The sequence below is a fragment of the Balaenoptera physalus genome, assembly GCF_965194825.1.
Source record: "Balaenoptera physalus genome assembly, chromosome: 13".
Classification (NCBI taxonomy): domain Eukaryota; kingdom Metazoa; phylum Chordata; class Mammalia; order Artiodactyla; family Balaenopteridae; genus Balaenoptera; species Balaenoptera physalus.
The window spans coordinates 20,515,247-21,668,679 of record NC_138892.1 but is presented as its reverse complement, the minus strand read 5'-3'; the positions used below and the strand labels follow the sequence as shown (position 1 = coordinate 21,668,679).

At 39.4% G+C, this 1,153,433-nt stretch overlaps 9 protein-coding genes and 2 long non-coding RNA genes across 31 annotated transcripts in view; 8 read left to right on the top strand and 3 right to left on the bottom strand.

Annotated features, from left to right (window-relative positions):
- The window catches only part of SCYL2 (SCY1 like pseudokinase 2), a 57,703-nt gene extending 40,708 nt beyond the window's left edge, over positions 1-16,995 (top strand). For both annotated transcript variants that reach the window (XM_082419386.1, XM_082419387.1), the window contains exons 10-18: positions 141-263; positions 3,478-3,591; positions 4,647-4,779; positions 6,646-6,764; positions 11,025-11,125; positions 12,510-12,576; positions 12,714-12,809; positions 13,805-13,924; positions 15,351-16,995. In XM_082419386.1, the coding sequence (XP_082275512.1) occupies positions 141-263; positions 3,478-3,591; positions 4,647-4,779; positions 6,646-6,764; positions 11,025-11,125; positions 12,510-12,576; positions 12,714-12,809; positions 13,805-13,924; positions 15,351-15,995 (1,518 nt within the window). In that variant the 3' untranslated portion in view covers positions 15,996-16,995. The remainder of the gene's footprint in view (positions 1-140; positions 264-3,477; positions 3,592-4,646; positions 4,780-6,645; positions 6,765-11,024; positions 11,126-12,509; positions 12,577-12,713; positions 12,810-13,804; positions 13,925-15,350) is intronic.
- Positions 16,996-24,816: 7,821 nt separating this feature from the next.
- SLC17A8 (solute carrier family 17 member 8) lies at positions 24,817-88,939 on the top strand. The gene is made up of 12 exons (XM_082419567.1): positions 24,817-32,436; positions 50,102-50,354; positions 57,690-57,808; positions 59,603-59,717; positions 61,131-61,218; positions 65,902-65,988; positions 66,347-66,486; positions 66,619-66,768; positions 67,747-67,879; positions 74,598-74,708; positions 79,606-79,733; positions 81,139-88,939. The coding sequence occupies exons 1-12, from the start codon at positions 32,336-32,338 to the stop codon at positions 81,481-81,483; spliced, it is 1,770 nt and encodes a 589-aa protein (XP_082275693.1). The 5' UTR covers positions 24,817-32,335; the 3' UTR covers positions 81,484-88,939.
- Positions 88,940-136,837: 47,898 nt separating this feature from the next.
- On the top strand, positions 136,838-211,954 carry NR1H4 (nuclear receptor subfamily 1 group H member 4). Of its 7 annotated transcripts, XM_082419459.1 has the most exons (11): positions 136,838-141,534; positions 157,760-157,908; positions 158,571-158,705; positions 173,413-173,778; positions 192,537-192,689; positions 194,627-194,760; positions 196,259-196,357; positions 196,682-196,781; positions 201,955-202,101; positions 209,489-209,602; positions 211,343-211,954. In XM_082419459.1, the coding sequence occupies exons 3-11, from the start codon at positions 158,627-158,629 to the stop codon at positions 211,579-211,581; spliced, it is 1,431 nt and encodes a 476-aa protein (XP_082275585.1). In that variant the 5' UTR covers positions 136,838-141,534; positions 157,760-157,908; positions 158,571-158,626; the 3' UTR covers positions 211,582-211,954. The 7 variants fall into 7 exon arrangements, with proteins under 7 accessions (XP_082275585.1, XP_082275586.1, XP_082275584.1 ...); XM_082419460.1 differs by having other exon boundaries at positions 157,760-158,705; positions 192,537-192,677; XM_082419458.1 differs by having other exon boundaries at positions 157,760-158,705.
- Positions 211,955-215,554: 3,600 nt separating this feature from the next.
- GAS2L3 (growth arrest specific 2 like 3) lies at positions 215,555-251,308 on the top strand. Of its 6 annotated transcripts, XM_082419404.1 has the most exons (10): positions 215,555-217,918; positions 228,082-228,257; positions 229,149-229,196; positions 234,153-234,321; positions 235,468-235,583; positions 238,181-238,322; positions 242,493-242,556; positions 243,248-243,386; positions 245,600-245,707; positions 247,202-251,308. In XM_082419404.1, the coding sequence occupies exons 3-10, from the start codon at positions 229,173-229,175 to the stop codon at positions 248,564-248,566; spliced, it is 2,127 nt and encodes a 708-aa protein (XP_082275530.1). In that variant the 5' UTR covers positions 215,555-217,918; positions 228,082-228,257; positions 229,149-229,172; the 3' UTR covers positions 248,567-251,308. The 6 variants fall into 6 exon arrangements, with proteins under 6 accessions (XP_082275530.1, XP_082275533.1, XP_082275534.1 ...); XM_082419407.1 differs by lacking the exon at positions 228,082-228,257 and having other exon boundaries at positions 229,154-229,196; XM_082419408.1 differs by lacking the exon at positions 228,082-228,257 and having other exon boundaries at positions 247,232-251,308.
- A 67,680-nt stretch (positions 251,309-318,988) lies between these two features.
- ANO4 (anoctamin 4) lies at positions 318,989-777,278 on the top strand. Of its 7 annotated transcripts, XM_082419364.1 has the most exons (30): positions 318,990-319,419; positions 331,788-331,871; positions 344,085-344,336; positions 550,311-550,502; positions 569,840-569,944; positions 588,771-588,907; positions 591,645-591,803; positions 623,341-623,441; positions 626,769-626,813; positions 636,778-636,909; positions 663,215-663,321; positions 669,377-669,432; positions 671,739-671,860; positions 675,055-675,189; positions 676,244-676,340; positions 681,405-681,465; positions 700,176-700,258; positions 706,372-706,512; positions 709,003-709,167; positions 714,662-714,698; positions 716,780-716,891; positions 717,848-717,905; positions 718,045-718,142; positions 719,890-720,032; positions 746,407-746,559; positions 747,566-747,713; positions 753,853-753,972; positions 766,256-766,361; positions 767,960-768,155; positions 770,327-777,278. In XM_082419364.1, the coding sequence occupies exons 1-29, from the start codon at positions 319,299-319,301 to the stop codon at positions 768,149-768,151; spliced, it is 3,462 nt and encodes a 1,153-aa protein (XP_082275490.1). In that variant the 5' UTR covers positions 318,990-319,298; the 3' UTR covers positions 768,152-768,155; positions 770,327-777,278. The 7 variants fall into 7 exon arrangements, with proteins under 7 accessions (XP_082275493.1, XP_082275490.1, XP_082275492.1 ...); XM_082419367.1 differs by lacking the exon at positions 675,055-675,189 and having other exon boundaries at positions 318,989-319,419; XM_082419366.1 differs by lacking the exon at positions 569,840-569,944.
- On the top strand, positions 720,875-730,425 carry LOC309640626. The gene is made up of 2 exons (XR_014252317.1): positions 720,875-726,930; positions 726,977-730,425. It is a non-coding gene; the product is annotated as an uncharacterized lncRNA (long non-coding RNA).
- Positions 777,279-789,593: 12,315 nt separating the features above from the next.
- On the bottom strand, positions 789,594-855,420 carry SLC5A8 (solute carrier family 5 member 8). The gene is made up of 15 exons (XM_082419423.1): positions 847,568-855,420; positions 840,909-840,974; positions 838,841-838,892; positions 831,360-831,427; positions 830,229-830,383; positions 827,461-827,601; positions 824,377-824,506; positions 817,636-817,724; positions 817,053-817,165; positions 808,547-808,614; positions 800,656-800,742; positions 798,387-798,592; positions 793,598-793,701; positions 791,321-791,400; positions 789,594-791,063 (listed from the first exon to the last, which is right to left on the bottom strand). Exons 1-15 carry the CDS (start codon positions 847,916-847,918, stop codon positions 790,938-790,940), a joined length of 1,836 nt encoding a protein of 611 aa, XP_082275549.1. The 5' UTR covers positions 847,919-855,420; the 3' UTR covers positions 789,594-790,937.
- Positions 855,421-927,259: 71,839 nt separating this feature from the next.
- Positions 927,260-1,022,258, top strand: UTP20 (UTP20 small subunit processome component). The gene is made up of 62 exons (XM_082419281.1): positions 927,260-927,494; positions 928,401-928,481; positions 930,787-930,853; positions 930,975-931,107; positions 931,560-931,748; positions 934,943-935,024; positions 935,693-935,830; positions 936,455-936,610; positions 937,172-937,318; positions 937,403-937,537; positions 939,124-939,201; positions 940,888-941,066; positions 946,654-946,809; positions 946,953-947,041; positions 948,985-949,090; positions 952,427-952,577; positions 953,242-953,304; positions 954,112-954,270; positions 955,382-955,458; positions 956,221-956,300; positions 956,545-956,788; positions 966,102-966,287; positions 969,672-969,762; positions 970,842-970,927; positions 971,510-971,635; positions 975,728-975,894; positions 977,566-977,774; positions 982,204-982,347; positions 982,945-983,024; positions 985,891-986,108; positions 986,624-986,768; positions 988,000-988,087; positions 988,961-989,104; positions 989,301-989,351; positions 989,456-989,608; positions 990,933-991,088; positions 991,414-991,554; positions 992,145-992,282; positions 996,004-996,143; positions 996,384-996,466; positions 999,321-999,610; positions 1,000,834-1,000,973; positions 1,001,187-1,001,343; positions 1,004,563-1,004,661; positions 1,005,386-1,005,553; positions 1,006,858-1,007,024; positions 1,007,719-1,007,860; positions 1,008,666-1,008,782; positions 1,010,050-1,010,220; positions 1,010,455-1,010,586; positions 1,011,000-1,011,110; positions 1,012,945-1,013,024; positions 1,013,458-1,013,527; positions 1,013,662-1,013,844; positions 1,014,567-1,014,698; positions 1,015,177-1,015,309; positions 1,017,190-1,017,377; positions 1,018,121-1,018,192; positions 1,019,661-1,019,924; positions 1,020,126-1,020,252; positions 1,021,504-1,021,649; positions 1,021,930-1,022,258. The coding sequence occupies exons 1-62, from the start codon at positions 927,450-927,452 to the stop codon at positions 1,022,083-1,022,085; spliced, it is 8,346 nt and encodes a 2,781-aa protein (XP_082275407.1). The 5' UTR covers positions 927,260-927,449; the 3' UTR covers positions 1,022,086-1,022,258.
- On the bottom strand, positions 981,326-995,997 carry LOC309640623. Its single transcript, XR_014252314.1, has 2 exons — positions 995,667-995,997; positions 981,326-982,147 (listed from the first exon to the last, which is right to left on the bottom strand). It is a non-coding gene; the product is annotated as an uncharacterized lncRNA (long non-coding RNA).
- A 1,618-nt stretch (positions 1,022,259-1,023,876) lies between the features above and the next one.
- On the bottom strand, positions 1,023,877-1,036,137 carry ARL1 (ARF like GTPase 1). Its single transcript, XM_082419548.1, has 6 exons — positions 1,035,914-1,036,137; positions 1,034,387-1,034,524; positions 1,032,346-1,032,427; positions 1,031,193-1,031,304; positions 1,027,545-1,027,723; positions 1,023,877-1,026,402 (listed from the first exon to the last, which is right to left on the bottom strand). The coding sequence occupies exons 1-6, from the start codon at positions 1,035,915-1,035,917 to the stop codon at positions 1,026,372-1,026,374; spliced, it is 546 nt and encodes a 181-aa protein (XP_082275674.1). The 5' UTR covers positions 1,035,918-1,036,137; the 3' UTR covers positions 1,023,877-1,026,371.
- SPIC (Spi-C transcription factor) lies at positions 1,034,531-1,094,145 on the top strand. 3 transcript variants are annotated; one of them, XM_082419529.1, is made up of 8 exons: positions 1,034,531-1,035,771; positions 1,038,078-1,038,188; positions 1,053,103-1,053,238; positions 1,065,916-1,077,794; positions 1,078,381-1,078,474; positions 1,079,964-1,080,076; positions 1,081,578-1,081,686; positions 1,086,613-1,094,145. In XM_082419529.1, exons 4-8 carry the CDS (start codon positions 1,077,792-1,077,794, stop codon positions 1,087,038-1,087,040), a joined length of 747 nt encoding a protein of 248 aa, XP_082275655.1. In that variant the 5' UTR covers positions 1,034,531-1,035,771; positions 1,038,078-1,038,188; positions 1,053,103-1,053,238; positions 1,065,916-1,077,791; the 3' UTR covers positions 1,087,041-1,094,145. The 3 variants fall into 3 exon arrangements, with proteins under 3 accessions (XP_082275655.1, XP_082275656.1, XP_082275657.1); XM_082419530.1 differs by lacking the exon at positions 1,038,078-1,038,188; XM_082419531.1 differs by lacking the exons at positions 1,038,078-1,038,188; positions 1,053,103-1,053,238.
- Positions 1,094,146-1,153,433: the final 59,288 nt, after the last annotated feature.

Sequence of the window (1,153,433 nt, the reverse complement as noted above, 5' to 3'; positions counted from 1 at the left end):
GTCTTCCATGCCTTCAGGCTAGCAACATGGTGAGTGTCAAAATACATAACTTATTCTTTTGAAGCTACTTTAAATTTTGGCATGTATAAAGTGTCATAAAGATTCTAGACTTTAATACATTGTTCCCCTTTTCTATACAGATTTTGTTAATTTTCCTCCAAAAAATGGATTTGCTACTAACCAAAACTCCTCCTGATGAGATAAAGAACAGTGTCCTGCCAATGGTTTACAGAGCCCTAGAGGCTCCTTCCATTCAGATCCAGGTATAATATTCAATTTTTTTCCTTTAATGATGATTTTGATTCTTAAAGCAAAAGAAAGAAGTAAAGTACATTTTAAGTTTGTCATAATTTTTTTAATGTAAAGCTCAATAGTATTTATTAATCCATTGAATTGCATGATGTATACTACTACTAGTGTGTTCACTCCTAACTAATTTGAAGAATCAATTGATGAATACCTGTATTAATAAAGTAAAATGATTTGTTGCTTTTACTTATCAGTAATGTACTATTATAGAAGGTTTGATTTGTTGTAGTTTGGATTGCTGTATACCTTCTTCCTAAATGAGTAATTAATATATGAATGAAGATGACAAAGATGTATGTGCCTTTTTCTTATGAAAGCGTTAAGTAGGTACTGCTCATACTCATAATTTTCTTTCATGTTTGGTAACTCAGTCTTCTATTCAGAAATGTTGTTCCTTTTGCATTAAAGTTAATTTGTATAGCAGGTAGGTAGAAAAGCAGATAGTAATTTAGTGTGACCATCCCTAATGCATTTATAGTCATGCTTTTGTGTTACAAAAGTGCTGTTAAAACATCACATACTTTGCCAAACTTTTAGTTCTGTAAGTTTGCTACTAAAATTTTGGTTCTATGGGTTATCTGAAAAAAAATTTTTGGATTGCTATTAAAAGTATAATTTAGTTTGAGCTTTTTTTTCTCACTTTGGAAAATAAATACTTATGTTAAGAACATCTCACTGCATAAAAAGGTGTCATATTTAAAAGTTTATGGTCTCTTCACCAGTGCAAAAGTTCTAGTAAAGAAAAACAAAGAATTTTACTTTTTATAAGTTATTGACCAAAGCTTTTTTTTTAAAAAAAATGTGAACCTAATACCACACATATAAGGTCACTTGTTTGACTCATTTCAGTCCTTATCTAAGTTTTCTTTTATTCCAAGTTGTGAAGTTGATGTTAAAAATTTTCCTTACAACGTCATCTCTTGCTGCCTTTGTCCAAATGACGTGGAATGATTGGGGAAGGTACTTACTATTACTTTTAAGTGCTTTCCAAAGGAATTGTGAATTATAGCTTCTTGAAACATTCCCACAGGCCCTGTGTAGTCAACCTGGTTTTATATTCAGTGAAATTAGGGAGGAGAGGGAGGATCGAGTGATGTGAAAGGTCATTTTTCTTCCTAAGGGGGTTAGTTTGGCCAGCAAGTATTTTATTAAAATAGTTAATATATAATTCAAATTGAGTTGTACACTTTGCCAAGTTTTAGAGACTAGCATTTCTGATATCATTCAATATAAGTGTTTAGTCACCAGTCCAATTAACTAGTATCAACATTGCTTGGTAAGAGTCTGATAAAGTTAAAGCCTATCTAAGCTTTGGGAGAGAGAGCAAGAGCAGGAAACAAAAATCTTTTCCTCAAGCTTCATGCGAGTTAGAAGGCTAGGAAGTAACTTCTGAGATTCATTTTTGGAATGGTATTTTTAAACTGAAGTTTGATTAGAACTATTTAAGAGGCTAGAGAGAGTTTAGAAAAGCATTTGGAAAAGTAGAAGATGGTTTACAAAAGTTTTAGGGTCATTAGAGGCATTAATAGAAATGTATATGAGAACCAGTTTTTAAAATTATTTACCTTTAAATAAACGTAGAATTTGTTTTCATTCTCCCCTCCCCACCACCAGTTACAGAGAAAGTAGAAAATAATAGGCAGAAGTTCCTGAGAATATGCTAATTGGACTTCCTTTTGTTTGTTTTGTTTTTTTCCATCTCCTGTTCTTAGGTTCTTTACTGTGTCTCCTCCTATGGTTCTCCCCTCCTCTAGCTAAGTGATTTAGACATAATTTAAGATTTCCCTCTTTGTAACCTACTGCTAGATTATATGGCATAGTGCGTTGTGTGTGCAGTCAGTCTCTCTCTTCTCTGTCACTCTGATATCAATTAAAGGCTGAACTTCCCTGTTCCTCTCTGGTAGCAGGAGCACAGTATCTCACTGACTGCTCATCCTTGCTCATTCTCTACCATCTGTGGAAAATAGTCCCTTAAATGTAGTTTGTATTTATTATCCTCAAGTTATATCACCTACTTAATTACTATACTTCTGAATAGATATTAATATTAACTCTTTTCTTTCTTTCTGCCTTTTGGAAGTCTGGGGATAAGTTAAAGTAAATAAAATACTTGCCAGTATACTGATAACAGATTTTTAGTGGTTGATTCATTTCTATCTGCTAACCCAACATGAATGTCTTTAAGTTTACCAAATATCGTCAATAACTCCCTCCCTGATATACATTTATACCCCCATTTTCTTCAGTAATCTCTTTTTTGCTTTCCTACAAGGATCATTCTGCCTTATAAGGTATCTGAGATTAGGTTCTTCAGCCAGTTAGTTCTCGAGCCATTTCCTGTTCTTTTTTTATCTCATTTAATCCTCCATTATCCCCCCTTTCTTCTGTTATCCTTGGAGTTCCCAGTTCCAGTCATTTACACTATGGCGTGGCATTAAGTTAATAAGAATGTTTTAAATAACTTTTGCTGTTTCTGTCATTTATATTTGCTTTAGTTTCAGAATTTAGAAATAGTTAAAAATATAAAGGAAATTAAAATCCTCTGTCAGAGATGCCCACAGTTAACATTCCCAGATATATCCTTCCAGTTTTTTTCCCTAAGCCTGTAGACAGATTTAAAAAATGGGATTATATAATAGTATCTTATTGCATTTTATCCTTGATATTGTTAAACAGTCTTTGAAAATATATTTTAAAATGTTTGTATTATATCCATCATATGGATCTATGTAACAGCTAAGAAATTCCTTATTTAAGAGGAATAGTTTTACGTGACGTTGTACTTGATTTTCCCTTGTTGTGAAAGATAGCAAAACTTAGATGTTACTTTTTTTTTTAGATGTTCCTATTTTTAAAAATAAATGAAGAATTAATTGTGTTATCAGGGAAAGAAACTAGGAATGCGATCAGGGAATTTTGGTATATATGCTAGTTGTATGACATAGCGTGAATTTGAGCAAGGTCTTCTGAGCCTGTTTCCTCATCTGTAAAATTCAAAATTGATAATAAGTATTTTTCTTTCAAACAGTTGTTGAAAAGATCAAATGATATACCATACATAAAAGTTTATTTCAAGCTATGTGACAAATTAGCCATGCAAATGCAAAATGTTTTTTAGTATGTGAGAGAGTCTTTCTCTAAGATTGATCCGATTTATTTTCTTAATAGGAACTCTGTCTAAACATCATTCCAACCTTTGCAAATCTTATAGACTACCCATCCATGAAAAATGCCTTGATACCAAGAATTAAAAATGCATGTCTACAAACGTCTTCCCTCGCTGTAAGTAATCGCATATTAATTTTTGTTTTTCTTTCACTTCTCATTGGCTTAAATGATTTTCTTATTGTTTAATAACCCTTTTGTAGTTTGTTCATATATTTTGTCATGGCTATAAGTAGACTATATATAGTACTATGAAAGTGAGCAATAGCTGTAGTTTTCCCTGATATATAATTTTACAGTATTCCATCCCTGACATTACTCCCTGTCCCCTAACTTTGAGTGCGTCAGTAGAAAATTTGAGTAATTTTTTTCTTAATCCTTTTCTGCTTTAAGCCACAGTTTATTTTTTTCCATCTTTCTTGCAGAAATGTGGTGCTTTTTGTTTTTTTTACCAACTAATTGTTTTCTGCTTTTCTTAGTTTACTTTTTTTCTTTTTAAAAAATAGTTTTATTGATATTATGATCCTGACTAAAAGTATTCTATCTTAACAAATTCTAGCTAAAAAAGTAGGATGTGAAATATTTATCAAAATAGTCAAGATAATATAGATATCACAATTGATAGAATTGTGATAAAAGAGCTCCTAAATATCAGGTTTTAGTAACTGTATTAAAGATATATTTAGAAATACAAAACTTTATGTAGGACAAATATACTTTTCACATGTTGTTAAAATATTTAGTTTAAGAATGACTTGAACCTGAATTAGAGAAAAATACTGGAAGCCCAGTAAAATTAATCACTTGGTGGGAAAATGTAATCCTTTTTTGTAATTCAAATGACCCCAAGGAAATATTCTTAGCAAACAAATGTGTAATAAAGCTTTTCAAAGCCTAATTACTTTATTTGAAAAGATATAAAATTAAAATCATTCCTTACCTTTAGCTACCTAGTATCTTGGCAAAGCAATCAAAGATTCTTTCTGAAACAAGTCAGGGGAATTTATAAATATGTGAATTTTCTATATTAATAAAGGACGAGAGCTTTTAAACCTACTTTTATTCTTGAGGTTTTAACATATACCTATATGAAGATTATACTCATACTTAAAATATTTTGGTCTAGATTGCAAAGACTTTAAATGACTAATTCAGTTTACCTCTTTTAATAGGTACGTGTAAATTCATTAGTGTGCTTAGGAAAGATTTTGGAATACTTGGATAAGTGGTTTGTACTTGATGATATTCTGCCGTTCTTACAACAAATTCCATCCAAGGAACCTGCGGTCCTCATGGGAATTTTAGGTAGCTGAAAACTTAATGTCATTTGATGCTACTTTGTTTTACAATTATGCAAGTAAACTTTTCAATCTATAAAACCATTTTGTACTCTTTTCATGTATATAGCATTCAGTAACTGAAGAATGATGGGGTAAATGCCATGATATAACTTTTCTTTGTGTTAATTTTAGCAAAAGCGGTAGTACTTGACATTTATAAAGGCATAAGATATTTGGGAATCCTGGCTTCACAGATATCATGATAGCATGTAGTTTTCTCTATAAAATGGTACTAAATAAGAGAGGCAAGCAAAACTACTTGAAATGCTGATACCAGTCTTAATAGTAATACCTGATGTTTATTTGGTACATGATTTGTAACAGGCACTGTGCTGAGTCTTTTCTCTGCATTACCTTATTTTGTCCTCTCCAAAATCCAATGAGATAGATACTGTTATTTCTGTTTTACGGTAAGGAAACTGAGGCTCAGAGGAGTGAAGTAAGTTATTCAAGGTTATACAGCTGATAACTGGTAGAGCTGGTTTTTAATTTAGATATGTTTAAGTCTGAACAAATATTTTTCACTGCTAAGTGATGTGCCGATGAAGCATTATTGGCCTTACAACACATTCTATTCTATCAGCATAATTACAAATCACTCTGCAAAAAAAACTCTGAAATTGCCTATAAACATTTCCAATCTGGAAATGTTCAGGGTCTGCTGTACTAATAGAGATAGACCTAGCTGTGGAATCACAGAAACATTAACAAGTTACTAAACTTGAAGTTCTTTGTTAGTTTTGAAGAAAAACTATGTTATTCAGCCATGTATCTTTAATACCTACTCTAGTGCCTGATTTATAGAAAGCCCTCAGTAAATATTTGTAGGAATGGTCAGTAAGTAATCTGTTGTGGACCTCTGTAGAAATAGAACTTTTGAGATATGGTATGAAACTTTTGAGCTCAAAGAAGTTAGTCTTCTTGAGAAGGAGTTTGACGTAGTGGAAAGAGCCCTAACCCCAGTCCTGGCTATGCCAGTTCCTCGAGTGACTTTGAAAAGTTTCTTCATCTATCAAATGAGGATAAAAATAATATCATTATAGGAGTTTTGTGAGAATCAGTGAGACCAACTGAAGGGAAAGTAATGAGCATAGTGCCCTGCAAATAAGCATTTAATGGGCACTCAAAGTTATTCTTTGAGTATGTAAGTGAAGTGTGCATTAACAGCAGAATAACAGCAGATGGTGTGTTCTAAAGCTCTGGATTCTATCTATACAAAACACTTATAACACAAAAGCATTCAGAGAATGAGGAGCAAACGTGCTCAGTTTACCAAATGAAGGCTTTGTGCAATAGGTGTATCAAGCAGGGTCCTGAAAGTTGAGTAAATAGGTAAGACAACAGGGAAGGACTGTGTGGAGTTGACTTAAATTATTAAAGTTCAGAGATGTTGAGTCTGATTGGTTAAAGAAGTGAATAAAGTTATAGGACCTATACTTAGACACTTTAAATAGATGTCTCAAGTTTGAATGAGATGTCTGAAATATATGTTTAGATGTGTTCAGAATAGAGAGACATTCTGTAGCCTTTCTGCTGCACTGTAAGAACTGTATCTCGTTCTGATAGACTTTCAATTTTATACTATCATTAAATGTGTTCTTAAAACCAAAAGAATACAGGATAAATGTGTCATGGTATGTTAAATCTAAACTGACAGTAAAGCTGAAATCATTCTGATCCATATATAAGAGCATCCTTCTTCTAAGCATTGATAAGGAAAAATTTGTAACTACACTGATTATCAAGAGATTTCATATTGATACACTGTTTTTCTGATTTCTGTTGATTTGTGGTACTGAATTATAACATTTGTCTTACTCTTTTCTGTCAGGTATTTACAAATGTACTTTTGCTCATAAGAAGTTGGGAATCACCAAAGAGCAGTTGGCTGGAAAAGTATTGCCTCATCTGATTCCCCTGAGTATTGAAAACAATCTTAATCTCAATCAGGTAGGAGTAGTTTTGTGCTTTATTCAATTTATTCAGCTTACTGTTTTCTTGGCATTGAATGTATAAATATATTACATATAAATAGGTAAAACAAGGAAAAATATGCCAAAGAGGTAAATGAAGAAAGTTTGTGGGTTCAAAGTAAGGAGTATGTGAGTTGGAAGGATGGATTATTGGAGGCCTAATTGGGAGACAGTAAATGAGCAGAATTTTGAAAGATGTGTAGGATTGGGGACTACTTCAAATTTGGGACTGTGAAATTGACATGAACAAAGGGAAAAAAAATATGTCTGGGCTGTGTATTCATTATTTATTGCTACCTCACAAATCACCACAACTTGCAGGTTTAAAACAACATAGATTTATTATCTCACAGTTTCTGTGGGTCAGTCAAGCCAGGGCATGTATGCTCTGCTCAGAGTTTCTCACAGTGCCGCAGTCAAAGACTGAGGTCTCATCTGAATGCTCACCTGGGGGAGGATCTGTTTCTAAGCTCACTCAATGGTCGTTGGCAGGATTAAATTCCTTTCAGACTGTTGAACCGAAGGCCTCAGTTTGTTGCTCTCTGTTAGCTGGTTGCCACGGTGAATTCCTTGTTTCATGGGCCTCCAACGCGGCATCATCTGGTTTCATCAAAGCCAGAAAGAGTCTGCTAGAAAGATGGAAGTTATAGTCTCTTATAATGTAATCAAGGAAATGCCATCCCATTACCTTTGCCATATTCTGTTGGTTACAAGCAAGTCACATGTCCTGCCCATGTTTGAAGGTAGGGGATTACACAAAGACAGAGTAGCAGAATGAGGAGATAATTGGGACCATTTTAGAGTCTATCTGCCACAGGGAATGAATAATACAGTTTGAGAGATACCTATAATATAAGCAGGGAGTGATGATATTAAGATAAATTGAGACTAGAATAGGTAGACTTTCATTTTATTTTATTTTATTTTATTTTGGCCACGCCATGCAGCTTGCAGGATCTCAGTTCCCCCACCAGAGATTGAACCTGGGCCACGACAGTGAAAGCCCTAGAATAGGCAGACTTTAAATGCTCATCTGGTTTAGGTATTTGAACTTTCAAGATGTGGTAAATGTTTGAGCAAAGGAACTATGTACTCAAAGGTTATTATAGCATTACCTCTGCATACCTCTATCACTGTAGTTGTCACAGCTATATACTTGTGTGTCTGACTTTCCCAGAAGGCTGGTTGTTATAGCTTATTCTTCATTATATCCCCAGTACTTAGTACAGTGCCAGAAACAAAAATTTTTATTGAATTGAGAGAAAATTTGAGGTACAGAGTAATGACAAGGCATTTTGTTCACCATAAAACTAATGTTTAATGATGTATAATGGAAAAGATGGGGAAGGGTTACTGTTTAACTGAGAGTGTCAGAAATGGATAGGCTGGCAAGGTTTGGAATTAAAGACTAAAAGTGAATTAGAGCAATGAAGGAAGCAGAAAGCTGAGAGTTAAGCAAGAGAGCTTTTGGCATAGGGGAGAGTGCTGAGTGAATGGAGTTTTCAAATTAGAGAAATTTGTAAAATTAATCAGATCGAAAATTTCATTTGAAGTGGTAGGGTAAGCCCCTGAAGGTTTGTGTCCTTAGATTTCAGTTTTTGTCTTGATAATTTCTTCATATCTTGGATGGCAGGGTTGAAATTAGGATTGGCAAAAAGGGAGGATGAATATTGGGGAAAAATAGAATGATAACATGCCTAAGATAGTCTTCAACTTTTGGTCATTTCTGTTCTTAGTTCTCATATTTATGATTTAGGGTGTTTTAAAATATTCTCAAATGCTTATTTTAGAATATATAATTACATTTGAAGTGTGTTAGTTTTCTTCAGCTTTATGGTTGATTTTTTTGAGGGGCCTATTTTCATCAGCAGAAATATTTAGATTCATATCATCTGGTATTTTACAATGGTTAGCATGGATGTGGTCTGCTTTCCTATTCATTTCATGGACAGGGTTCCTAATTCAAGACTGCCCTCTTCTGTCAGTTCTGATTTAAAATAATCTAAGTATATTACACATTATGTGAAAAAGATAAAGTAACTTAGGAAAATACATTTTTAGCATTTGATTAAAAAAGAGCAAATACCATGCAGCAATCCAAACACGATCACAACTTGTGTTGGGGGACGGTTCCTATGACCACCCCCAGATTCAGTGATTCACCAGGAGGACTCAGGCCTCAGCCAATGGTTGTACTCACAGCTATGATTTATTATGGTGGAAGAATATAAAGCAAAATCAGTGAAGGGAGAAGGTTCATGGGGCAAAGTCTGGGGGAAACCAGGCTCAAGCTTCCAGAGTCATCTTTTGGTGGAGTCACACAGAATGTGCTTCATTTCCTGGGTAATGAGTTGTGACAGTGTGTCTGAAATATTGCCAGCCAGAGAAGCTCATTGGAGACTTGGTGCCTGGAATTTTTACTGGGGGCTGATCAAGTAGCACCTGCTGCCTGGTACTCAAATTCCAGTTAGGCACAGTGAGCCACTATTATCAGTTAATGGTGGGAACCTCCCAAAATCTGAGTTCCTGGACACCAGCCAAGGGCCAACCTTGCAAGCAGACTTTTCCAAGGATAGCAGTGCAGGCCTACTATGTTAATGCTTCAACAATATAGATGAATCTCACAAACATTATGTTGAGCAAGTGAAGCCAGACACAGAGGAGCATCTACTGAATGATTCCATTTATATGAAACACAAAGACGGTTAAAACTACACTGCTAGAAGTCAGAATAGTCTTTTCTCATATGGCGAGGGAGGGTAGGAAATGACTAGAAGGGGGCACGAGGAAGCTTCTGGGGTGCTGCCAATGTTCTGTTCTTTTTCTGGCTACTGGTTAAATTCAGTTTGTGAATTTTTTGAGATGTGCACTTATATGTATACTTTTCTGTGTATGTTATATTTTGTTAAAAAGTTAAAAAACTAATCAGCAAAGAGTCAGTCATGGTAAACAGCTAAGGAAATATGCCTTTTGTTACTCTTATGGTCAGACAGAGGATAAATGGATGATAGAGCATGGTTGAGAGGCAGCATAACGTAGTAGAAAACAGTACAAGCTTTGGAGACAGACTTAGTATGAATTCTAATTCTGCCATACAAGTTATTTAGTATTTCTGAGTAAGTTGCTTTCTCTCTTGCTGAGCCTGAGTTCCCTCATTTATAAAATATCAATATTAATAAATTTACTTTGAAGAGTTGTGAGGATTAATAAAATAGTGTATTTATAAGCACCCAGCCCAAAGACGTAGTTGTAAGATTTGGGGAGGGGGAGAAAGCAGTTTCTAGAGTCTTCCTGTAATATGTGGTATTATTAAAATAAATTGTTTATGATGATCCTGAAGTACCATAAGAATTATTTAACTAGGGGCTTCCCTGGTGGTGCAGTGGTTAAGAATCCACCTGCCAATGCAGGGGACACGGGTTTGAGCCCTGACCCGGGAAGATCCCACATGCCGGGGAGCATCTAAGCCCGTGAGCCACAACTACTGAGCCTGCGCTCTAGAGCCCGTGCTCCACAACAAGAGAAGCCACCACAATGAGAAGACTGCGCACCGCAATGAAGAGTAGCCCCTGCTCACCGCAACTAGAGAAAGCCCGCGTGCAGCAACGAAGACCCAATGCAGCCATAAATAAATAAATAAATAAATAAATAAATAATTATTTAAAGTTTAACAAAAGCTTAAACTATGTTTAACTTTGAATTAGATATACTTTATGAATTTTAATTATTTGGAAGTTAGATTATGTATATTTAATATTTCTACTGACTTTTTAGAAAACAAGGCTTATTTTAGCCAAACATGTCATTTTTATAATGATCTGAATAAAGAGTAATTTTTTATGCATTATTAAGCAGATTGTTTTCAGATATGCACAAATTTAGATGGTCATTTTTGGATTAGTCTAGAAAAATCAATATGTAATAACTGCTGGAGTTGAATTTATATAAGACTGCTGAATAATAGCTGTTAGGCAACTCAGGATATAAAACTTATTGAGAACATGTTTTCTGGAACTTAAAAGTCTCATCAACTATATCACCACCATACAGAGATACTGTAAAAGCTTGCTCTGATACATTGAGCTAAAATATACTATTCTTATGTCATCAGTGCTATGAGTGGGTCTATTCTGATAAAAATAGAGAATATTATGAATAACTTGTTGAATTATTTTATTAGATTACCTTTGTGGCTAACTTGAAACATTATAACCATATCAATTTCTTATTACACCAGTTCAATTCCTTCATTTCCGTCATAAAAGAGATGCTTAATAGATTGGAGTCTGAACATAAGACTAAACTGGAGCAACTTCATATAATGCAAGAACAGCAGAAGTAAGTAGGTTGCATATGAATTGCACATGGTCCAGGAGTGACATTAAAGTTATGTCATGGTTGATTTTCTAGAATATGGACTAGAAAAATTGAAGGATTTCAATTTGACTATATGTAAAGCATATAAAAATTTTCCAACATATCAAGTTGAACTGAGTTTAAATAGAATGTTGTTGAAAATCTGATGTCATTTCTGAATACGGAAGCATAATAGGATGTAACCTTAGCGTTTTCTCTGCATAAAGAAAATTCTGTTTCTAAGAAAATCTCTTGTCACATTAGCTACTGGCATTGTAAACTCAGGGTGCTGATTGCCAAGAGCACCACTTAAAAATATTTTTCAAATCTGTGAAATCCTGGTGTTTTGATTTCTCCTTCTTTTTTCTCTAACCCCAGAAACATTTATAGAGAATTCATTCCATACGTAGTACCACAGCGTGTACCTCTTTTTTTGTTTGTTTGTTTTTAGGGAGGATTTTCTAAATTATTTGCAAAATACTAGTATTCAAAGGAAGAGGGGAAGGGTAAAAATTATTCAGTGGAAAATGCCAGTTTTTATGATCAAATCTCCACTATATTTTTTGCTCCAGAGGCAAAACATGATTTTAGGATGCCTGTTAAAGTTTAATCCTGAGTCAAAGACATCTGAAAATCAGTAAAATTGATATCAATCATGAGCCAAGTCCCCCAAAAGAAACTTTTTAGGTTCTGCTCCAGTGTAAGATGAAGGCTTTATGGAAATAAATACACAAGGTGTAGAATGATGTGAAATAGCCCTTTGTATGCACTAAGTATTCTGTGATGTATATATTTATCATGTTTAATGGATTGACTATATTAACTTAGGAACCCTGAAAAATAGTCTTTAAAAATTACAACAGAGAGAAATTTTCTATCTATTATTTATACTTGAGGTGTAAATGAACCTTCTCTTTTTCTCCTTCCTATCTAAATCTTACCTGTTTTTTAAGGCATAGATCTTGCCCACATCACTTATTCAGTGATTATAGCATTTATTGTTAGAATCACAGATTCTGAACTTAATCACATTAAGTTCCCATATCATATCTTGTCTCTCAGTGAGCTGTAAACTCTTCTATGGTAAGAACCATGCTTGCCTGGTTTTATGACACTAAGTTCTCCAGTAAATCTCAAATGCTGAGCTTTAAAAAAAAGACGTGTGTACAAATGTTGGTTTTTGGGGCAAGCAGACATTAATAGTAGTAAATAATGAAAAAGATTATGACTATCCTTAAAGAATGAAGTTGCAGTTTGCTTAGACTGTAGTAAATTCCATGTGGATGAACTATTTTTAGTACAAGTTTTATTTTTAAAACATACATTTCCTTTTATTGCTTTGTCATAACTCAACTCTCTCTTACAGATCTTTGGATATAGGAAATCAAATGAATGCTTCTGAGGAGACAAAAGTTACAAATGCTGGGTCTCAGGTAAGAAGATATTTAGATTATTCTAATTTTTGAAAAAAAGTGCTTGATAGTGTGCTCCATTTCGGGGACCTCTGATCTTTAAGCAGTAAAATCACAATCTTGCACGTCATTCAGCTGGTTGACCTTTTGTATTTCAGCATATTGACAAAGTCTTTAACAACATTGGAGCAGACCTTCTGACTGGTGGAGAATCAGAAAATAAAGACGATGGGTTACAGAATAAACATAAAAGAGTAAGTGTCTTTACTGTGCTTTCGGTACTCGTATTTATATTATATAACTTCTAAAACCACAGATTTTTGTTGGGAAATACTATTTAGCTTAATAAGAAACATTCTTTAATTATCTTTATGAAATTTAAAAGTTATCAGTGGGTCATGCATGACCTGACGCATGTTGAGAATAAACATGCTTAAGATTTTTAACTTCCTTTATTATTCAGTCTCCCATGTTGGTAACATTTCTAGGTTGCCTGACTTCTTTGTCCTTTCTACTGTACTTTGCCAGTCACATCCCTTGATAAATTCTACAGTGTCTCTTCTCTGATTCTGATTTTGAATAACAAACTTTAAAATGATACTTTCCAATTGAAATGTTGGTTAGCATCCAATATAAAAAAAAATGTCAGTTTTGAATTTCTGCGGAGGGCAGTTTTCTTCTGTTCATTCAACAGTTATGAGTACCTGTATGTGTAGAGCCAAGGAACTACTAGACATTGTGGTTTACAAAATTGTAAGAGGACATAGTGCGAGCTTATAGGTTGGCAAAGTTGATATGAGAAAAAGACAGATGTTGAATTTGATGCAGACATTAGCAGTGAAAGAAATTGTTCACGTTAAAAAAAACAAGTTGTTTCCTTTTTACTTAGCTTTTTGATGAGTTTCTAAAATATTTTTGGAGTGAGCTAGAATCTCCCAATTTTATAAAATGATATCACCTAATCATATTCTCATTGTCTGGAAAAAGATGATTCTAATGAATGGTTTTAAAATAATAATTTTATTATTATTTTCATACTGGAAATAGTTTAGCATGGATCCTGTGAGTTTCTACCTAAAGTTAAATCTTATCGTAATTCAAAGTATAACTTACGCTGTGGCAATCACCAATACAGGAGTAGTTTGTAATCTACTTGGTATTGTCAGACATAACAAAAAGAAATCTTCTGTTTTATAAATGGAATTATGAAAGTTGTCAGTTGATGTTTTTGGTTTTGTTTTGTTTTAAGGCATCACTTACACTTGAAGAAAAACAAAAATTGGCAAAAGAACAGGAGCAGGCACAGAAGTTGAAAAGCCAGCAACCTCTTAAACCCCAGGTGCACACACCTGTTGCTCCAGTCAAGCAGGTCAGAGTTCATTTCTTTTGCATAATTCAAGCATACTACACTTTTTTTTTTATATCTTTATTGGAGTATAAATGCTTTACATTGTTGTGTTAGTTTCTGCTGTATAACAAAGTGAATCAGCTATATGTATACATGTATCCCCATATCCCCTCCCTCTTGAGCCTCCCTCCCACCCTCCCTATCCCACCCCTCTAGGTCATCACAAAGCACTGAGCTGATCTCCCTGTGCTATGCAGCAGCTTCCCAGTAGCCATCCATTTTACATTTGGTAGTGTGTATACATCAGTGCTACTCTCTCACTTCATCCCAGCTTCCCCCCACCGCAAGTCTGTTCTCTACATCTGCGTCTTTATTTCTGCCCTGCCACTAGGTTCATCAGTACCACTTTTTAAAATTCCATACATAAGGCATACTACTCTTAAGGAGTAAGGTAGTATAGAACTTAGTCTACCTACTAGTGTTTTATAAAAATGTATTTCAGAAAATACTTTAATGTGTAATTTCTAAGAAGTATGGGCATCAAGAATTTTCCAACAACTCCTCAATAGCCTGCCTAATATATAATGTTTTGTAATAGTGCTTGTTACCAACAAAGAGGAAGCTAGATTAATGGGAGGGTTCTTAAAAAATATTAGGTCTATGATACTAATTCAACGCTGTTCACTTTGAAATGACCAGGAATATTATATTCATGCATTTATGTATTTTTGAGCAAAAAGCAATTTTCAATTTTTAGCTTTTTTGTTATAGTTATGTTTGTGAATTGGTTTAGGAATACTGACCTGTATGTCCTGACCAGTATTTATTTCCCGCTATGGTCCAGGCAGTGTTCTAGGTGCTGGTGTTAGAGCAGGGATTAAGGTCTCTGCTGATAGAAAGTTTACACTATTACTGATCTCAGAAATTACTTTATCTTACAAGCTTTCTTTAAATTATTCTTTGTTGTTGTTGTTGCCTCTTAATCATTAAATTTCTTCCTCTGGGAAAAATCTTTGTGGGCCAAGAGGTAAAAATAAAGTACTTTGTAGGTACTTATAAAAGAATAGAGCAAATAAATTTCCACAAAATTTTGATGAAATTCAAAATACAAAAATAATAGAGTATCCTTGTCTGTAATACAGATGTAATGAGAAAAATGCAATTCTGTTTTTTGGTGGAGGTGCAGCGGGGGAGACAACATTTCATTTAATTGGAGTTCAGAGTTGTGTTCCCTGTCATCAAATTGATTGCAAATGTTCATCCTTAAAAAGCCTTACAAAAATATGTGGCAGGCTGGATTTGGCCTGTGAGCTGTGGTTTGCTGTCTTGGTGTAGACTATTGAGCTTAATTTTAACTTGTACTTTATGATAAAATTTATCAAATGTTTACTAATTTTAAAGTAATTTGGAATTCTTGGAGATAAAGTAATTTCCTCATATTTTTCAGACTAAGGACCTGACAGACACATTGATGGATAATATGTCATCTTTGACCAGTCTTTCTGTTAGTACCCCTAAAATTTCTGCTTCAAGTACCTTCACTTCTGTTCCTTCCACGGGCCTTGGTATGATGTTTTCTACACCAGTTGATAATACAAAGAGAAATTTAACAAACGGCCTGAATGCCAACATGGGCTTTCAGACTTCAGGATTCAACATGCCAGTTAATACAAACCAGAACTTCTTCAGCAGTCCAAGCGCACCTGCAGTGGCCAAGATGACACTGGGAACACCTTCCACTTTGCCAAACTTCAGTGCTGTGAGTGTTCCTCCTGCTGGTGCGAAGCCGACTCAGCAAAGACCCACAGACATGTCTGCTCTTAATAATCTCTTTGGCCCTCAGAAACCCAAAGTTAGCATGAACCAGTTATCACAACAGAAACCGAATCAGTGGCTTAATCAGTTTGTGCCTGCTCAAGGGTCTCCAGGTGTGGGCAGTTCGGTAATGGGAGCACAGATGCGCATGATAGGACAGTCTGCCTTCGGTGTGCAGACTAATCCTTTCTTTAACCCGCAGAACTTTGCACAGCCGCCACCTACTATGACCAGTAGCAGTTCAGCTAGCAGTGACTTAAAAGATCTTTTTGGGTGAGGTGTCATGCTCCTGTTTTTGAAGGATTACTTCAGTTTTAATCATGGGTAAGCTGATTTACATCTATATAGTTGGATTGGAGGAAGTACTTCTGTGGGAAAGTGAATGGTCCTGTGACAGAAAAAAACCTGTTGTCATGCCAGCATAGTAGTTGTATGGACTCTTTAACAGTTGAGGTTTTTAAAGCCTTGAGGATTTTTTTCCTCTTACCAACTCTCCTTCAGGTTTTTAAAAGACCCAACCCATATCAATCTCAACGAGAAAAAAAGACACCTGAGTATCTTGAATAGCAGAATTTTTAAATCAAATGTTTATTTTGGCTTGTAAATCTTGGTGTTATTTAAAAAATTGAGTTGATGGTAATTGCAAGTTTCATCTGTTAAATACTACATGGTACACAGTCTGCCTTCACAAGTGATTAGTCTTCATTTTTACTATGTGAAAAATCTTGATACTGTATTGATTTGTTTGCATTTAGTGTGACTGAGTGAGAAAATGATAAGCCTAACGAAAAGGATCGGGTCGTTTGCTTTTCCAATCTTATTACTTCTCAGATAAACTATGTTTAGTGCAAAAGACTGAGCAAACACTGCAGGATTTAACTTAACCTTGATTTCATTGGTTCAAACTAAAGGCATTATTAACTATCATAAATGCAAACTAATCGTTGTAAATTATATTTTAGCATGGTCTGCCTCAAATAGTAATGTATTTTTCTGCATTTACTTGGATATGTTTAGAATCACTTTTTTTCCTACTGTATCACAGACAGAAGAGGTATGTACTGATTTGTACAGGTATTTGACAAAGCCCTCTGATGTGCTTTCCCTGACTACTGCCTTCATATTTCATTTTGAATTCAAACTTCTGAGGTTGCAGCACATATGAATTGCATTTTCAAAAGGAGATTTGTAAGAATTAAACTATATTTAATGAGTATACTTTTGAGATTTCTGCTGTATTGTTTCAAATGTAATAAACTTTACTTCTCTAAAAATGAGCACTTGTATCTTCTGGCTACTAACAGATTAATTTTCAGCTTGATACGTTATGATAACGTCTGACTTTGTCAGTTACTGCATCTGAAGTTTAAATCTTCTCTAGTAATTTCAGGACCCTTTGTTCGAACATTTTTATGTCCATAATTAGCCATTTTTAGGAAAGAAAGAATAAATTCTTCTAACGGGAAACATGCTTTCTTTTTCAAGGCCTTTCTCTGATATTTTTCTTTGAAAAGTAGAAAGTTCGTAGGTTAAAAGATTTGCTGATTAGTCAACCATGGAATCATGCTATAGATGTCATTTGTATTTCGTTAAATTATATTCCATCATTATGTGATAACTTTAAACTGATCTTTCAGGGAACTATAAATGTATTATAATTGCAGCCATAGAGTTTGTGGTTTTTAATTATCTGAAACCAGCAATCATTTAAAATAAATCATATGAAGTTTAGTGTGCTGACACTACATTTATTCATTGAAAAAATATGTATACACACACTGAACATACAGTACTTGATTATAAAATGTAATTTGATAATATCGCTGGCAGCATTCAGTAAGAGGGTATGTTAAAAAATAAAAAGTCAGCTTAACATCCGGTTTCTGTATGAGCTGTATTTTGTTACATGGTTTTAGGAAAAGGACTGATAGGAATGCTAAAGAAGCTTTTCCAAGAAATGAAAAGCACTAGGAAGAGCAGATGCTTTTGGCAGATACATTCATACCTCGACCTGATTATTTGTCTTGTTTGTAACACAATATCTATCTTGAGAAAAGTTTACATAAGGAATAAAACTGCTTAATGTTGAAGAATTTTTCTTCGTAACAATTCAGTAGTCACTGTTCATTAAGAAATTGCTTTTTGTTTTGTAAAATAACTTTGTCAGTGTTGAACTCCTAATTAGAAGGAAATCTTAATAGAACAATTTACATAATTTGAACTTCTAAATATAAAAATAGATTATTTGAAAAAATATATGTGATTCTTAGGTAATTTTCACATCTTGAAACTTGTTCATTCACTGAGGTAACGATGCTACATTTTTAGAAGATTTTCTACACTTTTTTCTTACTTTCTTGAAGGTATTTTGTTTAAATCATTTCTATCACTCGAACTGTTACCACTGCCTTTCTCTGTTGTGAAACTGCCTCTAAAAAATAGTTCTATTTTTAGGCTTGTATTTCTATGTGAACAAAATTCTCAAAGTACTAAATAGATCACCTTAAAATTATTGTAGATACTGATGGCATTTTAAGTCCCTTGTGCTTAGAGTAGAAATTTCGTAGGTTAAAAAGCACCTGTAGACAAAAATTACAAGAAAGATTCCCTTTTATTTGAATTGGTTCTTTATTCTCCTAATGCTAAAGTGTGTGATATATTTAGAGGATTCATAAAAAGAAATGGAAATAGACTATGTACTTGGCTGGGTTTTGTTTGTTTTGTTTTGTTTTTATTTTGGAACGCTTATAACCCTCTTTTCACCTGAGTAAGTTAAGGAAATAGGTTTTTGTTATTGTTTTTTAACCTGTAAAATACCTCACATGGTTGCTTTTACATATTAAAGGAAAAGGTATATGTGAAAGTACATGATAGCAAGCACAGAGTATGCACCAAATAAATTTCGGCTTTGATGAAACTTTCCATATTAAGTTGTGATTTCATGCTTTGTTATTTACTGGTCTTGAAATAATTTTAGAACAAAACAAATCTGTAAGAATTTAAACTGTATAGGATTTTAAGAGATTATTTATGTTGCTGGCTTTCAAACTATAACTGTGGCACTCAGTAAGAAATATATCTTACATTACAAACCCAGTATATGAAATTTATACCTGAAACAAAAGTTTCAGAAAATCTTTGATACATAATAGTATACTTTTTTAAAATTATATCCTATTAATTAAAAAAAAAATGGTTACAATCCCTAAAGAGATTTCATGATATAGTTTGAGTAAAACTGAAATAATTCAACACCACGCAGATGTAGAAACAGAGGGTCAGATATTCACATGCCCTAACCCAAGAAAGTTAGAGCCAGGAATAGAAGCTAGATTTTTTTTTTTTTTTTTTTTTCTGATCTGCAATCCCATGCTTTCTACCATTATATCCTTTATTGTATGAATTCTGGAGTTGGTTTTGTCAAAATGGTTTAATATAGTAAGTATTATGTGTTCAGTACTTATTTGGTACCATAAATATATTTACATTGGAAAAAATGGCCTTGAAGAGGAAGAGGGAGATGATAGAATGGAAATGTTCATGGTCAAAATCAGCCTCTGGGCTGCTTCTCTGAATTGTGGATGAGATGGTTGGGGGAGCCAGGTTAGCAGTGCTTGCAGTACCCAGACATGTAGTAGAATTAAAGCATATAACCTTGAGGAGAGGGTGGCATAGTGGAAAAAGCCATTTCACCAAAATGGAGCTTGTTAGATATTAGAAACTTCTATCCAAAGCAGCCAAGTTGCTCTAGCCACTCAGAGAGGATTTAACTACCTGGAGTGCAGAACACATACGTAATTTAAAATTTCCTAGTAACCACATTAAAAAGTAAAAATGGATGAAATTAATTGTAATAATATATTTTGTTTAACTTAATAGAGCCAAAATATCTTTTCAACATGAACTGATAAAAATTTAATGATATATTTTAAGTTCTTTTTTGTGCTTAGTCTTGAGATCCAGTGTATATTTTACACTTAGGACATATCAATTCAGGCTTGTCACATTTTGAGTACTTGATAGCCACGTGTGTCCAGTAGCTCCTGTGTTAGATATGTAGGTATATATGGAAGGTAAGAAGCCAAAAGAGTGAACTCTGGCAGTTATCAGTTTACTGTCTCCCAGCTCCAAATCCATCCTTCTGTGCCCTGCTTTGTGATACTCGAGCTGGACCCTGTAAACGCGTCTCCCTTGCCAGCTTGGCAGAATGTTAGGCTTCGTCGGTAGAGGGTCCTGAAGTGGCACTGCAAAGCAATAGCAGCAAGAAGTCACTTCTGGATTCTGGTTCTCCATTTTTATTCGCTGCAGGAGCCCGGCAGCCCCAGCAGAGGACCCCAGCTGTGCCTCAGTCACACTCTCCCACTTGGGAGCAGCTCCGGCGGGCTGCTTTCGGCCACTCCCTCAAGCAGCTGTCTCCCACTCTGGCCCTCTGACAAATGTCTTCACCACTGGTGGCTGAATGTACCTGTGGAAACCACGCCTTCGCCGAAGAAGGCGCTCAGCTTGAGGGGTTGGAGTGGGGAAGAGAGCCTCTCCTAGTCTTTAGTTCCTTAATTTTCTTTTTACTTTCTCCTAGCCTAGAGGTAGTAGCTGCCTTTTTTTCTTTTTTTTTTTGCAATGGCTACTTCTGAACTCCTTAGAGTCCTTTTTTATGCCTTTTAAAGGCATAAAAGGACAAGTAACTTCTACTAGTTGACAATTACTTCATTAAAATTTCCCTGTTCAAATGTCTGGTTTTGTCTCCTAACCCTACCTTCACTGGTAAGACTCCTCACTCTATTAAGCCATTTAAAAATGGGGCCAATATGAAATAAGTCAGACAAAGACAAATGCAAGTATGATTTCACTTTTATGTGGAACCTAAAAAACAAAGGAAAAAAGAAAACAAAACTCACAGAGAACAGATTGGTGGTTATCAGAGGGGAAGTGGATTGGGGTAGTTGGGCAAAATGGGTGAAGGTGGTCTATTGTAATGTGACACATATTAACTAGGCTTATTATTGTAATTATTTTTTAGTGCATACATACAGTAATCGAATTATTAAGTTTAACACCTGAAACTGATATGTTATAAACCAATTTTACTTCAGTAAAAAAAAGTTGTCCAAAAAAAAAATAATGGGGCCATAGGATGGATATATGTGCTGCTAACAAAAGCTATAGGGAATTGTATATATGTAGCCTATATTAAAACTGTCCTTTCTAAAAGTTCTTTTGAAATGTGCCTTGAGTGGAAATATGATTTAGCTACTCTGTACCTATTTGAGCAGTTCCAATTTTCATCTTTTTTTTTTTTCCTGTATTTTGGATATGTGTTCTTTTTGTGGTGGCCTAGGTTGCTAGGAAACCCAGTGTTAGGCTTTCATATGAGAATGAGACTCTGATGTCCAGAGTTTGCACGTAGGGATCAGCATTCATGTAGGTCCCTTCCGAGTCCCTGCCAGTCTTTCTAAATGCAATGATCAAACAAAAGTCAAATATGGGGCTTGTCCACGGGCGCATTAGGAGCATAGAATGCATGGACTTTGGAGCCAGATAAAGTTGGGGTTTGGGAGGGGGGCATATTTTTTTTGAAATTTCAGGCTAAAATTATAGCATTTATGCTCTATGGAGGTGGGATGGGTTGCTTTACATATTTGTTCAGTTGGAACAGATCCAAAATAGTTTTTAGGAAAATCTTGTCTCTAACAGTGTGTGCTCTTAAAATCACTTTTGTGGAGAGATGGAAAGGCCTCTCACTGAGGTGGTATCCTCCTTAGACTGCTCCAATGTCAGAAGGGGATGGCCTCTTTATCCCCAGCTCCAGTGATCATACAGACCTGCCCCTAATCAGCAATGATATCTGTACCCAGATACTTGTCAAAGAACAACATTTAACTCTCTATTGCCCAACGTTCAAAATCTCATTTTTGAGAAAGTTTAATGGAGGAGGCCAAAAATTGAGTAATCCATCCATTTCTTTAGAAATTCTGAATGAAATTAAACCCACTGTGGAGACCTTTGTGCCTGGGTTGCGTTGTTTTGGCCACACATCAATTTCTGTTACTGCACTTAGCTTTGGACTGTATTATGAAACATATTCATGCCAAGGATGACGCTGTTTCACTCTAACATAAAATAGTTTCTTTGAGGACCCACAAGAGAAACTTCAGGTTTCAGATCAGGAGTAAATGTGCTTCTAAGCAACTAGTTTGCCCTTATCTTTTAAAGTCTGAATAATGGAGCAAATCACATATTAACAGCTTGGAGGTTCAGGCAAATTTGCAGTCCACCTGTAACAAATATATAGGACGTTAATAGTATGCATTGTTCAGTACTTCTGGCTTTATCTGATTTTTAAAATTCTTATTTCTCCTTTGCTCTGATTTCCATTTTAAAAAACAAGTTTTGTATTATGTTCTTAGAAATTCTTATTTTGGAACAAGGTAAAGTGTAAATAAGTATATGGAATGAATGAGTTTAAATCTTGTCTCTTTGACCAACTGACCAGAATAAGTTTTCTCAGCTATAAAATGAGGATCACGTCTTACAGACTCATTAGGATTAAATGAAGTAAACGTGTGTGAAGCACCTGACAAGGCTCCTGACATACTGTAAGTACTCAATAGATATCCTCACCTTGCTTATGCTGGACATAAGCCTCTAAAATAATATCCACTTGAATCAAGAGCAGATACCTCACCTAGCATTATTTGAATACGTTTATTCTTCAAAAAACAAGCCAAAAATAGGTTATAGGCTATGAGATTCTTGGGACACAAATAGTAATGAGATGTAGGCTATGTCATTAAGGAATCTGCACTGTGGTTATAAAAGGTAGCTGAGTAAGCTGACAATTACAGGACAGCGTGGTATATGCTGTGATAAATCTTAACATAGGAGGGACAGCCAACCTAGGCCAGGGGAGTGGGGAAGACTTCTTTAGAGGACATGGGCCCTGAGCTCAACCTTGCAGGGAGCCTTTTAAAAATTGTGTTTGATGCTATCAAATGATTACTTAGGAATTACATTTTCCCAAATTAAGCTGGACACACTGGGGAGAGGATTAAGGTAGGTAACTCCCAAGGTCCTTTTGAATTCTGAGATTACATGAAAATTGCTTGAATTAAGGAAAGTCCGGTCAAATGACTTGATGACCAGGAAAAGTGGAATTAATGTTGGCTGAGTAAGCCAGGGATGACACCAACACAAGGAATAAAATAAGTGAGGAATATTGTTATTTTTTAAGTAATAATTCATGCTTCGTTGAACATTTCAGAAATTTAAGAATCCACACGTGTGAGTTTAATAAACCTACTTTAAAACAGTGGCTGGGGGATTCCCTGGCAGTCCAGTGGTTAGGACTCCGCGCTTTCACTGCCAGGGTTCAGGTTCAATCCGTGGTCAGGGAACAAAGATCCCGAAAAATAAAATAAAATAAAAACATAAAACAGTGGCTGGCTTCTGGGGGAAAAAATGTCTGGCATAAATAAATTTAGTCTATAAACCACCAGAAGATGTCACTATCTCCCAAGTAATAGTCCATTACATTAGCTCCTTTTCATGTACATTTTTGAACACTGACAGGCTGTGACAGACTGATGTCTGGCTTGTAATATTGAGTCTATGAGAAGGATAGGACCTCACAGGAAATACTTGTCGGAGGTGTGTAAGTTTGTTCCATCTTGATTCTTGATGCCCTAGATATGTGAACCCTGTTCTCTACTTCATGTATTGAAATTATCTGGACACTCTGGATTTCATTTGTGCTTTCAAGAAAAATTAAGATGGTGAAAAATCCTCCAAAATATACTCTCTGATCTTGACTTTCTCTCACATTTTCAGGTTTCGTTATTATTATACAACTGCATTTATTAAATTATCAGATTTTCTGTGTTCTATCTTGGACACAATCTAAGATATCCTTGAATCTTTTTATTTTTTATTTTTAAGTCAACTTTCATGGTGTGTAAAGCAAAACTGGAACATATTTCCACACTGTAATAATACTGGATGAAATGAACCAGTAGTTCCCCAGTTACTCAGAAGTAAGGATTTCAGACTGTCTGAGCCAATATATACCAATATATAACAGGAAGTAACACGTTAAAGAAAAATAAATTATAGCAAGAAAACAGGTTCAAAAATTGATCATTAAGTGTCTTGTGCTGGGGGCTGTGGGAGTGGGATTCTCCAAGATAAAAGGTTAATAATTTGTTAAAGGCAGCCAGTGACAGCCAGCAGATGAGCAGATGGGTATGATTTCTGCTTCAGTTCTGCCCAAACCTCAAAAGAACTAAATACATCACTTGTCTTCTCCATGCCCATTGGTTTCAACAGTAAAGTGGAATAGTCTGGCCAACCTAGTTCTCTAGGTAGTTATAACCTCAAAGGAGCAGTGAAGAATGAAGTTAAAGTGTTTCATAAATATAAGAAATTCATGTAAATTCTTCTATGAAAAATACAAAATACTCAAATTATTCCATGCTGTGTAAAGACATCCTATATTTCTATATTTTGATTGTTTGACTTTATTTAAAGTTTTCATTAATAGGGAAAATTTGGGAAATGTTTTTCATTGGGAAAAATTTTAATTTTTATTAATTGGGAAAAATATTTAAGCAGTTACACTGATGAACTGAAAATAGAACTTGATATGTTTCTAGGGTGTCCATGTAGGCAGCCTTATGTCTGCAAAGAATTATAGAGACATTTATTTAATAATGGTATAAAATTATGTTCCTATAACTTAGGAACATAGAGCCAAATTAATTGAATTCCGGTACCCAGCTCACAGTGAGCTGAAATGTAATGGGACTAACAATGCTTTATTGTGGGCTGGAAACAGTGCTGTATAATGAAGTGAGCATTTGTAATTAATTGGTTTAAATCCTGGCTCCACCAAAAAACTATGTAACTTTGTAACTATGTAACTATGTAACTTCTTGAGTTTGAGCCTCAGTTTCCTATATGTAAAATGGAGATAATATCTGTTTGGTCATTCTACTTTGTCATTCCTAGTTTTTCATTCCCCTTTGTGAGTATGAAATGAGATCAGGAAACTCAAGTCAGCAAGACAGATAAGGAAGCAATGACTGCAGAATGGGATAAAGGTTCCCGTTAGCCTCCCCTGAGAAGGGTGGTATTATCAGCCTTGGGTGGATGGTGGCAATTTTAATTCAGGGGCTGGTACATCAGTGTTATATGTTAAATTCTCTTTATTTTGCTATTGGTTTGCCCTATTTTTTGGTGGAACTTTTTAGTGAAGGCAAGCAGATTAGTATGTAATCTCAAAAACCAGCATCCTGTTTTATTTCTAAAAATTTCACTCTTGCTATCACAAGCTTACCTATACAGTCACACCTCTGTATCTGTGGGGGGGGTGTTCTAGCCTCTCCCCACCGGCAGCCCCCGCAGGATGCCAAACTCTGGGACGCTCAAGTCCCTTATCGGCCTTCTGTGTCCACAGATGCAGAACCCATAGATATGGAGGGCCGACAGTAATTAGGTGCTCAGTGACGTTTTTAAAGACACAAGGATTCTGAGTACATCTTTCCTGAGTTGTTATGTTAAAGGCAGTCTTTAGTACCCACAGTGGGACTTATAGGATCACAATGTACTGTGTACTGTGGTGACACAAGCTCAGGAAATGGGCTTACGGACCTAGTCCCCAGTCTCCACATTCTACTGGCCAGGCTACCTTGGGCAAAATTGAGTCTTGGTTTCTCTACCTGCTTATTTGTTACACAGGTGGTTGGGAGAATCAAGAGAGATACTTGAACGTGCTTTGTACGTACGTTTGACTATTAATAAAAGAATGTCAAAAATAGAAGTGCAGTGAAAAAAATCAAGTTTTATTTACATTCAGATTAGTACTAATGATAGTTATCAACAATATACAAATTTTAAAGGATTGGGAGAAATACTGAATAAAATAGAAACTTTTATGTTGGTATTAGTATGTTATGGGGACAAGGGGAGAGGAGTATGGAATTGGGGTGTAGAATGGGGCCTAGAAAAGCTGCCACAGAATTCAGGAGAGAAGGAGCCGCAGGACGATTAATTTTCTTCATTACCTCTGTTTCCTTATGAAGTTTCTTATCCTAAAAGGTGAAGAATTAGGTCATTAGCTTTGAGCCTGTTTAAAATTCTCCACCTAACACTTTGATCAGGTTTGATGAAACTATTTTCTTGCATAAATTATATATGTGTGTATATATACACACACACACACACACACACCCATATATATATATATTTTTTTTTTTTTTGTCTAGGTAGATTAGAATGACTTGGCTAACAACCAACTTACGAGATCCACTTTTTTCACTGTTGGGAGACTAGAGTCCTACCTAAAATTGAACTGGACGGTCAGGCTTGCCCTCGTGGTGCTAGGTACAGGCAGTATTGGCATTTCAGGATTTCAGGACTAAATAGCAAATAAATGTTTTTATTTTACTTTAAATTTTGATTAGTATTTTCACGGGGTATATAATTTTAGGTTGACAATTTTTTCCCTAGTTTTTAAAGAGATTATTCCATTGTCTTCTGACTTTCAATATTTCTGATAAGAGGTAAACAGTCATTCTTTTTTTTTTTTTTTTTTTTTAGTTTTTATTTATTTTTGGCTGTGTTGGGTCCACGTTTCTGTGTGAGGGCTTTCTCTAGTTGCAGCGAGCGGGGGCCACTCTTCATTGCGGTGCGCGGGCCTCTCACTATCGCAGCCTCTCTTGTTGCGGAGCACAGGCTCCAGACGCGCAAGCTCAGTAGTTGTGGCTCACGGGCCCAGTTGCTCCGTGGCATGTGGGATCTTCCCAGACCAGGGCTCGAACCCATGTCCCCTGCATTAGCAGGCAGATTCTCAACCACTGCGTCACCAGGAAAGCCCATAAACTGTCATTCTTATCTTTATTTCTCATCTAATAGATCCAGAGCAAAAACCTTTGGGTTTTTTATCTCTTGGGTTTTAAATCATTGATAAAGTCAAGATTCTTTATCAGTGAGGAGCAGAAACTATCTTAGCTAGAGTGAACTAAAAGGAGGGCAATTTGTTATAAGGATTGGATATTTCATGAAACCCAAGGGTAGGACAGCTGGGTCTAGACAAACAGGAATTGGAAGGCCATTAGAAACAGACACCCTCAGCCTGCTAAAGTTTCATTGTGTTTCATTCCTCTTACTCTTTGCCAGACCAGTGTTCTCTCCATCTCCAATCCATAACGTGAATGTAACCACCACCCCCCACCCCCAGTTACAGTTCCAGGGTTCTGCAAGATTAACTAACAGTTTTTCAGTTCTATAAATTACAGGAAAATTTGGCATCTGACTGGCTCAGCACCGTGCAGGTGCCCATCCCTGGTCCATCCAACAGGAGATGGGAAACATTATAGTATATACAGGACTTTGGGGGGGCCTGTCTCCATAAAAGAGGAGAGGGGTGGTAGTGGGAGGGAAGTTCCCTGAGAATGAGGAATTGCTATGTTCTGGGCAATCACCTCTAAAGATGTCCTAGTCAATCTTATTTTCTCTAAGGAAGAGGCTCTTTCTGTACAGGATGATGGGAAGTCATCGAATACATGCAATGGCTGGATTTTTTTCCTAATGCATATTCAGTCTACATATCCTAAGCATAGACCAAAGCTTTAGTTTCATGGCCCTCAGGGGTTTCTGCTCTACACATCATTTCATTTATCTTTGCTGTATTTGTTATTTTGAGATGGGGAGCACATATTTTAATGCTCTTCTGTAACCACTAAATTATATAAAGCTCATGATCATTGTTCCAGTCTTGTTTTCTACCACATGGTAAACTCGCCCAACTCTTTGAAACTATGCAAATTTCCCCCAGGCACCATGCTCTCTCATGCAAGTCTTTGCTCCCAAATTTTTTTTCTTTCGTTTGCCTCACTCTTTCAGCCCTGAAAGCTTATACTATCATCCCCTCTTCTAGGAAACCCTCTCCCACTCCCTTAGTAAGCTAATTTAGGTGTCCTTACCTGTGCTCCCATTACCACATGTGTCACTCACCACACCATATAGACTCATTCATTTTCTGGTTTGTTTCTTTAAGGGAAATATCACAGTTCAGCCTATATCACCACTGTCTCAAAAAGGCCTGCCACATAGTAGGCCCTCATGAGAAGGAACAAATGAATAAAACGAGCCTCAGTTCTGGAAAGTCTGGCTTTATATTTTCTTGTCTCTATTATCAACAGCTCTAGTGTAGAAGTTAGGAGTTCAGACTCTGATGCCAGACTTCCTGGGTCTGTATCCCGTTTCTGCCTAGTTTCCTAGTTGTGCGAACTTGAGTAAGTTGACTTAAAGTCTCTGTGCCTCAGTTTCCTCATCTGTAGATGGTATAATAACGGCACCTACCTGAGAGAGTCATTGTGAGGATTAAATGAGTTAAGTGCATAAAGTCTGGCACCTAGAGGGTACTCCATAAGTGTTAGTTATTATTATCATCAACCATCTAAATCACTACCAAAAAAACCTTTGCAGATTCAGGTGTGTGTCATGAGCAATACATTCTGCAGAAATGGTTTGTGCTCTTAGCAGTCATTGACCCTTAAAAGAGATTCACGTGGTCTTTGCCTAGTGGTGCTTCCATTATGTGCTCTAAGAGATTAGTAACCTAAAGTTATCTGGGGATTGAGGAATGGGTTAGAAGCTTCACCAGGGGATGTTTTCTGTAGCAAGAGAGTGTGTTTATCATATTTTACTTTGATTGTATTTGTTGTTGACGAATGAGTGAGCTTTTTGGAGACAGGTGAAGACATTTTGGTGGAGTGATTAGATATGTGATTTCCTGGAGTCTTAGCATTCTCAGCCTTGAGGAGTTGTGGGTGGCAAGGTTGGTGGCCTGAAAATATCCTTTTAAGAGCACAGGGCTGGATAGGATTTTTTTGCAGAAACTGATAAACTGCCTCTGAAATTTGTATGGAAATACAAAAGACTTAGAATAGCCAAAACAATTTTAATAAAAGAACAAAGTTGGAGGACTTTCATTTCCCAATTTCAAAACTTACTCTATAAAGCTACAGTCAACAGAGTGTGATATTGGTAGAAGGATAGACATAAAGATCAATGGAACAGAATTGAGAGTCCAGAAATAATTTTTTATATTTATGTTCCATTGATTTTCGACAAGGGTGATAAGGCAATTCATTGGAGAAAGGATAGCCTTTCTAACAAATGGTGCTGGGACAACTGGATATCCACATGGAAAAAAGATGAACTTAGGGCTTCCCTAGTGGCACAGTCTTTAAGAATCCACCTGCCAATGCAGGGGACACAGGTTCAATCCCTGGTCCAGGAAGATCCTACATGCTGCGGAGCAGCTAAGCCCGTGTGCCACAACTACTAAAGCCCGCGTGCTCTAGGACCCGAGTGCTGCAACTACTGAGCCCGTGTGCTGCAACTACTGAAGCTCGTGTGTCTAGAGCCCATGCTCCGCAACAAGAGAAGCCACCACAATGAAAAGCCCGCACACTGCAATGAAGAGTAGCCCCCACTCACCACAACTAGAAAAAGCCTGCGTGCAGCAACGAAGACCCAATGCAGCCAGAAAAAAAAAAAAAAAATGAACTTAGATGTTTACCTTATATCATACATAAAAGTGAACTCAAAATGGATCATAGATTTAAATGTCAGAGCTAAAACAATTAAACTTTTAGAAAAAAAATAGGAGAAAATCTTCAAGACCTCAGGTTAGGCAAAGATTTCTTACAAGACACAGTCTATGTAAGAATAAAAACTGATACGTTGGACCTCACCCCATCAAAATTTAAAATGTTTGCACTTAAAAATATAGCATAAAGAAAATGAAAAGACAAGCAGTAGACTGGGAGTCAATATTTGCAAATCGTATTATCTGGTAAAGAATTTGTATTGAGAATATACACTCATACACCTCAATAATGCAAAAAACTCATTTTAAAAATGGGCAAAATATTTGAATAGAAATTTTACCAAAAAAGATACATCAGTGACAGATAAGCACATGACAACGTGGCCAATGCCATTAGTCATCAGAGAAATGCAAATTAAAACCACAATGAGATACCATTTTATACCCACTTGAATGGTTATGCAAAAAAAACCAGACAACAAATATTGGTGAGGATGTCAGAAATGGGAGTCCTCATAATATGCTACTGGGAATGTAAAATAGTGCTGCCACTTTGGAAAATAATTTGGCCGTTTCTTAAAAGTTTAAACATATACTTGCCATACAATCCACCAATTCCACTCCTAGGTATTTCCCCAAGAGAAATGAAAAGATTTGTCCACAGAAAGATTTGCACACAAATGTTCTTAACAATTTTATTCATAATAGCCAGAGATTGGAAGCAACCTAAATGTCCATCAATGGATAGACACAATGTGGTATGTCCATACAATAAAATATACCACAGAAAGCAGAAAAGGAGCCACAAACTACTGACACAAGTTGTGACATGGACAAACCTGAAAATCATCATATTAAATGGAAGAAGCTAGACACAAGAGACAATATATTGTATGGTACATAGTGTGTTGATTCCATTTATATGAAATGTCTAGTAAAGGCAAATCTATAGAGAGAGAAAGATTGATGGTTGCCTGGGGCAGTGTGGGGTATGGGAGATGGGGACTAACAGTGAATATGAGGGATATTTTTGGGGTGATAGAAATGTTCTACCTGCTTTGTGCTTTATGGTGATGCTTCCACAACATGGTAAATTTACTAAAAATCATTGACTGTCCACTTGAAATGGGTGAAGTGTATGATATGCAAAATATACCTCAGTAAAGTCAGAGGAGGTAGTATGGGTGGGGGCGGGGGGTGGAAGAAAGGAGGAGGAGAGAGAGAGAGACAGAGACAAAGAGAGAGACAGAGAATGAGAATAGGACTGCATGGCGCCAGGCTGTTTGGATCTGAAACCTAGCAAGTCTAACCTCTCTTTGCCTCAGTTTCCTGTCAGTGAAGTTGGGGAAAATAACAATTAACTATCCACAAAGTAGTGTTGGAAAGATTGTGATAATATGTAAACAACGCTTAACACAAAGTTTGGACCATAAAGAGAGCTCAACAAATATTAGCCGTAATAGTAATAATTATTATTATTGGTGGTAGTATTTAACCTACTGAGGATCCAGCTCTGATTTATATCAACTAAATTCAAATCCTGGAGAAGGGTTTGGACTGCGACTGCAGAGGGCAGTGACTTGTCTTGTGGAAATGACTCTGGGGGAGTCCGAGAGGCTAAAGCACAGGATTTGTCAGTCACCTGCAGGCTGGGGGTTGGGGCACTGGAGCCTCCAGATGAAGGCTGTTTCTTCATGGCAGCTTCATTTATGGAGGGGCCATCCTGCCGCCCATCCACGTGGGAGCGACATGTGCTATTTCTACTCCAGTCCAGCGATGACTTATGTTATACCACTACATGCCAGATCCTATTGGCTTGGAGGACAGCTGATTTGGGGGCACAGAGGAGGGATACCTAACCTTGTGTAGGAGGGTTTCTAGAGGAAGTGATATCTCTGTGAGACTTAAGAATCCCTTGACATTTCCCAGATGAAGGGTGAGGAGAGTTATCCAGACAGAGGCTACAGTCTGAGTAAACCTCAGAGGTGATAGGGAGCTTGCTGAATTCAGTGAAAATCTGACATACAGAGCAGAGTGACAAGAAACAAGGCTGGAGTCCCACAGAGGGCCTTGTGTGCCATGATAAAGAATTTAGACTTATCCTGAGGATGAAGAGCACTAAGCAGGTTCCAGGACCCGCTCGGTCATGTTCAGTTCCGTGGTCCCAGTGGCACTTACACACCACACCTTGAGTGATCCTGCTCTGTTGATCAGGGGCAGATAAATGCCCTCCTAGAGGTCTGTGGCCTGGGTTTTGCATTTAGCCTCCTCGAGTGCAAGTGTTCCTCCAAGGACCACATCCATACTGGTGTCTCACAGAAAAAGTGTTTCACGGCTCCCTCGAGAGGCATAAGAGGCCATAATGTGGCCGCTGAGAGCCTGTCTTAGGGGCCAGACCTCAGAAAAGCAAAGGACCTGTGAATGTTTCACACACTTCGCCCTGGGTGCCTGCTCTGGCTGAGAGCGCATTAAAAGTCCCAGCGACCAAGGGGCAGGTATTGTCCTGGTTACTATGGCATCACCTTGGAAAGGATCACTCAGGGAAAGCCACAGCTGAGCCGAGTGAGCCAGGAGGCGAATGTGGTCCGAAGCAGCAGGAGGGGCTGGAGATAGGCTGCAGACGCTGTCGCTGGTCTCGGGACACCTCGTGGGCTGGAGCCCACTTTAGCTTCTCCAGCTGCAGCCCAGGGCACGAGCCAGGCTGCGCTCAGCCTGAGAGTGGCTGCCTGAGACAGCACCACAGGCTGCTGCTGAGCTGGGAGCTGAGAGGGGCCGAATTCCCAGTGACACACCACTTGGCCTCTCTTTTTTTTGGCAGGGGGTGTTGTCTCATCTTGAAAGATCTGGGCTGGGTTTCACCTTCTTTTTGATTTTAAGTAGTCACCTGTATGAGAACTGACTTCCAGGTGTTCATCGAGGAAAGCAGAGTGGTCCCCACGCTGCAAATGAGAAAGGATGACAATTTCCGAGACTGACTGTTGACGGCTTGGAGATACCCCCTTTTCAAAATGCCTTTTAAAGCATTTGAAACCTTCAAAGAAAAAATTTTGAAACCTGGAAAGGAAGGAGTGAAGAATGCTGTGGGAGATTCGTTGGGGATTTTACAAAGGTAAAGTTTGAATGCAAACTTTAGGTTTCTTTCTGAGTAGCTTCACATTGCTGGTGTTTGAAAGAGTTTGCCTCATGTTTTTAAAGCCACATTTAAAAAAGGAGTGAGTGGGTCAGATTAAAGGGTTTCTGGAGCCCCTTCTCGCTCCAACAGACTATGTGCCTAGAGGAAAAGATGCATCAAAACTATAAGGTTGAATTAGGAAAACATCAAGACAAACATTCTGCTTATACAGTAGGATTAGCACTTATTGGAGATGGTAATATTGCATTATTGTGTGTTTGGCATTGAATTAGAAAAGATTTAGGGAGATAATATTTCATGTTAATTCAGTACTAATAACAAAATCAGGAACCACTTTATATGGTTATGCTCTGAGCTGAAATAATTTTTAAGAATTTTTCACTTCATTTTTCACTATAAATGAAAATTAGGTATTTGCAAATTGTGTAACTTGTAATATAAACTATATAAAGTGGTTCTTGATTGGGTAGTTTTCAAAGAGAAAGATAATTACACAATGGTGTGAAGAAAGTAACTTAAAAAATTAGTATTTAAAGCAGAAAATCTTACATGATTAAGTGGAAAGTGTTAAGTACTACCATTGAATTGAATGTTTTTGTCCAAACCAAAAAATAAATCCTTTTTTAAAAAGTAAAATATATTACCATTGGAAGAGAGTTTGCCATAAATGAATGAAATGATGTGATATTTTAATTTGTGATTTTTAAAAGTAGACATAGTAAATGCCTTCCTAGGTCTTATAGATGAATTAATAAGCAATCCTTATGTGCAAGGTAAAATGACTCCTTTAATCTCTCTGACATAAATAAATGTGATAATATCCTTGATAAGTTTTTTATGATTATTTCTAATCCTGGTGAGTGAAAAATGACACCTAGCATCTCCTTTTAACTTTTCTATCTATGTTTTCTCTTAAATTTAAAAACTAGCATTTGAAGGACTATTTCTAGGCACACTGAGATTCATTCCACTTCTTGTCTTTTATAACACAGGGGCTCCTGTCAGTGTTAAATTTTCCATTGTATCACTCTTGATGAGCTTAACAGGAGAACTGGGTTGGGCACCTTATTATTTTGGTAATTAAAAACAAAAATCTTTCCATCAGAACTACACTGAATTATCATGTATAGATGAAAACCTACCTCAGTGACAGCAGGATAAACCAGCCAAACATAGGAAATGATTACAATAACCTGTTCTTTTAAGAGTGTTTTATCCTTCCATTGAGCACTCCCAGGTAACATCTTATGGTGGTGTTCATTTGATTAAAAATGTGAAAGGAAGGCACAGTGGCTTAATTGGCATATTCAAGTGATGACAAATGCATCCAACAAAGTCAGGAATAAAAACCACGACTTTGGGCTAGTCACCATTACAATCACCAAACTCTGTGCCTTAGTTATAAAATACTCAACCAAAAGTACTTAGGAGTGTTCTTTTCCGACTTTGTTTTTTAAAATTTAATCACTTTTTTCAGTAAGGGACTTATCCTAAATGCTGGTTTTACTGTGTTTGATTGGATAATCCAAACCTGAAGATCCTTTTGTTTACCAGATTGGTTTACTTAGGGATATAACAAAATTAGTAATTTCCAAGTTGTGTGACCTCAACCCCAAATTAAGTTATGTGTCTAGGACTCTGAAGAGTTTCCTCAGAACTGCATCATGGAACAATAGAAAAGCAGCTAACACAGTTCTGGAGATAGAGAATACACTAAATGAATGCTAGATACTATCATTGTTGTCATAATTGTAGAATGAATGTTTTTAGAATAAATAAAGCCAAACTCGCACCTCTTCTTTCACGGATCCCTAGAGAGACACGATTGGCAAGGAAGGGGAAAAAAAGGCATTAATTGACCGTCGATCTAAGTTGACAGATCCTCAGCTCTAGTGGTCTTTGAGCAGCGCTCCAGAATTAGGGCTCCTCCAGCAAAAACAGCTCTGCCGCGCACTTGGTGTTAACCTCAAGTCTATAAGATAATTATATATAAAGTGCCTTGCCCAGAGCCTGGCATGTAATGGACATTCCCTCTCCTCATTGATTTTTACATAAAACCAGTTGACGGAATCCAATGTAAAAAAAAAAAAAAACAAACAAACACCTTAAAGAACTGTTTTCTGTTTTGTAAGGGGCAGGAACATTGGGAAGTTAGAAATCCCGACTTTCTAACTTAGCAATCAGTATAAATCATAAATGTCTGATAATGTTTAAGGCTGAGATCATCATCTAGATGGAATTTTTAGATGTTTTTTAATCACGGAGTGTTCCTCTTGGTCAGGGGAGTGGCAAATGCACAGGAAAGCATCTGAAGTTTGCACATGGGGCTGATTAGAGCCAGGCATTATTAATCTTTCTGGAGAACAGTCATTGATAAGAAGCAGCTGAACAATTCATCAGCTAAAGGTACAATAATATTTTTCAAATGTAGGAAGAAAGATGATGCATTCACTTATCGTCCAGTATTGGAACAGATAGACAGCATTACATTTGGAAATTAATGTCCAAAAACTGATATACAGATTTTTTTCAACTTAGATGATAATATGAGTACCCTCTAATTGCTTATGTGTAATAAATGATAATAATGAACACTTAGTATGCTCCAGGTACCGTAAAATTATTTAATTCTATTAACAATCCTGTGAGGTAGGGCCGATTATAATCACGGTTTTACAGATGAGAAAACTGAGACACAGAGAGGTTAAGTAAATTGCCCACAGCGTGTAAGTGGCAGAGCTGGGTTTCAGACCAGACATTTCTGCCCACCATTCTTAATCATTACACTATGCTGCAGTCTAATCAACTGTCCGCTCTTCCCACTTGCCGTCTTGAAATTTAACCACTCACTTAGGCTTAGGGACTTACTTGGGCTGCAAAGTAGCCAGCAACCTCTGGATCTTCAGGCACGCATGGGCTTTTATCATAATTAGTTATAGTATGGAAGGTTTTCCCCAAGGGAGACTGAGCGAGAGTCTGGTCTCCTTTTAGGTGTTCATATCTCCCCTTTAAAGTGATGGTACCAATCCCTGTACTGTGTACATCTTCAGCATTCAGCGGTTGTGTATTGAATGTATGTACCAGCCGTGCACTATCTGCTCCATAGACAAAGGCTAGTGTGTGAGACCAGGCTCTGAGATCAGGTGATCCTGGATTCCAATTGCCGTGACATCATTTACTTTCTGCCTGCACAACCTCAGGCAACTTGCTCCCATGGTTGCAGTCAGAGTGATTCTATTAAAACGGATAACATCTCTCCCCTGCTCACCACTAACGCCTCCCCCCCACCCAGTTTCCCACCTCACTCAGAGTGAAAGCCATTGTCCTTTCAATAGCCTTCAAGGTCCTACATGATCTGTAGGACTTTGAGAAATCTGACTTCATCTCTGACCTTCACTGCCTGCCTCACCCCACTCCAGCCACACTCTGCACTCTTACTGGAGCTCCCTGGACCCGTTCCTGTGCCAGCTTTTGTTTTTTCCTTTGAATTAATTTTTACGGGAGTATAGTTGCTTTACAATGTTGTGTTAGTTTATACTATACAGTGAAGTGAATCAGCTATACGTATATATATATCCCCTCTTTTTTGGATTTCCTTCCCATTTAGGTCACCACAGAGCATTGAGTAGAGTTCCCTGTGCTTTACAGTAGGTTCTCATTAGTTATCTATTTTATACATAGCATCAATAATGTGTATATGTCAATCCCAAATCATTCCACCCCCTCTTCCCCCTTGGTATCCATACGTTTGTTCTCTATGTCTGTGTCTCTATTTCTGCTTTGCAAATAAGATCATCTATACCATTTTTCTAGATTCTACATATGTGTGTTAATATACAATATTTTTTTTTCTCTTTATGACTTACTTCACTCGGTATGACAGTCTCTAGGTCCATCCACGGCTCTACAAATGACCCACTTTCATTCCTTTTCATGGCTGAGTAATATTCCATTGTATATATGTATCACATCTTCTTAATCCATTCCTCTGTTGATGGACATTTAGGTTGCTTCCATGACCTGGCTATTGTAAATTGTGCTGCAGTGAACATTGGGGTGCATGTGTCTGGATGTGATTTATTGAGAGAGAGCTCTTCCTGGAAAAATTGGGAGAGAGAGAGTAAAGCAGGATAGGAAAGGAGAAAACGAAACAAAGATGTGATCTCAGGTAATGCACAGGGGCCAGGTCACAGTGGAAAGCTCTGGGGCATAACTGGCACTGGGTTGTCCCTTTGAGCAAAGGGACCAATCTTTTATGTCTCTGCATCAGTCAGTTATTGACTGTGGGCTACCCCGGCAGGGATGGAGGTTTATAATGGAGGCCATGTAGTGGTGGGCAGTTCTCCTAAGAAGCGAGCAGTTGCAAGAGACTAGCAGCTCTAGAAGTGTGCTGGCTTGAGAAAAGGGACCTGGGCTGTGCACTACAGCCCACTCATTGCACCATACAGATCCACTTGCTTCTCACATTCAGTTCACTCCATCCAGGTACAGCTTCTCCACGACCCTGTGGTCATAATTCCTGAGGAACCTTCAGGAGAAGAGTTGGTGGGATGCACTAGCTCTCTTTGCTCTGGCTGGTCCCTCCTTCCCACCCGTTCTCAAGTCCCCTCACTTCTGTTAACTTGCCTTGTGGGTTGATCCAGTCCTCAATCCCTGAGGGGTCTAAACCCCTGGTTAACATACCCTTACCAGTTATGGTTGCTGTATTTGAGTTACACTGGACAAGGCAGTATCAGATGTCTTAGTGGATGCCCTGAATGCCAAACATATGTCTTCTTGTTCCTGTGATGAAGCAAGGGTCCTAACTCATCCTGAGGATCAGGATCAATTTCCCTTGCTACAGTGGTGACCCCTGGCCTTCCCTTGTGCTCTTGGTGTGAAGACCCCAACATGACTGGGCAGCAGTCATAGCCATATACTTAATAGGATTTTCATTGTATTCCCAAGTGGAAGAATTCTTCTTCGGGATTAGGACTTCTGGATCCACAGAGCCTAAAGTTGAAGAGATGAGGTAGCCCTCAAGTGGGTTACCAGGAATGATGGTGAGTGGGGCCACCCCTGCTTCTAACCCCTTGTTTCTCAGACTCATATATTCTACCTATTGGGGGCAGAGTACCATACAGTAATTGTTGGTTTATGGAATATACTGCATCCAGAAGGGTAGCACCCTATCCTCACAGAGATTTATCTCTAAGCTGATGCCTCAGCTGCTTCTTTAAGAGGCTTCCTCAGCTCTGGCAGGTGGCCAGCTCCTGGAAGGTGCGGGGTATGTGGTAGAGCCAGTGGATCCCATTGTCATGTACCTCTGCTATACCTCCTTTGCCATAAATTGGCTTCCTCGGGTTCTTATTCACAGGGGGAATTCACTCATGGTCAAACTGAAAGGAGGAAGTCACTGATAGTCAAATCTACTTCAAAGATGTGCTCTGCTCAATTACTGAACCACAAGAAGCTCTCAAGTTATTTAAAAAATCATAGCGGCCCTAATCTCCGACCACAATGCACTGATTACTAGAAATTAGTGCACAATTATATTTTTAAAGTCATCAGCCTCCTCTTGGCATCTCTACTTTGTCTAAGGTTCCGAGAGCCACACTAAGAGCTCATTAGAATCATTTTCTTGGCCTTTGCCAGGATGTTAAATCCTGTGTCATGGGGGAATGCCCCCTGCATTAGTTTCCTAGGGCTGCTGTAACAAAACACCACAAACTTGGTGGCTTCAAGTTATTCTCTCACAGTTCTGGAAGCCCAGACTCAAGCTGTCAGCAGGGCCATGCTCTCTCTGAAGGCTCTGAAGGAGGATTCATCTTTGCCTCTGCCTCACTTCTGGTGGTTGCTGGTGAATCCTTGGCCTTCCTCGGCTTGTAGACACATCACTCCAGTCTCTGCGTCTGTGGTCAAATGGCCTTCTCCTCCTGGGTTTCTCTGTCTATGTGTTCAAAGCTCCTTCTTTTTATAGGGACACCAGTCATTGGATTAGGGTCTACAGTAATCCAGTGTGACCTTGTCTTAACTTGATTACATCTTCAAACAACCCATTTCCAAGTAAGGTCGGGTTCACAGGTATCAGAAGTTAGGACTTGAACTTATGCTTTGAGGGCAACATAATTCAACCTAACCTTCATATTGACAAACTCTCCCTTATCCAATTTTATTACCCCTACATCTCCCTCAGAATCCATTCCCAGGCATACTTTCCTGCTTCCTGCTGGTAAATGTTAGTCAGATCCTGCTTGTTTGTTGGTGTATAACCCCTCCCTCCATTGACAGGCACACCCAATATTTGCCTAATCTTTCCCAGCCTGGGACTCGGTGCTAATTATCGGTCTGGTGGTCAGAAAGGGAGGTGGGAGCAGATCTTGAAGAGCATCAGCGTCATCTCATAAATCACCTGCTCCGTCTGAGGCTAGTTTTCAAGTAAAAGGAGGAGGGACATCTGTCTCCCAAAAAGAAGCGTGGCTGCGTCTGCAGGTCCAGAGGGTTCAGAGGAATCTAGGGCTTTAGATGTTCAAGTGCATCTACCCTTTAACCCAGCACTCGGGTATCCTAGCATCCCAAGTTCTTAGGGTCCCATTTCTTATCAGGATCTCAGCTTGGGTGTAAGAGACCTCCCCAGCCTCAGAATTCCACCTTCTCTGGAGTTCTGCTATTTTTTTTAAAACTAAGCTTTTGTTTTGGAATAATTTTAGATTCACAGAAAAGTTGCAAATATAGTACAGAGATTTTCTATTTACTCCTTACTTGGTTTCCTCTAATATTAACATCTTACATTATTATGGAATGGTTGTCAAAACTAAGACACCAACATTGGTACATTACTAATTCAACTCCAACACTTCATTAAAATTTCATTAGTTTTTCCATTAATGTCTTTTTTCCTGTTCCAGGATCCAATCCAGGATACCACATTGTTCTTAGTCATCACATCTCCTCTGATCTGTGACTCTTTCTCAGCCTTTTCTTGTTTTTTGTGACTTGGATGGTTTTGAGGAATACTGGTTGGGTATTTTGTTGAATGTTCCTCAGTTTGAGTTGTCTGATATTTCTCTCATGATTAGACTAGGATTGTGAGTTTTTAGGAAGAACACTGCAAAGGTGAAATGCCTTTCTCATCACATCATATGGGGGAGGGGTACATTGTATCAACATAACTTATCACTAGTGATCCTAACCTTGATTGCTTGGTTAAGGAAGTGTTTGCCAGGTTTCTTCTCTTTCCCTACTCTATTCTTTGGAAGCAAGTCACTAAGTCCAGCCCACACCCAGAGGGGATTCTGCCATTTTTACAATGAAGTCTTGTGCCTGATCTTCAGTTATGTCTGCTCTCCAACTGCAGGAGATGAGGGTCTCTTTAAAGGCTGACAAGGAAGTGACAGATGCTCCCTTTTTCTTTTAAATTGGTAATTGATTGCCCCAATCCTGTTATTTTCTTTCTTCAGAGCATCAGTGGCATTTAACAATAGCCACTCACTGTAAATAAATTAAAAAGTGGAATAAAAAAATAGCCACTCAACTCTGTGGAGAAATTGCTATTTCTCCTATACCTCCCAAGTACCAGAGATATTGCATGAACCACTGCATCCTCTTCCAACTGTATCCCAGCCCAGTTAACCACAGCTGAAAGTCTTAGCATTTGCACTTGTACCACATACTGGGAACTATCAACACTCACCTACCACCAGTGTTGGGGTCCTCACTCCCAACCAGTTAGTGAGCTATCAAACTCTAAAATCTCATTCTTAGAGTTTGCTTCCTAGAACGACATTCTCTTAAGGACTCCCCACGTCAGGGGTCTTTCCAAGCAGCAGGGCACAGGACCCTTCAGCTTTTAGACCCTTAGCCTCTATCTTCTAACCATCTCTTATCTTCTCCTAGTCTGGCAGTAGATTTCCTTATCTAGGGCTTATTTTCTCTTTCCCCAGTTTCCACAAATATCTTTAGAATAACCAAGTCCTCTAAGTGCTTCTTCAAGGTTAGTGCTCGACCATAGACTCAATACCTATAGAGTGAAGCAGGCCACATTGTATTTTATGACAAAGACACATTTTAGATGTCAACACACAGAAATCGTCTCTACTTCCACAAAGAACTATGCGGTATCATTCAAAGTTCTTAGTTGCAGTCAAGAGAATCCACTCTAGCTAAGGTGGAATGAAATTTAGTAAAGCATATTAGTATGCTTTCAGATTCCTTGGGAGGACCAGATCTGGACACTCTACCTGCAGTAAAAAGGCAACAGAGAACATATTATATCATATCACTAGAATGTTCTAGATAAAACAAAGCCACTGCCAATGCTTGTCTCTAGGTACTAATTATGTTCCAGAATTCTGCCACAGAGTCACAGAGGAAGCAGCTGTCTCCACCATTGCATGTGTCACCATCTGCCTTGCCATTTCCCCTGCATACTGCATCCTCCTCTTGTTACTTCCTTTGGCACCTAAATCTCACACACACACTTCTGATTTGGCAGAGTCCACATCATAGCTAACATCACAGCTACAGGAGAGCATAGGAAAAGTAGTTTTCTCTGCTGGTAAGGCAGAGCTCAAAATATCAAGTGGCAGTTAGACATCGGGCAACCATAAATGATGGTTGTCTACTTCTTATGATTGTTCATAGTCTAGTTTTTATTTTTCTTCTTCTGATAGAGATATGAGTACAAAAGATGTTTTCCTTTCCTCTTAACTTTAAGGAAAGCAACAGTGCTAGTGTAATGTTAAATGGCAACTGAGCTCAGTGTTGGGGTGACAATAAACAGTGGTGGGGACTGTAGTTAAAAGGAGAGTCAATTATAGCCATGAGAGAATGTGGACCTAATAATTCCAGATTTTCAGTTTTCAAAATAAGCCAGAAATCCAAGCGTTTTTGTCTGTTTGTTTGTTTTTGGAGCAATCTCATGACTTTTAAACTCTGGCAATTAATCCAAGTTCTGGAAAAAAAAAAAAAAAAAACAACTCTATACATGCATCATACCATACAAAAAACATGTCTATGGGCCAGATGTGGCCATTGGGCTGTTGCTTTATCACTGTAGCTTAGGCTTTTGGAATAAGCAAGCATAGAGTCTAAGTCTATTTTCCCTGCTGTCCATTTTCCCACCGGACCTCCAACCAGCCAAGAAGACTTGTCTTCCCTGTGTTGGACTCCAGGACTGGGGCGCCCAATATGTCTGCCTGTGTGATCTCACTTTTCCTCTGAGTCCCCTCCCTGGGTCACAGGTCTTGACTTGATCACTTCTCTTCCCTTCCTACTTGATCCTATGTGGATCTTTCTTTCAGCCTTGGTTGTATAGGAGTCTTTCTGCCAGTTTCCAGTGAGAATTGTTCCACATGTAGATGTATTTTTGACGTGTTCATGGGATAGGGTAGGGGCGGGGGGCGAGTTCCACATCCTCCTGCTCCGCCATCTTTATCTCCTTCTTATCGTTCCCTGATTGGGTAAGGAGCACTGACTCTCTGCTTTTATGAGGGGACAGGAAAGGGTGAAATTCCAGGAGGAAAACAAAAACAGCAGAGGTTAACACCTCAAAATCTGTGAAACTATGCTGGGTACTAGGGATACTTGGTTCCTGACTTTATGATTTTATAGTCTACTGGAAGAGGCAAATAATATCTTTTAAAAATACACCAGAAAGGTACTGTGAGAGTATTGGCTGGGTGGGAGTTGACCAGGTGCATTTTCTTGAGATCCTTGGAATCTGGAGCACTGAAAGCCACACTGATGAGATCCTATTTCAAATCCTAACCTAGCTCTGGGAGTCAGACTTTAAGTCCCTCCTCCTTTCTTTGGAAGTTTCCATTTATTGATTATTTATCAAGTGCTTTATAAACTTTATCTTATTTAGTGCTCACAATAGTTCTATCCTCCATTCATGGAACTGAGGCTCAGATAGGTTAAGTAACTTGCTCAAGGTTACACAGCTAATAAATACCAGACTCAGCATTGGACCAGGACTGCCTGACTACAGAGCATGTTCTGTCTCTTTTTTTTAATTGATGTTTTTAATTAAATGGAAGATTCTTTAAATTCTACTGTGCTTTATAATTTTCAAAACTTTCACACACATGATTTCATATAATCCCATAATATCCCTTCTTTCCCTCTACCCCTATATTTCCCCTCCCCCTTTCCCTCTCCCCACTGGAACTACTAGTTTGTTCTCTATATCCGTGAGTCTGCTTCTCTTTTGTTTTATTCACTAGTTTGTTGTATTTTTTAGATTCCACATGTAAGTGATATCATACAGTATTTCTCTTAATCCCTCTTCAGTATTGCTTCTCTAGAACCTTTAAAAAATATCTATTTAGGTGATGCACTTAATATTTTTAAGGTGCTTTCTGATTAGTTCCTATGTAGGAGCAGGCTTGAGATCAAATCTGGATTATGTTTTCACCTCACCCACTGCAACTGGGTGATTCCTGGGCAAGGTTTTTTGTTTGTTTGTTTTTTGAGTTTTGGTCTTCTGAGCTGTAAGATGGGGATAAATCCTACTTCTCAAGATTGTTTTGAAGATCTCTCCCTCTCTCTCTCTTATGGGGTGCCTGCAGTGTAGAAGGTAGTCAATATCCTTCAACTTCCTTCCTTCTTCCAGTAGAGTAGCGACTCGATGATTATGTGAAAAACAATCTGATGTAAATGTGAGCCTTTGGGAGGCAAATTAGAATACTGTATTAGTCTGCTCTGGTTGCCAAAACAAAGTACCACAGACTGGGTAGAAACTTATTTTCTCACAGTTTTGGAAGCTGGAACTCCAAAATCAAGGTGTTGGCAGGCTTGGTTTCCCCTGCGGCCTCTCCTCTTGGCTTGTAGATGGCTGCCTTCTTTCTGTTTCCTCACAGGACCTTTACTCTGGTGATGTGCTCTCCTGGTGTCTCTTTGTGTGTCCAGGTTTCCTCCTCTTGTAATGACACAAGTCATATTGGATTAGGGCCCACCCATATGGGCCCTTATTTAATGTTAATTACCTCTTTAAAGGCCCTTTCTCCAAATACAGTCACATTCTGAGGTGCTGGGGGTTAGGATTTAAGTAAATAAAGGGACTTCCCTCGTGGTCCAGTGGTTGAGACTTCACCCTCCAAGGCAGGGGGTCCGGGTTTGATCCCTTGTCAGGGAGCTAAGATCCCACATGCCTTGTGGCCAAAAAACCAAAACATAAAACAGAAGCAATATTGTAACAAATTCAATAAAGACTTTTAAAATGGTCCACATCAAAAAAAAAAAAAAACCTTAAAAAGAAAAAGAGTAAGTAAATAAATTTTTTAAAGTCATAAAATGATCTTAAGGTCTACTCAATTTGTGCTCCATGTATGGAACTCATTACCTGCAAAACAAAACCAAATCTCCATGATTACTGGAACATTTGAATTGGAAGTATAGGTGTGCAGGTACTTAAAGGCCAGTTAGCATATCTTAAGCAGTTATACTCCTGGGGCTTGATTGTTTACTGGACAGTTGTTTTTGTGAACCGTGGGCCTGTACTTGTCTAGTATATAAAGAGCCAGCAGCCCAGCCCACAGACTGCAGCTATCTGTATTTGGAGAAACAGCAACGATGAATGTCACCCTAGAAAGAATGAAGATTCTCTGATCTAAAAGACCAGCTGCAGGCAAACATCAATAGGAAACCAAATACGATAAGCAGCACTTATATATAATTGAAGTCCTCTACTTCTTAAGAAGGGAGTTCCCTTTTCTCATTTATTCTTTTAACCCCAAACCCCTTTAAAAAAGAATAACTTGTCACTGGGCAGGGATGAATAGATGCTTACCTCTGTCTGTAAAAACTGTAAGTCAGGAGTGATGCCCAAAACTGATCCCTCAGTTCCATTCAGTTGACTAAGGATTCATGTGTCCAGGCACCATGATGAGCCCTAGGAATAAAGATGAGGAAGAAATGGCTCCTGCCCTCAACATGCTCACAATCTATTGGAGAGAACTTCATTCATTCATGTTCTCAAATCAACACATATTTACTCCACACCTACTGTGCTGATGACAACAAATAACTAACTCCATGTGATAAGTGCACTAATAGAGGAAAGTATAAAACATTTTGGCAGCATCAGGGATGGTACAGTCCCTAACACTGAAGCAATACCTACTCATTTACTGGTGGTAATATTTTCCTCTTGGTAGTGTAGGCTCATTTAATCTTAACAACAGCTCTGTGAGATAAATATTATATTCATTTTACAGATGAGGAAATGTGAGATTCAGAAAGGCCAAGCTACTTGCCAAAAGTCACACAGCTAGTATATATGTGGCAGAGCTGGCGATCAAACCTAGGTTAGCTGACTGCCACAAAGCCTGGTTTGTTCTATTAAGCAGGGTGAGGTAGTTCGTAATCTTCCTCTCTGAGCAACTTGGCTGTACAAGTTATGTCTCACCATTTTTCTGTTTTTAAAACAAACCAGATCTAACTGTGGTGGAAGTGAAGTTTCAGTTGATATAGGGGTGCCCCTCCTGCCACACCCAGGATGTGCAAAGGAGTCACAAACAACTCTGGAACTTCCTCTAGTGGTTGACCCATGCTCATTCCTGGTCCCATGGTTACGTGAAGCCTGGTGACTCAGCTGCCACTTCAGGCAAGAGAAACTGAAACTGAAGGAAATCTACTCCCATGCTGTTGTGTCCTCCCTCTGGAAGCTCTTAGGACATCCCAGGTGGCACCATGCACTCAGAGGGTGCTTGTGTTGGTTCAGGTCCTCTAAGAAGCAGATGCTAAAACTGGAATAGATGCACAAGAGATTTATTGAGGGAAAAGGGGAAGGAGCTATGGGAGCCTGGGAGAGCATTCAGACCACCACGCTATCTGCATGAGAGAGGGAAAGAAGAAAGTTTAGGTAGGAAGAGTCTCAGACTCCACCACGGTACTAGGAAGTTTTGGCAAGGCCACTGGGGAGTCCTGCCTCTTGCAGGAAAGGGTCTGCCTTAAATCACTGCTATGCTCAGTGCTTGCTGGAGAGCAGCCTGTGACAGTGTGGTCCTCGAGTCAAAGCCCTGGTGCACTCAGAGCACAGCAGCTGGGTCTGTCTTCAGTTAAACTCCTCAAGACCCCACAGTGCCTGAGAATGTTAGTCTGTATTACTTTTCATCCAAAGCATCTGCATGCATATAGAGAGATGCTAAGCTTGTGAATGGCAACACTTTTATTAATAGCAATAATAATACTACTCACCATGTATTAATAGAAAGATCTTTTATGTACCAGGCACTGCACTAAATAATTTACATGCATCATATCATTTAATCATTAAAACAACCTTATGAGATATCTATGATCACTAGCCCATTTTAGAGATGGCGATTGTTATGAACTGAATTGTGTCCCCCCCAAATTTGTATGTTGAAGTCCTAATTCCTGGTACGTTTTTTTGTGTGTGTGTTGGAAAACAGTTTATTTATTTTTAATAATAAAGATAGGAAGGAATTACACTGAAGTATTGATACTTATCTCCATGTTATGCAATTATAGGCAGTTTTTCTGTTTCTTACTTTCAGATAAAACACAAAAGTATAAACTTATTTTTATAACCTGATAATTATTATAAAAAAGGAAAAAGTGAACAAGTTAAATAGTCGGCTTCTAAAGGAGGAACTAGCTCATAAAACTTAAATGTTTAAACACACTACACAGTAAATAAGTTCTTACCATATATACAAAAACATCAGCAGATGAACTTTGAAGTTAGTATCCCAAGAATTGCAGCCCCCAGCCTTCATCTAATCCCTGGTGAGGAATATGTATTTGGAGACAGGGTCTTTAGAGAGGCAACTACATTAAAATGAGATAATTAGTTTGGACCCTAATCCATGTGACTGGTATCCTTATAAGAAGAGGAAATTTGGACACAGAGGGACACAGATATACACAGAGGGAAGGTGATGTGAAGATACAAGGAGAAGACAGACATCTACAAGCCAAGGAATGAAGCTTCAGAAGGAAGCTTGGCAATACCTTAATCTTGGACTTCTGGCCTCCAGAACAGTGAGAAAATAAAGTTTTGTTGTTTAAACCACTCAGTCTGTGGTACTTTGATATGGCAGCTCTGGCAAACTAATACCAGAATACTGTGGCTTAAAGTGGTCAAGTAACTTAGAGCCAAAGTCACAAAACTGGCACAGGGGTGAAACAGCATTCAACTTCTCTCATTCCAGAGCCCTTTCTCTTAAATATTCTCCTCTACTGGGTCATCCATGGTGACTGGGCTACAAAGTAAGAGATGACAAGGTGACTCAGGAAGATCACTGAGACAGAACACAGCCTGGTGAGCTGGGAAACTCACATGAAAGGGAACTTGGCCGGACAGGCAGGAGAAAGGCTTCACATCCTGCCCTTACCCTCTACTGGCTCTGTGGTCTTGGCCAACCCACTCTTGCTTTCTGAACTACAGTTATAATTTGTGTCAAATGGAAGCATTAGATTTCCTGTCTCACTGAGCTGTTCTAACCATAGAATAAGATCATTACATGAAAGTGTAGGGAGAGGAAAGGGCAGAGGGAAAGAACTGAATTTGCTTCATACAAATATTAGTGTAGTTGTTATATATTATCTATGTTTTAGTGAATATTAATATTATTATAATAATGTATCAATATTAGAGCATCAGTTTTCCATGCTATTCAAATTGTATATGTTCTGATGCCAGAAATTCATGATGACCACTGGGGCTGCACATTATAAACAGTTTTATGATCCAAATAACTCTTAGACATCAATATAAATGGCAATAAATGGCATTAATGCTCAGCCCAGCAGAGTGGGCTCATTGAATGGTTATGAGGATTAATGTAATAAAAATAGCTGGCATATATTGAGTTTTCACATGTGTCATGTTCTGTTCTAAATGATCTAATATAATAATTCACTTATGACAATCCTAAGAACAATCCCATGAAGAAGAAACTATTATTATAATTCTTAGGTTACAGATGAGAAAACTGAAGCCCAGAGAGGTTAACTAGGCCAAAGTCACATAGCTAAGTAGAAAGAAGAGTAAAAATTAAAACTAAGGGACACTGGTTCCTAGACTGGACGTAGATTGGAGAAGAAATGCATCCAGGATGTCACCAAGTTTTTTGCCTGAGCAACCAAAGGAACAAACTTGTCATTACTTGGGATGGGAAAGACTTCAGGAATTAATTTCTTTTAGGGGAACTCAGTTTGGATATGTTAAGTTTGAGATGCTGCTCGTGTGTCCAAGAAGATGTCAAGTAAGTCTAGATATGAAAATTGGGATCTGTCAGCATATGCATGGTATCTGTAGCCCAGAGGCAGAGTGAGGTCACCCAGAAAGTATAGATAGAAAACAAAAGAGATCTATGAACTGAGTCCTGGATATCCAAGTGTTTACAGGTTGAGGAAGTAGGGAATCAGCTTAAGGGATAAAACAGAAGGAGTGGTCAGGGAATTAGGAGGAACACCAAGTGAGTGTGGTTTCTGTGAAGGAAACAAAGTAGTCAAGGAAGAAAGAGTAATCAGTAGTGTCAAGTGATGCTGATAGGTTGAATAGATGAGGACTGAAAATAGCCTTTGGGTTGAGCCACGTAGAGGGCATTGATGACCTTAAGAAGAACAGTTTTGGTGGACAGGTTGGGGGATACCTGGTTGGAGTGGGTCCAAGAGAGAATGAGACAAAGGGAAGTGAAGACAGTGACTTCCAATTTCTTTTTATAAAAGGAAGGTGAGAAATAGGGGAGTAGCTGAAAGAGAAAGTGTTTTTACTTCAAATATTAATGTGGGACAAATAAGAGCATATTTGTAGACAATAAGAATGATCTAGTAGAGAGGAAAAATAATTGATTAAGTATGAGGGTAGGGATTTCCTTGAGTAGATGAGAGACATGCGATCTAGTGCCCAGGGAGAGAGGTTGGCCTTAGCTAGAAGCATGGACAACCATAGAAAAAAGGTAGAACAAATTAGCATAAATGCAGGTAGGTAGATAGGTACACAGGGAGGTTGCTGAAGTTCTCTTCTGATTACTTCCATATTCTTGCACATTTATTAAGCTACCCCTCTGAGTTCACACATTGAAAATGAAAGCTCTTTTCCTGTTTTACTATTGCTCTTCACCTTGATTTCAACAAAACCTACATCATCCAGCAATTATAGCTGCTTGTGTATGTGTCTTTCTTCCCAAACAGCCTAAGAACTGAAGAAGGGCAGAGACCATGTCCCCTTCTTTATTGTTCCCTAACACTCAGCACAGTGCCTGACACACAGTAGGCACTCAATAAATATTTGATGAACTGAATTAAATCCAGTACATTTGCTTCTCTCTACATGTGCTTTAACCTCATTTGCTTGAGTCATAAAAAGCTACCAAGATTATCTCTTCTGTGAATTGGTGGGCAAATTATTTGTGTTTCAGTCTGGTCTATATTAGCTATTAGTGAATATGATACTTAGGAAAACGTATAAGCTTTGCTTATTTTTACCAAGACTTGGAACTTAATTGGGCATCCTCAGAAGGGTTACAATACGTGAGAGGATGCATACAGCTCCTTTTATAATTGACAAATTGTGTTCAGTTTGCACAATTACTCTTTTCTTTAAAGAAGAGAGTAAATTTACTGTAATAGACATACCATAATCTGAATTTATAGAACTCAGTGAGAAATCCTACCATCTGGTTAAAAATTGTCAGAGAATCACCTCCTTAGAAGAACCACCTAAGGAAGAAAGGATACACAACCAGTTGGTTGTGTGCTGTGATAGAAAATGTGTCTCCCTACCTCCATCTAGTATTTTATTAAGACTTAGAAAAAGAGGAAGAAAGAAAAACATCTGCATTAATTTTCTACTGTATATCTTTTTAGCAAGCTTCAAGTGACATTAAAATTAAGGTCAAACATAATAGTTAGCTGGGTCATGCAATGTGGATGAAGTCTATGGATACTCTTTCAGCAGGAAGTTCAGTAAAGCATTTTTTTTTAAATAAATTTATTTATTTTATTTATTTATTTTTGGCTGGGTTGGATCTTCGTTGCTGTGCATGGGCTTTCTCTAGTTGCGGTGAGTGAGGGCTAACTCTTTGTTGTGGTGCACGGGCTTCTCAATGTGGTGGCTTCTCTTTGTTGCCGAGCATGGGCTCTAGGTATGCGGGCTTCAGTAGTTGTGGCATCCAGGCTCAGTAGTTGTGGCTCACAGGCTCTAGAGCACAGGCTCAGTGGTTGTGGCACACGGGCTTAGTTGCTCCGCGGCATGTGGGATCTTCCCGGACCAGGGCTCGAACCCATGTATTGGCAGGCGGATTCTTAACCAATGTGTCTCCAGGGAAGTCCCAAGCATATTGTTGAGGACACAAACTCTGGACTTGGCCTTGCATCCCACCATAGATGACTTAGCTTCCTCATGTATAAAAGGACAAGATAACACGATCTACCTCATGGGGTTGTTATGAGATTAAAACAACTTAATGCCTATAAGGGTGCAATATGATATCCAGAATATCAGTAATTTTAGCCATTATAATTTACTTTAGTAATAATGATGATGACGACGTTAAAAAATGCAGGCTGCATCCTACTCTGGGTTTCCTTTTTTCTTTCTTGGTACACTTTTTCTTTTTTTGTAGTACACTTTGTTTTTTTCTGTAATCCTGGTCTTTCTTCTCTGCGCATTCTTTTTCCACTGTAGGAAAATCGATGGGACCAGTGAGGAAGAAGGTAACATTGAGCTGAATGAAGAAGGAAGGCCAGTGCAGACGTCCAGGCACAGCCCGGCACTCTGTGACTGCCACTGCTGTGGCCTCCCCAAGCGCTACATCATTGCCATCATGAGCGGGCTGGGATTCTGCATTTCCTTTGGGATTCGGTGCAACCTTGGAGTTGCCATTGTGGAAATGGTCAACAACAACACTATATATGTTGATGGAAAACCGGAAATTCAGGTCAGTGTCTGTCTATGGTGGGAGTTCTTTTGGCCATGGCTGTATTAATGTTTTAAATTCTTAAAATAAAACACATAGGATTATAAAGGAAACCCATCATTTTAAAATACAGATATCGGTCTTCCCTGGTGGCGCAGTGGTTAAGAATCCACCTGCCAATGCAGGGGACATGGGTTCGAGCCCTTGTCCGGGAAGATCCCACATGCCATGGAGCAACTAAGCCAGTGAGCCACAACTACTGAGCCTGTGCTCTAGAGCCCGCAAGCCACAACTACTGAGCCCGAATGCCACAACTACTGAAGCCCGTTCACCTAGAGCCCGTGCTATGCAACAAGAGAAGCCACCGCAATGAGAAGCCCGCACACCACAATGAAGAGTAGCCCCCGCTCGCCACAACTAGAGAAAAGCCTGCGTGCAGCAATGAAGACCCAATGCAGCCAAAGACAAAATAAATAAATTTTTAAAAAATAAAGCAAAAAAATAAAATACAGATACCAAAATATTTAAAAATCGAATTTGTGATATAGAAACATATGGGCTTCTTTATGAACATGTCAGATGACAAACTCTAGCAATGGGTCTAATAATTACTGTAATTTTGAAGTCTGAAGGAGAAGCAATAGTTTGAGATAGCAGCAACAACCATCATGTGATATGAACATATTTATAATTTCCACTAGTAACAGAGTCACAAGTACTGATAAATGACTGGGGTTTGTTTCCTACATTCATAATTACAGGAAATGCTAAAGTTTAGTTAGTGGAAATAAAGATGCTGATTTTTCCCCATCCAAGTTCATAGATCCACATGGTTCCATCCACAGACTCTAGGTTAAGAAACCCCAGTAAAAAGGTAAAGCATGGAGTGAGCATCAAGAGAAGGAGGCAGCAAGTAAAGTGGGGTTAGGCTTGCAGAGCCTGCTAAGCCATGCGGGGAGATAGGGGTGGGCTTTAAGCAAAGAAGTGGTGCGGTCAAATCCATGCTCCAGAATGATCACTGCCCAGCCAGTCATCTCCCAGTGGATTGGGATTGGAGTGAGTGGAGGCAGAAGGCCCAGTTCAAAGGCTGTTGTAGTCATAAGCACTTAAATGCTTTAAGCACTCTGATGTCACTTAAATAGTACTGTTTTTATGAATCACTGGAAAGATAAAATCTGGTTTGTTTTTTAAATGGTAGGCCTAGAGACGTATTGAAATTATGGGAGAATAAAACGAAAATGTATGCCCAGTGCATACCCAACATATACGTGTTTCATTGTATTGAACACACACACAGGAGTGACGCATGTGGAAATCCATCTGTTTGCAGAGAGACAGCTAATAGTTCTCTGGTCCCTGCCCATATTTGGGGAAACATTTATTTATTTATTTATTTATAAAATTTATTTATTTTTTGCTGTGTTGGGTCTTCGTTGCTGCGTGCGGACCTTCTCTAGTTGCAGCGAGCGGGGCTACTCTTCGTTGCGGTGTGCAGGCTTCTCATTGCAGTGGCTTCTCTTGTTGCAGAGCACAGGCTCTAGGCGCATGGGTTTCAGTAGTTGTGGCACATAGGCTCAGTAGTTGTGGCTCCCAGGCTCAGTAGTTGTGGATCATGGGCCCAGTTGCTCTGTGGCATGTGGGATCTTCCCGGACCAGGGCTCAAACCCGTGTCCCCTGCATTGGTAGGTGGATTCTTAACCACTGCCCCACCAGGGAAGCCCTGGGGAAACATTTAGATCAGAATTTTCCAAACTGCTGTCTGGAAATCATTGTTCTGTAGGCTGTGCTGTGAAGAAGGTGTCTTATGAACTGGGAGCATTTACTGTGCTGTGTCCTATGAGAATCTCCAAGAGGGAGCTGTGGTGTGCATTGTTTCCTGGACTTGACTGCAGAATGCTTTCTTTCATGCCACATCTGTTTCTTGACAGAAACTGTTCCAGCATTACGTGGAACAGTTTCTGTCAAGCACTGGTTTGAGAAAATTTGATTTCAATTCATTAAAAAGAAGTCTTTAGTTGGCCGGCAGGTTTTTTGTTTTTTGTTTTTTTTCCTTTTTCTTTTTAGCTAAGAGATTATTCTGCCAGAAGAAAAGGGTACCATGGAGATTCGTCTAACGATTCTCTTTTTGATGCCACAGCTGAATCTGTTTTAAAAGGATATCCTGGTTGTTTATTTTGAGGCGGGGAGGGAGGGCAGTAGAGGTGTGAGGGGGCATGTCATGCATTTTAAAAATAAAGAATGATGTATATTAGTGAGGTTTCAGATGTGTATCACATGCATTCTGGCAGCCTTTTGTGAGCAAGGGCAGCTAATTAAACTCGTCTGCTGAGGCCCGGATCAAAATGAGATGCTGATTTGCACTTGTTTGTTGCCTGAAAAGATAGCCCTAGGTCAGCAGAATTTACTTGGAGGTATATGGAAAAGACATTTTGATAAACTTAAGGAATAATGCTGTGTGTGCTCTCTAGTTTCTATGGTTTTGCCCTCTGGAGTCTTACAGAAACTGATTAAGATCTAAAATATGCTTTACATCATTTTCCCTGGCCTTATAAGTAGGAGTTTAGTAGCATTTCAGAAGTTCCAATTTATAGCAGGCCATTTCTCTCTTATCCAAATAGAACAAAGATTAGATATCATCTGAGCATGTTCAACCCGATGACAAAGATTTCACTAATTGTATTACAAAAGGCTCTCAATGGCTGGTATATTTGTTTGGTTGGTTTTATGGGAGAAAAACTAGATGTTTTTCACTGAGATATTTTAAAATCTTCATTTTCAGCAGAGGGAGAGAAGTAAGCAGTGTGAATTGGTAGGTCTTGCAAATAAATGGCATATATTCTATTAGTGGTATAAAGGGTAGTTTTAGTTGATGTGTGAGTAATCATTTTTAGTTTAATAATTATGAGTTTTAAAACACGTGAATCACTTAGAACAGTGTCTGGCATGTGGTGAGCAATAAATGACTAAAGTTTGAGCAACTTTGAGACTGGTTCCCATTACCCTCAGGAAAAACCCGAACTCCTTCTCATGAATCGTGAGCCCTGTAGGGTTAAGAAGAATTGGGCTTTGGAATTGGCCAGACATGGTTTCAGACTTGACCCTTGTTTATTAGCTCTGGGACCTTGAGCAAGTTGCCCTTCTGTCTTGGTCAGGGATTGCTGGTTGCAAAGAATAGAACTGCAGGGAGACCAGCTCAAGTTAAGAAGGAAATTACAGTGGGGCTATAGGGAATCTCACGAAAGTGAAGGGCAGAAAGCAGAGCTGCTGTGTATGTTTGTGCAGTCTGCGCCCTGGACAGGGGAGCCCAGCCTGATGTGGGACTAAAATCCAGGCTGTACCCCACTGTGGGGAGGAAAAGGAGCCAGGAAGGGCAGAGTGGAGCTGGACCTCATGGGAACTAGGATATCCTTAGCTTAGTCTCCAACTTGCTTGCTGTGCAGTGTCTTGCATCTGCTTCTCTCTGAGTCTGCTCCATTCTCCCAGGTCTCTCCATGGACTGTTGTTTTTGTTTTTTCCTTTTCTTTTTTTAAAAAATATTTATTTATTTATTTTTGGCTGTGTCGGGTCTTAGTTGCTGCACACAGGCTCTTTGTTGCGGCGCATGGGCTTCTCTCTAGTTGTGCCGCGTGGGTGACCGAGCACGTGGGCTCAGTAGTTGTGTTGCATGGACTTAGTTACCCTACGGCATGTGGGATCTCAGTTCCCTGACCAGGGATCGAACCCATGTCCCCTGCATTGGAAGGCGGATTCTTAACCACTGGACCACCAGGGAAGTCCTTTTTTTTTTCTTTTTCCATGGCTTCTCACTGCCCTCCAAAGCTGAAGTTCTTTGAGCCGTTGCCTTGCTGGGGAGCTGACTTACTTGGCGCTGACTCCAATGGGACTTGTTTCAATTCAAGTGTTCAGTATTGTCTAACTAGAATTTCTGGGTTCAGGTTAGAGAGAGAGAGAGACAGGTGGGCTGAGTCCATCCGATGCCTTGGCTCCCTCTACTCAGGTGTCCAGTCACAGGGGAGAGGCCCATGGCTCTGGGGGAGGAGGAGAATCCTCTTAGAAGGAAACGTGTGTTGGGAGCCAGGAACTGGCATTTCTAGCAATTCTTTGCTAATCCTCATTGCCTTATTGTGAAATGGGAATAAAAGGCCTGCTTTACAGATCAAATGAGATAATCTGGCACCAATATATTAAATACCTATATTACTTTCCTAAGGCTGCTGTAACAAATTACCACAAACATGGTGGCTTAAAACAATAGGAACTTAGTCTCTCATATCTTGGGAGACCAGAAGTCCGAATCAAAGTGTCAGCAGGTCCACACTTCCTCCAAAGGCTTTAGGGGAGGATCCTTCCTTGCTTCTTCCAGCTTCTGGTGGCTCCAGGCGTTCCTTGGCTTGTGGCAGCATCACTCCAATCTCTACTTCCGTCTTCACATGGCCTTCTTTCTGTGTACTTTCTCTTATGTCTCTAATCTCCCCCTGCCTTTCTCTTACAAGGACACGTCATTGGATTTAGGGCCCAGCAAGATGATCCAGGAAAGCTCATCTCAAGATCCTTGACTTTATCACATCAGCAAAACCCTTTTCTTGAATAAGGCAGCATTCATAGATTCTGGGGATTTTGTGCATATATCTTTTGGGGCCCTTTTTTCAGGCTAACACAGTACCTGACACAGTGCTTGGCTTATAATAATAGTTCAGACATGAGGCCATTATGATTCTAATGGGCTCAAATGATAATGAAAGTCAGTTCTCAGCAGGCACAAGTGCTCTTCTTCAGGTATCATTTCCCAAATGGACAGAAGCACCATCTCGTCAGAGAGAAAGACATGAGCAAGGGACAAGGTGATTGACAATTAGCTGCTGGTTGAAGTGAATCCCTCTGTCTTGGATCCTTGGATTCTTGGGGCATTCTGTGACTCAAGGCAAAGAAGTCCAGTCTCTACTTCTCAGTGAGAAAGTCAAGTCTCCGCAGCAATGGAAAGAATATAGTTTTTTGGGTCAAGTAGGTAAGAGGGCTTGGTCTTGGCTCTCTTTATAACTGGTTGTATGACCTTGGGCAAGTAAATTAATCTCTCTAAGCCTCAATTTCCTCTTCTATAAAAAAATGAGATAATAATAGTTACCTCTACGTGTTGTAAGGATTAGAAGAGGAAACACATGGAAAGTGACTTAAAATCACGTCCCTCTTCACTCAGTGCTTCCCTCTGTCTCTGAGTAAAAGCCAAGGTCCTTATGATGAGTTAAAGGGCCCTTCATCATTTGAACCTCTCTTATTTTAATGCCTATTATCCTCTTCCTCACGTTTACGCTCTAGCTCTACTGACATCTTGCCATTCCTCTAACACACAAGATGCATCCTTACCTCAGGGCCTTTGCACTTGCTATTTCTCTGCCTGGAAAGCTTTCTTTTCAGGTAATGAACAGTATGACTTGCTCCCTTTCTTCCTTTAGGACTTTAGTCAACAATCATCTCCTCACTGAAGCCTTTCCTGGCCACTCTCTAAAATTTCACCCTACTTCATTCCTACCCAACATTTCTGTCCCCTTCTCTGCTTTATTTTTTTCTTCTTATCACTGATCACCATCTAACTCAGTATGCACTTGTATACTTTCTGCCATTCCCACTGGCGTCTTTGTGAAAGTAGCAATTACTGTCATTGTTCACTGCCGTATCCCCAGTGCCTAGAACAATGTGTGGCATGAAGTAGCGTGAAATAAAAATTTGGTAAGCTGGTTTGAATGAATGACTGTTAGTTCCATTTTACTCTTGAGCTTCAACTTCCTAATCTGCAAAGTGGGAACTACAGTACAGAGCACAGGCCAATATTACCTGGACTGTGGTCTCCTCAAGGCAAAGGCAATACTTGTTTGAGTTTGTATTTATACTGTCTATCACCTGACCTGGCACACAGGAGGCATGAGGTGCATGTTGAATAAATGAGCAAATTATTATATAAGAATTTGTGGGAAAATAAACTGTGATGAAAATTTATGAGATGTTGGGGACATCCCTGGTGGTCCAGTGGCTAAGACTCCGCACTCCCAATGCAGGGGGCCTGGGTTCGATCCCCGGTCAGGGAACTAGATCCCGCATGCATGCCGCAACTAAGTGTTTGCATGCTGCAACTAAGAAGTCCGCATACTGCAACTAAGAGGCCTGCATGCTGCAGCTAAGACCCGGTGCAGCCTAAATAAATAAATATTTTTTTAAAAAAAGAAAATTTATGAGATGTAGTATGTTGATAATTAAGAACCCTTACTCCATAATAGGAACATCTTGCACTTTGATATCAATGCTTTACAAAGCCATTCGTTTATTCATTCATTTGGCAAATCTTTACTTGCCCCTTCTCCGTTACAGGCATTTGATTCAGGTACTAAGGCTATAAAGTCAAAAGGACATGGCTGCCACCTTAGAGTTACTCGCTACCCCATGTGGGAGGTGGACACGTGAACGGCAAGTTCGAGAACAGTGTGGGTGCCATGGCTGCAAGAACAGAGGTCTGTGGACCAAGCCTAGGAAAATGACCACTTCAATTCAGGGCAGTTGAGGAGCTTCCTCAGAGGAGGGATATTTGTAGGGAGTCTGAAAAGGATGAGTTACTATGCCTGGGGAAGAAAGTGAGGAAAGGCTCTCTGACCCTCAAGAATCACATTTTCAATGACCTAAGAGTTGTGGAAGGGTATTTTGTTGTAATCATCATCATCATCATAACAACAACAATGGCTGCTAACATTTATTGAGACTACACTATGTTCCAGGCATTATCCTAATGTGTTAAATGCAAAATCTCTAAGCAGAGGGATAACCTACTAGAAATATTTATGGTGTTTATCCCCACACATACTGTAGGGAGGTAGAATAGGTTTTATTATCCTCATTATGAAACGAGAGACTTGAGACTCTCATTCCCTTTGTGCTGTCACTAAACTGGTATCTGAATAACCTAGTAAATAACCTAATAAACCTAGAATTTATTTTTTGTTTTCTTTGCAAGTTGTTTTATTTTCTTCCTAGCACTCATCATTATTCTGTGTATATATATGTACACACATACATGTATATATATACACACATATGCGTATATATATATGCACATATACATGTATATCTATTTTTTTCTTTTTTAAAATTTGTACATAATCTCTCCTTTCTATCACTAGAATTTGAGGTTGGTGACAGCCAGGACTTTGTTTTGTCCTATATCCCAAGCACACAAGAGGCCCTCCATAAAATATTCTTTGAATAAAGGAGGGAAGGAAAGACCTCATGGGGTTATTGTGTAGGATGATCAGTGAATAATTATGATCAAGTGTTTTCTTCCAAACACAACTGTATCTGATTTCTCATTTCCAGACAGCACAATTTAACTGGGATCCAGAGACGGTGGGCCTTATCCATGGATCTTTTTTCTGGGGTTATATTGTGACACAAATTCCAGGTGGTTTCATTTCAAATAAGTTTGCTGCTAACAGGTAAGATAAATTGATATGAGTGCTGCACAGATCATAATATGGCTTTGTACTCTTATAAAATCTGCATAATTGGCTCTCAATTTAGGGGTACAGAATGAAAGATAGAAGCCGTTCCTAAAGATGTGATTCACAGACATTGATCTTATATGATCCTGTTCTTAAGAGTCTCTTTTTGTTTACTTTTTTGTCTAATCTAGTCTATCTTGCAATTCTTTAAATGATTATGTAATAAAAAGATCAATTGCATCCGAGTCAGGAGAAACGGTTCCTGGACCCTAAGTAACTCACTTGGTGACCTCTACTGAGTTCCTTTTTTCTCTGGGCCTCAGTTTCTTCATCTGTGAAATGAAACGGATTAGATTGTGTTTGAGCTGCCTTTGACCAATGACATTCTGTGATGCTCTGTACTACGTTAATATCATCCTCTTCCATACAGGTTTTGTCATGTGAGTAGGAGGGGCTAGTCTCTAGATTGCAAGATGTCTTTAATGCCCTTGAGATTCTATGGTAGGTGTTTGAGCAATTAAAAGTGGGTCCAAGACAAAATGAGCTGCTTCACGGAGTAGTAAGTTCTCTGTCACTAAAGGTATTCAAGCAGAAATGATGGCCACTTGGGGGAGATGTAGTATGTATATGTACCAGAAAAGGAGTGTACTAATTATTTCCAAGTCTCTTCTAATTGTAATTGACTTTACATATGTGGATTTTGTGAAGTGTATACTTTATAAAGCAGTGTTTTTCAAACTCTAAAACAGAACTCATTAGATGGTAATAAAATCAATAGTGATTTACCAATGACCATTTTCTAAAAAAAAGAGGGAGAAATAGAAGAAAAGGTAATCAAATAGAATCAAATAGAATAGAAAATATCTTAGCTCATTGCACATTTAAGTACTGGTTTTTGAAACTTGTTTCAGTTACATTTGTGTGTATCAGTGTGTTGAGTTGCAATATAAAATATATTTTGTTTTATGGGTCAAGGACAAAAAAGTTTGAAATTCATCTTGTATAAGCATGACTCATATTTACTTATGTTCTTGTCTAGTTTGTGTCCTTTATTGTCACTTACCTGTTGTAGTCTTCTTAAAAAGTGATAAAATATTAGTTCTTATGGTCTCTGGGGTTACTACTTACACTTCTGCCCTAAGAAGAAATAACATATAATATGATTTCGCAGCATGTAAAAGGGGCTGAAGCATCACTAACACGTGTGAGAAAGGAAGAAAATGCTGCCGGCTGTCTTTTCCCAGGACACTCCTGTCCAGGCAGGGAGGAGAAGGCACACGGTACTTGGCAGAGAGTTGGGGGCTAAGACAGGTACACAGCCTGTCTTGTGCTTGGCTGGTCCCAGGACACAGCATGCTTCTCAGATAGTCAGTATCCCCATCTGGTAAAGTGAGAGCAGAATTGGGAAGCAGGAGACACAACGCAAATGTGCAGAAGTCATGAGGTAATGGTCAGAATGGATCAGTTGGGTAGAACCAAGAAGAATGGTGGGTCTCCAGCAAGCTTACCTCATGCTGGTCAATCTCCAGCTTCAGGATCTCATCTAGGCAGGACATCCCTGTACTGCCCAAAACCTTCCCATGATTGGTCCAGGGACTGGAGCTTGGAAATCAAAGCGGCCCAACAGTCTAGCTTGGAACACACCAGATCCTAACACAACATCTATTTCTCTTTCCATTAATTTCTATAGTGATTTTCCATAAACTGTTAGGTTTGTTCCTGATGTTTAACTAACATGCCACGTCCATCAGTGGGCCTGCCCAATAACACAGTGTTTTGGTCCCTCAGGGTCTTTGGAGCCGCCATCTTCTTAACATCGACCTTGAACATGTTCATTCCTTCCGCAGCCAGAGTACATTACGGATGTGTCATGTGTGTCAGAATTTTGCAAGGTCTAGTGGAGGTAGGAGATTCTTAACAAATTTTGATATTGCTGGAGACAACATGGTCCTTTAGAAATTTCAGCTTTTGAAGAAAACCTCCTTTACTCAGTTTTCCTATCTTCCACCTTGTCCTGCTATCTGAACTCTCTGGTTATGATTACAATTATGAATACTTTAATTAAAATGCCTTGTATGATTCCAAATTTATACCCAATAAAGAACCATTTCATAGAGGGCAGAATTTCAGATGAGCCAGGAGCGATCTTAGAGATAATCCAACACCTTTCATTTAATAAAATTTGAAACTGAAAGCCCCAAACCTCCAGTTCACATAGCAAGGGCTCTTTCCACTAAAACAGTTTAAATGGACTTATTAATAAATCTGTAAATTTCCAAGGGTGTAGTCTTACACAGAGATTTAACTTGATGAAGGAGGTAGAATAATATAGAGCCAGAAAGTAAATATTTTGCACTTTGCTGGCCATACTATGGTCTGTTGCAATGACTCAACTCTGCCATTGTAATGCAAAAGCAGCCAGAGACAATATGTAAACATGTGGGCATGGCTACTTTCCAGTAAAACTTTTTGGACACTGATATTTGCATTTCATATGATTATCACATGCCAGGAAATATTATTCTTCTTTCAATTTTTTTTCTGTCCACTTAAAAATATAAAAGCCATATTTACTTGAGGGCAACAAAAATAGATGGTGGGGCCATATCAGGCTATAGTTTGCCAATACCTGATGTAGTGAAATGTTTCCCGAACTCAGTCATTCACCTCTAACTTTTGTCACTTTTGTCATATCCACACTACGATTTATACTATTATTTGCCTATAGTTTTTCCCTAGATCAATTCACTTCAAAACAAAATAAAAGAACCTATCATAAGCAACAATATCTTTGATATCATGGGCTTGATGTGCTAGTTCTATTTTATTTCTAAAGCATGTTATAATATATATGTAACAATTATAATAAAAAATGTAGGTTGTTGTAGCACCTTAAATCCAACTTTAATCCCACTAGAGGGACACAGACCACACTTCGGAAAATACTGACATGGTAGAAAGAACATGATATTAGCAGCCGTGAAGACTAGAATCTAGTCACTTAATGGCTCTGAGCCTCACGTTCTGTATCTTGAAATGACAGGATGGACCAGCTGGTTGTGGAAATCCCTTTCTACACTGATATTCTATAATAATATGATATATAAAGACCCCTTCCCTATTCCCCACCATGTTTACATTTGAACTAGTATTTGAATTTCAGCATCTGTTCCATGAGTCAAAATAGCTGACACATGTTATTTAGTATCTGTAAATTAGGCTTTGAATTGTAGTGTTAAAGAAGCAAAACCTGTGTTTTAAACACAAAAAGAAACTGGAGTCGAATCAAATAATCTATTTTCAACTGTTTTGCCAGGGTGTGACCTACCCAGCCTGCCATGGGATGTGGAGTAAGTGGGCACCGCCTTTGGAGCGAAGCCGACTGGCCACAACTTCTTTTTGTGGTAAGTGTATTAGAATCATAACAAATTTAATTTAGGAATTCTTTTGGCTTCAAGTGAAGACCCTACTAAATAGAATTTATTTTTTTCACATAACAGAAGTCCAAAGGTAAATCGTTGCTAATATTGATTCTGCTGCTCCGTGATCCAGGGACTATGCACGTTTGGACTTTTTACTCCACTATCCTCAAAGTGATAACTTTTTACATTCATGCGTGTTCCTCATGTTCACAAAATGGCTGTCACAGCTCCAGGTATCAAGTCCACATTAAAGGCAGAAAGAAGTGGGGATAGGTGTCCTAACCATGTCTGTTCCTTTCACTAGGAAAGCAAAAGCTTTCCCAAACTCCCTAGCAGGCTTCCATTTATATTTCCTTGGTTCTAATTGTGTCATATACTTTACTAACTGCAGAGGAGGCTAGGAAAGCAAGTGCCTAGTTTTTCTAGCATCTTTAATAGACAAAGGTAAGAAAGAAGGGGTTGGAGGTGGTTGTAGGATTAGCCAACCAATGATATTTTCCGAAGTTGAAAACAGAAGGTATATCAATAGAATCATCAAGGCCCCCAACTCCTTTTCACAAATGAAAAAATTAAAACTGAAGTTTAAAGTTTAGTTTCCTTGAACTGAAACGAAAGTCTAATGACTTGCCCAAGGTCACACAGCTACTAAGTTAAGGAGCTGGATCTAGACCACCTGGTTCTTGATTCAGAACTTTCCTCACTACACACTACTATGTACACATTGTCATAGAAGCTGTTTAATCAATTTTCGCCATTATCTTCCAGATAAAAACGAAGTGGACACCATCCATCTTACCCGAAAGTAAATTAATGGCTCTTAAGTAGTGATGTGACTTAAATTCCTGGGTCTCCAAACTTCACCTTGCTAAGGTTGCCTCATTTGAAGCCATGTCTTTGGGACTGGCCCCTCTATGAATCTCAGAGTAATCAGTGTTCAGAAGAGTCTACTAGGTATTGATTAACATTTGAACAAGAACAGCACATGCTGCCACCAATATTTTCAAATATATTTATGGGAGAAGGGGCCAAGAAAGACAAAAGTGCCTTAGGCCACAAAAGTCACAACGGGTCCACGTAGAATTAGGATCAGAATTTAGTTCTGCTTAGTTTTTCAGGCTAGCGTGTCTTTCCTAACCATAGCTAGCCTGTATTTCTTAGCTAAAGAGGAAGCTTTATTTCTCTGAATATCTTTATTTATTTCTCCCTCTGTCTTTCTCTCTTTACCTCCTTAAGTAGTAGTAGTAGTAGTAATAAAGGATCCTAGGGAATCTGGTGTGAAATGTCCACCCAAGCGTCTGTTTTGTGCCTAGTTTGGAAATGCATGCACAGCAGAGATGTCTTTACTTCTTTAGCCTCTCTTGTCCTTAGAAACTATTTCTGTCCTCTTGTTTGAAGTTCAATATTATCTCTACCGCCACTACTGATCTTATACCACCTCTAGAAGAATATAAGATTCTGCCCTAGCTGACCTTGACCTATTGATATTGTCTTTTTAAAATAATTAATTAATTAATTTATTTATTTTTGGCTGCTTTGGGTCTTCGTTGCTGCGCACGGGCTTTCTCTAGTTGTGGTGAGCTGGGGCTACTCTTCTTTGTGGTACGTGGGCTTCTCATTGCAGTGGCTTCTCTTGTTGTGGAGCACGGGCTCCAGGTGCACAGGCTTCAGTAGTTGTGGCACGCAGGCTTCAGTGGTTGTGGCTCGTGGGCTCTAGAGCTTAGGCTCAGTAGTTGTGGCGCACGGGCTTCGTTGCTCTATGGCATGTGGGATCTTCCCGGACCAGGGCTCAAACCCGTGTCCCCTGCGTTGGCAGGCGGATTCTTAGCCACTGTGCCACCAGGGAAGTCCCCCGATATTGTCTTTGGATGATTTATTTGTAAGTCTTTTCATTTGGATTTGCCGGCAAAACAAGAATAACTAGCAGCTACTGCCCATTCTTAGTGTCTTTATAGCTCTAAAAGGGCTAATTAAAGAAATGATTTGACTCTCAAGGAAAGTTACCTGATCAAGGTCACAGGCTTTATTACATTTCCCAGCTAAGGTGTAGCCTTGGTTTCAAAGAACAGCCAAGGGAAAATGTCATTAGAAGTAAACCCAGGCTTAGGGATAATTGATTCTTACGCTTCAAAAATGTTGGAGTTGCAAGGGTCTTTAGAAAACATCTAGTCACATCCATTGTTTTATATTTTTAATTAATTTTAATTTTTTTTAGAAGTGAAACTGGCTTTATTCAAAGACATAGATTTTTGTTTTTGTTTTTTTCCCCCTACTTTTATTGAGATGTAAGAGACATACAGACTATATAATTTGAAGGTGTTCAACCTAATGATTCGACTTACATACATCATGAAATGTTTGCCCCCATAGGTTTAGTGAACATCTAATCTCTCATATAGATACAACATCAAACAAATAGGAAAAAAATTTTTTTTCCTTGTGATGAGAACTCAGGATTTACTCACTTAACTTTCTTTGACAACATACAGCAGTGTCAATTATCTTTATTATGTTGTATGTTACATCCCTAGTACTTATTTATCTTATACCTGGAAATTTGTACCTTTTGACTGCCTTCATCTAATTTCCCCTCTCCCCACCCCTGCCTCTGATAGCCACACATCTGATTTCTTTTTCTACCTCCATTATTTTATAGTGGAGGCTCAGGGAGGGAAAAAAAGATATAAATTCCCATGGAGAGTGAGGACAGAACTGGGGACTCTCCCATCCCCCGTTCAGCCACTCCCCTCTCTCCACGCCAAGCAACAAGCATCGGAGGGCCTCCTCTGTCTTCCCTGGTGACCACACAGAGGCATCAAGGTGCAGTGAGGGCAATATGGGTGGAGAGCCCTGTTGGGGTATGCTCAGGGTGTGATAGGAGATTACATTCAGCCATGTCTGGAAGGATGAGGAAGAGTTCATCTAAAAGACAGGGAAGGACAATTTCAAGTTGTAAAATTTCCTCAGTGAATGAATGCTTCTTACTGTGAGGAATTATTGGGTATTGTTGAGCGGAAGAAGCAGGACTGAATTATTAAGTAGTTAAGGTTAAAGGCTTTGGATTCCTGCAGACCTGGGTTCCTATCACTCACACCTATGTGACCTCAGGAAATTTACCTCCCCTCCCCTCCCCTTCTTGTAAAATTGGGATGACACCAGTACCAATGTTACCAGGTTGAAAAAAGGGTTAAATAAAATCAGGGGTGCAGAATGCTCAGCACAGTACTAGAGAGCACACAGAAAGCACCCAATGCATCTTATAGATTGTTATCCCCTGACCCTCCCTGTTTGCATCATCTAAACTGGAGGCCCCACACCCCCCAACTCCCAGGGTATTTGGTCCAGGAAAGAAGACCACCTTCTCCACACCCACAGAGGAATTAGGCCTGCAGCTCTTCTTTCTAATGATACGTCCTGGAATGCTTGCCTTATTGGTTTGAGGAAGTCTGAGGTTAAAAAAAAAAAGTGCTCCGTCATTCTGTACATGACAGTAGCAGTAATAGTTGGTGTTTATGCAGCACTAATTAGAGCATCTTCATCTAATAATTTATTTGCTCCTCGAAACAACCCTGTGAGATAGAGATTTCACTTCCATCTTCTACCTAATGAAAATGATTTGGAGAGATTGAGAGACTTCTTCAGGTGTTATGATGTTCAGATTTGGGATTCCAGGTCAGGCCTTTCATAACCAGTTGGGCCCAGCTTAGAAAGATGGGATTTAATCTCTTTCTCTGGAAGATCCCCAAGCTCCCATTTCCTGAAGGTCTTTCTTAGCATTGGATTCTGGGATACAGAATTTCCTTTTGCGGCTCACTTTCTCTGAAGCAAGAATTTTTTTTCATTCATACCCAGAGGGAATTTCAGATAGTAATTTTTTTGATTTAGTTAATATTTATTGGGAGTTTGCAGGGCTCATGTTTCTCCAGCAGGTATCATGGAGCTGCAGGAGATAGTGGAGGTGAGGTCACTGCCTCTAGCCCTCACTATCTTGTCTAGACAAGATAAACATCCACATATAGGTAAGTATTTACAAGGTTAGGTATTTACAAAGTAAGAAATAAACTAAAAAATATACATATTTAGGAGGTGGATGGAGACAGAAGCCATCCTGGTCATCCTGCCATCCTGAAATTTAACTGTTTCCTGGTATTAAAAAAAAAAAAATCGAGACTCTAAAAGCATGATCCTTTCATAGTTTGAAGTCCCTCATTTAAAGACCTAGGTGAATTATATCTCAATAAAGCTGGAAGAAAAAAAAATTTTAATAAATAAAGACCACAGTGATAATCCTGTTCTGTGAGCCCTGAGAGGTAGATACATATGTTCCTTCACTTTCTGTCTTCTGCACCCAATATTGTGCCTGGTTGAATTTTTCAGAATTCTCTTAGATTTTTCTCATCTTTTCATTCCATTCTCTTGTCATTCCAAATCACGGTGCCCGAGCCATCTTTGTCTGATCCCTCCATGGTGTCTGGAGGAAGTTAAAGGGCATCCTGGTGAACTTTGTCTCCTGGAAGCCCTGTTTTGGGGCACAATGGGAGTTTGCCTGCTCCTCTTCATGACTCCTGCTCAGTTTGATTCTCCTCAGTTCGACCACATGAACTCTAAGTGGTTTGAAAGGGCTTGCATGACGACTGGTAAGTTTCCCTCAACCTTTTCTCGTTCTAGGTTCCTACGCGGGGGCAGTGATTGCCATGCCGCTGGCCGGCGTGTTGGTACAATACATGGGATGGGCCTCTGTCTTTTATATTTATGGTGAGTGATTTGATTTCATGAGTTCCCTTGGGTGACTCATAGAGGTGGTATTTTACTGTCTAATGGGGTTGGCTAAGAGTTTACTGTATGAAAATAGAGATTACTAAGACAAGTTTATCATATAAATGGAATACTTGTCTAGCGATGATTCATTTAATGTTTATATGAAAGTTGAATTTAATGAGCAGAACATTATCTTTCTTTAAATACCAGTTAATAATAACAACAACAGAAAAATAAACCAAACACTTTCTCCTAGCTGAATATAGTGCCATTTGAGAATACTTTGAAATTTGACAAACTTAGCGATGGAAGAAAATGAGACTGTATGATCAAGACTTTTGTTTTTCAACTGCAGGTATGTTTGGGATTATTTGGTACATGTTTTGGCTGTTGCAGGCCTATGAGTGTCCAGCAGTTCACCCAACAATATCCCATGAGGAAAGGACCTATATAGAGACAAGTATAGGAGAAGGAGCCAACTTGGTTAGTCTCAGTGTAAGTAGAGACGGATAGATGAAGACTTGCCTCTTTTTTATGAGTATTTCTCTCAGTGATTGTGTTATCCTCTTAAGAAAAATAATCTGTCAGTATATTCAGTAAAAATCCCACGGTATTTTTACTCCCTAGAAATTTAATACACCATGGAAAAGATTTTTTACATCGTTGCCGGTTTACGCAATCATTGTGGCAAATTTTTGCAGAAGCTGGACCTTTTACTTGCTGTTAATAAGTCAGCCTGCTTATTTTGAAGAGGTCTTTGGATTTGCAATAAGTAAGGTAAACACACAGATGCTTCAAATGTTCTTGAACTTTAAATCTCTTGCTTCTACTGAGAAAATCTTTGCATGATAAAATAAGTAAATTGCTGATCAAAATTCATAACGGTTCTGTGACACCTAATACCCTGGAGGTCAGACAAGTTATACATTCTATGCACAGTATACATAGCTATTTAATTTCTTCTTAGTAAGGATCAGAGCTGTATTAAGCTGCTTTTAAAGATTTGTATTATACCTGATCTCAAAGTGTTTTTGAAGCTGACTCAAGGACCGCATATTAGGCAAGGATCAAAAGATTTAAGGGTGAGAGGTTTTTTTGTTTTTGTTTTGTTTTTTGTTTTTCCTATAAATTATTCAGTGAGGAGCGGTAAGAACCTTAAAGCTCATTTTGCAGATCACGGTCATAGCGATAACGGCCAGAGCTTTGTATGGTTTAGAAAGAACTTTTTCAAAGTTCCCAGCCATTGCCATTACGTTGTCTGTGTTTCAGGGAGGAAGAGTGTGAATGGTAAAACATAAACTGTCATCATAAAAGAATTAAGCCTCCTTCCCACAAGGGAAAGAACAGCAGCCTAGTAGAGGTAGATGTCTGCATGGCTACAGGTACTGTCAGAAGTGACCATGGAAGAGCTAGCACAGCCCATAGTGGCTGCCATCGGAGAACACTCAGTCTGCGCCAAGTGTTTAACTACCATGTGCCGGGCACTCTGCTGCGTGCTGGGGCCTGTGATGAATGAAAGTCACCTCTGCCCTCAAGGAGCTTCCGATCTGATGGAGGAGACATTTGGTCTATCCTTAAAGCCATTCATTCATTCATTGTTTATTTATTACAGAATTCAGGCCTACCTTGGTCCCATATAATTAGATGATTAAATCTGATGGTGAGGGGTGCGGTGGAGATGGCGGAGGCAGGGAGTTAAGGAAGTGCCTCTCTCAGAAGTAGCTAAAAATAGCTCATTGTTTCTTTTCATTCCAGGTGGGTCTCTTGTCAGCAGTCCCACACATGGTTATGACAATCATTGTGCCTATTGGAGGACAATTGGCTGATTATTTAAGAAGCAGAAAAATTTTGACCACAACTGCTGTCAGAAAAATCATGAACTGTGGAGGTACTGTGGATTTCATAGGTGGCTTAAGCAGCTTTTATAGAATGAGATGAAACTGAATTGCAGACCATATTTTGGAGGTTATGTCTAATCACTGAGCAGGATCTTAAAGGCTCCTAAGTCCATCCCCCAGTTGACTGTCCATCACACCCCTGCCTAGTGGTCATTCAGCCTGTATTTGTCCGACCTGAGATATGACAACTTGGGAATTCCCTGGCAGTCCAGCGGTTAGGACTCTGTGCTCTCACCTCCAAGGGCCCAGGTTCAATTCCTGGTTGGGGAACTAAGATCCCACAAGCCACGTGGCCAAAAAAGAAAAAGAAAAGAAATACTAAAAAAAAGAGAGAGATATGACAACTTATTTGATACATCAATATACACTGGCAACTGCAGAAATGCTTCTTTCATCTACTCTTAAGCCAAAGCAACATGATTTCCTGGTATCTATCTGTTTATTTTTTATCTTTCCCATATATCCTTCCACATATATAATCCTTTGCTTTTATAGTTTATTCCCTTATCTCCCCCTTCCCTTTCTACAGATATACATGTTTTGGTAAGAAACATAAGAAAAGTATTTTCTCTGAGTAGTTTTCTTTCTTCCCAACATACGCTTGTGCATGGGGTGTACACAGACACACACACACACATACACACACACACACCATCCTCTTCCTTGTGTTATTTAGTTCCTATTTCATGTTTTCATTTTGCAAAGATAAAATAGAAGTTGGGCGATTTTCCAAAAGAGGTAGGTAAAAGTAACACGAACCCTCACAATGCTTATGACAACTCACCTTTTTAAAACCCTCCACCTTCTCCTTATCTTTTTTGTTTTGCTTTTAAAATTAGCATTTAATGAACACTTTCTGTGCCAGCCACTAAGCTAAATTCTTTACACATATTATTTTATTTAATCCTCATAACCACCCTGTGGAGCAAGTGCTGTTATGTATTAAACCCAATTTACAGTGGGGAAACTGGGGTATAATAAAGTGACTTGCTCAAGTGGCAGATCCTGTACGAGATCCCAGGTCTGTCTGAGCTCATTGCCAATGCTTACAGTCACTACTGCTATCTCTCCAGGGGACTGGGGGTCGGGGTGGGTAGGCGGGAGGTAGAGGACAGTGCCATCTATGGGTGAAAGTTCATAACTGGGATATTAAGTTGGAAAGGAGGGAATGGGGGCACTGTGACCAGATGAGATGGGTCAGGGCCCTTTAGAAGTGAAAATCCTATGGAGGGATGCAAGAGCGGACTGGCATGATCTCATCGCACAGCATCTCAGGAATAAAGTCTGATCAGGGAGATTGGGAATAACCTGTCAGCATCTGGGCTCCCAGCAGTTTGACTGCTGGCCCCAAGCAGGGATTTGGGGGCCTACCCTTGACTTGAACTTAAAGGTTGGCAGGTATGGGCTTGCTCTCTGATGGGCAGGAGGGGAAGCTCTGGGGCACTGCCTTCACGATCCTCCCCAAGGCGGCTGAGGTAGGCAGAGTAATTTCCTCATCAAAGATGTCTATGTCCTAATTCCCAGAACTAGTTAATGTGTTTCCCTATACAGCAAAAGGAATTTTGCAGGTGTGATTAAATTAACGATCTTAAGATGGAGAGGTTATTTTGGATTATCTGTGTGTGCTCAACATAATTACAAGGGTCCTTATAAGAGGAGGCATGAGGGTCAGAGTCAGAGATGGAGATGTGACAGTAGAGGCAAAGGTTGGAATGATGCAGCCACCAGCCAAGGAATGCAAGCAGACTCTAGAAGCTCAGAAAGTAAGAAGAGAGTTTCCCCAGAGCCTCCAAAAGGAATGCAACTCGCTGACACCCCGATTTTAGCTCTGTAGGACCCATTTCAGACTTCTGACCTCTAGCACTATACGATAAAAAAGTTGTGCTGTTTTAAGTCACTAAGGTTGTGGTAATTTGTTATAGTAGCAATCAGAAACTTACATAGTAGTCAAAGTACCACTCCTCTAATTATCAGATTCTGTTCCAGCTGAATAGCCCTCCATACCAGGCCCTGAATATATCTTGCTGTCTCTGACTTTGCTCACTCCCTTTCCCTTTACTGTGAGTTCTGCTCACCTTCACCAATCAACCCAGTCCCCCCCACACAGCCTACTACATCAGCTCAAGTCTTTTCACTTGTGTTTTGTTAAGGCTACGTCAGCCTCCAGTGAATGCTCCTTCTATCTATACACTTGGTTGACAACTCATCATGTGCTTCCTTCTTACAGCTCTTGCAGGAAAGTATTTTAGGCAGAGGGAATAGCATGTGCAATGGCCCTGAGGCAGACATGACTGTGACATGTTAGAGAACAGAAGGAAGGAAAGTCAGAATGGTCGGGGCTTGGTGGGTGAGGTGGAGAGTGACATTGATGGGATCAGAGTGCACAGCTGGGGCCAGATCACGGGAGGCCTTGTAGACAGAGCTACGTGGAGCTTGGGTTTTACTTGAGGTGCATTGGGAAGCAAATGGAGGGTTTAAAGGAGGGAAAGGGACATGATCTGATTTATGCTTTCAAATCGAAATAATAGAACTTAGAGTAAAAGAAGGGAAACTAGCTAAGAGGCTATTTCAGTCATTCTGTGAAAAGAAGATGGTGGCTTGATCTAAAGTAGTGTCAGTGGAGGTCGACACTGAAGTGGATGGATTTCTAAATTCCATGAGCCTTACTTTCTTCTTCTTTAATATCTGAATAATAGTATTTACCTCAGATGATTGTTATGATTGTTATGATTGTAAATGAGACAATGTATACATGCACCTAGCATGAGTTCAGCAAACAGAATGTTCTTGACATATTTTAGTGCCTTTGTCTTCTCCTGTGTTCAACACACTGACAAAACAGAAGTTTTCCAAAGGAAGCATTCAATAAGTATATGCTATTCAATCATATTTCCCATGGCCAAAAATATGCAACTTCTAAACCTGGAACTTGAAAGAAAATTCTGTGTTTAAACTCTACCTGTACAACCTCTTCTAAAGACAGATGCCTTGAAGACCCTAACGACATTTTCATAGGAATGTCTTGCTCATATTTAATTTTTCCTCAATCACCTTTGCCATTGTTTCTTCATAATTAGTAGTTTAGATGGTGGTGACAACTCTCAAATATTTTAAATCCTTGAGAGTAAATCCTTTTTTTCCTTTTTTTTTTTTTGGCGGAAACTAGAATGCATTCATAGAATCTCCCCAGCCTCTATCCCATCTTAAAAAGAAAAAAAAAATCTCTTCACATGTCTATTCATGTCATTTTATATTTTGACATAGCAGAACCAGTGGGATATACATAGAAAAAATTTTTTAAAAGACCATGCTTTTCCCAGCTTGCTTAAACACAGAGATGCTGCATTAGAGATAAAGACAGAGTTTTGTGCCATCACTGAATGAGCCAGACTGATTTGGATATAATGAAGCACTTCCATGATCTTCTAGAGAATTTTAGTTGGTTTCATATTTTCTAAGCCAAAATACAGAGGACGTTTCTCATCTGAGAACGATCACACATTTCGTGGAGTCTGCCACCTCCTTCTTTTCTTTCCATAGGCAAGAGATATTTGCTGCTAGAATCATTTAAAGCAAACAGATCACCTTAAGACATGATGCTCTATTCTAGTTCATTCTGAATCAGGGCACATTTCCAAGATCCTCAAAGACAGATGTCAAATCCTTATACCTCCCTCTGTATTACATGGAAAGTGTGAGTGACGTCAAAAATTCTAGTCTGGCCGAATCAGTTGCCTGTGTGAACTTCAGGGGAGATGAAAAAATTTCTCAGGCCTTTTAATCCTTGTTCTGTTTTTCTTGTCAGCTCTGAATAAGTTCACTTTCCAGGATCTCTTGATTACCCATGAAGTCCAAATTTTATCCTTCAGCTCCTGAAACGTACAGTTCTATCTTTAGCATTTTCACTGTAGATAGGAACCATTAGGCTCTTAAATGGTTTTTCTTTCTTTGGAAGTCTACTATTTGGCAAAGATCTTTTTTTTTCCTTAGAGATGAATCAGTGTATCATTTGTAGGTTTTCTTCTTCATGTGTCTTTATTCTAATTCTTTGGGGGAATTAACTTTCTGGTACCACTTTGTTGAAAGTGTTAAAGGAAGTTTCAGCCATGTGCCTTGTTGCTTAAGACAGGCCACTTCTAAAACACAAACAGTATACAAAACGCTAGCAGTTTTTCCTTATGTATAATTTAAACTGTTGAAACAAAATTAATAACAAGTAGTAATGGTATAAAGTCCACAGTTTTTTAAAATTTTTATTTATTTATTAAAAATTAAAAAATGTTTTCATACAATTTTTAAAGGTTACTTTCCGTTTAGAGTTGTTACAAAATATTGACTACTTTCCCCTTGTTGTATAATACATCCTTGAACCTATCTTACACCCAGTAGTTTGTATCTTCCACTCCCCCATCCCTACATTGCCCCTCCCTCCCCACCCACTGGTAACCACTAGTTTGTTCCCTATATGAGTGAGTCTGTAAAGCCCACAGTTTAAAAAGCACCTCTGCACCCATAATTGCATTGATCCTCTTTAGATGACCAAGTAAAACAATTATTGAGGCTTTGCCCTATTTCTATGATAGTTTTGAAGAAAGGGACTCAGACAGGTAAGCAACTTACCAAGGTTTACAAACAGTGCTTTAGCTTGTGTTTTAACTTGTCTTGGTTTTCCTTTCTTTCCTTCACATTAATTCATCAAACATTATTTATTGAGTTCCCACTACATACTCACCAGGCTCTGTGCTATATGTATGGTACCTTCCCTGGATAATATCACAGTTTTGTCAGGGAGGCAGAAATACAAATGAAAAACTACAAGGCAATGTTGAAAAGCTCTATAAAATGAGTAAGAGTGAGACGTCAGCTTTACTGGTGGGTGAGGGGCAGGGTTGTCAGGAAAGCTTCCTAAAGGAGGCAATATTTGAGCTGGACTTTAAAGAATAGTAAGATTTCTCCAGAAAAGAGAAGTGGTGGGAAGAGAGTACTGCAGGTGAAGGAACAGTCTGTGGAAATACATTATGGGCACAAAACAGTGCTGTGATCAGGAAACAGCGGATAGATCTGTGTGACAACAGGGGGCTTTCTACGGGCTACAGGTGGTGAGCAAGGAGGTGAGGATGGCTGAAGATGAAGCTGGAACCGCAGGAGGGATTTATTATACAGCATTATACTCATACTACGTAACCATTGACAAGGGTTTTAAGCAAAGGGGCAACTGATCAGATTTGTGGTTTAGAAAGATAATGATCTAGAGAATGGATCAGAGGAAGAAGAGATGGGAAGACCAATACAGTAAAGAGGTTATTGAAGTTGTCCAGGTGAGAGATAGTGGCGCCCAGAACTAAGACAATGGCAGAGGAGGGGAAAGCAGAGGTCGGATTTGACAGATATTTCTGAGGCCAAACCCATGGATTCTTATCTTATGTGAAAGCTGAGGAAGAGAAAGAAGTCCAAGATGATTCTGAGATTTCTGCATTGGACTTTTGGTTACCATTTGTTGAGCTGTGCCCATGGCCGACAACCATGCTCAACACCTTATATACCCAATTTCATTTAACCTTCCAGTGTTCCAAGGTTGTATTATGAGCTCCATTTGGTGGGGTTTGGGGGGGGGGATGAGGAATCTAAGAGGTGAGGTGACTTGTCCAAGATCACACAATGTGTGATTTTGAGATGGAATCTGAACCCAGGCCCGTCTGACAAAGTCTGGGTTCTAAACACAGGTGGATAGAAGTTTAATTTAGAGAAGAAGAAAGAGTGTGGTGGTGGTTTGCTTTGTTTGTTTCAGACTGAAAATAGGGGAACAGAGACTTGATTTGGGCCTGTTGTCTTTGAGGTAACTCAGAGGACAAATGTGTGGTGATGTCTGGAATCAGCAGACGGTCCCCAGTATGAAGCATCATTTCATTGTCTTCTACCTCCCAGGGTACTTCATGTCCCTGGAAATGGTATTTATATCATCTTTCTGTCTGCTATCGGCTGAATGTGTGTGTGTGTGTGTGTGTGTGTGTGTGTGTGTGTGTGTCTGTGTCTGTGTGTTGATGAGAAGGACCATCTTCATAATTTCCTTACTCTTTTTTATTGTGCTGGATTCACTTATTCTGAATGAAAGGAACAGAAAGTACTTTTGTCCTGCTGTATTTTCTGTGCAAATATCTCGTGGCTTTAAATAGAGGCCTGAGAGCTTGGCAAACTTCTGAAAGGGAAGATTCTGCCTTATGCTTTACAAGTGGTGAGACTCTGCTTTTTGTTTCAGATATTCACTACAGCTTTCTAGTCACCTTTGGCAATAATAATATTTTATTTTTTAATTTTATTTTTATTTCATTTTTCTGTGAGAGACCATCACTTGTGTAATCAAAGGAGAGTCATTGATGGTTTTAGTATTTAGAAATGGCAGGGGGAACTACCCATGAACAACTGATAATAAACATTTCTCATCCCATGGGCATCATCGTACCTCCCGGGACCATTCAGTGTTCAAAGTACACCAGGAAAATGTTGGAAGGCTCACAGAACACCTGGGTAATATTAGCATTGTCATGTAGTCAAGAAACACCCCAATAAGATTGTAAATATTGTGCCAGAATGTGTGTACTAAAAACTTGGGTCCATGGAAATAAAAACAGATTCTTATCTGATAAATTCATGAACTTGGGCTGATTGACATGAAAATGACTTTTTCCCCCCTGCTGTTTCCATTTGCAGGTTTTGGCATGGAGGCAACCTTACTCCTTGTGGTTGGCTTTTCCCATACCAAAGGGGTGGCTATCTCCTTTCTGGTGCTTGCCGTAGGATTTAGTGGTTTTGCTATTTCAGGTAAAGTGTCCTTTGGGTTTCCAAATCTTTTCCATAGATCCAGCAAGACTTGGGAGGAAGGAAGGAAAAGATATTGTAGCATCTTCCTTTGGTAGCCAAGCCATTCCCAAGGATCAGGGCCACTGGCTAGAGACTTTCATCTAGTGGGGATGATTTTGTCGGATCACTGAGAACCAGGCTTAGGAGCCCAGTCAAGCTGGAATCGTTGATATTTTCTCCATCTGGAAACAAACAACGTGCAGGCGCTGCCTCTGGGACGTGGGCAGCGCGTGTGTTGCTGGATGAAGTGACACCTTCATACTTCAGAACCAGGTCACCCTAACTAACGGAGGCTCTCATGACCTTTTCAATCCTCACCTCCTATTGGAGAGCTGCTAATATTAACTCAAAAGTCAAATGATGTAGTCATTTGACATATAGTCATAGAATCAGAAGTTTTTAAGGGTGGAACTCTCCTTTAGATTTTTGTCTACTCCGTGGCTTTCATTTTCCAAACAAGGAAATGCAGGTCCAGAGAGGTGATGTGACTTTCTAAACAGGCTAGAGCAGGAGGTAAAAATAATAATGGTGATGATGAGAGCTAACATTGATCAGGCACAAACTCTGGGCCGGGGACTGTTCAAAGCCCACTCTGTGTATTAACCCCTGTAATTCTCACAGCTACCCTAAGGGCTAGCAGTCTCCCATTTTACCAGAGCAGAAACCAGCCTACTGTGTGAGAGGTCACAGTGCTAGCATATCATGTCTTACAGACTTCAGAAGTTCCCTGTGCAAAACTGGGTGAAAAAGTATAACTCAGGTTTTTTTTCTAACTTTAAAAACATATTGTAGGACTAAAAAGTGTCATTTACAGAACACTTCACATATATTGCATCTATCTGACAAAATTATGAAGCAAGTGATATTACCATTATTTTACTGAGGAGTAAATTAAAACTCAGGAAAACTGGGGACTTTCCTATTGTCACACAATTGGTAGCAAAGGAAGAACTAAGGTGCAGTCCTGCCAGGCTTCGTATCTGTGCTCTTTCCACAATTCTGGGCTGTCTTAAAGATCAAACAGGGTGGTAACATCCCAGAACAGAAAAACATGGAACCTCTGGTCTAAACTAACATAAAACAGGGGCTTGATCTTATCAAAATACAGTTGACCCTTGAACAATGCAGGGGTTAGGGGTGCTGACCCCCAGCACAGTCGAAAATCTGCCTATACCCTGTAGTCGGCCCTCTGTATAAGATGTTCCTACGCATCCTGGGTTTTGCTGTATCCTCAATTTCTCATCTGAGGATTCAGTCAACCACAGATCCCGTAGTCCTGTAGTATATACTACTGAAAAACAAATCCGCCTGTAAGTGGACCTGTGCAGCTCAAACCTGCTTTGTTCAAGGGTCAACTGTAAATAGAGCTGATAAATAGTTAAATTAGGAAAAAATGTCTGCATTAAAAGTAGCTTGCAGCTAACAGCGGGTTTGGGGATGCAGAGACCTGGGTTTAAGGGCCCTCTTTACTACTTACTATTTATAAAAGGAAAAAAACTGCTAAGTTATTTACATCCTCAAGCCTCAGTTTCCTCATCTAGAGATTGGAGCAATGTAACGGCAGCTTCATAGGGTTGTTGGAAGATTGCAATGAGCTGAGATCATTCATTTATTCACTCACACTTCCCAAGAGTCAGACACTGTTCTTGGCACTGGGGATATTGCAGAGAAAAAAAAAAATTAAAGATTCTGTCCTCATAAAGTTTACATTCTAGTGGAAATAAAGCATTAGAAGATCTTAGCCCAGTACCAGATGCATAAAACAATTAATAAATATTCACTATTGTGGTTCAATTATTATTTAATCTAGTCCAGTGCTTCTCAAAATTTAGTGTGCATACAAATCACCTTAGGATCTTGCAAAATGCAGATTCTGATTTAGTAGGTCCAGAGTGGTGCCTGAGATCCTGCATTTCTAACAAGTTCCCCAGTGATGTTGATGCCGCTGATCAATAGTCCATACTTTGAGTAGCAAGGATAGAGCAGTAATGACTTGTTTCTAGTAGGATGTTAAGGAACACCTTTCTTTGATAGCCCTGTGATGCAAAGAAATTCGTATCCTGTCCCAAGAGATACTGAAATATTCAGGCTCATATTGTCCCCAGATTGCCAATTAAGCCACAATCAGAAGGAGAGAAATCCAATAGCCCAAATCACAGCAGCTGCCACTTTTTTTTTTTTTTTTTTCCAGCACTTACTCAATGCTGGCCACTTTTTAGATATAACCTCATTTAATCTCTGTAGCAGCCCGATGAGAAGGGTATTGCTATGTTCATTTTGTCAGTGACGACACTGATGCTTGGAAACGTGACTTAACTTACGCAGGTAAATTAAGTAATTAGGATTGGAATAAAGGTTTATCTGATCCAACAGTGAGACTATGGGAGGCATTATGGTCATGGGGATGATGATTCCTTAGGATCTGCTATCTGCCAACTTTATAAGGAGTTAATAGAGATGCCAGGGAAGACTTGCTCAGCTTAGGAACTGATTATGGACAAGAGAGCTGAGACAGGTGAGATTAGAAAGCTACAAGGGATGGAAAGTGCTCAATATAAAATGTATAAATTTGTTGAAATCTTTTGGATGTGAATCTGTTATTTCAAGTGGCTTATATTAATATTTTCTCAGATGTACTTGGGTGTTAAGAGCAAACCCAAAAATAGATAGCTAGTGGGAAGCAGCCGCATAGCACAGGGAGATCAGCTCGGTGCTTCGTGACCACCTAGAGGGGTGGGATAGGGAGGGTGGGAGGGAGGGAGATGCAAGAGGAAAGAGATATGGGAACATATGTATATGTATAACTGATTCACTTTGTTATAAAGCAGAAACTAACACACCATTGTAAAGCAATTATACTCCAATAAAGATGTTAAAAAAGAAAAAAGAGCAAACCCAAATGTGTATTTTTTGTTAAAGAGCTCTGCTTTATAACTTTGTAATGAAGTTTCAATATAGAAAAAAAAAAAACAAAGGATGGGTGAGGCCTGCTTTAGAAAATGTCCTATGTAGAGAAGACTGACTCTCCCAAATTGTGTGCACTTACTTTGTGTGCCTGCTTCAAAAAAATCTATCAGTGTCTCAGTTTCTCAACAATTTTCCCCCCAAACATCAGTATTGTGCAGCTAGAAACCTAAATGGCTTTTCTGACATTGTTTTTAGCTGAACACAAATGCCTAGGCTTTGTATCAGAATATAATACTCGCCAATCATACTAATTGCTTCTTATCTCTGGGTTCTTTTCTAATAAACTGTTTACCGCATTCAAATCAACAGTAAGATTAATTAATCTTGCAGCTGTTTTATATTCTGATTTTCTGCCACTTTGACCTGAAGGAGAAGATATGTTTATTCCAGAAAGGTTTTCTCAAAATTGTCTCTGAATGGAGGTAGGAAAAAAAAACAACCAGCCAATGTGCCAGATTAGGAAAAATATTTTTGTTTAATTCTGTTTTCAAGTTCTTTGCACAAAATAGAGAATTAAAAAGCAAGACCAAGGAAAATAAAAATATGAATAAACAAAACCTACAACCCCCTGCTGTAATTTCAGAGCTCAAATTGGTAATTAATTAAACAACTATTTATTGAATGCCTACTATGTGCCAGACACTTTGCCAGCTCAGGGAAGATTGTGGTAAACAAGGCAGATGGATACCCAACCGTAAAGAACCTATATGTTGGCTTTCACCTCTATGTACCTGTGTAATTAACATATATGATTTCACTTAATTCTTACAACAATTCTATAAGACTGATTATCCCAGTTTATAGGTGAAGAAGCTGAGGTTCAGAAAGTTTAAATCCTTTGTCCAGGTTTGCATCTCAGTTAAGCTGCCAGGTCCGAGGTCCGTCTGACTCTAAAATGCACCCCTGGGCTATACCGGGGGAACTGGTTCCCAGCGCCTGATGCCTCCTCTTTCAAAGCCTTGTTCCTCCTCTGCCTTCACTCCTCCTTCATCCCACTCATTCTTGTCTCCTGATAAGCAGATTAATAGTGAGATGTTGGTGATTTCTTATTTTACCACTCCTAGCAGAGTTATCTATAGATAGAAGACCTCAAAGAGAGGGGCGTGCTTAGAAGCGGCGGCAACAGCAGAAGTAGTACTGGTATTGGTAATCATGATAGTAACCAGAGCCTAGCTGTTTGCCAAGAGCTCTTGCATACATATTTCCCCTGAGTCTCATCTCACAGCATCCTTATGAGTTAAGTAGTAACATTACCCCCAAATTAGAGATGAGGAAACAAAGTCCTAAAAAGTGACTTGTTTAAGAGGTAGGAATAAGATTTGAATCCAGATTTACAGACTCCAAATCAAGTATGTATGTAAAAGTGTTTTGAAAATTGCAGAGGATTCTGCCAATGTTTGTGTAAATCTTTCTTATCAAAAAAGAGCCCTTTCCATTATGCCATGTGGCTACTAAGGCAGACCTACATATGGTGGACTTTTGGGAGTGAGTTGAGAGCTAGGAGGGAGGATATTATGAGGCAGGGTTTGCTTCTAAGCACACTCTATGTGATCATGTGATTGTTTACTCTGAATAAATGTGATCCAGGCTTCGGGCTTTTCAGTATTGCCCCAAACACCACTGTTTTGGGCTTCTAAGCCTAGAAGGTACAGGTGTCATAATTCCCCCCATGGAGAACCCATGGTAGTCATTGCTAATCAATCATAGCCTGTTTTTCTGCTATGTGCAGACACAGCCTGACAATTCTCAACCCAGCCCTTCCACTAAAGGTATCCATTAGTTACATGTAGAGGAAATAGATTGATGAGAGTTGGGGAAAGTTAGTATTTTCCAAAATGTATTTGGAATTCTGTTCTTGAGTCTGATTTTGAGGTGTTTGGCTTCACTGTAGGTTTTAATGTCAACCACTTGGACATTGCCCCCCGCTATGCCAGCATTCTCATGGGGATCTCAAACGGAGTGGGAACCCTCTCTGGAATGGTCTGTCCCCTCATTGTGGGCGCGATGACCAAGCACAAGGTAATGTTTTCCTTTGGGGCTGTGGGTTACGGTATCAGGGGACTGAAGCACTGCACTGACTCTCAAGGCCCTACCCCAGTCTGTGTAAATGTGTATGTCCTTCACTTGGCTGAGTCACTTGAATGTCTTTTCTTTTTTTAAAATTTCTTCTTCTTCTTTTAAAAAATTATTGTTTATTGATGGCAACAGGGCTGACTGATGTTTGCGTCTATGTTTCTTAAATTGAGAAATAAAAGGTGTGTGTGTGTGTGTGTGTGTGTGTGTGTGTGTGTGGAGGGGAGGTGTTAATACCATTAGACTGTTTAGAGATACAAAGAAGAAACTGAGGTAATCAACTCAGGATAAATAAATTACCTGATTGCTTTATAATCATAAGTAATTAAACTTTACAGCCCATTTCCATTTAGCATGTTCCAGCATGAAAATATTAGTGCAGTTATACTTCCTTATTATGAAGAAAATAAACAAGACATTAATGACCCTTCCTAAGGACCTAAGCGGGTGTGGCACTAGGTCGTTACTGAATATTTGTGTATTTAGCCTAGGGTGGGTGGTACAGGAAGATCCCAGATCCATCCAGAGTTCAGCCACAGGCCACATGTTTTCTTAATCTCTGTCTTTGAAAGGGTTTTAGTTGCTGCTTTCTGCAAATAAACATTTTTTGATACCATGGAGTTTTTACCCAACTATTTTTTGTTGTTGGATTGCCTATTGAAAATATGACTTCAGAAATTCTCCCAGCTTCTTGGAGAGGAAAGTGTGGGATAACTTTTCTTATCTTTTGATAGAAAAGGAAGGTGGTCTTTGGGGATTTTATAGGCAGAGGATCCACGCTTTGTCTGTTCATGAGATGAAAGGATTGGTAATATGATCATTAAATCTCAGATACTGTCTGCCCCTAACTTTAAACACAAATTCCCATTATTTTTGATACAGTATATTTTCATAGAAAATATGATTATAAATAAGCTATTGACAGTCAATACTGACCATTTTCATGGCTCAAATTGTCATGTATCCAAAGCAAGCAAGAGGGAGACCTCTGATATTTACAATGGTGGGTTCCTAAAGCAAGTTTAATTTAACCTATTATGTGAGCGGAAACCTCATTTGTATATATAGAAGAGCTGTGAAGTGGTGCAGCAAGGAATTTACAGGATGTTTATTTTGTAAATATTTTTCTAAATTAAAAAAATGCATATTCATTGTAGTCTTAACTTTCATTTTTTAAACACTCAAATTCCATTTGGGTCCTGGGCCTTCTTCTGCCACATGTCTTCCTGAGAAGCACAGCATTTGCCTTTGGGGTGACCAAGTGCTTTTGTCCCAGTGGAGGCCTCCAGAAGATACTGTTAATCTCTGTTTTTGGTTAAAATATTAATTGGTACCGCGTTTCCTTGTTTAGACCCGTGAGGAATGGCAGAATGTGTTCCTCATAGCTGCCCTGGTGCACTACAGTGGCGTGATCTTCTATGGGGTCTTTGCTTCTGGGGAGAAACAGGAGTGGGCTGACCCTGAGAACCTTTCTGAGGAGAAGTGCGGAATCATTGACAGAGATGAATTAGCCGAGGAGATAGAACTCAACCATGAGAGTTTCACAAGTCCCAGAAAGAAGACGTCATATGGAGCCACCACCCAGAATTGTGAAGTCCAGAGGAAGGAATGGAGAGGACAGAGAGGGGTGACTCTTGATGAGGAAGAGCTGACATCCTACCAGAATGAAGAGGGAAACTTCTCAGATACATCCTAATGTCTGAGGGGGCACTTCTGGCTCCTCCTCACTTTAGAACCAGAAAGTATCCATACCTATTGCTTTCTATTGCCAGAGGGTCAACTCTAGGGACACTGGATGTGGGGGAACGGGGAGAGGAGGTTTACTTAGCAATAGGGAAAAGATAGATATTATCTTGCAATGACAACCTGCTCTAAGTTGATAAAATGGGTGGCTATAATTTTTTTGATTGGCAGTTGACTCTTCTCTCTAAGAACTAAATTTATTCAGGAAAGAGTGACTAGAAAAATAAGAAAGACAATACCATGTTTTTCAAAGAAAAATGGAAGGAAATGGGGATATTTGACCTGGAGGGGAGAAAACAATAGTTGCTACTACATTTCTGAGAGCCGCCATGCAGAGGAGGGTTTCCTATTCCTAATAAAGGCCACAGCTTACAAAGGCCCTGTATTGTGCCAGGTACTTTATAACATTCTCATTTAATCTCCACACCCCTATGACATACATTTTTTATCCCCATTTTACAACTAAGGAAACGAAAGCAACAGGAGATTGACTTGCCCAAGGTCATCCTGCCAGGGACAGTGCTGAGATTGGTGGGGTCCAAAATAGGTGGCAGCTTTGGAGAAGAAGGTTTCACTTCAGATTAGAGAAGACATTTTTAATAACGAAAACTGAAAATGGAGTGGGTTGTCATGTGGATAATCCCCTATTTTGGCAGGCATGGGGGATGGAAAACATTTGGGTTGACGTGGCAGAGAACATTCAAACATTGTGTGAGAGACTGGATTCAAAGACCTTTAGGGTCCTAGGTGGTCTGAAGAGCCAAATGATTCTGTGAATCCATAGTTTTTCTAAATAATAAGGGTCACAGACTATATGAGAGATTCAAATAGGTTAAACAAAGAAAAATAAAAAGCTAAGCAACACAGCAAATTTCCAGGAATCTGATGGTCAGAATGGCTGAGAAGAACTAAATTTCAACCCTTCATAATATCAAGAATGTGGTTAAATGATGTTCCAAATTACTTGTAAATCTTTAAGACGTTTAGTAATTTAAGAAGTTGGTTCATGCATTTTATTAGGTAAAATTCTCTTAGAAGAGTCCTCTGTTTTAAAAAATGTATGTCTTTAGCCATTTCTGCTGGTGATATTAGGAAATTTGATCAAATTATACAAAATTCTGATTGAAGTATTCCTAATGACTCTACTTGGAATGATATTTAGTGAAACCACAATAATACAGCATTAGTTAAACAGTGAAATACTAGAATGTAAACATCTGGGACAACTAGACCCATAGTGTTGAAAAATTAATCTTTGCATAAGGCAATAACATGGATACTCTCTAAATATATTTTAAAATTTAATGATATTTTAAAACTTAATGTTGGCATGTAAAAGATTGTTTGAAAATAAAATTATTTCCATGTTCATTGTTTTTGAAAATTTTATTTCTACTTTCAGACGAAAAATATAATATTGCAGGAAAAATTATAGATTTACTTGTAGTTTGTTATTGTAAAGTGGTTTTGTTTTCTCCTAATTTCTCTCATATATATATATTTCTGGTCCCTAATTGTATCAGCAGAATTGTAGTGTATTTTATAAAAAGAATAATTTTGAAAAAAAGCCTGATTTTCCATTAAATAGTATTATTTATGTCACCAGTATATCATTTATGTTATATATCTTTAAATCTCTTTAATGAGTGAATCCATGTAAGTTCCTCTGAACAGTTCCTGTCATGTAGAAAATGCTCAATAAACATTAGTTATCATCATCATTATTATCTTTTAACCTTTTTGGGAACTTTGCAGTTGAAAACAAAGCATGCTATGTCATTTTCACCCATTAGTCACAGGATTTATTGTGAAAGTCGTGCTGTTTTCTAAGTTAAAAAAAAAAAAATTGAGAAATTTATGGTAGTCAGTGTTTTATTTTTTCTTCTGTTAATGAAGTCAAATAACTATTTTACAAACTCATGGTAATCCTTAAGGTAATGTTGTAGATTGTGACACAAAGTTGTATTTACTCCATATTTGATGTCAGGGTCATATGTAGAAATTCCACATTTTGATAAATCAAAGCACTTTTGACAGGGTGCCTGTCACTTGCCCTTATAGTATTAAAAAAATGGGGTCCATGGTGTTAAAAACTAGAAAACACATTATTTTGTTGTGATGGGTTTCGTGAAGGTTGCAATGAACAGATAATTACATTTGAACATCAGGCAGATGTACTTTGCAAGTTATTGTACATTTGGCTGCAAATATCCATTCGTAGATCAGCTCTTAGAGGCAAACCATGGATTCTAGCAAGAAGGGAAGGAAGCCTGAGGATGCTGGATTCTTGAGACAAGAAAGTTTCATCCTTTTTAAAGAATAAAAACAAGGAACAGGAACATGTTTTGGAACATGAACATAACAAGAATAATATAATTATTCAAGAAATAATGACACATTTGTTATCCCTGCCTGGGTGTTGAATTCAACAGGTAAAAATTGGAATCTACTATTTCTATTTCACACTGACTCCTTCTGAGCCCAACAAACCTAGCTTTCCTTCCCTGTTTCTTATCTCAGTTAATCACATCACCCTTTTGCTGGAGCTAGAAATCTTGGAGTCACCTCTGACTTTTAAAAAAGTAGCCCTTTCTCTCTTCCCTGCCAAGTCCATTTAATTTTATTTTCAGTCTGGGGCTCAATGTCTTACACCAGTTTTGGAAAATTTTCAGCCATTCTCTCTTATTATACTGCTTTTCTCCCTTCTCTCTCTATGCTTTTCCCGAGAGTCCAGTTAAATGGATGCTGGACTGTGGGTAGGACTCTGACCATCTCCTCTGTATTTTCCAGCCTTTTGCCTCTGTCTTTGTTATTCTGGAGATCTTCTGACTCACTTTTTAAGTAAGTTCTTTATTTCTCTCTTTAGCAAGGTTTAGTCTCGTAAAAATCCACCCATTGTGTTCTTAATTTCAGTTATTGTATTTTTAGTTCTAGGACTTTTAGTGGTTCTTTTTCAATTCTGCTATGTCTTTAAAAAAAATATTTCCAGTCCTCTGCTGAGATTTTCAATCCTGTATTTTATTTCCTGGAACACAAGAAGATAATTATTTTAAAGTCTGATCAGTGCCAATATCTGGAGACCATGTAATTCTTTATCTATTTCCTACTGGTTTTGCTGATTCTTATTCACATTATCTCAGTCTGTGCCTGGCTTTCTTTGATTGTATCCAAAATCGTATTTGAAGATTTGTTTGTAGAAATGATTTTAGGCTTAAAAAATGTGGGGGTTTTTCTCTCCAGAAATGATTTTTGTTTGATTTTTCCAGGAACCTGAAGGCATTAGCATTCTGGGATCTCTTTAATCCAACTGAAAGGGCTGAGATATTCTGGGCCACCCAGATGATCTGGGAGATCTGAACTAAGTTGTAGGGAGCAAATCGTGTATGGAAGGGATATTTGGGCCCCTTCCAGGAGAAACCACGAAGATTTATATCTTTATTAGAATTGATAGTCATTAGAATACAACAGATTCTGGCCTGATTCAAACTTGGCATTAATAGCCACATGGACCAATTTGAAGGGCTAGGGAAGCTGAACTTTTCTTTGCATTTCATTTATTACTGGGTCCTGGGCCTTATGCTAAGCCCTTTCCATGCATATCTCATTTAATTCTCATGGGAACTCAATGAGGAAAGTTCAACTATTTATTCCCAAGTATTTATTAATAAATAAATGGTGTTTAAGAGGAGAAGTTAAACTCAAGACTCTAATGGCTGTATTTTAATCTTAATTCTTTTTTAAAAATTGAAGTATATTAATTTACAATATTATATTAATCAACTCAATTAAATATTAATCTTAATTTTTAATCTGTTCTCCACCTCTTTTCCTGGCTGCAGTAAATTCCAGACAATGGTAATTCTCAAAGTCAGGAGAATGTCCCAGGAATTTCAGTAAGGTGTCAGCGAACTGATGGGATGAGCTCTGGCAGTTTAGTCCAGACCCCAGTACGGGGACAGGTGAAAAACCAGATGAACAGCTGAGATACCTCTTCTCACCAATGGCTGGCCTGGAGTAAGATGTAAGAACCAGGGGCCTCTATATTTTCCCTGGTTACCCAGATAGTAAGATAGGAAGGCTGAACCCAATGCTTATTGTGTGTGTGTGTGTTGGGGAGTTACAGGGCTGTTGCCAGAGGACTGAATCTCTCCGAGGCATCCCAGGAATGGAAACACAAGCACTGTCCAGAATCTCAGTATGTGTCCTGCACAGAATAGATGCTCAATGGATATATTCTTCAAAATCTGATGTGTTCAAGGAAGATTACGCTGGAGGTGATGCTCAGGTTGACTGATTAAACATGGCAGATTAATGTAGGTAGTTACCTACTTTCTAAGATTATAATAAAGGAATGAAAGAGCACATAAACTTTCCAGTACAAAGAGAAAGGAGGAGAAAATCACATTTAGGAAGCTGAATGAGGATACCTGAGCCTTAACTGACTTCAGCAGAACCAAGTGAAGAAAAGAAGGAAGCTGTTTTGTGTTACTACCCCTGGGGAAGCTGAAAAATTGAAGGCACCAGGGCCAGGTACCTCTGGAGGACAGAGTGAATGGATAGAATGACATTTGAGGAGGGGGGGGCTGAAAACACAAGGACTGGCTGAAAGTTAGAATTGCCTGATTTAGCAACCCTACTGAAAGTGCATGGAAGGAGTAGTTATAACTCCAGAGCTCAACCAAGAAACTGTCCCTCCCCACACCTAGTGGAAAACAGGAGCTTTATTTTCTGTACAGGGCATCTCTGGATTCAAGAACACCGGTCATAGCTGAATATAAGCTCCAAAAAGTAGAGATTTTAGTCTGTTTTTTTCACTGATGAATCTCAAGTATCTAGAACAGTGTCTGGTATGTAATAGTCACTTGGTAAATATTTGTCGAATGAATGAATGAACCTCATTAAACAAAGGGAAATTAATTAAAAGTTTGCATACTGAACACTGAAAACATTCAGCCACCTTCATGGGCCGAGCTTCCAAAATGCTGGTAGTCAAGCTCTTATCGTCTAGGCAGGAGACTGAAGGATTCATAGGGTGAGGGATGGGAACTCACTTTCTAAGAGAAAGACTTACAGTCATTGACATTTAGGGGTTTCTCCATCAAAATAAGTAGATCCCTGCCCAATCACTTCCTGTGGAGGCCACCCACCAAGCCCTACCAATGGGAATAAAAATTCCATCATTCATTCATTCATTCATTCATTCAGCCATTCTACAATTATTTAGAATCTATGATGAGCACTTCAATTATTGAGCACCTATAATGGTCCAGGCACTAGGGATAGAAAATAAATGAACAAAATAAGTCTCTGCTCTCATAGAGCTTACATTCCAGAGGACAGACACAGAAAATAAGCAGGTTGATGAGTAAGTTCAGTATATAGTACGTCGGAGGGTGTTAAGTGCTAAAGACAAGCATAGAACAGGGTAAGGGGATAGGAAGTGTGGGGCTTGAGGTGTTATATTGAGTGTTCAGGGATGTAGTGGACTTTGAGCAGAGATGTAAAGGCAGTGAGGGAGCAAGTCAGGAGCCTCTTTGGGCAAAGTGTTCCAGGAATTAAAAAAAAGCAAGTACAAAGTCCCTGAAGTGGGAACACACTCGGCATATTGAAAGAACACCAAGTCTTTTAAAAGTGGTCAGGTTCTGGACATATTTTAAAGAAAGATGGAACATTTGCTGAGAGGCAGAAGACTGGGGAGGATCAGGATTGGTGCGGGAAGGAATCAAGAACCAGCAATTTTGGACATGTTCGATTTTGGAATTTTATTTGCCGATTGATAGCTAAGTGACAATATCAGGCGGACACTGGAATGCAGTCTGGGATTCAGGGCAGAAGTCAGAGCTGGAGCTGTTCATTTGTGAGTCATCATCTCATCACACAGATGGTAGTTAAAGCCACGAGACTGCACGAGATCATCACGATTTGAACATGATTGAGCCCTCCAGCACAGAGATATCAGGAAGATGAGAAGGAGTCAGCAGAAGAGATGGAAAAGTGAGGTGGCAGGGTAGGGAAAGGGGACCCATAGAGGATGGCATCCTGTGGCCAAGTGAAGAAAGAATGGCTCTGAGGAGGGGTGATCATTAGGTTAAGGTTACGATATGATCAGCTGTGTCAAAGCGGCAGCTAGATCAAGTAAGATGAAGACTGAGAAAGGACCATTGGATTTGGCAGCACGAATAGACAGCCAAAGACTGCTGAGAGTTCAGGAAAGTTTCCAACACCAAAGACAGAGCTCAACACAGGCAGGGAGGAAGGTACTTGGAAGAAACCCAACATCACAGGGAGGTGAACAAAACTTAATCTGAAAGAGAAGAAAAGATATTGCATGCGTGACACAAAAATAGAATTCTGTTTTTTAAAAAAGGAAGAAATAGGGCATTCCCTGGTGGTCCAGTGGTTAGGACTCTGCACTTTCACTGTCATTGCCTGGGTTCAATCCCTGGTCGGGGAACTAAGATCCCGCAAGCCTTGCAGTGTGGCCAAAAAAAGAAAAATTAAAAATTAAAAAAAATTAAAAAGGAAGAAACATCCAGGGAAGCAGACTGGTCTAGATAGAGAGAATCTTGAGTCTGGGAGGTCAGTTAGGGGACTATTTATAATAAGTTAGAAATGAGGGCCAAGGACAGGATTGGAGTTCAAAATGGGGAAGAGAGGGTAATTAGAGAAAACTTTAAAAAATATTTTTTCTAAAAAATGTAGTATATGCTCCCTTGTAGAAAATTTCAAAATAGAGAAAAATGTATTTATGGGAATAAAAATTAATATTGCAGCACATTTAACTACTCAACATTTCAGCACATGTGCCTCCAGTCTTTTCACATATATATTTTTGAACAATATGGGATCATACTGTAATATATAGTTTTATGTCCTTCTTTTTGCAGTTAACCTCATATAATAAATTCCCATGTTTTAAATATTCCTTGGGAGCTTGATTTTAAAATAATCACTGAGATATAATTTACATAAAGTAAATTAAAAATTAATTTAATTTAAAAGTAAAAGTAAAAAGCACAAATCTTAGGTTTATAGATCAATTGATTCTTACTTGTGTGTGCATATAGTTGCATACCTCTCCCTAATGGTAACCACTATTCTGATTTCTATTATGTGGATTAACTTCGCCCATTTTTGAGCTTCATATAAATGGAATCATACAGAACAAACTCTTTTGAATCCTACTTCTTTCCCTGAGTATAACATTTTAAAAATTGGTCTTTGCTATTGTGTTTATCCCTAGTTCCTTTTTTTATTGGTGTGTAATATTACGTTGTATGGCTGTATCAAAATGTGTTCTCCTATTTATGGCCATTGGATTGTTTCCAATTCTGGGGGGAGAGGACTATTGTGAATAAAGCTGCTGTAAACACTCTTGTCTTTTTGTGGACATATGTTTTTATTTCTCTAGAAGTAAATTGCTGGGTCATAGGGAAGGTGTACATGTACCTTTGTGAGACGCTACCAAACACTTTTCCATAGTGGTTCTGCCATTTTACTTTCCCACTATCTATGAATATGGGTTCCCATTGCTCCACATTCAAACCAATGAGAACATGATTTTTTTTAATCGCTGAATGGTATTATTTCATATTATGTGCCTAGACCAGTTGTTAGACGTTTTAGGCAGTTTTTAATTTTTCACTATTATAAACAGGAGTTCTTGATTATAAATCCTTGACTTCATCTGTAAGAAATATTTTCAAGGGAAAATTCACCTGACTTACCATTTCTATATCATTTATCATTCAGTTAGTACCTGGTTAGTTAAATTCATTATCAACAATAACAGAGCAGATAATGCAGAACTGTGGCCACATTTCAAGGTGGCTTTGAAATGCATTTCTTTAAAAGTTACACTTGAAGTGGATAGGTGACCACAATTCCACAACTTGAAAGCACTTCAAACACAGAACTAGCACAAAGTAATATTATCTTTTTCTTCTCTCTCTCCTTTTGTCCCTTCCCCTCTCCCCCTTCTCCCCCTCCCCACCCCCCATCAAATGACAAAACTAAAACAATTTAGTAACAACTTTGGTGTCCTTTATTCAAGGGACAACAGCCCATGGATTGCGGGGGAGTTCAATGCTCACTAGCAGCGAAGCAATCTTCCAAGGGATTTTGGGCAAGAGAGAATTTTCCAGAATGTTAGAAGAGGCAACTGGGAAGCAGGGTGAGCTTGGCTAGGAGATCGGGGATTTCCTAATAAGACCTGCAGGTCCTATTTTCTAGAGTGAGGTGAGCTCGCTAAAGCTGAGTTGGAGGATTGATTGGTGTTAGGTTTCTTTGACAGGTGTGTCCTGTTAAGTGCAGACTGACAGGTTTGGGTTTGTGGTATGGCTGGGGTCCCTGGGGTGGCCTCCATTTTGGGGTCCTGATAAATGAATTAACTTTATCACTCCACATATACATATCTACTCATAATGTCTGGATTCTGAAATAAAGTTCAAGTGAAGTCAAATAACTTAGATATACCATGGATGTGAGAGACCTTTGACCCTTTCAGCCATCTGTATAGTAACATTTGTAGAATCCGGGCAAACAAGCTGGAGGGCTGCTGCCAGGTGGACCCACTTCCCTTTCCTCCACAACTTTCTCGGGTGGGGGTGGATGGAGCCGCCTTTCAGTCAGGCTTATGGCTGAGCAGAACTAAACTCCCTTATCAAAACTGGGATGGGAGGCCGAGCTTTTGCTGGTGAAGCTCTAACTTTGCCACAGATGCCATACGGAGAGAATATTACAGGAAAGGAGGAGCGATTAAAGTTAGATCCTGAAGCCGGTAAAGCCACTACTGTTTTGGATTGTGTTGGTGTGGTGTAGCTACCCGAGACCTGCAGACTTCTCAACTTGGGGTCCACAAACACCCCCAGAAAATGTGATCTAAATGGTAAGTTGTATATGTTCACTTTCATCTGGAGAAAAGACTTATCTATAATCTTCTATAACTGTTGTCATATTCTCAAAGGTGACCATGATCCAAAGGAGGTGAAGATTTGCCAGAATGACCTACCGGTGCTAAATTGAAGGAAACCTAATAATTTGTAGTCACTGCCTGAGATGCCCTTTGTAGAAGCCTAATTCTCTAGCTCAAGCACCTGGCCTTCTCATATTCCCTTTTTTCCCTCATCTAACTTCTTTTGTTTATTTTCTATCATATTTCCCATCTCTCCCACCTCCTTCCTTCCTTTGGATTCTTCTCTCTTCTTTCTGGTCCTTTTCCATACCCCCTTTCTTCTTCTTTCTCTACTGTAATAGACCCACTGGGGAAGCTTGTCTTGGAGTGCTGGGGCAGTCATGTAGGCAGGAACTTCTCCAATTTATTTCTCTACCATCTTTTCCCACTGTTCACAGTAGTGATTATAAGATATTGGCATTAAGTAGATGAACTCATTTTGAAAGTACTTGCTTAGTGTTCTTTCAAGCCATGTAACATTTGACCATAATATGTACTAAAGCATGATGATGAGTACCCCAGGAAGATAATGTTGACATCCTTGAGAAATTAATGGAAAATACTATGAGGTACTGTGAATAAATAGCCGTAAAGGCTGGTTGAATATTATCACTTAAAGAACCATTAAAAATAATGCTATTTATATAGCCAAAGTGAATCCCATTTCTCTGCGGATCAAATAATTATGCACAGCAAGAGCAAGCATCTTGGCTTTCACTAATTACAGAATTTTTTTTTCACAAATAGCTTTTTATGTTTTGACAGTGCTGGTTGTTTTAAAGTTGTTCCCAAGAATGCATGTTCAAAAATCATCTTTCAATCTTTCACATTTTTAAGAATGATGTAATGTTTCCTTGATTATTTCAACATAACATGGAATTGAAACTCCATGGTTTGGGGTTTGCAGATATTTCCCTTTTAATCTTCTTTATGAACACATTTCATAATGAGTTCTGGTCTAAAATGTGATCCTGGTTTTCATCAGAATTTCTCTCATTCTATTTTTGGCTGAAATGGGGTAAAGAATCAAATGACTTTTGGCTCTTTTTTGTCCAGTGTTTGTGGTTTCACACGGTTTTAATATGCTTGAGGATAAGATTTCATTTTGTAAAGAAGGGTTTAAGGCCCCAGTGGTCCAACATAGCCCTGTGAGCTGCACTTTCTCTCTCTAATGAAGGCCATAATATTTTTATCTTCTTCGAGAGATTGAAGACCATAGCTTTTGTGGATGGATTCATCAATGTATTTGGGATGAAATTGGTCTTTAAAACATACAAATGTTATTTCACTCCTTATTTAAAACTCCAGAGATTTCTGCATTACTTGTCTATCACTGCAGAACAAACCACCACTAAATTTTCATGATTTTGAAACACAAAACTATGTACTGGCTCACAGCTCTATGTGTCAGTGATTTTGGTTGGGCTCAGCCAGGCTGTTCTGTTGGTCTCCCCTGGGGTCACCCTTGTGACTACAGTCATCTTGTGCTTGACTTGGTTTGGATGACCTACATGGCCTTACTGGCCGTTGGTGCTAGCTGTTGCCTGTGGTGCCCAGGTTCTCCACCACATGGCCTCGCATCCTCCAGTTGGCTAGAGCAAGCTTCTTTATACGGTGGAGGCAGGGCAGCATTATAAAAAGGAGAGAATGGAAGCTGTAGGGGTCTCTTGAGGCCGAGTCTCAGATACCCCACAATGTCACTTCTTCCAGATTCTCTTGGTTCCAGAGCCAGTCCCAGTTCAAGGAGAGGGAAGATAGCCTTCACCTCTTGATGGGCGGAGCCTCAAAATCACCTTGCAAAGGGACATCCATGTAGGGTTGCAAGGATTATAGTGATCATCTTTGCAGGCAACCTTATTATCAAAATTAAATAAAAACAAAATTTTCACTATGACCCCCAAGTCCCTACATCATCTGACTTCCTTTTCAATCTTGTATTGTTCCACGCTTCCCTTTGTTCATTGCCCTCCTTTCTGTCGCTCAAACACCCTCACCTTTTTCTCTGTGTCTCAAATGCTCCTTCCTCATATCTTGGCTCCTTCTTGTCACTCAGGTCTTAGTTAAATGTCACTAAGAATGTATATTTTTTAAAAAACCACTTTATTGAGGTATGATTGGCATATTAAAAAGCTATACATATTTAATGTATACAGCTCTATGAGTCGGGAGAAGTACGCACCCTTGAAACCATCACCAACATCAGTGTCACAGATACATCCATCACCTCCCAAAGTTTTCTCCCACCCCTATTATTATTATTAGTGTGTGGTGAAAACACTTAACATAAGATCTATACTTAGTAAATGTTGAGTATACAATACAATATAGTTGGCCAAGCACTATGCTGTAGAGTAGATCTCCAGAATTTATCTTGCATAGCTGAAATTTTGTATCCTTTAACCATCATCTGCTTTTCCCCCTCCACCCCCCGCAATCAGCCCCTGGTAACCACCATTCCACTCTGCTTCAACGAGTTTGACTATTTTATATTCTACATATGAGAACCCTCAGAATGTCTTAAGTTGCCTCTTCTACTTTCTTAGCAACTCTTTATTACTTATATGCTTTTATCTATTTTATTTATCACTCTCTGAAATTACCTTATTTTTTAAAAATATGCTTATTGCTTATTTTCCCAGTGGAGTATTAAGTTCTATGGGAGCTAAGGCTTTGTCTGTCTTGTTTATTCCTATATGTTCAGGGATGAGAATATGTCTACCATAAGGGTCCCCAACCTTGGCAACACTTTAGAACCACCTGGAGGTTGTGGGGTGATGCCCAGGCTGCACTCCAGACAACTGGAAAAGCCAAGGGGTCCGAAAGAGCAGCCAAAGGGAAGGACCACTGGCCTAGCCTGAAAACCTCAGAGAAGAGCCGGAACCAGGGCTGGGTATTAGAGAGAAGGCAAGATTTAGAGATGTGGAGGAAAGAAGACGACCTCCCTGTCAGAGTGGACCTAGGAGGAGCAAGAGGGAAAGGAAATGGGTGTTGCCAAATGAGTAATGCCAGGAATAAGCTTGTAAACTTGATTTGATAAGTGGTTGGTACATTGACCATTCTTCCTGAATTTTCCAAACTAGCTGATTTGAAATACTGTATTCCATTTTCCATGTAAATCAGCAAAACATCTTCTAACATTTCAGCATCTAAAGTCCACCTCTAAGGCAGAAGCGACACAATATCATAGTAAAATGATGAATCTTTTTTCTTTTCATCAGCAAATATATATTCTGATATGGGAAATCTTATCATTTAAGAAAGCAACTTTATATTCTTAAGTGGGGCACAGGAGTGATAAAAGTGATGTCTTAGGATTGTTCTGTAAGAAAGGATTGGAGATTAGAGGCAGGAAAAGGAAAGAGATAGGTACCGTAGCCATGCTGGTGCATTTATCCAGGTGAAGTGGATAAGGGTCATGGTGATGGGGACATAAAGTCAAGGGTAGATGTGAGAGACATTTGGAAAAAAGAAGCAAGACACAACTCATGATGATGCGTCAATAGTGTCCCAGCTGGAAGAGGAGGGTGGCCTTACTCTGCTGGGTTAAATTATTCTGGTGAGCATTTATATTGACCAATTTCACAGAATTAAATTCACGTAGTGCTGTGTGTTACCTGAGTGACAGGGCAAAGAGCAGAGAGAAAAAGCCATTTACCTGGTACCAGTTTCCAAAAGCCTAAATCCTTTATTTTTTAAATTGAGATATAATTCATGTACTATAAAATTCACTCTTTTAATGTATACAATTCAGTGGCTTTTCATATATTCAAAAGGTTGTGCGACCAACATCACTGTCTAATCCAGAACACTTTTATCACTCCAAAACAAGCCCTGTACCCATTCAGTTACTCCTCATTCCCCCCTCCCCATCTCTTGGCAACCACTAATCTCGTTTCTGTCTCTATGGATTTGCCTATTGTGAACATTTCATATACATGGAGTCATATAATATATGGCTTTTTGTGATGGACCTCTTTCATTTCACATAATTTTTTCAGGGTTATCCATGTTGTAGTATATATCAGTACGTTATTCCTTTTCATGGTTGAATAATATTATATGGATATACCACATTTTGTTTATCTATTCATCAGTTATCTGGATTATTTCTACTTTTTGCCTTTTATGAATAATGCCTAAGCCCTGCACTATTGAGATTGCCTTTACTACGTTCATGAGCCATCTTCAATATTTCAAGGATACTACTGGAAACATCCCTTTGGCTCGCACAAATGTTGGAATGATGCCATTAAAATGGAAGAACAGGCCATTTCTTTTCTCAAAATGCTCCAGTGGTTCCCTTCTCACTCATAGTAAAAGACAATCCTGAGCACAAACTCTGAGACTTTCTTCAGTCTGTTCTGTGTCTCCTGGTTCCATCCTTTGTCTCAGCTGCCCTGCCTTCCAGTTGATATTCAACCACGCTGGGCATGCTGTCTCCTCGGGGCCTGTTCTCCTTGCTTGCCCCTCTTCACCCAGGGATCTCAATGGATCACTCTGTCACCTCCTCCAGATCTTTGCTCCAATATCAACTTCTTGGGCAAAGAACACCCCTGTACCCACACTGTGCTTTTCACATCCCATCTCCCTCCTTGCGTCGTTTCCCTTAGAACTTATTCTATCTATATATTTTATTTATTTATCTTGCTTATTGTCTATCTTCATTAAAATGCAAACTCCAAAAGGGTAAGAACTTTGATGTGTTGTGTTCACTGTTATATCTCCAGCACCTAGAATTGCATCGGCCAGATAATAGATGTTCATTAAATATATGCAGAATGAATATATTTCCAATTAGGCTGCTCAGGCTATCTAAAATATCAAATTTCTTTGTTTTTGACTGGAAGGATACCCATGCAGTATGAAAGTATGTCTAACTCATGCTGATTGAAAGTTCTAATGAGCATAAGTCTTTGACTATACTTATTAGTTTGACTAATGCAAAAAAATACAGGCATTATCACTTAGATGCATCAGTTTATTTGGTAGAAAAAAAATTCAGAAACTTTGGTTTATGTGGGGGGAGGTTATGGGGAAAGGGGGGTGCCTCGTGGTAAGAAGTTTGGGAACAACTACCCCAAACAGCTGTCTAAAAGGATCTTGGTTAATGCAGTTGGTTAATTACCGAGAAATTCCGGGAAAAATAAAAAAGCTTCATTCTAAACAAATGTTTATCAGCACATACCATTTGACTGGACTACTGTTCAAAGGTTCCTGTTGCAACTCTTTTTGGCAGCACTTGTGTAAAACTGAGGCAGCAGTAAGTGACAAAGGTTTTATTTACCTCCTGTTATTATCTGTTGACTTTTAAAAGGCTCAGTAACGAACAGCGGCAGATTAGCTAACCCATCAGGAAGAGTGAAGCAATGTCTTGTGAGGCCCAATGTTCCCACCAGCCGCCTTGGAGCTCTCCAAGCCAGTGAGAGAGAACATCTCAACGAACTTTTTATTATATAGTTGTGTGAAATGAGGCTCCAAAAGGGGAAGTAAGCCACACTGTTAAACAAGAATCTGCCAAAGTAAAACAAAACTAGCACTAATTTGAGAGAGTTCACATTAATTGTACTCTGATTACGCTGGACATTTTCTATAGATATATTACATCGCTTCATCAGTACTGTGATCTTTGAGATAGATATTATTTTTTCCTTCTACATTCAAGAGACCTGAGACTCACAGAGGCTAACTTGCCCCAAACTTTAAGTAAAAGGCAGAGCTAGGATTCAAATCTCATTATTTGGACCATGAAAATCTTTGATCTCTTTCTCTGAAGTCTAGCATCTCCAGGTGGGAAAATCTCTTTCTCTAAAAGTGTCTTAGTTCCTGCCCCTTGACATTCACAAATAATAATGATGATGATAATAATAATGATAAGGGTAATGCATATTTACTGGGTGCCTACATTAGTCTAACCTCTGGGATATGTTACAAAAAGGAAGAAAAATTCCTGCCTTTGTGAGAGAAGAAAGACAATGAACATAATATAGAAACAATTCATGTAGTTTTTTAAGAAAGTGATATGTGTGGTGAGGAAAATAAATAGAACAAGCTAAGGGGCAAGATCAAATAGAGTGGTCAGGGCAAGCTTCATTAAGGTAATACTTGAGCAAAGACTTGAAGGAGCTGAAGATGCAGATATCTGCGGTGAAATGTTTGAGGCAGAGAGAAGAGCTAGCGCAAAGGCTCTGAGGTGGAAACATGCCCTATGGGTCTGAGAGACGGTGAGAAAGTCAGTATGATGACAATGGCTAGAGTGACAGCAGAGAATGGTGGGAGGTGAGGTCAGGTGAAACAGGGGCCAGTCTGTGCAGGGCCTTGTAGGTTACTGTAAAGACGTTGGTTGGCTTTTACTCTCAGTGAAATGGGGGAGTCTTTGTAGGATTTGGGGTGGATGAGTGACAGGATCAGATTTACACGTTAAATGTATCCCTCTGGCTGTTGTGGTGAGGAAAGTGAAGGGGGAGAAAGATGGCCACCCCAGGTAGGAGCCTCCTTCAATGATCTAGACAAGAGATGATGATGGCTTAGACCAGAGTGGTAGCAGTGGAGGGAGAGGGAAGTGACTGGGTTCTGGATAAGATTTGCTGAGGGATTTGATAGAGAGAGAGGAATCAAGGATGCCAGTGGCTTTTGTAGTAGGCATCTCCCCATTAAATCTCCTAAGCAACACTGCCACAAGGGAATGCAGGGTTCAAGAACCTTCACAATGTGCGTGCGACACATGGCAAAATATTTTACAGCCTGAGGAGGAACCAAAATACTTTAAACTATTTCATCAAAACAATCACTCTATACAAGATAAAATATTTAAAATTCTAAGTATCAAGAATCAGAATCTAGTGCTGTTATCTCTCCATTTGATCATGGTCAGAGTTACTTAATCTCTCTGAGCCCCAAGTTCTTTTTCTGTAAGATGGGGATTACCGTTCTGCTGTCTCAATTGTGAGACAATGTGATCTCTATGGGAGCAGTGACTTTGTTTGGATAACTGCTCTACTCAGGCACTTAGAATGGTGCCTGGCACATAGTAGATGCTCAATTAACTCAAATGACTAAATGGAAGAGAATGTACTCAAGACTTTTTGGGGAAAAAATATAAGTATGTTAGGTTTATTATTAGTGAACTAAGACAACTGCCAAGACAAGCAACTTTGGGAGAGGCCTAAATTAACAGGGTAATTACTTTGCTTTGACTTAGCCTGTCACTTCTAGTTGTTCATATAATGGAATAATGAGGACATTCCCTCAGAGTTTCTAGCCTCTTGTGTTCGTATGCATTTTCATAAGCCAGCAGCACCTGGACAACTTATGTAAGAACAGCTTTGATGAGCAGCCTCCTTTTAATTAAGGACATCTGCTTTTCTTTATTGGTCTCATTAGAGAGTTTCTTTGCACCATGAATCTGATCACTGGTGAAGCTGATAATGAAAATAGACAAGGTACATAAAGCCCAGGGGAATTGAATTCTAATCTCAAGTCAATGAATTAATACATGAAAGCACTTAGAATAGTACGTGGTAAGAAAATGCTCCTGAAGTACTAGTTATTCTTATTGTTATCTATTTGTTCATTCATTCATTCATTCATTTTCCTCCTCTCTCCCTCCCTCCCTCCCTCTCTTCCTTCCTTCCTTCCTTCCCAATTCACTAGTCCATTCATCTTATGGCTGTTTTCTGACACCTGCTTTGTGGCGGGTCCTGTGGTAGGTGTAGGGCATATGAAGATGAATGAGATACTACCTCTACTCATGAGATATTCACACGAAGCCAATTAGAAAACAAAGCAGAAATGGCATCTGTCCAGCCCATCTTTTTCCTGACATTATATTAATGTAACATAAATGCCTGAGTGGGTGTCCTTAAGTTCCCCAGACTTTTGAGGTCCCCTTTTCTGTTCATTTAGTAATAAAATATCTCCATTGCATGGGCTGTCGGAAATTCAGCACCCTACCCAAGCTTCCTGAGGATTCCTGTTGGTCACTTCTTACTCCAGTTTCTTCCCTGCTCTTCATTTGTCATCTTGTCTCCTACTTTTTCTGTGCTAGGTCTGAATGGATTGACCACAAGCAACCCAAAGCACCACTACTCAAGGTTACTATGGATAAGAGATTTTTGCTATGTGCTTTGTGTGGAAAATGGGAGATGGGGTGTGTAATTTAAGCACAGAGTAGTACTATAACTTCATATGTGATGTCAGAGTGCCTTGAAATTATCAGTCTTTCCTGCAATTCCCCCATTAGAAATGCTCCTCTTTTATACTTTAGCTTGTTGCTCTAAATGGACTCTGTTTTACTCCCTGTAATTTTCTCTTATAACCCCTCCTTCTGGTCCTTCTGGAGACTGGGGTGGGGGTGGGGGGCAAGTATGGAATCAGGAAGACCAGAAAGAAGGTTGTGGTAGAAATCCAGGCGGCCAATGATGATGATGTGGACCATGATAAGGGGAGGTGGTTAGTGAGCAAATAGATTCAGAACTTTTTTGAAGGTAGAGTTGACAGGTTTGCTGATGGATTGGATGTGGGATTTTAGAGAAAAAAGGTCAAGATGGCTCTAGGATCATTGGCTTGAGCAATAGGAAACTTAGAATCAGTAAAAGTAACTCATGTTTAATGCAGGATATCTGGGAAATATCTAAAATATAAATAAGAAAATAATTATCCACAGTTTCTATTACCTAAAGATAATTATTTTTATCTTTAATATTTCCCTGTATTTCCATCTAGTCATTTTTTTCTTCCTTGTTCTAAGCTTTTTTTCTATGAGTGTATATATGTACATACATACAAAAAATATAAATACACATATAGAGCAATGTATATGTATATACACACACACATATATTGCTTTAACTGTACAGAATACATATCCTGCTTTTTAAAAAAGCCTAACGTAATGATAATACCTCTGAGCTATTGATACCCAGCATTTCTCTGTTAGCAAGCAGCATAATACCACCAAACTTCCTTGTAGCATTATTTTTCTAATATTCTGAGTATTTCCCCATGTCATTAAATGGTTTTGGAAGGCATTTTTAATAGATGCATAATGTACCACAGTATAGCTGCAACATAATGTCCTTAGTTACTGCTCTATTGTGGATATCATTTCCATTCTCGTGCTATGAAAAATAATGCTTCAATCTTTGTACGTAAATATTTGTGTGTGACTGATGATTTCCTCATGAGAAATCGCTAAACATGAAATCAGCAGGTCAGTATTTTTTAAAGGTTAAAAAAAATGACTTCTTGATTATTGATCATTTCTCAGCATTATACCTAACACATTATGCTGATAAGCTGAGAGTTGAAGGTCCCCAACGGTGAGTCACTTAAACACTCACTTATTCAGTTTCTCAGGCTTTTAAAACCTGTGCCTGCTTCTCTTCTAACTTTGGTTAAACTGAAAAGGCTAACTATCATTAATCTGTGTTAATGAGCACGAAGAGCATTTGAAAGTCGTGTAGAAACTGATGATTATGAAATCTTTTCATTCACCTCAGTGCCCTTTATTTCATAGAAGAAGAATTTCCTTTTCCACCAACCCTATGTCTGTCTCTTTCCTTCTCTGCCCCCAGTTTGGCAGGGCATGGTCCTGGGCCCAATAGTAGATATTTCTAAAACTAAGAGCCAAATCTAAAAATAATGAACATTTTCTTAAACTTACAGCTTCTCCAGATTGTAACTAAGGATGTCACTCAGGATGATTACAAATAACTGAAATCCTGTAAAACTATTGGAGGGCTCCAGGCGTTCAGGCGTAGAAAAGCATGAGGACAAAGTTAGGTCTCTGGCTAAAAGGCAGTCTTAGGCTTGAACAGTAAATCCTTGCTGTACAGTTTGGATTCTGATTTGGCTTCGCAGGGGTGCAGCAAGCGTGGCTATATTATTCCCCTGTAATACAGATTCACTTGTTACTGTTGTATTCTATTTTGGATCCCCCCCCCGACCACTGCCCCCCTGCTCTCATTCATACACTCATCTTGTGATGAGTTGATGTTAATTGATTATTTTTGTCATAAGAAACATTACTATGATTCTAAAAGTCAAGGCTGTCCAAAAGGTATGTCCTAAGAGTCAAGGCTGTCCAAAGGAAGTATTACTACCTACCTCATCCCTACTACCCCAAACCCCTTCCCCCATTCTTTCCACCTCATCCCACCCACTCCTCACAGGTAACAATCTTATTAGTTCCTGGTTTATCTTTCCTGTATTTCTTTTGCACAGAGGCATGTATGTTTTCTCATACACTTCTTTCTTACAGGAAAGGTAGCATACTATATACACTCTTTTGTACTTGGCTTCTTTTTCATTTAGCAATATATCCCGGAGACTACTCATAGTAGTATCAGCTCATAGAAAACTACCCCTTCTTTTTTATAGCAGCATAACATTTCGTTGTGTGAATGTGTCATAGTTCATCCAACTAGTCTCCTATATTTGAGCATTTAGGTTGTCCAGTATTTTGCAGTTGTAAACAACGATGCAATGGATAACCAAATGAGTATATGTATATATATATTTTTTATTGTTGAAGGTGTATCTTCAAGGTAGATTTCTAGAACTGGGATTGTTGGTTCAAAAGATAAGCACATATGTAGTTATTGTAATGTGTTGCCAAATTTTCTTCGTGAAGAATTTTACCATTTGTATCCCCACTAGCGGGTATGAGACTGCCTGTTTTTCAACAGTCTTCTTAACATAAAATGTGGTCATAATTTTTAATTTTTATCAATCTGATAGCTGAGGAATAGTACCTCCCCAAACTCTGACTTCTGTCTCCTCAACTCAGCCAGATTGCCAAGTGAGCTCTGTTTGGCTATATCCTCCCTGCACTGTGGCCTGGAAATTGCCTCCCTGGAGAAGTTTGGCCAGTCATAAGGCTCACCTCATTTCTTTCACTTTTCTCAGGGATGATAGTCCTGAATTCTATTATCCATGTCTAAAAAAAAAAAACCAAAACCTTTGTATCATATATTTTGTCTAGTTTTCTAGTTGTTTAGGGCAAGAGCATATATTCAGTCTCTGTTACTCCATCAGTGGTGGTAGCGGAAGTTGATCCAATATTCATATGATAAGATTTCCAGACACAGAGGGGAAATTACCAAAGATTATCAAAGCAATTGGAAAAAAACTCTAGAACTGAATAAACACTTTGTCTTACACTGAAAGGGCCCAAAGAATTACAAGCAGAATGAATGCAACCAAATCCACTCTGTGAAAATTCTTAACTCTAAAAGAATAAAGAAAAAATGGAAAACTTCTACAAAGGGAGAAAAGAGAAAGGGAAGCTCTCTCTACAAAAGAAAGAGAAGCTGAGTAGTAACAGACTTCTCACTGGCAGAATGCTAAAAGACAGCTGACCAAATTTTCAGAGACCTGAAAGAATTTGATTTTGAATCTAAAATTCTATAACCAGGCAAATTAGAATATGAGTGATAGTAAAATTTTAAGAGAATACTGTGAACAGCTTACTAGGAACAAATTTGAAAATAAAGTTGAAATGGATGATTTTCTTGGAAAATATAGATTAACAGAATTGATTCAAGAAGATACAGAAAAATCAAATAGACCGATATTCATAGAAGAAATTGAAAATTAACTTCAATATATACCTATTAAAAGGCACCAGGCCCAGAAGTACCTATAGGAAAGTTTTGTTGAACTTCAAACTACAGATGGAAAAAATATGAAAATCTTTCTAATTCATGCAAAGAGGCTACCAGACCCAAAGCCAGAAAAGCATAGCGGACCAATGAAGGTCCAGCCAGAGACAGAAACCTTGCCAATTGTTGAAAATGATGGAAGGAATTGATAAGTAGATGTAGTTGTTACCCAGGTAACCAAAAGGATAGAAAGAGAAGTCTAAGGTATCAGAATTGTAGCAGCTGCAGAAAGCAGTTTACACACTAGGGTGTGAAGGAATAAAGAAAGGAAGTTGAATGTATTAAAATATAGAAGTATAGAGAAGGGTCCCCATGAACGGAAACTCGGACCTCTGAAGAGAGGCTGCTGCCACACCTGTGCTGGTGTATCTGAGTGGTGGGGATGGAGGGGCGTGGTGGATACTGAGGCTGGTTCTGCAAGTGTTAGAAAAACAACAAACTGGATTCAGCTGTTGGTATGGGAAGAAACTGCCCTGGCTGGGTGAAGAAGTGTTGCCAGGATACTGCACACAGGAAAAGGAAGCAGACAGGAAGATCACAGCAAGCTGTCGGGAAGGAGCAAGTCCCTTCTTCCTCTCCTAGCCTTTGTTAGTCACAGACTAAGAAGAAACCAGTTGGCAAAGCAGAAATGTGGTTTGTGGGGTTCCACCCCCAGCATCACAAATCAAAGTCTAGAAGAGTGGGCTTGGAGCTGAGAGAGCTCAGAGAGCATACACACAAAAGAAAATTTACACCCGCCCCATTTATAAATGGACAAAAAAAAAAATCTTAACTAAAACATCAGCATATTAAATCTAGCAATGTAGAAAAAAGTATATATCACAACAAAGTAGGGTTTATCCCAGGAATACAAGGATGCTTCGACATTCAGAAAGCTACTTATTAGCAGATGGAAGTCGATAGATCCTGAAAAAGCATTTGATGAAAGTCAATGCCTGTTCCTGATAAAATCTCTTAGCAAAACTAGAGTTAGAAAAAAATCATTATATGTAATGGTGATACATCAGAAGAATTCCTACCAAAGTCAGAAAAAAGACAAGGAGGCATATTATCACTGCTTCATTTCAACATTAAACTGGAGGGCTTAAAAAATACAATTAAATTAAAAAGAAGAAGGTATAAATATCTGAGTGGAAGAGATGAAATTGTCATTTTTAGTAAAAAGCTGATGTACTATTTTTAAAAATCCAAGAAAAACAATGGCAAAGCTAGTAAGACTGATATAAAAATTCAGAAGGTCACATACATGAGCATACAAAAAGCTAGAAACCATGTCTTTCCTGTGTATCAGTGATGACCAATTAGAAAATATAAAACTCCTGTTGATCTTACAATAAAACTATAAAATGTGTATCAAAAAAACTAACAAGATTTGTACAGAGCAATAAAAACTGTAAAATATATATGAATGAACTTAACAAGAAATGTACAGAAAGCTCTATTAAAGGACACAAAAGAAGGTTTGAATAAATAGATCTGGATGAGAAGACTGAATTTCATAAAAATATCAATTTAATTCAATCCCAATAACAATTACAGCTGGATGTTTTTAAAAGGAAAACTAATAAACTGATTTTAAAGTTCATCTGATTGAAAAAATTGGGCCAGAATAAAAAAGCTTTTAAGAAAGAAGAATAACGAGGTTCTCACTTCACCACAAATCTAAACATACTATAAGGCAATTTAATTAAAATAATGTGACACTTATGTGGAAATAGATTATTTGGTCAATGAAACAGAAGACAACATTTAGAAAGAGAGGCATACATTTATGGAATTTAGTCTATGGTAAAATTATCATTTCAATAGTGTTGGAAAAGAGAGATTATTGAATATTGATTTGGAAAAAAATAAGAAGTTTAGATCATAATTTAACACCAAGTCTCAGATTAATGGGATATGTTTAACTAAGAAATTATTAGGAAAAAATACATGACAACATATTTAAATCTTGAAAATTAGAACAGCTTTCCTAAGCAAAACATAAACACAGGAGCCATAAGGAGAAAGAATGGGTAGACTTGACTGCAGAAAAATGGAAATTATTTTACCCAAAGAAAGACACTATATTTAAGTTAAGAAATGTATGACTGCTTAGGAGAATGTTTTTGCAACGTAGTTAACAGATATTTAGCCTCAATAACCTTTTCCAATATTAAAAGCAATCTATAAATGTATTTAGAACTTTTAGTTATTTATCAAAAATGTACTTATAAGCCAGGCACTGTGCTAGCTCTTTGCAGACATGATTTAGTCCTCAGAACAAGAGGACTAATTGGAGTTGATATTATTGTCCCCATCTGGCAGAGAGAAAACTAGATTTGGAAAGTATAAGCAACTTGCTTAATTTCTCACAGTTTCTAAACGGTGGAGCCAAAATTTCCTACCAATTCTGTTTGATTTCAAAGCTCTTTCCCATGACCTTTTCTTTTCCTAGTGCTAACTTAGTTTACCTTTAACATTTCTAAAATTGCACTATTATCTCATATGAAGTATTCTCTGACCTCATCTTTTATGCTAAGGTCCTGCAGAGTATTAGCCCCTTAAATCACCCATAGCACAATGAAAGAATAAATGGATTATATGGATAGTGGAAAGTCAGAGAGTCTACAAATATTTATTCTAAGAGAAGGGAGAGGGATAACCTTATCATCTCCATTCACAATTAAAAACTTGGCAAAAACAGGAGCTAGTAGGGAAATTTGAATTTGGCCCGTTCTCTGATTTGTTGTGTGGTGTTGTCAAAATTATTCATTAGCCTAGCTTCATGCTGACAAGCGATAATTTCTGCAGGGCCAAGTGAATTTCATGACCCAAACGCATAGGAAACTCTTAAGCATGGAATCTGAAGATGCTCACTTTATCTATCAATGAATGACTCCAAACAAATTCTTGATTGGGATAATGTGGTGAAAAAAAGAATGAAGTTCCCAGAATTTGAAAAAAAAATACTTTATTTAGATAAAAACCTACAGCTCCCATTTTCTACCATATCTTTGGCCAAATATTTGAACAGAGTTGCAATAAAGGAGCTAAACTGACAGTTTTCAGTTAAATTTCTTTTCATCTATTTCCTTGTGGTGCTGCTAGATTATGACTACTGTTACCTTTGTTATATGGGACTATTAACATTTCCTGGGCTAATCTTTCTCACACCCCTTGGCAGTTTCCCTTCTTCTCTGTCTGTCCTTTTAACATTGGTATTTTTTAGACCTCTACCCAAGGCCTTTTCTGCTGGTCTCATCCACCCTATAGCTCCAGTTACCAGGATGTGCAGGTGATATCTGTATTATTTAGGGAGATTTTGGTGGCAAATATCAGAGGACCCAATAATGACCTAATGATGATATTAAGTACCTCACAGAAGTGAAATCTGGAGATAGTGTGTTCCAGGGTTGGTTCAGGGGTTCAGAGATATCATCAGGTACCAAGGTTCTTTACACCTTTCAGCTCTGGCATTCACAGAGCCATGTCACCAGTTTCTAGATGGCAGCTGAAGCTCCAAACCTCAGGTTCTCATATAACACATTTAAAGTGGGAAGGAAGGGGGTTTTGAAGGCAGAAGAGAGCTTTCCTCTCGTGTTGCTCTCTGCTTTATCAGGGAGGAAAATTTTTCCTAGAAGTTCCTCAGTGGATTTTACTTGCCTTAGAAATGAGTCACATATCATACCAGTGACAAAGAGAAATGGAGTTACCAGGGTTGACTTAACAAATTTTTATTCATTCTTTTGTGAACTGGGTACATCACTGCCTGAACAAAATTGGAGTTCTGTTAGCAAGGAAGATGGGAGGGTATGGTTGGTGGATGGTTAATAAATCATGTCAAGCATAGCACCCCAAAATCAGTGTCTTCAACCCAGATCTTCTACATGAAGTTTAGCCCCATTTATGCAAATGCCTACAAAACATCTCAGACTTCTCAGATTCCATAAACTTATCATTTTTCCTGACAGTCCTCTGCCTAAACCCTGATATCCTGTCCTATTGCATGCAGACCTCCTCCTGCTTTAATGAAATGAATGGCATTGCCTCTCATTCAGTTGTCCAGAACAGGAACTTAGGTGTAATCCTTAACATCTCGTATCCCTTAACCTTCACATTTTAGTCAATCACAGATTCCTATCCAATGTATCTTCTAAACATGGCTCAGATCTTGTATTTCTCTTTATCCTCCTTTCCATGGAAGCAAGCAAAAATCACCAAATGATTGATCTGCCAACAAACCAACCCATTATACAATAGTTACAAAATTTACAAATTGTGTTTTTAGCATTTTAATAGACTTGTTTACCAGTTTTAATAAAAATTTTGAATTTTAGTTACTGATGGATAACACATTTTTTTTTTTTTTAATTTTTAAGTAAACTCTGTTAGTGTAGGATCCCTAGAAAAGAGAGTATGAAGCAAAATTTACATACCAATGCTTATTGGAGAAGAGGATGCAATCCTGAGGACACAGGAGAGAGGGAAAAGAAGGAATAAGGAATAAGGTAGAGAAGGAGGGAAAACAATATAAGTTGGTATATTGGCAAGCTTAGGCACACCTTCTAAAGAAAACACTGCTAGCTAATGTGGGACAGCTCCTGAGTGGTCACGTGGCTTCACAACTTTTCAGAACTGTCCACTCTGGAAGAAGAATAAGGACATGATATTTATCTGCAGTCTTGTTTCCATCTTCTGGCTCATTGGTGAAAACCCACCTACAAGGCATTGAGTCTCCCTCACCTGCCTCTTTATTACCCAGTCCTTTTAGGCAACCACTGCCTGGGAAAACCAGAGTCTCCATGGAGGTCAGCCAGGTTTGGCCTTACACCACCAGACTTGCTGCCGCTCCTGTGCAGCTGGCGCAGAGGAATCCATGCCTCAGCCCGGTCCTCGTCCCTGGGGAGGCTGAGAAAATTGGAGATGTTAGGATATGAGGTGATGGTGGCAACAGCCGGGATGTGAGCCATCTCTGAGATGGCTCCAGCCTGGGAAGAAGGGCAAGTGGCCAGGGCTGAAGAGTACGTGAGGATGAGCAGATCTGGCATGGTGCGTGAACTAGACATCACATGCTGCATGAGAAATGGATGAAAGGATCCTAAAACTATTTAAAAAGTGACAAAAAAGGAAATAAGTACATATGACAGAATTCTTTCAGCTACTCTTGATATTTTTCTGGATACTTTTGGATGTCATTTCCACCTTTTCAAAATATGATCATGTTTTTTTCACTTACCCCTTAAATGTCAGAAATCCATAATTTGGTATTCTCAGAATACCAAATTTAAGTTTATATTTATTTTTGCATGGATTAAAGACCCGTATTTGAAAAGCAAAACTTCAAAATTATTGGAATAAGATATTAAAGAATATTTTTATGATTTCAGACAGGAAAGGATTTCTTAATTAGAAGACAAAAGCATAGTTCATAGAGAAAAACAATTGACATTAAGATGTTTAAATTCTGTGTATCAAAATTAAAAGGTAGCCCATAAACTGGGAGAAGATATTTCCAATGCATATAACGAGAAAGGTTTAAGATCCCAAATATATAAAGAATAGCTACAAATCAGCAAAAAATCGAGACAACCAGTGCTAAAATGGGCAAAGAATATAAAGAGACAAGTTACAGAACTGGAAAACTGAATGGCAAATAAACCTAACCAGTAATCAGAGAAATGCAAAAAAATGAGTTACCATTGCACACTCATCATATTGGCAAAAAGTAAAAAAAATCTGACTATATCATATACTAGTGAAGGTACGGGGGAATAAGTATAAATTGATAGAGTGAGTTTGTACAGCAATTCAGCAGTCTATTAAAGTTGAAACACTGCAACACTACAATTTTATTTCTAGGTACCTATCCTAGAAAACATTTGAACCTGTGTGCCTGGAGTTAGATATAAGAATGTTCATTGCAGCACTGATTGAAATAGTGAAAAATTTAAAACAACCTTCATGTCCAACTATGGGAGAATGAAGACACTGCAGAATAATTGTAAGATAGAAGTAAAACAAATGAATTAGAGCCTACTGTTGAATGAAAAAGCAAGTTGCAGAATGATGTGCATAAAATTTATTTCAAGTCTGAAAGCACACAGAAGAGTACTGTGTACCATTTGTGATTTGGTATATTATAAAAATGTAAAAATATGCATAGGAATGATAACACACAAAGCTCATTATAGTGGCAAACTTTAGAGAAGAAGGAAGGAGAATGGGATTGGGGGTTGACAGGGTCTTCAACTACATGTAAGGTTTTATTTCTTTCAAATAAAAAAATGAACCAAATGTGACAAAATCTAAAGATCTCTTGACTTTGATTAGTGATTTCTAGGGATTTTAAAAAAGATACTCTGTTTTTCTGTATGGTTGAAGACTTCATACTAAAAACATTTATAAAAGATAAAAATCTAAAAGAAATTAAAGTTGTAAGCTTATGAAATTTAAACAGAAAATTTTAATTTAAATGTAAACTAAATTTATATTCAGAAGCATTCATTGGAAATGGTTGGAAAAAATCTTGCCCCATATAAAATGCTAAAATTTTTATTTATAACCCAAAACAATAGAGATCCATCAACTTGATAAGAGTCTGTAGAAAGATTCTACATGAAAAAGGAAAACAAAAAAGCAATAGAAAGGAAATGAGCAGGGCTTACTCTAATGGATAATCTGATTAGAATGCCTGTCACAGTGTTTATTGATGCTGCTGATGTTTGCCAATATCTGTGTAAAGAAGAGTATTAGGATACTGATACTAGTGGCTGACACAAAGAACCAAAATAAAAGTAGCTTAAACAAGGGAAAAGTCTGTTTCTCTCTCATATATAGTCTGGGTGTAAGTAGTTCAGGACCGAAACAGTAGCACGACAGTGTCAGGGACTTGGACCCCTTCTATCTTGTGGCTCTGTCATTCTCAACACACAGCCTCCTCTTATGGTCCAAGATGGATGCTCCAACTTTCACCATCATGCCCACAGTTCTCCAATAGGAAGAAGGTACAAAGAAAGTGGAGGGCATGCTCCTTCCTTGTAAGGACATGACTAATAAGTTACTCCATCAGTTCTGCTCTTATACCATGGCTACACCTGGCAGCAAGGGAGGCTGAGAAAGATAGTCTTTTTCTGGGTGTCGTGTACACAGCTACAAGTCAGGAGTTCTCATTCGTAGCACATAAAGGGAGAATGGATAGTAGGAAATAATTAGGAATCTCAGATCAAGTGGCAAAAATCATTCCTTAACAGCTGGTACAAAATTCTTCTTAGGGTGGGAAATGCCTTGTTTAGGGAAATATCTTTGAGTTGTTTGGGTGTGAAAATATACGCAGGGCAGAGACTAGAAAGAGAAGATAGAATGAAAGGAGCTTGGCTGTTTCTCTGCATAGGTAAATTTGGATTTTTTTCCTACAGAGAGAAGAGAGGGAGGGGTACCAAGTTACTTGACAGAAGTCTGGACTTCCCAGACTTTTATCAAGTCTGCCACTTAAAGAAAGGCTCTGTGAAGTTGGGTTTTATATATGGGTATGTGTGGACATCAGGAAGGAGCTGAGTTTCTGTATGAGCAAATATCGTGCATGACAGGGAGACCACTTGAGAAAGTAAACAGTTCACGAACAGAAGTATTCGGAATCACCCCTCAGCTTTCCATTGGCTTGTTGTCCTTGAACCCAATTTTGGAAGAGTTATTTCCCAAGAGCCTTCTAGGTTTTCATAGTGAATGAAGCCCTGGCAGTTCTCTTTCATGTCTCCAGAGATGCCCGAGTTCTAGGAAGAGCACAGCACAGGCTCCAGCTGCAGGCTTTGCTAATCTCAGTCTGATCCTGGGGGAGTCCATTCACCCCCTGCCCAAACTTCTCCTGTCACTGGGAGACAACATGCAACATCAAGACTCCACATCAGAACTCTGTATGAACTCATTAAGAATTTTTTTTTTTACTTTCAACATATCCCCATTATTATTTTTTAACATCTTATTGGAGTATAATTGCTTTACAATGGTGTGTTAGTTTCTGCTTTATAACAAAGTGAATCAGCTATACATATACATATATCCCCATATCTCCTTCCTCTTGTGTCTCCCTCCCACCCTGCCTATCCCACCCCTCTAGGTGGTCACAAAGCACCAAGCTGATCTCCCTGTGCTATGCGGCTGCTTCCCACTAGCTATCTATTTTACATTTTGAGCTCATTAAGATTTGTTTGCGCATTTTGGTGAACATAGTCACAAAGAAGTCCAAACTCTTAAGTGCTGGCCATGACTTTGAAAGTTCTCTAAAAATTGACTCTGGTATTTTAAAAAGTCAATATTTTATGGTATAAAGTTAAAACTTGTATTTAAATTGTTATTATTTAAAAAGTTATTTGTATCCTAAGACTCAGCTAAACGATATTCATTCATTCATTCACGGTGACAGGTGTTGTGGAAGATAACACAATGTATTAAATATGGTCCTTGCCCTCATGTAGCCTTTCGTGAATTGATTGATTCATCAAATATTTATGGAGCATCTGCTATATGCCTGCCACTGGGTAAAAAGCCCAACGGGGAATGAGATATACGGCCACTCCTCAAAGAGTTTCCTATGAGTGAGGCAGACAAGGAAGTAAATAATTATATGATAGTAGGATGTATGCTATCAAAGAGGAAAGCTTAAGGTGCTGTGCTTGTCAATAACAAATATACAACTTTTAAAGCCAGTAATTTGTGGGATCTTTAAGATGAAAAAAGCCTACAGACTGGGAGAGCCTTCCCAGTTTTCAAAGCATCTGTGATTTCTCTGATATTGTTTACAGAACATAGCCTGAGAAAATCTTTCCTGCTAACAAGCCAGAATTTAGTTTATAATTAGACAAGAGGGCTCAACAATCAGGGGTGATGGAACATTGCCGAGAATCTTGGAGAGGACCAAGGGAAACAGCTTAAAATTATTTTAAATTTTGATGTTTCAAAAATGTCCATTTATTTTCCATGGAAACCAAGGTCAACCCACCTCAGAGTGGAATTACTAAGGGTGGAATTATTTGTTGTATCATTTACCTGCTTTAATCACAAGTAGTGATTATTAAACACTTACTATGTGCCAGGCAGTGCTGGATGCTTTATATACATTATCTTATTTTTTTTCTAAGGAGGATAGAGGGAAAGAGGATGCAAGTGTGGGATTCAAGATTTTGCCTGAATCAGTCTCTGAGTAACCATCTCATCAAAAGGATTTGTGGTAACTTAAATGTATTGATTCGTAGCCCCACTGAGAAATAGCACTAACTGGCATCATTTCCGTTATGTAATTAAGAATGCATTTGAACCAAACCTTCTTGCTGACCATCTATCTATGTAGAATGGAAACAACAGATAACTGTGGGAGAGAAATTGGCTATATAGGTATTTTTAAATCTAATCTGGGCTTTGTGAACTGTAGTCAAACAATTCATTAAAGAAACTGTTTTACCTTGCTGTTCTTTCTTGTCAATCAAAAAATGGGAAAAAAGGTAGAAAAAATAGAAAGTAGCTTCTGGACTTAGAAGGGGATGAGAAAAAATATTTGTAGCTTTATTAAGGCTGTTGGAGCTATTTCCTCTGCCACATTGTGTATTTTTTTGTAAATTCCCTCATCTTGCTCTCTTAGCTCATGAAACACAGTTATACTGCTGTCCTTGAGTCAACCTTTCTTGAGGAAATCCTTCTTTTATTTATTTTTAATTTCAGTTTATTTCAACTAAAACCAAAAAAAAAAAAAAAAAAAACCAAACCACAATTCACCCTTTTCTCCTACTCCCCACCCTCTGCCTCTGGCAAATACCAATATGTTCTATGTGTCTATGAACTTGTGACCCCCCCCCAAGGTATATATATATATATTTAATTTTTTATTGACTTATGTTTGATTTATAATATTTACAATATTATATTTGTTTCACAACATAGTGATTCAAAAATTTTATAGATTATACTCCTCTGACTGTTACTATAAAATATTTGCTATATCCCCTGTGCTATACAATATATCCTTGTATCTTATTTATTTTACAGACAGTGGTTTGTACCTCCTAATGCCCTACTCCTATCTTGTCCTTCCCCACTTCCCTCTCCCCATTGGTAACCACTAGTATGTTCTCTATCTCTGTCTGTTTCATTTTTGTTACAGTCACTAGTTTGTTTTATTTTTAGATTCCACATGTAAGTGATAACATATATTGTCTTTCTCTTTCTGACTTACTACCCTTAGCCTAACACCCTCCATCCATGTTATCACAAATGGCAAAATTTCATTCTTTTTTATGGCAGAGTAATATTCCATTGTATATGTATACCACATATTCTTAATCCATTCATCCATTGGTAAACACTTAGGTTGCCTCCATATCTTGGCTGTTGTAAAAAGAATGCTGCTATGAACATTGGGCTGCATATATCTTTTTGAATTAGTATTTTCATTTTCTTCAGACATATACCTATGAGTGGAAGTGCTGGATCATATAATAGTTCTATTTTTAGTTTTTTTGAGGAACCTCCATACTATTTTCCACAGTGGTTGGACCCATTTACATTCCCACCAACAGTGTGTGAGTGTTCCCTTTTCTGCACATCCTTGCCAACACTTGCTATTTCTAGTCTTTTTGATAATAGCTATTCTAACATATGTAAGGTAATATCTCATTGTGGTTTTCATTTGCCTTTCCCTGATGATTAATGATGTAGAGCATTTTTTTATGTACCTGTTGGTCATCTGTATGTCTTCTTTGGAAAAATGTCTATTCAGATCTCCTATTTATTTTTTAATCAAATTATAGTTGATATAGTTGCACTTATTTATTTTTGCTTTTATTGCTTTTGTGTTTCATGTCAGATTCAAAAAAATCATTGCCAAGACCTATGTCAAGGAGCTTACCACCTATGTTTTCTTCTAGGACTTTTATAGTTTCAGGTTTTACACTCAAGTCTTTAATCCATTTTGAGTTAATTTTTGTGTGTGCTTTAAGAAAGTAGTCCAGTTTTGTTCTTTTGAATGTGGCTGTCCAATTTTCCCAACACCATTTATTGAAGAGACTGTCCTTTCCCCATTGTGTGTTCTTGGCTCCTTTGTCAATATATTATTTGACCATATATGCATGGGTTTATTTCTGGGCTCTTTTTTCTGTTTCATTGATGTATGTGTCTGTTTTAATGCTGACATCACACTATTTTAATTACTATAGCTTTGTAATATGGTTTGAAGTCAGGGAGTGTAATGCCTCGAGTTTTGTTCTTCTTTCTCAAGATTGTTTTGGCTATTCAGGATGTTTTATGGTTTCATACAAATTTTAGGACTGTTTGTTCTATTTCTATGAAAAATTCCATTGGAATTTTGATACGGATTTCATTGAATTTGTATATTGCTTTGGGTAAATGTACATTTTAACAATATTAATCTTCTAATCCATTAGCATAGAATATCCTTCCATTTATTTGTGTCTTCTTCAATTTCTTTCATTAACATCTTGTAGTTTTCAATATACAGGTCTTTTACCTCCTTGGTTAAATCTATTCCTAGGTATTTTATTCTTTTTGATGCAATTATAAATGAGATTGTTTTCTTAGCTTCTCTTTCTGATAGTTCATTATTAGTGTATAGAAACATAACAGATTTTTGTACATTGATTTTGTATCCTGCAACTTTACTGAATTCATTTATTAGTTCTAAGAATTTCCTGATGGATTTTTGGGGTTTTCTATGTATAATATCATGTCATCTGCAAATAATGACAGTTTTACCTCTTCCTTTCCTATTTTGATGCCTTTTATTTATTTTTTTTCTTGCCTAACTGCTCCGGTTAGGACTTCCAATACTATGTTAAATAAAAGTGGCAAGAGTGGACATCCTTGTCTTGTTTCTGATCAAGCTTTCAGCTTTCCATTGATGAGTATTATGTTAGCTTTATGTTTGTCATATATGGCCTTTGCTATGTTGGATATGTTCTCACTATACTCACTCTGTTGAGAGTTTTCTTAGGTTATAAATGAATATCGAGTTTTGTCAAATGCTTTTTCTGCATGTATTGAGATGATCATATGATTTTTATCCTTCATTTTGTTAAAGTGGTGTATCTTATTTAATATTTATGAACATATTGTGTGGGAATTCTTAGGTCCTATTTTACAAATGGATAAACTGAGGCTCAAAGTATAAATTGTCTCCATTTACACTGTGAGTGGGTAAAGCTGAGATTTAAACCCAGAATCTGTGATATTCCAAGCCCTGTTCTCTTAGTCCCTAAGCTGCAGTGTGTCCCAGATGCTATCAGTTTTTACAATAAAACATTTTCGTTGTCTCTCATTTATATTTTATACTCTCCTACTTTTGAAAAACATATAATAAAAAATATAACAATAAACATATAATAGAAAAGCAGTTACAATAAACATAAAAAAGAAATCAAAAGCCCTTTGAGGCAGGGACAATATTACACTAAAATAATCACACTAAAGTAATCATTTTCCATAAATGTTTGTTGAATAAGCAAATAAATGAATTGAACTAAAATCAGAGATTTTAAGCTTAGAAATTCCTAGAAGCTAGAGCACGAGGAGAAACATGATGAGTTATATGTCTAATATAAGAAAGCATATAACTTTAGTGAAACAAGTTATTGTGTGGACATTAATAACAGGGTGACATAAATGATGATATTGTTTACTGCAGTATTTCAGAAGAAACAGAAATGATCTATATATTAAAGTTATTTTTCTAATGGTCGTTAAAAAAACAGATGATTAATCCTTACGAAGCATTTCTATGAGGAGCTAAGCTAATATACTCTAGATAGGTCTCCTTCTGTTAGCTAATGTGATGATTCTGATTCTTAGTTGGAAGGAAAAGCCCTCTTCCCAGAGATGTTCAGTACATAGAAAGAGTGTGGTGCTGGAAGGCTGATTAGTCTTGGTTCAAACCCCACTGCTTGAACTTTCTAGCCTTTGGCCTTAGGCAAGCCTCTTAACCAGCTTCAGCTTCCTCAGCTGTAAAAAGGAGAACAGGATCTACTTTGGAAAGTTTTTGTAAACATATTAGAGTAATTATATGCAAAATGGCAGGTCACAATATAACAAGAATGATGATGATTATCTAATTTTCTTTGATTCCTCTCTTTGCAGTCATGGAGGTCTAAATTAAGATTTACTTCAATTCTCTTCAGTTGCTTTTTACTTTTGTACATTTTTTTCCCATTTTGTCTCATTTATGTGAGGTAGATTTGGAGTTTACTACATAATATGCTTCATAAAGATAGGAAATGCATCACTCTTGCGCACTGTTGTTCACCCAGTAACTGGCCCAGAGCAGGGGCTCAATAAATATGCATTAAGTGAAAGATTGAATGAATGAATGAATTAGGGTAAAGTGGGAGGGCTGTTGCTTATAACTACACTCTTCCTCATCATACCATGTACCAAGTATTAGAAATATTTGGAAATATTAGGAGTACATTGTACCCAAGGATACAATGTCATATTACATTGTAATATATTCTTCTAATATTATATTGCATCTGATTATGAGGTCTTCTATTTTTGAAGAGGCCAAGGGGTCTGGACCCTCCCCACACCCTCACTGGTCTGATTGATATTCACAGGCTCTGTTTTCTGCAACTGCTGAAAATCTGTTTGATTTTCAGAATCTCCTTCTCCAGCTTACTTTCTTTTATATTTCAGGGGAAGAAGATAAACTTCAGATATGATTATAACTTTACACTTTATATGTTGTTGCTATAGACACATTTTGCTCATTTTACCACATAGATAGTAGCTTTGCTTTTTCAGTATAGTTCACTCAGCAGTTAAGCCCAGAGAAGCCCACATTTGCAGATAGATGGTTTAATATTATGCTAAAGAGCAATATTTTAACAAACTATCCATTAATGGATAAGCCCACAGTTAGTTGTATTTAATCATTGGTGATGGATTCACAGAGACAATACTACCAAAGTGATTCATAGAGACTGGTGTTTAGAACTTCATTTTTTTAATCAATTGAGAAAAAATGTTAACGAAACAGGTATTCAGTACTCATAGACAGGGAATAATAAAATCACAAAGAATGGGAGAAATTTCCAAAATTTTTCTTCAGAGGAAGAGAATGGAAGGAGGTGGCATTGATGAAATTAAGCCCAGTAGTTAAAACCTAATGAGTAGGGAGTCAAGATGGCGTACTAGGAGGACGGAGAATTCACGTCTCCTCACAACTAGGGTACCCACCAGGTACCGGTGGGGGACCACAGACACCTAAGGGGATGGGAGGAACCCCAAGCGACTGGGTAGGACATGGGACATGGGGGGAGTGAAGGGGGAGGAGAAGTGGAGGTGGGATGGGACTGGCGCCCCTGAGGGGTGGTTGGGGGAGGGGAAGGGATCCCATGCCTGAAGGGGGAAATTGGGGAACCGTTGGGAGGACAGAGGATCAAAAGGGAGCGTGGCCAGGTTTCCCCTGCCCACTTGGACCCCCAGGAACCTGCTGAGATCCTGGGCCTGATCCTCTGCCCACCTAGGCCTCCTCCAGCCACGCGGGTCCTGAGGGAGAGGGAGGGAGGGAAGGGGGAGCAAAAGTAAAGGCCCGACCTATGGGACCGGCACCCTTGAGGGGTGGCTTTGGGAGGGGAGGAGTTCCTACACCCAGGGGGACCCACCCATGGTTAGGGGTCCAGCGTCATCGGGGGAGACCCTGGGGGAGATGGTGGGGGAAGAGCATGAAGGAATGGAAGGGAACGGAGCCAGTGCTTTCCCTGTCCACTTAGGCACCGGGAAGCCTGTTGGGTGCCCAGGCCTAATCCTCTGCTCTCGGAGCCTCCCTCCTGCCATGCAGAACCAAAGCCCCGCCCCTACACCCCCACCCAGGGCCCCACCTCTACACTCGGAGACCCCCTCCAGTGCGCTGGGCCTAAACCCCACCCACACACCCTCACTCAGGGCCCTACCTCCGAACTCCAGAACTCCACACTCCAGAGGCCCTCCTTTCATGTGCTGCCTCTCCCCTACCCTGCAGGTCCTAAGCAGAGGCCTCGCCCCATGCTTGAACGTTGCCCCGCCTAGGTCCTGCCCTACCCTAAACCCCACCCCTGCCTAAGTTCCACCCCGCCTAAACTCCGCACCCATAGCCAAGACTTTTTTTCCTTTTATTTTTTTCTTTTCTTTTTTCCTCTTTTAGATTGGGGTTCTGTTCTAACTTGTTGATTCTTTAAATTTTTATTTTTCTTATTCTTTTATTTTTCTAATTTTTTTTTTTTTTTTTTTTTTTATTTATGACTGTGTTGAGTCTTCGTTTCTGTGTGAGGGCTTTCTCTAGTTGCGGCAAGTGGGGACCACTCTTCATCGCGGTGCGCGGGCCTCTCACCATCGTGGCCTCTCTTGTTGCGGAGCACAGGCTCCAGACGCGCAGGCTCAGTAATTGTGGCTCACGGGCCCAGTTGCTCCGTGGCATGTGGGATCTTCCCAGACCAGGGCTCGAACCCCTGTCCCCTGCATTGGCAGGCAGACTCTCAACCACTGCGCCACCAGGGAAGCCCTTTCTAATTTTTTTTATTCTTTACACTTTGCTAGTGATTTCTCCTTTTGGCTTGTTGCCTCCCCACCCCCCACCCTTTTTTTTTCTTTTTTTCTGCTGTGGTTTTTTTTTTTTTTATCATCTTTATTGGAGTATAATTGCTTTACAATGTTAGTTTCTGCATTATAACAAAGTGAATCAGTTATACATATATGTATATCCCCATATCTCTTCCCTCTTGCATCTCCCTCCCTCCCACCCTCCCTATCCCACCCCTCTAGGTGGTCCCAAAGCACCAAGCTGATCTCCCTGTGCTATGCGGCTGCTTCCCACTAGCTTTTTTTTTTTTTTTTATGGCCTTTATTATGTTGAGGTAGGTTCCCTCTATGCCCACTTTCTGGAGAGTTTTTATCATAAATGGGTGTTGAATTTTGTCAAAAGCTTTTTCTGCATCTATTGAGATGATCATATGGTTTTTATTCTTCAATTTGTTAATATGGTGTATCACATTGATTGATTTGCATATACTGAAGAATCCTTGCATCCCTGGGATAAATCCCACTTGATCGTGGTGTATGATCCTTTTAATGTGTTGTTGGATTCTGTTTGCTAGTATTTTGTTGAGGATTTTTGCATCTATATTCATCAGTGATATTGGTCTGTAATTTTCTTTTTTTGTAGTGTCTTTGTCTGCTTTTGGTATCAGGGTGATGGTGGCCTCATAGAATGAGTTTGGGAGTGTTCCTTCCTCTGCAATTTTTTTGAAGAGTTTGAGAAGGATGGGTGTTAGCTCTTCTCTAAATGTTTGATAGAATTCACCTGTGAAGCCATCTGATCCTGGACTTTTGTTTGTTGGAAGATTTTTAATCACAGTTTCAATTTCATTACTTGTGATTGGTCTGTTCATATTTTCTATTTCTTCCTGGTTCAGTCTTGGAAGGTTATACCTTTCTAAAAATTTGTCCATTTCTTCCAGGTTGTCCATTTTATTGGCATAAAGTTGCTTGTAGTAGTCTCTTAGGATGCTTTGTATTTCTGTGGTGTCTGTTGTAACTTCTCCTTTTTCATTTCTAATTTTATTGATTTGAGTCCTCTCCCTCTTTTTCTTGATGAGTCTGGCTAATGGCTTATCAATTTTGTTTATCTTCTCAAAGAACCAACTTTTAGTTTTATTGATCTTTGCTATTGTTTTCTTTGTTTCTATTTTATTTATTTCTGCTCTGATCTTTATGATTTCTTTCCTTCTGCTAACTTTGGGTTTTGTTTGTTCTTCTTTCTCTAGTTTCTTTAGGTGTAAGGTTAGATTGTTTACTTGAGATTTTTCTTGTTTCTTGAGATAGGCTTGCATAGCTATAAACTTCCCTCTTAGAACTGCTTTTGCTGCATCCCATAGGTTTTGGGTCATCGTGTTTTCATTGTCATTTGTCTCTAGGTATTTTTTGATTTCCTCTCTGACTTCTTCAGTGATCTCTTGGTTATTTAGTAACGTATTGTTTAGCCTCCATGTGTTTGTCTGTTTTACATTTTTTTTCCCTTTAATTCATTTCTAATCTCATAGCGTTGTGGTCCGAAAAGATGCTTGATATGATTTCAATTTTCTTAAATTTACTGAGGCTTGATTTGTGACCCAAGATGTGATCTATCCTGGAGAATGTTCCGTGCGCACTTGAGAAGAACGTGTAATCTGCTGTTTTTGGATGGAATGTCCTATATATATCAATTAAATCTAACTGGTCTATTGTGTCATTTAAAGCTTCTGTTTCCTTATTCATTTTCATTTTGGATGATCTGTCCATTGGTGTAAGTGAAGTGTTAAAGTCCCCCACTATTATTGTGTTACTGTCGATTTCCTCTTTTATAGCGGTTAGCAGTTGCCTTATGTATTGAGGTGCTCCTATGTTGGGGGCATATATATTTATAATTGTTATATCTTCTTCTTGGATTGATCCCTTGATCATTATGTAGTGTCCTTCCTTGTCTCTTGTAACATTCTTTATTTTAAAGTCTATTTTATCTGATATGAGTATAGCTACTCCAGCTTTCTTTTGATTTCCATTTGCATGGAATATCTTTTCCCATCCCCTCACTTTCAGTCTGTATGTGTACCTAGGTCTAAAGTGGGTCTCTTGTAGACAGCATATATATGGGTCTTGTTTTTGTATCCATTCAGCCAGTCTATGTCTTTTGGTTGGGGCATTTAATCCATTCACGTTTAAGGTAATTATCGATATGTATGTTCCTATGACCATTTTCTTAATTGTTTTGGGGTTTTTTTTGTAGGTCCTTTTCTTCTCTTGTGTTTCCCACTTAGAGAAGTTCCTTTAGCATTTGTTGTAGAGCTGGTTTGGTGGTGCTGAATTCTCGTAGCTTTTGCTTGTCTGTAAAGCTTTTGATTTCTCCATCAAATCTAAATGAGATCCTTGCCGGGTAGAGTAATCTTGGTTGTAGGTTCTTCCCTTTCATCACTTTAAGTATATCATGCCACTCCCTTCTGGCTTGTAAAGTTTCTGCTGAGAAATCTGCTGTTAACCTTATGGGAGTTCCCTTGTATGTTATTTGTCATTTTTCCCTTGCTGCTTTCAATAATTTTTCTTTGTCTTTAATTTTTGCCACTTTGATTACTATGTGTCTCGGCGTGTTTCTCCTTGGGTTTATCCTGTATGGGACTCTCTGCGCTTCCTGGACTTGGGTGGCTATTTCCTTTCCCATGTTAGGGAAGTTTTCGACTATAATCTCTTCAAAAATTTTCTCTGGTCCTTTCTCTCTCTCTTCTCCTTCTGGGACCCCTATAATGCGAATGTTGTTGCGTTTAATGTTGTCCCAGAGGTCTCTTAGGCTGTCTTCATTTCTTTTCATTCTTTTTTCTTTAGTCTGTTCCGCAGCAGTGAATTCCACCATTCTGTCTTCCAGGTCACTTATCCGTTCTTCTGCCTCAGTTATTCTGCTATTGATTCCTTCTAGTGTAGTTTTCATTTCACTTATTGTATTGGTCATCTCTGTTTGTTTGTTCTTTAATTCTTCTAGTTCTTTGTTAATCATTTCTTACATCTTCTCAATCTTTGCCTCCATTCTTATTCCGAGGTCCTGGATCATCTTCACTATCATTATTCTGAATTCTTTTTCTGGAAGGTTGCCTATCTCCACTTCATTTAGTTGTTTTTCTGGGGTTTTTTCTTGTTCCTTCATCTGGTACATAGCCCTCTGCCTTTTCATCTTGTCTATCTTTCTGTAACTGTCCCCACTAGCTATTGATTTTACATTTGGTAGTGTATATATGTCCATGCCACTCTCTCATTTTGTCCCAGCTTACCCTTCCCCCTCCTCGTATCCTCAAGTCCATTCTCATGTAGGTCTGTGTCTTTATTCCTGTCCTGCCCCTAGGTTCTTCAAGACCGTTTTTTTGTTTGTTTTTTAGATTCCATATGTATGTGTTAGCATATGGTATTTGTTTTTCTCTTTCTGACTTACTTCACTCTGTATGACAGACTCTAGGTCCATCCACCTCACTACAAATAACTCAATTTCATTTCTTTTTATGGCTGAGTAATATTCCATTGTATATATGTGTCACATCTTCTTTATCCATTCATCTGTTGATGGACACTTAGGTTGCTTCCATGTCCTGGCTATTGTAAATAGAGCTGCAATGAACATTTTGGTACATGACTCTTTTTGAATTATGGTTTTCTCAGGGTATATGCCCAGTAGTGGGATTGCTGGGTCGTATGGTAGTTCTAGTTTTAGTTTTTTAAGGAACCTCCATACTGTTCTCCATAGTGGCTGTATCAATTTACATTCCCACCAACAGTGCAAGGGAGTTCCCTTTTCTCCACACCCTCTCCAGGATTTATTGTTTGTAGATTTTTTGATGATGGCCATTCTGACCGGTGTGAGATGATATCTCATTGTAGTTTTGATTTGCATTTCTCTAATGATTAATGACGTTGAGCATTCTTTCATGTGTTTGTTGGCAATCTGTATATCTTCTTTGGAGAAATGTCTATTTAGGTTTTCTGCCCATTTATGGATTGGGTTGTTTGTTTTTTTGATATTGAGCTGCATGAGCTGCTTGTAAATTTTGGAGATTAATCCTTTGTCAGTTGTTTCATTTTACCTTCTTGCAATTGTTTCAATTATAGTTTTATTTTTCATAATATATTTTTTATCTTTCTAATTTTATTTTGTTTTTTATTCTTTGATACTGTACTGCTCCTTTTTTTCTTTCTTTCTTCCTTTTTTTATCTTCTTACCATGACACAAAGCTTGCGGGATCTTGGTTCCCAGGTCAGAGGTTGGGCCTGAGGTCCTGTAGTGGGAGTTCTGAATCAAAACTGCTGGACTAACAGAGAACCTCAGACCCCAGGGAATATCAATTGGAGTGAGGCCTCCCAGAGGTCCTCGTCTCAGCACCAAGACGCAGCTCTATCTAACTGCCTGCAAACTCCAGTGCTGGATGTCTCAGGCCAAACAACCAGTAAGACAGGAATACAGCACCACCCATTAAAAAAAAAGAAATGACAAAAAAAATGTTACAGATGAAGGAACAAGGTAAAAACCTACAAGACCAAACAAATGAAGATGAAATAGGCAACCTACCTGAAAAAGAATTCAGAGTAATGATAGTAAAGATGATCCAAAATCTTGGAAACAGAATGGAGAAAATACAAGAAACATTTAACAAGGATATAGAAGAACTAAAGTGCAAACAAACAGTGATGAACAACACAATTACTGAAATTAAAAATACTCTAGAAGGAATCAATAACAGAATAACTGAGGCAGAAGAATGGATAAATGAGCTGGAAGATAAAATGGTGGAAATAACTTTCAGGGAGCAGAATAAAGAAAAAAGAATGAAAAGAATTGAGGACAGTCTCAGAGACCTCTGGGACAACATTAAATGCACCAACATTCAAATTATAGGGGTCCCATAAGAAGAAGAGAAAAAGAAAGGGTCTGAGAAAATATTTGAAGAGATTGTAGCAAAAAACTTCCCTAACATGGGAAAGGAAATAGTCAGTCAAGTCCAGGAGGCACAGAGAGTACAATACAGGATAAACCCAAAGACAAACATGCTGACACACATATTAATCAAACTATCAAAAATCAAATACAAAGAAAAAATATCAAAAGCAACAAGGGAAAAGCAACAAATAACATAAAAGGGAATCCACATAAGGTTAACAGCTGATCTTTCAGCAGAAACTCTGCAAGCCAGAAGGGAGTGGCAGGACATATTTAAAGTGATGAAAGGGAAAAACCTACAACCAAGATTACTCTACCCGACAAGGATCTCATTCAGATTTGATGGAGAAATTAAAACCTTTACAGACAAGCAAAAGTTAAGAGAATTCAGCACCACCAAACCAGCTTTACAACTAAAGCTAAAGGAACTTCTCTAGGCAGGAAACACAAGAGCAGGAAAACACCTACAATAACCAACCCAAAACAGTTAAGAAAATGGTAATAGGAACATATATATCGATAATTACCTTAAATGTAAATGGATTAAATGCTCCAACCAAAAGACATAGACTGGTTGAATGGATCCAAAAACAAGACTCATATATATGCTGTCTACAAGAGACCCACTTCAGACCTAGGGACACATACAGACGGAAAGTGAGGGGATGGAAAAAGATATTCCATGCAAATGCAAATCAAAAGAAAGTTGGAGTAGCAATTCTCATATCAGACAAAATAGACTTTAAAATAAAGATTATTACAAGAGACAAAGAAGGACACTACATAATGATCAAGGGATATAACAGTTGTAAATATTTATGCACCCAACATAGGAGCACCTCAATACATAAGGCAAATGCTAACAGCCATAAAAGGGGAAATTGACAGTAACACAATCTTAGTAGGGGACTTTAACACCCCACTTTCACCAATGGACACATCTTCCAAAATGAAAATATATAAGGAAACACAAGCTTTAAATGATACATTAAACAAGATGGACTTAATTGATATTTATAGGGCATTCCATCCAAAAACAAAAGAATACACTTTCTTCTCAAGTGTTCGTAGAACATTCTCCAGAATGGATCATATCTTGGGTCACAAATCAAGCCTTGGTAAAGTTAAGAAAACTGATAGGGGCTTCCCTGGTGGCACAGTGGTTGAGAGTCTGCCTGCCAATGCAGGGGATATGGGTTCGAGCCCTGGTCTGGGAAGATCCCACATGCCGCGGAGCAACTGGGTCCGTGAGCCACAATTACTGAGCCTGCGCGTCTGGAGCCTGTGCTCCGCAACAAGAGAGGCCGCGATAGTGAGAGGCCCATGCACCGCGATGAAGAGTGGCCCCCACTTGCCACAGCTAGAGAAAGCCCTCGCACAGAAACGAAGACCCAATACAGCCATAAATAAATAAATAAATTTGATACTTGCTACTCTAACTAGCTCCTCTGACATCTCTCTGTATTCACTATTAAAAAAAAAAAAAAGTTAAGAAAACTGAAATTTTATCAAGTATCTTTTCCGACCACAACGCTATGAGACTAGATATCAATTACAGGAAAAATTCTGTAAAAAATACAAACACATGGAGGCTAAATAATACACTACTAAATAACCAAGAGATCACTGAAGAATTCAAAGAGGAAATCAAAAAATACCTAGAAACAAACGACAATGAAAACACGACGACCCAAAACCTATGGGATGCAGCAAAAGCAATTCTAAGAGGGAAGTTTATAGCAATAGAATCCTACCTCAAGAAACAAGAAACATCTCAAATAAACAACCTAACCTTACACCTAAAGCAATTAGAGAAAGAAGAAGAAGAAAACCCCAAAGTTAGCAGGAGGAAAGAAATCATAAAGTTCAGATCAGAAATAAATGAAAAAGAAATGAAGGAAACGATAGCAAAGATCAATAAGCCTAAAGCTGGTTCTTTGAGAAGATAAACAAAATTGATAAACCATTACTCAGACTCATCAAGAAAAAAGGAAGAAGACTCAAATCAACAGAATTAGAATGAAAAAGGAGAAGTAACAACTGACACTGCAGAAATACAAAGGATCATGTGAGATTACTACAAGCAACTATATGCCAATAAAATGGACAACCTGGAAGAAATGGACAAATTCTTACAAAAGCACAACCTTTTGTTGTGAAGAAATAGAAAATATAAACAGACCAATCACAAGCACTGAAATTGAAACTGTGATTAAAAATCTTCCAACAAACAAAAGCCCAGGAACAGATGGCTTCACAGGCGAATTCTATCAAACATTTAGAGAAGAGCTAACACCTATTCTTCTCAAACTCTTCCAACATATAACAGAGGGAGAAACACTCCCAAACTCATCCTATGAGGCCACCATCACCCTGATACCAAAACCAGACAAAGATGTCACAAAAAAAGAAAACTACAGGCCAATATCTCTGATGAACATAGATGCAAAAACCCTCAACAAAATACTAGCAAACAGAATCCAACAGCACGTTAAAAGGATCATACACCATGATCAAGTAGGGTTTATCCCAGGAATGCAAGGCTTCTTCAATATATGCAAATCAATCAACATGATACACCATATTAACAAATTGAAGGAGAAAAACCATATGATCATCTCAATAGATGCAGAAAAAGCTTTTGACAAAATTCAACACCCATTTATGATAAAAACCCTCAGAAAGTAGGCATAGAGGAACCTACCTCAACATAATATAGCCCATATATGACAAACCCACAGCCAACATCGTTCTCAATGGTGAAAAACTGACACCATTTCCTCTAAGGTCAGGAACAAGACAAGGTTGCCCACTCTCACCACTATTATTCAACATAGTTTTGGAAGTTTTAGCCACAGCAATCAGAGAAGAAAAAGAAATAAAAGGAATCCAAATCAGAAAAGAAGAAGTAAAACTGTCACTGTTTGCAGATGACATGATACCTTACACAGAGAATCCTAAAGATGCTACCAGAAAACTACTAGAGCTAATCAATGAATTTGGTAAAGTAGCATGATACAAAGTTAATGCACAGAAATCCCTGCCATTCCTATACACTAATGTTGAAAAATCTGAAAGAAAAATTAAGGAAACACTCCCATTTACCACTGCAACAAAAAGAATAAAATATCTAGGAATAAACCTACCTAAGGAGACAAAAGACCTGTATGCAGAAAACTATAAGACACTGATGAAAGAAATTAAAGGTGATACAAACAGATGGAGAGATATACCATGTTCTTGGATTGGAAGAATCAACATTGTGAAAATGACTATACTACCCAAAGCAATCTACAGATTCAATGCAATCCCTCTCAAACTACCAATGGCATTTTTCACTGAACTAGAACAAAAAATTCCACAATTTGTATGGAAACACAAAAGACCCCGAAGAGCCACAGCAATCTTGAGAAAGAAAAACAGAGCTGGAGGAATCAGGCTCCTGGACTTCAGACTATACTACAAAGCTACAGTAATCAAGACAGTATGGTACTGGTCCAAAAATAGAAATATAGATCAATGGAACAGGATAGAAAGCTCAGAGACAAAGCCACGCAATGTGGTCAACTAATCTATGACAACGGAGGCAAGAATATACAATGGAGAAAAGACAGCCTCTTCAATAAGTGGTGATGGGAAAACTGGACAGCTACATGTAAAAGAATGAAATTAGAACACTTCCTAACACCATACACAAAAATAAACTCAAAATGGATTAAAGACCTAAATGTAAGGCCAAAGAGTATAAAACTCTTAGAGGAAAACATAGGCAGAACACTCCATGACATAAATCACAGCAAGATGCTTTTTGACCCACCTCCTAGAGAATTGGAAATAAAAAGAAAAACAAACAAATGGGACCTAATGAAACTTAAAAGATTTTGCACAGCAAAGGAAACCATAAACAAGATGAAAAGGCAATCCTCAGAATAGGAGAAAATATTTGCAAACGAAGCAACTGACAAAGGATTAATCTCCAAAATATACAAGCAGCTCATGCAGCTCAATATCAAAAAAACAAACAACCCAATCCATAAACAGGCAGAAGACCTAAATGGACATTTCTCCAAAGAAGATCTACAGATTGCCAACCAACATATGAAAAGATGCTCAATGTCACTAATCATTAGAGAAGTGCAAGTCAAAACTACAATGAGGTATCACCTCACACCAGTCAGAATGGCCATCATCAAAAATATCTACAGACTATAAATGCTGGAGAGGGTGTGGAGAAAAGGGAACCCTCTTGCACTGTTGGTGAGAATGTAAATTAATACAGACACTATGGAGAACAGTATGGAGGTTCCTTAAAAAACTAAAACTAGAAGTACCATATGACCCAGCAATCCCACTACTGGGCATATACCCTGAGAAAACCATAATTCAAAAAGAGTCATGTACCACAATGTTCATTGCAGCTCTATTTACAATAGCTAGGACATACAAGCAACCTAAGTGTCCACTGACAGATGAATGGATAAAGAAGATGTGGCACATATATACAATGGAATATTACTCAGCCATAAAAAGAAACGAAATTGGACTATTTGTAGTGACGTGGATAGACATAGAGTCTGTCATACAGAGTGAAACTAGTTAGAAAGAGAAAAAGAAAGGTTCTTACGAACCTATGGGCAGGACTGAATAAAGACACAGAGGTAGAGAATGGACTTGAGGACATGGAGAGGGGGAAGGGTAAGCTGGGACAAAGTGACAGAGTAGCACTGACATACATACACTATCAAATGTAAAATATATAGCTAGTGGGAAGCAGCTGCATGGCACAGGGAGAGCAGCTCAGTGCTTTGTGACCACCTAGCGGGGTGGGTTAAGGAGGGTGGGAGAGAGACGCAAGGAGGAGATATGCGGATATATGTATGCATATAGCTGATTCACTTTGTCATACAGCAGAAACTAACACAACACTGTAAAGCAATTGTACTCCGATAAAGATGTTAAAAAAAAAAAAAAAAACCTAGTGAATAATCATCTAGCTTTCTCTTTAAAATAATACTGGACCTTGTTCTGATGATAATCTGGTCTCTTTGATTAGCATAGGAGCAGAAAGGGATAACGCTTTGAAAAAGGGCTTTGTTGAATAACAAAGCATTCACTGTTTTCAGCTTCATCTGTGATACCTGATCCCCAAATCTGATACAGACACACTCCCTTTGCCTGGAGACAGGAAAGAGGGGGCTGGGCTGACAACATCTTAAGTCTAAAGTAATTCATCATTCTGCAGTGAGATGTGTCTCCTCACAGTGTCACCTTGTCTTACATCCTCCCAATATAATAGATGATGATGAATCATTGTAGTAGGAATATGAGTTTATTTGTGAAACGTAAACTCCAGAGATCAGTATAGCGAGTTAGCTCATCTTTTGCATATTGCCCCAGTCCTGCTTTTAAAACACCAACCTGAGGGCTTATATCCAAGGGGTAGAGTCTGATTAGTTGGGCTGGACCAGGGGAGAAATTTGCCAGATATAATAAAAGCAACGCTCTCAAAAGCTATAGGCTGCATGGTCCAGGAAGAAAGATTTCAGCCACACCTGCAGGCATACCGTGGAGGTTTCATATCCAGAAATGCGCAGGGTTAAATCTCAGGCCAGAAACTCAAGTGTGTGGAAAATAGTTGTGTTTTCCATTCTGCCCAATTGCCAAGAAGTTAAGTTTTGGTCATTATTGGGACTCTACCCCGGTGTTGTGTCAAGATCTCACACATAGTCCAAGCTTCACCAACCACGGAACATCACCCGCAGTGTTCACCGTTGCGCTGCCCTTTGTTCCAGCCTGCAGGAAGCCTACAGCTCAGTCGCTTCTGTGCCATATTCAGGGTACCTGAATCTTTGGCAAGGTTTGCACTGCTGGGCCCAGAGCCCAAACTTTCTAGAAACCCCTTGAAGCTATTACCTCAGAAGTCCTCCCCGCTACCCAAGACCAAGTGGGGCGTGAGTTCTCACTAATCTTCTCCCACTTTCCAGTCTTGGGAATAACTTCCCTCGCAAGCACTAAGCACTAGAAGAACCCACAGGCGGGATAGCAGTCAACCAGGGCACTAGCAGTGCAGGGGTGCACATGTGCACACCCCTCCACACACACACACACACACACACACACACACACACACAGAAACCTTGAAAACAATTGATATTATTAAAAATCATTAATCAAAAGGAAAAATCCAAATTTAATTGGATTTCTTTGTTTTTGATGTTATGGATCAGTATTATTTCTATTTTGAATTATTTTCAGAGGATGGTGGTATTGGCACCATATTCCTCTCAGTGCGGGTCTCTAAAAGTCTTAGTCTTATCTAGAAGGCACTTCTCTTCTTTCTCCATTCTCAGATTACCTTTTTTTTTTTTAATTTTTATTTATTTATTTTTATGGCTGTGTTGGGTCTTCGTTTCTGTGCGAGGGCTTTCTCTAGTTGCGGCGAGCGGGGGCCACTCTTCATCGCGGTGTGCGGGCCTCTCACTGTTACGGCCTCTCTTGTTGCGGAGCACAGGCTCCAGACGCGCAGGCTCAGTAGTTGTGGCTCACGGGCCTAGTTGCTCCACGGCATGCGGGATCCTCCCAGACCAGGGCTCGAACCCGTGTCCCCTGCATTGGCAGGCAGATTCTCAACCACTGCGCCACCAGGGAAGCCCCAGATTACCTTTAAAATCCCCTCGAAGAGGGCTATCCTCCAGCAGCTTCTGCTTTCTTCTCAGTTGGATGACGTGTGTGCGGCAAAGAAAGGAAACACACAAGATCTACCTGATGCTTAGAGTGGTGGCCTTTTTGGAGGGAAACTGGAGAGCAGGGGGACGACACATGCAAATCATCATTCCATTAATATCCTGTTGCCCTGGTCGTGGTTAGAAGTGATAAACGTGATAGAAGTCAAACTTGAAAACCATTTGTACTTAGTTCGTTCGGGACCAAGGGAAGGAATTATAACTGCCAGGTTAAAGGGGGCCTGTGGGATACATGTTTATGGGTGAAATGCCCAACTATTTTTTCTGCCAGTTTATTTCAAACAACAGTGATATTTCTTTCGTTTGCCTTAATTATATAAAGAGCTCTGTCACATTAACTTTTCAACAGCTAAGATGTATTCCTTTAAGAAACAAAATATTTAGTTAATTTTTGTATTTTTGCCACTTGGACCAGGTTTTTTTTTTTTCCTATAGATATATTCTGTTCTACCCTGCCTTTTAAATGGAGAATGCAAGACATAATTTACCTCTCTTTGCAGCTCTTGAACACAATTTCTTACCTGGGCTGTAATACTAATGCACTTTTCTCGTATTTTAAGGAGTGCTTTGGTCTCTTGCATCGATGCTGCCTTTTACTTTGCTCTTACGTTCTTTTCTGGTTTGCTGGTGAGCAGATGCTCTTAGTGGGAAAACCAAGTGACCACAACTGGTGAGGAGACCTACCTAATAATAGCGAATAAAGCTCTGGCCTGGGACCTGTGCCCAGCTTTAGTGCAGGGGCTTTGTGGCAGCCATTTTAATGACATAATCAACTTTTACTGAGGACGAGCTATTAAATAAATTCTAGGCACAATGTACTTGTCCTAACTAAAACTTCTTGAGACACTAAGAGATAGATACTCTAATCCCGTTTTTCTTGATGAGCAAGTAGACCCCAGAGTAGTTAAGAAAGTTGCCGATTGATGCCCAATGTGGTCAGGAGTCACAGATCTAAGACTTGACACAAGCTTTGCAAACTATGGGTCACAATCCACTGGTGGGTCATGAAATCAAGCTAGTGGATCAAAACCAGTATTTTTAAAAATTAGAGCAAAATAAGATAGAAGATATCAAAATAGATGACACGTAGAAAGCCTAAGAATTTTCCCACAAACTTCATTTCAGCTACACATCGGTGAGTGTGTGTGTGAGTACTGTGCTGTGATATGAAATTTATTTACTACTGCGGGTCACAGTCCAAAAGATCTGAAAAACTCTGTTCTGTACAGCCCCCCTCCAGAGGAGAGGCTGTTAGAAATGTGATTTTTGGGAACATGGCTGACAGTAGAACTCTTTACAGTCGAAGCAGATAGGATGAATAGTCTAATATTTATTCCAGAAAAGTTAGAATTTCATTATAAAACTGTGTACATAAAACTACTAATGAAGCATCTGGGATGTTTGCTTGAATCAAAGAGACCTTCAGGGACCATCCCAAGTAACCATCTAAATCACTTAAGACCCTCATGTTTAATAAACACCGTTTTACCGTAAAGGACAAGAGCTGCAATTTATTCAGAATTTACTATATGTTAGGCCCTGTTCTAACTTTTTTTATACACAGGATCTCTTTTAATCTTTATAACAACTTTGTGAGGTTGGTATTATTACCCACAGCTTAAGAAGAAGACACTGGGATGCAGAAAACATGACTGATTTGAACCCAAGTTGATTTCTGCAGCGTCAAGTCTAATTTAGAGGGAGGGCTAGCGATACCCTATCTTCCCTCAGAATCTTTTAACAACTTAATTTTTTCCTGATGGAAAGTTTTTCTCTGAATCTAATTTAAATTGCTATACTGCAGTTGAAGCCCTTTTTCTCTTTGTCTCCTTTGTGGCTGCAGAGAACAGCTGGTCACCATCCCACTGACAACGATGCGTCGTCAAGGAGGGGACAGTAATTGTCCTCCTTCAGAACTGACAATCTCAGTTCCTTGAACTGTTTTCCCTTGGCCCTATTTTCCCCCAACCCTTCAATTACATCTTTGTTTCTTGCCCGTCCTTTGTGGACGGCTCCACAGCTTAACTCCTTACCCGCACTAGATGTGTGACAGGGCGAGGTTCAGGCACTTTGAGTTTATGTTCCTCAAATTTCCTTAAAATGAGCACCACTGGGCTGACTTCTAATCTGCAGTCAGCCTCAGGGGCCCCTTACAGCCCCTCCCAGGTCCCTCCACACCCAAATCTTAGCTTCCTCCCAACTGCAGCCATGCGTCTGCTCCCAACTGCAGAGGGCCCACAGACCTCCAGTGAAACTTCCCCTCATTTTGTGTCGTCAAAGTCTCAGTCACAGTCTCCATATCTCTGCCTCTCCCCTTGGAATGCCCTTCCCCCACTCTCCAAATATCCTCACAACTTCCCCGTCTTCAAAGGCTCTGCTCAGAGGCTCAGCACTCGCTGATGACCAGGAGGATGGGTTCTCTCCCACCTCCAGCCAGCTGCACACCTTTTCTATTTCTCTCTAAGCTCTTTGGACTTTCTGCCTCAGAATCTTTGTGTACATATCGTTCATTTAAAAAATTAATTTGCAGTTTAATTTTTAAAATAGGCAGTATGTACACATAGTATTCAATCCAGAAGGTACAAAAAGCACACATAGCAAACATTTTTCCTAGTACCTTGTCCGCCTAGAGACTGGCAACCAATGTTATCAGTCTCGTATGTATAATTCCAGACATAGCCTGTGTATCCAATTTGTGATTTTATATATATATATATGTATACATTTAACAACTACACACATCTTTCTGTACTTTCTTTTCAATTAGTAATATAGCTTGGGTACTATTCCATTGTGAGCTCATAAAGAGCTCCCTCAACTTCATGGCTGTATAATATTCCATTCCATGGCTATACCCTAATTGATTTCACCAATCCCTGCTAAAGGACATTTTGTTTTAAGAGGAGAGGCCTTAGAATCAGATTACCTTGATAGAATTCCTCTCATCACTTATTAGCTATATGACCTTGGGCAAATTACTTAACTTCTCGGTGCCTCTGTTTTTGCATCTGTAAAATGGGAATTACAAGAGTACCTCCTTCCTAGGATTGTTGTGAGGATTAAATATGTTAATCAATGTAAAGTACTTAGAGTAATGTATGGCACATAGTAAGCTTTTAATAAATGTTAGTTTTTGCTTGGGTTGTTTCCCAAGTTTTGCTATTGCATTCTATGCTACAGTGCATAACCTTGAACACAGGAGTGATATCCAAATATTTAAGAACACTAACAGCACAAGAACCCACCAATCAGAACGAGGCTGGCCATAGTGCTGAGCATGGTCTTGGGGCCCCTGCAATATCATGCATTACCTCTTGAGTTGCCAGGTTGCAACAAGGTCTGGGGATTTTGGGGTAGGGGCTGGATGACAAGGCACAAGTAGGATGCCAGGTGGACTCAGGTCAGCAGTATTTACCAATGAGCAAGTAACAATTTCAATATTTTAACAATCGGTGCAGCAGTTCTGGAGCATACAGGTGAATTTAGCTGTGTTCACACATCATTTCACACATCTGTGCACATATCTTTTCGGTGTGCTTTTAATTTGCATTTCTTTTATTATGATTGAATTTGAACATCTTTTTAGATGTTTATTGGTCATTTGTATTTCCTTTTTTGTGTGTCATCTTTTTGTGTGCTTTACCCATTTTTCTTTTGTGTTGTTGATCCTTTTCTTATTGATTTGTAGGAGCTCTTCATATATCATATGACATTCATTCTTTTACTTGACTGTGCTAGAGATTCATTGGTCACCTACAGCAGGCTTGGTGCTGTGCTAGGACTAGGGATACAGAGATTAAAAACAATCACAGAACTTGCCTTCAAAGAGCTTCCAGACTAGTGAAGGAAACAGATAAGGAAAGAAACCATTGCAGTAAAGAATAAAAAGTGCTTTGAGAGGGGTGAGCCTTGGTTGCTTTGATAGCACAGAGGAGAGAGAACATTTATGTTGACCATATCTGATTAGGAATTGCAAAGGATGTACAAAGCCTCTGAGTAACAAATGCTTAAACGCTTGTCCTGTGTGTAAAGACTGATGTTATAAATACCCAGTTGACTCCTCTGTTTCAGACCCATTTCTAAGAAAACCAGCATTATGATTTCATCATATCTGATTCTACTTCATGGTCATGACCTATATCCAGCCCCTGAAACACAAAAGGAACAGTGTAGATACATCCCCACTGTAGAGCTCTAAAAACATACTTTCCTGATGGTAGGTAGCTTTGTCTCCATTGAAGACAGACAGCTTACTGTAGAACTATCATCTAAATATCCTAAACAGGTAGAGGCATTTCCAAATATAAAATGGTCCATGTCCCCAAATGTGGTTCTTTGTTCTATCTATTAATAATCTTTTTAGCAACCTTTGGGTTTTAAATGCAGGTTGGACATAATATAGCACTCAGGCCCAGCACTGACCTTCATCTTTCTATGACATCTTTTATTTCCTTTATTGTGAACCTGCTGCGAATGTTTCACATCTAATTAACCCGTATAGCAGCACATGGCATTAAATGGGTCATCCTATTTTAAGACCTTTTTTTTTTTTAATGAGTTGAATGCCGTTTGGGCAATCTACTCCAGCTGGGGCTGGAACAATGGAACGCAAGCCTTGGGCATAACAAAAGTTCTAAACAGCTTCTCTTATGTGTTGTTCTAGTGCAGAGCAGAATTTTGAGATGCCGTGTGTCATAAACCCTCTAAGCAGCTTGTCCTTCATCCACTGAGGTGGAGAGTCACTGCTTCAGCTCTCAGCAGTGCCAAAGAAAAGAATTCCATTGTCTTATCAGGAGGACTTCATGTTGTCTGAATTAATACACTGGACCAACTATACACGGTGTGGGACTCAGTGGAAGATGAAACTATGGGGACCTTTGCTGAAAAATTAAGAATTTCAAAAGAATGGCAGCAGGGTGTAAAATCAAACATAGGGTCTTCTAAGTGAGGGACCCTGTGTGACTGAACAGGTCACTTGCTCATGAAGCAGCCCTGTGAATGGGATGCAGGAAACTACAATGGACCAGCATAGCACAGCTGATCCCTGCATCAGACCCTTGGCACCACAGATGGAAGGAACCTTGGCTATCATCTGGTTGAATATCCTCATCTTCCAGGTAGGGAAACTGAGGCATAGAGAGATTGGGTTGATAAGTTCCAAACACAGCTGGGCAGAGGCAGAGTCAGAGCTATAACCATAGACATAATGTGACTAAAATATATGGAGAAGAGAGCTCCAGACTACCTGTCACACCCTGAAATTGATCATTTCTCCTATTATATAACCATGACTTAGGTTATGTGTACCTTTGAGAGTTTTATCACATTTCTATCAACATTTTTCTACCGGAGAAAGTAAATGGGATGTGTGCCCTTTCTCTTTGCCCTTGGCTTCCTTCTCCACCTAATTATGTCCAGAATCCAAGTCCATGGGCACTGATTCAATGATCTTTTGACTGATCCCATGCTTTTCAAACTTTCTAAACTTTGACCTTACAACTGTGTTATACTGAAATCTAGGTCGCATCAACACACACATATATAAGCGAAACAGCTCCATTAAGCAGTACTTACCTTTCTACTTGCAAAGGAAATATTTGCTATGCTATTTAAAAATACTATTTCATTGAAAACAAACAAATGCTGGTCATGACCCCCTAAATTGATTTCGGGAACAACAATGGGTTATATCACACAGTTCAAAAACCCTGCTTGAATGTGCATGTTGATTCTCTACTGGGAGGGGTAGGTGAGGACTGGAGGCATCTCACAAGAAACTCTTCTGGAAAAAAGAATCACTAAGGCCCCCACGTGCTGGCAAAGGGGCAAGAAATAGACACATTTCGATCCTATGGGGGGGATATAAATTGGCACCACCTTTCTAAAGGCAGTTTACTATAGCATCTTAGAAACGTGTTCGCTCTGACCAAGTAATTCTACCTCTAGAAAACAAGACCAAGGTCATAATCACCGAAGTAGCCAAAGATTTAGCTACAAAGGATGACCAATGCAATATCATTTATAATAGAGGGAAATTAGAAACAATTTGAAGGTTCAACAGTAGGGAATTGGTCAAATGAGGACATATCCCTATGAATTCAATAGTATACCTCCATTAAATTATTTTGTATATGTAGTGAAATATTTAGTAATATCAAAATATTTATGATACATTAAATGAGAAAAGCAGATTCAGAGCCGTATATACCATATGATCCCATTTTCTTATGAAAAGAGAAGACTTGGGTGTATCTATTTTTCATTAAAAAGTCTGGAAGAAAATATATCACAGTTTTGACAGTGTATTCTATGAATATGTGGGTTGCAGGAATATAGGTGAATTTTATTTTCTTTAAGATTATCTATATTTTCTAATTTTTCTACATGACCATAACCACTTGTGTAATTAACAACACAACAACAACAAAGGACTCCTCCAAAAAATAGAGGGGCAGGGAAAATACAGAAAGCAAAGTGCATTTGATCTAGGATGAGCGGAGAAACTCATTTGAATCTTCCTAAGTAAAATATAGTAATGTTTTCTCTTATGGGTTACATATTCCACAAAACAGGTTGTAAGTATTTTCTGTTTAAAAAGTTTGAGCATTAGGACGGGCCATCCAGGTTCAGATGAAGGTTCAGCTGCAGTCTTCAACATTTACAGGAGGGTTCTCTCTCCAGTGTAGACCCAGTGATTTCAATGAGGCACTTAGAAGCTTTTTTTTTTTTTTTTCTGACGTGCCATGTGGCATGTGGGATCTTAGTTCCCCAACCAGGGATCAAACCCATTCCCCCTGCAGTGGAAGCACGGAGTCCTAACCACTGGACCACCAGGGAATCCCCCAGTGAGTCTCTTAGAATAGCTGAATACAGATGTGGGTGGAGTCCCTATAGGGCTTCTAGTTTCTGGAAAATTTCACATCTAATGGGGCCTGCCAGATGCTTCCCTTTGATTTTTGTGCCACATATTTTCATGTGACATTTCATGTTGATCTTCACAATAACCCTATGAGATAGGCTTTCTTTTCTTGTTATTATTAGGGGTGGGGGAGAAAATTAATACCCAGAGACTGACTTGCTCAAGGTCATATGGCAAGACCAGTCAAGGTCATATGGCAGGACCAGTCAGGACTCAAACCCAGGCCCCTGACACTAACACCCATGCTTTCGGCACTGCCCCTACCTCGTTGCCCTACGTTTTGAAAACGTTTTCTGTTTCTGAAAGCACAGCTTCTTTTTTTTTTTTTGTATTTATTGATCATTTATTGAGTACTTACTATATGCCAGATTCTGTACTAGACATTTGGTTTTTAAACACTTTTAAAAAAAAGTATAGTTCCTGGCTTGAAGTTGTTCAGGGTCTAGTTGGGGAGAAAGGTAAGTGAATAGACAAACCATGAAAATGGTAGAAGTATGTGGAGGGGGCTCAGAGCAGACAGGGGCTCTGTGGGGGAGTGTGCAGGCTCCTGCTGCGGCACCCAGACAAGCACAGCTTCTTGAAGGTTGTGGTGCCTTTCCAGGGAAAAGCCGTTACTCAAAGCTATAGTGTAAGGACCACTGCAGACACACGGATAGGTTCAGTGTTGCGCAGAGATTTATGCTCACAGCCACATCTGAGCCAGTAGGAAAAGAGGCCAGCTTGATAATCCAAGCTCTCCCTCCTTTCCTTCCTCTGTGCATTTCAGTGTCCCCCTGCGGTCACCACCCTGAGAAGCTGAGTGCCCTGGCTCTGTTCTCTGTCTCTGGTGATTACTCAGACTTCCTAGGCGGGGTTGCACCCTCGCTACACCAATATCCAAAGTTCACCCATTCTACTTCCCTTTCGCTTCAGGATCTTTTACAGTACCTGATCTGGGGTGAACTCATTCATTAAGGTTGGGGGGAGAAATTTTCAAAAAAAGCGGGGATCCTGGAGAAGATAAGGAAGCCAACATATTAACCAAGAAATAACATCTATGAATGGAGATCTTTTTTTTGGCAGAATGACTTTTCTACTATATACTCAATACCATTCCAGAGTTGGTCACTAACAATATGTTAATGACTTCCTTCACCTGTATTCTATTAAGCAATTAATTAAAATAAGCCAGTATTGAGAAGCATTTCATAGAATAAATATTTTGATCTCACTTTGCCTAGGTTGATAGTGGAACAAAATATAGACGAAAATATAGCAGCTTTGGAGAAAACAAACTTAAATTTAAAGCCCAGCTTTCTTGCTTTGATGAGTCGTTGAATGTCTGAGTCTTACTTTCCTCATTTGAAAAATGGACATAATACTTCGTAGCTCCTAACTTGTAAGGACAACACATAAGAAACCCTCATTCCCCCAATGGTGTGCTGAGTCAGCTTGCCCTGGCTCAGAGAGCCAATGGTTAATATAAATTTTCAGGTTTTTCTGAACTGGTTGTTAAACATAGTCACTATTAAAGGTTAAATTACATAAACTTATAATTAAATACATTTTAAATCAAAGGTAATAAATACTTAAAACTCATCACATTCTAATTATTTTACTATATTTCACAACTGTCTATGCTCTCATAGCTATTCACATCTATTGTATCTGAACAGTGGAAATCCTAAGTAACAGTGTGCCTCTGTACATCTCTTCCCAAGTCTGTTCAGTGACATCACACTAATAGTTTGAAATTGGCCACAATGAGAATATTTACACCATGGATATGAGCAAAATCCACAAGTCAGTACTCCATTTACTGCTTTGGTGAACGTCTAACACAGTGTTTCTCAACCTCAGCACTATCGACATTTGGGGCACAATAATTCCTTGTTCTAGAGGGATGTGCTGTACGTTGTAGGATGTTTAGCAGCATCTGTGGTCTCTACCTACGAGTTGCCACTAGCATTCCCTCCAAGTTGTGACAATCACAACTGTCTCCAGGTATTGCCAAATATCCCCTGGTGGGCAAGATTGCCCCCTCTTTTCCCCATTGAGAGCCACTGGTCTAAAGGGTTGGCAACCTAAGGCCGGTGGACAAAATTTGGCCTGTGGATGTTTTTGTACAGTCTGTAGGCTGTACAAAAGAGGTTTTACATTTTTAAAAGGTTGAAAACTATGACAGAGACCGGATGAGGCCACAAAGCCTATAATATTTACTTTTGGCCCTTTAGAGAAAAAGTTTGCTGACCTCTGGTCTAAGTTGTGGAGATGTTAATAATACAGATTATTTACATTGTGAAGAGCACACACAAAAAACTGAAGAAATGTTCTTCCAGTATTTGAAAACTGTTATTTAATTCAGCAAAGAAGCTGTTTATGTTTCTGATAAATGAGTGAATTTCCAACCTATGTAGTATTGGAGCTGAAAGAGGGTCCGGTTTAATGAATGTAATTTGTGTAAGACTAAGAGTTTAACAGTACATCACATGTGTGATTTCAGAAAAATAAGTGTTTTGGGAAGGAATTAGTGGAATGGAATGCAGTTCCATTTGTCAAATCATGCTTGAACTGCAGCCAAAAATTGGCTACTGAAACAAGAGTTCAGCAAAACTCAATGAAAGCATTCTGTGAGAATCAGTTAGCCACCTGGAATTTATAATTCACAAAATTGTATATTTTACTATTATTTGTAAAACGTGTTATACATCTGTTATATCAGAAAATTTTAAAATAAGTGAGTGTATATATATATATGTGAGTGTGTGTGTGTGTGTGTGTGTGTGTATATCCCCAACTCTGAGAGCTCATTGTTAAACACTTCCCAACACATCACTGCCCCTACCTATCCTACCCCTATTTCTTCAAGGCTCCTCCACACTCTTAGTTGAGAAACATTGGCCTTCTCTTTGCTTCGTGGGATCCTCTAAGCTACCTCCTGCCTCAGACCCTTTCCTTAGCCTGAAATGCTCCCTTTTCTCCTCCTCAATACCTTTCACTCTAGATCTTTCAGATTTAGTCCAATCATGCAAATATAATTGTGTGAAATGCTCAGAGAAAACAATAACAATTAATGCTTGTATAGCATTTCTGTGTATCAGATACTCTATATGTACCAGCACTTTGCATATATTCATTCATTTAATACTTACAGTAACACCACGAAATGGGTAGTATTTATATTACCATTTCACAGATGAGAAAATTGAGAGATGGAAATGTTAAGTAAAAGGTCTAAGGTCACAGAGCTCATAAGTGACAGAGCTGGGATTTGAACCCAGGTGGTAGGCTCCAGAGTCCATGGCCTCAACCCTCACCTTCCACTGCAGATGAAGAGAATGAGATCATAACACAGGCTCTCGCCATCCAAGAAGAATTTGTCTGGGAGTCTTGCAGGAGCCTCTCGGGCAGCCCAGAGCTGCAGAGCCCAGTGAATGTCATGGCAAAGACTCTTCAAATGGGCAAGGGAGAGTTTACAAGGCCTGGGTTCCCCCTCTTCCTTGTGAGAAAGGGTGTGGGTGGTGTGTTCAGTATAGAGGGAGCCCACGAGGGTAGGGAGTCTGAGCCTGCAGGACCTATACATGCTATTTAATAAGAGAAGGAAAAAACAGCTTTCCTAACAAATTTGACTGTAGGCCTTCCACTAACCTTACAATGGGGAACATTGGCGCACACACACACACACCCCATGTGTGTGCACAGGCTCACTACTTTGGAAAGTTATCATTTTCTCAGCTCACTCATTGATTCAATTAAAAAATAGTTATACAATACTTTGTCCACGAGAAGCACTGTGCGAAGACCAGGGATTGATACAGAGGCAAGTCTGCTACTGTGCTTGTCCTCCAGAAATTTTGTTCTTGTCAAAGAGCTAAGTAGGTAACTATAATGTACAAAGCCAGAGGAATTCAGGAACAATGAGAGAATTATAAATAAAGGATGAGGGGCATTTGGTGGGCACCATAGGGACAGATGAGAAACAGGGTTGGCTTCAGGGGGGACTCAGCATTTGAGATGGGTCTGTGGATATGAAAGGAAGGCTATTCAAGTAAAGGGAAGAGCATATGCAAAGGCTTGGAGGGAGGAGAGCTTGGCACAGGTGGGCAAGAGGTTGGGGGGTCTCTGAAGAGACAGGATGTGAGAAAATGCTAGATAGATAGACTAGGGCTATCGGGGTGGAGGGGGTTCTATACGTCAGGCCATAGCATTTAGAGTATATTTTTTAGACCACGGGAATCCATTGGAGATTTTTGATTAGGAGACCGTCTACCAAGGTGCTGGGTACCTAGTGTGCAGATAACCAGTATTTGTTCAATTGATAAACAATAGTGCCTAAAATTTATTGGGCGCTCGCTGTATGCCAGGCACTTTTCTAAACGTGTTATGTGTTTTAAACTATGCATGTAATTTTCACCACAGCATGTAAGATAGTTACACTATTCCCATCTTATAGACAAAGAAACCAAGACTCAGAGAGGCTGAGTGTCTTTCCCGAGGTTGCAACAAATGGGTAGGTATCTGACCAGAGCCCTATGCTTTACACTGCTGTGTAGTTTGGAAAACAGAAAAAGAAAAGGAGAGATGAGTTATGGGGCCAACCAACAGTGTTCTTTAGTAGGGAAGCTGCAGTAGGCCCAAATTAGCAGAGGAACACAGTGGGTTGGAAATAAGAGACAGTCCAGAGATAGAATCCACACGAATCTGTTACTACTTTTTATAGAAAGCCCGGGAGAGGGAAGGGTCAAGAAGGCTCAGAGTTGCTAACTTCAGTCCCTGGGAGGTGGTAGAGCTATTAAAAGCAATTGGAGAGAGGGAGGGAAGATGATGACAATTCAGTTTTAGATGATGTGTGCAGAAATCTGGGTACTCAGGACCCTGAAAAGCAGCCTACGGAGAAGTGTTTTAAAAGGCGAGCTTCAGGGCTCCCCTGCTCTGTCACAATCCCTACCCAGGGGCTCTGGGAGTTCGTCCTGGGAATCTCGAGGCTGTCCCAAGGTTCCTTTCTATGTTTATATCATTTAGCAGGGGAAGGATTGTTAATGACTAATCTCTGTCCATGAGGAACAGAGCCAAGGCAGAGATGCGGCTGCTGGGTGGGAAGGCCGCCTGTGATCGGCCACAGCTCCTGCTGGAACTCCCTCCTCCTCACCCCACTGTCTCCTGGACGCGCCCCAATGCAAAATCAGATTCTGAGCATTTGTAGCAAAATCACTGGGTTTTGGAGAGGAAGACTGGACTCAGAATCCTCCCAGGGCTTTGAAAGTTCATCGCCAACCTAAGACAATCCGAGTGAGTATCTAATTCCTCTGGGAGCGCGGTATCCATCTCAAGGCAGCAGAGGAGAAGTTGTCATTGGAAGTTTCTCTTTAGCATCAGGAAGTTTGGTCGATGAATGAATTCTAAGTTGGTAGAGTTTGATGTAAATCCTGATAATTTTTTTAAAAGCAAAAGAAACTCTTAAAAACAAAGAAGCAGAAGTTAATGGGTCAAAATTAATTGAAAAATAAGTTGGTTTCCTTATTGAAAAATTACTTAGGAATATCTTTTTAACACTGTGGTTGCCCAGGAGAATCACTGGAGACCGTAAATTTCGGAAATGTCTCTGTTCTGATTCCATAGGCAATTTCACCTGTATAGCGTGCTGTGATTTATCAAATCCTGATGTGAGTTGGGAAATATTACTAATGTCAGATGACTTCAGATCTAGGACTAGGATGACATTTAAGCTGTGCTTGATTGAAATGAAATTTTTTCCTAGGAGAAGAGTAGGTTTAAAAAGCTTTCTCTTTTGACTTCTACTGTAAATGTTTCTATTGTTTTCCATTTCTCATATTAATATCAGATGGAAATATTAAAATAAGATGGAAAATGTTAGGAAGAACTTTATTATTAAAACTGTCCACGGTCGGAATGTCAGATTCAGATAAGGCATCCCTTTGTCTGCTTACTGCCAAGGAAGTAGACAACTATTAGGGAAGCCTGGGTCATTTCTCTTAACTGAGTTTTATTTAGAAGGGAGGGGCTGGGAATGGGGATGCAAATGACTCATGCTGGATTTTTTGTCTGAGAAACTCACCTGAGCTTTAAAGAAATCTGATGATACCACTGATGCTGCCTTAGAACCACCTCAGCGGTATCGACAAGAGAGATAGAGAAAGCCAACGCTGGGTTTTTAGCTCTGATTTTATAAAATGATAGACGTCTCTATCTCTGAGTCACCCCCCCCACCCCGCTCCAAATGGTGGACCTGTGCCATTTGCACCGTGAACTTATCTGTTTTGCTGAGAATGTTGCAATATGGCTGATGCAACTCCGAGTTAGCTGATAAAGTACTGGCCAGACTCTCTTGTCCTGAGACCCTTCGTCAGGATTTGCAGCATTGTTTTCCACCACACACCTCTGCCCTCTCTCCCAAGCTGGGGAAGGAAAGTAATGTAATCCCTGTCCTTCCTCTTATTTCCACACCTCCAAAATCTGGCCACATGTTCATGGAATACTCAATAGCTGTGCTTGGAAGGAAAAGAAAAGAACTGTGTATGTGCAAGAGTGTGTACCAACATGTCACAGGCTTTGCCCAAATTGCCTGTTTCCTTCTCACAATAACCCTGAATGGAAGTTCTTATACTCATTTTACAGATGAGGAAACTGAGGCTCAAAGAGAACAAGTAACATGTCTGCAGTCACACAGTTAGGAAGTAGCAGGACCTGAATATGAGGGCAGGTCTTTCTGACTCCAAAGTCTTCTCCTTGCTACCCCAATATTGTTGGAGGCTAGGAGAACTTGAAATCTAGAATGATGGGAGAGCAGGTGAACCAGTCCACAAATGTCTCAGCTTGACAGGGGCGATTTGTTAAGACCCAGCATAATTGTGAAGATTCCTAAAAGCTCTTAGGGTATTGTCTAATAACTATACCGGGAGAGAGGGAGTGGAAAGTTTTCAGCACTAACCCAAAGGTCAGTCTAGGAGACCTGATTGGAGACTTCAGTTATCAGCATCTTAAAGACTTGGTGAACCCTCCCTGGTTGTTGTGATCGGCTGCTTGTATTTCCCTTTTGGTGAATTTCCTCTTTATATCCTTTGCCAGTTTCTCCCTTGGATCGTTTATCTTTTCTGCTTTTATTTATAGGAGTTATTTATATATTGTTTGTACTAATTTTTGGCTGTTATTTATGTTGTAAACATTTTCTCCCAGTTTGTTTCATATATTTAGTTTTGTTTATGGTGTCTTGATTTCTGTCTTCTTGATTTTAGTGTAGTCAAATTGATTCTTTTCCTATTTGTTTCTTGTCTAGTGAGTCTTTCTCAATCTCTAAATTCATAGAGATCATAAAGGTGTTTTCCTATATTTTCTCCCAATAATTTTTATCATTTTAAAAATCTTTAATCCACTTGAGACTTATTTTTCAAGAATGATACAAGATAGGACCCTTTAATGTTTTTCCCCCAAAGGAATAGTCATTTTTCTTGACATTGTTTCTTGAATAGGCCATCCTTCCTCCACTGATTTGAGCTGAATCCACTCACTACAGCACAGAGGACAATGTATGGCCGCTCAGAACACAGCGTATTATTTTCTTCCTATAACCATCCCCACTGCATGCATTTTGCTTAGTCTAATGCCTACTCCTTTGAGATTAAATTCAAGAACCAGCCCTCCACCCTCAGGAAGACTTCCCTTATTCTCCTAGTCACATCCATGCTTAACACCCACCAGTGATTCCCACTGAGAAAACACCAGAACTCCTTGCCATAGTTGACAGGCCCTAGAGAGCCGCTTACTCTCATACCTCATCTCCTACACTGCCTCTTTGCTCGCTCAGCTCCAGCCTCATTGGACTTTGGCTGTTCCTCCCGTGCCCCAAGCCCAGGCCCTTAGAACTTGCTGACCACTCTGCCTGGACTTATTTCCCCCTTGTATGGCTCACTCCTCCTTCTCCTCCACATCTCCGGTCAAATGTCCACTCTTTGGAGAGCTCTTCTAGGATCACGCTCTCTGAAATGTCCAGCCACATCACTTTATCCCTTATCTCCTTCGTTTTCTTATTAGCACCACTGGAAGTCGTATTACTTGTTTACTTGCAAATTATCCATCTCATTAGAATGTAATCCTCATGAAGACAGGATCTTTTTTTTTTTCTGTCTCATCCATCACTCTATTTCCAAGACCTAGATCAAAGCCTGATACATAGTGAAGAATTAATGCATGTTCAATGAATGAATGCCCTTGCTCGTGCTCCTGAAGGGACTTGTGCTTACCTCTATCATAGCAATCCCCATACCATTTTTTTTGGAGTATAATTGCTTTACATTATTGTGTTAGTTTCTGCCAAAGTGAATCAGCTATATATATACTTATATCCCCATATCCCCTCTCTCTTGCATCTCCCTCCCACCCTCCCTATCCCACCCCTCTAAGTGGTCACAAAACACCGAGCTGATCTCCCTGTGCTATGCTGCTGATTCCCACTAACTCTCTATTTTACATTTGGTAGTGTATATATGTCACTGCCACTCTCTCACTTCCCATACCATTTTAATTGGGTTGCCCTTACCTGACTTTTCTACTAAGCTTCTTGAAGGATCATGACTTTTTTTTTTTTTTGCCTTTATCTTTCCAGTACCTGACAGAGTCAATAAATGTATATTGACTGAATAAATAGATGAGTGAATGAATTTACTTGGCATTGATATTGGAAATTGACATTGAAATGCCATTTTTCAAAGAGTAAATGTAGTATTTTTAAGCAAGTGCTCTCTTTTTGAGACCCAATAGGACAAAAGACCACATGCCATACTGTTCATTTTGGGAGATGGTATCAGTTATCTAGTACTATGTAACGAGCCACCCCAAAACTTAATGGCTTAAAATATAATGATTTATTATTTCTTATAATTCTGTGGGTTGGCTAGGTGGCGCTTTACTGGTTTTTCCTGGGCTCATTCACATAACCGATACCAAACAGAGGGTCAAGTAGGTCTCACTCTCATGAGTGGGGCCTTGATGCTGGCTGTCAATGGGGCTAAGGGGAACGGCCCAGTCTCTTTCTCCTAGAGTACTTCATTCCTGGCTTCTTCCTGGCATGGTGGTCTCAGGACATCATTCCAAGAGGGTGAAAGCAGAAGTCACAAGGTTCTCTTGAGGTTTACCCTCAGAAGTAGAACAATTCTATTAGTCAAACCTAGTCATCATAACAGCTCGTTCAAGGGTGGGAAAATAGACTTTACTTACTTATGAAAGGGATTGCAAAGTCAGCTTTTATTTTGAGATGGCATTCCTTTCACTAAAGCAATTTGCTCGAACACTTTGTGGATTTCTTATGAGTCCTTCTGGGATTCACTCCATGCCTGGAAACTTATATCCATAATTTTTGTTTGTTTGTTTGAGACAGACTTTCTACTTTGGACATGTTAAACTACTGCAAAATAATGCTGTGAGATAGTGCCCCGACATTCTTAGAAGTTCTTTTACCTGGATGAGAGGGTCTCCTAGGTACCTCCTTACTTTTTTTGAGCTCTTAGCAAAGGATCTTACAGCCGCACCCATGATTTGATATCTACCATGGAGTCATTTCTTACTTTGAGACTCTTATGCCAGATGGCGAGACCAAAAATGCAAAACAGTCTTATTTTTTGACCCAGCACATCCTGGACCTTTCATATTTACTCCAAATTCTGCTTTCAAAATGAACAGCTCCTTCCATAATCCATCTCTCTCTTCATTACCTTATCATGAACAGCTAAAAATACCACCTGACACATTCACCATACTACTTGGAAACCTTCTTAATCTCAAACTGAGCCACAGAGTTACCTGGAGTTCAGTCGGAAAGAGGCTCTGCCACTCCTGAAACCAAACCAAACCAGAGAGAAACAAACAAACAAACAAACAAAAACCCACAGGTTCATTAGGAAATTTTGTATCTTCCAAGTTGCCACATGTTGGACAGTTTTGCTGATTGTTTTGTGACTGCAAAATATGACCCATTCCTTTTCCAGCTTCCTACAGTGATTTCCTCACTACTCTTCCAATTTTCACTATCAGTGTCCTCACTGCCCTTCCAGGCTCTGCCCACCTCCCAATCCCCAAGCCAAAGCCATATGTTTTAGCCTCCTTTTTTTTTTTTTTTAAACAGCATCCCCCTTCTAAGTGCCAATTTCTACAGCAATTATTTATTTCTTTGTAACAGCTACCGCAAAGCTTAGTGACTTGAAAGAGTAATGATTCATTAATTCTCATATTTCTGTGAGTCGGCAGGTCAGTTCCTCTGCTGGTTTTGCCTGGGCTCACTCATGGGACTCCTTCTGATGGGCGATCAAATGGAACAGAAGGTCCAAGGTGGACTCACTCTTGTCTGGAGTCTTGGTGTGGCTGTCAGCTGAGACAGTTTGGGTAGCTGACTTCTCTCTCCATTAGGTTTTGTATCTGGGGCGTCTAGTTGTATTGATTTTTTTCCCCTAAATGTGTTATTTTAATAAATATCTCATGAATGATTTTGAAGTTTCCAAAAAAAAAAAAAAAAAATGCTGCCCTGAGACTGTCATTGTAGCGTGACAGTCTCAGGGCAGCATTCCTAGACTGAGAGAACAGAAGCTTCAAGGCCTATTAAGGCCTAGCTCAGAAGTCTCACAACATCACTTCCACCATTCTATTGGTCAAGGAAGTCACCAGACCAGTTCAAGGGCTGGGGAAATAGCCTTCACCTATCGATGGGTAGTGGCAAACTCTCATTGCAAAAGGGCACGTGGAATGGAAGAAGTTGTGGTGGCCGCTTTTGCAGATAACAAATAATTTATGTAAATAATAGTCATAAAATTTCAGAAGATCTAATGAATTATTTGACAAAAGATGACAGGTCAGTCATGGAGAAAGTATAACTTTTTCCAAATTCTTGACCATTTTGACTACAGCAGATAATGGGGAAAAACTTCCCTGACTATGAAGAGTGAATCTTAAGATGATAAAAAAACTATTCCTGGTAGTTCTCAAGGAAGAGAAATTAACAAAAGGAGATTTGGGAGGATTATTAAAACTATTTCCTAGGTGGTCAATTCACTTATAAAATGTGCGGGGCTCACTGCTTAAGAGATCTCCAGCAAGAATAAATTCAGTTCACTAATTAGGGCTACATTGTGGGGAAGCAGCCTTAGTTGTCAGGTTTCTTGTGTGATTAAAAAAAATAATAAGTCCTACTTCTGCTCTTATGTGTGCTGTCCTTCTACGTCTCTATTTACTATTGATCCTATGGCTAAACAAGACTGATTCTAAAAATGGGTATCTAGTAAGGTATATTATCCATTCCTTCATTCATTTATGTATTTAGTTATTCATTCATCCATTTGTTCATTCAATCAGTAAGTATTAACTCTGTATCTAATATGTACTTGGCAGTGGGCTAGGAACTGGAGATCCAGAGTGAGCTCTCCTGGAGCTGATGGTCCAATGGGGAGATAGACAGCCAAATCACCAAAAAAACAAAGGGAGAATTACAACTGGACACACACTCAAAGAGGTGCCCGCTGCTATGAAAGTCTTGCTGGAGTCTTGACGGCTAGTGCTTGTCAAGAAGGCTGAGAAGCAAGGGGACTTGAGTGAGACAAATGAGTTGCCTAGGGTACAAAATGTAAGGAGCCCTTACTCTCAGGTTCACGGCCCTGGGGGCCTCTACTGCAAGTGCTTCTTTTACATCTAGTTAAAAATAAAGGTCAGCCACTCTTTGTGCCCCATTGTGTAACCTCCAGAACACAGAAGCTCAAAAAGCTGTAGAGGTCTGTTGGGTTAAAAGCATTTTTATTGTACATCACCTGAAGGAAGTATACCTTTAAATGGAGACTTCAGAAACAGCAAAAGAAGTTTGAAAAGAAACAAAATAATATAACAGGAAAAGCCTGGAGAGTCTTACTTAATTTTGCATGCGATCAACTGATGTTGAAATGCTTTAGACAGACGTGACCTTGCAGAAATGCCAATTCACCCTCACTAGGCATTGGTGAGCAGTTAGTGACAGTCTCAGTGGGAGCACTGTGTGAGAAAGCATGAATTTAGAGTTAGATGGTGGGTTTACATCCCTACTCTGCTTCTTACTAGTGGCGTGACCTTGGAAAAGTTGCTTAATCTCTTTGAGCCTCAGTTTTCTCATTTATAATGTGTGTATATTAATACCTGCTTAGTTTATTATAGATTAAATGAGATAACATAGCATGAAAGCTGCCACATAGTAAGCACTCATAAAATGGTAGATATTATTTTACTCTATCTCCACAAAAAATGTAAAGTTTACTATGTTTTTTTTTTAATAAATTTATTTTATTTATTGTTTATTTTTGGCTGCGTTGGGTCTTCGTTGCTGTGCGCAGGCTTTCTCTAGTTGCGGTGAGCAGGGGCTACTCTTCGTTGCGGTGCGCAGGCTTCTCGTTGCGGTGGCTTCTCTTGTTGCAGAGCTCGGGCTCTAGGCTCACAGGCTTCGTTAGTTGTGGCGTATGGGCTTCAGTAGTTGTGGTGTGCGGGCTTCAGTAGTTGTGGCACAAAGGGTTGGTAGTTGTGGCTCACAGGCTCTAGAGCACAGGCTCAGGCACACAGCACAGTTGTGGCACACAGGCTTAGTTGTTCCACGGCATGTGGGATCTTCCCGGACCAGGGCTCGAACCCGTGTCCCCTGCATTGGCAGGCGGATTCTTAACCACTGCGCCACCAGGGAAGCCCTAAAGTTTACTATGATAGCAGTAAAGGCCATCTAGTTCCTATAGGGCACCCCCCTCAGAATAATGTGATCATAATGACCATATTGTTTGGAGGACATCATGTCTGACATGTGGTCACTACTGGCCACACGTTGTCCCTTAAATCTCTCTGCACTTCGGAAAGGATCTATTTTCTTAAATCTGTATTTTTGCCCTGTAAAGAATTATTGGGTTGGCCAAAAATTTCATAACATCGTACAGAAAACCCGAGTGAACTTTTTGGCCAGCCTGATACTCCACTTTGATTGCTTCTGGGAAGACCAAATCCCTGGAAAGAGAAAACCTTTTTTTCTAGAGCTCCTTTCTCTTTTCCCTTAGGAACATTCTTCCAGCCTTGGGCTGGATCCAGGGCTTCCCCTGGGCATGAAATTATGATGGCTAGAAAAAGTTTACTTCTTTCCTGCTCTTTATGAATGGACTACATAGATATCCAACAAAATGTATGCTTTGTCACCAACAACTGGGTTCATCTGAGAAAAATGTCACCAAGAATGGTGACTTTGGGCGTGGAGAGTTCATAGGGTACCAGCGCAAGTAACTGGTTTTTATCTTCATCTTCTGAGAGCTGAGATTCTTCAAAATCAGAGTCAAGGCTATTTAATTGGAGCAGGGTCTTTCCAAGGTCTCTTGCAAATGGTTTGTGCTAAATCAGAGGAACTCCATACACCATGAACTCCTTGTGACACACAGTATCTAAACAAGTACAAATTGATAACCAGAGAGTAGGACTCCAAGCTACCAGTCACTCTGTGTCTTATCACATTAAAAACAAACAGTGCTTACCACTTCTGAAATTAATCCTGGGTCTTAAGTTAAGGCTTACATTACACCATAGTACAAATAAACATAAAGTAAAATAAACATTTTGTCCCTGCTTCCACCCATACTCAAGGCTTAAACTTCGTATCATCAGCCTGCTTTCTCTCCTTCCTCCTCCTCTCTGTATACTGTACTCAGGTCTCTTCCTTTCCATCTCTGCAGAAACCACCCTGCTATGCACCTAATCATCTCACTTCCTGAATGAGAATTTCCTGAATCTTCCTCCTCTTTCACTGCTTGCCCTCCTCATCCTGCCTTCTCGTAAGAGTAATCTTCTTGAACATCGATTTCACTGTGCCACTCAAAATCTCCAACAGCACCTCACTGACCACAATCTGAGTCCCCAGACATTTTATGGGAAGGAATTACTTCCTCTTCAAAGCCTCAAGAGTGTGTGTGTGTGTGTGTGTGTGTGTGTGTGTGTGTGTGTGTGTGTAAGGGTATGGAAGAAACAGAGGATCCCTGTAGGAGTTTGCATATCTTTATAGATGGGGAACATTTTCACATATAGAATTTCATTCAGTCTTTTTTATTATGAAATATTTCCAACATGCAAAACTGAGTCATATCATCAGCTTCGTTGTAATTACCCCCTAGTTTAAGGAGAGCATTACAGAGGCTATGGAAATTCCCTGTGTACCCGCCCAGTCATTCTGGACCACTGTTCTGAATGTGGGTTCAACACTTCCATGCATGTCTCTATAGGTTACACAGGGATCACAAGCTTTTTTTTTTTTTTTTTAAATTATTATTTATTTATTTATTTAATTTATCTTGGGCTGTGTCGGGATTTAGTTGCTGCACGCGGGATCTAGGTTGAGGCATGCGGGATCTCTCGTTGCGGTGCGCGAGCTTCTCTCTAGTTGTGGCGCGTAGGTTTTCTCTAGTTGTGGTGCACAGGCTCCAGGGCATGTGGGTTCTGTAGCTGTGGTGCGCGGGCTTAGGTGCCCCGCGGCATGTGGGCTCTTAGTTCCCTGGCCAGGGACCGAACCCCCGTCCTCTGCATTGGAAGGTGGATCCTTTACCACTGGACCACCCGGGAAGTCCCACAAGCTTTTGCTATAACGGCCAGAGAGTGAACATCTTAGGCTTTGCAGACCACGTGGACTGTGTTGCAGCTACCTAACTCTGCCATTGTTGTGTGAAAACAGCCATAGTCAATATGTAAACAAAAGGGCAAATTTGGTCCTGGGTGGGCTGGATTTGGCCTGTGGATCATAGTTTGCTGACCCTTGCATTAGGGTATCACTAGTAATATGTAGCATTGTTTTGCTTATCTTTAAATTTATATACATTTTATCAAACTGTCTGTATTATTCTGCAACCTGATTCTTTTGCTCAATATGAAGTTTCTCAGTTTATCCATATGAATACTTAGTTCATTCATTTTAAGTGCTGTATAGCACTTACGAATATAGTATACTTACAGCATAATGCATATATTATTTCTTTATTGTACCCAACCTCTTGTTGATTGACATTTATGATGTTTCCAGCTTTTTACTATTGGAAACAATGCAGTAAAAATTTTGTACATGTCACCCTATATATATGAACACTTATGAAGTGTTACCTTTTGATCTTTACAGCAGTCCTATTATTTAGATTTTTAAACATGCAGCTGAGGCTCAGGGTGTAGTAGGGGGGCAGGGTGTTAAGTGAATAGTTGCAGGTCATACGTGAAGTTATGAAAGGTCAGCACTGGTTCTCCATTCTAATGTTCCATTTTTTAAAAAAATTTTATTGAAGTATAGTTGACTTACAATGTTGTGTTAATTTCTTCTGTACAGCAAAGTGACTCAGTTACACACACACACACACACACACATATTCTTTTTCATATTCTTTTCCGTTATGGTTTGTCACAGGATATTGAATATAGTTCCCTGTGCTGTACAGTAGGACCTTGTTGTTAATCCATTCTATATAAATAGTTTGCCTCTGCTAATCTCAAATTCCCATTCCTTCCCTCTCCTTTCTAATCTTCATTGCCCCCCCCCGCCCGCCCCGAATTTTTTTTTGGCCGCGCCATGTGACATGTGGGATCTTACTTCCCCGATCAGGGATTGAACCTGCACCTCCTGCATTGGAAATGCAGAGTCTTAACCACTGGACCACCAGGGAAGTCCCATGCTTCATCCCCCTTGACATCTGTACTAGATCACAGCTATTATTTCTGTGTATGCATAACACTGTTAGCTGCGATGGGGGGTACAAAAGTAATGTAAGCTATGATTCCTGCCTTCTAGGAGTTTACAATATAGTGGAGAAGACAACAGATGAAGTTAAATCATTAATGACCACATGAGGAGGGGGAAGATAAATGACAGGGGATGCATCCATGGAGAAGTTGGGACATAAATGGAAAAAAATCTACAAAATTGAGAGTTATAAAAATACATTTGAATAAATGGAGACATACCTTGCCCCTGAAAGGCAAAACTGAATGTTATAAAGATATAAATCTTCCTACCTAAATATATAGGGGTTTGGTACCATATCAAACTCCCAAAGAAACTTTTTTTTTTAAAAATGTGATACAAGATGTGATAGTTTATCACAGAGAATGAGAAGGTGAGAATACCTTAGAAAATGTTGAAAAAGAATGAACAATAACAGGAAAACATGATGTTGGAACAGATGTAACTGTATGATCAATGGAAAACTAAATTCAGTCTCAATAAAAGAAAAATTATAAATCAATGGGAAAGGGGAAAAGTATTCAACAAGCAATTCTGACAAAATTCACCCTGTACTAAAAACTAAAAATAAAAAGCAATAAAAGTAAGCTTTAAAAAAATCTAATATATTTAACTACATACAATGCAAATCTTTTCAAGTAAAGATAATTAAAAGTTTGTAGTTAATATACCAGAATGCTAATACATTCAATATACAAAGAACTCCTCTAAGTCAATTAAAAAAAAGAGAACACTTCCAAAGAAAAATGGCAAAGGACATAAAAAATAGAAAGAAACTATCACATATAGACAATATAAAAAATATAAAATTTTTATATAAATATAAAAATATAAAATATAAATATAAATATAAAATATAAAAAATATAAAAAATTTTTTTCAATTTCACACATATTCGAGGAAATGCAATTTAATACAGTGAGATAAGATTTGTCACTGGCAAATTAGAAAAGACTGTTGAAAGTGGGAGTAGATAACGCCAATGAAGTTGTGGTGAGACAGGCACTCTTATCCACTGCTGGTGGGAGTGTAAATTGGAACAAAATTACAGAATGCCACCTGGCATTTTGTAAATGCTTTTCTGTATTGTCTGAATTTTCTGCAATGACCCTTTTATTTTAAAAATACTTTCATTTGGAAAATAAATTTTAACAAATTTTCAGGAAAACGGTGCATGAAGTTAGAGAAGGTATTTTTCTTTATCTGCTCTGATTCCAAACTTAATACTGTGTGTCTTAACACATACATGAATTCACCTGAATAGAAATGATGGCTCCCTGCTAGCTGGGCTTTTATTACTAACTCCAGAGAATTCTTAGGCTCTCTGTCTGCAGTTGCTCAAAGTTCATTATTTAATCAGAACCTTTACCTGTATTTCTAAGAAGATGTTCTTCCCCTAGTGCGTGTGCTCTGCCAGCGCTGGCTAGGGCTGTTGCCCAACAATCCTGTCTCCTGTCTGCACGCTCTTTCCTCCATACCAAACTGCTTTCTCCACTCGTGCTGTGGCATGGGAGAGAGTGAACCACCCTATTTGTAGAGAAATTCTAATAAGCATTATTAATAATAGCTAGTAATAAACTTAATCCAGAAAAATTTTTATCTAAATACTTAAAATCTTAAAGTCATTGGAAATTTTTAAAATCCAAATTTATATACAAAATATAGACATTTGTATATAAATGACATTCAACCAAAAAATAGACATTCAACCATTAAAATGTGCTACGTTAGGGTAAAATTCTGCAGTGAAGTAGAATGAAATGGGAACTCAAAAAAGGACAGGAATGGTTAAAAATTTTTCCAAATTTTAAAGAACATTTTCTTGTATTTTTTAGAAGGATGAAGAAGGATATTAAGTTGCTGTGGTATTTAGATTTAATTGAATAGATCTGAGTAATGTAATGACATGTAAAAATGCCAATTTTTGCAATATGTCAGAAATTACATTTTTTGCAACTATTTTATTTTTCAGTGAAAAACTCTAGCTGTCAACCCAAAAATGTGTTGAGGGAACATAGTGTTTTTTAAAACTTCGTTTAGGGGGGAAATGAAAAAAATTCAAAGGCCACTAGAGTAGAGAATACCCATTGCTTATTCTGAACCTTATATGAAAGGGAGGATTCAAAAGGGAAAAAAAGACTCCAGAGCTAAGATCTTCCTTAGAACTTGCAGCGAGTTATTCTCCTATTGCATTTCTTCCCCTAACAAGAGGGTGAAGAGTATTAGAGAAAGGACACAGAAGTAACCCTCATGAAAGAAATAACATAAGTGGAAACACTTGCCAAATGCTTGGGACATAGTAGGTGTTCATTTAAATCACTTAAGGCAATTAAGGCTAAAGCTGCCAAACCCAGGAAGGAGCTGTTAAGAGGTAAAGAAGACCCTACTATCATGGGATGTATATAATTAAGTTGATTTACATCTCCAAGGTACTCATTACAGTTATTTATAGTTTACCTATGATGTTACTTTGATTTTTTTTTTTTTGAATTTCTTCTGTTATTTGTTTAAGGCAGGAATTAAACTTTTTCTGCAAAGGGCTAGATGGTAAATCTTGGCTTTGTGGATCATACAGTGTGCGTTGCAACTACTCAACTCTGCCATTGAGAAAGAAGCCATAGATAGTCCAGAAACAAATGGATGTGGCTGTGGGCCAATAAAACTTTATTTACAAACACTTAAATGTGAATTTCATGTAATTTTCACATCATGAAATATTTTTCTTCTGATTTTTTCCCAACTATTTGAAAATGTAAAACCATTCTTAGCTCACAGGTGTTACAAAACCAGGTGGCAGGCCAGCTTTGGCCTGCGGGCAATAGTGTGCCAGACTCCAGTTTAAGGTATGGGGCCCTTTATGCTAAGAGAGGGCATAGTATCAGAAGGATACACAAGAAACCAGCTATAGCGGTTGGTAAGGGAAATGCATGACAGAACTAAAAGGAAGACTTATTTTTCAGTTTACTGTTTGAATTGCTTACCATGTGCTTGTGTTACCATTTCAAAAATGAAAGAGTTTCCTTTTTATTAAACCCCTTCAGGAATCATAAACCAACAGACCTGATTTGAGCAAACTCGGTCAACTGTCTGGATTCTGGAGGGCTTTTTGTTATTGGCTAAGCAGGGGCACCCACGTAGTGGATCTCCAGCCAGGGGTAATAACCCAAATGATGCAGCATTAGGAGAATTGGACTTTCATTCAGACGAGAAACTAGTAAATTTTGTCCCTTTTGCCAATAAGAGAATGAAATCCTAGTCTTGTGCCATTTCTCCAGGAAGAGCATGCCGAGTGTCAGAAAGTTTGGCAGAACTAAGCAGTAGAAACAATTAATACAGATCATTTGATTGAGCCAATATTTCTTAGGGGCCTATTGTGTGCCAGGTACTTGAATTAAAGATGCCAAGTTTATATGAATATATAAAGGAAAATATAAGAATCCAGAATGAAAATGAGCATACATGGAAAATATTAGAGAGTTGTAATGTGCTGTGGAAGTATGGGGGAGCTTGGTGACCAGGATGGAAAGTTAAAAAAGACAAATGTGAGAAAAATCACAGAGGGAAACCCAAAGTTAAGAGTCACAGAGCTGAAATCTCCTATTGTTTTTTAAAGACCAGAGCAATGGGTCTTAAGTGACAGAGGGTAACTTTGGATTGAATATTAGGAAAAATTCCGGACTTTGCTCATTTGTGGACTCCTGGAAATTATTATTATGGGAAACTGTTGAATTTTCTACTCCAAAGATAAGGGTAACTATTTAAAACAATAATTGCCTGAATTTGGGGGAGATTTTCAACATACTTATTATATGATATGCAGACACATATACACAATTGTTATACATAATTCATATATGTATTAAAATATACACATTGAATAGATACCTATACAATTCATATGCACATCGTGAAAGTTGAATTTCCCTAGTTCTCAGCTAGCTTATGAGTATGAATGAGGTCCCATCAATAGTGACAACTGACCTTTTACTGGCTTATTCCTCAGGACCTCCAGTTCCCTATCAGAGGCCTCCTCCCCCTGCAGGTATTTCAGGAATGCCCTGGCGTCTCTTTATGTTTTTTCATAATCACGTCTACTCTGGCTACTTCTTCCACTACTTTTTGTGTCCATGGGAGAGAGCAGTGCCCAACCAGTGGCCACGGTTCCTCTGCTGGGCACATCTCCACAGGTTATGGTGATACCTGGCGTGGTACTGCTGTTTCACAATTGCCCCAGAAAGGCCTGGAGTCCTCTTGGAGTCAAAGCTCCACTGTGATACATGGCAGAGTTGTTTGAGGGTGACGGTGGAGTTGAAATGAGCTCTCTGCTACTTGTTGCATTCTTTTGGAAGATCTATCTTACACTTCAATACTTTCAGACTCATATTTATTTATAGTCCTTTCCCTTCTCACCTCAGGGTGGCAAGAAGGCCTCTTGAATCTAGTTTGGATTGGTCAAACACTGTGCCACAATAAGAATTACACATTCCTCTAAGGACTGAGGCTTTACTTTGAGGTGAAGATCATGGTTCCTGGTTCCTTCTGACTTTAGGATGGGTTTTCTCCAAACAAGCCCCTTGGCTTACTGGACAGCAGACTTTGGTAGGGCCAGGCCATTGGTTCCCAGATGGACCCAGATATGTCTGCATTCCTACAGTGGACACAGCTTGTATCGTTTCACAGGAGCTGCTCTCTCTCTCATTTCTTCAACTTCTCTGGTGTATTCTAGATGTGACCTAGTATTGCCTACCTCTAAAAATAGCCCTCAAAACCACATTTTCCTCCAGCTACCTCTCTACCTCAACTCCTTTTCACACCCAGCCTCTCCCCATTAGAGTATCCTCATCTTTGCCTTCATCAACAACTTTCAAGTTAATACGTAATCATCTATGTATTCCTGTGATTGTTTTTTAATGTCTTTTTTCCTCATTAAGCTTGATGTCATAGATTTTGGATGATTTTTTTTTTTCCTTTAACCATTTTATTTCCAAAGACCCAACACAGAGGTTAGTTCAGAGTAAGTCCTCAATAATATTTGTTGAAAACATGAATAAATGAATGAACGCAGCAAATGTAGTCTGGTGGACTACCTTACCATCAGCCAGATGTCTGCTTGAGCTCTCACTTCTGCTTGAGCTGGAACATTTTGCTGAGTGAGGGAGAAAGAAATAGAGACATGAATAGTAGGGAAGTTCTAATGAAATAAATATTTGTCCAACAAAAACCCTGTATTCGGGACTTCCCTGGTGGCTCAGTCGTTAAGAATCCACCTGCCAATGCAGGGGACACAGGTTCGAGCCCTGGTCTGGGAAGATCCCACATGCCACGGAGCAACTAAGTCTGTGGGCCACAACTACTGAGCCGGTGCTCTAGAGCCCGTGAGCCACAACTACTGAGCCCGCGTGCCAGAATTACTGAGGCCTGTGCGCCTAGAGCCCGTGCTCCGCAACAGAAGAAGCCCACACACTGCAACAAATAGTATTCCCCTGCAACTAGAGAAAGACTGCGCACAGCAATGAAGACCAAATGCAGCCAAAAATAAATAAATAAATAAATAAATATTAAAAAAAACAAAAAACAAAAAAAACCCTGTATTCTCTTTCTGAGTAGCAAGTATAAGTAGGTATTTGTAAACGAAATGATTTCTTGGTGGAGATAGGATGAAAGGTTTAAAAAATCATCCTCAGAAAACAGCCTTGGAAAAAAGTTCTGATAGCATACATTTTCATTATTCAACTTTTCTCATTACTTTTTCAGGGAGGTAGGAGACATTGGAAGGAAGGAAGAAAGGAAGGAAGGAAGGAAGAAAACAAGACCTAGAGATATAGCTAGAAGTGAACACTGCATCTCTTGGATTTTTGGATGCATTCTGGACATCTCCTCAGGATGAAACTTCAGACATTTTGGTGAGATTTACCACTGTTTTGTTTTGTTTTGTTTTTACCATAACTTCTTTTACCCTAGATATGATCAAGGTAGACCATGAGAGTGAAAATACAAGCCCCTGAAATTTTCTCTAAAAGGTGAAAATAAAGATGATCTTGGGTGAACACTTTCTGAATTTTTTATCTGCTAATATGATACCTACTCGACTTAAGAAAGAAGGAAGGAGGAAGTTGTCTTGAACCACTTTTGTATCTTTGCAAAGACCTGTTCAACTTTAGAATAAAATTTAAGATAATAAATCATCAATTCATCCCATTTTAATCAAGGCTTTTATATCTGTTTCTGTTTTTTCTACATGTAAAAGAAATAAGGATATAACAAAACATCATCATATCTTGCCCAAATCCCCCAAGTGCTGAAACAAATGAAAACATATGGTGTTTTCCGAGATAAATTAGAGAGTATCTATTCTGAAAGCATATATCTTAGATATTTATAAGTCCATATGAGGTGTAAAAATGGTAAATGTTGAGGAAAGGTATGTACAGAAAAGCTATGATAAAATGTCTACAAAGGGAGCCATATGTGCTTTTTAAGATTAGCTTGCTCTCTCTCTCTCCCTCTCTTTCATAATCACCTCCCTACCCTCCCCAAACACTCTATGTATTTATTTACCTTTCAGGGGATTTTTTTGAAGACCACCATAAAGAAGATACATTCTCAAACAGGAAAGTTTGGATGGGATCAAAAATGAATCTCATTGAACACTCCCACTTACCTGCCACAGATGAATTTTCTCTTTCTGACAATTTATTTGGTAAGTTGTCAAGTTCATTTGAATATTAGTAAAAACAAACTACAATTTGGACATACATATGAAAAAAAACCTAAGTCCAACAGAGAGTCCAGAAAATTTTTTTGTTCCTTCTAAGTACTCAATGGATGTTAGCTACTATGCAAGGTTAGAGGTAAATCGGACCTTGGATTCATTGAACCTAATGGTCTTCTTTTTTATAGATGAGGACTGCAAGACTCAGGGAGCTTTGTGACTTGTCCAAGGCCATGAGGCTAGATAATTAACAGAGCTGGGAGTAGAAATGCATTCCCATTCTAGGGCTAATTCTAATATTATTATAGCCTGTACTAAGTTATGAAATCATGATTCTTATGGTTTAATATTATACCTATTAAAGTCTGAGGTTACTTAGGTTATAGCTCTGCGATAGGTTTCCTTTCCACCATTCTTCTGGTGCTGCAGGAAATATGGCACAGTGTCAGGATTAGTCATTTAAGCTGGATTGAGGACAAATTGTACTAAGTTGTTTTCAGTAGATCTGTAACTAGATGGTACCATAAAATGATCTATTGCTCCACTTTATGCATTTATAAAATAACATCTCATTATAAAGAGTCTGAATTGAGAACATCAGCAAAATGCCGGCAGGGGCAATATTTTGGGTGGGGCAGGGCAGCTTCCTGCCACTCTTAAAATAATTCCCTTCTGCATTACAACTCTGCTGGGAGGCTTGGATGCTCCCAGTTTTTCACTCTATATTAATATATCAACCATGATTGATGATGATAGTGAAAATGCAAACACTTGAAATTCACAAAATTCAATGTGTTAAGGCACGATCCCCTATGTGGTTGCAGAAATCCCTGGGAGACATTAATCAATAGCTTATACGATTACCTACCAGTCATTAGCCTTAGTGTGCAATGGTTTATCAGGTCATTTCCAAGGAGGGGTCATTATTTTATTATCTATTTACATGTCTACCAGCCACCATTCGGTATAAGAGTATCTAAGGACAGTGACTGTATTTTATTAATCCTAGTATGTACTTGATAAATAAGAATCAAATAATAAATAATAGAGGGAAGGAGAAAAGAGGTTTAGGGGGAAAAGAGACGTTTATCAGTAACTCTCAGAGAGATCAAAGGCAGCAGTTATTATTTATGCAATGCTAGTTCTCAGACATACTTGCTACATCTATTCCATCCAGTTGGCTTCTCTTCATCCTGTGGATATAGTCAAGGGCAGTGGGACACCTACCTCCATGTCTGGACACTTGACCATTTGCTTCTGGCCTACCCTTCTATGGGTCTTTAAAAAAATCAATGTATGGACATCTTTATAATTTGTGATCTACCCATCAGAACTCATAGGATGATTAGGACTGTAGGTTCATATCACACAGTAAAGAAAATTACACTTGAGATGATTTTTTTCACATATAAACTCCATTTCCTGCTCTGAAATTTTACGACTGCATGTTAAGATCTCCAAATCTAAACTCTGGTGTCATCATTATTAAACAAATCCATTCAGCTCTAATTTGTATATACATCAAGAGGAAAGGGTAAGATCTTTCTAGCCCACTTTAAGCAAGCCCATCAGGTTGAAAGTTGACCTCAGTTGTCATGAGGTGAAAAAGATGCAAGTAGATAGAGAAAAAATTGTGAAGGAGCTGTCAAGTTAGAAGCATCTGAAAATGATTGCTAAGGAAGCACCGTGGGTCATGCTTTCTTTCAGTGGTGCTCTTCTCTCATACCTCCTTTGCTGGACTACATTCTTTTACAGTTTCCTAACACTTCTTTTAAGGTTTCTTAGAATATATAGCACAAGATGCATAAGCTGCAATGCATAGCTGTTATTCCCAGCTGGAGCCATTTCCTCAAGTCTTCATCTGGTTCACCTCTCTTGGGAAACTAATTAGAGCCATGTGACCATTGGGACTCCTTTTCCTCTTCCCCATTAAGTTCTAGAGCCAGGTCTAAGCATTTTTTTCCCCACACCTCTTTCCCCCAGGGGAAAACATACCTGCGCTAAAGGTCCACCAAAGGGGAGGACAAAGAGCATTTTGACCCCTTTATTCCTCCTGCCCATCTTCTTTTATGTCCTGATGACACTGATGGATTCTATGGACCTCCCACCCTGAGCTTAGGGTACAGAGCGCCAGGGAAAGGACTGTGGCTCATGGATGAGTAGCCCACAGTGCCTAACTCACCACTCCTAGATCTTGAGATGTGCCCGAGATTCAGAAGTGTTAACTCATGGGCTCCATTAGCCAGAGAGCTGTACTCTTTTCCAGTGGTCTAACTGTAATCAAAAACAGCCATCATGTTGTTAGAACAAGGGCAAGTGAGGTTTACTGGATTGCATATGGATGGCTATAATTTCTTCCAACGAAACATTGAACACTGACCATATGCTGGAGGTTGGAATAAAGCAGGGAAGAAGACAGGAAAAGAAACAGGCAAAGGAATGAGTAAATGAAATAATATCAGGTAGTGGTAAGCGCTATGGAAACAACAAAACAGGGTGATGTCATGGTGACTGGAAGAATGAGCCTGCTCTAACTGGTGTGGTCAGGGGAGGCCTCTGGGGAGTTGACAACTGAGCTGAGAAGGACAGAGCCAAAGGGAACATTCTAGGTGGAAGAAATAGCAAATACAAAGGCCCAGAGTCTAGAATGACTTGGAAGGGCCTTGTCTTCTCATTTTTATTTAGGCAAGTCGAAAGAGTCTAGAGAACTGGCTCTGGACCCCACATTTCCATTAATCAGCGCTGGTAACAGGAGATTATTAGGCTGGGAATTCTAGGACAACCTAGAATTAGCATTTGAGTCCACAAATTGCTACAGTTGTCGTGTCAGGAAGTTGTGACTTGGACTCAGTGGTACTCACCTGACATGACATGACTTTCAAGGTGGTCCTGGGCATGATCCCCCTTCCTGCGGGTTACTCTAAAGGCCATAATTAAATCCCAAGACATTGGGATTTAATTTAAGACATAGAGAAGGTGACATAAAGATTACTCAACAAATACTGATGGGCACTCACTAATGGGCAGTGGAGACACCAATGACCTCTTGAGTGAGACCTTTCAGCTGCTTCTTGAGAGGGCTGTGGACCCCTCACTCTAAAGGCTTTGCTCAAGAAGGGGACGCATCTCCACCCATATAAATGGTTACCCTGAAAAGCAGAGTCTGAGGCAACGACTTGTATGCAGGCAGTTTATGTGAGAGGTCATCCCAGGGAGCAGGAGCAAAGGACTGGGGTGATGAGACAGGGAAGGAGGGAAAACCAAGACGAGATGAATTATGAAGATCGCTGCTGTGGGCAAGGGGAGCTTGATTCCACTGGGAGAAGCAGAGAGAATTGTCCACTGAGGCACCGGGCATAGGGGCAGTTATTAACCGACCTCTGGCTCCCATTGGTTGAGGGTCGCCCTTGGGGGCATTAAGTTCCCTGCACTTCTGGGCTGTGCTTCTGCTGCTCCCAATGGAATCAAGCCAAGTGGTCTCCTGTGGCATTGGAGAAGCTCTGGGAAGAAAGCAAAGAGATGTGCAGCAGAGTGCCAATGTGAAGTGAGTCTGAGCTCGCGCGTGATTATCTGCTACAGCTGCAGCTGAAATGAGAGGTGGGTCCAAGGATGTGCATCCTCACCACAGGGACTGCCACACAGTATTAATGTGATTTCCCCCCAAAGTCAATTGGAGTGTTTAAAGGAAAGCTAAGATGGTGTGGGGCGTGGTAGGTGAGGGGAAAAGGTGGAGATTTGCTCTATAGCTCTGTTTCCTTAGGCTGGCCCTTGTAGAAAAGAAGGAAAGAAACTTAGAATAGAATTACAGAGATGGGGCTGGAGTCACCTTGTGAGGTCCTCTGACTTATTCTGCTGCCACACATCCCTAACAAATCCAGATGGGAATCTAGCTCATTGGTAACTCAGTCCACATGCAGAACGCAGGATGGAAGGAGGTGGTAACCTAAGAGAGACAAGTCTGCTTTCCTTTGGGAGATCCTGAAAGCCAGGAAACTTGGTCAAAGATTAATTTAGTGGGTTAATAAAGGCTTCTCTGATGAATGAAGAAGGCAGGGTCTTATGCAATTAGTGCATAATAAAAGGTAATAATGACAAAGTCCACAGCTTCCCATGGTTTAGCATAGTGAATAGGTAGAATATGACATGTTAATTAAAATCTATGTATCCTTTTAGCAAATTGTGGTTTAAGAACTAAAGAAAAAAAAAATCACAGAATTTTAAAGACTCAGTAAATAGAAAAGCATTCTAATAATAGCACAGAATAAGCAAGAAAAGGTACAATCTTATGTTCCCGTACCAAATGTTTCCAGTACAATGGGTCCAGTTCCTTTAGCTTGGTGACACTGAGAAACGTTCAATGAATGTGAGTGGAAATAAGCAATGAAATTGAAAGAAATAAAGTCTCAGAGGCAACTGAGACTCTCTGAGCTTCAGTTTACTCCCCTGTAAAATGGGAATAATAATGACATTCACTTCACAGTTTGTTGGAGGATTGAATGGCTGTGTGGAAAGTGTTCTGTAAATCTCAAGGCATCATAAAGCAGTATCGCTACTCCAGGGTTTGAAATGTAGTTGTTATTATTTAAATTGTTAGAATGATAAACACCACTCTACTTATTAAAGGGAGGGAGTTCTGTTAATCTTATCATTGTGGAGTGCTAAGAATTTTCAAGGAGCCAACAAAAACCAACAATATGGAACTAAATTTCTGGGTGCTCTAAGAAAAAAACGCATGTTCTATCTCACCTTGGCATTACAACAGCTATGGAATCCAAGAGAGGAACGGTAGGGCACAGAGCACCATGAAGAAAAGGAGCCTATGTACCCTCTGTCACAAGCATCCTCTTCCAGAGAACTCTGGAAACAGTGCACAGATGTTAAAGAATTCATCACTAAGAACATACTTGTGAAATGCTAAAAAAAATAAATAAATAAAGGAAAAGAAAATTTAAAAACCATGCTTCTCAGATCACAGCCATTCTCCTTGTAAGAAACAGATTACTACAGCCCCTACTAATAAAAGCTGTAACATTACAAGGGAAAAAATAAAAAAAATTTTATTATTGTTTCTAGTAGTCTTTCCAAAGCCCCATTCTGAATGAGGCTTAGCAAGGGGCAGGAGGGCAGATTCTGTATAATCCTATTCACTCACACTTCATTTCCTTTAGCTACTTCTCATAACGTTATGCTTTTCTCAGCTGTTGATGCTCATTTTCTCTGGGTAGTTTTATTTTTATTGGAATCTGGTTCTTGCCTATGTCTTTTGCTTAAATTAAAAGAATCTTTCAGATGTTACAGAATCAGCTGGATGTTTTAAAATACAATTAAAGGTCTTGAGATGCAGTGTTGTGTAATATTTCTGACATTTGATTTCAAGTCTTCTTCCATCTCACTGAGTTTAACACAAGTGAATGTAGTTCTGACTTGATGGGTCAATCAAAGCCAAAAGTTTCCAGAAGATGGAAAGATACCACTGTCTCAGATGAAATGGAACGTTGCTTTAGCATAATTTAAATATTTTGTCACTACCATTTCTTATCCATATCTCTTCCACAGATTGAAGCAGTCTCTAAGATATTTTACTAATTCCCTGTGGCTTTGGTTTTTGCTCTCCCAGGATTCTCAGATCTGGTGCTCTTGTTAGTGAGGTTAAGAAATGGGAGAAGGAAAAGAAATATCAGAAGAGCCTTTCCTTATTACAACATAAATTACTGCTTCTTTTAGATAGGGCATGCATAGTTTGGAAAATGCATGCAGTGAGGTGCATGTTGGCCAGCTAGTGGGCAAATTCATTGCCATCCAGAGCCTTGCTCTCAACCTTGCAGGCTAAGAAACAGGTCTCAGGGGGTCTCAGAATAACCAAACTGAGAAAGGTTGACTATGAAAACAGACTGCAAATTTATACATTTACAGTGATAAAAAAAATTGTGATCATAACAGCTACCATTTCTTGAGTGCTTTCTATATGTCAGGCGTCATGCTAAGCACATTTTACATTTGTTAGTGGACTCTCATTCAGTCCCATCTCTGCCATTTACTGGTATGTGGTCTTAGGCAAATTCTTTAACTTTGTGCAAGTTACTTGTCTTATTTAATAGAATTCTCAGAAGAATGCCTGGCACATTGTAAGTACTCTGTAAGTATTTGCCATTAATATTAATTCTCATAACACTCCTATAAGGTAGATACCATTACTATTCCCCTTTTACTGCTGAGAAAATGGAGATTTAAAGATGTCAAAGAATCTGCTGAATTTCCATAGATAGTAAGTAGACAACCAAAGTATAGTCAGGACAAGGAATCGGAATTGGATGATTACGGATTCAGGTTAAGAGAACACTCCTGTTCACCTTCTCAGTGGAGAAGGTCTTTCCAGCGAGATTATTTCACTCAAAGTCTGTTAGCCAAGTCTATTCTCAGGGATAGTTCTCAGAAAAGCATTGCCAGCATTTGCTCTGGGACTTCCCTATTTTTTATAGCATCATATCTAATGCTCCTCCTTGCCATGACTGGCATTTTATTCACATTGCCCCAAGTACCGTCTACAACAGTGCTGTCCACTAGAACTTTCTGTGATGATAAAAATGTTGTAGATTTACTTTGTCTAATGCAGTAACCACTAACCACACGTGGCTACTGATCACTTAAAATGGGACTAGTGTAACTGAGGAACTGATTCTAATTTTACATAATTTAAATTAACTTAAATTTAAGTAGCCATATATGGTTAGTGGCTACTGTTTCAAACAGCACAGACCTGTAGGGGAAAAAACGTACCTTGGGGGAAAAAAATAGCACGAAGCAGTTGGTCCTCACTGCAAAAGAAGCAAAGGGATTCAATCAGTCTTATTATGAGAACATCCTGTGTGAATTTCACTCAGCAACAAGGGTTTCCTGGGTCAGCTAAATTATCCTGCTCATTTCTTTTTTAGTATTGAAGTTTCTGAGGGCAACAGATAGGCTCATCTGTTTGACCAGTGAAAAACTCAGTAGAGAATTCTTGAAATATAAAATTCAAAGATAGTTTGTCCTGGTTCTTAGCCTTTGGGTAGCTCTTCCAGCTTAGAGTCCCTCAAGGCAAGTATAGCTCTTGGGTTGTGAGGGGGGGAGAATGAGGTTAGAAGTAAACTGAGGCTTGAGAACAGCTTTGCAAATGGTGATTCTTGGTTGAGCAATCCAAGCTGAAATAGACCTAGGAACCATCATTCTTTCCTTTTTCTTGGCAATTAGGGCAACTGTGCTTTAGTTTTTTCACCACAAGGTTTTGAGCGAGAAGACCTTGGTTACAGCCTTTGCTTCATCCCTTAATAGCTGGGTGACTTTAGACAAATCATTTAACTTCACTGAGTTGACTTTCCATGTCTGTAAAATAGGGTAAAAGATAATGGGCATCATAAATTATACCTTCCTCAAAGGGTGCAAGTAAGGATCAGATGAGATAATGCATGTAGAACCACCTTGTAAACCTGTAAAGGCTGAGGAAATGGCTTAGCAGTGATTATCACGTTTATATAGATCACATTTGCCTTTTAAAACTGCTTTCACACTTATTATGTTATTTTATCTTCACAACGGGTCCATGAGGGAAATAGAGCAGGAATTATTAGCTCTGTTTTACCATCTGTTGATGTAGACAAATGAGGTCCACAGAAGCTGAGAGACTGTCCTAAGGTGACACAGTGTGTCTGGTTGCATTATCCCTAAGCTCAACCCTGGACCTACTGAGTCCTATTCTGAAGCCCTCCCTTCCAAAAAATACCCAACAGTCACAAGCTTGGTATCCACAAGTTATGCTGCAGAAATTATTCCTGCTCAGGAAGCAAGCCACCCTACAACAAGAGTCCAAGGCTAAATAATTATAATATTGGTATAATGATGCCACACACTTAGCCACACACTCTGCTAAGCATTTAATAAATATTATTTTATTTAATCCTCATAATAACTCTATGAGGTTGCATGATTATCAGTCCCATTTTACAGATGAGGAAATTGAGGCAGAAAATGGTTCAGCTAGGGGCAAGACAGGAATAAAGACGCAGACATAGAGAATGGACTTGAGGACACGGGGAGGGGGAAGGGTAAGCTGAGACGAAGTGAGAGAGTGGCACGGACATATATACACTACCAAATGTAAAATAGACAGCTTGCGGGAAGCAGCCGCATAGCACAGGGAGATCAGCTTGTGCTTTGTGACCACCTAGAGGGGTGGGATAGGGAGGGTGGGAGGGAGACGCAAGAGGGAGGGGTTATGCGGATATATGTATAGATATAGCTGATTCACTTTGTTATATAGCAGCAACTAACACAACAATGTAAAGCAATTATACTCCAATAAAGATGTTAAAAAAAGAAAAGAAAATGGTTCAGGAGTTTGTCCATGGTCCACAGAGCTAGTGAGTGCCAAGGGAGCCTACATGTATTAGTTTGCTAAGGCTGCTGTAATAAAATACCACAGACTGGGTGGCTTAAATGACAGAAATGTATTGTTTTACCATTCTGGAGGCTAGAAGTCCAAAATCAAGGTGTTAGCTGGGTGGGTTCTTTCTGAAGGCTGAGAGGGAAGGATCTGTTCCTGGCCTCTCTTCCTGGCTTGTAGATGACATTTTCCTTGTGTATCTTCACATTGTCTTTTCTCTATGAGTTTCTGTCTCTGAAATACAAATTTCCCATTTGTATAAGGACACGAGTCCTATGGGATTAGGAGGGGACACACTTCCACCCATAACACTGGATATAATAAACCCAGATTAGTTTACCTCACGCTGATAAGTATTATGCTTTAATGCTTCCTGACATTACAAAATTATACCAATCTGTATCCTTTTGAGAGGAACGAATGTCAAGACGTAGAACATGGCATTTGACCCCCAAATCTACTTTTAGAGCCACTGAACAAAAATCTGTCCTCTAAAAATTCCTAAATTGGAACGTGCTCCCCAAAAATGTTTATCTAAGAGACTGGTTTCCAGCTTACTAGGCAATTTGGCATCGAGGACTTTTCTCATAAACATTTACAAATATTCTGCTCAGTAATGAAGTTAATCAGTAAACCCCACAACCTCTGGCCTCTGTCACTCCTTACCTAGTCTCATTTTCAGTTGCTGTGAGTAAGCTAAGAATGGTAATGCAGTTTCCGGAGTTAGAAAATCCAGGTCAAATTAGTCCTTGTCACAGCTGCACGTCGTTGGGATTTGCCATGGAAATCATGAGCATGAAGCCTGCTAAAGGTAGGCGGAGGTTTGCAGATGCTGGCGGTGGGGCTTCTGCCACTGGACTGAGGAAACATGGGGCACTTTTGCTTGAGATTCCAGTAACAGATCTCTGTCAAAGATGGCTCAGGCAGAACCAGAAGACTGGGGTGAGAAGCTGGGGTGGTGAGATTACTATAGGGTTCCAGGCAGGTGAGTATCTCATTGAGACTAAATCTAAGTGTGTTTTCCCTATAGTTCTTCACTGGATAGTGTGTAAAATTAGCACCATTCTTCCAAGTTAAACACTAGGCAGTTCTAGCATTAATGCCTTGGACACTTGAAAAAACATTTTAAAGTACATGATTTCATGCAGTGTTTTTAAAATGGCAAGTCTCAGATCCCAGTGGGTCATGATATCTACATTGTGACTTGTGACCAGCATTAAAAATTTAGAATAGAATAGAATAGGAATACAATAGAAATGTCAGAGTGCCCGTCAAGAGGTAAGGATAAGTGTTATTTCACGGAAATTTTGTTTCAGTTATTTATACATATGTATAAGTGTGTATGGGGTAATGATATAAGATTTATTTCAAACTATGCGTTGTGATGAGAAAAATAAAAAGAGATCAAAAAACATTAATTTACTGAACTAGTTTCACAGTAGATTTCTCCCAATAGTCAATGGAAAATCAGATAAGTAAAGAGTATACCTTTAAGCCCGCTTTGTTTTCTCTGAAGTAAAATATAGATTATAATTAAAACATAAACAGTATAATATAATGTGGTCTGTTTTAATATTTTTTTCAGAATAGAATCTTACCTTTTGAATTTCCAGCTAAAAGAGAAGCTCGAATCATTTTTATAATAATTACAATTTTGAACATATTTCTGGTTGTAGACTTGGCAGCACGTTATTTTGTTTAAATGTATTGTTTAAAAATGACTGACACTGTATTTTTTTAAAAATAAATTTATTTATTTATTTATTGGCTGCATTGGGTCTTCGTTGCTGCATGCGGGCTTTCTCTAGTTGTGGTGAGCGGGGGCTACTCTTCCTTACGGTGCGCGGGCTTCTCATCGCGATGGTTTCTCTTGTTGCACAGCACGGGCTCTAGGCGAGCGGGCTTCAGTAGTTGTGGCATGCAGCCTCAGTAGTTGTGGCTCTCGGGCTCTAGAGTGCCGGCTCTGTAGTTGTGGTGTGCAGGCTTATTTGCTCCGCGGCATGTGGGATCTTCCCGGACCGGGGTTCGAACCCGTGTCCCTTGCATTGGCAGGTGGATTCTTAACCACTGAGCCACCAGGGAAGCCCCTGACACTGTATTTAGAGGTGGAAATTAGTTGGAAGGCTGGGGAAGTAAATTTTCCATCGTTTCAACTTAATAAACATTTATTAAAGATTTACACTGTGTCAGGCTTTGTGTAAGGTGCCAGGAATGAAGGAGAAAAGGGAATGTAACATATAGTAATCTAATGTATTTCCCAGGAGTTCACAGACTAACCACAACAACAAAAATGTATTGAATGTTTATGCTTAGGCACTATGCAGTTTACATTCTTTGTCTTAGTTTATCTTTATTGCAACCTTTAACGTAGATACTATATTTTGTTTCAATTACTATATTATCCCAGCTTTTAAAAAAAAATTTTATTGAAGTATAGCTGATTTACAATGTTGTGTTAGTTTCTGCTGTACAGCAGTGAATCAGCTATATGTATGCATATAGCCCCTCTTTTTTGGATTTCCTTCCCATTTAGGTCACCACAGAGCATTGAGTAGAGTTCCCTGCGCTGTACAGTAGGTTCTCATTAGTTATCTATTTTATACATAGTAGTGTATTATATTATCCCGGCTTTATAGAGGAAGGAACAGAAGCCTAAAGAAGTTCAATGTCTTTCCCAAGTTCATACATCTAGCAAGTTGCAGGTGAACTGAATCCAGATTTGTCTACACGGAAGCGCTTGTACCGAGTATGTCCTACCACCTCAAATGATATAGCATGAAAGATAAGCCTGTAAACCAACAAAAATGATGGTACATGCTTCTGAGTGCTGCAGTAGAAGTGTGTACAGAGGGTAGGAGAGATTAATTCTACCTAGGAAAACTGGGACAGGCCTAACAGAGGAGGTGATGGGTTGACAAACCGGGTGGGGAGAGGCACCAACATCACAAAGGCCTGGCACCAGGAACGGCACACAACTTCATAAACCAAGTCATACCATCTATTAAGAAACCATGGATTTGGAAATAAAGGAAGGCCGAGAAGGCAATTTTTCCATTCATGAAACATTTCAACAAACATTCATGAAACATTTACTAGAATCAGCGTTGTGCCAGGGATGAAAAACTGGATATAATCTGAACCCTTTATCGGGCTCATCAGAAACTAACTGTGGGTTTATGAAGAAGTGCCATCCTTTGTACATGAACCTGATTCTCCCATTTAGGTACACAGTGGTTCTGGTCACAAACTCCTTAGAGCTGCGCTGTCGGATATGGCAGTCATTAGCCACATGCAGCTATTTAATTTTAAATTTGATTATTTAAAGTTACATAAAATGAAAAATTCATTTCCTCATTACTACTATCCGTGTTTCAAATGTTCAATATTCCATATGGTTAGCGGCTACCATGTTGAAAGGTATAGAATGCTTGCATCTCAGAAATTTCCCTTTGATGGTACTCCTTTAGAGAAACTATTAAATGCTGCCAAATGACTCTCTACCCAGAAAAATGTTGCTTCCCTTTACAGGGGGTCTCAGCCTCTCCTGGAGTCCATTCAAGTGTTCGCATTTAAGAACTCTTCCCTAAACTCCCATGGAGAGTTTCTGTTATAAACAAATACAAATTCTCCTATTTCTTGATAAACTGATTCTTTAAAAAATCACTCATAAATTGTATTAAAATAGAAATGAATTTACCTTTTCTGAAAGTACACGCTAAAGTTGACCTACCTTTGCCCTCTCCACATCTTATGCTCTGTCAGAAAATTCTATATTTGTTTACTTGGTTTTATCCCAGCCCTTGACATACCCCCACCCCTCCCCACCCCAAACACACAAACAAGAGAAAGTCTGGGACCTCTTCTATCTGTTTTCTATCTGTCTTGTTCACTGTTGTATCCTCGGAACCTAGGACAGTGTCAGGCAAATTGTAAGTGTTCAATATATTTATAAGTGAAAGAAGTATCCTATAACTTATAGCATCAAAACAGACTGATGTGTATTAATATTTACTAACTAACTATCATTACAATCAAGATTTTGCTAGGTTCTTTAGGAAACAAACATGTCTTTTTATGGCACTCAACTTATCAAAGCTTTTTCTCAGAACCTGTATCTTATACTCAGAATTACCTTATGAGATAGCGAGGCTGGGTGTTAGTAGCCCCATTTTACAGAAGAAACAGAAAAATGTTAGGCAGTTGTTCAAGGTCTCACAGTCAGTTCATGGAAGTTATTCTTGTCCCACAATTTTGGAGGATGTTGTCCATGCTGGGTTTTTTTAATTGTAAGTTGCCTGTATATTTATTGTCTCTACTCTGTGGAAATTTGGTGGGAACACTGTGAAATACTAGAAGTGGATGTGCTTTGGGAATAGAGGCATTATTTAATAATATTGTGTACTGATCTCATATTCTTACCCTGTTTTGTGTTGTTTTCATATAGTAGAATTGATGTCTTTGTGAAAGTGTTCCATTTTAATTGAGATGATTCCAGACATTGATAACATGATTTGACTTGAGTTGGGACTCCATTGTGTCTCTTGATTATTAAAAGATTTGTTGAAATAATGCTCAGAGATCTTGGAATTGTCTTGTGAGGAGAAAACAACTACACATTTCCTTAGATACTACAGAATCCAGATTCTGTCATTAATTGATTATGTGACTTCAGGCAAGTTGCTTAACTTTACTAGACCTGTAGATGGAGAGAAACTGGGGCTGGGAGTGGGGATGGGAAGTTGAGTGAGGGTAAGATGGGTTGGAGGATAAAATCTAGATGAAACTAATGATTTTAACGCTTTTAGCTCTTTTCAATTGTATTCACTCTAGAAATTTTAACCATATTTAGTTATTAAATAGATCAAGATTTTGCTCATATTTTAGCTTCTCTTTTTTCTGTAATAATTCCATATTTTTATATTTTTCCATTTTGCAGTCATAAGACAAAGCACCATTGCCAAAATTTTTTGACTGTCAGATATACTGACTCAGTGCTGGTTTTATATGGATAAGTTGGGCATGAAAGAAACAAAATTGATTTTGCACAGACATTGTATCCTTTGTGTTCCATCAGTGATTTCCTGTATCAATGCAGAAAGCATTTTTTTTCAACAAACATTTAACATACATATTTTCCACTTTGCGTTGTAGAAAGGCCCTGAATTCTAATGCCCATAAACTGTTGGTCATACACTTATAGAGGTTTTAGACATAAAGAAGAACTATATCATCATGCAGCATGGAGTCTTCTCTTTACAGATAAGTAAAGGGAGGCCCATGAAGGGTAGGTAAGTACTATACAACTGGGTTCAGACACCCAGGGACCTAGGTTTAGGGAAGACTTCCCAAGAGAAGCTATACTTAAAGGGAAATTTAGAGATAAGTGGAGAATAGTGAGATGACGTTCTTGGAGGGAATGGCTGTTGAGGAAAGTTCCAGGCTCAGGAAGCAGCATGTGGGAAAGGTCCTGAGTCTGGAAGCAGCAAGACATATTTAAGGAATATGGAAGTCGGAACATGGGAAATGGCTGGAAAAGAAAGAAAGGGTAAGATCATGCAGAGTCTTGCAGGCCTAGCTATAGGTTACCTGCAAGTGGAGGCATTGAAGGGACTAACAAACTCAAGTACAGAGGGGGGAAGAGAAAAGCTTTAAAGCATCACACATTTGAAATTATCCCAGAGAGGAGCAATTCAGCATATGGGCTTTGAAGTCAGACTCAAAGCCCAAATCTCAGCTACTTAGGTGTGTAGGAATAAAGTTGCCTAATTACTCTGTGCCTCTGACTACTCAATTTTAAGTGGGGACAATACCGTTACCCACTTTATAGGATTTTGTAAGACAGAAATGACAAAAGATAGCATTTGTATATGCCTGTCCTTTACCTTTGTTTTCTGTGGATTGTTGAATGTTTTACATGTTGAATAGTTTTTTTAACTTTCCTTTTTTTCTTTTTCTTTTAAACATTCTTGTTTGTTTTCCTTTTCTCCATGTTGAATGTTTTCTTATTGGTTTGTAAAAGCTCTTTACATATGAATGATATGAGTGTTTTGTCTGTCTGCTATGTTGCAGCTATCTTTCTGAGCTTTTAATTTTGTCATTTAATCTGTTAATAGTTCTTTTACTGTAAAAAAGTTAATTTTATATTAAAATTTTAATGTAAATATTTAAATATTTCAATCTTTCCTTAGAGCCTGTACTCCTAACCATATGCTAAACTGCCTCTCTTATTTATAGAATGATGACATTAATTCCAGTTTTGTTATCACTTTTGTTCAGGTGTACTAACAGAACAAGCAGCAGGTCCTCTGGGACAGAATCTAGAGGTGGAACCATACTCACAATACAACAACATTCAGTTTCCCCAAGTTCAACCACAGATTTCCTCATCTTCCTATTATACCAACCTGGGTTTCTATCCCCAGCAGCCTGAAGAGTGGTACTCTCCTGGAATATATGAACTCAGGCGAATGCCTGCTGAGACTCTCTACCAGGGAGAGACTGAGGTAGTGGAGATTCCTGTGACAAAGAAGCCCCGACTGGGTGCATCAGCAGGGAGAATAAAAGGGGATGAGCTATGTGTTGTTTGTGGAGACAGAGCATCCGGTTACCACTATAATGCACTGACCTGTGAGGGGTGCAAAGGTAAGCCTCTTTTGGTTGGCAATTTTCTCCTTATTAAAGTTTTTCTCTATTGGTTGTTGAAATCCCTCAAACTGGATTCTTCCCTTTTCCCAAATAACTTCCCATTTTCTCATCCTCTGCTCCTACTTCTTCCTACATCTTCTCCTTCATTGGGATGTCATAGATTTCTAGGGAAAGCTTACTAGAGTATTTAGCTTGGATATAAGTAAACTTTTTCCTATTCACAACCTCACACATAGTTAGAAGGAATTTATGATTGTGGGTTTTGTTTGTTTGTGTTGTTTTTTAAAAGAAAGAGAAATTGCTGAACTCATCTCTTTTAAAATTAAGGTCAAGGAGAATAAGATTTTATTCAATAAATATTTTAACATACATTTTCATGTACTCTAGTTAATTGAGAAAGAGACAGAGGAAGAAAAACAAACAAAAGAAAACAAAAAGGAAGTAATGATAGCCTATATTCAACAAATATTTCACTTAGCAGGAAAATAGATCTGTGAGCAATGCTGTAGGGGAAATCAATGAAATTGCAATCCATTTAGGATGGATAAAGTATAACACATGAAACATGAAAATGACTCAATATAAAGCCCTATGTGATCATTCTCCCGATAAGGACACAGATGATAAGTTTGTAAAATTTCAGAGGAAAGAACTTAACGGACTAGTAGATTCATGTATTTATTTTTGCATTTGTTCTTTCAACAAATATTTATGGGATGCCTACCATGTATTAGGCACTCTGTTAGCTCCCAGGACTTTGAAAGCTGATAAAGAACTGTCTCCGGAGTAGAATCTGTTGAATGGTGAGCCAGTTTGCCAGATGCCAATGGTGTTCCCAGATGCCAATGATTGCCATAAAAATAAACAGAGGACCCAGCCACATAAGAATGGCTCTAGGACATTTCAAACCTTTGAAAGTTCAAGTGATCAGATTGTCTAAAATTATATTAGTCAGCTCTTTAAAACTTGGTGTGATTTCATTAGATTTTTAAAAAACAAAGTAGTATTTATGCCCCAAATTTAAAAATTAAAACAGATCTATAAAGAAAATTTCAAAGATCTCGTTTATGGCCTTTAAAATACTCTTATCCTTTTAGTGGAGAGCCAAGTCTATATGGGTAAAAGTTACATATAAATTCTTTGAAGACATAGATTGTGTCTTCTTCAGCTCTGTTACTCCTCATAGCATCTAACACAGTGTCTGGTACATAGTAAATGTGTAAATAAATAAAAGCATAGTAAATTTGGAATGCCATAATGAAAATCCATGCTCATCACTTCCTAGCTAAGAAGGGGTGTAGCTTCAAATCTCCTGCTTCTAAATCTAACCCCAGAGCCTCTATTATTAACCACCAAGTGATCATTCTGCTCTCTGAGCTATTTGTTCAAGGCTAATATTGACTAACTTGGTGGCCAAAGGAAGAGAATCAAGTGCTCCATTTAGGTGTCAAGGTATCAGTATTATCCAAACCAAGGGGATAAAACCCTAAAGTTAGTAACCTGGACCAGCTCACCTCCTTACAGGTGAATGCTGGAGTGAAACCTGGTTGTCCTGAGAATTCCGGGGCGTGGCAGGGTGAGTAGAGGGAGACCAGAGTGCCATGGACAACCCTACAAAACAGCGACTCAAAGACAGGCAGAGGATGAGAAGCCCATAAAGGATAGAAAATAGAAGTCAAAGCTAGGAAGCTACTAGGCAAGTGCAGGGTCAGGAGACCAGGGGACAGAAAACTGGTCTAAGGAGAACCAGTCCTCTGGGGAGCTCAGGGAGGAAAAGCTGGATCTGAACATAGGTATATTTTTAAGAGCAGAGTAAGGCAGGGCTTTTTCTTTGATTTTGATTTGAGACTTTGCCCCCATGATGACAGCAGAAGGACAAGAGTGCAAGAGCAGATGAGATAGAGCCAGGCAGGGCCCATGTTCTACATCAGGGTTTGGCAATTTTTTTCTGTAAAGAGACAGATAGTAAATATTGTAGGCTTTGCACCATAGCGGCCTTGTTGCGATTACGCAACTCTGCAAACTCAGCCACGTAAGAGTGGCTTTACTTAGCCTACAAAAATAGGCAGGACAATAAAAAACAGTCAGTGGGCCGAATTTGGCCCAGGGCCTAGCTGTAATTTGCTGACCCCTGTTCTAGACCCATAACTCTCAACGGTCAGTATCAGAATTAACTGGAAACTATGCAGTGAGAGAGCACAGCACTCAGGGTATATATGCAAGAAAAATAACCTTTTTTGTATAATTGGATTTAATCCAATTTCAAGCCCTGGTGGAAACTTTATTTCATCAATTCAGGATGAATCTCCTGAGTTTTTTGGGCCCTGGAGGTGGGGCTCTGTTCTTGGTGCTGTTAACATAGTCCAGCATCTGTTGAGGGCTGTTCTCGCTGGTCTTCGCTCACCAGTGGGAAAGGTCTCTGAAGTGCCATCCTGGCATCCTAAGCACACTCCGGCTTCCCATCTGGCCCCACCTGCTTCCCTGCTGCTCAGATGGGTGGGCTCCTGATGCTTCTGCACTATCCCCTGGAATGCCTGGCTGCCCAGGGAAACCACATGGCCACGTCATCCGTTCCTGTGCCTTGTGGGGTGCAGGGAACCCCAAGGGCCTCCCCTGACTCTCCCCAGGAAAGAGCACAAGAATCCCTCTGTTCTAGGATTTCCCAATGATGTGGAGTTCCCATAAGCTTTCTGCAAACCCAATCCCAGGACTCAGTCTGAGGATTAGGGGGTGGGAGGGACAGAGTTCAGGACCTTCTCATGTACTTAACATGTCTTAACTCTTTGGTTGTCTGCCTCTCCCAATTTGGGGAAATTTTGTTAGTGTCTGGGATCTTGGGGCTTAGGCTTTGGTGACTGAAAAGCCAATAATTGGCTCCTTTGTGCTTTTTAGATGTTCTCTCGAGAAAACAAATGAAAATCATTCTAGCTTAGTAAATGGGGAGGAAGTGCACAGAATAGGGTAGAGTTCAAGCCAAAGAACCAGTGCTTCTGGGCCAGGCAGGCCTAACAGCTTGGCCAACTTCTTCCCCCCGCCCCACACGCGTTGGATATCTGCGCTTACCAGATACAAAATGAATTTCACGCCATAACTTTCCATCAGAGGGAGTACGAGCTCTGGGATTTGACAGGCATGAATTGAATCTAGGCTCTATACCTCTTGGCTGACTAAGCAAGTTCCTTAATATATTGATTAGTCAAAGTTCAACAAAGTAAGCAGAAACCAAATTTCAAGCAAAGAAGAATCAGTACAGGAGAACTTGGAAGGGCAGAGGAACAGGTTCTATGCTGAGTCTCCAAGAGGATGCTCCAAGCCACACTGCAGAACTGGTTTGCCAAGGCAGTTGTTCAAGAAGATGGGGGGGTCAGGAAGCTAACAGAAGAATTATTGACTCCAGGAAGACGACACCTTAGTTGACCTTTAGGGATCAGGAAGTTGTCTTCACTGCAATTACTGGCTCCAGAGCCATAGCAAAGATGCCATAGCCATAGCAAAGATTATTGGCAGCCATAGCAAAGATCACGGTTAAATTTCCTGATTTCACTGGTCTCTGTTTCTGTTAGAAATATTTCAATTTTTCTTAAGGTTTTATTTGTTATAGGTATTTATGGCATCAATGAGATAAATTTTGATTTTTTAAAAAAATAACAACTGCAGAACACAAGCATAATGCCAAGTGACAATGATAGCCATTTGCTCGGCGCTAGATTAAATCGAGAGCTGTCCCTCCCCCTCGGTTATCAGTGTGGAGCATATGGAAATATGCTAAGGTTTGGATGAATTTTGATTCAAACCTCAGACCTCAACTGACAAAACTGATCTGCATCTGACTGGATATTTCAAATGGCTGCATTCCCAAATAGGTCAATGTCAATGTCACTCACAACTGTCTCCATGCCAGGAAAGAATGGTAGAACGCTTAAAAGGCATTTTATGAGTAAATGGGGGACTTTTCATCCTTTGGAACTTATTTTTATATAAGATAGTGAACCAGCATTAGCCTTAGTTCTGAAGTTTTAGAAAAGATTCTAGAATTATTGAAACAATTGTGACATGTAGGATAGATGTAGAGAGTTTCCAATAGGCCTTTGGTTTATGGGTTAGAGCTGAGATGCCCTGACTTACTTATAAACTTACTGAAATCCTATTTGATTTTGAGGTCTGATTTTATAAAATTTAATAATGATCCCAATGAACTCTATAGGTCAAATTTTCTTAGAGTGTGATTCAAGGGGTGGGGATTCAAACGATTTCACTGGATTGGAAGACTTTTGTTATAAAAGTCTTGGGAAGAGTAGGACTCTGAAGGCAGATAACCTAGATTCCAACCCCAGCTGATTCTCTTCCAAGTTACTTAATGTCTCTGGGCTTCAGACTTCTTACCTGTAAAATGAGGATAATAATAGAGATGAGGAGGAGGAGGGTGAGATGATGGCAATGTGATGATGATAGACAGATAAATAGCATACATCAAGTGATTATTTTGTGCAGGCTTTATCAGGAGACTTTACATGTACTAACTCATTTCATCTTCAAGAAAACCCTTTGAGGTAGATTTAAATAAGGTAATGTATGTAAAGTGATTAACATAGTCTTTGCCAATAGGAAACCCTCAATAAATGTCCACTATTATTACTATTATCACTGGGTTGTCATGAAGAAAAATGAGACATTGGTGTTTTTTGTTTTGTTTTTTTTTGTTCTTTTATTTTTTTTAAGTTTCTTTTTTTTTTCACAACTCACACACACACACACACACACACACACACTGTATTTTATTTTTACAAGAGATAAATAAACTGACACCAAGCATTGTAAATGGATGACCACAACAAAAGCAACAATGATTGCAACTACCCAACACAAAACACACTCATACTATGTCATAATATTGACATTCAGTCCAATAGTCCTCCACTGTAACAGCTCCTTTACTTTGCAGTGAAAATTGATTTGTATATTTTTTGCCACTGGGTCCTTGTGGGATTTTTTTTTTTTTATTCAAACAGAAAGTCACAAAAATTATAATCATCCTCATCAGTTCACTCAGTCCCATGTAATTAATTTTTTTTCATCTTGATCTTTTGTTAGCACTTTTATGAATTCATCAGTTTTCCATTAGAGTTCTGAAAATGCTTATTCATTCAGTTCAGCAGTGTAGTCAGTTACCAGAAACCTGTACCTGTCAGAGTCTTTTCCATGAATTCCTTGAAGATGAAACCCTTTTATACGAACATTTTTGCAAAAGCATCAGAGTACACCCAGAACTGTCTGTAAATGACAAAAGACTTAAAAATGACCACGGTTAAAGATTTGACGAAAGTTCATAATAATGCAATTGACAAGGAAATTTAGTTATTTCTGAGATATACATTTTAAAGTAATAACTAGAATTATGACTTATAACATTATACCAGAACATATAAGATTTTTAAAAATTTCATGTAATGTCTGAAACATTTATTTTAACATATTTCCATACAAATAACCCAAACAAAGTTTAGTATTAGTTGTTTTTTTGTTTGTTTGTTTTTTATACTGCAGGTTCTTATTAGTCATCAATTTTATACACATCAGTGTATACATGTCAATCCCAATCGGCCAATTCAGCACACCACCATCCCCACCCCACTGCGGTTTTCCCCCCTTGGTGTCCATATGTTTGTTCTCTACATCTGTGTCTCAACTTCTGCCCTGCAAACCAGTTCATCTGTACCATTTTTCTAGGTTCCACATATATGCGTTAATATACGATATTTGTTTTTCTCTTTCTGACTTACTTCACTCTGTATGACAGTCTCTAGATCCATCCACGTCTCAACAAATGACTCAGTTTCGTTCCTTTTTATGGCTGAGTAATATTCCATTGTATATATGTACCACCTCTTCTTTATCCATTCATCTGTCAATGGGCATTTAGGTTGCTTCCATGACCTGGCTATTGTAACTAGTGCTGCAATGAACATTGGGGTGCATGTGTCTTTTTGAATTATGGTTTTCTCTGGGTATATGCCCAGTAGTGGGATTGCTGGATCATATGGTAATTCTAATTTTAGTTTTTTAAGGAACCTCCATACTGTTCTCCATAGTGGCTGTATCAATTTACATTCCCACCAACAGTGCAAGAGGGTTCCCTTTTCTCCACACCCTCTCCAGCATTTGTTGTTTGTAGATTTTCTGATGATGCCCATTCTAACTGGTGTGAGGTGATACCTCATTGTAGTTTTGATTTGCATTTCTCTAATAATTAGTGATGTTGACCAGCTTTTCATGTGCTTCTTGGCCATCTGTATGTCTTCTTTGGAGAAATGTCTATTTAGGTCTTCTGCCCATTTTTGGATTGGGTTGTTTGTTTCTTTAATATTGAGCTGCATGAGCTGTTTATATATTTTGGAGATTAATCCTTTGTCCATTGATTCGTTTGCGAATAGAGACATTGCTTTTAAAACTTCCAGCTCTGTACCTGGCATACCTTGAGTGCTCATAAAGCATTCGCAATTGTTGTTTTGTTGATGAATTCCTATTATTTTATCATTGTTATTCTTCTCTTCATCCAGCCCCCCTAATTTGGATCATACACTATTTTCAAAACTATCTCTCTTCCTATTAGTTAACTAATTAAGCCTCTAGCTGCTGGGAGTTTGAATTAATTAATTCAATTTTTTCAGTAAATATTATTAAGTACCAACTATATGCCAGGCACTATTCTAAGCCTACGCGATACAGTGGTGAACAAAACAAAATTCCTGCTCTCACTTTCACCATTTTAAAGCAAAGTAGGAAAACATTTTACATAATTGAGCTAAAATAGACAAAAAGAGAAACCAGTAAAACAAACAAACAAAAAAGATTAAAAATACAAAAGCAATAAAATGGTATCTAAAAGAACGTACAGAAAAAGGAAATGATAGAAGAGTGATTTCCAATGAATAAAAGTTGATATTTCAAATAAATATAGAGCAATGATGTAAGACAAACTGAAGACAATAGAAATTAGATTTAAATAAGAAAAAATGTTTAAACTAAATATATAAGCAATATATAAATAGGAAAGTAGTGACTAGAGGCCACTAGTCAGTATAAGCCTCCAGCTCCTGGGAGTTTGCCTACCCGGGAGTTTAAACAGCTGTTAAAGGCCTGAAAAGCCCAACCCCTGCAGATGTTACCCTTCCCCTCAATCTCCCAAGGATACCCAGTGGGGGTGAGGGTGTCCACGGATTTTTGCTTTCAACTCCTTTAGGCAACTTTGTCACTTAAACATTTTGTCAAAGCAATGAGTACACGTCACTCAAAAGTCAAACGGTAGAAAAGCCCCTGCCCAACCATTTCTGCCCCAAGTCCTGTTCCCCAGAGGCAACCACTGATAACCACTAGTGGTTTTGTGTTTTTGTGTTTTGCATTTTGTTTTTTGATCATTTGGATAGGCTTTATTTCCACAGAACCATTTCCCCTCCTTACAAACACAGAATTAAAGATATAGAGAAGGCATACAATTTTTAAAATAATATTCCTTTATTATGCTTTTCATATCCATGGAATTAGTAGTAATGGCTCTCTTTTATTTCTGATACTAGTAATTTGTGTCTTCTCTCTTTTTCTTGGTTAGCCTTGCTAGATATTTTTCAATTTTATTGATCTTTTTGGAGAGCCAGCTTTGGTTTCATTGATTTTCTCTGTTGTATTCCTATTTTCAATTTCACTGATCCTGCTCTAACTTTTATTATTTCTCCTCTTCAGCTTACTTTGGATTTAATTTGCTCTCTTTTCTAGTTTCCTAAGGTGGAAGTTTAGATCATTGGATTTTATGTATTTCTTTTCTAATGTATTCAGTTAATGCTATGAATTTTTCCTCTGAGCACTGCTTTTGCTATACCCCACAAATTTTGATGAGTTGTATTTTCATTTTCATTTAGTTCATTTCTACTTTTTTCCTTTGATAGCCACCTCCGTATTTTAGATGTACTTTATGTGTAACATTTCAGAAACGCTTTGTTACTGAAGCAGGTAGGACTAAGTGTAAGACATATCATATTTCTATATTTCCGTAATCAAATTTAATCTTTCCCAGGCTCATAATCCCCCTGGCTGATGAGAAATTCCACTAAGGATATGTTTGAGGATGCTCTTTTTCCCAGGAACATGCACAAATCTCAGGGGTCTTACACAGGGTGGAATATTTTGGTATTAGTTGATATGCTCCTTGTTCACCTTTGAATTGATCCCTTGAGAGTGGACAGCTCAGCCACCTTTTGACATGGGTATTTTATCTCAGGGTTTCCAAGGTCATGGTTATTAGCATCTTCCTGTCCTCATCTCAGAGCTATCCCATTAGAGATTTGTCACCTCTCTAGAGGCTCTTTATGGGTGCTGGTCCAATACTCAGGGAACCTGTGAGACTCATCCCATTCTCAGGCTCTGGTGAAGGTCCCCAAACCTCTTTCCAGCTAAGCTGCCTCTGCTCCCCCAACTCTAAAAGCATTGACCTCCACCTCCATCATCTTTGAGATGATGCAGTATAACCCTTTCAATGAGGGGTTGAAACCAAAAGCCCTATCCAAGAGTTATCTTTATCTAGAGGTAAATAACTTCAGCTTTTGTCTTAGCAAGGGAGCATAAAGAGATGGCTACCCTCTTGGAATGGGATAGAAAAGCAAAAGACAACAAAACAACACCCCCAGACCCCAAAACAATAGGACCAAGTATAAATCACACATGAATCACTTGATAAATCATCCTTCACATTAAAATTCCTAAAATTGTTGGAAAAATACACATTTATGGACTCAGACAAACTGGGGAAGATAATGATTCTCGGTTATGGGCTGGACAGTTTCCACTGGAGACTCTTTATTTCATTTATCCTTATAGTGGCTCCTTGAGATAGTATTATCATCTCCCTTATCCAAATAAAAATACCAACACTCAGAAATTTGCCCAGATCTCACAGCTATGAAAGAATGGAGTAGAACTGGTACTCAAATCTGCAGGACTCTTGAACTACACTTTTTCCTCTGTACCATCCTGCCCCTCATCCTGCTGTCAGTGGCTTTCCAAAGACAGCCAGCACTAAAGTACGTACAAGGAAAGTCAGTGTTTTAAAAGTCAGTTCTGTTGGGGAAAACACTAACACAGAAAAAACAAACAAAGCCTAGATGATGGCAAATCCAAACCCATTGGTTGTCTGACAGAATGGTCTCCTGGTGTTTTCCACCAACATACTTTCCCAAAGCAGTCATAACTATAAGTTAGTGAACAACATTCACCGTGTACAAAATAAAACATCATCTAATAACTAAGGTTATCAGTCCCTTCCACACATAGAAATGAGAAGCATCTGTCATATTTTAAAAAATAAAGAACAGCATCAAATATAGAAATTTATACATTTACAGACAAGATCTTGTTTGTTCATTATCATACATATTAACAAAATATGAGTAGATATGGAAAAAATTTTAAACCTCAAATATGAAATAAAGTCAGTCTATTATACTGACTTTTTTTTTTTCCTTTTTATTTAATTAATTAATTTTTTTATTTTTGGCTGTCTTGGTTTCTGTGCGAGGGCTTTCTCTAGTTGCAGCAAGCAGGGGCCACTGTTCATCGCGGTGCGTGGGCCTCTCAGTGTCGTGGCCTCTCTTTGTTGCGGAGCACAAGCTCCAGACGCGCAGGCTCAGTAGTTGTGGCTCACAGGCCTAGTTGCTCCGCGGCATGTGGGATCTTCCCAGACCAGGGCTCGAACCAGTGTCCCCTGCATTGGCAGGCAGACTCTCAACCACTGTGCCACCAGGGAAGCCCCCATATTATACTGACTTTTAATTTTGCTCAAGCTTAGATGAACTGTGTCTATAACCATTCTGGGAAATATAGGATACACATTGTCAACTAATATAATATTTTTTTTATTACAAAATGTCAGGTAAGTGTAAAGGAGAATGTAGGTTCTGGATTTTTATTTGCAAAATGCAAACCATTAAAAATTGGATACCTCAAATCATACAGTTAATCAGAGAGAAAAACAAGGCATCTAGATATCTTCATTTCTAATTGTGGTACATATGAGATTTAAAAGATATACTTTGAGAACCTCATTTGAAAGATGCAGGGAGAGGCTAAGAAGCAGAGGTATGTTTTTGTTTGTTTGTTTGTTTTTAACATCTTTATTGGAGTATAATTGCTTTATAATGGTGCGTTCATTCCTGCTTTATAACAAAGTGAATCAGCTATACTTATACATATATCCCCATATCTCCTCCTTATCCCACCCCTCTAGGTGGCCACAAAGCACCGAGCTGATCTCCCTGTGCTATGCGGCTGCTTCCCACTAGCTATCGATTTTACATTTGGTAGTGTATATATGTCCATGCCACTCTCTCACTTCATCCCTGCCAAAGGTATGTTGTGATTGGTGATCTATTTGAAGTTTATAAAACTGTTCACCTCAGAGGAACACCATACAATCATGTGTTATTATTGAACATTTAATTTTTAACCTACTTAAGCTAATGAGATAACTATTAATAGTGTGTAGACTCTCTCCCTTCATTCATTCAACAACTATTCATTGGGTGCCTCGTAGGTACAGGCACCACTCTTGGCCTAAGGGTATAACAGTGAATAAAACAAAGTTTGACAGAAGAAAATAAAATGTGACTTGCTGATGGTTTGGATGTAGAGTGGGAGAGAAAGAGAAGAGACAAAAATGACTCCAAGAATTTTGGTCCTAGCAACAGGGAGATGGGTGTGAGATCTACTGAAAGGGGAAAACTGGGGAGGAGCAGGATTGGGGATGTAAAAGCAGAAGATCCATTCTGGACAGGTTAAGGTTAAGGTGCCTGTGAGATATCCAAGTGTAGAAGATGAGTAGGTGGTTAGGTTTGTGCATCTAGGGTTCATTAAACAGACCTGGGCTAGAGATATAAATTTGAGAGGTCTCAGTATATCAATGTGTTTAAGCTGCATTTAAAGCCAAAGGGGTGGATGAGATCACATAAGGATTCAATTCAGTTAGAGGACTGAGGACTTAGCCCTGGAGTGCTGGAATATTTAGAGGTTGGGAAGATCAAGATGACCTAAAAAGGAGAATGAGAAAGAGGGACCAGTGAGGAAGAAGGAGAACCAAGGGAGTGGACTCGTGGAGGCCAGTGAAAGAAATTGACTCAAGAGGGAAGAAGCACATAACTGTGTCAAACACTGATGGTGGTTCAATGAAGGGGAGCACTGAGAATTGAAGCAAAGTGGAGGATCCTTTTCAGTGGCATGGTGGGCGTAAAGCCTGATCAGCATGTGTTTCAGAGAAAAGGGAGGAGATCAAGTAGAGACAGCCAATATGGACTACTCTTTCAAGAAGTCTTATCATAAAGAGGAGCAGAGAAACAGGGCAATGGATGGAAGGGTGGAGGTCAAGGGAGAGTTTTATTTTAAGGTGGGGTTTGTTTAGAAGGGGACCAGTCCATCTTTAGTAAAAGGAAGGAAGGCAGATTATGTGGTGCAGATACAGATAGACTGATGGATTTCATGGTGGTGCACATGGGAATTCTCTTTTGATATGTTTGATTTCCTCAGTCAAATAAAAAGCTCAGTTGTTAGCTGAGAGTCAGAGGTGGAGAAGTGGTGTTGAGAGGTTGAAATGGAAAAGTTGTAACAAAGTCTAGGACAGGAGCGGGTGCTGACTAGGGACATGACAGGATTGCCTGCAGTATGGAAACCCCACCCCAGATTTGCTCTCAGGAACACATAAAACTATTAGTATGGTTGTGTGTTTCTTCCTAGCACATTGAGGCTACTCAAGTGTAGGCATGGAGTAGGTGAAGAGTTGGGTTTAATCAAATTCAACAGAATCAAAAGAATTAAAGGAGATAGATGTGGTACATATATACAATGGAATATTACTCAGTCATTAAGAGGAACAAAATTGTGCCATTTGCAGAGACGTCGATGGACCTAGAGACTGTCATACAGAGTGAAGTAAGTCAGAAAGAGAAAAACAAATATCATATAATATCGCTTATATGTGCAATCTAGAAAAATGATTCAGATGAACTTATTTTCAAAGCAGAAATAGAGACACAGATGTAGAGAACAAACGTATGGATACCAAGGGGGGAAGTGGGGGTGGGATGAACTGGGAGATTGGGATTGACATATACACACTACTATGTATAAAATAGATAACTAATGAGAACCTACTGTATAGCACAGGGAACTCTACTCAATGCCCTGTGGTGACCTAAATGGGAAGGAAATCCAAAAAACAGGGGATATATGTATATGTATAGCTGATTCACTTTGCTGTACAGAAGAAACTAACACAACATTGTAAAGCAGCTATACTCCAATAAAAAGTAACAACAAAAAAAGAATTAAAGGAGATAATTTTAACATTAAAAAGCAAATAAGATTGGTTGTCAGTGGGAAGGACGACCGGGTGTCCTGGGGACAAATGTGGGAAGGAGATATTTTACTCTATATTCTTTTATATCTATTGAATTTTGATCCATAGAAAAGAATGAGCTCTTCAATAAGTTATAAGATAATTTTAGATACAGATAAGTGATGTGAAGAATGTAAAACAGAATGGAAAAAACATGGCTAGAGCACATGAAGGGTATGCTATAGATAAAGTGGTGATACTTGAGCTGACACAGAGGATGAGAGGGGTTCTGTCTTCTTTATTATTATCATCATCATTATGATTAATTACAGCTAACTACAATGCCTTTAATTCTGAGCTTGAGTGGGAGGTGATTTATTTTTGGGTGATTCAAAATCATTAGGCCAAATAATCTGACCTTTTAAAAATTGTTAAAAGTGATTATGTTTATTTATGTTGCTAAAATGAGGTAGATTTGTTTTCTTTCCCAGTTCAGTTATGTGGTTGAGCTGATAAATAATCTTTTATCTTTGTAAGAAAGATTTTGAAAACCATTAACCTGTAGCTTGTGCCAATCAACTTATCCACATGGTACCTAGCAATGTCTTACACCTTGATCCTGTACTTTCTGTTAATAGGTTAAGGCAAAAGGAGAAACAGACTCAGAGCTGCCTCCAGGGCACATGCCCGCAAAGGCAATTCCCAAATGAGTATAGAAAGAGTAATCTCATTGAGTAGACAAGGAGATTCCTTGCCCACCTCTCTAAGGATGCTCTTTGTGTTTCTGCAGCCTGCTTTTACCCATCAGGAGGGAGGACAAAATGTGCTGTTAGACAGAACGTTCTGGTCCATGTCTTCTGGGCTTGGGGACTCCCTGTTCCTCCTGGGCATTTCCCTCCCTCACTGGCTCATATTCATTGCTTGAGACTGCATGCAAATACTACTGCTATCCCTGGCTTAGCACAGGGGTTGGCAAACTTTTTCTGTAAAGGACCAGAGAGTCAATATTTCAGGCTTTGCAAGTATTAATGTCTCTGTCTCAGCTCTTTGACTCTGCCATTGTAGTGCAAAAGCAGATATGTAAATGAAGATCTTGGTTTTGTTCCAATAAAACTTTATTTATGGATGCTGACATTTAAATGTCATGTAATTTTTACATATCACAAATATTCTTCTTTTGATTTTTTGAAAACATTAAAATATGTAAAACTCATTCTCAGGTTGTGGGCCATACAGAAATATGCAGGGAGCCAAATTTGTCCTTAGGCTGTGGTTAGCCAACTCCTGGCTTAACAGGATGCTCCCTATCAGCGCTTCAGGGCCACCTGCATCTCCTTGTATCTGAACTTGGAACTTCCCCATTGCTCCTACTCCTGCATTCTTCTGCACCTGTCTTGGGCCATGTTTCTTCATAAATTTACTCTGTTTTCTGTCTCTCTGAGATTCATCAACATTTTTGATACACTGACAGAGTAGTAGTCAAACATTTTTATAGACTATGTTATTTTAATGAACTTTTATTTCACAGTAATTTTTTTTCTTTTCCAGAGGGAGTATAGAAGTTTGATGAATGCCCTTTGACTACTAAGTTATTTGTTGATTTGCCTACTTTGGAGTGACATTAGGCAACTTCCAAAAATGATTCAAAGTCAGTTCTTTTTAAACTTATTTAAGAAAAAAAAAATTAGAAATTATAGTGATAAAACTAAGTGTTGGAAAATCAGGCAGACATTTTTTTGTGGCTCCCTAACAGATAAAGGGGGAGAAAACCTTAAAAGCAACATTAACAAGAACTAAATAGTCAAGAATAATTTTTATCAACTGCATCTCAAAAGTTTGAGAGTTTGCTTTTTCAAAAACAATGATCTAAAACAGCTCCTGCCAGGTGATCAGGAGTCTATTATTGAGTTCTAAAAATTTCAGCAAGCAACTCAAAGAGAAGAATTGAGATCCTAAAGTCTAAGAAATTGTATGATGGAGACCAAAGCTTACCTGGTTTAGTATTGGCAGCTGTTCTCTCTAGTTTGTGCTACTTTGCAGTTTTCTACCAGTGAGACAGAGGTGGAACAGACATCTGGAGTGGGGAGGGAGAATAGGATGTTTCCGAAGAAGTTTTGGAGATAGGGATGAAACTGCGGAGCACTTCACATGCAAAATGGGGTTTGGGGAGATTAATGTCAAAAGACAATTTTTAGAAATGTAATCTCCTTACTAGAAGGACAGCATAATATAGTGGTTAAGAGCATAGAGTATGGAACTGAGCCTATCAGCGTTCAACTCTGAGCTCTACCATTTACTACCTGTAGGACCTTGAGCAAATTACTTAATTTCTGTGTAACTCAGTCTCCTTATCTATAAGAGAGATAAAAATAGGTCTACCTCATAGGATTGTTATTAGTGTTAAGTGAAACGCCATATGCAAAGTGTTTTAAAGTGCCTGCTACAAAATAAGTCCTGTAAAAGTGGGTGGTGGAGTCCTTTTTATTCTGTGGTCTGCTGAGGCAGAACTAAAGGCTGACTTTCTTTAGGCCATATTGGATGTTAAGATAACTAATTCCTCAGTCCTATGTGTTTGTTGCTGTTTAAAAAGTCAGGAGACCCTTAGAGGTTTAAACATCAACCAACATTTTATTGATTTCAAAGTAATGTGTGGCCTACTGTCAGTCCCTGGAGTCCAGTATGTGCATGTGTGTCTGTGTGGGCACATATGTATGTATGAGTTGGGAGTAGGGTATGGTATGGGTTCTGTCTGTATAAAGAAGCAGAAAAGCAGGATGTCCAATATTCTGCATAACTGAGGGATCCATTTTACCATCCTATAGCTTATTCTCGTGCCACCCCAGGAAGCCCCCTAGCGCTATACACTCCCCCGAGGGCAATGCCAGCCCTGTCTATTCATCTTCGATTACCAGGGAGCCTCTGTTTCTCAGTGAATTTCCTTTCCATTCATTTTCAAATGACTTTTCTGATATGGGCTTTGTTGAATATGCACAAGATAGAGGCAGAGTTATGTGTATGGATTGATTTGCATAAGTATAAATACAGTATATGTAGCCTTATTTAAATGATAGAATGATAATATTGTGTTGCCACCTCAGAGTGAAAGCTAATTAATTCAGCTATTGAGATGATAACGATTCCTTTCTCAGTTAATACCAGAGCAAAAAAACCTGCAGAATTGTCCTAGCACTGTTCCTTTGACTCATCGTGGAATAAGGAATTTTATTTCAGTTCATTATTGAGCTATCAAGATCTATCATGGTTTTAAAGGGAATTGTTCCTGGGAGGGGCTGAAAATTAGTGGGGAGATTGACTCAAGTAAGCTAAAGTGGTCATTGAGATCAATCATTTGGTATCAGGAAAAAAGTTCTTTTTTCTTTTTTTCTTTTCTTTTCTTTCTTTTTTTGTCTGTAGTTTCTGTTGAATTGCATGATGTGGTGTTTGCACTCCCAATATCAACACTGATCTGAAGCACAGTCTTTTTTTAGACTTTATGTGGTTGGATTTGACATTTAGGAAAATGGTAATACCTTTCCTACTGAAAGTTATACCAGCTGACAAATTCACAAGAAAGTCTATGACTTTTTTAACCTTGACATCTCTAACTTTTTCTTCAGCCTGTTTTCATATTGAGTTAGTTATCAAGTCCTGAATGTTCCTCTGTTTCCTGGCCCCCCCCCCCCATATAGGTCAGGCATCAGTCACCCTCTGGCCATAACAGCCTCTTGCCTCCAGTCTCCGGTCTCCCTGTCCCACCTTTCTTGACCTTGCCCCAAGGAGTCTTCCCAACATGCAGGTTAGGTTAGCCCCTCCCCTGCCAAAACCCTCTAAAGGCTTCTCTCTCTCTCTACTTGATATAAAGATTCAACTTCTTTGCTTGGAGTTCAAGGGCATTTAACCATATTCTGTCCCACTACATGCCCTCATCCAACTCCCACTAATTCTCCCCACACTCTACCCTCCCATCAAGATGGATTATCTACCCTTCTTTGGAATCTCCATAACTCCGTGCATTTGCTCATTTCCCAGACTGTCCTTCCTCCCTCAAAGTCCATGTTTCAAAATCCCACTTATTCTCTGAGGTCCATCTCAAATTCTACTTCCTTCATGAGTTCTTCTGTGATTCCCCCTACTTGGAATTAATCAGGGCCATTCCCAGCCCATATAATGCCTTTTCCTCGAGACACTAGACTTTTAGCTGATGGGAAATTGCCATATTATACTTATTTTACTAGGACAATTTTTATTGCCTTCTGCTTGGAAAATTGTCATAACAAATGTGCAAATCTCCAAGTCTATGATAGAATTGCTGTCTCCCTTTAATGTGGCACATCCTTCACAAGCATTTAGTGTGGCCATGAAATGATCACTTTTTCATCTACATTCCAATAATTTATTACTTAATTAGCTATCCTATCACTCTACATTTTTATTGTGCTTTGATTTTACTTCTTTGTCTTCCCACTAAGTTGGAAGCTCTGAGGGACAAGGAATGTTTTCTTCATCTTGGTATCTCCCTTGCATTCTCTGATGCAGCTTTCAGGTAGTAGATATTTAATATTAAGTTATTCTACTCTCTTGTGATGCAAGGCGGGCAATTATAGCATAGTGGTTAAGAGTGTGGGCTTTGGTGCATGACTGCCTGGATTGGAATCTTTTTAGTCCAATTATTAACCATGTGATCATGGCCAAAATACTTAACCTCTCTGTACTTTTTTCTTCATCTGTAACATGGGGACACATAATATTATCTTCATCATAAAACTGATATGGAGATTAAATAACTAAATGCAGGTGAAGTGGTTAGAACAACAGAGAGTGGGTGCTTAGTAAATGTCAGCTGTTATTCCAACAGGCTGTTAAAATAGGAGGGACACTGCTGTCTCAATTTTGGCAAAGGCACGAAGACAATAGATGTTACATTCCAAAGTGAGTCCATCTTGCAGTGGGTAGTTAAGAACTAGTTAAATACCTCGCTTACTTTGAGGGTATGAAGTGAGCAGGAGTTGGTAATTAGAGAGTGATCTTTAAAGATTTTGGAACATGTGATTAGTGTGCTAGGAATCCCACATTCCCATTGCAAAGGGGTGGGTGGGGTGTGGCTCTCTGCCCCTGGGGGCCACCGCTGGAAAGTATGGGACTTTTGTGAGAATTAGAAAAAGGTGTCCCCCTTCCCCAGATAAAATCTGTACACTAAGGAGGCCCTGCTGCCCCAGGCCCAATGGAAGGTCTTCAACAGGATCACTCAAGGAGATTGACATGTATTCCCTGCAGCTGAGGGACACTGAAGATTGGCGTCTGACTTTCACCTGAGAAGTCGAAAGGGCAAGAGGGTGGGTGGCTGACTGCTCATAGGTAGGTGGGAGCAATTTTCTCTGAGTTTGTTGGAGCAGAGAAAACTGGCATGGGGTTGAGTCCATGGAGTGGAGGGACCTCAGAAGAAAGAGGACGCAGGTGAATTGCCAAATTCCTAGATGCTGAAGAAGGAGATGCAAGCCATGGGCTAGAAGAGAGACATATTTGCCCTCAACAAGGAACTGCAGAGGAAAGTATCCCAGTGATGGGAGGAGTTCTTGAAAGAACCCAAACCAAGGGAGAAAGAGTCAGTTTCCGAAACTTGCTAGATACAAACCAGCTTCTAACAACACCAGGCAAGTAAGATCTTTCCTGTCACTTCTTCCCCTGCCTCCCCCAGCCCTCTCCTTATTCACCACTCCACCTCGACTCCAGAAGTGTCAGGAACCATGGTCATCCAGGTCTATGGGTGGAGGAGGAAGAGGAGAAGCAGAAAGGAGGCCAGTCAGTCCCCTCCCCACCTCCAGGAAGCTGAACTGTAGCAGCTGTAGCTGTGGCTGCATCCTCTCCGGGGAGATGTTTATTTTAAAGCACGGTTGGCATGTTTATTATTATACCAAGCTGCATATATTAAGTACTGAATTGAAACCTCAATACTCACTTCCGAGTCTGACCTCTGCATCCAGAACTGATCGTTCAGTCAGCCTCTCTGCCTCAGCACAGCCCAGGAACACGGAATTTCACTAGTTGGGTTGTTTGCCTCTCTTTGTTCTCAGCACCTAGAGCTCATTAGTACATAATGGTCTCCCAGTAAAGATACATTAATGAAAGTAATCTATCTTTTAAAACAAACCAAAATTTTTCCAAAGAGAGGCTATAATTCAAATGTGTCTTTATTTTTGAGAAATAAATCATTAGTAACAGCAGCCATCTGGACCGTGCAGCACAGCCAAAAGTACATTTGTCACCGATATGGTCAAGGATGGCCTGGGTGCCCTGCAGGGGTTCATGAGAAAAATGCTCTGGCATCTCTCAATCCAAGTGTGTTGTTAGGAGCCTCTTACTTCTTTCTGTGTTTCTTCCCCAGGTTTCTTCAGGAGAAGCATTACCAAAAATGCCGTGTACAAGTGTAAAAACGGGGGCAACTGTGTGATGGACATGTACATGCGAAGGAAGTGCCAAGAGTGTCGACTAAGGAAATGCAAAGAGATGGGAATGTTGGCTGAATGTATGTATACAGGTATTCGCAACAAGCAATTAAATTCCACTAAAAATCTCTTAAGGAGGCAGATGTCAGGTAACTCACATGATTAGAATTGTACGTCACATATTAAAGAAGAGACTTATTAAGCCATCTAAGTTCTTGGAAAGGGTAATGAACCACTGAAATTGTCGAAACTGTCAGCTAAAGAGCTTCTTATGCACCTGAAAGAAACAGCTGTGTTTTGGTGTCCATTGTTGCAATGAATTATACGTGAAGTGAAATGGCGTTAACATACAGTCAAAATAACATGTTTTAATAAGCTACAAAGAATGACAGTCTAAATGTTTCCTCCAAATAGGATTTAATATCCTTCTTATTTATTGTTTAATCAGCATAAAAATTCACAGTTGTGGGAAAAATTAAGAATGCTCTGTACGGTGTAACTGCCTGTGAATTGTCTAAATAGAGTTTTAAAACTAGTCATTTTTTTAAGACTCCTTTTTCTCTTAGTGCGGCTTTGAACCAATTTGTATAGGTTTACACAGGAAATTAACTACTCCGAGTTTTAATATAATTCGGTCCTTCAATCAGATAAAGAGGCACTGTATTAACTGCTGGCTTTGTGAGAAACCATAATCTTCATCAAAATTTGGAATGCATGCTAGTACATAACATATTAATTTTTCATTCTGCAAATTCTACAGACCACTCAGATTCTGAGATATGTCCTATTCCTGCTCAAAACACAAATAATAGACAAACAAACGTCACCAAGGGGATGACAACATTCAGAGAGGGAATGCCACATGAAATAAAAGCCTTTGGAAGGTGACTCCAGTTCTATTGTTCCCCAGCTGCAGGCAACTGGGATGGACCCAAAGAAATAACGCGTGCAGGAGGGGGGGAAAAATAGGTCAGTGTAAATAATCCAGCTCTGGATGGATGAAAATTTTATAGTGCCCGATCACAATCTCTTCTTAGCGTATATGAAACAAGAGACTGCGGTAGGGGCTGTGGCTGGAATCCAATCTTGCAGTGGAAACACTTACTTCGATCCTGGGTGGTTCATGTTCCTCATCACTTAAATATGAACCTGTTCCAGCAAAGTCCTGAGGACATTTTTCATGACTCCACCTACAAAAGTCTATAATGTTATTTATGAAAACACAAACTTCTCTAGTAACAGATATAAGAGCTTTTGTATGATCCTATAAAATAAATGCCCTGGACAAAGAAACTCTTGGAACTTCGTTTCATTAACATTGAGAGGATAAGGAAGTTAAATAGGAACATGGGAGATTGTTCTTCATTATTTTAATAGTTCTGTTTAAGTGTAAATTTATGATGATATTGTATGATTATTCAAAAGAAAGTTTCAAAGTCCCCTGGAGTTATTTTCATCTGTAACTATATTCTTAATCATTTATACAGTTCTGAAAATTAACAGGACTTTAAAATTTTTCCCTAAAGGATGTTGACATCATTTTACTCAACACGTTTACTTTTGTGTTTAATGTGAAATTGGATCTACTTCTTATAGTACAGTTATGTAAACATCGATGGAAAACAATATTAATCCTATGTTTTGAAACACTAGCTTTCAAGGCCCCCTAGGCCAGGAAGAGGGTGAGTGTCATTCACCTTTTTTATTGAATACCTTACACTTGTACAATGCTCTGGTGTTACAAATTCTTTGCAGAAAGCTCATTTTAAAAAATGACCTAATGATATTTAATCTACAGAAAACTCTGTGGGGTAAATCTTATTCTCATTTTACCAAGGAAGAAACTGAGGCTCACAGGAGATGCATTTCTTGTTCAAGGCCAAGTCTTAAAGTGTCAGTAGGGCTAGAATTAGCTCTGTGCTAAATGGCAAAGGAGACCTTTTGAGCCGACCACACCTCAGCCGCCTCGTGACCACACACCCAACAGGACTTTCCTTGGATGGTGAAGATTCTCTGTTTATGTTTTCAGGCTTGTTAACTGACATTCAGTGTAAATCTAAAAGACTGAGGAAAAACGTGAAGCAGCACGCGGATCAGACCATTAATGAAGACAGTGAAGGACGTGACTTGCGACAAGTGACCTCGACAACTAAGTCATGCAGGGTAATGACGGGCCAGCGCGTCCACCATAGCCGGCGGCCACTGAGCTTCTAGGATGTTGTGACTTGGGCGGGGGGCTTTCACACCAGGGCCACAGCCACAAGCAGAATTTCATTTCAAGTGTGCATCAAGTGCTTTTTAGTCAAGAGAGTAATACATGCTTCCATGTAAAGATTCAAAGGATAGCAGTTATGTAAACATGGATGAAGTAAGATAAGTGAAAGTTCTCCATCTCCCTGATCCCATTCTCCTCCTGCTTCCCAGAGGTAACCAGTGGGAATGGTTTGGGGTTTAAAACGAGTGTCAATGTCATTTTTTTCCCTGTCATTGAGAAGGGAGGCTCAGACTGGAAAGGATGTGGACTCAATAGGTGTTTGTGGATTAGTCCTTATCAAGGGGTATAACAGGGTGAATACACATCTGTGGGTCAATAGAGAAAGGCCCTTCTCCCTGAGGTCGCAAATTACTCAAGAAATCCTTTGAGTGACTCAGGACAAAATAGAGGAACAGCATCTTGGATGCTTAGCCAAACGTGTTGTGATAATTCACAGAACATTTGGAGGAATTTTAATTTGCCATTAGTTGAAAAACCAATAATCCATGATTGATTAAGTCACACCCTTCTCAATATTTATTATACTACTGACAAAGAAAATTTCATCCATGTTTAGTTTTGCAAATATGTTATTTTGTGTTCATTTCAGAAAAAATAATTTTACGTAAAAAGTACAGTTGACCTTTGAACAACTTGGGGGGTAGTTAGGGATGTCCAACCTCGGACAGTCGAAAATCCACATATAATTTCACAGTCTGGCCCTCCCGTAACCTCAGCTCTGCCCCTGTGAATTCAACCAACCACAGATTCTGTAGTGCCGTAGAACATGTTTAGTAAAAGAAATCCGTGTATAAGTGGACCCACGCAGTTCAAACCTTGTGTTGTTCAAGGGTCAGCTGTATTACTTTGTCATAGTGCTTCATCAATAACACTTTGGTAAAGGAAGCAATGAGTCGACACTATTATTCACACTCATCAAAAGATGCTAATCAGGCGGAAAGAGGTGTTTGTGGTCTGAATTGTCCAGATTGATGACTCACTACTTCAGGGGTTGGCAACATTTCTGTAAAGGGCCAGATATTTTAGGCCTTGGCCACATGGTCTCTATGAGAACTACTCAACTCTGCTATGGTAGTAGGCCTGATAGGCTTTATATCCTGATTATTATTTATTCACAAGAAATACATGAAAGGAATATTTTGTTATCCCTGTTTTATAGATAGGAAAATTACCCACTTGGGACAAATTTAGTGAAATGTGATGTGGCTTGCCCAAGGAACTAGAGAAAGCAATTACACATTATAACAGAGTGCATGCACAGTTTCTGCCATATTTAGGGCTTTTTTCAACAATTTCTGCTAGTGGTTTACTCCAGATGAGAGTACACATGGGAAACATGCCTTATAACCAGCTTCCCTGACACCTTTCATTTTTTTGCCAGTGTAGGAGAAAACTGAACTCACCCCAGATCAACAGAATCTTCTTCATTATATTATGGATTCATACAGCAAGCAGAGGATGCCTCAGGAAATAACAAATAAAATTGTATGTACAATATCTGAAAATACATGGGTTTAAAGTTAATATTTTCTGGAGTTTTACTACCTTGGGGGTCAAATTTATATATGAATATGTTATTTTAAATGATTAGGGCTTAGAATTTAAGTTGTACATTTAAACTTTTTGCAGCATTAAACAAAGAGTAAGAAGTCTCATACTTAGCTTGGCAATAGTAATTGTTCTCCAAGGGTCTGAAAATTTTGAGCTGGGTCTTAAAATTTATTATCTAAATATGGTTCTATAGTCTAACAATTTTATATTGATATCTCCTTCTATCTACTTATCGTTTACTTTTTTCTTGAAATTTAGTTAAAAGAAGAATTCAGTGCAGAAGAAAATTTTCTCATTTTAACTGAAATGGCTACCAGTCATGTACAGATTCTCGTAGAATTCACAAAAAAACTTCCAGGTATTTTTACATGTTGTTACTTTTCTACTACACTGTACAATATTCTTGTGACATTGAGAGGCAGTTCTGTTCATTGTAAAAAGGGAATAATGCCACATCTGCTTTATAGCTTTTTATTTATTTACTTATTTTTTAAATTTTATTTATTTATTTATTTATTTATTTTATTTTTGGCTGCGTTGGGTCTTCGTTACCGTGCGCGGGCTTCCTCTAGCTGTGGCGGTCCTGGGCTACTCTTCCGTGCGGTGCACGGGCTTCTCATTGCGGTGGCTTCTCTTGTTGCGGAGCACGGGCTCTAGGCGCGTGGGCTTCAGTAGTTGTGGTACGCGGGCTCAGTAGTTGTGGCACACAGGTTTAGTTGCTCCGTGGCATGTGAGATCTTCCCAGACCAGGGCTTGAACCCGTGTCCCCTGCATTGGCAGACGGATTCTTTTTTTTAATTTAATTTATTAATTAATTAATTTATTTATTTATGGCTATGTTGGGTCTTCGTTTCTGTGCAAGGGCTTTCTCTAGTTGCGGCAAGTGGGGGCCACTCTTCATCGCGGTGCGCGGGCCTCTCACTATCGCGGCCTCTCTTGTTGCGGATGGCAGGCGGATTCTTAACCACTGTGCCACCAGGGAAGTCCCCCACATCTGCTTTAAATTAATGTGTCTAATTACTGTAGACATGAAATATTAGAGCCAGATAGGATATTTTAAATTATTTATAATAATTCTCCAAATTGATAGATTAAGAAATTGAGACTTTCCAAAGTTGTCATTCATCCATTTATTCATTTAATTACCATTTTTTGAAATGTACTCTATGCTAAGTACCTAGCGATTACCATCAAGGAGAGTGATTAAAGGCTAAAATTAAAAAAAAAACAAAAAACCATGTATACAAAGTGCTGTTGAACAGAGAGAAAATGATTCCTAATTGTATCTGAGAAAGACCGGGAAGCTTCAGAAAGAATCATATATGAGTGTAAAAGAAAAAATGAGTTTTCCCGGTGGTATGAAAGAGAAAGGGCATTCTAAGTCGAGAGATCTGCTTGTGAAAAGGTAATGAGGCATGAACAAGAATAGGATTATGAGAAATAGAAGAGAAGATTCCGTGTGGCTATAGAATAACGTCTGTTGTGGGCTCCTTGGTTAGACATAAGGCAAGTTGGTACCAGACCGATAAGGATGCCCTGGATGGTAAGAAGTTTTTGGTGGCTTTTTTTTTTTTTTCTTTTTGAGAGGAACATAATGAGATTTATGTTATAGATATATGGCTTTATTGGGTTTGTATAAGATGGATTTGAATGGGGAGGGACTGCAGGCAGGGAGGGTCAGTTAGTATGCTACTGCACCAGTCCAGGTAGAGGGCTTGAAATAAAGCAATAGCAGTGGGAGAGAGAAGAGGAAACAAAATGAAGAGAGACTCAAAGATTGGTAGGGCTTGATGAACAAGTGTATGTATGGGATGAGGGAGAGGGACTTATCCATGGTCATTTAGATGGTACCAGTACAGAAAGTGGAAGTCAAGGTTCTTGTCTCCCACTGCCACTCCTCCCTCATTCTTTCAGCCACATTATCAATGCTCTCTAAGCCGATAGGTTTAAGTTGTTTCAGTGTTTTTAAAATATTTTAGTACATTAGAATCCATGGTCTAGTAGAGTATAATAAGTATCTTGTATAGCAGCATAACACTGTAATATTAAATTACAGAAGGTGACTTCTGATGTAGGATTTTAATTAGACAGTTTAATTTGCTTTCTTTTGTCAGCATTATGCTATTATTTTATTAAACGTGTCATGGATAGACATAAGCTTATATAAAAGTCATAAGATGTGGGGAGAAAGTTCTTATTATCATTGAAACATTAATATTCTCTCATTTATTTATTAACAATGAAAGAGAAACTTAATTCGTTATATGCTAATTTGGCTGAAGGCAATCATGAATTAAAAAAAGATTGCGCAAGAGTGATAACTGTGGGGGGAGAACTGGGAAAGGGAGAATATGATGTTCTTGGTTGTTTATGGGAAAAGGTTTTTCAGTTCAAATGGTCAGTTGGTATTGAATCAGGAAATAATTGAAGGCGAAAAAGTATCTTATTCATAAGAAGGTAACTTATCTGAAAGCAATGGCAATATCTTACACACTTCTTTATTTCCAGTGCCTAACCTATTTCCTGAGGGAGAGAAAGAGTACAATTAATGCATGTTTAACGAGTAAAGTAGAAAGAAAAAAATTTAAATGCAGCAGGAAATAAAAGGCAAGAAAACCTTGAGAAAGAACAAAATATCTTTTAACAATAATTATAGAAATGACAACATTATTATATATAGTAATAATAGTGATATATAATACCAGTATGAAAGGGTGTTTTGTGAAAGACCCAGCTGAGTCACTCCTTTCAGCAGTTCATCGAGCATAACCTGTGCCAGGCACTGTCCAGGGTGCTGGAGACTCAGCATGGCTCCTGCCCTCAAAGGAGCTCTTAGGTTCTCTAAGGTAGTGACCTGTTGAAGAGTCATAATAAAAGACTCAAGTTCTCAGAACAGGGGAAGGTTATTCATTATCAACAGGAAAAGAGAGGGTCAATGCAGAGCTGCTACTTAGAGAAAATGTTCTGCTGCTCTCATTGATCAGGCATTTGTGACACTGAGGTGAAAATGAGACTTTAGGACTGATTTAAGTTTCTAGGTTATATTTTAGGAAGAGAAACAAAGGGGTGATTCAGAATCTTGGGTAGAGGGAGACAGGGAGTATAGTTTGAAAAAGCCTGTTCTTTACTCTCACAATCTGATTTTATACTTGGGGAAAAATGCAAATTATCGAAAGGGACTTAAATATTTGCTTATCAACATAGGGGTTGAATTTAGAAGATCAATGGACTTTGATAAAAAGTCCTACCAGATACTGCTGAACTGAATGAATAAGCATTTTCAGAACTCTAATGGACAACTGATGAATTCATAAAAGTGCTAACAAAAGATCAAGATAAAAAAAATTAATTACATGGGACTGAGTGAACTGATGAGGATGATTATAATTTTTGTAACTTTCTGTTTGAATAATAAAAAAAAAAAAAGTCCTACCAGAGACCTTTCCAAACATCCTTAAAATCATGCTCAGAGAGCTGGACCATCTCGGAAGGCAGGCTCAGCAGGCAGGAAAAGAAGGAAATTTTCACCCCATTTTTAAAGTTTTGTATACAAAAACTCCAAATAAATTGGTACCCATTGTAAGTAATTCAATCATGCAATTCAAACAATGCAGAAATTTATGGACCAGAAAGTTAAAGTCCCCTTCACAGCCATCTGTATCATCTTTATTATAGGCAACTATTGACAGAAGTCTGGTTTGATTTCTTTCATATATTTTAATCTATACACACATACACATACATAGATTTTTTTTAAACATGTAAGTGAGATTATATAGTACATATTTGTTTTGGGGTATCTTTTTTTCTTTAACATCTTGCCATATATGTAAATCAGCCTCATGCTTTTAACAGTTGCATAGTATTCCATCGTAATAATAATAGTTAACATTATTTAAGTATTTGCTGTATGTCAAGAACTGTACTAAGCATTTAATATGATTGCCTCATTAATACTTCTGCCAATCCTAAGGGGTGGGTGCTTTTATAATCCCTATTTTGGAGATGAGGAAACTGAGACACTAAGAGATTGAGTACGTTTCCCAAGACCACAAAGATAGTAAGTGTCAGAGACAGAATTTTATTCTAGGCGATCTGATTTTAGAGACCTTATTTTATACTGCCCTCCTATGGATCTACCATAATTTATTTAAGTAATCACCATTAATGGACTCTTGCTATGTTTTCAGTTCTTCAATTCATTCATTTATTCATTGAGCAAGTATTTTTGAATGCCTACCATCAAGGTAGTGACTTTTAATCCTTAGCATTACTCTCTTCTCTGAACTCCATTGTTATTTAATGTTTTTCTAGGGCATTTAGACCCTGATGGCATTAGTTTATCTCTATTTGTGTTTTGTGTGTCTATGTGTCTGTGTGTACATATATGCATGTAAATTTGCGTTTGTTTCCCATTCATTCATTTAGTCATTATTAACTTGCTGAATAGTCATTATTCAACAAATAATTCTTGGATACCTATTATATGCCAGGCACTTGAGGTACAAAAGTGAATAAAACAGGCAAAGTCTCTGTCCCCAAGAAGTTTATACTCCAGGAGAGGTGGCAGATAATTAACAAATAAGCAAATAAACTTATAATATCATGTCAGGCAGTAGTAAGTTTTATGAATGAAAATAAAGCAGGTAGGGACTAGTGAGTGCTATTTTAGGTAGGGTCACCTTGAAGCAGAGGCCTGCATACACTGAGGGAGTGGGGCATGGGGATAGCTGGGGAAGAGCATACACCCTGAGGCAAAATCAGACTTGTGTGTTCACCACAGAGCCAGAGGTCTGTGTGACTGGAGCACAGTAACGGAGGAGGAGGTGATGAAGGAGAAAGTGAGGTCAGAGAGGCCGCTGGGGACTATAGCATATAAGCCTGCATAAGGACTTTGGATTTTCTGGGCAGTGTTATATTTCTTCAGGTCATCAGTTTTTTCCCATATGTCTCTGATTTTCCCTACCCCACATGCGCAGCGCTGAGCTCAGAGCAGATACCTCAGCATGGCCCTGATTGGTTTTTTGGCAGCAGGGTGGAATGCTACCCATTCTTCACATTGATTAAAGACTCACGAGTTGGCCAAATATTCATTGAAACCTCTGAATACATGTAAAATGTTTTCTGGCTTGTGGATGCATCCATTCTGCAGAGTTGACCCTCTCTGACCCTCTCTGATGTGACAAGATATGACTAAAATAATGGCTCAAAGAGAATCTACTTTGTCTCCAATATTTCATCTGAATCAGCCTGTCTTTTCCATAGTATATAAGTATACATATTCCGTATGGACTTGATATCCTCTTTAGTCTGGACTTGTTAAATAAATCCTGCTCAATGAAGATAAAAGTCAGCTTCTATTTGGGAGAGTACAATAGATACTTATTGACTCAGTTTAACTGCTCAATCTTAAAACAATTACAAAATCACTTTATGGAAAGGTTTTATCAATGGGGATGATGGTGCTGATGAAATATTGTTATACAACATTCACAATTTTTGATACTGATTTGATTATCATCTTCACTCAGGGTTTCAGACATTGGACCATGAAGATCAGATTGCTTTGCTGAAAGGGTCCGCAGTTGAAGCTATGTTTCTCCGTTCAGCTGAGATTTTCAGTAAGAAACTTCCAGCTGGACATGCTGACCTATTGGAAGAGAGAATTCGAAAGAGCGGTAAGTAATTTGGCTAATGGTAAAAAGTTTGTTCCTGCAAGTAAGAATTTGTACATCCCATGAAGGCAGGCCTCTTGCCTATCTTATGCAGTTATATGCCCATTGTGACTAGCATAGAGAATGACACTAAAAAGAATAGATGGGAATTTAGTGACTTGGTTCAAAAATTCTTGTTGTAATAGCAAAATACCAAAAATACTCTTTGCACTGCATTAAGATGAAGGACCAAAGGAGAAATTTTTTAAAGATTGGAATATTAGTCTGATTTTTAAAATAGCATAAAGGAGCTGGGATTATTCAGTCTAGAAAAAGATTCATTTATTCAAAATCTTCAGATATGAATGACTATGTATCAAACTATTATCCATCTCGATGCAAAGCAAAATAAGAAATAATACTAATAGCAACATTTATACATCATTTATTAGGTTTCAGACACTGTTCTGAATACTTTATATGTATTAGTTCATCAAATCCTCACAAAAATCCTGTAAGTTCTGGTATTATTCCCATTTTATAGATGAGAAAACTGAGACAGAGAGTGGTTAAATAACTTTTCCAGAGACAGACATGAAGCCTGACTTCAGAAGCCATATATATTAACCACTATACTCTACTGCCTCTCAAGAGATAAAAATGAAATAATGAGTGAATAACACAATTTAACTTACTATGGAGGAATACTGTGACAGGGAGGGTATGGAGATGACAATGTATGGTCTTTGTCCTCCAGGAACTCACAGACTAGTGAGGAAGGTGTACAAGCAAGTGATTCTAAATCAATGTGCAGTGTAATAGGGACTATAAGGAATGTGTATGTAAAATGAAATTGAAGCGTAAAGATGTGCCTGCCTTCCTGTGAATCTACTTGGTGAGTCACAAAAGGCATACAAAGTTGACAATTGAACCATGGAGGATGATTAAGAACTTGTCAAGCCACAAAAGTCTGAGAAAGGCATTCCAAGAAATATAGCCATTATAACATAATAATATAGAAATTGCAGGTGCAAAGATGTGGAGAAATGAGAGAGCATCTATGTATAGGACTCACAAATACCTTGATATTGCTGGAAAATAATATTTGTGGAGCTGAAAATGTAGTGAGTACTAGATTATTAAGGAAGGCAAATGCCACAAAAGTACCTTTAGTTCTTATATAATGGGGATTCTTGGTAATATTCTGAGCAAATATGATATGACCATAGCAGTACTGTGGAAGATCTTTCTAGCAGTAATGTGAAGGAAGGTTTGGAGGAATTGAGACCAGAGGTACGTCTCTATAAAGAGACCAATGCAATAACTAGGTGAGAAAACATGAGGGTCTTGCAGGTTAAAAATATGTAGTGATCAAAAAGAAAGAACCTTGCTTGAGAACATAAGTTTCAGAACTTGTGATACTGCAAGTTTCAGAAGAGTTCAAGAATGAAGTTTTCCAGAACACAATCTGCATGAATAAAATGCATGCCTCCAGCTCATAATAAGATACTTTACCCAAACATCAACCACATATTGTGACAATAAAAACCATCCAAACTCACATGCTGCTTCGTACTTTATTATCTATAATGATGCTTCCATTTATTAATATTTATGAATTTGCTTCTTCCAGTGGATTTTCAGAACATTGCCTCTTCGCCACACCACAGAAAAAGCTGATCTTGCAAGATGACCTTTCAGAATAACTTTTTATTTTTATATAAATATAACACATTCTTATTTCTACTGTACATTTAATTCCAGAATAACATAACATTTCAAAGTTACCCGGTTTAAGCCTACAGAACTCTTTAAAGAACATCATGTGAAATTTCTTTTCTTGTTCTTCAAATTCATACTCTTTTGTTTGCTTTTATCAAATCCCATCATATATACAAAGATACTGTCTCTTGATACACATTTACTTAGTGAGGGTTACAGGGTTTATTTATATTAATTGAGGCTTCAGAACACATATCTGGTACAACCTGTGGCTGAGTTGTCTCTACATAATTCTAGTGCATCAATTTTTTTATTCCTAATGTGGTATTATGCAAAATTCATTTATAAGCTGGAATTTTTAATAAATATAGGAATAATCATGTGATACCATAAAATATGATAGAACTGAAAAGGGCTTGCTAACACTGAATGAGTTTACATTTTAACATTAAGGAAATTCGCAATAACTTCTCACAGACTTAACAGAACAACTTGTTCTATGTTCACTTCAAATACAAACAACCTCTGAAATTTATAGTATTTTTCGGCCTTTTCTGATTCCCTGCAACAGACATGAGTGAAATATTCAATTCAGTAAGTGTTTATCAGGATGAAAGTATACCTTGTGATTTTACAATGGTTTGCTTTTACATGTATCATCTCCTTAGTATTTCCAGTGGCCCCTAAATGTGAGCGCTATGCTCCCATTTTATAGATGGGGAAACAGGCTTAGATAGGCTAGGTGACCTGCCCAAGGTCATACAGCTAATCAGTAGACTGCCAGGAAGTGAACACAGGTGTTCTACTCAAAGCCCAGTACTATTTCTACACATTGCACCTGTCACTCACTAAGATATAATATTTGCCCAACTGTCAGCTGGTAGGGAATATTAAGACCCAGTAAGACATGGTTCCTGCCTTTTGGTTGAGTGAGAAAGCATAAGCAGCAGCTAGCAATTTGAAATTGCTTTTAAGCAAATGATAAAATGAATAAAGACGATGAGGTCAGAGGAAGGAGAGATGCTTATTAGAGTGATGAAGTTGTAGTAGATAGTAAAATATACTGTACATAGTATATTGTGCTTAATTTTTCTGCTCTTTAAATATATATGATTTTGCTGCTTTAACCTTGGCAACTTGTGCAAAATGAAAACAATAAGAACTAAATTCTCTAATGAAGCCCATATAAGCTGATTATCAGTTCATAGACAGTCTTTGAAAGAAAGGTTGGAAATGTACAGAAACAAATGACAATATTTATGAGAAAGTTTAATTTAAGAATTAGAATTCTTACCAACTCTCATGTTGCTTTTTAAAGTTGTCACACAGTAATTTTGGCATGGACAAATTTGGGAGTCAAATTATAGGAAGAAACCTCTTCAAAGTAAAAGAGATTATTAAAGTAATAAAAGCGTCAGTATTTCCATTGCCCCTCAGCAGTATTCCCCAAGCCTTCTGTACTTGACCAGTTTAGGACATTATGTATTTATTTATGTATCTGCCTTCTCCATTAATCTGTAAACTGTTTGAGGACTTTTCCCAGAACCATCACAGTGCCTGGCACAGATGAGGCACACAAAAATTGGTGAATTTCATTGAGATGAATCTGGAACTTGACAGTCCAAATTCTGGCAACTCTTAAGCATCCTTATCCTAAGATAAATTTTAGCCAGTAGGACTACTGGAAAGTATGTTATTTATTAAATATCTTATATATTTTACATTGAAAGCAGTTATTTTTTGAATTGCTACTGTGATGGCAGCTTTTTACTCAAGGCCAACAGTATGGTACAAATGACTCACTGAGTGGAGGTTAGCAATTGAAACAGAGGCCAAGGTCCAATCTCTTAGCACCAAGAGAATGTTTCCATTGTCTGAATGGCATCCTTTCCCCTAGCACATCTCACAGCTATGTAACCTTCATCGCTAGGAACAAACAAAACATAACATTGCCTAATTTAACAAGCATTTATTAATCTCCTACTCTGTCTCCAGCAGGACGCTAGTTACTAAGGATACAGAGAGGAATAAGAAACTTCTTTACTGGTCAGGCAGTCTGCCAGGCATTGGGAATACCGCAGTTGACTCCTGCTCTCATAAACTGTATGTGGTATTTCACACTCTAATGGGAGGGAGAGATATGAATTGTGAGAGGTGCAATAGAATTGAACATAGAGAAGGGAGCAACTAATTCTGCTTCACCATGACAGGTAAAGCTCCACAGAGAAAGCAAAATTTGAACTTGGCCTTGAAACATCGGTAGGATGTCCTAGCCGAACAAGGATGTCTTGTATATGTGCACTTGTGTATAATACACACACATACACACCTTGGCTTTATTTTTGTCCCCAATTAAAATAACTTAAAAGAGCATAGTGTTAATTCTATCACATGGTTATTCTCTCAGAGAATATTTCTTATCACTGGACAATTAATTTATCAATCACAGACCTCTTTTTTTTTTTTTTTTTAAGGCAAACAAGAAACAGAGAAGCAGAAACAATGATTTTTTACAACTGAACATTTCCATGGTAGTCTTTGTGATTAAGTTAGAAAATAGCCCCCTCTTGTGACCAAAAATCAACTAATTGGATTTAAGAGTAAGTTTCAGAAAGGAGAAAACAGGAAAACAGGAAAAGACTGCCCCTTCAGGACGATGCTATTGTTACATTTCTTAGGTTAGAAATTGCTGGCTCATAAACACTTAAAACACCCCTTTGTTTATGTTGGTGTGATTAATTCTGATTATTGACTCTAATTCCAAAAGCAGGTTTATATTTTATCTATCCTGTAGGAAAATAATTTTTTTAAACTCTTCTATTATTTATTTTCTACATTTTCTCTATATTCACCGTTGTTCTTTACAATGTGCACAAGACAAACAGTTGTAATAAACATTTTAACCTGTTTTTTCTTTTTTTTTCCAAAAATTATCAATTGCAATTAGATAGCTAATGGAGGTATCATCTTTGGAGGGTGAGAGAGGATTTAGAAAAACAAAACAGAAAATTAGGTAGTCAAAGATGATTTCATAAATATTTTCAAATCTGTTGCCTTTAATCTTATCTCCAAACCCTTATATACTATTTAAAATAATGACACAGTCGTGAATTATTATTTTAGGTAACCACAATTAACGGGTGTAATACCCAACTTTTGAAGACTGACATTTTTTGAAGATGAAAAAGAATAGCTTTATTAACAAATACAGATCTTAGCTTAGCTTTAATACTTAGAAAAATACTGAAGCAAATCACTGATCAGCCAATTTGTATTCATCCCTAGCAAACTGCAGAATGCAAAAACCAAACAAAAACAAAAATGTACCTCTGTAAACACAAAAGTACATGAGCTTAATCGAAGGTTAAGATGGAACTAATGTGTTGACCCAATTCTCCTGAATAACAACATTAATAGTTCTTTTTATGATTATTTGCTCTAACATTTATTGAGGGTTTACTATGAGCCAGGCATGGTGCTAAGAACTCTACATATATTATCTCATATAATACTATTGATATAACTCACATTTCACAGATGAGGGAACTGAGGCTTAAAGAGTTTAAGTAATGTGCCCAAGATCAAGTCATAGGTCAGCTTCTAAACTCAGGCTTACTACCTCCTAACCACTATGTTTGTTGGAAACCAAAACTAGTAGTCCCAGCCTCACACACTCCAGCCCTCTGCATTTTAAGTTGTATCTAGTTTGGTCGTGGGTATTCAGTTCAGTCTGTAACAGCTGGATAGAGGGCAATCTTCCACATGGTGTCATCCCCAAGTTGCTCAACAAAGACACTGTCGTTAAGAGAGCCAACTGGGGTCGATTAAAGGTCAAAGGAGAAGAAAGTGTGCTACTTTGACTAAAGAGAGAAAGGCCAAGGATTCTGTTTGAGAAGATTCTTTAGATTCATCTAAAGGTGAGGATTCAGGCTTTCTGATCCTGTGAAGTATAATATTAGATGATAATTATACTCTTTAGCATCTGGAATCCAACTTTATTCTGGTGTGTTTCAACTGAAGCTCTAAGGCTTTTAGGTCGGGCTTGGGATGGAATAGAGTAGTCTATTCTAGTGTGGACCAATTCTGGGAAACTCATTCTCATCTTAGTTCATCCATAAGTCACAACACACCTTTTTTTTTTTCTGTCTGCACAATTCCCCAGTCAAAGCTTTTCTGGAGTGGAGCCATGCACAGAACAGGCACCAAACTAATAAGTGTTGAATGATTGGGGGAAGTGGCACAAAGGAATCTTAAATTATGAAGAGGAGTAAGTTGTAAAGGAGAAGGAAGATATTCCAAGTAGAGAGAACATGTACAAAACTGGGCAATAAGAATTGTTTAGGGAACTCCAAGTGCCTGAACATGGCTGGAGTATAGGCTGTGTGATAGAAAGGTAGTACCCCTTAGTCACAACTAAGAGCCAGGACTCTGGAGCCTACTAGCTTTGGTTTGAATCCTGGTTCCACTTCTCACCAGCTGTGTGTCTTTGGTCAAGTTACATAACCTCTCTGTACCTATCTCATGGGGTGTTAGAAAGATTAAATGAGTTCTAGCATAAGAAGTGCTTAGAACAGTGCCTAGTACATAATGAGTACTCAGTAAACGTGAACTCCTATCACTATCATGTGGGTGAGTATTGGGTGGTGGGAGAGGCAGGGGACGGGTCCACGAGTTTCCTATGTAAAAAGGAAGAACATTTATGCCAAAAGCCATGGAGAGTTTCTGAAGGTTTGTAAGAATGGGGGAGACAGGGTGTGGTTTGAATTTTAGAAAGGTGATTCTAGAATGGTTTAAAGAGGACCACACTGAAGACAGGAAGACCAGTAAGGAGGCAATTGGAATAATCCAGATGAAAAGAAAGAAAGACTTAAACTAGGTCAACCAGATGCAGTGAAGAGGGGAGGGAGCACCAAGTGAGAGTTAGCTGGTCAAATACGCAGGACTTGACTCAATCCAGGCACTGGACTGAGTTAGAGGAAGGCTGAATCTTGGTTGTCAGGTGGCGACAATTGGATGGGTGAGGATACCAATCACTGAAAATGGGAACATCAGGAAAGGAGTGGATTTGGAGGAAGATGGGGAATTTAGTTCTATACATGGTGTCTTTGATTTTGGACACACTGAGTTTGAAGAGAAGGGCCAAGTACCATTGCCTAATCGGCAATGGATAAACAGGTTTGGTACTTCAGAGAGAGATCAGAACTCTGACACGAATTCTAGCCAATGTATTAAGTAGAGTTTATATTTCTGGACTGAAGAACAATAATTTTTTGTTGGTTAAGATGCTGTCTATGTCTTGATTATAGATAGTAATGTTAAAAAGATTAACTAAAGCCCATCTAGAACGTGGTGAAGTTCAGAGATTCTTTTGGCAATTCGAGAACATTATCATTTATTGTTACACAGTAGTGACTAAAACAAAGGCACTGCCAAAATCAAAGACATACAAATCGCTGATTAGGTTATATTTTGAGGATTTTAACTGATCTTCTTTGCAATGCCTCACCTTTGGCTGGGACATTTAATATATAGTCATTATTTAAATGTGGCTGGGACATTTATCAAATGTCTGCATATGGGTATAAATATTAACATGTATGTATATATATAATATGTTTGTAATTTTACACTTTTCAGTCATTCAAAAATTTTACTATGCCTCTGCAATTTTTCAACTTTCCCCCATTAGGTATCTCTGATGAATATATAACGCCTATGTTTAGTTTTTATAAAAGTGTTGCAGAATTGAAAATGACTCAAGAAGAGTATGCTCTGCTTACAGCAATTGTTATTCTCTCTCCAGGTAATTTCAATGTTACATTTTTATTTTTATGCCATTTGTTGGTTTTCCCCTCAAGTATAGTAGTAATATTAAAGAAAATCTTGGATAAAAAACATAAAGAGAAAGTAAAATGGCATATAATTCCACCAGTCAAATTGAACCATTGTTAACATTTCAATGTACTTGTTCTCAGCCTTTTTCTAAACATCATACTCATTCATTCAGTAATTTCATTTTGAACACCTTATATGCACTAAACATGTTTCTAGACATTGTGGGATATAGCAGCAAAGAAACAGGCAGGATACAGCTACACGGAGCTTACACACTAGTAGGGTGAGAAAGACAGTAAATAAAGAAATGAATACAAATAATTTTCAGGAGGTGGTAATACTACAAAAAATATAAAGATGTGGGTATAAGGAAAGAAAGTGGCAGCAAAATGCTGTTATAATCAGTGGTCAGGGAAGGCTTTTTTAAGGGGTTGAAGTTTGAGCAAGGACATAAATTATATACTTTTAACATAATAAAGAACATACTGTCTTTAAATGTACTTTTCCCATGTCATTAAATAATTATATTGGTAAAAGTTTGTTGTAATATGTACATCATATTCTATCGTATGATGTACAGTCATTTACTCAGTTGTTACCATGTTTTGATATTCAGGATGTTTCCAGATTTGTTGTTGCTGTTGTTTTAAACAATGTTGAAATGAATACCTTTGTACATAAAATTTGTCTATATTTTTGATTAATTATTTGGGAGTAAGTGATGCCATGTTCATGATTTGTAAAGCTTAATTACAACGATAGCCTTAAACCACTTTTATACATGATACTGAGGCAGAAGCTAGTTGTTAGTTTGTTTTACCATAAGAAATTATAATTTAAAAAAGAAAAACTTTTCAGCGGTACATACTAAAGTTACACACATTAATACCCTATAACCCAGCAATTCCAGAATATACCCACCAGAAATGATACTTATGCCCATCATAGAGTTTACCTTGAGTGCGTTTATTACCTACTCCAACCTCGTACTGCTCCCTGCATGATGGGCCAATAAATCAAGAGACGAGGTGTTGGGACAAGGAATAGCAACTTTATTTGGAAAGCCAGCAGACTAAGAAGATGGTGGACTAGCCTCCCAAAGAACCATCTCACCCGAGTTAGAATTCAGGCTTCTTTTATACTAAAAGGGGAGAGGGTATGGCTGGTTGCCGCAAACTTCTTGATGCTGGAATCCTTTGTTCTTGCAGCGTGGGTCTGGTCACAATGTTCCCATAAACCTCCAACAAGATAAATGTTATTCTCTGTTCTGCAACTTTTTATCTCTATATGAATGGAAAAGTGTTATGCCTTTAAATGTCAGAACCTTGAGAATGGGATATCTTATATATTTCAGGCTCTAGGCAACATTCTTTCACAAAAGGCACAGAGCCAGCATGACTAAGCACAAGCAACAGAGCACAAGGGTTAGAGCTGAAGGAATAGATTCAGTATGGAGTCTTTCTGGTACACATTGATTGGAAGGAGAATATAAGGAGGCCTCTGGGGGGCAGTAAAGGTCTTATAGCTTGATCTAGTGATTACACGAGTCTAAATACGTGTGTGTAAAAATTCATCAATTTGAACACTTAATTTGTACATTTTAAGTGTACATTTATAACTTACACTTCAAAAACGTTAACACTACTGTAATTATGCCAAAGTATTACTTTTCCACTTTTTTGTCATTTTATTTTAAACTTCTAAACAGACAGACAATACATAAAGGACAGAGAGGCAGTAGAGAAGCTTCAGGAACCACTGCTTGATGTGCTACAAAAGTTGTGTAAGATTCATCAGCCTGAAAATCCTCAACATTTTGCCTGTCTTCTGGGTCGCCTGACTGAGTTGCGGACATTCAACCATCACCACGCAGAGATGCTTATGTCATGGAGAGTGAATGACCACAAGTTTACCCCGCTTCTCTGTGAAATCTGGGATGTGCAGTGATGGGCATTTTAGGGGCAGGGTCTAGCTCTTCATTTTCCTCATAATATAAATCCTATATATAACTTTCCTTTATTTCATTTGTACCTGGTTTTATGCAAGAATTCTCATCAATATTTATGTGGTAGTTATATAACCTCCACAATTGTAAATGTGGGGCTAGGTTGAAATATTTTCTCTACATTGTATTCTACAAGGCTTCAGGGAATCTTTCATTCAAATTGGTATGCCCTGTTTGCCTAATTAAATTAATCACTACTTCAAGTCTATCTGCTGAAATAGGGAAAATCTCATCTTGCTCTTCATCTTACCTTACTGCATATATTTTATTAAAAGGTTGTGTTCAATTTGGGCAATAAACTAAACATAATGGCAACAGGCTTTTCTTTGGGAACAAAATTTGAAAAATATACAACTTATTTCTTTAAATGATGAATGGCATCCTATTGAATCTGAGGGGGTAATTTCCACAAACGTAAATTCTTAATACATAAATTGTGCTTTTCTCATCCCTGGAAGCCCTGGTGAATATTCATTCATTTTCCATAGCCCCCTGATCATTTCATATTCTTTGAAGTTCAAAGAGAATAGCATACAGAAAAGTTAATTATTCTCACATAAAACATTCCCTCAAGCAATCTCTTTCCTTAGTTAGGGTCTTGAGGCAGCATTTACAAATTCAGAGTACGCAGATAACTCCAGTGATGGGACATTCCATTTAGTCTCTTAAAAGTGCTCACTATTGGCTTTAGTGCATATAATTAATCATTTTTTGTTTGTTTGTTTTGTTTTTGGAAAACACTCCTTCCGCTGGGTGCACAGCTGTTGTATACTTCCCCCAAGGCAGGATTAGTTCATTTCCTTCCTTCATTGTTATACTGTTGCATTCTTCTCCCCATTATCCTTTGGTGAATACAATAAAACACCTATAAGTAATGGGCGGCTTATATGTCCCTTTCTCCTGAAATCAGCCAAAATGGAGCTTGCTTAGCAAGCAAAGAGGTTTTCATATTAAAATATTAGGGCAACCCTGAAGTCCTAAAAATGGCTAGTCAGTAGAAAAGGGAGTGAATTGGGGCTAACATTAGTTGGATTCCATTTGCTACAACAAAAAAGACTTGAGTCCCCACTAAGTAAGATATTGTTGCTAATTTCCATAGGAGATACAAAGATGATTAAGACACAGTAACTGCCTGGAGGGGCTTACAAAGAAGAGCAAAGTGCTGTGGGCTCACCTGAGAAAATCTCAAGGAGGAGGTGGCATTTCCCCTGGGCTTGGAAGGATAGTCAGGACTCCATGGGTCAGGGTAAGAGGGGAGGGGATTCAAGGTGAAAGGGGTGGCAGGAGCAAAAGAAGGGAGAAAAGGGAGTTGTGCAGATGTTAAAAGACCACAAGTAATCTGGGCAAGAGAGGGAGGGTGCACAGTACCTTTGTAAGCCACAGTTTCACCACTGCAAAATGAAGATCTCAGTACCCACCCGCTAAAGGGATTTAGCTGATGAATGAAGAGCAAATGGGAAATTGCAGACCCACCAGGGAAGAGGGTGGTAAGGAAAGGACATTTAAGACAGAGAAGTAAATTTCTGAATGCCTGCGGGAGTAGGTCCAGTTTGGGGAACTGAGTGTAGTTTGGGGTTTCCAGATCATAAGGCATCTGTGGGGAAGGTGGTGGGAAATGAGCTGGGACTAAGGGGGCACTGTAGACAGAGCTAGGAGTTAATCCTGTAGGTCTGGATTTATGCAAGTGGTTAAGACCTTATAATAGCAAGTAATAATGCTTCTTATGTGGAAAATGAATTGTGATATAATGAGAAATATATATTTGGTCTTTGGCCCGTTTCTGACAGAGAGCTTCTAAAACGCTTGGCATTTCCTGAGCAATAGGAGCATCTTTCATTATTCCTAACAAGACCCTTTCAACCACACCTGAGTTTACGCTAATAAAGTGACTCTTGGGAATTCCCTGGTGGTCCAGTGGTTAGGGCTCTGCGTTTCCACTGCAGGGGGCATGGGTTTGATCCCTGGTTGGGGAACTAAGATAACACATGCCACTTAGCGTGGCCAAAAAAAAAAAAAAAGTGACTCTTGGTGGGCCCCTAGATGCTTCAGGATGGGGGATGGCTGCCAGAGGAACCAACCATGTGATTAGAGGGTTAGAACTCTCAGTCCCATTCCTAACCTCCAGAGAGGGGAGAGGAACCCAGAGATCGAGGTCAATTAGCAATGGCCGATGATTTAATCATTCATGTCTGTGTAATGGAACTTCCAATTAAAAAAAAAAAAACCCTAAATGATGAGATTTGGAGAGCTTCTGGGTTGGTGAACACACCGAGGTACTAGGAGGGTGATGTGCCAGAGCATGGAAGCTCCACGTCCTCCTCCCTATGCCCTATGTCTCTTCCATTGGACTGTTCCTGAGATGTAACCTTTATAATAAACTGGTAAGTGAACTGCTTTCCTGAGTTCTGTGAGCCATACTAGCAAATTAACAAACCTGAAGAGGGAATCATCTGCAAATATCTTATTTCCAAATAAGGGCACATTCTGAGGTTCCAGGTGGACATGAATCTTGGAGGGAACACTATTCAACTCACTATATAGATATAATATTTTAGTATTAATCACAACTGTTGTTATCATACAATTTTATATCATTGAATTACTTACGGATATTTGTTAATGTAAATCAATAACATTCCTTTATAATAGAACTTAGTCTTGTTTTTAATGTAGTTGGCTCTCAGATCATCTGCTGAATGAGTTGTTTAATTGTGAATGAATCAAGATCTCTATTGTCCCAAAATTTCATCCAGCAGTTCATACAAGGCACAATCCATATATTGATAGTCAATAATGTCAAAACATTAAAAACAACAGCAGAAACTATAAAATGCAGAAAAAACAACTAATAAACCAATCAAAGGAAAAAAAATTCTCCAACAACTACAGTAAACTTCAAGAAATAGAGCATTCTTGAAGAGCTGTGGGGAAAAAAAAATCATATTTCAATATTCAAAGGTTATATAAGAGACTCTTCTGTATTCTGCAGAGATGTTTAGTCAGATGAACGAATATCCCTAATGTAAGAACTTGAAAAATTTGATCTCCACACATGGTGCTTTCTTAAAGCGGGCACATAATCACAATCTCAGGAAAGTCAGAACTAAAATAGTTTATTATCTGATGGAAACAAACTGGTGAGTCTTGCTTTGCATGTTACAACCATGCCAATTTCAAGTGAGAACATCTAAAACATTGCTATTAACCTAACCACCAATTAGAAAATGTACACATGAAAGTAGATTGCAGCTCATTAGGTGAAACCCTCAATTACTAATTGCAGTGTTAAAATCAAGGTAGGTAAGATGGTGAGTGTGCTTAGGGGGCAGGGTACTAACTGGGAATTCATGTAAAAGTGAGGCTGAGGGAGCAACAAGGGGAACTTTTCTCTTTTTCACACATAAGGGAAAAGCAACAAGAATCAAAGAATCTAGAAGGGAGCTCCTTACCCAATCCCCACATTTAACCAGTGAGGAAGATGGGCTTAGAGAAGAGAAGTGATTTGCACAGATTTCCTGACTTGGATTCACTTTCCATCACAATGTCCTGTATCTTTATAAGGTAGAGGAGTTACCAAGACAAACCAAACAGACAATGAAAATAAAAAGAAAGCAACCATAAAAATACCCTGCTGCCAAAGTTTCAGCAAATGGCTTAGAGAAATATCAAGTGGTGTGTGTGTGTGTGTATTTGAATGAGAATGTGTACATACTTCAAATAGCATAGTTTCCATTTTTAATAAGTGGTATTCAAATGTTTAGTTACATAGTATGCATGTAAGAAAAAATAAAAGAAATGTTAACTACTGGCTCATCAAACAAGATCTGGGTGACACAATTTACTTATTTTTAGGGTTCTGTAGAGAAGTGTACATATTTTGGTATTAGGGCTCAACAAATCCAATTTAAAACCAAAACTCCACTTGAAATTTGGCTAAATGAAATGGTATGGAAAATTGCCCTTTAGTTTTTTTTGTTTTTATAATTTTTGGCTGCGTTGGGTCTTTGTTGCTGTGCGGGCTTTCTCTAGTTGCGGTGAGCGGGGGTTACTCTTCATTGCGGTGCATGGGCTTCTCATTGTGGTGGCTTCTCTTGTTGCGGAGCACGGGCTCTAGGCGTGCGGGCTCAGTAGTTGTGGCACGTGGGCTTACTGGCTCCGCAGCATGTGGGATCTTCCCGGACCAGGGCTCGAACCCATGTCCCCTGCATTGGCAGGCAGATTCTTAACCACTGCGCCACCAGGGAAGTCCTGCCCTTTAATTTTAAATAGAAACACTATAAAACATAGGTTGATTTGAACAACAGGTCCTGTGAAAATGAATCTATAGCAGTCATGGGCAGCAAAGGGTTCTGGGATAGACATCAGTAAAAAAATGGAGCAACCACTCTTGGGCATCAGGTTCGATGACCACTTAAATGTCAACTTTTGGATGACCATCTTCACCTGCTTAACCCAGAAGGTAAGCTCTGTGAGAGCAGGACCCCAGTGCTTAGGATGGAGTCTGGTGCAGAGAAAGTGCTTAACAGTATTTATTGAATTGACTTCTCAAATCTGTATCTCTTTCACAAACTAATTTAACCAGCTTCAGACCTAACTTTCCAACCATCTTCTGAACACCTCAACCTGCACGTTCCTTTCACATTTCAAAGTGAACACAACCCCACACCAAAATGCATTATTCTTCCCCCACAGTTGTTTTCCCTGTGTTCCTTAGAGCGGCATCACCGTCACATGATACCAAGTCCAGATAAATCAGCCTCTTGAATATCTCCAGACCCTCTTTCTCACCCTCTCTTCTCAGCTAGTTTATGTAATTATCATCTTTTCATTTTTAGAATTGCTGCCAGTCTTACTCCTTTCTTCAAAAATCCTCAAAAATGAATTTTTTTCTTTTCCTGAAACACAAATCAATCACAATTGCCTGCAAGACAGAATCTAAATTCCTCAGTACCTATGAGGGTTTTCATCTGTGCTTACTCCTCCAGCCTGATCTACCTCCGAATCCCCAAACTTTAATCATTCAGAACTACTATTCCCAGAACAACTGCTCTCACATCCCTGGAAGCTTGTTGTTCTCTCTGCCTAGAAAGCACTCCTTACTCCAAATTATACTCTCTCTTGACAGATTCTTATTCGTCCTTCAAAATTCAAGTCCTTTCAAACCTCTGACCATCACCCTCCAAGACTGTTAGGTGTTCCCTCTTTTCGCAGACTTCCACTGGTTTCCACTGAGTCTTTACCACGCTGCTGGGCACGTGAAGGCAGGGGCTGTCGTCTTCACTTTAGTCTCTTCAGCGAGCAACAGTACCTCCTCATTGTTTTTGATGGGTGAATGAAGGAATAAATGCTGGGGAACATCATTCCAGGCAATTCCACTCTTTACAGATGGGAAACTGAGGCCCAGAGAGGCAACATGATGTGACAAAATAAAACTAAGAAGAGGGGAAAGGCCTGGCCTTCCAGGCTTTCGGCACCGGTTTTGCCCCCGTAATAAGCCACAATTAGTGATCACAGACCTACCTCTTGTTACATTCAAGACCAGTCTCCATACTTCAACTCTGGGAGCTAGTAAGCAGCTCTCTTTGCGTTGAGGTTACTCCTTCTCCTCCCCTCCCCCAGACCCTGCTCCGGTGTTTCCTCAAGGAAAAGCCAACATCCTCTTTCCGCTTTCAGTTGTGGCCTGGAGCTACAGGATTTCTCTCCATCCCCCTCCCCACACCCCTCACAGGACTCCCATTCCTGCAAGGTGACAGTTTGTATCCGGAAACCGTAGCGTCCTCAGTACAGCCAGATCGCGGGTGGATTTAGAATTGGGACGGGCTCTTAACAGAACAGGATAAAACTCAGAGCAACTCTACCGCGCACTATTCCGGGATGCTTGGAGAAGTTGATTCACCTCTCCTGCTAATCGGGACGAAAAGGGTTTGTTGCTGTCGCTCAGGGGCCAGATGAGAGGACGTACTCTGTGACCAAGCCATTTTCTGTGAGAAGAGGAGCTTGGCCCCCCCGAGTTGTGAGACGCCAGGCGGAGGAAGGCGAAGCGACCCTCGACCGAGAGGCGCGCGGGTCTCCTGCCCCACGGCGGCCTGGGGGCGGGGCCTCCAGCCACGCCCCCTCTCCGCCTTCTGATTGGTTCCTTCGAAACAGGCGGCGGCGAACTGCTGCGAAGCTCGAGGCAGAGGCGGCGGCGGCGGCGGTTGGGCAGGGGCGTGCCGGCCAGGCAAAGATTGAGCGCGATGTCGCCCCACAGGGAGCAGTGACCCTCCTATGCCTGGGCGGGTGAGTACTTCTCTGTTTGCCTTCTCTTTCCTCGCGAACTCTTACTTGCCTTCTCGGGGCTGCCGCGCCTCAGCTTGCGCTCGAAGAGCCCCCAGCGCTCCGCGGAGGGGAAGCGGTGGTTCGGTTGGGCCCCGAGCTGCGGGATCCAAGACGCTGTGCGATTGGCCCGCTGCGGGAGTCTCGTGCTCTGATTGGTCCCCGGGGCCGTCAAGGTGAAGTTATGCCTGCCTTCCCATGCCCGCCCGGGTGCGGTGCGAGGGGCCACAGGTGTGCTGGGGCGGGGGACGGCAGGTGTGGGTGTGCTAGGTTAGGGGAGAGGTAGCGACCCGCTGCCGCTCTGCTTTAGAATCCAAGGAGGGATCAGAGCCTGAAGCTAGTTTAGGCTCTCCAGGGGCACCTTCATTTCCAAGCACCTAGCACATATAGGGTCACTTGATTCCTTAGTGTCTCCCTCAGGAAGAAGTGATGAAGTAACTGACCTTGGAAGGAGAATGACGCATAGTCGTTTTGCACTCTGGCAGAGTTTACAGTTTCTTCCCTATTTGTTCCCTCCAGTCGTTGCAAGGCCCATGTCGCCGAATAACTGGAGGCTGTGCTCTATGCTTTCCCCACCCACACGTCTCGGTTTGAAAGGCTGCGTTGCGGGGAGGTTTGTAGGTTGCCTTGGAAGTCGGAGGAAAGTTTTGGAGGGAGTGCTTGACCATGCAGTCACTCCTGGTTCCTAACTAATCTTTTCGAACCACGGGATTGAGTCTTACGGATTTAGAGCGCTTTGTGGTACGTCTGGTGAAGTTGAGTCGTTATTAAGTGAAGAGATTTTTTTTTTTCCAGGCCCAGTCTAGGTCAGAGTTTGGGTTTTGCTTCGTTTGTGTGGAGAGTGCTAATACCTACTCTCTCAGAAGATAAGCAGTTTGTGAACTGCTGTCTGATTACCTCACTTGGGACTTAAATAATTAGGAATTGGAATTCTCACCACCTCAGATTCCCTTTGGGAGGAGATTGGAATGGATTTGAATGAAAAAGTGGAAACTGGTGATAGCCGTCTGGTGTAGAATCCTGATACATGTTGCCTGTCTGGCTCATCTGTTTCAAAAGCTCATTAAAAACCAACAGATTTTGAATAGTGGGTGTCTCTATTTTGATATTAATGAATTATAGGTAATATTTCTTTTTAATGTAGCAGAGTTTCTAAACACGGGGGCTCTGAAGTCACACTTTACTATGTGTGTGACCTTAGGCAAGTTACTTAATCTTTCTAAGTCTAAATTTCATACTGTGCAAAGGAAGGTTAATAATAAATAGTTCCTGCCTTATTGATGTGAAGGTCGTTGTGAAGATCAAGTGAAATAAATAATCCATAGTACAGTGCCTGACACATAGCTTGTATTATTTCTATGCTGTTTAATTTGGATTAAAAGTTTCAAGCTATCCCCAAAGGGCAGAGAGGAGCAGAAGGTGAAGGCAGTGCCAGAGGTCATGGTAGTTATCATTCATTGATTAAGTTAGTCCATGTAAAGCACTTAAAGTTATTTCTGGCACATACTAAGCACTCACTACTGTTTATCAAACGCATTATTACCTAGAATGTGTCAGGTACTGTTCTAGGTGCTTTACTTATATTATTGTTAAACCTCTTAATAATCCTGCAGTGTCCTTGGTGTTTTCTCCATGTTATAGATTAAACTGAAGCTCAGAGAAAGGAATTAAGCTATTAAGGTCCACCCAGAATTCAGTCTAGACTGTCTCCAGTGTCCAGCCTCTTTTTTTTTTTTTTTTTTTAATCACACTACTCTTGCATTTATATTCCCAGCTATAAGCAACTTCTCTGCAGAGTTGTTTGTATGGCCCAGGTTCATTTCTGCTGTGGGTATCAGTTTATTTTGAATACTTCATTAAAAAATAGTGAGAAGTAACTTGTGATGGTAAATCAAAGTGTGTGATAAGGGAATAATGTCAACAGTATACCTGCTATTATATTAAAAAACTAAATGAGTCCAGTGATGTTTGGATGATTGGTCAGTTCAGAAGTAATGTTTCCTAATTTATATTTTCCCATTTAGCTTTTGCTCATTTACTGTACTTTTTACTAAGCAGCACTTTTTTTTTCTTTCCTGTCAATCTCAATTTAAGTTTGGAGATAAGAATGAAAGTTCAGTTATTTCAAAAAGTTTTTTCAATCTGGCTGTTGATGAGGAAAGTAGGAGATTAAGGTTAATGTGTATTGTTATGTTTTGCTTTCTGACAGTAACATGGCTGTGTATGTATGTCTATGTATGTCTATGTATGTGTGTTTTACTTTCTTCCTATTATTTGTTGCTTCCTATACTTTGATATCAGATATACCTTTACATCCTTAATGAACCATGCAGTGTACATAGAATTTGAGAGACTAGGAAACTTGAGGCTGTCAGTCTGTTGTCTCACTTTGAATTTCCCTATTTTAGTTGAAATGTAACTGCCATAGAGAAGTGCCTAAGAAGTAATGTTTATTTGATGCAGGCAATAATTATAATTGTATCTCTTTAGTGTTTCTCCTTCTAAAAACTCATAAAGTTTTCTCATGTTATTACGTTGTTACAGAGTAGGTGGTTTTAACAGAATGTTGCCATGTATTTCATAAGTGAATTACTAATGTACAAAGACCTAGAATGTATGAAATGTAGCAGAGACATTAAATGCAGTTTTGTTTTTGCTGCTGAAAGTGTCATGGGGATTTACAGTATTAAAACCATTGCTGAAGTGCTGATAGAGACTTCTGCCTGCTCTCACAAAACAAACTTTTTTGTAAGAAAGTATAAGCTATGGTGAAGGACTCACTTTATATGGAATTTTAAACATTATGACTTTTGTTTTCCCTTGATGGATGACTTTTTAATATTTTTGATCCCAAAAATAAAATTGGCTCTTGAAAAAAATTATTTAACTTTGTTCAGGAGTTTTTCTTTTTCACACACACACACACACACACACACACACACACACAGAGTTTAGAAAACACTGTGATCCCAGTAACATACTTAAATACTGCACTGCAGATTGCTTTTGGTTGCATGACATATAATAGACATCTTTTCATATCAGTACATATAGCTCTTATTCTTTTAAGAAGCTGAATGAATCCACTGAATGAATATCCTGTAAGTTATTTTAGAGGTTTCCTGTTAATAGACACTTAATGTTGTTTTTACATTTCTTTATGTTACTGTATATGTATGTTTTCCAGAGTCTTTTAGTCTATCATATATAAAGGCAAACAGATTTTAAGTTTTTAAAAAAATTTTTGTATCCCACAAAATTTTATGACAAACTAATAATTCTGTCTAATACAAAATTAAATTATTCAGGTTGGATCTCTGCCAAACAGTGCAAAAGGAAATTTTCAAATAAAAAAGTAAAGACTCCCAACAAATGAAGAGCCTTTATATTTTGCAGATAACGTGTGATGTTTTATTACGTAGTAAGAATCTTATTTCTTTCTCTTAAAAATCTTCATCTGCTTTGGAAGCTACCTTTACCTTTAAGGAATATACCACAGATTTATTTCATTATTGTTTCATATTTCCTTTAGTAATAAATACAACACTTATTGTTTAGGAGTAATTCCAGAGCTAAATTTAACACTGAGTTCTACATACAAGTGGAAGAGATGGAGAAGGTTACCCCCTTACGAATCTTATTTTTTTTTAAGTGTAGAGTACAGCAAAATAGAAGCCTATATTGCTACACAACCTAAACAGAGGAGGAGGTTCAGGGAGGCTTTTTAGAGCAGTTGAATCTGAAGGGCAGGCAGGAGTGAGTCTGAAAGAGAGGAGGAAGGGGAGCGTTCCATGGAGACGGATCACAGAGGTGAGGAAGCAGCGTGCTCCACGGGCCAAAAGAAGTTCAACATGGCTGGAGTGTAAGGGTCAGAGGTGAGGCCGAGGGGATCCTATAAGGCTTTGATGGCTTTCTTAAGGAGTTTAGGCTTTATCCTGAAGGCAGTGGAGAGCCATTAAGGGTTTTTAAGCAGGGAAGTAGTAACATCCTTAGATGGGAGTTTGTGAAGGCTCACTCTGGCTGCAGTACATGAAGAACAGGTTGGAGGCATGAGAGGGTAGAGAGAGGGTGACTGGTTGGAGGCTGTTTCAGTAAACCTGGAAAAGGATGGTGGTGGCTTTAACTAAAGGAGTGGCCATAGGTATTGAAGAGAAAATGTAAAGGTAGAAACAACGAGATATGGCCATTGATGGTTTTGGCTGAGGTAGGGTAGGAGCCTGGGGCGGAGCTGTGAGAGAGGAAGGAGTCCGCATGACCTGGAACTTGGTGAGTGTGCGTGCTGTTCCCTGAGACAGTAAACGCTAGGAGCCTTTGTAAATATTTAAATGAATGAGTGAATGAATGATGTCAGATGTACAAAGGCAGGGTCATTGGTGATGATGATAGCACACACACAGCACTCACAATGGCTTTTACCTGTAAACTTTGCATCTTTTTTTTTTTTTTAAGTGTACTATATACAACTGGTGCCCTTTACTCGTTGCTTCAATGCATTGGCCTTGCTACATCTTCTAACCATGTTTGGATACATATCGCTTTCTCGAGGTCAAATGTCTTGACCCTTTGGGAATATCTTCCTTTCTTTGCTTAAGATGTGTATTAGTTTCCTATTACTGCTAGAACAAATAACCACAAACTTAGTCGTTTAAAACAACATAAATGTATTTTACAGTTGGGAGGTCAAAATTCTGAAATGAGCTAAAAAAAAGAAAAAGACTTAGTAGGGCTGCGTTCATTTTAAGGGTTTGGGGTGGGGGTGGGGGGAGTTCTTTTCTTTCCCTTTTCCAGCCTCTAGCGGGCACCTGCGTTTCCTGGCTCCTTCCTCTCAACTCCAGCAGTGTAACAGCTCCAGACTCTCTTTCTCTGCCTCTTGTGTCATGACATCTCTTTCTCTCTCTCTGCGGCTCTTCTCACATCCCCTTCTCTGGCTGTGACCTTTCTGCCTCCCTCTTTATTTATTTATTTATTTATTTATTTATTTATTTATTTATTTATTTATTTATTTATTTATTTATTTATTTATTTATTTATGGCTGTGTTGGGTCTTCCTTTCTGTGCGAGGGCTTTCTCTAGTTGTGGCGAGCGGGGACCACTCTTCATTGCGGTGCGCGGGCTTCTTATTATCGCGGCCTCTCTTGTTGCGGAGCACAGGCTCCAGACGCGCAGGCTCAGTAATTGTGGCTCATGGGGGGGACCCAGTTGCTCCGCGGCACGTGGGATCTTCCCAGACCAGGGCTCGAACCCGTGTCCCCTGCATTGGCAGGCAGATTCTCAACCACTGGGCCACCAGGGAAGCCCTGCCTCCCTCTTATAAGGACTCTGGTAATTACATTGGGCTCACCAGGATAATCTCCCATCTCCTTAGGCCCTTAATTTACTCAATCAGCAAGATCCATTTTGCCCACGAAGGCAGTATATTCACAGGTTTTGGGGTTTAGTACATAGACATCTTTGGGGACCATTATGTGATCTACCACAATGGAATTTATTTAAAGGCTGTAATAAAAATGTACCTGTCCAGTAGGGCAGCCGTATGAATTCCTGAATAGCGCATTGCTCCCAGAGTCCTCACGCACTGGCACAGCTGTTCTGTCCCGTTCATTTGGACCCTCTGCCAAATACACCAGTTTTAGTCATTTTTTTCTTAGTGATTCCTCTGGTATATCAGGCAGCTCACTTAACCTGCTGGTACCTTGACTAGTAACCACTCCACATATTTCACCTTGGACATGTTCGGTGAGAGGCAAAATTATTTATCGGGTCACATAATAAATAAAAGTGAAAAGTAATAAATAATACCCAAAAAAAGTCTCCTGTCAGACACGTGTCTGCTGTATGGCTATTTCCAAGCTTTGCTGTCACATTTCACCTACCTGGTTTTTCCTAGAGATGTTCACATATGTCCCACCAGAAGTGTTTCCTAAACTTTCAGCTTGAATACTTCTCTCAACACTACTTCCAACAGCAATCCAGGAACTTATAATATACTTGGTCAAGCAATGTACAGAAACAACGAAAAAATAGTATAAAGCACTGTTAGGACAGGTAGTTGGGAGAAATACTCTGTGAATTCAAGAGCTACGGATATAGGCAGAATTAATTCAGGCCAATCAGGAAGGGCTCCTGGGAGGAGGTAAATCAGAAGAGTTGTAAACCTGGATTAGTCGAGGTGAGGACTCTGTCTCCTTTGCTGACTCTTTCTCTCGTGACTACATGTTGTTTTTTTCCAGGACTTGTTCCTAGATCCTTGTCACTGCTTTCTCCATTTCTTTCTCGGATGATCTCATTCTTTCTAGTGGTTTTATCTCCCAAGGATTGCTGGCAATTTCTATCTCCTCCTGAACTTTCTTCTTAGCTCTAGATTAGCATTTCCAACTGCCAACCTGACATTTCCGCTTGAATGTCTTTAAAGGCTTCTCAAATTAGACATGACCAAAACATAGCACTTTTGCCCTGTCTCTGCTGGGTTCCCCGCTTCAGTCTGTTCAGACTCCCATCATCTTCATCGCAGTAAACGCTGCCACTATCCATTCGCTCAACTGCTTAAACCAGAAACCCAAGAGTTGTTCCTGACACTTCACTCTGCCCTTACCTCCCTTGCCTTCACCCTCCATCCCTAACCATTATCAAGTCTTGATTCTGACTCCAGAATAGATGTCAAAGCCATCCACTTTTCTCCGGTGGATACTTTGTCAGCATCCCTGCCCAGTCACCGTCATTGGTCACTGAACTGCTGCAGTGGATCCCCTCCCCTTCCCCTTCCAGGCTGCTCTCCATCTCATTTCCTGTGTGCTCAGTTTCCTTTGCTCTCGCTGTTTCTACCCCTCTATGCTTCTGCTTCTCTCAGTGTTTCCGCTAATCCTTTTTCCCACATCTCTACCCACCTCTCCTTCTGTTTTTTTCCCCCTTTCTCTGTTAAACCCATCACTATTTCACTCCCATGTTTCTCTCTCCCCCTCAGGGAGCTCTGTTAAACTATGAAATACATTATGTCTCTCCCTTGGTTAAAACTCTTCCATGGCTTCCCACTGCAATTAGAATAAAATCTACTTTCCGCAGTATGGCGTCATGTGGTGGGGCTACTGCCTGACTTTCCAACCCTATCCACGCTTCAGCCATACTGGCTTCTTTCAGTTCTCGGAATGCGCCAAACTCTCTCGCTCTCTGTACAGAGTCTTTGCAAAAATTATTCTCTATGCATAGAACTCTTCCCCGTCTCTCTCCCTGGCTAATTCCCACCATTCTTCAAGTTCATGTTTTTCCTCCAGCAAAACCATTTCTAAATCACTCAATCAAAGTCTTAAAGTAGGCCCCTACTGTCTCTCTCTCTGTTTTTTCTTTCAAAACAATTACCATGGTTTAACCTTGTGTATTCACTACGTACACAAATGAACGTAGTAGCTCCATGAGAGCGTCACGTCTGTTATGTTCATCACTGTGTCTGTTGCCTGCGGTGCCCAGTTTAATAAAGGGTGTGAATAAATGATTGTTTAATAAATGAAGGAGTGGACAGCGCTTGGACAAACATATAGCTTGAACAGTGATAGAGCCACAGAAATGAGTGAAACCAATAAGAGTGGATGGTGAGGGGACAGCCTGAATGGAGCAAAGGACCTGTGTGTGACGCAATCCTTAAGACTTATTCTAGCAAGAGACTTCTATGTCACAAATTCATATTTGAGTATGGATATTGGTATTTTAAAGTTTTTATGTTCACTTATAACCGTATTTATTTTTATGTTAGTAAAAGAAGCTTTCCAAATTACATTTAATGATTTCTCAGTATTAGCTTTGTTTTCTTACCTCTTTTTAATTTGATGAATTATGTTAAATGAACTGTAATTATGTCCTATCATAGTATTATCATAACAACTCATTTGTTAAGTGCTAGCTATGTGTCAGGTACTTTATTTGTATCACCTCATTTAATCTTTACAACAAGCAGACAAGGGAGGTGGTGGTATCCCATTTTACAAATGAGAACACAGGAGGCTCAGAGAAGTGAACTATCCCAAGATCATCTGGAACTCAAAGCAGATGGGTCTGCTACTTTCTACTACCCCAGTGGTGCCTTTATGGTGATTTATTTTACTATACATTTAAAAATATGAACTATGTTTGGTATGGATACAGCATTTCTATTTTTTCTTCTAGGCAATTAGGAAATATTTAACTCAAAATTTTAAAGCTGAGAAAGTTGTTTTTTATTCCCCTGAACAAATCAGGATATCTTCTTTAACTATTTTTCTAAATGAAACATTAAAAATGATGAAATGTTTTTTTGACACACCGAAGGGCGTACAGACCAGTATAATAATACCTGTGTTCTCACCGCTTATCTTGAACTAAAATCTTACTGGTACAGTTGAAAGGCCTCTGTGCATTCCATCCTAATCTTATCTCCCTCCCCTCCTCAGCAGTAACCACTGCGCCAGCTTGGGCATTTATCATATCCCTGCAGCTTATGTGTCTTGGCAGTAATCTGTCGGCTGGGTGCTGAACGTATATGTGTTGCAGTGGCAGTTAATGTTATTATTTTTCTGAGGAAACTTACTTTATTTCTTTGCTTTTTTGCCATTCTTTTCCAAATCGGCCCCCAATTTGTACCAGGACTGAGACATACCACCTTGTGCTCTCCCCACCATATTTTATAATGTGAGTGAGGAATTAAAATATACTCAGTTTCAGAGCCTACAGCTGTGGAACAAAGGAGCAGCTCCACGGGCTGGCATTTTTTTCCCATCATGATCTGAAGTCAGACTGGTATGAAGAGCCTTACCATAAATAATCTTGAGGGCCTCAGGGCTGAAACTGTTTCTAAGTGGGCTAGGCCCAAATTCTGTTTAAGATTCAGGTGGATAAGTGCACTTTGTGCTTCTAACATTTTCTCCAGATTTAAAAAATTCAGTATAGTATTCACTTGTGATCTCTGCATAAGCTGTTTGTCTTGTTAAATAAAGCAGGGTTAGCGAATAGTTTGGATTTGGTCATTTGAGAGCTCTTTTTTTTTTTTTTTCCCCAAATCCAAGGGAAGACTTCCTCAAGATGGCACAGAATTAAAGTAGTCTTCTCCAAAAAGATAGACAAAAACAGGAACCAAAAAAAAGCCAATAAATTGCTAATCAAGATGCAGATCCAGAAATGAAGAGTTGCTGATTCAGTATAATTGGTTTATGTGGAAAAAAAAAATGTAGAGACTGAGACTTTTAGGGAAAGATAGATAAGAGGAAAGCAGGTAATAAACTGAGTAAGAAGCAAGAATTGGGATTGTGATGCAGATTGGGGACTGGGGTAACTGTAGACAAGAAGCTGCTTTTGGGATTCAACGCTTGAGACAAAAATGATTTGGAAAGAGGATAGTGAATGACTAGAAAGTAGGAATAACTGGCTCTTAGGATCTGGAACACAGTAAATACTCAGGAGTTAATGAGGATTCACTGATACAATCTCATCAGTTTATGAAAGTTTTCCAATAAAAGCATATATTTGTGTACCTGATAGTTTTTCACATATGAAGATATATTATAACTTATCTGAGTACCATTTATTAAATAACTTCTTTTTAAAGGTAATCCAGATGGTTATCATTTTGTCATCTTTAAAGTAGTTCTTTCTATTACATAAGAATGATGTGGGGGAAGATATGTGTGTATATATATATATATGTATATATATATATATATATATATATATATATAAATAAAATAGACTCTGCTAAAGTTCAGTGATTGAAGGTTGTGCACAAATTCTTCATTTCTTTCATAAAACTAATTTTGTTGAATTTTCCATAAAAAGTGCAACTACTAAACATTCTTGTGATAGCTTCTTTGTGACTGTGTCACTGTTCTTGATTTGCACACGCCTTATAATTCAGGCCTTCTTTTGTTTGGGGTTGGCAGTTCCAGCTGTTCAAGCTCTTGTCTGATTATGTGGGACTCCTTATTTTAATGGGAGCAGCTTCTTTGCTGTATTTTTTAAAAATGGTCTCAGAAGCTTCTTACTGTGGATCTTTGTTGGGGACAAAGGATTATTTATGCTAAAGGAAAACGTATTCCCCACTGAGTTAGCTCGTGGGAAGCATAACAAACTCATTAGTAATGCTCAATTGTACTTTGGCCTTTTGCTAGGGTAGAGAGAAGGAAAAATGACATCAAGGACATTCTGCTGTACTTTGCCTTCTTGCGAAGACAACGTGATGTGTAACATCAGACTTTTCAGTTAGGTTTAGCTCCAGTTCAGCTTTGGTACTAGAAGAAATGTTCCTGAGAGGAAAGTGGGATGTGTAGTTGGCACTGTACCTGAGGTATGTTTGGTATAACTTAGGGGAGAAAGTAACTTTTCCTTGGAAATTGATAGCCTTATAAGCCATTTTCTATTTTTTCTTAGACTGTTTTAATGGTGGTTTACAATAAAAAATAGACTAGTATATTGTGCTGCTATAAGCAATCTAAAATCCTAGGTTTTATATATTCTATTATTCTGAGTGTTTTCAAACTCTTCACTTTCTTTCCTCTGAATATACATTAAAGAATTGTATTAATCTAACTTAAAGTTGTGGGTTTTTTTTCTTGTATGTTTCAAGAATAGTCCTTTAGAGTTCAAATTGCTTTTTTTTTTTTTGGTCTTTAGCACCTCATGGAGAAAATAACTTATGGAAAATTATTAAGGAAAGGCATTGAGTATTGTTTCATAGTTAAAATTGACATTTTTCTTTATTACCTTGTCATCTGGTGGAAGAAGCTTATGGTTAAACCTGAGAATTTATACAAAGTTCAGATGAACTTATCTCTTTGTAAAGATCAGATGAGAGATACTTGACTTTCAGTATCAGTTGTGATATTTGTATTTACATTATATTTACAGTGTGTTTACAGGGGAAAATTCTGGAGCACTTTTAATGTAAGCTAAGTTTTATTGTTAGTTTTATTTTACTAGTCAGATGCTTCAAGAATTACTTTGATATTAGTGCCAGAAACTACATATTAAAGTGTTTCAGATTTTCCTCTTTCAAATGAGGAGTACTTTTATGAAGTAAGAAACTAGGAGTATGATTGCCTTCTCCTATGGTCAAATTATTCCAAATAGAAAAGTATTAGGTTTTCAGTCAGATAAGAGAATAAAGCAGATTCCTTGTAATTTGGGGGAGTAGGAAAGCTACCATTGTCTGCATATTAATGTTTTGTTTTATTTTCAGAGCAGCAATATCATTTCAGCCTAGATGACCATGCTGCCTGCAATTCAAGTAAGTGGTTTTCTTGGGAAAATATATATTTAAGTTAATGAGATTAATATAATATTACAATAGTTAGAAAAAAACTAAAATTATCACAAAAATTTTCTATTTTACTGGTTTTTTAAGCATCAAATTTAATAACAGGAATACTATATTTTCACTTTCTAGTTCTGAAAAGACTTTAATATTAAGCTTTCATTTATACTGCATATTTGTAAGAATCAAAAATATCTTAGGATTTGTCGGTTCATCGTATTTGTACTACCCTGGGAAAAGAATTGGAATAGTTTGTGATTTTCTTCTCATTACAATTTAGTATATGTTTGTAGTTAAAAGAGCTTTCAATGAAAACAAATATAAATTCTTAATTTTAGATAATTGTACACGTGCCCTGTAATGCCTGTAAATAATGTGGCATTAAAACTTAAAATTTAAAGAGTGTTTTTTTTTTGTTAGTTTTTTGGTGAGGGGAAGCAAAATGGAGGTAATAAGACAAACCAGAATAATCTTACATTTGAATGATTTCCAGAGTTGGTATTTATTCTTAGATCCTTTAAAAGTTTTCTTTCTTTTGACATAAATAGAACATGACTGAATTTTAACTTAAAGATAAAAATCACCTTGAAGGTCTACCTAGGAAGATGTAAGCAGCTGATAATAAAATTTGCCTTTGAAAGTGAGAATTTTAGAGTCAGTCAGATTTTGTGTCTGATTTTTGTTCTGCCACTCTGCTTGTGAGATCCTGGCAAGTTATTTTACCTCTCTGAGTCCCCGCTCCCTTGCCTCTGAGGTGAGGATAATAGCGCATATTTTTCAGGGTAGTTGTGAGGAATCAATGAGATAACATGAGCCAAGTGCCTCCTGGAATGTGTTGTTACATAGTAGGCACTTCAGAACTTTGGTTGTATCATTGGTACAACAAAATTATCCAGATGTAAAGCTGGAGATTATAACTATGTCGTGAAAGTTTTTTTTTTTAATTTAGAAAGAAGGCTTATCAAGATAGCAGTGTGTGATAGCCTAGAGAAGGTAACTTGTTTATAAAATGGTTAAGAACAATTCTGAATGGGATGCTGCTTTCTCCCTCCTATGCTGTGCAGCTATACCCTCCTACTCTACTAATAAAGAGTTCTTTTGTACTGTTTTCCTTTGGGGACTTGGGAGTTCATGGCAGTCTCCCAGAAGGTCTTATTCTTCCCCTTTGGGTCCTCTCTAATCCACATTGAGTATGCTCAGAACTCCTTATTTCTCAAAACCATTTTTTATCTGATTACTTCTGTTCATCTCTTTTTATCCAAGTCTCAGAAATGTCATCAGTTTCATGGTGATTATATTTTCTCTATTCCTTATAAAGTGCTTTTCATCATTGCCACATTGACCATGTTTTTCTCATTTCTCTCCTAATGGCCATTAATACTTTCTTAAATTGGTGATTTTTTTTCATAGTGTTGTCTTATAGTTCCACGAATCCGTCTCTGACCTAGATTCCACAGATCTGTCCCTACTGAGTCTTCTCCAAGAGTACCCTTGACATCCCTCATGGAAGTTTTTGCTTCTCTCCCTGGTGAATGTGAGAACTTCCTCGGATTTTCACCTCTTTGCTAATTAGGCTTCGTTTTTCATAAGTGCCTTGCAGAGAGGAGACACCCAGTAGATAGCTGGTTTCTTATTCATTTAATCCATGAAGGTCTTCCTTGCCCCTTTTTTATGTCCGTGATTCTGATTGGTAAATAAACTTACAGTCTAAAAATCAATGAACTAGATAGTTCCTAATCTCTTTTGGGTCACAGGCCCTTTCCAGAATCTAACAGAAACTATGAACTCTCTCTCTCTGAGAAAAGGCCCATTAGTACGTAGGCCTAAATTTTTGCCTAAATGTAAGTTAAGTTTATATACTGATTCAAGTTCTTCTGTAGACTGCCTATGGTTAGGAATCTCTGCAATATGACAGCTTTCAGCATGATTGAGAACAATCTTTATACATGCAGGTTTTGTTATTAACATCTAGCTTTTAACAACATTAATATGCCACTGACTAACCCAGGTTTTTATAGTTTTCTGCTTGCAATAATAGGAAAATCCAAGTACTCTTCTCCCTAATGTGGCAAGAACTTAGAATGACTTTTGTTAATTTTAGCTTCTCCATTTTCATACATGATATTTTCAAAACCACCTTCCTAGCTAATGTACATCTTTCCTTGACAAACATTTGCATCTTCTCTGCCTTTTGTCAGCTCAGCCAAATGGTTAAAGGACAAATAACATTCTGTTGACTGTAAAATACCATTTATTGTAAGATGCATCTTGATTTTGATGGTACAAAGAGTCATTTGCTAGTATCTGTTCCTCAAGTATTCAACTAATATTTTTGACTGCCTATCATGAGGTAGGTCTTATACTGAGTCCTGGGATTACAGAAGCAAGACATGCTTATGAAGGGAAGATTTAGATATTATATCTTTGCTATACTCCCTTTGAAGTAATTCTAAGAGAATTTGGGGAAATAACATCTTGTTTTTTTCCAAAAACTTTATGGGATCCTCATGTATTTAGGAGTTCATTCCCCAATCTCTACCCTCAATTTCTGAAATAATGCCCCTCGAATAACAATGTTTCTCCTAGTCTTTCGGTATTTTTTTTAAGTTTTGCTACTCCTGCTTGCCTCTTGTGGTATATATTCACTGTCTTTCTTTGCCTGTGAGATTTTAAAAAAACGTGTTTATTTCTCATCATAGGAGATTGGAAGCAGCTTTTTTTCCCCCTCTATGTTTGTCTGGATTAACAATGGTGTTGTTACGGCTTTTGATTTGGTATAGTAACACTTGCCTCAAATAAACCTCAATAAGTTTAATATATTTCAGGGGGGGAAATGATCTACATTGAAAAATCAAGAAAGAACTAGATTCACTTGGTATTACCTATATTTATGCCTCTTTTTTAAAAAACTTTTTAAAATTTTATTTTAAAGCAATCATAAACTTGCCAGGTGGTTGTTAAGTGTAGAGCAGAGATATTTGTTTGCTGAACCATTTGAGAGTAGGTTGCAAATCTAATGTCCCGTTACCTCTGGTACTTTAGTGCATTTATCGCGTGCAAGGACTCCCTCCTATACAGCCACAATGAAATCATCAGAATCAGGATATTAGCGTTGGTACGGAACTACTATCTAATACTCAGACCACATTCAAATATTTGTCAGTTGTCCCAGTAATGTCCAGTTCAGAATCAATCACCTGTTGCGTTTAGTTGTCGTGCCCCTTAGTCTTTATCAGTATTTGCTTTCTTTAATGACCTTGACACTTTTGAGTATTACAGACCAGTTATTTTGTAGAATGTCCCTCAATTTAGATTTGCCTGATGTTTTCTCATGATTAGATTCAGGTTATGCGTCTTGGCAGGACTATCACAGAGGGCTGTTGTGTTGTCTCGTTGTATCCTGTCAGGTGCATATGATTTTGATTCATCCCGTTGTTGATCATGTTCACCTGTGTCACTCGGTTAAGTTGCTGACTGATGAGTTTCTCTACTGTGAAATTACTCTTTTTTTCTCTTTGTAGTAGGTATTTCTGGGGAAGTACTTTGAAAGTATATGGAAATCTCATTCCTCATCAAAATTCCAGTTTATTCATTTGTTTATATCTATGTGGACTCAGAGTTGTCCATTTTATTCACTGTGTTATAATCCACTTATATCATTATTTTCATGCTCAAATTCTTCTTGATTTAGCCAGCAGAAGTCCCTTCAAGCTGACTTCTGTGTCCTTTTGCATGTCCCCATCATTCTTTGAGCACTTCTTTGCTTTCTGGTAAAACTTACTCGATTCCAACACCATAGGGTTCATTCTAGTTTTCTCTCCGTCCATAGTTGTACCTCTTTTCTTTGGCAGTGAGAAACCTGGCTCCCATTTGATAAATCCCCGTGTACGTAACCCCTCTCCCTTTGTTGCTGCCACCCGTCCCTGAGTTGATGCCCGTCTCAGCTCAGTTGGGCTCTGACACCCTGCACTGGGACGTTCCCCCGTTGTCCCCAGCGGACACCCTCTTTATCCTGCTCAGGGTCTGATGCTGCACAGGGCCGTTGCCGTGCGTGGATGCCCTGTCACCTCACTCAAGCTCTGACCCTCCATTTCAAGCTGCCCTCCTGTCACCCCTTTGTCACTTCACTTGGGCTCTGATACCCCTTCCTGAGTTGAGATTTGACACAGTCTTTTCTCTAACTAATCTTATATTAAAAGTATATCTAATTGTATTTCAAAATTTTGCAAGTGTTGGTTTGATAGCATGTTTATGTCAATTTTTATTCTAAACCAGGGATTGACCAGGTAGTAAACATTTTTAGCTTAGTGAGTCAGTAGGCAGAATCAAAGCTATTATGTAGGTACTTACATAACTACCATTTTAAAATGTAAAAACCGTTCTTAGCTTGTGGGCCATGCAAAATCAAGTGACAGACCAGATTATTTAGAATTTTTTTTTTTAGATAACACTGTTATTATGATTTAAAGTTTATAAAATGCCAACTATGCGTTCATTCATTTATCCATTATTCAACAAATATTATTAGGCCCAATGCTAGATTCTACAAAGATATATCTTACAAGGCAGGTATTATTAATTCATTTTACAGCCAAGATGCTGATACTCTGGTCAAGTAACTTGTTAAACTTACGCAGCTAACAAGTGAAAGAAAAAAATTATTTGTTGACTTTCATCCCCTCGGTTTGATGGTAGAATCCATTCATTAATTAGGGATTCACTTACATTTATCACAGAATTGAATACGGAAAGCGTCTCAAGTATCTAGGCTAGTAGTTTGCTTCTAGTTTATTAACTTTCTGTGAGCTGCTGCAGCTCTGTATGTGTGTATATTAAACATGGTCTGTAATTCATTATTTAAATATAAATGTTAGGCATGCTGACTTTTAACAGGGTTGCATCCATTCAGTTGGTTGGTGTTTTCTCTAGGTGTGGTTTGGAGAAGACCTGCCTCTAAGTCCACGGAGTCCTCTGACCCCCAGACATGGGCCAGGTTTGGCTGATGTTTGTCAGTATGATGAGTGGATAGCTGTGAGGCACGAAGCTACCCTGTTGCCCATGCAAGAAGATCTGTCAATCTGGTTATCTGGTTTATTAGGTAAGGCTTGCAAAGATGCTCAAAATTGTAATCTCTTATTCAGTAAATGTTTATTGAGAATCTTACTCTTTGTCAAGGAATGATAGTTCCAGAGGCTGGGGATCCTCTAGTAAAGGAAATATTTGATGTCCTTTTTCTCAGCAAGCTTACATTCTAGTTGGGAAGATATTCTGATTGACCCTGACCCTCGGGGCTTGAACAGTAAGCAAGTTTGAGGCTTAATGGAAGAGGTCAGTAGTAAGAGCTGTGAATAATCAACGTTTTAATTGTTAATGTTAAAAAAATTTTTTAAGTGTATAGGTCTAACTTGAGGGTCTGTATTTTATTGATTTTTTTTTTTCTCCTTAAACTTGTGTAAGGCATGAGATTCTGGGTGGAATATATTGCTGTAGTTAAAATGATTCCTGTTTCTGAGGCTTAGAGGGGCAGAGGTATATGAAACCTAGGAGGAAATGTCGGCTTGGAGAATGCATGGCATCATATTTCTTTACTCAGAGGACATGAGTGCTCTGAACTTTCTCCCTAGAAAAAAATTATTTTAAATAACAGAATTTCATGTAGCATTGTAAGGTTTTCGTGAAAAGGAATATATATATATAAAGCTCATCTATGGTCTTTGAAGAGAATTAAAAACGCAGTAAACACTCTTATATCAGTTTGAAGATTTGGTTAATTTCTTAAAAGTTTATTATGTAATAATGCTTCCACATAAGGGGTTTTTAGAGGTGAAAAGTTGGTATTTCCTGAGTGCTTGTTACATTGTTATCTTTAATTTTTAAATTGCAACAAAGACCATCTTACTTATAGAGAATCTTTCTTGTGCAAGCAGTTGTAATGTGCAGTGAATCAGAACTTAATAGTGGATGTTGAATTGTAAAACACTTTGGTGTTTTTAAATGAAATAAAGTAGATGTCATTTATTTTTTCTGTGCTTCTACACCACAGATATTTTTGTTTCAGTTGACTTTCTCATAATTTGATATTACCTGCTGTTTTAACTGTACCTTCTAAGAGTGAATGCTCAGAGTCTGATCTAATATTTGTCTAGTGTTTCACCTATAATCCGATTACATTTAATTAAACTTTAACCATATTGTTTGAATTTACTGTTTCTAGAAGACTCTTAGCTTTGAAATATGTTTTTAGGTATTGAAGTTAAGGCAGAAAGGTTATTGGAAGAACTTGATAATGGAGTACTGTTATGCCAACTGATTGATGTTCTTCAAAACATGGTGAAAACATGCAACTCTGAAGAACCAGTGGTAAGAAAATGTTTGACAGTAATGATTTAATACCTTGGTACATACTGATTTGCTTATGTACATTTCTTATCATCTCTACAAGGTTGTAAACTTCCAACGCAACTATATGTAAAATCTTGGATAATTTACTTAATCTTTTTGAGCATCTGAAAAAATATTCTCACTTGTAAAATGGAGAAATTAACATTTACCTTGTAGGATATATTTCCGAGGATTCAGCAACATTAAATGAGATAATAGATAGATAGTGGTTAGCTTATATAGATAACGCCTGGTGCATAGTAAATATCTAAATAGCTAGTTCTTCTTGAGAACAATAATAGTACCTTCCTTATAGGATTCCTGTGAGAGTTAAATGAAAAAAGAGGTTGTGATGGTTGCTGGCACACAGTTAAGAGCTATTATCATCATCTTTTTATTCTTTATATATTGTCTTCATGGTAAATTCATACATATTGGTTGAATGAATAATACTTTTTTTAGACACTTTTCTACCATTGACCCTGAAGTTGGGATTTGAAGTAGGTAAGGTTTCCTCTCTTTTCATCAAATATGGGTATTTTCACTCATGGGATCTGGTGTCTGTGAGTGTGTATTCTAGACATTAACATAGTGCTGGTGGAAATATAAAGTAGTACCATCTTTTTTGGGGGACGATGGGTAACATATGTCACATTGAAAATAAAGCACATCCTTTGATACGTAACATAATTCTAATTCCAGGAATTTATTCTAAGAAAATAACCACAAATTCACAAAAACGACTGTGCAAAAAAAATTAAGAACAACCTAAATGCTCATCAGTAGAGAAGTTGTTTAAAATTAATTATGGTACCTAAACAGAGTAGAATATTATCTATTCATTAGAAATGACTATTTTAATGTTTTGTTTTGGGTTTTTTTACCCCAAACGATGCCTGCAACCTATCGTTAAGTGTGCATGCACACATACACAAATCAGATTGCAGAATAGCCTGTTTATGTAGCATTCTGTAGGTACAGATATACTTGTGTATGGAGATGTCTTACTGAAACGTGGATGAGAAGATTTCAGTTGGTACTAACCACCTTTGTATTTGGCTGTGTTGATTTTTTTTCCCTATATACAGCTAGAGAAACTCACAAGGCTATTGTAATCCTAGAAAATAATAGCAACAGGAAGGAAACATAAGGAACTGGTAATAGTGTGGTTCCCTCCAGGGAGAGAAAGGAACTGAGGGGTGGTGGTAGGAGAAAGACTTATACTCTACTGTGCCCATTGCATTTTTAAAAATCATATGCTTGGGGCTTCCCTGGTGGCGCAGTGGTTGAGAGTCTGCCTGCCAATGCAGGGGACAGGGGTTCGGGCCCTGGTCTGGGAGGATCCCTCGTGCCGCGGAGCGGCTGGGCCCGTGAGCCACAGCTACTGAGCCTGCGCGACTGGAGCCTGCGCGACTGGAGCCTGTGCTCCGCAGCAGGAGAGGCCGCGATGGTGAGAGGCCCACGCGCCGTGATGAAGAGTGGCCCCCGCTTGCCGCAGCTGGAGAAAGCCCTCACACAGAAACTAGGACCCAACACAGCCAAAAATAAATAAATAAATAAATAAATAATTTAAAAAAAATCATATGCTTGAATTTCTTATTCAAGTAAAAATTTAAAACAAAACTAAAAACCGCTCAGCCGGGCTTCCCTGGTGGTGCAGTGGTTAAGAATGTGCCTGCCAGTGCAGGGGACGCAGGTTCGAGCCCTGGTACGGGAAGATCCCACATGCCACAGAGCAACTAAGCCCATGCGCCACAACTACTGAGCCTGCGCTCTAGAGCCCGCAAGCCACAACTACTGAGCCCACGTGCCACAAGTACTGAAGCCTGCACGCCTAGGGCCCGTGCTCCGCAACAAGAGAAGCCACCGCAATGAGAAGCCTGTGCACCACAACGAAGAGGAGCCCCCACTCGCCACAGCTAGAGAAAGCCCGTGAGCAGCAATGAAGACCCGATGCAGCCAAAAAAAAAAAGATGAATCATTTCTTAAAAAAAAAACCCGAAAACCCTCAGCCTCAGCAGGATTATCTGAATACTCTTGGTCCAGGAAATAAAAAAGAATTAGGATTCTGTAAAACTTGTCAATTTTCAAAGAACTTTAATTACGAATGGGCTACTACTTCCTTGTTTGAAAGTCTCCTCAGGAAACTCAGAACCATATTTATGAATCTGCAAATAAGGAAGTAAGCAAAACTGAGACTGTGTAAACCTTTAACATAGCAATAATTTTGTGTTTGTATTGAACTGTGTTTGGAGAGATATAAAGATGTGCTTTGGAATTATTAGACTGTCATTTTTTTATCTTAACTAAGACTCTCATGTCATTTTAAAAAGAAAGGTTAGAGATGCGAGATCCTACTGCTAATTTTGACCTGACTGTTTTCCTAGGAATCATTTTCTAGAATATGCTTAATGAAAAGCAAAATAAAATGATTTTTGAAGATGCCTTTTTCTTCTAGTGCTATGCACTTTTTAGTTACATTCAATGCACTGAACATTTATTTAGTAATATTAAAATGGATATTTAATGAAAATACCCTTGATGCATGTTTGAAATTATTCTTCTGTCTTTTCCAGAATTTTCCAATGAGAAAAGTGCCCTGTAAGAAAGATGCTGCATCAGGTTCGTTCTTTGCTAGAGACAATACTGCGAACTTCCTTCACTGGTGCAGGCACATCGGGGTTGATGAGACTTACCTCTTTGAATCGGAAGGTTTAGGTAAGTGTTGTTGTTGTGTTTAATGTTTATTAGGATATTTTTGTATGCCTCACTTCTAATTTTTCTTTCCAAATAAGGACTCAAATGCCACATCTCATTTTACTAGAAACATTTATACTCTAAATATATGTAAACAATTGGAGAATCAGATTCCAGATCAAATGTATGATAAAAGGTTTTCATTTATGTTTTAGATCCTATATGTCTAGAATGACCTGGATATATTTTACTTGCTAAATGAGTTGGCTATGGGAAGGTTCTGGACTAATGCTTAACTAATTAATGTTTTCATCAAGAATTACTCTATCTAAATTACTAGTAATTTCTCTTTAACTAGATAATTACAGAAATAACAGAAGGCCAAATGATGTATGTTCATGGTGTTTAGATTTACCTCGTAAACAGCAGCTGCCAATTTGGTTATCTAAATGGACTAATGCTTTTAAAAAGTCATGCTCTATTGAAGAATTATTGATGTATTTTCTCATTTCATTTAAGTCAACAGAAACATCTGTGCAGTGACCAAAGTGAAAGCTATCTAAGTTTTAGACTATCTGTATATTTCCTCAAAGTATTTATGTGTGCCTGCGTGCGCACGTGCGTGCGCACACACACACACACACACACACACACACAGAATTTATAATGTTTTGATAAGAGCAGTAGCATACCAACGGCGGGGGTCATGGGAATAGTATTCGGCCCTGGTAGAGAGAAGTATTTTGTCACTGACATTGCTTAGAATTGCCGGTTCATGGTGATAATAAAAAGCAAACCAACTTTTTAGTTGGTTTCATTATTGTTTTAGGTTATTAATATTATAAATATTTCTATTGACCATGCACACCCTGTTGCCTGCAGACAGGTGGCTGTTCCCCACTGTTACCTGTTTAGTATGCCTCTGGATATTCTTATCCAGTGTAGAATTAAAACTAATGGATTGCTGTTTTACCCCCCAGTTTGCACCCTGCTTTAATCCAGGTGTTCTGATCATTAAGCATATTAGGTTTCCTTTTATTTATAGCATTTTAAAAAATTGAGGTATGTTCACGTAACATAAAATTTATCATTTCAAAATGTAGACTTCAGTGGTTTTTAGTATACTCACGATTTGTGCAGATATCACCACTTATTAATTCCAGAACATTTCCATCACTCCAAAAAGAAAACCCATACCTATTAGCAGTTGGACCCAGTTACTCCCTATCTCCATCCTCTGGCAACCACCAGTCTACTTTCTTTCTCTGTAGATTTGCATACTCTGGACTTTTCATATAAATAAAATCATGCAATATGTAGCTTTTGTGTCTGGCTATTTTCAGTTAGCATTATGGGTCATTTATGTTGTAGCCTCTAACAGTACTTCATTCCTTTTTATGGCTGAACGATATTTCGTTGTATGGATATACCACATTTTTTTAATCTACTATCAGCTGATGGACATTTTGATTGTTTCTATTTTGGGGTTATTATTAATAATGCTACTATGAACATTTGTGTGCAAGTTTTTGAGTGAACATATGTTTTAAATTCAGGGATATACCTGGGAGTGGAATTATTGGGTCATATGGTAATTCTGTGTTTATCTGTTTGAGGAACTACCAAACTGTTTTCACAGTGGCCACACCATTTTACATTCCCACTAGCAATGCACAAAGGTTCCAATTTCTTCACATAGTTGTCAACACTTGTTATTATTTTTTAAAATTACAGCTGACCCTTGAACAATCCAGGAGCTAGGGGCAGCGGTCCCCTAACCCTGCAGTCAAAAATCTGGATATAACTTTACAGTCAGCCCTTTGTGTCCACGGTTCTGAATCCACAGTTTCAACCAACCACAGATCTTATAGTACTGTAGTATGTATTTATTGAAAAAAATCCATGTGTAAGTGGACCCACACAGTTCAAACCATGTTGTTCAAGGGCCAACTGTATAACCATCCTAGTGGGTGTGAAGTGGTATCTCATTGTGGTTTTGATTTGCATTTCCATAACGACTAATGATGTTGAGCATCTTTACATGGGCTTATTGGCCATTTGTATATCTTCTTTACAGAAATGTCCGTTCAAATCTTCTGCTCATTTTTGGGGGAGTCAATTGTCTTTTTTTTGTAGACTTGTAAGAGTTCTTTCTTTATTCTGGATATTAGGCCCTTATTAGATATATGATTTGCAAATATGTTCTTCTGGTCTTTGGGTTGCCTTTTCACTTTCTTGATAGTGTCCTTTGATGCATAAAAGTTTTTAATTTTGATGAAGTTCAGTTTATCTTTTCTTTGATTGCTTGTGCTTTTGGTGTCATATCTAAAAAACCATTGCCTAATCCAAGGTCACACAGATTTTCACCTATATTTCCTTCTAGGATTTTTATAGGTTTAGCTTTTATGTTTAGGTCTTTAATGCATTTTGAGTTATTTTTTGTATACGGTGTGAAGAAGGAGTCTAAATTCATTCTTTTGCATGTAGATATCCAGTTGTCTTAGCACCATTTGTTGAAAAGACTGTTTTTTCCCCTTTGAGTTGTCTTGGCACCCTTGTTGAAAATCAATTGAACATAAACATATGAGTTTATTTCTGGACACTGTTTCTTTCCACTGGTCTGTATGTCTATCCTTAAGCCAGTAAACACTGTCCTGATTACTGTAGTTTTGTAGTAAGTTTTGAAATGGGGTAGTATGAGTCTTCCAACTTGGTGCTTTTTAAAAGTTGTTTTGGCTATTTTATATTTCTTACAGTTCTTTATGAATTTTATCATCAGCTTGTCCATTTCTGGAAAAAAAAAGGCTCTTGGAATTTTGATAGGGATTGCACTGAATCTAGGTCAGTTTGGAGAGTATTACAATAATGATATATGTCTTCCAATCCATGAACATAGGATGTCTTTCAATTTATTTATATCTTATTTAATTTCTTTCAACAATATTTTATAGTTTTCAGTGTACAAGTCTTACAATTCTTTGGTTAAATTTAGTCCTAAGTACTTTATTCTTCTTGAAGCTATTGTGAATGTAATCATTTCCTTAATTACATTTCAGATTGTTTATTGCTAATGTATAAAGTGCAATGACTTTTGTATATTGATCTCATATCCTGCAACTTTGCTGAACTTGCTTATTAGCTCTATTAGTTTTTTTGTAGATTCTTTAGGGTTTTCTAAACAAAGGACCATATCACCTGTAAATATAGTTTTCCTTCTTCCTTTCCAATCTAGATGGCTTTTATTTATTTTTCTTGCCCAAATGCCCTGGCTAGAACCTCAAGTACAATGTTGAATAGAAGTGGGAAGAGTGGACATCCTTCTTTTCCCTGGTCTTAGCCTCGAGGAAGACATTCAGTCTTTCACCATTAATAACGATGTTAGCTATGGGTTTTCCAGAGATGTCTATTTTCATATTTGTAAAGTTCTCTTCTGTTTCTAATTTGTTGAGTCTTTTTTTGTCATGAAAGGGTGTTTGATTTTGTCAAAAGCGTTTTCTGTGTCTACTGAGATAATTGTATGTTTCTTTTCCTTTATTTTATCAATATGGTGAATTATATTGATTGATTTTCATACGTTGAACCAACCTTGCCTTTCTGGGATAAATCTCACTTGCTGCTGGATTCAATTTGCCAGTATTTCATTGAGAATTTTTTATATCTGTGTTCATAAAGGATATTTGTTTTTAGTTTTCTTGTGATGTCTTTTTCTGACTTTGATATCAGGGTAATATAGGCCTCATAGAATGAGTAGAGAAGTGCTCTCTCCTCTTCTATTTTTGGAAGATTTGAAGAAGGCTGTTAACACATAGTCCTGTGCTAAAGATAGTTTAGAATAAAATTGAAGTGATACATTTCTTCAGTAATATCTCCTGTTAAGAGATCTGAAATATTAATAATTTAATGTTACTAAGCTCTTAGTTTTTTAGACTTAAAATACTACACAGGTAAGCATCCATGGTAAATTTTAATCTTCTTGTTAGCCATTTTCTTTTTAATTTAAGGAAGATGATACTATGTAGAAAAAAAAAAAGTCTTTTCTAAGTCTCCAAATAAGTAACGCTACTGGTTTTTTTTACTTTACTTTACTTTTCTTTTACTTTACTTCTTTTCTTTTACTTTACTTCTTTCTTGCCATAAATATATTTGCCTATTTAATTTGCCCTCTAAAATATGTGGTCTTATTTTTCACAGTTTTGCACAAAGATCCGAGACAGGTTTATCTTTGTCTTCTTGAAATTGGTCGAATTGTGTCAAGGTATGTATTCCACAGTATTTCAGAATTTCAATGTCATAAACATTTTTTAAGCTGCTTTATTTTATCTAGAACACTTTTCTATAAATGAAAATAATTTTTGATTGGAATAAAGGTAACTTAATTTACTATTTTTTCTTTCTTTTTGTTTCTTTATTAACTTTGTTCTGTTCACGTGAGCCATGTCATGTGTCAACATCTGCTTGCTCATGTAGCTTGCCTTCATTTAGTATTAAACTGTAAAAGTGGGTACTTACATTTTTCAGATCAAAAGTAGAGTAAAAGCATGCAATCTTTAAGCAGTTCAAGGCGAGGCAAGTCCTTTGGACACAAAGAGGGTCTGATAAGAAGGCTGAGGCCTGGTATCCTCCATACCTAGCTCGACCCCATCTTCACTCACGAGATGACTTGTTTTTTGTTTTCTGGTTTTTTTAACAAGCTGATTTTTAAAGGTACGTTTAGGATCCCTGATTGAATATTGGGAGCATCCAGTAACCCAAATATATATATACTATGATGTAAAGGTGATAATCTGAATTTTTGGCAATCTGTGGGACATTATAAAGCATTTCCAGATGTCCCAGTGAAACAACTGGTAGAAGAGAGTCATACAGAAGATAACCTATTGTGATATACATGGAAGTAGTTGGCTCAGACTTCACTTGTTTGATGAGATCTCATGATTGGTTTTCAGATATGGGGTTGAGCCTCCAGTATTAGTAAAATTTGAGAAAGAAATTGAGCTAGAAGAGACCTTACTTAATACCTCTGGGCCTGAAGATTCCATCAGCATTCCAAAATCATGCTGTCAGCATGAAGAGCTTCACGAAGCTGTAAGTAATTGCACACTTTCTTTCAACTGTGATGCGTCAGAATCTCATAGTTCGCCAAAAGTGTTCCTCTTTCATTTTTATTATACTTGAAGAGGGAAAAAAAAGCATGAATGAAAGTATTTATTGCAGTATTATTTATAAGGCTGAAAAATTGGAAGCAATGTAAATACTCTCAAATTGGGCAATGGCTAGGTAAATTAGGATTTACTATTTTAGCAGAATAATCATTTTTTGTAATCATTATAAAGACTATATAGCAACAAGAAAAATGTTTATTTTGTGGAAAGTATGTATCAGAACAAGGAGAATGAAAATAATTGATATTAGGGTAGTACCTTTACAGATGATTTTAATTTCTTTAGCTATTTCCTTTAATGTTAAAATGTTAATTACACAATAGCTAAAACCAGAAGAGAACATTTTTTATTCACAACACTTACTCCTTTTAGGCTCACCAACTTATTTAGATTGTGGGTTAGTGCTGATTTGTACTGCTGAATATAAGTGGTATTTGGGTATTTTAAACAAAGAAAATAAGTGACCCTTCATGCCTGCAAGCTTGTTATGAAAACTAAAAGGAACACATTTCTTTAAATATATATGTGCTATATGAATATATTCAGAGTCCACCTATACATACGTGACCTGCTGAGATCTTATGGTCGTGTTTAAAATTAAGGAACAATTATTATCTGATTCATTATTTTGAGTGGTGTTAAGAAATATACAACTGCAATTCTGTGTACCTAAGAAACCTTAATGGATAGAAAATAATGACTGAAATAATTACCTCCTTTCAAATTACTTTGTTATCTAACTTGTAAATGGTTCAAGTAATTGTAAATTCTTTACCCAAGTTCAGAATATTTTTTAGCCATCTTATGCATGTGGTATGTATGTGTGTGTATGCATGTGTGTACATATGTGCTCATATAACCAGACTGTGAACAAGATAAACTTCATTGAATGGCTTATGAAAATCAGTTCTATTTATGATCATGTTATTTTATTAAATGAATGATGTAGGGAGATAAATCCGGACCCTTCTGATCAAGCCCGGGTGAATCCACATGTGTCCATTTTGTGTAGATAATTAAGACACTCATAAATTTCTGTTAGTGCTCAGGTAAGTTGGGTATATCTGAAGAGACTTTCTTTAACATCATGCCTAAATTCAATTAAGTGAATTTGTTTAGTTATACTCTGTGTGACAAGTAGTTGAGAAAAATATACATGGCCTTGCTTTTTCAAAAATATAATTTTAGGAAAACAAAATGGTTTCCATAGTGGCTGATATGTGACTTTTTTTTCAAATCAAACATATCTCAGCAAATATTTTCATTTAATCAATTTATATTAATTTACATGTTTTAAATAAGGAATTCTGAATTTTAATTTTTATTCCAGTTTTTACCATTTTTAAGGTATGTACTGCAGTTAAAAATTCTGTAAGCCCCTTGAGGAGTAGAGGTAGGATTTTCTCCTCAGTTCTCATCTCCTTAGCAGACTATTGAAACAAAGTGAGTGCTTTTAGAAAAATGCCTCTTGAGTTGAAATTTTTAGAATTTACCTAGTCTTGGGTGAATATTGGATAGGCCAAAAAGTTCGCTTGGGTTTTTCGTAAGATGTTACGGAAAGACCCGAATGAACTTTTTGCCCAGCCCAATAGCTATAAATGCATCTCTGCCTATTTTAACAGTAACTTTGGAACAAATCTGGATATTCCCCCATACATACAGTATTACTTTCACATGGTGTTAAGGGACAAGTGAAAATTCCTGGTTAAACTTTATCTGACTGGTCCATCTTTGATTTGACAGATATATTAATCCAAGTCTTAAAACAATTCAAGCTTAGTAATGAACTGTTTCCTATGACTGAATGAATGTGTTTTGAATTGACTTCACTGTGTACACATTCACAGACCTTCTCCGGTGATCAGTGAGTACACGACGAGCCTTATTGCACTTGGGCAGAGAGAGAGAGAGAGAGACTCCAGACTTCCTCACTGTTAGGTTGTATTAGATTAGCTAATGTCTAATCTCAATATTTGTCAACAAGTAAAAGAGAAGAGATAATAAATAGTTGAACTCTCTTTAAATTTTTATCTTTGAGTTTGATCTTCCCAACTATCAAATAACCTTGCATTTTAACATTAAACAAAATAGTTTTTGTCACAAGCACTAAATCTTGTCGTTTATTTTTAATCTTAGGTTAAACACATTGCTGAAGACCCTCCTTGTAGTTGTTCTCATCGATTTTCTATTGAGTACTTATCTGAAGGACGGTATCGACTAGGAGATAAAATACTTTTTATAAGAGTAAGTCCACCGTTTACATCCTGTTTAGATCTTGTTTTGAAATTGAATTTATTGCTTTACCAACCTTCTTTTGTTCCCCTTTTACTTTTTAAAAAATTGGAATAGAGGATGTTATTAATGGAAGAATTTCACTGTATAGAAGGAAATATATGGAATATTTTCAAGAGTATATAATGTGTTTAGGTAAACACGCTTAACATAGCAAACAACTAATTAAGCTAAGACTATTTGGACATTGAATATAATTGGGGGGAAAAAATCTTTGAATACCTCAGGTAACTTGTTCCATTTTTTAGATTTCCTAAAGAGGAATAATTTTCTATCATAAGAAGAAGAAAAAAGCAAAACCAGAACATCTAATAAGATTAAATGTCAGTAAGAAGAAAAAAATAGAAACATTGCAGTTGATAATAATATAGACTTTGGGTCTTAAGTATGAAGCCTTTTTTTCACTGACACAGCATCAGCATCTATACTAATATGCTAATATACATGCTTATTTTCTTCCTTTGTCCCATCTGTAATCTGCAATCGATTAATTGTCCCCTTTGCTGATAAGGAGATTGAAGTTTACCTGTTCATCATTCTGTCCACTTATTGATACAAGAGCTGTTCTATTCCCAATTTAGGAATGTAATATAAAAGTATGTAAAAAATATAATTTTACCACCTATATTTTCTTTTATTTCATATATTATCATTAGCTCCCCATACCCTGTTCAACTCATACAGAAACAGGTATATGCATTTTGTCTTTTAATTAGCTTTCTTTTTTTAAGCAGTATGATATAGTGATAGTGCACAGAGCATGGGATTTAGAGTTAAAATTTGCAGAGCAGTCTCATACAACCATGCAGATTTGCCTGCTGAATGAATAGGGGTCTGAGTCCGTCCAGCTTGGGCTGCACTGGCAGACCCAGGATATATCTTATCAACACAAAAGCACCTTTTGGGTTGGGTAGCCTGGTACGTTTGAGGCCAGGCCAAGCTGTGTGGTTTGGGACAGTTTCCTTAATCTCTTAGAGCCATAATTTTCTCATCTGCAAAGAAAAACTAGTAATAAATTGTATCAAAGTTTTTGAAAGATTAAATTGATATGATACATATGAAAGTAATTTATTAAATTCTAACATACAAGTTTCGGTAGTTTTTATCTTTCTTCTGTAATTATGTTTTTCTTTAGTATGAGACTTTTTTTCTCTCCTCCCCTCCTTTACTCTCCCTTTTCCTTTCTTCCTTCAATATTCAGTCCTTGCAGTTTTGCGTATTAGTAATTTGGATTTTTAGGATGTGTAAATATCTTCCTTACAAACTGGAGGATTCTCTGTTGTTAGTTGCATGATTCAATATGAATTAAATTTATTACTTTAGTAATACAAGAAAGAGACTGGCAATTTATAGTGAAGCTGTTGGCAAATACACTGAATTTCATAGTCACAGACATCACAGACTATGACTGCTAATGAACCGTAACTGCACCTTACAGTTTTACAGCTTTATTTTTTACTTTCTTTTGGGGGAAAGATGCTTCACGGAAAACATGTCATGGTCCGTGTCGGTGGAGGCTGGGATACTCTTCAAGGATTTTTGCTTAAATATGACCCCTGTCGAATATTACAGTTTGCTACACTAGAACAGAAAATTCTAGCATTTCAAAAAGGAGTTTCTAATGAAAGTGTGCCTGATTCGTCCGCCAGAGCAGCTCAGCCTCCTGAAATGAATCCTTTGTCAGCAGTTAGCATGTTTCAGAAACAAAATTCAAAACCTGGCACACCAGTTGGTATTCCAAGGAGCAAAGAGAAGCAGGTACGTCTGCCAGGTGTGTTGCCACCAGCATCTTCCCTGAAAGGAGGCAGTCTGGCCTGTGGGTCAGTCCGTTCTAAATTTCCAAATTCTCCAGCAGCGTCCTCTCATCTCAACCTCACATCTTCAAAGGGCGTAGCAAAGAAACCGCAGTCTCCTTCAAACGATGCATCATCTTCATCTGCTTCTTTAAATCCAGCAGGTAAAAGCACTTTTTCACCAGCTTTATTAAGAACTGCACCTTGTGTATCTGAGTCGTTGAGAAAATGTATCTCATCACCCAGTACTCCAAAGGCCAAGCTTATTCCAGCCCAGAAGTCAAGAGATGTGCCTGAGTCTACACTTTTGCCAAATAAGTGTTCTGGAAAAATTGAACCAAAGCATTTGAAACACCATCATGCGTCTTCCAGGGATTATGCAGTCTCTCACTCAGCTACACATTTAAATTCATCATCAAAGTGTCCAAAGCCACCTAAGGCAAATCTGCACCTAAGGCCTAACCCTTCTCCTTCTTTCCAGTCTCCTGCAAAAGTGACAACATCCAGTTCCAAAACCATAACCACGGGTCTGAGAACACAGTCTCAGCCACGTGTTGGAGCTCTGCAAGCGGGGGCAATGCCAGCACAGAAACTTAAGTCAGCCTTGAATTTAAACCAGCCACTTTCTGTAACCTCAGTTGCTCCTGCAAAAGCTGCAGAGAAGTCGAAAGATAAGAATATGGTTTCAGTTGCCAAAAAGCAGCCTCAGAATAAAAGCACGTCCCAGAAGACAGGACCCAGCTCCTCTAGGTCCCCGGGCCGTACCCCGCTGTCCATTGTGAGTCTTCCCCAGTCTTCTGCCAAAGCACAACCTGAACCAAAGTCAGCACAGACTGCCACCAAGAGCCAGTGCTTAGCCAAAGGGCCTTCCAAAAGTGGCAAAGCCCCGGCTGCAACCAGGAAACCACCCTCATCTGGCAAGGAGGCAGTTAGTGGAGATAAAAAACCTTCTGCAAAGAAGACGGAAGACGATGATCATTATTTTGTTATGACTGGAAGTAAGAAACCTAGAAAATAAACATAATGTGTCATTCTAAGAGAACACAGGAAAGAAAGAGAGTGAATGTGTTAGCTGCACACCTTAAAAGTTTCTTCTATTTGTGTTTATCCAAATAGGTTCAGACATTAAGTACAATAAGATGGGGGTAGAGGTTGGGGCGAGGAGGGGACTCATCAGAATTCACATACCTGAATTCACCAGAAGGTACCCTTTTAACATGAACAGTGGTAAAATCACCAGGAGATTCTTATTAGTTATAGACATTTATATGATTTTCAGTCCATGACATCTTTGTTAATGTCTGCCCATTAATGGAAATGTAAAGTTAAATAACACTACTAGGTTTATAACTATAGTTGCTGTATTTTGAATATGTGTTAAATATGGAGGTTATTACCTGCTAATAGAAACAGAGGTGCTCTTAATATAAGTTATTGCATTTTAGTTTAAAAGCAACGGTTTGGCACTTGTCTTACAAAAGACATCTTATTTCGTTTCCTGATCAGGATTGCCTGATGGAACAATATTAAGTACCAATGGCTGCTGCTGATTAGCTTACTGTTACTCTGGGTTTGGTAGAATTGTTATTATTTAAAAATTTTTTAAGCTTTCCAAATCAGAAGGAACTGATTTTTTTAACTGACTTCTATTAACCTTGGTAATATTTTGTTACCAATATTTTTGGTAAAAAAATAAAATTAAGGTATTGAAATATAAATTGAAACTTGGAAAAATTTTTTTCACATATTATTTATAAGAACTTATACCTTATATTTTAGATGGACATTGTGCAATGTGAAAGGGGAAATGATTTAGTAGCTTTTAGCATATTAGAAATATTTTTTAATAATTAATTTTCTGTGAGTGCAGATATCAATTTTTACATTAAAATAATGTTGTTTAACATCAGAATTATGTTTTAACAATCTTAAAATTAAGGTGATAGTAAAGAATATTAAAGTGGTGCTACATAAAAATTCTGTCATGTGATTACTATTTTTCTTTAGCACAATAATACAAGTTTTAATTAGAGTTTTCCAGTTATGTTAATTTTCTTCAATAAAGTCATGCTGCCTTCAGTTTTCCAGTGGCAAATGGACAGTATGTATGCAGCATTTTCTGTTCTGTAGGCAGATTCTCCAAGGAACTTACCCAGATCATGTAGTGACTATATAGACTCTATCGATCTAGGATGATATTTGTAAATAATATGTTTTTTAATAGATTGTGGCTATTTAAAAAATTGTTAATGTACTTTCAGAAGTTTTAGGGGTGTGTTTAATAACTTTACAGTATTATCAGCTATCACAGGTTATTATATTCAGTATTGAGGTTTGTGTTTCCCTATTTTAAACTAAAATGTGTTTTCTAAAGAAAAATAATGGTTCACACAAATGTGCAATCATAGAATAAGCATCTTAAGCTGACTACTGACTACTGATGTTTGTAGATTATAAAGCAAGAAACTTTTGTATAAAACTAAGCTATCTTTTGTCTGAGAAATACAGTTAAAATCAAAGCTGTATGCAGGCTAGTTTTTGAAATAATTGATGCTTCTCTCCTTAAAAGAGACAGTCACCAAATATTTAGTTGAGTTCCACTGTTGATCTGGGCATTGAGGGAGATAATATTTACATCTTTGGAAAGTGAAGTCAGTGTTCAAGAAGTACTAGAAGCTTTACATTTTTAGTGATGAGAAATATTTAATGCATCTTTCAAAGAGGAAGAATTTTACCTTTAAGAAGGAGTCTATTCCTTTGTAAGACCAAACAATTCTGTATCAGTAACTTCAGGAATAAAAGTGTCATCTGGCAGTTCCAAGAACTGGTTTTATTTTTTTGAAAAATTGTAAGTTAATTCATAAATAGCCCTATCTTCATCGGGCTACTGATGGTAGGAATTTCCAACTCCTATAATTCTGTTATAATTTCACACTTTGATACAGTGAGAATATTCTTGAAATACACATTTTATCCAGTATTCATGATCAGGGAATTTCTCCAATTATATTCACATTGGATGAATTTTTATTTATATATAGCTTACTCTTCCAAAATAAATATTTTTTTTAAACTAAGCAGTGGCTGAAAGATCCTTTCTTCAAATATATTTTGAAATGCCCTTAAAGACCTAGTGTTTCTAATTGTTTTCACAATTTTAAAAGTACATTGTTGAAGTTAGAAAGAAATTATCATTTCTTCTTAATAGTAGTGCAAGATTTTAAAAGTTTCTTTTTGTTTAATATTTAGTAAAATGAATATTAAGCTTAAATTACTGAAGTACCTGGAAGAAGAAATAATATGTACTTTCAAAAAAGAATGAAATATTTTTATTTTTCGTTTCTATAATTTGTTAACGTGACTAACATATCAAATTAATCTTCAGAGGAAAATGAAATGCTGATTATTTTTGCATTGTTTGAGCTTACAGTAGGTGTTTAAGGCTTATATCTTTAAAATGCTTTGATAAATTAGATGATCTCTAACTTTCCTCTCCACACTGAGTTAACAGTTCTTAATTGGTAAGGGAAATTTTTTGAGAAAAAAAATTACTGTTCCTTCTGCAATATATATCTGATACAAAAATCTGTTACTTCTTTAAAAGGCTTTACTAACAAGTTGTCATGATACAGTCATATCCAGGTTTACGTACTGACTCCATCTGAATCCAAATTTGTGTATATTTTCTTGTGCTAGCAGTGTTTGTATCAGATTTTAACTTATATTTTCTCAGGTATTAAAGTTTAAACATATATACCAAGTCCTCAATTTACATTTTTGTGTGTTCTGAATACATTCTGATCACTTGGTTCATGTCAGAAATTGCATATATGAAGCATTAATAATTTGAGGATAGTTTTAATTTTATTGCTATTTAAAATGCCCTTCTGATACCTGTGGAATTTATTTCACTGCTCCTAGGAGATTATCAAGGTTTTGCCATTAAGTAACGGTATTTGTTCCGCAAGTTGTTGTATCTGCTAGAAGTTTGTCTCAGTAAGGCTAGACTCATATTTAATAATCTCTGATGACAAAAATAATTTATTAGTTATGAAAGCAGAATTCTATAGATCACACAGTATTGTGTTTACAGAAGGCTACTGACAGTAGGAATTTCCAATTCCTGCAATTCTGTTTTAATTTCACACTTTGATACAGTGAGAATATTCTTGAAATATTCATTTTATCCTATATTCATGATCAGAGCAATTATAAAAAGCAGTTAATTAAATATGTATTTTCTGTGATGTTTCCAAATGAAAACAAAAACACCACTTAGACAAAATCAAAATTCTTATTATATTTTCCTAATCATTTGTGAATGTAAAAATTTTAAACAAGTTCATGTTATGAAATTTTGGGGAATATTAGGAAAATATTAATGAAACACTTGCCAGTAAATCTGAAAATATAAAGACACATATTTTATTAAATTAGCTATTTTCCTATAAATATACTGTTTTGTTCTTGTAGAAAAACACAGTATGACTCGATCTTGAAAAAATAATACATGCAAAGATTTAGCTATAAGGATGTTAATCATAACACATCATTAATATTGTTATGACCATAAAATAGAACACCATACAGACATTAAAAAATGATTTAGGTGTTGATTCTTTTTTTTTTCCTTTCCTTTTTTTTTTTTTTAAACTTTTGGTTTATTTATCTTCATGTAGCTTATGTAACAAAGTTTATTTCAGTAGTCACTTAAAACTAAATTCCTGAATTCTCACATTGTGTAGAAACATCACAGGAATCCTTTCTGGGTTGAGCAAGACTTTTGTATCAGTTCATGAGGTATAGTGATATATTCTTGAAGTTGGCTCTGGCTATAGCCAGTTTGCATATCTGAATATGATGACACTACTTTTGATTAGTCACAGCCACTGGTGAGGATAATTGACAATTTAAAAAATGCTCGGCAAACACTTGGGATTTATCTTAAAAGATGTATGTATGGTGATGAAGTGATTTGTTTTGAGAGATGGCAATGATAAAACAATATATAATATTTCTGAATTGTCTGTGTTCTGCCAGGCGCAATACTTATTGCATGGTGTGTGAAAGGATTTTTTCCTGAGGAAATGTTGTGGTAGTGTTTGAAGAAGCCTGCAGATATGACCTGCTAATTTCTGGAGGGGAATGGACAGGAGAGGGGAAGAGGGCAGTAATAAGAGAGGCCTTGAAGTTATGGATTTCTTCCATTACATTAAATAACAGAGAATGCTGCACTTTTACAGAAGAAAAATGTTAGGAACTTCCCAACTTACTATCCAGGTTTTTGTTTTAAAATATTTATTTTCGGGGTTTGAGAAGATACTCAGAGCATCATGTATAGACTTAGATTAGCAAGGGTCCTGCTACTGCCTTATTCAATCCTCACATTGAACAGATGAGGAAACTCAGCCCAGGGAGTTTGTTGATAGAGCATGTTAGCTACTGAAGTCACACCAACCTGTGAACAGCAGAGTGAAGTCAAGGCAGTGGTCCCCAGGAGCTATGTGAGTTACCCCAATTGCTGGCCCCTTCAGTGGGTCCTAAATGCATTGGGTCTAGCCCAGCAGATTCCTTGTATTACCTGTATTGATGATTATTCCAAAACAATCTACTCAACCACAAGGCACTGAAACACCACCTCACTCATTTGCTCATTTAGCAAACAATTTTTCTGAGTGTCTGTGGCAGACACTAAGCTAGATGCTAGGGATACAGTAGTAAGACCGGTCACTGCTCTCCAGGAGAGGACAGTCTTCATTCAAGTGGTTAAAAAAAAGAAAAAGTATGATGTGCTTTTTGACTGTAGCCCACTCAGTTCTTTCTGGGATAAGATACCTTGGTGAAAACCGCCTGTCTTTTCTCATATTGCTTCGGATCAGGAGCCCATAGGAAAAAGTGAAAAACTTGTATTTATTTGTATATGAGCCTTAAGAACAAGAGTCATTCACCACCAACTGTTTCTCAGAAAATAGAGCAGAAAGAATCAAGTCCTAAACAAGGTATGGGAAACAGAAAGAAATCTGAGCTTTCTCTGGATAAGCCATCAAGAAGCACCCATCTCTAATACAAGGATGCTCTTCTAACTCTAGAATGTTTCCTGTGACAGTGGGGATTGATTCCCACCCTGACCCCTCCACAAACTCCACCTTGGTCTTAACAAGTGTGCCACAGACTGAGGTGGGATCTCAAACCAGCTGCCTGTGGGAAGGCTGGTCTCCCTCCAGCCACCTTAGTTATGTTGGAGGAACACAGCTTCGAGCAGATGCTCCCTGTGATTTGACATCTCAGTGCCTCCTCCTACTGCCTCAGCAGGTGACAGGAAAATTGTCCTGTAAAATGCATTGCTATGACTCACAGAACAGCACCTTCTGGGCCTTTGAAGCATCTTCCTGGCTGGCCTGTAGCCCCAAGGGACCCATAGGCGTCCTGGGAAGACCTGGTGTGTTAGGGCAGCTCTTTTGGTTGCAAGAAACAGATTCACTTCAGTTTTCTTTAGTACTGTGTTGTTTTATAGATACATAGAACCTAAAGGACAATAGGAATCCGGCAGCAACCCAGAAATATCTGTTCAGTGAGCCTCACAGAAATTGGAACTGGAGTTGTTGAGAAACATAGGGAACTCTAGAGACAGGTAATCTCATCTCTCTTCTGCAGCCCGAGTTCCCCCCTTCACTCTGGTGCTCTGCCAGGAACATACTCTAGCCAGCCTCCAAGCTTCTGATCCTCTTTGTGGGTTTTCTTGCATCTTTGAAAAAACCCAGCCAACCAACCAAACAAACAAAAACTACCTGATACCATTTACCCCTTCAAAGTCTCAAGAGAAAATCTGATTGGTTTAGTTAATTACCATTGTTCTATTTTGGGCAGTTTTTTGCTCCAGGCCACTGCACAGGTCACTAGTCAACCAATGAGTTGGCTGCCCTCCATATACCCATCCCCCTTGATGAACCAGCATGGTGAACAGATAGGTCACGTGGTCTAGAGCATGGCTACCTTGATGTAAGGAATAGCTTGGTTCACTTGTCTTAGCAGAAGCTGCAGCCAGTTTTCCTTAAAAGGCTAGGCATGACTGATTTGTCCAGTTCTCTTGGTAAAGAAGCCCAGAGTTGGGTTGAATTTGGCCTGAGCTACATAGGGAGGTCTCTTTGCATCAAGGAGCCTTCAATTTCCAGCACTGACGTTTTCTTTCAAGGTCATTGAGGCCAATATGACCTCCGAAATCCAAATCTGCACTTTTGATGGCTGGAAATGCTCAAGTATGTGGATGTTACTGAGGACAGGTATAAATAATGTTCAAATCAGCAGTGTTTGTTGTATCCCTGGATCTTGGAGACTCACCAGCTTTCCCTGAATTGGCCCACTCTGGGATATTTCAAAGCCTTTTTCTGAGTGGGAGAGAGAATGTTCTAGACCCTCGCTTCCCAACTTCTAAAGAAGCCTCTCCAACCCTTACACTACAGTGTCAAAACAATTTATCAATTTGTTAAAACTATCAGTGAAACCAGTGCTTGGGAATCATGTTAAAAAACAACGGATCTTTTGAGTTTTTCTCTTGGTGGTTTTGGTATTTTATAGACACCGTCTGAGATGCCCAGAATGTATTTTATCAGCCAGAATCATTTCTAACCCTGAAATTCTGTCCCAGTATGATTTTCAATGACTCCTTGAAAGTATTCAAGGGCTTTTACCTGTGCTGAGTCTTTGATTGGTTTTTCCCTAAGGAATTCCTATTAGCTGAAATGGCACAGCTGCATAAGATAAATTAAGATTGATTTTTATTTAATAACACTAGTTTTGAAGCTGGTAGAGATGTTAAATATATTCATCAATGCCTGTTTACCTCCTTGGAAACCAGAACTTTGCTGTTCCTTACAATTCTTCCTTGCTGTTTAAGTGACTGCAGGAAAAAGAAAAAAGAAACTATTAGTAGATTTCACCACCATATTTACAGCTTATCCTAAAACCTGAAGGGGTTCTGAAATCATACTTAAATAGAACTCACTTTGTGCCAGATGCTGTTCTAAATGCTTTATGTGTAGTAACTTATTTAATTTTTACAACTCTGTGAGGTAGACTCTATTACTATCCCCATTTTATAGATGAGGAAACTGAGGCACTGAGGAGATGTTTCTTCCATTCCTCTGGAAGTCACACCAACCTGTGAGCAGCAGGCCTGACACTTAATCATCTCAGCAAATACTTGATCGTCAGCTCTTTAGCTTTCTCCAGAAGTGATTCACTGGGCAGAGAAGTGTGCTGGTCACAAATTGCCTGTCACAAGTGTCTCCTAGTTAGGTGTGTTGGCAATGTATCCAGTGTGTCTGATCTGTGGTATGCTGGTGTGCACAGCAGTAACACAGCCCTTGGCCTCCTCCAGAGCCAAGGCTAACCAGCTATACCTTCTCTTACATCCAATTTCTCTTTTCCCCAGCCTTTCCCCCTTAATCCTACAAACATGCTCAAGTCTCTAATCACACTTTCTCTCTTCTTTTTCTCCCACATCCCCAAGTGGCCACCACGTGTTGGTCAGGATGGGCTAGGCTTTGCTACAAAAAAGAAAACACTTTTCATGGCTTATAGCAACAAAGGTTACTTCTCAAGTCATGCTAGATGTCCATCAGGGACATCTAGGGCTCTGCTCATCTTAGTTGCTTGGGGACCCAGGTTGATGGAAGCTCCATCTTGACGAACACTTCAGGGATTACTGTGGCAGGGAGGAGGGTCATGGGAATGGCCAGCCCCTCCTTTTTGAAATTCCTCCCTTGGTCCTCGTGACGCGATTCTGATTTTTCTCATGATTCTCTGATCCCTCACTCCTGTGTTCTGACTTGTGTTCCCTCTCTGCCCTTTTCATGTAGCTACTCCCTGAGGACCATTTATTCCTTGGCCCTCTTCTAACAAAAAAATATTTCCCTTCTCTTCCTTCCTTCCTTCCTTCTTTCCTTCCTTCCTTTCTTTCTTCCTTCCTTCCTCCCTCCCTCCCTCCCTTCCCTTCCCTTCTCTCTTTCTCTTTCTTTCTTTCTCTTTCTCTCTCTCTTTCTTCCTTTCTTTCTCTTTCTCTCTCTTTCTCCTCCCTTCCTTCCTTCCTTTCTTTCTCCTTTCTTTCTTTCTTTCTTTCTTTCTTTCTTTCTTTCTTTCTTTCTTTCTTTCTCTTTCTCTCTCGCTTTCTCCTCCCTTCCTTCCTTCCTTCCTTTTCTTCTTCTTTCTTTCTTTCTTTCTTTCTCTTTCTTTTTCCTCCTTTCTTCCTTTCTTCTTCCCTTCCTCCCTCCTCCCTCCCACCCTTCCTTCCAGTTCTATGTGAATGATTTCCAGATCTTTATTTTCAGCCCAGTTTCCCTGAGTCCCACTTCCACTGTCAGTAGCCATCTGCCTTCTCCCATTACTACCTCAAAATCTCTTACCTAAAAAGAAAATTTCCATCTCCACCAAATCTGCTCTTCCTCCCAACTCCCCTATTTCTGTTGACATCCCTTCCTCTCCTCACATTGAAACTTTCAAATAATTTTAGAATGTGTCTCAAATTCATCCCCCTCCCTGTGGTACTTCCCAAGTTCACGGCCTTCTCACCTCTCTCCTGGAAGACAATAGCCTCCCAGTAGCTCTTTGACCACACTTTCAGCCTCTCTGCATGGCTCAAGGCTGCACATTGTACAGCTCTAGGCGCATCATTCATGGTGTATTCTAGGTCAATGGCTCCCCCTGGAGTTGTGCAGTTGCCCTGCAGGCCCACACTAAGCCCAAAGTAATCTGCCTACAGCTCAACTTGAATCCTGACACACCACTGCTCAAAAACCTTCCTGGGCTTCCATTCCAACCTGAATAAAGGCCAAATGCCTTGGCTCCATTCCCACCACAGGTCCCAATGGGAGTCACCCTCTCTTCTGTCTCCTACAGCAAATGGCATTTTCTACCCTGCTTTATAGTGATTTAAGAATAGTTTTCTTCACTTACTCTATGAGTGAGAAGGTAAATTAATTGAGGGATTAAATTAATAAAGATTATTTGTTGCTAATGGTAGAAAAACTCAAGCCAAAATGGCTTAAGTTTTAAAAGAGAATATCTTGGCTCGCATAAATGAGAATTGCAGCGGGTGTGTCTTACTGCTTCAGGAATAGCCGGGTGTGGGGCTCAGCAGAGATCCTCGGGACTCCGTCCCTCTGTTTCCACCTCAGGAAGCTGAAACCACAGCAGGCCAGTCTGGCGGGAGTTACAGCCAAGGAGGAGAGGGAGCTGCTGCCAGAGATGCTGTCCGCTGCATTGAGAAGAGGAGGAACACTCTGGCTTCCCCCTTCTCCCGCCCTCTAGTGGCCCACTGCTGCCTTCCATTGGCTGACGCTGGAGTCTAGGAAACACAGCCTGAAGGGGAAAGGGAAGAGGTGGGTCTGAGAGCAAACAGGTGAGTCACCAGCACAAGTACCTCACTCAGAGTCACACAGCAGTAAGTGGTGGAGCCTGTCTTGAGCCATAGCTGAAGCTCTGAATCCTGCCACTCCTGCTGCAGCCAGCACAAAAGAGTATTCCAGCTGGAGGCATCTGTGTGAGCAAAGGTAGCAAATTCTGGACCATGTATGGAAATAGCAGAGGGTTCCTTTGGGCTACAGTGTAAGGTGCTTGCAGAGGAACAGCAGGGAATAGGATCCATACTATGTAAAATCTAAAGGCCTGGCTCAAGAATTTGGCCTTGGGCTTCCCTGGTGGCGCAGTGGTTGAGAATCTGCCTGCCAATGCAGGGGACACGGGTTCGGGCCCTGGTCTGGGAAGATCCCACATGCCGCGGAGCGACTGGGCCCATGAGCCACAATTGCTGAGCCTGCGCGTCTGGAGCCTGTGCTCCGCAACAGGAGAGGCCGCGATAGTGAGATGCCCGCGCATCGCGATGAAGAGTGGCCCCCACTTGCCGCAACTAGAGAGAGCCCTCACACAGAAGCGAAGACTCAACACAGCCATAAATAAATAAATTAAAAAAAAAAAAAAAGAATTTGGCCTTGGTTCAGGAAGCAAAAGGAAAGTTATGAAAGGAAAAGAAAGAGTTAAGGTAATTTATTTATAGCTATAACGATGTCAGAGAGAGGAAGGAAATGCTTGGACTCTCTTCAAACAAAATCAAGATACAAAGTGAAATAATTCTCAAGAATAAAAATTACAAACATAATAAAGAGTTGCTTTTTTCCTAATTTTTGTATAGTTGCCATCTTTGATACTGGTAATAGAAATTAGGAAATCAAAAGCAACAAAAACAAAAATGAACAAGTGGGACTACATCAAAGTAAAAACTGCACAGCAAAGGAAACCATTAACGAAATGAAAAGGCAACCTATTGAATGGGAGAAAATATTTGCAAATCATGTATTTGATAAGGGGTTAACAGCCAAAATACATGAAGCGCTCATACAACTCAATAGCAAAAAAACAATCCAATTAAAAAATGGGCAGAAGACCTGAATAGATGTTTCTCGAAAGAAGACATGTAGATGGCCAACAGACACATGAAAAGATGCTCAACATCACTAATCATCAGGGAAATGCAAATCAAGATCAAGATGAGATATCACCTCACACCTGTTAGAATGGCTATTATCAAAAAGACAAGAAATAAGTGTTGGCCATGATGTGGAGAAAAGGGAACCCTTGTACATGGTTGGTAGGAATGTAAATTTGTGTAGCCACTATGGAAAACAGTATGGAGGTTCCTCAAAAAATTAAAAATAGAGTTACCATATGATCCAGCGATTCTATTTCTGGGTATATAACTGAAAAAAACGAAAGTGCTAACTTGAAAAGATATATGCACCCCAACTTTCATAGCAGCATTATTTATAATAACCCATATATGGAAGCAACCTAAGTGCCCATCAATGGACGAATGGATAAAGAAGTGCCATATAAATATATGATTTATATTATGGAATATTATTCAGCCATAAAATAGATGGAAATTTTGCCATTTGCAACAACATGGATGGATCTTGAGGGCATTATGATAAGTGAAATAAGTCAGACAGAAAGACAAGTACCATCTGATCTCTCTTATATATGGAAGCTAAAAAAACAAAGCAAAAAACAAACAAGAACAACAAGAAAACGAGTCTCCACTCTCTTTGCAGTGCCTAACAAAGTACTTAGCACCTAACAGATGCTCAATAAATATTTGTGGAAAATATGAATTTAAAAAAGTGTGGTAATGGTAGATCAAGTGCAGAGAATTTAGAAATAGATCCACACAAATACACCCAATTAATTTTTGACAAAAGTGCAAAAGAAATCCAATGGAGGAGAGATAGCTTTTTAACAAGTGGATTAATTGTGGTATATTCTTAAAATTGAGTAGTACAACAGCAATAACTACTGCTACACACAACAACATAATGAATCTTACAGATACAATGATTGTCAAAAGTAGCCATATACGAGAGCTTAATAACAATAAATAGGAATGAACATTCATTCAGTCAAGGGAGGACCTACTATGAGCTGGGCACTGAGTGGAGGCTTTAGAGCATGTCAACACGAATAATTTGTTGGGCTCTTCTAATGTTTCCCTTTCCTTTTGAAGTTGCAGGAGAACACCCCATGTAATGACCTTTCATCTGAAAAGAGATCTGTGGTACCCAGAAAGTACACAAAATGATTGTTCACTTTGTTCTCATTTTGTGGTTTTAAATCTCAAGGTCATATGCTCTGGCTGGCTTTATTTGAAGTTAAATGGCTTGACCTCGCTTGCAAATGAATGGAATGTGCACAAAAAAAGAAATGTCAGCTAAGAAGGAAAATGTCTCTGGGTGAGGGCAGTAAACTGGGAGATTTTACATCTTTTTTTTTTTTTTAATATTTATTTATTTATTTGGCTGCGCCGGGTCTTAGTTGCGGCACGCGGCATCTTTGTTGCCGCGTGCGAGATCTTCATTGTGGCATGAGGAATCTTTAGTTATGGGGTGAGACTGAGTTAGTGATTAAGCCCCTTGATACTGCCATTTGTTTAATCACAAACTGAGGATACTTGTTATTTAATAATAAGTATATCATCATCATCTTCAACAGCACAGATACGCCAACTAAAGGTCTGGCTGTGAGCCATACAACATTAGGCATGTCACAAAGGGGACACTAAATATTATATAAACTGGGTTCCTGCAGGTGGCTAGCTTTACAAATTTTAATCAATAGGCAGTGAGTCAAAAGATATGAATCCCTAGGTGGTTGTAAAATTTAGTCCAGCTCCCCTGCCATGACCTTACACTTGCAACCCATTCACTCATGCATTCATTCAACATTTATTAAGTACCTTCTGTCTTCCATGATGTCAACGAAGATTTATTACTGGCACATATGTGCTTGGCTTTGGGTAATGGTGAATAAAATAGATATGAGTCGACCCTAATAGAAGTACTGTTTATGCCCACGGTTTGACAGAGATCATGCTGTCAAAAAACTCACTCTTTAGCAGGAAGACAAACTGGTAAGCAAACCTGCAGACACAATGTGATGAGTGTATGGAGGTGTTCATTGGGAATGAGTGGTAAGCGCTCCATGTGTCACGGGAAGGCTTCTCTAAGAAACTAATGCAGTAGCTGGACCTTGAAAGAAAAACAAGAGATTTGAGACATTTGGGGAAACATGTTTTGAGTAGAGGGAGTGGCAGGGTCCTGAGGCACGGAAATGTGAAACATCATGCACGGTTTGGAATGCAGAGCTCTGAGGGCGTGGGAACAGGTGGGCAAAGCTAGGCCATGTGAGGCCTTGTGAACCATGTCTTGGAACTCGGATTGTATTGTGAGGCGTATGGAGGCAGTTGATAGATGTGAAACAGAGAAGTGGCATGATCAGGTTTGCCTTTTAGGAAAACCATCTACCAACATTGTGACTCCAGGAGCTACTAGAGAGACTGGATCAGTGCAACTTGGCCACTCCCTGGATGCAGGTGTGTGTGTGGAGGTGACAGGGTATGGGGGGGAGTCTAGGAGACTCCCAGGCTTCTGGCTTTTTGCAGCAGCCTCTGTTTGACCCCCAGACTCCAGACTTTTCACACTAAACACATTCTGCAGGTGACAACCAGACCTATCTTCCTGGAACAGATCTTTTGTCATGTTGCTTCCTTGTTACAAAACATTTAGTCAGGGTTTCTCACTCCACAAATTCGAATTTCTGAGCTTCCTTCCAAGGCCCTTTGTTGGGTCTACTCTCTGGTTCCAACTTTAAATCCTTCTACTCACCTGAACACTCCTCTTTTCATTGCTACAGAGACATTCCTTTCTCTTCCATCTCAGTGCCCCTGTATCTTCCCTCTGGATACCTTAAGCGCACCATCCTCCAAGGCTCGCCTAGCTTCATCTCCCTCATATGGCCTTCTCTGACCACTTCATGCCTCACTGATGCGCTGTATCTTCATCTACTGCAGTTTGGAGCTAAGTACGTAAGACTAGAATATGAGCCTCACAAGGGCAGGGATTTTGTTTATTTCACTGCTACATTCCCACACTTGGAACAGTGCCTGGAACATGGTAGGTATTTGATAAACATTTGCTGAATGAATGAATGATTATTCGGTCCTCCATAAATATTTAAGAAAGAAAACATTCTCAAGAAATAGAACATTTGATGGATCCGATCATTAAGTCAACAAGCATATACTGAGTGATTGCTCTGTGACAAGCATTGTGATGGTTTCTGTGTATTCAAAAAGTAATTACACCTGGAGTCCACAGTGAGAACAAAGTCGTTATCCTACAGAATCAGAATCTGATGAATATTTACATTTTAGCACACATAAACATCAGTAGGGAACAGTATAAACAGATTTTTGTTAAAAAAAAAAAACACAGAATTTCATATCCCTTAGATTTCAAAGTCTTATTTTCAAAGACTTATTTTCAAAGTCTGATAATACCAAACTTTGGTAAAGATGTGGAGAAATAGCCACCCTCAAACACAGCTAATGGGGAGGAAAATTAGTCCAATTATGTTGGAGGGCAGTTTTCCAGTTATCTAGTAAAAGTGAAGATGGGTGTACAAGACAGTCCAGTAATTCTACTCCTACACAGGAAAATTCTCAGACGTGTGCTTGGAGACAGAAACAATAGTGCTAAATGGTAGCACAGTTTGAAACAAACAGCTAGAAACAACCAAAATGTCTCACCAGCAGCAGAATGGATAAATAAATTGTGGTTGTTTCCCAGTGGTGGAATCTTCTGGAGCTGTGACATGAATGAACTTGAGCTATAATTATCCACATGACTCAATCTCACAAACGTTATATTGAGTTTTTAAAATAAGCAAGGTGTAGAATAATAATGCATAAGGATCCTCTTTACATAAAGTTTAAACATAGAATATAATACAATATATTATTTATGAATTGATATAAATGTAGTAAAAGTATAAAATATGCCTGTTAAGGTGACCAACCATCTCAGTTTGCCTAGAAATTTGTTTTACCACTGTAAGTTCCATATCCTGGAAACCCTCCATTTTCAGGCACACCAAGACAATTGGTTGCCTCACCTGAAGAAGAGAAACATCAGGCTTAGAATGGGGGTTACTTCTTCAGGGAGGGAAGGAAATGGGATTGCGTAAAGCTACATTAAGTATAATTCAGCTGAATTTGTAATGTTCTGTTTCATAAACTGGATTATGGGTATGTGGGTATTTGTTATATTATTCTCCATTTGTACATCTTAAATATTTCATAATTAAGAAACAAACCCCCCTCCCGAGCCTCCTCTAATGGATGCAGCCCCAGCTTTCAGGACTGAAGCACTCACTCCTCCAGCTGCCTGGAGTGCTGGCAGGTTCATCATCTTACTCTCACCTGAGTTTTGAACTTCCCCAATTCCTAACTGGCTTTGTTTGGATGGGTACACTTCATTTCTGGGGGCAGCCTGCAGTCAATGACTGCTTGATACATGGGTGTAAAGGCTCATTCCTCGTTCCTCAATTCGGGACCCTTCTGAAGGGCCACCCAGGCTTCAGAGCTCCCTGCAGGGTCAGCTGAAGTGTCTCTTGTGATAGCATCACAGCCCACCTTCTTCTGCCCAGTCCTGCCTCCTTCCCTTCCCTTCCAGGTGTTGACCTGAGAGCACTCCCCGGTAGACAGGATGCATGCAAGATCTCCATCTCAGAGTCTTTTTTCCAGGAGCACTTGACCTGTGACACTGTCCTTCCAAGAAAAAGCAAAAGAGAGAGGGAGAGACACTGAGATCACAATTAAATTGTAAAATGACTCCCCTGCCTCTTTTTTTTCTTTAGCACCTGCCTACCCCGCCTTGCATCCCAGTTAATTTTTAAATCTCAAGCCTATATACTACACAGAATTCTAGGTCTGGATGTAAAAAAGAAACAGAGAAACACTGATTACTTTTTAATGAACAATAACAAAATGATATAATTTTTCTTACCCACAGAGGGGTTTTGTGGGTTAGAGAACATTCCAGCAGCCTGGTTTTGTTGTTCCCACCAAATGAGTCATTCAGAGGGATCGGGTGATTCCATCTGAGCAGAGGCATATGACTCTGAAAAAAAATAAACAGAGTCTAAAACAATACATAACGAACCACTGACTTGTGTCATATGGATAATAAATCCTCTCAGAACAGAGAGGAGGGGAAAGTCAGTGAGATAAAGCAATGGGATCAGGTTCAGAACACAGATACAGAATAAAAATAAATGAGAAAAAGAAGGAGCATCTCAAAGCAGTCATCTTTCCACAAGCCTAACAGATCTAGGAGAAAGGTCAGTCATTTGATCTTGGACCACAACCTAAAATCTGCCAAGACCACTCTCACCCAGTCCTGATCCCCATAGCCTTCCAAACTCCAAGACTGCAGGGCTCCCTCACACACACACACACACACACACACACACACACACACACACACACACACACACACACACACACACACACACACACACACACACACACACACACACACACACACACACACACACACACACACACACAGCCAAAATTCCTACCTTGGTTCCTAAGGCCCCTGATAATGTCTCGAGTCTCCCTCGCCAGGTTCCCTAATGGGAACAGGCACGGTTTGGTACTGCTTTCTAAATTCTGCTGGCAGGAAAGGGCTCTGGAAGTCGGTTAGATTTAAATCACAGCTCCACCACTCACTAGCTATGTGACCTTCGTCAAGTAACCACACCTCAATTTCCTCAACTATGAATTGAGAATAACCCTCCTAACGTAGGTAGGAGGACTAAGCAAGAAAATGTTTCCTAAGCGTTAAGGGCAATGCTTGGAAAATCTGTGTAGGTTTTAATAAATGATTGATTAGTTGAATATTTTTAAATGTAAAAATAATGATTCTAAGAAGGTGTAGGAACAAAACACATACATATTCCAATACTATGCAAATTATTTTAAACTGACTGTGATGTAGGATTAAAATAAATCTAGTGAGGAAAGAAGGGAGGACTCAACTTCACGTTCCTACCAAACCATCTGTAGAAATGTTAAAATTAGAACATTCTTGTGACAGAATTGTCATGTTCATTGAACTGAATTGTCAGGGGAAAAAAATGGTCAGGTTCTGTTCAATGTTACAATTCCTATGAAAGTAATTAAAATCTTTAGTTCTGTTTCTTTATTTAGAAATAATGTCTGCTTGAAAAAAGAGCTCTAATTGTCCCTATTTACACACTGGCTGCAAGAGCCCATCCTAGGCAGACAGACAACTCTGTAATTAGCCCCCTTCAAGAACAAAGCAGTGACCATCTTTCAGCTGCTTTCTGGCTTTTGAGCTTAGGAAGCAAAGGAGATTTTTTGGCTGGCTTGCAAAATGGAATTTAAATCTGCCCCAAGCAGTCAGTTGCAAGAATGATAATTGCACAGTTTGTTACAATTGATTTATACAGGCCCCAGGAAAGAATGAAGAGCTTCTAGCTAAAATTGTCAAATGAATAATCAGTGATATGTGAAATTTTCTCTCTCTAAGATTTTAATGACTGCATTTAGAATAAAATGGTAATGTTGACCTATTTCTCATACAGTGAATAAACCAGCTGATATTTTGCAGTGTCTCTTAATCATTCTTATAGACACCACCCTTTTGAATATCCACTATGATCTGCTTTATATTAGTATTTTGCACATTTCAGATGAACTTTCAATGAAACAAATTTCAATTAATTGAATTACACCTTGTAAAAGAATGTATGCAAAAGTTAAAACTGTGCTACTGGGACCAACAAAAACTTTTATGTGCTACCAGAATCTTCTGCAAAGAGCATGTAGACTGAATTAACCTACCCCCTCTCCCTTGCGAAACACACATATAATATACACACACATATATACACACTCAGCTCAAAAGAAATGGAATGATTCCACTTTGGTGTGTCACATACAAATATTTTGCTTGTTTCATTCAATCTAGAAGTCTATTATGTGAATTTAATCTAGCTACATTTATTGTGATTACTGATGTAATTTGGACTATCTGCTATTTTACTCTCTGTTATTTTATTTTATTAGTAGTTTTTCATAATTCTTTGCTCTTGATTACAGCCTCCATCCTTTATCTCTTTTAAGATTTCAACGTAAGTAAAAATCCTTTGGGGATTGCTACATTTCTATTTCTTTGGCTAATAAACTTTCCTATTTGGTCTGTTAGTATCTTTCTTGGGTTTGGATTACTGCATGACTTTGTAAGCTTGTGGCCTCATCCCTCACTCATTACTCTGGATGACTCTTCCTGTTCCACAGTAACTTTTTTTTTAAATTGTGACTATAGATTTTTACATTTGAGGCTATATAAACTATCATTTTAATGTATCTGGGCTGGAATGAAAAGATTCCATGTACGCTTACTTCTCTATTGTGACTGGAAACCAATTTATTTGACTTTTAAAAATCAAATATTGAGGGCTTCCCTGGTGGCGCAGTGGTTGAGAATCTGCCTGCCAGTGCAGGGGACACGGGTTCGAGCCCTGGTCTGGGAAGATCCCACATGCCGCGGAGCAGCTGGGCCCGTGAGCCACAATTACTGAGCCTGCGCGTCTGGAGCCTGTGCTCCGCAACAAGAGAGGCTGCGATAGTGAGAGGCCCGCGCACCGCGATGAAGAGTGGCCCCCACTTGCCACAACTAGAGAAAGCCCTCACACAGAAACGAAGACCCAACACAGCCATAAATAAATAAATAAATAAATAAAACCCAAAGTTAAAAAAAAAAAAAAATACAGGAGCTAAATATTCTTTAAAAAAAAAAAAAAAAGCAAATATTGAAAGAAAAGATAAAGCAGAAAAATATATCAAACATGTTTATAGGGTTAAATAGGACACTGGAGAAACCAGCAATGAAGCCCAGATCAGATTTTCAGTTTAGCAACCAAGAAGTTGCTGCTGCTACTCATGAAGATAAGGGCCTTGGAGGAGGAACAAGTTCGCCTCAGATTTCCTGCCCATATATCAGGGAGAATCAAGCTATTGTGAGGGACCAGGTATAACAATCCTCTCAGGAACTACTCGTGTGCTTCATTAGACGAACCAGTTCCGAGCTCTCATCTGCAGGGGCTCCGGGGGAAAGCAGAGGGCCCACAGAGTATGGGGAGTGGGATGGGGACCTGAGGCAGAAATGTCCAGGAGGTCCCTGGGGGATTTCTTGTCACCTTAGAGTGACAGTAAGAACTGCACAGAAGGATGGTGAAGGAACTTAGAAGCCTTTTAAGAAACAAGTATAACAGTAGCCACACGCTGCTTGAGAGCTGAGAGAAAGAAACCATCCACAAAGAGGTCAAACTCTTGACCTATGATTTTCGGTTAGGATTTTGTGTAAGTTTTTATCTGCTAATACCATATCACCATGCTTAACAGTTTTTAATGTTGCATTATTTTATGTCATCTTGTAAAAACTTTGGAGGGTAAGAAGAACAGATATTATCTCCATTTTACAGATGAGAAAGCTGAGGCTCGGGGAGATGCTCTTATTTGTTTACGTTTTCATGGCTAGAAAATATGAAAATCAGGATTAATGCCAAATATTTTGATTTTTATTTCCTTGCTCTTCCCATTTCTTGTTATTGCCTCTCAATATGCATCTTGTTAGTGGGGAACCCTTTTTCTCATCTCCTGATGTTTCCTTCCAATGAAGGACACTCAATCAGTTTAACTCCTGACCTCTCTCCCTTTCCTCACTCCACCCCGGGGAGGCAGTAATTTACCTGACATGTAAATATAGGAAGAATTCTCCCCTTATTCCTTTTGTGAAGGAGTTTGCCTGCCCAGAGAGACTATCTACTCTACTCTGCAATTCTAAGAAGTATGGGGGAGATGGGTGGGTGGGTGGGTGGGAGTCGGGAAGATTTTCTAGTTCATTTCTGCCCAGAATTTGGTACTTAAATTTGCCTAATCCAGTCAACAGGCCCATTTGGTTAATACCCTAAACTCTACCCTCCCATCTAGCTTCTATTTTGAATCACATTGGTATTTTGGCTTCTATCCTTACTCATTATTTTAGTTCTCATCTTGCCCAGAGCCTGGACAAAGAATAGGGTTACTATTTATTGGAGACCTCCCATATAATCTGCAACACTCTGGGGAGTTTGGAAATAAGAATGAGGTATGGGAGCAAACAGTCATGACCAAATACTACAATAACCACAGGAATATTGCGCAACTCAGAAAATATATTAGGGACTTCCTTGGCAGTCCACTGGTTAAGACTCCGTGCTTCTACTGCAGGGACCATGGGTTTGATCCCTGGTGGGGGAACTAAGATCACCCCGCATGCCATGCGGCATGGCCAAAAAAAAAATTTATAGGGCTTCCCTGGTGGCGCAGTGGTTGAGAATCTGCCTGCCAATGCAGGGGACACGGGTTCGAGCCCTGGTCTGGGAAGATCCCACATGCCGCAGAGCAACTACGCCCATGAGCCACAACTACTGAGCCTGCGCGTCTGGAGCCTGTGCTCCACAACAAGAGAGGCCGCGATAGTGAGAGGCCCGCGCACCGCGGTGAAGAGTGGCCCCCACTTGCCGCAACTAGAGAAAGCCCTCGCACAGAAATGAAGACCCAGCACAGCCAAAAATAAATAATAAATAAATAAATATTTTTTAAAAAAAAATCTATAAAAAAACGAAAATATATTAGACATCAACAGAAGTTAGCTAGGAGAATCCATTTAAGTATGAGTAGCAATTGATAGATGGAAATGCTGAAAATGAAATCCATTCTCTTAGGAGAAAAATCAGTGGACCAGATAACAAATTAACCTCTATTCACTGCTTAAAGTCTCTAGGAGCAGATAAAATCAATGCATACCAAGTATGCAGTGGTTCAAAGAAATAGCGTCAGAAATGAACGCTAAGGTGAAGCATTAAGCTTATGGCAAAAATCAACTTTATAAAATAGCCTTATACATGAGCTTCTTTCCATAAGAAGCACCTTGGTAGTCACTTCTTCAGTGCAGCCTGCCCGGATTAACCTTACCCAAACAACCTTTTGTTTAAGTGCTTACTATATACTAGACACCTTTTTATACATAAAACGTACACAAATACATGGGTAAAAGCAGAATGTGGCTCCTTACTGCAGAAAGAAGTTTAGCAAACTTCTGAGCGGGGAATGAAGAGGAATTTACCACGAGAAGCCCTTCCACTTTGGACCAGGGCTGGCAAGCCTGTGAGTGTGTATTTGCAGATCCTGGTTCTTGTGGATAGTGGATTCATGTGTTAAAACACCAAACACATCCCTTCTCAGGTCAGAATAAATATCACACAGCGAATCCCAGAGGGAAAGGAGAGGTTCAGTATCTCCCTGCATCTTCCCACCTCTCCTGCTTCTCTCCTGGAACTGTCAGTGTGTGCGGTCCATGTGTGTGTGGTCACCTTTTGCTCACCACCTCTGAGCCTCTGACGAGGACTGGTCACCTCAGGATGCTTATCTCTACTGAGTTTTTGTTGCTTTTTCACTTACTAATGAAGTAATATGAGATCAGCACTGTATATCATTCTTGAAACCTGCATTGAAGATGGTGTGATGTGCATACAGTAGATATCTCAAAACAGAAGTGTTGTAAAGCATTTGGTACTTTTCATAGTGATTTTTTTCTTTTCTACTTTGGATTTTTGCCTGGATGCTCCTGAAATGACATATACACTCCTCTGCCAGGCTCCAAACTTCCTGCGGGCACGAATTGAGTCTTACTAATCAGTGTACCCCTCCCCAGTGTGTGCATACAGATCGTGCGCAGTAAATACTTGTTAGATGAAAGACTGGTCACATTACTGAGGGAAGAAAGAATTCTAAGCCAGCTTGAGATTTACTAGTTACTCTAACTTAACATCAGGCTCAGGATACTCCGCAAATGCATTCATAATGGAGAACAAAGATGTCGGGCTGTAGGGAACAGTGGTTCTGGCAGCGGGAATTTTTTCTTGATATCTAAAAAGTTTGTGCATCCACTTTAATTATGTTCTAGTAGCTTCAAACAAAAGAAAAACCCTTTAGTGCAACTAATCTAAAAATATTTTGATTTGTCAGAAATAAAATTAATTTCATTAGGATTACTAATCAGTGTTAACATGTTTTTATATTTATTGATAAATATCGCCAACTGCTTTTCAAACAACTTTTCTCGGTTTCCTACGCCGCCAGAGGGATCAGAGCACACCTTCCACATCACTTCTCTCCCTTCCCCAACTCTGGGTAGTAACCTTTTTTCCCTAAAGTTTTACTCACTTAATGAAAAATGCTAATTTGCGGTTCTTTTTTCCTTCTTATTTCTTTGACTACACTACTGAGGCTGAACAATTTCTCCTATTAATGTCCTTTAATCATTTTTATCCCCAGCAATCATAGTGGTCTTCTTGCTAATGTGCATGAATGTTATTACATAAAGGTAAAAAATATTAACTGCTGCCTATGTCCTTGTTGTATAGATAGTTTTTCCAGTCGACCTGTCTTTTCCTTGGTTATATTTTTTATGTGAAGAAGTTTCAAAATTGTGTGCAGTAAAACCTCTCGCACTCATGATTTCTTCAATCACTCCCAAGTTTGGAAAGTTGCACTGCCCCCAGAAGTTTGATAAATTTTAATTTAATTTAATTTTACTTTAAAAAAATGGTCTGAGTTTTGTATATAAAGACTTAATCCTTTTGAAACTTACTGGGGTACATGTGTAAAATAAAAATCTAAATAATTATTTTTCTGCCAAATTGATAGTCACGTATCTTAATACCATTTGTTGAATTATTCTCTCCTCTACGTTATTTGGTGATGGCTTTGTGAAAAATCATTTAAATTCTTATATGTAATAGGATCTCCATCTTCTATGTTTATTCTAGTCCAATGATCTGTTCTTGAAAGATTACCACACTATTTCAAATTTTGCTTTAGAATCTTCTACCATGTAAGACTTTTTACCACCAATGACATTACTACTGCTTTTTGAAAGTTATTCTACATTTACCTTTGTTTACTGCTTCACATGAGCTTTAAAATATTTTCCTTTTTTTCCCACGAAAATGATTCTGTTGGAATTCATCTATGAATGAATCTGCAAAGAATTGACATGCTATTTAGTTTTCCAATATGGTATACCTTTCCATTAATCAAGTATTTTAACTCTTTAAGCAAAATTTTGTATTTTCTTTAAAGAGGTCATACACATTTCTCATAGAAATTACTCCCAAGTATGTTTTTTTCTTGCGACTGCAACTGGAATCTCTTTCTCATTATATTTCTTAATAACTTCTCAGTGGTTTGCAGAAATGCTATTAATTTTCACAAAATGCATTTAGCTCTTATCCAGCCTTTTCAAAACCATGGGTCCTATCTTTTGTAGAGGAGTATTAGGAGAAGCATTCATGGAAGAACATTTCTGTGCCATTTATAGAAAATCCAGAGTCGCCATGTGACTCAAACGCCCTTTATATGAAAGATGAACATAGGTTTCTTTTATGGGGTGAAGAGATATATCTATGCCCTCTGCATCCCTGGTCTTAAAAATACTGCTTTCCCTCCCAAACCATGGGAATACACCCAGCTGTTCTTCAGGAATGCTCTTTCCTAGTCTCGTTGGTGTTCCAATCCCTGCTCTGGGCCTCTTGGCTTGGGCAGCCCATTCAGAGCGCTCTGATGGCTTTTAGAGTGTGGCCTCTCACCATGCCCTCACAATGCTACTCCTCTAGTTTTGGTGTCACCAGCTGCTACCACTGAGCGACTCCTTGTCTCCATTTGTCCTGCTCACTTGGGAGTCCTTCCAGCCAGACTAGACTCTGGTGCAGAGCCAGAAGCAACAGCCCATCTTGTTTCCTTTTTGTTCCCCAAGAAATCCAAAGCTAAACTTGGATGATTTAGCTTACCCCATGCTCCTCTCTTCTTTTGATGGTTTTTCAATCTTCTAAATATTTTTCATTGTCTTGTTTTATATGTGATTTAGCATAATAAACCACATCAAGTCTTTTCTAAAAATAGGCAAGATATAAATCTTAGCAAATTTTACTAAGACTTATGGTTTTATGGTTAAGATTTTATGATTTATTAAATAACCTACACCATGTATGCTATTCAGATTAACAGCATTAAAAAAAAAAAAAAGAATGAAGCAGTGGGGAAAGGGCACATGTATTACTATGTAACCAATTTTCCATTCAGAAAACAAGCTAGAATACTTCCTGGGTGTCTATGTGTGTATATATGTGTGTGTATATTTTTTATATATACCCATGTGTATGTACATATATAGGTTATTCAAAACATACATGTGCACACAGGTGATATTAAAAATAGTTTAAAACAACAGTCACCTAAATTCGCATATAAATAAAAATTTTTAAATACATTCCCTTTTGTTCTCTAATAAAACTGCTTTAAACAAAGTAAGTTGTAGTGAAAACGATGCATCAAATAATTTCTAAATTGTTGATTTTTAGAAATTGCTGGTGTGACATTCTATATGACCTAGCTGTCACTGGCTAAATGATGCCCCCTTCTGAGCCCGGAGCTGTGTCAAACTCTTCCAGCTACTTCCCTACTGCACGGATGGACATTAGGTTCCCATAACCAGGGACTTTGCTGCAGGCAGAGAGCAGCTAAGCCTGCCGTTCACTGTCACTGCCAGGCAGCCTCTGGACGCCAGCACTTCCCACATAGACTGGCCCCAGGCTGCCTTCACCTCTACCCCTGCCCACGAAATGGTCTCCTTGTTTCCAGAATACTCCTGGCCACTCTCCCGAATCGGGTCAAGGAAATGGGTGCTACTTCCTAGCGATTCCTGGAATCACCACTGATACAGGACCCAGAACAGTCCCCATCCTTATTTAAGCTGAAGCAGACAACTGCCACCAGGTGGCGCCAACCTCAGCGGCCCGGACGTGAACAGATGGATCTTGCAGCTCTGGCTGTTAAGACTGGCCTGTCATTTAACTAACCTGGCAATAGTGACCCCGCATTTACACGGTGAGTTTTTCGGGCTTCACTAACTGTATTATGGGTGAGGGAGTTAGATTTTAGATTGTTATGAGGCTGTACCTAAATTTTTTTTCACCTTCTCAACAATATTTGATTTGGAAAAATTTGAAACCTAGAGAAAAAGTATAAGAATAGAATATATTTAATGACACCCATATACCTTTCACCTAGATTCACCAATTCTTGACATATGGCCACATGCTCACCCTCTCCCACTCTATCATCTCTCTCACCTCTATCTCTCCCTGTCTATGTGTACATTTTTTCCCCCTGAACCATTTGAAAATTAGCTGCATCATCCTGACTCTTTATCCCTAAATACTTCAGCATGTTCTCCCAAGACCAAGGACATTCTTCTACATAACCACAGTCACACTCAGAAAATGCAACATTGAAAATGATATCATTACCTAATATATAGATCTTAGTACTGAACTTTCTAAATTGTCTTAATAATGCCACTTATAATTTTTTTGTAAATCCAGGATCTAATCAAAGATCTCACACTGTATTTAATTATTTAATTGTCTTGACTCTTGAGTCACCTTAACCTGGTGTGGTTCCTCAGCCTTTTAGAGTGTGTGTGTGTGTGTGTGGTCTTTTATGAAATTGACTTTTTTGGAGAGTCCAAGCCAGTTTTTTGCACTTGTCTGAGTCTTCCTTCATGATTAAATTTAGGTTAAACATTTTTGGCAAGAACACCCCAAGGTGATGCTGCATTCTCTTAAAACAGTTTTTAAAAGATTCCAGCAACTCTATTTTAACAACATACTTTTTGTTCTAGAAAGAAAACCGGTAATCACTGGCTCTTTAATTTTAAAACACATACGCAAACCTTGGGGCTTCCTCCTTTGTCATTCTGATTCCATTTCCATGAGTATACCACAGATAATGGAGAGCATGTAAAACGAAAGGAAATTACACCATGAAAACCAGCAGATCCAAGTTCATAAGGGATTACATCTAACTAAAGTCCCTAGTAGTTCTATTAACACATGGGTTGTTTGTACAGCAACCTTCCTTTCAATGGGCCACCAAACTTCCCTCTCCATGTGGCCTTGGTTGGCTGTCAATCATGGGACTTAACCTCTCCACCATGGTGACTGGTTTAAGGATAAGCAGGATGTGACCTGAACAGAGCCAGCCTCTTCTTTGAGAGATTACACATGCATTCTGAAAGAGAAGGCTCTCTCTTCCTCTGGAATTGTGAGATAAATGGTAATGTTGGCTGGAACCATTTATGGTCATCTTCCTGGTTTTATGGAGGAAACTCTGCAGGAGAAGAAGGTTCACATACACAAAATGAAGCAGTGGCAAGTGGAGATAGAAAAGATCAATAAAAAGAGACAGAGTTAGTCCATGTGACATATGTTAGTCCCTGGATCTAGCCATGCCTGAAGTCGGATCATCTATAAATTCCTCCCCCCACCACCCCCGTAAGCTCGTTTGAGTTGAGTTTCTGTCTCTTGCAACTGAGTTTTGAGTAATGCAGTCATGATTTAAGGACTTGGTCAGAATCTCAAGGATCTTTTTCTTTGCCATTGGCAAAGCCATGGCAAGTCACCAAAGAACCCCAGTTTCCTGGGCTATAAATAGGGATGTTAATTCACACTTCAGGGTACCTGCTGTGCACATTAAGAGGGGACCTGGGTAAGCACTTCACAGCACCTGGCTCATGTTAAGGAATCGATGGTTGCTAGAACTGTGTACAAAAGTCTAGGGCATCTCTCAAGGCTTCTGCCGTTTGCTCTGTGCCCTTGAATTTTCCCTCACTCTACCCAGACTAAACCAGACTGCGCTGAGAACAGTGCTTGCTCACGTAGTGATCATTGCTCACTGTCAACATCTTGCTTATATTCTCCCCATTTGTCCTATAAGCGCAACAACATGAACAGAGCATTGAATATGTGTTGAGGGTATTCCGTGTCTGTCAGGTTATTATTTTTCCAGGTGAGAGAGAAGCCAAGGGTGAGGCTAACAGATAGCAATTGCACTGACATTTTTGTCAGCAGGCACTCCCCGCATGAGCTGGAGTTGAAACTCGAGGGTCAGGGAAATACGAACATTGGAGTTGGTATGTTTTGGGGGGCTACCATGTGTATTTGTTTTGGCCTCATTTATCCTCTTTCTGCAACTGTTTCCAGGAAGAAGTTTGTCCTATCAGAGCCCACAGTATTTGTTGCTGTCAAAGGGGCCAGTTGCAAACAGTCTTTCAGAAAAGCAAAATTCCCAGAGAAGAAATCATGAGGTTTATGTAGGTACCATCACAACGCAGGCATATTGCAGGGATTCCAGAATTGCAAAGATTCTCACAATTGCTGCATTTTTCTGGACTCCTGCTCTAAAGTACCTTAGCAACTGCTAAGAAGGGGGCACCTCAAGCAGGAGCTAACAGATGTCCTGGATGATTTCAGGGCTGGAAGATCAGTGGAGGTGACACAGAACGGCTGTCCCTGGCATGAGTTTGTGGCTGGCGTGGACTTTCCACCCCGTCCATGGTGGTGTGTTTAGAGTGGGGATACGGGTGCAGCAGTGACCTCTCATGCCTGAAAATTTCAGTGTCAAGTGGGAAGAATCTGCTGGACTTGCTTTGTGGAATTCAACCAACCCAGTACCCCAACAAGTTCTTGCATGTTTTGTAGTTGAGTGCTGGTAACCCCAGGGCTGGAAGCAGGTGTTTTGAGCACACTTCTTTTTGCTACTTGGATTCACCTGTACAGGGAAAAGACTGGTGGGTGGGCCCAGCAGGATCCTCTTTGCTTGAAGGGCCATTGGATCCTCCTGGGGAAGAACTGGTGCTAAGGACAGAGGTGCAGGCACACAAATTCAGCCCAAGAACAATGTCCCAGCGGCCTGAGTACAGGGCAGCCCACCTCCCAGTGCTCCCCCCAGAGTCCTAGAGGAGAAGCCACCGTAGAAACCCAAGAGCTGCTCTCACACGTCTCTGAGTGTCTGGAACACAAGTTGGCCCTGCTTTGGGCCATGCCCTGGGGAGGGTCCAAAAGACACGCAAAGAGCGCTTCCTCCTTCTGGCAAAGCAGCTGTGGCATCATGGTGAGACTTGAAGGGCCAGTGCAGAGAGTGTGAAGGATGGCGGCAGCTGTGGTCGCCACAGGGAGGGGCCTGCGGACAGCTCTCCTGGACCCCAGTGCCTCAGGAGCAAAGGCAGGCAGTGGTGTGATGGGAAACAGTGCCCTCTACTGGGCACCAGAGGGAGTACCACACTGGGCCTGCTCCCTGTGGTTTGGCCTGGGCAGAGACTTCAGCAATGGGGCTGAAATAGTGGCTCGTAGGAAGATGCCCAGGATCCTGTACTGGTGAGTCCATGAGGCCCCGCCCCAGGCTTTCCAGAACTAATTGGGGGGAACAAGGTGGGACAGGGGAGTGGGAGAGATGTAGAGAAATATGATTTGTTACTGTAAATGTAATCCCATTATTACCCTTTTACTCCCAAGAAGTGTGGCCTGGGGTGGAAGGGAGAGAGGGGACCATGGGCTCCACCTATAATTTCAAGTCTGCTTATTCTGATGATAAACAGCTTGTGCCACAGAAGAGTAGAAACGAATATGACATGGGGTTGTTTCACTTGATTGGCAGAGAAGCAGAATTAGGAGGAAGCCTGATCCAGTGCCCTGGTGCCCCAGACAGCATCAGGAACTCACAAAGGGACTTCTGATGACCAACTTATAGCTTTCCTTTAAATTCCTCTGAGGACCAAGAGTCTCACGTTAGCTCTAGAAACGTCTAGGGATTTATAAGCAAACATTCTCCGGAGAAGGTTTGAGCTGAAGTATTAACAAAAGAGATGATCCCATCTAAATCAACATAAGATTTCAGGGCATCGTCTACTCACCAGTCGCAGCAGAGGGGGAATTCCATAATTACAAGAAAGCAAAGTAAATGAAAGGGAGTAATACTTAGAGAGCTCCAATACAGGCTCTTTGGAATTACCACTTGCAGAAATATTGACTACTTTGGATCGCCCATGTCAATCTATCATTCTCTAGTGAGACTAATTTGCATGCAGAAGTGTAAATCTATAATAGGATCGCTGAAGCCATGAAGTCTGGTTTTATGATTTGGTTCTTGGGAGATTCAGTATGGACAAAGGACATTTACATTGTAATCACAACTCGGTTTGCTCTACTTTTTACTAGCTTGTGTGACCTTAAGGAGATCACATCTCTCAGATTCAGTTTCCATACAGGTAAAATACGGATAATAACATTCGCTGAGTTCCTGTTGATTGTATGTAAGAAGCAAACATCTCTAAGTTTCAGCATGGGTTATTAACACAATATAATATTTATTGTGATCTGATTTTAACAAAGTCTGTATAAGCAGAAATAGATCTGATAAACACACGTTGCAAATTAAGCTGACCACTGAAATGATCATGACAGGTGTTGGCGTTTAGGGCCTCAGGGTAGGTCAACACTGTTTGCTCTCACTTTTCTATTGGCTACAACTGTGGGGATGCCGAATCTAAGGCTCAGCAACTTAAACCTGAATCACAGCGATTATAGTGTTAAATCCTTTGAAGCTTGGTGTATCTAGAGCGGAAATGGTTCGATACTTTAGAAAAATAAAACACCAACACTTGGATTAAACATTAAGTTATAAAGGGCTATGACGATGCTACACTGAGTATCCAGGAAACCCCAAAACTCAAAGAGGAAATGAAGTTAAGGTCTAGTTGCCCTGTTTCATTTGAGTTTCTACCCTGGAAGTCATTCTCCTTGACTGTACCTTGTAGTTCAGGCCCCGCAAAATCTGGATCCACCCCTGAGTAGGATAAATAGAGCACCATGAGGGCACAGAGATGGGACACAAAGTCAGGCTAGGAAAACTTCCAGGAGGAGGTGAAACTTAAAAATGAGACTTAAGGGTGGAGAAGGGGGTTAGCTCCACAGTTATGGGGAGATCAGAGCAACATTCCAGTCAAAGGGAATCGTCTGTGTGAGGAAATGTATGGAGGGATGGATGGATGGATGAGTGGATGGGTGGATAGGTGAATGGATACCCTTTGCCTGGAAATAAAGATATCTCCTACATATGACTAGAGCTTACGTTCGTTAATGGCGAATACCGACTCTTCTCCCACTGGAGGTGTCACAGTGGCGCAGGGCATCCATTGTATGATTGGTGAGACCCCAGTTGGAATCCTGGTTGTGCTGGTTACTTATTACCTGTGTGGTTTAGAACTAGTTATTTCCTGCAACTTCTTAGGCCTCAAGCATCTCAGTTAAAAAATGAAGACATTAACATCCACCTCAAAGGGTTTTTCTAAGAATTAAATGACATTTTGCAAACTTGTCAGCACAGTCCTTGGCATGTAGTAAGTACTGGGTTAATCATAGCTTTAACCATCCCCACCATCATCATCATCAACAACAGGTGATCTCCATCCAAGAAAAAGCAGTGACTGACTGTAACAGCCACCTGAATAACATTTAGCAAACACCCAGGTGAGCTAGGTCATCTCAAAAGCAGAGATTTTGAAAACAAATGCACAGGGCTGTCATCTGAAGATCTTCATTAGTCCAAACACACGACCCAGCCTTAGAGACCACAGACGGGTTTGGGATGCCGGCTGTTGACCCGGGGACAGGGAATGAGATGTGATGCACGGTATAATAAATTCTTGGTTCTATGCCGGCAGTACAGAGAAGCAGAATGGCTCATCTGGAAAGAAATCCCAGGGATTGTTGTCCTTTATAAGAGCTGACACTTATAAAGTGGACTGTAATTCTTCCTCAGCACAGAAAGTAGAGGTGTGCCCGAAAGAGACCAGTTACAATACTGTCTCCTGGACTTACTGGCTCTGTACACTTATTTAATAACTCTTGTGTTTATTCATCTTTAAAATGGAGACACTTCCTAACTCCCAAGGTTGCTTTGAGCAGTAGACAAATGATGGAAAGCAACAGAGTCTATGATTACTGGAGCCGCTGGTACCCAACGGCATCCAATTCTTAGACAAGTTGCTTTTCTCAGAGAGCGAATGCTACCTGCCTATAATAAATATTTCAGGGATGCTGAATTATTTATTTATTATATACTTGGGTTTACAAGGAAGGAAATTGGTTCCTTTAAAACAATAACATTGATTGGCTTAAATAGCAGGAACAGCACTCTCCCATCCTTATTTACAGACCCTGGACTGAGTTCAAGTGCACAGTGGCACATTATGGATGTTCCTGCTGACCTGCAGACAAATAGGAGGGTTAAAAGATCAATTAAATAATCTTAACTCATGAGCGGCAGGGAAAATATTTCAGCTGCAACACTGATTGTCGTTCTGAAATGTAAGACAGCGGAGCTAAACAAGTTCATGTATTCACAGAGAGTGGGTCCCATTTCCTGGCTTGTATCCCAGCCCTGGGGGCCTGTGACTGATGGAAGGAAAACAGAACCCAAGGGTAAGAAAAGAGGAGAAACAAGTATTTATTAAGTGCCTCTTCTGGCCAGGCAGTCTACCTAGCCATTTCACACAGGTAGGTCACCTAATGGCTTTTAATATCTGGGAGGTTAAGTTCCTTGTTCCTTATCTTCAGGTGATACAACTGGTCCTTGGCAGGCGTCACTAAAACCAGGATCTGACTCACAGACCAGTGTTCTTTGTCACCGCCAGCCTGACCATTCATTTCGGCAGTCAACAAACATCCATTGAGCTGCTTCCACGTACCAGGCACTTGGGATGCAAAGACATAGCAGGTAAGTTATCTGCCCCCAGGTGTCTCACAGTCTAGGGAGGGAGATAGACAAGGGAACCTCCAATTTCCACACAGGGTGGAAAGAGTGGGATCAGAGGGCAATTTACTGCAACGCCTCAGGACTCCTCATTTGTATGTGTCCCTTCTAAGTAAATATTCACTCTTATACCTAAATCTGTATTTGAAATTTTGTATTATTTTTCTTAAAGAGTATCCTCAAATTATATAAGATTTGGGACCCACCACACCTGGATTCAGCCCTTAGCAGGATACAGCGAGCCCCATGGACGTGCAGATACAATATCTATATCAACCCGGAAGGCTTTCAGGAGGTAGCCCTTGAAATGAGACTTAAGCAAGAGAAGTATTTTAGCGACACAGAGAAGTAGAGGGGGGGGATGGGATGGGCAAAGAGAACAGATGTATGAAAGCCAGTGGTGGGCAATTTAAAATATCTCAACTTATTCAGGAAGCAATGATTCCATAGTGCTGGATGGTTGTTGAGAAAGATGTGTTGGCTGTGAGGGCAGCTGGTAGATAATGGGTTGCTGGTGCAGGAGGGGCAGGAGAGACGCTGGGGCCAGTGTGGGAGGGACTTTTGTGCTGAGTTCTACAGAACTTTAACTTTGATCCTTCATGCTAGAAGGAAAAACTGAAGGATTTTTAGGATCTATTTTTTAGGATTATGTTTTAGAAGAATCCCTCTGACAGAAAGATGCAGGATGACCTGGAATTAGGGTGAACAACTGTTTGTACCCAGGACTGTCCTGCTTTTAGCACTGAAAGTTCTGTGTCCTGGAAAACCCTTCAGTCCCAGGGAAACCAGGACAGTTGTTCACCTTACCTGGAAGAGGGTGAGCCCAAAGCCAAGAGAACCACTGAGAAAGTCTTCTCCATAATATGCATCCAGCTACCTACTTGACAGCTCCACTTTGATGTCTAATTGGCATCACAAAATCAGTGTGCTTAAACCCTCAGGGCCTTTGCACTTGTTGTTCCCTCTGCTGTTCCCCAGGATAACCACACGGTTCACTCCTTCAGGTCTTTATTCCGATCTTATCTTCTCAGCAAGGACTTCCTGAAACCCTCTTTTATAATTGCAATCCCTACCCCTGACATTCCCTACCCTTGTTTTGGTTTTGTTAGCACTTCACCACCATCCAGCATACCTAACATACTGAAGATTTGTATTTTTTATGGTCAGTTTCCTCCACTAGAGAAAACCCTTCATGAAGGCAGAAATTTTTTTTGTTGCATTTCCAGTGTCCAGGACAGTGTCTGGCACATAGTACAGGTTGTTTTACTGAATAAGTTGAGACTTCCTTGATTCCTCTCTACTCTCTCATACCCCACATCCAATTCACCTGCAAATTCTGTTGACCCTCTGTTCACAGTAGATCCAGAATACGAATAGCTCTTACCACCACCATGACCACCCTGGTCCAAGCCACATCATCACTCACCTGGATTATTACAGGAGCCTCCTGTGGTGCTCCAAGGACAAAGGATGACCCTGCCTGAAAAAGTGTCAGTGTTACACCCCCTACCCGACTCTTACTCATCCTCCCCACCATGTTGCGATGGTTATGAAATTCCTGAGCCCACCTGGGCGATGACGCCCACCTGGGCAACGGGACCTGTCCCAAATAAGGAAAGGCATCTGGCCTGTCCCACTCCCACCCTACAGAAGGAAGGTATATGTGCCTCGACCAATCAGTAAACGAAATTTTCACCTCGGACCATTCCTTTCTGGCTATAAAAACTGATCAATAGCACATGTTCAGGCTGGACTCTCCCAGACTACTAGGAAGTCGGCCTGCTGTTCTGGCAGCGACCCTTCCCTCTAATAAATTCTATCTTCTTTACATTCTGCCTTGTGTCTGGAAATTCTTTTCCAACCCGCTTTCAGACCACGACACCTCCCTCCCTGGGCTTCCTGTGTCCACCCTTGCTTCTGGACGGCCTGTTCTCAAATCAGCAGCCAGGGGGATCCTGCTAAAATGTGAGTGTGATCACGTCACTTGTCTGCTTACTGTCCTCCCCTCCCCTCCCCCACTCCCCTCCCCTCCCCCACTCCCCTCCCCCACTTCCCTCCACTCCCCTCCCCTCCCCTCCACTTCCCTCCCTGCCCTTTCCTTCCCTCAGGCCCACCTCAGCCTCTGGGAAGGCTGTCCAGGTTCTATCCGTTCCAGCCACAGAGGCTTCCTTTGTGTGCTTCAAACACACTAAGCACTTTCCTGCCTCAGGGCCTTTGTACTTGCCATTTAATACTCTTCTCCATGGCTGATTGATTTCCTTCAGGTCTCAGCTCAAAAGTCTCCTTAGCCTTCTCTCCCACACCCAAAGAAAATAACAAACCCACCTCCACACAGCTGAAGGCCCTTTGTTTTCTCTCCAGCACTTCGTACCTCCCGAGGCACAAATGGTGAATCATCTACTGTTTCTCTTCTCCTCCCCCTACCCAACCCTCCCCCCACCTATGGATGTGGAGCTACAGGACTTGTTGGAAAGAAAGAAATGCCTTTAGGAACTAATTTTCTTTCCATCTTAGAAAAGGCAGAAACTTGTGTGCTTGTCATACTGAAAGAACTAATTACCCTCCTCACGGATAGAGAGAGTAAGGTAGAAGCATAGTTTCAGAAAAACAGATCCTTTCCCTTTTTTCCTCTTTCCAGCCGCTGTATTTACCAACCTTCAGGGAACGGCGGGTTTTGCTGTTCAAACTTTCTTCCTGACTCTCAAGAAGCAAACCTCTTGAAAATTCTTTGCAGAAAGCCTGTTTGCTGCTGGAATGTGCTGAGAATATTGCTTCTTTCGCGAAGTCTGTTTTGTATGTTTTAATTCATAAAAGTTTTTTTTGTTGTTTTCCCGTTCACCACCTCCCATTTCTCCCTACTGATTCCTCTTGGGCTTTCCATGTGCTTCCCTCTTTGTCTCCTTCACGATGTTCAACATGTACAAACTCTCGGTGTACTCATGTGCCACGCAGCTACTCACACATCATCTCATTTCATCTTCATACCCACCCTGTGGGGTGCTATTATTATTATTCTATTTTACACATGGGGAACCTGATGCTTACAGAGCTAAGTAGTGTAGTGGGAGCGGTCAGTACTCCCTCCCGTGTCACCGTTTCAGTGGGCACTGGCTGGCTTTCCACTGCCAGGATCTGCATCTGTTTCCCTGGCCGCTGGAGGAGGCCAGAAGTGCTGGGGAATACGTCCATTCCGATCCCAACAAACCCCCACCCCCCCAGCACCCTTTAACCAATGACTGATGGAGTTGGTGTCTAAATACCCCAGCTCCCCTGCTCCTTGGGTGGGAGAGAACTGAGGGGCATTTTCTATGCTGGCTCGCAGAGACTCCTTGTAGGATTGTACCCGCTGGCCCATAGTTACCTGTATTGATAAAGAACCTTCTATTGGCTGCCTCCCCTTCCCTCTCTCTTCCCCTACTGGTGTTTCCTGGGATCACTTCCGAGACATATATTTGCACTAGAGTCCTTGTCTCAGGGTTTGCTTCCAGGGGAACCAAAGATAAATCTTTGCCTAAGATTGAATAGCTGCCAGATGGCAGAGCTGAGCTGCAGACTCAAGCTGTGTGATTCCAGAGTTTGTGTGTTTCATTGTGATGTTCTAATCCCTTCTCTTTAAGAATTTATTTATTTTATTCTATCCCTTGTAGTGGTGGTAACTTTTTCTTCCTAACGTGTCAAATCATAGCAAACAATGGTTTTGCTTAAAAAAAACAACTATCCTGATAAATCAGTTGGAAAATGCTAACATTTTCTTCAGATTGAAAATTTAGTGTTATAGTGACAAATTATTTTAGCTATGAAAGGACAGGTTCCCACAAGTCCACAACTTAGCATTAATGGGGACCGTATGATATGAGTCATGACAGGAAGAAGAGCCAGGGTGGTTGATGATAAGTTAGGGGTGCTTTGTTAACTTAAAAATAAATTTACTGGAAAGTCTTGGTTAGATTATGGAATTGAAAGAAGAGCTAGATAGTCAAGTTCCAGAAAGGATAGACACCAGGGCAGCTTTGGGGAACCAGGGACCAGAAACTACTGGACAGTCTTTTGGGGGAACCCTAGTCAAGTTGATTAAGCCTCAGTTCATCTTGGTGAAGACTCTAATTCCAGGGACAGACAGTGTGATTGGTTGGGCTGAGACAGCCGTGGGGAGCACTTTGATTGACAGAAGCAATGGGAGAGATGCTCTTTCCAAAAAAAAATATCACCTTGCTGCTTTAGAAAAGGAGGTGTGGGATTCTGGGCAGTAAAAATGACAAATATTCCTGAGAAAGAGAAAGGACAATGTCTGCTGAGTAAAGGTAAGAGAAGCAGGAAATGACAGCACACAGAGGAGACACATAAGGTGACTACAAAGAAAAAAAATTGTGGATATTCCCAGCTGCCGACAGGGACCTTGCAGTGTCTGTTCCCTTTTGATGTAATCTCCTATTATTGTCCCTTTTTTTCTTTTTGTCCTGGACACACTGGGTTTCTGGCCTTCCTCTATCACACCAGATACATTCCTCCTCAAGACATCTGTACTTGCTGTTCCAGTTTCTGGAACAGTCTTCCCTCAACGATCAGCATGGCTGTTCCCTTATATCCTTCAGGTCTTTGTTCAAATTTCATCTTCAAAGGGATGCCTTCCCTGATCACCCATTTCCTGCTCTCCTGTCCCTCCTTCTCTGCCTATATATTGGATATTATTACCATCTCACATTATGTATTTATTTGCTTAGTATGTGTCTCCCTTCATGAGAATAAAAACTCCGTAAGGGCAGAGATTCTGTAACCCCAGTTTCTAGAATGTTCCTGACATGTTGTAGGTTCTTGATAGATCTTTATTGAATTAACAATGAATGGTTTCTCCTCTCTCCCTCCATTAAGGCTATCAAGTGTGAACATAAGGTTTCAAAATGACTGAGAGAGACAAACCCAAAACTGAGGTTCTGGGGCAGGCAAGAGGGGGACCAAGAACATTCCATAGAGGCCTCTGTGGGAAATATGCCCAGAGAATTCTCTGCCCCCTGCAACCACTGCACACGACAAGGAAGCCACAGGCAGATGGGGATTCTGGCTAGGGATGGAATTCCAGTTTCTTTACACCATTACTCTTTCAATGTTTTAATTGATTCTTGTTGACATCTAGTTTCATAACCTTGTGGTTATTATACATATATAATAATAATAACCCCAAGAGGAGCGGTTGGCATGATCATCTGTTATTTTATAGATTCCTAGGGGCTCTGGGAAAGTGGGAAGACTAGCCAGCAAAGAAATGAGATTAATTGAGAAACTCATCAAAGGGTGAACTGACCTTGTCTTAACTCAAATGAAAAATAATCCTTACCGATCTTGCAGACCCACTCTCTATGTGGTGTTTGTGGGTCCCTTTTATCTTACAGTTTCCAAATACAAAAGTTGACTTATATTTCTTATTTTCTAAGTCACCAGACAGCAGTATTAAGTTTTTGTTGTTGTTGCTGCTGACTTAGGTACAAGTCTGCAAAATAATGTTTCTGAGTTAAATGCATCTCCAACTCTAATTTCAAGTTTTCTGAGAATTAAGTAACATTAAATTAGCTAAAGTCTGAGGAATGATGAAAGATAAGTATATATCATCAAAAATTGACTTAATGACCATGAAGACATAATAGCTAATGCTTATTGAGCACTTAAAATGTACCAGCACTATTCTATGTGAGTATGGTGGAGAGAAATGATCTTATTTAGCTCAGAAGACATTTCATTTCAGATCTATAAACATTTATTGGGCCCATATGTGCCAGGCAATGGATATACAAAGAGAAATTATCATTTCGGTCTTCAGTTTTCTTTTGTGTTAGATTCATTTCTTTAATGTCAATGAAATAGCATGGAAAAATCTCCTTAAGTGTGAAGACACGCGTGCCCGAATTATCTTCGTTTGGGCACACAAAGACCTTCACGCTGGCTTCACGCTGGCTTCACGCTTGCCCATCTTCCCTGCCACATTGTTTTCTCCTCAGATCATATCCTAACCCTACTCATTTCCTCTAAATAAGCCACACGGTCTCACATGCTTAGGTCTGTATACATAGTCTTCCCTTTGCTTTGAAATCTCTGATCTGTCAGCTGAATTCCAAAGGCCCTTCGAAACCTATTTCACACATCAACTCTTCCATGAGGTTCTCTCTGAAACCACCTCCCCTACCTCATCTCTAGGTTCAAGAGCTGACCTATAGTTGTGTGTGTCTTTTGCTTTTGCCTTCCCAGTGTCCAGCCTCCCTTCTTTTGGTATTAGCACCCCACTTTTCATTAAGGAAGTCACTCCTCCCACTCTTCATCCATAAGGCTTGGGTGTCACTGATCCCACCTCCAACTCCACCAGGGAGTGGGTGCTTGAAGTCCCAGTTCGGAGGCACACAAGTGGCTCAGGGATGGACACATGACTCACCCGGACCGCTGAGGACCAGCCTCAGCACTTTTGCCAGAGCTGTTGAGAAAGAGGCTCCCTATTTCAGCTGAGGTTGCTAAGCTAGCAGACAAAGCTGGGGGCTGTCTTTGGCCCATGTGAAAAGAGCCTGTCAGAGGAAAGTGGAGCTAAGGATGGGAGAGAGAGAGAGAGAGAGAGAGTTCTAAACATGCAGACCCAGCTTTGAAATGTCTGAAAAATTTACCTCTAGATAGTTCAGCAATTTATTGTTGAATAAATGAATGAATGAGCCAATCAATTCTCCCTGTCCTTTAAACTAGTCTGAGTTGGGTTGCAGTCATTTGCAACAGGAAGGATTCTATAAAATGGACCCTTTCTCACTGTTACATGATTGCTAGTTAGAGAGATGATAGAGAGAGAGAGAGAGACAGCGATAGATAGATGGATAGATAGATAATGTAAACCGTGAGGTTCTTAAGGAAGGAGAATGTCTTGTTCCTCAGCATATCTTTAATACTAGCATAGTGTTTGTTGAATGAACAAAGGAATGAATTTTCTTTATATAATGACATACTAGAATGCTACAGAATTTTAAATGGACATAGGCAATCCCAAGAACTTTCTGAGTCATGCTTAGCGCATTTATGTCATATTGGTGATGACTTATACAAGAATAACCCTCAAAATCTCCTGGGAGAAAGTATTAAGATGGCCACACCTATCATTTTGTTACCATTCTTTCGCTAAAAGACAAAAATCCCGCTTTAGAAAATTACAGTACTGTGTGATATGGGCCAGAGTTAAGTATAATAATGAAAAAATGTATATGGTACTTGCTATGTACCAGGCTCTGTTTCAAGTGTTTTGCATGTTTTAACTCATTTAATCCTTACAACAACTTTATAAGTTAGATAAAATTATTACCTCCATTTACATCTTGGAAACAGAGGTATAAAGAGGTTTACAACCCCAGTTCTCACAAATAGCACATGGCCGACCCTCCCTGCAGTAAAGGATCCAGTAGAGGCTGGTAGGGGGTGAGTCAAGAAAGGCACCTAGAAAATGTCTTAGTGGAAAAGAAGGAGAGGAATACGAGGGAAGGCTTATTTTATAGGAAGAACGATGCAAAGGTCCAGATTCTTAAAAATTCAGTGCCAGCTTTTTGCAAAATAAGGAATTAGGAGAAGTTTGTAATGAGCACCTCCCCTTTCAACGTCGAGCCCTTATGGTGACTGCTTGCTGTGAGCAGAGCTCCGTGTCTAATGTTTATATCGTGTGGCAGAGGTGATTAATTTCCTCCCAATACCTGTTATTCATTTCTTCCATATTATAAGAAATCCTGGTTTTTAGCTGTGCCTGTGGCTGGCTGGAATAAAAAAAATTCCCAGCTTCCTTTGCAGTTGGGATGGCCATATGGTTAAGTTCTGGCCAATGGGATGTAAACATGTGTCATGTGTAATGTTTAGGAAGCATCCTGAAAGGAAGGAGGCATGCCCATCTCGCTGCCTGCCTCCCTCTCATTGGCTGTACTGTGTACATGATAGGGATGCTGTGATATTGTGATTTATAATAAGAAATATATACTTGGTCTTTGTTCTTGCTTCTGGTAAAGAGCTCCTAAAGCCCTTGGAATTTCCTAAGTGAGGAGAGCAATAAAAAACGTCCTTTGTTACATTAATGAGGTGACTTTTAGAGGCACCTATGGATGGGGGGCAAGGGTTGGAACTTCCAGTCCCACTTCCCTGACCTCAGGAGAGGGGAGAGGGGCTGGAGGTTGGAATCAATCACCAATGTCCAATGATTCAATCAGTCGTGCCTATGTAATGAAGGCTCCATAAAAACCCAAAAGGGCAGGGCTCGGAGAGCTTCCAGGTTGGTGAATATGTGGAGGTGCTGGGAGAGTAGCGTGCTTGGAGAGAGCATGGAAACTCCGATCCCCCTTCCCCATACCTTGCCCTGATATATTAGGCTGTTCCTAAGTTACATCCTTTCATTTTATATTATTTTATTGTTTAAGATTTTTTCATGTGGACCATGTTTAAAGTCTTTATTGAATTTGTTACAATATTGCGTCTGGGTTATTTTTTTTATGTTTTGGTTTTTTGGCCGTGAGGCATGTGGAATCTTAACTCCCCGACCAGGTATCGAACCCATACCCCCTGCATCGGAAGGTGAAGTCTTAACCACTGGACCACCAGGGAAGTCCCCTATATCCTTTTATAATGAACTGGTTATCTAGTAAGTAACATGTTTCTCTGAGTTCTGTGAACAAATTAATTGAGCCCAAGGAAGAGGTTGTGGGAACCTCTGGTTTACAGCCAGTCAGTCAGAGGCACTGGTGTGGATCTGGACTTGGCTATTGGCATCGGATGTGGAGGGCGGTCCTGTGGGATGGAGCCGTTAACCTGTGGAATCTGATGCTCTCCCTGGTAGATAGTGTCAGAAGTGAGCTGAATCGTAGGCCACCCAGCTGGTGCCCAAGAACTGCTCTGTGGTGTGGGGACACCTCCCCACCCCCCGCCATTGGAATTTGGTGCAGAACCTTTAGATGCTCAAGCAACTATCTTGGCCCATGACGTTTGGTGCCATTTGCTAGAATGGCAGTCACACATGCTGAGCTTCTTCTACTAAATTCACCCATTGTGTAAGTCACTCCTCCTCCCTTGGGGATCAGAGAAGAACCAGGAGTGTGACTCTAATGGAAGTTTTCCAAGTGGAAACATGAAGAATGGGAAATCAGTGTTACTGACGTAGTATTTTTTTTTTAATCTCAATTTTACTTTGGGAAACTAGAGTTAAGTAATATAAGTGTGAGGCTAGGACTCTAGTTCAGATCAGCCTGATTCTAAAACCCGTGTGCTTATCTACTGCATAGGTTAGTATTACTAATAGTAGTGTGCTGGTAAAGATTTAACCAGCTGGGGCTGAGAGGAAGGACACTGATTTTTAGTGTTTTCCAATTTCCTTGGTGTAAATATTCCCACCAGGCCAATCTCAAGCTACCAACTGTTCAACAATTGACCTGCGAAATTCCTGAAAATTCCTTCAGGCTGCCCTTATGAGCCCATATGAGCCAGCTCCAGCATGCTTCTGAAAAATACTTAGCTGAGCCTGAGAGAAGACACTCCAGGCAAACTGCAGGATGTCTCCAACTGTCTTTCCTAACCTCCAGGTTGTAGGGCTTTGGGTCTAATTAGGATAACAGCATTCCAGAGCAAGCAGAACACCTGCGGAGCCCAGAAGATGACCTTGGGCAAGAAGTGATTGAAGGGTAACCGCTTGACCTATGGCCTCTGAGGGATGTTAGTGGAGCTTCATCAGAAGTGTCGTGGCTGCCCTGTTTCTTTTTGGTGGGCGATCCATTTTCAGAGGGATCTTCTGGCCCAAAAGATTTTCAAATTCTCCTCCAGCTGGCAGAACGCTTACAATACCATCACTGGAGTAGAGGGAGTGTAGTTCTGCAGAGAGAAGCAGGACCAGAGCACATGGGTTTGAGAGAGAGAAATCTCCATTGTCACAAATCTACAAGCAGCATCTTGCAAGGCAAGTTGGAGGGACACTAATGTTTCCTTCTGCAATCAGTGGATACAGCGAGGGCTATAATTTGAGCAAGTGCTGGAGGGAAGACTAAGAGGCTTTAATAGGGTGTCTGTGGTGACAAGGGCAATGCGGGACACACAGATGAGGATTTGGACAAAACCTGCCCCGAGAAAGTTCTCTTACCACATCCTTAGGAGGAAGGCTGGAAACTTACTGGAACCCACTGTACATCCTTTGTAGTGTCTGGACGGTGAGTTTATGCCACAACTATTAATAGTTCTCCTGACAGAGTGGGTTCAGTTACACTCAATAAATCATTTTGTTAACTACACAAATTCCTGAGCTAAAGAAGCTCTTTGGCTTTATGGAATAAGGACGCCCGTCCTGGAGGGCCCTGTGTGAGAATGAGAGTCAAAGTTCTCCACGTGAGCAAAATTAGGCCATCAGCCCCCTCCCAGAGCTCTTGCTCAACCGAGCCCTAACCCTATCATTACGTAAGGGGGACATTTTGACCTAGCTCTGTTCTCCTTTGCATCTCTCTGCTCTCTGAGAGAATCTGTTCCAAGGCCCTAATGTTTGTGATCCAGCTCACTTGTTTTGAATCTGTTTTATTACTCCCAAGGTCTCTGTGTGGATTCTCTTTTTCTGGTGGTAGCATAGTGCTTCTCCAGGGACAGAACTGTAGACATTTCACATGGAGGTACTGGAGAGTGAGGGTCCTTCCCCCTCCTTGAGTATCACTATTGTATGGTCAGACCACCCAAGGTGGCTATTCTCTTGTTCTCTGTACATCTCCTGCCCCACCAGTGCCTGCCTCACCTATACCCTACTTACCTGACTGACCTTCCTACATACTTGCTCCTGGCCCCAGCTAGTGGTTGTTCTAACTTTAGGTTAGAGCATCTCCACTATGACAGCTTATCAAAGGGGCAGTGAGGGGCGTGGCCCTCTGCTGGTTTCCCTGGTAACCGATGAGCTGACCTGAGGTCAGTTCCCCCTATAACTGGTAATCTCCCCCTGCCCCTGGGAGCAAAGCCTGCCGCCATGTCCTGCCCCCCCTCTGCTGCACACAGTGGGATGTCACTCCAGGACCTTGCTTCAGACGTGTAAGGTCCCCCATCCTTTAAACCACTGATGTCTCTGTTGCTGACTCCGGCTCTTTCTTTGGTCTTGAGGCTAAGCAAGTACAGGCTTTGCAGACCTGTAGGATACAGCCCAACAAATATGGACTCATTATTTCTTTTAATTCAATGCTTCTTTGTCCTTTTGACATAGCCGCATCCATCTTTGAGCACTTCCTTGCTGTCTGGCACAAGATGTTTCCGTATCACCTTTACTTTCCCTGCCCCAGACCAGGAGCCAGCCGTGTTCATAAGAAGCCCTGGTTTCTTTGAGTGGGAAATGTTATTTGGAAACAAAGAACTGAGTGTGAGGCATGCTCATTACTACTGCAGTATCATTGCTTCTGGCCCTTTTTATAGACAGAGCTAGAAAAAAAAATTAAATGATGAATTCATAATGCTTCCTTAATTCGAACAAAAAACGGCCCCAAACCTTAATTCTCCCATTCCGTATATGTCTTTTCCTTATCCCGCAGTGAAAACCTTGGTTTCTGACATCAATATTTTTACTTGTTTATACTATTATACATTAAGCACAATTTAGTTTCAGAAACACAATCAATAACACTATCAATTATGAACCTTAAGTAAAATTCATACATTATAATTCTTTAAAATTATAAAGATGTCTTTATAATTCTTTTGACCTTAAGATATATTCTATTAATGGTATACAATCTTAGTATTATATTTAAAAGTTATTTGAATTAATTCATTTTTCTGTGTGGCTATGTTATCTATGTAGTATACAGTAACATTCACTTCTTCCTGTATTTAATGTTAGGGTTTTATCTTATCTTTCTTTTTATTTAATTTTATGTTTGAATATGTAAAAAATGTATAGCTTAAAAGTAAAAACTAGTAAAAAAGTTCTAATCAGGGAAATTGTGCTTGCACCCTTACTCCCTATACCCCACTCTTATACCCCTACAGGCAGCTATATTCATTAGTTTTAGATTTATTGTTCTTGACTTTCTTTTTGCAAAAATAAGGGAATATATACATATATGTTTTTATTTCCTCTTCTTTCTTATACAAAAGAGCATACCATGAACATTCTTTTGCACTTTGCTTTTTATCACTTGACAATATAGTTTGCAAATTATTCCATATTAGTTCATAGAGATCTTCCTCATTCTTTTTTTTATGTGTTTTTTCTATTTTTATAATAATGAAATAAACCTGCTTCCTCATTCTTTTTGACGGCTGCATAGTATTCTGTTGTACGGATGTACCGTAATTTATTTGTAATGCCCTATGGATGGGCATATGGGTTGTTCCTAATATTTATTACAAATAATATAATGAATAACTTGTAATGAATAACTTTTTTTTGTACTTGTGAAGGTATATTTTCAGGGTAAATTTCTAGCAGTGGGATTGATGGGTCAAAGGGTTAATGCATACGTAATTTTGCTAGAAAATGCCAAATATCCCTCCATGTGGGTTGTACCATTTTGCCTTCCCACCAGCAATATATGAAAGTCCTTTTTTTCCCCACAGTCTGGCCATAAAGTATATCATCAAAGTCTTGACTTTTTTGTCAGATAGTTGAGAAATTGTATCTCAGTATAATTTAAATTTGCATTTCTCTTATTATGAGTGAAATTGAGCATTATTAATATATTTAAAAGGCCACTCATATATCTTTTTCTATGAACTACCTGCTCATGTCTTTTACTTTCTAGTAGGTTTTTAATGCATATTCTAAAAATCATCAAATTCTATTTATAACATTGGAGTTTACAAAAGACTTTCACAAGTCATCTTTTTGATCCTAAAAGATTTTGAAAACTTCAGAAAGAATAAGGACAGCACTGTTGAACTAGAACAGTTTCAAAGGTAGTCTTATTAATCTGGAAAATACAGAGTACCTGCAATTATATGCATGGACTATCTTGTTTGATGGTGTTAGAAACCTTGAACAGAATATTTCACGTAGAAGATTATTAACACTGGCTGAGGGAAGGTTGTCACATCTTCATAATCACTTAATAAATATTCTCAGAGGTCTAAAATTGTCACAGAAAGGCTGACTTGTTTCCTGCTTATAGTTGCACCTAAAAGGAGCCCTGAGATGGAAATAGGGGGTGGCAGAATAGCAGCTACACCTATGAAATATCACGGTCTGATGAGTTTGTTCCCTTGTCTACTTCTGTGGTTTGTTTTTGAATTTTTGCTTTTATTCCTGTTTTTATTCAGAAAGTAACTTGAACTCTCCCCAATATTTGTAATGATTGCTAAGTCCAGCCATTTTCCTTAAGGTTCCCTGCTAGGAATCTTTCATTTAGCAAAACCAAACCTCTAAAGGCAAGAGGGGTTGAATTATTGGAATTACTGCTTGGCAAATGCAGAAGAGTCAACCCTGCCACACTGTGACCCAGAGAAAAATTTTTGGAAAATAAGGACCATTCTCTTCAGTTGGAATAAAACTGCTCTGCAAGGAATCAAATTGGCCTTCTGTCAGCATGATCTTCATAAGTCAAGAGAAAGATGAATGTGCTCTGTCCACAAATGTAGTTGGCCAAGCAAACTGGGGAAGGATGGGGGTTGGAAAGAACCTCACCAGCTTTCCCATTGATCTGAAAATCACCTCGAAGAAGTATGGTGAGAGAGAGCACACATCTCGAGTCTACAAACTGCTTTTGCTCACGGGCAGGAAGAAAGAAAGAATATCGTGTCTCGTTAGTACAGTCCTTAGAAATCATGCCAAAAATGTACACACAGTTGAAATGGAGGGGAATGAATGACTCAATTTCTCATGAAGGATGCAAAACAGTTACCCTCTGGGGCATTTTCTTGACTAAAGCTGAGGTCAGAAAAGACAAACCATAGTTACCATGTGAAGGTAAAGCACTGACCACAGGGAGTGAAGTGCTTGAGACCTCAGAATTTCTGTAGAACAAGTTTGAAGGTTACAGGGTAACCGACAGTGCCTATAATAAATACGAGAGAGAAGATATAGATTACAGGGAGATTATAGGAGATTAAGAGTTGGATGCAGGAGAATTCATATATTTTTAAGTCAACTTGATTAAGGTATAATTTATAAACAATAAAATGCACACATTTTAAAGGTACAGTTTGAAGAATTTTGACAAAAGTGTATGTGCATGCCACCACCACTATCCAGATATAGGCATTTCCATCATCCTCAAAGTTTCTCTTTTTGCCCCATCCCATTCCTGGGCTCAGGTAACCACTGATGCGCATTCTGTCACCAGAGATTAAATTGAACTTTACTGTGAGTTTCATGTACATGGAATCATGCAGTATTTGTGTCACGCATTTGTGTCATGCTTCCTTCACTCAGCATAACAATTTGGGATTCATTCATGCTGCTACTTATATCACCAGTTAGTTCTTTTTATTTATCCTTTGGGTGTACAACAATTTGTTTATCCAGTCACATATTGATAGACATTTGAGCTGTTCATAGTTTGGGGCTACTATAAATAAAGTTGCTTTGAATATTTATGTACAAGTCTTTGTGCAGGCATGTTTTCATTTCTCTTCGATGAACACCTAGGAGTGGAGTTTCAGTGTCATACGGTAGACATATGTTTATCTATCTTTATAAGAAACTGCCAAAACATTCTCTGCAGTGTTTGTACTGTTCTACATTCCCACCAGCAATGAATGAGAGTTCTGGTTATTCCACATCCTCCCCATCGCTTGGTATCTGTAGTCTTTTAATTTTAGATATTCTGATGGTATCTTGATTTGAATTTCCTTGATAACTAATGTTTCTCTAGCACCTTTTAATGTAATTACTGGCTATTTATGTATGTCCTTTTCATATTTTTTACCCATAAAAAAATGGGTTGTTTGCCTTGTTATTGTTGTAAAATCGCTTTATACATATTCTTGTTACAAATGCTTTGTCAGATACGTGTAGTGCTAATATTTTCTCCTAGTCTGTGTCTTGCACAGGGTGCTATTGGTGGACCAAAAAAAATGAACCCAAACTAGAGACATGAAGCAACACATTTTCCAAGAGAACGTGGCTCTTGAATTTAGACTTTAAAGAAGAAGTTAGTACGTAGGTAAGTAGAATGGTGTTAAGGCCCCCATGGTGGAACTTTCTACTTTTTTAATTTTTAAAAAGTTTTACACAATTTTGAAAGGTTACTTTCCATTTACAGTTATTACAAAATATTGGCTGTCTTCCCTGTGTTGTACAATATATCCTTGAGCCTCTCTTACACCCAATAGTTTGTACCTCCTACTCCCTCACCCCTGTGCTGCCCCTCCCCCTCCACCGGTAACCACTAGTTTGTTCCCTATATCTGTGAGTCTGCTTCTTTTTTTGAGGTATTCACTAGTTTGTTGTATTTTTTAGATTCCATGTATAAGTGGTATCATACAGTATTTGTCTTTCTCTGTCTGATGTATTTCACTTAGCATAATGCCCTCAAAGTGCTGCAAATGGCAAAATTTCATTCTTTTTTATGGCTGAGTAGTATTCCGTTTTATATATATATGCCACATCTTCTTTGTCATTTCATCTGTTGATGGACACTTAGGTTGCTTCCATACCTTGGCAATTTAAATAATGCTCCTGTGAATGTTGTGGTGCATGTATCTTTTCAAAATTTTTTTTTTGTTTGTTTCTTTTGGATATATAAATAAATGTAGGGAGTTCCCTGGTGGTCCAGTGGTTAAGACTCTGTGCTTCCATTGCAGGGGGCGCGGGTTCGATCCCTGGTTGGGGGTCTAAGATCTCTGCATGCCACATGGCATGGCCAAAAAATAAATTAAAAAAAAATTTTTAATGTATATGTAAATTGGTTCAGCCACTGTGGAAGACTGTATGGAGGTTTCTTAGAAAACTAAAAATAGAACTACCATATGACCCAGCAATTCCACTCCTGGGTGTATATCCAAAAGGAACATGGTAGACTTTCTTTCTTCTCTCATAGATAAAGCTTCAATCCAGGCTGATTATATCCCGGTGTGGATATCATTAAATTAATTGATACTAATATTTGAATCACTAATAAATATATCCCTCCAAAGGGCTATTTGAAACTAGAAATAACAATTTGCTTACCAAATTACTTTCTATTTACTTTTTTCCCATAAATCTGCAACTGGTGAAGTTATAGAGGAGGAATTTGGAGGTAGGAAACTTCTGGTTTTGCCTATAAATATTTGTCAGTAAGTGTCTGTCAATAAACTTAAATTCATAGGTTAAGCCAACCCTAAGCAACACTTAAGCAATTTGTTTCAACTTCCTTCATCACCATATAAACAATGAACTAACCATGCTCTGTAAACAGTTATTGTCAAAGTGCTAAAATAATATATCTGTGAGTCAGCTGGACAGACCATGGCCTTGATGAACTGTCACTTCGTTCCCTTTACTGTAGTAGCAGCTAGAAATATGAAGTGAAGAAACTCACTAGTTCCTGGTCACAGAAGCTGGGGCATAATAGTGGCTCTTTCTTTGGAGGAGTTGTTTTTCTGTTGGTGTTGCCAGGAAGTGAGCCCTTTCCTTCCAAAACGATGGGGATTCCTGAGGTAGGTAATGGATAGATGTATAGATGGGTAAATGAGTGGATGGAAGGCTAACGAGCCAGCCAGAGGGGCTTTTATCTGTCTATCTTGTAAGATCATTAGATGAAGGAGACATGGAAAGAGTATGCATTGAATGGGAAGGAGTGAAAAGAGAAATCAAGAGATAATAGATAATTGTTGTTAGCAGATAAGAAAAGGAGAAATAAAAGCACACAGAAGAAGCTATTTACAGCAGAGGACCACATGCCTCTTTCAACATATACAACCACAGAGACTATGAAAGGGTAAAGTTGTTGAGAGCTGGTTTAGCAGCCAGCCTTGCTGTACAGTCTCTGATGAGAGGGTGATGGGCAAGATCCTAAGGCAGGAGAGACAAATACCTTTGCTGGTTCTCTTCCTTCTGTACTCCACTCTCCTGTATTGTATCCAGTGGTCTCCTGGTCAAAAGAAAAAAAGGTGAGATCTTCATTATACTCAGTACACGTTTCTTTTTAATTGGAATATAATTCATATCATATAAAATAGGCCCTTTAAAAGTATACAATTCAGTAGTTTTTAGTATAGTCAGAGACTTGTGCAAATATCACCACTATCTAATTCCAGCACATTTTCATCACCCCAAAAAGAAACCCCATACCCATTAGCAGTCACTTCCCATTCCTTCCTCCCCCAAGCCCTCAGCAACCACTATCTACTTTTTTGTTTAAAATATTTTTTTTAGAGACATTTTAGGTTTACAACAAAATTGAGAAAAAGGTACAGAGATTTCCCATATGCTTCCTGCCCCCATACACGCATAGCCTCCTCCATTATCAACATCACTTACCAGAATGGTCCTTTATTTTTCTTTTCATTATTATTAGTTTTTTTAACAAAGGATGAACCTATATTGATATATCATAATCATCCAAAGTCCATAGTCTACCTTAGGGTTTACTCTTGGTGTTGTATATTCTGTGGGTTTGGACAAGTGTATAATAACATATATCCGACACTATAACATCATACAGAGTATTTTCACTGCCCTAAAAATCGTCTGTGTTCTGCCTATTTATCTTCTCCTCCTATGACCCCCTCCCCACCCCCCCAAACACCACCACTTTCTGTCTCTATAGATTTGTCTATTCTGGGCATTTCGTATAAATGGAATCAAACATGTGGCCTTTAGTATCTGGCTTATTTCACCTAGCATAATATGTGTTTTTTCTTTCATTTTTAATTAATGAATTTTATTTTTTAGAGCAGTGATAGAAAAATTGAGCCCAAAGTAGAGAGTTCACATACCTTCTTTCCCCACCTCTTGCACAGAGTTCCCTATTGCTTTTTTTTTTTTTTTTTTAACCATCTTAACCATTTTTAAATGTACAGTTTGAGTCAACTATATTCCCATTGTTGTGCCAGTACACTGTTTTTGTTTTGTTTGTTTTAAGATCGGGTGGAGAGTAGTCTTCAAATCAGGGAGAAAAAAAATGTGCCCTCCCTGGGACCAACAGCTCACAGTCTTGAATAAGACTCTCACTTCGCACGATCATGCAGCCCCACTGGGCTTTGGCTCACTTCCCTTTGCCAAGCTCCACGAAAGGCCTGAGATGCGCTCTTAGGAGCAGCGGTGACTCTCCAAGAATGTGCCCGTTCCTCCCTGACTTTGTAGCATTGATTTGTTGTCTTCCAATTTAGTAAACATTTGAAGGAATTGAATTGGATTTTAAATATCAGAGGCTTATCTTTATCTTGAATAAAACTTAACTGAATTAATAGTGAAAGCACTAAATGATTCAACTCTAAAAACTTGTTGAGGAAGTCTTTCTAAAACTCTTTTGTTTCCTCTGGGCACAGAGGCCACTTGACTTACGAGATTTGGGATGCTAATGATAGTCTTAAACATTGGAGATCTTTGCAAATGTCGGGGGTAATTTAGGGATAATTCCCAAGTGACTGTATTACTTTGAGTATCTATGAGAGGATAAATTGGAGAGAAAGTATAAGGACATAATAAGATGCTCTTTGCATTTTTAGTTTATCTACATCTAGTACAAAAAACACTGGACTGGAAATAATTGCTACCATTTGTTGACTGGTTAGTATGTCTCAGGTACTGTGCCAAGCATTTTTATATGTGTTTTTTCTTAAATCTCACAATAGTCTTATGAGATAGCTGCTTTTATCATTTTTTTAAACATCATTATTGTAGTATAATTGCTTTACAATGGTGTGTTAGTTTCTGCTTTATAACAAAGTGAATCAGCTGTATGTGCATATATATCTCCATATCCCCTCCCTCTTGTGCCTCCCTCCCACCCTCCCTATCCCACCCCTCTAGGTGGTCACAAAGCATGGAGCTGGTCTCCCTGTGCTATGAGGCTGCTTCCCACTAACTATCTAGTTTACATTTGGTAGTGTATATATGTCCACACCACTCTCTCACTTCATCCCAGCTTACCCTTGTCCCTCCCCGTGTCCTCAAGTCCATTCTCTATGTCTGCATCTTTTTTCCTGTTCTGCCCCTAGGTTTGTCAGAACCTTTTTTTTTTTTTTTTTTTTTTTAAGATTCCATATATATGTGTTAGCATATGGTATTTGTTTTTCTCTTTCTGACTTACTTCACTCTGTATGACAGACTCTAGGTCCATCCACCTCACTACAAATAACTCAATTTCGTTTCTTCTTATGGCTGAGTAATATTCCACTGTATATATGTGCCACATCTTCTTTATCCATTCATCTGTCAATGGGCACTTAGGTTGCTTCCATGTCCTGGCTATTGTAAATAGTGCTGCAATGAGCATTGTGGTACATGACTCTTTTTTTAAAAAATTTTTTAAGAAGTTATTTATTTTATTAATTTATTTTTGGCTGTATTGGGTCTTTGTTGCTGTGTGCGGACTTTTTCTAGTTGCGGTGAGTGGGGGCTACTCTTCATTGAGGTGTGCAGGCTTCTCATTGCGATGGCTTCTCTTGTTGAGGAGCACGGGCTCTAGGTGTGCAGGCTTCAGTAGTTGTGGCATGCGGGTTCAGTAATTGTGGCTCACAGGCTCTAGAGTGCAGGCTCAGTAGTTGTGGCGCACGGGCTTAGTTGCTCCACGGCAAGTGGTATCTTCCCAGACCAGGAATCGAACCCGTGTCTCCTGCATTGGCAGGTGGATTCTTAACCACTGCACTACCAGGGAAGCCCTGACTCTTTCTGAATTATGGTTTTCTCAGGGGATATGCCCAGTAGTGGAATTCCTGGGTCATATGGTAGTTCTAGTTTTAGATTTTTAAGGAACCTCCATACTGTTCTCCACAGTGGCTGTATCAATTCACATTCCCACCAACAGTGCAAGAGGGTTCCCTTTTCTCCACACCCTCTCCAGCACTTATTGTTTGTAGATTTTTTGATGATGGCCATTCTGACCGGTGTGAGGTGATACCTCATTGTAGTTTTGATTTGCGTTTCTCTAATGATTAGTGATGTTGAGCATCCTTTCATGTGTTTGTTGGCAATCTGTATATCTTCTTTGGAGAAATGTCTATTTAGGTCTTCTGCCCATTTTTGGACTGGGTTGTTTGTTTTTTTGATATTGAGCTGCATGAGCTGCTTGTGTATTTTGGAGATTAATCCTTTGTCAGTTGCTTCATTTGTAAATATTTTCTCCCATTCTGAGAGTCGTCTTTTCATCTTGTTTATGGTTTCCTTTGCTGTGCAAAAGCTTTTAAGTTTCATTAGGTCCCATTTGTTTATTTTTGTTTTTATTTCCATTCCTCTAGGAGGTGGGTCAAAAAGGATCTTGCTGTGATTTATGTCAAAGAGTGTTCTTCTTATGTTTTCCTCTAGGAGCTTTATAGCGTCTGGCCTTACATTTAGGTCTTTAATCCATTTTGAGTTTATTTTTGTGTATGGTGTTAGGAAGTGTTCTAATTTAGTTCTTTTACATGTAGCTGTCCAGATATAACCTTGTATAAGTTTAAAATATACAGAGTATTGATTTGATACATTTATATTGCAATATGATTGCCATTGTAGCATTAGCTAAGACCTCTATCACATCACATAATTATCATTTCTTCTTGTGGTGGGAACAATTGAAGATCTAGTCTCTTAGCAAGTTTAATGTTTATAATATAGTTTTGGTGTCTATACTCACTGTATTGTGTTTTAGTTCTGCAGGACGTATTTATCTACTAGTTACAAGTATGTACCCTTAAACAACATCTCTTTAGGAAGGCAATGAAGCTAAGAGAGATTAAAGCACTTGCCCAGGTCCCCCATTTTGCAGGTGAATTTAACCCCAGAGTGAAAGTATTCAAGCACTCTGCTGACCTGGGAGTTGGATCCGGTAAGTTCTCATCCTGATTAAGTGACTTATGTAATTGGGCCTCATTTGCATCATCTGTATAATGAGGATATTGGACCATATCCATGATTTCTAACCTTTGGCTGCCTTGGAGACGTGCTGCCCCATCTCCTTTAAAACAAGCTACTGTGGGGGACATGATTAACTGACAGCCCCCAGCTACTGCCCCTGTGAATCTGAGGCAATGTTTATACCAGGCTGCACCCAGCCAGTGACTGAGCATGGCAAGGGTCCTGGTGCTGGCCCAGTGGGAGCTTCCTCTAATGGGCAGATTTGGCTCAGGGACTCCCCATCAGCCGGCAAGGACTGCACTGAATGCAGTCTGAGACTCTTCCTATCCAATCCTTCCTTCCCGATCTCCTTCCCAGGACCTGCATTGTGATGTGAAAGCTCTCCCTGCCTACTCTTGCCCACATCCCATTTAACCTTCACAGAAATTTCCCTCAATAAATCTTTTGCACATCTAATCCTGTCTTGGCATCTGCTACTCAGAGGACCAGAACTGACAACTTCCAACTTGAGTGGGAGGGTCAGGAAAATATTTCAAAGGGTCCAGAAATTCCAAGTTCAGCAAGAAATGTCTTTAGACTCTATAAATCCTAGGTCTCACATTTATATGAACTACTAGTTTCTAAATGAATGTGGATGATAAATATAATGTAGAGTCATTTAAGAGTGTTATTGAATTTACAGATACTTTTGTTACTAAGTATGTTTTCAACCAGTAAATTTTGAAAACGTGATTGATAAAAGGGGTCTCCATGCTTGAAAATATTGGGAGCCACTGGGCTGGATGCCCACTCAGGGTCTGTCAGGTCTGACATCCTTTGATCCATGGCAACGGCAGTACAGCACAACGGTTAAGGAGCAGTGCTGAGAGCATGGCCTTTGGTATCAGACGGCCCTGGGTTTGAGTCCTTAATTTGCTTCTCACTAGTTACGTAATCTCAGGCAAGATGCGAAACCTCTCCAAGTCTTTGTTTCCTCATCTAAAATGGAGATACTAATAGTGACTTCTGGATGGTATGGTTGTGAGAGTTACATAAGAAAAATGACTGTAAAGTACTCTGCATCATAAAAGTTCATTGGAATTATTATCATTACTCGTCCTTAGTTTCATTCTGTGATTTCATCTTCAGTTCTAACCAAAAGATTGTTTATAGTGGTTTTTTTTTTTTTATAGTTTTTTAACTCTTACTTTATGAGAACGGAAGGTAGTATTTCTTATCTTCCTAAATTACTTGGGTCATCCTTCCAAAGAAATTGCATCTCATGTTTAATACACCTCTATTCCTGTGAGCTTAGACCTTAGTAACCAACTGAGCTTTCATTTAATCATCTGGAATAATCTTGCCCTTAGAGTTTTCCCTCCTGTGTAATTTCCTTTCACAGCCAATTTGTCCTTAATGCTTAGACTAGAGCCATAACAGCAACATGAAGAATTGAGGACAATCTTCTATCAATCAAACAACCCCATCTCAAATAGAGGATGATTTCAGGCAGATGTAGGGGTGTGAGGTTTGGGAGCAGGGCAGTTTTTTGAATAATATAAATAATTGCTTATTTGAGTGCTGATTTTGTAGTTGACAGCAAAAAGTCTTCTGGGCTGGCTCATTAGTGGCACAGGTGCAAGAGCAGCTGCTCTAATTCATGTATTAGGAATCCCCATTCTTGATTTCTGTTAAGGATTAGAGAAAAGCTTTGTTATCCACCTGATTGCACAAAAAGACTGGACTGAGGAGGGGTAACCAACAGGAATGTTTTTAGCTGAAGGTAATAAAACACATGACTTCAGTGTTAAACAAACTGGAGTTTATTTTTCTCATATAAAATGAAGGCAGGAAACAGATGGTTGCTGGTGTTGGTTTATCGGTTCAACAATGTCTAGGATTATCTCCCTGACATCATTCTGGCCTTTCTTTCATTGTCCCAGAATGGTTACAGGAATTCCAATCATCATGCTCACAGTCAAGGCAAGAAGAAGGAGGAAGGAGCGGGGAGTAAGAAGTTCCGCGGGATCCCCAGCAGACCATCAGTATGAGCAAACCCTGTATGTATGTTTCATTGGCTAGCACCGTGCATGCAGCCCTCAGCTAGCCGCAGAGGAGCTGGGAAATCAGAATTTAGCTGGGCCCCTTGCTATCCTGGACACGATCAGGATTGTATTAGTCAGAGAAGGTAGAGAAAGTACATTGGGAAGGCAACCAACACAATCTGCTCTCAGAGGCAAGCCTAGGGATGTTATTGATGTTTATGTCTTGGTTCCAATTTTTTCTTCATGGGAAGAATGAGAGGAGTAATAAATGTTGTAGTGAATATATTGGAGATCAAAATACATCACAACCAACTTCAAAGAGGTGTCCACAATGTTCTTTCTCTGTAAGCTTACACTATACTGAGAAATACTTGTGGTAAAACTTAGAAGTCATCTTCTTAGTCATGAAGACATTTTTTTCTTTAACAACATCATGGTAATATGATTTACTTGAAATTACAGAATGTAGCAAAGATTCTTATGAAATTGCCTTGATTTCTCTGAAACAACATGTTATATGTAGGGAAAAGTACATCCTGGAATCTGTTTGAGAGTTCAGTTGTAATTTGCTGAAATTAGTTGTCCCCAAATTCACAATTTAATTTTAAGTTTTAAAAAAGATTCGAACTACATCAGGAGCTTAAGCAGAATATAAATAGATCTTAGAGTCCTGAAGCATGCAATATAAAATAGGCCACGCCTCAAGAGTTTCTCATGAAGATGCCCGCAACATGAACTTTTGGACCCTGATTCTGCAAAAATTATCTTCAGAACTAGGTAAAATTGTGAAAGCTGGGCAAGTATCTGTCTGAGCTTTTTTGCATTTGTATGGTATGTAACTACCTTTGTCAGAAATTACAATCTAAGTATGTAGTTTTCATTTCATTTTTATTTTAAATACTACCTGAAAGTTAATCAATTATATGTTTGTCATGGGTAAATAAATATAGCTATTTGACTTGTAGCATATTTCTGTTACTTATATAATTCTCCTCTTCCCTGATATCTTTGCTCTAATATCTTAAAATCATTTAGCCATCATATTTTCCCTTTAAAAATTTAGTGATATTTTCAAATTATGTTTTTCATGGAAAACTTGAAAACCATAGAAAAGTAAAAAAGAAAACCTCCATTATTTATGACACATTTATATGTGTTTATTTGTTTCACCCCTGATGACCACATTTATGGTATCCAAGATGGGATATATATATACAAAGAGATATGCAGGGCCGGTGTGTGCCTGGAACAAACTAGCATCTCCCTAAATATGGACAAATAAAATCATATTCCGACTTCAGTTGATGCATTTGGTGAGAGCAGTCAGTTTTCAGGCCAGTTTGATAATGGGCAGCAAGAAGAAGCATTTGATCGTTTATCACATTATGGGTAGGCCTGGTACCTTATTAGTTTGAAAATCTGTGTAAATATATATTATAACCAGAGAAACTGTGATGTAACAGGACACAGAGACAGAGAATCAGAACTAGAATTTGGGCTTTCTTATCCTTGCACTAATGAGTTCTCCCAGAATGGATGTCCAGGTCACACAAGTAAACTGCAAACTCATGCAGCTACAAAGCCCCCTTTTTATATTTTCATAGTTTGTGTACATGTACTCGAGAATAGATTGAGGAGACAGAGCTGCTTTAAAATAATGCCCTTATTTCTTGCTTTGCTATTCTATCCTCCTCCCTCCATCCCTTCCTTCCTTGGAGGTTAGGGGCAAAGAGATTCAGTGCATGGACTTTGGAATCAGACAGACCTGGATTTGAATCTTGGGCCTGCCCCTCACTGGATATGGGACTCTAGGCAGCTGGTGTAAACTTTCTGTGCCTCATTTTCTTCACCTATAAAATTGTCTCATAGTATTATTTACTGTGTTTAGGCCCAATTAGGTTTGATTCTACTACTGTAACAAATAACTCCAAAAATTTCAGTGGCCCCCATAACACAAGTTTATTTCTCACTCACTCAAGCAAAGTTTGCTCTGTGTCTGTGTCAGCATTTCATGTTGCCTCAATTTTATGGCACCTGCATATTAACATGTTCTTGTAAGATCACCATGGCAACTAAATACTTCAGCCTAGAAGTGACACATATAATTTCTGCTCACAGTTTTTTGTTCGTTTGTTTGTTTTTTACTAATAAACAGTTTCATGGAAATGCCTAACTTCAACAAGCTGGGAAAATGCAATGCTTCTACGTACCCAGAATGGAAGGAGAACTGGAAATGTTGGTAAACAGCATTAATATCTACCTCATTCTACATTCCTTATCACCAAATTTTCAATGTGCTCTTTCCCACACACAGAATCCACTCATGCTTTTCCAGGGAAACAACCCAGTAGTTCCACCTCTCTCAGAGACCAGGATGAAGTGTACTTTGGATCCACATTTTGCCTCTCTTGGTCTGGAGCACTATAATGTAAAGTACGTGAGGTGCCAGTGCTTGGCACAGAGCAAATTCATTATGATTAGTAATCAGAGAGAGTAGGTTAACGACAGCAGCACCAATAGTATCTTGCCAGTCATGTTATAACATAACATCTTCTTCATTAGGACATTTTTACAGCTAAGACACCCATTGTTTTGGCAGTTGAGCATCCAGTCCCCCTTCTTAGGGAATTCACCCCTTCTCATCTCAGTTTATGTGACCGAGGTGGAACTATTCCTGTCCTACTGCTAAGGGTGGGTACGTGAACAAGTCCTAAAGAATCAATTTATTCCATCTTACTGGCCGCTAAGATAGGTTCAGAGAGGCATGTTCTACTTTCGTTGGTCAAGGAAGGTCGTTGGTCAAGGAAGACTCAATCCTTTCCACTGGAAAGGGAGAGAGAACCCACTTTTTCTCTACTAGGGTTGTTGAAAGGATAAGATGAAAGTCTGTACCTACCAAAGGTCATCTTGTGACCAAAGTGAGAACCTTCCAGGAATGAAGTCAAAAAAGAAGAAATGCCAAGAAGTGATGAAAATAAGATTGAGTTCTGCTAATAGCATTTGAATCCCTGGATTCAGCCATGGTTGGTTGTCTGGAATTTTCAGTAACTTGAACCAATAATTGCCCCTTTTGCTTAGCTTGGGTTGATTTGAATTGTGTTACTTGTAGTGGTAGATTGCAAAAATGGCCACAGATTCTTCTCCTCCATGTATTCCTACCTGCTTGCCGTACACCTTTAAGGACCCTCCCACATTGACTCTGGGCCTAGTCATGTGATTTGCTTTGGAAAAAAGATGCCCACAATCATGACATAGAAGAGGTTTGAAAACCATGTGTGCACTACCATGTGTAAAATAGATAGCTAGTGGGAACTGTGGTATGGCACAGGGAGCTCAGCTCCGTGCTCTGTGATGACCTAGGTGGGTGGGATGGGGTGGTGGTGGGAGGGAGGCCCAAGAGGGAGGAGATATACGTATACATATAACTGATTCACTTTGTTGTACAGCAGAAATTAACATGACATTGTAAAGCAATTATACTCCAAAAACAACAGAAATACAAAAACCCATGTGTGTAGCAGAGCTTGTCCTCTTTTGGCGCTCTTCAGGCCCCTCACCACTGCTTCCATGTGAATAAGTGCAGGTCACCTCCTTGCTGAATAACAGAGCAAAGAAGAGTTGTCTCAGCCGAGCCATCTTAGATTAGCCAGCCCCAGCCAATCCACTAACTCATCTTAGACACATGAAAAAGCCCAACAGAAATCAGCCAAACTTTTTCCAGACCTGAAAAACTTCCCAGAAGAATCATGAGCCAAATAAATGATTTCTATTTTAAATTACTAACATTTGGGGTGGTTTGTTATGCAGCAAAAGCCAACTGATGCATTTTCCAATGAAAGACTTCTACCTGCTACAACCATGTTATGGTAGTTCTTTTATATCTCTCTACCCATCTTTAAAACATACTAGTTTTGTGATAGCTTAATGAGCATGTAAGTAGGTACTCAAAAACTATTCCCTAAATAAGTGCTTGAAATGAATAGGGGAACTAGAGAGACAATGTTGTAGTCCACTGAACTGATTCCAGTGCTGAATATTTTAGGCATCAAGGAAGAAGTACCACGAAAATGAGTATCTACTCGTACACTTATTGACTATTTGCTGTCTTCTTTTGGGAAATGTATGTTCAAATATTTTGCCCTCTCCCCCGTACTTTTTTTTTGGCAGGAGGAATTGTTTGTCTCATTGAGTTGTGAGAATTCTTTGTATATTCTAGATACAAGTCTTCCCTCAGATATAAGTATTGTGAATATTTTCTTTCATTCTGGGGCTTGCCTTTCTCCTTTTCTTAATGGTGTCTTTTGAATAGCAAATTTTATAATTTTGATGAAGTCTAATTTATCAATATTTTAAATGGTTCATGATTTTTGTTTCAATTTAGAAATTTTTACTTAACTCGAGATCACAAAGATTATCTATTATACTTTTTACTGGAAATGTTAATGTCAAATTAAAATTTGTATTTGGTGTGAAATAAAGGTCAGGATTCTTTCTTTCTATCTTCTCTCTTCTTCCTTTCCTTCCTTCCTTCCTTTCTTCTTCTTCTTCTTCTTTTTTTTTTTTTTAATATGGGTGCCCAACCATTCCAGCATAATTTGTTGACAAGACCATCCTTTCCTCATTGAGTTACCTTGGCATCTTTGTTGAAGGTCAATTGACCATATAAGTGTGGGCCTATTTCTGGATGTTCTATTCTGTCCCATTGATCTATATGTCTATGCTTATGCCAATACCACACTGTCTTGATTCTGTAGCTTTAGAATAAGTCTTGAATCAGGTAGTGTAAATCTTCCAAGATGGTTTTTCTCTTTCAAAATTGTTTTGGTTCTTCTAGTAGTAGTTCTATAAAAATTTTAGAAATAGCTTTTAAATTTCTTTAAAAAAAAAAAAATCCCTGCTGAGATTTTCACACAGACTACAATGAACCTACAGTTCAATTTGGGGAAAGTTGATATCTCAACAACTGAGCCTTCCAATCCACAGAATAATATATCCTACCACTTATTTAGATCCCCTTTACTTTCTTTCAGCAATGTTTTCTAGTTTTAAGAATACAGATTTTGTATAACTTCCGTTAAATGTATTCTTAAGTGTTTTTATGCTATTGTAAATGGAAATAGTTGCTGGTATACAGACATAGAATTAATTTTTGTTCAGTTTTGATAATTTGTATCTCTAAAGGAACTTGTATAATTTATTTCAGTTGTCAAATTTATTGGCATGAAGTCATCATAACATTCCCTTATAATCCTTTTAATATCTGTAAGATCTATAGTAATGTTCCTCCTTTCATTCCTAATATTGGTAATTTGTTTCTTCTCCCATTTTTTCTTGATCACTTTAGCTAGATGATTTCAACTGCATTAATCTTTTCAAAGAAACAGCTTTTGGCTTTATTGACTTTCTATACTGCTTTTATGGTTTCTATTTCTTTGGTTTCAATTGTTATCTTTATTATTTCCTCCCTTCTACTTGCTTTGAGTGTAATTTATTCTTCTTTTGTAGTATCTTAAAGTGGAAACTTAGGTTATTGATTTGAGACCTTTCTTATTTTCTAATATAAGCAGATAAAGCTATAAGTTTCCCTTTACATGCTGATTTAGCTGTACTCTACAAATTTTGATATGATTTTTTTCATTTTTATTTAGTTCAAAATATTTTCTAATGCCTCTTGTTATTTGTCTTTGATCCAAGAGTTATTTAGAAGTGTATGTTTCATTTCCAAGTATTTTGGGATTTTCCAGTTATCTATCTGCTATTGATTTCTAATTTAATTCTATTGTGATTGAGGCACATACTCTGTAAGATCCAATCCTCTTAAATTTATTGAGACCTGTTTATGGTACAAGTATGATCTATCTCAGTGAGTGTTCCATATGCAACTGAAAAGGATATGCATTCTGTTATTGTTTGGTGAGTGTTTTATAAATGTCACTTAGGTCAAATTGATTCACAGTATTTTTCAAATATATAGTCTTGCCAAATTTTTTTCGTAATTGTGCTATCAATTACTGAGAGAGTGTGTTTAAAGAGCCAACTATAATAGTGGATTTGTTCATTTATTACTTAAGTTCTGGCAGTTTTTCCTTCATGTATTTTGAAGCTTTGTTATCAGGTGCATAAATGTTTAGAATTGGTATGTTCTTTTGATGAATTGATCCTTTTAACAGGAAATGTCCATACTTATTATTGGCAACACTCCTTGTGTTATAGTCTACTTTATCTAATATTAATATACCTCCTCTACCTTTCCTAGTAGTAATGTGTTCATGTTATATTTTTCTCACCCTTTTACTTTTAACCTATCTATGTCTTTATATTTAAAGCACATTTCTTGTAAACAGTATATAGTTGGGTCTTGCCTTTTTGTTTACTATAAAAAAATCTCCCTTTAGCTGTCATGTGTAACTTATTTATATTTAATGTAATTATTTATATTGCTGGGTTTAATTCTACTCTTGCTGTTTGTTCAATCTGCTTTTTTCCCCCTTTTCCTTTTTTCCTTCATTCTTTTGGATTGAGGTTTTTTTTTTTTTTCCCTCACTATTGGTTTATTAGCTATAACTCTTGGTTATACTTTATGTGGTTGCTTAAGATTACAGCATGTTTCCTAAACTCATAACAGTATGAATTAATAATATACCTCTTCACATATAATGTAAGAACTTTTCAGCACTATATGTTCTACTAATCTCCTCCTGTCCTCTCTTCTATTTTTGTTATATATTTTACATCCATACATTATATAAATTCTATAATACTTTGTTATTTTTACTTTAGTTATCTTTTAAATAAATGAAAAATCTATATCTTCATTCTTAAACAAATTAGCTCATGACAAGTGGAATGCCATGAGTTGATTGGCTTAAATTGGAATATCTGAATCAATCACTATCCAGGGAGGATATATTTATCCTTAGACCACTCAGACCTATAGAAACACTAAACTGGCTGTGCTTTCCCTGAAGCACATGATGTTTGTAGGGAAGAAATAGAAACAGGAAGAAAAAAATGTGTTATGTTTTGAAGGAGAAAGGAAGTAATTGATGTGATCTAGGCAACTAGCAATGGCCACTGGCTCAAGTTATTTCCTTACTGATTTTTTTTAAAAAAATTTATTTATTTATTTATTTATTTTTGGCTGTGTTGGGTCTTTGTTTCTGTGCAAGGGCTTTCTCTAGTTGTGGCGAGCGGGGGCCACTCTTCATCGCGGTGTGCGGGCCTCTCACTATCACAGTCTCTCTTGTTGTGGAGCACAGGCTCCAGATGCACAGGCTCAGTAGTTGTGGCTCACGGGCCTAGTTCCGCTGCGACATGTGGGATCTTCCCAGACCATGGCTCGAACCCATGTCCCCTGCATTAGCAGGCAGATTCTCAACCACTGCGCCACCAGATAAGCCCAAGGGTCTTTGTTTCTGTACGAGGGCTTTCTCTAGTTGCGGCGAGCGGGGGCCACTCTTCATCGCGGTGCTCGGGCCTCTCACTATCATGGCCTCTCTTGTTGCGGAGCACAGGCTCCAGATGCGCAGGCTCAGTAGTTGTAGCTCACGGGCTTAGTTGCTCCACGGCATGTGGGATCCTCCCAGACCAGGTGTCGAACCCGTGTCCCCTGCATTGGCAGGCAGATTCTCAACCACTGCGCCACCAGGGAAGCCCTCCTTACTGATTTTTAATGAGCCTGGTTCCACTACTTTATTTTTTAATTTAAAAAATTTAAATTGAAGTATAGTTGATGTACAATATTATATGAGTTATAGGTGTACAGTGTAGTGATTCACAATTTTTAAAGTTTATACTCCATTTGTAATTATTGTAAATGGCTGCCATTCACTAGAAACTCACATAGACGCACTCTAAGCAGGGCCATTTTTGTATGATTTGATTGCTTAGAAGATTTCATTGGTATGGTTTAATATTATTATTGTGCAATACCCATGTCAGTACATTTTTATGTGGATTGCTAGGTAATTAATTTTATGGAATGGCAGGTAGAATCTCTCTGCTTTGCATAGTACTCCTGGGAATCTAAGAAATATAGGATAAGTATCTTACCATAAAGTTATATCAAGAAACTTAAGGGCTTCCCTGGTGGTGCAGTGGTTGAGAATCTGCCTGCCAATGCAGGGGACACGGGTTCGAGCCCTGGTCTGGGAAGATCCCACATGCCGCAGAGCAACTAGGCCCGTGAGCCACAACTACTGAGCCTGCGCGTCTGGAGCCTGTGCTCCGCAACAAGAGAGGCTGCGATAGTGAGAGGCCTGCGCACCACGATGAATAGTGGCCCCCGCTCGCCACAACTAGAGAAAGCACTCACACAGAAACGAAGACCCAACACAGCCAAAAATAAATAAATAAATAAATAAATTAATTAAAAAGAAAAAAAAACTTAATTAACAGAAAATATTAAAATGGAATTATTATTGTTAATTTTTTGGCTGCACTGTGTAGCTTGTGGGATCTTAGTTCCCCAACCAGGGAGCGAACCTGGGCCCACAGCAGTGAAAGCGCCGAGTCTTAACCACTGGACTGCCAGGGAATTCCCTAAAATAGAATTATTGCAAATCAATTAATGTAATCCATCACATCAACAGGATCAAAAAAAAAATCACATGATCTTATCAAGAGATGCAGAAAAAGCATTTGATAAAATCCATCACCTATTCAATCAAAACTCTCAGTAAACTGTGAATACAGGGGAACTTCTTAATAAACTTAATAAAGAATATATACAAAAAGCTTAGAGCTAATATCACACTAAATGGTGAGAAACTCAAAGCTTTTCCATTAAAATCAGATACAAGGAAAGCATGTTACCTCTCACCATTCCTTTTCAGCAACATACTGAAAGTGTTAGCTAATGCAATAAGAGAAGAAAAGGAAACAAAATGTATACAGATTGTGAAGAAAGAAATAAAACTCTCTTTGTTCACAGATGACATGATCATCTATGTAGAAAATTCAAAAGAATCAACAAGAACAACAACAACAAAGCACTCCTGGAATTAATAAGTGATTATAGCAAGGTTGCAAGATATAAGGTTAGTATACAAAAATCAGTTGCTTTCCTATATATCATCAATGAACAAGTAGAATTTGAAATTAGAAACATAATAGCATTTACATTAGCACGCCCAAAAGTAAATTACTTAGGTATAAATTTAACAAAATATGTACAAGAACGGTATGAGGAAAAGTATAAGACTCTGATGAACAAAACCAGAGAAGAAATAAATAAATAAATGGAGAGATATTCCATGCTCATAGATAGCAAGACTCAATATTGTCAATATGTCAGTTTTCCTCAATTTGATCTATAGCGTCAATGTAATCCCAATCCCAGAAAGTTATTTTGTGGATATTGACAAACTAATTCTAAAGTTTATTTGGAGAGACAAAAGACCCAGAAGAGCTAATACAATATTAAAGGAGAAGAACAAAGTTGGAGAACTGACACAACCTTATTTCAAGACTTACTGTAAAGCTATAACAGTCAAGACAGTGTGATACTGGTGAAAGAATAGACAAAGATATCAATGTAACAGAACAGAGAGCCCAGAAATAGGCTCACATAAATATAGCAAACTGATTTTTTACAAAGGAGCAAAGGCAGTATAATGGAGCAAAGAAAGTCCCTTAAACAAATGGTGCTGGAACAACTGGACATCCATATGCAAAAAAAAAAAAAAAATCTGGATACAGACTTTACACCCTTCACAAAAATTAACTCAAACTGGATCACATAGCTAAATGTAAAATGCAAAACTATAAACCTTCTAGAATGTAACATAAGAGAAAACCTAGATAACATTGGGTATGCTGGTGGCTTTTTAGATATAACACTGAAGGTATGATTGGTGAAGGAAATAATTGATAAGCTGGACTTCATTAAAATTAAAAAACTTCTGCTCTGTGAAAGACAATGTCAAGAGAATGGGAAGACAAACCACAAATGGGGAGAGAATACCTGCAAAAGATACATTGATAAAGGGCTGTTATCCAAAATATACAAAGAACACTTAAGATTCAACAATAAGAAAACAAACAACCCAATTAAAAAATGGGCCAAAGACCTTAACAAACCCTCACCAAAGAAGATAAACAGATGCAAATATGCATATGAAAAGATGCTACACATCATATGTCATCAGGGAAATGTTAATTAAAACAAAATGAGATACTACTACATAACTATTAGAATGGCCAAAATCCAGAACACTGACAACACAAAATGCTGGCAAGTGTGTGGAGCATCAGGAACTCTCATTCATTGCTCCTGGGAGTGAAAAATTGTACAGCCACTTTGAAAGACAATTTGGCAGTTTCCTACAAAACTGAACATACTCTTCCCATACAGTCCAGCAATTTTGCTCTTTGGTGTTTCAATTCCAAAGTAATTGAAAACTTATGTCCACACAAAAACCTGCACATGGATGTTTATAGCAGCTTTATTCATAATTGCCACAACTTGAAAGCAATCAAGATGTCCTTCAGTAGGTGAATGGATAAATAAACTTTAGTATATCTAGACAATGGAATATTATTCAGCACTGAAAATAAATGAGCCATCAAAAGACATGGAGGAGATTTAAATGCATATTACTAAGTGAAAGAAGCCAACCTGAAAAGGTTACATACTGTATGAGTCCAACTATATAATATTCTAGAAAAGGCAAAACGATGGAGACAATAAAAAGATCAGTGGTTGCCAGGGGTTGGATTGGGGAGGCATGAATAGACAGAGCACAGAGGATTTTTAGGGCAGCGAAAATACTCTGTATGATACTATAATGATGGACACTTGTCGTTATATATTTGTCCAAACTCAATGTACAATACCAAGAGTGGGCCCTAACATAAACTATGGATTTTGAGTGATTATGATGTGTCAACGTAGGTTCATCAGTTGTAACAACTATACCACTCTGTGAGGGATGTTGATCACGTGGTGGGCGCATGAGTCAGGGCCGGGGGTATATGGGAAATCTCTATACATTCCCCTCAATTTTACTGTGACCCTAAAACTGCTCTAGGAAAAGTCTTATTTAAATAAAAAAAAAGAAAGAAATTCTTTCTGATTCTTTCTTCAATTTTTTTTTTTTTTTTGGCAGATGCCCCAAAAGGCCAAAAGCAAAATGGGTAGAAAATGTCTCATTCCAAAATAAGATGTTACATTCCTCACCCAGAACTTACAAATGAGGTGGTCAGACACGGGTTTCGCAACCCCCAGCCCACACCTACCTTAGGGATATATTGTTGAAAATGAGAAGGGTGAACTACCAGACTCCTGGGGGCTGAGAGAATCACAAGCAGCCAGCAGAGGAGATGCACTGCCTGTGTCACGGACGTTCAGATGGATGTTCTCTGAGGAACCTACAAAAGTGCCCCATGAGAGAGGAAGATCTATCCTGACATGAAAGACTAAATTCGCTGTGATCCAGTGTTCACTCTTTGGGCTTTAGATTGTTTGACCAAATGGAGAAAACTCAGTTCAAGTCAGTGAATGGAGGATTGGTGATTTCTTTTATTAACACGATCTTTTCCCTTTAGGACTTTGCTGCCACTGGTTTTTAAATCTTCTCTGGGTTTTGTTTGCCTTTTATTTCTTAGTCTGCTTTTCTGCAGTGGAGGCAAATATTTTCCTCCCTAATGATCGTATTCTTCTCGCATGAAATTTACTCTCGGTAGGCAGCTAACAAAAATCCATTCAGCATTTCTCTTTGTTATTATTAATTTATTTATTTTGGATTATTTGGTTGATGTTATTTTAAAATCCCTTGGCACTTACCACCCCATATATGTTCTATTAAACAGATATTTAAAATATCTCTTATTAAGAAGTGCTCATAAATAGAGGATTTACATGTCTCTCCTAAATATCAGTTGTTACGTATATTCTGATTATTCCATTATGTTTGCTTTCACCTCTCTCCGTAGGGAATTAGAAGCTAAAATGTGTTTGGGATGAAAAGGACTGGTTTGCTCTGTGGAGTGATTAGAAAATTCAGTGGTTTGGATGTCTAGGGTGGGAAGGTGGGAAGCAGAACTGATGTTCAGCCAGGACACACTGGTGCCAGTCTTAAAGTCCTGAAATCCTCCATTCTTGTTATAATAAACAGGCACTGCCCCAAGACCCCTATTGCCTGGCACCTTGTTTCCCCGGGACTTCCCCACAACCCAGCGGCTAAAGGGTTAAGCCTGGCACACCTGGGGTCCCTGTTTAGGGGTGCATGTGCAGTATTGGCTGTTCAGTATTATGAACATCATTAACCCTTATGAAAAGGATTACTACTTGGTTGGCATTCCTAAGAGAACCCCGGAAAACTGTGTATAATAAATAACAGGGGTTAACATCTATTGAGAAGTGTTCTAAAGGCTTTATACCTATTAACTTGTTCGACACCCTCAACAACCCTATGCTGTACCTATTATTATTACCCCATTTTGCAGATGAGGAACTGAGGCCCAGGTCATACAATGAATACGTGGTGCAGTTTGGAATTTTAATTTAGGCTGACCCCAGAACTGGTGCTCTTTTCTAAGTCTCCTCTTGGATCTGACCTTCCATGATTCTCTGAGCAATACACATTTATTTGCCCATTTACTGTGGGCAAAATAAAGAAAAATAAGACATAATCTAGTCTTTTGCATAGTTTATCATCTAGTGAATTTGGTCAAGCTCCTCTTCTCCTGTTCTGGACAACACAAGTCCCACACAAATTCCTTTCTATGACAGAGAAACTATTTAACGAACAAACTCCAGAGGAAATATTTTTTACATAAGACTCTTGTTTAATGGTGTTCATTGCAGATTAGAAAGGTGATATTTTCATATGTTGCTTTCTAGGAGATGGGAAATGGTTTTTTTTTTTTTTTTGGCTGCGTTGGGTCTTTGTTGCTGCATGTGGGCTTTCTCTAGTTGGAGTGAGCGGGGGCTACTCTTCGTTGCGGTGCACAGGCTTCTCATTGCAGTGGCTTCTCTTGTTGTGAAGCATGGGTTCTTGGCGCATGGGCTTCAGTAGTTGTGGCTTGCGGGCTCTAGAGCACAGGTTCAGTAGTTGTGGTGCATGGGCTTAGTTGCTCTGCGGCATGTGGGATCTTCCCGGACCAGGACTTGAACCCATGTCCCCTGCATTGGCAGGTGGATTCTTAACCACTGTGTCACCAGGGAAGTCCCAAATAGGAAATAGTTTTTTAAGATAGAAATATTTGCTTTTCACATTGAGATGGAAGTTATGGTAATTTTTTCATCAATATGAATTCAGAATAATTCAAATCCAAATGAATCTGAATATAAAACATTTTCACCCGTACAGTCATTGCAACACTCAGAGTTTCAGGATGAGATACACGTCTGTTTTCAGAAAGGAGTCATATGGCATTTATGTAACAAAATAAAGCATATTTAAGGTAAATATTATTGGATCCTCTAATAAATTTTCCTTGGTATTAATGCATAGGATTTAATAACAAGATAACGTCCCCCCCAAAGCAAATTCTATTTTATGCTAAATTCAGTTAAGTTGGCTGGAGAATGATTAGTGAAATATGTTATAAAAGGCATTCATACAAGGAAAGAATGCATGAAGCGGTCTCCAAACACATTTAACTGTGAGGGGCTAACGCTTTATATAATTTGAATGTACTTAATTTTGGAATTTTGAAAAACAAAAGTTGTCATTTCATTTTATCTACATTTTTTTTTTCAGGTGTAGCAAATTATAGCAGAGCTCCAAGGGAGCCCTTATTGTTATAGAAACGGATCTGTTATGTAGCTATAATGCTCCATTGTTGAAATTATTTTAAAACATTCAGTTTGTTAAATCTTTAATAATGGATCACATTCTAAGTCAAGTTGATGGTGGTCATATGAAAACTAAATTAGTTTTCAGCTGCAATAGTTTTAAAGAATGAGTATTTGCAGAGTAGCTACTAAACTAAAAACTTAAAATAAGTTATTAAAAATGTTAATCACCGAAAAAATGTTAATCACAGAGAGGTGGCCACTTCCGGTGTCAAATGCAATATAATCACGTTCAGAGCAGTTAATAATACATCAAATAGTTCAAGTTCAGAGCGTGCTGAAAAGTGAAGGACAACTAGTTTTCCTCAGTCTATCATCTGAAAAAGGCATTTTCCTGGAAAGATTTAGAATACAGCTTTCATCAAGGTTGTGACAGTTCGTGTTTTACTCCTGAAGACATGGTGAATGAATAAAACATAAGAAAATCTGAATGGCAAGCTTGTCTTTAAGAAATTTTACCGACAACACAAATCCTGGACCTCATCTTTCAAACGTCGTTTCCTTGGTGAAGTCATCTGTGAACACTGCGAGGAAAGACCCCTCTTGCTCCTTGCAAGGTGTCTTTACCACCCCGTGCTTCATCACAGTATCATAACTTTTTTTGGCCTGTTCTTCTCAAGAATGAGCCAGGGAGGCTACCCGCTCCTGCTGCAGACCAGGAGACAGGGAGGCTGCTTCAAGACCTCAGCCTCTCCTGACAGTGCAGAGCCTGAACACAAGGGAAGGCTCTCGGCAAACCTGACAGTGAAAGAATGAGGTGTATTTGTCCATTGATTCCTCAACCAAGAGGCCCAGGACTCTCAACCTTAATTCTGTCGAGATGACCGAATATCTCAAGGACTCGGAGTGGTATTATGTGGACAGAAGTTCAGGTGGCCTTAAGAGAGGTTAATTAATTAGATACTATTTTTAAGTTCCTGCTGATTAGAAAGAGCTGCCAAGAAGAATTAAAGTGCAATTTGTAACACATTTTGATTGTCCTTCCTCATGACCCTACCTGAGCTATAATGTGGAGGCAGAGGGAGAGGAAAGACCGGGACCTGGATGGCAGAAGACAACTTGCAGATGGACTTGGGCCCCAGCGGAGGCACGGAGGGGAAGCAAGGGAGCAGCTCCAGGCTCAGGCCCCAGGGCTGGCACAGGAGTGGGCACCAGAGGTGGCTGAGCGCCCAGCCCAGAGTGTTGAGGAGTTGGATTCCTGCCACCCGGGCCCTGCCACCGTCCTGTGAGGTGGGCACAGCGCTAACTAACAACGGTGACCGCCACTTTACAGATGGGGAAAATGAAGGGTCACAGAGGGGGTCTTGACTAAGGGTCACCTGCTGGTAGTTGGCTGACCCAGCAGGAATAAACTGTCAGATCACGCCATCTCACTACCCAGGGCGGCCTCGCCCTTCTCCCGGCCTGGCTCCACCGACCGCAAAGTGACATTTCATCCTAGAGCCTTGCCCACCGGTCCCCCTCTGCCGCCTCGCCGCCCTCCCAGAAGAGCCGGAGTGTGGGAAGGGAAGGGGAGGGGAGGGGACGGGAGGGGAGGAAGGTCGCAAGTGCGAAAACCTGACACCTGGGATAGGCCGGCGAGCACCAAGGACAGTGGCGGTGGCGAGAGGGGCGCTCGGAAACCTTGCTAAAGAAATGCCCTGTTTTGCCTGAGCCAGATTTCTCTGCCCTCCATGTGCCTCCACCAGGGTGGGCACAGCCCAAACGCGGTTAAATAGCCTTGACAGCATCGCCCCGCAATTCGTTGGGCGCTGGAGTTTTTCAAGGCCGAGATACCCTGGTGACCAGGAAGTCAGCCCCGCGTCAGGAAGCCCCGAGGGCCCTCACCGTGCCTTCGCGACTCTGCACTTGGGACTTGCAAAGCCTCGGGTACGCCTGAACCCGAGGGGGGCGTTAGGCGGCCTCCCCTTTTCTCTTGTCCCCATCCCCATGGATACTACTGGCTTCTTGGATCTCTTTCTCGTTCCCCATTTTCCAGACCCTGATTCAAAACAAAGAACTCTCACAATAGGATGGGTAGGCTTCCAGCGAGGGCGAGCAAGGGGCTCGGACACTCAGTCATTTCGACAAATAATGTTTGAGTCCGTGCCCTGATCGAGGCGCAGGGCACTCAGAGTGGAATAGGACACTGGTCACAGCCTCGTGGGGAGAGAGACGCACGAATAAAGGTGACAGGATGCTGCTGCTGCTGGGACAGGTATGAACCGTCGGGGTCAGAACTCGGTACTTAGCGGTCAAGGACTTATTAATAAAAGTCCTCAAGGCAGAGCTGCCACTCGCCCCCGGGCTTTGGCCTCGGAGGCAAAGCCTTCTCGAGACTGCCGCCTGGGCTGGGAATCGCACCCTGGAGTCCCAGGCGGCCGGACCCCGCCCCCCATCCCCAGGCACGCTCCCCAGCGGAACTTCCCTAGCAAGGGAGCTGAAGGCTCGAGGTCCCGGAAGCCCTGGCGCGCTCGGGACTTCCCGATCCCGCGTCTGCCCGCGTCACCCCTGTCGCCCCCGCCCCGAGGGCCACCTGGCTCGGCGTCGACTCAGCCGGGGTCCCGCCCGCCGCCAGCCGGCTGGGGCCGCAGCAGCCTCGCGCTTCCGCCTGGCCCCTCCCACCGCCTGTTTCGCCCCTCCTCCCCCGGGCCGCGCGTCCTCCGGCGCAGGTTCAATCCCCGCCGGGACCCGGAGCCGCGCGGCCCGTTGGCGCCCTCGCTCCCCACGCCCTGGCAGCCGAGCCCCGGCCCCGGGTGTGTGCGCGCCGCCGGCACCTCTCCGGGGCGGCCGCGGCGGGCTGACTGGGCGTGCTCGGGAGCTGGGCGGCCGGGCGCCGCAGGAGCCGAGCGCATGCCTTCGCGGGGTGGGACGCCCGCCGTCCAGGGGCGCCACGCGCAGGCGGCCGCTGTCGCCGACGCCCTGGCCAGCCTGGGCAGGACGCGGGCCAGGATGGCCTCCCTCACGGCATACGGTAACGGCGGGCGGTCGCGGGCTCTCGGGGCTCCTGGGGCGGGCAGGACCCGGGAGCCGTCTGATCACCCCGGGAAACTTCGGGGTTCGGCTCCCGGGAGGGTCTGGAAGGGAGGGCGCCGGCTGCGGCGCGCGCTGGCCTGCGGCTGGGGGACCGAGGCTGCCTGGAACCTGGGAAGGGGGGGTTTGTAGAAAGAGTCGGTGGAGTAAAAACGCCTAAAATTTAGGTGTTTTCGAGCTTTGGCACTCCAGTAAAATTCCGTTCGCTTCAGACCACCGAGGGGAAGGTATACACGGGTGTTGAGTCCTTTTCTAGCGGTGTGAGGCTTGGAGTTAGATCTGCGTTCAGTCCTTGCATATCTTGTCCCTGACTGACCTTGGGCAAGTTATTTAAACTTTTCTGTTCTTGCATATCTCCATCTGTAAATTAGAGATGAGAACATCTCTCTGACAGATGCTATGGGGTTAAATTACACGCACCAAAATATGTTTTTAATACAAAAATAATCAGCTTGGAAATAAAAGTTGCATGGAAATAGAAGACATTCCTTTCCCCCCTTTTTTGTTAAAGAAATATATTTTTTAATCATTATTTTAAAGGCATTGTACAGTTCTGAAGGAAAATGAAATCACAGTGTGAAGGTTTCAGACTCAGTTAGAAATCCCAGACACTTGGGAAGCCAACAAGCCTTTTTTAATCAACATTTCTGCTTGCGTGGAAAAAGCAATTCTCTTTAGTCCTTTATCAGAGATGCTGCCGAGACCGGGTTATGGGAGACGGAAACTCAAGTAGACCTCCCTCCCTTACCCTGGCTTGCAAGCAGTTGCTGTGATAACATCTAGTCTTGGCGTTTTAAACGCGGAGGTACTGAGCAATTGTTGGGGAATGTTCTGCGTGGACACCTCTGAGCCAGGGCTTGGTGGGAGGGAAATCGCTGCCCTTTGGCATGGAGGCTTCATTTTCCAGACCAGTGATGTCCCCTGCTCATTTTCCCAAGGTTAAAGGGGTCAGTCTCTTTTTCTTGGGATTTAAACTGTGTAAAATGATCATTCAGGTGGCTCTGAGGGTTTGCAGTTGATACTTGGGAACCTAACAAATTGTGAGCAGATTACAAATTGCATACTAGTGGCCTATTTTTTTTTTTAACTCGGGGCATTTTCTGCTGGGATTTGGGTTGTTCTGCCCCTGCTGCACGTTTAATACATAATGTTGTCATTCGTGGGTTACCATTTGGGGCTAATTCAACATTCTGACGGTTTTTTAGTCATATTCATTGGCAGAAACCTATTTTTACACCTTTTTCTATCAGAAGGATCTAACTTCTGGTTTTTACATGATGTTAGATTTCACATACCATCCTGTGGATACTGTCAGTAAGAGGTTTACATAATAATCAGTTCCATAAATTTCTAGACGCTTTAAAAGCTTAATTGGGCACCCAGGTGGAGAAAATGGAGTCAGAAGGAGTGAATTGTTTTTGAAAAGCAAGTATATTTCAGTAATTAAAGGAAAAAAGGTGGCAGATCATTTTTTTGGCAACTAAGAATTACACGGGTTTCTCTTTAGAACCTTAAAGGGAACTGAGACAGATTTAAGTAAATATCTCAATTAGAATTTGTGCTATTTTAAATATATTTTTGACACACTCTTCTCCCTCCCCCATCCCTAAAGTGGTGAATACACTTGGCCGCTAAGTGCACATTAGTTTCTTGGTCTGTAGCCATGTGACCCAAGACACGACAAGGTAAATTAGTCCATCAGGGTTTTCAACCTGGTGAAAGCAAAACCAAGCACATTCAATCTAGTCCTCATCCACTGGATGCTGAGATTATTTTCTGATGAGAGTTTGGTCCAGCTCTGGAACCTTCATCTCTCTGAAAATTGAACTGCTTTAAAAAAAGTCCCCTTTCAATTCTGTTGAATTTGGGTTTAGATATCATGATGGGGGATGATCTAAGTTTCTTGTCTGGAATTTAGAGGGTTCAATTTTTATATTAATTTGACTGATTTAATAAATGCCTTAATCCTGTCTTTAGCACAGGGGCTGCCAAGAGAATGAACAGTTACAGTGTAGACCGTGTGTTTTAGGTTCCTAAGAAGAGAGAGAAATTTGGCTTATGTATGCATTTCATTAGCAGAAGCCTCCAGTTAAACCTCATTAGCTTCCCATCCAAATATGCATTTTTTGATCCTATGTTGGAACTTGTTTTTTCTGTATTTTGGCATGAACTTTTATTTCGGGCAACCATCTAGACATGTATCCTCTAGAAACGTGGAATGAGGTTAGGATAATCGATAACTGTGATATGTCCTCTAATAAATATATGTTCAATGGATGATGCACTTTTAAAAATTCTGGATTTTAAATGTCTCAGCCTTTCGTACTCACCACTCATCTTTCTTTCCTTGTCCTTTACATGGTTTAGGTTCTTAAATGCTTTTAGCTCATTATGTAACCACGTGCATGAGACCAAGGAGGGTGACAAGAGAGAAGGGACCGGGACTTGATTCATTCTTGGCCACGCAAAGGAAGGCACAGGGGGCCGTGTCCCAGGCTGCACCAGGAAGGGACTTGTGGTTGGACCTGCCCGCCTGGCATTGAGCTGTCAGCGTGGGATCTGAGGAGGCTCGATTAGGGGCCTGAGGAGCTTATGGAGCACTGTGGGGGCTCTTTCAGATAAGGAAATCCTCTCTGAGGAGATATTTGAGGGAAGGGCTAAATGAAGGAAAGGAACAAGCCATGTCATTATGCGGGGAAAGCGCATTCCTGGCAAAGGGAACAGTGAGTACAAAGGCCCTGGGACAGGAATGAGTTTGTCATGTTCAAGGCTAGCTGGAAGGTCAGTGTGGCGAGAGCAGAGAGAGCAAGTAGAAGACGAAGGAAATGCAGTCAGAGCCAGTTTTGTTGTTATAACTATTCTCCCCTCATTACCCTCCTGCCTCTTAAAAGGCTTCTTCTTTGTGGACTCCTGCGTCTGTTTATGTTGGTGTTTGCCTGGGTTCTGTCCTTGGCTTTATAATCTCACTCTCAAACATTTGGATGACATTGATTAGACATCTACTAAATGAGAGACAATGGCCCTGCGGGCAGAGTCGGTCTCTTAGCAGGAGGCCTGTAAACTGGGGTGCCAAAGTTGTAAGCAGAAGTGTGGGCTATGCTGGAACGCAAACAGTAACAACAGCACTTTATGCGAATTAGCTCATTTAAATCTCACAACCATCTTTTTTTTTTTAAATTTATTTTATTTATTTTTGACTGCATTGGGTCTTCGTTGCTGTGCGTGGGCTTTCTCTAGTTGCGGCGAGTGGGGGCTACTCTTCGTTGCGGTGCGCGGGCTTCTCATTGTGGTGGCTTCTCTTGTTGCAGAGCACGGGCTCTAGGCGCGTGGGCTTTAGTAGCTGTGGCACGCGGGCTCAGTAGTTGTGGCTCACGGGCTTAGTTGCTCCGCAGGATCTTCCTGGGCCAGGGCCCGAACCCGCGTCCCCTGCATTGGCAGGCAGATTCTCAACCACTGCGCCACCAGGGAAGCCCCTCGCAGCCATCTTTAAGAAACTAGTCCAATGTTAGCCCTGTATTCACTTGAAGAGCTTGAGCCCCAGAAAGGTAGAAGAATTTACTTAGTCTCACTTAATGAGTGGGGGGTCTGAAGGCAGGCTGGAGAGTTTGGCTGAAGAGCCTGGGGCTAGAGGCAGTTAGGAAGAGGAGAAAATGTGCTCGTTCATGCAGACATTCACCACGTATGGGCAGCTGTGTGGGTAATCCCAGGGAGAAGGCATGGCTTGAGCAAAGGCTAAAAGGCAGTGGATGACCAGAAGTTCAGGACTTCTGACTGGAAGGGGGTATAATAGAGGGGTGTAATGAGAGCCAGGCCTAACCATGCAACACAGAATGGAGCGAAGCAAAGAGATGACAGCCTAGGACATAACTTCCTCACCTGTCATTTTGTCTTTATTCGGGTGACTCCCAAATAGAAATCACCAACTCAGAACTTCTTTCTTGTATGTGCTATGCTTGTCTACCCAGCTGTCTGCTAGACTTCTTTACCTGTATACTCCTCTGGCATTGCAAACTCATTGTGTCCAAAACAGAATTCCTCTCCCATACCTGTGTCCTATAGAATCACTCCAGCTACTGAGCTCCAGCTACTGGACCATGGAGTACCAGAATAAATGAGACCTCACTCTTTCTCTCAGGATAGCACAGTCAGCTGGAGGAAACAGGCTCCTAAAGAGATTTATAATGCAGTGCTGCGGGGGAGGGGATGGGGGGAGTGAGGGATAGGTCAGGAAGAGTTACCTGGAGGAGACGATGTTAAAAGGCCAATTGGGAGAAGAAGGACATTCCAGGGAGGGGCAACAGCATGAACAAAGATGAAGGGGATAGATGGCAGGGGGCATAAAGGCAGCTGCCAGCAGCATGGTGTTGGTGGAACATGACATCCAAGACAGGAGACATCGGCAGGGGCCAGCGTGCTCTATCCAGTCACCTAGACTAGAATCCTGGGAGTCGTCTTTGAGTCCTCCCTTACCAGAATATACTAACAGTGACCTTGGGCAAACCAATTCACCTCCTGCGCCTCAATTTTCTTATCTGTAAAATGGGGTCACTCTGAGGTTTAAATGCAACAGTACTTGTAAGAGCATATGAGTGACACATAACGAGTACTCAGTAAGCATAGCTATTACTGTCAACTGCCTCTCCCAGCCCATATACTCTCAACTACCAAGTCCCATTGATTCTTCTTCCTTAAAGTCTTTCTACTCTGTTTTCTCCTCTCCCTGCCCCCTCCTCTTATGCTGGTCGAGGCCACCGTCACTGCCAATTTTGACTGCGGTAGCAGCCTCCGAGCTGTCTCTCTGCCTCTTTCCCTGCCTCTTTGATCCCAGTTGCAAATCTGATCCTGCTATTCCTCTGCTTAAAGCTCTCCAAGGGCTCCCCTCTGCTTACAGGTCAAAGTCTAACCTCCCTAGGTTGGCAAACAAGGCCCTTCAGAAGCTGACCATCCTTCTTTCCTGCTGCCCTTGGCCCCAGCATCCCACCTTTTAGGGAGGGAGGTGGCTGGGCGTGGCTGATCGCACCTGGTTTTCTCAGGTGTCTGAACCTTGGCCCATGCTCTGAAACACAGCCCCTTCCTCCTTTATGAGGCTCACTCCCCCTCTCCTTTGACCTCCCCATCCTACTGGGTTCCTCTCTTGGAACCTTTCAGGGTACTCTCTCCCCAACAGCTTTTCATTTTGTAGTGTAATGAGGACTCCCCTCTGTGGGTTGTAGAATCCCAAAGGCCAAGGACTACATCTTTATCTTTATATTCCTGGTGCTTAGCCCCGCACCTGGCATATGCTGGCTGAGCAATCCTTGGCTGTCTGATCGACTGAAGGACTGAATGGACTCTAGCAAGGGGTAGTACACCACACACACACATTCTTAAAACTTCATTGTCTTATTGCAAATAAGCAATAGAACCTTTACGCTTCAGAAAATAAGAATGAACAAAAGAGCAAAAGTGTCCACACTACGTGGTGAAATGAGATGTATGCTAACGGGCTGGAAGTCATGCTTTAGCTGCAAAATAAATCCAAGGAACTGTTTGAGGACTTCTCTTGTTTTTGCCCTCTACCACCTGGCATGCTTGTCATTTTGCAATCCAGACACTCATGGTCAACATTGATTTAGGATCCTTTTTGATTAAGAAGCTGCAGCAAAGCTTACACAGATTAGTTTTTGACCTTCAGCCCTTCATACTTTAAAAGTTTCTTTCTGGGGCAAAATTAAAATTTTATTTTGATCCTGTGAAGGAGCACTTTAATCTTTTCCTTTAAAACATGATGTTCTTTGTAATAAGCATGTGGATTTTTCTATTAGAACTTAGTCCTAGACAAACAATCCGTAGCTACCAAGGAAGTTTCTAGAACAAACAATTCAACATATGTTTTGTGAGTGCTTACTATGTGTCAGGTACTGTTGTGGGTTCTGGAAGTAAAAACAAAATTAAAAACTGTTCTCATGAATCTTACATTGTAATGATGAGGCATGGATCTTTACCTTCCGGAAAAAATGAAAAAGAATGTGGGATTTTCAACCCTGAATCAAATAGGTACAAGGAGGAAAGAAAGGAAAGGAAAGGCTTTTCTCTAATTAGGGTTCCTGCAAGGCCTTTTTGCCACTGTGCCTGCAAGAGTGGAATCAAAGGGAAGCTGAGATAATGAGTATCAGGCCCAGTGTTTAAAATGCAGGAATGGTGAGTATAGTATTTGAAAGCTTACTAGAGTCTTTGGCAAACATTTATTGTGCTTTTTATGCATTAGGCAGAGCTAGGCACTGTGGACAGAAGGTGAATAAGGGATGGCCTTGCCCTCCAGGGGTTTGGGTCTAGCTCAGGTCCAGTGGGAGACGCAGAGGAGGGAACAACTCCTAGTACTATCACAGCTGGTCCCTGCCCTGCTTGTCTCCTAATGCTGCTGCAGAGTTACATGAAAGAGCAAAGGTGAAAATGTTATGAAAACCTAGATAGTCGTAGAGCAATGTAGTACACAACACTCTGGTGTGTTTATCGTCATTACTGTAGGGAAAGCTCTGTGGAGTGAAGCACACTCTCTACACGTTGATTAATTCATCAACACCTTACGGGAGACCTTCCAAGGCACCAGTTCCTACCTGGTGCCAGCCTGCATCTACTGTATGTGCTAGGCACTCAATGTTTTTTAAATGAATGAATTTCAGTCACAATGTAAAGGAGGAATTTGAGGCCCAGGGAGCTTAGGTGATGAGATACAGGCTACACAGCTAGGAGGAAAGGGTTGGACTTGAATATTAACTTTTCTGTAAGCCTATAAAATACACAGCAGACATAGAATAAATCACACCAATATTTCTGAGGAACATACATATGCACACACATACACACACACACACACACACACACACACCACACTTTTGTTTTCTTACTAGTGGATTCTCTAGAGCCTTTTATAAACAATTTTAAGTGATTTACAAAAAAAAAAAAAAAAAAAACCAGATGTGGTAAACAGTTGTAGCTCACTCTGCACAATAAATATGTATTTTGTAAATTAAATGGTATTTCCAGTACACTTGTGTAAGGTAGTAATTAAAGGAATTGTATGGTGAATTTTTTGGTAAAGTCAGTAGTTATGCATCATTTGTCTGTTTGGTAATTCTTGAGTTTCATTTGTCCATATGTATAAGCAGACTTCTAATATGTTTTTAAGGGTTTAATGAAAACATTTTCTCTTCCTTTTTTAATTTGTCCTTCCTTTTTTGCGGTGAGATGTTTTCCCAGGCTTTGTGGATTGTGGATTCCGGGGGAGAATTTTACCAGGACCTGGAGATCCTAGACCAGTAGCATTGCCACCACCTGGGAGTCTATTAGAAATGCAATTGTCAGTTATATCTCAATAAAATGGAAAAGAATGCAGAATTCCAGGCCCACGCCAGAGATAGTAAATCAGCTCTTCACTTTAACAAGATACCCAAGTGATTTGCAGTCTCAAAGTTTCTGTATTTTTCCAAACATTTCTTGCTCAACCAATCAGTTATTGTGTTAAAATCTCCCCCTCTGATGATGGATTTGTCAGTTTCTCCTTGTAGCTCTATTAATTTTTGCTTCGTATATTTTGAGGTTATTTTATCTCAAGTAACTCAGATGTAACATTTTTTAATATCTTCCTGAAGAATCAGACCTGAACCTTTTATCATTATCATTTTAAGTGTCTCTCTTATAAATAGCATTTAGTTGATTTTCTTTTTGCTTTCCAAATCCATCTCACAATCTCTTAAATAACAAATTTAGACCATTTACATGTATTGTTATTACTAGTGTAATTGACCTTAATTCTACCATTTTACTTTAGATTTTCTCTTTGTCTTGTTTTGTTCCTATGCTTTAATTCTCATTTATTTCCCTTATCTAAGTAGAATTTTTTTTTTTAATTTTTTCTCCCGTTCTTCCCCACCATATGTCTCCCACCCCCTCCAGCACAGCAGACTGGTTTGGAAATGTAGTTTATTTCTGTTATTTTAATAATTACCCTTCTACTTGTGGTTAAATCTTACCTAACAAATTCTACACATATTCATTACATTTTGTTTCTCTAACTCTAAATTTAATATGTTAACCTCTCCCCTGAATAATACTTTGATTTTGAGCACCCAGCTCCTGGCTTTGTATACTATGATTATTTTGCATTTTAGTTATATTTCTTTTAAAAAATTTCCCAAATTAGATATTATAATTATCATTTTATATTGACAATTTTTGTTTAGTTTTGCCTACATATCTACCAGAATTCTGCATTCAGTGGAAAGATGAAAACAGGCATGGTACCTGCTTTTTTTGCTGTGGTTAAGATGAAAGATAGGTTGAATGTTGAGATGGGCCTGATTTTATTTGGTTATAAGATCATACAGTTTAGAAGTATACCCAAAATAATTTGAGACAAAGAAAATTGGGTTAATTTTGTCACATGTTTCTGTTAAGTGGGCCTCTGAAAACAGAATCCCCGAGATGATGTCTATCTCATTCCCTGCCGAACCTCATCAGATAAATGACTGTCAAAGATGTAGCACCAGATACAACAGGAATTGACCTAACACAGCTTATGATGTTAATCTGTCCTCCTCTGTCTTTGCCTCTGTTCTCAAATATTGGTCTAGTGTAAGACAAGCCTAGGTTTTAATTCCAGCTTTGTGACTTCCCTGAAGTGTGACTCTGGGCAAGTTCCCTGACTTTGTGAGCCTCTAGTTCCTCATCTGGATAGTGGGATAATCACACCTACCTTAAAAGAGTTGTTTTGGAGCACAAATGAAATAATGAATGTTTAGCATAGTGCCTGGCAAGGAGTAAGTACTTGATGACTATTGTTTTATGAATCCACCACCATCTCATTTTCTTAGACATTTTTTGCAGAATTTGCATTCCTAATTTGCCCTACTGTGATTTCTGCCCCCTTTGCTTCTTTAAAAAAGCTGTTGTACATACAGACAGGTGGGCAAGACAAATTTATAATTTAACAAATAGTTATAAAATGAATACTGTGTTACCACCACCTAGGTCAAGAATAGAGCATTCCCAGCACCATAGAACCTACCCCCACTCCCTGTACTTTTTCACAATTTCAAACTGCTTTCTTCCTCACCAAATGGAATCACCATGCTGACTTGTGCTAATTATTTTGTTACTTTTCTTTACTGTTTTACCATTTATATATGCATCTATAAACAATACAATTTAGTTTTGTTGTTGAAATTTTCATAAATAGAATCATATATCATTTGGGTGTTGCTGCTTTCATTAAACATTATGTTTGTGAGATCCACTGATAGTATTTTGTGTAGCTTTGCTTCATTCTTTTCCTTTGCTATATGGTATTCCATTTTATGCATATCTTTGTTCTTTTTAAGTATAAAATAAAAATAATAGCTAACACTAATTGGACACTTTCTATGTACTACTTTATAAAGTAAGTGCCTTTATTATTCGCATTGTACATACAAGGAAACAGAGCCCCGCAGAGATAAAGTATTGTGCCCAAGGGTTGGAACCAGGTATCTAATCTGGATACTGACTCCAGAACCCACAAAGTTTATTAACCTCATTCATAGTCTCAAGTTTTTCCACTAGGTACCTGATTTTGTTTTTTTAACTACAGTTTGTTCCTAAAGGATTAAATGGATAGTCAAGCCCTCCCACAAAAATCTAACATTTTTGTTTTAATTCTTATATAGGAAAACACCTTCCTTTACAGAGTCACTTTGTACCAAAGCTGCCACAGGTCTTTGTACTTCTGCTCTTTGAGTCTTTTCAAAATATTGCCACCCAAACTATGCCCTAGTTTTACCATTCAGATTCAAGTCAAATTTCAGTAGTTTTTCCTGTTCAAGTGTATGCACAGCCTCTTCCCAAGCATTCATTCCTAATTCAAGCATTCTGCTTCTTTATTGATTACTGATTTCTCAGTGTGCTTTTCTTCTTCATTCCTTTTCTCTCCATTCAGAGCCATTCCTGTGGCTCTTGAATCTCTCCCTTCACCCCCCTCCCCCCTTTGATGCCATTGACATTGTCCCTGGGAGGTCTCCTCCCTTCCAAAATCTTTTAAGGACAGATCATTAGTGAAGGGTTTAAAAAAAAATTAGGAATGTCCAGTTTAGAGAAGTTAGTTTGATATGTTTTAGGTCTGGGTTTTGTTGATTCAGCTGATTCCACAAATACATACGGAATGACTTGCTAACTGTGCATTTTGTGTAGCTGACTTATTTTTATTAGCCATGCCTCATCCTCTTCCACCTCCCCACCCCTAGCCCAGAAAAAGTGAGATAAGCATTATTGTCACCATTTTCAGATGGAAAGACCAATACTAAAGGAAGTCAACAGCTTGACCAAGTTCAAGGAGTTCATGTGCAGCAAAGCTGGGGCTTCAAACCCTAGTTGTGCTGACTCCAAGCCCAATGCTCCTTCGTGTTGATCACGGCAACCTCTACTGAAGTTATAACTAATAGGAAGGGGAAATGGTCATTTGCTATCCTTTCTTTAATTTCATGCATTCCTTTGTTCCTTCAACCAACGAACATATATTGAGGATTCACCTTATGCCAGGCAAAGCACTAAGCTCTGGAGATAACAAACTGAAAAACGTGTGGACCTGCCCTTGACAGGTTTGCACATGGTTTGGGATACCCATAAAACGAGTGCAATCTCGCATGCGCAGTGCTGTTGGAGGTGTGTCTACTGTTCCCGGAAGCCCGCTAGAGATGGGGGATGGTCTGGGAATATTTCTTAGAGGAGAAGTTGGCCACATGCACTTGCTTGAATTAATTTTCCCCACAATAAAAATAGTCTTAAAATATTTTTTTACCTCCCTGTTTGTGGACCTACAGTGGCCTTGATGTGGCCTCTAAGGGCCCCCACTACTTCCGCGCCCTCTGGCTCATTACCTGCTTTTGTCAATACTTTCTAGCTGCTTTCAAACCACAAGCATATCCGGACACCCCGGCGGATGACTCCCATTTCCTGCCCTCTGTCCAGGTACCTGCTGTTCTTTCCTCCTAGAATGTTCATCCGTAAAGCCATCTTCTCTAAAAATCCGCATTGCTCTCTCATTAAAATATGACTCAGTACGTTTCTAGAAACCCTTTCTCTTTGACTACATTTGACATTCTTAATTATTTCTTTTCCTCGGACCTCTAATTTTCATCATTATAGATCAGAGTTTCAAAGTTTTCCTGGTATCACATAACATGTAATATTCAAATATTTCCTTCAGGTCAGTTTCACAACCATTCTTATAGTAACTCTGTGTAAACTGTAGCGTTTTATAGTAGACAATATGTATTTATTTTGATATTTTAGATCACGTATGCCCTGCCTTCTTCATAAACAATTTGAAGCAGTTCTGATCTCGATTTGAGCTCTGTTCTGCCACATGCTGTCGTGTGACCTCGGGCAAGGTGCTCGGCTGCCTGGAGCCTCAGCTTTTCCATCAGAGACGTGGGGTGACGCTCGCCCTATTTCACGCCGTGCATGAGACGATGTGGCTGAAAATGCTAAGGTGCCGTGTGGATGGGAGGTTGTGGCGTCTTTGCCCCTCTGTCGGGAGCATGGTTTGCCCACGGTAGTGACGACTGCAGTGAAGCTGGCTGCACTCGAGCCTCGCAGGGAATTGCACCCACTTCTCTGTCTCCATGGCGGCTCCTCCCATGCTTTGGCCACCACCATCTCTCATCAGGATGACTGCATTGGCCTCATAAAGGAGTCTTTCTGCCTCTCCTTTCATCCTCCTCCTGACTGTTCTCCTTGCTGCCTCAAAGTGATCTTTCTGAAATGAAAATGGGATCCTGCTCTCTTGGCAACATCCAAACTTGTTAACGTGGTTTATAAGACCCCTTGTAGTCCAGCGGCTGTGCACCTCTCTTGTGCTGTGTTCAGCTGCTAACTCGTGAAGCAGAGGCTTCCGACTCTTCAGACAAGAAGATAGCACTCTGCCTGGATCCTTCCCCTCAATTCATCCCCCTCTTGCCTAGTTCACTTCCCCCAGGAAGCCTTACCTGATACCCTCTAGTCTGGGTCAGGTGTTTCCTCAACTTCCCATGCAACCCTCCCCCAGCACCCTCCCCCCATTATAATAAAGTGACACCAAACTGAAATTGCCTGTGTGACAGTCTGGGTTGTTTGTTGAAATGTTCCAAGTGCCTGGCACCTAACATTCCCTAAATGTCAATGAATGAACCAATGAATAACTATGAGATACTCAGACACAGACAGCTGGTTTATTTACCAGCAGTCATATATTTACTTTGTGGTCATGGTGTTTACCAGGATGTAATTAACCTTCTCCTCTTTTGTTTTCTTAAACAGACAAAGATATAAGCAGTGGGAGTTACAACCTTTCCTCCGCAACGACGGGCAGCTACTACAGTTGTGTCAGCCAGATCACCATAGGTGAGCAACTGTGCCAGTTTTTAATGAAAACTATTATTGCCTATAAAGGTTGGGGGTGCAGGGCTATGGAAGGAGTGAGTAGAAAGGGTAAGCGCATCAAACTTATTTTCAGAATCAGGGCAAATACTTGTGGGCTCACCTTGTTGGGGTGCCCTCTTGTGGATCCTTATTGCTTTTGCATAGAGATGGATGGAGGAAATGTGATCCAGAGAGATTAACAAAACAAAACAAAACACAGGTTTCCCAACTTTTCTTCATTTGCTTTCTCTTTCGTTTGTGTATCACCTATGTTATTATGTACTTAATGTTAAAACTGACTTTTTAAGATTTATTTTCATTTATTTTAAAAAGAAAATTTATATCACAACTGCAAATAGAAAATGTACGTTTCCCATAAGTATAAGTTAATGCATACATGCATAAAATAACAAATCAGTGTTACTGAATGCTGGCTATGCTTTGGGGGATTCTGTGTGTGCCAACTGTCCTGTCCCCTGACTTCACAGAAATAAAATTCCATGTCATAGCCCATGGCCTTCTCAGAAACTTGAAGTCTGCAGTTTGGGGCGTGTGGTTCTCTATCCCTTCCCCCTGGATGAGGGACCGCCCCCTATGGAGATGGTAGGATCCTGGCAGAATATACTGTGTTCACCTAGCACTCTCCCAGCCGCCTTCCTGCTCACCCTTAAACATGTTTTATTTTGGTCAAAAAGGGAAGAGTGACCATGATTATTTTTCTGTCTGCTGAATCTTTCCTCTCCTTTCCACTTCCTTTCAAACTTTTCTTGATTTCAGAATCTTGGCTATGACTTAGAAAAAAAAGAATAATTGTGATACTTGCAGCTAACATTTATTTTGCACTTAGCATTTGTCAGCTGCTCTTGGCCCTTGACATACATTATTTTACTTAATTGGGACTGTATGAGGAAGGTACTGTCACTTCCCCATCTTACAGATGAGGAAACTTGCTGTTTGCCTCACAGCCAGAAATGGATGTGCCTAGGATTCCAATCCAGGTCTGTTTGACACAAGCTCATGCTTTGAAACACAGTGTCATGGTTTCTTAGACTCCAGCAATGTGTACCCTTGTAAAAAGAAGTAATAGTTATGAGCCTCTAAAATGGATTTAAATTATTTTTATTACAAGGATACCTAAGTATGTTCCAACATAAAATGTAACTATAGACACCTTATTTTCCAAATAGCCATAAAAATCAAATCAAATTTGTAAATGAAATTTAAAGCACTGAGAAGAAAAACAACCACAAATTCACCGCATTAATTTAAGATGATGGGCTTTGTTATTTTGCTGAAATGCAGTCACTGCTTGTAATGCAATGTGGTCCTGGCTGCAGCAGTGAAGGTTCTTTGCACTGAGCTCAGTATTTACAGTATTTATGGTAACTGTGCTGTGCCACCACCTCTCTCTGTTCAACCCACTCTGAAATCTCTGTTAATGCTCACTCAGGTGAGATTATTGGATCTTTGTTTGCTATGGATGCACCTTGACATTCCCATCTCTCTCCTCTTCTCATTAAGTGTATCAACTGGTGCCAACTTGATGGAAACACAAAAGCAAACTCAGGCACTAAAATTAAGTGGCAAAATTTGGTCCATGGTATGCACATATTCATTTTTAAATGATTAAATTGACTTTTAAATGAAAAATGAAAACAACTTAAAAATCTCTGTGGAGAGTTCATGGACCCTGGTTTGAAAACACTAAATAACCTAAAATGACATTCCTAAGGACATTTGTTAAGTAGTGGGAGGTCGTTTAGAGTTCAGAGTAAGAGGGTGACAGGATGAATGCATGTATGAAAGGTTATTCGGGTGGTGAACAGGATGGATTTCATGTGCGAGAATCCGGCGTTATGACGGAGTAAGTGGCTCTGACTGTGGTCTTGACATGAGACAGTAATGAACTTGGGAAGTGGGATAGAGAGGCAGGTCTGGAGGGAGAGGCATGAAAGAGCCAGGAGGACTAGTCATTGCCTGGATGTGCCTCAGACAGTGTGCCCTGAGACTTTGAGTCAGGTTGACAGGGAGTCTGAGCTGTTCATTGAAATACAGAGGTCAGGAAGAGGACTGCATGGCTCTAGGGTTCCAGTGTGTTGGGTTTGAGGTCCCAGTGAGACCCCCCACCTCAGAATGACCCACAGGAAGTTGGAAATGTGGAGAGAATGGGCAGGAGATGAAGATATTGGCATTCTCTTCACAGAGAGTTCAGTCGAATCTTTGGAAGAGGATGAGATTATAAGAGGAGCATCAGTATATTGAGTGTGTAGAGGGTCAAAGACCAATCTTTGGGGGAAGCACAATTAGGACAGAAATAACGGCAGTGGTAGGAAAACGTAGCAAGTACATTTCTTGAAATGCCCAGAGAATTTCTAGAAGGGGAGACTGAGGAGGGTTAAAGTTAAAAGTCTGCCCTGGTGACATCCCATGTCAGTGGATGGTGGGAGGGGAGCCAGCTTACAAGGCTCTGAATAAGGAGTGATGAGCTGTGAGTAGAGACCTCTATTAAGACACTTGTCAGTGAAAGTGGAGGGGTAAACAGTGAGGACCATATGGGAGCTTTCTGTGCCAAGTGCTGTTCTAGTTGCTTTTCCTGTATTTACTCATTTAATACTCACAATCCCACGTGATAGATACTGTTATTTCCCCCATTTTACAGACGAGGAAACTAAGCTCTTGAAAGGTTAAAAGGTAATAAAGAATACATGGGTAGTAAGAGCTGGGATTTGAGCCCAGGTAATCCAACTCCCATTGGATGTCACTCCTGTTATATTGCTGTGGGCCTAGTACCATTCCCTGGTCTAGTCAGCTGTGGCCACCATGTCAGGGTGTTTCTAATTGAATTTGTTCCACCAAAAGATATATTGAAGTTCTAACCCGTGGTACCTTTGACTGTGACCTTATTTGGAAATAGGGTCTTTACAGATGTAATCAAGTTAGGATGAGGTCATATTCACTTAGGGTGGGGCTTCTAATTCAATGTGACTCATGTCCTGCTTGTAAGTAGAGGAGAAGAGACACAGATATATACATACAGGGAGAGCATCATGTGATGACAGAGGCAAAGGTTAGAGTGATATGTCTACAAGCCAAGGAACACCAAGGATCGCCAGCCATATCAGAAACCAGGAAAAAACAAGAGACAAAGAAGGACACTACATAATGATTAAGGGATCAATCCAAGAAGAAGATATAACAATTGTAAATGTTTATGCACCCAACTTAGGAGCACCTCAATACATAAGGTAAATGCTAACATCCATAAAAGGGGAAATTGACAGTAACACAATCATAGTAGGGGACTTTAACACCCCACTTTCACCAATGGACAGATCATCCAAAATGAAAATAAATGAGGAAACACAAGCTTTAAATGATACATTAAACAAGATGGACTTAATTGATATTTATAGGACATTCCATCCAAAAACAACAGAATACACTTTCTTCTCAAGTGCTCATGGAACATTCTCCAGCATAGATCATATCTTGGGTCACAAATCAAGCCTTGGTAAATTTAAGAAAATTGAAATCATATCAATTATCTTTTCTGACCACAACACTATGAGACTAGATATCAATTACAGGAAAAAATCTGTTAAAAACAAAAACACATGGAGGCTAAACAATACACTACTAAATAACCAAGGGATCACTGAAGAAATCAAAGAGGAAATCAAAACATACCTGGAAACAAATGACAATGAAAACACAACGACCCAAAACCTATGGGATGCAGCAAAAGCAGTTCTAAGAGGGAAGTTTATAGCAATAGATTCCTACCTTAAGAAACAAGAAACATCTCAAATAAACAACCTAACCTTACACCTAAAGCAATTAGAGAAAGAAGAACAAAAAAACCCCCAAAGTTAGCAGAAGCAAAGAATCATAAAGATCAGATCAGAAATAAAAAGAAATGAAGGAAACAGTAACAAAGATCAATAAAACTAAAAGCTGGTTCTTTGAGAAGATAAACAAAATTGATAAACCATTAGCCAGACTCAAGAAAAAAAAGGGAGAAGACTCAAGTCAACAGAATTAGAAATGAAAAAGGAGAAGTAACAACTGACACTGCAGAAATACAAAGGATCATGAGAGATTACTACAAGCAACTATATGCCAATAAAATGGCCAACCTTGAAGAAATGGACAAATTCTTAGAAAAGCACAACCTTCCGAGACTGAACCTGAAAGAAGTAGAAAATATAAACAGACCAATCGCGAGCACTGAAATTGAGACTGTGATGAAAAATCTGCCAACAAACAAAAGCCCAGGACCAGATGGCTTCACAGGTGAATTCTATCAAACATTTAGAGAAGAGCTAACGCCTATCTTTCTCAAACTCTTCCAAAATATAGCAGAGGGAGGAACACTCCCAAACTCATTCTACGAGGCCACCATCACCCTGATACCAAAACCAGACAAAGATGCCACAAAGAAAGAAAACTACAGGCCAATATCACTGATGAACATAGATGCAAAAATCCTCAAAATACTAGCAAACAGAATCCAACAGCACATTAAAAGGATCATACACCATGATCAAGTGGGGTTTATCCCAGGGATGCAAGGATTCTTCAATATATGCAAATCAATAAATGTGATACACCATATTAACAAATTGAAGGAGAAAAACCATTTGATCCTCTCAATAGATGCAGAAAAAGCTTTTGACAAAATTCAACATCCATTTATTATAAAAACCCTCCAGAAAGTAGGCATAGAGGGAACTTACCTTAACATAAGAAAGACCATATATGACAAACCCACAGCCAACATCGTATTCAATGGTGAAAAACTGAAACCATTTCCTCTAAGATCAGGAACAAAGCAAGGTTGTCCACTCTCACCACTATTATTCAACATAGTTTTGGAAGTTTTAGCCACAGCAATCAGAGAAGAAAAAGAAATAAAAGGAACACAAATTGGAAAAGAAGAATTAAAGCTGTCACTGTTTGCAAATGACATGATACTACACATAGAGAATCCTAAAGATGCCAACAGAATACTACTACAGCTAATCAATGAATTTGGTAAAGTAGCAGGATACAAAATTAATGCACAGAAATCTCTTGCATTCCTATACACTAATGATGAAAAATCTGAAAGAGAAATTAAGGAAACAGTCCCATTTACCATTGTAACAAAAAGAATAAAAAATACCTAGGAATAAACCTACCTAAGGAGACAAAGTATGCAGAAAACTCTAAGACACTGATGAAAGAAATTAAAGATGATACAAACAGATGGCGAGATATACCATGTTCTTGGAGTGGAAGAATCAACATTGTGAAAATGACTATACTACCCAAAGCAATCTACAGATTCAGTGCAATCCCTATCAAATTACCAATGGCATTTTTCACAGAACTAGAACAAAAAATTTCAAAATTTGTATGGAAACACAAAAGACCCCAAATAGCCAAAGCAATCTTGAGAAAGAAAAATGGAGCTGGAGGAATCAGGCTCCCAGACTTCAGACTATACTACAAAGCTGCAGTAATCAAGACAGTATGGTACTGGCACAAAAACAGAAATATAGATCAATGGGACAGGATAGAAAGTCCAGAGATAAACCCACGCACCTATGGTCAACTAATCTATGACAAAGGAGGCAAGAATATACAATGGAGAAAAGACAGCCTCTTCAGTAAGTGGTGCTGGGAAAACTGGACAGCTACATGTTAAAGAATGAAATTAGAACACTCCCTAACAGCATACACAAAAATAAACTCAAAATGTATTAAAGACCTAAATGAAGGGCCAGACACTATAAAACTCTTAGAGGAAAACATAGGCAGAACACTCTATGACATAAATCACAGCCAGATCCTTTTTGACCCACCTCCTAGAGAAATGGAAATAAAAACAAAAATAAACAAATGGGACCTAATGAAACTTAAAAGGTTTTGCACAGCAAAGGAAACCATAAACAAGACAAAAAGACAACCCTCAGAATGGGAGAAAATATTTGCAAATGAAGCAACTGACAAAGGATTAACCTCCAAAATTTACAAGCAGCTCATGCAGCTCAATATCAAAAAGCAAACAACCCAATCCAAAAATGGGCAGAAGACCTAAATAGACATTTCTCCAAAGAAGATATATAGATTGCCAACAAACACATGAAAGGATGCTCAACATCACTAATCATTAGAAAAATGCAAATCAAATCTACAATGAGGTATCACCTCACACCAGTCAAAATGGCCATCATCAAAAAATCTAGAAACAATAAATGCTGGAGAGGGTGTGGAGAAAAGGGAACACTCTTGCACTGTTGATGGGAATGTAAATTGATACAGCCACTATGGAGAACAGTATGGAGGTTCCTTAAAAAAGTAAAACTAGAACTACCATACGACCCAGCAATCCCACTACTGGGCATATACCCTGAGAAAACCATAATTCAAAAAGAGTCATGTACCACAATGTTAATTGCAGCTCATTTACAATAGCCAGGATATGGAAGCAAGCTAAGTGTCCATCGACAGATGAATGGATAAAGAAGAGGTGGTACATATATACAATGGAATATTACTCAGTCATAAAAATAAACAAAATTGAGTTATTTATAGTGAGGTGGATGGACCTAGAGTCTGTCATACAGAGTGAAGTAAGTTAGAAAGAGAAAAACAAATTCCATATGCTAACACGTATATATGGAATCTAAAAATAAAAAAAAAAAAATGGTTCTGAAGAACCTAGGGGCAGGACAGGAATAAAGACGCAGACGTAGAGAATGGACTTGAGGACACGGGGAGGGGGAAGGGTAAGCTGAGACGAAGTGAGAGAGTAGCATGGACATATGTACGATGTAAAATAGGTAGCTAGTGGGAAGCAGCCTCATGGCACAGGGAGATCAGCTCAGTGCTTTGTATCCACCTAGAGGGGTGGGATAGGGAGCGTGGGAGGGAGACGCAAGACTGAAGAGATATGGGGATATATGTGTATGTGTAGATGATTCACTTTTTTCTAACGCAGAAACTAACACACCATTGTAAAGCAATTATACTCCACTAAAGATGTTAAAAAACAAACAAACAAACAAGAAACCAGGAAAAGGCAGACAACAAATTTCCCCCTAGAGACTTCAGAGAGAGCACGGCCCTGCTGAAATCTTGATTTCAGACTTCTAGCCTCCAAAACTGTGAGAGGATAAATTTCTATTTTTTTTAAGCCACCCAGTTTGTGACCCTTTGTTACAGAGCCCTAGGAAACTCATATAACAGGTTCTTACTGGCCTATGAAGTCACCTCTGAAGGGGCAGTGGGTATGTCACACAGTTTTCTCAGAAGGTGATGGGACAACTGAAAGGCCCTTGAATGTTGCTTCTGTTTCAACAAACTCAAACTGGCTGAAACCATAAGGAAAGTTATTACTTCATATAATAGGAAGGCCTGTTGGGAGGACAGGTTGAGTAGGCTGCTCGATGATGTTGTGAAAGACCTTCTCCCCTTTGCCTTCCTGGGAAAATCTATCTTCCTGATGGCGGCCCCAAGGCCGCCGTGGTTCCAGGAATTGCACTCAGGCACAACAGTGATCAGAGGGAAAGGAGCTTTGGTGCCTTCCTCAGGTGTTCACTTGAGGAGCTGAAACTTTCCCCTGAAGCACCTCAGAGACTTCTATCTCATTGCGTGGGATTTGGTCACATGACCACCCTTCAGCAAATCACTGACAAGGGAGATAAGATCGTGGTCTTTACACCCATCATGGCCCACGTGGAGGTCAGGGAGCGTGAGGTCTGTCTGCCCTGAGTCACAAGCTGTGTGGTAGCGGGATGAATTCCCAAACAAAATGTGACTCTGTTGGGAGGAAGGGGTGTGGGTGGAGGGTGGATTCAGCACAGTCATCAGGCAGTGTCCACTGCCCACAGTCTGTCCAGTACAAAGCACTTTAAAAATATTTATAGTAAAAGCAGCAAATAATTAACAACTTTATACTCAAAGTACTGGAGGGAGGACATCTCTGAGTCGTCTAGCAATTCTTTTTTAAAAGCTCTTTTTGTTTTCTTTCATCTCCTGTACTTCCGTCCTTCTCTTACAGGATAGGCATCTCACTCAGAAGTGTCTCATTTGTGAGGGAATTCCATTTAAGAGAACAGCACACTTCTGGACTTCCTATTAATGTAGTTCCTTATAGGAACCTATGTCCTGACCGAAGAAATGCCAAAAGAATTGCCAAAAAATCCAATCAACAGAAAAAGTGACACCTTCTGAAATTTTTCTACCTATCCATGAGACCCTTGGAAAACTCCTTATTTTCTTCTTTTTTTTTTTTTTTTCTGGCCGCACGGCATGGCATGTGGGATCTTAGTTCCCCGACCAGGGATGGAACCCGCGCCTTCCCCGACCAGGGACCGAACCCGCACCCCCTGCGTTGGAAGCGTGGAGTCTCAACCACTGGACCACCAGGGAAGTCCTGAAAGCTCCTTATTTTCTGATAGTAAACTCCCATTTTTTCATGTATGAAAAATTTAAGAACTTTAAAGTTGATTAACATCATTTTTTTTCTCAAGACAGCCTATAATTTTGAGTGTTCCTTACATGTCTCTGTTTAGGATTTGGGGGCTAGTGGGTGATAGTGTTGGCATGCAACTCGGAGAAAGCTGAGACCCCTGCTTCTACCCCACCCCCGACCTGGGAACAGGATGGTGGGTGAGGGAGGGTGAGTAGGCTACCAGTGTGACATTCCTGTTACTTGCCTCTTGGGCACTTGGGACACCAGCTGTTCCCTTGGATGGTTGGATAACCAACCACCCAAAATACTCTGACCTCATTGTTGCTTTTAAATTTAGGCTGGTCCATTTCTATTCCATCATAATTATGCAGATCTTATCATAGCTCATTTGTATCAATGACATGAATTAATATATTTGCTAATGAACTCCATTTCTGGATTAAATGATGTGGTAATTTCCTAAAGTAAAAAAAAAGGGGGTGGCTTCTTAGCACTGTGAACAATATTTTTTCAAAATTAAGTATATGTTATAAATTAGCTATCATTTTATGAAAGAAATGGTAAAACCTGAAATTATGGGGAGTCCAGAGTTCCTTGGGACTTTTAAGCCTAACGCTTTCAGAGTGTGTGATATATATTATACACCCTTCTCTGTATAATGACTCCCAAGGAGCTTGGGAATATGGAAAGAGAAGAGGCATTTAAGCAAGCTTCCGAATGAAACAACAAGGCGAGGGAAAACATGGTCCTGTAATTATTCTTCTTGTAAAAGGATTCTCTGGTGTGAGTAGGAGGTAATACGTTTTCACATTTTTAATAAAAACATAATGGAACATCAATTCAAATGGTGCCTCCTAGAATTTCATTTCTATGCCCCAGTACACTCTTAGGAGCTATGGGAGATCCAAGAGTATTGATCACAAAATAAACACACTAGCATCAGAAGTTTAGTCCAACAAACAGGATCGGGGGGCAGCCTTGGGGTCAGTAGCGTTCAGTTCAGCCTCCACTGCAGCTGTGGCTCCATTGCAGTTCTGAACATTGAGAATTTGTGTTCTCTGTGATTATCTTCAGAGGCTCCATAGCCCTCACCAGAGAAAGAATCACTCACCTCACTGTATTCCACTTACCTTTTAGGAAGGTGACTGACCAAGAAGAGTTCAAGCAGTCCAGTCAGCATGTTCTCAAGGGTGTCAGCATGTCCCTTTCCTTGTGCATTCTGGTCCATTGAGATCCCTCTATAAAAAATTGTTCAGAAAGGAATAAATAACCTAAGAGCGATTTGTGGGGGAAACAGACCCCGATTCCATCTCCTAGAATCCTTCTTGTTGCCTGTGTTCTCAGTGCGAGGCAGGGGACCAGAGCACCCATGTTGTCTTTGATGAGCCTGGGCTTGAACCTGTTAGTTCTGTGTAGTTATTGACCTTGCGGAAGTAATAATGTCCCTTAGCCTTGGTTTCCTCATCTGTCAAATGGGAATATTAGTACCTTCCTGACAGGGTTATTGTGAGGTTAAATGAGGTGGTCCTGATAGATCCCTTAGCACATGGCCAATAAGCATGAGACAGTATTGTAACTTTTAGTGGATTTATCATTTTATGACAGTGAAGTAGATTGTTCATTCCTGGGCATCAGGCGTGGCTTCAGTGTGGATGAGTTCCAGATTTACAACTCTGGTCCCATGTCTCCTAATCCTCATTTCCGTTGTTTTTTTCAGTCTACTGCCAGACATTTCCACATAGATATTTCCACTAAAGCTCAACCTCCTCGTGTCTAAAAAAACACACTCAACCTTCTTCAGCCCTTGCCAGGCCAGTCCTTCTGATGGCCACAGTGAGGATGAGGAAATCCACCATTCTGTTTGCCATAAGTCTTCTCTGACATCTTGCCAGCAAAAAACAAAGCTACCTGGTGGCCCCAAACTCCTTTCTTTCCACGTCATTGTTGCGCATCTCTCTGGACCTCTTTTCCTTTCTTGCTGCCAACATTTAAATTTGGTCCCTTAATAATGTTTGCCTGGCCTCTGCTTCACAGCCTCTTATGTCACCTCCTTGCCGCTGGTCTAGGAAGCATTCGGTGAACAGTCGGTATCTATTGAATGCCATGGGAAAGAGCCAAATAGAGAAATGCTGGGAGGGAGTTTTAAAGATGACTAAGACACCTCTGACCTTGAGGGATGCTCAGCTCAGGAGAGAGACACATAGAGAGAAGGAACACTTGGCTGTGAAGTGTGGGCAGGGACTGTCTGACACATATCCATGTTCAGGTGGTTTCCCGCGTGGTGTGGGAGGGCTGCCCCAGACAACACCGTCCAGTCTGCAGCATCCATGCAGGCCTCCTCCCTTGTTGCCCCTTTTGGGCTTTCTTGGTGCCTCAACACCCCCTCCCCAATTTGGACTTTCTCCCCACACACCCCCAGCCCCTGCACACCAACACCTTTTACTGGGCCTCCCTTTACCGTGGTTAAGAGAGCTTGGGGGAGTCAGAGGAATCTCCCCAGAAGGGGTCACCACCAGAGGAAGGAGGCACAGATTCTGCCTTTTGCTGCCGTCCATTTGATTTTGCCAATCCCCACTTCACAAACTTTTAGGGATATTGCTTTGCCTAGCAAGTAAAATCTAATTTTCTTACCTTGGCATTTAAGACCCTCAGCTGTCTTGTATCAACCTACCTTTCCATTCTTGTTTTTTTCTGACTACACTTACATTATATTTCTAAATTCTGTACCTCGGTTGCAAATGCAAAGGCCTGCAGAGATCAGGCATGTAAGACAAATAACTGAAGCAGGCTGGGAGTAAGGTATTAGGGAATGGTGGGGACTGTGGCAGACAGGAGTTCCTTTACTCCGCTTTAAAAGAGTGGCTCTGTGGTTGCTTCAGCGGACAGTTGCCACATGGGAATGTGGTCCAGTGTTGCTTGATCTTTAGGAGAAGATCAAGAGATTTTTAAAGAGAGGACAGAAAGCTGGATTTTTGTTGAGAATGCTTAGACTTTTATTGTTGTCAATTTTAATTTGAACTTTACTTCAAATTAAGAAAAATGTGGGCTAACAAAATACATCTACAGAGCAGATCTGTCCCTCTGATTGTTTTAGGTGGCAACGCTTGCCTAGAAGGCCAAGTTCATGCCATCTTTTCCACGACCTAGTTCCTCCACCTAGAAAGGGCTTTGTCCCCTGAAATCCTGGGGAATGGTTTTGTCCAACTTTAAACTATTTCTTTCATCTTGCTTTGTACTGTTGTTAGTTGGAAAAAGGGAAAGAACATAGATTTGGAGCCAGACAGATCTGGGCTTAAATTCTGCCTCTGGCACTTACTGGCTGCTTGACCTAGGGCAAGTTGAGGTCCAATTTCCTATAAAACGGAAATAGTAATTGTATCCTTGTACAGTTGCTGTAAGGATTACAATCACTTATGCAAAGTACCTAGAACATAATAGACCTTCAGTTATCTTTTTTCCTTATGATCACAAGTCTTATCTCCTTTATTGGACTCTGAGCTCCTTAAGGGCAAAGACTGGACACCTAGAACATAGTATGTGCTTAATAAACATAGGCTGACTAGTTAACAAGATTCATCCAGTGTGACAATTCCTGCCTGTTTATCGGTAACATGCATCCTTATCTCAAGTGGTGTTTGATTTGACACACAGCTAAGACGTTGGGGGAAGTACAGAAAGAAATACGGTATAAGGCTTTGATTGCTGATCCTGACCTTATGTGTTTGTCTTGCCAGGTTACGACGTTGCTGGGCCTGTTGCAGTTGGGCTCACCCACTGGAAAAATCCATATGCACAAGGCAGACCCACCCTCCCATCAGATCTGCCTCTCTTCGTCTCCAAAGATGCAGGCATCCCGGTATATCAGCGATCCCTCACTCGCAAGACTGAGCTGGCCACGCCTCTGTCTTGCCCAGCCTCACTGTCCATCACTCCAGTGCCTTCTTACAGCAGCAGCAGCCAGGAAACCCTGAGCCAAGACACAGCAGGTAACAGTGCTGGCTTCCTGTTGGAGATTCAGGACTCAGTGTGTTTAAAAGTTCCTTCATGCATTTGCCTGCCGAATAGATTGCATCTGCATTTCTGCTTGTGTGATGCTATGGACCCCAACAATTCCCCCATATTCACTGGCCTTTAATAGCTTGGCTGTATCAGAAGGAAGGTTAGATGTGTTTAGAAATATTTGACCTAAGCGTTAGTTCTATTTGGTAAAATGTCGTCTGGAAATCCACTCTGAGTCAGAATTCCAAGTTTTGTCATAGGACTTTTTGTTTGTTTAATTTTCATCCTCTATTTAGTGACAAGGCATTGATCTTGGATTACAGTCTTGTATTCAAAAAAGTCATTTCTGAATACTTACCTCATTTTCTAGCAATACATGATGCTCCACAAATTTGATCTGTGTCATGGGTCTTCGAACCACTGCCAATGGGCCAAATCTTGGCTGCCACATGTTTTTGTTCAGCCCAAGAACTAAAAATAGTTTTTACTTTATTTTTGTATTTTTATTATTTTTTTAAAATACATTTATTTTTTATTTATTTATTTTTGGCTGCACTGGGTCTTTGTTGCTGTGCGCGGGCTTTCTCTAGTTGCGGCGAGCGGGGGCTACTCTTCCTTATGGTGCGCGGGCTTCTCATTGCGGTGGCTTCTCTTGTTGCGGAGCACAGGCTCTAGGCGTGCGGGCTTCAGTAATTGTGGCTCGTGGGCTCTAGAGAGCAGGCTCAGTAGTTGTAGCACATGGGCTTAGTTGTTCTGTGGCATGTGGGATCTTCCTGGACCAGGGCTCGAACCCGTGTCCCCTGCATTGGCAGGCGGATTCTTAACCACTGTGCCACTAGGGAAGTCCAGTTTTTACTTTAAATGGTTGGTGTCTTAGTCAGTTCAGGCTGCTATAACAAAAGACCACAGACCAGGTAGTTCATAAAAAACAGAAATTTATTTCTTACAGTTCTGGAGGCTGGAGGCTTGAGATCAGGGTGCCAACATAGTTGGGTGAGGGTCCTTTTTTGGGTCGCAGACTTCTCTCAGTATCCTCACGTGACAGAAAGGGAAAGGGGCCTCTGTGGGGTCCTTTTTTATAAGAACGCTAATCCCAGTCATGAGGGCTCCACTTTCATGACCTAAGCACCTCCCAGGGGCCCCGCCTCCTAATACCATCACATTAGCCATTCGGATTTCAAACGTATGAATTTTGGAGGGACACAAACATTCAGACCATACAGTTGGAAAAAATTAAAAGGATAAGAATATTTTGAGACCCATGAAATTCACATTTCAGTGTTCATATATAAAGTTTTATTGGACACAACCTCTTATGTATTGTCTATGGTTGCTTTCAGGTGACAAAGGCAGAGCTGAGTAATTGTGACAGAGACAGTATGGCTTGCAAAGCCTAAAATATTTATTATCTGGCCCTTTGCAGAAAATGTTTGCTGACCACTGATCTATGTGATCTTTGGGGCTCATGACTTAAACAATCAGGGCAAGAAAAATGTTTACAACAACATCTTGTCTTAAAATTTATCACTTCCATTACACATTGAATTGCGGAAAGCTTTACTCATGCAAGGCTGGCCACTTAATTGTTTTTATTTCTAAAGTCTGAGTTGGAGGTTTAAGTTATGCAAAATCTATCCTGCCACTATTTTTTTGTTTTTCTACAGATAGAGTGCTTAGAGATGAAGGTTTAGTTGGAGTAATCCAATGTGTAATTCCTTTTCTGGAGATAAATTATTGAATGTTGACCTTCAACATTCACGATGACACTCAACAAGTCACAGTTGCTGCCACCTAGAGAAGAGACACTGATGTTGCAGAAGTTCCAGATTATCAAGAGCAATCTCTAAAGCAGCAGATTGCAGACTCGCTAAATGTTCAGAATCCCCACAGAACTGGTTAGAAATGAAGATTCCTGGGCTCTACCCCAGGGACTGCTGTGTCCACGGCACGGAGTGAGCTTCCGCATCTGCACTCTGCAGGCTGCTCCCTCCTGGAATTTGGACTCCCGAGGTTCCTCCACACACACCTTGGGGGACACCCTCGAAAGTGTCTTTGGTTAAGTGGTTGGATGATATTGCAGAGCGCTGGGGGATATTTGCATACCATTAGCTCTGCCATGGCAAAACTGAGTATCTTTCTTTTTTTTTTTTTTTTTTTTTTGTTAAAATTATTTATTTATTTATTTATGGCTGTGTTGGGTCTTCGTTTCTGTGCGAGGGCTTTCTCTAGTTGTGGCAAGCGAGGGCCACTCTTCATCGCGGTGCGCGGGCCTCTCACTATCGCGGCCTCTCTTGTTGTGGAGCACAGGCTCCAGACGCGCAGGCTCAGTAATTATGGCTCACGGACCTAGTTGCTCTGCGGCATGTGGGATCTTCCCAGACCAGGGCTCGAACCCGTGTCCCCTGCATTAGCAGGCAGATTCTCAGCCACTGCGCCACCAGGGAAGCCCTTGAGTATCTTTCTGATTGTCCTGATTGAATGTCAGTTGGAGAGTAGAAGAATCATGATCTGAAGTTCAAACATTTTCCATATTTAAGTTTGAAATCTCCTGGGTTTTGATGTTATCATGATTGAAAACTGAATCTTCTTGCTTTAAAAAGTTCAGTAAAATCCGAAGTTAAGAAATAAAGTCCTGCCTTTGGCCGGGGGTAGCTGCGAGGTTATGGCATTTCATCGTAAAGAGGAGTGTGAAATGGCAGCTGCCGGAATAACATTTTATCACATTTCCCTTTGAGTTGGCTTTTTTCTTTCTTTTTCCATAGAGCGTCACACTCAGAAGCAATCTGATTTTTGGAGGAGGTTTCTATTTTTAACTTGTAGTTTTTCAAAAACAAATTAAAAGCCCATATTTCTCTTCAATCCTAGGAACTTTCCATTAGCAATAAAATACTGAATTTTTCCAAAGAACTGGTTTTTTTTTTTTTTTTTTTAAAGGAATTCCTTTATTTTTATTATTTATTTATTTTTAGCTGTGTTGGGTCTTCGTTTCTGTGCAAGGGCTTTCTCTAAGTGCGGCAAGCGGGGGCCACTCTTCATCGCGGTGCGCGGGCCTCTCACTATCGGGGCCTCTGTTGTTGTGGAGCACAGGCTCCAGACGCACAGAGCTCAGTAGTTGTGGCTCACGGGCCTAGTTGCTCCACGGCCTGTGGGATCTTCCCAGAGCAGGGCTCGAACCCGAGTCCCCTGCATTGGCAAGCTGACGCTCAACCACTGCGCCACCAGGGAAGCCCAAGAACTGGTTTTTAATAATAATAATTAGTATACTTACAAAGTAAGCCTGACACTTAAGGATATATTAAACAAGCATGGGATATTTTATAATAGAAAATTATAGATGCTGGTGTAGGTTCTGTAAGTCTCAATTATGATTATAGGTTAATTATTGCATTTATTTGATTTCTTATAGCAATTTATTGATTTTAATAGTGTTTTTTGTGTGAAAGCTTCCAGTTTCCTTTTTCTTCTTATTTGTTAATAGAGTTAATTTCTTTTATATATATATGTATATATATGTTGCTAGTTTGAAGAAAACTCTGAGGTAAGTCAGTTTAACTATAGCACAATGTCCTACAAATTCCAGACTTTGCTAGACATCCCTTCATATTTCTAATCTGTCTTTCTTCTGCATAAACTTCAGGTCTGATGTAGAGGAGCTTACAATCTGTAGGCACAAAATCACCATACAATTATTTATTGATTGTTGGAGTTTTCTCATGTTTAAGAATTCTCCAAACATATTTAAAAATCATTTTTCCATTTATAATCCCTACAACTCTACAATTCTAGAAGCAACTGCAAAAACACTAAGTGACTAGAGCTTTTGAAATTCTCATTTTATTGAGCTGTTTTCCCTCTTGCCACTACCCTATTCCATCATTCCTTCCCTTCATCGTGTGACTAATTTCATCGTGTGTAGAAGTTTCTTCTTGGGTTGGACTTTACTTAATCCTGTTTGCTACCTTGTGCAGTTAACAACCTGTGAAACTGCATGGTGGCCCTGGATGCAATGCTCCTTCTTGGTGGCAGAGAATGTTTTAATCAGTAAATTAATTGTAGCAGGTTAAGTTGGAAAAACAGTGTCTGGCTTGTTCTATCCCTGCATTCATCCATCTCTCCATCCATTCATCTATCCATCCATCCAATACATACTAAATTTCCACCGTGTGTCATGTACTGCAGTTAACCCTTGGGATAGAAAATTGAGTAAAGCATCACCCCATATAAGAAGCTCAAAGTCTGCAGGAGGAGACAGATATGTAAATCAAGTATTTTAATTCAGTGTTATAAGTGCTAAGATAGAAGTTTTCACATTAGGTGATCACACACACATTTTTGTTATTAAATTATTTAATTAATATGCTATTAAAATACTACTAATAAAGTATTAAAATGTGATATAAAATATAACATTAAAATATGTAAGTAAAAACACATTGAGTGCAAAAGATATTATTAAATTATTTCTTCAATTAAAAGAAGATGAATTTGAGAGAACTATAGGAGGAATGTTTGGAAACTGTCTCCATCTCAGATATTCTGAGTAGGTTTGATACCCAGTTTTTGCTAACCAAGCTTTACAGCTTGCATCATCACTACCACACAACTTACATTTTTGGTCACTTTCTGCCACCAACTGATTCTCAGCCACTCTCTTCCATTGTATTTGGTTCCCAGCTGTGTGCTGATGACTCCAAAGTGATATTTCCATGTCTTATTTCTCTGACAAACTTTAAAGATATATTTACAACTGCCTACCAGAACTTTCAGCCTGGATATATCCCAGACATGTCAAAACTTATGTGTCCAAATGGAACTTTCTTTTTGGTAGCCCTCAAAGCTGAATTTCTTTTTTTTCCCCCTCCTATCTTTTTTTTGTTTCTATAAATTTATTTGTTTATTTATGGCTGCATTGGGTCTTCGCTGCTGTGCGCGGGCTTTCTCTAGTTGCAGCGAGCGGGGGCTACTCTTCGTTGTGGTGCACAGGCTTCTCATTGTGGTGGCTTCTCTTGTTGCGGAGCACGGGCTCTAGGCACGTGGGCTTCAGTAGTTGTGGCTCACAGGCTCTAGAGCGCAGGCTCAGTAGCTGTGGCGCACGGGCTTAGTTGCTCCACAGCATGTGGGATCTTCCTGGACCAGGGCTTGAACCCATGTCCCCTGCATTGGCAGGTGGATTCTTAACCACTGCGCCACCAGGGAAGTCCCAAAGCTGAATTTCTTATTCTGTTTAATGGTGCCACAGCCCATCCAGACTCCCAAGCCAAAAACTGGGTGTCCTCATGCTTTAACCCTCTGCTGGCCACCAGCCTCCACAGCCAGCTGGCTAACATGTTCATCGTCTACTTTAGAGATAGTTCTAATTCAGAGCATCCTCTCCATCCCCATGGCACCATCTCAGCTCAAGCTCTCATCATCTCTACTGGACTAGAGCAGCCTCCCCACATCTTAATTCTTCCATGTCCTCAGGGTTAGTTTGCCAAATTCATCTCTTTCTCTCTTTTCCACTCTTCCTCCCTCCCTGCCTTCCTCCCTGACTTGAAAAATCTCTGTTGTTTCCCCATTGTCAGTAGAAGAAAGCCTAAACACTTTATACGTGGTACATGAGGGCCTTCCTAACTAGCTTTAACTGACTCTAGCATCTCTCACCACTCTCCGCAGATGCAGCCACACAGTAGCTACCCCTAATGCTTTACAGTTCCCTAAAGATCCATGATTTTTCACATGTGCCAACTGCTTGGATGCTCTTCCTTACATTCTTATTCTAGAAAATTTATTGAAGACACCTAGCTAAGAGTTGACCTCCTCTGTGAATTCTTTCCCTTTCCCCCTCAGCATATTTAATCATTCTTTCTGTTTCTATTGGGAATTCCTATTGACGTCTTGAATTCTGCTCTTATTTGACTGTAATATAATTTTATTTTTATATTTCTTTTTATGGCTAGCCTACTAGATGGAAAGTTCTTGAGCTGAGAATTAATGTCATAATCATGTATTTGTTTGGTCAGTGTAGAGCCCAGCATATAGGAAGTATGTTGTCTAGGACCATTTAAACTGCAGATTAGACACTGTTAAAGAGAGAATTAGGCCTGGAAGACAGATCTGAAGAAATTACTTCAAATGCTGTATAGAGAGATAGAAGATAGCAAAACAAGAAGGGGGAGGTTGAAATATAGAAGACAGAATGAGAATGTCCGACATACTTTTAATAGAAATCCTGTCTGGATTAAGAGAATAGAAAGAATGGAGAGAGACAGAATATTTTTAAAAACACAGCTGCTGAGAATTTCCCAGAATTGATGAGAGACACAAATCTTTTGAGTCAAGAAACAGTGAATGCCAAGCAGAATAAGTAAAAATAAATCCACATATAAACATATTTTGGTGAGTCAGCAAAAAACAAAGAGAAAAATCTTAGGAATCTGAGGGAAAAAACAGATTTCCCACAAATAATAAACAATTGAACTGAGGATAGATGTTCCGATAGTAATTATAGAGGCCAAGAGACAGTGCATCGATATCTTCAAAGTGCTGAAGGAAATAATGGTCAATTCAGAATTCTGAATCCAGCCAAATGATCATTGAAGAGGGAGATCATCATAAGAACATTTTTTGGAAAAGACTGGGAAAGTGTACCCAATGTACACCTACTGCAAGAATGACTGAAAAGCCTATTTTAGAAAAGAAGGAACTTGAACCTAGAAGAAAGGCTAAGATGATAGAAATAATAAGAGAAAGAAATACATTTTTAATTTAAAAAGGTCCTTCTAGAAGAATGGTTTTCAACCAGGGACGATTTTACTTCATGGGTACATTTGGCAAAGTCTGGAGGTATTTTTGGTTGACACAGCTGGGCAGGAGGTATTACAAGCATCTAGTGTGTAGAGACCAGGAGTGCTGCTAACCATCTTGCAATGCATGTGACATGATCCCATGTTCATCATTAATTCTTAACACTGCTTCCTCCCTTTGAGTTTCTCTTCCAGTGTGTTGTACCTTGCCCTTGCAATGGGCCCCCACCTTTATGGCATTTCCAGGGCTCTGCTCTCTCTGCTCTATCTGGGGCTATCCTTGATAAAGTATGTCCTTCACACTTTTGATTTTCCCTTTTCTATGTTTCTTTGTGTTTCTTTGTGTCCTTTAACTCTTCCTAAATTGTATCTCATGCTGCACCTAAGCCTTTTCTCTTCTTGTTCACTTATACCAATTTCTCAACCTTGACACTATTGACATTTTGGGCTGAGTAATTCTTTGCTATGGGGGGCTGTGCTGTGCATTGTAGATGTTTAGCAGCATCTCTGGTTGCTACCCACTGGTTGCCAGTTGTGACAGCCAGAAATATCTCCAGACATTGCCGAACGTCCTCTGGGTAGGGGCAAAATTGCCCCCAGTTGAGAACCACTGATTTATACTAATTAAGTCCAGTTCTGTTCTCTGGACTTCTGCTTAGTGGGAATAATCTGATAATCTAATCATTGAGATAGGATACATGTATTATAATGACTTTTACCCTATATTTAACAAGAGCCTTTTGCAAACTGTGCCCTAATCAAAAACATGGAGGGAATCCCTTTCCAAAGAGGGAGGTTTTCCCCCTGAGAATTCAGTTAACACCTTTGATACTTGTCCATCAGCCCCCCGTATACAGTCCTCTGAAATTATGTCGTAAATCAGAGCTCCTCCATTTGTGTCCAAGAAGACCAGTGATAATTTCCCTGCATCTGCATACACAGAAATAAGCAAAAACTCATTCCTTTTTTCTTGTGCCTTCCTTCCCCTGTCTCCTGTGTCTCACAACCTTCACATAGTGGTCTCTTGGTAGAGCTGGGTTTTGAAAAAGATCCTAAATGAATTCCATACATTTCTTATGGATTTTAAAGATGATCCTCATTTGTGAAAGGGAAGGGAGATGTGAAATGACTATTCTTTGTTCCTGATCAGTGATCATTTCCCAAGAGCCTGTCTTGTCATTGGGATGGAAGATGTTCACTTACCTTTCCTAGTGACCTCGTAGGGCATATCAGTGCTACTACATGTGCAAACTTTGAAAACTGTGCTATGAATTTGCCTGAGGTGTAGAGTACCTGGGAAGTGGTACCCACTTAATAGCACGAATTCAGTTTCTTTCAACAAATCATGACCAGATATATTCAGAGTGGATGCCAAAGGAAATAGGGGGGAATTAAATTTCAGAGCTAGGGTGCCACAAAAAGTGACCCTGCAAGTTGAGCTACTGATATGACCAGGAGATGAGAGTAGTTTGACCCAGCCGGGAGACCGGCATGCTCCCTTTTAGAGATGCCCAGAGATACTCATGGACCTGCCCCACTCGCAGGGGCAGGCCCAGCCAGTCTAAAGCCAAAATTTCCGCTTCAGTGTTAGCTCAGCTGAATTCACGGTACAGAGTAATGGAAAGGACAGCTACCCTCTACAAAAAAACAGGGCAGTATAAATTAGACACAGTTTCTAAACCATTATATATACAGTGGGTTTCTTGTAGACAACATAGAGTTAGATCTTGTGTTTTTATCCACTCTTATGATCTGTCTTTTGATTGATATAGTTAAACCATTCACATTTAAAGTGCTTATTGATATAGTTGGGTGAATATCTACCATGTTCCTAACTGCTTTCTATTCATTGCGTTTGTTTGCTGTTTCTTTTTTCTTCCCTCTTTCTCTGCCTTCTCTAGTTTTAATTGAACATTTTACATGCTTTTTAAAATGGAATGGGTACCTACCCACTTATCTCTCTGCCTTTAAAATTTTTCCTTTTGTCAAAATGTCCCTGAAGGGGTATTTCAACTTTAATTGTATGTGGTGGAATAAGTTTCCTGGTAAAGTTTATATGGAATGTGGGTATCATGGTTAACCTACTAATGTTAGGAAGTAATAATAAGTGAAACCACTTGTCCTGGTTTTCTGGGAGGTGATTTGTGGTTTTCTAGAATACTGGCTGGGTAGAAGATGTCACAGTAGAAGGGCAGGCATTTGAGTAGAGGTTGTTCAGGTGAGGAATCGGTGTTCCAAACATCGGGACAGTGTATGGAGACTGATGCCAGAGCAGCTGGGGGTTAAGTGTGTCCTTCACATTCAAGGTCGAGCACTGAATGCCTTATACATAGAGATATTGTTACATGGGGTGGTTGGGTTCTCTGGGACTGTTACTCTGGTATTCACCTTTTTTGGCATTCCATGAATTAAATGGCATTTGTGAGGGGGCCCAGAATCTTAACCACCATATATATACCACTTCTCTGAGAAAAGCTGAGGTTAGTTGGGGACCACCTGCACTTTAAGACCTAAGAGGGTCATTGGAGATGTTTATTTGATAAGAGAATTGGCTAAGAGAAATAAATCACTGAGCTTTCTTCAAGTTTCCTAATTTCCCCTTGTTCTCAAATTTGGCTATATCGTTCTTTTCAGAATTCAAGATCATGTCCTGTCATTTAATTTCTGATTCTAGCACAATCCTGTTCATCTCTTTTCCAAGTGTGGTGGTTATTTAGTTTTAGAAGACTGAAAGCATCGGTGAATCAGGGAATGATTAATGGCACATGAGGACAAAGTCAATTAAATGATGCAGCTATGAAGTTGCTTGAGGATTTCTGATATAAGAAACTGAAAAACTTGATTTAAAGCTGTATTAAATCTGATTTGCAAAGGATAATATATTTTAGAATCAAAAGGCATTAAAGTGCTCCAATAAAGTCATCCATTCATCCAGTCATCTAGATTCCTGTTACTTGAAGTGTGGTCCTCTAGAGATAAGAGGGCTTGAACTGGGATTAAGCAATATAATCCAAAAGGGGCGCATCTGAGGGGTATTTTGGAGGTAGTTTCAGTACATCTTGGTGATTAATAGATGTGGTATGGTGAGTGAGTGGATATTCCACGTGTTTCCAATTAAGTTAAAATATAGTACTGAAGCTTTGTTGTGTAGGCCAGTTTTCTCTAACTTTAATGTGAATACAAATCACTTGGAGATCTTGTTAAACTGCAGATTCTCATTTAGTGGGTGGGGGTTGGGGAGTGACATTCTGCTTTTCTAACAGGCTCCCATGTGATCATTGTGGAGCTTGGAATTTAGTACGAGATGCAGATAACAATATTACACCAAAAAATGTATGGTTACCAACAGGCAGGTGCTGTGAAGGAAAGGGTTCTTCTCAAAGATCCTTGGAAATATTGTTTTTTATCAAAACATGTCTCTGAGTTCCCAAAACAGCGTTCCATAAAGACATTTGCTTTACCACCAGTTGTAAGTGGGAAGTTTGCTTACACTGTGTTAGGGGAAAATGATTGACCTGTGTGGTATAAGTGTTCTAACTTTCTCATAGACATGGTTTAGATACAAAAAACCCAGCAACCATAGTACTGCTTGAGGGAGGAATTAGTTAGCTTGGTTTGGGTTCCCTGGGAGATAGATTCTGAGCCAGAGATGGGCAGGTAAGAGGTTTATCAGGGAGAGCCCTTGGGATCAATGTGTATGAGTGTATTTGTGTGTGTGGGTGGGGAGGGGAGGTAAGGGGGAAGGAAGCCGGACTGGGCAGAGAGAGGATTTGGACTGTGATGATATACACAGGCTTCAACCCAACGCATAGGGAGATCTGGAGCTGGGACGGCCCTCAAAATTGTCCCACAGTGGGGCTTTTGTACCCTCCCATCACTGCCTGGATGCCATCTGCTACAGGGAAGGGGTGTGACCTTGAGAAATTCTCTTGGAGGGCAAGGGCCAAAAGACAGAGACTCAGCTGAGAGCCATCAGCACCAATACTTATAGCAGCTGGGGGAGTGAGACGGTGCATACAGCCTCTGCTACGTCAGCTGATTGAAATGAAGCGATTAAGAAGTTATAAATGAGAAAGGTAAGTTGGCTGCAGTGTGGATTCCTCAAGCCACGGGTAGGGTAAGTCTGTAGATCTCTGCCGGAATGGGGAGGCGATGACTGGTAACTTGTTTGTTAAACTGAGTCCTGAGTTGAAGTAGGTTAGGATTTTTGAGATGTGGTTCATCAGAGTTCATCCAGTGGGTTTGTGGACACCAGCTGCCTTCTAAACTATTTTGAAAGCCAGGAGCACATAGAGCAGGGGTCCCCAGTCCCCGGGCCGCACAGCAGGAGGTGAGTGGCTGGTGAGTGAGCGAAGCTTCATCTGCTGCTTCCCATCGGTCCCCATCGCTCCCCCCTACCCCGTGGAAAAATTGTCTTCCACGAAACTGGTCCCTGGTGCCAAAAAGGTTGGGGGCCGCTGACATAGAGGATCAGGGCTTTGAATTCTGTGGGGGAAGAGGTCGTGCATCTGGGCAGATTTTCTCAGCACCCAGTCTCAGGTTCAGCTTGTATTTCTCGCCAGCAGAGGGGCACCTAAAGGATTGGGTAACACCCTTCTGATGACTGTATGCCTGGTTAGGAGGGTGGGAATTTGGAAGCTTTGTACAGCCATTGTCTTTTCAGCAAAATAAGGATACAACTGGTTTATGGCTGTAACCAGAGAATGGGCAAGTTCCCTCCAGTTTTCTCATCCGGGGTCGTGTGATTCATGTTCATTTATTCAACGGCTGTTCCCAGAGTGGCTAGTATGGGCCAAGCACTGCATTAGGACCTAGACTGGGCTCCTTTCTTGTTGGAATGACAGTGGAGCGGGCTAGTGGATTAAACAGGTATTAATCAATCACACGTATAAAATTTGATTAGCTCAATGAAGGGGGAAAAAACCACTATTATGGATTCCGCGCGGGCGTTGCTGGCCGGGGAGCGGCGCAGTCACTGGCCGGGGACGGGATCCGCGGCTCACAGGCCGCCTGGGCGCCTCGTGGGGATGCGCTCTGTGCTCCGCGGAGGCGGCGTCGGCGGCTGCAGGGGACGAGCTAGCGCCGGAAGCCCGTGGAGCCCGAACGGCGCGCACAGGTAGAGCGGAGGCGCGAGCTGGAGCCCCAGGGCCGCGCGCTCACCTGGGCGGCGCTGTGGGAGCCGGGCTCCAACGGAGAGCGCAGCACCTACCCGCCCCAGCAAACAAACAAAAGCAAAACACCGTCGGGGTAAATCAAGAGGGACTTTATTAAGATTTGGAAACGGGTAGAGACTGAGAGTGTGATAGTAAGTTGAGGGGTCTCAAGGATGTATTGGAGCTGGTGAAGATTATAATGAGAATGTGGGCCAGGAGACCAAGGACCTGGCTTCTCTTCCCAGTTCGACCACGTATCAAGGTACCTTCACACGAAGGACTTAACCTCTTTGAGCCTTGATTGCTTCATCTGTAAAATGGTGCTGTTATGAGACTCAAAGGAGATGAAATAGACAAAAAGTTTTTTTAATCCTAAAATTTAAGTGAAAGCTGTTTCTATTCATTACTCTGGCCCGTTGATTGCTTCTCTTTTCTTACGTGTCTCCTGTGTCCTGGATTGAGCTTGGATGCCGAGTTTAGTCAGTTGTAAAATGCTATTCAGCTACCTTGTCTTAGCTTGTGGCTTTCAACTTTTTCTTTTTCCGCTACCTAGAGTAAGAAATACTTCCATATTGTGATCTACCACTACTACTTTTTCTTCTTCCTTCTCTCTCTCTCAACTGAGAAAATGTTTCAGGAAATAATACTTATCCTCGTGTGCTATGTACTCTGATATTTCATTCTTTTCCCCCCAAAAGTGCTAGTCGTAATCCATTAAATTGATGCCATTGCCTACTAATGATTGCAATTTATAATTTGAACGTATTGATCTAGATAAGATTGTAGTACCTCAGATCCTCTGAAACCATACTAAGGTGACAGAGGTAATTTTTTTTTTTTTTTTCTGGTGTGTGTGAGGTCTGTTGTACAAGGAAATTATTTCTCTTTGGAGACTGATCATTAATGTTCTTTAAAAGTCATCTGACACTTATGGCACTGAGGCTGTCTCCCAGCGTTGGTAAAGCGGTGATCCATTAGAGGGGCTCTGTGTACCCTGAGGTTCTCAGTGTTAAGTCAACAAAGAACTATGGCAAAGGACCCTTTGCCATAGTATCAGTATCAGTTAACCATTACCAGTATAGTATCAGTTAACCATTACCACGATAATACTGCACACCAGACAACCCCCAAAGCTCAGTGGCATACCGTGCTGAGCATTCACTCCTGCACCTGGGATGGGGTAGCTCTGCAGGTCTTGCCTGGGCTCACTCAGTCTCTTGGAGCTGACTGGCTGTTGGCAGATCCAGGCTGACAGCAGCTGGAGCAGCTGGGGTGACTCAGCTCTGCTCCACGAGTCTTTCGTCCTCTAGGAGGCTAGTCCTGGCATGTCATCGTGCAAGGGGAGGCTCTGCGAGCTTCTGCTGGGGACACATTAGGCAGTATCACATTGACCAAACCATGCTACATGGCTGAGCCAGAGTTAAGGATGGGGCAGAATGTCTCTCAGTGGGAGAGCACTGCAAAGTTACATTGAAACAAGATGTGGAATTAGGCTGTGAGAAACTGTCATTGGCTCCAATTCTTTATTCTTCGCTGTCTCGCACATGATCTCCTTGACTAAAAAGTGGCCCTTTGCACAAGTAGGTCTCAAATCTGAGTCCTTGAGGCTATTTTCCTGAAAGACACCATGCTGTCCTCATACGCTGGTTCAATTGTCTTCCTTTTACCTAAACTTCCTTGTAAAGCCCCCTTCTCTTCAGTGTAGGTCATCTTAGGAAAGTAGATGTTTGAGGACTGCCTGCCCTGCCAACATAGGAGATATGCCTCCACCTGCCTGAATCCTAGTGTGGGCAGTATTTAGATTAAGGCACAACCCACACCATAGTTTTTACTCCTGTTTTCTCCAGTTTTCCCGAAGAATATATACTACTGTAGTATGATATTTTTGAGTTGATTCATGAAGCTGGATATCTAAGTGAGAGATACTTTAATGAGTAAAGTTAGTAACAGTCTATGTCAAAATATTGTATTTTGTCTCAAAATTTCCCCTAAGACTTAGCTCTGAACTTCTAGCTGTCTATTGGCGATCCCTACTCTCAAGCTCCCACAAGCATCTGTCTAAACCATTTCTGTGTTTCCTATTTCAACAAACTGCGTCACTATCCACCCTCTTCCTCAGAGTGAAGAGTCATCTTTAACCCTTCATTCACAGCCACTATCAGCTCTTTTTCTCTTGTGAATAATGGCTGGCATCATTATTCAGCCAGACACTGGAATTGTTCTTCGTTCATTTACTTGGCCAGGTTCTGTGCTAAGAACTGGGGATGTGAGAGTGACTAAGACATGATGCCTTCTTTTTGAAGCTTAGTATCTAGTCAAGAAGGAGAATTGTCAACATATAACTCACAGTGTAGAGCTATGAATAAAGTATCCTTTTCAACCCTTTCCTACATCTAACTGCTCATCAGTTCTTGCTCATTCTGCCTCAGAAATGTACCTCAAACCTACCTCTTCATTCCTGTGGTCATTTTCCCTTGAATGGGTCGGAGCTTTCTAGTCTTCTCAGGGCTGGGGCAGTAGCCTCCTGTATGGTTTCCCTGCCTTCACTCTTTTCCCAGTCTGTTCTCTCTTCCCTCAGCCACTTGATATCATTGGCTAAAACATTGACTCAAGGTGCCATTCCTTGGCTTGAAAACCATGAGAGGGTTTGGTTGTTCTACAGTAAGTGGAACATAGAATTATCATATAACCCAGCAATTCTGCTCCTTGGTATATGCCCCAAATGATTGATAACAGTTGTTCAAACAAAAACTGGTACACTAATGTTCATGCAGCACGATTCATAATAGTCCAAAGTGGAAACAACCAAAATGTCCATGAACTGATGAATGGATAAACAATGCATAACCACGCAGTGGAATATTATTTAGCCAGAAAAGGGGATTGAGTACTGATATAGGCTGTAACATGGACGAACCTTAAGCATTGTGCTAAGTGAAAGAAGCTAGACACAAAAGGCTACATACTGTATGATTCCACTTATATGAAATATCCAGAATAGACAAATCTATAGAGACGGAAAGCAGATTAGTGGTTGCCAGGGATTAGGGGAAGGGGAGAATGAGGAGAGATTGCTTAATGTGTATGGAGTTTCCTTTTGGAGTGATGAAAACGTTCAGAAACTGGTATGGTTGTACAACATTATGAATAGACTAAATGTCTATAATGGTAAATCTTACGTGTGTTTTTACCACAATAACATAAATGTAAAACAAATTATCAGGGCTCCCTGACCAGCTATGGTTCAAGTTCAAATTTCATAGCATGTAGTTCATAGACCCTCATGGTCTAGGCCAGCCTGGCTTACTAGCTTTGGTCCTCCCAAGCATCCTATGAACCAGCCCTACCTGGTGTATTGTAACATCTTCCTGCCTTTGCTTATGCTGGACCCTCACCTGGAGTGCCCTGTGCTTACTTTTCTGCTTGATGAAAGTTAAGATCTGGCTTAAATGCCATTCTTCTGTGAGGGCTTACCCATGCTCCTTCCTCCGTGTTCCCACAGCACCTTATTCAGATCATTAACCACAGTGAGTCATAGTTGAGTGTGTATCTTCACGCTGCCAGATGGTGAGTGCCATGCAGGCAGGGAAAATGTCTGATTTGAATTTGAATCCCTACGGCCTTGCACAGGATGCGATACTTCCTAGTTCATGAGTATTTATTGAATTGAATTTGGTTAAGGCTTGATTACTGTCTTGGTTCTGCCCTTAAACTAAAGCTGTAGCTCTAATCCTTAAGTTAAAACTCTCTGTAACAATCACTATACTTTGATTGCAATCATCCTTGATTATCTACATCTAATTACCATTAATTGACTTAACCTTATTGAATTTCTTCCTAGTTTACTAGCACCTGCTCAACTAAACTGTTTGTGTTTTTTTGGTAATCAGAGCACTCGCTTTGCTTTCACTTGCCCTCAGATTTCCTGATACTGCAGCTAATGTTCTTACCTCCCTTTCCTATGCAGATAAGTTCTTTGAAAACTTAACATTTAACCATTTTCTGTTTTCTAGGGAAAATGTGACAGAGGACAAGTGTTTTGCTATTTCATTAGAGGATCATTCTGTCTTAGAATAGCATAGTTAGCAAAGAGGGTCAGAGCGATACAGCATCAGGAGAAATCCGGTAGTTTTCCCCCACTTAATCGCAAGTCAGGGCTTCTTCACGTGTCATTATTTTCTCAAGCGATGGATATCCTTTCTGTATTAAATAAACTGCAGCAACAAAGTTAAAGTTACATCTAAGTGAACAGGGACATTTTACGTTATTCTTCTGTACTGCTAGTACTTTACCCCAGTTTTATTGAGATGATTGACATATAATGTATTGGTTTAAGGTTTACAGCGTAATGATTTGATACATATATAGCAAAATGATTACCACAATATGTTAACATCCATCAGCTTACAAAGTTACAGTTTTTTTCTTGTGATGAATTTTTAAGATTTACTGTCTTAGCAACTTTCAAATATACAGTACAGTTCAGAACAGTAGTCCCTCGCCTAATCCACGGAGGATATGTTTCAGGACCCTCAGTGGATGCCTGAAACCACAGATAGTACTGAACCTGACATATACTATGTTTTTTCCTGTGTATATATATACCTATGATGAAGTTTAATAATTAGGCACAGTTAGAAAGAACAATAAATAATAGAGTAATTATATCAGTATACTATACTAATCATTATATGGTCACTCTCTCAAAATATACTCACCCTTCTTGTGATGATGTGAGATGATAAAATGCCTATGTGATGAGATGAAGTGAGGTGAATGAGGTAGGCATTGTGACCTGGCATCAGGCTACTACTGACCTTCTGATGACAGAAAGAGGATCATCTGCTTCAGGTGATCCTGGATCATTGAGCTCTGATGATATCGATGGTTGGATGGCAGGAGCAGATGATGTTGATGGTTGGGGATTCTGGGGAGGACAGAGTGGGACAGCATGAGATTTCGTCACGCTACTCAGAACGGCTTGCAACTTAATACTTATGAATTGTTTATTTCTGGAAGTTTTCACTTTATATTTTTGGACCGAGGTTGACCATGAGTAACTGAAACGATGGAAAGAGAAACCATGGAAAAGAGGGGACTGCTGTATTAACTATAGTCACCATGCTGTCTATTATATCCGAGAATTTATTTCTTGTAATAGGAAGTATGTACCTTTTTTTTTTAAAACTATTTGTTGTCTGTAATTCAAATGTAATTAGGCATTCTGTTTTTTTTTTTTTTTTAATTTTATTTATTTATTTTTGGCTGTGTTGGGGCTTCGTTTCTGTGCAAGGGCTTTCTCTAGTTGTGGCAAGCGGGGGCCACTCTTCATCGCGGTGTGCGGGCCTCTCACTGTTATGGCCTCTCTTGTTGCGGAGCACAGGCTCCAGACGCGCAGGCTCAGTAGTCGTGGCTCACGGGCCCAGTTGCTCCGCGGCATGTGGGATCTTCCCAGACCAGGGCTCAAACCCGTGTCCCCTGCATTGGCAGGCAGATTCTCAACCACTGCGCCACCAGGGAAGCTCGGAAGTATGTACCTTTTGACCATCTTTATCCATTTCTCCCACCCTGTGCCTCTGACAACCACCAATCTTTTCTGTTTCTATAAATTCACTTTAAAAGACTTCTACATGTAAGTGAGATCGTACAGTACTTGTCTTTCTGATTGATTTACCTCAATTATGCCGTCAAGGTCAATCCATGTTGCTGCAAGTGGCAGGATTTCCTTCTTTCTCGTGACTAAATATCTCATTTTATATGCATATCTTTATCCATTCATCTATTGATGGACCCTTACTTTGTTTCATATCTTGACTATTGTGAATAATGCTGCAAGGATCATGGGAGTGCAGATATCTTTTGGAATTAGTCTTTTTGTTTTCTTTGGATAAATACCCAGAAGTAGAATAGCTGCATCATATGGTAGTTCTGTTTTTAATTTTTTGAGGAATCTCCATACTGTTTTTCCATAGTGGCTGCACCAACTTACATTCTGATCATCAGGGCACAAAGTTTCCCTTTTGTCCACATACTTGCCAATACTTGTTATTTCTTGCCTTTTTGGTGATACCTCACACCTGTTAGAATGGCTATCTCACTGTGGTTTTGATTTGCATTTCCCTGATTAGTAATGTTGAACACCTTCGCATGTACCTGTTGGCCATTTGTATGTTGTCTTTGGGAAACTGTCTATTCAGTTCCTCTGCCCATTTTTCTAATCAGATTTTTTTTTCTATTGAGTTGTATGAGTTCTTTATATATTTTAGATATTAATCCCTTACCAGATATATCATTTGCAAATATTTTCTCCCATTCAGTTGGTTGCCTTTTTGTTTTGTTGATGCTTTCCTTTGCTGTGCAGTAACCTTATAGTTCAATGTAGTCTCACTTGTTTTTTTGCTTTTGGTGTCAGATCCAAAAAAATCATTGCCAAGACCAATGACAAAGAGCCCCTCTATGCTCAAGAAGTTTTATGGTTTGTACTGCTAGCCTTGAATTTTATCATAGTATAGGTTGCTACAGAAAATGTTTTTGAGTTATTTTCCTCATTTACTTTTAGAAGGGCCAAGATTTCAATATTTTGTGTCCTAAAATACCACTTTACTTTGGAGCCTTCCTACATAAAAAGTAGACTAGTAAAGATTCAGGATGAAACTTAAAGGTGTCACTTTAATTTGTGTACATATCATTATTTTATAATGTGATTTAATGATGGAACAAGCATTGACCAGGAAGCCCAAGTTAACAAGAGACAGGAGAACAAGAAATTAGATGATGACTCTTCTCACTCCACCCCAATATTTAAGGTTTAAAAAAAAATCTGCCTCATATCTTGAGGGAAAATTTGCTATACAGGTTCAGTTGTACTAATTAAGAAATACTTTCATCGTTTGGCTGAAACAGAAGAGGAGCCAGAAAAATTTGAGTTTTCAGTATGGTCTCATCACTTATTTTCTATGTATCTTATTTTAAAATGAAGCAGGGATAAGAGTACCTACATCGTGTGTTTTTGTAAGGATTCGAAGAGTCAATCAACTTAAAGCCCTTAGAATAGGGCAGCATGTAATCACTGCTATTTTCATGATAATAAATCTAGTTACGTATGTACCTAATTCATCCAATGTGTAATGGGCACCTCCGTGCCTGCAAAGTGCAAAGTGGTGTGGATGTAAAAATGAAAAGCAGGGTCCTTGGCCTCTTTGGAGCTTCCAGCAGAGACAATAATTTCACACATGGTTATAAAAATTCACTAGAATACACTCATCTCTCATCACTTTCTTCCCTCACACCCCTCATTGGGTCTATGTCTGCTCTTTATAATAATGGATCCTGTCCCTTCGGCCTCTTCAGGGACTTTTTCAGCTTCTTTCCAATTAGTGTGTACATTCACTCAAGTCCTACATCCTATGAACGAAGACAAAACCCAGTTCTCGATCTATAACAAAAATGAGCAAACCCAAATACCAACAAAACAAGCAAAACCCAACTCTTAACTCTAGGGTGCCCTCTAGCCACCGCTCCCCGCCCCTCTCTTCACAGCCAGACTCCAAAGAGAAGCCTGCATTCATTCTCTTCCCTTTTCACCCCTTTCTTCCCTTAACTGCATCTGACACCTTCACCCTCCCCTGTATGGGCTATATTAAGTCATCAGTGACCTCCTAATCGCCAAACCCTGTAGGTATTTTCCCATCCTAACCTCTCCCTGTCTCGGTGGGGATATTTCAGCTCTTGGGAGATCTCCGTGTAGCCCATCAAGCCCTGGGTTCTGTTCCACTTCTGTTCTTCTCCTTCACTAGACCCTCTCTATATGTCCCTTAAATATCAATGTAACCATAGAGTCTGCCCATTTCTCCTATTCCATCTGCGCTTCCTGGTTTGTAGCCACTACCCCATTTCACCTGTGATCTGTATTCTGTATTGTAGGCTCAAATCTCCCGCCTGACCTTTTCTGACTTCTTTCTAGACATATCCATATAGATGTCCCACAGGTACCCCAACTCAGGTAAACCAAAACCCCCTTTTTTACCCCAAATTCTTTTTCTTCTGTATTTTCTGTCTTGATGAATGTACCCAGTTGTCCAAGCCAGAAACCTAGAATAATCCTAGACTTTTCTGTCCTTCTCCCCACATCCTGGCAGTAAGCCGTGTTGAATCTATCCTTATTCCTACTCTCCCTGCCTTGGTTCAAACCTTGTCACTTTTTTAATAAATTTATCTTTTGTCTGTGTTAGGTCTTCGTTGCTGCGTATGGGCTTTCTCTAGTTGTGGTGAGCAGGGGCTACTCTTCGTTGCAGTGCGTGGGCTTCTCATTGCGGTGTCTTGTCTTTGTTGCAGAGCATGGGCTCTAGGTGCGCGGGCTTCAGTAGCTGTGGCATGCAGGCTCAGAAGTTGTGGCTCGTGGGCTCCAGAGTGCAGGCTCAGTAGTTGTTGCGCATGGGGCTTAGTTGCTCCGCCGCATGTGGGATCTTCCCGGACCAGGGCTCAAACCTGTGTCCCCTGCATTGACAGGTGGATTCTTAACCACTGAGCCACCAGGGAAGTCCCAAACCTTGTCACTTTTGTCTGGACCAATATGTTGTCACTAGTCTTCCCAGTTGTATCTCCAAACCATTTTCTTGATACTATTGATGATACTATTCTTTTTTGCCCTATTATGCTTCTTGCCCAACTACTTTGATCAATGTGTATCTATTCTCCACTCTTTCAAGTACTACAGTGTTTACTATAAAGGAAAAGAATAAATTCAACACTCAAAACTCCCTTTATAAAGGAAAGGCCAGAAAGTATCGTGAGGATTACATCATGCCTGGAAATGTCCTAAATGAGACACTTTGCATCAGCGATTGGCAGTTGAGGGCCTTGCAGTGAGCCTTTCCTCCTTCAATGTTGAGTTCCTCTGCTCTGAAATGCTCTGACCCAGAATTTCAGTCTTCACGGAAAGACTCTGACCCCAGAGTCACCTGCTCTCGGTCCTGGCTCATTCAGGAATAGAGTAGGGCTGACATTGAACTGTACTTGGATATGAGTTGTTAGCACAGATGGTGGCCTCAGTGTGTGATGCTTGCCACGTGACCAGTGTCTGAGAGCAGATGGGTGCCTTCTTTCTGCACCAGCTGACACTTGAATCCTCCTCAAAGGCATAAAGTACAAGTGGAGTGAGGCGGTCTGGAGCCGGCAAGGTAAGGAGTCAGATAACAGCGTTCTATCCTCTCTGGCAGGAGCCGCTGGGTGTGTGTCCCAAGGCCAGATCTGGAATTATGTTTCCCATAGGAGACATGTTACTCTCCCAAATTTTGATTTAATAATGACAGCTGCCACTTATATCCCTCTGAATAGTTCACAGTGTGCTTTCCTATGCATTATCTCATTTGATGTTCACACTGACCCTGTAAAGTAGTGTATTGGTTTCCTAGGACTGCTGCACAAACTTAGTGGGATAAACAACAGAAATTTATTCTACCTCAATTCTGGAGGCCAGAAGTTTGAAATCAAGATGGCAGCAGGACTGTGTTCCCTCTGAAAGCTCTAAGGAACAATCTTCCCCTTCCTCTTCCAGCTTTTGGTAGTCCCTGGAATTTTTTGGTTTGTGACAGCATAACTGTAATCTCTGCCTCTGTCTTTATATGGTCCTGTGTGTGTGTTCCTCCCTTCTGTCTCTTGTAAGGACACTGTCACTGGATTCAGGGCCCATTCTAAACCGAGACGATCTCATCTTGAGATCCTTACCTTAATTACATCTGCAGAGACCCTTATTCCAAGTAAGTTCAGATTCTGAGGTTCTATGTGGGGATATATTTTAGAGGGCACTCTTCAACCCACTACGGATAGGTATTAGTATACTCATTTGAGGATGCAGAAACTTAGAGAGGGTAAGTGTTTTGCTCAGACACATCGGAGCATGGACTCAAACTTGAGTCTTTGGACACCAGATCTCACATCTTCCCACTGGGTCATGTTAGCCCCCAGTCTCTCAGTATGTGGGTATCTTTGTGCGGCGGGAGCATCGCTTTCCTTCCATGTGTTAAGCGCCACTGCAGTCGTGTGAACTGCGTGTATCCTTGTCAAATCAAGAACAGACCACATTGGAGCTTTCTTACTGTGGCTGAGGCTAGAACGGGGGAAGAGTGAGTTAATGATGGACTCTTGGCTCAGTCATTTCTCTCTGCTTTATCCTTCTCTTTCCTATGTCTTCAGGACTATCAGGAGGGGCTAGGCAAAGTGTAGCTGCTGGAGTTGTGTGGTCAGTGTGGCCGAGCTGACTTGGCGAGGACTTGAGACCCCCTCCGACATGCTGTTTCCCTCCTTCCTTGGGCGAAAGGCACCTATACTCCACACCTAAAGCTTGAAAGGAAATGCAAATGTAAACAACGTTTTCAGTTTCTCTGTACGCTGCTGAGGAAGGTCAGAGGAAGGTCAGATAGAGGTCAAGGTTGTGGGATAGAACACCCCAGCATCCTACTGCTGTCCAGGACCTCTCCATTGGGCCTGTCCCCCTGGGATGGCTCTCTCGCTCCAAAACTTCCTTTTTTTGCTTCCTGTATAAAGACGTTCTGGTCCCATGTGCCATTTTTCTGAAGGATTTTTTTCTTATTTACTTAAACCTTTTATTATGAAATATTTCAGACATGAAAAAGCATAACAATATGATGAAAGCACATACCCATCACTTACCTGTGAAGACATCAAATATTACTGATACGTTTGAAGCCCTCATGTACCCTTCCTTTCCCTACAGAGGTAACTGCTATTCTGAATTGGGAGTTTACAATTCTCATGCATTTCCTTACATTGTGACTTCATTGCCTCTATCCCTACGTGACACAAAATCTTGATCCCGAGGGAATACAGAGCTTCTTTAGGCTTTGATGAAGGCCATTTGGGGTGACATTTAGGGGAAAGATATGGGGGCTAACACTTATTGAGCACCTACTATGTACTGGTTCTGTGTCAGGTGGTTTCCATGCACTCTCACTGACACCAGCCATCTGCATTTGGGCTCATTATCCTTGTTTTACAGAGAAAAGTAACTGCCCCAAGGCCTAAAAGCTAATAGCCGTTTGCACCGTGTTTCTCCTCAAATTGCAATTCATCCCTCGAAGCAGGGTGGTGAGGGAGGGTGCTGGTCTGGAGCACTCGGTATGAACTGGCTGTGTGACTCTGAATGAGCCCCCTGAACTCTGATCTTCCTTCATCTCTAAAGTGAGAAGTATTGAGTCAATCCCTAAGAACTCTGTTTTTAAAATTCTAAACTCTCTTAAAGACATAAATATAAATGCTTTCACCCTGTGGAGTTTTACCGAAGGCCCTTTCCCCTCCAGACTCCCCCTAAGACATTCAGGTGGACACGTTCCTATCACTTTGAAGTCCTTTCTGTGGTACCCACATGAGCTTGCAAAGCAGTGTATGTCACCTTGGGCCAACCCCTGAGAGGTGAGAAATGTGAAATACTCCAGCTGCCCTTCCCGTCTTTCCTCTCCCTGTATACCTCTGGGCTTGTTGAATGGTGGAGTCAAGGTGGACCAAACTCATCAAGGTTGAACATGGTCTTTCCTTGGTGAAGAGAAACTTCAGGTAAGTTTAAAGTAGGCACGCTCCTGATTCTCTTCCTATGCTTCTCTTCTTTCTCTCTGCAAGTTCTTTATAAGAAAGATCACTAGGGCCTTTCTTGATGCCTTTTGGCCACTTAAAGCCAAGCCCACCTTTGCCATATGCTGCATCCTCCTCTTCTTTTCCAACTCCTACCTGTATTCTCTCCTCACTCCACTCAGAACTCCATTTTTCCAGCACAGGGGTCCTCAGTGGTGTAGGAAGAAAGGCATTTGTCCAGAAGGCATGCAACTTCTGCCCCAGGTCCACGTCTTGTCCTTGGGCTGATTCTTGCAGGTCCTTAGCATCAGGGTCCACAGGGCCACCTCCAGGTTCATTGATTCACTGGGAGAATTCACAGGACTCAGCACATAGTCACGATCACAGCTAAGATATATTTTGATGAAAGGATACAAAGCAATATCAGCAAATGGAAAAGATATGTGGGGGCAAAGTCCAGAGGAAACCAAGCGCAAGCTTCCAAGGGTTTTCTCCCAGTGGAGTTGCACAGGATGTACTTAATTCCTCCAGCACCAAATTGTGACAACATGCATGAAGTGTTGTTTACCAGGGAAGCTCATTAAGGACTTGGTGCCTAGGGGGTTTTTTGGTCACGTGGGTACCCTTTGCCTAGCGTGTACCAAAATCCCAGACTCCCAGAAAGAAAGCAGGTGTTCAGCATAACCCACATTGCTTGTACAAACCGAGGCACAGTGAGCCATCCTGTCAGAACGGAGGGAACCGTCCTGAAGTCCAAGTTTTCTGATGCCAACCAAGGACCAATAAGCCTTTCTGAGGAAAGCAATCTCAGGCCTGCAACATTAACTCTTCTCTGCACGATCCAAGTCTTCCTTCTCCAGTTCCTAAATCTTCAGTTGCTGACAGTTTCTCTTCCCTGTCTCTAAAGTGGACCCTCTTTCTCAGCATCCTGGGCTTCCTTTCCCAGGGCTCAAGGTGGAAGAAGAAATGTTCCCCCCGTCCCTCCAGTGTCCTTGTTCCCCCTTCACTGAGCACATAGAGGCTTTATCATTAATCACTAGGGGAAAAGGGGGATAACAAAAGCAGCAGAAACCTTATAAAGTTCCCTTAATCATGAGCGTGTCCACTTCCCATTTCTTACTACTCAGAAGTCATAAGGTGCCGGAGGCTGCCCAGATGATTCTAGATGCTGGGATGTTTAGAGCCCAATAACTAACCCACCAGATTTCAGGATTGGTTGAGAGGTAAGTGCAGGTGCTTGGCATGTAGAGATTAACATTTCACCTCTTTTCCTGATAGAGTGGTTTGGAGAATGTGGCCTAAGTTGGATAATGCTCCCCTTTACACTTTCTATTTAGGCCTTGGGACAGCCCAACTCAGGCAAAATTCAAGCTACTAGGAAAACCACTGCCTTGTGCCGGTCCAGGTGGAGAGGGAAGAAAGGGGCCCAGAATCTCTAGTGCTTTTGACTTCCAGCCAGATTACCTTTTCCCAACTGAAAAACATGGCTCCCTTGGAGAGGAATAGAATATCAGAAATGTCAGTTATTTTAGAAAGTCCTCTACATGGAAACCTAGAGACTTGAGGTTGGGGAGGTTAATTGTTCATCTTCAACACTAGGTGAGACCGTGGTCAGGAAAGTCCAGCTCTGCTGGTGGAATGCCCAGACCCTTCTAGAACTTGCTCCTTATTTCTCTCTGGATGAGGTCTTAGACCAAAAAGTAGTTCTGGTATTGACTGTCCTGAACACCCACTCTGTGCCGTGGCTGATGCAGTTTCCATGAGGGCAGAGAGTTTTCACTCTGTTCACTGCTGAGTCCCCAGCATGAAAACCTAGAACATGATAGGTGCCCAATGGATACTTGTCAGATGAATCCATTTTTCCATTTAGTCTTCAAAACGGCCTTTTGAAGTAGTGTATTAGATAGATTCCTCATCTTTAAGAACAATGTCTCAGTGAGATTAAATAACTTGCCTAAGACATATACCACAGTAAGTGGGTGAGCAGGGATTTGAACCAGCTTCACCTGGGTACAAAAAAGGAGTTCTAAACCATTCCTGCTTGGTTTGCATGGAGTATTTTGTTTTTTAAAAATTTTATTTATTTATTTTTGGCTGCATTGGGTCTTTGTTGCTGCGCATGGGCTTTCTCTAGTTGCGGCGAGTGGGGGCTACTCTTCGTTGCAGTGCGCAGGCTTCTCACTGCGGTGGCTTCTCTTGTTGCAGAGCACAGGCTCTAGGTGCGTGGGCTTCAGTAGTTGTGGCTCACGGGCTCTAGAGCACAGGCTCAGTAGTTGTGGTACATGGGCTTAGTTGCTCCGCGGCATGTGGGATCTTCCCAGACCAGGACATGAACCTGTGTCCCCTGCATTGACAGGCAGATTCTTAACCACTGCGCCACCAGGGAAGTCCTGCCTGGAGTATTTTGGGTGCAGCGTGCTACAGTGGGGGGAGTTTGTCTTCTGTGACTTTTGTTCAGTATAAACATGGGAGCCTAGTTTTGCTGGAGTCCACGTGGCCACAAGGGTCTGCACCACTTACTGGAAACCCACAGGCCTGGTGGCACTGTCCCTGCACCAGCTTCGGACAGACTATCCTCTTCTTAGTTTAAAGAGCTTTGTTCCACACTGAACTTCCTGGCTCTGCTCTGTGGGGCATCTCTGCTTCCCAGCCCCTTCGCAGAACCTACTCAGTCATGGAGCCATGCTCAAGTTGCCACCTCGACTAAGGCTCTTTCTGACTTAGTAGACTTAGAGTTTACAATCTTAAAGCAGTTCAGCCACAACAGAAATAAAATGGGCGTATCTCCACCAAGGAGAAAGCTTGAACAAACACGGCTAATTCACACTAAGGAATAAGTGCCCCTGAGGATATTTATTACCCAAGCCAACCCAAGTGATCCTCTTCCATGCCCAGCTCCCCAGCCACGTCCACACTGTTTCTTTTCTCCAGCCAGTCAGCTGTTCACAAATGCCTGACTTTCAAATGGGCAGCTCTTACTGAAGAGCTGCTGTGCTCAGTGGTCTATTCTCAGGGATGTAAGTCCAGGCACTTTATTTTAGTCGTGGGGGCTTTTGTGAACTGGCCTTGAATTTTACCATGGCTTATAACCCCACTTCTTCCATATGTCTATCAATCCACCCCACATTCACTGAGTACATACCAGACTTTGTGCTATTTCCTGGCAATATACAACTAAATACATGCTCCTTAGTCACATGGGGAGCTTGTTCTGAGTTCTAAACAAAGCCCTAGTAACTGCTTTTTCCCTAAATTGAGGACCACCTGTTGGGCATCTCAAGGAGAAGCAGCAAGGATTGGGGTCCTATTTGGTTATCAGAGGCCTCTAGGGAAATCTGATACTCAGCCGCAGGCTGCTTTTAAACTGTGGAAAACCTCCTGACACCCGTGGATGGCTGGGTAATTACTAGATGATCATTATTGTTCGTAGGCTTCTTTGGGGCATCATTCAATCAAATGTGTGTTCTAGAAGGAATAGTACTGATTATGTATAAAGTGGAAACTAATACTATTGATCACACTCTTATTGAGGGTGACAAGCGGTGAGTCCAGTAGCCATTGCTGATGACAGGTGAGTTAAGGGTACTGCTTGCTTGATGGTACTGTCATTATAGCCGTTAAAACACTTTCTCCTTGCAAACCCCATCTGAGAAGGACATTGATCAAAGTAAAAGTGTCACATGGCTTTATTTACTTAAATGTGCTGAGAAAATGAAATTCTCCCAACGCCTTGAGTTTTCTTAAAGCCGAGGAATGAAACACTTTGTCCTGGGGGAATAGCAAATCAAGCCTTTTGTGGAGAAGGACATGTTAGAAAGTCTGGACTTTGAGTTGCGCTCTGAATTAAGTCCCAGCTCCATAACTGATTTGACAGATGACCTTAGAAAAATCAGAGTAGTGCATGTCTGATAATGACACATTGAAGAGTAAACTAAGCTGCCTCTGAGTACTGTTGTTACCGAATCAGGTCCGGCTGTTCGCCGCTCAAAAATCAATACTGAAGAGAGACAAATGTTGGTAGAAAGGAAAGTTGCTTTTAGTCAGAATGCCGGCAATCTGGGGAGAATGAGGGGCTCAGTGTCCCCCCAAAACCATCTCTGAAGATTCTGCTTGGCCATAAATTTTTTTTTTTTTAACATCTTTATTGGAGTATAATTGCTTTACAATGGTGTGTTAGTTTCTGCTTTATAACAAAGTGAATCAGTTATACATATACATATGTTCCCATATCTCTTCCCTCTTGCGTCTCCCTCCCTCCCACCCCTCTATGTGGTCACAAAGCACCGAGCTGATCTCCCTGTGCTATGCGGCTGCTTCCCACTAGCTATCTATTTTACATTTGGTAGTGTATATATGTCCATGCCACTCTCTCACCCTGTCACATCTTACCCTTCCCCTCCCCATAGCCTCAAGTCCATTCTCTAGTAGGTCTGTGTCTTTATTCCCGTCTTGCCACTAGGTTCTTCATGACATTTTTTTTTCCCTTAGATTCCATATATATGTGTTAGCATACTGTATTTGTTTTTCTCTTTCTGACTTACTTCACTCTGTATGACAGACTCTAACTCCATCCACCTCACTACAAATACCTCCATTTCATTTCTTTTTATGGCTGAGTAATATTCCATTATATATATGTGCCACATCTTCTTTATCCATTCATCCAATGATGGACACTTAGGTTGCTTCCATGTCCTGGCTATTGTAAATAGAGCTGCAGTGAACATTTTGGTACATGACTCTTTTTGAATTATGGTTTTCTCAGGGTATATGCCCAGTAGTGGGATTGCTGGGTCGTATGGTAGTTCTATTTTTAGTTTTGTAAGGAACCTCCATACTGTTCTCCATAGTGGCTGTATCAATTTACATTCCCACCAACAGTGCAAGAGGGTTCCCTTTTCTCCACACCCTCTCCAGCATTTATTGTTTCTAGATTTTTTGATGATGGCCATTCTGACCGGTGTGAGATGATATCTCATTGTAGTTTTGATTTGCATTTCTCTAATGATTAATGATGTTGAGCATTCTTTCATGTGTCTGTTGGCAATCTGTATATCTTCTTTGGAGAAATGTCTATTTAGGTCTTCTGCCCATTTTTGGATTGGGTTGTTTGTTTTTTTGTTATTGAGATGCATGAGCTGCTTGTAAATCTTGGAGATTAATCCTTTGTCAGTTGCTTCATTTGCAAATATTTTCTCCCATTCTCAGGGTTGTCTTTTGGTCTTGTTTATGGTTTCCTTTGCTGTGCAAAAGCTTTAAGTTTAATTAGGTCCCATTTGTTTATTTTTGTTTTTATTTCCATTTCTCTAGGAGGTGGGTCAAAAAGGATCTTGCTGTGATTTATGTCATAGAGTGTTCTGCCTATGATTTCCTCTAAGAGTTTGATAGTGTCTGGCCTTACATTTAGGTCTTTAATCCATTTTGAGTTTATTTTTGTGTATGGTGTCAGGGAGTGTTCTAATTTCATACTTTTACATGTACCTGTCCAGTTTTCCAAGCACCACTTATTGAAGAGGCTGTCTTTTCTCCACTGTATATGCTTGCCCCCTTTATCAAAGATAAGGTGACCATAATTGCGTGGGTTTATCTCTGGGCTTTCTATCCTGTTCCATTGATCTATGTTTCTGTTTTTGTGCCAGTACCAAACTGTCTTGATTACTGTAGCTTTGTAATATAGTCTGAAGTCAGGGAGCCTGATTCCCCCAGCTCCATTTTTCGTTCTCAAGATTGCTTTGGCTATTCGGGGTCTTTTGTGTTTCCATACAAATTGTGAAATTTTTTGTTCTAGTTCTGTGAAAAATGCCAGTGGTAGTTTTATAGGGATTGCATTGAATGTGTAGATTGCTTTGGGTAGTATAGTCATTTTCACAATGTTGATTCTTCCAATCCAAGAACATGGTATATCTCTCCATCTATTTGTATCATCTTTAATTTCTTTCATCAGTGTCTTATAATTTTCTGCATACAGGTCTTTTGTCTCCTTAGGTAGGTTTATTCCTAGATATTTTATCCTTTTTGTTGCAATGGTAAATGGGAGTGTTTCCTTAATTTCTCTTTCAGATTTTTCATTGTTAGTGTGTAGGAATGCAAGAGATTTCTGTGCATTAATTTTGTATCCTGCTACTTTACCAAATTCATTGATTAGCTGTAGTAGTATTCTGGTGGCATCTTTAGGATTCTCTATGTATAGTATCATGTCATCTGCAAACAGTGACAGCTTTAATTCTTCCTTTCAAATTTGTATTCCTTTTATTTCTTTTTCTTTTCTGATTGCTGTGGCTAAAACCTCCAAAACTATGTTGAATAATAGTGGTGAGAGTAGGCAACCTTGTCTTGTTCCTGATTTTAGTGGAAATGGTTTCAGTTTTTCACCACTGAGAATGATGTTGGCTGTGGGTTTGTTATATATGGCCTTTATTATGTTGAGGTAAGTTCCCTCTATGCCTACTTTCTGGAGGGTTTTTATAATAAATGGATGTTGAATTTTGTCGAAAGCTCTTTCTGCATCTATTGAGAGGATCATATGGTTTGTCTCCTTCAATTTGTTAATATGGTGTATCACATTGATTGATTTGCGTATATTGAAGAATCCTTGCATACCTGGGATAAACCCCACTTGATCATGGTGTATGATCCTTTTAATGTGCTGTTAGATTCTGTGTGCTAGTGTTTTGTTGAGGATTTATGCATCTATGTTCATTGGTGATATTGGCCTATAGTTTTCTTTTTTTGTGGCATCTTTGTCTGGTTTTGGTATCAGGGTGATGGTGGCCTTGTAGAATGAGTTTGGGAGTGTTCCTCCCTCTGCTATATTTTGGAAGAGTTTAAGAAAGATAGGTGTTAGCTCTTCTCTAAATGTTTGATAGAATTCGCCTGTGAAGCCATCTGTTCCTGGGCTTTTGTTTGTTGGAAGATTTTTAATCACAGTTTCAATTTCAGTGCTTGTGATTGGTCTGTTTATATTTTCTATTCCTGGTTCAGTCTTGGAAGGTTGTGCTTTTCTAAGAATTTGTCCATTTCTTCCAGGTTGGCCATTTTATTGGCATATAGTTGCTTGTAGTAATCTCTCATGATCCTTTGTATTTCTGCAGTGTCAGTTGTTACTTCTCCTTTTTCATTTCTAATTCTATTGATTTGAGTCTTCTCCCTTTATTTCTTGATGAGAAAAAAAGTGGTTTATCAACTTTGTTTACCTTCTCAAAGAACCAGCTTTTAGTTTTATTGATCTTTGCTATTGTTTTCTTCATTTCTTTTTCATTTATTTCTGATCTGACCTTTATGATTTCTTTCCTTCTGCTAACTTGGGTTTTTTTGGTTCTTTCTCTAATTGCTTTAGGTGTAAGTTTAGGTTGTTTGAGATGTTTCTTGTTTCTTGAGGTAGGATTGTATTGCCCTAAACTTCCCTCTTAGAACTGCTTTTGCTGCATCTCATAGGTTTTGGGTCGTCGTGTGTTCATTGTCATTTGTTTCCAGGTATTTTTTAATTTCCTCTTTGATTTCTTCAGTTATCTCTTGGTTATTTAGTAGTGTATTGTTAAGTCTCCATGCGTTTTTGTTTTTAGGAGATTTTTTCCTGTAATTGATATCTAGTCTCATAACGTTGTGATCAGAAAAGATACTTGATACGATTTCAATTTTCTTAAATTTACCAAGGCTTGATTTGTGACCCAAGGTATGATCTATACTGGAGAATGTTCCATGAGCACTTGAAGAGAAAGTGTAATCTGTTTTCTTTGGATGGAATGTCCTATAAATATCAATTAAGTCCATCTTGTTTAATGTGTCATTTAAAGTTTCTGTTTTCTTACTTATTTTCATTTTGGATGATCTGTCCATTGGTGAAAGTGGGGTGTTAAAATTCTCTGCTATGATTGTGTTACTGGCAGTTTTCCCTTTGATGGCTGTTAGCATTTGCCTTATGTATTGAGGTGTTCGTATGTTGGGTGCATAAACATTTACAATTGTTATATCTTCTTCTTGGTTTGATCCCTTGATCATTATGTAGTGTCCTTCTTTGTCTCTTGTAATAATCTTTATTTTAAAGTCTATTTTGTCTGATATGGAATTGCTACTCCAGCTTTCTTTTGATTTCCATTTGTATGGAATATCTTTTTCCATCCCCTCACTTTTAGTCTGTATGTGTCCCTAGGTCTGAAGTGGGTCTCTTGTAGACAGCATATATACGGGTCTTGTTTTTGTATCTGTTCAGCCAGTCTGTGTCTTCTGGTTGGAGCATTTAATCCATTTACATTTAAGGTAATTATTGATATGTATGGCCTATTACCATTTTCTTAATTGTTTTGTGTTTGTTATTGTAGGGCTTTTCCTTCTCGTGTTTCCTGCCTAGAGAAGTTCCTTTAGCATTTGTTGTAAAGCTGGTTTGGTGGTGCTGAATTCTCTTAGCTTTTGCTTGTCTGTAAAGCTTTTGATTTCTCCTTCGAATCTGAATGAGATCCTTGCTGGGTAGAGTAATCTTGGTTGTAGATTTTTCCCTTTCATCCCTTTAAATAGGTCCTGCCACTCCCACTGGCTTGCAGAGTTTCTGCTGAAAGATCAGCTGTTAATCTTATGGGGATTCTCTTCTATGTTATTAGTTGTTTTTCGCTTGCTCCTTTTAATATTTTTTCTTTGTATTTAAGTTTTGATAGTTCGATTAATATGTGTCTGGTGTGTTTCTCCTTGGATTTATTCTGTATGGGACTCTCTGTGCTTCCTGGACTTGATTGACTATTTCCTTTCCCATGTTAGGGAAGTTTTCGACTATAATCTCTTCAAATAGTTTCTCAGTCCCTTTCTTATTCTCTTCTTCTGGGACCCCTATAATTCGAATGTTGGTGCATTTAATGTTGTCCCAGAGGTCTCTGAGACTATCCTCAGTTCTTTTCATTTATTTTTCTTTATTTTGCTCTGTGGTGGTTATTTCTACTATTTTATCTTTAAGGTCACTTATCTGTTCTTCTGCCTCAGGTATTCTGCTATTGATTCCTTCTAGAGAGTATTTAATTTCATGTATTGTATTGTTCATCATTGTTTGTTTGCTCTTTAGTTCTTCTACATCCTTGTTAAACATTTCTTGTATTTTCTCTGTTCTATTTCCAAGATTTTGGATCATCTTTACTATCATTACTCTGAATTCTTTTTCAGATAGACTGCCTATTTCCTCTTCCTTTGTTTGGTCTGGTGGGTTTTTACCTTGCTCCTTCATCTGCTGTGTGTTTCTCTGTTTTCTCATTTTGCTTAACTTACTGTGTTTGGAGTCTCCTTTTTGCAGGCTGCAGGTTCATAGTTCCCGTTGTTTTTGGTATGTGCCCCCAGTGGGTAAGGTTGGTTCAGTGGCTTGTGGAGGGGACTGTTGCCTGTGTTCTGGTGGGTGAGGCTGGCTCTTGTCTTTCTGGTGGGCAGGACCACATCTGGTGGTGTGTTTTGGGGTGTCTGTGACCTTATTATGATTTTAGGCAGCCTCTCTGCTAATGGGTGGGGCTGTGTTCCTGTCTTGCTCATTGTTTGGCATGGGGTGTCCAGCACTGGAGCTTGCTGGTTATTGAGTGGAGCTTGGTCTTAGCATTTAGATGGAGATCTCTGGGAGAGCTCTTGCCGATTGATACTACGTGGGGCCGGGAGGTCTCTGGTCCAATATCCTGAACTCGGCTCTCCCACCTCAGAGGCTCAGACCTCACACCCGGCCGGAGCACCAAGACCCTGCTAGCCACATGGCTTACGTGTAAATGGGTTAAATCTTCAATCCAGAGGCACAGGGTGTCCGGCCTTCTGCTCTCCGCCCGGTCCTCCAGCTTGGCGTTGTCCTCCGGGCCTGGTCGATATGGAGAGCCTGCTTTGGATCCAGGTCCAGCTGCATTCCCTAGTGTCTAGAAGAAGCAGCTGACGCACCCATCCTGCCCTGTCCCCGGTTAGGATCCTGGAGTGCCCGAGGCTCCACCCCTCATGCCCACACAGTCATTTTTAAACCTGTTACAAAACATCCCTGCTTTCTCAGGGGAAGATTTTTTTTTTAATAAATTTATTTATTTTATTTTTATTTTTATTTATTTTTGGCTGCTTTGGGTCTTCATTGTTGTGCGTGGGCTTTCTCTAGTTGCGGCGAGCGGAGGCTACCTTTCATTGTGGTGCGTGGGCTTCTCATTGCGCTGTCTTCTCTTGTTGTGGAGCATGGACTCTAGGCACGCGGGCTTCCGTAGTTGTGGCTCGTGGGCTCTAGAGCACAGGGTCAGTAGTTGTGGTGCATGGGCTTAGTTGCTCTGTGGCATGTGGGATCTTCCCGGACCAGCCCTCGAACCCATGTCTCCTGCATTGGCAAGTGGATTCTTAACCACTGTGCCAACAGGGAAGCCCTCAAAGGAAGACTTTTGAAATCAATTTTCTTGGATAGCATTCACTTAATTACAAAATTAGGCATCCTTATCAATCTTATTTTCCTCATCAAGGGTGCAACGATATCCTGTGAGGTATGCATTTGTGATTTTAATACAAAGGAAAGAAGCTTGTGATCTAGCTGGCTCCTGCAATTGATTTGACCTCTTAATAAATAATGCAGAGAGATTAATAGCATATTCATTGTTGTGGTCCAAAGGCGGGTTGGAAAAGAATTTCCAGACACAAGGCAGAATGTAAAGAAGACAGAATTTATTAGAAGGAAGGGTCACTGCCAGAACAGCGGGCCAACTTCCTAGTTGTCTGGGAGAGTCGAGCCCCAACATGTGCTGTTGATTAGTTTTTATAGCCAGGAAACAAAGGAATGGTCCGAGGTGAAAATTTCGTTTACTGATTGGTCGATGCACATATACCTTCCTTCTATAGGGTGGGAGTGGGACTGGCCAGATATCTTTCCTTATTTCAGACATGTCCTTTTGCCCAGGTGGGCTCAGGAATTTCGTAACCATTGCAACATGGTTGGGAGGGCGATTTAAGAGTCCGGTAGGTGGTTTTAATGCTGAAACTTTTTCAGGCAGGGTCATCCTTTGTCCTTGAAGCACCGTGTCCTTAGAGCACCACATTCATGAAGATAATAAAAACCACAACTATTATGTTAGTATTTTGTTATGTTAGTGATCTAACAGTGAGTATATAGTGTGGTTATCCCACTGGGTAGAAAAGGATACCCTGGGGTTTTATTCTTGCCTCTTCCCTTACCAGCTATTGCCCATAGGCAGCTCCCTTAGCATCTCAGAGCCTAGTTTCCCTATTTGTGATGCAAGGTTGTTAGAAATTTGCATACAGGGTTGTGGTGGTGCTTAAATGAATTTGGGAAATCTTGATATGAACTATAAAGGGATATACAAATATAAAGAATCTTTATCATAGACAGGCAGGTCATCTGGATTGTAGATTATTCCTAGGAAATCTTTGTTAGCTTTTTTGGACATAATCAAGTACAGATACATCCTAGAATAATAATTTCACTCCCATGTCTAATATGATCTCTTAGCTTCCTACCTTATAGCTCTGTGGTAGGGCTATGTTAATTTACTTGAACTTAAATATGTCGACTGGGGAAAAAAAAGCACAAGATAAAAGTTGAGAATTATGTTTTATTCAGTCGACTTTCTGAGGACTTAAGTCCCCGAGGCAGCCTATCAGATAGCTCTGAGGGACTGCTCCGAAGAGGTAAGGGAGGAGCCACGATATATGAGAGTTTTGCAACAAAACCCAGGTAGTTAGAACATCAAAAGAGTACTGTTAATTAAAGAAAACCAGACATCTCAAGTTAATGAATTCAGTGCTTTTCTATGTATGGGAAGATGCAAGAGTCTGGGCTCACTGAAATCATTCCTTTGATATGTACCTTATCCATGTACGGCCAGTATGCTGTTCTTCTCAGCCTGGATACCCTCAAGGTATACAGGTGGGAGTGGCTGCAGTGGCTGACGGGCTTGATGGCTGTTAACATCCTTTGTCTACTGATATGGCAGGTGACATTCTTTGTCCACAAATAATTAACATCAAAGCCATCACTTGGGGAGAATTAGGAGTCAGACAGAATTGTAACAGTTAGTTATAGGCTGTTGGTTTAACACATTTCTAGGAATATAATGAACTTAGAATTTTATTGAGCATTATTTGTTTTTGCACAAAGCTTTTTTCTCAACCAAGTTGTCTAAACTTTCAGGAGATAACATTTACAGACTTTAAATAATTCAGCGTAGGGATCGTGACGCAGACAGTAATAAAAACACATGTTACCTTTAGAATTTATAAAATGTTTGTCTCTCTGAATAAATATAGTGATGGTTATGTAATACATGGTTACCCCCTTTTGCTTTGGGTGCCAAGAAACTCAGAGCTTAACTATATAGTAAGTATTTTAGCCAGTGTCAGTGTTAAGAGGGCTCTCCTTAAATTTAATCAGTCCCATTTGTTTATTTTTGCTTTTACTTCCTTTACTTCAGGAGACAAATCCAAAAAAAATATTGCTGCAATTTATGTCAGTGTTTTGCCTATGTTCTCCTAGAGGAGTTTTATAGTATCCAGTCTTACATGTAGGTCTTTAATTCACTTTGAGTTTATTTTTGTATATGCTGTGAGAAAATGTTCTAATTTCATTCTTTTACATATAGCTGTCCAGTTTTCCCAGCACCATTTATTGAAGAGACTGTCTCTTCTCCATTGTATATTCTTGCCTCCGTTGTTGTAGATTAATTGACCATAAGTGCATGGGTCTATATATATACAATGGAATACTACTCAGCCATAAAAAAGAATGAAATTTTTCCATTTGCAGCAACATGGATGGACTTGGAGGGCATTATGCCAAATGAAGTAAGTCAGAGAAAGACAAATACTGTATGATATCACTTATACATGGAATCTAAAAAATTTAACGGACTAGTGACTATAACAGAAAAGAAGCAGACTCAGATACGGAAAACAAACTAGTGGTTACCAGTTGGGGGGGCAGGGAGGGTAATATAGGGGTGGGGGAGTGGGTGTAATATAGGCTACAAGGATGTATTATACAACACAGGAAATATAGCCAATATCTTGTAATAACTGAATGGAGTGTAATAACTGTGAATGGAGTATAATCTTCAAAAATTGCATTAAAAAACAGGAATAATAATAGTACCCCCATGGGATTGTTTTGAGAATTACATGAGATATATACTAAACCATGCAGACTGTTTAAAAAAAAAAAAAGCTCTCCTTAGACTATTAGCATCAGAATCACTTGGAATGCAATTTCTATGGACTCTGGACCTCACCCTAGATCTACTGATGGAGATCTCTTGGATCCTGGGCCTGGAAATCTGCATTTTAGATAGAACACTGGTTATTCTTAGGCACACTAAACTTTGAAAATTACTGGCTTTAGAATTTCAGATTCTTCTTCCTCCCATTACATGAGTTTTGATTTTGTTTCTATCTTAAGAGCCATATTATATCTTGTAAGCACCCACAGCCTTCTTGGAATTAGGCAGGACAGAATAACTAAAAACATAAATGTTCATTTGGAAATGATTATAAAAACCAAGACAGAGTAAAGAAACTTTCTGCCAATTGCACTGTAAGGGCTTCACATCAGCTCTTGCATTGAAGGAGGTAGGAAGGACTTGTGGCTGGGACGTGCTGGCTCATATTTGACCCCTTCTCTGTGGCAGGAGTGATGGTGTAGATGATATCAAAAGGCACTAGAGAGCCACAGATGTCATAGTTCACAGAGTGCAGGAGGCCGTGTCTTGTGTGTGTGGGTGGGCAGGGACTGTTTTGTTTTACATCTCAGGCATAACTCAGAGCCTAGCTCTTAGGACACAGTGGGAGGGAGGATGGGCATCCAGAATCTAAACTTAAGCTATTGGTTTAAGTTGCTGAGAATTCTTAAATCATTGGCTATGCCTATCTTAAAAATACACATTTTAGAGCCAAATCTATGTGATTTTAAAATTTACCCTGTAACACTCCCCATACCACTGACTCTATTGAAAAGGAACGGGTTAAAATAGAACTAGCAGATTTTGGCGGAGAACCAAGATGCTGTTTGGTTTTCTTTAAATGCTTGTACTACTATTGCCCCTCTTTCTGGCATGCAGCATTCCCTCACACCTGAATCTCCTCATCTCTTTAAACACTCAGCACAGTTGACATTTGAGTCACAGGGAGACCGTGTCTCATAATAAGTTGGAAGACCTCAACCCAGGGATGACAGATCCTTCTGAGGTCTATGACCAGGGCAGACACTGCTAATTGGTTGCAGGTTCCTTTTTCCCTTGGAGTCTGATGCAGCTGTAGAGTCCTATGGCAGTGCTTCAGTAAACTGCTACCAACTAGTTGATACAAAAGAAGAATTCTATTTGCCATGGTGACCAACCTCTCCAGTTTCTGTCAGAAGTATCCTCTCCTTCTCCTTTAATTCTTTTTTAAAATAGGTTTTTATCAATTATGGAATAGATATAAAATATTCATAAAGTGTACGTAAGATATAAAGGATCACACAACCTCAAACACCTGTTTATACACCATCCAGCTTAAACAAAAGAAGGTGAGCATTGTCTCTGAGTGCTCCTGTGGCCTCTCCCCGATCCTATTTTCTTCTCTCCATGTTAGAGGCAACCACTCGCCTAAATTTGGGGTTTCTCATTTTCATGTCTTATTTTATAGTTTTGCTCTACATTTGTATCCTTCAACAATATAGTTTATATTTTTGAATTTTATGTAAGCAGCATCATACAGTATATTAAGACTTTCTCACTTCAGAATAAATCGGATGAGATTCATCTACATTGTAGACAAGTGTAATTCATTTCTGCTATGTAGTATTCCAGTGTATTAATATACCCAACACATCGGTGCATTCCACCATTTATGGACACTTTCATAATTCCAGTTTGGGGCTACTGAAAACAACTTTGCTGTGAATTATCTTGCATGTCTTTAGGTACAAGAGTTGCTCTAGGGTTATACCTAGAGAAGTGGAATTGCTGGGCCATAGGGTATGAACCTGCTCAGTTGTATTAAAGGCCAAATTGATTTCCACATTGGTTGTATCAATTTACTCTTCCACCATCAGTGCATTATAATTTCAGTGCCACTCATGATGATGATGATGACTGATAGCTAACTCACGTAGTATTGACTGTGTGCCTGGCAGAGCTCTAAGCACTTGACGTATATAAACGCAATTCCCACAACAATCCTGAGTGTCCTAGTTCTACATCCTTGCTGATGTCTGAAATTGTCTAACTTTTGCGGTTTGCTCTCCTGATGGATGTGACATGGTACCTTATGGTTGTACTATGTGTTTCTGTTACTAATGAGGTTGAACATTTCTTCATATGTCTGGAGGGCCTGTTCAAGTCCTTCCCCAGTATTTGTTTTTTTTGTTTGTTTTTTTTGGCCGCGCCACGAGGCATGCGGGATCTTAGTTCCCAGACCAGGGATTGAACTTGTGCCCCCTGCAGTGTAAGCAAGGAGTCTTAACCACTAGACTGCCAGGGAAGTCCCCTTCCCCCATATTTGAATTGGGTTATTTGTCTTTAAGTCATAATAAATTTCTGTTATTTTCTATCTTTTGTTATAATTTGTGTCCTGTCTTATTCCTTTCATTAGACTGTAAGCTTCTTAAGGGACTGACAATGACTTGCATGTTTGTTTATATAGAGCGAAACATTATTTTTTACTGAAGTATAGTTGATTTACAGTGTTGTGTTAGTTTCTGATGTACAACAAAGTGATTCAGTTACACATATATATTCTTTTTCATATTAATTGAACTTGGTCATTGTACAACACTATCTAGTTACCTATTTATTTTTGAAAGTTTGTACCCTTTTACCAACTTCTTCCTATTCTCCCCTACCCCCCCCACCCCAGCAAGCAGTTTTCTGCTGTTAGAAAAGTGATGCCATGTGGTATTTGTCTTTGTCTGGCTTATTTCACTTAAGTAATGCTCTCAAGGTCCATCCATGTTGTTGCAAATGGCAGGATTTCCTTTCTTACGGATGCATAACATTCCACTGTGTATATATGTATATACCACATCTTCTTTTTTTTAAAATTTATTTATTTAATTTATATATATTTTGGCTGCGTTGGGTCCTCATTGCTGTGCGTGGGCTCTCTCTAGTTGCGGAGAGTGGGAGTTACTCTCCGTTGTGGTGCGCGGGCTTCTCATTGCGGTGGCTTCTCTTGTTGTGGAGCACGGGCTCTAGGTGCACGGGCTTCAGTAATTGTGGCACATGGGCTCAGTAGTTGCGGCTTGCAGGCTGTAGAGCGCAGGCTCAGTAGTTGTGGCGCACAGGCTTAGCTGTTCCGCGGCATGTGGGATCTTCCTGGACCAGGGCTCGAACCTGTGTCCCCTGCATTGGCAGGTGGATTCTTAACCACTGTGCCACCAGGGAAACCCTACCACATCATCTTTATCCATTCATCCATTCATGGACACTTAGGTTGTTTCCATATCTTGATGTGATATTGTGATTTATAATATATATTTGGTCCTCATCCCCATTTCTGGCACAAAGCTCCTAAAACTTTTGGTTATTTCCTAACTGATGAGAGTGATCAACGTGTCTTTTGGAAAGCACCTACGGATGGGGGTTGGTTGCCAGAGGAGCCAATCACGTGATTAGAGGGTTGGAACTTTCAGTCTCCTCTCTCCCCCTCCAACGGGGAGAGAGGAGATGAAGGGTGAGTCAATTGCCAGTGGCCAAAGACTTAATCAGTCATGCCTATGTAATGAAGCCTCCATAAAAACCAGAGAGGACAGGGTTCAGAGAGCTTCCACGTTGGTGAACAGCTGGAGGTGCTAGGAGAATGGCACGCCTGGAGAGGGCATGGAAGCTCCGTGCCCTCTCCTCACTCCTTGCCCTGTGCATCTTTTCCCTCTAGCTGTTCTAGAGTTGTATCCTTATAAACCAGTGATCTAGTGAGTAAAATGTTTGAGTTCTGTGAGCTGTGCTAGTGAAGTAATCAAAGCCAAGGAGGGCATCATTGGAACCTCTGCTGGTAGGCAGTTGGTCAGGAGCACAGGTGACAACTTGGGCTCACAGTTGGCATCTGAAATGGAGGGCAGTCTCGTGGGACTGAGCCCTTTACCCGTGGGAACCTGATTCTATCTCCAAGTAGATAGAATCAAAATTGAATTGAGTGGTACATATATACAATGCAATATTACTCAGCCATAAAAAGGAATGAAATTGGGTCATTTGTAGAGACGTGGATGGACATAGAGACTGTCATACAGAGTGAAGTAAGTAAGAAAGAGAAAAACAAATATTGTATATTAATGCATATATGTGGAATCTAGAAAAATGGTACAGATGAACTGGTTTGCAAGGCAGAAACAGAGACACAGATGTAGAGAACTAAAAGTATGGACACCAAGTGGGGAAAGTGGGGGAGAGTTGGTGGTGGTGGGTTGAATTGGGAGATTGGGATTGACATATATACACTAATATGTATAAAATAGATAACTAATAAGAACCTGCTGTATAAAAAGTAAGATAAAATAAAATTCAAAAAACAATTGAATGGAGTTGAATTCCCAGACACCCCACTTGTGTCTGAGAATTGTTTTTTTAATTAAAAAATTTTCTTAAAATTTTAAATTCTTATTTTTTATTGGAGTATAGTTGACTAACAATGTTGTGTTGGTTTCAGGTTTATTGGTGTGGGGAAACCTCCACACACACACACATTGGAATTGGGTCCAAGAACCTTTTCACTTGACTATTGTGAATAATGCTGCAATGAACAGAAGAGTGCAGATTCCTCTTTGATATCTTATTCTCATTTCCTTTGGATATATACCCAGATTGCTGATCATATGGCAGTTCTAGTTTTAATTTTCTAAGGAACCTCCATACTGTTTTTCATAGTGGCTGCACCAACTTACATTCCCACCAATAGTATAAAAGGCTTCCTTTTCTCCACATCCTGGCCAACTCTTGTTATCTCTCGTCTTTTTATGGATAGCTATTCTAACAGGTGTGAGGTGATATCTCATTGTGGTTTTGATGTGCATTTCCCTGATTAGTGATGTTGAATACCTTTTCATGTACCTGTTAGCCATTTGTATGTCTTCTTTGGATAAGTGTCTATTCAGTTCCTCTTGCCCATTTTTAAATTGGGATATTGGGGTTTTTTTGCTATTGAGTTGTATGAGTTCTTCATATATTTTTGGCTATTAACCCCTTATCAAATACATGATTTGCAAATATTTTCTCCCATTCAATAGGTGGCCTTTTCATTTTGTTGATGGTTTCCTTTGCTGTGCAGAAGCTTTTTAGTTTGATGTAGTCCCACTTGTTTGTTTTTGTTGCCTTTGCTTTTGGTGTCCACAGGATTATTTATTGAGTGAAATAGAGAACCAATCTTGCTTTATAGAAAAGTAATCTTGCCCTCTAACCCAGCCCTAGACATATTCCCTCAGAGGTTAACTGAACACACACCAGGGATATTGCAAAAGGAATTCCTCCATCGGAAGGAGGTTGGACTATATTAAGTTTCTTCCAACTCCAAAATTTCTCAATCTCTGAAAATCTTTGAACTATCCAGGAAATTTCCTTTTGCATCCTGCCTCTAAGCCTTGACCCACCAGCTTCCCTGGATCCCTTGGTCACTTAAAAAAAAACAAACAAACCCTAACTTTATCATGAAATATAACAGATATGCAGACAAGTGCATAAAACATAAAAGTACACTAAAATGAATAATTATATAGCACCCAAATCACTCAGTTTTTAAATATCCTCTTTTGCGATGCCACATAGATCAGCCACCTTTAGAAACTCAGCCCCTTGGTGTGATCTAGGGAGGGTTGGCAGACTGGTCTGTGGACGACAAACGGCCCCCTGCCTGGCTCTATAAACTCTTAATGGAACAGTCGTGCTTATTTGTTTCCATATTGGCTGTGGCTGCTTTCATGCTACCACAGCAGAGCTGAGTAGTTGCAACAGAAACTATATGGCCTGAAGAGTTGAGAATATTTATTCTCTGGCCCTTTACAGAAGAAATCTGCCAAACCCGTTCTAGAGTCTGACTTGGAAAAACATAAGTGCCTCTATGTCCTGCGTGGTTTAATCCTCTCAATAAAACTAGTCTAGTGAATCTTTATTTGAGAAAAGGAAGTTAAATAATTATAACATTCAAAAATATTAAACTCTAGGATTTATTTTAATGAAATCTTAAGAATAGCCAGAAACTAAACCGAAAGCAAATTATGTCTAACTTTTGACCTCCTTAAGTGAGTGCTGAATTGCATCAACAGCATTCTGTAACAAAGAGACTGGAGCAACCTAATAATTTTTTAGGTCACAGGGTATAACTAATTGAATAGGAAAAGAGACCAACATCTTGATTATGTCCCTGAAGAAGGTAACACCTGAGTGTTTTGATTACCGTATTCCTTAGTGAGTAGAGGTTAAACATCCAAACATATGAAAAGACTTACTAGGAAATAGAACACACATCACTCTGTAACTGACATTTGGGAAGTGCACATGTACGCTGCACCGCCTGTACCGCTGCCTTCCCTGTAGCAAAACCAATTTAGTTTTCTTTGGACAATCTCATAAATGAAAATAAAAAGTAGGGAATAACGTAACTGCCTAGGGGAATTGCAGTTGAAGACAAATGATTGTATAGAGTTCATTTTGAAAATCCAGTGTAATCTCTCCTCCAAGCTGTGTTTCAGTCTAAAGGTCTCCAAGAGTGGGGCAGGGGTTACCTTTTATTGTGCTTCTTTGAGGCAAAGAGTGAGTTGTAATCTGAGAAAGAGACAATTCAAAGCCTGATGACATCACCGTCTTCCTCCTTCCCCCTCTAATTTAAAAAATTGTATATAAAAACACCTTGCTTTTCAAATTTGCATTTAAAGAATGTTTGTTTAGGGCTGTCTGAGTGAAAAACTGAACATACTAAAATAGCAGTCTTTCAAATATATAGAGAAGCATTTTTCCTTCCTCAAAGGAGTGATTGCTGGAAGTGCAGCTCCTTGGAAATGTATTCCTTAAAAATGAGGTGTAGACCGTGCAGGCGAATTTGAGATCAGGAGACAGGAGACTAAAAGTGAAACCCTCTCATTTAGGACAAGACTGATCTATGTGCATGTGGATGCCTCTCTTTTATTATTAGTTCCTGTATATCCTTTATCAAAGTAGGGTACAAATGATACTTGGCAGTGGTTGGGAGTTCAGTGGTTGTCATCAGACAGATCTGGGCTGGATTCCTAGATCCAGCCAGTCATAATTATGTGACTTTGGGGGAATTGTCAGTCCTCTCAAGAATTTCAGGTACCTCACCTGAAAAGTGAAAATAATACTGGTCCCCACCATAGTGTTGATTTAAGTATTAAACAAAATAATACATGTAAAGGTCTCAACATAGTGCCTGGAATATCGTAAAGGAGTGAGAAAAATGACGCTCATGTGCTTGTTAGTGACTGCTCCAGGGGTGGGGCTGCTAACAATTAGTACAGATTTTTTTCTGATTGTGTTCTGACATTTGGGCTTTTTGCTTGTTAAGGAAAAAAAATGAGTGGCTTTCTCCTAGCTGTGTTTTTAGACATCTTTATAATCTGTACTGTAACCACAGACTTTTCTTACCAATTGATGAATATAGGCAGCACTGAGAAAAGGAGCCAGGAGGTTAAATGACAATAATAGTTAACACTCACTGAGTGCTTACTATATGCCAGATGCTATTCATTCATGAATTGGTTCCCTTAATCTTCATAAAACCTTATAAGGTAGCAGTATGGTGCCCATTGTACAGGAGGGTAAGTGGAGACACCGAGAGTTAAGTAACGTGTTTAGGTTACACAGCCAGGAATGGGTAGACCCAGGACCCCCAAGCCTGTTCTGGGCATGTCCTTGTGTCCTGGGTGCTCAGATTTCCCAGTCTGTTCTTGACAGTGAGTAGAGCGGTGGCTGGAGTTGAGGCGGTCAGAAGCAACTCCTGAGAGCCCTCTACAGCGACCCAGACCCACCCCAGAGCTCCTAGAAGTTAACGGTTTGGTTCACAATCACACCAGGGACTCTCGGCACCAGAAATGACTGGGAAGATGGGGCCTTGCCACTTTAGTTTACGTTTCTTTCTAGACTTTTCACTGCAAGGGTTGAGGGGAACAGGCTCTAGTATAATTGGTGGAAAGTGTTGATACCTTTTATGGACCGTGTTTGGACAAGGAGACTTTTTTTTTTTTCTGTACTATTTTTGTTTGTTTGTTTGTTTTTAATCAGTCATCAATTTTATACACATCAGTGTATACATGTCAATCCCAATCGCCCAATTCAGCACACCACCATCCCCACCCCACCACAGTTTTCCCCCCTTGGTGGACAAGGAGACTTTTAATGTGAAGGGGCATTTTGAATTTGACATAAAAATACTGGTAGCCTTTAAGAGCTGGTTCTAAGAATTAACTTTTAAAAAAAATCCCTGTCATCTTCAGGGCCTACCTACTGGTCACTGGACTTTTTTTGCCTTTATTTCTTTTTACAAATACTAATCAAAAAAGGAAAAGTGAATGTCTTTTCAAGTAATTCCTGGCCTTTTCCTTTGGAGGTAACATTTTTTTTTGCAGACTACATTTATGGACTGGTTGGGGATGAAAGGAAGATGAGCAAGAATGATAACATATGAGAGGACTATCCAGGTAGTGGTATTTAAGCTAATCCTCTGGGGACACTGCTTACCAAATGGCTTAGATGGAACACGCAGATGTTCAATCCAGTTTTAGAGCTCTAAGGCACCTGAAAGACCATTTAGTCACCATTTTTGCAGGTAAAGAAACAATTTAGTGACAAAGCTAGGACTAGAAACTAGGTCTCCTGATTTCTATGTCCCTATTTATATTTTGAACTGACTGCTGGGAAGAACAAAAAGCTATAAGAAAGAGGCAGCTCCCAGAATACTCCTAGGCTGGCAGATGCAGCCCTAACTTTCAGTTTCCCTAATGTTTGGGTTGTTCTAAAAAGGGATTCTGTAAGTTAGACTTTTTCTAAACTTTATGTGGAAAAAGGAAAAAGTTGCCTCTGTTGCATATAAAACTTGGCAATAAACAGTGCCATTGTTTTGTTAGGTTTTTTCTTGAAATTCACATTTATAAATTTAAACCTTATCTTTCCACTTCCTCCTCCAAAACAAATTTTAGCATCTGTAAAGATTATTTTCCAACCTTTCACTCATACTAATATCCCCCATTCAGCAGTTGCTATTCACTTATGATCAGGAATGTTCTTGCACTGTCATCACATTGTGAGGTTCCCTCACTGATTTTAGAAGACAATGCTTAAAATTTTTGAAAATGTCCTTTTCCTCCTTCTTTGCCACAGCAAGGAGTTTTGATGGACGAGGGTGAATGTGTGCTTGAGTTTTTCTCAAGTCTTAAAGTGCTTGAAGGCAACGTGAATCGGTAAGGTAGATGAGTGTAATTCAACCCACTTAAATACAAAATAAAGATTATAGTAGCTTAGTTCTAGAATATTTAGTGTTGTCTTCTGCCACAAGGAGGAATCAAACACAAAAATCCCAGTCATTTGAAGTCCAAAAAAGGCAACTTCCATAAGCTGCCTTTCCTGATCTGTTTTGGGGCTGCCTCTTCTGTTGGAGACTGCAGGGTGTGTTGGAAAGAAAAGCAGACAAAGTCAGAAGGTCCAGGTTCATGGGCTGACTCTGCTTCCACCCTGTTAGGTTTCGGGCAGGTAACTTTACCTCTACAGCCTAAAGTTCTCTCATTTGTAAACTTGGATTATGGCTTAGACCAGTGGTTGTCAACGCTGGCTGTGCATTCTAATCATTTGGAGAGCTTTTGTTTCCTGGCCACTTAATTAGAAAAGTCTTAAAACATACAGAAATGTAGCAAGAATTTTCACCCACCACCCTTTAACACATCTATTTGTCCATTAGTTGGGGAGCCTTTAAAATACACACACACACACACACACACACACACACACACACACACACTCTCTCATACCTGTTGAAGGATAAATCCCACTGGGGTTAGGGAAGGTGAAGAAGGGAAATTTCTCTCCTTACTTTATATTCTTGGGGTGTTTGAGATTTTAACAGCGAACGTGTGACTGCTGCTGCTATTACTAAAACCCACCATAACAAAATAAACGCATATACATATTCTGGGACTCCAACCCCCAGAGAGTATGATACAGCAGGTCTGGGGTGGGGCTTTGGTATCTATAATTTTTTTTTTGAAGTGTAGCCAGGATTGAAAACACAAGACTACAGACTCTGAAGTGCCACTGAGGTTTAATAATCTGAGCGCATGAACTCTCCTTCATTGTCAATCTGGAAATTCCTCTCTTTAGTAGACTGGTTCCAGCTTCTTCCAGATTGGTTCTAGATTCTTCCTGGTTCACATAGGCATGCAGCTGAGTACTGCTAGTGGTGTAATAATGAGCTCCCCGCCAGCAGAAGGAATATCCCTGTGTAGGTGGAGAAAACTCCAGTTCCATGCAATGCAGCCTGGCTTCATTGCAGCAACTTCTCTTTCATTCTTCTTGATTCTGCTGTGGCAGCAGTTTCAGACCTCTATTCTTGAGCAGTTAAAACCACCTCCTTTGCCTCTTTCTCTGTAGACAATCACCTGGTTTGCTGTGATGGAGACCTTTACCAGCTACTGTTCTAGGTGGCGCTCCATCACATTGCATTGGCTCGGTTCAGAAGCTCTCTTCAGGGAAACCTTCTCTAACCCTCACTGGGGCTCGGTGTGCCGTGCTCCCCACATCCTGGCCCTTCCTCTTTTGAGGTACTTTTCTCACTCATGTTGCAGTTGGCCATCTGTGCTTCTGTCTTCCCCACCGTGTTGTCTTATGTACCTGTATCTTTGTTTCTCCCGTGGTGGCATGTGGTAGGTGCTTGACATGTAGATTCTAGACCTCTAGAACGTACATATCTAGATGTCTAGAACCTTCCATATCTGTGATCCATGTTCATGTAAGTTTTTTGATATCCTTGATGGGACTTTTGCGCTCCCCCAAAGTATTTGTATTTGCTAGCCATTTAAACATTAATATTAAAGTTATAAGCGCAAAAACCTAGTTTTTCCTTAAACTTTTAAGTTTAACTCACAAACCTTATTATTCAATTCTAAATTTATAAATGTTAATAATAACTTATAAGGAATCTGTTGGTTACAGTTTGGCCTCATTTAGCTAATGAAATTATCCTAAACATTTTAATGCATTAATAATTTTAATATCCTGTTTTCTTTAAGACCACATTTGCCTGCCTAACAAACAAAATTTTCTTAATTCTTATAAATCTAATAAATTAAATGTATAAACCTGGTGAAACTTAAGTTCTACTAAACATTCCAATACCGTAACAGACTTAGCGAAGGTTCTACCATACCTTTTTAACTTGAAATCACAAGTGTCAGTTACTCAATCACATAATTTACATTGGAATCACGATGCTTGCTAGCTAATATGTCACACTCCTTAACAAAATACACTTTAAATATCAAACATAAAAATATTGGACATATTTGATTTATGACTTATTTCCATGTCTTTCTAAGCTTAGGCTTAACAGATGTTTACCCACCAAGGAAGTCATTCTACCATCAATCATTCTGTTAGTTCTTGAGGTCAGGAGGTATGGATGTTCAGGCTGAGTTTTTTTTTTTTTCCCTCAAACTGTGAGGGACACATGGACCTCTCCTCCATTGTTGCTGTGCCAGTAAGGTCTCCAAATCCACATGTTCACATGGAATGATTTTATAGTCTCCGTCCTTTGGTTTGACCTTCCCTAGTCTAACTTAGGTCCGCACTCATCCACCCAGGTTGCTTCACTACTAGACTGGATTTAACTAATTACTGCTTGATAGTCTATTTTCTTGGTCACAACATTTGTAGATATCTAATATCTGATTGTATTCTGTGAATTTCTAAAATTCTGCTGATACAGTCTTTAATTCTAATGACAGTAATTGTTTTGCTCAGAGGGACCCCCTTATCTTATCCCCTACCATTGGTGTATGTTTTGGAAGATTATGATTAAAGGCAGCATTCAAAAAATGATAATTAGTGATCCCTTTCTTTTGGCTAACCCAAGACAAACTTAACTTCCTCTCAGAGCTTCCTGTCTGCATGAGATAATCAATGTTACAAAATGGACTGATAGGATTCCAGTGAAAAGGAAAGAAATCATTTGTTTGTGTTCAGACTGATAAGTGCAAATGTGTAATATCTGTTAGACTTGCTGGCATACTGGAATTCGTTCCTCAGATCCCCATTGCTGCTTTCGTAGGTATCAGGTTGGGGACCACAACTCAATCTTATCATTTGTCTGTCTTTTCTCCTTTCTTGACAGCTGGCTCATCCATTCTTTCCATCTTTGGGGCACCTTTCTTCCTGCATCATTGCCTTTACTTCCTACATCTCTGATTTTCACATTTCACTGTTCTCTTCTCTTTGGCCCATAAGCATCTTATTTATGTTAAACTCATGATTGACTTTGTTTCTCCCTCTTACAATGGTCTTCCCTCCATCCTTCCAATTACCATCAAACTTTTTCAATGTGGCTGATAGAAAGTACCTATCCTTTCACTCAAAAAAATTATTGGTGTGTAGTTACTTTACAATGTTGTGTTAGTTTCTGCTGTATAGAAAAATGAATCAGTTACATGTATACATATATCCCCTCTTTTTTAGATTTCCTTCCCATTTAGGTCACCACAGAGCATTGAGTAGAGTTCCCTGTGCTATACAGTAGGTTCTCATTAGTTATCTATTTTATACATAGTAGTATATATATGTCAATCCCAATCTCCCAATTCATCCCACCCTCCCCTTCCCCACCTTGGTATCCATAAGTTTGTTCTCTACATCTGTGTCTCTATTTCTGCTTTGCAAATAAGTTAATCTATACCATTTTTCTAGATTCCACATCAAGCAATATTATACGATGTTTGTTTTTCTCTTTCTGACTTTACTCTGGATGACAGTCTCTACGTCTATCCATGTCTCTGCAAATGACACTATTTTGTTCCTTTTTATGGCCGAGTAATATTCCATTGTATATATGTACCACATCTTTATCCATTCATCTGTCGATGGACATTTAGGTGGCTTCCATGACCTGGCTATTGTAAATAGTGCTGCAATGAAAATTTGGGTGCATGTGTCTTTTTGAATTATGGTTTTCTCTGGGTATATGCCCAGGGGTAGAATTTCTGGGTCATATGGTAGTCCTATTTTTAGTTTTGAGGAACCTCCATACTGTTCTCCATAGTGGCTGAAACAATTTACATTCCCACCAACAGTGCAAGAGGGTTCCCTTTTCTCCACATCCTCCCCAGCATTTATTGTTTGTAGATTTTGTGAAGATGGCCATTCTGACTGGTGTGAGGTGATATCTCATTGTAGTTTTGATTTGCATTTCTCTAATAATTAGTGATGTTGATCATATTTTCATGTGTTTGTTGGCCATCTGTATGTCTTCTTTGGAGAAATGTCTATTTAGGTCTTCTGCTCATTTTTTGATTGGGTTCTTTGTTTTTTTGATAATTGAGCTGCATGTGCTGTTTGTATATTTTGGAGATTAATCCCTTGTCAGTTGCTTCATTTGCAAATATTTTCCCTCATTCTGAGGATTATCTTTTTGTCTTGTTTATGGTTTTCTTTGCTGTGCAAAAGCTTTTAAGTTTCATTAGGTCCCATTGGTTAATTTTTGTTCTAATTTTCATTACTCTAGGAGGTGGGTCAAAAGAAATCTTGCTGTGATTTATGTCATAGAGTGTTCTGCCTATGTTTTCTCTAAGAGTTTTTTAGTGTCCGGCCTTACATTTAGGTCTTTAATCCATTTTGAGTTTATTTTTTTGTATAGTTTTAGGGAGTGTTCTAATTTCATTCTTTTACATGTAGCTGTCCAGTTTTCCCAGCACCACTTATTGAAGAGACTATCTTTTCTCCACTGTATATTCTTGCCTCCTTTGTCATAGATGAGGTGACCACAGGTGCGTGGGTTTATCTCTGGGCTTTCTATCCTGTTTCATTGATCTATATTTCTGTTTTTGTGCCAGTACCATATTGTCTTGATTACTGTAGCTTTGTAGTATAGTCTGAAGTTAGGGAAGCTCATTCTATGTGGCCACCATCGCCCTGATACCAAAACCAGACAAAGATATCACAAAAAAAGAAAATCACAGGCCAACGTCACTAATGAACATAGACGCAAAAATCCTCGACAAAATACTAGCAAACAGAATCCAACAGCACATTAAAAGGATCATACACCATGATCAAGTGGGATTTATCCCAGGGATGCAAGGATTCTTCAATATATGCAAATCAATCAGTGTGATATACCATATTAACAAATTGAAGGATAAAAACCATATGATCATCTCAATAGATGCAGAAAAAGCTTTTTACAAAATTCAACACCCATTTGTGATAAAAAAAAAACTCTCCAGAAAGTGGGCATAGAGGGAATCTACCTCAACATAATAAAGGCCATATATGACAAACCCACAGCAAACATCATTCTCAGTGGTGAAAAACTGAAACCATTTCTTGTAAGATCAGGAACAAGACATCACTCTTGCCACTATTATTCAACATAGCTTTGGAAGTCCTAGCCATGGAAATCATAAGAAAAAGAAATAAAAGGAATCCAAATTGGCAAAGAAGAAGTAAAACTGTTACTGTTTGCAGATGACATGATACTATACATGGAAAATCCTAAAGAGGCCACCAGAAAACTACTAGAGCTTATCAGTGAATTTGGTAATGCTGCAGGATACAAAGTTAATGCACAGAAATCTCTTTCATTACTATACACTAACAATGAAAGATCAGAAAGAGAAATTAAGGAAACACTCCCATTTACCATTGCAAGAAAAAGAATAAAATACCTAGGAATAAACCTACCTAAGGAGACAAAAGACCCGTATGCAGAAAAATATAAGACACTGATGAAAGAAATCAAAGATGACACAAACAGATGGAGAGACATACCATGTTCTTGGATTGGGGGAATCAATACTGTGAAAATGACTATACTACCCAAAGCAATCTACAGATTCAATGCAATCCCTATCAAATTATCAATGGCATTTTTCACAGAATTAGAACAAAAAATTTTACAGTTTGTATGGAAGCACAAAAGACCCCAAATAGCCAAAGCAATCTTTCTCCTTTTACTACAAAAAAATATAGCTTCTGTAGCTCTCCCCTACTTTGCCCTATCCAAGATCACCTGCTTATAAACACCATGGATTCATCCTGGCATTTTCTAGTCTAGCCCTCCATTTTTTTTTTTAAATCTTCTATTTGGCTTTTATGTCATAGCATTTCTCTGCTTCTCTTTCCTCTCTGCCCAGTCTGTAGTCACTTTCTCGAGTCACTTCTTTCTCTCGTAGAGGCTGGGGTGCATGAAAGAGCATAGGTTTCGGAGTCAGGCAGATCTGGGTTTGAATCTCAGCTCTGTCATCACCAGCTATGTGACTTTAAGCAGTGCTCATCTTTGCTGAGCTTCAGTTTTCGCATCTGTAAAATGGGGACAATATACCTCACTTATAAATCGTTGTAAGTATTAAAAGGACAATGTGTACGTAGTGTATACTATGGTGACTGATATTTTGGACACTCTTCACTTTGTAGTTATAATGTGGATGTTACCCAAGGTTTGCTGAGGCATCCTCTTTTCCTATGAAGCAGTTAGTTCTCATTCTGTGCAACAACTCCCAAATTTGTGTCAAACTCATCCCAACCTCTAGACTCATATTTCTACCAATCTGCTAATCATCTTCACCGTGATGCCCCACATAATCCAAGATTCAGCATTATTCAAGAAGTTCTCAGCCTGTGGTTACTTCCTTGGTTAATAGAATCTCAGTCCTCACAGTAGCTCTGAGGTTGGAGGTTCTCTCTCCTTCCTCCCTTCTATCCAGCCAACCTGTGTGTATTGAGCAGCTTATTAAGAGCCATTTGCTGTGCTCCATACTTAGGATGCAACAGAGAGCAAAATGAGACAGTCTGAAGCATAAAGAGAAGGTCAAATTTAAGGAAATGTGATGGGTGCTGGGATGGTAAAGACCAGAGTGCAGTGAGGGTGCTTCAAAGGGCCCCTGCAGAGCTGGGATGAAGCAGTGGCCCAGGTTTAACTTTCTCCTCCCATCCCACCCCATTTCCAATAGATCCTGTAAATTCCATTAAATACTTTATTTTCGTCCCTTTTCTATTCCCACTATAACTGTTTGTTCTGGTCAAGTATTCCAGGCACATTAGTTCTGGCTGAAAACTCCTAGGACTTTCCTAAATCTGTTTCTGATCCATCTATCTCACCAATCCATCTCCTAAGCAGCTGCCTACGTTACTTCCTGAAGCACAAATCTGATCATCTCTCTCCCTTTCCTAAAAATCTGTATTGCCTATACCAATAAAGATTCAGTATGGAAAAGAGGCTGCTCTAGCTATTTTAATCAGGAAAGGATTGCCTGTGAAGGTTAGGGATTATAAAATCAGAGGAGGGTTAGTGGAACAGGCATAGGAAGAATGCACCAAGGGTCTGCCTCTCAGGCTGTACTAGAAGTCTGGAGTTGGAGAACTTCTGGCTATAGCTATTATTTGTGGATCAGGAAGCCAATGGTGCTACTGCCCCTGACTGCCTTTCCTCACCAGAAAGATGACAGGCCCTGGAATGGTGCTGCAGGAAAACCTCACATATCTGATCTTACTTGTCAAAGGGGATTGGAGCCAAAAGGGGTCAGGAAGACGGTCTTCATCTCATTTCCACCTTCTCAGTTTCATACAAGTGCATTGAACTAGTGGAACTGAATTCTGCTTCAGAGTCCTAGCTTCAAGGAGTGTGGTAAATAGATTTGGGTTTGCCAGCCTCTGTATGGGAAGGGAGACGAGAAGGAGTTGAGGAATCTTCGGTGAGCAAGGCACCCAGAGCATCTAACTTGTGGGTACCTGCATCGCCTGCAGCCAGTGCAACCTAATGTTCAAAGTGTGTGCAGTTTCATCACTGTTCTTCACGTTTTGTTTAACCCCTGTCTTCCATCATCTACAGTGTCTGTCACTGGCAGGTGCTAAACAGATATTTTTTTGCACGTGTGAATGAACAAATGCATCCACTCCTGATGCAGTTCTCTTACCTTCTGGCCATAACTTTAGCAGGAACAACTTTCCTGGCTGGTCCTAACTTCCTGCTGAAATCCTGCCCCCCCACCCCCTTTTTTTTTTTGAGGCCCAGACAAGTCTTCTCTCCTCAGAGGGTCTTCTAAAATCCTCTGGAATCCTCCCACCCCATTTTCTTGTTGCTCCTTTCACCTCCGTCCTAGAGCTTATCATCTGCCAACATCAGGTGTAGCTATGTATAGTTGACTCTTGAACAACGCAGGTTTGAACTGCGCAGGTCTACTTATACGTGGATATTTTTAAAAATAATACTACAGTGCTGTACAATCTGAGGTTGCTTGAATCCTCTGATGGGGAACTGTGGGTACAGAGGAACCCTATGCAGAAGGCTGATTATGAATTATATACGGATTTTCAGCTGTGAGGAGGGTCAGCACACCAACCCCTGAGTTGTTCAAGGATCAGCCGTCTTCATATTTTTTTACCTGCCATATTGTGAACTTCAGGGTAACAGTGACTGTTGCATTCATTGCTGTGGCACACTGCCCCCCATGCTTACCTTCAGTTTTTCTCATCACTTTCTCCTTTCCTCTCCCTTTTCTCCAGACATATCGCCTCTAACTCTTCTTCTAATGACATTTCTTTCACTCTTATTTTCCTGTAATTACAGGTGAAATTCGACGATTTATAAGTATAGCTAAATCTCTGTTGCTGCTCTTCTCCTGTCCTTAACACCTGTGTACAGACCTGTGTGCTATTTTCTTAACACACTTTTTTCTGTTTTAGTCCTAGGCAGTAATAAAATATAAACGTAAAAGGGGAAGAGTTTAGAAAAGAATTTTGTTTCCTCTCAGTGTGTTCGTGAAATTCACAGTATGTTCAATGTTCTGGTTTGCTAGGCCTTGACAATGGAGACTGTATCAGTGGAATATTCCAATCAATATAACATTCATAGTTGGCATTCTGAGTGGTCAAAACATGGCCATGCGATTTGTCTGAGCTTTTGTCACAGGGAATTTCTTAGAACTTCTCTTTGCTTTGTGTGGTTTATGGGGAGTCCTCTTTAAGTCGTTTTTATTCCAAACATATTTACTTAATAAGACAACTGAAATTCTTAAAGACTACCTAGTTACCTAGTCTTCAGGCAAATTCTGTTTTTTCTTTGTATTTGTAACAATTAAAAAAGAAAGAAAAAGTCTATTTAACAGTTTTAGGTTCCCAGCAAAATTGAGCAGAAATTACAGAGTTCCTGTGTATTCTTCCCCCACCCCCACTGGTATATTTGTTACAATTGATGAACCTACATTGACCTCATCCAAAGTCCAGAGTTTACATTAGGGATCACTCTTGGTGGTGTACAGTCTATGGTTTTGGACAAGGGTATGATATCCATATCTGTTACAGGATCATACAGAATAGTTTCACTGCCCTAAAAGTCCTCTGTGCTTTGTCTCTTCATCCTCCCTTCCCACTTAACCCCTGGTAACCACTGATCTTTTTATTGTCTCCATAGTTTTGCCTTTTCCAGAATGTCATATAGTTGGAATCATACACTATGTAGCTGTTTCAGAAAGTAAATACCGCAATAAAGGGAGACACATGATTTTTTTTGGTTTCGCAGTCCATATAAAGGTTATGTTTACACTATACTGGAGTCTATTAAGTGTGCAATAGTGTCATCTCTAAAATGTGCATGACTTAATTACACTTATTGCTAAAAAATGCTCGTCATCATTGACAAGGTTGCCACAAATCTTCAATTTGTAAAAACAAACTGTATCTGCTGTACCTGTGAAGTACAGTAAAGTGAAGTACAATAAAATGAGATATGCCTGTATTCATTTAAGGTTCTTCCATGTCTTTTCATGGCTTGATAGCTCATTTTCTTTTAGTGAGGAACAATATTCCATTTCTGAATGTACCAGTTTGTCCATTCACCCCTTGAGGGACATTTTGGTTGCTCCCAGGTTTTGGCAATTATGAATAAAACTGCTATAAATATCCATGTGCAGGTTTTGGTGTGGATATAGGCTTCTAACTCATTTGGGTAAACACCAGGGAGTACAGTTGCTGGATCATATGGTAAGAGTATAAGAGTGTGTTTAGTTTTGTAAGAAACCAGTTAACTGTCTTCCGGAGTGGCTGTACCATTCTGCATTCCCACCAGCAATACAGACTTATTTTTGTTGGAGGTTCAAGGGACTTCTTAAAAATTCATAAAAGGAAAAATCCATCCCGACAAAGTTGTAGAATGGTCAGCACATGGCCTAGTTTCATTTTACGAAAATATGACCATGTCACAGTCCTTTAAAATGCTCGTTCTGCTTTCTCCTCTCAGCTCGAATAATAGCACTCAAAACTGGTTGCCGAGAAATGAGGAGAAATGGTATAAAAAGCAGACTAGATGATCATATCTGTAGCACTGATATTATGGCTCATTCTTGATTTGCTACTTGCGGATCCGCTACGCTGGGAGGATGGGGGATGCAGGTGTGCTTCTGCCCTGCCCCCCAGCCGACTTAGCCAGGCGTCTGCAGTCTCTCGAGTGGGCTTCCTTGCTGATGTGGACGTCCCCCCTTCAGCCACACTAAGGGGAGATTAGTTCTTTAGTGCTGATGGCAACTGCAGCTATTGGCAGAAGAGTGTTATTCCAGTTCTTTGGCTGCATCATAGCTAATTTCCTGTGAGGGAATGGGTGAAGGAATTGAATAATCCTCTAGCTGGTGTGGAGGGTCCATTGCAAGCCCCAGGTCTTGGGCTCCTTCATCGAACCAGAGCCCTTCTTGTAAGTGTGCCTATGTTTTGGGTGGGGCCCTGGGCTTCTAAGGGACATCAGCAATCCTAGTGTCAACACTCAGGCAGACAGGGCTCTTTCCCCTCCAAACTTAAACGCTAGTGAAATCTCTCAAAGAAGCCCCTTCTGCCTAAGAGAATCAATAACCTTTCCTCTGACTGACAATTCAAAGTAGAAGGGATGTTTGGAGTGCTTTATTATCCCCAAGATGCCCCAATTAGTTGAGTTACCATTAAGAGCCAGGAGTTCCAGAGGTTGAATCTTTGGAGTAAATTAATGCCTGTGGTGTTTTATAATTTCAAGGAGAATTTTTATATTTAAACTTAAAAAAAAAATGAGCTAATTAGAAATCAGCTCAGAGGGATTTTTAAATTCTTTGAACTGAAGGGGGTTTTGGCCAATCGTATTCAAACAATTCCACAAATATGCACTGAGTATTCATTGATGCCAGGCATTGCAATAAGCAGAGGTTAGAAAGATAGGTAAGATACTCTCCATCCCTCAGGGAACAGTCTAGTAAGAGCATCAGACATACAAGGAAGCTCAGTATAACCATTTATGTGAGTGTCTCCAGGGAGGGTTCCTCTCTGGGGATGCAAAGATGAATAAAACTCAGGACTAGGACTTTCCTGAAGGAATCAGATAATAAGACGTTATAATACTGTGTGATCCGTGCCATAACTTAAGGATGATGAACTGTATTAGAGGGTAGGAAGTGAGTGTCAGGAAATGCCTGGAAGAAGAGGGATAGGCTTGGTCTGGATCTTGGAGAATAAGTAAGAGTTGAGGAGGAAGGGGGCTGGGCTGAGAAATTCTAAGCAATGGGAAAAGCTTGTGCCAGGACCGTGACATTTTAAACAGCTTGGTGAATTCTGGAACTGAGTATTAGGGCATGGGTAAATGGGAAGATGCAAGTGGGGAGTGATAGAGGAGGAAAAGTTGAAGAGTCATGGGGGGCTCTCATGTGATAAAGGAAGGAGTGCACTTCATCCTGCACATGGTGATGAAGCAGAGAAGAGGTTTCAGTGGGAGAGGGCAGGCTGGTGTTTTCACTTAAAAATCCTCAGGTGGCTGCAAAGGATGCATTGGACAGAGGGAGATGCAAGGCAGGGAGACTGCTTCTGGGACTATCACATTAGCTGCAGGGAGAATTTGTAGCTAGGCTAGGGTGGTGGCAGTGGGAAGATGATGGAGGAAAGAAGTGTTCGGGAAGTGATATGGACAAGATGAGTCAAGCAAGGATGACGCTGAGATTTCTAGGTACCCTATAAAGTGGGCAGAATAGTCTTGCACATAAGAGTTCAATAAATGTTATTTTCCTTGGGCAACAGAGTAGATAGTGATGCTCTTAAGTGGAGAAAAGGAAAGCTAGAGGAAGATTTGGGAGATAAAAGATGTATTTGGTATTGGGTCTAGGATGTTTGTTCCTTTAAAACAAAACAAAACAAAACAAAAACTACCTGCTTCCTGTTTCCTGCCAATGACAAATTCATATGCTTCTTTGATAGACTGGCATATTATTGCTAATTAAAAATACTCTAATTGAAAACTATGTCCTTCCAGATGACCATTGGAAAATATCCTTCATATATTATGCATGATTGCCATGGATATTTATTTATTAGGCCTCCTCTTGGGCCAGGCTAATCAGAACAGGGATGATGTGGTCAGGCTTGGGAGGATTTCTGTATTTTGCCTTTCCAGACAGATTCTTGGGAGGAGAGAGAAATTGTCTAGGTTCCCGGGCTTCTGATATTCTGAAACCATTTGTTCTAGTTGATGCTTCAGAAACCAAGGACCTTGTCAATTTCTTCTTAGGATCCGCTTGGACCAGAGCAATTTTAACATAAAATAAAGGAAGGAGAACATGAAATAGGGATCCAGTAAACCTCCTGATTTATAAAATAAACATAATTTAACATTTTTTGCTCAGTGTTTCAGTTCCAGTTACACAAGTGAGGATCAGCATGCTGATTTTGGTAGTGCCTGTTTCTAATAGAGGCAGGAGTTGCTTATTACTGGTAGGTACCCCTTGTCCCTGGATAGTGTTTTAATGCCTGTTAATGAGTGTGACACATTATTAAATGCCTATAATAAACTTGAACATTGTGGTACTGCCCTGAATACCATAATTAAGTGACCTCAAAGATTTCATTCCCCTTCAAGAGTCAAGATAATTGGAATTTTGTCTAGATGTAGAGAAACTTGGGAACATTGTACAAACATTGGTCATGCTGTAAATATTCAAGAAGTGAATGCTGAGTGTATATTATGTTCTGGACACTCTGTTAGGCTCTGGGGACAGAATGAGAAGCACAAGAACAGTGCTTGCTGGAGAGGAGCATATGTTATATTGCAGAGGACAAATAGGCAATCAAATAAATAAGATGGAGGTAAATGTTGCAAGAAGAGTGAAGAGAGTCATGTGCTGAGAAAATGATTGACAGGGTCAAGGAAGCCTTGCTAAGGAGCCATGCCGGGATCTAAGGAAAAGGATGGGGCAGAGGAAACACGTACACAGTCCCTGGGGTGGGAATGAGCTCTGCAAGTTCGAGAAACAGAAAGAGGGCAATGGTTGGGCTGTATGTAGATATTGTAGAGTAAGGGAGAAATGGCTACCTTGTTCCAACCAGTCACGGAAGGCTTATTAGAGACTTAGAAATGAAATAGATGTATATTTACTACATATAGATATATACCCCACCTAACAAGGTAGGTGTTGTTACTCCCATTTCCTAGATGAGGGAACTGGGTGTCCGAGACCAGATCTACAGAGCTAGGGCCCGAGTCAGGGCTGTCTGACTCTTCCACTGCACCCTAAATGCAGACCCGCAGAATCGGAGCAAGGCACTTGGATTGATTAAGTGCTGAGCCATTGGCCTCCTAGGCTGGCTTCCCTGTGATACCTGGGCTTTGGGATATTAACAACAATGATCAAACAATGATGACAGCAGTGGCAATACCTATACCTACTATCACATACTTAATAGTTCATAAGTACTTTACCGTGCAGTTCCTTATTTGTGGCTCAGAAGAACCCTCAAAGGTAAGCAGGACATGTTTTATTCTTCTTTAGGTTAAGAGATGACCTGAGGTGACATGGGACAGGGCTGGGACTTGGCTCTTCTGATTCTAATCCAGGGCCCTTTCCTTAAACCACAGAAACTCCTGATTAAGGAGGAGATAAATATGGCTCATAAGCTTGTAATCCTTCAGACTTCCAGAAAACAAATATGTACTTTTTTTTCAAAGCACTTTTGACTGTGAAGACAAGGCATAAAAGATCGACTCACTCTCATGACTTTATTGAGCTTCTATCGTGTGCCAGACACTGGGACTGCCAAAGGATCCCAATAAAATAAGTTGAAAGGTACTAATTTAGCACAGTGTTACTTGCCCTATGATATAAGACTAGAAAAAATGCTATGGAAATACAGAGGAAGAAGTAATTAAGTCACTTTTAGGAATTTGGGGAAGACCTCACCAGGAAGATGACAGTAAACTAGGCCTTGAAGGATGAATATTAGGGTTTCTCTGGGGAGAGAAGCAAGGAAGGTTATTCTAGGAAAAACAGATAAGAATACTATAATAAAAGAGTATGATGGCTCTGAGGAATAGTAAGTAATCAGGTATATCTGCAGCATGGAATATATAGGATATCATAGTGGGAAAGGAGGCTGGTAGACTGAGGTCTGATTGCAGAGGGCCTTGAATGCCAGGCTCAGGTGGTGCTGTATTTGGCTTGACCATCCCAAGTTTACTAGCAAGGGGATGACATGATTCTATTTTCTTTGTCTTAGAAAGCAAGTGCTATTGGCAAAGGGAGATTGGACTGGAACAGAGGAAAGGTTAGAAACTATTGTAGTAGTGAAGGAGAAAGAATGAAGCCCTGAACTGGTTGTAACCCCTAATTATGTGTTGAGAGGAAATGTAACACTGGGACTGAAGGACTGATTGGATGTGAAGACACACTGATTGGATTTTGGACATACACGCTAGTGTTACATTTGTACACATACATACGCTCTTTATTTTGGCCTCCCTAGACTCAGCCCAGTTCTCTCTGACTCTTCCAGGAAGCCATTGATTTATTTTTTTTCATCCTCAAAAAAGGAGAAAATGTTATAGGTCTGTAATCTTATAGGTCCTTTCTGTATGATTTGATCTTTGATCCCATAGGAATCTTCTGGCTGAGAAATGCTGAATGCAATCAAATTTTTGAAGAGTTGGAGGCTGTGATATTATTTATGTCCTGCAGATTACTTACCTTTTATGTATTTGGAACTGTTGTTGCATATTTGAAAGCCCTCCTACTAAGCACTTTAGGGAAATCATTCTCAGCCAGTGACCTCAAGTAGGGAAACATTAGCAGAGCAACCTATTCTCTGTTTCTGGCCTCCTGCTGAATGCTAAAGGAGAATTTAGGTATTAGATAAAGGACTATAATATTTATGTCAGATCCCACACATTTCTAGAATATTCTTTCCTTCTACTTTTTTATTAATTGAGGACTACTCATCCTGGCTTTAAAATGTAATGTGGGGTCAGAGTTAGAAAAAAAAAGTCAACAAATACAGATTGCTTGCTCTTTAAATTATAAGCATCAAGAATTTATTTCTGTTGCAAAGAAGGGTTACATTTAATCTCTGAGGTAAAATGGGTTTTTCTACTTTAGCTTGGATTCATTTCATTCCTATTTCACCCAAATTCATGTAACACTGTGGGAAGGGTCCCAGAATAATCTCTACATTCAGTCGAAAACATCTGCAGAGGAGTCTTCCATGTTCAGATCAATGTTTCCATGAAAGAGAAGCAGCATTTTGAGGCTATTCTGGTGGTTCATATACTGGCATTGCCACCTGGGAAAGCTTTCAACTCCCTGCACCCCAGTTACTTCAGTGAAGATGATAGTCATGTCCTACGAGTGTTGTGAAGACTAAAAGAGGTGTGAAGCCACTGGAATTAAGTCTGGCACAAATGAGGGTTCAGTAAATATTAGCTCCTTTAGACACCAGTTTATAGAAGTTAGGCAAAAGAGACGCAGGCTTTTTCCTTTAGGGAGATTATAACTTAGTTTTCAAACCCATTGATTGGCAGAATGTTGTTTAAAATTCCTTCTGTTCCATTTATCTGTGTGTCTGTACCACAGATGCCAGTGCCATAGTATTTTGATTACTGTAGCTTTGAAGTATAGTCTAAAGTTAGGGAACGTGATACCACCAGCTCTGTTCTTCTTTCTCAGGATTACTTTGGCTATTCAAGGACTTTTGTGTTTCCGTACAAATTTTAGAATTAATTGTTGTAGTTCTGTGAAAAATGTCTTTGGTATTTTGAATAGGGATTGCATTGAATCTGTAGATGGCCTGGGTGTTATGCTTAGTGAAATAAGCCAGACAGAGAGAGACAAATACTGTATGTTATCACTTATACGTAGAATGTAAAAAATGAAATGAATGAATATAACAAAACAGAAACAGACTCACAGATATAGAGAATAAACTAGTAGTTACCAGTGAGGAGATGGAAGAGGAGAGGAGCAAGATAAGGGTAGGAGACTAAGAGGTACAAACTCCTATGTATAAAATAAGCTACAAGGATATATTGTAGAGCAAAGGGAACATAGCCAATATTTTATAATGTTAAATGGAATATAATCTACAAAAGTTTTGGTTTTTTTCTTTTAATTTTTATTTATTTATGGCTGCGTTGGATCTTCGTTGCTATGCACAGGCTCTTTCTGGTTGCAGCGAGCGGGTGCTACTCTTCATTGTGGTGCACGGGCTTCTCATTGCGGTGACTTCTCTTGTTGCGGAGCATGGGCTTCAGTAGTTGTGGCTCACGGGCTCTAGAGCACAGGCTCAGTAGTTGTGGCGCCCGGGCTTAGTTGCTCTGTGGCATGTGGATCTTCCTGGACCAGGGCTCGAACCCGTGTCCCCTGCATTGGCAGGCGGATTCTTAACAACTGTGCCACCAGGGAAGCCCTCTACAAAAGTTTTGAATCACTGTTGTACAACTGAAACTAATAGAATATTGTAAATCAATTATAACTCAATAAAAAAGAAAATTCTTGATTCTCATCCCTCCTGTTAAGTGTCTGATGTCAAAAATGGAATTACACAGCCATTTATCTCCTTGGTGATCTAGAAAATAGGTATGTTTTTACTTTTTCTCTTCGGGCTGGTTACAGAGTAGAACCCATTTTCAGTGTTGAAAGACTGAGCTTTAAGAATCCTCGGCTTTCAGACTTTATACAGCTCTGTCAGCATGCTACTCAGAAGCAAATTTCCTGAAAGAGCTATCTTTTTTTCTTTTTCAAACAAATGACAGGTGTAGGTACATAATTCAAATTACCTTGTAGTCTTAAAAAAAAAAAAAGGCATTAAATCATATTGTTGTAGAATTTTAGCCAGATTCTCTTGACCATTTAAATGGCCATCTAACAAATATTTTAGTACTGTTGTTACTCCAGTGAGCAAGATACAGTCCCTGAAATTGTCCATGTTTAATTGACTTGGATAAATATTTTGCGACTTAAAAAATTAATTGTTGCTACCTGAAATGGGAGGTATTTCTATATTTTGAGGAAGGAGGAGTGAAGTGGCCAAATTTTAAAAATTAATTGCATTTCAGCAAGTGACTGGAATACTTGTTTTCATTGACCCGATTGTTATATAGATATGCAATTATTTAATCAACTAAGTAATTTGTACTTCTGTAGTTTTATCATTTTCATGCTGCATTATAACCCTATGTATTCAAGGTATTGAACCTGTTCCATAAACAGTATTAATCTCAATTACTTTGGGAGCTTTAAATACTATTCCCTTATTAAATATATTCTTTGTTATGCTGCCCATGTTTTTGCAGCATCACAAACTATTGATGCTGATAAAAGCAAACATTCAGTTAAAAAACCCTTTTCATGTTTTAATTAATTAAAAAAATTAATTGTGCATTTATATTTCTCAAATGGTTTTGGTTATGGAAAACACCTTATAGGGCTAATTTAGAACTTTGAGTCCAAAATTCAACTTCATGGCTTGGTTTTATCTGAGGGACATTAAAATAGTAGAACATTTTCTGTCTTGGCAAGATTTGCAGTATTGAAATTTTGAAAAGAAGATTTAATTTTGTCCATGAAACTATAAACTTTTTGAAGGCAGGGCCTGCCCCTTTTATTTCTGTGCTACCAGCACATGGTTGGCTGTGGTTAAAGGTTTGCTGATTGGAGCTGAACTGAAGTGAATAACACAACAGAATTTGAGACTCAATCTCCCAGGTCTTCCTTGTTTAATATACATAGGATGAACCTGACAAAACCGTCCTTTTTTCATTTCAAAAATTTCATTTTATTCTGTTCATCTTTGATGTGGAACATTTTTACGGCCTCCTGCTGTAACTCATTTGGGTAGTGAGTTAACTTCTTCCTTGGAACTTAGCCCTTCGTTTTACTTCGCAGTATTCAGGCTCCCCAAAGTTAGCTTGCCTCTGGGTAGAGATTGCTGCAAAATTTCCAAATGATCCTTCAACATGTAGGTTAAAGCAGAACTAAAATTAAGGACTCTATCATGTAAGCCACGTGAAAAACAAACCAACCCAGGGACATTTGTGTCTTCCTATTAACTCTTGGCTAGCACAAGGAGTTAATATTTCTTGCAAAGATAAAAAGATGACCCAAGACAATCTCCCCAAGGTAAACAATTCTGAAGTTTTACTGTGAAATCCAATTCAACTAGCATTTAACTCTAGAACCTACTCCCATATTTAATTTAATCATCACAGCCAAAACCAAATTAATACATACATACTGAGGTTACAGGTTCAATATTAAAATAGAATGGGGAGAAAGGCAGGCAGGAAAAGTATAATATTCTCTGCTTAGTCACTACTAAAGAATTTGCTCCTTTGCCTTTTTCATTAGTTTAGCTCAGAGTTTTTCAAACTTCAGTGTGCCTGTGAATTATTATACAGGGATTTTTACCCAAATCCACATATTCTGTCTTATGGGTGATATAAGAAAACTCAAAAACAAATGTTACTATCTTTATAAACTGTCTCTAACAAGTACTTCTATACATATATTATACAAGAAAATATACTGCAACTGAGAGACAGATTTCAGAGAGACCTTTAACCCTTTTCTGTCTAAACGACTCACCTGTGAAACAGGGATCCCGGTCCCTGGTATTTCATCCTGTGCCTTGTGCATAAAGCAGCCCACGTCCAAAGTGTCATTATTGTACTCGTGGTGACCTCTCTGCACACATCATCAGGGCTGTCTGGTCTGTGAAATGCCATTAGATATCATTTAGGATGGGTTTCGAGTCTGGCTTCTTGCAGAGATGCGGTGGGATGCTTAGGAAACTTCCTGAGTGGTTGGTATAACTATGGGGCTTTGGGTCTTATTTTTAATAACAAAGCAAATATTATCAGCAACTGGGCAGAGGAGGGTAAGATGCCAATCCTGCCAAACTCCGGTGGAGGCAGGGGGCTGCCCTGCCTCTCTGAGAACCGGCTGTCATCTGCTGCTCTCTTGTCACACTGACACGGCCCCCTGGCTGGGCTGATTGGTCGCTGGCAATAACTGATAGGGAATACTGATATTCTCGCTGGCAGTTCCTCACACTCCAAAGAGGCTCCTTTCCACCCCTCTTCTCACCTTCCCGACCCCTGCCTGGTGCCCAGCCTCCCCCAACGACGCTGCCCCTGCCCCCCCGGGGGAGGAGAGCCCTGGGCGTGATGCTGTGAAATCCACCAGGCTGCCTGCGTTCAGGCTTGCTCTCGGGAGAGTCCTGTTCCCGACTTCTCAGGGTTTTCACAGCACAAACAACTGCATGCGGGCCCGAGGGGAGGCTGAGAAGGACTTGTGTATGTTGGTTTTACCGTCTTTCATCACTTTGTTGGCTTCATCCCGTGTCTGGAGCTCCGCGGTGGATTTCTTTCTGCCTACGACACTGAGGAAGGATCCCTTCTCCTTCTGTTGACTCTTTCTATTTTTATGGTAAGTGCTTGCATTCAATGAGCAGCCCTGCTGCAGTGAAGTGAACGCTAGCTCTCTTCCCAGCTAAGCTTAGTGACCTTCTCTCTGCGTTTCTCCTGTTTTCCTGGATCCACGTCTGGGGTGATCCAGCTAACGAAAATGCCGGGGGCCATGTGTCTGGATTATTTGTCTTTTTATTTTATTTTATTGTTTCCATAAACCTGAGCTCCTCGCCTGTGCTGGAAACATAAGCGCTCTCTCTTTGTCCTTGAAGCGGCAGGCAGGGAAATGTGTGCACGATGGTAAACTGCAGCAGTGTGCAGGTGATCTGTGGAGGGTGACTGACAAATTTGGGCAAGATGAATCCTCGGCGTGCTGAGGTGCACTTCTCAGAATCCGGAAGGGCCGGGCTGATCGGCCCACCTAGCAAACTATTTCATCTTTCCCGGTGAAGACAGCACGCGTGTGAGTTATGTCGGAGTCGGCTGTGGGCAGTGGCGCCTTAAAGCGCCTGCCTGTGGGTCCAGAATGGCCCTGTATCTTTCTTGTGGGCTTTACAACTTGGGCAGTAGCATTCGTGGCTGCGGGAGGAACCCTGCGCTGGCGGGCGGGGTAGACTGCATGACCTCATTGCTTCTTTCTCTTTGGAATCTCAGGGTGCCTGTTCTGCAAACTGTGTCTTCCATCCTCTTCAGAGGGTGGTAGGGCAGCGAAGAGAGGCACGTTTCTGAGTTGACAAGATAGTTTCAATCCTCCTTCTGGGAGATAAAAGGCTTTGAGACTGTTGGAATGGTTAGACTTTCCTAAGAGAAAATAAGCAGGTTTCAGAGGAAGAACATGCACGTTGCGGTGACATCAGGCAGACTGTTTGTTCCAGGGCATTTACTCTTAGACTAGTGTTCTAATTTTTCACCTGGTCTCCCGAGGCGTGCTGCAGAGAACACCACAACTTCAATTACTGGCTGCCCCTTGAAGCCCAAAGGAAACAAATAGAGAACATTTTAGTATAGTTATCACTTTGTGGAACCTGGGGTTGAAGGGGAGTCTCTTCTCACAGGGAGATGTCTTTCTTTTCCTTTTCCTTTTTTTTTTTTTTTTTGGTAGCAGGTGTGTTGGATTATTTTGGTCAACGTAGCATTCTAAAGAATAAGCTTCACAGTTCTAATTCTGCTTGGTTATTTTCCGGTCTTGGACTGGAGATGGGTTATTTTATTTGATTTTGTGTGGATTTTCCAGTTGTGGTCCATTTAACTCCAGGGAGGGTAAAATGTGGAGTGAAATTTCTGGTCTCTCTCCCTGTTGATTGGGAGTTTGGAATGTAAAGTTCCTTAACTGTCTTGCTCTTTCTCACCACTTTTGTTTCCACTGTCTGTGTGGATTTTTCTCAAAATAGTGGTGATGACATCAGGCATATGCTTTTATCCCGTTCCCTGGGTCCAAAGTAGATAATTTGGTTGTTTTGGGTGGAGGGTTCTTTAAATACATGAAAGCGTACATTAAAACAAAGAACAAGAATTGTAGATGTTTACATTATCACCCAGCTTCAGAGTGAAACCAGCAAATAGGTTAACAGTAACAGCAACAACCAAAAATTAGGATCCTTGCATACTGTAACCTCTGAATCATTAAATAATGTCTGAAGTACTTTCATCATTGTTTGGATTAGCTGTTCTAATATCCACACTTCCCTACACTCAGTTATGGCTGGGAGCAGTGTTGTCATTTGACTGGCTGACTTCTCTGCTTCCTTTGATTCTAATGTTTAGTTGTTTACTTTCATTTCTGCTGGTGTTTTCTTTGCTTAATTTTTTTCCTCCAATCGCAAGGATTTTTATCAGGTGCTTGGCAACTCAACTTGACGTATTCATCAAGACGGAAAGAGTTAGAGTCAGCTTGGGTGTCATGGAAATAGACTCCGCATTTCACGCTGCAGGCCATTTCAGATGCCTTTAGAAAATACTTTGTTTTAATTAGTAGCAACTTTAGCTTTGAGAGAGGAAATTCAGTGGGCTTCCTTTATTTTACTGAACAGAATATTCACCCATGCAATCAGAATTGTATATATGCAAGCATGTACACAAATGCACTGTTTACTTGTCACTGTTAAGTGTACATATTTTAAATAGTTGTAGCATGTTCATTTAGAGAAGAGGAGAAAAATTTGAGATACTACTTTGCATTCTCTAGCTAGCTTTTTTTTTTTTTTTTCCCCCCACCCCCTTGGTAGGGATTTCCCCGATTTCCCCTCCACCCCCACCCCCTCCAGATAACCGCCTTTGGGAATTTCTTTGAATTGGGAGAGTGCATTCTTTAGCATTTGCTTGTCTCACAGCATGGTGTCAGGTTAATTCCTTTGTAGAGTCTCTGAAGGCAGCATACACAATCACTGCAGAAAATACCCGTAAAAGCTGTGCTGAGTGGAGCCAGTAACTCTTAGCCTCTTGGTGTGATGAAGTCACTGCAACATTTTTTGCGTTTTGTGTGTGTGTGTTTATTTAGCTGCTGTGCCTTGTAACCAATTTTGTTTGCAACCCTAGCAAGTTGTACTTATTTGAAATGGGTCTAGAAATAGCTAGATAGGTGTAGATGCAGTTACTCATTTTTCACATTTCTTTTTAAAAAATTTTTGGCTGCGTTGGGTCTTCATTGCTGTGCACGGGCTTTCTCTAGTTGCAGTGACTGGGGGCTACTCTTCGTTGCTGTGCGTGGGCTTCTCATTGCGGTGGCTTCTGTTGTTGCGGAGCACGGGCTCTAGGCGCGCGGGCTTCAGTAGTTGTGGCATGTGGTCTCAGTAGTTGTGGTGCATGGGCTAAGTTGCTCCGCGGCATGTGGGATCTTCCTGGACCAGGGATTGAACCCATGTCCCCTGCATTGGCAGGCGGATTCTTAACCACTGCGCCACCAGGGAAGTCCCTTTTCACATTTCTTAATTTCTTAATTACTGTTTCTTTTGATGGTATTCTATTCAGTAATTTAAAACCTGTAGTTTATATTCTGAATCAGTATTCAGAATTCTCCATTATCTTCCTTTCTACTTTTTCCCAGTTCTGCTTTACTTATATTTCTATGCATGAATAGGCATTCGTGTACACATATAAACTCAGTGAAGATCGTTGGATTAATCAAGAGTTGGTTAATACCTTCTCTTTTTTTTTATTTTTATAAATTTATTTATTTTATTTTTGGCTGCATTGGGTCTTCGTTGCTGTGCGTGGGCTTTCTCTACTTGCGGCGAGCGGGGGCCGCTCTTCATTGTGGTGCGCGGGCTTCTCATTGTGGTGGCTTCTTTTGTTGCAGAGCACGGGCTCTAGGCACACGGACTTCAGTAGTTGTGGCACACGGGCTCAGTAGTTGTGGCACATGGGCTTAGTTGCTCCGAGGCATGTGGGATCTTCCTGGACCAGGGATTGAACCCATGTCCCCTGCATTGGCAGGCGGATTCTTAACCGCTGCGCCACCAGGGGAGTCCCAACACCTTCTCTTTTAGTAACCAAAACTCTAGTGCTCAACCTGTAATCATGTAACTGAGAGAAGAAATTGTCCCTGTTAATATAAATATAACCTCATGTGTCTGCAGGCATTCTTCTCATTGAAACTATTTTCCATAGTTGATTACCAGGACCAGAAATAGAATCAGTTTTGCATTTTAATTAATGACATTCTAGATTTGTCTAGGTTGGACTGCCCTCAAATCTTGAAATGTTTACTATTTAAAAGGTCTTCCTGTAAAGAGGGGGACTTTATGGATGATACAAAATGAAACCACTTGATTATGTGATACAGCCTTTCTTTGGCAATTGAATGAACCATATCATTAAGGATGTTGGCTGAGTTTTCCTGTGGCTTTTTACAATATAATTAAGGCTCTATATTCCCTTTACCACCTCTCCATGAGCCTTTTTTTTCACAGAGTAAAAGGAACATACAACTCCCCCATAAAGCTGCTTAGAGGGAGAACCATTCTTTAACTGAGATTCAAAACCACTTCCAACACCAGCTATGGTGATCTACTTTGAAAGGAGCTTGCTATTCAATTGGCAACTCAGACAGATTGTATAAAAGAGGAGAAATTCTTCATGAGCTGTTGAAGACTGCATTTTTGAAATGCGTCTCCCTACAGAATTCATTTAGGACTGTAGTCACTAGAGCAGCTTTGCAGAAAAAAATCATGTCCTTAGGAGCATAATAATCTACCCAGACTGTCATAAATGTTTATGTGCAAGTTATGTCTCTTGGGTGGTAAAGGGAGTTGGCAGAATTTTGGAGGAGAATCAAATCACAGCCCCAAAATAACGTAAGACGAAAGGGGAAAATTCCTCCCTATACTTAGCATTTAATTCTCCAGTCAGGCTGTTGGCCCTTAAGTCTGAAGAGCCAAGAAATTGTTAAAAACACATAATGACAGATTTTCTGGGCCTGTTCTGTAATAGAAATCTTTGACCCTTAATTAGGCATCTGCTGAGTGACCTTTTGGCTTGCAGCCATTCTTATAGGAAGCAGACATATTGTAATACAGCAGGAATTCACTTACATTTTTCCTGTTGGTCTCCCACTGGAGACCTCCTGTGAGTGTCAGAGGGAATGAGTGTCTGGAGACCACGGCCAGTCACAGCAGGATGTCTTCAGGACCCCGGGTGCCAGTGTGGCCCCAGCTGCTAACTGGCTGTCAGATTCAAAGTCATATCTGCTACGTTGGGCTTGGTGGGGCAGATAATCTGAGGGCTCCCCCAACCATTAAAAATCATGAACTGTTGTTCCAGCTCTGTCTTTTTACTAGATGGGTAATTTCTAAGGCAATTGATCTAGATGAGACATTCCTAGAGGGGATGGGCTATACCTTCCCTTGATTTACAAAGCCCCCAGCACTACGACAGTGACATGAGCAGCAGAGTTACTGAGAAACATGTGATAATGGTGATCCTTCATGAACAGGGCTCATGTGTGTATGATGACGACCTGCTGCCCCTGGGACATCTTGAAATACCTCTTCTTATCAAAAGGGACCTTGAGGAGCATCTTACCTACCCTCTCGTTTCATAGATAAGAAAGCTAAGGTCCAGGGAAGTTAAGTCACTTCCTCAAGAAAGTGAGCTGGTTAGCACCTGGGCAAGACAGTTGAGTGCAATGTGCATGGATTTACTTAGACTCCAGCTCCACTCCTGGTGTGGGACCCCTTCCACGATACACAGCTGACACTTAACTGTGTTATTCTTTGCTCACAAAACTGCTTTGTGGCCTCTAACTCACTGGTGTCCATTATTTCTGGGTTTATTTCATGCAGATTACGTGGCTGTACCAGTCAGAGTGAGTCACATCAAGCAACTGTTTATGGTCATGTGTTCATGCTTGTGTGGAAATGCATTTTTTTTATATTGAAACTGCTTTTCTTATGAACACTTCAAGAATTTTAAAAACATTATGCTTAATTTCCCTCCCTGTGCTTCAACCATTTATTTCTGTTTTATAGAGGGGTGATGTTTTTGGATCAGTTCCTTTGTCCATTCATTCACCTAATACTCATTGAGCACCTATTGTGTCCACCCTAATGCCAGGCAGTAGGGATCTGGTGGTGAAACAGCTGGATGTGGCCATTGCCCTGAGGGAGTTCAGTCTAGTGATGCTTCATGGAGTTTATCTTCTCTTGATTTTTCAGCCAGTAATCTGCTTTCTGTTTCTCACGGTTTCTCAGAATCCAGTTGAGAAACAGTTTGCTCGGGCAGTTCTTTCCTGTGATTATTCCACTGAGAAGTTCTTTTCATAACAAGGCACCTTTGCTGTCATTGCAACGTATATCTTCCTGTTATCCAAACCGGTATTTTTAGCTTGTGATTTTGTTACCTGACTGAACAAAAGAGATTAATTAGCTGAATTTGTTTGGACTGTTGTTGTGATTCACAAGATGACTGTTCCATTCTGTGACAAAACTAGCCTGATCCTGGAATCCTAAATTTATAGCCTGGATAGCACAGCATCCATGGAACTAATTGCAGGTTAAAGACCAAACTCCTTGGCCTTGTATACCAGGCCCATCATAATATACAGCCATTGCTTCTATGCTCTGCTTCTTGTTCTGCTGCTCCCCTAGAATGTTCCAGAAGTAACAAAACATTTGCAGTGCTCAGAAATAAGGAGCTGTCTCTTGCCTCAGTGCCTTTGGACATACCGTTTCCTCTGCCTGCAATGTCTCTCCTCTCTTGAGACTAACTTTCAAGTTCAGATATCATCTCCCACAGAAGCTTTTTGACACTTACAACCTTTATTGACCCCTGTGCCCAAAGCTGAGCTAGGTAGACCCTGTCTGTCCTCTTACAGACCTCATAGGACTTTATAAAGGTCTCATAGGACTTTATAAACTATAAGTATAATTACTTGTCTACTTGGTTCTCTCTCCCAAATAGACATCTTGTTCCTTGAGGGCAGGGACCATGTTTTCATCTCTATATCCCAAGGCCCAGCTGAGTGACTGCTGATTAACAGATATCCAATAGTTCTTGAACAAATGGATGGCGAATCACCATAGAAAACCTAGGGTGCTGGTATTGACAACTACTGCTCTGTGTGGAAAACTTAATTTTTCAAAACAATGTGACTATATGAATTGTACGGAGAAGGATAGAGAGACTGGCAGCCATCCTGATGTAATCCATTAGAAATTCTATGCAAAACCTCAGAAAATGTCTCTGCCTCCAAATGAGTTTCAATAAAGTAAACGACAAGAATTAAGTGTCTTCTATAAGCAAAGCATTGTTAGGTCCCCAGGAATGAAAGATTTAAATACAAAAAAAAGCAGCAGTGTAATTCCCGTCTTCCAAAAGGCCGCAAACTAGTGAGAACTTGTTCTGCGTGCAAATGACCTTGTTATATAAGGCGGACAGTTACAGAGATTCTAGTAGGCTGTAGGCTTGCAGATGAGGTGGGAGTAGAAAGGTCATTCCAGGCAGAGGGGCTGGCTTGAGCAAGAACCTAGACATCGGATGATGGGTCAACAATTAGGTGGCTTTGGTTGGGAAGTAGAGGGAGTGGGGTAGGGGTTGGGGGAGGAGAGTGGAAAATGCAGAGGAAGACAAGGAACCTTTGGGTGGGGGAGATGGGAATGGTATCAGAAGATCTGAATGGTAGTTGATTTTTTTCTGTAAGTTGGGAGGTAATTAATAGGGTCTAGAAAAAGCCAGTTGGAAATTGTTTGGAATCTCTCCTTGGGTTTAATTAAATCAAAAGGCTGTATTCAGCAGGGAAAGAGAGCAGTTGCTTAGCGTAAGACATTTGTTTCTCAGCCATCCCTTTTGCCCTTGAGGGTATAGTTTGACATTCAAAGTCATCACGAGGAAATGAAGCTGGGAAATTTAACCTAAATCAATCAATTTTAGACCTAGAGAGAGTTGAGGATGGAGGTCACTGAAGTGCCTCTTAACACACTGTCCAGAGTGTAAAGAACCCTCCGGGCCCTTTGGTGCTTTTATTGCTAGTAACTTACATTTTTTTTTTTCCTTTTTCAATTAGCTTTGTGCTATTTACAAGGAATACAATCATCTTATGAACCAGTGGGTATAGGCGTGCATGAACTAGTTTCATGTAGGTGAAGAAGTGGTTTAGAAAATTTTCTGCTGTGCCTCTTCCCTCCTTTTTTTTTTTTTCTTTTCTTTTAAGAATCAGGGAACATATATGTAGGGAGTGGTGAGTCGTTAAGTTTTGTGTGTCTCAGAATTGGATCTGATCAGATGACTCTCCATCTTGAAAGTAACCTAAAAAGAGATTGAGGAGTTAGGAAAATCTCTAGAAATCTTGGCCAGAGTATGAAAGCAAATCTTGTTTATGGAGCGAGAGATGATGAGGCAGAAGCTTCATTCACTAACTTACTCACTTAACAAGTACTATTGAGCATTTACTATGCTTCTGGCTCAGTTCTAGACACTGGAGAAACAGTGAACAAAACGGTCAATGTCTTGTCTTCATGGAGCAAACATTCTGGTAGGAAGCGAAGAGGAAACAGACATTCTGGCATATGCAAACATGTCATGATGATAAGCACTGTGGAGAAAAAAATGAATGATTTTGCTATTATCTTCACATTTGGGCTTTCTTTCGATTTATTTAACTTACGTATTTTCGAATCATTTTTTCATTCATTGTTTTCCGCCTACTGTTTTTATATTTACTTTCTGACTAGTCTATCATAAATAAATCAAAATCTTGAGGGTTTTTTCCCCTAGATAAGTGCAACTGTTGAAACCATTAGAGTGTTATGAACAAAAGTTGTAATCAGGTATTCAGTTCTTGAATTGACTTATAGGAAAAGTACTGTGGACATCAAAGCCCACGGTATGTTCCTCAAGGATAAAATTGTCAGAATTTACAAGAGCAGGATATGGGATAGGAACAGATCTGTCTCTCACCTGAGTCTGAGGGGAGCAGGTTAGGGCGCTCTGGAAGACAGAGTGTGGAGCTTAGGGCCCTGGAGGGGACAGAGAAATGGTGGGCATCACCAGGGAGCACAGCTCACGAGGAGAGGAAGATGGGATTGAACCGAAGTGGACACACAGGAAATTTAGCAAGGAATCTCAGTTGGGGAGGGAGGATAAATCCAGAGAGACATATGTATGTCAATGAGCAACGCTTCCAAAAACAGGTTCTGCCTAATGTAGAACATCTCTGTGAACTGGTTAATGGAAATAATGACTTGAAACAAAAAGCAGTATTTATGGATTTCTAAAAATTCCCACTCTATATTCTGTGTGATCTTGAATTCAGTATCAGTGTTCCATTCTACTCCAAGCAAGCTTTCAGTTAATACTTTCTACCTTGCTTCTAAAAGAATTAGGATTTAAAGAAAAATATCTCCTGGTGGTGGAAAGCCTGGGCTCTGGGGCAGATAGTCTGCTTCCCATCCTGGCTCTGCCAGTTACTCGCCTTTGGACCTTGAGCAGGTTACTTAGTCTCTTTGTATATCATTGTCATCAATTATAAAACTGGGAGTAACTAATATTCTCTATCTTATAGAGTGGCTGAGTTAAATGAGATGGTACTTGGCAAGTACTTAGCACAGTGGCTACAAGATGGTTATACTGCCGAACAATTTTAACTCATTATTATCATTGTCTCTCTGCTGTTAGGAGTTTGGAGAAATTCTCATATGTATGTATGTATTTACCTGCTTAGCAGAACTTTTCCTTAATAATTATGATAGTGCTTTCTTCTTCATGTTTGTGATTAATGATTTGACACTGAAGATTTTTGGAGGGATCTCACAGGTTTTGTTCTCAGTCTCTGAGATGCTTATTGTGATTAAAAATTCACTTGGATCATAAGTCTTGGATCATAAGTCAGAGAGATGTATGACCTGGGGAATTGAAAGACCATGTGGCCACAGAGGTCAATGGGAGGAGGATCTACTAGACACAGGAGGTGACTTTCTGGCAGGAAAAGAAAAAGGTGAGGTCAAAGAGAAAAGCGCAAGATGGCAGCAAATAGGGTTACATTCCTTTGACTCTGTGGATATTCTAGAGGGTTTAGGAATGGTTGCTGTTCAGGTGGTGTAGGGTTTGGGCAAGCTACTGCTGCACTGTAGCTTGCAGTTTCCTGGAGAGAACTACCAAGGAAATGGGGTTGGTGGAGATGGAGGCAGGTTGGTTAGGCAGGAGTGGTTATGTGCCGGTAAGTTGATAGGGAAGATTTGTAAAAGTGGAGTGCTGGGACACAGGGAATATGAATTTAAAACTTTGATACCTCTTAGCAAATTGCTATTGACTTAAATCATTGCTAATCTGCTAGGGAGAAAGTAGCATCTCATAGTTTGATCTGAGCATCTTTTCATGTGCTTACTTTGTATCTTCCTCTTCTGTGAATAGTCTATTCATGCCCTTTGCAAGCTCACTTTTAAAATTTGAGTTTTGGCTTTGATTTTTAGGAGCTCTTTATATATTAAAGAAATTAACGTTTCCTATAAGATTTTTTCCCAAAGAGTTTCTGCTATTCTGTCATTTATCTTTTGATATTGTCTATAATATTTTGGGCCTAAGAGTTTTGTTTTTATGTAAAGTTGTCATATGTTTCCTTGGTACTTTCTGGATTTTGCAGGATAATCAAAAAAGCCTACCCAACTCTGGGGTCATAAAACTTATTCTTCAATAGTTTATTGTTGGAATTTTATGCTTTCAGTTTTGTATATGTCTTTGGTTCACACTTATTTTGCTCTAGTAATGAAATAGAAATCCGATTTTATTTTTCCCCATAACTACCCAATTGTTCTCTCCAAACATTTCTTTTTTTTTATTTTTTTAATTTTTTAACGTCTTTATTAGAGTATAATTGCTTTACAGTGGTGTCAGTTTCTGCTTTATAACAAAGTAAATCAGTTATACATATACATATATCCCCATATCTCTTCCCTCTTGCATCTCCCTCCCTCCCACCCTCCCTATCCCACCCCTCTAGGTGGTCACAAAGAACCGAGCTGATCTCCCTGTGGTATGTGGCTGCTTCCCACTAGCTATCTATTTTATATTTGGTAGTGTATATATGTCCATGCCACTCTCTGACTTTGTCCCAGCTTACACTTCCCCCTCCCCATATCCTCAAGTCCATTCTCTAGTAGGTCTGCATCTTTATTCCCGTCTTGCCCCTAGGTTCTTCTGACCATTTTCTTTTTTTCTTTTTTTTTTTTTTAGATTCCATATATATGTGTTGGCGTACAATATTTCTTTTTCTCTTTCTGACTTACTTCATTCTGTATGACAGTCTCTAGGTCCATCCACCTCACTACAAATAACTCAGTTTCGTTCCTTTTTATGGCTGAGTAATATTCCATTGTATATATGTGCCACATCTTCTTTATCCATTCATCTGTCGATGGACACTTAGGTTGCTTCTATGTCCTGGCTATTGTAAATAGAGCTGCAATGAACATTTTGGTACATGACTCTTTTTGAATTACAGTTTTCTCAGGGTATATGCCCAGTAGTGGGATTGCTGGGTCATATGATAGTTCTATTTTTAGTTTTTTAAGGAACCTCCATACTGTTCTCCATAGTGGCTGTATCAGTTTACATTCCCACCAACAGTGCAAGAGGGTTCCCTTTTCTCTACACTCTCTCCAGCATTTATTGTTTGTAGATTTTTTGATGATAGCCATTCTGACCAGTGTGAGATGATATCTCATTGTAGTTTTGATTTGCATTTTGCTAATGATTAATGATGTTGAACATTCTTTCATGTGTTTGTTGGCAGTCTGTATATCTTCTTTGGAGAAATGTCTATTTAGGTGTTCTGCCCATTTTTGGATTGAGTTGTTTATTTTTTTGATATTGAGCTGCATGAGCTGCTCCAAGCATTTCTTGAACAATGTATCTTTCCCTTGCCTTCAGTGTGATGATTCTTGAAAAAGATAATATTTACTTGGACCAGGGTGAAGGTGGCATGAAAGGGTAGCATCATCTATTAAATCCCCTCTGCAGGTAGAGCTATTTTTGGAGAGTTTACTCTGTTTTGTTGACTGTCAGTTTGTTGGCTAACTCTGCACCATGTTAATTTCTTTCGTTTTTTTATGTTTTAATATCTGGGATGGATGGCAAGTCTTCACTTACTACTCTTTTTTCATTCCAGGATTTTCCTGTATCTTCTGACATTCTTATTTTTTTCTATATGAACTTTGAAAATTGTCTGGTTCTTAAAAAAATCATGTTTTGGGGGAGGGTTAAATTAAGTGTATGGATTAATCTGGGGAGAATATTTTACGAAATTGAACCAACCTGTCCCCAGAGTATATGTTCCCATTTATTCCAATCTTGTTTTGTGAATCTCAGTAGTGTTTTAAAGTTCTTCACATATATCTTGATAGTATCTTTTTTTTGAATAAATTATTTGATTTGATATTATGATAAGTCCTTACTAGTCTTCACATATTTCCAGAAGTATTGAGGGATGAGAAGGAAATGGGAGTGTTCGTTCAGCACCATAGAATGAATAAATTACCTGGGGAAAAATATTTAAAAATCTGTATAGATGTGATTGATTTTTTTTTTTTTTGGTCCTTCCTTTAAACCCCCATATTCTGAATTGTTGATTTAACCATAAAAATGTATTTGTTTTAAATTTGCAATTGAATTTGTTTTTCACACTCCCAAATTCAGAGGACCAGTTGCTCTGATCCTTTTGCACAGTGTTCTGTTAACATTCTTACATTAACTCATTTGTCTATTAATTAACTCAGGAGACATTTAATGAGCAGTTAACATAGGCCAAGCATTACGAATATGAATACTAATAAGACATGGTTGCTTTCATTAAGGGGTTTGCTGTTCACTGAGAGACTGACCTGCAAACAAATAGTTATAATAATATGACAATGTGCTTGCTTGAAAACCTATGCAAGGTGGAATTGGAGCATGGAGGGGGAGGGCCTAGGGCTGTCCTAGGGCAATCAGAGAAGGCTTACCTGAGGAGGTAGCATCTGAACCATTTAGATGAGTTGCTTTCCAGGTGGACAAAGCAGAGGAGGCTGCTCTAGGCAGAGAAACTAGCAAGTGCAAAGACACTGTGGCATACTTGATCTACAAGTAATTTAGTCTATGGGGCTAAGGTAGGAGATGAGGCTTAGCCAGTAGGTAGGTGCCAGATGTCAAAAGGCTTAATATGACATGCTAAGCAGGTTTTGCTATGTTCTGTAGGTGTTGGAGAAAACTTAGTCTTCTAAACTCAGTTAAGTCAATTTTATTTTTTAAAGTAGAGATTAGAATATCCAATTGCTGAGACAGAAAAAATTTAGATATTTATCTGGGGGTGGGGCATGACTAAGGAATAGTTTTCTTGAAGGCAGAGATATTACACATAATTACTTGTCAATTTGCCTTAGTCATTATTGTATAAGAATCTGGGAAAACACAATTTAATTAATGGGCATGATTGGATATTTAAATAGTTACTTAAATATATGCTATAGAGACCTTTCAAAATATGTTAAAAAGGTAAAAAGTACTTGATTATCTGGCTCTGGGGTATACTTAAAAAACTTGCCTACTTGGTAAGGTTAAAACAGGCAGATATACAGTTTACATTGCAGCTGTAATTGTGGCATCTGAGTAATTTACCTGGTTCCCAACAGACAGAACCAAGGGTAGTTCCTGCCTAGGCATAGCCTAGTTAGAGTCTGGTTAGGTGGTCTTGGTTTGGGTATGATTGGAGATTTTGAAAACGAAATAATTGAGAAGAATCAAAGCAATATTATAATGAAGCTAAAAGCGGTTTACTACATAGCTAACTTAGCCATGTATCTAACAAATTATAATATACGTGAACTGTGGGTTTTACTGTAATATCTATCAAACTATGTACTATTACTACATATCCTTACTAAAGGATGGGCAAACCTTATAGCCATGAGTGTCAAAAGGATCTTGCTTGCTGCTGCATGGAGAAGAGATGGTAGGGAGTCAGGGTAGAAATAGATCAGTTAGGAGACTGGTGGAGAAGTCCAGAAGAGAGATGCTGATGGACCAGGGTGGCGGCATTTGAGGTGGTAAGAGGTGGTAAGATGCTGGGTCTGTCTCCACACTGGAGCTGAATGATGCAAACATAGAATATTTTAAAGGGAGATGAGGAAAGGCTAGCTGGGGAAGCTACTTAAGCAAGAGCAGTCAGTGCAGCTGATAGCTGAATGGGCCACCATGACCTCTTGCAGGGTTAACTTTTGTGCATCTGTATACTTGCAAACCACACTGGAATGTGTGAAATGATTCAGTAGTCATTTCCCAGAATTGCCTTCCTCTGAGAGGCTGCATTAAGTAGGGTTAATTGGAAGTATATAAATGGTGTCTACTTCCCTGAGCAATAAAATTGATAAAGAGACTACACTAAAATTTTAACCTTAAGCAATTTCACAGCCTGAGAATTTTCAGCAAATAGTAATCAGGGCCCTGATAATAAGAAATTGGCAGCCCATTTGGATTGACATGGGAGAGGAACAAACTGGGGGCACAGAAAAGGACCCACAGATCATGAATCGTGGGAGTGTGGGGAAAAAATGAATGAAATGTGGCTGCAAATTATAAATTGTGTAACATTTAATTCAAGTGCTTTTATTTTTATTTATTTATTTATTTTTTAACATCTTTATTGGAGTATAATTGCTTTACAATGGTGTGTTAGTTTCTGCTTTATAAGAAAGTGAATCAGCTATACATATTATGTATATCCCCATATCTCCTCATATATATGGAATCTAAAAAAAAAGAGGTTCTGAAGAACCTAGGGGCAGGACAGGAATAAAGACGCAGACGTAGAGAATGGACTCAAGTGCTTTTAGCTAAGGAGAATTCTTTCTAAAACCTAGGTTACTCTTCTCCATTAGCAAAAGGTTATAAAATGTTTCAGAGTTGAGTCAAGGCTAGTTCCCTTATCTTTGGAAGTTATCTTTGATGCAGAGCTCTCCATTCCAAATAGTAAGTATATTTCTGTAAATCATGTGGTGTTATGTCATGAAACTGAAAATACAATCATGAAAGTTTTTACAGATCCCAAACTTTTGTCAGACCTTGCCTTTTGGAAGGATTTTAGGCTTCTTCTAAGAATTTAAATTTTCTCTGCAAAATTGAGGATGAAAACCATGGCCGAAACTGCTCTAGTCATCACGGACTGCGTATATTTCCATAATATAAGATGAGTAGTGGTCAGAACTGGTCAGGAATGGAGACTGTTCTCTTGGCCACATTGATCAAGGGATATAGTTTGACAGACATTCTCCGGTTAACTATTCACACAATAAACCACACACAGTCCTCATTGAATTGGGTGGATTCATTCTTTCTTGAATTAACCTGTTACTGTCATCATAAGTCACAAAATTACAGACCTTTACAACTGTTGTTGTTGCAGCCAGAGCGATGGATAAGGAGTCCCTTAAACAATGGCAGTCAATATGAAACCTTTATCCGTGACTAAGCATGAAGTGGCATTAACTGGCTGCTGTTTTTGTAACCTGATATAGATTTGAGTAGACTTACGTCAGTGTTAATGATGCACCATGTATGTGGGTGTATGTATGTACATATATACATATGTAACTCCTCTCACGCACGGACTGTAGTGGTCTTTTCGAATCATGAACCATTCTTTTAATTTCCTTTTAATTCCTTACATATAGCTTAGCGACTGAAACAAAGTAGGAACTCAAACAATGGTTAATTCAAACCTAGAATTAGATTTTGGTTTTTTGTTATTGTTTTGTTGATTAAATACTCCTGTATCCTGTCTAGTTTTGTACTACTTTTGGAGGCCCAAATGATTGTACCTTATGCTCTTGGTACCTTGGCTTGATGTGACAGAATATAGCATATTCATGACTCTAAGCATTAAAAAAAAAAAATAGGCAATATTTTAAAGGGAAGTAGCTCTGTAAATGGATGTAGAAGGATGTGGAAGGGGCATGAGATTATAGGACAGAATTGCCATGTGTGTGTATTTATATGTATATTCCCTCATGCCAGAAGGACTTTTGGCTGCTGAGAATACATAATATTTGACATAGTAAAAATCAAAAGTAAGAAAATGGTGGGAACAAAGTAGAACCAAGAATACAATTAAATTGCATGTCAGAATGACCTAAGCATAAGATGCAGGGGCCAAAACTTCACCTCTGGGTTTTCTATGAGATAGCTGGAAGAGGAAACACTTGGAGGAGTAAAGAGAAACCATTTTCTCAGAATGATTATAACTACTTTTGGCACCAACATCAGACAAGAATTTCTCCCAGGAGCCTCCATGAAGAGTACACTGTGTTTTGTTTTGAAAATCAAGTTTTGTAAGGCTGATCCTCCTAAAACATTTTTGAGTTAATAACATCACTTCAAAGCAAAATTTTGTAAAAGCAACTGCAAGGTTCTGTTGAGGTACCCTGTTCTCTGCTGGTCTGATTTGGCCCACTGATAGGAAGACTAGAAGACTTGTCTTCGCAGCAATCTTCCCTGTGTATTGTTTTTCTCAGCTGAGGGTTTGAGAATATTCATTGCCTTTGAACTTGAGGTGGCATTACTCCCTGGCACATAAGGCCTAGAGTGCAGCTGTTCTGTGTGGCTGGTTAAAGAGAGGCTTGGTGCCCTAGCAGAGTGCCAGATGAAAGCTGGGGTTAGCATCCTTTAGAGTGAGCTGAGCTGCGTACGAAGACATTTGCCCGGGGCTGCCCTCCTGATTTCTTATGGCAGCATAGGCGAAACCAAGCAGCTAGCCTAGGATTGTACATAGAAAATACTTTTAGTTATCAGACAAATGGGTACTCCACTGCAGGGGGCTTTAAACAGGTATTCCTGGGGTATACCCGAACACCTACGGTGTGGAAGGTTTCTGAGGGCGTCAGTTCGCAATGTCCGGACTGTATTTTTCACTTCCCCTTTCACAATTACTCTTGCCCCATTTTAGCCAAGAACGGCATCTCCTTATCTTTCCTGAGTCTTACTGTATTGTGCAGGGGTCTAGAATCTACCTGGGCACTGAACAGAGCAGCAATCTGAAATATTTTCTTGCAAAGAAGTATGGTAGCATGAGCAATAAAAGACTTTCTAACATAAACGTATGCTACATCGGGATAAAGTTCTGTGGGCAAGTAGACTGAATAAAAGAGTTAAAGGAAAAAAATTACGTATATTTTCCAGCTGATAAAGAGGAGCTTGAACTTGGTTATATTTAAAATGGATGATGGTGTTTATATTAGTCAGGATTCTTTGGAGAAACAGAACTAATGACATACATACATACATATAAACACATCCACACATGGGAGAGGGGGTTATGGGCGTAGGGGGAGAGAGATTAAGAGATTAGAAGGAATTAGCTCATGTGATTTGGAGGCTGAGAAGTCCCAAGATCTGCAGTTGGCATGCTGGAGAGCCAGGAAAGCCAGTGGTCTAAGTTCTGGTCCAAAAGCTGGCAGGCTCAAGACTCAAAAAGAGCCAGTGTTTCAGTTCTAATCCAATGACAGGAAAAGACCAACATCCCAGCTCAAGACAGTCAGGAAGGACTTCCTTCTTACTTAGCTTTTTGTACTATTCAGGTCTTCAATTGACTGGACGAGGCCCTCAGATTATGGGCGGAGCCGGGGAGGGGTGTGCAGTGGGGAAGACAAACTGCTTTACTCATTCAAATGTTAATTTCACCCAGAAACAGACACACAGACACACCCAGAATACTGTCTGACCAAGAGTCTGGGTCCCTTGTGGTAAAACTAACCATTTAGGTGATACAGAAGTTCTGTTTTAAAATTTTACTGTTTACATTAGCAGAAATTACATTCTTTGTAATCTTATATAAATTTATGATGTCAACTTAAAACTTCATGGGGGGGGAATCAAGACTTCAGGAGGGGATACATAGGTTTTTGTTTTTAATCTTTAGGGCGTACTTGAAGACCCCAAATCTACTCCGTGTAGTATGACCAAAAATAATTTTAGCCTGAAACCTGCTTTACCTGAAACAAAACCTCAAAGATAGAAGGGGTAGCCCGTCTTTAGGCAAAGAACATAGGTTCAGAATATATCAGAGTATGACACTTGTCACTACGTATCTCACCACCCCCTGGTCAAAGCCACTGTCATCTCTCGCCTGGATCATTGCAGCAGCCTCCCTCCTGTGACCTTGACTCATACACTGTGTTCTCAACACAGAAGCCCAGAGTCATCCGGTTAAAACGGAAGTCATGTCATGTCAGTTCTAACTTAACATTTTATTGACTTTCCATGGACCTAAATAATTTCCTCACCCCGCTTTTACTATCTTCCTCTACACTTGGCGAGCTCGCTCTGCTCCAGCCGCAGTGGTTTCCTGGCTTGTCCTTCAGCATGTCACAATGCACTTTCCAGCCCCAGAGTTTTGTGCTCTTTGCTCCCCGTGCCTATAACACTCTTCTTTTTTTTTTTTTTTTTGGAGTGTTTTTCAGAAAGAACATTATTTAATTTACAACAGCTGCAACATTTTAGTAAATATAATACAAATTGCACTCAAAATGTATTGATTTATTAAGAAGAAAGAATGATGAATTAAAAAATATAGAGGTGTGTTCAAGTTCAGCTACAGGATTTGGAAATGTAAATAGTGAAATATTGACAAAAAGATTGACTAATAAGGAACAGTTTCCATTTTAAGCAAAAGTTTGAAAGGATAAATTTAGTACAAATTATGAAAATTAAGATACTATAGAATAGTTTTTAAATCAAATATACAAAATCCAATTAATGACACATTTCTAAGTATTTTGTAATGATACTTTTTTTTTAACATCTTTATTGAAGTATAATTGCTTTACAATGGTGTGTTAGTTTCTGCTTTATAACAAAGTGAATCAGTTATACATATACATATGTTCCCATATCTCTTCCCTCTTGCATCTCCCTCCCTCCCACCCTCCTCATCCCACCCCTCTAGGTGGTCACAAAGCACCGAGCTGATCTCCCTGTGCTATGCGGCTGCTTCCCACTAGCTATCTATTTTACATTTGGTAGTGTATATATGTCCATGCCACTCTCTCACCCTGTCACATCTCACCCCTCCCCCTCCCCATATCCTCAAGTCCATTCTCTAGTAGGTCTGTGTCTTTATTCCCATCTTGCCACTAGGTTCTTCATGACCTTTTTTTTTTTTCCTTAGATTCCATATATATGTGTTAGCATACTGTATTTGTTTTTCTCTTTCTGACTTACTTCACTCTGTATGACAGACTCTAACTCCATCCACCTCATTACAAATACCTCCATTTCATTTCTTTTTATGGCTGAGTAATATTCCATTGTATATATGTGCCACATCTTCTTTATCCATTCATCCAATCATGGACACTTAGGTTGCTTCCATGTCCTGGCTATTGTAAATAGAGCTGCAATGAACATTTTGGTACATGACTCTTTTTGAACTATGGTTTTCTCAGGGTATATGCCCAGTATTGGGATTGCTGGGTCATATGGTAGTTCTATTTTTAGTGTTTTAAGGAACCTCCATACTGTTCTCCATAGTGGCTGTATCAATTTACATTCCCACCAACAGTGCAAGAGTGTTCCCTTTCCTCCACACCCTCTCCAGCATTTATTGTTTCTAGAGTTTTTGATGATGGCCATTCTGACCGGTGTGAGATGATATCTCATTGTAGTTTTGATTTGCATTTCTCTAATGATTAATGATGTTGAGCATTCTTTCATGTGTCTGTTGGCAATCTGTATATCTTCTTCGGAGAAATGTCTATTTAGGTCTTCTACCCATTTTTGGATTGGGTTGTTTGTTTTTTTGTTATTGAGCTGCATGAGCTGCTTGTAAATCTTGGAGATTAATCCTTTGTCAGTTGCTTCATTTGCAAATATTTTCTCCCATTCTGAGGGTTGTCTTTTGGTCTTGTTTATGGTTTCCTTTGCTGTGCAAAAGCTTTTAAGTTTCATTAGGTCCCATTTGTTTGTTTGTGTTTTTATTTCCATTTCTCTAGGAGCTGGATCAAAAAGAATCTTGCTGTGATTTATGGCATAGAGTGTTCTGCCTATGTTTTCCTCTAAGAGTTTGATAGTGTCTGCCCTTACACTTAGGTCTTTAATCCATTTTGAGTTTATTTTTGTGTATGGTGTCAGGGAGTGTTCTAATTTCATACTTTTACATGTATCTGTCCAATTTTCCCAGCACCACTTATTGAAGAGGCTGTCTTTTCTCCACTGTATATGCTTGCCTCCTTTATCAAAGATAAGGTGACCATATGTGCGTGGGTTTATCTGTGGGCTTTCTATCCTGTTCCATTGATCTATATTTCTGTTTTTGTGCCAGTACCAAACTGTCTTGATTACTGTAGCTTTGTAATATAGTCTGAAGTCAGGGAGCCTGATTCCTCCAGCTCCATTTTTTGTTCTCAAGATTGCTTTGGCTATTCGGGGTCTTTTGTGTTTCCATAGAAATTGTGAAATTTTTTGTTCTAGTTCTGTGAAAAATGCCAGTGGTAGTTTGATAGGGATTGCATTGAATCTGTAGATTGCTTTGGGTAGTAGAGTCATTTTCACAATGTTGATTCTTCCACTCCCAGAACACAGTATTTCTCTCCATCTATTTGTATCATCTTTAATTTCTTTCATCAGTGTCTTATAATTTTCTGCATACAGGTCTTTTGTCTCCTTAGGTAGGTTTATTCCTAGATATTTTATTCTTTTTGTTGCAATGGTAAACGGGAGTGTTTTCTTAATTTCACTTTCAGAGTTTTCGTCATTAGTGTATAGGAATGCAAGAGATTTCTGTGCATTAATTTTGTATCCTGCTACTTTACCAAATTCATTGATTAGCTCTAGTAGTTTTCTGGTAGCATCTTTAGGGTTCTGTATGTATAGTATCATGTCATCTGCAAACAGTGACAGCTTTACTTCTTCTTTTCCGATTTGGATTCCTTTTGTTTTTTTTTTTTTTTTAAAACATCTTTATTGAAGTATAATTGCCTTACAATGGTGTGTTAGCTTCTGCTTTATAACAAAGTGAATCAGTTATACACATACAATATGTTCCCATATCTCTTCCCTCTTGCATCTCCCTCCCTCTCACCCTTTTGTTTCTTTTTCTTCTCTGATTGCTGTGGCTAACACTTCCAAAACTATGTTGAATAATAGTGGTCGAGTGGGCAACCTTGTCTTCTTCCTGATCTTAGTGGAAATGGTTTCAGTTTTTCACCACTGAGGACAGTGTTGGCTGTGGGTTTGTCATATATGGCCTTTATTATGTTGAGGAAAGTTCCCTCTATGCCTACTTTCTGCAGGGCTTTTATCATAAATGGGTGTTGAATTTTGTCGAAAGCTTACTCTGAATCTATTGAGATGATCATATGGTTTTTCTCCTTCAGTTTGTTAATATGGTGTACCACGTTGATTGATTTGCGTATATTGAAGAATCCTTGCATTCCTGGGATAAACCCCACTTGATCATGGTGTATGATCCTTTTAATGTGCTGTTGGATTCTGTTTGCTAGTATTTTGTTGAGGATTTTTGCATCTATGTTCATCAGTGATATTGGCCTGTAGTTTTCTTTCTTTGTGACATCTTTGTCTGGTTTTCGTATCAGTGTGATGGTGGCCTCGTAGAATGAGTTTGGGAGTGTTTCTCCCTCTGCAATATTTTGGAAGAGTTTGAGAAGGATAGGTGTTAGCTCTTCTCTAAATGTTTGATAGAATTCGCCTGTGAAGCCATCTGTTCCTGGGCTTTTGTTTGTTGGAAGATTTTTAATCACAGTTTCAATTTCAGTGCTTGTTATTGGTCTGTTCATATTTTCTATTTCTTCCTGGTTCAGTCTCGGCAGTTTGTGCATTTCTAAGAATCTGTCCATTTCTTCCAGGTTGTCCATTTTATTGGCATAGAGTTGCTTGTAGTAATCTCTCATGATCGTTTGTATTTCTGCAGTGTCAGTGGTTACTTCTCCTTTTTTAATTCTAATTCTATTGATTTGAGTCTTCTCCCTTTTTCTCTTGATGAGTCTGGCTAATGGTTTATCAATTTTGTTTATCTTCTCGAAGAACCAGCTTTTAGTTTCATTGATTTTTGCTATTGTTTCCTTCATTTCTTTTTCATTTATTTCTGCTCTGATCTTTATGATTTCTTTCCTTCTGCTATCTTTGGGTTTTTTTTGTTCTTCTTTCTCTAATTGCTTCAGGTGCAAGGTTAGGTTGTTTATTCGAGATGTTTCCTGTTTCTTGAGGTAGGCTTGTATTGCTATAAACTTCCCTCTTAGCACTGCTTTTGCTGCGTCCCATAGGTTTTGGGTCGTCGTGTCTCCATTGTCATTTGTTTCTAGGTATTTTTTGATTTCCCCTTTGATTTCTTCAGTGATCACTTCGTTATTAAGTAGTGTATTGTGTAGCCTCCATGTGTTTGTATTTTTTACAGATCTTTTCCTGTAATTGATATCTAGTCTCATAGTGTTGTGGTTGGAAAAGATACTTGATACGATTTCAATTTTCTTAAATTTACCAAGGTTCGATTTGTGACCCAAGATATGATCTATCCTGGAGAATGTTCCATGAGCACTTGAGAAAAATGTGTATTCTGTTGTTTTTGGGTGGAATGTCCTATAAATATCAATTAAGTCCATCTTGTTTAATGTATCATTTAAAGCTTGTGTTTCCTTATTTATTTTCATTTCGGATGATCTGTCCATTGGTGAAAGTGGGGTGTTAAAGTCCCCTACTATGAGTGTGTTGCTGTCGATTTCCTCTTTTATGGCTGTTAGTATTTGCCTTATGTATTGAGGTGCTCCTGTGTTGGGTGCATAAATATTTACACTTGTTATACCTTCCTCTTGGATCGATCCTTTGATCATTATATAGTGTCCTTCTTTGTCTCTTGTAATAGTCTTTATTTTAAAGTCTATTTTGTCTGATATGAGAATTGCTACTCCAGCTTTCTTTTGATTTCCATTTGCATGGAATATCTTTTTCCATCCCCTCACTTTCAGTCTGTATGTGTCTCTAGGTCTGAAGTGGGTCTCTTGTAGACAGCATATATATGGGTCTTGTTTTTGTATCCATTCAGCCAGTCTCTGTCTTTTGGTGGGAGCGTTTAATCCATTTACATTTAAGGTAATTATCGATATGTATGTTCCTATTCCCATTTTCTTAAATGTTTTGGGTTGGTTATTGTAGGTGTCTTCCTTCTCTTGTGTTTCTTGCCTAGAGAAGTTCCTTTAGCATTTGTTGTAAAGCTGGTTTGGTGGTGCTGAACTCTCAGCTTTTGCTTGTCTGTAAAGGTTTTAATTTCTCCATGAAATCTGAATGAGATCCTTGCTGGGTAGAGTAATCTTGGTTGTAGGTTTTTCTCCTTCATCACTTTAAGTATATCCTGCCACTCCCTTCTGGCTTGCAGAGTTTCTGCTGAAAGATCAGATGTTAACCTTATGGGGATTCCCTTGTGTGTTATTTGTTGTTTTTCCCTTGCTGCTTTTAATATGTTTTCTTTATATTTAATTTTTGCCACTTTGATTACTATGTGTCTCGGCGTGTTTCTCCTTGGATTTATCCTGTATGGGACTCTCTGTGCTTCCAGGACTTGATTAACTATTTCCTTTCCCATATTAGGGAAGTTTTCAACTATAATCTCTTCAAATATTTTCTCAGTCCCTTTCTTTTTCTCTTCTTCTTCTGGGACCCCTATAATTCGAATGTTGGTGCGTTTAATGTTGTCCCAGAGGTCTCTGAGACTGTCCTCAGTTCTTTTCATTCTTTTTTCTTTATCCTGCTCTGCAGTAGTTATTTCCACCATTTTATCTTCCAGGTCACTTATCCGTTCTTCTGCCTCAGTTATTCTGCTATTGATCCCATCTAGAGTATTTTTAATTTCATTTATTGTGTTTTTCATCGTTGCTTGGTTCCTCGTTAGTTGTTCTACGTCCTTGTTAAATGTTTCTTGCATTTTGTCTATTTCCAAGATTTTGGATCATCCTTACTATCATTATTCTGAATTCTTTTTCAGGTAGACTACCTATTTCCTCATCATTTGTTAGGTCTGGTGTGTTTTGACCCTGCTCCTTCATCTGCTGTGTGTTTTTCTGTCGTCTCATTTTGCTTATCTTACTGTGTTTGGGGTCTCCTTTTAACAGGCTGCAGGTTCGTAGTTCCCGTTGTTTTTGGTATCTGTCCCCAGTGGCTAAGTTAGGTTCAGTGGGTTGTGTAGGCTTCCTGGTGGAGGGAACTAGTGCCTGAGTTCTGGTAGATGAGGCTGGATCTTGTCTTTCTGGTGGGCACGTCCACGTCTGGTGGTGTGTTTTGGGGTGTCTGTGGCCTTATTATGATTTTAGGCAGCCTCTCTGCTAATGGATGGGGCTGTGTTCCTGTCTTGCTAGTTGTTTAGCATAGGGTGTCCAGCACTGTAGCTTGCTGGTCGTTGAGTGAAGCTGGGTCTTGATGTTGAGATGGAGATCCCTGAGAGATTTTCGCCGTTTGGTATTACGTGGAGCTGGGAGGTCTCTTGTGGACCAGTGTCTTGAAGTTGGCTCTCCCACCTCAGAGGCACGGCCCTGATGCCTGGCTGGAGCACCAAAAGCCTTTCATCCACACGGCTCAGAGTAAAAGGGAGAAAAAATAGAAAGAAAGAAAGAGGATAAAATATAGTGAAGTAAAATAAAGCTATTATAAAGCAAAGCTATACAGACAAAATCTCACCCAGAAGCATATACATATACACTCACAAAAAAAGGAAAAGGGGAAAAATTAATATATCCTGCTCCCAAAGTCCACCTCCTGAATTTGGGATGATTCGTTGTCTATTCAGGTGTTCAACAGATTCAGGCACATCAAGTTGTTTGTGGAGTTTTAATCCGCTGCTTCTGAGGCTGCTGGGAGAGATTTCCCTTTCTCTTCTTTGTTCGTACAGCTCCCGGGGTTCAGCTTTGGATTTGGACCTGCCTCTGCGTGTAGGTCGCCTGAGGGCGTCTGTTCCCCGCCCAGACAGAACGGGGTTAAAGGAGCAGCTGCTTCGGGGGCTCTGGCTCACTCAGGACGTGGGGAGGGAGGGGTACGGATGCAGGGCGAGCCTGCGGCGGCAGAGGCCGGCGCGGCGTTGCACCCGCCTGAGGCGTACCGTGTGTTCTCCTGGGGAAGTTGTCCCCGCATCACGGGACCCTGGCTGTGGCGGGCTGCACCGGCTCCCGGGAGGGGCGGTGTGGAGAGTGACCTGTGCTTGCACACAGGCTTCTTGGTGGCGGCAGCAGCAGCCTTAGCGTCTCCTGCCCATCTCTGGGGACTGCGCTGATAGCCGCAGCTCACGCCTATCTCTGGAGCTCGTTTAGGCAGTGCTCTGAATCCCCTCTCCTTGCGCTCTGCGAAGCAAAGAGGCAAGAAAAAGTCTCTTGCCTCTTCGGCAGCTGCAGACTTTTTCCTGGACTCCCTCCCGGCTAGCCGTGGCACACTAGCCCCCTTCAGGCTGTGTTCACACAGCCAACCCCAGTCTTCTCCCTGTGATCCGACTGAAGCCCAAGCCTCAGCTCCCAGCCCCCGCCCGCCCCAGCGGGTGAGCAGACAAGCCTCTCGGGCTGGTGAGTGCTGGTCGGCGCCGATCCTCTGTGCGGGAATCTCTCTGCTTTGCCCTCCGCACTCCTGTGGCTGCGCTCTCCTCCGTGGCTCCGAAGCTTCCCCCCTCCGCCACCCGCAGTCTCCGCCCGTGAAGGGGCTTCCTAGTGTGTGGAAACCTTTCCTCCTTCACGGCTCCCTCCCACTGGTGCAGACCTGTTCTTTTGTCTCTGTTATTTCTTTTTTCTTTTGCCCTACCCAAGTACTGGGGAGTTTCTTGCCTCTTGGGAGGTCTGACGTTTTCTGCCAGCGTTGAGTGGGTGTTCTGTAGGAGCAGTTCCACGTGTAGATGTATTTCTAATGTATCTGTGGGAAGGAAGGTGATCTCCGTGTCTTACTCTTCTGCCATCTTCTTCTCCACTCTTCTTTATTTATCTTCTGGGCTGACCCTTACCTCCAAGTCTTTGCCCAGATTCTCAGTGAGGTCTTCCTCAACCACCCTATTTGCAGTTGTGTGACTTCCCACTTCTTGGTATTCTGTCTCCCTTGCAGCTTAATTTTTCTCCAAAGTACTTACCATCTTCTAACGTACTCTATAATTTACTCATTTGTCTTGATATTACTTGTTTCCACTGAGTAAAAAGCAAGCATTTGGTGTGTATTGTTCATTGGTGTTCCCCAGTGCCTGGAACAGTGCACAGTAAGCACATAATAGGCACATAATAGGCATATAGTAAATATTTATTTAATGAGTAGGCCTGCATTTTATATAGTTTTCATAGGTTAAGTTCAGTATTTTATCTACATTTTATCAACTAACAAGGTATATAGTAAAGAATAAATAGTGAATATTAGTATAGAATCTTTTTAAAATTTTTATTTTATATTGATGTACAGTTGATTAACAATGTTGTGTTAGTTTCAGGTGTACAGAAAAGTGATTCAGTTGTAGTATAGAATTGTGACACAATTACTTAATGTTATACTGAATTTGAGTTTAAATTTTCCTTTACCCTTATTTTCCTTTTTCCTTGAAACTAATTTTGCTTAAGTTTTTCATGTGTTTATCTTGTTTGAATTTTTTATGTAAAAAATGTGTATTTTAAAGTCGAGGTTGAATGCCTATATTTCTTAAACTGCCTCAAATCTGTTTTCGAATGAGTTGAGGTTGATGTAACCATGCACAGCTGTGCTCTCTGGGTGATTGCAAGGCGGAGGAGGAGGAGATACTGCTCAGGGATATCGGGTGTTGACTTTGCTTCCCCAGCTCTCCAGCACCTCTCTACCTGGAGAATATGACCTTACTCATGACCAGTTGAGTTCAAGAACCAGATGTTTTTAGTGCCACTTCAAAAAGAAAAGCAGGGTTGTGAACATAAGTTCCTCCAGAGTGGTGAACTAAGTCTGGGAAGGAAGAGAATCCTGGTGAGAACTAGGTTTCTCTCTCTGTTCTGGCAGTACCCTGGTCACATGGAGGAGGAGGGTCCTTGGCAACACCAGCAAGCTCCGGGAGCCAAGGAAGAAGGGAAATCTATGCAAAGATGTGCTGCATTCCCCCATTTTGTGTAACTACTTTTTTTCTGTTAAAGTCACTATTCTTGGCTAAGTAAATGAGGAATTTATAGCAGAGGTTTGTGTGTGTGTGTTGGTGATGGTGGTGGGGTTGTTATTGTTGGTGATGTTGATGGTGTTGGGGTTGGTGGTGGTGGTGGAGATGAAGGAGGAGGTGGTGGTGGGGTTGTTATTGTTGGTGATGTTGATGGTGTTGGAGTTGGTGGAGATGAAGGAGGAGGTGGTGGTGGGGTTGTTATTGTTGGTGATGTTGAAGGTGTTGGAGTTGGTGGTGGAGATGGAGGAGGTGGTGGTGGGGTTGTTATTGTTGGTGATGTTGATGGTGTTGGAGTTGGTGGTTGGTGGTGGTGGAGATGAAGGAGGAGGAGGTGCTGGTGGTGTGCAGAGTGTTTTCCACGAATCCATAACGCCTATTGTTCTACATGAACTCAGTACAATTTTCATTTCTATATGATTATTTTGGAATAGCTCTAAAGTAGTCATGGTTCTTATTAAGAAAATGACTGTATTGGTGTCTTTCAAGACATCTGAAGATTTCCAGGAACTTCTTTGAGTCAGAACGTTAAGACCACTTTTCTATCTGTGGTCCTTTGGATTCACTCCAGGCTTGAACAGGTTGAGTTGTTTGTGCCTCTGATGGTTGCTCATGCACACATGCTCTCTTACTCACATGGATTCTCTGTCAGGCTAAGATACTTTCAGCCTAGTGTCTTATTGCCATCCCAGATCCCTCAAAACAAAAGCAAAAGCCTTTGTTTCCCCATTAAGCTTGTTTGGAGTTTTAGCCTTTTAATGCTACATTGCATTTTCCAGCATGCTTCATACGCATTGTCTCATTGTGTCCTTACGATAGTTATGGGAGGTAGGCAAGGATTATTATCTTTGTATCATTTCTAGATAACAAAACTGAGACTCAGGTGAAATGAATTACTCAAGGTTAGTTAATTCAAAACAGAACCAGGACAAAGACCCAGGTCTCCTAACTCCTGATCCACTGATCAGCCTTGTTCTTCCCTTTCTGATCCTCAGGGACCCCACCTCAGCCCCCTCAGTATTAGCTCCTTACCTGGATCATCAGATCCTTGCTCTAGATCAGTTCTTTAGCTTTGGCACTGATTATAGAAGGTCAGCCTCTAGCTATAATTTTTCTCCTTGTTCCTATCAGCACTTTGCTGTATACTTAAATGCAATTTGTTTGAATTATATTAGTGTCTATTCTAATTCTTCTGTCAAATAAAAACTTTAGTTCTAAAAAACTGTATAATATATACTCTGCATTTTCCTGGAATTTTTTTTTGGTAGCTTATGTATTGATGACATTGAAAGACACATTTAAAAAATATTAACTTTATTGAGGTGTATTGTACATAACATAATTCACCCATTTCAAACATAGAAGTCAATAAAAAGTTTTAATATATTTACCAACTTGTGAGATCATCACCATAACCAGTTTTAGGATATTTTCATCACCCATTTAGATTTATCATGTCCATTTACGTTAATATTCCTGTTTTGTTTTTTCTTCTAATTTTGAAGGGACTACAAGTTTACGTGAGAAAATGTGCAAGAACAGGATGAGGGAAAGGAAAGCAAGAGGGGCAGGACCAGCATTTTATCTTTTATCAAAACATGAATGCTAACACCTATTTTTTTCTAGTCCTTCATATATTTTTATCAGTATAAATACAATGAGGTATTAAAGTGGGACTCTCAGTTTTGCATGAGATCCCAAAGGCCAAGAATAGTATAATAGGTTCCCCCATATTAGTTACCCATACACAACATGCTAAGAGTCTTACCAGAATTGTCTGCTCCATTCTATGTATGAGATTGAAGTTGGGGCCCTGGTGAACATGTTGGTGGGGTGGGAGAATGCAATGGGGGGAGGGTGTTCATCTGTCACTGTAAACCAAGTGATCTGAGCTTGATATGAATCCCCTGGCTGGAATTTGGGGGGCCTGAGGCTCTGGAATCTCATATACATCTAAAACCTGAACATGTGGAAGGCTGTTACTAGAGCTGCCCGTGAGAGTGAAGAGCAAGGAGATGACTGCAAGTTGGTGGGGCAAGGATTGTGCGATTTTTTTCGTGTATCCAGAGGATGCTCTGGGATAATTTTAAAAAGGGAATGCACTCAAGAGCACTGCCTGTAGAGGCTTGGGGGGAAGTGTAGGGGAGAGAGAGAGAATATGAATGAATATGAATATAAATGATGATCAGTTATCTAAATATTCTAGGTACATAGGAATGTAGTCTAAACAGATCATACAAAAAAATGACCCATTTGCAGTCTGGCCATCTGGGAAGCATTATTGTATAGAGCTTTGGAATCTGACAAGCCTGGATTTAAATCTATGATCCTCAGCAAGTTACTTCTCTGAGCTTTCAGAGTTATGACCAGTATTTGTAGTAATAATACAGTCATTGGCTTTGACAAGTCCTGGGTCTTGCACTTTAAATATTGACATTTTTGATACTTGACATTGGTTGATGAAAGCCAAATATCAGTATTCTGTATTGACAATTAATATCCATCATGTAGCTAGGGATCTGAAATAGTCATCAATAGGTACCATAAGCATTTAGCATACAACATTCAATATTTAGCAAAACCCAAGGTACTTCACTTACTATACTGCATTTACTTTCTTATTTGGATCAAATTTGTCAATTTTTATAAGCCTGTTTGCATATACTTTGAAAGTGGAAATAAAATGAGTATAAATGGTAATTCTGACTTTATCTAGAGTACAATTCAGATTTACCAACTTTAAAATAAGAATATTTTAGGCATTGCTAATAAGACTTCTTAGCAGATAATATTGTGTGTGTGTTTATTTATGCCAGCCAACTAAAGTCTTTGGGGGACAAAATTGAATATTTACGACCACAAAAGTGTAAACTCAAAAAATTTTGGTGTAACTACTGCAATAAACAATAATACTTTTAACTGTGTATGCGACCTGTGTATAGAAACAGATTTTGCAGATAGGATCCTGGATGTTAAGAAAAAAGTTTGGTAAGATTTTGAAGGGAATGCAGTTTAATTTAAAAAATCTGCTTTCATTCAACGTTCTTTGTTTTCCCAAAGCATTTAAAATTAATTGTCATAGCACTAACCAATGGTATAATATTTTATTCATTCATTGATTTATTTAAAAATACTTACTCAGCACCTACTCTGTGCCAGGCAAACTGCTAACCAGTGAGCGTACAATAGTGAATAAATATGGTCTAATTTCTGTCGTAAAAGACCCTAGAGTTCAGTGGGATAGAAATATGATGTAAACACATGAATAAACATAATTATAAATTGTGATCATTGCTGTGAATAAGAAGAAGCAAATGACAGGAGAGAGAATAACTGAGGAAGCATAATTTAATTTGTTCTATCAGGGAAGAACCTCTCTGACAAAATGGAATTTACATGAAAGTCTGAAAGATGAGTAGGCATTTTTCAGTCCAGAACAGATAGGAGTTTTCTAGATGGAGGGAGTAACATAAGTAAAGGCCCTGTGATGGGAAGGAGTTTGACTGTTTAAGGAGGAGGCAAGGAATGGATATGGGTGGCTCAGTTAGGAGGCTATGGGAGTACTTCTGTCTAGAAATGAGGTAGTGTAGGAACTAGACCACACTAGGTTAGTGGCAGTAAAGTTAGAAGTGAATGGATTTTAAGAAACAAGTAGAAGGTAGAATCAACTGTGGGATGAACTGGGTATTAAAAGACTTGGGGATGAATTGGGTATTAAAAGAGAGGAAGAGGGTGGTGTTGGTAAAATAAGGCTCTTAGTAAAAGTGGGTCAATTGGAATCTTGCAGATGAAACTGTTATTGTCATACCATACTTAATCTTGTATGAACATTGCCAGGTGGTTTATGCACTTATTTTCAAGTTGCAAGTGGCACGTATTCTTAAAATACTATTCATTTTTTTCTGAACTTTTCAATTATAAGCTTCTTAGAATTGAGGATTTGTCATCTTTTCTTGCTATAACACCAGAGTTCTTAGCCTTCTAAACTCAGTTGTTAAGTCAATTTTATTTTTTAAAATGGAGATTACAATATCTAATTGCAGAGACAGAAAAAATTTAGATATTTATCCAGGGGGGCATGACTTAGGAATAGTTTTCTTGAAGGCAGAGATATTACACATAATTACTTGTCAATTTGCCTTAGTCATTATTGTATAAGAATCTGGGAAAACACAATTTAATTAATGGACATGATTGGATATTTAAATAGTTACTTAAGTGTATGCTATAGAGACCTTTCAAAATATGTTAAAAAGGTAAAAAGGACTTGATTATCTGGCTCTGGGGTATACTTAAAAAACTTGCCTACTTGGTAAGGTTAAAACAGGCAGATATACAGTTTACATTGCAGCTGTAACTGTGGTATCTGAGTAATTTACCTGGTTCCCAACAGACAGAACCAAGGGTAATTCCTGCCTAGGCATAGCCTAGTTAGAGTCTGGTTAGGTGGTCTTGGTTTGGGTATGATTGGAGATTTTGAAAACGAAATAATTGAGAAGAATCAAAGCAATATTATAATGAAGCTAAAAGCGGTTTACTACATAGCTAACTAAGCCATGTATCTAACAAATTATAATATGCGCAAACTGTGGGTTTTACTGTAATATCTATCTAACTATGTACTATTACTACATATCCTTACTAAAGGATGGGCAAACTTTATAGCCATGAGTGACAAAAGGAAACTTTGTTGTTCAAAGGTTGGATTCCATACTTGTATCTGCTGTACTGTCCATTCACTTTCGTCCTGTAGACTTTCTTTTTTTTTTTTTTCATTAAGACAGTTTTTTTAGAGCCAGTTCTAGGCTCACAGCAGAATTGAGCAGAAAGTACAGAGTTGTCATACTCCAGACCTCACACATGCAGAGCCTCCTCCATTACCAGTATCCCCCACCAGAGTGGTACGTTAGTTACAGTTGATGAACCTATATTGACACATCATAATTGATCAAAATCCATAGTTTGTTGTGGTTCACTCTTTTTTTTTTTTAATTTATTTATTTATTTATGGCTGGATCGGGTCTTTGTTGCTGCGCATGGGCTTTCTCTAGTTGTGGCGAGCAGGGGCTACTCTTTGTTGCTGTGTGCGGGTGTGATGGTTCACTCTTGATGTTGTACATTCTGTGGGTTTGGACAAATGTATAATGATATGTATCCAATATTATAGAATCATACAGAGTATTTTCCCTGTCCCCTAAATCCTCTGTGTTCTGCCTACTCCCAAACCCTGGCAACCACTGATCTTTTTACTGCCTCCATAGTTTTGCCTTTTCCAGAATGTCATATAGCTGGAATTATACAGTATGTAGCCTTTTTGGATTGGCTTCTATTAGTTCCTAATATGCATTTTAATTTTACCCATCTCTTTTCATGGCTTGATAGCTCATTTCTTTTTAGCACAGAATAATATTCCGTTGTCTAGATATGCTACAATTTATCCATTCACCTACTGGAGGACATCTTGGTTGCTTACAAGTGTTGGCCATTATGAATAAAACGGCTATAAATATGTGTGCAGGTTTTTATGTGGACATAGTTTCCAGCTCCTTTAGGTAAATACCAAGCAGTGCAATTGCTGGATCATACGGTAAGGGTATATTTAATTTTATAAGAAACCATTCATTAAACTGTCTTCCAAAGTGGCTGTATCATTTTGCAGCAATGAATAAGAGTTCCTGTTGCTTCATATCCTCACCAGCCAATATTCTGCATTTTGGCCATTCTAATGGGTGTAGAGTGGCATCTAATTGTTTTAATTTGCATTTCCCTGGTGACATATGATGTGAAGTCATATGTCAGACTTAATATAGCCAGAAATAGTTAGAAGCCCTCTTACTCTATAATGCTTAGAACCGATTTTGTTGGCTAATAGAAAAATATGTTTAAATGAGAGAATCATTAAAATAATACATTTCTTTTTTTTTTTTAATTGATACTTTTTTTTTTTTTTTTTTTTTGGCTGTGTTGGGTCTTCGTTTCTGTGCGAGGGCTTTCTCTAGTTGCGGCAAGCGGGGACCACTCTTCATTGCGGTGCAAGGGCCTCTCACTATCGCGGCCTCTCTTGTTGCGGAGCACAAGCTCCAGACGCGCAGGCTCAGTAGTTGTGGCTCACGGGCCCAGTCACTCCGCGGCATGTGGGATCCTCCCAGACCAGGGCTCGAACCTGTGTCCCCTGCATTAGCAGGCAGACTCTCAACCACTGCGCCACCAGGGAAGCCCCAAAATAATACATTTCTTGAACATTTAATTTTAACTAAAAACATAAATTCAACTGCGTACTCTTTTTTTTTTAAAATTTATTTATTTATTTATTTTATTTTTGACTGTGTTGGGTCTTCGTTTCTGTGCAAGGGCTTTCTCTAGTTGTGGCGAGCGGGGCCCACTCCTCATTGCGGTGCGCGGGCCTCTCACTGTCGCGGCCTCTCTTGTTGTGGAGCACAGGCTCCAGACGCGCAGGCTCAGTAGCTGTGGCTCACGGACCCAGTTGCTCCATGGCATGTGGGATCTTCCCAGACCAGGGCTCGAACCCGTGTCCCCTGCATTGGTAGGCAGATTCTCAACCACTGCACCACCAGAGAAGCCCCAGCTGAGTACTCTTTTGATGTCAGGCTAAGTTCATTTTTTCTACTAAGAATCTGTTTTGTATGTTATCTTTCTTGTATAAACCATGCTTGTAATTCATCATTTATGAGGACTTACACGCTTAATGAATTCTACACTTAGGTTATTTTCACAAGCGTTTTATTATTTCTCTCATTACAGAACAGTTCCTTGTTCAACAGTAATTTTTAGAATATATGACTCAGCTTTATCAAATGTTTCCAAAGCTTTAAACCTTTTTCATAGAAACACCAACTCTTTTTTTTAAAATTAATTACTTTATTTATTTATTTTTGGCTGCATTGGGTCTTCGTTGCTGCGTGCGGGCCTTCTCTAGTTGCGGTGAGTGGGGGCTACTCTTTGTTGCGGTGCACAGGCTTCTCATTGCGGTGGCTTCTCGTTGTGGAGCACGGGCTCTAGGCACGCGGGCTTCAGTAGTTGTGGCACGCAGGCTCAGTAGTTGTGGTGCCCAGGCTTAGTTGTGAGTGGGAACTACTTTTCATTGTGGTGCATGGGCTTCTCACTGCGGTGGCTTCTCTTGTTGTGGAGCATGGGCTCTAGGCATATGGGCTTCAGTAGTGTGGCATGTGGGCTTCAGTAGTGTGGCATGTGGGCTTCAGTAGTGTGGCACGCAGGCTCAGTAGTTGTGGCGCACGGGCTTAGTTGCTCCGGGGCATGTGGGATCTTCCCGGACCAGGGCTCGAACCCATGTCCCCTGCATTGGCAAGCAAATTCTTAACCATTGTGCCACCAGGGAAGTCCCAAAACACCAACTCTTTACACTCACATTATATTGGTTTACATGCTATTTAATAAAATGACAAAATTACAATAAGTATAATTGGCATAAAAAGGTTTAGGAACAAGCACAACTAATTCTTGAACCATACAACTTAAAGTGAACAGAAGTAGATAAGTGTGCCAAAGATTAGCCAGTGTAAGCTATTTTGGTGAGCTATGGTATCAGTCTTTACATTTTACAGAAAGACTGAAGATTGTTTATTGGTTAATTTAGCAACATCTATAAATCATGACCTTGTAGATTGTGATGGAAATGATCGGCTTGTGGGAAACTGATTGGATAATCAATCACATCCTAGTGGACTAGATTTTCCTAATTATTTCCTAGCTTCTCCTCTACAAAAGACTGTCATAGCTCAGTACTCAGAACACGTGACTCGTGCAAAAACATAACTCTGACTTTACAACCATGTGTAGGTTTATAATAATATACTTAATATAAATATATAATTCATATGTATTAAAATTTTTTTAATGAAGAAATGTATGCTTTGGAACATATTAGTGAATAATCAGCTCTTTGAAAACCCTTGCATCCAGGCCTCCTCTTAGTTCTCCAGCCGAATCTTTGATAATTGCGCTCATAGTCTGAAAGATTAAATAGCAAATTGCAGTTCCCACTGTTTCATGGTCCCTTGCCTTTGCTTTTACCATTTCCTTTGTTGATATGCTCTTCCCACTTTTGATTGGCTCTTTAATATTAACTACCCTTCAACACTCGGCTTATGTGTGGCTTTCTTCAGGAAACTTTCCCAAACACCCCAGTTTGGGCTCATACCCCTGATTTTGTTACCATGGCACCCTTTTATAGAATTATTTTAAAATTAACTGTATACTATACACTGGACTGTACATCCTTCAAAGGTAGGCACTGTATCTCATTTACCTTTGTACACAGGACTCAGCAAGATGAACATGCTGGATATTCAGTGTTTAACTGAAGAGCAAGGTGCCAAAGTTCATGTTTTGCAAAGTTCACAACCACCATTTAGGTATAGAATTTTATGACAAGACTTAGGAAGATTGAATGTAGAGAGCAGAAACCTGGCAGATGACTAAAGAAGGTTAATGTAAAAACTGCATTTTTAAATTGCTGGAAGGGTAATAGGTTTGTATCTTGGCTACATATTAGTATTATGTCAGGCCTTGAAAAATTAGGATCAGCTTCAGTAGTAGATATACAAGTGGTAGAAGCTTATATATGTTCATTTAAGGTTGGGCATCTTCTTAAATCATCCCAGGCTAATATTCTGTAAATCTTAGATTGCCCTCAAATAGCTAAAGAAAATGGAGGGTGGGGGAGTTTTCATGTAGTACAAATAGAGTTAACTAATTTTTTAGGGTTTTAAAAATTGTTTATTAGTGATATCATCATTATAAGCTGGATGAATAAAACAACCATTTAATTGCCTAATGTGCTAATATCTAATGGTAGAAACAGAGACATTATTGAAAGAACATGAGTCTAAGATTCAGATCATTTGGCACTATTTCCAGTGATGCCTTGCTCTAGCTTTGTGGCCTTGAATGTATTCCTGCAACTCTCTGTGATTCAACTTTCAAATCTGCAGGCTGATAGTTCTCAACTGAGGGTGATTTTGTCCCCCAAGGGACATTTGGCAATGTCTGGAGACATTTGACCATCACAATTTGCGGGCTGTTATGGGCATTTAGTGGATAGAGGCCAGAGCTATTGCTAGGCATCCTACAATATGCAGAACAGCTGCCAGCAACAAAGAATTACCCATCCAAAATCTCAATAGTGCCAAGACTGAGAAATCCTGGGCTAGATAATCTATGAGGGGCTTTTCTAACCTTACTATCTCTCTTTCTCAAATGAAGGCTGATCATTTATTAAAAATTTTAAATTATCTGAGTAAACATAAAAATGAGGATATTCCATGAATTCAGTTGTCCAGTAGATTTTTAAATGGTGTCTTAGTAATTTTCAATGAATTAAATAACAGAAGCAGAGAAGAATAAATACAGTCAAAATGTACTACTCTGCACGTCTTCTGATTCAGCATTCTCAAATGTGAGTTAAATATAGTTGTAGAAAACCCAGGAGAGATGAAGATGTATATTTTTTTCAGTAGTGTGACAGTTTCCCAGTGCTGACAGATAGGTATGAGTAGTATTTATAGGGAAAGGGAAAAAACTAATGTTGAAGAGCTTAAATACTATAATTTAGTTGAAAACCGTATTTCAGTACATAGCAACTTTCAGAGATGAATACACATCCCTATGATTTAAAGTAAGATTTATCAGTGGTATCAAAATATTTCAGTATACCGAATTTCATGACTTGGGATCAGTTAAGAATGAACATCAATGCTAGTAGAATTCTCACTTACTTTGGACCAAGTGTGTATTTTGAAATTCTCAGGGGTGATTAATGGTTAGGTCCTATCTTCTCCATATCTTTATGACATATTCATTTAAAGAGCCTGAGAACAGGTTTCAAAAGCAACAACATAAATACCAACCACATTTTTCTAAGCATAAGACAAGGTTTTCGTTTGTTGTCTAAAATGTTTTTTAAAGACTAGGGTGACAGCATGCAAGACTTGAGGTAGTTATGGAAGGGGAACTGGAAGTGGTTCTCTGACTTTCTTCCAGGTACCTCTCCCTTATTCTTCTGTCTGCCCCCTTGCACACTTGACTCACCAAGTACGGATCCCAAATTGGAGCCCATGCCAAATTCCTTAGGTAATGGCGCCGTGTCTTCTTTCTGTTTATCCCTAATGTCTGGCGTGCAGTGGCTCTGAATCACCTCCCTGCCCCCAGGCCTCAGGCTCTTTCCCTCCATTCCCCTTCATCCTGCTCCTCCCCCTCCCTTCCATCTTGGCTTGGTATATACAAATTTTGTGGTGGTTTAGCTACATTTATCTCGCACTTCTAGATGTTTAGAGAAGAAGGGGAGCCCTCCCACCTGATCCCAACCTGCTGCATTGCTGGAACCCATTCATTATTCAATCTATTAAAATCTTATTTCTTCATTTTATTACCAAAAAATTCTTTCACACAGCTAATTGATGGGTCTCTGGTTTTCTTTCCACCCCAGCAAGAAAACTGGTTTTCCAAAACCAATGCCCCCTTTCCCTACCCCAATTATTATGTGTAATGGGAATTGACAGAGCACACACAGGGCATGATTGTGAAACATTTTTTTTTACTCTGTTGAAATATAGTGGTGGCATTACTGTCTCTTGGAAAATCAAACACTTGGCTCAAGATTGAGAAAAATGTAAGTCAGCAAGCTTATCTCTAATTCCCCATAATAAAAGAAATCAAGTGTTTTAGAGCTGTCAGTAGTACTTGGACTTTGTCTACTGCTATGTCATTTACTTTTTCCCCCCTCAAAATAGAACTGGTGTGTAGGCAGAATTGAAGCCAGAAGTTGAGATTCAGGACTATCTCCAGCATTAGGTTCAACTTCAAAGTGTTTCTCAAGGGCCTATTCATCCCTGGTTTGCAGTGCGGAGTTGCGGTCCTAATCATTTTTTCATGTGCTGATGAGGAAAATGAAGGAACGGATATTTCCCCTCCTTCTGCTTTGTCATCCTGACCCTGGTTGTGCTGGTTGAGTTTCTCATTAATGATGCAAGGTCTAGTTATCTGTGCTGTGTTCAGTTGGGAATCATTTTTCATAACTTATTTTTTACTGGCCAGCACTCTATGGAAGAGTCTTGGAAATGATTTACCCAGCACTCTATGCCATAGGGCAGTGCACTTTTGAATAAAAGTGCTGATGGTCAGAACTGAAGGGACATTCCTGTGTTTTGGATTGGTTCCCAAATTCATTGACTTTGAGGATGCCTTGCAGGTAATTGTCAACTGTTTTATTTATAGAAATGGTTTATTCAGTGTAGTCGTGTCTGCCATATGGTGCCTTAGTATGCCATCAAATGGGTAATCAAAGCTTAAGAGCAAATTTCCAAGAACTAATAAAACAAATGTGATGAGTAGAATGAGTGTTATTTGGGACAGCACACATCAGTGGCTGGATCGCTGAGAAAAGCTTTGCTTTTCTCTTAGCTATTTAGTAGATGGAAATTTTTTTGAACCAGTATGCCCAGTATAGTACCTTAAAATTTTTTTAATTATAAAAGCAGTACACATTTATTTAAAAATCAGTCTGGAATGGAAGAATAAAAATGAAATGATTCAATTTATCCCCTGCTACCCTAATACCTTAGGGAATATGCTTTCAGATAATTAAAGGGACAGAAAAAGAAAGAGATGGAGTTGAATATGAAATTTTAAAAATATAAATGAATCATAATATATATAATTATCCAACTTGTTTTTTTCAGTGTGTCTTAGTTTTATGTGTCAGGATACGTCAGTCCATCTCATTGTTTTTACAGCAGTATAGTATTCCAGATCACAGAGGAACATGCCATGATTTAGGTGAGTCTTCTGCTATTGATAAACTGAAGGTGACTGCCAATGTTTCACTGTTATAAACAGTGACTTAGTGAACATGTTTGTATCTTAGAATACATAGGCTGACATTTCTGTAGGATTAATACTTAAAAATGGAATTTATCATCACCAGTTATACATATTTTGAATTCTGGTTGATATTCTTAAATTGCCTCTCTCCAAAGACACTTTTAATTGACATCTTCACCAGCACTGTATGAGAGGGCTTATTTCCTCCATACCTCAGTGCCCAGCTTTTCTTGATGGAAGAAAGTTTTGGGGTTCTTTGGTGTTTTGGCCTATAATCCCCACCCTGACCACACTTACCAGATAGATTCCTATTGTACTCCATGGAGAGAATAAAATAACAAAAATAGCAAGAAACAACTCTGAGGATATGGATCTTCTGAGCAGTTTAACCAAAACCTAAGCAAAGCAAATTAAGTGACTCTGTTATCAGCAGAGGCTTCTGCTTACCCCTGTGCTAAATGACAGGCTGCTAGGCTGGATCACAGGAACTCCTGTACAAACAAAGGTGGATACCTTGAACCAGTTAGTAAGTCAGAGGTGTTTCTCCACTTTTTTCCCCAAATTCCCAGCCTGAGTCTTGCATCTAACCACTTCCATTAGAAGAAAGTCCCCAACTACTAGTTTTCAAGTCCCAGAGCATTTGCTCTAAGACTTAGCAGTCACCCTTCTCAGATCTCAAGGGAGACAGCAGCTCCTGGACCTGGCATGTGAGAGTCTAAAAAAGGCCATTCTCCTCCCATCCCCTCCAACACCCCCCAACCCCCATGCACAGAAAGAGATAGAGGGAAACATTTTTCTAAGGGAAAAATAGGCATAAAGAATGGATGAGAGAGTGGCAACTGGGTGTTATCCCAGCTCCTGGGATAGAGGAACAAAAAGAAGCCTTAAATCTTATCAGCCATAGCTTATACTTGATAGAGTGCGGGGTGGAGGGGCAGATGGGAGAAGATCCTTAAACTTCCAGTAGGGACCAGCAAACACTGTATTAGATGTGTACCCCTTATCTTTGGGGTCCTTACTCATACTTCCTTGTGGCTAAAATTTGATATATTTCTATTCATTTCTTTTCAGATCTTAACTATTTACATTTTTTGGACTTTATATTTCCCTTCCCCTTCTGCATTACTTGCTTTAAAACAACAAATCCACTGAAGAAATCCAACCTTAACCTTTTCATTCAAGTACATGTGTTTTTTTTTTAAAAAAAAACATATTTATGGATAATAATAATATAGAAGTAGTTTGCAACTATAAGCAGATTCAGTGTCATCTTTGCCACCTATTTCCTGTATTATGTAAACACTCAGTTTATTAAAGACATAGAAATCCTTTTTATGTCCCTTATCAGGAGATTGGCAGCCAAATTATGTCTTAAAATTTTTTAAATTAATTTACTTTAGAATACTTATATACATGGTAACTTCTAAGATGAGCTAGCTCAAATTCTGCAACAAATTCAGTTGTTGTCTATAAGTAGATTATCATGAGAAAGAAGAGAATTGATAAAATATCTGTTACCTCACTTAAAGGTAGAAGTAACAGTGTTTGTTATTTAAACACTAAATTTTCTCTCCTTTTCCACACCTCCGATTCTCTCTCTTTTCTTGTGTTTGCTAACAGGCAGTTGGAACATATATTGCTGCTACCTTTCACTTTCACATGTAGGATAGAACTCTGGAAAAGTGAAAAAGGCTTTGCAGTTTCTTCAGTGACTAAAATCACAAACCAGGCATTTAAAAACAATTTTTTATTAAGTAATTCTTTAACGAGTTTTTTTGTGTCTGTAAATCAAGAAATTTCCTTTGTTTCTACAAAGATCTTATATATATATATTTCTCCTTTAAGCCACTTAGAATGGAACTACAAACTGTACAGTCTCAAGTACTTTATAAATCTGAAAGCTATGCACTGTAGTTTGTGATGACTTTGCAGGTAGGCACTGCAACCAAATCTATTTGGAGAACAAGCTATTATTATACACCCACAGTGTGTATTTGATGAAATGGTAGGCAATTAAAGTTTACATAAACATGCATTGTATTAAAATAGTTTGTATATAGCAGATATTTTTTATATAGTAACTGGACAGTTTTACAATGGGAATAGAAATGCTATAAAACTTATATATGAAGAGTGCCATTAAAAGATAGCCCTTATTTATTTATTTATTTATTTATTTACTTACTTACTTACTTACTTATGGCTGTGTTGGGTCTTCGTTTCTGTGCGAGGGCTTTCTCCAGTTGTGGCAAGTGGGGGCCACTCTTCATCGCGGTGTGCGGGCCTCTCACTATCGCGGCCTCTCTTGTTGCGGAGCACAGGCTCCAGACGCGCAGACTCAGTAATTGTGGCTCACAGGCCCAGCTGCTCCGCGGCATGTGGGATCTTCCTAGACCAGGGCTCGAACCCGTGTCCCCTTCATTGGCAGGCAGATTCTTTTTTTTTTAAACTGTTATTAATATTTTGTTAAATTTCCATTTGATCTCTTGTTTAGCATGTTTTTTTTTTTATTAATTAATTACTTTATTTATTTATGGCTGTGTTGGGTCTTCGTTTCTGTGCGAGGGCTTTCTCCAGTTGCGGCAAGCGGGAGCCACTCTTCATCGCGGTGCGCGGGCCTCTCACTGTCGCGGAGCACAGGCTCCAGACGCGCAGGCTCAGCAGGTGTGGCCCACGGGCCCAGTTGCTCCGCGGCATGTGGAATCTTCCCAGACCAGGGCTCGAACCCGTGTCCCCTGCATTGGCAGGCAGACTCCCAACCACTGCGCCACCAGGGAAGCCCAGCAGGCAGATTCTTAACCACTGCGCCACCAGGGAAGCCCCAAAGATAGCCCTTTTTAATATTACCTGAATTTTGGGGGATGTGAGTGGGCAGATGAGTAATTGAAAAATAAAATCAACCTAAAAATTAAACCAAGGATTGCCTGAGCTTGTTTTTCATAATTGGAAGCTTTTGTGGCTTTGTAGGAGGCTGTAGGTTCTGGAAAGAGCACTCGTTTAGAAGCAGGAAGACCTGGTGTTAGACTGGCTTTCCTGTAAATTAGTCATGTCATTCACTCCTCCAAGTCTCAAATTCCTCAATTTAAAAAGGACCCTATACCACAGAGTAAAGGCTTAATAAATGCTTGTTGAATGAAAGAATGAATGAAGCTTTTAAAAATTCCTTGCCAATATTAGGAAATTCCACTAGGAATAAAACTAAAAGAAAAAGTCAGCATCACAGATTTCAAAAAACCTCCAGCCAAACATTCTTTATATTTAGTTTAAATTTGTTTGTAGATTTACAGATGTTGTATAGAACACATTTTCTCAGGCACAAAATGACTTCTGGTCTCAGAATACAATGCCACATTAACTGGTTTGGAGAGAAAGAGTCTCACATGCTACAAAAATGTGACTCTGGATAATGCCAGTCTGACACAGATGGGGGTGAATTAGTTGTCCAAAACATCCAAGTATGTGATGCATAAAGCAGCATTGGCAGCCAGTGGGGAAGATCTTATCAATGAAGTTCACAAAGCTCTGAATGTTTACTTCACAGTGGAAATGTGATCAGAAAACTGAGTTGTCATAGAAACCCTTATGCCAGAGATAAAACGTTTTAATACGACAGATTAAATGGATTCAGTGACAAAGGAGCTGTATTCTGAATTTTGAACTCAGGTATTCTGGTTTTCTTTTTTAACTTGCTTAATTGATACTCCTTTTTTTTTTTTTTTTTTGATACTCCTTTTTAAAAGGACTTTTAATATCTAGAAGGGAGTCAAGTATTTTTGTGTAAATTGTCCATAGACTTCTGTTGAAAAGCTGTATGAAATCAAATATATTTTTTATGAAGTGGTAAGCTTTCTCATGTTTATTTCTCATGTAACATTATCTTTTTACTTGGAATCAAAATAATTTTAGTGATATCAATTAGTGACATAGGAAGGTAGATATCCCAACTGTCTACATTTTCATATACAGAATCCTAAATCTCTAAGAATCAGATAATAGCTGCTATTGGCTTAGAAATGAAAATTAATAGTTTCCCAATCTACTGAAGAGTCAACCATTTAGGAAAACAGACAAATACTGAATTACTTGATTATGTGGAGAGCTGGTATTTATTGAGGGCCTGCTGTGGGCCTGGCAATGCTGGACCCTTTGTACATGATTTCATTTAATCCTCCAGCTACTCTGAAATGTCTTCATTTCTTGATGTGTAAGCTGAGGCTAAGAGATGTTAAACAATGTGCCCAAGGTCATACATAGATAAGCAGGCTGACCTGGAATTCAAACCCATTGAACTTCTAGAATGGTTCCATGCTGCCACATACAGTTACCTAGATACAAATTTCTAAGGAACAGAGTAGACAATTTATGATAAATAAAATATAGTTGAGGTAGGGTGGAGACTATAATAAGAAGGACTAGAAGAATGTCTAGATTTTACACGTGATGGTCTCTACTGGACTGATCTGTTAGGCAAGGAATTAAACAACCAGCCTCCCAGCCTGGTATGAAAAATTTGAAACAATTATGGGCATGAACATATTTTCACATAATTCACACTAATGCCATTTTAATAAATGATCCTAAATATGCCTGCATGTGTTTTCAGCTTTTTGAAAGGAACTGATGTGATTCTTGGCTTTTAATTATGCACAGCCTGTTGACTGGACATTTTCAGATGTTTCCCTGGAACATTATGTGTTATTGCTTATAATACGTTAGTTATTTATTAAATTAAGTTTAAATTGTAGAAAACTTACTTTATCATATACTTTATCATGGGACCTGTTACCAAAATCAACCATCTTGAGAATATGCATCACTGAAGAATTTGGACTAATCAAATCATTAGGCAGAGAATTTAATCATAACTCAGCCAACCTCTGATGGGCAAGTTAGTTGCACCATTCTCAAATCTACTGTGGTTGATGTGGTATTTATAATGAACATAGATTAGTTGAAAAGGAGTAATGTTTTCAAGTGAAAGATTGTAATAGAGAGTGAAAATTTGATTTGGAATATGAGAAATGACAGAGAGCAACGTTGGAAAAGATATAACCAGATATTCTGAAATACGTGTTTAAAGGCAGAAAAAATAAATATATCTGAAGATGCAGTTGAAAGAAAAATAAAGATATGGAAAATGGTGATTGGCCACAGAAAAACGTTCACAAACCTTATCCATTCAACATGATATAATAATGATTGGATGGATGGATAGATGGATGGATGCAACTAATAAAATGGCTACAGAAAAACCAGTGATATTCATTAAGAGTGATGCAATGAGTTCTAATCTTACTTATGGATGTACTATGAGTAACCTCCCCCTCCTCCCTCTTCCCCCTCCTCCCTCTTCCCCCTCCCGCTCTCCACCCCCATCTCCCTCCCTTTCTCTCTGTATTTGGCCCTTACCAATATGTTGGGAGCTGTCCATGGTTCTGAACCATTGTTGCCTGTAGAAGTCATAGGGATGTTTTCCTTTTCTCAACTACGGTACCTTATTTTTCTTTTCTATTTTCTTTTAACATCTTTATTGGAGTATAATTGCTTTACATTGTTGTGTTACTTTCTGCTGTATAACAAAGTGAATCAGCTATACGTATACATATATCCCCATATCCCCTCCCTCTTGCATCTCCCTCCCACCCTCCCTATCCCACCCCTCTAGGTGGTCACAAAGCACCGAGCTGATCTCCCCATGCAATGCAGCTGCTTCCCACTAGCTATCTATTTTACATTTGGTAGTGTATATATGTCAATGCTACTCTCTCACTTCGTCCCAGCTTACCCTCCCCCTTCCCCGTGTCCTCAAGTCCATTCTCTACGTCAGCGTCTTTATTCCTGTCCTGCCCCTAGGTTCATCAGAACCTTTTTTTTTTTTTTAGTTTTAGATTCCATATATATGTGTTAGCATACGGTTTTTGTTTTTCTCTATCTGACTTACTTCATTCTGTATGACAGACTCTGGGTCCATCCATCTCACTACAAATAACTCAATTTCGTTTCTTTTTATGGCTGAGTACTATTCCATTGTATATATGTGCCACATCTTTTTTTTTTCTTCTAAATTACAGATAACTTGGAAAACAGAGAAATGAACAAACTATAATCTGGTCACTTTAATATAAGAGGCTAAGTTTTCTTTTTCCTTTCTTGTCCTTTTGAATTTTATTTATTTATTTATTTTATACAGCAGGTTCTTATTACTTACCTATTTCATACATATTAGTATATATATGTCAATCCCAATCTCCCAATTCATCACAGCAGCCCCCCCCCCCACCACTTTCCCCCTTGGTGTCCATACGTTTGTTCTCTACATCTGTGTCTGTATTTCTGCCCTGCAAACTGGTTCATCTGTACCATTTTTCTAGGTTCCACGTATATGCATTAACATACGATATTTGTTTTTCTCTTTCCGACTTACTTCACTCTGTATGACAGTCTCTAGATCCGTCCAAGTCTCTACAAATGACCCAATTTCGTTCCTTTTTATGGCTGAGTAATATTCCATTGTATATACGTACCACATCTTCTTTATCCATTTGTCTGCTGATGGGCATTTAGGTTGCTTCCATGACCTGGTTATTGTAAATAGTGCTGCAATGAACATTGGGGTGCATGTGCCTTTTTGAATTATGGTTTTCTCTGGGTATATGCCCAGTAGTGGGATAGCTGGGTCAAATGGTAATTCTGTTTTTAGTTTTTTAAGGAACCTCCATACTGTTCTCCATAGTGGCTGTATCAATTTACATTCCCACCAACAGTGCAAGAGGGTTCCCTTTTCTCCACACCCTCTCCAGCATTTGTTGTTTGTAGATTTTCTGATGATGCCCATTCTAACTGGTGTGAGGTGATACCTCATTGTAGTTTTGATTTGCATTTCTCTAATAATTAGTGATGTTGAGCAGCTTTTCATGTGCCTCTTGGCCATCTGTATGTCTTCTTTGGAGAAATGTCTATTTAGGTCTTCTGCCCATTTTTTGATTGGGTTATTTTTTTTTAATATTGAGCTGCATGAGCTGTTTATATATTTTGGAGATGAATCCTTTGTCCATTGATTCATTTGCAAATATTTTCTCCCATTCTGAGGGTTGTCTTTTCGTCTTGTTTGTAGTTTCCTTTGCTTTGCAAACGCTTTTAAGTTTCATTAGGTCCCATTTGTTTATTTTTATTTCCATTACTCTAGGAGGTGGATCAAAAAAGATTTTGCTGTGATTTATGTCAAAGAGTGTTCTTCCTATGTTTTCCTCTAAGAGTTTTATAGCATGCAGTCTTACATTTAGGTCTCAAATCCATTTTGAGTTTATTTTTGTATATGGTGTTAGGGAGTGTTCTAATTTCATTCTTTTACATGTAGCTGTCCAGTTTTCCCAGCACCACTTATTGAAGAGGCTGTCTTTTCTCCATTGTATATTCTTGTCTCCTTTATCAAAGATAAGGTGACCATATGTGCGTGGGTTTATGTCTGGGCTTTCTATCCTGTCCCATTGATCTATGTTTCTGTTTTTGTGCCCGTACCATACTGTCTGGATTACTGGAACTTTGTAGTATAGTCTGAAGTCAGGGAGCCTGATTCCTCCAGCTCCGTTTTTTTTTTCTCAATATTGCTTTGGCTCTTCGGAGTCTTTTGTGTTTCCATACAAATTGTGAGATTTTTTGTTCTAGTTCTGTGAAAAATGCCATTGGTATTTTGATAGGGATTGCATTGAATCTGTAGATTGCTTTAGGTAGTTTAGTCATTTTCACAATGGTGATTCTTCCAATCCAAGAACATGGTATATCTCTCCATCTGTTTGTATCACCTTTAATTTCTTTCATCAGTGTCTTATAGTTTTCTGCATACAGGTCATTTGTCTCCTTAGGTAGGTTTATTCCTAGATATTTTATTCTTTTTGTTGCAATGGTAAATGGGAGTGTTTCCTTAATTTCTCTTTCAGATTTTTCATCTTTAGTGTATAGGAATGCAAGAGATCTGTGTATTAATTTTGTATCCTGCTACTTTACCAAATTCATTGATTAGCTCTAGTAGTTTTCTGGTGGCATCTTTAGGATTCTCTTTGTATAGTATCATGTCATCTGCAAACAGTGACAGCTTTACTTCTTCTTTTCCGATTTGGATTCCTCTTATTTCTTTTTCTTCTCTGATTGCTGTGGCTAAAACTTCCAAAACTATGTTGAATAATAGTGGGGTGAGTGGACAACCTTGTCTTGTCCCTGATCTTAGAGGAAATGGTTTCAGTATTTCACCACTGAGAATGATATTGGCTGTGGGTTTGTCATATATGGCCTTTATTATGTTGAGGTAAGTTCCCTCTATGCCAGCTTTCTGGAGGGTCTTTATAATAAATCGGTGTTGAATTTTGTTGAAAGCTTTTTCTGCATCTATTGAGAGGATCATATGGTTTTTCTCCTTCAGTTTGTTAATATGGTTTATCACATTGATTGATTTGCGTATATTGAAGAATCCTTGCATTCCTGGGATAAACCCCACTTGATCATGATGTATTATCCTTTTAATGTGCTGCTGGATTCTGTTTGCTAGGATTTTGTTGAGGATTTTTGTATCTATGTTCATCAGTGATATTGGCCTGTAATTTTCTTTCTTCGGGACACCTTTGTCTGGTTTTGGTATCAGGGTGATGGTGGCCTCGTAGAATGAGTTTCGGAGTGTTCCTCCCTCTGCTATATTTTGGAAGAGTTTGAGAAGGATAGGTGTTAGCTCTTCTCTAAATGTTTGATAGAATTCACCTGTGAAGCCATCTGTTCCTGGACTTTTGTTTGTTGGAAGATTTTTAATCATAGTCTCAATTTCAGTGCTTGTGATTAGTCTGTTTATATTTTCTTTTTCTTCCTGGTTCAGTCTTGGATGGTTGTGCTTTTCTAAGAATTTGTCCATTTCTTCCATGTGGTCCATTTTATTGGCATATAGTTGCTTGCAGTAATCTTTCATTATCCTTTGAATTTCTGCAGTGTCAGTTGTTACTTCTCTTTTTTCATTTCTAATTCTGTTGATTTGAGTCTTCTCCCTTTTTTTCTTGATGAGAGAAAAAGTGGTTTATCAATTTTGTTTATCTTCTCAAAGAACCAGCTTTTAGTTTTATTGATCTTTGCTATTGTTTCCTCATTTCTTTTTCATATATTTCTGATCTCATCTTTATGATTTCTTTCCTTCTGCTAACTTTGGGGGTTTTTTTGTTCCTCTTTCTGTAATTGCTTTATGTGTAAGGTTAGGTTGTTGGAGATGTTTCTTGTTTCTTGAGGTAGGATTGCATTGCTCTAAACTTCCCTCTTAGAACTGCTTTTGCTGCATCCCATAGGTTTTGGGTCGTCGTGTTTTCATTGTCATTTGTTTCTATGTATTTTTTGATTTCCTCTTTGATTTCTTCAGTGATCTCTGGTTATTAAGTAGTGTATTGTTTAGCCTCCACGTGTTTGTGTTTTTTACAGATTTTTTCCTGTAATTGATATCTAGTCTCATAGCGTTGTGATCAGAAAAGATACTTGATATGATTTCAATTTCCTTAAATTTACCAAGGCTTGATTTGTGACCCAAGATATGATTTATCCTGGAGAATGTTCCATGAGCACTTGAGAAGAAAGTGTATTCCATTTTGGATAGAATGTCCTATAAGTATCAGTTAAGTCCATCTTGTTTAATGTATCATTTAAAGCTTGTGTTTCCTTATTTATTTTCATTTTGGATGATCTGTCCATTGGTGAAAGTGGAGTATTAAAGTCCCCTACTATTATTGTGTTACTTTTGATTTCCCCTTTTATGGTTGTTAGCGTTTGCCTTATGTATTGAGGTGCTCCTATGTTGGGTGCATAAATGTCTACAGCTGTTATATCTTCTTCTTGGATTGATCCCTTGATCATTATGTAGTGTCCTTCTTTGCCTCTTGTAATAGTCTTTATTTTAAAGTCTATTTTGTCTGATATGAGAATTGCTACTCCAGCTTTCTTTTGATTTCCATTTGCATGGAATTTCTTTTTCCATCCCCTCACTTTCAGTGTGTGTGTCCCTAGGTCTGAAGTGGGTCTCTTGTAGACAGTGTATATATGGGTCTTGTTTTTGTATCTGTTCAGCCAGTCTATGTCTTTTAGTTGGAGCATTTAATCCATTTACAGTTAAGGTAATTATTGATATGTATATTTTTATTACCATTTTCTTAATTGTTTTGGGTTTGTTTTTGTAGGTCTTTTCCTCCTCATGTGTTTCCTGCCTAGAGAAGTTCCTTTAGCATTTGTTGTAAAGCTGGTTTGGTGGTGCTGAATTCTCTTAGCTTTTGCTTGTCTGTAAAGGTTTTAATTTCCCCGTTGAATCTGAATGAGATACTTGCTGGGTAGAGTAATCTTGGTTGTAGGTTTTTCCCTTTCATCACTTTAAATATGTCCTGCCACTCCCTTCTGGCTTGCAGAGTTTCTGCTGAAAGATCAGCTGTTACAACCGTATGGGGATTCCCTTGTATGTTATTTGTTGTTTTTCCCTTGCTACTTTTTATACTTTTTCTTTGTATTTAATTTTTGATAGTTTGATTAATGTGTGTCTGGCATGTTTCTCCTTGGATTTATCCTGTATGGGACTCTCTGTGCTTCCTGGACTTGATTGACTATTTCCTTTCCCATGTTAGGGAAATTTTCAACTGTAATCTCTTCAAATATTTTCTCAGACCCTTTCTTTTTCTCTTCTTCTTCTGGGACCCCTATAATTTGAATGTTGGTGCATTTAATGTTGTCCCAGAAGTCTCTGAGACTGTTCTCAATTCTTTTCCTTCTTTTTTCTTTATTTTGCTCTGCTGTAGTTGTTTCCACTGTTTTATCTTCCAGGTCACTTATCCGTTCTTCTGCCTCAGTTATTCTGCTTTTGATTCCTTCTAGAGAAGTTTTAATTTCATTTATTGTGTTGTTCATCATTGTTTGTTTGCTGTGTCTGGTGGTGTGTTTTGGCGTGTCTGTGAACTTAGTATGATTTTAGGCCGCCTCTCTGCTAATGGGTGGGGTGGTGTTCCTGTCTTGCTAGTTGTTTGGCATGGGGTGTCCAGCACTGGAGCTTGCTGGCCGTTGCTTGCAGCTGGGTCTTAACATTGAGACGGAGATCTCTGGGAGAGGTCTCACTGATTGATATTACATGGGGCCGGTAGGTTTCTGGTGGTCCAATATCCTGAACTTGGCTCTCCCACCTCAGAGGCTCAGGCCTGGCACCTGGCCAGAGCACCAAGACCGTGTCAGCCGCACGGCTTAGAGAAGCCTTCAGCCAAACAGAAACATTGCGAACGGAGCGCACACCTGTAGAAACCCTTTGGTAGTTTCCATTCCTTTCTCTCAGTACCTTATTTCTTTACCTTACACTTACTTGGATTGTTAATACAACAGATTAGTCTTTCAGTAATGTTTCTTGTTATTGCCATTTCCAAGTATGTGATCTCAGTAGAGATGCCAAACTTAACATGACTAAAACTGAGCTCCTGGTATTTTCCCCAAACTAAATCTTCCTTCAGTCTTCCCCATCTCAATTAATGGTGGCTCTCTTCTTTGTTACTCAGGCTGACCCCACATCTATTGGGTCTACCTTCAAAATATATTCAGAATCCAACCAGTTTCACCACTCCACTGTGACCATCATTGTGCAAGCCACCACCATCTCTCACTGTCAGAGACCTCTCACTTGTCTTCCTGCTTATGTCCTGCTCCCTCCTCGTTTCCACTTTCAAAGTCTGTTCTCAGTGTGGAAGCCAGTTGTCAGATCATATCACTCCTTTGCTGAAAATCCTGTGATGGCTTCCTGCTTCAGTCAGAGTAAAAGCCGAAGTCTTTATAATGGCCCTTGCATGATGTAGGTTTCTTGACTGTTCTGTATCTTAGTCCTCTGCTTTTCTCCCTCTCATGGCAGCCCATTTTAGCCACATAGGCCCTTTTGATGATCCTTGAACCCACTCAGTTAGGTTCTTGCTTTAGGGCCTTTGCACTTGTTGTTCCTCCTCTGGATAGTTTTCCAAAGTTATATGCTCAGCTCACTTCACTTTAGGTCTTTATTCAAATTCTTTTTCATTGATGTTCTTCCTGGTCTTTCTATCTAAACTTGTTTTTAAAAAAACTCTCCATAACAGTTTATGGCTCCCCTTTCCTGATTTTTTTTCCTTAGCATGTCTATGATCCAACAAACTGTATATTTTAAACATGTTGTTTCTCCCTCTAAAATGTAAGCTCAATGCAAGTAAGGATTTTTTTCTGTTTTGTCTAGTGTTGTGCCTAGAGTAAAGCCTGGCACGTAGTAGGAGCTCCGTAAAAACTTACTAAATGAATGGAATTACATTCACAAATAACTCATTTGGGGAAAATGTCAATATTTGATATAAATAGGCACATCTCATTCTATCAGATTATTTTAGGTAACAAAGATGTTTTAAGTTTTTAGCATTAGTTGCTTTACAGTTTGGATCCTGGTGTTTGGAGATGTTAAAATGGGTATGAAGTCCAGGCATATAAGATTCAGAGGACTTCAGCAGAAGCTCCAGAGCTGGTGAGGTCCCAGGAAAATGTTCACATGAAGCCCCTTGACCCTATACTTCTTGCTTTCACTATTTACCACCACTTCTAACACATATATGTCCTAAAGAAACTGAAGGTTTCTAGTGGTGTGGGGCAAATAGAAGTGTTTCCTCAAACCATTTCAAGTGGAAAGAGGTAAGTTGTATCTGGAATCTTATTTCTATGAACAAGGTTTGATAAATGCTGTTGATTAAAAAATTTTTTTCTTATAAAAGTGAACCAGCCACTAGGGGGTGCTGGGCATTCATATTCAGAGTAGGGTCCACAGTCTCATTGGGCTTGGCAAGTTAAGATGTCTAACCTCCCACAAACCATTTCCTTGTCTGTATTCCTTTTGGCATTTTGTATAAAACTTACCATTGTTTAATATTTCTCTCACTCCTCTTTTCCCCAGTATTTTCTTCAATTGGAGAGGGCAATTATGGAAGTGTTTGGTTTCTCACCTTTAGGAATTTGTGTTTAATCATTGCTAACCTCATTCCATTTGCTAGGTAGCAGTGACTCATGCAAAGAGGGACATGGCACTGGAGCCCTGTTAGTGCTTTCTCGTTCTTTAGCATTTCTTCACTTTCCTAAAAAGTGTAAAAGTCTTTTAAGTGACTTGGCTGTCTCTGTAGGAGAGAGATTTTAAGAGAAACAATGGTCAAAATGACTAGCATTTATAGTTACGAGTATCAGTTCTTTCAGGTGTTTAGTTTCATACTATTTCAGTATAGGAAAATAACAGCCCATGTAGCCCCACATATTCTTTATAAATTTTACACATGATTGTAAAGGTAATGGGGACACCAATATCTCATTGCCAAAAGTTAAACAGGAATCAAGTAAGAGCAAGGAATGAAAGGTGGAGAGAAATATATATATACAAATAATCATCTTCTCTCTAATGTAGCATAGCATACTAGATCTTTAATTTAAACTTTGTTCTTCTTTAGTTAAGACAAAGTACCCTTATACAGTACTCTGCTGGTAGAGATCCATGTGGGAAAGAAACATATATCTTTATTTCATTAAATAATTTAGTAAATGGAAAAGCTGAGTCAATATGTTGTCATAATATAGTGGTTAAAATTAGGTTCTTTGGTGTTGAAGACTTTGGTTTGAAACTAAGCTCTGCTGCTTATTAGGTGAGTAACATCACCCAAGTTACTTTTTAAATCTCTCTTGATCCTTAATTTCCTCATCCATCCAGTAAGTTTAATAATCCCTACCCTATGAAGTTATTTGTGAGGGTGTCTGGAGACATATATATTGTGATATATCTAACCATCAGCACAAAGTATGGCATGCAGTAGCTGCTCTATAGAATTTAGTCCCTTTCCACTTTCATATAAAGATTTTAATTTTGGTTGTTAGATTATCCCAGTCCTAGTGGAAAAGTTTGAAATTGATTTTGTCCTCCCTGAACAATAGTACAATATGTGTGTAAATTCATGTGTAGGAATTCTGTTATTAGAGTTCTCATAATGTAAGTAAAAAATCAGTATTTTGCTTTTTGAAGATATCTTTTGTTACTCCTGGGTGGACTTCAGAGAGGACATCAAGGTAATCACTTAATATTAAAGTTGTGTATAGAATTATGCTTTACTGAAACAGCATGGGAAGAATCAATTTAAAGTATAGTGAGCCACACCAAAAACCTTATATGCGGTTCTGTCTTTGTCTTAATAAATGCCAAGACCTAATCCTCTGAAGTGGGTGCCATAGCTTTCAGTGAAACATCATCCGTGTACAATTACATCACTCCAGCTGATTTTCTGTGGGTTTTGGAGATCATGTGTCCACAATTTGTGCAAGATGCCCTACTCTGGTAGAGAATGATGACACTATTATATTTAAGTCTTGGATCGTCTGCTCAATAATTGTATGATCTTGGACAAGTCCATTAATTTGTTTGAACACAGCTCTTGTGCATAAAGAGCAGTAGTAATTCTGCCTATTGTACGTCCTTCTATTGGGGCAAAAGTGTGTGTGTGTATATATATGATGGTTTCTCATTGCCAGACTGGTGTCTGCTTCTTTCACTTCTCAACCACATTTCTGAAACAATACAGGTTACTGTTAAAGTAGAGAATATGTAAGGGGCACCAGATGATGTGGGGAAACCAACTTTCTCTACTTTTTTTCTAAATGGTAGTGGTTAAGAAGTCTGTGAGATGGGAAAACAGGATTAATTAGTGGCTGATTCTACATTTGCCTAAGAAAATGAATGATGTTTTTAGTGTGCTTTGGAAATTAGTTTAGTAGTTTGTCTCATTTTTCTACTTTAGTATTTCAGTGTGTTAACTGAGTAGGATCCAGACAGATTCTCCTACCTAATCCCAGAATGCCTTTCCCTTTACTTGGGGATAGCACCAAAGTAATTTGTCTTTCCAGACCGTCAGCCCTCCGTCTTTGTAGCAGATGAACAGCCCCTGGGGCTGCTTCTGGGCAACAGTGAACATCACATGGGTACTCCAGCCTCCCTGCCAGGGCTCTTAGGTCATCCTTCCTGCTCAGGCAAAGACTTCTTACAAGGCTCTTTTCTTGCCATCAGTTGTGACCTGGCTGCTGAGATAATGTTTCTCACATTTTTTTTCAATATTGTAGTATATTTATCCTAAGATAAATTTGACTTGCATTCATCGGTGGCTGTACCATGAGTTCATTTTTTGCTTGTGCATCCACTTTTTAAAAAAAATTAATTTATTTATGTATTTATTTTGGCTGCTTTGGGTCTTTGTTGCTGCACATGGGCTTTCTCTAGTTGCGGCGTGCAGGGGCTACTCTTCGTTGCGGTGCGTGGCCTTCTCATTGTGGTGACTTCTCTTGTTGCAGAGCATGGGCTCTAGGCGCAAGGGCTTCAGTAGTTGTGGCGCACGGCCTTAGTTGCTCCAAGGCATGGGGGATCTTCCTGGCCCAGGGCTTGAACCCCTGTCCCCTGCGTTGGCAGGCGGATTCTTAACCACTGTGCCACCAGGGAAGCCCATATGCATTCACTTTGAGTACAAAAGTCTGGCTTTTTTTTTAAAGTTAATTTTTGTTGTTGCTTTTCAGTGAGTATAACAGGCTCTTATAAATATTATACAGAAACCTGTCTCTTGTAGAAAGTAGGCTAGACCTACACCTTAGTGACTAGCATAAAATATATTTCCCTCTCACTAAGAGCTTAACATGTGTACAGTACATTTTCATATTGTTTACAACTTGTTTTGTTACAGTGCCTTTTATAATGCATTGTAACTTGGCTAAATATGCCATTTTGAACTGATATTTAAAACTGTATAAAGATCCTGTGGTATTGATAAAAGCACTTTAGTAGAAAACACTGTGACATTTAAAACATTGCCAAGCTGCAGTGGATGACTTTTCCTTGAGGTTGTTGCAGCCATCCCACAGTCGACATTTAGCGGCTTTCCCTGATGTCAGGTGTTTTGCATAAGGCCTTCTGAGTGTGTTGATGCTTGTGGATTGTATGGTTCAGAGGTACCTGGAGAGGGCTCCTTTCAAAAAAAATGTTTTCTCCATCAGCCCCCTGATGGAGATTTGCTAAAATTTCAGATTGATTCCTCTTGTTTTTGAACAGGTAGTTTCATAAGTCACTGAGTGAGTATTTCCTGTGTGCCTAGTATGTGTTAGCGCCTGTGCAGGTACTAGAGTCACTCATTTCAACCTATGCAAAAATGATGAGCTGGTTGGATGGGGATGGGGAGAAAGAACACAACTTGAGGGCAGTAGGCTCCTGAGTGTGGTAATAAAGGCAGAGAGGAAAATGGTGTCTGAAAGTTTGACCATAGAAGATGTTTAATAAATACTTATTAAATGTAGTTAGTAAAATCTGTACTTCTGGCTTCATCACGTTGTGCTACAGTGGAATGCCTACTGGCCTGGGTGTAGAGAAGCATGGGTATTGCATGGCCACTCTCTGCCACGAAGCCCCTTAGCTGTGACCTCTTGAGCAAGTCGCTTCTTTTCTCTGGGCTACCACTTCCTTATTAGTGGAGTGATGGAGTGGGACTTAATTTCTAAAATTCGATGAGTCTTTTTTTTCCTGAAGGATGTACACCTGAATTTTAAGGAAAACGTTGTTAATATTTATTGGGAAGTTAAAATGTAGCAGGCACCATCTTTATTCCCATATTACAAATAATGCAACTTGTAAGTTAACAATCCTAAAATCTTTTCTGGTGTCAGAGCCAAGATCTGAACTGAGACCTACCAGTCTCAGCCACCCCTGTGCTTAACCATTATGCTCTCTGCAGCTTCTAGAGTGAAGGCTGGTGAAGACAGGAAAATCCATCTTCCCCTGTTCCTTTGTAAGTTTCCAAGGTCTATTCTGGAATATGCCACCTATCATGAAAGAACACAGATGACCTTTTCAGGAAAATAGCCTTCCTATTTCAGGATGCCCAAGGGGCTCTCTAAGGTTCTAACTTATTTCTTGTTCAATGCAGGAAAACTTTCTATGAAATCTATGATTAAATCTGTCTTTGATCCCAACACCTGCCTCTACCCACCATTTAGCAGTCAGCAAAGAAGCAAGACCAATAGTTTCTTTGAAAAACCTGTTAGGGATAACTAGCAGGGAGTGAAAAATGTCTCTTTAAAAACCCGATCCCCCAGTCCACATAGAATGGATGACATTTGCCAGCTTTTACTCATCACCTCAGAAGTCATTCCAGTTTCTCAGAAACATGGGCAAAGTGTCCACTTAGGCAAACATTATTTTATGTTGCTAATGTTGGAGCATCTGCTTTAGTCAAGGATATTCAGTCAATAGTTGCTGTCCTTGCTGTGCTTTGCGCTTATGAAACTGTTCGGACCTATTCCTTAATGATTTCAGCTAGCCAACTGCCAAGTCAAAGCCGTTTGCCTCTCAGTATGTGCTGAGCCTGTCTTATCACACTGGAAATGAATTCAATGGACCATTTCGGACTTCATGGTCTTAAAGTTGCCATATCTTAAAAAGAAGGTAGAAGGAACAAGATTTCAATCATTGCTTTCTTTCTCAGATCCATTTCATCACCTCTTATTTATTGAATTAAGTGTTCATTTTCTGCTAAATAAGCTAAATAAATATTTAAGTTTTTGGGAAAGCAACTGGCTTTTAGATTTTCTTGCAGGTTGATTGCCTGGGAATGACACTACTAACCAAGTAAAATACTTTTTTTCAAAATACTGTATAGTTTATTTTCTCCATTTATTTGTGAACACTAGAACTAAGCCCATATGAAGGGTATTGGGGAAGGGGGATATTGAGGAACTGGACAGAGTAATGCAAACGGAAAATGTAACTTATAGTACCCAGTCACTCTCTCTCTATATGTGTATATATGTATATTTAATTCTTTTAAGTAATTGAGAAATGAAAATCAAAGAATAATTATTCTTTACATTAAATACCTCATTCTAAGACCTGATGAGTCACTGGGGTTTGATGGAGTTCAAAAAAATTGTATGAAAAGAGTAATATACATATGGAAGATGTTGCCATTAGTATGCATAAATACATTACTATTTTAGAGAACTCATTCACTATTTTATATTCAGATTTGTGTTTCTTACCAAATGTATGTCTCTAGCCTCACTCTTATTCCTGAATCATATTCAGAAATGAATAGTCATAGCCTGAAGATTCACATTTAGAGGCTCTACAATTTACTACCTCATATTAAATCTCAAATTTTTTCAGCTCCCCTCCAATGAAGTGGTTCTTCTGTTAGTCACGTAATCTTATATCCCCTTGAAACTGCACTGAGATCTTGCCTCCAGTCTAAGCTCTACCAATTCCTTTCTAGTTGTGTGTTCTTGAGTAAGGTATTTCACAGAGTGCCTTGCTCATTGTAGAAGTTTTGAAAATACTGGTTTTGTTTCCCTTGCCCTAGCCTCACACTTCTCTACCCATCTAGATCCTCTGTATTATTCAAAGACTAGGACTGGTCACACATCTTACATGAAACCCATGGGATTTGCATCTTCCTTTGATCCGAATAAGGAAACTTAATTGTCACTTAACAGATACCACTCTGAATTACTTTCTTTTTCATGGTGTATTACTTGGGGATCTTTCTGTTAGAGCATTAAAAGTGAATTTGGCCAACTTGATTGAAAGAGAATTTTGGCAGAGGCTGTGGTTAGCTCATGGGCTTCACCACAGCATGGAGAACTGGGGCTGGAAATGGGTAGGAACCAAGGCAGTGTTACATGGATGAGGAATGAGAAATCTGATGAATGGTCCCATAGCAGGAGCAAGCCAGGCTGAGTTGAATGAACCCCAGCTGCTTCTTCCACTACTGTGGCAGATACTCAGAATGCAAATAGGAAAAGACTATGTGATGGGCTCAGCCCAGCCATACCAGGGCAATGAGTGGAAGGATCTGTCCTTCTGACTGCCCGAGTAGAAGGTTAGGCACCTGGATTTGTCATCCCAGAAGAGTTTACATAGTGGAAGACAGATCACCCTCTCAAAGGAAGGAGAAATAGGTGTTCGTTGGCCCCTAAAACATCATCTACTGGTTTTGCCCTTCACTCTCCAGAAACTTTAATTTCCTTGAGAGCACAGATTATATCATGCTATTTTTTTTTAGAGCTCTTATAGTTTATTCACAACATAGTTATTAATCCTTTATGTGTGCACCAGCACCCATTTTAGGTGTCATATACGTAGTATATACAGCAGTATATATACGTATGTGTATATATACATATAAATATTCCTACCTTCTGAGAGCTTGCATTTTGGTGATGGGGTGAGACAGACATGAGCAAGATGCATAAAATTTGGGTTGTGTTAGTGATGTGTGTTATGGAGAAAAAGCATGGCAGGCTGATAGAAAATGCTGTGATACACGACTTGCAGGTTTAAAAAGCGGCCAAGGAAAGTCTCACTCAGAAGGGGACATCTGAACTAAAGCTGAAGGACATGAGGGGGCAACAGCAGACATCTAGGAGAAGAGTGATCCAGGCAAAGGGAACAGCAGGTGTAAAGGCCCTGAGGCATGTGTTTCCTTGGTGTGTTGGGGACCAGCATGAAGGCCAGTGTGTCTTCCAGGACACACTCCTGAGGGCCAGGAGTGGAGTTGAAGGACAGGGAAAGTAGTTGGAGATGAGATCAGAGATGTTAAAGGATCCAGATTACCATAAGTGCAATGCATGAACAAGATGTGGCCTTTGTTTCCAAGGGCCTTGTGGTCTACTAGGAGACACTGATGTGTTAAGGACATACTTCAGTACATTACAGTGAGTGCCAAAATCAGGAGTGTGGGTGGGGCAAACTGTGCCCAAGCTGAGGGACAGGCCTGGCTAGGTCTCTGCTTGCCCATGAGTTCTTTGAGGGAAGGACATGTCTTAATTTACATCTTTTTTTAACAGTTGATTTTTTTAAATTGAAGTATAGTTGATTTACAGTGTTGTGTTAGTTTCAGGTGTAGAGCACCAACAATTCAGTTATACATACATATATCTTTTTATTTTTCAGATTCCTTTGCCTTATAGGTTTCAAGATATTGAGTAGAGTTCCCTGTGCTATACAGTAGGTCCTTGTTCTTTATTTCATATATAATAGCGTGTATATGTTAACCCCAGACTCCTAATTTTTCCCTCCCTCCCCGCCCCCCCGCACCTTTCCCCTTTGGTAACCATAAATTTGTTTTCTATGTCTGTGAGTCTGTTTCTGTTTTGTAAATAAGTTCACTTGTGTCATTTACATCTTGAGTGGCTTGTAGAGTGCTGGGCATATACCTTTTGCATATGTTTTTGAATTCACTTTGAGTAACTGAACAGTGGCTTGTATGGGCACAATATGCAAGGAGGAGCAGGTCGTTCCTTAATCCCACGTACACGAGGTTTAGGGACATTAAGGGAAACAGGAAGGTCGTAGGGGATGGAGGAGCTTACATTTGCATCCCTGCAGTCTGTTCTTTCCTCAGCACTTTGCCTGTCCCTGGCATCATTGCTTTGATGTTGTGAAGTACTGAAAGCAAAAACTGCTGAAAAGATTTTGGAGAGGTAAACATCATGTCTGTATTAGTGGCATGATTTGTAATGCCAATATTGTTGATCCTTTTACTGCAATATAGGGATTTGATTTATTGCTTTATTTGTGTTGTTTAGCCCCATGAGGAAGTTTTTGTGCCTGTTGTTGTTTGTTTTTCTCTGCAATGTACTCAAAGAACACCTAAAGGTAAAATGGAATCACCTCCCTGTATGGCTGCAGACAGTTATCAGAGAGGCTGATAATTTTGAATTTTCCTATTGTGACTGGTACTGCCAGTATATTCAGCTGTTTAGTGTTGTCTAATGCTGAGTGGTTCCTTCCACCGTGGCCTCTTGAATTGTGAAGTGGAAATTTGGTGCCCTTATATAACCGAGCACTTGTATTATTTAATTAAGCAAGGGTGCTACATGAATCAACAAAGCAGCTCAAACTGAAAATCAGGAAAATACATTTCAATTAGTGACAGCAGGACCAGTGACTGAGGGCCCCAATTCTCGGGAAAAATAAGACAGTGCCAGAAAAATGCAAATGCATTTCTTATAATAATTCTGTCTGCTGAACTAATATTTATTGGAGTCAGTCATCTTTGCATATGTATCTCATTTACTTCCCTTCATATTCCATCTGTCAAGAAGTTTTTGGAGTCCCCACAGATGGAAATGTTAATGTGTGTTAAATATTTAAAACATCTAGTAAAGGTTTGCCTGGGCTCAGAAGCCTGTTAATCAATTTGAAAAACATTTTGTGTCAGGCACTGTACTAGGCATAAGGCCTGCAAAAATGAACACAGTATGAAGTCTTTACTCATCTCTTAGAAGCAGATAACTATCACACAATGGGATAAGGGCTGTGGTACTAGAATATGGTACTAGAATATGGAAATAGAATACTTAGAGGCTGGAGGAAAGAGAAAGGTATCCTAACAGAACACAAAAGATGCTTCCCAGGGAATTTACTTTAAAATGGGGTTCCGGGTGAAAGGAACAGCATGAACCAAAGCCTGGAAAGTTGAAAGGGATGGCAGTTTAAGAATGTCATGTGACATAGAGATCAGACTTGTGGTTGCCAAGGGGAAGGGGGAGGGAGAGGGATGGACTGGGAATTTGGGATTGGTAGACGCACACTATTACATTTAGAATGGATAAACACCAAGGGCCTACTGTAGAGCACAGGGAACTATAACCAATCTCCTGCGATAAACCATAATGGAAAAGAATATTTAGAAAAGAATGTATATATGTGTAAAACTGAGTCACTTTGCTGTACAGCAGAGACTGGCACAGCATTGTAAATCAACTATACTTTAATAAAACAAAACAAACAAAAACAAAAATGTCATGTGAGATGCACACAAGAAGTGCTGAGGGATTTGTATTTATTTTGTAGGTAGTGAGGAGCCAGGAGAGAGGTGTTATATTTGAGGTTCCTGTGGAAGGGCCCATCCAGGTACAGATGTCAGAAGACAGTTAAAAGTGCCTTAGACCATAGGTCTGGAACTCATGAGGGAAGCTGGGTTGGTACCATCCCCAGAGGAGAGAATTGATATTGGCAGGGAAGAAAGCTGATGACAAGACATTAGAGAAAAGTACTATTTAGGGGTTGAAGAAAGGATGTCACAGAAGCCAGGCTTTGCCTTGTGTTTAGAACCGAGCTGCTACCTACACCTTCAATAGTAAGAATAATAACAAAAAAAAAGTGATAGTGAGAGCTGATATTTATTGAGCACTTAGTCTCAACTAGGCACTATTCTAAGAATTTTTCATTTAATTCTTAGAATGATCCTATGAGACAAGTAATACTGTTTTCATTCTCATTTTACAGATGAGGAAACCAAGGCACAGAGACTTGAAAGTCATTTGTCCAAGGTCAAATAGCTAATAAGTAGTGCATGTGGCACTTCACTGGAGGCAGTCTGGCTCCAAAGTTTGTATTCTCAACCCACTACCATATTCTATTTCTTAATAGTCTAATAATTGTTTGGGTGAAGGGTTCTAAATAAAAATTGCTCTCATGCTGAAAAGTTGGGGCAAAAAGATTTTAGTGGTTAAGTCACGTAAAAGTATAGCTTCAACAGATTTTTTTCCCCCTCTGGATTTCCAAGTCAGCATGAGTTGGTCTGACACAGGCATCATAGACATCATGATAAAGCAAGTTCCTTTCTCAGAACGCTCCCATAGACATCATGATAAAGCAAATTCCTTTCTCAGAACACTCCCAGAGTTCTTGTAACTGCCCCTTCCTAACAGACCAGCCTAGTCTGGTCAACATGAGTGATCCTTAGGTATTCAGTATTCCACAGGAACATATCTGATGTGTTGATGGTACAGGACATGGTTGATTTGCTGATTCTTGTGATAATGAAGTATGGACTAAGATGCCAGCTAGCTGAGGTTGGTGATGGGGAAGGTGAGGGATGCAGTAGCAAATGGCTGGAAGGAACATGGACTAAAAACGGCTTGGATGCCAACTTGGCAGGAGATGACTGAGCCCCAAGGTTTGTTCAGTTTTGATGAGCCTAAGCTGATGGTCTCATAGGGAAGAAGAATAAAAACACACGTTCAGTCTAAAGCCGAAATAGATTTGCTATTAGTGAAACAGGAATTCAGAAGTAGTAGTTCACAGGGCCTAGAAAAGTCAAGGAAGACTTCATGAAGGGAAAGGGATTGGAGCTGGATCGGTGGAGGGGGGGCATAGCTTGAGCAAAGATGTGACGTTGGGAATGCATATGGTGCAGCCTAAGCATCAGGCCAGATGTGTGAAGAAAGTGGGAAATAAAGTTTTGATAAGTCGAGGGAATTCCCTGGTGGTCCAGTTGTTAAGACTCCGACCTTCCACGGCAGGGGGCACGGGTTCGATCCCTGGTCAGGGAACTAAGATTCTGCATGCTGTGCTTTGCGGCCAAAAAAAAAAAGTTTTGATAAGTTGAGCGAGGTCAGATCATGGGGGTCTTCAAAAGAGTTTGGTGTTTGAACGATGAGAAAAGGGAACCAATATAAATGCTTGAGCAATGAATTAATGATGAAAGGGGTGTTTTAAGGTCATCAATTCTAATATGCTGGATTGCACAGAGACTGCAGGATAGGAAGGGCAGTTAGGAGATTGAGATCCTGAAGTGTATGAGATGGATTGAGGTCTGGACAAGGATATTGTCATGGGACCAAGGAGCAAGGGGTGAGTGGTTTGGGCAGTGAGAACTGAAAAGGATGTAGTTGGATATAATAGATGAAGGAGAAGGGAGATTAAAGTAGGTTCCAAATCCAGCCTTAAGGAATAGAGGACAGAACTGCACCAATGAGGTACCTGGGGAAATAAACCTATTTCATTATTAGTTATAAGATTATTTTGCATAATTGATTTTCTTAAGAATTATATAGTATGTTTTACTGATGCCAAAATGCACATCTTTATCTCTCTGGGGTCAGGATGCATCTTATACTTGCTGTTGGCTGGACCATAGTTGTGATATCACTGACCTTAAGAGTGGATTTGTACCAGCACTTGCAGAATGGGTGTCAGTGGCTCAGAAAAAATTCTCAAACAACATGGGATCCCTCTCAATGGCACACAGGATGATTTTTGTGTAGAAAGCCCAGATATTGGAAACACCTAGTCAAAATTGATTTGGAGATTCAAACTCTGCAAATGAAGTAAGTTTAGGGATGCCTTAATCAATTTCTTTTTAATTTATGTACAAGAATGATATATGATTAAAAAAATCAGTCTAAGTTTAGAAAAGCCTTTCAATAAAGATAAAATAAAAACTATAAGTTATAAGAAAGCATCATTTCAGAGTTTAGTTGGCAGCTTGTTTTATTTATTTTTTCATTCTCAGTCCATATAATGGGCTTTTTACAATCAGTGCCATCTTCTGTTCAGTGAAATAAGGTAAAATATCCAGAACCCACTGCTTGTTTGAAATTTGTTTACTTGAGAGTTGAGACACATGAGTGTCAACTACAAACTGGCACTTGCCATCCACCTCTACAAGGATTCAATCATGCGCTGCTGCAGCTGCCGAACTTTCAACACCCCCTGAAAGGAGCTCAGGGTGGAGAGCAGAAATGAGGCCCTCTGTGCTCTGGGAAAAACTGGCAGAACAGGTCTTCAGATAGCTATTTTCAGGAACCGATTTTATGAGCCCAGTTCTTGTATCTCCTCATATCTAGAAAAGCACTAAAATCCTTCATGGTGACGTCTGCTCCTCATGACTAGAAGAAACCTTCTGCAAAAAATATGTGCTTGATTGCACGCACTCCCCTTCACCAAAATCACATGTAACTGGCCTTCCCCCCTAGCTCTTTGGAGCAGTTTCTCAGAGCTCTCTCTCTCCCAGGCTGTAGTCCTCATTTTGCCCCAAATAAAACTTAACTCTCAACTCTCACGTTGTACATTTTTTTTTCAGTCGACATGAGGGTTTTAAAGACTTTTTCAGGCACAACTTTGTTTCATTTGTGTAGGCTGAGTGGACTTGGGTGCTGCCCACTGGTTGATTTACGGTGGCAAAAAGCAAGGATTCTGTGCCAGTGGGCTTAGACTCCGAGAAAAACGAATGAATTGTTGTCACATGTGCCCTAGTCTAAAGTGTGTATTTGCCTTCTCTGAAGTCTGAGCAGTAACGCCTTGCGCATACCTGCACTGTTCTTCACATGGACGTGGATCCCGTAGTGCTTTTACGTAGTACTTTTGGTTATTTTCAATTTTCCTAATCAGGCGCTGGTCTCTCTCCCTCTCCTCCCACCTCCTGTGTATGTGTGAGTGGCGCGCTCAGTGAAATTTTTGACGTGCAAAAGAAGTCTTCAAACTAAAATAAAAAAGGAACCACTGGCTTAGAGAACGTCAGTTACCCAGTCCTTCCTGTTCTCGAGGAAGAATGGCTTCAGCAACATTGATAATCTGTACCTTGCAGCCCCGTTTGAACCTTCTCAGTTGGAAACAGCTTGTGTGGGCTGGGTTGGTTCAGGAAAGGCAACATGATGCCATTTACAGTTGGGGAACTGAGACCCAGGGAGGGGAGATGGCTTGTTCAGGTCATACTGGTTAGTACTAGCAGCGTTAGAGCAGAGAGGGACCTGGGTCGGGTGACTCCTTGTTCAGTGCTCTCTTTCTACTTCTCTTCTTCCTATTGAGTTGTCCCAGAGGTTAGATTTAGGAGCAAAATAAAACTATATCCCTTTTTCTGAGTCACAGCATTCCCCCACACCACGCCCAATAGGTGAATGCAGCTCTCCTGAGCTGTCACTTCATTTCCAGGCCAAGCACGTCCCTTTTCCAGACTGTGGCAGTATAGGGACTCCCTCAAAGGTCCCTGAAGTGACAGAGGTAAGGACCTTTACAGGGGTAACAGATCAGCTTTACTCACCTGTGAATTGGCCAAGGGGCCATATTGGGCCATGGAATGTTATCTCCTGCATTTCTCTGGTCAGCCTCCTCGAAATATACCATGAAACCACCTTCACAACTGCCAGCTCATATTATTTTTGAGTTGGGTCTCCAGGCCTTGCCAGAATCTTTCAGATATGCATAGAACATTGGTTGACAAAGCCCAATGAAATGGCCATCGCCGTTTGCGTAGGTCCTGGCTCTTAATAGGAAGTGAGCAATGGACACTTCCTTTTTAAAAAAAAAAAAAAATGGCTGAGTTTTACAACGTATCTACTGGATTAGAAATTTGGAGAGAGCAACCCAAAGATGGATATCATGAAGGTAAATAAACTTGAGGGATTCTGATGTATCCATGAGATATTACTGTCATGCTAGGCCTAAAATGACATTAAAAAAAAATTCCACCACTTCACTTTATTAGTTCATACTCATCTTATCATTTGGTACTATCATGACATTTTCATAAAACCTATTGCTGAGCTAGGTCTCTGTACTCATGTACATGTTCAATTATTCATTTATTTGTTTAACAAACACTCATTGAGTGCCGGGTATGTGCTAGGTACTGTGGATGAGATGGTGAATGAGACAAATACATGTTCCCATGGAGCTTATATTCTAATGAGGCAGACAACAAACAAGTAAGCAGAAGCATCTCTTAGGAAGTGGTAGATTCTATGAAGAAAGATGAAGCTGGGTAAAAAGATAGAGAATAATGGTCAGGGGGTTGCGAGCTCTACACATAGAATGGTCAGAGAAGGCTGGGGAGGTAACAGGAGAGTCCTGAATGAGGTGGGGGAGCAAACCATAGGAAGATACAGGGTGAAAGATAGTCCAGGCAGAGAGAACAGCAAGTGCAAAGACCCTGAGGTAAGAAAGAACTTGAACTGTTACATTTTATGTTGGTTTAAAACCATCGTTTGATTCTGTAAGACAGTTGGGCTAGTCTTTAAGAAGCATAGGATATAATTAGAGCCCAAAGGTTGAAATTGATTGAAATAGTTTAGAGGTTTCTCATTATCCTTTTCTTAGCTTAGCCTTAAGTACTGCTTAACGATATTATGTCTGCCTTTTCTATTTGCTCTTTGTGGAAAACAATAATTAGAGGTTGGATGGTTGTGCATCTTCTATGACATTTTTTGGTGTGTTTTAAGAAAGGTACATTGCTTCCTTGTGGGTGTCTAGAATCCTCCTGCTAGCTGAGTCAGCCGGATTGGTGGACCCAACATTGGCATTTTTCACAGCCAAATATCCTGTATAGCTTCTGACAGATGCCAGTGCTGTGCTGTCCACCCGCCACCCAAAGCCAAGGACATAATATTCTTTCCTCATTTTCTGGCTCTGAATATCTTTTTTGTTTTTGTTTTTGCAGCCTAACCTTTTTGTCATCTTTGGCATTTTCACAGGTTCCAGCTCATTCCCGGCTTTAGTTAAACTTTTCTGACATTCTTCTTATAGGTCAGTGGTACTCATCTATTTCATTCTTTGTCACTTGTTTCCTCCCTTACATCTTTTATGTGTTTGTTTTGATATCTGAGCCCCTCAGAAGGTTCCCTAGGCAGCCACACTATTTTCTCGAGAAGCTTGCCCTTTTGCCTCCTGTTCAGAGCTGTGCGTGTATGTGTGTGTGTTCTGAAATGTCATTCTTTAGAGTCTCTGGTTCCTTTTGAGGTAGGTAGGTTCCCATTTAAAACTTGCGAGCTTAACATCATACGTGTTTTACTTCTAAGTTTAATGAACACTTTTATTAAAATTCTAAGTTCGTGTTGTAACCTGGCTTTTCTCTTCTTTCGTGGACAAAGTTCAAGAGGACACAGTTTCTTTCCCCCACAGTCTGTCACGCCAGCATCACCAGCCAGTGGTTCCTTGTTAGAATTATGATAGAGAAACTGCGCTAGCATGGTAATTAAGAGCGTGGGCAAATCCAGGTTCAAAATCAACTCCATCATTTACTCTCTGGGTGACTAAGCAAATCGTGGGGAAGACTGAATGAATGCACTTCCGGTGCTTAGGACAGTGTTCGGTGTCTGTTATTGACTGTTAGTGGCCACCACCATCTTCACTATCATTATCATCGTCAAAGTCATGATTCTGAGGGAAGAATTCATTGTCAAGGCAAGTCAGGAATTCACAGGTTCTCTGAAGAAGTGTCTGGATTACTGATGCTCCCCATTGCTCTAATGTTGTGACTTGGTAAAAATGTTTCTCATCTATATTAAGGACATACCCTTCACACCTGCTGTTCCTGGGTACTTCAATTTCTTTTTATAGAGCAGTTTAATTCTCCCCAACTTCTGGCCCCAAACTTATATATCCAAACCCTCATCAAGGTGTTCAACAGAATAAAGGGCCTTACTGGTATCAAAAGTACCCCATAGTTTGGAAGGCAGGTGGACGAGGACATGGCAGAAGAATTCTGTTATTGGTAGGAATGACTACCATCGCTTCAGTATATACAAGATCACCTTTAGCTGGGTTAGAATTTTGAATCAGGAGAAAGGAATGGTTTAATTAGTCATTTTAAAGTTAGTAATTATACCATGCTGATAGAGTGGCATGGAATAATTAGAGAGTAGTTGTGGGAGTTTAGACTTCAACCTGAAATATGTAATGAGTTGGGAAAATGACTGAAAGGAAAGAATTTGGGGGTATTAGACACTTCTCTGCAGATAGAAGTTAAGCTAAAAATGTACTGCTCACTTTATTTCTGTGTCTTAAAGGCAAGACAAGGCACATCAGTAACTATGCTGCATTCATTCATTCAGCAGTTATTTATTGAGTATCTGCTGTCATGGCAGACATTATTCAGAGCATTAGGGTTATAGAGGTGAAGGAGACAAGCAAAGTGCCTGCCTTCATGGAACTTACTTTCAAAGGAGGAAAAAGCTGTTAAAGGAATAAATCAAAGACAATTTCAGCTAGTGCTAAGGGCTGTGAAAACAGGAGGACGGAATGGGGTAGTGTCAAGAGGGAAGAAGTGAGATACTTAGGAAAGAGACAGGAATGATGAGAAGTTGCAGATCTGGGGGCAAGTACTCGGAGGTAAAACTGGGTTTTATATTTTTATCCTATTATCGATTGGGAAGCTATTTATGGATTTCAAGCAGAAGAGTAACATACCCTGAATTTCCTTTCACAACGATTCCTCTGTCTCTTTTGAATAATGTGTCGGAAAGGGATTAGGCTGGATGTGAGGAGGCCAGTTAAGAGTCTTATCCAGAGAAAGGAGGTTGGTGGTTTGGACTGGAGTTGGGGAAGGTGGAGATGGGGAGAAGGGAATAGACTGAAAATATACTTTGGGAGCTGAGTTGACAGGACCTGCCAGTAGACCAGCTGTGTGGGATGGTAGGAGAGATTAAGGTTGGGGCTTCTTATGCTTAAAAAGCCTATGAGGCATCCACGTTGAGGTATACATAGCCAGCCAGAGGAATAGTCAAAGAAAGATTTAAATTTGGGAATGTCAGTATATTCATAGTAATACTAAGGGAATGGGGTAAATCAGCAAGGAAGAGGGAAGAGGGCCCTGGACAAACCTTGGAGAAATCCCGTTTACTCAGTGGGTAGAGGAAGAGGAAATTGTTTAAAAAAATTGAAAGGGGACAGCCCGGGAGGAAAGGGGAGAAGCAGGAAAATATTTTATTGCTGAATCTAAGAGGAGAGGTTTCAGAAAGGTAGTTATTCATTATGTCAAATTCTACTGGAAGACTAAGGAGCTGAGAGCCGAAAAGGCACATCATATGGGCAAGACGGAAGTCATCGTGCCCTAAGCAAAAGTGGTTTTGGTGGGATTTGGGGGTGGGAGGAGATGGGAGGGATTAAAGAGTGGACAGAAAGTGGGAAAGCAGATGGAGACAGTGAGTGCACAGAGTTCTAAGAAGCTGTGAAGGGGCTGGAGAGAATAGGAGGGGAATGTGAGTTAAGGGAGCCTTAGACATTTCTGAGATGGCACCTAAAAGGAAACGTTGATCTGGGCAGAAGACTGGCTGGCATATAGGAATTACTCTGGGGCCTAACGGGTAGAAATGGCTTGGGGTCAAGGTCTCTGTCCCCTTTTTGGTTTAAGGCAGTCTCTCTTTCTCCCTCCTTTGTCTCCTGAAAGGGGATGCTGTTTGAGCATCCATCCATGACTGAAATTAGTGTGTCCCTGCACTTTTCAGTAACATGAGCCAGTAAATTTGCTTACTTTTCTTATGGCCTAAGGTACTTGCTATAGAATCTTCTAATTGCCTATATGATACGTATGTGTATATTTATATGATGCATGTCTATATGAGCCTATAGATCCTATAGGATGAAGTTTCAAAGAACTAAAATAATTTTTAAAGTATATTTTATAGGTTACTATAATAGACATCCAGACTAAAGGAAGGGGGAAAATAAGATGTATTATATTTTATTATAGCATTCTTAGATGGCATATATAGCATTTATGCTATCATTTCGATGTAAGTTAATAGATACTTAGAACTGGAAACGAAGTCGGAGGTCACCCGGTTCAAGTTCTTCATTGAGAAGAGGATACGATGCCTAAAATGAGTGAATGACCTGTGGAAGGAAAGAACTTAGGACCTGGCTTGTAACTTAGAAACCAGATTTTGGGGTCACATAGACATGAGTTCAAATCCTGGCACTACCACTCAGAAGCCCTGAGACTATGAAAGTTATTTAACTATTCTGTGTCTGTATTTGAATATTTAAACAGAAATAATAATACATTGATCTTACAGTTACTGTGAGGCATAGATGAGATTGCAGATTAATTAGCAAGGCATCTGGAACCTAGAAACCCTTTGATAAGTGTTAGCTCTGTAGAGTCCCAAGACCTTGAGTGAATTAATAGTCAGAACACTGAAAAAATGAAGATCTTAATACAGAAAGGTCAAATTTTCCTCCCATCTTCTTCTTGTTAGTTTTTGGGTAAACCAATAATTTGACTTTACAATTGAAATTATTATCCAGGTAATTGTAGATTCACATGATATTATAAGAAACAATACACAGAGAACCAGGTGTAGTTCACCCAGTTTCTCTCTCTGGTAACATTTTAAAAAACCACAGTAGCACTCAAAATTTGATGTTATGAATAGAAAAAAAATTTTATCGATGCTAATGTCCATTAAAATATCAGAAGTTATTTAGTACACCTTCCTTCAATTGAAAATAAAAATTATAAAGCTTCCAAACTGCATCTAGAATTTGGAACCAAAAAGTTCCAAATTGTACTTCTGTACTCAAACAGAAGTATAGAAAGCATGCATTTTGATTCTCTTCTTTTAAATTATTATTAATTTTACGTAATTTGGAGCTAAGGCAATATCCCAATTTGAGTACCTGATGGAAGCATTAAACTAATGGATCTAGTGCAGCAGACTCCTGACTTTACTCTGATCTGGTGACCTTGGCCAAGGCCCTTAACTTCTATATTCTAGAGCTAATTGTAAACTAGGACAGAAGTACCCATCTCTGCCTAATTCATGGGAATATTCTGGATGAAGTAGATACTGTGTGTATCTATTCTGTGCGTATCTCCCTGGCTTCCTTTCTTGATACTCTCTTTTTTGCTTTCTTTGCTTGGCTATTAGAATTTTCTCAGTTCCTCAAGTATACCATGTTCTATCTCATTTTTGTACATTTTCTCATGCTGTTCCCTCTACCTGGACTGTACCCTCATGCCGTTCCTGCCCTGCCTCCCTACCTATACACACATATATTCCATCCTTCCCTCTCTCCCTCTCCAACTCCTACTTATTTCCCAGATCACACCTTTAGCAAAGTCCATAGGGGAAGCTCTCCATGACCCCCAGGCTTGATTAGGTCCCCACATTGTACGTTCCCTTAGCATCCTGTGCCTCCACTTCATGGCATTTGCCCCACGGCCTTGCTGTGCTTTGTCTGGTATCTGTTTTGACCAGTTCGTAAAGTGAAGGCAGGAGGAGTATTGTCTTTATCACCATTTTATCGTACCTATCACAGTGCCTGGGGGTCCTCAATAAATCCCCATGGAATGAATGAACGAATACACTTAAGAAACATATGCGTAGCTTTTTAGAAGAAAACACTCTGCAGGTCAGGTGGACTTGTGGGTGGTATTTCTATTTAGTATGTGACTCATGTAGATTTAAGACCGTGAAGTGTTTAAAAACATCTTTGTGGGATGGTTTTGTTTCCCTTATTTTTTTCCCTTTTGTTTTTATGTCAGATTTGCTGTGTAATTATGGCTTGTAAAATACCTCAGAGTGTGGCCAAGCTGAGTTTTAAAAAGGAAGATGCCCAAAATAGAACTGAGTATTTACTTTGATGCATTTAAAGAGTTGTGAACGTGAAGCTCTTGCCACTCCTCAGGAAAGCATGATGTTGTCCTGGTGCAGGAGCGAGTTGCTGCTTCTCCTTTTGCCTCAGATGGTGAAAAAAACCCAGTACTTTTTCACTGTTTTTCTCAGGCCAGTTGGGGTTGTATGTACTACATGCATCTGAATGCCCAGTGTGAGGCTGTAACTCTTAACCACGTGGCTGAGATAAAGTAATGTTCAACTGTGCTCTCTGCTTTGGCGTCTTATGCTGACTTAAAACAAAATCAAAATAAGAAGAAATTTTTGTATTTATCTCAGCTGAACTCTCACTTGTGTTTTCCCCTTGTAGGATGAGACTTGTAAAGATTCCCCCTTGAGGGACTGGCCTTGATTTAACCCATTGTTCCTGTTTTCTGTTTTCTCTGTCTGGGGTGTTGAGAACAGCCCAGGGAAGCCAGCTTTCTGCTTACTCAACACTTCCTTTGGGCGGGGAGGAGCCCGAGAGACCTATACTCTCTTTGTCTCTTTCTCAGTCACCAGCAGGGTATTTTGAATCATTGTGTCAGGAGATCTAGATACCGGTGGTTCCCATACTTGGATTGCCATCAGAATCACCAGGCAAACTTGGGAAAAAAGAAAAAAAAAAAAACTTAAAAAAATTCCGGGGCCCCATGCCCCCAAATTCTCATTCAGTATGTCTGGAGTGGGACCTGAAAATCAAGCTCTGCTGGTGATACTGATACACAACCACATTTGGAAACTACTGTTTGGAAATCCCAAATACTCACTTCTCATTATTTGTCCTGCACATAGTGGGTCCTAAATAAATAGTTGTGGACTTGAAGGAGTTGTCTGTTTACTTCTCTGTCTTCCCTACAGTACTGTGAGCTCCTTAAAATAAGACCTGTGTCTTTTCCTCCTTGTAGCCCCAGTGCGCTAGTTGGCACATGGAACATGCTCAACTAGTAATAGTTAAATGAATGATTGTATGAATTAACTGATAATGAAAATAAAAGAATCCCGTCCTTTGGGTAGAAGGATATGGCACGAGTTGCCATTGTTCTGAGTTGGAGAACATTTGCCTATTACAATAGACACATATTTTAGAATAAACAAAGAACTTGGGCCATTAGCAGTAATTGTTATCATGAATATTAGATAGGGCAACAGAGAAACATACAGGTGAATTGTCCTGTATGTATTGGGTTGGCCAAAAGGTTCGTTTGGGTTTCCCGAACGAACCTTTTGGCCAACCGAATATTTTTTTTTCAAGTTTTTAATTTTTATATGGATAATACAGTTACCTGTTATAAATTCTAAAGGTATACAGGGAAAAGTCTCCTTCCTGCTTCTGTCCCCCAGCAACCAATTTCTCCAACCCAGAGGCAGTGTTTCAGTTTTATGCCTTTTAAAAGACAAATGGTAACATGCTCTTCTACTCCTTGCTTTATTATTGTGACTTGGTAATGAATGAGTACACTGGAGCTTATCTCTCTTACAGCTTCAAAGTATTCCACTGTACAAGTGTATCCCAGTTCATTTTATTAGTCCTTTATTGGTGGATATTTAGGTTACTGTTTCAAACGCTATATCTATGAATTACTTTTCTTATACATGTCATTTTACATGTGTATGCCTATAAGTAGGGAAATTTCTAGCGTTCTACTTGCCAGATCATTGGACACATGCCTTATAATATTGCCAAGTTGCCAAAGATGGGGATTATAGCAGTTGTCCTTTAATTGTCATCACAAAGCTCTGGTGGTACCTCATATATCCAGGACCTGTGGGCTCTGGCCATCAAGCACGTGGTCTTTCAAGTTCTGCAATACGTCCTTAATATGCACAGTTGGGTGAGATGCGTTGAAGGTATTTGAGGGCAGCTGAAACTCTCAGAGCTACCTATGTGTTACCATCGAGGCTGAGTTTTTAGAATATTTGTGTTTATAGATTAAACTCATCATTTCTTTAGGAATATTTGATTAATTAATTACTGATTAAAAATAAACCCAAAATTTTTTCTCATGGGAGTTTCGGCAGTATTTCTGCCATTGATCCTTGGAGAGGGAACTTTTGTGTATATGATTAAAGGAAGGAATTTGGAAATGGTAGGAAGTAACAACAAGGTTGACAGCTGACTAAAACAATTTAAAAGTTGGCCTAGGTGGACATGATTCTTCTTTGTACCCCTACTGCTCATGCCCCCTAAAGGGAATCATTTTCCTCTTTCTCTTTCCATTTTGACATGAGATCATGATAATGGGCAGCACCTTCTGGTAAAATTTCATGTAGTACTGGTGCCAGGTTCACCGTCACTTTCTTGTGGTTTGTATTTCTGTTTTGGACCTATCAATTTTTTCCCTTAGGTAATTTTTCTGGCATTAGAAAATGATGATGTCTGTTATTCCTTATATCTAAGTGACGGCCATACATTTTATATGAACTACCCAATAGAATGATTAATGTTCATTGTAACTTGTAATTAAAACACTGACAGAACTTAGGATCACGAATGCTATATTTTAAAATATGGATTTTAATTTTCTTTTAAATAAGATTCATTTGTTCTGGGTTTTCCTTTTTTCCTGATCATGGATGAAAGTTTAGGAAACATACACAAAATATATTTTTAAAGGAAGGAAAATGTCCCTAATTTTATGATATAAATGCAGAAATTACTGATATTTGGTATATTTCCTTTTACCTTTTTGATGATCCAGTTATTTTCACACACTCAAAACCTTATTCTGTGTAATCTATGTGGCATCTTGCATTTACCATACTATTATAATAAACCCTTTCCCAGGTTGTTAAGAATTATTTTAATTCATTTTTACAGGATGTTAATATTCTATGTTATGTGTGCAACATAATTTATTTAACCTTTCTATTATTGTGGGATATTTTTGTTTCCATTTTTCGGCTTTTATAAAATATGCTGCAGTGAATAACAACATTATCTATGAATTTTAGTGTGAATATATGCTTACCTTGCATATATTGTCATTTTAAAAAACGATGCAAAATTATATCTTCCTCTTTAAACTTAAATTTTTATTATTAGTGAAGTAGAATATTTTGAAAGTTTTTTACCCAATTTTCCCCCTTTCTGTTACATATCTATCCCTACCTATCTTTTTATATTTCTGTATTTAGAGATTTACTTCTTTTCCTCATAAATTTTTAAAGCTTTTTCTATATAAACTATATTTCTATGGTCACAGATTTTTCCAGACAATTCTAATTTGCTTGCCTTTTAATTTTCTTGAGCAAATAAGCAAGCTCAAGAAACTTTATGTGGATCAAATCTGTTGATCTTTTTCTTTGTGAATTCTTCCTTTGCATTGAGTTTAGAAATCCTTTTCTCATCCATAATGCAGTTAGATATTTACCTATATTTTTCTCCTATATATCTCTATAATTTCACTAAATAATTAAAATTTCTTAAAGGAGTAATTCTGTAATGCCTCAGGTGGTGGTCAATGCAAAGAAGGAAAGGGAAATCAACCAAGGGGGATATTTGAAGTGAGGCTGTGAGGGAAGACCTCACTGATTCAGGACACATCTGAGCAGAGACCTGGCTGGCGGGGGGGGCGGGGGGGGGTAGGGAAGTGAGCACATGAATGTACAAATGTATGTGTTCCAAGAAGAGGGATCAGCAAGTACAAAGGGTCCTAACTGGGAGTGCTGCGCGAGCATACTGAAGGAATATCAAGAGGGCCAGTGTGGGTGGAGCCGAGTGAGTGGGAGAGAGCAGGAAATGAGGTCTGAAAGAGAGTGGGCTGGGGGCAAGGAGTATTCCAGCTCTCAAACCATTTTGTGGCTTGGGTTTTTACTCTTAATGACATGGGAGCCATTGCAAGGGTTTAGATAGAGGAGTGATCTGACAGAACTTACTTTTTAAATACAGTAATTGCTGTAGCTGTTTGATAAAACATAGGTATCTAAAGGAACATATCCAGGCAGAGGGAGAAACCATAGCAGTTGCTCCCTAAGGTGAGAGCAGCCTGGCATGTGGGAGGAATGGCAATAAGGCTAGTGTGGATGAGAGGCAGGAGAGGGAGAAGATGGAGATGATGTGAGAAAATGTGGGAGGTGGGCGGCCGAAACTTTGAGGAAGCAATATTCTTTTCATGCCTTTTAAAATGGTTATTTAGTTTTTACTCCTTGAGTTAATTTTGCTAGTCTATCAGAAAACCATCTATTTACACTTCCCACTTTTTTCAGTATTCAACTGTGCTTAATTTTCTCCTAGACCTTTTCACAAAAATTTGTTTTCTTGTTTATAAACTTGCTAAAAATCTATTTGTAACATTAATGAAAAGAGTAATATACTTAAAACTTACACTCATCCTTTCCTGTTGATTTGTAGTATCAGTTAGGATGTATTCAGATGTATATGATGAACCCTACTGTAGAGGCTCAATCAAATGGGGCTTAATTTTTTTCACATGAAAGGAAGTTGGGAGGTAGGCAGTCCAGGGCTAGTTCAGCGGCTCTAGGAAAGCATCAAGGATACAGACTTCTCCTGCTGTCCTTAACGTGTATGTGGCTGTCATCATCCTGTTCACAAGACTGTCCTCCAGGCATCAAGTTCTGCATTCCAGACAGGAGGAAGGAGGAGAAGGGCAGAGGGCAGCTGAGACTATCCTTTTTACTTAGGAAACAAATCATTTCCCTAGAACCTTCAGTAGTGAGCTTGATTACTTCATAGCCAGAATTGAGTCACATGACTGCTCCTAGCTTCAGGGATGTCTGGAAAGCAAGAAGTTTGAACTGGGCATGTTGCTGCCTTGAACTCAATCCATACTTTCTTAGTTAAGCTGGAACTAACAGTGTTTGCCACAGGGGACAGCCTATGGTAAAACTTGTACAGATAAGTCTCAAAAGAAAAATATACAGGATCTCTATGTATATGCAATATATATGTGAAAATTACAGAATCTGTAAGTTTCCAAAATGCAAGTTGAAACAACAAATAGTTATAGCTTTTGTGCATCAAGTTGGCAATTTAAATAAAAGTGATAATTCCCACAGTTAGCAAGCATAAGGTGAAATGGCATTCCTTTATTCTGCTGAAGGAAGTATAACTTGGTATAACCTTTCTGGGAGCAATTTAATAATACATGTGGTGTGTGTGAAGGTATCTTGTTGAGGGTTTGTTTTGCATTTCCCTGATGACTAATGAAGTTGAGCACCTTTTCATGGGTTTCATCTGAATTTCCCCCCTTCGGTGAGTTGCCTGTTCAAGTCTCTTGCCTATTTTTCTACTTAATTATTGTCCCTTTCTTAATATGAAGACGTTCTTTATATTTCCTGGGTGCAAGCCATTTGTCTGGGGTATGTGCTGAAAACATCTTCTCCCAATCTGTAACTTGCCTTTTCAAAGCTCTCCTAATAATGTCTTTATGTACAGAAATTCTTAATTTCAATGTCTAATTTTCAGTCTTTTCCTTTGTTAGTATATTGTATGTCCTGTTTAAGAATTTTCTCTTTACTCCAGGTTCATGAAAATATGTTCTAATGACCCAGAAAACTTGCCGTATTCACCTTCATATTAGATCTAAATACACATTAAAAAGACTGTCCTCTCTCAATTACTTGGTATCATTACCTTTTCCATAATTCAGATGCCTGTATATGCACTGGTTTCTTTCTGAGCTCTTGCCTCTGCTCTGTTGGTCTATTTGTCAGTCACTGTACCAGTACCACTCTCTCTTAATTACTGTAGTTTTTAAATAGCTTTCAATATCCAAGATTTGGTAAGTTTTTCCACATTATTTTCCTCTCATAGTTTGGAACCTATAAATTCCTTTATTTACATTTACCTTAGAAATTACAGCATACTTCACTTAACCTATTAGTCTAATGATAATTGGGCCACACGAAAATGTTTTCTATGTATACTTAAAGTTTAAAGATAGTGTCTCTATCCCAAACAACACAAAGATCTTGTCTTTCTTTTACAAGAGGGTCTTGTATTCTTAGCCTATAAATACATGCTAGGATAAGTTTGTCATATAAAGCCTGTTAGGATTTTGACTAAGATTGCTTTATATTTGGAGACCAATTTGGGGAGAATTGATATGTTAAGTATTTTGAAACTTTCTATACAGTATAGCTTGTCTTAAGGCTGCTTAATTTTCTTAATCATGTTTTCCAGTTTTTTATACAGGTATTATATAACATCAGGTTTAGCCTTAGATATTTGGTATTTTGATACTGATACAATAATATTCTCTTTAACTTTATTTGGTGTTAGAAGTATAATTAACTTTTAAAGTATTGACTTTACATTTAGCAACATTGCTAAAGTTATGAATTCTAATTATTTGTCAATTCTCTTCGATTTTCTATGAACATAATCATATCATCTGCAAATAATAATAGTCTTGTTTCTTTCCTTTCAAACATTGTGTCTTTTATTTTCTTGTCTTACTGTCCTGGCTAACTACATCAGTTCAGTGTTGAAATGATGATAGCATGCACATGTGCCTTGTACCTTTGAGAAAGAAACAAAACTTCGGGTAATTCACTGTTAAGTATGATGTTTTTGTATATTTATCATTAGATTAAGAATATTTTCCCCCTAATATGCTAAGGGATGAGCATATGACTTCTCTCCTTTATTCTGTTGACTTTTAAAATGTTTCATTTTGAAAAATTTCAAACTTACAGGAAGGTTGCAAGAATAGTGCAATGTAGAAGGTTAAAAAAGATCTTGCTGTGGTTTATGTCAGAGTGTTTTTCCTATGTTTTCCTCTAAGAGTTCTATAGTGTCTGGTCTTACATTTAGGTCTTTAATCCATTTGGAGTTTATTTTAGTGTATGGTGTTAGGGAGTGTTCTAATTTCAGTCTTTTACATGTAGCTGTCCAGTTTTCCCAGCACCACGTATTGAAGAGGCTGTCTTTTCTCCATTATATGTTCTTGCATCCTTTGTCATAAATTAGGTGACCATATGTGTGTGGGTTTATCTCTGTGCTTTCTTTCCTGTTCCATTGATCTTTATTTCTGTTTTTGTGCCTGTACCATACTGTCTTGATTACTGTAGATTTGTAGTGTAGTTTGAAGTCGGGAGCCTGATTCCTCCAGCTCCATATTTCTTTCTCAAGATTGCTTTGGCTATTTGGGGTCTTTTGTATTAAAAAAATAATAATAATTTAAAAAAATAGAGTGACTAAAAGAGACTGTTAAAAAAAAATAGTGCAATGTACTCCTTGATACTCTTCACTTAGATTCACTTATTGTTAACATTTTGTCACATTTACTTATCATTCTCTATTCATATCTTTATTGCTATTGTTCCTGAACTACTTGAAAGCCAGCTGCAGATATCATGACTCTACAATCCTAAATATCTTCTAAGACCAAGGACATTCTCCTGTAAATCACTATACAGTTATCAAATTCAGGAAGTAAAATACTAATATCACTCTATTATCTAATATATAGTCCATAGTCAAATTAACCCAATTGTCCCAATAATGTCCTTTATAGCAATTTGTTTTTTCTATCCCTGATCATGCATTGCATTTAGCTGTCTTATATCTTTAGTCACCTTTAATCTGGGACCTCAACTTTTCTTTTTCTTCCATTTTACTATGTGCTTTCCATTTTTTTTTGCTCCCTTTCTTGCTTTCTTTAGGTTTGGGTATTTTTTTAATTGTTTTTTCCTCTGTTAGTAAAAGGCTATAGTCTTTTACTTACCTTACCTTGGAAACTATAACATGCTTCCTTGACTTGTTACAGTCTAGTGTTAATTGTAGTTTTCATAGGTGTTTAAAATATACAGTAGTCAAGGGCTAAAGATAGTATCTTTACCCTTTTCCCCAACAGCACAAAGGTCCAAGTACTGTTTAACTACACTCTTCCACTCCTTTAAGTAATATTATGGTTTAGTATTTTACTTATACCTGCTTTGTAATCACCCCCAAATTAATAATTATTTTTGTTGTTGTAGTCAGTTTTATGTAGACTTGCCAACACAATAACTAGTGTATTTGTTTATTATTGCTTTTTGCATTTCACTTATTCCTTCTGGATTCTGCTTGATTTTTAACAAGGAGCATCTTAATGGCTCTATGAGTGGTAAAATCTTATTTTCTTGAAAATGTCTTTGTTTTGCTTCTTTCATCAATAATATTGTTGCTGAGTATAGAATTTTAAAGTGAATTATTTTCCCTCAGTTCCTAGAAAACACTTTTTAGAGTTCGTAGGTATGTTTTCATTGCTTTCTGCACATTTTGTAGCTGATGAGAAATCTGTCAATCTGACTATGGTTTCCTTGTTGGTAATTTTCTTGTTCTCTCTTTGTTTTAGCTATTTTCCTCTTTCCTTTGAAGAAGTGCAGTATTCAGTTGTGACAGCTGTAGTTAGAAGTATTAGAGACCCATTTATTCCTTCAATTGTGAATTTTATTCAATTGTTATTTTGAATTTTCTCTCCCCAATTCTGTCTTTTCATTTTAGAACTTGAGTATACACTTAAACACAAGGTTGAATATTCCAACCTTCATGCATGTTAATGGATCTTTCATATTTTTCATTTCTGTTTCTTTAGTTCTTAGAGTATAAATTATTTTATTTGTATCTACTTTATCTTCCACATGTTCCGTAAATTTGTAGCTTTCCTTTGTGACCTTACCTTCTGCAGGAGTTTAGATTATTGTGGTTGTTACGTGTGCATTAGTGGGGAGGGGGTTCCTGGTGTTCTCTTCTAATTCTCTTCTGGTTCCTTTCAGAACCAATTCATGTTTGCCCTCTAACTGTCCTAGAGCATGAACTGACTTCTATTTTAATTTCTCAGCTCACGATCCTTACTCCATACAAATGTGAGTTGGATTCTATACCCACCCATGATCAAGCCTAGGGTTTGGATTTCTCACAGGTAACTTTTTTCCTTCCTCATGGCATTTTGCAGTCACCAAGATTCCTTGCCCCTTTCTTGGGTGAGTGGGCAGAGCTTATCTAGTACCCATTTCATGGACTGGGTGACCTTCTGAGTTCCTGGGCTTTGTTTATGGGTATGTAATACCAGCTCTCACCTCATGTGGTCCCAAGTCCATTCTTTTGATCTCCTCATATGCTTTATTCCCCAAGCTCCTAGGTTCTTATGTCTTAATCTGAAATGCATTTGGACCACGATTCCTGCTTCCTGATCAGGAATTAAGTTCCTTCTTTGTTTCTGTTGATGGGCTATTCCATTTCTTTTTTTTTTTTTTTTAATTTTTTTTTTCCATCCTAACCATTTTTTATAATTATTTAGTTATTTATTTTTGGCTGTGTTGGGTCTTCGTTTCTGTGCGAGGGCTTTCTCCAGTTGCGGCAAGCGGGGCCACTCCTCATCGCGGTGCGCGGGCCTCTCACTATCGCGGCCTCTCTTGTTGCGGAGCACAGGCTCCAGACACGCAGGCTCAGCAGTTGTGGCCCACGGGCCCAGTTGCTCCGCGGCATGCGGGATCCTCCCAGACCAGGGCTCGAACCCGTGTCCCCTGCACCGGCAGGCAGACTCTCAACCACTGCGCCACCAGGGAAGCCCTCCATTTCTTATAGTTTTGTTCTGGCCACTTTATTTGTTAAATCTTGATTGTCATTTCTGTTATTAATGTCAGCTTTGTTCAGAACATCCTTTTCTCTTTATTTTTGATTATCTTCTATTTTCTGTTCTTAAGGTTTTATTATTATCATTGTTAGTATTGTTTACTAAAACAACGTTATGCTAACATTGGAGGAGTTTTTATAAAAACTAGAAAAATTTCCCCATAATCTCATAATTGGGGCAGAATGGTCTATCTCTAGTCCCTGGATATCCTTCAAATCTTTATTCATAGGGTTCTGTAGTTCCAACTGTGCCGTATATTTAATTTTGTGTTTTAATTCTCTTCTGGTTTACCTTTTTTCCATATTTCTAAGTAATCTTCATTTTTAATGGCACTACGATAGTCTGTTGAATTGATGTACCCCATCATGCTTAGAGTTTCTTGTTTTGTTTTTCACTGTTTTAAACAAATTTTTCCCAGAATATTTTTTGCATATCTAGCTTTTACATTATTTTCTAAGGCTAAAGTCTGAGAATGGAGAATGTTAACTTAAAAGCTCTTGTTTGGGCACTGCCAATTTGTCCTTTGAGTGGACTTTCTCATTTTACAGTGGTGTGAGGCATACATTCACATACTAACAACAACAACAAAAAAACACATTTATTTAACACCCACTGTGTGGGTAGCTCTATGCATTTTGAATGCCATAGTGATGAACAGGACCTACTTCAAGTTTCAAGGAACTTACAGTGAAGCCAAGGATATAGACATGTTAACAACTTCTATAATATTAGGGCAAAAGGAACAAGTATGGCAGTCAAAGTCTAATCAAGGAAGAGATTTCACAGAAGAGCTTGCATTGTAACCATGGATAGAGGAAGGAGTAGGATTTCCCTGGGCGAGGAGAGGCTGGACAATGTTCCATGCTGAGGTAGCTTAATAGACCAAGAGCCAGAGGTATGAAGAAGTCTATGGTGCATTTGGAGAACATTGAAATTGATGATGTGGCTGGAACAATGGGTGAGGGAAAGGAGCAGGTGGGAAATGAAATTGAAGGAAGGTTGCTAGGTTGTAGTTCTGGAGGACTTGGTTAAACGATCTTGGACATAATCAGCCAGAGTTTTCATTTCTGCTTTTAATGGCAAATGGTGGTTTTCGGAAAGCATGCATTGTAGAATCATGGTACCTTTTGGTTGGCAGAGGACTAGCCAGCCAGCTCTTTATTTTACAAATGGGGAAAATGATTACTATAGGAGTTAAGGAAGGTTTCCAAGTTTATATTGATAAGTAGGAGTATATATGAAGGTAAAATTGCTCCCTCTTTCAGGGACTATTTGTTGAGCAGCTGTTCATGGCTCTGTACTAAGCACTGCAAGATGAGAAGATGAGTAAAGTATAAGGCCAGCTCTCACAGCCAGTTAGGGGAAAAAGACAATCAATAGTTATAAAAACAACAAGGTGAGAACACTGAGAGATGGGTCGAGGGTATTGTGAGAACACAGAAGAAGGGCAGCTGTTTTAGCTTGGCAAGATGGTAGGGGGAGTGTTTGTGGAAGATGCCTGTATTGTATTATAAAGGATGGGTAGGAAGAAGTTTGCCAGCTGTACCAAGACCATGGTTGAGGAAAGCATGTTCCAAGTGAGCAAAGGCCTGGGATGGAAAACAGCAAAGCGAATATGGGAACCAAAGCAGTTTCATATTGTGGGAGAATCACGTGTAAGGCAGAGGGCGGCAGGATGTTCAGCGGAGGCTAGATGCCTAGATCATGTTTGCCGTGGTAAGCAGTATGGGCTTTATCTTTTAGGACAACAAAGGATCTTAAAATATTTAAGAGGAAAACTTGGTAGGACTTTCTGATTGATTGGATGTAGGGGTAAGGCTGAGGGAGAGATGAGCAAAATATGATTCTCAGGTAGACTTATCCTTTCTTCTCGTTGGGTTCATCAAGATTTAAGGTGGTGGTGCTTTTGTTTCAGTAGAAGCGGTGCAGTGTGGTGTCATGTGAAGGTGGAGAAGGCTTCACTGGCATATGGCGGTTCAAGTGTTCTCGAAATGCCTGAGAGGATATCCAGGTACTTCTGGAGGTCACTGCCAGGGGCTATGCACATTGTCACATTTTTAATAGCCCCTCCTTATTGTGGATGTAAAAATGCATTTGTAAGGTTCAGAAAACCTTCTTAAATGGAGAATCTCAAGTGTACAACAGGTAAAGCAGAACCAGAAGTTTTTATGGGTCGTGGAGTTTTTATGGGTCTTGGAGCTCAGCATTACAGCATGGCAATTCTAGGTGGTAATAATAGAAACTAACATTATAGGGCCCTCACTATTTTCTACATATGGTGCTAAATGCTCTATATTAATGATCTTATTTAATCCTCACTACATCCTTCACATGGAGAAATAAGGGCACCAGAGAATTTAATTACTTGCCCAAGGTCACTAACTCTAATGCAGATCCTGGAGCCTTGACTCCAAAGGCCCGGGCTCATAAACTCCAGGCCATCCTGCCTCCCCATGAAGCTCATACATGGGCAAGTGGGCTGCATGGAGACTTTTGGGGTTCAGCTATCAAAATGATGGCATCATTGAACCACTGATGTGAAATACGAGGTGGGGTGCCTTACATCAGCTGTGTTTGAGGAGTGGTAGGATGTGGCGTGGAAGGAAGAAACTGGATTGTCTCTGAAGCTCTCTGAGTTTGTATTAAACTACAATCTCCATAAACCAAAACTGTAAAATTACCTATGGCACTTCTTTTCTTATGAAAGAATTTCCTTACTAAATTGGTTAATGGGAAGGGAGACTAAATGAAACAAATTAAGATAACACTAAAACCAAACCATTAGAACCAGAAAAAGAAATGCAACCATCTCTTAATTCCTTAAGAAGGATATATATATGAAAGCATAAACTCTGTCATTGGTGGCAGAATTTGAGATCAAAGCCTTCATGTGTTGAGAAGAGCAATTTTTTAACTAAACTGATGAAAATTCATATATTTTATATTTGCTAAATTAAGCTATAGACCTATACTAAATAGAGAAAATTGCCATTTTCTATATTAATATAGGCATGGATTCTATAATTAATTGCTGCTTATCATCTTCTGCTTCTTAGAAACTTTATGCTCCCTCACAGTTTAAAGAAGGTCCCTCCGAATTTCTCCTGTTTGGTTACAGATAATATGTACATGGGAATATTTTTGTCTTTCTTTGCCTGGTTTCCTATTCAAATAGTCAATGCCCATGTGACTTAGGGTCTTCTCTTCTCACAGATATGGAGTGGGGTTTCAGGATTTGGGGTTCATTTTCCTTCAGCTTCCTGTTTCTTGCCAGTAGCTTCATTGCAAGAACCACCACTTCTCTGCCATGTGCCCTGCTTTGCTTCCTTGTCCATTTCCACCTCCAGTTCCCTCATTTTCTAATTACTCCCAACAGCAGTGTCTCAAACATATACTGGAAGCAAGATTCCCACCATTGCTAAATGGGAATAGGAAAGTGTCACATACTAGATTTTTCCAAAAGGAGCCATTGTGCATCTGAATTTTCTTCTTCCAGACAAAGAGAAGGAATTCTCAAGGGAAGTCAAGCCTTAGGACAGAAAGTAACACAATAGACATATTCAGGAATAGCACTTTCAAACTTCCATTTTGTTTGGTAGAGGTACCAAGACTACCTCTAAGGTAGTCTTCAGGGCTGTTCACAAATATTTTGATTCCCTCCCTCTTTGGGGGTATAATGCAGTTGCTCTTTCTTACTCAGCTGAACTCAGATATGGCCATATGTATGTGCTAGCCAATGAAATGTTAGTGGCAAATGCACTTCTGAGTAGAACCTTTAAGAGCCAGTACGTGCTTTGACGTCTTCTAATTTCTGATAGTAGCTGCTCTATCAGCTTGAGTCTGAGTGGCAGTGCGAACAGAGTCCCTCAGTTGATTCACAATGGAACATGAGCAAGAAATAAATCTTTTGTTGTCTTAAGTCACTGAGATTTTGGCAGGTTGTTTCTGTGTCATCAGCAAGTCCATCCTGACTAATACACCAAAACACTTCTAGCATCTGAAACCCGTAAAAAATGTGTAACAGATACAAATGTCATAATACCTCTTACATGTGGATCAAAGATGATTTGAAGACTTAAAAATTAAAGTGTTTTTAAAGCATTCACTCTAAGAAAAGGTACTTCTGCATCCGTATAGCAGTGCATAACCTATCACACCACGGTTTTGTGTTTATAGATCTGCCATGGTTCTGCAGGCTCTTTGAGGGCAGGGATGATGTCTCATTCTTTTTCAATCCTGGGCACCTAGCATGACATATGCTATTTAGTGAGCACTAGATGATGTTACATCAATGAAAAGGACCAAAAAATTGCCTGGCACGTAATAGGTGCTCAATGACTATATGATGTTAAATATCTTAATATTTGTAGTTGTACAACGTGCGTTTCTGTCCTCCGTGGCAGCTCTTTGGCTAATTTTCCGGGCACAAAGAAGCAGTTTAACGTGGATTCTCAAGTTGTATCTTCCCTGCCACCAAAGCCTTTAAAATGTCTTATTTAAAGAAGTACCATTAGCACATCTTTGGCTGGAGGGATGACGTATTTGCATATAGGATGGTTTGGAGCTGGATGCTGAGCTTGCATCTTGACGATCTTTCCACTGGGCATTATAATTAGGAGAAAATTCAGATGCTAAAGCTTGGCTAGTGCGTAGTTATTGATTCAAAGTTTATTGCTTCACTAGGGATAGCATAGAATTTTATTCGGTTAAAAAGGGCTTAGTACATGTTATTCCGGGGTGTTGAAGGATCATGACTTGGCCGTTTCGTGGGCACCTTGATCCAGTGATAGCTCTGTCTCGGTCCCCAGCCCCCTGCCAGCCCCATTTTGTTTCTTTTCAGAAAGGATTTCAGGCATCTGGGAGAACACATGTACACAGGGCTGATGTGATTGGGTCCCTGCTTGCCTACCTTTCCATACTCTCCCTCCTAAATTTAAGTTCCCTAAGTGGAGCACACTTTCCCTGTCTCTATCCTTTGGCTAAGCAGTTTCTCCAGTGCCCAGAAGGCCCTTCCCTGGGTTCATTCATTCATTTTCATATGTGTATTAAGAGCCTCCTCAATGCCAAGCATTGTTCTAAGCCTTGTGAGTACAGCTTTCCTGGAACTTAGATTCTATTGGAAGAGACAGATGATTAACAAGCAAATATATAATATGTCAGGTGGCTGTAAGTGCTATTGTGAAAAACAGAGAGAATAAAGGGGGTCATGATTGTGGGAGTGGGGTGGGCCAGTGTTGCTAATTGCTGCAGGGAAAGGAAAGCCTAACGGATAAGGTGCTTATCAGATGCCTTAAGGAAGTGAGGAAGAAAGCCATGAGCACCTGGGGTGGAGAGGAGCTAGAAGGGGTCCTAGCAGAAAGAACAGTAAATACAAAGGCTCTGAGGCAGGAGCATGCTTGGAGGGCTTGAAGAAGAAGAAGGAAGCCAGAATCAGAGGGCTGGGATTGGGGGATGGGGGGGGTGTATGGATCACGTAGGGTTTTTTGGTTGGTGCAATTTGGTCTTTAGTCTGAATGAAATGGGAAGCTATTGTGAGTTTTTGAGCAGAGGTGTATCTTAAAAGGATCTGGGTGAAGTAATGAGAACAGACAGTAGGGTAGCTAGAACAGAAAAAGGATGATGGGTTAGGAACCTGTTAGACTAATCCAGCATGAGATGAAGGCTTTGACCTTCAGCACTCAGCTCAAGTGTTGGCTCCTCTGGGAACCCTCTCTTCACAGCCTCAGCTGAGCTGGAGCCACCTCTTCTGAGCTCCCGTATCAAGCTTACGCTCAAAATTAAATTGTGTAGTTGAGTCCACTTAAGTCTATAACTGAGAGCTCTCAGAATTAATTTTTAATTAGAATATAAAGTTTATTACAGATAATCAATAAAAATAGGCTATTTCAAAGCTTGCATGTATATTTTTAAAACTTAAGAGTAACTATAATGATTGTTTAGAACTTTGACTAATAAAAAGATTTTTTTAAAATAAATTTATTTATTTATTTATTTATTGGCTGCAATGGGTCTTCGCTGCTGTGCGTGGGCTTTCTCTAGTTGCAGTGAGTGGGGGCTACTCTTTGTTGCAGTGCACGGGCTTCTCATTGCAGTGGCTTCTCTTGTTGTGGAGCACGGGCTCTAGGCGTGCACGCTTCAGTAGTTGTGGCTCGCGGGCTCTAGAGCGCAGGCTCAGTAGTTGTGGCGCACGGGCTTAGTTGCTCCGCGGCATGTGGGATCTTCCCAGACCAGGGTTCGAACCCGTGTACCCTGCATTGGCAGGCGGATTCTTTTTTTTTTTTTTTTTTAAAACATCTTTATTGGAGTATAATTTCTTTACAATGGTGTGTTAGTTTCTGCTTTATAACAAAGTGAATCAGTTATACATATGTTCCCATATCTCTTCCCTCTTGCATCTCCCTCCCTCCCACCCTCCCTATCCCACCCCTCTAGGTGGTCACAAAGCACTGAGCTGATCTCCCTGTGCTATGCGGCTGCTTCCCACTAGCTATCTATTTTACATTTGGTAGTGTATATATGTCCATGCCACTCTCTCACCCTGTCACATCTTACCCCTCCCCCTCCCCATATCCTCAAGTCCATTCTCTAGTAGGTCTGTGTCTTTATTCCCGTCTTGCCACTAGGTTCTTCATGACCTTTTTTTTTTTTTTCCTTAGATTCCATATATATGTGTTAGCATACTGTATTTGTTTTTCTCTTTCTGACTTACTTCACTCTGTATGACAGATTCTAACTCCATCCACCTCACTACAAATACCTCCATTTCGTTTCTTTTTATGGCTGAGTAATATTCCATTGTATATATGTGCCACATCTTCTTTATCCATTCATCCGATGATGGACACTTAGGTTGCTTTCATGTCCTGGCTATTGTAAATAGAGCTGCAATAAACATTGTGGTACATGACTCATTTTGAATTATGGTTTTCTCAGGGTATATGCCCAGTAGTGGGATTGCTGGATCGTATGGTAGTTCTATTTGTAGTTTTTTAAGGAACCTCCATACTGTTCTCCATAGTGGCTGTATCAATTTACATTCCCACCAACAGTGCAAGAGTGTTCTCTTTTCTCCACACCCTCTCCAGCATTTATTGTTTCTAGATTTTTTGATGATGGCCATTCTGACTGGTGTGAGATGATATCTCATTGTAGTTTTGATTTGCATTTCTCTAATGATTAATGATGTTGAGCATTCTTTCATGTGTCTGTTGGCAATCTGTATCTCTTCTTTGGAGAAATGTCTATTTAGGTCTTCTGCCCATTTTTGGATTGGGTTGTTTGTTTTTTTGTTATTGAGCTGCATGAGCTGCTTGTAAATCTTGGAGATTAATCCTTTGTCAGTTGTTTCATTTGCAAATATATTCTCCCATTCTGAGGGTTGTCTTTTAGTCTTGTTTATGGTTTCCTTTGCTGTGCAAAAGCTTTAAGTTTCATTAGGTCCCATTTGTTTATTTGTGTTTTTATTTCCATTTCTCTAGGAGCTGGGTCAAAAAGAATCTTGCTGTGATTTATGTCATAGAGTGTTCTGCCTATGTTTTCCTCTAAGAGTTTGATAGTGTCTGGCCTCACACTTAGGTCTTTAATCCATTTTGAGTTTATTTTTGTGTATGGTGTCAGGGAGTGTTCTAATTTCATACTTTTACATGTACCTGTCCAATTTTCCCAGCACCACTTATTGAAGAGGCTGTCTTTTCTCCACTGTATATGCTTGCCTCCTTTATCAAAGATAAGGTGACCATATATGCATGGGTTTATCTCTGGGCTTTCTATCCAGTTCCATTGATCTATATTTCTGTTTTTGTGCCAGTACCAAACTGTCTTGATTACTGTAGCTTTGTAATATAGTCTGAAGTCAGGGAGCTTGATTCCTCCAGCTCCATTTTTCGTTCTCAAGATTGCTTTGGCTATTTGGGGTCTTTTGTGTTTCCATACAAATTGTGAAATTTTTTGTTCTAGTTCTGTGAAAAATGGCAGGTGGATTCTTAATCACTGTGCCACCAGGGGAGTCCCAATAAAAAGATTTTTGAGGGAGGAATATTTTGATAAGGTTTAAAATTGCCAGTGAAAGGTAATAATAAAAAGCAGACTGACTCATAGTGGGTTCTATTATTGTTTTTAAATTCTTTATAACCTACCCTCTTAATGCCTGCACCCAGGGTGAGCTGGGGCACCTGATATGTTACTGATAGTAAGAACTTTTTCAATTGCAGATGACAGAGCACCCAACTCGAAGTGCCTTGAGCAAAGGAAAAGTCCAATACAATCTAGCTTCAGGCATGGTTTGATCCTGGGGACTCAAACAAGATCATCAGAGTTGCTCCCCATCATTCCAATCTGTTTTCCTCTGGGTTGACGTCCTCCTTAGGCAGGCTGTCCACTCGTAGTTTCAAGGTGGCTGACAGTGGCTGCAACCTTTTGGTTGCCTTGCTCCAGGTCACTGTAGTAAAAGTTCCACAGTATGACTCTAATGCTGTCATATGATTACTCTTGAATCAATTTCTGTGGTCAATGGGATGTGATACTCTAACTGGCCAGACTTACCTGGGTCTCTTTCCCCCTTGTAGGTCTGGGGACATGGGTTGGGTCCATTTCACTTAAATCCTATGGAAGCAGAGCAGGGGAGGGCAGGCCCCCAAGAACAATTAGGATGCTGTTAGCAGAACAAGGAAGAGTACCTACTAGGTAGTCAAGCAACAATCATGTACCACAAGCAGTTATTTCCTATTTCTGTCCAAAATTCTGTCCTAAAGGGGTTCCCAGTTAGACGTGAAGTTCTCACCCCTAAATTGATTGTCACTACAGCTTCCTCTCCCTTTAGGCTTACGATCTCAGTGGGAATCCCCTCTTCAACCCTCACGCTCACACACATATGTGCTCTCACACAGATGCCTTTCATAATAAGCTCTACTTTTGCCTCAAGGACTTGACTTGAACTTATATTTTTTGTGTATGTGATAAAAAAAAAATAATGCCTCACAAAAGCTGTATTTTATTTTACCCTGTTGATGCTATATAAATCTGGGTCTCATCAGGAAACAGATGGAACACTCAGATTAGAATAATTTGAAGAATGTAATAGAGGGACCATTTGCAAAGGTGTGGGCAAGGTGCCAGGAAACTTCAGTGATACTCCCTCCTCAACCTAATAGCAAGGGAATAAAAGAACAATGTAAAACATAGCAGCTGCAGTTCTTGATTCTGAGGCACAAGCTGTTTTCTCCCATCCCCGCTCCGTGTTCCCCTTACTTTCTCCAGCTCTTCAGCTAGATGCGGCTGGAAGGGGGTCTCAGTCCTGGCGGCCCCTTCTTCACTGGGTTGTTTCAGTGTTCCCTGGTTCCAAGCTTAGTCCTCCACGTCGTCTTAGCAGCCCAGTTTCTCCCTGGGAATTGGAATTAATCAGTGAGTCCTTCTCTGCCTGTTGGTTCGGTAGTATGACCAACCCAAAATACCCAGGGGTAAACTCGGCTTCCAAGTCTATGGAACTCTTGCTGTGTTTCCTGATGGAAGCATTTCTCCCTTAGGCACTGGGACTTCCAAGGTCAGGTGGTCAAGGTCATGAGGGTGAGAAGCAAAAATTCTGCAAGGGGGTTACTATGTGCTCAGGTTAGAGTTAAGATAAGAACACTGTCACCTTTCCTCCTTGTTTCTGGACCTAGGCATTCTGGTTGAGGAGGAGTAAATTATGTAAAATGCTGTTGACGTGGGAAACCTGATAAAACAAGAGAATCCCTGGATGAGAGTGCAATGCGACACTTCCGTCGCCTAGACAGAGGCAGTGTTAAATGAGATACCACAGCAAATGGGCAAGGCATCCTGCAAGTCCTTGAACAGTGGAGCTGGCAGAACTGTTCCAGACAATATTTCAGAGAGGTCTGATGCTAATAGTAAAGGTATACTGTTTGTTCTCCCCCGAAACTGAAAGCAAACTGATTCTGATTTACTTTATTGATAGGATGGGGGAAATAGCATTTGTCCAGTCAGTAGCTGTGTACCAGATGCCAGTCTGTGTTGATTTCTACAGTAAAAGTACTACTTCTGGAGCCACGGCTGTGATTGGCAGTGCCACTTGGTTCAGTTTGTGATTGTCTCTTAATAGTCTCCATAAACCATCTGGCAATTTTTTCCGAGTTGAAGATAAGGTAGGAATCGATACTCTTTAATTCTTCAAGTCTTCGGTAGTAGCACCAGTCTCTGCAATTCCTCCAGGTGTGGCAATGATTTTAGTTTATTCTATCTGGTAGGGTAGTTCTAGAAGTGCCTGTTTGCCCCTCACTCAATGAATCAGTGAAAAAATGTGAGGGTTTTACCAGTTGATACATGTGTCTATTTCTACTCTGAATTCTGGGACAGGGGAAATAGCCCCAGGCTAGGTCTCTGGTGCCATTGAACCCACTATGGGATGGACTCAAGCCAAGACTCTCTATCACGTATCTCCACAAGCCCTCCTCCCTCACATCTGAATGGTGCACCACAGCAATATTTCAGAGAGCTCTCCAAAGCGCAGTGTAAATTCAGATCCAGGATCTAAGTCGTGGAAGATCTGAGTAGTTCCCTTTCTCCATAGTCTACATAGTCATCTGGAAACAGCTACCAGATTCTCCATGGAAGGCTTGAGGGATGCCTGAGGCAACACTGCAGGGTCCTTCTCAAAAGGAACTTAGTAAGAGACTGAAAATCCTCACTATTACGTTTCAGTCCATCAGACCTAGAATTTTTCCGCTTGTGTGTTGCAAGTAGCACCTTCATAGGTTGCCCATCTTTGTCTGTTTCATTTGTTTGAATCCTGTGACCCTTAGTCATCACCACAGATCCTTGTGAATCAAGACTGTGATTATCATCTCTGTGGTTTGTTACATCCCTCTTGTTACTGACAGTTACGTGCTACCTGCTGCCTTTTTCCACTCTTGGATCCCTTTATTTCCATTGAGATCGAAGAAACTGATTCTATTTCAGCATCTTCCCCCCACACACACACCCCACCACCATCTCCAGCCTGCAGAGGACAGGGCCACAAACTTTTCAAGGGTGCCTTCCCCCTAATATTGGTGAAGTGCGGGATTTAGGGTTAGGGAGTGGCAGTTGCTCATAATAGATTCACTTAAGCACTCCCATCTCTCGAAGGCTTGAGACTCTTTCCCCTACGGCAGGAGTCAGCTCAGCCAACTTCTCTGCGGGGCCAGATAGTAAATATTTTAAGCCTTGTGAGCCAAGAGGCAAAATTCAGCAACTGTTCTTGTGAAAGGCAGGTCATTGTGTGTGTTTGGTTTTTTTTGTTTTTGATATTTAAAAATTATAGAAACAATTATTAGTTTTCGGACCATCCCAAAATGGACAGGAGTCCAGATTTGGCCCATGGGCCATAGTTTGCAGACCCCCGCTCTACAGGATGGCAGGAAGTTGACCGCATAAACTTAGGCCACCTTTGAGTCCAGGCTTTAATTTGACCGTTTGCCAGATCACTGATGCCACTCTCTGGTGATCAAGCTAAAACCTAAAATCCTGGGTGAATGTACACTGTCAATGAATTTAACCAGATCAAGGCTTCTATTTTGTCCTTGGTCCAGTGCCCTTGGGAACTCATAAATTCTCTCCTGATTCCTGCCAGTATAGATTGGCGAGATTCCGTAAACCTTAAGGTATGTAGTCTGTCTCCTACTTCTCCCTCTAGGTTGTGCTAGGACCTAACCTTAGAGGTAGACCTAGAGGCAATGAGAGCTGGTAGCAGTGGGTCCTGAGGGGAATAACCCACTAACAGATCATTGTGCAGGGAGAGGCCATTTTTCTTAGGGAGGAAATATCTGTCCCCACGTGTGGCTGGACCTCATGGGTTCAGTTTTCAGCTTTGTCTGCTCAGATGATCCCACCCATTTATCAAGATCACGCTCCCTTCCCACCAGTGCTTTACCTTACTCTAGGACCCCTGGTATCACTGTTCATGCTATTGGCACCACTGTTCTGCCACCTTTACATTCAGGCTCTGGCTTGGTCCTCAGCCATGTCTGCCCTGCGACTCTAGAGGATGAAGGATTGCTGAGATTGTAGGAGATGAGTGGCTATGGGGATTTTCTGGCTTATCCATGCATGTTCTCAATTGTATATTCATAGATTTCAATTTCTCATTTTCCTTCTGTACACCTTCCAGGGCTCTGAGAAGAAGCCAAGAGACTTGATAATTTTTTAATCACTGCCATCACCACAGCAATTAAGTGCCTCAGCCACTTGACCTGCCAGCACCTTCCCTTCCACCTGCCCTTCATCCTGGGCCACCACTGGTAACAATTTGAGTGACTGATGTCACCACTTGCCCTGGGTCACTGGTCTTTCATTTCTTCCTGGCAAAGAGGTTCTGCCTGCGCTTCTCAAATATATGAGCAATTTCAATACAGAATCCCACTTCCAGGTCTCAGCAGAAAACGGCACACTCAAATTAGGATAACTTGAGAATTTTATAAAGGGCTATAGAGGCCTGAAGCAGTGACGCGAAGGAGCATTTACTGGAACCCAAAGCAGACATAACTGTGTGGAAAGGGCTGCCAGAAAGGAGCTGAGAGGATTCTAAGTTGAGGCACATGGTCCGTACTCTTGAAGTTTTCCTGTAATATTTTATGCAGCAAATCTCATTTTAAATGTACCTTGTTAAAACTCCAGAGCATAGTGTGACTCCTGTTTTGAAAAGTCCACAAAATAATTATTTTACTTTCTTAGACATCCTTATCATATTCTACAGCTGATGGAATTCAGTTAAGCAGAATTGGTTATCTATTGAAAAAATAAATGGATTACGGTGAGGATTTATTTTAGTTTAAATTTTTTTTTTTTTACAGCATAGTTCTTGAAAGATGAGTTTGTCGTTCCATATAGTTGCAGGATTTTTATTTTTTATTCTTTTATTTTTAGAAAACCATCCTGATCTTCTGTTTTCTTACTTTCAAATACCATCACAGCATAATTTATTTTAACCCCTTAGCCTGTGGGTCACTTTTATCTGATTATTTCTCTCATTTAAATTTTAATTAGGGTTTTCAAGCCCTACTTTTAGACATTGCGCACTGCAGGACAATAAATATACTTTTGTAGCGTGGCAGGGTGATCCATAGTCCAGGAAATCAATATCCAGGCTTCTATATGCATTAGTTCAAGGCAGGAGCGACTTTCTCATTTGTTCCTAAAATTACTTTGGGTTTCCAAACATAATTATATTGGATTCCATCCATTAAAGGTATAAGTCTGTTGTTCCAAAGAAGTCTCCTTCTCCACAATGGTATTTTTCAGGTATTATTGGGATGTGTTCTTATTTATCTGGAGAATGGGTACACTTACTTTCTGCGTCATTTACTCATTCATTGCATCATTCCTACCCAGTCAGAAGAGAGGACAAAAAAAACCTCGTTTAATAGGTGACACACATACCTCTTAACATCACTGTACCCATATATGATGCAATTAATTGTCTCCTAGAAATCCTTTTACTAGGACTGTTCCTGGAGGTCTATCTCCATCCATCACTTTGTGATTACTGAGTGTTTGGATCACCTTAAATCTATGATCTGTCTAAAAGAAAAGGTCATTTGTCATGTCTAAAAGAAAAAAGGTCATTTGTCATGTCTCTTTTATTGAAAGAAGGACTAGACAAGACAAAGAGGTGTTACATAATCCAATGCACCCGTGGAGCTTTCTAAATTGTATTTCAAAATGAATAACAATTTCTGTAATCAAACTCTGTACAAAATAAATGGGATGCTGTTTGTGAGAAACCCCTCTCTCTATAGCGAACTTCTTTGCAGCCTTCAATTTACAGCTTGAAGGTCAACTTCTCTGTGAAGTTTTTGAAACTGCTGGAAGCAATTAGCTATTCCCAGAGCTGTGCCCCAATGCACTTTGTATGCACTTCTGTTATAGCACTGAACACCTTGTGGCTTGTAATGTATCTTTTTACAAGTTTTTCTCCTCCTGGAGACTGAGTACCCCCAGAGCGAGCGCAGACTGTTAATTATTCATCATTCTGTACCTGGGGCTGCTTTAGTGCATGTTGCCTGACTGAGTAAATTCTGAGCTGCAGGGTTAGCTGACATATCTTGCCAATTGCCACTAATAACCCCAAATTACTGAATATATGATGCATTAGTGATGCAGTTTTCCTAACCCAGCAGCCAAATTGTTACTGGATTCACTTTTTCAATATTTCTTCATTCATTCATTCAACATGTATTGAGCACCTACTGCATTCCAAGTTCTGATCTAAGCTTTGAGAATCAAGGAAGAGTAAGATCTTGTTCTGCCTTGCCCTTCAGTTAGGAAGACAGACATAAAAACAAACCAATTATTAGAGGCTGTCACAGGACAGAGTGAGAGCAAAAGGAATTGAGGGGGGCAGGGCAGCTCACCAGCCCCAGGAAGAGACACGTGACCTTGAGATCTGCTCGATTTTCTGAGTAGCACTGGCAAACCAGTGTAGTCAGGAACGTGGGTTTCTGAGTCCAGGTAACCATTTGCATTTCACTTTTTGATGCTAAGTGATTACAAGGTTAGCTGCAGAATTAATGGGCATTTTCAGCTAAGCAAGTCATTAAAAATAAATGCAAGTCCAATTTAACTACTCTTTTAGCTTTAATAAACTAATATGTTACAGTAAGAGCCTTGTTAATTTGTATGTTGATAGGAAAAAGCCACAAAAATGACCTGATTTGCACTTTAATTTAGATTCAAGCAACTATAATTTTATAAAAATGGGACATGGCCATCTAAAAAGTACTTTGTTATGTAATTTCTATAAGTCATTGAGAGTAATTGTCATATCATAATCTAAATGCTTCCCTGAGGTTCCCATAGGCAAGAATATTCTGTCCTAAACCACCTCTAGGGCCTTTTTTCCCCCACTGTCATTTATTTAACAAATACTTACTGAGTACCTACTATGTGCCAGTGAACAAAAAGACAACAATCCCAAGGTCACTCGACCTAAGTGAGGGCACATATTATAATTACTGAAAAAGGTACCCTCAGAGGGTCCTTCTGACATCCTGCACACTGGGATTCCTGAGCCAGCCCTTTGTGAGGCCCCCTCTCCTCTTAAAACTGCATATACCCCGGAGACCTGCTGCTGGAGAAGTTGTGAGTTTGTACTGGAGTAAGTCTGGTTGCTATAGCAGATAAACATCAAAATCCCTTTGGTTTAGAATAGAGGTTGCTCACTCAGGTGCAGTCCAACTGTCCAGCAGGAAGGGGTGAAGCTCTGCTTCACCTCCAGGGATCCAGATGGCTCTGTTTTGCCATCGTGGACACGTGGTTTCCAAGGTCAACCTGAGGTACACCAACCAGCTGGCTGACCACAAAGAGAAAGAATAGGTGATTTCATGCGAGAAGGTTCTCTGAGCCAGAATGGCACATGATACGTCTGCCCTTATTCCACTGGCCAGAACTTAGGCATTTGGGCACACATACTGCAAGGAAGGGAGCCTGGGAAATGTAGTCTAACTGTGTGCCCAGGAAAAAACAAAAAAGGGAACTGGGTTTGGTGACCAGCCAGTCACCATCACAATGATGATGACCTTTTAAAAAAAAATCATGTTATATGCAACTACCATTTATTGAATACCAACTTGTAATAACAAGGACTTTATACCAATTACATAATTTTCATAACAGCCCCCTTCACCATTCATTTGTTGACAAATCTTTATTGTGCTTCTGTCATGTGCCAAGCAGTGGATGTGATAAAAAGTTGGTCAGATTAGGGACATACCGTTGACCCTTGAACAATACGGGTTTGAACTGTGCGGATTCACTTATATATGGATTTTTTCAATAGTAAGTACCACGATACTACACAATCCGTGGTGGGTTGAACCTGCAGTTGCAGAATCCCAGGAATGGACTTGAGGTTATGGGAGAACTTCCTATATGGAGGGCTGACTATATATGCAGATTTTTGACCGCCTGGAGGGTCTGTTCCCCTAACCCCCATGTTGTTCAGGAGTCCACCGTATTTTGAAGGTATAGCTGGTGGGACTTTTTTGATAGATTGATTCTGGGATATAAGAGCAATAGAGGGATCATGAAAGACTTTCAGGTTTGGGCATGAGCAAGTGGGAGAATGAAGGTATCATTGACTGAAATTGGGGCACCGAGGCAGCGACAGGGTGTGAGGTGGATAAAGGGAGCTTAAACATTTTTTTTGGCCACGTCAAGTATGAGTTATCTGCTAGTCATTCTGGTGGGGATGACAAGGAGGCAGTTGTCTGGGGCTCAGGGGAGAAGTTTGGGACTAGAGATTTAATTTAGATGTCATCAGGATAGACATGGTTATTAAGCCTTGAGAGCAAATGAGATCCTTAGAGTGGGGAGTGTAGTTAGGAGAAAAGAGTTTGAGATGGTGCTTGGGGACCCTCTTATCTTTAGACACAGAGGAACCAGAGCTGGCTTCTGGGCATGAACAGACGACTCCTACGCTTAGAAGGGCCTCACGCTTGATTTAATGGTTTGCCATTACAGTCTTGAAGTTCATACTTTTTTAAGACCCTCCCCTATTTGCATTCTTCAGCGAGTCTTGCGAATTATGTAGCCAGTCCTGGGAAGAATTCCTAATGAGACAGGAAGCTGTGAGGGTGTGAGGTCCTGAAGGCAAGGAAAAGGAGGGCTTTCAAGAAGATGTGTGAGAGATCAAGGAAAGTCAAGACAGAGGAAATAACCATGGGATTTATCAAGATGGAGATTGCTGGTGACGCTGACAAAAGCCATGAGAGCAGAGTGGAGAGGATGGAAAGCCCTTTGGAGCTGGTTGAAAGAGAATGGTCCTAGAGCTGAGAATGGTCCTAGAGCTGACTATGCCCACAGTTTTGCCAACAGCAGGGATCAGGTAAGTGGAAGGAGATGCTGGGTCAAGGAATGCTTTTGAATGGATGTTTATCTGTAATGTGATTCAGTAGAGAGGGAGACATTGGTGATGTGGTGAGAAAGTTGAATTACAGGGGAAAGTGTTGGGGGAAGTAAGAGGGCAGAGACTCAGAGGACAAGTGGAGGGGTTGTTTTAAGAACAGACATGTTCTTCCATTTCAGAAGCAGAGAAGGCAGTCTATGGGCTTATGTAAATTGGTAATTTGGAGTTGGTTCCAGTCTGGGTGCCTCTTTTTTTCTTAATGGAATATGAGGTGAGGTCAGCAGCTGAGGTGGTGAGAGAAAATGTCATGAGTTTGGTGAGTTACTTGAGACCTGAAAGGTTAATTTACTGTATAGAAAAAGGTAGAATTGTTGGGCAATCCCACAGTGAGTTCCCATTTGAGATTTTGTGAACATCCATTTACAGTCAACATAGTTGAGTGATTCTTCTTCAGGTGCAAGTATAGAGTAGAAGGATAGTTGAGTTTAGACAGAATTGGTTCTGGTGGTTCTATTATTGTCCTTGTTTTACAGGTGAAGAAACTGGGGTTCAGAGAAGTAAGCAACTTGCTAGTAATCAGCAGAATTTGGACATAAATCTTCTGACCCCAGGCCCCCAGCTCTTGAACATTATGTCATATTTCAGAGCTGTTCTTGATATCATGCACTAATCAGTGTAGATTCTGCAATATTCTGTTCCTTCCTTCAACAGATGAGTAATAAAATTGAGATACAGATTATGTACTGTAATTTGTATCTCAATTTTTCTGGCATTGTCCAAAATGTTACATTTCTTAGCTAGTTATCAAATCCTGGCCTTTGGAATCACAAAGCAATATCATCCATTAAAGATATGCTGGTGGGGTGGGAAAGTATTGCAGAGTTTGATACCACTTCTGCTGCCTACTGGCCAAGTGACTTGCAGCACTGTGTAAAAATCCATTCAACAGTAATTGAGCATCTATAGTGGGCCAACCAGTACGGAGGGTGCTGAGGATAATGTGGTGAATCAGACTAGTCTTGTCCCCAAGGAATTAGAGTCTGGTGAATTCAGTGAGATAACGTATGAACAATGTTTGTATATTGAGTGTGGGCACTGGACAGGTGTTAATTCTTGATACAGTTGGTCGGGTACATGATGACACTTCTTGGTGAGAACATCAACACCCAGTTCCAGTGGGAAGTTTGTTCCGTTTCCTGATCAGATACTAAGTGAGGGTCCCACTTATGTGTAAATATCCAACGATGTTACTGTTTAAAAATTGGTCTTACCCCACTGAGTCAGAATCAACAACTTATAGCCAAGGCAGGACTCTTACTGAATTGACTCTCCCTCTGAAATCTTTTTCCTAAAACAATAGAAATGAACACAAGTTAGCATGATTGTCTGTTGGCAATGCAGGAATAGTCTCCCTGAGGAGTACTGTTCTCTAGCTGGCAGTTATTGTATTTCATTTTATTTTATTTTAATGAAAGGAGCATCAGCTTTTCTGGTTTATTTGCTTTTAAAAAGCAATGAGAACTATTTAGTAAAATGAATCAACCATTGATCTTAAATTTTATCTTCTCAAGGATGCACGCTCTGATTCACCAGTCAATATTTATTTCTGAGCCTCAAACCTTGAAAAGGTCTGTCCATAGTACTTGAATTAGTGTGTCTCCAGAAACCATCCCCTGGGAAGGTGCTTGTTTTGTACCACACATGAGGCTGGATTTTGTACTACTGGAGGGGAGATATTTTGTCCTTCATCTCTGTATTGGAGTGCCCACAACAGCAAGTTCTGTTCAATGAATGAAGGAATGGACCCACCTTGGGGAAAGGGGTTTGTTTGATATCAATGTATTGAGTTTAATACTATAAATCTTTTTAAAAGTTTTTAAATTTTATATTGGAGTATAGTTGATTAACAATGTGGTGTTAGTTTCAGGTGTACAGCAAAGTGATTCAGTTATACATATACATGTATCTATACTTTTTCAAATTAGTTATAGAATATTGAGCAGAGTTCCCCGTGCTATCCAGTAGGTCCTTGTTGGTTATCTATTTTAAATATAGCAGTGTGTACATGTTGATCTCAACCTCCCAGTCTGTCCCTCCCCTCCCGCCCCCCTGAATACCATAAATCTTGCTTTCTAAAAGTTCTAGTGCTGTTAAAGTTTCTGACAGTGAAGCAAGTGATTGAAACACATCCTTGTGAATGTTAGATGTATTATTATACACTCAGTTTAGCTTTTTATTTTTATATAATTCCTCTTTGAGTAGAAATCATGTTGTAGGTAAAGGAGCGAGAAGTTAAGTCTGGAGACCTGTTGATTAGCCTCAACCTACACTAATAGAGCAGATAGCTTTGGATAACTGTGGGGCCCGTTGGGGATATGGGATTGGAATAGAGCCTGTGAATCTAACTGTGGTCTACTTGTGAGGTCGGGAGTCCCTCAGGGCCGAGAGCAGATCTTTTGCATCTATTTCAGCACCTAGCACAGTGCTAGGCACGTTATAAATGTATCCTGTTTATTCTTTGGGGAAAGATATGTAAGTAGACATTTTTTTTGTATACTTGAAAGTTGTTGAGAGTAGACCTTAAGCATTCTCACCACAAAAAACCACTTAACTATGTGAGGCGATGGATGTGTTAATTATATTGATCTTGGTAGTCATTCTATAATGTGTATTTCTGTCAAATAATTACATTGTACACTTTATAAATTTATTTATTTATTTTTGGCCACGTTGGGTCTTCGTTGCTGCGTGTAGGCTTTCTCTAGTTGCGGTGAGTGGGGGCTACTCTTCATTGCAGTGTGCAGGCTTCTCAGGGCGGTGGCTTCTCTTGTTGTGGAGCACGGGCTCTAGGGTCGCGGGCTTCAGTAGTTGTGGCGCACGGGCTTAGTTGCTCCGCGGCATGTGGGATCTTCCCAGACCAGGGCTCGAACCCGCGTCCCCTGCATTGGTAGGTGGATTCTTAACCAGTGCACCACCAGGGAAGTCGTGTACACTTTAAATATATACAATCATTTGTCAATTTTCCTCAACAAAGTTTGGGGAAAAAAATGAAGGCACAGGCCATTTCTTGTTTTTCATGTATTTCTAACATCAGGCAAAATAGTAGGGACATAGCAAATGTTCCGTAATTCCTTCCTTCCTTCCCTCTTTTTCTTTCATCTTCTACAGAAATTTATTGAATGCCTTCTAAGTGCCAGACACTTCAGATACATCAATGAAGAACACAGTCCAGATGGGACAGTTAAATGTGTAGGCAATTACAACATAATAGGATAACAGTTATAGTAGAAGTATAATAGAAGATAATGGTTATAACAGAATTTCACTGGAGCACAAAGGGAGGAGAAGGTATATCTGCCTAGCTGTTGGGGAGGGCACTTGAGAATGGTATTGGCTGAGCTACCTGTAGAAGGAAGAGTAGGGGTTGTTATAGTGGACCAGGACTGAAGGGCCGGGGGCACTCGAAGTAGAGAGGATGGCACACACATGTTTATGGAGTTATGACGTAGTACAGTACACACCATGGGGGTAGTTTAGGATGGCTGCGGGCAGAAGTGGGTAATGGGGAAAAGAGTGTGGACAGAGAGCTGAGAAATAAGATGATTCTAGGAGCTCATTAGAAGTCAGATCCTGAAGAACATCACAAAATAGGAAAAATTAAATGGTATGTGTGCTTTTCTGGAAGACTGAAATTAAATTCTTTAGGTCCTCTATCAGTAGTAATAGTGGTAGTAATAACATTGGCTAATTATTATTGGGTGTTTCCTAGAGACAGGTACCATTCTAAGCATGTGACTCATTTAATCTCCATAATAACTCTTAAGAGTTTATCCCCATTTGACAGATGAGGAAACTGAGGCATAAAGGTGCTTCATGCAAGATCACAGAACTAGTCTAGACTTTAACCCTGAGGGTCTGGATCAGGAGTCTGTTCTTAATTGCTGTGCTGTGCTGCAGCGTGGAAAATAAATTCTAATATTGCAAGTCTGAAGTTAATTAATTAAAGAAAAAGTCACATATATCATTTAATTCTCATTTCATATCCAAAGAGCAGCATGAATCACTGCTTCCAGGCTTCAGTTTTTTTTTTTTAAATGCCTGATCATGTTTCTTCCTAATGATGTGATATTTCTGCGGTGAATAGGTTAAGGTCACTGCCAATAGATCCTCACCACCATTGCCCTCATACAAACATGTTTTACCTCAGTAAAACATGTCAGTGTGTTTAGTGCAACTTCCAATTAGGCCTTTGTGCTGCAAGTGTGCCTAGTCTGTCTAAGCTGTGAAGACATTTATGTGACTGTCTGTGCTGAAATTTCCTTCTTTACATCCACCCAGTGTACCCTTAGGAAGAGTCAGATATTGTGGACAAGTATGCCTTTCCATCAGAGTTCATTTGCAGAATATATGTCAAGCATTGATTGGCTCTGCTTGTCAAATTCTCCACCACTTAATAATAAGTAGATCACAATGAAAAATGATTTCCATTTAGGTTTCTGGCATTAAACCTTAGTGGTCTGTTGTGATGAAAGGATTTCAGACCAGACTATCGGATCTTAGTTTTTGCTCAGATGCTAAAATTGTTGTGTGGTCTTGGGCCAGTCATTGAACTGTTCTGGACCTTGGTTTCCTCATTTGGAATATGAGGATTTTGGAATAGATATCTGTAGACTTTCTCCCAACTCTAACGTTAACGTGCTTGTGGAGTTTTCTAATCCAACACAATTTTCTAAAAGGGAGAAAAGCAGTTGTCATGGCAACTGTTATTTAATACACAACCCTGTTTCTTTTGTTTTCAGCTTATATAGGTATAATTAACAAAATAGTAATATATTTAAAGTATACTACATGATGATTTGATATACATATACATTATGAAAGGATTCCCACCATCAACTTAATCATCACCTCACAGATTCAGATTTGCTTTTTTGTGTGTGTGTGTGTGTGTGACAACACTTAAATTCTACTTTCTTAGCAAATTTTAATTCTATAATACAGTGTTATCAATTATGCTCACCATGTTATACCTTAGACCCTCAGACCTTATTCGTCTTGAAAGTTTGTACCCTTTTACCAGCCTCATCATATTTCCCCCATCCCCCACCCCCTGGCAACCACCGGTCTTCTCTGTTTCTATGACTTTAGGTTTTTTTAGATTATACATATAAGTGAGATCATATGGTATTTGCCTTTCTGTCTAATTTATTTCACGTAGCATAATGCCCTCTAGGTTCGTTCATTTAATGCAAATGGCAGAATTTCCTTCTTTTTATGGCTAAATGATATTCCATTATATGTTTATACTGCATTTTCTTTATCCATTCATCCATCAATGACATTTAGGTTGTTTCCATGTCTTGGCTATTGTAAATAATGCTGCAGTGATCATGGGGGTGCACACATCTCTTTGAGAAAATGCTTCTGTTTCCTTTGGAAATGTACCCAGAACTGGGGTTGCTGGATCATATAGCAGTTCCATTTTTAAGTTCCTGGGGAACCTCTATATAGCTTTCCATAGTGGCTGTACCAATTTACATTCCCACCAACAGTGTACAAGATTTCTCTACATCCTCACCAGCATTGGTTATCTCTTGTTTATTTGATACTAGATATCCTAATAGGCATGAGATAATATCTTGTTGTGGTTTTGATTTGCAGTTCCCTGTTGATTAGTGATGTTGAGCATCTTTTTATGTACCTTTTGGCCATTTGTATGTTTTCTTAGGAAAAAGGTCTATTCAGGTCCTTTGCTCATTTTTTAATTGGGCTCCTGTTTGTTTCTTGCTGTTGCATTATACGAGTTCTTGTATACTCCATAACCAAAAAACAAAAAAACCCCAAAAATAACAAAAACCTCTGCACAGCATACCAGGGTAGCAGAGAGGTCCATCCATCTGTGCACCTGAAAGTGGGTCGATTGGACTCCAGAGGAGGCAGCAGATTGAGCGAAGTGGTGGTGGAGCCAGTGGTGGCAGAGGTGGTGACAGCAGAGAAGGTGGTGGCTGGTGTGGCAGATGAGATGGAGGGTGAAGGTGGTGAATGGGGCTCTACCTAGCCATGCACACTGTAGCTGGAGGGACCAGTTGCTGTCTCTGAAGAGAGACTGCAGTGACTAAGAGGAGGGAAAGGAAAGGGCAGTAGGCAAACAAGAGAGAACTGAAGGAAAGTATCTTCTGCTGTCTGCCCTGGGAGACAAGAGGACTGCCCATGGACCTCTGGGATTCCCCCCACCTGAGGATCAGCCTACCAGGTCTTGGGCACACCCAAAACCCCAGGTACTAAGTACAGACCTCCTCTGCTCTGCCAGCACCTCTTGCTTTTTTTATGCATTCCTTCCTTACCTTAGTGGTAAGGAAACCAAAACTTATGCTATAGTGTTACCTTCTAGAAAATAAAAGGAAGGCACCTAACCATCAACCTACTGAACTGTTAGTATCGAAGTAAACAGAGCCTTATCTAAATAAGAAAGGTGTTTGCTACTTCAAATGCAGCAGCAAAGGCACTTCTCCTTAAACCCCATGAGAAATCATGGTAATATGGTGTCACAAAAAGAAAATGACAATTTTCCGGCAACTGAAACCAAAAACATGGAATATTGTGATCTAAGTGGCAAAGAATTTAAAATAGCTGTTATGAAGAAATTCAGTGAGCTACAGGAAAACTCAGAAAGGCACTACAAATGGGCTCAGGGATAAAATTAGCAAATGGAAGGAGTACTTTACCAAAGATGTTGAAATTCTAAAAAAGAACCAAACAAATTCTGAAGCTGAAGAACTCAGATGAGATGAAGAATGCTTTAAGAATGCATTGGAAATAGATCAGATCATAATTGAATAAAGAATTAGCAAGTTCCATAATAGAGATATAGAAATGAATTAGGTGGAAGAGAGAGAACTAAGAGTTACAAGTGAAGAAACCCTATGAGGGCTGTCTGACTCCCATAAAAAGCCAACATAAGAATAATGGGTATCCCTGAAGAAGAGAGGGAAAAGGGAACAGAGAGTTTATTTACAGAAATAATACCTGAGAACTTCCCAAACCTAGGGAAGGAACTGGATCTGCAAGTCCATGAAGCTAATAAAACACCTAATTATATCAATGCAAAAAGACCTTCTCCAATATACATTATATTAAAACTGTCAAAAGTCAAGGATAAAGGGTTTTAAAGGCAGACAGGAAAAAAGGCAGTAACCTACAAATGAATCCCCCATCAAGGTATCTGCAAAAACTCTACAGGCCAGGAGAGAGTAGCATGACATGTTCAAAATATTGAAAGATAAAAATGCCGGCCAAGAATATTCTATCCAGCAAAATTATCCTTCAAATATGAAGGAGAGATAAAGCCTTTTCCAGACAAATGGAAACTGAGAGGGAGTTCACCACCACTAGATCTACTTTACAAGAAATGTTGAACAGAGCTCTTCAAGCCAAAATGAAAACATGAAATCACCCAGAACTCTGATTAAGTTGATAGTCAGAATTAGAATACTAACTCTTTTTTTAGAATAGTATATTAAGCTTTTAACTACAGCAAAAGTTAAAAGAAAAGAACATTAAAAATAACAGTAACTACTACAACTTGGTAATGAAATTTTACAACATCAAAAATATAAAAAGGGAAGTGTAAAAGGTTGGAACCTTTATAGGTGTATGAAGATAAATTGCTTTCAGCAGAAAAAGGACTATTTTATCTATGAGATGTTTTATGTAAACCTCATGGCACCCACAAAGCAAAAATCTAAGGGAAAGACACAATACATTAAAAAAGGCAAGAGTGAGAAAATCACTATAGAAAACCACCAACTTACAAAGGTACACAGAAACAGAAGGAAAAAGAAACAATGGAAAGACAAAATAAACAGAAGGCAAAAGATAAAATGGCAGTAGTAAATCCTTACTTATCAATAAACACCCTAAATGTAAATGGACTGAACTAACCAATTAAAAAGCAACCAGAATAGCTAGATGGATTAAAAAAAAAAAACAAGACCAACTATATGCTGCCTATAGGAGACTCATTTTAGCGCTAGAGATGCACATAAGCTAAAAGTGAAAGGGTGGAAGATGATATTCCAAGCAAACAGAAATGAAAAGAGGCAGCGTACCATATTTATATCAGACAAAATAGACTTCAAGCCAAAAAGGGTAACAAGACAAAGAAGGTCATTATATAATGTTAAAGAAGTCAATAAATCAAGAAAATATAATAATCATAAATACACACACTTCCAACATCAGAGCATCAAAATATATTAAGCAATTAATAACAGACCTTAATAGACAACAATAAAATAATTGTAGGGAACTTCAGTATCCCACTATCAGCAATGAGTAGATCATCCAGTCAGAAAATCAACAAGGAAACATTGGAATTGAACCATACTTTGGAAAAAATGGACTTAATAGACATACATAACATTTCATCCACCAGCAGCAGAATACACATTCTTCTCAAGTGCACATGGAATATTCTCCAGGACAGATCGTATGATAGGCCACAAAACAAATTCAGCAAATTTTAAGAGGATTGAAATCATACCAACTATCTTCTCTGACCACAGTGGTATGAAACTAGTAATCAACAAGAAGAAAGTGAGATCTACAAATATGTGGAAACTAAACAGCATACTTCTAAACAACCAAACAATAATTGGGTCAAAGAAGGAATCAAAAGGGAAATAAAAATTATCTTAAATGCAAATGAAAACACATCATATCAAATACTGAGAGGCAGCAAAAGCAGTTCTGAGAGGAAAGTTTATAGCAATAAATGCCTGTGTTAATAATTAGAAGGATCTCAAGCAACCTAACTGCACCTCAAGGAACTAGAAAAAGAAGAACAAATTAAGCCCAAAGTTAGCAGAAGGAAGTAAATAATAAAGATCAGAAAAGAAATTAATAAAATAGAGATCAGAGAAACAATAGAAAAGATCAACAAAACTAAGAGCTGTTTCTCTGAAAAGGTAAACAAAACTGATAAACCTTTAGCTAGACTAAGAAAAAGAGAAGACTCAAATTAGAAATGTAACAGGAGACCTTACAACTACAGAAATACATAGAATCATAAGACACTATCAACAATTATATGCCCACAAATTACCTAACATAGAAGAAGTTGATACATTTCCAGAAACACACAATCTATCAAAACTGAATCAAGAAGGAATAGAAGATCTGAAAAGACCAACAGTGAGTAAAGATATTGTATCAATAATTAAAAAACAAACAAAAACCTCCCAACACAGAAAACTCCAGGACCAGATGGCTTCATTGGAGAATTCTACCAAACATTAAAAAAATTAACACCAACTTTCCTCACGCTCTTAAAAAGAACAAGGAGGAGGGAACGCTTCCAAACTTATTCTACGAGGCCAGCACTACTTTGATACCCAAACCAGATAAGGATACTACAAAAAAAAACTACGGACCAGTATCCCAAATGAATATAGATGGAAAAATGTTAGCAAACTGAATTCAAGAACACATTAAAAGGATTATACAACATGACCTAGTGGTATTTATTCCTTGATGCAAGGATGGCACAATATATGCAAATCAATAAAGCTAATACATCACATCAATAAAATGAAAGATAAAAATCACATAATTATCTCAGTAGATGCAGAAAAAGCATTTGACAAAATACAGTTGAACAACATGGGGGTTAGGGGCACTGACCCTCTTTGCAGTTGAAAATCTGTGAATAACGTTATAGTCAGCCCTCCATATTCCACAGTTCCACATCAAAAATTCAACCAAGCACGGGTCATGAACCAATATGCTTCAAACTCATGTTGTCCAAGTGTTACTGTACAAAATCCTTTCATGATAAAAACCCTTAACAGACTGGAAACTCTTAATATAAGAAGGAACATACCTCAACATAATAAAAGCCATTTACAACAAATCTGCAGATAATATTATACTCAATGGAGAGAAATTGAAAATGTTTCCCCTAAGATCAGGAACAAGACAAGGATGTCTACTCTCACCACTCCTATTCAGTATAGTACTGGAAGTTGTAACTTTTGTGTGGAACTAGAAAAGACCCCAAATAGCCAAAGCAATCCTGAGAAGAAAAAAAAGCCAGGGGTATCACACTTCCAGATTTCAAACTATACTACAAAGTCATAGTAATAAAAACTGTATGGTATTGCCACCAAAAATAGAAACATCAACAAATGGAACAGAATAGAGAACCAAGAATTAAGCATCAGCATATATGGTCAACTAGTATTCAACCCAGGAGACAAAAATACCCAATGGGAAAATGATAGCCTCTTCTCCAGCTGCTGGGAAAGCTGGAGAAACACATTTAGGACAATAAAATTAGACTACTGTCTCACACCACTCACAAAAATTAACTCAAAGTGGATCAAAGACTTAAACATGATACCATAAAACTCCTAGAAAAAAACATGGGAAGAAGCTCATAGATATTGGTCTTGGCAATAATTTGGGACACATGATGCCAAAAGCACAAGCAACAAAAGAAAAAAATCAACAAATGGGACTATATCAAACTCAAAAGCTTCTGCATGCAAAAGAATCAATGAAATGAAAAGACAGCCTATAGAATGGGAGAAATTTTTTGCAAACCGTATATCATGTAAGAGGTTCATACCCAAAATATGTAAAGAACTCAGTCAACTCAATAACAAAAACAATCTGATTTAAAAATGGGCGGAAGAACTAAATAGACATTCTCCAAAAACAACATGGCCAACAAACACATGAAAAATACTCAACATCACTAATCACCAGGGAAATGCAAATCAATACAACAAGGAGGTAATAACTCACAATGTTAGAACGGCTGTCAAGAAGGCAAGAGACAGTAAGTGCTGGTGAGGGTGTGGTGAAAAGGGAACTCTTATACGTTGTTGGTGGAAATCTAAATTGGTACAACCATGATGGAAAACAATATAGTAGAGGCTCCTCAAAAAGTTGAAAAAGTTGAAAATGATCTAGCATATCATCCAGCACTTCCACGTCCGGGTATATACCCAGGCAGGATTTCAACAAGATATACATACTCCCATGTTTATTGCAGCGTTAGTCACAGTAGCCAAAATATGGAAACAACTCAAATGCCCATCAACAAATACATGGATAAAGACGTGGTACATAAACACAATGGAATATTATTCAGCTATTAGAAAGGAAGATACCCTACCCTTTGCAACAATATGGATAGACCTTGAGCACATTATGCTAAATGGGATAAGTCAGATAGAAAAAGACAAGTTCTATATGATATCACTTATATGTGGAATCTAAAATAACTCAAACCTGTAAAAAAAAAAAAAAAAAAAAAGAAAAGAAAAAGAAAAAAAGCAAATTAGTGGTTACCATGGGATTAGGGAGGTATATAAGAGTGATGGTGTTTGGGAATTCCCTGGCAGTCCAGTGGTTAGGGCTCTGTGCTTCCACTGAAGGGGGCACGGGTTCAATCCCTGGTCAGGGAACTATGATTCCACAAGCTGCACAGTGTGGCCAAGGAAAAAAAAGGAGTGATAGTGTTTAAGGGTACAAACTTCTAATAATTAGTAAATAAGCCATACAGATCTAATGTACAGTATAATGAATAGAGAGAATAATATTGTACTATAATTATATAATGTGATAAATATCGATAAATCAGTAGTCATATTACAATATACAAGCATATCAAAGTAACAAACTGCACATCTTACAATTGTACGGTGTTACCCATCAAAGTTGTTCAACAACAAAAAAGAAAATTAAATGACCATGTATGCATGTCTTTATTCCTAGCTCTCTATTCTGTTCCATTGATCTATGTGTCTGTTTCTGTTCCAGTAATATATTGATTAGTATAACTTTGTAATACAGTTTGAAATCAGGAAGTGTTGTGCCTCTAGTTTTGTTCTTTGGGATTGTTTTGGCTACTTGGGGTCTCTTTTGGTTCCATACTAATTTTAGGATTTTTTTCCTGTTTCTGTGAAAAATGCCATTGGAATTTTGATAGGGATTGTGTTGAACTTGTAGATGGACATTTTAACAATATCAACTCATCCAGTCCATGAACATGGAATATCTTTCCACTTATTTGTATATTCAATTTCTCTCATCAGTGTTTTATGGTTTTCAGTGTACAGATCTTTCACCTCTTTAGTCAATTTATAAATATTTGCTTCTTTTTTTAAAAAATTTTATTTTATATATTTTTTTATACAACAGGTTCTTATTAGTTATCTATTTTATACGTATTAGTGTATATATGTCAATACAAATGTCCCAGTTCATCCCACCACCCCCCCACCCGACTTCCCCCCTTGGTGTTCATTACATTTATTCTCTACACCTGTGTCTCTATTTCTGCCTTGAAAACCAGTTCATCTGTACCATTTTTCTAGAGTCCACATATATGCATTAATATACAATATTTGTTTTTCTCTTTCTGACTTACTTCAATCTCTATGACATCTCTAGGTCCATCCATGTCTCTACAAATGACCCAATTTCGTTCCTTTTTGTGGCTGAGTAATATTCCATTGTATATATGCACCACATCTTCATTATCCTTTCGTCTGTCAATGGGCATTTAGGTTGTTTCCATGACCTTGCTATTGTAAATAGTGCTGCAATGAACATTGGGGTGCATGTGTCTTTTTGAATTATGATTTTCTCTGGGTATATGCCCAGTAGTGGGATTGCTGGATCATATGGTAATTCTATTTTTAGTTTTTTTAAGGAACCTCCATACTGTTCTCCATAGTGGCTGTATCAACTTACATTCCCACCAACAGTGCAAGAATGTTCCCTTTTCTCCACACCCTCTCCAGCATTTGTTGTTTGTAGATTTTCTGATGATGCCCATTCTAACTGGTGTGAGGTGATACCTCATTGTAGTTTTGACTTGCATTTCTCTAGTAATTAGTGATGTTGAGCAGTTTTTCATGTGCCTCTTAGCCATCTGCATGTCTTCTTTGGAGAAATGTCTATTTCGGTCTTCTGCCCATTTTTGGATTGGGCTGTTTGTTTTTTTAATATTGAGCTGCATGAGCTGTTTATATATTTTGGAGATTAATCCTTTGTCCGTTGATTAGTTTGCAAATATTTTTTCCCATTCTGAGGGTTGTCTTTTCATCTGTTTATAGTTTCCTTTTCTGTGCAAAAGCTTTTAAATTTCATTAGGTCCCATTTGTTTATTTTTGTTTTTATTTCCATTACTCTAGGAGGTGGTTCAAAAAGGATCTTGCTGTGATTTATGTCACAGAACGTTCTTCCTATGTTTTCCTCTAAGATTTTTATAGTGTCTGGTCTTACATTTATGTCTTTAATTCATTTTGAGTTTATTTTTGTGTATGGTGTTAGGGAGTGTTCTAATTTCATTCTTTTACACATAGCTGTCCAGTTTTCCCAGCACCACTTATTGAAGAGACTGTCTTTTCTCCACTATATATCCTTGCCTCCTTTGTCATAGATTAGTTGACCATAGGTGTGTGGGTTTATCTCTGGGCTTTCTATCCTGTTCCATTGATCTATATTTCTGTTTTTCTGCCAGTACCATATTGTCTTGATTACTGTAGCTTTGTAGTATAGTCTGAAGTCCAGGAGCCTGATTCCTCCAGCTCCGTTTTTCTGTCTCAAGATTGCTTTGGCTATTCAGGGTCTTTTGTGTCTCCATACAAATTTTGAGATTTTTTGTTCTACTTCTGTAAAAATGCCATTGGTAATTTGATAGGGATTGCATTGAATCTGTAGATTGCTTTGGGTAGTATAGTCATTTTCACAATATTGATTCTTCCAGTCCAAGAACGTGGTATCTCTCTCCATCTGTTTGTGTCATCTTTGATTTCTTCATCAGTGTCCTATTGTTTTCTGAGTACAGGTCTTTTACCTCCTTAGGTAGGTTTATTCCTAGGTATTTTATTCTTTTTGTTGCAGTGGTAAATGGGAGTGTTTCCTTAATTTCTCTTTCAGATTTTTCATCATTAGTGTATAGGAATGCAAGAGATTTCTGTGCATTAATTTTGTATCCTGCGACTTTACCAAATTTACTGATTAGCTCTAGTAGTTTTCTGGTGGCGTCTTTAGGATTATCTACGTATAGTATCATGCCATCTGCAAACAGTGAGTTTTACTTCTTCTTTTCCAATTTGTATTCCTTTTATTTCTTTTTCTTCTCTGATTTCCGTGGCTAGGACTTCCAAAACTATGTTGAATAATAGTGGTGACAGTGGACATCCTTGTCTTGTTCCTGACCTTAGAGGAAATGCTTTCAGGTTTTCACCATTGAGAATGATGTTTGCTGTGGGTTTGTTGTATATGGCCTTTATTATGTTGAGGTAGGTTCCCTCTGTGCCCAGTTTCTGGAGAGTTCTTTTTTTAATCATAAATGGGTGTTGAATTTTGTTAAAAGCTTTTTCTGCATCTATTGAGATGATCATATGGTTTTTCTCCTTCAATTTGTTAATATGGTGTATCACATTGATTGATTTGTGTATACTGAAGAATCCTTGCATTCCTGGGATAAATCCCACTTGATCATGGTTTATGATCCTTTTACTGTGTTGTTGCATTCTGTTTGCTAGTATCTTGTTGAAGACTTTTGTATCTATATTCATCAGTGATCTTGGTTGGTAATTTTCTTTTTTTTTTTTTGTAGTATCTTTGTTTTATTTTCTTCTTTTTGATCTATTTAAATGGGATTGTTTTCTTAATTTATGTTTTCAATAGTTTGTTGTTAGTGTATAGAAACATGACTGATGTTGCATATTGGTTTCTATATCCTGCAACTTTACTGAATTTGTTTATTTTAACAAGTTTTTTTTTTGGTGGCATCTTTAGGATTTTCTATATATAATATGTCATACAAACAGGGACAATTTTACTTTTTTTTTTTTTTTTTTGGTTTAGATGCCTTTTATTTCTTTTTCTTGCCTCATTCCTCTGGCTGGGACTTCCTACACTGTGTTGAATAAATGTGGCTAGAGTAGGCACCCTTGTCTTATTTTTGATCTTAGAGGAAAAGCTTTGAGGTTTTCACCACTGAGTAGGATGTTAGCTGTCGGCTTGTCATATATGGCCTGTATTATGTTGAGGTATGTTTCTTCTATGTTTATCATGAAAGGATGTCGAATTTTGTCAAATGCTCTTTCTGCATCTGTTGAGATGATCATATGATTTTTATCCTTCATTTTGTTAATGTGGTGCATTACCTACATTTATTGCATACATTGAACCACTCTTGCATCCCAGGAATAAATACTACTTGATCATGGTGTGTGATCCTTTTAATGTACTGTTGAATTTGATAATATATTGAGGATTTTTGCATCTATGTTCACCAGAGATATTGGTCTGTAATTTTCCTTTCTTGTCCTTGTCTGGCTTTGGTATCAGGGTAATGATGGCCTCATAAAATGAGTTTGGAACTGTTCCTTCCTCTTCAATTTTTTTGGAACAGTTTGAGTAGGATTGGTATTAATTCTTTTTTTTAATGTTTGAAGAATTCCCCAGTGAATCTATCTGGTCCTGGATTTTTTTGTTGGAAAATTTTTGATTACTATCTCCTTATTAGTAATTGGTCTGTTCAGATTTCCTATTTCTTCATGATCCAGTCCTGGTAGGTGGGTTGTATGTTTTTAGGAATTTATCCATTTCTTCTAGGTTATCTAATTTGTTGGCATATAACTGTTCACAGTAGTTTTTATGATCCTTAGTATTTCTTTGTTTTCAGCTGTAGTATTCCCCTCTCGTTCCTGATCTTACTTAATCTTCTCTCTTTTTTCTTAATATAGCTAAGGTTTGCCAATTTTATTTATCTCTTCTGAAAACAAGCTCTTAATGTCATTGATGTTTCTATTGTCATGCTAGTCTGTTTCATTTATTTCTACTCTGGTCTCTATTTCCTTCCTTCTGCTAGCTTTGGGTTTTGTTTCTTGTTGCTTTTCTAGTCCCTTGAGGTGCAAAGTTAAGTTGTTTGAGATCCTGTTTTTCTTAATATAAGTGTTTATTGCTATAAGCTTCCCTCTTAGAACTTCTCTGGCTGTATTCCACTACATTTTAGTATGTTGTATTTCCATTTTCATTTGTCTCAAGATATTATTTTATTTCTCTGTTGATTTCTTCTTTGACCCATTGGTTGTTCAGGAGAATATTGATTAATCTCCAAATATTTGTGAATTTTCCATTTTTCTTATTGTAATTTATTTCTAGCTACATATCATTGTGGTCAGAAAAGATGTCTGATATAATTTCAATTTTCTTAAATTTATTGGGATTTTTTTTGTGGCCTAATATATGACCTGTCCTGGAGAATGTTCCATGTGTATTTGAGAAAGGTGTGTATTCTGCTGCTGTTGGATGGAATGTTCTATATATGTCTGTTGGGTTCATCTGGTCTATCATGTAGTTAAGTCCAGTCTTTCCATATGATTTTCTATCTGCATCATCTATCCATTGTTGAAAGTGAGATATTAAAGTCCCTACTATTATTGTATTCCTTCCATTTCTCACTTCAGATCTGTTAATATTTGTTATATATTTAGGTTTTCCAATGTTGGGTGCATAAATATAATTTTTATATCCTCTTGAAGAATTAACCCCTTTATCATAATAAAATAATCATCTTTTTTTTCTTGTTACAGTTTTTGGCTTAAAGTCTATTTTGTCTGATATAAGTATAGCTACCCCTGCTTTCTTTTGGTTTCCAAGTGCATGGAATAATTGTTTCAATCTACTTGCTTTCAGTCTCTATATCTTAAAACTAACATGAGTCTCCTGTAGGCAGCATACAGTTGTTTGCTTGGGTTTTTTTTCAGTTGTTTGTTTTTAATCCATTCAGCCACTCTGACTTTTGATTAGAGAATTTAGTCCATTTTCATTTAGAGTAATTATTGATAGATACAGACTTACTATTGCCATTTTGCCAATTGTTTTCTGGCTACTTTATACTTACCCCATTCCTTTCTTCCTCTCTTTTTCTCTTCCTTTGTGATTTGATGACTTTCTGTAGTGATGTGCTTTGATTCCTTTTTTCTTTATATTTTTATACCTACTATATGTTTTTGCTTTGTGGTTACCATGAGGCTTACATAAAGCATCTTATAACAGTCTATTTTAAGCTGATACCAGCTTAACTTTGAATATATATAAAAGGTCTACATTTTTACACCTCCCCCATATTTTGTTTTTGAAGTCACAATTTACATCTTTTTATATTGTGTATACATTAACAAAGTATTGTAGTTATAGTTATTTTAATACTTCTTTTTTTTAACCTTTATATTAGAGTTATAAGTGATTTGCTCACCACCTTTATGGTGTTAGATATTCTGAATTTAAGTATATATTAACTTTGTCAGTGACTTACGTGTTTTCATGTTACTAATTAGCTCTTTCATTTTGGCTTTAAAGAACTCCCTTTAACATTTCTTGTAAGGCCTGTTTAGTGGTAATGAACATCTTCAGCTTTTGTTTGTCTTGAAAACTCTTTATTTCTCCTTTAATTCTGATGGACAACTTTGCTGGATAGAGTATTCTTGATTAGCAGTTTTTTCTTCCATCACTTTGAATATGTCATTCCACTTTCTTCTGCCCTGCAAAGGTTCTGCTGAAAAATCTACTGATAGTCTTATAGGGGTTGCTACGTATGTACCAAGGTGCTTTTTACTTGCTCATTTTAAGACTTTCACTTTGTCTTTAACTCTTGACAGTTTAATTATAATGTGTCTTGATGTGGGTCTCTGGACTCATCTTGTTTGTTACTTTTTGGACTTCCTGGATCTGAATGCCTTTTCCTTTCCTCAGCTTAGGGAAGTTTTCAGTTGTTATTTGTTTGATGAAGTTTTTTGGTGCTTTTCTCTCTCTGTTCTCCTTCTGGGACCCCTATTATGTATGTATTGTTCTTCTTGGTGTCCTATAAGTCCCTTAAGCTATCTTTACTCTTTTTCATTTTTCTTCTTCTTGCTCCTATAATTAGAAGAATTCTACTGTGTTGTCTTCAAGTTTACTGATCCTTTCTTTCCCTTGATATAGTCTGCTGTGGAACTCCTCTGTTTAATTTTTCAGTTATTGTATTTTTCAGCTCTTTGATTTCTGGTACTTTTTAATACTTTTATCTCTTTATTGAAATTATCACTTTATTCATGCATTGCTTTCTTGAACACCTTTATGTCCATTATTTCAAACTCTCTATTGTGTGTTCTCTCATCTCCATTTTGTTCAAAGATCAGTTTCTGGAGATTTACCTTGCTCTTCTATCTGGAACATAGTCCCTTGTTTCTTCACTCTCTGTGTTGGTTTGTGCATTACATAAAACTGCCATGTCTCTCAATCTTGACAGGTTGGCCTCATGTAGGAGATGAACCTCATCAATCAGCCTGACCCAAACTCCTTATTGTCTCTGAAGTCTTTGTGATTGTCCCAAGCCATCATCTTTTTTTTTTTAGTGACAGTCAGTAGTTCAGGGTCTGCCAAGACCTGTCAGTGTCTTAAAGGGGAGGATCACAATTAGCCCCTTGATGCAGGCTGATTAGAAGCCGGATTCTGAGTCAGCAGCTGAGAAAGTATACAGTTAAGCATCTTCCAGGGATAAACTGGGAGAGGGACATTTTTGCCTGCTCCTTTTGCACTGATCCTAGGTGGCAGGATGTTCCTGTGTCCATTTAAATACTGTTTTTATTTGCTATCAGAGCTAGGTGATATCAGGGCCCATCTGTCTGACTGCATTCATAAAAATTGTTGTGCTAGATGCATGGACATAGTCCTTCCAGGGATTTACTGACAACTTGGATTTATTGTTGGAGCAAGCCAGAGGGAGAAGGTGGGAGAAGTGCCCACTGACTCTTTGGGGCTCCAGGAGGGTTATAGTCAGTACTAGATGCAAGCTAGTTAGAAGTCAGACCCTCAGACAGCCGTTTGTCAAGTGTGTGGTCAATCCCCTTCCAGGAAAAGACTGGGAGATGGGTGTTTTTGCCTGCTCCCTCTGTGCTGAGCCCAGGAGTGTGTGTGGGGGAAGGGGTGGTGGCTGCAGCAAATGCTCACGTGCCTGTTAAGAACTGCTGGATATAGTCCTATGGATCTCATGGACATAAGCTGCATTGCCTTTAGAGTTAAGTGTTTTGGGAACCTGTGCCTTGGGTGGGAGCCTTAGAAGTTGGGGGACTAAGTATGTGGTCCAAACCCTTCACTCCTCAGGGAGTAGCTGAGAGTTAAAGGTTCCCTCCTGATTTTATGTTGCTCTGCCAGTGATGGGATTTATGATGTGAATGCATCTCAGCCTTTCCCACCTGTTTGGATGTGGTATTTTCTCATTAGACCAATATGGAGGAGTCACTCAGCTAGTTTCTGGATCCCTCTTAAAGGGAATTGCTCCCTGTGCAGCTGTACATTCGGTGAGTCTGTGGGAGGAAAGAAATTCAGGAGCCTCCAGTGTTGCCATCTTGGTCCCCCTTCTTCCCTATTTCTCAATCAGCCTGTTTTCCCTTGAAGAAATTAGCCTCTATTGTTATATAGACCCAAAGGTCTCCAAATGCTTTTAGAAAGGTTCAGTTTCCAGTTTCATCATTCAATGAATGAAGTCAGTTACCTAATTTTCCTATGCCTAAGTTCCTGTACCCTTAAAATGATATTGATAATAATAGTGACCTCATAGTGTACAGCATTTATCATCAGGCAAGATGTACAATGATGAAAATATTAATGAAGATAATACTAATACTGAAAATAATAAAAATAGCTACCATTTAGTGAGTGTATACTCTGTGTCAGGCACTGCTCTATGTATTAACTCATATAATCCTCAAAACACCACAAGAGTAGATGCTACTATTATTCCCCTAGTTGGGTCATGTTGTCCAAATTCACATAACTAGAAAGGGGTAGAACCAGAACACATGCCAACCTGGGTAGATGGATTACAGAGCCTAATCATTAATCTCATTCTCAATAATAAGATTGTTAATATATCATTATAAATAGTCAACACTTTTTTATGGAACTTTCTATGTGACCAGAACTACTCTATTCTATGAAGTAGATACTATTATTATCCCCATTTTATATAAGGAAACTGAGGCCCCTAGAGGTTAATTAAGAACACGGTAGTGGCATGGGCCAGATTTGAACCCAGGCAGTCTGCATCCAAAATCCATGTTCCTTACCATGATGCCTCAACGTGAGCCATTATCACCACTAAACCCAGTTCAGTTCACTCTCCATGAACAGCATAAGAAAATTATTATTGTATATTATAATAATTATTATTACATCTGTTCACTAGACCATGTGACCCTTTTTGTGGTCTGTTGGAGCTCTTCCTGTTGTTACCTATAACCCCCCCAAAATGTGTCCCTAATTACCCCATTAGTTTTTGAAAAGGCCAAGCAGCTACACAGGTATTTTGCGATGCCTTACCAAATAAAACAAGAGGAGGGAAGTGCAAAAGTCTATGAATGTTCAAGCCATTAAAGTTTGAAATTTCAAACAGATATGGTCTGTAAAACATTTAAGAGATAGTTTACTTCAGTGGGTCATAATACCTGAGCAATGTTTCCCAAATACCTTAGCAATATTGATCTAAGACAGGGGTAGGCAAACTTCTGTAAAGAGCCAGATAGTAAATATTTTTTGCTTTGAGAGCCATACAGTCTTTGTCAAAACTGCTCAACTCTGTTGTTGCAGTGCAAAAACAGCCATAGGTGATACATAAACAAATGTGTGGCTGTGTTCCAATAAAACTTTATTCACAAAAACAGGTGGTGGGCCTGATTTGGCCCATGATCCATAGTTTGCTGACCTCTAATCTAAGAGAAAGTTTTCACACTACAATAGATATTTAATGCAAGTGAATTTTGGGATCAGTAGCCACTCAGAGACATGTATTTAAAAACAATGTTACCACCGTGTTTATTTTCCCCTTACTTCCTTTTTTTCTGTGGGACCTGACCTTGCTGTGATCCCACATTTACTGAACAAGGTACTTGCAAAGTATGGTTAGCTAAGGCTTACAATATTCACATTGCTATGAAAGTGTACATACCTGATTCTAGCCATTTGAGTCATTAGTATATTGAGGTTTGGCTTTAGGGACAGGCTTTCAACACCACGTAACAGTGATGACAAAGCAAATTTTTAAAGATCATATAGAATGAGAATGTATGAATATATGCTTTGCTTTGAACAAATCCTTTTGCTAAATATTGGACATATTTTGGCAAGGTAGGGGGTAAATTGTTTTAAAGAAATATTTACTTAAGGAGAATGGATTACAATTTTTTACAGTAATTTAAGGCATTTCAAAAGGGTCTTGAAATATAAGTTTTTTTGCCAGGGGTTTTTCATTAATTATTAACTCTATCAGAAATTTAATTGTTCACACCAAAATTGGGATCAACTTTAGAATTCAAATCATATAAATAACCTTCATTATTCCTTTGAAATAATCATTGTAAATTTGATTTAAAAGTTACATTTGAAAGGCCATGTAATTTAATGCCATTTTGTTACTGTTTTTCAAACATTCGTTAAACAAAGTGTCTATAGAAGTACATCATATGGCTGAAAATCTAATGGCACTGTTAGCATAGAGCTGTAATCGGTAAGTAATTAGTGGGTTGTATTCTGGAGTTAGTTTTGATACATTTTTATACCTCTTTGAATTAATATTTGTTTCATGGGCAGTTAAATTAAATACTGATTAAGGAAATTCAGTCAGCTTCCCCATCTCCCTCCTTCACTGGCCCCTCAGTGCACTGCCTTGGATGTCGTGAAGCTTGTGCTGACTCTGGGGAAGGCCCATTGTCATGGCCTGGGATGGGCTGATGCGCCAGGGTCTTAGAATCATTATTGAGAATATTAATCAGATTAAGGAGAGATGTGAAGCTGAATTAGTGTTCTGTTGCTGCGGTAACAATTACCGTACACTCAGTGGCTGAAAATGACAGATTTATTATCTTAAAGTTCTGCAAGTTAGAGGTCGGACACAGGTCTCACTTGGCTAAAATCGAATTGTGAGCAGAGCTGTGCTCCTTCTGGAGGCTCTAGGGAAGAATCTGTTTCCTTGTCTTTTCCAGCTTCTAGAGCTGCCACATTCCATGGCCCCTTCCTTCCATGAGCCAGCAGCGTGCATCTCTCTGACTCCAGCCACAAAGGTTCTCTGCTTTTAAGGACTCATGTGATTAGATTGGGTCCCCCTGGATAACCCAGGATAATTTCCCCCAATCAAAGTCCTCATTCAAATCTGTGAAGTCCCTTTTGCCACATGTAGTAAACATATTCACAGGTTTCAGGGATTAGGACTTGGATGTTTTAGGGGAGCCATTATTCTGTCTACCACAGGACCTGCATTCAGTGTAGTGGATCCACAGTCTGCACTGCCTGTGTTCTTCTCACTCTTTAGCTTCTTGTGTTTTGGCATCCATTTCTGTCTCAGTCCACTTGAAACCTTTCTCTTCTCAGTTCTCGCCTTCTTCGGCCTTCCTTTGGCATGCAGTCCCCTTGGTTCCCTTCTCTTGCTGAGAGCAGCGTTGCTGGGTAGGCTAGCCAGGCTGCCTAGGTTCAAATCCTGACCTTGCCACTTATGTGTGACCTTTGATAAGTTACTCACTATTTCTGTACCTCAATTTTCTCATCTGTAAAATGGGGATAAAGAATGTGTATGTATCATATATGATTGACACAATGCTTAAATGAGGTAGTATATTTATTACTCTTAGAACAATGCCTGGCACGTGGTAAACCCCCAACCAATACTGACTATTATTGCTGTTATTTTGGTTATTCTCCTTCTAGAAGTTCCCTCCAGATTTCATCTGTGATCTCTCTCTTCTCTGGAAATTACAGGCTCTCTCAGAGCTTCAACATTCATTCATCACTAGCAAAGAACTCCAGCCAGAAGCATTTCCAAACTCCACAGCTCTATTTCCGGCAATGCTGAGTGAACATTTTATTTGGATGTCACAGGGAGCCAGAGACACAGAATATCCAAAGCTGAACCCAACATCTTGCCTATCAAAATATTCCATCCATGTTTTTATTTCTGTTACTATCTCTTCAGATCCAAAGTTAATTTTGATTCTTTCCTCTCACCTCTAAACATCAAAAAGGTCATCCAGTTCTACAGAATCTACTTTCAGTCTGTCTGTTCAATCTGTTTGTATCCCTCCTGCCACTGCTCTGATCCAGGTAGGGGAGTTTTCTTTTTTTTTTTTTAATTTTTTAATTTAATTTATTTTTTTATACAGCACTTTCTTATTAGTCATCAATTTTATACACATCACTGTATACATGTCAATCCCAATCGCCCAATTCAGCACACCACCACCACCTCCGCCGCTTTCCCCCCTTGGTGCCCATATGTTTGTTCTCTACATCTGTGTCTCAATTTCTGCCCTGCAAACCGGTTCATATGTACCATTTTTCTAGGTTCCACATACATGCGTTAATATACGATATTTGTTTTCCCCTTTCTGACTCACTTCACTCTGTATGACAGTCTCTAGATCCATCCACGTCTCAACAAATGACCCAATTTCGTTCCTTTTTATGGCTGACTAATATTCCATTGTATATATGTACCACATCTTCTTTATCCATTCGTCTGTCAATGGGCATTTAGGTTGTTTCCATGACCTGGCTATTGTAAATAGTGCTGCAATGAACATTGGGGTGCATGTGTCTTTTTGAATTATGGTTTTCTCTAGGTATGTGCCCAGTAGTGGGATTGCTGGATCATATGGTAATTCTATTCTTAGTTTTTTAAGGAACCTCCATACTGTTCTCCATAGTGGCTGTATCAATTTACATTCCCACCAACAGTGCAAGAGGGTTCCCTTTTCTCCACACCCTCTCCAGCATTTGTCGTTTGTAGATTTTCTGATGATGCCCATTCTAACTGGTGTGAGATGATACCTCATTGTAGTTTTGATTTGCATTTCTTTAATAATTAGTGATGTTAAGCTGCTTTCATGTACTTCTTGGCCATCTGTATGTCTTCTTTGAAGAAATGTCTATTTAGGTCTTCTGCCCATTTTTGGATTGGGCTGTTTGTTTTTTCAATATTGAGCTGCATGAGCTGTTTATATATTTTGGAGATTAATCCTTTGTCCGTTGATTAGTTTGCAAATATTTTTTCCCATTCTGAGGGTTGTCTTTTAATCTGTTTATAGTTTCCTTTTCTGCGCAAAAGCTTTTAAATTTCATTAGGTCCCATTTGTTTGTTTTTATTTCCATTACTCTAGGAGATGGGTCAAAAAGGATCTTGCTGTGATTTATGTGAAAGAGTGTTCTTCCTATGTTTTCCTCTAAGATTTTTATAGTGTCCGGTCTTACATTTATGTCTTTAATTCATTTTGAGTTTATTTTTGTGTATGGTGTTAGGGAGTGTTCTAATTTCATTCATTTACATGTAGCTGTCCAGTTTTCCCAGCACCACTTATTGAAGAGACTGTCTTTTCTCCATTGTATATCCTTGCCTCCTTTGTCATAGATTAGTTGACCATAGGTGCGTGGGTTTATCTCTGGGCATTCTATCCTGTACCATTGATCTATGTTTCTGTTTTTGTGCCAGCACCATATTGTCTTGATTACTGTAGCTTTGGAGTATAGTCTGAAGTCAGGGAGCCTGATTCCTCCAGCTCCGTTTTTCTTTCTCAAGATTGCTTTGGCTATTCAGGGTCTTTTGTGTCTCCATACAAATTTTAAGATTTTTTGTTCTACTTCTGTAAAAAAAAAAGCCACTGGTAATTTGATAGGGATTGCACTGAATCTGTAGATTGCTTTGGGTAGTATAGTCATTTTCACAATATTGATTCTTCCAATCCAAGAACGTGGTATATCTCTCCATCTGTTTGTGTCATCTTTGATTTCCTCATCAGTGTCCTATTGTTTTCTGAGTACAGGTCTTCTACCTCCTTAGGTAGGTTTATTCCTAGGTATTTTATTCTTTTTGTTGCAGTGGTGAATGGGAGTGTTTCCTTAACTTCTCTTTCAGATTTTTCATCATTAGTGTATAGGAATGCAAGAGGTTTCTGTGCATTAATTTTGTATCCTGAAACTTTACCAAATTCATTGATTAGCTCTAGTAGTTTTCTGGTGGCATTTTTAAGATTCTCTATGTATAGTATCATGTTATGTGCAAACAGTGACAGTTTTACTTCTTCTTTTCCAATTTGTATTCCTTTTATTTCTTTTTCTTCTCTGATTTCCGTGGCTAGGAATTCCAAAACTATGTTGAATAATAGTGATGAGAGTAGACATCCTTGTCTTGTTCCTGACCTTAGAGGAAATGCTTTCAGGTTTTCACCATTGAGAATGATGTTTGCTGTGGGTTTGTTGTATATGGCCTTTATTATGTTGAGGTAGGTTCCCTCTATGCCCACTTTCTGGAGAGTTTTTATCATAAATGGGTGTTGAATTTTGTCAAAAGCTTTTTCTGCATCAATTGAGATGATCATATGGTTTTTCTTCTTCAATTTGTTAATATGGTGTATCACATTGATTGATTTGCGTCTACTGAAGAATCCTTGCATCCCTGGGATAAATCACACTTGATCATGGTGTATGATCCTTTTAATGTGTTGTTGGATTCTGTTTGCTAGTATCTTGTTGAGGATTTTTGCATCTATGTTCATCAGTGATATTTGTCTGTAATTTTCTTTTTTTGTAGTATCTTTGTCTAGTTTTGGTATCAAGGTGATGGTGGCCTCATAGAATGAGTTTGGGAGTATTCCTTCCTCTGCAATTTTTTGGAAGAGTTTGAGAAGGATGGGTGTTAGCTCTTCTCTAAATGTTTGATAGAATTCACCTGTGAAGCCATCTGGTCCTGGACTTTTGTTTGTTGGAAGATTTTTAATCACAGTTTCAATTTCATTACTTGTGATTGGTCTCTTCATATTTTCTATTTCTTCCTGGTTCAGTCTTGGCGGGGGGTTATACCTTTCTAAGAATTTGTCCATTTCTTCCAGGTTGTCCATTTTATTGCCATAGAGTTGCTTGTAGTAGTCTCTTAGGATGCTTTGTATTTCTGTGGTGTCTGTTGTAACTTCTCCTTTTTCATTTCTGATTTTATTGATTTGAGTCCTCTCCCTCTTTTTCTTGATGAGTCTGGCTAATGGTTTATCAATTTTGTTTATCTTCTCAAAGAACCAGCTTTTAGTTTTATTGATCTTTGCTATTGTTTTCTTTGTTTCTATTTCATTTATTCCTGCTCTGATCTTTATGATTTCTTTCCTTCTGCTAACTTTGGGTTTTGTGTGTTCTTCTTTCTCTAGTTCCTTTAGGTGCAAGGTTAGATTGTTTATTTGAGAGTTTTCTTGTTTCTTGAGGTAGGCTTGTGTAGCTATTAACTTCCCTCTTAGAACTGCTTTTGCTGCATCCCATAGGTTTTGGATTGTCGTGTTTTCATTGTCATTTGTCTTTAGGTATTTTTGATTTCCTCTTTGATTTCTTCAGTGATCTCTTTGTTATTTAGTAACGTATTGTTTAGCTTCCATGTGTTTGTGCTTTTTACGTTTTTTTCCCTGTAATTCATTTCTAATCTCATAGCGTTGTGGTCCGAAAAGATGCTTGATATGACTTCAATTTTCTTAAATTTACTGAGGTTTGATTTGTGACTCAGGATGTGATCTATCCTGGAGAATGTTCTGTGTGCACCTGAGAAGAAAGTGTAATCTGCTGTTTTTGGATGGAATGTCCTATAAATATCAATTAAATCTGTCTGGTCTAGTGTGTCATTTAAAGCTTCTGTTTCCCTATTTACTTTCATTTTGGATGATCTGTCCATTGGTGTAAGTGAGGTGTTAATGTCCCCCACTATTATTGTGTTACCATCAATTTCCTCTTTTACAGCTGTTAGCAGTTGCCTTATGTATTGAGGTGCTCCTATGTTGGGTGCATATATATATATATATATATATATGTATGTGTATATATATATATATATATATATATATAATTGTTATATCTTCTTCTTGGATTGATCCCTTGATCATCATGTAGTGTCCTTCCTTGTCTCTTGTAACATTCTTTATTTTAAAGTCTATTTTATTTGATATGAGTATTGCTACTCCAGCTTTCTTTTGATTTCCAGTTGCATGGAATATCTTTTTCCATTCCCTCACTTTCAGTCTGTATGTGTCCCTAGGTCTGAAGTGGGTCTCTTGTAGACAGCATATAGATTGGTCTTGTTTTTGTATCCATTCAGCAAGCTTGTGTCTTTTGGCTGGAGCATGTAATCCATTCACGTTTAAGGTAATTATTGATATGTATGTTCCTATGACCATTTTCTTAATTGTTTTGTGTTTGTTTTTGTAGGTCCTTTTCTTCTCTTGTGTTTCCCACTTAGAGAAGTTCCTTTAGCATTTGTTGTAGACCTGGTTTTGTGGTGCTGAATTCTCTTAGCTTTTGCTTGTCTGTAAAGCTTTTGATTTCTCCATCGAATCTGAATGATATCCTTGCCAGGTAGAGTAATAGTGATTGTAGGTTCTTCCCTGTCATCACTTTAAGTATATCATGCCACTCCCTTCTGGCTTGTAGAGTTTCTGCTGAGAAATCAGCTGTTAACCTTATGGGAGTTCCCTTGTATGTTATTTGTCATTTTTACCTTTGCTGCTTTCAGTAATTTTTCTTTGTCTTTAGTTTTTGCCAGTTCGATTACTATGTGTCTTGGCGTGTTTCTCCTTGGGTTTATCCTGTTGGGACTCTCTGTGCTTCCTGCACTTGGGTGGCTATTTCCTTTCCCATGTTAGGGAAGTTTTCGACTATAATCTCTTCAAATATTTTCTCTAGTCCTTTCTCTCTCTCTTCTCCTTCTGGGACCCCTATAATGCGAATGTTGTTGCATTTAATGTTGTCCCAGAGGTCTCTTAGGCTGTCTTCATTTCTTTTCATTCTTTTTTCTTTATTCCGTTCTGCAGCAGTGAATTCCACCTTTCTGTCTTCCAGGTCACTTATCCGTTCTTCTGCCTCAGTTATTCTGCTATTGATTCCTTCTAGGGTAGTTTTCATTTCAGTTATTGTATTGTTCATCTCTGTTTGTTCTTTAATTCTTCTAGGTCTTTTTTAAACATTTCTTGCATCTTCTCGATCTTTGCCTCCATTCTTTTCCTAGGTCCTGGATCATCTTCACTATCATTATTCTGAATTCTTTTTCTGGAAGGTTGCCTATCTCCACTTCATTTAGTTGTTTTTCTGAGGTTTTATCTTGTTCCTTCATCTGGTACATAGCCCTCTGCCTTTTCATCTTGTTTATCTTTCTGTTAATGTGGTTTTTGTTCCACAGGCTGCAGAATTGTAGTTCTTCTTGCTTCTGCTGTCTGCCCTCTGGAGGTGTCTTCTGAAATCCCTGCTCTGATGATGCACCCACTCACCTTGCTCACATACCTTCAGTGATTCCCCACTGTCTTAAAATGAAGATTATACTCTTCAGTGCAGCATTCAAGGCTCTTCACAAATTCCCTAAAATTAAAAAAATTCCACACAGAAGTTGTCATGATCGTAACTTTCAGTCTAAACGGCCAATGTTACTGCTCACATATCTTATACATGCTTGAAACTGGATACCTTTTCCTTTCCTGAGTTGATTCTGTTCTTCCATGCCTTCATGCCTTTGCTGCCAGGAATGCTCTTTCCTTCCATCTCTGCCTTTTAGAAACTTGCCCAGCAATCCAGGCTTGGTGACAGTCCCACCTTCTTTGTGAAAACTTCCCTGATAGCCTTCTTCCCAGCTCTCTAAGTCAACCCATGGACCAAATCCAGCCCACCACCTGGTTTTATAAGTAAAGTTTTATTGGAACTCAGCTACACATTCACTTACAGAACATCTATGGCTGCTTCGGGGCTACCATAGTAGCATTGAGTAATTGCAATGGAAGCCATATGGCCTGCAAAGCCAGAAAAAAATTTACTATCTGGCTTTACAGGAAAAGTGTGCTGAGCGCTTTTTCCCCTTGGAGCATATGTAGTCTGAACTGTACCTCCCTTCTGGACCTTTCACATCTCCCTTCTATCAGAGTTACTTCTGTATAACTTTTTTCCTTGTGACAGCATACTCCTCTTACAAACACAGCTTCTGCCTTCATCATCCTCATTTCTGTCTTTGGGTCCAGCATGGTGTAAGGCTCACTAGTTTTCAATAGAAATAAATTCATTGTTGAAAAAATTATTTGTAACTAAATTTTACTCACTTGCCAAATGACCAAAATCTTATATAAAGCACTGTTCCCTCTAGGGGTTAGTGCTTATCATTTGATGTTACTGATAGCAAACCATCTTGTGTTTCACTTCTAGAAGCATTTTATTGACTGCCAAGATAAGTAACAAAGTTGAGTCCAAGGATCTTATGGAATAATATTCTTATACTAATTTAAGTTGCTCGCTTTGTAATATCATTTAGTAAGTGGTTCCACTGACATTTTTCAGTGTATACTTTTTCACCATCTGTGGGTTTCACCATGTGAAGTAAATACTTAGTTTCTACTTAGCTATTTTTGTTGCCTACCCCCAACTCTATGTACCTGAGGTGTGAAAACATTTAACCATGCTACTCTATTATGAAAAATATCAAATAATTACATTCATTTTAGGAAAAGCAGATGTGCTTTACTGGCTTCTTAAAGAGAGATAATTGAAGACCTCAGAAGAACTCTTTTCCAAGGTATTAATTTCAAGCTACATACTTGCAATTGCCTACATCCATCTTGTTCACATCCTTAAATATCACCTGTGACAGTTTTCTGATAAGTTTGATATCTGTCTGTGTGTGGGGGCGGGGCGGGGGGGAAGGGGAGGGAGTACCTTGTGCCTAAGTGTATGGAACACAAGGAAAACCCTTAAACTTTCATAAGATGACAAGAAATCCAGTGTTTCCCTGAGTGATAATGTGGTGAAGATTTAGGCTAAGTTAAATATCACAGGATGAGGTGAAGTGAGAAATTCAGAGTTTAGATTAGCCTTCAGAGTAGTGAAGAAAAAGATGACCCCCAAATGAGAAAATCTTGGGGAATAAAAGTAAAGGATAGCAAACATGAAGTTTTTGAGAAGCTTCCAAAGAACTTTTCAGTGATACTGTTGAGTTATGAGAATGTAGAACCTTTAACTGGTAAAATTGAAGGAGAGGGATTTCCAAGACGCTAATCATCAAGGTTCAGGTAAAAACAGAATTTGAATTAATGAAAGGATTTTAATAAAAGGACTTCCTATGGTGCAAAGAGTGGTTGGGTTAAGGAAATTAATAAAGATGGTGAAGTACCCTGGGTCTACCAACAGTGGGAAGCCTTTACAATGTCAAAAGAGACAAGGAGAGAATTAGAGCCTAGCAGAGTGGGAGCCATGGAAAAGGGACCACCTGACAGGCGAAGATCTTGTAGGGGCCCCTCAGAAGTGCCAAAACAGGGAGCAGGGAAAAAGTAACTCAGCCAGCACCATGCAAGCATATTTTATGTCTCTGTTTTCATCATGTTCACTAACATCCCCTTGGCTGAAGCAAGTCATAATGACCAAGTCCAAAATCAACAGAACAGGGAACGCACTTTCCTTTTCTACTGGGAAGCACTGATGGGTCTCATGGCAGAGAGAAATTATGAAGAATTGGGGGTAGTAATCTATTGTGTCACTGTAGTTTCCTAAAATGAAGTCCTTCTAGAAGAATTGTGTAGCAAGGGAAAAAAAGGAGACTCTAAATCAGCCCCAGCCGTAGGAGAGAGAGAAATTACCAAAAAGGCTATAAAGAATCTAAAGGTGGGTTTTGAGGAGAGAAACCCTGGTAATTTATCCCCAGCACTTTATTTGACTTGAAGTAATGCTGATTGAACATTCATTAAGGCTCTTATCCTTTCTGATTCTATAAATTCTTCATATAGACATTGAACCAAAAGTTAAGTCTGGATAGTATTATATCTAGTCCTTAGCATTTTGGTCTCTTTTCAGTGTGCTTGAATGCCAAGGTAATGTGGCTTTAGACAGACAACTGTCACAATATTACAAATAACAGCAATTTGGCCAGAAGTCCTTCCTGGTTTTGATGTGTTGGTACTGCCAGATTTGTGTAACGTACGGATGCCAATCCATCAAGTAGCCTGTTCCAATGCAGGAAGACCAAACAGGAGGAGACAGCACATGCCCAAGGACCTAGTATGATGGAGGAAAGTGGGGCTGGAGTAGGTCCTCTCATCAGGCCTCTTGAGATGGATTTGTTCTCTACTTTGTCATTAAATCTGAGAACAAAAGAAAACTAGAAATGAACATTGTCTTCCACAGATGATTTTTTTCTTAATTAGGAAAAGGTGAGTCTTATGTTTAGCTCATGGTGATGACATTCAAAACATAGTTCTTCAGTGCCTTGAAAAGTAATTGATCTAAGAAGTGACAAGGAGAGTGATGCAAGACATAGGCGCTATTGCTGCAAATTGTAGAACATTGACAGAGCTACAAATGTTCCTGTAGCACAAAGCTCCTCTGAATCACAGGGATGACATTTAGATGAAAGCAAATCACTTACACAGGCACACTTCTACTGCACAATGTGGCCAGAGCTAGTGCACCTTGGACATGAGCCAGAAACAAAGAGCACCGAAGAATTGTATTTTATTAAGAAAAATACTTGTTTTAGCTAGAATTTTTGAAAACAAAATATATAAGGAGCTTAAAAGAAGTCTAAGCCTTGTTTTGTTGTCAGGATGTTAAACATTTATTGTGTTCTGTGGACCCATTAGGAGAAAACTCAAGCCAAGTAGGAAAGGTGGGCTTGACATTTAGGAGGCAGAGCAAAGTAAGAATGACTTGGAAGATGACCACACAAGGTGACAGCTGGAGACACAGAGTGCATGAAAGGATGGAGAGAAAGGGAAGACCAATGTCACAGCCTTGGGAAGTGCCCACTGTGATAATGGCTGCCAAATATACATCCATGTCCTAATCCCCGGAACCTGTGAATGTGACAGTTGGAAAAAGTTTGCAGATGGGATCTTGTTTGCAGATGAGTTTGCAGCTAAGGATCTTGAGATGAAATGATTATCCTGTATTTTCCAAGTGCGTGCTAAGTGCCATCACACACGTCCTTAAAAGAGAGAGGCGGAGGGAGATAGACACAAACACAGAGGAGGAGGTGACATGACTATGGAGACAGAGATTACAGTGATGTGGTCACAAGGCAGAGAACACCAAGGAATGCCGGCACCCATGAGACGCTGAAAGAGTCAAGGAACATATTTCTCCGCCAGAGCTTCTGGAGGAAGCACAGGCCCTGGAAGCATCTTGATTTCAGATTTCTAGCCTCTAAAACTATAAGGTAATAAAGCCCTGTTATTTCAAGCCACCAGAGTTGTTGTAATTTGTTGCAGTAGCCCTAGAAAGCTAATACCCGCACCTTTGGGAACAGGAAGGGAAAGAGAGCTTAGAGTTAGGAGAGGTAGCAAGAAGGTTAAGTGTCATGGAAACCAAAGCAAGAGTTTAAAAAACAGATGAACAGAGGCAGTGATGTTAAATGTGAGGGCCTAAGCGGTGAGACTGAAGAGCGAGGGGAAGGCGTTGATAGGATAGAAGGTAATGATGACAGCTGACCTGTACCAGGAACCCGCCGTGAGAACTTCATAGGTATTAACTCACTTCATTCTCACAACAACTCTAGGACGTATAAACTGTTATTATCACCATTTTGTAGGTGAGTAAACTGAGGCACAAAAAGATTAAATAACCTGAACTCAGTAAAATAGGTAGTAGATGGTGTGGCCAAGAATTGAACCAGAAACTGTGTCTCTAGCACCCACATTTTAACCACAGACCATACTTCTCCTCCCTAAAAGTATGTGTTTCTCAAGGTTCTGACTTCAGATCTTTTATCAAGTAAGGTAAGTGATAGATCTTGAGAGGAAAAGGCATTTTTGAAAGTCATTTTGGGGTAGAAGGGAGGAAGGATGAGAAATTTGACATCCCCTGGGCTCCATCTTTTCAGCCGAGTGGGAGAGGAAGCAGTGCCGAAGCTGAAGGAAGCAGCCAAGCTTCAGGCCTCAAGGAGTCTAGGGAAGAGGATGAGGGTGTAGTGAAACAGGAAGCTCTAAATTAAAAATGTGTGGCACAGGTGAACATGCTCCATGTCATTTCCTTGACCAGCTCTTGACTCTGTGCTGTGTCAGTGCCCATGGAGCCTTCACACCATGCAGAACACGATGTGCAGAGGGAGAAGGAGCTGAAGGGGGAATTGTCACCGCCATTTCTGCATGGAATGTGCTCTGTTTGGAGCTAAGGAAGGAGTCAGAAGTACATTGTATGGTCCTTGTTCTTAGAGACTCTGGAGCTAGTTGGAGAAATGGGACATCTGTGTGCCAGAAGGTAACAGAGAGTATGTGGCCACTTGTGTGATCAAGGCTAATGGCAATATTAAAGAGACTGGTCTGTTGACCATGGGCCAGAGGAGCTAGAAGGGCTTCAAGAGGAAGATGCAGTTTCAGCTGGTTCTTACTGACGAAGGCAATTTGGTAGCTGGTCAAGAACCACGGGGACATTTCAGATGGATGGAAAAGTTGGAGGGAAAGATGGTTTTACAAGAGTTTGGCTCAAAGGAGTGTCAGCATACTCTACCTTCCAACCCTGCCTTGTTAAATTATTCAGAACCACTACAGACTTCAAACAATTTGCGTATGTATTGGTATCTAACTCATCAGGCTGCATGCTACAGTGGAAAAGATTAGAGTTAAAATTTGTTGCTTACTTGTTGTGTGGCCTTGGGTGAGTTACTTTACCTCTTGAGCCTCAGGTTTCCCATCTGTAAAATGTAGAAATGATTTCTGTCTTTTAGGGTTGTGATGAGGCATTAATGATCAATATTGAGCGTGGTACCTGGTATTGAATAGTGTCTACATTTTTTTCCAAAGGAGGTAACAAATTGGATGATGCAATTTATTATTATTTTTAACATCTTTATTGGAGTATACTTGCTTTACAATGGTGTGTTAGTTTCTACTTTATAGCAAAGTGAATCAGTTATACATATACATATATCCCCATATCTCATCCCTCTGCGTCTGTCTCCCTCCCACCCTCCCTATCCCACCCCTCTAGGTGGTCACAAAGCACGGAGCTGATCTCCCTGTGCTATGCGGTTGCTTCCCACTAGCTATCTATTTTACATTTGGTAGTGTATATATGTCCATGCCACTCTCTCACTTTGTCACAGCTTACCCTTCCCCCTCCCCATATCCTCAAGTCCATTCTCTAGTAGGTCTGCATCTTTATTCCCGTCTTGATGCTATTTGTTGACTGACAATTCCTTTCTGAAGAGGTGACTGCTGAATCTCCTGTAAATGTTAGCTTTTCGTAAGACTGGAGTATATTTGCTGTCTTGTGTACTAACTATTTGTGTACACGTCTCTCCCTTGTTGACTTAGCCTCTGTATGAGGAGAGCTCTGATGGTCCAGGCTCTTCATCTGTACCTCTGAGAATTCTTAATTCTTGGAGGATATCAGGGGTTTTGCCCAAATTCCCCTATAACATGCCCAGCTTCCTTATATCCATCCTCTCCTGGTAATACTTGTGAATTCTTTTTTATTTTTGACATTTTCCCCATGATCTACATTATTAGATTTTTTAACAAGGAGTTCAACAGTTTCAAGTACCTGTGGCCTTTATTTCCACTGTGTAATTTTTCTTCTTATCTGTCATTTTGTGCTTCCTTGAGGGGAGTTATATAAGAGCTAGAAGTGCCATGCTGAGTCACAATCCTTGTCCCTTCAACCCAACGATCCTTGGCAAAAGGGACAAGAAGGAATGGTTCTGGGGGTAGATTGGTTCAAGATGGCAGAGTAGAAGGACGTGTGCTCACTCCCTCTTGCGAGAGCACCGGAATCACAACTAACTGCTGAACAATCATTGACAGGAAGACACTGGAACTCACCAAAAAAGATACCCCACATCCAAAGACAAAGGAGAAACCACAGTGACATGGTAGGAGGGGTGCAATCACAATAAATCAAATTCCATAACTGCTGGGTGGGTGACTCACAAACTGGAGAACAATTATACCACAGAAGTCCATCCACTGGAGTGAAGGTTCTGAGCCCCACATCAGGCTTCCCAACCTGGGGGTCTGGCAATGGGAGGAGGAATTCCCAGAGAATCAGACTGAAGGCTAGCGGGATTTGACTGCAAGACTTTGACAGGACTGGGGGAAACTGAGACTCTACTCTTGGAGGGCACACACAAAGTAGTGTGCACATTGGGACCCAGGGTGAAGGAGCAGTTGACCCCATAGGAGACTGAATCAGACCTACCGGCCAGTGTTGGAGGGTCTCCTGCAGAGGCAGGGGGCAACAGTGGCTCACTGCAGAGACAAGGACACTGGCAGCAAAAGTTCTGGGAAGTACTCCTTGGCGTGAGCACCCCCAGAGTCCGCCATTAGCCCCACCAAAGAGCCAGGTAGGCTCCAGTGTTGGGTCACCTCAGACCAAACAACCAACAGGGAGGGAACTCAGCCCCAGCCATCAGCAGACAAGCAGATTAAAGTTTTACTGAGCTCTGCCCACCAGAGCAACACCCAGCTCTGACCACCACCAGTCCCTCCCATAAGGAAGCTTGCACAAGCCTCTTAGATAACCTCATCCACCAGAGGGCAGACAGCAGAAGCAAGAAGAACTACAATCCTGCAGCCTGTGGAACGAAAACCACACTCACAGAAAGATAGACAAAATAAAAAGGCAGAGGACTATGTACCAGATGAAGGAACAAGATAAAAACCCAGAAAAACAACTAAATGAAGGGGAGATAGGCAACCTTCCAGAAAAAGAATTCAGAATAATGATAGAGAAGATGATACAGGACCTAGGAAAAAGAATGGAGGCAAAGATCGAGAGGATGCAAGAAATGTTTAACAAAAGCCTAGAAGGATTAAAGAACAAACACCTACAAGAATTAAAGAACAAACAAACAGAGATGAACAATACAATAACTAAAATCAAAAATATACTAGAAGGAATCAGTAGCAGAATAACTGAGGCAGAAGAACGGATAAGTGACCTGGAAGACAGAATGGTGGAATTCACTGCCGTGGAACAGAATAAAGAGAAAAGAATGAAAAGAAATGAAGACAGCCTAAGAGACCTCTGGGACAAAATCAAACGCACCAACATTCGAATTATAGGGGTCCCAGAGGAGAAGAGAGAGAGAAAGGACCCGAGAGAATATGTGAAGAGATTATAGTAGAAAATTTCCCTAACATGGGAAAGGAGATAGCCACCCAAGTGCAGGAAGCACAGAGAGTCCCAGGCAGGATAAACCCGAGTAGAAACACTCCAAGACCCATGGTAATCAAATTGACAAAAATTAAAGACAAAGAAAACTTATTGAAAGCAGCAAGGGAAAAACGACAAATAACATACAAGGGAACTCCCATAAGGTTAACAGCTCATTTCTTACCAGAAACTCTACAAGCCAGAAGGGAGTGGCACAATATATTTCAAGTGATGAAAGGGAAGAACCTACAACCAAGATTACTCTACCTGGCAAGGATCTCATTCAGATTCGATGGAGAAATCAAAAGTTTACAGACAAGCAAAAGCTAAGAGAATTCAGCACCACCAAACCAGCTCTACAACAAATGCTAAAGGAACTTCTCTAAATGGGAAACACAAGAGAAGAAAAGGACCTACAAAAACAAACCCAAAACAATTAAGAAAATGGTCATAGGAACATACATATCTGTAATTACCTTAAATGTGAATTGATTAAATTCTCCAACCAAAAGACACAGACTGGCTGAATGGATACAAAAACAAGACCCATATATATGCTGTCTACAAGAGACCCACTTCAGACCTAGGGACACATACAGACTGAAAGTGAGGGGATGGAAAAAGATACTCCATGCAAATGAAAATCAAAAGAAAGCTGGAGTAGCAATACTCATATCAGATAAAATGGACTTTAAAATGAAGTATGTTACAAGAGTCAGGGAAGGACACTACATAATAATCAAGGGATCAATCCAAGAAGAAGATATAACAATTATAAATATATATGCACCAAACATAGGAGCACGTCAATACATAAGGCAACTGCTAACCGCTATAAAAGAGGAAATCAACAGTAAAACAATAATTGTGGGGGATTTTAACACCTCACTTACACCAATGGACAGATCATCCAAAATGAAAATAAATAAGGAAACAGAAACTTTAAATGACACAATAGACCAGATAGATTTAATTGATACTTACAGGACATTCCATCTGAAAACAGCAGACTACACTCTCTTCTCAAGTGCACATGGAACATTCTCCAGGATAGATCACATCTTGGGTCACACATCAAGCATCGGTAAATTTAAGAAAATTGAAATCATATCAAGCATCTTTTCTGACCACAATGCTATGAGATTAGAAATAAATTACAGGGGAAAAAATGTAAAAACCACAAACACATGGAGGCTAAACAATACATTACTAAATAACCAAGAGATCACTGAAGAAATCAAAGAGGAGATCAAAAAATACCTAGAGACAAATGACAATGAACACATGACGATCCAAAACCTATGGGATGCAGTGAAAGCAGTTCTAAGAGGGAAGTTTATAGCAATACAATCCTACCTCAAGAAACAAGAAAAATCTCAAATAAACAACCTAACCTTATACCTAAAGCAACTAGAGAAAGAAGAACAAACAAAACCCAAAGTTAGTAGAAGGAAAGAAATCATAAAGATCAGATCAGAAATAAATGAAATAGAAACAAAGAAAACAATATAAAAGATCAATAAAACTAAAAGCTCGTTCTTTGAGAAGATAAACAAAGTTGATAAACCACTAGCCAGACTCATCAGGAAAGAGAGGGAGAGGACCCAAATCAATAAAATTAGAAATGAAAAAGGAGAAGTTACAATGGACACCGCAGAAACACAAAGCATCCTAAGAGACTACTACAAGCAACTCTATGCCAATAAAATGGATAACCTGGAAGAAATGGACAAATTCTTAGAAAGGTATAACCTTCCAAGACTGAACCAGGAAGAAATAGAAAATATGAAGAGACCAATCACAAGTAATGAAATTGAAACTGTGATTAAAAATCTTCCAACAAACAAAAGTCCAGGACCAGATGGCTTCACAGGGGAAGTCTATCAAACATTCAGAGAAGAGCTAACACTCATCCTTCTCAAACTCTTCCAAAAAATTGCAGAGGAAGGAACACTCCCAAACTCATTCTACAAGGCCACCATCACCCTGATACCAAAACCAGACAAAGATACTACAAAAAAAGAAAATTACAGACCAATATCACTGATGAATATAGATGCAAAAATCCTCAACAAGATACTAGCAAACAGAATCCATCAACACAGTAAAAGGATCATACACCATGATCAAGTGGGATTTATCCCAGGGATGCAAGGATTTTTCAGTATACACAAATCAATCAGTGTGATACATCATATTAACAAACTGAAGAATAAAAACCATGTGATAATTTCAGTAGATGCAGAAAAAGCTTTTGACAAAATTCAACACCATTTATGATAAAAACTCTCAGAAAGTGGGCATAGAGGGACCTATCTCAACATAATAAAAGCCATATATGACAAACCCACAGCAGACATCATTCTCAATGGTGAAAAACTGAAACCATTTCCTCTAAGGTCCGGCACAAGACAAGGATGTACACTCTTGCCACTATTATCTAACATAGTTTTGGAAGTCCTAGCTGTGGAAATCAGAGAAGAAAAAGAAATAAAAGGAATACAAATTGAAAAGAAGAAGTAAAACTGGTACTCTTTGCAGATGACATGATACTATATGTAGATAATCCTAAATATGCCACCAGAGAACTACTAGAGCTAATCAGTGAATTTGGTAATGTTGCAGGATACAAAATTAATGCACAGAAATCTGTTGCATTCCTATACACTAACAACGAAAGGTCAGAAGAGAAATTAAAGAAACAATCCCATTCACCATTGGAATAAAAAGAGAAAAATACCTAGGAATAAACCTATCTAAGGAGGTAAAAGCCCTGTACTCAGAAAACTTCAAGACACTGATGAAAGAAATCAAAGATGATACAAACAGATGGAGAGATATACCATGTTCTTGGATTGGAAGAATCAATTTTGTGAAAATGACTGTACTACCCAAAGCAATCTACAGATTCAGTACAATCCCTATCGAATTACCAATGACGTTTTTTACAGGAGTAGAACAAAAAATCTAGAAATTTGTATGGAGACACAAAGGCCCTGAATAACCAAACCAATCTTGAGGGAAAAAAACGGATCTGGAGGAATCAGACTCCCTGTCTTCAGACTATACTACAAAGCTACAGTAATCAAGACAATATGGTGCTGGCACAGAAACAGAAATATAGATCAGTGGAACAGGATAGAAAGCCCAGAGAGAAACCCACACACCTATGGTCAACTAATCTATGACAAAGGAGGCAAGGATATACAATGGAGAAAAGACAGTCTCTTCAATAAGCGGTGCTGGGAAAACTGGAGAGCTACATGTAAAAGAGTGAAATTAGAACACTCCCTAACACCATACACAAAAATAAATTCAAAATGGATTAAAGTCCTAAATGTAAGACTGAACACTGTAAAACTCTTAAAGGAAAACATAGGAAGAACACTCTTTGACATAAATCACAGCAAGATCTTTTTTGACCCACCTCCTAGAGTAATGGAAATAAAAACAAAAACAAACAAGTGGGACCTAATGAAACTTAAAAGCTTTTGTGCAGCAAAGGAAACTATAAACAAGATGAAAAGACAACCCTCAGAATGGGAGAAAATATTTGCTAACAAATCAACGGACAAAGGATTAATCTCCAAAATATATAAACAGCTCATGCAGCTCAATATTAAAACAAACCCAACCCAATCAAAAAATGGGAAGAGACCTAAATAGACATTTCTTCAAAGAAGACATACAGATGGCCAAGAAGTACATGAAAAGCTGCTCAACATCACTAATTATTACAAAAATGCAAATCAAAGCTCTAATGAGGTATCACCTCACACTGGTTAGAATGGGCATCATTAGAAAATCTACCAACAACAAATGCTGGAGAGGGTGTGGAGAAAAGGGAACCCTCGTGCACTGTTGGTAGGAATGTAAATTGATACAGCCACTATGGAGAACAGTATGGAGGTTCCTTAAAAAACTAAAAATAGAATTACCATATGATCCCGCAATCCCGCTACTGGGCACATACCCAGAGAAAACCATAATTCAAAAAGGCACATGCACCCCAATGTTCATTGCAGCACTATTTACAATAGCCAGGTCATGGAAACAACCTAAATGCCCATTGACAGACGAATGGATAAAGAAGAGGTGGTACATATATACAATGGAATATTACTCCACTGTAAAAAAGAATGAAATTGAGTCATTTACAGAGATGTGGATGGACATAGAGGGTGTCATGCATAGTGAAGTAAGTCAGAAGGAGAAAACATATATCGTATATTAATGCATATATGTGGACTCTAGAAAAATGGTACAGATGAACTAGTTTGCAAGGCAGAAATAGAGACACAGATGTAGAGAACAAATGTATGGACACCAAGGGGGGAAAGTCGGGGAGTGGTGGTGGTGGGATGAATTGGGAGATTGGCATTGACATATATACACTAATATGTATAAAATAAATAACTAATAAGAACCCGCTGTATAAAAAAAATAATTTAAAACATTTTAAAAAAAGAAATGTTTTTGGGAGAGCCTTCTATTTCATGTATGCAGACTGAGACTGCATGTACCATCTGATGTTGACTTCAGGTATCCCTCCCAGCCCCTTCATATGTCATCTGAAAATCTGTGTGCATTCTTCTGGAGCCTTTTTTTGTTTTTGGCTGCACCTCGAAGCTTGCAGGATCTTAGATCTTGAACCTGGGCCACTGCAGTGAAAGCGCTGAGTCCTAACCACTGGAACACTAGGGAATTGCCGTCTTCTGAAGTCTTGATGCATCTGTAGACATTTGTTTTGCACCTTTCTGGAAATGTGGAGCATAGCATGGTAGCAGGGAGCACGGCAGAGTGGAGGAATGCCAGGCTGATGCTGTAGTGCCAGTCGTGCCCCTAGAGAGACACCTACGAGCAGGGCTCATACTTGCTGAGGCAGCTGAGCGTCAGAGCAGGGCGGGCAGTGTGAGGGGAAGGGGCCAGTCTGTCTCCCAAGGGGCCAGCTAGCATGGCAGGTCTCACCAGGGTGAATCTCCCACGAACAAGTCTCAGGCTCACAGCTTGTGGGCTTAGAAACCGGATCATGGGGGCGGAGTATACTAAGTAATTTTTGAGGAGGTGGATGTGTGGAAACCCAGGGTGCCAGTTTGGAAACCCAGGGTGCCAGTTTGTTAATCCACACCGAGAACCCTGTCTGCCGGGGAGGTGGGAATACTCGTGTGATTTATCTCTCCCTGCCCTGGAAGCCACATCCTAATCCGAAGTTTGGTGAGCGTTGTCAGAGTGAGAGCAGTTAAGTGGATAAAGGAGAGAAAAGTTGCCTGTCAGTGCCGTCTGGCTCTGCATTTGGAAATTTTGAACTTTGAGCCTGTTGCCTGGATGGGCACTGCCTGGGTTTGTCTCTCTTACATGTTTTGTTTACTGTTGTTGTTTGTATTGTTATTGTCTTTTCCTTGGCTGACCAAACCTCATTCTGATTTGAATCATCCTTTCTTAAAATTCCTTAGAACTTACCAATTGGCCCAGGTCACATCCTGCCCCACCCCAACCTTGGGAAAATTTAACTCTTCATACCTCTGACATGACCCATGATTGCTGATTTATAATTTACCTCTGAGCAGGTTTTTAATTTCCTTCATTTCTGGGTTTGTAGTAGACGTCTCACTGGGTCCTTCCAGTACTGATAATCTGTAAGCCGATTGTTTTACCCTGCCATTGCACAGTTTCCTCATCTGTGTAAGCTACCAGATGAATTAGCTAACCGCTAAGGTAACTTCCAACGCTAAATTTCTACCTTCAAGTTTCAAGAGATTTTCCTCTTTTTTTTTTTACTGAAGTATAGTTGATTTACAATATTAGTTTCAGGTGTACAGCATAAGTGATTCAGTGTTTTTAGCTTATACTCTATCAAAAGATATTACAAGATAATGGCTATAATTCCCTTTGCTTTACAATACATTCTTGTTCTTATCTATCTTACACATAGTAGTTTGTATCTCTTAATCCCATACCCCTAACATTCCCCTCCCCACTTCCTTCTCCCAACTGGTAACCCCTCTAAAAAATAATACAAAGGAACATATATAGCAAAACAGAAACAGACTCATAGAGATTTTCCTTTTAATGAAAAAATTTTGTGATTTGGTGAAGCTTAGCTTTCCTTCATCAGATGGCATGATTCCTTAACAAGTCCCCCTGGCTGGTTGGCATCAAATAAGACTAACACCTTTCCTTGGCTTTTTTTAAAGAACAAATCTGGATTCAGTCCACCATGAGTTTGAATTGCAGCTCTGTCCTCACATGCTTCTTTGGAAAAATCATATAACCTTTCATATTTTACTTGAGGCTTCTAAAATGATTTTCTAATTCTCTTTTCCATCAGTCATTTATGAACTGGAATTCTTCTGTAGTGAAGAACTTTGTCTTATCAACTATTTGGCTTAAGTATGGTTAGTAAAGGAAAGGCAGGATAAATGCTTTCTTCTTTCCTTTTATTTATCATTTTCTTAATAATGAATTGGTATTTTATCAACCTCCAGCGGTGATATGAGTGTTTTTATCTTTTGAGCTCAGAATTTTAAAATATAGTTTGTATGTATCAGCAGATGTAATCCATATCTATATAATCGATATAAGTTAATACAATCAATATTGTTTCTGATGAAATTGACATGAAGTCTGGGATTTGCTTTAAACTACTCTGGCACCTAAAAAGCAAACCGACAGCAAAGGAAGTGGAATAGGTGAATATTGGAAAGTTTTTTTTTCAGCTTTTTGGGAAGACCTTTATTTAGTGAAGCTGGGTGGTAGGTACATCGAGTCCATTGTACTATTCTTTTCACTTTTAGTATGGTTGAAATTTTCCCAGATAAAATAGCTCTAAAAACGTACATAATTTTAAGGTTATCAGAGGTGTAAATCTGAGTTCAGTCTTTAACTCTGGCCTATACGTGAATACCGTGGGAAAAAATTCTTCAATGTTTATTGAAATGCCAGATATCACAACAGTTTCTAATTCTCATGCCCCTGACGACAGCATGCCAATTATGTGCATATCTTCCAGGACTTTGGAAGAATTTTAGTATTTAACTTTATTGGATCTGTTTATAGAACTCTTGTCACAATAACTGAGGCTGTCCAATTTTGAATGAAACAATGTTCAGGAAATAATGTAATGTGCAAATCAATTGGTATCACAGTTCTTATATTACTAGCATCCCTTAAGAATTTGAAACAAGGTTACTTAATGCTCTCTGGATTTTATGCCAGAAAATAATTTGGCATTTTAGCCATTCTGCACTGATTTCTTCAATATAATGGTGCTATTTCTTATTCCAGGTTTAAGTTTATCTATTCATGGGGCTGAAAAGCGTTTGCAAATCCACCAACGGCGAAGTGTGGCGAGCCGCCCAGGGTCACGTCGCCTGCCTGTGGTCAGGCATTCCTCACTCCCACCAGGCAGAAGGTCAATAAAAATGGAGGCAAAGTCTTCTGGAATCACTAATGGGAAAACCAAAGTCTTCCACCCAGGTAATGCATGGGGAAGGGTCAACAGGGACCTGTGTTAGCAACAGGCTGACACAGCCTGCATTATATTTTTATTGTCTAACTCTTCCATGCTTCCAGTTAAGCTTGCTTTTTAAAAAGAGTCTTGGTTTTTTTTTTCTCTCTCTCTTCACTTCAGTCAGTGGTCAATGTCACCAAGACCAATAGGAGGGAAGAGAGCTTGATGTGTCAGAAGAGGTTAAGGCAACATTCCACTTACAGTGGGAGAATCTAAATGAAAAATTTCAGTGAATAAACTTGCTCAGTTCAAAAAAGTTTATTGTATAATAAAATAATACAGAGATTTGGCCAGTTTCTTGATAATTTGCTCTAAGACAGGTCAGGGAAAAAGTCAAGCTGAAAATGTCCACTTTGAAGCCTCAGTTATGTGGCTTGACTTGCCTGTATTTCCTCCTCAGGTGAAGGGAGAAGACTAAAGTCATATGAAGTTTCAAGGCTCTGAGAAGCATCTGTGATCTCTTAAATATGTTAAAATGAGTGTATATCAAAGTTGGTAATTACAACTAAAAGTATTTGGGTGAGAGGCTCATTTAAGTATTCATTCGTTCATTCATTCAACAAAGGTATTGAGTGCATAGTATATGCCAGGCATTGTTTTGGGTGCTGAGGAAAAACAAGTGAACACTGTCTTTCTGACTCACAGGAACATCAAATTGTGAGGAAATTCTGAAGTCACTTAGTATAAGTCTCACCCAATCCTGATTTCTCTGTGTAATGTCCTTGCAGGTGGCCACCCAACCTCAACTAAAGTCAAGTTTCCTTCTCTAGACCTGTCATCTTCTTTCTCTCAGCTGATAACCTTGTTTCCTAACCTCATGGAGAAACCCACAAGCCACTGGGCCTGAATGACTGCAGGTCCCTTACCCTGCATCTCCACGTATATCTCTGTTTACTCCCATCCTTCACCCTTTTCCTCTGGTTTTCAAAAGATGAGGGTCTTCCCACTGTCCTTGACCAAGCTTTCACCTGTATCCTTCACCAGTGGCCTTGGCCACCCTTTTCCTCTCTTGGACCTTGCCCTTTCCCCTCATTCTGTGAAGAAGGCTAAAACTTCTCTCGTTCTAATCATCTTCATTTGACACTGCATCCTTTTCTCTCTTCCACCACTTCTCCCTTCCCTTCTGAGCCAGACTTCTGAAAGAGTAATCTGCTTGGCTTGGCTCTACTCTCTGCCTTCCCAGCCACTCTTCAACCCAACACCGTCGGGTTTCTGCCTCCTCCTCTCCATCATGGCGGTTCTTGAGGCCCTTAGTGACCCCCTTTTACCATAATGTGGTGAGTAGCAGACTCTTCTGATGCACCCGACCCGAATGGACCACGACTTCTTCCCAAAGCACTTCTCTGACTTCCATGATGGCCTTCTTTCTTGGTTCTCATCTCACATCTCTCAGAGGTAACTCTTGACCTTCTCCCAACCTCCAGCATCTCTCTCATCCTCTTGCCTCCTGTCATAGTGTATCCTTTACACCAAAGGCAGAATGATTCATTTCCACCCCTGATCGTGCTGTTCATCTTGCTTGTCATACTCATTCTAGGGCAAAGGCCAAACCTCTTAGCATGTTAAAAACAAACGCCCATCATGATCTAGCCCCTAGTGCTTCTCATCCTTTCTTTTCCCCCCTTCTGCCCTAAACTTTATACTCTAATGTATCAGCTGGGGCTCAACCAGAAAAGCAGAGCCAGTAGAAGATTTATACTAGAAATTTATTAAAAAGAATTGACTTACATGATTGTGAGGGCTGTCTAGGCCGGTCTGAAATCCATAGGGCAGGCTGTTAGGAAGGGCAGGCTGGTACTCTTGGGCACAGTGGAGGTCGCTGTCCACAGGTGGAATTTCTTCTTCAGGACAGCCTTAGCTCTGGTTTTAAGACCTTTCGGCTGATTGAATCAGCACCCCAACCCCCTTGTCTAGGCTAATCTCCCTTATTTAAAGTAACCGATCCTGGACTTGTAAAACGCCTTCACAGCAGCATCCGGATTAGTGTTCACTGAGTAACTGGGGACTCTAGTCCAGCCAAGTTGGCACATCAACTAGACCATGACGTCTGATCAGACTGACTTGCTTTCAGCTCTCCAGACACGTGATGCTGTGTCATATCTCTCAACCTTTGCTCATGCTGCTCTCTCTAGGATACCCTGGTTTTGCTCCATAATCTTTTTTTTTTTTTTATAATTCCAATTTTTTTTTTATTTTTTAAATATTTATTTATTTTTGCCTGTGTTGGGTCTTCGTTTCTGTGCGAGGGCTTTCTCTAGTTGCGGCAAGCTGGGGCCACTCTTCATCGCGGTGCGCGGGCCTCTCACTATTGTGGCCTCTCTTGTTGCGGAGCATGGGCTCCAGACGCGCAGGCTCAGTAGTTGTGGCTCACGGGCATAGTTGCTCCGTGGCATGTGGGATCTTCCCGGACCAGGGCTCGAACCTGTGTCCCCTGCATTGGCAGGCAGATTCTCAACCACTGCACCACCAGGGAAGCCCGCTCCATAATCTTTTAATATTTTGAAATTGTCTGTCTCTCCACCATAAGGTCTTTAAAGGCATGGATTCTGGGATATTTATCTTGTACCTCCATTAAATAATTTGTAGGGTAGGACTGAGCTGACCCTTCATTAGCTGTTTTTTAGACTATTATTATAGAGTTCCTTAAATTTTTTTCTAGGTTTATTAGGGTATAATTGACAAATTACAATCACATTCTAATTGCTCTACCTGCCTTTCAGCAAATATTTATTGAGGGTCAATTTGGTTGCCAAGCATTCTTCAAGTACTTGGAATACATCAGTGAATGAAACAAAGATCCCTGCCCCTGGAGAGTTAACATATTATATGAGGGAGATAGGTAATATATAAACATAATAAATAGTGTTTAGGAAGAAGATAAATATTATGGATAAAAGAAAAAGTAGGGGAAATCAGGTGGTAGGGTGGCATGTTGCAATTTTAAATAAGGTGGTCAGCATGTAGGCCACATTGTGGAGAAGATGTGTGATCAAGGACCAGAAGGAGCTGAGAGAGCCACTTAGATGGCAAGTTCATCCCAGCAGAGGGGTAGCCAGTTGACAGGCCCTACGATAGGAATGAGTCTGGCAGTTTGAGGAAAAGCACAGAGACCCCTGAGCTTAGAGTGAGAAGGAAACATCAGCTCAGTGAGGTCAGAGGGACCAGATGGGGCAGGACCTTGCAGGCCATGTAAGGACTTTGAGCCTTATATGAAATGGGAGCTTTTAAGGGGTTTTGAGCAGAAGAATCCCATGATCTGACTTATTTTTTAACAGGATCACTTTAGCTATTATTTGAGGATAGACTATAGGGGTAGACGGTAAAAGGAGGAAGGTCAGATAGGAAGCCACCATAATAATCAAGTCGAGACATGATGGTAGCTCTTACTAAGGGTAGAAAAAGGCACATGAAAAGTGTTAAACATCACTAATTATTAGAGAAATGCAAATCAAAACTACAATGAGGTGTCACCTCACACCAGTCAGAATGGCCTTCATCAAAAACTCTACAAGCAATAAATGCTGGAGAGGGTGTGGAGAAAAGGAAACCCTCTTGCACTGTTGGTGGGAATGTAAATTGATACAGCCACTATGGAGAACAGTATGGAGGTTCCTTAAAAAACTAAAAATAGAATTACCATATGATCCAGCAATCCCGCTACTGGGCACATACCCAGAGAAAACCATAATTCAAAAAGGCACATGCATGCAAGCACTATTTACAATAGCCAGGACATGGAAGCAACCTAAGTGTCCGTCGACAGATGAATGAATAAAGAAGATGTGGTACATATATATACAATGGAATATTACTTAGCCATAAAAAGGAACAAAACTGGGTCATTTGTAGAGATGTGGATGGACCTAGAGACTATTATACAGAGTGAAGTAAGTCAGAAAGAGAAAAAAAAATTGTATTTTAACACATATATGTGGAATCTAAAAAAATGGTATAGATGATCTTATTTGCAAAGCAGAAATAGAGACACAGACGTAGAGAACAAACATATGGATACCAAGGGGGGAGTGGGATGAATTGGGAGATGGGGATTGACATATATACAATATTGATACTATGTATAAAATAGATAACTAATGAGAACCTACTGTAAAGCACAGGGAACTCTACTCAGTGCTCTGCAGTGACCTAAACGGGAAGGAACTCCAAAAAAGAGGGGATATATGTATACCTATAGCTGATTCACTTTGCTGTACAGTAAAAACTAACCCAACATTGTAAAGCAACTATACTCCAATAAAAATTTAAAAATAAAATAAAGTTGGGCCACAGAGTTTCAATGGATTAGATGTGGGATAAGAGAGAAAGGAGAGCTAAGTATGACTATATAGTTTTTGACTTGAGTAAATGGGTTTGGTATCAACTGAGATGGAGAAGGCTGAAGGCAAAGCGGACTTAGTGGATTTGAGGGCAGAAGTGGGGTCAAGATCGGAAGTCTGTGGGCAACTGGAGAGATCACGTGGGTGGTGGGATAAACATATTTGGAGTTTGAGAGACTGGTCTGGGAAGGAGATATAAAATCAACTCTTGTTGACAAGTAAATGACAAATAAATCATCTTTAAAGCCGCGAAAGGGAAAGAGATGACCAGATGGAGAAGGGGGAGAGGATTAAGGGCTAAAATCTGGCACACCCCAATAGTAAAGGTCAGAGCACGAACCACCAGCAAACAAGGCCGAGAAAGAATGGCCAGCAAGGCTGGAGAGAAACCAGAAATTACATGTCTTGGAAGTTAAATAAAGAAAAGTTTATCACAAAGAGAGGAGTGATTATCTAGGTTAAATGTTGCTGAAAGTCAAGTAAGATGAGAAATAAGAATTGGCCGTTGATTTTAGTAAAGTGGAGATCGATGGTGATTTTGAGAACAGCTTTGGTGAAGTGGTGGGGATGAAACTCTGATTAAAGTGTGTCTCAGACAGAATGGAAGCATATGAATTGGATACTGAGAATATAGACAACTTTTTAAAAGTAGTTTTGCTGTGAAAGGTAGCAAAGAAATAGAGTAGCCGCTGGGGGAGAAGCGAGGTCAAGAGAGTTTCTTTGCAAAATAGCAAATCTCCAGCAGATAACTGGCGTTGGGGAGAGGGAATAATTCGTGATGTGAGGATTGGTGAGAGAAATGAGAGCCGTTTGCACAATAGAATCATGAACAGTTTATCTGTGATAACAGATGGGAAGGGAGAGTGTGTAGATGTTGGCAATGTGAGGAGGGTCTGAGAAGTTCTTTTCCCGCTGTTTCAGTTTTATCTGCAATGTGGTAAGGAAGGTCATAACTGAGAACGAGAAGGGAGTCAGATTGATTGAGAGGATGGTAGGATGGTGTAAACGGTGGAATATGGTTGCTGACCCACATTAAATGGCTATTTGAGGTTCATGGTCATGAAATTAAACTAGGACTAGTTATCATGGTTGTGTGTTTTTCTTTAACCTTGTTTAGCTACGTGAATGAAAACAAAGACTATATCAATATATAGAGTTATATTTAGTCAGGGTGTTGATTTTGCCAAGGAATTAGGAAAAGAGAGAGAGAGAGGGAATCAAAGGTGCACTAGAGAGAATGATGATAACAGTCGATCATGTGTTTTAAGCTTAGTACAGAGGGGAGTGAAGACATCCGGAGGGGGGAGTGAGTTTCAGTGGAAAGTTGATAGGATCACTTGGTTGGAGGTCCAAGAGGGGATTAAAGGGTACTGAGGTTAGGACAGGGGAAGAAGAGCTGAAAAGATAAGAGGTGGTAGTGAAAGAGTGGAATGCAGGGCACTGCTACTAAGAAGGGTGTTGCTGTTGTTAGTAATGATGAGGTTGAGGTTAGAGTATGAACTTAGTGAGTGTAACATGATGGAGGGCAAGATCAGTGGAGGAAAGTATTCTCAGAATGAGAGGCCGGGGTTTGGGAAGGATCATCTACCTAGATATTGAAATTGAATTGAATAGTTCTGGGAGAGTGACAATAAGTCAGGAGGTAACCTCATCAGGAAATGAGGGAGCATGATCTGGAAGGCAGCAGGTGGGTGCAGTGATGATGGAGAGAAGGTGATATAATAAAACAACCTGAGATTCAAGGCTGGGAGAGTTTAGGAAAGGGGGAAGAACAATGGTCTGAAGGTGACATGAGGACTCAAGGAAGACACCCCCTCCTCCTCCTCCAGATCCTTTGGTGTCAGGGCTGTGGGACAAAAATAGTACCATAGGAAAGAGCCATGGGGAAGCTGTGACCTCTGGGAAGAGCCAGGCTTTCATGAAAGCAAGAAGATGAAGGGACCAATCTGAGAAAAGACTGATGGGAAGAGAATTCTGGAAGGCCCAGTGAGCCCAGTTTTGAAGCCTCTACAGTTTTACCTCTCCCTATTTTTCCTGGCATCTTTTGTACTATGTAACCTGCCTTGTTCTACTTTATCCAGAGCTCTGCACTATTTCTCAAGTAGGCTTTTACTCTTCCATTTCTCTGCTATTATTCAAGCTCCTCGCTCTTTTTGGAATGCCCCTACCTCAATGCATCTCTCTCAAGCCCTTCTCATTCCTCAAAGTGTATCCCAAATCCCCCCTCCTCCCAAAAGCCTTTCTGATCCAACTGGTCAGAACTTGGAAGCCTTATCAAAGGCTGATTATTTGCTGTTTGTCGAAATCTATTGCACTCACTGGGTATAGGTTTGCATTCTGAAGTTATGCAGGGTAAATCTATTCTTCTTTCAGTGATGATCTTTTAGTTGTTCAAAAACTCATGTTGAGCTATTTGCCAACTGAAACATTTTCTAGTTCCTTCGATGCTTCCTTCAACAGCATGGTTTTCACCTTCTTTACCATCCTACCCACTCCACTCTTAGAAAAAGTCTTATTTCATTACTGCATCTTTGGAAATACAGTGCCCAGAATTATATAGAATATTCTGTTTGTGTTTGACCCAGGCAGAGAAGAGTCAGTCTTTGACATCCTTTACTGATACTAATGTAATAAACATTTGAAGAAATGTTAAGATATTTCCTAATGGTGTGATGTCAGCATATCTTGTCACTGCTCTTACCTTAAAAAACACATCACTACATTTATCTATCATAATTTTATCATCGATTCTTGAACCCTACTTGCATTGGCTATTGGTTGAAAATATAAATAAAACCAATTCTTTAGCATAATTATAGTTAAGAAAAATCATATTAAACAAATTATGATTAGAAACCTGTTTTTGAAAATATATGTATTTAAAACTCACATTATTAAGATAGATGTGACTTGAATTCCATCCTTTTATTTTTACTGTACTTTTACTAATGCATCATAGTTCTCTGTTGGGAGATTATAGAAGAGCTCTCAAACCGAGTTTCTTATTTGCAGTGAATCATAGATCTTAGAAGCAGCATGTGCATTTTAGTCAGAGTGAGGCCTATTAAATCGTCCATCTACTTTTTACAAAGTTAATAATCTCGATTCCCAAAGCACTTTCTAAAAGCCCACTCAGACTGGTTGATAAGTATGAAAAGAAAGAACAAGAAAATCTTGTAGATCTTCTGTGCCATCAACCCTGAACAATTTCAGTTCATTTATTCCCCTTTGAGTTTACAAACATTTCTGAGTGCCTACTATGTCCTAACAAATATTTATTTGGAGGGTACTTCATTGGGGCTGGAATGGTGTAGAACTCTATTGTACATGGACCTTGGGGAGCTCACAGTTATGTCCAGAAAGACCATCAGTCAGGGCTCTTTGGTTATAAAAAACTGAAACCAATTATTTAATCCGAGAAAAGAAGGAATTTAAATTTGAAGGATATGGATGGAAAGGCTGGAGAACTGGCCTTGGTAAAGGAACAGATACCAAGAAAAGGACTATTTGACTTTCTGGCATAAATGAACCCTTACCATTTTTCTTGGTTTTTGCATCATCTGGCTCAGTTTTTGAAGACCTGGAAGAGATTCTATCAGCCATGTGCCTTTCCCTTGTTTGGGCAGAGAGTGATGAGAGATAAAAGGATAGGACAGAGGAGGCCTCCCTCTTCAGCTTTTATAATAGGAGGATAGGACCCCTTGATTTCTCCTCCCGCCCAGGCTGCACACAGTAAGGGAAAGACATTTCCCCAAAAGGAAATAGAGGTGACGTTAGAAAAGGGAAATGTATATGGAAGAATATCCACTACAGGGACCTGTACTTAACCTGCTATAATAGAATTCATTGTATTAAGGGCTAGAATAGAGATATAAATACAATTATGGAAACATTATTACTAGGGAAAAGATATAAGAAGGATTCTACAGATTGGACTTTGAAGGTCAGCTAAGACATCAACAGGAAGATGGAGGGATGGCCATTCAGATATAGGAAAGAGTGTAATAATAGTGCACTATAGTGGTGATCAGTGCAAGCTTTGTTGTTAGATGTTTTAAACCCACATATGTTCCCTAATAGCTATGCAGACTTGGGCAAATGACTTAATTTCTCTGAATCTTTTTCCTCATCAGCAAAATGAGAATATTAATACCTATCTCACAGTGTTAGGGTCGCCAGATGAAACACAGGACTCACAGTTAAATTTCAGATAAACAACAAATACCTTTTGGTGTAAGAATGTCTCATGAATTGCATGGGGCAGACTTATCATAAAAAATTATTAGTTTATTTGAAATTCAAATTACCTGGGCACCCTGTATTTTCATGTGTTATATCTGGCAACCGTATGTGGCATTGTTATGCCAGATAAATTCATTCATGTAAAATGCTCTATACGATCCTTGCACAGTAAGGTGACAGGAGCAAAGGATCATTTTTGTTGTCACCATCATCATAGACAAAATTCACAAGCCTGAAAGTGCTTATGTCCCAGAATCATTTCTCACTCGGTCCTTGAAGCATAGAGCAGTTTCCCAGTTAACTTGAGCCAGGTTAACAATTAAGACGGTTTCCCTTTATGCTGCACTGACGCAGGAGCTGTTCACCTTCATCTTGTATTTGTATGGTTTCTCTTTCCTTCTGATTGTTTCAGATGTTTCTCTTGTGTATTGATTTCATTTTGACCTTATCTTTTAGCCGCTCGTAATTAATGAATAGTACTCCACTTTATAGGCCAATAATAAAAGTATTAAATGGCACCAGGCTTGGAACTGTCATTTAAGGGTCAAGAACAGAGTCAACTGAAGCACTGATTGCGAATTTTTGAATTTGAAAGTGTAAAGCTTAGTGAGTATGGGTCACATTATCCCAGTTTAATGACTGTGCCACGCAAAGTAGAATTAGAAGCTTTGTGAAATCTAAAATATTTCTTCTATTTCTTTTCCTTTATATGATAGGCCCATCATATAGTCCTAGAGAAATGCCATTAGTCACAGAATTTGTCCTTTATTCTCTTCTAGAGTTGGTAAAATGATGTTTTGCTGATACATTTCATTATTTTCCCAAGTAATTTCTAACACAATTCCTTTTATCTCCCTTTAAAAGCCTAAGCAGCCCTTTCCCCTTTTATGCAAGATTATTTTTCACTTATATAGATATGTATTTAAATGCTGGGACAAGTTGATTTCACAGGAGAGAAACTTTAGGATTTTGTTGTTTCCAGTGAGCTAGAACGACATGTATACATGTCGTCTGTATACTGTCGTCTCATGCTATCTGTATACAGACGGTACTAAATGTTTGACAATAATAAAATTACAGCTCCCCTTAAGTACTCTACCATATTCCCAACCTCAAAAACTGTTAAGCTATTTGCATTCATTATTTCATTTAATTCCATAATATCCTCATGCTGTCAGCCTTATTTTATGGTTGGGGAAACTAAGGCACAGAGAAGGTTTAAGTAACTTGCCCCAAAACATGCGGCCAGTAAGTGGCGGAGGCAGGATTCCAACTCCGGTGGTTTGATTCTCTCATTACCTTCTTCAAACAACTTGGTAGCAATATTTCTAGCAAGTTTGTATGCCAAAGCTTTGGAAAATTGAAAGCCCTGTAATAGTTCAGCCCGTAGCATAAGAAGACTATATTGAGGAAGGGACCGGTTAGATTCCACTGAAAACACATAGTCACCGTAACCAGTTATTTCTTTCTATATCAGTGATGCTCTACTTTGTAGCATCATTTTTGTTCTACTCTGCATTAGACCTTTGTTTTTTCATCTTCCCTTTTTCTAATTCCAGTATTATGTCAAGGCCTGGTCTCAAATTAGGGAAACAGAATTAACTCAGCAAGTACCTTTCACATTCCGTTTAACATAAGTACCAGAGGCTGTGGGAAGAAGGAGAGAAAAGGAGCAATTAAGCAGAGATTTGAAAAAAGAAAGACAGCGAAGAAAGACTTGTGTGTTGGCTGACTTGTTTCTAGTTCTGCCAAGATGAGAGTCAAGATTCAACTTATTCTTTAGGGAAAAAAAGTAAACGTATGGCTAATCTTGACCACAGTAATAATCATGATACCATCACCTTACGTTAGATGATGGTCCATTGTCTCTAAAGGGCTTCCACAAATATTTCTCCTGCATCTCACTGAGTTCTCACAGTGGTGCGTGAGGCAGAATTAGCCCTGCTAATTACTATGCCTCAGGAAATGAAATTGCTTGACGAAAAGTACAAAATTAGTCATTGATGGACCCTAGCTAAAACCTATGTCTTTAGTTTCTTACGAGTGTTTTTTCCCACTGAGCCAATTTTTTTTCCTTGAGAGTGAAAATAGTTGAGTGTGAAATTTAGTGTTTTCTCATCACCTTATCCGGAAACAGACATTTTACTGAGAATTGTGCCTGAAACTTCTTTATTGAACCTGAGGAATCTGGCTACTCTTCTTGAATGAATCAGAAGCTTGGATGAAAATATATATTTATTTTTCTATTTGTGAAACGGATTTTTGGTGTGGCTGGAAGATAAGATCTTCCACATGGCTTTGAGAATATGTGGGAGAAAAAGTATAAGAGCTACTTTGGACCTCTGTTTTATTTCTCATTGCCTTGAAGGTGAATGTGGTATCTTTCTAAACTATGGTTTAGAAATAACACTAATCATCCCTCATTTGACTCTCTTCCTCTTTAAGTGGTTTTTTGTAAAATGTGTGATGTGAGTTTAGTAAATAGAGGGGTGCTTAGGAAAAGAAGCTATTTTGAGCCTTGAAATGTGGGCATTGGGATGGATCTGTGCTCCTTGCTATCATTTGCTGAGTAACAAAATTGAGTTTTCTAAAAATACATACCAAATTCTTCCCTTAGAAATGTTCACTTTTTCCCCTTTGCTGAGGGACATATGCACATATTTTGACCTATGTAGTGTATTTAGAAATACCTTTCTGAAGAATCTTTTCACAACCATTTGAATATACAAAGTGAATAAAGAAAAGCTACAGAAAAGGCATCCACAAAGGCAACTATTTCTGGAAAGAGTATTGTGTTTTAATGGAATTTAGAATTGCATCTTCTGCCCAAGTCTATTTCAAATAACTTTATATTTAAGAAGCTTGGAGAGATTTAAGTAACTACTAACTCAAGATCATATGACTATAACTAGTGGCCTGAGCCCTAACCCTAAACTAAGTTCTTAATCATGGTAGATAGACGGTTAATCGTAAGCTTCTGCTCTACTTACTTAATTCCCTGAGTTAGAGATAAGAGGCCGATGCACAAGATGGACAGAGCCCTGGCTCTCAAGAGGCTTGTTGTCTTGCAAGGCCATTCTCTTTCATACATTCATCTCAGGCCCTTCTGAAGATTTACTGTGCAAGTTAAAAGAGTAAACAACATTATAGTGATGCTGAAAGTATCATGGTTTCTACTCTGTAACCCCTCCTAATCCTGAGTTTCTCTCTTCCCTTCCTCGGCAAGAGTCACTGTTGTCATAGCAACAGACCTCAGCATCTGGAAGATTGGAAGACCCCCATGGAGCCCTGCCTACACTCCCACACAAATCCTTCCTGCCATTTAAAGCTTTGCAGCTCTGGTTTCCAGGCCCTCTTTGGAACTCTTAATGCAGACATTCTTTATAATTTAGGAGATCACTATCTTGCCAATCCTGGGAAACATAGAAGTAATTTTGTTGAAGGTCAGCCATTACTGGCTGAAGCAGTGGGATTATTATTTCCATTTTAGACCTGAGAAACATCCACCTGCTGTTAGCTAAATGTGGTACTCCAGTAAGGACCCAGTCCAGAATTGGGCCCTTAGAACTACTCAGTGTTAATCATTTGAAGAAATGTCTTTAGCTTTTATAGTGACGAGTGTGGGTGAATCAATCTGTGTATTCCTGCTAATACAAAGCCGAGCTTTCTTCTGTAAAAGAATGATCTTGCAATGTCACTAGATTTATAGTTAAGCACCACTAATATGAAAGAGTGGGATTTGTGTGTCTTTTTACAGTAGCACGTATGAAGCATCTTCTGTTGTGAAGGTTTTTTAGTTTACAATACACTAAATAGAGTTTGGTAAGCACTATAAATGAAGTTAAGAAACACAGATGGAAAGTTTTTCCAGAACCAGTGAAATATCCCACAAGTTAATCTAGGGTTTCCAATGTCAGATCCTCCAGAAGAATTGGGTTCATTTCCCCGCTTCCTTCCTAGAAGATTTATTGTGGACACTGGCTGATATAGGGGAAGTCTGAAAAGAAGACAGACTATACCTCCCTCCCTTCTTAATATTATTCTCCATCTTAACACTGTCATAGGAACACTGAATTCATTCATGGGGAATTGAAAACACACTCCCAGTTTCAAAAATGATGTCTTTGCAGCCTATTAAGTCCAAAAATATTACATGTGAGGGTTCATTTTAGATATTTATATCACGTGTTGAAATATCACTGCTCTCTATTCTGTAAAAAATGCTGCGTTTGAGGATTTGTGTTAACTATACCTCTCTGGACAGGAACTACCAATTTTATTTGCAGAATATAAATTGAATGTAGACAGAAGCTTAGACAGAGCATCATTTATTATGAGGTAGTCATCGAAAATACCATTTGTCCCCTTTAGCTTACTTTACAGGGTCCTCCATCTTTTGTGTTTCATGGGGAAGTTAAGATTTGATTTGTCACACTTTCCTTTACTTGTTTCAATGTGGAGTAACTATTCCAAATCCAAATTACAGGATTTTTTTTTTTACTAAATTGTTTTTATTTAGTATAGGTCCTAAACCTGGAATTGGCCCTCATTTTGCAGAGAAGGAATATATCACTTAAAATTTTTAGTGGATCATGATGGCTTAACACCATGAACCAAATTATTTACATATGTGTAAATTATAATTTTTAAAAGAGCTCAAAAAATTGTCTTTTCATTTTATAAATGAGAAAAATGAGGTTCATTATTTAATGGCTTAGGAACACATAAAAATGGAATTTAAATCCAGGTCAGTGTAGTGTCAAAATATGCTTTTTATATCATTTTGTGTTAATTTGCAAATATAAGATCATCTGTATTTGATTGAACAAAAAAACTGAATTTTAAGTAATTTATTTAAAGCCACTATACTAAGGCAATATATAGAAGAATTATATTGATAATAATGATTTGATGGGTGAGTGGGGGGCAAGGGGGAGTGGCAGTAATAGTAAGTTATATTGTCTTATATCATAGCAGAAAACTATGTAACATATATTTGATCCTTAAACAATGGCGGGGAGGCGGTTAATCTGCGTATAATATATAGTTGGCTCTCCCAGTCAGTGGTTCCTCCCCATCAGCGGATTCAACCACATGCACTCTTAAGTACTGTACTATTTACTCTTGAAAAATAGTCCTGTATAAGTGGACCTATGCAGTTCAAACCCGAGTTGTTCAAGGGTCAACTGTATAAAATTGATCAAGAAACAACGAGATACACATATAGAGAGATCTAAAGGAAGTAAAAACAGAAACTCTTAAAAGTGGTTGGACTGAGGAAATAGGATTGCGGTTGAAGAAGGGGTAGAGTTGCCCACTGCTGGTTTTCATTATAAGCTCTTTGGTACTTGAAGGTTTTCTTTATTATTTGACAAATTTTAAAAAGAAGGGAAGGGAAGAGCAAATGTATGATTTAGAATATGCCTTTCATAGTCATCTATAGCAGCGGTCCCCAACCTTTTTGGCACCAGGGACCAGTTTCGTGGAAGACAATGTTTCCACGGACCAGGGTCGGGTGGTTGGTTCAGGGAGTAACGCGAGCAGTGGGGAGCGGCAGATGAAGCTTCTCTCGCTCCCCCGCCACTCACCTCCGAGGTACCAGTCCTCGGCCCAGTGGTTGGGGACCCCTGATCTATAGATAACCTGTCAAGATGTGTTAAAGTTGTGGACTAGAAAGGAAGACTGGGACATTTTCTTAGTCTGTATCTACTGCTGTTGCTAGTAATGTGAATTTGCCGTAAAAGAGCTTTAACCAAGAAACTAATATGTTCAAGGCCTTGTCCTAGGTTCTGTAGGAGACAAAAAGGTGGATGCAGTTTGGTGCCAGGCCTGCATCAAGTTACAATCTAGTCGAAGGTGCTAGAGATGAGGAAGAAATCTAGACAGGGAGGACTAGGAACTCACATTTGTCTGTGTCTTCACGGTGCTAGGTAATTTTGATGGAAAACATGTACTGTAAAAAAAGATAAAATATAGATAGCTATATGGGTTCAGTGGGTGAAAAAGGGTATTTACTTGTTAGAATCAAGAAATGCTTGAACCACAGAGCATTTAGGAGGGGCCTTGAAACTAGAAAGGGATTTCTATAGGCAGAGATGGTTGGGATGGGAGAGGAATCGACATATTTGGTAACTAAGAAATTCATATTTGAAGCTTTTTTTGGTCCCTTTTGTATATAAGGATTTAGCTAAAATCCATGTATGCTAGGTACAAATCTAAAGTGAATTTTTAAGATGTTTGCTCAGCTGAAGAAGTTTTATTGAATGCAAGTGCTGTTATCAAGGTTACTTTTTATCGAAACTACTTTCAATTTTACTCATACTACAAATCACAATTAAGATTTGAATTTAATCACTCCTATCAATCAAGTGTGAGAAAAGCTAAAGGTAAATTTGGAGATCACATGAATTTTGTAGCTATTTTTCATTTTTAAAAATTGTTCAGTAGGTTCTCGACATCTTTAGGAAATCTTTTTAGCTTCCCTCTATAATGTAACTTATTTGTTTCCTTTTCTTGGGATTGCACTTAGTTGCATGTCAATTACTGAGGCCCTTCAGTTTGAAACCATGACACCTTCACTGTCTTGCCTAGTTTTTTCAGAGCTTTGTGTTTTGACATAGTCAGAGACATCCATGACCATAGGAAGAAGTCCAATTCTCAACTTTTAGAAATCACACCAACACTGCAGGATTAACAATGATTAATTAAATATCAAAAGTCCAAAGTAGACACACAACTTCTTGTATATTGAAGTTATTCAGTCTCTTTCACTTGGGCAGTACGTGCTAAAGGTGAAGATTGTCACCTGGACGGATTCATTTGAAAATATCCTTGTCCAGTGATCACTCTCCATTTAGGAAAGTTTACAGAAGTCCTTGTTTTACAGCATCCCCTACTTCGTCATCTTAGACTTTAGTGAATGACTTACTGCCAGAAATTCCAGACCCTTATATTTTATGAAAGTATATTTTCATAAAATACACTTTTTTTACTTTATGAAATACATTTTGTATTTCATAAAATAAATAAATTTTGTATTTCTTCTAGAGCAGAGGAAGAAAAATGCCTTATATTTTAAGGATTCTAAATGCGATCTTAATGTTTACTATGAAGAGAATGTTGCATCTTGCAGTTTAGAGCTATTTGACTTATATAGGTTAAGAATTGTATTAATTTGGAAAAACTTTTATTAAATTAGTTCCTTAATGGTTTAACATCTGTAGTCTTTAAGTCTTGAATCCTGAATTTTAAAAACTTAATATCCTCTACTGCCACAATCTGAATTTTTTTTTAAATTTTTATTTATTTATTTATGGATGTTGGGTCCTCATTTCTGCACGAGGGCTTTCTCTAGTTGCAGCAAGTGGGGGCCACTCTTCATTGCGGCGCGCGGGCCTCTCATTATCGCGGCCTCTCTTGTTGCGGAGCACAGACTCCAGATGCGCAGGCTCAGTAATTGTGGCTCACGGGCCTAGTTGCTCCGCGGCATGTGGGATCTTCCCAGACCAGGGCTCGAACCTGTGTTCCCTGAATTGGCAGGCAGACTCTCAACCACTGCACCACCAGGGAAGCCCCACAATCTGAATTTTTAAATAACTTTAAAATATTTTGCGTATTGTGAAAAACATAGAAAAAATAAAGAATAAAACAGAATATACCCATCATTTCACAGGTGAGAGAACTTCCGTACCTAATGCAGTATTTTCTTCCTTTTCTAGTCATATAAAATGGTGTGGGGCTTCCCTGGTGGTGCAGTGGTTGAGAATCTGCCTGTCAATGCAGGGGACACGGGTTCAAGCCCTAGTCTGGGGAGATCCCACATGCCGCGGAGCAGCTGGGCCCGTGAGCCACAACTACTGAGCCTGCACATCTGGAGCTTGTGCTCCACAACGAGAGAGGCCGCGACAGTGAGAGGCCCGCACGCCGCGATGAAGAGTGGCCCCCACTTGCCGCAACTAGAGAAAGCCCTCGCACAGAAACGAAGACCCAACACAGCCAAAATAAATAAATAAATAAATAAAAAATAAAAAAAAAAATGGTGTGGTTTTTAGTATACTTGAGATATATCTATATATTTATCTGTATCCTTATATCCACTTTCTTCACTTTTTTCTTCCCCACGTTTTTAATATTCTTGAAAGACAGGCTTTGATGACCCGAATGCCTCTTTGTGTTGCTTCTTTTGTGACTTCTTATGCTCCTACCTGTCCTCTAACAAAAAATTTATTAAAAATTATGGAATTTTAGTTATGAAAAGTTACAGTTATTTCATAGTCATCACTACTTCCACATGAATTTATGAACTCTTGTGACAAACAGCAAGTAAATAAATTGGGCTTCTATTTATTAGGCTATTTTAAAAGTCATTTGCTTTTTAGGTTATGTAATGACTTTTGTCCTGGTCCGAAGTCCTGGACTGTTGTTAAGTCCAGTGAAAATTGGTAAATTTTCTTATTTCTAACAGCCTGTGGTTTTGACCGCTTGGGTATGTGTGATTTTAAAGACCAGTTAAGGGCATGGGTTGGTATATCTTTACAACTTAGTAGCTTTTTGGGACAAATTACTACTTCTTACTGCACCTCCTTTTCAAGGTTAGAGTAAAAACTAAATGAGATAATAAAGTACATAGCATGCAGCCTGGCTGAAAAGTGGTATTGAATTTTTTTTTTTCCCCCTGTTGATGTCATTGTGAGGTCTTTGGGTCTTTGGTTATTGAGTGCAACAAAGGTGACTAGCCTTAGTAGAGGTTGAAAAGCATCAAAACTTTTCCCTACCCATTCAAGGTAGCTGGCATGGCGGAGAAAAAAGCAGATAGCCCATTTAAATTCTGGACCAGCAGGAAGACACCTTTGTTCTGTTCCATTGAGAAGCTTAGTCTCACTGATAACTTCAGACCTTGCAATGAGCCAACTGAATGCATGCATTTAAAAATTCACTGCTGTGTCTGCAGTGCTTAACTGTCACTTTAAATGCATGCTGGTCCCAAATAATTGACTCATGGATTCCTTCTCATTATTCAATGGCTGGATAGTTTCTGTAGAAATGCCAGTGTCGCTATAATAAATTATTATGGATGATAATAGTAATGGCTTCCATTTACTGAGTGCTATGACAGCTAAGAGCTTTTCATGCATTATCTCATTTAGTCCTCATGGCTACTCTGTGTGACTGTTACTATCACGCATTTCATGGATGAGGAAACTAAGATCTAGAGATATTCGGTGTCCCCTAGTAAGAATTTGAATGCTGGTTTGTCTGCCTCCCAGAATCTGAGCTTATAGCTTTACTTGTTACTCTCCTGCCTTTGTTTCATAAGTACCGCATATCCTCATAAATTCGTTCCATCTACATTAGTTGAGAGCCTACTCTGTGCTAGACACTGTTCTAAGTGATGGGTTATAGCATGCAGACAAAAGTTCCTGCCCTCCTAAAGCTCACCTTCTATTATAGTTACTTGTGTCCATTCCCCTCCCAGAATGAGTGTTCTTGTAAGATAGTAACTGTGTCTTATTCTTCTTGAGTTTTAGGGATGTAACTGAAATTTTATTCAAGGCTAAGAATAATTCCTGGGCTTATAAAAGAGTTATTTCTACAAAAATTTTGGAAGCTAGAGTGTACCCCATTTTATTTATCAGGCTCTGTGTTTATTTTAGCACTGACGTTTAGCCCTTCCAGACTCATCAGATTGGAGATGTTCTTACTGATTATTTTAAGAAGCATTCAGAGATTTATTATTATTAATGATAAAGCTACTTTTTTTTTTTTAACTTTTGGGTTTATTTATTTATTTATGGCTGTGTTGGGTCTTTGTTTCTGTGCGAGGGCTTTCTCTAGTTGCGGCAAGTGGGGGCCACTCTCCATCACAGCGCGCGGGCCTCTCACTATCGCGGCCTCTCTTGTTGCGGAGCACAGGCTCCAGACGCGCAGGCTCAGTAATTGTGGCTCACGGGCCTAGTTGCTCCGCGGCATGTGGGAACTTCCCAGACCAGGGCTCGAACCTGCGTCCCCTGCATTGGCAGGCAGATTCTCAACCACTGCACCACCAGGGAAGCCCCAAAGCTACTTTTTGATATCTTGGTTTCTTTGACTTCCTTAAATGTTGTATAGGTGTGTGGAGCAGCACCTCTTTCTTTAGAACGCACCAAAAATACATTGGGCAAACCTAGTACAAGGGCCTTAACTACTTCATAGAATAAATTAAAGTATTCTGGTATAATTGAAAAGTAAATGATATAACAGGGGAAGTCCAACTGTGAGAGAAAAAATTGATACAGTTTTTCTGTGATATCAGGAATATTAAATCCTTTCCTTTAAATAAATTATTACCATTTTAAGGAAGATGGCTTCATAAAGTATTAGTGGTGACTGTCCCTTTTTAGCCATGTAGAAGCTGAGAATAATTTTAAATGTCCTTGTGGTGGAGGCTAGCATGTTATATTCTTCACCTAGGAAATCACCCATAAATACTATGAAGTATGTGGTATTTTAATAAAGTAATTGCCTTATTTTTGCCTTGGAAATACAATTAAACCTTTTTGGTCCCATAAGGGGCAAATGGCTAGTAATGTTCCTCATCTTTTAAAAGTCATTTGTCCACGTGGGAGGATCATTGGCAAACCAGCTGGCTGTTCTTTTTAGATTTTGACATTGCTTCTCCTTGGGACCCTGATGCTGGGCTGTCTGATAACCAGTGCAAACTCCATGAATATCTTTCGTTTCTCTAGAAGGAGGTGTGGATTTGCAAAGCTACCAGCTGGATATGCAAATACTACCTGACGGGCCAAAGAGTGATGTGGACTTTTCAGAGATTCTTAATGCAATACAAGAAAGTAAGTTTCACTCCAATTTTAAATTCACCGTGAAAGGAGAAACTGTTATAACACTTGGGAGGGGTAATAAAACTAGAAACCTTAGATGCCAAACTTTAAAATAAAATGATGTCTTAAAAGAGATGCTGTGTAAAATAATTTTGACACCAGAAGAGATGGTTAGTGAAATGCTGGTTTAATTTTTGAAACTGAACCACATAGTTTTGGGGTCTTCGATGAAGCCTAGTGGGAAAACTGTAGAGGGATTATAAATTCTATATATTTAGTATGCTATAATATTTAGTAAGTAAGTGGGTATTATAATTTTTTAGATTCCTTGATTAATCATAATCAAAGAAAAATCTTTAAGAAAACAGAATACTATTCCTTCACTCAGATATCAGTAGTAAGAAGTAAATGTTGACTCAGTAAGCTGAAATCAGGAGAATTTTATTCTCCAAAATGGGTATTGGAGTCATTGATGCTGGGCTGTGACCGAGAAGTAGATTCCTCTTTTCTAAGCATTTTGATTAATCAAGGTTTACTCTTCTTCCACTATTTTATTGTTATACAGTTTTCACTAAGAACTTTATCATAATCAATACATTTGCTCAAGTTAGAGATTTAGCATTGAGGATGGCGATGCAGTATCACATACTAAGTCATCAGCATTCGTGTTTTGTTGTCAGAGCTCTAATTCTAGATAATGTTAGTCTTTTAATATCAAATAGTATTATGTAATATTGGATTTGAAGAGTGTAGACTGGAAGAGCATTGTATAAAGAACTACTGCAATCTTTTGCTACTTTTAGTTTTGTGACATTGCATTTCTATACAATGAAATACATATTTCTAAATTATATTTATATTTCTATATTTTCTGTGAACATTTTAAAGCTTTTTAGTACTATTTATCCCCTTTTGTCATTGTACTACCCTCCTGACCTTATGGGGTAATTACTATGTCCACTTTACAGGTAGGACAGCTCAGGGTGGGAGAAGTTAAGTGCCGACGTAATAAGATAAATAATGCAGACCAGAGTGGAATGGAGAGTCTCTTACCCTTCGTTTAATTCCTTCATGAATGTACTTGGTATAGGGTTTAAACACTGAGGTGAAGGATCCTGGAATTGAAGAAGATGAGGCTACTTCTGAGAGAAATATTTTTAATGAAGACTATAAGAGGACCAACTATTTGTTCTGGGTGGGCAATCCCTTCATACTAGGTTACTGAATAAAAGTGAAAAAATGTCCCCGGGAGAATAAAAATCAAATTAATAGACATTGGAAAGAAATTAACTTTTCATGGAAAGTTATAAAATTGTGTAATTACTTCCTTTGATTTGAAAGATGATAGATTATACTTTGCTGAAAGGATTTTTTTTAATAAATGGTAAAAGCTGGCTTCTATGCAGATATGGGAGATGAACTTCAATTTTTTTAGGGCTGAATGAACTTAGGACGGGAATAAAGAAGCAGACCTACTAGAGAATGGACTTGAGGACACGGGGAGGGGGAAGGGTAAGCTGGGACAAAGTGAGAGAGTGGCATGGACATATATACACTACCAAATGTAAAACCAATAGCTAGTGGGAAGCAGCCGCATAGCACAGGGAGATAAGCTCGGTGTTTTGTGACCACCTAGAGGGGTGGGATGGGGAGGGTGGGAGGGAGATGCAAGAGGGAGGGGATATGGAGATATATGTATAGCTGACTCACTTTGTTATAAAGCAGAAACTAACACACCATTGTAAAGCAATTATACTCCAATAAAGATGTTAAAAAGAAACTTATTAATCAAAAAGCTAGTATTATTGTAAAAAAAATGAACTAAATGCTCGTAAGTCTATTTTTATCATAATTTTTGTGAACACACCTTAGTAAAAACACATTTGTTTATGATGTTAACTGTTTTATAGTTTAGAATGGTGATCTCTTTATGAACAAGTAGAAGAGTACAAGTTTGTGAGAACTTAATATTTAAATTTGAAAACAAAAAGGAAATATTACTTCATTTTAAAAAGCAAATCAAGTTTTTATCGGTTTAAGAATTTTCCAGTGTTTGAGAATTAATCTGTTTATTTTCTTGTTTAAAAAACAAGTTTTATGCTAAGTAGGTTTGGGAAGCTGTCCACACAGTCTGGGGCAACTCTGGTAAGAAAGATTTGGGCTGTTTATCTACCTTCCGTGTCTAACTAGAGATTCTAAATATGATTCAGATGTTTAACCAGTTCATTGAAATTTCTAAGTATAAAAACACATAGTTTGGTTCTTCAAGGGACTGTGCCTTAGATTATTGTTTATAGAAAGCTTTGAAAGACCAAAATATAAAAAATGTAAAAAATATAGGATTTGAACATCAGTAAAACTCCTTGTCTGCTACAAATGTTTTTATTGGGATTAGCAGGATGATGGAAAGATTTCACTGTTTCTTAGAATTTGTGGACATATATGTATGACCTTCAAGATTGGGCTCGAAGACTCTGCATGTGTGTGTGTGTGTGTGTGTGTGTGTGTGTGTGTGTGCGTGTTTCAAACATTTCTTGAGTATCTTAGCAGCCAGCATAGTAAGTGCTCTCCCTTACTATCTCTTGTCATTGTTAAAACAACCATAATTAATAGATAACTATTTTCTCCATTTTAAAGGTGAATATACCTCCCCAGGCGATATGATTAATATATGATAAAGTCAATATTTCATTGTATGTCAGTCCTTGTTATGCTAAATAAAAAGTGAGATAAAAATGATTAGGAAAAAATGAACTACTTTCGATTTTTACAATTTTATTCTTATGTTGTTACATCTTGATGCAAGAATTCCTCTACCATGCTTCTACGTTGTAAAATACATTTACATTTTTTCCTATATTGCTTATGCCCTTAGTATAGCTTCATCTGTTCAAAAGAAGATGTCTCAGAATGGTTAAACATCCATAAGTTGTTTTTCAACTTCCCCCATATCAGATGTATGGCTTATAGGAAGGAGAGAGTTATTTTATCCACCCATTCATGTATCCATCTCACCTGTCATATGCCAGGTACTGTACTAGGCATAACGCTTTAAAGCAGTGGTGAACGTTTTGGTGCACAGTTGGATTCAGGAAAAACTTTGTCTTATTGTTCAAAATGAAAGCAACTCATTTTCTTTCTAGGAGAAAAGCCTTTATATGTGGCAGTCTAATGTAAGGGGGTACTTGTGTTTGGGTGTGTGTGTGTGTTTTCCTTCATGTTTTTTTCCCCTCCCTTTCTATTCTCATCCCAAGATAGCAGCCAGGTCTCTTCAACGCCTTTGTTTCAGCAGAGTTTTTTTTTTTTAAATAAATTTATTTATTTATTTATTTGTTTGTTTATGGCTGCATTGGGTCTTCGTTGCTGTGCATGGGCTTTCTCTAGTTGGGGCGAGCAGGGGCTACTCTTCGTTGTGGTGTGCGGGCTTCTCACTGTGGTGGCTCCTCTTGTTGCAGAGCGCAGGCTCAGGCACGTGGGCTTCAGTAGTTGTGGCATATGCGCTCAGTAGTTGTGGCTTGCGGGCTTTAGAGCTCAGGCTCAGTAGTTGTGGGTCACGGGCTTAGTTGCTCCGCGGCATGTTGGATTTTCCCGGACCAGGGTGCGAACCCGTGTCCCCTGCATTGGCAGCCAGATTCTTAACCACTGCGCCACCAGGGAAGTCCTCTGCAGAGTTTTGTGTTGCCTAAAGTTCCTGCCTTTTGTTCTCTGAAAGTCTGAGCTCCTGAGTGCCTGATGCTTAGATAGGAGAAGAAGAAAGAGAGAGAGAGAAATAGACAGGAGGAATGTCCTAAGACAGGCTTCCTTGGAGTGTCCTGCAGTGGTAGCATGGCTTCTTGTAAGTGGTGGGAAGAGACGGAGTGGCTGTGTTTTGTGCCTGGGGGGACTGTGCCTGGGCCACCTGAACTGCCAGCCATGGCTGAGATTCTGCAGCCTGAGGAAGGAACAGATCCTTCAGCATTCAGGGAACTTTGGAGGCTCTGGGAAGGCAGCAGTCTCATCTTCCTGTTTCTTTGTTGTATACCCAGTTCCTTGAGCAGAGTATGGAGTATAGTAGCTGCTCAGTAAATTTTGTTAATGCATGAGTGAGTGAATTCCACTGTAGACTCACAAAGGGGGCAGCTCAGCAGTAGCCAGCAGAGCAGCTTGGAGACCAGAGTAGTTTGCAAAACCTCTAGAACCTTTGTGCAGTTCTGGATATGTGAGGTAGAGGAGTGGGAATGTCAGCAATGACTGAAATGAAACTGTCTGCTGCCGATGGGTTGGTTGTATCCTCAGATGGGAAACCTGTGGATATAGAGGGCCAACTGTATAGACTTTGGGGACTCCTGAGTGGCATTCATACCCTGACAGACTTTATTGTGATATAGTCCATTAGGTTCTAATGGATTAGGGAACGAAAGAGAGCAAATAGCAAAGTATTTGGAAGGAGAACTGGGAGGTTGGAAGGATTATTGGATGATTGTTACACTATAGTCTGACGCTTTGTGCCTGCATATATCCCTAAGCAATCATATAGCTGTTCCCACACGGGTGGTGCTCTTGCTTCTGTGGGTGATGAGACTTAGTCGTTTCTCAGTGACATCCAGTGAGTCATTTTGAATCCAGTGTCTTGAGCCCTGATTTCCCATTGTATTTTTAATTCACATGGCTATGCTGTTTCAAAGGAGAAGATGGGGGAGAGGGAGGAACTGACATGAGTTGAACATCTTGTCTGGCAACTCTGTGGTTGACTTTTTACCTGTATTATTTTATTTAGTCTTAAACTCTCTTTGCCTTAATTTCCACATCTGTAAAAGGGAGGTAGTTATAGACAATCTATGCAAAGCCCTTAGTGCCTGGCACACGGTAAGCGATGTGGACGTGTTGGCTGCCACCTTGTCTTCATTCCTCACAACAATCCTCTCTGGTACGTTGTATTATCCCCACTTAAAAGATAAAGAAATTAAAGCTTGAACAAGTTAAAGAACCCAATCTAAGAGTCAGTAAGTGGGAGGACTAGCGTTTGAACTCAGGTTTGTCTAAATCCAAAGCTCACGCTCTTTCCAGAGAAGGGAGAGTTATGGTCAGTAGACTTTTAGGATTTTTAATGCACAACATCACTGACCTTGTTTCTAGTTGTGAAAAGGGAACCGAGGCTATTGAGCAAAGTTTACATCAGGTATACAGTCCTTCTCTAAATATCGTTCCCAGGGCTGTAAGAGGTGCCATCATTAGCTGCCTTGTTACAGAAGTGACCAAGGTGTCTGTCTTTTCTTTAGAATGGAGCAGTTGCAAGAGAAGCTCTTCTTAAGAAACACGCTGTCTTGGGAACAAGTTAATGATCTTGGCCCCGTTGCAGAGTGTATTGTGGGCACCCCGTGCCGTCGTGTATGCTCTGTAATTTTATAAACAGCATCCTTCCCAACCACACATTTTAAAAAAACTCATGACTTGTTTTTTTAAAGGCACATTTTGAATCTTAAAAGCATTTCGAGTTAACTTTCCACGGCAGAAAAAAAGGGCCTGCTCTCAGATCTGTGATCATTAGAACCCCAGCTTGCTTATCCCAGTTTCTCTTTGGGGAAATGTTAACATACCCATTTAATTGTTGCCATAACACACTAGCAGAGGTCTCCAAACTTTTTAAAAGTTGGAATCTGTCTTTTCCCCCCCATATATTTTTACATATAATATCAGTAACATTGATATTATGTAATATAAATATTATATAATTAGAATATAATTATATATTATATTATCACATATAATATCTGTGTAAGACAGATAACTGAGCTGTTTGGAGCAGGTAGGGGTAAAAGGTGTAGGACTTTGCGCAGTTTTCTTTTTGGCCCCTCCATGGCCCCTGAAGTTCCTCAAAAGAATCCTGGGGTTCCCAGGAACACACTTTGAAAACCACTGACCTATTAAAGGCAGCTAAGGAAGGACTTATGTCCTTTCCAATTATTTATTTTGAGTTTTCTAACTTAGGCTTACTTTTTCTTCTTCTTGGTCCACCAGGCAGTCTCTGCCTTAGGGACGTTATCAGATTCATTTGAAGAGTGGTGCACTTCTAGAGGGCCCCAGTCTTGCTAGTGCCATATAAACGCTAAGCAGTGTTTGGTTTTTAAAATCCCAGCCTTGGGTGCTCAAAGCTGTGCTGAGGCTGTGCGTTTTCCTGAATTTTTAAAAAACCTTTAATTTGGTCTCTTTGTTCAATTTGTAAAAGTGTCAGACTTGTCGGGCTACAGGTGTAAAGTCTAGCTTTATTCAGATAAATGTTAAAACTGTGACAGTTGTTTGCTGGTTAAATGACTTCCTGTTCTTGAAAGCCAAACATGATTTGAGAACAGTAGAATGCTCTCCGCAAAACCAAGGAGTCAGCTAGAAATAGCCTGGATTTGGGAGTCAGGCCTGGGCTCAGATTCATCTCTGTCACTTATGAGCTGTGTGACCATACTTAGCACTTCTGAACCTGGCTTCTTTCTCATACTACCTGTCTCATAAGGTGTTCTGAGGATGAAAGGAGAAAACAAGCCGCACAGTCCTTCACACCTGGTTGGCTCTGAATAAATTGTCGTCCTTTCCCACTTTCTTCCTATTTAACTCTGAATCCAAGAGAAAAACAGATTCCTTCAAGCAATGGCACTGAGATAATTAGAATAAGAAAAAAATGGCAATTGATATAATCTTAATCTAGCTTTTATTTTAAAATGGGCATTGAGCACCTCTTGTTTGCTAGCCCTTGTGTCAAATTTGGAGCTGCCTTGGGCCTTCACCTGAAAGGGACCCTAAATGTAAAGATGAACTGGTTATAAAACAGCCAGCTAAGTGTTTAAATTGAGACATGAACAATCTTTTTTCTTTTTTTTTTTTTTTTTCATTTTCTAATGAGGCTTTGAGGTCAATATGTAATACCTTCAGAATTCTGTGCATCAGATGTAATAATTTGGAACTCGGGATAAAAATAGTATAATGAACTGGCACACTGGAGAACAAATATAGATACTTGGATTATACTGCACAGCCCTTTCATGTCTTCTTCAGTGACCTATAATTTCACTTTATTTTCTCTGCATCAGAAAATACTGAGATTAAAGTACTCCTGAACTATAATGCCAAGGTGGGGTTATTTTTTAAAAAGAGCAGGGAGTCGAACTATTTGATTTTTTGGAATTTATGTTTTACTCTTTTAGACTGTTTCTAAAACAGTCTAAACATTTGTGATTTGTTTTTTCGTTGCCTTTATACCCACTGATTCCTCAGTTTCATCCTCTTGTCTGGAAGTACGAGGCTTCCCACTCATGTCTTGGTCATGTTTATACCTCCCGCACCTAAACTAAATGTTGGTTTAATGAACAAGTGACAGAAGATGATCAGTTCACTTGTTTGAGCCCTTGCGGTATATTTGCAGTCTCTTTTCCCAAGAGAATCGAATAATCGCTAACATCCCAAATGATTTTCACTGAAGGAATAATTGAAATAATTGCAGATATTTGATGAGTAGATTCAGTAGTCCGGCGGCAAATTTGCCTTCCCACACAGGAAGAATGTCAGCATCTCCTGCTTCCTGGCCCTCTGCCTTCTCTGTTCTGCCTCCATTCTGGGAGAGTATCACAAGCCAGCCCTCAGAAATCTCTTTTCTATGCTGAGTTTCTGGCTTTACTCAGAGGCTGTAGCTGACTTTCGGTCTCCCAGGCAATTTGAGTTTCTTGACCCTTGTTCAGTTGTTAAATGTGATTCCCTGCTGTTTAGTTCCTGGGTCTCTTTAGGCTGAGTGCCTGCTTTTTGCAAAAGAGAATCATTTGGGGATCTCTCTTGCTTTCCCAAATGCATGGTATCCACCTGCTGGGACCCATGTTAACTGCCAAGTTCTGTTCACACAGCCCTTCCTGAGTCTGAATACAATGCAGGTCCATACCTGGTTTGCATGGAAATTTTTAATTCTCTCTCTTGCCATTCTTAATTGACTTCTCTGAACATTGGACTCTCTTATTTAATGAGCCTAATTGCAGAATTCTACCAGACAGATAATTATCAAACTTTTTTTATTCGAGAAAAAAAGTATGAGGGAGGTAATGGGATCCATTAACAAGTGACCTTGTTTGGATGAAGAGGATGTTTGTCACGTCTGTGCCAGAGAGGGAGAGGTCCTGCTCCCACCTTGGCTGGACCATGAACTCTGTGAGGTCAGGGGTCCTGCCTGTCATGTCCAGTACTTAAGCCCCAGCTTTTAGCCCAGCTCAGCGTCTGCCCAGGGTAGGTACTCAGTAACTACTTGTTGAATAAATAGATTTCTAAAAATTGGTGAACTTCAGAGTTGGGGGTTTTCTTAAAGAAGAGAATGAAAGTTCGCATCAAAGGAGGTTGTACTTTGTTCCTAAAACTTACCTTGTAGTTAAAGCGGATCTATCAGTGACAATGGTGAAATACCGACGAAGGGCACATGTTTCTTCTGTGGAGTGTTTACATGTTGTACACTCTTCTTACTGACCACATGTTCAGCTGAGCATTTTCTTTTTTTAAAAAAAACTTTTAAATTTAATTTTATTTCTTTTTTTATACAGCAGGTTCTTATTAGTCATCAATTTTATACACATCACTGTATACACGTCAATCCCAATCGCCCAATTCAGCACACCCGTACCCCCGGCACCCGCCGCGTTCCCCCCTTGGTGTCCATACGTTTGTTCTCTACATCTGTGTCTCTATTTCTGCCCTACAAACTGGTTCATCTGTACCATTTTTCTAGGTTCCACATACATGCTTTAATATACGATATTTGTTTTTCTCTTTCTGACTTACTTCACTGTGTATGACAGTCTCTAGATCCATCCACGTCTCAACAAATGACCCAGTTTCGTTCCTTTTTATGGCTGAGTAATATTCCATTGTATATATGTACCACCTCTTCTTTATCCATTCGTCTGTCGATGGGCATTTAGGTTGCTTCCATGACCTGGCTATTGTAAATAGTGCTGCAATGAACATTGGGGTGCATGTGTCTTTTTGAATTATGGTTTTTTTCTGAGTATATGCCCAGTAGTGGGATTGCTGGATCATATGGTAATTCTATTTTTAGTTTTTTAAGGAACCTCCATACTGTTCTCCATAGTGGCTGTATCAATTTACATTCCTACCAACAGTGCAAGAATATTCCCTTTTCTCCACGCCCTCTCCAGCATTTGTTGTTTGTAGATTCTCTGATGATGCCCATTCTAACTGGTGTGAGATGATACCTCATTGTAGTTTTGATTTGCATTTCTTTAATAATTAGTGATGTTGAGCAGCTTTTCATGTACTTCTTGGCCATCTGTATGTCTTCTTTGGAGAAATGTCTATTTAAGTCTTCTGCCCATTTTTGGATTGGGTTGTTTGTTTTTTTAATATTGAGCTGTGTGAGCTGTTTATATATTTTGGAGATTAATCCTTTGTCCGTTGATTCATTTGCAAATATTTTCTCCCATTCTGAGGGTTGTCTTTTCGTCTTGTTTATGGTTTCCTTTGCTGCGCAAAAGCTTTGAAGTTTCATTAGGTCCCATTTGTTTATTTTTGTTTTTATTTCCATTACTCTAGGAGGTGGATCAAAAAAGATCTTGCTGTGATTTATGTCAAAGAGTGTTCTTCCTATGTTTTCCTCTAAGATTTTTATAGTGTCCAGTGTTACATTTAAGTCTCAAATCCATTTTGAGTTTATTTTTGTGTATGGTGTTAGGGAGTGTTCTAATTTCATTCTTTTACACGTAGCTGTCCAATTTTCCCAGCACCACTTATTGAAGAGACTGTCTTTTCTCCATTGTATATCCTTCCCTCCTTTGTCATAGATTAGTTGACCATAGGTGCGTGGGTTTATCTCCGGGCTTCCTATCCTGTTCCATTGATCTATATTTCTGTTTTTATGCCAGTACCATACTGTCTTGACTACTGTAGCTATGTAGTATAGTCTGAAGTCAGGGAGTCTGATTCTTCCAGCTCCATTTTTTTCCCTCAAGACTGCTGTGGCTATTCGGGGTCTTTTGTGTCTCCATACAAATTTTAAGATTTTTTGTTCTAGTTCCGTAAAAACTGCCATTGGTAATTAGATAGGGATTGCATTGAATCTATAGATTGCTTTGGGTAGTATAGTCATTTTCACAATATTGATTCTTCCAATCCAAGAACATTGTATCTCTCTCCATCTGTTGGTATCATCTTTAATTTCTTTCATCAGTGTCTTATAGTTTTCTGCATACAGGTCTTTTGTCTCCCTAGGTAAGTTTATTCCTAGGTATTTTATTCTTTTTGTTGCAATGGTAAATGGGAGTGTTTCCTTAATTTCTCTTTCAGATTTTTCATCATTAGTGTATAGGAATGCAAGAGATTTCTGTGCATTAATTTTGTATCCTGCAACTTTACCAAATTCACTGATTAACTCTAGTAGTTCTCTGGTGGCATCTTTAGGATCCTCTATGTATAGTGTCATGTCATCTTCAAAGAGGGACAGTTTTACTTCTTCTTTTCCACTTTGTATTCCTTTTATTTCTTTTTCTTCTCTGATTGCTGCGACTAAAACCTCCAAAACTATGTTGAAGAATAGTGGTGAGAGTGGACATCCTTGTCTCGTTCCTGACCTTAGAGGAAATGCTTTCAGTTTTTCACCATTGAGAATGATGTTTGCTGTGGGTTTGTCATATATGGCCTTTATTATGTTGAGATAGTTTCCCTCTATGCCCACTTTCTGGAGAGTTTTTATGATAAATGGGTGTTGAATTTTGTCAAAAGCTTTTTCTGAGTCTATTGAGGTGATCATATGGTTTTTCTTCTTCAATTTGTTAATATGGTGTATCACATTGATTGATTTGCGTATATTGAAGAATCCTTGCATCCCTGGGATAAATCACACTTGACCATGGTGTATAATCCTTTTAATGTGTTGCTGGATTCTGTTTGCTAGTATCTTGTTGAGGATTTTTTCATCTATATTCATCAGTGATATTGATCTGTAATTTTCTTTTTTTGTAGTATCTTTGTCTGGTTTTGGTATCAGAGTGATGGTGGCCTCATAGAATGAGTTTGGGAGTGTTCCTTCCTCCACAATTTTTTGGAAGAGTTTGAGAAGGATGGATGTTAGCTCTTCTCTAAATGTTTGATAGAATTCACCTGTGAAGCCATCTGGTCCTGGACCTTTGTTTGTTGGAAGATTTTTAATCACAGTTTCAATTTCATTACTTGTGATTGGTCTGTTCATATTTTCTATTTCTTCCTGGTTCAGTCTTGGAAGTTTATACCTTTCTAAGAATTTGTCCATTTCTTCCAAGTTGTCCATTTTATTGGCATAGAGTTGCTTGTAGTAGTCTCTTAGGATGCTTTGTATTTCTGTGGTGTCTGTTGTAACTTCTCCTTTTTCATTTCTAATTTTATTGATTTGAGTCCTCACCCTCTTTTTCTTGATGAGTCTGCCTAATGGTTTATCAATTTTGTTTATCTTCTCAAAGAACCAGCTTTTAGTTTTATTGATCTTTTATATTGTTTTCTTTGTTTCTATTTCATTTATTCCTGCTCTGATCTTTATGATTTCTTTCCTTCTGCTAAGTTTGGGTTTTGTTCGTTCTTCTTTCTCTAGTTCCTTTAGGTGTAACGTTAGATCGTTTATTTGAGATTTTTCTTGTTTCTTGATGTAGGCTTGTATAGCTATAAACTTCCCTCTTAGAACTGCTTTTGCTGCATCCCATAGGTTTTGGATCGTCATGTTTTCATTGTCATTAGTCTCTAAGTGTTTTTTGATTTCCTCTTTGATTTCTTCAGTGATCTCTTGGTTATTTAGTAACGTATTGTTTAGCCTCCATATGTTTGTGTCTTTTACGTTTTTTTCACTATAATTCATTTCTAATCTCATAGCGTTGTGATCAGAAAAGATGCTTGATATGATTTCAATTTTCTTAAATTTACTGAGGCTTGATTTGTGACCCAAGATGTGATCTATCCTGGAGAATGTTCCATGTGCCCTTGAGAAGAAAGTGTAATCTGCTGTTTTTGGATGGAATATCCTATAAATATCAATTAAATCTATCTGGTCTATTGTGTCATTTAAAGCTTCTGTTTCCTTATTTATTTTCATTTTGGATGATCTGTCCATTGGTGTAAGTGAGGTGTTAAAGTCCCCCACTATTATTTTGTTACTGTTGATTTCCTGTTTTATAGCTGTTAGCATTTGCCTTATGTATTGAGGTGCTCCTATGTTGGGTGCATATATATTTATAATTGTTATATCCTCTTGTCAGATTGATCCCTTGATCATTATGTAGTGTCCTCCTTGGTCTCTTGTAACATTCTTTATTTTAAAGTCTGTTTTATCTGATATGAGTATTGCTACTCCAGCTTTCTTTTGATTTCCATTTGCATGGAATATCTTTTTCCATCCCCTCACTTTCAGTCTGTGTGTGTCCCTAGGTCTGAAGTGGGTCTTTTGTAGACAGCATATATATGAGTCTTGTTTTTGTATACATTCAGCAAGCCTGTGTCTTTTGGTTGGAGCATTTAATCCATTCACGTTTAAGGTAATTATCGATATGTATGTTCCTATGACCATTTTCTTAATTGTTTTGGGTTTGTTTTTGTAGGTCCTTTTCTTGTGTTGTGTTTCCCACTTAGAGAAGTTCCTTTAGCATTTGTTGTAGAGCTGGTTTGGTGGTGCTGAATTCTCTTAGCTTTTGCTTGTCTGTAAAGCTTTTGATTTCTCCATCGAATCTGAATGAGATCCTTGCCGGGTAGAGTAATCTTGGTTGTAGGTTCTTCCCTGTCATCCCTTTAAGTATATCATGCCACTCCCGTCTGGCTTGTAGAGTTTCTGCTGAGAAATCAGCTGTTAACCTTATGGGAGTTCCCTTGTATCATATTTGTCATTTTTCCCTTGCTGCTTTCAATAATTTTTCTTTGTCTTTAATATTTGTCAGTTTGATTAGTATGTGTCTTGGAGTGTTTCTCCTTGGGTTTATCCTGCCTGGGACTCTCTGCACTTCCTGGACTTGGGTGGCTATTTCCTTTCCCATGTTAGGGAAGTTTTCGATTATAATCTCTTGAAATATTTTCTTGGGTCCTTTCTCTCTCTCTTCTCCTTTTGGGATCCCTGTAATGCGCATGTTTTTGTGTTTAATGTTGTCCCAGAGGTCTCTTAGGCTGTCTTCATTTCTTTTCATTCTTCTTTCTTTATTCTCTTCCGCAGCAGTGAATTGCACCATTCTGTCTTCCAGGTCACTTATCCATTCTTCTGCCTCAGTTATTCTGCTATTGGTTCCTTCTAGTGTAGTTTTCGTTTCAGTTATTGTATTGGTCATCTCTGTTTGTTTGTTCTTTAATTCTTCTAGGTCTTTGTTAAACATTTCTTGCATCTTCTCAATCTTTGCCTCCATTCTTTTTCAGAGGTCCTGGATCATCTTCACTATCATTATTCTGAATTCTTTTTCTGGAAGATTGCCTATCTCCACTTCATTTAGTTGTTTTTCTGGGGTTTTATCTTGTTCCTTCATCTGGTACATAGCCCTCTGCCTTTTCATCTTTTCTGTCTTTCTGTGAATGTGGTTCTTGTTCCACAGGCTGCAGGGTTGTAGTTCATCTTCTGCTCTCTGCCCTCTGATGGATGAGGCTCTCTAAGAGGCTTGTGCAAGTTTCCTGATGGGAGGGACCTGTGGTGTGTAGAGCTGACTGTTGCTCTGGTGGGCAGAGCTCAGTAAAACTTTAATCCATCAGCTGAGCATTTTCTGATGCTTCAGCATTTCTAATATAGGCTGAAGGTCTTGAGAGACTGGCAGGTAATAATGGTGCCTTCATACCACTCATTGTACAAGAATCGGATTGCCTGACATACTGATTTGCCTTGAGCACTCAGGTAGCATCAGTCCCATAATAACTTCCAGAGAGTAATTCTGGTGGGTAGCAATAAGGAAAGCAAAGGGCTTCTCTCCCTTTTCCCAAGATAGCTGGTCCCTGTAGAATCAAATAGTTGGGCTTTTAATGTAGAGCAGAATTCCTCAACCTCAGCACTGTTGACATTTTGGGCTGGAGAACTCTATGCTGTAAGGGCTGTTCTGTGCATTGAAGGCTATTTAGCAGCATCCCTGGCTTCTTCCCACTAGATATGACTAGCACCACCCCTCGAGATCAAAAATGTCTCCAGACCATACCAGATGCCTTCAGGGTGACAGTTTAGGGCCAGTTGAGGACCAGAGATGTCGAAGGCTTTCTTGAACAGATTGTGCCAACACCAGAAAGTGATACTGGTGGAAGATGACGTGGTAGTTTTCTATCCTTGGCAAAAGCATAGGGGCAATTCTCATGGATGGATGAATGGATATTCAAGAGTTTCTCCCCAGTAAGAGCCAGTCACCAAGACAAAAATCTCAGTGTCCTCTTTAGCTTCCCCCTTTATCTCACATCTCATCCCAATCCATCCCTCTGAATAACCATTCCAACTTGTAAATGCTTCCTCTGCCTTTTTGTATTGATGATGCTGAAATGCTAACTTAAGGTCCCAGAGTCTAAAATCAAGAAACCAACATTTCTTATGGATCTGCCATATGTCAGCCACCCTGCTAACGTGTACATAATCTCACATAATACTCTCAGCCACCCTTAAAGAAGTTTTCTGTACCTGTCTCACCAGTGAGGAGTTGGAAACACAAATTCACACAGCTAAGCGGTAGAGTTTGGAAAATAGTAAGCAGGTCTTCCGATGTTGTTAAAAGAATATTTTTACCCCATTGTTCAAATATAACCAGTATCTACTTAGAAAGTCATCACTATCTCCTTGAAAATTTAACCGGTATCTACTTGAAACTGTGGAGCTCCTGGCTTGTGAATAAGAATTATGTTTGGAGAAACGTATGTGCAAGATCCCAGAGCCATAGAACAGTGGAGAAAATAGGACTCTTACACATCGTTAGACAGTGACCACTTTGAGGTCATTCTGTTATTCAACAAATATGAGTTGAGGGCTTACTCCATGCCTGGACCTCTGTACACCAGTCAAGACAGACAGGGTCCCTGCCATTATGGAACTTATATTCTAATAGGGTAGACATCCAGCATACAAGTAAACAAATGAATAAATAATTACAGTCTATGATACATTCTGTGAAGGAAATGAGCAGTGAGAGGAGGAGATGGAAAGTAATTGGGTGAGGGGCAGCTTCTTTACATAGGGTGGTCAGGGAAGTTGTCTTTGACTTTGACATCTCCCACAGCATACTGTACTTCCTCCAAAGTGTTAGTGCTTCTTCTTGAGCACCTGGCACAGCGCCTGGCCCAGTGCAGATGCTCCTAAACCTTGATTGTATGAAAAGATTATGATGTTTTTCCTTTGTAGCCTCAGAGCCTCAAAACCTCTAGTAAGTGTATTAGTTACTTTTTGCTGCTGTAACAAATTACCACAAACTTAATAACTTAAAACAGCACAGATTTATTATCTTACAGTTCTGAACGTCAGACATCCTCAAGGTGTCAGCAAGACTGTGTTCCTTCTACAGGCTCTAGGGGAGAATCTGCTTTCTTGCCTTTTCTATCTTCTAGATTCCTTGCCTTCTGACCTTGTCCTCTATTTTCAAAGCCAGCAGCATAGCATCTTCCAGTGTCTCTCTCTCTCTCATTCTGACCTTCCTGCCTCTCTTATAATTACATTGGCCTACTCATATAATCCTGGATAATCTTCCCATTTTAAGATCCTTGACTTAATCAAATCTATGAAGTCCCTTTTCCCATATAAGATAACACATTCACACGTTCCAGGGATTAGGTCACCTTTGGGGTCCAGATTCAGCCTATCATAGTAAGCAATAAACGTCCATTTTATTCCCATGCCTGTTTTATTTTACAAATGAAAAACTTGCAGTTAAATGAATTGCCCCAAATCACACACTTGGATACAGCTTTAGATCCTGGTCACCCCGTCTAAGTACATTATCATTGTTCTCTCTATATCTAGACTCTGTTCTTTATAGCACTCACCACACTTCACATTTCTTTGATTATTTGCTTTGTTATTACCAGAAGGGCAGGAAGACACATCACTTTTATTCACCAAGGTACAGTCACTGCACAGCTCGGTGCCTGACACATAGTGTGCACACCTCTAAAATTTTTTTAGATGAAAGAATGAATACTCTTTTGTATGCTTGGGTAAATAGAACTCAAACTCCTATAAACTATACTGGTCAGCAGCTTCTGATAGGTTAAAAATACTTAGCTGTTTTTAAAGCATCAAAGAAAAAAGTGAACTTCAATGTTGGCATATAATTTGAGTCAATAAAGAAGGGAACCCCAAAAGCAAAAATAAACAACTGGGACCTAATTAAACTTAAAAGCTTTTGCACAGCAAAGGAAACCATAAACAAAACAAGAAGACAACCTATGGACTGAGAGAAAATATTTGCAAACGATGCGACGGACAAGGGCTTAATTTCCAAAATACACAAACAACGTATACAGCTCAGTATCAAAAAAACAAAACAAAATGAAACAAAACCCAAACAACCCAATCAAAAAATGGGCAGAATACCTAAATAGACATTACTCCAAAGAAGACATACAGATGGCCAACAGGCACATGAAAAGATGCTCAATGTCACTAATTATTAGAGAAATGCAAATCAAAGCTATAATGAGGTATCACCTCACACCAGTCAGAATGGCCATCATCAAAAAGTCTACAAATAATAAATGCTGGAGAAGGTGTGGAGAAAAGGGAACCCTCCTACACTGTTGGTGGGAATATAAATTGGTGCAGCCACTATGGAGAATAGAATGGAGTTTTCCTTAAAACCTAAAAATGACTCTGCAGTGCCAATCCTGGGCATATATCCGGAGAAATTTCCAATTCAAAAAGATACATGCACCCCGATGTTCATAGCAGCACTATTTACAGTAGCCAAGACATGGAAGCAACCTAAATGTCTATTGACAGATGAATGGATAAAGAAGATGTGATACATATATACAATGGAATATTACTCAGCCATAAAAAAGAATGAAATAATGCCATTGCAGCAACATGGATGGACCTAGAGATTATCATACTAAGTGAAATCAGACAGAGAAAGCCAAATATCATATTTAACTTATATGTGGAATCTGAAATATGATAAAACTGAACATATTTACAAAACAGAAATAGACTCACAGACATAGAAAACAAACTTACAGTTACCAAAGGAAAAAGAGGGGGAAGGATAAATTGTGAATTTGGGATTAACAGATATACACTACTATATATAAAAATAGATAAACAACAAGGACCTACTGTATAACAGGGAACTATATTCAATATCTTGTAATAAACTATAATGGAAAAGGATCTGAAAAAGAATAAATATATAAATGTACATTCTTCCTGTACAACTGAAACATTGTAAATCAACTGTACTTCAATAAAAAATAACGAAGGGGGGCTTCCCTGGTGGCGCAGTGGTTGAGAGTCTGCCTGCCAATGCAGGGGACACGGGTTCGAGCCCTGGTCTGGGAAGATCCCACATGCCGCGGAGCAACTAGGCCCGTGAGCCACAATTACTGAGCCTGCGCGTCTGGAGCCTGTGCTCCGCAACAGGAGAGGCCGCAATAATGAAAGGCCCGCGCACCGCGATGAAGAGTGGCCCCCACTTGCCGCAACTAGAGAAAGCCCTCGCACAGAAACGAAGACCCAACACAGCCATAAATAAATAAATAAATAAATAAAAATTGTATAACTTTAAAAAAAAAAAAAAAATAACGAAGGGACCCATACCTGGCATTATATTTTCCCATCCACTAGTGTTGAACTTTGCTTTCTGGCGTACTGCAACACTGTGTGCATTTGAGTGTGGTATTCTGTATTTACGACTCCATATACAGTGCTTTATCTGTTGACATATTAGCATCAAGAGTCTTTTGGGAGAGTTCCTGAGTGGCTCAATTCATAATTCCAATTCATGATTAGAGGAAGAAGAAAGGCAAAAAAACTAACTGCATGCTTTATTACTGCATCAGCTTTTCTCTGTTAGGCCTTAAAGAAGTAACAAAGAAATAAAATCCCAGTTCTTACTGAACTATGCAAGTAGCACATTTACGGGTTCACTTAGCAAGTTGTATGGCATTTAAATAAAAACAAAAAATTTTTAAAATATAGGTCATCTCCAACACAAAATGAGTTCTTAGAAGTCTTAAAGAACCTTATGCTAAACAACTATATGAAGGAAAGCTAAGCAAACACAACACCTCCTGTTATCATGGAAGACAAGTTATATTTACACTATGAAGATACTTTGCTTCACATTGTCCATCTTGCCTAATGAAGACACTGGTCAAACATGTTTTACATCTGACATCCATTTCTCTTAGGAAATAATATACCTGTCATTCAAGGGGTTATTGAAACAATGAAAAAATATGAAGCCAAAGGGAGATGTCTTTACTTTTTTTTAAGCGTCTTAATTTTTTTTTAATTAATTTAATTTTTATTTTTGGCTGTGTTGGGTCTTCGTTGCTGTGCACAGGCTTTCTCTAGTTGTGGCGAGTGGGGGCTACTCTTTGTTGCGGTGCGCAGGCTTCTCATTGTCGTGGCTTCTCTTGTTGCAGAGCATGGGCTCTAGGCATGCGGGCTTCAGTAGTTGTGGCATGCAGCCTCAGTAGTTGTGATGCGCGGGCTCTAGAATACAGGCTCTGTAGTTGTGGCACATGGGCTTAGCTGCTCCATGGCATGTGGGATCTTCCCGGACCAGGGCTCAAACCTGTGTCCCCTGCATTGGCAGGTGGATTCTTAACCACTGCACCACCAGCAAAGTCCCAAGATGTCTTTACTTTTAGTATTGCTTTTAAGATCCCAGATTCTTACCCCGACTTGTATTTACTTTGATTCTAGTGGCCAAGGATGTCAATATTCTTTTTGATGAATTGGAAGCTGTCAACAGTCCTTGCAAAGATGATGATTCTCTCCTTCACCCTGGAAACCTGACCAGTACTTCAGATGATGCTAGCAGATTGGAAGCAGCGGGAGAGGTAAGAGTGTGCGATTTCTTAAATACACGATTCTTGATCCAGGCAGGAACCTGAGAAGCATATTCCAGTAGATTGTTTAAAGTCATCATCTCATTGAACTGTGGGTTCCTGAGGAAAAAAAGGACCAGGTCTTGTAATTCTGTGATGTCCTCTAGGAGTCTAGCACACTTCAGGGATCCGAAATCTACTTACTCTCAAAACAAGCTTTCAGTGGGTCATGCACTTACCTTATACCTAAAGGCATTTTGTTTTTATAGAGGAGATTCTTAAAACCACCCATCATTTTAAAATGATCTACAATTCTGGGTGTCGCTAACTAGTAAAAAGTTAGCTTTACAAGGATGTTGAAATCTTGTAAAATTGAAATGAAATCAATTTCTGTTGAAATCTCCCAGCACGTAGAACAGTGACACAGAGTGCACCAGATCTCAGTAGGTGTTGTGTTGTCTGAAGCCTCTCTGAGTTTCCATTTGCCTCTGTAATCTGGAAACTCATTGCGATTGTAAATAGAGCCATCTGTTCATGTGTCATTTTGGGGGGGGAAAAAAAGTATTTTGTTAAAGGCATTCACTGTTTCTCAGCTGTGTCTCAGTGGAGTTTAATATCTCCTTTGTATATGCACTAGGTTTAGGTGATAGGAACAGAGATCAGAGTCACTAATTTATTGTGTATTCTTAACGTTTTTATTATTCCAGAGGCTGTTAACTAGTGAAAGGATAACACCTTTGACCAGGGAAAATTGTTTACTTCTACCAAGCTTCCCAGTCCTCTCTATAAATACCATATGCTACTTATCTATGTGTGGGGGTTTTTTTTGTTTTTGTTTTTGTTTTTTGTATGAAAAAACTCATTCTATCATCATCTCTTCACACAGAAACTTTGGATGCCATAATGTGGCATAAAGGAAGGCCTTGAAAGGCACCTCAAAAGGCAGCTAGTGTAATCCCCTTAATTTATAGATGATGAAACAGTCTTGGTAAGTTAGGGCTTTGCTAACCCTACTCTTGAAACCTTGGCTGGTTTTGCAGTTAGATGCTAATGTGTTAAATCTACAGGATAGTTCCCTTCCCTGGCAGATGATTGTTAAGAAAGTGTTTATTTGGGTAGAGTTCTGAGTACCTCTTAAGGCAGAAGCCAAAAATAGTCAGTGAGGATTGGTCATCAATTATAAATACCTACACCAGGTATGAGACATGTTATTTCCATCACTCCTGACTGAGATTTTTCCTTTTGGATGAGGTTGCATGCATGTCACTTGTGCATGAATATGGATTCTAGCAATGGCCTTGGAGGTCTGGCATGTGTTCCTTCTTCATACTACTATTTAGAAACTGATGTGTACTGTGTCCTCAAATTTTTTTTGTGTTTATGCATACAGTTGACCCTTGAATGACGTGGGTTTGAACTGTGTGGGTCCACCTATACATGAATGTTTTTCAGTAGTAGACACTACATTACCACATGGTATATGGTTGGTTGAATCCATGATGCCAAGGAACTGTGGATATGGAGGCCCCACTATGACTGTAAGTTACAAGTGGATTCAACCCCGTTGTTGTTCACAACTGTATACACAAATATCACAAGAAAAATATTTTTCTTATTGTGGGCAAAAAATTTGAGAAACTCTGAACTAAAGTATTACTAAAACCATCAAACCTCTTGTGGTCCCGTCCTTCTCTCCTACCAGATGGACTGTCTTCCTGAATTTTTGTGTTTTTTATTCTCTTTCTCTAAAAATCGTTTTACCATGCATACATAAGTAGCCTTAACAACTTATTTTACATTGATTTTATTTTGTGCTCTATAAAAAATGGTATCATGCAGTATAAAGTCTTTTGTGACTTGCTTTTTTCTGTCAATATTGTTTTAAGATTTTTGCTTACTATTAGATGCATCAGTAGTTCATTTTCTCTGCTGTATAATATTCCACTGTATCACTGTTCTACAGTTTATTTATCTATTTGCCTGTTCATTGATTTGCATTGATTCCTATGTTTCAATTTTTTTCTCTTATGAATAATGCTGCTGTGAACATTCATATACATGTTTCCTAGTTGCTTTACCAGGAATTTCTGTAGGGATATATGTTATGTAAGTGTTCAATTTTACAAGATGATGCTAGTGTGTTTTCCAGAGTAAATATATCAATTTTCACTCTCACCTGTAGAATGTGAGAATTCTCAGTTGCTCCACATCCTTGCCAACATTTGGTATTGTTAGGTGTCTTAAGTTTTGCCCATTTGACTGCTTTTTCCGATTTTTATTTTGTTTCCTCTTGTTTACATTTTTCATTAATAAAAGTGTAATTTTGATAAAACACAAGGGAATGCATTTAGTTTTAATTGTTCTTTAATATTACTCACCCAAGGCTCAGGGTTTTTTTTGTTTTTTAATTAATTAATTAATTAATTAATTATTTTTGGCTGTGTTGGGTCTTCGTTTCTGTGCGAAGGCTTTCTCTAGTTGCGGCAAGCGGGGGCCACTCTTCATCGTGGTGCGCGGGCCTCTCACTATCGCAGTCTCTCTTGTTGCGGCAAACAGGCTCCAGATGCGTAGGCTCAGTAATTGTGGCTCACGGGCCCAGTTGCTCCGCGGCATGTGGGATCCTCCCAGACCAGGGCTCGAACCCGTGTCCCCTGCACCAGCAGGCGGACTCTCAACCACTGTGCCACCAGGGAAGCCCCAAGGCTCAGTTTTGAGTGTCTTAAACTGGTCCCTTTCTCTTTGTGTGCAGACAGTACCAGAAAAAAACAAATCAAATGGACTTTACTTCAGAGATGGAAAGTGTCGAATTGACTACATTCTTGTGTACAGAAAATCAAGCCCCCAGATGGAAAAGAGAGAAATATTTGAAAGAAATATTAGAGCAGAAGGATTACAAATGGAGAAAGAGGTAAATAGTTTGCTTGGATGAGAAAAAATATAAATATACATCTATTCATATTGGGAGACAATTAAAAAATAAGCAGTTAGTCATTATGTTAACTGAATGTTTCATTTGCTGAGGGTTTGCCAATCTGCAGTGTGTGGAGAATGTTCTAGCAATTCGATTTTCGCAGCACAGTTTGCCTTTGAGAGCATTTTAATGCCAAAAGATTCCATAAAAATCAAAATATTCAAATTACATGGATTGTTTGAGAGTGTTATAATTTACCTGACTTCCTACATCTACTGCTTCTCGATGTTAATGGCGGGTTCTATTTGCATAGATTAAAGAATACTTCGGATAAAATGCAATCACCCCACCATAGAGGCTCTTTTTACATTTCAGGAAACGTAATGGGTTTGGGTATCCTCACACGCAGCAGAAGAGACTGGCTGATTTGGCCAAAAACAGCTGGGACTTACAAAGTGATTCTGTTTTTAAAAGAAGTTCAGGTTGGTTTTATCAAGTTCCCAAACTCAAGGATTACCTTATCAGTGTTTACTCTTCCCCTTCTCTCCTCTGCGGGGGAAGTTTGAGGATGGTACAAGAGGCCCAGCCAAGCCTCTGATAATAATCCACAGTGGGATTATTGTGTACCCAGAAACGCGGTGCACATTTCTAGAACTTGGCCCTGTTAGCTGGATTATGTAACTCTTCTCGGATTTTCCCTGAACACTGAGCACAGCTTCTGGAGCTTTTCCTAGTCCAGAAGAACATGTTGCCAATTCAAAGTGTTTGCTTCTGATTCTGCTTTTCAAGGCTAAAGGATAGATCTTTGAAGTCAGACATCCATGTTTTTCTTTATTCGGTGAAGGCTGCATGCTAATCTTGGGACACTTTAGATAAATAGGATTTTTCTAGGTCTGTTAGACTAGCCTCAACTCTGGAACATTTATAAAACAGAAGCAGTATTTTTCTGGAAGTCTCCAAAAAGAGAATTAGGAAAACAGTGAGATGAGTATAGCCTTAAGGGAACAGATTCTCATTCTCAGGAAACTGGAAGCAGATAGCTCAAAAGACTGCTTCAGTTGGAGTTTCCCCCAGAGCAACAAACAGAGTTAAATATGTTGTTTTTTCCACTTTTGTGGGGTTCCAGAAAATCTTTCCTATACCCACTGAACATGCCTTTGATAAATCTTGTTCTTTAAGTTTCTATTGAGACAGTTGTGTATTCTTTTCTTAACATTGATAGTGCATTAATATTTTATCCCCAAAAATCTTTTCTTCATCTTTTATCCTAAGTTTCAGAATTTTTATGTAAAGAAATAAAAGGTCTGTTTTGCGACATGATCTGAAATAACAAAAGTCCTTTGTGTGATCCGTTCTGACTCTGTCAAAGTTTTGATTCCCATCAAAACTAGGTAGCTTTCTTCAATTAATGAATGATTTATATTTTGAGCTTCATAACTATTCTCTCCATTCCTGGGGCTTCTTTTGTGTAGGTCTTTTCAATGTCATTTTGTGGCTTATGAGTTAAAACTCAAAAAGCCTAATACTTTTCCAAATAAAATACATTACTAAAGAAATGACAAATCTCCTGTATGTCTCCTAAAAATCATCTGTACTACAGTATTCAGCTGCCAGAATTGGAGCAGGTAGCTGAGGAGGGTTATTCTGTCTTTTAGTGTGCAGTTGGTGCTGTGTAGTCCAGAGTTGACCATAGTGTGTTAGATGTTCAGCTCATATGATTTTAGTGGTATACAAGATAATTTTGTTTGGTTCTAATTTAAAACAAATTTTAATACCTAGGTATTTATTTTAATGTTTACTGGAAAAAATAGCAGTTGGGAAAAGGGCAATATCACCATATGGCAAAACTTCATAAAAACGTATCTAAGCATCTCTTTCTCTCCCTTCCCCCCAAAAGTTCTTCTCTTGGTGGCAGCTTCCCTACAGTCCTCTATCCACTACCAACAGCTTGGTTTTCCTCTTTCTGGAAACTTCTTCCTAAGCAGCTTTTCCCTGTGGCCCAAACTCTGCATAAGTAGCACAGTTTGACTCTAACTCCGTCTCTGAGCTCTGCTTTGCGTCCTCACAGCCTCAACCAGCTCAGCAAGAAGCGGGGGGTCTCTGCACATCCTTCCTTGCTTAGAAGCAGCAGGAAATTATAGCTAAATTAATTTTCCCTGTCACAACTAATTAAAATAAAATGTCCCTTGTATGAACAGTAAATCTGTATCTCCATTGTATTATTAGATTTAAAACCCATCAGAAGCCACTTTTATTTAAATCTAGTGTTTTCATAAACAGTTGCAGTAGAAAGGCAGCAATTTTAATAGCTATTTCAGCTTCCAGAAGTTACTTCCACCTTTTATACATAAAACAAAGAACATAGTTCAAGGTGGAAAAGAATAAAGAAAACCCAGGGGGCTTCCTGTGAATCCACATACACCTGATGCATAATCAGTGGTGAATACTAAGTACGTTGTATGAATTATTAGTATCGTCTTCATTAGCTGTGTGTCATGATGTCCAACAGTTATGGAAAATGTTTCACAGACTTAGAAGCTTTTGTTTCCAAATCGGTAAAGACAGGCTCTGTAGTTGAACAGTTTAATAGAAAGAGAATCTTTATCTCTTTTAACATTGAAAGTCAGGAAACACAGCCAGGAAAATCTTTAATTCATGATAAAAGTGAGGATGTAGTCAAATTTCATCTTTCGTGGAAACTATGCCCCCCACCTGATTAGTCAGCAGGTAAGTGCTTGTTTTGGCACCCTGGGTCTTTACTATTCTGTAACTCATCTTTCATATTAGCCCAGAGAAAGCAATTCACAGCAAAGTTCCCAAATAAAGTATCAAATCCAAGTGATTTTCTTCTTAAGTGTCTGTCTGTTTAAAGAGATTCCCTTCTTTAAAGGTAAACTCATATTTATAAATTCACATTTTGATGAATTTATAAATAAAAAATAATATTTTTTCATTTTAAATTTTATGTCCATCATTGACGCTCTGGTACCTATTTTTAAATCATTATCAATAAGAGGTTTATATCTTCCTTCATATAAAGGGTCAGGTCATGGATGACTTTGGAATTATTTGGGATGTATGAGTACCAGTTAGATTAATGGAGTACCCTTCCTCTTTCGAATCACACAGAACATGGGGGAAAACTCATATCATCAGTTGTTTACCAAATAACTGTATTATATAAATCATACCATCTTGATGATAGTTAATTCATTCAACACATATTTATTACACACTTACTCTCTGCCAGGCACTGCCTTAAGCACTAAGAACTCAGCAGTGAATAAAACAGACAAAAAATTCCTGCCCTGTTGGAACTTAAGAACAAAATAAATGAGGAAATCTGTGTTGAAGAACAATAAATGCTAAGGAGAAAAAAGTAAAGCAGGAAGTGTCGAGAGGGGCTTGCAATTTTATGAAAGTTGGTAAAGGCGGGCCTCTTTCCCAGGGAACAAGAAGAGCATGTGCAAAGGCCCTGAGTCAGGAGCACGCCTGGTGTGTTTATGGGACAGTGAAGAGGCCAGTATGACAGGATTTGACTGAGCAGAGTAGAGAATAGTGAGAAATTATATCAGAGAGGCAACGGAAGCCAGATGACATCAGGTCTTAGTGGTCACTGGGCAACTTTAGTTTTTCTCTGCATGACATGGGAAATCACTGGACAGTTTTGAGCTGAGGCATGATAAGATCTGGTTTCTGTTTTATTAGGGTCATTGGGGTTTCCTGGTGATAGTAGACTGTGGGAAGTGGGGAGGTGGTGAGGGCAGAAGCAGAGAGGTCAGTTAGGAGATTTGTCACAAGAATCCAAGAGAGAGGTGATGGTGGCGTGGCCAAGTGCACAGCAGAGGAGATGCTGAGAAGAGTAGTAAGTAGAGCCGATGGGAACTGAAGACAGATTGAATGAGTGATGTGAAGGAGGAGTCATAGGCCATTCATCTGTCATACACTGTTCATTTAAAGAGTTGGAAGAGGGACTTCCCTGGTGGTCCAGTGGTTACAAACCTGCCCTTCCAGTGCAGGGGGCGTGACTTCGATCCCTGATCGGGGAGCTAAGATCCTACATGCTGCATGACACGGCCAAAAATAGAAAAATAAAGAGTTGGAAAAACTGCCATTTACAGGGCAGCAGAGGGAAGTGGTTTCCCTTGTAGACGTGTTAAGTTTGAGGTGTCCCGGTGGTGGAGATGTTGAGTAGGAGGGAAGAGTCTGGAAGACAGGCAGAGATCTGGGCTGGAAAACCTAGATGGTGTGGTGCCTGGAGGGAAGTGTTTCAGGAGGGAAGGAGCAGTTGTGTCAGATGCTGCTGATGGACGGGGTGAGTAAAATGAAGACTGAAAGTTAGTCACTGAATTTAGCAATGTGGAGGGTTCTGGGGAGCTGGGCAAGAGAAGTTTCCACGGAGAGGTGGAAGTGAAATCGTGACTAAATGTGTTCAAGAAAGAATGGGAGGAGAAAATGTGGAGACAGCAGATAGAAATAGCCCTTTCACGGAGTTTCACTGTAAAGGAAAAGAGAGAAATGGAGTGATAACTGGTGTAAGACTTTGGGTCAAGAAAGCATTTTTATTTAAGATGGGAGAAATAACTGCATGATTTCATGCTAATAGAAATAATTTGAGCGGCAAACTTGATGGTTGGGGAAAAGTGAAGGAAGAATTTTTAGAGCAGCGTCCTCAAAGCAATAAAAAAAGCATGGCCACGAGTTCCTCCCATGCAGGGACCCACCTGCCTGCATCTATGTCCACAAATGCAGCCGTGCCTCCGCTGCTGAGGGTGTTCTGACTGTGCTTCTAGCTTAAGCCAACCCTTTGCTTTGGGCATAACACCCCATCCTCTCAGTCCTACTCAAGGACATTGCCCCCTCCAAAGAGAAAATATAGTAAGCTTTAAATACAGAAATTCACAAAAGAGTGCAATGTGTCAAAATAGCCTGTTTGTGTTTTCACTTGTTTCTCAGAAGGATTGGAATATCTCACTGTAGTAAACACATGCATAGCACTCAGGGTTGGGAATCTTGGACATTTTTCTTTGAGATGATGACAAAAACTAGTATTATTAAATTCTCACTCTTGCCTTTGTGAATCACTTACTATTATCGTCTCCATTTTATAGGTGAGACAATTGAGGCAAAGCAGTAACTTGCCCCAGGTGGCAAGACCAGTAAGAGATAAAGCCCAGATTAAAACTTGAGCCTACTTACTCTTTACCCTCATATCATGTTGATTCCTGGTATTTAAAAATGAATCTCAGTAAAGAAGATGTGGCACATATATACAATGGAATATTACTCAGCCATAAAAAGAAGCAAAACTGAGTTATTTGTAATGAGGTGGATGGACCTAGAGTCTGTCATACAGAGTGAAGTAAGTCAGAAAGAGAAAAACAAATACCGTATGCTAACACATATGTATGGAATCTAAAAAAAATGGTTCTGATGAACCTAAGGGAGGACAGGAATAAAGACACAGATGTAGGGAATGGACTTGAGGACACGGGGAGGGGGAAGGGTAAGCCGGGACAAAGTGAGAGAGTGGCACGGACATATATACACTACCAAATGTAAAATAGGTAGCTAGTGGGAAGCAACCGCATAGCACAGGGAGATCAGCTCGGTGCTTTGTGACCACCTAGAGGGGTGGGATAAGAAGGGTGGGAGGGAGACGCAGAGGGAGGAGATATGGAGATATACATATGCATATAGCTAACTCATTTTGTTATACAGCAGAAACTAACACAACATTGTAAAGCAATTATACTCCAATAAAGATGTTAAAAAAGAAAAAGAATCTCAGGGTTGAAGAAGTTAGGACACAAGTGGAGTTATGAAAGGAAACCAGGAAAATTGGGGTGCGTAATGAAATTGGGTGCTATCTTGACTGTATTTCCTTGCACTTTGGCTGCCAGTAGCCATGGATTTGAATCTTGGTACAACTACTTATAAGCTGAGTGGTCTTGAGCAGTTTTTCAAACTTTTCTGGATCTCAGCTTCCACCTTTTTAATAATGAGGATAATAGTATTTACCATGAACTGTGTGAGGATTAAGTGAGCCCATGCAGGTGAATACACAGTACAGTGTAAATCTTTTTTATTTTACCTGTTTTACCTTCTATTCATGGCAAACAATTTATGACTGTGATATAAAAGTTCTTTGTAAAGTATTTTTAAAAGTGAGTCAAATTCAGGAAATACAGGAAATTAAAATGTTGTAGATGATACACAGATTTGGCAAAAATTGAGAAGGTGGCACACGCATGATCGTTACCTGGCTAGCGGTTGTGGTGGACAGACCCGAAAGTCTGTGATGCCTGCCTCCTGGTTTTCATGCCTTTGTGCAATTCCCTCCCCTTGAGTGCAGGTGAGACCTGTGACTTGCTTTTACCCAACAGAATATGGCGAATGTAGTGAGATGTTACTTCTGTGGTTATTTATATTATGGTATATAAAACCCTGTCTCAGCTGACTGGAGTTAGAGAGACTCTCCTTTACTGACTTTGAAGAAGTAAGCTCCCATATTGTGAAACAGTCTATGAAGGGGGCCCCTATGCAAAGAAAGGGGAGGGGGGTGGCCTTTAGGAGCTGAGAGTTGCTCCCAGCTGACAACTGGCCAGAGAACAGGGACCTCAGTCCTACAACCACAAGATGAGCTCTACCAACAACTGGCGGATCTTGAAAATAGATCTTTCCTCAGTCGAGCCTCTCTTGAGACTGCAGCCCTGGCCAAGACCTGTATTGCAGCCTGGTGAGACCCTGAAGCAGAGGACCCAGCTAAGCTGTGTCTGGATTCCTGACCTACAGAAACTGTAAACTCATTAATATGTGTTGTTTTAAGCCTCTAAGTTTGTGGTAATTTGTTACCCAGCAACAGGTAACTAACACAGTGGTTAAGGGTCTGGTGTCAGACATTCTGAGTTCTCATTTGTTTTCATCATTAAAAGCTATGTGCTCCTGGGAAAGTTAGCTCATCTGCAAAATGAGGCTAATGATGAGATCTATTTCATGGGTTATTATGGTAATTAAATGAAATCATTCATATCAAGTGCTTATCTCTGTACCTGTCATATTGTAAGCAATTAATAAATCTGTTACCATCATTATAGTTATCATAACAGCTAAGCACAGTGTATTAACATTTTTACTTTTAAAATAGTTTTTCAAGGCAAAGCTTTTGGAAAATTTTTCATACAGTTTGTAAATGCCTTAAAATGTAACCATTAGGATAGCAACATCAACTGACTATATATTGCTAATAATGTATATGCATGAATGAGATTAATGATTACCTTCAATGCTCTTGGAAGAACTTAGAATACCTTAGGTAACATGTTTAACATTGTCAACGTTCAGACATTTATCTGCCCAGAGGATTTGGTTTTAGATTCATCAGGGAATAAAATTATAGAGCAACCCAGAACTGAAAAACTGTACTTGATTGCCTATCCTAGTCTTGCTTTACACCTATTCAAGGGAAAACTATACAAAGATTCCCCATGGAAGGTGCTAATCTCACCTAGATTGTTCTCTGCCTTCACAGGCTTCCTGCCCATCCTACCCTTCCTATTTTCATCCCTGTTTATGTTCTGCAACCACTGTTACTATAGATGTTCTCTCTGGATCCAGAGCTCTGAGAATGAAGGGGAAAGGACCAGAGACTCCTCCCTTCTTTTATAGTTCAAACCATGATGAGTGTCTAAAATAAATCTGTCCGGACAAACTGAACTATCCAAATTCCTGTCCTCTAGTATTTTCTGGACCCTCAAAAGAGACTTAGACCTTACTCCACTTAATAATCTCCATTTCCTAATATGTCATATATATGTATTACCAAGGGTCTCAAGTTGGAGTTGAAGGGAAAGGAAAATTAAGGACAGTCCTAAGCAAAGAGTGAAGAAGGCAGATTTTCTTTTGAAAATCAAAGCCCTGGAAGTTCCTTGAGTATTTGTCTTAAGCTAACTGGGCTGCTATAACAAAATACCATAGGCTGGGTGGGTTGTAAATAACAAAAACTTATTTCTCACATTTCTAAAGGCTGGAAGTTTAAGATCAAGGCGCTGATGAGGACCCTGTTCCTGGTTCATAGACAGCATCTTCTTGCTGCGTCTTCACATGGTGAAAGGAGGTAGAGAGCTCTCTGAGGTCTCTTTTTTAAAGGAGCTAATCCCATTTTTGAGGACTCCATGACCTAATGACCTCTCAAAGGCCCCACCTCCTAATACCATCACATGGGGGGTTAGAATTTCAACGTATGAATTTTAAGGGGATACAATTCAGATCAGAGCAGTACCTTTCAGGAGTTCATTGTTGATCTGTACTGGCAGTGGACTTTTTAAAAAGTGGTGTCTGAGGTTGAATTTCTTTCCTAAACAGAAACAGAGCCTGAGGCAAGGATTCTTGCTTAAGTTGTTGATGGGTGGAGTGCTCTCAGGAGAAAGGGGAGTGAGGGAAGTAGAAGAGGTCAGAGGAGAAAAGCTACACGGAGAGTGTAGTCTCTGATCCAAGCGGGAGCTCTGGGGCAGAGGGAGTACCACAGAGCTGGCTCACCTTTAAAGCAGAGGTCCCCCTGCCTATCAGTCACTGGCTGAGGCTGGGGGAGGTGATGGGAGGTGAGTGCTGCTCCTGCCTGGCACAGGGTAGTTCTTCAACACCCACAGCCGCTCGGCTTCTGGGCTGTCAACCATCAGAATTCATTACCACTGACACTGATATCTCTACTGATAGCAGAGGTGCTGCCACATCTGTGGGTTTAGATGGCCCCCTTGGAGATTGCAGCAGTCAGGGAATTCACGGTGGTCTTGATGGAAGTGAAAAAAAGAGAGAGCAAGTACACAGGGGCATTTATTCTGCTTTAATTTGTTCAGTTTTTCCTCTAAGTTTAGGATACTCCATCTTAAAGGCAAGGATTCCATGTGGCTGGTATAGTCACTTTGAGGGCAGAGACAGTGTCTTATGTGTTTTTTACAGTAAGACCAAGCCCAGCGCTTAGCTTGTGGGATTTTGAGTTTGTCGCAAGAGATTGTAAATAGCTGATTTCTATGGCTGTGTCTGGGTAACATCAATCAATTTAGCTCTAGGATTTCTCAACCTCAGCACTGTTGATGTTTGGGGCTGGGTAATTCTTTGTTGTAGGAGGCCGTTCAGTGTACTGTAGGATGTTTAGCAGCATTCCTAGCCTCTATCCACTAGATCCCAGCAGTATTCCTCCCCCCACCTCACCAAGTTATGACAACCAAAAATGTCTCCAAGTATGGTCCTATGTCCCCAGGAGCAGGTGTATAAAATTGTCCCTGGCTGAGAAATACTGAGTTAGACTCTTAGTGCAACAAACTGCATAAAGTTGTATCTATGAGATAGCTAGAGGAATTCAAGGCAGCTATTCCGTCTTTCATCCACCTGGACCAGCTAACTTAAGCACTCTTAATATCAGACTCTTGAATCATGAAGATGCCTATGTCTTTGAGGAGAGAATAGGGTAAATTAAGATTGGCCTTTCAAACCAGACAACAGGGATTTAGATCCACTTGCTATGTTCTCACTTACTGAGTAAATATCCAGGCAAGGTTCTTAACCACTCTGTGTCTTAGCTTCTTCATTTATTAAACAGTAGATAATCCTAACTAACGGGGCTACTATGTAGATAAAATGAGCTAATACATTATAACACGCTTAGAAGAGAGTCCAGCACATATTAGGTGGTTGTTGGTATTGATAAAGAAGGGAGTGGCTCCAGCCCCTGGTCACCCTGTGTTCTGATCTCAGGCATTCAACCCCATCCCCTCTTGGACTGAGGGTTCCTGGCTTGTGTCTAGGGAAACCTGAGGGGATCTGGTGGGTGGCAAGACATACCAATAGTAAGTCCCACCTCATCACCAGGATTTGGTCCTTCTGGTGTCACCTACCATTGCCCTAGATCAGTCCGTCAGAATTAGAGCCTCATTCTTACTGGTCCCTCTTCTTACAGTAGTTTCATCAAATGGTGGGAGCGAGGGGGCTCTCTCCTTCTCTCTGTCTATCTCATTCTCTCTTTCTCTGTCTTTGTTTCTCTCTCCCTCTTTCTGTCTCTGTCTTCCTCTCCCCACCACTCCTCCTTATTCTCACTCTAATTTTTGAGACCAGTTTAAAGAGCTGAGGGATTACTTATTTTTACCTCAACTGCTTTTGCTTGTTTAGGAAGACAGAGTTTAATCAAAACATTTCTGTTGCCAGGTCAAGATGACCAGTACAAAGTTATCCTGAACTGATTTACTCAAAGGATCATTCTAAATCAATACATATTTCATGTGACTCATGCATATTCCTTTGCTCAAGACAGAACAACGTTAAGGAAAAAATATACCCATTATATAAGGCACAGCTGAAGAACTCATGTCACATGATGAACTATTGTTACCAATCCCACGAGAAGAAAATTAATCTAAAAGATCTTCTCACTGGTCTAAATTGAACTTGTCTGATATAAAACACATTTTGCATTGTCATTTGTTACTTACCAAATGTGGGCATCGTAGAGTTGCAGCTGTGAAAGGAACTGAAAGTCTTTTCTTGACAGTGTTATTTTTGTTCCTGTTGTTCTGACTATGTGTTATGTTAAATTGCTGAAAACTACACAAAGTATATACTAGGGATATGACGTTAATTATTCATTAATGAGATGGAGTGATTTGAAAGCTTTGAAGCAGTCTGGAGAACCGTAAATCCATGGTCTCCTGCTTGTAATCCTTCCAAGTGGAAAACTTGAAAAAGGTGAACTGCGGGCTGGAGTTTATGAACCAAGCCTGATGTACTTCAGTTACAAAAGTGGTGCTGCAGCACCGTCCCTGGAGGCAGAGGCCAAGGCTCAACTCACTTCCTGTTGTGTCTTAGCCATATTTTAAGAGCGGTCGATGGCATCCGATGATTCCATTTCCAGGTGGAGTCATTCTTCATTCATTCAGCAAATATCTAATGAGCATCATGTCTACCGTGAGGGAAGAGAAGCATTAAATGTGTCAGGTGCGATGAGTACTGTGGAGAAAATATGCAGGAATCCTGGGAGGGAGTCACTGTTTTGTTCAGAAGTTCAAGGCAAGTTCTCCAAGATAATGAGCAAACTAAGAGAGAAGTTGGCATGTGCATTCCTAAACTCAGCTCTCAAAAGCCCCTCAGAGTTTTCCTGCTGTTGGGGCTGCTTTTGCCTTGTGTTTCCCCATGTGTGGAGTGGGATGAGGGTTGGAAAGATAAGTGGAACCACTGAGTAGGGTGAGGGCGTTTCCTATAGAAGGAGGGAAACTGGCTGGATTTGGCTGGGGTGGGGGTGGGGAAGATGACAGAGTTTGCATCTCCACGACCTCTCCCGGGGCACAGAGCAGGGACAAATCAAGTGCCTGAGCAGTGTTGGGACCTTTGCGGAGACCTGACCTGCTTGCAAACCCCTCCCTAACTTGTCCTTTGCTATTCATTAGTTTAGCTTCCACCCCTTTTGGTGCTACGTCTTTCATGGCCTTCCACACTTTTGTCTACACGTACATCAAGTTTCGTCTTTGAAGGTCTTCCCTCGTGCTTGTAACTGCTTGGCCCCTCTTCAGTTAGAGTTCTGCAGAGAACAAGCCACTCTGTGTCTTCCAAGAATGAAGGCTTTGATACAGAGGCTTACACCATCGATGAAAAGGGCAGGGAAGTCACCTCCAGCTGCTTCCTGAAGCATCGTAGCGGTGGTCCCAAGCGCTGGCCTGGAAGCCCCTAGGGGTCCCAAGAATGTCAGACTGTGACACAGATGATTCTCAAAAGACTTACCTGAAGCTGTCTCTAACTTACACAACTGTGTCTAGCTGCCTACCTGGAGGAAAAAACAGCCTCTTCCACTTTCCAGATTTTATTTACCCCCTCGTTGTTAACTCTAACCCAGAGACCCCCAGGGAAGGGGATTCTGGGAAATGCAGTCCCAGCTTCTCCTCAGCAATGCAGAGGAGACTTCAGAAAGATGGGGGACAGAGATGCCAAGATGACAGCAAACAGCATGGCACAGCCACTAGCCCTCCTCCTACCAGGTTTGACTGGACACCTGTCCCTTCATCTAAGGCTATGTCAGCCCCTTCTCTGTCATACCCAAAGGGTTTACAGTTGTAAGTCATGAATCCTAATACTGTCCCTCAGGGTGATGGTGGAACAGCTTTTTCTGGTGTTTCACGTGACCATAGCTAGATACCTTGCCCACAGACACAGTACCTTCCTCACACCCACACCTTTGTTCTGATGCTACCACTAGGCAATTCTTTGTTCACAGCAGAGCTGAATTCATTGAGACCAAATCTTTGAGAGTCAGACAGCAGCAGTCACAAGCCCACATAAGGAGACATCTATGGGTCTGTGCTGCAGGAGGAAGGGAGAGGACAAAGCAAAGACAAGCTGAAAACTCCTCTCACAATTGAGAAAAGAGGAAGGTTCCCTCCACCATTTGCGGCTCCTGTGGTGTTAGAGTGTCAGTCATCATGCGTATAGACGTCTATCACATTCCGGGCTCTGCGCCAGGCAGAATCAAAAATGAAAGAGTGCTCCCGTTATCAATTGTTGCTTAACAAACCACTCCAGATCTTGTGGCTTAAAACAACGGTCGTTTATTTTATTCTCAAGTCTGCAGTCGGGCAGGGCTCTGCAGGACCAGCTCTTCTCTGCTGCATGAGCATCAGTAGGAGCAGTGCTCCCAGGGAGGCTGGCGGACCCCCTTTCAAGGTGACGCTCAGCTGAGAGCTCAGCCAGGCCTGGGGGCTTGGTTTCTTTCCCTGTGGATCTCTGCACAGGCTTCTCTGAGGCTCCCCTGCCTCAGGCATCCTCGTGACGTGGTACCTATGTTCCAAGAGAATGAGACAGATGTGCAGTTTTTAAACTGAAGTATAGTTGATTTGCAATATTGTGTTAGTTTCAGGTATACAGCAAAGTGATTCAGTTATATATTTTTCAGATTCTTTTCCATTATAGGTTATTACAAGATATTGAATATATAATAGTTCCCTGTTCTGTACAATAGGTCCTTGTTGCTTATCTATTTTATGTATAGTAGTTTGTATCTGTTAATCCCACACTCCTATTTATCCCTTCCCCTCCTCCCTTTCCCCTTTGGTAGCCATAGGTTTGTTTTCTATGACTATGAGTCTGTTTCTGTTTTATGTATAAAGTCATTTGTATTATTTTTTAGATTCCACATATAAGTGATATCATATAATATCTCTTTCTCTGCCTGACTTAACTTCACTTAGTGTGATATCCTCTAGGTCCATTCATGTTGCTGCACATGGTAATATTTCATTCCTTTCCATGGCTGAGTAATATTCCATTGTATATATACACCACTTCTTCTTAAACCCATCAATAGATGTGCATTTTTATGACCTAGATCCAGAAGTGTTTATTCTGCTCTCCATTGGCAGAGGTGGGAACAAAGGGAGGGGACATAGATCCCACCTCTTGATGGAGAGAGGCAAAGTTCTGGAAGACATGAGGGATGAAAGCTGTTGTCAGGGCCGTCTTTGGAAAATACAGCCACGTTATACTCAGTGCGTCTGAGGAGCTCGTTGACTAGAGGTGAAGACAGGCGTGAAACAGATGATTAGGATACAGCCTGAAAAGTTCCTATGAAAACATGAAGGGAACTTCAGATTCTGCCCAGAGGTTTTAGGAAGATTAGAGGAAGTGACCTAGATCTTGAAGGATGAATTGACAGAGCAGCAAAATACAAGGGCATGGCGTTCAGACAGGAAGCAGTATGAGCAGAGGCGCGGTAACTTGTGATGGAGACATCACAGCTCCTCTGGCCGCTCTGCTTCCCCAGTTGGAGTGGGAATCCCATGAGGACCACACGGGTTTCCCCACAGAGCCTTGCATAATGCCTGGCTCATCACTTCACCTCGACTTTCAAGCTGTTTATGTTCATTCAGCAATTTCCCATGAATGTAATTTACGTCAGATACAATTGTCCTCCTAGGCCTTGATGACTGGACTGATACTGGCCAGATAAGCATTTTTTAGTCACTTTTCTCCAAAATGGTCTGAACTAATATCATTTAGCTTCTTTGCAACCAAATCCATTCCACTGTACTTCTGTTTAAGTAAAGTGTCATCTTGCTGCTGGATCTCTTTCAGGCCAACTGTTTTACTAAGCCAACCATACCGCTATCACCTGAAAACTCAACCAAGATCATGATGGTCTTCCAAGAAGATGGTATTTATTGCTCACTAGAGTTCTTTGTTTTTCATCTCCATTCTCCAGTCTGACTTTTTCTACATAGGTTGGAATTAAAAAGAGCTTTATAGAAGGCTGGGAGCAGATCAGGCAGAAGAATGAAACTGTACTGCGCACAATTTTCCTTGACCTTAGCAGTCCAGTAGGCAGGAAAGAAAATGACACACGGTGAGACCTGGTGTCCGTTAGTGTTTCAGAAATGTGTTATGTCTCCTCTCAGGGCCTCTCCTCTTCTGCAGTCTGTTGGTTCCTTGGTTTAGCCAGTATATTATTTTGGATTGCACAGCAGTAAATCACTTTGGCATTCACTTGAGGCTGCCTTGATTCAGTTTTTCAGACTCTAATAAGTGCCTGTGGGTCTTCTGAAATCTAGTCCTAAATTCGGTGACTCGTGGATTACACTGTACACATTATGTCTGACGTGTCTACTCTTGCTTCTGATTGCCAGAAGGGCTCTCCCACCGTGCAGTTCTCTATACAAACTCCAGTCAAATGAAAAACCCCTAGTCTTGATTCTTTTTGTCACACAGTGCTTGATTTGGTTGGCAAAACAAAGATAGCAATTAGCAGGTAAGTACTGAAGTTTAGTTTGTAGTTGTCCTTTTCTTCTTTTTCTATTTATACTTAGCAAAGCTATAGCTTAATCTCTCTTTGAAATGAAGTCTCTTTAGGGAAAGACAGTTCTAAGTAAACCCTAAAATACTTGGAACTGAAACCTGCTTTCGAATGGGTTTAAATATTTTAAAATGTCACTGGAGAGTACATTGACTCTGATGATTAATTGTCCCAACCACTCTTTTGACCATCATTTCATTCCCCTCATTACTTCTCTTTGATTCTGTGGTCTATGACCACTCATTTACAAGCACCTCAATTCTCTTATCCCTTTGTTTCTTTGACTTATGTGCCTGGCAAAGCCTTGACCTTGATTAAACCCCACTTTCTTTGTGCCTGCACCTGAGCATGTTGAATGTTGCTAGAAAAACATGCTGACTGGTTCACTTTATGGCCACCATCTCAGATGAGGACCAGAGTAACAAAGAATGCCAGGTAGCCTAGTAGGTTTGCTTCCCCCCTCACCATAATGAGGAATTATCTTCATTTCTCCTTCCCGTCCTTCCTTTCTTGGCCTCCTCCTTTCATTCATTCATTTTTAAAAGTTTATTCATTCAGTAAATAGACAGTGCCTGGCACAGTTCCAGGCATTCAGAATACATCAGGGAACCAAACAAAGAGCCCCTTTCCTTGAGGTGCTCACCTTCTAATGAGCGAGACAGTGAACAATAAACATAAGTAAATAGCATAGTATGTTAGGTGATATGGCAAAGGAAAGAGTAGAACAAAGTGTGAGAGTACTGGGGGATGAAGGGATATGCATTCTAAATAGGGTGTGATGTAGGGGGCTCACTGAAGATGACATCCGACCAAAGACTGAATAGGTGAGGGAGTTGGCCAGCTGTGATTCCCCACCATCTTCTTGCCCCTCCGCCCTCTCACCTCCTTTATCTGTATCTCCACCACCCACACACAGGCTCTGCTGATAACCTTGTCTATACTTTGATAGAGGATAGAATCAATCGGACAGGGTCTTCTGAGGCCATCCCCACACTCACTCTCTGCCTTCCCACCATGACTACGCTTGAAGTGTCTGCCACTGTTCCCAGAGCCCTCCTGTTGTGTGCTGAATTCCCTCCCATTTCACCTTCTCAAGGACTTGGCTCCTGTGATCATCTCTCCTCTCTCCTGCATCATCAATTTTTGCTCTCTCTCAATTATTATAAATATGCTCCTGTAACTCATATCTTAAGAAAAATCCCTTGAGCCCCACATTCTCCTCCAATGACTACCTCGTTTCTCTTCTCCACTTCACGAAAGTCTTCTTCAAAGACTTGTCCAGCATCATTGTCTCCATATCCTCACCTACCATTCTCTCTCTTTTTTTAATTGAAGTGTAGTTGATCTACGACATTGTGTTAGTTTCAGGTGTACAGCAAAGTGATTCAGTTATACATTGTTTCAGATTATATTCCATTACAGGTTATTATAAGGTATTGACTATAATTCCCTGTGCTGTATAGTTTGTCCCCATTGCTTATCTATTTTATGTATAGTAGTTTGTATCTGTTAATCCCATACTACTAATTTGTCCCTCCTTCCCCCCCTTTCCCCTTTGATAACCATAAGTTTGTTTTCTACATCTGTGAGTCTGTTTCTGTTTTGTAAATAAGTTCATTTGTATCATTTTTTTGGAGTCTACATATAAGTGATATCATATGATATTTGTCTTTGTCTGACTTACTTCACTTAGTATGATAATTACTAGGCTCATCCATTTTGCTGCAAATGGCATTATTTCATTCTTTTTTATGGCTGAGTAATATTCCATTATAAATATATATACCACATCATCTTCCAACAGTCGTCTGTTGATGGGCCCAGTCTCTTTTCAAACTACTTGATCTGGGCTTTCTCCCTCCATAGACACTGATTTTATTAAGGTCAGCTTTAGCCAGATCCAGTGTTCATGCCACCTCTGTTATCTTACTGGCTTTGTCGACAGCATTGTCCATATGGTGGATTGTTCCTTCCTTGAAATACATTCTTTTCTTGACTTGGGGGACATCTCATGCTCTCCTGGATTTCTCCCTTCTTTACTGGCCCTTTCTCAATCTCATTCGCTCACCCTCCTCTTCCATTTGACCTCCAAATGTTAGTACATCCTAAGACCTGGTCCTGGGTACCTTTCCTTCTATATCTCTGTCTCCTTGTGATCTCATGAAGTTCCATGCAGAGCTTTTATATAACTTCTACATTGCACTCAAGGCTTGAGCCAATAGGATTTACTACTTGATCTCAGGATAGCAGGGGCAGGGGAAGAGTTACCAGTTACTTGCAGTTACCAGGGACTCAGCATAACAGTAGCTTCATCCAGAAACCTTCCTCTGTGGAAGGGAGTGGCAAATCACACACCAGTCTTCAAGGCTTCTAATCACAGCTCAATGGCCAGAGCTCATTATATGGCTCCAGATGAACACTAGGCCAGGAAGCTCCGATGTCCATGGGCCCAGAGATATACTAATGGCTCCCACACAACATGGTTTCTTGCATTATATAATTTTATATGTAATTTGTATCTATATATACTTATCTATATATAGATATCTGGCCATATCTATATCTATCTATCTATCTTAGCCCTATAAAGTAGGCAAAGGAGTTATATCAGCATTACACCAATGAGGAACTGATATGGGTTGAGGTATAATCTAACAGCTACATTTTTGTTATTAAAGATCATATGAGCCCCATTTCTTGACAGCTTTTTCACAACCTTTAGGTAAAAAGCAGTTTGTAAGCTACCACAACATGGTTTCATGCATTATATAATTTTATATGTAATTTATATCTATATATACTTATCTATATATAGATATCTGGCCATATCTATATCTATCTATCTATCTTAGCCCTATAAAGTAGGCAAAGGAGTTATATCAGCATTACACCAATGAGGAACTGATATGGGTTGAGGTATAGTCTATCAGCTACATTTTTGTTATTAAAGATCATATGAGCCCCATTTCTTGACAGCTTTTTCACAACCTTTAGGTAAAAAGCAGTCTGTAAGCTACCACTACATGTGCTGTTACTGCATCCTCTAATTTTGATCAGCATTCCACCAAGAGATAACTAGAATAGGCCTAGGAGAGATGTCATAACCTTTCCAAGTACATTAGAAAGTATTTCCAAAGTTAAATTGCTGCTTCACTGGCAGCAGACAACCTGCTCACTTGTCCTTTCTGGGTCACGCTTGTTTGATGGCTGTTAATCTCTGCAGCTTATTAAGGGCATAATGACACATGGGTTATTGACTGGGTCACAGCTGTGAATACTTATCAGCGGGTCAATCATTTGTGATAATATAAAGTATAACTGTGATGATATAGTTGTCCCCAAGTTCAGCTTATCTAATACGCCACCTTGAAGGATGAGAGAAACGTTACGATGAGGACTTTTGGAGTTGGGTAGATCAGAACGGACATGGCTTACTTCTGAGGAGAGATTTAGTACTGCATGGGGGGAACATCCATAAAGGGAGCGTTTTCTCTCCTGTGCTCCCATAGGACATGAGACCGACTGCTATTCATATTCATCACATGTCTTAGCCTTCTCTGTATCCCAACATAGCACCTAGGATGTAGTTAAGTTTACCTTTAGGTGTTTGTTGAATGACTTTATGAGTGGTTATGTTATGAGGTAGATAAGACATTTGTTTTACATAATAGATGCACTGTGATACTAGGTAGGTGTTGGAGGAAGGATATTCTGTATCAGTGTGTATTCATTAGCACTACTCATCAGGTATAATCCCTCTTCCTGGTGGCCTCATAGACAAATGGGTCCATATGACGACTTCTGTCCCGTGAGCTAGGCGCAGAAGTGGTGTGTGTCCTTATGAAACCCTCTGAGCTCTGCCTTCCCTCTGGCACAGTGACCCATCGGCATGAATCCCTGAGTCACTGCAGTAAGCTGACCTGCAGTGGATGTGTAGCATAAACTGGAAGTATGCCTTTATCTTAGCACCAGGCAATAGCAATAATGTAATTTAAATTTTTTTGTAACAATATATGAAAAGTAAAAAACGGAATTAATTTTAATGTTTTAGTTCATCCAGTAGATCTAAATTATCATTTAAACATGTAATCAGTAGAGAAATTGATGAGATACTTTACATTCTTTTTTTTCAGGCCTCTAAGTCTTCAAAATCTAGTGCATATTTTCCACAGATCTCAATTTGGACTAGCTATATATATATTTTTTTTGGGGGGGGGGTGACCATGTTGGGCGGGCAGGCAGGCAAAGGATCATTGGCAGGGCTGTTTAAATTTATTTATTTTTTATTTATTTTTATGGCGGTGTTGGGTCTTCATTTCTGTGTGAGGGCTTTCTCTAGTTGTGGGAAGCGGGGGCCACTCTTCATCGCGGTGCGCGGGCCTCTTACTATCACGGCCTCTCTTGTTGCGGAGCACAGGCTCCAGACGCGCAGGCTCAGTAATTGTGGCTCACGGGCACAGTTGCTCCGCGGCACGTGGGATTTTCCCAGACCAGGGCTTGAACCTGTGTCCCCTGCATTGGCAGGCAGATTCTCAACCACTGCGCCACCAGGGAAGCCCCTGGACTAGCTATATTTTAAGTACTTAGTAACTACCATATGGACAGTACAGCGCTACCATTTAAAGTCACTGATATTTAGAGTTATTTGTTGCTGCAGCATAACTTAGCTTATCCTGACTGATAACACTAAACATGGATTTTCTTCAGATATCCCCATGCAGTGAGTTTCCTAGGTTTGATGTAGGAATCACCAGGGTTGATGCAGAGTAACCAAGAGCATGTTGCATCAGTGTTCACTTAATTGCAACACAGGGAACCTCTGAAACATGGAAATTTGTGCCTAGCTCTTCAGCTTTGGACCTCTCCTGGTTGTGATCTAGAGGAGTGTTTACCTAAGCTTCTCATACGTAAATTTAAACCACCTTGAAACCTTTGTGGTGGCAAGAAGGTGAATTTTTCTGTCTAATAATAGTGTTTTAATAGTGTTTTAACAAGGTAATCAATAACATGAGAAAGTTACTCATCCCAAGTAATTAATTAGTTATTAATTAATTGAGGAATTAATTAATTCCTCAATTAATCTGTGATCCCAAGATGTTCACAGATTAATTGAGGAAATGTTCGTTCTCCATGACTACATGCTTAGTAACATACTGGGTTCTGGGAATATAGTTGTGGGGAAGCTGTACACTTTCCTAAAGACAGCAGTCAAATACGTAATTTCAGAATTAATGGGGATATAACCTGTATTAGTTTTATATTGCTGCATAAGAGATGACCTCAAACTCAGAGGCTTAAAACAGCCCATGTTTATGATCTCATAGTTTCTCTGTGGGTCAGAAGTCTGGATAAAACTCAGTGGGGTCTTCCAATCAGGATGCCACAAGGTTGTCATCAGGGTGTCAGCCAGGCTGCATTCCTTTCTGGAGTTCAAGGTCCTTTCACATGGTTATTGGCAGAATTTATTTCCTCGTGGTTGTCAGACTGAGGTCCCCCTTTTCTTGCTGGCTGTCAATCAGGGGCTGCTCTCAGCTGAGGCTGTTTATGACTCTTAGCCCTCCTGGGCCCTCTCACATGGTACCTTACTTCTTCCAAGCCAGCAGAAGAATCTCTCTGACCTCGAGACTCTCTTTTAAGTACTGACCTCATTGGTTCAGGCCAATCCAGGATAATCTTTCTTTTGATTAACTCAAAGTCAGCAGATTAGTATCCCAACCCCAGGAATGCCATCCCTCATATTCACAGGTCCCGCCCACACTCGAGGAGTGGTGATTATCTGGTTATTCAGGATGCGTAATCCAGTGGGGTGGGAATCTTGGGGGCTGTCTTAGAATTTGACTTGCCACGTAACTTGAGATCTAAAGAAGCAGAAATTTATCAGGCAGAGAAAATAGCATATGAGAAAACCCCAAGACTGTCAGGAGTTTGGTGAAGTGGAAAGAAGAAGAGATGAGGGCCATGTGACTGGAACCCAGAGAAAGGAAAAATGATACAAGATAAAGGAGTAGCCAGATCATGCGCTGGCCACCTTAGTGATTTTCCAGAGGGCCATGGGAAACCATGGATCACAGTGCATTTTTAAAGACGTCTCTGATGTCAGCGACAATACACAAGGCAAGAATGGAACCGGAGGGAGCCCAGCTTCGAGGAGTCTTCAAGGAGCTAGATGACGGAGACTTACAGGGGGATGGTGTGGTGGAGGTGGAGAGAAGTGGGCGGAATGGAGAGAAATGTAGGAGGTAGAATCAATCAAACACAATGATTGACTGAATGTGGGCTAAGGAAGAAGAAGTCAAAGGTGACTCTTGGAATTGAGGGACTGGGAGGATGATTGTGCCACTTCCTGAATCTGGGGACACTGAGGAGAAGAGCGTTTTTTTCCAGAGAAGTGGATCTCTTTTAGACACATTGAGTCTGATGTGCCCATGCAACAGCCAGGGGTAGATACCATGTTGGCCGTTGGCGTTGCGGATCTGGAACTCGGAAGAGGGGTCTGAGCCAGAGATAGGGATCTGGAAGAATCAGATGATAGGTGACATCTAAAGCCATTGGGAAGGGATGCAGTCATCCCGGGGGAACAGGTGGAATGAGACTGGAGCCTGGTTGGAGTCCCTGGGGAGCCCCATTTAAAGATCTGCCAACGAGGAGTGAGTGGCCATTTCACACACCAATTTCCTGTCGCTGATGCTAATGTCATCTTCAGGGGGTGAGCATTGTGACCATTTAGGAACATACCGTAGCTCAGAGGCTTTCCTCTCCCAGGGCACAATAAGTGTGTGTGTGTGTGTGTGTGTGTGTGTGTGTGTGTGTGTGTGAAAGACTGAGTGTGTGTATGTGTGCACGCATGTCCATGAGTTGTGGAGAGAGAATTGCGTCAGAATCAGCTGAAGAGTTTTTTTGAACTACACTCAGAAATTCTGATGAGTCCTCAGGGAATCGAGAATTTAAAAAATAAAAAGAAACAGAAAAGTCTTTTTAGGGATTTATGCCCTCATTTTTCAGAGAAAACTGAAACTCAGGAAAGTGCAAGTCATTTGCCTGGTGACACACAGCTGAGTAGATGGCAGCCCCACTGAGAGGAGTTGAAATTGCTTAGCAATTACTTTGAGCCTTTTAACCCTCCAGAAATGTACATTTCTCCATCCATTTCAGAGACTGGATTCCAGATCCACCAAAAAAATTCTGCCATTAGCTATAAATTAGCAGAATGTTCACCGAGCATTCTATGGGAGGAAGAAGGAAATTCTTCCCTATTGAACCACTTGCAGTGGTTGTAAGCTGACAACCGTGTCAGCTTCAGAACAGTCATGCTTGGTATTGTCCTCATTTTACAAATGAGAAAACGGAGGCTCATGAGCTGGTATCGTGCCAGAAACACACAGAGAGTGTGAGTGGCAGAACCAGGCTTCAAGTTTGTTTTTACCACTGGCCTTACATTCATTTTAGGATGTTTAGAGGGAACTGTATGCACTGTACCTTGGATTTCAATATGTAACTAAGTATTTTTCAAAAAAAATAAAATGACAATGGCATTGAATCCACAAAGAAAATATATTCATGAGCCTCACTTTCCTCTTGTGAAGCAGCAGTTCTGAAGCCCAGCTGCCTTGCTGAGAATCCGGGCTCCCTCCTTCCTCACGGTGTGATCTTAGCCAAGATCTTTGTGCTTTAGTTCCTCATCTGCAGTAAAACAGGATAACGATGCTGGCTGCATAGGGTTGGTGTGAAGATTAGGTTATTTAACATGTGTAAAAGCCCTAAAGCACTACGTAGCCTGTGGTAGCACTATGTAACTGCTCCCACCTCTACTGCACCTATTTTTTTTCTCCAAGAGGCTTATCTGAGTTCCCAATTGGAAGTTCATCTCCCCTTTTTTTGTCCCCAGAGTGTCAGGGGTTTGCTTTGTTCTCCTGACAACATAGTTATGAGAGAGTGAAATGCAGGTAGTTGCCTGAGGGGGTACAGAAGAGATGCAAGTGGCTATCCTGATTCGACCCTTTGTGCCCAATAGATTGAAACATGGAGCGTCTTTATGCCTCAGGTTTTCAGCCATTAACTCTTGTCCCTGCCCAGAATGCGCTCTCCCTGGATAATGGAACAGCCTTCTTTCCTACTTCTTCAGGTTTCTGTTCAAACGTCACCTTATCAAAAGGCCTGTCCACAGCACTCTGTCTAAAATAGCATTTCCTTCTCACCGTTATTTTCTGTTTCCCTCCCCTTCTTTAGTCTTCTTCAAAGCACACCGTCAGAAATATCGTGTGTCTGTTTATTGAGGGTTGTGTCCCCAATAGAACTTGAGCTCCATGAGGGCAGGGATTCGGTCTGTTTCGTTCACAGCTGTACTCCCAGCACCTAGGACAGTCCCTGGCTCATAGAAGGCCCCCAGTGAAGGTTTGTGGACGATGTGAATGGATGAGTGAGTGAATGCTAAATTACAATTCACGTGATGAGATGCGTGGTCAGCTGCAGAGACCACCATGATTTCCAGGTGCCCTTCTGCTGAACAAGTTTGGAACAAACCGAATGATTCTAGCCCCTCCTTTGCAGGTGAGGAGACTGAGGGCAGGGAAGAGGCCAGGCTCCAAATCTAAGGTGCAGCCAGAGACAGAGCCAGGATTGGGCAGTTTTCAGCATGTTTTCACAGGCCATTTTAGTCTGTGCCTCAAAATAGCCCTAGATGTTTGCAGCCCTGGGAGTCATGTTGTCTCTGTGTGGCCAGTGAGAGAAGTGAGGTGACTTACCCAAACTCGCAAGGCAGAGCTGTGACAGGACCTGGCCCAGGTGTTCTTTCCACCACAGAGCAGCACACGGTTGGCTGTTGGCCAGTGATCACCTAACAAGTCACATCAAGGAGACTTCTAGAAAGTATCTAAGCCTAGGTCTCCTGTAGTCTTCTGTGCTCTAATGAAGTTCCAGCTTTTTTAAAACGGTCTTCTTCAAGGTTAAAAAAGGATTGGGGATCATCTTTTGAGCTAAGTGGCTTTTTTAATTTCGACAGCCTCTCGCACGGCTCCCGGTTGACATAGGGTACTCTGGGCTGCCGTAGACCCATGGGGGCTATTTCCAAACAGACCCCTGTTTCGTTCCCCCTTTCCTGCTCACCTGTTCCCTGTCCCTGTTTGGCACAAAGGTAACCCCAGGATGCACTTTGTGTCTTAGATGAATGAAGTGAGCTTGCAAGTGAGAGACAGGCAGCTTCCTTCAAGCCAGGCATTCACTCTGTGATATCTGTGGAGAGGAACATAGCTCAGTTTGCAAATGCAGCTGCCTCTCCTAGTCCCTCCAAGCAAGAACCTTTGTGTTCCTAATGTTCCATGGCTATACTTTCATGGCCAGAATTTGGAAACCAGGTGGGAAGAAAGAAATCTTGTTCCTCAATTAATGCTTTAACTTTAAAAAATATTTTTACCTGCCACAATGAATTACAAGCCTTCCTTCTTACTGTTTAAAGAGTATTTTTAGTGCACAAGGAACTAGCTAAGTACTTTGCATACATTAAAGCTTGTAGTCCTCTGAAGAAAGTGCTGCTGTTGTCCCCATTTCACATATGAGAGAATTGAGGGTTACAGAGATTAAATAACTTGTGCAAGGTCACCAGCTACTAATATCAGATCTGGCACTTGAACCCTAACTCCAAAGCTTGGACTTTTAACCACTACACTCTGTGCTTTCTCTACTCTGTTTTCCTTCAGTGTCTAAAGAAAGGTTGCATATCCTCATGTAGCTCTTGTTTTGTAATTCTACTTAAATTCCACATATACCTTTTTATCTCCATGGCTAGGGTATTAGTATCTCAGGGGCAAGAATGGTCTCATTTTTGTATAGCCCAAAGCCAGTTGCCTTATTATAACGTAAATGACCCTTTCCCAGCACAAGGCAAGTGGTTAATGCACTTGCAATAAATGTTTGATAAAGAAATGATTAACCAAATCCTTTTAAATTGCTTTCCTTTCTCCTGCTACCTTTTAAAAAGTGCCACCATCCTGTTTCAATATAACCCAATCAGTGAAAGTGGACCTGAAATGAAAATAGATTGATAAAAATTTCCCAGAATAAGGTTTCTATGGCAAGCGTGATTTCTAGTACATTTCCTCGATGCGTGCACACACGTTATCCATGTGTGACTCTGCACAAGATCATGATCTCATTCAGGCAAACATCATAGACGTCAAGCAGAACCCAAAATTGCAATGAGTTTTTTCTTTGAAATCAGAGATGTGTGTCTAACGAGGGCCTGCAGGGGGAGGGAGGTCCCATCTGCATGTCTACCTGGGGAGTCCTTGGAGGTTGCTAGGAGCGTTCATTGCCTCGGAATCCCTGGCAGGTGTGCGGGAACTACAGCCTGGGAACCTTGGGCACAGAGCGGAGACTGGAGCCGCTTCTGACTTCTTGACAAGATGCTCTGAAGTGGCGACAGCTTTCCCCAGCATGGGCCAGGGGAGTCGCATATGGGCTTCGTTCGCTGGTTTGTGTGTGGCAGGGAGGTGTGCTTGGGAGAGAGACACAGCTTGGTACCCGTGTGCCCTCCTCGAACTCAGCTCTGACTCAGGAAAGCCAGCCAGAACATGGAAGTTCCAAGTTTCCCTTCAGGGGACAAGCTGGACACTTAGAAGTGGAGTTCCACCTCAGCTCTACAGCAGCAGCAGAACGGGGGCCAAGGGCAGTGTCAGCAGGCAAAGGGGAGGCGGCCACAGCAGCCAGGCTGGGACAAAGGGCACTGCTGTATGAGGCCACTCTAGCCAGCAGCCCAGGCGTAGCTGCGGGATGGGTTACCTGAGCTGCCCCTGGCTTATCTGACACAGATCATCACTTCCTCCTTCTAGAAACCCATCCCTCCTGGATTCTGCTTTGTCTTTGTCCCTCTCCTTGTTTCCCTCCCTCTCTGACGGCTCCTTCTCAGTCCGCTTTGATGGTTGCTTTCTCCTCTTCCAAACCTCTAAATGTTAGTGTGCCCTGGGGCTCAGTCCTTCCCTGTACTCTTTCCTTAGGTGACCTCATCAAGTTCTATGCTTTTGAATATCGGCTACATGCCTGCAATTCTCAATAAGTCCCACCCTCGGAGAGCCAGACTCCCATATCCATTTGCCTACTTCAAACTCCCGTGTACCTGTCGCCCCGGTACCTCAGACATGCACATCCCGAAGTAAACAGCCATCTTCTCCCTGACTCTTGTCTACATCGTGCGTGGTATTAACCATCCCAGTTTCCCAGGCAAAACAACCTGCACATGATTCTAGGATGCCGGATTCTTTTCTCACTCTCCTCATTTGATCAATCCCAAGTCCTTTCAAATCTACCTTCAGGTAGATCTCAAGTCCGTCCATTTCTCTCTTCCTTGCCGCATTTACCTTCTGGTTCCAGTCACCATCTTGTCTCACCTGGCCTCCTGGAATAACTTTTCTAGTGAATTTTTCAGCCCTGAGCTCCCTCTGGGACATTCCCCACAGGGCATTCAGAGTGTACTTTCTGAAACAAGTGATGCCGTCACCCCTCTGTCTTTAATCCATTGGTAACTTCCCATTGACCTTAGGAATAAAATCCAAATTCCTTACAGCACTGAATCTGGCCTGGCAGCGTTTGTCCCCAGCTCTCCTCTTCAGCCCGATTATCAGGTGTTCTCCCTGCCTCACACTTTACAGTATCCAGTCACCTGAGCCTTTTCAGTTCCTGGTGTCATCTCCCATCTCTAGGTCTTCATACTTGCTGTTCCCTCTGCTTGGAATGCTTTTCACTTGGTGGCTTCTCCCGTAGCTGACATCTTCTCATCTTTTGGATCTGAGGTTAGATGTTATGGCGGCAGGGATCAAACAGCTGATCTAAAGCAAGTACCCCGCTTCTACTGGCCAACAGCACTGTATTCTTGTCCTTTTTACCACTTTTCATAATTTTAAATCATATGTTTACTTGTTCAATGTCTGCCTCCTGCTCCAGACTGTAAATTTGGGCTACTGTAATATATCCAAGCACCTAGCAGAGTACCTGACATATAGTAGTCACTTAATGAATGTCTGTTGAGTGAATGAATGAATGTCCTTGGAGGAACATGTAGGGGACTGTGGAAGGACAGGAGATGGGAATTGGGGGCTTGACTCTCAGGGTTTCTTCTGGTTTCGCCTTGTGGTCAAAGACTGGAAAATCCTTTTCAGGTATTAGCTCCTTATCTGTCGCATTCACAGGTTGTGACTAGGTAACTAGCTGTGTTCTTCCCACCGCTGCCAATGTGGCGTGGCCCTTCTTAGAGATGATGGTGACTAACATGTTCTGGATGTACCGTGGGTACCTCACCTGTATTGTGCCATTTAATACAACTCAATAGATAGCTATTGCTATCATTTCCCATTTTACAGGTGAACGGACTGAGGCACAGAGAGGTTAAATAGCTTGTCCAGGATCACAGAGCTGGTAAGAGGTAGACATATGAATATGAATAGGTGCAGTCAAACCTCAGAGTCTGCATTCCTAACTAACGTCTTTGGTCCAGCTACTCACGTGGCTCTGTACCTGTACTCTCTCCCAGATTGACCTCATCCAGTCCCATGGATTTAAATATTGTCTATGTCCTGGCCACACTTACTTTGTATCTCTGGCCCAGACTGCTCCCCTGAGCTCCAGACTCATTTATCTACACACAGGACATCTTCTCGTGACCATCACAAACTTACTTAACATTTCCTAAACCGAGTTCATGATGCACCTCCATGCCCCTGCTCCCAAACCCTTTTCCAGCCATGGTTTTGGGGGTCGTGAGATGGAGAGATGTGTGCATCTACGTGTCTCTGAGAGGTGGGTTGCTTGGGTTAGATAATGGTGTGCTATTTATTTTTTTCCTTACTGTTGCCTTATCTAACCTTCAAGTCAAGGACTATGATTTATATATCTTTGCATTCCCAGCATCTAGTACATAGAAGGTGTTCAATATGTTCTTGTTGAATGAACAAGAAAGAAGGAATGTTTTCTGTGAATCTTACCTATTTCTACTCCAGGTGTTTTCCACGCTACTTCTTAATTTCTCTAATCATTCTTCTAAGGAGATTTTCCAGACTCCTCTAAATGGTCATTTTTCTTCTCCCCCATGTTCTAACCTAAGGGATTTTTATTGCAGTATATTAATGAAACAACTCTATGTTTCAAAAAATTCATTTTTATTTCTCTTCATTTTGGCACTTGCACACTTGGATTTATGTGGAAAGGAATACTTAATAACAAGGAAAAACCTATTAAAGCACAGTAGCATAATCATTCAGCACTAGAGAAAAGAGTGATATATGAGCCATATAATTAGCAATCATCTGTTTCACATTTATTTGTCTGGGCTGAAGTTCAGTTTCTCCTTAAAAACAGAGTATAAGTAATAAGTCCCATACACATAGACACAGGTGTGCATGCATGCGCGCACACACACACACACACACACACACACACACACACACACACACACACACAGGAATAGGCACTCATCATCATTAATGAGAATTCAATTAACATTTTTCTCAAGATTATCAAGATAATCTTAAATATAGCTTAATTTTCCCTCTTTGTTTTTGTTGCTTTGTTTTCTGAAATATGAAATTCTTTTCAGATTAGTTTGTATAAACTGATAAAGAATTCAGAGATTGTGTCTTCAATGCACATAAAAGCCATGGATTTATTTAAACCTCAGAGTTTATCAGATAAAATTGACAAGGGAGTCAGGGGATGTGGGTGTGGACTCAGCTTTGCCTGGGATAAACTTTCAGTTTGGCTGTGGGTGACCTACTTGACTTAGTCTCTTGCTTCTTTAAGAAATTGAAGTAAAGCCTCTCTTACAAGTTTGAGAATAAAATGAGGTAATGTGTAAAAGTGCTTCTAAAATTATAAAGCACTAAAAAATAGAGTGATGGTTTTATAATTATTGTTATAATTGAAATAATAAGAAAATGGAGTTATTTTTATCATGCTGAATTAATCAAAGCAGTTGCTCTTTTATGCAGAAAATGGTTGAGACCCCACATTAGAAGTTTAGTTGACTCAGTGTGTGTTCAGATAATGAACTTGGCTTTTCCAACACACAGAAGTATGGCACGTAAAACGTGCCCTAAATGGAATATAGTATTGTATTCTCCTTAATATTTTCATACATTCATGGGCGATCTACAAAATGATTATTCTTGCCATAGATTGTATATTTTCTGTAAAACTAGCAATCACAGTAATTCCATGAAGAGAGTATATTCTAAGATTATCCTCTTCTCTAAATCAAGGTTTGATTGATTCTGTAAATCAGTCACATTCCCATCTTCTTTATTTTGCACAATTTTACTCTTTCTCTCATGGGACTATGAGAGAAGAAATAGCAGGAAGTGAGAACCTTGTCGGAAAGCTAGGTGAATTTAAAGCATTCCCGGTATTACCATGAAACCGCCCAAGTGAGGAAGCTACAAAACCTTCCCAGACTCTGAAGTGTATCTTTAGTATAAACAAAAAGGCCCATTTTAAGGAAGAATAATCTTTCTTCTGCTTTTTAACTTGGAAAACTATATTATATATGGAAAAACAAGTGGCAATTTTTCCAAAGCACAAGAATGCTCAACTGATAAGCTTTGAGAACATCTCAGATCAAGGCGTCAGCGCATCCACAGACACGAATGGGACACAATGGAGAGTGTGTGTGCTATGTTTCTATATATTCCTGTATGGACATGGCCACCCATGAGCTCATTCACCCTAGCTCTAAGCACCCAGTGCAGGGAGGTAATAGGTTACTAAACAGAAAACCAGTCTGTGCAAAGAGACACAGCCCTAGTCATTGCTTCTTCAGTGGTTGCTGGCGTGTTCGTTCCCTGCGTGGGCACCTTATTTGCAGTAACTGGCTATGTGGGCTCCAAGAGTCACTTAATCTTCATCACTTCTGGCTTCATAGGACTCCCAGCTTTCACTTGGGCCAGGACTAACTATTCACATTTCACTAGACAAATATTGGTTGAGTGTACCGTCTATAGCAGGCACTGTGCTAGGCCCAGAGGATTCAACCATGAATAACAGAAACTTTCCTTGTTCTCAAGGGGCTTAGAGACAGGGGTCTGCTTATCCTAAGCTGAAAGATAAAACCTTATTTCAGCCTGAACTGCCAGAAAGTTTGATTTTTCTAACCAATATCAAAGGGTACCCCACCACCACCATTGTGGATTTGGGCCTTGGCCCTCCTCCCCGTGGGAAATTCAGCATCACCAAAGTCCCTGAGAACATTGTAGTTGACACCAGTTTGATTTTCATAATATCTTGAGGAGTTCTTATGAATTAAATACACTATTTATAAGCCTAGCCAGAAGACCCTGAATGAAAATACAAGAGATGAATTACAATTGCATTTCATCTGCAATATAAAAACCATTCCCTGTAGTGCAAATGCACCCCAGCTAAAGCATAAAGTTGAGCTTTTTTTGTCAGCTGTGTAAAAATATTGGCTTGTTTATAAATACTATTATAAGGAGAGTTCAGCCACAAAGGCCCAACATATCTTAAACTACGAAATTTTAAATTGATACTCTTAAACTGTAAAAATTTAAATAGTATGCAGTTCAGAACGACTGTGCGTGAGAAAGATATGGATAAATAATTGGCCATTTTGCGAATTTAAACTGCTCTGGCTTACTGTTTCTCATCTTTCTTCTACTTCCTTCCACAACTCAGCCCTCCCCCTGGGAAATGACTTCTGAAGGAAATCTCCTAATTGGAGATGTTCCCTTGGCCAGAGGCATAGACCAAAATGTGTTGGGGGGTTAACAGAGTATGAAGCTCTAGTTTTACTTGCTTGTCTAAGTTCTGTGTTGATAAGAAGCCCCAGAGGAGGCAAAGGTTTGGGGCCAAAGAACACAGTCCTTTGAAAAAACCTTGCTGATACTGACCCAGATTTAAGACTCACATCTCTTAGGTCCCTTTATCTCCACCACCAACAACTATTGCTTTTGCCTGGATGATTGAGAGTCTCTCTCTTTCTCTTTGCTTTCGCTGTAACTCTCCCTTGTTGTTTATCCTTCACGCAGGAGCCACAGTGATCTTTGAACACCTAAATCAAAATGACTTCCCCGTGTTCCTAGAATAAAGTTGAATCGTCTTGCTGTGGCCTGTGAAGCACTACATGCTCCTGCTCTCCTTTCCACCCTCTGCTCATTCCAGTCTCCACGATTAATCCACCCCAGCCCCTCTACTCTCCTCCCTGTCCCTCGACCATAGGACATACCAAGCTGTTTCCCAGCCTAGGGCCTTGGCACCCAGAACATTCATCCCATGCTCTTTATCCAACTGGCTCCTTCTCTGTATCTCAGCTCACATGTCCCCTCCTCAGAGAGGACTTTCCTTGACCCTTTGCCCAAAGAAATGGGTACCCTACCCCAACTCTTCCTCCTAAGACTTTGTTGTCTTCAGAATACTCGTAGCTCTGAATCTGTCCCTCTCTCTTTAACTTGTTTCTGCCTGTCTTCTTTTGTGTGTGTTTTTGCAGAATGTAAATGCCATGCATATCTCTTTTGTTGCTAATGGGTTCTCTAGTGCCTGCCACACAGCAGTGTATTGGTTGAGTGCATATATGCACACATAAGGAGCCAGCTTGTTGCTGAAGAATGCCCCCCATCTTAAACTCTGTACAAGTTCACGTGTTCTGAGTTCCAACTCAATTGAAACCATAGGAGACTTGGATATACTTTTCAATTTAGTTTCTTTTTTCTGTTTCAGTCCTCTCTAATAAATAGTGACATTATCTTTGTGAAGTTGCATGCCCCATGGGAAGTGCTCGGAAGATATGCAGAACAAATGAATGTAAGAATGCCTTTCAGGTAGGTGTAAAAGTATCCCCGCCCCCCCCCCCCATTCTCTCTGCTACTAATGTACTCCTCTCTCAAAACAAATAAAACTGAAATGCGGACTGGAACACTCTAAGAAAATCCTTTAAATGTTTAGGAAATGCAATAAGTACTTCATGGCTAAAAATGACTTCATGGCTTTTTGTGAAAATGTCTGGCTAATTCAGTCCTTAGAAGGGCAGGTAGTTCACCTGCCTGTGAGACAGAAATATTTTCCAAGTGGCATTTTCATTTCCAAAGTGCCATTTTTAGAAACCCTGTGTACTGCTTCTTTGAATGGCCAGACCCCAGGATCAGCGGTGCAGGTCCTTACTGACTGGTCCCTTCCAGAAAAAAATTAAAATCTACTTCCACTGAAACAAGTTCAAGAAATTTCAGGAAAATGTGATCTTATTTTTTTTAATAACCTATTTTTAAATTTTAAAAAGTCAGGTCATAAATACTGCACAAACACAAGCATTGATATTTCTTCCTAGGGGAATAGAAAACACTTTGCATGGATTTCTCAGTTATTTAAAAGGATTAATTTTCCTCCATCTTACAGCGAATATTCTTATTTTTCCTATAGATTAAGAAAAAGTGATCATTGGCTAGATGGAAATGAAATAAAGTATTAAACCTCAAATTATAAATGCCAAGATACGTGGAAATAATGGAATCTCTTAAAGGAGGTGGAGGGGTGTAGTACCAAGGACAGTTCCAAGGGGACTAAAGAATTAAATACTTTTAGTTCACAATTTGCCCATAAAGACCAAGTCAGTGGGCCGATATTAGACAAACTGCCAATTCTAAAATATACCTCTTAATGAGCTGTGGAAAGTTATCGAGACAAAGCACCATCTACATTCTTAGAAACGAAGAGGAGCTAGGAACACATTTAGAGAAGGGCAATTTCCATTCATAGGCCTGTAATATATCTCCCTGGTGCACCTTATTTTCTTTGTTTATTGGTCTTTATGTCCTAATACCAATTCAAAATAGAGGCTGGATTTCTAGCATCTATTTTCCTTAAGGCAAAATTCCCAAAAGAATTGAGACAAACATAGTTCTAAACTTTTCAGTTATTTATCAATGTGAATTAATACTGTATCACACATAAGGACCAAAAATAAATCTATGCTTAGATGGAGTCATATATCAGACCAACATCTTACAGCCAACAGAGCTAAAAAGTCTACCTTTTGATAGTAGTAGTAGTTTTACAGTAGTAAAGCCTAGTGAAACTGATACCCCCCGTCCCCAGTAGCAATCTCATAAAACCTTTTGCCAGAACGCACTTCTCCAGCACAGAACCTGAGCAGATTGTAGAAACATGAGCAATGTGATGCACAGCAAATTCCCTTAGTACCTGGAAGCATTTCATCTCTGAAGGGCCTGGCTGTATCATAGATAACACCTCTGTGTGCTCATTACATAGCAGAAAAATGCTGCCTGCAAGCAGCATTAATACTTTTCTTATGCAATATTCAGAGACTGTGATCCAGGCAATAAAATGAAAACCGTAATAGCTATGAATAATAGTCTTAAATGTAGGAATTCCTACAGGGCAATATTTTAGGAGGAAATACTGTTAATGTGTGGCCACTAATTGGCCTTATTAATATTGATGTGATTTTACCCAAGCATAGCTTCACTTGATGCAACTTGGTGCATTTAAAATTTATGCTTTCATTTTGTCCGATGTTTTAGACAAATAACTCTAACCTAGGGAGACATATGTATTTCCAAAGCAGGAATTGTCCTGCCATGTCAGTTCAACAAAATGTTCAAATGTCAATTTAGCTGACTATTTAAATGCCTCCAAGAATCTTTATTTATTATTTTCTGTAGACTGCACTTCTGAATCCCAGGTTTAGTCTCCTAGGATTTTTATTTCTCCAATGTTAAAAAGGAAGTTGAGGAATAGGTTTCTTATGGGAAATTGTCAATAAAACCTGCTTCTGCTAGATACCTGTATGTCCATGGATATGGGTTTTTTAAATAGACTGTTTTTAGAACAGTTTTAGGTTTACAGAAAATTAAATAGGTAGTACAGAGTGTTCGCATATACCCCATCTCACCCTACTTATAGTTTCCTTATTATTGATATCTTGCATTAGTGTGGTATATTTGTTACAATTGATGGACCAATATTGGTACATTATTACTATCTAAAGTCCATAGTTCACTTTAGGGTTCACTTCTTGCCTTGTACAGTTCTATGGGTTTTGACAAATGCATAGTGTCAGGTACCCCCTATAATAGCATCATGCAGAATAGTTTCACTGCCCTTAAAAATCCCCTTTACTCTGTCTATTCATCCCTTCTCCCCGCAACCCAAACCCCTGGCAGCCACTGATCTGTCTCTTGTCTCTATAATTTGCCTGTTAACAACATGGGATATGTTTTTAAGTTTTCACAGATACGCAAAATAAATTTTGGTGTATAAACTTCCCATTCTCTCTAAGTGAGATATCTCAGTAACAGTTCAGAATCCATACAAACCGTATTCATTTCATTACCACCCCATTGGTTGAAGCCCAAACTATAGAAAGGGGAGACTGCATTTTAATAAAGCATCTAATGCATGTGCTCTCCATTCACACTACACCCAGAATTTACATTGGTAATACTTTTTAAAATTCAGGTATATAGAAGTACAACAGATCCTTAATAAGTCTGATTTTTAAAAAGATTTTTTTCCAGGATTCCTTGGTTTATCTCTTTAATTCACCTATATGAGGGCCAGTGGTTAGGCAGAATGTTCTAGTGTGGTTATTTGCAGCAGGATGTTGATGCTTATTTGTTAGTGTCCTTCCCATACTGGTTGTAAAATATAAATATGTATTTTTACATTACCCTTGCCTATATCAGATGAGAGAAGCATTCTCTAAACTTAAAGTGCTATATAAATATTAGTTAATGTAATCCTGTGCCCACTGAATTATGTATGTTGCCAGCAGGCTGGCAGTCCATCTCGGCATCCTGAAAAAAGAGCTGACCTCAGCCGAATTCCTACAAATACCAATTGCTCCAAATTATTGCTCTGCACAGGTTCTGTAGGCGAAGAGCAGCCATAAACAATGATGGTAACACGGAGAGGGGGCGATATCAACGGAAACGATTTCATATGATTTCATGACTCAAAAAATGCATGCCCTCCGTTCCCACTACATTTCTCACTGTTAATCTCTTTTTAGTTTTTTCTTCTTCACCTCTTACAGGCTTCTATCTTCAATCTCCTTTCCTTCCTTGCTAGTTCAAACTGTAACTGACGATGGGTTTTCTTCTCGACTGGCTTCATTTTTGCTGTTCTTCCAGGAGAAAAATCTATTACCTGCCCCGCCGGTACAAGTTCATGAGCAGGTTAGTAGCATGCTCTGTCATGATGGTGTTTGTTTTAGCTGTTGGCCTGTGTGCTCCGACAGTGCCAAGGAATACAAGCTGGGGAAGATGGGCCTTTGTCACATGGGAAAGCTGGCTGCCGTGCCAAAAATCGCTATTTCGGGTTAGGGAAATAGCCTAGGGAAAAAAAAAAAAAGCAAAGATGGAAATGTTCCTCCTAGAGTCTTCCCTGTGACTTCACACTTGGGAGGACGGAATTTATCTGCAGGTCTATTGAGGCTGGGTTTGGGGGTTTCTTTCTCCCCATTCTATTAGATTAATTACCAGAAAGCCCCGCTGTTTAGAAAGCATCTTTGGTCTGAATGTTACTCTTTTCCCCACACAGACTCCTTCCTCTGCTATATGTAACTTGAAATCTAAGTGCAGACAATCACCCTCTCAAAAAGCAGATGGCTTCTTGGCCCTCCATGGGTGGGGTCCGCCTATGTTAGTCATAGTTTGTTAATAAAGTAGGCAGATGTGTGACCTTATTCAGAAGCCCTCCTACCCTCTTTTTACCCCTCCTCCCCAAAAATACTACTGGATGAAGATTGCCTTTCCTGTGCTATGAGTCCTTCCTAAGCTTGTTTCTCCTTGTTTTTTGAGAAGCCAGGGATGAAGGGGAGGCGTCAGTGATGTCCTTTAATTGGACTCTGTGGTGATCATTGGCATTCTAATTTCAAGCTTTTAATTGGTCTTCTGTAACCATTCACCCTGAGCTGAGCTGATAGTTAAACTTGGATACCATTGCATTTGTCTGAAAATCTTAGAGTTCAGTTCTGTGAGATTTAAGATTCCTGTTCACTCTGTTTATGTGCTGTGCAGAAGGATAAGTAGAAGAGTAGTTGATATATTTTAGTGAGTTTACTCAAATACACGTGCACTCAACAAAGTGTGACATGAGAGTGGGCGTTTAAAGAAACTAAGACGTGGTTTCCAAAAATGTCCCTGAGCAGCATCCTTATTAGCAATCCTTCTTTCATCAGGCAGTTGCCATGGCATTTGGATTCACCACAGTGAGACGAATCCCTTGTCACGTAATGACCTTCTGCAAAAACTTGGTGCACACTTTAGCCTATTTCAGTAGTTCTCAAACTTTAGCCAGCATCAGAATCACCTGGAGGGCTTATTAAAACACAGATTACTGGGCCTGTGCTGTAATCTATGATGTAGATGTCCAACTCTCCACCTGGAAGGTATATGAAGGCAAGGATGGTTCATCCAATTCTTTGTTTCCAGCACCTAGCATGTAGTAGGTGGGACAAATGAATGAATGAATCTCCGTACACAGGTGTGAGAATTTGCTTGGGGGAAAAGGATACCACAGAGAAAAGTATAGAAAAACCAGGACTGCCTGAAGTGTCAGACATAGACTGGGGACTGAAACATTTGCTCACACTATGGGGAAGAGGTGAGGGCTTGAAAGAAAATGGTGATAAAAGGACCCATATAATCTCGGGGTTGGATGGGATATCAAATGTCATCAAGTCTAACCACTCATCGGCTACTTGAACCTCTGCTATATCATCAGGCAGCCTGTGTTTGAACATCTCTGGAGACAGCGTATTCTTGAACCCATCTGTGAACACCTGACTTAGAAAGTGCTTCCTTAAAATAAGTCATAATCTCTCTCTCTTTAGCTTTCACTCTAAAACACTCAGATTGTAGTTCTCCCTGAATAGCCAAAAGATAATCTACAAAGTAAACAGCAAAATATATGAGAAAGATTGTGAAATTATAGGCAAAAGGACTTAGCAGGTATTTGGAAAACAAGAGATGGTGGCGGTCAGAAAGAGGTTTCCATATTAAGGGATCGGGAGGCAAAAGAAGAGTAGAAATTCAGAGAGATACAGGTGTGGTAAGAAAGGTGGTGAATTTTGTTTTAACAATTCTACGTTGACTCACAGTAGGTCTTCGAGGTGTTGGTGTCCTGAAGGCTTTTGAAACTGATGGCACAGCAATTGAAACTAGAGGTAAAGCTAGAGAACCCAGTTTAGGAGGCAGAGCCATAGAGGTCATGACCTTAGCCAGGGGAGTAGATGGAATTTCCCAGGAAACGATGCAGGGAGTGAAGAGAAGAGGGCCAGTAGCAATTGCTCAGAAAATCTGCTTTAAGGAGACAGGAAGAGATCGGGGAGGATGAAAAGGAACAATTTAAGAAGTAGGAGGAGAACTAAGGGAGGGCAGTGTCAAAGGCACCACGTATGAGTTCCCATAAGAAGGGGTGTTCTTCAGCTACTGACGAAGGATGAGAGATGAGAATTGATTTTTGGTCACCATGGTAACCACCGTGCTAGCAGTCTCCATGGAGTGGTGGCTCTCAGACTTTAGCGTGCATCAGGATCACCTGCAGGGCTCTTTAATACTCATATTGCTGGGCCCATCCCCACAGGTGAGGCTCAATAATTTGCACTTGTATCAAGATCCCAAGTGATGCTGATGTTGCTGGTCTGGAACTAGTACATTTTGAGAATGATGACTACAGAGTAGAGGGTAATAGAAACCAAATTACAGCTGGTGGAGAATGGACAGGGTCCTGATGAATCAGAGGCAGTGAGGGGTCACTACTACCTTGATAAGTTTTGTGACAAGAAGAGAGAAAGAGGGGATGGGATTTAGAACAGGAGCAAGAGGAGGAAAGCAGAGGAGACTGTGACCACATGACTCATTATATGTACTCCATGCGTATAGAAGGGAGGTTGGGAGTGAATAAGAGCTGGGGAAATCCTTGTTTCTGGGACTGGAAGAACAGCTTACTAAATACTAATTTTTGACCTGAAAAATTTGATGCTACTTCTTTAGTAGAGAATGGACTTGAGGACATGGGGAGGAGGAAGGGTAAGCTGGGACGAAATGAGAGAGTGGCATGGACATATATACACTACCAAATGTAAGATAGATAGCTAGTGGGAAGCAGCTGCATAGCACAGGGAGATCAGCTTGGTGCTTTGTGACCACCTAGAGGGGTGGGATAGGGAGGGTGGGAGGGAGATGCAAGAGGGAGGGGATATGGGGATGTATGTATATGTATAGCTGATTCACTTTGTTATAAAGTAGAAACTAACACACCATTGTAAAGCAATTATACTCCAATAAAGATGTTAAAAAAAAAAGTTGATACTGCTTAAGTGCACACATTACAACTGTAGAAAAATCTAGGCCTTAGGAGGCACCGGAAGACTCTAGGTCAAAATAAAGAGGAAAAAAGTCCTAACTATGGTTTTATGACACACTGATTCAGAATGACCTCTTAAGCTTTACTGCTTACCACATAGGATTAAATCTGGGACATCAATTTGGTGGTGTAACTTACTGAAGCCCAGTGTCTGGTGCAAAGTTTTAAATGCAGTTTGTCAGAATATTTTGTATCTACTTTAACTCTTCACTTCACCTCAGAACAGCCTCATTTAGATGATGAAGAATGTGTATCTCTTTGTAGCCAGGGATGACATTACAAATTGAAGGGCACATCTATAACTTGTTATCCTAGTTGTACATCAGTAGTAAAATATTGACTTCCAGTATTCTAAAATTCTCATATCATGCTACGTATGGATGTTTAATTTAGCTTTTAGTTTCATTCTTACAAATGATATTTCACTTCATTAATCCATGAAAGCACCCTTGAAACAAACCTACCTCCTTTCAGGATACGAGAAATGAATTAGAAATTGTGAAGTTTCTGAGCAGGCAGAAAAATAGAGCGTCATTTCACAAATATCTTTATTTATGAAAGGTCGCCTGACATCATAAAGCACACTCATGTAATTCAGATATGTATTTCTGGAGTAAATGCTCTTTTCATTCACATACTTGGTCTATTGAAGGCTACTTCAACACTTACCTTTGGGCAGACTTACAGGTATTACAAGTTACCTATCCAGTCAGGAAAGGAAATTTATCATCATTCTTCTGCCTTATTATTATTATTTTTTTGCCTTCACCAAATCGTACAAATATAATCTGCAGAAGATATGCTTACAAAGTAATAAATCTGTTGACTGTGGGTGGCTTGTAGCTGAAGTCTCATTACTACTCATTCTTTTTTCCTCCACGCCCCCATGCACATCCTGCCTGATGTTCTCCTTTGTGATGCTTGGCAGAATGAATGCTGGTCCCTACTGCATTATACGCTCAGTGCCATCGTAATCTTATCAGATGAGTATACAGGCAACATGACAAAATGGCTTGGATGTTTCCATCCTCGTCTTAAACAAATTAACATACGTAAATGTTCCAAACCCTTTGGACTCTTCTAAGCTGTGCCCCGGTTAGCAGCCTTGTGACCTAAAAGAATGGCAGTGGCTTCCCAAGATCCCTAACTATCCAAGGAGAGGCTACAAATACAGGGGACATGGCTCTGAGAAGAGGAAAAAGAAATGCAAGCCTCCTGTTGTCTGTTATCCATCCAGGAGGGCTTCATTTCCTGCAATGTAAGCCTGTGTATGGTGCCTCCATTAAGTTAAAAAAAACAAAACAAAACCTCTCATCTGTAGGTGCACTCTGGGCATATTATCTCTGAACATGTAATCTAACTGTTCGAAACCTGATGCTGCTATTATAATATTCTGGTCTGGGGAAAAGCAGGTGTCTCTGAAGTAGCCTGTTTCATTTAATTCAGCCTAATTAAGTTGTCATTAGTACAAACTCCCTCCTGGGTTGTTAGTGGCTCCAGGGAAAGGCGCTTGTTTTCTGCTTCTTCAGGGTATACCCTCAGCATCCAGTTGGGGACTCTGTGCACAGCCAGTGATTTATAAAAGCCTGCAGACAGGTTAGCCTGTTAGGGGTGAAGTCCTTTGCATGTGGCCTTTTCTGTAATCGTCACCACTCCTGAAGGTGGGTAGGATTGTCTCCCCTTTACAACTGAGATAACTGAGGTCAAGTTGTTTTAACCAGGACCTTCCCAAGGCCCATTTCCAAGGCACAGCCTGGAAAGGCACAGCCTGGAAGAAGTGGCAGGTCTGTGCCCATTTGTCTGTGCTTGTGCTGTGCTGGCAGCTCTTTCCAGCTATGCAGAACCTCACCTGTCATGAACCGGCATTTGGTCAAGGACCCTGAACTTACCATCAGAACAACTTTCTTAAGAAAGTAACTCACCTTTTAGTCTAGATATTAACTTGGCAAGTCAAGGCCACAAATACCCAAGTAGATGATCCACCTTTATTGCGTCGCCTGTGTAGTCTGTGAGACGGCTTTTGCTCAGTAAATGGCAGAAATGGAACAAAGCGACAGTGTGTCCAACCAAAGTCAGTGCTCCGTCATTAAGCTGACGTTTTCTCTTTTCCCCGTCAGAGGAGACTTTACTAAGTAAGCCCTACTCCTGTGTTGAAGAGACAGATGGGGTGCTTCCTGGTTAGTTGCTTTCTTGACTTTTACAGGCCTAAGTAAATTTCAGGATTGCCTGTTTAGGGATGTTTGTGAGACGTGGAAGCACAGACCTCAATATACAAGGGAGAATCATAGCTCTTGAACGTCTTTTGAGAACTCGGTAAATAAAAGTTCATTGTCATCAGCATTTTCTTCATCCTAGAAACCACTGCTTAATTGAGCATTTTGTCCATCCAAGGCATTGTGCAAACACTTATGCATTATCTTTACCACTTCCTTAGGTAATGGGTATATTAGCTCAGAGGAGTTTAGTCCCTTCCCCAGCATGGCACTCACCATTTTCGTTCTGGGCAATGAGGATGTGAATCCACTTCCAGCTGACTCCAGAGTCGTCATGCTATATGAAAGGTTATCCATTATGCCTCTTGAAAAGGAAAGCTCTTTTTTTGACCTCAGCATGCACGATCTTCGTTCCCCAGCCAGGGATCTAACCCACACCCCCTGCAGTGGAAGCGCAGAGTTTTAACCACTGGACCACCAGAGACATCCCTAAAGGAAAACTCTGTATTAACTCAAGTTTGTTTAAAATGGTATAGCCAAGATATTATTGCTGAAGTCACCACCATGTATTGAGAAAGCATCTGATTTTTTATCTTAGAGATGAGGATACTAAGGCCCCGTGAGGATAAAAGGCTTGCCCCAGGCATCCAGCTTAAGTCTCATGCTTTCCAGCCTGGTGGCTTCTGCACTATGTGTCTTTCCTTTGCAAGGTGGAAGGGGCTCTTCACTGGTGTCTGAGTGGCACAGTTTGGGAACAGGAGTGGGTTTGTGGAAGAGTGACCATTCGTCATCCTGCCACAGAGGGACAGACCCTTGTTCCCAGAGCCACCTACCTGGGAGGTAGGGGCAACGTGTAGAACATCAGTCTCAGCCCGTGGGGGCCTGGCTAGCCAAGGTCAGGTCTCAAGGGGAAGGTGGGCCCAGGACTGGAGAGGTGTGTTAGTCTCCCATTGCTGTTACAACACATTCCCACACTTAGCGGCGTAGAACAACACAAATTTATTATCTCAGTTCTGCAAGTCACACGTCTGGGCTGGGGGAGGTTTCCACTGGTTTCTCTGCTTGGGGTCTCACAGGCTGAAATCATGGCGTCAGCCAGCCGGGCTCTTCTTTGCAGGCGCTGGGGAAGGATTGGCTTCCAGGCTCAGCCAGGTGGCTGGCGCAGTTCAGTTCCATGCAGTCGTAGCACTGGGGTCTCCGTTTCTTGACTGGCTGTTAACCAAAGGTCTTTCTCAGCTTCTAGAGGCCGCCTACACTCCCTGGCTCCTGGCCCCCTTCATCTTCAAAGCCAGCTGTGGCCGGTTGAATCCTTCTCACGCTTTGAATCTCTCTGACCTCCCTTTTGCCTCATCTCTCCTGTCTCCAGCCAGAGAAAGTTCTCTGCTATTAAATGGCTTAGTGATTAAATGGGTCCCCCTGAGTAATCCAGCATGCTCTCCCTAATTTAAGGCCCATCACCTTACACCTGCAAAGTCCCTTTGCCATGTCACACAACATATTTACAGGTTCTGGGATTAGGGTGCAGACACCTTTGGGGGGCCATTCTGCCAACCAGAAGAGGACACAAACTGCCGATCACATTTGAACCTTTTTTCTGTCATTGTGAGCCCACGGCCTGGACTGACATGTGTGATGGGGCCAAGACAGCCCATGCTTTGTCTTCCTGTTTCTTCTCAGGCTGCCCCGATGAAGGCCGGTTCACACCCTCCACCCCCAGTTGGTGTCTCAGGGGGCTTGTTTTTAAGATATCTTTTGAATATCTTTCTTCTACCATGGTGTTTCAAAAGCCCACTTCCTCCCCTTTCCATCCCTTTTACATTAGCCTCCATGGTCCTCAAGGAGTTATTAATAACACTGCTCTCTGCCTAGCGGCTTCTCCAAAGCATTTCATGCACGTCCTCTTTTATAAGCCTCCTAGCAACCCTGTGAGGTCAATAAGATGATGATGATCTTAATGATCCCATTTTAAAAACCCTTGAAACATAAAGCTCAGAAAGGTGAGTGATTTGTGGAAGGTCACACAGCTGCTAAGCGGCAGAGCCAGGATGTAGGCATTCCAAGGACAAATCCCAGCTCCTCTCCACCATGCCAAGCAGCCTCCCCTCGCTTCCTCCCCTGCCCCTCCTCATTTTTCAATGAACTAATCACTCTCATACTCTGTTCTCTCTCTCCACCATCTCCACATTTCACTTAAATTGTGGTTCCACAAGCTGGTTGCTGAAAGCTACCATTTCATTCCCATGGAGCGTTTATGCCTGAATTTTTACAGCTTTGTTTTCATCCACGCTGAGCACTGTCCCCATCTGGATTTAATTCATAGTCATTTGCACGCAGAGCCCAGATCCTGGGAGAATGCGAATTTTGCAAAGTGTAATCCGATTAGTGCTGCAGACTGGAGAGATGTGGGAGGTGAAAGCTCTATTACGGAAAACCTCTGGGCCAAAGTCTTCTTTCGTGAACAACTTTTAAGGCAATCAGATGAAATAAAGCCAAGAGCCACAGGGAAGGCAACCGGCTTAACCTAGGAAGTCTAATTTAAGGACTATATCATTGAACTTGGACGAGTGATAGATGCTGGTGAAGCATGATTAAGCTTTTGAATTGAAAGGCAGAACGACAAAAATGTTAAGAGGCAAACTGGTTGCTCAAATTCTTGTCTTTGGGAAAAAAGAAAAAAAGATAGTGATAATAGCCAGTGTTCACTATGCACCAGACACCGTTCTGGAGACTTTGTATACGTATTGATCAGTGAATCATCACAACCCTATGAATTGAGGATCATTATTATGCCCATTTTACAGATAAGGAAATTGAGACATGGCAAAGTTAAATAACTTGCCCAAGGTCACACTGCTAATAATTACAGAGCCAGGGCTTGAATGTGGGCACTCCAGCCTCAGAGTTCATGTTCTCAACCACTGTGTCATATCACCTCTCTGAAGCTTATCATCTCACTGTATTTTAAGTGTCTTTAAAGAGATGAAGGGGGAATGGGGTGGACTTGAAGGATGAAGGAGATGGGAACTTTTTCCCTTTCTTCAGTCTCTGGGCCATTCTAATCTATTATTCTTTTCTGGGTACATGACCCTGAGTAGGATCTTTACTTCTGTGTGTGTATATGTGGTGGGGACAGGTTCTGTTGGAGAGGAGGGTCTTAAAGAAGCCAGAGGATTCTTGCCAGTTTGAACTTTCAGGGACTCTGGAAAAAGGACAGCCGCCACCAGGCAGAGTGGGGGGTTGTGGTGAGGCTGGAACAATGCTGAGGATAAAAGGTGGTAGAAGAGAAGTTTACTGTTATTTTTCATTTTGGAGTTGATTGGTTATATAAAAAATAATCCCTTCAGCTGAGAGTTTCATGGAAAAGGATAAATTGCCATGTAAATGATTTTAATTGGGAAAAGAAACAAAACATGCCCAAATTCCATATGTTTTCAGTTAATAGACTTAGAAGGCATTTAAAGATTTTCATCCCCAGAGAAATGTGTCCCTTGAATAGCCCCTAAGTGAAGATTCCCATTATCAACTACTTTGATCTTTAAAATCAAGAGTACAGAATCTGCAATTTGGTTCTGGCTTTATTCACCGGCTGGATAATCACCCCTGCCGTGGGTCTCTTTTGTGATGCGTAAAACGCGAATGGTACCTGTTCAGTCTGCTTCACAGAGATGCTATTTGATATGTGCCCTTGGAGAAAAAACATTTCAAGGGTACAGATACCTGAGGTGGCATAATCATTTAAAAGTCTGCTGTGGTATTTGCTCCTTCTTGTGGTTGGCTGTGAGTGTGTGAGAATCTGGTCACTTGGAAGCCAGATGTTTTCATCAGCAGAAATCAGAGGGAACAGGGAGGTAGCCAGGGAGGAAACCATGGCTTGAAAACCACTTTGGAGACAGTGTCATTTCCCTTGGCTTGGCATCATCGTGTGCCCTGGCCAGAGTGACACACGTGTGTCATGATGCCCCAGCACCTTGAGAGCTTTCATGTCTCAGCTTGAAAAGAGACATGAAAGTTAAACAGCATGCCATCTGCTGAAAGGCTGCTTGGGGAAGGTGTGAGGGGCAGGAAGCAAATCGTGACATTGGGCTCTCTGTGTACAGCCCACCCCCTGGGATGCACTGTCACCCCTCGCTCAAAGCTGACTATAGCTACAGCTCTTCCCTGACCTCAGATGGGGAGATTTTCCAAGCACACAATGAGTTTCTGGAATCTGCAGGATGGACAAAGTTAAGGTGTCAGCTGCTTTGCTTAAGGGACTGTCCACTTCCTTTCCAGAGCCTTCCAGCCTTGTTCTGTTCCTTGGTCATTCACTGGCATGTGTAGACATATGACTCACAGCTGTGATATCATGGACAATCATATCAAAGCCCCTCGGTGAAATCCCAAGGACACTGAGTCTCGGCTGTCTTCTTCCTGTCTGTTGAGTGGGAGTTTCGTGCGTGCAGTGAGCATGCCCGGAGTGTGTGGGGTCATATTTACGGCTCTGTGGAGACTTCCCTCCCGTGTTTTGGGGCGATGCTGACATGCTGTACCCTTTGGTCTTGCCTTTCATGTACCACAGGATCGATAAACAAATAAGCAGTTTTCGGAGATGGTTACCTAAGAAGCCAATGAGGCTGGACAAGGAGACACTGCCAGACCTGGAGGAGAATGACTGCTACACTGCCCCTTTCAGCCAGCAAAGGATCCACCAGTGAGTGTTTCCCGTGAAAGCCCTTGTCTTACTAAGGACATGCAGCCGTGGTAGAGCCCCCTCTGCGCGCCTTGGGTTCCTTGGCCCGTGGAAGGAACAGCGTAGTGCCCTTCTCCCCTGACAGTCCTGTGAGTGTTCATACCCCTTTTATATTAGTCAGGGTAAGCAAACTGCTCTAACAGACAATCCCCACGTCTCAGCGACTTAACACAATTGCACGCTCGTTCGTGTGTGTGCTGGTGAACCACCTTCTGCGGGGTGATTCAGAGACCCAGACCCAGATTCCTGTCTTGTGGCTTCGCCAAAGCCCAGAGCTTGGAGCCCCCTGAAGGCTGATCTGCCTTGAGCCAGCAGGTAAGGAAGCTGGTCTACACCTTGCCCTATTAAAAAGAGGGATTGTTGAGTTAAAAAAAAAAAAACAACTCAGTTCACCTTTCAGCTCCCCTTTCTGTAACAACTCACCAAGTTGCCCCAGGAAAAGCCACCAAACCTAGCAGCCGGCTTCCTGGCTCATCTGTCAGTCTCTGAACAGTAATTTGTCACTTTTTACATGTGTGGTTGGGGGAGGGAGGTTAGCTAAGTAATTGAGCGTTTGAGGAATTGCGAAAGTGATAAGGAATTAACTCTGAAGCTTCTGATTTGACAAGAAATCATGGCCGGATGGCAGGGTCGGTGGTAGGAGAGAAAACCATGCCAAAGACTGTAAACAACCAGGCAAAGACAGCCTCTTAAAAGGAGGATAAATCAAGTCAGCCTGGCCTTGCTCCCAGCCAGGCTTCAGGAATTCCTGGCTCTCCCTGTTCCAGCCATATAACAACAGCCTCAGTAAAAATGACTCACCTGAAGGGAAGAAAAGGGGTGACAGATTTTTTAAAAAGTAGGTTGCCAACTTTGAGAAAAAAATAAACCAAATGGCAGTTGCAGGGAGCGCAAGCTGGGGGCACATTTCAGCAACAGAAAATCAGTTAAAGCCTGTGGACTTCTAGAGGGCGAAGGAGAGAAGAAAATCAAAGAATAGATGCTCTGCATCAAAACGTATAATGCAAGGGAAGCAACTCCATAAACTTCTGAAATAGCCAAACTTTGGATCCCCACAGGTTAGACTGATGCCAAACAAGCCCCATTATGTGAATGTTTAAAAGGGTTATTGAAGAAGACATGAAACTCAGAGCCCAGCCTCAAAATACTAGTTAAATCCTCCATGGGAGATAAGAACTGAGCGAGATTTCATGTTAACTCAGAGATCAAGACCTAGCATGTTTCCTGAAAAGAAAAAGACAGATGAAAGCTGATGTGTTCCCACTCTTAATTTAAACCCTCGCTGTGCCTGTGTTGTTCATCTTGAAGTTTCTTACACAAGTGGTTGGTTGTTTTTAAATCCTCCTGGAGTAGAGTCTGGTTTACATGCAGGTTTTCACTTTGCTTCTTACCTGCTTGAGAGAGTGCCTGGCACAGTGTAGGAGGGTCTCAAAAATTTTAGATGGATGGATGGGTGGAAGAATCAATGAAATATATGTTGTGTGCCTGGGGTTTGTTTTACTTCAAAGGGACACAGGTAAATAGAAGATTTCCTACTCATTTTCATGCTGGTTATGTTTCCTAATGTTCTGGCTTTAGAACAAAGTTTCTCAGGAGGGTTCTCAAAATCAGAAGCACCTGGGCACCCGTCAGGATCTTTAGGGACTAGAACTGAGAATCATACCTTTACAGGTATTTTAAACTATATAATAAATGAGAGATGATAGCATGTGGGATGGCGGTATTCAGCCATCTCTCACATATATTTGAGAAGCTTTTTTGACACGTTTTGTTATTCACTCACTGAATTATTGATTCATTCAGCGGTCACTAATTTGATGCCTGTTTCTTGCCAGACACTGTCTTGGTACAGGGGATATAAAGATAAATTAGACACAGCCTTGACCTCACCTAGTAAATAGATCATTTTATTTTATTTTAAATTTTGTTGGAGTCTAGTTGATTTACAATGTTGTGTTTCAGGTGTACAGCATAGTGATGCAGTTACACATATATTCATTCTTTTTCAGATTCTTTTCCCATATAGATTATTACAGAATATTGAGGAGAGTTCCCTGTGCTATACAGTAGGTCCTTGTTGGTTATCTGTTTTATATATAGTACCGTGTGTACGTTAATCCCAAGCTCCTGATTTATCCCTCCCCCACCCCCCTTTCCCCTTTGGTAACCATAAGTTTGTTTTCAAAATGTATGAGTCTGTTTCTGTTTTGTAAGTAAGTTCATTTGTATCATTTTTAAAATTAGGTTCCCCTAATTTTATGATATGAGTGGTATCATATGATACTTGTCTTTCTCTGTCTGACTTACTTCACTTAGTATGATCATCTCTAGGTCCATCCATGTTGCTGCCAATGGCATTATTTTGTTCTTTTTATGGCTGAGGAATATTCTTCTTTATCCATTCCTCTGAGAGTAGACCATTTTAAATAATTGTAGACAGTATGTTGGGTATGACTTAAAAGAGGGAGTGCGCCATCCTCCAGATTTGGAAGGAGGTTGGTAAGAGATGAGGGTGGGTCACAAGAAGAAAATGCTTGAGATGGGTCTTGAAGGATGACAGTTGTCCAGGTAGGTAAGGGAGAAGCACATCCTAAAAAGAGAGAATAACATATGTATAAAAGTATAAAGACATGAAACAGAATGGGGTGCTTGAAAAACCACAAGTAGTTTTCTGTGATGGGGTGTAGGGCGTGAGAAAGCCTGGCATTATTGTTTGAAAAAAGAGAGTGATCGGTGGAAATTGAGCTTTCAAGATAGGAGAACTAAGGAGGAAAAAGCAGAGGGACAGTTGGAACGAAGCAAACCTAAGAACCAGACCTCAGTGGGACCAAGAGAATAGTGTAGGCAGTTCTGTTGTGCCATTGGGAGATGGAAAATTGAACAAGTGTCTTGAATGTTATGGGCAGGGGGACTTCTTTCTCTCTGAAAATTGTCATGCCACATGGACAACATCTCTTTAATGATAGTATAAAAGTAAGACTTGCATGATCTCTTGGTTTTCCAAATGCAGTCAGAAATCTCATGTGACTTCTTAGTTTTGCAGAATGTTTGATATTGTGTTAATCTAGGAATAAAAAAGGATAATAGAAGTTTAGGGGTGTGTGTACATGAATGTAGGAGAAAGAGAAGACAATTGGAAATTTAATAAATAATGACCAAAATGGAAAAGAGCCTTAAAAATACTCTGCTCTCAGGATAAAACCCAGAATCCTAGCTTGGCCCACTAGCTCCTGCTTCTGTGGGCTTTGGCCTTGCTGAGCTGCTTTGACCTCATTAACTCTCTGTGCACTCTTGTCTCCTATCTACACATGCTCTTCCCTTGCCTGGAATACCCTTTCCCTTAGGCTCCCTTCTTGCACGTTGCATCAGAGACGTTTCCTCCAGAAAACCTTCCATAATTTCCAACCTTCACCCCCGATTCTGGGTGTGGGGTACTCTTCTCTGTCTAAGTAATAATTTTTTTCCTATCATAGCTCTTAACAATATCATCCATTTTCATAGCTTTCTCCTAGACCATAAGCTCCTTGAAAAACTGTCTGTATCACCACTGTGAGTCCCATAGTTGGTACTTAATAATGATTTGTTAAATGAGAAAATAGATGAATACATAGAAATGAAAATAGGAGAATCATATTATGAGCAAAGAATAAAGATGATGTGAAGTTAGTTCACTGCATACTCATCTCAAACCAAACTCGACATTTTCTCCTCAAACGTGGTCCACCTTCATTAGCCCCTGTCCCGTCAATGGCACTAATTTTTGTCCAGTTGCTGAAACCAAGGCCTGAAAGCTATTCTAGACACCTCCCTCACCTCCGCTTCCCACATCTAATACATCTCCAAAGGCTGATGATTTTATGTCCTAAGTATCTCTTTAATCCAGCCATCTCTGCCACCAGGATCTCACCTCTAAAACCCAGAAATAATATAACAGGTCCCCTGGCTCTACCCTTGCCTACCTCCATTCCATTCTCTTAAGTGCGTACAGAATGAGGTTTTAAAGATGCACGTCTAATCATGTCACTTCACCCAGTTTAAAAACCTTAGAACAAATATGAAAATTATTGAGAATGACCTACAAGGCCTTGAATGGCCTGGCCATGCTGCCAGCTCCTCTCCAGCCTTATCTGCCTTCACTACCTTCCACCCCTCACTTCTTATGATCCAGAGACATACAGCCTCCCTCAGTTCTTTGGATGTCCTCTGCCTCAGGACATTTGCACGTGATGTTTCCTCTCCTAGCATTCTCTTCCCATTCCTTCCCCCCTTCCACCCTTCCCCAAGTTTATTCTTATTCATCCTTCAAAACTCAGCTCCAGAGACTCCTCCCAGGGAAGCCTTCCTCCCATCCTTCCAAAGACCAGGTCTCTTTGCTTTAGCAGAATGTGTCCCATGTAACATTTTTCATATATTAGATTTTATAATTATTTGGGTATTATATGATTAATGCCTAACTCTCCAGGTAAACTTTGAACTCCATGGAGGCACAGGCCATGTCTGTTTCTGCTCACAGTTATGTCTCCAGTACTTAACACACTGCTTAGCATACAGTAGATGCTTCATACTTGTCTATTAAATGAAGTAAGGATAAAAGTAATAAAGATAACATGGAATAATCACAATTTTTTGTACTTTGAACTGCATTGTACCAAAGAATTAAAAGTTGGGACTCAATTAAACCACAAATAGCCTAGCTTTCTAGTTCCTAGTTAGTTCAAACAAATACCCATGTTGGGAAGCAATAAAAGCAAACCTGTGGGTACACATCTTTATATAAATCAACGTATAGTGCCGTTGGTCATTTTATATGGTGTCACCGAAGGTGGTCCTACAGATGGGAAAACTTTATTAGATGCCAGATGCTATTTTAAAGACTTTAATCCTCACAGCAACCTGATGGTTGCTCATTCAACAGAGGAAGAAATCAAGGCACAAAGAGATTAAGGAACCTGCAGTAGGTTACACAGCTAGGTTAGTCCACCTGCCTGAACAACCCCCAAGTATCAGTGGTTTAACTCTGTAGAAGTCTGTCTGTTGTTCACATCGTGGTCTAGTGTGGGTCACCACAAGGAGGGAGGTGCATTGTCCCTTCTCTGTACAGACATTAGTGTACCCAGGCTACTTCTGTCTGGTGACTCTGCCATCCCCTAAATCCCTTCCATGTGGTTTACCAAAGGGGAAGAGAGAGATGAGTGATTTTGTAGGAAGTTTTATGGGCCAGTTTTAGAAGTGGGGTACAGCACTTTTGCCCACATTTCATGGGCCAGAGCTCATCAGGCAGCGACCCCTAACTCGAGGGCTGCTAACATAAATACCTGTGTGCCCAGGAGGAAAAGGGAAATAGGTTTGCTGAATAACTAGACAGCGCTGGATCAGGAATTCAGATTCAGACACAGAGGCACCAGGTCCCACACTGTTCAACGTCGTGCTCTGCTGCAGGATGTCTCAACCTCGGCACTTTGATATTTTGGGCTGAATAACTGTGCTGTGGGGGCCTGTCCTGTGCATTGTAGGACGGTTCATAGCATCCGTGGCTTCTATCCATCAGGTGCTAATAGCAGTTTCCTGCCGCTCCCCTTGGTTGTGAAAAGCAAAAATGTCCCCAGACAGTGCCACGTTTTCCCTTGTGGTGGTTGGTAGGGTGGATGCAAAATCCCACCCCCTCCCTCCTTGAGAACTGTCTCTCCACTGTCTTTTATCACATGACACCCTTCAGGCAGGCCCACCCACTCTCTGAGATAAATTAAACTCTGGTCGAAGCTGATGGCTGTGACGGACAAGTCCATCCCGGAATTAATTTATTCCTCTTCTCTCCTTGCCGGTGAGTGTTGGCCTGCTTCAGTAGCACTGCCCTTCATTCTTAAAATGGCATCAGCAGTAATACCCTTGAGGCAATTGCTTTCTAAGGTCGATACTCATAATAAAGGTTTTCTGCTGGGAGACAAGAGAAAAGGAAATGTGCGAAAAAGAGTCATGTCATTTTTTATGATATATATATATATAGTGTATTCTTTCAAGAAATAGATCAATTCTAAAATGTCTTTCAGAAAAATATTTGTGTAAGGTACAGAGAAAAATGTTCCTTCCTGAAATTGAGAATTTCTATCATTACCATTATTTTATTTTGATGAAAATCCATAAAAAGTGAGGTGAAATTAAATACTGATCACTTCCTAATGGAAGAATCTGAAATGTCTGTTTGTTGTGTGTGCATGTGTTTAAATAAATATTCCTTCATTCACATGCTCCACGCCTGTTGTTGTACTGGGGGCTTGGGAATCAACAGTGAATAAATAGGCCAAGATTCCTGCCCTCCTGGAGCTACCATTTCAGCTGGAGGTAACCAACACTAAGTTTTAAACCAGTGGTTCTCAATCAGGGGAGTGATTTGGCAATGTCTGGAAACATTTTGGGTGGTCCCAACTTAGGGTGAGGGTGCTACTGGTATCTAAGGGGTGATATGGTATCTAAGGCCAGGGATGCTGGTCAACATCCTTCAGTACGCGGCAGCCCCACAACGAAGAATTATCCAGCCCTGGAGGTCACTAGTGCTGATGCAAAACTTTTTTGGAGTCTAGTTGATTTACAGTGTTGTGTTAGTTTCATGTGTACAGCATAGTGATTCAGTTATACATATACATATACTTGGACTGGAATTTCCTCACATGCCTTTCTCCCCCTGCTAGACTGAGCCACTGAGCGCAGGAACCGTGTGCCTGGCGGCTGGTGGCACCCGGGGCACGATCGTAGGACCAAAAGAACAGGAGAGGAATCAGCAGAGTTGGCATTCTTGCCACCCCTGGAGGACAGAGCCTGGGCTCTGGAGTCAAGTTCGCTCATCTCCTAAAGCCAGGACACCCAGAGGAAGGGCTGAAAAACATAAATAGTATGTCATAAAACATAAACATAAAACATCAATAGTCAGTGTTGGTCTCCGTGTTCAGCTTGAAATTACCCCTGGCTTGCTGATTTATTTTTTGTCTCAATTCTGCTGAAGGACCATTTTTCCTCTCCGTTAAATTCTGATGTCAGGACTCATGCCTGACCCCAAGATATTTAACTCATGCCTCAGACATTTTAATTTCATGTGTCATGTGCATATATGAAAAGGACAGTATAAAAAGACCACTTGACATGAAATTGGCTTACATGCCTTTTTTCCCCCTCTAGACATTGAGCTAGGAAATCATGTAAAAGTCTAGGGAGTAACAGAATGGCACATCTCTTGGTGCCCAAGAAAGCAGTAACCGTGGAAATCTGGATGCTGGGCCAGCAAGGGCTGGTAAGGACAGGAGAAAGTTGCTGAAGGGGATGGTGGGTGGAAGTTTCTCTGTAATCGTACCACCCCCCACCCCCGCCTTTTTAAAAAAATCTTTATTGGAGTATAATTGCTTTACAATGGTTTGTTAGTTTCTGCTGTATAACAAAGTGAATCAGCTATATGTATACATATATCCCCATATCCCCTCCCTCTTGCATCTCCCACCCACCCTCCCTAACCCACCCCTCTAGGTGGTCACAAAGCACGGAGCTGATCTCCCTGTGCCATGTGGCTGCTTCGCACTAGCTATCTATTTTACATTTGGTAGTGTATATATGTCCATGCCACTCTCTCACTTCATCTCAGCTTACCCTTCCCCCTCCCTGTGTCCTCAAGTCCATTCTCTACGTCTGCGTCTTTATTCCTGTCCTGCCCCTAGGTTCGTCAGAACCGTTTTTTTTTTTTTAAGATTCCATATATATGTGTTACCATACGGTATTTGTTTTTCTCTTTCTGACTTACTTCACTCTGTATGATAGACTCTAGGTCCATCCACCTCACTACAAATAACTCAATTTCGTTTCTTTTTGTGGCTGAGTAATATTCCATTGTATATATGTGTCACATCTTTATCCATTCACCTGTTGATGGACAGACACTTAGATGTAATCCCCCTTTGATTACATAATCACTTGAACATTCCTGTCAACCGAATAGGCCAGCAGACCATGGCAGTGAGGTGGGGACAAAAGTGGTCAGCCAAACGGCGGTCTTCAAGTAGTAGTGGCAGCCATTGCAAGATAAGAGTGACATGTGCCCACTGTTAATAAACAATCCTGTGTTCCAGAATTATAATGTAGACGCATTACAACTCTGCGGGTGCAGGCAGTACGACGAAGGTCAGAGAGACTAAGTGGCTTGCTCAAGGTCACTCCAGTCAATGGCAGATTAGTGAACAGGAGAGAAGTGTGTTTTCTCCACAGTGCTGCCACCTCAGGTATGTGCCACATGAACGGGGCCAAAGTACATAGAGTTTTTCAGCCATATTACACTAGCGTGAGCCTGTAAATGTAAAAAGATTGGATCACCTTTGGAGTGTATTGTTGAAGCATTTGAGGTGGGGTAAAGAGAGAAAGAAAATAAAATGGTAAAATATAAGTAAATATTCAAGCCAAGGAAAACATCTTTTAGAGTAGGCATTCAAGTTTGGGGGGAAAAAATAGGCTCAGATTTGCAGACCTTGATGGCCTATATATCTGTGATGGTTGACAAATAAGCCAATAAATTGGGCCCTAAGCCTAGTGGGCAGAGCAGAGGGAGAAATCTGCTTAGCAGTCCCTCAGAGAAGTAGTGCATTTCCTAGCATTTTCCTAGCATTTGCAAGAAATAAAGTTCTTGCACAGGGAAGCGGGGGCTCTGAGTGAAGTAGTGGACGGTATCCTCAGCAACGTCCTAGAGTAAACTCCTGCTAGGGCTTCTCCAGGGACTGTTTCTGGCAGGCCCCTCAGTGTGGTTCTGGAGAATTAATTGCTCACAGCCATAACCTTCTGTAGGAGTTTAGGCACGTCTTCAGCAGAAGACTACAGTCTACCCTAAACTAACCTCCTTGTAAATCTCTGTTGTTTGAACTACACTCTACAAAAATTAAAGTTGAGAACTTATTAAAAAGCAAATAGCCTCACATTCTGTTTGAACATATATTCATGCTTGAGAAGCAATAAAAGCAAACCTAAGGGTAGGCATGTTTATAAGCCAACACATGATGTCGTTTGGTCGTTTTATGACCAAACCCAGAATGGGGCCCACAGGCTGTTTACCAGCTGTGATTGTATGGGCACCTGAAATTTGATCCCACAGAGGTCTCTCCTGCACTAGCCACCTGAGCGGCCCAAGGTTGTCAGAATTAGGGACAGTCATTTTATTGAAGAATTATAGTTCAGAAGACCCCTGTCAAACTCAATTTCAGAGAAGGCAATTCAACACTACAGTAGGGAGTTTACTGAAGGAATAATGACATCTAATATTTATATGGTGCTTACTAGGTTCCAAGTACTTCACAGTTACAAATTCATTAGCCCTGTGAATAAGTTATAGCCATTATCCCCCTTTTTATAGAGGAGGAAACGGAGGCACAGAGAAGTTAAGTAACTTGCCCAAGGTTACACAGTTGGTAAGTGGCAGGGCTTGGATTCTCAGGCCCCATATTCTGCCTCCAGTCTTATCCTCTTAACATGATGTATTATGTATTTGTGGCGGCTGTAAAAAATTACATGAATTCCATGGCTTAAAACAGCACAAATTGTTTTACGGTTCTATAGGTTAGAAGGCCAACATGGGTCTCACTGGGCTAAAATCAAGATGTGGAAGGGCTGCATTCTTTTCTAGAGGCTCTGGGGGAGAATCTGTTTCCTTTGCCTTTTCCAGCTTTTAGAGACTGCTGCATTCCTTGGCTCATGGCCCCGTCTTTCATCTTCAAAGCCAGCAACAGTCCTTCTCACATCACTTTATTTCACTCCTTGCCTCTGTCCTTACATCTCCTTCTCTGACTCTTCTGCCTTTCTCTTCCATTTTTAAGGGCCCTTGTAATTACACTGGTCCCACCTGGATAATCCAGGCTAATCTCCCTGTTTTAAAGGCAGCTGATTAGCAACCTTAATTCCCTTTTGCCACATAGCTTAACATGATCACAGATTCTAGGGATTAGGATGTGGACATCTTAGGGGACTGCGATTCTGCCTAGCTCAGCTATGTAAATGTGCCAATCTGTAAAGCCCCAAGGATCTAGAACAGGTAAGTTTTGATGGGGGAAAAGAAGGAAGAAAGGAAGGGATGGAGGGTTTGGGCAGTAGGATTTGGAGACATTAAATGAAATGACATGTAAAATACTTAGCCTGGTACCTGGCCCATGGTAAAGTACTCAGTAATTGATAGCTATTATTATTTTTATTATTAATACTAATAGTATTAGTCGTTAGTAATACTACTACTATGAACCAGGAGTACAGTGAGAATCCTTGGGAGAATCTCTAAAGACTTGCAGTTGGTGTATAAAGGGAAGGTTTGAGGTACAAACAGTGATTTTTGCAATGGTAAATATCTGACCCGAACTGGAATAGCATTACCTTTAAACTAAATTCTACTCAATGTTCCAGATATGGACTGAATGTTTGTGTCCCCCAAAATGTACACGTTGAAATCTAATCCCCAAGGCGATGGTATTAGGAGGTGGGGCCTTTGGGAGGTGATTAGGTCATGATGCCCCAATGAAGGGGATTTGTGCCCTTCAGAGATCTAGCTCACCATCTTTCCACCAGGTGGGGATACAGTGAGAAGTCTGCAGCCTGCAAGAGGGCCCTCACTGGAACTTGATCATGGTAGTTTGTTATAGCAGCCTGAACTAAGCCAGGCTGTATTACCATTTCACATTTATCAATAACATGTGCATATTTGTTTTCTAAACCCTCTCAGCCTAGCTATCTAAAGATACTGATTTTTCTAGGGTGTGCCTTTTACTGTATTTTCTTTTCAGTGTTTGGAGGTTTTGTGTTGTTATCATTGATCTGAAATCTTGAGAGAGTCCTTCAGGCAAAGAGAGACTGAGATTGATTTCGGTAGGATTAATGTTCTTTTAGTGCCCCCATGACTTACAGCTGTCTTGGAACACTTGTTGTATTACAGACACGTATTCTGCATTAGGCTCCTCGATATGCGGGTTGTTGGTATTGATGCATAGAGCCAGGGGAAACAGATCTCTTTCCTGGAAAGTTTTAAACTGAGATGAAAGTGAAACAAGCTGCATAGCCTGAGATTTGTGCTTCTTGATGATGTGGCTCCTTTTAGGTAGCACATAACTTAGTGACTCCAGTTTTAAGGCACAAAGAGGGCACCTCGTCATGTGGGAAAAGTGTACCTTTGGGTGTCGGGAGGTCCAGTGGTTAGTTAGCTGTGTTCTCTTAGTATTTGTGGGACCAACTTTGGATAGTCCCTTAGAACTCTTTTATTGCCATTTATCCATCTGTAAATAGTTCTTTAACATTTATCAACTTATTCATTTAACAAATGCTTTTGTATTATTATGTGGCAAGTATTGTACTATAGTAGGGTAATATATATGTTACTATGTGTTCATATGTATATTTATACATATGTACATATTTATTTAAAATTTTAACTTGAGCATGTCAAATTTGACAGGAAAGAGGCTGACTCATCAAAGTGGTAAAAGGCAATTTAGAGCACCTATGGGAAGAGGGAAGACTTGCCAAATTTAGGTACAATAAAATGAAGAAGGGTTAACTTAAAGGGGAAGGGAGGGCACTGGGACCGCACCTGTGGGTGGATTGTGTATGATGTCATGACACTGTGCATGATGTCACGTGGAACAGTAGTGGTCAGAGGGGGAGGAGACCACTGTGCCTGGTAGGTACCTGCACCAGGCTCTGTGCCACGTGTTCTTCATTCATTGTGTCCTTTGACCATTGTGTCCTTTGCAGCAACACTGCAACATAATTTTATGATCCTCATTTTACAGAGATGGAACCCAGGCTCCGAGAATTAAACAGTTTACCCAGGGCTACATAGTAACAAGCAGACTTTGGGGTTAGAACCCCAATCTGCCTGATGTCAAACTCCTGCTCCTTACATGATACCATAGCTAGCATTTACCAAGCACTTACTAGCCATCGGGCTACCCACGAGCCTGATATATATAGTATTGTGATTTCCATTTAGAGGTGGAGAAACGGAATAGAGAGAGAAAGTCAGTTATCTGAGTTACACAGCTGGCAGAAGCAGGAAACCCTCTTTCCTGAACAGTCAGATTCCACGAACTCAGTCTTACCTGCTCTGCCAGCGCACTCACTCCCTGGCTCTCATTTATCTTCATTAGGGTTTGGGGGTGAAGGACAATAGATTCACCTCTTTTAAATCACTAGTCTTGAATCTAAGGGAAGGACAGGCCTGCTGGTAACAACTGTAAGGCCTCGGGCAAGAGTACAAATGAACCCTATAGACCGTGTGTCTCAACAATTAAAAGTAATAAATGATGTTAACAATTAAGTACAACACCATCTCTCCTACCTCGACAAATACAGCTGCATAGAGACCTGGAAGTCCAAGTGCTCAGGCTCCTCAGAGGTCCATTCCCCTGCTGGGGGCGAGAAGCAGCTGCCCTGCTGCCCCATGGCCTGCCCTCTTCTCTTCCCACCCATAGTTCCATCCCCCACTGGGCTGCTCAGACTCATACACGTGGATACCCCAGCCCCCCGTCCAGGCGCCATCCACAACCCCTGCTTGGCTACCATCAGTAAGAGCGGTGTCTTCAAGAGGCCCACAAAGACCTGGAAGTGGGCTTGGCGCTGTGGGGGCGGGCTCCGGTGGGCACACACCCTTGGCCTTGCCGACGGCTCACCTCGTGAGGAGCGGTCAGCTGGGGGCGGCCCACGTATGAGCCCTGTGAGGTCCTGGGACTGGGCAAGGTACTGCTTACCTCTAAGAGTGGCACTCAGGAGGGGATAGAAGTTAAACCCGTGGCCTTTGTGAATAGTGCTTTATTCAGATGACGGCTGATTCGGGACCACGTCTTAGAAGTGTCTTTATCCCCGGGGTGCACCGCATTCTTCTCATTTCCCACTGTCCTCACGGCACCCACACCATCAGTTTTGTGTTCCCTGCTCCTGATTAACGCTATCCCCGCTGCACGGTGACCGCCTTCCTCACCGCCCACCATCACCACCAGATACTTTCAGTCCTAGTTCCTCCTTTCTGACCTCACTGCCACTGCCTTGGTTGAACTGGCCACCACCTCTTGGGTGAACAGGTATAAGTCTCCTCACTTCCTCTGTCTCTCCCCACTCCCCAGTCTGTTCACCACACTCATGTCACAGGTCATTGGCCAGGCTCTGGTCACCAGCCCATATGGCAATTTGAACAATTCCCTTCCTCCAGAATCCACAGCCCACAGACTGGCTAGCAGAGCCTGGGCCGGATTCCTCCCTTTCCTCAGCTCCTTAGCCGGGCACCCTCGGCAGGGAATTCCACGCACTGCCCCATGTGGCCGCATTGCTTCCTTGCTCAAGAGCTTTCAAAGATCCCCTGCGTCCTTTGAGATCAAGTTCAAACTCCTTCGCATGGCACCTAAAGCAGCTTCCCCAGCTTCTCCCCTCCCACCTAGCCTCCCGGGCTGGATGATCGTACCACGTGGCGGCGGGGGGGGTCACCTGAATGCCTCGTGACGGATGCTCCCGCGTCCTCGGGTGGGCTCTCATTCCGCTCATTGTCTGGTGAAAGCCTTTCCTCCCCCGGGAGCTAGTCCAGATACCGCTGTCTTTACAAGACCTCTTATGTCTCATGCAGACGGCATTAGACTTCTGGGCCCATTAGCCTTTGTAAATGTTGTGATTATGGCACTGATGATATACAATTATTTGTTTCCATCCATGTCTGTGCGTGGCAGAAAGCTCAATGCAGCAGCCAAAACTAATTAGAAGGGAGTTCCAGTCTTTACTCGAGTTTCTCAAAGGACACAAAGAGAAGCCAAGTACATGGTCCTCAGAAACTACTCATCATTCTCCTTCCTTCATACCATCCTGTACTCGGGTGTTGCCCTTTTTCTCCCCCGACAAACCCATTCCTCCTTCACCCCAGCCTGCACAGTTTTTCTTTCCTCTTCCTTTATTGTTCCTCTCCTCCACACAAGCCTCACTGCTCTCTCCCATCACTTTCTTATGAGGACTGACATAGCTTCTCCACCAGGGGGAAAAAAAAAAAAATCCATCCTTTTCAGGAGAGGGTAAATTAGACCATAAATTACAGGATTGTCTTTGTTGGGTTAGAGACTGTGCCAGTCAGATTATACTACATTCTGCTGCAGTAACAAACAACCCTCAAATCTCAGTGTCTGGCTTATTTCTTGCTCACCTAACACATTAGCTGTGGGCCAGCTGAGGCTCTTCTTCACAGGTCTCCTTTCTTATGAGATCTTGCCTGAAGAAGCAACCTGTGCCCAAGGCACGCATTCTCTCTCTCTTTTTTATTTTTTAAAATTTATTTATTTATTTATTTATTTTTGGCTGTGTTGGGTCTTCGTTTCTGTGCGAGGGCTTTCTCTAGTTGCGGCAAGTGGGGGCCACTCTTCATCGCGGTGCGCGGGCCTCTCACTGTCGCGGCCTCTCTTGTTGCGAAGCACAGGCTCCAGACGCGCAGGCGCAGTAGTTGTGGCTCACGGGCCTAGTTGCTCCGCGGCATGTGGGATCTTCCCAGACCAGGGCTCGAACCCATGCCCCCTGCCTTGGCAGGCAGATTCTCAACCACTGCGCCACCAGGGAAGCCCTCTCTCTCTCTCTTTTTAATTGAAGTAGAGTTGATTTACAATGTTGTGTTAATTTCTGCTGTACAGCAAAGTGACTCAGTTATACATACATATACATTCTTTTTTATATTCTCTTCCATTATGGTTTTTCTCAGGATATTGAATATAGTTCCCCATACTATATAGTAGGACTTTGTTGTTTATCCATTCTACAATATATATATATACTAGTTTGCATCTACTAATCCCAAACTCCCAGCCCATCCCTCCCCCCACTCCCCTCCCCCTTGGCAACCACAAGTCTGTCCTCCATGTTTGTGAGTCTGTTTCTGTTTCATAGATAGGTTCATTTGTGTCATATTTTAGATTCCACATATAAGTGATATCGTATGGAATTTGTCTTGCTCTTTCTGACTTAACTTCACTTGGTATGTAAGGCATGCATTCTCATGGCAGAAAAAAAAAGTAATTGTCGAGCCACACAATGGCTCTTAAAATTTCTGCTCATATTGCATCTGCCAAACAAGTCTCACAGCCAAGCATGGTAATAGGGAGAGGAATTACACTTCTCCCCAGGGAAGGGGGCTGTACGTCCTTGATAATGGGTAGGGATATATAATCCTCACAAAGAAAAGCAGCCAATTAGGAAAAATAATGCAATTTACCTAGGAATAACCCACGTTAGTATTTTTTTTTTTGTCCCGTCACATTTATATAACACAGTAGTCTGTGAGCTCTTTCAGGGCTCAGATGATGTCTTATGCTGTTTTGTTTTGTTTTAGAAACCTTTTAGTTTTTTAGGACAGGAAGTTTCCATGAAAGTTAGCAAAGATTCGGGCAGAAGAGAGAGAAACTCTGTGGGAAAGAAATCAGACATGGGATTGGAAGTTTTCAAAATTCAACTTCATAGACCATCTTTTTTTTTTCTTTTTTTTAAATTGAAGTATAGTTGATTTACAGAATTATATTTCATGTGTACAGAATAGTGATTCAGTATTTTGCAGATTATACTTCATTAAAAGTTATTCCAAGATCATGGCTATAATTCCCAGTGCTATACAGTAGTACATCCTTGTTGTTTATCTGTTTTATGCATAGTATACCATGGTGGTATTTCTTTCAGATTAACAAACAGGACAGGTAGATGTCTGCTTATGTGGTATGTGATTTCTAAGAGAAGGAGTCAGCCTCTTCCCCTGACCTGTTTCCTTCCCTACCATCCTGTATCACTCAGGCTTCATTCAGGAAAACTGAAACTCAGCAGTTATTTTAACAGAGGTTAAGGCGGGGAACTGATGAGGTAGATATCAGAGAACTAACATGTCACCCAGGGAGCACTGAGGCCACACAGAAAATAACTTCAGGAAGTGAAGCAGCTACTGCTCCAAGGGCCAGAGGAACAGAAGGAAGAGGGTGGGGTTTTCGGAACCTTTAGAAGCTCAGAGGAGGAGCCCTGGAGCTGAGCGCTATACCTCTGAGGAGATGTTGCCCTGGCTGGTACCTCTGGGGTATGGGACAATGCAGTGAGTCTAGTTTGGGGTATTTTTTAAAAGATGAAAACTGGAACCAATTGCCACGATGAGGTTGAAGAATCGCTGCTGGGGTGACATCGACAAGGAGAACAGGCAAACCGGAAAGACCGAGTCCCCTTGCCTCCATTTTTTCCCCTTCCAGTGCCCCCTACTGGCAGAACATATCAGCGAGCCAGATGCAAATAGAATTGTCGTTGGCACAGTCCCTGCTCCAGCTCATAGAGAATATAGAAGAGGGAAGCTAAGAGATAACTTAGTAAGCAGTACACTCCCTAATACCTGGAATTTTACAGTATGAACTTTAATCCTTTGGCTAAAGTCATCCGCATTTAAAATAAAAAATGTCCCTGGGAAAAGTGAAATTTTTTATGTTATTTTTCCTTTATACCCCATTATGAATAAGTTTATCAGATCTTTTCTAGAGAGTTAAAAACAAGGGGAGGAAGGAAGAGCCCTAGAGGGGGTACTGTCGCTGTAGCAGGAATAGATAGAGGTTGCCACTAAGATGGTAGAGGGGGGAAAAAATGGTCAAAAAAAAAAAAAAAAAAGACAAGGATTAAGGAAGATAAATTTTTATCAAATTCCAAGTTTTGTAGATGCTTGACGTAATTTCTAGGTCTTTGCTGATCACAACAACCAAAATAAACTGCAGGAAAGTAGACAGATCTGTCCCTTTGGTCAGCACTCGGACCTACTCAGCTCCAATAAGAGAATATAAAAACAAGACCCATGACCAAGACCAAACTAAGACAATAGCCATGGATGAGTCACTGAATGATTAATTTACACAGTGACAATTACTTAGATAATTCAGGAGAAACCTTACTATTGACCGAATGACAGTTAGCACCCTAATTAGTAGAAAACTAAGGCCTGGGTTATCCTAAATTGGATTTTTCTGGTCTGAGGATTAATTAAGAAATCACTTATGTTTCCAAACTTGTGTGTACAGATTTTTAAAAAAATTATTTCCTCTTCATTCTGGCTCACTTGAGTGGCAGATAAACGTGATCTCTAATAAATTTAAATATTGCAGTGCTTTCATGTTTCCATTCTGAATATCCATTTCAATTCAGTCAGCGTCAAGCACCATTTCTCTGACAGGCACTGTGTAGGGCTGGACAAAGATGAATGAATCACAGTTTTTGTCCTTAAGGTTTAACGGTTGAGCTCACAGAGGGTCTGGAGTTTTTGGGTCCGAGACCCCAAATCCCAGCTCTGCAACTCACAAGCTGTGTTATTCTGAGCTTCAATTTCTTTACTCATAAATTGGGAATCATAATAATACCCATGTAATATTGTAAAAAGTAGCAACACAGTATTTAAGTACATATGATAAATGTTCAATAAATTTGTCTGTTATTGTTAATAATATATGTACCTGATATATAAATAGATAATTTTGATATATGTGAACTTTCTCACTAAAGATGGAGGTAGTATAGGATTGGCCTGAATTGTTACTAACTCCAGGATATCACTTTTTTCTCTCTTCTTCTTTCCTCCATCCTTTGCTCCTCCTGCCACCTCCTCTTCCTGCAGAATTATCCAGATAACTGTCCATCTCCCTAGTTCGCTTGGTTCTGTGCATACCTAGCCAACATCAGAGATACCGTTTGGCCTACCATGTCTTAACAATAGGCCAAGTGAATGCATATTCTTGTGTTAGGTGACTGACATTTTAAAAATATTTGATTCAAGCAGTGATTCTCCAACCTTTTTCTACCATGACACATGGGAATGGTTACTTATGCAACACATTCCTTTGTGCTTTACTGTTTCTCTAAACAGTACATTGGTTTTAAAAAATAATTAGAATGGATTTGAGGTACCTTTATAATAACATCAATTTACTCCCATATATTCCGTTCCCAAATTTAAGCACTTTAACTGTTACTAGTGTCAAATTAATTATGACACACCTCACCACTAATCATGTCCTGATGTGACATGCGGATGAGACTCCCAAGTTTGTCTGTTGCTTCTTTCTTAAAACCTGTCCAAATGAACATACCAGAAATGCCACTCTTAGATATGTTCTTCTTTGAGAAACACTTGCTCATGTGCATTTTGCAGCATTGTTTATAATAGTAAAACATTAGAAATAGCCTAAATATCCGCCAGCAGGAAAGTGAACCAACAAACTGTAGTGTCCTCATACAACAGACTTCTAAGCAGCAGGAAATATGATTGGACTAGAGCTCCTTTTGTCAACATAAATGAAACTCACATGGTTGCACAAGGAAAGTAAGTTGCAGAAGAATGAGTAGAGCATGCTACCATTTCTGTAAAGTTTTTAAACATACAATCTAATGCTGTATTTTTAGGAATACAGCATTTTTGTGTATCTGAAAATATTTTATTAAAATAAAGACTTTTTAATACTTGATTTCAAAATAACAGGTACTTATTTATCAGGGCGTGTTAGAACTTTGAGGATCAGTCATCTTTATAAAAAGTGGCAAAGAGAGAGCTAATAATATCATAAACCTACCATTTATGAGCACAGTGTGTGCATGAGTACACTGCAGGCAACACCTCCTAATCTTTAAACCTCTCTCTGAAGTGGGTATTATTGTTGACCCATTTGAAAGATCAGGATACTGAGGCTTAGAGAAGTTACTTTTTAAAATTCAAATAGTTAGTACTTGGCAGAACCAAGACTCTAACCCAGGTTTGTTTTACCTTGAACCAATAAAGTAGATGCTATTATAAGAGCTCTTGGGTTCATAAAAAGTATTCTATCTATCCATGAGGCAGCTTCTTCCTTCTGAATTGTGAGAAAATAAATTTCTATTGTTTAACCTGCCCAATCCATTGCACTTTGTTATGGCAGCTGTAGCAAACGAATGCACATAGTTGTTGTACTTCATTTGTAATGATAGTTTGACTAGGTATAGAAATCCTTTTCCCTTAGAATTTTTAAAGTCTTGATCCTTTGATTCTAAAACTCAATATTGCCACTGAGAACTTCAAAAACATTCCAGTTCCTAATTCCCTCTATGTAACTTGTTTTCTCCTCTGTGGAAGCTTGTACGATCATTTCTTTGTCCCCCGTGTTCTGAAATATCATAGTTATGTATCTTGATGTGGCTCTGTGGTCATCTATTGTACTGGTCCCTTTCAACTTGACTACTCTTATCTTTCAGTTCACAGAAATTTTCTTGAATAATTCTTGAATTTTGTGGATGAGTTGTTCTTCTCCTTCTAGAATTCTTATTTTTCAGATATTGGACTTCCTGAACTGAGACTCTCACATCCTTATCTTTCCTCTCCATTTGTTATCTATACCTTTTTGCCCTGGGAGATTTCTACAACTTATTTTCAAATTCTTCTATTGAGCTTTAATTTCTGCTCTCATTTTGTTTTAGTTTCAAAGGACTATTTTATTCTCATAAGGTTCTAGCTTTTTAAGATCATATTTTGAGCTTTTTTCACAATTGCATTATCTTCTTAACTCTCTGAACATAGTGATTTTTTAAATTGAGGTATAATTGACATATAACACAGTAGTTTCAGGTGTACAGTATAATGATTATTTGTATATACTGCAAAATGATCACCACAATAAGTCTAGTTAACATCCATCACCATACATAGTTACCAATTTTTTTTCTTGTGATAACTTTTAAGATTTACCCTTAGCAACTTTCAGATATGCAATACAGTATTATTAACTAAAGACACCATGCTGTACATTACTTCCCCATAACTTATTTTATAGGTGCAAGTTTGTACCCTTTGATCCCCTTCATCAACTTTGTCCACCCCCACCCTCAGTAACCACCAGTTTGTTCATTTGTTCTCCGAATCTAGGAGCTTGTTTTCTTTTTTAGATTCCATGTATAAGCAAGATCATAGGTTATTGGTCTGTCTTCCTCTGACTTACTTCACTTAGCATAATGCCCTCGGTGTTCATCCATGTCGTCACATGGCAAGATTTCCTTCTTTTTTATGTCTGAGTTATATATATACAACACCACATTTTCTTTATTATTTCTTCCTCTTTAAGGAAGAACCAGACCATGTATGAGCATTTAGACCATTGAAAGGTGTTTGGGCTTTATTCAAAAATCGGTGGGATGTCATTGAAGAGCTTTAAGCAGAAGAGGGATAAGATTTTATTTATGTTTTAAAAGATCATTGCCTCATAGATTCATAGAGAATGAACTAAAGGGAGAAAGAGTGAAATTAGAATAGTCAGGCGGCTATTGCAGTAGTCCTGGAAACAGCTTTGAAGCAAGAAGTGTGAGAAAGGATCAGATTCAGGATAACATTTGGGAAGAGGAACCCAAAGAACTTGATTGGATATCGGATATGAGAGACAGAGGATCAAAGATATATTTCAAGTTTGTGACTTGAGAAATTGGGTGCATAGTAGTGCCATTTTTTAAGATGGAAAAGACCAGGGAGAGAGCAAGTTTTTCTTTGACAAGGGTGCAGATCAAAAGTTCTGTCTGGGACATGTTCGGTTTGAGTTGTCTCTTAGACTGCAAATGTGATCTCAAATAGACGATTGGACACTATATCCAACTGCCTACCAACTAGGTTTAGTAATCTATCTCAATAATTTATCGTCTCGCTTTGTGACTGTCTAACCCTGTCCTTGGGCAGTTAAGGCATTATGACCCTCATTTTCCTGACAGATTACTGTGTTTCAGAGAGCCTCAGTGACCTCCCAAAACCACACAGCTAAAGTAGAAGAGCAGGACTTGAATTCAGGTCTCCAGGCAACCTGTATATGGACCTGGAGGGCACGCTCACCCCTCGCCCAGTTTCCTGCTCCAGTTTCTGTAGTCAAAGGGGGATGCAAGATAAGGACCCCATCATTAGGCTCTGCCTGCATACTCGAAGTGTCGTCCACAGTTTAGGCAATTGTTTATCTGCACTGTCAATATCAGTTAGCTCCCAGCCACATGTGGCTGTTTAAATTTTAATCAGTTTGAATTAAAGTAAAAATTCACGTTCTCAATTACACTAGCCACAGTTCAGGTGCTTAATAGATACATATGACCAGTGGCTACCATATTGGATAGCACAGATATAGAACATTTTCATTATCTTAGAAATTTTTATCCAATGGTACTGGACTCTAGCTAATTCAAACTAAAGTAATTGTGAAGACAGTGTAGTCTTATCCTCATAGCTGTGGCCTAAGAGGAAAGTTTAGGAAAAAGAAATGAGGTGTTATCTGCTTTAAAAGTGGCACGCTTCATAAGCTGATTTTATACCCGGCTCTAACAAGCACCTTTCCCCAGTTCACACCCTTGAATGCTGGCGTGTTTCTCATTTTATCGAGTAGGAACATATAAGAAAGGAGCTGGGTTCTTTCCACTTTTGCAGTCCCCTAATCAAAATACATGCGTACATAACATCCACGTCCCTTCCCTCCCTCCACCCACCTCCATGTGTAACACCCTCACACGCAGTGCTTTGCACAGAGCAAACAGAATGCTTGCCTGCTAAACAATCAGCATATTGTGATACTCTACAACATTGCTGTGGACAGTTGGCCACAGGAGAACATATCAGTAAAGAGCAAATAACCACAGCCCCGGGAGGTCTGGAGTTAAACCTCAGTTTCACAGCGTTTTCCTTTTCTACTTCATCCCTCCTCGAGTAAAGGAGGTCAGAGCCTTCCCAGGTAAAAACCAAGAGCTGTTCTCCTCCAGGGAAGGCAGGAGGGTAGAGGTCCTGGAGGGGGTCAGCGGGAGCTTCAGGCTCAGGTCTGCCCATTACTTAGTGAGCAGGGCCTTCCTCATAGGGCAAGGTGGAAGCATTCAGAAAGCCCCCTTCACACACATGCACACAGGCAGACCTTTCAGCAGTTCCTTTTACAAAAGAATGGGAAGATTTGGAGCAAGGCATTTGGGGATTTTTTTTTAATTAATTAATTATTTATTTATTTATTTTTGGCTGTGTTGGGTCTTTGTTGCTGCATGCGGGCTTTCTCTAGTTGTGGTGAGTGGGGGGCTACTCTTCGCTGTGGTGCGCAGGCTTCTCATTGTGGTGGCTTCTCTTGTTGCGGAGCACGGGCTCTAGGCGCGTGGGCTTCAGTAGTTGTGGCATGTGGGCTCCGTTGTTGTGGCTCGCAGGCTCTAGAGCGCAGGCTCATTAGCTGCGGTGCACGGGCTTGGTTGCTCCGCGGCATGTGGGATCTTCCTGGACCAGGGCTCGAACCCGTGTCCCCTGCATTGGCAGGTGGATTCTCAACCACTGCGCCACCAGGGAAGCCCGGCATTTGGTTTTTTAACCCTTTCTCAACACCTGCTGGTTGTATGACTTTGGGCATGTTACAGAATTCCTCCAAGCGGTAGGATAAGGAGATAGATGTTTAGAGCCTTAATCATATAGTTGATCCTCCACCAATTCAGCAGTTTATTCCCCTCCTCACCACTGCGGGTGAAAGTAAGAATGACCTAGAACAGAAATTGCATTTTCCCTTTAAATTTTCTTTTTTCTAATATTTCAGGGTTTTTTATAGGTAGTACTTACTTATGATAAAAATGTCTTAAGTGTGTACAGTGATGTTTCCTTCCTACCTTCCCAGTCACCTAGTCCTTCCCAGAGGCAAGCAGTCTTTCCAGATGTTTATATGTCCTTCCATAGTCATTCTATGCATGCACCAGCAAACATACATGTCAACACATATATCTATGTACTCCTTTACATGTATATGTTTTCCTCTTGGACACAAATAGCTGTATGACTGTTTTGAACCTTATTTTTGCCCTGTAGTATCTTGGAGATTTTTTATATCTACGCTGAGCATCCTTAATCTCTTTACAGCTGCAGTGTTCTGTTGTAGAGTTGTACCATTATTTGTTTATCCTCTCCTCCGCTGGTGAATTATTTAGGTCATTTCCAGAGGTTTGCTATTATAACCCATGCCACAATGAACATTCTTGTACATCTGTCACTTTGCACATGGGTGAGCATACTTGTAGAATAAATTTCCAGAGAGGAATTGCTAGATCAGAGGAGATGTGATGAGGCTATATGAATAATTTTGATAGACCTGGTCAAGATGCCCTCATACAATTTGTACTTGTTTGCTGCCCAGCAGCAGTGTGTGAAAGCGGAGCTGAGTTTCTAAGCCTGGGTGGAACCCTCATACCTCAGAGACTGAACACCAAGTCTTCCATTTCCCAAAACAGCTCCACTTACATGGTGTTTGTGTGTGATTTCATTTGAAGAGGGTTGTTTTGTAAGTGGCTAAGAAAAGCTTGAGAACCGTGATGTAGGAAGTCATCACTGTTCTTTCTCTTAGCCCTCCAGTTTGAAGGAGTGACAGAGAAAATGAGATTGCTCCACACCCTACAAGAAGATCCTTAGACAAGTAACGTGGAGAGAATAGTTCATATGGTAGCTGGAACGATGGAGTGGGTAGAAAGATTTCCAGGAAGCAGAAATAGAGTCCAAGGTATAATGAGATGAGAGTTAGTCTCATAGGCCCCCACTTTAGCTGGGGTTCTCCAGAAGATCTCATTTGTTCTCATTTGAGCCAACTTTAAGGGCTTATCATATGCCAAACCCCGTACCAGTACTGGAAATAGAGATGCACATGGTCGGTCCCTGCTCTGAAGAAGCTCTTACAGAGAAGACAGTCATGTAGGCAGACAGGTTCTATATAATGTTATAGAAACAACAGCAATGGTGACAGCTAACCCTGAGAGCTGATTAAATGCCAGACTCAGGCTCAGCAGTGCTCCTCATCTCACCTAATTCTGCAGAAACCCTATGAAAATGATTACAGTGCTATCCCATTTCACAGATGAGGAAACCAAGACCCAGGGAAGTTGAGGGACAGTCCCAACACCACACAGTAAGTGGCAAAGCTGGGGTTCAGGCTGAGGTCTGTCTCACTTCAAAGTCTTAAGGGAAAGTGGGCGTGATGCTGAAGCTAAAATTTCATCTCTCTCCTTCATGAAATGGTTTTCTGCTCCCTTCTCTTTTCGTAGCACCACATTACTCTTCAGGGTGCGCGTGGGGGAATCCGGGAAGACCCCCGCAGGGAGATGTGACCTGAGCTGAGGCTCTAAGGATAAGTAGAAACAAGGAGAGCATTCCCAGCAGAGCAGCTCTTGGGCTGATCCCCAGGAGAGCCAACCTCCAGGAGTCAGAAGTTTCTGCCCCAGGGAGGCAAGTGAGTGGCATGGATAAGATGACAGCCTCTGGAGCCAGACTGCCTGAGTTCAGATCCTGGCTCTGACCCTTACTGAGTGACTTGGGTGCATCACTTAACCTCTCTGGTTCTTCACCCGTAACATGGGGCTATACAGTACTGACCTCCCGGCTTATTATAAGCATGGAATGAGTTACCATATCTGGAGCTTAGAATAGTGCCTGGCAGCACATGTTCTATATATTTGTTCTCACTGTAGAATCTCCAGGATCCAGGTACAACCTAGATGTAAAGAAGAGGAAAACAAAATTATGAAGTTCGCCTGTGGTGCTTATTATAGAGAACTGTTACATGAGCTCCCAAAATGTAATGGGGTGCTATCAAAAAAAGAAGGAAGTGGAAAACCATTTAATGGAGGGGGGGGACATGCGCTTTTAGCCCAGAATTGTCTTGTCAAGCGTGGTCATGCTTATCAGCTTTCAGTTATCTGAAATTGTGAGTCAAAAATGGGCTTTTTTATTTGTTGTCTACTTCTTTATGACATCTTTATTGGTATTAAAGTGTAGTGGTCTGTCTCAAGGTGAAAAAGCAGAAGAGGATAAAATAAAAGGAACCGCATTTGATGTAACTCTTAGTTTTCCCCTCTTCCTCTTTGATGCCATAAAATGTTTTCAGAAAACCCTAGAGAAGATGTAAGATAAATGCTGCAGCTTTCTCATTTACCCACATAGCATTTATCTCTCCTCCACCAAGTCAAATTACTTTTTTCTGAGAACAATATAACAGAATACAAGAGAAGTAGAAATGAGAGGAAAGTCCTTCTCCAAGAAATCGGTCCATGTGATTTACATTTTGTCTTCATATTCTCTGGCCTTTTTCTCCTTTACCCCAAACTCACATTCCCATTTCTATTCCCAAGCCAAACCCCATGCTTGGACAGCCCTTTCTCCAGGCCAGTTTTATCTCCGAATGATTTGAGCAACACCTAAGAATTCATCTTCTTGGGAAAAGAAATTTTAATAGAGAAAGAGGAGAGAGTACTGAACTCTTTGGGTGGCAGAAGTGCAGTTGGAGGGGTGGCGAGACTTGCTGAGGAAGGTGACTTTTGAGTTGGATTTTGAGGGCGATGGCTGCTACCATTGATAAGCCTTGCATGGTGTCCAATTCATGCAAAAGTACCAAATAAAAGTCTGCTGAGTTAATAAACTTTATAATTTATGAAGCAATTATACTTTCCCAGTATCTCTAATATTCTACCATTTAACACGTTCTTGAGGGGGGAAGACTTGGCCACTTCATGCTGCATTGTACGGTCCTGGAAGCTCTATCTGTTACCTGGAAAACCTCTCAGTAGGGTAGGAACACCTACTGGGAACTCAGTGTTGTGGGGGGTGTGTGTGTGTGTATGAGTCCTGTGAGAAACTGCAGAGGCTGGGTGGGCCCTTGGCTGAGAGAGCAGCAATCTTAAGTACATGCTGTAGAAGAGAGGGGGGCCCCTTCCAGGAGAGGAGGAACGCGGGAAAGGAACGAAGAGAGGCGATTTCTAGAGACTCGCCTCTGACCTCACCCCTGAGCCAGGCCAGAGCTCATTACCTAACTCTTGTGTCTTTCACCCAAACCAGTTTCAGATATTAAAATTCCTGAAAATGACATGGGAGGGGATGAGGTAGATGACAAAAGGAGATAAAAACAAAATGAATTTTTAGTTGAATTTATCTAATGACCTTACTGAGAAAAAAAAAAAAACAAGATATGAGGCTTAGCCTCGGTATTAGTTGAAAGTTACTTAATTTCATTTAGCTCCAGCTCTTTCCTGACATAATGGTGTGAATGTTCTCAGGAGGCTGAGAACCAAACTGCTGAGATTTGTAAGCCTCTTGCCTCTGGTGTGATCTCTGGGGGCTCTCATGCTGTTCCAGACATACCCTCTCTGTGACAGATGGAAGACACCTCTATCTAAGTCACACCAAATTATATCAAAGATTAGCTCCCTTGCCTCCAATTAATCCTCAACTTGTGCTTTCAATCTGTGTGTGCAGCTTCATCATACACAACAAAGACACTTTCTTCAACAATGCCACGAGAAGTAGAATTGTACATCATATTTTACAAAGACTAAAGTATGAAGAAGGAAAAAACAAAATTGGTAAGTAGTATATTAGTATAACAAGCTACCTCTGATTTGGGGGACTACAGACTCTTTCCTTTGGTTTTATTAAGTTGATATCAGTTCTAGAAATGCTCATCATTCATAAAGCCTCTAACTGCGTACTCCCTTGATGGATAACTGAGAAGTGTAAAATCTTAATAGAATCCTTAGATCGCTTTTTAAAAAAACAACATGGCATCTCCTTTATCTAAGATCATGGAGAAGTGCTCTCAGTTCAACAAATATGTAAGGAGCGCCCATTATGTGCCAGGTACTGGGTGAGGTGTTGGGGAGATACGCATAGGTTCAAGGAGTTGAAAACAGACAGTAAAGAATTAAATACAATACATAACATGAAGAAATGGAAATGGATGATGTTTCCGAGATAGACTGCTACAGGGTGGGTGTGAGTTCAAGCCGAGATGGATGGAGTGGTCAGGGAAAGCTTTTCTGAGAAGCTGAATCTGCACTGAAACCTGAATGACAAGAGGGAGCCAGTGTGGGAAGATGGAGAAGCAGGTGTTCCAGGCACAGGGAGCAGCAAGGGCAGAGCAGGGCTGTCACACATAAGTAAATCCTCCGAATAATCGCCTCCCCCAGTAAATAACCTCCACGCATTATATTTGGGGCATTTGTTTGAGAGTCCTTCCATAATATATGACCAAATAGCCTTCCTTATTAAACAGATTACTATATATCAGGAGGATTTGGGTGGCTTTGTTTTGGGTATCTCTGTCCCAGTGAGATTTTTATCAATACTTTGAAGAATGACCTATATCAGTCAGGGTCTCATCAGGACACAAAAGCCACACAGAATTTGAACAGGGAAAGTTAATATAAATAACTAACTGTGACAGAGGCTTGGAGTTAATGGAGGATTGGCTAGTAAAGGGTAAGAAGAACTCTAAAAATAGAAGAATAGCAAATATTAGGAGCCGCCACCACCCCTACAAAGACTCCCCACAACAAAGCTGAGACGTAGACCTTGTTGGAAAGGGTGCAGCTGTGGTTCACTAGGTGGCAGAGCAGTTTGCTGGGGGTTCTGTGCCAGTAGGACTCTCTGCGAACCTGCCATCTCAAGTACTGGGAGAAGCTGCCTGGAGGGGTTCCAAGGAAGCCATTCATTGGGAGGTGTTGCACCAGCGTTATTACTCTGTGAAGCTGTTCAGGGGGACACCCGCCCTTAAGGAGGTGCCAGGGCTGCTGGCCCCCATGCACTGCAGGTGCTGGATCCCACAGAAGCTATGAGCTGCAGAAGCCTACTGGGAGGGGCATGCTAGTACCAGGAGGACAAACTCCTTCCTCCCCCATTGTCCCTCCAGTGCCTTCTGCTGACAAAGCTTAACGTTGTACCACCTGGCAAAGGAGAAATATTTACAAGGTCCAGCTCCATTATTGCAAAGCAGGCAGTGAACCTGTATTTGGAGCTAAGGGGCAATAAATTGATAACTGGCACAGAGCCTAAACAGTCTTCTCGTCAGGCTTTCAGGTGGGGTGGAGGCTGGAAGGGTGCATTATGTTAGTCATTGGAGTCAGATCCTAATAGATCTCAGTGATCTGGCAATCTCGGCCACATCCAAAAGATGGCATTTAATAGTTTGTAAATGTGAAGTGCTGCGCTCAAACTCAGCGAAACAGCTACCCTGATACCGTGTGGGAGAAATGTTGCTCAACACATCATGAAGAGGGATAGACTTGGGAGGTTGTTGAATGCAAGTGTGAGTCACTAGTATGCCGAAGCTGCAAAAAACTACTTTGATCCCAAACTGCATAAATTAAAATACTATAGGGAGAAACAGATACCTAGTCCAGATCTGAATACACCTGGAATCATATGTTCAGTGAGTCAATGTAGGTGGGTATGAAGTTGAACCTGATTTAGGGCTTTCTTGACTTCGATGGGGTTGTAGGTTAGCACGTTCTCATATTCTCTGCAGCAGTCACCCATCCTTGGGACACATTCCCCCACCCCACCCCACCCCAGTAATGTCCTCCATGGCCATTCTAGCTCCAAGGATTTCCTCTTCTGAATTCCAATGGCAATTATTTTTGCAGTGTCTATTTGACAATCATGTACAACTCTTCTTTCATTACACTGAATTATTTACTTTCAATGGCATTATGAAAATTCTACCAACTAAAGAGAACCACTGTTGACATTTTTGTGTACCAAATAACTTAAGTATCACATTAATTACTCTTTTCATCTTTATACCCCATTTGTCCACGTGATTTTTTTTAACAAACTTAGGATGTGCTATACATACTTTTATCATACTTTTCTTGGTTAACATCATATCAGGAACATGCTAGAAAACAAGTGGAAGTGAAATGATTATGGCAGTAGCTATTCTGGATTATTTCATAACATGTAAATAATTTTTAAAAGCAGTCCCTTCACTAATATTGGTAGTATAATACCAGCACACCTCACAACTCCTTATAACATACTAGGGTGTTGAAAATCTGCAGCTAAAAACTGCTAATCTAGATAATAAGCTCCTCAATTTTAAATAAGTTGCCTTATTCACCTTTGTACCATCATTGCCTAGCACAGTATCTGGCATATAGGAGGAGTGCTTGTTGAACTGAATTGAAAATCTTTTAAACATGATCAATGTCTAACCATCAGCATTCTTACACAATCAAAGACTGTGTACAGTGAGGCCATATAGCAATTATTGTGCTTAACTTTTGCATCTCAAAATGTGGGCTATTTTTACAACTAGTCAAGATGGAGACAGAAAAGGGGCAAAGACAATAATTTTTAAATGTTTTGAAAAAACACGAGAAGTGTAGTATTGTTACTAGTAAGAAATGATCGTTGTAAAAGTTTCTCTCATTTGATGAAAGAAGGAGAATTCTCTTCAAGAACCCCAGTGATTTGAAAATCAGTAATGACGAACTGAAAAAATATCTGGTTAGAAATGACCGATCTCAGAATAAATTACTAACCCAAGATCAGACATTATGCTGAAAAATACAGAGTAGAACTATAAATGCTCTGTTGACCCAATGTTTCATTATCATCTTTGGTTTCATAAATAAAAGAAATAACATGTTAGAAGAAAATTTAATTTATTGATAGAATTAATGTTTATCCTGTGTTATTTTCTGCCTGAAACTCTTTCTGAAAGTGGCATCTTGCATGAGCCAACATTGATTAGAAATAATACAAAAATACTGTTTGGAAACATGATTTATAAGGGTATTTCAGTGGAGCAAAGGTTACCACTATGTAAGTTTTTCAGTTTCACTCTGAGTTTATTACAACTCTGAAAATCAAACCTAGTGAAATCCATTTTCAAAATAGAGTAATTAATAGATCAACAAAGATTTATTTAACAATATAAGTGCATAAAATAAATCTTGAGATGAAGTCATATTTTCAAAACTGGTGCTCAAAGGGGAAGTTAGTAAGGTGATAGATTTTAAATATTAACTACTTTCTTACTTTTCAGGTCTGTGATAAATTATCATAAATTTACAAAGCTCATCATGAGAAGTCTCTTATTAGGTCCCCATGAATCTTATTTTTTCTATTATTCTGGGATATTTGAAAGTTATTGATGATATATGTAGAATTCTTGATAGAGGCTCCAGAAAATCAAAGCTTTCTACATAATCATTTATTCATTCATTACAAAGGTATTTATTGAGGGCCTCCTGTGTGCTAGACAAAATACAAAGCCCTATGGATATTTGTATTTCAGATGCTTTTCTTAGACATTTAGTGTTAATGTCAAAGCATCTTAAAATACATTTAATCATGTTACCATGATTAAAAATACCTAAACATTAATTGACCCTCCATCAATAAAAAATGAATCAGTGCATGTTCCATTTTCCAGTTAGGCTAAGCCTCTGGACTCTAATTAGGATCTAAAGCATGGAGAGTACTCATCTATAAGCCACTTGAGAGACATCTTCCAGTCATCTTCTTTGAAGTACATTTTAGGAAGTAGTATTATTCTTGATCTGAAAGAAACTTTAAAGATCAAAACATTATACTTCCACTTCCGGCCAAGATGGAGTAATAGGCACAAGATTTGCTCTCCCACCTGAAACAATCAAAAAAGGAAAAACAAAAATGTATGAGACAACTATTTTCAAGACACTGAACATTGGGCAGTCAAGAACAGGGAAGCCTGAGGACAGAAAACAAATGAGGTGAGCCCTACAATTGCCCCAGCTTACTACAGTGAGATGGTTTCTAGACAGCAACACAGGGAAAAAGAATCCAGGCAGCACCTGGTAGACTCCCTGAGTTGAAAAGATGTTGCCGAGAGTCCAGGGAGACCAAGGCAGCCAGAGTTCACAGGACAACGTACCAGAAAGCAGAGAGCTTCCCAGAGAACCCTGAAGATCTGCAGAGGGCCACCTCAAGTATTTAGCAGAGTACCGATTAGTACACACATCAGGAAACTACCCAAGGCCAGAGAAAGAGCAATCCAAAAGGACTTCCAATGAGATTGAACACCTCATAATTCACAAAGCATTATGGTCTGAAAATCCCAGTCCAAAATTCAGAAGTTGACATTAAATTTAAAACGCAAGACCTAATTTTTTTGCTGCCTGCAAAAAAACACTCTTTAAAGACACAAATAGGTTAAAAGTAAAAGGATCAAAAATATATATATAGCACACTAACCATAAGAAAGCTGAAGTGGCTATATTGATATCAGACAAAATAGATTTCAGAGCAAAGACTATTACCAGGGATAAAGACGGCCGCCTTACAGTGAGGAGGAGTCAGTTCATCTGGAGGACATAACAATCCTAAATGTTTATACGCTTAATAACAGAGCTTCAAACTACATGAAGCAAGAACTGCTGAGAGAAATAGGCAAGTCCATAATTATACTCAGGTTTCAATACCCGTTTTTCAATAATTAATAGAACAAGTAGACAGAAAATCAGTAGGGGTTAGAAGAACTGAACAAACATTACAGTGCAATTAACTTAATTGATCTTTTAGACCACTTTACCACCAACAGTAGAATACCCGGTTTTTTAAGTGCACGCAGAACATTACCAAGAGACCATACCTGGGGACATAAAACAAGACTTAATAATTCTTTGACCACAATGGAATTAAATTAGACATCAGTAAGACCATCTCTGGAAAATTTACAAATATTTAAAACTAAATAATATATTTTTAAATAACTCATAGGTGAAAGAAGTCAAAAGGGAAATCAGAAAGTTGCTATATTCAATGAAAACACAGTATATCAAAAAGTGTGCAGTACTTAGGGAGAAATTTATAGCACTATATGCCTATACAGGAAAAGAAATGTCCCAAATTAATGACCTCTCCTTCCACCTTAAGAAACTAGTGGGGGGAAAGGAAATTAAATCTAAAGTAATCTAGAGTAGGTAGATGAAAGGAAATAATAAAAATCAGAGAAGAAATCAATGAAATGGAAAACAGAAAAAAATAGAGAAAATCAATGAAACCAAAAGCTGGTTCTTTGAAAAAACTTCATAAACCTGTGGTGGACACACCCTAGGGTGACTCCCCAATGTGGAGTCCCTTCCCCTTAAGTGTGGGTGGAAACTGTGGCTTATATCTAACCAATAAAACATTGCAAATCCACAAATCCAATACCCCTCTCCCATTTTATGGATGAGAAAATTGAGGCCTGAGGACAAGAGGACTTTCCAAAGTCATCCCACTAGTCTAATGCAGAGGAGTTACGTTTGTCCATATTAAAGCTTCTGGATGAAAATGGGAGAGCTCCTGGTGGAAAATCATCTTTTTGGTATGATTAATTCATCCACTTCTCTCAGCACACATGCTTCTCTATGCCAAGCACCATGCTAGGTGTGCTTCACTGTTTTGTTTCTGTTTGAAAACCTGATTTTCTAGTCCTTGATTCCAGTTTCCTAGCAGATAGCAAAACTTTCTAAACTGTTGTCCCCAAGTAGTTTTGAACCACTTTTGAAAACGTAGATTGTTTTCTCCAAAAACTACCACCCTTACATTAGTCTTACATTGTGAGGATTTAAACTCAGTATTGATTCACATTGGACTTTTTTATTGTTATAGGTCTGAATCGTTTGCTTACTAATGGCTCCTATGAAGCTGCATTTCCTCTGCACGAGGTATTGTCCTGCCTTTTCTCCTTCTCTGTCAATTCCGTGTTATTAAATCAGCTTCTGGGGATAGTGATTAATTGAGTTTGTTGATATGATATTTGTTCAGAATAAATTTAATTTGTTCAGTGGGTAGTTGGGGAGGGCCTATTTGCATTGTGATATCTCTCCCCCAGCGTAGATTTATTTCTGTCTTTTTATTCTAATTGCATGAGTACTTGAATCAAAAGTCACTCAGCGTGAATTTAGAGGAATAGCTGAGGGACCCCAAGTCATAAAATTAAAGAGGCATTGAAAATTTGCATGAGGCGCCAGACCCAGGGGGAAAATGTCTCTGAAATATATAGTCTCTGCAACAAAAAATGTTATAGCTAATCCTTAGAGAGTGGGAGGAAGCCATTTTGCAAAGTCTCTAGGAACTAAAGGATGATAAATAGAAATTAATAGTATTGTACTTATTGTTGCTTAAGATGTATAAATTTTTATAGTCTCCTTATTTACTACATGGTCTTTGTCATCTCTAAGGACTTTTAGAAATGTAACTGTGATTACCCTTAACTCTGTTTCCCCCATTAGACTTTGGGTAATTTAACCCAGACTTCACTTTATATACATGGGTTTTCAGGGACGTAATTCTCATGACTGGTGAGAGATTACTGTCATTTTCATGCTCCTGAGCCCCTACTCTGTACCAGTCGCAGCACAACACAGAGAACACAAAGATAAATTTCATAGCCCATATCCTCTAGGACCTCACACAGTAGCCAGGGTGAAACTACTGTTAGAGAGATTTTCCGAAAAAGTCTTCTATGAGAAACAATGGCCAATTAAGCTTGAAGGACAGTTCCAAGTATCCCCCAATGGCAAGTCCTTCCAAAAATATACTTCTTATTTGGCTTAGGGTGTTTCTTCTCTTGATTTTAAACACCAGGAGGATGGAGAGGATGGTGTAGAATTTTTAAGCCTTTTTCATTAAGGAAACTAGAGGCTTTGGTCTGAGACCCTATTACAGACAGCCATGAAACCTTTTTGGAGTGATCCTTTTTGTGTAACAGAAGCAAACATTTTGACACAACGGTTCACACACAGGTGTTTCTGAATGTTAAAGACAGATGTCCCCAAAGCATATCATGTGGTTATTAGTTGGCATTGCCCCCCAAAAAAGGGTTTCAGTGATGACTGCATCCTCCCCATGCCCATCCCTTGCCCACGGTAAGGGCAGTGTCTGAGCAGTGGTAGGTGGACAGAAGTTTCTGTGCAGGCAAGTGGGTGGTGGGCGTGAGGGAGTCTGAGGAGATGCAGCTGTGAAACCCCAGAGTAACTCCAGGCCTTCTCTGTGGTTTTCATATCTTGCTAAAGCCCTGTATTTTATAAAAAGAGAGCTTCCAAATTAGTAATAGCAGCTGCAGTAATAACATAATCGCTCTTTTGACTTTTTGCTCTCAGTTGAACTTGATTATATTATTGGACCACATAACAACCTTCGGAGGCAGGAAGGGCAGCTCTTGTTGCCTTGTTTTATGGTAAAAATTTAAATAGAGGTTTAGAGAAATGTTAGAGTGAGTTGGTGGTTGAGCTGAGCTAGAACCTGAGTTCCTTGTCTCTCGCGCCTCTTCACTTTCCACTAAGAAAGGACTTCTCAAGTTAAAATGTCAAAAATTAGTTCACCTCCAGAAAGTACCTGTTCTATTTGTGAAACTAGCATTTCCACTAACTGAACTTAGAAACGCCCCACTCCACTGGCCCATGGTCTCTTCATTTGTTCCATGAGGAGGTTGAATTATATTTGAATTATTGTAATTTTTAGCTAACTTACCACTCTTGCATTCTAGGGTTTTCTTATAGAGAAGACCATTTGACCAGGTTACAGCTATGGCTGTTTACCAACTACTCTATCCTGAGACAAGTGGAAAAGAGAACTCATAAGTCTTGGGCATGGCCTCTGGGGCAGGATGCTCTATTCATTCAAACCACAGAAGAAACCTAATGAGGCAGATGTTGTTAGTTCCACTATGACCTGGGAATCTAAGGCTCAGAGAGTATAAGATCTCCTAGCTAAAAAGTAACAGAACTGAATTTTAACTCAGTTCAGACCTGCCTGATTCCGGCAAGCACGGGCTTTTTACTATAGGGCATCAACATCAAGATTATGTCCAGAATAACTAATCATACTGCTTTCCCTTCAATAGAATGGATCTGTTTTTTTTCTTATATCACCCCTATTGCTACTCCTGCCATAAAGGCTAATATTACTATCAGCTTTTCCTTTTGGCTTTTGTGGGTATTACCTCACCAGCAGTGGTGTTTTTATCCAGGGAAGTTACAGAAGTAAAAACTCCATTAGAACCCACGGAGCAGTAAACCACCGCCACCTGCTCTATGAGTGCTGGGCCTCCTGGGGCGTGTGGTATAAATACCAGCCTTTGGATCTTGTAAGGTGAGTTTTTAACCAGATGCAAATATAAAGCTTACACAGGCTGATGAGGGCAGACTGTCAACTGGGACAAGCCAACATTGGGGGAAAAAAAAAAAACGGTCTGAGGTGCACAGCTGACACTCAAGTCTGACTTCTTCCCAAGAGGGCAGCCTATCAGAGGACATGGGTCGTTCTTGGTAAACCTGACCTCCCTCTGATGAGAATGGTGTTTCCTCCAAAAGAGCCTTGGAAAGGGGCATGTGAGATCAGCCAGGATTCCATGAGAAGCTCATCACCCATGTTGACTATTAGGGACAAATTATCAATAACAGTTGTAGAGAGGTAACACTGCTTGCATATATTAGTGACAAATGGAATATTAGCTACTATTATGCAAGTAGGACATAGAGGGTTCTGTCATTCTAATAAATTTCAGGCTTACTTTAATTTTCACTTAAAACTAATAACCTTTAAAGATTGTTTGAATTCTGCAAGTCAAAAGAGTATATCTGCTTTTAACCTATGATATTTGTGCAGTGAAAATGTGTGTTTTCTTTAACTGTCTATATATGCCCAGCTTTCTGCCGTGGAGGCATTATACTCTGACATCTCATTATTTATTTAGAGACTGATTATTAAGATTGAGTAGTAACAATTCACACTTCGCGGATTCCTTATTAAAAAGAAAGTCATGTCTCATTTCCTAGACTAGCCAGATTTATTTCACTTTTCCCCCGAGCCCTTAAAAAATGATGCCAGAGGAAAATGAAATAATAAGACAACTCACTACATTTCATCTCCCCGGGTAGTCATTCTTCCTTCCAGAGTCCTTGTTACAAGGGTTTACTCCTGTTGACCCAAGGACATTGATGAATTGTGTCCCCTTCTCTGTGTGAGTAGCAAATGATCCAGATGATCTGGGTGAGTGGACAGTATTTTCTGAGATGAGATCATTTGCCTTTGACCAGTCTCAATATATGATAAAATGGTAGGGAAAAAATATCAAAGCCAGTTCTCTTCCCAGCCTGAGTCCCATGTTACAGGATTACATTGATTAAAAATTACAGAAGATTGCTGCAGGCAAAGCATCTCCCATCCGTGACAGTTTCTTGATTAAGATTTTATCATTTTTCGGTGAGTATTAATTAACTGCCCACTGTGTTCCTAGTACAATGCTAAGTGCTATCGGCAAAGACACACAGAAGCCATGGTCTCTGGCTTTGAGAAATGCGCAGTTTCCTTCAGGAAAACCGGCCCTGCAAACTTGAGACAACTGTAAAACAAGACCATGCATAATTTGGTAACGTGTGTGATGGAGGCCAAAAGTTTTACGACAATTAGGAAAAACGGAAAGGATGGATATGGGCCAGTGCCCCTGTGGAAGGTGCGGAGCTGAGCCCTGGAAGAATAGTGGGATTTGTGTCGGCCAAAGGGAGGGGGCATGAAAAGCACAAGCAAGGTTTGAGTGGAATGAAGGTGTGGAGCAACTGGGGAATCTCATCTCTTAAATAGTTCTTGTCCTATATCTAGATTTTGCTTCCTCCATATCTCTGGAACCTGGCCACACCCCAGCATCTCCTCTACCACTGCTGCTTCCTTCACCTGTGACCTGGACTATGGCTGTTTTCCCCTACTTGGTCTCCCTTTTTCCTTTCTGGCCCTTCCACTCCATTCTCCACCCTGGAGACAGAATGTGAAACTGGTCATGTCCCCAGATTGGCTACAGTCCTCTCATGGCTTTTCATTTTTCTCAGGACAAAAATCAATGCATTTAGCATGGTCTGCAAGGCCCATCGAGGCTTATCCTGTGCCCACCTCACCAGCCTATTTCTTATTATCAGTGTTCCAGCCACACCGCCCTTATTTCACCTGGTCCCTCCTATCACAGGGCCTTTGTAGGTTCTGTTCCCTCTGCTGGAAACACTCTAGCCCGTCCCTAACCCCACCCAGTTAACTTTCATGCATCAGCCCAATAGTCACGTCCTCAGAGAAGTCTTCCCTGGCTGGAGTTGTCAGGTGGCTTTGTTATATACAGTTATCGCATTGTGTTCCCCTCCTTTGTAGCTCTTTTCCCAGTTTTGTAATTATAAGCTTATTTCTTTCATTGATTTATGTGTGTCTCCTCTGTCACTCTGCAAGCTTCATAGGAGGAGGGACCAAGCTTATTTTGCTCACCATTGTGTTCTCAGAACTTAGCACAGTTTTTTGGCACATAGTAGGTATTTTTTAATTTGTTGCATGAATAACTGAATATTTGTGTATATGAATATATGTTGGAAAAGTCTTCTGGAAGTGGAAGGTTTCTGTTGGGACACAATAGAAGATGGGATAAATAAATAATCCATGCTTTTAGGAGCCATTGAATAGTCTAGGAGGAAAGCAGCAGACAGCATTTGGAAACAGATGGTCAACATTCGTTTAGAAGGAGAATAAAAAATAATTAGAATATTCTTACATTGGACTAAGAAGTAATTAACTTCTGAGTCATGAAATTTAGCTGTTGAAAGGCATAGAAAACACAATAATGATATTTAAGAAATAAAAACCAAACTTCACAGACCACAGGGCACTAGGCAGGCTGGTTAGTCTCAGGAAAATGTTTATAGAGGTAGATGTCAATGCCTGTGGAGAGTCATCACTTAAAAGGGAAAGTTGCTCTCAGAATTGATTCATGTTGAATCTCAGTAATTAGAGTTCTTTCTTTGTAACATCTTACGATTCTAGCATTTCAAACATCTTGTAGAACTACAAAATACTGAAAGGGGTGTTTAAAGTTTTTCACAGTAATTTTGTTTACTATTTTTAAAAAAATATATGTAATTATAATACATGCATTACAAACAAACACACACTCAGAAATGGCAAAAATGAGATTATGTGTTGGCACCAACTCTTCAAACTCCCCTGGTTCCTTGTCAGTAACAGTATCATGTATAACTTCCTGAATGAGCTGGGTTTATTCTGTGTTTTCAGAACAAGCTTGCGTATAATCCTGTTCTGTTATGGAAGGGTTCATTCTATTTCTGATCTAGAGTAATAGGAAAAGAAATTTAAGTCCAGAGCTTAAATTTGGTCAAACGTTCCATTCTCTTGGCTTACTTTGTCTGCGTGGTTACCAGCAAAGCCACAACAAAGTAAAATGACTGAGCAAAGTGTTATAATGCCTAACTTTAAACACTTCAGTATAATTTGCAAGGCTGCTGTGTCTTAAACAGGCGGTACTTCGGAGAGAAGATTGGGCTGTATTTTGCCTGGTTGGGCTGGTACACCGGCATGCTCTTCCCAGCCGCTTTCATTGGATTATTTGTCTTTTTGTATGGAGTCATAACTCTGGATCACTGCCAAGTCAGGTACGGGGAGCTCTGGGTGAGCCTGCCTTTGCTTATATTTGGAGTTGGGCATTTGTGTTTTGGGGGTTTTCACAGACGATCGGCCCACTTAGCTATTCAATTTAACTTCTTTCCAATCTCTCCTGGAAAAATTCAAAACGTTCAATTCACTAGGTCTGCCCATCCATTGCTCTTGTTGCTGTGGTCTCCAGCTACCAAGGAAGCAAAGCTCACATTTATGGGTATACAAGCCAGTACATATCCACAGAACAAATCACTTTCCTTCACTGGCTCAAAGTTGCTCTTTTTCTGACTTTTTCACCTTTTTCTTTCTAACTAATACTGCAAAATAGTGGGTTAATCATCCTCTTTCTTATCAATTATGTGTTCTCACAAGGACCCTGTAAGCTGGAAAGACATCTCACCAACTTGCTGAAACCTTGTGAATAATTCAGTGTTAACAATTGTTGTCTTGGCTCTTTTGCTAGAATATAGTTTAAGGTATTCATAGAGATCTTCGTACAAGGCCGGACAGTGATCTTAAATAATAAATAAATGTGCCTTTTAGAAGTGACCTGCAAAAATATTTTAATTTCTGGGGAAATTGCTAATGAGATGTAGTTTTCTCCCAGAACTAATCCCTAGTATTTTTATTTATTCCTCCATAATTTATTCTTATTTATCATGCACATAGAAATTAAGACTGGCACTGTGAGGTATCTCATTGTTCCCATAATTCAGTATGAAATTGCTTCCAACCTGTGCGGTGTTGTGAATGACTTCTGTATAACCTGAGGTATAAACAATCAATGTTTTGCTTCATGTATTTTCCTGAGCTTAACTAATTAATATGTAAAAGCCAAGAAACAGCCTCATAAATACGTAGGTTTATCAAACTATTAAACTGTGCAGGCACTTGTTTATATTAATAACTAAGAAAAGGCTAAGAAGCTTCTGAGGGCAAAAATTTAATCTACTGAATCTTATTTACTGGTCGACTATTCTGGTGAAACTGAAGGGGAAAAAAATGCTGTTATGTCATCAAAAAGTGGTCCTTTTTTGTTCTCCTTTCCAGTAAAGAAGTCTGCCAAGCTACAGATATCATCATGTGTCCTGTGTGCGATAAATACTGTCCGTTCATGAGGCTGTCAGACAGCTGCGTTTATGCCAAGGTAATTTCAAATATGCAGCATTTTATTCAGATTGAATTTATTTATTTGTTTGTTTGTTTATATAAATTTATTTATTTATTTATTTTTGGCTGCGTTGGGTCTTCGTTTCTGTGCGCGGGCTTTCTCTAGTTGCAGCGAGCGGGAGCTACTCTTCGTTGAGTTGCGCGGGCTTCTCACTGCGGTGGCTTCTCGTTGCGGAGCATGGGCTCTAGGCACGTGAGCTTCAGTAACTGTGGCATGCGGGCTCAGTAGTTGTGGCTCGTTGGCTCTAGAGCGCAGGCTCAGTCGTCGTGGCGCATGGGCTTAGTTGCTCCATGGCATGTGGGATCTTCCCAGACCAGGGCTCGAACCTGTGTCCCCTGCATTGGCAGGCGGATTCTTAACCACTATGCCACCAGGGAAGTCCCAGATTGAATTTAATATACACCTTCCTGAGAGATGGTGGTGACCACATTCTCTCCGTCCTTTCTGGTCTTTGATTCTCAAGTTTACCTTGTAGGAGAGACTTACCTTCATCATTCAGTATTCTAATTCAGATATTTGTTTTACTGTATATGTATTTAAAATGTATTGGCTCTAATTATTATCACAGGAAGCAAATAGAACAGTTGATGGAATCAGAGAAAGTTAGGTTCAAATCTTGACTGTGCTGTTTACCACTTGTTATTGGAGGAACATGTTATTTAACCTCTTCTGAGCCTCAGTTTTCTCATCTGTAAAATGGAGAACATGATATTCATTTCACATGACTGTTTTATAAGAAATGTGATAATAAGCGTAGTGCTTAGCAAATGGTAAGGTCTCAGTAAATGACAACTGCCATCATTTTCCTCCTCTTCATCATCATTATTGTCCAAAAGACCTAGATTCAAGTTCAGGTCAGCTACTTACCTCCTTGACCTTGTACATATACAGACTCTTTGAGCCTGAGCTTTCTCTTCTCTAAAATGCAGGCAGTGATACCTGCCCTCTCTGCCCCATGGCATGTCATGAGGACCAAAGAAGATAGTATATGTGAAAGTGCTTTGAAAAAAAAATACATAACACCATTATGTCTATATGTTATTACATACCCCTTTCTGATGTTGTACCTCACTTTATTAAAATTTTAGACACATTCATCAAATTTCTAGAGTTCATTACTGAAGGGTAGTATCACTAATGCAAAGCAATGGCTGGAGTATAGACTGATGAAGACTTTTTAAGACCCACTGCCTATCAGCTTCCCCAGATTCCAGATGTAAAAGGGGTTGGCAGATTTTATGTAACGTCTACAATCACTGCAGCTTGGATCCATCTAATTGTACTGTTGGCATTGCAGAGTTTTGCTCAATTTAAGTGTGGGAACATTAGATAGGCAGCCCAGGAGACCACCCATCCATGCTGTCTCTAGCCCTGTAGGTGGCCAGTCTGGTGGGAGGAACAGCAGCCAGCTGCGATTTTACAAAGATTTGGGCTTTTAGTATGTGCTACAAGGGACCAAAAAAGCACAAAATACTCTCTCTTCCTTTGGAGAACGTACAGATAGACCTGCCTGGATGAGGACAAATTCAACAGCGTGAGCTTGGGAAATAGAGACGTGGTGAGAATCAAAAGAGGTTGGTCACTAATATAATTTTGTTTAAAGATCATGAGTTAAGCACGAATGACTCAGGTGTAAAAATCCTGCTTTGGGGGAATCTCAGGAGCCCAGTTTTGTTTGTTTGTTTGGATGGTGTTTGTTTGTTATGTGAAAGATCTGCCTGGAGTGAAATTCTTTTTTTTTTTTTAGGGGAGCTGTGATAATTCCTTAAAATAATCATCATGAATAGTTTAGAGTGCTCAGATTTTATAGGGCCTTCATTGGTCGCTTGTCCTACCAAACTCTCTAGATCTAACATAATAATAATTATAATAATAGCTAGGCAACCTACATTTATTATTTCTAATTCTCACAGCAACTTCAAGGTAGGTGTTATTATTCCCATTTTACTCAGAGACACAGAGAGGTAAAAGTTGTTTATCTGTGGTCACACAGCAGTAAGTAGCTGGCTCTTGGTTTATCTGAGTGCAAAACACGTCGCTGTGCCGTACTGAGCTTCAAGATGCTTAGATTCTAAATTTTGGATTTGCACTTGCTTAGAAACTTAGTAAAAGGAAGGCTTAAGAGCCTCAGAATGAAATAACTGAAGTTATACAGAGTCTCCTTTAGAAAAACTTATTAGAAATACCATACTGATTTAATGAGACTGAGGATGCCTAGAAATATTGGCTCAAATAGGAGCCCAGATCCAAGTCAGTCAACAGCTCTTCTCGTCAGGAATGTTTTATCCCTGACCCTTGCCCTTGTACTTGCAAGGGTCAGAAACTCAATCAAACCGGCTTAAGCAGAAAGGGATTTACTGGCTCATTTCACTGCAGAAGATACTAGACCAGCTCACACTGTCTGCGCAGGAGGACCTCATGCCTAGAACTGGTCATCCAGGTCCTCAGATCTCACTCTCTGGCCACCTGTCTACGTGATGATTCTGTAGACAGGTTCCCTTCTCATGACGGGAAAGATAGCTGCTGAGCTTCACAGCCCCAGGCCTCCATCTTCCTTCCTGTATCTCCCTAAACATATTTGTACGCTTATTTTAAATTCTTGATCTGCTGTTACAGGATGTCTGTTTCAGAAGGTCTATCTGGCCTACTTTGGAATGTTTTGGAGGCAGCTGTCTTCCCCAGGTATTCTGTTATTTTGGCCTGTGCGGTGCTTGTCCCATGGAGGTATCGACCACTTTGGGTGAAGGTCAGAGGCCAGGTCAGTCCTGGTGAGTTTACAGAGAGAAGAGGACAATGTGTCCCAGGCACCACTGGGTGCTGTCACTCTGTCAGAGGACTTTTCTGGTCAGAGTTTCATTTTTAAGCCTGCTTAGAACAAAGCGGAATTGGAAGGAGGCGCTCTCCCTTAATTGTAACTACCAGCCCTGGGGTTTAAAAGGGAAAGGACTGAGAAGTGAATGTCCGAGGCCAGCCGGCCGGGCAGCACCTACATTCATCATCTCTCCAACAAAGCGGGACTCTTTGAGCATCCCTGATACTACGCCCAAGAATACCAGCACTTGTGATCTGACCTGTTGCAGCTGATTTCTGAGGGAGGGGAAACTAATTTTCCAATGCCATTGAGGGAGAGGCTAGATTGGAACTTATGTATTTCTCTAACCTGTGTTCTCACTCTGCTTGGGAACCACTACCACTCCCCGCCATCACACACACACACACCCCAGTTTAAGGTAACTTTCTCTTTCCCCTGGCATTTCTCAGGATCTTGGTTTGTGTGTTTTTGTGTTTTGTCAGTTCCTGAAATCTACTCTCCTGCTTCTCCAGGTTTGATTTTGGCAGAGGGAGCCATCAGCCTGTCCTAGCTTACCATCTTAGGAGGAACTAGAAGTCCCTATTAATTCACCCTGATTCACATATTTCCAAATCGGTAACTGCAGCGGGAAAATGTGTCTCTCCGAGTGTTTTCATACCAGTCCCAGGGAAGGACTCCGATTGGTTGTACTTGAGCCATGTTACCCAGAGAAGGAGGAAAAATGATCCCCACAGCCTAAAACAATGACAACCACAATCCGTTCCAGAATCTTCCCTGATGGTGCAGGGAGTGTCCACCAGGAAATACCCTAGGAGGGAGCACGAACCAACCACTTACCACCGAGGCTTTCAGGCTTGATTTGATGCTGACCACCTGATATACATAGTGTAACACTCCTTCTGGCATCGAAATAAGTTGGCCTTAGACTTTTGTCTCACACTAGGTGTTTGAATGCTTCCCATCTCTCCTGTGTTTAAAGAAAATAAAGTAATAAACTTTTGGAAAATTTTGAAATACTTCACAATCTGAAATAATAGGAAAAGACCTGTTTATACTTGGCACGTTCTCCAAGGGACAGTAAAGTATACTTTATAGAGAGCTATAAAGCACCAAAAAAAAAAGGTTATGCTTTACGAATGTACCAGTCATCATTTCAATTTGGCTTGACGTTGGTGTGATTTATCCTGGAGGTGGAAATGAGCTTGGCAGTGTTACAGCAAAAATAGATATTTTTGCTTTCTGCTATGATGATTGCAATAGAATATATTATTCTAACAATAAAGTATTTGCTAGCTGTCTTTGTGTTATGTGTAAGAGGTAAATGTAATGATACCTGAGGCTTTAATAAGGGTAGAAGTGGTTTGTGTTAATGGGTTTCTCTTCTTTATAATGCCGTAGTCCAGAGGGCAGCCCAGAAAATGTTTGCTCAAAACTACACACACAAAATGGCCATGTTTTCAAAGAGAATAAATGAAGCATTAAAAATAGTGCTGGGGAAATCAGAAACCTTTACGGCAGCAACATTAATACCTGCCTGGTCTTTTTTTTTTTTAATTTATTTAATTTATTTATTTTTGGCTGTGTTGGGTCTTCGTTGCTGTGCACGGGCTTTCTCTAGTTGTGGCGAGCAGGGGCTACTCTTTGTTGAGGTGCGCAGTCTTCTCATTGAGGTGACTTCTCTTGTTGCGGAGCACAGGCTCTAGGCGTGTGGGCTTCAGTAGTTGTGGCACGTGGGCTCAGTAGTTGTGGCTTGCAGGCTCTAGAGTGCAGCCTCAGTAGTTGCGGCGCACGGGCTTTGCTGTTCCGCGGCATGTGGGATATTCCCGGACCAGGGCTCGAACCCGTGTCCCCTGCATTGGTAGGTGGATTCTTAACCACTGTGCCACCAGGGAAGCCCCCTACCTGGTCTTAAATATAAATCTATCCACATGAGATATGCATGTGTATTAGTTTTTATAATGTGCAAAAGGAAATTCTTAATAGCACCATTGGGGCTGCTGATAAATGCTCAACTAAGTGATAGCCCCATAAATGGAACAAATTCTCCTTTCCATATCCAAACTATTTCACAGAAAAAAATCCCTTCTTCCTTATGGTCCAAAAGGAATATCCCTGTCAAATTCATTGCATTGTCAGAGCTATTTTTACAGAACATGAAAAAAAAAAACACGTGAATTGCAGTATTGTATATAGGAAATTAGTTTAACTATGACTCATAATGTTCCCAGGTAACCCACCTTTTTGACAATGGAGCCACTGTCTTCTTTGCTGTTTTCATGGCAGTCTGGGGTAAGTGTTCTACATTCGTATAACTTGTTCCCATCATCTGCTCTATGATACATTCCTTTAAAGTCTGATTTTGGATATGAGAGGAAGAAGCTTGAGTAAATTCAGTTGGCTGTTGTATTAGGCACAAGTCGATAAATAATTCATTTGGTTTATTTTAAAAGTGATGTTGTAGAGGAGAACATGTCTTATTTCTCTTAAGCCTTCAACAGTTTCATCAGCATTCCATTATTGGAGTAAAATTCACCTTCTGTTGGAGACAAAAATAAAGCTTATGGTATACCAAGAGGTCTGCTGAGACCTGAGTACCCATCTTAGTATATATAGCACTTTCTGTTGTGAGTGGAATCTTTTCATCTGACTAATATGTGAGTACCCACCTCTAGGCTTCTTCCAGTTCTGGTCAAAATGACTCCTCATAAACTAGATCTACTCACAATACTGAATTGAGTCCTTCTAAATCACTTCAAGCCAATAGCCCTATAATAACAAGGTATGATGGAACATTCACTTAAAAGAATTCCTTAGCCCAAAGAAGTTACTTAACCCACTTTTTGGTAAAATGGGTTTAATAATATCTTCCTAGTCAAATAATTATAGAGCTCTAATTTAATAGTATAGAAAAGAGTCTGGACAAATACATAATGAACGATGAATGGCGGTTACCTTTGGAGAGGAGGTTGCCTTTCATGGAAAGGTAGGTGGCCAGTGATGAGAGTCAGGCCTTTTACACTATATATTTTCTGTTTGGTTTGAATTTTTTGACAATGATTATGCATTTTTTCTAGAACTTAAAAAGCCAAAATTTGAATTTTGAGGTTATAGAACTCTACTAACTCAAGGCTTAGGTTCATGTTGTTCCTTATGTATGGAATGAATATCAGAATCTTTGCCATCTTTCAGGGCCTAGCTGAAGTGGCATCTTCTCCAGCCAGAAGATGTCTTCCTCCTCTGAATTTCCATAGCATTTGGTTTATGCCATTCTTTGGGCACTAATAATGATTTGCATACACAATTTTTCTCCCCTAATAGGTTCATGGTCCTCAAGGACTATTATGGTCATGGAAAACCTTATGCATTTCTTTTGAAGACAGAGAGATTAATATTCATTAGATGGGTGGATGGATAAATGGATGGATTGGGGAAAAAAGAAGGGAAAGAGAAGAAAATTACCGAAAGAGTTTCTTTATAAGACAATCAATATGTTTAACTGGTCTCTTTGGCATGTAGAAATATAAAACCTTGTTTTCTTTGGGAGGTTTGTTCTAGATATGTTATGTCTTCTTTACCTCGAGCTCTTCAAAAGCAAATTGTCCCACCCACCGCAGCTCTGTTGAAGGAACATTTTTGAACCCTATCACTCCAGCCCCTTTCACCCAGTGGGCATTTGTCCCAAGAATAGTCAAACCATAGGTTGGTGAGTGGCCTGAGAGAAGGTTCTGCCCAAACAGGAACTGGCAATGCCACCCAGAGTCTTATTCTTAAGAATGTGGATTGGCAAATGTGGAGCGACACAAGAGAGTTAGCAGTAGAAACAGGCACTGAAAGATGCAGAGAGGGAAGAAACGGGAGGGAGGAAGGGAGAGAGAGAGATTGAGATTGACCAGCAGGTAGAATTGGGGACCAGGAGGAATTATGAGCAGGTTGAGTTTATGAGAAATTGAACCTAGAAATAAGCAGAAGCAAAGAACTAGTGGAAAAAATGAGAATAGAGGGTACAGAAGCCAACTAGTAGCCATCTGGGAGAAAATGCAAGACAATCCCCCAAAGAGAAGCAAAGAAAGAGTGTGGCCAAGTCATGTTATTAGTGGAGTATCAGGGTGAAGACCCAGGGTCTCTTGTGGCTGTAGTCTCTCAAGCTGCTGGCTTCCATATCCTGTCTGAATAGGTCCAGTCTTTTAATTCCCATGGGATTCCTGCCTCCCTTGGTGGGCCTTGCGAAAGCCCTCACTATTTGTGCTACCCCTTACTGCATCTCTTGCAAACCAAGGAAGCTAACCATAATAGAGTTTTGGTTACAGGAATGACCTCTCAGGTCAAGAATGTGTATCTGGCTTTTCTAGAACATATTAGTATTGGTAGCCATGATCACGAAATATAATAAGACATCCAGTACTTCAGCTTTGCCATGATCACAAATGAGGAGACTCTGGAAAATGTATTCATTTCCTAAACCAGTGGTTCCCAAACTTTTTCAAGTCATGACACACATAGAAAATGATAATATTTGCACAGAATGCTGTTGTCCGTGAAGGAACCTGCTCATGGCCAGGGATAATACTGCCCTAAGAATCTTAGCCTCCCCCAAAACTGATGGGATTATCACCTCTGGCAGACCGATAATCCATTCCTGGCGCACATATTGGGAAGCTCTGTTTTGGGCTACTGGTCTACTGTGTAATAGGTTAATACTTCTGTCGAGAGAGTGGTATTCGGAAGAATTAACACACAAAACTCCCTTATCCATTTCAGTGTTCCACCAATTTTACATATACTTTGACTGAAATAATATTTTCTTCTCCCACAGTTACCCAGAAGTAAAATCCTGGTAGAATGATAATAGTCTATAAGGTAGAGGTTGTCATCTCCACCCCTCACCCAGTACCACCATTGTAAAGGGGATGGCATCCCTTTCTTGCAAGTTGGAATGTCTTATACTGGGGATAACAGACAGACTTTTTATTTTATCTCTGCCACCCTCAGTGGACTGATAGTGACTTCCTGGAGCATGGAGGCTGCAAGTAGGTGGGCTGGAGATCTGACGGTCCTTGTGCCGTGGAGGGTACTCAGTAAGAATCTGATAGATGTTTTGTAATAACCTTTGAGCAAAGGGAACATTTTAGGGCCATTCCAGGCAACGCAAGCCTGGAGTAATTCATTTTCTGAATTGCTTTGTCTTCGTGGACAACTTATTACTTAAATCTTGTATTGTTCCCAGTTTGAGAAAAAGAATCATTTACCCCAGGTGTTTGTTTGTAGGTAGGGCTTTGCCTTTTGCAGAAATCTAGAATAGCCAATAACAGTAATAGTTAGAATAATAGCATACACTTATTGAGGGCTTACTATATTAAGCATTGTTCAGTATCATCTCAGGTAATCTGTATAGCAACCTTTGAGGAAGGGGCTGTTACTATTCCCATGTGATAGATGAGAAAATTGAGGCAGTAGCTAGAAGAAAGTGGTAAAGCCAAGAGTTAAATTAGACAAGCTTTTAGCTCCTCCACTCCACTGCTAGGACCATGTGCTGTCTGTAATCCTGTTTGCTTCTGTTTCACGGATCTGAACTTTAAAATAAAGGACTGTTACACTCGTCCCGAGCCCAGTATAAACGCTGCTTTGTGACGGTGGTGTTCTATAAAAGCGTATCAGTTCTAACAGAGCTCGGTTTAATGGTCTCAGGATCGTCCTTTACAGTTGACAAGTTACAACATTTAGGAAAACAAATGCACTTTATTTTCGGGAAATTGCTAGATATGGAGATGATGAGAACAAATGTAAGGGGTTTACAAGCCCTCAGAAGGGATGGGGTTGGTGTGTCTGTTTTGTTGCCTTTTGCTTTGTATGTTCACCAGAGAAACAATAAGGCTCCATTTGGAAAGTCTGTAGTTGCTGGAAGGGCCTTTGTGTGGGGTTAGAAATCTTGACAGAACTCCACCACCTTTGTTCTTGTTCACACTCGTGTGATGGCAGGGCCTCCTAGGGACTATTCTGGGAGCCTAGCGCTCTGGGCTTGAATCAGAGTGGCTCTTTCGTCAATGATCATTTTGGTTCAGAAAGATTCAAGGGACAGAACAATTATGGTCTAAATTAGCTCTCTCCCTAGGGGAAAAAAAATGAGTCATTAGGGAGTTTGATACTGGCAGAGACTTGCCAGGAAGCATATTATCTTGCTCTGTTCTTTGTTTCTGTTTTCTTTTTTTCTTTTTTATTCTTCTTCCTTTTTTTTTTCCCCTCTTTCAAGTGTTGCCAAAAATTAAATTATCCCCAGTAAACAAACAAATCGAGGTCCTCAGAGCTTTCCAATCAAAATCACAAGATTGCGGTTGTTTAAATGCAAATTCAAAGATTCTGCATATGGTCCCATCAGTAATTTAAGAATGAAGTATGTTTCATTTTTTGAAAATAAATTTTATAATAATTTGCCTTTTGTTTTTAGATATTTACACTAATTTTATTTTTATAATCTTATCTATATATCCAATGAAAAATGGTGATTGTATATTCAGAAAATGAAAATGTATACATTTACTAAATGCCAACTACGTGTGTAGCTGCAGTCACATATGACACCTCATCAATTTCTCATGACCCACCAGGAAGAAATTCCTATCTCCATCTTATAGATGAGGATATTCAGGCTCAGAGAGGTTATGCAACTTACCTAAGATTACCCAGCAGCTGGTAAGTGGTGGAGTCTGGATTTTAAACCAGATTTCGTCTGCCAAACTCCAGAGTCATTCTGAAGTATGTCCACTGTGGCCTGCACCTCCTATAGGATGTTATGAGATTTCATTACTCAGCAGACAGTGCATATTCGCTGTCCCTTGGCACTGGGTATACCTAAGAAATGAGTAAGGTGTGATCTCTGCTTTCAGAAGTTGGTAATTATAATACTAGGTGTTAGGTCCAATTTTTTTTTTTTAATAAATTTATTTATTTATTTATGGCTGTGTTGGGTCTTCGTTTCTGTGCGAGGGCTTTCTCTAGTTGCGGCGAGCGGGGGCCACTCTTCATCGCGGTGCGCGGGCCTCTCACTGTCGCGGCCTCTCTTGTTGCGGGGCACAGGCTCCAGATGCACAGGCTCAGTAGTTGTGGCTCACGGACCTAGTTGTTCCACAGCATGTGGGATCTTCCCAGACCAGGGCTCGAACCCGTGTCCCCTGCATTGGCAGGCAGACTCTCAACCACTGCGCCACCAGGGAAGCCCTTAAGTCCAATTTATAAAGAGACAGTGAGGGTCCATGCAGCCAACTTCCTGAGGCAAAAAGGAAAAGCAGAAAAGGTTTCACCCAAGAATAGATATTGGAACAAAGTCTTAAATTTGCCAGGCAAATAAGTGGAGTTGGGGGAGGTATGAATAACATTCTGAGCTGAGAACAGTGTGAGCAAAACTCTGAAAAGGAATGCTTAGACATTACATGTGCTAGGGACATAGAATGTGTCTTAGTTTCCTAGGGGGTGCTGTAACAATATACCACAAACTGGGTGGCTTAAAACCCCAGAAAGTTATCCTTTCACAGTTCTGGAGACTAGATGTCTGAAATCAAGGTGTCAACAGTGTTGATTCCTTTGGGAGGCTCTGTGCGGGAATCTGTTCCATGCGTCTCTCTTAGATTCTTGTGCTGGCCAGCGGACCTTGGCATTCCTTGGCTTGGAGAGAACATGGCTCCAATCTCTGCCCCCATCTTCACCTGCATTCTCCCCATGTCTCTGTTGTCTTCACATGGCGGTCTTCTTATATGAGGATACTAATCATATTAGATTAAGGGCCCACCTTACGCCAGTATGAACTCAACTAGTTAATCTGCAGTTATTTTATTTCCAAATAAGGTGACATTCTGAGGTCGGAGCTTAGGACACCAACATATTTTTTTGCAAGGGGGACACAATTCAACCATAACAGAGTACATGTTGAAGCCTGAGTTCTGCTTATCACACGGCATCTGTAGCACAACAGAGAACCATGGCTTCACCCTGTAGGCAGCAGAAAGCCAGTTGAAGTTGTAAACTGGGGAGTGACATCATCAGTTGTGTTTAGGAAGCAACTGTGGCAACAGTGTGGGGAGGAGTGAAAGTGGGGACCAATAGGTAGCAGGTAGCCACTGAGAAGGCTGTTCCAGTGCTCAGTTAAAACATTATGCAGAATTGGGTGTCAGGGAAGATCTTAATTACAGAATAAAAACAAATATATTGGGCTTCCCTGGTGGCACAGTGGTTAAGAATCCACCTGCCAATGCAGGGTACATGGGTTCGAGCCCTGGTCAGGGAAGATCCCACATGCCGCAGACTAACTAAGCCCATGTACCACAGCTACTGAGCCTGCGCTCTAGAGCCTACGAGCCACAACTACTGAGCCCGCGTGCCACAGCTACTGAAGCCTGCACGGCTAGAGCCCATGCTCCGCAACAAGAGAAGCCACCACAATGAGACGCCCGCGCACCGCAACAAAGAGTAGCCCCCGCTCAGCACAACTAGAGAAAGCCCGTGCACAGCAACAAAGACCCAACGCAGTCACAAATAAGTAAAAATAAATAAATTTTTTAAAAAACAAATATATCATAAACATATATAAACATAAACATATATTATACATAAATATATTTTCCTTGCTTTAGTTGTTTGTGACAGACAAAAGTTGGAAATAACCTAAATATCCAACAATAGAATGGTTAAGGAAATTATAAGTAGCCATTAAAAATCGTCTTTCAAAGCATATAATAACGTAACACAAAGCTATATTTAACTTTTTTTAATGTAGGATACAAAGTATACAAATAAAGTGTGATTTCGGGTATAGAAGCATTACTGAGTCCAAACTCCTACGGCTCACTGCATGACAGGCCAATAAATCGAGAGATGAGATACTGGGGCAAAGAATAGTGACTTTATTCAAAAAGCCAGAAGACTGAGAAGATGGTGGACTGGTGTCCCAAAGAACTATCTTGCCTGGATTTCGATGCTAGTTTCTTTTGTAGAACAAAGAGAGGGGAGGTGAGGAGGAAGAATAAAAAAGGCTATAAGTCATTGCACGTATTTCATAGTTCTGGCCAGACTCTGGAGGGGATGTGTTAATTTCTTCTTTCCTGCAGCCATTCACAGTTGGGCCTGGTCAAAATGTTTCCTGTGAGCTAAACAAAGGTATTTTATATTATATTAATGGTGGTGTTCTCTGGGTGATAGGATTATAGCACATCTTTATGAGTTTTAGTTAGGTATAATTCACATAAAATAAAATCCAGTGATTTTAAGTGTACATTTTGACGTTATGTCAAACATATATAGTCATGTGACCGTCACTGTAATGATGACATAGAATATTTTGATTCTCCAGAAAGTTTCTTCAAGCCTCTGAAGTCAGCCCCTTGGCAACCTCAAACCTGCTTTCTATCACTATAGTTTACTCTGTTCTAGAATTGCATACAAATAGAATCTTTCACTATTTAGCATTTTGTTTCTGGCTTCTTCCACTAAGATTAAAGCTGTTGAGATTCATTTATATTGTTGCATATGTTTTAGTTTGTTCTTTTTAGTACAGAATAGTATTCCATTGCCTGATATATACCAAAATTTGTTTATTCATTTTATCCGTTTATCCAAATGTTGATAAACATTTGGATTCAATCCAGTTTTTAGCTATTATGAATACCTCTGAGACTTAATGGCTATTATAAAATTTTTTGCACGTTTGCATAAAAGTCTTTGTATCTATTTCTTCTGGGAAAATAATTAGGAGTGGCATTGCTGGATCATAGAATAAGGGAATGTCTAACTTTATAAAAAATTGTTTTCTGAAGTAGCTGTGCCATTGTGCATTCCCAGTAGCATTATATGAGAGCTCCAGGTGTTCCACATCCTCACAAACACCTGGAATTATTAGTCTTTATAATTTTAGTCATCCTAGTGGGTATATAGTGTTATCCCACTGTGGTTTTAATTTGCATTTCCCTGAAGACTAGTGATGTTGAACATCTTTCCGTGAGCTTGTTTGCAATCTGCACATCTTTAGTGAAGTGTTTGTTCAAATGCCCATTTGTTATTGGGTTGTTTGTCTTCTTATTTTTAAGTTAAAAGAGTTATTTATATAATCTGAGTAGAAGTCCTTAAGCATACATATGTTTGCAAATATTTTTCCCAGTTCGTGGCTTTCATTTTTATGTTCTTAATGGTATCTTTTAAAAAGCAAGAGCTTGGAATTCACTGGCAGTCCAGTGGTTAGGACTCCGTGCTTCCAACTGCAGAGGGCACAGGTTTGATCCCTAGCTGGGGAACTAAGATCCCACATACCTTGTGGCATAGCCAATCAATCAATCAATCAATAAATAGTTTAAAATAAATAAATAAATAAAAGGCAAGAGTTTTTATTTTTGATATATTCTGATTTAATTTTTTCTTTTATTCTGTGATTTTTGTTTTTTTAAGAACTCTTTGCCAAACTCAAGGTCCCTAAGATTTTCTTCTATATTTTCTTCTATAGAGCTTGTAGTTTTAGATCATATATTTAGGTCCATGAGTTATTTCAAGTTGATTTTTGTATACAGTGTAAGGTAAGGGTCAGATCCATTTTTTTGCATGTATGGATATCCAGTTGTTCCAGTACTACTTGCTGAAAGATTATCCTTTTCTTCCTTGAATTTTCTTGGCATGTTTTGGTTGAAAATCAGTTGGCCGTGTATAGGTCTATATGTGAAATTTTTTTCTGTTTGATCTATATGTGTACTTTTATGTAATAACACTGTCTTGATTATTACAGCATAATAGTAAGCTTTGAAATCTTCCTCTTTTTTTTTTTTTTTTGTATTTTATGCTGTTTTATACAGCTGTATGAATGTTCCTGCATTTTACACAAAAAGATTTACCAATGCCGTTTTCCAAGTTACATTTCTTTTTTTTTTTTTTCCACACACACACACTGTATTTTATTTTTACAAGAGATAAATAGACTGTCACCAAGCATTGCACATGGATGACCACAACAAAAGCAACAATGATTGCAATTACCAAACATGAAACACACTCATACTATGTCATAATATTGACATTCAGTCCAGTAATCCTCCACTGTAACAGCTCCTTTACTTTGCAGTGAAAATTGATTTGTATATTCTTTGCCTCTGAGTCCTTGTGGGATTTTTTTTTTTTTTAATTTAGAGAGAAAGTCACAAAAATTATACTCGTCCTCATCAGTTCACTCAGTCCCATGTAATTAATTGTTGTTTTTCATCTTGATCTTTTGTTAGCACTTTTATGAGTTCATCAGTTTTTTAAAAATTTTAAACAATTTTTTAAAAAATTGTTTGTTCTACTTTAGGTCCTTTGCATTTCCATATAAATTTTAGAATTAACTTGTCAATTTTTACCCCCCAAAAATGCTGATATTTGATTGTGATTGAGTTGAATCAATAAATCAATTTGGGAATACTGAAGACTTACTATCAAATATTTCTACCCATGAATGTCATTTAGCTTTTCATTTATTTAATTGTTCTATGGTTTCTTTAAGCAATGTTATGTAATTTCCAATGTACAGGTCTTGCATGTTCTTAAAAAATTTTCCAGAATCATATTGTCTAGTACTCCAATTACATGTATGTTAGACTGCTGAATATTATCCTACAGGTTACTTATACTTTGGTCACCCTTTTTCAGTCTTTTTAGTCTTTGTGTTCTCCATGCTCCTTTTTATATTGTTTCTATTGATTTGTCTTCAGGTTCACTGATCTTTTCTTCTGTAAAAGCTAATCTTCTGTTAATCCTATCCAGTGTATTTTTCTTTTCATATCTTGCATTTTTCATCTCAGATTTTAATCAATTGGATCTTTTTGTATATTTTATCACTTTCCCCATTGTGTTCAGGTTTTTATCTACCTTCTTGACATACGAAGCATATTTATGATACAGTTGATTCTTGAACAACACAGATTTGAACTGCACAGGTCCACTTATATGCAGATTTTTTTTCAGTAAATATGTACTGCAGTACTACATGATCAGCAATTGGTTGAATCCACAGATGTGGAACTGCTGATACGGAAGGCCTACTATAAAGTTATATGTGAATTTTTCAACTGCGTGGGGGTTGGCACCCCTAACCCCAACACTGTTCAAGGGCCAACTGTATTTGTTTTGTCATCCTTGCTCTGTCATTTCTAGGCTGTCAGTCTGAGATTGATTGAATTTTCTCTTAGTTATAGGTTTTATTTTCCTGCTAATTTGCATTCCTGGTAATTTTTTATTCAGTGCCGGAAAGTAAAGTGTTGAGTTTTTGGTTTTTGTTGTGTTTCTTTAGTGCTCACTTTGTTCAGGCATGCAGTTAACTAACTTGCAGCCCTGTTTGATCCTTTTGAAACTTGTGTTTAGCTTGTTTATTGTAAGTCCAGAGACTTACAATAGTCCACAACTAAGGCATCACCTTTAGTAGGCCTCTTATAATACCTATGTATTATAATACTCTGCATTCTGACTAGTGGGATTGTGAACTACTTCTGGCCCTCTGTGAACTCTGAGGATTGTTTAGCTACCAAGCAGCCTCATGTAGTTGCACCCCATGCATGTCAAGAGTAGAGGGGACCTTGTTGCTGATATTGCAGCTTTCTTTTAGTATAGCTCCTTCCTCTCTGGTATTCTGCCCCATAGATAATTGCCAACTCACCCTCCCTACTCAATCTCTGTCTCCCCAGCTCAGTAAGACCACTAGGCTCTGTTTTTGTTCTCCCTGCCTGAACTGTAGCCTGGGAACTGCCTAGAAGCAATGAGTTGGTATGCTCCTAGGGCCCACCTCATTTATTTTTCTCTCGGTGTCACAGGTTTGCACTGTCTCTTGTCCAGTGCTGATAACAGCTATTTCTTATATTGTAGTAGTTAATCCTCATGAGTGGAAGCGAAAGTCCTCAGCCTGTTGCAGTTTAATGGCTTTGTATAGAAGGGAAGCATACCCTCAGACAAGGCCTCAGAGAATTGTGGTTCCCTGGAGAAACTGCCATGATCCATGGTGTCTCCTAGGCATTACCAGTTCAGAAGCACTGTTGGAATACCCAGAGCTAATCTGACCTGGGGATACAGACTCTTCTAAACTCTGCAAACACCAGTGCATAACCTAGAATGTGAAAATACAGGTATATGGTAGTAAATATTATTTTATAATGACCATCACATTATTCCTCTGTCAGGAAACTTGGGAAACCAAATTAATCACCATATGTTGTTTGAGCATGGGAATCAGTACAGCTAGCAAAATCCCTAGAACATCAAAAGAATGCAATTAATAATTGTTAAATGAACAAAAGAGGGGAGCAAGAACTATTTTTTTCTGCTTGATTAATCATTCTTATCCCATGTCGGGATACCTTTCTAATATCTACATTAGATGAAACTACCAAATTTGTGTTCTTAGACCCTTGTTTTTCCTCAGCTACCCTTTTTTTCCCCTATCTAGACACACTGACTTTCTCCAGAAGAGGTCCCAATGCCAGTAATAGTTTCGGCTTCTTAAAATGTAGTCACATTCCTGTCCTTCCTGGATCCTGAGATTACCCTCATCCTGGCATTTTAGAGTGTTTCACAAACTCTCTAGTCACTCATTTATATTCATTTGTATTATTACTTCCAATGGCCTACCTCAAGTGTTGCAAATTGGCAACCCATAAAAATATTCTGTTTGGTTTTCACCAATTTTTAAAATATACGAATAAACTCTTAACATTTTAAAATTGAGATAGTCCACGTGAAAATACATTTTCATAGTTCCTTTTGAAAAATTTGAAGAACTGGCCACAGCAGAATCAATGAGAACTGAGAAAAACCTACCACTTTACATGGTGCATACACTTCCCAATTTGTCCCAAACCCCACCACTCTCTATTGTATGGCTTCTTCCAGGTTTTGTACTGATCTGGCCCTTTTAGCATTTGAGTTTGTGACTTCTAACTAAGCTCACTCATTGTGTGAAGATTTTACAAGTTAAGCTCTCAGGATGTGACTTATTCCCTTATTTCTAGGTTCTTGCAAAGCACATCATTTAAACTCCTCTGCTCTACCCAGCATGGCTGTCATTCAGATTCAGTGGAAAAGTCAAAAGCTTTACAGACAAGCAAAAGCTAAGAGAATTCAGCACTACCAAACCAGTTTACAACAAATTCTAAAGGAACTTCTCTAGGCAAGAAACACAAGAGCAGAGAACAAAAGAGGAAGGGAAGAAAAAAGACCTATAAAAAAAAATTAAGAAAATAGCATAGCAACATACATATCAATAATTACCTTAAATGTAAATGGATTAAATGCTCCAACCAAAAGACATAGACTGGCTGAATGGATACAAAAACAAGACTCGTAGATATGCTGTCTATGAGGGACCCACTTCAGATCTAGGAACACATACAGACTGAAAGTGAGAGGATGGAGAAATGTATTCCATGCAAATGGAAATCAAAAGAAACTGGAGTAGCAATATTCATATCAGACAAAATAGACTTTAAAATAAATTCCTCTGTTCTTCCTCCAAATGAACATTCTCAGAAAGTTATAAAGGACTGAAAAGATGAAATCTGTTAGTATTACTAATTTTACTTTTAAAAATTAAAATTAGCATTGGGAAAAAAAAGACTGAAGGTGTGTACGAAGTAAGTCATTCTGCTTTCCTAGGAAGTAAGAGAATCATCTTGACCAGGTTTCTGAAAATGCTTTGAGTCATCAGACAGCAGGTCATCATTCTGAAATTAAAATCATAGGTACTCACTCATAGGTACTGCTCATTTTATTCCTGGCCAGAGCTCAATTCTTGTTTTTCTCCAAACAAATGGAACATAATCTTTTCTCAAGGAAAGAAGTTAGACTGTAGGATCTTCAAGCTCCTTGTTTTTTCAAAAATAAGAAAAATGCCTTTAAAATTATTTTCTGGTATTAAACATAATTTTCCTCTGGACTACCAGTGCAGACATTTTTAAAGTGAAGAATCAAATTAGGCCTCTCAATACCTATTATGTTACCAGAGGGCAAAAATTGGCAGCATTGTATCCCTAGTAGCTTTGGGAATAAGTGTGGACTTTTCCAGGCCTCCCAGAAGAAGAGTATAGATCAGAGAGAAGGATACAGAGCTAATGTCAGGCTCCCACAGTGAACCTATAACCCTGGGGCACAGCACTTCTGATTTATAACTAGTTTCAGCTCCTGTGGTTGGGAGAGTAGGCTTTCTTTGTCTCTCTTTTTGGCTTTTCCCATTTCAATAGAAGTTAAAGCTCCCAGATTAGAGTGTGGTCTCGTAGCTAGGAGTAATGTAGTTAGCACCTCTGGCTCCTACTCTAAATGCCAGTTGCGCCCTGAGTCCTTGTGACAGCCCAAACGTCCCTGTTGTGGGTTGCATTGTGTCCCCCCAAAAAGGATATATTGAGGTTCTAACTCCTGATACCTGTGAAAGTGACCTTATTTGGAAATAGGGTCTTTGAAGATGTAACCAAGTTAAGAGGAGGCCATACTGGATTACCAGTATGACTGGTGTCCTTATAAGAAGAGAAAACAGAGACACAGACACTCACAGGGGAGAATGCCATGTGAAGACAGAGGTAGAGGAGCAGTACCTCTGCAAATCCAGGGATGCCAAGGATTGTGGGAAACCACAAGAAGCTAGGAGAGAAGCATGGAACAGACTCTCCCTCAAAGCTTCCAGTAGGAACCAACCCCACTAACACCTTGATTTTGGACCTGTAAGCTCCAGAACTGTGAAAAAATAAATTGCTGCTGTTTTCAGCCAGAAAAGAGGCAAATCAGGTTCAAATCTCAGTTCTGTTTTTTACTAGCCTTGTGAGTTCTCTGTACCTCAGATTTTTCATCCATAGGATAATGAAAATAATACCAAACTTTACAAGCTTTTGAGAAAATAAAGATTAGTACCTAAGATGTAATAAATACTTACTATACAGTAACTAAATAAATGGTACAGTATTTCAACCCTGCCATGGAACCTAAGATATGCAGCTGAAAGAGGAGATTTCCCTGCATAGGTCTCTATAAATGCCTTAGGAAGATGATGAAAGATAGTTATTCAATGGGTTTTTTTCTAACTATTTGCAGAATGTTAATCATGGCTATGCTTTCCAGAAGAAACCCTATATCAGTTAGGATGAGTAAAGTTAGCTGCTGTAATATACAAACTGCAAAACCTTGATGCTCAGTAGAAGCCACAAACTTAAAACCCAATCAGGTGTTCCTGGTTGTCAGATAGCCTTCTACATGGTCATCCAAGTACTCAAATTCCTTCCATCTCTGGCTCCACCCTCTTCTAGATCCTCAGAGTTCTCTCCATTCATCTAGCAAAAGGAGAAAAGAAGCCTAGGGAGGATACACCTACTGCTTAATTCCTCAGCCCGAAAGTGACGCACATCACTTCTACTTACTTTTCATTGGCCAAAATTTGGCTCATGGCCACATATAACTGCAGTAAACCTGGGAGATATAATCGCACTATGCTTAGAAAGATGATAAATGGTTTCAGTAAATGCATAGGAGTCAGCCACAAATTGATTTGAAATTAGCCATAATTATTCTATTTAAGAAAATGATAATAGAGTGTGGCCTGCAGAACACTCTATGTCATGTCTTCCTTTTGTGTCCCTTATGGGCTGCATGTGACAAACTTCTCAATTGTGTGTGATTCGGAGCCAAGAGTGTCCTGCTATTTGAACACTAACCTACCTGAACACTAATCCCGACCCTGTCTGCACTGACAGAAGTCTCAGAATTTCCTAATGTGTCAACTACTGTTGTGAGAGGATTGTTGTTTGGGATTGGCATTAACATCCCAGGTGAACTTGTTTGTGGGTAGATCAGGTAGAAGTACAGGATGGAGAGTTGGGCACAAGCAGGGTCCTTAGGATCCTTGTATCCTGGGCTGGTAACAGGGCTTTATTTTATGGGTGATGTGACTTTATTGACCACCCCCTGCCCAGAGACCTGGTTAGATTGGGGTTTAGAAAAATCATTAGCAGTATGGAAAGATAGATTGGAATCTAAGAAGTTCAAAATGCTAGCAGTAAGTAGCTGAGAAGAAGGAAATTTGGGGGCCAAATTCTTGTGGAAATAATTGCATATATTAGAAAATGTTGACAAAACACTTCAGAATGTTCAGTCTTTTGAGAATCAATATATAAAAGAAATATACTTTTTTAATTTATTTTTTAAAGATTTTTTTGATATGGACCAATTTTAAAGTCTTTATTGAATTTGTCACAACGTTGCTTCTGTTTTACGTTTTGGTTTTTTGGCCCCGAGGCATGTGGGATCTCAGCTCCCCGACCAGGGATTGAACCCACACCCCCTGCATTGGAAAGGTGAAGTTTTAACCACTGGACTGCCAGGGAAGTTCAAAAAGAAATATACTTTTAATCAAACTTAATCATAGTACTGGGCAGTATAAAAGAAAGATATAAAGATATATATATAGATGCATAGATATACATATACATATAGCATAAGCCAGCTTCAAGGGAGACAAAAAGGAAAGTGTGAGTTCATGACATAAGGCAGCATATAACTCACCACACCGAAAGCACATGGGCTCCCAGAGCTGTGTATTTAGACAAAGGACTTAAATCATGCAGTTAAGAGGGTGGGGGATTGGAGCTTTGCCTTGAGAAGAGATCATCTATATTAGTTTGATTACGTCCTAGTTCATACATAGAGATAGAAGCAGATTCCTCCTCAGATGAATGGGGATTTTCACACAAAGACACAAGAAAATGGCAGCTGCACAAACAATTCATTTCTTCTTCTCATCTTCCCAAGTTCTAGAATGGAAGAGACGAGAGGATTATTGGCCGAAGAAGGGAATTATTGCTTCGAGTTTCTTTCTCCTTGAGGGCAGGGTTCAGCACATGCTGGGGAGAAGGAAGCTGGTGGAATAATTCTTAGAGCCACTGGCTTGTCTTGGAAATCAGTTCCTACAGACGAGAACCACAGATGGGTCGGTGGGGCTTGTTGGGAGCAGCAACAGCCTATAAGACAGACTGGATGTGTATCCTGTGGCCTTAGGCCATCCCAGAATGACCCCCCAGCAAGCCTTTCTGAGGCCAAGGGGTCCCAAGCTTTTCTTCTTATGGAGAAAAGCCACACATTCAAGGCTTGGCTGCCTTGTCTCTTCAAGGCTAGGAGGGACTCTGGAGACCAAAGAGAGAAAATCAATAAAGTGGCATTTGTTTGAAGGGCCAGAGGACCTAGTCAAGGAGATGTTTCAGGGACCCCATGCAAGGACAAGATAATTTGGTGAGGCAGAGGGCAAATGTGCAGAAAGAAGTTAACACAGCAGGCCTGCCTTAGAGAGTCCTGCTTTACAGGGTTGGCCCGTGGCTGGCATCTGGGAACTTAAATTTCAGGAGAGTTTCTACCACCCTAACTGCTAAGAGTAACTTGTTTTACATTTTAAATGGTTTGCTCAAACATTATGGTTTGTGCTGAATACCTACCTGATTTTTTGTGAGGCTTGGGAATTTTGGAACGTGCTAGGCAAAGGATGCCTATATGACCAGCCCCTGATAAGAAACCCTGGGCACTGAGTTTCTAATGAACTTCCCTGTTAGACAACATTTCATGTGTTGTCACAACTCATTGCTGGGGAATTAAGTACATGCTGTGTGACTCCACTGGGAGAGGACTCTTGGAAGCTTGCACCTGGTTTCCACCAGACTTCACCCCATGTGCCTTTTCCCTCTGCTGATTTTGCTTTATATCCTTTCACCGTAGTAAATCTTAGCCATATGTACCACTATATGCTGAGTTCTATGAGTCCCCCTAGTGAATCATCAAGACTGGAGGTGGTCTTGGGAACCCCTGACACAATAAGACTCCTGGCAAGGATTCCAGTGGAAAATAGCTGCTCAGCTTTTGGCACTTTTCTTTTTTCATTTTTAATTGGAGTATAGTTGATTTACAATGTTGTGTTAGTTTCAGGTGTACAGCAAAGTGAATCAGTTATACATATACATATATCTATTCTTTTTTAGATTCTTTTCCCATATAGGTCATTACATAGTATTGAGTAAAGTTCCCTGTGCTATACAGTAGGTCCTTATTAGTTATCTGTTTTATATATAGTAGTGTGTATATGTCAATCCCAATCTCCCAATTTATCCCTCCCCCCTTTCCCCGTGGTAACCATAAGTTTGTTTTCTACAGCTTTGACTCTGTTTCAGTTTTGTAAATAAGTTCATTTGTACATTTTTTTTAGATTCCACATATAAGTGATATTATATGATATTTGTCTTTTCTCTGTCTGACTTACTTCACTCAGTATGACAATCTCTAGGTCCATTCATGTTGCTGCAAATGGCATTATTTCATTCTTTTTTATGGCTAATGTTCCATTGTATATATGTACCACACATCTTCTTTATCTACTCCTCTGTCAATGGACATTTAGATTGCTTCCATGTCTTGGCTGTTGTAAATAGTTTGGCACTTTTATTAACCTCCAAAGACATATGTTTGTTTCCATTTCCCACTTCTAGAATTAAGCACTTGATTATTTTAGGCGTGACTTTCTTAACAACTATACTCTGAATTTTTCAGATTTTAGAAAGGCACTGTGGTACATATATCATATATTCTATAATACCCCATGAGGTCTGGGAAGGACCCCTTATTCAAATACATTAATATGGCTGCTTTCAACATATGTATACTCTCACTAAGAGGGATAAATGAAGATTTTGAGTAGCCTCACCTCAGTCGAAGTCACAGCTTGCCACAAGATGAATGTGTGCCAAACTTAGGGGAAGAAACTTACAATTTTTAGAGCATTTTGAATTTTGCCATTGCGGATAGGGATTATATTGCCATCCCTCATTTGCTTAGCAGGAAATCGAGAATTAGAAAAGTTAATTCGTTTGCCAGTGGTAGCACAGCTTGCATCTGAACTGGATTTCAAATCTAGGAATGTCTAGGTCACAAGCCAGAGAGCTCTTAACTATTACCCTATGCTGTCTTTCCAGTTACTTATTTTTAAATATGTCTTCTGTGTCCGAATACCACTAATAAGGAGGTAGTGTGGGAGCAAGGGGGAGCAGAAAAGAAGGAAGTAGTTATCTCTCTTTGGAATGGACATTTGGATGTTTACCTTACCCCATGAAACTGATTCCAAATATATGACATATTTTTCCCTTTTGAAGTCTGACTACACAGCAAGGCCCAATAGAGATGGTCAACAATTACCTCTCCTAGGGTATCTCTGTGATATCCTTAGTTGCAGTCATCCTCTGAGTGAGTAACTGAGTGTATGTGTTCCCTCACCGGGCTTGTGACTTCCAAGGCAGCAGGAATGTGTCTTGATTATTTTTTGATCTCTCTATCATTTTATAATGCTCAACAATTCATTTGTGTTGATATTTTTAAATTGAATTGAGTAGAAAGTTACTTTGGCTAAATGAGGATCACTCCCAGCTTTACCTGGGTAGGGAGGCCAACAGGTTGGGAAAGGTTCTTAACAGAATTTACACACTTTTGTCTTCAATGTGACAATAAAGAGATGGTTTGGAGAAAAGAGAAGCAACAGGACAGCTTCCTCCAACAAAATACCTTCCTTCAGTAAAATAGGAAGATACAGTCTACACAGATATTTATCCTGAGAAGAATTTGGGGGACAAGAAATCACTGGCAATCAAATACATGTGAACTGCTAAGCTTTGCTTTTCCTTTTCTGCCCCTCACTTTTCAAATGATGTTGGTAACCTAGTTTTCTGTATTTTACATCTCAGGTGCTTTGTCATTCTAGTAAGTCTGCTCTGCTGTGACTTGCAAATCAGCTTAATTTAAATCTCTAAGTTTTCATTGTGTTTGACAGAGACTTAGTAATTCTCAGAAAATGACCCTTGTTAAATAAAGTTTATCTAGAAATTCTGATATTCAAGAATGCTTACACAAACTGTCATTCTTTACAATGGCTTCATTATCCATTGACACAGTTAAAGGCATTGTTTTATTTGAAAATGTCTGCCTTTCTCTGCTTGTTCCAGCGACAGTTTTCCTGGAGTTTTGGAAAAGACGCAGAGCAGTAATTGCTTATGACTGGGATTTGATAGACTGGGAAGAAGAGGAGGTTTGTATCATTTACCTCAATTTCTTTTTAAAAAAAGCCGATAACCAAGAAATACACAGTCCCTCTTGAGTCATCGCTCTCTGCCCTGTGATGGGAGTCAGGTTGATTCATAAAGCATTTTTTATACCTGTCTTTACAGGAAATTTCAAGTAGAATTAAAAAAAAAAAAACACACACACACATTTTGATTTCTTAGTGGAGTAAAATTCCATGACTAAGTAAAGCATTTCACTTGTAGGTAGAGGCATCAGAAGAATTGGTAGTAAGATTTGTTTAGTTTCCTTAAATATGATCCATTCTCTTTACTTTACCAGAAGGAGAATATTAGTTTTACGATTGTAGGCACATGGAAGCAGACCTCCTAAGTACTCCAAGGAAATGGTTCTGTGAACTCTTCAGGACCCTGGACAGTGGCCAGATGTGCACAGGCTCAGAAGTATTCCCCTAAGTGATAAATACTGAGGGGAAACCACTCCTCAAACAGCCTCTTTGGTGGATGTGGCTAAAAGCAGGACCAGCTGTAGATAAAACTGTCCAGGAGAGGTAAACTCAGTCCCACAGGCTTCACCTTCTCAGCACATCACTCTCCCTTTATCCCCTTCTAGGCCAATACACCATGCCCTTTCCTAACCTGTGTCTGGTCTTTATCCTCTCTCTCCTTGCCCCATTCCTGTCAGAAGTCTCGAGGGCCCATGGGTGGGTTTGGTCACCATGTGCCCAGCCTGAACTCCTCTTCCCTTCCTCTCATCCATTATCTCCTACCGCTCCTGAGAACCATTTCCTCAGAGCCTTGCTGGGCCAGTAAATCAAATACACTAGTCATATATGATATGATAATGGGTATCAATGGGTGTTTTCCTTCCAAGAGACACACATATATATTTTTATAAATTGAAAGGAATCTTCTGTAAACATAACTGAGAATTTTAGCCCTGGGCTAGGCTTGGTGGGGGAGATAATTTTGAGGGGAGTGTTTTTCCCTTCAAATCATGCCTCATGGATGGCTGCCTTTTCTCCTCACACCCATGAACACATTTGGGTAGTTTTTAAATCTAGAAATGATACTGGGATTCTCAGCAATCCCTGTTCTTGTGATGAGGCCTCTCTCATGCTTTTATAAGCATGCATTCTCTAGAAGATGGTTTTCTGAGTTGGAAGAGACTGCCCAGGTGACTTCTGGGGGCTACCAGCCACAGCCAGGCTGCATTCAAGACTTCCTCCTGGGTGGAGCTGTTCTGGTTTTTGTTACATGTGTTTATGGGAGTGGCTTTCGAGTGGGATGGAAAATGCTCTTTCCTGGGAAGCCGAGTCACCACTAGGCAGCTGTGTCATCTAAGACAAATTACTTCATCTTCGGATTTTTTTCATTTCTAAAGAGAAATGTTTCTAAATTTTCCCCTTTCAGCTATAAAGTGTGGCATTAAATAACTTTGACTAAACCAGTCTAAAGTCACTGTTGGCCCTTGTGGTGGGCCCACAATGTGAGTACCCTTAGGGTAAACATATCCCTTGTTTACCCTTAGGGTAAACATATCCCTTCAGAAGTCTAGAGCTTCTGAACTCCCAGCCCTGTTAAAAAGCATGGAGTGCTGAACCCTGCTTTCACTCAGCACACCTGTGTACAGGAACTCACATCAGGGGCCATATGCAGTTCTATTTCTGTTTGGGATTCATTGTAGAAATGCCTCTTCCTTCTAGCCTGTGGTTCTCAGCTTGCTGTACAGAAGAGCCCAGACATGCTGCCTGCCTTCTTCAGGGGTAACCCAGGATGTTACTTTGCTAGGGCCACCATAACAAAATGCCACTGACTGGGTGGCTTAAGCAAAATAAGTTGATTGTCTCACAGTTTGGAGGCTAGAAGTCTGAGATCAAGGTATTGGCAGGGCTAGTTTCTTCTGAGGGCCATGAGGGAAGGATCTGTTCCCAGTCTCTCTCCTTGGGTTGTAGATAGCCATCTACTCCCTGTATCTTCACATTGTCTTCTCTCTGTGCATGTCTCTGTCTAAATTTTCTCTTCCTATAAGGAAACTAGTCATGTTGGATTAAGGTCCACCCTAATGACCTCACTTTAACTTAATTACATCTGTAGAGACCCTGTCTCCAAATATAGACACATTCTGAGATACTGAGGGGTAGGACTTCAACTTATGAATTGGGGGGTGGGGTGGGGATACAATTCAGCCTGTAACACCCAGGATGACAGGTCTGGCTCCATGACTGGCCTCATTTTCTGGGTGATTAACTCAGTGACCCTTGATGACACTTATAGCCTAATGAATTAAGTTTCCCAAAGAAGCAAAATATTCTAGATCTGTTTATATCCTAAAATGTAACTACCTAAAATAAAGGAGGCAGAGGCTGTTTATAACTGTATCTCCCCCTGACCTTCCCCATTACCTGCCACTGTGTAAAGTCAGCATTGGGCTTATCCTGTGGCAGGAGATGGGCTGCCCTTCCTCCTACACAGGGAGGCCACTACCAGACTGTACCCATCCTCCATAATCTCTCTTCTGTCAGCTCCTTCTTTGCTTTCTGTCAGTACCTTCATCTAAGTCTTGAGCGTTTCTGCCTGGACTAACTCAATCTCCATTGCACCAGAGTTTCTGCTTATTTTCCCTCCTCTTCCAAGACACTCATGTAGAACAAGTTCTTAATTAACCAGAGTGACTTCAAAATACCGTTTTCCTGATTATCTTTTCCTAATCCCATAATTGCTTTTTGGTCAGAAGCTTTTCACATTGGATGGGGCTCAACTCAATGAAATAAAATCTCAGCTTGATTTAGAATTAGAGGAGCCTTGATTTTAGCTGGATTTGAAAGGTATTTACCTTGTTTTCAATACCACTTAAGAATACATTTCAAGTCCCTCCCATCATAAAACTTGCACAAGCCTCTTAGATACCCTCATCCACCAGAGGGCAGACAGCAGAAGCAAGAAGAACTACAATCCTGCAACCTGTGGAACAAAAACCACATTCACAGAAAGCTACACAAGATGAAAAGGCAGAGGGCTACGTATCAGATGAAGGAACAAGATAAAACCCAGAAAAACAACTGAATGAAGTGGAGATAGGCAACCTACCAGAAAAAGAATTCAGTTAATGACAGTGAAGATGATCCAGGGTCTCAGAAAAAGAATGGAGGCAAAGATCAAGAAGATATGCAAGAAATGTTTAACAAAGACCTAGAAGAATCAAAGAACAAACAGAGATGAACAATACAATAACTGAAATGAAAAATACACTAGAAGGAATCAATAGCAGAATAACAGAGGCAGAAGAACGGATAGGTGACCTGGAAGACAGAATGGTGGAATTCACTACCATGGAACAGATTAAAGAAAAAAGAATGAAAAGAAATGAAGACAGACTAAGAGACCTCTGGGACAACATTAAATGCAACAACATTTGCATTATAGGGGTCCCAGAAGGAGAAGAGAGAGAGAAAGGACCCAAGAAAATATTTGAAGAGATTATAGTCAAAAACTTCCCTAACATGGGAAAGGAAATAGCCACCCAAGTCCAGGAAGTGCAGAGAGTCCCAGGCAGGATAAATCCAAGGAGAAACACACCGAGACACACAGTAATCAAATTGACAAAAATTAAAGACAAAGAAAAATTATTGAAAGCAACAAGGGAAAAACGACAAATAACATACAAGGGAACTCCCATAAGGTTAACAGCTGATTTCTCAGCAGAAATTCTATAAGCCAGAAGGGAGTGGCATGATATATTGAAAGTGATGAAAAGGAAGAACCCACAACCAAGATTACTCTACCTGGCAAGGATCTCATTCAGATTCGATGGAGAAATCAAAAGCTTTACAGACAAGCAAAAGCTAAGAGAATTCAGCACCACCAAACCAGCTTTACAACAAATGCTAAAGGAACTTCTCTAAGTGGGAAACACAAGAGAAGAAAAGGACCTACAAAAACAAACCCATAACTATTAAGAACATGTTAATAGGGACAGACATATCGATAATTTCCTTAAATGTGAATGGATAAAATGCTCCAACCAAAAGACACAGCTGGCTGAATGGATACAAAAACAAGACCCATCTATATGCTGTCTACAAGAGACCCACTCTTCAGACCTAGGGACACATACAGACTGAAAGTGAAGGGATGGAAAAAGATATTCCATGCAAATGGAAATCAAAAGAAAGCTGGAGTAGTGAATCTCATATCAGACAAAATAGACTTTAAAATAAAGACTATTACAAAAGACAAAGAAGGACACTACATTATGATCAAGGGATCAATCCAAGAAGAAGATATCACAATTATAAATATATATGCACCCAACATAGGAGCACCTCCATACATAAGGCAACTGCTAACAGCTATAAAAGAGGAAATCGACAGTAACACAGTAATAGTGGGGGACTTTAACACCTCACTTACACCAATGGACAGATCATCCAAACAGAAAATTAATAAGGAAACAGAAGCTTTAAATGACACAGTAGACCAGATAGATTTAATTGATATTTATAGGACATTCCATCCAAAAACAGCAGGTTACACTTTCTTCTCAAGGGCACACGGAACATTCTCCAGGATAGATCACATCTTGGGTCACAAATCAAGCCTCAGTAAATTTAAGAAAATTGAAATCATATCAAGCATCTTTTCGGACCACAACGCTATGAGATTAGAAATCAGCTACAGGGGGAAAAAAACGTAAAAAACACAAACATGTGGAGGCTAAACAATACGTTACTAAATAACCAAGAGATCACTGAAGAATCAAAGATGAAATCAAAAAATACCTAGAGACAAATTACAATGAAAACACAATGATCCAAAACCTATGGGATGCAGCAAAAGCAGTTCTAAGCGGGAAGTTTATAGCTATACAAGCCTACCTCAAGAAACAAGAAAAATCTCAAATAAACAATTTAACCTTACACCTAAAGGAACTAGAAAAAGAAGAACAAACAAAACCCAAAGTTAGTTGAAGGAAAGAAATCATAAAGATCAGAGCAGAAATAAATGAAATAGAAACAAAGCAATAGCAAAGATCAATAAAACTAAAAGCTGGTTCTCTGAGAAGACAAACAAAATTGATAAACCATTAGCCAGACTCATCAAGAAAAGGAGGGAGAGGACTCAAATCAATAAAATTAGAAATGAAAAAGGAGAAGTTACAACAGACACTGCAGAAATACAAAGCATCCTAAGAGACTACTACAAGCAACTCTATGCCAATAAAATGGACAACCTGGAAGAAATGGACAAATTCTTAGAAAGGTATAAACTTCCAAGACTGAACCAGGAAGAAATAGAAAATATGAACAGACCAATCACAAGTAATGAAATTGAAACTGATTAAAAATCGTCCAACAAACAAAAGTCCAGGACCAGATGGCTTCACAGGTGAATTCATTTAGAGAAGAGCTAACACCCATCCTTCTTCACCTCTTCCAAAAAATTGCAGAGGAAGGAACACTCCCAAACTCATTCTATGAGGCCACCATCACCCTGATACCAAAACCAAAGATACTACAAAAAAAGAAAATTACAGACCAGTATCACTGATGAACATAGATGCAAAAATCCTCAACAACAACAACAAAAAGAATACGTTTCAAACCTATGGTTACGGGTGAATGACATCTATAGGAGCTTATAAAAAAAATAGATGCACCATGTTTTTAACTGCCTAAATCGAAAAATTTAAAAATTGTAGAAAACTAATAATTATATTGCCATTATAACTCACAAAACGAATTCTGAACATTTTGTTGTTCAGAAGCTTTCTTTGTCCTGGTGTCCACATCACTCCCCGGTAATAAAAGTAAAAGCTTATTAGTTGTTTCAAACCACCAGGGACAGGACAAGTTGGTCCCTTTTCTCATTCTCAGTTTCTTTCTTCAAGCATAGTTTAAAAAGATAATAGAGGCACTTAACTATTAGTCTAAATTACATAGCCTTGATGATAAAAAGTCTAGATCATCATTCTGCAGATTTTCTTTAAGTGGCCGGTTTCCAAGCCCATGTCATTGACTGTGGCATTTGTTGACTCAGTTTTCCTGTGGGGTAGAATGACTTTTTTCTTATTGTCTGAGCAGTTCTTCAGTACATAAAAATGTGTCTGCTTGTTCTTTAGGAAGAAATACGGCCCCAGTTTGAAGCCAAGTATTCCAAGAAAGAGCGGATGAATCCCATTTCGGGAAAACCAGAACCATATCAAGCGTTTGCAGATAAATGCAGCCGACTTATTGTTTCTGCATCTGGAATATTCTTTATGGTCTGAAACTTTTTTACAAAACTCTTTCTTTCATAAAGTACAAACCTGTAGCATGGTAACAACAATAATCATATCAAGTGTTTGGATATATTTTTGCACGTTCTGTTATTTAGTCCTCACAACCATTCTACGTGGTGGTCAGGCATGGCATTGCCGTCCCCATTTTACAGGTGGAGCAACTGAGACTCCAGAAGGGTAAAGGGCTTGCCCAGATTAGCCAAGAAATAGACAAGAGCTCAGATCCTCTAGTCTGCTGTTCTTTGCATTTGTCTCTCTATGTCATAATGAAAGGAACTAAAACTATGAGATAGTATTAATACCTACAGCAGTGTTTTTCAAACATTTTTTTTACAATGCCCATACAGTAAGAAATACAAACGTTGTCATAACCTAGTATATACTACGCAAATACATGTATAAAACTGAATATGGTAATTGAAACAATGTTCATCTTTATAATATGCAAGGAACTCTGATTTTTTTTGTTTTATTACAGTCTATTTTTTAATGCCAGCTATAACTCCCTAACATTTATTTCACTAATGATTATATAAGTTTGCAAAACACTAATTTGAAGCTGGATTGTTAGCTTTTCCTAAAAAGAAGTCGTTTTATGATCAACTTTGACCCTGTCAATTACTGAACAAAACATATGCAAATTTGTCAGAAATGTCATTTTAGACAGGAAAGGATGGTTAAGATCCTCCTTTCCTCTTTTCAAATAGCAAGTGTTTGTAAGTATATATCCTAGTTGGTTAGAGTGGGAAGGACAAGACAATAGAAAATTCAGACAATCTACCCCCTGTAGCCAGAAAGAAACTGAGCCCAGTGTCCCTCGGCTCAGATCAAGACTCAGATCCATGCCCTTCTACAGATTCTGCTTTGTTAGCAATTGTGTCGGGCTTTGCCTTCTATAAGTGCATTCACATTTATTGTTTGGGGCTTTGTTTCTCACAACAAGACTTAAGGACATAAATTAAGGTTTCCTTGTTCTACAGATGGGGTAGATCATAGAGGCAGAAGCCAGGGAAAGGACAAGCTACGTGCCCAAGGTCACACTGCTAGCTCATAGCTGAACCAGGACTCAGAGCTAACTTCTGACTCTGAGTCCAGTGAACTTTCCATTCTACCGTATTGCCACCCTTGTCTATAATTCAGTGTAGTTCTCACCTGTCTCCCTATCAACAGCTCCAGGATTCAGACATGGGCGGTTTTTGTTTCTTTGTTTTCTATTATTATTACTACTACTACTAATACTACTTTAGCCAGTTCAGCTAGAGTTCATACCTGAGCTTTTAGAGCATGTCACTCATAGTAAGCCAGAAATAGAGTCTGTGAGAAACACAGAAAAAGCTTCTATAAAGAAAGGAATCTCTAAGTTGGCAGAGGCTGTCCTGAGGCCCAGCTTTAAGATCCAGTTTTTGACAACTATGTAAGCTAAGGTCTCTGCTCAAAGACATATTAAGCAAGTCATCTAATGAAAGCCACAAAACTTTTTGGAATCTCAAATTCCCATTTTTCATAGAGAGAGAAGATATGCCATATTCTTCTCAAACGCCAGGAAATGTTCAGAGGAAGATGCCTCAGTTCAGGCTGTGTATATATCCGATAAATAAGAGTATGCACTTCTCATAGGCTTCTTCAGCGACAAATAACTGAGCACTTGGCATGATGCTAAGTTGCTGCAGAAATGACACTTACCATCCTTACCCGTATGGAGCTTACCATCTAAGTGGGCGAGACTAGCAATAATCAAACAAATTGTTAGAAATTATAAGTTGTATACTGAAAGAAGAGTATAGGTACCCTATAACAAAAAAAACGCCTGGGGGGAGGAGTGGGGCTTCATGAAAAGCATTAATTATGAAGTAGTTCTTGAGCTGAGATGTGAAGAATGAGTTAGGTATTAACTAGATGCGTGAGGGGGTGTGTGTGTGTGTGTGTGTGTGTGTGTGTGTGTGTTTGGCAGGGGAATGGGTAGATCAGCGTTTTGGGCAAAGGAAATGGTCTTGAAGATTAAGGATGCTTAGCCCATTGGAAACAATAAAAAAAGGTCTAGAGTCTCCAGAGGGAGGGGAAAAACACTCAGTGGGGCTGGAGAGACTCTTCCAGGCCACCGTAAGGGCTTTGCTTTTATCCTAAAAGGAAGCCAATAAATAGTTTTAAACAGAAGAGTGACATAATAAGATTTCCACAATAAATATCTGTTCATTTGCTCAATCTGATATTCTGTTTAATAGTTACCCCATAGCTTAACGGTTTATCAGCTCTCAAGTTCTGCAGCTTTTCTATTTGGATAACAAAGAACATACAAACAGACAAGAGAAAGCATCAACCACATGAAAAGTGTGCATTTTGTTGTGGCGTCTTGAGTCAGGACCACTGCCGCTTTATCTCGTTTCCTCATCCGAGGATTTTCCAGGTGGCGGGAGCCCCTTCCTCCAACATTCCATCACAGTGCTCACTGGGTGTCCTCTGTCTTCCTGCCAGATCTGCGTGGTGATCGCCGCCGTGTTCGGGATCGTCATTTACAGGGTGGTGACCGTCAGCACTTTCGCTGCCTTTAAGTGGGCGTTAATCAGGAATAATTCTCAGGTTGCAACCACAGGGACTGCCGTGTGCATCAATTTCTGCATCATCATGCTGCTGAACGTGGTAAGTGAGCTGCAAGGTAACTAGTCAAATGGATAAAATGTGTGTGCTACAGGTGAGTTTTCTTCTGTTTCTAAAGGGACCTGGCCTTAGAGAGGCTGGTCAATTATGTGGCACTTATGGCCTGGCTGCAAAGTGCCTGGCATAAGCTGTACTCATCTGGGGATACAGAAGGCTTGAGTCAAATCTGGCCTCCAGGATTTTCTACATTGTAAGACTGGGCAAGGCACTTGCCCTCTCTGAACCTCAGTTCCCTTATTTATCCAGTAAGATAACACTGTATACCCCTTGGGGAAATTTAGAGAAAAACTATGTTTTAAAGGCCCAGCTCAGACTCTGTGACATAGCTCAGTAGTGTCGGTTCCTGTTTCCTTTTGCTTCTGAATGATGGGAAATTAGTATCCAAAGCATTTCTTGCGATAACCCAGCAAGGAATATTTCAGGGTGGTACTTGTAGCTTGTGTTGATTTCAGGTTTTTTTCAAATGTATATTTCAGCCCAGCTGTCTCCCTTGAACCCCAAACATCCTCACCTAACACACGTAACCCCCAACTCCCCATCTTCCCTCCAGAATGAGCTCCTCCTGCGGCCTCCGCATTGTAGTCTCCCAGGCTGAAACTCCTCTGCTTCTCTCAGCATCGAAATGTATCCAGAATTTGATCACTTTTCACACATCCCCAGTCCCCACCTTGGTCCAGGTCCCCAGCGTATCCCACCTGGATTATTGCAGTGCTTTCCGAGCTGGTCTCCCAGCTTCCACGTCTGCTTCCCTCAATCCAGGCTCATCATAGCAGCTAGAGCAAGCTTCATCCATGTAAGTCAGCCTCTGTTCACTGTATCCAGTGGCTTTCCTCTCGCTCAGAATAAAAGTTCTGCCTTCACATGGAGACCCAGGGTCTCCCTCATCTGGCCCCAGCGAGGTCTCTGACTTTGTCTCCTCCCTCCTCACCTTGACTTTCCTGCTTCTCACTGGCCTTCCCTTTTTTCTTCAATGTGCCAGGCAAGCTCTCACCCTAGGACTTTTGACTTGCTCTTCTCTCTACCTGGAACATTCTTTCCCATGGGGTCTGCAGAGTTTACTCCTGCACCTCCTTCAGGTCTTTGTTCAACTGTTACTTTTCCAGTATAAGGCTTCCCTGGTCAATTTAAAATTGCAACCCACTCCTGCTGTCTGACTATTTCCTAGCTCCTTGCCCGCTTTATTTTGTTCTATGGCATTAATCACCATCTAGTAGGCTGTTTTTAAAAATTTATTTTGTTATTTATCTTCTCCATTGGAATGTAGCCCCAAGAGGGCAGAAACTTTTGTCTTTTCTGTCTTTTCTGATAAGAGTAGTAGAAGATCTTAGTTTCCAAACTCTGGCAGCCTCTGTTTCTGGCAGAGGCTGCCAGAAACAGGCTCTGGCTTATAGCAGGCTCTCAGTAAATTGTTGTTACTATTTGCAGAACAAAAGGCAATGGCTGACATTGTTAGACTTGAGGTTTGTAGGAGGGAATAAATAACGTATGTAGAGTGCCAAGTATAGTGTTAGGCATGGAGTACGTGTTCAATTATAGTTCTCCTCACTCTTATTTATACTGCAACTTAAATCTGGGCCATTGTGCTGAAATCACTGAGATAATGAAATATAGGTAATTTATTATTATTATTATTAAAGATACAGGAACTTCTTTATTATTTTAGAAAAAAAGTTTAAAAATCCAGAAGGTAGAAAAAAAAAGGCACTTGCAGATCATTTTGACATGATGACTGTGTAACTGCTTGGTCAAGTGGAGATTGAAAGTGGATGTTTGTCACTCCCTTGCACTCCCCCTGTCCCCGGTTCAGCTAGTCTCAAAGTTAATTGTGGAATGAATATTCATTGTGAAGGGGAGTGATTCATAGTGAAATTAACCAAACAGCCAGAGCAGTGAAAGATTCTGCGTCTGGGTAGGATGCAGTGAATTAAAGCTTACTGTATTTTATCATCTTTCTTCTCCAATGTCTTATTAAAATTTAATTTATACATCTTAAGAAATAAATTTCTGCATATATGCAGTGGGTCTATAAACACATGCTTGCTGGTACATTTTGACCAGGACCCAGTGTTGTCACTTCTTTTAACTGAAAATCACTTATCCAAAAACCTCTGCTTCGTGGAACACAGTCAAGAAAAGAGGAAATAAACTAAAAATGAAGCAGGAGGGGAGAAGAAATAGTATATAATTAGGGACACTACAAAGCACCTACTGTGTGCTAGGAGCTAGACAGGTAGGTGTTTTACATGTTTTATTTAACAAAGGGTTTCTGAGTCACCAAAATGGATGACCAAGCCCACACACTAAAGCTGACATGTATCATTCTTAGGAATGCCCTTAAGGTTTCTTTTCTTTTCTTTCTTTATTTTTAGATACAGTGTGAACACATTTGGTGTTCTGATTTCTCAGCCAACATCAAACTAAAATAACAGAAGGTTACTAAGGCAAGAATACCGACAAGGTCAGAAAATGACAAGCCATAACAAGGGGAAGGAAAGAAAATAAAAAACATACACGCTCTAAAACCAGCATCATCCAGGACCCTTTTGTGCAGTGACCAATTGCCTTACCCTCCTCGGCCATCTCTGAGGACATCCTCATCCAGCACACACCTTTACAATCCTGTCTTATGCCCTGAAGCTTTGCAGGTTCCATTATGAAGGCAACCAAGTGTGTAATATAGCTGGGAAAGCTCTTCATTAAAATATATTTTAAAATATTTTAAGTCCTTAAAAAGCAAATATTGAATAAAGGACAAACGACAGACTAATGACTATAACATAGCTTTGACCAATTCAGAATTAAACTATTAATGACTGCTGAAATGACTCAATTTAAGACATTTTTATGATTCAATAATATAGTTTTTATAGCTATATAAATTGTTTTCAATTACTTAAAATTTTGGCCATACTGGTCTTGCAAAAAGAAAAATCATTTGGACATTAATCATGAATACTTTTTCATTAACTGAATATAAAAATCTTGAGAGCTAGATTGGTATTTAATTTATGTTCATTAAAGCCTCTAACTTTCAAATAATTATTATAGATCATATATCCTATTTCTGACTTTCTTCCAATCCTAACTGAAAAAGATCTATAAGGAATGCCTATTTTCTGGATTTGACAATGTGTGTTTACTTTTATGGGTATTTTAAAAAAAATAAAGCTCATATTATTTTACAAAAGTATTCTGGATCCTAACAAACTATTATCCCTCTTAGTGACTAGTTACGGGGTTTTCGTTTTATTCCATGTCTTGAAAAATAAATATTTCAAAGACAGAGTGAATAGATAGATTTTCTCACTCCTCCTTGTCAGGCTCTTTCAATTTTATTCTGCTTCACTAGCGACCAAAGAACATCTCAATATAGTGGTCTCAAGCTATATATGCCAATAAAGGAAGACATTAAAAGTTATTACCATCCTTTTTATTCAGCCATACCAAAATAAATCTGACATTTCATTATAATCTGTAAACAGTGAAAACCACAATGACTTGTTCCAAAAATAACTAAACCAGAAAATATGGCTTGCATCAGAACAAACCCACATACATAGATCAGGTGGACAAGATAAAATTAGAAGTGCTCATAGCTTCTTTTGGACATATCCTTAGGATCAGAAAGCTTGCTGTTAGATAAAGATTCTAACAGTAACCATTTGTGGCATCCAGTTTGGAAACTTAGATCTTCTACTACTCTTATCAGAACAAACTCTCCGTGCTTTCTGTCTCAACTGGCTAATGAGAAATCAGGCCTTTTCCAGAAACCACTCATGTGAAGCTCTCTTGCTGGCTATCAGTCCCTTTGTTTATGTGCTCTTTTCTGTTGCATCCTGCTCAAAGTCTCACTATCCATCTCATTGTATCATCAAGATAAAATGTTCACAGATGCCATGAATCCCAGTGTCCTCATACACTTTACTTTTCAAAAGGTTAATAATAATTATATTTCAACTCCTGTGCTGTTCCTTTTTTAAGTTCCAATTTTTTCAGTTTCCAAACAAAAATAACGATGGCATGTCACCAGCTCTCAAGGCCTTTGAGACAAGTGTGCAAAGCGAGGCGCTTTAACAAATGTACATCAACATGAAAGATTAAAGGATGAACTAGGTAATCAAAAATTATATTTTTGAGAAAGGTTGTCTCACCAGTTGAATTTAATTTTCCTTGATAATTATGTAAGTAACTTTACTAATACCATGCCTTTGTAATATTAAAATAATTTTGATTAGAATATCTGTCCTAATATGTTGTTTACCAGTATTTTATTTTTATGATACAATTGAGATGTATGACTCATCTATAACACAAGATTTCTTATTGAAAATTACAATCTGTTTTAACATTGGACTCCAAGAGTCTGAGATTTCTATATACAAAATATGATACTGTGGCCATGTGAATTATTTATATCTTAATATAACAAACCACAGTCTTTGCTGAAAGTTTAGAGTCATACAATCTGAGTATTTAGACTATTTCTGTAGTTAGAAGAAATCTGGGGTAAAAGAATTCAAAAGTTAGGAAGGACCTCAAGATGAGTGTGTCCAATACCCATTCTCAACCACATGTAAGGAATACGATGGTCTAAAGAAGAGGTGAGGTAACATGCCCAAGACCTACAGCTTGCTGGCTGGTAAAGCTGTTATTCCAGCCTGGGGAATTTTAACCAGTGAAATTTCACTACTTTAGTCTAAATGTGATCTTAATTTTCATATTGTTCAAATCCATTTGACTAGTTTTCTTTTTCGTTTTCATTTATCATCTTTCATTTTAGAGAAAGCACTTGCTCTTTTCTTTTTCAATTTATACCCTCCCTAAGGAATCTCCTAGAGCTGGGTTTGCCCTTAACTGTACCCCCTGTACTTGCATACACACACACAAGCACAGGGACACACACCCCCTTCCATCCTATTAGGACCCTCCATTTACCAGATGGCTGGGTGAGTTAGGGATGCATCTAATTCACTAATAGAAAAGCAGAGTACTGTAAGTTTGGCGGTTCCCAATAATGTTTGATCACTTTGGTGTTTAGGAATGCTATAATCTAGAAAATCAGCCCATAAAAACAATAGGATTACAGACTCTTATCAGAAGCAGTCTTAGAGATTTTACATTGAGGAGATTTTACATTTTTACATTGAGGATGCTTAGAGATTTTACATTGAGGAGGCCCAGGAATGTTGTGACTTGCCCAGCATCCCTTAGCAAGCTGATAATTAGTGGCAGCTGGCCTGTTGTTACAGAATTATTCAGCCCAAAACAAGAAGTGAGATTTTTAAAATATTAAAATGGGACCTTGTACAATTCTTTCTTGTCCTGAAAGGACACAATTGTTGATGATGTTTTCATTGTTTGAGCAGTGGATGGTTAATGAAATTATTTTCATTTATGACTTAATTACCTATTTACTTCATAATTACAGATTTTAGAACATCTACAGTTTGTGAAATGTATTAAATTTATTTTACAGCTCTATGAAAAAGTTGCACTGCTGCTGACAAATTTAGGTAAGTGGAACCCTCTTTATTTCACAGTACAGTATTGTGGTCTGAAAAATACCTTCTCAAAGATTCATTTCTGAAACACTGCTGAAAACAAATATTCCCTTTATTTTGAATTGCATACAACAATTTTTTCTTTGCCCTCAACAGGACATGTTAAATATGTCTAGGAATTGAGAGAATCTTTCCTACCTAAAGCTTTAAAGCATTTAGATATTATCTTTCATGAGCTAATATAACTTAAAGTAGGTTTTCTCTTACAAAAGTACATGTGTATGAAGTACCTATAATCATTTAGAAAAGTGTTCATTTGCTGTTGCCTACAATTTTTATTTAATTAAAAACACAGCAAGTTTTAATGGCATATAAAATCACAGCAAAGTTAGTTGCTTTGAAGACTAGGAGTCTTTTATGTAGACAGGATAACCATCACTGACATTTGTGGAAATGACGTTCATCTGGACAAGTCATCCCTAGGAACATTTCTCTAACTCTGTAAAGCACCAGAACAATCTGGTAACCAGCTATAAGCTGTACATTTACTACATTTTCAAGATAGAGGAATTGTCCCAATTTCATTAATGAGATATTAGTCATTTTACTCTATGCAGTTTGAGAAAATTACATGCTCCCACACAAAACGTGTTTTAGCACATTCCCATATGTAGCTTGCCAAAGGGAGAAAAAAATCACAAAAGTGTTTTTACTTATAATCATCATTATAATAAAAGATGCCACTTTTTGAGCCCTTCTATGTGCTAGATACAGAGCTAGGCACTTGGCATATCTCCTTTAAATTCATTGAAATCTTCTGTCACCACCACTCTTTGCCCAAAAAGATAGAAGTTTATGTCCACAGAAGAGGTAACTGCCCATTGATAGACTGTGTCCAGGGGGGACCTTGATCCAGGCTGGAAAATATGCCTGTGGAGATAACAGCCATGGTCAATCTGTGGTTGGGCCACCTGGGAACCCACCCAGCTGGCTGATGAGCTAGGAGACCTTCCTGTGTAACCAAGAGTTCATTAGCAGAAGTGAAGTAAAGCTAAAGCCCTTGAAGCATCCTTTGTCATTTCTTCCCTCAACAGCAGTATGGCCTTGTTCTGAAATTGACATTTAAACCAGTTTAAATCCGATTCTCATTCTTTCTCCCCTCCCTTCTCAGATATACTCCTGGGAAGCATTTTGAGCTATAATTTGTGGGAAAGGAATTGATGGGGTGAAATGGTAAATGAGCAATTAGAAACTCAGGGAATGTGGAAACAGAAAGTGCTATTGCATTAAATGCATTTTCATTGACGTTTGAGGTGAGGATGCAACTTCTAGGGAAGGATAAGCGCATTTGACATGAGATTTCAGGTTGGAGGATTGATCCATATTTTTGGTTTGTATCACAATGTCCAAAGAGCATTTGCTGTATGGAAATTGAAATACAAGGAGATGAGAATTGGTGCCTGACCGAGGTCAGGAAATTGTAAGACAAAGATGCTGGTATACAATAAAAGCTCTAAAGATGAGGTCACCTCCTCGGTACTTGTCCTTGAGAATGAAAATGATGGTGGATGAGGGTGACAGGTAACGGGGTCAGATGCTCATTCTGAGATGGGGGGTCTGATTCCCTCTCTCCCAGTAGCACCTCACATCACACCAGAAATAGAAGTTGAGACCAAGGAGTTATTAGGAGATGGGGGGGACCTGACCCCACACAGGCCCCACCCCACAGGTGGAAACTAAGAGCAAAAGGAAAGGCTCCTGCAAGGAGCCAGGGCCGGGAGTGCGGCCCCTTCAGTTTGGCTGCCTCTACTCCGGGCTCTCCGGGCATCCTGGAACAGCGGAACAAACGATATTCCCTGCCCTCAGACAAGTTAGCAGTCACTTCCCACCAAACCCTTGCTGGGGCTGGTCTGGGAGCTTGAGGAGCCCACGGTGGTCCATTCCATCGCATGTCATCTGCAGGCAAGCTGGGGTCTCCTGCAGCCTCCTTAGGACGCCTCTGCTCCCACCCTGTGCGTCTGGGGAGCCGGCCAGAGGCAGTTGAGAAGGGGCCAGACGCAGCCTCTCAAACTCTGCTCCCCTTGTGTCCACAGAACAGCCTCGCACTGAGTCCGAGTGGGAGAACAGCTTCACCCTGAAAATGTTTCTTTTTCAGTTTGTCAATCTGAACAGCTCCACGTTTTACATCGCATTCTTCCTCGGAAGGTAAGAACCCATTCTCTCCACACCTCCCCCGGCCAGGGACAGAGCGCACAGAGGTCACTGACCAGGGTGACAGAGAGGCCAGCCTTTAGGGTGATTTTTATAAAGTGTATAAAGAGGAGATCGGTGTCTTCCTTTCCTTTCCCTTCCCATTCTGGGGAATGGTCTCCATCAAAGTCCCTCGTACCTTTTCTTGTTAAGGTGAGTAGAAGAAAATAGTTTGCACTCGTGAAGGGTGAAGGTAAAACTTGCGGGCTCCATCTGTACCTGACTCAGGCCTCTGGATCTCACACCTATAAAAGCAGGTGGCATCAGGGGGAGGACAGCAGGCAGCGTGTCCCAGATCCCTGACCTCACCGAGGAGGGAAGGACGATCAGCCAGGAAAGGGGGCTGACGTAGGATGCCGAAGGAGACTGGGTAGCTTCTGAATCCAGCAGTTGAGGATTTGGAACGTCCAGGTAGCATGCATTTCATTACACCAGGAAGTGTGTCTGAGGAGACGAGAACCAGGGAAGAGCCGAGTATTGGGTTTTAGTGAAATGGATGAGAAGCCCCTCTGCAGTTTCTAGCTACTTCAGTATGGAATTCTAGCCAAATAGTTTAGTTTTAAAAAATAAAAAACACGGCATCACTAATATTCAAAAAGATCTGAAGTGTTTAAACCCAACCTGCTGCTTACACAACAGCCACTTGATATTCAGCAGAAAATGTTAAAAGTCACAGCAGGCAGCAAGAACTGGCCTCTGTGGTCAGCAGCCAGACAGAAGGGCCAGGAGAGAAATATCCCCCAGAGAATTCCAGAAGCTGCCATTATGCCAGTTCCAGAGAGTTTTCCTAATTCCCTGAGACCTGTTCCTTACTGCACCAGTAATTTTCACTGGAGGATGTGCTAATCTGAATATAATATTCACTGAAGGCTACAGGATGCTAATGGTTTGTTTTTCTGTGTGTGTTGAAGATTCACAGGACACCCAGGTGCCTACTTGAGGCTGATAAACAGGTGGAGACTAGAAGAGGTCTGTATTCTCCCATCATTCCTTGTTTCCTACAGACTTGCGTTAAACAGGCTTAGGGCAACTTTGTGCAGATTAGAAACCAGACAGCCTTTCTTCCTGTCCATTGATTCTTGAATTTCTGTGTTTGCTTACCTCGCAGTGCCACCCTAGTGGATGCCTTATTGATCTCTGTATGCAAATGGGTATTATAATGGTGCTAAAGCAGACCTGGAATAATTTCATGGAACTTGGCTACCCGTAAGTACCTTAGATATCTATACTTGAGAGGCAGCATGTCTCATTGGCTTTTCTAGGTGTGGCAGGTAAGATAAGCAATGCAGACTCAGCAGTTAAGCCCGTGTGTATACCTGGAGCTAAGTCTTCATGCTTAGATATTCAAAGACAAATCATGAAAATAATAAACATTGGCTCTTTTGGAAGATTTAGCACAAATCGCATAAACAAAAGTGAATATTCTTTAAGAAGTCTCTGTGGGCCCCTAAATAATTGGATACCTGCTTCCAAGCTGCTTTAAATGATGATGACACGTTAACGAGGTCTCTACTCCCCAACCCCTGCAATAAATCAGAAATGGTCATTTCTTTAAACTTCCTTAAATTCAGACTGTACAGAAAAGGAGCTTATGGAAAGAAGACCTAAAAAAATGATTCAAAAAAGAAACTGGAGTACTTCTAAGTAAGCATATCCTAACCAGTAAAAACATCATTACCTGATGATAACAGTCTATGATGGCAATGGGCAAAAACCTGCATCACCTTTGTAAGGATAACCTTGAATTTGGCTGTGTTTGCTCAGTTCTGGTCAGTTAAGTTTTAAAGGGACATAAATCAGCAGCACTTCTTTTTCTGCTTTAATTCTACACCTACAGGTTTCCATGTCAGCTCAAGTGTCTCCATAGAGAATTCCAGGTGTCAGGGAAGACCACTCAGCCAGAAAAATTAGCTGGAACTTGGTTCACTTCGAAAAGTCATCTCTTAGCTCCCCGTCAGAACCAATGCCAGTAATTTTCTCTTCTTAGATTTATTTTTAGAAAACTTCTTCCAAGTGTTGATGTTTTCTATAAAACTTTAAAAAAATAAAGCATAAAATTTAAAAATTAGAAGCATTATATTCTCTTTTAAAGTATCATCCATAACTTATCAAAATGTCATAGACATCAAGGGAACTATATTTATCTTCTACTAATATGGACATAGAGCAAAATTGTGAAGTAGGCAGAATTGTCCTCGATACCCATCCCCTTATTTAGTTTATTTCACATTTGTTTTTGCTTTGGCATCGCTACTCTCAGATACCCCTCAGCTTTCTCCTTGCCCCCTACAGCACACAAACCTGACACCCCCGCCCCGATTTCTTCAACCCTGTTCCGTATCGTAAGATGCACTTCTGAACACTGCCAAGGATTAATGTACTAACCTCACCAGTGTGAGATGCATTTTATTGGGAATCAGAGCCTCTGTCAAAAACTCAACCCCAAAGCAGGCAGATCCAGTTGTGGACCTGCAGGCTTCTCTATGCCAGGAGAGGAGGAAACCTTTGTGGGTTTTCAGACCTTCTAGGGCCCTCGAGTCAGAGTATGCAGGTCAGCACCCCATGGTAAGACTGCTCACGGGTCCTCAACTAAGCCAGCTAGGCAAAACCATCTTCTCCTCAGAGGCCTGTGGGTTGCCTTTGTACCGGGGGATCAGGTTATCAATGTTCTCAGTCCTCTGCCCAACCCTCCGAGGCAACCCTGGACGAGAGACAGTTTCGTGAATGATTAAAATAAGTTCATCAATCATTCTGTTCACCTGCAAGTACAAATGCTTGAAGTGTAGCCTCCATTGTTATTTCCTTTCTCATCCAAGGCTTCATTTCCTTGGCAGCCTGTCCTAAATTTTTTAAACTATTGTTCTATAGTCTAACTCTATTTCTTATTACATAAGTCTTATGAACAGCTATATACATATATATATTTTTTTAATAAATTGATCTTGTCGTGCAGGTTAATTCAGAATTGGTGGACTAGAAGGAAAGTGCGACAAGAACGTGGACCTGAAAGGAAACTAAGTTTCCCACAGTGGGAAAAGGACTACAACCTTCAGCCGATGAACGCCTACGGACTTTTCGACGAATACTTAGAAATGAGTATGAAAATAGCCTATTTCATCTGATTTTTAAAAATTGTATTGAAGTATAGTTAATTTACAATGTTGTGTTAATTTCTGCTGTACAGCCAAATGACTCAGTTATCATTCTTTTTCATATTCTTTTCCATTATGGTTTATCATAGGATATTGAATATGGTTCCCTGTGCTATCGAGTAGGACCTTGTCGTCTGTTTTATCCTATTAATGATAAATGTAAATTCTAGCTACCTTTAACTAGACGTACACCATTATCATCGAGGCTAGCAGCATGGGGGGATTCTTGAGCTAAATGCAGAGGAAGGGTGTTCTTGCTTTAAGAAGCTTTATTGACAGAAATAGTGCCAAGTCACTTCACATTCTTCATGACATTGTGTCCTGTCCCTTGTAATACATGACCAGAAAAAAAATGAGCTGAAAACTTGGTGAACCAAAGAAAAAGGAGTGATCACTCATGGTGTGATTGATTCATTCATTCAGCAGACATGTTTTTTTTTTTTTTATTGAAGTATAGTTAATTTACAATGTTGTGTTAGTTTCAGGTGTATGGCAAAGTGATTCAGTTATACATATATACATAAAAGAATATAAACATTCTTTTTCATATTCCTTTCTATTATAGTTTATTATAAGATATTTAATATAGTTCCCTGTGCTATACAGTAGGACCTCGTTGTTTATCTATTTTATATATAGTAGTTTGTATCCAGCAAACATCTTTTGAGCCATGTTATGTCCAGGCAGACATTATGTTTGGCACTAGAGATACAAGGAGGAATCAGGCACAGTCCCAGCTCTGAAAGAGTGCACAGTGGGGGAAAGTCAGAGATATAAAAGGTAAGTGCAATAAAGTGGCATAGATGCTGCAGTATGAGTCAGTAGGGGGTAGACTGGGGACAGCCATTTCTCTTGAGGGGGTGGCAGGAAGCTGGGAATGCTTAAGCTATGCTACACTTATATTGACGGAATCTGATTTCTCTATAATCAAATCCAAGCTATTTATTTTCGCATGTATCTGAGAGCATGAGCTTTAGAAACAGATTACCTGAGTTCAAATCCCAGCCCCTCACTTATTAACTGTGAAACCTTGGGCAATTACTTAATCTCCTTGTCTCACTTTCCTCTTCTCTATAATGGGGATAAAAATAGTGACCACTTCGGAGCACTCTTATGTGGATTAAATAAATTAACACATGGAAAGGGCTTAGAACAATGCCTGGCTCGTAGTATGTACTTGATATATGTTATCCATGTCATTATTATTATTTTTCTATTCTTCTTATCTTCCAGGGGAGAAAAGCTTAACAAAATCCCTTAGCAGATACACTGAGTGTGGATAGCTTTTCTCTTTTTTTCTAATTATGTTTAAGCTCTGTAACACTGGGGTGAAACTGGGGGTAGGGATGGGCAAGATACATTACTTCTGAAAGAAGTTCTTTCTGGGCAAATCTGAAAATTAAAGCAGTAGTAGAGTTGATACTTAATGTTTCTTAGATCGCTTATGTCCTAAGTACCTACCAATGTTTTCAGAGTTTCAATTATAGAATGGCAGAATGATATAACTTGGAGAAGAAATCAATTTGGGCATTAATAATAACACTTAATAAAGGGAATTCATTAAGAGAACTAACCACTTGGAGGTCTCTTAATGAATTCTCCTCCCATAAAGAAGGAAATGAACAATAATGTTGGTATATAGAGTGCATGAAAAGAACTGGTAGTGCTCCAAATACTCCAGTATCTTTGCAGCAAGAAACAAATCTCAGAAGCAGTGTTACAAGCAGACCAGTGAATCCTAACTGCTTGCTTCTATTCTTGTTGTTATTGTTATTTTCTTAATGAGTTTCCTGCTTTGTTATATTTTTTTAAATGTATTCACTGAAGTAGAATATATAGTGAGAAAAGCATGTAAATCAAAAGTGTACAGATCAATAAATATTCACAAATTTATGCACAAATGTAACCAATCTATGTAGGTGAGGGGTTAACACACTACTGCCCTCAGACCCAAAGCCAGTCCACTGCCTGGCTTTGTAAATAACATTCTATTGGAATACAGCAATACCCATTTATTTACACATTATCTATAGTTACTTTTTTAATTTAATTTTTATTTTATATTAGAGTACAGTTGATTTACAATGTTGTGTTAGTTTCGGGTGTACAGCAAAGTGATTCAGTTATACAAATACAGATATCCATTCTTTTTCAGATTCTTTTCCCATATAGATTATTACAGAATACTGAGTAGAGTTCCCTGTGCTATACAGTAGGTCCTTGTTGATTATCTATTTCATATATAGTACTGTGTATATGTGAATCCCAAACTCCTAATTTATCCCTCCTCCCCACCTTTCCCCTTTGGTAACCATAAGTTTGTTTTTGAAGTCTGTGAGTCTCTTTCTGTTTAGGAAATAAGTTCATTTGTATCATCTTTTTAGATTCCACTTGTGATATAATATAGCCCTTGTCTTTCTCTGTCTGACTTATTTCACTAAGCACAATATTCTCTGGGTCCATCATGTTGCTGCAGATGGCATTATTTCATTCTTTTTTATGGCCAAGTAATATTCCATTGTATATATGTACCACATCTTCTTTATCCATTCCTCTGTTGATGGACATTTAGGTTGCTTCCATGTCTTGGCCATTGTATATAGTGCTGCAATGAACATTGGGGTGCATGTATCTTTTTGAATTATGGTTTTCTCCAGATATATGCCCAGGATTGCTGGATCATATGTAGTTCTATTTTTAGTTTTTTAAGGAACCTCCATACTGTTCTTCATAGTGGCTGTACCAATTTACGTTCCCACCAACCATGTAGGAGGGTTCCCTTTTCTCCACACCCTCTCCAGCATTTATTGTTTGTAGACTATTTGATGACGGTCATTCTGACCAGTGTGAGGTGATTCCTCATTGTAGTTTTGATCTGTATTTCTCTAATAAATAGCGATGTTGAGAGTCTTTTCATGTGCCTGTTGGCCATCTGTATGTCTTCTTTGGAGAAATGTCTATTTAGATCTTCTACCCATTTTTTGATTGGGTTTTTTTTTTGTTTTGATATTCAGTTCAATGAGCTATTTGTATATTTTGGTGACTAATCCCTTGTAGGTCACTTTGTTTGCAAATATTTTCTCCCATTAAGGGTTGTCTTTTCATTTTGTTTATGGTTTCCTGTGCTGTGTGAAAGCTTTTAAGTTTAATTAGGTCCCATTTGTTTATTTTTGTTTTTATTTCCCTTACTCTAGGAGGTAGATCCAAAAAGATCTTGCTGCAATTTATGTCAAAGAGTGTTCTGCATATGTTTTCCTCTAAGAGGTTTCTAGTACCTGGTCTTACATTTAGGTCTTTAATCCATTTTGAGTTTATTTTTGTTTATAGTGTTAGAAAATGTTCTAGTTTTATTCTTTTACATGTAGCTGTCCAGTTTTCCCAGCACCACTTACTGAAGAGACTGTCTTTTCTCCACTGTATATTCTTGCCTCCTTTGCCATAGATTAATTGACCATAGGTGCATGGGTTTATTCCTGGGCTTTCTATCCTGTTCCATTGATCTATATTTCTGTTTTTGTGCCAGTGCCACCCTGTTTTGATGACTGTAGCCTTGTAGTATAGTCTGAAGTCAGGGAGCCTGAATCCTCCAGTTCCATTTTCTTTTCTCAGGATTGCTTTGGCTATTCAGGGTCTTTTCTGTTTCCATACAAATTTAAAATATTTTTGTTCTTGTTCTGTGAAAAATGCCATTGGTAATTTAATAAGGATTGCATTGAATCTGTAGGTTGCCTTGGATAGTATAGTCATTTTGACAATATTGATTCTTCTAGTCCAAGAACATGGTATATCTTTCTATCTGTTTGTGTCATCTTCATTTTCTTTCATCAGCATCTTAGAGTTTGCAGAGCACAGGTCTTTTGCCTCCTTAGGTAGGTTTATTCCTAGGTATTTTATTCTTTTTGATGTGATGATAAATGGGATTGTTTCCTTAATTTTTCTTTCTGATCTTTCATTGTTAGTGTATAGAAATGCAACAGATTTCTGTGTATTAACTTTGTATCCTGCAACCTTACCAAATTCATTGATGAGCTCTAGTACTATTCTGGAAGCATCTTTAGGATTTTCTATGTATAGTATCATGTCATCTGCAAACAGTGATTGATAGTTTTACTTCTTCTTTTCCAATTTGGATTCCTTTTATTTCTTTTTCTTCTCTGATTGCCATTGTCTAGGACTTCCAAAACTATGTTGAATAAAAGCAAGAGTGGACATCCTTGTCTTGTTCCTGATCTTAGAGAAAATGCTTTCAGCTTTTCACTGTTGAGTATGACGTTAGCTGTGGGTTTGTCATGTATGGCCTTTATAATATTGAGGTACATTCCCTCTATGCCCACTTTTTGGAGAGTTTTTATCATAAATGGGTGTTGAATTTTGTCAAAAGCTTTTTCTGCATCTACTGAGATGATCATATGGTTTTTATTCTTCAATTTGTCGATGTGGTGTATCACACTGATTGCTTTGCTCAGGCTTTAGGCAGCCTGTCTGCTGATGGGTGGGGCTGTGTGTGTTCCCACCCTGTTGGTTGTTTGTTTGGCCTAAGGCATCCCAGCACTGGAGCCTGCAGGCTGTTCGGTGGGGCCAGGTCTCAGTGCCAAAAAGCATCTGCCACCAGTGTCCTTGCCCCCCCAGTGAGCCACAGCTGACCCCCGCCTCCCCAGGAGACCCTCCAAGACCCGCAGGTAGGTCTCGCCCAGCCTCATATGGAGTCACTGCTTTGCCCTGGGTCTTAGTGCACGTGAAACATTGTGTGCACCCTCCAAGAGTGGAGTCTCTGTTTCCCCCACTCCTGTGGAGCTCCTTCACTCAAGCCCTGCTGGCTTTCAAAGTCAAATGCTCTGAGGGCTCCTCCTCCCGATGCCAGACCCCTAGGCTGCGGAGCTTGACATAGGGCTCAGAACTCTCACTCCTATGGGAGAACCCCTGCGATATAATTATTTTCCAGTTTGTGGGTCACCCACCCAGCAGGTATGGGGTTTGATTATATCATGAAAGTGCCCCTCCTACAGTCTTGTTGTGGCTTCTTCTTTTTCTTTGGGTGTAGAATATCTTTTTTGGTGGTATTGTGTCTTTTTTGTTGATGGTTGTTCAGCAGTTAGCTGTGATTTTTGGTGTCTTCCTGAGAAGAGGTGAGCTCAAGTCCTTCTACTCTGCCATCTCGTCTCCAGGCCTCTACATATTATCTGTAGTTACTTTTGCACTACAGCAGCAGGCTGATTAGTTGTGACAGAGACTTTATGGCCCACAAAGCCTGGAATATTTACTATCTGGCTCTTTACAGAAAATGTTTGTCATCCTGTGAGCTACATCAAGAAATAGGATATTATCAGTATCAAAGAAGGCTCCCTTGTTTCCTCTCCCAGTTATAACACCCTCCCCACCCACTTTCCTGACTTCTAATTTTGCCTTTTTAAAAAAATCTCTGTAGAAATGGAATTATACATTGTAAATGGCTTATTCCATTCAATATTGTATTTATAAGATTCTTCCATGTTGCTACAGGTAAAATTTCATTTTCATTTTTGTATAGTATTCATAGAATGTGTACCTGAAGCAAAATTATGAAACAAGCGAGTTTGTCTTTGATACCCACCTCCATCTTTCCTTAGTCACATGTAGTTTTTTTTTCATTTCCAATCCCAGATACTTTCCATTCTATCTTTCTCCCCACCCCCACCCCCCACCAATCCCTCAATCCTTTCCCATATCATGAAATGGACTTCTGAGCACTGCTAAGGATTAATGAGCTAGATAGATGCATTTTAATAAGAATCAAAGCCTCTGTGAAACTTGAGTCAAAAAAAAAAAAGAGGCAAACTTACTTGTGGATGTGCAGGCATCAGTGTGCCAGTGGATGAACTAGTTTGTGAGTCTGCAGATCTTCTAGACCCCTGAAAACAGGAATTCACCACTATTTACCCATCCATTCTACTGGTGATAGATCTGTGAGTTGTTTCTAGGTTTGGGTTCTTACAAACAATATTGCTATGAACGTTTTGGTTAACATTTGTATGTATTTCTGTTGGGAATTTATGCAAGAGTGGAGTTACCAGTGGAGTGGCCATCATAATGTATGCATTTGTGGATCTTCAGTAGTCACCTGCAAACAGTTTTCAAAACTCCAACTAGCAATATAAGAGCTTCAGTTATTCCACGTACTCACTAAAACTTGTTAGTGTCAGTCTTTTTAAATTTTGGCCATTCTGGTTCGTATGTAGTAGTACCTCATCATTGTTTTAATTTGAAATTTCATGGCAACTTAAAATGCTGAATACCTTTTCATATGCTTCTGGTCATTTGGGTATCCTCTTTCGTGAATTCCCATTCAGGCCCGTGATTCTGTTCTGTTTCTCTTTCTTAGTGATTTTAGAAGTTAGTTATATATTCTGGATATGAATCATTTGTCAGCTGGACCCGGAATGTCTTTGGTAGGAAAGTTTCTAATTATAGATTTAATTTAGTTAATAGATATATGACTATTCAGATTTTCTATTTCTTCAAGTAACCATCTCAGTAGTCTGCGGTTTAGCTGTGTTTTTCAAGTAACTTATCTGTTTCATCTAAATTTTCACATTTAGTGGAATAAAGTTGTTTATAATACTCTTATTAACTTTTAATGTACGTAAGGTCTGTAGTGATGTTCTCTTTCATTTATACTTGCATAGTTTGTGCTTTTCTCTTTTTTTCCTTTAACAATCTGGCTAGAGGTTTATTAATTTTTTCATTTATTTCTGCTCTTATTTCCTGCCTTATTCTTTCTTTGGGCCTAATTTTCTCTTTTCCAAACATCTTCAGATGGAAGCTTAAATCACTGATTTTCTACTTTTCTTCTTTTTCTAATTTAGGCATTTAGAACTATGATTTTCTACTTTTCTTCTTTTTCTAATTTAGGCATTTAGAACTATGATTTTCTCTATGAATACTGCTTCACAGCTGTATCCTATAAGTTTTGATATGCTATATTTTCATCATCAAGGCATTTGCTAATTGCCATTGTAGTTTATTTTTGACCTATGGGGTTTTTTTAGAAATGTGTTGCTTAATATCAAAATATTTGAGGATTTTCTAGCTATCCCTCTGTCACTGGCTTCTTACAGTTTGTTTTTTTTTTCCCTTGTAGTTGATTTCTAATCTCATAGTGTTGTGGTCAGAAAAGATGCTTGATATGATTTCAATTTTCTTTAATTTACCAAGGCTTGCTTTATGGCCCAGCATGTGATCTATCCTGGAGAATGTTCCATGTACACTTAAAAAGAATGTGTATTCTGCCTTCAGATGAAATGCTCTATAAATATCAGTTAAGTCCATCTGGTCTAATATGTCATTTAAGGCCTGTGTTTACTTATTGATTTTCTGTCTGGATGATCTGTCCATTGATGTAAGTGGGGTGTTAAAGTCCCCCACTGTTATTGTGTTACCGTCCATTTCTCCTTTTATGGCTGTTGGCATTTGCCTTATGCTCCTGTGTTGGGCACAAGTATACAATTGTTATATCTTCTTCTTGGATTGATCCCTTGATCATTATGTAGTGTCCTTCTTTGTCTCTTATAGCAGTCTTTATTTTAAAGTCTAATTTGTCTGGTATGAGTATTGCTACTCCAGCTTTCTTCTGATTAACATTTGCATGTAATACCTTTCTCCATCCTCTCAGTTTCAGTCTATATGTGTCCATAGATCTGAATTGGGTCTCTTGTAGACAGCATATATATGGGTCTTGTTTTTGTATCCAGCCAGCCAGTCTATGTGTTTTGTTTGGCGCATTTAAGGTAGTTACCAATATGTATGTTCTTATTGCCATTTTGTTAATTATTTTGGATTTGTTTTTGTAGGTCTTTTTTTCTTCCCTTCCTCTTCTGTTTTCTTCTCTTGTGGTTTGACGACTATCTTTAGTGTTGTGTTTGGAATGCTTTTTATTTTTTGTGTGTGTATCTATTGAAGATTTTCAGTTTGCGGTTCCCATGAGGTTTTGATATAGCAGTCTATATATATAGAAGATTGTTTTAAGTTCCTGGTCTGTACATTTCAAATGCATTTCCAATATCCTTCATCTGTACACTCCTTTTCTCACAGTTGCTGGTTTTGATATCCTATTTGTATTTAGATGGTTTCCTACCTTTACTGTATGCTTGCCTTTACTGGTGAGCTTTCCCATTTGTAATTTTCTTGTTTCTAGTTGTGGCCTTTTCTTTCCACCTAGAGAAATTCCTTTAGCATCTGTTGTAAAGCTGGGTTGGTGGTGCTGAATTCTCTTGGCTTTTGCTTGCCTGTAAAGCTTTTGAATGAGAGCCTTGCTGGGTAGAGTACTCTTGGTTGTAGGTTCTTTCCTTTCATCACTTTAAATATATCATGCCACTCCCTTCTGGCCTACACAGTTTTTGCTGAGAAATCAGCTGATAACCTTATGGGGATTCCCTTGTATGTTATTTGTTGCTTTTCCCTTGTTGCCTTTAATATTTTCTCTTTGTCTGTAATTTTTGTCAGTTTGATTACTGTGTGCATGTTCCTCCTTGGTTGTATCCTGTATGGGCCTCTCTGCACTTTCTGGACTTGGGTGACTGTTTCCTTTCCCCTATTAGGAAGTTTTCAGCTATTATCTCTTCAAACATTTTCTCAGGCCCTTTCTCTCTCTTCTCCTTCTGGGACCCCTATTATGCGAACGTTGGTGCATTCAATGTTGTCCCAGAGGTCTCTTAGACTGTCTTCATTTCTTTTCACTCATTTTTCTTTATTCTGCTCCATGGCAGTGATTTCCACCCTTCTATCTTCCAGCTCACTTATCTGTTCTTTTGCCTCACTTATTCTGCTGTTGATTCCTTCTAGTGTATTTTTCATTTCAGTTATTGTATTGTTCAACTCTGTTTGTTTGCTCTTTATAGCCTCTAGCTCTTTGTTAAACATTTCTTGTATCTTCTCGGTCTATGCCTCCATTCTTTTTCTGAGATCTTGGATCACATTTACTATCAATCATCAATCATTACTTTGAATTCTTTTTTGGGTACATTGCCTATCTATCTATCTCCACTGCACTTAGTTGTTCTTCTGGGGTTTTATCATTTTCCTTCATCTGAAACATATTTCTTTGCTGTCTCATTTTGTCTGACTTTCTGTGTTTGTGGTCTCCATTCTGCAGGCTGCAGGATTGTAATTCCTTTTTTCTGGTGTCTGTCTCCTGGTGGGTGAGGCTGGTCTAAGAGGCTTGTGCAGACTTCCTGGTGGGAGGGACTGGGTCTTGTCCCTCTGTTGGGCAGGGCCATGTCTAGGGGTGTGTTTAGAGGTGGCTGTGTGCTCAGGAAGACTTTAAGCAGCCTGTCTGCTGATGGGTGGGGCTGTGTTTCCGCCCTGTTGGTTGTTTGGCCTGAGGCATCGCAGCGCTCATGCCAATGAATACTCCCTGTTACCTCCACCACCAGTGTCCTTGTTGCTACAGTGAGCCACAGCCACCCCCACCACCCCAGGAGACTCTCCAAGACCAGCAGGTAGGTCTGGCCCAGGCGCCTATGAAGTCACTGCTTTTTTTTCTGGGTCCCAGTGCACACAAGACCTTCTGTGCACCCTCCAAGAGTGGAGTTTCTATTTCCCCTGAAGAGTTCCTGCAATCTAGCCCCACTGGCCTTCAAAGCCAAATGCTCTGGGGGCTCCTCCTCCTGATGCCAGACCCCCAGACTGGGGAGCCTGACTTGGGGCTTATAACTCTTACTCCTGTGGGAGAACCTCTGTGATATAATTATTTTCCAGTTTGTGGGTCACTCATCTGGCGGGTATGGAATTTGATTGTATCATGAATGCACCCCTCCTACCGTCTTGTTGTAGCATCTTCTTTGTCTTTGGATGTAGAATATCTTTTTTTATAGGTTCCAGTCTTTTTTGTCAATGGTTGTTCAGCAGTTAGTTGTGATTTTGGTGGTTTCATGAGAGGAGGCAAGCTCAAGTTCTTCTACTCCAGCATCTTGTCTCCAACCAGCATCAAACTTTTTTTTTCTTCTAATTCTACTGTGGTCAAAGGATACTCTGTGTTATTTTAGGCTATTAAGATATGTTGAGATTTGCTTTATGCCCTGCATATTGACTATTTAGATAAATGCTTCAAGTGTGTTCTGCAGTTGTTGAGTATAATGTTCTGTGTCTATCAATCAATTGGCAAGGTTGTTTAATTGTTTTCAAATCTTATATGTCCTATTAAACGTTGTCTATTTTATCTATTAGTTACTAAGAAAAGGGTGTTAAGTCCACAGTCAACCTTGGAATTTTATCTTATGCTCCTTCTAGTTCTGTCAACTTTTACTTTATATATTTTGAAACTGTGTTGTTATGTGCAAACAATTTAGGATTATTCTAGCTTACTGTTGAGTTGAAATTTTATCTTATTTAAAGCCATTCTTCATCTCTAATAATGTAATATTTTGAAGATGTGATGGGCAAGAGGCTAAGGAACTAACTGTAAAACCTCCCCAAGGACAGAACTGAGCCTCTCGTGGTCTTTCAGGGCCAAGATAAAGGCCCACCACGTTCTCAGTCACAGCCAGAGAGGTGGACTGAGCTTTACAAATTTACTGTACCCCATTACCAGCCTGGCTTAACACATGACCACATTGAAGTGACCCTCTCCTTCTTTAGCTGCCTAAGAGCAACATGAGGAACCTTTTCTGCTGGAAAAGAACACTCAGAGCAGAGATTAATAACTTGTTCTTAAAGGGCTAGTAGTAAATACTTTAGGCTTTGGGGGGCCAAGAGGCAAGATTGAGGCTATTATATTTTAAATGGTTGTATAAGTATTTATATAACTACTTAAAATGTAAAAACCATTCTTAGCTCACAGGTGGGTTTAAAAAAAACAGAAACAAAGCAGAGAGCTATTCAGATTTGGCCTTCAGGCTGTAGTTTGCTGACCCTTGATCTAGAGCTTCTATATATCTGGCATACAATAAAAGTTACTAGGCTTATAACCTATTGAAAGAAGCAAAGTAACTATAAATTCTTAACTGGGGAAGGTGTCTGTTACTTCAAATGTGAAAGCAGAAGTGCATATGGTCAAACACTGAAAAATCAAGGAAATACAGTGTTACGTAAAGAAAAATAATGTTGCACTCGAAGTGATAAAGAATTCAAAATAGATGTTATGAAGAAATTCATTGAGCTACAAGAAAACACGGGAAGGCAATTCAGTGAACTCAGGAATAAAATTAATGAACAGAAGGAGTTCTTTACCAAAGAGATTGAAATTGTAAGAGACCAGACAAATTCTGGAGCTGATGAATGAGATGAAGAATGCAACAGAGATCACAGGTAATAAGACAGACCAGATGGAAGAAGGAATAAATGACTTGGAGTGTAGGAATATAGAAATAATTCAGTCAGAAGAAGACAGAGAAATTAGATTTTTTAAAAATGAAGAAACCTTATGAGAACTATCAGATTCGATCAGAAAGACAAATCTAAGAATAATTGGTGTGCCAGAAGAAAAAGAGAGAGAGAAGAGGCAGAGAGTTTATTTAAAAAATATTAACTGGGAACTTCCCAAACCTGGAGAAGAAATGGGACATACAAGTCCACAAAGCTACCAGAACACCCTATTACCTCAATGCAAAAAGACCTTCTCCAAGCACATTAATGAAACCATCACACATTATAATGAACTTAAAGGCAGCTAGGGGAAAAAACTAACCTTCAAAGGAACCCCAATTAGGCTGTCAGTGAATTTCTCAGCAGAAATTCTACAGTCCAGGAGAGAGTAGAATGACATATTCGAAGTGCTGAAAGATAAAAATTGACAGCCAAGAATACTTTATCCAGCAAAGTTATCCTTCAGCTATGAAGGAGAAATAAAGGCTTTCCCAAACAAAAGCTAAGGGAGTTCACCACCATTAGACTTGCCTTGAAAGAAATGTTGAAAGAAGTTCTTCAAGCTGAGATGAAGAGACACTAATCAGTGACATAAAAACATATGAAAATATACAACAACAATAAAGGTAAAAAATAAACAATCACAAAATGGTAACTCTGTATTAGAATGGTATATTAACCACTTACCTATACTATAAAGGTTAAAGGAAAAGATCATTAAAAATAACTATAGCTACTATAATCTGTTAACAAATGCACAGCATAGGAAGAGGTAAATTGTGACATCAAAAATGTAAAAGGGTGGAGCCTTTGTAGGCAACTGAAGATAAGGTGCTATCAGCATAAAATGGACTATTTTATCTATGAGATGTTGTATGTAAGCTTATTGGTAACCTCAAAGCAAAAGTCTAGAGTTGATTCAACAAACATACAAAAGGGATAGACTGAGCATATCACCATGGAAAACCACCAACTTACAGAGGTAGGCAGAAACACAGGGGAAAAGGAACAATATAGATATAAAACAACCAGAAGGCAAAAGATAAGATGGCAGTAGTAAGTCATTACATATCAATAATCACTCTAAATGTAAACGTAAATGGATTGAACTCACCAATACAAAGGCACAGAGTGGCTGGATGAATTAAAAAAACAAGACCCGACTCAGTCTCCCAAGGCAATAGAAGGCAAGGCAATAGAAATAGCAAAAATACACAAATGGGACCTATTCAAACTTATAAGCTTTTGCACAGCAAAGGAAACCATAAGCAAAACAAAAAGACAACCTACGGACTGGGAGAAAATATTTGCAAATGATGTGACCGACAAGGGCTTAATTTCCAAAATATACAAACAGCTTGTACAACTCAATAACAAAGAAACAATAACCCAATTGAAAAATGGGCAGAAGACCTAAATAGACATTTCTCCAAAGAGGACATACAGATGGCCAAGAGGCACATGAAAAGATGCTCAACATCGCTAATTATTAGAGAAATGCAAATCAAAAGTACAATGAGGTACCACCTCACACTGGTCAGAATGGCCATCATCAAAAAGTCTACAAATAATAAATGTTGGAGAGGGTGTGGAGAAAAAGGAACCTTCCTTCTGTTGGTGGGAATGTAAATTGGTGCAGCCACTATGGAAGACAATATGGAAGTTCCTCAAAAAACTAGAGTTGCCATATGATCCAGCAATCCCACTCCTGGGCATATAATGGGACAAAATTATAATCAAAAAGATACATGCACCCCCTATGTTCATAGCAGCACTATCCATAATATCCAAGACATGGAAACAACATAAATGTCCACTGACAGATGACTGGATAAAGAAGATGTGGTACATACATACAATGAAATACTACTCAGTCATAAAAAAAGAATGAAATAATACCATTTTCAGCAACATGGATGGACCTAGAGATTATCATACTAACTGAAGTAAGACAGAAAGAGAAAGACAAATACCATGTGATATCGTTCATATGTGGAATCCAAAATATGACACAAATGAACTTATCTACGAAACAGAAACAGACTTGTGGTTGCCAAGGGGTATGGGGTTGGGGGAGGGATGGATTGGGAGTTTGGGATTAGCAGATGCAAACTATTACATATGGAATGGATAAACAACAAGGTCCTACTGTATAGCACAGGGAACTATATTCAATATCCTGAGATAAACCATGATGGAAAAGAATATGAAAAAGAATGTATATGTATGTATAACTGAATCACTTTGCTGTACAGCAGAAATTAACACAAACTGTAGACCAGTTATACTTCAATAAAATAAATTTTTGAAAAAAGACCCAACTATATGCTGCCTTTCAGAGACACATTTCCGCTCTAAAGACAAACATAAGCTCAAAGTCAAGGAATGGAAAAAGATATTTCAGGTAAGTGGAAACCAAAAGAAAGGGGAGGCACCCATACTTATATCAGACAAAATAGGCTTCAAGCCAAAAACAGCAAGAAAGAAGAGACAAATAAATTCATTATATAATAATAAATGAGGTCAATACACCAAGAAGATTTAATAATCATAAATATATTTGCCCCCAACGTCAGAGCACCTAAATATATTAAGCAAATACAGTTGACTCTTAAATATATTAGGCAAAAATAGTTGACCCTTGAACAACAGGTTCAAGCTGCAGAGATTCACTTATATGCGGATATTTTTCAATAAATACATACTGCACTACAACATAATCTGTGATTGACTGAATCCATGGATGTGGAGCCACGTAAATAAAGGGCCAACTGTAAGGTTATATGTGGACCTTAACTGTGCAGATGGTTGGGGCCCTAACCTCCATGTTGTTCAAACGTCAACTATATTAACAGATCTCAAGGGAGAAACAGACAACAATACAATAATAGTAGGGGACTTCAGTGTCCCACTGTGAGTGACAGATAAATACTCCACACAGAAAATTAACAAGCAAACATTGGAATTGAGGCATACTTTAAACCAAATGGACTAAACAGACATATACAGAACATTCCATCCAATAGCAACAGAATATACATTCTTCTCAAATGCACATAGAACATTTTCTAGGATAGATCATATGATAGGATACAAAATAAATCTTAGCAAATATAAGACGATTGAAATCATACTATCTTTTCTGACCACAGTGGTATGAAACTAGAAATCTACAACAAGAAGAAAGCTGTAAAACATAAAAACATGTGGAAACTAAACACATTTCTGAACAACCGACAGATCAAAGAAGAAATCAAAAGGGAAATTAAAAATTATCTCAAAACAAATGAAAATGGAAACACAACATATCAAAACTTATGGAATGCAGCAGAAACAGTTCTGAGAGGAAAGTTTATATAAATTAATGCATATATTAAGAAATTAGACCTCAAACACTCTAATTTTACACCTCAAGGAACTAGAAAAAGAAGAACAATTTAAGCCCAAAGTTAGCAGAAGGAAGGAAATAATAAAGATCAGAGTGGAAATAAATGAAATAGAGATCAGAAAAACAATAGAGAAGATCAATGAAACCAAGAGCTGGGTTTTTTGAAACGATAAACATAATTGACAAACCTTTAACTAGACTAAGAAAAAAGACAGGACTCAAGATTAGAAATGAAAGAGGAGACATTACAACTGATACTACAGAAATAAACAGGATAAGAAGCTATGAACAATTATATGCCAACAAATTAGATAACCTAAAGAAATGGGTAAATTTCTAGAAACAGACAACCTACCAAGACTGAATCAGCAAGAAATAGAAAATCTGAAAAGACCAATAATGAGGAAAGAGATTGAATCAGTAATCAAAAGCCTCCCAACACAGAAAACCCTAGAACCAGACAGCTTCACTGGTGAATTTTCTAACAATTAAAGAAGAATTAATACCAGTCCTTCTCAAATGCTTAAAAAAATTGAAGAGGAGGCAACACTACCAAACTCATTCTGCAAAGCCAACATTACCCTGATACCAAAACCAGATAAGGATACTATAAAAAAAGATAACTTTTTACCAATATCCCTGATGAATATAGATGCAAAGATTCTGAAAATATTAGCAAACTAAATTCAAGAACACATTAAAACAACTGTACACTACAACCGAGTGGGATTTATCCCTGTAATGCAAAATTGGTTCAACATACACACATTTTTAAATGTAATATATCACATTAATAGAATAAAATATAGGAGGAACCAAGATGGCAGAGTAGAAGGACATGCTCTCACTCCCTCTTGTGAGAACACCAGAATCACAACTAGCTGCTGGACAGTCATCGACAGGAAGACACTGGAACTCACCAAAAAAGATACCCCACATCCAAAGACAAAGGAGAAGCCACAGTGAGACGGTAGGAGGGGTGCAATCACAGTAAAATCAAATCCCATAACTGGTGGGTGGGTGACTCACAGACTGGAGAACACTTATACCACAGAAGTCCACCCACTGGAGTGAAGGTTCTGAGCCCCACGTCAGGCTTCCCAACCTGGGGGTCCAGCAACGGGAGGAGGAATTCATAGAGAATCAGACTTTGAAGCCTGTGGGAATTGATTGCAGGACTTCGACAGGCCTGGGGAAAACAGAGACTCCACTCTTGGAGGGCACACATAAAGTAGTGTGCACATTGGGACCCAGCGAAGGAGCAGTGACCCCAGGGGAGACGGAACCAGACCTACCTGCTAGTGTTGGAGGGTCTCCTGCAGAGGTGGGAGGGGGCTGTGGCTCACCGTGGGGACAAGTACACTGGCAGCAGAAGTTCTGGGAAGTACTCCTTGGCATAAGCCCTCCCACAGTCTGTCATTAGCCCCACCAAAGAGCCCAGGTAGGCTCCAGTGCTGGGTCCCCTCAGGCCAAACAACCAACAGGGAGGGAACCCAGCCCCACCCATCAAGACTCAAGTGGATTAAAGTTTTACTGAGCTCTGCCCACCAGAGCAACAGTCAGCTCTACCCACCACCAGTCCCTCCCATCAAGCCTCTTAGATAGCCTCATCCACCAGAGGGCAGACAACAGAAGCAAGAAGAACTACAATCCTGCAGCCTGTGGAAAAAAACCACATTCACAGAAAGACAGACAAGATGAAAAGGCAGAGGGCTATGTACCAGATGAAGCAACAAGATAAAACCCCAGAAAAACAACTAAATGAAGTGGAGATAGGCAACCTTCCAGAAAAAGAATTCAGAATAATGATAGTGAAGACGATCCAGAACCTTGGAAAAAGAATGGAGGCAAAGATCGAGAAGATGCAAGAAATGATTAACAAAGACCTAGAAGAATTAACGAACAAACAAACAGAGATGAACAATACAATAACTGAAATGAAAACTACACTAGAAGGAATCAATAGCAGAATAACTGAGGCAGAAGAATGGGTAAGTGACCTGGAAGACAGAATGGTGGAATTCACTGCCGTGGAACAGAATAAATAAAAAGAATGAAAAGAAATGAAGACAGCCTAAGAGACCTCTGGGACAAAATCAAACGCACCAACATTCGCATTATAGGGGTCCCAGAAGGAGAAGAGAGAGAAAAACGACCTGAGAAAATATGTGAAGAGATTATAGTTGAAAACTTCCCTAACATGGGAAAGTAAGTGGCCACCCAAGTCCAGGAAGCACAGAGAGCCCCAGGCAGGATAAACCCAAGGAGAAACATGCTGAGACACATAGTAATCAAATTGGCAAAAATTAAAGACAAAGAAAAATTATAGGAAGCAACAAGGGAAAAACGGCAATTAACATACAAGGGAATTCCCATAAGGTTAACAGCTGACTTCTCAGCAGAAACTCTACAGGCCAGAAGGGAGTGGCATGACATATTTAAAGTGATGAAAGGGAAGAACCTACAACCAAGATTACTCTACCTGGCAAGGATCTCATTCAGATTTGATGGAGAAATCAAAAGATTTACAGACAAGCAAAAGCTAAGAGAATTCAGCACCACCAAACCAGCTCTACAACAAATGCTAAAGGAACTTCTCTAACTGGGAAACACAAGAGAAGAAAAGGACCTACAAAAACAAACCCAAAACAATTAAGAAAATGGTCATAGGAACATACATATCGATAATTTCCTTAAATGTGACTGGATTAAATGCTCCAACCAAAAGACACAGGCTTGCTGAATGGATACAAAAACAAGACCCATATATATGCTGTCTACAAGAGACCCACTTCAGACCTAGGGACACATACAGACTGAAAGTGAGGGGATGGAAAAAGATATTCCATGCAAATGGAAATCAAAAGAAAGCTGGAGTAGCAATACTCATATCACATAAAAGAGACTTTAAAATAAAGTATGTTACAAGAGACAAGGAAGGACACTACATAATGATCAAGGGATCAATCCAAGAAGAAGATATCACAATTATAAATATATATGCACTCAACATAGGAGCACTTCCATACATAAGGCAACTGCTAACAGCTATAAAAGAGGAAATTGACAGTAACACAATAATAGTGGGGGACTTTAACACCTCACTTACACCAATGGACAGATCATCCAAAATGAAAATAAATAAGGAAACAGAAGCTTTAAATGACACAACAGACCAGATAGATTTAATTGATATGTATAGGACATTCCATCTAAAAACAGCAGATTGCACTTTCTTCTCAAGTGCGCACAGAACATTCTCCAGGATAGATCACGTCTTGGGTCACAAATCAAGCCTCAGTAAATTTAAGAAAATTGAAATCATATCAAGCATCTTTTCTGACCACAATGCTATGAGATTAGAAATGAATTACAGGGAAAAAAACACAAACACATGGAGGCTAAACAATACATTACTAAATAACCAAAAGATCACTGAAGAAATCAAAGAGAAAATCAAAAAATACCTAGGGACAAATTACAATGAAAACACGATGATCCAAAACCTATGGGATGCAGTAAAAGCAGTTCTAAGAGGGAAGATTATAGCTATACAAGCCTAACTCAAGAAACAAGAAAAATCTCAAGTAAACAATCTAACCTTACACCTAAAGCAATTACAGAAAGAGGAACAAACAAAACCCAAAGTTAGCAGAAGGAAAGAAATCATAAAGATCAGAGCAGAAATAAATGAAATAGAAACAAAGAAAACAATAGCAAACATCAATAAAACTAAAAGCTGGTTCTTTGAGAAGATAAACAAAATTGATAAACCATTAGCCAGCCTCATCAAGAAAAAGAGGGTGAGGACTCAAATCAATAAAATTAGAAATGAAAAAGGAGAAATTACAACAGACACCGCAGAAGTACAAAGCATCACAAGAGACTACTACAAGCAACTCTATGCCAATAAAATGGACAACCTGGAAGAAATGGACAAATTTTTAGAAAGGTATAACCTTCCAAGACTGAACCAGGAAGAAATAGAAAATAAGAACAGACCAATCACAAGTAATGAAATTGAAACTGTGATTAAAAATCTTCCAACAAACAAAAGTCCAGTACCAGATGGCTTCACAGGTGAATTCTATCAAACATTTAGAGAAGAGCTAACACCCATCCTTCTCAAACTCTTCCAAAAAATTGCAGAGGAGGAAACACTCCCAAACTCACTCTATGAGGCCATCATCACCCTGATACCAAAACCAGACAAAGATACTACAAAAAAAGAAAATTACAGACCAATATCACTGATGAATATAGATGAAAAAATCCTCAACAAGATACTAGCAAACAGAATCCAACAACACATTAAAAGGATCATACACCGTGATCAAGTGGGATTTATCCCAGGGATGCAAGGATTCTTCAATATACACAAATCAATCAATGTGATACACCATATTAACAAACTGAAGAAGAAAAACCATATGATCACCTCAATAGACGCAGAAAAAGCTTTTGACAAAATTCAACACCCATTTATCATAAAAACTCTCCAGAAAGTGGGCATAGAGGGAACCTATCTCAACATAATAAAGGCCATATATGACAAACCCACAGCAAACATCATTCTCAATGGTGAAAAACTGAAAGCATTTCCTCTAAGATCAGGAATGAGACAAGGATGTCCACTCTCACCACTATTATTCAACATAGTTTTGGAAGTCCTAGCCACGGCAATCAGAGAAGAAAAAGAAATAAAAGGAATACAAATTGGAAAAGAAGAAGTAAAGCTGTCACTGTTTGCAGATGACATGATACTATACATAGAGAATCCTAAAAATGCCACCAGAAAACTACTAGAGCTAATCAATGAATTTGGTAAAGTTGCAGGATACAAAATTAATGCACAGAAATCTCTTGCATTCCTACACACTAATGATGAAAAATCTGAAAGAGAAATTACAGAAACACTCCCATTTACCACTGCAACAAAAAGAATAAAATACCTAGGAATAAACCTACCTAGGGAGACAAAAGACCTGTAGGCAGAAAACTATAAGACACTGATGAAAGAAATTAAAGATGATACCAACAGATGGAGAGAGATACCATGTTCTTGGATTGGAAGAATCAACATTGTGAAAATGAGTATACTACCCAAAGCAATATACAGATTCAATGCAATCACTATCAAATTACCTATGGTATTTTTTATGGAATTAGAACAAATCATCTTAAAATTTGTATGGAGACACAAAAGACCCCGAATAGCCAAAGCAGTCTTGAGGGACAAAAACGGAGCTGGAGGAATCAGACTCCCTGACTTCAGACTATACTACAAAGCTACAGTAATCAAGACAATATGGTGCTGGCACAAAAACAGAAATGTAGATCAATGGAACAAGATAGAAAGCCCAGAGATGAACCCACTCACCTATGGTCAACTAATCTATGACAAAGGAGGCAAGGATATATAATGGAGAAAAGACAGTCTCTTCAATAAGTGGTGCTGGGAAAACTGGACAGCTACATGTAAAAGAATGAAATTAGAACACTCCCTAACACCATACACAAAAATAAACTCCAAATGGATTAAAGACCTAAATGTAAGACCGGACACTATAAAACTCTTAGAGGAAAACATAGGAAAAACACCCTTTGACATAAATCACAGCAAGATCTTTTTTGACCTACCTCCTAGAGTAATGGAAATAAAAACAAAAATAAACAAATGGGACCTAATTAAACTCAAAAGCTTTTGCACAGCAAAGGAAATCATAAACAAGACGAAAAGACAACCCTCAGAATGGGAGAAAGTATTTGCAAATGAATCAACGGACAAAGGATTAATCTCCAAAATATATAAACAGCTCATGCAGCTCAATATTAAAGAAACAAACAACCCAATCCAAAAATGGGCAGAAGACCTAAATAGACATTTCTCCAAAGAAGACATACAGATGGCCAAGAAGCACATGAAAAGCTGCTCAACATCACTAATTATTAGAGAAATGCAAATCAAAACTACAATGAGGTGTCACCTCACACCAGTTAGAATGGGCATCATCAGAAAATCTACAAACACCAGATGCTGGAGAGGGTGTGGAGAAAAGGGAACCCTCTTGCACTGTTGGTGGGAATGTAAATTGATACAGCCACTATGGAGAACAGTATGGAGGTTCCTTAAAAAACTAAAAATAGAATTACCATATGATCCAGCAATCCCACTACTGGGCATATACTCAGAGAAAACCATAAATCAAAAAGACACATGCACCCCAATGTTCATTGCAGCGCTATTTACAATAGCCAGGTCATGGAAGCAACCTAAATGCCCATCGACAGACAAATGGATAAAGAAGGGGTGGTACATATATACAATGGAATATTACTCAGCCAGAAAAAGGAACGAAATTGAGTCATTTGTTGAGACGTGGATGGATCTAGAGACTGTCATACAGAGTGAAGTAAGTCAGAAAGAGAAAAACAAATATATTAATGCATGTATGTGGAACCTAGAAAAATGGTACAGATGAACCGGTTTGCAGGGCAGAAGTTGAGACACAGATGTAGAGAACAAACGTATGCACACCAAGGGGGGAAAACCGCGGTGGGGTGGGGATGGTGGTGTGCTGAATTGGGCGATTGGGATTGACATGTATACACTGATGTGTATAAAATTGATGACTAATAAGAACCTGCAGTATAAAAAAACAAACGAACAAACAAAAGAAAAACAACTAGTACTAAACTTTCTTTGGGTTATTTGTACGGAAATATGTTAATATAAATGTTTCAGACATTACATGAAATTTCTAAAAATCTTATATGTTCTGGTGTAATGTTATAAGTCATAAGTCTAGTGACTTTAAAATGTATATCTCAGAAATAACTAAATTTCCTTGTCAATTGCATTATTATGAACTTTCATCAAATCTTTAACCATGGTCATTTTTAAGTCTTTTGTCATTTACAGACAGTTCTGGGTGTACTCTGATGGTTTTGCAAAAATGTTCCTATAAAAGGGTTTCATCTTCAAGGAATTCATGGAAAAGGGCAATTTGGCATATTTATAAAAAATCCTAGATGTATGCATTATCATATATCTGTCTTCCTGTGCTAGGTATTATGCTAGGTAGTAGAAGAGTGATGGATGGTAAGCGAGATATTATTCCTGCCTTCCTGGGAGGAAAGACAATAAATAAGCAATCACAATAATGTGATCATTTCATGAAGACTATAAAATAGATTTTCCTGTTTTTGCAATAATGATATCTGTGTATGTGTGCATGTAGAATATTAAATACACTAAAAGAATATATACCAGAAAAAAAAATCCTCTAATGCTAAAAGCAGATAATTGACAACTCCACTTCAGACTCTTCTAGGAAATGACACATTTTGTCTTATTTTTTTTTTCCCCAAAACTATGGTTCAGAGTTGAAGCCCTGAGTAGGTCCAAAGCTGTTTTGATAAACACCATCTTATTCTTCCTTGGGGACATCTTGTCCCTCCCCCCATTAAAATTTTAAGTGGTTTTGGAATTAAGTGGACTTGAGTTCCAGGACAGGCTTTGATTCTAATTATTAAAAAGAACTTGTGGGCTTCCCTGGTGGCGCAGTGGTTGAGAATCTGCCTGCCAATGCAGGGGACACGGGTTCGAGCCCTAGTCTGGGAAGATCCCACATGCCACGGAGCAGCTAGGCCCGTGAGCCACAACTACTGAGCCTGTGCGTCTGGAGCCTGTGCTCCGCAACAAGAGAGGCTGCGATAGCGAGAGGCCCGCGCACTGCAATGAAGAGTGGCCCCCGCTCTCCGCAAATGGAGAAAGCCCTCGCACAGAAACGAAGACCCAACACAGCCAAAAATAAATAAATAATTAAAAAAAAAAAAGAACTTGTGCTACCAAAAAAAAAAAGAATAAAATATAAAAATTATGATTATCTCAATAAATGCAGAAAAGCATTTGCAAAATTCAACATCCTTTCATGATAAAAACCTTGACAGATTGGGCATAGAACAAACATACTTTAACATAGTAGAGGCCACGCACAACAAACTCACAGTTAACATTATACTCAATGGAGAAAATTGAAAAAATTTCCTCTAACATCAATAACAAGACAAGAATGCCCACTCCCACCACTCTTATTCAATATAGTACTTGAAGTCCTAGCTAGAGTAATTAAGTAAGACAAAGAAATCCAAATTTCTTTGGATTTCTAAGTAAGACAAAGTCATCCAAATCAGAAAGGAAGAAGTAAAATTATCACTATTTGCAGATGATATGACTTTACATACAAAAATCCCAAAGACTCAATCAAAGAACTGTTGGAACTAATCAACAAATTTCATAAAATTGCAGGATATAAAATCAACATACAGAAATCAGCTGCATTTCTGTATACCAACAATTGAGTATCTGACAAAGAAATTACCCCATAAACAATAGCATCAAAAACAATAAAATACCTAGGAATAAATTTAACCAAGGAAGTGAAAGATCTGTACAACAAAAACTACAAGACTTTGCTGAAAGAAATTGAAGAAGACACAAATGGAAAAACATCTTATGTTCATGGATTGGAAGAATATTGTAAAATGTCCATATTACCCAAACTGATCTATAGATTCAACACAATCTCTATCAAAATATCAAGGGCATTCACCACAGAAATAGAAAAAACAATCCTAAAATTTGTATGGAACCACAAAAGACTCCAAATATCCAAAGAAATCCTAAGGAGAAAAAACAAATCCAAAAGTATCACACTTACTGACTTCAAACTATACTACGAAGCTAGAGTAATATAAAAACAGTATGATACTGGCATAAAATTAGACATATAGACCATTAGAACAGAATACAGAGTCCAGAATTAAACCCTCCGCATATGTGGTCAACTACCTGTTGACAGGAGAGCCAAGAATACCCAATGAGGAAAGGATAGTCTCTTCAACAAATAGTGTTGAAAAAACTGGATAAACACATGTAGAACAATGAAATTGAACCCCTATCTTACACCACTCGCAAAAAGAACTCTAAGTGGATCAAAGACTTAAACATAAGACCTGATACTATACAGGTAAAGAGCCATAAAATTAAGACAAAATAAGCTCTATGATGATAAGCAGAGTTGTGGGAGCTACAGAGGAAGCAGTAGTTAATTAAATGTGCCCAGAAGAGGGCACATTTGAGCTCACACTTGGAGAAAGAATAGAATTTCACCAGAGTATGAACAGAAACACTAAGTACATGACACGACCCCATAAAACTAGAATTGTAGTGTGGGTGGGTAGAGGATTGTTTGGGACACCTGTCTGGGTCATGGGGCATGTTTGGACATGAGGCTTAGAAGACCCTTGAATGGCACGCAAAAAGTTTGGGATTTAGTCTACAGGCAACAAGAACTGACTGAAACATTGAGTAGGAAGGTGATGAGGGATGGGCTTTAACCAACATTAATAGTAGAGCAATGGGGGAAGGAGGAGAAAGCCTGAGGCAGAGAAGCCAGTTAGAAAATCAGAGTTTGATTTGGGGACAGTGGAGAGGAGGGACAGATGAGAGACATTTTTGAAGGGTAATTAATTTTGGGGACTTGGAGGCTATTAGTTCTCAAGGCTGAGCTAGCTAAAAGCTGGTTTTTATGTAAGACAACTCTGAGGGGAGGTGGGGAAGAGGGACATGAAAGGTGGAGCAGGTTTAAGGATGAGATTGAGAGATTGGTTTGGAAAGTGCTGCTTCTGTAGCATAGCAGCAGACAACTGGTCAGGGTTAGAGAGAGAGAGAATTGGGAAACCTCATCAGACAGATAATAAAGTCATGAGAGCGGATGGACTCACCCAAGGAAAGAGGGAAGTCAGGAGAAAAGTGGAACCAAGGGAAAAACTGAAGGGAATGCCTGTGTCTATTGGTGGGTGAAGTGCCAACCAGCATAGTCACTGAGTATGAATGTAACCAAAGATGGGGGATACCCTGGAGGTGGCAGTATCACAGAAATGAGGTAAATGGACTCTTCAGGACTCTGGGACCATATCACCCATGTTAGAATTGCTTCTTAGTGATGTGTCTTGGGCAAATTACTTGACTTCTTTGGGCCTCAGTTTCCTCAGCTGTAAAATAAGGTTAATAATAGTATCCACATAATAGAGTGGTTGTGAAAACTGAGTTACAATAGGTGAAGTAATTAGAACAGTGCCTGTTACATAGAAAATGGTGTATGTGTTAGTCATTGTTTTGTTGTTACTTTCTAAAATAAGGTTTTAAAAGTAAAAACAGTAGAAAATATGCCGTCATTCATTCAGCCAAGTGCTTTTAAAATTTTTTTCAATTATGCCATCTGGTTGTTTTGCATGAGGCACTGCCTTTTTAAAAACTTTTTATTTTGCAAAGTTGCAAACATAGTACAGAGTTCCTAAATACTCTTCACCTTGTTTATCGTAAGGTTAACATCTTACATATATATTGAAGCCAGAAAATTAACATTAATACAGTACTGTTAACTAATTACCTTATTTGAATAATGCCTGTTTTCCACTGTCTTTTTTTCTTGTCCATGACCCATTCCAGCATCCAACACTGCATTTAGTTGTATCCCCTTTGTTCCCTCCAGTCTATGACAGTTCTGTCTTTTTCATGATCTTAACATATTTTAAGACTACTAGTTTTGTAGAAGGTCCTTCCATTTGGGTTTATCTAATGGTTTCTCATGATTAGGTTGAGGTTATGCATTTTTGGCAAAAATTCCACAGAAAGGATATTGTAGCCTCCTCAGTACACCATCTTGGGGGTATGATGTCAATATGTCTTATTACTGGTGATATTAACTTGGATGACTCAGTTACGGTGATGTCTATCAGGTTTCTCCATAGTAAAGATACTATTTTTTCCTTTGTAATTACTATCATGTAGGGAGATACTTTGAGAATATACAAATCATTTTTTCAATATAATTTCCCCTACTAATTTCAGCATTCTTTGATGGCTCTTGCCTGTAACAATTACTACTGTGGTGTCTGACTAATGGTGATTTTCTATTTTTAGTCATTCCTTCTACATTTATTAATTAGAATTCTGTCATAAGAAAGAGCTGTCCCTTTCCCCCCATTTATTTATTTCAGTATATATTTATACCTGTATTTATTTCAGTATGGACTTGGATACTTAGTCTTTGGGTTATAATCCAATACTATCCTTATTTATTTTGTTGTGCAGATTTTTCCAGCTTTGGCCATTGGGACCTCATTCAAGTTTGTTCTTTGTCCTATTGATGTGTCCCCATCATTTCTCAAGCACTTCCTAACTTTCTGGCATCACAAGATATTCCAGACTAATCTTGTCTTTTCCCTGCCATAGCTCTGGAATCAAACATTTCTCTAAGGAGCCCTGGTTCCTTTTATTAGAGAATGGTATTTAGAAAACAAGCTCTGGACTCTGGGTATGATCATTGCTCCTAGGATGCCACTGCTTCCAGGCTCAGGGAGGGGTACCTCTTTTTCAAGTGTCCTGGCCGTCTTTCTAGAAGAGATGTTCCCTGTGCTTTGGGGAAAAATATGGGTTAAAACAATGACACATTCAGATTATTATCCTTTTGAAAATAGTACTGGAAAACCAATACTCTGTTCTTTTTCCTTTTTCCTTCCCTAGTTCTCCAGTTTGGATTTACAACTATCTTTGTGGCAGCTTTTCCCCTAGCACCACTTCTGGCCTTACTGAATAATATAATTGAAATTCGACTTGACGCTTATAAATTTGTCACACAGTGGAGGCGACCTTTAGCTTCAAGGGCCAAAGACATAGGTAAGTTGGATTTGAAGTGTTTTTAAAAGATATTAACCACCTGGTAGATAAAATAAAACAGCTACCAGCTTTAGATTTTTACATATGGTTTCCATGTAAGATGACTCAACTAACTCTTGCAAAAGAATAATTGTTAGCTTTAAATAATATTAGATAACAAGTACAGCTACCTATTTGGAAATTTATAATTTCCAGTGCTAGAGAATTTGTGCTTAAATAGATTCTCAGTTTGGTTGTTTCTATCCTAAGACTTTGGAATCTAAAAATTTGATTTATTACCACCTATTTCCTTTTTAAAGTAGATCTCCCATTTGCTTAACTTTGTTTTGCTCTTTCCTAAATATTTGCCGGAGTCATAGGAAGCATGGTCCAGTTTTTCTAGAGGCAGAGATGGCCTTTGGTTTTTGACTAGAGATGCTGAGTTGAATCAGGTGCAGCCCCTCAAAAGCTGGCAGAGATCAGAAACTGTCTTTTATCCATTTCTGCATCCAGTGCTTAGGATAGGGCAGGCAGGTGCTCAGCCAGTGTGTGCAAAAGAGAATTCGGTGTGCATATGCTTAACTCAGTGGTCTTGGAACGTCCCAATGAAACAAACACACTCAATGAGCACCTACTCTGGGCCAGTGCATCAGGAACTTGGTCCATAAAGATGAACTGGAGAGACCCTATAGGTACCCCCAAGGAGCTCCCAGTCTGGTGGCATCTTGACATTGCATGTGCCAATCTGATCAGATAGTGTTTGGTGCCTTATCATTGACCAGAATTCTCTACTTATATCTGAACCCGATTGAGTTTTAAGTCATGAGCATGGGCACTTCCATGCAAACTCCTTCAATGCCAAGGTTTTTGAAGGTACAAATCCTTCCTCCTGGTTGCAAGAATCAGTATTTGGGATGGTGGAAGGACCCGTGCAAAGGACTATTGAAAATGAATTACCCCAGTTGTTTTCATAGTTATCACCTCTGCTGTTGTGTCTGGAATTAATTCAACACTTCTCTTTGAATAGGAATTTGGTATGGAATTCTTGAAGGCATTGGAATTCTCTCTGTTATTACAAACGCATTTGTCATAGCGATCACATCTGACTTTATCCCTCGCTTGGTGTACGCTTATAAGTATGGACCTTGTGCAGGCCAAGGAGAAGCTGGGCAAAAGTAAGTGTGCCATAAAGCCATCATGAAATCCCCATTTCCTAGCCATTGTGTGCTGTTGGACACTCAGACAGAAGCCTCTGCATTGGAGTACATTGGACACAAGCCCAGGACAGAAGGCCTGTAGTGGGGAGGTGGAAATGTGATACAATAACACTTTTGGCCAAAGAAAACACATTCTGATCTATTGAAGGGTTGGAAGTCATACAAGCCATACAAGTTTTAGGTGGAATCCAATGTGAGAAAAGCAATTAATCATTTTCCCCCCTCCTGCCCACCATGAATTCAGAAGTGTGTGGTATGCTAATGTGTGTAGCAAAAAAAGTGTTCCATGATGTATAGTTATGACATTTTTATGAGTTTATAAAAGTATAGTTATAATTTGATTCCTCTTGTGTCATGTGTAGACTCTGCAAATTTTACATGGGAAATGTGCAATCATGTGCCAAGTACTCACAAGGTGTTCCATAAATATTTGTGGAATAAGTAACTGAATGATTCTTTCCTGGCCATGGACTTGACCAGTGTCTATATTACCACAGGCAAGTTGGGTGAACTTAACTCGCTGAGGGCTCAGTACTATGGCATCACCTCAATGGTTCCCAAAGCCAGGGCTCTGTATTTCTGGTCAGCTAAAGCCTTGGCAAAACTATAACATGTCCCCTAGCTTTCATTTCTACACCCTTGGAAAAAAAGATTAAAAGTCCCAACATACTTTAATGGGAAAAAATAAAACAACCCTGTTTGGCTAATGTCAAAATAATATACTTAACTGTGGGATTTAAATGTCTGTAGGTCAGAGTGGAATGTGTGTTGGGATCATAGGGTCCTTTTGGTGCCCCAGAAGTCATCTCACTTAGGCTCATGCATATTCCTACAAGCAGCCCTGCCTCTTAGTTTACTAGTCTGAGCCAAACTAATTCATCCTCTATAGCCAGTGTAGTTCCATCAGCCCCCAAGGGGTACAGTGCCACCAAATCAAGTCAGCTAAATTTATACACACCTGACCTAGGTCCAATTTCATTATTCATCCTACATAAATGCTCTAAGGCATAGATAACTGAATGAGATAAAGCTCACAATCCAGCTATTTGAGGAAGTTTCTATAAAGTTCTTCACTAACCACGTGGCCATTAAATGTGAATTATCTAGCCACTTTAAGTGAGCATACCATCCCATTTTAAGAGAGATTTAAAGACTTACATTGTACTATGCATGCATTTCTTTCTACCTGTAACTGTTGTGAACATTCTCTGCTTGACTCAGCCTAGAAGAGCTTACCTTTGTTCAAACCACTTTCATGTATGTTTTGCATTTGATTCTCAAAACAACGCGGGTAGCGGGATATGCATTATTAGCCTCGCTTTGAAGAGCAGAAAGAGATTGAGAGAGGTTAGATCCATAATCACAAGGCAGAGTAACTGATGGAGCCCACACGAAGGTAAAGCCTAGACTCAGACAGTGCCCTTCATCCTGAACCTCACAGCCCTCGGGGCCCTTGCCAACAAGTGCTTATCCAACTCATCTAACAGTCAACTCCCCGGGGTTTCAATCTTGATGGTTATTTCCATTCTTCCGCTACTTCAAATATGGTAATACCTGTCTTGTTCTGGAGGAAACCAAAAAATAAAGTGGGAACATTTATGCGCAGCTGATAATGAATCAAAGCTTTAGAATTTTGACGGCCTATTAGATTTAAGACAATGTTCATGGTGATTAGAATTTCTCTAAATAGCCTCCTTAATTCAGTTTTACTGAGCTCTTTGGGCCTTTTTTTTTAAAAACAATGTTTCTCTTAAGAACCTTTTGCTACCTTCAATATTTGTAGATCTACTTTTTATCTTCTAATCCATTGGTCGCTTTTCTTTTTTTCAAATAGTTACATTTGTGTATGTTTCTTCATGAATCTTATTTTCTGCCCCACCAGCTACTCTATTATCCTTTTTAGGTTTTTTTTTTCCAGTTTAAAAATGCTTCAGAGATGACTGAACTCATAGAGGAGCAGCGTTGTCAAATTTTAGATGTCATAGGCTTTTAAGGTAGCATGTGCAGTCAGAGTGACATCCCACTTAGATTAAATCCGGCTGTGGAAACGCCATATTTCAATTTAAATTGACCCTAAATCAACAGTATTCCAACCAAACTATGGAAACGCCATATTTCAATTTAAACTGACCCTAAATCAACAGTATTCCAACCAAACCAATCACCTTTCTCCAAAACCCCAGGCTTCCTCACCTTACAGGTTTCCCTGGCTCCTCCATGGATGAGAATTTCACTCCTGTGTCCAGGGTCATTCAGTTCACAGGCCCCTCGTCCCTCTGACAGCGTGCTTCAGTTACTCCTGGCTGCGCATTCCCAGCAGACGAGTCTTCAGCAGCACGGTGGGGAAGACATTCTCATTTTTCAGCCAGATCTGTTCATGAAAGGAATACTGTGGTTTGAGGCAGTGGTCTCCACACAAGTGGGTACACAAGAATTTTTCAAATGTTTTCATCTTCCCTCTTAAGACATCCTGTCTTTCCAGCTGCCGGTGATCAGAGTGTTGTTCATTGCCTACAAAATGAAGTCACTTCCTCTTTCAGGCTATCTTCCCAAGGGCCCTTTAGAAAGAGCTTAGAGAACTAAAATCACCTCTGGGCAGACATCAGGAGACAGAAATTGTGAAGTAAAGTTGAAGATGTATATGATAAAATTGTTCTGTCAATCAGAGTTAAAATTTCAATCAGCAAACTAAATTTTTTTTCCAGAAAGCACAAATAACCAGTTTGATCCCTCACCCTCAATGAATGCAATAAACTAATTACTTTGTTATCAGGTAGACATGGATTAGAGTTTGGGAACATTCTCTAAGGATATATGCAGGCCTTAGACAATTACTGTGAGGTATATACCTGATCTAGTGATATAAATCAAGCTGATTTTCCTGTAAAAATAGTGATATCATAAGGAGTTAGAGACTTGATCAAGGACACAATGCTTGAATTTTCACAGAATAAGCTACAAATATCTTAATGAACTATAAATAATGTATTTATATAAGCTATAAATCAATTAAATCGATCAACACCAAAACCAATTGCAAAGTTGTATTTCAGAAGATAAAGCTTATGGTTACAGAGGTCTACTCTTATCTCATAATGTCTGACATTTTCAATGCAAGAAGTCAGAAGTCCACTTTCTTCTGTGCTTATCTCATTAGCCTAATTTACTACCTATAAATAAAGTTATCTACAAATTAATTAGTCATTTGTTGTCTACAAAGCATGTCTGACTTTAAATGCACAAACCTGACCTTATTTCCCCTTGCTTTTTTGCCCTTTCAGCCCTATCCCCATGCTATTTGAGTCACAATGCCTAAAACCTCAAAAGCAAATTTAGTAGCAGAATTCAAAGACACTCTGCAGTGACTTTGATCTGGAATCTACAAATTCAAAAGTCAACTTCTGATTCTGTTCTCTCCCTTGAAAATGATGATAATGATCACTAGTTCATCCTTTTCCCCCACAGTAAAGGATGGAAAGCAATAAGTAATGAATGGTTTTAAAACCAGAATTCTCACATTTAAATAAATGTCTTCTCAGAAGTTACTTGGAAAACGTATGCATTCTAATTCAAACAATGCTGTCCTTGTATAAGACATTTTTCTGAATCTTCTTTCTTGGAAATGCCTTCAGAGGCCATCTGCCACCCCCTTAAGAAAACTGACTTCATTATTTTATATTCTCAGGAAACTCTTCCTTTGTCTGATACTTTTTTCTCCTTCCCTCTCACTTCTCCCTGATCATCAGTGTAGCCTCGTCTTTCCTCTGTCTCACCTGGAGCTGGGGGTGTGTCACAGTGAGGATACATAGACCTCCTGCCAGCAAACTTACTAGACATGGGATCTGCTGCTGCCTGTGGCCTTCCTGCTGTAACAATAGGTCACTGAGTTGACACATGGATGCCACTGGCTGAACTCTATACGATGAAGTGTGGGAAACCTCATTTCCCTGAATTGATGATGGTCTCAACTGTTTGATGTTGGCAAGCTAAGATTCTACCACAGTGAAAAGAATTAGATAAATGCGTAGAAAATTCAGTATTAGCAGTTCCTCTTCTTCCCTGATTATGGAAATTATATGGAAAGAAGACTTACTAGTTCCATGTGTAATGCTTTGCACCCAGAAGGAGTACATGCCCACTAAAGGCACATTTTCAACTTGATTCATGACTGACATTACATGAATATGCTTAATAAAGAGTTCAACTATGTCTCCCTTTTATCTTTTATTTTGAATGTAAGGTATTCAGCCTGTGAGATGGGTATTTCATTCGAATTTAGGTCCTCTACTGAGTTTTTTAACAGAGTAGCCATTAGCAGCTTTAATCTTAGTAAAGCTCAGGGCTGCTGTGTGAGAGAAGAGTGTAGGAGGGGTTGTAATTATTCCATTTCAATGCTGGGCCTGCTTTTGCCAGTTTCCAGAGCACCTTTCCCTTCCCACAGCTCAGCTCCTGAAAAGATTCTGCTCTATTCTGTATTTCACAAAACTGGCTCCCTCTCTGTGACAGCTAATCATCATCAAGACACTGTTTTCATATCATGTTCTAGGCAGTTCATAGATGAGGGAGAAATCATTTCAAATTACCTTTTTATGGAGTGATGGGAGAGGCCTGCTGCCAGTGGGAGTAGGGCATGTTACACACGCACTGACCATTTGTTTCACCCATGAGTGACTGTTGACAAATGGGTCCTACTGCTTGGTTCATTTCTTTTAAGGCCATTATGAAACCAGTGACTTGTCTTGAGCAAGACAACACATGCACAGAACCCACGTGCTCTCAGAACTATGTTTGTGTTATCACTTGGGTTTGGTATTCAGCAACTTTGGATAATCACATCAGACATGTTAATGAAGAGAGTCTGAAGACCATGATTTCTTCTTTCAATTAATAATTAAATATTTATTGACCTCCTGCTAGGTGCATGAAATAAAATGAATAATACCACTCACATTTATTAAGATCTTGCTATAGGCTAAGCATTATATCACTTGCTTTACATATATCATTTCATTTCATTCCCACAATGACCCTATGAGGTGGACACTTTTGTTGCTTAAAGGGTTGCATAATTTGCCAAGATCACATGGCTAGAAAGCAGCAGAGCTACAATTTGACCCTAAAGCCCAAGTGCTTTGTATTGTAATATACTGACCCCCATCCCCCAAAACAGAATGAAAGCCATGTCCTCAAGAAGCTTATAATCCCTGGGAGGTCCAGGCAATACTTTTACTCCTGATCCATCTTCAAGACCTTGATAGAATCTCTGGTACTTTAATTTTCCTCCAATCAAATAAATTGAATTCAATATTTACTGGATTCCTACACTGCATGAGACTGTCCTAGGATACCAAAATATCTATGACACCTCTTCTGATCCAAAAAAGAAAAAAACCACTATAGTCCAAAGGAGAAGACATACATGTATGCAGCCAACTCTAGTATAAGCTATATGGCCATTGTGAAGTAAATATAGCTGCACCACAGAGAGAAGGGAATGAGTCTTCTGACTGGGGGGATTAGGACATTTTCACAAAAGAGGTGACATCTCAGTTGGTGAACACTATTACCACTCGTAAAACATGAGTAAGGAATCCCAAGAGAAAAGACAACATGAGCAGAGGCATGAAAGTATATGATACATGAAAGGAACATAATCTAGCATGACTGTAGCATGGGATGTGAGTTGGGAGGGGGGTTATATTCATACTAGTTATATTCAGGGCATTATGAGAAATTATAGATAATCATTAATGAAGGAATGCGATTATGTGTGCATATATGTGTGTGTCATCAATGAAAGAAGTGGTGACTTATTTATGCAGATCATGCAATGCTTTTGCCCATTTCACTGAAGCACTGATTAGAGTAGTGATGGTCTAGATGATGATTCTGCACAAAAAGGACTATAACAAAAGAAATGACTTGTTCTTCATTCAACATACCCAGGGCTTTACAGTGTATTCCAACTTGAGTGCTGTGACAAGGCAGGTCCAAGTAAGGCACCTGTAACTGTGGGGATTTCTAGGAAGTAGAGCCTTGGTGAATTGGATGCAGAGGTGATTCGAGTCCTAATTATAGAATCTGTTTTCTTTTGTAGGTGCATGGTTGGCTATGTGAACGCCAGCTTGTCTGTATTCCGAATTTCTGACTTTGAGAACCGATCTGAGCCTGAGTCTGATGGCAGTGAGTTCTCGGGGACTCCTCTCAAGTACTGTAGGTAGGTGTGGCACTCTTAGCCTCAGCTGGGCTGGCTCTGCCGTGGGGAGGTGTTGCTCAGACAGTGGCCCTTTTCGACTGAGTGGATTTACAGCTGCGGTTCTCAAACTTGATTATGCATTACAATCCCCTGGAGAATTTTTAAATCTCTTTACGAGGCTGTGACCCAGACGGATTAAAACATAATCTCTGGGGTGAAACCCAGACTTCCAGATCCAGGAAGCCCATGTAAGAGGAACCCAAAGAGACCCCCACTAAGACATTATAATTAAAGTATCAAAAGTTAAGACAAGGAGAGAATATTAGAAGCAGCAAGAGAAAAACACTTTGTTACACACAGGCATATGTCATTTTTGTGCACTTCGCAGATACTGCATTTTTAAAAATTGAAGGTTCATGGCAATCCTGCATCAAGAAAGTCTGTCAGTGCTGTTTTTCCAACAGCATTTGCTCACTTTGTGACTCTGTGTCACGTTTTGGTAATTCTTGCCATATTTCAGATTTTTTCATTATTATTATATTTGTTGTGGTGATCTGTGATCAGTGATCTTTGCTGTTACTATTGTAATTGTTTTGGGGTGCTACAAACCCTGCGCATATAAGACAGTGGACTTAATGTGTTCTGACTGCTCTGTTTCCCCATCTCTGCCTCTCCTTGGGCTCCCCTCTTCCCTGAGACACAGTATTGAAATTAGGCCAATTCAATTAATAACCCTACAGTGGCCTCTAAGTGTTCAAGAGAAAGGAAAGCCACACATCTCTCACTTTAAATCAAAAGCTAGAAATGACTAAGCTTAGTAAGGAAGGCAAGCTGAAAGCAGAGACAAGCCAAAAGGTAGGCCTCTTCCACCAAACAGTTTGCCAAGTTGTGAATGCAAAGGAAAAGTTCTTGAAGGAAAGTTAAAGTGCTACTCCAGTGAACACCCAAATGATAAGAAAGTGAACCAGCCTTACTGATGATCTGAAGAAGGTTTTAGTGGTCTGTACAGAAGATCAAACCAGCAACAACATTCCCTTAAGCCAAAGCTTAATCCAGAGCAATTGACACTCTCTCAATTCTGTGAGGGCCAAAAGAGGAAAGGAAGCTACAGAAAAGTTGGAAGCTACCAGAGGTTAGTTCATGAGGTTTAAGAAGCAGCACCCATAACATGCAAGTGCTGATGTAGAAGCTGCAGCAATTTGGTTCAAGATGGCGGAGCAGGAGGACGTGTGCTCACTCCCCCTTGCGAGAGCACCAGAATCACAACTAACTGCTGAATAATCATCGACAGGAAGACACTGTAACTCACCACAAAAGGTACCCCACATCCAAAGACAAGCCCCAGTGAGATGGTAGGAGGGTCGCAATCACAATAAAATCAAATCCCATAACCACTGGGTAGGTGACTCACAAACTGGAGAACAATTATACCACAGAAGTCCACCCACTGGAGTGAAGGTTCTGAGCCCAACGTCATGCTTCCCAATCTGGGGGTCTAGCAATGGGAGAAGGAATTCCCAGAGAATCACACTTTGAAGGCTAGCAGGATTTGATTGCAGGACTTCAACAGGACTGGGGGAAACAGAGACTCCACTCTTGGAGGGCACACACAAAGTAGTGTGCTTATCAGGACCCAGGGGGAAGGAGCAGTGACCCCATAGGAGACTGAACAGACCTACTTTCTAGTGTTGGAGGGTCTCCTGCAGAGGTAGGGGGGTGGCTGTGGCTCACCGTGAGGACAAGGACACTGGCAGCAGAAGTTCTGGGAAGTACTCCTTGGCGTGAGCCCTCCCAGAGTCTACCATTACCCCCACCAAAGAGCCTCTAGCTCCAGTGCTGGGTCCCCTCAGGCCAAACAACCAACAGGGAGGGAACTCAGCCCCATCCATCAGCAGACAAGCAGATTAAAGTTTTACTGAGCTCTGCCCACCAAAGAAACACCCAGCTCTACTCACCACCAGGTCCTCCGATCAGGAAGCTTGCACAACACTCTTAGATAGCCTCATCCACCAGAGAGCAGACAGCAGAAGCAAGAAGAACTACAATCCTGCAGCCTGTGTAACGAAAACCACATTCACAGAAAGATAGACAAAATGAAAAGGCAGAGGACTATGTACCAGATGAAGTAACAAGATAAAACCCCAGAAGAACAACTAAATGAAGTGGAGATAGGCAATCTTCCAGAAAAGGAATTCATAATAATGAGAGTGAAGATGATCCAGGACCTCGGAAAAAGAATGTAGGCAAAGATCGAGAATATGCAAGAAGTGTTTAACAAAGACCTAGAAGAATTAAAGAAAAAACATCTAGAAGAATTAAAGAACAAACAGAGATGAACAATACAATAACTGAAATGAAAAAGACACTAGAAGGAATCAACAGCAGAATAACTGACGCAGAAGAACAGATAAGTGACCTGGAAGACAGAATGGTGGAATTCACTGCTGTGGAACAGAATAAATAAAGAGAATGAAAAGAAATGAAGACAGCCTAAGAGACCTCTGGGACAAAATCAAATGCACCAACATTCGCATTATAGGGGTCCCAGTAGGAGAAGAGAGAGAAAAAAGACCCGAGAAAATATGTGAAGAGATTATAGTCGAAAACTTCCCTAACATAGGAAAGGAAATATCCACCCAAGTCCAGGAAGCACAGAGAGTCCCAGGCAGGATAAACCCAAGGAGAAACACTCCAAGACCCATGGTAATCAAATTGACAAAAATTAAAGACAAAGGAAAATTATTGAAAGTAACAAGGGAAAATCGACAGATAACATACAAGGGAACTCCCGTAAGGTTAACAGCTGATTTCTCAGCAGAAACTGTACAAGCCAGAAAGGAGTGGCATGATATATTTAAAGTGATGAAAGGGAATAACCTACAACCAAAATTATTCGACCCAGCAAGGATCTCATTCAGATTCGACAGAGAAATCAAAAGCTTTAAAGACAAGCAAAAGCTAAGAGAATTCAGCACCACCAAATCAGCTCTACAGCAAATGCTAAAGGAACTTTTCTAACTGGGAAACACAAGAGAAGAAAAGGACCTACAAAAACAAACCCAAAACAATTAAGAAAATGGTAATAGGAACATACATATCGATAATTACCTTAAACGTCAATGGATTAAATGCTCCAACCAAAAGACACAGGCTTGATGAATGTATACAAAAACAAGACCCATATATATGCTGTCTACAAGAGACCCACTTCAGACCTAGGGACACATACAGACTGAAAGTGAGGGGATGGAAAAAGATATTCCATGCAAATGGAAATCAAAAGAAAGCTGGAGTAGCAATACTCATATCAGATAAAATAGACGTTAAAATAAAGAATGTTACAAGAGACAAGGAAGGACACTACATAATGATCAAGGGATCAATCCAAGAAGAAGATATCACAATTATAAATATATATGCACCCAACATAGGAGCACCTCCATACATAAGGCAACTGCTAACAGCTACAAAAGAGGAAATCCATAGTAACACAATAATAGTGGGGGACTTTAACACCTCACTTACACCAATGGAGAGATCATCCACAAGAAAATAAATAAGGAAACAGAAGCTTTAAATGACACAACAGACCAGATAGATTTAATTGATATATACAGGACATCCAAAATAGCAGATTACACTTTCTTCTCAAGTGCACATGGAACATTCTCCAGGATAGATCACATCTTGGGTCACAAATCAAGCATTGGTAAATTTAAGAAAAATGAAATCATGTCAAGCATCTTTTCTGAACAAATCACTATGAGATTAGAAATAAATTACAGGGGATAAAAAGGTAAAAAACACAAACATATGGAGGCTAAACAGTACATTACTAAATAACCAAGAGAGCCCTAAAGAAATCAAAGAGGAAATCAAAAAAGAACTAGAGACAAATGACAACGAAAACACAATGATCCAAAACCTATGGAACACAGCAAAAGCAGTTCTAAGAGGGAAGTTTATAGCAATAAAATCCTACCTCAAGAAACAAGAAAAATCTGAAATAAACAATCTAACCTTACATCTAAAGGAACTAGAGAAAGAAGAACAAACAAAACCCAAAGTTAGTAGAAGGAAAGAAATCATAATGATAAGAGCAGAAATAAATGATACAGAAACAAAGAAAACAATAGCAAAGATCAATAATACTAAAAGCTAGTTTTTTGAGAAGATAAACAAAATTGATAAACATTTAGCCAGACTTATCAAGAAAAAGAGGGAGAGGACTCAAATCAATAAAATTAGAAATGAAAAAGGAGAAGTTACAACAGACACCGCAGAAATACAAAGCATCACAAGAGACTACTACAAGCAACTCTATGCCCAAAAAATGGACAATCTGGAAGAAATGGACAATTTCTTAGAAAGGTATAACCTTCTAAGAGTGAACCAAGAAGAAATAGAAAATATGAACAGACCAATCACAAGTAATGAAATTGAAACTGTGATTAAAATTCTTCCAACAAACAAAAGCCCAGGACCAGATGGCTTCACAGCTGAATTCTATCAAACATTTAGAGAAGCACTAACACCCATCCTTCTCAAACTCTTCCAAAAAACAGCAAGGAAGGAACACTCCCAAATTCATTCTACGAGGCCACCATCACCCTGATAGCAACACCAGACAAAGATGTTACAAAAAAGAAAATTACAGACCAATACCACTGATGAATATAGATGCAAAAGTCCTCAACAAACTACTAGCAAACAGAATCCAACAACACATTAAAAGGATCATACACCATAATCATGTGGGATTTCTCTCGGGGATGCAAGGAGTCTTCAGTATATGCAAGTCAATCAGTGTGATACACCATATTAACAAATTGAAGAATAAAAACCATGTGATCATCTCAATAGATGCAGAAAAAGCTTTTGACAAAATTCAACACCCATTTATCACAAAAACTCTCCAGAAAGTGGGCACAGAGGGAAACTACCTCAACATAATAAAGGCCATATATGACAAACCCACGGCAAACATCATTCTTAATGGTGAAAAACTGAAAGCATTTCCTCTAAGGTCAGGAACAAGACAAGGATGTCCACTCTCACCACTATTATTCAAGATAGTTTTGGAAGTCCTAGCCACGACAATCAGAGAAGAAAAAGAAAGAAAAGAAATCCAAATTGGAAAAGAAGTAAAACTTTCACTGTTTGCAGATTACATGATACTATACATAGAAAATCCTAAAGATGCCACCAGAAAACTACTAGAACTAATCAATGAATTTGGTAAAGTTGCAGGATGCAAAAGTAATGCACAGAAATCTCTTGCATTCCTATACACTAACAACGAAATATCAGAAAGAGAAATTAAGGAAAGAATCCCATTCACCACTGCAACAAAAAGAATAAAATACCTAGGAATAAACCTACCTAAGGAGGTAAAAGACGTGTACTCAGAAAACAATAAGACACTGATGAAAGAAATTAAAGGTGACACAAACAGTTGGAGAGACATACCATATTCTTGGATTGGAAGACTCAGTATTGTGAAAATGACTATACTACCTAAAGCAATCTACAGATTCAGTGCAATCCCTATCAAATTACCAATGGCATTTTTTACAGAACTAGAACAAAAAGTCTTAAAATTTGTATGGAGGCATAAAAGACCCCAAATAGCCAAAGCAATCGAGAAAGAAAAACAGAGCTGGAAGAACCAGGCTCCCTGACTTCAGACTATATTACAAAGCTACAGTAATCAAAACAGTATGGTACTGGCACAAAAATAGAAATAGATGGAACAGGATAGAAAGCCCAGAAATAAACCCATACACCTACGGTCAAATAATCTACAACAAAGGAGGCAAGAATATACAATAGAGAAAAGACAGTCTCTTCAATAAGTGTTGCTGGGAAAATTGGACAGCTACATGTAAAAGAATGAAATTAGAACACTCCCTAACACCATACACAAAAATAAACTCAAAATGGATTAAAGACCTAAATATAAGACCGGATAGGATGAAACTCCTAGAGGAAAACACAGGCAGGACACTCCTTGACATAAATCGCCACAATATCTTTTTGGATCCATCTCCTAGAGTAATGGAAATAAAAACAAAAATAAACAAATGGTACCTAATTAAACTTAAAAGCTTTTGCAGAGCAAAGGAAACCATCAACAAAATGAAAAGACAACCTACAGAATGGGAGAAAATATTTGCAAATGATGCTACTGACAAGGGATTAATTTCCAAACTATACAAAGAGCTCATAGAGCTCTATATCAAAAAAATAAACAACCCAATCAAACAATGGACAGAAGATATGGACATTTCTCCAAAGAAGAGATACAGATGGCCAAAAGGCACATGAAAAAATGCTTGAAATCACTAATTATTAGAGAATTCAAATCAAAACTACAATGAGGTATTGCCTCACACCAGTCAGAATGGTCATCATCAAAAAGTCTATAAATAAATGCTGGAGAGGGTGTGGAGAAAAGGGAACTCTCCTACACTGTTAGTGGGAATGTAAATTGGTACAGTGACTATTGAGAACAGTATGGAGGTTCCTTAAAAATCTAAAAATAGAGCTACCATAAGATCCTGCAATCACACTCCTAGGCATATATCTGGAGAAAACCATAATTTGAAAAGATACATGCACCCCAGTGTTCACTGCAGCACTATTTACAATAGCCAAGGCATGGAAGCAACCTAAATGTCCATCAACAGAGGAATGGATAAAGAAGATGTGGTACATATATACAATGGAATATTACTCAGCCATAAAAAAGAACGAAATAATGCCATTTGCAGCAACATGGGTGGACCTACAGCTTATCGTACTAAGTAAGCCAGATAGAGAAAGATAAATATCATATGATACCGTTTAAATTTGGAATCTAAAGAAAAAAAAGATACAAATGATCTTATTTCCAAAACAGAGACTCACAGACATAGAAAACAAACTTATGGTTACCAAAGGGGAAAGGGGGGTGGGGGAGGGATAAATTAGGAGATTGGGATTAACATATACTCACTACTATATATAAAATAGATAACCAATAAGGACCTACTGTATGGCACAGGGAACTATACTCAATATTTCATAATAATCTATAAGGGTTATTACAAAATCTGAGGAAGAATATACATATATATATTCTGAATTGCTGTGCTGTAAACCTGAAACTAACACGATATTGTTAATCAACTATACTTCAATTTTTAAAAAGTTGCTAAGGAAGTAGATCTTAAAAGTTCTCATCACAAGAAAAAAAATTTTTTTTAGTAATAAATAAAAGCAGAATCCAGAGTACTATGTAGAGCACTGCAACCAACTTTTACCCAAAGGGCATTTGCTGAACTGGGTAGACTTACACTTGGTTTTTCAAAGCTTTATATGGTTAGGGAATTTGAAAGGAAATAGAGAAATGACCAGCTTGTGAGTATAAATCGAAATATACACTACATAAAACAACAATATATTCATACTAGAGTCTGTTGTACAGCAATGGCCACATGCAACAGCATAGATAAATCTCAGTAGCACAATGTTAAAAAAAAAAAAAAAAAGCAAGTCTCGGAAGGCTGCATACTGTATAGCATCCTTTCTAGAGAGTTCAAGACAAAACTGAACAATATCATATTCAGACAAATGAATATACATATACATAACAAAAATATGTTAATGATAAAAATGAAGTTCAGGATAAGGGAAGCAAGGAGATGAGATGAAGGTCCTCCCTCATATAGCCCAGAAGTGGATATAAGTTCCTGGTAATATTTTAATTCTTGGGTTGCATGGAGGATTTATGAGCGTTCATTATGTTATTAAACTATTAAATACATAAACATAAAAATTGCAGAAAAGGAGAACAAGAATGGACCAATAAGATTAGTTATAAAAACTAAGAATTGTGATTAGTCCAATTTTGTGCAACAGAGGGCCAAAATAATGTTATAAAGAAATGCAAAGGATGAAGAACAGTCAAGATATTTTTGAAGAATAACAAGGTGAATATTCACCTTACATTAGATATAGTATAAAATCATAATATATTATATCAGTGTGGTGTTTAACATATGAATAGAAAATGGAATAGAAATGAGAACTCAAAAATAAATTGTGCAATAAAGATGTATTCACAAAATAAAACATACAGTATGATTCCATTTATATAGAATTCAAAGCAGATAAAACTAAGCACTGTTTTATTTAGGAACACTTGCATAAGTAGCATAATTATAAAGAGAAGCAGAAAATTACAATAGTGGTCACCTCTCGGGCTGTCTGGCATTGCCAGTGAGGCATTTCTAAGCCACTGACCGTGTTCTGTGGCTTAACTTCGATGAGGTTCACTTATCATTCTTTGAAATGTACATATGTTTTTATTTTCACAGTTTAAAAAAATGGGAATGAATTAACTAACTGGTGCTAGAATATACCTGGTGCTAGAAAAATAATGTTTGCAAGCCAATCATCCATTTCCTGAGAAATAAAAGCAGCTATAGAGAATTCACTAACTTACGCCAAAAGGGAACACCCCATCTTTCCCACATGTAAAATTGAAGCCAAGAAATTTAAAGTTTTACTTTCTGAAAACAGTTCTGACTCACTTGGAAAAATCCTCCAAACATTAACACCACTGGGCTACGTTGTATCTTGGAAGGTACTAGGCTAAAGGATCAGAAGAGTGAAACTGATTATCTTGAGGCTTGGTGTCCTGGCTGTTTCTACAGAAGGGCAGGGAAGTGTTTTCTTTGTACAAGTGCCAGAGAACATGCAGCCGATCATTTTGCAAAAAAGTTAGACTGCATCAAAAACAGAAACACGGGGTACAAATGACATCTGAGCACGGCCCTCACCAAAACCTCTGCTGAGTGGAAAAGGCCAAGAGACCAGGGGTAGGCTGCAGTGTGAACTGAGAGCTCCACTTACAACAGTCATCTGCAAGCTCATAGAAGAAAAGAGTGAGTCCAAAATTTTAGAGCAGGGTGGGACAGACCCTAAGTTCGTTGATAGGGAAAACTGATGTCCAGCGATGCTTCATGAATTACCCAAGATCATTATTAGTCAGGCAAACCCCAAACATGGTTCCAGTATACTTTCCAGAACATAATTCTGGAGACAGCTGCCAGCAGCAAAGCAAATGACAAACTCACAGGCACCACTGAGTTGTAATTCCCTTAGGGTAGCAATAAGAAATTTTCTAGAGAGAAACTTGACTTTATGGTACAATGGCTTAAGAGAGTAGGAAGCCAGAAACCTGCTGCTTCTGAAAACAAACTTCCTAAGAATTTCACAACTTCTGATTCTCGTTCTCAGAACCTAAGTGCCAATGTAGACGCGTTGTGTTCCTCTGAGTACAGGTTAGCAGAACTGTGTGACAGATCACAAATGGATGTATATGACACACAGCCTGAACAAATAGATGCATATTCTCAACAACTTGATCCCTACATAGAAATTATCTAAAATGTTGCCAACTCACCATAGCCATGAGTATGTGTTTCCTAAATATTAAAAAGCACATGTAAAGAATATTAATTTTTAAAATACTGAAAAACCATAAATTAACATTTAAAACCACCACTTAAAACCCTTTACCTTTTGCATATTGTATGTGTACAGTTTTACAAATGGTCATTGTGTTTGATAATCTACTCTCATTGAGTGATAAAAAGTATTTCAACTTTCTAGTTTTCATACTTATATTTAATGGCTGTTTATATTTGATGTATACTAGTTTATTCAGCTATGCTGAATAAAGGAATTCATTTATCTGCTATGAGTTTACAGCATGAATTTTCTTTCTTTTTTTTTAAATTTATTTTTATATTTATTTTTGGCTGTGTTGGGTCTTCGTTGCTGCACGTGGGCTTTCTCTAGCTGGGGCGAGCGGGGGCTACTCTTCGTTGCGGTGCGCGGGCTTCTCACTGTGGTGGCTTCTCTTGTTGCAGAGCACGGGCACTAGGTGCGTGGGCTTCAGTAGTTGTGGCTCACCGGCTCTAGAGTACAGGCTCAGTAGTTGTGGCGCATGGGCTTAGTTGCTCCGCAGCATGTGGGATCTTCCCGGACCAGGGCTTGAACCCATGTCCCCTGCATTGGCAGGCGGATTCTTAACCACTCTGCCACCAGGGAAGCCCCAATGATGGTGACTCTTGAAGCGATTCAGGTTCCCTCTTTTTATTTATACTTTTGTCTGATAATTAACCATGTGTATAATAAAAAGCATACTGCTCTTTTTCTTCTACAATACTTACTTGGACTATATTTGAAATATAGGTAGCTAAAGACAAATAAAGGAATTACATTTGTTATCTTAATTGGAAAACACAATTCCTGGTTCTTGACTACCTGTGCTCTGCAAAACGTAAAAGAAGGTTAGAATAGTCTATGCAAACTTTTAGTCCTGAATAAAATTATTCTTCCTAAGATTTCAGGCATTGTTTACTGGACCTATGACAGGAGCAGATTATGTAACAATATATTAGAATGAGTGTTTTCAATGATTATGTAATCCTTATCATCATAGGGAGAACCAACAGTTTGAAGGCACTAACATTCACTTTTTTAAGTATGGTTGATTTACAATTTTGTATTAGTTTCAGGTGTACAACATAGTGATTTGATATCTTCATAGATTATACTCCAATTAAAGTTATTATAAAATATTGGTAATATTCCCTGTGCAGTATGTTACATCTTTGTATATTATTTATTTTATACCTAGTAGTTTGTACCTCTTAATCCCCTCCCCTATCTTGGCCCTCCCCCATCTTGGCCCTCCCCCCAGTCTTCTCCCCACTGGTAACCACTAGTTTGTTCTCTGTATCTATGAGTCTATTTTGTTACATTCATTTATTTATTTTTTAGATTCCACATGTAAGCGAAAACATACAGTATTTGCCTTTGTCTGACTTACTTCACTAAGCATATGGGTATATATCCGAAGAAAATGAAAACACTAATTAGAAAAGATATATGCATCCCAATGTTCATAGCAGCATTATTTACAATAGCCAAAGTATAGAAGCAACCTAAGTATCCATCAACAGATGGATAAAGGAAATGTGATATATAATTAGATATATGTGTATATACACACACGCAATGGAATATTACTCAGCCATAAAAAAGAATTAAATTTTGCCATTTGCAACAACATGGATGGACCTGAAGGGTATTATGCTTAGTGAAGTAAGTCAGACAAAGAAAAACAGATTCATTCTTAATTTCAGCACCAAGTACTCATCATAAATATCACGTTACTGGCAAAATAATCATGATACATTACTATTGTATTCCATAGACACTAATAATAATTAAGATGATGATATTGATGATGATAATGGTCACAGCTCATATTTTTGTAGTCTTTGATATTTTCAAGGATGCCCTGCATAGAAATTATCCTGTATCCTCATATGCAAATTAGTGACGACCTTAAGGTTAGGTACATGGACAATCATAGTTTTTATTTGGACAAGGGAAATTTAGTATGTCTACACAGCAGAACTGTTGTAATAACCAATATTTCCATATTTACTCACATTTCTGGAGCGAATGAAAAGAACATTCAAAACACATGAAAACTGTATGAAGTTGAGAGTCACTTCTCAGTTTTTCCACTTGAGAATACTAATGATATGGTAAGGATAAAATGGAGTCACATGGATCTAAGTTCCTAGGATAGTGCTTGGCACCTAGTAGATAACAGACATTTGTGGAAGTTGATGCTTACTCAGAAGTTACAGTTGGAGCATATTTTAGGAAGGACTCTGGTGGCAAGTGTCAGAAATCCAGTATAAACTGACTTAAAAAGAAATTCATTGGTTCAGGTAACCAGCAGGTTGGAGGGGTGATATTAACGTTAGTAATGACTAGATCCCAAGTCTCCAGCAGTGTCAGCAAGAGACCACCTTTCTACTGGCTCTGTTTTTGTTCTATTGACAGCATTCTCAAGGAGGCTCACTTCACACAGTTTGTGATGCCCACCAGAAGCTCCAGGCTTTTACCTTCTGTGGGCTTTGTGATAATTCACTAAGTAATCATTCTAGCAGAAGATCTGGTGATGAGTCTTACTGATCAGGTCTGGCTCATCTTCTGAGCTGGGGTCAGGGAGGCGAAGAACCCTGCCCAGCCCACACAGATGATTCTCCAGAGAAGAAGAGAGATTCTTTTACCAGAAGAGATGCTGGACAAGCAAAACAACAGATGTCTAGTATACAGAAACTTTGTATACTTTTCTCCCGTGAATGAGGACTACATAGTGGGGATGGAAGAGATCTGGGAGTCAGGAAAATCATAATTTGGAATATAACAGTCTCCTGTGTGTTTATAGATACCGAGACTACCGTGACCCTCCTCATTCACTGGTGCCCTACGGCTACACACTGCAGTTCTGGCATGTCTTAGCAGCCCGACTGGCTTTTATCATTGTGTTCGAGGTAAGTTTTCTCAACCAACTCCTTTATTTCCTTTGACATAATGAAGTAACTAGAAGTAATGAATGAATCGAAGTTATGAGAACTTTCAATATGATTATTTACGTCCAGAAGCAGGATAAGTAATACTATGTAATCTCTTTCTTTTTCTCCTCCTTAAAGTACTTGAATTTTCTAAGAAATATTTGAAAGTCCAGGGTTGACTGTTAAAGAATAAGTCAGGAATCACTGGTCCTAAATTTATTTTTTTAGTATTTATTTTTTTAATTTATTTATTTTTTTTATTTTTATGGCTGTGTCTGGTCTTAGTTGTGGCACGCAGGATCTTTGTTGAGGCACGCAGGATCTTTGTTGAGGCACGCAGGATCTTTGCTGAGGCACGCAGGATCTTTGTTGAGGCATGCGGGATCTTTTGTTGCGGTGTGTGGGCTCTTCGTTGCTGTGCACGGGCTTCTCTCTAGTTCTGGAACACGGGCTCCAGAGCACATGAGCTCTGTAGTTTGTGGCACGGGGGCTCTCTAGTTGAGGTGTGCGAGCTCAGTAGTTGTGGCGTGCAGGATTAGTTGCCCCACGGCATGTGGGATCTTAGTTCCCCAACCAGGGATCGAACCCGCGTCCCCTGCATTGGAAGGTGGATTCTTTACCACTGGACCACCAGGGAAGTCCCCCTGGTCCTAAGTTTAATATTCTAGGGCTGCTGTTCTTAAAATTCAGGAAAATTGCAGTTTTTCCATCCCCACTCCCAGAGATTCTGATACATTATGTCTGCAATTTGCTTTTCGCAGCCCTCCAAGATGCTTCTGATGTTTAAGGACAATGTTTGGAAAACACTGAACTGAGTGTTACAAGTGGTAGCCTCTGGTGATGCATCATCATGACATTACTTATAAAGTATAATCTACCTAGTAATTGCCTGTATTATGTGTCAATAAAAATACACCATCTATTTTCTTTTAGTCTTTAAGAAAACTGCTACTAAAAATCGTTTGCATTCCCATAACTATACCCATAAATGGAACTTTCATCTCTCTTGTTACATATTTATATTAAAGTCAGATTAATGCAAGTGAAGGCTGCCTCTTGGCTCAGACTAGAAGTTTCCTATTCAGGCACACCTCGGAGATATTGTGGGTTTGGTTCCAGACCACTGCAATAAAGTATTTCACAATCTGTGAAGCATTTTAAAATATTTTCTTAAAATTTTCATAATAACACCCATTTTGTGGATGAGGGAATTGAGGCTCAGAGTGACTTATCCTCCGGTAAACAGATAGCTCTTAAGTCGTAAAAGTAGAGCTGGAATTCAAACCTGGGCTTTCTGATTCCACAGTATATCCTTCTGGCTCTCCTTTGCATTTTCTGGCCATTGCTTCTCCACCTTCTTTCCTGAGTTCTCATTTCCTGTATGGTGCCATTACACCAAGTTCAGTCCTCACCTGTCCCTGTGACTCTATTTCCTGTCACACACCTCCCCTGGCCTTATTCCACTTTCCAGACACACCAGAGGCTCCACATCCCTGTACTTGACCAGCTCCCAGAGCTCCTTCCGCTAAGGCTGCACAATAGACCTGACTCTGTTGTATTCTCCCCTGTGTTTTTAGCACCTCGTGTTTTGTATAAAACACCTCATTTCATATCTGATCCCAGACCTCCCAAAAGATCTAAGGGATCGAATGAGAAGAGAGAAGTACTTGATTCAGGAGATGATGTATGAAGCAGAACTGGAGCGTCTTCAGAAGGAACGAAAAGAGAGGAAGAAAAATGGAAAAGCACACCACAATGAGTGGCCGTGACCAGGTCGGTGAGAAGTGCTTCATGGTCTGAAACCTCTCCTTGGCTGGGAGGGGCGCTTTCAACTCCCTGAATCAAAGCTTGCCATTGTTCTCCTGATAGGGATGCAAATAAATCCTTTAGAAGCTTTCAAAACCAGCTTGTTTCTTACTAAAATTGCAAATTTAACTTAATCTTCCCTTTGCACACAACTCGTGCAACTCTTCTCTGTCTCCGTGTCACACTCTGGCCTGGCAGCCAAGGTCTTCATGAGTTGGCCTAGGTGTCCCCTGAAATAAACCCTCCTCCCCCTTCCACTCTAGCCTGGCTATTCTCTTTCATCAGAAAGAAGGGGCATGTTACCATGGGGATATTAAAGTCACTTTTTCATCTCACCCAAGATGGCCTTCCCTCCATCACCCATTTACTGTTTCCTCCCAGGCTGATCCATGTCAGGCCACACCCGCTAAGAAGGTTTCCTCAGACTCATCAGCCCACTGAGACTTACTCCTCATAAACGTCTCTGGTTACTGCATCAGTACCACATGTACTGACAGATATTGATATGTGTTGTTAATTTGTGATTTTCAAATAGTTATTAGGCTTCCCCAGCACAATTGTAAGCATCTTTAGGAAAGTCTCTAGGGACTGTAATTTATTCTTCCAGCTGGTTAGCACAGCGGTAAGTACATGGCACCCATTAAATGCACATTTAATTAATAAAGGCTGGGTGCGTTACGCTTAAAAACACTGTAAGAAACTTCCATGATGTTCCCACATATCAGAAAGTTCTTCTGAAACCTTCTCTCTGGCAAGGCAATTACTATCTGTGTGTCCTTAGACAAGTCACTTAACTTCTCTGTGCCTCAGTTTCTTCAGTGATAAGATGAGCCCTCAGTTTTTATACTCTGTTAATCTAGTATTCCAGCATTTCTTTTGCCTTCCTTGCCTTCATTCCTCTCTCTCCACTTGTTTGGAGACTAACTTTGAAACGTTTTCCAAAATTTGGCCTCCAAAAGAAAAATGAGATATACAGGAAAAAAAGTATGTTTTTCACTTTTCATATAGGTTACGATATAGCAGATATCTGCAGAGATGTTTGTTGTTAAATTAGTGAAGTTTTATCAACCCGGATCTGCATTAAGAGTCCAGGAGGTTATCGTGAGTTGGGTATGAGGGTGGACTTGGAGGATATCACCTAGACCCCAGGCCACAGGGATAATATAACAGTATACAGATGTTGAATTGGTTCTGCCCTCAATTCCAAAGTAGGCCTTGGCTTCACTAAAGGCAAGAAATGTTTTGCTACTTAGTAATTTTGCCATTTTCCAGATCTGCCATTTGGCTATATGAATTCAGGAAAATTAATTTTTCTGAGCCTGCTTATTGGGTGGAACTAGTTTGCAGCTCAAATAGGGTTATGAGTGTGAGACATTTACAAAACAAAATGCTATCCAATACTATATCGGATTTGCACTGTTGCTAAGCGTTGCATTGTAGTCCAGCGGATTCTAGATCTGGCTGTCCGTTCTCTATCTATATGACCTGGGGTGGGGCATTCCCGTGGATTCGGTGTCCACATCTTCAAGAGAAAAGGAGTTGAACTAAACAATACTTTAAGAGCCTATCTGGCTTTAACCTTCTGGGATTCTATCATTTGCTCCAAGCCCCTGGCCCCCTGCACCCACTGTGACCGCCTTTTCTCTGGCTCTGGTCAGCTTTCAGAGGAGAAAGGCTGACTACCCAGACGGCTTGAGTTGGCGTAGGAGGCACACATTATTAGTGAAGAGAGCTGCTCCAGCGCCCAGAGACCAGCGTGCCGCGCTGGACTGCCCTCACCTCGGGGCTGTGCTGGGCTGCAGGGCCCTTCGCACTTGACAGTTCCTTCTAGCCTCATCATGATGGGTTGCTTTCTCCCCAAAGAGGACATCTGTGCATTTTGCTTGAAAGCATAGTCTTTGTCTCTATTATTTTCCCAACAGTTGGCAGGAAGTCACCTTCCTTCAGACTGCCTTTCTGACTCAGTCTGTTCATCTGTAAAGTAGGCACAGTAATGTCTATACCATACCTGACTTGGTTCAGGGTTACAGATTCTTCGAATGCCTTTGATTCACACTAAGTACAGACCATTGTACATAATGTCCTTTAAGCCATCATGTGTACTTCGGATTTTAATACCTTTTTTTTTTTTCTCCCAGGTAACAGTTCATTTGCAGTCCAAGGACCTGAATTCTGTTTACTTCTCCCAGCTGTGCAAAAGCACATTCAAGTGAATGACTAAAACGCAACCGCAGTGCATGTCGCCGAGGTCGGCAGCGGCAGGGGGGTCAGCGCCCTTAAAGGACTGCCTGGGAAACCACGCTGCTGTGAGATCACGTTGCAGCCCAGCACACAAATGCTATGTATCCATAGACCATTCTCGACCAAGCAAGCATGCACATCATGGGCTGTTACAGTCTCAAGTTTTTAAAACCAAGGGGAACTTGTATACTGGGCCTGTTTTTCAGCCTGTTTGCTACCTTTTTTGCATTCTATCCCACGTGAATTTTACAGACACTGGGCTGAAAAGGGTATTTGGACACCTGGACACACATTCCTAGAATGTCATATGGTCCTAATTCCGTGTCACCAAACAACACAAACAAGACCCTGTTTACAACTTTTTCTTTCTTTTTTTTAATTTCAGATCTTTCTGAGGAGATTATATATGACATATCTATAGCTATGTGTATGGCCATAGATGTATTTCTGTGTGTACATATGTATAGTCATGTATTCTTACATATGTACATACAAATACAGAGATATATAAAAGTACATAGAACTTCCTTACTTGTAAATAGCCAAAAGGTACTGACATGAATGATGAATTTTCACATTTAAATAGTCATCAACATGAGGCCATGTTTAATGCTTGTATAATGTGATGCAATAAAATTTAAAATAAATTTATGCACATGGAATATTTTTAGCCGGGTCTTCTGAAATTCTGTTGTAGTTTCTTCTCACAGAATACGAGGAATCATAGAGTGGGGTCTTTAAAGAAAGTCTGTCACTCCCAAACACTCCTGAGAAATCACTTCATCCTTCAGAGAGACTACATTTTTCTTCCTAACCTACCTTTTCCATATTGCTTCCATTCTACCTTCTTAGAGAGGGTACCAAGCCAACTAATTAGAAATCACTCGGAAGAGTTTGGAAAATGCCACTGATGCACTTTGAGGAAATGTGAAATATAACCAATGATACATATGACGCTTTTGATTACCCTGCCTGCTAGTATGCTCTGCTAATCCTAGCAAAGGGACTGTCTGTCTGGATGGGGGAAGGGGGGCTGGTGGGGGAGTTTACTGCTAAGCAATGCCTGTTGTTGTAATTATTCTTCTTCCAGAGATTGCAGAACCTGACTTTGAATTATATTATCAGCTTGCCTATGCCAGTCAGGGAAATGGGAATGCTCCTATTACTGCATCCATCAACACTGTCTCATTTTGGCTGTGGATTCCTGAGCTGATGGATTCCCAACAATCTTAAATGTCTCCTTAGATGGGAACAGTTGGTCAGAGTGGCTTTGTGCAGGCTAGAACTTCAGCCATTTCATAGTTTCATCTTTCTAGTACTCCTTCTGACCTGATGTTCCTAGGAGTGAAATGCAGTTAACCCTTGAACATCACAGGTTTAAACTGTGAGGGTCCATTTATAAACATTTTTTTTTCAATAAATACGTAATACAGTACTACAGGACCTATGATTGGTTGAATCCATGAACCGTGGATATGGACAGCCAAGTGTAAAGTTACATGCAGGTTTCTGACTGCACGGAGATTGGCACCCATAACCTCTGCACTATTCAAAGGTCAACTGTACTAACCCTAGCAGAGCCTAAACTAAGGAGATGTATTTTATGGGAACTGAAGACAAGAGGCCATTGGCAGAGTTTTCTTTTCAATCATGGCTAAGAAGTCTGTGAAATATTTCACATCAGCCCTGGGGAAAGGAATTTCCAAGGAAAGTCTCAAAAGATGAAATACAAAGAGATGCTCCAAACAGACAAATTGCTCTACTGACCCAGTATTGTGACTTTTGCTTGTTATGCCTGAAGCTCTACCTCTAAGCATCATGAACCAATAGATCTTTGGATTTAATACATCCATAGCTTCTCTCCTACTCCTTGGAGCAGGAAGAGTGGCAGAGGCAGGGGAAGGAATGTAAACCCTCCTTGGGTTTGCAATGGGCCATGAACATTCAGAACTAGGTAGAGGACCACCCAATGCACTGGTCAGGATAAGGAAGTAAACATTTGTTAAGTATCAGTTTCTACCTGGTCTGAGTATAGACTGAACCTAAGACTCTGGTCAGAAATATTTTTTGCCCATGGAATTCTGCCTTTGCTATTGCAAGTGCCTCTGGCAATCACAATCCCTGATACAGTTCTAGCGTATAATTCTTCTCTTTCCTCCCTTCATCTCTCCCTCCCTTCATTTCTTTCTACCAGCACAGTGAATACACTCATTCATCTTCCCTGTTTTTGGTACAAGGAACACATAGTGGATATCTTAAGATGTGTTTAGGTTTGTAGAAGAGAAAGGCAAAGAACGTTGTAAAGGGTAATTTCTGAGGGACTTTGTAAGAAATCAAGTGTTGGGAGTGACATCACCAAAATAGTGACATAGGTAGTTTCTGACTTCCCTCCCTGCCCCAAGAAGAAAACTAACAACTATTCATGGATAAGACACCACTAAGAAAATCCTAGAACATGGCGGTGAGGCTGAAGCACCTCCCCCGCACCACAGAGACCAAGACAGACAACAGTATGGAGGTTCCTTAAAAAACTAAAAATAGAGCTACCATGTGATCCAGCAATTCCACTCCTGGGCATATATCCAGAGAAAAACATGGTTTGAAAGGATACATGCACCCCAATGTTCATTGCAGGGCTGTTTACAATAGCCAAGACATGGAAGCAACCTAAATGTCCATCAACAGAGGAATGGATAAAGAAGATGTGGTACATATACACAGTAGAATATTACTCAGCCATTAAAAAGAATGAAATAATGCCATGGACGGACCTGGAGATTATAATACTAAGTGAAGTAAGTCAGACAGAGAAAGACAAATACCTCATGATACAAATGAACTTATTTACAAACAGAAACAGACTCACAGATTTAGAGAACTAATGGTTACCAGGTGGGAAGGGTGGTGGGAAGGGATAGATTGGGAGTTTGGTACTGACATGTACACACTGCTGTATTTAAAATAGATAGCCAACAAGGACCTACTATATAGCAGCAGGGAACTCTGCTCAGTATTCTGTAATAACCTAAATAGGAAAAGAATTTGAAAAAGAATAGATACATATATATGTATAACTGAATCACTTTGCTGTATACCTGAAACTAACACTGTTAATCAACTATACTCCAATATAAAATAAAAATTTTAAAAAAATCCTAGAACATAGGGGTGAGGCTAAAGCACCTCCCCCACACCACGGAGACCAAAACAGGTGATATTAGAAGGTAAGAAGAATGGCTACATGCTGACCACATTGCCCCTCCCCCAGGCCAGCACAGCATCACATTGAGACGTCCTCCCCTGAGCCTAGGGTTCCTTTATTGGGAAATGAGACCCAGGGTGGATATCTAGCCCCCACTGTGTTGTGGGTCACTTCTTGGAAGCCCCCACTCTCGTCTCACCCCACAGGAATTGGGGGAAATCTATGGGGCTTGACCACTGAGAATCTGATTATGATAAAGAAGCAGGGGACTTCCCTGGTGGCACAGAGGTTAAGAATCCGCCTGCCAATGCAGCAAACACAGGTTCGAGCCCTGGTCCGGGAAGATCCCACATGCTGCGGAGCAACTAAGCCCATGCACCACAACTACTGAGCCTGCGCTCTAGAGCCCGCAAGCCACAACTACTGAGCCCGCGTGCCACAACTACTGAGCCCGCTCGCCTACAGCCCGTGCTCCTCAAGAAGAGAAGCCACTGCAATGAGAAGCCTGTGCACCACAATGGAAGAGTAGCCCCCGCTCGTTGCAACTAAAGAAAGCCCGCACACAGCAACAAAGACCCAACACAGCCAAAAATAAATAATAAATAAATTAATTAAAAAATAAATAAAATAAAGATCGAATGCAATAAAAAAAAAAAAAAGAAGCAGGTAGGGGCTTGCAACAACCAGCACTCGGATCTTGATAGGCCAAGTTCCTACCTGCAGGGCCCAACCAGCAGTCCCAGTCAGAGGCTTTGCTCACCTGCAGAGCCATGACTAGGGAACTCAGTGGGGTGCAGGTCTGCCTGATTCAGGTCCTCAAATGAAGAGCCTTGCTAGCCCTGGAGCCTGGTCTGCCCTACCCAGGCAGGGGAGCTGAGTCATAGCCCAGCCCACTGCTGAATGCAGCTCCCAGCACCCCCTGACCAGAAAGCCTGGAAACTACATAGCTCAGGAATGCTTGAGCACAGACTGGCAGGCTGAGCTGATAATCGCAAAGTCTGTGTCACCACAGGGCCAGGGCACTTGGAAAGAGTGGATCAGATTGAGTCAAGACCACAAACAGTGAGCCTTGCCAGGCCTGGAGGTATCCAGGGCTCTGTCCGGGGAGGGAAACTAATTCATAGTCCCACCCACTACTGAGTGTAGCTCCTGGCCGCTCCTGACCAGAAAACCTGATCCAGAACACCTGAGAGCATGCTTGGAGCTGGCCTTCCCATTTCACCCAGGCAGAGGAGTTAAATCATCACTTTATCCACTGCTGACTGTAGCTCCTGGCCCACCTGACCAGAAAGCCTGGCCAAAACACCTGGAAGCTACATAGCTCAGCAACACTCAGAGAGTATGGCAGGCAGAGATGATTGACTGCAAAGCAAAGCCAGCAGCCCTGTTTGGCCCCCTGGGGCATGGGTTGACTTGCGTCAAGACCACAAACAAAGAGTCTTGCCACCCTTGGAGACAATTCTCCTGTTCTATCTGGGCAGGGAAACTAACTGTTGCCTGCCCTTTGCTGAATACAGCATTCAGCTTGCCCAACCAGAGCACACTGGAAACTGTGCAGCCCATCCAACACCTTTGCTTACGGTGGTATTTGAACAGAGAACACAACCCGTGGCTTTTCTGTCTGCAGAGCAAAACCAGTGACCTCATCTGGCCATAGAAATCAGTGCACACTCTTGCCTGATTCAGATCCCCAAATGATGAGCTGTGCAGGCCCTGCAGCATGTCCTGCTGCCATACCAAGGCAGAGAAGCTAATTCATAGTTCTGCCTACTGCTGAGTATAGTACCCAGTTCCAACTATCTAGTAAGCCTGACCAGAGAACTCGGGTAACCATGGAGTCCATCCTACAACCTCACCTAAGTAGGGAACAGAGCCAGAATTCTTATCCAACTGCTTTCAGCCAGCAGTACCCACCCCAGACCCCAGTTTGGGCAGTGGGCTCACCTGAAAATACACCCTGATAGCAAGCCCCATCTGCCCAAAGTTATTACCAGCAAACATGTCCAGAAACCCAAACTGAGCCAAATGGTGCAGAACTGTCTGTGTCAAAGAGAACCTATAAAGTCTGGAATTGGAGACTGTTTACTAAAATGCACAGATGTCAACGTAAGGAATCAAGGATCAAAAAATCAGGTAAATATAAACATGACACCGCCAAAGGACACAAATAAAGGTCCAATAGTTGAACCTAAAGAAATGGAGATCTATGAATTGTCAAAGAATTCAAAATGATCCTCCTAAACAAATTTAGTGAACTATAAGAACACACAGCAGACAAGTAAACAATCAGGAAAACAATGCTAAACAAACAAGAAGTTCAACAAAGAACAGAAACCATAAAAAAAAAAAAACAAATCCTAGAGCTAAAAATTACAATGACTGAACTGAATAATTCAAAAGAGAGATTCAAAAACAGACTTCACCAGGCAGAAGAAGGAATCAGTGACCTAGAAGACAGGACATTTGAAATGATCCAGTCAGGGGAGCAAATAGAAAAAAGAGTGAAGAAAGAATATGTGACTTATAGGACACAATTAAAAGAAACAATAGTGGCATCATGGCAATTCCAGAAGAAGAGAAAGAGACAAAGAATATTTAAAGCAATAATGGCTAAAAACTCCCCAACCTGAGGAAAGAAATGGATGCCCAGATTCATGAGGCCCAAAAGTCCCCACAGAGGTGAACCCAAGAAGGGCTACACCATGACACATTATAATTAAGTTGTCAAAGTGAAAGACAAAAAGAATTTTGAAAGCAGTGAGAAAAAAGAGTGGAGCTACATACAAAAGAACCTTCATAAGACTATCAGCAGATTTCTCCACAGAAGCTTTGCAGGCCAGGAGAGAATGGGATGATATATTCAGAACATTGAAAGAAAAAACTGTCAACCAAGAATTCCATACCTGGCAGAGCTGTCCTTCAGAAATGGATAAAGACCTTCCCAAACAAAAGCTGAGGGAGCTCATTAACACTAGACCACCTTACAAGAAATGCTAAAAGGAGTTCTTTATGTGGAGGTAAAAGGATGCTAATTAACATTATAAAAACACAAGAAGGTAGCATAAAACTGAGTGGTAATGTTAAATATAATGTCAAAGAAAGATTCTATAATATAGTAATGGTGATGCATAACTTATTTACAACTCTAGTTTAAAAATTAAAAAACAAATGTAGTAGAAAATAACCGCAACTACAATAATCTGTTATTAGATACACAATATAAAAAGTATGTAAACTGTAACATCAATGTGAGGCAGGAAGTAAAAGTATAAAGTTTAGGAATGCTAGCAAAGTTAAATCATTATCAGTTTAAAATAGGGTGTTAAAATTTTAAGGTTTTATATGCAAATCTCATGATAACCACAAGGGAAGAGCCTATAGTAGTCACACAGACACACACACACCATGATAAAGAAATAAAGCATACTGATAGCAAAAGACATCAAAATAGAAAAAAAGATAGCAGTAAGAAGAAACAGTGGATCTACAAAACCACCAGAAAATAATTAATAAAATGGCAATAACAAGTCCTTAACTATCAATATTTACTTTAAATGTAAATGGATTAAATTCTCCAATCAATCAAAAGACACAGAATGGTTAAACAGATAAAGAAACAAGATACAAAAAGAAAAGAAAAGAAACAAGATCCAACAATATGAGACTCATTTAGCCTTAAAGACACCCATCAACTGAGAGTGAAGGGGTGGGAAAAGATTTCAGCAAATTGTAGTTAAAAAAAAAAAAAAAGGGCAGGGGCAGCTCTATCAGACAAAATACATTTTAAATTAAAAATGGTAAAAAGAGGCAAAGGTCAGTACATAATGATAAAGGGGTCAACCCATCAAGAAGATATAATTGTAAATACATACCCAATATCAGAGCACCTAAAAATGTAACCCAAAAACTAACAGAGCTGAAAAGAGAAATACACAGCAATATAATAATAGTTGGGGACTTTAATACCCCACTCTCAACAAGATAGATCATCCAGATAGGGAATCAATAAAGAAACAGGTTTGGACAAAATTAGACATCAAATGAACCTAACAGACATACACAGAGCATTCTGTCTGACAACAGCAGAATACCCATTCTTCTCAAGTGCACATGGAACATTTTCTAGGATAAACCATACGTTAGGTCACAAAACAAATCTTAACAAGTTCAAGGAGATCAAAATCATACCAAGTATCTTCTGTGATCACAATGGGATAAAACTAGAAATCAGTAACAAGATGAAACTGAAAAATTCACAAATACATGGAAATTAACACTCCTGAGCAACCAATGGATCAAAGAAGAAATTAAAGGTGAAATAATAAAATCTCTTGAAACAAAAATGGAAACACAACCTACCAAAATTTATGGGATGCAGCAAAAGCAGTTCTAAGAGGAAAGCTCACAACAATAAATGTCTACATTAATAAACAAGAAAGATCTCAAACAAACTAACTCTATACCTAAAGGAACTACAAAGAGAAGATCAAACTGAGCCCAAAACTGACAGAAGGAAATAAAGATTAGAACAGCAATAAATAAAATATAGAACAGGAAAACAATAGAAAAGAGTGATGAATTAAGAGTTGGTTCTTTGAAAAGGTAAACAAAATTGAGAAAACTTTAGCTAGACTAACCAAAGAAAAAATAGGAAACAAATCAACAAAATTATAAATGAAAAAGGACACATTACAACTGATACTACAGAAATACAAAGGATCATAAGAGACTACTATGAACAAATTAGACAAATTATACACCAAATTGGACAACTGAGAAAAAATGGAAAAATTCCTAGAAACATAAAACCTACCAAGACTGAATCAGGAAGAAACAGCAAATCTGAACAGACCAATTACTAGTAAAGACATTGAATCAGTAATCAAAAATCTCCTGATGACAAAAATTCCAGGACCAGATGGCCTCACTGGTGAGTTTTACCAAACATTTAAAGAAGAATGAATGCCAATCCTTATTTTAAAACTTCCAAAAAACCAGAGAGGAGGGAACACTCATTTTATGAAGCCAACATGGGCCTGATATCAAAGCCAGAATAGGACACTACAAGAAAATAAAACTACAGGGCAATGTCCCTGATGAATATAGATGCAAAAATCCTCAATAAAATAGTAGCAAATCAAATTCAGCAGCACATAAAAAGGATCATTCACCATGATCAAGTGGGATTTATCCTTGGAATGCAAAAATGGTTCAACATACACAAATCAATAAATGGGATACATCACATTAATAGAAAGAAAAAATATATGATCATCTTAATAGTGGCAGAGAAAGCATTTGACAAAATTCAACATCCATTCATAATAAAAATTCTTAACAAATTAGGTAGAGAAGGAATGTTCCTCAACATAGTAAAGGCCATATATGACAAAGCCACAGTTAACAACATACTTAATGACGAAAGGTTAAAAGGTTTTCCTCTAGGATCAGGAAAAGACATGGGTGCCCACTATCACCACTCCTATTCAACATAGTACTGGAAGTCCTAGCCAGAGCAATTAGGCAAAAAAATAAGTAAATAAATAAAAGCCATAAGAATTGGAAATGAAGAAGTAAAATGGTCTCTATTTACAGATGACATGATTTTATATATAGAAAATCCTGAAGACTCCACAAAAAAACTGTTATATCTAATCAATTAATTCAGTAAAGTTTCAGGACACAAAATTAACATACAAAATCAGAAGCTTTTCTATACACTAACACAAATTATCTGAAAAAGAAATAAAGAAAACAATCTCACAGAGGCAACAAAAATAAGATACTTAAAAATAAATTTAACTGAGGAGGTGAAAAATCTCTACCCTTAAAACTACAAGACATTGATGAAAGAAATCAAAGAAGACACAAATAAATGGAGAAATATCCCTTGTTCATAGATTGGAAAATTTAATATTGTTAAAATGTCCATACTACCTAAGCCATTTATAGATTTAATGCAATCCCTGTTAAGATTTCAATGGCATTTTTTTTTTTTTTTACAGAAGTAGAAAAAACTATCTTAACATTTATATGGAACCACAAAAGACCCTGAATAGCCAAAGAAATCCTGAGAAAAAAAGAACAAAGAGGGGGGCAACACATTTCCTGATTTCAAGCTATATTATAAAGTTATAGTAATCAAAAAAAAAAAATATGGCCGGTTCAAGATGGCAAGGTAGGAAGATCCTGAGCTCACCTCCTCCCACAGACACACTGAGTCTACAGCTAAATATGGAACAACTTCCTCTGGAAAAAAAAAAAAAAAAAAAAAAACAGAAAAACCCTTAAACTAGGTGAGCAACACATTGGGAAAAAGATAAAAAACCCACAAAGTGGGTAGAAGAGGCTGAGACACAAACTCACCCTAAACCCCACCCCCAGTGTGACAATCTACAATGAGAATTCAAAACCTGGACCTTCTCCCTGAGGAGGAAAGGGTTTGAACCCCACATCAGGAACCACAACTTTTAAGACCTACACCTGAGAGATGAGCCCCCAAAATAGCTAGCTGTGAAAACCAACAGGACTCACATCCCTGAGAGCAGAGCAAACTGATAAATGGCTCTTAGAAGGCTCACATGCTCAGACTCACTCATCCCAGGGACTAACACAGAGGCAGCCAATTGTGAGGTGCTCAGGATACATATACAGAAAACAAACTGGTGGTAGCTAGAGGCAGGGTCAGGGAATGGGTGATATGGGAGAAGGCAGTCAAAAGTCACAAACTTCCAGTTATAAGATAAATAAGTCATGGGCATATGATGTACAGCATGGTGATTACACTTAGTAATACTTTATTGTATATTTGCTAAGAGAATAGATCTTCAAAGTTCTCATCACACAAAAAAAATTTTATAACTATTTGTGATATTGGATCTTAACTAGACATACTGTGGTTATCACTTAGTAACATACACATACTATATAGAAATATCAAATTATTATGTGGTATGCCTGAAACCAATATAATGTTATATGTCAATTATATCTCAAGAAAAGATAAATAAGTATAGGGATGTAATGCACAACATGATGACTGTAGCTAACACTGCTGCATGGTATATTTGAAAGTATTAAGATCCTAAGAGTTCTCACAAGGAAAAAACTCTTTTTTTTTCTTTTTCTTTTTTGTATTTATATGAGATGATGGATGTTAACTAAACTTATGGTAATCATTTCACAATTTATGTGAGTCAAATCATTATGCTGTATATCTTAAAACTTATACAGCACAGTATGTCAATTATATCTCAGTAAAACTGGGAAAATAAAAAGAAAGAAATCAAGTGTTTATTGAACGAATGCATGCAAAAACAAACAACATAGCCAGCAAAAAAATTAGCATATGTTTCTGATGAACTCTGTTTCCCAGTGTTGATGGTGAATAAGTTAATTATCAGGTGTAATGAGTAGGCCGTCATTTGAGGATTTTTTAATATACCTAATCTTATGAGTCTTCATAAGACTAAAATATTAGAAATATCCTACTTCAACACTATAATCTTCATTAAAACCTCACCTGTGTGGATATAAAGTTATCCAAATAGTTGGCAGGGGGGATAATCGTGGAACTGGCAAAATTTTATTTTAGCTGATTTTTTAAAACGGAAATCTCTCTAGAAATAACTTTCTATGTAAATTTTCTATAAATATGCTTTCCAGGGGGTCTTAAATAGAAGAAATTGCAACCCATTTATCCTTCCTTTGATGATTCATTGCATTACTGTAAGTATAGTCTAATGTACACTAGAGGCAGATTAAGAATACAGCAAATGCCCCTGGCAGGCAGCAGACCCTCCTGGATTCAAAGGGAAGTTCTGGTAAAAGTCCTAACTCTGCATCCTAGTCCTTCAAATCGGCCACTCTACTTACATAATGTTTCTTCACCTCAGTACCAACCTCCATGCTAGCCAGGATCTCCTCACATCCCCCAGAAGAGCAGGTTCCTTCACTCCTTCCCAAGCTTTACTTATACCTCCCTCCATGCACCACACTTCCTGGAAAAACATTTTTCCTGGGCTTCCCTGGTGGCGCAGTGGTTGAGAATCTGCCTGCCAATGCAGGGGACACGGGTTCGAGCCCTGGTCTGGGAAGATCCCACATGCCGCGGAGCAACGAGGCCCGTGAGCCACAACTACTGAGCCTGCGCGTCTGGAGCCTGTGCTCCGCAAAGAGAGGCCGCGATAGTGAGAGGCCCACGCACCGCGATGAAGAGTGGCCCCCGCTTGCCGCAACTAGAGAAAGCCCTCGCACAGAAATGAAGACCCAACACAGCCAAAAATAAATAAATAAATAAATAAATTGAAAACAAACAAACAAAACATTTTTCCTCTCTTCTTTGCCTAGTCAGATCATCTCTAGTTTTAAGGTCTAGCTCAGACTTTTCAGCAAGTGTGTCTCCCAGCTAGTCCTGTCCACTGGGCTCCCCTCTCCCCAGAAGTCTCCTATCACACAACCTGCCCCACTCACTCAGACTCTTTCCCCGTGTGTTATTCCTCCACTGGTGCATGCATATCTGTCTATATCCCCAGAGAGCTTGTAAGTGATAGAAATCAAGAACCCCACCTTCACTTTCCCCAGTGCCTAACAGAGCGTCAAGTATTTAGTGCTTATAGGATGCAATCAGTGTTAACTCATTTTCCTGTAAATAAATTTCAACATGAAAGAGCCAAGTGTAAAACCTCAGTTCATACAATCCTCTATCTTAGTGAAGAAGTTAAAACCCACTTAAGTCTAGCTATTGTTTTCCCAACAGAGATACTGAGAAATTTCCCCAGATTGTCCATTGACTATCTGGTTTTAGACACCAATTTTATAATATTTTCAACAAAAAAATTAAGGAAGCTTGCTGAATAATGTTTCTATGGCATGAGTGGTTTTAAATACTTGAAGTATTCAATTTGGAGCCCATTAATATCCTGGAAGGGAGGGGTAAAGACTAAAGGTGTTATCAGTGGGACGCTATGCACAGCTGCACTCAGTTTGCCTAGACCTTAGCCCTCAAGGAAGTAATCTTTAACTTTCATTAATTCAGACCTCACTAATTAGGAATTTGTGATCATTTAGAAGGGCTGGGGTCCAATATGCAAAGCAAATCCAGTGAACAAATAGAGGAAATATTCAAACCATTTTTAAAGGAAATACTTATATACAGTTTATTTGCTAATTGCAAATCCAGTTTCTTTTTCCTACTAATTATCACTATCTACTCCAGTATTTCTCAAACTAAACTCTAGCTTGTATTAGAATCACCTGAACCCGACCACTACCGTTTCTGATTCAGGAGTTCTAAGGAGGTAGGCCCAAGAATTTCAATTGCTACAAGTACCCAGGTGGTGTTGATACTGTTGGCTGGGAACCACACATTGAAAACCACCGATCTACTCAATATTCTGCCATAATTTGAATACACTCTACAATGCAAGCTGAATTGTTCAGTTTTATCTGACTGTATAATATTTTAAAGACTATTACCCTGGTGAAAAGGTCGGTGGGTAGCAATTTCAAACTGTAATAGTTATCAGTTATCAGTTAATCATATCATTTAATACAAAGTACTGTCACTGCAGTTTCCTTGCTGAGCAGAGCTCTGGGCGTTGCTTAAAGGAGTGGGTCAGGGCCACACAGAGGTCTGCCACTTTGACTTGCACTTTGTATCTCAAAGCCTGAGAACAAGCCCTCGTAACTCCAAGCCCCACCCTCACCAGTTTAGGAGTGAGCTTACATCAACACGTTCAATAGAGCAAAATATCAAGGTCATGGGCTTTGGCGTCAGACAAAACTAACTTCAGATCCAAGGTGTCTGACCTTGGACAAATGATTGAACGTCTCTAAAATGCAGTTACCTTGTGAAGTGGACACCGTAGTACACTGCCGAGATCCCCCTTCAGTGAAGGACTGCTAGCCCCTGCCGTTGGGAGGGCTACGGCAGACAGCTTTCACCTCTCAGCTCTCCGGGAAGGCCTTATTGCAGAGGATCACGTGGTCCAAGACCACGCCCCTTCCTGTGCCTACCCACATCAACGACTGGTTGACGCCGGGATATGAAAGCCTGACTACCTTGGCCCAATGGGGTTAACTCTGAAGTTAACTCCCCGCACTTCAGAGTCTCTGTGGGGAGACCGTCCTTGCATGGGCACTACAGCTCAACTTCCACCTCTGCCCAAACCTGCGTCTCTCGTCTTCCTTCCACAGGTCTCTCGCCTTTCTTCCACAGGTGTGGATCCTAAAGGCGCCCCTTAATAAACATTAAGCATACCAAACTCCGTGTCAGACTCTGCTTCTCAGGGAATCAAGCCTGTGACTCTCATTTAAAAACAAACAAACAAGTGGATGAAAACTCTTAGAGGCAGTAATTTTATAGATTCGTTCATTCGACAGTATTTATTGGGCCAGGCTCTGTTCTAGACGCTAAGAATACAGCAGTAAACAAAGATGACTAAGTTTAAGAAGCGAGATCGTGAAAAGCATTAAGAGATAGAAATCAATTTTTAGCTACAGTATTGACTACTTGCTATAAAAGGGAATAATACTTCTTCCCATCCTCACTCCCCCATCTGCCTAGGTTTTTTTTTTGTAATTGTCTAAGCTTTTAATATTCATCTTCTGTTCGGAAACCATAAAATAGTTGTCAATCTCAGCCGGTCTCAGCCTGTTTGAGCCTAACTCCCCTATTGGTTTCCTTCTTCACCTCCATACTGCTCTTACACTACACTAGGTTGTACGAAATTGTGAGGCTAAAATCCTAGTCACCTAGACATTTCATGCAGTAATTTCTGTTATGTGCTTATAAACCATGGTAAAGTCTAACACCCCAAGGTCATATGCCTGCCCAGATACACCATTCAGCTGTGTATTTACTGGGGTCTTGTGGCTCTCAGCTCTAAGCAGGAGATGGGGCACAGGTTTTGCCGTTTCTCTCAAATCCCACAAACCTATGGTGGTTTGCTGCCGCCATCCCAAGGCTCACCACATAAAGTGGGACACAGACCCTTCCTCAGAGACTCATTAATATATTAACACTCCTGGCTTCCTCTAAACCCTCCTAGCATCAGAAATCCATTTCTACTCCAGGCATTTGAGAATTTAGCTCTTACCTCCCAAGATATTTTATCCTTGTCAACCTAAGAGGCTAGACTTTTGACACTCAAAAGCCAAGAAGAAATCTTTTTTCCTCTGGTATTTGTGGAAGCATCCCTTTTCTGAGCTATAAACATCAAACACCTGATTATTTGAATGTGAAGAAGAGCCAAGGAGGCAATCAAATGCTCCAGGGCATGGCTAAGATCATTGGTTAAATTTTCTGAATATGTTTTTCTCTGCTTGATCACTTCCCCTGTAGATGGCCTCCTTGAGCCAGCCTCTTACATCTCCAACAGCGTGTAAACCAAGGTATACCTTGACTCTCCTATCATTTTTTGCAGTCTTGCCTTTGCCTGGGTATCCTGGCTTCCACCCATGCATGGCCTCAGCAGAGAAATAAGTCTATGTATTTATCTTTCTCCTATCTCTAATCTCTCCACCTGCTTCACCTGTCTCCTTTTGTTTCTCCATCTACTGCCACAACTAGCCCTATTTTAAATTGCACTGTACTTTGTCTTATTTACTGAAACATCATGCTTCCTGCTCTATCTTAAGTGTGTGAATAGGAGGCTTTATGTTCTCTACTTTGAAACTTGAGATCTGTTTAGATCTCGTCACTTTATAACTCAGAGACTTAGAAAACTCTCCAACCCATGGAGTGGAGGAAAACGTTTGTAAATTATATATCTGATAAGAAACTTGTATCTTGAATATACAAATAACTCTTACAATTCAATAATAAAAAGACAAATAAACCACTGAAAATGGGCAAAGGATCTCAACAGACATGTCTCCAAAGATGATGTACAAATGGCCAATAAGCATAAAAAGATTCTCAACATCATTAGCTATCAGGAAACTGCAAATCAAAACCACAGTAAGATACCACTTCACACCCACTAGAATGGCTATAATAAAAAATACATTTAACAACAAGTGTTGGTCAGGATGTGGAGAAATTGGAACCCTCATACACTACTGATAGAAACGTAAAATGGTGCAACCACTTTGGAAACAGTCTAGTAGTTCCTCAAATGGTTAAGGATAGAGTTACCACATGACCCAGCAATTCTACTGCTCGTATATACTCAAGAAAAATGAAAACACACATCCACACAAAAACTTGTACACAGTGTTCAGATCAGCATTATTCGTAATAGCCTAAAAGTGGAAACAACACAAATGTCCATCAACTGATGAATGGATAAATAAAATGTGGTATAGCCATACAATGGAATATTAGGCCATCAAAATGAATGAAGTACTGATGTATGCTACATGAATTAACCTTGAAAACATTGTTATGTGAAAGAAGCCAGTCACAAAAGACCGCTGTGGTCACAAAAGACATACTGGGGTCTTTTGATTTTCATGTGATTTCATTTGTATGAAATTTCCAGAATAGAAAAATCCGTGGAGATAAAAAGGAGATTAGTGGTCACTTAGGGCTAATGGGGTTGGGTAAAATGGCAACTGACTGCTAATGGATATGGGGTTTCTTTGGGGGTGATGAAAATGTTCTAAGATTGTGATGAATATAAAAATATAACAATTATGAACCAGATCAGGAGACATGGGGGATGAGATAAAAAGTTACAACATTCATCTAATAGGAGGTAAGGAGATACAGAATAGTGAAAATGGGAGAGGGGGGGAATATTCAAAGAGATAAAGGCTAAGAAATTTCCAGTATTAAATATGTTACTTTCTATTGTATTTTCAGATACAGTCTTAATTGCTTAAAATATAAAATATCCTTCAGTGATATGTTCTACATGTTTATTTGCTTACACTTTTATAATCCATACATAGTACATAGAAAGAGTCCTTTGTGTGGTAAATAGAGTGGAAATAACTTTCTGTAAAAGCTGATAAAGTTAATTATATTCAATTTGATACTTATCCCCCAAGAATAGACAGCTGCAAAGACACCTGTAGAGTTTAATCAGCAAGTTGAAAAGTCAGAAATGCAACCATGCTTTACATTATAATGTTCAAATTGAAAAGTCAGAAATGCAACCATGTTTTACATTATAATGTTCAATCTCCTCAACTTTTTTCACAAACAATGGGCATACGACTTAAATGTAAAAGTGAATTTTACAGTGATTAAATTATACAGTGAATTTCAGTAACTAAAGGGTCATGCACTTAGTTGACTCCTTATCAACAATTGTTATTGGATAAAACTCAGAATTTCCTATAAGAATCAACACAGAGAGTTACCTCCCCCATCTCAGCTCCATCCCTGTCCCATGTATCTACATCATGGACAGACACTCAGCTGTTAACAATAAACTATATTTTCTGGAGTTATCATAAATAAAATTATGAAACCTTCATACTCACATATTTAATACTTCCTTCATCTTAATGTGTGTTAATGTTGGAAATCATGTTAAGAAATGAAACTCTTTTTTTTAAAAAATAAATGTATTTATTTATTTATCTGTTTGTTTGTTTTTAGGTGCATTGGGTCTTCGTTGCTGTGTGCAGTCTTTCTCTAGTTGCCGCGAGCGGGGGCTACTCTTCATTGTGGCGCATGGGCTTCTCATTGCGGTGGCTTCTCTTGTTGCGGAACACAGGCTCTAGGCACGTGGGCTTCAGTAGTTGTGGCACGCGGGCTCAGTAGTTGTGGTTTGCGGGCTCTAGAGCACAGGCTCAGTAGTTGTGGCGCACTGGCTTAGTTGCTCCACGGCATGTGGGATCTTCCAGGACCAGGGCTCAAACCCGTGTCCCCTGCATTGGCTGGCAGATTCTTAAACACTGTGCCACCAAGGAAGCCCAAGTAAGGAAACTCTCTTAAAGAGTTGTTTTCATAGTTATTCACAATTCTATAGTCCTTAATATTTTCAAAATGCTGTGAAAATATATGGTCATTATTCTGCATCGTAACATTCCATATGCTAGCAATACTTTAATCCTCACCTGTAGATGAGTCAAGGCAATTTCCCTAAAAGAACACAACCAAGGTGTGTGACTTCAGGAAAATCAAGATTTCAACCTTGGCCTCTAGGGCAGGATTTCTTGAACTCCACACTATTGATAGCTGAGGCAGGATCATTTTTTGTTGTTGTTGTGGAGAAGGGCTGCCCTGTGCACCATAAGACATTTAGCAGCACCTCTGAATTCTATCCACTAGATGCCAGTAGCACCTCCTCACCAGATGTAACAACCATAAATGTATCCAGATATTTCTACATGTCCCCTGAGATGCAAAATTGCCCCATTGAGAACCACTGGTCTAGAGAGAAAATGATTGCAAAAGCAACTAAATAGATGAATATACATGTATACTGTTTTATATCCTACATATAAAATTTTCTTTTCTCTATGGAGTGAGTATGATTGGTCTGTAGCTTTCTTTAGAGTTTACATTCTCTCTGTTAGAATAATCCTGCTGATTCCTAACTATATTTTAGTATTTCTATGGCATATATTTTTTTAGAGTAAGGAACTATTTCCATATCATTACACTGCAAATTATTAACGGCTTATCTTTTTTCAAAATTAGCAAATAAACTTTGTCTCAAATTTTGACTTCCAATCAATTTCAATTGAAATTTTAAGTAACACTATTTGAATTAATAAAGCGCTATCTGATCTTTGATGGTCACATTATTTTTGTGAGGTAGGTACGTGTTTAGTGTTAAGTTCCATCATTAGAGGAGATTAAGGATAAGTTCAAGGTCATACAACTTATTAGTGGCAAAAGAAATAGGTAACTTATATGGCTTTTCCCTCCCATTAGCATTGTTGTGATTCAAAATAATTAAGAACATTAGATTTTAATATTTACATTATATTAACCTTTTACCTTTATTTGGTTTAACACAAAGATTTAGATAAGATAAATAATTTTTAATAATTTATAGTAACATTACTTTGATTTCTTAAGATAGAAATCCGGTACTCTCATGTGTTTATAAAAGCAAAATATTGACAATTCCTAGTGTCACAAAGACATATTTTCCTAAAAGAAAGTGGACAAGAATGGAAGTATTATATCTCTCATTAAGAATATATTCCATAACTCCTTGGCAGTCAGAAAAGAGAAAAAATTATTTAAATAACCTGATTTTGATTTCCAAAATTGAAGGAAAGTACACACATGTGCATTTAGAATTACTAAATAAATAACAATAGTTCAAATCACACTCACATAAAACAAATAAGATTATATCTTCCTACTCATTAAAAAATCATAGAAAGAGTTACAAAGTTTGATGTATGCTTACAAATATGTTGATTAAAAAATAACTATACACATAGAAAATATGTGAATATATCATTAATTTAAATGTATAAATCTCTTTGCTTTAGATTAATGCTATTTCTTATTTTTTTATTGTTTAATAACATGAGTAAAACATTAACATTAACATTAAAAACATTTCTTAATGTTTTTAATTGCCAACCTCTGTACAGCATGCTCACCTAAATATCAGACAATAAGCAAAAATTATTTAATCATAAAATATTTTAATGTACCTAAATATTTCACACATTATTATTTTAAAACAGTGTAGGGGCTTCCCCGGTGGCGCAGTGGTTGAGAATCTGCCTGCTAATGCAGGAGACACGGGTTCGAGCCCTGGTCTGGGAAGATCCCACATGCCGCGGAGCAACTGGGCCCGTGAGCCACAACTACTGAGCCTGCGCATCTGGAGCCTGTGCTCCGCAACAGGAGAGGCCACGACAGTGAGAGGCCCACGCACCGCGATGAAGAGTGGCCCTCACATGCCACAACTAGAGAAAGCCCTTGCACAGAAATGAAGACCCAACACAGCCATAAATAAATTTTAAAAAAAATTTAAAAAAAAAATAAGAAAATAAAGGCAGAAAAAAATTAAAAAAAAAAACAAAAAACAGTGTAATGCTAAAAAAAAAACCCTTCTAAACAGTATCTAATGTGTGAACTGTAGAAAAAAATAAGTTATTGATGAAAGCCTGTAACCAAAGTCTTAGCTAGAAATGTAGGAAAATAAACAAAATAAACTTTGAGATTGCTACTTGAAATTTTAAAGCATGGAACATAGCATATATTCAGTAATTCCAGAACACTAAACAAAAATAGTAGTATTTGCCTATGTAATTTAGCTCATCAACCAGGTGGATATATTGGAATTCAATATGTCCAAGCATATGTACCTTTAAATTTAAATCATTGCAAATTAGTTGACATTCAGCTTCATAGCATTCAATGGAATCACCTAATTCCACAGAGCTTACCCATTTTTAATTGGGTAAATGTTCTTGGATCACCAAATCTGTAAGTACCTAGTTGAAAGTACTTTGGTCAGTATAAGGCTCATGGGAGTTTATATTTATAGGCCGGGACGCAGTGAACCAGGATCTGCGGTAGCATGATTCACATTGGGGGTCTCAAGACATACACAAGCCCAAGGCAATAGAGTGAACAGGAAATTAGGCAGGGGAGCAAAGGTAAAATGTGCAACAAAACCAAAGTTAGTGGGTGAGAAACCAGGAATCCAGATAAGAACCAGAGTCTAAGAAAGGCAATATAAGCAGCCAATGGCCAGGAACTCTAGTTAACAAGCAAAAAGGCACAAGAAGAGATGCATAGCACCAAAAAGACCTTGACCATTGGGCCCATGTTCTGTCCCAAACAGGATGCTTCTTGATTAACACCCTCCCGAGCCAGAATCAATTCCAAGAATAAACGTGCCCTGGGCTGATAGGGGTTGATGAGAAGCAAAGATCGAGACAGCACAGACCTGTCACTTCATTGCTCCCTAAGAATAGAGTATGTGGTAGGAGGGAGAGAGGTCCTTTTCAATATTAATTATGATTTCAGCAAACCCCAAAATATATGCTAGCACCAAATGCAAGGAAATATTTTTAATGATGCCCTAATTTAAGAATATGCTTTTGACCATCGAGTATGTGTGTATTAGCTTTTCAGCACATATGTAGTCACAACTTTCAAAACTTTCACAACTTTCACAACTACAGCTTCACTGAAATAATAGTAGAGAGATAGAGGAAAATACTGATGCTGAAACTCTTACCTGCAGAGTAGCATCAATTAATGAGTATAGAAAGTAAAAGTCAAAATTTGCTTTAACAAAAATGTATCCCCCCAAAGTTCCCCCAAAACACTCATGATAGGACAAAAAAAAATCTAAACCTGATCCAATTATCTTAAAAAACATATAAAACTGGGACACTGTTTAAGATAATTTAGCATCACAGCTACTTCACAAACGAGTCCCATTGGTCTTGCCACTTTGATCTGTGGAGTTCAATTCAACATGGTTGAAGCCAGGGTTATCAGTTCCACCATCTTCTGTTGGATGAGGTTTATAGTCTAACACTTGCTTCTTCTAAAAGAAAATGTTAACATGGTGATTAGGAAAAAGAAACTGTTCGTTCAACTCTAAATAATTGTTACTACTACTTTTGTTTCTCTAAATCAGCTTCGTAGTCTATTGAGGCAGAGATAAACAACAGAAATAAATCATTAAAAAAAGGAAAGCAAATACCTTCCTTGTCCAAAAGAAAGTCTGAGGACTAACTAGTATTCTGTCCTGGTGATAAAAGCACAATCTTACTAATTTAAGGAAAAAGAAAGCCAACTCACTTTCTTAAAAATGTCAAAATTGGATAAAAAGTCCTCTTTGGTTAGTAGGAATCTGCGGTCTATGTTTTGTTTTCTTCCTCCTGAAAAACAAACATTATTTACATTGTTAAAAAGATATCTGTAACTACCCAGTGATGGACCATCATACACACATTTAACTTGGGCACATTTACTTCTATGCACTTATAAAACACAAAGAGAAAGAGTCTTTTAAATAGTGCTGGAGACTTAGCCTGCCATTTCTCTTCCCTCAGTCAGTCTCAGATTCTGCAAGCCTCTCACTGGGATACATATGAGTCTAGTGTTTAAAGATAAATAAGGTGGTTCTTAAATGCAAGCCAACTGTCTCATCTGGTATCAACTAGGGAAGAGTCATCTGGCCCAGTACTGGTAGGAAAACTGGTTTAAATGCATCCTTCATGATCTACCAATAAAATATCAAACCTCTGCTTGATGGAGTTGCCCTTCCCCAGTTTAGTGGCTATGAATGTGTGAAGAAATGCAGGAAATTATGAATTGTTGGATAAATTATTTAAATGAAAACCAGTATGATGATAGGTGCTTGATCCAAATTCTCTTCCCTAAAGTTTTGCTCTACAAAAATTATTCTTTGGCTCGGTATTTTATTTGTGAATCAGAGAGGAGGCTTTTAAAACTGTGTATCTCAAAGAGTTGTTCTCCAACTACCTCTATCCAAATCACCTAGGAGATGTACTGAACATGCAGATTCCTGGATTCCAACCTGGACTGACCCAATTAGAACCTCTGTGGGTGGAGCCACTGAGTCCTGATTTTTACCAAAAAATTTTTACCAAATTTCCAAGGTGATTTTCTGCCCTCTAAAGTTTGATAAACACCATTTTAGTATAAATACTAGATTTTTAATTAAGGGAACTTCTGTTGTTCAGGAGATGGGTTCAACCTTAAATTAATTCATTCAATATTGTTGAGTGCCTACCATGTTCTAGAGACTCTACCAGGTGCTGGAGAGACACAAACTGAAAACTGAATCAGAGCACTTCAAAACTGAATCAGAGCACTCCTTTGAAAATTACTGGAAAAGTCATTTTAAAAATAACCCATGTAGTAAACCTAAGAGACACAGAGATGGAAAATAGGAGAGAAAAGATAAGAAAATCAGAAGGACTGTCCAAGTTTAAAACATTTGACTAACAGGAGTTTCCAGAAAGAGAAAACAGAAAATGGCAGGAAATTACAAAAGAAATAATATAGGAAAGTGCCCTAGAACTGCAGGACATGGGTCGTCAGATTGAAACCCTCCTGAGGGGCTAGGGCAAGGCAGTCATTGTGAAATGGGTCACATGTGAATGGCCAGCAGGCAGCAGGGCACTGGTATTCTCAACAGCAACAAGTCAAGCAGAAGAGAAGTAACACAGCCTCCAGGAACAAGAAAGTTACTCTCAACCTAGGATTCTCTACTCAAATTATCAGCAATTATCAAGTATAAGGAGGAATTAAAGACTTTTTTTCAGCTATGCAATGTTTCCAAGATCTCTTGTCCACCCTTTCTCAAGAATGTGCTATAGGATGTGCCCCATTCAGTTAAGGGTGTAAACAAGAATTAGGAGTAATGGGATACAGGCAGCAGGGAATCCAACACTGGAGGGAGACCAAGAGAATTCACAGAACGAGGACAAAATGAAGTCCCAGGGTAACAGTTCTATAGCAATCCCACAGAGCTGTGTATGCTATGTGTAGTATTGGTTTGATTTCCTTTAAAAATTATTTTTTTAAAGTTTACGAACATCTGAGAAAAGCCTTCACACTATGTTTAGATATAAAGATCATCATTATTATTCCTTACATGTGTATACTTCTTTACAAAGAGTCAGTGCAGGACAATGAGAAGATCATGGCACAGAGCTATTGTAATGGTATGTGTAAAATCCTTAGCATTGTAGTAGCTATACACAATTTCTTCAAGAATTTTATTTTTATCTCACAGAGACCTGTGAGATAGGCAGGTCAATTATTATCCTCATTTTATACATAGGATAGGTAAGGCTCAGAGTAGCTATGTAGTAGCTATATAGACTTATAGCTATAAGTTCTTTCAGCTAATAAATGGCATAACAAAGATTCAAATTGAGGTGGGTCTTCTGTTTTCAAGATCAGGCCGTAAAATTTCCCATGAGTAAAATGGAGCAAATAATTAAACTAGTGGTTAGAACTATAGTAAAATAACATAAATACCTATAAAACAGATATAGTAAAAACTAATGTAGCGGTAATACAGCAATACTAATGTTTAGTTACCTGTTGGTAAACTGATCAGCATTCCCACAAATATCGTTAACAAGGTTCCAACAGTACTGAAGTATAGATATGATAAAGAATACCAGTTATCCATCAGTGGAGTCCTAAGAGAGAGCAAAAGCATAACGGTAAGATTTCATGCATGCTACTAGCAGCTAACAGTATGTGTCAATAAACCTCATGGCAAAGTCAAAATATAATATTTAATCATGTTTTTAATGCCCACATCTGCTGTCCCAATTTTATCTTATTGGATCAGGAATTAAAAGTATGACTTAATCTTAACCACATACTAGAATACTAAATGTCCATGTTTATTCATTCAACTCTGCTTTGTGTCCCAGGTACTGTTCTTGTTATTGGAAAGTCTGCCATAAAAAAGCTGGATAAGGTTGTTCCTGCCCTCAGAAAGTTTACATTCTAATAGAGAAATGTAATGAACAAGTAAACAAATTAATAAACATAATAATTCCCACTGGTGGAAAGTATATAAGGAAAATGAAACAAGGTAATGTGACGCTAACAGGGTAGAAAAAAGGAACTACACTACAAGGAGTGGTCAGGGAAAGTCTTTGTGAAGAAGAGACATTTGAACTGAGATCTGAATAACAAAAGTTCTTGAGAAAGCACTCCAGAGAGAGGTAAACACCAGCAGACGGTAGCATAACGAACAAGATACAGAATGGTACAAGATGAGATAAGAGGTCTTTTTGTAGGACTTGGATGAGTTTGGATCTTACTCTCTGGATAGCGGCACACGTTGCAGTATTTTTATTATTTTATTTTATTTTTATTTTTTAAATTTACATTTTATTAGAGTCGATGTGTAATATTATATGTTACAGGTGTACAATATAGTGATTCATAAGTTTAAAAGGTTATACTCCATTTATATTCATTATAAAATATTGGCTATACTCCCCGTGTTGTACAATATATCCTTGTAGCTTATTTTATACCTAATAGTTTGTACCTCTTAATCCCCTACCCCTATATTGCCCCTCTGCCCCTTCCCTCTCCCCACTGGCAACCACCAGTATGTTCTCTATATCTGTGAGTCTGCTTCTTTTTTGTTATAGTCACTAGTATGTTATATTTTTTAGATCCCACATATAAGTGATATCATACAGTATCTGTCTTTGTCTGACTTATTTCACTTCCATTTGCAGCAACATGGATGAACTTGGAGGGCACATTGCAGTATTTTAGGTGGAGGAGTGACATGACCTGATCTGCTTCTAAAACAATTGCTCTAGGATTCTACTTTCAGCTTTGATAGAGTAGACCCACCATCCTGCCAAGAACAAAATATGAAAACTGGGAAATGGGAGGAGGCAGGTTTTTGAAGACCTCAGAGAGATCATGGCAGTTAGAACTTGAGGAGTCAACATCCCAGAAAGAAGGGAAAAATAGAGGTTAGCTAGTTAAATTAAGATAATGTGATATATTGGGCCAAAGACAGACAAAATAGAACCAAATAGAAAATTGAAAAACAGACCCACAGAAAAACAGACATTTGTTTAAGTCAAAGTTGCCACTGCATTGCAAAGTGGGACAAAAGGAGGCTCCATTCAATAAATGGTGCTTGGTTAATAGACTATCCATATGGGTCATTTTTAAGTCTTCTGTCATTTACAGACAGTTCTGGGTGTACTCTGATGCTTTCGCAAAAATGTTCCTATAAAAGGGTTTCATCTTCAAGGAATTCATGGAAAAGACTCTGACAAGTACAGGTTTCTGGTAACTGACTATACTGCTGAACTGAATGAATAAGCATCTTCAGAACTCTAATGGAAAACTGATGAATTCATAAAAGTACTAACAAAAGATCAAGATGAAAACAAAAATTAATTACATGGGACTGAGTGAACTGATGAGGATGATTATAATTTTTGTGACTTTCTGTTTGAATAAAAAAAAAATCCCACAAGGACTCAGAGGCAAAAAATATACAAATCAATTTTCACTGCAAAGTAAAGGAGCTGTTACAGTAGAGGATTACTGGACTGAATGTCAATATTATGACATAGTATGAGTGTGTTTTGTGTTTGGTAGTTGCAATCATTGTTGCTTTTGTTGTGGTCATCCATTTACAATGCCTGGTGTCAGGTGATTTATCTCTTGTAAAAATAAAATACAGTGTTTGTGTGTGAGTTGTGAAAAAAAAAATAAAATAAAATGTTTCTTCTAGTCCAAAAAAAAAAGAATATCCATATGGGAAAAAATGAACCTTGATCACTTGAAATCAATTCCGAAGTGGATTACATTTCCCAAATGGAAATGGTGAACGAGAAAGCTTTTAAATAAAAAAATAGAGGAATAGCTTTATGACCTTAGGGTAGGCAAAGATTTCTTAAACGGAATTCACGCAGGACTACCCATATAGGAAAAGACTGATAAGTTGAACTCAATTAAAATTAAGAAATTCTGACCACTAAAAAGCATCACTAAAAGAGTAAAAAGGCAAGCCACAGAATGGGAGAAAAATATTTTCAAAACTTATCTTGTATCTAGAATATATCAAGAAATCCTAAATAAATAAGAAAAGGACAGAGAACCCACTTAAAAATGGACCAAAGATTTCAACAGACAAGTCACAAAAGTAGTTATACGAATGGCCAATAAACATGTAAAAAGGTATTGAACTTCATTAATCATAAGGGAAATGCAAGTTAAAAGCACAACAAGCTACCAATATGTACCCATCAAGTACTAGAAACTTAAATAAAAACTGAATCTGGGTAATTGAAACCCAATACCTAACGCAACCAAAAAGTATCTTACTTCGCCTTTAGCTGTGCGTTCATTCCCCTTGGACTCTAGCCATACTGAGCTATGCACGATTTCCTAAGATGCCACGTGGCTTCAGGCCTTCATGCCTCTGCATATGTTGCCTTCATTCTGCAACATATGCTCCATCTTCCTTTTGTCCCCTCTGCCCAGTCCTGTTCACCTGATTAACTCCAGTTCACGGAATACTTCTCTAAGAAGCATCTTCCACCCAAGAAGAGTTAGGCCCTTCCTCCTCCTGGATCCCATGAGAGCCTATGAATACTACTGTTCACAACATTGTTTAATTGTTTATTCTCTTGTTCAACTTCCCTTTTGGTCGTTTTCTGTGACAAGAATAACTTTCCAGACCTTCTCCTCTAGCCAACTTCTGCATTCTTCAAGTATTAGTAGATCCTGAAGTCTGTGCTAATCTACACTCCAACTTTGTTTATAATCATTCTTTTAACAAAGACTTTCAACTATTTATTAGCTAGTTATTATACTTATCATGCGTACTGAGTTCCTTGTTTTGTGCATAGTAGCATGTTCTCTCCAGCTGGATTATAATTGCCTGGAAGGCAGGAACCACGGTGGATGGGAGGGGAAGACTGTCTATGGATATTACATAAATGGTCAGCCCAGTGCCGGGTGCATAGTTCATGCTCAAAAATTCTTGTTTATTAGCTGAGTTATTTTATAAATAAGCTTACATATAAAAGTGATTGTTATGGTACCAGGCACATAGTAAACCTCAGCTAATTTATTTGTTTCAGAAATCCGAATAACCAATTTGCCTTACTCTTTTAAATTAAAAGAGACATTTACATAATCAGGACAAATGCTAAGCAAAATTGTAAAACAAAAAGCACAACTTCAACGTCCTCCTACTTACACTTAATTAATTAATAATTGCTCCCTTTTTCACTCTCTAATGACTTCCTGACTACTCCCCCCCCACATTAGTGCATTCATGCTTATCCGAACTACTCACTGTATTTCTGTGCACCCCTCTCACCACAGCTCCCCACCTAGTCAAACCTTCCCCCATATATGCCTCAGGCTCTGGAACTATCTTTTCTCTCTACCCATGCAGAGTTTACCAGCCTTGAACTCCCACTGATAAGTGTTCTCACTGCTGAATTCCCTCTGGGACATAAATCACCAATGATGTTTATATGTATGGTCACATTCTTTCTCCCAGGAGTGTGTCCATTTTAAGAGGGAGATGCCATGTCTTGTCTCAACTGGAATGATTCTCCAATGGTTTCATTCTAGGCAAGCTGGAACTGGGGCAATACTTTAGGGGAAGTGGCCTCATCTTCTTATTCCTTGACTGTATCCATGGGTTTTGTGCTTTAAGGCTGGAGATGTATTGATATATATCCACTAAGGGTAGTCTTGCCCTCACATCCACTGTGCAGTGAAATAGTGATATTAAAAAAAAGGTCTACATCATTTCATTAAATCAGACAATATCAATATCCAGAAGCTCAAAAATGTACTGCATAACTGAAAACTCCAGCAGGAAGATCACCACTGTGACTTATTGCCAATGCTCTAAAGATTTGGAATCTTTAAAACTGAACAAATAGCAATTATCCACCATATTTAGATAAACTGTAGTTTTTAGTTGGTAAAGGCTATACTTCAAAAACTATATATGCAATGTGTCTTTTATCATTTTACTTTTCATTTTAAAGGTTTTTCAGTGGACAGAGGCAATTTTTCATTCAACTGGAGCCAGTATTTATCAGCATTTACCCATAAAAGAATTTTTTTTGTTACTATTCAAGTCTTCTCTGCATCTGTAGGTGAGGTAGACGTTTCTATTGAAACTAAGAAAATATGGCATTTTTTGCTATTTCTGAACAAAATATAATAGCCAGAAAGCCACATGGGCTTTCCCCATTTCAGAATTAGGCAAAATCACAGCACTGAAGGCAAGAAAAGCAACTGGGGTTCTCTACCTGTCACACACATTTTAAAAAATACAACATTATAAAGCTCAATTCAATACCTTTCAATGTTGTATACTTGAAAAGCACTGGTAGAAGATGGCATTTCTGTGGTTGTCATCCAATCTGTCCCATTGTATGTGCTGTTACAGCCGTAGGTTTCAAGGCTTAATGGCATAGTTCTCTCAGGAAGTGGAGGATAAAGTTGAGCTCCAATTCCAACCCACAAAGAAATGGCAAATCCAGACAGCAGACCCACAAGTGCTCCCTGCAAAACAGGAGTGCTTCTTAAAAAAAATAATACAGTTTGCTTTGAAATGGAAATTAACACTAGGAGCTTAAGCTCAACATGGTCCAAGCCAAATTTACCAGTCCCCTCCTAAAACTCTTTTCCCCTGTAAGCTCCTTGCCTCTTGCCAAGAGCAGCATGGGTCCCTGGTCCCTCAGCCCAAAGCCCTGGGGTCTCTGGAACCCCATCTCCGTAATTCATATCTCTATCTCGCCAATCACCAATTCCTGCTCATTTTTCTTTTCCTTTGTCTCATAATTCCATTCCTTCCACTCTGTTTCCATGGCCAGCACTCTGTTTTGGCCTCCTTGTCTCTTTACACCCAATAACTACAACAGTCATGCAGCTGACTTCAGGCCAATTTTTCCCTCTAGTTTTATTTAATCTGTGAAAAAATGGCATGCCATCTGAGCAGCAACAGATATGAAGAAGAAAACATCCACAGAATTTATTCCTATACATAGCAACATGCATGACTGTAATTGTACTGCAAGAAAATTAGGGGAAAATAGCAAGCTGTTTTCACAAATGACTGCAATGGTACATACAACCAGACCATCTCTAGAGATAAGTGGAGATTTCCTCTCTGAAGACATTTGGTTTCCCAGTCTTTGGAAGACGTGAGCTCCCCTGCCTGCTTTTCACCAGTAACCCAAGTATTTTTGATCAGTCAGTCAGTCCTTGAATGATTTAAGCCCTAGTTCCAAATGATGGAGATGAAAGCAAATCTTGAGCTGGGAAGCCCCTTCCTCTGTGGTGAAATTTCTCCCCTTTCTTTAAGAATAATGATCAGATATTATGACAGGAATAACAGTTCTTACTTCCCCTGCTAAGGGCGTGTTGGACCTAGTCAGCTATAGCATTTCTGGAGGCAACTCATGGTGGAAATAAATGTCAAAAATCAAAAGTCAGACTTCTTTTAATATTTCAGGCACTCAACAAACCACTATGCATTTCATAATGCAAAGAATCTCATCAAAGCTTCAACATTCTGAGGTGGACACAAACTGCTCTCTTTCATTTTGATTAATTTCTGCCAAACTAGCTTTTCATATGACACTTCGTTGAGAATTACTGTTAACAATAATAACAATGATAATAGCCCTTATTAGTATCTGCCTTACCAATTCCTAATGCCTCATGAAGAAAATGGAATTCTAAATGTAAAGTCATAGTTCTGCAGTTATTCTCCATCTGTCTGAAACAACCACACATACATTACCAGCTTTTCCTGAACTTCAGCTTACAGCAGGACTGAACTAGTGGAGTTCCTCCTGGATTTCAGAGAAGTAATTTCAATTTCACTTATTCTAAACAAAACTTGGCCTCAAAGCACAGATATGTCTACGTAGAAGAAATGAGCTATTACCTCTTTCTGAATACAATTCCCAGTTATAATCACCCCTTTGGGTCTAAAACCATGTTGCTGGAGCTACATCTTTAAATATCAGGAGTATAAATTTTCTGACCAAAGTGGTGAAGATCTTATCCTATTTATTCTCTTTACTGTACTCCAGCTAGTCACAGGTATCCTCAGCTCTACTGCCCTGAAATCTTGCATATCTGAGCCTGTTGATCTCCTTTAAGTCCTAGCGATTAATTTTCAAGAAGGGCAAAAAAGTAGATGCGTACAAAATGTTGTTCCTTAGTTATATAATATTCATAATATATATTGTAATATATATTACATATCATATTGTATATTGTTTCATAATATATATCCTTTAGTTATGTTATATAATACTCTATAATATTATATTTTAGTTATAAATATCATTATGTTATTATATAATTTAATTATATGATATTCATAATATATATTATTCTGGTAGTTTCCATTTAGTTTCACACATGCAGGGTCCCAATGCACAGTACGTTCATTGTGTATCCCAACAAAGTCAATATGAGTAATTTAAGTCATCAAGACAGGTCACTAATGACAAATATCAAAGGAACCATATCTTTACAATTGAGAAAAAATTATAGAGACGCTACAGCAGTTGGAAAAGTAGGCTTTACACATATTCATTTTTAATACTTACTATTGAGTTGGCAAAGGGAACCAAAATCCCCAAAGCAAATAAGCCCAGAAGTGGTCCCCCAACCATGCCAAATATGCTGAGTGCTGCCTACAAAAATAATAAAAAGTCATCAGTTAGCAATTTCAAATCCAAAGTTAAAATGCTTTAAAGTAATTTCATCAGGATGAGGATTTAAAGTATTCAGCCTCCTCCTGACAATCATGGCAGCCTTGCCATTGACAAAGAGATAATCAGAACTTGGAAGCTTCTGCTTCTCTGTCACAAGTTCCATCAGTTCATTCAAGTACCCTCAATAAAAAAAGCAAAATGTAAAGAGGTTAGAGAATCATGGGACAAGAGGGACACTACTCCTCCTGGTATTGTTCTTGTAGATATTAATAATCAACCACATCACTCCTTTGTGCTTTGGTAGTCTCAAAGTCCCCTGCAAAAGAAGATTGTGGATAAGTACTGCTAAGAGACCAGAGATGGCAATGAAACCCAATGCTATCCTTGATTTCCTAAGGATAGAACTAGAATGAGAAGTATGGTTAAAAAAAAGATTGATCAAATCATGTAGAAAGATTTAAACCTAACTGGTTAATTGCAACCTTTGCTTTGATGTAGAGATGCCAAAATCATGATAGTGAAAAAAAATGTACAGTATGAAGAACAGAGAAATGCAAATAGCTGAAACTTTCAAGAGATGTGTGTTCCCAATATTCAAACGGCTAATTTTTGAAAGTGGACAGAACCGTAAAAGAAGAATCAGGGACACACCGGTTTGTCCACAGAGTAAAAGTGACAGATAGAACAGAATGAATAAATCAAAAAAAAATATATCAAGTCAAGAAAAATTTTAGAGCATATAGACTGCAGTCCTGGGTTAAAAAAAAAAAAAAAAAAGGAGGCTTACCTCGTGGACTAGGGAAAGGAGTGACGATATGATGATAGAGGAGAACTAGTGTTTGAGGAGGATATGGACTCAGGATATGATCCTAAGGAGTCATTTCACAGTGTCTCTTGAACCAGAGTCCAGTAGGAAGGAAGGTAGACTTTATGCAAAATGTGAAAGAAGTCACTTGGCCCATGTAGTGGCCACTGCGACAGTGTGACCTAGAGCCAGTTTTGGAGATACAAGGAATATACCCCCCAAAATACCCATCTCAGGAAATAAGACCTTGGCTAGAGATAAAGCAAGGAAGAATTGCCTTGGAGCTATGATGACTCTCCTAGAATATCTTATTATCTATACTCAGGCCAGAGCCAGTATATGAAAAAGGAGAAATCAACCACAATAAGAACTATAAGTAATAATGCAGACTATGGAGGAAAGCACACAAAGAGGAGTTTTGTTGGTTATGGCTTAGTTGTACCAGGTAAGCTTAGAGCTTCTGGACCTAATTCATTCATTCACTAATTCATATAATCAGAATGAGATCACACTATTTTAACAACTGGTATGCCCTAAGCAACCACCAACCAGGAAGGACCCAAGTTGGGTCTGAAGCATGAGCCTGGAGGACTTGCTGTGCCCAGCATTAACCTTCAAGTTTCTGGGTCCTGGTCCCAGAGTTGGAGCCCAGGTGGCCATGGAAGTTTCATGGACCACTTAGGTGTGATCAGATAAGTAGATATTTATGAACCAATACATAAATAGGTACATTCAACCTGAATTTGTAGAATGTCTACTTTGTCCTGGACACTGCAGTAGGCACCAGGTATTTGATACAGTATCAAAGAACAATGTCATAATCCTCACCTTCATGGAGTTATAAACTATTTAGTAAAACAGACATTAAATAAATAACTGCAATAAAGTATTGTAATGGGGATGATATGAGAAATACAAGGTGCTCTGGGAACATTTGGTAGAGGGGAACTCAAACCTATCCAGGGAACAGAAAGGGCCTTTTTGAAAAATAATGTTTAAGTTGAAACTTGAAGAACAAATAAGACTTAGACAGTTGAAGGGTACTCCATACAGGGGGAAGAGTCCATGCTGAGGCTTGGATGCTAAAAACAGTGAAGTCCACTCAAGGTTCAGAAAGAAGAGGCTAGGGGACTTCCCTGGTGACGCAGTGGATAAGACTCCACGCTCCCAATGCAGGGGGCCCAGGTTTGATCCCTGGTCAGGGAACTAGATCCCACATGCATGCCACAACTAAGAGTTCGCATGCCACAATTAAGGAGCCCGCACGTCGCAACTAAGGAGCCCACCTGACACAACGAAGGAGCCCACCTGCCTCAACTAAGACCCAGCACAACCAAGTAAGTAAATAAATAAATAAATTTTTTTTTTAAAAAAGAGGCTATTCCAAAGATTAGTCTGTCCTCTCCATTCCAACACCTCCAAAGAAGCAAGACAGCTTTCCAACACAAAAATGCTCTCTAATAAAAATTTAGCAAATGCCACAAGACATGAAGGACACTTTAGGCAATAAAAAATGTATTTCCACTCATAGGAATATGGAGTAGGTGTACTTTTCCCTATTCCTCCTGCTAATAAAACTAAGACTCCTGGACATTACATATAAAACAAACATAAGAAGAATCTAAAAGGTCGAGAGAAGAATCTAAAAGGTCGAGAGAAGAAGGCAGACTAGCTAGGACTTCAGGACTTGAAGAACAATACAATGGTGAGGTCTCTGAGTTTTCTTTTTGGCCCACATATCCCAGTCTTAGAGCTGAAGAATCTGGCAATCCAGAAATGACAACATGTGCAGGCCAAAAAAATCCAGCAAAGACCAGAATAGGAGCAACTTAGCAAGAAAGAAAACTTTTAGATAATAACTGCTCAATTCCAGCCAGAATAAACTGAATAAACTGTTCCCCCACATACACATGCCAGAAAAGGCCAAGTAGGGAGCCTAGATTCCATCCCCCACCAGCCTATTACAAGGCACCCCATTCCCTCCCTGCTCGGGCAATGTCATAGGAGACCTAATGGAGAATCAGGACTTTCACCATTGCCCAGCAGGAACAAGACCACCTTCACCATGATGTCAGTGGAGACTGTTCCCACCCAGCAAAATAAGAAACTCCTCCCTTGGGTGTCAACAGAGGCCAAGTTGGGAACCTGGACTTCTACATACACCTGGCAATAATGAGACAGCTCCCTTCCTTACACTGTTGAAGTGGTATCAGAGAAAGAAAACCAAAACAGAAGGTGCATGTAAGATCTAGAGTCTCATCACATAATATAAAAATGTCCAGGTTTCAACTGAAGTTCACTTTTCAGAGCAGGAATTAGGAAGAACTCAAAATGAATGAAAAAAAGACAATCAATAAATGCTGATAGAGAAGTGACAGATATATTAGAATTATTTCACAAATTTTAAAGCAGCCATGATAAAACTGCTTCAGCAATTAGAACATGCTTGAAACAAATGAAAAAGTAGAAGACCTTAGAAAAATAAAATAAAAAAGAAAGTATCAGCAAAAACATAGATGATATAAAGAAGAACAAAATGTAAATTTTAGAACTGAAAATATAATAACTTAAATAAAAATCTCAGTGGATAGGTTCAATAGCAGAATTGGGGGGACAGAGAAAAGAATCAGTGAACTGGAAGATAGACCAATAAGAACCGCCCAATCTGAAAATAACAGAGAGAAAATAGGCTTAAAAATTAGTCACCAGGACCTGTGTGAATATAACAAAAAATCTAACATTCATGTCACCCGAGTCTTAGGTGAGAAAAGAAAGAGAGTGGAGCTGAAAAGTACTCAAAGAAATAATGTTTGAACTTCCCAAATTTGGCAAGAAACATAAACCTACAGATTCAAAAGCTAAGCAAACTACAAACAGAATAAACCCAAAGAAAAACGTGCCAAGACATGTCGTAATTAAACTTCTGAAAACTAACTTCAAAGAAAAATTTCTGAAAGCAGCCAGAGGAAAAAATATGACACCTTACCTACAGGGGAAAACAATTAGAATGGCAGCAGATTTCTCCTCAAAAATAATGGAAGCCAGAAGAAAGTGGCACAATATTTTTCAAGTGTTGGAAAAAGAGAACTGTCAACTCAGAATCCTATACCTGGCAAAAATATCACTTGGGAATAAAGGGGAAATCAACACATTCTCAGATGAAGGGAAACTAAGAAAATTTGTTGCCAGCAGACTTATCCTTAAAGGAATGGCTAAAGGAAGTTCTCTAAATAGAAAGGAAATGGTAAAAGAAGGAACCTTGACAAATCAGGAAGAAAGAAAGAACACAATAAGCAAAAATAAATATAATAGGCCTTCCTCCTCCTCTTGAGTTTTCTAAATCATGTTTGATTGTTGAAGCAAAAATTATAACACTGTCTAATGTAATTCAAAATGTTTACAGAGTAAATATTTAAGACAGTTGTGTTATAAACTGGGTAAAGAGACAGAAATGAGGTAAGATTTCTATACTTTACTCGGATTGGTAAAAGGACAAAACAAGTAGACTGTGATAAGTTATGTATATACACATAAAGCTACAAATGAAAATGCTAAACTAAGAGACAAACTCAAAACAATATAGATAAATCAAAATGGGATTCTAAAAAATGTTTAAGTATCCCACTTAAAAAATTGAAAACAGGGCTTCCCTGGTGGCGCAGTGGTTGAGAATCTGCCTGCCAATGCAGGGGACACGGGTTCGAGCCCTGGTCTGGGAAGATCCCACATGCCGCAGAGTGGCTGGGCCCGTGAGCCACAACTACTGAGCCTGTGCATCTGGAGCCTGTGCTCCGCAACAAGAGAGGCCGCAATAGTGAGAGGCCTGCGCACCGCGATGAAGAGTGACCCCCGCTTGCCGCAACTGGAGAAAGCCCTCGCACAGAAACGAGGACCCAACACAGCCAAAAATAAATTAATAAAAAAAAAAAAAGAAAACAGAAAGAACAAACATAACAAAAAACAGCAGACTTAAGCCCTAATATTCCAATAATTATACTAAATTGTAAAAGTCTAAATACCCCAATAAAAAGACAGAGATTGGCAGGATGAATTTAAAAACATAACCCAACTATATGCTGTCTACAAAAAACTCACTTAAGATATGATATAGGCAAGTTCAAAGTAAAAGATTATCATGCAAACATAATCAAAGGAAAGCAGGCGTAACTATTTAATATCAGATAAAGTAGTCTTCAGACAAAGAAAATTATCAGAGAGGAACATTATATAATGATAAGAGGACTAATTCACCAAGAAGCCATAGAAATCCTAAATGTATATGCACCAAACAAGAGAACTGCAAAATACAAGCAAAAACTAATAGAACTAAAAGGAAAAGAGACAACTACACACTATAGGTTAAGAATTCACCACTTCTGTCAACAATTGATAAAAACAAATAAGCGTAAAATCAGAAGGATACAGAAGAACTCAGCACCATCAATGAGCAGGATCTAATTGATATCTCTAGAACACTATGCTTAACAACAGCAGAGCACATATTCTTTTCAGGTGCCCATGTAACAGATACCAAAATACTATATCCTGGGCCATAAAACAGACCTCAACAAATTTAAAAGAATTAAAATCATACAGAATGTGTTCTCTGACCACATTGGAATGAAATTAGAAATCAATAGCAGAAAGATAACAGGAAAATCTCCAAACAATTGGAAACTAAGTAACATACTTTTAAATAATCCACGGGTCAAAAGGACATATCAAAGGAAATTTTAAAACTCCAATACAAAATATGAAAAGTTATGGGACATAGCTAAAAGTGCTGAGAGGGAGATTTTTAGCAATTAGTGCACACATTACAAAAAAGTCTCAAATCAATAATCTAGTGTCACACCTCAAGAAGAGCAAAATAAACCCAAAGCAAGCAGAAGGAAGAAAATAATGAAGATAATTAAAAAAAGCAATGATTTAAAACAGAAAAATGATATAGAAAATCAATGAAACAAGAAGCTAGTTCTTTCAAAATATCAATAAAAATTGACAAACCTCTAGCAAGACTAAAAAAAGAGATAAAAGATAAAATTACCAATATTATGAATAAAACAGGAGATATCACTAAAAACCCTGCCAACATCAAAAGTATAAGGGGATACTATGAATAATTCCACACACCTAAATTTGACAACTTAGATGAAATGGAGCAATTCCTCGAAAACACAAACTACCATAATTCATCCACTATGAAGCAGATAATTTGAACAGCTATAACTATTAAGGAAACTGAATTCATAATTTTTAAACTCCCAAAAAAGAAATCCCCAAGCCCAGATGGTTTATCACTAGAGTATTCTACCAAACACTTAAAGAAGAATTAACACCAATTTTACACAATCTCTTCCAGAAAATAGGAGAGAATTCTTCCTAATTTATTTTATGAAGCTGGTATGACCCTAACACCAAAACCAAACAAAGGCATTACAAAAAAATATTACAACAGATCAGCATCTCTCATGAATACAGATGCAAAAATTCTTAGCACAATATCAGCAAATAGAGTTCAGCAATATATAAAAGTAACTATACACCATAACCAAGAGAAGATTATTCCAGGAATGCAAGGCTAGCTTAAAATTTGAAAATCAATCAGCATAATACACCATGTTAAAGGGCTAAAGAAGAAAATCATATTGTTGTATCGAATGCTTCAGAAAAACCATTTGACAAAATTCAACACTCATCCATGATAAAAACTCTCAGAAAAATAGGAATAGAGGGGGATTTCCTTAATTTGGTAAAGGGCATGTACAAAATTCCTACAGCTAATGTACTCAAGAATGAACCAGTGAATGCTTTTCTCATTCAGATTGGAGAACAAGGCAATGATGTCCACTTTCACCACTCTTATTCAACATGATGTGGAAGTTGAAGCCAGGGCAATAAGGAAATTAAAGGTACATATACAGATTGGAAAAGAACATATAAAACTATCCCAATTTGAAGATGACATAATTTTATGTGCAGAAAATCCCAGGAACTAATAAGTTCAGCAAGGTCACAGGATACAAACAAATATACAAAAATCAATTGTATCTTTATATATTAACAAACACATGGACACCAACATTAAGAATACAATACCATGTACAATCACTCAAAAAAAATGAAATACGTAGGTGTAAATCTAACTAAATATAAACATGATTTGTATATGAAAATTACACAGTAGTGGTGGAAAAAAATCAGAGAAAATCTAAATAAATGAAGAAATACACTATGTTCATGGATTAAAAGATTCGACACAGTAAAAATGTCAGTACTTCCCAAATTGTTTTACAGGTTTAAGGCAATCCTATCAAAAACTAAGCAAGATTTTTTTTTTTAGATATAGAGAAGATTATTCTAAACTTTATATGGGAAGGCAAAGGAACTAGAACAGTTACAACAATTTTGAAAAATAAGAATAAAGTGGGAGGAATCAGTACTTCTGAATTCAAGACTTATTACAAAGTTATAGTAATCAAGACTGTATGATCTTGGCAGATGGATAGACACATAGATCAATGGAATAGAACAAAGAAACCACAAATAGACTCACACAAATATGCCCCCCTGATTTTTCACATAGGTGCAAAGGCAATTCAATGGAAGAAAGATAGCTTTCACAACGCGTGGTGTTAGAGCAACAGGACATCCACGGGGAAAAGGGAAAAAAAGAACATCAACCTAGGTCTCATACCATTGAGGGAACTGGGTAAAGGGTATATGGGGTCTCTCCGTATTATTTCTTAGTATTGCATGTATATCTATAATGATCTCAAAATGGAAAGATTAATTTAAAAAAAATTTTTTTAAGAATTTAGTCATCTATGTTCCTTGGTATGTCTATGTGTAGACATATAGAGAGAAAAGTCTGTAAGGATGGTCACATCAACACTAAAAAAAAAAAAAAAAAAAAAAAAAAAGGAAAAGAGAAGAATTTAGTGATTATGACTCAAACCTTCCAGGATTAGCTCTTACCTGCAACAAAGCTCCCATTAGTGATGCCAGTGCAGCCATTCCAATACACAAAGCTCCAAACAGCACACCTAGATGGATGATGTAAAAGCCATTATAAAATCCAGACTCAGAGGATTAGAATTCTCAATAGATTAAGCTACCACACCTTGATTCAAAGTACATAATATGACTATTACAAAGAATGGCCACCTACCTCAGAGCCAGCTAAAAAAGGAAAGGGTTGTTGTTCTACAGGATCAGCAGTGTGCAAAGAGGAAAGAAAATACTGATATTGTGTCCCAGGATTAATTACATTAGGTTATATAGGTAAAGAGTCCCTAAAATTAACTACAGGGATTTAAAACCTAGTAACTATTGTGTTATTAATATAATCCTCCATAAACATTTGTTGGTAAAGGAAGGCTCAGGGAGCTTCTGGGTTGGCGAACACGTGGTAGCTCAGAGAGGGCGTGGATGCTCCATGCCCTTTTCCATATCTTCTTATTCATCTCTTCCATCTGGCTGTTTTTGAGTTATATCCTTTTACAACAAACCAGCAATCTAAATAAGTCTTCCAACCTCTGGCCTGGCTTAGACCATCACTGGTTCTACTGATGCCCTACATCCTTCCCCGATCACATGCCAGCCGGCCACTGCTTCTCAGAGCCGTGTGTCTGACGGGGTTTTGGTGCTCTGGCCGGCTGTCAGGCCTGAGCCTCTGAGGTGGGAGGGCTGAGTTCAGGACATTGGTCCACCAGACACCTCCTGGCCCCACTTAATATCAATCGGCTGGAGCTCTCCCAGAGATATCCGGCTCAATGCTAAGATCCAGCACCACTCAACGACCAGCAAGCTCCACTGCTGGACACCCCATGCCAAACAACTAGCAAGAAAGGAACACAACCCCACCCATTAGCAGAGAGGCTGCCTAAAATCATAATGAGTTCACAGACACACCAAAACACACCACCGGACGCGGTCCTGCCCACCAGAAAGACAAGATCCAGACTCATCCACCAGAACACAGGCACCAGTTCCCTCCACCAGGAAGCCTACACAACCCACTGAATCAACCTTACCCACTGGGGGCAGACACCAAAAAAAACAGGAACTAAAAACCTGAAGCCTGCAAAAAGGAGACCCCAAACACAGTAAGTTAAGCAAAATGAGGAGACAGAGAAATACGCAGCAGATAAAGGAGCAAGGTAAAAACCCACCAGTCAAACAAATGAACAGGAAATAGGCAGTGTACCTGAAAAAGAATTCAGAGTAGTGATAGTACAGATGGTCCAAAATCTTGGAAATAGAATGAAGAAAATACAAGGAATGTTTAACAAGGACCTAGGAGAACTAAAGAGCAAACAAAGATGAACAACACAATAAATGAAATTAAAAATTCTCTAGAAGGAATCAATAGCAGAATAACTGAGGCAGAAGAATGGAAAAGTGACCTGGAAGATAAAATAGTAGAAATAACTACCACAGAGCAGAATAAAGAAAAAAGAATGAAAAGAATTGAGGAAAATCTGAGAGACCTCTGGGACAACATTAAACACACCAACATTCGAATTATAGGGGTCCCAGAAGCAGAAGAGAAAAAAAAAAGGGACTGAGAAAATATTTGAAGAGATTATAGCTGAAAACTTCCCTAATATGGGAAAGGAAATAGTCAATCAAGCCCAGGAAGCACAGAGAATCCCATATAGGATAAATCCAAGGAGAAACATGCCAAGACTCATTAATCAAACTATCAAAAATTAAATACAAAGAAAAAATATTAGAAGCAGCAAGGGAAAAGCAACAAATAACATAAAAGGGAATCCCCATAAGGTTAACAGCTGATCTTTCAGCAGAAACTCTGCAAGCCAGAAGGGAGTGGCAGGACATATTTAAAGTGATGAAAGGAAAAACCTACAATCAAGATTACCCTACACAGCAAGGATCTCATTCAGATTTGATGGAGAAATTAAAACCTTTATAGCCAAGCAAAAGCTACGAGAACTCAGCACCACCAAACCAACTTTACAACAAATGCTAAAGAAACTTCTCTAGGCAGGAAACACAAGAGAAGGAAAAGACCTACAATAACAAACCCAAAACAATTAAGAAAATGGTAATAGGAACATACATATCGATAATTACCTTAAATGTTAGCAGATTAAATGCTCCAGCCAAAAGACATAGACTGGCTGATTGATACAAAAACAAGACCCGTATATATGCTGTCTACAACCCACTTCAGACCTAGGGACACATACACACTGAAAGTGAGGGGATGGAAAAAGATATTCCATGCAAATGGAATTCAAAAGAAAGCTGGAGTAGCAATTCCCATATCAGACAAAATAGATTTTAAAATAAAGACTATTTCAAGAGACAAAGAAGGACACTACATTATGATCAAGGGATCAATCCAAGAAGAAGATATAACAATTATAAATATTTATGCAACAAACACAGGAGCACCTCAATACATAAGGCGAATGCTAACAGCCATAAAAGGGGAAATCGACAGTAACACAATAATAGTAGGGGACTTTAACACCACACTTTCACCAATGGACAGATCATCAAAAATGAAAATAAATAAGGAAACACAAGCTTTAAATGATACATTAAACAAGATGGACTTAATTGATATTTATAGGACATTCCATCCAAAAACAACAGAATACACTTTCTTCTCAAGTGCTCGTGGAACATCACCAGGATGGATCATATCTTGGGTCACAAATCAAGCCTTGGTAAATTTAAGAAAATTGAAATCATATCAAGTATCTTTTCCGACCACAACGCTATGAGATTAGATGTCAATTACAAGAAAAAATCTGTAAAAAATACAAACACATGGAGGCTAAACAATACACTACTCAATAACCAAGAAATCACTGAAGAAATCAGAGGAAATCAAAAAATACCTAGAAACAAATGACAATGAAAACACGATGACCCAAAACCTATGGGATGCAGCAAAAGCAGTTTTAAGAGGGAAGTTCACAGCAATACAATCCTACCTCAAGAAACAAGAAAAATTTCAAATAAACAATCTAACCTTACATCTAAAGGAACTAGAGAAAGGAGAACACACAAAACCCAAAGTTAGTAGAAGGAAAGAAATCATAAAGATCAAAGCAGAAATAAATGATACAGAAACAAAGAAAACAATAGCAAAGATCAATAATACTAAAAGCTGGCTCTTTGAGAAGATAAACAAAATTGATAAACCATTAGCCAGACTCACCAAGAAAAAAACGGAGAAGACTCAAATCAACAGAATTAGAAATGAAAAAGGGGAAGTAACAACTAACACTGCATAAATACAAAGGATCATGAGAGATTACTACAAGCAACTATATGCCAATAAAATGGACAATGTGGAAGAAAGGGACAAATTCCTAGAAAAGCACAACCTTCCGAGACTGAACCAGGAAGAAATAGAAAATATAAACAGACCAATCACAAGCACTGAAATTGAAACTGTGATAAGAAATCTTTCAACAAACAAAAGCCCAGGACCAAATGGCTTCACAGGTGAATTCTATCAAACGTTTAGAGAAGAACTAACACCTATCCTTCTCAAACTCTTCCGAAATATAGCAGAGGGAGGAACACTCCCAAACTCATTCTACGAGGCCACCATCACCCTGATACCAAAACCAGACAAAGATGTCACAAAGAAAGAAAACTACAGGCCAATATCACTGATGAACATAGATGCAAAAATCCTCAACAAAATACTAGGAAACGGAATCCAACAGCACATTAAAAGGATCACACACCATGATCAAGTGGGGTTTATCCTAGGAATGCAAGGATTCTTCAATATACGCAAATCAATCAATGTGATACACCATACTAACAAAGTGAAGGATAAAAACCATATGATCATCTCAATAGATGCAGAAAAAGTTTTCGACCAAATTCAACACCCATTTATGATAAAAACCCTCCAGAAAGTAGGCATAGAAGGAACTTTCCTCAACATAATAAAGGCCATATATGACAAACCCACAGCCAACATTGTCCTCAATGGTGAAAAACTGAAACTATTTCCACTAAGATCAGGAACAAAACAAGGTTGCCCACTCTCACCCCTATTATTCAACATAGTTTTGGAAGTTTTAGCCACAGCAATCATAGAAGAAAAAGAAATAAAAGGAATCCAAATCGGAAAAGAAGAAGTAAAACTGTCACTGTTTGCAGATGACATGATACCATACATAGTGAATCCTAAAGATGCTACCAGAAAACTCCTAGAGCTAATCAATGAATTTGGTAAAGTAGCAGGATACAAAATTAATGCACAGAATTCTCTTGCATTCCTATACACTAATGATGAAAAATCTGAAAGAGAAATTAAGGAAACACTCCCATTTACCAGTGCAACAAAAAGAATAAAATACCTAGGAATAAACCTACCTAAGGAGATAAATGACCTATATGCAGAAAACTATAAGACACTGATGAAAGAAATTAAAGATGATACAAACAGATGGAGAGATATACCATGTTCTTGGTTTGGAAGAATCAACATTGTGAAAATGACTATACTACCCAAAGCAATCTACAGATTCAATGCAATCCCTATCAAACTACCACTGGCATTTTTCACAGAACTAGAACAAAAAATTCCACAATTTGAATGGAAATACAAAAGACCCCAAATAGGCAAAATAATCTTGAGAAAGAAAAACGGAGCTGGAGGAATCAGGCTCCCTGACTTCAGACTATACTACAAAGCTACAGTAATCAAGACAGTATGGTACTGGCACAAAAACAGAAATACAGATCAATGGAACAGGATAGAAAGCCCAGAGATAAACCCACACACATATGGTCACCTTATTTTTGATAAAGGAGGCAAGCATATACAGTGGAGAAAAGACAGCCTCTTCAATAAGTGGTGCTGGGAAAACTGGACAGCAACATGTAAAAGAGTGAAATTAGAACACTTCCTAACACCATACACAAAAATAAACTCAAAATGGATTAAAGACCTAAATGTAAGGCCAGACACTATAAAACTCTTAGAGGAAAACATAGGCAGAACACTCTATGACATAAATCACAGCAAGATCCTTTTTGACCCACCTCCTAGAGAAATGGAAAGAAAAACAAAAATAAACAAATGGGACCTAATGAAACTTAAAATCTTTTGCATAGCAAAGGAAACCATAAACAAGAAAAAAAGACAACCCTCAGAATGGGTGAAAATATTTGCAAACAAAGCAACTGACAAAGGATTAATCTCCAAAATTTACAAGCAGCTCACGCAGCTCAATATCAAAAAAACAAACAACCCAATCCAAAAATGGGCCAAAGACCTAAATAGACATTTCTCCAAAGAAGATATACAGATTGCCAACAAACACATGAAAGGATGCTCAACATCATTAATCACTAGAGAAATGCAAATCAAAACTACAATGAGGTATTACCTCACACCAGTCAGAAGGGCCATCATCAAAAAATCTACAAACAAAACATGCTGGAGAGGGTGTGGAGAAAAGGGAACCCTCTTGCACTGTTGGTGGGAATGTACATTGATACAGCCATTATGGAGAACAGTATGGAGGTTCCTTAAAAAGCTAAAAATAGAACTACCATATGACCCAGCAATCTCCCTACTGGGCATATATCCTGAGAAAACCATAACTCAAAAAGATTCATGTACCATAATGTTCATTGCAGCTCTATTTACAATAGCCAGGACATGGAAGCAACCTAAGTGTCCATCGACAGATGAATGGATAAAGAAGACGTGGCACATATATACAATGGAATATTACTCAGCCATAAAAAGAAACAAAATTGAGTTATTTGTAGTGAGGTGGATGGACCTAGAGACTGTCATACAGAGTGAAGTAAGTCAGAAAGAGAAAAACAAATACCATATATATTACCCAGCTAACACATATATATGGAATCTAAAAAAAAAAAAAAAATGGTTCTGAAGAACCTAGGGGCAGAATAGGAATAAAGACGCAGACGTAGAGAATGGACCTGAGGATGCGGGGATGGGAAAGGGTTAGCTGGGACAAAGTGAGAGAGTGGCTTGAACATATATACACTACCAAATGTAAAATAGGTAGCTAGTGGGAAGCAGCCGCATAACACAGGGAGATCAGCTAGGTGCTCTGTGTCCACCTTGAGGAGTGGGATAGGGAGGGTGGGAGGGAGACAAGTGGGAGGGGATATGGGGATATATGTATATGTATAGCTGATTCACTTTGTTATAAAACAGAAACTAACACACCATTGTAAAGCAATTATACTCCAATAAAGATGTTAAAAAAAAAATAAAATAAAGGAAGGCTCAGGTGTCTGTTTTCAGTTTGCCAGAAACAGGACACAATTCAGCTCTGCTCTGTATAACATGTTGGGGGAAGGGAGTAATAAACTTCAGAAAGTCTTCTGAATTTAAGTGTTCATTTCTCCTGGGAAGTGGCAATCCACACCAAAGAGTGTTTTAGGACCTTTAGCCTTCTCATAATCTCCATCAACATCCACAAACCTTTCCTGTTAAACTAGCAAAGAAAGGCAGTTTCAAGACAAGTATTATATTCCCCCTTCTACCAAACTATTTTCCTGAAACTTTATACAAATTCTCAAGCCACCATCAGTGGTCAGCTTACGGGATTTTTTTTCTCTTTTGGCTTTCAGTATTTTCCAGATTTTCTCCAAGTATACATTTTGCTTTTAAAATTACTATAGGAAAATGTTTTTTTTTTATTAAACCCACCCCCTATTCTTATTTTTAAAGACTTCCATTCAGCAAAAATCACCTGAAATCTGTTCATATAATTTCCCACATATAAACTTCAAAATACAAAAAATAAAATGAATGAGAAATGTGTTCATCAAAAAATTAGTGCATTCTTTATGTTATTTCTATCTTACTTAACACAAGCACTCACACCTTTGTTAAGCGTAGTAAGTAAATAATCTTATTGCACCTGAATGGAAAAACTTACATTAATTTTTTCAAAGTGCTTTTGTCGCAATGATTTTTCATGCCTCCAAACTCTATTATAAACAGTATTTCCAACATATTTAGCTAAATTCTTCTCTATTTGGCAGCTCATGAATGGTCACCATTGTGGTTTTTTGTACTCAGAGTTATCGGAAACATTCAAGTCATTTGCAGTGTTCTTCTCTATGATGTCCTTACTGTATATACCTCAAGATAATGACTATATACAACCTTTCAAAATGAATGAAAGCCTCATCTACACTAGCGGAGTTGATTTGTTATTAATCATCATCAACATCATTCCTGAGTACCAGTTAGTGGCTCTTGTTTTACATGGATTATCTCTAAACCTCATAGTACCTGCAAAGTGAATATTTTTTGTTCTCATTTTCCATATAAAGAAACAGAGGCTCAGATGGGTTTGCTCAAGGCTAACAGCTAGTTAACTGGTGAAACAAGACTGAGTCTGTCTAGCTTCAAAAGCTTCTATTTGTTCTACTAAACCACACAGTTTCAACAATCCCATAATGAACCCATCTAAATACCCTTTAGGAAACGTTGTATCATCCTGAAATTATGCTGCAGGATTAAAATCAGGTACATAATAAAATGATGCAATGTTAGTTAAATTTAGGGGACACTGAAGAATATAAATTAAGTACTTATTCCAGGCTACAGTCATGGGAATTATATATAGAACTATGGTTTAAAACAGAATATTATTTACTATGTCTCTGACAGTCTATTAGTGCTATTGAGGTTAAAGATTCTTTTTAAAAAAATAAGTTTGTTAGTCATTCATCCCAAAACATGTATACTCAAGATTTGAAAATGAAGAAGGAAGTACACTAGCCAGATTTTTTTGAGTCAGCTATTACAGTTGGGACATCTGGGAACTGAGGTTAAAGACCTTTCCATTCAATATGATATTTAACCCCTAATAAGGTCCTATAATCTATGAATTTAAGCATTCATATTGAATGAAGGAGTTGAGCATACCTTGGACAATTTTATTGATTATCTTCTGCACAGTCTACATGTGCAGAGAGAACAGACAATCAAGACCGGTAAAAAATCATAATGCTCTGTTCCTTTATCTTCAATCTATACACACAGACTATATCTTAAACTGGCAGTGCCCTCTTAGGTAATACAGAAAAAGCATGGCTCTTGGTTCCAAACTAAGAATATTTCTTAAAACTGTGGTCTAAGTTTTAGATGGTAAAGGGTTAAATTTTTAACTATGGCTAAGAATTTTAAGATAGATTTGGGATAGGAAGAAGGCAGGAAAGAAGGCTAGCCAAATAGCACCCCTGGCAATTGTTTTTTGTGGTGGCCTGACAATTGTTTGAAGTATGTCTCAAATCTTGATTGCAAATATGGCCATGACTGCATTAAGTCACATGCATGTGAGTGTATATACACTCACACTCACTTACTCTATATTTTCCATGGAAAAGAATTTCTGGAAATTCTATTTCTATTCTATTTCTAAATTCTATTTCTAAAAATCATCTCCCAGAGCTAAAATGGAATTGTGAAACAAAAACTTACTCATTCCTTGGGAAATCCAAAAGAGAGACCTTTCTGAGAGAGATGGGAAGCGAGGTTTGACTAGGTCTTCCACAGTTACTGCTGCTAAGGCATTAATACTGGAGGACACTGTGCTGTAAGGGAAAATCACAATTTTGATTAGTAATGTTTAAACTTTAATAATACTTTAACAAGGTAAAAGAAAAGGGAAAACATACTGTCACTTCTGAAATATAACCAGATTTCTACTACATTATTTAAAAAAAATTTTTTTTATTGAAGTATAGTTGATTTAGGCCCGAGTGCCTAGAGCCTGTGCTCTGCAACGGGAGAAGCCACCACAATGAGAAGCCCGCGCACTGCAACTAAGACCCAACACAGCCAAAAATTAATTAATTAATTAAAAAAACAAAAGAGACTGATGACAATATCCAGCCCCTAGAGAGAAGAGTTGGACCAACAGAGAGAAGACATGGAGTACATTACCTATATGGGGGCCATTTGTGCTCATGTCCAGAATTCAGCTTTATCCCCCCCAAATATCCAATAACAAAAGAAAGATCCCAAAAGGGAAATCTTATATTATTAGAGTCATAATTCATACCTTAATGTTCCACTGTAAGCACAGGCCACAAAAAGTCCAGGAAGTCCCGGATAATCTTGCAGAATGTCCAGTACCAAATAAGGCATGAGCTGAAAAATACCAAAATTTACTCTTGAGTACTCTTTGCTATGAAATGAAATTAATTAACACCTCATTTATCTTGTGTTCTTCAAGAACTGAAGGAAGCTATTCCACGTAACTGAAATGTCCAAATATATAAAATTAAACTCTTTACCTGCTAACACTTAAAGAAAAGAATAGCACAGTAGTTAAGGGTACAGGCTCTGGCTTCAGACAGATGTGGCTTTTGTTATTTAATCTCTCTGAGCCTCAGTTTCCCCATCTGTAAAATAGGAATAATAATCCTAACCTCATAGAGTTGCTATAAAAGTTAAATTAGATAATCTGTGTAAGTTCTTAGTATAGTACACAGAATAGGCTCAGTAATAGTAGCTGTTCTCATTCTTTGGAATAATAAATCAATTTAAAGGAAATATTTTACATACCTCTGCACTTAAGTAAGAAGAATTCACTTAATTTAACTTTACTTGATGACTCAAGATTATATTTGTGAACTTCAATCACTGTTCAGGATTAAAAATGTAATTTTAGTTGCATATACAGTTGACCCTTGAACAATAAGTTTGAACTGTGTGGGTCCACTTAAATGTTGATTTTTTTCAATAAGTACAGAAAAATGTATGTGTAGAACATCGTATGCATGATTTGTATTACATAGTATGTATGCAAGGATAGCCTACCCTTACATAGGCATGAGGTGAGTGACAGTTAATATAAAAATAATGTGTTAGGTTTTTTTTTTACTGTTTTATAACTTTGCTTTCGAAGAATTATATTTATATAATTATATTTATATAAATATATTATACTACACAGTATGCCTCTCTCATAATTGGAGAAACTGCATCAACCGATGATCACGGGTGATTTTTTTTTTAAAAAAAACAATCTTTCCAATGCTGTATTATCAATATGACTGTAATACTGTATGCCATCCAAACTTTATAATGATTCATTTATTACCATATAGGCGAGGCTACCACAAAGCAATCGTATCGATCACACTAGGCTATAATAAAGCAATCGTATTGCTGCTTCTTTATCAATGCATGACTTGTTATACCTGTAAATGAATATGAATTTCTTTTGCACATTATCTTTCATTTTTGACATCCTGTGTTAGTAATAAGTATAACACCTGCAGTGTTTTGTATCACATAAGACAACATTGATGTAGGTACTGACAGACGATTCATCTTGTAAACAGACAAGGTAAACTTATGGTATCAATCAGTACAGTACTGTAAATGTATCTTCTTGTCTTCATAATTTTCTTAATAACACTTCCTTTTCTCTGGCTTACTTTATTGTAAGAATACAGTATATAATCCCTATAACATACAAAATACATGTTAATCAACTGTTTTTGTTATCGGTAAGGCTTCTGGTCAACAGTAGGCTATTAGTAGTTAAGTTTCAGGGGAGTCAAAAATTATACGTAGGTTTCTGTTGTGCAGACGGTCGCTACCCCTAACCCCCATGTTTTTCAAGGGTCAACTGTTGTATGAGACATAGTGATGAGTGGAGAGTAACCTCACAAAATTCCTCAACTTGCTTCTTTAAAAAAAAAACAAAACTCCTAATACTTACTTTTTTGATAAGTTATCTTTTAAAAAATAAATACTATGCAGATGGAGGAACACTCCCAAACTCATTCTACGAGGCCACCATCACCCTGATACCAAAACCAGACAAAGATGTCACAAAGAAAGAAAACTACAGGCCAATATCACTGATGAACATAGATGCAAAAATCCTCAACAAAATACTAGCAAACAGAATCCAACAGCACATTAAAAGGATCATACACCATGATCAAGTGGGGTTTATCCCAGGAATGCAAAGATTCTTCACTATACGCAAATCAATCAACGTGATACACCATATTAACAAATTGAAGGAGAAAAACCATATGATCATCTCAATAGATGCAGAGAAAGCTTTTGACAAAATTCAACACCCATTTATGATAAAAGCCCTGCAGAAAGTAGGCATAGAGGGAACTTTCCTCAACATAACAAAGGCCATATATGACAAACCCACAGCCAACATTGTCCTCAATGGTGAAACCATTTCCACTAAGATCAGGAACAAGACAAGGTTGCCCACTCTCACCACTATTATTCAACATAGTTTTGGAAGTGTTAGCCACAGCAATCAGAGAAGACAAAGAAATAAAAGGAATCCAAATCGGAAAAGAAGAAGTAAAGCTGTCACTATTTGCAGATGACATGATACCATACATAGAGAATCCTAAAGATGCTACCAGAAAACTCCTAGAGCTAATCAATGAATTTGGTAAAGTAGCAGGATACAAAATTAATGCACAGAAATCTCTTGCATTTCTATACACTAATGACGAAAAATCTGAAAGTGAAATTAAGAAAACACTCCCATTTACCATTGCAACAAAAAGAATAAAATATCTAGGAATAAACCTACCTAAGGAGACAAAAGACCTGTATGCAGAAAATTATAAGACACTGATGAAAGAAATTAAAGATGATACAAATAGATGGAGAGATATACCATGTTCCTGGATTGGAAGAATCAACATTGTGAAAATGACTCTACTACCCAAAGCAATCTACAGATTCAATGCAATCCCTATCAAACTACCACTGGCATTTTTCACAGAACTAGAACAAAAAATTTCACAATTTGTATGGAAACACAAAAGACCCCGAATAGCCAAAGCAATCTTGAGAACGAAAAATGGAGCTGGGGGAATCAGGCTCCCTGACTTCAGACTATATTACAAAGCTTCAGTCATCAAGACAGTTTGGTACTGGCACAAAAACAGAAATATAGATCAATGGAACAGGATAGAAAGCCCACAGATAAACCCACACACATATGGTCACCTTATTTTTGATAAAGGAGGCAAGCATATACAGTGGAGAAAAGACAGCCTCTTCAATAAGTGGTGCTGGGAAAATTGGACAGGTACATGTAAAAGTATGAAATTAGAACACTCCCTGACACCATGCACAAAAATAAACTCAAAATGGATTAAAGACCTAAGTGTAAGGGCAGACACTATCAAACTCTTAGAGGAAAACATAGGCAGAACACTCTATGACATACATCACAGCAAGATTCTTTTTGACCCAGCTCCCAGAGAAATGGAAATAAGAACACAAATAAACAAATGGGACCTAATGAAACTTAAAAGCTTTTGCACAGCAAAGGAAACCATAAACAAGACCAAAAGACAACCATCAGAATGGGAGAAAATATTTGCAAATGAAGCAACTGACAAAGGATTAATCTCCAAGATTTACAAGCAGCTCACGCAGCTCAATAACAAAAAAACGAACAACCCAATCCAAAAATGGGCCGAAGACCTAAATAGACATTTCTCCAAAGAAGATATACAGATGGCCTACAGACACATGAAAGAATGCTCAACATCATTAATCATTAGAGAAATGCAAATCAAAACTACAATGAGATATCATCTCACACCAGTCAGAATGGCCATCATCAAAAAATCTAGAAACAATAAATGCTGGAGAGGGTGTGGAGGAAAGGGAACACTCTTGCACTGCTGGTGGGAATGTAAATTGATACAGCCACTATGGAGAACAGTATGGAGGTTCCTTAAAAAACTACAAATAGAACTACCATACGACCCAGCAATCCCACTACTGGGCATATACCCTGAGAAAACCATAGGTCAAAAAGAGTCATGTACCAAAATGTTCATTGCAGCTCTATTTACAATAGCCAGGACATTGAAGCAACCTAAATGTCCATCGACAGATGAATGGATAAAGAAGATGTGGCACATATATACAATGGAATATTACTCAGCCATAAAAAGAAATGAAATGGAGGTATTTGTAATGAGGTGGATGGAGTTAGAGTCTGTCATACAGAGTGAAGTAAGTCAGAAAGAGAAAAACAAATACAGTATGCTAACACATATATACGGAATCTAAGGGAAAAAAAAAAAAAAAGGCCATGAAGAACCTAGTGGCAAGACGGGAATAAAGACACAGACCTACTAGAGAATGGACTTGAGGATATGGGGAGGGGGTGGGGTGAGATGTGACAGGGTAAGAGAGTGTCATGGACATATATACACTACCAAATGTAAAATAGATAACTAGTGGGAAGCAGCCGCATAGCACAGGGAGATCAGCTCGGTGCTTTGTGACCACCTAGAGGGGTGGGACGGGGAGGGTGGGAGGGAGTGAGATGCAAGAGGGAAGAGAAATGGGAACATATTGTATATGTATAACTGATTCACTTTGTTATAAAGCAGAAGCTAACACCCCATTGTGAGGCAATTATACTTCAATAAAGATGTTAAAAATAAATAAATAAATAAATAAATAAATAAATAAATAAATAAATAAATACTAAATAAGGATGGGAAGGTGTATGCCTTCAGCATTGTGTTACGTGGCAGTCTTTCGGCAAAACTGGTTTTTCAATCAAAAGAGTCCTAAGAGGATAATTTTCTAGAAAAATGCCCTCTCATTTCATTGAAACATCATTGATTCCTTCTCCCAATAGTACACAGTGGATGCTATGCCCATTCTCATCAGCCTCTTTGATCTCATTTAACAACTAAAGCTTATTGATTCTTTATTCTCAGAAAAAGAGAATAACACTTCTCTCTATGTAAGTTCAACACCCATTTTCCCAAGATATCTTACAAGTTTAATTTCAAGAAGTATTCTATACATAAGCCAAAGTTGTTTCCATCGTTAGTATTAAAACGAGATCTAAAATCCTCTACCTTATCGTCAACTTTCTCAAAAATCTTCGGCCTTATATTTTAGATTCTGAATGACCCCTCAGGTATAGGTAGAATCCACCAGGTAAGATTGATAGAAAAATAGTAAAACTATAACTAGGCACTAATCTGGCTTCCTCAGGGTGAGCTACAGCAGAGTGTAGCAGAAACATATCTTTGCTCTCTTGGGTTAAGCTTTTGACCTGATTTTCTACTGACTGCCTTATTTCCATTGTAACCCCAGGAAAATGTCAATTGACATTTTCACATGTCAACACACTAGTGGAATCATTCAGAGAAAATCTCAACACACTAGTGGTTAATAATCAACACACTAGTGGAATCATTCAGAGAAAATCTCTTTCTTTTTCAAAAATTTATCACATGCTCTCTAAATGATAAATGCATGCATGCAAGATACCCCCTGTGTACAATCTATGACAAGTGGTCTCAAGGTTAGGAAGTTGTAGGTTTAAAAAAATTTTTTTGTTGTTTTTTGGGGTTTTTTGGATTTTTTTGGCCCAGGGTAAGGGGAAGGTATATTAGAAAAAAAATTTAGTCCCTATGGTCTTCACAGACAGTAACGATTGACAAAAATCACAAAATATTCTTGACTAGAGAAAATATAATGGAATAGTGCCTCCATCTTCAGAGTAAATACGATTCTTGGATTCTCTGAACAAATAGAAAGATCCGTTTATCAACAGGAGGGCAAACATTAAGATAGGGTTGAGATACACAGATCAAGGATGCTCTCATTTCCTAACCCCACAAAGTTGTATTTTTCTGGGAGTATGTTATGCATTTACACCAACATAAAGTTCAACCTGTCATCATTCGAATAAGTCCCCTGGGCACTTGATTTACAATCGACTCTGGCCATCCTGGGTTTGGATTCTAGCTACACTTTCTGAAAGATGGTCTATGGCATAGAGGTTCAAAGTTAGGACACTGGTGGTAGCCTGCCTGGGTTTGAATCCTGGCTCCAGGTTTACAAGCTGGTTATTTAAGTTCTCTGTGCCTCAGTTTCCTTATTTTTGAAAGGGAGATCATCACGGCACTGTTTCTGTGAGGATTAAAAGTTAAAATCTATATAAAGCATTTATAATCATGCCTGGCCCATGGTATTTGATGAGTGCTTGCAGCTATTCTTATTCATTAACTATGTGACCTTGGGAAAATTATATAACCTCTCTGAGATTCATTTCCTTGTCTATAAAATTAGAATTATAGGGTTGTGAGAATTGAAAGAAATAAAGCGTGCAAAGCTCTTGGCACACAACCTCGTCACATAGCTGGTGCTCAATAAATGTTCACTTTTAGATCCATTTCCCTATCATTTAAAAACTGGAAGGTGGGACTTTCCTGGTGGTCCAGTGGTTAAGACTCCGCGGTCCCAATGCAGGGAGCCCTGGTTTGATCCCTTATCAGGGAACTGGATCCCGCATGCTGCAACTAAAAAAGATCCCGCACGCGGCAACGAAGATCCCGTGTGCCGCAACTAAAACCTGGCGCAGCCAAATAAATTAAAAAAAAAAAAACAACTGGAAGGTAAACTGCTTATCAATGAACAATCTAACACCCACAAAATGTTCTACGGTACCACAGTTTGTATATAGTTTTGGGCTTTTTTTAAACTGTGTTTATATTTCTACTCCCAGCCTTGAGCTATTTCTATTTAACACCTACCTTGAAACTTTGCCAGGTATTTCAATATTTTTATTGGATGTAGCATTCTTCATTTTTGCTATAGCTGCTAAAATAAATTTTTTCCAAATGCTTTATAGAAACTAAAGATGATTATATTGTGCCTATTTGCTCTTACTTTACGAGAACATGAACACTCTTTCCTCCCAGCTAATAAGCTTTCTGAATGTCATTCTTGCATGTGTAAGAAAGACATGGTACCGGACCTGGTCTGGTGCAGACACTTTCTTGGCTGTCCAAGGATCACAGTCATGGTATCTGGAATACAGGCTGAGCCCACATAGCACCGTGCAGGCCAGGATCAACCAGAGTGCCAAAAGATTGATGTAGAGAGACCTGAAGAAGTGAAAACAAACCAGCAAATGACAATTTTAATTTCCATCTCAAAGATGAGGAAAATTGTTACATAAATAGAAGAGACTTTCATGATTATATTCAATAGATGTGCATTCTCTTTTGGTTCTCGAAAATGCTACGGGTTTTATTCTGGCCTAACCTTCTGTTTATGATGTCAATCAACACTGTATTTGGAAATACTTGGAATAGATGGGATTTTGCCATTGAATGAATGTATCCTCCTGGTCAGAGTTCCATGGGCATTATTAGCTTTACAATTGTGTCTAGTTAAGTCCTTCAGGACGTCTTGTCACGAAATAGAGATTTTAATAGTCAACAGGGCAGTGACTATTACTCATTTTACCTTTAAAAGTGATGCAATTATAAACTGCTAAACACTGTTAGCCTTTACACAGCAACTCGTCAAGCTTGTTTAAATGTGGTTTGCGATGCCATCCATTAAATAGGAAAGGCAAACCTGTATTCCTTGGACAGGTATCTTCCAAAACAATGTTCAGCCTTTTAATAAATGATGTGTGCTCCAGTAGAGTGTAAAGGTTTACGTAATAGCACTGGAGTCAGTCCTGAGCATAAATCTTAGCTCTCCCTACCATATGTGACCTTGGGCAAGTAATCTGACCTCTCTGATCCTCGGTTTCTTCATTTACAGCTAGAAATAACAATGCCTACCTCACCGAGTGATAATGTGAAACTAAATAAAATAGTATATATCATATAGTACAATGGCATGTAATAAACACTTGTTAAATGGTAGTTATTGATATTATTAGTGTTAATATCATTGAATGCTATGTCTTAATAATCAGTTGATAGTAAATATTTCTCCCACTAGGTGGCTACATTTCCCCCCCAGGGGTGTTGTACTGGACACTGATAAGCTGCCCTAGGCTGAAGAGAGGTCTCCCCACACCCACCAACTCATACCTCCTTCCCCAGAGAAGCCTGCATAAAATGACAACTGGATTCAGAGGTTTAAAGGCTAAGTCCCCTCAGGCCAACTTGGGACAGTCTGAAGGGTCATCCCAGCTCTAGGGCTCCCCTTGAGGCCTCTGTTGAGACTGCATTACAGTCCAACTTCTCCCTCTGGCCAACCCTTCTTCCTTCCCCTCCTTCTCTGTTCCAGTGGTGATGCCCTAGTAGACTCTGGCATGCTAACCTCCATCTCACAGTCTGCTTCCGGGTGAAGCTACCTTGCAGCAGGTCCCACGACAGATTGCTAGCCTTTTTCCTTGACTGACTACATTCATCGCATGTTTTGTTATTGTCTTAAAGTACTGTAACTATATCTCATCTCCAAATCATCAGAAAATATACCCAGACACTCTCTCAGTCACCACACCTCACTTATATATGAGTTAACACTTTATTATATTGTTTTATTTTACTTTAATGTCATTCATGTAGATCTGACGTTGTACCCAGTCAATCAATGTCAGTAGGTCTTGACTTTTTTGGCTGGGACTCATTCTTCCCATGGAGCCAATGTTAAAAAGTGGGAGAAAATGGTCCCCCTGAGCTCTTGTTTAAGAGACACATTGGACTATTCTGAAGGAAATTGTTTCTTACTAAGAAAGCTCTAATGCTGTTCTTTCAGTTATAAAATTGGCTTTTTGAGTTCCATGTTCTCAAAGAAACGTGTTCCCAAAGAAGAGCATGTGCACAATTCCTTTGGGAGAGGCATCATTGCTAATGTAGATGGATTAATGGATATATAAATTATATTCCTTTAAAGTGTCTTAAAGTAGCAGAACTCCTAAGCTCACTTTTGGGGGATTCCATATCCAGTTATTATACTCATATTCATACAGATTTTTCATTGTGGAATTTACCAAAGACAGATAATGTCTAAACCAATTCACTCTCATATACTGACATGTGACCTCATATATTTCTCACATTCCCCTTTGAATAGCAACAGAACTGCCACTCCTCCTACTCCAACCACCTTGTTACTCTTAATCAATCTACTTAGAGTTTTATAGCACCTAAATGCATAGCCTGATTTATCAGCATGAAGAGCACTACTCACCAAGCTTATCTGAGGCCTCCTGACAAAGAACCAGCCACTGTTCATACTATTTGCTGAAGCCAAGATGGGCTGGAAAGTCCCCTGACCATGCTGTCATTCCCACCTCTGAACTTTGCCCAAATCACTCTGCCTACTCAGAATGCTCTCCCATACTTCTTCATCTGCCCACATATGGTCATTCTTCAGGACCTGCCTGCTTGACAGGAATCTCTCACTTATCCCCTGCCTTCACATCCCATGATTTGAGGTGGAAAAAGGAATTCACATTTACTGGATCCCTACCACATGCGTGCCAAACACAGTATTTTATAATACCTCCATGAGATGTGTGATATCTTATGCTCATTTTACAAGTTTAGAAACTGAAGCTCGGAGAGTCTAAGTAACTCATGCCAAATCACTCAAGTAGCAAGTAATTAGAACAAGGTTATAAACCCACGACTGTGTCTGAAAATAAAATGCACCAGCACACCTGGCAATATAATGCTCTAGAACATTTCCTCTATTTGTTATACTGTTTCACAGAACTGTTATACCTCTAGTGTTAGTTTACTTTTCACATACTTGCATATATTTTCCTAATTTGATGCTAAGTTCCTTCATGACAAGAGCCATATATTTATCATTTTTTATTCTCTACAGTTCCTCATACAGATGCACAATAAATGCCTATTTATTTGATAAGATTTGTTTTACTTAATAATTGATATAAATATTTTTAAATATCTGATTTAAAACATACAATGCCACTTTGTTCTATGTGATCCTTTTGTAGTATATCATTTATCTCTTAGAATTTCATGACACAAAAGACTTAAAACTTGAGCAGAGCTTGACTTTTGAAAGAGTTTCCATAAAGACAACTGATGGTTATTGATGATTCATATACCGTAGTTTGTCTTACATTTTTGCCTGGAATCTGCTTTTACAGGAAATATATCTCTGCACTTGGGACTGGTTGACTCCATAGACGCTGGTCCATGTGAAGGTCCCTCCTATAACAATCGTCCAGAATGTGTGTCTTTGCAAAGGGTTAGGATCAAAACTAAATGAAAACAAACAGAAAACAAATTTGAAGTCTCAGCCAAACACTACAGAAATCTTCCTAGAGTAATTTTGGAAGCAAGCAATGTATACCTACATAAATATAAATAAATATTTATAAATATAAATACATACATAAATATGTACCGATTAAGTAATATAAAAGGTAGAAATATTCTTAAGTTCAATGAAATAAAAATTGATACTTTCAGAGATTTGGAAATTCTGGATGGGACTGGGGGAAAAAATGAATGTTCCAATCATTCTGAGCATTTATAGAAATTGTTCTCCCATGGCCATAGGAAATTATTTAAACAAGTCTGCCATGCTGTAATCAGAGAGGAGCACGAAGCTGAAAAAAGAGAGAGAGAGATTCCTAGGTACACTGCAGCAATAGAAATAGTACTGAAATGAACACAATATTGACACATTTTGTGTGTGTAATTCCTCTCCTAGCACATGTATAGTCATAGTTCTACTTTATATTCAAGCTTAAGAATTCAATTAATGCAGTTTAATGGTTTTCATGTCATTATAATCTGTTCTTAAAATGCTGTGTGCACAAACTAAGTACTCATAGTTCAAAGTCATTATGACATTTACAAAACATTGCTACAAAGAAAGCTCAACTTCCACATTCGATACATCTTTTAACCCTTCTTAACGTATCACCTTGGAAAGAATGAGTCTGTTCATCTCTCATACACAATGTAAGCTTGAAAATTTTCTGCAGAATTAGTTTCAATGGAAACTTTCTGAAAATTATGAAATTCTGCAATTCCACTTCAAAGCTTATATTTGAGATCAGCTGAGTAAAGTGCTACATTTTTATGCATTTTCCAGTATTCTTATGGAAAGATAAGAGCCTCTATTCCATTCTCTAACACTTAATATCAAAGTCTGAGTTTTAAGGGTGTTGGCCCTTTCTCCCATAGAGAAAGCAGCTACTATAGTAGCTAATAACAGTCAAGAACCAAAGGGTTCAGCGAGTTACTTGAAGGAAGTAAGACAAGATTTAAAACATCCAATTCAGTGGTTTTGGCAATACAGAATACATGTCAACTATAGACCATACAGAAAATACCAACACAAAATCCTTCCCTTCATTTACCTCAACAAGAGCAGATCTATTGCCCACCATATTCTCAAAACATATTTGAAAAACAAGGGATATACAATAAGGCTTTTCATTATTCCTTAATTGTTGGCAACCTTGTAACGGTCATAAAAATGTCTAATCTTTTACTTTTTAGAATCTCTTACTGATGTATAAGTTATCGTTTCAATGCAGCAATGTATGTACTCTTTGTATAAAGTGACAGTTATTTTACAGAAAAATGATTGACTCCACACCCTTTCCCCACAACCTAGCTGACTAGGAAGAGATTTGGGAGTAATCCAAGTCTCCCAAGTGGCCACTGGTTGTTTCTGCCTCTTGGTACCCACTCCCCCTTCTTCTGGTAACAGCAACCTAGGTTTGCCTTGGGGACACTATACCATTTCTCCATTAAATAGTCTAAATGGTGGTCAATCAAAATGTTCTGCTCTGCACTAGCTACAGGATGGAATCATGCCCACGCTAGGCCAACTGGGGGCTCTCTTCCTTGGAATCTGAATCTTGCGGTAAAAGAAAAAAAAAACTATTGAGAACAGCTGAAGTTGATTCACTGTAATTCATTCTTGCAAATTAACACATTGACCCTGTTCAATTTCTGACGTTCTTCTCATACATTAGCACCTATTTTCAGAAAACTGGAAGAGAGCCACCAAGTGCAAAATGATTTTCTTTCCTTTTGCCAATGATTTCTGCTTGCTTATCTCAGAACAGGGCTGCTGAAAGAGAAAATAAGTTGGTCTATGTCAAAATGACCCCCCCCTGCACGTTGAATGTGATGTACAAGGAAGACACTATTGATCCCAAAGAGAAGGTGCTTAAAATATTTTTTAAAATTGTGTGATATATTTGTGATGAAATATCTATTTTCTCCATTAGCCTTCTTTAAGAAAACTAAATAGTTGTTGAAGACGTTATATCTTATGCTATACTGAGACTTGAGGCATCAGCTGTAACTTTTCTAGTCAAATTTCAAGAAATAATATTTAATATTATATAATGTACATTATTTAACATTTATACACATATAATACACACATATATATGTAGCATAATAATAATATACTATACATTATCAGGGTAATATTAAAAGAGAAATTCTCTAGGCTGCTTGAAACAAAGAACTGTCAAAATGGAATCACTGTCTTTTAGTGTTTTTTTCTTAAGAGGTTCCTTTTCTTCTCTCTCTAGTATATCTTCCCTTATTTCCCTACCCACACCTTTCAACCTATGCCAGACTTTAATATCTGGAAGAAAATACTCTTTTGCTATCAATCCCTTCTCAGGAGGAAGCACCATCCTCAGCTCCATGTAGCTAACTACCAACTGACTAACCCCTTAAAGACCTGGTGGAAACTCCTTACGCATTAACTTCCCAGCTTCAAATTTTTGTACCACACCCTTAACGGTTGGTTTGTTTTCTAATGTAAACTTACTATTTCAGCCAAGAGATTTTTTTAACAGAAAAAAACCAAAGGAATGTTCTATTAACCAAGAAGTAAATAGCAACTTACTTCCAGAAGTTTAATCTTCCTCCATTATAGGCATCATTTAGAATAGTGTTGATTCCACCTTGAGTCAATGAAGCCTGTATAATCACAGATGCAAATCCAGCCACCATGATCCCAACTTGAAAAACATCCGTCCAGATAACCGCTTTAAGACCACCCTTTGAGGGGAAAGTACATTAGGATTAATGCTTCTACCAGATATTATTAAGCATCTACATGCTTATACACCATGCTGGACAAAGATAACGAAAACATGGATCTTGGCCAAGAAGTGCACCCAAGGGAGATAGTCAGAAAGGTAATGCTTAGACCAAACTTTCAAATATAAGCAGAGTCCAAGATGTAAGGTCCTCCCAATAGAGAAAATAGTATGGGCAAAAGCTTAGAGAGGTTAAAATATGTGGCATGTTGAGGGCAGCCAGATATATATTTTGGAGTGCCGTGGAGTGGTGTGGGAATATCGTTGGGAAAAAAATTCAGAGTCAAACTGCAAATGGCAATATCATAGATTTTATCCTATAGGTAGGGCTGAAATTCAACCAGTATGCACAAAGAAGGACATACCAGTTGTTGAAAAAACTAAAATTGTTTTGTATTAGCCACCGCCACAAACTTCCCAAGTGTCCCCCTCCAGTCCCTGAACCAGCCCCTCCTTGAGGACCTTGTCTTCCAAAACACTGAGCAACTAAAAGATTAAGACCTAGAATATCAGGGGTTGCATAAGACTTGCACCACTGCTAAGGATCAGCATCTATGATAATATCAGTGCCCACGCCATACTGGTTCTTACATATTTTGACTGTTGCTCCTGCCTAAAGGCAATGGGAAGTTATCTCAGGTTTCTAAGCCGAGGAATATTATGAGCACAGCTATAGTAACACAGCAACAGTGAGAGTGAATTAGGAGACAAGGTTGGGGACCACGGCATGGTTCAAATGAAAGAAAAAAATATCAGTTATGATCAATGTCCTACAAAGGATCAAGTTTTACCCTGGACTGAATATTCCTTACAAAAAATGTTATACTGTGGGAGGCAGGTATGAAGAACCCAGATGGCAGCATGCAACGATTGAAATTTTCAATTTTGCCAAGCAAGTGTGTAGAGTGAAAGGAGAAATAATGTTCTTGACATACCATGGTGCAGTAGAATGTGCAGACCACACCAGTAGCCACTACAGCACCCCAAAGATCGAATCCTGTGACTGTAGAAGAAAAGGAAATGCACGTGTAACTATGAAACATATATAAGCACTTCTCAAAAAATCATCAGGGGGAAGCTATACCATTTATTGGGCACCTACCTCTACACCCACTTGCCATAAACTAGGTCCAAATATCAAAAAATGTACCAAAACAAATGGAGTTTAAAACTTTATTTGATGAGTTAAATAGACCTGGCTTCTACCCTCAGGCATCATACAGTATCCAACATTGGCTAAATCAAATACATGAAAAAGCATTTATATTGTAATTAAGCTAAGACACCGCTTGATATTGGGAGGTAGTTACCCAGACTGAATGGGGTCATAGGATACTTGTTGTCATGGTTCAAATAAACACATTATTCTACCAGTCCATGAAAGGCAAGTTGTGCGTGTTAAAATGGGGCCAAGATAGAGAAAAGTCTACATAATTTGTTACCATTTATTTAAGAAGTAAAGGGGCATATTATATTTTTTTAATGAAAGGATAACAACTCTACGCCCACAGATTTGAAAATCCAGATGAAATGACCCAATATCTTGAAAGACACAATTTGCCAAAACTCACACAGGAAAAAAAGAGATGATCTGAATAGACCTATATTTACTTTAAAAATTGAATCAATAATTAATAACCTTCCAAAACAGAAAGCCCCAGGCCCAGAGGGTGATGAATTCTACTGAATATTTAAGGATGGAATCATACCCATCTTTTTCAGAGGATAGAAGCAGAGGGAATACTTTATAACTCATTCTATGAGGCCAGCAACACCCTAATACTAACCAGACAAAGACATTACAAGAAAAGAAAACTACAGACCAATATCTCTCATGAATGTAGATGCAAGAATCCTCAACAAAATATTAGCAAATCAAATTTTAAGAGCATAAAAAGAATTAAACACCATATGCAAGGCTGCCTCAACATTTGAAAATCAATTAATGGAATCCACCACATCAACAGACTAAAGAAGAAAAATCATATCATCAAATTAACAGATGCAGAAAAAGCATTTGACAAAATCCAACATGCATTCATGATAAAATCTCTCAATAAACTAGAAATAGAGGGGAACATTCTCAATCTGATAAAGACTATCTACAAAAAACTTACAGCTGACATTATACTTAATGGTGAGCCACTCAAAGATTTCCCACTAAGATCAGGTACAAAGGAAGGAAGGAAGACATAAAACTCTCTTTGTTCACAAATGACATGATCATCTTTGTAGAAAATCTGAAATAATTGGCAAAAAATCTCCCAGGTCTAATAAATGATTATAGTAAGTTTGCAGGATACAGGTTAATATACAAAAGTCAATCACCTTCCTATATACCAACAAAAAACAGGTGGAATTTGAAATTTAAAGCACATTTCCATTTACATTAGTACCACCCAAAATGAAATACTTAGCTATAAATCTAACAAAATATAATATATACAAGATGTATATGAGGAAAACTACAAAACTCTGATGAATGAAATGAAAGAACTGAATAAGTGGAGAGATATTCCATGCTTATGAATAGGACAACTCAATACTGTCAAGATGTCAGTTCTTCCCAATTTAATCTACAGATTCAGTGCAATCCCAATGGAAATCCCAGAAAGCTATTTTGTGGATAATGACAAACTGTGGAGAACTGAAAAACTGATTCTAAAGTTTATATGGAGAGGCAAAAGACTCTGAATCGCCAACACAACATTGAAGGAGAAGAACAAAGCTGGACAACTGACTGTACCTGACTTCAAGACTTAATATGAGGACTTCCCTGGTGGTGTAGTGGTTAAGAATCCGCCTGCCAATGCAGGGGACACAGGTTCAATCCCTGGTCCGGGAAGAGCCCACATGCTGCAGAGCAACTAAGCCCATGTGCCACAACTACTGAGCCTGTGTTCTAGAGCCTGCGAGCCACAACTACTGAAGCCCATGCACCTACAGCCCGTGCTCCACAACAAGAGAAGCCACCACAATGAGAAGCCCGTGCACCGCAATGAAGAATAGCCCCTGCTCACTGCAACCAGAGAAAGCCTGCACGCAGCAACGAAGACCCAATGCAGCCAAAAATAAAAAAATAAAAATGAAAAGTAGAAAAGACTTAATACGAAACTAGAATAATCAAGAGAGTGTGATATTGGTGAAAGAATAGACAAATAGATCAATGAAAAAGAACAGAGAGCCCAGAAATAGACCCCCATAATTAAAGTCAACTGATCTTTGGCCAAAGAGTAAAGTCAATTCAATGGGGCAAAGATAGTTTCTTCAACAAACGGTGCTGGAACAACAGGACATCCACATGCAAAAAAAATGAATCTAGACACAGACCTTACACCCTTCACCAAAATTAAATCAAGATGGCTCATAGACCTATATATGATGTTGCCTTTTTAGATACAACATCAAAGACACAATCTATGAAAGAAATAATTGATAAGCTGGACTTCATTAAAATTAAAGAACATATGCTCTGTGAAAGATAATATCAGATGAATTAGAAGATAAGCCACAGACTGAAAGAAAATTTTGCAAAAGACACATCTCATAAAGGACTGTTCTCCAAATTATATTAAAACTCAACAGTAAAAAAAAAAGCCTGATTTTAAAATGTACCAAAGACCTTACTAGACACCTCACAGAAGAAGATATATACATGGCAAATAAGCATATGAAAAGATGCTCCACATCATATGTCATCAGGGAAATGCAAATGAAAACAAGAAACTTGTTAGAATGGCCAAAATCTGGAACACTGACAACATCACATACCGGCAAGGATGTGGAGCAACATAACTCCTTCATACATTGCTGATAAGAATGCAAAATGGGGGCTTCCCTGCTGGCGCAGCAGTTGAGAATCTGCCTGCCAATGCAGGGGACACGGGTTCGAGCCCTGGTCTGGGAAGATCCCACATGCCGTGGAGCAGCTGGGCCCGTGATCCGCAATTACTGAGCCTGCGCATCTGGAGCCTGTGCTCCGCGACAAGAGAGGCCGCGACAGTGAGAGGCCCGCGCACCGTGATGAAGAGTGGTCCCCGCTCGCCGCAACTAGAGAAAGCCCTCGCACAGAAACGAAGGCCCAACACAGCCATCAATAAAATAAATAAATAAATAAAAATTAAAAAAAAAAAGAATGCAAAATGGTAATAGCCATTTTGGAAGATAGTTCGGTGGTTTCTTACAAAACTAAACATGTTCTTATCATATAATCCCACAGTTGCGCTCTTTGGTATTAACTCGAAAGAGTTGAAAACTGCATATGGAATAGTCTCTCCAAAAAGTTGAAATGAAGTCTGAGAAAGCTTCTAGATCTAGTTCACAAGAAATACAGTTCACCAAAATGAGTCAACAAGAACAAGAAAATATGAATAACTCTATATTTATTAAAGAAACTGAATCCATATACCAAAACCTTTCTACGAAAACAAACAAATATCAGGCCCAGATGCCCACACTGTGAATTCTTTCAAGCATTTAAGAAAGAAATACACAGTTTTATACAAACTCTTTCAGAAAATAGAGGAGGGAACACTTCCCAAATCATATAAAGCCACTATAATTGATACCAAAATCCTGACAAAGACATTAAAGGAAAAGTAAATTTCAGGCCAATATTCCTCATAACCTGTAAAAATCCTTAACAAAATATTGGCAAATCAAATCCAGCAATATGTAAAAAGGTTAATACATTATGACCAAGTGAGATTTATCCCAAGGATGAAAATTGGTTTAACATTTGAAAATCAATATAATTTTCTACATTAACAGTGCATTATGACAAAGAAAAGAAATAAGAGGCATGCAGACAGGAAAAGAAGTAGTAAAACTGTCTCTATTCATAAACAACAAGAAAATCATAAGGGATATGCCAAAAGCCTACTTGAATTAATAAATATATTTAGCAAGCTCTCAGGATAGAAGATCAACATATAGAAGGCAATTGTATTTTTCCATACTTGCAAATGAATAATTAGAAAATGATATTATAAAACAATACCATTCGCAATAGCATAAAAAACATCAATTATCTAGAAATAAATCTAAGAAATATGTACAAGACTTCAATATCAAAAACTAAGAAACATGACTGAGAGAAATTTTAAAACGCCTGGGTAAACGGATAAATAGGCTATGTAATGGACTAGAAGAATATTTGCTTTTGTAAAGTGACGGGTCAAGTCTTTTGCCGACTTTTTGCTAGGTTATTTGTCTGTTTTGTATTCATTTTATTACTCTATGAGCCAGTAAACTCAACATCAACAGTCATCAGAAAAATACAAATTAAAACCACAATAAGATAATAGATCATACAACTAGAATGGCTACAGTCGAAAAGACAAATACAAAATCTGGCAAGGACACAAAATAACTGCGACTCTCACACATTGTGGGGCGGGCATGCAAAATGATATAACCCCTTAGAAAAGCTACTTGGGCAGTTTCTCTTAAATTTTTTACATGCACCTACCCTGTGCTGGGTCAGAATAGTGTGTATTTAACTGTATATTGCTTCCAGGTATTCATCCACTAAAAATGAAAACGTGTGCCAAAAAGCAAAGCAAGACAAAACAAAACCTGTACAAGAATGCACTTAGCAGTCTTAATTCAAAATAGCCTAAAACTGGAAACAACCCAACATCCATCAACAACAGAATGGATAAACAGATTTTCGTAGATGTATATGATAAAATACTAGCAATAAAAAGGAATGAACTACTGATACATGTAGCAACATGAATGAATGCCACAAAAACATTTTGTTGAGCAAAAGAAACCAGATGCAAAAAGGCACTATATAAAATCTAAGAACAGGGAAAACTAATTTATGGTGATAAAAACTGGCTGCTTGGAATGGAAGGGGGGATTCATTAGAAAGAATCAAAAAAATTTTTCTGGGATTTGATGATAGAAATATTGTATATCTTGAGTTGGGTTGTTGTCACACAAGTACACAAAATTGTTAAAACTCATCCAACTGTGCACTTAGGTTCTGGGCATTTTAATGTACATAAGCTACAATATATCTCAATAAAATATGGTTTTCGATTTTAAAAAGCAAGGAAGAAATGTAAGAGACAAATGAACTAATTACAATTACATAAAATTATCTGGATGCTGATTCTAACAAACACTGAAAAAAAAAATCACGGAAATCTGAACACTGACCTTATATTGATGACAGTAAGGTATTAATGTTAATGTTTTAGAAATGATAAAGGTACAATTGTGTTTAAAAAACACATCCTGGACTTCCCTGGTGGCGCAGTGGTTAAGAATCCGCCTGCCAATGCAGGGGACACGGGTTCGAGCCCTGGTCCGGGAAGATCCCACATGATGCGGAGCAACTAAGCCCGTGCACCACAACTACTGAGCCTGCGCTCTAGAGCCCGCGAGCCACAACTACTGAGCCCGCGTGCCACAACTACTGAAGCCCACGTGCCTAGAGCCCGTGCTCCGCAACAAGAGAAGCCACCGCAATGAGAAGCCTGCACACCACAATGAAGAGTAGCCCCTGCTCAACACAACTAGAGAAAGCCCGCGCGCAGGAACAAAGACCCAATGCAGTCAAAAATAAATAAATAAATTTATTTAAAAAAAAACAAAAAACACACATCCTGGTACAAACGTCCAGTCATGGAATCCATAAGTCATGGGAATGTAATGTACAGCATGGTTAATAATACTGTATCGCATATTGAAAGTTGTTAAGAGAACAAATCTTAAAAGCTGTCATCACAAGAAAAAGAATTTTGTAACTATGTATGATGATGGATGTTAACTAGACTTACTGTGGTGATCACTGTAATATATACAAATATTGAATCATTATGGTAAACCTGAAACTAATATAATGTTATATGTTGATTATACCTCAATGAAAAGAAAAGTAGGTAAAAGACATATGGAATTCAGATGAAATGATAAAATATCTCAGATTTACAGCAAAATAATCTAGTGAGGGAAATAGGAAGTGAATTAAACCAAGAGTTGATAATTATTAGTGTAGAGTTAAGGGTCCATTAGGGTTCAATACACTATTCTATTTTAGTGTATGTTTGAAGTTTTCCGTAATCAAAAAAAAAAAAAAGTTAAAAAAAATTGTATCTAGAGAATGTTAAGTTCCAATTCAGCTAAACAAGTTTCTATGGAGCATCTGTTGCACACCAAGTACCCTGTCTACGCTTGTGTCTACTCCCTTGGTACAGTACAATACACAACTGATACTCAAATGGTCAAAATGCAGTCCTTGGATCCTAATTTACTCCTAAGGAGTGGCTCAATAAACTGATAAGAACAGAGTTCTTGAAGCATTGAAGGCAGTGCTTTCTTATCCCCAGAACTGCACTTTAAAACTCTAAAGCCAACATCTTTAGTTACACTTAAAGCCAATAGGTAACTTATGAAGTTTATAGTTCAGCTCTTTACATATGAAGTGATCCAACCATGATGTTGGTAATATCGACATGGAACATGCCTGACATTCAGAATTCAATAGCACATTATATAGTGGAGTTCTTCTTTGTAACAATACTGTTGCACTTTAATATCTATGTATTATGAAATCAAGAAATTAGAATGTGGAGTTAGCTGGGGTTTTTCATTTTCTTTTTTTTTTTCTTGTTTTCTTTAGGGTTGTCTGTCCATTTTATATTAACTTGAGGAACTGTATCACATTCTTCCCATCACAGAGTCCACTTGTCTATTTTTACAAGGAAGTTTCAGAGATAAATTCACTTCTGATTGATAAGAATTCAGAGAATGTAGAGTTCCCCTGAAGCCTTCTGAAGGTATGACTAACACACACATTTGCCACAATAAACAATCTCAGTTTCACAGCTATTTTCTGCCCAAATCTAGAGTATATAGTAATTTGTTGATCACTACAATCATCACACATTTGTTTATAGGGATACTATAGCCATCTGTCCTTCGGTCACTAGGAGCAATCTGATATTTCAAATCACACAGATCTCTTTTTCTTGTATTTTGGACCACACTAGAAATGGGGAGAAGAAAAGTTTCTCTCCCTGCCAGATTTTACAACGGAACCGAGTCTGAGCTGAATAACACAGAAGCCTCTTGGAGATGGGCTCCAAGTTATAGCCACAAAGGGAGGAAGTGCAGTCTTTCATGATTTTGACTACAGGGGGCGTTCATTCTGAAGGGATGGAGAATGGCTGGTTGGCACATCCCAGAGAAACACCGCCCAGTGAAGTCTACAGACCTTTTGAAGCTATGATCCAGGAACCCAAAGAAGCTGCTAGTGTAGACACTGAACCCACCTGGCCCGCCTCAAGCTGATGCAGGTTACTGGAAGCATTCCTCCACCTCCCCATCTCCCCAAAGATAGAATAAGGTCTGTTAAAAGTGAACCCCCAAATGTGAGTGACATATTGGTAACTCTAAAACGTACCTTGATTCAAAGCCAGGGCAGGGGCATAAATAACAATTCCAGTATACAAAATCTAGGAGAAAAAAGAAAACCAAATAAATGGTATGAATTACAAAATGAAATATTGATATTTTTCTATAAATTTAATTATGAATTAAAACTGCAGTTTCAATATACTTAATAAAATTTGCTTGTAACTTGAAAAATGTTATTTAAGTGAAGTTGACTCTCCTTTTCCATTTGTGGTGTGGTCATAGGTCACAAAAATCTTTTATGACCAATTTTGTGTAAAAATACAGACTTTTCATGTTGTGCTTAGTGCGGATAGTCACTGATACATCAAGTTTGAAATCAATTTTCCTAGATCTAGAACGATTAGAAAGAGAGAAAGAATACAAATTTAAAAGGGGATGCTTCCTCATTCATATGCTTTCAAGCTGTTGTTAATCACTGCATAATTAATTGGGAAAACAGTGAAAATTGTGGAAACTTGTTTGTAAAAGTTTGCATGACCACTAATTAAACAAAAGTGTAAATTTGCCCTAAAATTTCCTGAAAGCCAACAAAAATTCTATTCTACCTTTTTAATATTATTTATTATTTTTCATTCATACATTTAACAAATATTTATTAATCTGGGGTACAATAGTGAGTAAGATAAATATGTTCTTTTTTCTCAGAATACCATTTTCATTGCATTTGATCTTCCAAATACATAGAAGCTGATTCTATGACTACTGTATAAAACATATGAAAAAAACATGTTATATAGTAGTTGAATGATTAAATTGCATGAGTGATCTATGGAAGTAAGTCTTTCAAATAGCAGATTCTAAAGCTCCCCTCTTTTTGCAAGAATGAACTAGCTTTTCACAGTCATTATTTTGTCCAAGTTAAAGATTTGAAAATGTGACCACAGGCCACCTTCCTAACATTTGTCCCCACTTTTTTATTTCTGTTGGCACTTCTAACGATGATCCAAAGAGTGTCTGAACTCCGCTGTCAAATGCAAGCTACCAGCCTCAGCTCTGTATCAGAATCTCTACCAGACCCCAGAGGGCTCTTTCCTTTTATACTGCAAGTGTTAAGGACAGATACAATTTAAGTTATGTAATTTACAAAGATGTAAAATGGAGTCGAGTTAAATAATTGCAAAGGCACTCTGTCCTGCTGTAGCAAATGCCTGGGTAGCTTTTGAATGGAGAAATGGAACTATAAAAACGGTTGAGAATGAAAACTCCTTCCTGGACCTCCATTATCAAACTCATTCTTAAAGCACTTAGCTGCCAAGAGGAAGATAGGTCTAAATGACGTGACAATGATCGTGATAAGCCTCCAGCAGCCTGGATGAAGGGTGGGAAGCATTCTCTGTCACTGATTGCTTGGCAAATCTTTGCTTTCCATTTGTGTCAAGCAGTAAATCTATACTTGCGTATTCTTGAAGTACTGGATTGTGTACTTGGCTTTAAAAACTCCTCCAGAGCGCATGATTTTGTTGTTTTATATCAGTGAGTACATCAATTGGGTTTTACAGTTCGATTTTTAAAAGAGAGCACTGATTCATTTTTTAAAGTATGCTTTCAAACAAAGAAAATTATTTCCTAATGTCTTCCTATGTCAGTTAATTTTTCCTATTAAATATATTGCTTAACATGTTACAAAATACTATGAAACATACAACTTGTTTTCCCTTTATTACAATTCCTACTATCAGCTACTACAGTTCCTTCAAATATCTTTGTCATCTCAGTAATGCCCTTACTGTCACTTTGGTGGGGACAGAGGGAGGTGTGAGAGGGAAAAGCATACTTTCCTAAAGTAACATAACTGTTGCTTGATCAATATAATATTCCATGTTTACTTAAATCATTCTGTTTTCCCAGGAAGTAATGCATTTGCTGAAACACTGTTTAATGATCTTAAGGATTAATGCTATGTAGTGACAAGTGTTTTTCCTTTTTTGTTTCCTCCTATTTTCAACATCTTTTTTATCTTTCATGTATTTACCGAATAAGCTTGACGCAGATGCCTTGTTTAAAAACATTGTACATGAAAAAAAGAGAAAATAAATGAACTAAGGGCTACTTACTGTTTGAACAATGAAGAGGATTGTTCCACAGAGACGAACATATTTGTTAAATCGAAGTCCTAAATACTGTTTCCAAAAAAGGAAAAATGGTTAATATGTAAAACTTCTGGACACTTTTTAAAAACCAGCAGCTTAAGAAGTAAAGGAGTTAGAAATTTAAAGCAACTTCATAACTAATTCGTATTCTGCATTCCTATTTCACTGTTATTTTAAATTACATAGAGAAAAATTGACCCTTGTTTCAGAGTACTGTTCAATGGCTTTCAACACAGAACAGCTCCAACACCCACAGGAAACTCCGTCAAAAGTTTCTCCTTTCTTGCTCCTTTGTAGTCAAACCCTCCTCTCACCCCTAAACCTTGGCAGTCACTGACCTGGTCTCCATCCCTACGAGTTTTGCCTTTTGCCGAATGTCATACCAATGGAATTATATTCTGCATTTTTAGAATGAGCAAAGTGTGTCCTCCCCTTTCTCTTGGTATCTACCCAATACATTTCCTTTGATACACTTAGGGAATCAACCCTTTCCCACTTTAGGCAACTGTGGTGGAATTGTCAATCAAGGTGCCCAGCCTCGGCCAAAAGATAGTCACATGACCCAAGTTCAGCCAATCAGCTTCTCTTCTCAATGGGTATTTGAATCTTAGAGGCAAGATATAAAGACAGAAAATGATTGGAGCAGAAGCAGACTGATCCTGACAGGGTGGCCTGAAGAGGCTGCCCTCGCTTCTGTCCTTTTCAAAGTCTGTTTGCTCAGCTTTTCCCCCTATTCTATGAGCTACTCCCATATCCTCACAATAAAAAATTTTAACTTAAATCAGCCTAAGTAAGTTTCTGTTCAGAGCCAAGTGTGACATCTGCGATATCTTATAATATACAAGCATACCTCATTTTATTACACTTTGCTTTTTTGTACCTCATTTTATTACACTTTGCTTTTTTGTTCTTCACAGGTACTGCATTTTTTACAAATTGAAGGTTTCTGGCAACCTTGCGTGAAGCCAGTCTATCAGTTCCATTTTCCCAACAGCATTTGCTCACTTCATGTTTCTGTGTCACATTTTGGTAATTCTTGCAATATTTCAAACTTTTCATTATCGTTATATTTGTTATGGTGATCTCTGATCAGTGATTTTTGATGTTACTATTGCAAAAAGATTACGACTTGCTGAAGGCTCAGATGATGGTTAGCATTTTTTAGCAATAAGGTATTTTAAAATTATGGTATGTACATTGTTTTTTAAACATAGAGCTATTGTACACTTAATAGACTACAGCATAGTGTAAACGTAACTTTTATATGCACTGGGAAAGCAAAAAATTCATGCAACTCCCTTTATTGCAATATTCACTTTATTGTGGTGGTCTGGAACTGAACCTGTAATATCTCCGAGGTATGTCAGTAGTGTGCTTATCTCCAATATTATATATCATAATGTATTACAGAGTTAGAATCCTAGGATTTTAGAGCTGGAAGGAAGCTGGGGTCCAAGACGTTCTTTAACTTGAATATTATTACTACATATAGAGAGAATTCTAAGGCTGACAGTAGTCTTTTCATATAGCAGAAAAAATGAGGAAGGAAAAACTGACATCAGAGGAAAGGACACCAGATATTTTTGCTTCATAATCACAGCTAACATTTATAGAGTATTTGCTGCATGCCCTGTCCTCCCAACAACTCCATGAGGCAGCTACTATGCATAAGTGCATGTTGGAAACCAGGACACTGGGGCACAGAGAGAATACCAAGGCTGCAACCTAATAATTGTTGGAAACAGAATGCAAATCTAGGACCATTTGATGCCAAACTCTGTGCACCTAACCACTCTGTTATTCAAAATAACAAGAAAACTGCCCACGTGTCTAAGATTCATCCAGAGTGAGTGAGTGGCACTGACACATAATAGGGCCTCCTAAAATAACTGATGAGTAAAGACTATACAATGCAGTGTAGTGAGTGCTCTGGGGCAAGACTTCCAGCCCTTGTTCCAGCCTTACTCTTGACTCCACGAGTTTGGGACACTCTAAATCTCAATTTCCTCCTTTTGAAAATGTGGACCATAGTAATCATTCTTTCCCCACTTACTTTGCAGGATTTTGGAGACTATCAAATGATGTAAATGGATGGACAAATGTTGTAAACTGTTCACTTAAGAGTTAAGACGTTAAGAAGCTGGTAACCAAATCCATAGGCCTTGAGAATTTGAATCTCAGTGAATTACACGAGTCGAGATCATCCAAGTATATTTTGGAAGACTTTTTAGAAAACCCAAGAAGTGTCTTGAAGCATGGGAACAGAGCTGTGTTATTTCTTTGGAGTTGTTTTAGTAAAACTCTATTAAAAATAAACGTACATGAATTGACAGAGAAGTCTTTGCCTTTTCTAGGTATGTGTATCCATACTGCTGGAGACTAAAGAAAACTGAAGAGGAAAATGTGATGGAGGTAAGAATGTAGCAAGTTGAACAACAACAACAACAACAACAAAATATATATATATATATATATATATATATATATATACATATATATTTTCCCCTCTCACAATACTAACTCAAGACAGAACCAAGAATTCTATCACTAACTCAGTGTCAAATGAAAAAAGTGCACAACCTAAAAGTTGAGAATTATGTTCTATTCTGAGGCCTCACTGAGGACTATAGCCCAGGGAGGCAGCCTCTCAGACAGCTCTGAGGGACTGTTCCAAAGAGGTAAGGGAGGAGCCAGGATATATAGGAGTATTTGCTGGGAAACAAAACAAAACAGAACATGTAGTTGAACATCAAAAGATTACTGCTAATCACAAAGAACTGACATCTCAAGTTAATGATTTTAGTGCTTTTCTGTGTATGGGAAAATGCAAGAGTCTGAGCTTACTGAAATCCTTCCTTTCATATACATCTTATCTACCTAGGGCCAGTATCCTATTTTTCTCCATCCTGTATTCCCCCTCAGGGTGCACCGTGGGGGGCAGCTGCAGTGGCTGATGGCTTGGTGGCCACAACATCTTTTGTTTACCGAATGGCAGGGGCAGTCTTTGTCCATCTCAGATACTGGGCTGCTAAAGAAATACCTAAAGATCAAGTCACTGATCAGTAGGCTCAGAGAATAGCTCTAGGATTTCTAGACAAAACTACAGAATAACAGTAGGTGTCTATGTTACCAAGCAGGACCCTATGGTACCTTCCCGGGACAGACCCCTGTCCCCACGTCCTCTGCCTGCCTCTTGTTTATAGAAAAGCTGTAGTCTTCCAGGCCTCCCCTGAGTCACAAAAGCCTGGCTCAAGAATTAATGATTGAAAGGGTGTGAGCATGTAGTGACAAAGGAGCAGATGGGCCAGGAGAACTAGTAACAATTCAAACAGTAAATCAGCAATATGGCAGTCACAGAATCTTTAGTTCCTCCCCGAAGTACCAAGATAACAGTATCTGATGCACATTTCCTGAGTTGTTTTACAGATGCTAAAACCTCCGTCAAATGGAAGAAGTTAATTACTTGATGACCATGAGCATGTAGCCCCAGACCTACTGGAGCCTGAGGATTGATAATGTTAACCCCTGTGACACTGCCCTATTACCTCACCACCAATCTATCAGAGAATTTTGCACAAGGTGGTCACATACTCTGCGACTCCCCTCCCTCACCTTGCCTTTAAAAATGCTTCCCTAAAACCCACTGGGGAGTTCAGGATTTTTTTTATCATTAGCTGCCCCAGACTAATAATAAAAGCTGCACTTTCCTCCACCGCAACCTGGTGTCAGTAGATTGGCTTTACTGCGCATGGACGAGCGGACCCAAGTTTGGTTCAGTAACACCTATAGTCAGTTGAGATCTCTCATAGTCCTCAGTACTTCGAATAACTTAGCGACACTAAGATTTCTATTGAATTTTTTTAAAAAAGAGAGAGAGTCTGGGCAACGTAGTTCAAACACATTGATTTTGCTGAATCCAGAAACATCCTGAAGAAACGGTGAATGCAGTTGGGCTCCTGCATATTTCTTCTCTGTGAATCTGGAAGTTGCTATACACCTATCAGGACTACACCTTGAAGGCAGTGATAAATAGATATCACAAATGCTTCTGCACAGCCAATTGTAGCTAACAATCTGGAACTAGGGAAAGATTTCATACTTGCACAAGAATGCCAGGGTATCTCAATGCTGGACTTCTTATTCTGTATAGTTGATTCCATCTCTCAGCATAAAACAAACAAAATATGCCACAAGAAAGTGTTTTCCATGACCAACTGCCAGGGACATAGCATGTTACCTAACTTCCCTGTCCCCAGTGGCCTGGCATCCGCTAGGCGTGGACACCGCCAGTGTGTCCACAACCCCTTGAGTCCTGCACCACGTCCCTTTTGCCTGCACCATTCTAAGCTCTGCTCAGGGTTATAACACTCACCGGAGCCTTCAGAAGCAGCCAGTATGCACCACTACACAGCCTCTAGGCATGTGTCCATTTTGCTTCAGGCTCTCTTGTGTAGCTTAACTTACTCGGAATCTCTGTCTGCAAAATGGGGCTCTCACAGTATAAGAATTATTTTGAGTATTGAGTCAGATAATGTACGTCAAACAGGCAACCCAGCGCCCAGCCTGTATTAAGCATTCAGTAAACGTTCGCTTTTTGCCATTTTTAGCTGGAACCCTGCTAACTTAGCCTCCACCCCTGCAAACGTGTGGGAAATCTGTTTCTGGTTGAGTTAATGTTGCTGACCCGAAGAGGCACAGGTCAGTGATTATGAGAGGAGCATTCACCTATGGGGACTGAAGTCCTCTTGCCAGGTTCTTCAAACCCTTTCTGGGTTTTGGAGTTGGTTAACTACAGATCAGAGCTCACGGACTCAAAATGCCTACAGATCTCGTCAGGTAAAATACACCAACTGGATCAGCCAGGCGTTCATATATTACCAGGTTGAGATATTTCTTATATCCATTAAGAAATATGTCCTCTGACATCTCCCTCAAAGCAAGAACTCCCTTCAGTCCTTTCCATTTTCCCTTTTGCATTTTTGATAAAGACCTAAATGTAGATAGATTTCTCTACCATAAGAAAGTAACCATGCAGATACAATGAAGAGACCTCAATATAGAAATTAATAGGGAATGAGAGCAATGGCTGTAAACTGGGGTTCCTGTTGCCACAGGGAATGTGAGCCCAGTGTCACTAGTCTTTTAAGTTTCAAAAGAAGTCAGAATCTGGAATTTTATTTGACTTCTCATCATCATTAAATGCTAAATTAAATTTTTTTCAAAACATTATAAGGGTCAACAACAACAAAAAAGACCTAAGACTGAGTTTGTCTGGGCTAATCAGTTTGTCACTTTTGAGCAAAACAAAGAAACTCTACCCTGCTCACTTCTGGGGCGATGACTAAACGCTCTCAAACACAATGACCAGAGTGCAAAGAAGGCCATGCTGCACCAAGGGCACCTCACCCTGCAATGACATCACTAGAGCCCAGGCAGTTTGTCACCAACACTTGTTGTGCCATTGGGGCTCGTCCCCAGCACCAGTTGAACCAGTCTCACTAAGAAACCACCATCCAGTGGCTCTGGGTTGGGGCAAACACTACGTGGACTCAAGGACAAGGTGGCTGCTGAGAATGAGGCTCGGGGTCCGTGGATAATGGTCTATTAGAGAGAACACTTCTGCAGGTTTGTCCACGGAGCTCATGGAACTGGGCCCGACCACTCCCCTAAACTTTTATCCTCCCCTGACACTCCCATTCAACAGCTCTTTAAACTCAGCCAAACATTCACACTATCTTTGCAAAGCCCTTTCCGGCAGACAATTTGAGAAAATTTATAACCAGGGGACCTGTGCAACTGGAAAGATGGTTTCCCTTAATCATCTCTCCACAGAGAGAGAAGGCAGAGATGCTTAAGAGCTCTGCAGCCAAATTTCCCTAGTGATCCCAAGGGAACAACCTCTACCACCATCAGCCCAATACTTATGGTCAACATTTATTCAGCACTTACCCTGTGCCAGACACTATTCTAAACGCTGCCCTTGCATCATCTCATTTAATCCCTCCAACAACCAGATGAGGTAGGTGGTATAATTATTCCCATTTTGAGATTAAGAAAGAGGCACAAAAGGTTAAATAAGTCAGCCAAGTTTACCCACCTAGTAAGCATAGAATCTGGTCTCAAACACGAGATTCAGAACCTTAACCATGTGGGTGCCTGACTCTCCGTGGGAGGCATGTTTGTGGAGACGGAAGGAGGGGAGAGTATACCCATACTTCCTGGAAAAGTGAGTGGACCGAGGACCTGGAATGAGGGGATTCCTTTCAAGGAGGAGGAGCTGAGACTTACCCTTCCCCAAGATAATAAGTTGAAAAATCTTTCCCCTTGACTTGGAATCAAAGATGTTAAAGCAGAAATGGCCTTACCGAGCACTAGTCCAAATAACTCCGTTTACTGTGGAGCCTCTCTTTTCCCCTGAGCTCATGAAAGTTAAGTCCCAAGATTTTTTTTCGCCTTTACAGGACACCTCTCCCCAAAAGGGGAGGGCAGAAGAGGTGATGGATATGAACGGGGAGAGACTTGGAGGTGGTGGTGAGTCTGCCCCCAGGAAAATCCCTCCAGGAGCCTGAAAAGTACTCCCCTCACCCCATCACCTCTCCCCGGGGCCCTCCCTCACCCTGTACCTCGTAGGTGCTGGTAATTTCCAGTTTGTAGAATACCGGGAGGAAGACCTCCGCGCTGAGGACCACCACAAAGAAGTAGGTGATGGCAAAGATGCTGAATATGGCCCCAAAACGGTAGACCTCGGAGGGGGTGCCCAGGACGGTGACAGCCGACATGAAGCTGGCGGTGAGGGACATCGCCACGGGCACGGCGGTCATCCTGCGGCCGCCCATCAAGAAGTCCTTGGAGGTCTTCTGGCCGCGCCCCGCGAAGGCGTAGTAGATGCCGATGACGGCCGAGATGAGCAGCATCCCGGCGAACACTACGTAGTCCCACACCACGAAGGTGCCGATGACCCGCGTTGAGGGCATGGCCGCGCGGTTGCCGGGGCCCTGCGCGCAAACTGGCGGCTCCGCGGCTCGCAGCCGGAGCCGGAGCTTCACCTGCGCGCCCCGCGCTCACTTATTCCCAAGCCGCGCGCGGCGGGCGTGGCGCCCTAAGGGGATTAGAGGCGTCTGGCAGGTGTCGGCCCCCGCCGGCACCCAGCGTCTCGCGAAAGGGAAAGGAGGGTACGCTCTGGCAGCAGCCTCTGCGCCCACCGCAATGGGACTTCGGGGACCCCACCCCTAGGTGCCAGGCCAGGGTGGCTCCCCGAGGGCCGCGGACACCTGGGCAGGTGAGAACTTGGAGCTTCCAGCCGCCTCTGGCGAATCCTCAAGGAGCGCTCAGAGAAAATTTTATCAAGTGGCACCCGAGGGAACGCACTATTTAAAGGAGCAGGCGACCTATGGGAGACGTGGGTCGAAGGGCAATTGTCACGCCTTTTTTTTTTTTTTTTTTGACATCTTTATTGGAGTATAATTGCTTTACAATGGTGTGTTACTTTCTGCTTTATAACAAAGTGAATCAGCTATACTTACATATATATCCCCATATCTCCTCCCTCTTGCATCTCCCTCCCATCCTCCCTATCCCACCCCTACAAATACCGTATGCTAACACGCCTTTACTTTTAGCTTTCCAGTTCAACAGGCTGGATCCTTACGGGAAGATACACCTGGAATTTTTCAATTGCCTTATGTGATAAATTGATGGGCGATTCAGGTGACAGTGTTCAGTGAGCTGAGGACCCAGTCCTTAGGCACGTAAGCAGTTATAAAGGAGAGGAACAAGTCTGTGCTACTGGTTGCCTGCGCTTTCATTCAACAAACAATTTTGATTCCTAACAGTCTCTCCTACAAATGATAGTTGCTATAATATCAGAAATACCTACTATTTAATGAGCCTTACCATGTGACATATAACACGCTTGGCACCTTGTACATTAACTAGTGTAATACTTACTATTACCCTTGATATAGAAATCATCTCCATTTTTCAAATAAGGAAGCTGGCCAAAACACTTTCCCAAGGAAACGGTAGAGATTAAGATTTTTAATCCAGGTCTGTTACAGAATTTGTTCTCTTAATCACAATGCTATACCTTTGTAGAGTACAAATGTAGACACATGTTAAATGTAGGCACAAATATGTACACCTAAATGAAGATACCTGAAAGCATATGGAAGACAAGATCATTTCCAGTAGTAGCACTCAGTATTTTAAGTGGCTTGCCTTGAAATATTACTAACAACACGAGTCCTGCCTGTAAAGCAATGTGATTCTCAGGTTTTTCTTCTCAAATAGGCCCTCTGGCCAAATATGCCCTGGCATAGGTGTATTTCAAGCCATCCTTGTTCATCTTCATACATCTTTATAATTTACCAGTTGACCCTTGGTAAACAATCCACAGAATGCATTTAGCCCAGCCTAGCATGTGAAGAAAGCTATATCAGACTTTATTTTTTTGTAAACTGACGTTACGTGTATAACACTTTTGAAAGGAAATAAAGAAGGAAATATAAGCTAAATCCAAGTAATTTAATTATTTAAACAATTACATGGTTTGGAATTATGTCCCAACTGTGTGAAATTTACTATGTTTGCACTTATTATGACTCTCTTGGACAGAGACAGTATTTTCTCCTACTGTCCCTGCCTGGAGCTCAAACTCTCACCATGAAACAGCACCATAAAAGTTATAGCATCCACTACATCTGGGGTTCTTCCATCTCCACACAAACTGTAGTGCTTTACTTTACGACCCCTCCCAAGATTCACTGTGCACTGCCAGTGTACTCTACCCCCATTAGCGTCCTGCCAGAGGATTAAGTGAGATGATATGTTCTCTGGAGATGATGGCCTCTGATTGTATGGAGAGAGAGGCATTTTGGTGGAAAACACCCAGACAACAGAGGGTTGGCTGTCCAATTCTCTGATAATGGGAGATGTTATGACTTTGAACCCAGCATAGTAGTAGTAGTTGTGGGGAGGACAAGAGGTCTTCCCACCTACTTTTAGGGAGACATTTCCTTTTCAAAATGGACCACGATGCCTGTTTTTAGTCCAGTTAAATGTGACTTCCTAGCAATTCATCCTACATTTTCTGGCCCTTGACCAGCTCTCAGACATCTTTTCCTACCACTTCTTTTCTCCATTTACTCTACTCCAGCCACATTATCTTCTCACTGTTCCTGGAACATGCCAAGCCTGTTTCTGTCTCAGGGCCTTTGCATGTGTTGCATCCTCTGCCTTGAATGCTCTTCTTCAGGATATCACCATGACTCCTACCTTCACTTCATTCAGGTCAAATGTCATCTCCAAAAACCTTCCCTGCCCATTCCATCTATTGCTTTCTACTCCCTTACTTTGTTTTTTTTGTTTGTTTTTTTTTTTAATATACAAATACAATCTGACATAGTTCTTTGTTTATCTTGTTTGTAGTCTGTCTTCTCCCACTGGAATAGAAGCCCCATGAAGGCAGGGACTTTCTCTCTCTTTTGTTCATCACTATACTCCCTGGTCTAAACCTGGTACATGGTAGTTATTTTAAAAAATATTTGTTGAATATGTGAATAGACAAAGGAAGGGATTATTAGGAAATTCTCTCAAATAAATTGACTCAGTCTTGGTTTTTAATGTTGAAAATTTCATCTTTTTTCTGTGTTTCATAGACATTTTGGAGGAAAAATGAGAGAAGCTACATCAGGAACTACTTTTTATTTTAAAGCTACATTTAGACCTACAGCAGTGTCTTTAATTTATCATTATGTGTTCTTTACCCATTTTATCAATTAATATTGCATTTGGCTGAGAACAACAGGAACCAAAATAACGATGGTGTAAGCAAGATAAATGTTTACTTCTCTTTCACACTTAAAGATGTCCAAAGATAAGTAGCTGAGGATTGAGGTGGGGAGAGGGGTGAGGCTACATGAAATGATTTGAGATCCAAACTCCTCTCTTACAGTTCTACCATCCTCAGATTTGATTTCCATCTCAGCAAGAGGAAGGAAAGGGCTGCTTAGGGTATGTCCACATCCTTCAAGGACATTTCCCATCAATTTTATGTGACAGTTCCACTTATATCTCATTGAATAGAACTTAGTCACATGGTCACATCTAGTTGCCAGAGAGACTGGGAAATGAAGTCTTTGTGCTAAGGGGCCACGGGCCAAACTAAATTTGGGGGCCCTACTTCTAAAGAAGAAGAGGAGAATAGACACTGGGGGATGACCAGCAGTCTCTGCCACATCTAACTTAACCACAACCTTCACCAAACAAACTTCTTTCTCAGAGTTTCCCAGGAATTTTTACTATTTCCCCATGGGTCATCCTTAGCTGACAAAGTTAGAAGTCCTCAGGTTTAAAAACACAAATCAACTGTGCCAATGACTAGCTCCTACCTTACCCTTCTCTACTTAAAGTTGATAGTCTCTGGTTTTTCCTCTTCTTTTCACAAACAGCTATTCTCTCCTCAAGAAACCACTCAGAAGACCCCTAACACACAGAAGCAAACAGGAGCGCGAGTGAAGTAGCTGACTCAGAATGGGGGACACAGAGGGACGCTGCGGTGCCCGGTCACAGCAGGCTACCCCTTACTCAGTTGCTCACAGCCCTTGAAGAAAGCATTTCTCAAGTGCATTTTGACGTGTGATCTGCTGGTTTTATAATCAACGTGCATTGATTTTAGGAACACATTTAGTACAGAGGATGTTGTAAAGTCAAAGCTCATTAAGATTAGGTACAGGCACTATCCCCAACTGTCTTGTTATACAGACTACATTCTTTTAAGGAAGAGTCATGGCTGCAGTAGGAAACACTTCCCGTGATACACAGAATGTTGCGATGACATCTGTTGTAATGGAATTATATTTGTGTCAGACACTTGGTGAAGGAAGGACAGGATTTCAAGCTCACAGAAGTTCTAAATACAAGGCTATGATAAAGATTGGTTTGGGGGACTTCCCTGGTGGTACAGTGGTTAAGAATCTGCCTGCCAATGCAGGGGACACGGGTTCGAGCCCTGGTCCGGGAAGATCCCACATGCCGCGGAGCAACTAAGCCCATGCACCACAACTATTGAGCCTGCGCTCTAGAGCCCACGAGCCGCAACTACTGAGCCTGCGTGCTGCAACTGCTGAAGCCCGCATGCCTAGAGCCCGGGCTCCACAACAAAGAGAAGCCACTGCAATGAGAAGCCCATACACCGCAACGAAGAGTAGCCCCTGCTCGCTGCAACTAGAGAAAGCCTGCGCGTAGCAACGAAGACCCAATGCAGCCAAAAAATAAATTAATTAATTAAAAAATAAAAAAGATTGGTTTGGGAACAAATAATATTTAAAATTATTAACAAGTCAGCAGTTAAGAAAGTTACATGAGTTGCCTTCAAGTTTAAAACATCATTGGCTTGTTGCCTAAAAGTTACTTTAGTTTATAAACCAGATCCCTCCCTAAATAAGGTAAATAATATTAGCTATAGGGTAGAAGGTCTCACTTTTTTTGTTTCTCTCCAGAGCTTTCCTACTGAGTTCACTTTTATCCCTCTCACTAATCAGTGTACTTATAAACATATAAAAATATATAATAAGCTTATTCATGCAATGCCTTCTAACTGCACAGTTCATTCAGGTTTTAGAAGTATATTCACATTTAATATTTTGTGAAAAATAGCAATTTAAACCACAATAGGTTTATATTACACCTTTTTCCCAGTCCCATTTATGGTATGTTTTTAAAATTTGGCAAAATAAACTTTTTCCCCAGAAAAGTAATCGGTGGCCCTGAAAATTGGTGGCCTGTTACATCTGAAGGCCCTAGATATAGATGGCCAACAGAGCCAAACAGGTTTCCTTGGAGTGAAATAATGTTTGGTATTCCTATTACTCACCTCACACTGCTGGGAACATGTTTATTTACCATTTATCCTGAAACAAGGAAATAAGAAATTTATATTGAAAATTACAGCATTGCATTATTAGTTGCTTCACACATCTTTTTGTCTTCTGTAGAAATATAGGAGTTTTTCTGAATGGCCTCTTTAATTTTTTTTTTAAAGCAGAGTAGCTAGGGAGGTCAATGGGAACAGACTGACACTTGTTGGTAATTAAGCTCAAGTGGAAAAAGGACCTAGAATGCACTGACATGGGTCATAGCTCATGCGAGGAACTCAAACCTTCACAAGAAGACAACCATCCCCACTCACCTTGGCACATGCCTCCCCCCTAGTTTTCTCTCCCATCTATGGTTCTGTATAAATGCTCTCACCCCCACCTCCTCCTGGGTGAGATGGGTGATAGAGTCTCACCCATCATTAAAGGTGGACTCAATTTTCGACATTCTTCATGAAATATTTCACTATTCCTAACCCTACCAGCCCACAACCAGATGTACTCTCTCCCTGCCTTGAGCGCTTTTACCATGTTTGTACTGCATTTTTGGCCTTCATACTGGTATGGTCTTGTAGTCGTTTTAATCAAGGCTGTTAAAGCAGGATAATCTCAAAGATTCCATGAGTCCAAAAGCAGGAACTAGAAAGCCACTCTACATACCTGCTTCATTTTCCCCTCTCTCTCCAGATGGGTTTTCTCTGCACTGCCACAGTTATAGGGCCAGAAATGTCCAAGCCAGTGCTTATATGCCGTTAATTCAGTAAACAACAGAGGTTGATTAGCACCTTTGAATTTTAATTCTCAATCCCTTGGAGAGGAAATCTGATTGGTGCAGCTTGGGTCCCATGTCTCTGGACCCCAATCCCATCAGCAGCGGCCAGAAGGGCAGGGTTCCCATTGTGGCTGCACAGATTCACCCTGAGAGTGGGGAAGGGGGACTAGTTTCCCATGTGGGAGGTGGTGAGCTGGTGAGATGCTCTGAAAGGTGCCTCCTCTATCAGACATTTATGCCATTTTGTTATCTCCTGTGAGAGTAAAATGAGCTCCTTGGGAAAAGGGACTGGGCTTGCTCATCGTCATAAATCCCCAGAACCCAGCACTGTTTGTTGCCTAAAAAAATGCTAAACATGCTGTTGTATGGACCCTACTTTACCGTGCTTGTTGGCATTAAGATTTTTGCCTGCTTTCAAGATGGAGGAAGAAGCCAGGAGCCAAGGAATACAGGCTGCCCCTAGGAGCTGGAAAGGGCAAGAAAACAGGTTCTCTGGATAAAGAGGAGCAGCTGTAACAACACCCTGATTTTAACCCAGTAAGACCCATGTCAGACTTCTGACCTGTAGACCTGTAAGATAATAAATGTTTGTTCTTTTAAGCCACTCAAAAAAAAAAAAAAAAAGAATTTCCCAAGAATTTCTAAAAATGAAGTTTGGAAACCTGAGAGTGATCTAATTGGATCTTGGATCTTGAAATCATCATACCAAGTTATTTTTCTTGCTGACAGATTTGCAACAGATATAACAAGATTTCATTTAACTTCTATTAAACCTAGGTGCAGTAAACGTATTATACTTAATGTTGATGACTCTAAAGACAGATCTATATCAATTAGATCAACAAACTTAAACTAACCTTAATATCAGGTATTAACTTAATAGAGCATTTACCTGTTCATGTGAACTTGAAACTCATTTTGTCTAGCTTCTTTTATATTTACTTTGTAAGCACTTAAAGTCAATTAAATAGAGCTCTTTATAAATTCAATTTTGATAATACTTTCCAAAGGCAGAGATATCTCATATGTATAATGTGTACACAGACATATAAACAAACCATACTAGAGATCTCATAGCGTCACTTAAAAAAACTCAGTTATGAATGGGGTATTACAATACAAACTTACTAGCTTACAAAGAACAGTTGGCATACATTAAAGTTGCTTGCACAGATGACTAAGGCTTTACCATTTGTTCTTGATGATCCCTTATGAAGCTTATGAATTAAAGTTTGGCTGAGGGAGCATTCCTAGCAGTTTTGAGGGTGTTTTTTTTTTTTTTTAATGTTATTCCTGCATCCCTTTTCTTCTTCAGTTCCAAGCAATATAGTTTGATTAGATAAGCTCCAGAGATCCCAGGTAGATCATTTACATCTCAAAGGCACAGGAAGAGAAATGTAAATTCCTCCTTTAACTACTTATACAAAACCTAGCCATCTTGGGCTATTTTCAGGGAACTTTCTTTTTTTTTCCAGTTCCCAAATAGCCACTTCAGTTTAAACAAACAAATAACAGTAATAGACAATAATACATATCATCTGCTCGCATTCGCATGCCCCACTTTCAGCAAAACCAGGAAGAGAAAAAGGGATTTGAAGTCAGGTACCGAGACACTCATTCCCATACACACACACCCTCCCAAGATAAAAGAAATTGCAAAAGACCAACTTTGATGTAACAGCCCGAGCCGTTAGGGGCCTTTGCTCTCCAGATCTCAGAGAGTATTGAGGCATGTTTTTTCATTTAGGGGGCATAGCTAAAGATCTCCTAGTTTTGCAAATACACCCCAGGGGGCTGTAAGACGGAACAGAGCTCTGACCAGCCATACTTAATTATTATTATAATAATAATGAATAATAATTATTCATTATTATTATTGATATCAAATATCGAGCAAACAGCAATTCAAATCGGTCTCTCAGGGTCACAGTTCCCTAGCCCCAAAAGGAAGATTCCCAACCTATGCCCCATCAGTCCAAAAGGGGAGAACCCCAACCAATGCCCCATCGGAGATGCAGCTGAATGAATGACCAAGGCTAGTTCAAAAGGGAAAATCCCAACCAATGCTCTGCCTCAGGTGAAACTAATGCAACAGGGAAGGATACCCTGGTGTCATCACACACGAACCCCATTATTCTCCAGAGACGTCTCAACTGGTCAATGCAAGTACTAACACACAAACATATGGTCCCACAAACAAAGGATCAGACGAGGCGTGGTCCAGAACTTACACTTCCATTCCCAGGCGGAGGCTCCAGAGCAGCCTGCCTCCTGAAAGAGAACGGACCATGAGTGGCTCACCCCAAAATGATACACACAAAAACAAAAACAACTAAGCTACGGTCACAACGACAGAAAATCTGAGGAGGTATAGTCTAAAATTCCGCTTCCACTCCCAGACGGAGGCCTCCAAACAGATTGGCCCCGGCTCTCAAAAGAAAGTGGACCCAGTGGCTCACTTCCCGCAAGGGAAGCAGCCCAGATGCAGTGGAGAGAACTCCCAGCCTGCACAAGCTGGAGTGACTCACCCAACGACACCGAATGTGGACCGGGGCTCCAGACGTTTCTCGGCTCCAAACAGCCTCGTGCCAGGGGCGGCCGGTGCCTGTTGGGGACAGTGCCTCCAAGATTTCCTGAGCGAAATGGGCTCCGGCAGCTGCTGGAGGCTCAGGGAAGGGGCTGCCCCCTGCTGGGGTCGACCTGCCACGGGCACAGACTCCTCGGCTGGCTTCACCAAAATTGTTAGCACAAGTTTATGTGCCCGACGCACAGTGAGGTCAAACAAACCGAAACGTTGGAGTTTGGAGCAAAGAAAGGTTTATTGCAGGGCCAAGCAAGGAGACGGGTAGCTCATGCCCTAAAAAGCCCCGAGCTCCCTGAAGGGTTTCAGCAAAGCATTTTTAAAAGCCAGGTCGGGGGGTGGGGCGTCACAGAGTATGTGATCAGCTCATGCACAATTCTCTGATTAGCTGATGGTGAGGGAGCAGGGTGGTATCACAGGGGTTCATATTATCAGTCCTTAGGCTCCAGGAGGCCTGGGCCTATGTGCTTACGGTCATCAAGTAGTTAATATCTTCCATTTGGTGAGGGGGGTTTCACATCTGTAAAACAACTCAGGAAATGTGCATCAAATACTGTTATCTAGGTACTTTGGAGAGGAGCTAAAGCAGAGGATATGGGGGAAAGGCCTGTCCTGGGAAGGCCCCACAGTGTCCTGCTCGGTTACACTTCCATCTAGGAACACTGAGTAAAGTTCGGAATTTAAAGCAGTACAAGAGTCAGTGTTGTCGACTGAAAAAAAATGCACAACCTGAAAGTTGAGAATTATGTTTTATTCAGTGGACATACTGAGGACTTAAGCCTGGGAGATAGTCTCTCAGATAGCTCTGAGGAACTGCTCTGAAGAGGTAAGGGAGGAACCAGGATATATAGGAGTCTTTGCAACAAAAACCAAGTAGTCAGAACATCAAAAGATTACTGTTAATTAAAGAAAACCAGACATCCCAAGTTAATGCATTTAGCGCTTTTCTATATATGGGAAGATGCAAGAGTCTGGGCTTACTGAAATCACTCCTTTGGTATGCACCTTAACTATCTAGGGCCAGTATCATGTTTTACTCCATCCTGAATCCCCTCAGGGTGCACAGTTGGGGGTGGCTGCAGTGACAGATGATTTACAACATCCTTTGTTTACTGATGTGGCAGGTGACATTGATCATCCACAGGGTCACCACAGGGCTTGAGTTGGGAGAGGTGTAAATGACTCAGAACTACTCCCAAAGGTCTTCTTTTCTTTTGTTTCTTATCTGAGTCTCACTCTAACCAACTCAGTGTAATCAATCCTGAGTTGCAGTATTAGGTACTTTATTAAGTAATGGGATCAACCAGCTCAATAAATTTAGTAGGAGGAGCTTCATCTGATGCCCTAGTGTACTTCCTGTTAGGGAATGAGGGCTATGAAACTCCTTATGTTTCTGTTTTTAGCAGAACTGCTATGGTGGCTCAGTAAGGCCAACTTTTGTGCTATCACAGCCCACATCCTTAGCCTGGTTTTCTGGCACAGATATTTCCCTTCTTTTGCTGCTTGACTTCTGTTGTTTTCCCCAGATTTCAATCTTTTTTGCCTATGTATCTTTTATTGCAAGCAATCTCAACTCCTCTTTTGGATATAGAAAGTTAAACACAAAGAAGGAACAATGTCTAATAAAATATGCTGATTGCACATACTCCACTACTTCCTGAAACAGCACTAAGATGACTAAAATGGCATCAAAGGAATTTAAAAAAAAAACAAAGAGAAGGTGAGAAGATATGACTGCCAATGAAAGATTTAGGACAATTTTGGAAGAATGAATGCAGATAAACAAGTGGAAATTGACTTGGGTTTTAGCTTTCTTCACCTATTAAATACCTTAAGGGAAGGGGGCCAACAAGAACAAAACAGATTGTAGCACAGTACCCCCCAGGAAGAGTCAGAAACAGAGGTGCCGTATACCTTTAAAGGTAAGGATGGGAGGTAGAATGAAAAACTAGAAGGCTTTTCTGGGCAGCCAGGTAACTCCCTCTGCATTTTCTTGTCAGAAAACTAAAAATACCCTTCCTGGAAAGGTTAAACTAAAGAACCTCTGGCTGAGGAACCAGTCACAGCTAAGGCCTGGAGTGAGGTGTTTTCCAAGAAAACAGGGATTAGAGAATGTTTGCCTAAAGAATGATGAGACACCCTCCCCATCCTTTCCACTATTTGGATCCCAGCATGCTGACTGCCAGATTTTTATACTCTCAGGCAGGACTGGAGAGGATTCCTTTCTGGAGAAACCAACCAGCTCAAGAGAACACTGGTATTTAGGGGTTCTATAAAAAGACAGGACCCTCACATGATCATCCTAAAGTGAGACCCTTTCATCCACAAGCCCAGCCTCCACACAGTTTCTGATTAGCTTGTGGTGCCTCTCTCCTTAATTGAATGAACAGCCGGGGATCACGATCCGTTTGGGAAAACCTTTCACGTAAAAGACAGAGACCAAAACAAACTGGGAATGAAACATTAAGAAAACAGTGTCACTGCAGAAAGCAGAGAAAAACCTTTTAAAAAAAAAGCTAGAGTTATCATTTCCTGAGAAAACAAGGAAAATTCCATATTTATGAAATGTGAAGAGTCTGCTGTTAAAATGTCACATTTAGGGAATAAGAAGGAGCTCCTGGAAATTAAAAAATAAGGAACAGAAATGAACAATTAGTGGAAGAGTTAAAAGGTAAAGCTGAGAAAACCGTTTATAAAGCAGAACAAAAAATACAGAGAGATGAAAAAAAGAAGCTAAAAGAAAAGAAATTTAGAGGTTCAATCCTGGAAGTCTAAAACACAATTATAGGAATTCTAGAGAGAGAATGGAGAGAACGAAACTTTCAAAGGAAAATACAAGAAAATTTCTAAAAATCTTAAGAACGTGATTCTTCAGGTCAAAAGTTCTCACTGTGCGTAGACAGTGAATTTAAAAAGACCCACTTTGAGACCCAACATTGTGAAACACCAGAACCACATAGAGAGACAATCCTAAATGCTTCCAGAGAGAAAAAAAAAGTCACATAAAAAGATCAGATATCAGGATGGCATGAGGTTTCTCAACAGCAACATTGAAAGCTAGAGGACAATAAAATAATACCCTCACAGTTCTTTTAGGAAAACTATTTCCAACCTAAAATTCTAGAGCAAATCAAACTGTCAAATCAAGAGTGAGAGGAGAAAGATGTTTTCAAATAGGCAAGGCCTCAAAAGTGTTATTCCCTACACACCGTTTCTCATGAAGCTTCTGGAGAATGCGCTCCACAAAAAGAGGGAGAAAATGCAGAAAGGATGACGGGAAACAGCAGTTGGAGGATGAGTAAGCAGCTAGTCCCGATGGGAGCAGGAGGTCAGAAGGCTCCACGTGGAACAACTACAAGAAATAAAAACGGAGCGAACAGATTGCCTTACAGATTTGGCCTACAGATTTGGCCTTCACGAGAGAAGAGTTTCAGAAATCCTTTCAAAAAGCATGGTGATAAAGTGATGGCAAGTACATGCAAAACAAAGCAAAATAGTTCCCACTATACATGTTAGGTTTGCACAGCCACCACATTGACAAAAACTAAAGTCAAATGATATGAAGCGTTGGCGAGAATGTGAAGCACTGGGAACTTGCATATAACGTTGGTAGAAGCACTTTGGAAAATGATGGGTGATAGAAAGATGAAGATATCCATGTACTGTGACCCAGAATGGTCACTCCCTGCTGTGTACCAAATGAAACTTGTGTACATGTGCACTGAGTATGTACAAGAATGTCCACAGCCATGAGACGCACTCCAAACTGGAAACAACCCAAAAGCACAGCCACAGAAATACGGATAAATAGTCTGGGACATACTCATCCAATCAAAATGGATGTGAACAATGACATGAGTGAATTTTACAGAGTTGAGTAAAAGAAGCCAAACACAAAAGAATATTCACTTTTCACTCCATTTATATAAAATTCCAAAACAGATCAAACTAAACTGTGTTGTTTCACAATGGAGACTTGGGTGGTAAAACCATAAAGAAAAAGAAGGAAGCTATAATAGTCAGAGGCAGACTAGTGTTACCTCTGGGGAGGCGTAGCTAGTTGCCATCAGGAAGGGACACCTGGAGGGCTTTTAGGGTGCTAGCAAGGCTTTATTTCTTGACTTGGGTATCAGTTAATGACTGTTCACTTTATAATTATTCATTAAGCTCAATGCAAATATTTTACAATTTAAAAGAAAACTACTTTTTAAGCAGCATGGCAGACTGAACATATATATTTATCTTTTGTTTCCTCCCAAACCTCACTAAAATTGACTGTAGTGGGATAAAAACAGCATAAACCATAAAAGATAGAGTGAAAGACAAAAGAACTAGGATAAAATTTTGGAAGCTGGAAAGCAGATGAATAACTAGAAACCTACTTAAAGAACCAGAGGAAGCTGAAATTCAAGCCAGCAGTATAGAGGGCCCAGAAGTAGGCTTATTTGTGCCTCAGAGGCCACCAAAGGATTAGGATTTGGAGGTAACAATAATTCTTAAAGAGGGAGAAGTTGATGGGGAGGGGTCTGAAAACAACTGGTGGAAATGTGTACATAAGGAAATTTTATCCCAATTCCTTGCCTTCCCTCCCGCCCCCCACAGGGGGCAACTGCCCCTTCCCCACCCCAGCAGAAAACTGCAGTTTCACTCGCGGAAGAGGTTAACCCAGAGAGACTGTGGACAGAGGTCACTGGGGACAACTGTGGCTGGGCTTCTATACTGAAGACTGGGAGATTGAGGGAGTATCTACATACTCACAAAAAGAGACCCCCTGCTTCCTTCCCCGAGTCATCTCATTCCCAAACTCTTCCCCAAGAGTGTAAATCTCCATCAATATGTCTCAATACATCGTGTAATCACTGTGGACTTACTGATCTCCAGACCTGCTGCACACTTGTTGCCCAGGAATCTCAGTTTAATCAGACTCCAGGGACTTCCCCAGTCTTTATCCTGTTGGTCTCTTATTACCTGAATCTCAGGTTTCTTTTTTGGTATACTCCCTTTTCTGGGTTGCGCACACTACCCAGAAGCCTCCTGAGAAAGAGTCCACGGGGGGTAATTCTTTTGAGAGCCAGCATGCCTGAAAAACCCTTTATTCTCCCCTCATACTTGATGAATCGTTGGGCGGAGGCTTGTCAATTATCCGGCTTTCTTATGGGGTGTTCCGGCTGGGTCCATTAGGCAAACCCCACATACCAGTATCATTAATGGCTCCTCCTTCTCCCTCCTGCTCTTCCTCCTTTTCCCCTCCTCCCTTTCCTCCTCCTCTTTCTCCTCCTTCTTGCCTGATGCATTCTCAAGAGCAAGAACTCTGTGATTCACTTACCTCTGTATGTCTGGTGCCTAGTGCCATACCTGATACCCAACAGACATTTAATTTGAATTCAAATTAACAAATTAACATTGAAGTCAAATGAACTTTATTCCTCTACCTGGTCCCTTAGCCTTAAATGCCATATGTATGCTGATCATTCAGCCCTGGCTTCTCCCCTGAACTTCAGATTCTTTACATCCAATGACCACACAACATCTCCAGTTGGAGGTCTCATAGGCCCCAGATATTCCTGTCTCAGTTGATCACAACACCACCTACCCAGTTGCTCAGGTCAAAACCTTGTCGTCACAAGAGGTCTTGTGTGCAGCATTTAGGAATCTTGACCCTGAATCCAGAATGCCAGGGGTCAAAGCTCAGCTCCACCATTTCCTACTGGGTCACTCTTACACAAACCACTGAACCCCTCTCTGCCTCAATTTTTCTCATCTGAAAATGGAGACAATAATAGTGCCTACTTATGGGACTGTTGTAAGGATGATGTGAGTGATGTATGTTAAAGCATTTAGAATCTGGCATAGAGAAGGCACTAGAAAGACATTAAGTATTATTGCAGTTGTGATTAATATATGTAAAGCATAGAAACAAGGCCTGGCACAGAGCATGCATTAGGTAACTGTTAGCTGTTGCTATTGTTAATAGTACTAATTCCTCTTTTTCTCTGATAGGTCACATTCAACTCAAAGCACATCCTGTTGGCTGTATATTCAAAATACAACTAAAATATTCAATATAACTACTTCTCTCTGTCTGAATCACTGTAACCCTGATCCAACCTACCTCCTTCTCTCAGTTGAATCCCACGATATTCTCCTAATTTATCTCTCTGACCTATAGTCTATTTTTCACATATGAATCTGTTTGTGTCACTCCTTGCTCAAAATCTTCCACTGACTTCCAAAGTACTCAGGTCTTGAGCACAGCCAGCAAGGCCCTCCCTAACCTAGCACCTGGACACCATTAGCTCCTACCACCTTGCCTCCCTTACTGGGCTCCCTCACACCAGCCTCCTTGCCATTCTTTGAGCACATCCAGCAAGCTCTGCCACATGGCCTTTGCACTTACTTTTTCCTTCCCAGCATGGTCTTTTCCTAGATAGTCCCATGGCTCACTCTCTCATGTCATTCACAGCTGTGCTGAAATGTCACCTCTGACCAGTCAGACCTCCTTTCTCTGATTATTCTATATAAGATGTGACCCTCCTCACCCCATCCCTACTCCTCATCATCCCCTATCCTCTTTTATCTGGAGAGGATATGTATATACATATATGTACACTTTTCCCCCATCACATCACTACCTGCCATTATACTGGTTAGTCCCTGGAGAGAACTGTGTTGTAGGGGTAGGTGGTGTTACAAGAACTAGACTTAATCAGTTTGGGTTTTTTTTTAACATCTTTATTGGAGTATAATTGCTTTACAATGTTGTGTTACTTTCTGCTGTATAACAAAGTGAATCAGCTATACATATACATATATCCCCAGATCTCCTCCCTCTTGCGTCTCCCTCCCACCCTCCCTATCCCACCCTTCTAGGTTGTCACAATGCACCGAGCTGATCTCCCTGTGCTATGCAGCTGCTTCCCACTAACTATTTATTTTACATTTGGTAGTGTATATATGTCCATGCCACTCTCTCACCTCGTCCCAGCTTATCCTTCCCCCTCCTGGTGTCCTCAGGTCCATTCTCTATGTCTGCGTCTTTATTCCTGTCCTGCCCCTCAGGTCTTCATAACCATTTTTTTTTCTTAGATTCCATATTTATGTGTAAGCATACGGTATTCGTTTTTCTCTTTCTGACTTACTTCACTCTGTATGACAGACTCTAGGTCCATCCACCTCATAACAAATAACTCAATTTTGGTTTTTTTTATGGCTGACTAATATTCCATTGTATGTATGTGCCACATCTTCTTTATCCATTCATCCGTCGATGGACACTTAGGTTGCTTCCATTCCTGGCTATTGTAAATAGAGCTGCAATGAACATTGTGGTACATGACTCTTTTTGAATTATGGTTTTCTCAGGTTATATGCCCAGTAGTGGGATTGCTGGGTCAAATGGTAGTTCTATTTTTAGTTTTTTAAGGAACCTCCATAGTGTTCTCCATAGTGGCTGTATCAATGTACATTCCCACCAACAGTGCAAGAGGATTCCCTTTTCTCCACACCCTCTCCAGCATTTATTGTCTGTAGATTTTTTGATGATGGCCATTCTGACTGGTGTGAGGTGATACTTCATTGTAGTTTTGATTTGCATTTCTCTAATGATTAGTGATGTTGAGCATTCTTTCATGTGTTTGTTGGCAATCTGTGTATCTTCTATGGAGAAATGTCTATTTAGGACTTCTGCCCATTTTTGGATTGTGTTTTTTGTGTTTTTGATATTGAGCTGCATCAGCTTCTTGTACTTTTTGGAGATTAATCCTTTCTCTGTTGCTTCGTTTGCAAATATTTTCTCCCATTCTGAGGGTTGTCTTTTTGTCTTCTTTATGGTTTCCCTTGCTATGCAAAAGATTTTAAGTTTCATTAGGTCCCATTTGTTTAGTTTAGTTTTTTATTTCCATTTCTCTAGAAGGTGGGTCAAAAAGGATCTTGCTGTGATTTATGTCATAGAGTGTTCTGCCTATGTTTTCCTCTAAGAGTTTTATAGTGTCTGGCCTTACCTTTAGGTCTTTAATCCATTTTGAGTTTATTTTTGTGTATGGTGTTAGGGAGTGTTCTAATTTCATTCTTTAACATATAGCTGCCCAGTTTTCCCAGCACCACTTATTGAAGAGAGGCTGTCTTTTCTCCATTGTATATTCTTGCCTCCTTTATCAAGGATAAGGTGACCATAGGTGTATGGGTTTATCTCCGGGCTTCCTATCCTGTTCCATTGATCTATATTTCTGTTTTTATGCCAGTACCATACTGTCTTGATTACTGTAGCTTTGTAGTATAGTTTGAAGTCATGGAGCCTGACACCTGCAGCTCCGTTTTTCTTTCTCAAGATTGCTTTGGCTATTTGGGGTCTTTTGTGTTTCCCTACAAATTGTGAGATTTTTTGTTCTAGTTCAGTGAAAAATGCCATTGGTAGTTTGATAGGGATTTCACTGAATCTGTACATTGCTTTGGGTAGTAAAGTCATTTTCACAATGTTGATTCTTCCAATCCAAGAACATGGTATATCTCTCCTTCTGTTTGGATCATCTTTAATGTCTTTCATCAGGGTCTTATAGTTTTCTGCATACAGGTCTTTTGTCTCCTTAGGTAGGTTTATGCCTAGGTATTTTATTCTTTTTGTTGCAATGGTAAATGGGAATGTTTCCTTAATTTCTCTTTCAGATTTTCATTATTAGTGTATAGGAATGCAAGAGATTTCTGTGCATTAATTTTGTATCCTGCTACTTAACCAAATTCATTGATTAGCTCTAGTAGTTTTCTGGTAGCATCTTTAGCATTCTCTATGTATAGTGTCAGGTCATCTGCAAACAGTTACAGTTTTACTTCTTTTCTGATTTGGATTCCTGTTATTTCTTTTTCTTCTCTGATTGCTGTGGCTAAAACTTCCAAAAGTATGTTGAATAATAGTGGTGAGAGTGGGCAACCTTGTCTTGTTCCTGATCTTAGTGGAAATGGTTTCAGTTTTTCACCATTGAGAACGATGCTGGCTGTGGGTTTGTCATATATGGCCTTTATTATGTTGAGTTAAGTTCCCTCTATGCCTACTTTCTGGAAGGTTTTTATCATAAATGGGTGTTAAGTTTTGTCGAAAGCTTTATCTGTATCAATTGAGATGATCATATGGTTTTTATTCTTCAATTTGTTAACATGGTGTATCACATTGATTGATTTGCATATATTGAAGAATCTTTGCATTCCTGGGATAAACCCCACTTGATCATGGTGTATGATCCTTTTAATGTGCTGTTGGATTCTGTTTGCTAGTATTTTACTGAGGATTTTTGCATCTATGTTTATCAGTGATATTGGCCTGTAGTTTTTTTTTGTGACATCTTTGTCTGGTTTTGGTATCAGGGTGATGGTGGCCTCGTAGAATGAGTTTCGGAGTGTTCCTCCCTCTGCTATATTTTGGAAGAGTTTGAGAAGGATAGGTGTTAGCTCTTCTGTAAATTTTTGATAGAATTCGCTTGTGAAGCCAACTGGTCCTGGGCTTTTGTTTGTTGGAAGATTTTTAATCACAGTTTCAATTTCAGTGCTTGTGATTGGTCTATTTATATTTTCTGTTTCTTCCTGGTTCAGTCTTGGAAGGTTGTGCTTTTCTAAGAATTTGTCCATTTCTTCCACGTTGTCCATTTTATTGGCATATAGTTGCTTGTAGTAATCTCTCATGATCCTTTGTATTTCTGCAGTGTCAGTTGTTACTTCCCCTTTTTCATTTCTAATTCTGTTGATTTGAGTCTTCTCCATTTTTTTCTTGATGAGTCTGGCTAATGGTTTATCAATTTTGTTTATCTTCTCAAAGAACCAGCTTTTAGTTTTACTTATCTTTGCTATCATTTCCTTCATCTCTTTTTTTTTTTAATTTCTTTTAAAATTTATTATTTATTTATTATTATTATTTTTTTAATTTTTGGCTGTGTTGGGTCTTCGTTTCTGTGCGAGGGCTTTCTCCAGTTGCGGCGAGTGGGGGCCACTCTTCATCGCGGTGCACGGGCCTCTCACTATCGTGGCCTCTCTTGTTGCAGAGCACAGGCTCCAGACGCGCAGGCTCAGTAGTTGTGGCTCACGGGCCCAGTTGCTCCGCGGCATGTGGGATCTTCCCAGACCAGGGCTCGAACCTGTGTCCCCTGCATTGGCAGGCAGATTCTCAACCACTGCGCCACCAGGGAAGCCCCTTCATCTCTTTTTCATTTATTTCTGATCTGATCTTTATGATTTCCTTCCTTCTGCTAACTTTGGGGTTTTTTCGTTCTTCTTTCTTTAATTGCTTTAGGTGTAAGGTTAGGTTGTTTATTTGAGATGTTTCTTCTTTCTTAAGGTAGGATTGTATTGCTATGAACTTCCCTCTTCCCTGTGCATCCCACAGGTTCTGGGTCATCGTGTTTTCATTGTCATTTGTTTCTAGGCATTTTTTGATTTCCTCAGTGATCTCTTGGTTATTTAGTAACATATTGTTTAGCCTCCATGTGTTTGTATTTTTTTAAGATTTTTTCCTGTAATTGATATCTAGTCTCATAGCATTGTCATTGGAAAAGATACTTAATACGATTTCTTAAATTTACCAAGGCTTGATTTGTGACCCAAGATATGATCTATCCTGGAGAATGTTCCATGAGCACTTGAGAAGAAAGTGTAGTTTTTGGATGGAATGTCCTATAAATATCAATTAAGTCCATCTTGTTTAATGTATCATTTAAAGCTTGTGTTTCCTTATTTATTTTCATTTTGGACGATCTGTCCATTGGTGAAAGTGGGGGGTTACAGTCGCCTACTATGATTGTGTTACTGTCGATTTCTCCTTTTATGGCTGTTAGCATTTGCCTTAAGTATTAACGTGCTCCTATGTTGGGTGCATAAATATTTACAACTGTTAAATCTTCTTGGATTGATCTCTTGATCATTATGTAGGGTCCTTCTTTGTCTCTTGTAATAGTCTTTATTTTAAAGTCTATTTTGTCTGATATGAGAATTGCTACTCCAGCTTTCTTTTGATTTCCATTTGCATGGAATATGTTTTTCCATCCCCTCACTTTCAGTCTGTATGTGTCCCTAGGTCTGAAGTGGGTCTCTTGTAGACAGCATATATATGGGTCTTATTTTTGTATCCGTTCAGCGAGTCTGTGTCTTTTGGTTGGAGCATTTAATCCATTGACGTTTAAGGTAATTATCGATATGTATGTTCCTATTACCATTTTCTTAATTGTTATGGGTTTGTTTTTGTAGGTCATTTTCTTCTCTTGTGTTTCCTGCCTAGAGAAGTTCCTTTAGCATTTGTTGTAAAGCTGGTTTGGTGGTGCTGAATTCTCATAGCTTTTGCTTGTCTGGAAAGGTTTTAATTTCTCCATCAAATCTGAATGAGACCCTTGCTGGGTAGAGAAATCATGGTTGTAGGTTTTTCCTTTTCATCACTTTAAATATGTCCTGCTACTCCCTTCTGGCTTGCAGAGTTTCTGCTGAAAGATCTGCTGCTAACCTTATGGGGATTCTCTTGTATGTTATTTGTTGCTTTTCCCTTGCTGCTTTTAATATTTTTTCTTTGTACTTAATTTTTTATAGTTTGATTAATATGTGTCTTGCATGTTTCTCCTTGGATTTATCCTGTATGGGACTCTCTGAGCTTCCTGGACTTGATTGACTATTTCCTTTCCCATATTAGGGACGTTTTCAACTATAATCTCTTCAAGTATTTTCTCAGTCCCCTTTTTTTCTCTTCTTCTTATGGGACCCCTACAATTTGAATGTTGGTACATTTAATGTTGTCCCAGAGGTCTGAGACTGTCCTCAATTCTTCTCATTCTTTTTCTTTATTCTGCTCTGCGGTAGTTATTTCCACCATTTTATCTTCCTGGTCACCTATCCGTGCTTCTGCCTCAGTTATTCTGCTATTGATTCCTTCTAGAGAATTTTTTATTTCATTTATTGTGTTGTTCATCATTGTTTGTTTGCTCTTTAGTTCTTCTAGGTCCTTGTTAAATGTTTCTTGTACTTTCCCCATTCTAGTTCCAAGATTTTGGATCATCTTTACTATCATTACTCTGAATTCATTATCAGGTAGACTACCTATTTCCTCTTCATTTGTTTGGTCTGGTGGGATTTTACCTTGCTCCTTCATATGCTGTGTACTTCTGTGTCTTCCCATTTTGCTTAACTTACTGTGTTTGGGGCCTCCTTTTCGCAGGCTGCAGGTTCGTAGTTCCCATTGTTTTTGGTGTCTGCCCCCAGTGGATAAGGTTGGGTCAGTGGGTTGTGTAGGCTTCCTGGTAGAGGGGACTGGTGCCTGTGTTCTGGTGAATGAGGCTGGATCTTGTCTTTCTGCTGGGCAGGACCACGTCTGGTGGTGTGTTTTGGGGTGTCTGTGAACTTATTATGATTTTAGGAAGCCTCTCTGCTAATGGGTGAGGTTGTGTTCCTGTCTTGCTAGTTGTTTGGCATGGGGTGTCCAGCACTGGAGCTTGCTGGTCGTTGAGTGGAGAGGGGTCTTAGCATTGAGACGGAGATCTGTGGGAGAGGTCTCGCTGATTGTTATTAAATGGGGCCGGGATGTCTCTGGTGGACCAATGTCCTGAACTTGGCTTTCCCAGCTCAGAGGCTCAGGCCTGACACATGGCCGGAGCACCAAGACCCTATCAGCTACACGGACGGCTCTATAACTCTGTCCAGTGCATTTTTTGCTTTGATAATTCCTATCCACATGGAAAATGAATTATGTCCCATAGGATTCCACTGGAGGTGCCACTCGTGCCAGTCAGAGGTAGAGAGACTTAATCAGTTTTATTTAATACTGCCACTTTAGCTTATGAGTCATTCTTCACATTTAGGAGGATGGATTTGGATTTCTGGGGTTTAGGAAGCTTCTGAGCACATTTAGCAGAAGCACCCATGTATCATCCTTGCAGTCTTGAAAATGATGAGGGGTGCCATAAGTTTCTCCTTTTAAAGGACTCATGGAGGTATTCATCTTGTGCATCATTTCATCTATATTTTTAGTCTTTATTACTCATCTTTTCTTTTTTTGCATTAAACATGTAATTACATAAACTCTGGGTATCACATGGATGCTTTGTGAACACAGACATAAGTCCTATGATAATTATTTATTTATGAGATCCTTGTGTCTATTTTGATGGGTTTGGAGTTGTTTGTAACATAAAAGGGAGGCTCAAGAAAAAAATGTTTTTCTTGTTGAAATTAATGTTAATTACATTTTCAGCCTATGAGAATTCACCCCGCAATTCACCCTTTTTCAGGCACAAATTATCATCATTGGTTGGGGAATGTCATACATTACTTGTCTATACGTTCTATGTCCACCTTACTAAAATGTTAGTTCTGTGGCACAGGGACATTGTTTTATTTAGAACAGTACCTGGTGCATGTAGACATTCAATAAAGAAATAGGAATGAACATAAAAATTACTGAAATTGTAAGAAAATGTTTTTTCTTTTGTTTTTAAAAACGGAAATATGTATGGCTAATGATTATGGTAATGTTAAACATATGAAAATAAAGACATATGGGAAGAAAATATACATGAATGATAATAGTTATTGGAAAGTTGTGATTATGGATGATTTTTTTGTTGTTGCTAAAATTTCCAAGTTTTTTGAAATGTTTCATTGTTTTATTAAAAAAAGAAAAATAAATAAATAAAAAAGGAATATCCCTGGTGAAAGCACACTGAACTAGAAGTCCAGTGTGCTTTGGACTTCTAGATTCCAATAGTACTGACTATGCTGTGTGATCTTAGGTAAGTCCCTGAGTCTCTCTGTGCCTCTGTTTCCTCTTCGGGAAATGGAAGATCTTAGGACTTCTCAGCTCCAAAATTCCGATTCTCCTTTCTGTCAACATTAGTCACTCCCACTCCTTCCCTCTTTAGTGTCTGTTCTTCACCCTGGGCCTGACGGCAGAAATGTCCTAGAACGTCAGGAGGCTGATCTACAGTAAATAAGTGAAATGGTTTTCAGTACTAGTGCTCTTTATCATCATTATTTTCTTTAACATAATAAATTCTGTTGTACTGCAGTGACTGCTCCAGTTTATGGCAGTGATGGTCTGACCTGTTCTCCCAATTCCATCCTCCCTGAGTTCCAGGAACATATCAGGAAGTCTTGCATCCAGCTGGTGGCTGGTGAGAGGGAGAAGCACAGCACATTCCATGGCATTAGGCTCCTGATTTTCTGGCTTGGGTGGGGTGATGGGTTGGCCCTGGATTTGCATGGACTTCTCTTTGCTTTCATTATGCATGGTTTTTGCTTCCCTGGAAACACTAGAGAACCATGGGTAGGGTAAACTAGCTTCCACTGCCCATCTGATGGGGGAATTCTCAGGGCTAGAAGACCAACCTCGAAAACTCTGTATACTACAGGCTGTATTTTACTTTAAGTAGAATCATTTTAAATGCATGTGTGATCACTCCATGCCTTATAAGATGAATTAGTCACGGTGGTACTTAGAGAATTCTCATCTAGTGAGCCAGTCCTCTTTATGCCACAAGACAGTGATGTGAGACCCAGTAGACTCTCAGTTTCAAAATCTCTGCTCATAAAAAACTATTTCAGGACTTCCCAGGTGGCGCAGTGGTTAAGAATCTGCCTGCCAATGCAGGGGACATGGGTTCGATCCCTGGCCTGGGAAGATCCCACATGCCACGGAGCAAATAAGCCCGTGCGCCACAACTACTGAGCCTGCGCTCTAGAGCCCACGAGTCACAACTACTGAGCCCATGCACCACAACTACTGAAGCCCATGCACCTAGAGCCCATGCTCCACAGCGAGAGAAGCCACCACAATGAGAAGCCCGCGCACAGCAACAAAGAGTAGCACTCACTAGCCACAACTAGAGAAAGCCCGCGCACAGCAACAAAGACCCAGCACAGCCAAAAATAACCAAAAAAAAAACAAACAAAAAAACAATTTCTTAGTTCATTTGCACCTCTACTTATAACACATAATGTGGTGATGAATAGGACTGTACAGTAAGTATGTTACTCTGCTTGCATAAAATCTGGAAATAACCCAGTTTTTGAGCACAGGATGTTTCTTAAGATGATGTTGAGATGGCTGTGATTAGCTGAATCATTTTTAGGGTTAAATGAGCTAACACATTTAAAGAGCTTAAAGCAGTTCCTGACATATAGCAAGTGCTCAATAATTAGCTTTGATTATTTTTATTTATGTTTTATTATTACATTCAAATATATTTGTGGCCCATTTGCCCTCTTAGGGGAAAGAATGTTGTCGAGGGCAGAGATTCTCACCCACCCCCAGGCACTGTAGAAAAATTAGAATATGCACAAAAGAAAAAAAAGACCTAATATACTCTTAATCTAAATCATATTTTTTGATGGCTATTCCTCAATATTTTGTATAAATAAAAGAACATATTTGTAAATGTCATTATCAACACACAGAATATATTGAGAATCTAGTATGTGTAAGATCTAGGTCAGGAATTGAGATAAAAAGAAACGTCATATAGTCCTTGACTTCAAGGATCTTATATTCTAGTTGTGGAGATAGGATTTATGAGGAAAGTTAACACAGCATTATTTCTATAATAGCAGAAAATCATCCATAAAAATAGTTGAGGGCATTTTTTAATTTAGGATTTATACCCAGCCCTAGCACTACTGTGCTATACATGCCTGAAAAAGATGTATTTTAAGTAGAATTTTAATCAGTCTAATAGCCCAAGTTCCATGGTGAAGCTTTTTATAAAGACACCTATCTCAAAATAGATACCCATTCTCTAATTTACTAGGTAATTCAACTTTTGCATTTCAGGCTTAAGTGAAGATGTGCTTCTACTGTTCCTGAGACCTGGAAATGTCTAAGGGAAATGTCTTATGAATGTGGCACCAGAGAAACAAGGGTGTCCTTGACTCTCAAGCTCTACGTGGCATGGGCTGCTGTCACTGGAGATTCAGGCAAAGGTCCCAGTGCAGTCCTCTCTGTGACGGAACTAGCAGAGAACGATCCTTCTACTGCAGTGAATGGGCCCAGAGCTTCCAAGATGAGGAGAAGGGCCCATAGCAGAGAACAAACACACCAGAATTTCCCTTCTTGTAAAGGTAGAAGGGAAGGAGTGTCCCCCTACATTGCCTGCTCACTGGCTCTGTGAGTGTCCCCTCTGCTCCTTTCTTCTCCTCAGGGCAGCCACCTGGATCAGGTGATATGTTGGAACTTTCTCTGACCAATGGGTGTTTGATGCCAAAGGATAACTGGCTCCTGGGGGAAGCCTGGCCCAGCACAAACATGAGAAATGCTCCCAGCTCAGCCCTGGCTGCTTTGCAAATTCTAGCAGTTGGAGGGATTTTGCTAGCCAAGTGGAAAGCACCTGCAACCTAATCTAAACCCAAGTATAAACCTAGTAGACTAAGAACTTTCTCTTTTCCCCAGAGATTTGAAGTCTGATTGAACAATTCTGGAAGTTTGCACAGTCCCACTAAGCTGAATGTATTGTTGACTTTTTGTTTTCCACGGCACCCCGTTTGCTTAATCTGGAAAAAGTCCTCCCCCTTAAGCGTCATCACAAGTCCCTTTACCTCTTTGAAAAGAGCAAAAGAAGGAAGGAGGTTTGAGTTTCCCAGCTCATTCTCAGATCCAAAAAGGGTCGTTGGGCCTCAAAAGTTCAGTCCCATGTTCACTTCTAGGAAAACTGAGTTTGATGGACCCAGAAACATTAGCTTTGTCAAGGCTGGTGATTTGCAATCCTCCAAGAGGTAATACAGTTCACTCCCAACATGAAACAGGAAAGAACTGAACAAGGGGACAAGGTGGGGGAAGCCAGGCTGTATCTAGAACCTCCCAAGGCAGATCTCATACCATTGTTGGTTTGAAATGTAGAAAGGCCCATCCTTATAAACAGGTTATGTTCCTGAAGTCTTATTTATTTGTGGAACTTATTTGAAACTAAGAATATATTCCATATCCTGCCCCCAAACAGTCATCTCCTCCTTTTGTTTTATTATTATTAAAAATTTTGATATTAGTTTAGTTTTAGGAGAGGTCCTTGATTTTATGAAAGTTTTAATTTTGTTAAGCTAATATGTGTATATGGGTAAAAAAGTCAAATGGTATCACAAGGCTTATCACCAAACCAGCAATACCCGCTCCCACAAGTGTCCTCACCCTTGATTCTCACTCTCCAGAAAAACTGCTTTATGTTTTTTTAGCTGTTTCTTCTAGTACTGACCTCCAGATTTCTAAGTAGCTATGTACTATAACTATTTCCTGATGTTTTATAGTTTAAGTATGTTCTATTACCTTCCTGCCAGGGAAACTGAAGACTTAGCGCCCTTATCAAGTCCCTCCTTTCCCCACCTTCACACACATATACACACACATCTTGTCCCCAGTTTTCCTGGTAGAACTATATCATGATTTGTGTTAGAGAAAATTCAGCATGTATTTTGTATAAATATCATTCACAGCCAAGGCACATAGTGTACTAAGAAGAAATTGACTTTCTTATGTAACCTGTTGCTTTTCTTAGAGTTAGTAATTGTTTCCTTCTCTTTTCTTTTTCATTTGGTTGTTTTCTTTGAACCTCTTAGCAATTCTTTCATCTTTAACATCTCAGTTACTTTCTACCCTTAGGCCAAGACTCAGATTTGCCAAAGCAGTAACAATTCTCAACTTTCTTCCAACTTTAGGTATCTCACTTTGTAATTAGTAAGATACAATTGTTGAAAAACAATAATTGGCTAAAAGAAAGTCTAAGTTTTTAAAAGACATTTCCTTTTGACAGAATGAGAAAAGATGCCTTATTGCCCTTCCTACTTTCTGGCCAAATTCTTCTACTGATTGCCTTCTATAGAAAAGTAACTTTTCGGGACTTCCCTGGCAGCACAGTGGTTAAGACTCTGTGCTCCCAATGCAGGGTTCAATCCCTGGTCAGAGAACTGGATCCCACATGCATGCCACAACTGAGAGTTTGCAGGTCACAACTAAGGAGCCCGTGAGCTGCAACTAAGGAGCCTGCGTGCCACAACTGAGGAGCCCACGTGCCTCAACTAAGAAGCTGGCAAGCCACAACTAGGAAGCCTCTACAACTAAAACCCGGGGCAACCAAATAAATAAGTAAAATAAATATTCAAAAAAAGAAAAGTAACTTTTTGCTTTTAAAAACAAAACTGGAAACTACTGGAAGCACAAAGAAAATGATTCAAAGCAAATTCATGTTGAGTATAGAAGGCGTACTATGTCTGGAAGCACTGACTATATTTTAATAAGCATTATTAAAATACTTGAAAGTATACAAAACACCTGGCCATATGCCTCATACCTCACAGCCTCAGACCTCTCATTTCTATAAGCTGGTGGTGTTTTACTGCTTGGGTTCTTAATGACAAGTTGCCATCACTAGATGATGGGTAAACAAAGGTACGAGTCACTGGGGCGCTCCCTTAGACATTCTCATGCTTCTTCACCGCTGAAGTTAGAGGAAACAGAGTTAAGACCAGGAACTGGTCAAACTTAAGGCCAATCTCTAATGCGGAATTCCCCTTTTCATTTGTTGTTATGGTAGTACAACTTTTCTGTTTGTTTTATTCATTGTTCCCTAAGATACTTGAATAAAACTAGTTGATCTGACCAAACTCACTGAGTTGTATGCATTAAATACGTACAGCTTTTTACATGCCAATCTTACCTCAATAGAATGGTTTCTTAAAAAAAAAAAAAACAGTTGATCTGACTCATTAAATAAGCATAGGTTGACTTTAGAGAGGTTGCCAGGAAGTAGTTTGTTTTACAATTTAAGAAATTGGTCAAGGTGTAATAAACAACACATACTAATGAAATCCACGTGCTTTTTGTAGCTTGTTACCTCCTAATGTGTGCTTTCTTGGCTATAATGTTATGAAGTCTGACAATAAGGTGAACCTTAAAAAAAATCTCATAATCTAGATGTGTAAATGAGGATTATCCGCTTTAAGGTAGTTGCCTTGAGAGACTGTATTTTAGTCCCGTAATGCCACCACTACACAAAGCAGTTACAGAAACTCCTCTTCTAGAATTATCTTCAATACCTGGGTAGGGATGCCAACTAAAATACAGGTGCCCAGTTAAATCTGAATTTAGTATAAGCATGGTACATACTTATACTAAAAAAGTGTTCGTTATTTATTTGAAATCCAAATTTAACTGGGGATCCTGTATTCTTATTTGCTAACTCTGATAGCCCTACCCTGGGTATGTCTATGAAAACAACTAGTTGATGACAGTCTTCTGTGGAAGGTGGTTGTGATTTTGGACATGGTCTAAAGTCTTTCAAAGTGAAGTCTGATGCCAAGAAGGGTAATGCCACTTTTAGTTAAAATAATGTCAATAAACAGACAGGTTTTCTGATAGGCCTTGTAAACTGGCTTTCACGGAAGTGCTTAGAGTTTTCCAAAATGTTTTTTTTTTTTGTGGCCGTGCCACGCAGCATGTGGGATCTTAGTTCCCTGACCAGGGATCAAACCTGTGCCCCCTGCATTGGAAGCACAGAGCCTTAACCATTGGATAACCAGGGAAGTTCCCAAAAATGGTTTTAATCAATGGCAGGCTTTGAAAGAGTATTTTGCCTTCCAAAATAAAGAAATAGCTGAGCAGGAAGTAACAAAACAGAGCCACAGATATGTACATAGTATCAAGTGTTAGTGTCAGATTAAAGATTTGCATTCAACTACTGAAAATTTTATGTATTTGGCTTTATAAGTCCTGTATTAGTTTTATCATTTGCATTTAACTCTATAAAGTCTTTTGCTGTTGGGAAGAGCTGTACAAAAAAAGAACATTTCTCCAAAGAAAATCAAATGAGCTTACTCCCTGGTGCATTAACTTTCTCCATTAAAAATTTCAATCATTTGTGATACTTTTCTGTCACTCCTGGTAGACAGTAAACCTGAGATTCTATGTCATACTCACTGTTATTTGCCAAAGTTCTTGGCAGTGTGTCCTCCAAGTATGGTAGCTACTCCACAAAGTATTGGTGCATTGTAGGTACTGTAGCATCTTATTGTTACTGTTGTTGTTATTATTTTCATAGGAGGACCATGACATGGTAGAAATTACTCCTGACTTGGCAGGAATTATTCCACAGCTTTTGCAGAAGAGAGCACTGTGGCTCAAAGAGAGTGGATGATTTGCTACTAAAAAGCATCAGACAAAAGGCCATTGCACTAAATGGATGCTTTTTTCTTTAGGCCAAGCTGTCTCTGGAAAAAAAAAAAAAGTCGAGTAAACAACATTTTGAATTTTCTTCTCAATTTGACAGTTAAAAAAAAAACCTCCAAAAAAAAGTAAGATGAAAACAATATTTTACTGAAATGTAACATCCCAAGACATATATGTTGGCTACTGGACTCTACACAGAAACAAAAACTCAGGGATCTTTCCAAAGTTACCGAAATATCAACCCAAATTGATGCCTGTTATTGATAAGGCACCTGAAGTTGTGACCTCTAAAATACCACTGTGATATGATAAAACATCACTGAATTAAGTTTGCAAAGGTTTCTTAAATAGGATATTAAAACCACTAAGCTCAAAAGGTCAAAAAAATGATAAATTAGGTTATATTAAAACTGATAACTTTGTTCATCAAGAAACATAATTAAGAATGAAAAAGTAACCATAAAGTTGGAGAAGATATTTGCAATAATTATAGAGCACAAATGAACAGATCCAGAATATATAAAGAACTTCTACAAATCAATACGAAAAAGACACTTAATAGAACACTGGCTAGAAGATTTACTAAAAAAGAGATATACAAATAGCTAAGAAGCATATTTAAAAGTATTCATCTTGACAGTGCCCTTGCCCACCATCCACTACACACGCTGGGGTGTTACCTCCAAAACCTTCCTTCAGACATATTTCCAGCCCTCCTCCAGCCATCTAATTCATTCACTCTGAAGTGAGGCAAAGGAATCAGGTGATTCTTAATGGAGTCGATTTTGAGGAAAGACTAATTTAGCTCGTCTACATCACCTTCTCATTTTAGAGGCAACACTGCAGGATTTAGAACAGAGGCGCCCCCAGTTGGAAGAACTCATTACTTCTGCCCAAAATTGGAAAAACAAGACAAGTAATCAAGAGGCTAGGACTATCATTACTGATCAAACCGTGTGGTTGACAGGGTCTTGGTACTCCGGTGGGGTGTCAGGTTTGAGCCTCTGAGGTGGGAGAGCTGAGTTCAGGACACTGAACCACCAGAGTCTTCCCAGCCCCACATAATATCAATCGGCCAGAGCTCTCCCAGAGATCTCTGTCTGAATGCTAAGACCCAGCTCCACTCAAAGACCAGGAAGCTCCAGTGCTGGGCACCCCATGCTAAACAACTAGCAAGACAGGAAGACAACCCCATCCATTAGCAGAGAGGCTGCCTAAAATCATAATAAGGTCACAGACACCCCAAAACACACCACCAGACGTGGTCCTGCCCACTAGAAAGACAAGATCCAGCTTCACCCACCAGAACACAGGCACCAGTCCCCTCTACCAGGAAGCCTACACAACCCACTGAACCAACCTTACCCACTGGGGGCAGACACCAAAAACGATGGGAACTACGAACCTGCAGCCTGCAAAAAGGAGACCCCAAATATAGTAAGTTAAGCAAAATGAGAAGACAGAGAAATACACAGTAGATGAAGGGGCACAGTAAAAACCCAACAGACCAAACAAATGAAGAGGAAATAGGTAGTCTACCTGAAAAAGAATTCAGAGTAATGATAGTAAAGATGACACAAATTTTTGGAAATAGAACGGAGAAAATACAAGAAACATTTAACAAGGACCTAGAACTAACTAAAGAGAAAACAAACAATGATGAACAGGATAATAAATGAAATTTAAATTTCTCCAGAAGGAATCAATAGCAGAATAACTGAGGCAGAAGACGGATAAGTGACCAGGAAGATAAAATACTGGAAATAACTACCACAGAGCAGAGTAAAGAAAAAAGAATGAAAAGAATTGAGGATAGTCTCAGAGACACCTGAGACAACATTAAATGCACCAACATTTGAATTATAGGGGTCCTAGAAGAAGAAGAGAAAAAGAAAGGGACTGAGAAAATATTTGAAGAGATTATAGTTGAAAACTTCCCTAATATGGGAAAGGAAATAGTTAATCAAGTCCTGGAAGCACAGAGAGTCCCATATAGGATAAATCCAAGGAGAAACACGCCAAGACATATATTAATCAAACTATCAAAAATTAAATATAAAGCAAACATATTAAAAGCAGCAAGGGAGAAACAACAAATAACACACAAGGGAATCCCCATAAGGTTAACAGCTGAACTTTCAGGAGAAACTCTGCAAGCCAGAAGGGAGTAGCAGGACATATTTAAAGTGATGAAAAGGAAAAACCTACAACCAAGATTACTCTACCCAGCAAGGGTCTCATTCAGATTCGATGGAGAAATTAAAACCTTTCCAGACAAGCAAAAGCTATGAGAATTCAGCACCACCAAACCAGCTTTACAACAAATGCTAAAGGAACTTCTCTAGGCAGGAAACACAAGAGAAGAAAATGACCTACAAAAACAAACCCATAACAATTAAGAAAATGGTAATAGGAACATACATATCGATAATTACTTTAAATGTAAATGGATTAAATGCTCCAACCAAAACACACAGACTGGCTGAACGGATACAAAAATAAACCCATATATATGCTGTCTACAAGAGACTCACTTCAAACCTAGGGACACACACAGACTGAAAGTGAGGGGATGGAAAAAGATATTCCATGCAAATGGAAATCAAAAGAAAGCTGGAGTAGCAATTCTCATATCAGACAAAATAGACTTTAAAATAAAGACTATTACAAGAGACAAAGAAGGACCCTACATAATGATCAAGGGATCAATCCAAGAAGAAGATTTAACAGTTGTAAATATTTATGCACCCAACATAGGAACACGTCAATACTTAAGGCAAATGCTAACAGCCATAAAAGGAGAAATCGACAGTAACACAATCATAGTAGGGGACTGTAACCCCCCACTTTCACCAATGGACAGATCATCCAAAATGAATATAAATAAGGAAACACAGGCTTTAAATGACACATTAAACAAGATGGACTTAATTGATATTTATAGGACATTCCATCTAAAAACAACACAATACACTTTCTTCTCAAGTGCTCAAGGAACATTCTCCAGGATAGATCATATCTTGGGTCACAAATCAAGCCTTGGTAAATTTAAGAAATCATATCAAGTATCTTTTCTGACGACAATGCTATGAGACTAGGTATCACTTACAGGAAAATATCTGTAAAAAATACAAACACATGAAGGCTAGACAGTACATTACTAAATAACCAAGAGATCACTGAAGAAATCACAGAGGAAATCGAAAAATACCTAGAGACAAATTACAATGAAAACACGATGATCCAAAACCTATGGGATGCAGTTCTAAGAGGGAAGTTTATAGCTATTGAAGCCTATCTCAAGAAAGAAGAAAAATCTCAAATAAATAATCTAACCTTACACCTAAAGGAACTAGAGAAAGAAGAACAAACAAAACCCAAAGTTAGCAGAAGGAAAGAAGTCATAAAGATCAGAGCAGGAATAAATGAAATAGAAACAAAGAAAACAATAGCAAAGAACAATAAAACTAAAAGCTGGTTCTTTGAGAAGATAAACAAAATTGGTAAACCATTAGCCAGACCCATCAAGAAAAAAAAGGGAGAAGACTCAAATCAACAGAATTAGAAATGAAAAAGGACAAGTAACAACTGACACTGCAGAAATACAAAGGATCATGGGAGATTACTACAAGCAATTATGTGTCAATAAATGGACTACCTGAAAGAAAGGAACAAATTCTTAGAAAAGCACAACCTTCCAAGACTGAACCAGGAAGAAGCAGAAAATATAAACAGACCAATCACAAACACTGAAACTGAAACTGTGATTAAAAATCTTCCAACAAACAAAAGCCCAGGACCAGATGGCTTCACAAGCGAATTCTATCAAAAATTTACAGAAGAGCTAACATCTATCCTTCTCAAACTCTTCCAAAATATAGCAGAGGGAGGAACACTCCGAAACTCATTCTACGAGGCCACCATCACCCTGATACCAAAACCAGACAAAGATGTCACAAAAAAAGAAAACTACAGGCCAATATCACTGATGAACATAGATGCAAAAATCCTCAATAAAATACTAGCAAACAGAATCCAACAGCACATTAAAAGGATCATACACCATGATCAAGTGGGGTTTATCCCAGGAATGCAAAGATTCTTCAATATACACAAATTAATCAATGTGATACACCATGTTAACAAATTGCGGGAGGAAAACCATATGATCATCTCAATAGATGCAGAAAAAGCTTTGACCAAATTCACCACTCATTTATGATAAAATCCCTCCAGAAAGTAGGCACAGAGGGAACTTACCTCAACAAAATAAAGGCCATATATGACAAACCCACAGCCAACATCGTTCTCAATGGTGAAAAACTGAAACCATTTCCACTAAATCAGGAACAAGACAAAGTTACCCACTCTCACCACTATTATTCAACATAGTTTTGGAAGGTGTAGCCACAGCAATCAGAGAAGAAAAAGAAATAAAAGGAATCCAAATCGGAAAAAAAGTAAAACTATCACTGTTTGCAGATAACATGATACTATACATAGAGAATCCTGAAGATGCCACCAGAAAACTAGAGCTAATCAATGAATTTGGTTAAGTAGCAGGATACAAAATTAATGCACAGAAATCTCTGGCATTTCTATACACTAATAATGAAAAATCTGAAAGAGAAATTAAGGAAACACTCCCATTTACCATTGCAACAAAAAGAATAAAATACCTAGGAATAAACCTACCTAAGGAGATATAAGACTTGTATGCAGAAAACTATAAGACACTGACAAAAGAAATTAAAGATGAGAGGGCAGACAGAAGAAGCAAGAAGAACTACAATCCTGCAGCCTCTGGAAAAAAAACCACATTCACAGAAAGACAGACAAGATGAAAAGGCAGAGGGCTATGTACCAGATGAAGGAACAAGATAAAACTCCAGAAAAACAACTAAATGAAGTGGAGATAGGCAACCTTCCAGAAAAAGAATTCAGAATAATGATAGTGAAGATAATCCAGGACCTCGGAAAAAGAATGGAGGCAAAGATCGAGAGGATGCAAGAAGTGTTTAACAAAGACCTAGAAGAATTAAAGAACAAACACCTAGAATAATTAAAGAACAAACAAACAGAGATGAACAATACAATAACTGAAATGAAAAATACACTAGAAGGAATCAATAGCAGAATAACTGAGGCAGAAGAATGGATAGGTGACCTGGAAGACAGAATGGTGGAATTCACTGCTGCAGAACAGAATAAAGAAAAAAGAATGAAAAGAAATGAAGACAGCCTAAAAGACCTCTGGGACAACATTAAACACAACAACATTCGCATTTTAGGGGTCACAGGAGAAGAGAGAGAGAAAGGACCCGAGAAAATATTTGAAAAGATTATAGTCGAAAACTTCCCTAACATGGGAAAGGAAATAGCCTACAAAGTCCAGGAAGCACAGAGAGTCCCAGGCAGGGTAAACCCAAGGAGAAACACACCGAGACACATAGTAATCAAATTGACAAAAATTAAAGACAAAGAAAAATTATTGAAAGCAACAAGGAAAAAACGACAAATAACACACAAGGGAACTCCCATAAAGGAAACAGCTGATTTCTCAGCAGAAACTCTACAAGCCAGAAGGGAGTGGCATGACATATTTAAAGTGATGAAAGGGAAGAACCTACAACCAAGATTACTCAACCCAGGAAGGATCTCATTCAGATTTGACGGAGAAATAAAAGCTTTACAGACAAGCAAAAGCTAAGAGAATTCAGCACCACCAAATCAGCTCTACAACAAATGCTAAAGGAACTTTTCTATGGGGGAAACACAAGAGAAGAAAAGGACCTACAAAAACAAACCCAAAACAATTAAGAAAATGGTAATAGGAACATACATATCGATAATTACCTTAAACGTCAATGGATTAAATGCTCCAACCAAAAGACACAGGCTCGCTGAATGGATACAAAAACAAGACCCATATATATGCTGTCTACAAGAGACCCACTTCAGACCTAGGGAAACATACAGACTGAAAGTGAGGGGATGGAAAAAGATATTCCATGCAAATGGAAATCAAAAGAAAGCTGGAGTAGCAATACTCATATCAGATAAAATAGACCTTAAAATAAAGAATGTTACAAGAGACAAGGAAGGACACTACATGATGATCAAGGGATCAATCCAAGAAGAAGATATAACAATTACAAATATATACACACCAAACATAGGAGCACCTCAATACATAAGGCAACTGCTAACAGCTATAAAAGAGGAAATCGACAGTAACAATAATATTAGGGGACTTTAACCCCTCACTTACACCCATGGACAGATTATCCAAAATGAAAATAAATAAGGAAACAGAAGCTTTAAATGACACAATAGACCAGATAGATTTAATTGATATTTATATGACATTCCATCCAAAAACAGCAAATTACACTTTCTTCTCAAGTGCACACGGAACATTCTCCAGGATAGATCACATCTTGGGTCACACATCAAGCCTCAGTAAATTTACGAAAATTGAAATCATATCAAGCATCTTTTCTGACCACAACGCTATGAGATTAGAAATCAATTACAGGGAAAAAAATTTAAAAAACACAAACACATGGAGGCTAAACAATACTTTACCAAATAACCAAGAGATCACTGAAGAATTCAAAGAGGAAATGAAAAAATACCTAGAGACAAATGACAGCAAAAACAAGACAGTCAAAAACCTATGGGAGGGGGGACGAGGCAAGATGGTGGAAGAGTAAGACGCAGAGATCACCTTCCTTCCCACAGATACAGTAGAAATACATCTACACGTGGAACTGCTCCTACAGAACACCCACTGAATGTTGGCAGAAGACGTCAGGCCTCCCAAAAGGCGGGGAACAGACGCGCTCAGGCGACCTACATGCAGAGGCGGGTCCAAATCCAAAGCTGAACCCTGGGAGCTGTATGAACAAAGAAGAGAAAGGGAAATCTCTCCCAGCAGCCTCAGAAGCAGCGGATTAAAGCTCCACAAACTACTCGATGTGCCTGCATCTGTTGAATACCTGAAAAGACAACGAATCATCCCAAATTCAGGAGGTGGACTTTGGGAGCAGGATATATTAATTTTTCCCCTTTTCCTTTTTTTGTGAGTGTATATGTGTATGCTTCTGGATGAGATTCTGTCTGTATAGCTTTGCTTTCACCATTAGTCCGAGGGTTAGGTCCGTCCGTTTTTTTTTTTTTTTCCTTTTTTCTTTTTTTTACTTAAAAAAATTTTTGTTTCTAATAAATGTTTTCTTAATAATTTTTTCCTTATTTCCTATTTTTAGAAATTAAAAAAAACTTTTTAATAAGTTTTTTCATATTTTTTATTTTTAAAAATTAAAAATTTTTTTCTTAATAAATTTTTTCTTAATTTTTTCTTATTTTTTATTATAAAAAATTAATAAATCTATTTTTAAAAATTAAAAAATTTTTCTCTTAATAAATTTATTCTTAATTTTTTTTCTTATTTTTTATTATAATACTTTTATTTTATTTTATTTTATCCTCTTTTTTTCTTTCTTTCTATTTTTTTCTCCCTTTTATTCTGAGCCGTGTGGATGAAAGGCTCCTGGTGCTCCAGCCAGGCATCAGGGCTGTGCCTCTGAGGTGGGAGAGCCAACTTCAGAACACTGGTCCACAAGAGACCTTCCAGCTCCACGTAATACCAAACGGCAAAAATCTCTCAGAGATCTCCATCTCAACATCAAGACCCAGCTTCATTCAACGACCAGCAAGCTACAGTGCTGGACACCCTATGCCAAACAACTAGCAAGACAGGAACACAGCCCCATCCATTAGCAGAGAGGTGGCCTAAAATCATAATAAGGCCACAGACACCCCAAAACACACCACCAGACGTGGACGTGCCCACCAGAAAGACAAGATCCAACCTCATCCACCAGAACACAGGCACTAGTCCCCTCCACCAGGAAGCCTACACAACCCACTGAACCAACCTTAGCCACTGGGGACAGATACCAAAAACAACAGGAACTACGAACCTGCAGCCTGTGAAAAGGAGACCCCAAACACAGTAAGATAAGCAAAATGAGAAGACAAAAAAACACACAGCAGGTGAAGGAGCAGGGTCAAAACACACCAGACCTAACAAATGAAGAGGAAATAGGCAGTCTACCTGAAAAAGAATTCAGAATAATGATAGTAAAGATGATCCAAAATCTTGGAAATAGAATAGACAAAATGCAAGAAACATTTAACAAGGATGTAGAAGAACTAAAGAGGAACCAAGCAACAATGAAAAACACAATAAATGAAATTAAAAATACTCTAGACGGGATCAATAGCAGAATAAGTGAGGCAGAAGAATGGATAAGGGACCTGGAAGATAAAATAGTGGAAATAACTACTGCAGAGCAGAATAAAGAAAAAAGAATGAAAAGAACTGAGGACAGTCTCAGAGACCTCTGGGACAACATTAAATGCACCAACATTCGAATTATAGGGGTCCCAGAAGAAGAAGAGAAAAAGAAAGGGACTGAGAAAATATTTGAAGAGATTATAGTTGAAAACTTCCCTAATATGGGAAAGGAAATAGTTAATCAAGTCCTGGAAGTACAGAGAGTCCCATACAGGATAAATCCAAGGAGAAACACGCCAAGACACATATTAATTAAACTACCAAAAATTAAATATAAAGAAAACATATTAAAAGCAGCAAGGGAAAAACAACAAATAACACACAAGGGAATCCCCATAAGGTTAACAGCTGATCTTTCAGCAGAAACTCTGCAAGCCAGAAGGGAGTGGCAGGATATACTTAAAGTGATGAAGGAGAAAAACCTACAACCAAGGTTACTCTACCCAGCAAGGATCTCATTCAGATTTGATGGAGAAATTAAAACCTTTACAGACAAGCAAAAGCTGAGAGAGTTCAGCACAACCAAACCAGCTTTACAACAAATGCTAAAGGAACTTCTCTAGGCAAGAAACACAAGAGAAGGAGAACACCTACAATAACAAACCCAAAATATTTAAGAAAATGGGAATAGGAACATACATATCGATAATTACCTTAAATGAAAATGGATTAAATGATCCCACCAAAAGACACAGACTGGCTGAATGGATACAAAAACAAGACCCATATATATGCTGTCTACAAGAGATCCACTTCAGACCTAGAGACACATACAGACTGAAAGTGAGGGGATGGAAAAAGATATTCCATGCAAATGGAAATCAAAAGAAAGCTGGAGTAGCAGTTCTCATATCAGACAAAATAGACTTTAAAATAAAGACTATTACAAGAGACAAAGAAGGACACTATATAATGATCAAGGGATCGATCCAAGAGGAAGGTATAACAATTCTAAATATTTATGCACCCAACATAGGAGCACCTCAATACATAAGGCAAATACTAACAACCATAAAAGGGGAAATCGACAGTAACACAATCATAGTAGGGGCCTTTAACACCCCACTTTCACCAATGAACAGATCATCCAAAATGAAAATAAATAAGGAAACACAAGCTTTAAATGATACATTAAACAAGATGGACTTAATTGATATTTATAGGACATTCCACCCAAAAGCAACAGAATACACATTTTTCTCAAGTGCTCATGGAACATTCTCCAGGATAGATCGTATCTTAGGTCACAAATCAAGCCTTGGTAAATTTAAGAAAATTGAAATCGTATCAAGTATCTTTTCCGACCACAACGCTATGAGACTAGATATCAATTACAGGAAAAGATCTGTAAAAAATACAAACACATGGAGGTTACACAATACACTACTTAATAACGAAGTGATCACTGAAGAAATCAAAGGGGAAATCAAAAAATACCTAGAAACAAATGACAATGGAGACACGATGACCCAAAACCTATGGGATGCAGCAAAAGCAGTTCTAAGAGGGAAGTTTATAGCAATACAAGCCTACATCAAGAAACAGGAAACATCTCGAATAAACAACCTAACCTTGCACCTAAAGCAATTAGAGAAAGAAGAGCAAAAAAACCCCAAAGCTAGCAGAAGGAAAGAAATCATAAAGATCAGATCAGAAATAAATGAAAAAGAAATGAAGGAATCAATAGCAAAAATCAATGAAACTAAAAGCTGGTTCTTTGAGAAGATAAACAAAATTGATAAACCATTAGCCAGACTCATCAAGAGAAAAAGGGAGAAGACTCAAATCAATAGAATTAGTAATGAAAAAGGAGAAGTAACCACTGACACTGCAGAAATACAAACGATCATGAGAGATTACTACAAGCAACTCTATGCCAATAAAAAGGACAACCTGGAAGAAATGGACAGATTCTTAGAAATGCACAACCTGCTGAGACTGAACCAGGAAGAAGTAGAAAATATGAACAGACCAATCACAAGTACTGAAATTGAAACTGTGATTAAAAATCTTCCAACAAACAAAAGCCCAGGACCAGATGGCTTCACAGGTGAATTCTATCAAACATTTAGAGAAGAGCTAACACCTAACCTTCTCAAACTCTTCCAAAATATTGCAGAGGGAGGAACACTCCCAAACTCATTCTACGAGGCCACCATCACCCTGATACCAAAACCAGACAAAGATGTCACAAAGAAAGAAAACTACAGGCCAATATCACTGATGAATATAGATGCAAAAATCCTCAACAAAATACTAGCAAACAGAATCCAACAACACATTAAAAGGATCATACACCATGATCACGTGGGGTTTATCCCAGGGATGCAAGGATTCTTCAATATATGCAAATCAATCAATGTGATATACCATATTAACAAATTGAAGAATAAAAACCATATGATCATCTCAATAGATGAAGAAAAAGCTTTTGACAAAATTCAACACCCATTTATGATAAAAACTCTCCAGAAAGTGGGCATAGAGGGAACCTACCTCAACATAATAAAGGCCATATACGACAAACCCACAGCAAACATCATTCTCAATGGTGAAAAACTGAAAGCATTGTCTCTAATATCAGGAACAAGACAAGGATGCCCACTCTCACTACTATTATTTAACATAGTTTTGGAAGTCCTAGCCATGGCAATCAGAGAAGAAAAAGAAATAAAAGGAATCCAAATTGGAAAAGCAGAAGTAAAACTGTCAGTGTTTGCAGATGACATGATAATATACGTAGAGAAACCTAAAGATGCCACCAGAAAACTACTAGAGCTAAACAATGAATTTGGTAAAGTTGCAGGATACAAAATTAACGCACAGAAATCTCTTGCATTCCTATACACTAATGATGAAAAATCTGAAAGTGAAATTAAGGAAACACTCCCATTTACCATTGCAACAAAAAGAATAAAATACCTAGGAATAAACCTACCTAGGGAGACAAAAGACCTGTATGCAGAAAACTGTAAGACACTGAAGAAAGAAATTAAAGATGATACCAACAGATGGAGAGAGATACCATGTTCTTGGATTGGAAGAATCAATATTGTGAAAATGACTATACTACCCAAAGCGATCTACAGATTCAATGCAATCCCTATCAAATTACCAATGGCAAATTTTACAGAACTAGAACAAAAAAATCTTAAAATCTGTATGGAGACACACAAGACCCCGAATAGCCACAGCAGTCTTGAGGGAAAAAAATGGAGCTGGAGGAATCAGACTCCCTGACTTCAGACTGTACTACAAAGCTACGGTAATCAAAACAGTATGGTACTGGCACAAAAACAGAAATATAGATCAATGGAACAGGATAGAAAGCCCAGAGGTAAACCCACGCACCTATGGTCAAGTAATCTATGACAAAGGAGGCAAGGATACAATGGAGAAAAGACAGTCTCTTCAATAAGTGGTGTTGGGAAAACTGGACAGCTACATGTTAAAGAATGAAATTAGAAAACTCCCTTATACCATACACACAAATAAACTCAAAATGGATTAAAAACGTAAATGTAAGGCCAGACAGTATAAAGCTCTTAGAGGAAAACATAGGCAGAACACTCTATGACATTTCTCCTAGAGAAATGGAAATAAAAACAAAACTAAACAAATGGGACCTAATGAAACTTAAAAGCTTTTGCACAGCAAAGGAAACCATAAACAAGACAAAAAGAAAACCCTCAGAATGGGAGAAAATATTTGCAAATGAAGCAACTGACAAAGGATTCATCTCCAAAATGTACAAGCAGCAGATGCAGCTCAATATCAAACAAACAAACAACCCAATCCAAAAATGGGCCAAAGACCTAAATAGACATTTCTCCAAAGAAGATATACAGATTGCCAGCAAACACATGAAAGGATGCTCAACATCACGAGTCATTAGAGAAATGCAAATCAAAACTACAATGTGGTATCACCTCACACCGGTCAGAATGGCCATCATCAAAAAGTCTACAAACAATAAATGCTGGAGAGGGTGTGGAGAAAAGGGAACCCTCTGGCACTGTTGGTGGGAATGTAAATTGATGCAGCCACTATGCAGAACAGTATGGAGGTTCCTCAAAAAACTAAAAGTAGAGTTACAATACGACCCAGCAATCCCACTAGTGGGCATATACCCTGAGAAAACCATAATTCAAAAGGAGTCATGTACCACTATATTCACTGCAGCTCTATTTACAGTAGCCAGGACATGGAAGCAACCTAAGTGTCCATCGACAGATGAATGGATAAAGAAGATGTGGCACATATATATAATGGAATATTACTTAGCCGTAAAAAGAAATGAAATTGAGTTATTTGTAGTGAGGTGGATGGACCTAGAGTCTGTCATACAGAGTGAAGTAAGTCAGAAAGAGAAAAACAGATACTATATGCTAACACACATATATGGATTCTAAAAAAAATAAATGGCTCTGAAGAACCTAGGGGCAGGACAGGAATAAAGACACAGACATAGAGAATGGACTTGAGGACACGAGGAGGGGGAAGGGTACGCTGGGACGAAGTGACAGAGTAGCACTGACATATATACACTACCAAACGTAAAACAGATAGCTAGTGGGTAGCAGCCGCATAGCACAGGGAGATCAGCTTGGTGCTTTGTGACCACCTAGAAGGGTGGGATAGGGAGGGTGGGAGGGAGACGGAAGAGGGAGGGGATATGGGGATATATGTATATGTATAGCTGACTCACTTTGTTATACAGCAGAAACTAACACAACATTGTAAAGCAATTATACGCCAATAAAGATGTTAAAAAAAACAAAGATAAAATTTAAAAAATTAAAATGTCAAGAAAAAGAAAAAGAGGGAAATGTGAAAGACTTTAAAAAAAAATAAAAGTATTCATCTTTATAAGTCAGCAGGGAATTACAAATTAAAGCCCTAATTTAACACGAGTACTCTCCCAGCAGAATGGCTAAAATGAAAAAGATGGAAAATACCAAGGCTTGGAAAGGACGTGCAGCAAGCAGAATCCACATACAACACTGGTGGGAGTGTAAATCGGTACAACTTCTTGCAGAACTGTTGTACCAAACAAAAGCTGAACGTACGCAATCCCTAAGATGCAGCAATTCTGTTCCTAGGTATATACCCAAGGGAAACGGATCCATGTGTTCACCAAAAGACATGCACTAGCATGTTTGTAGCAGCACTGCAAATAGTAGCCCCCAAATGGAAATTTCCTGAATACCCATCAGTAGCAGAATGGATAAATACATTGTGATATTTCACACAGTGAAATTCTATGCAGAAATGTGAATGAATAATTTATGACTACAACAACAAAATGGATGAATCTTAGAAACATAATGTTGGGCAAAGAACCAAACAGAAAAGACAGTGTATAGTATTGTTCCCTTTATATAAAATATTCAAATAGACAAAACTAATCAATGTTGTTAGAAGTCAGGACAGTGGTTGTCTTTGATGGGGGAGGGGAGTAGGGGCAATGACTGAAAGGGAGCGTGCAGCAGGGCTTCTGTGGTGTTGGTAACGTTTCATGATCTGGGTGCTGGGTATAAGGGTGCATTTAGTTTATGAAACTTCATCTATCTGTACTCTTATGATATGTGCATGTTATATATTATAGTTTGATAAAAATTCTCGCTGGAATTATAAAGAGATCCGATATTCCATATTTACCAGAATTTTCTTGGAAACCAAACCAAAAAGGGTCACTCAGAATCCTTTTTAGTAGCTCTGAGGTTGAGGGTGCTTGGTACACCCTTAGATTTTCAGGTATGTCAGCCAATAAATTCCATTTTTACATAAGCTAGTTAGAGTGGGTTTCTGTTGCTTGCAGCCCAAATTTCCTTTTGGAGGAAATTTTATATATATATATATATATATATATATATATATATATATATATATATATATATATATATATATAAATAATTTCTATAATTATTATATTTATAATTTTTATATTTTATATAATATATATAGTACATTATATATGATAGATAAATAGATAGATAGGACACATTGTTTTCCTGTTAGTTTATAAATTCATTCTTTATCTCTACGTTACCTCCAGTTCAAATTTCACCCTTTTGAGATTATGGGAAGAAATGGAAGAAAAAGATTGCTGTATCTACAGTTGAGTGGTTTAGCGCAAGGGAATTTGTGTCAGTCAAACACAGGGATAAAAAAATAAAACCCTGTTGGCTCATGTCCAATATAGCATGTCTAGTCAGCTCAATGCTGGCACACATTCCCAAATTCACAGGCAATTTCCAACTTATAAATAGGCAATGTTTCAAAAGCTCATTTGTAAGCATTCATTAGATGGTGCCTACTGTTATGATCAGAGGTACACATGACCTGTGATAAATATGGAACAATTCTGAAGATATAGTTATAGCAGTTTTCTGTCACAGAGAAAGCCTGTGTATGTTCTGGAAGGTCTGAATCTATAGCATGGAGACCTTGGCACTAGGTTCTAACTGCTGGGACTCATCAATAGTGTGACTTATGTGAAGTCCCAGTATCTCTGTGCAAACCTGTGCTTTGAGTCCTATGTCCATTCCGTCTATTGAGACCCTAATAAGACCAGCATATAAAGGAACAGTGGTAGCAAGGAGAAAGGGGGAAAATAAAGAACTGCAAGAATCCAGGGTCTCCATTCCCATCAAAGTATAAGTGAATGTTACCTTTGGGGCAGACCCTAAGTTCCCCACAGTTAGAAATATATGAAAAGTAACAGAATGAGGTCACTTTTCGGGGAGACCTGTAATGAACACCTGTTGTTTTGCTTGCTCAGCGTCACCTCCTCACTCTTTCTTTTTTTTTTTTTAATAGATCTTTAGTGGAGTACAATTGCTTCACAATACTGTGTTAGTTTCTGTTGTACAACAAAGTGCATCGGCCATATGCATGCATATGTCCCCATATCCCCTCCCTCTTGAGCCTCCCTCCCATCCTCCCTATCCCACCCCTCTAGGTCATCGCAAAGCACCGAGCTGATCTCCCTGTGCTATGCTGCTGCTTCCCACTAGCTATTTATTTTACATTGCGTAGTGTATATATGTTGATGCTACTCTCACTTCATCCCAGCTTCCCCCTCCCACCCGTGTCCTCAAGTCCTTTCTCTATGTCTACATCTTTATTCCTGCCCTGCAACTAGGTTCATCAGTACCAATTTTTTGTTGTTGTTGTTTCCTGGGTATATATTCTCCCACACTCTCAGTCCATGCAGTTCAGGCGACTGACTACAACACGCCAGGGTGTACAGATGAGTGACTCAGACCTAACAAGTCAGAGTCACAGTGACTGGTTCATGGCTTGGAATGTGGGCACGTGACCCAATTTAGATCAATGAGTCAGCCCTGAGACTTTTGCCAAAACAATTCCACAAGAGGCATTCACTTTCGGGGTTGTAAAACGGTAGGATGTAGAACCAGCCTGAGAATTAAACTCTCCTGGGACAGGGTTGAAGCAATATTTGAGGAGCAAACCCCAGTGTTGTACCAAAATTATTGCCAGTAATGAATGAATGAATGGCCTCGGCACTTCAACATTCTCCTCACTTAGGGTAGTGTCTTTTGGATTCCCCCAAAGGCGGAGAATGACCTTCATCTCACCTTTGCTAAGGAGCTGGACCTTACGTTCCTGGATTTAATTTCTACTTTCCAAAGTCCTTTTTAATATTTTTTCCAGATGGCCAGTTGTGTCTTTGTACTCTAGAATTCCTGATAACCTGCCTTGATATTGCCATTGTTCAGAGAAACAAACAGCATAGTGAAATCCACTATCTAAGAAACAATTTTCCAACAGAGCTCCCCAAAATGCAATGGGATGTCTCATAAAGTTCACATCACAAGAGGTGTTCTGATGTTCTGTTTCACTAAGACTCAAAAAGGCTAAGTAATTTGCCCAAGATCCACAAGTCGTAAGTGGTAAAGCTAAATAATAAGCCATCACCTCTGGTTCTAAAGGCCATGCGCCTTCCACTATGCCAAGCTACACTGCTTTTCTAGTCTCTCTAGTATAGACAGGTTGCGATGGTGTTTGGCTTTACTCTGTCTCTCACTTCTCTAAATGATCAGGGGTGTGCATTTTCAAGATGGGTACCTAGTATGTGACCACAGAACAATGTGGACTAAATAACACATGATCTAAAGTTATGCCTAATTCAAAGCATAAGATCAGAGATTCTCAATTTCTTCATTAGTAAAATGGGTATAATAAAGAGTCTGACTCCTTTTTCTGATGTTTGACTACTGACAGCTTTTAAACCTCACCTCTTCCTCTTCCCCTTCTGCCCTGCATCTGGGGAAATGGATCAGAAAGCCCAGGTGCCCCTCGTTGGTGTTGGTGGGAGGTTCAAACCATGTGTGGGAACCCTCACCCTGATCCCAACCCCTAACCACCAAAAACTCCCAAGCCAGTCTCACTTCCTTGCCCTCTCTCAAGCCAGTTTCTGCTCTGTTCGGGAGCCACTCTGCTCTCCCCAGAAAGCCTCATTATGTGAGTAATAAACCTTTTCACACCCTCTTGGTGTGTGTGCGACATCATCAGTCTTGACATCCAGACCAAATTTTGGCCACTTCTCAGGAGTAGTCACAGCAATGGGAACAATACTAACTACCTTCAAGGATTATTGTGAGAATTAGAGGTAATGTAATCAAGTACAGGGGCTTCCCTGGTGGCGCGGTGGTTGGGAATCCACCTGCCAATGCAGGGCACACGGGTTCGAGCCCTGGTCCGGGAGGATCCCACATGCCGCGGAGCAACTAGGCCCGGGAGCCACAACTACTGAGCCTGCGTGTCTGGAGCCTGTGCTCCGCAACGGGAGAGGCCGCGACAGTGAGAGGCCCGCGCACCGCGATGAAGAGTGGCCCCCGCTCGCCGCAACTGGAGAAAGCCCTCGCACAGAAACGAAGACCCAACACAGCCAAAAATAATAAATAAAAAAAAAACCCCAGTGTGTGTGTATCTATTAAAAAAAAAAAAAAAGCTTTAAAAAAAAATAAAGTACAGTGCTTTACAATCACATAGTGGGTACTCATAAGGTTATGATAAAGTCAAAATGAGTTAATAATTATAAAGCAACTTAGGACATAGTAAGTGCTTTCTAAGTGATAAAATAAAGAGCGCTTATTATTATTTCTGCTAGCGTGTAATCAATGTTTTAATTTTTGCACATGAAAGAAAATCCATAGTTGATATCTAAAATTGCATCTAGAAGCATTTACTTAGAATATGATACATACCCAATCCACTTATAAGCCCATTTAAGAAAAACCATACTGATTCCTAGATGTCACATTTATGAGCTCAGGTATAGATATATATTGAATATACATTTATGCTCCCTCGTGGTAATAAACTGGAGAATATGTGGGGGGGGGGGCGGGGCTGGCATCATCAGCACAGATAGAAATGCAGTCTGTTCAGGAATGGAGACCTCCCACCAGGATTCTAATGACAGTAAAACAATGGAGTTGGAATAGGGTTCAAGTCACCCCATCTGGGGGAGAAGGCAGTGACAGAGATTCACACACACACACAAACACACACACACACACACAACACCCTAACTGTCCACAGGATGGAACTTACGAGGAGGAGGTGAGGGTAGCCTTGGAAGAAGCCTTGATAAAGACCAACCATGGCAATTTGGGCAAGTTTCCAATTTGTACTCTCTCATGCAAAAGTTAAATACGCATTTAATGCAGCTCCACTATAAGTATGTGGTTGCAGCTAATCTGTAATCCTTTATCAAGTGAATGTCTGCAGCCCTTGACTTTAAGTATCTGTGAACTGCAGGGAGAGATGAGAGACCTGAGCTGCACCAATGAGAACTACCAGGACCTATCTGGAGAAGGCACTAACAGATACAGACCACAGCTGGCAAAACCTTTAGGAAGAAGAACCCTCAAGGGCAGAAACATCATCAGAATTGTGAGCCGATGTATAGAGGAGATCAATCTAACCATTCCCGCTCTTTCCCCTCAAGAGGTGGGAGACTTCCTCCTAAACCAGTAGCGATGTTAGGTCTACAATGGGCCATTGGTCCCTTATTCCCATTGACTAGTATTGCCTTTCTTCCCTTCTAAGAGATAGAAGGAGGATGAGACATTGTGGCCAACGTACTTTTAACTGGAAAATTTCTACCAGACACATTAAATTGAAACATCTAAACCTCTACATGGAAGACTACTTCTTCCATTTTTCATGACTGGTGTTTCTAACAAAAAAACTTGTGTATATGCAGCAAACGTCAAAATCATGAGAAGTTTCTTCTGCGATAAAACGTTTTGCAATGTGTGGGATGATGTATATTACTGGAGATAATTTTAGGTGTGGCTCAGATAGGCATTAAAATTTTTAATTAAGTTAAAATTTAATTTAACTTAATTAAATTAAGTTATTCCTTTCAAAATTCTCCTCATGCCTTCTGATTACTTCCAGGGTAAACTCTCAGCTTGCTGCTGGCCTTTTAGCAGCTCTCTAAATAAGGGGCAAGCCTCGGGCTTAGAGAACAGGAAAGACAGGTTTAGTTAGAATTTTTTCTAACGTTTTGTTTTCATTAGATTTAATTTTATAGTTACATTCAATTTTTAGCAAGTGATGCCTGTCTCCAATTTTATGGTAACAATATGAAGTTCCCTTTCCAAAAAAAATTTAATTTTAAGTGAGTTGATTTAAAAATCAAATCAATACACGTACAGGCAATAGAAAGGTATAGCAAATGTGAATTTAGTCATCCTGCAGTGCAGAATGACTAAACTTTGGGACTCAATCACTGATCTAATATATTTAAAGTATTATAAGACATAAAGAATTCCCAGAATGATGTCTCCAATTAGCTCATCTTAATTCTACATCGTGACCGAAATATCTAAGAAGTGTCGGGAGGGGTGAAAGCTGAGCCTATTTGCTCCCTTCTGTGACTCCACTTTCTCTCTCCCTCCCCGTTCAACTTTCCAATATGCATGCTTCATCTTCAACTGCTCTTAATGCCAAAATTTCACCATAAGAAGACTGGAGAGTCCTGTTTTATGGGTAATGAAAATAAGGTCAATGTAACCATTTTTAATTAAAAAGTAATAGTTTCATCAAACCCACAGATGTATTCAATTGACACTTCTGAAAACATCTTCAGGTTCAAAAGACTATAATAATAAGTTAATTAGCTCTGCAGTTACATGAAATTAAGTATAAAATCAACTATTGCATAAAGAAATAATGGGATTGGTCTTCAACTCAGACCGAAGTGCAAACTAAAGAATGTCGCTCGCCATCTGGTTCTAAAAGAATGAAGCCACTAGCCACTGCAGTTGCTGACCTTTAACACACCCTGAAAGGAGTTCAGGGCAGAGATCAGGAATGAGGCCCTCTGTGCTTTGGGAAAGAGGGGCAGAACGGGTCTTCAGAGAGTTAGATATATTCAGGAGAAAATTTCATGAATCCAATGTCTTGCATCTTCTCATTCCTAGAAAGGCACTAAAATCATTAATGGAGACGTCTGCTCCTCGTGACTAGCAGTAACCTTCTACCAAGATGTATGCTTGATTGCATAGACCCACTTCACCAAAGTCATCTATACATACTGACCTCCCCCTCTCCACACCTCTTTGTGCGGCAGTTCTCAGAGCTATCTGAGAGGCTGTCTCTCCGGCTACAGTCCTCAGTAAGCCCCAAATAAAACTGAACTCACAGCTCTCGTTGTGCACTTTTTTTTCAGTTGACAAAGGTCGATGTAATTTTAAATGACCTGAGCTTTGGCAAAGATTAGATAGACAGATAGATAGATAGGCAGATAGACAGACAGACAGACATGGGCGCATAACATATACATATATATATTCATTTCATTCAATAACATGAGACACCTGCTACAGATAAGGCACTGTGCTAGCAGATAAGTAAGGCATGGCCCCTGGCCTCGCAGACCTCAGTCGAGTCTAGGTTCCCCAAAAGACAACATATATAAACTTCCTGGCATAGAGCAAGTGCTAAATAAATGCTAGTTCTCTTACCCACTCTCCCCTTTCCACATTCTCATCCTTAATGCAAAGTGAAAGGGCCCCATGAATTCCTCTTAAGTAAAATTAAAAGAAATGCGCTGCTGAGAGAGTGGCATGGACTTATATATACTACCAAATGTAAGATAGATAGCTAGTGGGAAGCAGCCACATAGCACAGGAAGATCAGCTCTGTGCTTTGTGACCATCTAGAGGAGTGGGATAGGGAGGGTGGGAGGGAGACGCAAGAGGGAGGGGATATGGGGAGGTATGTATATGTATAGCTGATTCACTTTGTTATAAAGCAGAAACTAACACACAACTGTAAAGCAATTATACTCCAATAAAGATGTTTAAAAAAAATTTAAAAATAAAACTGTTCTAAAAAGAAATGCACTGCTAGAGTCCCTTGGCTCTCCTAATAACGCAAATCATTTAACATGTACTAAAGATTTAACTGGAAGAGAGACAGAATTTTCAGAGTAAATAATTTGTAGCCTCATTATCCCAGCTTTAGACTAGCTGGAGGAAAGTTTTGGGAAAGTAGGACAGGGGCCACCTCATGCGAGGCCAACAGGGCAAATTCCAGGAACTGTGTGTCCTGTCCCCACACACCAAGCCCCAACATGATGTCACCACATACTGCCAGTGTGGGCAGTTCTGGCTGCGGCAGGGCTGATACAGATGCAGATTTAGGAAGAGCTGGCATTGGGCAATCCCAATACAATCCCCACATGACAGATTCTTGCTAAATGGCAGAGTTCTTTGCAGGTGAGCCACAGAGCTTGGTCACATTCCCAGGATTCCCACTCTAGTTACAGGGAATTCCTAGTCACAAAGGTTCTTGAGAAAACAGGAAGGGTCAGCTTTTCTTTTTCAAGGAAATGGAAAATGGGCATTTTCTAGTTGCCCAGGGCCTATCATAGTACCTGACATATCTAGCAGAAGCAAAGGTTCCGCTTATACTGTACCCTTCTTACAAAGAGACACTTGAACATATATATGGCCACGTGTGTTTCAGTAAACATACACCCACATCCTGTGAAGGTGGCACAGTCTGAAATCCTGAACTCTCTTCAATCCAGTGAGGGTTGCAGAACTTACAAATATATAGTCTCTTTCAACTGGATTAGGAAGAAAAACCTCACAGTCCAAACTATGTAATAGTTTGCAAACACACACTTTTACATACTAACCACACATAGAAATTCACGAACCAGACTTCGTTTGACATCCTACTGTGAAGAATAATCACATATTTAACTTACGGAAGACCCCAGACTGCCTTCCTGAGTGCAGGCGTTAACTCCAAACAGGTCAGGGCGGATACAGAGCCACACAGAAAGAAGTCCAGGTTACTACAATACATCGTGAAGCTCCTGACAGTATAACAAAGTAAAGAAATGCAAACACATGGTTACTTGATGCATAGGTTTTCTTAAATATTTATAAGTTAATAAGTTAACAAGTTAATTTTTAAACAGAACATAATATGGAGTACAAATTGCGCTATTTAAAAGGTAGTTAGGCGACTTCCCTGGTGGTCCAGTGGTTAAGAATCCGCCTTCCAATGCAGGGGACTCGGGTTCGATCCCTGGTCAGAGAACTAGGATCCCACATGCCGCAGGGCAACTAAGCCCAGTGCCACAACTACTGAGCCCACGTGCTCTGGAGCCCGAGCACCACAGCTAGAGAAAGCCCGCATGCCGCAACAAAGAAGAAAACGAAGACCCAGTACAGCCAAAAAAAAAAAAAAAAAGGTAGTTGCAGTTTATAAAAACATTAATTCAAAATATACTACAGAAGATGTGACTTGGTAATGAGGCACAGTTTAAAGTTGCTGGTAAATGCAGTCTTTGTAAATGGGCATAAAATCTCATTTGGAGGTAGAATTTTGAGACCCTTTTTGAATGTCATGCCCTGAGCCAAATGGCTTTCCTAGTACCGTGTAGTAGACCCTGCTGGAATCTACGCATGGCTCTTTCTTCCTGCCTTCTATTCATTTAACATTTCAAAGAGATTATATGTCATTATGTGTTCACCTGAACAAAAAGTCTAAAACCCTAAAAATAATTACAGTCAAAATTATCTCTCCCACCTCTGCCCCCCTCATCCAGCCAGCTCCCACCTTCCCCCAATAAATACCATTCTCACTAGTTCCTTGAATAACATTCCAGAGATTGTTTTTCTATATATACAAGTGAATACCAATATATATCTCCCCTCCTCTATACCTAAATTCACAACATACTATAGACATCCCTCTATACCTTGCTTTCTTCACTTAATATGTCTTTGAGTTTCCTCCATATCAGTACATAAAAAGCTTCCTCATTGCACAGCTGGAAAGTATTCCATTGTATGCTTGTTGGAAAATATATTTGGCCAGTGCCCTATTGATGACTATTTGTCTATCCCATAATTTTCTTATTTCCTACAATGTTACAACGTACAAACATGCCATTCATCATTTTACTTGTGTAAGGAAACCTTACGGAAGAATATTAGTGGCTAATAAACAAAGACCTCCATTCAAAAAAAGAATTATATTTGATAATGTATAGGAAACATACTGAAAGAACTTTGTGATCAAGTACCCATTTAGAATGGCCTTATCTTTCTCTACCTTCCTTTCTGTTCAACTCCCCCCGAGGCTGAGGGTCTACTGCCATCTGTTTCTTAAAATGTGCTCTGTGGCTTATCTGTATCAGAATCCCATGGGGGTAAGGATAAGAAAATGTGGCTTGCTGGAGCCCATTCGAGGCCTGATGAATCAAAATATGCAGGAATGGGGCCTTGGATCCTGCATTCTAGACAAGTGCCTCCCACTCAAGTCATAATTCATATGCACACAAAGTGCCCACTGTGGCTAGTCCCGCCTGTATCCCTGAAGCCCCTTTGAGGGCATGAGCTCCCTCCTCTGAATCCCTGAATGGTATTTATGTTCCATAGATTCACTTAGAGCACTGCCTTACCTCTCACTGTTTTGCTGTGACTTAGAAGTGCATACATATCTGAACTCTGAGCCGTATTCCGTAAGTCTTAGGATGTGGCATTTACTTAAGGTTTTGATTTCACATTAACTGATCTACAGTTTGGCCAGTTTGCAAGTTCCAAGTTAATGTATGAGGACTAGCTCACAAGTGATCCCTGGATAAATAAATGACCAGCTTACCTTCAAAATGTTACTGGTTTTGTTTTCCTCAATTTAGCATTGGTTTCAATTTATGTTCTATATTTTTATCCACCTCTTGTGGTTCTGAGAGCAACATTTGTTGCTCTATGCCTTTGGCTAAATAAAGTTCATAACGATTAACCCTGGTTCATAAAAAACATCAATATCAATCAATGACAATCACCACTGATAGGGATGCATAATATTTTGCCACAAGCATTTCTATTAATAATGGTTTCTGAGGCCCTTTATGCTGTTAAGCAAAGAAGAGCCAATTTTTGTTGAGTGTCTGTTATTGCAAGGTGTTTATTATGAGAGGTGGTGTAACATAGTTAAGGGTATAGACCAGAGATAGACTACCTGAGTTCAAATCCTGGATCTGCCACTTTGGAGCCCTGTGAGCATAGCAAGTTATTTAAATTATCTGTGCTTCAGTTTTCCCTTCTATAAAATGGAGGTAATAAAACTATCTTGTAGATTGTAAAGATGGCCACGAATTCTTCCCCTCCCTCCATCTATGCCTTTACACAGATGTGGAATCAGTTTCTCCACCCCTCGAGTCTGGGTTGGCTATGTGACTTACTTTGCCAACGCAACAAAGGCAAATGTGACACAACATCAAACGTGACAGATGCTTGTAAAGCACTTGCAGAATCAGAGCAGCTGACTGCAGCTGACTGCAGATGCAATAAGCCCAGGTGAGGCCAGCAAAAGAACCACCCCACAGAACCCATTCCAAATGGCTGACTCTGATTCATTTACTTCCTAACCATGTCTGTTTCCTTGCTGGATTCCTTCCACTCTTCACTTTACATATTGGTCTTCCACAGGGTTTTATTTTCTTTTACTACTATTGTTTCTCTTTAGGAAGTCCCAACTACTTTCATATCTCAACTACTACCCACATGATTATAGCTCTGAATTTACATCTTCAGCTCCTACCTCTTTACTGAGCATCCCATATCCAACCATCTAAACGACATCCCAAACCCAGCATGTCTAAGTACAAAGCTACTACTTTCCCCTTTCCTCCTGTATTCCTATTTCAGTTACTGGTTTCATTTGATAGCCCAGGTTGTAAAACTAGAGTCATTCAAACAGATACCAAATACTTTATTCTGCATCCTATCAGCTCTCAAATCCATCCCTCTCCTCTTCACTTCTATGTTTTTGCCTTACTTCAGTCTCTGGTCATCTTTCACCTGACTTGCGACCTTCTAACCGGCCTCCAACTCCAGAATAGGTGTTACAAACTGAAATGCCTACAGGTGCCAGGCACATAGCTAAATGAAATAGGTCAGGTGTAGATGTTTCAGTGTGGCGGCAAACTGGGGAGCACACGCCTCATCTAAAGAACTTCCAGGTCTGTAAGACGCAGGAGCTTGGGTTGCCAGATTTAGCAAATAAAAATTCGGGACATCGTGCAATACTTAGGAAATACACTACAAATTTATTGTTTATCTGAAATTCAAAGTTAAACACGTGTCCTATATTTTATCTGACAATCCTATCCAGACATTTCTTCCAAGATAAGGAGGAGGAAGGTAGAGATGACTGACGATACGTAACAGACCGTGGAGTTATGAAAAGTTAGGCTGCTGACTCACGAAGGTCTCTGGTGAATCTCAGGAGGTAGAAAAGTCAAAGCAGGAAGAGAACTAGTAAAATTGTTAGAAGTTTGTGTAGTGGATACTGATTGGTTGTGGGTGGAATTGTGTCCTACCCACCCCCCACCCCCCCAACCCCCGCCCGCAAAAGATATGTTCAAGTCCTAAGCCTCAGAACCTATGAATGTGACCTTATTGGGAAACAGGGGTTTTGCAGATGTAACCAAGTTAAGATTAAGTGATACTGGATTAGGGTGAGCCCTAATCCAATGACTGGTATTCTTATTAGGAGAAGGAAATTTGAACACAGAGACACAGAGAAGAATGCCATGTAAAGATGTAGGCAAACATTAGAGTGCTGCAGCTACAAGGCAAAGAACGCCAGGATTGCTGGCCACCAGCAGAAGCTAGGAACAGGTAATGAAGGATTCTTCTCTAGAACATTCAGAGGGAGCATGGCCCTGCTGACACCTTGATCTTGGACTTCTAGCCTTCAGAACTGTGAAAGAATAAATTTCTGTTTGTGATCATTTGTTACAGCAGCCCTAGGAAATTACACCATAGTAAACTAATTGGCCTAACTCCTTCCCTCCACGATCTATACATGGTTACAGAGAATGCTTTCTGGAGAGATGCTGGTATATGATTGCTCTGAGGCAGGGACACCAGGAGTAAAACCAGCGATGGCAGCTGAGCCAATGTCCCTTCCCCCAGTTTGTTTTGGTCATTCGCAAGTAACTGGACCTCAACTATGTAAACTTGGGAACCTATCTGTCTGCCCTACTATAAGGTCTGGAGACCCAAAGCCAGTCCATCTGCAGAGATGTGACCAGCTCTGATAATAAATGAGCTCCTGGTTCCAGTTTGTCCCTGGTTGAGGCCCAGCCCGTACCTTTGCCCTTGGGTTTCTCAGATGACCATCTGCCATTACAACAGACTCCCACTTTTCACTTAAGTTCTATTACCTGCTACCAGAAGACCACTCCCATACAGTCTATAATTGCCTCTGTGGGGAATGGGAAAGAGTCCGTCTAGGTAGGTATACTAGTTTGTTAGGGCTGCTGTAACAAAGTACCACAAACCGGCTGAGGCTAGCAGTCCAAAATCAAAATGTTGGCAGGGACGGTCCTTCTGAGGGCTGTGAGGGAAGATCTGTTCCAGGTCTCTCTCCTTGGCTTGTAGATGGCCATTTTCATGTGCATTTGGTGTTCTCTCTGTATACATGTCTGTCTCCAAATCGCCAAACTTTATACAAGGACATCAGTCATATTGGATTAGGGTCCCACCCTAATGACCTCACTTTGACATGATCCCCTCTGTAAAGACCCTATCTCCATATAAGGTCACATTCTGAGACACTGAGGATTAGAACTTCAACATATTCAACATATACGTTTTTAGGGGGACACAATTCAACCTATAACAGTAGGAGGCCCACCTGAGGCTAGAAGTCCTGTGACTTCTAAAACGTATTAAGTTACCTTATATGCAACGGTCAAACAAAGGGAAGGTTATTTTTGGCAATGTCCCCCACCTTGTTTTCAGAATATAGCTGGGATTCAGGGCCAAAGAAAACTGTGCCAACTCTAATTTCACTAAAGAGCTAAGCACAGAAACTTGGTTTAAACCTCCCTGCTTCTCTCAGCACCCACTGAAACATCAGCGTTCTTCAAATACCCCCTCAGACTTCCGAGGCTCCATTTCTAAATTCACAAAGTTTCACTTTGTTTAGGTCACCATCTTCGATTTTACAACTATTTTAGATATCAATTATTTTAAAACTATTGAATATTATCAATGAAGGAGAGGTTGCTTGTTGTTCAGGCAGGACTTTGGAAGTTACTTTAGGGCCAGGGGTAGAAGGGGGTCCTTAGTCTAGGATCTACTTTGCAGGGGTTGAAAAAACAAAACTTGCAACCTCAGATTTTTGCATATTCATTTAAAATTTTCTCTGCAGATAACTAAGAAATTTCTATTGCTCAGGAAATGCCAGATTTATAGAGAGATAGTTGAATGGAGAGCCTTTCCAAGGGCTTCTAAATACCCTGGCAGGCTCTCTAAGAGTCCAGTCTTGTCCTTCATTAATTTTAGGTTCAGAAATCTACCTAGACAAAACTCATGCTCACCAAGCTAATGAAAACTGATGTGTAAACCAGAATGTCGAGCTCTTTACCCATGTTGGGGTACAGACCTTTTAGGAGAGACCGTACTCACATTTGCTACTCAGGAGAACCCCTTTATACGAAGCAGGTGAATCGAAATACAAAGCAGCCAGGTGTGGACGATGATAGACACGGCATGCCCCATTCAATCTCAGGACTGAAGCACGCATTCCCTCCGCTGTGGAGGCCAAGATGCCCAACAGCTCACACTGTCCTCAGCTGAAGAGAGCCTCTTCATCAAAGATCATGCCCCCTTCTTAGGGGCAGCCTGCATGTTTTGACTGATTGATACTGTGGTGAAAAGGCTTGGTCCTTTGCTCCAATTCAAGACAACTCAGAATCACTCTGCAGGGCCATCCTTGTTCCAAAGGGATTAGCTTAGGCCTTCGTTGTGGCAGCCTTATAGCCCAACTTCTTCCTCTGCCACATCTTGCTTCATTCATTACTCTAGAGGTGTTGATCCTGACAGCCCTCCCCAGTAAATTTCTTACACACAAAACTCCATCTCAGAGCCTGCTTCCCAGGGAACTCAATCTGCAAATATGCGTGGTCAGAGGTGCTTCTACTATCATTTTTGACCAAAGATAAGAGGGGCAATAAAAACCAAAATCATAACAGCTACTATATGTTAGGCAGGGCCTGGACTAGATCCTGGGGATAAAAGATGAATAAGACCATTCCTCCCCTTCAAGGAGCCTAACATACTCACACAGTCATAGGGCAGAGATGTCTTATGGAAGCTCAAGGTAGGGTCAAGGAAGGTTTCCTGGAGATGATGTCCCATCTGACTTTAGAGGGATTAGTAAGAGCTCACCAAGAAAAGAAGGATAAGAAAACATTCCAGGTAAAGGAAAGCATGTTCAGGGCAGTCATAATTATTACTAAATGTACCAGAACATGGCACTGGCTAGAAGTTTTATGCCACTAAATTCAGCTCATTCAGTAAACCAGTCACAGTTACAGAAGTGGTAGGCAGGTGGGTGTTGTGGCACCCTAGCATTCTCAGTGCTTAGGTCTTAAACCTTTAAGAAGGGAGATGAGAGTGGAGAGGGAGGCAGTTAGTGTTACCATCCACCTCTTCACCGGGTTCTTTACTTGGGGTACTCTCCACCGAGCAGGCACAGAGGTTTTCCCCATCTATTAGTCCACACCACATCCTCCTGAACTGGGATCAGGGAATCCCTTCCTTCTGGATGCCTTCTCTCCTCCTTCTCCCAAAGTCTCATCAATCTTTTTGTCCCTCTGTTCTACTTCAAGGCCTCACTTTCTAGACTATGACTGAGGCGAATAGTAAATTGGAGCCATCCAGTTTCCCTCTGGCAGAGCCAGGGGCAGTCTTTGGGTGAGGAAGAAAAGGGGCTTCAAGACCTCTGCTTAGGTGATGGGGATGAAGGAAACAGCCTCAGAGAGAAACATTCACAAACAAATCAATTGCCTGCTCACATTGGCCTGCTCAGATGCTCTGGTATGCAAATGGTCTTAATTTTTTCTCCTCTTCTTAACAAAAACTTGCTCGCTTGCTCTCTCTGTCCCTCCTCCCTCTTCTAAATCCTAGAGGTAGGAGCCAGAACCCTAAAAGCAGTGTGGCTAGGCACCCTCTCCCAGGAAAGGACATCCTCATACATAAAATGAGGCCTGGAGATGCTCCAACAAATAAGTGATAAGCCAGTGTTCAAACCCTTGTCTGTCTGACTCCAAAGCCTGTGGATGTTTCTCATCACTGTCGTGAGGAACGAGGGCAGTGACTCCAACACGCGTGGAGCATTTTCTAAGTGCTAAGTGCTAGGCATCTCACATGGGTCACCTCATCTAATTCTCTCAACCACTCGATGAAGGAGATAGACACTGAAGAGCAATTCTTCTCAAGCAATTCCACCAAAATGCCCTTAACATGCAGAGGAGAGCCAGCTCTCAACCCTGTGTGATCGGGGCTGTAGGTGTGAGCAGATGCTGCAAACAAGAAATACTCGTGCGGCCTCATGTTTCCTCTATAATTTCGTTAAAAATGTAGGCTTCAACTTCACAAAATGTTTAAGGTTTGTTTTCATTTTAAAAAGTGATGTTCTTTCCCCTTTAAATTCTCAAGTGAAATTGACATTCTGATGTGTCACCAAGTGGAAGTCTTAGAGTCATCAGCAATAAGTTTATAAATGTATTTTATGGTGGTTTACCTCAGCAAACAGCAGGATGTAAGTTGCATGGGAAGACAAACACTGCCTGTTTTGTTTTTTTTTTATTCTTTTGGCCACGTGGCGTGGCATGTGGGATCTTAGCTCCCCTACCAGAGATCAAACCCATGCCCCCTGCAGTGGAAGCGCTGAGTCTTAACCACGGGACCGCCAGGGAAGTCCTGTCTTGTTTACCATAGTACCCCTAGCACAGAAAACAGTGCCTTGAACACAGTAGGAGCTCAAACAATACTTGTTGAATGATAGTAAGAGGTAATACCTGGAGTAGGCCTTTTATAAATAGTTGGATCTGTCTCTTAATCCCCATCTCCATCTGAGAAATTGGGAAACAATGTATACTATGCAAATATTATATTGTATCTATTGTTATAAAAAGATGGTCTGGATTAGTCTAAAGCTTGCCCAAATTAGGGATATAGCCCCTCTCTTGGCAAGATTTTATTCTGATTCTTGTTTTCTTTAATAAGAAAGATACTGAGGATACAAGAGATAGTAGGTGGACCACTGGGCACCATTCTACCTTGGTTCCCTACAAAATGCTTCACTAATATACAGATGTAACCTGTACTGCTTCTATCTCTCAGCCAGGGGTGAGATTCCTCAACCATCTAAATAGTAGCCTGGTTGCCTGTTCAATTCAATTATTTTTTCCAACAAGACGGATCATGGAAGGTAGCAGTATTTCCCCCCCTTTTATTATCTTTTCTAGGGCAGATGTTATGGGCCTGTAACAATATTTGTTATGGTCTGAATGTTTCTACCCTCCCTCCATTATTCACACGTTGAAGGTGGGCCTTGGGAGGTAATTAAGTTTAGATGAGGTCATGAGGGTAGAGCCTCATGATAAGATTAATGTCCTTATAAGTAGAATAGACCAGAGCTCACTCTCTCTCCACCATGTAGGGACACAGCTGTAAGATAGCCAGCCATCTGCAAGCCAGGAATGGCGTTCTCACCAGGAACCAAATCTGCTGGTACCCTGAACTCAGACCTCCATCCTCCAGAACTGTGAGAAAATAAGTGTCTGTTGTTTAAGTCTCCCAGTCCATGGTATTTTCTTACAGCAGCTCAATCTTAGACAATATCCAATCACAAATCTCTTTTTGCCTTATTTTGAATACAAAGGGATAAGTTTCTTTCTAGTTTTTATAAAACTGTTAAAAGAAAAGAAACATGATTTCTAAACAAAGGAGCTTCAAAAATGGGATCTGTAAAAGTCATTTGCTTTTCTTTCGTTAGAGCAGCTATCTGGCCTTTCTCTGGGAAAAAGTCACTGAAGTTTTGGTATAACTTATTTGATAACAATAGACAATTGTAATAGTGTGTTAATCTCAACTGCTTCCCATGACAAGGAAGAGTTGTTGCCTAGCTTGTCAGGAAAGAGATTTTTCCCAAGGGTTCCTATAAATAAGATCTATTGTCTTTTTAAAAAGCAGGTTATAAAATAATATGTATCATATAATTATATTTTAATAATAAAAGTATTTATTAAAAATGTTCTGGAAGGATACCTCCAAGGGTTTTAACAGAAGCTATAACGACATATTGGAATTATGTGTAATCTTTTTAGTTTTTTCTTTTTGCTTATCTAAATATTCTAATCCTTGTGCTACAAAAACACATTGCTTTTGTGGGACTTCCCTGGTGGCACAGCGGTTAAGAATCCTCCTGCCAATGCAGGGGACACGGGTTCGAGCCCTGATCCGGGAAGATCCCACATGCCAGGCAGCATCTAAGCCCGTGCGCCACAACTACTGAGCCTGTGCTCTAGAGTCCACGAGCCACAACTACTGAGACCGTGTTCCACAACTACTGAAGCCCGCGTGCCTAAAGCCCATGCTCTGCAACAAGAGAAGCCACCTCAATAAGAAGCCCGCGCACTGCAACGAAGAGTAGCCCCTACTCGCCACAACTACAGAAAGCCCACACATAGCAAGGAAGACCCAGTGCAGCCAAAAATAAATAAATAAATAAATTTATTAAAAAAAATATTGCTTTTGTAATAAGACAAAATGTTTCAACTACTAAAATAATGCAAGATTCAGAAAAGCTACATAAACAGTTTCTAAGAATACCAGAATTGCACTTGGATTCTACGCTTTCAGAATAGGGTAAGAAAATGAACACATATTATGTACTTGCTACATTTCAGCAATCCTGCAGGTGAGTGGTATTATTCCCATTTTATAGATGAGGACACTTGAGGATCAGAGGTTGCATAAATAGTCTAAGTCATATACCAGTACAAAGCAGAGCCACGATTAAATCAGATTCATCTGATCCCAATGGCCTCACTCCTTCCACCTGACTGGACAGCTTCCAGCACTGCGTAATAGAAAGCACCAGAGATGCTTTGTGACCGCCTAGAGGGGTGGGGCAGCGAGGGTGGGAGGGAGATGCAAGAGGGAGGGGATATGGGGATATATGTATATGTATAGCTGATTCACTTTGTTATACAGCAGAAAGTAACACAACATTGTAAAGCAATTATACTCCAACAAAGATGTTTAAAAAAATAAAAAATAAATAAAAAGAAAGCACCAGAGAAATGGTTTAACTCATCACCACTCAGGGTGCCTTGTATACAACATTCTGTCAGTAAGGGCTGCACCTAAGCTGCATCTGAGTCAAGGTCTTTTCTTACAGCTCAGGGAAGGAGTGCACATCAGGCTCCCAGGCATGCCATTCACTCCCTTAACTCACCCTGAGTAAAGACGAATGGCTCTGAAATTCTTGTTACAACTGCAGTGCCAAGTGCACTAAATCTGGCTTACATTCCCTCTGCCTGTGGTAAAAACCCATTATTAGGGTGACTTAGAGCCTTTTGATAATTCTGAGATACATATGCTCTTAAGGGAAGTATCTCTACATCATGGTTGACGGACAATTGGCCTTTTATTTTAACAACTGGCGAAGCATCACAGCGTTGCCTCAACTGCCCTTTGTTTTCCTGTCCTGTTGGATGTTTTGTTAAGTGTTAATATGACTTTGATTCCCCGTCACACCAAGGAGCTTCGGGCAATTTATTTACAGTCTCTCCTTGCTGTCACATCACAAGGAGATGAAGAACATAATTGCTAAGCACTGTTTTCCCATCATTAAAATCAAGGCAGTGAGGCTCTGCATGCTGCACCTCTTGGAATAAATCTGGCCAAGTGGCAAGTGATTGGCAAGAAGCCAGTGTGGTAGGTGGAGGAGAAGCAAACTATGAACAGAACATGGACAAGTGCTGACACTTAGGGAGTGGAGGAAAATGATGTGGGACCTGTGGTGAGGGAGGGAAATTACCTGCATTACAACAGGGACTATTTATGAAGCTCTTACAATGGGCCAGACCCTGGGCTAAGCGTTTTGCACGTGTTATATGATTCATTCCCGCAAGCAGAGCTGATCCAAGTTGTCTGAGTCTCTGAAGATTATATACTTTGTGGTGGGGGTGAGGGGTGACGTTTAGATTATAAGATTAGAAATGAAACCTGTCTAAGGCCCCCCCCCATGAGGGGCTCATACAAGTGAGGTGCCTTAACGCTTAAATTTCCTTAGCTTCTGGTTAAACCCAGAAGTTAAACTCAAGTAGGTATTATTCAGTCTACATATAAGGAAGCTCAGTGATGTTAGGTAACTTGCCCAGTGACAGAGCTACCAAGTGACACAGCAAGGATTCCAACCAGGCTTCCAAAATCCTTCCAGAATTGCCCGAAGTCCCCAGAGAGGCAATTCATGAGGATAAACTCCCTTGAAACAGCAGCGTGACACCTTGATGTGGTTCTGAGAGCTTCTGGGCAGGGCCCAGCCCCTGGCAGGACCTGCAGGGCTTGGGGGTGTGTAATCCTGCCAAAGATCTCTACAGGAATTTGCATCTTTCAGATTCATAGAATCTGTAAAGAAAACCTCTGTGGAGGGAGAGAGAAAGACAGGTTTTTTTTTTTTAATCAATTAATTAATTTATTTATGGCTGTGTTAGGTCTTCATTTCTGTGCGAGGGCTTTCTCTAGTTGCGGCAAGCGGGGGCCACTCTTCATCGCGGTGCGCAGGCCTCTCACTATCGCGGCCTCTCTTGTTGCGGAGCACAGGCTCCAGACACGCAGGCTCAGCAATTACGACTCACGGGCCCAGCTGCTCCGTGGCATGTGGGATCTTCCCAGACCAGGGCTCGAACCCATGTCCCCTGCATTGGCAGGCAGACTCTCAACCACTGCGCCACCAGGGAAGCCCCAAGACAGGTTTTAATGACTGATTGTTGTGTCCACAATCCAAAAAGCAGGGGAGAAAAAAAAATTCTTTTTAAGACACACATACTTAATTTAGCCACAGTCCTGGATAAGAAGCTGCCAGTGATCAAAGCTGGATGTAGTGATGGGCTGGTAAACCAGCTCCAGCTGTAGAGGGAGCCCCAATTTCAGCGTTTTCCAATTTCTATGGTGTCAGTACTCTTCCCAAGGCTGGTTTCAAGCTACCAATGGTTGTTTGGCTTGCAAAATTCCTGAATATTTAGCAATCAGCTCTCACAAGCAGGTACAAGGCGCTCTTGCACACCACTGGCTGTCATGTCATGGCTTCAAGTTCTTCAGTTTTTATGAAGATCTTTCTTGAAAGTTAAAGGCAAATCTTCTTGGCCCTGAAATCTTGTCTAGTTGGTACTGTGGATATATTTCCTGAGAATACCTTTAAATGATACCATTTAAAGGTATTATCAGGAAATGAAGATACCATCTTCCAAATTAATTTTGTAGCAACATCAGGAAAGTGATAATTTGGCTATTTGGGGCCCTGACTCATTTCCTCTGCCTCTGCATTTTTTAGTTTTCTAGAGCTGGAAACACTCATCACTGCACAGGGAAGCTCAGAGCTTCCCAATTCAAAGACAAACAGAAAGCAGAGCCTGAGACAGGGCCTCGCGTGGAAGTAGGTAGGGAAAGGCAATCCTGGTGTTATTAAGCTCTGGGCAGCTGGGACTTGACCCCCACTGGAACCTCATGAGAAGTCTTGTAGAATGCCTTTCAGAATTTAGGGGGTTCCTGCAATGTGGGACTCTCGGCGTAAAACCAGGAAAGTCCCAGGAAAACCAGGATGGGTTGGTCACCCTACCAGAATCATCTACCCAAGAGCTGGAAAAAAGGAACATTTATCCACTAACTCCTGTCCTTCACTGGTTCAGTTGCCCCATGAGATGCCAACTCCTTGCACTCTCGTGTTTGCATATGTGAAAGTCAAAACACATTTCTGCAGGTGTCCAAAGAAGTGAAGTGAGAGCAGCCCCAGGGCAGAATGAGACGCGGGCACCTGAGGTGAGGGACCGTAGGCTCACGCAGCAATGGCTGGAGTAAAGCTAGGCTGAGAGGATGTGAGGCGGTGCACAAGGGCAGCCAATGCAGGGTGTGAAGGGCATGCAAACAGCCTTGGCCCCTGAGCTGGGAGGAGCTCAGACCCTCTGGGAGCTGGGGTATGGCGATGACTGAAGCCACTATGCAGTTTACCAGGCGGCCCTTTCATGAATCTACCCATGACAAGATGTTGACCCTTACATGGTTTTCCTTCCTCCCTCCCTCCCTCCTTTCTTCCCTTCCTTCTTTCCGCCATAGACTTTTTTTTTTTTTTTAATGACATGCAGAATTTCCCTGACCAGGGATCGAACCCATGCCCCCTGCATTGGAAGCGTGGAGTCTTAACCACTGGACCACCAGGGAAGTCCCCTTCTTTCCTCCATAACTTCCCATTTTCCTCCTTCAATAAATATTTAGTGAACATCTATCATATCCCAGGGACTATGCTAGGTACTTGAGATACAAAAATAATTAAACCCACTCCTTGCCCTCAAGTAGCACGTAGAGGAGGGACCAATCATACAACAGTTATAATACAATATAACTCTGGGAGAGAAATGGGCAGGAGGGGAAAGGGAGAACTGAGGCTTTACATAGGAAGTAATACTTAAGGTGATAATAACAACAACAGCTAACTTTGACGGTTATGGATGGATGCTGATTATGTGCCAGGCCATGTTCTAAGGTTGGTTTATAGTACAGTACATTTAATCTTTATAACAGCCCTAAGGAGATGCTATTATTATCCTTAATTTAGAAGTGACAAAGCTAAACTGTTGAATAATTAAGTTTTCCAAGGTTTAAGGCACAATGGCACAGACTGATGTTCACCAAAACCCATTTTTTTCCTTCCTCCTGGGCACATAGCTAGACTACATTTCCCAACCTCCTTTGCAGTTAGATGCAGCCATGTGACTGAATTCTAGCTAATGGAATGGGAGCAGAAAAGACGTTTCTAGACCTGACCCATAAAAACCCTCTATGTATATCCCCCATATGCTTTTCCCCTCCTGGATGTCTGGAAAGGTGACCTTGGAAAGCACATGTTGAAAACGGTTGGGTCTCCATCAATCTGGGTCCCTAAAAAGAGGAGGGCTTGTCCCATTGATTATTCACCTGTCCAGCACTGTTCTTTGAGCAAGAAATAAACTTTGATTGTGTTTGAGCCACTATAGATATTTGGGTTTTTTGTTATGGCAACATTTCCACCTTTTTTATTTATCAAGGCAGTTAGTTTACTGTAATTAGTACAGGAACATATGAGGAAGTGGCAGAAAATTAGGTTGAAAAGGTAAATAAAAGGTGTCATGTACCACATAAAAAGTCTTACCTTCTTTTTTTTTCCAGAAGTACAGAAGAAATCTTTTAAGATGGAGCAGAAGGAAACAAAAACAGTAGCTATAGCTCCAGTTGGGTAGAGAGGATAGCTGAGGGAGGTCATACCCAACGTATTCTTTTTTCTGAGCAATATGAAACAGAGTCGTCTTCCTAGGGGCATGCTGGGTGTGTGGGCATGTGGGTGGGCTGTGGGGGAGCAGGCCAGGAGCATGAGAAAAGTGGTGAAGGTTAATAATGTGAGAGACAGCAGTTAAGAGAGCAGACTTTGAAGGGTGTATCAGTCAGATTCCTATAGGGAAAACAGATATCACTCTAGGTATTTCAAGTAGAAGGGTATTTAATACAGGAAATTAGGTGCTCATGGAACTGGTAGAAAGACCTGAGAAGCAAAATTCAGGGGGATCCCCACTAGATTTCAGCTTCATTGCCTCTGAGCCAGAGATCTGCTGCCGTCTGACTCAGAAGTGTGCAGGAAACCATTGCCAACTTCAGAGGCCTCCACAGTCCAAGGCAGGTGAAACGCGGTGGCTACCGAAAAAAACTCATGTTTGGGAAGTCCAGTCCATTTTTAAGAATGTAACTACAAATTCTTTGAAATTCTTTCCACCAAGGCATGTGATCCCTTCCCTTGAGTCTAGGTAAGCTTCTGACTGCTTCAACCAAAGGAGCATGGCGAAATGAAGCTATGTGACTTCTAAGGTTAGTTCATAAATGGCCTTGAAGATTCTGTCTTGCTTGCTGAGAACACTCATCTAGGAGCTCGGAGCCGCCATGTAAGAACTCTGTCTACTCCAGGCTACCATGCTGTGTGGAAGCACAAGCCACATGGAGAGGTCTGAAGGGGAGGCAGGAGGTTCAGAGAAGGCAATGAGACAATGGAAGCAGAGGGACAGAAGGAGATGTGATGATAGAAGCAGAGGGTGGAGTGGTGCGGGCCACGAGCCAAGGAGTGCTGGGAGCCTCAAGAAACTGGAAAAGGCAAGGAAACAGATTGTCCCTAGAGCCTCCAGAAAGAATGCAGGACTGAATTGCTTTACCATACTGCTTTAAGGCAGTACGTTTGTGGTAATATGTTGCAGCCATAGCAAACGAATACAATGCCTGACTCTGAGTACACCCTCAGGAAATGTTTGTTAGTAAATAAGCAGATGAACTAGACTACAAGCACCTCTTTTTATAAGAAAATGTGGAATTGTAATCTAGTATAATTTTAAAAGATTAATTTACTCCCTGATATCTAAATATTAGGAGTTGTGATAAGTTCAGTTCCCCTAAACTCCTAAACCCAGACTAAACGTAGACAGGAATAAGCCAAATAGAAAAATGCTGTGTTTTAAGAAACAATGACAGGCAAAATTTATTGAACACTTACTATGTGCTTTATTTACTTTCTCTCATTGAACCCTCACAACAACCCTATGTGATAAGCGCTACTGTCATCATCCACAGAGGGGTTAAATAATTTGTCCAAAGTCTCATAGCTCATAAGTGATAAGGCCTGGACGATAACCCAGGCTGACTGACTCCAAAGTTCAAGCATGCACTGCCTTGGCATGATGGAAAGCCTGCTGTCACCAGGTAAGGGTCCAGATCCACCTCTGCATGGCCCTGGGAAAGTTCCCTAACTTTGGGGTCTGGTCTCTTCTTCTGAAAAAATGTGGCAGTTGGGCCAGATGACCTTCAAAGTCTCTTTTTGGAACAGAGTTTCTATAACTCTTTCCAACTTAAAGAAAAATCACACATGTCAAATGGGTGAAATAAGGACAGGTAAGCATCATATCCTGCACTGAAGGAACGTGCTACCTTTGGTAAGCGACTGGTAATTTCCGGTATCCATTTGCTTATTTCATCTCTTTACCACCACTGTTTTATAAATGTAACAAGGAGGAGTGTGGTGGACTGATTACAAAAATGGTTCTAATTCTCCACTCTTCCCTGTAGCTATGCCCTTTGCAATGAGAACTTGCAGCTCTTCCCATCAAGAGATGGAGACCATTTCCCCACTCACTGAATATGGGCTATTCTTGTAACTTGCTTTGCCAAATAGAATAAGGTCAAAGTGGTGTGTGACAGTCCTGAGCCTAGGTCTTGCACTCTTCCAGGCTGTCTCAGGCCTCTACCTGTCCGTGAGAAAAGCTCAGGCTAGCTTGCTGGATGATGAGAGACCACACAAAGCAGAGCTATGTAGCCAAGTAATCCAAGCCAAGGCCATGCTAGATTAGCCAGCCCCCAACCACTTGGTCAGCAAACCACAGATGCCAGCAAGCCCAGCCAAGATCAACCAAGACAAACCCAGAACATCAGAACCACCCAGCCATAGACTTGTTGCATGTCACTGTGGTTGTTTTTTATGCGTCTTTATTGTGGCGATAACTGACACAGTTCACTTTCAGGCAAAGCAGAAAGTCTGGCATATGAATTATGCCTGTATTAATCAGAACAATTAATTAATCAATCAGGAAAATTAATCTAGGTTGCAAGCAACAGAAATCTGACTCAGATTTGCTTAAACACACACGGGAATTTATTGGTTCATATTATTGAAAAGTCCAAGGGTAGACACAGCTAGATTTAGATGCTCCAAATTTGTCATTAGGAACCTGATTCTATCTCTTCATTCTATTTTTATCTGTCTTAGCTTCATTCTAATGCAAATATTCCCTCACAGGTCAAGACAGCCACCAGTAGCCTCCAGTTTACGCTCTATCATATTTAGTCATTAAGTAGAAAGAGCGTTTCTGTTTCCCAACAGTTCAAGTAAAAGTCCTAGGGACAACATTCACTGGACTGACTAGGATCACAGACCTATCCCCAAACCAATCACTGTTTTTTCAGGGAGATACACTGGGCCTGGGTCTAGATCATGTATCCAACCCTGGAGATAGGAGATGGGTTGGTATTAAACCACATGCACTGAGAATAAATAAAGAGGGGATTCCCTAAAAGAAAATAAAAGTAGTGCTACCAAAAGAATATATGGAAACTATGCATGTCTTCTATACTCCTCCATATTACTAATGAATTAAAGAAAAGGAGAGTGAAGCAGTGACTTCTCAGCATTGATTCTTCTGTAGAACAGTAGGCTGTTCACTGTTACCTGTAAAAACTTTTCAACATTCATGCCAAAGTAACTATTGTTATGCACAACTTTCTTCCATCCCACCCAGATGAATGTCTAAAAATCAAATCTTGATCACATCTCTCTATCATATAAGTAGATAATATCAAGTGGCCATACACATTAAGGAAGGTCTTAGGATAGTCATTAGAACTATGAGGCATCTGAACTTGATCTCAAAGACTCTTGATGTGTGCCCATGAATCATAAAATTGCTTGCAAGTCCTAACTGGAGAGGTAGCATACTGCAGTGGCCAAAAGCACAGGTTCTGGATACAGTCTATGTATATTTGGGTTCCAGCTCTGACTGCTTTATGAAACTATGTGACTTTGGATAACTCAGTCTCAGTTTTCCCATCAGTAAATGGGGATAATAACAGAATTTACCTTGTAGAAAAAGTAAATGAGTCATAATATGCAAAGCACTTAGAACAGTATCTGCTACATAGTAAGAGCTATAAAGTGTCAGCTATTAATCATCTGGGCAGACACATGTGGCAACAAGTCTTTTGAACCTGGAGTAAGAAAGTCTGGCACCATCAATCAAAGATGCGTGACCTCAGCGGAGTCACTTCTTGCCTCTGGGATTACTTTATTTCATGTATAATGTGATGGAAATTATATCTACCCTGCTTACCTTGCAGGGATGCCATAGGGATCAGAGGAGTTGATGGGTGCTAAATTCTTTAGAAACCTCCAAGTCCTTTATAAATAAAAGGCCTTATTAACACTAATTACCTCCATCTAGATTATCTGACTGTGTGCAATCAAGGCAGTTATTCATCCTACACTGCTTTGCGCAAAGAATCATTAGGGGAAAAAAATCTGCTGCTGACAAATAATGGATACCCCAACCAAAACCAGTGCAAATGTCCTTAGGGATTGTTTTGTGACTTAATATTCACCATCACCTTTTATACCTAGCCTGAAGTAAAGTTAATTGTAATGGAAAGGGTATTAAATTGGTGGTCAGGACACCTGGATTCTAGTTCCCAATTCTGCTGTTAATTTACTGTGCCATCTCAAGTGAGTCATTTGATTTCTCTGGGTTTCCCTAGTCTGTAAAATGGGGAACGCTTATAACGTTGTGACTGCATAGCTCTTGTGACAGAGATGTTCCTGGGCATTGGGATGTGGTCATTCTTGGTGGAGGATTACTCATAACTTAGGTTAAATCCCCACTGAAATTCTGGAAAACACATCTGCCCAGACAGTATTTGATTACAAATACAGTATTTGCTTAAGAGAATACATCCAAGAGTATATGTTGAAATCACAATGTCTTTGTCTCTAGAATTTCCCATGAATATAAGCAAAAATCATCTTACAGGTGACCAAGAAGAGGATAGCAATCTTCCTTTCTCTGGTCCCACAAGGCATCTGGTGATGTCCTCTTCCATGGACCTTCTTCCACTGTCCTTGCCTTGGGACCACAGCAGCTCTTTCTAAGAGGCTGTTTCAGCAATTTCCTAGTATGGTCTATTAAGCCCTATGTGATCTGCTCCCCAACCCTCTGACTTCCCCTCCTACTTGCTGTGTTCCTGACATGCTGGGCTCCTGGCTATTCCTAGACCAGACTGAAGCTCAATCCTGCCTCAGGGCCTTTGCACTTACTGTTCTTCTGCCTGGAATTATCTTCATCTCCAGAGGTCCCTCCCTTCCTTCCTTCACGTTTCTGCTTCCCTGATTACCTTATATAACATAGCAAACCCTTCTCACTTTTCTCTGGTGCTCCTTGAATTAAGTACCAGCTAAGCTGCAATAATAAAGAAATCCAAACCCAAAGTGGCTTATATTAGATAGACGTTTATTTCCCTCTTGTGTAACTGTCAAGAATTGAGCAGTCCAAAGCTGGGGGCTCTGCCATCTTCCACACTTGGCTTCCAAGGATGCTCCAGTCAATGCCATCTCTTAGACAGTTGGAAGGAGAAAGAAAGGGTACAAGGCAAGTGGCTTTATCCTTCAGCTAATGACCTGACTGAAAGTTACACAAAACATTTCCACTCATATCCCCTTGGCCTGAACTTGGTCACAACACTATATCCAGGTGCAAAATGGAGGGTGGGGGGGAAATGTAGTCTCTAATGCATGGTCATGTTACCAGCTAAAAGTTGAGATAGGGGTTCTTTTTTAAAAAAATTTTTACACAATTTTTAAAGGTTACACTCCATTTACAGTTATTACAAAATATTGGCTATATTCCCTGTGTTGTATAATACATCCTTGTAACCTATATTACACCCAATTGTTTGTACCTACCACTCCCCCTCCTATATTACCTCTCCCTGCCTCTCCTCACTGGTAACCACTAGTCTGTTCTCTATATTTGTGATTCTGCTTCTTTTTTGTTATATTTGCTAGTTTGTTGTGTTTTTTATTAAGTGATATGATACATTATTTGTCTTTCTGTGTCTGACTTATTTCACTTAGCATAATGCCCTCCAAGTCCATCCATATTGCTGCAAATGGCAAAATTTCATTCTTTTTTATGGCTGAGCAGTATTCCAGTGTGTGTGTGTGTGTGTATGTGTGTGTGTGTACACACATACACACAGTGGAATACTACTACACTACATATGTGCGTGTATGTATATATACATATACACACGTATATATATCACATCTTCTTTATCCAGTAGTCTGTTGATGGATACTTAGGTTGCTTCCATATTTTAGCAACTGTAAATAATGCTACTATGAACACTGGGGTGCATGTATCTTTTCGAATTAGTGTTTTTGGTTTTTATTGGTTATATACCCAGGAGTGGGATTGCTGGGTCATATGGTAGTTCTATTTTTAGTTTTTTGAGAAACCTCCATACTGTTTTCCATAGTGACTGCACCAATTTACATACCCACCAACAGTATACGAGGGTTCCCTTTTCTCCATATCCTCACAAACGTGTTATTTGTGTTCTTTTTGTTGATCGCTATTCTGACAGGAGTTGGGTGATACCTCATTGAGGTCTTGATTTGTGTTTCCCTGATGTTGAGCATCTTTTCATGTGCCTGTTGGCCATCTGCATTTCCTCTTTGGAAAAATGTCTTTTCAGTTCTTCTGCCAAGTTTTTGATTGGGTTATTTTTTTGATGTTGACCTGTATAAGTGGTTGAGATAGGGGTTCTTTTTCTAAAAAATGAAAAGGGGAATGAATTCTGTGGAATAATTAAAAGTTTCTGTCACACTCTCTATCTACCTGCTATATTTATCTCCATAGCACTTATTGCCATCTGATGGTCTACTAGAGACTTACATATTTATTTTTTATTTCTCCACACTGGAATATGAGCCCCATGAAGGCAGGGAATTCATTTGTTTACTGTTGTCTCTTAAGCCTTTAGATCAGTGCCTGACACATAGTAGGCACTCAATAAAGATTCATTGAGTATGTAAATAAATCTTTTTTTTTCCTAGCTGGTGTTCTGAGTCACTCACTTCTCTTTCTGATTCACTCTGAATCACACAGATCCCAATTTTCTTGGCTTCTAGTGTTAATGAGATTCTGGTCCTACTTCCTCTTGGAGCTCCCAGGATTCAAAAGCAGGGTGTTGTCTTTCTAGATCTCATCTCAAGTAGCCATGATGTTCTCCAAAGAACTTTTTGGTTTAAAAGGAGGAGTTAGGAGGAGATGTAATTTTTAAAAATTAATAGGCTTTATTTTTGGAGCAGTTTTAAGTTTACAGAAGAATTGAACAGAAAGTGTAGTGAATTCCTGTATACCCCCTTCACCTTCCCATACAATTTCCCCCATTATTAATATCTTGCATTACTGTGGTATACTTGTTACAGTGGATGGACCAATGTTGATACATTATTACTAACTGAAGTCTGTGTTTAAATTAGGGTTTACTCTTTGTGTTGTACTGTTTTATAAGTACTGACAAATGCATAAAATCATGTATCCACCATTACACAAACTATCACACAGAATAGTTTCACTGCCCTAAAAACCCCCTGTGCTTCACCTATTTGTCCCCTCCTCCCAGCCCCTGGCAACCACTGATCTTTCTGTTGTCTCTATAGTTTTGCCTTTTCCAAAATGTCATAAAGTTGGAGTCTACAGTATGTAGCTTTTTCAGATGGGCTTCTTTCACTTAGTGATATGCATTTAAGCTTCTTCTATGTTTTTCTGAAACTTGATAGCTCATTTCATTTTTTTTAATTTAATTTTTATTTTATATTGGGGTATAGTTGATTTACAACATTGTGTTAGTTTCAGGTGTACAGCAAAGTGGTTCAGTTATACATATACATACATCCATTCTTTTCCAGATTCATTTCATTTTATCAATGAATAATATTCTATTGTATGGATATACCATAGTTTATCCATTCACCTACTGAAGGACATCCTGGTTGCTTCCAAGTTTTGGCAATTATGAGTAAAGCTGTTATAAACATCCATGTGCAAGTTTTTGTGTGGACATAAGTTTTCAATTCATTTAAATAAATACCTAGGAGAGTGACGGGTGGCTCATATGATAAGCCAATGTTTCGCTTTATGAGAAATAGGTAACTGTCTTCCAAAGTGGCCGTATCATTTTGCATTCCCACCAGCAATGAATGAGAGTTCCTGTTGTTCCACATCCTCTCCAGCATTTAGCGTTGTCAGTATTTTAGAACTTAGTCATTCTCACATGTATGTAGTGGTATCTTAATGTTTTTCAATTTGCAACTCTCTAATGACATACAATGTTGAGCATCTTTCATATGATCATTTGCCATCTGTATATCCTCTTTGGTGAGGTGTCTGTTCAGATCTTTTGCCCATTTTTAAATTGAGTTCTTTTTATTGTTGAATTTTAAGAGTTCTTTGCACGTTTTGGATACACATCTTTTATCAGATATGTGTTTTGCAAGCATCTTTCCCAGTCTGTAGCTTTTTTCCATTCTCTTAAGATGTATTTTTTTTAATAAATTTATTTATTTTGTTTTATTTTTATTTTTGGCTGCGTCGGGTCTTCATTGCTGCGTGTGGGTTTTCTCTAGTTGTGGCGAGCAAGGGCTACTCTTCGTTGCAGTGCGCGGGCTTCTCATTATGGTGGCTTCTCTTGTTGCAGAGCATGAGCCGTAGGCGCATGGACTTCAGTAGTTGTGGCACACGGGCTCAGCAGTTGTGGCTCACAGGCTCTAGAGCGCAGGCTCAGTAGTTGTGGTGCACAGGCTTAGTTGCTCCGCGGCATGTGGGATCTTTCCGGACCAGGGCTCGAACCCGTGTCCCATGCATTGGCAGGTGGATTCTTAACCACTGCACCACAAGGGAAGCCCTTAAGATGTATTTTTAAGTGTATCTTTAAAGGTATTCTATCACCGAGATCAAAGAGTGATATATAAGAAACTGAGAAGCGTCCCCTTCTCGGCCTCCCCAGCTGATACTGAAAACATACCATTGTATATACATATGAAGTTCTGGGAGCAACTCATAACTACTTGACTTCACATAATGCAATATTCAAAGCATATATGTGTACATTACTTCTTTTGGTGCAGGGTTAATTTTACAAAGTCACACAGCTGAGTGAACCTCCTAGGATTAGAACCCAGGTTTTATAACTCCTGGTCTGATATTCTTTCCAATCCATCACATTGACTCCTATTATCAAGATTTTGTCTTTGATTCTTTTGACTCTTATTCACCATATAAATGTTTATGTCAAGAGGAAGGCTTAAGTTTCCAGTCTTGTTTATCAGCAACACAAAAATTTTATTTTATTTTTTTATAAATTTATTTATTTTTAATTTTATTTATTTTTGGCTGTGTGGGGTCTTCATTGCTGTGCGCGGGCTTTCTCTAGTTGTGGTGAGCGGGGGCTATTCTTCGTTGCAGTGCGCGGACTTCTCATTGAGGTAGCTTCTCTTGTTGCAGAGCATGGGCTCTAGGCACGCAGGCTTCAGTAGTTGTGGCACACGGGCTTCAGTAGTTGTGGCTCGCGGGCTCTAGAGCGCAGGCTCAGTAGTTGTGGTGCACGGGCCCAGTTGCTCCGTGGCATGTGGATCTTCCTGGACCAGAGCTCAAACTCATATCCCCTGCACTGGCAGGCAGATTCTTAACCACTGTGCCACTAGGAAAGCCCCAACACAAAAATTTTAAGTCAGCTGTATAAGTATTATTTTGGATGAAAGTGACAGAACCCAATTAAAATTGGCTTAAGCATACAAAAGTGGAATTAGTGAACTAAGGTGACTGAAAAGTCCAAGGACTGGGTGGATGGATCCACTGGCTCACATAAGCTCATCTCAATCAATCTCTCTCCCTCCCTGTCTCTCACCTACTTTGGACAGAGTTCATTCTCAGGCAGACCTCTCCATGAAGTGACACAATGGCCACCAACAGCTTCAGGCTCCTATCATCTTGCAAAAATCCAAGAAAAAGAAGCACCTCTTTCCCAATAGCTCTCACAAAACTTCCAGATAGGGTCCCTGGCCCACTTGGGACACATGCTTACCTCTGAACCAGTTAGTTGGCCAAAGAAATACAGCTTAGGACACAAGCCCTCCTAGGTGTCTAGTCTGAACTTCAGACACTAAGAATGAGGGAAGAGTGATTCCTCGAAGGAAAATAAGGATGCTGCTTCCAGAGGAAGAGAGAACAAAGACGTCAAGAAATCAACAAATGTCTACCATAACATCCAAGCATTTATTTCTCTAAACCTGTCCCTTCTAGTTCACACTCTTAAGCTGTGGGGTGGCAAAAAGGCAAACTGAAATTAGAAGACCTGAATTCAAGTCTTTCCACCACTTAGAAGTTCTCCGAACTTCAGATCCCTCATCTTTAAAGTGATGATAATACAACCTACCTTGCAGATGTGGATAGGAGAACAAAATAGTGATAATAGCAAATACTTATAAAAGACTAAACAGTAATAATAATAAACACATTCTATAGCACATGGGATGTGCCAGACAACGTTCTAAGTGCTTTAACATACAGGAGGTCAGTGATTCCCAAACTTGAGGCTGCAGCAGAATCACCTGGAAGGCCTGTGAAAGTACAGATTACTGGGCCCCATCCCCCGAGTTTCTGATTCAACAGGCTTGGGGTGAAGCCTGAGAATTCACATGTCTAACAAGTTCCCTTCGGGTGCTGCTGCTGCTTGGGGACCACACTTTGATAACCAAAGTATTAGGTTAGTGACTCTTCGGAACGGCTCCATGAGGGGCACCAGTATTACCCCTAATTTGGGGGTGAGTAAACTGAGGTTCACATAGCAGTGACAAGGGTGTGAGCCTGGGAGACCTGGCAGCAGAGTCCAAGCTCTCCTCTCCTTCAAAGAAGCAACTAAGATGTAATAGGACAAAAGCCAATTCGGATGCAAAGATATAACCAAGGGGAGGGTGGGAAAATGGAGAAGGGGAGATAAATCCAAACTGTGAGACCCTTATCCTTCCTACAGAAGATGTCAAGTTAAGGATAAAAATAAAGAGTAGAAATCATGAAAGTGGGTATGTAAAATTATGTAGGTGTTTAAATTGTTCAAAAAGCAGGTTAATCTAGGTTATCCTCTGACATCTCTTAAAAGAAAATAAGGAATTTAAAGTTCACCACAGAAATGCCAATGGTGAGTGAAAGTGGGGAAGGAAAACAAGCTGAACATAGAAGGCAATAGCGTGTGTGCATGTCTGTATGTGTGTTTCAGGAGGTGGGGAAGGGTGTTCCAAATATTTTAACACCGACGGAAAAACTGCACCAACTCCCCTGTAAAATGCTGAGTCACTCACTGTAGTAAATAATAAAAATGGCAGCAGCGTCAGTGATCTGCTCTCTGGAAGAGACATATTTAAAACCGAAGACAACAACAGCCTTCTTCTTGAGCAGGTGCTGCAAAATGAAATGCCTAAGGGGGCCAGGTGGGTGCCTCACACATAAACCAGCGAGGGGGTCAGGGCTTGGACTACAGGGAGTGATTGCTGCTCTTCCAAATGTGGGCCCAGTGTTGTGGATTTTTAAAATTTTTCAAGAGAAGCTAGAAATCTGGATTTTCACTTGAAATCTCCAGATTTTTTACAAATTAAAATATTTCAAGAACATTTTTGGTAAGCAAAATATATCTGTGTGCTACACTGGGCTGGTGAGGCCTACCACTTTGCAATTTCTGGTCTAATGTCTCTGATGCCTGAGGCATAAACCAGGAAAGGAGAATAGCAGCTCAATGGTCTCAGTGCTAAAAAGCAATCACATGGTTGAAAAAGAAACAATAAAAATGAGAAAGAGTGTTCATATAGGCATGTATAAGTTACAAGAGACTTTGACCTGCTTTATGTCAAAGGATCTCCTTACTAACCAGCAAGTAAAAAGGCAGACTTGGTTATTACTTAAAGGTGAGGAAACTGAGGCTCAGAGATTAAGTCACTGGTCCAATTATCAGCTAATACATGGAAAATCCTAGAATTGGGATCCAAACGTTCTTCTGAATCCAAACGCCATGCTCTTGCTGCCTCCCGATTTATACACAACAGTGAACATGGTTCTCACAAGAAGGGAACGATCTCTGGGTCAGCTTCTCTTAACTACCGTAATTAAGAGTTACTAAAATATCTTCCTTGGCCACGCTTTCTTCTTTTCCCTTCACTCCCCTCTACTGGTTTGAGATCTCACTTCCTTGGTCCCTTGTTCTGAGTCAGAATCATTTCCTGTTTGATATATTGCATCTTTTGAGCCCCACCATGCAGACCTGCCCCCTTCCTGACATCACGTACAACATCTTACTAATCTTTCAAGAGCCTTGGATTACTGTTGTCCCCACTTCACAGTTAAGGAAACTGAGGCTCTCCCTACCTCTGAGTTTCACCCTGTTCTTTGTTGTACTTTTTATTAGCCCAAAGATACTACGGATGATACCAATGCCCAGTGCTAACTTGAGAGGATATAGGCTTTGGATTAAGAGCTAAAAATAACCAAATTTCGATTTGACTACTTTGAACCCTTGCATATACTGCTCCCTCCCTTGTTCCCTCTACCTAGATAACACCATTTGTGTCCATGCTCCTCCCTTGCCTGGTTGTCTTCTATCCATCTTCCAGATCTCAGCTTCGATGTCACCTCCAGCTAGAAGCCTTCCATGTCTAGGCTAGGCAAACTTCTCATGTGTTCTTGTAGGCCCTTGGGCTTTAAATGAGTGTGCACTAAGGAAACAAAGATTAAAAAGCGACACTTCCCAATCAAGCTTAAGAAGGAAGGAACGAAAGAATTATGTGTCTAAGTGAACTAGCTGGAATGGATGGGGCAGGCAGAACCATTGCGGTAAAAAGAAACAGAGGATTGCAAGGGGTATTTAAGGCCTTGGCATGGAGGGCAAAAGCTGGGGGGCAAGAAGATTCATAAGTAAACAGTGGTGTTTTTCATGGCTGCTTTGGATATTCCACAGAACCTCAGAAACAGCTTTGGGGGAAACCTTAAAAATCCTGTGGCACAACCCGCATCCAGTGCAGGAGTTACATTAGTCTTGAGTTTGTCAGGGTTAAACAAAGTACTGCACGCTTTGTTAATTCGACAAACATTCATTAAACTCTTAAGTTCACGGGATACACTGGTGATACAAAGTTGAAAAAGTACATGGTTTCTACCCTTAAGGAACTTGTCAGGTAGCCCGACAGTAGACCACTTATCCATTCAGCAAACATTTATACCGTTCTCTGTGTGCCAATACAATTCCTTGAAAAACTGGTATTATTATCACTTCCTTTTAATAGATCGGGAAGTTGGGTCTCAGAAAGGTTCGGTAACTTGTTAAAGGTTGTGCAGTTATGGTATCTGGCACCTTTCATCCATTAGCTTCTTTACTCTGCACAACAACACCCTATAAGGTAGGTGCTTTCATCAGCTCCATTTTACATAAAAGGAACTGAGGCTCAGAGAGGGTAAGTAACTTCCCCAAGACTACACCAGTAATAAGTGGCAGAGGTAGGATTCAAACCCAGGCAATCTGGTTCTAGCATCTATGCTCTTAACCACCATGCTGTATTGATAAATTGTTCAACCAGAGCTGTCAATATTATAAGGATCATATAATGAGTAACAATGCAATATATAACTTGTGTCAGTTTTTTGATTTTCATGTTTCTCTCTACTCCTTATTGTCCCATTAACTCCATTACCAAAAATAAATAATAGAGAAGTAAAAGGACACAATTATCTGGGGGTAATTTTAGCAATAGGTTGGGAACATTGCTTAGAGTAGGGGCTCTTACCCTCAGGTAACTGCAGACTTCTCTTTGAAATCATCTATACGTTTTAGTGTGAATGAGCTTATTAGTATTTTTCTGAAGAGAAGGTCTACAGCTTTCTTAGACTCCTTGAAGGCTCTGTGACCCAACAAGGTGAAGAACCACCTAAAGAAAAAAAAAAAAAAAAGCCAATTAGCTTAGTGGAAGCCAGTCAAACATTGGGCACTTCTATATTTTATTATTAAAAAATAAAATCCATAAATGCTATGAATCCATTAAAAATATACACAGCAACCCTGTGACAACATAAAAAACATTGATGTTGTAATGCCAATAACAATATGAAAGTGTTTTATCTACTTTACTTCTTCACCTGATTCCCTCCTCAATCCATACATATTTCGCTTCCTTTCCTCTACACCAGACCATACTTGTCAAGGTCATCAGTGACCATCACCTTGTCAGGTTCAGCAGCTACTTCTCTCCCCTCAGTTTTCACTATAGTTGGCCACTGGCTCTGCTTCCAGGCCAGGACTAATCTGTTTCTCCCTCACTGGCTCTCTTTCCCAGTCACCTTTCTGGTCACTGCTAAATGTTGGAGCATTCCAACGTTCAACTTGGGTCCTCTTCTCTTCTTTGTCCTCCTTTTCATCACTCTCTCCCTAAAACATCTCATCCACTTCCATGGCTTTAAATAACTTCACACTTTCTGTAAAGCGTATTTAAGTCACACCTCCAGCCCTGACCTCTAGACTGAGCTCTAGGCAGGAATATATTCAATTTGTCTACTGAATATCTCTTCTTGGCTATCTAAGATGTAAGCACCTCAGACTAAACATTTCCAAACAAAATTATTATTAATATTATTAGTCTCTCAGCTCACAGAACAGAGCATCGCCCATAGCAGACTGTCAAGAAATATTTGTTGAATAAGTGAAAAAACATACACACACACACACACACACACACACACCTGTTTGTATAATTACGTTTAACAACAGGACATAAGAATGGTAGGAAAATACCAAAACGTCAACTGGTTGTGCATGAAACCATGAGTTTTCTTTAAAAGTCCTTTCCAATTTTAAATGGAAAAATAGTGGTTAAGAATATCAGACATTGGAACTCAGTGACCTCTGCCAGACTGCCACTTACCGGCTGCACATCCTTGCTTTCTCCGTATGCCAAAGGGACTTAGAAATATGTACCTCATCGGTAGTCATGCAACGTTCACAATCCGCTTTACTGTGAAATTATGAATGTAAAGAGCTTTGCCTGGTGCAGTCTACATAGTGAGAGGTAGTAGTTGCTGGCTGTTAATGATGACAGGCATGTTTTCTTTTATGATAAAAATACACATTTTTCGTATAAACCTTTACTGAAGAGAGCTCAAAAAACTCCGCACGCACCCACCCACTGAGCCAGAGCCTCCCAGTCTCCAGCCGGCTGCAGGGGGCGGGCGCGCCTGCTCCGTCCGCTTCTTCCGCCCACGTGACCCGCTCAGCCTGCTCCCCGTCTCCAACATGGCGGCGCCCAGGGACTCAAGGCGCACGTGAGAAAGAGTCTGAGTACGTGGGAGTGCAAGCGTGGGAGTGCAAGTGTGGGAGCCAGTTTCCCTTGTCTACAGTCAGTAGCATCCCTTCAACCCTTCCCGAGATCCTCGCGGGCCGCCGCCCCTCTGCAGCCATGAAGCCAAAGCCAGTTTCCCACAAGATCGAGAACACTTACCGGGTGAGTGAAGAAACTTGGCCGTGGGACTAGTTCTGAGCGGGACTCCCGGGGCTACAGAGCTCCGGGCCGAGCGGAAGTCATTTGTCCGGAGGCTCTAGCAAAAGAGCCTCTCTCTCTCTCCGGGTGTAGTAAATATGGGATGGGGAAGGAAGCTTCAACTGCAGATTTCGCCCATGTTTTGTGGCGTCTGGCCTGGCTGAGACTTCTCTTCAGGCCAGAGTTAAATTCAGTGTCACAAACTAACTGCTTAGGAATTCTTTCCTGCTCTTTTATCCTTGAAGACCGAATGGGGGACGGGCCGGTGGGAGGAGGTGAGTGATTTCCAGCTACTGGCTACTACACCACTTTCCCGGTTTGCTCCTTGAGGGTTTCTTTGTTACTCTACAGCCGTAGGTCTGTATATGTTTAAAAACGCTGTTGTTGCCACGACTTTAGCCAGATCCTGTACTTGCAGCAGGGTATGAAACCTAGCAGTAGATCTGGCGAGGCCACGTTGCTAGCTTTTACCTAGGTCAATCCACCAGTCTAGCCTGGAAATTTTATTTGAAATGACATTTTGCAAATATATCCATAGAAATATTTCATTATCTTCGTACAGTAGTGCAGTGCATTTGTCTTTCAGTTTGTTTTTAAAGTTATCTTTTGTGATTTATCAGCGATGTCTACTTCTAGTTGTAAAACTCAGTTATACATTTTATGATTGATTGAAAATACAACTCTGAAATTGAAAGCGAAGCATAACATTATTTCTAATGATAGAACGTAAGGAGGCACATTGAACCTATAAACTTTGTACTTCCACAAGGAAATTGTCCACATATGATTGTTATACAGCACTCAAACAGATATTCAAGATATGATAAGTATAAAATGTGGATGTATTGTAAATATACTTCTCCCCCGCAGTTTCTTACGTTTGCTGAACGATTGGGAAATGTGAATATCGATATTATTCACCGGATTGATAGAACTGCAAGCTTTGATGAGGTAAGAGAATGTTAAATGAGCTGATCCTCAAGTATTCATAGTTGGTTTTTTAGATTCTCTTTGAAGTGAATTGTTTCTCAAGCCATTTTTTTATGAACATGAAATGCATTAGACCTGTGCTGTCTCAAACAGTAGCCACACATAACAAATTAGATTTAAAGTAAAGTAAATTAAAAACTCTAATGCTCAGTAGCCATATGTGGCTAGTTGCTACCATACTGACCAAGTGCAGATATGGAACATTTTCCATCATTTCTGAAAGTTCTGTTGGGTGATGTGGTGTTAGAAAATTTACTTGATTCTCAGGTGACTTCTGATTCCAGCCACTCCCTTCCCATGCGCATTCCGAGCACTGCTACAGATCCATATTCCTGAAACTACAATTTTAAAGAGGTTTTGAGCAAGTCGCTTTCCTGGGGCTCAGTTTCCTCCTTTGTTAAAAAACATGGGGGAGCTAAACCACATAATTTTTTCCAGTTCTAACCATGCTGTAACTCGGTCACACCTCTACTCAAAAATCTTGTTTTCGCTGCATCAAGTCATTATTTCTCTGCCAGCCTTTTAAGGTCCTGTATAACGTGCCTTTAAATTAGGGATTCAACGTCAGTTTTTACTATTTTTCACTTGACTCTAGTCAGACTCCGCTCACTATCTCTTTGAATGCCTTGTCTCCAGTATGCGAATTCAGTGTGTTAATTATGTTATCTAGGTAGGCACATAATGCTTTGGGAACTCAGCGTGAAGGGATCCTAACCTAGATTCTGTGAGGGTGTAAGGCGAGGTGTCAAAAATGGTGAAGTAGACAAGGTGATACCTGAGTTGAATCTTGTTTGTATAGGTTTTAGCATGGCAAAGAGAACAGGAAAGGCTGTTTCAGGCTGAGGAAGAAGCCTTTATAAAGGAACAGAGGCTAAAGAGGGCATGTCACATTCAAGAAACTCCAAAGCATTTCAGTATGCTTATAATTGCATGTGGGAGGTTTGTTTATGTTGATGGTGACTGCAGATGGGCGAAGGGGGTAGCTGGTGAGAGATAAAGCTGAAGAGATAATCAAGGACCATGAAGGGCTTCATATGTCAAGCTAAGTTTGGATTTATCCTGAAACTATGGGAAGTCATTCTAGGATTATAAGGCAGGGGAATGTGTGACATGATCAGTTGTAAATTTTAGATCTCTCTGGCTTTAATGTGGAGGAAAGAACAACCAGTTGCTCTGGAGTCAGGGTAACCAGTTGTGATGATTTGGTAGTCATCTAAGTAAGAACTTTTCTCTCGTATAAATGTGTGCAAACACTTATAGAGGTCTTTTTTTTTTTTTAAAGAAAAATTGGTTCCTACCATATACTTCACTATGAAACTTGCTTTTCTCACTTTGAAAGTATACTGTCAACATCCTTCTAATTTAATAATAGATATAATTCTTTTTAATAGCCACATAATATACCTTATTATATACAGACCATAATATGTATACCAACCATTTTCCTTTTGTTGGATATTTAGGCTTTTTTATGTTTCCCCCCCGCCACTACAGTAAAGCTGAATGAATGTCTTTATACTTGTATATTTACAAATTTTATAAGAGATATCTCCAAAAAGGGAATTGCTGGATCAAAGGACATACGTGTTTTTAATTTTTTTTTTTTCAAAATTTTTATTTATTTACTTATTTTTGGCTGCGTTGGGTCTTCGTTTCTGTGCGAGGGCTTTCTCTAGTTGCGGCAAGCAGGGGCCACTCTTCATCGCCGTGCGCGGGCCTCTCACTATCGTGGCCTCTCTTGTTGCGGAGCACAGGCTCCAGACGCGCAGGCTCAGTAATTGTGGCTCACGGGCCCAGTTGCTCCGCGGCATGTGGGATCTTCCCAGACCAGGGCTTGAACCCGTGTCCCCTGCATTAGCAGGCAGATTCTCAACCACTGCGCTACCAGGGAAGCCCACGTGTTTTTAATTTTAATAGAAATGCCAGATTATGTCTCTATAAGGTCGTAGCAATTCATATTTCCAAAAGCAGAATGAAAGAACTGTAAGAGTCAACATTTTTCTTGGCCTAAAATTGTGAAAATCAGAAAAAAAATTTTTTTTTAGTGTGACTATTACATAGTTTTAAATCTTCTGCCCATATTTTACACCTGATTGCTTCTTTAGGTGTGTTAGTTAATGCCCTGTTTAAAAAAAAACTAAGAGGAGTTTTTCAACTCTTGACTATCATCACTGTCTTACGGTATTAATATATCATTATTCTTATTTACTTTGATTATAGTTTTTCTTTGAGTTGTCTGATTAATGGACTGCTTTAATCTTGGCAGGAAGTTGAAACCTACTTTTTTGAGGGTCTACTGAAGTGGAGAGAACTGAACCTTACGGAGCACTTTGGTATTTTCTATTTTGTTTCTATTTTATTCACCCATCATTTGTACTATATATGGTCAAAACAGCTAAATATTGGTGTGATGGAAAAGCAGAACTTATTCTTTTTTTCCCCCCCTCCACCCAGGGAAATTTTACAAAGAAGTTATTAACAAATGCCAGTCTTTCAATCAGCTAGTCTATCATCAAAATGAGATAGTTCAGAGTTTGAAGACTCACCTGCAAGTCAAGAACAGTTATGCCTATCAACCCCTTTTGGAGTAAGTAGCATGTTGAAAGAAAGGCAACATTTATCTGAATTTTAATAAAGGTTGTTTTATAGCTACATATGCTTTAGATCTGGTGTTTGTGATTTAGAAACAAGAATTTACCTTTTTGTGTTAGATGAAAATATTAGTACATTACTGTAAAGCAGAATCTTAGAGGTATACTTTTTTGCTTTTTATACTTTTACAAGAACCTGATTTTTCTCTGACACTATAGGAATGATTGACTATAACTTGTGATGGAAGGTACAAGCTCTAGCCTGATTTCTTTGCTCAACTCTTAAAACGTGAAAAATTTTATACCTTTCTTGAGACTTGGTTTAGTAGCTTTAATTAATCCTTTCATCATAGGTGATAGGTTATCATTTGTGAAACAGATTTGTAGTATTTGGTTTTTGATCTACATGTATCAGAATCAGTTACCTCTCCTTATTTTTTTCATCCAGTTTAGTTGTACAGTTGGCACGAGATCTGCAGATGGACTTCTATCCCCATTTTCAGGATTTTTTCCTGACTATCACTTCAATCCTGGAGACTCAGGACACAGAGTTGTTAGAATGGGCTTTCACCTCGCTGTCCTATCTGTACAAATACCTGTGGAGACTAATGGTGAAGGACATGTCCAATATATACAGGTGACCTTTTCTCTCTCTCACATGGGTTTTTCAGTGCTGTTTAGTAAATTTATAAAGTTATGCAACCATCACCACAATGCAGTTTAAGAACACTTCCATCATCTCGAAGAGATTTCTCATGCCCATTTGCAGTCAGTTCTGCTCCCCATCTGCATCAGTTTTGAAAGCAAAAGCGATACACATATGTCGAATAGTCAAGATTGCCTCTGTGGAAACAACTGTGTGCTTGAATCCCCTAAGTAGAATGATCCTCTTCTACAATGATATTTTTTAGCATTTAAGTTTTTAATTTTTAATTTTTTGGTCAAGGGCAGTTTTTATTGATACTGACAACCAGCAGAGACTTTCTGACTCCCATCTGTATTTAATGAAAACATGCATAATACCTGTCACTGGCACCTGCTGACATGGCTACCTAACTTTAATTAATATGTTCTTTACTTGCCTTTTCCCTGTCTTCAGTCTGACGCCAAACTTCCTTTCCAGCTCAGTCTCTAATTATTTTCTTATAAAAAGTTGGTTCTCCAGCCAAAGTGGTCCATAGTCTGTTCCATCAGTCTGCATTGACCTGACCTTCTCTTATCTCCAGCTATTGAAATCAAACCCCCCACCATCAAAGCCTGACTTGAATCCATAGCTTCCACATACATGCCCGGGCACCTTGTCCAGAAGTCAGAGGTTTGTACTCTGAACACGTCTGGCATTCTATACCACTTATGTCACACAACTTCTGTTATAATCGTTTGTTCTAATGTAATGGTGTCCTCTATAAACCTATGAACTCTTCAAGAACCCCATCTTAAATATTTGCATTTTCCTAGCCCCTAAAATACTGATTAAGCCAAAAGAGACACTCAGTATTTGTAAGTAAGTGTGGACAGGGAAAGAGAATGAATTCTGTACCAGCTTTTTGTTTAAAGTAAGGCAAAGATTGTTTGTAATCTATTTCAATCTGGGACTTAATGGAATTTTCTACTTGGTGTCCTGATTACTTCTACATACTTCAATTGCCACAGGAACACGTAAGATTAACCTTTTACCCCAATCCAGTATAAATATGGATATGGGATAGGACTGTCGATTTTGTTTTTGTACCACCTCCCTTCACTCTACCCTCCTTTAAACACGGAATGAGAAAGAAATATTTTTCTGACCTTTACTAGTTCTCTATGAAGATTTTGGTAGAACGTATTAGAAACCGAGATTACTTCATTAAAGACCAGCAAGATCTTGGGGGATATATAGTTTATTTGGTTTCATGACTTCTGCTGTTACTTTTATATCTCCTGAGTCAGGCTCTCCAGTTATAAATTTATTTGCTTTCAGTATGACATCTTCCACAGCCTGGATATTTTCACTTGACTGTTGTTGAAATCAAAGTCTGCACATTCCTGTTCAAGCCAGCTCTTCTCATTCATTTGTATGTTCAGTAAATATGTACTCAATGCCAGGCTTTGTTTGGTCGCCCAGTTTCGAACGGTGATACCATCATTCTTCCCATCACTGAGATTTGGCCACTTAGAGGCATCTTTGACCCAGTTGTCTTCAGGGTCTTCACATCTTCTTGATTCTGCTATTCACGTACTCAATTCAGTGACTATTTATTGTACACTGTGTATCTGGCTTGAGATGCACTCACAAATAAACCAGATAAAAATCCCTCTTCTCATGAAGTTTGCATTTTATCAGGGGGAGAACATCTTGGGCATGGGGCTGGCATGAGCGAGGAACAGCGAGGAAGCCCAGGTGGTGCAGCAGCGTGTACAGGGGGAGAGTAATCAGGCGATGTCAGAGATGTGGTAGTAGGGGGCCTGACCATAAAGGGCCTTGTGGATACTGTAAGGTCTTTGGTTTCATTGCGGGGACTCTTGAAATGTCTCTTGGGTTCCTCCATTGTCATTTCCATCTGCCACTGGCCCTCTTTCATGCCCTTGTTTGCCCAAGCTTTTATGACTTGAGTAACTTCCTAGTTGGACTGCCAGCCTCTTCTTTCTTCCTTTATATCACCCTATACTGGCGCCCAATTTCTCTTTCTGAAGCTATTCATTTCTTATTCAGCCAACACTTATTAGTACCTGCCATGACCAAGGAACAATTAGGTGCTGGGAATATGGCAGAAATACGAGAGATATATTCCATGCTCTTCTTCCATTTGGGAGACCAGTTGAAACAATGTGATTATATGAGTCATTATTTAGTTATAGCTGCATGGCTGTATGACCTTGAATATATTGCATAGCCTTTCTGCCCCTATTTCGTTATCTGTAGGATGGGGATAATAGTTCCTACCCCACAGAGTCGTTGTGCTGATTAGATGAAGTAACATAGTAAGTGCTTACTTAAATGTAAGCTAGAGTCCCCACTCCTTTGCTTAGTGTTCAAAGCCACCTGTTGACTTGAGCAGCTTTATCTGGAGCTGCCTTCCCCACCCATATCATCCTTCTTCCTTTAGACAGACCAGCCTCTCTGATATCTCTCTTTTTTAAAAAAATTTATTTATTTATTTATTTATTTTTGCCTGCGTTGGGTCTTCGTTGCCGCGCACGAGCTTTCTCTAGTTGTGGCGAGCGGGGGCTGCTCTTCATTGTGGTGCCTGGGCTTCTCCTTGCGGTGCTTCTCTTGTTGCAGAGCACGGGCTCTAGGTGCAGGTCTGAATAGTTGTGGCATGCGGGCTCAGTAGTTGTGGCTTGTGGGCTCTAGAGTGCAGCACATGGGCTTAGTTGCTCTGCGGCATGTGGGATCTTCCCGGACCAGGGCTCGAACCCGTGTCCCCTGCATTGGCAGGTGGATTCTTAACCACTGCACCACCAGGGAAGTCCCTCTCTGTTATCCCTCGACTGTGATCACTTCTGCCCACCCCGTGTTTGCTCTTGCTTTGATCTCTGGTAATATGCACTCCAGTCCCCACCTGTATTCTTCCTGTCGTTCAGGGATCACTACAAGTTTCAACTTTTCATAGTCTTTCCTATAAAACCAGTGCCACCAATCCTAGGATTCTTAATGTCTATGACCTTCAGTCTTCTGTTTGACATGTGGGTGTCGTGGTAATCGAATGAGATTTTAAACTGCTTATGTTATTATACCTGCTACATCTTTCTTGCATACCTTGCACAGTGTTGGGCATATAGTTAACATGTAGTACATCTTTATTAAAATGATGATTAATTAAACATGTCTTATTTTCTCATTTATAGCATGTATAGTACACTCCTGGCTCATAGAAAACTACATATAAGAAATTTTGCTGCTGAAAGCTTTACTTTTTTGATGAGAAAGGTTAGTTTGATCATTTATGTGTTTATTGCTCATTAATCCTCAAGAATCTGATGAACGGAAGCAGATATCTTTTATAATATAGTTATTATGGACTAATATTTTTTATATAAAGAGAAACCTGTTACTGTTTTGAGTTTATCTCACCATAAGTTGGTTTTTGCTCACTAATGTGAAATAATAGGGGTCACTCTTTTATTCTTACTTACTGTATATATATATTCTCTAATTCAGGTCAGTCTATGCATGAACAGTGAGATTAACAGAAATTTTTATAAAAATTTCCTGGAAGGAACTGATTGTATAGTGTCATTTGTCTTTGTTTTTAATAGAGTTTTTGTAATAAAACAAAAACATTGCTATTAGATTTCTTTTATACTCATAAAATATAAGTATACTATTTACTTTAAAAGATAGAATGTTGCCTTATGTAGTTTTTCTTGCTACATACCTTCATATTATACCAATGAATTAATCACTCTTTTGTGTGACGTTACAAGTGATAATATACTCTTGCAGCAGTTTGAAATCATTGCAAGTGTCACTATTCCTTTTAGAATTTTTATCCTAATTACGTTTAAATATGAATCTTTAGAATAGCAAGTAATAATTATTCATTAGGATATGTTTATGTTGTAAATACAGTTTTCCGTTTGTATTTTGTGTTTTAGGTTTCTGATAAAAATGCACTTTTCAATTTAATGTTTCTTGATCTTGATGAACATCCGGCAAAAGTAGAAGGAGTTGGACAGTTGCTCTTTGAAATGTGCAAAGGAGTTAGAAATATGTTTCACTCCTGTACAGAGACGGTAAATAACTGGGAGGAGTTCCTTGAATCTATGTGAAAGGGATTAAAAGAAAATAGATAAGATTTACACAGACGACCTGGAGAGAGGATTGCCTAGAATAAATAGAAAACATTCAATGGGGCGCGTTAGGGCTTTAAAAACAATGCTTACCTACTGTAGGCCCTGGGTCATTAGGTATTTTTCATTTAAAAAGAAATCACTGCTCGGGACTTCCCTGGTGGTCCAGTGGTTAAGACACTGCGCTTCACTGCAGGGGCCACGGGTTTAATCCCTGGTTGGGGAACTAAGATCTCACGTGCTGTACAGCACGGCCAAAAAATCAATCAGTCAATCAAAAAATTTTAAAAATCACTGCTCTCTTCTTCATCCTGGATGCTAGAAGGTGACATAAATTGATCGATGGGGGGCGGGGGGGGGTATTGTGTGATAAAATTCCCCATCCTAGTTTGGAAATTCTTTTGGGACACATAGTTAACCACCAGAGCTGCCATATCCTTGATTATCCTGGATCAGATTTTAAGGTAGCTTGAGCAGAGTGGGGAGTAATCAGAGAGGGAAATACCAATGTAATACTTGAGAATAAGAGTGTGCATGTTCATTTTCATGATTCTTGGATTCCCACAGGCAGTGAAGCTAATTTTGCAAAAGCTAGGACCAGTTACTGAAACAGAAACTCAACTTCCATGGATTTTAGTTGGAGAAACCCTCAAAAACATGGTCAAATCCACAGCGTTCTACATCTACAAGGAACATTTTGGTATATTTTTTGAATGTTTGCAAGTGAGTTCTGATTTTTAAGTATTTGTGTGTAATTAGGAATCTAAGAGTTGATTGTTGTTCTTAATTTAGCAGATCACTCCTGGAGATTGTATTTTATAATTGTTGTCATCATATTTTTATGCACTTACTAGGATTTTCCTTCCCTCTCTCCCCTGTACTATTTTTACTTGCTTTGATATCTTGAGATGCAGTAGAGCATAGTGGTTAAGAGCACAGGCTTTGGAGCCAGAGGTCTCTGTTTGAATCCTAGCTTTGTCACTTACTGCTAGTGTGACTTGGGAAAATTTAAGTCTCTGGTCCTCAGTTTTTTCATCTGGGAAATGGGGATAATAGTATTCCCTGCCAGTGAGGATTATGAGGAAATACTTGTAAAGAACTTTACAACAGTGCATTCAGAAATGCTAGCGGTTATCATTAGTGACTCCTAGTAAATGTATCTTTTTCTTTCACAGAAAAAGAATGTGAAAATTTGAACTGCTTCACACAATATTTTCATTATTAAGTTAACAGATGAGTTTCATCTTTGGTAGTTATTCTTTCTTATAAATTCTTCATTTGCAGGAATCACTCCTGGATCTACATACAAAAGTAACCAAGACTAACTGTGGGGAAAGTTCTGAACAGTTTAAAAGGTTGTTAGAAACATATCTGATACTTGTAAAACATGGAAATGGATCAAAGATAACCAAACCTGTTGATGTTTGTAAAGTGAGTTCCCAACTTAATTTGCTTAGAGCCTATTCATTAGAAGCTGATTGCTAAGTGTGCATTGTTTTTCCTTTTATTTTACAGGTATTGTCTCAAACATTACAAATAGCCCATCTCTCCACATCTTGCCGGGAGACCCTCTTGGATGTAATTTCTGCTTTGATCCTAGGTGAAAATGTTTCCTTGCCAGGGACCCTCATCAAAGAAACCATAGAAAAAGTAATTTACTTTTGCAAATATTAACTGAGTAGTTAATACTATGTTTAGCGTTGAGTAAGCCTTCTGGGGAATACAAATGAAGCTTGGCAAAGGCTCTGTCTTCAGGGAATTTATAATCTTGTTAAGGAGATGTGAATCTCGTGCTCTAATGGAAATAAGCAAAACAAAATGTGATAAAAGCTAAATCTGTTCAGCAGGTATTCACCAAACAAATATTTACTTAACCAAGTTCAGGCTATGGACTAGATATTGTAGAGTGGACACTTTTATTTTATTTATTTATTTATTTTTGCCTGTGATTTTTTTTTAAATTAATTAATTAATTAATTTTTATTTTTGGCTGCATTGGGTCTTCGTTACGGCACGCAGGCTTTCTCTAGTTATGGCGAGCGGGGGCTACTCTTTGTTGCGGTGCGCGGGCTTCTCATTGCGGTGGCTTCTCGTTGCGGAGCACGGGCTCTAGGCACGCGAGCTTCAGTAGTTGTGGCACACAGGCTCAGTAGTTGTGGCTCACGGGCTCTAGAGCTCAGGCTCAGTAGTTGTGGCTCACGGGCTTAGTTGCTCTGTGGCACTTGGGATCTTCCCAGACCAGGGCTCGAACCCACGTCCCCTGCATTGGCAGGCGGATTCTTAACCACTACACCACCAGGGAAGTCCTGCCTGTGATTTTTTATTGTTAGGGAAGTGGGGCCCTGGGAGTATGTAGTTAAAATCTGTTGAATCAATCTATTTATGTCACGTCGAAACATAAAGGTTAATTCTGTCTGGGGTTGAGGGACAGAGAAAGCTTTTCAAAGGACTAATATTTTGGATAGTCCTTGAAGGTTAAATAGCAGTCTGCCAGTCAGAGAAGGTGTTAAAAACTCTAGGAGAGAGAATGGCAAAAATGTGTTCAAAAATCTATGTTGCTGGGCACATGGACACATGAAGTGTGATGTATATCATCAAGGCTTTGCTTGGCTTTGAAAAGTTAGGTTGGATTTTATCCTCCAAGTAGTGGAGGGCCCTGGAAAAATGTTAAGCAGGGAAATGATTTAATGAGATTGGCATTTTAGTGAGTTTAGAAGATAAATTGGAGGGAAGTGGAATTGAAAATAGATCAGTTAGGTTCTTCCTAGCTTCATGTAGTGCAACAGTATAAAGTTTAGAGGAAGGTGTAAAGTCGTGCTACTTGCCCTTTTGTAATTCTCTGTAGCTGGGAAAGAATGGAGCAGCTCTTAGGCAAAGCCCTGGGTAATCACTAGAAACACAGTACCCTTCGCATTTGTAAGTAAGTCCCTTTGGAGAAGGCCGAGCACTTAGAATACTGGTTGAAGTGTGCCCACCATACCTTTACTCTAGTAGCTTCTTTCCCGAGGAGGAAGGCCCAGTGCCTGTGTCTCACACCTGGTGTGTCCATCTGCACAGTGGCAAATTCAACAATCCAGTGCTTTTTGCCTTCCATGACTATTTTAACTTGTATCAAGCATCCCACATTTCCTGCTTGCAAGTTAGAGGACCTTGAAGGTTTCAGATATTTTTATTTTCAGGAATGGGAAAGTACTCTCTTTGTATTCACATTACTATTCTTTGCCTGTGGTCCACAGATTTTTGAGAGCAGATTTGAAAGATGCTTAATTTTGGGTTTTTCGGAAGTCATGTTTGCTATGAAGCAGTTTGAGCAGGTGAGTGAGATATTAAGTCTTGGATTTGTTTTGTTTTAAATCTGTCACGATAAAATAATCAATTTAAAACTCCTGTGATTTTGTTTGCTTTTTGAAAGGAACAGAATAAGTATTTGATGTTTTAGTTCATGTATTTTTTTTTAAAGTAATTATATTCCAGTTCTAGGTCATATGTGAAACTTTATTCCACATGCTAAGCATTTTAAATGATACTAGGTAACCAATTTGTTTTTTTAATAATCTTTTAGGAAGTTATAGAACCATGTGATAAATTTGAAAAAAAAATGGCTTAAGGAACTTAAACTGTGAATTTGAAGCATAGAAAATAGTGTCTGAAACAGTTTGCATAGGAGGAGAGTTATGAATTCATTTCATTCCTACAGAATGAATTGCTACCTGATAGAATGAGGTAGAAATCTTTCTCATCAAATCCTGAGTTTATTTTATCCTTGCCCCTCACCCTCATCAAACATTTGCCACTCCTTCTAACTGGTGATTCTACAATATACTTCATGGAAATCTCTGTATCTCTTCTCTCATTTTTCCCTTTAGTCTTTAATAATACATATTTTCATCTGTCTCAGAAAAACACTTCTTTATACATGTCCTAGCCCTGTTCCTTCCTGCCCAGTGAGGGCTCTTTATTTCTCTCTGGTTTTCTTAGCAGCTGCATCTTTTCCATCTCCCCTGTTCCCTGTGGTCTTTTTTTAAAAACTTATTTTTATCAGAGTACTCTATGTATGTTGTTTAAAAGGTTGCACGGGGCTAAAAGGCACTCACTTGATTCCCACTCCCATCTTCCTCACCAGGAACAAGCACATCTAATGATTTTTAGCTATTTTTTTCTAGTATTTACTTTATATTTTTAAATCATCTGAACGTACTGATTTTCCTTGACTCATTAGTTTTAGTCCTCATCTGTAGGCTTCCTCCTGGGTAGGTGGATTTCTAGTTCTTTTACACTTCTCATCTTCTCAACAGATTTACATCATAAATTTTGGTTGAATTCATATTCATCAAATACTTAATCCCTATAATCAAGGAGTATTTTATAATTACATTTCCTTTTTTGTATACCCTTTCGTTTTTCCTGAAGTTACCAATTGCCTCATTCTTTCAAAACTTGAAATTGCTGGTGAGTCTGCCAACAGCATCATAGAATCATTTGGCAGATCATTTGGCAACTCTTTGTTTTTCTTTTTTGGAGACATTCCTCCTAGAGCCATTCAAGTCTGAACAGGTTGCTTTCTCTGCCCATTGCACAGATGTCATACTAGGACTTGCCTCTCTCCTGTTTCCTGGGTCCCGTGTCTTTCTCTTATTGTAGTTTCCTCTCTTATTTTGATGAAACACATTCTCCAGAGGTTCCTGAGAAAGGGTGAATGGAAATAAAATTTTGAGATTTAGTGCATCTGTAAGTGTCTTTATTCTCTCCTCAAACTACATCACCAGTATGCTGGGTACAGCATTCTAGATTCTGTCATTTTCCCTCAGTTTTTCAGGCATTGCTCCATTGTCTTCTGGCCTCCACTGTTCCTTTGCAGAGGTCTGATGTCATTACGATTCCTGAGCCTTTATTTATGGTCTCTTTTTTTTCTCTGTGGAAGTGTTAGAATCTTCTCTTCATTAGGTGTTCTGAAATTTATATCTGTTGTTAATAAGTGTGATTTTCTTTCTTATTTTTAGCTTTTTCTACCCAGCTTTCTCTTGTATATTGAAAATTGCTTCCTGACTGATGACGCTGCAGTCAAAGATGAAGCTCTGGCCATTTTGGCCAAACTCATTCTGAACAAAGCAGCACCTCCCACCACTGGCTCCATGGCGATTGAGAAGTACCCTCTGCTTTTCTCAGAACAGACAGTGGGGTAAGTTCTAAGTCTTTATTCCCTGTATTCTTGGTAGGATTACCCATTTAAAAATAATGCATTCAGGGGCTTCCCTGGTGGCGCTGTGGTTGAGAGTCTGCCTGCCGATGCAGGGGACGCGGGTTCGAGCCCCGGTCTGGGAGGATCCCACATGCCGCGGAGCAACTAGGCCCGTGAGCCACAACTACTGAGCCTGCGCGTCTGGAGCCTGTGCTCCGCAACAAGAGAGGCCACAATAGTGAGAGGCCCGTGCACCGCGATGAAGAGTGGCCCCCGCTTGCCGCAACTAGAGAAAGCCCTCGCACAGAATCGAAGACCCAACGCAGCCAAAAATAAATAAATAAAGAAGCTTTCATTTAAAAAAAAAAAATAATGCATTCAGAATACTGTAAAAACTGAAGATCTACATGTATTAACTGGAAAGATGTCCGTGATACATTGTTATGTGAAAAAAGCAAGTTGTAGGACTTCCCTGGTGGCACAGTGGTTAAGAATCTGCTTGCCAATGCAGGGGACACGGGTTTGAGCCCTGGTCTGGGAAGATCCCACGTGCCGCAGAACAACTAAGCCCGTGCACCACAACTACTGAGCCTGCTCTCTAGAGTCCGCGAGCCACAACTACTGAAGCCCGCATGCCTAGAGCCCATGCTCTGCAACAAGAGAAGCCTGCGCACCACAATGAAGAGTAGCCCCCACTTGCTGCAGCTAGAGAAAGCCCACGCACGGCAACAAAGACCCAATGCAGCCAAAAATAGATAGATAAATTTAAAAAAATAAATAAACCAAGTTGTAGAAGAGCACATGATCCCCTTTTGCAAAGTTAAAACCAAAAGTATATGTAAGCATAGGAACACATGTGAAAGGATACAGAAACAGGTTATTTAACTTCAAGAGGATGGTAAGTGAAAGAAAGAGGTCACTATTAATTTTCTTAACCTTTTATTTTAAAACAATTGTATATTCACGTGTGGTTATAAGAAATAGGACAGAGAGTTTCCATATACCTTTCACTTAATTTCCCCCGGTGGCAACATCTTATTTGGTTTGGCCAAAAAGTTCGTTTGGGTTTTTCTGCACGATGTTATGGAAAAACCTGAATGAACTTTTTGGCTAACCTAATACAAAAGCTTAGTGCAGTATCACAACCAGAAAATTGACATTGGTACAATCCACCAACCTTATTCAGATTTACCAGTTTTACATCACTCATCTCTGTGTTTGTATGTATATGGATATATAGTTCTGTGCAATTTTATCTCATGTCTATTCACAACCACCACCAAAGTCAAGATACAGAGCTATACCATCACTGCAAGGATCTCTCGTGCTACTTTTTAATAGCCACACTCACCCTGCCACTCCCCACTCCATCCCTAACTCCTGGCAACCACTAATCTTATTCTCCATTTTTACAATTTTGTCATTTCAAGAATATTATATAAATTATGCAGTACAGCTTTTGAGATTGGCTTTTTCACTCAACACAATTCCCTTGAGACCCATGTAAGTTGTTGTGTGCGTCAGTAATCCATTCCTCTTTACGTTGAGCATCTTGGTGTGCTATTCCTGAGTAGTATTCCATGGTAATGGATGTAGCAGTCTGTTTAAACATTCACTTGTTAAAAGGAATAACTAGTTCATTCCTAGTTTTTGGCTATTATGAATAAAGCTGTTATAAACATTCATGTACCCAGCTTTCCATTTCTCTGAGATAAATGCCCCAAAGTGGACTTACTGGGTTATAGGGTAAGGGCATGTTCAGTTTTAGGGTTTTTGGTTTTGTTTCTCAGTTTTTTGTTGTTGTTGTTGTAGTTTTGTCTGTTGCTTTGTTTTATTTTTCATGTTCAGTTTTATAAGAAACTGCCAAATGGTTTTCCAGAGTGACTGTGCCATTTTACGTTCCCAGCAGCAGTATGAGTGATCCAGTTTCTCTGCATTCTCACCAGCATTTGTTATTTTCACTGTTTTTTGTTTTTGCCAGTCTGATAGGATATAGTGATATCTATCTCACTGTGGTTTTAATTTGCATTTCCCTAACGGCTAAGGATGTTGAACATCTTTTCATGTGCTTATTTGCCATCTGCATATCGTCTTTAGTGAAATATCTGTTCATTTCCTTGGCCCATTTTCTAATTTGATTGTTTCTTTGCTGTTGAGTTTTGAGAGTGCTTTATATATTCTAATACAAGTCCTTTTGTCTGCTTCTTGATGGTGCAAATATTTTCTCCCAGTCTGTAGCTTGTCTTCCTTTGCTTAACAAGATTTTTCACTGATCAGAGTTTTTTTGTTTGTTTGTTTGTTTTAGTATTTATTTATTTGGTTGCTCCAGGTCTTAGTTGCAGCAGATGGGCTCCTTAGTTGAGGCTCGCCAGCTCCTTAGTTGCAGCACTTGGGCTCCTTAGTTGTGGCATGCGAACTCTTAGTTGCCGCATGCTTGTGGGATCTAGTTCCCTGACTAGGGATTGAACCCGGGCCCCCTGAATTGGGAGCTCAGAGTCTTATCTGCTGAGCCACCAGGGAAGTCCCACTGATCAGAGTTTTAAATTTTGATGAGGTCCAATGTATCAACTTTTCCTTTTATGGATAATGCTTTTGATGTCAAGTCTAAGAACTATTTGCCTAACTATAGGTCCCAAGTATTTTCTCCTATTTTTTGAAGTTTTATCATTTTATGTTTTATATTTAAGTCCATGATCCATTTTGAGTTAATTTTTATATAAGGTGTGAAGTTTAGGTCAAGTTTCCTTTTTTGCCTCTGAATGTCCACTGCTCTGGCAACATTTGTTGAAAAGGCTGTTCTTCCTCACTGAACTGCTTTTGCTTTTGTGTCAAAAATCAGCTGGGCATAAATGTGTGGGACTGTTTCTGGCTCTCTATTCTGTTTCATTGATCTATGTGTCTGTCCTCCTCTAACGCCACAATCTTGTTACTATAGCATAAAACACATCTGGAAATCTTAAAAAAAAATCTTTTCACTGTATTCTTCTTTTTCAAGATTGTTTCATCTATTCCTGGTCCTTTGCCCTTTTGTATAAATTTTAGAAGAAACTTGTCTATGTCTACAAAAAAAAAAAAAACCTTGCTGGGATTTTGTTTTGAATTGCATTAAATCTGTAGGTCAATTTGGGGAGAATTGACAACTCCCTAAAGAGACACAACACTGTTACCTTTGCTTATGACAAGAGGATGGTAAAGAGAAGAAAGAAGTGACTATTAGCTTTTAGATTATAAACCTTTGCATTGTTTGAATTGTTAAAAGGTCTATGGATTACTTTCTCAATTTCATTAAAAACAGTACATACTCTTTGGAAGTCGAAACAAAGTTTATATAAATATTTGAGAGGATTCTGCTTACTGTTTTTCAAATAGTTGGGTGGGTGTGCCTCTAGAAATTATAGATCAGGAAACCAGTTCCCTTATCATTCCTAATAAATGGAAGCATATTAACTTAAGGCGAGTGCCACAGGTTCTGTGTTTCTTTCTCTAAGAAAACCTCCATTACCCCATAGAATAAGACGTGAATGGTCATCTGTGTCTGAAGATTCCTGATCACACTCCATCCACTCATCTCACAGATTTATTGTGAGAATAAAAGGAGATAATAGGGGCTTCCCTGGTGGCGCAGTGGTTGAGAGTCTGCCTGCCAGTGCAGGGGACGCGGGTTCGAGCCCTGGTCTGGGAGGATCCCACGTGCCGCGGAGCAACTGGGCCCGCGAGCCACAACTAGTGCCTGCGCATCTGGAGCCTGTGCTCCGAAACAAGAGAGGCCGCGATAATGAGAGGCCCGCGCACCGCGATGAAGAGTGGCCCCCGCTTGCCGCCACCGGGGAGGGCCCTCGCACAGAAACAAAGACCAAACACAGCCAAAAATAAATAAATAAATTTAAAAAAAAAAAAAAAGGGATAATAGATGTGAAAAGACTCTTGAGAAGATAAATTTATTCTGTCATTTGACAGATATTTATTGTATCAGACACTGTTCTAGGCACTGGGATATAATAATGAAAAAGAAAAAGGTTTCTTCTTTGGGGGAGATGACAGTCTTGGGGGGACAGGCATGTGAGGCAGATAAACAAACAAGTTAATTTTAGATAGTGATAAAAAGAAAAATAAAACAGGGCTTTGAGACAGAGTAGATAGAGAGGCAGCACTACTCCTGTCTAGAAAGAGGACCTTTGGTCCGATTGTATGGTAGAAGGATCCAACCTGGCAAAGAAAGGCTGGGTGAAAGGCTTTCCAGGCAGAGGGAAGCGTTCCTGCAAAGGCTCTGGGATGGGAATAAGCCCAGTATGTTTGAGGAACAAAAGGAAAGCCTGTGTGGATAAAGAGCATTGAGTAAGGAGGAGAGTGGAATGAGAGGAAGTGAGTGAAGGAGGAGAGGGTCAGATCACCCAAGGCCTTACAGGATGAGGTGAGTATGGATTTTATTGGAGGAGCTCATTGGCAGGTGTGATGAAGCAGGGGAATGACATGGCAACTAATGACTCATCTCTATAAAGCATCTCAATATTTTATTTGTAAGATTTTTGCCGATTATTGAGTCGTGGTTAATACTAGAAAGACAGTATATCAAGGTATAGTGACTTTTAGAAATTACCAGTAAAGTTAACTTAGTTATCTCTCATAATTTCCAAGCATTCAGTATCCTGATAAGTATGAAACAAAAGAGAATGCAACTTTTTTGGTTAACTTTAATGATAAAAAGTTATAGGAATAAAAACCTGATACTCTACTTCTATTCCATAATAAGTTAACCAAACTGGACATGGAGAATTAATTATAAAAACAGATCAATTTACTTATTGTTTCTGTGACTTTTCTTGCCACTGGATTTCTGTCTTTTAAATAGGACTGAGGTACACTTCATTGGCAAAAATAGAGGCAAACAAGAATACTGCCAAAGTTAACAGATACCTAAAACTGAATGTCATATTAGAAAATAGTGTTGAGTAACCACTTATCAGATTAAAGCCTCAGAGAAAGTTACTTCTTGCTTGCTTTTTTTTTGGCCGCATGGCATGCGGGATCTTAGTTCCCCAACCAGGGATCGAACCCGTGCTCCCTACAATGGAAGAGTGGAGTCTTAACCACTGGACCTCCAGGGAAGTCCAAAAGTTACTTCTAAGTCATAATCATTTTAGCGACATTTGTCAAATTCACTGTGTTTCCTTTGCAACATCATTCTACACATTTGTGAAGCAGTAAAATTCATGTCAGAAAGGAAAGGGGGGATGGAGGAAGTCAGTTCATGCCAATAAATTACCTCTCCAGTTCTTAAACACATGTCCATCAGCACAAAATTCAGAAATAATACCTAAAACTGGAAGAGAGTTGCTTAAGTTATGAAGCAAATTAAAATAGAAAATAGAAGAAAGTAGAACCAATGGGGTTGAAAAAGTCTGTCACTGAAAAATCAGTAATGAGTCACTTTTGTTTAGTTATTTGTATTCAACTGTCACCACCAGTTTCTTCCTTCCCGCTAATGCTCCATGCATGGAAAGGAACCAATTTTATTTCAAACTTCAGAGGGCAAGAGCGATTATATCCTCTCTTATTTTAAATATTTGTTTATGTTTTCTTCCTTTAGATCCAATATAAGGCAGAAGAAGACCAGATCCAAGGGAGGAAAGGAACAGATCTCAGTATTAGATCATCTTTTATCTATAATTCAGTTACCCCCAAATAAAGAGACTACTTACCTTTCATGGTCTTGGGCGGCCCTTGTCGTGTTACCTCATATTAGGTGAGAAAATCAACTGTGTTTAATTGTGAAAGGTGTTTTAGCAAGCTGATGAAAACATTTATTAGCCATTTTTTGTCATTTCATGAAAAAGCCATTGAATGCTAGTTTGAGCATTTCCCTTTTTCTCCCCACTTCTTGGACAGACCCCTGGAGAAAGAGAAGGTGATACCCCTAGTCACCTGCTTCATAGAGTCACTCTTCATGACTGTTGACAGAGGGAGCTTTGGAAAAGGTCAGTTACAATCACCATTTGTTCTCTTGTCTGTCTTTTCTGGCACACCCAGAGTAACTGTAAACACATGGATACCAGAGAATAGTACTGCCGTTGTGTTCTGGCAGAACCCCCTGTATGTAAATAGGGAAAAAAGAGGCTGAGATGGAGGCGTTACCCTTGTACCTCATAATGTGGTGACAAAGTCAGGACAGCTTGAACATTTGCTGAGTCCAAAGGTGAAGTAGTAGAAGGCTGCCATGGTCAAAGAAATCAGACTCAACTTTGAGTCCCAGCTTGTGTCTTGTTCCTGTCTTCCACGCCCAGTCTAGCCCTGGTATACACTTGTGCTCCAGGCATTTGCTTACCTAGAGCAAGACACTTTCTTGTATGTCCCTCTGGCTACCATTGCACATGTGTCCCTTCTGACTGGAGTCCTTTCTAGGTTTTTCATCATTTGTTGAACTCGTACTTAGCTTTCAAAACTCAGCTCAGGGCTTCCCTGGTGGTGCAGTGGTTAAGAATCTGCCTGCCAATGCAGGGGACACGGGTTTGAGCCCTGGTCCAGGAAGATCCCACGTGCCGCGGAGCAACTAAGCCCATGCGTCACAACTACTGAGCCTGTGCTCTAGAGCCCACGTGCCACAACTACTGAAGCCCGCATACCTAGAGCCCGTGCTCCGCAACAAGAGAAGCCATCACAGTGAGAAGCCCGCGCACGACAACAGAGAGTAGCCCCCTCTCGCTGCAACTAGAGAAAGCCCGCGCGCAGCAACAAAGACCCAACGCGGCCAAAAATAAATAAATAAAATTAAAAAAAAAAACTCAGCTCAGACACAGTACCTCTAGAAAGGTCTTCATGACTCATCCAGGCAGAATTAGACTGCCCTGCCCCAAACACCATTTCCTATTGTATACTTGTCCATCTCCCCCAACTAGCTGAGAATAGCAATTTAAAAGTAGGTATTTTGATCAAAATAAGATTAATAAAAAAAATTTTGCTACAAAAATAAACAAATAATAGTAGGTATTTTATTCTAGCATGGTATTTTTTTTCCTAACACGTGTATAGTAGTCATTCATTTAAATATTAATTGCTAGGTTCTGTGTTAGATACTAAGCAGACATGTTAGAGAATAAAGTAGACCTGCCCCATTTCCAGTGCTCAGTAGCCACATGTGGCTAGTGGCTACCTAATTGGATTGTGAGTACATCTGGCAGAAGTATAGAGCCTTTCTACCACTGCAGAAAGGAAGTTCTGTTGGATAGCCCTTTTCTAACTAGAGCAGGTGCTGGCAAAATATTTGTGTAAAGGACAATACAGTAAATATTTTAGCTTTTGTGGGCCACATTCAGTCTTCAGTCTTTGTGGCATATTCTGTTTGTTTGTTTGTTGTTTTAAACAACCCTTTAAAAATGTGAAAAGCATTCTTAGTTTGCCGACCATATAAAAACAGACTACCCGCAAGATCTGACTTGTGGGCCATAGTTTGCCAACCTCTGGTCTAGGATTAAATGATTACCTAGTTAATATAAATTGAGTCAATTATAGGTAGTAGCCATTGGATATGTGATTTCTTATAAATTGGAATCATAAAATCAACAAGAGTTTTACACAAAGATAATTTCTTAGCTTCTGAAAAGTCTAAGTCTATTCTCAAAAGTTCTAATTTTGATAATACCAGTTGGTAGAACCATTGAATTTTCTCCTCATCTCAGTTGAAGGGAACATACATTTTTATTCTCTATTTCTGAATATATTTTTCTCTTAAAGTTAAAATATAAGACTTGGAACCTCTTTTCAGTTCCTTTCTGTTATATTCTGACATTTGACAGATAATCCTTTAGAAGGCACAGATTCACTTTAAGAACTCTGTATAAATACCAAGTGGTAGATAAAATGAGATGTCTATAGTTATTGTGTCAAAGAAATAATGTGGTTTCTCCTGTTTTTCTGCCTTAAGGAAACTTATTTGTTCTTTGTCAAGCTGTAAATACTCTGCTAAGTTTGGAAGAATCTTCTGAACTTCTTCATCTGGTTTCTGTGGAACGTGTGAAGAATTTAGTATTGTGAGTAAACATATCTTACATTCAGCTTAATAATGAATGAAATATAAAGACTTCTGTGTTGGCAAAATCTTGGATCTATTTTTTACCTGAGTTGTATTCCCGTAGGAAATTTATTATTGATTTAAATCCTCCAGTTAAAATAAGAACATTTTTAGATACAGTCTTTAAATACAGATTCATCTTTGTGAAAGGGTATTTTACTGTGTATGTAAATTAGTGCTGCAGAGTGAAGTGGGTGTATAATGCTGGTCACATGACATTGCACCGTGGCTCCAACATACACATTTCTGCTTCTTTCACAGTGTTTCTCAGCTTGACACACTTAGCACTTCAGAAAACTTTCCTGTGGTCCTTTTACTACATACCAAAACAATCCAGTTTTTGGTTTTTTTAAGTTTATTTTGGTTTGGGTCATAGCACAGGGCCGTTACTGGGAGCCATTCATTGCTCGGCATAGCACCCTTTCTAAAGGTCAGGCGTTTTAAAAATCTTGTAAAGTAGTTTGCTTCTGTTTCTGGAGTCTAGTCCGTTTTATTTACATGCTTTTAACAACAGATTTGCTCATTTACTTCATTCAATAAGTATTCATTGCTTTTCTCATGTACCAGGCCCTATTCTTGGCACTGGGAGACACAGTAAATGAAACACACAATTCCCTGCCTTCATGGAGCTAACACACTAGCAAGAAGATATACTAAACAAAATAAACAAGTAAAACATATGGCATGTTAGACAGTAGTAAAGTCGGGACAGGGAGAGTCTGGAGTCGGGAGACAAATAGCAGTTTAACTAGGGAAGGCCTCACCAAGGAGACATTTGAGCAGAAACCCAGAAGCAGCAAGGGAGTAAGCCCTGGGGATGGGATATCTGTGACCTGGGGCACTCTGTCCCAAACCCAGGGAAGATGTGAGTGCCGAGGCTCTGTGTGGGTGCCTTGCTTGAGCAGCAAGGAACTATTGTAGCTGAGTGGAGTGAGGAGAGGGTAGTAGGAGAGGAGGATATGGGGGGCGTGGTGGCAGGCAGTGTTTGACTTTGGCCATTGTAGGGCCTTGGCTTTTACTGCGAGTGAAAGGGGAAGCCACAGGAGGTGTTTTTGGCAGGAGAGTGACGTAGGCCAAAGTAGGATCACTCAAGCTGCTATATCGAGAAGAGACTGAAGGAGGATAAAGGAGACCAGTTAGGAGACTTAGTGCAGTAATCCAGAATCTCTGTACATTCCCCAATCTGGGCAAGGCTACTGTCTCTCTATTGTTAATTGAATTGCTTTAAATTTTTTTAAGGAGGAGTTTTTCTTTGTTGTCATCCTACTTACCGTATTCCGTATGTGTTCCCTTTTTTATTTTAAAAAATCATTCTGTTTAAACTTCTCACACTGTATTCTTTGGTGGGAACAATTTAAGGCATCTGTGGAGGTTTTGAAACAGAAAAGCACGCATAACAGAGTGGGATTTGTCTGTCCCCTATGGAAGGCCAGCTGGCCTCCCGGGCAGGTGCTTTTAACCTAGGAGGCCCAGAAACCTCTAATAGGAGCGAATCGGCTTGGAGGGTGGCCGTGCAAGTTTTCATTTGTGAAAGTTGTAGATGGAGGCCTCTGTGCTGGGTGCTGCGCTAGCTACTGGTTACGCCAGAGGTTTCACAGCCAAGACAACCTGGATTTGAACCTTGTCTTCATCACTTACTAGCTAGATGGCCTAGAGTAAGTTAATCTCAACTCTATTCTCTCTCAAAAGGGAGTAGCAGTACTTCCCTCGTGGAGGTTGAATTAGACTGTGCGTGCAGTAATAACAATACACAAATTGCATTTATTGTATTTTTATTACGTGCCGGTCACTCTTGTGAGTACTTTCCGTACATTATTATTACATTATTATTGTAATCCTCACAACAACTCCCTGAGGTATAGGTACTGTTAACATTGTAGAAGGGGGAACTCGAGTTCTTAAATAAATCCAGGACCCCAGCTGCTCAGCACCCGCTGCCACCCTGGTCTCGACCGCCATCTCTCATCTGGATGACTGTAGTAGCCTCCTAACGAGTTTCCTTGCCTCCATCCTTGCCCTGCTGCTGTCTGTTTTGTACCCAACAACAAGGATGATTCTTTTCCGTGAAAGAGAACATGTCGCTCTTTTGCCAACAACCCTCCGAAATAGTCATTTTCAACCAGGGGCCATTCTGGAGACGTTTTTGGTCATCACAGCTGGGGGCTGCTACTGGAGTGTGGTGGGAGCGCCCTGCTGTGCACTGGACAGCCTCACCACAAAGAGTCCCCTGGCCTGCGTGAGCAGAGCCACTGCTGAGAAACCCTGCTCTCGTGGTACCCAGCCTACTCGGGGTAAAACCCGCAGTCCTCATCATGTTCCTCAGGGCTCCGTGTAATCTAGGCCCTGGCCTCTGACCTCATCCCCGGCCACTCCTCCTTGTTCACTCAGTTCCAGCTGGACTGGTCTCCTCAATTCTCCTCACATAGGCAAGCACACCTGTCTGGGACTTGGCATCGCCGCTCCCTCTGCCAGGAATGCTTTTCTTCCAGATGCCTTTTGGCTCACTTCTTGACTTCCTTCAGTCTCTGCCTTCCGTGACCACCCCCATGTCAAACAGCACTCCTCTTCACCCCCTCGCCCTCTCCCCCTCTCCCCCCGCACCAGTCTCTCAGTCCAGCCTCCTTTTCCTGATTCACTTTTCTTCATTGTCCTCGTCACTGTCATACTTATTATTTATTGTTTATTTGTGGGTGACCTTCCCCTATTAGAATATAAGCTCCAGGAGGATAGGGACTTATCCCTTGGTTTCCTGCTCTAGCCAGTATCTAGAAAAGTCACTGGCACGTGGTAGATGCTCAGTAAATATTTGTTGGAGGACAGCACGTAGTGGTTAAGTGGCTTGTCCAGGGTTACATGGATGGTGACGATGATGGGCTGGCTTCAAGCCTGGGCTGCCCTACCCCGGAGCTGACGTGCCGGCCCCCTACTCCGTACTGCTTCCCTCATAGCTCACTATCCAGCACATGGAAAACACTCAGTGAATATTATATATCCCCCCTATGTCACTGTCACTTGTGAGTATGTGGATTGAAAAGACAGCATTTGACTTCAGTCAAAATACCATATTATAATCCTGCCTCTGCCTCTGGCTGTGTGTCTGTCCTTGAGTGTGTGGCTCACTGTTGCTGGACCTCAGATTCTTCATGTCTCAAGTGATGCTAAATGTCCACGTAAAACTTTCACCTGTTCCCTCTTACGTTTCCTTCATCAGTGATAATTTTCTGTGGTTTCTAGTATAGCCTAAGTTCTCTATGGTGTATGGTACAGTTGGGGTCTAATAAATATCTCATTGCAGAGCGTTTCCTTTGGAGCCGTCTGTGTTGCTGTTGGCTGATCTCTATTATCAGAGATTATCCTTATGTGGCTGCAGGGGGCCACTTTCAGAGGAAGCTTTAATGGAATTATTTCCCAAGTTACGAGCAAACATTTCAACTGGCATATCCAAGGTACTACGGTTTTGTGGTGTGTTCTCTGCCTCTCATCTTTTGTTTTCTATACGTGTATTGCCAGTGGTTGTCAGAGCTCCTTAATCAGAAAATGCTGCTTTGGGGTGGTTTCTATTTAAAGCAGTGATTCCTAAATACTGACCTACAAACTGCTGGCAGCAGGATTAATTGGGGCGCTTACTAAAAATATAAATTCTGGGTCCCCACACCCCCAAATTCTGATTCTGCAGGCATAGGGTGGAAGTGACGTATCTGCATGATTTTTCAAAGCTCTGTAGGTGATTCTACTGCTCATTCAGGTGTATAGAAATACCTGAACATGTTATTTAGAAATAAAAATCATTAATTTCAGTGGAATTGTAAGCTTAATCAGATTCTTTGCGCTTATTTACAGAGATGCTTATAGTGTCATAGTTCAAAGAAGCAACACGGTTTTATGAGCAACCTTATCTTCTCAGTCTAGTCTGGTCATTAATTGTTCCAAGTACCATTTGAATAAGGTGTTGGTTGGTGTTGAACATGAAATAAGGAATAGAATAAACATGTATTACTCTGACAAGTGGTATATCTTTCATAATTCCATGAAACTTAGGTCTCACTGACTCTTAGTCAGTTTCTTATGTTTAAATGTTGGAGTTTGAAACATGCCTTTTAATTTCTCTAGATTCGGCTTTTGACAATAAGGATCCTAAGCCACTTTGAGGTTCGGCTTCCGGAATTAATGGAGGTATTTTAACTGTTCATTTTGGGTAACTTTTAAAAAATGTAACTTGACGTATTGTTTTCCAAAATGATAATTTTGCAGAAAATTCAAATACCGTGTAAATAACTATCACAAAGTTTGAAAACAATTTTTTGCAATTCTTATCCCCATCCCCTCATCAAGGCCACCACTGAAAATCCACAGTTAGTTGGTGACTATTCTTTCAGACTTTTTGTATATATACACATAATTCAAACAAATGGTGTCATGCAAGTTTTTCCATATCTGTACCTCTAGCCCTACCTTGTTTCTTTTGAAGTTTGAATAGTGCCCCACAGTTTAAAATATTGTATTTAACCAGTTCCCTCTTGATGGACGCTTAGGTGGGTTGTTGGTAGTTTTTCAGCATTTCTAATAATACTGCCGTGAACATCCTTACACAGATATCTTTGTTCAGGGAAACATTTCAATAACGCAAATGACTACTTCCAGAAGTAGAAATTACTTCTACTTAGAAGTAGAATTGTGCAGTGAAAGTATATATATATTTTCTTTATTTCAACAAATATTGCCAATCAACTTGAGAGATTTTGAGAATTACTGTCCTGTTTTTAACTTGTCATGTCTATGCTAGATACTAGACCTAAATTATCTACCAAAAAGTAAATGATGTGAGGAAGAATGAATCATTTACTCAAAAAATGTGTTACTTATTTAATTTAAAACATTAATATATGCCAGTTTTTCTTTTTTAGACTTCTGTTCACATTTAATGTTCTTTATGGAAAATCAAAATACTGACCTGCCTCCTGGTTTCCTCTGGTTGTTCAGGATGATGGGCTCTCAGAGCGTCAGTCTGTCTTTGCTACATTACGCCAGGCAGAACTTGTGCCAGCAACTGTGAATGATTACAGAGAGAAGCTTCTTCATTTGAGAAAACTAAGACATGATGTGGTACAGACTGCAGTCCCTGATGGGCCGTTACAGGAGGTAAAAACAGTGTTTTTGGGGTTTTTTTTTAACTCAGTTTATACTTTAAGATCTGTTTAGCTGGCATTTGAAAAAAAAGAAGCATACTAAATAGTCACCAAAAAAAAAAAAGAGAGAGAAAGAATTTTTAAAAGCAAGAATTATAAAAAAAGAATTTAAAACTAAGTAAATACCCAGTTCTGTTCAATGCTTTGAGTTAAATGGCTCTGCAGCCTTTTCAACAGTAGAAATAATTTACTATCCTCCCTTCTCCTGAGTATGTGTGTAGTATGTGAGGGTAGGTAGTAGGTGGCAGCAGGAGGAACAAGGTCAAGTTGACAGCCTGATACTCTTCTCCAGATTTGTTCACTGCTGCAGGACGTCAGCCCTCTACCTTTTGTATCAGGGATTTTCCGTCCATGACCCTTGAGGATACATCACTATCCCTTTGGGAAGAAGGCCCAGTGGAGGCATTCCCCTCTCAAGCAGAGCAGTTCTGTTCTTAACCTCTTCTGTATATTAGCGTCCTGTGTTATGTTTCATTTGGAAAAGGGCTCTGCTGCTAAAGTAGACACAAGCACCCCACCCCCAAATAATAATAGAACTACCACTTTACATGATGTTTCCTGAGCGCACGGGGATGCGAGTAACAGTGACTGTCATTCCAAAAGGCAACTGTGAAAACTTCAGACCCTCTGAGCTGAACTCTTTTAATGCCTAGTTTTGAGAACTCACACATCTGCTTATAAAGCCTCAGCTGCCATTCACATAGTGCTTTGCTGGGTTCTTTGGCACCTGTGCTTTACTGATTACCATTCAAGTTTTGTCTTGTCAGGTGATGGCAGTATTTGTTAGGAGTGAATTTAATCGTGAGTCAAATCTGTTTATTCAAATATATCCTTTATTCGTGAACATCTGGAGTGAGTTTGACTACTATGTTTGCTTAAGTGATTCTTCTCTATTAAATAGCGAGTGACATTTTGGGGAGAGGAGGAAAATTACTGTACCTGAATTTTGGATTGGCACCTGCAAGTTTTTTCTTAAAGCAGAAGCTTCTTTCCAAACCTCAGGTTGTCCGAGTCAGGATCGTTGCATTTTGGTGCTGATCTAAACTAATTTCCTATGCTTGCAGATGCCACTTCGTTATCTGTTAGGCATGTTATATGTTAACTTCAGTGCTCTCTGGGATCCTGTTATTGAACTCATAAGGTAAGCCTGGGTGAAATGGATGAAGCTGTTGTGCTTTCACTACTGCAGAATGATGATGGAGCCAGTATTATACTCTGGGGTGTGATTTAAGTGAATGGGTGTGTATGGTATTTATAGCTACCTTAAAGCCTTTGTGGGACAAGGTGAAGAAAAAGTAAATGTTAATTATTCTATCTGATGCCAAGTTTTTGACAATTCAGGTGTTTTATATATGTTTCTCTGTACTTTGAAATAACTTTGGAGAACTTTCTTTTTTTAATTTATATTATACACCTGTATTATTGAATTTTTTTTACAGTAATAATTACTGTATAATAATTGTATAATTTTATTTATATATATTGAGTCACTGAGCCAAACTTTAACTTAAAAATTAAAAATTTAATTTAAAAATTTAAAACCCTTGCTGTCTAGTATCCAAAATCCTTTAGCTCTAAAAAGGACCTTCATAATCACATAAAAAATACATATGTTGTGCCTCATTTATAGAAATCTGTCCTTCTGCAGGCATTTGTCTTCAGAGGGGCTACTCTGGATTTTTGTCAGATTGGAAATATATTATGTGTGGCCTCTCAAAACCCTAAATATTAGACCTTAGCAGAACAGGCATTTTGAAAAATAAAATACAAAAGTTGTTTATGACCCCACATTCAGGGATAACTTAATTAGTATTTTAGTTATACCCTTTCACTTTTTTTTTGTATGAGATATCTCAAAATAAGGTCCATACCACATGTTTTGTTTTATGATCTTTACTCTTAGTTCTCATGCACACGAAATGGAAAATAAGCAATTTTGGAAAGTCTACTATGAACATCTAGAAAAAGCAGCTACACATGCTGGTATGTAAAGGGATATGAAAGAGGGGGCTGCGGGGGGAAATGGTTGTTTTAACTATTTAATTTCTATTGCTTAATTACACATGAAATTGGGAAACAGAAATGAGAAATGTATTATCTTTGATAACCTTTGGATACTGTTATCTTTTGCTTGTATTACTGGAGAAAGCAATGCCGTTATTGGCAGAAACACATAGGGTAGATGTTAACATTTCTCTAGTGGTTATGATGACCTTTTTTCTTTCAGAGAAAGAACTGCAAAATGACACAAGAGATGAGGAGAGGTCCACTGGAGATGCAAGTTGGGAGCAGACTCAGGAAGGAAACGTTGGAACTCTTTATCATGAGCAGTTTGCATTGAAAACCGACCTTCAGGAAAGACTGGACCATACCAATTTTCGGTTTTTGCTCTGGCGAGCTCTGGCAAAATTCCCAGAAAGGGTAGAGCCACGGTCCAGGGAGCTTTCCCCGCTTTTCTTGAGATTTATCAAGTAAGTGTTCTTGCCTAGGAATATGTCTCTCGTAGGGTGTGAGGAAGAGAAGGTGCAAAGTATTAAATTCCCAGATCGGCTGAGTTCTTTTCTTATATCTGTCATCTTTTCAAATCATTGGCACCTCTCTAAAGCACTGGCTCCATCAGATAACAACTAAACTACTTTTGTTTACCACTTAATCTTACATGAATCAAAATTTAACCAGCCCACAAATGATGTTAATAAAAAATTGCAGGTTGCAAAGTAAGAAAGGCCGTACTGAGTTAGATCAGTGTACAGTGGCCTTGTTATTTCTTGCCCTATTGTTGGTTGTTTTCTTGCCTGCCTGGGGCTTAAAAGTACTTTCCAGTAACTCAGCCTCAGCCACTCTGTTTTGAACCTCTTGACTGTTCCCCATGATGCCGAGGAATGTGCTCTCAAAGAATAACAAGAACTTTCTGGAGCACTGTTTTATTTTGACTAGGTATGCTGTGTGAGAGTCAGATTACTTTAAAACTCTAAAGATAAGGGATGCGGTATATAGAACAGTACTAGTCAATCAATAAAAGTTATGTTCTCTGGAATCATTTCATTACATGGGAAAATGCTGTAGGGTTAGGTTAGGCAGGCTACAGACCACAGCCTGCCAGGCTTGTTCAAGGAACAGCTAGGGAGTCTCGTGGCTACAGCAGGGTGATCCAGGAAGAAAGTTGTTGGAGGCAAGGGCAAAAAATTAACAGGAGACTGAATATGTGTAGGGCCTTTAAGTGATAGTAAGGACTTTGGTTTTTACTGTCAGTGAAATGGAAAACCATTGGGAGGTTTAAGCAGAAGGATGACACGACTTAAGTTTTCTTGAGGATTTTTCTGGCTGCCATGTTGAGAATGGACTGTGGGATGGCAGTGGTGAGAGCAGAGGGACTGCAGAGTAGCGTTGGGAGGAGATTGCAAAAATCCGGGCAAGGAGTGATGGTGACCAAGGCGGGAATAGTGTAGATGATGAGAGGTAGTTGAATCCTGGACACCTTGTGAAGGATTTCAATTCAAAAAGATATATTTTTGAAGAATTGCAACTAGATTAGCCTGTGGGACTTGCCAACAGATCACTCGTGGGATGGGGGTTTGGGGGGTGCACAAAGGAGGAAGGGGAGGAATCAAAGATGTCTGTAAGGTTTTGGCCTGAGCAACTGGAAGAAAAGAGTTACCATTTACTGAGATTGGCAAAAATGCAGAAGTTTGCTGACTTGTGAGGAAGATCAAGAGTTCATTTTTTAAACACATGTTAAGTTTGGGATACTGAATAGACATCTAAGCAGAGACCTCAAGTAGGCAGTTGAATATAGTTTAAAGTTCAGGGGAAAGGTTTGGTTTAAAGATAGTAAATTTGAGACTCATCAGTATATGGATGGTTTTTAAAATTATGAGACAGGGAATGAAATCACACCTGGGGGTGTAAATGTAGAGAGGGAAAACTGCCAAGGACTGACAGCAATATTCAGAGGTTGGAAGATAAGGAATCAGCCAAGGAGGCCAGGAAAGAGTGATAGAAGAACCAAGACCACTTAATATCCCTTGAAGGAAGTATTTCAAGGAGGGAGTAATCAGTGGAATCAAATGTGTCTGAGACATCAGTCAGATGAAGAATAAGAATTGAGCGACACAGAAAGATAGACAAGATGAAAAGGCAGAGGACTATGTACCAGATGAAGGAACAAGATAAAACCCCAGAAAAACAACTAAATGAAGTGGAGATAGGCAACCTTCTAGAAAAAGAATTCAGAATAATAATAGTGAAGATGATCCAGGACCTTGGAAAAAGAATGGAGGCAAAGATAGAGAAGATGCAAGAAATGTTTAACAAAGACCTAGAAGAATTAAAGAACAAACAAACAGAGATGAGCAATACAATAACTGAAATGAAAACTGCACTACAAGGAATCAATAGCAGAATAACTGAGGCAGAAGAATGGATAAGTGACCTGGAAGATAGAAGGGTGGAATTCACTGCTGCAGAACAGAATAAAGAAAAAAGAATGAAAAGAAATGAAGACAGCCTAAGAGACCTCTGAGACAACATTAAACACAACAACATTTGCATTATAGGGGTCCCAGAAGGAGAAGAGAGAGAGAAAGGACCCGAGAAAATATTTGAAGAGATTATAGTCAAAAACTTCCCTAACATGGGAAAGGAAATATGAAGTCCAGGAAGCGTGGCGAGTCCCATACAGTATAAACCCAAGGAGAAACACGCCGAGACACACAGTAATCAAATTGACAAAAATTAAAGACAAAGAAAAATTATTGAAAGCAGCAAGGGAAAAACAACAAATAACATACAAGGGAACTGCTATAAGGTTAACAGCTGATTTCTCAGCAGAAACTTTACAAGCCAGAAGGGGGTGGCATGATATACTTAAAGTGATGAAAGAGAAGAACCTACAGCCAAGATTACTCTACCCGGCAAGGATCTCATTTAGATTGGATGGAGAAATCAAAAGCTTTACAGACAAGCAAAAGCTAAACCAGCACCACCAAACCAGCTCTACAACAAATGCTAAAGGAACTTCTCTAAGTGGGAAACACAACAGAAGAAAAGGACCTACAAAAACAAACCCAAAGCAATTCAGAAAATGGTCATAGGAACATACATATCGATAATTACCTTAAACGTGAATGGATTAAATGCTCCAACCAACAGACACGGGCTTGCTGAATGGATACAAAAACAAGACCCATATATATGCTGTCTACAAGAGACTCACTTCAGACCTAGGGATACATACAGACTGAAAGTGAGGGGATGGAAAAAGATATTCCATGCAAATGGAAATCAAAAGAAAGCTGGAGTAGCTATACTCATATCAGATAAAATAGACCTTAAAATAAAGAATGTTACAAGAGACAAGGAAGGACACTACATAATGATCAAGGGATCAATCCAAGAAGAAGATAGAACAATTATAAATATATATGCACCCAACATAGGAGCACCTCAATACATAAGGCAACTGCTAACAGCTGTAAAAGAGGAAATCGACAGTAACACAATAATAGTGGGGGACTTTAACACCTCACTTACACCAGTGGACAGATCATCCAAAATGAAAATAAATAAGGAAACAGAAGCTTTAAATGACACAATAGACCAGATAGATTTAATTGATATTTATAGGACATTCCATCCAAAAACAGCAGATTACACTTTCTTCTCAAGTGCGCACGGAACATTCTCCAGGATAGATTACATCTTGGGTCACAAATCAAGCCTCAGTGAATTTAAGAAAATAGAAATCATATCAAGCATCTTTTCTGACCACAACGTTATGAGATTAGAAATGAATTACAGGGTAAAAAACATAAAAAACACAAATGCATGGAGGCTAAACACTACGTTACTAAATAACCAAGAGATCACTGTAGAAATCAAAGAGAAAATCAAAAAATACCTAAAGACAAATGACAATGAAAACACAATAATCCAAAACCTATGGGTTGCGGCAAAAGCAGTTCTAAGAGGGAAGTTTATAGCTATACAAGCCTACCTCAAGAAACAAGAAAAATCTCAAATAAATAATCTAACCTTACACCTAAAGGAACTAGAGAAAGAAGAACAAACAAAACCCAAAGTTAGCAGAAGGAAAGAAATCATAAAGATCAGAGCAGAAATAAATGAAGTAGAAGCAAAGAAAACAATAGCAAAGATCAATAAAACTAAAAGCTGGTTCTCTGAGAAGATAAACAAAATTGATAAACCATTAGCCAGACTCATCAAGAAAAAGAGAGAGAGGACTCAAATCAATAAAATTAGAAATGAAAAAGGAGAAGTTACAACAGACACCACAGAAATACAAAGCATCCTAAGAGACTACTACAAGCAGCTCTATGCCAATAAAATGGACAACCTGGAAGAAATGGACAAGTTCATAGAAAGGTATAACCTTCCAAGACTGAACCAGGAAGAAATAGAAAATATGAACAGAACAATCACAAGTAATGAAATTGAAATTGTGATTAAAAATCGTCCAACAAACAAAAGTCCAGGACAGATGGCTTCACAGGGGAATTCTATGAAACATTTAGAGAAGAGCTAACACCCATCCTTCTCAAACTCTTCCAAAATATTGCAGAGGCAGTAACACTCCCAAACTCATTCTATGAGGCCACCATCACCCTGATACCAAAACCAGACAAAGATACTACAAAAAAGGAAATTACAGACCAATATCACTGATGAACAGATGCAAAAATCCTCAACAAAATACTAGCCAACAGAATCCAACAACACATTAAAAGGATCATACACCATGATCAAGTGGGATTTATCCCAAGGATTCAAGGATTCTTCAGTATACGCAAATCAATCAGTGTGATACACCATATTAACAAATTGAAGAATAAAAACCATATGATCATCTCAATAGATGCAGAAAAAGCTTTTGACAAAATTCAACACCCAGTTATGATAAAAACTCTCCAGAAAGTGGGCATAGAGGGAACCTACCTCAACATAATAAAGGCCATATACGACAAACCCACAGCAAACATTATTCTCAATGGTGAAAAGCTGAAAGCATTTCCTCTAAGATCAGGAACAAGACAAGGATGTCCACTCTCACCGCTATTATTCAACATAGTTTTGGAAGTCCTAGCCTCAGCAATCAGAGAAGGAAAAGAAATAAAAGGAATACAAATTGGAAAAGAAGAAGTAAAACTGTCACTGTTTGCAGATGACATACTATACATAGAGAATCCTAAAGATGCCACCAGAAAACTACTAGAGCTAATCAATGAATTTGATAAAGTTGCATGATACAAAATTAATGCACAGAAATCTCTTGCATTCCTATACACTAATGATGAAAAATCTGAAAGAGAAATTAAGGAAACACTCCCATTTACCACTGCAACAAAAAGAATAAAATACCTCGGAATAAACCTACCTAGGGAGACAAAAGACCTGTAGGCAGAAAACTATAAGACACTGATGAAAGAAATTAAAGATGATACCAACAGATGGAGAGATATACCATGTTCTTAGATTGGAAGAATCAATATTGTGAAAATGACTATACTACCCAAAGCAATCTACAGATTCAATGCAATCCTTATCAAATTACCAGTGGCCTTTTTTACGGAACTAGAACAAAAAAATCTTAAAATTTGTATGGAGACACAAAAGACCCCGAATAGCCAAAGCAGTCCTGAGGGAAAAAAACGGAGCTGTAGGAATCAGACTCCCTAACTTCAGACTATACTACAAAGCTACAGTAACCAAGACAATATGGTACTGGCACAAAAACAGAAACATAGATCAATGGAACAAGATAGAAAGCCCAAAGGTAAACCCACGCACCTATGGTCAACTAACCTATGACAAAGGAGGCAAGGATATACAATGGAGAAGAGACAGTCTTTTCAATAAGCAGTGCTGGGAAAACTGGACAGCTACATGTAAAAGAATGAAAATAGAACACTCCCTAACACCATACACAAAAATAAACTCAAAATGGATTAGAGAGCTAAATGTAAGACCAGACACTATAAAACCCTTAGAGGAAAACATAGGAAGAACACTGTTTGACATAAATCACAGCAAGATCTTTTTTGATCCACCTCTTAGAGTAATGGAAATAAAAACAAAAATAAACAAATGGGACCTAATGAAACTTCAAAGCTTTTGCACAGCAAAGGAAACCGTAAACAAGACGAAAAGACAACCCTCAGAATGGGAGAAAATATTTGCAAACGAATCAATGGACAAAGGATTAATCTCCAAAATATATAAACAGCTCATGCAGCTCAATATTAAAAAAACAAACAAACCAATCCAAAAATGGGCAGAAGACCTAAATAGACATTTCTCCAAAGAAGACATACAGATGGCCAAGAAGCACATGAAAAGCTGCTCAACATCACTAAGTATTAGAGAAATGCAAATCAAAACTACAATGAGGTATCACCTCACACCAGTTAGAATGGGCATCATCAGAAAATCTACAAACACCAGATGCTGGAGAGGGTGTGGAGAAAAGGGAACCCTCTTGCACTGTTGGTGGGAATGTAAACTGATACAGCCACTATGGAGAACAGTATGTAGGTTCCTTAAAAAACTAAAAATAGAATTACGATATGATTCAGCAGTCCCACTACTGGGCATATACCCAGAGAAAACCACAATTCAAAAAGGCACATGCACCCCAATGTTCATTGCAGCACTATTTACAATAGCCAGGTCATGGAAGCCAGGTCATGGAAGCAACCTAAATGCCCATCAACAGACGAATGGATAAAGAAGAGGTTGTACATATATGCAAAGGAATATTACTCAGCCATAAAAAGGAATGATATTGGGTCATTTTTGAGACGTGGATGGATCTAGAGACTGTCATCCAGAGTGAAGTAAGTCAGAAAGAGAAAAACAAATATTGTATATTAACGCATATATGTGGAACCTAGAAAAATGGTACAGATGAACCGGTTTGCAGGGCAGATATTGAGACACAGATGTAGAGAACAAACGTATGGACACCAAGGGGGGAAAGCCGCGGGGTGGGGGGGTGGTGGTGGTGTGATGAATTGGGCGATTGGGACTGACATGTGTACACTGATGTGTATAAAATTGATGACTAATAAGAACCTGCTGTATAAAAAAAATGGTTATCATTAATTTGTGAGAAAATTTTCAAATTATTTTCCTCTATCTAATAAGTTAATTGTATGCTTTTTTCTTCTTTATTCTCTTAATGTAATTAACTATACTGATTGACTTTAGAAAGGTAAACCTCTCTTGTATCGTTGGAATAAACCTCACTTGTCACGATAGATTAAAAAAAAAAAGAATTGACCATTGGCTTTGGAAGTCACCTTAATAAGAGTTGTTTTGGTTGACCTGATAGGGATGAAATTTTGATTAAAATGGCTTAAGAGAAAATGGAGAAGAAAAATGGAAACAGCAAGTATGGGCAGTTCTTGAAAAAAGGAAGCAGACATAGGTGGAAGGAGGTGTGGGAGCAGGAGGGGAGTCGTTGTTGTCTGGGTTGACGTTGAGCTTAAACGGCCTGTGTGTAGGCGATGCTGGCATGAATGATGCAGAAGGGCGGGAAATGGGTAATGCAAGAGAGGGGATAAAATCGCGAGAGCCCTGCCTTTGAATAGGCAGTAGGAGACAGGATTCCGTGCATAAGTGAAGAGGTTTGCATGGATAATTCATTCTGGGAAAGGTTACAAGCAAAGATGCACACAGGTCGGTAGATATGGTGGTGGAAGAGTAATGATTTTCTCTTTTTCACATAACCCTTTGGGCTTTATGTCTAAACAAGAGCAGTGACGTTCAGCTTCCTTGCCTTGTTTTGAAGATCATGTAGTGTTTATCAGTTGTTTTGTGAATTGCAAGGGGCTGTACGTATGCAAGCTGGTATTAACGGTGTTAGTAGGATATGAAGTTCCTATCATGTTAATTTTTCAAGTTTTTCCCCAAAGAAATAAATTACTCCTTAACCTACTGTAAAGACCTTCCTCTACTAGCACAAGGTGCTGTGAGGTGGGGATGGAGAGAGGAGCCTGTAACAGGAAGTGAGTCTCTGAGTTTAAGAAAACTTAAAGACTGAAAAGACACAATTTTTTAAAAATGTTGAAGATTAATTGGCACTGATTACCTAGAACTAATACTTTTGTAAATGATCCAAACTAATGAAAAACCCAAAGGTCACCTTTAATTCTGACTTTGAAATATATTATGGGCTTTTAATTTGGGGGTTTATAAATTTATACTTCTAAATATGTTTCAAATAACTTGATATTAGGACTAATTGTGAATCCCTTGTAAACATTCTCTGAGAAGAACCAAACCAGAAGCAGAAATGAATGACTAACAATAGCAACAGTATCTCAGTGATAGGTGGCATTTAGTGAGTACTTGCTGTGTGTTAAACACTCTTATAAGTGCTTTGTATGAATTATGTAATAAGTGAATGAGTGAACATGCTGTGCATGGAGGTAAAGGTTAACATGTCATGTGGTTAATTGAGGGCTGAGAGTATAGTACACACTTTTTTAAATGGATAATGGTGCAGTTGTAAAGGACAACTTTGCTCATTTCATTTATTCATTTATTTTTTATTTATTAAGGGTAAGATCCTGCTAGCTAAGAGTACAGCATTGAGTATGGTAGTGTCTCAGCCCTCTAGGTATAGTGTTGTGTATTAACCTATAGTGTATTTCTTCCAGGTGTGCTGGTAGGATGCTATCCTCAAATATGTATTGTATCAGTGTATTTTTTAATTTATTTATTTATTTATTTTTGGCTGTGTTGGGTCTTCGTTGCTGCACATGGACTTTAGTTGTGGCGAGTGGGGGCTCTTTGTTGTGGTGCACGGGCTTCTCATTGCGGTGGCTTCTCGTTGTGGAGCATGGGCTCTAGGCACGTGGGGTTCAGTAGTTGTAGCACGACAGCTCAGTAGTTGTGGCTCACGAGCTCTAGAGTGCAGGCTCAGTAGTTGTGGCGCACGGGCTTAGTTGCTCCGCGGCATGTGGGATCTTCCCGGACCAGGGTTCGAACCCGTGTCCCCTGCATTGGCAGGCGGATTCTTAACCTCTGTGCCACCAAGGAAGTCCCTATCAGTGTATTTTTGAGTGAGGACTTTAAAGTCTGTCTGATCAGTTTCCTTATATCTGTAGCCCACTTTCATGCACAAAACAGACAACAAAGTAATAATTGTTGGATGAATGAACCAAAGTGACACAAAACTAAAGCACTGAATGATAGCCTTTAAGATAACATTAGTTACCTACAACAATGGACCAAAATTAAAAGGATGGAATTCAGTAAGAACAAATGTGAATACCAACTGCACAAACTTAGTTTAGAGGAGCCAAAGCATAAAGCCTTACTGATTTTCATTGCCTGGACGTTTAGTCTGAGTCTGTGTCATGTTGTGACTTCCCTCAAAAGCAATGAATTGATAGTCCCACCTGTCTTACCAGGTCATAACTGGAGGGCTGAATACTATACTTTAATATAATCTACCCCTATGCCCTCCTCCCCAAGTTGTGGTTCCAGAGACAGGGAGGCTGATATCAGCTTAGTCCAAAGTAGACATTTCACGTATTTTCAACAGTGTAACAATGAAGTGGCTGTCTTCTGCAGTTAGTGATTGACTTGTCAAATTAGGTACTTAAGAGGGGCTGAGTTTAAATGTTGTAGAAGATGCTTGACTAAGGTGCCTCTGATGTCTCTTCTGTGTGTGAGTCTGTGAACTGGGGACATACATCTGTCATAAACATTTAGGATATTTAGCTTCATCTGTTTCATATCACTCTCTTTCCACTGTAGCAATGAGTATTACCCAGCAGATCTGCAAGTTGCACCAACCCAGGATCTGCGAAGAAAAGGTAGAGGGCTGGGGGCAGAGGAAATAGAAGAGGAACCTGTTGCCGGAGAGGATGAAGAGTTGGGGGAAGAGCTGGCGCCCCAAGATGAACCCTCACAAAAGAAAAAGACAAGAAGAGCTGCGGCCAAGTAAGTTCAGTGTTGCTGAAAGATTACAGATCCACGGATCCAGGAGGAGCGGGAAGAGACCTCTTGTGACCTCCTGTGAAATAGTCTGGGACAAGATGAATTACTCAGATAATTATTTACCAAAGTGCTGAATCTTCCTGAGATTTTCTTTTACAACCTGAAGAAAACTGCCAGTGTTCTGAGTTTTTTCTTCTCTTGCTTATTATTTATTTTTTCTTGTTTAGCCACAGAATGTTAGAGTTTGGGGACTTTGGAGTCATCTGATTGTAGCACCTTTTTATAGATGAGAGCACTGGGGCCTGGAGCAGTTAAATGCCCTTGACCTTTGTCGTTCACTTTCATAGCATTGGGACATTATGTTTGTGTGCTGGGGCAACACAGAATGGAACATCTTTTCCCTTATAAATAAGCGCATCAGCACTCTTAACTTTGCCTTTTGACTTCTTTTCCTGATTACTTTTGGCTTTCTTTTTTTCCATGCTGTTACATTCTCTTTCTGACTCTCTGGATTATTCATTTACCTAAATTGTTAGAAACGTTAGAAAAAAGAAGTGACTCTGCTTTCAGAAGGTACTCCAGCTTACTTGAATATCGTCTGAATTGGGGTGTCAGAGATCCACCATATTGGCGCTGCTGTGTTATTTTAACACTTTACATCTCAATCTGATACGCACATTTGTTGAGTCTTTCCCATGAGCCATTTGTTAGCTCATCATTCAGCAACTGTATCGAGGTCCTTTTGCCAAGTGTTGGGCAACAGAGATGAATGGTACCTAGCTTCTGCAGAGCTCGAAGCTCAGTCTAATGCCTGATGAAATATTTTAACAGAAGTATTTTTAAAGGAGTTACAGGAGCACAGTAAAAAAAAAATGACAATTCTATCACAAAGGGGAGGGCACCTTTGAAGGTGAAAGACAAAAGTTTTTCAAGCACAGAAGGACTTGCCAGCTAATGGAAATAGTGTACAAAGCACAGGAGTTTATATACTAAGATCATGGCTAAGCTTCATGGAACCATAGTTCCTTCTCTGCTCCTACTTTCTCACAACTCTGAGCATTCTATCCCCTACTACTTCCTCTAAGACAGAGATTGCTGTTTTCGTCTTTGTATCCTTCAGCATAACAGCTATCCAAAGGTTTGTCCTTGTGTTTATTTGTTGAATAAACGAATAAGCTCTTCATGCATTCATACCTCTTCCATTCTCACCCCTGGACCTTTGCTATGTCCTTCTTTCTGCAGTCCCCTTGCCTCATCGCTGCCAAGTGAAATTCTAGTCATACTTCAAGGCACAGTTCTCATTCTACTTCTTCACTGAAGCGCTTCCTGGCTTTTAAACTAGAAGTTATCTTACCCACCTTCAGACTTTGATAACAGCTCTTCATACCTGTAATCAGGTGCTGCTCCTTGCCTTGGGTACTAATTCTCTCATAAATCATCCATGTAAATTAAAAACTCTTTAAAGATAAGTTCCATGTCTCAATTAATTTTCCTGGCCCCTGTAGCCAAACCTAGAAAACATTGTTGCTAGCATTCCCCATCATTGAAAATGTAAGTAAATGGATAATCACACTCTTGGGGCCATCTCAGTATATTCATAGCCCAATTTTATAATCCATGGGACACCTTCCTCCCTGGCAAGTATTTAATGAGAACATGAAAATTAGCTCCTGTTCTCTTTGTCTCCTGAAGGCTACATGGCACATAAAAAATAATAAATGTTGAGGGAAGGAGTGTATGTTTCAACAGAAGATTTCAACAATTTATTTGTAAAACTGCAAAGGCTCAGTGATAAGTAATTACAGAGACATTGTATCAGTCAGAGCTTTCCAGAGAAACAGAACCAGTAGAATGGAGATATATATGGGGAGGGGGTATGTGTGGAGAGATTTGTTTTAAGGAATTGGCTCACGTGATTATAGGAGCCAGCAAGTCCAGAATTTGTTGGGCAGATAGCAGGTTGGAAACTCAGGCAGGATTTGATGCTTGTAGTCTTGAATGTGAAGTTCGTAGGGCAGGATTTCTGTGTGACATTCTTACGGCAGAATTCCTTTTCTAAGAAACATCAGTTTTTGCTCTTATAGCTTTCAATTGATTGGAGGAGGCCCATCCACATTATTGAGGGTAATCTCCTTTATTTAAAGTCCACTCGTTGTAGATGTTAACAACATGTACAAAATATTTTCATTGCAACACCTAGATTAGTGTTTTGTTACATAACTGGGTACTGTAACTTAGGTTGACACATAAGTCTAATCATCACAGGCATTTAAGCTAAATATAAATAATAGTGCTTCCCTTACCCCTGTTTCTCTACAATATCTTAAAGAGGTCATAATTTCCAGCCATTTTTCTCTATATTAACTAGTAGGGCTTTCACAGTTTTGCTTTCTTTTGCCTAAAACAGAGAAATGCATTGTTTGCTAAACCCTTGGGAGCTGAAGCACCACAACTTGTGGTCTTTCATTCAATCCTCGCAGAAAATCTGGGAGGTCTTGTCTTTGTCGAGATGAGGAACCTGAGACTCTGAGACATTCAGTGACTTTCCCCGAAGTCAGCAGCTCGGAATGGCAGAACCACACATGCAGCTTGGTTTCCACCTCTCTTCGCTTCTCCCTGCTTATGCTTTTGAGATAGGCAAATGAAATCTCTCCAAATCGTAATAATTTATTCATTCAGGTTTTTTTTTTAAGTTCTAATACATCTTATAAATTATACACAGAGAGAAAACAGTTTTTTCTCAAGTATTTTTAAAGCCTTGTAGAGTCTATGGATTAGAAAGTTGAGCATGTAAATGCAGGAGAAGCGCTCTTCTCATTCTGTCCTGGTAGATGATGTGGTTTGTTTGAGGCAACCCCATCTTCAGATTTAACTTTTACCACAGAACATTGCTCTTTCTTCCTCCTTCTTGGTAAGCAAGAGCCACGGTTACCCAAACTTGGACCTCTGTTGCCTGACATCAGTTTTTATGTTATATAAAAGTGAGGAAGTGTATATTTTTCCACTTTCCTGTCTACTGCATAGGAACTAGATAAGGAATCATTCCAAGAATTATCTGTGTTCAATTTTGGAATGTATTACCATTTTGATTACTTTCTTTCTACATTTGGTTTAATTTAAACCATTCTGAGGACATCCTGAATGATTTTCTGGGGTGGGGAGCCTAGATTTCAGGGGAGGCCTGAGATTTGGAATTCCTGGAGAATGATTTCCTAAATGCAAATAATTAAAACTTGTCTGTGTAATTAACAGTGAAACTATAGTCAAGGTGTTCAGAGTACCTGTCAGAGACTAAAATTAGTGGGTACTATCATCTCAAGAAAATAATGTCTGTTCTTTAATTCTGTTTTTTCTGTTTTTCTCGGGGTTTTTTTGTTTGTTTTTTAGGCAGTTAATTGCTCATTTGCAAGTTTTCTCTAAGTTTTTGAATCCACGAGCCTTATATCTGGAATCCAAATTATATGAGCTGTATCTTCAGGTAAGTAAAATAAATTCTTGCCACTACAGTTACTTGTGAACTTTTCTCTCCCTTTTTCTTTGCCAAAATAACTTTTAGGTTTTCAATAATTGTTGGAATAGGGCCCATATCTACACTTTAAGTCTAATTTTTTTTTAATTAACCGATATTTTCTGTATCTTGAGAAACAGTTTTAGACAGTACTAATTTAACGGATTTTTAAAGAAATTTGGGGTGACTAAACATTGATCGGCTGTATTAACAGTGAGTATAACAAAGCGTTAGTTGTCTCGTGAGAATTCGTTTTTAGAAGGGAGCGAGGGTTTGTGCCGAGAGAGCTGCTACTTTTCACTGCTAGGCAAGTTAGCCTTATGGAGCACCAGGGTTTCAGGATCTTTTCGACTGAATGAAAAAAGATAGAATAATAGTCCATGGAAATCACAATATAGGACCTTGAATTCCAAAAAACGTTGCAGAAAAAAATTAACGTCAGAAGCAGAGTAAGCATTGGGTGTCATTCTAAACCATCTGGGGAAACGAGATTTTCTCTTTTCATTTGGATGTTTTTTAAATGAAACATATTATTTCATCAGAATTTGTCCTTGTTTTGCCCGTAATTCAGATATAACTTGTTTATAGAACCAGAGCTCAAAACTCTCAGTTGTCCACAGGAAACAAAATTCTGAACTGACTGATCAGAGAGGCTTCAGAGCCAGGTCTTCTTTCCTGGCATCTTCCTGACTGCTGTTACCTTCACGGTATTAGAAGAGCTCTGTCTCATCACAGGACCAGCCCAGTTGGTGTAAACCTAGATTCATGTAGGGAATTGCCCTTGGCCAAAAGACAGATAGACCTGAGAATCTGGCATGTGGGAGGCAGGTGTCAGAGTTGTGTTTCTGTTTTGTTCTTTGCATATATTCTGTTCATCTTCCTTTACCTCCAGGAAAATATAAAGCTATTATCAGGAATCATCCTTAACCCACGTCTAAGAATTTAGATTCTAAGAATTTTAGTTGAGCAAATTAGTACTAGTAAATTATGATCCCATGGTATGTGTATATCTGACTTCATTAATTTATTCTATAAAATATCATTCCTAGTTGTTGCTACACCAAGATCAAATGGTGCAAAAAATAACACTGGATTGCATAATGACATATAAACATCCACATATCCTCCCTTACAGGTAAGTTATTTGAAGCTAAAGAGATATTTGGGGGGCTGATTTTTAATCTTTCTACCAGACATCTTCTTATAAAGTAATTTTATAAAGGCCTAGGAAATTTCCCTCTTTTCTAAGGTGATCATAATGCTATTTTCAGGTAAGAAATGAAAACTGGAAGTATATTTGTTTGTTAAGAGTGCTTCTCCATAGATAATAAGGTAGGAGAGAGTATATTAATTGAAAAGTATGTGTTGAGGGGGTTATATCATTTCTTCTTGCTTATACAATGTCATAAAATCTTGGTGGTTACTTAGGGAGTCATCATAATCACACTCTAAGAACTGAAGAAAGCTTTCATATTATGCTTTTTTAAACAGCTGAATTATTGACTAACTCCTTATAATCCCTTTTACCTTTTAAAATTTGAAAACTTGCCATTTTGGAAGGTATTTGTGTGAAGACTTTCCTTTATGGATGTCAACTACAGCATAAACTATTCTTAATACCTATTTCATTTATATATGTATAGTACTCTATTAATTATATTTTTTTAAAAAGTATTATTGATTAAGTGATGATTTGTGCTGAATTCTGTTTTTAAAGGGAAAACTTAAAAAGATTGCTTGAAGACAGAAGCTTTAAGGAAGAGATAGTGCATTTTAGCATTTCTGAAGATAATACAGTAGTGAAAGCAGCCCACCGAGCAGATCTGTTTCCCATTCTGATGAGGTATTTATACACTTTCAAAATTGATTTTTTAAAAGTTCGTCACAAAAACAATTGTGAGTATCGTATTATGATTCTTTCAGCAATTGTAATGGAATGTTTCATTTTGAATTTTATTTAATTATTTACTTTTAAAATTGGTCTTTTGGGGAAGTCAAATTGTTATAGAGACTTATTTTAAATATTTTGTCCCTAACATGAGGAAGGATCTTGCCATGGTGTTATTTTAATAATACTGTTAAAATTAAATCCAATATTTCTCTAAGGTTTGCTATTGAGAAATAGTATAAATAATTCATTCGTTTGGTATGTAACTAATTATGAGATATAAAAATTATTGATTTGTGTTATTTAACCATCCACGTTACAAAACTTTATTACTAGTTTTCATAGTTTTCATTGGATTTTCTGGGTCAAAAAATAATAGTGAGGGCTTCCCTGGTGGCGCAGTGGTTGAGAATCTGCCTGCCAGTGCAGGGGACACGGGTTCGAGCCCTGGTCTGGGAAGATCCCACATGCTGCGGAGCAACTGGGCCCATGCACCACAGCTACTGAGCCTGCGCGTCTGGAGCCTGTGCTCCGCAAGAAGAGAGGCCACAATAGTGAGAGGCCCGCGCACCGCAATGAAGAGTGGCCCCCACTTGCCGCAACTAGAGAAAGCCCTCGCACAGAAACGAAGACCCAACACAGCCATAAATAAATAAATAAATAAATAAATAAATAATAAATTAAAATAAAGGAATTTCTTTAAAAACAAACAAAAAAAAAATAATAGTGAATAACAGTCATCGGTCAGGTTGTTAGTCCCCTGTTTCAAAACCCTTTGAGATCCCATTTTACTGAGAGTAGCAAAGGGAATCCTTACTATGCCTTTAAGGGCCTGGTATGACATAGGCCAGACCCACCTCTCTCACAACATCTCTTCCATTTACCACCCCACTCAGAGCCCATTCCACAACCTTTCTTCACAATACTTAGTCATCCAGCATAGCCTCTTTTCTTATTGTGTATCTCCCCTGCTAGAAGGCAAACTCCATGGCTCTTAGTAAATAGTGGTCAAATGAATTTTGTGTTCTCTTTTATGATATAAATCCCTCTTTTTCTGTTTTTTAATTTACGTATTCCTTACAGAGCCAGAAGAATTAACTGCGGTAGTAGTGGTTGTGGTTATCCTTGTCTTGCTACTGGCTTTAACAGTAATGTTTCTAGAGCAGTCGTTCTTAAAGTGTGGTCTGCTCCTTCTTGGTGGGGGCTGTCCCAGAGATGTTCTCAGGAGGTCCAGGAGGTTAAAACTTTTTTCATAATACTACTAAGACATTACCTTTTCCATTGTGCTAACATTTGTGCTCACTAGGCAAAAGCAATGATGCGTAAAACTCTGGGTGCCTTAGCAGGAATCAGGACAGTGGCTCCCAGCTGTGCTAGCCATTCTTCATTGCCACAGACCTGGAGTTTTAAAAAAATAAAATAAAAAGCTGGTTTCATTCAATGCCCTTAGATGAATCTTGAGCCTTGAGTACTTGTCTTTTTATTATTCTATATGCAAAAGTGGGAGGTATGCATAAGACACTTCTGCTGCTCACTTGTTCCCATGGAATTTTTTTCATGTTTTCCAAGTAACTGATGCATGTTACAGGATCATTCATGGGTAAAGATCTGTTCAAAGTACAAGATAGACAGATGGATTTTAATGTAACAGAGTTCACAAAGTTCACTGATACAGTTTCAGATTCCACCTTGCAACCAGCCTTTAAGAAACTGCTCCCTGTTGAGGTTTGGTGTAGTATCAAAGTGGAATATCCACAGTTATCGGAAAAGAATTATCTGAAAGTTTATAAAATATTTTTCCCTTCTCCAACTACATATCTGTGTAAGGCTGGATTTTCGTCAACCATAATATATTGCAACAGATTGAATGCGGAAGCAGATATGAGAATTCATTTATCTCCTAGTAAGCCAGGCAATAAAGAAATTTGGAGGAAAATAAAAAGTAAAACAATGCCTCTAGTCTCACTAATTTTCGGAGGGATGGGTTTGGAATATATAACTAATTTTTATTAGAAATGTTACTTTTGCTAACTTGTTTTAACCTGTGCTATGATAAATATCAATAGATAAAACTCACATATACAAAAGCTCTTCAATAATTTTTAAGATTGAAAAGGGATCCTAATATTGAAGAGTTTGAAAACAATTGTCTTTAAAATTTGAATGTTAAGTCAGTAGTTCTATCATGCTAAGAAAGTAGCTTTTATTACTATGTTATTTAGTATTTCTGCTAAATGGATGTTGAATTTTATTAGAATGACTATTAACCATGTATTAAAATGATCATATTAACTTTTTTCTATGAGCTATTGATCTGTATTAATCTAATAGATTTTACTAATGATTCTTTCTTGCATTCCTGGGATAATCCTTATTCAGCTTTAATATCGTTTTAATGCAGCACTGGGTACTGTTTTCAGAAATGTCATGGGGTTTTTTCCCCCAGTTATTTATTTATTTATTATTACTGAAGTATTTATAATATTGTATTAGTTTCAGATGTACAGCAAAGTGATTCAGTTATATAGTCTCCTGTGCTATACAGTAAATCCTTGTTGCTTATCTATTTTATGTATAGTAGTTTCTATCTGTTAATACCACACTCCTAATTTATCCCCCTCCCCCTCCCTTTCCCCTTTGGTAATCATAAGTTTGTTTTCTATGCCTGTGAGTCTGTTTGTTTTGTATGTAGATTCATTTGTATTATTTTTTAGATTCCACATACAAGTGATATCATATAATATTTGTCTTTGTCTGACTTACTTCACTTGGTATGATAATCTCTAGGTCCATCCGTGTTGCTGCCAGTGGCATTATTTCATTCTTTTTTATGGCTGAGTAATATATATATATATGTGTGTGTGTGTGTGTGTGTGTGTGTGTGTGTGTATACACACACACACACACTATATATATATATATATATATATATATATATATATATATATATATATATATGTTTATATACACACACACACACACACACACACACACCACATCTTCTTAAACCAGTCATCTGTCGCTGGACACTTAGGTTGCTTCCATGCCTTGGCTACTGTAAATAGTGCTGCTATCAACATTGGGGTGCATGTGTCTTTTCAGAAAAATTAGAGTTTTCTCCGGATATATGCCCAGGAGTAGGATTGCTGGATCATAAGTTAGCTCTATTTTTAGTTTTTAAGGAACCTCCATACTGTTCTCCATAGTGGCTGCACCAATCTACATTCCTACCAACAGTGTAGGAAGGTTCCCTTTTCTCTACACCCTCTCCAGATTTCATTATTTGTAGACTCTTTGATGATAGCCATTCTGACAGGTGTGAGGTGATACCTCATTGTGGTTTTGATTTGCTAGAAATGTTGTGTTTTTTGTTTTTAGGCAATATTGGTATGTAGTTTATTTCTCTTCCTTAATCCATCTTGATATCACAACTATACCACCTTCATAAATGAAAAAGGACTGTTTCCTTCTTTCTCTCTGCTGTGAAACTATATCACGGGGATTGTTTTTCCTTGAAAGTTTTAAAAATTCATCTGTAAAACTATGTGAGCTCCAAGTTTACTCATTTATTCAGGGTTTCTTAAGTTCCTTTTGCTTATTTATATGTGTGTTTTTTCCAGAAAATTACCCATTTAATTGAAATCTTTCCAGTTTCCTTATTTTACTTATAGTTATGCTCTTATTTTACTTCCTTTTAATCTATATATTCTTGTTTTCATTTTTCCTTGATTAGACTTACCTCTGGCTTGCCTATTTTATTGCTTTTTTTTCTCTTCCAAAGAACCACCTTCTGGCCATTGTCTTTGTTATTTCCTTCTTCCTGCTTCCCTTAGCCTTGTGTTTGTTGTTGTTGTTTTAAAATTTCCATATTAAATATCTAATTTTTATTTTCATTCTTCCTTGTTTTAGAATGTATCCATTTAAATCTGTTGAGTTACTATTCTAGCCTTTTAGGAAAACGAAACAACTGTGTTTTAGGGTTAATGTGCAGATAAATAATGTTTTAGGATGAATGTGCAAACAAATAACATTCTTTGGACTTTTTAGAATTTTGTATGGCCGAATGAAGAATAAGACTGGGAGTAAAACTCAGGGGAAATCTGCTTCTGGCACCCGCATGTCCATCATTCTGAGGTTCCTCGCTGGGACCCAGCCTGAAGAGATCCAGATATTCTTAGACCTGCTGTTTGAGCCTGTGAAGCACTTCAAGAATGGTAGCTATCAACTAGCTGCCGCTCTGCATGCATGTTGTCTGCTCAGACCTCTGCTGTCTCAGGCTGTTTCCCACGCTCTTGGGCATCTTTCTAAGGGGGTCACTCTTCCTAATCTCGAAGGTGGTCTTTTTGCTGACATGCAGTTTATTTTAAACTTTGATTGAATTAGGTGGAGCTGACAGATGATCCTGGGGATTATCGTCACCCCTGTGCTAATAAGCCCCTGATTAGAAAATGTGTATTTTTTGTTGTTATTGTACATTTAGGCCACTTGAAAAATGATACTTATCCATATATGATGAATAAGTTTCTCCTTAGAAACTTAAAGCATGCTGCAAAATTAATCTTAATTGTCTTGGCACGTATTCATTCACTGAATCGTTCAACTATTGCGTAATGATTTGTTGAATACCTCCTGCACCCCAGACACTCCGTTGAATATAGAAAAATGAGTATTTATAATCTCTGCTCTCAACCTCATGGTCTAAACAAAGTGGATTAGTAAGTGTATACAGTGAGCTGTGTTGCCCTGTGGTATGTTCTCCAGTATGCAATGTTAGTAATTAATAGTAATAATAATGGCTAACATTTACTGAGTTCCTACTTCATGCCAGACATTATGACAGGCCCTTTACGTACAACTCAGTTGACTGTTAAAACAGCCACATTAGGTTTCAGTACTTGATAGTCCCCATTTTATACATAAGGAAACTGAGGCTTAGAGAGGTAAGTGTTTTGCCCATGGTGAACCTGGTATTTGAACACAGATCTTCCCGACTACAGTACCTCTGCTCCAGTCTTAAAATTGCTTTGTTTTGGGCAAGCATAGATATTTATTTATAGGGTAATGTGTTGCTTTTTTTTTCCCCCCTTGGGGGGTGGGGGAGGGGAGAGGATAATAGATATAGCTGTTAAAAGGTTTTCATTCAGTATAATATAGTCCTGTGAAGGAAGTTGGCTGTAATGAATAGAAGAGTTTTTGTTCAGTGTAATAGCCTCTATTGTAAGAGGGTAGCTATTAATGATACCCTTATGGATAGACTGTTTTGGTGTATGAATCAGTAAGCTCATGATCTCATACCAGTTGGTTTGAAGTAAAGCTCAAGCAATAACAATTCAAGTCTTTTAAGTAAATTATGAAACCAGTATGGTACCTGTTTATAAAGGACCATTGTTTTATTTATTTATCAGGGGCTGCAAGAGAAATAAAACACTTGATTCTCAGCCTTAAAGGAGCTTATAATGTAACAAGACATTTTCCTTGAAACTGCTGAAGATAGCAGAGTCCATGAAAGTTGAGAGGGAGAAAATGTGTGGAAAGTTGCTAGATGGAATAAAATGGAAGTCCTTAGGTTTTGAGGAATAGTATAAATAGGGTGAGAATTGGGCTTAGAGGCTTAGTTCTGTCACAAGTTTCTTACTTTCCTTTACTACCCAGTTTCCTCATCTATAAAATGATAGTAGTAAAAGCTACCACATCTAGCTCATTGAATGTTGGGTAAGAATCAAAAGGAGAAAAAATACAAGTGAAGTACATTATCATCTGTAAATCATTATAACAGTAGAAAATGCTGTATTATTGAGGGAAAGTGAAAGGAAGCTATAATTATAAATAGTAACAAACTAATATTTCCCTTCACATGCTATCTCTGCTTCTCTCTGTTTCACTAGGAGAATGCCATTCTGCTGTCATTCAAGCAGTAGACGATTTGGATTTGTCTAAAGTTCTCCCTTTGGGTCGTCAGCACGGTATCTTAAATAGCCTTGAGATAGTATTAAAGAACATTAGTCATCTGATCAGTGCATACTTACCAAAGATTTTGCAGATACTGCTCTGCATGACCGCAGCTGTATCCCACATCCTTGATCAACGAGAAAAGGTGAGAGAGATTCACTTTACACGCTTTCTTCTCCGGTAAAAGTCTGTGTCTTACTTGGGAAATTGGTTGGGGCCTGAATATCTAACATCCTTCTAGGTTAATTCTTTCTTATGTAAAGTATCTCTTTATTTATTTATTTTTTAAGTATTTTCCTTTCTTTCTTTTTTTAAATTTTATTTATTTATTTATTTATTTTTGGCTGCATTGGGTCCTCATTGCTGCACGCAGGCTTTCTCCAGTTGCGGCGAGAGGGGGCTACTCTTCATTGCAGTGCGTGGGCTTCTCATTGCAGTGGTTTCTCTTGTTGCGGAGCACGGGCTCTAGATGCGCAGGCTTCAGTAGTTGCGGCGTGTGGGCTCAGTAGTTGTGACTTGTGGGCTCTAGAGTACAGGCTCAGTAGTTGTGGCTCACGAGCTCTAGAGTGCAGGCTCAGTAGTTGTGGTACACAGGCTTAGTTCTGCGACATGTGGTATCTTCCCAGACCAGGGCTCGAACCCATGTCCCCTGCATTGGCAGGCGGATCCTTAACCTCTGCACCATCAGGGAAGCCCAAGCATCTCTTTAAAATGGCCTTCCCTATAATGGGAATCTTCACTGTTATAAATATTTATGAATAGCTAGAAAATGCAGATTATAGCAAGCGTCTATTTAAAAAGGAGGTGAAACGGTAGGGAGGGAGTTAGTTCTGTATACGTCTCAGAACAAAGTCCGAGGTAGTTGAGCTGATGTTTCTTAGATCTTAATTTCAGGAACCTAAAAGTGTAGGACATCTTCTAACTCTCATTTAATTCAAAGTGGTTGGAGAATGAATAGAATACTGTTAGCACTGTCCTTGTTATTTTGAGACAGAGTTTCCCAGACCTCTTTTAAAGGTAAATGCTTGCCTATTGTAAGTGCAATGTTTTAAATAAAGGTAAGTAGCAAGATCGGGCAAGACAAGTCAGCTAGCTAACTGCCAGGAGGCTTCGTGAGTTGGTGCTTAGGAAATGTTTTCTGAATTATATTCAAGACAATATATTTATGTTTTGTTGAAACACGTATGTGGATATAAGTATACTCATTGGAGTTTAGGAAAACTTAATGTTTTTATGGACTGACTGAAGGCTTCTTGGAGAAAATGGGACTTGAAGTGAAAACCCAGACTCAGATGTCTGCCGTCGATTCTCAATTCATGACAAATAGGCACAGTTTTAATTTGGCTAAAATTCATTTCATTTGTTTTAGGGATATGCCTGATGAACTGCCTCTCAAATACAGTCATAACTAAAAATTGACAGCCAAAGTTTTACACTGCTTTTTCAGGCTATGCATGGATATAAATCTGCTTTAGTAATGAAATAATATTCTCTGGTTAACAAGATCTACAGATTTAGAATATACCTTCCATTTTGGTAGGCACTATTTTATTTTCATCTTTCTTTCATTCATTCCTTCAACAAATGTTAATTGAACCCCTACTGTTTGTCAGGCACTGTACTAAGCATCGGGGTGAAGCAGCAAACAAAAGTTCCTGTCCATTTAATTATACAGTAAATACTTATTTCACACCTACTATCTACCAGGCATTGTTGTAGGTGGAGAACGAGATGGTAAGGACTCCGTATCTTGGGGAGAAGATTATAGATAAATACAAAAATAATCAGAATAATGCCAGATGGTAAGTTCTAAGAGAAAAATAAACTCAGGAGGCTCCTCTGCAGATCTCTTAAAATCCTTCTCTGTGTCGCTGTCTCTTCTCCAGTACTCTGCCCTGTGACTTCTAGCCACCTTGGCCTCCCCAAGTCGCACAACTGTCTCCTCATTTTAAGAAGATTGTTGGATTCTCCCTGGGCTCTTCCTTCCCACACCAAGGCCTGAAACTCCGCAGGCAGGAAGCCGGGGAATGTGTAGGACTCGTCTCATCTGTTTCCCCTCTCTCAGGGATTACTGTCCTCTGTTGCCTGCTGTCCAGTGTCCAGAAATCGTTGTTTCATATATTCTGTTCAGCTTTTTAGTGTCTTGAGAGGCGAGGATAAAATCTGGTCCCTGTCACTCCATCTTGACTAGAAGCAGTAAAACCACGCGAAAGGAGAAGGCAGAACAGTCCTCTGACTAACACAGGGCTGGGAACAGCTTGTGTTCCCAACAGCCAGAGCAGAAACCTCATGAGACCTGGGGCATCAGGGAGAGTCCTTGGAAGGGGATTGCCTCAGTAGTGGAGCCAGATTAGCCCAAGCATAAAGGCTGCTATGACACCACCTAACAAAGCTTAAGAAGATCAAACCTTTTCCTAATAAATTAACTGCATCCCTGTTCAGAAACTTTTAGATGATTTAAATGAAACTAGAATTCACAGTGACATCCAGTCAGGTATTACCAGGTATGCAAAGAAAGAGGAAGATTTTGCCCATCATGAAGAGAAAAACCAATGGATAGAAGCAGACCCAGAAATGACACAGGTGATAGAATCAGACAAGGACATTAAAACAGCTGTTAGAAATACACTCCATACATTCACAAAAGTAGAGGAAAGCATGAGCATGTTAGGGAAAAACATGAAGATGTAAAGAATTTAAAATAAAATGAGGGAATGTGGTAGGAAGTGACCCATCTGGAGGTGGTTGGGTGCTGCTTTTACTAGGGTGTTCAGGGCCATCTCTAAAGAGGTGATATTTGAGCTTACACCTCCCCAGCCACTGGAAGAACATTTCAGGCAGAGAAAATAACTAGTAGTACAGAGTCCTGAGGTGGAACATTCTTGACACATCCTGAGAAGAGACAGAAGGCTGAGGTGGCTAGAGCACAAGGAGCAGGATATGTAAGATGAGGTCAAGAGGTGGGTAGAGCCTCGTAGGCTATGACGAGGAGCTGGATTTACTCTGAAGTGTACTCGGAAACCTCTGAGAGGTTTGAAAGCAAGGTAATGATAAGGTCAGTTTGATGTTTCAAAAATATCACCTTGCTTGGTGGAAAGAGGCTGCGTAGGGCCAGGAGTGGAAGCTGAAAAGGGGTCTTAGAAGTTTTTTTGTCTATGTTACATGAGAGCTTCAGGGCCATAGGGAGAATTGTGTGAGAATTTTAGTTTTTACCTTATAGTGAGGGATAGTGACTATCTATACGTGGCTGTGTTAAGTCATGAAATGTTACAGGTTGTATAAACCCTCTGTAAGTCCTCTGACTTTCTGGTTAACTTAGAAGATGTTACTCAGGAATGCAGCCTTTCTCCTGAGTCAACAATCAGTAACTCAAAGGATCATTTATGCAATTTCACAGTTCATTAGACAGTGAGGTGCTAGCCTTCCAGACACGTAGGAGCTTTCTTTTCTGTTCTGTTCTTTTTTTTTATTTTATTTTTAATTCTTGGACAAGTCCAAGGAATTCTTTGAGGTTCTGTAATGAATTATTGCACGGTAATATGCTCAAGTGAGTTAAAGTTCTACATTTGTGTGTTTGAGCTAAGTTACACATTTACTTTTTTGTATCTTTCAGATCCTCCAGAGCATTGACTGACACTGAAATAGGTGTCTTGAGGGTTCTTGAGGGTCCTTTTGGTTTGGGTTTGGTTTTTTGTGTTTGTTTTTGTACATTTAAGCAATGAAGTAATCGTAAATGTCCATAAACTCAGTCATATGGACTGTTCCTCTAGGAATTAAAGTCTGCAGTTGCTCATTTTCAGGATTTTTCTCCAGTTTACTCAACAATTAGTGAGAAGTCTGGGCAGCTGATTACAAAAGAGAAGAGTACATGTAGATCCTACTTGATTGGATGGGAATAGGGGAAAGGGAGGGGTCTGATTTGGTGTCATGTTTGCCAAGGTTAGTTTCTTACTCCTCTGGGGGATCATGATACCATGCTTTTTCAAATATCAGTAATAGTTTTTATTTTTCACCAAACATAATCTAGCAGATAATGAAAATATTGCCAATAGAATTGAAGCAGAACAGAATGACTTGTAATTGTGTCACCTTCTTATGCTTGCCAGTCATCTCCTCTCTTTGTAACTCGTATAATGAGATAATTAGCTAAAAGTGAATGGTAGAAACTTGATGGGTATGTGAACTATCATGATTCCTCAGACTTTTGCATAGCAAAGTAATGGCATCCTTGTTCATATTCTCTTGAATTTAAAATGTACAGTTTCAGAAAAGTAAAACAACGTAGAATACAAAACAGCTGTTCCCACTGAGATTTTGTTTTTGCCTGAGGACACTTAGTGTGATTTTACTGGGCCTGATAATAGAACACATCTCACCACTTGGGTTTTGTAAGTATGCTTTCCCCTCTTGTTCAATAAGAAAAGCAATATAACTTACTCAGTTGGCGCTTCCACGTGGATCAGAACTTCATAACAGGATCCCAGCTTGATTCTTCACCACCTGAGCAGGAGTGCCTCCCTGAGGAGTCAAGAATAAAAGTGGTATCTTTTTAATAGAAGATCTTTATTTTACAGATACAGCTGAGGTTTATTAACCCACTGAAAAATTTAAGACGTCTTGGAATCAAAATGGTAACTGATATCTTTTTGGATTGGGAGTCCTATCAGTTCAGAACAGAAGAAATTGATGCTGTATTTCATGGTGCAGTTTGGCCCCAGGTAAAGCTTGATTTCTGTGTTCTGCCTGGATACCTTCTGCTTTTTCCTTTAATACTGCTTCACCGGCACAGTCTGCACCCAGCCACGAATGCTAATCCGGGTCTTTTCTTTCACATCAAGCCTTTCTTTGCTTCTGCAAGTTTTAGAACACTTTTCTTTGCCTCCACTACCACCTAAAGCTCCAGAGCTAGTTTCTCCAATACCATAGCGTTTATACTTAAGGCTAATTTGAATATGACTGTTGTCTCTTAAGCAAAGGTAACCTAACTTCTGTAGCACCTCACATAGTATGCCTCTGGGTTTTGACAAGCATGAGGGAAAATACACAGGGGTTTTTGTTACTTAGTTCCTTGTTTGATATCTCTGGTTGTCCCCACTTGGTGTTGATAACTGGTGTAGTTATAGCTAAGACTGTAGGAGAGACTTGATTTTAGGAAAGATTTCTCACTACTCAGTTTGTCCTTTAAATGTTTATCTCTTGGCTCTTTTATCCTCTGGTGTGATTTCTGTTCTTGTTCTGCTTTTTAGTTGTTTGGTTTTTTTCTACAATTCTGTGTATGTTCTTATTTTGTATTCTGTTTTTATTTTGTGTCCTAGATCAGCAGGCTTGGATCTGAGAGTCAGTATTCTCCTACTCCTCTGCTGAAACTAATTAGTATCTGGTGCAGAAATGCAAGGTATAATCTTTTTTTTTTTTTTTTTTTTGCCTTTAAAAAGGGCAGTGTTTTAGACTAACTGGTCAAGGGAACTAATAATGTAATTTATGCTCTTTCCACACAGTGACCTACTTTCAGTTCAGTTAAAAGGAATAAGGCAGTTGAATCTCAAAATACATAGTTTGAAGAAAAATACAAGTTGCTGAATAATAGGTGTAGTGTGTTCCAGGAAAAATGCTTTTATATGTGTATGTATGTGTGTATAAATACAAAATGAAATAGAAAATGGATCAAGGCTACATGAGAAACAATGTCACCATAGCATGTGGAGGTTTGGTGAGCTGGAATGGGGAAGGGAGACTTTTCATGATATATCTTCGGAGTATTTGAATTACTTACAACAATAAAAAAAGGAAAAAATAGATAAAACAACATTTTGCAATTTAATATAAATTAAAATTGTAGAGTGTATATTATTTCAAGACTTACACATTTTTTGCTATTTTTACAATTTCATTAAAACTTGAAAATTAGGGATTTCCCTGGCAGTCCAGTGGTTAGGACTCTGTGCTTCCACTACAGCGGGCCCGGGTTCCATCCCTGGTTGGGGAACTAAGATCCCTCAAGCTGCGTGGCATGGCCAAAAAAAAAAAATTGAAAATTGAAAATCAGTAGTACTGGGGGGCTTCCCTGGTGGTGCAGTGGTTAAGAATCCACCTGCGAAAGCAGGGGACACGGGTTCGATCTCTGGTCCAGGAAGATCCCATATGCCGCAGAGCAACTGGGCCCATGCGCCACAACTACTGAGCCTGCACTCTAGGGCCTGCGAGCCACAACTGCTGAAGCCCGCGCACCTAGAGCCCGTGCTCCTCAACAAGAGAAGCCACCGCAGTGAGAAGCCCACGCACCACAACGAAGAGTGGCCCCCACTCCGCAACTAATGAAAGCCCGCGCACAGCGACAAAGACCCAGCACAGCCAAAACTAAATAAATTTTTTTAAAAAGAAGAAAATTAGTAGTATTGGGATTGATATGGCTGTTCTTCCAATGTGTAGTGATTGTATCAACAGTTTGATTTGACCTGGCAAAGGGAAAAACAGGTGTGAAACACACTAGGTAGTTATATCATCACCCAAATATTACAATTTTGCATGTTTGCTTAAAAATAAAAGCTGATTTGTAATTTGCATTCTGTCTTTTTTCCGGTTCCCACTTAAAAATTTCACAAGCTTTCTGGATTTTCTAGGTCATTGTCTTCTATTCTTTGTAAAATTCCATCTAAATATGCATACAGCGCTCATGGTCACAAGTCAATATCCTTTTGTGGACATTATGAGCCATTTACAGAACCTTCATCGACTGATGGTTCAGAGATGCTGTGTTACAGACCAAATGCATATTTACTGAAGAATGTGGGAACTTTCAGTAAAGTGGGAATGTGGGAAACCTATTTTGTTTATCTCAGTGATGGAAACAGACTTAAGTTTGCCCTGATCTATTTTGAAGAATGAAAGATAGAATAAAAGAAAATGTGTTTATTATTGATTCAATGATGTTAAAATCTTGGCATCAGTTTTTACAGAATTGGGAGCATACCATATAGCTAGCTTTTGATTTTGTTTTTTTCATGTAAATTATGTCATGAACATTTCCCCGTGTCATTAGTCTTCAAAAACAATACCTTGCCATTGTCTTCCTCAGGAAAGCCTGTTTTATTTTTACTGTCATAAGGGCTCTTTTCATTTATTTCCCAATTTGAGAAAGCAATTTCGTATCTTGTTTTTTCATTGGACATTTATAAGCAGCACTTCATAGGCATACTTGAGAAATGTTTTATAGTTGTGTCATTGTTATACAAATAAGCCATGAAGGACTTTCATCCAAGAAGACTTTACAGTAGTGACTTGGTTTATATATTAGTTGGGTCCTTACTCAAGTATAGATCCACATCATTGAATGCCACCTCATTCTCTTCTACAATTTCTCTCTCGTTGACAATGGAGATATAATATGTAAAGTATCTTGCTTGGTGCCTGCGCATACTATCCCCAGTATCTGTTGGACAAAGATGTATGAGTATAACCCCTTAGAACTTTTCTTTCAGTCTGTCAGGACTAAGTATGTTAAAGTGCTTGAGCTCTTTTTCCAGTGATGTTGAATTGGTAAAGCCAAACTATTTGAATTTTTTCAGTTTGGCCTTCCTACTGATTGTTAGGATTGCATCTCTGGCTGTAAAACAATTGCTAGTTTGCCCGTGGCTGGAAAGCTGTGGTGTTCTCTACCTTTTTGGGTATCATTCGTGTGAGTCTTTCATTACTGGGGATGGATTCATCTCCCTCCCTTGACAAATGATCCTAATCTGAATGTTGCATATCCTAATTCAGCAAATATTTGTTTGGTCTGTGGTCTGTACTCCTAATTTTCATGTTGTAGTACATGGTTTTTATGTGACCATATAAACATTCATATTCTAGAAGGCTTATAATTGAAAAATGCCTGTCTTTAATACATTCCTTTTAGAACTAGAGCTTAGACTGCGGTTCACAGCTCAGCCGTACGACTTATTAGCTCATTGGCTTTAGACAGTTCTCAATTTCTTCATCTGTAATGTGAAGATAAGGATACCACCTTAACATAGAGATATTGTGAGGATTAAATGAGAAATATACATAAAGTACGTAGATAATATGTTTGTATGGTGCCTAGAATTATTATCCATCAAATTTTAGATTTTAAAGTAATTTCCCTTCTGAGTAATCTTATTAACATTCATATGCACGCATACACGTATATATTCATTAAACTCTATGAAAATTCATATGGAACATGTTTTTAGAAATAAACGTATTGAAAAGGAAGATGACTATTTTAGTGTTTTTTCTTGCAGGTATTTCCCTTTCCTGGCTAAACAGAAACCTGGGCACCCGGAATGTGATATCCTGACCAATGTTTTTGCGATTCTCTCAGCAAAGAACCTCTCTGAAGCCACAGCTAGTATTGTGATGGAAATAGCTGATGACCTTCTTAGCCTTCCAGATTTTGAACCCACAGAAACAGTTTTGAGCTTACCGGTGACAGGATGTGTATATACAGAAAGTGCAGATGGTATGTAAGCTGTACAGAGCAAATGATTCTTATACTTCTGAGGTATCATTTGTGCCCTCAGAATGGAAAAGTTGATAGAATCTGACTCTTTTTATAACTTACACTATTAAAAGAGTTTCTTTTCTCTAGGAATTAATACCAATTTTTATAAGCTGAATTTTCTTTGCAGTAGGTAGAAATTCGGATTATTTACGCTCCAGAAAGCTCAACTATCCTTCAGGACATTATCAGATGATTTCCACTGTCATGTCTCTGAATTCTTACCATATTATCGTAACAATTCTCTTACTACTACCAAAAATGGTTTAAATCCTCAAGGGTCTCATATAAAATTTTAATTTAGCTAATGATATAGATGTTTTGACTAAGAAGAAAGTTATTTAATATTTAGAGTTGAAATGTATTAAATTTTCATGGTAATTGAGTGCTTTCCTTTTCTGTCATTAGGAAGATATTGTACAGTTATCTTTTAAGAGCGTAGTTAATTAAAATCAGTACATTTATCACTATTTCAGAGTCTATCACAATAGGAGGACAATTAATTCTACCTCATGTACCTGCAATTCTCCAATATCTCAGCAAAACCACAATAAGTGCAGAAAAGGTGAAAAAGAAGAAGAATAGAGCACAAGTCAGTAAGGAACTGGGCATTCTTTCAAAGTAAGTGACATATTGGTCCTTAAAAGATAACATTACCACCTGTAGTTATAATTTTTTTTAGTTATGCTTGGTTTTTCATTTAACAAGGTAATAAGCTAAAAAAGTTTTCAGTATTTTAAATGCCCTCCATTTTTAAGTTAATGCAGAATTCTCTTTCTCTGCTGAAATAAACCTTTTATGACATCTGCCTTTATTTAATTATAAAAGATTACAGACTTTTCAAAATTCAAAGGTAGACTAATAGATTTGCTTGTGTATTAGCCTTTACATATTTTGTTCAATTAAAATTTTGAGTTATGTGAGATCACATAGTTGTGATTTTTTTTTAAGTGTGATTGATAAAAATAATTTAAAAGAGCAGGTTGCTGTGTTTGTTCTTTTAAGAGTCAAGAAGATCTTGCAAGCGTTTTTAAAGATTCTCTTTAAAGATTCTCTACATACTACTAGACCTGGTAATATATAATTGTGATTTCTATAAAGTGCCTGGTTAGTAAATCTGAGTGCACAAAATGATTCTATCTTAAAATCTAAATTGTTACAGGACTTAGTTGTTGAAAGTTTATTTTTTCTGTTACTTTCAGCAACAATAAAAAATGATATATTAGAATCTTCCAGGAACTTCTTTTTAAATGTTTTATTTATACTAGTGTATTTCTAAGTTTTGCAGAACAGGAAACCATAGGAAATATACTTACTAAATTTTATCATAGGCTACGTGATAGTGAGAAGATGATGAGTGATTAGGCACCAGAAAGACTACATTTGAAAGACCTGCTCTACCACTTCCTTGCTGTGTGACATCAACTTCTCTGAGCCATAGTTTTCTCTGGGCAAAGTGGGGTTAATAATTCCTACATTATAGGGCTGTTTTGGGAGTTACATGGAAATGTTGTATATAAAGCCTAAAACAAGTCTCAGCACTTAAAATATTGTTTCCTTGTGAAATAAGTAATTACCAATTACTAATTATAGGATTGGAGTTTACTATAAACTACCTACACAATCAGATGTTACAAAAGCAGTAGAATAGTAGCCACCAACCTGAAGTTGGAGGGAAATAAAAGTGGGCACTGCTAAATAACTGAGTTAAGCTTTTTACACATACACACATACTTAAAAGCCACCTGGTTCTTTCATCACTGATGTTTTTTTACGAAAAGTTTAACTTCTTGGAGAAATACTCTTAACTTATATATCTTCCTTACATATCCCATTTTTTTTCCTTCTTCAGGATCAGCAAGTTTATGAAAGAAAAAGAACAAAGTTCTCTGCTCATTACACTGCTCCTGCCTTTCCTCCACCGTGGCAATATTGCTCAGGCATGAATTGACAGCACATTTATTTGTCTTTGAAGTGGCACTTTATTATTAGGTTTATTTGTAAACAATAATTTTATTGGCTAGATTCTGTGATGTATTTATCCCAGAGTATTTGTGAAAAGACTTCATACAGAAACATAAAATTGAAAACAGAGGAGAAAAATTGGGACAGAAAGAGGCATGGGGTCAGGCGAGAAGGTGGAGACCTCATCATCTACCATTACAGTAAAAGTCTTAAACCCTTTATTTTCCTTTGTTTAGCTTCTAATCCATTTCAGGATTTTTTCCCCTCTCTGACTTTGATCAATAACAAATCTGCAACCTGAGACATGCATTGTTCTTAAATATGGTGACAGTGGCAAACTGAATGAAAAGTCAGACTGTTTTAATATTCAGGCATAGTTTAGAGTTTCTGATATGATTTTCAAACCATAGTTCAGTCTTGATTAAAAGAGTCTTCCCATTTTGCACACTCATTTATAAGGCCTTAGGAGTTATACTGAATGACTCCTACTCAATAGTAATTCAGTTTAGAAGACCACAGATTTGTGAACAACCAGAAGTGTGTATTTTTCCTCAGCAAGTTCATTTTTCTTGGCTCTTTAATTAGAAAATAGAAGAAATTATTTTTCAAAACCATGCATATTTCCTATTAGAATTAAAGGAAGAAACTGTTAATGGACACTATTATAGGTTTTTGGTTAAGTTAAAATGCTAAGAACTTTTAAAAGACTATGAAATAACTTTTGTAAGTACTACTACTTTTACTTCTTATTTATACTTACCTGTTTTCTGTGTTGTAATATAGTAAAGCCAATTTGACCAGTTTTATAAATTACTGAAATACGATTTCTCTCAATATTTTTTCTTAAGGATACAGAGGTTGATATTCTGGTGACAGTACAAAACCTGTTGAAACATTGTCTGGAGCCTACGAGCTTCCTCAAGCCTCTAGCAAAACTCTTCTCAGTTATTAAGAACAAGTTGTCAAGACAGTTGCTTTGTACAGTTTTCCAGGTCTGTAATATTCATTTTTACCCCAAAATCACCCCTTTTTCAAAAGATAACTATGATGTGGAATGCATATTAGCAGCTTGCTTGGTGCTGATATGATGTTTCCATGTATATTTGAGTGCGGCAGGGTGTCAAAGGGAGGTGGGCAGACAAGTTAAGGTTTTATTCACTAATAATATACTGCTTTCATTCCTTTTAGACTCTTTCTGATTTTGATAGTGGATTAAAATATATTACTGATGTTGTCAAGGTAAGAAAGAAAATCTTATGTCTCTTTTGCTTCCAAAGTATTATTATTCCTTATTTAAGATTTATATACCTTCATTTATATTGTTTCAATGGCATTTCTCGTAGCTTAACGCCTTTGATCAAAGACATCTTGATGATATCAACTTTGATGTTCGCTTCTCAGCGTTCCAGACCATCACCTCTTATATTAAAGAGATGCAAACCATGGACGTTAACTACCTAATTCCTGTTATGCATAATTGTTTCTATAACATGGAGGTAGGTTTTTATAGCAAAAATTTATGAATTTTTTTTATTGTTTTGATAATATGACAAAATGACCTAATTTCTTAATTTGGTTTGGAGGGGGATGGGATTTTTAATATAAAATTTCTTTTAGTTGTAGAATATTTTGTTTGGCAAAGACCATACTGTTATGCTCATGATTTGAAAGGCAGATATTTTGAATAAAATAATATATGTGGAAGCACTTTGAAAAGTTAAAAAGCTGTGTATTAGAATAGGAAAATCCACAGAGACAGAAAGTAAATTAGTGGTTACCAGCAGCTGTGAGGGGCGGGAGGAACGGGGAGAGTGACTTCTAATGGGTTTCCTTTGGGGGTGATGAAAATGTTCTGAAATTAGATAGTGGTGACGGTTGTAAAGCCTTCTGAATATACTGAAAACCATTGAATTGTACAATAAAAGGGTGAATTTCATAGTGTGTCAGTTAAATATCAATTTTTTCAGTTATGTAACTATATTATTTAAGTTTGCCCTCTTTTATTGATATAGTAGAAATAAAAGGGGTTTACAACTATATTAAGTGCCATGTTGCTAAAATGAATTAAAACTCAAAAATGTGGAAAATGAAACCCTTGGTTAATAGTTAACTATGTAGTTGTATCAGTAATCTTTTTGTGGCATTTTATAGTTGTTCATCTGATACTAAGGATTAAGTAATATAGGAAAACGTAATCTCCCCATTTGGGCTCATTCTTCATATATCTTATCAAATTTCAACATGAGGGATCCTGAATCACTGCCTGGTTGGCTGAGCTAGGAATACTTTTTCTACACTCACAACCTACATTCCTTAAACCAGGAACTCTGAAGCAGCTAACCAGAATTATACCAGCCAACTCTGTCATTGTAAGTGATCACCTGATTTTGAATATTGAAAACTGGCTTTAGTGAACCTTTTGTTCTGTTTGCTTTGAGAAATAAAGCTAGTTAAAAAGTACATCTCTACATCAACTATACTTCAATAAAAAATGAAAAAAAGAAGAAAAAAAAATCCATGACGGATAAAATACCAAATTTCTAAATAAAGGCAAAATCAGTAACAAAAAAATAGTACATCTCACAGTATTTTCTGAAATAACTGACACTTCTCAGTAAGCATGACTTTTCAAAGTCACTTACTGTATTCCTCACAACCCTATGTTTGGCTCTTCCTTAAGTATGAAGTACCTGTGGGACATTTCTTAGTAGAGAGTTTTATACAGAACAGTGGCTAAATATTATAAATTCTTTCATTGGGAAATACTATTCAATATTATAGTTATTGTACAGAATAATTTGGGTTTTTTCCTGTGTCCAGTTAGGAGACATGTCTTTAAGTGATAATGCAAGCATGTGCTTGATGAATATCATCAAAAAGCTTGCTGCTATGAATGTCACAGAGAAAGAATATAGAGAAATCATTCATCGTTCACTCCTGGAGAAACTGAGGAAAGGATTGAAGAGCCAGACAGAGGTATTGGGGTTTGCAATTAAGTACTACTATCTGTGGGTTTTGTTTGTTTTTCCCTACTTCTGCTATAGTTGTGTAGAAAAGCAGTCAGGCTTAGTACACTTAATTAAAATACTTGATTGTATAAATATTCAGCAAACTTTTAACAGGGGAGTAGGAACGGAAAAGAGGGCAGTCACTTCTGATTTTATATAGTTTGTTGTTTCAGTGGGAATGTGTTACTTTTTAAAAAATTGTAATGACTTTTTTGGTGTTTCTTTGTATTACCTAAGAAGCAAATTCTTTTTAAAATTAAAAAAAATTTTTTTTCTCAACTCAATGTTTGCAGAGTATTCAACAAGATTATACCACGCTGCTTTCCTGTTTAATTCAAACCTTTCCAAATCAACCAGAATTTAAAGACTTGGTACAGCTAACTGATTGCCATGATCCAGAAATGGACTTCTTTGAGAATATGAAGCACATTCAGGTAGAAGACAATTCTGCTTTTTTTTTCTTGTCTATAGACAAGTGTTTCAAACTGTTCTGTCTCATTTAAAAAGATATATTTTAGGGAATTCCCCGGCTGTCCGGTGGTTAGGACTCCACGCTTTCACTGCCAAGGGCCAGGGTTCAATCCCTGGTCGGGGATCTAAGACTCCACAAGCCGCACGGCGCAGCCAAATAAAAAAAGTAAAAGAAAAAAAAAGAAAAAGATATATTTTAATTTTCCCAAAAGTTCTGAGCTTCTCATTCCTTGGTCTTTGTGATCATCAAATTTGCATAGGAGATGATTGTTTCCTGGGGTCTGATTTCCTTGGTGGTGTCACAAACCACAATAATAGTGTCACCTTTCCCTGCCATTTCCTAAGAAGTTTAAATGCTCTAGGATCCATTGGTAAAGAAATACTGTGGATTGTGTCTCTGAAAGCAAATCAAGGCACAAGTGTTTGCTCATGTAACACATGGACTGTATTTCACTCTTTTAATCTTTTCATGGAGGAGGAACATGATACTGAAATGGAGCTGGTTGTAGTTGAGATTATTCAGTAACTAATTCATATTTTATCTGACTCATAGATCCACAGAAGAGCAAGAGCCTTGAAGAAATTGGCAAAACAACTAATGGAAGGCAAAATTGTGCTGTCTTCTAAATCTCTTCAGAATTACATCATGCCTTATGCCATGACTCCAATTTTTGATGAGAAAATGATCAAGGTAGGGCATTAGATCTAGAAACCAGTAAGCTTCTCCCCATACCATGACACACTTTTCCAAAATGTAGATGGGGTTGGTGGCATCCATACTGATGTTGTCACCGTAATTACAGGCCTAGAATAGTTCTAAAGCCCTTAAAATTGTGCCTGGCACTTGCTCTAAATATGGTGGCTATTATTTTATTTTTGCTATTATTAGCTGACAAAGGCCAACCACAAAATATTTCCTCGCTTAGAAATGATCACATTACTAAGATGGCATACTATTATTTTTGTATCATAGGCCTTAATTCTCATTGTTTTCCCAAATGGCTCATAAGAAATGAAATAAAACAACAGCTGCCTTTTCTTTAGCTCTATACCAGGTACAGACACAATACTAAGTAGTTTAATATGTAATCTGATTTCATCCTCACAACAACTCAACCCTATGGGGTAGAGACTGTTATCATTGTTTTATAGGGGAGTAAACTGAGAATATGTGAGGTTATAGAACTTTCTCAAAAACATGTAGAGTCAGAACTGGTATTTGAACTCAGAATGTCTTCACTTTTATACCTCATAGTGCCTAAGAACAGTGCCTGGCACATGGTAAAGACCTGATAAATATTTAAGTCTAATTGAGATAATATCAGGATTTGTGACTTGAATTTATACTGTTGATTATATGATCTTGTTCAAGGATAGGTTTCCTCTATTATTTCAGGATATTCAAAAAATTTTTAAGAATTTCTTAAGTGGATAAAAGAATGCATCCCTAAATTCCAGTTTGAAGAGCCAGTAAGCAGCTCAGAGTTAGATGGCAGTAAAATAGTAAAGAGATATAGATGAAAAAATAAATTATATTTAGCTTTAATTGGTATTGTTATGGTATACCTTTCTACAGTCTTTTATTTTTAACCTATTTGTGATTTTACTTTTAAAGTTGGTTTCTTGTAGGTAGCATATAGCTGAATCTTGCTTTTTTTAATCCAATCTGACAGTTTCTGCCTTTTAATTGGTTTTAGACCATTTGCATTTAATATGATTATTAATATGGTTGAGTTTAAATCTATGATCTTGTTATTTATTTTGCATTTGTTCTGTTTTTTTCCTCTTTCCTCCTTTTCTTCTATTGGATTAATTAGATATCCTTTAATGATTTTATTTTATCTCTGTTGGCTTATTAGTTATCTTTGTACTATTTTTTTCATAAGTTTTACCTGTGTGTTAGTTTTAAACCCCACAATACACTGTTGTTGTTTTTGCTTCAAACCATCAATTATCTTTTAAAGAGATCCTTAAAACTAAAGAAAAGATCTTTTGTATTTGCTTCCATATTTATATCAGTAATTTCCAGTGCTCTTCATTCCTTTGTGTAGATGCAGATACTCATCCTGTATCATTTTACTTTTGACAGGAAGACTTTCTTTAAATTTTTTGTAGTGCAGGTCTACTGGTAATGGATTCCTTCAGCTTTTGTTTGTCCTTTCTCATCTTTGTTTTTGAAAGATAATGTTTCTAGGTATGGAATTCTAATTTCACAGGTTTTGAGTTTTTTCCCAGTACTTTAAAGATACTACTCTACTGACTTCCAGTTTATATTGTTTCTAAAGGAAGTCATTCTTTGTTCCTCTGAGTGGAATATATCTTTTTTTTTTCCTGGCTGGCTTTAAAATTTTCTCTTTATCACTGACTTTAAGCCATTAAATTATGATGTGCCTTGGTGTCTTGTGCTTGGGGTTTGTTGAGCTTCTTGGATCTATAGATTTATAGTGTTTGTCAAACTTTGAAATTTTTGGCCATTACTTCTTCAAAGATATTTTTGGTTCCCATTCTTGCCTTTGGAGATTCCATTGTATTCCATTCCAAGTTGTCCCATAACTCACTGACACTCTTTTTTTTTTTTAAATAGTCTTTTTTTTTCCTTCTGGGTTTCATTTTGTTTCATTTTTCTATTACCATGTCTTCAACTTCACTAATCTTTTCTTCTGCTCTGTCTAATCTACTGTTAATCCCATCCAGTGTATCTTCCCTCAGAAATGTCTTTTCCATCTCTAAAAGTTCAATTTGGGCCTTTTTCTTACATGTCTCTCCTTAACATGCCCATGCTTTCCTTTCCCTTCTTGATCGAATGGAATATATCAATAATTATGTCAATTGTTTTAATATCTATGTCTACTGTTAAGTCTGTATCATCTGTGTCATTTCTGTGCCCATTTCGATGGGTTGATTTTTCTTCTCATTAGAGTTATTTTCTGCTTCTTTGTATGCCTGGTAGCTATCTTTCAGATACTAGACATTGTGAATGTGACTTTGCTGGGTGCTGGATGTTTTTGTATTTAAGTGTTCCTGAGAATTGTTTTCAGATGCAGTTGGGCTACTTGTGAGTAGTCTGGTCCTTTTTCTTTTTAAAATTTATTTATTTATTTATTTTTGGCTGTGTTGGGTCTTCATTGCTGCATGCGGGCTTTCTCTAGCTGTGGTGAGCGGGGGCTACTCTTCGTTGCGGTGAGCTGGCTTCTGATTACAGTGGCTTCTCTTGTTGCAGAGCATGGGCTCTAGGCAAGCGGGCTTCAGTAGTTGTGGCATGTGGGCTCAGTAGTTGTGGCTCACGGGCTCTAGAGCGCAGGCTCAGTAGTTGTGGTGCACAGGCTTAGTTGCTCCACGGCATGTGGGATCTTCCTGGACCAGGACTCGAACCCATGTCCCCTGCATTGGCAGGCGGATTCTTAACCACTGTGTCCCGAGGGAAGTCCAGTCTGGTCCTTTTGAGGCTCGCTTTTAAGCTCTGTTAGGCAGGAGCAGCCTTTAGTCTGGTGCTTATTTGAACCCACCGCCGAGGCACTAACTTTCTGAGTACCTGAATACCTAATGCTTCATGTATCATGAGGTTTTTTTACTCTGGCTGATAGGAACATGATCTATTCTCGTCCCTGTGTGGTCTTAGATGAGTGTTTCATCTTTTCCTTTTTGGTGGTTCTTTCCCTGTCTCTTCCTTACTCGTGTGTACTGATCAGTTCTCAGCTGAAGCTTAAGGAGCTCTTTCTCTGGGCAGCTTTTCTCTGTGTAGCTTTCTTCTGTCTGGTTCTCTGCCCTGAGGACACTAGCTCCGCAGCCTCAACTCTGCCTCTTTAACTCAGGGAGACATGGGGCCCTTTTTGGGTTTCTTCTCATGTGCTATGACCTGACAGTTATCCCCACACAGTGAATTGGGGTAACTCTACAGCTCATTTCATTTGTTTCCTTTCTCTCAGGAGTCACTGTCCTGCACTATTTGATGTCCAAAGTCTGAAAACTGTTTCATATATTTTTGTCTACTTTTCTGGTTTAAGGTGTGAGGGTAAATCCAGCTCTTGTTCTCCATTGTGGTCCGAAAGAGCTATCTCCGTTGCGTCGTACTTACGAATGCTCAGCGGTGCAATCTGTAGTTAATTCTGACATTTGTCAACTTTTACACATTGAATTTACTTCATTCAGTCTGTAGGCTTGAACCAATCGGAGGTCTGAGTGGAATAGAAACCAAAGTGTGTTAATATCTTTTAATGAGAGGAAGATGTCATTCCTTTCATTGACAGCATCTTTTCCTAGAGCTAAGGGAAAACAATGGAGTATAGTTTAGGCGTTCTTTCCTTTCTATAATTGCTGATCACCTACTGTCTAAGCTTTTTAATGCACCAAGTTAGCTGTGTACTTTATTTGCAAATACTTATTCTTATTGATGCTCTTGATTTGTTTTACAGCATGAAAATATAACCATTGCTGCCACAGAGGTTATTGGAGCTATTTGCAAACATCTCTCTTGGTCGGCATATATATATTACTTGAAACATTTCATTCATGTCTTACAGGCGGGACAGATCAATCAAAAGTTGGGTGTCAGGTATGGTCAAACTGCTTATTTTTGTTTTGTTTTTAAAATGTAAATTTTGGATTATTTTCTGAAACAACCTTTGTACAATCTCAGTTTACTTTTACCTTGTATCAGTGAGGTGATACTAAGACTGAAAAAATATCTAAAACTGGTAAAAATAATTTTAATGTTTATCTTTAACTTTCCTCTCTTTTTAAGAGTCAAGTGATATTAATCAAATGAACATTTCTGTGAAAATTTTTTTAACAGTTTGCTAGTGATAGTGTTAGAAGCATTCCACTTTGACCACAAAACTCTGGAAGAACAAATGAGAAAACTTCAGAGTAAAGAGAGTAAGTTTTTTAAACTTTCTTAAACTAGATTTCCTTCCTATCCTTGGATACTTTATGATCATGAATTAAAGATAGAAAAATTCAATTTACTCCCTTTTTCTGCTCTTATAGCAGTGACCAGTGAATGAGTCAGGAGGAAGTTAAAATGAATGGTTTGAGTATTTTTGTAAAAAACTTATTTAACAGTAGAGAAGTCCAGACTAAATTGTATGGGTGAAAAAATCTGACCTGTAGATTATTTACACAGAAATTCAATTATATCACCTTAATGTATGGAAAGAACATTAAGCAGTGAATGCAAAGAAAGTCTAAGAATTAAAAATTAGAACAACAGTTAATGAAATATAAAGTAGATACAACAGAAAGGATCATCAAAAATAAAAATCAGTCTTTGAAAAGATCATAAATTGGCAAACCTCTGACAAGATTGACCAATGACAATAGAAGGCATAATAAATATTAGGAATTTTAAAAGATCACAATTAAATGAAAAAGGTAAAATAACATTGTGATCTTTGCACTTATAAATTTGAATACTTGGGTGAAATGTTCAAATTCTTAGAAAAATAAAATACAAAAACTGACTTTAGAAGAAATAGAAAATCTGAATAGATCTCTAATGATTAAAGAAATTGAATCTGTAGTTAAAAATTTTCTTCTGATGAAAATGCCAGGTCTAGACTGTTTTATAGGCAAGTTTTACAAACACTCAAGGAATAGATCAATTCAACCTTATATCAGCTATTTCAGGTGACTGAAAAAGAGGAAGCCCCCACTAACTCATGAAGTTGGTGATTGGTTAATGGAACTTAACACATTAGCAAACAAAAAAATGTGATCATCTATATAGACACAGAGGGAACATTTGCTTAAATTCAATATCCATTCATAATAAAAGCAATTATCAAACAAGGAATAGATAGAAATTTCCTTAACCTGTTAAAAGATGTGTTTTAAAAACCTAATGATGGGGGACTTCCCCGGTGGTCCAGTGGTAGAGCATCCACCTTCCCATGCAGGTTGCGCAGGTTTGATCCCTGGTCGGGGAACTAGGATCTCACATGCCACGGGGCAACTAAGCCCACATGCCACACCTACTGAGCTTGTGTGCCTCAACAAGAGAGCCCGTGTGCCACAAACTGCAGAGCCCATGCGCTCTGGAGCCCATGCCACAACTAGAGAGAGAAAAAACCCGTGCACCACACTAGAGAGAAGCCCACACCACAACTAGAGAAAGGGAAAAACCCATACACCACAACTAGAGAGAGGAAAAAACCCGCACACCACAACTAGAGAGAAGCCCGCACACCGCAACTAAAGATCCCGTGTGCCACAACTAAGACCTGATGCAGCCCTAAATAGATAGATAGATACATAGATACATAGATAGATAACCAACCAACCAAATAAATGATGGGACTTCCCTGGTGGTCCAGTGGTTAAGACTCCACGCTTCCACTGCAGGGGGCGCCAGTTCCATCCCTGGTCAGGGAACTAAGATCTTGCATGCCGTGTGGCGTGGCCAAAAAAAAAAAAAACAACCTAATGAAACATCATACTCAATGGTAAAACATTAAAAGCCTTTGCTTTAAAACCAGAATGAGCTAAGGATACCTACTACTACTGCTTATATTGAACATCAGACTCTAAAGGTTTTAGCCATCACAGAAAAATAAGGAAAAGAATAAACACTTAAGTAGGCCAAGGTATTTATTCTAATTGTTTTGGCTAAAGACATTGAAATATCTTGGCCCTTAGTTTGCATTACTGCAGTGTTCCTACTCAAAATTATCTAATTCTTTGATTTATTATCAAATCACTCCAGAGCCACACTGATGAAGAGAAAAACTGTTTTGAATTTGTAGAAACCAATTGTGTTTTAAATAATTAATGTACTAAAGCCCCTTAGTTTATCTTCAATTTTATCTGCATTTTGAAATTTTGCATAAACAGAAACATTAAAAAATTAAAATATTAATTCACTTCACTGTTTTCTTCTTAGGTATGAATGAAGTTTGAAACAGTTAGTGAGCATCTACTGTGAAATGTGCTTTTATAGACATTATCTCATTTGTCCTCATAAGAACCTTACAAGAACCTTAGGTGTTAGTTACTGCATATTTTTGATACGAGAAATTGAGATTCAGAAGTAAAGTAACTTTCCCAAAGCTACACGGCCAGTAAAAAAAATGAAGACTAATAGCTATCATTTTTTTGAAAGTCAATGAAGTGTCAGAAATATATTTTAGGCACAGTATAGACTTTGTCACATTTAATCCTAACAATAGCCTTGCAAGTAGGTGCCATCTACAGTTTACTGGTGAAGAATCCAAAGCCCACGAGGGTTAAGGTAATTGACTATAGTCACATGGCTTGTTAGCAGAGCCAAGTCTGGACTTTCTCTACAATACTGCCCAGTTTTCTTTAATAAACTGAATCCTATAATAAGGTACGTTTCTGCATGAGACTTGTTGGCTGCCATTATGATTTTCATGTTCATGAATGTAGGTTTTTGCTTTTGGAAGCTTCCAACCACAGTACTTTGGAAGCTTTCTTTTGGTTAAGAGCCCCCCTCCCCCCAGCCTCTCCATGTGTTCCCAAAGTACCCTGTACTTGCTTGCTATTCACACTTTTTTTTTATAATTATCAGTTTACTTGTCTCTATTCCTCATTAGGCTAACTGTAAGGAAATGAAGGACCATAACACTCTCATTTACTGCTGTTTCCTCAGCCCTTATCTTGCCCTTATAGTCGTTGATATTTTTTATTAGATGTTAGTAGAAAAGACTACTTAACACAACTGTGTTGTTTCCTTATTTAATTTAAGGTGATTTTTGTTGTTTACTAAACATAGACACCATAGAAGAGATTGAGTTGCCAGAGCATGAAGCCATGGAATTAGAGCATATGGATGAGGATGAGAAGGAAGATGGATGTAAGACTTTGTCAGACAAGAATGAAGAGCTAGAAAACCCTGACCCAGATGATTGTGAAGGGACAGCAGCTAAGGAATCCGAGTGTATCACGAAGTCCATCTCTTTCCTTCCTTGGAATAAGGAAGAATTGGAGAAAACAATTAAAAATATCCAAGGAACCATAACTGGGGACATCCTACCCAGGCTCCATAAATGTCTGGCATCTACGGTAATCATTCTGTTTGGGGCCCAGCAGGTCTGTGTGACCCTGTGGGGTGTCCGTGGGGCCCTGTCAGACTGAGGCTCCTGACTATGTGGATTGACATCAGCTTTTGGATTTTCTTTTATCTCTACATTTCACAGTTCACCTCCCTTCTCTTATCTCATCATCTTCAGGTTCATCTCGTACAGCTAAGGTAGTAATGTTTCTTCTTCATTATGATTTTGATACTGGTAGATATATGCTTTTCTATCTCCAAAGTAGATATTAAGATGACTCCCATTTCCAAAAAAGGTTATTAAAAATTAGAGTATGTTTCCCTTTTCTACTTCTTGGCCACTTCTCTGCTATTCAAAAATACATCTTTTTCAGGACTTCCCTGGCGGTCCAGTGGTTAAGACTCCATGCTTCCAGTGCAGGGGGCATGGGTTCGATCCCTGGTCGGGGAACTAAGATTCCCGCATGCCACACAGCCTGACCAAAAAATTTAAAAAAAAAAAAAAGGAAGAAAACAAAAATACATCTTTTTCTTGGTTAATAGGGGTAACATTTTAGGAGTGCATTCTCATGAAGCCAGAGCCTTTCCTTCTCAGTGTAAAACTTGAGGTGGCAAACTGTGGCCCATGGGCTGAATCTAGCTTGCAGTCTGTTTTTGTAAATAAAGTTTTATTGGAACACAGTTACACCCCATTCATTTACATATTGTCTAATTCTCCTTTTGCCTTACAATAGCAAAATTGAGTAGCTTCAATAGCGGACATAAAGTCAAAATTACTTACTGTCTGACCCTTTACAGAAAGTTTTCCAACCCCTGATGTAAAATACCGACTTCATCATTTTGTATATATGTAAATAAAGTTTATTTGGTGCACCGTATTTTTTTATGTACCAACGATGTCACTTAAACACCTGAAAGTCCCAATTAACACAAATTTTATGTGACTTTTTAAATATTACACAGCAGTCTTAACCCCACATCAGTGAATACTTGGTTTTATTTATTGATTGATTGGTTGATTGCTCCTTTGAAAAGAATATTCCTATTCATATTATTTTTATAATTTTTGGAGGGTTATCAAATTGCATAATTGAGTTTGTTTTTTAAGACATTAAACTTAGAAATGGATATAAGATATATCAAAAGAGCTTATCTTTCAACTGCAAGGTTGTAGTGTTGGTAGGTCCGTAATCCATTTATTTTTGTTTTAGTTTAACCTAAATTTTTCTTACAGACTAAAAGAGAAGAAGAACACAAACTCATAAAATCAAAGGTTGTGAATGATGAGGAAGTGGTTCGAGTTCCTTTAGCTTTTGCCATGGTTAAACTAATGCAGTCCCTTCCACAGGAAGTTATGGAAGCTAATCTGCCAAGGTATGTTGTGTGACAAATCAGAAAAGTTCAGTGAAACTCAAAAATTGGTTCTATCTTCTCTTTTGTCAGGAAGAGAAGTACTGTCACAATTTGCTGTAATTTAGAATCCTAATTGGCATAATTTGGGTTATGAGTAATTCAGAAACAAAAGGATATTTATATTTGTATTTGGTTCTGTTAATTTAATTAGTCAATTAATTTCTCATGTTCTAGTATTTTGCTGAAAGTGTGTGCCCTCCTCAAGAACAGAGCACAGGAAATCAGAGACATTGCTCGCAGCACTCTCGCAAAAATAATAGAGGATCTGGGTGTGCATTACCTACAATATATTTTAAAAGAATTACAGACTACCCTTGTGCGTGGCTATCAGGTAAATTGCACCATGTACTTTATATTCAAATTGGGTTGGGGTTCAAATAGTTGCACTTTAAACACTAAGTCATGATACTTTGGGTCTATCTTTTGTAAAGTTGATCTACTGAGAGAACAAGCAAGAATATTTAAAAAATTTTAATCAGTATTTTCAAAAATCTGTTTTTTAAAAAGCCCTTATATTTAATTTTTTTAAAGATCCTTATAGAACTGCATTTCATAACCTGTGTTTTTCTCTCAAATCACTTGATATCAAGTTTTGTATTCTCTGAGTTCTGAATAAAATTCTTGTATATTGAATGTATAGCCACACGTGTGAACAGTAAAGAACATAGACATTTGTTTAAGAGTTGAAATGTATGACATGTCATAAAATTAATAAGAGCACCAGGTGGAATACAAAGCTCTTTGAGTAGTTACCTGGCTGTCTTGCTACTCCGAGTGTGGGCCCCAGACAAGTGGCATCAGCAGCACCTGGGAGATGTTAGAAGTATGATTAGGACCCTACACCTGACCTACAGAGTCTGCATCTTAATAAGATCCCTGAGCGATCTAAAGTTTGAGAAACACTGCAGCTTGTGTTTCTCAAGTACCCAGCCAAGACTCCTGGTAGTTAGCTTGACCTTCCAAGTCCTCGTTTGTTCAGAGGTAGGTTCCTATTCTATAGGTTATAAGTAACACACTAAAAATATCAGTATGCATTGCCACTGTCTCTCTTTGTATAGTGTTTTAGTGGTTGCTCCAGGTTACCATATCCATACTTAATTTTTAATAATCTATTTAGAATCCGTATTTTACCACTTCAAGTGGAATGTAAAAACCTTATTACCCTATAGATCCCTTCACCCTTCCTTTGTTTAAAAGTTGTTTATGTATTACTTTGCTGGAAACTTATATGTTGAAAACTTATCAAGCAGCGTTAGAGTTTTTGCTTTTAATCCTCAAATATGCCCAGATATGTATCACTTCTACTGCTCTTCCTTCACTTCTGAATTTCCACATTTCTTCCCGGTATCATTTCCCTTTGGTCCAGGCAAGCTCACAGAGCAAGTGTGCTGGCAACGGATGCTCTTCATTTTCCTTCCCCTGTGAATGTCTTTGTTTCACCTTCATTCCTGAAGGATGTTGTCACTGGATATATACTTTTGCATTGACAGTTATTTCAGCACTGTAAAATTGTCATGCGACTTCCTCTGGCCTTTCTGATGAATAATTAAATTGTTCTTCCCCTCTAAGTAATGCATTATTTTTCTCTGGCAGCTTTAAAGACTTTGTCTTTATTTTTCAGCAGTTAGATTATGAATGTGGATTTCTTTGGGTTTACCCTGTTTGAGGTTTGTTGAGCTTCTCAACCACATTGGGGAGTTTTCAGCCATTATTTCTTCAAATACTTTTTCTGCCCTGCACTCTTTCTCCTCTCCTGGGACTCCTGTTTGACTTTTTTGGGGGGTCCCATCCATCCCTGAGGCTCCATTTTTATTTTCTTTTTCAGTCTCCTTCCTTTCTGTTTAGATAGCATAATTTCTATTGATTCATTCTCAAGTTCACTGACTCTTTCCTCTTTAATCTCCATCCTGCTATTGGACCCATCTAGTAAATTTTCTTATTTCAATTATTGGTCTGTTTGGTTTTTTCAGTTGTAAAGTTTCCATTTAGTCCCTTATATCTTCTGATCCTTTGCTAACACATTATTTTTCCACTTATTTCACACCCCCAGCTGGAAAGCTGGGGCTTTATTTCTCCCACTTTGCCATGCACTTCCCACAGCTGTACCCACACGGAGGCTAAGTGGCGGCAAGACAGAGAAGGAGAAAAGCAGCTAGTTGGCCCATCCTCTCAGAACTGCAGTCCCAGTGGGAAAGGAAGGTCTCCCAGCAGAGTTGTGGCTGCTGCAGTCCCCACGTCTATAACTATAGAAAACGGGTAAACGCACCGGGAGTTTGGTGGTACTTGCACTCTGGTGTTCTTCCCCAGTTGCAGCTCCGTGCATCCTGTCTGGGGCTTATAGCTGCACTCAGTGGGAGAGACAGGATAGAGTGTGCTTCTTCCATCTTACCTGGAACCGGAGCCCCTGTCAGTGTCCATGTTTATTCTTTCAACCAGCCTGTATTTCATGGCTACTTTGTGTGAGGTGCTCTTGGGCACTGAGCATACCAGGATGAATACAGTACAGCTGTCCTTGAGGATTCATTCACACATTTAATTGAGCACCTGAGGTATTTAAACGAGTAGCCCTTTTTTCTTTAACCACCTGTTCTTCCAGTCTGTCTCATTATTCGTTAAAGTAAGTAAAATAAGGATGAGAGAACAGCAGTTTGGGTATTAGTATTAATCATGTAGACAGAACCAAAACTGTACTCTTCAAGTTTCATTCTTCACCCCACCAAAAGGATTTTTAAAAATTATATAAAGTCCTCAGCACATATTTTATATATGTAAAAGTATTTAAAGATCATAAGTAGATACATATGAAATTATGCCTTTAAAATCCAATCTGTATATTGACAGCCAGGTGTATTTTCTTAGTGTATGATCATTATCTGATGTTTACCTTGATAAACAGCACCGGAAGCAGTATACAGAATATACCCTTTTGTGTACTCTGTATACCCTGGCATCATCTGGTTTCAAATCCTGACCCCACCATTTCCTATTCATGTAACCTTGGGCAAGTTTGATTGACCTTTTTGTGCCTCAGCTTTTTCATCTGAAAATGCTGATAATGTAGCACCTACGCCATAGATAGAGTGGGTGAGGATTAAATGACTGAGTACATGTGAGGTATTAATACAGTGCCTAGCCCATAGTAAGCTCTAAGGAATGTTAGCTGTGATCACTGTGAAGGGCAAAAACTTGTTTCCTTCATAACACTTTCTGTACCAGGTTTGACTGCATTCAACGTTGGCAGGCTCCTTAATTCACAGGTTGGTTTTTAAAAGTTCAAGACTTGTGCTCTTCTTTATAAATCATTGGCCTGATTTAGTCACAATAATAGAACCTAAGCATGGTGATGTGTTTCTGAGCATCTTTTCTACAAAGGGACCATCTGGTTAAAGGATTTTAGGCAGTGATATAAGTATGTGTCATTTGTCAAAGCTTCTCCCTGCAATAATTACAGATATATAATCTGAGTGCGCCCCTGCCATACTTCTAAATCTTGTTTTTTCTACTGTGGTGTTCTTAGCCATCCATATTCTTATCATACATTTCGTTTTAGGTCCATGTGCTAACTTTCACCGTTTACATGTTGCTGCAAGGCCTCACCAACAAGCTGCAAGTTGGGAATTTGGACTCTTGTTTGGATATAATGATTGGGGTAAGACTTAGAGAAAGGAATTCTAAATTTTTTTTTAAGAGGTCAAAGAACACAAACCAGCTCACAAAGTAAGAAATAATAGCCTGTAAACATGAAAATGACGCACTGTCTCCTCGCTTAGGCAGCGGGCTTAAAAGGCTGACGCTCAAGTGATGCGAGGTGGGTGCTCTGCTGTCGCGAGCAGGTCTTGAGTTGGCGCGGCCAGAGGCGTGGTCTGGGCCTTGTACAGAAGCATGTTCGTTAGCGCTTTATTTAGAATAGTGAAAAAGTAATGACAATTTAAAATCAGATAATATGATAACGTGGGGGGCAGGATTAGAAAGACACTAAATGTGGCACACAAATGCAGACACTACATTTTTCATTAAATGCATTAATTTTGATAGTTAAGTTACAAATACGAGAGTTTCTTAAAGAGAGATTAAGCTACTCTTTGAATAATATCAAAGAAGGAAGTGCCTGTTTATATATTATACAACTATATATGTAAATCTACCTGGTATTTTTCTTTTGTTTTCCATTGGTGTAAACCTTGAAGTGTTTCTGTATTTGTTTGTTAGTAATTGGTCCCTAAACTACATTGAAAAAAGTGAAATCTAATAGAAATTCCTGTTGTCTAATTTTAATCCTTGACTTGGACATACCACGCATCTTCAAAGACTGCTTATGTTGGCATAAGTTGCTGGGTGCACGTAATTGCCATTTGGCTTTTTTTCTTTTAAAGATTTTTAACCATGAGTTGTTTGGTGCCATTGCTGAAGAGAAGGAAGTAAAGCAGATCCTCTCCAAGGTCATGGAGGCACGAAGAAGCAAGAGTTACGATTCTTATGAAATCTTGGGCAAGTTTGTTGGAAAAGATCAGGTTACAAAACTTATCCTTCCACTAAAAGAGGTAAGGACTTGAATGTAATAAAGGGGATCCCCACCTTACAGTATCATGAGCTCTTGAAAAGAGCCTTGAGCATCATGATTTGCTTTGGTGCTAAGGGCACCAGTACCACGTGGCTGGCAGCTCAGTGGATTCTGATTCCGCTGATTCTGATCCAAGAATCAGAGTCCTTGATATAAACCATGAGATGCAAAAGGAAAGCCAACAAGAATTGAACTACAGGTGAATTATACAGCTGGGTCCCGTCAGCAGCTAAGAACATAGCCTTTGGAGTCAGACTGCTGCTCCCAGATTGCCAGGAGGAAGAGAACTGGCATTTATTGAACAGATACCCATGTTCTTAGCACTGTGCTTCATTATCTCTTCTAATCTGCACAACCATCCCCTGAGATTGACAGTACTCCCGTCTTACAGATGAGAAAATTCAGGCTTAGAAAGATAGAAAGGAACATGGCTAAGGAGAAAAGTCAGGATTTAATTCCAGATCTTTCTGATCCAAATCTCACATTCTTTCCACCATTTTCATTCTGCCTTTCCTATTGGGCAGGGACTGTCATTTACCTACCTTCATAGTGTTCTCTGTGCTAATTCCACATGTTTGGTGCTAGATTAACTCCCTAATTGTTCCTAGAATGCATTTAGCTTATCTGAGCCTGATCTAAGAATGTTAGATATGTTTTGAGGATGAAAAAGAGTTGACAAAGCACATGTATTTTCTATGTAAATTATCAAGTCCCTCCAAGGTAATCAAAGTTACTAATCCATGTCCTGTGCAGTGGAATAGCTATGACATGCTGAGGGTTGTACTGGGGTTGATGGTGCTGGGGTCCCATTAAGTTCCTCTGATTTGGCCCAATAACTAATACCCAACCCTGAGGCCTGGCCATCACACCACTTCCTTAGCATGGTTTCCTGCGAGTAGTGACTGCATTTTGTTGATGTTGTGTTATGTGTATGTGCTTGCCTATAAACCACCCCATTTAATGCACTTGGAAGGCTGACATCTTCCAAGTGTCACATCCTATCTCCAGCCCTGTGCCCAGACCTCATCAACAAAGAGAGTGCCAAGGAGGCACAAGAAATCCAGCGGCATACACAGCTGGCAGTGGTTATCTCTGGGGCTGAGGTCATGGGTATATTTGACTTTATATGTTATATCTATGTTTGAAATTTTATTAAGAATGTGTTTCTTTTTTAATTAGCAAAAAGCATATTTTAAAAAGTAAATATATAAAAGAGAACTACTATTAGAACAAATCAAAATGCAGTTCTGTGTTACCTCAGCATGCATTTATGTCTGCCTTTAGATCCTGCAAAATACCACGAGTTTAAAACTGGCCCGGAAAGTTCATGAAACCTTACGTCGAATCATAGCAGGATTACTTGTAAACCAGGAAATGACGGCAGAATCCATTCTGTTGCTTAGTTACGGTTTGGTCAGCGAAAATCTACCCCTGTTAACAGAGAAGGAAAAGTAAGTTTGAAAAAAAAAACAACTATCCTTTAGGTTCATACTTCTAATAAGCCATTCAGTACTCAATTACTCTTAAGTGGGTTCATTTAATAATTTGCTTTAGTAGGGAAAAAAAGGCATATTTATCTGAGTTGTAAGATGGTACTACATTGTGGTGTTTGGGCTGAGGTCCTTCCAAGTAATACATGTCAACACAAGATTGTTTCTGCTGAATGCGGTAGCTGTGAAGGCAACCAATTATTTTGACATTTACTTGATACCACTTTTGTTTTAGATATTTATTGAATCAAAGTTGGGATAGACTTAAAATATATACTTCTTGTTCTGATCAGAGATTTAGACCTCCAAAGATTTTAAATACCTTATTTGTAAACTTCCTTTGAATTTTGCTTCTGTATTCTGAAAGAGACTCCTTGGCATTTGTTTTCAGAAATCAAAGGAAGGGAGTGTCCCCTTGCTGTTCCTCTTCATTTAAATGTGTTCATCCCTCTGACCTCCGTTTCTGGGGTTCTAGAAACTTTGATCAACAACCTAATCATCTCTTCGGTGTCTTGAGGTTAAGGGGGAAAAAAACCCACAGCAAAGAGCACATTATTTGGTACTGGACTTACCGCACCGGAAGGGGCCGTAGTAGCTTCCGGGGATGCAGCATATAGTGTGCTTTCTACTAGTTTTCATTCCATTTGATTGACAGAAATCCAGCAGCCCCTGCACCAGATCCACGTCTGCCACCCCAGAGTTGTCTTCTGCTCCCCCCAACTCCAGTTCGAGGCGGGCAGAAAGCTGTCGTGAGCAAGAAAACCAACATGCACATATTTATTGAGTCTGGACTTCGGGTAAGAATTAACCTTAAAGTGAGACTTGCTGCACACAGTGAGCCTGTGCCTTTTAATCCTCTACTGAATCTCCAGTACTGCTCATTTCCGCTGGAAATGCTGGTACTTACTTTGATGATATAACGTTCTCAGAATTAATGATTCTGACCTAATATTTACAGTGCTTTCACTGTTGCTTTGCCCATGAGTGTGCACCTCTGAACTACTCTAAATTTTTTGAAAGCACAAATTTGATCATTTTATTGTATATATTTTTTTAATCCTTCATTGGCTCCCTTTTTTCCCAGGAGAGAGCCCTGTCCTTCATTTGGGCCACAAGGGCATAGCCTCATCCTGTACACGTGGCTTCCTTTCAGCTCTCTAAAGTCACCCCACTTTTCCCACCCCAGGACCTCACCATCTACTCCTCCCTCTGCCCAGGTCCCCACAGAACTCTCAAAGCACCCTGCATTTATAGTGAATTATTCCCTAGAGTCTGTCATCCTGGCTAAGATCCATGAGGGCGGTGACCCTGCTGATCTTGGTTACTGCCGTGTCCTTCACGCCAAGCCAGTACCTGGAATCAAAGCAGATGCTGAGTAATAACCATTTGGTAAATGAACTTGGAATCTCAGCTGCACAGTGAGCTCCCACCTTCTTCACTTACTGAGACTCTCCCAGGTGGCTCCCCTTTCTTCACACTTTTTATAATTTCAAATAGAAGCATCTTAACATTTCACATTGGTCTCTTAAAATCATTTCACCTTTACCTCACTCATTTGGTCTTAGGGGCAACTGATGTGAAGTATCTTTTTAAATCTTCTAGCTGTTGCATCTTAGTCTGAAGACTTCCAAGATCAAGTCTTCAAGTGAACATGTTCTGGAAATGTTGGATCCTTTTATGCCTCTCCTCATAGACTGCCTGGGTTCCATGGACGTGAAGGTGAGCATCTGTTCCTTCACGGGAGCTGTGTTGTGCGGTATACCTAGAACTTGTTTCTAGGCTCGTGCTTCACAAGATGATTGAGTTTTTAAAGAGATTTACAACATCATGAACCACCTCTGTTCTCTGCATTAAATTGCTCCCTTCCCAGCAATTTAATAATAATAGATAGCGCTTAACAGTTGTAAAAGCCCTTCATTTGATCCTCACCACAACTTCATGAGGGTGAGTGGTGCTGTCCCCATGGCAGTAATCATCATCTCATCACCATCATCCTTGTTGCGACTGCTCACTGCTGTGAATCCTCGTAACAACCCATGAAGCATATATTAGTAATGTGTCTCTTTCACAGATGAGAAATCGAGACCTTAGGCTCAGTGACTTGCCCCATATCACAGATCTAGGATGTAAGCCTCAGTCTGTCAGACTCCGAAGCCCACACCTTTCCCACTTTCTCAGATTGCCTATTTTACAGCAAAGGTGCCAAGAGGTTAAGTATTTAACATCTCTGTGGTCAAACAGGTAATAAGTTGCAGAGCTGGGTTTTAAGCCCTGGTCTTTTTGACACCTGAGCTCTTTCCTTTATCGTCGTCTAATCCAGCCCAATAAGGCCATCCCAGCAACCACAGTGTAGGGGTCTGTTAGGTAGAGGTGAACCAGCTGATCTAGGTAATCTAGAAGGTTTGGCCTGGAGGCTCAGGGATTCTTTTGTAGTCACTTGGTCCCAACACATTTTTTCATACCTTTGGCACTGCGCTTAACTATATTAAATTATTGGTCATAGTTCCCGTGCTTAATTTCAGCTATCTGCTCCTTAAATGCAGAAGGGCATCCTTTTTATCATCGTATTTCTAACACTCTGTAGAGTGCCTTGTGTACATAATACAGACTTAATAAGAATGGATTAAATTGAAGTACCATTCTAGAAAATTGGAAAGGCATTTATAATGTGTTTTTCAGAAAAAAAAAATGCTAAAATTAGCCAGCCCATCTAATTATTTACCCATAATAGGTTAAGAATATGAGCACCTTTTCTCACTTGCTTGGGCTATACCTTCACTTGCTATGGAGAAGCAGTAAGTTCTACAACAGGGAAGAGGAAGCTTCCCTATTTTCTTACACTTTGAGCACAGTTCTTCCTGAATGGATGGGCAGAGCGCTTCATTCCTTCAGCTCGGTTGCTCAGAGTCTACACAGCCTTAGGTGCTGGATTGTTGAGTTCGGTCACTTCATCAGTTGATTGGCTTTGTCTGTCTTTGTTTTTCAGGTGATTACAGGTGCTTTACAATGCCTGATCTGGATCTTGAGGTTCCCCCTGCCTTCCACAGAAACAAAAGCGGAACAGCTAATGAAGCACCTTTTCCTTCTGCTGAAGGACTATGCAAAACTCGGGGCTGCCAGGGGCCAGAATTTCCACCTGGTGGTAAATTGTTTCAAGGTGAGGTGTTTTCACTTGCACTTAGAAAAAGCCAGGACCGGGATTAACATCAGAGTTACTTTTCCTCATCATCCTTTGTGGTCGTGGTCAAATTTCTTCCAGATTAATTTGCTAAGGCCAGAGTGTTGGTGTCCTGTGTGAAAAAGCATTGCTGTTGTGTCTAGTCCTTATCATTCCACTGTATGCTGATTTGTGGGATGTCCTGGCTGTTAACCTCGCTGTTGTAACTTGCAGTGTGTGACCATACTTGTGAAGAAAGTGAAGTCTTACCAGATAACTGAGAAGCAGCTTCAAGTTCTACTAGCATATGCTGAGGAGGACATTTATGATATTACAAGACAAGCCACTGCATTTGGTCTTCTGAAGGTATGGTGTCCCCAGAATGTTGGATTGTGCAGTGAATGAGCCTCATGTCAGATATTTAGAATAACATGGAACATAGCGTTCTGACTAGCTGTAGATAGTTCTGAAATTAATTTATAAAGATGATTATGATTTGGTTGATTAATTATAAGCTAACTGCTTATTAAAATGTTTGAACATGAGCTCTATATTAAACTTCCAGGGAATTCTGTACAAATGCATGTAGTCTGCTTGTATGTATCGTAAAATTGACCATTTTAACCATTTTTTAAGTTTATGTTCTTTTTCTTGTGGAGATACTTTCATTATGTTTGAAAACTGCCTGTGACTGCTTTTAACATCAGGCAAGCTTAGTAAACAACAGGCCATCTGCAGTAAAACATGAAATAAGTATGTCTTTTCCTTTTGTATTTTAGGCCATTTTATCAAGAAAGTTGTTGGTTCCAGAAATCGATGATGTCATGCGCAAAGTGTCCAAGCTGGCAATTTCTGCACAAAACGAACCTGTCAGAGTCCAGTGCAGACAGGTTTGTAGAGAGAGCTTATTCCTATGGCAAGGGTTGGGCCCTGCCTTCTCTGTTTGGTTTTTGGGTGGAGAGATGTCAACACTGAATTCTGAAGACTTTGTGTCATACTGTTGCTTTATTCTAAGACTCAGGAGCCCATTCACATACCAAGTGTAAGGCCATTTTTCAGTATAAAGAGCATTTTGAATATAGCCCATATGTGGCATGTTTCAGATGGATGAAGAAATACATTTTCCTTCTGCAGCATGATAACCTGCAGCAAAGATTTCCATCCAGTGGTCCAGACACTGACCACTTAATGTGTATCACTGTGTACCTGGTATTGCTGGAAGAGTGGTTTACAAAATTTGTATAGTCCCTGTCTATCCTATAGCAGACATGCGCAAAGCAGAAATCCCACAAGCAGTTATTTAATTACAGACATCCTAAGTGCCAGGAGGAAGAAAGTACTGTTGTATTTCATCACTTACAAGACACACCATTACTTACATACCTCAAAGGAAGGAAAAAAAACTATGACAGTGGTAAGATGGCATCAATTGTAAGACATCCCAATTTCAGATACGTTAAAATGTGGAAAACTGTGCTTCTTAAAATTGACAAAGTATGGAAGAGCATATGATAAGAGCATATGACATGGTGGAGGACCACCCTAGTGTGATAGTGGGGGAAAGCTTTCCTGAGGATTGGCATATAAGCAAAGTCTGGAGGAAGAATAAGGCTGAACCTTGCAGGCTAAGGAAGATAAGCCTTGAAGTGGGTAAGAGCTTAGCTTGTTGAAGGTGAATGACGGGGGAGGGGGCCAGATCAGGCAAGACCTTGTGGTCTTGTTAAAGATTTAGGGCTTTGTTCTAAGAATAACAAAGAGCCAGCGAAATCAGTAGACAGAGGAGTGACACTAGCAGATTTGTGTTCGTAAATTTGTCCTGATCTTATGAGTGCATATCAACCCGGGAAATGGAAGGGTCTGAATTGGAAATATGAACTCGGAGTTAAAGGAGGGCTTGGGCTGCGGAGGCCATCTTTAGAAAAAGTTAACTCATTTAGGAAGAAGGAGGGTCAGCTGCTATTTATTAAGCACTAGCTGCATGCCCAGCATTTTACATACGTGACTTCTATTTGTAACTATCCTTCAAAAGAAACAGTACCACCGTGTTATGGTTGGGGGAAAAACAGGCCTTGGTAAGTTAAATAAATGATGTGCTTAGTTCTCACAGTTTATTAACAAAGGAAGCTGAATAATACAGTAGTTTGCAAGCAGAGCCTTTGGATGCAGATAGGCTAGGCATGGGATTCTGGCAGTGTCACCTGAGCAAGTTGCTTACCTTCTGTGCCAACTCCATTCTCTTCATCTGTAAAATGGGATCATATTACCTGCTTCCTAAGGAAGTAATGAAAACCAACCAAGAAACACTTAACCCAGTGCTTAACACAAAGAAGTTATTTAGTAAATGCAGAAGTTAGTAGTATTATCACTATTATTGTTATTCTTATTTCAGGGGAAATACAGGGTTGAACCACAGTCCATACTCAGTTCAGCACAGCCTCCTATCGCAGCGATGTGCTGCCAGTGTGTGAGCTGAGATTTGGAGCCCTTAACAACCATGCTAATGGTGGGCCGGGACCTGACGCTTGATCAGGCAAGACCTGAGGAAGTGCAGTGGGAGGAGAGAGGAGGGGCACAGTTATTGACTCAAGAGGTGGACTTCACCTAACTGATCACCCTTCTGAAAGGTCTTTGTAGCCTACCAGTGTGTCCCAGAAAGCAGCTTAGGAAAGAGGAATCCTGGAGGGACAGGATCCAAATAATCTCTTGTGCGACTTCTGTTCCTAGGTTTTTCTGAAATACATTCTTGACTATCCCCTGGGTGACAAATTGCGACCAAACTTGGAATTCATGCTCGCTCAACTGAAGTAAGTTGAAGCCATAAACTACACAAGGCAGTGGGGTAGGTTCTTCTCTCCTTTTAATGTGTGGACTGTCTTGCAAAGAACAAAGCCGAAATGTAATGGCACATTCTTTGAGGATGCTATCCTATGAATCACTGACTTGAGTGTCAAGCGTTGGGCACGGCTTCATACAGCAGTTCTGCAAGCTGCTTTTCAGTTCACTCTGACCATCGATTGCCATTAGAGTCCACTTAGGAGAACAGTAAAAATCTAACAAAATTACATTTATAACTGCATAGTAGCATGGTAAGTACATGTATTAAAATTGGGAAAATGGAGTTTTTTTCCACTTGTTAAGAAATAGACTGGCACCTTGAGACAACATTTTAAATTCTTAAAAATAATTATTGGTAAATTTTAAAGTTACTAACAAGTCCTTCTAATGTTCTTACCCTAGTTATGAACATGAGACCGGGAGAGAGTCCGCCTTGGAAATGATCGCTTATCTCTTTGACACATTCCCTCAGGTACCGTGAACCACAAAGACAAACTCTGTGTTTGTTAACAAGCTGTGGCTCCCGGGAGCCCAGGGTCCTCTGTTTGTAGGACATCTGTGAGAATTCCAGCCTGAGTGTGCTCATAAGTGTCTGTTTTCTTTCAGGGACTGCTCCACGAGAACTGTGGAATGTTCTTTATTCCTCTTTGTCTAATGATGGTGAACGATGACTCTGCCATGTGTAAAAAGATGGCATCCATGGCAATCAAATCCTTACTCAGTAAAATCAGCCTTGAGAAAAAAGATTGGCTCTTCGATATGGTTACCACCTGGTTTGGGGCAAAGAAGGTTAGGGTTGCTTTTAGTCATATTGCAAAGAAAAGTCTGAGCTTTTGGTGTTCATACTTTAAATAGGAATACATATTATACATTGTTGAATTAATTTTTCCCAAATAGCTTTATTGTTTTTACTTGATTATGGTAATAATATATTCTTACAGTAAAATTTCAGAAAATATAAGAAGTTACAGAGAGAAACAAATATCACCTGTATTCCCACTACAAGGTCAATGTCACCCAGTTACTCTACATGAATGTATTATAATTTACTTAACCAATCCCCATTGATGAATATCTTTGTTTCCAATTTTGCTTATACAATTTATAGGATGTAACTTTTGCCAATAATTATAACTACTTGCTGACTCTACCCTCATGATCACTGGCCCATCTTTGTGGAATATAAACAACACATGTCATAACTTAATATTGGCTTTAAGTATTAAAATCAGAATGGGGTCGGGGGGCTGAAACTTCTTCCTTTTTTTTTTTTAATTTAAAAATGAGAAAAAATGTATTATTCAATGGATACCACTTTTTTTAATGTTGTTCTGGGTGGTGAAGATTTCTCTATATTTTTCATGTTAGCCACCAAAAATCCACATTCTATTGATTTCTGGTATCATAAAGAACTACTGAGGGCAGAGTCATGCCCACCTTCATTTTACAATTTTGGAAACAGCTTCCCAAGTTGTGCTGATATTGTCTTGTGATGGTTTTATTTTCGGTAGAGCTTAAATAGACAGCTAGCTGCCCTGATCTGTGGCTTGTTTGTGGAAAGTGAAGGAGTCGCTTTTGAGAGAAGACTTGGAACTGTTCTCCGTGTGATTGAAAAGGAAATTGATCCTGAAAACTTTACAAATGTAAGTTATTTGCTAGGGAGTAAAACTCTTGCTTATTTTAATAGTTTTACTTGAGGTGGTATAGCTAATAGATTAAATATTATTTGTGTTCAAAAAATTTTTTATTAATAAAAGTAAGAACTCAGTGTAGTTCTATCTTCTTTTTAAAGTGAAGATTAAAGTAAGTTATCTTCCATAGTATATGACGATCAAAGTTTCTTAAGCCCCCCAGGAGACAGCAATGTCTGGAGACATTTTTGGTTGTCACCACTGGAGGGTAGAGGGATGCGACTGTCATCCAGTGGGTAGAGGCCAGGAGTGTTGCTAACATCCTCCAGTGCACAGGGTAGCCTGCCAAAGCAAAGAATTATTTGACCCAAAATGTCAGCAGTGTTTAGGCTGAGAAACCCTGGTATAGATGTACATCCTGGAGTAAAAATGTCCATCAAATACCTTGAAATTATTGTCTTAATTGATTTAACATCCCTCCTAATTTTAGATCATGGAAGAGACTGAAGAAAAAGCTGCAGATCGCCTTCTGTTTAGTTTTCTTACACTGATAAGTAAACTCATCAAGGGATGTAATATTATTCAGTTTATCAAGCCCTCTGAGACTCTGAGTAAAATCTGGAGTAAGTATTTCCTCTTTATTTAAATCTAAAAATAAACTCTTTAGAAATATATAATGTCAGGGGAAAAGTCCATGAGAAAAAGATTTAAAAGGCCCTTGCAGATTGATTACAGTGAAAATATTTCTTTCTGGGGGAAGAAACAAATAATATATGTATGTATATATGTATCCTCATAAATAATATATTTCATTTATAAATAAGAAAGAATATTAATTATGGAGGAGTAAAAGAAAGGAAAAAATTTCCCAAAGTCCTCCTTGCCACTTGATGATTATTTGTTATACATTTCCATCCAGGCTTCCTTTTGTCAAATAACCATAGGTTTTTTGTTTTGTTTTTTTTTGAGGTTGCATAATTCCATATAAACTTTTATATCCTGTTTATACCTAAGTAGGCATATTATAGTACTATAACATACTTAGTAGATATCCTTTTAAATGGCTATGAATAATCCATCGTGTAAATGTGCCATAATTTACTAAACCGTTTCACTTCTGTGGGAATATTTAAGTTATATATTATTTAAATGAAATAAAATAAAATGAAATAAAATTCATTTCTTTAAATGAAAAATAAGATCCTGGAATTTTTAATTTAATGTTTTAGTTCTGATTAATCAGTAGGACATAGACATTGCAATGAATGTTTTAAATACCCACTTGTTTTAAGAGAACGCATATGATTTTATGAGAAATAATCCAGTTACTAAGTTACTCCATGGCCTACTCTGGTATGGCTCCACTGAGATAATTACAAAGGTTCATATAGAAAAAAAAGTAAAACCATCTTCATGAAATAAAGCAGCAGAGACTAAAACTCAGATATGAGATGGCTCATTTAGCATTTTAGTCTGTAACCACAAGGCTTTTCTACTGTACTTTCCAAGTGTGGTATATGGAGAATGGCCCTGTAGCATAAGAGTGTGATCTTTTTTTTTTTTTTTTTTTAAATTTATTTATTTAATTTATTTTTGGCTGTGTTGGGTCTTCGTTTCTGTGCGAGGGCTTTCTCTAGTTGCGGCAAGCGGGGGCCACTCTTCATCGCGGTGCGCGGGCCTCTCACTATCACAGCCTCTCTTGTTGTGGAGCACAGGCTCCAGACGTGCAGGCTCAGTAGTTGTGGCTCACGGGCTTAGTTGCTCTGTGACATGTGGGATCTTCCCAGACCAGGGCTCGAACCCGTGTCCCCTGCATTGGCAGGCAGATTCTCAACCACTGCGCCACCAGGGAAGCCAAGAGTGTGATCTTTAACGGCTCATCCTTAAGATAGTTTAGGGGGTCATGTTTAAGAATATGAGCTTTGGGGCCAGATTAAGCTGTGGCCCAGGCTTGGTTCTGCCTGTTACAGCTTGGCAGGTTACTTAGCTCCCTCTGGAACTATAAAATGGGAATGACAGTTCCAACCTCACAGAACTGTTGTGACGTCTAAATCAGGTAATATGTGTAACACGTTTAGCCTATGCCTGGCACCTAGAACACCTCAATAAATGATACCTTTCCAGTCAGCTACTTGGAGCCACTGATTTCAATAGTTATGAGAAAAGAGTATGTACCCATGTACATATTTACCTTAATTTTAGTTTAGAAATTGTAGTTGTTAATGCTACCTTATCTCCTTGAGTCTTTAGCTAGTTCTTATGAAACCGGTCTGTTTTCAGGCTAACTCGAACCTCTCTCGTATCATTTACCATGGTAGAGTTGGTTCTCTAGTTGTTTCCAGTCTCTCCATGTCACTTTTGGGAAGCAGGGACTATTTTGTTCATCTTTGATTCCTAAATCCAAGCACATAATAGATACTCAAGAAACGCCTGAATTAGTCACGCTCAGCACCACAGAGTCAGGAAAACCTTGATGTCTGAGGATGCACTTTGGCTCCCTTAGGTCATGTGCACTCTTATCTGAGACATCCGCACAACTGGGTGTGGCTCACCGCAGCCCAGATTTTTGGATTGCTCTTTGCCTCTTGCCGACCAGAGGAACTTATCAGAAAACGGAATGTCAAAAAAACTAAAAAGAAACTCTCAGAACCTGTAGCAATCAGCTTCCTAACAAGTGACCTTGACCAAAAGGTAAGTTTTCTCTAAGACTTTTTCCTTCTCTCATCTACATGAGATGTTCATTCTGGTTCCTGTAACTGTCTTGGGGTTGGCCTTGGGATAAACTCTTCCAGTCAACAACTTGATGCACATGTGGATCCATAGGAGTGTTAGTAACTAGAGAGGGGTCACCCTCACGGCCAAGATTTTTCAAAGATAATTTTTAGACCATTGATCTAGTCAGACTTTTGATTTGCTTATTTAGCATATTTATCTTCCATCATATATTTAAGTTCTTTATCAGTACTGGCAAATAAGATACTGTCTGTCCTGCCTCCATACCCTTGTTGATGACTTAATGAGATCATGTTCCTGAAAATGTTAGGTAGGGACCATGTTTTATCTGTCTCCGATTTCGTAGGGCCTACCACAACGCCTGGCTTATAGTGGGATCTCCATAAACATTGAATGAGCAGAGAGTGGAAGGGAAGAAAACAGGGGGGGAAAAGTATTTGAATGTTGTAAAGTTGTCTGCCAATAATCTAAAGGATTATGATCTATCTCTCCCCATGTCCTTGAGCTAAAATTCTTATGGCAAATAGAAGGGAACATTTACACAGTTTCTGGTCATGAACCCTCCCTCTCCAGATCTACACAGGTGGTCATTCAGAGCAAAATCTCCTACCTTAGTTGTATCATTGTAGTTACTTGGAGTTTTTAAAAACAGTCAGAAATACCCTGAATTGTGTCCGCCAATGTCCATTTTCTTTTCACAGATGAAAAGTATCTCCCTAGCCTCTTGCCATCAGTTGCACTCCAAATTCTTGGATCAGTCTCTAGGAGAGCAGGTAAGTATTGTAAGCCTCCCAGTTAAATAGAAGGGACCTATTCTACCAACATTATAGGAGTAAGCTCACGTTTGGTTTTTGGTTTGGTTTGGTTTGGTTTTCCCTAGTTAAAGCTTGGGGAATTAAATGAAATATAAACAAACACTTAAATACCTGTTCAATTAGGCACATGTATCTAATTGACTCTGGTGTCCATAGCGGGATTACTCCTGGCTCCGTTTAAAATTCCCAATAAAGATGATGCAGTGGGAGGCTGGCTGTTTATCTTTTTCGTCTTCAGTTTTAACATATCTACTCCACATTGCAACTGAAGCTTTGAAGGACAATGATTTTGGGGCGGGTGGGTTTAATTAATTTATGTATTTTTATTTATTTATTTTATTTTTGGCTGCGTTGGGTCTTAGTTGCTGCACGCGGGCTTTCTCTAGTTGCAGTGAGCGGGGGCTACTCTTCGTTGCAGTGTACAGGCTTCTCATTAGTTGTGGCTCGCGGGCTCTAGAGCGCAGCTCAGTAATTATGGCTCACGGGCCTAGTTGCTCCGCGGCATGTGGGATCTTCCCGGACCAGGGCTCGAACCCGTGTCCCCTGCATTGGCAGGCAGATTCTCAACCACTGCGCCACCAGGGAAGCCCGGCATTAACTCTTGATGGCCAGGCTAGCCTTGGACAGTGTGTGGTATTCTGAGTACCACATTTGGGGGAACTTTGGGTACACAGCTCCTCCAGCAGAGTTGCCAGGATGGTGAAGGAAATCAAATTCAAATTGGTTTCCTCCTTCACATAACGAGTGTGAAATACCCACGTCAGAGATTTCATGTATGTTGTAGAGTTAGGACTCAATAAATGGGTCCATTATTATAAGACTAAAAAATCACCCCTGGGCAATTGGACCAGATGGTATATGCGGGAAAGAGGAGCTCAGTGTTTAGGAACTTGGGCTGGAACTCTAAAGACCTTTGAATCCTGACTGACCACTCTTTGTCTTTGGCTGAGATTTAACAGCTCTGAGCCTTGGTTTTCTCTCCTGATAACAGTACCTAATAGGGATATTTTAAAGTTGAATTGGAACGCTGTATACAAGGCAACTAGTCAGTGATCAGTAAATGGATCAATAAAGGGAAACTGTTATTTCGGTGAAGAATGGATGAAGGAATTTAATGGAATGACGATCAAAGCTCTCTTGAAAAATGTAAATGGATGGTCCAGAATGAAATTATTTACTCAGTGGAACCTTAAAGAATAGAAGTAGGCCAAATGGATAAAAGTTACATGGAAATAGGTTTGGACACACTGTAAGGTAAACTGAAGAATAATCCAAAAAAAGGCTCGATCATCAATTTAACAGTGCAATACCCAGTTTTCTGTTTTCTAATTGTAGGATACCTATTTTAGCTTCTGCTTAACTGAGCCATATTTATTTCAAAATCAGAGTCCAATTCTTACCCTTCCCCTCTCCCCCTTTTTTTAAGGTTGTTAAGAATTTGTTGTTTGTAGCCAAAGTCTTATATTTACTGGAACCTGATTCTGGGGATAAGCAAGGTAACATAAAAGAAGACATGGAAGAACAGGAAGTTTTAGGTGATGGCATGGCCAGAGAGGATGTAGAAGAACACAAGGCATGTGCAGATGAGAAGGAAAAGCAGAGCAAGCCAGCCACACTGCTCTGGTTGATCCAGAAGTTGTCCCGGATCGCAAAACTGGAAGCTGCTTATTCACCTAGAAACCCCTTAAAGGTGCGATGCATGTGCAAAATGACTGAAAGTAGTCTTTTTTTTTTTTTTTAAGTATTTTAATGGTTTGAGTTACCCTCCTAAGTCCCTAGGAACTTTTGAACCCAGAACTGCAGCAATAACATCTGCCCCCAAATAGACATTGTTTTCTAAATTAACTCTGTGTAGCTGCAAGTATAAAAGAAAAATGATCTGTACTTTCAGAGAACATGCATCTTTAAGTTTCTCGGAGCTGTAGCAATGGATCTTGGAATAGACAAGGTGAAGCCGTACCTCCCAGTGATCATAGCTCCTTTGTTCCGAGAACTGAACAGCACCTATTCGGACCAGGGTAATTCTGTGGCCTCTCTTCTGACTACTTGCATGTTAGGATTCCTGTCTTCTCTCCTGAATGCTTCCTTCGTCCTTTCCGTCCTCCCTCTCTGCCAGAGTTTAAGAAAGAAAACTTGCTTAATTATTAAGCAATTAATAGCAAGCAAATAAGGCATATTTGTGTTATTTTTGACTGTCTTCTCCTATATGCTTTCTTGTGTCTAAGAGTGAATGTTTCTCTCCTAAAAGATGATGTTTTACTCCTAAGCGTAGATTAAATATTCAAAGAAAAATAATTTGGTGTGGTTCTAAACCTTATAGTGCTGTGAAAAATAATGAACAAATGTCATTATATTCTCAAAAATTACAAGGCAAAAATATGAGATAGTTTTTAGTTCAAATATTTTAAATTTTCCAATTTTTTTTTCTTGCCTGGTACATTTGGTACATTTCCCTCACTGATCCTAAGTTATCTCTTTTGATATTAGGAAAAGTGGGAATTAGGGGTTGGAAAGAGAGGAGGTAAAGTGGATGTTAAGAATTTTAAATAAAACAAAAATGAAGTGAATGTCAAAACAGAAGCTGTTTTAGTCCTGGAGAGAGAGTTTCTTTCTTAGAGGTCAGGTTGACTTTGGTTCTCAGCCAACATTTATTGAGCACCTAATAAGGGTTCAGCGGTGGGAAAGGCCCAGTCCTCATCTTCAAGAAACTTGCAATCTACAGTAGGTGTCATGAGCTTTCCTGAAATTGAATGCAGAAATCCTGGACTATTTGCATTTGGGAGAGAGGAGGCAGGGAAGAGTGGGAGAATATGGCTTTTTGTCAGCTTCTCAAAGGAGTCTTTGATCCAAAAACAGAGGATACAGCCAGAGCCAAGCCTCTATGACCTGGGAATTAGAGAAACACAATTACCTTTCTTTGCCCCCATCTGCACAGAGCTGAGCAGATTAATAAAGGTAACCCAAAACATTTGTCAAGTTCTCAAATTACTTTAATGTCTTCTGAGCCGGGATTCCCTTGGGAAGTTGCTTCATGGTCTCTGGTCTCTTGCTGCATCCTGGATGAGGTGTGGCCCAGAGTGCTGTGTCCAGCACTTCTGCTTCTTCTCCCATCTCAGAAACAAAGAGGCTAGTTTTAGATCAGTGTCTAATGTTGAAGTGATAAAAGTGATAAAGCCTCAGGAGTTTAAATTTTGCGTGTTGTTAATTTTGTACATATTCAAATGTGTCCTTTCCTACGTGTTTCTGATTATTATTGTGTGTGTGATTAGATCCTTCGCTGAAGAATCTATCCCAGGAAATCATAGAATTACTGAAGAAGCTGGTTGGGCTCGAGAGCTTCTCCTTAGCCTTTGCCTCTGTACAGAAACAGGCTACTGAGAAAAGGGCACTCCGGAAAAAGAGGAAGGCTTTGGAGGTAGGCCTGCTCTTTGAAAAAATTGGCATGTTCACTAGGCTTAACTATTTTTAACTAGGGGTGTGTGCATGCATGTGTGTCAAACTTACCCAGGGAGGAAAGAGGAATTGGATGTATTTGAGAAGTGGGACTTTATAACTGGGGCTCCAGATTTTCTTTAATGGGCATGTATTGCATTTGTGATGTTTAAGGTGAACAAAATGGTCCATTTCTGCATTTGATTTTTATTGGTTTAACATTTACTTTAAAAGTAGTATAACACTTCTATTCTTTTTTCAAGTTTGTAACTAATCCTGATATCGCTGCCAAGAAAAAGCTGAAGAAACACAAAAATAAAAGTGAAGCAAAGAAGAGAAAGATCGAGTTCCTGCGTCCAGGCTATAAGGCCAAGAGACAAAAGAGCCACAGCTTGAAAGATTTAGCAATGGTGGAGTAAAGTGCTCCCTGTGCTAATACACTGTCCCAACTTACCCCGAAACATGAACTTTCTAGTGTATCTGCTGGTCCAAAATCATAGGTTTTATTATTTAATTTAAACTTTGGCATAGGTTGTATATTATACAGTTTAATATAATTCATGCTTATTTTTAATTAAAATATTTCATACTACTACTGTATCTTCACTGTCTAAAAAGCATTTGACACTAGTGATAAAGAGCTTAAAATGTATTTTTCTTTTTAAAAATACACATTAAAATAGCAAGACAACATGTAGAAGTTAGGAATAAATCAAACAAATGATTTGCAATACCTTTATGGAGGAAATTATAAAACTTTATCAAAAGGCATTAAGAAAGATCTGCACAAATGGAGAAGTATAACCATGTTCATGAGTAGGAAGATTCAGTATCGTAAGTTGCTAGTTCATCCCCAGTTGGATCCCACTGGGTAAATGCATATCTGAGCAAAATCCCAAAGGAGTTCTTCATATTATCCCAACAAGCTGATTCTAAAATTTATATGGAAGATAGTAAATCGAGATTAGCCATGATGCTTTTTAAAAAGGAGAATAGGGTGAGGGGCTTGCCCTCTCAGATATGAAAAATAAGACCAAAAGTGCTGTCTGTGGAGGGACGATGTGATAAATTCTACTTCATTAAAATTAAGACCGTCTACTTACAAAAAGACACAACTGGGACATAGTATGTACCATATACTGGTAAAGGATTAGTAGCACCCAGGCTATATAATGAATACCTATGAATCAACAAAGATAATACAGTAGGAAAAGTGGCAAAAGAGAGAAATAGGCATTGCAGAGGAAATATAAATGGCCCTTAAACCTCAACATTTAGCAAACATGGCTATACCAATATTAGATATTAAAGTACTTATGTACTGGTTAGTAAGTAGTCACTATCTTGAGACCCCCCAAGTGCCACCCTGGCTATATGAGTCCCTAGACTCCATGTCTCCCCACACCAGAAATTAAAGGACTAATACCTGGACTGGTAGGGGTCCTCCTGCATCAGCTATGTCTAGTTGTTAAATATTTTTTTGAGTCACTCCTCCTGTATTTAGCCTCATTAATAATTAGGAAAATGCAGGTTAACATCAGAATGAAATTCCATTTTGAACCCTTCAGATTTATAAGGCTGACAATACCAAATGTTGGCAAGCATGGTGGAGGAAAGGGCACTCTTATAAACCACTCTGGAAAACAATTTGGCATTATCTTGTTCAACCATATCTTTTGCCTCTCTCTACACTTGATGTAGAAGCAATATTCTTTAGTGCCCAATATATTTGGGAGGGGGGTGAAAGAATCTATCCTATGCTTTACATTTTATTTAACTCTCATAGTCTTCCTGAGAGCTTCCTAAAACTCATTATTTTACAGATGAGGAATCTCATCTCTGATTAAATAATCTACCTGAGGGTGACACAGGTTGTAGGTGGCAGAGTTAAGATTCAAACCCAGGATTGAAAGCCCATGCTCTTTGTAATTTGTAATTATGGGATTAGAAATATTATAGCATAAGGCATAGGAATCAAATGTTCAAACATTCATGAACTTCAGAATTTGTGTTTTGATGTAGTTTATATCTCAAACAAGAGTTCTCATACGTCTAAGGTGTTTGTAATGTGCCAAAAGGATAAACATAGGGCATCTTGGAAGGCAGACTCAATTCTAAGTGATTTAAAGTGCATGTATTGCTTTTATAAAAATTTTTAAATCAGAAAACGAAAGTTAATACTAAAGCAAAAATCAGGAAGAATAAGTATCTCAAGTACATTGAGCACAGCTTTGTTTTAATCATCAGTAAATATTTATTGAGTGCCTAGTATGTGCCAAGTGCACCATACTAGATGCAAGGGATCCTAACAGTAAATGATGTATGGTCCCTGCCCTCAAGGAGCTTACAGTTCCACAATTTAAAGTGCATCTCAGGTATTCTGGTAATAGAATTCCACCTCAATTTCTCATTTTAAAAAATTTAATCACATGACACAGCACAACTACCAACCAGAATTATAAAATAGAATGTTAGAGCTAAAAGAAACCTTTGACGTTATTTGTTCAAAAAGAAAAAACAAACAAACAAAAACTGATGGAGTGTGGCCCTTTGTGCCTAGAACTCATGTGTTCTGGTTTCAGGTTTGGTGTTTTTTTCATTTTCAGGCTTCTCACAAAACAATACTCGGTAGATTTTTATAAATAAGAACTTTCAAACTCCTGTAACATACCTGTACAGTTGTTTCCCGCTAGAGGAGGACCTTATAATTCATACCATATTAAAACAAGTGTATGCTCTATTTATCCCATCCTATTCTTTGTGACAAACCAGAGGGACCAGGATCATCCAAGTGCTGGCCTTTGCTACCAGGGCTATGCGTCCGGCAGCATTTGCCTGCCAGGGCCGCACCTCCACATACTCCTGCTTTCACAGTGTTCCTGGACCACTGGGGAGTATTTAGCCATCTGGGTACAAGCCCAGCACTAGATATGTGCCACTGACCAGACCCAAGTATAAACTGCAGATGTACTATTTCCTAGCTGACAAATATAAAAGCTTACTATTTGAACCATGAACATATTCTGAGGTGCCATAATGTGCCAAGCACCATACTGGATGCTAGGGATACAGACATGAAAAAGACAGTCTGCCCATCAGGAGTGCCTTGGAAACTATGAAACAATGTTTGTTAGTTATATGCTCAGTTAGTAATATTAGATGCGCTGGGAACACCTGTCCCGGGAAGAAGGTCTCCGAAAGATTTCCAAGATATCAAATTAGGAACGGGTGCTAGAGAATAAGAAAAGTCCCACCGATTAGAAAAGAAAGTCACATTCATGTGAGCTGAATGACCACTAGCTTTCCTGAGACCTGAGGGGCACAATGGTATTAAGTTCTCTTTACTGGCATCTAATTTTTTAAATGCTGCTTGTTCAACTTAAAAAATGAAAAAATTGCTCCCAATTTTAGTCATTACTAAGGACTCTTATTTACTTCTGTCATACTGTAGACTGGGTTGTTTGAAAAGTTCCTTTAAAAAGTTCCTTAGAATATAATTATTTTTGATAGCCTAGCAGCAGTAAGCCTAATTTTTAAAGGAATACTTAATTTCTCCCTGTAGAGTCAATAAGATTTTGACTTTTCACCAATCAAATTTACATGTTCAATTACAGGTAGATAAAAGGAATCAAAGGCAGCAAAAACGTCTTTTACAATGCTTCTTAAAATATATCTTTTTAAAAATTTTCCTTTAATGTGAAATTTTCTTTAATGTGTTGTGAATTCCAACAAATATAACCATTTAGGATTGTTTTTACTACCTCTACTAGTAAGGACAAATAAATTTATAGACATTATTCTGATTGTACTGTGTCTACTTCAATTAGCTTTATTTTATATAAGGAGTTAACCTGTGTTGTCAATGTTGGCATTTTCAGGAATTTATGGTATAGTTTATGGGACAAACTTCTGACCCTGTGAAGTCTCACTTTAAGCCCTCTTCCCACCTCCCTAGCAGTTGACATTGGTCAAGCCAGTCTATCAGAATTTTGGGTCCATGTCCATAAAAATGAAGATGTAAAAATGATGTCCTAGCTACATCACAGGGTTCCTGTACAAACTGACTAGGAAGGTCCAAATCTGTAAAAATTCCCCAACAACCATAAATACTATAAAATGATAATTACAGATAAGTCAGTGAAGATAGCCACCAAAATAATTACTTCAACTTCATGCCTATAACCAAAAGCTTTTAAGTGAAACAGCTTAAAGTGGTCATTAAGCAAATGAAGACTATAATTACCCACGCTAGGTTCCTAGCCTACTCTATTGAGCCTAATCTTTGGAAAAACTTAATTCATTTTAGGGGGAAAAAAATCTGAGTTAAGATATTTTTTAGTGTTAATACAAACAAGCTGCAACCACTAATTTAAAATCGCAGGGCTTTGTCCTCAATAAGAGTACATTCTTTAATAGGACTGTATCTGAATAAGAATTCCACACAAATAGAATATATACCTTAACACAAGATAACAAGGAAGGAATATTTTACATTATACAGAACAGACATTCAGTTGATTCAATCACGATGAGTTACCCTTCCAACCAAATACTTATTTTTAATATTTATTACAAATGTTGCAGTCAGTTTGGTATATGCTGATAATCATACGGTTTTAACATTTAGTAGTGTGAAGCACACTTTAACTGTTTCCAAAGGGGTATGTGATGTGGTCTTCGTTTCAAAGGAGCAGAAGTGACTGAATTACTGTCTGCTCTTTAATGTTTCAACTAACCTGTGAAGAGAAAATGAACAGTTTCATAAGATTAACTTCAAACTTTCAGGTATAGATCATTTATTATATAAATTTTATACTGGAGGTGGATTCCAAAGCACTTTAAATGATGAAGGCTAAGACAGTTATATTAAAAGAATGAGGTTATGGACTCAATTTCCATGAGGGTCTTTTAGCTTTCACTTTGTCTATGCTTTGAATGAATAATCAAAAAAGACCAGGGACTTCCCTGGTGGCGCAGTGGTTAAGAATCTGCCTGTCAGTGCAGGGCACACGGGTTCAATCCCTGGTCCGGGAAGATCCCACATGCCACAGAGCAACTAAGCCCGTCAGCCACAACTACTGAACCTGCGCTCTAAAGCCCACACGCCGCAACTACTGAGTCCACACGCCGCAACTACTGAGCCCGCGTCCTGCAACTACTGAAGCCCATGCGCCTAGAGCCTGTGCTCCACGGGAAGCCACTGCAAGTGAGAAGCCCACGCACTACAACAAAGAGTAGCCCTCGCTCGCCACAACTAGAGAAAGCCCACGTGCAGCAACGAAGACACAATGCAGCCAAAAATAAATAAATAATTTTTAAAATAATAAATAAATAAGTGATCAAAAACCACCAGATATCCACTTTCCACTTTCCAGGCTGCTACTACTACAGCCAGGCCCGATGTGGATAATTCAGAGATGAAAACTAGTCTCAGTCCTCAAGGAGATGACAATTTAATGAGCAGATGCACAAACCAATTACAAGACAGTGTAACAAGTACTATTATATCACTGACCTGTGACAAGGACCTCTATGTGTGTGGTAAGGCAGTGGGCATGAAGTTATGTCAGGGAAGGCTCCTGAGAAACACAGAGCCTTAACCTAAGTCCTGAAGGATAAGGAATTGGAGGGTGCAGTGAGATAGGGGAAAAAGCTGGAAATACAGCAGAGAGCTGGCTTATGTAACTATAATTAGTAGGTGTGGTTGAAATAAAAGCAGATGTACATGAAGACCAGTGGAAGAAAAGGGTGGAGGAACAATATGATAAACTGATAAATAATCTGAATTTCATCCTTAAGACCAAAGGGAAATTACACATGTATGTACACAGCTGCATGTACACACAAATGCACAAATGGCTTCTGGAAACATACTTACCATTCCATTGCCTCATCAAGGCCAGTGCCTTTGGTTGCTGAAGTTTTGAATATTTGCCATTTTCGGTCCTTCAAGGCAGGTAACCCAAGTGAATTTGCCATCTCCGAGGGAGTCATGGCCTGTTCCATGTCCTGCTTATTTGCAAACACCACTAAAATGGCTTTTCTCAGCTCTTCTTCCTAAATAACATAGAAAAGATTTCATTTCTTCTAATCAATTTGCTCCTTTGAGTTTAGGAAGAAATGCCAAAAAAAATCCATTATTTTAAAAGCATATTTCCTAATTATTAATATATAATGTTCATTATAAATTATTTGAAATTATAGAGAAGTATGAAGAAAAGAAACTTCACCCATAATCCTATCTCCTAAACATGATCACTGTTTAACATTTTGGGTATCTTCTACTGCTTTGTAATTCAGATACTTACAGTTTATTTAGTATATATATACATTTAAGATCACATTTAAATACAGTCCCATACCCTGCTTTAAAAAGTAAACTAAACGTTAAATTGTGGATGTTTTTCCAAACTATCAAAAAAAAATTTTTTTAATTAATTTATTTCATTTATTTATTTTTGGCTGCGTTGGCTTCATTGCTGTGCGTGGCCTTTCTCTAGTTGTAGCGAGCAGGGGCTACTCTTCGTTGTGATGCATGGGCTTCTCATTGCAGTGGCTTCTCTTGTGGAGCATGGGCCCTAGGCACACAGGCTTCAGTAGTTGTGGCATGCGGGCTCAGCAGTTGTGGCTCACAGGCTGTAGAGTGCAGGTTCGGTATTCGTGGCGCATGGGCTTAGTTGCTCCGCAGCACGTGGGATCTTCCTGGACCAGGGATTGAACCCATGTCCCCTGCATTGGCAGGCGGATTCTCAACCACTGCGCCACCAGGGAAGTCCCTCAAAAATTTTTTTAAAACATTAATGGTTATACTCTACACTAAGAACTCATGCACCATGAACTATATAACTGTTTTCCAGTATTAGATTCTTCCTAGATTCTTTTCACTCGACTATTAGAGAAACCAAAGTGACAGAACCATAATACAGAAATCTTTGTGTGAATCTCTATTTCCTTAACACAATTCTCTCAAAATGGAATCAAAGTATGAAATTTTTTTCAGGCTCTTGTTACATGTATTAATAAACTGCTGTCCAGAGAGGCTGTAACAATTTCAACTCCACGAACAGTGTATGACAGTGCCCATCTCCAATGCAGCTTTGGTAGAATTGAAACTATATATTTTTCCAAACATAGCATTTCATTATATGCTTATTTATTATTAGGGTATTAAAAATACAAATGTTATTAGCAATAAATTCTTCTCCTATAAATTGTAGGTTCATGCCTTTTGCTCACTTTTCTATTGATTTGCAAAAGGTATTGATACGATTAAGATCACTAATCCTTAGTCACTGGCTGTAAAACTGTGTCTTGGTTCCCCATTTTACCCTAACTTGTATTGTTTGGCATCTGAGCTTTGTGGATTTTTTGTCTGTTTGTATAAGATTAATATGATTAAATCTATCTTTTCTTTTGTAATTCCTTCCAATTCTTGGATTTAGAAGGACCTTCTCAATCCAGAAATTTTAAACATATTCCCTTATAATGACTTCCATTTTACATAATTCTTTGCTCCATTTAGAATTTCTGTGTACAAAAGTAAAACAAATTGATTTTGTGTCTGTAAGTTTTAATATAATAGTCCTGGGCTTCCCTGGTGGCGCAGTGGTTGAGAATCTGCCTGCCAATGCAGGGGACACGGGTTCGAGCCCTGGTCTGGGAAGATCCCACATGCCATGGAGCGACTAAGCCCATGAGCCACAACTGCTGAGCCTGCGCGTCTGGAGCTTGTGCTCCGCAACAGGAGAGGCCGCGATAGTGAGAGGCCCGCGCACCGCAATGAAGAGTGGCCCCCGCTTGCCACAACTGGAGAGAGCCCTCGCACAGAAACGAAGACCCAACACAGCCAAAAATAAATGAACAAAAATAAATAAATAATTAAAAAATAATAATAATAATAGTCCTGACCCATATTCCACATGTACTTTATATCACTAATACATAAATATTAATTGATTGCATCAATTAAAAGTTACTTCCTAAAGAATGAATACAATTTTTAGTTCTTTTCCATAAGATTATACAAGTCAAATCCTAATACCACAAATAACCTAACAACAATCCAGTACAATTTGAGAATTGTGAACTTAAGTTAATAATCCATTTCTTTTATGCCATACTTTATATGATAAAAATCTATTATAACATGTGAATACATCTAAATCAAGCTTTTATTTTAAAAATCTGTTATACCCAAGGCAATTAACCAGTCCCTTAAAATTCCTTACACTTTGAATTTGGTCTAAGAAGCTCTTATGATAAATATGATGCTATGTTGTAAAAGAAAAAAAAAATTAGGCAAAACTTTAAAACTTCAGGTCTGCAATTTATAACTCAGAAGCTACTAAGAAGTTAGTTGTCCAAGAACTCTATTCTAAGAATGCTTCTAACTAGGTAATCAAGTGGCCTAGAACTTATATTTAAACATTCAATGATCGGATAATTCAGAATCATAGTTTTGGTGGGAAAAGGAAACCTATGCATCTAATTTTTTCAAGCAAAGGCAATTTCACTATTAATTAATCATTAGTACATTTGAGAAGCTTATTTAACAAATGGAGATATTAAAAACTTTTAGTTGATTACTTAATGCATCCTCTGAATTCACTCAGTTAGCCAATAAATTATCTTACAAACCTCAGTGAATATAATGTATTGAGTTCTTAATTAACAGCTATACACTGTTCCACACATCAGGGGTGCAAGGTAAACTCAAAGAACTTTACACTTTTGGGCGGGAGGCATATATAAGTAAACAAACATGTTTAAAATAATGGAAAGAAACAGTAAGTGGTTACAAAGAATAAAGTAGGATAAAGGGTTAGAAGATAGCTGAGACCCCCTCTCTGAGGAAGAAACATGTGAGATAAAACATGTCAAGAAGGTAGCCACACAAAGATTTGCGGAAAGAGCATTCCAAGCAGGAGGAGCAAGTGCAAAACCCTAAGCCAGGTGTCAGCTACGCAAGCTCGGTGTGAAAAGAACAGAAAAATCAGTGTGACTGAGGCACTGTAAACACGGGGAAAAGTAAAGAACGTGAAAGCTGGGAGAGGCAAACAGGCCAGAAATCCAGAAAGATATATTTCTCTGAACTTTACATTTCTAAAACAAACAAATATACTTTCTTACTATTCTTACTATTTATATATTTATACTATTTATATAAATAAGTATAGCTTCCATAAGCTAATTTATACAGCTGGAATAAAGACATTTTTAAAAAATCACTTCATAGGGGTGACTTAGAATAGTAACTTCAGTTTAGAAAGAGTTTAGGTCAGAACTTCCTGGAAATCAAGGAATCTAGTTTAAAGGAAGTTACAAGACTGGAGTTTTTTTGTCTCCAACTCTCTCCCCAACAGTATTTTTGGAATAGAAAGTAATTTGCATAAAAGAAAATGATACTGAAGGCATAGGGGGAAAAGACCCCTGTTTTCCTTTTAATTATTCCTGCAAATGACAATAAACAATAAAAACAGCAAGCAAATATAAATGATTTACCCACATTTTAATAAAGTTTTCTTACCTCCAACATGGCAACTAACTCTGATTTGGAAATGCCAATTCGGTCTCGGTCACAACTGTCTACTACATAAATGACTGCATCTGTGTTTGAATAATAACATCTCCAGTATGGCCTGAAGAAAATTCAGAAAGGGAGAATATATTATTATTTGAAAGAAGAAGAAACTGGTATGTTACTTCATATGCTAGGACTTGGCAATGATGGGGTGGGGGGGTATTACTTGCCAATCCTTCCCCATCCATGCCAGAATCAATGCCATAATGATTCATTGTTTCTGATGGACATATATCATATCCCTCAGATGGGATGGGGTGGAAAGAATATTGATAAACATAAATCACAGGACCAAGGAGCTTCAGAAAGAGTTCAGACTTTAGGCTGAGAGAATATATTTATAATCTATAAAATCACTAAATATACCGATAAAAAAAGTTCCACACAGACCTGATCGTTACATCTTAACTAGAAACTCCTTAAGAGGAATGAGTTCTTTAAAAAAATTTTTAATATGATTTTATGTAACAGACATTAAACTGATCACTGAAGACAAGAAGTAGAAATGGCTAAAATAAGAAATTGACTCAAAAGTGGTTCAAGAAATAAAATGAGTTACAGGGCAGCAGGATGTCTGGGGAATTCACTACTGATCTTTTAAGATGGTAAGTACCCTAGTGAGTGAGCACTGACAGTTACTAAACATTCACAGTTGCCATGTCAAGCACAGAATGCTGGGCAGGAGACTTGAATTCCAGAAGGCATTTATGTTCACATTAGTCCTAAATGGTGGGCCCAAAAGGTATTTTTATGAAATCCAGAACAGTCTGTCTCACAGAAGAAGGGACTGACAAGAACTAACTAGAGGACCCTTTTTATTTAAAAACTACTGAAGTAATTCGGTCTTGAGATTTTCATGAAAAGATTTTTCATTGAAGTGATATCTGAAAAACTGGCTTCCTTAGATTTTAATTCTTTAGTTAAAATCTTTAATTCTCAGATTTTAATTGAGAGAATAAGGCCATTTTACCTCATTTTAAACTAGGTGTCTCCCATTAAATTACAAAAGAAGACATATTTTGGTTTACTCCTGTTAACCCTAAAAGAGCCAATAAAGAAAGATTCAATACCACAAAATGATCTGGCCTTTGCACCATACCTGATACTTGTCTGTCCTCCTAAATCCCAGACTTGGAATTTTAGGTTCTTGTATGTTACCGTCTCAACATTAAATCCAATGGCTGGAAAAGAAATCAAATTAGCGATATATGTAGACTAATACATTCTGTCTTCAAAGTATCCAATCTGAGTTTCAGCAATTAATGGTAATTGCTGAATCACACTGTTGGTTCAAATATCATCCCATTTAAGATAAGACAGTATGCTGTGCTACACACGCACACAGACGCACACCAATTAGCAAGATCAACACCACTTTCAGGGTATATAAGAACCCCCAGCTACCTCTGCAATTATATAATTCTTAGCTCAATGGAAACCCTATTATGTTAAACTCCCTTCAAAATACAGTACTGGCATACAAAAGTGTTCAGAAAGTTATATTTAGAAAGGATAGTTGTAGATGTATTACAAAAAATGGAATTTTGGTAGGTTGCAAATAAACAGGGAACAAAACCAAGAAAGCCTAGATAGACTCTAAACTTCAGTAGGTAAGAGCACAGCAATGGCTGTATACCTCTTTATGGAAGCTGACTTCTCTAAGGCTGGCAATCTCACAGACCCTCTGAAGACTTCCTCAAGAGCTCATTTGTAATAAGGTCATAGCTAGATGGTCAAAGGGGAGGAGTCCCATGCCTTTTCCCTGCCATCCTTCTTAGCTGGAGCTCTCGCATCACACGCCCAAGGCAAGATATTACTATTTTCCATTGAAAGGAATCTGAAGGAGATGGAGAGGCTACTGAAAAAAACTCAGGAGCTACATATACAAATATTACTAAGATTTCACAAACTTAAAAAAAAAATCAAAGTAAAAAATGACTTACAGCTATAACTGGACAATTAATTTTTTAGATTTAAGTTTATACTGGTAAATGATGATTATGAGTATATGGCAAGTATAAAAAAATAACTATACTATAGCAAACCTGAGTGAAAAACTAAAAAGCAAGTTCATGATGTCTCCCTTAGAATTAAGTAGGAGGGTAATCACTGTCTTCAACCTCAGTTAGGAATGTTGTTTATTCGCAAAGGACAAGGGCGTGGTACAAACCACATGTGCTTGCTGAAATGCAATCCACTGGGCTATGTGTATTGCAGGGGCCACCATGACTCAACTGTAGCAGATTGAGTTGGGTGAGTTTGAGAACCAAAAACCAAGGAAGCTGAAATTTACTGAAGGTGGCATAAAGAAGTAACAGATGACACAGGGTTTGAAAAGTTCTTCTTTCATAAAAGCTACACTTTCTTTTTAAATCTGGAAATTTAAATAGTACTAAATATAGAAATACCTTGAGTGACAGAGTAACTTTAAAGGCATAATTTAAATATTCTTGAGCAAACTCTACAAACTATTAGTTTAAATGTACTAATCTTACTAATCTAAGTAAATTCAGGGCAACAAATGAAAATAGCATAAGTAACAGAACAGTCTTCTTATGTAGTAAATTAAGACTGTTGGAGAATATTCTTCTAAGATATCAATTGATTTAAAGTCAGGGTGTTTCTTTTCTTGATATTCTTAAATACCAGATTCAACACTCAGTCTCAACTCAGATCTTTAAAAAAATCAATAGAATTACTAAAGAGAAACTAATCTTAATCAAATAGTAACAAATACAGAAGAAAAACCACTTCACATGTAATAACATCACTTCATATCTATATAATTCTTTACACAGGTTTATAAAGTATTTTATATACTACATTTATTTCCCCCTCAAAACCAATGTATATTTATTATCTTCACTTTATCAACAAAGATACTGGCTCTCAATGAGATTAGGTGGCTTAACTCTACCCAACTTTTAAAGCAGCCCTAAACAGCAGAACCCAGCCATGCACAGGGGTTCATAAATTACACCAAATTGTCTGTAAATTTATGAAAAAAAGTGTTATAAATATTATGCTCATAGTAGAAGTTTACAAACCATATCAATTACATTATATATTTGTTCAGAAATAAAGTTATGTTTGATGGAAAGAGAAAGGCCCTATAATTAGTTTATCATACCAACACTTACTAGGAATAGTAGTAACGACTTCTCCAACTTGTAATCTGTACAAAATTGTAGTTTTTCCTGCTCCATCTAATCCCAAAATTAAAATCCTCATTTCCCGGGTTCCAAACAGACTGGAAAAAATGCTTGAGAAAAAGCCACCTAAAAAAATAACAAAGATGTATTTCAATATCATTTCATGAACTAGGGCCACAAAACATTTAATCTTACCCTTTGAAAGCTACAGCAAATTAAATAATATTGTAATATTTTCTCCGATTCATAGGTGCATATTTTTGCTTCCAATGAAATACATTATTCAACATCAAACTAGTAATTACTGATTGTTACCATGTCCTGGATACTGTGTCAGGCAGGCACAGAAGATACACTCAAAAATAAGAGAAACAGGAGCACTGCCCTCATGGAGCTCTCTTTCTAATCGAGAGAATATGGATATCTTAGCATGATCGCCTCACTACCCCCAGAAACCAAAGGGCAAATCAGAATGACAGTGGGACAATGAGGTCCTTGAACATGAAAAACAATTATTGTTGTACAGCAGCAGTACCATCGTAAGTACCTTCAATCACTGATGCCACACACAATACCTGGTTATTTTACCAAGAAATGGCAAAATTAAGAGCTGCAAGTCTGGAAAAATGAATCCACCATGGGTTAGAGAACCTTGAACATTTGTAACACAAGGGGTGTGACTTGACAAAAATCCTTTCTACCTTTTACAGGTTAAAAAGAAGCAGAAGAAAAAAACTGAAGGGGTTATGCAAAAAGACAAGAAAGCGCTTCTGACGTTCCAGACCAAGAAGTAAACTCCCCAGAAAATCGCTGAGCTATTTAAATAACGCAAAGAATTTGCATCATTTGGAGGGTTGTAAACAAGTTAAGAAATCTGCACCTTCATCTGGGCTCTAGCGGGGAGGGAAGCTCTACCTGATGCTTGTGATGACAATGTAGTTCCCTCAATTAGCACTCCAAACATTGAGATTAAAATGTCATCGCTGACCAATAATACACTCCCTGCCCATTTCCTCCTCCACCTTATCTACAGGAAAAGCTACAGGTAAGCAGACAAATGCCAAGTTGGCCATAAAACATTACGAGCACCACCTTCTTTTGGAGTTTAAACTGACGCAGTCCCAGCGACCAGGGACAGAGAATCCAGAAGCTCATCCTTCACCCAAGAAACCTGAGCGAACCTGCGACTGACACGCTGCCAAGCTTCGCAAGACCAGGTCCATCCAGTAAGTGGCGCTGGGTCCGAGGGGATGAGGGAAAAGTTCACCGGCCCGCGCTGCCCTCACCTCTGACCCCGCCGGGAGTAAGGAGAACGGGATAAGACGGGGGCGAAAGTTCGAGGCAGGGTCCACGCACACAGGTGAAGTGCTAAGGTGAGTTACGTCCTCAGCAGTCCGCGCCCTGACACGCTGGCTACTCTGGGCTTTCCAGGCCGGCCCCTCTCCTCCTCCTCCCGACCCCAGCCCTCGGCCTCGGCCTCTCAGCGCGCCCAGGCTCCCTTCTCAGATCCCTCACCCATGATGAACTGCCTGTCCTCCCTCGTCGACCGGCGGAGACTGGGCCCGGCCTCGGCAGCGACTCCTAATCGAGCCTCGGCGCCGCCACCTCCCCTCGCCTAGGCCTGCGCTCCGGCTCCGGCTCGGCCTCGGGCTCTGGTTCCCCGGGGGTTTCCTTGGAAGCCTGGTCAGCCAGCAACTTCCACGTCGGACCTCCCGGCGGGGGCGGGAGCGAGGCCGCCGCGACTGCGCGCCGGGAACGGCGGCCTGAGCTTCCGCGCCGTCACTTTCGACGCACGTCCCCGGCGCGCAGGGTGTAGATACTGCGGAAGCCGCAAGGAAAAAAAAAAAAAAATTCAAGGACGCCAAGTCTCCCCTGCTTCTGTTTTCTTGGACAGGAAAGGCTTCCGAAATAGGGAAATTCGAATTTTCATTTTAAATTCTGACACCAAGAAGTGGTGAATCCGCCAACCGGGAATGCGCGTCGGGCCTCGATGCGGCAGCCTGACTGGAAGCGGGCGCGGCGTGCGGCGTCGCAGGAATTGCTGGTCCTGAAGCGCCCTGCGGGCGTTGACCCGGTTTTCCCCTGGCTCCCCTTATAATAATAGAAAGAGTCCCGCGCCACCAATGCGGAGCCAACCCACACTGAGGCCGCCAACGAGATTTTTGGCGTCGCAGTGGCCTGCAGGGTCAGCGTTAGCGTCCCTCCCTCCTTTCTTCTACCTGTACCTTCTCCGATGCTAGCTAAAGGCAGTCATTACTCTATAGGAAAGGTATGTATCTCGAGGGCAACGTCATTTTTCAAAATGCAGTCATTCCTGTTACTATTGACCTGGTTTTACAGTTCCTGCTTACTAAAAAGAAACGTTTGCGGAAGCAGAAGTATAGCAGCGCGCTAGAATTAAAGATAAACATTTAGTTTATAAGTCTGTGGAATTTTATTCTTCAGACAAGCATTTGGAATTGACCTCACCTCTTTCAAGTCTTTGCTCAAATGTTATTAATATTTAAAATTGCAACCTACGCTACATCCCCCTTATCCTGATTTTTTAGTAGAAGTTACTACTAAACATAATTTACTTACTTATGCTTATTGATTGTTTACTGCCTCTCATAGAATGTAACATCTATGAATGCAGGTATTTTTGTTTATTTTGTTCAGTTTTGTTCTTGTACTTGGGCACTGAACAAATCTTTGAGAGAATGTGTTGAATTATACAATACGTTTTTAAGACCAATAACATAAACATTAGTTAACTTAAACATCTATTATGCAATATTATTAAACTTGTTTCCTAAACTAGGCATATCTGAACCACCTGTCCTAATTTGATAGGAGAGGCCAAGCTCTCTTCAAGAAAGTTGTTATATTTGAAGAGAAACCACCAGATGGTGGTATTGCTTCAGGCTAATTCTCAGCCGACTGAGATCAGTTGGTCTAATTGATTAAAAGTGGAGTAGACAATTTAATCCCTTTCAAATCTTACGGTCCAGTAATAATTTATTAAATTTTAAAACGTGAATGTTTAAATGCAGTCCAAGCAAGTAAAACAATTTCAAAATTCTTTTGACGATAAAGCCACAATACGATCAAATAAGTTTAAAATTTTAAAGCTGGAAGGAACCTCAATTCCAAACATCTCAAGTGCACATGAAGAAGTAGAAACAAGCTAAGTGATAGAGCCAGGACAGCAACTCTGACCATCTGACTTCCAGGCCTGGAGTAACTGCATTATGATGCCTTCTGTAACTGAGCCATGATCTATACATTTGGTAAATTGATTTGCAAACACATGACCATACTGTAGTTTCCTAAGTTAGAAACTTAAACATTTCTGTGCGTTACATTACCAAGTGGAAGTTACTTTCTTTTGCTCAGATTTTATTCCATGAAGCAGAAACCTATGAAATATGATAAGTATAAATATATAAGTATAATAAATATAAGCTTCAGAAGGACTTAATGCTGTGTATTTATAATTGTCTTTTAAACTAAGGAATGTTTTGAAATCATAACTAGGTGTGTGATTTTTTTTTATACATCTTTATTGGAGTATAATTGCTTTACAATGTTGTTTTAGTTTCTGCTGTACGACAAAGTGAATCAGCTATATGCATACATATATCCCCATATCCCCTCCCTCTTGAGCCTCCCTCCCACCCTCCCTATCCCACCCCTCTAGGTGGACACAGAGCACCGAGCTGATCTCCCTGTGCTATGCGGCTGCTTCCCACTAGCTATCGATTTTACAGTTGGTAGTGTATATATGTCACTGCCACTCTCTCACTACGAGGTGTGTGATTTTCACAAATTATGTATTGTATTTCAAATGTTTCCTTTCAATAACATGTACTTTGTTGTCAAAGAATTTCTCCTTAGACTAAGGGGTCTTTTTTTAATTGAGAAATAATTCACATCCAATAATATCATTTTTAAGTGTACAATTCAGTGGTTTTTAGTATATCCACAAGGTTTGCAACAGTCACCACTGTCTAATTCCAGAATGTTTTCATCACCCCAAACAGAAACTCTATACCCATTAAACAATAACTCCCTACTGCTCCCCTCCTAGCTGCTGATAACCTTTCTGTAGCTATGAATTTGCCTATTTTAGATATTTCATGTAAGTGAAATCATACACTATTTGTCCTTTGTGTCTAGCTTATTCCACTTACCATAATGTTTTCAAGGTTAATCCATGTTGTGGCATGTATGAAATACTTAATTCCTTTTTACTGCTAAGTAATATTCTGTTGTATGGATATACCATGTTTTGTTTATCCATTCATCAGTTGATGGATATTTGAGTTCCCATTTTTTGGCTATTTGAATAATGATGCTACAAACATTTGTGTACACGTTTTTGTGGAAATACATGTCTTCAGTTCTCTTAGTTATGTACCTAGGAGTGGAATCGCTGGGTCATACGGTATCTCCACAACTAGAGAAAGCCCGCATGCAGCAACGGAGACTCAACACAGCCAAAATTAAAATAAATAAATAAATAGATAAATTTATTAAAAAAAAAAAAAGATTGTCTTGGCTATTCTGGATCCCTTGCATTTCCATATTGAATTTTAGGATCAGCTTGTTTGTTTATGCAAAGAAAGGCAGTTGGAATTTTGATAAGGATTGCACTGACTCCACAGATTAATTTGAGGAGTATTGCCATTGTAATATTGAGTCTTCCCCATTCATGAATGTGGGGTGTTTTTCCATTTATTACGGTCATCTTTACTTGTTTTTAACAACATTTTGTAGTTTTCAGTGTACAGGTCTTGTACCTTTGGTTAAACTAATTCCTGAATATTTTGAGCTTTTTTGAGACTAAGGGTTCTTAACCCTTAGTCAGCACTTCCATCATATTCTCGTTTGATAATACAATTTCAGAATTTCAAAATATTCTTTTGAGAGAATAGTTAACAATGAACACCCACGTACCTAACACCCATCTGTAATAATCATCAGTTTATGGCCATACTTCATAGCCACTCTTGTTTCATAATTATCCCTACCATTTGCACCCACTCACTAAATTCTTTGTAATCAGGTGCCCACACTTGGACCAGTCACCTGTGGCTAGGGGAACAGTGCCCACTGGAGGATCATATTTGCTTTCATATGCACCATATGCATGAATAAGGGTGCAGGAAGGGGGAAGTTATAGTAGCTGGACACACTAGGTATTCACAGTTATTTTCTAATACTAGTATTTGTCCCCTTGGGGTGGATGTGGCTGGCATTAAGTACGGTATTAATGGCTCTTCCTAAACTGTGTCTTGCTGTGATTGTCTTCTGCCCCAGAGAGCTGAGGAAGCAGGACCTCATTCACTGGGGAGGACATAACACACGCCACAGTAGCCTAATGTCTATTGTCTCAGATCTTTTGTAGACCACCCTCTTGACCAACCCAACCCCTTCCTCCCACCTTCCTCTTTTTCCTGAGGGCAAGACTGGCTTGTCTCTCTATCGAAGTTATTATACCAGAAGTGAGAGTTTCTCTCTCATTGCTTTATTTCCTCTCAAATCTCATTATAGAAAGGTGGGGGCATTTCTTACTTTGAAATTCTTGCCAGCTGGAGAAACCTGGGATAAGGAACCGTTTTATTTTCTAACCCAGGAAGCCTGGGCTCTCTGTATCTCCTCCAAATTCTTACAAACTGAACAGTTCTCTAGTGTCTTCCTCTCTTCCCATAGCTTATACTCAGCTCTAAGAAGCCAAATGATGCTCTCAATATTCTGCCTGGAAATATCTCAGCTAGCTAGGCAAGTTCATTCAGTATGTTATCTATATTTCAAGTTACTACAGGCAACATTTTTATCCACTGTTCCACAGCTGTTTACCTTAAAAGATTTTTGCCAGTCCTTCAGCTCTCACTAACAGCCTCTTCATTTTCCCAGCCTCCACCCACAGTATGGTTCCAAAGTCAATGCCATGTATTTTAAATTTCTATGTACCCCATCTCTAGTACCAATTTCTACATGTCAGTTGTTTATTGCCGTGTAACAAACTGCTTCAAAATGTAGGGACTTAAACCAGCAGTAATTATTATTGATCACAATCATATGGATTGGCCAGGCAGTTCTTTTTCTGATCTTGCTGGAGGTTATTCACACAGCTATATTCAGCTGGTACACTGGCTGACTTGGTTGGCCTCTCTCTCCACGTGGTCTTTCATCCTCACAAAAGCTAGACTGATCTTGACATGGCTATGGCAGTGCCATACTCCTAGGTATAGACGTAAAAGAAATGCATGCACATGTGCACCAAGAGACATGTATAAAAATATTTACATAGCATTATTCATAAAAATTAAAAAATGTAAACAACCCAAATATCTGTCAATAGTAGAATGGATTCATAAATCGCAGTGTATTTACATGATGGACATCTATATAACAAGGCAAATGAAAGAACTACAGTTGTATACTGGAGAAATATCATAAACACATTATTGAACAAAAGAAGCAGACACCAAAGAAAGCATACTATGTATTATTCCGTGCATATAAGTTCAAAATCAGGCAAAACTGAACTATAATGTTAATTTTTGGAAAGGAGAAAGTGGGCAGGAGGAAGCATGAGGAAAGTTTCTGGAATGTTCTGATATTCTTTCTTGTTTGCTTCTTTGATAATTCATTGAATAGTACATTTATATTTTGTGTGTTTTTCTGTCTATGTGTTATATTTTTAAAAACATTTGAAGAAACCACATTAGGATGACATTTCCACCTATCTAACTGGTAAATTTTTTTAAGAAGTGGCACGTGGGAAAATTGTCACTCATCCACTGTGCGGTCTTTTGGATGACCATTAGGCAGCATCTACATACAAAATTTTAAATGCACATACCCCTGACAAAAATTTCACTTACAGGAATTGATATAGATATACTTGCACATTTACACAGCCGCATTTGTATTATGCTATGCATATGCATGAAATTCTGAACGTTTGTACAAGAAACCCTTAGGAATGGTTACTCTGCAGAGTAGACTGCAGATCTGAAGTGCAGGGAGACACTTTTTCTTGTATACCCTTTGTACTGTTTGAATTTTATACCATGTGTATGGATTACTCTTTTAATAAAAGTAAACTAGTTGGCTTTTTTTGCTTATTTGTTTCTACTTACCCAAGGTCACCTGGTTAAAAGTGACAGAGCCTGGATTTGAGCCCTAGTCTAACACCAAAGCCCATACCATCAACCATAACTCTGAATTTTCTCTTGTGGAGTCTCTGTTTTTTCTCCTAGAAAGTGAATGTATTTGTCTAGATTGCAAGGGTCTCTTTGGAGACCGACATGGAAGCTCTGTTATATAAACTGAGCCAACACCGCAGATATGTAGGAGAAATCTACCACTGAGTAATGGCATCCGTGCCCAGGTATCACCCCTGGACACTCCATCCACCAAGTCTACCACAGCAAGATTCATCCAGTCCCTACCAGATGAGAGATAATGCCACACGTGGATATGCCAGGTAGAGGAGCTTACAGAAGCTGGTAGTTTGAATAGTCAGTAAATCTTGCCAGGAGCTGGGGGAGAGCAAGAGCATAATAGGTAAATATAGCACAAAATCTACATGTTAAAATTAAATTACACAATTAACTTCTGAGGAATTTAAACCACTCAGCTATACATTGACTATAATAACCATTTATACAGTTGTTCAAATTTTGTATGATACAAGATAGTTGTGGTTTTTGAAGTTAACCAATACATTTATTTATTTATTTATTTATTTATTTATTTATTTATTTATTTATTTATGTCTGCGTTGGGTCTTCGTTGTTGTGCACAGGCTTTCTCTGGCTGCGGAAAGCGGGGGCTACTCTTCGTTGTGGTGTGTGGGCTTCTCGTTGCGGTGGCTTCTCTTGTTGCGGAGCACGGGCCCTAGGCGCACAGGCTTCAGTAGTTGTGGCTCGCGGGCTCTAGAGCGCAGGCTCAGTAGTTGTGGCTCACGGGCTTAGTTGCTCCGCGGCATGTGGGACCTTCCTGGACCAGGACTCGAACCCGTGTCCCCTGCATTGGCAGGTGGATTTTTAACCACTGCGCCACCAGGGAGGTCCCAGCCAATACATTTAAAAAATGAACACACAGACAAAATGTACTAGAGTAGGACTTTGAAAATGGAATTTAAAAAAAAAAAAAAAAAACTTGGTTATTGTCATTTTTTGCTGTTACTGTTGCACTAACAGGAAAAGGAAATAAAGTCATATTAGTGAACATAATAGTCATGATTGAGATCACTAAACTTGCTTGTGTTGTTCGCAGCTAAGAAAGCAAAGGTTTGGAGCTTTATTTAAAAATAAACAAAATATAATTAACCATCAACTTCAAGCTGCATAATCAATCCTGTTTACTTTCCAGTGATTCAGATGGGTTGTTAGGAGGAAAAAGCATCTGATCAATCATTGCTTCAGCTCTGCTTTTCTCTTAAGCTCCAGTCCTGAACCTCCTCCTCCTTACTGGAGGGTTCTCTATGAACATGCATTCAAGATCCACATATCTAAAATTGAACATATCTCTCCCCCAACTAAAAAGTAAAACAAACAAAACCCCCCAAATATGGTTCACTCTCTCAACTTCCCTATTTCTCTGCTCAGTGATCCAAATTCTACCTTACCTTACCACTTATGGGTTAATGCAGACTTGCTTCTTTCTCTGGCCTTCCATTGAATTCACAGTGACCAAACCCTATTTATTCTTCCTTTACTTCCTACTCTTAGATGGTAGCCACATAACTGATCCATCTCTGCTTCTCCCCAACCCCAAATACCCTTGAACACCACCATTTTGCATGTACTAAATATTCAGTAAATGTTAACAGAATAAATCATGTTTATTTCTCAGTTATAATGCTTTAAAACTCATTTGCACAAAGATATTTATAATTGTTGGTTACTTACTTTTCTATAAGATTGTGAGCTCCTTAAGGGCAGGGCTTAAGGAGGGCTTATATTTCTCTGTATCCCCAGTGCTACCACAATGGAGTTCAATAAATGTTTATTGAATTCATGAGTGGATGAGGCCTGAGCTACTTAACTCAGCAGTCAAATACTTCCACAGTCATATCCACCTAACTACCTCTCTCCAGATTAGGCAAACATTGTGGAATTGGGGGGGAAACTCACTGTTTCCAGGAATGTCTAGATTTTGGTTCTAGAGTGAAGTTTGCATTTTCATCAGGGAAGACATCCAATCTTCAAAGCACCCAAAGACCTTGAATATGTGGAATTAGTTTCTGATTCTGCATATCTACAAGTTCCCAGGGGATGCTCATGCTACTTGTCCGTAGACCCCTTCAGTAATTAAAGAGTTCTCTGCTCTGTGACCTATTTCTTCAATATTATCTTCAGGACATGCCTTCTGCCTGACTAATACTATAACGTTTTATATATGCCTTCTCCTCCCTGGGATGTTTTCTCCATTTATGTCCCCCTATTCGAATCCAACCCATCTTTTCAGGCTCTTCCTCCCGGGCAAAGCCTTCCCTGGCTATTCTAGTGCTCCTACTGCAGAATTTTTTTTTTACTCTATTAAAGTATCCACTGTTGGTGCTTAGAGTTTGACCCATCTACAATTATTGGTTATCATTGTGTATATGCAAGTACCCAGTTATATACTTCTTTTTCTTTCCTGTGAGGCTTAGCACAATAGTAAATACTCAATAAATTGTTGTTGAATAAATGAATGACTCACTTCAGCATTATTATTCCAAAGAGAAATCAAATGCTTTACTGTTCTATACTGTCATTTTGCAGAACATGGAGGAAAGAGGCAATATGGAATTTCTCCAGTCTACTCAAATGAGGCAGTCCAATCTAAACAATCTATTCAAAAATTAATGATATTAAAATACCTAAAATTAGTTTATATTAAAATTCAAAACTTTCTCTTCAGTATCTGAAACAATGAAATTTGCTAGTGCTGTTTCTGTCCCAACTTCCAAAACCAAAAACAAATAATATAGTTTGCATGAGAACTTTGGCATTATAGAGAATAAAAGGTTGGTCCTATAGCATATATGAATTGGTATTATAGTGAGATTTCAATAGCCTGGTTAAACAACACGCTTTATACCAAATACCATGTTGCATATCAAATATTGAAGTGACCTCCCTGCCTGGTGAAAAACAAAGAATCTTTATTATTGATATAGAGAAGTTGTTTTAAATTTTAAAGTTAAAATAAGGAAGTTCTTTGAATATTGCCTAACTCACTATTGTGGGAAAAAAGTTAGAAGTATTCCAGAACATACCACCCTATTTTGCATTTCTATTGAACAGTTTTTTATTTTTTTTACCAACTTGCAATATTTGCTTTATAAAATAAACTCTAACTCAAATATCAATTTATCATTTTGACAAGAGAAAAGAGCTATAATGTATATTATCAAATTCCTGACCAGGTAGATGTTTCGGTTGTAAATTATTAAACTATATAATCTCTTGGTAAACTATGAAACACCAGCTCCACAAATGTAAAGCATTTTAATCGTTATTATACATAAGGTATAACATTTCTGCAAAATGCTGGAAAATATGAGCTAAATGAGTACACCTATTAAAAGTACCATATCAATTGAATGGGAGACATAAAGTAAAATGAATCTTATTCTTAGTAAATTTTAGTAATTTAAATCTGTTTCTTTTATTTACACTCCGAAGGATTTTCATTCTTAATTTAGTTTAGCCACCTCTGATGGAAACTTCTGTTCACAAAATGAATTAACAAAGTGAAATTCTCAGAATACAGACATTAATACTGATTTTTAATTATCTTTTATTTTATTTAGCTCTCTAGCTTCTGATAAAATATTTATGGAGGAGGTTATTTTTAGTTCAGGCTTTGCAAAGCTCTCTTGTCACCTCGCAATCTGAGTTCATCAGAATGGAGCAACGCAGGATATAGACTCAGTAGAGACCAGAAGGGCTAAGCAAGCATGGCATTTTTGTAGAATTGTTAGATCTGGAAGAAACTCGGTGATCATCTGGGCCAGTCTCCCTGTTTTGCAAGTAGGGGCAATATGGCCCTGAGGTCACCCAGCTCATTAGTTATAGAGTCAGGCTTAAATTATTCTCTTTCTCTTCAGTCCATGGTTCTTTCCACCTCGTTAAGTGACACATGGGGAAACTAAGAACAGTAAGAGCATCCAGAAAGACAAGTAGATAACATAGGTAACACAGTCTCTTCTAAACTGACTGGGAAACTCTGCCATTTTATCCACACCCCATTCAACTCTCAAAGGTCTGCCATCATTGAGAGACCTAAACTTCAACCAGTGATTGGAAATTACTAGATTGTTAATTACACAAACGGAACGTCTCTAAATGTGTTTTATTATCCATATTTGTCACTGGCTGTCCACATTTTTCAAAAAGGAAAACAAATATTGGCTTCCCACAAATCCTCACTGTTGTGTGCCCTTTATTTTCATCATATGCATTTTCTAATAATATTTATCAAGTGCTTACCATGGGCCAGCCAGTATGGTAATCGCTTCAACTGCGCTACTTCATTCACTCTTCATAAATAACCCTAAAAAGTAGATACTATTATTCTCCCACATTTTAAAGGCAATGAAATTGAAGCTTAGACAGGTTAAGTTACCCAAGACATTTAGCTAGTAAGTGGCAGAGCTAAGATTGGATCCCAAGCTGTTTGACATCAGAACCAGACCTCTTAAGCACTATTGCTGTGTTCTGCTTCTGGGAAAGAAAACAGCCTACCCAAAATAAGGAACTTCCTTATTAATATATATATATATTTCATATATATATGAAAATATTTCTCATATATATGAAAACTGAAAATATTTACATATTTTTCTGAATGGTATGTCCTTTTCCTTTCCTTTTATTTGGGATAGATAGTAATAGTCAATATGAGAAAGTTTAGACTAAGTCATTTTCAATTTAAATTTTATTTTTTGCAATACATAGTTTTTAAAAGTTACATATATGTGATATGTAATAACATATATATGTAGATATGTCCAAAAAAAGAAATTCAAATAATACAAAAGAGTAAATAATGAAAAGTCTCTCTTGCCCCAGATTTCCACACCCAGAGTCACCTTCTCAGAATCACTATAAATGGTCTTTTGTATCCTTCCAATGTCTTCCATGCATATATATGTATAATTCCTTTATTATCAATGGAAGCATAATATTTACATTGTTCTGTATCTTTTTACAATTAACAATAATATATCTTAGCGAATATTCTATATCAATACACATAGATTTACCTCATTCTTTTTAACATTGGCAAAATGTTCTGCTGGGGAGGCATGGGGGAAGAAAGTGAAATGAAAAGGTGGAAATTTATTAACACTAATAAAGAGCGTTTCTTAGGTTCTGTCTTCTAGATGTGACTAGAAGATCCTTAGCCCCCCTACAAAGCCCACAGATATGTCATCTCAGCCTCCAAGTAATGGGGACAGATACAGGTGGACGTTTTGGTGCCATCACACAGGGAGGTTCACACTGTGCTAGTGTAAGCAGCTTTTGGCAGGAAGAGATGCAGGAGGCCGTTTCGTGTTGTCACTAACCTTAAACCAGGCACCCTATGCTCTACTCATCTCCAGCCCTAGCACACCTTTCAGATCTTTCAACCACACAATACCTTGCTTAATCTGTTGATTCTTTCTGTAGATCAAAGAAGTAGAAATGAAGAACAAGTGATTAACAGATGACCAGATCTCTTCCCTAGCTCCCCCTTCAGTAACCTCATAAACAAACTGTGTGAACAAGATAGCATCTAAAGAAAAATCACAAGTCGACAAGCCTGCACACAGTGGGGGATGGCGACAACTCTGACCCCCTATCTCAATGATTAACTGAGATTACTTCCCTTTTTCCCTTTAAAAACTTTCATGGCTGAGCAGAATCTTTGGAAATGGCTTTTGGGGAACACTGAGTCCACCATCTCTCCAGATGGCCAGCATTCTGATTAAAAGCAACTTTCCTTTCTACCTACATTTGTCTCTCTCTCTCTGTATTGATTTTTGAGCAGCGAGCAGCCGGACCTGATTCGGTAACACTATCACTGCACTACAGAGAACAACAGGACATTCCTTCCCCTACCGTGTCCTACTAAAACTTTTGTGTCAAAACAGCTTGTCCAGTTCTTGGTTTTGACGCGATGCACAAGTTCTTAAAATCTGAGTGATAAAGAACACACAGCACTCGAAATTGGCTCTCTCCTCCAGTAACTAATTCCCTTGGAATAAGAGCCTTTTTAGGAAGCTCCTGAGTCTTTCATGCAAACTGGTAGACCCTCTCCAGCTAAAGTCCAAATATTCCCAGTTGGGTCTCCTCCATTTAATGACACCCTATTCATTGGCTCAAGATGAGTCATCCCACCCCCTCCCTACCTCCCATCCCCTGAGCGCACATGATGAGGCACTGCTATAGAGTCCCCTTAACCTCATGTGAACCCTATTGGTATGCATGGAAAAAAGGGGGTTTTATTAATGGACATCAAAATTGATGTTATTGTTCTCCTTTACAGCTGAGGAAAGTGAGGTTAAGTACCACAGATGGAAAGAAGCGGGTCTGGGGTATTCAAACAGAGCACTGATATTAATTGATATTAAAGTCTTCTGTCCCTCCAACTCAAAATATACTTCTCAAATGAAAATGAATTCACTTTGCCAAGTACTAAAATGTATCTTAAGGCTGTTACCTGGCCAATTACTATTATTAAAAATAATACACTAAATAGTTCCCATTATTACACTATTTATTTTTAATTTATTTTTTTTCTTTTAGTGACGTATACTTGCTGTACAATATTATGTAAGTTACAGGTGTACAATATAGTGATTCACAATTTTTAAAGGTTATACTCCATTTATAATTATAAAATATTGGCTATATTTCCCGTGTTGTACAATATATCCTTGTAGCTTATTTTATACCTAATAGTTTGTATCTCTTAAGCCCCTACCCCTGTGTTGCCCCTCCCCTCTTCCCTCTCCCCACTGGAAACCACTACTTTGTTCTCTATATCTGTGAGTCTGCTTCTTTTTTGTTATATTCACTAGTTTATTGTATTTTTTAGATTCCACATATAAGTGATATAAGTGATACAGTATTTGTCTTTCTCTGTCTGACTTATTTCACTTAGCATAATGCCCTCCAATCCAACCATGTTGCTGCAAGTGACAAAATTCCATCTTTTTTTATGGCTGAGTAGTATTCCATTGTATTTACGTATACCACAGCTTTTTTTTTTTAACATCTTTATTGGAGTATAATTGCTTTACAATGGTGTGTTAGTTTCTGCTTTATAACAAAGTGAATCAGTTATACATACACATATGTTCCCATATCTCTTCCCTCTTGCATCTCCCTCCCTCCCACCCTCCCTATCCCACCCCTCTAGGTGGTCACAAGCCACCGAGCTGATCTCCCTGTGCTATGCAGCTGCTTCCCACTAGCTATCTATTTTACGTTTGGTAGTGTATATATGTCTATGCCACTTTCTCACTTACCACAGCTTTTTTATCCATTTACCTGTTGATGGATACTTAGGTTTTATTTATTTTTATAAATGTTCTAATATGTATTATAAGTGGTGATCTCTATTTGATATTGACTGAGGCAGCATAATATATTTCTTCAACAAATCTTTCTGCCAGATACTTTGATGGACTCTGGTGATAAAGTAGTGAAGCAAAGTTTATTTGAAATGAATACTGGATTGAGTTTGGGCTGGGGTCCTCAATCCCCTCTCCCACCAGGGCGAATTTCATGTGTTTTATATATTGACATTCCTCGTGAGAGTCTTAACATAGAAACTAGTTCCACTGATTAAAAAAGAAAAAGCTGTGAAAATCACTGGGTCCCCAAAGTCCCCTCAGAATCCTAGATATGTGTATTATCATGGAGAAATGTGGGTTTTTTTTTTCTTTTTTCCTTGGAAGAGTTACTTACAAGCTATATGAGGACATAATGTTTGAGACAACTCAACAATAATGTGAAGTAAAGTAAACTACTTTGCTTGAATGAATGAAAAAAACATATTTACTTTTAACAAAATATAGTATTTTCCCTCAAGGGTACAGAACATTAAAATTCCTTGCCTTCTAAAAAAAAAAAAACCCTCATATTTTATTGTTTCTGGTATCCTAAATTTGCCTTGTCCTATCAGCATTTTTAAAGAACAGTCTAAATGCATTTTAATTGACTTCTCTCCTTTCAAAATGTCTGACAATCTTTTAAGCAATAAAGGAAGGAAATACCAAACTGGCAAGATGTGGGATGTGAAAATGGTTCTATGGGCATGAGAAAACTGCTCCTATTATGTTAGCAAGTTTCGAGTCCTTTACAAAAAGAAGAACTGGCCTTTTAATACCAGCTTTGCTTAGTCATGTAATTTTTCTTAAAGTTATTTTGCAGTTATGTATTGGCTTTTTCGCTGGCATCAACGTGGGAATCAAAGTCACATGAATTGAAGCTTGTGCTAATTTTTTTGTCATTTGCCTCTTTGACACCTATCTAGGGTATACAAGTGTTATGAAACTCGTAGCAAAGACCTCCAGTCATTACAGGGGGGAAAAATCATACCCCTTACTTTTCTGACTTAAAGTACTTTGTTTCTTTCTTTAGATTATATAAGACCACTATTTCACATTATTATGGTGCTTGGTGCAAGGTAGTGAACTTCTTTGGTAATAAACATGCCAAGTACTCATTTTTGGCCCTTGGCAACATTGTGAGATAGAGTTGTTATCCCTGGATCCTTCATTGTGGGTGGTCTCTTCAGCCTGGCAGCCAGGGCCTTCCTAGAGCACAAGACCTCTGCACACAGACTCATATCTGCATTTTCTGGCCAAGCCCCTCAAGCTCCAGATCTTTCTGACTTCTTTCCCTTCCTTATCCCTCAGTGACTTCCAGCTACCATAAGACATACACACTGAAGCATTAGAAAAAAAGAACAGTGTTGTTCCCAAGTAAAAACTTTCATTGTTGTTCTAGGATTTTCTGAAGTTACAAATAATATGGGAATTCAGGTAGCTAGAGGGGGAAATATTTCCCCCAGCCTCAGATTTCTTCAGGGGCTTTTCAAATTCTACCCCCGGAGAGGGTCATCTTTGCTAAATGGATGTAAGCCTCCTGCCTTTGTCACTCAATGAAACTTGCTGACTCATAGCTCACAAAGTTCCCCTGAAGATGATTAGTAAGCATTATTCCAAAGTTTCAGCAAAAACATTGAGGGAGGCTGCCTAACACTACTGGATTTAAATTAGCAGTAAGGAAAGAAGTCACATTGCCTCATGTGCTAGCCAATGTTTCTGCTAAATTAGTTTTTTTTTCAATTAAAAAAATGCTCACACAAACAAGGAAAAAAGAGGAATCCACACAAAAATATAGACTATGAGAGCTGGAAGGGACCTTCAGGATCAGCTAGGCCAATGTACCCATTTTACAGGGAAACTACTAGGCTATTAAGCCGTTTCCCAAGAGCCCATTGCTAGTGGTGGATCTGTTTCTCACTTTCAGCCTCTCATAGCACTGTGGTCCTCTCCCTTCTTCATAGCCTAAGACTGGTTACACTTCTGCATTTGCTTATGCCATTATTTGATTAAGGCCTGTCTCCCTGACTAGACTTTTACCTTCATGATTACAGGAACTCTGCCTGGTTTTGCTTGCCACTTGCCAGGACAATCAGGCATGCAGTTAGTGCTCAAGAAATATTTGTTGAATGAGTATCAGTAAAAACACAGAGTTAACTGTCAGTAAAGATAGAATCAACAGTATATTTTAGTCTTTTGCATAATTATCAAATCGTTGTTTACACATTATGTGGACATGCTACTTAAATTAATCAAGGAAATGTTAGATTCTACTATAGTAAAATATAATATCCATGGCTTAAGACAAAAAGGTTTACTTCTTATTTATTTAAATTCAGTTTTCCACCTGTGTGTTTCTTCCCTGTGAGTCTCCTTTACTATTCACACAGAACACTTAGGACACTTCTGGTCACCCAGAGATTTTTTTCCCACACCAATTTAAATAGGCAGCCTATCTCCACCTTGTAGCTACTCCATCTGGAACATGCAGCCTTCAAGGTCACTGTGGCAGGGGAAGAGCACCAGCTTGTAAGGTCCTCAGCCCAGAAGTGGCGCATGGCACTTTCACCTACAGTCCTGCAGCCAGAATTGATCACATGGCCCCTTCCCAATGGCAAAAGAAGTCAAGAAGATTTTAGGGAGAACTAGCTGTCTCTGCTTGCCATTGTATGGGTTAATTATAATAATAACAATCACTAATTTTTTTGAGCACTTATTTTGTGCCAAGCCAAGAGCTAAGTGCTTTATTACATTTACTGCTTCCTTGAATCCTCATTACAGATGAACTAACTGCAGACACTCTCATTATGATCAGTTTCCAAATGAGGAAACTAAGGGGTCAATTTGTTCAAGGTCACAGTTGCTAAGTGGAATCAGGGATTTGAACCAATGTGTCAGGTACTGAAGCCTGTGCTCTCCGCCACTCTGACTAAATCCCACCTATGGGATTCATCGGAGTAAGATTTTGAAGAACAGATTGGTTTTTAATAATACAAATAGAGGATAAGGAAGAATTATAAAATCCATGTATATGATTATGTGTCCTCAATTTACCTACTCAGTTCAAGAAGCATGTATTGTTAATATTGCCAACAGTGGAGAAAACTGAGGTCATTTGCATCCTGATAGGACACACTGAGAACACAATATGTGTAGCATTTCTGCCCAAAGTGCATGATCTGAATGTAATTGTGAGCAAACCAAATTAAGGTACAGTCTATAAAACAACTGGCCTTCAAAATGTCAATGCTATGAAGGACAAAGAAAAGCTGAGGAATTTCTGCAGATTTAAAAGCTATGAAAGGGGACTTCCCTGGTGGCACAGTGGTTAAGAATCCGCCTGCCAATGCAGGGGACACGGGTTCGAGCCCTGCTCCAGGAAGATCCCACATGCCATGGAGCAACTAAGCCCATGCGCCACAACTACTGAGCCTGTGCTCTAGAGCCAGCAAGCCACAACTACTGAGCCTGCGTGCCACAACTACTGAAGCCCGCGCGCCTAGAGCCCGTGCTCCGCAACAAGAGAAGCCACGGCAATGAGAAACATGTGCACTGCAACGAAGAGTAGCCCCCACTCGCCACAACTAGAGAAAGCCCGCACACAGCAACGAAGACCCAATGCAGCCAAATAAATAAATAAAATAAATTTAAATAAATAAATAAATAAAAGCTATGAAAACTAAAGAGAAATCTCACTAAAATGGAGTCAGGCGACCAGAAGGGGGATGTCTCTTGCACGTACCACTCCACATCAATACAGATTCCAACAGGAAGAGACACAACTTACATCTCTGTCAGGAAGTGACTACTTTACTACCACCAGCAGAAGGAAGAAAGATTTTCTCGTTGCCTGGCAAGAGCTCAGCCAATGAGAGACTATCATAACTCAGCCAATGAAAAGCCACTATACTACTAACTCCCAGTTTCTTCCAGTGAACATTTTGTTTATAAAAGCCCCTCCCAACTTCCCCTTCTCCTCTACAAAATAGTTTCCCCTTCTTTCTTTACCTAACTTGCATGTGGGTTCACCACAGATGCATGTCGAGAATTGCAATTCTTTGTTGCTCCTGAATAAACTCATTTTGCTGGTAAAATAACTGGCCGTTTTATTGTTTTTAAGTTAACAGGGGAATGAAGAGAACAACCACAAAGTGCAATGTGTGATCTTGAATTGGATCCTGGAAGAGGGGGTCAAGATTGCTATAAAGACTATTCTGGGGGCAATTGATGAAATTCAAATATAAACAATATGTTAGGTGAGTATTATAACTATAATACATTTCCCAAACCTTATAATTACACCATGGTTATTAAAAAGGAAAAAACTCAGTTTGCAACCTGTGTGTTTCTTCCCTGTGAGTCTCCTTTACTACTCACACAAAACACTTCACCTCTGATGCTTCTGGTCACCAAGAGATTTTCTTCCCCACACCAAGCAATTCTCTGTGACACCAGCCAGGTGTCCTGCAATTTAACTCAATTTTGAAACTGTTTATCTGGAGATAGCATCAGATTCCACAGGTTAAGGGCTCAGTTCCACAAGACTGCCCCCCCACGCCCTGACCTGACATACTCACTTCGGACACCAGTTGCAAGCCGAGCTTATCACCTGTGCTTCTGACCAACTGGCTGTAGATGGGAGGTTCCAATGACCCCTCCTTGGGTTCAATTAATTTGCAAGAGTGGCTCATAGAACTCAGGGAAACACTTACTTGTGTTTATTAGTTTATTAAAGGATATGATAATGGATACAGATGAAATGAAGAACATAGAGCAAGGTCAGGGAGGATCCTGAGTGCGGGAGCTGCTGGCCCCATGGAGCTGGGCTGCGTCACCCTCCCATTGTGGATGAGTTCACCTACGTGCAAGCTCTCCAAACCCCACACTATTGGGATTTTTTTTTTTAACTTTTAAAAAAAATATTTATTATTTATTTATTTATTTATTTTTGTCTGTGTTGGGTCTTAGCTGCAGCACACGGGATCTTTCATTGTGGTGTGCAGGCTTCTCTCTAGCTGTGGCACGGCTCAGTAGTTGCAGCACATGGACTTGGTTGCTCTGCGGCATGTGGGATCTTAGGTCCCCCAGGGATCGAACCTGCATACCCTGCATTGGAAGGCGGATTCTTACCCACCGGACCACCAGGGAAGTCCTGCTATTGAGATTTTATGGAGGCTTCCTCCCGTAGGCATGATAAATTATTAACTTCGTTTCTAATCCCTCTCCTCTTTCTGCAGGATGGAGAGTGCGGCTGAAAATTCCAAGCTTCTAATCGCGGCTTGGTCTTTCTCGTGACCAGCCTGCCTCTAGGAGCCATCCAGGGAGCCCACCCAGAGTCACCTCAATAGAACAAAAGATGTGCCTAGTGCGCTGTCTTATCACTTAGGAATTTACAAAGGTTTCAGTAGCTCTGTATCAGGAACTGGGGGCAGAGACCAATGTATGTTTTCTGTTATTTCACAGCTATATCAGAGAATGTCCTTGTTTAAAGGACATAGATACTGAACTAGTATAGACTCCTTAGACATAAAGGAGTGTGATGTCTGTTGATTCATTACAAATTTATGTATAGATAAAAAATAGTGAGATAAGCAAATGTAGCAAATCATTAACAATTGCTGAAGCTGTATTATTCTTGAAGCTCTTTAAAGTTTAAAATTATTTTAAAATACAAAGTTTTAAAAAAGAAGCATTTATTGGTTGGTGCCAGGCACTGCTCTGGACACAGGCCAGTACATTTTCGGCAAGGATGTGTACAGAATGCTATAAATATAATTTACTGTTGATGAGATTGACTGGCAGAATCCAAGCTGTGATTGCCTTCCCTTACCATAAAGTTTTTTGATTCACTGGGCTTGATTTTCAAAGGAAAGTTATGGTTTCTCCCTCCTTAGAAGTTTTGAAGGAGGAAAAAAATGAAGTTTCTGAGTGGGGTGGTTGGCAGGGGACATGAATTTTTATGACTGTTTGTCCTATGGCAACATAAAAATTGAGGAGAAATGGAAATCCCATTTGAAAGTAAGGGCATTCTGGCAACAGAAATCCAAGGATCTGGTGGATGGTTGAGAATTAGGAAAAAATGCCCCTTCCATTCAAATCCATTCTCCTTCAAAGCATTAGTGCTCTAAGTCAATCTTTCAACAAAGACCACAGATGCTGGTGGTTTCTCATTCTCCCCTAAAGCATGGGGGGCATATAAACTGCCTGATAAAAACTTTAAGAACAAGCAAACAATCAACAACATTTCCAAAGCTCCTTTACAATCAAGATCACGAGTTTCTAAATCACCAAGAACACTTCCATAGAAGACCTTTGACTAGGAGAATGAAATTGTGTTTAAAAGGGACACAAATCGGTTATAAATCAGAATATTGCAAAAGCAGAGATTAGTTGTGAGAAAACAAAATCACTTACATACTAGGAGAAATACTCATTGAAGCATCAATATATGTTCCACTCCCCATGGACTTATTTTATCCAACTAGCCATCACCAATTTTGAAAGAGGATGAAAAGCTAACTTTCAAATTTCTCTTCTTCTGCAGGCATGTATATGACTAATACAAGAAATAAGGATTAAATGATTTAATATAGGCAAGGTGTTCAGAACAATGCCAGGTGCATAGTACATTCTCAACTAATGATAATTATTTTTTAAAAGAGATAAAAATATTAGCAAAGCAGTGTTGAGATTGAGTCCCATTTAAACCATAGTTGCCTGGGAACAGGTAAGAACCCATTGCAAACTGTCCTAAGGACCTAGAACTTCATCCAATGCAGGAGGAATTTTGCCCTAGAGAGTCATGGATTTAGGAGTCTAGAAATGCTGGGATCAAACTAAAAGACATTTTTAATGCTTTGGTTCTCAGGTCTGACCCTTCCCATTTTCCTGGGGGATCCAAGATCCTCAGCAGCCGGCTATTTTGATGTTTGCCCAGGATAGAACAATGGTGAAAAAGGTCAGCCCTAGCAGGACAATGTCTGGGTTTGGTCCCAACACTTCCCGGAAGCTTGACCTTGAGAATTTGTGTGCCTTGATTTCCTTCATTGCATAATGGAGCTAATGATAGTATTCAAATGGGGGTGAGGTTATTGGGAGAATTAAACGAGCAAACGTGGAAAATTCCTAGAACAGTGTGCATCTAACGCGTTACAGGTAATCAACAGATGTTAGCAAGCATTGTTATAGCTTACTTCTGCAGCAGCGACTAACTCTTCCAGTTTGCCCAGGGTTGCTTTGACTTCAGTTTCAAAACTGAAAGTCCCACATCCTGCGAGACCCTTCAGTCCCAGGCAAACAGGGACAGCTGTTCACCCTGCGTACACCAGACTAGCTTTGCCAATCCACTTTGGAAGGGCTACTACAAAAATTGTGTTAGCAGACGTTGGCAGAGTCCGTTGGTTCAAGATGATTCTGAAGAGTATGTTTTAAGGCTGCCTTTCCAATGTTCCTCCTCTTTGTGGCTTTTCCTGATTCATTCCAGGCCCTCCCCCCACATCCATGCTTAAAACTAAGCTCCCTGAACTTTTTTCCCATGTCTATTTCTCATGCATAACTAGTTGGACTGTTTCTTCATTCATCTCCTCTTGAGACTATCAAGGTCCAAAGGGCAGAAGTCTTGTCCTGTTTCTACACATGCAATCAACACTGGTGGGTTGAATGTAATTTTGCTTTCCTGGATTTGAATGGGAGGGTCTGGATTAATTTGCCTCTGCATAGTATTTCCATAAAGGTGAGGCTTTTTCCAGGTAGATAGTGCTATGTGACCTTGGCCAAGTTACTTAACCCCTCTGGGCCACATAATAAATAATGTTAGTGATGTTGTCGTTGTTATTGTTATTCATATTAGGCATAGGAAAAATTGAATTTGGAAAATGGCAGAGCGAGGATTTCAACCCAAGGAGTCTGTCCCCAACCTTAAGAGTCTGAGCTCTGGACTTCCCTGGTGGCGCAGTGGATGAGAATCCGCCTGCCAGTGCAGGGGACACGGGTTCAAGCCCTGGTCTGCAAAGATCCCACATGCCGCGGAGCAACTAAGCCCATGTGCCACAACTACTGAAGCCCGCACGCCTAGAGCCCGTGCTCTGCAACAAGAGAAGCCACCGCAGCGAGAGGCCCATGCACACCTCAACAAAGAGTAGCCCCCGCTCACCACAACTAGAGAAAGCCCTCGCACAGCAATGAAGACCCAATGCAGCCAAAAATAAATAAAATAAAAAAAAAAAAAAAGAGTCTGAGCTCTTAACGATTTTTCTTGATTTCTTAAGTTGAGAAAAAAGAGCAAAAATAGATGAGAAGACATACAGGAGGAAATACAGTATGTTAATGAGTTTGAATGAGTGCAGATACACAGAAGCAAGGTCAATAATTCACAGATTCAATTTTAGCTTTATCTTTTTTTAAACGTAAGAAAAATAGGGAAGGTATAATTTCTTTAATAGTTTTCTGTTTAAAGGAAGCAACAATTCAGTCCAGAGACCTGCCTTTCTCTCCTACCCACTAGCAGATGTTCATAAAGACATATTAAGTAAGATTTGATTTTCTACCGAAGCCAAACTGGGAATTGCAAAGACAGGATGAAAGAAAAAAAATTCTTTGAGACTGTTCTTTCTCATAATTTTTTAATATCTTGGGTATATACTTATTTTCACACTGAGTTATATATGTCCTTAATATATTTAATCATTTGTTTTTCTTTTGTGCTTTTATAATTAATTGTTTTTGGCTTTTATAATTAATTTGAACAATACATGTCTCCAGGTTTCTGGTAAACAAACATAGAAATATAGCTGAATTTTTTCTGAAAGCGATATAGTATTCATTGATAAAGTTCCTAAGAAAATGGAGGGATAGGGAGTTCCCTAGTGGTCTAGTGGTTAGGATACGGCACTTTCACTGCCATGGCCTGGGTTCAATCCTGGTCAGGGAACTGAGATCCCACAAGCTATGCGGTGTGGCCAAAAAAACAAAAATGAAAAAAAATGGAGGGATAAATATGGTTTCAACATATTGGCTCAAAACAAAACAAACAAAACAACAAAAAAAAGTCCTAATTGTACCCTCTTCACACTTCTGACAGGTATGACGCTGGTTTGTTTGCCAGTATTGGCTTCTTTTTCACAAATGTACTTAGTTTAGAAAAACCCTCCTATTGATGTCACCTCAGTAAGTTGTGTTTTTCAAAGAATTTGCCCATTTCATATAAATTTTAAATTATGGACATAAAGTTGTTCATTACATCTTCTGATTACTATTGGTTCAAATGTATACAGTTATGTAACCATCACCACAATCACAATAAAGGACATTTCCATAACCCCCCTCCCCTCAAATTTTCCTTGTGCTCCTTTGCAGCCAGTCCCTTCTCCCGGTCTCCCCAACCCTAGACAGTTGTTGATCTGGACTCTGACACTATCGTTCTGCCTGTTCTGGAATTTCATATAAATTGAATCTTAAAGTTTGTAGTCTTTTGTGTCTGGATTCTTTCACTTAGCATAAAGCTTTTGAGATTTATCCATGTTGAACGTGTGTGTATCAATAATTTGTTCCTTTTTCTCCTGAGTAAAATTCCATTGGATGGCTCTACAGCAACTTGTTTATTCATTCATGAGTGATAGAAATTTGGGTTATTTCCGATTTGGGGCTATTATGAATAAAGCTGCAATGATCATTTTCATTACAAGTGTTTGTGTGAACATGTTTTCATTTCTCTCAGGCAAATATCTAGGAGTGGAATGGTTGGGTCATAACAGGAGGTGCATGTTCAACTTTATAAGAAACTAACAAATTACTTTCCAAATGGCTATACCATTTTACATTCCCACCAGCAATGTATGAGAGTTTCGATTGCTGCATATCCTTGCTAACATTTGGTAATTTTCAATCTTTTTAATTATAGCCGTTCTAGTATATGTGTAGATGTAGCTCATTGTGGTTTTTAATTTGCATTTCTCCAATGACAATGATGCTGATGAGCATCATTTCATGTTTATCGTTCATATCTTTTCTTTAGTGAAACGTGTGTTCAAAAATTGTCCCCCCCTTTTTTTTTTAAATGGTACCTCCTTATTACTTTAAATTTTATTTATTTATTTATATATTTATGGCTGTGTTGGGTCTTCGTTTCTGTGCGAGGGCTTTCTCTAGTTGTGGCAAGTGGGGGCCACTCCTAATCACGGTGCGCGGGCCTCTCATTATCGCGGCCTCTCTTGTTGCAGAGCACAGGCTCCAGACACGCAGGCTCAGTAATTGTGGCTCACGGGCCTAGTTGCTCCGCGGCATGTGGGATCTTCCCAGACCAGGGCTCGAACCCGTGTCCCCTTCATTGGCAGGCAGATTCTCAACCACTGCGCCACCAGGGAAGCCCTGTCCCCTTTTTAAACTTGGATTTTAGTCTTATTATTGAGTTTTAGAATTTTTTAATGTTCTAGCTACAAGTCTTCTTTCAGAAATAAGTTTTGCATGTGTATTCTCCCAGTTTGTGGCTTGGCTTTTAATTTTCTTCATGGGACTGTTTGAAGAGCCAAGGTTTAAATTTTGGTGAAGTTCAATTTATCAATTCTTATTCTTTTACGTTTTGTGTGTTTTGTGTCCTATTTTAGAAATTTTTGGACTTCCCTGGTGGTTCAGTGGTTAAGACTCCGTGCTTCCACTGCAGGGGGTGTGGATTCGATTCCTGGTTAGGGAAGATCCCGCATGCCACACGGCGCAGCCAAAAAAAAATAAAAAATTTTGTTTTGCCTAACACAAGGGCGTTAAATTTTTCTCTTATGCTTTCTTATTGAAGTTTTATAGTTTTACCTCTTCAAATCTTTGAATCAACTAATTTCTGTTTATGTTATGATGCAAAGATCAGGGTTCATTTTCTTCCCATCTGGATATCAAATTATTCCAGCTTCATTTAAAAAAAAATAATCAACCATACAAGTGTAAGTCTGTTTTTGGACTCTCTATTCTGTTCCATTGATCTATGCCTATTCTTATGCCAATATCACACTATGATATTGATTACTGTAGTTTTATGATGTCTCTAACAAAAGTTCTTCTTTTGAAAAATTGTTTTTTTTTGATTTTTTGGACTTCCATATAAATTTTATAATCAGCTTGTCAATTTCTACAAGTCATGTGCTGAAATTTTGATTAGCATTGTCTAGACTCTATAATTAAATTTGAGAGATTTGATACCTTAACAATATTGTCTTCTAAACGATGAACCTTGTATAACTCTCCACTTATTTAGGTCCTCTTTAATTTCTCTCAAGAATGTCTTCAGTATTCAGGTCTTACACATATTTACCCTTAAGTATTTTATGTTTTTAAAATGCTATTATAAATGATATTTTTTTATTATAAATCTATTTATTTATTTATTTTGGCTGTGTTGGGTCTTTGTTGCCACGCACTCACGAGCTTTCTCTAGTTGAGGCAAGCGGGGACTACTCCTTGTTGCGGTGTGCGGGCTTCTCATTGCAGTAGCTTCTCTTGTTGTGGAGCACAGGCTCTAGAGCACAGGCTCAGTAGTTGTGGTGCACGGGCTTAGTTGCTCCATGGCATGTGGGATCTTCGTGAACCAGGGCTTGAACCCGTGTCCCCTGCACTGGCAGCCGGATTCTTAACCACTGCGCCACCAGGGAAGTCCCTATAAATGATATTTTAAAAATTTTAATGTCCAATAGTTTCTTGTCAATATATAGAAATACAATTGATTTTTGTATATTAATCTCATATTCTGCAGCCTTGCTAAATTCATTTCCAAGTACCAGCAGTTTTTTAGTGGATTTCTTAGAATTGTATAAATAGCTGATCATATCATCTTCATTTTTTTTTTGGCCGAGATGCACAGCTTGCAGGATCTTAGTTCCCTGACCAGGGATTGAACCCAGGCCCTAGGCAGTAAAAGCTAACCTAGTAGTCCTAACCACTGGACTGCCAGGGAATTCCCTGATCATATCATCTTCAAATAAAGACAATTTTACTTCTTCCTTTTCAGTCTATACATTTTTTTATTCCTCTTTCTTGCCTTATTACAATTGTTAGAGGACCTCTAGTACAATATTAAGTAGAGCTATACATTGAAATGGGTAAATTTTATTGACCGTAAATTATATCTGTTAAAGTAGCTAAACAAAAAGACTATTATGCTGAGGTGGCTCTAATGCCTTGGTAGCCTCCATAAGCAAACCAAAACTTAAGCCAGAATCAGTTGGAAATGCTCTCATATCCAAGAAGACAAGATTTAAGAACAACCAATCACAAACAGGCAACTAGCCTTTCCCAAAAAAAGCAAATGCTTAAGCTATAGCCAATCAAATAATTTCTTGCTTTGCTTCCTTGTCTGCTCCACAAGAACCTTTCTCTTAGCTCCTGTTGGTAGAGTGCTCCTAACAATTTTCTAACCACTTTCATGTTGGAAATTGATGTTTGCTCAAATAAACTCTTGTAAATTTTAATGTACCTCAGTTTATCTTTTAGTGTACCTCAATAACACTGATTTTTTTAAAAAACTGAACTGAATATAACACAGAAGTGAACAGTTAAAGAGGCCTTTTATGGTATGATGGGCATTGAATCATAGATGCAAAAGAATTACAGATCTTGATCTGAAAAAAAATAATAAAAGAAATGGAAACAATGATGACTGAAATTAGGAAAGAAGTTATTGGGATGTGTGAAAATGATTGAAAAAAGTGAAAGAAAAATATTGAAGATTTTCAAAAGTATAATGGTGGAACAGGAAGACTAATATTAAAAATGTCAAGGTAATATTTAACTTGTGATAAACTTTAGGAAATGTTTGAAGATGCTGTCTATAACAGGGATAGAACAATAAATAAGGAGAAATTATTAAGAATGGTTAAAAAACTTTTTTTTTTATCAGTACAGGGCAATTTTTATCTTTTTAGAAAATTGTCAATATTGTGTGTGTGTGTGTGTGTTTTAATGTTTTCACAATTTAATTTCTGAGTGTATACCTCCCCAATATTCAGCTTAATGTAGAGATTAAATTCTGACTTTTGGTTTCTAAACCACGTTGGCACATAAATTTTTTTTTTCTTTCTGGTAATATATTTCTAGTCTACAGCATGTAGGAGCAAAAATAAATAAAGCTGGCTACCTTGAACTATGAACTAAGAACAATAGCAATCCTAGTTGCTATGTTAAAAGTCCAACTTCTAAACACTTAGAATACCTTTTTCTTTTTTATGTTTAATAAACAGGGTTTTGCTGTAAAGAGATAGAAATGAAAGGGCAACTAATCCCTTTCTTATTTTATTACTTTTTCCTTTCACAACTCTAAAAACACCTGATAATCATTTGCTTTTTATCAGTCATTCTGTTGTTTATAAGATAAAATTGCTTGGCAAGTGTATTATTTTATCATTTTCTTCTAATTATAAAAAAAAATTTGAAGCAGCATTTATATCATCATATTTCCTTCTGTGTGACATCATACCAAGGGAAGAGGGGGAAAACCAACACTTGTTCAATACTCCATCTCTGGGATGTGTGTTCTCAGTTGATCCAGAACAGCCAAGGAGACAGGTAGTTGATAAACTTTACAGATGAGAAAACAAACCGATAGGTAAACCATTATTCAAATTCCCGTAGCTATTCTATGGTAAAGGACTTCCAAAGTTTATGCTCTTGCCCTACCCTCTGCTGCTTCTTTCATAATGCTTTTGAAGTTTAACTTGTCTAACTCATATTAAGTTCTATGACTCTTCAACTTTTTCTGCTAGATTTTAACTTTTGTCAACTTAACTGTTTAAAAGAGCTAAACTCTTCTGGAATATGAACAATATACTTGGGACAAGAGTAGTTCTGTTAAAAATATAACTTTTAAAGGCAACTAACAGCCAGTTTTTAAAGGCAGACTTAAGGGTTTTTTTGTTTTTCTTTTGTTTTGTCAACATCTAAGAGGGTTTCTTTATTCTGTTGAGACTAGGTGTTAATGAAATAGTCTTACCTGTTTTCACAGTAACTTTTATTCCTAATTGTGGAAATTTTCTTCTGGACAAGGGAAGAAAGTATATATTAAAAAGTGGTATATGATAAAATGCCAGCCTATAATTTTTAAAAGGTTTTATACTTTTTTAACTAGGTAATACAAATTGTAAAAAAGAAATTCAGAATACCAAAAAGTATATAGTGAAAAGTGAGTCTCCCATCTTTGGTACCCAAACCCTAGTTTTCCCCAGAGTCACTCATTTTTAACAATTTCCTACATATCCTTCCAGGATATTCCATGCATATGTAAGTACATATAATATTTAATATATCCTTTAAAATATAAATTGAATTATCATATATACACTAACATCTTGCATTTCTTATTTTATAATGTATCTTAGAGTTCCATATTGATATTTTTAAAATGCCTCATTGTAATGGGTACATAACATTCCATTAAAGAATATACCACAGAAGGGAATTCCCTGGCGATCCAGTGGTTAGGACTCGGTGCTTTCACTGCCGTGGGCCCGGGGTTAGATCCTTGGTCAGGGAACTAAGATTCCCACAAGCCGCTCGGTGTGGCCAAAAAAAAAGGATATGCCACAGAAACTGTACATTGTTTTGCAAAGCCTAAAATATTTACTACCTGGCCTTTTACAGAGAAAGTTTGTTGGGTTCTCTTTTTGTTACTAATTTTTAACTCAATAGTGAGTGATTAGAGAACATGGTCTCAGGGTTAAAAATTAATAACAAAAAACATTAAAAGGACTTCCCTGGTGGTGCAGTGGTTAACAATCCACCTGCCAATGCAGGGGATGTGGGTTTGATCCCCGGTCTGGGAAGATCCCACATGCCGTGGAGCAACTAAGCCCGCGTGCTGCAGCTACTGAGCCCATGTGCCACAACTACTGAAGCCCATGTGCCTAAAGTCTGTGCTCTGCAACAAGAAAAGCCACCACAATGAGAAGCCAGCGGACCACAACAAAGAATAGCCCCTGCTCGCTGCAACTAGAGAAAGGCCACTTGCAGCAATGAAGACCCAACACAGCCAAAAATAAATAAATAAATAAATTCATTTAAAAAAAAATTAAAAGCCCTTGAAATTTTTTTTTAATTTTTTATTTATTTGTTTATATTTGGCTGTGTTGGGTCTTCATTGCCGTGCGCAGGCTTTCTCTAGTTGCGGCGAGCAGGGGCTACTCTTCGTTGCAGTGCTCAGGCTTCTCGTTGCAGTAGCTTCTCTTGTTGCAGAGCATGGGCTCTAGGCACACAGGCTCAGTCGTTGTGGTTCGTGGGCTCATTAGTTGTGGCTCATGGGCTCTAGAACGCAGGCTCAGTAGTTGTGGCGCACGGGCTTAGCTGCTCCGTGGCATGGGGGATCTTCCCGGACCAGGGCTCGAACCCGTGTACCCTGCATTGGCAGGCAGATTCTTAACCACTGCACCACCAGGGAAGCCCCCAGCCCTTGAAATATTGTATTTAGAAATTAAAAACATTAACTCCAGGGTAAAAAAGAAATAATAATGAAAAGTTAATAAATAATTGGAACAGAATGATAGTAAAAGCCCTCTGCATCAAAACTTGTAGAATAGAAAAAAAAGAAACAAAAACAAAAAAAAAAAGAAAAAATAATACTTGTGGGATAGAGCAAAAGTGCTACTTTTAGCCTTATATGCTCATATTAGTTAAAAAAGCAAACCCAAACAATCAAAAATTAAAGACATGTATCTCAAATAAGAGATTAGAAAAGCAACATGGAATAAATCCAAAGAGAATGAAAGGAAGGAGATAATTAAGGATGAATGGAAGAAAAGAAGCATACAATAGAATCAACAAAGTCAAAATTTTTTGCAAAGGTCAAAAAATTATTTTGGTTTGTTGTATTTTATAGAATATAGAAGACATGAATGGATGTATTGAGTTCTTATTTTAAGTTATTGCATTTTTCAGTTCTAGAATTTCTATTTGGTTTTCCTTCACATCTGCCATGCCCCTAACCTCTGCTGTTAACAAAAATCATAATTTCCAGTTCTCTGCTGAGATTTTCAATCTTGTGTTTTATCTCCTTAAACACTATCAAACAATTATTTTAAAGCCTGTGGCTGACAACCCCAATATCAGAAGCCCTGGGGCGAGGCTACTTCTATTTTCTGTTGTTACTACTTACTTCCCTTCAAATTGCCTAATCTCCTTATGGGCTTAATGATTTTTAATACCTGTGGGCATGATATTTGAAACACTGTAGAAGTAACCATGCAGAAGCCATTGTGTTATCTTCTATCTAAAAGTGCCACAGGGCATTTGCAACTTGGATTCCCTAAATCCAATTTCGGGGATTAAAATGATAGCTACAAACTGGGCTAAAATTCCAAGCAGGGTAATTTCACTTCCAATTTTGACTTAATTGCAGTGTAGAGGCTTACAGCTCTCAATCCAAAGCTAGAGGGAAAATTTATGCCTCCGCCACCACAGCAAGCCACTCTGAATGTTTAATGGCATCAGAAGAGAGAGAAACAAGTGGGCAGCCTGAGTAGGCATATCAATTTTGTGCACACTCAAATCGATATCCCTGAAATAGTAATGTGACATTTAAGGCATTTAGAAGTGAGTTCCGAGTGCAAGAAAGGTGGAATAAAGATGACTTTCTTCAGTGTCCCCAAGCAACCAATATAATCCCAGTAATTAACTGTGATTCTCCCTCCTTCAAGAAGCTCTTGGTCCTAACTTGTCTTTCAGCCCTTGACCTGCTGTCTCACTGGCTGCTGAGCGGTTCACTTCCTCACCTCCTTCCAGGCTTTACACAAATGCTACCATCGTAATATGGCATGGCTGATGAGCCTATTTAAAAGGGGAACTTCTCCCCTTCCTGCTTCTCCTTACTCTACTCAGCTTTCTTTTTTTCATAAACTACTTCTTGTCTACTATGCTATGTAATTTACTTAGTCGTCATGCCCATGTTTATTTCTGTCTCCCCCTGCAGAAATGCTACAAAGACAGGAATCTTTGCTTTGTCCACTGATATATCCTGGCATCTAGAACAGCATCTATTTGAAGGAATAAATGAAGGCAGCTCTGAGACCGCCATGGATACAAGAGGGAGTGTCTCAGAGGTCTCAGTTCTCACCTCTAACCCACAGTTTATCAAACTTTTTTTCCCAACTACTTACAATCCTGTCCTCAAGAAGACCAGAAGCTTCTGGGAAGAACAACTGTCAGAAGTAAACACGATCTGAAACACACTAGGTAGTTACTATCAAGTGTGCAAAGAAAAAGTGTCTAGGGAGTTCCCTGGTGGTCCAGTGGTTAGGACTCTGTGCTTTCACTGCTGCGGGCCCGGGTTCAATCTCTGGTTGGGGAACTGAGATCCTGCAAGCTGCGCAGCGCAGCCAAAAAAACCCACAAAAAACGTGTCTACATTTGAGTAAAATTTCGACACAGGTAATATTCAGTGATTGGAATACAGTAAAGGGCAGACATTTCAAACACACCTGAAGTCTTTTTACTCATTAAGTTTCTTGTTAAAGAATCACTGAGGTGCATGATTTCTATTCATACTGAATGCTCTACGTTTACAAAGGTACCTGGCTACCTGTGTTCATGTGACGTAGTTGGGGAACAGGAGGTAAATAAAAGATCTTGCTGAAAACCAGAAAAACAAACAAAACCAAAAACATTTCCCTTACCTCTGTATATTTGTGGTCTTATTTTAGATTTAGATATTGTAGGTTGTCGTTCTTGGATCCTGCCTGCCTGGCCCACCCTTAATCTGGCTCTGCACTCACAATAAAGATGGTCTTAGAGATTCCTGCAGTATTCTAATACTCATGTGCTACCACGCCCTGCATCTATCACCACAATATCGATTCTTTTGCCCAGAAGCGGATTACCTCTCCTTCTGGATACGTCTTGGATTGTTCTAGAATAAGCTGTTCCTTCAGTAGCAGCCCTCCCGTCTGAATGACTCATTCTCCTTTTGGATATTCCTCCTTGCCCTTCTCTTTCAGGAGACTTTGAGGTTGGTTTTATTCTTCGTGCTGTTTCACCTAATGGGAGCAAGATTTTCCCTTTTCCAAGTTCCTGGAGACTCTCACTTGGAGCTCAACTGATAATGATCCTCTCAAATTCATGAACATTCTGGCACAGTAGCATCTAGTACTGCAGATCTGACAACTGAATCTTAACTTCCTCTTTTCCACTGAAACCTTGGGAATTCACACCATGAATGTAAAAGAAAAATAACCGAGCTCTTTGGTTTCTCATTAAACAAAATAAGATGCCTTACCAAATGTATTTAAAACCAGGTGGGTCTGCTTTTATATTTTTCCAAAGTAGCATGCCAAGAAACATGAACCTGGGGTTCATATGTGAGGTATTGTGTTATCTGATGGCAAAATTATTCCCATTTGAGTTTAGGGCTTCAAGTAAGAAATAACGCTAGGAATTGATTGGAGGCTGAGGTGAGGGGGACAGAACTGGTTTTCTACATTTTATACATCTTTATTACTGTCATACGTCTTTATTTCTGTCATAAATTTATAGATTATATTTAAATCATGCAGGAGTTTTAATAGAATTAAAAATGTAATTTGGGGAAATTCCCTGGTGGTCCAGAGGTTAAGACTCCATGCTTCCAATGCAGGGGGCACAGATTCGATCCCTGGTCAGGGAACTAAGATTCCACAAGCTGCGCAGCACGGCCAAAAAACTTTAAAAATTACAAAACATTTTTTTAATTAAAAAAATTAAAATGTAATTTTGTAACACTGACTGATGAGTGTTTTCATTGCCCGAAGCAAAATTGTTTCCTTAGAATTTTCTTTTTTGGAATTTCATTTGCTTTGTTAGATAACCTTTCTGTAATCCCTTGTTCCCTTTGTCTATTGTTTACTATTTTAGTATGTTATTTGAAACACATAAAAGCATATGTATGCTTTTACTTTAATGAAATGAACACCTATAAACCCATCCCCTGGTCCAAAAACTAAAACATTTTAAATAGATGGTGTGTTACTCCCTAGACCATCTCCCTGCTTGTCCCGTCCCGGGAGTAATCACTGTCTTTAAGTTTGTGTTTATTACTCACTTGGTTTACACACACACCATATAAAGATAGACAGATAGATACATAGATAGATAGATACATAGGTGATAAATAGAAACAAAGAAAAGAAAAGCTGATTAAAAATATATTGTTTAGTTGTTTATTTTTGAAACTTGTAAAAATCCTGTCATATTTTAAGTGCTTTTCTGGGTTTTACTTTTTTCATTGAACTTTATGTGTTCAAGATTCTTCCGTGTTATTGCATTTTCACTGATGTATATTATTCCATTATGTGAACACACCTCAGTTTATTCATTCTCTTGTCAGTGTGTATATATGTATATGTATATATCTATGTATTATTTATCTATCCTGTGTGTGTGTGTGTGTGTGTGTGTATATATATATATATATGTATATAGATTGAAAGAGAAAGAGAGAGAGATGAGTTGTCTGCGGAGCTTTTCCATTATTAACACGGCTGCTAACATCTTTCTACATATATCCTGGCATTCATGTACAAAATTATCTCTTGTGTATACTCCTAATAACTAGTTATTTTCCTAAATGATTGTCCCAGTTTAGACTCCTACCAGTAATGTAAAGAATTCCCACTGATTCACATCTTCTTCATTTAGTTGGTATTGTCAGACTTCTTAATCTTTGTTAATCTCAACCACAGCATTAAAAACAGAACAAAACCTTCTGTCAAAGTTGATGGATTTGTGGGGCTTCCCTGGTGGCGCAGTGGTTAAGAATCCACCCGCCAATGCAGGGGACACAGGTTCGAGCCCTGGTCTGGGAAGATCCCACATGCCACGGAGCAACTAAGCCCGCGTGCCACAACTACTGAAGTCTGCGCGCCTAGAGCCTGTGCTCCGCAACAAGAGAAGCCACCACAGTGAGAAGCCCGCGCACCGCATCGAAGAGTAGCCCCCTCTTGCCGCAACTAGAGAAAGCCCGCGTGTAGCAACGAAGACCCGATGCAGCCAAAAAAAAAAAAAAAAAAAAAGTTGATGGATTTGTTTCCAAACTGAAAGTCTTATAACATTTGGCCATGAGAAACTGATTGTCCATATGGCAGCCCCCAATTACCCCCATGTCACCAGGTAGGAAGCAGCTGTCGCAGCCCCTGCTACTCTTACTGGCAGCGTCTTATTTGGTATACAGCATAATGTATACCAGTTAATACTTCAAAGTGACCTCAGCTATATCCAATCTGGGCATTAGCGTCTCATGATATTTTGATAACACGTGCACTTTTTTTCTTCCTTTATTTTCAAATAGATTTTTTAAAAACCCCAACAACAAAAATTTGACATGGAAAAGCAGTTGTGTAATGCTTTTTGTGTGTTTTTTAAAAACATTTTTTTCTTATTAAAAATAAACCTAGTTTTACATATTAAAACTATTTAAATTTGTATCTGTCCTCTCCTTGGCGTATTAGCTTCCTAAGAAAATACAAACTTAAAAGTCAGTTGGTGGGGACTTCCCTGGCGGTCCAGTGATAACAGGACTCCTCGCTTCCTATGCAGGGGGCGCGTGTTCAATCCTCGGTTGGGGAACTAAGATCCCACATGCCACCAGGTGTGGCCAAAAATTTTTTAGAAGTGTGAATTAAAAGTTAGTTGGTATCTGCCAATGTTCCCCAGAGACGATATCTGAAAAGCTGAATTGAGAACAAGGAGATCCCAATTCTAAACCTAACACTCACTCACTACTCACTCACTGAGGGACCTCTGATCTCCCTGGGCATTAGTTTCCTCACCGGCAAAATGGGGATAACACCTGCCCTGCCAACTTTATGGGCTGTTGTGAGAGTTCAGTGATACAATGTACTCATTCACCCATCCAACCTCCACTGAAGCCCTATGTTGTGTTATAGTGTTTTACCACCTGCTTTGGGAAAGCAAAAGACATGTAAGAATTGCTCCCTCCACCTGCCCCCCAAAGTTGGCAAAGTACTATAGCAGAGATAATGCTGGAAATGACAGAATCTTATGAAAGTATAAGGTTATATGATCGTGGTGGTTATAATGAGATTATAGGAAAGTTGTAAAAAACTGGAGCAAAACAGTACTGAGAACCCCTTGAAGAAAGTCTTTGAAAGGTTTCTCTCTTTGCTAACCATACCAACCAAAGGCACTCTACAGATTTCTCTTTTAATGAGTATTTTCATTGCTAATTGTAGTTATCTGATATAAGTTAAATACAGAGAAACTGTAAATATCATGATGATTAGTAACTGGAACCAGAAACGTCTAGGCTGTTATAGGCACACAGCTGTAACTTGGGATCCCATTAATGTGTCAGTTTCCCAAACTATTCTGAGCTCAGAGAATCCTCTCCCCACCTCGTCCCTATCAGTTCCCTACCCAGTTAACTTCTGTAGGAATGGGATGCCGCTTCTCCCTAATGAAAGATAGCTGCCCTGCTAACCGATTTTGTTAAAACATAGGGAATTGCCACTCACAAATCGCTAGGAAAAAAAAAATCCTAGCCAAAAGGGCCTGGAGATGAAGCAGAATCACTTGCAAGCCTGTCTTCTTAGTGAACTAGAAAGTGAAAATAGGCATGATGACCCCAGTAAGAGGGAGGAGACATTCCTCTTCCCTTTCCCAGGCCAGTGAATGGTTTAGGTTCAGAAGCTTCTGAGGCTGGAAGGGCTGAAGTGGAGAGGCATACTTGCTCTTGGGGTTCCAGATAAAGATGTATAAAAATTTCACAATGGGTTAGCTCACCTCTGCCTGCCTAGAATGCAGTCAGGTACACCAGTAGGTGGTCAGAACTTAGCTGTTTTAGGACTAGAGACAGCCCTTGCACAGGCTCTGTCATGGCTCTGAACACAGGACTAACAAACCAGCACTCCTTCAGCGCCTCCACGGAAACCAGGAGAGTAAATCTGCTGGCTCCCCGCCTCTCTGTGGAGCTGGGTGGCTTTTTTTTACCAGTCCTGTGTCAGAGGAGTTTCCTCCATTGGTGTGAGAACAGGTGGGAGCTATTTACAGTAATTACAGTAAATACTAGAGCCTATTGGGGATTTGTTTTCTTGCCTTTGCCTTTTTTTTTAATTTTTAAAAAAATTTTATTGAAAAAAAATTTTATTGGAGTATAGTTGATTTACCATGTTGTTATGGAGAATCTTTACACAACCTGGTTGTTGGGAAGAGGCACCAGACATGGCAGGAAAGACCTGGGTTTGAGTCCTGGCTCTGCCACTTGCCAGGTGGCTGCAGGTCCCAGGTGTGGTGAAGGTCCCAGGTGTGGTAGATAGGAGCAGTTTTGTGATTAATAGCTAGCATTGGGTGTGTTTACTACTCTGTTCCTGTGCTATCTCAGTAAAACCTCTCAAGAGCCCTTTGACATAAGGCCATTAGCGAATTCTTGTTCTCATGCTTGTTCTCAGTCTTACTCCATAGATAAGGAAGCAAATTCTGGTTGAATGGTTAAAAGGCTTTGGTTGGAGTCAGGTAGAACTGGTTTGAAAGCCTTCATTTCTATCACTCACTGTGTGATCTTAAGTCATTTAACTTCCCTTGAGGCTTTGTTACTTCATCTGTAATACGGGGATAATTATAAAGCAGGACCTAACATTTGTTCAACATTTATTAAATGCTTGGACTGTCCAAAGTACATGACATGAATTCACTCAGATTTTCACAATAACTCTATGTGGTAAGTAAAATCATTATCTACACTTTATAGAGGAAACTGGGAGGTTAAATAACTTGTCCAAGTTTACACAGATGGGTGATATGGAGCCACAGTTGGAACCCAGGGCATTATTGTGAGGGTTAAATAATCTATTATGCTGGCCTATGTAGAAGTAAATATGTGACAGGAGGAGCACAAAGGATGGGAGGGGATGTAAATGGAATTATACTGTGGTAAGTTTCTTATATTATGAAGTGGTATAACAGTTTCTTATACATGAAGTGGTATAATAGTGGTAGACTTGATAAATTAAGAATGCATATTGTAACCACTAAAGATAAATTACAGAAGTATGTCATACCGTTATTTTACCATGACATTATAAAGAGCTAATGAAGGAAATATAATGAAATAATAAAATACTTATTTAATCCAAAAGAAAGCAGGAAAGGAAGAACAAAGGAACAAAAAATAAACAGAACAAATAGAAAACAAATAGCAAGATGGTAGATTTAATCCTAACTATATCAGTAATTACTAAATTGGACTAAATACTAAAAAGGCAGAGATCATCAAACTAGGTAAAAAAGCAACACCCAACTATATGTTGCTTTAAAGAGACATACTTTAAATATAAAGACACAGATAAATTGAACATGTTGAAAGTGAAAAGGATAAGAAAGCTAGTGTGGTTAATATCAAAGGAGACTTCAAGGATTACCAGAAAGGATTACAAAAAAGAAAGAGAGAAATTTTATAATGATAAAAGGCTCAATTCATCAGGAACACATAACAGTTCTAAATGAGTCTGCATTTAATAATAGAGCTTCAAAATACATGAAATCAAAAATTGACAGAATTAAAGGGAGAAATAGACAAATCCACAATTATAGTTTGACATTCCTCTTTGTAATCTCTGTAATCTTTGTAACTGATAGAAAATGCAGAGAAAAAAATCAGTAAGGATATGGAAGATTTGAATAACATTATCAACCAACTTGATCTAATTGACATTTATCCAGCACTACATATAATAACTATAAAACACACATTCTTTCAAGTGCAAATGGAACAAGATAGGCCGTATATTGGGCCACAAAACAAGTCTCAATAAATTTCAAAGAATAATCTAGTGCAAGTTATTATTAAAATGAGGGTGAGGATTAGCTATTTGTCTCATAACCTATGGTTCTATGAATTCTACTGAGACATAACAAATTTTCTAGCACCTTCTTCCCGGTCTAGCAAAATTATTTGTTTATTAGGTTTTCAGAGGTCTTACTAAGATTAAGACCCACTTCTTAAGTCCCCTAAAGAATCGAATTATTTAAATAGAAACTGCAAAGAAAGATAAGAGCTTGAATTTCGTCTCCCTTCTCTTGGGTTCTGAAGTTCTCTATTCTCAGAAAAAACAATTTTCCACCTGAAGCTTGGCACCATAGGATTTAGACTCCACCACATCTGTTGCTTACAATTTTCTAAAATAATATCTGTTGCCACTGAGGACAATGAAATTCTGCAAAAGAGAATCTGTTGATCAGGGATCCTCTCTGTAGAGCTCTTGTTACTCAGCTCATTTCTAGAGTGAACAGAAACACTGATGACCACCCCTAAAAAGATGCTTTGTGTGTGTATTGGGTACAAATGTCTCAAGAAGCAGTCCTTAGATAAGAAGGCTTTGAAAATATTTACAATATAGTAGGAGTTCCTAAACTGGGTTCTATTGGCCTGACTGGCAGAGTTTGCCTGAAAATGTGCTGATGGCATTTTCCTGGAGAAAGAGCTCATCATAGCTTTCATCAGGTTCTCAAGGAATAGGAGCCTTACCCTCTAGAATGCTAAAAGGACAGTGTATCATTTCTTTTTTAAGTTGCTGAAAGCATTTTCATACCTTATCTTTACAAAGGACTCAACACTGCATTTCTATTTTTCATCTGTAATATACAATTGTGCCCCCAAAACATCATGTGATCATTGGTTTTGCTCAACTCTTTTTCAGGGTCCATTTATTTATACCTTGCAGAATAAAACTTTGGAGACACCTGCTGGGGAAAATGTTGGCTTAGAAAATTGACTTGTTTTTTCCATTCATTTCAAATATATAACAAGCCTGTATTACTTCGAGAATCTGCTGGGTGCTATGAAGACTGCCATCGGGACTAAGAACCCTAGTCCAATGGAACCTAATCTGCGGACATAGGGCTCCAACATGGCGGTTGAGAGCGTGTGCATGAAGTCATTTGGGCCTAAATCTGGACCCAGCCCAGCCCATTTCTCACTAGCAATTGGACCTTAGAAAAAAAATCATGAAATGTCTTTGATCCTCGGTTTAGATTCTTCATCTGTGAAATGGAGCTAAGCAGGTAACTACTATCATATGTGATTTTTAGATTCTTTTGAAAAATTTTTATATTATTTTTTGGCTTGATGTGTGGATCGATCTGGACCCTCCCTCCTTCCTCTCTAACTTTGCCTCTTGGCCCACAGACTCATTTTGCTGCAGCCCCACTGGCTTTCTGGTTTGTGCCTTGAATAAACCAAACTCATTTCCACCTAAGGCTCTTGGCGTCTGTTGTTTCTTCTGACTAGAGGTGCTTCGCTGCATTTCTGCTTTTCTTTTGCTCACTCTTTCTTATCCTTGGATTTCAGCTCACACACATTCCCTTAGAATTTTGTGACCATTCACCATGGCTGTATACACTTACTATGACCTTTCTCTTATTGTTTTCTCAGTACTTATTGTTAATAACACTTCTCTAGTTTGCTTTTTTAAAAAAATCATTTTTCCTCACTAGAACTTGTTCAGGGCTGTGGTCCCTAGACTCAGGACAGTGTCCAGCAAAGAGCTCATTTATATATATTTGTTGACTAAATGAACCAAACAAAATAAAGTGGCACGACAAGGGCGTAGACTGGTGATGGTACAGATTAAAAACTCATCAGCATTAGCGATTTGGTTTTATACACTTGTTACTTAAACATCTACATTTCAGAAGAGGGGATGTGTGTTTACATTTGCATAATAAAACTCGGTCAAAAAAGTAATTGGTGTAGAACAATAGTCCCATATCAAAGGTGAGCTCAGATTCCAACTATGCAAAACAGAAAATCTCTCTCCCCACCCATAACGTTTACAAAAAATTCTTAGGTGGTTTTCCCCCTGGCTAAATGTGACATCTATTAAAATGACAGAAGGTTACAGTTACTTAAGGGTGTTGTCGACCTGCACTTCAGAGGGGAAAGTTATTTCCACCTGGACTATACCTAAATGTTAGATTGGCCTCTGATGGACAGGTAAGATAAAATGGGCAAATGGGCAGATGGATGGGCTGGGAAGGAAGCATTATAGGTGGAGGAAGTCCCCTATAATTTCCATCAGAGCCACCAAAAACCATCCCAGATAAACGTTCAAGCTAAATAAGAGAACTGGACCTGGTCTATAAATGCAGCAGCTTCAGGCATGTCCAATCAGATCACTACCCAGAAGCTTCTCCTGTTTTGGAGTTGTTACTGGATCCAGGTAAGGAGGGAAGACCATAGCATGGATTCATTTCCTCCTCTTAAATGCATGGTGGTAAATAAGGTTAAGGCTGGAATGAGGAGCCTCGAATGCCAGGGCAAGGGTCTGCGCCTTTAAGATCTGTAAGTAGGGCGATCAGTGAATGACATTATAAGTAAAGTGGTTTGAGAGGAAAGAGACCAGAGTGAAGGCTGTTAATAGTTCAGGCAAGAAAAGCAACGTAGGCTCCAGAATCAGGGGAGAAATAATAGGAGTAATAAAAAAACGAAAGATGGACAAGGGTTGTACAGGTCAGAGGTGCCCAGTGGGGCTGTGTAGGCCGGAGGAGCCACAAATTATGGTGGGTGGCAGGCGGGTTTCATGGTATTTGTTCTAATGCTTTTGGCCCATAGGATACAACTATTCTGTGCCTCTTCAAAATAATAGCCTCTGGTGTCCACTGGCCATATCATGAAATAGAAATAATGAAGGCACTGTATCTTTTAAAAAAATCCCCTTTTGTAGCACTTCCTTAAAAACAGCTACTTAATGAAACTCTGCCAGTGAGCTCTTGACAGTTCTGTCTTATTTCTGATATTAATGAAACAACTTGGTAAAGGGCTGAAGTGTCTTCCTGGTAAGTGTTTAGTTTATGCTTTTCAAAATTCTTTGTAATAAGTGTTAATTTTCTTCTTTGGCCTAATGAGTGTTTCTCATTGACTGCCTGTTCCAGTACTAGAAATATTAAGCAATTGAAGTGATCAATAATGTTTTCAAGCTTTTTTCTTCCCTTTGGGTTTGCTACTTTTAAGAGTCATGATAGTTTTGTGGGGTATTTTAGTCAAACAGAGTAGTCTCATTTAAGTATTTAATTCAAAGTACAACACTCACCGGGGTATGTATTTGCTTCGGTGCTTATGAGCTGAGGCATAATTAATTGAAAGTTATTGACATGGCCTTTTAAAAACATATGTACTGATAATATTCATTAGGGACTATAGCCCAAAATGTGATTTATGGATTTTCTTCTTCTTTTTTTAAAAGTTTTTGCTAAATTCTTCAACATCTCCCACATTGAGAAGCTGTATTTTTTTTCAGCTTTATTGAGATATATTTGACATATAACATTGTGTAAGTTTAAGGTGTACAACATGATGATTTGACATACATATACACTGGGAAAGGATTACTACGGTAAAATTAGTTAACACATTCAGCACCTCCCATAGTTACCTTTTTTTATGGTTTTTCTTCTCATATTCTCTTAAATGACAGTGATTTCAAAGAGCAGAATGGAATTTTGATGTTTGACATATGGTATTGCTGCGTTATGGATATGTATAATAATAGCATTAGATTATATCATCTTATATTATGCAGTGTTAAATATTATAGAGTAAACTCATTGTGTTTGCAGGATAAATGCTAAAAACTTGTATGAACGGCGTTGCTTCGTGTGCTAAATGAAATGATAAGCAATGTGGACCCACCACCCGCTCTTTCTTGTTATGTGGATTTGTTTGTTTTGTGTAGTTCTATAGAACATAAAGTTTGAAAACATTTAATGTGGGTCAGTATGATAATTGTTTATTTAAAACAAAATCTACATTACTTACAGAGGTAAGAATGTAGATAATGTAAAATTATAGACCAGGGTTCTTAACCTAGGATTTTAGAAAGTCCACGGACGGTTTTCATAGAGTCCATTTTATTTGTAATGTAAATTCACATTTCATGAGAGAAAAAGCATGTCTTTCACCAGATTCTCAGAAGTCCATATGACACCAGAAACTTAAAAAAAAAAAAAAATCACTGTTATAAATGGAGAGCCATGCTAAGGTAAAAAAGATTTTGATTTCCAGAACTTTTTAATACTTTAATATTTAAAAGAATTTTAAAATACTTAAACATACTCGAATTATTTCTATATTTTCATATCAATATAAATAGTTTGCATAATTAGCTCTAGCTATTTTATTTTTTTAATCTCTTTTCATTGAAGTATAGTTAATTTACAATGTTGTGTTAGTTTCAAGTGTATAGCAAAGTGATTCAGTTATACATATGTAGCTATTTAACATTTAAGAAGTTTTGTAGGACTTCCCTGGTGGCACAGTGGTTAAGAATCCGCCTGCCAATGCAGGGGACACGGGTTTGAGCCCTGGTCTGGGAAGATCCCACATGCCGCAGAGCAACTAAGCCCGTGTACCACAACTACTGAGCCTGCGCTCTTGAGCCCGCGAGCCACAACTACGGAAGCCTGTGCTCCTAGAGCCCGTGCTCTGCAACAAGAGAAGCCACCGCAATGAGAAGCCCGTGCACCACAACGAAGAGTAACCCCTGTTTGCTGCAGCTAGAGAAAGCCCACGCACAGCAACAAAGACCCAATGCAACCAAAATAAATAAATAAATTAATTAATTAATAAAAAAAAAGTTTTGTAATGACAGAAAAGCAAAAATAAATTTTTGTAGGAAATTTTTGTAGAAAGAAAATTTGTACTCATCAAAGAGAATTCAGACGGTAATTTTGGTTTATATAAGGTATATTCAGAAAATATTTTAAGTAAAGTCTTTTAATTCAGAGCAAATTAAATAGAAACACTATTTAATTTTGTTTTTTAAATATTAATCTTTTTCAGAATTGTCAATTTATTAATGAAGCATGGTAAGTTGGCATTTAAAAATCTTTACTCTTCCTCAATTTTGAAAATAAAATATATGGGCTAGATTAATAAGGGTATGAAATGGTTTGCAAAACAGTTCAATTTTAGATCTTGGCGGCATGCTTTTGAAATTAAGAGCATTTCATTTTTAAATAATGATTCAGATTCTGTTTGATTAAAGATATTTCCTTGATCCCTTTTTCCAAATCAGTCTCCTGTTATATAACTCCTTGCTAAAAATTTATAAAACGTTGAATACTATACTATAGAATGAGGTTGCTCTCTAAATACTATGTTATAGAGCAATGGATCTCAGCCAGGGTTGATGTTGTTCCCCAGGGTATATTTGGCTATGTCTGAGACATTTTTTGTTTGTCACAACTGTGGGAGTGCTACTGGCATCTAGTGGGTAGAGACCAGGGATGCCGTTTAGCACCCTGCAATGCACAGGGCAACCCCCCTGCAACAGAGTCTTCTGTCAATCTAAAATGTCAATAGTGCTGTGGTTGAGAAACCCTCCTTTATATCAGGAAAATTAAGTTCTACTGGTAATTTCCTAACTCCAGAGTTCTGCAATTGTTCTAACAGGCTTGTGTTGAACAAGACAAGCTGGGTCAAGCATTTGAAGATGCTTTTGAAGTACTGAGGCAACATTCAACTGGTGATCTTCAGTACTCCTCAGGTAAAGATGTCAGTCCCCTTCTGCTGGTAGTTTGTATTTGTTTATCCCATACTGCTAAATTGTCCCTCTCTGCTTTCCTCTCCCCTTTTGTAGCCCCAAGTTTGTTTTTGTTTTGTTTTGTTTAAATTTATTTATTTTATTTATTTATATTTTTTGGCTGCGTTGGGTCTTCGTTGCTGCGCGCGGGCTTTCTCTAGTTGCAGCGAGCAGGGGCTACTCTTGGTTGCGGTGCACAGGCTTCTCATTGCGGTGGCTTCTCTTCTTGTGGAGCACGGGCTCTAGGCGCACAGGCTTCAGTAGTTGCGGCACACAGGCTCGTTAGTTGTGGCTCACGGGCCCTAGAGCACAGGCTCAGTAGTTGTGGCACACGGGCTTAGTTGCTCTGCAGCATGTGGGATCTTCCCAGACCAGGGCTCAAACCCATGTCCCCTGCATTGGCAGGCAAATTCTTAACCACTGTGCCACCAGGGAAGTTCCCCCAAGTTTGTTATCTATATCTGAGAGTCTGTTTCTGTTTGTATTATTTTTTAGATTCCACATATAAGTGATATCATACAGCACTTGTTTCATTCTTTTTTTTTTATATAGCTGAGTAATATTCCATTGTGTATATATATATATATATATATATATATATATATATATACCACATCCTCTTTATCCATTTGTCTGTTGATTGGGCACTTGGGTTGCTTCCATGTCTTGGCTACTGTAAATAGTGCTACTATGAACATTGGGATGCATGTATCTTTTTGAATTAGTTTTCATTTTCTTCAGGTATATTGAATATACCTGAATTCCTGAGTGGAATTGCTGGATCATATGGTAGTTGTTTCTTTGAGGACCCTTCATACTGTTTTCTATAGTGGCTGCACTGATTTACATTCCCACTAATAGCGTACAAGGGTTCCCTTTTCTCCACATCCTCTCCAGAGTTTATTATTTGTAGACTTTTTGATGATAGCCATTTTGACCTGTGTGAGGCGATATCTCATTGTTGTTTTGATTTGCATTTCTCTAATAATTAGTAATGTTGAGAATCTTTTCATGTGCTTATTAGCCATCTGTATGTCTTCTTTGAAGAAATGTCTATTCAGGTCTTCTGCCCATTTTTTGATTGGGCTGTTTATTTTCTTGATATTGAGTTGTATAAGCTCTTTATGTATTTTGGATATTAACCCCTTGGGAATCACATCATTTGCAAATATTTTCTCCCATTGTGTAGGTTGTCTTTGTTTTGTCAATGGTTTCCTTTGCTGTGCAAAAGCTTTTAAGTTTAATTAGGTCCCATTTGTTTATTTTTGCTTTTATTTCTTTTGCATTAGGAGACAGATCTGCCTATGTTCTTTATCCTAAATAAATTTAACATCTCAATATAAAAATGCCAAGAGCAATCACATATATAAGCATATAAACATGCATAAGCATCACACACACACACAAATGTAAACTTTGACTTTGTCAGTTTCTTTCTCTGTTTTTAAATTAGATTACAAAAATTACCTGGCTTTCATCAACCACTGTTCTCATGTCAGAGGAAATTCCAACAGCTATGGTGTGCTGCCCACAGAGGAACCGGTCTACAATTGGAGAACAGTAATAGTGAGTACTTTTACCAGGGGACCAGCATCCCTCAGTAACAGGCAAATTTCCTATTTGTCCCAGCTTTCCCCTTGGTGAATTTGACGATCAGTGTGGGGGACCATCAGTGCTGTCAAGAAGGAAACTGCGCTTTATCATTGTTCTTCATCTGACTTCAGATGGGTTTGAATGATTTCTATAGAGGAGGTATTTTAGGGTTCTCACATCAATGCTTCTCAGTCCACCCGGAAAACTGCAGGAAAGTTACGGATCCCCTAAAACCTTCCCTGCACTGGCTTTACCCACAATCTTGTATTAACCTGCTCTATTTCCCCTCCCAAGCTCAGAGCTAGCTATGTGTATTGAACCAATTCATTTCTATTTTAGTAACCTTCTGCAAACGGGAGTGTCCCCACCGTCTACCTCTCCTTCCATGTGTTCTTTTACATTGTTTTCTTTCTTTCTTTCTTCTTCTTCTTCTTTTTATTTATTTATCTATTTATTTATTTTGGCCATGTTGCGGCATATGGGATCTTAGTTCCCTGACCAGGGATGGAACCCATGCCCCCCTGCAGTGGACGCGATGAGTTCTAACCACTTGACTGCCAGGGAATTCCCTGCATTGTTTCCTTGATGTGTCCCTTTTATCAAGCAGTCTTAATGTGGTAGAGTATAAATATTAAAAAAAAAAGGTTTTTTTTCAGTTATTACCTTCAACCATACTATGTCAAATGTCCTTTTTCTGTCCCTGTAAATTATACTGTCAGGGCCTCTCCAACAAGACATTTCTTTAAAGAGGGAGTTTTGGTTCTACCTTAACCTCTCTCACCTCCCCTTAGGGTTGCCAGGTCAAATATAGGATGCCGAATATTTTTATCTGCTAGATCTGGCTACCCTATTTCCACTTCAGCTTCCATCCCCAGCATACACTGCACAGCCTCTTGTGGTGGGGACTCCTTGCCTGCTGGGCAGCCCTCCTGAATAGGGAGGGCTCAAGTCCACCCGCTTCCACCACCACGTCTAGTTAACCCATGGAGGCCCACATCTCCTTGCCATATGTAATGGTAGGAACTCAGGCTGCTTCTTCCTGCCTCTCTTGGCTCTGCCCTCCCTCAGCTGCCATCTTTCTCCTCTTATCTTCTCTTGCCAGATGGGCATCCGGTTCAGGAATGGAAGCCCATCTTCCCTTTTCGCTGGCACCTCCATTTCTACTAATGATTCTTTTGGATCTTTCTTGCTGGGTATTTTTAGGGGAAAGGAGGGAAGCAACCCACTCTCCTTTCTCACAGGGAGGGGAAGATACAGAACGCCTCACAAAGCCTCAGATTACCCCCTGTCCCTTGGCCCTCTCCATTTATGGGTTTGATGCTAGCTGTGCCCTGGGAGACAGCAGTTGAAGATGGTGATCTTCAGAATTTGAGAGATGCTGAACACTCTTTTTGCCCTCAGCTTTTGACTTTGGCCACCAATTGGGGGCCACACGGGAAGTCCCACTTAACATCCTGATACATTATTTATATAGAACAGTGCTGCGGACCTCTATTTTGAAGGAAATATTCATCAGTCTCTGCAGAACATCCCTGAAAACCAGCTGGTGCAACCTACTCTTCTCCAGCAAAAGGGAGGAAAAGGTATGTGGATCCATTACCCCTTGCATAGGTAAAAGAGTCAAATCTTCATCAAAGCAGCTTTAAGGGAATTTCATATCTGAGTTTGGAATTGATTTGCGAAATATTCACTTCTCACAAATGAGAGTAATTTAACTCTGACAGACAAACTACTCCAAGCTGTTTATCTTGGGTGAGCTTTCCTATAGCTTCATAGAGATGTTGTAAAGGTGCAAAGTGTCACTTCACTCAAATAAATCTGTATTCAAGAATAAGGTGTAAGATATGGAGAACAAACTAGTGGTTACCATTGCGGGGAGGGGCAGTATAGGAGTAGGGGATTAAGAGGTATTATGTATAAAATAAGCTACAAGGATGTATTCTACAACACAGAGAATATAGCCATTATTTTAGAATAGCTTTAAGTGGCATATAACCTTTAAAAATTGTGAATCATTATATTGTAAACCTGTAACTTATATAATATTGTACATCAACTATACTTCAATAAAAAAGGAATAAGATGTATAAATTTTAGGTATAGAAGGGGGAACTTTTCCGTAAATTATTTTAGCAATCTTATTTCAACTGTGAAGCCCTCAGGATAGAAATCATCTCTATTAAGTTTTCCACAAAAAACAAGTTCCATAATAACTTTATTTCATAAATTTGAAATCCTGATTTCATAAATGAAGATGATCTCATCTAACAGGTAGGCAAAAGTGTTAAAGCAGGATAATAGCCTCTGTTGGCTAAGATGTGGGCCACACACATTCACGTGCATTATTAAAGAGAGTATAAATTCTTACAAAGTTTTGTAAGGCAATTTAGCAATACCTACCAAAATTTTAAATGTTCATATCTTTTGACTCTTAGTGACTATATAACTCACTTAGTGGTTGAGTGTGAACTCTGGGTTGATTATGTGAGCCTGGCCAAATCACTTACTGAACCTTCTGTACCACAGTCTCCTTATTCCAAAACAAACAAACAAATAATAATAATTGTACAGACATTGTAAGATTGCTATAAAAATTAAGTGAGAAAATCCACGTAAAGCATTATGCTCATAGTCTGGCACTATGGATATTTCCCAAAATACCTTAGATGCATGTGTGTGCACATATATGTATTAAGATGTTCCTTGCAATGTTGTTTGTGATAGTAAATTACCTACGATATACAAAGATGTATAAGATGCATCCCAATTTTATAGTGTAATTTAAAAAACGATACCTTATCATAGCTACTTAAAATTATTATTTTTTTAAATTTTTATTTTATTTTTTATTTTTTAATTGAGGTATAGTTGATTTATAATATTAGTTCCAGGTTTACAACATAGTGAGTCAAAATTTTTATAGCTTGTACTGCATTTTTATTATAAAATATTGGCTATATTTCCTGTGCTGCATAGTATATCCTTGTAACTTATTTCTTTTATACATAGTAGTTTGTACCTCAATGTTGCTCCTTAATTTTCTACCCCAGTTTTGCTCCTCCCTCCTTCCCTCTCCCCACTGGTAACCACTAGTTTGTTCTCTATATCTGTGAGTCTGTTTCTATTCTGTTACATTCATTTGTTAATTTAAAATTTTTTTTTTGTTTATTTTTTAGATTCCACATATAAGTGATAACACAGTATTTGTCTTTCTCTGTCTGACTTATTTCACTTAGCATAATACCTTCTAGGCCCATCCACTTTGTTGTAAGTGGCAAGATTTTATTCTTTTTTTTAATGGATAATATTCCATTGTATCTATATATACATCTTCTTTATCCATTCATCTGTTTATGGACATTTAGGTTGCATCCATATCTTGGCTATTATAAATAATGCTGCTATGAACATTGGAAAGCATGTAACTTTTCAAATTAGTGTTTTCATTTTCTTTGGATATATACCCAAGAGTGGAATTGCTGGGTCATATGGTAGTTCATTTTAGGTTTTTTTGGCCGTGCCATGCGGCACGTGGGATCTTAGCTCCCAACAAGGGATTGAACCCAAGCCCCCTGCATTGGAAGCGCGGAGTCTTAACCACTGGACCGCCAGGGAAGTCCCTGGTAGCTCTATTTTTAGTTTTTTGAGGAATCTCCCCACTGTTTTCCACAGTGGCTCTACCAATTTATATTCCTACCAACAGTGTATAAGGGCTCCTTTTTCTCCACATCCTTGCCAACATTTGTTATTTGTGATTTTTTTTTTTAAATTATAGCCATTCTGACAGGTGTGAGGTGATATCTCATTGTGGTTTTGATTTGCATTTCTGAATCTTTAGCGATGTTGAGCATAAACATCGCACAGATTTGCACGTGCCTGTTGGCCATCTGTACGTCTTTGGGAAAATGTCTATTCAGGTCTTCTGCCAATTTTTTAATTGGGTTGTTTGTTTTTTGATATTGAGTTGCATGAGCTATTTACATATTTTTGATATTAACCATTTATTGGTCATATCATTTGCAAATATTTTCTCCCATTCAATAGGTTGCCCTTTTGTTTTGTTGATGGTTTCCTTTGCTGTGCAAAAGCTTTTAAGTTTAATTAGGTCCCGTTTGTTTATTTTTGCTCTTGTTTCCTTTGCCTTAGGAGACAGATCAAAAAATATATTGCTACAATTTTTGTCAAAGAGGTTCTGCCTAGTGCTTTGTTTCCTTCTAGGAGTTTTACGGTTTCTGGTCTTACATTTAGGTCTTTAGTCCATTTTGAGTTTATTTTTGTAAATGTGTGGAAAAATCTTCTAATTTCATTCTTTTACATGTAGCTGTCCATACTTAAATTTTTTTTAAATGAATATTTTTTGAGATAACTAGTTTTGTTCTTATAAAACAGTATACTGTATCCTAGAATTATAAAAGTCTAACTATGCAGTAATATTCTAATCCAGCAAGGAATAATGTATAAAATCACATAAGTAAAGTAAATCTACTGAATATTACTATTGAATATTAAATAATGGTAGTAATTTAATATGAGGACAATAACACTTCTACCTCTGTCACCTATTTTTTTTTTTTAAACAAACAAACCAATTAGCTACTAAATCCAGGGTGTGCCGCCTGTATCTTTTCACTGATGTTTTCGGCTGTGGATCTTTGCCATTAGGGAATGTATCATTTACCATTTTCTGTTTTTAGAGCTTAGTCTTCCACCTGAAATAGTGATACATTTAAAACAATGAAATTTCAAAATACTTCGGGAATTCATTATTGAGAGAAAAATAGTACATGCATTAAAATAGAACATATATAGTTATTAAAGAGCAAAAGGCATACTTTAAGTATTGAAACAGAAAGAGCTCTAAATACATTTTGGTTTTTGTTTTAATCCTTTTTAATCCCATAATTCAAAAGTAATAATGCTCATTATTAAAAAGTCAACTGATTCAGAAGTATGTAAAGAATAAGTGAAAAAATGTTCTTCCTTCCCATGCTATGCCCCACAAGTAACCTTTGTCAACAGTTTAGTATTTCCTCTATCTATAGCTAATCTCTATATTGTTCTATGACTTATTTAAGATATATTATTCACTGGAAAAAGTACAAAATACTGTGATACCATTTTTAATTTTTAAAGGATATGCATATGTTTATATATGCAAAACATAAATTGTTTTCTAGAAGTATGTAGGATAGATTGGCGTTTTTACTTACCATTTGTGCTTCTGTTTGAATTTTTTATCATATAATACTTTTAGTTTCAAAAAGTAAAAATGTAAACATTTTTTTTCAAAATTGAAAAACAAACTTTTAAAGATGAGGATCCACTATAATTGATTTGACCGCTGGGTGAGAGCCAGAGAACTTCTTTAAAGCTGTGACTTTAATTCATGTTGTGTTTTTTGGTAAGTCCCTTTCATTTCTCAATTCATAAACTCAAGATAATATAACGCAAAAGATAATCTTTGTAAAAACCTTTGAGGTTTTTGGATGAATGATGACAGATGCATGAGTAATACACCCCAGAGACTGTTTAAAGCAGTTTGAGAATCCACTATTCTACTTTCTCAAGGGGAAAATGGAATTTGGCTGTGGAGCTTTTAGCTACTGACAGATCTGGTGGGACAGGGTATTTACAGGCCAATTCAGAAGTCACAAAACCGGTTGTCACCTTTGTTCTCCAATCCACCAAACAAGCAAAAACCATAGCAACAAATCTTCCCAAAGTTTACTTTCTAGTTATTCTGAAATATAAAGGGCTGTGCTCCTAAAAGAGATGAAAAACTCTGGCAGTACCATTTTATCTCACAGCAATGAAAAAATAACACAATGCTCATTGTCATTGATCACTAATAATGTCAAAATGTCATGAAGATATTTTGGCATTTCGACTCTGTTTTTTTTCTATTCTTTATTTTTTCAAGTAGTTATGCAGAACCAGAGTTAGCATTTTTACATGTCTGTTACTGATTTCATTTGTATTTGCACACTGTTTTACATTTTGCAAAATACATTCACCTTCCTTACCTCATTTGACTTAACTTATTTGAGTAAAGCCCCTTCAAATGAGTTGCCTTTTGGAAATGGCTTTTGAGACTTCTCTTTAAAACCACTGAACTTTGCAGTCCGTTTCGCTCAGTCTTGTTGTTCTGTAGACAGTTTAACATACAACATAAAATTAGACGTCAAGATTTAACTGTGACAAAAGACCACATGACAAATGGGAGACTCGAGTAGAGAGGCGCCATGCTTCCCTTCTCCAGGGAAGGACAGTACAAAATTTTGGACAACTTCCCTAACAAAGAAAGGTTCAGTTGAAACTGCAGCAGGCCAAATAGACCCTTGATTTTCAAGTCCCATAAAATGATACCATAAATGCATTCTAAGGGGTGAGTAGGAAGAAAACCAGTCCCAATGCAACTTTGAATTCTGTAGTCACTCAACAAACCCTTCCCGAGGATATTCCTTGTGTAGAGCCATGGTGAAGTATGACATTGTTTTCCTCTATTTTAGGCAGGAAGAAGCTCCGACTGTTTGAATACCTTCATGAATCCCTGTGTAATCCCGAGATGGCATCTTGTATTCAATGGATAGATCAAACCAAAGGCATCTTTCAGTTTGTATCAAAAAACAAAGAAAAACTTGCCCAACTTTGGGGGAAAAGAAAAGGCAATCGGAAGACCATGACTTACCAGAAAATGGCCAGAGCACTGAGGAATTATGGAAGAACTGGGGAAGTCATCAAAATCCGGAGAAAGTTAACTTACCAATTCAGTGAGGCCATTCTCCAAAGACTGTCTCCATCTTATTTCTTGGAAGAAGAGATCTTCTACTCACAGTATGTTCAACCTGATCAAGGATATCTCAGTTTAAATAACTGGAATGCAAATTATAATTATACATACGCCACTTACCATGATCTAAGTCACCCTGATTGCTAAATATACTCATACATCAAAATTTTCTGGCATCAGAAATCCCTACAAGATTTAGGATTTTTCTCTGAAAGCAAATACTGAAAAACAAAACAAAAAACCCAAACTTCATTATTGCTATCTTTTATGAAGTAGCGTATAATCTATACTAACTTGGTGAAAAATTTTGCCAGTGAACAACTTTAAAATGATCAAGTCCCATTTGAAAATATAGACTAAATGTCCTTCCTTTTACTATTGTCTATGTAATACTTCCTTCTAGATTAATAATGCTAGTGGAGATGCTTTGATTTACATATTGATTTAAACATTATTTTCCTGTCATACACTCAGAGGAAAAAAAAAAAATCATTCTAACATGTATCCAACAGCTTTAGCAACAAAACAAAAAATGATTGCCTGTGTTAGTGTTCCTGCTAAATTACATTCATGGCTTTAAAAATTTCAGTGACTAAAACTAGAACTACCATATGATCCAGCAATTCCACTCCTGGGTATACATCCAAAGAAAATGAAAACACTAATTTGAAAAGCTATATGCACCCCAATGTTCACAGCTGCATTTTTTTTGGCCACACTGCACAGCTTGCAGGATCTCAGTTCCCTGATCAGGGATTGAACCCAGGCCTCTGCAGTGAAAGCACAGAATCCTAACCACTAGACTGCCAGGGAACTCCCATAGCAGCATTATTTATAATAGCCAAGATATGGAAGCAACCTAAGTGTCCACCAACAGATGAATGGATAAAGAAGATGTGGTATATATACACAATTGAGTACTACGCAGCCATAAAATAAGAGTGAAATTTTGTCATTTGCAACAACGTGGATGGACCTGGAGGGTATTATGCTTAGTGAAATAAGTCAGGGAGAGAAAGACAAATACTGTATGTTATCATTTATATGTGGAATCTAAAAATTGAAACAAATGAATATAACAAAATAGAAACAGACTTAAAGATATAGAGAACAAATTAGTTATCAGTGGCGGGAAGGAAGGAGGGAGGGGGCAAGATAGGGGTGGAGTTTTAAAAGGTACAGACTACTATGTATAAAATAAATAAGATACAAGGATGTAATGTACAGCACAGGGAATATAGCCAATATTTTATAATAGCTTTGAATAGAGTATAATCTAGAAAAATATTGAATCACTATGTAGTACACCTAAAACTAATATAATATTGTACATCTGAAACTGATATTGTAAATCAACTATATTTCTATAAAATAAATAAATAAAAATTAAAAAGTAAAAACTTTAGTGGCTATTCTGAACCTATCTTTTTTCTGCACTTCAGACCTCATGGTCTGTAACGCTACGGCGCTAAAGACACGATGGTCTAGGGAAAATGCCACTTATAAACTCCAAAGTTACACTTCCCACAAATCATTTCCTTGCATTTCTCTCTTGCTTTGGGTAGATCCAGGAGCTAAAGTTTCTTGCTCTCCTGCCACTCAGCCACGGGGAGGTGCTCTTGCACCGTTACTTCTCTGGCCCAGACTTGGGCCATGATCTATTCCTTCTTTCCTTGAACTAGCCCAGCTAAACCAGATTGGAACAGTTGGAGGAAAAAAAAAAAAAAGAAAAGAAAGACTTTGATAAAAGATGGAGGCTAGCAAATAATAAACCCTAGAGAGGAGCCAGGATTTAGGCAGTCTTTCTTGGAAGCTATGGTTTATCCTCAACATTCCATAAGAAACCCTGGGAAGAAACCCTTTGTTTCTTACTTGCTGCTTGGCAGGTTTATGCATATGCCATCTGTATTACCATGAAACAAGAGAGCTTCCTTGACTATATGGGCCATCTTCAGTCCAGACCAAGAGGGCCTGGCCAGCAGGTCAAGAGCTCCTTGGAGCTTGCCCTATTAGATTTTCAGCACTGGGACTTCCCTTGTGGTGTAGTGGTTAAGAATCCACCTGCCAATGCAGGGGACACGGGTTCAAGACCTGGTCCAGGAAGATCCCACATGCCACGGAGCAGCTAAGCCCGTGCGCTGCAACTACTGAGCCCGCGAGCCACAACTACTGAGCTTGCGAGCCAAAACTACTGAAGCCCGTGTGCCTAGAGCCTGTGTGCCTAGAGCCCGTGCTCCGCAACAAGAGAAGCCACCGCAAGGAGGAGGCCATGCACCTCAAAGAAGTATAGCCCCTGTTCGCCACAACTAGGGAAAGCCCAAGCGCAACAACGAAGACCCAACACAGCCCAAAAGAAAATAAATTAATTAATTAATTTAAAAAAGATTTGCAGCACTGCCATGATCGTATAGTGGTTAGTACTCTGCATTGTGTCCAGCATTCCCAGTCTCCCCTTTTCTTCTGTGCCCTCCTCCAGGGACTCTTAAGAAAGGACATGGTAGACCCGGAGTGACTAAATGGAGGCTAACTCAATATTGGCCTCATGTAGTCTGAGTTTGCTATAGGCAATCTTTGTGTCCTCCCAAAATTCATGTTGAAACCTAGTCCCCAGTGTGATGTTATTTGTTGGTGGGGTTTTGGAGAGGTGATTAGGTCATGAAGGTAGATCCCTAATGAATGGGTTTAGTGTCCTCATAAAAGAGATCACAGAGAGCTCCCTTTCCCCTTCCACCATGTAAGGGTACGAGAAGACGGTTGTATGAACCAGGAAGTGGGCCCTCAGCAGACACTGAACCTGCCAGCGCCTTGATCTTGGACTTCCCAGCTTCCCGAACTGTGAGAAATAAATTTCTGTTGTTTATAAGCCACTTGGTCCATGTTATTCTGTTAGACCAGCCAGGACAGACAAAGAAAGTTTCAATTAGTGCTAAAATCAAAGTAAGACTCAGCTTTTATACTCATTCTCCCACAAAGAAAATAGGCTTGATAAAATATTAATCAAGCACATAAATTTTACCAAAGATTTGAAAGAGGAAATGGTGAAGAGGGTTTACAACAGAAATCATTCAGCCAACAAATTAATAAAATTCTATCAACATTTTACCTCATGCCACAGTCCCTCCTATACCCCATGCAAGCCTGAGGGGTTCATCTTGACAATTTTCCCAAAAGCCCCCAGTCAGCATCAACTCTCTTTTCTACAGAGAGTTATACAGAGTTGCTTCCTCTTGGGCAAAAATCTGGGCTCTGCCTTTTACCTTAAATACATTGATCAAAGCCCATTTTCACAAGCAAGTTCTTGTAAAGATGCTCATACTATCTGCTCAAAGACTAACCCTCTCCATATATTACGGGAAATGTTACTCCCTGCCACCTCCCAAGGACAAGGAAGAGAGACTTCTTAGCCTTTATTCATGGTCCCTCATTTTCTGGTATATGAAATCCCATCCTCCGTCTTGTCACTTTCATCCAGTTGAACAGATGAGTTAAACTCTTCTCTAGTGAGCAGGAGTTCCAAGAAGCAAACTCTATCCGGTTACAGTACATCCCATGGGCAGCTTCCCATTATTTGGTCTTTTGGCCCAGGTATCAAGCATGAAATCTTTCCTTCCTTTAAATCACAGGATCCTCCTCTGGGCTTTGGTCCTGGAGCTTAATGGTTCTTCTGGCTAGTTTATCCTCTTTTCTCTCTTCAGTTATTCCTATTCATAAGGCATAAGTAAGGGCTGAGAATATTTTCTTTTTCCTCATCCCAGCCATTCTGTGGAAACATTCTGTGTGGCAGCCTTGCTCAAAGCCATCTCCTTTACTAAATTAAGGAAAAAACCAAAGGCACAAAGTGGATGGCAGCATTAATTACAGTACATAAACTGAAAAATAGCTAAAATAAAGTCCTTTCTTTCTTTCTCCCTCTGTTCCCTCCTTTCTGTCACCCTGTGCCTGGTACAATATGTTGTGCTCTGGGTATCCAGTGCTAAGTGAAATGAAACAGATATTGTTCCTCTGTTATGAAGCTTCAGTTCTATCAATATTTAATCAAAGATTTATAAATTCTATCATTATCTAACCAAAATGTACTTAATGGCTTACTGATGAGCAATTTCTTGATGAATTGGGTACACATATGTAGTAAAGTATGTAAAGTGTATTAATATGACAGCATTAATTATATCTAAACTTAACTGTACAGATTAATGTATATACCCATATAACCATCATCCAGATTAAGGTACAGAAACATTTCTAGCACCCCATAAGTTTCTCTCACTTCTCTTCCCAATCTATGCTTACCTTCTTGAACATCATATAAATAGAATTATACAATATATACTCTTTTGCATCTGGTTTTATTTTCCTCAATATAATGTTTATGGAGTTTATCAATGTTGCTGGGTATACCAGAAGTTTATTCTTTTTCATTGCTTTTCGACTGCTGACTTTTAAAGGACAGTACCAATTTTTTTTTTACAGCCCTGAAACTTCTTTTAATTTTCAGACTTTATAAATATAAAAAGACCCTGATTATTCCCACACTCACGTGGATAGTGTCGCTTTACTATCAAACATCATCTATACCTGTTCTTCAAAGATCTGGAATGACTTTTATACATTCATATAGCCACCACTTTAGTTTATATTTAGATACTTTGGTTCATATATTTTTTCCAACTCATATAATCTGGGTGGAATTTGATTTTCTATTTTGATGGTGTGGATTCTGATAGCAAAGATTTTAATGTAAAATAGGCTTTAAAAATTTACTCCTTTTTCATACGTTGATGAATGTTAATGAAAACATTTTTTAAAATTTATTTCTTTTAGGCTGCGTTGGGTCTTCGTTGCTGCACGTGGGCTTTCTCTAGTTGCGGCGAGCAGGGGCTACTCTTCATTGCGGTGCGCGGGCTTCTCATTGCCGTGGCTTCTCTTGTTGCAGAGCACGGGCTCTAGGTGTGCGGGCTACAGTAGTCGTGGCTCACGGGCTCAGTAGTTGTGGCTCGCGGGCTCTAGAGCACAGGCTCAGTAGTTGTGGCACATGGGCTTAGTTGCTCCATGGCATGTGGGATCTTCCCAGAGCAAGGCTCGAACCCATGACCCCTGCATTGGCAGGCGGATTCTCAACCACTGTGCCGCCAGGGAAGCCCCGGGAATTTCTTATTGGCTGAGGCTTGGTCATGTGCTTATGCTTGGCTGCAAACAAGGCTAGAAAAGTGACTATCTAGAACTTTCCATTCTTATACTGGGAGACTGTTTCTGCATCCTATCAAGACTCATAAGTTCAAGAATTCCCCAAACATAGAAAGGGGTTCAGATGCTGGGCAGCCAAAAGAATGACAAAAGTTCATTAGAATTTTAAACTACAATAACAAGGATCAGAGCATGTATAGTTTAATTTTAAAGACCTTTGCCCTACCTGGCTAATCTCCAAAAATACTCTTTGTTCTTAGTACTTCTGTGGTCACAGGAATTTAAACAGTTTCTAAACAACTTTTCCTTATCTTTCTGAGAAGGCAATTTCAGCATGGTATTTAAGTTCTCTAGATATCAAGTAAATTTGTAACATATTTCTATAACTGAAGCTAATCTAAGAAATTAAATCCCAAAGTTTGTAACTTTCACAGTATGGAGTCTTTACTCATATCTGTTTTCCTTTGTTCAGGGAATTCTTATAATGTTCCAGTTTCATGATTTAGTTTCATTGAGATTGTCCGAAGAGCTAAAACTAATATAATCAACCAGTTACAAGTATAAAGGTTAACTGATATTCTTTTCCCAAGAGCATTTTTCTGATTGCCAGAGCTGGCCTTGAGGATGTGAGGAGTACACTGGAAGTGCTCAGAGCTCAGTGGTGTCTTAGGACCAGCTCTCAACCAATGAAGGTTGGGGGTTGGTAGATACTTACCTCTGCTTCTTCACCTCTTAGTTAGAATAATGCTGAGACGCGTTCTTACACTTTCCTATTCCCCTAATGCTGTTTCCTGGAACCACCTCTCAAACTACTAACATTCACCTTCTTGTCTCAGTTTTGGCTTCTGGAGGAAGGGGAGGACCCAACACAAGCCATTAAGTGAATCAAATTACTTAGGACACTCGGTTTTATCAATTATGGCTGAGAACAGTGGACCAGCAGTTAGAACTTACTAGAATACTAGTATGTTTGCTGTCTCCTCTCTCTCTCTTCCAGGCAGGCTATGCCATGAGTCACGCTGGGTGTTAACGGCCCCATTTGATAGATGGAAAAACTGATGCTGGAAGAATTTAAGTATCTTTTCTAAAGCCACCCTGCTAATGAGTGTCCCACTGTGAATTTGAACTCAGGTCCATCTAATTCTTTCTACTATGCCATACCATCTGCTGATGTCAAGACCATCTTAAGTATGCATGAATATAGGTTCTCTCCTGTGCCAGTGCTAGATCTTCATAACACTATCATTTTGCAGAAAAGCCTTTGCTAAATTTATTAAATGCCATTAACAAAAATCATATATAAAATCACCAGCTGCTCTCCATCACTGTTGATGGGGGTGTATATTAGTACAATCTTTGGAGGACAATGTGACTATATTAATCAAAGCTTTAAAACACATAGCTAAAAATTACCGTATTTTTAATTTATATCAAGGTTCTGATGTACAGAATTTAAACTTCAAATAGTTCTGAAAGGCTTATAATGGGAAACAACAGAACCCTCCTCCAACCCTTTCCTCTTCCAGGCAACCACGTCACATTCTTTTAGCTGTTTCTTCTGTATTTATGACACATGTCTAAATAAATGTCATTTCTGCTTTTTTTTTTTTTTTTTGGTTTCCCAACTTTACATATTATCAATTGACATTATCAACCTGCCCCCACTTATAGGATATCAGGCTTCCTCTCATTTTGCTAAGACACATCTTCAAAGAGCTTCTTTTTTCTTTCTTTTTTTTAAAGTTTATTTATTTTATTTATTTATTTTTGGCTGCCTTGGGTCTTCGTTGCTGTGCGCGGGCTTTCTCTGGTTGTGGCGAGCGGGGGCTACTCTTCGTTGCGGTGCGCAGGCTTCTCATTGCGGTGGCTTCTCTTGTTGCGGAGCACGGACTCTAGGCGCGCGGGCTTCAGGAGTTGTGGCTCGCGGGCTCTAGAGCGCAGGCTCAGTAGTTGTGGCACACGGGCTTAGTTGCTCTGCGGCATGTGGGATCTTCCCAGACCAGGGCTCCAACCTGTGTCCCCTGCATTGGCAGGTGGATTCTTAACCACTGCACCACCAGGGAAGTCCCAAAGAGCTTCTTAATATAACTTCATAACAGGTTAATGTTTTTAGCACCTGTAGGTGTAAAAATACCTTCATTTTATTCTCATATTGATTTTTAGTTTGACTGGGTAGCAGGTGTCCCGAATTTGGGAGGCATTTTTCCATCACCTTCTCACATTCACTGTTTTTCGAGACATCAGATGCCCTTCAGATAGTGGCTCCTTTTCTTTCCTTTTCTGAAAGCTTTTGGATCTCCTTTTTAACCTAGGTGCTCTAAAATTTCTTGATTTTGCCCTGGCATGGGTATTCTTTTAACATATTATGCTGAACGTTTAGTGCAGCTTTCAAACCTGAAAACTCATGCTTTTCAGTTGTAGGCTATTTTTATTGTTATTTCTTTGATAATTTCCTCCCCGCTATTTTCTCTGTTTCACACTTCAGAAATCCTAACTATTAGACCTAATGAATTGGTCCTGTAAATCTTATCATTTCTCTTCTCTCTCTCTCTCTTTGATGCATGAACATATGCATTGCAATTATTCATTTGTTTATTTTTAAATTAATTTTTATTGGAGTATAGTTGCTTTACAATGTTGTGTTGCAATTATTTATTTATTTATTTATTTATTTATTAATAAATTTATTTATTTATTTATTTTTGCTGTGTTGGGTCTTCGTTTCTGTGCGAGGGCTTTCTCTAGTTGTGGCAAGTGGGGGCCACTCTTCATCGCGGTGCGCGGGCCTCTCACTATCGCGGCCTCTGTTGTTGCGGAGCACAGGCTCCAGACGCACAGGCTCAGTAGTTGTGGCTCACGGGCCCAGTTGCTCCGCGGCATGTGGGATCTTCCCAGCCAGGTCTTGAACCCGTGCCCCCTGCATTGGCAGGCAGATTATCAACCACTGCGCCACCAGGGAAGCCCGCAATTATTTATTGATGACCAGTCTGTGGGCTAACACAAGCACTATATCTTTTGTTATTAATAAGCCTGGTAGAAACTGAACACAACAGGTTAAGCCAGGACTTACTGTAAATGCCATCATGACATTCATGAGAAAATTTTCAGTAGCTTTGGAGAAGTCAGGAGAGAGAGATTTTTAATCTTTTGAGCATAAATGGCAATTAAAGTACTGGACATAAAATTTATTTTAGAAAGAATACAGAGTGAGAACCAAACTGTGTAGTTAATAAACAGAAGATGACTTTAAAAGAGAGAAAATTGAATTATAACCCCAAGTGTAAAGTAAATATCTATGGGTCCATATTGGTATAAATAAATGGTTTAATAAATTAATTAAGGACAGTAGACAAATGTTGGATGCAGAAGAATTCTGAATAATTTATATAGCTACTCTACCCTCAAGAAGGTGGAGAAGAGGGCTTCCCTGGTGGTGCAGCGGTTAAGAATCTGCCTGCCAATGCAGGGGACATGGGTTCGAGCCCTGGTCTGGGAAGATCCCACATGGTGCGGAGCAACTAAGCCCATGTACCACAACTACGGAACCTGCACTCTAGAGCCCGTGAACCATAACTACTGAGCCTGCGTGCTGCAACTACTGAAGCCCGCATGCTTAGAGCCCGTGCCCCGCAACAAGAGAAGCCACCAGAATGAGAAGCCCGCGCACCGCAATGAAGAGTAGCCCCCACTCACCACAACTAGAGAAAGCCCGTGAGCAGCAATGAAGACCCAATGCAGCCAAAAATAAATAAATAAATAAATTTATTTAAAAAGAAGAAGAAGGTCGGGGCTTCCCTGGTGGTGCAGTGGTTGAGAGTCTGCCTGCCAATGCAGGGGACACGGGTTCGAGCCCTGGTCTGGGAGGATCCCACATGCGGCAGACCAGCTGGGCCCGTGAGCCACAACTGCTGAGCCTGCGCGTCTGGAGCCTGTGCTCCGCAGCGGGAGAGGCCGCGACGGTGAGAGGCCCGTGCATCGCGATGAAGAGTGGCCCCCCGCACTGCAATGGAGAGTGGCCCCCGCTTGCCGCAACTGGAGAGAGCTCTCGCACAGAGGCAAAGACCCAACACAGCCAAAAATAAATAAATAAATTTATTAAAAAAAAAAATAGTTAAAATTTAAAAAGAAAAAAAAAAAAAAAAAGAAGAAGAAGGTGGAGGAGAGCTCTCCACCTTCCTTCCTTATAGCAGAGAAAACTAACACTACCTCAGCCAGGTAACTAAGGTTAGCAACGTCAATGGTGAGGCATATTGACAGTCTATACCCTTGATTGGATGTGATGACAATATCACTTCACCTCTGGGGTCTTCCTCCCCCAGAACCCACAACTCTAGTCTAATCATGAGAAAACATCAGACAAATACCAGTTTGGGGACATTCTACCAAAATACCTAACCAGTAATCCTCAAAAATGTCAATATCATCAAAAACAATGGAAGGAACTAAAGTAACCTCATGTTATCTCTTAGAGTCACCTCATAGTTTTTTGCTTTGTTTGTTTTTTAGTACATCCTTTCCTATTACCCACCCCCCTTTCTCAACGTTTCCTTAGCTTAATTAAATTAAATCCTAAAAAAATGCTGCTGACTTGTAGCTTCCACGTCTGCATAACCTTGTAGCTCCTGAAACCACAGATAGCTGGTATCTTCTGCCTTTATCTCTAAATTCAAATCCCCAAACGTATAATTGACTTGAGCAACCTGTGTTTGGTACTAGTTGTCGGATGTCGTTAATTATTGGCTCGTCTGTAAAAGGGCTCCTTCTTCGGTTGGATGCTCACCCTAGCTCCGTTTAACTGTGACTGGTGAAGATGGGCAAACATTACTTGAGAAAGGGTATGCTTAGGGTGGGCACCCCCAAAATATTTCTACTGCAGCCACTGTGGTTAAGAGAACACAACGCCTTAGAGTGGTGATGATATAGGTAGTATAATAACTGCCAGAGACGGCCATGTCCTAATCTCCAGAACCTGTGAATAACTTATGTTACATGGCAAAGGAGTCCTTAGGCTGCAGATGCAATTAAGGTTGTTGATTAGCTGACCTTAAAATAGGGAGATTATCCTGATTACCCAGGTGGGTCCAATGGAATCACTCACAAGCATCCTTAAAGGTAGAAGAGGGAGGCAGAAGAGTCAACGTTAGAGTGATGAGATGTGAGAAAGACTCAACCAGAGGTTGCTCGCTTTGAAGATGGAAGGGGCCCAAGAGCAAATGAATGTAGGCAGCCTCTAGAAGCTGGAAAATGCAAGAAAAAATATTCTCCTCTAGATCCTCCAGAAGGGAGTGCAGTCCTGCCGACACCTTGATTTCAGCCCACTGAGACCCACTTTTTGGACATCTGTCCTATAGATTGTAAGAATATAATTTTTTCTTTCTTGTTTTAATCGAAGCAGAGTTGATTTACAATATTGCAAGAGTTCCCTTTCAGGTGTATGGCATAGTGATTCAGTTTTGTTTTTTTTTTTTTGCAGATTATATTCCATTATAGGTTGCTATAAGATATTGGATATAATTCCCTGAGCTGTACAGTAAACCCTTGTTGCTCATCTATTTTATGTATAGTAGTTTGTATTTGTTAATCCCATCCTCCTAATTAGTCCCTCCCCCTGCTCTGGTAACCATAAATTTTTTTTCTATGTCTGTGAGTCTGTTTTATATATAGATTCACTTGAATTATTTTTTAGATTCCACTTATAAGTGATATCATACAGTATTTGTCTCTCTTTTTCTGACTTATTTCACCAAGCATACTATTCTCTAGATCCATCCATGTTGCTGCAAATGGCAATATTTCATTCTTTTTACGGCTGAATAATATTCCAGTGTCTTAAGCCAATTGTCTGTTGATGGGCACTTGGATTGTTTCCATGTCTTTATTATTGTAAATATGTTGCTGTGTACATCAGGGTGCATGTATCTTTTCAAATTAGAGTTTTCTTTTTTCCTGGATGTATATCCAGGAGTAGGATTGCTGGATCATATGGTAGCTCTATTTGTAGTTTTTTTTTAAGGAACCTCGATACTATTTTCCACAGTGGCTACACCAATTTACATTCCCACCAACAGTGTACAAGGGTTCCCTTTTCTCCACACCCTCTCCAGCATTTATTTGTAGACTTTTTGATGATATCCATTCTGACCAGTGTGAGGTGATACCTCATTGTGGTTTTGATTTGCATTTCTCTAATAATTAGCTATATTGAGCATCTTTTCATGTTTCTGTTGGTCATCTGTATATCTTCTTTGGAAAAATGTCTATTTAGTTTTTCTGCCCACTTTTTGATTCAGCTGCTTTTTGATACTGAGTTTTATGAGCTGTTTATATATTTTGGATATTAACCCCTTGTCAGTTACATCATTTGCAAATATTTTCTCCCATTCTGTAAGCTGTCTTTTCATTTCGTTGATGGTTTTCTTTGCTGTCAAAAAGCTTTTAACTTTGATTAGGTCCCATTTATTTCTCTTCTATTTTTCTTTTTTTCTCTCTCTCTCTCTTCTATTTTTCATTTCTTTTCCAGTTTCTGGGAAATTTCCTTAATTTCATATTCCAACTCCTCAACTAAATTTCATTTTAGATATTACATTTTAAATATCCAAATGTTTTATCTTGTTTTCTGACTTTTCATTTTCATTATGTCTTGTTTTTATTCTATGGGCACATTATCCTCTCTCTCTAAAGTTATTAAATATATGTATGAAGCTTTAAGTTTTTCTCCATTTCCAGTATAATCTCCTTTCTTTCCAAGCACCCCCCTCTACTTTATTTTTCCTATTTGCTTTTTCTTCTTTGTTTCCCTTTGCTTTTTTTGTTTGCGACTTTCTTCAAATGTATGGTGATTCTTATCTCTCCACTAATGTGTAAGGCACTAAAAAGCATTTTTGGATAGAACTTGCTGACTATGGGCTTAACTTCAAGATGTTATTGTTGGGAGCTGGCTATTTCTTTGGGGGTCCCAAATATCACCACCAGCAAAAGAATCTTCCTGAGAAGAATGTTACTAGGGAGACTGAAAAGGCATAAAACCAGTTCCTGGGGTTCTCAGAGCAGGTTGAATAAGGGTCTGGAGATCCCACCATTCAGTAAGCAGATGTTCACTTAATATTAGTGTTTTCAGCTTCACACTTAACTCTACTTTCCAACCTAAGTTGGAGCCATTCTGATCCAATTTCTCTACATAATAAATCTGTGACCTCCTATTAGACAGAAGAATTATTTTCTGGATAAAGGACCTCGGGATGCAACTTCCCCATTTAAAAACTTTCAACTAATCACTCTATTTTCAACTCAGTGTTGCTCACTGCTTTCCATGATACCTGGCACTTCCAAGTTTTGAACTTCTCAGGCGAGACAAACCAGCTTTGTTCTTAAGTTTCTTCTTCTGTGTACATGTGGATTGAAGCTTTCTCTTCTTGACCAAGGCAGTTAATACCCCTCCATTGGATCATTTATGGGTCTGTTTCTACTGTCTGTTTTTGCTGTTGGTTCTATTTCTCGGTATGTCTGGTAATTTTAAGTTGAATGCCAGACATTGAATATGAAAAATTATAAAATCTAGATGATATTATTTCCCACCAGAAAGGATTTATCTTAGCTTTGATTGGAAGATAGATTAGGAGCAGATCACCTTAATTCAGTCAGGGACTGAGCTAATACAAGACTGGGTTTCAGTCTTTATAAGGTAGAACTTATTTTTTATACAATCTCCTAAATTATATCCCTGCATATATGTTATACCTAAATCTTAAAATTTCACTTTAAGGGCCCTGAACCAAGATGGCGGAGTAGAAGGACGTGCTCTCACTCCCTCTTGTGAGAACACCAGAATCACAACTAGCTGCTGGACAGTCATCGACAGGAAGACACTGGAACTCACCAAAAAAGATACCCCACATCCAAAGACAAAGGAGAAGCCACAATGAGATGGTAGGAGGGGTGCAATCACAGTAAAATCAAATCCCATAATTGCTGGGTTGGTGACTCACAGACTGGAGAACACTTATACCACAGAAGTCCACCCACTGGACTGAAGGTTCTGAGCCCCATGTCAGGCTTCCCAACCTGGGGGTCTGGCAACGGGAGGAGGAATTCCTAGAGGATCAGACTTTGAAGGCTAGTGGGAATTGATTGCAGGACTTTAACAGGACTGGGGGAAACAGAGACTCCACTCTTGGAGGGCATACACAAAGTAGTGAGTGCATTGGGACCCAGGTGAAGGAGCAGTGACCCCAGGGGAGACTGAACCAGACCTACCTGCTAGTGTTGGAGGGTCTCCTGCAGAGGCGGGGGAGGTGGCTGTGGCTAACCATAGGGACAAGGCCACTGGCAGCAGAAGTTCTAGGAAGTACTCCTTGGCTTGAGCCCTCCAAGAGTCCTCCATTAGTCCCACCAAAGAGCCCAGGTAGACTCCAGTGTTGGGTGGCCTCAGGCCAAACAACCAACAGGGAGGGCACCCAGCCCCACCCGTCAGCAGTCAAGCAGATTACAGTTTTATTGAGCTCTGCCTACCAAAGCAACAGTCAGCTCTACCTACCACCAGTCCCTCCCATCAAGCCTCCTAGATAGCCTCATACACCAGAGGGCAGACAGCAGAAGCAAGAAGAACTGCAATCCTGCAGCCTGTGGAACAAAAACCACATTCACAGTAAGATAGACAAAATGAAAAGGCAGAGGGCTATGTACCAGATGAAGGAACAAGATAAAACCCCAGAAAAACAACTAAATGAAGTGGAGATAGGCAGCCTTCCAGAAAAAGAATTCAGAATAACGATAGTGAAGATCATCCAGGACCTCAGAAAAACTTTGGAGGCAAAGATCGAGAAGATGCAAGAAATGTTTAACAAAGACCTAGAAGAATTAAAGAACAAACAAACAGAGATGAACAATACAATAACTGAAATGAAAACTACACTAGAAGGAATCAATAGCAGAATAACTGAGGCGGAAGAACAGATAAGTGACCTGGAAGACAGAATGGTGGAATTCACTGCTGCAGAACAGAATAAAGAAAAAAGAATGAAAAACAATGAAGACAGCCTAAGAGACCTCTGGGACAACATTAAATGCAACAACATTCACATTATAGGGGTCCCAGAAGGAGAAGAGAGAGAGACAAGACCCGAGAAAATATTTGAAGAGATTATAGTCGAAAACTTCCCTAACATGGGAAAGGAAATAGCCACTCAAGTCCAGGAAGTGCAGCAAGTCCCATACAGGATAAACCCAAGGAGAAACACGCCGAGACACATAGTAATCAAATTGACAAAAATTAAAGACAGAGATAAATTATTGAAAGCAGCAAGGGAAAAATGACAAATAACATACAAGAGAACTCCCATAAGGTTAACAGCAGATTTCTCAGCAGAAACTCTAGAAGCCAGAAGGGAGTAGCCTGATATACTTAAAGTGATGAAAGGGAAGAACCTACAACCAAGATTACTCTACCTGGCAAGGATCTCATTCAGATTCGATGAAGAAATCAAAAGCTTTACAGACAAACAAAAGATAACAGAATTCAGCACCACCAAACCAGCTCTACAACAAATGCTAAAGGAACTTCTCTAAGTGGGAAACACAAGAGAAGAAAAGGACCTACAAAAACACACCCAAAACAATTAAGAAAATGGTCATAGGAACATACATATCAATAATTACCTTAAACGTGAATGGATTAAATGCTCCAACCAAAAGACACAGGCTCGCTGAATGGATACGAAAACAAGACCCATCTATATGCTGTCTACAAGAGACCCACTTCAGACCTAGGGACACATACAGACTGAAAGTGAGGGAAGGGAAAAAGATATTCCATGCAAATGGAAATCAAAAGAAAGCTGGAGTAGCAAGACTCATATCAGATAAAATAGCCTTTAAAAAAAAGAATGTTACAAGAGACAAGGAAGGACACTACATAATGATCAAGGGATCAATCCAAGAAGAAGAAAGAACAATTATAAATATATATGCACCTAACATAGGAGCACCTCAATACATAAGGCAACTGCCAACAGCTATAAAAGAGGAAATCGACAGTAACACAATAATAGTGGGGGACTTTAACACCTCACTTACACCAATGGACAGATCATTCAAAATGAAAATAAATAAGGAAACAGAAGCTTTAAATGACACAACCGACCAGATAGATTTAATTGATATTTATAAGACACTCCATCGAAAAACAGCAGATTACACTTTCTTCTCAAGTGCTCATGGAACATTCTGCAGGATAGATCATATCTGGGGTCACAAATCAAGCCTCAGTAAATTTAAGAAAATTGAAATCATATCAAGCATCTTTTCTGACCACAACGCTATGAGATTAGAAGTGAATTACAGGGAAAAAACATAAAAAACACAAACACATGGAGGCTAAACAATACATTACTAAATAACCAAGAGATCACTGAAGAAATCAAAGATGAAATCAAAAAATACCTAAAGACAAATGACAATGAAAACACGATGATCCAAAACCTATGGGATGCAGCAAAAGCAGATCTAAGAGGGAAGTTTATAGCTATATAAGCCTACCTCAAGAAACAAGAAAACTCTCAAATAAACCATCTAACCTTACACCTAAAGGAACTAGAGAAAGAACAAACAAAACCCAAAGTTAGCAGAAGGAAAGAAGTCATAAAGATCAGAGCAGAAATAAATGAAAAAGAAATGAAGAAAATGATAGCAAAGATCAATAAAACTAAAAGCTGGTTCTTTGAGAAGATAAACAAAATTGATAAACCATTACCCAGACTCATCAAGAAAAAGAGGGTGAGGACTCAAATCAATAAATTTAGAAATGAAAAAGGAGAAGTTACAACAGACACCACAGAAATACAAAGTATCCTAAGAGACTACTACAAGCACCTCTATGTCAATAAAATGGACAACCTGGAAGAAATGGACAAATTTTTAGAAAGGTATAACCTTCCAAGACTGAACCAGGAAGAAACAGAAAACATGAACAGACCAATCACAAGTAATGAAATTGAAACTGTGATTAAAAATCTTCCAACAAACAAAAGCCCAGGACCAGATGGCTTCACAGGTGAATTCTATCAAACAGTTAGAGAAGAGCTAACACCCATCCTTCTCAAACTCTTCCAAAAAGTTGCAGAGGAAGGAACACTCCCAAACTCATTCTATGAGGCCACCATCACCCTGATACCAAAACCAGACAAAGATACTACAAAAATAGAAGATTACAGACCAATATCACTGATGAATATAGATGCAAAAATCCTCAACAAAATACTAGCAAAGAGAATCCAACAACACATTAAAAGGATCATACACCACGATCAAGTGGGATTTATCTCAGGAATGCCAGGATTCTTCAATATATGCAAATAAATCAATGTGATACACCATATTAACAAATTGAAGAATAAAAACCCTATGATCATCTCAATAGATGCAGAAAAAGCTTTTGACAAAATTCAACACCCATTTATGATAAAAACCCTCCAGAAAGTGGGCATAGAGGGAACCTACCTCAGCATAATAAAGGCCATATACGACAAACCCACAGCAAACATCATTCTCAATGGTGAAAAACTGAAAGCATTGCCTCTAAGATCAGGAACAAGACAAGGATGTCCACTCTCACCACTATTATTCAACATAATTTTGGAAGTCCTAGCCACAGCAATCTGAGAAGAAAAAGAAATAAAAGGAATCCAAATTGGAAAAGAAGAAGTAAAACTGTCACTGTTTGCAGATGACATGATACTATACATAGAGAATCCTAAAAATGCCACCAGAAAACTACTAGAGCTAATCAATGAATTTGGTAAAGTTGCAGGATACAAAATTAATGCACAGAAATCTCTTGCATTCCTATACACTAATGATGAAAAATCTGAAAGTGAAATTAAGGAAACACTCCCATTTACCATTGCAACAAAAAGAATAAAATACCTAGGAATAAACCTACCTAGGGAGACAAAAGACCTGTATGCAGAAAACTGTAAGACACTGATGAAAGAAATTAAAGATGATACCAACAGATGGAGAGATATACGATGTTCTTGGATTGGAAGAATCAATATTGTGAAAATGACTATACTACCCAAAGCAATCTACAGATTCAATGCAATCCCTATCAAATTACCAATGGCATTTTTTACGGAACTAGAACAAATCATCTTAAAATTTGTATGGAGACACAAAAGACCCCGAATACCCAAAGCAGTCTTGATGGAAAAAAATGGACTGGAGGAATCAGACTCCCTGACTTTAGACTATAGTACAAAGCTACAGTAATCAAGACAATATGGTACTGGCACAAAAACAGAAACATAGATCAACGGAACAAGATAGAAAGCCCAGAGATAATCCCACGCACCTATGGTCAACTAATCTATGGCAAAGGAGGCAAAGATATCCAATGGAGAAAAGACAGTCTCTTCAATAAGTGGTGCTGGGAAAACTGGACAGCTACATGTAAAAGAATGAAATTAGAACACTCCCTAACACCATACAGAAAAATAAACTCAAAATAGATTCGAGACCTAAATGTAAGACCGGACACTATAAAACTCTTAGACGAAAACATAGGAAGAACACTCTTTGACATAAATCACAGCAAGATCTTTTTTGATCCGCCTCCTAGAGTAATGGAAATAAAAACAAAAATAAACAAATTGGACCTAATGAAACTGCAAAGCTTTTGAACAACAAAGGAAACCATAAACAAGATGAAAAGACAACCCTCAGAATGGGAGAAAATATTTGCAAACGAAGCAACTGACAAAGGATTAATCTCCAAAATATATAAACAGCTCATGCAGCTCAATATTAAAGAAACAAACAACCCAATCCAAAAATGGGCAGAAGACCTAAATAGACATTTCTCCAAAGAAGACATACAGATGGCCAAGAAGCACATGAAAAGCTGCTCAACATCACTAAGTATTAGAGAAATGCAAATCAAAACTACAATGAGGTATCACCTCACACCAGTTGGAATGGGCATCATCAGAAAATCTACAAACAACAACTGCTGGAGAGGGTGTGGAGAAAAGGGAACCCTCTTGCACTGTTGGTGGGAATGTAAATTGGTACAGCCACTATGGAGAAAAGTATGGAGGTTCCTTTAAAAACTAAAAATAGAATTACCATATGACCCAGCAATCCCACTACTGGGCACGTACCCAGAGAAAACCATAATTCAAAAAGACACATGCATCCCAATGTTCATTGCAGCACTATTTACAATAGCCAGGTCATGGAAGCAACCTAAATGCCCATTGACAGACGAATGACTAAAGAAGAGGTGGTACATATATACAATGGAATATTACTCAGCCGTAAAAAGGAATGAAATTGAGTCATTTGTTGAGACGTGATGGATCTAGAGACTGTCATACAGAGTGAAGTAAATCAGAAAGAGAAAAACAAATATCATATATTAACGCATGTATGTGGAACCTAGAAAAATGGTACAGATGAACCGGTTTGCAGGGCAGAAGTTGAGACACAGATGTAGAGAACAAACGTATGGACACCAAGCGGTGAAAGCGGTGGGTGTGGGGATGGTGGTGTGCTGAATTGGGCGATTGGGATTGACATGTATACACTGATGTGTATAAAATTGATGACCAATAAGAACCTGCTGTATAAAAAATTAAATAAAATAAAATTCAAACATTTAAAAAAAAAATTTCACTTTAAAAAGTCTGTTGTGTGGGGCTTCCCTGGTGGTACAGTGGATAAGAATCAGCCTGCCAATGCAGGGGACACGGGTTCAAGCTCTGGTCCGGGAAGATCCCACATGCTGCAGAGCAACTAAGCCCGTGTGCCACAACTACTGAGCCGGCGTTCCAGAGCCCACGAGCCACAACTACTGAGCTCCCGTGCCACAACTACTGAAGCCCGCGTGCCTAGAGCCTGTGCTCCGCAACAAGAGAAGCCACCTGAATTAGAAGCCCGCACACCGCAACGAAGAGTAGCCCCCGCTCGCTGCAACTACAGAAAGCCCGTGTCAGCAATGAAGACCCAACACAGCCAAAAATAATACAATAAAAAATAAAATAAAAAATTTAAAGTCTGTTGTGTGATTTTAAAAAATAAATAAGATAATGAGAGTTTTGTAAACATATACTTTTCAATCTATATATATATATTTCCTAGGAATAATAGGAAATGTACCATGTTGTTGGAAATTAGTGTTAAGCTATAGGATTAACATGCTACTTTATTGTGGAGAATAAATTTTATAGATAGAAATAATAAAAATCATTATTTTTTCATTAAAACAAATTTCATTGTATTAATGATAGAATACAGTATTTCCATGAATTCTTAGGCTAAATCATAAAATGATTTTTCACTTCTGGTGGATTGTTTTAGTTTACGTACCCCAGGAGTCATTCTCCTTGAAATTTAGGGGGGGAAGTTTGAGAAGCACTTATTACAGCTCATCTTCTTCTTCCTCCTTCTTTATTGCTCTAATGGCTAGGAAATTCAGAACATCATATCCCAGACATTCAGTAATAAGCAATCCCATTAATTTCGTTATCCATTTATTTAAACACTCATTCATGACTTCTGATTTAATTATCACTCTTGTTTGTATTTGCTTTCTGTTTTCTGTTTCTTATCTTTATTTATCAAATACATCTTTATGTGTATTCATTATCTGCTGCTTTATAAACTTTTTGGGAAGTAGATGGGGGCATAAACTATTTCTATTTTTATCTACCTATTGCATTATTTTACTCATTGTCTTTTTGGGTAAGTTTATTTTGAGTTTTTCTTCAAAGACAGTGACATGACTTATTAATTTTGTATGGCACTTTTATTAAAATCACTAGGAAATTAACCTAATCTAATACAAGGAGGTTAGATAACCAATGTAAGAGACATTAGTATTCCTTAGGCTATCTAAAAGGAATAATTATATTGCTGTACTTTAAAATACATAAGGCACTTTAAAATACAAGGAAAACCATCAGTTCTATGCATTTGGGCACAAGAAACTTGTATTTCTCCTAGGTTTTCCTAAGCAAATTTTTTCAGAGGCAAAAACAACCCAACATTTTAAATGGGTATTTTTAGAAGCATTTACATGTAGGGGCCACATGATATCATGATGATGTAAAAACATTTTTGTAGAGCAGGAATATCCTATCATGTCCCCTGCGTGGCAGAAGGAATACGTCATTCCAACCCATAAAAATATTTTTGCTATCTTATTACCTCCATACTGAATAACTTAATCAGATCATTTGACTTTGTGGAGTACAAAGCGACTCATTTTGGCTGCAGTAAATGAGAGAACTTTTAAAATTATTTCTTAGATTGGCATATGACTTTTGATAAGGGAATTGTGACTACCTGGGGGGGAATTTGTAGGAGAAAGCAAATGACAAATCAATTAAATAGGTGAAAGAGCATTACAATGAGGCTTATGGCATAGAAAACATCATTCACATAACAAGGTATAGGGGTGTTATTCTTTTTAAAAATGAGTGTGAAAAAAAATAAAAAATAAAAAATAAAAATGAGTGTGAGTGTATACCAGACTTAGAGTAGAAAAGACTGTGTTTGAATCTTCAGGATTGGACAGTGATTTAAAATTTTTGACACAATTTATTTATTGTTATAATGTAGATATTACTCTCTCTCAAGGCTGTCCTGAGGGCTAAATGACATACCGATATTCACTCCATTTAAAAGTGGCCCCAATATAACTTAATTTCTCATTTTCTCAATGCGATGTTCAAAAAATGTTATAAGTCACTTGAAAACATCAACTTCTAGAGTGTACATTAGTTAAATGACTATGTTAAGTATAGTAATTTTGTTATGACTTCTGGCTTGACTGACCTTGGGCAAACTCTTTACCTATGACCTTTGGTGACATCCCCCATAACAGAGGAAAATATGCTGACCCAACTCAAATGTCTATTGGTAGAATTCAACACAGACATATCCTTAGGATATATTGCACCTTGTATTAGTTTGCTAAAGCTGCTGTAACAAAGTATAACAAATTGGGTGGCTTAAGCAACAGAAAATCATTGTCCTACAGTTCTGGAGACTAAAAGTTGGAAATCAAGATGTTTTCAGGGTTCACAGATGTAGAGAACAAACATATGGACACCAAGGGGGGGAAAGTGGCAGGGAGGTGGTGGTGGTGTGATGAATTGGGAGATTGGGATTGACATATATACACTAATATGTATAAAATGGATAACTAATAAGAACCTGCTGTATAAAAAAATAAATAAAATTAAATTAAAAGAAAAATCTCATCTGCACAACATTGTAAATCAACTACACTCCAATAACAATTAAAAAAATAATAATAATAAAAAAAGAAAAGATGTTGTCAAAGTTGGTTCCTCTGAGGGCTGTGAGGGAAGGATGTGTTTTGGCTTCTCTTTTTTGGCTTGTAGATGGCCATCTTCTCCCCATATCTCTTCACATTATCTTCCCTGTATGCATCTCTCTGTGTCCAAATTTCCCCTTTTTATAAGGACACTAGTCATATTGGATTAAGGACCCACCCTACTCCAGTATGACCTCATCCTAATGAATTACATCTGTATAGATTCTATTTCCAAAAGGTCACATTCTGAGATACTGGGGATTAGAATGTCAACATATGAATTTTGGAGAGACATGATTCAACCCATAGCATGCCCACATAGAACTCTGTGCTACATATCACAATTGTGTATTGTTGAATATGTTCTTATACCTTCCAAAGTATTAATGAAAAAGACAACCTCTTTCAGGTTAAATATTTGCTCGAAATGTTATGCAGTTTAAATGAATCAACATTTGGGCAGAATATCCAGTCGAGGAAAAAGTTGAGGGGAAAAAACCCTCTCTCTAAATTGAAGAGGTAGGAAAACTGAATAATGGAGGATGAATTTGACACTGGCACATGGTGCGCTAAGCTTTCTGTTTCCCCTCCGCCATGTGTCCTCCATGTTAACTCTCATGGTCAAGGTGCCTGAAGCTCTTTCATCTCCTACCTTGCAGGTTTCATCTTCTCCTCTCCCAATGTTCTATGCCTTTCCTAGACTCTTATGTAAACAACTGTCCTTGCCCCAAAGATTTCAATGTTAATTAGTTCCTAGGAACTGACTATAAACTTGTGGATATGATGCTGATTAATTTGTATTTCTTCTTTTTTCCTCCATTGACTTTTTAGATGTTCTTCGAACCCAAATCTACACATCTACTCAACACAATATATAAGCAATTGAGGGATAATTTTAGAAATAGAATACTTTCTTTCATGAGACTATTAGAAATAATGTTTGAGCTAAGGACCCTTACTGTACAGGATTTCCCTTAACCACTTGGTCAGGGACCAATTTGATCACTGTCTTTTCCCTTCAAAATGGAAATTGCTTCATTTTTTTTTCTGGTTTTACACACACAATCCATACTTCTTGTAATAAGTTCATAAAATAACAATATAAAGGCACAGTAGCAACCTTTTATTATTTTTATATCTCCTTCCAAACTTTTTCTATACATTTATAGCCATGCACATATTTTACAAAATGGTGCCATATGTGTACACTCTGCTTGTAATAATCTCTCTGCACAGAAAAATGCTGCATGAACATATTTCTTTGTGGCCAAAGGGAGCTTCATATTATCATTTTAATAGCTACATGGTATTCCTTATGTAGCTATGTCATGATGCATTTAATAGACTGACCCTTCAATCTTGAGCTATGACATTTTTTTTAGAAAAGTTTCCAGAGTTCACACCAATTTTTACCTCTTTGTTAGGGGCCAGCCTTTTAAGGTTCAAACTACTGTTAGGGGCTGGCCTTTTTAGATTCAAACTACAAGTTTTCACAATAAAAATAGAAACCCAGGGCACTGACACCTGAGCCACAACTCCTGTCAAGTCACATCCTGTGCAGAGTGCTACCGTTTTTCCACTGTGAAACATTACTAGAGCAGAGTCTCAAAATAGCTCTCCCTCTGTTTAGCATGCCAGGGTCTCACTTGTGTTATCTGGCCCTCCCAAAGCGGCCAGCAAGAATTCTCAACTCCTCGGCCTTGGAGTCTCCAAGTCCCTGTGACAGACCAGACTTAGCAATCAGGGTATAATGTCAGGGGAACCGTGGGCAGTTGGAACTCTGGGAGAGCAAGTGAGAATGCAGACGCGTGGAGCCAGCCCGTCCCCTGTCTCCACCCGTGGCAAGAGATCCCGGCGTCATGCATAGAAATATTCTGAGTTGGGGGTCAGGGGTACAGGCTTATGGTGTGCCCAAAACCCAGCCTAAGCAGCTCACACTTTGTACATGCTGTTACCTATAAATGACAGACCAGGTTTAGGGGGAGTATAGATTTTTCAAGTCTTTAATTCTTTTATTTCCACCAGTAAAACTTAGTCAAAGAACATGGGCTTCAAAATCAGACAGTCTTAAGTTCAAGGCTAGATTTGCCACTTATTGTTCATGAGAACCAATACTTCAGGCACTTAACAAATACTTATTAAATAAATGTGTTGAATGTATGTCTGTGAATAACAGTTTCCCCAGCTGTAAAATGAGGATGATAATCGTACGAATTCATGGGGCTGTTGTGAGGACAATTTGATGAATGTACAATTGGCATATAAAAGATGCTCCATAAATTACAGCTGGTACTTTATGATTCTCAGAAGAATTAGAACTCTTCTTCCCAGAATCCTTTTTATAGTCCTCTCACAAGATTTATTTGTACAACAAGTAGTTATCAAATAGGCACTATGATAATTATGGGGAAAACATGTTAATAACACACTGTCCAGGACAGCAACCTAGAAATATCCATTCATTCATTCATTCATTCATTCATTGAACACTTATTTATTCACCACTTGTTAGTCAGGTACAGAGCACACAATCTACCTCCAAAATATTTTTTTTGTATCTATTTACTTGCTTCCATCACCATCGTCATCGTCCTGTGGACCACAGCTACAGGTTCCTTACTATTCTCCCTGCTTCCATTCTTGACTTTTTAAAACCACTTCACATCCAAGGTGATCTTTTAAGACTATAAATCAGAATGTGCCTTCCCTTTGTTAAAGCACATCCATTTAGAATAAGATACAAATGTGTTACCTTGGCCCACATGGCCCTACATGATCTGGTCCCTTCCTACATCTCCAGCCTCAGCTTAGCTCACTCACATCTCTCTCTCCCTGCCCCTATGTTTCACAGCCTCAGTTCCTAGAACCAGCAAGCTTTTTTCAACCTCAAGGCCTTTGCCCATGCTACTCTTTCCGTCTGAAATGCCATCTCCTCGGCTCTTTGGCTGACAGGCTTCTTCTCATCCTTCATGTTTCAGTCAAAGGTCACCTTTTCAGAGATGGTCATCCCTAATGACGATTATTTATTCCTTCACACAACATCTTGTTTATTTCCTTCTTACTGCTTTTTGCAATCTGCATTTATTGTTTTTATTTATTTGCTTACCTTTTTATTGTCTGTCTCTCCCACTAGACCATAAGCCCCATGAGGGCAGGAGCTTTGCCTAGGACTGGGCCTGCCACAGAGTAGGCACTCAATAATTTATTACATGAAAGAATGAATGAGTGAATTTCCATTGCTTGATAACCTCCAGGAATAGGAATTCTTTTTTTTTAAATTTTTAATATTAAAAAAAAATACTTTTTTGGCCACGCCATGCTGCTTGCATGATCTTAGTTCCCCAACCAGGGATTGAACCTCTGCCCTTGGCAGTGAAAGCACAGAGTCCTAACCACTGGACTGCCAGGGAATTCCCAGGAATAGAAATTCTGAACTTCAGGTTGGTACATTCTAGGATTCATACCTTCTGATGTGAAAAGTTATTTTTATGTTGGACTAAATTTAAAAAATGGATAGAATGTGACCTGGAGAGGAGAAGGGAAAGTCAGTCTCCGCTAGGAGAGCAGCAGAGTGGAACAGACTGTAACAGCAAAGAATTTTAAAACTCATTTGTATTTAGGGACACAATGACTTCCTTCTCCACTGTCCTCTCAGTAAGGTTAAGGCTTCATGGTGAAGAGGATGGGCTTTGGCGTCAAGAGCCTGGATTCACATCCCTGCCCTACCGTTTATTAGCTGTGTGACCACGGGCAAGTTAGATAATGGCTCTGAGTCCATTCGAGTGAGAAATGGACCCCTGAGCCCGCTACGGAGTAAGCACTCAGTTCATGTTAATTAAATATCCTTTTTATTCCACCCAAAAGAGTTTTTTAGGCTTACCATTGCAAGTTTAAAAGACACCAATAGCCAAGACCTAGCACAGTGCTGGGTATGTCATAGATGCTTAAAAAGTGGGAGTTCACTGGTGGGAATGTAAGTTGGTGCAGTCACTGTGGAAAACAGTATGGAGGTTTCTCAGAAAACTACAAATAGAACTACCATTTGACCCAGCAATTCCACTTCTTGGTATATATCCAAAAAAAATGAAAACACAATTTGAAAAGATACATGCACCCCAATGTTCATAGTATTATTTACAGTTGCCAAGATATGGAAGCAACCTAAGTGTCCGTAAACAGATGAATGGATAAAGAAGTTGTGGTATGTACACACACACACACACACACACACACACACACACACAATGGAATACTACTCAGCAATAAAAAAGAAGAAAATTTTTGCCGTTTGCAGCAACATGAATGGACTTGGAGGGTATTATGCTAAGTGAAATAAGTCAGACAGAGAAAGACAAATACTATAAGATATCACTTATATGTGGAATCTAAAAAATACAACAAACTAGTGAATATAACAAAAAAGATGCAGACTCACAGATATAGAGAACAAACTAGTGGTTACCAGTGGGGAGAGGAAAGGGCATAGGGGCAGTATAGGTGTAGGGGATTAGGAGGTACACATTATTATGTATAAAATAAGCTACAGAATATATTGTATGACACAAGGAATATAGCCAATATTTTATAACTATAAATGGAGTATAACCTTTAAAAATTGTGTATCATTATACTGTATACCTGTAACATATAATATTCTTCATCAACTATACTTGAATTAAAAAAAAAAAGAGTGTACTGGTGAGAGAGGCAATAGCATCAAGAAAAAAAAGTGGGAGTGCAACATAAGGGTGCAGGGGTTCTCATACTTGAGTGTGCATTAGAGTTAGCTCGAGGGCTGGTTAAACCACAGAGAGCTGGCCCCTCCATGAGTTTCTGATTCAGTAGGTCTGGTGGGGCCTGAGAATTTGCATTTCTAACAAGTTTCCAGGAGATACTGATGCTGCTGATACAGGGACCACACTTTCAGAATGACTGACAGGGGTTAAATACACCAACCAACTCTGGGTGCCAGACTGGTTGCATTCAAGTCCCAAGTACATCTCCTCACTAGGCATGTGATCTCCAGCAAGTTGCTTCATCTCTCTGGCCTCAGTTCCTTTATCTGCAAATAGAGATAAAATAGAGCCTTCCTCTAGAAGTTTAAATGAGGCCTTTCACCTTGTAATTGTTCAATACACATTGACTGTTATTTGAAAATAAAAACCAATTAAAATGAATTTTTAACAGTGCTATCCAGTAGAACTTTCTGGGATTATGGACGTGTCCTCGGCGCTGTCCAATTCGGCAGCCATTAGCTGCACGTGGCTACAGAGCACTTGAAATGTGGCTGGCACAACTGAAGAGCTGAATGTTTAATGTCAATTTCAATTAATTTGAATTTAAGTACCCACATGTGACTAGAGAAGCACAAATGTCCAGTTAGCATTCCTCCCCGAGACCTGGGCAGAGCCATCTTGGTGGCAGCTCTTTGGAAAGCTGACAACGCAGGGTGGCATGAAGACCTGGGTGTGCGTGGATCTGCCACTTTCTGACAGCTGACCTTAAGCAAGCAGCTCAACTTCCCAGTAACTCAATCCCATCTGTAAAATGGGAACAGTAACACCTGTCCTGATTCCTCTGTGTGTTTTAGTGGGATAATTAATGTAAAACTATAAATGCAGTACAACTGCAAGGATTTCCTTAAAGCTTTATATCACTTCTTCAGATTTTCTTCCCTAGGACCTGTTTTAAGGGTTATGATTCTTCAGCCTTTTGTGTCCACAGTGTCCAACACATAGTAGGTCATGAGTTAAAATGCAGCCTCCACACAGACCGTCTTCTCAGTTGGCCTGCGTATATCAGTGCTCTAGGACATGTAGTAAAAAGGAGGAAATATCTGTTATTTTAAATACACCAATATTCCTTTTAAAATTTTACTGAGGGAGCTCCCTGGCGGTCCAGTGGTTAAAACTCCACACCTTCACTGCCGAGAGTGTGGGTTCGATCCCTGATCGGAGAACTAAGATCCTGCAAGGCACACAACATAGCCAAAAAGAAAAGTTATTGAGAAGACTCTGGGGCTGATGTCCACCACTGGCAGGTGAAGCCAGGTTCTGGGGTTGGTTTAGTGCCGGTCTATCGGCAGGCAGAGCTGGTTGCTGGAGTCTGGCTTCAGGGCCCAGGGATCCCAGAGCTCGTTTCAGATCGTTGAGGGAGGGTGGGTTCCTGACACAGTTGGGTATGTGTTCTTTTTTTTTCAGTTTATTTATTTATTTATTTATTTTTGGCTGCGTTGGGTCTTCGTTTCTGTGCGAGGGCTTTCTCTAGTTGTGGCAAGCGGGGGCCACTCTTCATCGCGGTGCGCGGGACTCTCACTATCGCGGCCTCTCTTGTTGCGGAGCACAGGCTCCAGATGCGCAGGCTCAGTAGTTGAGGCTCACGGGCCTAGTTGCTCCACGGCATGTGGGATCTTCCCAGACCAGGGCTCGAACCCGTGTGCCCTGCATTGGCAGGCGGACTCTCAACCACTGCGCCACCAGGGAAGCCCGGGTATGTGTTCTTGAGTGTCCTGAAAGTTGCGCTGTTCTGCTAGTGGGCAGGGCCAGGGCTCAGATGGTCCCAGGATAGGATCTGGCCTGTGTTCCGGGAATCGTAGTTTCTTGCTTCTGGTGTCTGCCCCCTGGTGGATGCGGCTGGTCTAGAGGCTCATGCAGGCTTCCTGGTGGGAGGGGCCAGTGGCTTGGCCCTCCGGTGGGCTGGGTGAGCCCAGAGGAGGTGGTGGGCCCTTTAATCTTCAGAAAGCCTGTCTGCTGATGGGTGGGGCCGTGTCCCTGCCTAATTAGTTGTTTGGCCTGAGGCGTCCCTGCAGGCTGTTGGGTGGGCCCAGGTCTTAGAGCTAATGAGCCAAGATGTCAGCCGCCTACATCAAACGGGTTCTTGCGGCTGAATGTTCCCCAGTGTGTCTGACACCAGTGTCCCCAAGGTGAACCACGGCCGCCCCGGCATCTCCTGGAGACTTTCCAAGACCAGAAGGTAGGTCTGGCTCAGGCTTCTATCAAATTACTGCTTTCGCCCTGGGTCCCGGTGCACGTGAGATTTTATGCCCGCCCTTTAGGAGTGAAATCTCTATTTCCCCCAGTCCCGAGGGGCTCCTGCCAATAAGCCCTGATGGCCTTCAAAGCCAAATGCTCTGGGGGCTTGTCTTCCTGGTGCCAGAGCCTTGGGGAGCCTGTGGGAGAACCTCTGCAATATTATTATTCTCCAGTATGTGGGTCACCAACCCAGGGTGTATGGGATTTAATTATATTGTGAGTCTGCTTCTCCTACCCGTCTTGTGGTTCCTTCTTTGTGTTTTTAGCTGTAGAAGATCTTTTCTGGTAGTTTCCAGTCTTTTCATCGATGGTTGTGATGCTGAAAGCTCGGCCTCTCTGCACCCAGTGCCGAACTGAATCTCGGAGACAGAGTTTTGGGTGAAGTAGAAAAGAATAGCTTTATTGCTTTGTGGGGCAAAAGGGGGACACAGCTGGCTCCTGCCCTTGAAAACTATGTGTCCCAACCCAGGAGGATTTGATGAAGAGTTTTATAGCGATAGTTCAAGTGTGGGCTTGGTGACAAGATTAGGGTGTGTGCAGGGTCTCAGATGGTCAGTCTCCCAATCTTGATGAGCTTCTCTGGTGCCCCCCTCCCCCACCGCCTTTTTAAAAATTTTTTGGCCGTGCTGCATGGCATGCGGGATCTTAGTTCCCCAACCAGGGATCGAACCACCACCCCCTTCACTAGAAGCGCGGAGTCTTAACCACTGGACCAGCGTCTGGTCTCTTTAATCTCGCCTCAGGGGGTTTCTTGCCTGCTCCTCCCTTGATTAGCAACTGTTGGAATCTGCCCTTTGGAACTCACGGAAGGTCATGGAGGCTGGAGTCTTGCCTACAAGAAATGGGGGACAAAAAAAGGCTTCCATGCCCAAGAGCCCCACAGGGTCCTTCTCGGTTTCAGTTGTTCGGCAGATCGTTGTGATTTTGGTGTGCTCGTGAGAGGAGGTGAGCTCAGGGTCCTTCTACGCTGCCATCTTGGCCACTCTCCCCATTCTGAAATGTTTTGCCTAGCGTTGGCACTGAAGGTGGAAGCACGTTGTAGGAACCAAGGGAGGAGATAGACCAGCAGGCTTCAGGGCCCACGGAGAGGACTGGCTGGAAGAGGGCAGGCAAAACACTGCCTCTGCCCACCTGTGAGCCCGCCCTAGCCCCGGGGGCCCCCTAGGATTCCGCAAGCAGCCACCTGGTGACCGGGCCCTACTAAGCAGCACCCGTACAAGGCAGGGCCTGGCGACCAACCAGGCTCGGGGCCTACACGACCGCCCACGTAGTTAGCCCATGAAGGACCCATGCAGCCCTCTTTTAAGGGGAGCCCCTAGAGCATAAAAAAGTTATTGTTCAAAAATAATGTTTATTTTGTCACAATTATGGACAACACATACTTATTTTAAAAATTGGAAAACGCAGGGTACTATATAAAAAATATTTAATTCTCACACAATCCCTCCACCAGAGATAACCCTCATTAACTTTTTTTTTTTAAACTTTGATCACACCGCACAGCATGCGGGATCTTAGTTCTCTGACCAGGGATTGAACCCGTGCCCCGTGCAGTGAAAGTGCAGAGTCTTAACCACTGGACTGCCAGGGAATTCCCACCCTCATTAACATTTTGAGGCATTTCTTTCCAATTATGAGTATGGGTGTGTATTCATTCATTCATTTAATAAATATTTTTGAATGCCTGCTATGGGCCAGGCATTTTTCTAGATGATGGTAATACAGCAATGAACAAAATAGACCAAAAAAAAAAAAGTTGCCCTCAGGGAGCTTACATTCTAGTGGATGATATTTGAAAACTCAGTGAAATATATATACAAATTTAAAAACATAATTAGGCTAATATTGTTTACACCCTTATATATGCTGCTTATTGTGTTTTCCCCTTTGCATTCATTATGTTGGGAGAATTTTCTAATTTTTGTTTTTTTAAGTAGGTCTGTCCTTATACCCATTGCCTGCTGAGCCAATACACAGGGCTTGCTCAGACAAAAGGAAAAATAAATACCTAAGTTATGTGTTTCGAACCTTGATAGCCTGGGGTGTGATGTTCTTAGGGGATCAACTGGACTGTCCAGTACTGTGTCCCTTGGAATATCCTGTGCAAAACCAGAGAATCCGAAGTCCAGGAGTCAAGGTTCACATCTCGGATTTTACTGAGTCTTCAGGCATCACCATTTCATCTGTGACTCTGACACATTTCTTTAGGTTTTAAAAAAAGTTTTCTGGAGTCCTCAGGACCCATATTGTTTGTGGTTCACCCTCTTCTATTCCTGCACGACTAACCTGGCGAATTATTCTACTTCTTTTTAGGTTCAGGTGAAAACAACTACAACTTAAATCCTGAAAGAGGCTTCTGAATCAGAGTAGTGAGGAGCATGGGCAGGGACAGCAAAGCTCATACTATGATGAGGGGAGGGTAGTAGCCACTGGACAGAGAGAGCAAGAAGAGTTTGTCTTCTTCTGTGCCCTGGGCCTTGACAACCGTGGTCCCCTCCTTTAAACACGGAGACTTTTTCTTCTTATTTCTTCCCTTCCTCCTCTCTCCCACACCCCACAGACTTTGCCCCTTAGGGTCTGCAAAAGGAACCCGAAGGAACCCGTATTTCCTCAGAACATCAAGGGCAGGGATCTTGTCTGACTTGAGAATAAAAGAACAAATCCATGAGTGAATGAAATTCACTAGGGTAACCTTTGATGGGCAGCAAGTGTGTTCTGTGGATGGGCCCCAAGGTAAATCATCAAGAGGGGTGTTTTTTTCTATTGTCTAGAAGGCAATAAGGAAGATGTCAATTGGTTGCTGGTGTCTGCCCATCAAAGGTTTCAGCCAAGACAGAGTCAGAAATGAAGAGACATTCTACACAATGAATAGCATCACAGAGCTATATGTGCTGAAGACAATAGCCAACATGTCTTGCTGCTTTGGGATTTTACTGCTGATAATTTCAGATGACATCTCTGCTTCTCTTCTTTTGTTCTACATTCTTCACTGCATCATTCAGGCTGACAATTCATTTACGTTGCTAATAGTCATAAAAATGCAACTATTAGCAATGAAGGGCTTTGCTACCAGAGGAGGAGACCGTATAACGTAGTATAAGAGTGTGGAGCAGAGCTGTCCAATAGAAATAGAGTAAAAGCCATGAATATATTTGAAAATTTTCTCATAGCCACGTGAAAAAAGAAAAAAATAGATGAAACTAATTTTGATCATGCCTTATTGAACGCTGTGTATCCAAAATATCATTTTAACGTGTAATCATGAGAGAAATTGTTAGAGACATTTTGTATACACGCCTTCAAAATCTAGCATGTATTTTACACTTACAGTGCATTTCAGTTCCCACTGGCGACGTTTCATGTGCTCAACAGCCGCGTGGGCCAGTGGACACCGTATTGGGCAGTGCAAGTGTGGGCTCTGCACTCGATACTAGGATTATACGAGGGGTATAATCCTAGGAAAGTAACATAATCTCTGTGTTCAGTTTCCTCATCTGTAAACTGGAGGAAATGTTAGTCCCTACCTCATTTAGAATTAGATTTTATGAGGATTAAATGAACACTTAGAACATTGCCTGACACAAAGTTGGCGATTAGTAAATGTTAGCTCTTACGATCTTCAGATATATTATGTTCGCCACCGTCCTTATAATGATCAAAGCTGTCTTTCAGTATGGTCTTACTCTGGGCTTTCTAAATTGGGACTGTATGTCTGGTATCTTGCAATGATGAAATTATATGCCACTTCAGAATTCCTATCTCACTTCAAAGATTTTCAGGGAGAGTTGTGTCCTGAGCTGTGCTTTCACAAAGCTGGATAACCTGTATTTTAATGAACTTCTTTAATACTATTAATGTCTGCAATTAGAATCCTTTTGAATTTTCCAAGTAAGCAGTATCATATTTTTATTAGGAGGTAAAATTAGGTTGACAGCTATAAAGTTATCCAGCTTGCTTTTTGATGATCTCTTTTTTTTTTTAAATTTTTTTTCATCCATTGTGCTTAGCACTCTGATGGGCCCTTTTAATTTTTTTTTTAAGATTTATTTATTATTTATTTATTTATTTTATTTATTTTTGGCTGCGTCAGGCCTTAGTTGTGGCACGCGAGATCTTTGTTGAGGCATGCAGGATCTTCACTGTGGTGCGCGGGCTTCTCTTCCCTAGTTGTGGCGCGCAGGATTACAGGGCGCGTGGGCTCTGTAGTTTGCGGCACGTGGGCTCTGTAGTTTGCGGCACGTGGGCTCTAGTTGAGGCGCTCGAGCTCAGTAGTTGTGGCACGTGGGCTTAGTTGCCCCGCGGCATGTGGGATCTTAGTTCCGTGACCAGGGATCGAACCCACGTCTCTTTCATTGCAAGGCGGATTCTTTACCACTGGACCACTAGGGAAGTCCCTTGATGATCTCTTAAGAGACTGAAACCATGTTTCACTACAGTAAGAAGATAGCACTTGTCTTCTTGAAACTATGGCTTACAGCCACAAATCCTTATTAATATCTCAGGATGTATTTCAGGGCCTAAGCACCATGATATAGAAATTGTTACCTGCGGCGCTTTTATGACAGCTTTTGAATAAATAATGGAATAATTTTACAACAGTTGTTTTGGACCACTTTAAAAATCAGATCTTCCTCGACTTACGCTGGGGTTACGTCCCCATACACCCAGGGTTAAGTTGAAAATATTTAAGTCAGAGATGCATTCAATACACCTAACTTGGGGAATATCATCACTTAGCCTAGGCTACCTTAGTGTAAGTGCTCAAGAACACTTACATTGACCTACAGTTGGGCAAAATTATCTAACATAAAGCCTATGTTATAATAAGGTATTGAATATCTCAAGTAATTCATTGAATACCGTACTGGCAGTGAAAAACAGAATGGTTGTCTGGGTACAGGATGGCTGTAAATGTATCAGTAACTGCGTGATCGCCAGGCCTACTGGCAGCTGCACCGGCTCCCACTGCCCAGCATCATGAAAGAGTATGTAAGAGAGTATCCTGCTGCATAAGCGAACCAGGGAAAAGATCAAAATTTAAAATTCAAAGTACAGTTTCTACTGAATGTCTGTTGCTTTTGCACCATCATAAAGTAGAAAAATCCTAAATCTAGCCATCGTAAGTTGAGGGCCATCTATATATCTTAGAAGTTTCCACGGCTCTAATTCTTTCATTTATTTATATATTCACTCATTCATTCATTCATTCAACTATTTGTTTATTCAACAAATATGCATTGAAGGCTTACTATGGGCCAGAAACTTTGCTAGTTACTGAGGAGTCGATAGTAAGCAGAACATATAGTCCCTGCCCCCGCAAAATTACAATCCAGGCGGGGAGAAAGATGTTAATCAGATAATCATGCAAATAAAATTGCCAACTGGCATGATTGCTATTAAGAAGAGGAAAAGTTGCTTTGAGAGTCTATGAGGAAGGAATTTGATTTGGTCAGAGAAGTTTTCCCCAAGGAGGTGCTGATGGGGCTGAGAGCTGGAGGAGTAGGAGGAGTTAACGAGGTGGAGATGGGAGGGAACTGCATTCCAGGCGGAGGGAACAGCATGAACAGAAGTCCTGAGGTGGCAGGGACGTGGTGAAGGGAGAGACGGAAAGAGGACCGTGAGCCTGAAACAGAGTGAGGGTAGGCTGGCTGAGGTTGAGCTGGAGAAGTAGGTAGAACCAAACATTGCAGGTTCCTGATGGCCACATTAAGGATTTTATATTTATATTTTTAATTTTATTGAAGTATAGTTGATTTACAATGTTGTGTTAATTTCTGCTGTACAGCAAAGTGATTCAGTTATACATATATATATATATACGTTCTTTTTCATATTCTTTTCCTTTATGGTTTGTCACAGGATATTGAACTTAGTTCCCTGTGCTATACAGTAGGACCTTGTTGTTTATCCATCCTATATATAATAGTTTGCACCTGCTAATCCCAAACTCCCAATCCATCCCTCCCCCCACTGCCCCCCCCCACCTTCCTTGGCAACCACAAGTCTGTTCTCTATGTCTATGAGTCTGTTTCTGTTTCAGAGATAGGTTCATTTGCGTTGTATTTCAGATTCCACCTATAAGTGGTATCATACGGTATTTGTCTTTCTCTTTCTGAGTTACTTCACTTAGTATGATAATCTCTAGTTCGATCCATATTGCTGCAAATGACATTGTTTTGTTCTTTTTTATGGCTGAGTAATATTCAATTGTGTGTGTGTGTGTGTGTGTGTGTGTGTACACACACATACATACCACGTCTTCTTTAAGGATTTTATTTATGCGAAGAGCATTGGGAAGTTGTCATTGGGACCCCAAAACTCGGGGATGCTTTTCTTTGCTGGGTCAAATCTCACTCTGATTCTTTGTAATTATGATGAAATTAAAATCTCAGGACACCAAGACATAGAGACAAGGCAAAGGGCTACACATGACCCTTATTCCTTACCAAGTGCAACCCAAAACAACAGCCACATTAACTCCTGCCTCTGGTCCTCCCTTAAGCTGCTTTTCTTCAGTTTTCCAACCAATTCTGGGCCTCGATCTTTGTGTTTCTCTCTTGGTGTTTGGAAGAACAGACAATAGAGGAGTTTTGACCATAGCTTAGATGTGAACCCCTGAAGAGACCAAATTTCCCAGAAAAGGAAGTGAAGCTCTTACATGTTTTAAATCAGACTGATGAGTCTCAATTCTGGATAGGAGACAAAGAGGAGAAACATGATCATATTTGCCTTTTGAAAAGATAACTAGATACAGTGTGAAAAAAAAAAAAGGAGGAGGTTAAGAGAGGCTACAGAGAGACAAGAAAAACTATTGCTGTTGTGGTGATGTTAAGGCAGAGGTGTTAGGAGCCGATGTTAAGAGGTGATGCTAAATGTGAATGCAAGTAGACATATTTACAAGATAGAAGGCAAAACCAACTGGACTTGGAGATGGATCAGATATAAAAAGTAGAGAGGAGATGAGAGGAGAGGAAGATGTCAAGATGTTCTAGAATCTTAAGCTGTATAACTAGATGAATGGTCATAGCATTCAAGATATGGAGCACAGAGAGAAGATTTAAGGGGAAAAAACGAGTTGAATTTTCAACTGGTGGAATTAGAGATGCTTCAAAGATTTCCAAGAGATGGGATTTAAGCAGTGGATGTTAAGCTCTGGCATTCAAGGCATACATTCTCCAAGATGCTTGCTGGATGTTTTCAGTCCGGAAGCTCAAGTCCTTCAGTCTGTAAAATGCTCTTGAATTATTTCTTTGAGGCTTCCCTTCCCTTCATTTTTCTCTGTTCCTTCTTCTACAACTCTTGTTATTCAGGTGTTATCTTTTCTCTATTTTTTAAAAAAATTATTTATTTATTTATTTATTTATTGGCTGCGTCGGGTCTTAGTTGTTGCACGTGGGCTCTTCATTGCAGTGTGCGGGCTTCTCTCTAGTTGCAACATGCGGGCTCTCTAGTTGTGGTGCATGGGCCTAGTTGCCCTGTGGCATGTGGGATCTTAGTTCCCTGACCAGGGATCGAACCGGCGTCCTCTGCATTGCAAGACAGATTCTTAACCACTGGACAATCAGGAGTCCCTCTTTTCTCTATTTTTTATCTCTTTTTTTTTTGACATATTTTCTGGAAGATTTCCTCAAATTTGTCACCCAACACTTCTACTGAGTGTCAGAGAAAAAGAAGTAAATGTAGGCCTGGCCTCACAAGGAGATATCTAAAAATGATCACACAGAGCTTCCCTGGTGGTACAGTGGTTGGGAGTCCGCCTGCCAATGCAGGAGACATGGGTTCGAGCCCTGGTCCGGGAAGATCCCACATGCCGCGGAGCAATGAACCCGGGCGCCACAACTGCTGAGCCTGCGCTCTAGAGCCTGCAAGCCACAACTACTGAAGCCCACGTGACTAGAGCCCATGCTTCACAACAAGAGAAGCCACCGCGATGAGAAGCCTGTGCACCGCAACGAAGAGTAGCCCCCTCTGGCCACAACTAGAGAAAGCCCGCGCAGCAACAAAGAACCAATGCAGAAAAAAATAAATAAATAAGTAAATAAATAAATAAATAATAAAATAAAAATGACCACACAAACCTGAGTGGTGATTGGTGCTGCTATAGACAAAATGTTTGTGTCCCCACCAAGGTTCATAGGCTAAAACCTAATACCCAGTGGTATTAGGGGGTGGGGCCTTTGGGAGGTGATTAGGTCATGGGGAAGGGGCTCATGACAGTATTAGTGTCCTTATAAAAGAGACCCTGGAGAGCTCCGTTGTCCCTTCCACCATATGAGGATACAGTGAGAAGGCAGCCGTCTATGAACCAAAAAGCCATCTCTCATCAGACACCGAATCTGCGGACGCCTTAATCTTGGACTTCTCAGCATCCAGAACTGTGAGAAATAAGTTTGTTGTTGTTGTTTGTTTGTTTGTTTTAACTATTTATTTATTTATTTGGCTGCTCCGGGTCTTAGTTGTGGCATGCGAGATCTTCGTTGTGGTGTGCAGTATCTTTAGTTGTGGTATGTGGGATCGTTTAGTTGCAGTATGCGGGATCATAGTTGCAGCATGTGGGATCTTAGTTCCCTGACCAGGGATCAAACCCAGGCCCCCTGCATTGGGAGCACAGAGTCTTAACCACTGGACCACCAGGGAAGTCCCAAATGTTTGTTGTTTAAGACAACCCAGTCTATCGTATTTTTGTTATAGCAGCCTGAACTAAGACAGATACTTTCCTAAAATCTGTCAATTGTTGCCTCTCTTGCTATGATGACTCCTCCTCCCTTCTTCTACTCCTTCATATTATATTAAGGTTGAGTTCTGCCATGCACCTATGCAGTGTCCATGGGTATTACTGGAAAATCTTACATGTAAGAGAGGAAGAATCTAACAGAGATTCAGAAAATGAAAAGAAGAGGTAAAAGGGAGAATAGTTTATGATGGGAATTTGGATAGCCTCTATCTCTGCATATCTTTGATTAATTAATTTTTCTCTTAATTATTCTGTCATCATAATTTGGAGGGGGAAAAAAGATGCTAGTTGCATCTAAAAGGTCATGATTTCAAAGCAGTCCAGGCTAACCAAACTCAGAAAATGAGTCTGAAGAAGGTGTCCTCATGGCTTAAAAGTAAAAGTTGCAGCTATTGCTTCAATGGGAGATTCCATGAGGGACTGTTTTTGTTTTTGTTTTTGTTTTTGGCTGCATTGGGTCTTCATTGCTGCGCGTGGGCTTTCTTATTTGCAGCAAGCGGGGGCTACTCTTCGTTGTGGTGCGTGGGGTTCTCATTGAGGTGGCTTCTTTTGTTGCAGAGCACAGGCTCTAGGTGCGCGGGCTTCATTAGCTGTGGTGCATGGGCTCAGTAGTTGTGGCGCGTGGGCTTAGTTGCTCCACAGCATGTGGGATCTTCCTGGACCAGGGATCGAACCCGTGTCCCCTGCATTGGCAGACAGATTCTTAACCACTGCGCCCCCAGGGAAGTCCCATGAGGGACAATGTTAGATGGTGCATTGTCCATATTTTTTGAAAGAGAGGCTTGAATTGACATTTAACATATACTTAGGTTGACCTGAACCCTAACCTGATGCCCCTGATAGAGAAGAGAATCTCTATCAGGGGCATCAATAATGCCAAGTGAGAAGTCAAGTTAACTTCCTGGAGTATGATTTCCCAAAGTGGCCCTATGCTTTAAGCTGACCTTTTTCAAAATATACATGCCTCTCCTCCACTTAAAAAAACAACAACAGCACCATATTGATTTCTTCCTTTTATTTAAATCCCCATCCTCTAAGCTCCAGCATTTTGAGTTCACTAAAAATTATTTTTCAAGTCGCCTTTGCAAACTCCTAAAACAGAGTCCTGAAAATGTGACTAGGATAACAAAGGCAGTCCCGTCTCCAGATGGAGTGACCCTAAATAACTCTCTGTGTCTTAGTTTCCTCATCTCTCAAAGGAGAGTAATAATAGTACCTACTTCAGAGGGTTGTTGCAGGGAGAAAAATCAGTCTATACACGGAAAGTGTCTATATGCTTAGAATAGTTTCACTCAAAAAATGTTAGTGATACTTTGTTATTATTATCAATGCTATAATTATATGAGAACTGAGTGGCTGGTAGGAGACATTCCTGGCCCAACATTCTCTTGGGATGATATCAGAAAGAGAATGAAGTGGTACTTGAGGGGTCTTGATCTGTCCAGGATGGATGAATGTGTTACAGTGTCTTTCTGTACCCACCTGAGACTCATGTGGACCTTAAACTTTGCCCTTGAGATTTTCTAGGGTACCTAGAGTTGCCAAGCAGGCAGAAGATTCTTTGAGATTCTAACCACTTGTTATTTAAACCTATAGATCCAGAAGATAATACCCTTCACCCTTATGAGGAGCCCAAAGGAGACAGGATTTTTTATCCACCCCAGAACCATAACACAAACTAAAGCAAAGGTGCCGTGACTGTGATATGGTTGGTGTGGCAAAGTACTGTCTCATGAAACAGGCCCTGCTCAGCTTTTTATTTAAAGAGTGTTGGGCAGTTCTATTCCTAGGGCTGATCTATTTGCACAGCAACCCCTGCCCCTTGCTCCTCACACAGGGTGTGATTTATGCCTGGCTGAAAGCACACCAGCTAATTCTCTTTGAGCCTGACTCTTTCCCCAGCTTGCCATTTGAAGATGGTTTATGGACACAGAGCTCTTGTCTGGAATGCTGAAGGAGCTAAAGTTTTGCCCAGTGGGCTCTGCACCAAAGGCGGCCCCAGCTTTATAGCCGTGATGGTTGATTCAAGGCAGGATTTTGCAAATCTATCTTGCAGCCCCCTTAACCAGAGAGATAGACTTCTCGCCTTTAGGAAGGCATGCAAATTCACAATTCCTTTTACCTAAACTGAATCAATTCTCCACTCCTGTCCCAGGTTCCTGATTCCAAGGGCAAATCTTTCATATTATTTCTGTAAATTAACTATGACTAGAGAAGGGTCAAAGAGCTTCAGATAAAATTCAGATTAATTTTGAAGTGCGAGATTATCGCAACTGAATTTGAGGAGGTCCATTCTTTTCAGCAGCTGGTGTTATATTTTCATATGTTGTATAAAAGTATTCTGTACAAATGTCAATCCTACAGATCTGGGGGCAGGACATAAGGTAGATTTAACCAATCGGGAGATATTTTTCATGCCATCTCAAAGTAACTCACAGATGCCTGACAGCTGCAGCTGTCCTGGCCCCTCTCGATGGCATTGCTCTATGACTCAGAGGGATGTTTATGCCAGAGAATGCTGCCACTGCAACACTACCCCAGAGATGCCCCAGGAGAAAATAATTTGGAGCAATGAGTGAGAGAGGAAGGTCCCTAAGCAGATTTAGTCAAACCCAGCATCATATCTGAGTGCAAACAGTGGTCTATGGAGAGGCGGAAAATGCATGAGCTTTGGGGTCAGATAGACCCAGCCACCATTCTTAGCTCTGGACACTTTATATTCAGTCAGTCAGTCATCCAACTGACAGTTATTGAGGCTCTACTATGTGCCAGAAACTGTGCTATATGCTGGGATATAATGATAAGCAGGACTGACTACATAATTTGTGGGGTCTGTTCAAATAAAAAAAAATGCAGGGCCCCTTGTTCAAAAATTATTAAGATTCAGCATGGCGACATCAGAGTGTTAAAGCAAGCATGGGGCCCTTCTGTGCATGGGGCCCTTCTGTGCATGGGGCCCTGTGCAACTGCTCTACATGAAACTGGTTCTCATGAAAAGCCTTAGGAAACAAGAGACTTTGTGCTCATGGAGATGAATTTCTGGCGAGAAATTCTTTAATCACACCAATTAATCTAAAATTATGGCTCTATAAGGACTGTTGAAGAACAAGAGCATGGTTCTATGAATGCCTGTCAGAGCAAGTATCTTAGCTCAGACTGCTACAGTAAAACACTGTAGAAGGAGTGGCTTAAACAACAGATTTATTTCCTCACAGTTTGGAGGTTAGAAGGCCAAGATCAGGGTGTCAGCATGGTCAGGTCTTGGCGAGAGCTCTCTTCCTGGTTTGCAGGTGGCCTCCTTCTTCATGTCCTCACATGGCAGACAGAGAGAGCTCTGGTCTCTCTTCCTCTTCTTATAAGGGCACTAATCCCATCATGCGGGGCCCACTCTCATGACCTCACCTAAACCTAATTGTCTCCCAAAGGTCCCATCTCCAAATACCATCGCATTGGAGGGGAGGGCTTCAAGATATGCATTCTGGGGGGATACAAACATTTGTACCTGTCAAGGGGGTTTGATTAGTCAAGGAGACCAGGAAAGACTTCCCCAAGGAAGTGATGCTTAAGATAAGATTTGAAGGATGACTAAGCATTAACTAGCAAAAATGAGACCTGATCTTTGAGGGACTCCATCATTCCAAAGCCCGGTGGACAGTTATGAACCTGCAAAGGAGAAAGAGGAGACCATGTAAACGTAGAAGGAAAATGGAAGAGGCTTGAGTCATGGGAGCCAAAGGAGGGAAGTGTTTCAGGAAGCACAGAAAATCTACGTGGGTGACCCTGGCAAGTGACGTCTTGTATCAACACAGGGAAACACTCCCCAAGGTTTAATGGGATTCCTGAAATACACATCATTTTTATTCCTTCCTGGTAATTAATTGTCTCTACCCAAAAGTTGGTGCATCTTTACCCAAACAGGTGATTCAGTTCTGAATCTTGGTGCATAGTTCAGAGAGGGAAGTTGAGCCATAGAAAAGCCAAGTTGAAGAGACTCTTCTTCTAGGAGTGAGATAATGACCTTCTAGGGACAGACCTGTTAATACATGGGGTGTGAAGCCACCAGGCACCACTTCTAGTTCCACCCCCATCACCCAACTCTCACTGTGCTTTCAGTACTGGGATGTAGCACAGTCTCTCCCACGCCACGACCTTTGCAGTGCTGTTGGTCTGCCTGGAACACTCCTCCGTTTCCACACTCAGGCATGGCTCAGACTCTTACTCATTCTTCTGACCTCAGTTTACTAATACTTCCTTAAAGAGCCTCCTGCCCCCAAAACAAAGTAGGTGCTCCCTGTTTTCCCCTTTTATGTTATCACAAATATAATATGTAAATAAATAACAAATACAAAATATAATTCTTCTCATAGCCCCTGTTCTTTTCTTGATACCATTTTTCTACTTATGTGTTTAGTTTCTAATGAAGGTACATTGTTTCACCATCAACTCCTGGCAGGCAGATTCTGTGTCTGTGTTCCCCACTGTATGTACACCAATCACCTGGCACATTGAAGCTACTCAATGAATGAGCATAGAAACGTGTTTGCCACAAGCCAAGGGAGCCCAGCAATGCTCTTGTCCAAGATTGACTTCGAGAGGAAAATGTTCTCGAATATTATTTAAGCATCACTTACAGTCATTTCTGTAAGTGCCTCTCAATTCCATGGCTCTCTCATCACCATAGCAACCCACATATCCAAAAGGAAGTTTTCTGAAGCTTGCACTCTGTCTCTTCATTGAGGTAGTGTGTGTGTGTGTGTGTGTGTGTGTGTGTGTGTGTGTTTAGAAGAGAGGTCTTACAATCCATCAAACAAGATGTGACATCAAGATCAACATTGTACTCTGAGATCTCCTGTGACTCAGAATTATACATCAGTAGGGTTGGGTTCCTAATTGGGAGAAGGGAATGGGGTAGGGCTGGGGTAGGGAATGTAAACACTTGGGATTGATTATGGAAATGTCAGTTTAGACACATTCATGCCAGACTCCTAACAAAGAAAAGGAAAAGGAGCAGCTTCCAAGTTTTTTGTTCCTCTGAGTTCATTCCAACACCGTCTGAATATCAGACCTCCTTATAGATGATGTTGGGCTCTGCAGCATTTGTTTTCTGCAAGCTGCACTTGCTGACACTCGTCAACCAATACGGAAGCAAAGAAATGGAAAACCATATGACTAAGCTCACATAGGGAGGGACTCTAGGTGTCTTGTTCACCAGAGTATATGCAGCAGTTCAGAGCATACCTGGCTTAAAGTAGATATTCCTAAAGGAAGCACTAATAAAGAGGTAAAGGCCAGAACTAAGTATCTGTTGGGCCTGTGTTTGAGTTCTGGCTCTATTGCTTGCTGGTTGTATGACTTCAAGCATGTCACTTAACATCCTTGAGCTTTAGTTCCTTCATCTTGAAATGGTGATAACAGTAGTATCTAATTCAGGTTTGCTCTGAAGATTAGGTGAGATATGCATAACATATGATTACTAATACTACTTAATGACTTCTAAAGTGAATGAGTGAATAAATAGATGAATGAAGAACTCTATATGAGACACCGCTAAGTGAAAAAGTAGAACGGGACATGTGTGCTTTATATTAATTTTGTAAAAATTATTTACACAGTGATTAAAATCAAAACATCGAAAAGTTTGTAAATGTTAGTAGTTGGTATGTTAACGTGGAATTATTTGCCTCTTTAATTTTATTGACCTCTAACTTTAAAGTTGGTTAATTATGTAGTAGCTTAAATACATATATAATATTGAAAGCAAATCTGAGACACAAAATTACTTAGCAGGCTATTGTTTGACAATAAGAATAATGTGCTTGGGACAAATGTTTATTATGTCTCTCCCCACACTACTTCACACACACACATTCCAGAATATCCCATAGTCCCTGGGCTGCTCATCGAACTTGTGGCTGGCAGTTGCTGTCTTACCAAAATATGGAGTCTTCTAGGATGTCTTACCAGAAAGACCAAGGTCCAGGCTGGGAGAGACATTTGGAGCAGATTCACTCAGATGGAGATTGGAGAGCAAGGAACACACAGATTTTGTGTACTTAGTCAGGAAAACTATATAAGCCTGGTTTAAAATAATAGAAGAAGAGGGACTTTCCTAGCTGTCCAGTGGTTAAGAATCTGCCCTTCTACTGCAGGGGCCGCAGGTTTGATCCCTGGTAGGGGAACTAAGATCCCGCATGCTGTGTGGTGCCACCAAAAAAAAATAATAATAGTAAAATAAAATAGAAGAAGCAGCCCAAGTTCCTTAGCAGGGCAGATAAGGCCCCTCTGAATCTGGCTTAGCCCCCTTGTTAGTCTCTACTCCTGGCACTGGGCAGGGCCCTTGCTCCAGTACCACCAGCCCTCTGGCCAGTCCCTGAGCATGGCATGATGTGCATGACTCCATGCCCTTGTCCGAGCTATTTCTTCTGTTGGGAACGTCCTTCACACCCTCCAAGTTCCCTCTGTAAAAATTTCCTGATCATCCTCTTCACCTTTTCTGCAAAAGATGGAATCACTGTCTACTGTCCCCAGCAATGGATACATTTCTCCACCAGAGCACCTACCACCCTGTACTGTTAACTATTTGCTTCTATAATGTGAGACCCTCAACTAGAGTAACATCCCTACCCATTTTTTGTTTCTCTTTCACCCTGCACCGTCCCTCGTAAATAACAGGCATCCAAGCCTGTTGGCTGACAAAATACATGGCGAATGAAAACACAGGAAGAAAATTGCTTATTCACTGATATCCAAGGACAGTTTAATTCAGCACCTTACTATTACACAACGAACTGTAGCACAGCATCAAGTATAAACCTAGGTCATGTTCAGATGTCACCCAGAGGGTCCTAGTTACAGGAAGCACGAAAAGAACTATGAAAATAATTTCACCTAATTTTATCTCTGCCTTCCATGAACTCAAACATAGTAATATATACCACTAGATGTTAATTTCCTTTCTTTCTTTCTCTCTTTTCCTTTTTTCCTTCCTATCCATTTCATTCATACAACAAATTTTGACCAAGCACCTAGTATTTGCTTAGCATCATGATATGGGTGTACGAGCATTGATAAGATGTAATTCCTGCAGTATTTAGACTTAGAATCTTGGCACTATCACTTAAGAGTAGAATAAACTTTGGGGAAAACAATCTCTCTGACCCACAGTTTCCTCATCTTTGAATTGACCTAGCTTTTCTTCCACAAAGCAAGAATTCTCTTGCTTTGGGAAGAGGGAGAATTCTCTTTGGCAGGGGAGGGAGGAAAGGAAAATTGTGGATACTCTTACATGTGGTTTTTTTTTTTTTTTTGGTCTCATCACAAGGATGTTTGGCAACCTGCAGGAAAGAATGTGTCAGAGTCAAATGTCAGAGGAGAGTGGAAAGGCACATGACAGGAGTAACAACAGGTGGGTTTGCCAGGATGGACAGATGGAGTGACCCAACCATCTGATTGTAACTTAAAATATCTTTTTGACTCTATTGATATTGGATGTTACTAATGTGGTAGAATTTGAACTGTTGATGAATGGATTCTATCCATGGATATAAGGTAATCTGATGTCTTTGGAGAAAATGTTATTCCTTAAATTTTAAGTGCCATGTGTAAAAGAGAATTATTGAAGAATCAAATCAAGAACAAACACATCATTGGACTGTGCTCAAAACATATAAACAAGCTTATTTTTAAGTGGGGAAGATAAAATGAGAGACTGAGGGTGTCATTTAGCTTGTGTTTTCAGAATATGGACTGGGAGCCTGAAAATCTAGAGTCAGATCTCATCTCCACCACTTCTTAGCTGTGTAACCTTGGGCAAAATACTGAAACCTTTTATTCATGAGTTTCTTCACCTGTAGAATGAGGATAATAATACTACCTACCACATACAATTGTTGTATGTGATGAATAGTAACCAGTAATATTACACTAGCCCGCTTGAGATGGAGAGTTGTGAATGGTTTTCTTCATCTTTTTTTTTTTAATTTATTTATTTTTGGCTGTGTTGGGTCTTTGTTTCTGTGAGGGCTTTCTCTAGTTGCGGCAAGCGGGGGCCACACTTCATCGCAGTGCGCGGGCCTCTCACTATCGCGGCCTCTCTTGTTGCGGAGCACAGGTTCCAGACGCGCAGGCTCAGTAGTTGTGGCTCACGGGCCTAGTTGCTCCGTGGCATGTGGGATCTTCCCAGACCAGGGCTCGAACCCGTGTCCCCTGCATTAGCAGGCAGACTCTCAATCACTGTGCCACCAGGGAAGCCCCTTTTTTTTTTTTTTTTTTTTTTAGAAATTCACGTTCTTTTATTTATTTATTTATTCATGACTGTGTTGGGTCTTCGTTTCTGTGCGAGGGCTTTCTCTAGTTGCAGCAAGTGGGGGCCACTCTTCATCGCGGTGCGCGGGCCTCTCACCATCGCGGCCTCTCTTGTTGCGGAGCACAGGCTCCAGACGCGCAGGCTCAGTAATTGTGGCTCACGGGCCCAGTTGCTCCGTGGCATGTGGGATCTTCCCAGACCAGGGCTCGAACCCGTGTCCCCTGCATCGGCAGGCAGACCCCCAACCACTGCGCCACCAGGGAAGCCCATTTTTTTAATAAATTGATTGATTGATTGATTTTAGTTTTGGCTGCATTGGGTCTTCACTGCTGCGCACAGGCTTTCTCTAGTTGCGGTGAGCGGGGGCTACTCTTTGTTGCGGTGCTCGGGCTTCTCGTTGCGGTGGCTTCTCTTGTTGTGGAGCAGAGCACGGGCTCTAGGCACGCGGGCTTCAGTAGTTGTGGCATGCAGGCTCAGTAGTTGTGGCTCGGAGGCTCTAGAGCACAGGCTCAGTAGTTGTGGTGCACAGGCTTAGTTGCTCCGTGGCACGTGGGATCTTCCTGGACCAGGGCACAAACCTGTGTCTCCTGAATTTATAGGTGGATTCTCAACCACTGCGCCACCAGGGAAGTCTGGTTTTCTTCTTATATCAAACCTTTTGATGAACCAGAACTTGAGCATTATAATTAAATCTAAATGGGATGAGGAAAGAAAGCAAAGAGGCTAGGGGAAACTTTCTTTTGGCTGAGTAGTTATTAGCTTGGATAATACAGTCGTAATATATCACAAGCAAATAGAGTACTGCAGAGTTTTGGCCAGGTATTCATGGAAACCATTAACACTTAGTATATCAGAAGTTAAAACCTAACCCCATGAGTGAGGCAGTTTGAGCCTATATTTATGACTGTCCTGGAAGCCTGTTGCTGAGATGAAAGATCCTGACTCATTTGGGATCTTTGTCAAGTTCAGGCTAATGGAAGGAAGGGGTGAACGACTTCAGTTAGCTGGTGCTAATCTAACACAGGGCTTGGGATCGATGTCTTCACTTGTCACAGAGCTGTTTTCCAGAGCAGATACTGAGTGATGCTGAACTTGGAGGGAAGTTAATATTATGGTTAATAATATGGTTATCCAACTAACCATAGTGTGACTTGTTTATTCTTTTTAAAGTGTTTTTGTCTGTATTATTATCTAAACCGTATTCTCCTGTATCTGTCATAGGAGAGGCTTAAAGGCTTGAATATTCCTGAACTGCTTATCTGCAAGGAAAACTGACTTTGAACATACATTCTTGGTTTTGCTATTTTTCCTTTTCTAACTCAACTTCCACCAGCACCCAGTGCAGTGCTATGAGGACAAAGTTGGCTAAAACCAAGTGTAACTAGAGTTACTAAGATTTTTTTTACTGTACCTGTCACTAGCTATATCAGATGCCCACTCTGTGTTTCATCAGTCCTATCAAATGTTCCTTTAAGCAGACTATTATAAATGCTATGGAGAAAACAGGGCTAAACATAGGTGTGGGAATGCTATGGCTTTTTAGGAGAAAGGCAGACCAAGAGAATGGAAAAGACTCCAATTCACTAGCCTTTTGATTGGGGTTTCACAGTTGCTTCAGATTCTGGGCACTTAAAACACTTTACTCCTGTCTGCAATAGGATAAGGCAAGGAGAAGTTCTTTGTTCAGGGTTCAAGTACTCTTGCGACCATCTCAAAATAACTTGAGTGTAATACAGTAGGGCCTCACATAGCTAAACCCTCAAGCCTTTGACCTGTCATGATTGTTACCCCAATCGTTCTTTGCTCCTTTTTTAGGCAAGCCAGGCACTTGAATAAAATTTTCCGTCAACACTCAGAGTTGCATAAACCCCCTCTTTTTGCTTTTCCAAATCCACTAGGAGTCGCCCTGTCAGTTAAAGAGAAGAGTACATAAGCTGGACTTATCAAGCACTTCTCTTCTAATAAGTTTTCCTAGTGGCTTATACTGTTCTTCGCTCAGATTTGAATCAGGTTAAGTCCATCTTCCCAGTTGCTTTCGATTCACCAAAGGATCTTACTTTCTTAATTTGTCAGATTTTGCAAGGATTGTGACATTTTCAACCAGCCCTTTATTCATGGGGCCGTGTTTGTCACTGTTCAGCATGTATTTATTCCATCAGGCAAGTTGTTGTGCTGAGTTGGACATTAAAGAAATCTGATCATTTCCTTGCTCTCTGTTTTGGAAGATGCTGGAGTTTTAGCCTTGGTGACAGCATGAAAACAATACGTAACTAGATTGACAAAGAGAAGGGGTTGAGATGGGAGGGTAAAGCTACGAATATTTTGTTTTAAATTACCTTAAGTTGCAGCTGGGAAATGAAAAAAAGAGTGTCTTTAAAACTAGGAGTTTCTAGAGTTTTTGTAATGTGACACAGAAAAGCAGTGCATAAAATATACGTGTGAATAGAACAGTGTGAAATTGACACCAAAAGGAAGGAAATATACAAGTAACATCAGATACTTGGAAAATGGAATTGCAGGTGATTTATTTTTTTCTTTTGTATATAGTATGGGATCTTTCCCCTCTTCATTTCTATAACTTTTCTTTTTATTTATTTATTTATTTATTTTTGGCTGTGTTGGGTCTTCGTTTCTGTGCGAGGGCTTTCTCTAGTTGCGGCAAGCGGGGGCCACCCTTCATCACGGTGCGCGGGCCTCTCACTATCGTGGCCTCTCTTGTTGCGGAGCACAGGCTCCAGACGCGCAGGCTCAGTGGTTGTGGCTCACGGGCCTAGTTGCTCCGTGGCATGTGGGATCTTCCCAGACCAGGGCTCGAACCTGTGTTCCCTGCATTGGCAGGCAGATTCTCAACGACCGCACCACCAGGGAAGCCCTCTACAGCTTTTCTATATCTTCTCTATATCTACATGATTTTACACAATCTTTGCTATTTTGTGCAGGTGTTTTTTGTAGAATAAATTCCTAGGAAAGGAAGTGTATATATAAACCAAAAATTTTAAAATAGGGTATAAACCATTTTTATTTTATAAATGTATAAAATCTAAATAATAAAACATTACATAAGCTAAAACCTTACAAATTTTCATTTTCCTTTAAAAATCATTTGTGTTGGTTTCCTTTTATCCTGGTTGCAAGTGGTATGTGTTACTACATTACGATAACAGTAACAGTAACAGTAATTGAAAACTGTTACTATTTTAGTGAACAATCCTCCATATTATTATTATTTGCAAAACAGGATCATATTATAATACTGTTCTGCAACTTGCTTATTTCTCCTGACATATCTCTAACGTATCAGTCCATGTCAATATATATATAACTCAACTTCTTTCTTTTTGATGGCTGTAAGCTCCTTTGTATGTACCTTTTCATTCTGTAGCAGATATATATATATAGATATATATATATTCATAATATATTTAATCAGACTCCAATTACTGGGCACTTGGCTCATTTTCTTAGTAATTGCAAACAGTGACACAATAAACATCCTTTTACGTCATCTTTACCATCCTGTACACAAAGTTTTGTAGACTAAATTTATAGAAATGGAAGTTTCTAAATCAGGCTGGAGAATGGGTTAGACAGTCAGCTTATCATGACCACGGGATGATGACTTGTGTATCCTGCACGCTGCAGTGTCTGAAAAGACACTCAGTTTTGTTGGAAAAATGGAAAAGTTTTCAGTTTCTTCACCAGTAGATGGCACCTAGTCTTTTATCTTGACTAAAATCCCCCCTAAATTTAGCGCATTCCCGGCGTGTCACTACACCTGCACTAACAAAGCGATGATCGCATCACATACAAATGCCCCAGTCTCATTCCACTTATCCCATGTTTGTATTGTTCTGGTTCCAGGACGCTGAGACTTTAAGCCGGAGGCTCTGACTTGAGCAGGAAGTGTTTATTTTGGGATGAAGAATCTTCCCCCATAGGAGGGCCTCTCAACCAGTGTCTATTTCTTCGTCTTTAGAAACTGGGAAATGCTGGAGGAGAAAATGTTTTCTAAATCTGCAGCATTGCGTCTTTCTCTCAGAAAATATCAGATTCATGTGTTGGTCTGATTTTCTCAGTCTATAGAGGGGAACACAGAGTCGCAGAGAGGTTGAGGGGTCATGCTGAGAGCGATTTCAGTCCATTATGCTTAGGAAAATGACCCTATAAATCTCCTTAAGTACATAGAGTTGATGGTTCAAATATACACAAAGTATCCATTTCATCAAACCTATAAATATACATGTTTAAAGTGGCCAGGGAGGAAGGAAGAGCAAACTGTAATTTTTAAAAATGTGATGACACATCATTTTGTTTTGTGTAGGTGTCAATTTTCTTTAAAATAAATATATCTGAAAAGCTCAGGCTAAAAGTTTAAAATTTTACTTCTTAAACATTTTCAACAGAGTGACTGTAAATTTTCTCCCACCCAGAATACATTAGTATGACCTTGAATAAACGTTTAAGAGAAATACAGGAGAGAACTGGAAATTCATGATTTGCCTTTTCTATAAATATGGAAATGTCTCGACAGAGTTCCTGTCTCTCCTAAAACAATGATTCAAACACCTGGGTTTTTCTCAGAATAGATAAGAAGGATGAGCTTTGGGTTTGGTAGGAGAAGACAAAGAACAGTTATGATACATTTGGCTAATTGTGCCATGAGCACTGTGAAAATTCCACTTTGGGCCCTCTGGGGACCATTTTACACTATCAAGCACAGAATTTGCTTATCATCACCATAACTTGCAAAAGTATAGTCCTTAAAAATTACCGAGATCTTCTTCCTCCCTTCCTCCCTTTTCCCTTTCAAATCCAGATAGAGAATGTAAGGCTAGGGTCTTTTCGAACAGAATATTTCATAAATGATTAGGCGATATGGCCCAGTAAAATACAAAAACATGTTTTGTTCTAAGTTAGCTGAACACATTATTAGGTTGATCCCCCTCCCCCCAGAATATCATGATATCGACATTGAGGAAAGAAATAAGTGGGGAATTTTCAACTTAAAAATTTATAAAATGTAAAATTATTGGCTCCCATATTTATGCAACATTCTTTTTTGGCTATAACATTGTGTTTTTAAATCTTCTTGTCCAGCTTAAGTCTGATGCATCAAAATCCCATCTTAGCCTAACTTGAGATTTTATTTTTTAATTAATTAATTAATTTATTTATTTATTTATGGCTGAATTGGGTCTTCAGTGCTGCGCATGGGCTTTCTCTAGTTGTGGCGAGCAGGAGCCACTCTTCGTTGTGGTGCGCAGGCTTCTCTTGTTGCGGAACACGGGCTCTCGGCGCAGGGGCTTCAGTAGTTGTGGCCCGTGGGCTTCAGTAGTTGTGGCCTGCGGGCTTCAGTAGTTGTGGCTCACGGGTTCTAGAGTGCAGGCTCAGTAGTTGTGGCACTTGGGCTTAGTTGCTCCGTGGCATGTGGGATCTTCCCGGACTAGAGCTCGAACCCGTGTCCCCTGCATTGGCAGGCGGATTCTTAACCACTGCACCACCAGGGAAGCCCCTAACTTGAGATTTTAAAGGAAAGGTAAGTGATAACTTTGGTAGGAAATGGGGAAGAAAACTGTTTTTTTTTTTAATGTGACTGATGAACAGAATATAACCTTTTATACTCAGCTCAGTATTAAACTTTCTAAAAATAATCACAAAACTGTTCACTACAAGATTCCTTTTATATCCTCTTTCTTGGTGGATTTAGTGATAGTTATTAGGTCCTTAGCTACTTGACAAAGAAGCTGAAGTGTCAATGAACAACTACAAATGAAAAAATAGGCCTTTTGAAATTATAAAGTTAGTGAGTAAGAGGTGCTCTAATACAGTGACCTTTCGAAAATACTTCCATTGTATAAAGTCAGCTATGCCTGTAGGAATCCTTCCTCTGGACCAGTCAACTACACCATTTGGTCCTTAAAACTGTTGAGACCTGTGGTTAGAAACCTGGCTGCACATTTTAATCACCTGGGTTGGGGGGGACATTCATAAAAAAAAATACTGATGCCAGCCCTATCCCACCCACCCCAATTAAATCTGAATGCGGGTCTGGATAAGGCAGTGAAAGCCCTAGTATGGGTACTTTTTCAAAGTCCCGCAGGAGAATTTGACCTGTATAAGGGTTGCAAACTACCGATCTAAACCTAAAAGAAATTCTCCATTTCAAATTCCCTGAGCAACTTAACAAGCATCTGGTTAGAACTTGAAGTTTCTTCCTCTCTTCCTTAGAAGGGGGCAACTGGACTGTGCTAATGATGTAACCAAGACAGTTGGGGAGAGAACAGAATGTGACTTATGGAAAGGTCCAAAGATACCCACAGAAATTGTTTAAATAAAGTAAGCTTTTCTTGCTCAGGGTGCCTCATGGCTACTATTGATGATATCGTGCTTGCCAAGATCTTTTTCTCCTTTCGGAGACAGTTTCCTAAGAAAGGATGAAGCTGGACCGTTTAGTTGGCTTCCTCCAGTATCTTGTCCTTGCTCCCATTTAGTAAGCCCTAAAGATGACTTGAGCCTGTGAAACTTTCAAGTGGAGAACGTTTCTCGTCAAATGGAGTCCTCCTAGTTTAGGTAATGGGAAAGCGTCTTATCATTTTTTCCTAGCTTTTCGTGTGCATGAGAAGCAGTGCACCATGGGAGTTAAGGTGAGCATTGGAGACAGACCACCCAGGTTCAAATTCTGACCTTTTTTTTAAAATAAATTTATTTATTTAATTTATTTATTATTTGTGGCTGCACTGGGTCTTCGTTGCCGTGTGTGGGCTTTTTCTAGTTGCGGCGAGCGGGAGCTACTCTTCGTTGCAGTGTGCAGGCTTCTCATTGCAGTGGCTTCTCTTGTTGCAGAGCACGGGCTCTAGGCGTGCGGGCTTCAGTAGTTGTGGCACGCGGGCTCAGTAGTTGTGGCTTGCGGGCTTCAGTAGTTGTGGCTTGCGGGCTCTAGAGCGCAGGCTCAGTAGCTGTGGCACACGGGCTTAGTTGCTCCGTGGCATGTGGGATCTTCCCGGACCAGGGCTCAAACCCGTGTCCCCTGCATTGGCAGACGGATTCTTAACCGCTGCGCCACCAGGGAAGCCCTCAAATTCTGACTCTTGTACTTGCTAAATATTTATATATTTGGACAAATTACTCAATTTCTCTGAAGTTTGTTTTCCTCATCTGTGAGATGGTGATAGTAATTTTCAGGGGTATCGTAAGAATTAAATGGAATAATGAATGCAGAATGTAAGGATTAAATGAAATCATGGATGCAAAATATTCAACATAGCGTTTGACTCAGAGTTAGTAGTCAAGAAATAATAGATATTATTATCTTAATTGTCTTTATCCACCTCCACTTAGCTGACTGGCAAAATTAACCACCTCTCTTTACTCCCTCTAAAAAAACATACTGACCGATGCATCTAGCACCCTAAAATACTCTTAAGCACGTAGGCTTACTTCTCCTACCAGTTGAATTACAGCCTTATCAAGAGCATTATTTGTTCCCAAACTTGTTAATGCCAGTTATTCTTGTTATTGGAATTTAATTAAATATTAAGTAAACCGATGAAATACAAATGTGGAGAGTTGTTTCTATGAAAACTAGGTTGAATGCATAAATAAATGCAAATTGCCAAAAAAAAAAGTAGGTGTGGTACAATAACTAACTGTAACACACTTAGAAAATGGTAAAAATCTAGAAGAGTTTAAGGCATAGTTTGATTTTTAAACGACCTTAACTTTTGTCTCTGTTTTTGAAAAACAAATATTGGCAGTCATATGAATGTTTTATGTAATAATGATAAGAATCTCTAATCAGCGTATCTAATAAGGAAAAAAACTTGGTCTTACATCAAAAGGTTGATGATTGAATGCACACTTATAGAATTTACATTAAAATATTGGTACATATCATTTTTTAAATTATCAGATCTTTTTTGATTAACCCACCATCTTGTCATATCAGATAAAGGGACTTTTATTGAATAATTTTCCAAAGATTTCACAATAGGAGAAAGGTGGGAAAGGTGATTTTGTTCCTTCAGGGCAGCCTCTTTCCAGTTAAAATTAGCATGAGATAGATGAGAAGCTTTTTTTCTCCTGTTTTTGTGTTTTTACTACCCAAATTTTTAAACATAAGAATATTATAATGTACGCCCATTCTATAGGTATAATGATCCATCATCCAGATTCAATAGCAACTAGATTGTGTAGGCAGCATCTAGACTGAAAAGCAGAATATTACGACTTCTAACTGCATAGATTATTAGCTTTACCTATTTTGTTCTTCATAAGATGGAAGTGTATAGTGTGTTATCTTCTGTGTCCAGTAGCTTTTGTTTAGCACATTAGTTTGTGAGATTCATCCATATCATTTATTCTCATTCCTATCTAATATTCCTTTGTGTGAATAGATCACAATTTATCCATTATAGTGTTGATGAACAATTGGATTATTTCCAGTTTTTTGATATTACGAATATTGCTGTTATCTTGTGTGCATAAGAATATATTCCTATTGGGTGGCTAGCAGTGGAATTACCAGGTCATGTTCAGCTTTTGTAAATGGTGCCAAGAATTTTTTCCAAGTTGGTTGTCCTAGTTTCAGTTTTTAAATATTTGCTTCGTGGTGTTAGCCTGGGGGATTCAGACAGCACATGAGGATCAGAAGAAATTTTGTGGTGAAGTTCTTAATCTAAGAGGCTCTTGGATAGCATAACTGAACCTCCTCCTTCTTTAAGACCTTTCTGGAGAAAATTTTAAATTTCCTAATTGGGATTATAGAATAGATCCAAACTTCATGGGAGATGGCCAGGGTCCTGTGTGGAGGGCGCAAGATGACATGCAAACTGTAGGATTTTAAAAGTGCTACTGGATAGAGTCTGTCATACGGAGTGAAGTAAGTCAGAAAGAGAAAAACAAATACCGCATGCTATCACATATATATGGAATCTAAGGAAAAAAAAAAAAAGGTCACGAAGAACCTAGGGGTAAGACGGGAATAAAGACACAGACCTACTAGAGAATGGACTTGAGCATATGGGGAGGGGGAAGGGTAAGCTGTGACAAAGTGAGAGAGTGGCATGGACATATATACACTACCAAACGTAAAATAGATAGCTAGTGGGAAGCAGCTGCATAGCACAGGGAGATCAGCTCAGTGGTTTGTGACCACCTAGAGGGGTGGGATAGGGAGGGGGGTAGGGAGGGAGACGCAAGAGGGAAGAGATATGGGAACATATGTATATGTATAACTGATTCACTTTGTTATAAAGCAGAAACTAACACACCATTGTAAAGCTATTATACTCCAATAAAGATGTAAAAAAAAAAAAAAGTGCTACTGGAGGTTTAGGTCATTTATGTAAAATAAGTTTGGGATGTGACTCTGTTGATCTTCTACTTGGGAGTATGTCCCAGGAGGCAAGTTATACAGAAGCAAAGACACTTGAATGTAACAGGTGACTTGATCTATGTGTGCAATTATGATAATCTCTCTTTGTCCCTGAGAAGGGAAATGACCATGGTGTTACGGTGGAAATAGACTTAGTAGATCTTGGAGAATGGTGGGGTCAATGAGGAGTCAAATTTTCTGGCTCAGATGATTGGGTTAATGGTGGAGTTATTAACCCTGATAAAGAATATGGGAGAAGCAAGTCATGCTGTGTGTCTAATGCAACTCTGACTCCAGGAAGTCTTTATGTTGGGAACGTATTCTTTAACCAGTGAAAGAAGTCATATCTGGCTTCTTAAATAGTTTCTTGGTTTCACCAGCAAACCATACTTAACCAACAATGGCAAGATGGCACCAGCAACAGTGAGCTCTAGTCTACTGGGTGGTACTGAAAAGATGTTCAACCCATGCACTACTTTGAGGGTGATAATGTGGTGAACTGCAAGGTGTCTGTCTCCCCAGCAAACTATAGGCTCTTTGAGGGCAGACGCTAGGTCTTTTCATTGTTGAATACCCAGTGCTAACACTGTGCTAGGCCCAGAGGACATGCTGCATAAATGGGCGTTGAGCTAAATTGAATTGAGGTCTTTTTTAAGGATTGGGCATAGGAGTCTTGTTTATTTCGAGAATGTAAGTGAATTAAATGACAGGTAAAAGATGCTTCCTGTGCATGGAAGGTTTAGGGTGGAGCTGGAAGCTTTTGTATGCAGAAAAGATTATTCAGAGTTTACTTTGGAATAAAAAATCAGCCTGAAATTGATTATAATCACACATTCATAAACCTAGGGTTTTTTTTTTTTTAAGCTTTTAAATTGAGCTTACAAATCTAGTGATTATGTTTTTACCTCTGGCAAAATTTAGCCATCACGTTTAAGGAGATAGCATAACCAGATTGTTCCACTTACAAATCTGGTTAGCTAAATTATCTCTCTAAACAGCACATGACTCTAATAGGATAGATTTTATAAATTTAATATATTTGGTTTTATTTTTAAATATTTTACTTTTATGAATTTAATAAAACTTTAAATACTTAAGTAACCCTGTGTGTATGTGTAGAATAAAATTCTCTGAGTTCTGCTAATGTTGCCCATGAACTCAATGAGATTTCAACTTAAAACAACAAATCTAAATCATTTATTCAATTACATATTTAAATTGGAATTACAAGACTGTCTCCTAAATAGCACAGTACAAATGCCAAATGCTAAATAAAGATATTATTACCATGGTTTAAAATTATTTTTAATTGGATAAATTTGATATGTAACATTGTGTAAATTTAAGGTGTACATCATGTTACTTTGGTACATTTATTTTTTTAATATGGTTGCCATTGTTATGATATTTATCACACTACATACTTATAGTGCAATATTATTGTCTATGTTCAGTAAACTGTACATTAAATCCCTATCACTGTTTTAGTACTTGTTACAAGTTTGTACCCTTAAACACTATTAATCTTATCCCGCCACCCCCTATCCCCTGGTAACCATCATTTTGCTCCCTGTTGTTGTTGTTGTTGTTTTTATATGTTTTATTTTTTTAGATTCCACATATAAGTGATATCATACAGTACTTGTCTTTGTCTGGCTTATCTCACTTAACATAAAGTGCTCAAGGTCCATCCATGTTGTTGAAAATGGCAGGATAGCCTCCTTTCTCATGGCTGAATAGTATTTTATTGTGTATATAGGCTTTTCCACATCTTTTTTATTCATTCATCCACTGATGGGCATTTGGGTTGTTTTCATTTCTTGGCTATTGTGAATAGTGCTGCAATAAGTGTATTTACAATAATGAGTATATACGTCTCATCAAATTCCTGTTTACTTGCCTTTGGGTATATCCCCAGAGGCAGAATTGCTGGATGGTATGGTAGGTCTATTTTTAATTTTTTGAGGAACCTCCATATTTTCCATAGCGGTTGGACTAATTTACATCCCACCAATAGTGTATAAGGATTCCCTTTTCACCAATAAGTGCCGGCACTTGTTGTCTCTTGATAGCCATCCTAACAGAATACCATGGTTTTGATTCTCTCAACCTTTGCTACACTTAGTTCTAAATCTTCCTGGAGTTTTAAAAAAAATTCATTATTCTCACTTAATGAAGAAGCTTACTGTGATAGTTAACTGAGGTTGCCCTTTCACAATAAAGATAGATACCTTCCAGTTAGTGGTGGTCTTTTAGGACTGGAGATTTGGTCCAGACTTGAGACTTGGAACTCCAGAGATAGTTAGCGATTCTTCTCCTGACTCCACTGTCAACCTGAGCTGCTTCTTACAGTCACTGTGTTTTGGGTCTTGAAACTTGAAAGGAGGTTGCCCTCTGATCTGCATTACCCAATTCTCTGTCTATTGTCGAGTATCTGAAACTCTGGACCAACTCAACACCCAGCTGATCACTTCCTTTCATTTTGTGTTTCTTCAGCTTTTAAGATATGCTCCTGGGTTTCTCAGTTATATCTAAAGGTTTTTGGGCTTAACAGGATTTGAAGATACATAAATGTTTTTTTCCCTTTAACTTAAAAGACTTCGAACTTGACTAAATGCTAAGATATGAAAATGTTTCTCTATTTTTCTTGATGGAAACTAAGGCCAATCTAACTTTCAGGAATATTTTATATGATGCTTATGACTTTGTCTGACTTGTGGTCCTAAGTCATGAAATCATTCTATTGATACATCCCTCAAAATTAAGACACTGAAGCTCTTATTTCTGGAACTTTCCCCTTCATAATCAATAGATAGACATTCTGAAGGTCCTTTGCAGACTTTGCTAGTTGGTCACTGCATTTTCCTCATTTTCCCAGAGCCCTTAAAAAGTAGCATTGCAGGTGGCACTACGGAGATCTATGGACTGAGCCTAGACAGGACACATCTTTGCCACCTTCTTTGTCATGCTAAGGGATCAATGAACATCTTAGGATTGGGAGACACGTGTTTTCAAATGAAAGATATTCACCTAAATTTATTTGCGGAAATATAGTTTAATGGTTAAGACCTTGGATTCTGGTAAACATACCTTCTTTCAAATACTGGCTCCACCTCTTCCTAACTGTGAGCTATGGAAAATTATCTAACCTCCTTTTACCTCAATTTCCTCATCTTAAAATGAAGATAGAAATGCAGCATTTTATCAGTATGAAAGGAGATAATGCATGTAAAATGCTTAGCAGAATGCCTGGGACACTGGAAATGTTTACTAAATGCTGATGGTCACTTCCCTGAATTTTCTGGGAGTGAGATGAGGGAAGAAGCATACCTTCAACCAGGGAGGAAAATGAGGGCACTGTGTGACAGCAGCAATAGTCCGGGCAGCTGAGCAGGACCAGAGTCTTTTCAAACAAAGGCACCGGGCAGAAAATAAATCTGAGCTGCAGAATCCCATCTCAGAGGCCCCAGCACTGCAAATAGCAGCTGCAGCTGCAGACCAAGGGCTGGTCTTTACACGTCCACAGTGTGAAAAGACTCACGGTGACAAACTGATCTTTTCCATCACACCCACACAAAGCCAGCAATCGCACATAGGAGTAAATTCTGAATATTTAGCAGCCATATTTTAGTAGAGTATAGTAGACTAACTGATAATACAGATTACGTATATGGGAAATAGGGCTTGGTGAATTTTGCATACTGATTAGATGTTCTTATATGTTCTATAGATGATTCTGGACTGTTTAGCTGCCAGTAGTAACTCCTTCCATCTGTAGGACATTTACCAGGTCCAGACACTGTGCCAAGGACTTCACACGTGTCAGCTCATTTAACCCTCCTGCATCTCTACGGGGCAGATGTGATTGTTGTCCCAGTCTAAATCTTGAAATGGGACCAGCAACAGATGAGGAAACTAATGCTCAGAAAGTTAAATACTTTACCATACATTGCAGGATTCTAAGTACAGAGCCGAGATATAAACCCAACTCTGTCTGACTCCACTGTCTCATCTGTTAAAACTTTGCTGTGCTGCCTTAAAATGACAATGATATCTTGCTCACAAATTATTTCATGTGCTTATTTCTTGTTGTCCCAAATAGTACCCCCATGAGGCAGGGCAAGGTGCCACACTTGCTTGTTTTGTATCTCCAAGCTTTCAATGCCTAGTAGAAGGTGAATAAATACTTATTGAAAGATAAGATGTTATGATGAAATAGGAGAATGGGAGAAATTGGTCGGATTCCATTGACATTACCTCAAAGTTACAAAAATAAAAATAAAAAAGAAGAAAGACTTACCTGTCAATCCATAGGCATTTATTTTTTTCAGCTACAAATTACTACATGCCTGTTGCAAGCTATAAAGACAATTAAGACAAGATGCTGCCTCAAGAATACCAAAGTTTTGACTAAGTATTGCAAATTCAAATGCCCACCTGGGCTCCATACTTAACATAAATGAGTGAAGTGGCCCAAGAAGCAAACTGGGGTGATCCCTCCTCAGCTCTAGCCTATTGTTTCTTCCTGGACCCAGTAGTTTCAAGAGAAGCCAACAATTCATGATTTAAATGATTTTTATACTTTTTACATGAAACAAGTGTGCCGGCCAGGCAAAATTCACTTGCAGACTGGGTGTAGCTCACAGGCTACCAGGTCAAGTTCTCTGGTTTAAACAATAAGACACATAAGTAAGAACAATAGGAGTTAGACTGTAATTACCATACAAGGAATATATGTAAAGTATTCAGTGAAGTCAGAGATAATTTCCAGCTGGAGCATTAGAGAAGACTGTGTGGAGGAAGTCACCTTTGAGTTTATCCTTCCAAAATGCATCAGCTTTGGAACCACTATGGTGGGAAGCAATGCTGTTTCAGCTGCAGGAAATAGTAGGAGCCAAGACCTGCAGATGGGAAATCATAGGTCAGGGTCAGGGACCCCTGAGTTACACTGTACTTTGGTCTTTTTAATTTGTTTCATTTTGGTTTGTTTTTTCGTTTCCTACTAAAAATAAATTTATTGCACATGTAACCTATAGTCATCAGAATTAGGAAAATGTGTTTTTCCTATGAACAGTATAAGCATGGAGAAGACATGGAGGCTGAAAATTGTTAGGGTCCATAAATTAAATGAAATTTTAAGGCAATGGAACTCTCAGTGATTGTAAACTACTGCATGCTGTGTGACAGGACACGAAGCTTAAAAGAATATCCGAACCTTGGAAAGGATCCAGCAAAGGCACCAGGACTAATTTGGGAGATGAAGGGTATGTCTTATGAGGAGAGGCTTAAAGAGCTTAACATGCTTCAGCTTTAAAATAAGGCGGGTGAGCAGAGTTCTATTGATAGCCTGCAAAGCTTCCAGTATGAACTTGTACTTGGTGTGAGATAAAATTCAAAGTCACACTAAGGAATGTCAAGAAGGCGGGTTTCTTTCTTTTTCATTTTAAGAATGGTGAGTCCAGGAACATTTTGTGCAAGAAAGTTTTTAAAAATGGAATGGATTTCCGTAAGTATTTGGGGGAACAGCTTCAATTTTATCACCACCCATTCACTGAAGTGCTAAATTTAAATGTCAGTTATTCATGATATCAATTTATAATGTTGTGAGTAGAAACATCAGTGTCCTGGTATCTGCAAGTGCACATAGAGTAAACTTGAGACACACACAGAGATAGAGGCAGAGATAGAGAAACGAGAGAGAAAGAGAGAGAGAAATTTACTTAGCAGTCACTTAGTAAAACTCTGCTAAAATTTTACAGATTCACAAAACCTGCACCACCCTTGCCACTTGTTCCTTCTTGTTTCACATATAATGAGGCAGTTTATGGCAGGGGGAACTGGTAGACCTAAGAATGTCAGTAACAATTCTGTGGGATCAGGCTTCAATTTTTAAATCACTTGATAACCTGCTTTCTTTTGTATTTTGACTAATTTCATTTTGGATCCTGGACTTCTGCTCTTCACGACTTAGTTAAAGCTCAGAAATCTTCACAAAATATGCATAGGAAAAAACTGGGAGAAAATACTACAATTTTAACAATTTTTTATCTCTAACTGTTTAAATTTTTAATATTTACTATACATTGTAGGTTCAGAAGTAGAGCTCAGGATCAAGGTCAGAGGTGGATTCTGAAAGTTGTTCACACAGTAGTAGCTGAGGATGTGAGAGGGGACTAGCTCACCCAGGGAGAGAATGTACACAGAGAGGCAGAGGTCCAGGAGCAGAATCTTGGGCAAAGTTCTCCCACCTCCACCTCTGGCCAAGGGCCCAGGCAAAGGAAAAGAGGGAAAGCAGGGAGAGAGGCAGGGTCTATCTACTGCCATTTAGATCTGTAAGTCCCTTCCTCCTGATCACTTATTGGTCATCTAAACAGAGCCCGTTAGCTATTCACATATCTTTTGCTATGGACTGAATTGTGACCCCTTCCCCCCAATACATGTGTGAGCCCTACCCCACAATGTGATGGTATTTGGAGATGAGGCCTTTTGGATGTAATTAGGTTTGATGAGGTCATGAGGGTGGGAAGCTCACAATGAGATTGGTGCCCTTATAAGAAGAGTCACCAGAGAGCTTTCTCTCCGTCTCTGTCTGTCATGTGAGGACATAATGGGAAAGCAGCCATCTACAAACCAGGAAAGGAGCTCTCACCAGAACCTGACCATGCTGGCGGTCTGATCTCAGACTTGCAGCTTCAGAACTGTGAGAAATAAATTACTGTTAAGACACCCAGTCTATGGCATTTTGTTACGGCAGCCTGAGCTGACTAATGCATCTTCAAAAAATTTTTTTTGAATAATCTTTACACATTTTCAAATTGAAATTTTAAATTTTCTATCATAAGTTTAAATCATTTCAAAGAATGTAATTTCCAGCCTTCTGTGAAAGACGACATTAAAAATAAAACTGTAACCTCATTATTTTAAATATCTCCCATAGAATAAAAATGTCATAGTAATAGGATACCCACCATAATATATTAAAGACATATAAATAAGATTATATGAGACAGAATAGATTTTAATTCAAAAATTGTCACAAGAGACAAAGTCCATTATATATTGATAAAAGGGTCAATTCATTAAGAAGAGGCAACAAGTATAAACATATGCACACCAAACAACAGAGGCCCAAAACATATGAAGCAAACATTGACAGATTGAAGGGAGAAATAGACAGTTCTACAACAATAGTTGGGGACTTCAATATCTCATTTTTAATAATGGATAGAACATCTGGACAGATGATCAGTAAAGAAATAGAGGACTTTAACAACACTATAAATCAACAAGACCTAATAAACATCTATAGAACACTCCACTAAACAATAGCAGAATGCACGTTCTTTTTAAGTATACATGGAGCACTCTCCAGGGTACACCAAACGTTAGGTCACAAAATAAGTCTCAATAATTTTTTAAAAATTTAGATCATACATATATTTTTCTATGACTACAATGGAATGCAGCTGTAAATCAATAACAAGGAAAACTGGGAAATTCACAAATATGTGGAAATTAAACAACACATTCTTAAATAACCACTGGATCAAAGAAGAAATCACAAGGGAAATCAGAAATCACTAAGAGATGAATGAAAGTGAAAACATATCAAGATTTATCAGATGCAGTGAAATCAATGCTAAGAGCGAAATTTATAGCAATAAACACCTACACTACAAAATAAGAAAGATCTCAAATTAATAACCCACTGTGCACATTAAGGAACTAGTAAAAGAAGACAAACTAGATCCAAAGCTAGCAGAAGGAAAGAAATAATAAAGATTAGGGCAGAGATAAATTGAGAATAGAAAGAATCAATAAAACCAAAAGTTGGTTCTTTGAAAAGATCAACAAAATTGACAAAGCTAGACTGACAAAGGAAAAAAAGAGAAATGTAAGTAGCTAAAATTATAAATGAAAGTGGAGACATTACTACCAACATTACTGAAATTAAAAGGACTATAAGAGAATACTATTAACAAGTATATGCCAACGAATTACATACCCTAGATGAAATGGGAAAAGTTCCTAGAAGACACAAATTACCAAAACAGACTCAGGAAGAAATAGAAAATCTGAACAGATTTATAACAAGTAAAGACATTGAATCAATAATAAATACTTCTCAACAAAGAAAAGCCTAGAACCAGAACCTGATGGCTTCTCTGGTAAATTCTACAAAACATCCAGTGAAAAATGAACACTAATCCTTCTCAAACTCTTACAAAAAATAGAAGAGGAAACATTTCTTAACTAGTTTTTTGAGGCCAGTATTATCCTGAAACCAAAGCCAAACAAAGATACCACAAGAAAACTACATAACAATATCCCTCATGAATATAGGTGCAAAATCCCCACAGAATAGTTGCAGACTGAATCCAACAGCACATTAAAAGGACTGTACACCATGACCAAGTGGGATTTTTCCCAGGAATGCAAGGGTGGCTCAACATAAGAAAATTAATCAATGTTATACCACATTAATAGAATGAAGGGAAAAACCTCACAAGATCATCTTAATTGATGTTGATAATGCATTTGGCAAAATCCAACACCCTTTCATGATAAAAACTCTCAGAAAACTAAGAATAGAAGGGAACTTCCTCAACATGATAAAGGGCATTCATGAAAAACCCACAGCTACATCATACTCAATGGAAAAGCTTTTCCCTTAAAATCAGGAATAAGACAAGAACACCCATTCAATACTGCTATTCAACATTATACTGTGAGTTCTAGCCAGAGCAATTAGGCAAGAAAAGATAATAAAAGGCATCCAAGTTGGAAAGTAGGAAGTAAAAACATCTCTTGGGAATTCCCTGGCAGTCCAGTGGTTAAGACTCTGCGCTTTCACTGCTGAGGGCCTGGATTCAACCCCTGGTCAGGGAACTAAGATCCCACAAGCAGTGTGGCAAAACAAAACAAAACAAAATAAAAAAACCCAATAAAACGAGGCTTTCCTTGTGGCGCAGTTGTTGGGAGTCTGCCTGCCAATGCAGGGGACATGGGTTCGTGCCCTGGTCTGGGAAGATCCCACATGCCGTGGAGCAGCTAAGCCCGTGCGCCACAACTACTGAGCCTGCTCTCTAGAGCCCGCAAGCCACATTTACTGAAGCCTGCGGGCCTAGAGCCTGTGCTCCGCAACAAGAGAAGCCGCCGCAATGAGAAGCCCATGCACTGCAACGAAGAGTAACCCCTGCTCACTGCAACTAGAGAAAGCCCACATGCAGCAACGAAGGCCCAACACAGCCAAAAATCAATAAATAAAATAAATAAATAAATTTAAAAACAAAAACCCATCTCTCTTTGCAGCTGACATAATCATGTATATAGAAAATTCCAAAGAACACACACACACACACACACACACACACACACACACTATAGCTAATAAATGAATCCAGACAAGTAGTGGGGTACAAGATTAACACACAAAAATCAGTTGCATTTCTATATACTAGCAAGGAGCAAATCAAAAAGGAAATTAAGAAAACAATTCTACTTACAGTAGCATCCAAAAAAATAAAATACCTAGGAATATATTTAACCAAGGAGATGAAAGACTTGGACACTGACACTATAAAACATTGTTGAGAAAGAAATTAATGAGACCTAGATAAATGGAAAGACATCCCATGTTCATGAATTGCAAGGCTTAATATGGTTAAGATGGCAATATTACCCAAAGCCTTCTATAATTTCAATGCAATCCTTATCAAAATTCCAATGACCCTTCTGAAGAAATGGAAAAGCTGATTCTTTTTTAAAATTATTTATTTTTTAATTGAAGTATAGTTGATTTACAACATTGTGTTAATTTCTGCTGTACAGCAAAGTGACTCAGTTATACATATATATATACATTCTTTTCTATATTTTTTTAAACCTCTAATTTTTTACATTCTTCTTTTTATACATTCTTTTCTATATATTTTTTTTATTTTTTAATTTTTTTAATTTTTTGGGGGCTGTGTTGGGTCTTTGTTTCTGTGCGAGGGCTTTCTCTAGTTGCGGCAAGCGGGGGCCACTCTTCATCGCGGTGCGCGGGCCTCTCACTATCGCGGCCTCTCTTGTTGTGGAGCACAGGTTCCAGACGTGCAGGCTCAGTAGTTGTGGCTCACGGGCCCAGTTGCTCCGCGGCACGTGGGATCCTCCCAGACCAGGGCCCGAACCTGTGTCCCCTGCATCGGCAGGCAGATTCTCAACTGCTGCGCCACCAGGGAAGCCCTATATTGTTTTTTTTAAAATATCTCTGATTTTTTTTTTTGTTGGCTGTGCTGCACAGCTTGTGGGATCTTAGTTCCCTGACCAGGGATTGAACCCTGGCCTTCAGCAGTGAAAGCGCCGAGTCCTAACCACTGGACTGCTGAGGAATTCCCTTTTATATTCTTTTCCATTATGGTTTATCACAGGATATTGAATATAGTTCCTTGTGCTATATAGCAGGACCTTGTTGTTTATCCATTCTATATATAATAGTTTGCATCTGCTAAACCCAAACTCCCACTCCATCCATCCCCCAACCCCCTCCACCTTGGCAACCACAAATCTGTTCTCTATGTCTGTGAGTCTGTTTCTGTTTCATAGATAAGTTCTTTTGTGTCATATTTTAGATTCCACATCTAAGTGATATCATATGGTATTTGTCTTTGTCTGACTTACTTCACTTAGTATGATAATCTCTAGTTCTAGCCATGTTGCTGCAAATGGCATTATTTCATTCTTTTTTTATGGCTGAGTAGTATTCCATTGCATATATGTACCACGTCTTCTTTATCCATTTATCTGTTGATGGACATTTAAGTTGTTTCCATGTCTTGGCTATTGTGAATAGTGCTGCTATGAACATAGGGGTGCAGGTATCTTTTCTAATTATAGTTTTGTCTGGATATATGCGCAGGAGTGGGATTGCTGGATCATATGGTAATTCTATTTTTAATTTTTTGAGGAAACTCCATACCATTTTCCGTAGTGGCTGCACCAACTTACATTCCCACCAATAGTGTAGGAGGATTCCCTTTTCTCCATACCCTCTCCAGCATTTGTTATTTGGCTAAATGATGGCCATTATGACTGGTATAAGGTAGTACCTCATTGTAATTTTGATTTGCATTTCTCTAATAATTAGCGATGTTTTCTTTTCATGCACCTCTTGGCCATCTGTATGTCTTCTTTGGAGAAATGTTTGTTTAGGTCTTCTGCCCATTTTTCGATTGGGTTGTTTGGTTTTTTGTTGCTGAGTTGTATAAGCTGTTTGTATATTTTGGAAATTAAGTCCTTGTCAGTCTCATCATTTGCAAATATTTTCTCCCAGTCCATAGGTTGTCTTTGCTGTGGTTTCCTTTGTTGTGCAAAAGCTTGTAAGCTTGATTAGGTCCTGAAAAGATGATTCTTAAATGAAATGTCCTGAATAGCCAAAACAATACTGAAAGATAAGAACAAAGTTGGAGGACCCAACACTTCGCAATTCCAAAACGTACTATAAAGCTATAGTAATAAAAATAGGGTGGTACTAGCATAAGGATAGACATATAGACCAACAGAATAGAATTGAGAGCCTAGAAATAAACCCTCACA

Excerpts from the sequence above, each read along its gene's own strand:
- SLC17A8 (XM_082419567.1), top strand. The coding sequence starts at position 32,336 with ATGCCTTTTAAAGCATTTGAAACCTTCAAAGAAAAAATTTTGAAACCT. Across the intron at positions 32,437-50,101 it reads TCGTTGGGGATTTTACAAAG|GAAAATCGATGGGACCAGTG; the intron begins GTAAAGTTTGAA and ends TTTCCACTGTAG. Across the intron at positions 65,989-66,346 it reads CTCTGTCTTTTATATTTATG|GTATGTTTGGGATTATTTGG; the intron begins GTGAGTGATTTG and ends TTTCAACTGCAG.
- NR1H4 (XM_082419454.1), top strand. The coding sequence starts at position 167,839 with ATGGTAATGCAGTTTCCGGAGTTAGAAAATCCAGGTCAAATTAGTCCT. Across the intron at positions 173,779-192,536 it reads GACCTGTGAGGGGTGCAAAG|GTTTCTTCAGGAGAAGCATT; the intron begins GTAAGCCTCTTT and ends TTTCTTCCCCAG. Across the intron at positions 209,603-211,342 it reads AATTGTTATTCTCTCTCCAG|ACAGACAATACATAAAGGAC; the intron begins GTAATTTCAATG and ends ACTTCTAAACAG.
- GAS2L3 (XM_082419407.1), top strand. The coding sequence starts at position 229,173 with ATGACCATGCTGCCTGCAATTCAA. Across the intron at positions 229,197-234,152 it reads CCATGCTGCCTGCAATTCAA|GTGTGGTTTGGAGAAGACCT; the intron begins GTAAGTGGTTTT and ends TGTTTTCTCTAG. Across the intron at positions 234,322-235,467 it reads CTGGTTATCTGGTTTATTAG|GTATTGAAGTTAAGGCAGAA; the intron begins GTAAGGCTTGCA and ends ATATGTTTTTAG.
- ANO4 (XM_082419364.1), top strand. The coding sequence starts at position 319,299 with ATGCCTTCGCGGGGTGGGACGCCCGCCGTCCAGGGGCGCCACGCGCAG. Across the intron at positions 663,322-669,376 it reads AGAAGGAAAAAACAAAATTG|GTCTGAATCGTTTGCTTACT; the intron begins GTAAGTAGTATA and ends TTATTGTTATAG. Across the intron at positions 717,906-718,044 it reads ACAGGTGGAGACTAGAAGAG|TGCCACCCTAGTGGATGCCT; the intron begins GTCTGTATTCTC and ends CTTACCTCGCAG.
- SLC5A8 (XM_082419423.1), bottom strand. The coding sequence starts at position 847,918 with ATGCCCTCAACGCGGGTCATCGGCACCTTCGTGGTGTGGGACTACGTA. Across the intron at positions 827,602-830,228 it reads GGAAGATTAAACTTCTGGAA|TTTTGATCCTAACCCTTTGC; the intron begins GTAAGTTGCTAT and ends GTTTTCATTTAG. Across the intron at positions 791,064-791,320 it reads ATTTTGACATTTTTAAGAAA|AAGAAGCAAGTGTTAGACTA; the intron begins GTGAGTTGGCTT and ends ATTTTCTTTTAG.
- UTP20 (XM_082419281.1), top strand. The coding sequence starts at position 927,450 with ATGAAGCCAAAGCCAGTTTCCCACAAGATCGAGAACACTTACCGG. Across the intron at positions 1,005,554-1,006,857 it reads TTATCCTTCCACTAAAAGAG|ATCCTGCAAAATACCACGAG; the intron begins GTAAGGACTTGA and ends GTCTGCCTTTAG. Across the intron at positions 1,017,378-1,018,120 it reads CAAGTGACCTTGACCAAAAG|ATGAAAAGTATCTCCCTAGC; the intron begins GTAAGTTTTCTC and ends TTCTTTTCACAG.
- ARL1 (XM_082419548.1), bottom strand. Across the intron at positions 1,031,305-1,032,345 it reads GGAGGACAGACAAGTATCAG|GCCATACTGGAGATGTTATT; the intron begins GTATGGTGCAAA and ends AATTTTCTTCAG. Across the intron at positions 1,027,724-1,031,192 it reads AGTTAGTTGCCATGTTGGAG|GAAGAAGAGCTGAGAAAAGC; the intron begins GTAAGAAAACTT and ends TATGTTATTTAG.
- SPIC (XM_082419531.1), top strand. Across the intron at positions 1,078,475-1,079,963 it reads TGATCTTCAGTACTCCTCAG|ATTACAAAAATTACCTGGCT; the intron begins GTAAAGATGTCA and ends TTTTTAAATTAG. Across the intron at positions 1,080,077-1,081,577 it reads ACAATTGGAGAACAGTAATA|AACAGTGCTGCGGACCTCTA; the intron begins GTGAGTACTTTT and ends TTATTTATATAG.